The following is a 1,076,160-nucleotide window of genomic DNA, read 5'->3' as shown; positions in this document are numbered from 1 at the left end:
GGGAGAGGGAGGCGGCGCGGGCCGACGGGCCCCCGGCTGAGGGACACAGGGGAAGCCCCCGGAGGGCGGGCGAAGAGGGCCTCGGGCCTCGGGCCCCGCGGCCGCCGCCGGTTTCTACCTGTTGCCCCGCGCGGAGCGCGGCGCGGGGAGAACCAGGGCCACGGCGCGAGCTGCTCCCGAGGCCCGCGCGCGCCCCACCGGCCCGGCGGCAGCACCCCTGGGCCGCGGGACTCGGGGTGGGGGACGGCCCGGGGCGCCCCAGGCCCCGCGGCGCGGCCGGCACAGCACTTTCGTTCTCGCCTCGGCGCCCGGGCTCGGCTCGGGGCGCCCCGGCCAGACAGCGCGCCCCAGCCGCCCGCTCCGAGTTGCAGCCGGGCCCCGGGCCCGCGCGCTCACCCAGCCGCCGCCCTCGGGTGAGGGGGTGCGGGCCGCCCAGGCGGGGCCGAGCGCCTGGGTCCCCGCCCCCCCCGCCCCGCGGGCCCTCCGAGCGGCAGAAAGGAGCCCATTGTCCGCCGGGAAATACATTTTTGGGGGCCGAGTGAAAGCCCGTCTTTCTTTTGAACTTTAGAAGAAAGTCTTCTGCCCTCGCCCCTCGGAGGGAGAGATTTGTCTCCCCTCCCGGGGGCCCTGCGCGCCTCCTCCTCCCGAAACATCTGCCGGGGGAAAATCCACCCTGGAGGGCAGATCGCGCTCGCTCTAAGCCCCGCGAACTCATTAAAAAGATATTAGCGGCGGGGGCAGGTCCCGCGCAGGTATCGATCGGCCGGAACGAGCCGGAGGAAGAAAAGACGGAGAGCGCGGTAGTGCCGCGCCCCGACCCCCTCCCGGGTGCCCCGGCCCCGCGCGCCCCCAGCCCCGCGGCTCGCCCCCTCCCCCCGGGCGCCCCCTGCGGCCCCGCGCCCCCGCCTCTCCGCGCCCGCACGCGGGGCCCCGGCTCCTCCCGCCGCTCCCCTCCTCGGCTCGCCGCCGCCCCGCTGTCCCCCGCCCGCGTCGCCCGCCGTCCCCCGCCGTCGCCCGCGCGCTCTCCTCTGTCGCGGGCGCTCGGGGCCCCTCGCCCGCGGTCTCACACCCTCCCGTCTTCCTCCTCCCACTTCTCTCCCGTGCAGTCTCAGTCTTTCGGGTCCCCGGCCGCCGTGGCCCGGGGAAATTGCTTCCTCTCGTGGGGCCCGCGCATCCCCCGGCCCCGGCCCCGGCCCCGCGGGACGGTTCAGGGCTCCAGGGCGCCCCCGCCGGCGCCCGCTAAGGCCCCGCCGGCTGCCGAAGTGGGGCGGCGTCGCGGGCCGCAGAGACTACGGTTGCATTAGACGTGCCCGAGCCGGGCCTGGTCGCGCCTGCAGCGCGGAGTGGCGGTCGCAGCGCTCCCCCACCCCCCACCGCCCTCCTCGATCTAATTAGCCTCCCCGGCCCCTGAGAGACAAAGGCGCGCCCCGGGGCCCAGGTGACTGGCACGCGAGTCTCGCTGGGCGCTGAGGACCAGGAGCCCCTTCCTGGCGCCTCCCGGGCGCCACTCAACGCCCAGGCCCGGGGCCCCCAGCCCCGCGGTGCCACAACCAAGTCCGGGTGAGCCGTGCAGCGGGCCCGAGGGAGGGGCGCTCGGGGCGAGGGAGAGCTACAGCTCCCGGGACACAGACACAGGCTTATGGGGGCAGTGGGAGGCTGAGACGACGGAGGGAGGCTGAGGCAAACAGAGCCCGAGATGGAAGGATCCAGATAAAAATTAAAGCCTGGGAGGTGGAGACAGTGGGACCTGTAGAGATGAGAGGAGGCAGACCAGGAATTCTCAAAGGGCGTGGGGCTTTCGGAGACTTCTGAGAGCTAGAGGTGGCCCGGAAGCAGGAAGAGGCAGGACAGGGGCACTTGGGACAGAGACTGGGCTGGAGGGTGTTGGGGGAAAGCAGGCAGGCAGGCAGGCAGGATGAAGAGAGTAGAAGATGGGAGATGGGCCTGCACCTCGCCCCAGCCTGTCTCCAGGCAGTCTGCATGGCCCCTCAACCAGTTTCCTGCCCCTGGGAGTCCTGGAGCAGCCAAAATGAATGCCCAGACCCCTCACACCCTCTCCCTTCTCCAGTGGCCTTGCCCACCCGACACCCAGCCTGCCTGGCCTTCCTCCATTCCTCCGCTGCCTGCCTCCCAGCCCTTGCACCTGCTCGCCCTCCTCTGGGATGCCCCCAGAGCAGAGAGGGTGGGGGCAGAGGGCTATGCCCTAATGCTGCTGCCCCTCATGCCCTACTGGCTGCCATCCACACCATATCTGGCCTCACAGAATCCCAAAGGCGCTGGTCATCCCTTTGTCCAACAAACACTTATTGAAGTCCACTGTGTGCCAAGCTCTACACAAGGCCCTGGGGCACCCAGGTGACCATGGCAGACCCAGTCCTTGCTTTCTCTGACCAGCTTCCAGGGGTGGTGGTGGGGTGCACCCTGTTGGGGCTTCAGGTGCTGGCGGCCTGTGTTGGTGCCAGTCTGGTGGCTCTGATGCCTCTGTCCAAGTGGACCTTATCTATAGAGTGGGAACAATAACCCTGCCTGCCTCATAAAGCCTGATGTGCCCGGTGTGTGAGCTCACACTTGAGAGACGCCTGTGGTTGTCATTCCTATTACTGCACCCTCTTCAAAGACCATCCAACCCGACCTGGATCTTCTGGACCCATCAGGAGATGCTCCAGACCCTGGAGCCCTGAGGATGTGAGTCCAATCCTGGCTCCAGCAGGTACTGGCTGGGAGCCAAGACATCAATTTCCCCTCCTTGAACCTCAGTTTTTTCAGCTGCAAAATGGGCATAACAGTAGGCTGGGAGGGCTATCGTATGGGGTAAAAGACATAATGCATGAAAAGCTCATAGAGGGCAGCCTGGGTGGCTCAGCAGTTTAGCGCCTGCCTTCAGCCCAAGGCGTGATCTTGGAGACCCAGGATCGAGTCCCACGTCAGGCTCCCTGCATAGAGCCTGCTTCTCCCTCGGCCTGTGTCTCTGCCTCTCTCTTTCTCTCTCTCTCTCTCTCTCTGTGTCTCTCACAAAACAAAAAAACAAAAAAACAAAAAAAGAATAAAATCTTAAAAAAAAGAAAAGCTCATAGGATAGCAAATATGCTTCATATATGGAAAATATTAGCAATTTCATTACTCTAGAAAGTAACATGGGGCCAGGCTTGAAAATTGGGGAAATATGAAAGTCCTAGGTGGATACAAATATGCCCAATGGGACACTGAAAACCAGATGCATTTATCTACTCCTACCTCTACCACTCCCACCTTTATCCACTCCTGCCATTCCCTCCTCTCTGTCCAGTCTGACTTTGGGTAAATTAAGGAGGATAAACTTACTTGAAGACCAGTTAAATAAGCTGTTGTTATGATAAGGAAGTTTACTGCTTCAAAGGTCCAGTAAGTCACAAATCGTATTTATTCCGAAGGTTTCTAGATACTCCAGACTCTCAGATCATCAGGTATTTATTTTAATTGTGCAACTATTTAACGCACACGCATAATGTGCCAGGCTGGACCTGGAGTTAGGCCATTGAACAAGGCGAGTTGTGCCCTGTAACATCAGCCCAGCCCTGGCAACCACTGGTGCCTGGAGACTTTAGTTAAAGGTGAATTGGTCCAACCAGCGTCTACTGAGAATTTGCACTGAGCTATCCCTGTCTGAGCACTGAGAGGCCAAAGAGGACCCTTCTGGTATCTATCCTCGAGATGCTGGTGTTTTTCTGAGCACGCTGGCACCTCCTGCAAGGTGTTAGCCAGTGTCCTGGAATTCAAGCCTCAAATCTCCAGCCGGGCAGAATGTCCACTTGCTTCTTATGGCTCCCATGAAGGGGACGCTTAGAGCCACTGGCCCACCATGCCCACTTCTGGGCCAGCTCCATGCCTCCTACCATGAAGTGCAAAACTGCACTCTTACACACCCAGATGAGAAGGGGCTTCAAATCTTCAAATATGTGTCGAGTAGTGAAATGCTTTCTCCAGATGCACTCTTATAAAGAAATCTAATTTAGAAATCAGACATAGGACTTCCACTTCCAGCCCCAACATGTTGAGAACTTGGAAGCCATCACTCTGGTCCTCACAACAATAAAAAGCTGGACGCCCTGAAAATCAGCAATTTTTCTGCGACCCATCGGAAAACTGAGGTTGCAAGGCCAAGTGTCACCTTGCATTCTGGGAAGACAGGGGGATCTGGAGGACCACAGGCAGGACCTGTTGACCTGGAGCAGAATTGCTGGGGGCAGAGCCTTATAGGAACATTTCATGGTAATTTTGACAAATTGTTGGCTGCGTGTGGAATAGTATCATAGTATCATCGTGAGAAACTCCTGGAGTCTCCAGTCTTGGGGGTGGCACGGTTTCATGGTTTTTTACCTCCAGGATCCCCACCTGCACCTCATCTCCTGTGCCTCTCCACCATACCAGCGGAGCTCCAGCATATGGGTGGTGGATCCCAGCTAAAAGAGTTGCAAGCCACTATCTGAGGAGGAGTACGCAGGGAAGTCCCAAGTCAAGAGAGGAGGTGAGAATAGACACTACAGAATTTGAAGCCACAAATTCTGTGCCAGGACCCTGGCAACCACAGCAAACGTTACACAGCCTCACTCCTAGGTGAACTCATGTATCCCCTCACCCTGAGAGCCTATTTACCCCCATTCTTTGATATAGCATGTTCAGCTTTCAATAAAAATTTATAAAGCATGCCAAAAGGCAAGAAAAAACACAATCTGGAGACACAAAACAATGATCAGAACCAGACCCAAATATGACACCAGTACTGGAATAATCAGATAAGGAATTTAAAATAACTCTGATTAATATGTTGAGGGCTCTAATAGAAAAAGTGGGCAACTGGGGTGCCTGGGTGGCTCAGTTAAGCACCCAGCCATTGATTTCAGCTCAGGTCATGATCTCAGGGTCGTGAGATCGAGCCCCAAGTTGGGCTCCACTCTGGGCTTGGAGCCTGCTTAAGATTCTCCCTCTCTCCCTCTGCCCTCCCTGCTGTCACACTCACATGCACTCTTTCTCTCTCTCTAAAACTAAGAAAAAGTAAAACCAGGCAAGATTCGAGAACAGATGGGCAACGTAAGTAGAGAGATGGAAACTCAAGGAATCAAAAGGGAATGCTAGAAATTAAAAACACTGTTAACAGAAATGAAAAATGCCTCTGACAGGCTCATCAGTACGCTGGACAGGGCTGGGGGTAAAAAATCAGTGAGCTTGAATATGTGTTGATGGAAACGTACCAAACTGAAGTGCAAAGAGAAAAAAGAATGAACGGAACAACTGCTTCAAATCTTCAAATATGTGTCGAGTAGTGAAATGCTTTGATAGCCGAGCACTGTGGAATAATTTCAAAAGGTGCAACATATGTGTAATTGCAATACCAGAAAGATGAAGCGAGGTCGGGCAGAAGAAATGTTTGAAGTGATAATGGCTGAGAACTTTCCAAAATTAATGACAGGCAGCAAGCCATAGATCCAGAAAGCTCAGAGAACATTAAGCAGGCCAAATAATAATTTTAAAAAAGATTTTATTAATAATAATTTTTTAGGGCAGCCCGGGGTGGCTCAGCAGTTTAGCTCTACCTTCAGCCCGGGGTGTGATCCTGGAGACCCAGGATCGAGTCCCACATCGGGCTCCCTGCATGGAGCCTGCTTCTCTCTCTGCCTCTGTCTCTGCCTCTCTCTCTCTCTCTGTGTCTCTCATGAATAAATAAAAAAAAAAATCTTAAAAAAAAAAATAATTTTTTAAAAAGCACCCAAAACAGGGGCACCTAGGTGGCTCAGTCAGTTAAAGGTCTGCTTTTGGCTCAGGTCATGATCCCAGAGTCCTGGATTGAGCTGTGGCAAGGTGAAGGTGGGAGGGATGTCTGCTCAGCCGGGAGTCTGCTTTTCCGTCTCCTGCCCCTCCCCCTACTTGTGCTCTCTCATTCTATCCACACCCTGTCAAATAAATAAGTAAACAAACAAACAAAAATAAATAAATAAAAATCTTTTTTTTAAAAAACGTACCCAAAATAACACAAATAAAAAGAAACAAAGCCAATAACAAAAACCCAATACACAGAAAACGCCCCACTCCAGCATAACATATTCAAACTGCAGAAACCCAAAGGAAAGAGATACAAGGTAGCAATAGATGGATACAGCTACTTTTACAGTATGTACTTGCTAGGTGGTCAGACAATGGACACCAGCAGTGAAGCAATGAGATATTCAAAAGGAGAAGGGTTAGGGGGTGATGGTTTCCCATGAGCCTCAATGTCCGTGTTATTTTGAATTGGTTGCATAGCGTCGGTGTGATTCTGATTCAGGCAAATAAGCAGTCGTTAATGGCTACTGTTATTTGAACTGCTTATCTTGTTATCTTGGATACTCTTTACTAAAACTGATTCAGAAGATTCAAAGAGAAGGTGGGGGAGGAACTTTGTTTCCAGGTTGAATTGTTCAATCACCACTGCCAGGCATACACAAGCCCTTCTGCTGGCTAGCAAGCTCCCTGAGGGGAGAAGCAGCTTTGCCTTAACTCCCTCAATGTGGAGCACAGCGAGGTGCTCCAGCAGCATTACTTGTGGGTGTTAACTGCACATTGACCACTGGCCACAGTGAGATGATCTGCTTGCTGGAGCCTTGTCTGGGATCCAACTGCGTTTGGGATTCAATAATTAACCTTTTGGTACAGTTTTGCTGGAGACCCAAATCCAAAGACCAGTCTAGAGTTACAACATCATTCTTTTTTTTTTTTTTTTAAGATTTTATTTATTTATTCATGAGAGACAGAGACACAGGCAGAGGGAGAAGCAGGCTCCATGCAGGGAGCCTGATATGGGACTCAATCCCAGGATCAGGATCACGCCCTGAGCTGAAGGCAGATGCTCAATCGCTGAGCCACCCAGGCATCCCAGAACATTCTTAACATTCTTCGTCTGGAGTGTGACCAATGATGGCATACCCAGATGGAAATGCGTAGTAAGCTAATAGCACAAGTCAACATGTTTCAGGTATTCTTTGGGTTAAATTATGATTTAAATTATAGACTGATTGTTCTCTTGAATATACATGCTGACATTCTAAGCAAAACTAATAGCGATTCAATCCAATGATATATAAGTAATGATAATATATTACAGCCAAGTAAGTTTTATTCTAGGAACTCAAAGCAGGTTTAAAATTTGACAATAATGTAATTCACTATATTAAAATTAAAAAGGAGATAGTGATTTTTTTAAAGATTTTATTTATTCTATACAGAGAGAGTGTGGGTGCAAGCAGGGAGAGGGGCAGAGGAAGAGGGAGAAGCAGGCTCTCAGTTGGGCAGGGAGCCTGACTCAGGTTCCATCCCAAGACCCAAGGATCATGACCTGAGCCGAAGGCAGATCCTTAACAGACTGAACTACCTAGGTGCCCCTCATGTGATAAATATTATAGATGCAGAAAAAGCATCTGAAAAATGGAGCACCCAGTCATGATAAAACTTTTGGCTAATGAGAAACAGAAGGGAACTTCCTTATCTGATAAAAAGTACGTATAATAAATGAACCACAGATATAATTAATGGTGAATTATTAAAAGTATTCCCTCTAAGACTATGGATGAGACCAGCCAGGATGCTCACTGTTGCTACTTTCAGAGAACAATCACTGGAGGCCTTGGACAGGGCAGTAAAACAATCTATTTTTTAAAATGGTACAAGGATTGGGAAGGAAAAAAAACAACACCATGTTATTCATAAGTGACATGATTTAGAACATAGAAAATCCAAATGAATCTACAAGCTGTTAGAAGTAATAAGGAATTCAGGTAAAATCATTGGAATCCAGGTTAATATACTTAAAAATTATATTTCTTAAACCAGTGACAAAGAAATGAAAAATGACATTTAGAAAGTACCATTTTCAATAGCAGCAAAACATAAAAAACCCAGCAATAAAAGGAAGGAAAGGTGTGCAAGACCTCTCCACTGAAAATTCCTAGAATTCTAGAGAAAAATCAAAGAACTAAACAAAAGAAGGGGTATACCATGTTCATGAAGTGAGGGATTGAATATTGTTGGTTTGGTGATTCTTCCCATGTTGATGCATAGATTCAGGGCAGTCCCAATCAAAATCCTGGCAGCTTTGAACACATTTTTTTGCGGGGTAGAGGAGATGGATAAAGGGATTCTAAAATTTACATGAAGACATAAAGGGCTGAGAATAGCTAAGGCCAGCTTGAAGAACAGCAGAGCCGAAAGATCCACCATGAAGGCACAGTATCTAAGATAGTGTTGTATTGGTACAAAGATAGACAAGCAGATTGAAAAAAATGGGAATGCAGTTGTAACCTACTTGAATGCATGGTGTGTTTAAAAAATTCTAGTTAGGGGCTCCTGACAGGCTCAGTTAGGCATCTGCTTTCGGCTCAGGTCATGATACTGGGGCCCTGGGATCAATCCCCACATCAGGCTCCCTGCTCAGTGGGGAGCATGCTTCTCCCTCCCCCCACCACTCCCCCTGATTGTGCTCTGTCTCTCTCTTTTTTTTAAAATACAGTTCTCTTATTTTTTCCCAAAGATTTCATTTATTAATTCATGAGAGACACACAGAGAGAGACAGAGACACAGGCAGAGGGAGAAGCAGGCTCCCTGCAGGAAGCCCGATGCAGGACTCGATCCCCGAACTTGAATCACGCCCCGAACCGAAGCTGATGCTCAACCGCTGAGCCACCCAGGCGTCCCCATCTGTCTCTCTTTCTCTTGCTCTCTCTGTATCTCAAATAAATAAAATCTTTGGAAAATTAGAGTTAAAACATTTTAAATACATTTGATATATTTTATTGGAATTTGAATCAAACAACAGTGGAACCCTTGACCCCAGCCTAATATAATTTGGAAACCACTGGTGTGGTCTAATTCCCATGGAAGAGACACTGAGTGATGTGACTAGTTCTAGTCACAGAGAAAGTCAGCCGTCCAAGTTGGGAACAAAGGCCGGGCCTCTGGGCTCTCCATGTGACTATTGACTCCCCTTGACTGAGGAAAAGGCAGGCTTGGTGAAGAGCTTGTTGGTATATATACTTGGACGGGTTGACTGGTGGGATGTTATCAATCCCAAGAATGAAACCATTACCACCCGATCCTTATTATCATCCTTTTCCTAAACACAGCTGAGAGCACCCGACTACACCCCAGAGAATTGAAGGTTTGTGGTGGATTTCTGGAGTGTCGTGTGAGCTCAGCAGCGTGGCTGCAGTGAGTGCAGCTGGGACAGTTGGGGGCTCCAGTCCTTTTCAGGGGTCAAGGCTTCCTGGGAAGTCCAGATTAGAGAGTATGCTGCACGAAGGAGGAGACACAAAGGATCAGAATCCTTTTTGGTGTGCTTGAAATCGGATTGCCTTAAACATCATCTTGCAGGCAGGCCAGAATTGGGCAGCCTTGATCCCCCCAAACACTGGCCAAAGTCATCTCCTGCACATCTGTGGCACACACCGATATGCATGTGTGTGTGTGTGTGTGTGTGTGTAGAGGCTTTTCCCAAAGTTGCCCCACCTGCCCTTGGGGGCTGTTCTCTCCTAATGGCCTAGTTGCCATGGCTTCAGGGGATCAGTTAGCTATACCTGGGGTCACAGAATCCCGGGGAGACCAGGAGAGTCCAGAAGAAGCTGGAGGGTCAGTGGTGAGGCTGACACTTTTTTTCAGATCACACAGCCCCTGGCATTCATCGTGGAATAGAAAAAGCCACCAAAGAAGGTGGAAACCCTGAACTCAATATTACCACGAGCTGCCATATTTTTAAAATGCTCATTATGAGGCAGGTATCAAGTGCTATACATATTTGTCAAATTGAATCTTAACTCAGCCCATGACCAGGGAGGTAGTTCTTATGCCCATACTGCAGATGAAGATACTGAGGCATAGAATGTTAATTTGCCCAAGGTCATGGCTTTGAGTGGTGGGGACAGTGCCCAAAACCAAACTTGAGGGGAGCCTGGGTGGCTCGGTTAAGCATCCGAGTCTTGATTTCCACTCAAGTCTTAATCTCAAGGTCATGAGATCAAGCCCCAGATCAAGCTCCACAGCTGAGCATGGAGCCTGCTTGAGATTCTCTCTCGCGCGCGCTCTCTCTCTCTGACCCTCCCCTGCTCACACACACTCTCTCTCAAATAAATAAGATCTTTAAAAACAAAAAACAAATGAGAACCCCAAGCTTGAGTGTCCCTACATGTGTCCCCTACACTCTGCTGCCCCAGGTGGGCTGAACCTGCTGGGTCCTTCTGGAACCAAGTTAGGTGGCCTTTGCACACGGGCCATTTCTTTTCCTTTTTTTAATTGTTTATTATTTATTGTTTATTAATTTTTCAAAAAAGATTGTATTTATTCATGAAAGACACAGAGGCAGAGACACAGGTAGAGGGAGAATCAGGCTCCTCATCGGGAGCCGATGTGGGACTCGATCCCAGGACCCCAGGATCACGTCCTGGGCTGAAGGCAGCGCCAAACTGCTGAGCCGCCCAGGCGTCGTCCTGCACACATGCCGTATCTGCTCACAAAAGGGGCAATGCGGGCAGGTTTTGCAGTCACACTGAGGTCTGAGCCCGGGCTCTGCCACCTACACGTCCACGGTCTGACTCTGGCAGGAACCCCTTCCAACATGCTTCCTCCTCTCCAACATGAGCCCAAGAGCAGCGGAGCCCCCCCCCCCCCCCCCCCCCCCCCGCTGGAGGTAAGAGACAGTTGATCCTCCTTATCTGCAGTAGTCCTGGCTATGCAGTCTGGAGAACCTGAATCAGCGAACGCGGCACCTTCCCTCCCAGGAAGGCGGGGGGGGGCGGGGGGGGGGAGGCGGGGAATGGATGCAGGGTTAGGGGCCCTCCAGCCTTGGCACAACGTTTCATCCATCAGCGCCTAACCGTGTTTATATGCATTTCTGTTTAAAGACACCTTACTTAGTATATCTTGTTGATTTGTTAAGATCGAGCTCATCTGGCCGACAGCACCGCAACTTGTGACTGAACACAGCTTAGTTGACACACGTGTCTTCTCCATGGGGCACGTCACTGCCTTTTTTTTTTCAGTATTTTATTTATTTATTCATGAGACACACACACACACACACACACACACACACACACAGAGGCAGAGACACAGGCAGAGGGAGAAGCAGGCTCCATGCAGGAGCCTGACGTGGGACTCGGTCCCGGGTCTCCAGCATCGCGCCCTGGGCCAAAGGCAGGCACCAAACCGCTGAGCCACCCAGGGATCCCCCACGTCACTGCCTTCTCGTACTATTGGAGCAGCAACATCACCAACAGCAAGCACAGATGTTGCAGAACCGCGGCACTAGACAGACCTCCAGGACCCTTGCCTCTGGCCTGAGAGCTGTGACCAGCAGGCTGGGTGTTGTCACTGTTTTCCTCCACTGGACACATGTGCATCGGGCACCTCGGATTTTTTTTTTTTTTGCTGAGAGTGACTGCAGGAGAGCAGGAAGTATTCGTTTTAAGATTGTGAACATGTTTTAGTGAGGAGGTGTGTTTGTAAACACGGAATCAAAGATCATGGTTGACTGTAACTCACTTACAGGGCCCAGCCCAGGTGGGCGCCATCCCCCCACCCAACCCCTGCCTAGTGCCCCGTAGGGGCTACTTCACTTGGTGGCAAAGCATAGAACCTGGCACAGAACCGGCCCCCACGATTGTGCACACAAGGACGGGTCACTTAGCTTCCGACTCTGAGCCCTCGTCCGTGAAAGGGGAAGAACAGTCCTGTTTACCCTCCAGGGTGTGGGGACCCTCATCAAAGGAGGGGCCAGAAAGGACCAGAAGACCCTTGCTGGGTGCTGCTAGAAGGCCCTCAGGACCAAGGCCAGCAAGCTCCCCCACTGTTTCAGCGGTTCATTGATGGGGGCTGTCTTTACTTCCCCTTCCACCCCGCACAGGCACCGGCCGGCAGCCAGCACCTCCTTTGGAACTGAGTGTCAATCCACTTTCTGGCCATTAATCTCTAAGAGTGTGTCAGGACCATTTGCATTAACCTGCCTCAAAGAACCCCAGCTGGGCCCCGGTGGACCAGAAGTGGGGCTTGGGCAGCCAGCTAGAGGCCGAGGCTCCCAGGTCTCCCAATGCCCTCACCCTCGTGGACCCGGCTCCTGCCTCATGCCATTTGTGCCCCAGCCGAGCCTACTGTGGGACACCACGGGGGGCCACCCCTTAGAGGGGACACTGAAAAGACAGCACCTCCCACCTGACGGGAGGAGCACGCTGCCCGGAGTACTCCCCACCCCCAGCCTGAAGTCTTGGGTCGGATGGGAACTGCCCAGCTGGATCCTTGAATACGGAACTTGGGACCCGGGGGCAGGGTGAGGGGGGAGAGACCTAGTGTGCGTGCGTGGTGGTGGGTGGGAGCAGGGGCAGAGCTCTGAAGACAGACAGGGCCCCCGCCACAGACTGTCCTCTCAGTGATGACCGTGCAGCTTTCTTAATGGAACACAATCGCTGAACCTGGTACATTTCAAGCACTTTAGCCTTCCAGAATCCCAGACTGCTGATGAGAACCATCTTCGTGGGCGCCATGTTAATGAGGCCAAATTTCATATGCTTGCAAACTTTCCCCCCTGCCTCCTGCTGTACTGTACCCCGCCTTCCCCTGCCTCAATAAAAGGTTGCATCAGAGAGAGAGAGACAGAGGGAGACAGAGAGAGAGAGAGAGAGAGAGAGAGATTTCCATAATTTATAGTATGGGCATTTCACTGGGGACAAGTGCTAATCTGTACTTACCGATACATTTAAGAAAATGCATCCTCCCGCAAGCCTGCACCATTTATGACTCTTGGCACAAACCGCAATGCTCAGTCTTCAATTAAGGGACACCTTAGGGTTCATTATCACACAATCGCTCCCTGTGAACCATGCCAAATGCTGTTTTGGCACAGAGCTTGGAAGATGAATTAGAAGGAAGTATTCTCTGTAATGCCCTCTCCCCAACTCCCATTACCATCATCAGCGTTTATGCCCTCCTCCTGCTCGCCCCTCCTTCTTTCCAAGTGGCTTTTACTATTCAATTTCTCAACGTCAAACTCGATTCTCTAGAGGTGTAGTTAAAGATGCCACATCTCCTTTTTGTCTTCCGGCTTTCAACAGGCCTCAGAATGGCTGCAGATGGGCTGCTCTCCACACCCCTTTTCGGCCTCAAGGAGCCACAGATGCTTTTTTTCCCCTCCTCTTAGAGCTTGGGGTAGAGAAAAGAAAAGGGACCTGAACTGGAAACATGAGCGCACGTATACACACACACACACACACACACGCACGCACGCACGCATGCACATGAGCTGCAGGGAGGTTTGTGCACGGGATCCTCACAGCACCGGGCGTCTAAATGAGGAGATGACTCACACGTAAAGCCAGCAGCAAAGGGCAGGGCATTTTCAAATATTAAAGTCAGGAGCTGTGTCCAGAGCCAGTTGCTTCAACCGACTGGAAAGGAAGGAGAGAAAAAGAGGAGTCAAAGGCTCTTCTCTCTTCTTCGATAGCCTCTAGTGGAGGGCCTACACTGTCACGCTGTGTCCTGAAACCGCAGGACCCTCCGTGACTTAAACCTATGGGTAAGGACACTCCCTTTTGTTTCCTTAATGGAAACACCAAAAGAAAACGAGCACGTTTGCTGGCACCTCCCAGCCACCTGATGCCCCCCAGCGGGCACGGGGCTGGGAGGGTAAATGCCACCTGGCCCCACTGCACAGACACACAGCGGCGGGCTGAGTGCCGGGGACAAGAGGGGAGCGGCCCAGGCAGCCGCAGCCCGAGAAGCGTGTACCAGGAAAGCATGGAAGGACCGGCAGCCCAGGGCGCCAGGCCAGGACCAGCCCGACCTCCTCTGGCGACTGGCGACTGCATGCCAGGGCAGGGGTGTGGGGAAGCGGGCGGAGGCAGGGGGTGCGCTGACCCAGTTACGGGAAGAGTGCTGATCCGGCTGCGGGCGGTCTGCAGAGCTGGTCACAACCTCCCTTAAATGACTCCTCCAGCTCCACTTACCATGACAGCGCCTCTGCGCGAGGAAACTTGTTATTGGCTTCTTGATCTCACACCCACGTCAAGAGCTGCTTAGACCTGACAGGTAAGAGGGGCTGGTGGTAATCAAGGCTCTCACACTGTCAAATTATACCAAGCCATTAAAATAAAATGAGCGTGACGAAGGAGCTAGGCACCTGGGCTGCGCGCCGAGTCGGGCTTGCGTAGTGCAGCACGACCGACAGGCTGCGAACTGCAAGAACGTCCGCTCGATTTCATTGTGGGGGGAGCGGGCAGGGGGGCAGGTCGCACAAGGAAAGCAAACAGACTAAAAATACTTGGCCCACAAGACGTCTTGTGGAAATTTTATTATATAGAGTGTAAAATGAATTGTCAGTCAAATAAAAAGAACACTTTAAAAAAAAAAACAACATGCATAACATTTTCCAATTGCCTTTTTTTAATAGTTAGACATTTCAAGCATTATAAGGAAAATAAGGAGAAAAATCCAGAAACTGTAACTTCGGTACATTTCAAACGGAATGTCCCTCAGGTCAATTAAAAATGCGAGAAAAATAGCTTCGATTCCGTTTTTCTTTCCTTTAAAAATACATGTTATCTGTACAAGTTGCACTACAGTAAACACTGAAAATCATATTATCCCTTTTATTAAATCAAAATTATTTAATTCATATGGTGGTTAATACTAGATTTATTTATCCATCTAGTTAATTTGACAAATATTAAGAAAATATTTAAAAGAAAAAAAGGAAGAAACATCTCGGAATTAAACAACAGTTACTACATTTTCACGCGGTTTAACGTTCCACAGTGTTTGTTAAAAGTTATATCGAATTTCTTTTTAATATTAAAAATAACAGTATTTATATTTCTGAGAGAAGAAAGGTTTTTTGTTTTGTTTTTAAAACAAGCTTGGAGGTCTTAGATACACAACTGCCACTGGTAATAGAGACACGGAAAAAAACGTTTGCTAAACACACGGACACATTTTTATATTACCCTTTAGCACTCTAGAAATTATACAAACCCTATAAAATGCCCCCTCCCAATCCCTGTTGGACAGCAATACAATTATCTGTCTCAATTCAGAATTCACATAATTAATTACAATACATAATAGTTCAGTTTTTTAAAAAATGCAATAAAACCAGACAGCCAAGATAACAAGAAATTAGAAGTAAAACATTTAATGAATTTACACATTTAAGAATATTTAAATACTGTTTAAAAATTTTTTAAAGAATTTGTTACATACCACCTAAGACTTCCAAGCCACTTTCTGTTGCAACAGAAAAAAACTGTAAATAAAAAGACACGCAACAAAACGGAACAAAACAAAACAAACACACCGTGTTGAAATGTCACTGCTCTGAGGCACATTCTGGTGCCTGAATCTGCAGGTCTTGCTCCAAAAAGAATCCCAGAGCTTACACATTTGAAATAACAAACAAAAATAATGAAACAGAAATTACCAGCAATTTTTAGTAACTAATTTTCCCGATTTTTAGAAAAATCCTGTTAATCTAAATATAGTGTTTCACAGAAAACAAAGGTTCTTCATCAAAAGGTTTGCAAATCTAAAAACCTCTGTTACAAATACGTTTTTGCTCACAATGATTTCGGGGAGAAAAGAGCCGCAGGTGGCTGTCCTACTGCTCCTGTGGGAAGGAAGGGGACAGAAGTTAGTCTGTGAGGCCAGCTCTTGTGTCCTGTCTCAGCCTGGGGCTCTGAAGGCAGGGAGGTGACAGGTCACCCTTTCCCCTGTGGCTCTGGATCTGGCCCAGACACATGCTCTCCTGTACAGGAGGGTCCTGGGGCAGCTACTCAAGCAGGGGAGCCAGCACGAGATACCTTTCCACCACTGCCCACCGGCCCTGACACCTGTCTCCACTGAGCCCAGGCACAGAGGGCCAATTTTGGCAGTGAGATGACCAGCGAGTTTGGGTCCATGGGGACCTGGTCAGCAGCAGGTCACCTGAAAGGTGCATGGGGGCGCCTTTGGTCATGTTCCTACATTAATAAGAAATCCATTTTTGGCTTCTAACTGGATGGAGCCCTCCAGCTTTCCGTGCGGGATGAAGATCTGGTGCTCTGCCCTGCCCAGCCTTCAGAGGGTGTGGACTTGCCCTCTCCCTGCCGCCCCTCACTGCTGAGGGCCGGGGGGCGGGGGGGCGGGGGGAACAGTCTGGCCACACAACCTTCTTTAAGAGCAGCAGCAGGTGTGTCTCCCACGCTCCCTACCATAGTGCCAAGCCCGCCCAGTACCACAGGCTTGTCACTCTCACTGACGGCTGGGGAAACTGAGGGCTAGCAAGAGAAACTGGAGTGTCACTCAGCCTTGCACAGTGAGGGCCGAGACATGAGAGAGAACCGGGCACTTCCTTACAAAGGCTGCACAGCCAATTCCTCTCCCACTCAGCCCAAACCTGCGAGGAGGGGGCCAGCGTGGTCCCAGCCGGCCTCTCAGCAGACAGCTGCCATGCTGGGCGGCACAGGGGCGAGGGCCATCCCTCCGCAGCCGCGTTCCTGCCCTGGGGTCAGGCACACACACAGGCTTGGCAGAAAGGGGGTCAGGACTGGTCTGGGTAGGCCCTGCGGTGCTGGTGATGGGCTACAGACCTGGCTGTGGGCCTGAGCTTGCCCTAACGTCTGCCCGTAGAAAGCCACCTGCTGTCTGTAATATTCCGCCCAGGCCATTGTGTAGTCCGGCGGGGAGCTGGCCTGAGGAGCAGCGCTGGCGGCGTGACCTGATGACAAAGGAGAGCACAGGGGTTATCGGGGGTGGGGATGTGTCTGGGGAGGTAAAGGACGCTGTCAGCTTAGAGGAATCCCTTCCCAAAGACGGGGGCAGCTGGAAAAAGTGCCAATGCGCTCTCCCTCTGGGCTCCGGTGAGTCTGGCGCTGGAGGGTCCTTGGGATGCTGTGCGGTTGGGCACTGCCCAGGGCCCTGCTGCAGAAAGGACCCTCAGCCACGTGCTACCTGTCCCTGCTCTGCCCCCACAAGATCGCACATCCGTCTTGTCAAAATCACCATCTCTGCCTCTGTCTGCCTACCCCATGGGCTGCCAGGGCCAGAGAAAGAGAGAGAGACACAGACACACAGAGAGCGAGGTGGAGAAGGAGAGGAAGAGGGAGGGAGGAAGAAGGAAAAGAGTGCAAGTGCCCCACTGGGGGCAGGGTGTACCTGTACAGAGCATCCAATCCCAGGAGGGCTGGGGAAGATAGGGCATCTGGCCTTCCAGCAGGTGCTCTGGGTGACGAGGACCTCCCTGACTGCCCCAACCCCCCAAGCTATCAATGGGGTGACAATCCAAACACCAGGGTAACCATTTCTTTGACACTCCTTGACCTGATTTTTGTCAACCAGCAGGTAACATACTCTGCAGTCAAGACACGTGAGCACCTCCTCCAACCACACTCTGGCTCGGTACTTTTGGAATACAAAGGAATTAGGGCTAATTTTAAAGGATTCACTTGGGGGCTTTTTTCGGTTGCTGTAACTAGATTTTTCTTCTCTTAACCGTTAAAGAGATGGGTTTAGTTTCTGGCACAACTAAAAAATGAGCTAACTTAAGAAAAGAAACAAGCACGTTGGCACCCACACCAACTTTGGGCTGCCTTCTTGGAGTTTTACCCTCTTTCTCCTCCCTGCCCTGAAAGGATCAGAAAGAGCTGGGTGGAGGCAAGATGGTCAGGGACCAGGGGCCTGCTGCTCTGAGTCCTGGCCAAGCGGTTCCAAAGGGGATGGCTGAGGCTGGACAGCTGGCCCCGAGCTTGTCCTTAGGTTCTCTGGTGTCTAGAAGGGGGGGGGGGGCGGCAGCAGACGGCTCCACCACGTCTTCTCTGACAGACACCCAGGGGACACAGGGAGACAAAGGCAGACTGAGAACGAAGTCACACAGGGAGAGCGCAGGAAGAACGAAGGTGACAGGGCACCACGACCGCGAGGCCTCCAGGCACGGGGGCTCTGGGCCTAGGGTCTGCTTGTTCAGAGGGCCGTCTCACTCACTCTGTTTTTTGTAATAGTCTTCCCAGGCCTTGCTGTAGTCAGGCTGGCTGCTCGGCGGCTGGCTCTGCTGGCCTGTGCGGAGAACACAAAAGCAGTCAGGCCCCTGGCGCCGGCTCTGGACCCCATGGCCTGGTAAGGCAGCAGCAGGCCGGCCGTGGGGAGACATGGGGACGCCCCAGAGGGCCTCCACCCAGGCCCACGAGGTGTGACTAAGACCCCTGGGAGGAGGGGGTTGGGCAGGACTGCTGCCCCCCCCCAAGAGCAGAGGGTCGGAAGAGCCTTGATCCTTCAGATGGAGATATGAGCTCAGGGTGCCCCGGAGCCAGAGTGACCTCATCTGAGGCTCCCTGAACTGAATCGGCCTTCGGATGGAACAAGGAATCCAAGTGGTGCTGACCACACTCTTCCCCTGACCCTTCTGTTCAGAGACTGACGGCTTTAACTCTGGACAAGCAGAAGCACAGGAAGCGTGAGGGGAAATGGCCCGGACATTGCTTGCGACAGAAGACGAGGTACACACAGCGGAGGGGCTGAGGGCCACAACATGCATCTGACCTCAATCTGGCCTCGTGCCTTTCTGGGGTAGGAGTGGAGGGGAAGAAGAGGTGTGTGGGGCTGTTCCTGGCACCCCACCAGGGGCGCGTGCTCTGTGTGGCACTGGCAGGAAAGATCTGGGGAGCGAGTGACTGCGGCCTGCCTCTGCAGGGGTTAGAAGCCCTGACCAGAGCGACAAGTTGGGACCTTTCCTTCTGCTGAGGTCAGGGCTGGCTCACGTGTCCACCTGCTCGGACCCCATTCAGCATTTGGTTTTCTGTTAGAATTGCAGGTGGTGGCTAGTGACCATAGTCACAGCAGAGTGTCTTTCCTGCTACTTTACTGCAGTCTGAGGAGGGGCGTGGGGTGAGGGGAGTCTGTGTGCGGGGCAGGGGGAAGAAGTGAGGTGGGGGGACCAAAGGGCAAAGATACCCCCCACCCCCTCCTCCCAGTGGGGCAGGAAGTGGCTCAGGATGATGCGAGGAACAGAACAAGGTGGTTCTGGAGAAGGCCAGGAGAAGGGCAGCAAGAGCTCTTCCCGCAGACGCCAAGGGTTGGGCAAGCAAGAGGTTTCTTCCAAATGAGAGTTCACTAGAACCAATTCTCACCGCCTCCTATAGACAGACAAAGCTCAACACAACAAGATGAAGGAATGGGAACAGAGGCAAGAAACCAGGCACTGACTGTTTTCTTTTACTCGACCCACGGGCCTCTGCCAACCCCTCTGGGGCCAGTGGGGGTTTGAGGTTGCCAGCAGGGCAGGGCCTCTGCAGAACCATGGCCCCAGGGTCTAGTCCCCTCAGGCAAGAGGATGTGTCCCCTACCAAATTCCCCCCAGCCTAGGGCTCTCTCTCAGTCTCTGTCTTGAGCAATGGGGCAAAATGTGAATTCAACCCAGGCCCCCTCTTGTTCTGAGGGCACTTTCCGATCAGAACAGAAGCAAAGAAAACAGGAACAGGCTCTAGGACAAAGTGAGTGCAGTGAAATGGGCCTGGCACACTCTAGGTGGTGTACAGGTGTTCGTGGTAAAATTCTTCATATTATTCTGTATGTCTGAGACATTTCATATTAAAAAAAATATATTGGGGAGGAAAAGGAATAAAAAAAAGCTATTATACAATTTTAGGGCTCATGGGTACTTTGGAAATCAAACCTAAACCCTTCATTTCACAGACAACAGAACTGGAGTGCACAGGAGGGGGACACGCCATGTATAGCTTCGGCCTCAGGACTCCGACCCCACTGGGCTGCTTCTCTAGCTGTGACCTTGAGCAGCTACCCCCAGGCAGGGCTTCTGTGCAGAGACACTCTGCTCAGGGGGAAACAAGAGAAGCCCAGAACGAGGCTCAGTGCCCGGGGAGCTAAAAGCTGCATGCAGGGTCCTGCATCTGGTGGGCCGCAAGGATCACATGCAGATGCACTGAAGAATCCCTTCAAACACAAGCAGGCCACCGCTCCGGAGGGACAGAAAACCCGAAGGTAAGGTGTGTGTTTTGTTTTTGAAGGCTGTGAAGGTGGCTCTACCAGCAATATAACTCCAGAATGGCTCCTGAAACTCATGTGGGGCCGGAGGGCAGGCTCAGGGTGTCACCGAGCAGAGCTAATTCTCTAGCTCTGTGCTTTCTGAAAGTTCAGGAGATAGAAAGAACATCCTTTCTAAGCCAGTGCTGGAGAGAAGCGGGCGGGGGGGGGGGGGGGGGGGGGGACGGACACGGTCACCAGGAGGCCAGAGCTGGGGAGTGGGGAGGGCTCCCAGCAAGTATGGGGGCCTGGGAGGGAAGTGAGGGGAGGAGCTGTGGGCAGGGTCAGGTCCAAGCCTGCAGGCCTTCCTGACCCATTTGTGGAAACAAGGTGGACACCAGCCCCTAGCTCTAAGAACAGAGGAATGGGAAAGAAAGGTCTGAGAGGAGGGTCAGGAGGGAGCCAGCTGCCATCCCTGCTCAGCTGGTGGCTTCCCCCTGCCCCGGGAGGCTCCCGGCATCTCTGGGGAGGGACATGCATGCCGGGCCTACTGGCCAAGATGTGCAACTAGAGCGTTTCAGACACACCAGCCCCTTGGCCCTCCTGAGGGGGGGCGCGCGGTCCCATCTCCTCCACGTCACTTACTTGGGACCTGCTGTGTGGGCTGCTGCCACGCCTGGTAGGTGCTGCCCCATCCCTGGGTCAGAAAGGCCGGAGGACCACTAGGAGGACAAGAGAGCCACTGGTTCCAGAGCAGGCCACATCCCCCTCTCCTCACCTGGGCCCACCTCCCACCAAGCCATCCGTGGTCTAGCTCTTCTCTGCTCCCTCCACCCCACCGGTCCCGCCTGTCCCAGGAGGGCCGCAGGGATGGAGCGAGAAGTCACCTACCTCACAGGGGTGCTGTGGGGGTTTCCATTCACTTTAGCAGCAATGCTCGGGAAGCAGCCTGAGCTCCTTGGGGGAAATGTGCTAAAAGAAAGTAAAGAACAAATGAACACAGCGGGCCGAGGACCAGGTGGGGAGAGCCGCTGAGGGATGCTGGTGCTGGCCCCAAGGCCCTCTGGCTTCTGGGAGGCTCTCACCCCCAGGACTGGTCAGTGGGCTGTGAACAGGCTTACAGGGGCCGGTGGAGAGAGGCAAAGGGAGGAATCTTGCTCAAACCCAGGACTCCAGGCTTTTGGCTGGCACTCCCTAGAAGCAGCTGGAAAGAGGACCTCCTGAGACGGGGTGAACTCTTCCCACTGAGACCAACCCAAGAGACTCACTTTTGATGAGGTGCAGCAGGTGGCTGGCTGAAGGGGCTCTGTCCAAAGGCTCCGGGTGCTCCGAGACTGGTCCCCTGTCAAGGGCACAGAGGGAGCTCTCACTTGCTGTCGGCTGCACTTCTGCCCTCTGCCCAGGCCCACCCCAAGGCAAAATACAGCTTTCGGGGAGACAGAGTCAAGTAAAGTACAGATACCCTATGACACTCGCTAGCCTTGCTTCCCCACAGTGGACTTTATCTGCAGAAATGGCTTCTGCCCCATCGAGTGACCGATACCACCACACAGCCAACACGGCACCACCACAGTTGCCCTAGCGTGTCACCCTGGGGGTAGGGACCAACCTGCTTGACTCTCCCGTCAATTTAGGCTGGCCCATGGCTCTTTCTGCCATTCTACGTCCCCTTTGAGGTGAGCAGTGGCCAATCTGTCCTCCATCAACACTCCCTTTCTTTATCTGCTTTGAGGTGCCTGAAACTAAAGCCAGAGTCAATGAAAGCTGCCTGCAGGGCTGGCTGCCAGAGCCACGCCCGCGGGAGTCCGGGGGCAGTGCTGGGGGGGGAAGGCTGCCGCCTGGCTGCTCATCTAAGCCTACAAGGGATACGGCTCTGGGCCTGAGCTGCTGAGCTGCGGTGGCCTTGGTGAGTTCTGCCAGAGGGCCTGGCCCTGGCATCTCTGGGCCCCGACCTTCCCCCTTGGCAAAGTGGGAGGGGCCGCCCTCACGTGACACGAGGACTGAAAGGCACAGGAAGTACATGGTTCTGGGGGAAGAGCAGGTACCTTGGACATCCAAAAGAAAACCCAGCTATCATTAAGCCAGGCAGGGGAAGGACCTTGTACGTACGCCAACTTTCTCATCTATGAGATGTCTGGCCACCTCGATCTGTTGAGGAATGCCCCTGATGGTGAATATTCGCAGGTTGGGGTCAGTGTTGGGAGGGGGGTTCCGCTGGAGCTCCACGTGCGCTCCTGACTGCTGATTTATGCTTTTGATGTTGTCACCCCCTGCGGGCAGGTGGACACAAGACAGAGGATAAGTGGCAGTTGTGGCAGACCCAGCAGTCCGGCAGTACTCTGCTGTGAAGAGGAGGAAAGGTGTTATCTGTACCCCAGCACTGGTCTGAAAGCGGAGAAGTTCCTTCTGGGATCAACTCTGAAATCCTCCGCCTCCGGACAAATGTTAGGGCTCTCGTTTGCAAAACTAGGCTTATGAGCTGAGCCAGGGTTTCTCTCCGAGCCAGGCCGAGGCCTGGAGCCCATGGGTGGGTGCATGATGGAGCTGGGAACCTCAGAGGCTGGCTCGTGCTGCTCCTGGTGCAGCCAGGCCTTGGCCCCGGGAAGACACTCCATCCTTAGCCTTGTGGGCCACGGCTCTGCCCTCTCCCTCCCTCCACTGGGCAAACAGACAGGGCCACTGGCTCCAACAATGCCCAGAGCCCACTCGGGCCTTCAATGTCCCATCCTGTCACTTCTCCAGTCCCTGCCTCCTCCATGGGCAGTGGGGGGAGGGGGGGGCAGGTCTAGACAGAGAGGCAGCTGAGGATATGTGTGTGTCTGTATGTGTGTGTGAGAGAGAGAGAGAGACAGACAGACAGACAGAAAGAGGCCTGGGTGGAGTGGGGTAATGAAAATTTAGTTGGACCCTTTGAAAAACCTGTGAGAGTTCCAGTCTCTTGAGATTTGCGTAACAAAAGCTCCAGCAGTGTCACAATGGTTTGATTCTTCTTTTGAAATTTCACAGAATTTACAGATCGGTTCTGCTCAACTGGGGGGGTGGGGTGTAGAGGGCAGAGTACAAGGAAAACCTGGAAGCCCAGAGTTTTGCGAATTTAGAAAAAGACAATCTGTGGACAATCTGGTGCAGGTGAGCAGAGAGCCCCACCAAATGATCAAAAGGCAAAGACTAAAGGCCAGTCTCTGTGTCACTCCACCCCGCCCAGAGTCAAAACTAACCTCAAATGATATTTGTCATTTTACGGTAATGTGTCCATAGTCCTTCCAGCCTGCTGCTGGAGCACCTATCAAGCAGGTGGACAAGGAGGGGGTCCCAAGAGCAGGCCCCGCCTGTGTTGTGTCTTACCTCATCCTCGGTGGGATGCTACGGTGGGATGCTACGGGAACAGGAGGCAAGGATGGAGCGGGGGTCCTGCGGCCTCCTGAAGGCAGACACCACAGGAAGGAAGAAACTGGGAGGCTGCTGGCTTTCAGAGAAAGCTTTGTTCAAATTGGCTCGTGCCATGTGTCAGTTTAGTTGATGTTGGGTTTCAATTTAAGAGCAAATGAAAAACAACAATGCAACACACCAACGTGTTACACACATGATTTTCTTTTTTTTTTTTTTTAATTTTTTTTTAATTTTTTTTTATTTATTTATGATAGGCACACAGTGAGAGAGAGAGAGAGAGGCAGAGACACAGGCAGAGGGAGAAGCAGGCTCCATGCACCGGGAGCCTGACGTGGGATTCGATCCCGGGTCTCCAGGATCGCGCCCCAGGCCAAAGGCAGGCGCTAAACCGCTGCGCCACCCAGGGATCCCAACACACATGATTTTCTTAAAGTTCTGCTACGGTGGAAGAAAAGGTGTTTTCCAACTCGAGCAAACTGTACTGGCCAATGCAGAAAAGTCATAGGAAGCCTCCAGCGGCTTGCCGGCCTTGGCAGGAGTAAGCCCTTCCCAGCCCGGAAATACTGTCCTCTGCTCAGAGGTGGTGAATTTATCCTCTTTGCACCATGAAAAGCAGGCAGCTTTGCTACTAAACAAAGTGTTTCTGGGGCTGAAGGAAGAGCAAGAAGAGCAAGTGGAAGCCTTCCTACCGCACACCCAGAGCTGGAAGGAATCCTCCAGCCTTCCCCAGGTGCCGCTGGTTCCGAGGCAAGAGCACAAAAGGCCGCGCGCGTGTCTGAGGCTGAGAGCCCCGCCGCCCAGACTAGCAGTCCTCCGGAGGGCACTTGGAGCAGCAGTTCCCCAGGCCCTCTCCTCTAAGCCCAGGGCAGCATGCTAATAAGGTGAAGAGGCACCACAAAACTTCGCGGGGCCGGAAGGAGTTAATTTAAGTTCATCTTCCTTCAAAATGAGGTCACCAGCTTGGCACATGGTGGCTGTCTACAGGCTCATTCAGCAGCCTGTCCATTCTTCCACCTGATGGGGGGCAGAAGCGACCCACAAGTGGCCCCCCGGCTGGATGTGAAATCGTAAAGCAATTAATCAAACCTGCTAAAAGCCTGGCTGACAAGAGCAGGGCTGGCCACACTATCTGTCACCACTGCTGTATTTATCATGGAAATCCAGCAGGGGCCCAGGGAGGCTCAGCGTCTGTCCAAGGACTGGAGCCGGGGGCCGTGGGGGGGGTGGGGGGGGGTGGTGCACCCAATGGCCTGACTGCTGGTGGCTCCCTCTCCCATCTCCCTTACTCACCCTCATCCACACACCTTCTCTCAGAAGATGCACCCCCACACCCAGGCCTCATGTATGTGTGTGTGCGTGCGTGTGTGTGTCCACGCCCATGCAGCAGAGAGCAGCAGTAAAGAGAGACCCCGGCTGACAAAACTTTGGGCCTTTTGAGGCTGCTGTCAGAGCCCCAGGACACAGAGCAGTCACTTCCCTGTGGGAGTCACTCAGGGTGACTTTGTTGAGAACAAACTACAAGGGGCGGTTCTGGCCACATCCAGATTTAACGGACTACCAAGACTGGTCACAGTACAGACAGCAAGGCTGCCCGTCTAGAGCAGACACACAGTCAGCGAGTCAACCCTCCTTGACAGGATGGTCCTCCAAAGGCAAAGACACCAAGCTCTGCTTCTCAACCCACAGGCACTGACTGGTTTCAATCTCACAGCAGCCAAGCTGATGGTCTGGGTAGTGGCTCTGACTTACCACTAGCATCTGGGCAGCTGACAGCACCCCCTAAACACTGATCAGCACATACACCCTGCCAGGAAATGAAAACAAACTCACGTGGCTCCTACCACCTCCAAAGATTAATATTCTCTTTCTCTCTCATGAATAAATAAAATCTTTAAAAAAAAAAGGGGGGGGGGGATCCCTGGGTGGCTCAGCGGTTTAGCGCCTGCCTTTGGCCCAGGGCGTGATCCTGGACACCCAGGATCAGGCTCCCTGCATGGAGTCTGCTTCTCCCTCTGCCTGTGTCTCTGCCTCTCAATCTCTCTCTTTCTCTCTCATGAATAAATAAAATCTTTAAAAAAAAAAAAAGATTAATACTCTTGAAGACAACACAGAGACCAGAGATAGACATTTCAAGAGAGCATACCTTAGACACTGGCCACGACAGGGCCAAATGCAGACTCTAGAAGGTGAATGAGGGGCAGGAGGGATCACCCCCATGTGCTAGCATGGGACAGTATGCTAAGGCAGCTTTAGCTCTCCAACCAAGACCATTCCCAAATTGTGCTCTGTGGAACGTTAGCTTTTTCCCACAGGTCAGAGAGGTGGTGGCAGAAATTGGAGAAACTCGCAGGGCGGGGGGGGTGTAGCCTGCATTGACTTCCTCCAACATGTACGAAGGCAAATACAAAGGCCAGAGGTGAACCTGTGTGTGCTGCCCAGGGTGAGGTTTCCCGAGAACCTCTAGGGAGCCAAGGCCAGCCTGCTGCAGCCCAGGAATTGCTTGCTCTTCCCCTTGCTCGCAGTGATGGATGGCTAGCGGCCACATTAGCCACTAACAAGGGTTTCTTACCTAATGTTCTCTACAAAGCCTTGAAACAACTAACCAGTCAATTTTTATTTCCCTCCACAGGGTGTCCGTTGTTCACAGTAAATGTGCTCAAAGGATAAAAACCACTCTTACACGTGTCAATAAAGCCCAAATACCCAAATCCAGTAAGCACAAAAAGTGACACATTTGTCACAGGGCAACCTTCACTTGAGGAATTATCTCAACTGTTCCTCTGAGCTCCCGGGAGGCAAATTAATCACTAATCAGTCGATTGACAAACATCCAGAGGCCCCATCATCCTGGGCAGGGGACCTTTTTGACAACCTACGTGGCTTCACCAGGCAGTGGGGTCTTACTTTTGGTCTGTTTGTACATGATAACCGACAGCCCACTCTGCGCATGTTCATGAGAAGACCCTACCCAACAGGGTCTCTATGGAAGGCTGCTGATGTCACAGACCTGGCACCTGCAGTCAAGTGCAGCCAACAGACCTGACTTTATGTTCTGGAGGTACCATCTGGGCCCTCTCTGCTGTCGGGTAGGCCAGATGGAGGGGAACCATGAAACTCCACCAGTGGCCCCTTACCTTTGCCTATGACGAGGCCACACTTATCTGCTGGCACCGTGTAGGTTATCTCCTGGACGCCACCAGGGGCTCCCACACTCCAGTCACCACGGCCACGTCCTCGTCCTCTGGCCACCGTGAGGCCTCCGAACCCATCTCTTTCCTAGGAAGGACGCAAAGCTCAAGTAAAGATTTCTGCCTCTGCCACCAGGACCACTTTTCAGCCCCAGGGAGGAGGTGAAGTGACAGGATATAATCAGTGCCACACACTAGAACCTGAGCACCTTGCCACATTTCAGTTTCTGAAGTGCTCTTTCAAAGCCAGAATTAACACAAATCACAGGAGCACTGAGGACATGTGCAGAGGAACGTGTGTGGTTTCACAAACAGCCCCACTGTACTGAACTAAAACACGCAGTCAGGTATACACTCCTGGGCTGAAGCCCAGTGCCCTCTTGCCGAGTCTTAATTACTGGGCCCTAATGTCCAGGTATCAGGAGCCGTTTTCTCCTCCGTGGAGTCTGCCCTTTCCCGTGGCTAACACATGCTGGGCCCACCAGCCAGGCATTAGATGTGGAAGAGCTGCAGGCATTTCAAAGTGACAAGTATGCCTCCAACCCTCCCCTCCGCAGACACTGCTGTGGGTGGTCAGAGCACCTCACAATCCAACTAGCAAATAGGATAAAAGCCTTTTACAGATAGCCGGGTTGTGCCATTCTCCCAAAAAAGGAGGGAACAAATCAGGTGTGTGGGCCTGTGGTGTGGGGTGAAGGAGCCTCTGACATTCTCATGCCGGGCCCCCAGAACAGGGCACATCCATGGTCAACACCTAACAGAAGAAGGTTCTTTTCATTCAGGGGCAGCCAATCTCATTGGAGGTCTCTGTTCTCTGAGTAACTATGGAGCTGCAGCATTTAAATTCTTTTTTGTGGGCAGCCCGGGTGGCTCAGCGGTTTAGCGCCGCCTTCAGCCCAGGGCCTGATCCTGGAGTCCTGGGATCAAGTCACACATCGGGCTCCCTGCATGGAGCCTGCTTCTCCCTCTGCCTGTGTCTCTGCCTCTCTCTCTCTCCTCTGTGTCTCTCATGAATAAACAAAAATCTTAAAAAAAAAAATTCTTTTTTATATGTTGAGGGCAAATCTGGCCAAAGCTGAGAGCCCCTTCGTGGAAGGGAGAAGCCAAACAGATGTTCAACATAGTGGACAAATGTTTGGCAGAACCTACCTGTGCTGATTAAGAGTAAACTGAGTGTTTACCCAGAATTAAAACCAGCAGAAAACAGAGATGACTAGAGTGCTTTTTTCCTTGCACTCGGCTTTTATGAGAGACAAATGATGAGTAAACAAAGCAATTTTAGGGATTTATGTTAAAATGTATGTACACATGGGTACGTGCACACATAGCCGACTTCGTGGCCTTCCCCAGAGTCTCAGAGATGAGGCTATCTCCCCACTGCCCTGAACCTCTGTAGCTCTGGGTCTGTAGACTCCTCCTGTTACCAAGGACGCTGGTCTCTTCTGAACTTGTCTAATCCTAAGAATTGCTGCAACTCTAGCAGAAGCTCAAGCCTCCTCTCTGGGGTATGCTGATTCTGGAAGTCTGTGGTGGGGGCTATAAGCCTGTAACTTCAACATGGCCACTCCAAGACCCTGGGGATTGTGTGGGCTGCACTACCTGGTGCATACGAATCATCTGTGGTCGAGAGCTCAGCCCAGGGAGGCTCAGAGGCTTGTCCCACAGGCTTGTCTAGCTATCAGCAGAGCTCGGGCTATAGTTTCCAATCTGTGCTTCTCTTCAGCTCCAGGTGTTTGTTTTTTTTTTTTTTTTTTTTTAAGATTTATTTACTTATGAGAGAGAGAGAGAGAGAGAGAGACGGAGAACAGGAGGAGGGAGAAGCAGGCTCCATGCCGGGAGCCCGACGTGGGACTTGATCCCGGGACTCCAGGATCGCGCCCTGGGCCAAAGGCAGGCGCTAAACCACTGAGCCACCCAGGGATCCCCCTCCGGTGTTTTTAAACTTGCCCTCAGTTTGGCACACCTGGGAGACATGCCAACCTAGCGTCAGTCACAGTGGTTCCCAGAGCACTTCACAATGGGAGGCGGGGGTGGGGGGCGGGGGTGGGGGGGTGGGGGGGTGGGGGGCGGGCAGGTGAAGATGCTAACAGCATCACACAAGCTAGCTCGCATCCTGAGAGAGAAGTGCAGGGAATCCAGTGTGTGAAGACAGCTTTAAGACTCTGGAGGATCCAGAAGTGTTTTCTGAAGCTAAGATTAGAGTTTATTTTTTTCTTCTTTTACGATTTTATTTATTTATTCATGAGAGAGAGAGAGGGGCAGAGACACAGGCAGAGGGAGAAGCAGGCTCCATGCAGAGAGCCCAATGTGGGACCTGAACCCAGGTCTCCAGGATCACACCCTGGGCTGAAGGCAGTGCTAAACCGCTGAGCCACCTGGGCTGCCCAAGCATTTATTATTTTTTTTAAAAGAGACTCCATGCTTAGCGTGGAGCCCAATGTGGAGCTTGAACTCATGACCCTGAGATCAAGACCTGAGCTGAGATTGAGTCAGATGCTTAACCAACTGAGCCACCCAGGCGCCCTGGAGTTTACTTAATATATTTCCATGCCAAGTATACCCAATGGCTTGAAATGTGACCTGCACTGTACTTCTCCAAATAGTTTACACAGTCAGGAACTTACTATGTCAAGAAAACCTAGATAACAAAGAGCAAAGTATCTAGGATATCTGGTATAACAAAGAGCAAGAAGCTAGTAACAAAATACATGAAGGGAGGAAAAGCGCAGACGTAGAAAAGCTGCCAGCCATGTACCTGGAGGCAGGCAACTGGCAAGAGCACTGAGCTCCAGAAATGTGATCCAAGAGGGCGTGACTTCTCTTTGGTGCTGCCCCAAGACCCTGTGTGGCACTTTCTGCTTTTGCAGGTGATGTGTCTGAACTCCAGAAAGCTGGACTCACCTGGGCTGTAAGAATAAGCTCGTTGATGACATGTGCTGCATGCTGACACCGATCTGGGGGTCCCATGACTTGTGCAGCTCTCTCTGGACTAATACCATCATCTGTAGAACAAAATGAGAGACAGGGTTAGGAAAAGCCTGACTTTAGTTGGAAACAAAGGTCAGTCTGATTTGCAATCAATATTCCTACCAGATGCATAATCATCTTTTTGGATGGTTTATATCAACACTCGCTTCTTATGTAATTACAGGCATTTTAAAAAGATATCATTACAGAAACACAAGACAGTAAGGCAAAAGAAAGCAGAGCTGGTAATATATGGTATAGGTTGCCAAAATTAGCCCATCACAATGTTTTCCCATCTTCAGAGAAATGAGGAAATTAAGACAATGTAAGTAATTTTGCTCATGAAGACAAATCTACAAAATTTAAAGAACTGTCCTTTATTCTAAGATGTTAGTCTTTTTCTTAAATGGTTTTATCTTTAAATAATGAAGTCAAAATAACAGATTGTTTTTTGTCTCTCCTTGATAAAATTAAAAGCTGGAAATGCTATGAGGGCCCAGAGGAGAAAGCTAGATTGATAATTTGGTAATAGTATGGGGGGGAGGAGTGGGGAGGAAAGAGGGAGGGAGGGAACACACATGAGCTAATTATAGAGTCCCTGGCTTGTTAAGTACTTTATAATTCTTCATAGCACTAAGGATTTTTGAGAATCATCAAAACCAACCTGGCTTGAACTGAATCCTCACCCCGGCATCATTCTGAATCTTTTTGATCATTTCCCCATTTCTTCCTATTACAATCCCAACAGCAAACCTTGGCACAGACACCTGAGCACAGGGAAACAAAATCTATCAGAGCTGTCTGCAAATCTGTTATTTCTTAAAGGATACATTAAAAAAAAAAAAAAAAGACCCAAAGAACAAACAACTTGATTTTGATTGCAGTGCCTTCCTAGAAATGATATGATACAGCATATTTTTCCCCTCTTAGGAAAAATATCGTGATTGATGATTACATTCTTGCCTATTAAGTTAGCTAATGCATCTGAGATTTCATCACATTAGTTATAAAAATGAAGAATAAACCTTATAGATAAAAGGTTAAAGATGGCAAACTTATCTTCCCAATTCTATGAAATAAGCATAAATATATCATGTACACTGGTCCTTGAAAATGTCCCCCCTTCATTCTTTTATTGTGATAAAATATAAGAACACATAACCTTTATCATTTTAACCATTACTTAGTATACAGTTCAGTGGCATTAAATATACACACAACGTTGTGTAACCATCAACAGTCTCTGTACTTCCAAAACCTTTTCATCACCCCCCAAAACTATGTATCCATTAAACAGTCTCCTTCCATCAGTGCTGGTCAGCTCTGCTCTACATTCTACCCCTGGGAACTTGCCCATTCTGGGCGCCTCACATGAATGGACTCACACAGTATTTGTCTCTCTGTATCTGGCTTACTTTACTAAGCATAATGTTTGCAAGCTCTATCCACGGTGCAGCGTATCTCAAAACTTCATTGTAAAGGAATGCTTTTTGGGGAGCCTGGGTGGCTCAGTCAAATAAGCACCTGACTCTTGGTTTTGGCTCAGGTCATGGTCTCAGGGTTGTGAGTTCAAGCCCTGCATTGGGGTCTGCACTCAGCAGTGAGCCTGCTTGAGATGCTCTCTCTCTGCCCCTCCCTGCCCCTGCACTCTCCTTCAGTCCCTCTCTCTCATAAATCTTTAAAAACATTTAAAAAAATAAAGGAAAGCTTTTCATTCCATTCCACCTCATCAATAAGTTGGCCTTCCAGGTCTGACACCATCACAACACAGAGCACTGAGAAAATCTGGCCTCTAGTCTTCACCTGGGCAGCAGGAAAGTGCTGAGGCAAAACCTCACAACCAGGAAGATGGCCCCGTTCCTTGAAATGCATGCAGCTGGCTCCCCTCCCTATGGTTGACTCTCTGGGTCCTTCCTCACACCCACCCAGGCTCCGAAGAGATCAAAGCTCACTCACTCACTCAAGGTTAAAGAGCTAACCAAAGTGTGGTCTACGATCTAAAAGCGCAGCCCGTTTGCCTGGAAACTAACCTGTAGGACAAGCATACCTCTATGCTGCCTCCTCCCACGCGGGCACTGAAGTCACCTCGGACACCTCGGAAGTCAGCTTGATCTTTCTCTCGAATGATCTCTAATACCATTTCTCTCGCTTGCTGCGTAAACACAGAGGAAAGGCATTATGGAAAACAAAATCCTAAGAAAAGACATGACACCAGGTGAAATTTCAAGATCAGACCCCATTAAGTCAGGCTTAAAGACTCAGAAGGTGCTCAGCTGTGGGAGAGCTCACTTCTTGTATCACAACATGGGACAGGAGGAGGCTGCTAGGGTGGGTCACATAGACCAATCTTAGGTGACGTGTTCTTTACATTGCCCAAGACATCCACACAGACAAGGGCCTGCCTTCCTTTAAGCCACAGTTGGATCAGCACATTTGTGCTAGGTCAGAGATTGATTACTATGGCCCTGAGGCATTTTGGCACACTGTTTCTTTCTGAGAGCTCTGTGGGCAAGTTCCACGTAAAAGATATCACAAGGCAACCCATCGCAGAGGAGCTCCAGGGAGGTGAAGGGAAAAGGCCAGCCTAGGGGGCCTGAATCTATCCTCCAACACCCAGAGATCAAATATCCCAATTACCACCTGGCAAGACTACCTCCCAGGCCTGATGCTCTTGGAGGCACACTCAGTGTCCTCTGCCCCCCCAATGCACTTTAAGTCAGTCCATCTTGCCCATACCAGTCCCAGCCTCAAGGAACCTGCACTGGACATCAGCCATACATAACAACTCAAGTCTGGGAACCCAGATTGCATCCTGGTTCTGGAAAAACCACCCAAATAAAAACAAACAAACAGGAATTAAAGTCTTCAGACATTTGGAGAAACTGCGAGCATGGGACTATAAGATCATGTTATGAGACTTGCTATCATTTTCCTAGGCCTGATTATAGAAACCAGTTCTTGGGAGATACATGCTGCAGGATCTGCGGGCAGACGGTCATGATATCTGTCACTTACTCACAAATGGTAAAGCAGAAATAAGTAAATAAATAAAACACACAAACACACGAGTGTGGCAAAATGACAGGTAGGACGAGGCTACACAAGTACATGTTCACTGTTCATCTTTTCAACTTGTCTGTATGTCTAAAGATTTTTATAATAAAAAATTGGGAGAGAAAGCAAACACACAACCATTTATCCTAAACACAGGAAACGGCTTTTCCCAAATAAAAAATGTAGAATACACGTACTTTTAAAATTAAAACAAAAAAACTAAAAATATTTTGTTGTGACTTCCCTGCAAATGCGTGGAATGTCAAGAAAATAAGCTCTTTCATAAAAGAACAGAAGGTTCCACCAGAGAAGGCAAGCAGGGAGCCAATGTGCACACATTTAGAAAGGTGAGATGCGGGATCCCTGGGTGGCTCAGCGGTTTGGCGCCTCCCTTCTGCCCAGGGCGTGATCCTGGAGACCTGGGATCGAGTCCCACATGGGGCTCCCTGCATGGAACCTGCTACTCTCTCTGCCTGTATCTCTGCCTCTCTCATAAATAAATTTAAAAAATCTTTTGGAAAAAAAAAAAAGGAAGGTGAGATGCTTTGGAGGGGCAAGGCACCTGGGGGACCCTGGCCTGCTGGAGGGGAGTGAGGTGCTGCACCACTGCCTGGAGTCCAAGGCCTGAGGCCGTCTGAATCACTGGCCCTCAATTCTGCTTTAAAATCATGATTCTTAATCATGATGTGAGGCTTGATACTGGGACCCCAGGATCATGCCTGGAGCCAAAAGCAGATGCTTAACTGCTGAGCCACCCAGGTGTCCCTAAAACCAGGATTTTTACCTATGTACCTGGACCGGAAGAACTCCTGATAACAGCAAATTGAGTTATGCTGAACAAGAACATTAAAAACTGGGGGAAATTATACTGTATGCTGGCAAGCTGAATTAAAAAAAAAATTAGGGGATCCCTGGGTGGCTCAGCGGTTTAGTGCCTGCCTTTGGCTCGGGGTGCGATCCTGAGTCCTGGGACCGAATCCCGCATTGGGCTCCCGGCATGGAGCCTGCTTCTCCCTCTGCCTGTGTCTCTGCCTCTCTCTCCCTCTCTATCATGAATGAATAAATAAAATCTTTAAAAATAAATAAATAAATAATCAAAAAATAAAAAAAAAAATTAGGCAGCCAAGGTGGCTCAGTGGTTTAGCGCCGCCGTTGGCCCAGGGTGTGATTCTGGAGACCTGGGATCGAGTCCCATGTCAGGATCCCCGTGGGGAGCCTGCTTCTCCCTCTGCCTGTGTCTCTGCCTCTCTTTCTCTCTCTCTCTGTGTTTTTCATGAACAAATAAATAAAATCTTAAAAAAAATAAAAATTAAAATTAAAATTAAAAAAATACTTAAAAAAAAAAGGAATTGGGGGAAACAGGGGTGCCTAGGTTCAGTTAGTGAAGTGTCTGCCTTTGGCTCAGGTCTTGATCTCAGGGTTCTGGGATTGACCCCCACATTAAGCTCCTTGCTCAGTGGGGAGTCTGCTTCTCCCTCTGCTCTGCTCATGCTCTCTTTTAATAAATAAATATTAAAAAAGAAAGAATTGGGGGAAATGAATAGGAGAAGGGGATTAAGAGGTATAAACTTGCATTTATAAAAGTAGTAAGTCCTGGAGTTGAGAAGTACAGCACAGGGGACATGATCACTAATACTTTAATAACTGCACAGTGATGGATGATAAGCACACTATGGTGAGCCAAGGCGTGATGGATATAATTTTGCAATGTGCTGAATCATTCTGTTGTACCCCGAGACTGCCATAATATCATGTTAATTACAATAAACATATATACCTACATAAACACACACACAAATACATATATGTGTAAATAAAGTATCATCGTGGGAGGGGAAGAATGGGGGAAATATTTTGCAGGAGACTGGTAACCTCCACTGGCTCAAAGCCCCAGAACTCCTGTGGAGAAACAGCTGTTACTGACAGCCTAGCTCACCAAGGTATGCCACCCTGGAAGTCCTCTAAATGCAGCAAAGGCACAGTATGCTGCAGTGGGCAGGAAAAGAACATTCGTATTTCAAGAGAACAGACACATTCCCACACCCGCAGCCCACTCACATTCCTGCTGGCAGTGAGAGTCAGAGGGTGGAACTGCCCCAGATGGTCTAAACCTAAGCCCTTTACTGCTTTCAGAAATGGGCTATACTCTGTGGCTGGGAGCTCAGGGCACAGGGCGCTTGCTAGGAGGGCACACATATACAGGTGGGGTGCTCATCTCCCACCTAAGCGGGAAGTCTTGCAAAATAGGACCAAGAGAGAACAAGCAAGTAAGAGCCAGAGAGACCCAGCAGCCGAGGTACCCAAAGGCTAACAGATGGAAAACTGCATCTTATCAGTGCAACAAAATCATCTTCATTTATGGGAATGTTCCATATGTGCACTGTCCATGACCAGAGCTGCCATCCTCATGTGGCTCTTAGGCTCTCAAAATATGGCCAGTGTAAACAAGAAACTCCATTCTCATTTAATTTGAATTAATTTAAATGGCCACTTGTGGCTAGTGGCTCTGAAGGAGACAGGCCGACCTCATATCCTATCATCATGCTTAGTTTGGGCAACAGTTCACCTTAAATAAAACAACACCCAGTTTGATAACTCCCTCCCTCCCATCCATCCATCCATCCATCCATCTATCTATTAGAGGCACACAGTGAGAGAGAGAGAGGCAGAGACACAGGCAGAGGGAGAAGCAGGCTCCATGCACCGGGAGCCCAACGTTGGACTCGATCCCGGGTCTCCAGGATCGCGCCCTGGGCCAAAGGCAGGCACTAAACTGCTGCACCACCCAGAGATCCCCAGGTAACTTCTTGAATAACATACAAGCTCGACACATTCCTCCCAAGTGATAGCCCCATACCCAGGACCTGCCCCATTCGTGACTTCTTTCCTACCTGTACTTTGAACGGGTCTCCAGTGATGCGGAGAGGCTTGTCTGCTCCCGTAGGCAATGGGCCATCCTGGATCATGACCATTTTCACACCTGTCCGCTCCTATGGGGGAAGCACACCAGCAGTACAGCCCTCACCACCATGAACGAGAATGCAGCATGGTGCAAGAAGCATGGGGCTGGGCCCCATCCCCCATCAGGCACGTTCCACCTACCACAAGGTACCGCCCTTTGAGAACATCAGTGTACAGTTCATGCTAGACAGCTGCCAAGTGTGATATGGAAAACTATTTCCCCAAACCCTCCTCTTCTCCTGGTCCCCAGAATATCTCAATCCAATGAACTACTTTTTTGACATATTAGGGACTAACATCATCTAGTTAGGGCCCATGCACAGCTCTGAGAAGGAAAGGCTCCTGCTGCCCTATTTCACTGATGGGGCAGGCCCTGAGAGCAAGCTGCCCAAGGTCTCAGAGCTGGGGCATGGGGGAGCAAAAGGTGGCTTCCAGGACCCTAGAGCCCACATTAGAGTGCCCGCCAGGCCAAGTGCTGGTGCGTGAGAGCGCACGCTAGGCAGCCCACGACCCCTGACTTGCAACTTCAAAAGCCCAGAAGTTTGGAAATAAGTTTGCTCATAACTCATTTGGCAGCAAAACTAATCCAAACTCATGGAAGCATATCTGTACCCCTTCTCTCACTGACTACGACTGTCAAGATGTTTGGCTAGGCCAACAGGCATCGGATTACAGGATGTGCCCTGGAACTTCCTGGGGGTGTTCTTTTTTTTTATCTTTTTTTTTTAAGATTTATTTATTCATGATAGACAGAGAGAGAGAGAGAGAGAGAGAGGCAGAGACATAGGCAGAGGGAGAAGCAGGCCCCATGAAGGGAGCCCAACGTGGGACTCGATCCCGGGACTCTGGGGTCACACCCTGGACTGAAGGCAGAGCTAAACTGCTGAGCCACATGGGCTGCCCTTCTAGGGGTGTTCAATTCTGACACATTTCTGGCTTCCCATGTCTCACATGAGGGGTTCTGGAATAGGAGCAGCTAATGTTCATGGAGCATTTACTCAGTAACAGGCTCTGTTCTAAGGATCTTAAGTAAATATAAAATCACGAGTATTATTTCAGCTTCATTACAAGAGTGAGGCGGGCATTTCCCCACCTTTACAGACAAGGACTCTGAGCCCTGGAGAAATATACAAACATATTTAAGGTCAGGCAGCTAGGGAGAGGGTGTGTGGCTGGCTAAAAGCTCCAGCTCTGGATGCAGTTCTTTCATCCAAGATGTTGTTGTCTGATGGTAAAAACAAGCCTAACAGAGTGTGACCACCCCAGTGGGCAGTACCACTTGGCATCATACCTGGACTCAGGCCTGGCCACAGTAACTGTTCATAAAGTATCTGTCGAATGGAGGATCTGTGCACTGACGTAAGCAGAGGGTGGCAGGGGAGCTCTGCACCGAGAGGTGTATAGCCAGTCTAGCAATGGGGAGTTTGGGTTATGACTAGCCCTAACCCCCAGTCCCAGAAGCCCTCCTGGAGCACCACTCTGTTAAGGGCTCACATACCTGCAGCTGCTTGATCGTCTCCCCTCCTTTGCCGATGACCAAACCCACTTTAGACGCAGGGATAAGAATTTCCTGGATTGTGCTATTGCCGTCTATGTCGTTGTGAAAGCCAGGTCCATTCCGACAGCGGTCCACAATCTGCCCCAGGAGCCGTTTGGCTTGTCTTTGGGAGGGAAAGAATCACAAGAGAAAGAGCATTACATGAATGTGCTAGTTGCCTGGAGAATGAAGGACAACAGCATTGGGGGAAGACCATGAAGGAGTCAAGGCAGCCCTCCATCCAGCTCCAGCTCCTCCCCTACAACCCGGGAGGTCTCTGCCATTCGCCACGCTACTGGGCTGGAATTTAAAAGTGACACGCACCACACACCAACATTCCAACACAGCCCTCTCCGGCCTGCCCTTTGCTCATGACGGTGTCTCACATTTCCATCACAAACACGTTTCGTCTCCTATCAGAACCTTCAGCTGCTAAGGTGGCGGAGACCGCCTTTGATCCCTCTTCTGCACCTCTCTCTGGTCCCCAGTCCAACGTAACGCTTCACACAGAGGAGACACTCAAGAGACACTGGTTAAATATGGGCAGGAGAGAGCAACGAGAGAGATAGGAAGAAAGAAAGCGAGAGTTAGTAGTCACCATCTGAATTCCCAGATTCCAAGTTTCTTCCCCCAGCCAACCTGCTCTACAACTTCTGAGATGACCTTCCAGCTCAGGCTATGGCTGATCGCCAGTGTGGTCTGAAGGGGTGAGAAGAAGAGGCAGCACAGCCCCAGTGCAGTCACAGGACCACAGATGTCTGCTTTGTGCCTGTCCATTTGGATTTTCAGGCTCCTGCTTTCCCCTGTGATGCTGTCTGGTGCCAGTGGACCCGAGGAAGGGGAGGGAAACGGCAGTGTTGACATAGCATGGCCTGACCAGCCGAGGCTGCCTGTTGGGGTGATCGCCTTTTCAGCACCAGAAGCTCCCGTGGCTGGTTTTTCTGTGGGTTTTTTTTTTCTTTTTGCAGGATTTATTCTTTATTTTTTTATTATTATTTTTTTTTAGTATTTATTCTTTAAATCACCATGTGCAATCTGTTTTTTGGTTCCTCCGATAGGATAGCATTCAGCTACTATATAGGCTGGCTGTACAGTATACTCGAAGAAAATGAAACGGTTTCCTCCTAAAGTTACAATCCTGTTGCCCCGACTGCCTGGGTAGAAGAGGAAGCAGGAATGGTTAGAAGAGTAGAGGAAAGAAAAGAAAGGGAGGAAACAGATGTTGCCTTTTGTAGTCTTGAGCCTCTCTGTATACAGAATTGGCCTGGCCGGTCTTCTCAGCGACACCAGCAGCTTAATATTTTGCTTGTGTACTAAATTAACCTGTGTTGGAAGAAAAATGCCTTGACTCCAGCAAAATCCTCCCGCTTGCCCTATAATGCACACCTACCAGCAATATTTATTCTGGTTCACTGCTTGCAATGTTACGGCAGAACAAGAGAATTTAAACTCATCTGGACTCTCGGAGAAACGGAAACAGTAAAACATCCCTATCTATTGAGCCAGGAATAATCTTAGCTACCCTGTCCCCAAATGCAACGCTACTCAGTAGATTGAAAGAGGAGAGTGAGCAGACACTAAGTTAGTACATCCCTGTTCCCCAGGAGGCTCGTGGACTGATGAGGCCTGCATCTGACACAAGCCTCTAAGCACAGGGGCCCCAGAGCGGGAAAGCAAATGCTAGTAAAGTGCTTGCCAGGGCACCCAGAGTCAAAACATACTCTGACCAGTCCAGACAGCCCTCTAAGAGGAGTGATGGCCACCAAGAGTCAATTCATTTGGTTCTCAAATAGCAGTAAGGCAGTGGGATCAGTCTCAGGCAAAAGACCTGGTACCAGGATTCTCAATGGTTCACCAAGTGACAGGCTCACAAATACAGACCTGCTCAGGTAAAGGAGATATTACAAAGGAAGAAATAAGCTGCTTAGAGCATTTAGGCAGGGTGAACGCACACTCTTTAAGACCCTGGTGTATGGAGTGGATGTTATAACAGCTACCAGAAATTCTGTAGGGTTTGAGAAAAAGGAGATACCTTATGTGTTTTAAGTAACAGAAAACTCCCCTGGTGTGGCAACCTCCCAGATCCTTCTCCACAGAAGCATGTGCTTTCGTGGCCAAGTTGCAGCACAGATCCGCAGTGTTCGGTAACAGTTTTGCCCTTCCATGTCTCCCCATTTGGGGAGGGAGGAAGAAGAGTGAAAGGAAAAAGTAAATAAAATAAACTTACTCAATACTTTCTGGGGTTCCGGTAAGTACACAGGGCCTCTCTGGAATCCCAGAACTCTCTATAAGAAGAATCAAGAAGATGAGGTGTGTTGGTGGGCATCAGGCAACCGTGTACCTGTGCCTCTGTGTACAGATTGTCTCTCTGGGCTGGTTCCTACACCGGCCCCACAGAAGCCCAAGCCCCAGAAAAAGACAGTTTGCTTCCATTTGTGGAGAGAACAGTCAGCTGGTAGCTCCACCCTAGATTCTCAAAGTAGAAACAAATTCTGCAGGGGAGGTGGGCAGGATGCAGCGGAGCTTTCCCAGCGGGTCCTAATTAGCAATCTCAGCTTCATTTCTCTGACCCATTTGTGTGCTAAAAAGTGCCTGAGTCGCGTCACCCGCTCTTCCTCAGTTTCTCCACCTGCAGAGTAGGTTAAGATCACCTGTTTGCACACCAGTGAGCAATTTAACGGCAGATGCACGTCAGGGCTATTACCAGCTATGGCACGAATCTCCCAAGAGAGCAGTGACATCTATGTGGAACTACTTCCGGACCATTTGGCAAGAGAGGAGAAGCTTGCTTTCCAACACCACACGACGCTTACTTTGTTCCTAAAAAAAGTGCCCTTTGAAATTCTTAACTCAAAAAAGAAAAAAAAAGAACTAAGAGCAGTTACTGCCTTCGAGACACTGTGACGTGTATCTTTTAAACAGACAAACGCTTCTCTAGTTAACAGTCTTCCACGCCCCCTTTTCCACTATGGAAAGAGACCAAACTCAAATCAGTTGTTAGAACTATTAATAATATGAGAACACTTCTTTTCCTTAAACTGTTTCTCTCCATAACCCATGGTCAAACGGACCCAGCTGGGAAAGGTCCTGAACTGTGTTTCACGTGCACTCGTTTAGCCAGACCCCAGCTGGCCTCTTTCCACAACGGGAGGGGACGGTCTAATCCAGGGGAGCCAGTGAGCCGTCCCCAGGAGTGACCCCAAAGCCACAGCACTCTTTAGGCCCCACTGTCTGACATAACATTCTGGTGCAAAAATCAGAGGTCCTAGAGCAGCAGGTGTCTAGCACGGGCTACACGGAGCTGTAGAACTGTGGAGGGCCTCAAGAGGCCAGACGGGCAGCCTTGTCTCTGGGCCTGCTTTTGCCCTGGTTTTTCTGGTTCTCATCTGGGAGTCCAGCTCTAAAAATGCAAGGAAAACAGCAATCGCATATACTTACCCAAGCTCTTAGACTTCTAAGCAACAAGCAAAGGTAATAAATCTGGAAAACTTGGCAAAATACTGATTTCTACCAAACTGAGATCTATGAAAAAGGAAGCCTTACCTGAAGCAATCTGAATTTTGCAACCAGATTCTGCTTGAATCCGTGAAATCTGCTCACCTCCCCTGCCGATAACTGAAACAAATTGAACAAGGTCAGAACGTGCCTCTGTTCCATATTTAACCATGCATGAATGACTTAATTAATTCAGCAAACATTTACACTTGGCTTGCGGCACTGCAAATCAGGATGGCCTCCGTGAGCCACGGAAATCATATGTGAAACATGGCAGACAGGTACAAGGTATTGCAGCTGAAGGGAGAAGAGAGGTTGGGGGCAGGGGGACACGGGTCTCTCTCAGCCTAGTGAGAGACCTGCAGTCCTTTGGGACTCTGGGGGATACAGGGTGCAAAGCATTCTACCATTGTGACAGTCACACTGACAGATTAATGAAGGTAAAGTAGATAATGTGTATACTTACTAAATCCAACCATTTTATCAGGCACTTTGAATTCTTCTGTTATTACTGCCCTAAAAACAAAGAACATTTTGGAAAAACATATAAAGAATTTCACAGCCACTTCAGGTTCCCCAAATTCCCCACATTGGCAATACTGAAAGAGAGAGGGACTTTAAAATGAATCATGCTAGTTTGGCCAGCAAGTCCATAGCCCCCAAGAAAGAGCATCATCCGGGATCCCTGGAGCAGTTTAGTGCCTGCCTTTGGCCCAGGGTGTGGTCCTGGAGTCCCGGGATCGAGTCCCACACTGGGCTCCCTGCATGGAGCCTGCTTCTCCCTCTGCCTGTGTCTCTGCCTCTCTGTCTCTCATAAATAAATAAATAAAATCTTAAAAAAAAAAAAAAAGAGCATCATCTAATGGACCCTTTGGTTAATCACTTCTTGAGAAGATCCACACCTCCTCTCTCATGTCAGAGAAAGAAACTTCTGATTTTTCATTAAACCATCAATTCTACTAACAACTACCTTTTCTTCTCGACATCCCTTAATGCTTAAAAGACTCTTTGGGGCTTGAGAAGTTAGTTTAGACTTTTCCTCCGGTCTCCTTGCTAGATACAGATATCCAACTTCTCTTCAACATCCCTTGTTTCCCAATCTTTTTATTGCTTTCTGGACTCTAATTTATCTATTGTTTTGGGTGAGATGCTCCAAATGGAACCAGTATCCAGCAGAGGCCTAATCAGTGTTGACCAGGACAGAATAATTATCTCGCTGACTCTGCAAGGTACTTCTGTTAAGTGCTATCCCGTTCACTACGTGTTGGTTTTTTTTTTTTTTTTTTTTTTAAACAACTACTGTACTGGTTCTTTCAAACAAACCTTCAAATTTGCCATATAGTGTATCGTGGACAATATCCAATTTGCCCAACACCCCAGAAAGCAATTAAATTTAAACATGTACCTTAGGAAGAAGCTAAATGCAAGTAGTTTAAAAGGGAAAAAAAAAAAAAAGGTTAAGTGTTTTTAAACATCTCTCACTCGGCTGGATTTTTACCCATCATGGAAAGGATTGAATCAAGTGCATGTTTTTAGGGAAAGCGTGGCACTTAAAAGAAATGGCTGTAGCATAAATAGTGCTTGCCATTGTATCAATTTGATGAGAGCAGACTGTCTCTTCTCTAAGGAATTTACCTCCTCCAGTTTGTACATGGGCAGGAATCCTCTCTACCTCTTGGGATATTTGAGTTCAGCTGGAAATCAGGCAGTTCTTCTAACTTCCTAAATCAGTAATACTGCGAACAAAAACGCTAAGCCTCAACGGGCCCAGCACATCCGTACAGAGGCTTAGGGTCCCTGTGGGGAGTGTTTCCTGGCCATGGGGAAGGGTGAGGGCACTCCCATGCATGCAGCCACAAGACTGCGGCTCCTGTGTGTAGCACTATCTTCAGCAAGTATTACTGGGGAATTTATCAGAGGAGGTTCAATGCTATCACAATACAAATTATCACAAAACTCAGGCAGTTCCTCAGCCCTCAGGGATGGCAGGTAGCAGACACTCATTGAGGAAGAAAAGTATAGAGATGAGCTGCTCTGGGCCCCCTGGAAGACAAAGCTCCATTCTAACTGTGAGGCTGAAACCTGAATGCACAAAGTATGAACATCTTGGAAAGTAAAATCCTAATTACGTTTTTATAGGAAAATTATGTTTGATACTAACAGCAATGTCATTTAAATTATCCTAATTTATTAAAAAAAGAAAGCAAATCAATAACACAACAAAAGCCAGGTTAAATCTTTTGGTTAACTAAGGTCTGATGATTTCTAGAAACTCCCAAACATTCAGGTAGAAAACAGGAAGATATAATTGTATCACTGCTGGTAAAGATTAAGGATAATATGTTACAGTAACAGATGCACAACATAAAATTTCATCCCTGAGCAAAGAGAAACTATGGCAGTTTGCTGCATATTTTACTCTTTTTAAAGGATAACATTGTGACCACAAACATCCTATCTTATAGATTGGTCTTTTTAAAGCCCAGAGGTCTCTGTATCTCTCTAAATCCTCAATATTTAAGGGAAAGCTACAACGGTAAACTGAGGCAGGGAAGCAACTGGGCACTTATCCAAGGTTCTCTGGCAAGTCCCTCCTCAAGTGCATGGGGTGGCCTTCTCAAGCCCACAACTCCTTGAGGATCACAAGCTTTATCTTGTGAAAGCCCAACGACCTACACTTCTTGGGGATGCCTTTGCTCAAATGAAGATGTTAAGGGTTCATAAAACACTGGGAAAGCCATCAACTCAGAATGGAAAATTTCTCTCTTTAAATTAGATGTATGTGGGCAGAAAAATAGAAGTTCCACATTCTAGAGGTCTAACTTTATATACAATAATGGCTGATTTTTAATACCTCCTGTTCGTTTATCCTTCGAACTTATGCTGTCTTGAAAAGGACTATAAAAAAAACTTGAGTCTTAAAGAAATTTTGCCCCTGGTTTTTCACACTCTCAACCTCTGACTTTCTAACACTCTAGTACAGATGGTGGATCAATAAACAATTAGAAATGATCAATAAATAATAAAACATAACCCACTGCTTACCTTTGATGTACCAAGGCCCCTAACTGGTTACCTACTGTGGCAAAGAGAAAGAGAAAAGAAAAATCAAAGCATTAGCACGGATAAACTAACTCCATCCTTACATGAGTTCTTACCATTTCAGGCTGGGGCGGGGGTGGGGGGGGGAGACGGGGGAGAGAAAGGCAGAAAGAAAGCAAACAGTAATTTAGGCTCAGTGGCTGCAATGAATGCGTTACATGATATGAAACAGGAGGGGATGTCTTGATCAACATAGTCTCTAACCCAGTGTCCAGCTGAACGCAGGATAAGAAATTGATCTGCGTGTCCACATGCTGAGAGGCCTGGGAGAAAATCCCCGCCTGCCTAAATCCCTCTCCCTTCCCACCTCCCTCCTGCTCTGGATCCAGACTCAATGTAAAGATAGTGAGGGTTCCCTCTTTCTCTTTCTCAAACAAATGAGAAGGTTTAACCTCCTAGCCTGGGAGCATTGTTAAGGATTGCTCCATGGCAGCTGTGGTCACTAAGAACATACATGCACATATGGTTCCTGCCGACCACGGGGCATCTACCTGCCCCCCCCCCCCCCCCCCCCCCGCCTCAATTCTCCCTGCCCTCCCAAGAACATAAACATCTCAAGGAGAGGATCTGGCATCTTCCTTCCTTGGGCCTCTTTGTTGACCCACCACAGCAGTCTGTACGCAGTGGATGCTAAGAATGAGCAAGTGCCTTTCAAGCCCATTTCACAGAGACAACAGTGCCAAACAGCCTCTTATTATGAAAACCAACTCTGTAATCACATTCCCACAAAACCACTTTAGCTACGCTTTTTGTTCCAGTTTCTCCTCTTTCAGCTATTGATGAGCGTCTCCCTCATCAGCCATCAGCAAAAAGAATTCTGTGGTGTTTCTCTTTTGGAAAATGCAGCCCAGGAAACACAGTCAGCGGACAATGAAAAAGTATAAATCCTAAACATATTCCAAAGAACCAAATGGATCTTGCAATGTGCTATCAAGAGCATTCACAAACGTGTCTCTGGGGCAAGTCGTAAGGAGGACAGACAGGAGATCAGTGAGGAAGGGTCAAGCACATCAGCTTCAGAACAAAGAGTGGAATGGCCTGACATCTGAAATCTATGACTCTCAACTGCTCTTCTTTCTGCCTGAACTTAACCCTGTCCTTCTGACTGGACAGGAACGGGTCCTAAGATGACAAAGGAAAAGAAACCAGATCATGATATTTTAAAAGAGTGTAAAGAAACAATGTGAGCAAAAAAGTAAACGAGGCTGTGGAGTCAGTACCATATTTCTTCTGGATCAATAGCAAGATAATGGTTTGCAGCCAAAATATTGACATTATATACCATTAATCTGCTTATCTCAGGGATAAGAGAATTGTCTTTTATTGAATCTTCAGCTTTTCTTCTTGCATTTCAAGTATGAATGTGACAGATGCTCTCACTTGGGGTAGGGGTGCTCATGATTCCCATCCCACGTAAAGACCGTTCAATTCCAGCCTTGGACAAGGAGTCCTCGGCACACACATAGCCCCTGGATGTTGCCCGAGAGGACTGTCTGCCCTCTAAGGCAGTGGGTATGAAAAAAGGCTGAAGAAAGATGTCCATAGAAGAGTACCCTTGAGTTTGGTCAGCTGTTCCTACTCAAGGGTCTAGCTCAGCCTTCCTGCTCACTGTCAGCATTCCTCTCAGGGATGGAGAATACACCGAACACAGACTAAAGACTGAAATGCCTCGAAAGGCCAAGAACACAGGTGTCTGGTTCCCAAACAGGGCAACACAGCTGGACCTTGGCTCCTGGCATGCTGTGCTGTTTGGTAAGAGATGTCAAAAGGGCTGATGATCTTCAGCAATCTGGCCAGAAAAGCCATAGAAATAGGGTAAAGAGCAACGCTACCATAAAGAACTTGATGGGATTCAGGAGAACATTCAAAAGGCTCTTGGTCAAAAGGCATTTGCAATTTTGTGCTGGTTACACAAAACAAAGCAATTCCTTTTTGCAGGGAAGGGGCAGGTCACAGGTGCAGCACACAGGGTTCAGCCCACTGCCTCGATAAGGGGACAAGCTCAGGAAGATGGCAAGCAGAAGCACACATACCATCATCCTGCAAAGAGCCACACGACACCAAAGAAGGAAATCAAATTCCCACCCAGACTCAACTTGGAGTTGGTGGACTCTGAGGAAGGGCACGCCTCCTCTTTCCTCCATGGTGATGCTGCAGCTGCAGGCTGAAATGCGTTATTTATTAAAGTTTCAGTCCCTGCAGAAACGGCCCCATTTGATGCCTACGAGTGAAAACCAGTAGTTAGATTGGGGGCACTGGGCATTCACACAGCAGACGGATAACATCCGCCCCATGAACATGGAGCCTCCTGTCTTCACAAGGAAGAGGGGGTCCAACAGGGGAGGCACGTGGGAACCTATCAAGTTCAATTCCATGGTAACTACAGTCATTTTACTGTAAAAAAGGCAAAATGCTGCATACAATCAGTCCTATTTCCCGTTAATGGTGCATGCTGGCCCACAATGCTTCGTCTCCCCTCAGAAGTTCACCCCAGCTCCATTCCAGCACATGTGCACACACACAGACACAAGCACATAGGTGTGGCTCTCGTTCACCTGGTGCACCACATAATGGGAAGCCGTCTGGGCTAGAGGAAAATGAGCTTCCCATAGAAAAGATTCATGCTGTAATATAAGACATTTTTTTCTAAAGAGGAATAGTCTGCCAATTTCAATAATGATCTTCGGGGAAAAAAGATAAGGCACTGGACACATTTTCCCCCACTAGTGAGGAGAAAAATGTTTTCCTTTTTTTCCTGTAAAGAAATGCTACAAAATGTCACTGGGGAACATACCCAACTTTATAATATGCATCAATTTTAATAGTTAACCCCCATTCCCCCCTCAAAAAAGCCTAAGGAACAAAAGCACCCGTCCTTACAGGTGTGCAGACAGCACACGCTGGCATGGTGCACAGGACAAGCAGACCAGGGGCAGGTGAGTGGGTCGGCCAGGAGACAAAACATTAGCACATTTTAGACAACTGACCAAACAAGTTAATAAACCAAACCTTCTCTGCAGATTTCGGAAACAATCCGGCACCCGTCCCTGGCTCCCCACTCCTCTGACTCTGACCAATGCCTTTTCAAGCCCTGGTTATGGTCAGTAATACCTAGAGCCAGCTGCAGGGATTTGTCTTTTTTCAAAGCATTTTTAAAAAAGCTTTCCTTCCAAGGACAGTACAAAGGCTTTCAGTGTTCTAAGGCAGCAGCTCTGCACCCAGGGCCACAAAACACTGACCTGCTGAGTTCAGCCAAAAAGTCCCTAGGCAAGTAATCCTTCACTAATTTTGCAAATAATCATTTTTCAAAAAGTGAGAGTAAATGCAAGCTCTTCTCAATGATGGCACCCTCCTTGCAGGCTCACAGGCTTTGGGGAGCAGTGCTCTTCCAGTTGACTTGCTTGCTTAGCCCACTCAGGCCCACAGAGCCCCAAGATAAAGCGGGTGCTTTATCACCAGGCCTGCTCTACAAACCAGGAAGGTGAAGGGCTCAGGAGAGTGCCTGGGTCCCCATGAAGGCACTCAGGCCATGCCTCTCTGGTCTGGGCACTGTGCCAGTCTTGGGGTAACATAGGGTGTAAGGCCATCTTGGTCCTTAAGAAGTACAGTGTCAGGGTGGGGGCAAGAGGAAGCTGTAGAGGGGCAGGAACTTAACATAGTTTCTAGGGCTGTGGGGACTCTGTGAGGACCCCAACCCGGGTCTGAGTGCCTATCCACAGCCTGTCACTGGAGTGCATTAAGAGAAAGAACAAGTCTACGGTACGTGTTTGTAGCACTGGGCGTTATTTTGATTTAAGCCAGAGGTCATAAAATCGATTTTGGGGATCATGACCAGCTTATTAAAAACTGAAATCGAAAACAGAGTGTGTCATATAGAGTAAGGGTATATATTCCATAAAGCTTTTGTTTCAGCTATACATGTGTTTGAATGTGTGTGTACTAACTAGTTCTGATGGAAATCTTGTGAGTAGTGTTTTACAAGTTTGAAAATCATAACTTGTTCTAATCCTTAGGATAACCTCACGAAGCTGGTATTAGCTCTATTTTACAGGGAAGGAAACAGAGACTCAAGGAGGTTAAGCAACTTGACCAAAGTCACACAGCTAACAAATGGCCAAGCTTGGATTTGAAACCTACTCTACCACTTTGCAGCCGTCTTTTTTTTTTTTTTTTTTTTTTAGATTTATTTACTTTTAGAGAGAGAGTGCGTGTGTGTTTACATGTGTACACTAGTGGGGAGGGGGTCAGAGGGAGAGAATCTCAAGCAGACTGCACTGAGCACAAAACCCAACATGGAGCTCAATCTTACAACCCTAAGATCACGACCTGAGCTGAAACCAAGAGTTGGACGCTTAACCGACGGAGCCACCCCAGCACCCCAGAGCCCACATTTTTAAGCATGCACTATCATGGCACATGAGACACCAACTCCAGTTCAGGTCTTCCTTCTGCCACTTCCCAGGCATCAGCCTTGGTCAAACCACTTCTCCAGACATTGGTTTCCTTATTCACATGAAAAGGAATTCAGGCTTCTGGGTTCCTTCCAGTAATCTTTTCTTATTCTATACAGGGGCCTCCCTCCCAGCTCCAGCTCTAAACCCTGGCAATCACTAATCTATTCTCCATTCCAAAAATGTGAAATGAATGGGATCACACAAAGATATATAACCTTTGGATATCGGCTTTTTTCACTCAGCTGAATTACCTGCAGATTCATCCAGATTGTTGCATGTAAGGATAGTTTATTCCTTTTGTTGCTGAGGAGTGTTCCACTGTATGGATATACCATTTTGCTAGCCATTCACCTGCTGAAGCACATCTGGGAGGTTTCCAGTTTGGATCTATTATGAATAAAGCTGCTACAAAGATCTGTGGACAGGTTTTTGTTTCTTGAAAATAAACAGGTATTAACTGTGGGCTGAAGGGCGAGTACCTACTTAGTTTTGTCAGTTTTCTAGAGCGGCTGTACCAGATATGTTTTTAAAAGCTCCTTGCGTGGGTCTCACAGCCAGCCTGGGTAGAGAGCCACTCTGGGTCACCCATTTCCTAAAAGGATTTTGAAAAACTAAAAATACCCTTTTAATGTGACATCTCAAAGTTTTCCCTAGATTAACAGGTACAAAGAACACAACAGGTATTGTACAGGAGCTTCAGTTGGATCTCTGTTTTAACACCGATGTTGCAAATTTAGCTCATTCATTTCTGTGGATAATGTCTTCCTATTGTATGTCCTATCTAGTTGGCTAAGCCAATTATTAAACCTGTCAGATCACACTTTGCCAGGGGCAAAAAAAAATCTCATTTCCTTTTTCTAACTCACACATACATGTTAACATGCACCCAAAATGACTACACACACACTTCTAAATTCCAATCCTAAAATGAATGGATAGATGGATAGAGGGGGAGGAGCGGATCATGTGAGTCTGATGAGTTGCTTCTTGAATAAAAATCAACATCAGATCCTGTCCCCTTCAATATTTCTTACTGAAACTCCCATGCTTTGTTGTCTTGGGATTCCCCACCCAGAATTCTGGACTCCTGCCTCTTGTGGTATCAGAGAATGGTGATGTGCCACCATAACCAAGAGAAAATTTGGCAAGGGACATGTACAGAAGGGAAAAGTGTCTCCAGCGCAGATCCAATTCTCAGAAAGATCCATTTTAGGGACGAGGGGGCACACAAATAGAAGAGCTGAAACAGGGCTCTTGGAGCCCCCACCCCCGCCACCTTGGGTTCTTTACTCCTCCTGCTTGAAGGCTACTGCTGGACAATACTCCTGATCACCCTATGTCCCCACCCTGTCCTGTCCCCCAAGGCCTCAGGGACTAAGGTTCTGTCTTTACTTCCTCATCCCTGAAGCCTCCATCATCCTCCTGCTTCAGGGACAGTACCAGAATGTGTAGGATTCAGTCTCTCTTCTCAAAGCAGAGACTCTGGGCCCGGCAGCAGTGGTCCACACACCCCTGCCCACTTGTTCTTGCCCAGCAGCAAGAACCCTGGCCCTCCCCACTACCCAGCACCAGCACCTTTCAGGCCTCTTCTCCCTTGCAAAATGTGGATGTAAAAAAATCTTCCCTCCTCATTCTTGTTTTCTCCTTCTTTGTCCTGGGCCACACGTGCTGGAACAGAACTTGGCTAGGGCCACAGCGATACTCTGTCCCAATCTTCCTGTAAGTGGTTCATATGAGAAGCACACTCAAGAATCCTGCCTTCACCCGCCAAGAATGCCATCAAGATAACATTAGAAAGGGCACTACTATCTATGACAGTAGTACATATGCCCCAAAGACACGGAGGGCCTGAGAGCCAGCTGCACGGCCACGCTCTCGTGCTTCTGTTGTCTCTGACTGCTTTCAAACTCTGATGGCAGAGCTGAGTTAGTGGAACAGAGCCCATATGGGCTAAAGTCTAAAAGAATTTACCATATGGGCCTTTAACCCCCAATTCACGTTAAATCTGCATGGCTAAACCCCTTAGCAGATACTATTCTCTTTGATTTGGATCTTACCTTTCACAAAATTTTCTAAATGCTAATCATAGGCCATGAAGAGAAAGAACTTGAGCATTAAGCATTTATTAATCTACCAAATAAGGGAGGTAGAGAAAGAAAGCGCCTGTCTCCAGGACTGCAGCCTGTAGAATCTCACAAGAGATGCACATGATGTACCCTGGTATCTGCAGAATAAAGCAGGTATGTGCCCTGGGAAGGGGACAGATGAACTGCTCCAGAAGTTCAGAGAAGAACATGATCTGTTTACTCTCTGGTCAGGTGGGTATGTGAAAAGGTGGAGGGAGAAAGAACAGGGGGCAAGAGAAGACACTAGGTGGCAACTGGCAAGGCACTGAAGAAAGTCAAAAGAGGAATATGAGGACAGGTTCTTGGGAGATGTCCCATCAATTCTGAGACCTAAGGACCAAACAAGACTTAGCCAGTAAAGAGCTGGGAGGTGGGATGGGTTTCGGGAAAAGCAAAGAGAAGAAACAGATGACCAGGCTGCTTCAGAGTGCAGAACGAGGGCAGGGGTGGGGGATTGCAGAGTAGGGCAGGTTAGGAAGGGCTGGACACCCCCCCCACCCCCACCCCCATTGCTGGAAGCTGCCACAGGTCTTAGAACAGAGGAATGGAACTGGTCAGACTGGCTTCAGTGAAAGGCCTCAGCCATAGCAGGAAGAAAGTAGCAGATGGAAAAGCTGTCTTCCACACTGAGACCAGCAGGAAGATTCCTAAATCAGCAGGGTGCACCTCAGGGGCTGTTATGAAGTGTGCATGCCAAGCCTGAAGATCTAATAGTTCCAATGACCTGACCTGAAGCAGAGGACAGGGAGGGATGGCTCGTCCCAGGTCAGGGCACCAAGGCGGCAAGGGAAGCCGGGCTTGGACTCCTTCTTGCTGGGCTCCAAGCGGGCTCACGAACTGGCAGTGTGACAGTTCAAAACTGCCCTGGTCACAACTGACCCGGTCCCTTCCTACAAGAGCAACAAATCTTTTCCCTTATTTTACTTGTTTTTGTCCTCCTAGTCAGATACTGGTTTGCAAATCTCCATGTCCTGCAGACACCTGGAGGCTTCTGAGGGTTGTCTCTGGTTGAGTTATGAGTTGAGGCACTTTTAAACAGACTAATACCTCCAAAAGTTCTAGAGGACTGAGCTTTAACCCTCAAGAAGTTAAAGAACCTGGTTTCCCAGGGAAGTCAGAAAGTTGCTAACAAAGCGATCCGATGAACTTCTGTCAAAAAACCCAAGCCAAACCAAACAGAAACTGCAAAGCATTTAGAAATCTTTATTGCTCAGAAAAAAGTGCAGGAATTCCTGCCTGTTGTTTGTTTCTGCTTTTCCAAACCCTCATCTCACAGACAGCAGGACTGTGACCCCCAGGAAGCTGTCTGGTAACCATGAACATCACTGCCCTTGACAGGACCTATTTATTCACATGTTTATTTATCCAAGAGAAGAGGACTGGCCCAGTGACCTTATTACCCCTGGCAGAAGACAACCTCCGCCTGCCCCGGACCTGATCCATCACCTAGAGTTCTCTCTGAACTCAACAGCACATCTCTGATGGCACATCTCCCATGGCACAGGCAGAGACCAACTTGGAGAAAAACAACTTGCGTAATTCTGTTGTTGGGAAGGTGATCAACTGAAGAGGATTAGCTACCACACTGTCACATCTAATGTAAAAAGCCTGAGGGAAGCTTCTCGTTCTTTATGCACAGTCTGTTGTGTAAGATGGAGAGCTGGCCCCAAACAGAAAGGTTCTTTCTAAGTTCTTCCCTACTGTAACTAGGCTTCATATTTAGAAGGAAGAAATAGAGAAACCATGTTCATTTTCAGATTCTCAGGACTCAGTCCCTCAAAGGCAGCCATGGAAAAAAATTATAGTTCTCAAGACAGAGGTGAAAATGCACAACAGAATAATGATCAGGAGTTCCAAGTGAGTTTCTGGACTTACTCTTGACTCACTAGCTACATCTGCCTGCTCCTGAGGTCTCTTTATTGATAAACTCAGAGACTTTTACGAATTTCTTTCAAATAGGTGTACAGAGGACTAATGGGAGAAAAATGTCTGTCTGGTGCCAGTGGTTCCATTTGCAAATATCTAGGCACTTTTTTTTTTCCTAGGCGCTCTTTATGCAAAGGCCACAGTGGTTGCCTGTTCTGTGCGCACACAGGTTTTACACTTCCCGCCACGTGGGGGGTGCAAGCAGGGCGGGGAGTTGTGAAAGGTATTGATCATGATTTCTGGAAACAGTGGGCCAGAGGGACTGTCCATTACCGGGGCATGTGCTCAGAGCCAGACAATTTAAGTTTTATTTTTATATCGATGTTCCATAAGAGAAACCAAAGCATGATTGCCCTGAAAAGGTAAAAAGGTCACTCTGCATTACAGTTTTTCATGTCGGCAAAAATGCAGATAATGCAATCAGTCATATTTCCTCTAAGAAATCACTAACGCCAAATATAAAAAGATCACAGGAAAAAAAAAAAGATCACAGGGTACCATTTTGGAGTAGCAGTTTAAAAGGTCACCTTAGCTCCAATAGCCCTACAGTAGATTTTGTGTGTGTGCGTTCATAAACGGTTCCTTTAAGTAGACAAGAACTTTTACATCCAAATGAGCGCAGTCCCCTTAGTCTTCATGCTGTGACCCATAAATTATTCCAAAAAGGTTACCATATTTAAAAACAACGGCGATCTCCCCTTTTAGGATCCTCTTAGAAACTTGAGAAACCAGTCATGTCACTTTACATTTTTTTCTACATACATCAAAATATGCACTTTTTTTTTGGAAAAGGAAATTACATCGTATATACTGCGATACACTTTGATTTTTTTCCATTTAATACTATATCGCAGAAATATGTGCATACACCCATGGTTGGGTCCACATGCAGATGGCCAGAAGCACAGAAGATGCTGGCTCACCCACTGTTATGTATATTCAGGTACAAACTAGTACATTTCAGATTCCCCTTAACAGTCATACTTTACAGACACAAAATGTGATCAGAGATCCAAGTTCTCTGTACAAACACAACTGACAGATATACTCTTTGCCAAGAGTGCTGGTGACAGGCACTTCTAAGTGGGCTAAAATATAGACATAAACCAACAAAGTAAGTAACATACAAATGAATGAAAGACAGCGCTTCTAGAGAGAGCGTGTCCTAAGTGGGAGTGGTGAAAATCTCAGCAGACTGTAGAAAGGTCACCACCCCCATCCCTATAAGGTCAGGATACGGCCACAGCTTCCTCAGGGCCATGAACCACATCTCAGCTTTTCTTTGGAGAAAAGTGGGAACTTCGATTTCCACATGGGTGTTTGAAGAACGGAGGGCTAAAATCAAACAAAATCCTCAAATAAGTCAAATTACTTTCAAGCTGACGCGCAAAAGGCCAAGCAAGTCTTTTACCTTAGAGCCCAGCTGAAAACATTCCTGTATTATCAAGGCAAATAAGAACTCAAATGCTGGAGAACTGCGGGAGGAAAATCTTCCCCCATATGTCCCCTCAACTGTTTCTCTTCAGAAAAACACTAGGGAGAGCTGTTAAGGAAATGGCTGACACCAACTCCAACAACTTAACTGGCAGGTTCACTACCATCTGAAAGGCAAAGATATTTATTGCAACTTACCTCCATCATCCAAGGGCCGTTTCTGTACACCGTATCCATACACAGAGGGGTCCACTAGAGGTGTGGAATTATTCAAGTGAGGAACTGAATCAATTTTAGCAGCAATCTACAGAGAGAATCAGATTTAAATACTCAGTAACAAATCCTGGCTCCATGTGAGGGAGAAAGATGAGAGAGTCCTTTTAAAAGGCCTTGATCCCATTTCTCCCCCTGACCTAGATTAATGTAAGGCACTGTCACCAAGGGAACATACAATTTTCACTGCTAACTGAATTTGCTTCCGGCCTGAACAAAAATGTCTTTAAAAATAAGATACTTCCAAATATTTGTTTTTTACAAATTAGTATTTTTAAGTCATCATTTAAAATACAGAAAAAAAAAAAAGCAGGCCAACAAATGACGAACTTTGTTCAAAAGATTTTATCACAGGATCCCCTAAGAAACAAGCTCCCCAACACTCTTTAAAAGGATGTGTTTGCTCAAACATGATGACTTGTTAGGAAGACATCCATCCCGTAACTTCAATGCCTATGAAGTGATGATGTCATCTATGGAGATCTAAAATAGTGAGCTGCTCCTCATTAGAAGCATCCAAACAGTAGGGAGATGACCGTCTGTCCAGACTACTTCAGGATTCCTGCACTGGGGAAAGTGAGATAACCTCTGAGAGCTATTTCAAATTTTAATGTTTATCAGTTAAAAATTATCACATAGCTATTGCAGCATTTTTCTCCAGAAACAAAGGCTATGTGGAAATTATTTATCTACTTTGTTCTCACTGGAGAATTAAATGTGATCTTCATGATAAATCAACTCTTTCATTTAATCAAAAGAATGTTTACAGCCACTGCTCTTGATGTTAGTCCCTAAGTTAAGCTTAATATGTAGGGGTGGGTTAATATATGCAGATAGAAGTGCTGTCCCACAGAGCTGAGTCTTCAGTGGTAGTTCTGCTGAGCTTGTCCAAATGTGCCTAGAAGTCTGAGACCTTCTGAGACCAACATAAATGGTCTTAAACAACAACTAACCAAAGACAATCATGACATTGAAACCCCAAAGCAGGACTTAAAACGTCAGGGATCCGTGGTGAGGTCTCTCCCTCCAGCTTATTAGTTCTGTGGTGTTGGGCAAGCCCTCTCTCCCCTCTGCATGAGATCTTCTGGGTTCTCCATCACCTGCTGCAGAGTTTGGGGAAAGTGAACAACATAACTCTCAACACAAAGGAGCTTTGTATACTAGAAAGCACCTCACAAAATAAAACAAGGCAACTCATCCAACCAGTGTTAAGTGCCTACTACATGCTGGGCTCTGTTGTAGGCACTGGGGTTCCTGTGGTGAACAAGCATAACCAGGACCCAGGGCACCTGAGTGGCTCGGTTGGTTAAGTGTCTGACTCTTGATTTCAGCTCAGGTCATGATCATGATCTCAGGGTTATGAGATCTGAGCCCTGTATCAGGCTCTGCGCTGGGTGTGGAGCTTAAGATTCTCTCTCTCCCCCTGCCAGTCCCCTACTCCTTCTCTCTCTCTAAAACAAAAAAACAAACAAAAACCCCCAAACCACAGTAATAACCAGGCCCTACTCTCTGAGTCAGCAATCAGTAGGGAGTAGCAGGTACACAGCTAGCCAATAACAGACAATTTCAGGTGGTGAAAAGCATTATGTTAATAAAAGAAGATAATGACATCAAGCCCTTCGGAGAGCTACTTGAAACAGAGTGATAAAAAAAAAAAAAAAAAAGAAGAAAAGAAAAAGAAAAAAAAAGAAACAGGGTGATCAGGGAAGGTCACTGGGATCACATTAGGTCATATGATCTAAGACCTAACAGATGAGGAGCTAGCTATACAAAAATCTGAGGAAGAGCATTCCAGGCAAAGGGAACAGCCTAACAAAGGCCCTGAGGCAGAAGCCAGCCTGGTAGGTATGAGCCCAGAGGAGAGAAGTCAATGGCACTCAGGGAACTAGATGTGTTCCAGGACATAGGTGCCCTAGGACTCTAGGTCACGGTAAGGACTTGGATTTTATAGGAAGCAACTTAAAGGCATACTAGGGGAAGTAACATGTTGGCTTATGTTTTCAAAATATCCCCTTGACGAGGAAAATAGATTCTAAAGAGACAAGAGTAGGAAGACCACTTAGGAGATATTCTAGGTCAGGGGTCAGCAAATTATGGCTGGTGAACCTCTTGCTTTTATAAACAGTTTCATTAGAGTACAGCTACACATATTTTTTGGTTGAGAAACTGTCAAACCATATGGTGTACAATGCCTATACATGTCATTTATTACAGAGGCCTTTAAAGTCTGCCCATCCCTGTCCAGGCTAGCGAAGATGGTACCCTGGATAGTTGCTTAAAAATATTAGTAGTAAAAAATTAAAATACTAAGATTGCTGGTAGAAACCCAACCTTTTATATCCAAGAGGCCACTTGCTCTAAAACAAAATACTGTATGAGTCTGCCTAACACCATTCTGCTGCTGATTTGTAATCTTACTTTCCATATTTGTTTTGGATGTTTGTGGCGGTTGGCCACTTACTTAAGACACAAAAGTTACCTTTAAGGACCTAGCTGGAAAAGTACGTAGATTAAAAGGTAAGAACACTGCCGTGGCTTGCGTCCCACGGGGACTCTTTCATCTGCCACAATAAACTGAGTGGTAAATAACTGATGTGGGGGTTTTCAGAATAACTGGCTCAGTTACTTCTAAACATGGCCCCAAATGTTCCCAGCAGATGGTGAAGATGACCCCAAAGTACAAAGAAAGGAGTATAAGGGCTTGTGACTATCAGTGGACTTCCCCAACAGCATGCACATCAAGTCACTCAGAAACACTGAACCCCAAAACATCAACTCAACAACATTAGGAGTTGCCTGCTTCTTTCCGATCTCTCTTCGCTTCCAGCTTTTTCCTTGCTTCCAAAGTAATCAGAATGTTATTCCTAAGTCTTTGGCCTTCTTTAGAGTTTACACAGTATGTTCTGCATGTTGCTAAAATGTCATTTTTTTCCCAAAGCTGATACACTAAAAATGTTACAATAGTTTCCTGTTCCTGAATTTGATTAAAGGCTGAGGCTTTCAAGATTTGTTCTTAAGTCATATTTACTTCAGTTATCTGTAATTTGGGAAATTTCCATGAAGAGAAAAGCAGTACACACTAGTTGATTAAGAGGTGTAGCTCTGAAGTTGTCAGACTACATTTGAACCCTGGCTAAACAAATGTTAAATAGTTTAACAATATACAATTATATTGTAATTAACATGGATAGTACATTGTACATATAACGATATTCTGTAAAGAAACAATGTATTCTTTCATTATACAAATGCAACCTTATCTATTTTTCAGATAGGCTCCACACTGTGGAGCCCAATGCGGGGGCTTGACAAACTCACAATCTTGAGATCCAGATCTGAGCTGAGATCAAGAGTCAGATCCTTAGCTGACTGAGTCACCTAGGTTCCCCCAGCCTTGTTTTAAGAAATGATTGTAGAAGTCTACAAAAATAATGAGTTAAAATTTAGTGATTGTTTACTGTGCGAAGAGCATTTTATTTATTTAACAGTTAAAAGACTTTTTAGGGCAGCCCGGGTGGCTCAGCGGTTTAGCACTGCCTTCAGCCCAGGGCCTGATCCTGGAGACCCAGGATTGAGTCCCACATCAGGCTCCCTGCATGGAGCCTGCTGCTCCCTCTGCCTGTGTCTCTGCCTCTGTGTGTGTGTGTCTCGTGAATAAATAAAATCTAAAAAAAAAAAAAGACTTTTTATTTATTTTTATTTTTTATTTATGAGAGACAGAGAGGCAAAGATAGGTAGAGGAACAAGCAGGCTCCCTATAGGGAGCCTGATGTGGGACTTGACCCTAGGACTCTGGGATCATACCCTGAACTAAGGGCAGGTGCTTAACCACTGAGCCACCCAGGCACCCCCAGTTACTTTTTTTAAAAAAGATATTTGAGAGAGAGCACACATGGGCGTGCACACAAGTAGGGGGAGCAGCAGAGGGAGAGGGAGCAGACTCCCCACTGAGCAGGGAACAGGATGTTGGGCTCAGGGACCTATCCCAGGACCCTGGGATCATGACCTGAGCCAAAAGCAGCCGCTTAACTGAGTCACTCAGGCACCCCTCAAAGAGCATTTTAAATATGCTATCTTATCTATTCCTTACAATGATCCTCTAGGAGGTTGGTATTATTTCCATCTTCAGACAAGGAAAAGCAGGGTTCAGAGCAGCTGAGTGCCCTGTACATAGTTACACATCTCCTAAGTGGCAGGAGCCCTATTTAAGCCCAGCCTGCCCAGTTCTAGCCTATGCTATTATCCACAGCACTATGCATCTCCCTTCTTCCACTTAATACTCTATTTAAACATATCTCATTTCTCCAGGACTTAAAACCTAATGATTTCCAGGGCATAGAGCTCAAGCAATTCCTCATATCGTAACTGATCACTCTGAGGGTAGATGCACAAGGGAAGTGAGGTACATTCTCAGCTATTAATGGTGTAGGCCAGAAAACAATGCGTTGTCACTGAAGCCAGGATAGTCCAACAAAACCAAGGCCATTTGGATCCTTACCTTGAGGGGACTTTGCTACTGATTCTTTTACTACTCAATTCCCTTCCCCCCCCTTTTTTTTGGGTGGGGGGGGAAGCCAGGAGGAAAATCAGTTATCTTACTACCTGTGCTATTTTAGGCACCATAATTGATGAACTATAAATCAGCATTGCAGACATTTGACCTCGACTCTGAATAGTTGGTGGAAACAAGGGGGAGGTGATCACTGAACCAGGATTCAGTCAAGGGTCCTGGTTTTCCAGCCAGCTCTTCCGGTCTATGACCTTGGGCAAGACCTTCAATGGCCTTGCTCCTTGGGGTACTCACCTATAAAACGCAGGGACAGACTAAACCAGTGTTTTCCAAGGAAAAATATGCAGGCATTTTTGGGAGGTGCATGGATAAATCTTTTTATGGTTATGTATATATTACATGTTTTTTACATTTATTTAAACTTTTATGTACATGTATATAATGTTTTTTAGTTACCTTCTACGCATCGCAGTTTTTCACTTACAATAGTGATTTAGTTTCCTTTTATTTATTTTTATTTTTTAAAAAAGATTTTATTTATTCATGGAGACAGAGAGAGAGGGAGGCAGAGACACAGAGGGAAAAGCAGGCTCCATGCAGGGAGCCCGACATGGGACTCGATCCCGTATCCAGGATCACACCCTGGGCTGAAGGCGGAGCTAAACCGCTAAGCCACTGGGGCTGCCCAATTTAGTTTCCTTTTTAAAAATATTTCAAATAAATCTAAATTTTAAAAAGATTTAGTAAGTAAATAAATGCTGAGGATTCAATGATATGGTAAAAATCATAAAAGCGGTACACAAATCATTAAACATAGTAATTATTTCCAGTGCACATTTTTGCAACTAAAATTCTCTGATAAGTTGCATAATCGAAACAGTTCACCTTGTAAATCCGAAGAGGAAGCTCTAAGTATCTTCATGACTCTACATTTATTAAAACATTATACTGAATAGAAACAGGTAAAGCCATCTGAATGCTAAGTCATCCACATACCATGTCCATACTATTAAACATAGCTACTATTGATTCTCATGGATCCAAGAAGCAGAAGTGAAGGCTCACACCACCTAGGGAGCAGGAACCTAACTTGCTTCACAGTCACCTGAGTGACCCTGCCTAGGCCCTGGAGAACACACGGGCTGGATGGAAAGTCTCTGCTGCCCACAGCAGGAAGATACAGTAATGTCACTCGAGCAGTTGAGCCCAGGGGCTGAGATGAAGTCCCAGACGGCAGTTCCTGGAGTCATGGTACACAGGAAGGAGCAAGTTCTGCTTCCCTTTATCTAAGAGGTCACAATGAGGACAGCAGTGTATCAGACTTACTGCACACTTGCTAAATGCCTGATGGCGTCCTCTGTTCATCTCCACAGCGACCTTATAAAGTATCTACTCTTCTCAGTGGGGGACTGGGAGCCCATCTGCCTGGAATTGTATCCATGGGGATAAATAAGACAACAATGTAAAGCACCCAGAATAATACTGGGCACATGGTAAGAAATAAGAACTGTTGGCTATTTCAATCTTTTATTGGATAATAATAATAATAATAATAATAATAATAATAATAATAATAATACAGAAGAGTACACAGATCATAAGTTTACAGCTCACTGAATGTCCCCACACTAAAATACTTGTATAACCAGCATCAAGATCAGGACACAGAACATTAGTGGGGCCCCAAAGTCTGCTTTGTAACCCCTTTAATCACTACCTACCCCACCTCCCAAGGGGAACCTAACTTCTAATATTAGCTATTAAAAAAAATCATTACAACCACCAATGACCTCCATTTTCCAGATGAAGAAACTAAGGCTTAAAGAAGTTAGAGAACTTGCCCAATTGCTAAGCTAGTTAAGTGGCAGAAGCAGAACATGAACTCACATGGGCTGAATCCAAAGTCTTTTTTTTTTTTTAATAAGATTTTTATTTTATTTGAGAGAGAGAGAGAGAGATAGTGAGAGAGAACATGAGCAGGGGTAGGGGTATAGGGAGAGGGAGAAGCAGGCTCCCTGCTGAACAGGGAGCCCAATGTGGGGCTTGATCCCAAGCCACTGAGGTCATGGTCTTAGCCGAAGGCAGATGCTTAACTGACAGGGCCACCCTAGGCACCTTGAATCCAAAGTCTTAATAAGCACTTCACTGTACAGTAGCTGCCCCCCACCCCCATCCATGGGGGATACATCCCAAGACTCTGGACACCTGAAACCACGGATGGTACCCTATGTGTATCATGTTTTTTCCTATATATACGTGCCTATGATAAAGTCTAACTTACAAATTAGGTACAGTAAGAGATTAAGAATTAAAAAAACAATATAACAATACACCATAAAAAATGTTATGTGAATGTGGTGTCTCTATCAAGATGTACTGCACTTGCTCTTCTTGTGATGATGTGAGATGAGTGACAGAGAGGCTGTGAAGTACTGTTAGGCTACTATTGACCTTCTGACTATGTCAGGAGGAGATCGACTGCGATTGACCATGGGTAACTGAAAACCTGGAAAGCAAAACCACAGATTGGGGGGGGGGGGAACTACTGTACTACCCCCTGGGGATTTTGTGACCATCAAATGAGAGAACATATATGGACTCTTTGCTTGGCATCCAGTGCAACAGGGGCTCAATGAATGCCAGCTATTGTTGTCATTAGAGATGGGGCCCCAGCTGATCCTGCCCTATTTACTGGCATTAACCAAAACAAGGAATTCTACATGCCAATCAAATAAGGCACAGTTCTTCACAGTAGCTTTTCAGGACAGCTTCATGCCACCCACATTTGGGGAGAGTTAAATATTCCCTTCTCCGTGTTGGCAAAGCACTTTATAAACTACCACTAAATTAGAAATAAAGAGTTGGTGGTCAACTTGCATGTTACTGACAAGGGGTTATTGGGATTATTTTCTTTTTTTTTTTTTTTTTTTGGGGGGGGATTAGTTTCTGATGGGACTAGCACGTCACTAAAACAGGCCTTTTGATATATTAAATTTTTTTAAAAAGCAAAACAGAAGTTTAGATTTTAATCCTGTTATAGGGTTTTTCTGAGTCTTCGTTTTTACAGAATCACCGTTTGCTTTGGCTGTCTCCTTCATATCTCTGCTCTATGAGGACATGCATGGGGACAGCCCTGGAGTCAGAACACTTGTCATTTTGTATCCTGGTGTCTATTCTGAGTGTGAGATGCTCCTTTCCATTGTTAAGATTCTCGAGGTGTTACTTTTTCTTTTATAATAAAAAGCAAACCCCATCTTCATCCCTAAAAAAATAAAATAAAATAATAAACTACCACTAAATAATGTATCCCACCGAAAAAGTCATTGGTTATACTGTCTCCCCACTATAGGGAGGTCTCCAAATGGCTGACCTGTCTCAATCCTCAGTACCATGAAGACAAAGGTTTTATAACTGGGAACTCCAGGGCTTAGCTTTAGAGATTTCATGAACCTCTTGAAATTTACAAAACTATTTAAATATTCCTGAGGTGAGAGTCAAAGTTTTAAGAGTTTAAAAAAGGTCCATGTTCTCGGAAGTTAAAATGCAACTTCCCTAATGCAAAGCAAAGTGGTACTCCTTAAAGGTCTACTAAATTTAAAGTGGATCTAGAGAAGCCCATCTGAAGGAAAAATACTAAGATGACCAGCTGAAGCTCTAAGATGAAATGCTGCTCCAGCTGGGACCTCCACCAGGGGCCCCAAAGATGACATGTCCACTTGTTTTCTATCCTACATCCCAGCTAATTCCACCAGCACAACCTAGATCCTTTGTTCAGATTCTGATGCCTCAGAGATGGAAAGTTATCCAGCTATCTTTGTGAAGGAACCAAGTCCTTAGAATGCAGAAAATGGAGGTCCAAGAACAACTGTATATATTAACTATTTATGTGCCTCTGAGAAAATGGCTTTATTTCCCTTTGGCTCATCATTTTCAAATATAAAATGAGAATTATAACCATTGTCCTATTTCACCTGGATGTTATGAGGATGAATCCCACGATACGATGAAACCAGTTGCAAACCTGTCTTGTCTTCGAGCTTGCCCAGCATCCAGGCAGGAGGCCCTGGAGTCAGCAGATCTTCAAATAACGGCAGGCAATCTGAATCAAATCACTACTTCTATTAACACTATTCGGTCTCGCAAGTGATTTATCAGCTGGTATGAGCATAAAAGTATAGTTTATGCCTCCAAAAGAAGTACTGGCATTCTTTCCCAAGTGTCTTTATAACAAAACTCCAAAACATTTTCGAGGGGAGATTCTTTAACTGAGTAAAAGGATTACACAGAAAAGCTGAGGAGAGGGGAGTTCGAACAGATGCCTGATATAACAGAAAGCAAAAGAACCAATATGATGTGGCCAATTTTTCCCCTAGATCCAGCTAGGTAACAGCTAGGAATGTTTGAGGGCTCAAAGGAACTATTGAGATTATCTAGCTCAGAATTTCCTGAAATGTGATCTGTAGACTGTGACTTGGTTTTATGAAAAGACAGTATGAAGTTACATAACCTCAGGATATTTACAACACACATCCCAAACTCCTGTAGGACTAAATACACACAAGCATGTTAAAGGTTCTGAGAAGTCCTGCATTAAAGAAGCCAATTCTTCTTGACCCTGAAATCCCCAAACATATCTGTCCATGACCCCTTTTCCATGGAAGATCCAGGAAAACCCATAGATCAAAGTGTTGGGAATGGCCCACCCAGCCCAAGGTCAGAGAGCTACTTGTAGGAGATTCAGGTCTCCTAAATCTCACTACACCATTCTTTTAAAAAAAAAAAAAAATTTTTTTTTTAGATTCATTTATTTATGATAGACATAGAGAGAGAGAGAGAGAGAGGCAGGGACACGGGAGGAGGGAGAAGCAGGCTCCATGCTGGAAGCCCGACGCAGGACTCGATCCCAGGACTCCAGGACTGCGCCCTGGGCCAAAGGCAGGCACCAAACCGCTGAGCCACCCAGGGATCCCTCACTACACCATTCTTACCCATTAGAAATTTCAAATAAAAACCAGAGATGATGGACTAACAATTTGGAAAAGGATGAAGTGGAAAAATAGGCATCCCAATGGCTCCTGCCAAGTACTACCATTCCAGAAGGTGGGAGCAATGTGGCCAGATATTTTCTGGAGAAACTAGGGATCTCAATTTTCATGTGAAATCATTCTAGTTTCTAAGTACTGGCACTGTGTAGGTAAAAAAAAAAAAAAAAAAAAAAAAAAGCATGTCTGCAGGCCCACTGTGAGTCTTCTCTAGCCCACGGGCCACCAATTTGGAACTCTGGCTTAGGCAAATTGGTATCTACAGAATAAACAGGACTTTAGAGGAAACCAAAGTCTGATACTACATATGGGCTATCAGGTATTAAAGAAAGATGAAATCTCCCATGAAAATGAGGAAAACCTGAGAAACATACAGTGGAACATACTGTGCATTTACTGTCTACTTTTCAATACTACATAGGAAGTTCAGCACTCCTATGAAAGTGGTCAGTCACATCACCAAATCCCTTTAATAAGGACTTGCTCTCTACAGGGCACTCTACTGGGTCCTAACAAAGAAAAGCTACAGGAGCAGACCAGAGATCTCCTGCAAATATTGGTTTTCTTTGAGTGTCTGAGAAAGCAAAAATGAATGTACCTTCATAAGTTAGTCCCTCCCAAAATGACTTGAGCTACTCAAACTGGGCGGGCAGGAGATAATCTCCGTGGCATACAGCTGAAACCAATGGAGCTGTCAGCACACTTGCCATGAGTCAGAAGCATCATGTATTAAGGAAGCAAAGGCAGTCTCTCTCAGGGAGTGAACAAGAGCCAATGAACAAAGGCTTTTTCTTTTAATGGTGGATGCACATTCTCATAAAGGCAATTTTTTGTGTGTACACAGCACACATGCCAAATCATCCATTGCTTAGGCTCAGAGTATGAGACGGCAGTACTAGGGGCATTCACGGAGCAGCAAGGAAATTCTGACACACCAGCCAATGAACATTTCTCAAAAAAAAGAGCTGGTAAAGAATAGCTTCTGGGCCTACAGAACTGTCAAAAGGTTATTTCCTATTGATTCTATAGGGGCTTGGTCACAATCATTTGGGTGCTGAGCCACCACGATGCCCAACTCCAACAGCACCGATTACATTCTAACTATTTATGTGAACAGAATCCCCTGGAGTTGTTCAACGCAGAGGCACTGACTAGGTCCAGATCAAAACAGGGGCTTAAAGTCCTGAAAAGTGTTAGCAGTTAGGCAAGAGAACTTCTATTTAGGTGATGACTTGCAGACAGCTGGTCCAACCTGGGGAAAGCTACTAGGCGCACATAACACACTGTGGTGTTACACTGTCAACATGTAAATGCGCACACTACATGACAGATGCTACTGACCCACCGACAGCAGGCTTTCCGGGAACATTTTTGTTTTTAGAAAAAAAAAAAAATCAAACCAAACAGAACAGAGTTGTATCTACTTATCCATAATTTCTGTGAAGTCCTCTGGTAACCTAGACAGCGTAAAAGTGTGTGGGTACAGAACAGGATGACCTCGCCTGTTCTGGCTTTGAGTCCACATCTTACCCTTAATAGGATCCTGCTCTCTCTAAATGAGGAGTTTAGAGCTGACCCACCAATGACTTGGAGAACTGAACATGTTTTAATACCTAGCAGTCTTAGATCCTCATCAATGGGACTGAATCAGACCACACTTCTACATTCGTATACTTCCCTACAGGATGGTTGTATTATTTGCTTGTGCCAAGCACTATTAACTCACTGAACTTCATGCTACTAGGGAAAATTTTAAATTTTACATGACATCTTCATTGACTCCCTTTTGATCTAGGAATACCATGCTCCGAGTGAACTAATAATAACAACTGGCTCTTTTCTTGGAAAGAGTCCAAAAGATATGCAGGAAACTTCAAGATGCCAGACAAGAAGCTTAGTGGATTAGGTACTGGGCTCCACATACCAGACTTAATAGAAACTGCAGGTTCAAATCCCAGCAGGGTCAATTTGGACTCTGTTGTGATCTTCCAGATAAACTGAGCACAAGACAGCTTACTGCTCCCTGACACTCTTGAGGGTTTTCTAGACCACTGCTGGTGCTTGTGAGGTAACGTAAGGGAGGTGGTGGTGGGGAAGCTTTGCAATCACTGAAATATAGAAATACCTTGTCTTTTATTTCCAGTTACTGTAGAGAAAAAAAGCACATTTCTGCAACATGCTGTGTATACAGTGAAGTAGAAACTTTATCATCCAGATGCCCCAATAATAGGAGACCCTTTGAGGTGAGCTCTATTATAAAGCATACAACAGTTTCAATTTCTAATATCCCATTCTTGCCCAATGTGAATCTATAAATAAACCTAAAATTACCCACAAACCTGTTTTTTTTTTTCTTTAGTTTTTAAAGGCCATCAAATCCTTGGAGATAGTATCGACCTCCAGCTGTTAATATTCAGAAGTAATACACTTACAGCACTGTCTCCATTGGGCTTATTACTGCTCCAGTCAATGGTGCATTTCAGAGCTGGGAACATTTCCAATGAAGTTTTCTTTGCTAGTAGTAAACACCACTGCTTCAACAATCCACATTAGGTCAGCATTTAACAGAGGGTCTCCCTCCCTCTTGAGCAGGTTGTCCAAGAATATGAGTTCAACCACTGGCTCAAGAGAAACAGAAAGTCTTCTCAATAGTTCAAAATTCATTTTATGTTCAACTACAGGCCTTCTGCAAACTGAGGATCTGAGCTCTTTAGGATAGTGACTATAATTCTTCCTGGATAGAGAAGGCCAACAGGTGATTGTCACATATCAGCACAAAGCGAAAGCCATTACATATTAGTAGCCAGTGAGAAACAAGGTTCAGGACCCTGTACTGTAGAGGAGAGTAGTGAAACACGCCGGCAAGCAGAGTGGTAGAAGGGGAGCTGGATGGCATGTTCATCCATTACAGCCACTGGTTAGCTCTGAAGTCTAAGTAAGATGGATACTCACTACTGTACTGGTTGACGCCTAGGCAGTAAGTTACAAGTCATCAGATAAAATTTTAGGTGGAACCACAGGTTTGGAAAGTTCTGGGATCCAATATAATGTCTATAGGAGCATCAGTATTAAAATGAAAAGTCAGTATCTGGGAAACAGGTAGGGTTCCCTCCCCTGGAATACTGGAAAGAGATGTAAAGACCATATCTTCAAGCGACCAAGTGGAGACCTTCTTCTAATACAATGAGTCCTGTGGCTTTCTGTTAGGAATCAAGCAGTAATTAGTTATGGCCCAACTTTTAAAGTGTCAGTTAGTACGCCTACAATTAAATAGGGAGAGATGATGAATATAAGATACTCAGCAGAAAAGGTTTTAAGTGTCAGAGCTAACTCGTAAGTTTTATACACAATACAAGGGCATGTTCTGCTCTAAGCACCATGCCAGAAGCCAGAGTATTTCTGGCAGGTCCAGGGAAGCCTGCAACCCCCGAAAAACCCAACTTATTTAACTCTGGCAAAATGCACGACACTGTCAGATGGTAAAGTTTCACCGTGAGGATGAGTCCATATCACCTTCTCCCCGAGGGAGGAAACTATTGCCTGTAAGGGATTTCTACATCTTGTGGACCACCCATACCTATTTAACATCTTCCTCTTCCCCTTCTCCAAAAGTAACTTCAAAACTAAAATACCCTCGAATTCCTTTCACTCCACCCTCCAAATACAGGAAGTCCAAAGACGATGTTTTCCAAGTTTTAATAGCTACAGGGCCTGGGACGGCCACTTTCTGTCTATAGTCGGGTCATCCCCGTGCGCTTCCCAGTGCCCACCCCTCGTGAAGCTCGGAAGCCCACGCTGGTTGCCCTGCAGGTCCAGCCCCGGCGCCGGGCCGAGCGACCCGGGCAAACCCTTCCCCAGCGGCTGCACCTAGGAGAGCCGCTCGACAGGCTGGGCCTGGGCCTCGCGGTGGCGCCTCATCCCTCCGCTCCTCCCGGCTCCAGGAGCCCCAAGAAAAGGCCAAGCCCGGCTGAGGCGTCAGCCCAGGCTGCCTCCCGCCCCCAGGCCCGACCCCCTCCTTCCCATCGGGCCCGGCCCAGCCCCGCCTCGGGGTCCCGTGCTCCCGCCAGCCGGCCGCGCCCGTACCTGCCGGACCCGGTGCAGGGCGTCCACGAAGCCCTCGGCTTTCATCCCCACCGGAGCGCTCTGCCCCTGCACCAGCTCCGCCATTACCGCCCCCGCCGCCGCCGCCGCCGCCGCTCGGCTCCCCAGTCCGGCCTCCAGCTCCGCTTGGGGACCCGTAGCCGGAAAGGGAAAGTCGCCCCACTTCCGGCGGAAGGGAAGCCGGGACGCTCGACGCTAGAGGAGCCGCGTCTGTGGGGCGGGGTCAGGGCACGTGATCGCGGTCCCGCCGGAAGTGGGGGCGGGGCCGCGGGGCGTGGGCGTGTCTAGCGCGGGAGGCGCTGTCCCGCCTCCAGGAACAGGTAGGTGTTCCCTGACCACGTCTGGGTCAGGCCCGTCGATGGTGTCATGGTGTCGTGACAGGCGCTGGAGACTCGGATGTGGCCCGAGGTGTCCAGCCGTCGGCTGTTGGGACACCCAGGGAGGAGTGACGTGGTTTTCCCAAGACGGCACCCAAGCAGTCCTGGTTCACCAGAAACCAGACCCCGGCAGCCCCTCCCAGGAATGGCCGTTGGTTTGGAATATTGGGATTGAGCTCTTTGAAATGGCACCGTGAGGGCCGAAGGAGGCCGGAGGGCAAGGGGTAGCACCACAAAATGTCAGTTTCCCCAACTTTGCAGAGAGTGCTGGGCCAGAGCCCCTCAGATTGCACAGAGGATGAGGACGGATGAAGTCATACCCGGGGCTGCCTGGAGACACAGCTCTGGAAGGATGCTCCCGACCGACCGACCGACCGACCGATAGCCAGCATGGTGTCCTCTTACACATTCCTTCTCAATGTTTGTAAAACTCAAGGATATGCATCAACCTTCAGGAATGGGAATGATTCTACTGACCCAATGTCGTGATGCTTGTGTTTTGAATATTTTTTTTTTTTAGATCTGAGCTGAGTATATTAATTAATCCAAATTCTAGCTGGCTCTCCCTCTGAGTATAAATAGTGAAAACAGAGTTATTGGCCCAAACTTGAAGGCGTGTTCCAAAGTCCACAGACTGCCTAAGTAGGAAGACAAGGTTCTGATTCTCCCTCTCTTGCTAGTTGAATAACTTGGGGCAGCTCACTTATTTCTGAAGGCACAGAAGAGGAACGGGACCCACACTCAGTCAAGTCCACTGTTATATGTTCTACTAACACACTGGATTTCATCATCTTATCATTTATATGCATTTATCACAACATTTATCACAATTGATTTTATATCACTGTGCAATTATTTATTATTTGTCTCTTCCACTAGAATAAAATTAATGCTTTAGCTAGTTATAGAACTCTGGATTGTAAGGAACTCTTCTTTAAAATACTGAGGGCACATTCTCTGTCTCTAGCATCTAGTTTTTTTTTTTTTTAAGACTTATTTATTCATGAGAGACAGAGAGAGAGAGAGAGAGAGAAGCAGAGACACAGGCAGAGGGAGAAGCAAGCTCCATGCAGGAAGCCCGACGTGGGGCTCAATCCCAGGTCTCCAGGATCACACCCTGGGCCAAAGGCAGCGCCAAACCACTGAGCCACCCGGGCTGTCCTAGTTATTTGTTAAAACAACTTTATTGGGGATCCCTGGGTGGCTCAGTGGTTTAGCGCCTGCCTTCGGCCCAGGGCGTGATCCTGGAGTCCCAACATCGAGTCCCACATCAGGCTCCCCGCATGGAGCCTGCCTCTCCCTCTGCCTCTCCCTCTGCCTGTGTCTCTGCCTCTCTCTCTCTCTCTCTCTCTCTCTGTGTCTCTCATGAATGAATAAATAAAATATTTTTAAAAAGCTTTATTGATTTAAATTTGATATACAATAAGCTGACATATCTAAGGTATGCACCTTGATATTGTTTCACATACATACACACCTGTGAAGCCATCATTACTATCAAGGTCATGAACGTATACACCATCACCAAAAGTTTCCTCATGTACCCTCGTGATTCCTCTAGCCTACCTTTCCACACTTCTCCAGCTCCGCTCCACTGGCCTGCCTAGCAACTACTAATCCATTTTCTGTCACTCTAGATTAGTTTGTATTTTCTAGAATTTTATATGAGTGAAAGCACACAGTATATACTCTTCTGAGTTGTTTCACGTAGTGTAATTATTTTGAAGTTCATCCATGTTGTGCTGTGTATCAACAGTTTGTTCCTTTTCATTGGCTAAAAAGTATTCCATTGAATGGATATACCACTACTTATTTATCTGCTTACCTGTTAGGGGGTATTTGGACAGTTTCTGATTTTGTCTTTTATAACTCAATTTGGCTCTCAGTCTTTATATGGACATACATTATTATTTCTCTGGGGTAAATACTCAGGAGTAAAATAGCTGATCATATGGTAAGTAAACATTTACAGTGAGTTATTGTTTTATGGGGACAGAGTTTTCATTTGGGAAGATGAAAAAGTTCTGGAGACGGATGGTGGTGATGGTCATACAACAATGCAAAACATTCCTGATGCCACTGAACTGTCCACTTAAATGGTCAAAATAGCAAAATTTTATGTTATATGTATTTTACTGTAATAAAAATTTGAATATTGAATATTGAAGCACATGGCACTGGAGTTTACACAACATCATTTCCAGCCACCTGAAGAGAAGCTGACTTTGTTAGCTCCAGTTTCGGAATTCCAGGGCATGATTCTTTTTTAAAAATTTTATTTATTTATTCATGAGAGACAGAGAGAGAGAGAGAGAGAGAGAGAGAGGCAGAGACATAGGCAGAGGGAGTAGCAGGCTCCATGGAGGAAGCCCGACGCGGGACTCAATCCCAGGACTCCGGGATCGTGCCCTGAGCCCTGAGCCGAAGGCAGTTGCTCAACCATTGAGCCACCCAGGTATCCCCCAGGGCACAATTCTGATTGGCTCATAAAGGCTAGGTGTTCATTCCAAGCCAATTCCAAATGTGTCTAGGAGTGGAGCTCATCATCAACCTTGAAGTTGGGGTGATGGGAGCCTGGTTAAGTGGCCGACTCTTGATTTTGGCTCAGGTCATGATCTCAGAGTCCTGGGATTGAGCCCCACATCGGGCTCTGCCCTCATTGGGGAGTCAGCTTGAGGATTCTCTCACTCTCTCTCCCTCTGTCCCTCCCCCCACTTTCTCTCTGTCTCTCTCAAATAAATAAATAAATCTTAAAAAAACCTAAAACCTTGAAGTTGGAATGGGAGTTGGAATGAAGTAGAATGTTTGCTGGGCAGACAAAAGTCAGTGCCTGTTATAGAGGCATACAGAAAGAAATAATTGGATAATATACAAAGAAATAATTGGATTCATATTTTTCATCATCTTCCTATTGAGGAGCTGAAATTAACTTATAGCCTCTTCTCCTTTCTATCATATTTGTGACTCAACATAGATGAGCATCAGATCCATTTTATAAGTGGAGAAAGTAAGGCACAGAGAAGTCAAATGATGTATCCAGATTCCCAAGAGAAATTACTGTATGTATTCCCATCACCAAGCATCTGGTCCACAAGTGACATTGAAGCATGTTGGGTGGATGAATCCCAACTTATCAAATCCTTGAGTATTATCCCTTGGGTAGAGTTTCCCCCCCAATGCTATGTTAGAATTGAAGTGGTATCTTTGGTTCCATCTAGAGCTGTCCCAATCCTTGCTGACAATAGGACAACATCTCTAGCTCATTTTTCAGCTCCCACCCTTGATGGTTAGAGCAAATGGATATAGGATCTTAGATTGGGATAATAATTTACAAGGCATTCTTTCCTTATCTTCTAGCAAGCATTGCTACTGCTGAGAAGACTGATGTTATTCTGATATACATAATCCTTTTTTAAACTTTCCCCTCCTTTTATCTGGAAATCTATAGAATCATCTTTTTTTTTTTTCTCTCCAGTGTTCTAAAATTCCACAGTGATGTGTCTTGGAGTGGGTCATTTTATATCCTTCATGTTGGCTCTTTCTAGTTGCCCTTTTGGCGTGGAAATTTATGTCCTTCAATTTTGGAATTGTCTTGAATGATTTAATTGAGGATTTCCCTCAGTACTTTCTCTATTCATCTTTCTAGAACTTCTACTATTTGGATACTGGATCTCCTGGACTGGTCCTCTAATTGTCTTCTATTTCCTACTTTCTATCTCTCTCTTCGCTCTTCTTTCTGGGCTATTCCCTCAATTTCCTCTTTAAATCATTCTGTAGCATTTTTTTATTTATGCTGTCATGTTTTTAAATCACAAGAGCTTTTCTTTGCTCTCCCAACAATCCTTTCTTAAAAAAAAAAAACACACATTTCTTGTTCTTTGGATGGAATACCTTCTCTTATCTCTCTGAGAATTATAGTATTTTTTTGAGGATTATAGTACTTTTTACAAAGTTTATTCTCTCTACATAGAGTATGTTGCTTGTAGGTCACTGTTCTCAGTTATTTTCTGTATGCATGTATATAAGTGGGCATTGTGGTCTCTATCTTTCATGTTAGACTTTTCTCAGATGTTTGGGAATATATGGTGGTCTGCTCATGCCTCTGGGTAGGTGAGAATTGTGACTCTGAGCTTCACTGTAGTATGGTCCAGCTGGGGTGTTGGGCATCCCCCAATGTCAACATCTTTAAGCTGTTCCTCTTGGGCTTGTTAGATTACTTATAGAAAACTATCTCAGTTTCCTACCTCAAAACCAGAGCACCTATTTTAGTTTAAGTTATATTTTCATTCCTCTGATTATTTGACTAATACCTGTCTCCTTCACATGACCATGAGCTTCGGAGATGGCATTGTATCCATGTTGTTATTGTATCTCCAGCATCGAGCACATAGGATGTGTTCAATGAACAACTATTTCTAGACATTAATGAATGGACGCTTTGGCAATGTCCCATCATATTCTTTAAATCCCCACCTTATTATTTTGTAGTATGAAATATTTCAGGCATACAAAAAAGTAGATAGACTAATGTAATGAATAGTCATTTACCCAGTATCAACATAAGAAATCAGCACTGCGGTTACTAGTGAAGAATCCTGTGTAACTCTCCACCATCCTATTCTATTCCTTCCCTCTCCAGCGGTAACTGTCCTCCTGAATTTGGTGATCTGCGTGCTAATGGATGTTGTATTCTTGTGTGTATATACAGTGAATGCTTTTAAACATCGTATAAATGGTGTCAAGCAGTATGTATCCTTCTGCAATTTGAGTCTTTTTTTCTGGCCCCACATGTATTTTTGAGGTTTATCCAAGTCCACATATGCAGCCATACATCAGTTACTTTCAATCCATTCCACCATATGAATTAACCAGAAACTATGTATTCTTTCTCCTGTGGATAACCATATAGTTTCTTTTTCTCTGTTACAATGTTGCAATAAGTCTTCCCCAACTTGTCTCTTTGTATTTGAGTCTCCAGAACATCTGCCCAAAGGTGAAGTTGCTGAGGAACCAGAGTGATAAAATGCCCCTTAGCTTTGCTTGCTAAAGCCAAATTGCTCTCCAACATGGAAACTATATCTCTAAAGTGGGACACATATTCCATCAGCTAAAAATGAACTCTTGCTTCTCTTAATCCTTGCTGACATTTAGTATTATTATACTTTGTCTTTTGGAATCTAATGCGTTAAAGATTTTTAAATATTTAAATTTTAATGTTAAAAAAAATAAAAAAATAAATTTTAATGTTTATATTGTGGTAAAAGACATGTAACATAGAAATTAACTTAATTTTAACCACTTTTAAGTTTACAATTCAGTGACGTTCACAAGGCTGTGCAACTACCACCACCATCCATCTCCAGAACATATTCATCTTTCCATATTGAAACTCTCTGCCCATTAAACACTAACTCCTCATTTTCCCATCTCCCAGGGCCTGGTAACCACCACTTCATTGTATGTTTCTATGAATTTGAGTACTTTAGGTACCTCATGGCGGCGGGATCCTATAACATTTGTCCTCTTTTTTCTGGCTTATTTCCATAGTGATAAATATAATATTTACCATAATGTCTTCAAGGTTTATTCAGGTTGTAGTAGGTGTCAAAATTTCCTTCCTTTTTAAGGCTGAATGATATTCCATTGCATGTATATACCACATTTTATTTATGTATCATCTGTCAAAAGACACTTGGGTTGCTTTAACATTTTGGCTATTGTGAATAATGCTGTTGTAAACATGAGTACAAATATCTGAGTCCCTGCTTTCAATAAAATTGAATTATTTATTTTTATTTATTTGAGAGAGAGAGAGAGAGCAAGCAGGAGTGGGGAGGGCAGAGGGAGAGAAACTCAAGCAGACTCCATGCTAAGTGTGGAGCCCAATGCAGGGCTTGATATCACGACCCTGAGATCATGACCTGAGCTGAAATCAAGTGTTGGATGCTCAAGTGACTGAGCCACCCAGGGGCCTCTCAATGAAATTGAATTTTGATTGATGTCCTTTTCTTGGGATGAGCCCATATTAGCTCTGTAGGAAGATAAGTCCCTTCAGGGCTTACCTCTATTCCCCTCAGCACTTAGTATATAGTGAGTACTTGGGAAATAATGGTTGGCTCATTGATAGAGAATGTTGCATTTCACCCTTAGTCTGTCATGGTTATGATATCTGATGTACCAGGCCATTCCATAATTATTCATGGGGAGGTCCTGAGGTAGAGTCTCACCAAATGTCTCTCTCTAGCAACAGGAATTGCCCTATGGACCACATTCCCCAAGCCACTAACTATCTGGGGGTTGGTTGTTATTCTAGCAAAATAGTTGCCACTTGAGATAAGAAGAGCATTATCCTGGGATCCCTGGGTGGCTCAGTGGTTTAGTGCCTGCCTTTGGCCCAGGGTGTGATCCTGGAGTCCTGGGATCAAGTCCCATGCTGGGCTCCTTGCATGAAGCCTGCTTCTCCCTCTGCCTGTGTCTCTGCCTCTCTCTCTGTGTGTCTCTCATGAATAAACAAATAAAATATTTTTTTAAAAAAGAGCTTTATCCAACAAAGGAAGGGAGTCAAGGCATAGTACAACCAAATACAGACACTGACCTTTGCTGTTCAAGTTTTACAAGTGTTCAGCTGACATCCAGGGGAGACAGAATCTGATCTGCTTGATGGTGGGGCGGGGGGCTTGGATTTCCAAGGAATACGTGAAGAAACCCTCTCTCACCTCCCTCCTCTCCTATTTACTGAGTGCCTTCCCATTCTGAACACCTGATATGCATCTAAACACCTGATATACACCGCCTCAGTTAATGCTTATAATACTCCTAGGAGATGGACACTGACATCTCTGTTCCATAGATAAGGACATCAAGGTTCAGATGAGTTGAGACACTTGCCACAGCCACTTAGCTTTCTCTTATATGGAAGAGTGCCCTTATAAGATTAGGTTTCTATTGTTGTGTAACAAATAACCACAGATTTAGCAACTTAAAACAATTTATTATATCACAGTTTTGTGGGTCAGAAATTGTGTCACACTATAGCTGGGTTTTTTCCTGGGCTTTTTTTTTTTGTAAGATTTTATGTATTTACTCATGAGAGACAGAGACAGCGACAGGGACACAGGCAAAGGGAGAAGCAGGCTCCGTTCAGGGAGCCTGACATGGGACTCGATCCTGGGACTCCAGGATCACACCCTGGGCTGAAGGTGACACTAAACTGCTGAGCCACCCAGGCTGCCCTTTCCTGGGCTTTCTTAAGGTTGAAATCAAAGTACTCCTGTGTCTGAGGTCTTATCAGAGGCTTGGAGCCCAACCTCTTGTGGTTTTGGGGTTTTTAAAGATTTTATTCATTTATTTGACAGAGAGAGAGAGTGCATAAGCAGGGGGAGCAGGAGAGGGAGAGGGAAAAGCAGACTCCCTCCTAAGCAGGAAGCCCAATGGGAGGAGACTCCAATCCCAGGATCCTGAGATCTTGACAGAAGCTGGAGGCAGATGCTTAACTGACTGAGCTACCCAGGCACTCCGCGTGAGGTTTTTGAATTAATTTCTTTGCATTTGTAGAGCTCAAGGAGGCTGGATTTTCATGACAAGTTAGAACACCTTTCTCTGACACTTCATCTTTTTTTGAAGTCTCAATTGGTTAGGTTGGGCCCACTCAGGATAATCTTCCTTTTGATTAATATAAAGTTAACTGATTAGTAACTTAATCATAGGGACGCCAGGGTGGCTCAGCGGTTGAGCGTCTGCCTTCAGCCCAGGGCATGATCCTGGGGTCTCAGATCGAGTCCCACGTCGGGCTTCCTGCATGGAGCCTGCTTCTCCCTCTGCCTGTGTCTCTGCCTCTCTCTCTCTGTCTCTCATGAATAAATAAATAAAATCTTTAAAAAACCCTAATCATAGGAATGTTATTCCATCATATTCCCAGATCTCATCTACTCTCAAGGCAAGGAGATTATACAGGATGTCTATACCAGATGACAGGAGCTTTGCACGTCACCTTAGAATTCTACCTACCACAGAAATCAATGAAGTTTTCCCTTCAGTCAGAGGGCTTTGGGAGAGGTGAGGAGGATGATCAACCATTCAGGCTTGCCTGGGAATGAAGGATTTCCAGGATGTGGGACTTTTGGTACTAAAACGAAGAGGGTCATAGGAAGATTGAGATGGTCACTAAAGATGTAAAAAGAGAAGACCCGTAAGTCTTTCTACCTTAGCCATCCTTGATTGTTGCTTTGGGCTTTCAGGAGGGAAGGAGAATTGAAGGAGAAATAAAACAAAGTAAAAAGGAGAGGAGACAGTGGCAAGGTTATCAAAAGGGGAATAGAGCCTTGATTGCATCCCTGTACAACTGTGGGAGTAGAATGAAATCTAATAAATAGACTCAATTGTTCACTCATTCATTCAATGGGCTTCAAAATCTTTTTTTTTTTTTCTAAATACAAAAGCAAAGTTGCTTTTATAAATGCAGTGATCTCAAGAATGCCTCAGGCAGGGCAGCCTGATGGATCAGTGGTTTAGCATCACCTTCAGCCCAGGGCATGATCCTGGAGACCTGGGATCGAGTCCCACATCAGGCTCCCTGCATGAAGCCTGCTTCTCCCTCTGCCTGTGTCTCTGCCTCTCTCTCTCTGTGTCTCTCATGAATAAATAAATAAAATCCTTTAAAAAATGCCTCAGGTAGAAAATTATGTCCCTGTACTCCCACTTCTAGAAATCTCTACCAATACAGTTTTGTAAAATAATGATGATGATGTCATTATAAATATGTATCCTAAGAGATAATAATATTCAGTACCCAGAAGAGGAGGAAGTCCGTTCATGATGAGCACAGAAAAAAATGAGAGAGATCAAGAAATTTGATAGAGAAGGTGGGATTTCAGATGGGCCACTTGGACATTTGGGGTTGTGGCAGAAGGGCATTCCTGGTGAAAGGAACAGCATGAGTGAAGGAAAATGTGGGATCTCTATGGACAACGGTTTCAACTGGAGCATGATACAGGTACATGGACAATGTCACTGGGACCTCGTCTCTCTGCCTCTGGACTCTGCTTCCTGGTCTTGAATCCATTTTCAGATTAGGTATAGATATGGCATCCCCTTAGGCTCATGTCTGGCCAAAATGAATGTCTATTTTTGTCTCAACAGTCCTTGAAAATGATTCATTGGCTTGACTGGATCACGTACTCATGCTGAAATAATCTTGTGACCAAGGCAATGAGATTTACTAATCGGTGTAGACCCTGATTACATGCTCATAAAACACACCATTAAGAAAATAGAAAGGTGGGAGCACTCCTAACCACTTTCAGTTTGGCACTGCCCAATTGGAATCAATTTTGGCTCAAATAAATTCTCAAAAAAAAAATAAAAAAGCAAGCCACAGGCTGGGAAAAGATATTTACAAAACATACATCTGACAAAGGACTAATATATATATTATATTTTATATATTATATATAAATTATATATAAAAATACATAAAACATAAATATAAATATATAATGTTATATATATGAAATATATAAATAATATATAATATATAAAAATGTATATCCCACAGCTGGAAAATTTTAAAAAATGAAATAGGCAATAAATGAATAAATATTTATATTTTTAAAAATATTTTACTTATTTGAGAGAGCATGAGCACAAGCTGGGTGAGAGGCAGAGGAAGAGAGGAAGGGAGAAGAAGACTCTCCTCTGAGCAGGGAGCCTGATGTGGGGCTCGATCCCAGACCCCTGTGATCATGACCTGAGCCAAAGGCAGACACTTAACCAACTGAGCCACCCAGGTGCCCATAAAAAAAAAATTAAAAAGGTTTTTTTTTTTTTAACATGTCACAAAGGAAGATGAATGAATGGTCAATAAGAACAAGAAAATGTGCTCAAAATTCTTAGCCATTAAACAAACGCAAGCTAAACCATTACCCACCTACCCAAAAGGCTAAAACTAAAAAGACTGACACCACCAAATGCTGATAAGATTATGGAGTAACTGGAACTTTCACATCATTCTTAGGAATGAAAAATGGTACAACCACTTAGAAAAAAAGGAGCAGAAGTTTCTTAATAATCTAAAAATATATTCACTCTATCACTCAGCAGTTCTACTCCTACATATTTACCCAAGAGAAATGAAAATTTGTGTTCACAAAAGAAGTTGAATGGTAATTTTCATAGTGGCATTAGAACAGCCTAAAACTGGAAACAGCCCAAGGTGAAAAGTCAAAATAGTGGTTGCTTCTGAAAATTGAGGGTGGAGATTAACTGGAAAGGGGCATAAAGGGACATTCTGGGGTGATGATAATATCCTACATATTAATAGAGTTTTGCATTACAGGGTATATACACAACTCAGCAAATGTAAAGGTTTGTGTATTTTATTGCATGTGTGATATGGAATCAAAGAAGCCTTGTTTAAAATGGAGTCATGAAGCTAGAAGGGGAGGTTCTTATGTTCTACCACTCATCATCAATTGCAGACCCCAATAGCAAGACACACACCTTGTGGGGATCCCTGGGTAGTGCAGTGGTTTAGCGCCTACCTTTGGCCCAGGGCGTGATCCTGGAGACCCGGGATCGAATCCCATGTCGGGCTCCCAGTGCATGGAGCCTGCTTCTCCCTCTGCCTATGTCTCTGCCTCTCTCTCTCTCTGTGTGACTATCATAAATAAATAAAAATTAAAAAAAAAAGAGACACACCTTGAATCACCAATAGGAAAAAGCCTAGGGGTGCATGGGTGGCACAGTTAAGTATCTGACCGTTTGTTTCAGCTCAGGTCATAATCTCGGGGTTGTGGGATTGAGCCTTATGTTGGGTTCTGCATGCAGCATGGAATCTGCTTGGGATTCTCTCTTCCTCTCCACCCGGTTTGTGTATTCTCCTCTTTCTCTCTTTTAAATAAATAAGTCTTTAAAAATTCTTTATTAAAAAAAAAAAACAGGAAGAAACCTATATTTTACTACCCCAACAGTATGAAAGATTTTTCTCTTTGTCTGGCAGCAGCCTATCCGATGAGATACTGTCACTACTAAGCCAAAGCAAAGCCACTACACCTCAAACTCCCAGTTTACTCCAGTGGACTTTTTGTCTATACCAGTCCCTCTCAATTACCCCCTTTCATTCATATATATATGATTTTATTTATTTATTTATGAGAGACACAGAGAGAAAGGCAGAGACACAGGCAAAAGGAGAAGGCTCCCTGTAGGGAGCCTGACGTGGGACTTGATCCCAGGACCTTGGGATCACGCCCTGAGCTGAAAGCGGAGGCTCGATCACTGAGCCACCCAGGCATTCCTACCCCCTTTACTTTATAAAAGAGAAGTTCCTTTCCTTTGTTCTCTGGATTTGACTATGGTTTTGCTATGGTTTGCTTGTCCCAAATTATAATTATCTGCTCTTCCTGACTAAACTAATTTTTCTGGTATAACAATGGGCTGTTTTATTTTTAAGGTTAAGATATGTAAGTTTTAGAAAGAAAAAAACATGAAAACAAATATTGGACTCTAGTCAATGACACATGTATATGAGGAAATGTATTGATGTCTGCAATTTACTTTCAAATAAACCAAAAGTGAAGTGAATTAATTGCAAGATAGAGGGATGGGTACAGGATAGACATGAGATAAAGCGAGTGTAATAAAATGCTAATGGTAAAATTTGGTAGTGGGTTAATGGGTATTCACTATCCTTTGAATTTTCCCCCTACGTTTGAAAATTTTCATAATAATATGTTGGCAAAGGAGATTACATGAGTCATCTTGGACGGTGGGTAGGGATTTGAGCCATAGATCTCAGCCATAGAGTTCAGAGATCTCAGAGATCTCGGAGCCATAGATCTTGAGTGTGAGTGAAGAGATCAATTCACCAAGGGAAAGATAACTGTTAACAGAAGAAAAATGGATGCAGTGGAAATAATCAACTCTTGTCCACTACAAATGGTGACACACAAATATTCAAGGATGTAAAAAAGAAACAGAATTGATAGAAGAGGATGAATTCAAAAGAATCATGTTCACACAGCTTTCAAGAATATATGTGCTCCTATAGGACACAGTCATCCTCCTCCATCCTTACCTAAACCTTGGACAGACATATCTTCTTCCCTGGCTAGACTAATACAAAACCATTTGGTTGCTAAACTTTCTTACTTCCACCTGTCTAATCATCCAGGCACCCATCTATCCACCCATCCACCTATTCATCCACTTATCCACCCATCCATCCATCCATCCATCCATCTGTCCATTTGTTCATCCATCCACCCAACCATCCATCTATCAATCCACCCATCTGTTGTCCATCCATTCATCCATCCATCCACTCATCCATTCATCTAACAAAGGCTCTCCTGTGGATGGGTTATTGAGGCCAGGGCCTCTGAAAGATCTTTGCCTTCAATAACAGATTCTCAAGAGCTGAGCATGATATCAGGGAAAAGATAGCTAGCATAGGGCTGGAAATGAAATCTAGGTAAGAGTCACAAAGGACGTAAGATAATAGCCAAACCACAAAGAAGGCCTACAACTGGGGTGCCTGGGTGGCTCAATCTGTTGAGTGTCTGCCTTCAGCTCAGATCTTGATCCCAGGGTCCTAGGATCGAGCCCTGCATTGGGCTCCTTACTTGGCAGGGAGCCTGCTTCTCCCTCTCCCTCTGCCTGCCGATCCTCCTGCTATGCTCTCTCTCTGTCAAATAAATAAATAAAATCTTTAAAAAGGAAAGAAAGAAAGCCTATAATTGATGTCTGTGATTGGAAAGAAGCATGAGTCAGCAGATAGAAATGGGTGTGGTGGGGAGCAGTGATGAGTATCTCACTGAATCAACTGGGCACAGAGGCCTCACTGCTAGCAATGAAGGGAAAGGACATGGCAAGGTCTGTAGAACTGTTACTGTTAGAATGTGTGCTTTGTTTGTTACACAGAGATTTCTAGAGATTCTAAAATTTCAGGGCTTCTGGTCCCCTAAATTAGGGATATGGTTAGAATTGTCTATGTGGGGTATATGTGTGGGGTGGGTGGGTGGTATGGATTGGGCTAACAGTGGAAGTATCTGGAGTGGACTAGAGGCAGTCTGACTCCCCTTTCCTGGTCACATAGGTATCCTATATTTGTCTCACATTTTCCTTTTATTTAATTTTTTATTTTATTATTATTTATTTTTTAATAAATAATAACTCCACAACTGTGGGACAATAAATTTCTGCTGTTAAGCCGTTCAATCTGTGGGACTCTGTCACCGCAGTCCCAGCAAACAACTACAAGTGGAGACATAGAACGACCCATTCTGAGAGGGCCTGTCACACAGCAAGGTGGGTGCTTGGCGTTCGAGCGAGTGTGACTGGGGTAGAAGGACCTGATCCTGCAGAACTGGGGATGCGGTGTGGAGGGCAGTGGGGACTACAGGGAGCTCAAGGGAGCACTTTAGGCAGGAAGGGGGTAGGATGGGATGAGCTTTGCTAACCAGGAACCCTGGTGATGGGCAACGGATGACACGGGCAAGACATTCCCTTGTTTCCCCTTCCTCTTCCACACATACTCTGGAGGCCCAGCCTGAATTTCCTCATCGGTGTGTTCTGGGGCCCAGGACAGGGCCTATCTGTCCTGATGCAGCTCTTACCCTGGTGGCCTCAGGTCAGTGGCTCTTCCTGGCACACCTTGTGTGCAGAACAGTTTATTTTCTTTTTTTAAAGATTCCATTTATTTACTCATGAGAGACACACAGAGAGAGAAAGAGGCAGAGACACAGGCAGAGGGAGAGGTAGGCTCCATGCAGGGAGCCCGATGTGGGACTCGATCCTGGGTCTCCAGGATCAGGCCCTGGGCTGAAGGTGGTGCTAAACCGCTGAGCCACCTGGGCTGCCCCAGAACACAGTTTAAATGAGGGAGCTGAGTGACAGCGTGTCCACACCGGGACACCCCTACCACGCAGCCGGGGTGTGAGAGCAGAGGCTACCACAGGAGACACAGTTCCCGAGGACCAGCATCGCCAAACAGGCACCACGACGGACAGACCAGGGGGTGGCCGTCTTCACAGAAAACCCCACGGGAGGATCTCCTTCCTGCTTGCATCACAGTCCAGTGTGAGGCAGGGTGTCAGGTGTAGACTCTACTCGGGTGGGCCCAGGGAGGAGAGGGCTCAGGAAAGAATGGGGTAGGACATTTTGGGAGCCAATCCTCCCACCATCCATATGGCCAGAACTCAGGCACAGGGAGCCTGGGGAGCACAGTCCCACTGGGAGCTCCAAGGAGGAGGAGGGAAAGAGTTTGGTGGACAGCAGCCAGTATATGCCATGGGTAGGAACCATCATTTTCCGATTTTGCCTTGAGGAAACGGAATCTCAGAGTGGTCCAGTTGCCTCCCTGGGAGGGTGTGGTGGTGGTGGGATCCAGCTGTGGGCACTCTGACTCCAGACAGTGTACCCTTACCCACCAGGCTAAGCTGCCTTTTGCAGGAGGGGGCCCTCGAGCGGGGGGCGGGGGTGGGCGGGGGCAGTGTGCATGTGTTGAGAGCAAGGATGGTCCATACTTCCTGGGAATCAAGAAGCTCATACCAAGAACGTGGGTGGAACCAGGAGAAAGAGGAGACCAAGAAGTAGGGGCCTGGCCACTGCCTGGTCTGTCCGTTGTGGTGCCTGTTGGGCGATGCTGGCCTGCTCTTGTGAACAGGTTCCCGCACACACACATTGGGCTCTTAAGAGGGTGAAGAGTACAACTCTCACGAAGTGCTCAGCACACTGCTTATGCTTAGTACACCTTGGTGAATGGTTTATCTTGGTTGTTCTACAGCAACATCCAGCCAGAGGGTGAGCTCCAAGGGCCCGGCACATCCTGGGTGCTCATAAATCCGTGCCACATGCCTTGTATGCATGTGTCTGCAGTTAGGGCGGTGTTCGCACCCCAGCCCTTCAGTCCCTAGGATCTGGACTCCCTGTTGTTCTTTCTGGGAGAACTCGAGTTGGCAGCTCCTGGCCCCTGTAGACTTCCTCCTGCCTATTGCTATAGACTTGGCACTGCCTCTACCCACAGTGTGAGAAACCTGTGTCAGCACCTACTGTCAGGATCCCCCAGCCTGTGGCCATGCCTCAGACCCCTAGTTTTGGGTTCTAATGCAAGGGTCTCTGGAGCCCTCCTACTGTTTGCCTTCTGAGGGCCTGAGGACCCCCCCCAAGTCATGTATCATAACCAGGGCAGTGCCACACTGCTCCCTCTGAACATCTGTGCAGGGGGCACCAGTGCCACACAGGACTGCACCTGCCTTCTCTGCCTTCCTAACGTTTAGGAGCTCCTTGGGGAAGCTGTGTGACCTTGGACATGCATCTTAACCTCTCTGAGCCCCAGCTTGCTGCTTTGCAGCTTTGCAGCCTACTGGTTATGGCACACAGAGTGACTACTCAACTAACGCATGGGGTCAAGGTTTTGCCCACTCTTCTCATCCCAACAGAAACTGGGGAAATGACTCTCGAGTGCTGAGGAACTGCTTCTGGGATGACATCCCCAGGGACAGCGTTGGGGCAGACACAGGGGAGCCAAGCCCCACCAAGCCCCGTGCTCTGCGCTGGGGCTAGAAGTCATTCGGCTGGGAAATCGCTTATCCACAAGCCCAAGCCTGCTCATGGAGCTGCGCTACCATGAGGGAAATTGCCCTAAATGTGAATCCACGTATGAGCCAGGGAAAGTGATTTTGCTGCTCATGGGTGGATAACGGTAGCCTTTCCGTGCACAATGTTTTCAGCTTGTCTGCCTTCCAATCACTCCTAAATAATACGTTTTATTTGGTGTGACTGCTCACGGGGGCTCTGCTCTATCCAGCCCTGGCAGCTGAAGCACAGCACTTACAATCACATCTGCTTTTCATTTGTAATGAACAAAGTGGGTTTCAGACTCCCACAGCCCGTTTGCCCAATGCTAAGAGCCACCCTCTCCAGGATTGCTTTGAACCACCTACAGGCCTGTCACTGAGCAGACACCAGCACTGCTCATGGGCTTCAGGAAAGGACGGACAAGAATGGCGGAGGTCCTGGGAAGCTGTGCATCGTGCAGGAGTTCTGGGTTTGAATGCTGACTCCTCCACTTCCTGGCTCTGTGACTTCAGATGTGTTGTTTGTCCTCTCTGAGCTTCATTTCATCCCCACAGAAGATAACAAGGACTATCCGCTGGTTCCCCTAATCCTGATTCCCCCCAACAAGGAACCAGTAGGGGGAGATCTTGATCCCCATCCCCACCTCCCCATACACCTCCCATTTCCCCCCCCTCCCCTGCAGTGGCTTCAAAAGTCAGCTTCTATGTGTGTCTGTTCATAGCAGCACTAGTCACAGTAGCCAAAAGGTGGGAACAACCCAAGGGTCCTCGGATGGATGAATGCATAAACAAAATGTGGTACATCCATAAAATGGAATAGTATTCAATCTGAAAAGAAACTGTCACACCTGCTACACTATGGATGAACCTGGAAGACATCATGCTAAGTGAAAGAATCTGGACCCAAAAGGACAAATACTGTGTGATTCCATGTAGGTGAGATACCAAGAGTTATTCAATTAATGCAGACAGAAGGGAGAATGGAGGGTACCTGAGGCTGAGGGGAAGACAGAATGGGGAGTTATCGCTTAAGGGGGACAGACGTCCAGTTTTGCAAGATGAAAAATTTCTGGAGATGGTGGGGATGGTTGTCCCGCAATGTGAATGGACTGAATGCCACTGGACACTTAAAATGGTTAAAATGGTAAATTTTATGTGATAAAAAATTTTTATGTGATATGTATTTTACCACAATTTTTAAAACTTCTATATACTAAAAAGTTGGCTTCTGAAAACCAACCTAGGTGCACCTGTGTGCCTCAATATGTTGGGTATCCAAGGCTCGATTTCAGTTCAGGTCATGATATCAGGGTCACAGGTTAGAGCCCTGCATCAGGCTCTGCACTCAACAGGGAGTCTGCTGAAGATACTCTCTCTCTCTCTTTCTCCCCCTTCTGCCCCTCTTCCTACCTGCGTGCACACACTCTTGCTCTCAAATAAATAAATATTTTTTTAAAAAAAGATAAAAACCAATCTAAAAAGAAAAAAAGAGAAGAACAGCAAATATATACCATTAGAAATGGAAAAGATGATACCACTAAGAAGGGATTTCAAACATTAGCAGCAGGGACACCTGGGTGGCTCAGTGGTTGAGCACCTGCCTTTGGCCCAGGGCATGATCCTGGAGTCCCAGGATCAAGTCCCACATTGGGCTCCCTGCATGGAGCCTGCTTCTCTGCCTATGTCTCTGCCTCTGTGTGTGTGTGTCTGAGCCCTCTCCTCCCTGGGCCCACCCGAGTAGAGTCTACACCTGACACCCTGCCTCACACTGGACTGTGATGCAAGCAGGAAGGAGATCCTCCCGTGGGGTTTTCTGTGAAGACGGCCACCGCCTGGTCTGTCCGTCGTGGTGCCTGTTTGGCGATGCTGGTCCTCGGGAACTGTGTCTCCTGTGGTAGCCTCTGCTCTCACACCCCGGCTGCGTGGTAGGGGTGTCCCGGTGTGGACACGCTGTCACTCAGCTCCCTCATTTAAACTGTGTTCTGGGGCAGCCCAGGTGGCTCAGCGGTTTAGCACCACCTTCAGCCCAGGGCCTGATCCTGGAGACCCAGGATCGAGTCCCACATCGGGCTCCCTGCATGGAGCCTACCTCTCCCTCTGCCTGTGTCTCTGCCTCTTTCTCTGTGTGTCTCTCATGAGTAAATAAATGGAATCTTTAAAAAAAGAAAATAAACTGTTCTGCACACAAGGTGTGCCAGGAAGAGCCACTGACCTGAGGCCACCAGGGTAAGAGCTGCATCAGGACAGATAGGCCCTGTCCTGGGCCCCAGAACACACCGATGAGGAAATTCAGGCTGGGCCTCCAGAGTATGTGTGGAAGAGGAAGGGGAAACAAGGGAATGTCTTGCCCGTGTCATCCGTTGCCCATCACCAGGGTTCCTGGTTAGCAAAGCTCATCCCATCCTACCCCCTTCCTGCCTAAAGTGCTCCCTTGAGCTCCCTGTAGTCCCCACTGCCCTCCACACCGCATCCCCAGTTCTGCAGGATCAGGTCCTTCTACCCCAGTCACACTCGCTCGAACGCCAAGCACCCACCTTGCTGTGTGACAGGCCCTCTCAGAATGGGTCGTTCTATGTCTCCACTTGTAGTTGTTTGCTGGGACTGCGGTGACAGAGTCCCACAGATTGAACGGCTTAACAGCAGAAATTTATTGTCCCACAGTTGTGGAGTTTATTTATTTATTTATTTATTTATTTTATTTTATTTTTTTTTAGTTGTGGAGTTTAGAAGTCTGAGATCAGGATGTCAGTGGGGTTAGGGGAGGACCTGTTGGCTCTTCCTCAGCTGCTGGGGCTCTGCTGGCAGTCGCCGGCATTCATTGGCTTGTAGAAGCATCACCACGATCTCTGCCTTCATGTTCCCTTGGCCTTCTCCCTCTGTATGCATCTCTGTCCACTCCTGTTGGATTGGGGTCCCCTCCTGCCCCAGTGTGAGCTTAACGAGTGACATCTGCAATGATCCCATTTCCAAACAAGGTGATGTTCTGAGGTCCTGGGGGCCGGGACTCGAACACATGAATGGGGCAGGGGGACACAATTAAACTCAGAACACCGGCTTTTGCCTGTGCTTTTCCCTCAGCCTGGAACTCCCTTCCCTGAGTGGTTCAGCAAGCAAGCATCCACTCACAAGCAGGCATCCACTCACAAGCAGGCATCCACTCGCTTCCAGAAGTAAGCTCAAGCAGGGCTCCACGGCCAAGGCTTCACAGCAGCCGAGGTGACAGTGACCCCCTGTCCGTTGTGTCCCACTGTCCTTGCACAGCCACCAGCCAGCACACCTGATGCTTCGCGCCAATCTATCTCCTCTTTGTCTCCCTGACTCCACTGGACTGTCATCTCCTCAAGGGCAAGGATCCTGTGCCCTACGCACTCTGGGGCACCCAGCACTCCAGCAGGAAGTGGCCCTGGATCAACACCTACTGAATTAATGCATGAATGAGGAGGAAAGAAGTTGAGGAAAAAGACGTTAAAAAGAAGAATGGGGTGTGGGGCAGGCGGTGATTCTTGGCCCTCCCCTTTACCAGGGAGGCCTCCATGGTTGCGCAGCTCAGCCACAACCTCAAGAACTGAGGAGGTGGTGTCTGAGGCCCACGTCCTGCCCAGTGGCTCAGGGTGGTGGAGGTGGGGGCACCTGTGTTAGGAGGCTGGAGGGGCACCTGGAAACCCACCAGGCCAGGCCCAGCCTCCCACGGGAGCAAACTGCAGCCCTTAAACACTCCCCAAACAAACGTCTGATGTAAATCTGGTTTTGAAATAACCATAATGATAAATCAAGAGGAAGGGGATGCAGGAGGGAGGGAAAGGGGGCCCCCGGCAGGCCCCTCCCCGCGGGCCACCAAGCAGGGGAAAGTACATGGGAAAATTGAAATTAGTTGTGACAGCTGAAATTCTCTGCTCTACAGACGACATTTGACAGGGTACTTAAAAAAATAATAAGAAAAGGGAAAGTGGTTTGGGTCGCCCGTGGAAGGGGGGGGACGGGGGATTTCAAGTGACACAAGACGCATAATTCAAGCTTCTTAGATTGCAAAAGCTCTTCTTACCTAAGGGGCCCGCTGCCTTTATTTTTATCCAAATGGCTCAATTACTGCAAAGCCCCACAGAGAAAATTATGGATGTTTGCCTCTATTTTCTCCTCTTGTCTCGACAACTGGAGATATTTTGTTTTCCTTCTTTCTCTTGCTCTCTCTCTCTCTCTTTTCGGTGGTGGGCGGGGGGGGGGGGTGGTAAGGACAGAAGGGGGTGTTCAGATGGTGGCTGAGTGGCCAGGGGCTTCTGGATTGCTCCTCAAAGCCCGCGGCTCGCACGCTCCCCATCCTCAGCTCAGGCCGCCCCGCCACCACCTTTGTGTGTGTCCAGCACCCGCATCCTGTCTCCGGGCCTCTCCTCTGCCCAAGCGGGCACCCCTCCTAGCAGCTCTCCTTCCAGCTCAGCTATTTCCAAACCCTGCAATAGACGCAGGGAGGCGCAGAGGTGCCCATTTTCCAACCTTCTTATTGGGTCTCCATTTGTCATTTTCGGAATTGGCGCTCTGGGGAGCCGGGTCGGAGGCGGCCTTGCTCACACCTGCCCACTCCGCCAGGCGAGGGGGCCGAGCCTCAGAACCCACAGCAGGCTCCAGGAGGGTCTCTCTGGGCGGGCCCTGGGGGCACCAAAGGGCTGCTGCCTGAGCACCGGGTCCCAGGACCCTGATAGGTGGGGACAAACTGGGGAGGGGCGCCTGCCCACCCATTTCACCTCTACTTGCCTGTGGGGTTGAGCTTCCTTCTCTATCTCATGCCCCGACCTTCGACCTGACCTTTGGGGCCATCCTTACCACCTCTGCCCCCACTAGGCCACACCCTCCCTTCCAACCCACCCCCTGGCCCGCTGTCCTTCCTCCCACTAAGCCCGGCTCCTCCCCTGCCTGGAACCCCTTCTGATGCACTGACCTTGTAATAAAGCCAAACCTCCTCCCCTGGCACACAGGACCCAGCAGCTCCAGCCGCACCCAGCTCCCAGCTCCAGCTTCATCACCAACTCCCTCCCTCCACTCCCACACCAGCAGCATGAGCCTTTGCAGCTGTGGATGCTTCCACCTGGCTTGCTCTTTGCCCCTCGCTCTTCATCCACCTAAACTCACTCAGCCCAGGTATCGCTGGAATGAATATCCTTCCCTTTGTCAGGGAGTCTTGCCGGTCACTCCTCCCCGCCCAGCATGCCAGGACCCCTTCTCAGCCCCTGCGTGTGGGGTTAATATATAAAATATCACAGCCGCCCAGAGCAAGTACAACCAACCAGAATGGATGCTGGTGCAGCCTGCACTGGGGTCCCGCAGCCTCCCCCACTGCCCAGGCTGGCCCTAACCCTGTCATTGGTGAGTGTGACAAGGCAGGTGTGGTGGGTCCCACACCAGGGAAAGTGACACTGAAGTATTCCAGTAGGTCGACCACTGTTGCTGCCAGGACATTCAGCTTGCCTGTTGGGGTCCAGACCCTCCTTGGGTCTCCACCCACTGGGAATTCCTGCTTTGATGTCTGGCCCGCCCCCAATCCCCCCCAACCCTCCCCCCCACCCCCACCCCGACCTGTGCGATTGGACTATGTGCTTCCTGCTCAGGGTTGTATCCGAGGTGACACACAAAAAAGGCGATTGACGAATAGCTGTGGATGGACTGTAAGGCCCTTGGAACCAGGCCCTTTGTGGGGACCACTGAATTCTGGGCCACCATACCCCACATGCCTGCATGTAGCTTAGTCACATGCTGGTGGCCAGCAGGGTGAGCACAGTCCCTGTGGAACATGACATTGGTGGCACTGGGCATCCTGGTTGTACTTCAGAGTCTTTAGGATCCAAGGGCCTGGATGCAGTGCTTTCTATTTCTCTGGGAGACCCTGGGCAATTTTTTAAAAATTTTATTTATTTATTTGAGAGAGAGAGACAGAGAGAGCACGAGGCAGGTGGTAGAGAAGCAGACTCCCCCCTGAGCAGGGAACCCTATGTGGGGCTTGTTCCCAGGACTCGGGGATCATGACCTGAGCTGAAGGCAGACGCTTCATCCCCTGAGCAACCCAGTGCCTCAGGGGCAATTTATTGAGTCCCTCACCTGGAGGGGAAATGCTAATGTATGTAAATTACTTAACTCCTTGTGCTTGCAGGTAGTATATTGATTATTGATTTAGCTATTTCTCTTACCCCTGTCTTCCATAGTGAAGAGGGACCCCTAGTTGATACTGGTTGCTCCCCCTCAAAAAAAAATTCTGTCCATATCTCCATTCACTCAACACGTATTTGCTGAGTGTCTATTAGTCTCTAGCTGTGAGGATACAGCAGTGACAGAATTAGACGAAGGGCCTGCCCTTGGCAGGCATGGGCTGCGTGGGGTGCTGGGCTCACAGCTGTGATCACCCTCATCTTACAGCTGGAGAGATTGAGGCTCAGAGAGCTTGAGTAATTCATCTAAGATCACTCAGCAGCAGAACCAGGATTTGAAACTCAGGCCCTTCTGAAGCCAGACTCTGAACTTCCATCTGCTAATTGGATGGATCTCCTTCTTTTCATCCTTCTCCTCAGTGGCCTCCATACTCCTGAACCACCCCAAGTGTCCTGTACTCTCTCCCTCAACTCTCTCCTGTCCCCTCGGAGCTCCTTCACCCTGGCTGCATGCCTCCCTCCAGCCACACTGGTCCTTCAGTTCCCCAGGCAGGTCTGGCTCTCTCTTACCTCCTAGCCTTTGCACAGGCTGTTCCCTCCATCCAGGACACCCTTCATTTCCTTCTTCTCACTTTCCTCAGCCTTTTAGAAAGTTATATCCTGGGGATCCCTGGGTGGCTCAGTGGTTTAGCGCCTGCCTTCGGCCCAGGGCGTGATCCTGGAGAACTGGGATTGAGTCCCGTTGGGTTCCCTGAATGGAGCCTGCTTCTCCCTCTGCCTGTGTCTCTGCCTCTCTCTCTCTCTGTCTCTCACGAATAAATAAATAAGATCTTAAAAAAAAAAAAAAAGGAAGTTATATCCTTTTTTTTTTTTTTTTTAAATTTTTATTTATTTATGATAGTCACCGAGAGAGAGAGAGAGAGGCAGAGACACAGGCAGAGGAAGAAGCAGGCTCCATGCACCGGGAGCCCGATGTGGGACTCGATCCCGGGTCTCCAGGATCATGCCCTGGGCCAAAGGCAGGCGCCAAACCGCTGCGCCACCCAGGGATCCCCGGAAGTTATATCCTGAGTGCACAGCACCGAGCCTGGCACACAACAGGCATATCTGCCACATAAATATAGAGGATATTTTTCAAGATCAATGAAAACTGGTCATTGTTCACAAAAGTATTGCCTTTATGTAAACTTGCCCTGTCTGGAGAGCACAACTCAAAGTGAGCATTTTTCTAGAAAAAGCGTTTGAAGAATTTTTTTCCCCCTTAAGAAGAAAGATGCAAACAATCTGGGGAAGATCAATGAACTCCCTGTATGGAGAGAATATCCCATGAAAGCGCCAGCCACCACATACTTTGGAGAGAGTGCAAAGCAGTTCCGTGAAAGGAGAGTGTGCTCCCTGACCCTTACACTCCATGTGGGCTACTGTGCTTAATCCAACATCAGGGCTGCAAATAATGCAACTGCCTTTTTTATTTTTTTAAGATTTATTTACTTATTTTTATTATTTATTTTTGTTATTTTAAAAAATTCTATTTATTTATACATGTGAGACACAGAGAGAGGCAGAAACATAGGCCGAGGGAGAAGCAGGCTCCCTGAGGGGAGCCCGATGTGGGACTCTATCCCAGGACCCCAGGATCACAACCTGAGCCAAAGGCAGACACTCAACCCCTGAGTCACCCAGGTGTCCCTATTTACTTATTTTTAGAGAAAGAGCATGCACACATGCACATGGGGGGAGGCACAGAGGGAGAGAGTCCTAAGCAGACTCTGTGCTGAGCGCAGAGCCCACCGTGGGGCTTGATTTCATCACCCATGAGATCACGGCCTGAGCTGAAACCAAGATTCGGATGGTTAGCTGACTGAGTCACCCAGGCGTCCCCAACAGAGGGCGCCATGTGAAATATGCCCCAGGGTCAGACTTATTAGAACCTCCATGCCAAGCCGCAGGGCATCCCTCTTGTGTTGGAGTCACAGAAGCATTTCCTGCTGGGCCTGAGCCGTCAGGTGTCAGGAGGTGTCCTGCAGAGCAGAGAGAGAAGAGCGAGGAGGTCCTGTGGGACCTGCCTCTGAGCCCAACCATCTCCAGGAAAGGTCTGGAAACCCACAGATGGGGTGTGAGGGAGATGAGGATGGGTCAGGGCTCCTGTTGGAGTTGCTTGATGGAAGGTGAACCTGGGAGAAGCAGCTCTGTTCCCCAGGCAGGTCTGGCTCTCTATTAGGTCAAGACAGCCACCCCGGCACAGGCATCCTGGGTGGCCTCCAGGGCCCACATCCCAGGATTGGAAGCGACTGCCGCAGGCAGGGGGGCCCCAGAGGACATCCATCAGGGCATCTCGGAGCCAGGGCACAAAATCGGGAAGAAAGGACAGCAGAGGTGCCTCTACATGGAGCCCCAGATGCAGAGCTTACCAGATTCTCCTGCAGAGGCCAGAGACCTGGGCTCAGCCAGGCTGTGGGTCTCAGCCTGCAAGTCCCTAGGCCCCCTGGTGGAGTCAGTCTGAAGGTGGGAACCAGGCAGAGCCAGACTCCAGCTCCGAGCTGTCCACACGCTAGCATCAACACCTGCTCCTTCTCCTTCCTTCTAGCACTATCTCCATCCTTGTCCTTCCTTAGAAACATTTCCTGGCCTACCTGAGGAGGTAGGGGCCCAGACAGTTCTCCAGGGAACATCGGCCTGGAGTGGCCCAGACAGGCATTCACTGTGGCTATAGGCCCACTGCCCCTGCCTTGTGCTGGGAAGCACCCAGTGGGAGTGTGGTTGTAAATGCAGGCTCTGGAGCCACAGGCCCTGGGTTCAAGTCCTGCCTGCACTGTTTAGTAGCTATGTGTCTTTAGCACCTGGCCTTACTGATGAGCCTCAGTTTTTCTACCTGTAAAATGGGTGGTTGTGAAGAGTCAGTGAGACATAAGCACTTGTCACAGAGGACGTGCTGGGTACTGGGATGTGATGGCTGTTGTGTTATCATGATTCTTTGTCCAATCTGGGAGGCTCTGCCTCAGCCAGCCACTGACCCATCAAGAGCAGGTCTTGCTTTTGAGAAAACTGGTTGAGGGTAAGTGTATGTCCACTATATTGCCATAAACACAGATCAAGTCTGAGGGCCAGAGTCCTGAGACCAGAGCAGGGGCACTCGTGCACATTATAGGTAGAGGCAGGACAGGGAGCCAAGAATCCTGACTCCAGGCCCAGGACAGAGCATCCCCAAGACAAGGATTGGTATACACACCCTCTCTAGAGCCTGGGGTGGAGAGGGTATAGGGTTGGGCTCAAAGTTTTTGAAGAACAGACAAATCATAAAAATCTGGCATTGTCACTCCCAGCTGAAAACCTCCCCTGGCTTGCAGGAGCAGTTTCAAACATGTTTGCTGCAGAACCCTTCAAATGACATCTTGCACAGAAAATCTAATCTAGGGACACCTGGGTGGCTCAGCAGTTGAGCGTCTGCCTTCAGCTCAGGTCGTGATCCTGGGTCCTGGGATCAGGTCCTGCATCGGGCTCCCCGCAGGGAGCCTACTTCTCCCTTTGCCTATGTCTCTGTCTCTCTTTCTGCGTCTCTCATAAATAGATAAAATCTTTAAAGAGAAAAAAAGAAAGAAAATCTAATCTAAGGCACGACAGGGTACAGCTACTTGACTGCTTCTCACCTCACCTCCCAGCCCTCACCTATGTGCACCCTGCACCTGGCTCTCCCACCCCAACTACTCACATCTTTGGCCAGTCCTGCAGACTATTTCCTCACCTCCTGAAGCTTTCTGCTGGTTTCCACCTGGCTGACACCGCATCCTTCAAAATTCAGTCAAGCATCACCTCCTCCAGGAAGCCTTCCCAGCCCCTCCAGGAAGCCTTCCCAGGATGTTGGCACTGTCCTTCCTGTCCTGGGCATACCTCACTGAAGGCATTTATCACCTGCTCCGTAGCATCAGAGTTGTGCAAAGAGGCGATCCCATGTAGGAGCTCAAAGCTTGGGCCTCGGCCTCAGAGACTCGGGTTTAAATCCTGGCTTGCAGCTCAACTGCTGTGGTTCCTGGGACGAGCTTTCTAACCTGTCTGAGTTTAGTTTCATCATCTGCAAAATGGGAGTCATAACAATGCCTGCTTCCCACGGTCATTGTGTGGATCAGATGAGATTGCGTGTGCAAAGGGCTTGGCCTGGTGTCTAGCACATGCCACCCACGGCTGCTGCCCTTCCCGCATGTGCCCTGAAGTCCTGCTAGGGAACAGACCGGGCCAGGGCTACCAGGAGAGACAGAAGCTGTGAATCTGCCCTCCAGGAGCTGATAATCCAGGCCCTGGAGAAGTCTAGAGGCCGGGTAATGAAATAGTGCCATACTAGTTAAGTGCAGGCAGAAGGGAGTGAGTCCATATGGCTGGATTCAAAACAGACGCTCCACAAATGCTTGTTGAAATGAAAGAACTGAGCTCAATGGAAGGAAAGACAGCCCCGGGCTGCAGAGGTCTAGGGACTCCTTGTGGGGAGCCAGATCCTAAGCTGGGGCTCCGGGGTGGATGGGAAAGGGAAGAGGGCCAGTAGGGCTGGAGGGCTGGAGCCAGGGAGCCCAGGCAGGGTGGGGGGTGGACAGGGAGCACCCCAGTTTTGCTTTTCTTACAAAGAGAGGGCCCTTTTTATTCCATCTCTGCCACCAGTTACCAGAGGCTTGCTTCAAAATCATCTCATGGTTTTGCTTCTGTCCACCTTTCTGTGTCATCTGGATGTTTTTCCTAATGAGCAAGTTTACTTTGAAAACCAGCAAAAAGCCATGAAGTTATTTTCATTTGCAACTCGGTCCCCCTTAAATCACACACACAAAGGCCCGTTAAACTCAAGCTAAGAAAGAAAAGACAGAGGAGGCGCCAGAAGCAACGGTGAAGGGGGTGGTAATTACACCAGGAACCTGGGTAGAGTGAGTTATTTTGATGGACGGTTCACTTTGACTTTGAGCTGCCAGAGCCAAAGCCAAAGGCAAAAGTGGAGGAAGCAGAAGACGGGGTAATGAAATAACTCGCACCTTGCTGCACGGAAAAGTGGGGTAAAGGAAACAGGGAATAATAGTTGTGGCTCCAGTTTGCTGAGCGCTTCCTCCAAACCCAGCATCTCTTCGGAACCTCTCTGTGGCCCCCTGGGGAACCACCACCACCGCTGACTTCACCGTGTAGGTGAGAGACCCGAGGATCAGAGGGTTTGGGCACCACATCTGTGGTCCAGGAGTGGGAAGTGGCAGACGTGGGGTGCAAATCCAGGCTGCCCAGCCCCAGGAGCCCATGTGTGCCCGTGCCTCTGGGGTAGGGACAGGAGGAGGCTGTAGCATCGGCCAGCAGCACACAGAGCTGCCCTCAAGTGCAGGCGCAGGGAGTGAGGACTCGCCGCCCTGGGGACTCCCAGCCTGAGAGCTGTGAGCGGCTGCCTCGGCCTCCCTAATGGAGTCTGGATACGGTGCACTGCTGTGACAGTTGAGCCCAGAGATAGCAGGATGCACCAGAGCCTTGTGACAGAAGGGACAGGCCACCAGCAAACCTGTAATCCTCTGATTTCTGTGAAGCTGTGGCACTCACCGCCTGCCTGTCCAGGCCGGGCAGTAGCCACGCCAGTGGGGGCCCGTGAGCAAGGGCTTCCCGGGAACCAGGGCAAGGAACACTGGCTCCCTCCTCTTTCCATCCAAGGGAGGATCAGTCACTTCAGTCACCCAGCCAGCACTGCTGGGGCATTCAGAGCAGCAGAGGGAGAGCTCCTTGCTTCTGCTCTGTCCCTACTCCCCAGATTCTTTCCACTGGGGAGTCAGGCAGGGCTTTTGAAAAAGAGAAATCTAGTGGGAACACTTTGCTGCTTCCATTCCTTCCAAGGTTTCTTCTTGCTCTCTAGATAAAGGCAAGCTCCTTACCACGGCCTTCAGGGGCCTTCTGACCCAGCTCTTGCCACTTCCCTAGCCTTTCCCCCTAGGCTCCTTTCTGATCCTCCAATTCAGCCTCGCCTCAGGGCCTTTGTATGTACTGTTTCCGGCCCACGGTGATCCTGCCCTGCCTCTGGCCAAACCCTGTGCTGGCTTCATTCTTACTCTTTCCATCTCAGCTTAACTCACCCTGATTCCTGAGACTGGGTCAGGCTGCCCTGTTATGGGCCCCAGCAGCACCCATCCTTTAAGACCATGAGCTTCTGAGTGCAGTGGAGGGCCTGTGTTCTTGGCCCCAAGATCCACACGGGCACCCCCTCCGTGAATTCTTGCGGTTCCTGCTGAGAGCAGGCACTGCGTTATCTCACTTTGTCCATGAGCAGAGTCATGCTCAGAGAGGCTGAAGCAACAGGTCACAGAGCTGGTCTGTAGCTGAGGCGGGATTTGAGCCCGGTCTGCCCGGGAATCCGAGAGCACTATACCAGGCAGCATCTGGAAGCTGGAAGAGACTGTGGAAGCCACAGTCCAAACTGCCCAAGTGTTATGTGGGGAAGCTCAGGCTCAGTGATGGGAGGCGAACCCTCCAAGGCCCTGCGGCAAGCTGGCGGGAGCTAGGAGAGAATTCTACACTCTTGGCTCAAGGCTTGCACCTTCTCCCCACCCAGGGTCGCCCCCCACCCAGGGAGGGTTGCCTCTTCCCTCCTGGTGCAGAGGCAGAGGAGTGAGGCGATGCCAGAGCTAGGCACCCTCCCCAGGAGCTGGGCTCAGTGGGGAGCACAGGGGCTCCTCCCAGAACAGGGCCACGAAGGCTGAGCTGGAGGTCCCCTCTCCGCCCCTCCCCCAGCCCGGCTGGCAGCTGCTTAGCACAATTAGCCAACAAGTGGCTGTTTTGTGGAGTTACTGCTGATGTGTTTTAAGTGGCTTTCTGAGTGGGAAATGTTCTGTAGGAGAGTCAGGCAGACAAAGGGGAGTGAGTGCATTAGGTTTTATTGGTCTGTTTTGCACACATCTGACATCATTCTTTGATGCAAGTTCTGTTCAGCCCTGGGAGAATGATAAAGAGACAAGAGGGAGAGAGAGCAGAGAGGCAGACACGCTCGCTCGCTCGCACGTGCTCCATCCGGTCCTCCGAGTGGAGGCATAATGGCCGGAGATGTTGGAGCAAACTGTCCGACAGATGGGGCCTGCCCTGTTCCGAAGGGGAGGCTCTGGCTGCAAAGAAAGTCTTCAGGTGAAAGAGAATAACTGAATTAGCCAACCATTGTGCGGTGAGAGGGTAATGCGTCCGCCTCTTCCTAATGGCCGCCCCGTTGCCAGAGAATGAAACCTCTTCTGAGCACGCAGACAATCCAAGGACAAAAGTCACCGAGAGAGAGAGAGAGAGAGAGAGAGAGAGAGAGAGAGAGAGAGAGATGGCAAAGGGAGCAGGGAGCAGGGAGCCCCCACCTGGGCTGAGGCTTGGACAAAGGGCCTGTCTCCTGCCGCCCTCACGGTCAGGCCTTTTGCTCCAGGTTTGGTTAAAGGTAGTGAGCAAGGAAGTAGTTACTGTGGAGGGACAACAGCTACCAGGGAGGGGAGTAGCGACCTGTGGAAGGGATTAGCTACCTGTAGAGGGGAGTAGATATCTGTGGAAGGGAGTAGCTATCCATGGAGGGGAGTAACCACTGGTAGAGGGGAGTAGCTATGTGTGGAAGGGAGTAGCTATGTGTGGAGGGGCTGCTGGGAGTGAGCACTGGGTGGGCTGGGGGCTCTGGGAGCAGGGAGGACCGTGGCAAATAGGCAGCAGTAACACATGGGACATGGTCTGGAGTTAAAGCAGCTTTCCTTAGCTTCAGTTCAATACAGCCATCTTTGTAAGTCCCTTTTTCTCTTCAGGCCTCCGTTTCTGCTTCCTTAAAAGGAGAAGATTTGATTTAACCCTGTCCATCCATCCACCCATCCATCCATCCATCCATCATTATTCATTAATAAGCTTTCTTTTTTGGAAGAGGGGTTAAGTGTTTTATTGTGCTGTGCATGCAACTCTGAGCCACTGAGGTTGGCAGGCACTCTTCTACCTCCATTCCCATGTTGACGGTCTGCTCTCTTCTTGGAAACTTCCTTTACTCGTGTTTGCTTCTTGACATTTTATCTGCTTTCAAAGCCTATTTTGCATACTAGCTCCTGTGTGGTGCCTTTTCAGCTTTTTAGCTCACTCTATATGACGTATATATTTATATATATATTATATTAAATATATAAATATATTTTTATATATTTATTTTTATTATTTTTTAAAGATTTTATTTGTTTATTCATGATAGACACAGAGAGAGAGGCAGAGACACAGGCAAAGGGAGAAGTAGGTTCTTCTGGGGAACCCGATGCGGAACTCGATCCCAGGACCCCGGGACCACAACCTGAGCCAAGACAGATGTTTATCCACTGAGCCACCGAGGTGCCCCAATTTATATATTATTTAATAAATACTTGCTGAGCCTCAATTATGGACTCCAAGTTCTTTTTTTTTAATTTTTATTGATTTATGATAGTCACACAGAGAGAGAGAGAGAGAGAGAGGCAGAGACACAGGCAGAGGGAGAAGCAGGCTCCATGCACCGGGAGCCCGACGTGGGACTTGATCCCGGGTCTCCAGGATCGCGCCCTGGGCCAAAGGCAGGCGCCAAACCGCTGCGCCACCCAGAGATCCCTGGACTCCAAGTTCTGCGAGAGGTTGCGAATACTGCGGTGAGGGAGAAGCCCAGGGGCCGGGCGGGGTACAATCAGTTACAAATCCCAGGGATAATTATGAATTACAGTGTGGTGCAGGCTCTGTGGAGAAGCTGCATGGGCCTGCAGGCATCTCAGTGGAGGATCAGGAAGAGTGCCTGGGGGAAGAAGCCTCACTGGGGGACTATGAGGCGCAGAGCTGTGAGGAAGGGGACATGGTATAGGACACTGAGTCCTGGAGGCTGAGCCTGGGGGCAGAGAGGGAAGGAAAGGAGGCCTCTGGGTGCCGAATAGCAGTAGGCTATAATAGGCTGGGTGGGAGGGATCCAGCCAGAGCCCCAGAGCCTGCAGGACACTGGACACCGGGGTGACAACCGGAGGGGCCCTGGTTCTCCACGTAAACACTGGTAAACACCGGGGGTAACCGAGGCGGGGATGAAGGGAAATGCCAAGGACAGTACTTGTCCAGGAAGAACTGGTCACGGAGGGAACCCAGTCTGGGCTGAGAATCCAGTGATGGAGGAGAAAGAGGCTCTTTTCACCCAAAGCAGGCATTTCATTCAATTCACCAAAGCCTTTTGGCTGTCTGTGGTCCTCACCAGGCCGCCAGCCCCTGTTCTGGGCCTGCTCCTCTGTCCAACCCTGTGGCCCCAGCGGATAATAAGTGGGAAGAGGGGCAGACTCAGCAGGTGCAGCTGCAGTGTCCACTGCCTCCGCCTCCGGAAAGAAGGTGCCTCCTGCCATTTGCCACTGGGGATCACTTCCAACAGAGAAAGCATTTCTCCCGCTTGAGTCAAAGTTACATCTCCCTCCCCCTCTTTCTCATTACAATAAGTAGCACGGAGTTGCTGTAAGAAAAAGTCAAGAATCACAAAATTCAACAGGTCCAGAACCCTGGTACCCTCTGGGCTTCTCTCTACCTCTTACCCCTGTGTCTAGTCCACAGCCATTCCTGGTGGCTCCACCTTCGGAATGGATCCTGACCCCAACACTGGCCACCACCTCCACCCTACTCTGGCCCAAGCCTCTTCCATGGGTCATCTGGACCGAGCAGTAGCCTCCTGCTGGCCTCCTGACTGAAGCCCTTCCTCAGGCTCCTCACTCAGCAGCAAGCAGAGACATGTCATTGAGGTAGTGGGGACCAGGGCACACACCTCTGCCCCAAAGCTTCCAGATACCTTTCCTCTCACTCAGAGCAAAAGCCAAAGCCCTCCTCTGCCCACAAGATGCTGTACGACTTGCCCTCCTTACTGTTCCCACTCCTCCTTCTCTACCCACCTTCCCACCAGCACCCCCTTTTCTGCTCTTTGAACCCATGACCCCTTTGCACCTGCTGCTTTGAACATCCCCTTCCTATATCTGAAGGGCTAGCACAAGTCATTCCCCAAATGTCACCCGTTCAGGAATGCTTCCTTCAGGATCCCTTTTAAATAGTCCCTTCCTGGGCCGAGGGGAGAGGGGGAATGGGGAGTTAGTATTTAATGGGCACAGAGTTCCAGTTTAGCAAGATGAAAGAGTTCTGGAGATGGGTGGCTGTGGTGGTTGCACAGCAATATGAATGTACTTAATGCCACTGAATGGTACACTTAAAAATGCTAAGATGGTCAAGTTTATATGTATTTACCACAATTAAAAATTAAGAAAATTCAACCACATATGTAAGCATAGCAGATGATGCTCTTCTGGGTGGGACTCACAGATAACCCAGACTCCAGCCTACGGGCAGGTATCTTCATTCTTTAGGGCTCTGACATCAAAGCAGGTAGATGGTTTAAATGCTATTCTCAATGACTAAGTAATGCAGTGACTATCAGAGGGGAGGGCAATCTCAGCATTCACCACCATGGAGGTAATTATAATAAAGGAAGGTCCAACAACAAAAAAATAGTCCCTTCCCATCACTCTTTACCTCTTTGCTCTGCTTCATGTTTCCCTCTAGCCCCATTGACTTTTTATATACTTGTCTCCAGGTCTGTGATCTGCTCCCTGGCCATTGAGCATGAGTCCCATGGGCATAGAAACTTGGCTTGCTCACAGTGGCATCTGCATCACTCAGTAGGCTGGTTGTTCACAGGATGACTGAGGCTAGACCAAACACTGACCTTCCACCACTTTCCTTTTCTCCTTCTCCATCCTGGCAATCAGAGCAGGGAATGAGGTGGCTTCTCCAGCTTCATTCATGCATCCCTCTATCCATCCATCCATCCATCCATCCATCCATCCATCCAATGCATATTCATTAACACCTACTCTGTACTGGTTGTTCTCTCTTTTAAGAGTGAGGCCAGATCTTATTTCTTGCATCATTTCTGGCCCTCCCACTTACCCTGGCTAGCCCAACTCTTGGCACACAACACATCAGTGCCATAGGGTGGAAAGTGCCCCATGCCCCAGCAGGCAAACTCTCTTTCCCATTGGGAGCTTGTCACTTTGGCTGCACAGATGATCCTAACTGTGAGGGCCTCCAATTCCTGCCATCCTGTGTGAATGACGTAAGGAAGTAGAGGTGAGAGAGAATGGACACCTGCAGAGCTTGTGGGAGAGTGATCATGAATTTCCATTTTCTAAGGGTAATCTGTCCAACTGATTGAGATATGATTTTATTTCCCTTCTCCTTGGCCCTGGTGACACAGGAGATATTTAGAACAGCAATAACAACAAGGTTTGACTTCATCTGAGGGCACCAGCTCCAACCCACAGTGAAGGACGAAGATGTAGGGAGATGGAGGCCCTTGGGAGGCCCTGCCTAGCCACCTCCTGGTGAAAATGCACAGGCCAGGGAGCCCAAAGTTGCCCTATGTGTTGGATGTCGCTTGTCCTTTACAGACACACTAAAATGGTCTAAAGACTGGGGAACAGGCTGGGTTTTGGGCTCCTTCCTCTTAACATCTCAGCCAGATGAATAAATGATTTTAATAAAACAACAATGAGACCCAGTAATTTCACTCCTGAGTAATAACAGATGAAGAATGTCCAAAGGAGCTTTATTTTGGTGTCTCTAGTAATTTTTTATTATATTCTGGGTATTGTAATGATACATTATAGAACCATTGGATTCCATTATCTTAGGAGGGTGATCGATTCCTTTTGGAGCAGGCAGGTTTTTTTTTTTTTTTTTTTAAGATTTTATTTATTTATTCATGAGAGAGAGAGAGAGAGAGATAGAGAGGCAGAGACATAGGCAGGGAGAAGCAGGCTCCATGCAGGGAGCCCGATGTGGGACTCAATCCTGGGACTCCAGGATCACAACCTGAGCCAAAGGCAGGCGCTCAACTGCTGAGCCACCCAGGCATCTCGGAGCAGACAGTTTAATTACTGGCTGATCAACTTGGACGTACCCATGCTTGGTTTTATGTATTGTTAGAGTAGATCTCTGGATAGACCAAAGTGCCTTTCAAACCCCTTTCACTTGACAGGAGTTAAACTCCAAATTTCACCCCCTCCTCATGGATCTTATCATGGCTTGGTTTTAGGAATTGCTAGGGCACGCAGGCTTCCTTGAGGGCATAGTTCTTACTCCTGAGGGCCTATTCCTCTTCTGATATCAAAGCTGGATGCCCATGATGTTAACTAGGTCTCTTGTCTCTGGCAGGACTGGACTCCCAACATCCTCCAGCACTGCTTGACTTTCAGTATCTCTGTTTCATTCCTCAACCCATAGCAGCTGATCTCTGGAAAAACCCAAGTAGTCCTGTCCTGGGCATGTGCAGCCCAGATTTGGACTAACTACTTGCTTAGAAACCCACCCCTGTGCAGTACTCTCTTCTCTTGCCCCGCAGATTCCAGCTGCTCTAGGAACTCCAAATCCTGACCTCTGCCTCCCCAGCTCGGTGGGATGCCTCTAGTCAGCTGGGACCCATGCTTTCTGATCTGTGTTTAGGAAACTGGCCCCAGGCAGAGAGCTAGGTGACTGTGGGGCTCACCTCACGGGTTTCCCTTCTCACAGGGATTACAGTCTCACATTGCCTGAAAACAGCTGCCTCATACATTTTGTGCAGTTTCCTGGATATTTATGGTGGGAGAGCTAGTTGTGTGCCCATTACTCTACCATGGCCAGTAGCAGATGTTTATTAGAAGCCGGATTTATTTGCTTCTTAAATACAGTTTTTATTTTGGAATAATTTCAGGTCTACATAAAAGTTGCAGAGGAGAGGGCAGAGAGCTTCTCTAATGCTCTTCCTCTAGTTTCTCTGCCATTAACATCTTTTATATAACCATGGCACGTTTGTCAAACCAACATATTATTATTAGTACATGATTACTCATTAAACTGCAGACTTTACTCTGATTTCTCCAGTTTTTCCATTGTCTCCTTTTTTTTTCCATTGTCTCCTTTTATTGTTCTAGAATCCAGTCAAGAATCCCACAGACTAGCAGCTCTGTATTAATAGCCAGAAATTGGACACAACCCAAATATCCATCAGTAGAGGACGGGGCAATAAATGGTGGATTCACCTACTGAAACACTATGTAGCAGTGAAAAGAAACGAGTTGCCAACACCAGCAACAACATGGATAAATCTCATAGATGCAGTGTTAAGAGGAGCCTAAAGCTAAGACACAGCATGGTTCCATTTCGGGAAGTTCTAATTGATGATGACAGAGGTCAGAATAGTTGTCACCGTTTGTGGCAACAGATCCTAGAGTGATCCCCCTGTAATTCCTACCCTCTGGTGTTTATACATGGTGCAGTCCCCTCCCCTTGACTGTGGCTGGGACCAGTCAGTTGCTTTTAGGCCACAGCACATGACTAAGGTGAAGGAGTTTTACAGGTGTAATGAAGGTCCCATATCTGTTTGATTTTCATTTCATCCGGAGGGTAGACAAGACTTCATCACCCAGAATCCTTAAAAAGAGAGACTCTCCTGCTGGCTGGCAGGAGCAAGCTTCTGTGGTGTGAACTGCCTGTGAGAAGGGCCATGTGGCCAAAGCAGCCCCCGGCAGACGGCCAGCAAGACAACTGGGACCCGGGTCCTACCACTGCAAACACCCAAATCTTGCCAGCAGCCATGAGATCTTGGAAGACAGCCCTGAGCTCCAGAAAGGAATGCAGGCCAGCTGACGCCTTGGCTAAAGCCTTGAGAGACCCTGAGTGGAGAACCCAGCAAGCCGTGCCCAGACTCCTGATTCACAGAGACTGTGGGATCCTACATGGATATTGTTTAAAGCTGTTAGGTTTGTGGTCATTTGTTACACAGTGGGAGGTGACTAACAGAGGGACAGTGACTGGGAGGGGGCAAGGAGGGGGCTTCTGGAATGCTGGAAATGTTCTCTATCTGGATTTGGGTGGTGGTATTAAATAGTAAAAAGTCATCAAGCTTCACATTTAAGCTTTATGCAGTTCACTGTAAGTTACATCCAAATTAAAAAAATTGTTTTATTTATTTCTTCTTTAAAGATTTTATCTATTGATTTGAGAGAGAGAGAATGAGCATGAGTGGGGGCAGAGGCAGAGGGAAAAGAAGAAGGAGAAGCAGATGTGGGGCTCAATTCCAGAATGCTCAGATCATGACCTGAGCTGAAGGAAGACACCCAACTGAATGAGCCACCCAGGCACCTCTAAAATGTTTTAATTAAAAAAATTTCAGTGGCGAGCACTATGGATCACTAGCCCTGATTTTCTATCCAAGTCACATGAGGACTGAAGAAAATTTGGGCTCAGGGCCCTCCAGCTCTTGGTAACCTTCCTCCCTAAATAAAGGCTGGTCTTCTTTCCGGGGAGCGACAGGGTCTGAGCACAGGATAGCTTGATGCCTCTGACTTCTGCTCTCAGTGGCCTATTATGGTTGAGCCAGAAGACAGTCCTAAAAGTCTGGTTTTTACTGGCCGTGAGTCAGAGGCAGGAAGCTCTACCCTGGTGATATAGTGAGTCCACAGGGGTAGAGCTTCAAGGCTCTGGGAGAGGGGCCAGTGACATCCCAAATACCATGATTGCCACCTTTGCTCACAGGAGAAGACAAAAGAGCTGAGCAGGACGAAGGCCCCATGGGGAAACAAGAAACCTCCTTGAACTTGCTCTATGAACTTGAGGAGCACCCCAGCCTCAGTTTCCTTATCTGAAACCAAGGCAGCTGGGCTCCTTAATCCCATCTCTTGCAGGCTAATGCCTAAGACATTTCAGTGGAGCATTGCACAAGCCCAGAGATGTCCCAAGCCTGTGTGTACACACGGACCCCAGCTTGGTGGCTGTCGCAGTGGGGCTTCCGGGGAAGGGGCTCCTTCTCTGTTGTCCTGACTGGCCCACATGGGGCTGTTTTTCACAGTATCATTGATCTAGCTAAACCAGGGAGATGCATTATGTCTCCGCCCAGGGTCAGGGGTTGGGCAGCTCCACTGGTAAATCGCCCAGGGGCAGTGTTTTAAAGCCCTGCTCTGTGTTTTGGCTCCTTGGGGCCGGGCTTGGGAGTGAGGCTGGGGGCAGGCTGCTGAAGCCTGATATGGCTCTGGAGGGGGAGGAGGGGGCTGGCAGGGCAAAGGGCTGCAGCCAAGGGAGGGACAAAGAGATGGATGGGAAACTGCCATGACCTTGTGACCTCAGAGATGGCTTTAAACCACGGCCTTAACATGCCCTAGGAAATCTGGGGGGTGGATCTGGCTCCCCTGGGGATAGCAGGGCCAGGGGCATGGGGAGGAGGAGAAGGGGATGCCAGGCTTAGGGGCCCCGCATCCCTGGCCAGTCTGGGTTTCTCTGCTCTCCTTTGTTGTTGTCATGCAATGACACCACAGACTTCATGGTTTGCATGGAACTGTCTATGTGTCACCCTGCTGGAGCAGCCTCTGAGGGGCAGGGCTCATGGGCGTAGACTTGGCCCAGGTGGCCCAGCTTGGTGGTGGCAGAGCTTTTGAGGAGCTGCAAATAGGTCAGTCTGGCTCAGGGACAAAACTCAAGGGGGTCTGGACAGGTCGTGAGGGGGGCCCATGGGTGGCAAGGAGCGCCTCCAGCCTCAAGGAGCCACAGGAGGGTTATGGCTCATGCTGGGGAGGGGACGACAGGATGCAGTCTGTGTTCTGGAAATCTCACCTTGCCATGGTCACTGTGGGGTTGAAGGGGAGACAGGTGTTTCAGGAGGTGACTGGGTTTGACTTTCCCTCCCAGCACTGCTCCCTGGTCCCCCGTATTCACCCCGCCGTTCCTGGAGTCTGACAGCCCTGGGTTCGAATCCCCGCTTGATGTGTGGATGTGTGTGGGGGGGTGCATTTGCCTCTCTGAGTATTGAAGGTTTAGCAGCCCCTGGGGTCAAGCAGTGAGTATGGTCCTTATGATTATCTCACGTCCCTTCTGGTGGCCCCAGCCTCCCCTTCCTCGGGGTTCCTCCAGCTCCGATGACATGCCTGGTGCCCAACACAGACGGGCCACGGTGCCATCTGCCCCTCTGCTCCCCCAGTGGCATCAGCTGTCCCTGCTGGACCCCGCACAGCCCCCCAGGGCCAAGTTGCATCCAGAGGGGGCCTGGCCTGGCTTCCAGCCTGGGCTTTGCTTCACTGGCCCTGTGCCCCAGGGGGCGCCCCTTGTTCTCTCTGGGCCTCCCTGTCTATACATTGATTGGTGTTTCCCAAAAGCCACAAGTACACCTGGTGGTGCACAAGCAGGTTCAGGATTTTACGTCTTATAAGTAACATCGTACTGCCTTGTGATAAACGATATTGTCCTTTTAATTCTCTCCCGTCCCTTGCCATTGTGCCAGGAAACCTTGGGTTGGTGTCGATTTGTCTTTAGCACCTGCCACACAGGGTCTCGTGGGCATTAGAAATAATCCCCAAGGAGGCACTCTGTGGACACCACGGTTGCTATTGTCAGCGGTGACCAGGGCTCCTCAGCAGGGGCGACAGAGGCCCGGCTGGCAAGGGCCACCCCCACGCACCCAGGGAAGAGTCTGTGCAGGGAACAGCAGCCCTTGTGGCACGTCCGCTTTCTGATCACATTCCCTCCAGCCCACCCAGGGGCAGCTAAGGGCACAGATCTTCCTTGAAGCTGCCCTCCTTACCAGTTTATATCCCCCCTCGCTGGTGTTTCCCAGGACCCAAGAAAGGGAGCAGGGAGCAGGCCCACGAGATCCGGTTACAGGTGCCCCAGCCTCACCTGCCTCCTCTCTCCCACAGGACAGGGACTGTACAAAGGGCCTGTCACTGACCACTGTGATTGAGTGACCAAATTGCAGGGGTGGTGAGGAGGGATGGGGATCCCTGTGTAGTCTTCTTGTCTTCCTCTGAGGCCGGGCTTTGACCAGCTGCTCCCCCAGGGCACCCTTTTGTCCCTGGCCTCTCTGCATCTGTAGCCGCAGGACTCTGGGCGGCTGCTGTATGGCTCCATGTGCCTGCCCAGACGGCCCGCTTCCCAGCAATCTGGCCCAGGACACAGATAAAGCCGCCTTTCAGAGCTCCCCCTCAGGCCGCTGCAGGGGACCTGGGGAGGAGGGCTGGGGTCCTCAGTGCTGTCAGACAAAGCTGCCTTGTTGGGAGGCCTCAGAAGAAGCAGGGACCCCACTCCCTGGTGTGACTCTTCCCCTCAGGGGCTGTCCGGAGCACATGGGGCCAGCTGCTCCCAGGAGCAGGGCCATCAGCCTCACTGAGCCCCAGGCACATGAGGGAGCAGTTGGGGGTACCAAGGGGCCTGGGTCCCTAAAAGCTGGACTCCTGGGTTTAGGAATGCCTTGGTTGCCTCTTTACCTGGCTCTTCTTGGCCACAGAAGATAAACATTGTTTCCCAATGCTCTTAAAATAAGCCCAAGGCCCATGAGGCCTTATGTGACCTGCCTGTTCCCACCTTCCTAGACCCTCCATGTCTCTCCCACTCTCTCCTGAGCCCACTCAACCCCTTTGGTTCATCAAACCTCGGCTCTTAACCAAGCTGTTCCCTCTGCCTGGAATGCCCTTCCCTGCACTTTTCACCTGGCCCCCCTCAGAGGCTCCCTGACACCCCCAAATGACTCCCTACCTCATCTCTGTTTACTCCCCTACCACATGTTCTCTGGTACATGGGGGAGCCTGTGTTTCCTTCGCTTCTGGGTCCCCAGCACCCGAGCAGGGCAGGATACACAAGATATGCATGATGAATAAGCATCTCTGTTTCCCCAGGGCTGGTCACCTAGCAAGAGGGAGGAGGAGCTGTCAAGTTAATCTGTCACCCTACCCCACTCCTACCCCAAGAATGGAGGGGCCGACCCCTACCTCTGTTTTATCACCCACCCCCCATCCTCTGAGTGATACCAAAGAGTGGGGAGCTGCCTCTGTCGGGGCCATGGCCCTGGACATCTGTCTTCATGAACAGGCCTGGCGGGGATGGAGCAAGGCCCGGGGCAAGACCAGTGTAGACCAGCAGGAGCTGGGGGCGGGAGCTGTGCCCGGGAACGTGGACAGAAATAAATGATTGCACCAGGGATAAACAGCTGGGCTGTGGGAGGCAAGGTGGGGGGCAGAGTGCACACAGGGATTTCTCAAACCTCAGGCAGGAGTCAGGTCAGCCAGGGTCCCAGATGGAAAGGCCTCCTGTTGCCCCACCGCTTCATTACCATCTTAACTGAGTGGCCGGCTGGGTCCCTGGGAGCCCGGGGGCGGGGGGGGGGGGGGGGGGGGCGGGGGGGGCGGGGTCTGGGGTGGCTAGTGCCGTGATTAGTCACAATTGGCGCCCTCCACCTCCAGGGCCCGGGTGTGGGGGAAGGGCTGGGTGAGGGAGCCAGGCACCTGGATGCTGGTGGAATCGTGATGACAGATAAAAATGGACAACAGTGCTCTCTCGCTCTCTCTCTCTCTCTTTTTAATTTTATTTATTTATTCATGAGAGACACAGAGAGAGAGGCAGAGACACAGGCAGAGGGAGAAGCAGGCTCCATGCAGGGAGCCCCATGTGGGACTTGATCCCAGGACTCTGGGATCACGCCCTGGGCCGAAGGCAGGCGCTAAAATGCTGAGCCACCCAGGCAACCCTGGGACAACAGTTCTCATTTGCTGAAGAGTTACCAGGTGTCTGGCCTGTTTTAAGCTCTGTAATTCATTCCTCAGGGCAGCACCTATAGGATAAGTGCTATCGTGGGCCTATTTTTCAGATGAGCAAATTGAGGCTCAGAGAGGTCTGCCTGGGTTCTTACAACCGCTGTGCTCGCTGGTGTTACTGTGGCCCAGGGCATGATCCCGAGGTCCTGGGATTGAGTCCTGGCATCAGGCTCCCTGCAGGGACCCTGCTTCTCCCTCTGCCTGTGTGTCTGCCTCTCTCTTTCTCTGTGTCTCTTTCATGAATAAATAAATAAAATCTTAAAAAAAACAAAAAAGCCCTATGGCTTGGCCTTACCAAGCTCTCCAGGCTATCACTAGCAGGGACCCCTGTGGGCTTTTGCAGCCTCACAAATGTAAAAAGGACATTTGAAGAGAAAGGGAACCTACCTGGGAGTTGTCAAAATCCTGTGGTTTTTTTTTTTTTTTTTTTTAACATTTGGGGAAACTAAAGGCCCAGAAGGTGAAGGCATCCACCTAAGGTCACACAGCAAATTAGTGGTAGGGTCAGTTCAACAAATTGCCATGACATCAAGTACTTGGGGTAACAGGTGTCTGGGATTCCACCATCTGAGGATCAGTACTCGCTGCCAAGTTCCCGGGGGCACACATGAAGCCATTAAAATAAAGGGCTTTGTATTAGCTGGGCTGATGTGCCCCAGGGCCTGGCAGAAAGTGGCTGCTCAGTTAATAGCTTTGAAACATGCACTGAGCACCCTCCACAGCAGTGGGCAAGATAGATGCGGTCCTTGCAGTCTGAGACCTCGCAGCCTGACACCTCCATGGCTTGTGGGTCAAGTCCAGATTGGTGATGAAATGAGTAGAGCTGGCTGAGTGTGAGACATTAAGGAATGGCAGGGACTCTGGCCAACATTAAAGGCATTTGAAATCCAATGTTTTCGAGAAGCATTGAGCCAGCCAATAGAAAACCTCAATGTACCTAAGGACCAAGTACGGTCTATGGCCATGAGTTTGCCACGACCAGCATCCATCATCCTGGATGAGGAGTCTGGAGACCAGAATTTAGTTCTGGCCTTCTTCTGAGCGTGTGACCTTGGACAAATCACTGACTCAGTATCCTCGCCTATGCTCTAGAGGGTGGGTCAGATTCACCTCTGAGGCTTTGTGCCAGGAAGCTGCTGGGAAGCCGGGATGGACACTGCGGTATGGCTGCTGTGGCTTTAAAAGTGTCCTGGCAGCAGAGAGCCGTAGGCCACCTGCGGAGCCCTCCACAGCTGGGAAGATTAGTCTCTTCCACAAGACAACACCCATTACCATGTTCCAATAGCCATCACTTCCGCTAGGAGAGCCGCAGATGAGATATCGATTGTGCTGACCCCAGGCGAGCCCTTTCCCCAGCCTGAGAGGCGTGCAGATCAGCTCAGGCCTGGGCCTTGGCTGCCAGCTCCTCCCTGCAGCTGCCTGGGGCCCTGAGAGCCAGGTGAGGCCGATGGAGTCCCCGCCAGGTGGGCCTGTGGGCTGGCCAGCGCCTGGGCCCTGAGCCTTTATTCCATGTGCTTGCTGCTGTCAAGAAAGGGAGTTGGGGAGATGGGCATTTCTCATGAGCAGTCAGGTGCACGTGGGAGAGGATGGTCTGCCTGGAGCCTGGGAGGCGACACCTGGCTGGGGACTGGAGGGGGTGGAGGGGAGTGGGAAGTGAGGCTGCCGCCGGGGGAGGACAATCTGATGCCAGTGTTTAGGCTGGTGATGCAAGCTTTGGGGCAGGACAAGACATGATCTCAACCTCACCTTTGTCACTTGAGACTTGGTCTCCGTCCCAGGAAGCCCAGCCTGCTGGCAGCTCCTCACGTCTGCTCCTTTTCCCACAATCCAGGCACTGGAGCATATGAAATGGAAAGGGGGACACCCTTGGGCCTGCACCCCAGGGTCAGGCTCTGTGAGGCAGAGGCTGTGTCTGCCATTACCCCGGCACCCCCAGCATGGCGCCCCCACCGTGGCTGAGGCCACGCACACTGCCCATGCGTGACTGAGTATCTCGGGAGGAATCAGCTGAGAGCAGAGGCAGTTGCAGCCTCCTTTTTTCCTTCATTCTCTCATTCACTCATTCAGGGAATCCCACAGGGCAGGAATGAGCCCCAGCCTAGAGCTCTCAACAGGCAAGCAAGCGGCCCTTTGTGGTCCCTGACACTAGCACTGTGATGGGGTGACCTAGGTGGCTTTGAGCTTGGTCCACTTTCTTGTGTGCCCAACACATCTTCATAAATTTTTGAAAAGAAGCAAGGTGTTCTCCTTTTTTTCCCCCTGCCCCAATCCTATGATTTCTAAGTCTCATGATGTTACCCAGGAGCCTTCTGGGCCCTGGAAATATTCCCTATCTTATTCTGACTGGTGGTTACACAGGCGGATACACTTCATCCAAGCTGTCCATCAAAGATTTAGGCACTTTACCCTGTGTGTGTGTGTGTGTGTGTGTGTGTGTGTGTGTGTGTATGCATTAGCGTGGACGTATATTGTGCCTCCACAAAAACCAACCCCATCTTCTGCCTTTGAATAGGAATGCTTTACTCCTTCTAAGAGCAGGGGCCCTGGAAGGTGGGCCTGACTGGCTGGTGGCTCAGACCTCTCCTTGCCTCCCCAGTCCCAGAAGATGAAAGGGGTCTGGGGTCTTTGCTCAACACTGAGGCCCAGGATCCCAGCACCTGACTTCTCAGGATCCCCTACACCAGAAACCCTCCTTTACCCAGCCAGGAGCTAGAGAAAGGAGAGGGGGTGGATTTAGCAACAGTAATAAAATAGTAACTAAGATGGGATAGGAGAATTCATTTATTTAACATAATTTCACTGAGAACCTTTCATCTGTGAAATCCTGTGCTGAGTGCCTGGTGGTAGAGTGATGGACACAGTACACACACTCACTGCTCTCAGGGTACCTGTGGTCTGCAAGGTAGATGGGACCCGTCCCAGGAATATCTAGGGCTGAGCATTTAGGGAAAGCTGGAGTCTGTGCCCCTCAATCCTGAAGGATAAGAAAGTGGCATTTGTCAGGGCCCAGGGCTCATCAGCTTAGAGGCAGTGGCTGCTGGTAAGTAAAATGCAAGTCAAATAGTCACAGGCCAAACACAGGGGAGTGCCTGTTACCTTGTAGGCATGCTACATGGGCTGACAACCATGATTGGAAGCCAGGAACCCCGAGGCCCAGGATTGCTGCTGTGTAATAAAGTGCCCCTGCCAGGTGGGCACTATTATTATCTTAGTTTTATAGCTGAGGACACTGAGGCCAATGAGAAATACTAAAGGAGTCATGCCAGTTCACTGCTTAGGAAGTGCCAGAGGCAAGATTCGAACTCAGATCTGAGCAGCCTCATCTGTAAAACAAGGGTTCTCCTTCCCCCTCTTTTTCTCACTATGATTGTGAAGGTCCCATGGAGTAAAGGAGGAGAAAGAGCCTTTTGAGTTCAAAAGGGTGCACATAAAGGGCAGTTTTTTTATTTGCAGTGACCAGTTTCCATGATGCTGCAGCACCTCCCATGTGGAGCAAGGATGGAGACCAGGCTCAGCCTTTGGGAGTCCTCTAATATCCCCAGGAAGAAGGACCCATTATGAACCCATCTTACACATGAAGAAACCAAAGCTCAGGAGGGAGAAGTACTTACCCAAGTTCTCTTGGGGGACAGAGGAGTAGCCAGGATTTAGTATGGGTAGCCTAAGTGTGGCCCCTGAGCTGCTCCCATGCACCCATCCCATCTGCCTTGCCCACAGCTGCCTCGTGGGAGTCCTCTGTTCCACTGCGGGGTGGACACCTTCCTCCCCCAGCCAGAAGCTGGTTCCAGTCAGCACCTTCCTAGACCATGCTCTTCCCCATTCTTTATCTAACGCTGGCCATCTTTCCTCCTCGTATTAAAAACATTATTTGTGTTTTTTTTAAGATTTTATTTATTGGGCAGCCCCAGTGGCGCAGTGGTTTGGCGCCGCCTGCAGCCGATCCTGGGGTCCCAGGACCGAGTCCCACGTCGAGCTCCCTGCATGGAGCCTGCTTCTCCCTCTGCCTGTGTCTCTGCCTCTTTCTCTCTGTGTCTATGAATAAATAAATAAAATCTTAAAAGAAAAAGATTTTATTTATTTACTTGAGATAGAGCAAGAGGGCTAGAGCAAGAGAACGAGAGCAAGAGAGGGAGTACAGAGGGAGAGGGAGAAGCAAACTCTCCACTGAGCAGAGAACCCAAGGTGGGGCCCCATCCCAGGACCCTGGGATCATGACCTGAGCTGAAGGCAGCCGCTTAACTCACTGAGCCATCCAGGTGCCCCCAAAACATTATTTGTTTTTAACAGCTTTAAAGGTTTTTATTTATTTATGAGAGAGAGAGCGAGCATGAGAGGGAGCTTACAAGCAGGGGGGAGGGGTTGAGGAGAAGCAGCTCCTCGCTGAGCAGGGAGCCTGATGTGGGACTTGATCCCAGGACCCAGGGATCATAACCTGAGCTGAAGGCAGATGCTTAACCGACGGAGCCAACCAGATGCCCTGTTTTTAACAGTTAAAAATGTAATTTTATCTTATACAAGATTTACCCACTTCAAGTATATCATGCAAATTCATTATGAAGCCTATCAACAATGTGGAAAATTAATTATGTCAAGGGAAGAAATGAAACAAATATGCAGGTACACAATGTAAACAAATTATGTCACATGCATGAAAACAAATATGTGTGAACAAAAATGACTAGCAGGAAACATAAAAATATTCACCAAAGTATTTTGGTTAACATATGGCTGCAGAAATGAATTTTTTCCCAATTATTTTTCAAAGTTTCTGTAACTTTCAATATCTCTCTACTAGATCACTTTAGCTGAGCCCAGGTAAACAATGCATGGGAGATACTGACAACCCCATCTACCTCTAATATCTATTCGAATTTCCTGATTTTTTAAAGATGTTTTATTTTAGAGAGAGAGAGAAAGGGAGCATAATGGGGGGAAAGGCAGAGGGAGAGAATCTCAAGAATCTCCATCCCACTGAGCATGGAGTCTGATGCAGGACTCAATCCCATGACCCTGAGATCATGACCTGAGCTGAAACCAAGAGTCAGACACTCAACTGACTGACCCACCCAGGCACCCCTTGAATTTCCTGATTGACTTGAGAACTAAGAACATGCCCGGAGAAAGATTTCCAATGTTGGCAATGACCTGATTCAGACAGACCTGGACTTCTACAGTGGTCTGGGGGCAACTTCATGGAAGCCTATAGCCAGGGGGTGAGGGAATCTTAGGTCTCCCAAGGATAAAATCTACCCTAAGAGAAGTAGAGTCACTCCCAATGAGCTAATCTCCACAACAAGGCCTATAGCTGGAGCACAGGTGGTTCTAGTGAGAGCTGGGAGCTGTTGGTTGAAACCATCAGCAACCCAGACCACTTGGCCATGCCTACATGCCCACATGGGGCACAGTTGTGTATGAAACGCTAAGAATCCTAACATCTCAGTGTCCAAGTGACCCTTCTCTAGATTCCCTAAGGTGGTGGTTTCCTACCCACTTCTCAGTAGAGTTGGGGTGCATGGTCATGATAGCCGGGGCAGTGGTGGCACATCAAGGTTGTAGGTAGTGGCTAGAGTGAAGTAACAGGAGTTATGGGAGGTAAGTGAAAGCATGACCTGGGCTGTGGGATGAGGATTGGACTGGAACAAATCTGGCATGCCTAGGCACCATTCCCTATACTTCTAGAGCAGGGAAGGGCCCTGAACTGGGGGGAGAGGGAGTGTGTGTTTCTGAAGATCCTTGGATATAGCTTCTGAGCTAATGAAGGACTATGTAGATATTCATTCATTTGACAAATATTTACTGAGCACCTGTTATGGACCAGGCATGGGTTCAAGCATCTGGGACACAGCTGTGAATAAGACAGACCTGATCTCTTCTCACATGAACCTCCCTGTCCTGGTGAGAGGGACACCCAACAATGCCTAGCATCCAATAAAAAATTATTAGGCACACAAAGCAAATCAATGCATAACAGGCTGGGTGGTGATACGTGATACGGAGCAGAGATAGGCAGAGTAAACAGTATATATAGCAAGTGCCAGGTCAGGGTTCTATAACAAGTGAGCCTTGTGGCTGTCTCAGGGAGGAGGGTCCAGGCAGAGCTGGCCTATTTGGGAAACAGCAAATGAGGCAGTGGGCTGGACAGAGTGAGGGGGAGAGTGGGAGGAGGGGAGGAAGGGAGCTAGTAGGGAGCCAGATCATGAAGGGATCACAAGCCATAGTAAATGTATCAATGATCTGTGTCTGCATAATAAATAACCCAAACTTAATGCAATAGAACAAAACCTTATTCATTCTAATTAGCCCAGAGTTTGTGAGTAGCGTGATTCTCCTGCTGGTCTCGTGTGAGATCATTTGGGCAGCTGCTGTCATTTTAGGCCTGACTCAGGGGTCTCACTTCTGTGTCTGGTAGTTGGTGCTGGCTGTAGTAAGGACTTTGGGTTTTATGCTGAGATAAGAGCCATAGTGGAGGGATCCCTGGGTGGCGCAGGGGTTTGGCGCCTGCCTTTGGCCCAGGGCGCGATCCTGGAGACCTGGGATCGAATCCCATATCGGGCTCCCGGTGCATGGAGCCTGCTTCTCCCTCTGCCTGTGTCTCTGCCTCTCTCTCTTTCTCTCTGTGTGACTATCATAAATAAATAAAAAAATTAAAAAAAAAAAAAGAGCCATAGTGGAGAGAGCAATGATGAGAAACTATGTGATGTATGTTAACTGAAAGGAAAACTGCCAAAATGATTGCAAATTTGATAAAAATTCACAAGTTCAAGCTCGGTGAACCCCAATAGAATAAACGTAAGAAAATCATAACAAGACACCTCCTAATTAGATTGCCAAAAATCAACAATAAAAAGAAATCTTAAAAGTATGCAGAAGGGCGGTGGCGGCGCGGCGGCATGGAGGCCACCCTGGAGCAGCACCTGGAGGACACCATGAAGAACCCCTCCATCGTGGGCGTCCTGTGCACGGACTCGCAAGGACTGAACCTGGGCTGCCGTGGGACCCTGTCCGATGAGCATGCTGGGGTGATATCTGTTCTAGCCCAGCAAGCAGCGAAGCTGACTTCAGACCCCCCTGATATTCCTGTGGTGTGTCTAGAGTCAGATAATGGGAACATTATGATCCAGAAACATGATGGCATCACGGTGGCAGTGCACAAAATGGCCTCTTGACCTCTCATCAGTTCTCCAGCGGCCTGTTGTAGAGGCTCCATCCTACCTACGTTGATTATCTTGTAGAACGACTAAAGTTCCAATAGTTAGGCCATTTATTTAGTGTGCATTGGGCACTTTTCTGTTAATTTTAGAGTAAACTGCTTTTGGACACCTAATGGACTGACTTATCAGAACATTAGTAAGAAAGGATCATGTTTTGAAGCAGCATGTCCAGGTCACTTTGTATGTAGAGTTTTCTTATGTTCAATAAATCTGGTCAGAGGAAAAATAAAAAATAAAAAATAAATAAAAGTATGCAGAAAAAAGAGATTCCATTTAAAGGGACAAAAAATGATAAGTGTTTAGTTACATTGATCAAGAAAAAGCAAGGATACAGATTATACCAAGGTAAGTAATGAAAGAAGTACATCACTATCAATCCTAATACATTAAAAAGATAATTAAGGGGATGCCTGGGTGGCTCAGTGGTTGAGTGTTCACTTTCGGCTCAGAAGTCCCGGTATCGAGACCCCACATTAGGTTCCCTGCATGGAGCCTGCTTCTCCCTCTGCCTATGTCTCTGCCTCTCTCTGTGTCTCTCATGAATAAATAAATAAAATACTTTAAAAAAGATAATTAGGAGGCTTTTTGGAGGTGATGACCTCCCCATGAGAACATGCTCCCCTAGAAGGACCTCCTCCCTCCGTCCCCAGGAGAAGACAAGTGGAAGCATAAGGAGGAGAACCTGGTATGGACCCTCATGGATGTGAAGTGCCCTGGCTGATACAAAATCACTACCATCTTTAGCTGTGCACGAATTAGTTTTGTGTGTTGGCTGCTCCACTGCCCTGTGCCAGCTGACAGGAGGAAAAGCAAGGTTTCCAGAAGGATATTCCTTCAGATGGAAGCAGCGCTAAAAGTAACCTGACTCAAGATGAGTGGGAAACTATCCCAATAAACACATTTTGGAGAGAAAAAAGAAAAAGATCATAAGGAAATATCATGAAAGGATTTATGCCAATAAAATTGGTAGCCTAAATGAAATGGGTAACTTCCTCGAAAGACACAAATTACCCAAAGTGACCCAAGAGGAAATGGACAACATGAATGACTCTGTATGAATCAAAGAAACTGAATTTATACTTTAAAAGCTTCCCACTCAGAAAATTCCAGGCCCAAGATAACTTCACTGGTCAAATTCTATCAAACATTTAAGAAAGAAACATTACCAATCCTACATGAAGATAAATACAGAACATTCTTTTCTTATTTTTAATCCTTTTTAAAAAGGTCTTATTTATTTATTTGGGAGAGAGAGAGAGACAGAGAGAGTGCAAACGCACAAGTGAGGGGAAGGGAAGAGGGGCAGAGAAAAGCAGACTCCCCACTGAGCAGGGAGCCTGATGAGGGGCTCAATTCCAGGATCCCAGGATCATGATCTGAGCTGCAGGCATATGCTTAACCAACTGAGCTACCCAGGCACCCCTTATTTTTAACCTTTTAAAAATATTTGACAACAGCAACAAACTACCAAAAATACTTAATTAATTTCAGCAAAGGGCAGAAAAATAATTTAGATGTGGAAAAACTAAATCTATAAATGGGAAAGGTTGAGTAATTTAAGGGTTTTTTCAATATAGCAGAACATTAAGTAACTGTTGTGTTTGAGAAGAGATTTAATGATGTAGGGAACTATTCATGATATAATGTTAACACTTTAATTTTTTATTTGTAAAAAATATTGTATTTATTTATTCACGAGAGACACACAGATAGAGGCAGAGACATAGGCAGAAGGAGAAGCAGGCTCCCCAAGGAGAGATTGATGTGGGACTCGATCCCATGACTCTGGGATCACAACCTGAGCCAAAGGCAGACACTCACCCGTTGAGCCATCCGGGTGCCCTAATGTTAACATTTTAAAACACAACACAACACCTGCTTTTAAAATACTTTAACCTAAATAACTCTGCAAAAATATTTATAAGCATAGAAAAATATGACTGTAAAGAAATACATTAAGTATAAGCAGTGTTTGTAACTGAGTAGTAAGCTGATGGGTGATCGTTCTTGCCATAAAATTTTAACTTTTTTAGTAAGATGCAGTCTATCAGGATGATTAAGGGCATAAACACAAGACCTTGGGGGTCAGCCAGGCCAGGTTTTGTTCTTGGCTCTCATCTTGCTAGCTGAGTGGCCTTTGGCAAATCAATTTCTCTGCATCTGTTGCCTCCTCTGCAAAATGGAGATGAAAGTGTCCACCTACAACAAAAATAGCATTGTTTTGAAGATCAAGTGAGATAATGTGACTAAAGTGTACAGCAAAGTGTTTGGTAGAACTAATATTGAGTAATTCATTTATAGCTTTTATAATCAGAGAAAGACATTTTCCTTTTTAAAAAAATATTTTATTTATTAATTCATGAGAGACACAGAGAGAAGCAGAGACACAGGCAGAAGGAGACGCAGACTCCATGCAGGGAGCCTGATCCAGGACTTGATCCCAGGACTCTAGGATCACACCCTGAGCCTAAGGCAGGTGCTCAACTGCTGAGCCACCCAGGTGTCCTAAGAAAAATATTTCTTGGGATCCCTGGGTGGCGCAGCGGTTTGGCGCCTGCCTTTGGCCCAGGGCGCGATCCTGGAGACCCGGGATCGAATCCCACATCGGGCTCCCGGTGCATGGAGCCTGTTTCTCTCTCTGCCTGTGTCTCTGCCTTTCTCGCTCTCTCTGTGTGACTATCATAAATAAATAAAAAAAAAAAATTAAAAAAAAATATTTCTTCTTCTTCTTCCTTTTTTTTTTTTTTTTTTAGATTTTATTTACTCATGAGAGACAGAAAGAGAGAGCAGAGACATACACAGAGGGAGAAGCAGGCTTCTCACAGGGAACCCAATGTGGGACTTGATCCCGGGACTCCAGGATCACGCCCTGAGCCAAAGGCAGACACCCAACCACTGAGCCACCCAGGCGTCCCAAAAAAGACATTTTCAAGACAAAACTCGTTTGGAAAGAAACCCTCATTGACAAAGGCAGTGGAGTGGAGATCAGAACCAGGGCAGAGCCCAGAGAAACGAGCACTTAAGTCTTCCCAGTAAAGATACTTCTAGTTGCAAGTATCAGGAATTCCCTCATCAAGCTTAAGCCCTAAATGATAATTGGTTCTGAGAACCCCAGGGTGTCTTACAGAATCCAGATTAAGAAATATCACCATAGGGGCACCTGGGTGGCTTAGTGGTTGACCGTCTGCCTTCGGCTCAGATTGTGATCCTGGGATTGAGTCCCACGTGCTTCTCTCTCTGCCTATGTCTCTGCCTCTCTCTGTGTGTCTCTCATGAATAAATAAAATATTTAAAAAGAAAAAGGAATGCCACCATAAATGTCACCAGCCCTGGGTGCTTGGGTGGCTCAGTCGGTTGTCTGACTCTTGATCTCAGCTCACATCTTAATCTTGGAACCTGAGTTCAGGCTCTGTGTTGGGCTCTGCAACGGGCATGGAGTCTCCTCAAAAACAAACAAAAACCCCAAAGCACCAGCATCATGGTTCATACCAGGTTGGGAACTGGGATCCTAAACCTCAAACTCTCTCTTCCCATCTCCTTCCTCCTGCTTCCTTCCACCCCCTCTGCTTCCCGGGGCAGAGCATCCTACCCTGCCCAGGTGTACCGGTCGGCACTTCTGGCTATTTGTCCCCGCCCAGTTCCTGGGAGTGAGATTCTGATTGGCCCAGCTTGGGTCAGGTGTCCAGTCACGGCCCAATGAGCCCCGGCTGAGGGGGCGGGGCCATTGTACCCCCGTAGCCGCTGCGGTTCCTGGTTGGTGGAGGAGCAGTAGCGGGCACCTCGCAGGCCAGGTGGCCTCCGCCAAGGGTGTCTGCTCTATTCTGGGCCTGCCCTCTTGTGTTCTCTGCTCAGGCTTTTCTTCTTACTCGGGGCTCCTCCTCCTCCTCCTCCTCCTCCTCCTCCTCCGCAATTTCGGCTACTGAGGCCTCTGTGCAGTGGTGGGGGGCTCTCGGGGGGTCAGTCGTGGCCACCTTTCCCAGGGGTCCTCTGTGGGCAATGGCAGGGCAGCTCCCCAGGATGTCCCCCAAACTCCCCTCTGTTCCCCTGTGATGTGGCACGCGGGCCACAGTTGATGACACAACGCCCGGCTGACCCAGGGGGACACATCTGGATTCCCTAGTTTTTGCTGGGAGAGAGGGCGCCATCCTTCCAGAGAAGCTCGTAGCCCAGCCAAAGGTGGCTTTGGTGGCTTTGAGCGGACACAAAGGTTGGTCTAAGAAGAGCATGACTGACACCACACATATACCCTCTTTCTGCAGAAATAAAGAAACGGAAGACTAATGTATCTTTTTTTTTAATTGTCATTTTGCATCTCCCCACCGATGCCAACCCCACCCTCTCCTCTGATGACCACTTGGGCAGGCTACTGATGACCACTTGGGCAGGCTACTGGGGAGCAGGGAACAAAGCTGGGGCCTGGCACCCCCACCAGGCTGCCAGCCCGGGGAGAACAAGTCACAATTACAAATTATCACAACAATTAGCGCCTGTGCTCGGAAGATGGGCAAAGGAGGAGGCCCAGCTCCTCATTGTCAGCGGGTCTATTTGGCAGTGACCTTGCTCTGGAGGCGGTGATATTCCTTCAGCCTGTAAACCAGATTCAAAACAAAGAAAAATGTAAATTAACAATAACAACACGCACTCGGTTCAATTAATTCAGGCAGAACCTGGGTGGCGGGGGCAGCTGTTAGTTAAAATGTGTGTGAAGTTGTCTTTTTTTCTCTGCCTCTGTTCCCACTCCTGCCCTGGCCCCTCCTGCCATCCAATCAGGATAATGTAATTAATTTATCTTTGGGGGAAAACATTGCTTGGCATTGTTGAAGACAAAGCATTTAACTGGCAATGGGAGAGATGAAGAGGCCATTATGAAAACCCGATGTGTTTGGAGCCATTTAAAAGGGTTTATAGTCATAAAATACAGAGGGCGAAGGAGGCGGGGCGGTGGAGGTGATTGTGGCCCCGAGAGCACCAGGGAAGGTCAAGCTGGATTCATCGTCTCTCCCAGTCTCAGCTCCAGGGACAAGAGCCTGGCGTTCGGAGAAAATGGTGGCTTTGTGCCCAGGACATGTGTCAGGGAGGCTAGAGAGACTCGTGCCTTCTTCCCAATGCCAAGCCCCGGGAAGGATGTTGGTGATCAGAACCCAGAGCTGGACAGACACACCTGGACTTAGCTCCCCAGCTTCCTCGCTGGGTGACTGTGGGCAGGTCACTTAACCACCCTGGGCCTGTTTCTGAAGTTGCAAATTTGTGTGTAAGAATGCCATGAGACAACCCAGGAGGGTGCCTGGAGTCTAGTGTACAGTGGCTGCCGGTAATAAATGACCCTGTTTGCCTTTGTGTGTGCTGCCAGTCACCGTGCTCTTCCTGCAGGCCGAGGTCTGGGCTGAGTGCTTGATTTCCCAGGACTCACGCTAGCTTTGGCCACACCTGTGAGGTGGCTACGGTCAACATCCCCACTTGTGTTCCCAGGGGTCCAGAAGAGAGTCCGAGACCATAATGCAGAGCCAGGATTTGGACGCAGGTCTGAGTGGCTTCAGATGGTGTGGGCTACCTCACTAGGCCATGGGTATCCACGTGGCTAGGATAGTTTCCAGCTAGACCTGCAGCTCAGGTATGGTGACATGTAGGTAGGTACCAGGTGCCTTCTGGCCTGATGACTTTCTGAGGTTCCCTTCTACCTCTCAGCCACTTCTCTTTCTAACCTCCCCAAGCAAGGGGGCTCCTGGTGGAGTCCTTCTTGCGGCTACAGAGGGTGGGACTGAGTGTCCAAGGCAAAGGACAGGACTCAGAAACATGGAACCCCAGTGCCCCGGACCTTCAGTGGCTTCTGGCTATGCCTTCTGCCCCTCTGAGAATAGGAGCAGGCACTGAAGCTGCGTGGGCAGAGGGATGGGAAGGGAGGGCCTCTCTAGGGCTTATCTGAAGTCCTATCAGAGCTTGCTACCCACACCCGGGGGGGGGGGGGGGGTCTGAAGACCCATCAGGGCCAGAGCTGCTCACCTGAGGGAGTTGATATTGATGAAACCAGTGGCATCGATAGGCTCATAATCACCTTGCACGTTCATGCTGCAGAGAGAGAGAAGCCAGTCACCACACCCCCAGGCCTCACCTCTGACGTCAGAGGCTCTCTGGGGCTAGGGACAGCTCAGGTTCACAGAAACCCAGGGTATCTCTACTGGGTTGGCCCAAACTTTGGCTTCTCATTGCATTTCTGTCCAATTCAGGAGCTCTACTCAGGGCCAGGCACTGTGCCCAGGGCTGGGGTGCAAGGAGCCTCGTCCCTGCTACGTGAACTGGCAGAGAGGGTCCTGGCTCAGTCAGTGCTATCTGCTGAAATCCTCCTAGGAACCAGAGAACTGTGTTTGCAAGCTGAGGACACACCTGTGAGCCAGCTCGGCTTCTCAGGGCTGGGGGGGGCAGTGGCGAAGGGGATCTCAGAGGCATCTCCAGCGCCAGCTGATGGCATCCAGGGGCCTGGAGGCCCTGGGAAGCCACAGGGTGTGCACAGAACAGCCTCAGATTTGTGACAGCTCCCTTGAAGCTCTCAGGGCAGGGAGGCCCCCGGGAAGACCCTGTCTGGTCCATCTACAAACCTGGCACCTGCCCCATGCCAGCTGGCTCCGAGAAGCACCTGGTCAGCACCATTGTTTTTTTTTTTTTTTTAAAGATTTATTTTTATTTATTTATGATAGACCTAGAGAGAGAGAGAGAGGCAGAGACACAGGCAGAGGGAGAAGCAGGCTCCATGCCGGGAGCCCGACGCGGGACTCGATCCCGGGACTCCAGGATTGCGCCCTGGGCCAAAGGCAGGCGCGAAACCACTGAGCCACCCAGGGATCCCCTGGTCAGCCCCATTGCGACAAATGTTTCCCCCATCTACAACTCCCATCTTCCGGATTCAACAGGCTTCATCTTTTCACCTACTATCCTTTGAGAAACGCTTCCCAGCCACAGTCCTTCAGGTTGGGGCTGCATCTCCGCTCTACCCACCCCCCATAAAGAACTTAGGGCACATCCTCCTGCCTGTTGAGCTTCAGGCTTTCACTTGCCAAATGGGCCTCTCCATGTTATTACTGGCTCCGCGTGAAGTGATGTAGCTAGCACCTGGCTCGCACTCACTGTTACTCATGTCATTTGTTCACTCATTCACTTATTCAGGTATTTTTTAGGCACCTAAGGTCTGCAGGTGCTGAGGAAACGGGGAGCAAGACAAGAACAGGGCCCATGGTGTGTAGGTGGGGCAGCAGACGTAAGCCATCAATCACCCATCTGCCTTAATTAGGACTGTGATAAGCTCTTTGAGGACAAGTTCAGGGCACTGTGGTCTCAGATCTGTCTCAGTACTGCCACTCTCTAAGCCTCTGGTGGGGACGGGGTCCCTCTGTTTCTCACGCGTCCTACTCTGAATCAGCCCCTTGTCCCTGTGTCCCCAGAACTCCAGCCTCAGGAGAGGACAAAACAGTCTTAAGGTTCTTGATGACAAGGAGTCAGCCTGTCCCCTCAGGAGCCTTCTCTGGAGAGGTGAGATTGGGGAGGAAGAGGGCAGAGGGGAATCTGTCATCCACCCCCACCCCCACACTCCCCAAGACCCTAAGGCTGTGCCTCTGGCTGGCTCTTTGTGGATTGTGGACTTTCTATAAGTGGGCTCTCTGCGCTCAGCTATCCTGCAACTTGTTCAGGACTTGGGCTCTGTTGCCCTACCCCCACCATGCCCCAGCCCTGACCTTCATGGGGCTGTGAAACAGCACAAGAACTCCCACACTCCCACCCCCGTCTCTCCTCCTCCCCACCTCTGCTGGCCTCTCCAGGTCTCAGGAGCAGATCAGCAAGTCCCCTGTAAGGGGGGGGGGGCGATGTCAGACTTTGGAGGGGCTACCTCGTGGCATCCCCGAAAGCATCAGCCTCTGCAGATCCCTTTTACACACCTTGCTCTGGATGATAAAGCTTACCCCCCTGACACACATACAAATCAAATCGTGAAACACACTCCCACTGCCTGAATCACCCGTTCCCTTCGGAAGGATCCCGGTGCTCAGCTCAGGGAGAAGCCAGGGCTCAGACCCCCTTCCAGCTCCCCTCCAGGCACTCCTCTCCTCTTCATCACCATCCTGCACATGTCAAAACAAACTTTCCCACTCCCCTCCCCTGGAGGGGCATCCAGCCCACTCCGGCAGCCCCTGCAAAGAGAGGCCCAGGTCCGGGGACAAACTTGTCTGGAGCATGAGGCTGCAGAAGAGTTCCCAGAGGTGTTTCTCGGGAGCTGAAAAACCTCTTTTAAAATTGTGGTTTGGGGTGGTGGTGGGGGTGGTGGTGGCTGATGGTGGTGGAAAAAGAGTTTACAATGATTTTTTTTTTTTTTACCTCCCCTGACGGTCTACAGAAAACCTCTGTGCTTTTATTTTTGTTCATTCGAGTGGCTCTGACCTGCTCTATAATTACGTTACTTTCTACCTACTGTGCCACGGCATTTCCAGTTCTGCTACCTCTCGCGGCTTCCTCGCTGGTCCCTGTGAGGCTGTCACTCAAGGGCTTTCAAGCCAGCGATGTAGAAATCAAAGAGAAAGGGGAAATGGTCGGAGACACAGTGAGAATAAATGCGCCTGCTTTTCTCTCTTTTTTTCCTTCCCCTTTTTACTTTCTTCATTTAATCTCCCTGAGTGAGGCTGTAAGGCTTAATGAAGGGTTGGGCAGATTATTAGAAGCTGTTGATTCAGAGGGGGAGGGAAGAAAGAGCCAGAGAGAGAAAGAGAGAAGATAATTTGACATTTACCCCGACTGATCTAAACTGATTCGGTTATATTTATGGCTCATAAAGTGTTTAGAAAGACGGAAGGGGGGAGCAGCTCAGCACGGCGAGGAGACAGGGAAAGAGGGAAATAATATTGACCGCCAAACAAAACTCGCCTGCTAATTCCCAACAGGCCTCCGCCAGGGCTAAGCTGGGCTGGGGACTGGGGTCGGGTGGGGCCGTCGGGTCCCACCTCTTGGGAGGCCAGGTGACCTCTGAAGGGACCGCGGGGAAGGCATGGTGCAGATGCGACTCAAGAGCCGAGGTTGCCTTTGACCCGGCCCACCAGGGCTCTGCAGCTTGGCCCTGGGGCCTTGGAGGCAGCATCCTCGGTATGGCCTAGAGACCCCCTCCTTGGCTCCCATCCCAGGTCACTCCGCCCCGCCCCCCTGGCCCCGGCCAGGTTCCTCCTGGCTTTGGGAAACCTCCAGATGTCTGCAACTCTCCATTGTCTTCCACCCACTCTCTCTGGAACTCTAGGCTGGTGTGTCTGAGGGCTTGACAGACACTCTCCTGGGCTGGCTCAAAGATGACTCACCCTCAAGGTGTCTGAGTCCAAATGCAGGACCTTCTCTCAAGAACTCCCTCAACTCAGGAATTGCCACCCCAGTGCGCCCAGCTGTTCGTGCCGGGCGAGTCCGGAAAGTGCTTCATCCCTTTCCACATCCAAGCCCTTTCCATTCTTAACCTCTTCACCGTTTGCCAGATCCTTCTGTTTCTCTCCGCCTCCAGACCCGTCAGCCTGGTCCCAGCTGGCATGTCCCTTGGGATCTATTCTCCGGAGCAGCCAGAAGGACCCTCAAGAAACAAAGTTCTGATGGCTCCTCTTTAAGATCTGCCTCCGGGACCCTCCTGCTCTGACCCCCTTCTCCCAGCGTGCCTGGGACCTTCTGGACTCATCCAATGCCCAGAACCTCTGCACGTGACCATGTCCCTGGAAGCTTCCAAGCTCCCTCTCCACCTGCTTAGCAACTGTCTTTTGGAGGCCAGCTCAACAGTGATTTCCTCAGGAAGCTTCTCCACATCCCAGTTAGAATACCCAGTCAGACCTGTGCCTCCTCACAGCCCAAAACCGTCTTTCCTAATTCTACATTCAGGTGATCATTTGATGGGTGCCTTTCTCCCCGTCTAGCCTGGAAGGCCCAGGAGGGTAGAGGCAGCATTGATTCCCTGTGTGACTGGCTCCCCCACAGCCTCCCCGTGCTCAGGCACATCTTTGTTGAGAAAGCTGGTTGGAAGGGTCAGTGGCCCTGAGGGTGTGTTCCTCGGCTGGGGGGCAAGCATGGGGCACCTACCTCACCAGCTCCTCATTGTAGAGGGACAGTGGGGACTCCCGGCTGAGGATGTACACCTGGCCCTTGAAGACGGACACTTGCACTTTCCCTTCCACACGCTCCTGGGACTTGGCGATGCAGTGGCGGACAAATTCACACTCGGGGCTGTGCCAGAAACCTGCAGGGATGGGAAACAGAGGGTGCTAGGGAGGCCCACTGTGCTGGGGCCTAGGATCGGGGGTGTAGGGAGGCCACCCTGTGCTGCAGTCCACCATGGCAGACCTTGGGGGCGGGAGGGTCTTGGCACAAAGAACGCTTACAAACAGTTGCATCAAGGAACAAGCCCATGTGCCTATCCTCTGACCTTGCATGTCCCTGGTGGGTAAGGAGGGGCCCTCCTTGCTCTTGCAAGCATCACCTCCCAAGGATTGGGAGAGGGGAGCCAACCCTCTGCCTCATGCCAGACATTCAAGGAGTACAACGGGCCAGGCCGTGGGGACACAGCCGTGAAGGGACGCCATGGCTTGCTCACAGGGAGCTCAGTCTTATGAGGATGGCAGATAGCTGTCGGGTAGGAGACCTCAGGCCAGATTCAGGGCTGAGCGATGGGAATGCTCATCTTCCCAGCCATGGCAGCTGGGTGGTGGTTCGGGGGCAGAAAGACTCTGTGTGTGTGTGTTCCCTTCACTGCTCTGTCCTTCTGCTTCCCCATCTATTGAGTGGGGATGACACAGTATCCCCCTCCCAGGACTAGTGCGCTTATTGTGCATAGAGGCCCCTGGGTGTCCACACACTGGAGTCCTGGCCCCACCCCTCAGATGTCAGTCAACTGTCTACATGCTGCTAATACTTTCCTATGCAAATATTTTTATGTATGAAGCATGGACACTGTGCTAAATTCTTCACCTGGGCTAGCTCTTTGAATCATCATGAACAGCCCTAGGAGAAAAGTTCCCTTAGCCTCTTTTCTGAGTGAACAAGTAAGGCCCAGAGAAGTAAGTTGAGGTTTCCCCAAGAGCATGCACAGGCTGCAGTGAGGGACCGGGGTCTGACCTTAGTTATAACAGCTCTGCTTCGTATGATAATCTTAGACTTTTACTGTCTGTGGACAGAACATTCATCAGTACCCAAGGTACCTGAGAAATGTGCGACCTCCTCCTCCCCCACGCTGTCCCCTCCTCCATGCTGTCCCCCCAGAGCCCCGAGACCACTGGAGGCTGTGTGCTCAGTCCCCAGGCTGTCCTGGGGCCTGCAGCTCAGCACCGACGGGCTCAGACTTGCAGCCAGGCAGCCAGCCATCTCCGCTCTGGTCTCTGTGCAGGGCAGGCGGGCTGTGGCCAGGACTGGGGGAGGGACAGCTCGAGGGGTAGGATTTCTGTGAAACGGAGCTGGGAAGGTGAGCCCACCTGGGCAGCTGTGAGGCCAGATGGTGCGCGATCTCCTGCCCTGATAAAGGGCCAGGTCAGCCCCGGGTCTGCGGCTATTGTTGGAGGCCGGGCCTCCAGGGGCACCTGCTGAGGCTCTCCGTGGGAAAGGGGGGCAAGCTTCTCCGGGATGGGTCCAGTGACTTGCAGAGGTGGGGGAGGACCAGGCAGGGTCCTCACCCTCCAGCCACCTGCCATTTGGGTTTAGATCCCGCTCCGCAATGATAATTTGCACAATGAGATATTACTGACCACTCTCCGGCGAGTTGGATGGATTCACTGATAGGATGCAGGCCGAGCACTAAGCATTTTAGGTTTGAGATTTGAATATGGCCTCTGCCAGCCCTCACTGCACAGACAGACAGACACCTGGAGAAGTGTCCCAAGCCACAGTGAGATCCTGAAAAGTGCTCCTGACTCTAGCCTAGACCCGCATGGGAAGGAACACTGATGGCCGCCCCTGCCATGCCCCAGTGGCTTGGCCATCTTTCTAAGTCAGGATAATTAGACCATTAAGCTCTCAGGCTGGAAGACCAGGAGGAGATGGAGTCAGAGATAGGTGCACCCACATGGGAACATCTGGCCTGGGCTTTATCTCAGGATCTCTCACCTTTGCTGCATGGGGGTCTTGAACTCAGATTTCTTTTCCCAGCAGCTCCAGCCTGGGCTGAGGGATAGTGAGCTTGTGGTGCTGCATGAGTATCCCAGGTCTGGGGGTGGGCCAAGCACTATGCTAATTGGGACAACAGCCCTCTGTATGAGCTGTGCATCATACTCATTCTTCTGCTGAAGAAAGAGGTGAGGGAGAGGAGGTGAGCTACATGCCCTAAAGGAGATGGGTCCTGGGACGCCTGGGTGGCTCCGTGATTGAGTGTCTGCCTTTGGCTGAGAGTGTGATCCCGGTGGTCCTGGGATTGAATTCTGCACCGGGCCCCCCGTGAGGAGCCTGCTTCTCCCTCTGCCTATGTCTCTGCCTCTCTCTGTGTGTCTCCCATGAATAAATAAGATCTTTAAAAAAAAATTTAAAAAAAATGAAGGAGACAGGTCCTGAAGCCGGGGTCCTGCCATAATGACCCTGAGGGTGGGGACTAGGGCCTATGCCTGGAGGGAGAGGGTCTGTACAAGCCCATAGAGAAACTTGGGGATAGGGTGAGGAGAGGGAAATGAACAGCAATCACAGTCACCAGGGCATCTAGCAGTGGGGCTGAGGCAGATGGGCTTCTTCTGTGCCTCAGTGTCCCTATCTGTGCTCTGAGGAAGCCACGTGTTACAGCAAAGTGGCAGGCTCAACGAGTGGGAGCTAGATGGAACCAGATGGAAGAGACCTGGTCTGGTGCCCATTATTTTACAGGAGGAGAAACTGAGGATCAAGGTAGACAGACCTACTCGGTCATAAACCCAGAGGTAAGGCCCCAGGTCCCTGCCTCTACCCTTGGAAAACACACCAGGCATTTGTAGTATATCAACCCACTCCTCTGTGCCAGGCGCTGTTCTAGGTATGTTTATTATCCCCACTCTTCAGATGAGGAAACCGAGGCACGGGGAAATTCAGTAACTTGCTTAAACCTCTCTGTAATGTTCATGTCTCCCTGACATGAGAAGTCATAACAAATAGCCCCTCCAAGCTGGGGTGGGGACAGGCTGCCACCCGAGGCCGGGCTGACATCTACAGGGGTCTGGTGATGTCAGGGGCACCTGGGAAATAGAGTATCAAGAATCCTTTGAAGAAAATAAAATAAAATAAAATAAAATAAAATAAAGCCTTTGAAGGCTCCTAATCATTGTACCTCATCTGGGGATTTGGAAGGCTCAGTGGGTAACAGTAAGGATTACACCCCGGTGGTCAGGTGTAGGGGCCCTGAGCCCGTGGCTGGGGCCAAGCTGTGCCCCGGATCCCAAGGGACCCCTGTGCATGCCACCAAGCCCCTTGATCTCGTTTCCCAAGGACCCCAGTTTACCTTCCCCCCTTCCCCCCCTCCCCCCCACGAGGATCCACTGGCCTGGCCAAGCACTTGGCCTCTGCAGCTGGCTTGTCCTGGGCTCAACACCACCACTCATCAGCTGTGAAACCTAGAAACCAGTTTCTCACCCCTGTGTAGTTAAGACTAGGTAATGCCCGTGAGCGCCCAGCTCAGGGTCCCGCAGCAAGAGAGGCGGTGGCTGTGGGAGAGGAGGGCGGCTGGAGGCGGCCCCCACTTGGCCTCCCGGAGGAGCCTCTGAGCTAGCAGCCCGGGCCAGGTGCTCTCCCCTATGGGCCTGCCATGCTTAATGACTCTCCTACTTTGTAACCAGAATCCACCTTTCTGCTGAAACCCCGCTGAGCAAGAGAGCCCGCAGGAGACAATGGTATTTAAACACCTGTCTGTACCTGGGGAGGTGGAGGGGGGGACCCAGCTTCAAAGCTGCCAGATACAATGGGAGGGAAAAATCGCCCAGCCAATAACCACTGGAGTCCCCTTGAAATCCCAAGATGAGTTACAGTGATTAGGAGCTTTCAAAGGAAAATAAAACCTCCAGAGGAGAGGGGGGGGATAAGGCGAGGGCAGCAGAGGCTTATCCCAGATAGGGATTGTTAACATGCACTTTCCCGCGTTCCCCTGATGTCTAGGCCCCCACAGATGTCAACAAGGCCTCAGGCAGCAGTCTGTCCCCCACACCCTCACCACACCCAAGCTCGGAGGGACTGTTTGATGTGACTTCTCTCATTAGGGAGACGGTGAATGTTATAGAGGAGGGTCAGCAAACATTTTCTGGAAAGGGCCAGATAGTAAATATTCTAGGCTCTGTAGGTCACATGGTCTCTCTCACAAACTACTCAACTCTGCCATGGTAGCTCAGAAGTGACCAGAGACAACGTATACACCAATGCGTGTGGCCGTGCCCAAAGAACTATTTATGGACACTGAAGTTTGAATTTCCTAGAATTTTCATGGGACAAGAAATGGTAGTATTGTATAGTTTTCCCCCCAATCATTTAAAAAAATGTGTAGAAACCTAGGCTTCACTTGTGGGTTGAACAAAAATGGGAGGTGGGCTGGATGTGGGGACCCCTGTCATATGGTGTGAGGGAGGGGTTTGCAGCCAGGAGGCCTGGATTCCAACTCTGTGACAGATAAGGCACTGAGTCTCACCTGTAACAGGGGGACCCACCCATACTGTGTGCTGATGTCATTTGGTGCCTGGGCTGCCTCTGGCTCTGGCTTTGCCTTGCTTGTGGCAGCCCCAGGTTCTGCCCGGGGACAGCCCAACCGGGGGTCAACCCCAGCTAGGCCACTTCCAGTCATGGAACTTTGTACAAGGTCCTTTTGCTCTGAGGCTCCCTTTCTTCATCTGTAAAAGGAGCCAGCTGTGGCTCTCCTAGGAACGTTGGGAGGACCACCCTCCACCTCACCCCAGGATGGCTCATGTCCCCACACAGGGCCTGGCACCTGGAGTGTGTGAGGTGCTGGCCACCCTAAGAATGACACGTGATGCTTCCCTGGCCCTGCTGAGGCCGTGCAAATCTCAGGTGGCAGAGGCAGCCGGACATCCTGGGGTGACTGGCATGCTTCCCTCCACACCCCGTGAACAGGGCAGTGCCAGCCCCCCAACTCCCTCACTCCTTGTCCCCTGCCCTCACTCAACTCCTCCAACCTGCACCTTCTGGGCTCTCTTGAGGATGGCAGTGGGTGGGGAGGGACTGCAGGAGGGTGCCATCAGCTCGGGGAGGGGGAGCAGCCACGTGCACTACTGCACTACGTACCTGTGTACACCAGCTCAGCGAATTTTAAGCCCAGGCCCTGTTTGATTTTGCGCACTTCGCGGTCCATGGTGAAGGCCTCGATGTCTAAATGAGCGTGGTAAAGGATCGTCCCTGCTGGGGTCTCGTAGATACCTAGCCATTTTTCCAGGCAGGGGGAAAAGGAGAAAAAAGAGAGAAACGCATGAAACCCAAACTGTCAGCAAATGACAAAAAAAAAAAAAAATAATAATGACTCGTCTGACAGGAGACAAGCCGGTCGGACCCATTCACTCCCAGCTTGTTGCAAAATGCGCCTGTCATTATGCTCATGCTGAGGCCACGACAGTCCACTCTGTGGCTTGTGGAGAAAATGTCTGGATGCCCCCCTTTGAAGAGGCCCTCAGACGCTGGAAAATGATAGGGTTTCGGAGCTGTTCCCCCCTCCTTCCCGACGCGTGCCCACCGGCCCGCGGCTGAAAACCTGTAATTAAACCAACCACAGTAGAGCCCAGGCCCCCAAATATCCCTTCCTCCCTTCCATGGGGGAGCCAGGGGAGGGGACAGCTGTACATACACATGCACACTCGTGTACACGTGTGCATGCACATGCCACCTTCAGCCAGTGCCTCCCTTGGCAGCTACGTCTCTGAGGATAAACCCCAACCTCTGTGATGGCAGAGGGCTTGGTGGGCTCCTGCACTCATCCCATGTACAGATGGGGAAACTGAGCCCGGGAGGGGAAAGAAAGTGCCCAATGTGGAGCTGGGGCCTGGGTCGGGGCGCTGAGCCCCTGACCAGTGCTGTCTGCTGCCCCGTGGGCCCACTGCTGATGGGGCCCAAATCCAAACCCCAACCCCACCAGAAGGTCTTGCCCAAACCCCCTCCTGATGACCCCAGGCCCAGTCTCTCCATTTCCTAAACAACCTGCTTAGACCAAATGGTGTCCAAAGTGACACTGAGGGGCCTGACCCTGAGCTGAGCCTGGTGCTGGCTGGCCAGGAGGTTTGATTGGTAGTCCCACACTGGATTTGAGAACACTAAGACACCAGGAGGTGGGACCACCAGACCCTCTCTTGTCCCAGCAACATGGCCTTTCTAAGAAATCAGGGGAGCACGCTGAGCTGACCACAGGAAAACCTGCCAGGTGTCCACTATTCCGATGGGAGAAGGTAAGATCTGTTCCCATCCCACAAATGCTACTCTGAGACTGTCCTTTCTTCACACCGCACATCATTACAGTGCTAAAGGGGCACATTTTCAGTGATCCCCAAAATTTACCACTGTGTTTCCACACTGTCTGTACACGCATGTTCATGGCCGCACTGTTCACAGCAGCCAAAAGGCGGAAGCAACCAAAATATCCATCAACAGCTGAGTAGATAAACAAAATGTGGCACACACACACAGTAGAATATTATTCAGCCTTAAAGAGGGAGGCGACTCTTGACACTTGCTACAGGGCGGGTGTACCTGAAGAACAGCATGCTGGGTGAAATAAACCGGTCCCAAGAAGATAAATACCTCGATTCCACTTAGATGAGATCCCTGGAGTCACCAGGTTCGCAGAGACAGGAAGTGGGATGGTGGGGGGAGGGAGCAGTGGGAAGTTGTCGTTTGGTGGGGGAGGGCTACAGAGAGGGGGCTCTCAGCTTGGGAAGACAGATTTCAGGAGGTGGATGGGGATGATGGCCACGCAACAGTGTGACTGCATCTACTGCCACTGAACTGTAGGTTTCAAAATGGTTCAAATGGTAAATGTTATGTCCCTTTCACCACTATTTGAAAAATATTTTTAGCACCCCCCCCCCCCCCCCCGCCCAAGTCAGAAGGGAGATTGTTTTCGAACCTGGAGCCCAAAGGTGTCATGGGCATGGCTGAGTGTGCAGCCACTTGCCAGAAATGTCCTCCTCTGAGAACCCCCTGATGTTCGATCTTTCACTCAGAAATTAGAGAAATGTTGGCTGCCAGGACAGGCCCTTTCAGACCATCAGTGCCCCGTTCTTCTAACTTTGAGCTGCACTATTGAAACAGTCTTTGACAGAAGCCTAACATAGGGAAGGGATAGCCTGGGCCCTGCTGCAGGGAGCAGAGGCCCCTCTGCAAACCCCAGGCTCCACCAGGAAGTCCTTAAAATGCCAATCTGGTCCAACATCACTTTTACAGATGGGCAGGCTGAAGCCCAAGGTTGGTGTGAGCAGCATCTAGATCTCCCTTCTCTGCCCAGGTTGCTTCTCAGAGTCTTTAACAAAGCGATCTGTGCTTACCAGGGCATGAAAAGGAACACAAATCTGAGGAGCCATGGCCGAGGAGGACAGGCCAGGGCTCTTATCCTGGCTCCAAGGTGTTCCCAAGCAGAAAAGAGCCTCTGGGGGGGGGGGTGATTCTCTTATCTGCAAACCCCTGATATCTTGGTCTTGGGGGGACATATGTGTCAAAGCCCCACCTGGAGACCAGGTGCCACAAAAGAGCCTGTTCCATTTCACTAGTGTGGCTCTTGGGCAATGTCTGCTGTCCTGATCCAATCGTGACGTTTAGGGGCAAATGGCCTCCCCAGCAGGAAAGCACCAACATCCCAAGATCATGCACTGGCCCCAAGCCCTGGAGTCCCGGGGCGATGTTCAGGCCCTCACTCAGTCTCCTTGTCACTCTTGCAAACACAGTTCAAACAGGCTCTGTCATCCATTTCCATGGAGCAACTGGGAGCCACGAACCAAAAAGGCTGTTGGCGGTGGAGATGGCTGGCTGGCTGGGTGAGAACAGGGGAGGCATAGAAAACCTGCAAAAACTTGGCACAGGAGTCAGGGCCCTTCCTGTGGGGACAACAAGGTGCCACAAACAAGTGGCTCCCGATGGCTCCGGGGCAACGGAGCAAGACCCACTGGTTTAGTCACCTCTTTACAAAGACAGACGTTTGCAGAACATTTAGAAATGTCTGCTTCCAGAATGGCAGAGATGACCACAATGTTAAAGGGGCAAGTTTTCAACTCTCCTAGAAACTTTATCTCTGGGAATATAGTGACTGACCCAAGCTTACTGGTCTTACTGGTCATCCTGGGACATACTAAGAGTTTGGTGTTTATCGATTTGGAAACAGGCCTTCTAAGGATCAGTTTTGCTAGATTTTGGAAAAACCCAGAAAGTTTCAAAGGCTTCCCATCTATTGGCACAGAGACTCAACCATGCCAGCCCAGGTGGGCCAATGACTGGAGCCCTCCTGCTTTTGGCCCCCGGGGAGTCAGACTCCTTGCTTTTCTGTCTTCTGCTGGGCCAGGCAGGGGGCACAGGCCAAATGGTACCTTCAGGGCTAAGGCTGGGGACCAGAAGGCTCATGGAAATGAAACCTTCGCAGAATTCCCAGCTCAGCTTTGCTGTGTGACCTTCGTCCAGCTCAGCCACCTCCTGAGCCCCAGGCAAACTGCTCCTCATCCCAACTTCCCCTGAGACCTGCCTGGAAGGTTAAGTACACAGACACACTGTGTCTTGACGTGGTGTGCATGATGATGGTTTTGTCTCTAGAACACGGGGGCCGACTCCGCAGCATCACCTCCCAGCAGCCCAGAGAAGGAACATCAATGGTTGTGTGCAGAGTGCTAGGAGGACACAGGTACTTTCCAGCTAGGAAGAGCTCTGACCTGCCCAAGGGCCACCTGCTGCTGGCCCAAGAGAGTTGCTCCCCGGGGAAGGAGCATAGAGTGTCTGGTGGGCAGACCTGCCTGCCCCTGTGCCCTGAGCACCAGCCTCATGGCCATCAACCCCCCAAGACAGCCACAGGAAGCATCGCGGGCAAGAGGAAAGGCACAGCCTTGACACACGGCACAATTAATATTCCTGCTCCTTTTCCTAGGTGTTAAAGTTAATTGTGACTGATCAAAAAGCTGTTTTCAGGTTGCTGCTATCGTGTGTGTGTGTGTGTGTGTGTGTGCACGTGTGCATGGGAGCATTTGAAAGATCTCCCCTCTCCTCTCCACAGGGGTAGGGGGTACAGATGATTTCTGTGTAGTCCTTCTGGAAAAAAATGACTTTAAAAAAAAACCACTGACAGAAACCTGATGCTAAAAGACTGTGGATTTGGGGCTTTTGACAGTCGGCATACAAACCACTGCGCAAAAAGAAGGAGGAGATGACAGGTGAGTCTCGCTGTCGCGGTGGAAGAGACAACAGACATCTTCGTAGTGACACGCACAGCGGCTCCAAGTGTCTATTTTCATCTCCCCGTGTTTACAGGAAAAAGACAGAGGTGTCAGCGGTTCTCTGTGGAGCAGCTTCAATCACACCATAATTACTGCCAAGGGGTGGATGGCGAAAAGGGCAAGGAGCTAGGGTGTGTGTGTGTGGGGGGGCCAATGGACCAAAGAGGAAGAGGTGAGGACCAAAATGTTGCTGCTGCTTAAATCCGTCTCCTCTGTTCCTGAGGCTGTCGGGCGGCACAGTTTGGCAGAACGGAGTGGGACCTTCTAATCAGCTGGGGCCTGGGTGGGGGTGGGGTGGGGGTTGGGGCACCTGAACCAGAGGCTTTGGTCCTTTGGGAAAGCAGTCTCCAGAGGGAGACATTTGGAAAGGCCTGGGGAAGGGAGGTTGGCTGGAGCCCAAGGGCTCCCCTCTTAGGTACCAGGGCCAAGGATGGAGGCAGTTGCTATGGTGATGGGGAGGCAAGTCATGGTGGGTCTCTAGCCATCCTCTATGTTCCTGGTGCCCTCCTGGCCCCAGTCTTGGGATCAGGGTGGGCCTCTGAGGGTACAGACATCTTTGTTTTCACAGGTCTCCCTCTACTCTCCATCTGGAACATTCCATCTGAGCAGAGCCTCCTGGGAGGCCTGGACAGGTGGGCAGGCAGGTGGGTAAGTGGGCAGGCAGCCCTTGCTTCTTCTTAGCCAGAAAGTGGAGGAGTCAGGAGGAAGTGAGCTAGGAGGGGAGAGTGGGAGACAGATGGGAAGGGTGGACGAGAGAGGGACAGGAGAGAGAAGAGAAGCGGGAGGGGGTCTGCAGAGGCAAGAGGCAGCAGCAGGCAGAGGTGAGATGGGCAGGGATAGGGAGCTCAGGAGACAGCCAGGATGGCTAAAGAAGGAGGGAGAAGGTGAGCGGAAGGACAGGCGCTGGCTCCCCCACCCCTCCGCTTCCCTCTTGTCTGCCCTGCCCCCCCTTCTCCTTCCCACTGATTTCATTTACTTCACTTAATTAGCCCCCCTCCAGAGTTAAAAAGATAATGTGATAATGACGATGTGAACAGCCACAATACAGCAAAAGCTACTCCATCTGCAGCTTCCCCAGCCTCCTTTCCTCTGACCCCATGACCACCCCAGACTTGGGGCACTAGCACTGCCCAACTCCCCCCACCACCACCAAAAGAAAAACAAGCCCTTTAACGAATTTCAATTATGAGCTTTGTAAAATCAATACAAATGACATCTCCCCCTTGTACACAGGGGTACGGACAATAGCGTCTCCTCGCTCTGCCCTCAATATCATTGACAATTAACGGCTTCTCCCGTTGCTGCAGACTTCATAAAAACCCGGTGTGTGGACACCCGCAACGCCCTCACTGCCCTGCTCATTCTCCCTCACGACCAATCACTTGGAACGGAGGCACAAAAACAGGACACTGCCACCCTAAAATCACGAAGCAAATTCTTCTCTTACCTCTCTGATCCAAACAAGAAAACAGGCAAATCTCAACTTCCAGGGGGCAGATCACCTCCGGCTCCAGCTTTGACAGGTGGAGCCACAGAGAGGGAAAGCAACTTGCTAAGGTCACACAGCAAGTTCTTGGGAGTCAGAATCCCGATGGTCTTCCCCAAAGACTGTACAACCCTCAGGCTAAATGCTGTGCATTTAGGGACAGCCCCCTGCGGGTACACACAGAGGACCTGGGCACAGTGGAGGCTATGCTCCAGGAGCCTCTCCCCTGATGGGGTGTCAGGAGCCAAGGAAGTCAGAACTGACTGCTCACCTCAAGGCCCTGAACTTCAGTTGCGGTGATTCTGGGGAAATTCTGGGGAAAATGCATAGTGTACCATCCAGAGCTCCCTTTCTTTGTTCCACACAACCACCCATTTCACAAACAGAGAAGCCAAGGCTCTGAGAGGCTAAGTTGCTTTTTCAGGGTGATAGAGCCAAGACTGGGACTCATGTCTGCCACCAAAGCTCAGACCCTCTAGATGAGCCCTCCATTGGGCCTCCCTCAGGCTCCAGGGGCTCAGCCCCTATCAGACCTAACAGCCCCTGACCTCTACTAATCTGGAATGTTCCTACTCCACCCTCTCTATACCACATCTACCAGTTGAAGCCTATTCTCCTACCACCTCCTCCAGGATGTCTTCTTGGCATAGCCCAGTCCAGGCCTTTATTACCACCCCTCAGATCAAGTCTACTCCGACTATCCCTGTGCAGCAGGATGGCATTTCACGGAGTGGCCCCAGGCCAGTCCTTACCTGGGAAGGCAATTCATTTTCACCACAAGCGCCAATCCTGATCAGTTGGTAGTTAACTATCTGTACCCCTGGGTCACACCCATAATCCATTAGTGACAGCACAGGAAAGGCATGACGACTGGTGCCAGAAAGGACACTTCTGAGCCACAAGGAGCTCCTGGAGGGCACAGGCTGCTTCTGACCTTTCATTCTGCCCCTGGTGGCCGCTGCCATTTGTGGGGCACCTCCCCTGCACCAGATCCCATGACTAAATACAGGCCAGAACCTGGATCTGCCCCACCCCAGGGTTTGCACTCTTAACCTCCACTCTGTGCCTCTCTGGATCTGGGCATCCGTCCTGGCCTTGGTTTCCCCTTCTGTAAGGTGAGGGTGCTGGTCTGTGGCTCCCCCAAGCTGCACCCCCCCTCACCAGATCTGCCTTGTGTGATTTACATTGTGCTGTCTCCCAAGGGCAGATTGAGACAAAGGGACATTTAATCAGATGTTAATACAAGTAAGAGGCGAAGGTTTAAGTGAGGACAAAAGGGAGCAGCTAATTAGTTACATTGTTCTGACAAGGCCTTCCTTTGCTTCTCCCAGATCGTAGCTGTGTTGAGGAGGAAAGAAAAAAATGACAGGAAAAGAGGCAACGTGGCCACTTCACTTCCCGTCTCCCCACATCTTTTGAGATAAATCCAGACAGGTCAGAGCTGGAAGGATCCGACCTCCCCTGCCCTGTGCCCACCGCATCACACTTGGGGAAATGAGGCCTGGAGGTGACAAGTCAGAGGTCATTAGTCAAGGCAGGGTAAGCTTGAGTGAGGACCCCCATTTCTTGTCTCCTGGACCAGCACCCTGTTCTAACAGCTGAAATCTGGCCATCAGCTCCCTGGATTTTAGAATCTTAGTAAAAACGTCCTAGAGGACAAAGCTCCATGACTCTACCCTGGCCTGGTTTCCTTTGGTTGTATTGTCTTTAAAAAAAATTTTTTTTTGGTTGTGTTATCTTTTTATTTTATTTATTATTTATTTTTTAAAAAGATTTTATTTATTTATTCATGAGAGACAGAGAGAGAGAGAGAGAGAGAGAGAGGCAGAGACACAGGCAGAGGGAGAAGCAGCCTCCATGCAGGGAGCCTGACGTGGGACTCGATCCCGGGTCTCCAGGATCATGCCCTGGGCTGCAGGCTGCACTAAACCGCTGCACCGCCAGGGCTGCCCTGTGTTATCTTTTTAAATTGACCCTAAGCAAAGCAATTTTGAATATCCGTCAAGAAAGGGGACCCTCAAAAAAAATTTAAAAATTAAAAAATTAAAAAAAAAAAAGACAGGGGACCCTCAACCTCATCACCAGTACTTAAAAAAAATCAGGTGCTCAATCTGGGGGCTCAGACTGCTGAAAGATTGCCCACTCCCTCTTAAAGTGCCCTGAGGACGTAGCATTGCTTTATCACAGGCTAGCAGGAGGTCCACTCATATGGGGAAACTGAGTCCCGGAGGGGAGGGTATGGTCCGATGACGCGGTGACGGAAAGTCACAGGGCTCTGGTTAATAAGAGAAGACTCAGGTGCCTGCTTGGTTGGGACCTACCTCTCTCCACTCCGGGCACAGCCCAAGGCGGCTGGCTGCAGGCCTGACCGTCTAGCCAAGGTGGCAGCTACTCCGCACAGAGGCAGAGCCCCACCCGACCCGGCGGCTCACACCACCAGCACAGCCCACAGCGCCCACCCCTGGCAGGATTCCTGCCCTGCCGGGCTGGCCGCCTCCTCCGAGCAGCCTTAATGACTGTGAAATCGGCCCTGCATGGTGTGCCTCCAAACCTGGCCAACCCGCCCGCCCTGGGGCACAGGAGAGCCCGACCTCCAGTCCGGTCCCGACCGCCCCTTTCCTCCCCTCCCCTCCCCTCCAACCCCCCGCTCGCTCTCAGGACAGTGCTTCTCATAAGGCCCTTGAGAGTCAGTGGCAAAGGGCCCACAATCCCCACCCCATGGGGGAGAAACAGTCTGATGGGTGCAGGAACTTGCACAAAGTCATCCACATAGCGTGGGAGTAGCAACACCTGAATGGAATGGGAATCTGAGGGGCCTCTGGGGTCTCTGGGAGCTGAGACACGCCTCCAAGGGCAGTGAGCAGACTCACCTCGGGACTTCATCCCGATGAAACGGTTCTCCACAATGTCAATGCGGCCCACACCATGCTTGCCCCTGTGGGGAGAATGGGCCCCTTAAAACCACATGCTGCCACAAGGATTCGAGGCAGACACCACCACCTGGCTGGGCTCTGGGCTGCAGGGTGCCAGAGCCACATGCAGGGGGTCAGGCCCCATTCCAGGATCCAAGACACAAAGGACATTGGAGCCAGGTCCCTACTCCAACTGCCCACTGTACAGGTGGGGAACCTGAGACCCCGAGAGCGAAAGGATTGCCTGTGTCGCACAGTGAGTTTACAACTTCTGTTGCCTCTGTCCTGGGGCCTTGAACGGCAGCAGCCCTACCCAATGCTCATCTTTCCTATGCAGGGCCCAGAAGCTCTAGCCAGGCTGTCCCCAGGGGCCAGTATATGTTTCCCACCACCTCCAGGAGGTTGTTAACCTTCCAAGGCTGACGGCCACCAGAGGCTCCCATGCCTGCGGGCTGCACCAGGGCTGCCTGTCCTCCTCAGCCCCTAAGCCTCAAGCCATGACCATCAGCCCCAGGGGCCTACACCAGCGCTTCCCAGGGGTGGCTTCCCAGGAGGCCGGGCCAGGCTGTGGGCACTCACGCGACTTCATTCAGGTACATGAAGAGCTCCAGGGACGTGCGGTGGGTGGTGCCGTCCTTGACGTTGGTCACCTTCACGGGGACCCCTAGGGGAGGAGAGGGCGGTGGGCCTGCAGGCTGGAGCCAGGCTGGGCGCAGGAGCCGGTGCCTGCCACCCCGCCCTCTCCCTCCGCCCGCAACGCCTTAAATGGATCTGACAGATATGGACTCCAAATGACTCCTTGAAAAGCCCTGTGCAGGTTGGGGCCTGCTGGAGGGAGAGAAGGGGCGAGAACGCCCCCCAGAATGAAAGGGAAAATGCAATAAAAACGCGCCCCCCACCCTTCCCATTCTCTCTGTCCCTTTTGCATTTAGGGGCTGTGAAATTGGAACCAGCCCTGAACTAATTGAATTTCACGCTCCACCATTGTCTTACACCGGGGCACCTTCTGTCCCACCAGCTACCCAGGCCGCCTGGCCGAGGTGGGGCCGAGCTCGCGCTCGTGCGCGCACACATGCACACGCACACACCCCCACAGCCCCCTGCCACGTCTGTCAGGTGGACCCCAGTGTCCCCCCCGCCCGCACCCCAGAGCCACGCAGCCGCCGGCTGGGTGACGCGGTGCCCACTTGGGCAGGCGAGGTGTTAGAGGTGTCCTCGTGGATTCCGAGAAGTCGGGTCTGGGGTGGCAGGAGGGCAGGAGGGAGGCGGCCGCTGGTCCCGGAGGGGAGGGCAGGGCCGAGTCAAGGGGGGTGGCAGGGAGGGGGGGGCAGTGGGTGGGTTCAGGGTTGACTTTGAATAGCAAGGGGCACTTTCTCGAGCGGTGTGAAATGAGCAATAAATGTATTAGGGGGCTAACAAGAGAGCTGTAACAGTGACAAAGGAAAGCTGTTCAAAGTTGGCGGATAATCCCCCACCCATCTGCCCAGCTCATTACCATGTAGCCAGCGACCGGGTGCCAATCAGGTCTCAATAGAGGCTTTCGAGTCTTTATTAGCCAGGCGCCGCTTGGAGGGGCTTCCCTCAAGGCGCTGTCACCTCGCCATTCTTCACCCCCATTTCCAGGGGTTTTATAACTTGGTTGTAAATTGCTATTAAATGTAAGTCTGCCCAATAATGAACCTTAAGCCCCTCTCGCCACTGCCCGCCTCTCCCCTCTCGCTTTCTCTCCCTCCCGGTCCTATTATGGCCTTGGATGGGGCCTGCCCCAGAGAGGAGCTGACATTGTCAGTGCTGCTGCCGGAGAAAGCCTCTTAGCCTTTAAAATAGTTAATAATTAGATTAAAACTTCAAATAAATTAACTAGAGGGTGAATGGGAGTAGTCGGGGACGGCTCCTCCTGTCTATTTTTTTTTTCCAGACGGTCCCCGAATCATTAAAATGGATCACGTTTCTTGTCCGGCTCAGCCCTTGGGGCTGCCCTATTTCTGGAGGAGAGGCTGCCAGAGCCTTGTGTCCGACACCCCCACTGCCTCCTGCCCGTCTCCCACCTTCACCCAGGCTCCCCGGGGAGATCTGCTGGAGGTGCTGCCTGGGGCCGTCCCGCTGCCTTCCCCAAGATGATGCTGGAAGGTGCTCTGCATCCCTGGGCCATGCCTGGGTCAGACGGAGTGGGCACTTGGGGGTCCGGCTACCCTCAGGGGCCTCAGCCCATGGTCCTTTGGTCCCCAAGTGGTGTGAAATTCAAGGGTTTGAATGGATGGGGGGAGCAGTGAAGATGCCCACTGGCTTGGCCAGGCTCTTGGGAAAGGCCAGGAATAGGTGTGTTATTCAAGTTCTAAACAGACTCTGTTTCCCTCCACTTCACTCCGCACACCATACTTGGCACCTGTGAGCATTATTTCCATGGCCTGTTTTATAGGCAAGTGAGCCTGAGGCCCAGAGCGGTGAAGTTGGTTGTCAAGGTCACACCAGCATGAGTGAGGGCAGGGATCTGAGGTGCCCTGAGAGGGGCCGATTCCCTCTCCCTCTGCTCTTGTTCCAGCCTGGGCAGCTGCCTTGTGGATGGACTGTCCAGCCTCCTTGTCCAGGCTTGGGATACCCTCTCTCTCCCTCTTGGATCCTCTAGCTCCTGCCTAGCACCACCTCCTCCTGGAAGCCTCCCTGATTTCTGCAGCTGTCAGGACAGGTCCTCTCCTTGGGTACTCTGAGCCCTCACTCTGGGCCTGGCCCTACCCCTCTCATTACCAGGCTCATCCTACATTCCCTTCTGTTCTCCATGGCAAGAGACTGGGCACTCAGGCCAGGCCAGCCAACATGTCTTGTTGATAGCAGTGAAGATAAGGAGATCAGGACACCTACCCATGGCCAGTGGGAGCACTAGCAGTTTTGAGCTTGGGGTAGAGAAGTGGGGTACAGCATTGAGTGTAGAACTAGCTGAGGCTTTAGCTGTGGGGCCAGGGGGCCCCTGAGGCCAGGTCTCTAAGATCCACGTGAGCATCTCCTTGGTACCAGGACCCTATAAGGGGCACATCCCTGACAGACCACATTCTATACCAGGCAGCAGGTGCTCTTATCCCCAGTCTACAGAAGAGGACACTGAGGATCAAGAAAACTGTGTGACTGTCCAAAGTCTCAAAGCAGCTGACAAAATGAGTACTTAGGGACTGGAACGCTCTCACTTCAGAACCAGTGCCCATGAGCCCAGGTGATGGGCAGCTGAGGGTACTTTCCTTTCATGTCTGGAGGCCTCCATGGACCACACCTTCCTGGGAAGGGGCAGTTGGGAGTCCCTGAAGCCCTTGCCTGAACTCTGACTCCCAGGAATACAAGAGGGATGCAGTGGGCTCCTGCCCAGGCTCCCAGGCAGAGGGGAAAGGAGCCAGAGCCCCAAGAGCCCACCCCCTTGAACCCCGACAGGTGGGCACCTACCTTTCTTGAACTCAATCTCAAGGATGTCAGGGCTGTTGGGGGCTTTGGCGGGGTCCTGGGTCTTTGTGTAGAGGCCCGGAGGTGCTTGGTTCTGACAAAAGACAGAAAGAGGCTGGAGGATGGGGTGTCCAGAGCCAAGCCAGGCCCCGCCAGTCCCCGCACACCCCGCACCCCACCTCCTGCAGAGATTGGTACCCCTTCCCCAGAACCAGGGCGTTGCAGCACCTGCCGCCGACTGGCATAGACCCATGGGCCTCCCAGCCCCCAGCCCGGAGCTGGCCCCGCTTGCCGGGGACCTGGGAAACAAAGGGCTCCAGGAATCAGACAATTTTTCCCCTCAACTTGATCTCATCTTTTTCTTCGACGCCCCCACAGCTGGAGGTAGAATAGCAGCAGAGGAACAAGTCAGGCAAGAAAAGTGTGAGTTTGGAGGAGCGAGGCGGCGGCGGGCTTCCCGGGAGCGGGCGCTTGCTCTCGCAGGCGCCTGGAATTGGGGTTTATTCTGCACTGACCGCAAAGCTAATGACTACGCGTGACCCCAGCAGGTGCTCTGGCGAGCCGAGCCGTCCCCCGGGTCCTTGAGGTTAATACTCACAGGGAGAAAAGAGAAGAGCAAAGCAAAAACCCATTTGAAAAACACATCAACCTTTATGTATATTTTTCCTTGGGTGGGTTGGAAAATGGGCCTCTCGTCTTGATGCAGCGGGTAGAGGGGCTGCCGGCTACATGGGGCTCTCAAAATTCTCTCCTGGCTCCTGAAGCCCAAGGGCCCCCCACAAGCTGTGCTCGGACCCTGGACACCAAGGTGACGGGGGTCCTCTTGGCCTCACTGTTCCGGTCTCCCCTGTGGGCACCCCTGGGCCCTAGCTATTTCCACCTGGACACCTTAAATCTTTGTTTTCAATACCCATCGGACATTTATGTGTCACTTTCTGCCCGCGGCTTCTTTTGGGTTCTCAGCAGCCCCATTTGGTAAGAAGGTCAATTGCTGTCACCCTAGAAACAGAGGCTGAGGAGGAGAGACCCCCCTTCCCTCACTGAGTTCCGTGTGGGGCTGGACCCGGCACAGGGCAGGGAACTCTGAGGCCGGCCACAAATATATGCTGGATTTTAGAGGGGTGGAAAATACTCAAAGCTGGGAAGTCAAGATCCCCTGCTGTGGGGCCTTGGCCAAGGTGCTTTACTTCCTTGGGCCTGTTTTCCTCACCTGCAAAATGGGGAAAGGATAGCTGCCCTTGACTGCCTTACACCTTAAGGATATAGATGGTTTTCATAGCTTTTACTGGACATGAACATCACCCGAGAAGATGCCAGGGAAAACCAGGTGCAAGTTGTTACCTGCTCTGCAGGTGGGAAGGACAGCTGGTGGTGACTGCATCTCGGAAGACCCCCTCCAGAAGGGGTGGTCAGCAGCAATGCCTCGGATGCCTCACCTGTGGTCACTTTGCTTGTGGGCTCTGTGTCTGGGTGACCAGCCATCCTGCTTCCTGCACCCCTAGGAACCCCTCAGTCCTGGGCAAGGGGGATGGTTGGTCCTTCTACTTCTGAGCTCAGACAGGGGCCTGTGGTGGACTGGGCACCTCCGGGGTGCCATGTGACGTGGGATCAGCTGTATCCCTTCATCTGTTTTCCATTTGTGGGGTGGGAATAAGGATCCAGAACTGGCCTCAAAGAGGGAGAGGGTCCTTAGGGACCCTAAGCCTGAAGCCTCTGCGGAACAGATGGAAAACCAAGACCAAAGAAGTGGTTCGACCAAACCATATTGCCTGTCCCCACCAGAGTGGGAGCCCCACTGTGTGGGGACTCTGGAATCCCTGTCTAGTGCTCTTTCTATCACCCCCTGTTGTTTCCCAGCTGCTTTAGAAACCTCAGGGCTGAGAAACAGTGCAAGGGACTTGGTCAGAGACAACCAGCATCATTAACCATGGGGACAGGCTTCAGGCGGGTGCAGAGAAGTGCCCGGCTCCCCAGGCCCCACTGCGTCCTGCCAACCACTGCATCCTTGGGCACAGACAGGCCCGATGACCAGCCATCCTTGGCCAGAAGGCAAAGTGAACCAGGGCTTGGGCCTCTAGGTGTCCAACGTGACTCCACAGCCTCTTTCCTGCCTGCCCGGGGCCCCTGCCGGGCCCCCAGCCCAGGATGAACTCAAAGCAGGGTGCCAGGACCCAGAGTCCACGCCCCCACCCACGGCTCCTTCCTCCTACCTCCACCTGCACAGCCTGAACTTCTCCTGCCACCCTTCTCCGCAGACCAGCAGGATGGGAGACCTGCGCTCTACAGTGCAAGTTGGAGGCAGCTGGTGTGGTTTCCGACACCCTGACAGCACCGATTAAATAAAATAACTAAATAGAAATAAAGTGACATTTGCTTTGCATTCTGGGGTGGCTGGGCGCCTGCCTTCTTTTTACTCTCCCTCCTAAAAGCCCAGTTCAAATGACAAATAGTTTGTTCCTGAGTATCAATACCATCTATTTATCCATCCCGGCAGGAGGGCTCACTTCCAATGTCATCTGCTGGGGGGGGGGGGTTGCTGGGGGGAGGGAAGAGAGGGAAGAAAAAAAGAGAGAGAGAAGCTGGGGGGGGGGGGTGGAGAGGACGAAAGAAAGCATGAAACAGGGCCGAGAAGGAGAAATTGGAAGCAAATGGCCCATGAACTAAACCATGATGTAGAGGCATGATCGATGCTGCAAATGGTTTATTCATCCATCAGATATGGCGGGCCGGCACTGAATGAACTCTTTCACTGTGTGCCGTATGAAGTTAAAGCAAGTAAATTTCTATCTTTCTTCGCATTAGCTGCCTCATTGCCCTTCAATCAGCCATCACGGAGGCAGAAAATGGCTCCACCATCTGCCTTCAGACCCTCCCTTCGGCAGGTCTCGGAGCTTTTTTTGGAGAGGGGGAGGGGGCCCCTGTTCCCTTAAGCCCTGTCTCCCCATCTCCTCCCAAGGGGGCCAGGGCTGCGGGGGCGCAGCGGCTCTCAGCTGCTGGAGGATGGCACTGGGCCCCTGGGCACTGCCTCCTTATCCCTGGGATCCAGGGGACAGTGTAGGGGGGACACCCCAGGAGGCAAGGGAGGGTCCTGGGGTTTAATCTGGGCGAGCCCCCTCACAAAGCAGGGCAGGCCCAGAGAGCCGGACCCCGGGTTCCTCAGCTTCACCCCACACTTCGTCTCTCTCGCGTACCCAGCCCAGCCTCCCCAGCCTGAGGAGAGGGGTCCTGGGAGGATCTTGGCCCCTTCCTCCCCAAACAATCTTAGCTTGCCCGAGGAGGGAAGGAGGCACCCCTGGCTTCAAGATTGAGATATGAGGATAGGCCAAGAGCTTTCTGTGCTGCAGAAGGGAGGTGCTGCGGTTTCTCCCTGTGTGCACAAAGAATCGAAGGCTCAGGGAGGTTGGGTCACTTGCCCAAGACTGTACTGCAAATTGTGGCAGAGTCAGTATTTGGATCCCTGTTTCTTGTCTCTGGGATGGATGCATCAACCTTCCCACCTGATCAGGGGCCAAAATCCTTAAAAAGACACCCTTTAGCACTTACTCCTCCATCCACTGGCCTCATGAAATGGAAGGTCAGAGGGGAAGGACCTGCCCAGGTCACAGACCCATCTGTACCCCCAGCACTGCCCCAGGGGCTAGTTTCCCTCTAGCCATGGCTCTGCCCCTTGTTCTGAGATGAGAGCACCACAGGATGTTTGGAGAGGGGTAGAAGGGATAGCCTGCCTGTGCACAGCTCTGCCTTTGCTGGGCTTAGCCTCCCCCCACCCCCCTTGGCGCTGACTGACTGGCTAATTAGGGGTGGCTGGCCTGAGTGTCATGGGGTCAGCAGAGCATGAACTGGAAAAACCTGTGGCCAGCAGGCAGCAGCCCTGTGGGGCCATCAGCCCCCAGGGGGCAAGGGTGCGGGCTCTCTTGAGTGACATGGTTGGGCAGAGTGGAGTGCGGGTGGGGGCGGGCCATGGGGGAACCACAGAGGCAGGAGGGCCTGCTCGGAGAGGTGGGGCGCCCTGGGGGTGAGTCACTTCTCTGGGCCTTGGTTTCTCGGTTTCCTCGCCCATAAAATGAAGATGCATACAGCGAGGAGCCAAGGAAAGTAAGCCAAGAAAATGCTAAACCCAGGCCTGGCCCCAGAACCGGTCGCTGGTCCTGGGAGGCCTGGTCCCCTCTGGGAGCCATCCCAGGAACCCCGGTAGAGCTCTAGCTCTCCCACCCTCACCAATACCACCAGGTCATCCTCCCCTCCAGCTGGCCTTCTTGGATTCCCCCAGGCCCAGCTGCCCAAGCGACCCCCTCACAGCACACTTCTTCCCTAACGTCAGACAAGCAGCCCACCCCACCCTCAAACCCCCGCCCCAGTGTGGGGCTGAGCCAGGGAACAGAGACACATTCCCTCAGGGACAAAGAGATTTTTCTCTTCCCAGGATAGATTTCATCCTGCCACCCTCCACCCCATCTCCCACGGTGGCAGGGGGACATACAAAGGGAAACCCCCCCAGGGATAGAAATCCTAAACTTCAAACAGGGCCGAGGCCCAGGCTGGCCAGTCTAGGAGGCTGGGGACAGGGGATCAGGGCGGCCTGCCTTGGGCGGGTGTGGAGCACAAACCCAGACAAATGGGTCCTGAGGCTCTAATCTGTGCCACCCCCACTCCCCACACCGACCCCATTGCAGCAGCAGCAGCAGCAGCAGCAGCAGTAGCAGCAGCAGCGGCCTGAGAGCTGGTGGGCACAGGCCGGGCCCTCCCACAAGTGTCTCATCTGCCTAATTGCTTCTTTATTGTCTTACAATCACACACTCTCTCCATGCTGCCCTGAAATATTTCCTTACCCTATTCATCCCAGCAGCAATTAGAAAAAGAGTGCTGGGGGTGGGGGGTGTCTCAAAACCGAGCAGCAGCATGGAGCAGGCATGCGGAGGGGGCCCCAGTGGGGAGGATCTGGATGCAGGCAGGGCTCGGCCCCAGGCCCACACCCGGCCCCCGTGAAATTTCAAATTAGGCTACAATCACATCAGACAGCATCGGCACGGAGCAGCTACCACCAAAGACGGCAGCCGGTTCACAGGAAACTGGGGAGGCCGGGGGTGGGGGTGGTGGTGGGGTGGTGGTGGTGGTGGTGGAGGTGGGGGTATTACCTTGGGGTTCTCCAGGATTCCAGCCTCGTAGCTATGAGGGAAAAGGGAAGGGAAGACAGGAAATCAGGTGGGGAGGCGGGGAGGCGGGCAGGGAGGACCCCCCCCCCCCAACAAATCTGCTCTGCCCTTCTTTCTCTGCCAAAGCAACTGCTGCCAACCCTGTCTGGAACATTCTGGGCTGACCGCAGTTGGCTGTGGGAGCTGCAGGTTGCAAGAAAGAGCTGGGACATTTCCCTCAGTCTTCTGGGGCATAGCCCCGGGCTTTGCATCTGCGGGGTGGGGGGGTGGGGGGGGCGGGGCGGGGCATGACTTCACTCACTGCTGTTCTCTCTGCTTTAAACACACTTCCCCCTGCACCTCGGCCAGTCAGTTCCTTCTCATTCTTGAAGTTTTCACCTCAAATGCCACTTCCTAGAGGAGCCCACCCCAACACCCCAGCTGAGGCCAGATGCCTATTATCTAGCCCCATGAGCCTGGGAGTGAGCCCCAAGAGTACTGGGTGGGGGGGGGGCGGGGACCACCACTGAGGCTACATCTGCCCTGTGAAGGCAGGTGCTCCCTGATGTGGGGCAGGGCAGCGCACAGGTGGGATGTCTGGCTTACCTGATATGCATGAGGTTCTCATCCATGCTCCATGGATTCTTGGGGGTGACTGGAATGGGGATTCCGTGTTGCTGTGGGTAAGACGGGACACGGGGCAGGCGTGAGGCAGCTTGCAGTTGGCCTGAGGGTTTTCTTTCAGGGCTGCACACATCCCCAAACTCTGGTCCTCATGCAGGCAAGACCCAGCGCCACCCTCTGGTGTCCATCTCCTCCCCAATCACCATCCCCTGCCCCCCACGTGTCCCCCATCGCCAACCCGGCCCCACTGCCTGGGGAACGAGTGAGGGCCCCGTTACTGGACATGCCCATGCAGAAACAAGACCGTGTGTCTGAGATGTCATGGAGAGGATGCTGAACTTGGAGGTTCCTTCCAGAAGAGTCTCTGAGTCTATATATTTCACAGGCCCTGAAGCACTAGAGTGTGCCAGGCAGTGTGCCAGAGGTTTCCCACTTGCTGACCCCTGCTGGGCGCAGGAAGGGTCTGAACTTCCACCGTAGACCTCAACCAAGGCATCTGCGCCCACACAGCACTTAATGTCACCCCAAGGAAGTGGCTTCTAGCTCATGGCACTAGTTTACGGTACCTGCCTGGCACTTCCTGGGAGCCACCCCTCTCCCCTTGCCTGGCACAGTCACCACAGACATCACTTTGTGACCCTGAAAGGAACATCCCAGGTCCATCTCAACCCTCTCCATCCTCCCCCTTGGTTGTTTTGCTTCCCAGATGGTTTGATCCATTGTTCAAGGAGAAAACTCATCCCAACCAAGACCGTGGGTCTGAAGACCCATCTCAGCCTTTTGGATTAAGGATGAGGCTGATCCCTTTGCCACTCCACGCTGCCTTGGCTGACACCTGGTGGGAATCCAACACACTCAATACATTCTGCTTTCCCCTCTCCTTGCCCATGGAGCACAGAGGCAGCTAAGTGGCCCAGCCAGGCCCCTGTAAGGCAGTGAGACCTGAAGCTTTGCTTCCCCAGCCCCTCTTAGCACCTTCCGCACCCCACCCCCACCCGCCGCACTGTGGTCCTAGAACCTGGCCAGCCCTGGCTGGTCCCTGTAGCCCCCTCCTGCATCATCCCATCTCTCCTGATGGGGCCCCCCTAGTCTGTGCTCATTCCCACTATGGTAGGATTCCAGCCTCCTCCAGGAACCCACTTTGTTTCCTTTATCACCAACCTAAAGTTTCAAAATAAATGGAGCTAAAACCTTCCAGGTGTTTCTTTCAAGCTTTGCCAGGGGAATTGCTTTAAAAGACATGGTCCATATCTATTCTAGGATTTGTGTACTCTTCAATTTAAATCACAATGGGCAAATAGGAGCATCTCATTTAGAGGCTGCTCATCCCGCTTCTCAAAGTTGCTGAGCATCCAAGGCACATGCCAGCCCCCCCCCCCCTCCATCCAGGTAGAATAGGCCAGAGGTGAGAGGACCAGGGACCCCTGCACAAAAGCTGGAATTGCAGGCTGGGGGCCGAGAAAGTCAGCAGATGGGTTCCCTGCAGCCTTTGTCTTGGGAAGGGGTTTGGAAACACGTTTGCCTTCTTCCCCACTGGGCCTCCGTGGTTGTGGTGGGAGCAAGAAAATGAAAAAGGGAGGGAAAGTGGGCAGGACAGGATAGGCAACCCCTCCTCAGCAGGCAGAGACACACACATATGCCAAAAACGGCAGTCCCTTGACCAGTCCCTGTTTCCCCTCCCCTCTCTAGCCTTAGGTGTCCACCGCTCCCCCCAACCCCCTGCCCACCCACCCAAGGAACTCTCGCTGCACTTGAGGACAAAAACCAAAACCATCGGGCAGCCTGGGTGGCTCAGTGGTTTGGCGCCGCCTCCAGCCCAGGGTGTGATCCTAGAGACCCAGGATCGAGTCCCACGTCAGGCTCCCGCATGGAGCCTGCTTTTCCCTCTGCCTGTGTCTCTGCCTCTCTCTCTCTCTCTCTCTCCACTCTGTGTTTCTCATAAAGAAATAAATAAAATCTTCAAAAAACAAAAACAAAAACAAAACCATTTTCCACGACAGCACAGAGGTGACTGGCCTGCTTTCCAGCCCCTACCTAGTACGCTGGCTTTTTAAAAGAAATTAATTATGGTGACGATGCTAACGACAGGATGATGACCGGGGTGGGGGTGGGGGGCGGTGCAGAAAGTGGAGTGAATGTGTGTTTGTGGGTCTCCTGCCGCACCTTTTGGCCTTGGCAACTTATCGGTCTTGAAAGCAGGGATTTTCAAAGCGCCATTGATTTTTGTCTCAGCTGAATCAGCTGCCTGGCTCTGCATTTTGGACAAAGCCCGTTTGCTGCTCAGTTATTCTGGTCATTTCCTGGGTGCAGAAACGCGGCCTCCCTCCTAGAATGTGCTCAGATTCCCCAGAGCTCAAGGCAGATGCCAGCCTCCCAGGGAGGCTCCAGGGCCCGGGGGCGGGGTGGGGGGGGCCCAGACTCGGCTCTCCTCGACATGCTTTCCTGTTCAAAGGTTATTGAGGACAGAAGCTTTGTGAAGGGGCTTCTCCCCAAAATCCGGGAAGGAGTGACAACACTCCTGAAAATCATCTTCACTGGGAAAACCAGGAGCTGCTTTTGTGTGGGGCTTAACGGAAATGCAGGGCAAGGCACAGGTCACCCTGGCCCTCTCTTGAACTGGGACTGCCGTTGTGAGAATGGAGACGGGGCGGGGGTTCCAATTCATTATTCTTAAAGATGAAACGTGCTCCATATTCTATATCAAGGAGACGAAGGGGGGTGGGAAGCCTCGTCAACCTCGGTTCTCTTAATAGCTCTGCTATTTGACAATTTGTTTGGCAACATATGGGCTTGCTCTTGTAAACTCCCCTCTTAATAATAAAACAACAGATGGTACAGGAGATCTTTCCTCCAAGCCCTCCAGGTCTTAATGGGATGCTGGCGGCAGGGGCAGGGCTGTGTCCCTGCCGAGTCCCCTACCACGCAGCACCTTGACTGCAGCAAGAGCTCACAGCCAGCCCCGGTGACTGCTATTTAAAACCCGAGCAATTTTCTGGTGTGTGCACCGAGTTGCTTTTCCCCCGTCTGATTGATTGAGGCTGTTTGTCAAGGGCTGCCATCGAGTCGCTAAAAAGAAAGGTACCCCGGGGAGCGGCTAAGGATCTTGATGCAAAACTTCTAATATGTTTTATTGCAACTTGTACTTCAAAAGGGCTGGCTCGACAAAAGCCTTTGTCTGCCACTGCCCCTCGGAGTGCCTACCTGCTCCTGGCAAAGCACCGGGACAATGAGCAGCCAGGTAACTGGGGGCCAGAGAACCTCTCACTCACACCTCCCACGGAGGTGGCAGGAGAACGGGAGGCAGAGGGTGCCTGTCACCATCGGACTTGGCAGACTGAGGACTCTCCATGGAGACTCCTGGCCCAGGCAGTGACCACACCTCTGTGGGGCTGGCCCTGGGGACAGCGGCCACAGGGGTCAGCTGGGGCAGAGACTCGGTGCCCCCAGGATGGGGATCAGCCCCAGCCTTATGCTGCTGGTCTAGGAGGCCCCCCTGAGAAGGATATGCCCCCCGGGAGGGGGCAGTAGGCAAGGGCTGGGGGCTTGAGGGGAGACTCAGCCATACCTTTGCATATTCCATCAGATCATTGCGGCCCTGGAACCGGTTGTAGAACTCGGGCATCCTCCAGGGAGCGATGACCTGGGCACAGGGCAAGGAGTGAGATGTGGGAGAGCCCGGATGTTGGCTCAGAGCCGGCCTCTCTATTACGGGGCCCGGGACCCCCAATGCTCACCTGGAGTCTCCTGCTGCCTCCTCCCCAAAGAGGACATAGTCCACGTGGGGTGGGCAGAGGTGCCCCATCAGGCAGGGGAAGGACAGGACCTGCTACACTGGGGGTGGCTTTGTAGAGGCCCGGGCTCCACGGCAGAATGGCTTTGTGTCCCCCAGTGGGGTCCCTGCCCTTCTGGGCTTCCGTCTGTCTGAGATTTGAGGGTTTGAACTAGATGGGCCTCACATTTCTCACTAGTGTCCCTGGGCAGAGGACTAGTACGCCTGACCCCACCCCTTGGTGACTCAGGCAGGGTTCACACTGCTGCGGAAGCCCAGCCAGGCCCTCTCCGGGACAGTGGCCCGCAGACAACATACAGCGATCCCATCCTGTTTCTCTTGCTTTCCCTCCTTCTGCTCACCAGAGCTGCTCTGGGTGCCAGCCTGGAGGTGTAAGGGCAGGTCCCCAAGAAGAGCCCCCACCCAGCGCTGGAGCCAGCCAGGCCCCTACCTCTGATGGTAAACTTTTCTGGGGTCTCGGCCTTAGAATGAACAGCCCCTGGGGCAAGCCTGGCCATGGGAGCACCCTCTGGCCTCATCTTAGCTCCCAGAGACCAGCTTTGGCCCCTACCCGCAGTCCCTTGGCTTGGCCTCTGCAGACAGAGATTCAGAAACCGGACACCAGGCTCCCCCCAGCTGCTGTGGGACCCCAGAGAGTGGGGGTCAGGAGAAAGCCCCCATGGCCACAGGCCTGCAGCGAGCTAGCAAGCAGCCACCTCAAGGACTTCTTAGCTGCCCAGTGTTTGGGGTCAGAAAAGATCATTAGAGCTCATTACCTCCAGGCCACTCCCACCCAGCAAGCAGCTGCTGGCTGGTTAAAGGGACAGAGAAAGGTGTTCCGCTTAAAAAAAGAAAGAAAAAAGGAACCCCTTAGGGCCCTCTCAGAGCTTAGGAAGAGGCACATCTTCTGCAGCCTTAGCCTGAAGTGACCTCTAAGGGGTCCAGACCTAGGCCTGTGATGGCCAGTTTGGTACCTGGAAGCCACGTATGGCCACTGAGACCTGAAACGTGGCCGGTCCCCACTCAGATGTGCCCCCAATGCAAAGCATACAGGGATCTTAAAGACTTAGTACAAAAGATGGAGAACATGTCATGAATAGTGTTTTTGCATGGATGACAGGCTGAATGGTATCATTTGGGTACACGGGGTTCAGTGAAATATATTATTAAAATGATGTCACCTGTTGCTTTTCATCTTGTTTTTTGTTTGTTTGTGTTAACATGGTCACTAGAAAAATTTAAATTCCACATGGGGCTCACATTGGTAGTGCAGTACAGCTCCATATGCCTGGAGCCTGGTAGACACGGGAGGAAGGAAGGAAGGAAGGAAGGACAGATGGACACAAGCCCAGGTCCCAGGTCAGGTTGGAGGAGGCAGGGGTAGCAGTGGGCAGCTGGACAGTCCTGCCATGCACTCTCAGGCCTGTTGATTGATTCAGGCCTGGAGGTTGATTCCCCCAGACTCTGGTGATTCCCACTCCAGGAAAGGGATCCAGGATGCTAGAGGCCAGGTAGTCAGAGCAGAGCCAGGGCCTTAGCCAGGTGGCCCTGACCAGGGTTGAGTAGGCTGTGAGCACCCCAGAAACAGGCCAGTAATGACCCAGAACTATTTCAGCCTGCCCCCACGAAAGAAGATCTGAGAACACCGAAGGCACTGGCCAAAGGGCCAGGCCACATCTTTCTGTCCAATGCCCCCACCTACCTGGCCCCTGGGCTAATGGTCAGAGTGCTGTGCCCCTGTATCTGGCACGAGCACGCGGTCTCTCCAGGAGAAAGAGATGCCCCCATCCCCCTCCTGGAGACTCAGGAGCATTCTGTCCCTGTCCATAAAAATTCCCAGAACTCCATACCCTGCACCCTCCACCCAGAGACATTAGCCCCCAGCACCCACCCCAAGGGGAGGAGCAGCATCTTACCTTAATCTGAGGTGCCAGTGAGTAGCAGGTGAGTTCAAATCGGACCTGGTCATTTCCCTGAAATATGAGACAAGGCATCGTCAGGAGCCCTCACTACTGCTGACAACCTCCCAGAGGGCTGCTCAGGGCAGGCCCACTGGATGGTTCTCTTCTCACCTCCGACCCTGAAACCCTCTGAGGTGGGTACTACTATTGGCCTGTTTTAAAGATGAATGTTGGTCTTTGTCAGAGAGGAAACCCCAGCTCCTGCCTTCAGGTGGAGTCAGGATGGGAATCCAGGACTCCCTGAGCACAGAGCAGAGCAGGGTGGGTGTGCAGGTCTGCAGGACAGGATGCTCATGTGCTAGGCACATGGCAGGATGGGGACGTGTGTGTTTGGGAAAGTGGCAGGACAGGTACACGTGTCGTCATGCATGTGTGCACTTTGGGGGCTGCATGCGTGTGTGCCAGGCTGGAGGTCTGGCCCTGCCAGGACCCCAGTCCTTCTCTAGGTGGCCCCCAGCTGCCGGCACCTCAGCCTCTTCTTCCTGAAGTTTCTCTCCCCGCCTGGCCCCATCTGCCCCAATCCAGAGATTGAGTCTGGGGATCAGGCCTCATATCCACAGAACTGGGACTCCTGTGGCCTCTGTGAGGCTCAGTCTCCCATGTGTACAGTAGCTGATTGGCAGGGAGCGGGTGGAACCAGGTGACTGCGGAGGGGCCTTGGCTGCCTGGCTCTGGACACCGAGGTCCAACAGAAGAGACGGTCCCAGGGCCCAGAGCCCGGGACCCCCACACCCTCCGCCCCAGCAAGGGCTGCCCTGCCTCCCGGCTCCCGCATCCTTTGCTGCCAGAGGAAGACTTGTCTGATCCTGGGCCGATGACGGGGAGGAGGAAGAGGAGGCTGCAGACACGGGGGCTGCCAGCGTCCTGTCCGTGCCCTGCCTGCTTGCCTTCAGCTCGGCGCCCGGAGTGGGGACTGAAGCTGCGGAAATAACAGAGGGACCTTTCGCCTACTGTGAAAACTGCATGGGCCCAGCGAGGCGGCGGCGAGAATGACATGTTATTTTCCAGAGTCTTGTCAGGCGGCACAGAAATGCAGGCCCCAGCCCCTCGCTGCCCACCCAGGAGCCTGAGGGCCGGGCTGCCCCCTCGCAAGCCTCTCAGGGTGGGGGGGTGGGGGCGTGAGCTGCGCCAGACCCGTCACCCCACTCCCCTCCCCAGCCCTGTCCTGAGCACCCAGTGTCACAGGGGAGAGCCACTGGGGGCCAGCGGGGGAACGGACCCCTGCTCTGCTGTCACCACCACTGCTGATGCAAGTGAGGCTCAGAGAAGCGATGCCACCTCCCCGGGGTCACACAGTCCACAGACATTTCCATCCTAACAGCGCACATTCAGGTGACTGGCCTGAGCTCCAGACTTAAACCCACTGGATCCTCTCGGCCGGGACACCTGGGTGGTTCAGCAGTTGAGCATCTACCTTTGGCCAGGGTGTGATCCAGGGGTCCTGGGATTGAGTCCCCCCATCAGGCTCCTGGCATGGAGCCTGCTTCTCCCTCTGCCTGGGTCTCTGCCTCTCTGTGTCTCTTATGAATAAATAAATAAAATCTAAAAAAAAAAAAAATAATAACGACAAAAGGGCAGCCCCAGTGGTGCAGCGGTTTAGCGCCGCCTGCAGCCCAGGGCATAATCCTGGAGACCCGGGGTAGAGTCCCATGTTGGGCTCCCTGCATGGAGCCTGCTTCTCCCTCTGCCTGTGTCTCTGCCTCTCTCTCTCTCTCTCTGTGCCTCTATGAATAAATAAATAAAATCTTAAAAAAAATAAATAAAAGGAAGCATCCTTAAAAAAAACTCCGACAAAACAAAAAAACCCCGCAAAAATCCTCAGGGCCTAAGGCAGCCCTTAGAAGTAGGTTCTACTGTTATCCCCACTGTAAAAATGGGGCCACTGAGGCACAGGCGGGAACCCCAGCCCAAGGACCTGTGGCCGGCACAGTTACTGGAGCAGTGGCAGCTCTAATAAAATGTAGATTCATTTCAGATTCGTAAAGCACATGGTGGTATTGCACATCCCGGTGATGTTTTCTCCCCCTACGGCTTCATGTGTCCCCAGTACAATGGCAGCTCGTGCCTCCCTGGACAGGCGTGCTGGGCTGGTGTCTGCCCATCCAGACCCACATGGGGACACCCATCTGTTCCAGAGTCAGAGACCCTCCCAGAAGCCAAATAGGCTCCTTTGGTTCAAACTGTTCCAGATTAAGAGCTGAAGTTGGTCGGGTCCTTCCTCCCCCTAACCCCAGGACCTCTGCACCAGGGCAGCCCCCGGCAGCTCCCCAGAGTGGGAGGGTGTGTGTGGGGGTACAGCTATCCTGCACACCATGTGTGTCCACGTGCTGATACACGTGCAGGCGTGTGGACGTGGGTGCAGTGCCCACGGGGACTGGAGGGACTGCGGGGGTGGGGGTCTGCCCATCTGTTCAAGGGCTAACCATACAGATGGTGCCATTTACAAAACTGCTCCCCATACCCCTGCGCGAGTCTGGCTCATATTTCCAGGCCCTTCTTCCAAATCTGGAGGGGGAGAACAGGGTGGGGCATGAAAGGTGGACCCCAGCTCCAGCTTCGTACCAGGTGCTGCTGGGCTGGGCCCTGAGAGGGAAGCTGCTTCTCACCTCCGGGACTTTGCAAGGGCTGTTCCTGCAGCCTGGGGGTGCCCTTCCCCCTTGGTGTCACTGGCTAACTCGTCCTTCCCTTGCGTTCCACCCTCTGCTGGGTTCGGGCTCCTAAGTCCCTGGCTGTCTCCCTTAGCCCACCCTGTAGCAGTGACCCCACACACGGAGGAGGGCCAGCATGGATGAATATTCGGGGAGTGAATGAACACATGCCTGATGCAATGTCTGGTAGGCTGGAACGAGGACCCCCGAAGCTCTAGTTTCCTCTATGGGTGACTCAGGAGTCAGGAGCTGGGAGAGGCCAGTGGCTGAGATTCCCTGATGGCCGCAGCTGCAGGACTGGCCGCTGCCATCTCCTCCACCTGGGCCGAGGTGGGGGTGGGGGAGCCCCTGCCATCTGCAAATGCCCCAGCTTCCTCTGCATTGTGAACCCCTTGCAAAAAAAACTTGGTGGGATGGGCACTGGGTGTTATGCTATATGTTGGCAAATTAAACTCCAATTAAAAAAAAATTAAAGGGGATCCCCCCCGGGGGGGGGGTGGGGGGGGTGGCGGGTGCGGGGCTCAGCGGTTTGGCGCCACCTTCAGCCCAGGGCCTCATCCTGGAGACCCAGGATCAAGTCCCACGTCGGGCTCCTGGCATGGAGCCTGCTTCTCCCTCTGCCTGTGTTTCTGCCTCTCTCTCTCTCTCTCTGTATCTCTCATGAATAAATAAATAAAATCTTAAAAAAAATAAAATCAAAAAAATTAAAAAATAAATAAAAGCACGAATTGCTCTTGGGAAAAAAAAAAAAAAAACAACAAAAACTGCCAAGTGTCCTTCTGGCATCTTTCTGGGCTTGCCAGTCCCACCCCACTCCATGTGGCCCAGGGCCAGGAGCCTCATTCCCTGGCTCCTGAAGCCCGCCTCCTGAAATGTAGTCACTGGTGCCCCCCCCCCCCCACAACCAGGCTGCTGCAGGCTGCTGGCCCCTCCCCACCATCTTCCCCTCTCAAAACTTTGCATTTCTCTGGACCCCACTCCAGGCTTTCCTGGTTCTCCCTATTCGCAGCCCTCAGTTCTAGGAATTATCTTCAGAGGTTCTGGGGGGCTTCCCAGGTTCTGCAAATAAGGGAAACTAAGGCACAGGAGTACGCTTTGCTCATCAATCCCCAAAAGAGATGGCAGATCCAGGGTAGTGCTGTGCCACTTCCCTTCCCTCCTCTCCCATGGCCTTCCAACCTCTAGTCTTGAGGCCACAGAACCTCTGGAGAGGATGTTCTTTCCAGAACTGGAGTCTGCAGACCCCACTAGGGACCAGAGGAGCCTGGGGGGAGAGGGGAGGTAGCTTTTCCAGCTGCTTCTCCAGGGTCAGCAGCCAAAGGCCTCAAATTCAAGCCTCTAGTGTCCTCTTGTGGTGAAAGGGAGCAGCGCACACAGCTGCAGGTCTTGCAGCCTGGGAGGGCTAGTGGGTGGGTGTGGGGGGCGGGGCGGGCAGGGAGTCTCCCCAGACCCTTGAATCTCCCGAGCCAGGGCTAGATCCACCACACATGCACACATTCACCCCACCAGCCCTGAATGCCACCCATTCTCAGTCCTGAAGGTACCATGGAAGGGACCCTCTCTGGGCAGGAGCCCCTCTGGATCCAGATCTGGCTTCAGCTTAAACATCCCCCCCTCCCCCGCCATGGGGAGCTCACTGCTCAGCTCATCTCAGTATGGGCAGATGAGGCTCGGAAGCTTCTTTATTCTGCACTGATGCTCATTCTCCCTGACCTTCCTCTGCCCGCAGAGCCCCCAGCACATGACTGATAATCAGATGACCAGGGCACTCTCCTTGCAGTTTCGAGTGAATCGAGCATTCCCTGCGTGCCAGAGCCATGCGGAGCACTTGTGGAATGATCCTACTACGTTGCTCCCAGCTGCCCCATGGTCTATTTCTACTTTGTTCTCATTTTACAGACAAGGAAATGAAGACTCATGGGGGTGAAGTCACACAGACTGAGCGCAGGGTCCCAGGATCGGAACACAACTGCACGGACTCGAAGCCCCGAATCCTGAACCGCTGGGTTCTCCTACACCCTGTCCTACAGCCTTGAAGTGGAAGGTGAAGATACATCCCTGTCCAAACAGCCCTGGTCTGTCATCCTGCTCTAAATGCGCTCACGACTGGGCTGCCAGTGAGTGCTAGGGTCACAGGTCTGGGGGAGAAACTCTCACCATTCCTTTCTTCTACAACAGCCCACCATTTCATCCAGAACAATCCCCAACACGCCACAGGGGAGTTGTTGGCCACCCCCCATGCCGCCTGGGGTGCTCTGGCGCCTCCTAATCTCTCTTGCTTTCCGAAGGAAGCCAACCCTGTGGTGAGGCCACAGCCCAGCCCTGACCCTGCTGGCTCTGGCTCCGTGCTCCCAGGCAGGCTGTTGTCTGGTCTTCTTGCTCCAAGTCTTTGCACAGTTGGATCCCTCTGCTGGGCACACTCTTGCCACACCCATCACTCATTCCCCCATGCTCATCCTGCAGGGCCAATGTCTGTAGATTAGCCCTCCCTTCTCTGCTTGCTGTACCCACGGCTCCCAGGCATTGCCCCTACAGCCACTTTATCACGTGTCCATTCTCCTCTCCCTGAGGGCAGGAAGTTTGGCGCTGCGGGCCTGACCCAGCTCATGTCCAATTCTGTCTAGAGGCCCAGGAGAAGCTTGCTGACCTAGTACCCAAGTGAATGAATGAATGCATGAGCTTTCAAAGATACGAACCAGTGCCACTCTGCTTTGCAAGGTCACCCTCCAGTCACATCTCCTCTGTCTTAATCTAGGCTGCCAATGTCCCTATATCATGGTGAACCAGAGCCTGCTCCCCCCCACCCCCATCCCACTGCCCGACCAGCCTGGGTAGTAGTGGGGCCTGGGTCAGATTAGTGAGTGTGTGGGTAAGGTAGTGAGCTCTCTGTCCCTGGGAGGTGCAGAGTCTGCTGACGGTGGGGTTGTCAGGGAGCCAAGTCCTGTGCCAGGTTGTTGGCTTGGTGTCCAGGACCGTGGAGAGCCCGTGACTACAGTCTTTATATAATAGCATTGCCTGAGAGTTGCCAACATGGGAATCTTGTTTCTGGAGCATGGCACCCCGGGGGACAGCATGCTGAGGGCTCTCCTGCCTGTCCTTCCCTCAGTCTGCCCTGTCCCCACAAAAGATAAGTTGAAGCCCCAGCTTACCATACCTGAGAGTGTGACCTCTTTTGGAAATAGGGTCTTCACAGAGGTGATGAAGTTGGGCTGAGACCATTAGGCTGGGCCCCATCCCCCATATGACTGGTATTCTTATAAAAGGGAGGAATTTGGACACAGAACTGGATCCTCCCAGAAGGCAGTGAGGGCCGATGCGTGGAGAGAGGACAGCCAGGTGCACAGGGCCCATCAGAGTGTTGCATCTACAAGGGGTCAGCCTACCCGACAGAGGCCTTGGGATGAAGCCTTCCCAGACCCTTCGGAGGGAGCACAGCCCAACCCACACCGAGGTCTGTGGTGCCACAGCGGGGCAGTCCTGACAAGTGAAGACAGGGTCCTCCCCGCCCCCCACACGGCTGTTTTGCAGATGAAGAACCCAAGGCTTGGGGAGGGGAAGGGCCTCCCCAAAAACCACAAGCCGGGACCCAGTCCACTTTGCCAGCTCAGGGTTTCTGACCCTTTCCACTGCATTGCCTGGCGACCTGTGTGCTCTGGGACCTGGGTCAGCGGCAACGTCAAGTCTGCTAAACCGCTCCCGGCAGGGCACGAGTGGAACCTGCAGCAGGAAGCCGTTACCACCCCCCCATACCCGCCCCTGCGAATGCCATTCCTCCCACTCAGACCCGACAGACCCCCTGTCTGCTGCATGCCAGAATCTCCGGAGGGCTAAACTTGCAACTGCCCAAGGGCATCCACAGCCCTGGCTGCCGAGTCCCCTGCACAGGGGAGACTTTCCCCTGTCCCCCCTCCCTCTGCCCTGCCCGCCACCCCCAGCACTGTCCATCCGTTGCCTCACCTTTCCTGTGGCACCATGAGACACATACTTGGCTCCCTCCCTCTGGGCAATCTCCACTTGTTTGCGGGCGATGCAGGGCCTGGCGAGGGAGGTGCCCAGGAGGTAGCGGTCCTCGTACAGTGCACTGGACTGGATGGCTGGCCAGATGAACTCCTCCACAAACTCCTTGCTGACGTCCTCAATGAACACCTGCAGGGAGAGGAGCCCGTGGAAGGGAGGCTTGGCAAGGATGAGGCCCAGACAGAAGACAGAGCCCCAGGGGGCCTCCGGTGGCCTGCATCTATGGCAGACACTACTAATGGATCTTGGCAAGACATGCCTCCACTTTTCCTTCTTTATCGTAGTAGACATCATTAATCAATCCAAGCATACTGAACTATTACTTCATTCAGGTACTCATGACAGACATCACTAATCAATCCTGATACACCATCTAGCTAAAAATGGATATGGTCCTTAAGTCCCTCCCAGCACAGCATTCTGGGACCGAGGTGAAACTTGTTGTCACCTAAGATCTAGAGCAGTAGATAGTAGACAGTAATCCACAAAAGCTCACAACCGGGCATGATTTTGTCCCCAGGGGCAGTGGCAATATCTGGAGACATTTTTGGTTGTCACAGCTGGTGGGTTGGGGAGAGAAGGGTTCTGGTGTCTCATGGATAAAGGCCAAGGATGCCGCTAAATATCCCACAATGCTCAGAACAGCCAGCCACACACACCAGTAGTGCCAAGGTTCGAGAAATCCTGATCTCGAGGGATGGTTCTCAAAATGTAGACCTCTGGACGTCCTCAAGACCTTTTTGGGGAGACTAAGCAAAAAGATTTTTTATGATACTAAGGTGTTATTTACCATTTTCACTAGGCTGACATTCACATCAGATTTGCAAAAGCAATGATGGGTGCAGGGGCTGGCGACTCAGCACAAATCAGGGAATCAGGGCAAAGACACCACCACTGTGTTCCTAATGCCTTCTTTCCACAGTGACGATTTCACTTGAGAAGGGTCTTGAAGCCGTAAAAATGATGACTTTTGTTGAATCTCAAGCACAAAAGGTGAAATACACGCAAAGCATTTCTGTGGCACTCCAAAGCAAGTTACAAGCTGAACTAGCCACTTTTTTTTCATAGAACCTCGTTTTTGCTAAATATGGTCTTTCAGACTTGAATGTTTGGCCAGCAGTTTCACAAAAATGAGGTGACCTTGCCACTCCAGGGAAATGCAGTATTTGTGGCCAATGATAAAATTCAGGCTTGCCAGTAAAAATTTATGGACAGTTTGCATCTGACAGTTTTCTAATATCTCGATGAGTAGTGGTGAGACTGACAAATGTGGTGTTTTGATATTTTATAATGGAATACATCAATAGTTGGAAGATCTGCATAACTTGATGAAACAATAGTTTTCAAATGAATGCATGATGTCATACACAATCTTGCATGGTGAAAAAATCCAAAGTGCAGGATGGACCAGGGGATTGATTGATTGATTGATTGATTGATTTCTTTCTTTCTTTCTTTCTTTCTTTCTTTCTTTGCCAGGGGATTTCAATGCATGAAAAATTCATTGTACAGTTTCAGTTTCCCCATTGCACTAATCTTTAAGAAACCACTCCTTGTTGACTTTTGGTGCAGTATCAAAGATTTCCCCAACTCTCTGAAAAGGCCATTAAAATATTCCTCTCGTGGGGTGCCTGGGTGGCTCAGTCAGTTGAGTGTCCAGCTCTTGGTTTTGGCTCAGGTCATGATCAAGCCCCATGTTGAGTTATCTGCTCAGTGGGGAATCTGCTTGAGATTTTCTCTCTCCCCCATCTCTCTCTCCTCTGCCCACCTTGCCATATGCTCTCTCTCTCTCTAAAATGAATAAATAAATCTTTTAAAAAACCCCACAATATTCCTCTCTCTTCTAGTGCTAGATTCATGCGGCCATATTTTTTCCTAACAGCATCCAAATCAACACATGACAAAAGGAATGGAGACGCAATGGAAAGGATCCATATCTTCTGTTAAACCAGACATGAAAGATCTATAAAAATGTTACACACACAATGCTACTTTTACCAAAAATTTTTGTTTTGGAAATAGTTATTTTTCTGAGGTAAAAATGTCACTTATGTTAACATATGATGGGTTGAACATTGTTCTTTTAAAATGGGTTAATATTTTTAAAATTTCAGCTTTTATTTATACTGCAATGATCTCGATAGACATAATCCACAAAACTCTACGGGGCATTCAGTAATTTTCAAGAATGTAAAGGGGTCACAAGATTCTTTGTATTATTTTTGCAACTTCCCGTGAACCTATAATTATTTTAAAATAAGTTTCTTTTTAAATGAAGCCAAGAATGAAAGAAAATGAAAATCAAAGAAAAGCCACAGGGACTATTCCCTGATGGTATGGGTAAGAAACTCCAATTCCAATTCCAAACAAATATGTAAAAGTGTATGGGAGCCTTAGAGCACAAGGTTGAGAATTGCTGATCTAGAGTAATGAACTAAGGTCAAATCTTTACACGAAAGCCCAACTCATTTTCAACACTCAAATGTTCTTATCCCATTTCCTGGGGTCCTGCTCAGACAACTCCTCTCCTCTCTGAGAGACTTGGGGAGACTCCTGACCAAGGAGGGATATCCAGTTTTAGGCTTGTGGTCAAGTGATATGATGTGGGATGCATGCACTCATTTTAACGTGCCAATTGAGCTCTTACTCCTTTTTTAGGTTCTGAGAATCCCACAGAAGTGCCCCGCAGAGGGGACCAGTTCTGACCAAGCAGGTGGGCTGATGGCCTCTCACACCATTCCTTCAGGGTCAGGGCTGCAGGAGACAAGAAACCTTGGGAAGCAATGCCCACTGCTTTTCTACCATGTCAAACTCTCATCCCATCTGACACCCTGTCTCCTCTTTGTACCTTTTTGGCCCCGAGCTTCAGTGCTTTCTTCCTGGCTTCCTCAAAGTCTTCCTTTTGGCCGATGTTCGCCTGAGCAGAAGCAGAGAGGCCTCATTAGCCCAGGGGCATAAAGAAGAGTGGGGGCAAAAGCTGTCTACAGCACCCCTCAAATGGACGTGCTTTCAATTTGAGAGGTCAAACTCACAGTAAGAAAGAGAGAGGCACAAAGCGGGGTCTGGAGAAGCCTGGATGTTTCCAGGAACTGCCACTTGGTGCTGCCTGTGTATGCAGGGAAGCGGTTCCTACGGGTTGGAAAACTAGGTGGGTGTGGCCCTGTGCGAGTGCCACCAGGACCTGGATTTGCTGTCATTGCCTTGAAGGTCTCAGGCTTCCCTTAAACGCACCCATCTCTTCCTGAAAACCCCCCAAAGCCAGCAGGGGATAGTTTTCAGGAGGCTGGTATGTCAGAAACTGTGCAGCCCCCAGGTAATGTCTGCAGCCAAGCATAGCGACTTGACCTTCCTAAGGCATCTGAGCAGGCAGGAGGCCATCCCTGTTCTTGGGAGTCTGACTTCTGTGATAGCCCCCTCTCCAGACACCAGCATGTTTTCTGCTGGCTGCACTCTGGCCTGTTGCCCAGATTTCAACTCTGCATTCTGCTCACCAGACTCTGGAAACTTCCCAGAGCCCAATCGCAGGTGTTTTCTGAGGTCACGCAGCTTTTAAATCCACCTAGTGGTAGCCAGGCTTCCAGACAGCCCCACGGTGCTGCCATCAGCAAGATGAACACACCCTGGGGTGCCTGCATGCTCTCAAAGCTGTGGCTCTTGCTTGCCAGGGGGCTGTGAGCAAGACACTTCTCCTCCCTGGGCCTTGGTCTTCCTTATCCGAGTGACAAGTGGCCTGGGTTGCAAACCAATCACTTCTGGCATCAGCTGAACTTTTATCTCTACAAAGCATCATCCTCACTTTCTCTGGGATCAGAAATTTCTCTTCTGGGCCCTTTTGCCATAGGAATCGAGGGGAGCAGATCATGTCTCTTGCTCACTGTAGGGAAAGGCCCAGGATCCAAGCCCGGACAATCAGAACTCTTCATGACACAGCCATAGTAACCAATGCATGGTGGGCAGTGGCTTGGGCAATGAGAGGACCCCTGCACCCTCCTGTCAGAGCCTCTGCAAGAAGCCCTCCTTGCTCTGGGAGAGCCAGGGTATAATGACATGGAAACAATGAAGCCACATAGAAGTGGAGGTGGATCTAGATAAGCACCTGGATCCAGCCTTGTCTGAAGCTGTCAAAGCTCAAATTTCTCAGTTACACAAGCCAAAAATGATCTTGTTTTTTGTCTGTTTTGCTTAAATTGGTATGAGTTAGATTTTTAGAATTTGTACTCAGGAGTCCTGAATATGTGGAGAAACATTCAGAAGCTACGTCCAGATCATTAAAAGTGGAGCTGGCTTGATCAGGGATGTCTGCTGGACCCCCAGCATGGGGGGGATGGCATCACACACAACCTATTACCTATGCCTGTGACATATTTGCCACCCTAAACTAGTTGATCTCCAAGCTCTGCTAGTTCAGCCACTGTAGGATTCTATAATCTTTGCAGAATTATTGGGGGCTGACAAGGACTGTTGGAAACAGGAAACCTGTGTATCTTCCATGGCCTTCAGCATGCCCATGGTCCCTTGCAGGCAGGCCACCTGAGTTGTACTGCCAAGCTCATTTCTGGCGTTCCCCCATTCCCTGCTCTGGTCACCCTCTGTGAGGGTGGCCTCCTCTGTGCTCTGGGGGCATCCTAGACCTGGGGACACCATGGATGTTCATTTTATGGATGAAGAAAGGGAGGCAGAACGACAAGTATGCCTTCAGTTCAAGGCAGGCTTAGGGAGGCGAAGCTGGGCCCAGGTGAGTGACAGTGAGCACATGGGCAATAGGATAAACAGGTAGAAGGATGGACACACCAAGCACTTCCTTACCAGGTAGGCAATGACGTCATAGCCTTGTTCCTTCAGCCATACGAGAATGCAGGAGGTATCCAGGCCGCCGCTGTAGGCCAGAACCACGGAGCCTTTGCTGGACATCTTGTCTGGGGAGGGGGCGGTGTGGGGAGGTGAGGAAGGACAGTGATGCAGAGCCAGCCCACCTCAACCCCTGCAAACAGCCCCCACCTTGGCCTTTGGCAGCCTTATCCCCTGGACAAGCTGCCACTGGGGGGTTGGGGACACGATGTTCACCTGCCATTGAGGCCAGTCCAGGAGCTCTTCCCTACTGTAGCCTCACCCCTTCCACCTCCCACCCCTGGGGAACCAGCCCCACCACTGCATGCATACACCCACATACATGCAGGGTCCTGGGAATACTGACAGCAGCCTGGGGCTGATGGGATAGGGGGACATTGTGGGGAAGGGAAACATGTCTTGGAGCCAATTCCCCACCAGCTAGATAAAGCACATGAGGCTGAGATGTTAGGATCAGGCCAGGATGTTTGGGAGACACAAGTGGGGCCTGGGCCCCAAGGCTCGGGCCACTTGGAAAGCGCCAGGCATGGCCCTGGGGGCCTTAACGTAGCTCACCCTGCACCCCCACCATGACCCCATGAAGTAGCTGTTGTCATGCCCACTGGGGAGACAGAGACTAGGGCTCAGACAGGTAAGCAGCCGGCTCTAGGTCACAGAGCACTTGTGTCAGGGCTCTTCCCAGCATGTAGTGCTGCCTCCCAGCTGTGGGCAGAATAGAATGCTGGGGTGCAGAGCTCCTGCCTCCATGCACCTCTCCCACTTCCCCAGTGAACCCTCACACACTGGGATTTTAGACTCTTTTCATATGTAAGCACCTCTGGAAGGGCAAACAAGAGACCTGGGACCCCTCATGTCTGGTGAGAGCATTTACATCGGAGTCTGACCAAGGTCAGAGTCTTATTAGATACTATTGGGAAAAGCCATGGACAGCCCTCCACAGACCCATGGGACCCAGAAGGGGCACCTCACCATTACCACCACAAAGGTGCAGGCTCCTGTGTACTGAGAACCTGCCCTGTGCCTGGAGGTGCAGAGAAGTGCTGACCCGGTCACTCAATCCTGCGCAGCAGAGCCTGGGCAGAGCCCAAATGTGTGACTAGAACACACGTCCTATGTGCAGACACATCTCACTGGCCCACCCGCCGGCCAGCCCCAGGGCTCACACACCCTGTGGCCCTTCGGACACGGAAGGGAATGACGAAGTTGATGGGTGTTTCTGATGGATGTATGCAACTTTCGTCTCCATTGGGCATTCGACCACCTGCCAGGCCCTGTCCCCAGACACCTGGTTTGCTGGTGACTCAGCAGACCCTGACCCAGGGGCCAAGGGAATGTGCCTGTGGCCGCTGCAGCTAGGCAACAGGCCATCAAAAATGGAGGGAGGGAAGCGGCGGGGTGGTGGTGGTGGTGCAGGAAGACCCAGAAAATACCTTGGATTGGAGATGTGGGTTCTCAGCTTCCGGAATCTGACTTTGCGGCCTGGTGAACCACTCTGCAAAAGTGAGAGCTGCTCAGCTGCCTGGCACAGCAGTCCAGGTGAAGCCAGAGACCCTGAACCCGGCCTCTCCAGCTGCTGAATTCCCCTTGAGCAGCCCTGTTGACCAGGGAGATTTGGGGAGGCCTGGCAGCCACCTGCTGAGCCTCCTGGCCCTGGAAAGTACTGGAATGTGTGTGCTCCTAGCTTTGTGGGCTTGGAATGGGGAGTATATCCTATTGCACATTTTTCAAACAGTTCCACTGAGGTATAACTGAGATACAAGAAGCTGCGTATATGGAGAGCGTCTTACGTAGGGTGAAACCGTCACCGCGATCAGCATAATGAACCTATCCGTCATGAGCTGAGCCCTTCCCTTTGAGTTATCTGTTTCAGAGACAGAGAAACTGAGGTTCAGGTTAAGGAACTTGCTCGAGGCCTTGCTTGGTTGGTGGAGTGGCAGAGCCAGGACTCAAACTCAGAGCAGCTGGGCCCCATAAGCCACCGCTGGAAGGTACAAGGCCCAGGGCAGGGAAACACAGGGGCAGGTGCGGTCTGGGAAGCCACAGGTGGCTCAGACACCCTGGCGTGGCTGGGGTGGGCTCCAGACAGGGAGGATGATGCTGGTGCAAGATCCACCCTGCTCTGCTGTCTCCTAAGGGCACCTAGAGCCAAGGGGGTGAGCCCTGGAGTGCGGGAGAGGAGGCCACGGAGACAGATAGACCGCCTATCCCTGCCCTGCTCTGCCCAGTGATCCCTTGTACGTGGCCCATCCCAGCACATGTCACACAGTATTCTAATTGCATCCCCACTGCCACAGCTGTGAGCTCCACGGCAACAGGGAGCGTCTCACAGAGACAGTGCCTGACATGTGGCAGGCACTCAGAACAACACTTCTGATTCTGTGGCCTACAGGTCAGTTCCTTGCTTGTGAAGAGAAGGTTAGATAAGTCCCCTCAAAGCCTGGAATTCTATGCATGTTCTCATGCAGACGCCAGCCAGCCCCTCCTGCTTGCCAGGCCCGTGTATGCATGGGCGCTGAGGACGGTGGCCTCTGGGTCTGAGCAGTGTGCAAGAATGCAGGCAGCTAGGCCTGCGTAACTCAGAGCACGGATGCTGTGTGCATGCCGGCACGTACATGGGTGTGTGGTGTGTTTGGGCCTGTGTGTGCAGAGATTAGAGGGGCAGGTGGGCCAGGAAGTGATGCAATCTGCCACTGGCATCCCTCCTGCCCCCTCCCCCAAGGCACCCAGTGAAGGACCTCCCCCAGCCAGCAAGATCCTTGGGCTGAGTAATGAGACTGCTGCCTGTCTCCGGGAGTGGAAACTAATGGAGCTGAGGCCTCGATGTGGGAGTTGGAGGTGGGGAGAGGAGCAGGAAGGAATAGCAGTCACTGCCCAGGGGGACCCACTATGGGTAAAGCACAGCGGCTGGATCGTACAGGCTGGTGTTCAAGTGGCTTTGGCTGCTCATCTGCAAAATGGAGATGAGAATAGCCCATCGGTCCACAGGGAAGCCATCGAGGATTCAGTGGGATTCTGGGGGGAGCATCCAGAGCTGGGTACCCAAGCCCGTACTCCCTAGACTCTCCTTACCACTGTCACAGCTAAGCTCAGGCCTGTCCCTCACTCCCCAGGGCTCAACTAGCCACCTCTACAACCTGAAAACCATTCTGGTTCTGACACCTCAGGACTCTGGTTTGCCTGCCTGCCTGGGGGAAGTGTTTAGCCAATCCTTGCTCCTGCCCCACCCTCCTTGAAGGGCCCAGGGCAGGTTTCCCCAGGTCCTGGGCACAGGCCCAGTGTCCCTGTCCAAAACATCTCTGTTTCTCCCCTCCCATGGTAGCCCTGACATCTTTCAACAGAAAAGCGATACCTGGGAAGAGGGAAAAAAGATGATCTCGTGCCAAGATGCCTGGCAGCCTGGCCTGAGTTGGCAAGGCAGGTGGCATTCTCCGTGGCCCCAGCCAGAGCCATCCCCACTGATTCCCAGGGAGGGTGTGAGGCCAGCCTTGACTCTCGCTTGGTTCTAAGGAAGCCCATGTGCTCTAAAATGTCAGAGCTGGACCAATGGCAAGAACAGATACTGTGCTTGGTGCCACACGAGGGCCATTTCAAGGTGCAGACTATTATGACCACATGGGGCTCAGCAAAGGTAAGTGACTTCCTAACTGCAAGCTAGTGGATGGCAGTGTTGGCACAGAAGCTGAGGCTGACCGCAGACCACCTGCTCTTTCCTGCTCCATGCCCTATACACTCTGGACTCTAGGAGGCCACAGATCACACCTCCCTCACTTTCTGTCTTCCAGAAAACAAAACCCCCAACGAATCATCACCAATCAATAGTATATTTCTCTGTGTCAGGGATATAGCCTGGCAAACATTCTTCCGGAATCCCTCCCTGACATTCTAACTCAGCTGAGCTCAGTTGTTACAGTTTTTTGAAAACTCGCTCCCCTGAGGCCAGGAGAATTCTGACTTTGGGGTTTCCTCATTCTAGGGCTACAGCCCCTGTCACCCTCGCTCCCCTGAGGCCAGGAGAATTCTCTCTAACTTTGGGGTTTCTTCATTCTAGGGCTGCAGTCCCGGTCCCTTTCGGGGCTTCCTTTATGCCCTACAGAGCTAGGCTGCAATTCTGCACTCTGACCAGGAGGTGCCGCTGTCAGGTTTCAGCCCCACCCTGTGCTTGACAGGTTCAGCTCATCCCCACATCCTTGGGAGACAGGGGAGGGATTTTCTTCCCAATTGACAGATGAGGAAGCTGAGGTCGAGGGGCTTGCCTTAGGCTAGACACTGAGCTGGCTCTTGGCCACGGGATTCCTGGGGCCTGAGAATCAAATCTGAAACACTGGCTCCGTTTGAGGACAGTGACACTGCAGCAAACTCCTTCTATCCAGGCAGGGTTAGGGGTTGTTTGAGAGCCTGCCTGGGCCAGGAAGGTTGAGTCGCTGCTTCTGGTGCAAAGGTCCTGAGACAGGATGGAAGGGAGACTAAGTAGATCTCACCAGACTCTGGTAAGGGACATGCAAGCTCCTAAGAGCATTTGGAGCTCGTGGAGGAAAGAAGAGTGCATTCATTCGTTGATTCTATTAATAATATTAAAAAGCCTATGGGTGCATGGCCTACCCCCAAGTCTGGGAGTGGGGCGGGGGGCACCTACAACCTGCCGGAACATGCCAGGGCCTGGAAGATCAACCCTGCCTGCAGTGTTAGAGCAGAGCTCAGGGCCTTAGACCCTGCATTCCAGGGAGTTGGTTTATTTACACACGGGTGCCCGTCGGCAAGGTGCTCACTTCAGGGGTGTGTGCTCCAGTGAAGGCATCTGGCTGTCCTGGCTCACCTCCCAGGACCCAGGGGGCTAAGATGAAATGGGACATGGGAAAGTGCTTGCCCAGCAGGTGAGTCTGGGCGTGGCCCCCGCTCCGGGAGTCAGGCTCTGGGCCCCAAACCAGGGGAAACGGCTAGCAGCACAGCCAAGTGACCACAAAGCCGGAGCAAAAGGGCAGGTGGTGGGGCACATGTGAGGACTCAGGGGACCTCAGACCGTGCAGAGTGAAGGCCTCTTCCAGGGCCTCGCTAATCAGTGGGCAGCCTTCATCATTCCATCAACTCGTACTGGGCAGAGCCAGAATTGCTTCTCAGCAGAGGTGGCTCCAACTGAGCAGGTCCCTGCCTCAGCTTGCCTTGCCCTACCTCACCCCACCCCACCCTGGGCTCCCCTGCCTGGGCTTTGAGAGGGGGAGATGGAAGGGAGCCTTTTTTTTTTTTTTTTTTTTTTTTAGATTTATCTATTTATTGAGAGAGAGAGAGCAAGCACAGAGAGGGAGAGGGAGAAGCAGACTCTCTGCTGAGCAGGGAGCTGGATGCTGGGCTGGATCCCAGGACTCTGGGATCATGATCTGAGCCATTTCACAGATGCTTCACGGACTGAGCCACCCAGGCGCCCCGGGGAGGGAGTTTAGGATGAAGACTCCACCGGTCTCTTTGGTCCATCACCAAAGTTCCCATCCCTTTGGTGGCTCTTTCGGTCTCTGGGGTCTCCCTCCCCACCAGAACCTTCAGCAGGAGGGCAGACAACTTACCTCCTGTTCCATGTCCCTAGTTTACTGCTCCAGGGAAGGCATGGCCCAGACAGTTAATGAGCGAATGGACCCAGGCACGGCTCTCAACAGTCTACAGAGACTGTCCCACCGTCTCTTACTGTCTCCTGAGCCCTGAGCCTGCGGCAGCTCGGACACATGGAGAAACTGAGGCTTGGGTTAGCTGGCAGCTGACCCGAGGCCTCCCCTGGTGGTGTCTGCCTTCCCGGCTTGAGTCGGCTGGCTCCAGAATGTGCCCTGCCACCCGCCCGTGGGCTGGGAAGCAAGGATCAAAGCCTAGGGCCTATTTGATCCGTCTCTGGGGGAAAGGACAGGTTTGTTCTTGCCTGAGGCGTGCAGCCAGACGGCGGTGCTGCGCGGGAGACGCCCCCACTGCGCAGAAAGGAACACGAGGTGGCCGGGTCACGGGAGCTCCCCAGGAAGAGCCCCGGAGGGCGCAGCCGCGCAGGGGCCAAAGACAACAGCCACCGGACGGCCCCTCCCGCCCCACCTGGGCGCAGGGCGCTGACCCCGCTCGGAGGCGGAGACGGGCGTCCCTGCAGGGGAGGGAGCGCGGCCACACTCGAGACTCGGGCCGCAGCCCAGCTGCCCGGGGAAACTGAGGCTCGGGGCTGTGGAAGGGGGCGAGGGGCAGAGGGAGGGCTGGAACTCCGGTTTCCCGCAGAGAAAGAGGGAGACGGGGTGGGGGTGGCCAGGGGGGGGCGAGAGAACCTGGGAACCCCACACCCTCCGGACTCCCAGGGTCTCCATGGGGCTGGGCTCCGGCAGGGCAGAGAGGAAGCTGGATTAGAGACGGGAAGTCCAGAAAGGACCTCGGCCCCCGACCCAGCCCCCCTCAGGGCCGCAGACGGGAGCCCGGCCCCACCCCCGAGGGACCCGGGAATCCCGTCGTCGCCCGGCGCCTGAGCGCGGTGGCCCCAGGCTCGGCCTCCTTGCCCCCCGCCCCCCGCCCAGGTGCAAGCCCCGGGGCGCGCTCCCTCCGGCCTCCTCGGCTGGCTGTCGGCGGGGCCCGGGGCAGGGTGGCCTTGGCGAGGCGTGGGAGGGGGGTCTCGGGCCGGGGGCTCCTTACCGTGGGCCGGGCGGCGGTGGCAGGCGGCGGAGCAGGGCCGATCGCGCCGTGAATCCCGGGTTATAAACACCGGGCCGGGGGCAGGGCCGGGCACCGGGGACACGTGGGGGGGACGCGCGCGACAGGCCCCGCCCCCGGGCCCGGCCCCCGCGCGGAGCCGCTGGGCGTCCGGGCCACCTGCGGGGGGGACGGGTCTCCCCCTCCCTCCTCGCCCGCCCCTTGGCCCTCCCGCCCTCGCCCCTCGCGGGGCCCCAGCCCCCAGCCCCCAGCCCCCACCCCGCGGGGCTCCCAGTGCCACCGGCGCACGGGCTCAGCTCGAGGACCGGGGCGTGTCGCCCTGGCCCGCGGGCGGGCGGCTCCTTGGGGCCCCGCTGTGGCTGGACCGCGCGACTGGCAGGCTGACTTTGTGCGGCCAGGGACTTGCCACCGCTCCGTGGGGGGGTGGGGGGGTGGGAATAAAGGTCCCTTAGGTGCGGTGAGTTTCGTGTCCACTTTGATCTCGTGGTGGCCTTTCTGCCGACCTCCAGACCCCTCCCTTCCCCCAAGGTAGCTCCCGGGAGCTGGAGCCCAGGTGGAGGTGGCACCAGAAGGTCGGGATTTCACCCTCGGTCCAGGGCTGGTTCTTGGCTGTCTTCAGAGGCTGGCGCCCGACCAAACGCCCTGGGGCTCCCGGTTATTAGAGAATAGAAGACCTGCCAGCTCCTAAGCCATTGGACCGCAGGGGTTCACAACTGAGGTTCACAGCGGTGAAGCTTCTTGTTTGCAAATAAAGGAAGGAGGCATTGCTGCCCCAGTCTGGCCTTCAGAAGGTTCTGTGCGTCAGAAGTTTGCCAGCCTGGTTCAGAGGCCTCAAAGCACCAATCACGGCCGCCCACAACTGAGTAAAATAGCAGGTGCTCACCTGTTCAAGGCAACTCCATGGTTAGGACTGATTGAGGGCACTCTCAGCCCTGAACCACCCCCCACCCCCGCCCCCGGGAGGTGGGAGTCCCCAGACTAATATTGCTGGTTTGCCATTCAGCCATCTCCTAAAAGTGGGGATGAGGTGTGGGGGGGGGGGGGGTAGGTGGTGGTAAGGAGGCAGTCCTGTCCCAGGCCCCTTCCTGCAACGAAGAAGCAGCCAGAGAAGGGGACCCTTGGCAGAGAGGGGTGAAGGCTGCTCTCTTAGTCACTGCATCCTTCTGCCAGTCGGTTCCCCCATCCCGTCCCTGAGCACTCCTGCCTGGCCACCAAGCACATCCGCAAGTACTTGCCTCAAGGCAAGTAGCTGTGAGTCCATCAGGAAGGAAAAGGCGTCAGACCAGTTCACAAGGAAAGCCACAGCTTTCAGTTCCCATGAACCACAGAGCTACTAGCTTCTGGTACCCAAACCCCAGAAGAGGCTGCAATGGCAAGGAGGCCCTTATGAGCTGCATGGGGCCGGTGGCCTGAGGGGCCTTCCTGCCAGGAGACGAGCGGGCAGCTGGCCCCCTTAGCCTTCTCACTGAGCCATCTCTGGGCCTCACAGAGCCCCTGGCCTTCCATGGGAGCAGAAAGCAAGTGTGGAACAGCCAAAACCACACACCTGCAGGGGGTCGTGCAGGTTGGGCAGCTTCCTTCTCCAGCAGAAGCCGGGAAGGTGGGGGAGCATTCCCACTGTCCTCTGTCTCCATCCTATGACTTTGTGCTGGGTCTTTGTATCTTCCTTGAAGATGTCACTGCCCTTTGAGAAAGTTGGGGAGAGTGTGGGTGCACAGGGACTGCTTCCTTGGAGTTTTTTTTACAGAGGAAGTGCAGAAGGAAACTGAGGCAGTAAGGCCTGATGTTCCCCCAAGCTCCTCCAAAGCCAGTGGTGGCTGCAGAGAGAAGCCCCATTACCCAGACCTTAGAAAGAGGGTGGGGTGAGGGATGAGCCCCTGCCAGTCTAGGATAGATGGTGGGGGGCAGCGGGGGTGAAAGAGGAAGTAAGGTTGTCTAGTTGGATCTGGGGCGCGACTGCACCCCTTGTGGTTATCACCAAGCACTGTTTTATTCACCTGACCTTCACCTGATCCTCACAACTACCCTATATGAAGTAACTGTGACTGTTATCCCCATTTTACAGACAGGATCCTGCAGGACAGAGAGGAAGTGTATCTTCCCCAAGGCCACACAGCCTGTTAGTGGCAGAGCAGCACTACACCCCAGTGTCAGAAGCTCTGGCCAAACCCTCTGTTTTACCTCAAGCTTGAGTTGAATTGGTAGAGGTACCAGGGTCTCAGTCTCAGGGTCACAGGCTGTGGGGGTCTCTGCTGCCGAAATGGCTCCAGTCCAGGGGACTGTCCCTTCCTGACGCACAGGTGCTGGTGATATTAAGGACAGTGATGTCGCAGCTCTCCTGAAAGGAAAACGAGCCCAACTGCCAGGAGGTGTCCTGCCCACTGGGCACCAGGGTGGATGAGAGGCGAGATCAAGGCCAGGGTGGACTGGCCGGCTCTCTCATGAGCCACTTTCCACCTGCACCCCATCGTCCAGCCCTGGCCCAGCCCTTACCCTGCAGAGCAGGTCCCAGGTCCAGCAATAGGGCGTGGCCAGGGGCATCCCCTACTTGGGGCCGAGCCACTGTTTCCTTTGCCTTTCACCCACACCCAGGTCAGGGCTCCTCAAGGAGTCTATGCACCTTCTAGTAAGTAATCTTGTGTGGTGCCTCTAAAAATACAGCAGCACTGAGGCCTGACCAGGGGAGAAACTGAGGTGCTGGAGTCTGGGAGTTCATATCTTCTATTTGTATCCGGAGTCTGCCCCTTCCTTTCTACCTGCACTTTCTCCACATTGGCCATCATCTGCTCTTACTCAGACCATTGCTATAGCCTTCTTTATCATTTCTCTGCTTCTTTGGTTTCCCATTCCTCCCTCCCTCAAATCCTTTCTCCACCCAAGAGCAGAGAGTTCTTCAAAACTCAGAACAAGTCACTCCCTTCTTAAACCTTTTTGTGGTTCATTCTCCCCTATAGTTCCTGGTTGTTCTAGCAACATTAGTTGAAAACTTTCCTTTCTGCATTGAATTATATTGGCACATTTGTTGAAAATTAGTTGACCATGTAAGTGTGGATATGTTTCTGGACTCCCTCTTCTGTTCCATTGATCTGTTTATTTATCCTTATATGCTAATACTACACCATCTTGATTTCTACAGCTTTATAGTAAGACTTCAAGTCGGATAGTGTGTATCTTCCAATTTTGTTATGTTTCAAAATTATTGTGGCTACTTTGCATTTCCGTATAAATAATAGAAACAGATTGCCAGTTTATAGAAAAAGCCTGCTGGAAAAAAAAAAAAAAAAGAAAAAGCCTGCTGGGATTTTGATTGGGGATTGCAATAATTATATATCAGCTTGAGGGTGGGGAATGGACATTTTTAATGATACTGAGTTTTTCAATCCATGATCATGGTACATCTCTCTAGTTATTTGTATCTTCTTAAGTTTCCAGCATTTAAAAAGACTTCAAACTGTTTATTGAAAAGTATTACTTGCTATTTACATGAGCAATGAGAAACTCAAATAGGCCAATCTATAGGAGGTTACATCTTGAGATGATCTTTGTTTGCTTTAAATGGAAAGTGTATCTTTAAGATAGTGAAATATATATCCTAGAGTGTCACAAAATGACTTCTTTATTCAATGTGTGATTGCAGGTAAGAGTCTTTTAAGGAGATAGACTAGCAGGACCTGAGTTAGAGGAGCTGGAGTTTTGTAAGTTCCTTGCAGGTGATGAAGTCTTCCAAGTAAACTAGGCTGGGCTAGTTTCCAAGTAAACTAGGCTGGGCTAGTATGCAGTGATTTTGGGAAAGGCCTGGGGTCTGTGGCTTCTCATGCTGGAAGAAATAGGGCTTCTTGGAGTCACAAATATGGCTACTTCAGAGCTCAGCTTTGAAGTGGATATTTTACTGGATAGGTTGGATGACTTGCCAGGTAGAGGCCTATTCTCAGGCAAACGGCCAAGTCTTCTACTCAGAGAAGAGGAAAACCTGGCAGGTTGATGCATCTTTGATGGGTGCTATAAAAGTCCTTAATTTCAGTGAGAGTGCCAAAGGATCCATCTTGGTTCAGATATCTGAGCAATATTTTGTTGTTTTCAGTGTAAAGTTCTTGCTTATCTTTCATTAGACTTATTTCTAAGTATTTTAAGTATTTTGATACTATTGTACATCATGTTTCAAATTTCATTTTCTGTCATTTGTTGCCAGTATATAGAAATATGACTGATTTTTGTACATTTGCCTTATATTCTGCAACCTTGCTAATGTCACTGATTAATTTCAGTAGATACTTGTAAATACCTGAGGATTTTCCATGTAGACAATAACATTGTCTGTGAATAGAGGCAATCTTACATTTGCCTATATTATCGTTATACCTCTTCTTCTTGCCTTATTGCAATGGTGAGGATCCCCAGTATAATGTTGAATAAAAAGGTTAGGGTGGCTATCCTTGCATTGTTCATGATCTTAGAGGAAGGCATCCATTCAGGCTTTCACTGATAACTATGTTAGTGCAGGTTTTCTGTAGATGCATTTCATCAGGTAAAGAAACCCATGTTTATTAAGTTTGTTGGGAGTTTTTATCATGAATAGAGGCTGAATTTTGTCAAGTGCTTTTTCTGCATCTACTGAAATGATCATATGATTTTCTATTTATTCTATAAATATGGTAAATTACATTGATTGAATTTCACGTGTTGAACCAACCTTGCATTCCTGGAATCGTTATATCTCAATAAAGTTGATTTTTAAGTTTTTAAGGAAAAAAAAGGGAGGTAGAGGAGCTTAGGGTTAAAAGAGATGTAAAGGATGCACTTAATAACAACATGTGGACCTTATTCAGATCCTGATTTTTTTAAGTGTAAGAGAAATCCTCATTGTGAGCACTTGGAAATTGAACACAGATAGGATCTTTAATGATGGCAAGGAATTACTGCTGATTTTTTTTTTTTTTACTATATATGATAATGGTATTGTCGGTAAGGGGATTTTATTGAGATCTTTTTAAGTTTTAGAGATATATTCTAAAATATTAATGAATTAAAGGTTTTTTTTTTTATATGACTTTGATGGTTCCTCATCACTCTTAGCATCAAATCTTGAGCCCTGTACTTCCTCCTTGGTCCTCACCCACCACATCCTGATTGCACTGGCCTGTCTGTGGTTTCTTCAGCATGTCAAGCTCTTTGCATTATGGTCTCTGAATTTACTGTTCCTTGGCAATGTCTCTCTGACCCCTCCTGTCCTTCCACCAGGTGTGCCTTGTCAGTTGCTATCTCTCATGCTTGCACATAATAGATGCCTGAAGTTTCAGTGATAAAATGAAGGAAAACAAGGGCTCTAGCCCCTTCTTCCTCTCCCTGCTGCTGTTGTCTTAGACCATCATCACCTCTCACCTGTACTGTGCTGCACCTTTCTGGCTATGCTCACCGCCCCCTCTAATCCACTCTGTACACTGCAGCCAGGGTGGCTTTTCTAAGTGTCAGCTCTGACTCTTGTGGCCACTTGTCTGAATATAGATACAGCCTGTGCATCTAACCAAGGAGTAGGCCCCCCTTGTCTTTTATCTCTCCTCTGCCACTCAGGGCCTCTGCACCTGCCAGTCACAAAGAGACCGGGGAGTGTGGAGGCTCCAAGTACCTCACCCCACAACCATCTCATGGTTGGTGCCAGATACCACCTTGCTGCTGCCCAGGCCTGGGTGTTGGCTCCAGGAACAAGAGTGTCCTCTAGGCTGGACCTCAGGTTGCCAGTCCCTGCCCAGAGGGAACACAGAGTCCAGTTGTTGGGTTCTTGGAAAAACTGCATCAGAGAGTTTAATGAGTGACCTGCAGGGCTGTTTACCACCATTGATGGTTCAGGACAGCCTCAGCCTGGAGGTCAGGTGATTCTAGGGGGCTGGGTGGCTGGATGAGGCCTTGGCCAATGACTGCCTGCCAGCAGCTGGAAAAGCAGAAGTGGAAAACACTCCTTTGGAGCTGGGTCCAGTTGCAGCTCCCCAGGGAGCCTCCTCCTCCACTCTAGGACCATCCCTGTGGATGTGGGCAGGGGTGGGTGGCGTCGGGGGTGGGGCAGGGTGCACAAGACACAGATCACAGCCCAGATCCAGGCCAGATCTGGAATCACAGCCCAGATCCAGGCCAAGTCTGCCACCGGCTCGCTGCAAGACATTGAGCAATCACTCCTTTCCACCAGCGTCAAATTGAAATTTAGAAGGTGGGGGAGGAAGGAGGCAGAACTGAATGGATAGACACTCCCTTGGCGGCTTTTCAGGTCTTGAATTGCCATGGTCCCTCCTCTTCATCCTGCTCCTGGCCTTCCTTCTCCTCCCCATCCTCCTTTCTTGGGGAGTGGAGGTAGGGAAGCCTGCAGGCCAATGCCCCTGGGCTGTTGAGTCAGAAGGCCTGGATTGAATTCTTTTCTCCTCCAGGCTGTGTGAGCCTAGATTGGTGGCTCACCTTCTCTGAGCCCCCATTCCTTCATCTTTGAAATGGGCATACTCTTTCTTACTTCTGGATCTCCTGGGAGAATTAAAGCTCAGGTCCATAAGGCACTGGACATTCAATAGATGGTTTACAAATATGAAGGGCCAGGGGAAGACTGGGAAGCAGCAGGCAGGAGACAGCAGGGGTGACAGACAAGCTGGTACCTCCCCTTCACAGGTCTCACCTCTGCAGTGCCTCACCCTAGGACTGACCTTTTCATGGGCTCCATAAAAAAATTAACAGCCCAGCAAATGGCAGGGCTCAAGTTGTGACCTATGGCCCTTAGGATTGCACAAAGAAGGTCCTCACAGGTGGGCGCTGAACAAATGGGTACCCAGGTTTGGAGGACCCCCCCCCCCCCTTGAATTTCTCCTCCACTCAGCCTGAAATCCTACCATTAGTGACTTCGGTGGCTTAAAGCAGGGGTGGCAAACTACAGTCCCCACCAGTTTCTGTAAAGCCTGCAAGCTAAGAATGTTTTTTGCATTTGTAAATGGTTGGAAATAAATGAAAGGCAGATTATTTCATGACATGTGAAAATGATATGAACTTCAAACCTAAGTGTCCAGTAATAGTTTTATTGGAACACAGCCATCCTCATTCATTCGTGTGCTGGCCCTGGCTCTCTGGCCCTGCACCGGTGAGGGGGGTGGTTACAGCACAGGCTGTGTTTTGCAAAGCCCAAAGCATTCCCTATCTGGCCTTTTATGGGAGAAGTTTGCAGACCCCTGGTTTAAACAAAACTAAAACCAAAACTAAACTAAACTAAACTAAACTAAACTAAACTAAACTAAACTAAACTAAACAGCAAACCAGCTCTGAAAGTGGAAGTGCCCTGGGAAGATTCAGGTGGGGCTGATGGTTGGAAGTCAGGCGTCCCAGTCTAACTATTAACCAGTCACCTATCCAGCAAATGGCTGGGTCAGTCATGTCCCCTCTCTGAGACCTCATTTTCTCCATCTGTCAAATGGACACAGTGATTTCCTGTTTAATCCATCATTGGTGGAAGTCTCTGTTTACGTATACTGATTGTCATCCACCTCTTAATAAGAAATATGCCAGACAGCTTTCCTTCTTGCCCAGATGAGGAGAGCATGAGGATGCAAAGGGGGAGGTGACAGTGTCACACTGAGCAAGGGGAGCAGGGAGGAAGGGTCTCTCCTCTTCAAACTAGGTGCGAAAGAGCCCCTTTCTGTCAGAGGCCGTGGCCAAGGGCAGCTGGCAACAGGGTCGCCAAGGCAAGGGCTGTAGCTAGTCCAGGGTGGGGTCAGGAGGGCGGAAGGTCAATAAGCACCCTGCAGTTCTGTGGAGTCCCTGGAGACTCAGACCCTATCCCAGCACACTGGAGACACGCCAATACATACATAGATGTTCTAATCCTGTCCCCAGTTCATTCCATCAAAGCCAAAGTCCCTGCAATGGCACAGAGAGGCCCCAAGGATCTGACCCAATAACTTTACCCTTTTTTTTTTAAGATTTTATTTACTTATTCATGAGAGATAGAGAGAGAGCGAGAGAGAGAGAGAGAGAGGGGCAGAGATACAGGTAGAGGGAGAAGCAGGCTCCATGCAAGGAGCCCGATGTGGGACTCGATCCCGGGACTCCAGGATCACGCCTGGGCCAAGGCAGGCACTGAACCACTGAGCCACCAGGGGATCCCCTACCTTTACCTTTCTGATCACAACTCACTCTTCCTTCCCCCAGCTCACCACAACCCCAGCCTCCCCCACCTTCTTGCCCAGTGTCCAGGACTGCTGGACCAGAAGGGTGGCGGCCTTCCCACCAACCAAAGCCCCTCCTTACCAAAGCAAAATAACCGAAGGAAGAAGTCGAATTGGTTGAAAGAAAACATTTTTATATTATACATACAACACGGGGCTCAGGATGGCAGTGCCAGCTGTGGGCGGGGGACACAGGGTCCGTCCCTCCCCTGGGGCTCCGGGTGCTGGGTCCCAGCCAGGTCTCCCTGGGGCGTGGGGCAAGCCTGGAGGAGCGGGTCAGACAAGCGGGCTTCCCCCTGGTGCTGTCGCTGCTTCACCGCCTAAGGGCGGCCGTACCCTCTGCTGCTGAGCTCCGCCTCCACTCGGGTCCTCGCTGTCCTGGGGGTCAAGGCTGCACGCAGGGTCCTGTTTGCTGAAGGGCTCGATGACGCACGGGGGTGGGAGATGACGAGGCTCGCCACAGCCCGCGGCCAGGGCCCCCAGCCCCGAGGTCACTGGCCCAAAAGCTGCTGCCAGGGACCACGCCCTCAGTAGGGATAAGGGGACACGGCGATGAGCAGGACGAAGACGCTCTGGTGGCGCGGCGCGGCGGCGCGCACGGTGAGCCGGTAGAGGCCGGCGCGGGTGAGCGCGCGGCGGGTGTAGACGGCGCCGTGGCCGGCGCGCAGCGGGCGCAGCGCGAAGGGGCTGCGCGGGTCGGGCTCGAGCACGCTGAGCTCCGTGCGGTTGGCGGGGACGCCGGCCTCCGAGAAGGCGGCGAGGCGGGCCACGTCGTGGTGGGCGCGCACGCCCAGGGGCAGCGGCAGCAGCTTGTACTGCAGCGTCGAGGGGCTGCCCGCGCTGCAGTCCTGCGAGCAGCGTCGGAAACACGTCCTGCGGGCGGGACAGACCGAGCGACTCGGGTGGCCGACAGAGCGCCGTCCCGAGCCCCGCAGTTCTCCTGCGCGCCGCGCTGCTCGTCCCCGCGCCTCCTCCGCAAGCACCACTGTTGGCCCACTCTAGAGATCAGCAAACTGAGGCCCAAAGAAGCCAGAGACGTGCCCCCTCCCATGGGATCGGGTCCCCCAATCCCATCAGGCTTCCTCAGCCCACGCCCCAGGGCAGCCTGGTGGGCACACATTTTGGGGTCCTCCAGGTCCGCCGGGAACCCCAGGGCTGAGTCGCCTGCTCTGGATTTGGAACGGGAGAGGAGGTCAAAAGACGCGTGTTTAGCCTTGCCAAGGACATGCACGCCCTCCCCACTCCCTGCGGCCTGGGCTTCCTGGCTGGTGGAGTCCAGGGCAAGTCACTTTCCCTAACTGCCATGGCTCCAGCTTGTCTGGACCTCGATCTTGTCGCCAAGGTCCCCATATCTGTGCATCTTTAGGAGTCCCTTTAGTAGCCATAGTGAGTGGCTCGGAGGAAATGTGTCTTGTGTTTGTGTGCCAGTGCGTGTCGGAGTCCTAGGGTTTTGTGGGGGCATTTGTGTGTGTGTGTGTGTGTGTGTGTGTGTGTCCCCGTGTGTAGGGTTTTATGTACATAGTCATGTGTCTCACATGTACATCTCCAATTCTCTCCGTTCTCTGAGTGCCCCCTGCTCCACCCAGAGCCTCCAGCTGCAGCATCACTGCAGTAAATGCCAGTGTCCAGGTGAGTGTGCACCCCGCGTGGCTGCAGGAAGGTGCTCTTTATGAGGGCACACTGCCCTGTGGGCATAGATGTCCCACTCAGGAATTCTGGCAGGGTCGATCCCACTGGCCCTAAGAGGGCCCCTGCCTGACACATGGCCTTTCTGGAGGAAGAGTCTGACGGTCCAGGAGCCAGAATGGAAGCACCCAGCTCCTGGCAGACAATGTGCCCCAATTCACTCCCAGCCTACTCAACCCTTACCCTGGGCTGGAGCCTTGACGGTAGGTGGCCGGACATGGCGTGTCCACACACTGGTAGCTGCCGCGGGTGTTAAAGCACATCTGGCTGGGCCCACACTCAATGCCATCCTCCTCACACTCGTTGATGTCTGGGTGGGGGAGGTGGGCAAAGAGATGGGAGTGAAAAAGTGAAGAGAAGTGGAAGGGCCCAGGGCAGGAACCACAGAAGGCATGGGAGTGGGGGCTAAGCAGGAGAGAAATGCCTTCAGAGGACCAGCGAGGGAGGCAGCTCCTCTCCCCTTGAACCCAACCACCTTGATCAATGACTGCCCAGCTGGCAGGCTCCAGGCACCTCCCCATCTCCCCAGGTGGGCAACCCTGGGAATCTCCTGGGCCTGGAGCTGGTTGTAGGGTCTGAAGGAGGTGAGGGGCTGCCCTTGGGCAGACAGGTGCCCCCTGCCCGTGACCCCTGTCTGCCCCGGTGGAAGCCTTTGAGGACATCCATGGTTCCTCAGGCAGAGAGTGATGGTCGGAGACAGAGAAGGCAGGCCGATTCCCACTTTACGGGGCTGGGGTGAAGCTGGCCCCAGCCCTGGAGCACAGTAAGGAGAGTGGCTTGGAGTGTTAGGCTTGGGAGTTAGGGGACTCCCCTGCTTGGGTGTTAGGGGACTCCGCTGCTCCTACTAGCAGCTGCTGCCTTGCTGGAATGCTGTCTCCATGCCCGCCCTCCACATATCCAGCCGTTTAGGGGAGGACTGTTAGCCCCACTTCACCAGGAGGCTGAGGCTCAGAGAAGCGATGTGAGCTGCCCAGGGATACACAGCAGAGCTGTGATGGTCCTCCAGGACCGCTCTCAGAGCCTGTCCATGCAACCTCTTAGTTACTGTGTGGAGTGTGGCTTCCAGCCTGGCTGTGGGCACCTAGGGTGCTCTGAGCTCCTCTCCCTGCCTCACCCTCACATGAGATGGTTGAGAAGTGGCTGGAGAGAGCCACCTCTTCCCACGAAGCCCCATCCTGACTCTTCCAGAACTGGGAGGGCCACTGCTCACCCTGGCAGTTTTTTCCGCTGGGGAGGAGGCGGTAGCCAGCGGGGCAGAGGCACTGGTAGCTGCCCTCCGTGTTTCGACAGGTGTGCTGGCACAGGTTCCTCACCCGGCACTCGTCCAGGTCTGGACCAGGCCCAGGGGTGGGGGATGGAGGCAGAGACACACACTGAGTCACAGACATTCACCAAGGCATGGGGGGTGGGGAGACACTGCTCCTGGCACAGATGCTGAAGCTTGTCTGCCCTCCAGTACTCCCCTTTGCCTCCATGGGGAGCCCGGGGGCTGTCCCTGCTCCCCCGCCCCCATACCCACCAGTCCCTGTTCACAGTGTCATGTCAGCCTGCACGCCTCCTTCACCCCTGCAAATCTCCTGCCCTGACTGCCTCACTCCTGCGCACCAAAAGGAGCATTTCTCAAAAGTGGGTAAAGTGTCCTGAAGTCAAATGGTTGGGAAAATACTCTATCCCCCTCTCGGATGCCCGCTGCCCATTCTACAGCCGGGGCTTCAAGGCGGCATATGCAGCCAGGATGTAACTATCTGCATGCACTGCCCACCCTGCTTGCTGTTGAGCCCTGGGTTTCTGTACATGGGGCGTGGTGCCCACACACCCAGCCTAGGACCACGCAGGGCGCGTCCCCAGGGGATGGCTGCTGGCGTGTGGCCTTACCTGTGCAGACACCATTCTGCCGGATAAAGCCAGCGGGGCACCAGGCCCGACCCAGGCTGCTCAGGGCTCCCGCGCGTGGCCGGAGGGAGACCCAGGCATGGTAAGAGCCCCCGGGGACAGGGGCACGGGGCCGCAGCCAAGGCACTAAGGGGCCCCGGTGGCTGACAGTGGTCACGTTTTGTTCACTCTGCTCTGGTGGGGTGCAGGTCTTGCCATCACGGAGGAGGGTCTGGCCCAGCGGGCACAGGCAACGGTAGCTGCCCTGGAGGTTTTGGCACTGGAAGGTGCAGGTTCTGGGCAGCTCCAGGCACTCGTTGATATCTGGAAAGGAACAGGGCCAGGTGGGATGCTGAGGGTAGCTCGGGGCTCGCCACGGCCACTCTGCCCGACGCCAGCCATCTCTCCTGGTCTCTCGCCTTCCCCAGAACCCAGCGTCCTCCCCCACTGCCTACAGACAGACCTGCCCACCAGCTTTCCCTCTCCTGGACCACCGCTAGCCTCTGCTGCTCAAAGAGGCCCCAACCTCCCCCAGCTCCGGGCCTCATCCCAGACTCCACTGTACAGCAGCAGAGAGGAGGCCTGTTCACTCTGCTCAGCCTCTTTGGGACCCCCACCTGCTTCTCCCTACACTCCCCCTCCTCCTGGGCTCCCGGGGATGGTGACCTTGCTGGGTAGGGGGTGAGGTCCGGTGCCAGACGATAGCAAAGCATGGATCCGGGGACATGGGGGGCGTGGGGCGATGTAATCAGTGTTAGCTGCTGCTGCTCACAGAACCCAACACCACCCCACCCTGGTCATAAACGCTCTCTGCTCATGAGCCAGGCGGTACTGACCCGGGCTCCAAAAAGGGGGCGAGTGTCCCCATACCTAGGCAGGGCAGGCCAGGGCCCTGGATCCGGTACCCCCTGGGGCAGCTGCAGCGGTGGCCGCCTGGGGTGTTCTCACAGAGCTGGTTGTAGTGACAGTCATCCGACTGCTCCAGACACTCGTCCACATCTGGGGAGGCAGGGGTGTGGACAGAGGGGGGCTGAGCCTCCCACCCCTGCCCCCAGGGAATACAGTGCGCCTCTCCATGTCTGGCCTCCTCCTCATCCCCTCTTCCAACTTCAGTGCCACCAGGTGGAATGCCAGGGTTTGAACCACCTCTCCTAGTTATGCCAGCTTTGGAGAGTAAGAAGGTTGTAGGTCCGAAAAGAAAGCAGAGGCTTAAAAGGTGGGCTTTGGAGGCAGAGTCCCAGGTTTGGGCCAAGCGCTGCCATATCTCTAGGTCCTTGAGCAAGTAGCTCTCACTCTCCCAGCCTTGGTTTTCCTATCTGTGAAGAGGTGTCAGGGTGGGACCTCTCCCTGGGGTCAGGGGGAAAAAACTAGATCACATGCAAGAAGGTGGTAGGAGCTGGTTCAGGGAAAGAGCTCTAAGAGCTGGAGAGAAGGAAGGAAGTGAGGGCGGAAAGGAGGCAGAGGAGCCATGTGGGTGGACTGGACACTTCAAGAGCCCTGGGGTCACTTCCTCTTCTGAGTTCCCCTGCACTTTGCCCTTGTGCTAGGTGGTCCTACCACTCAGAGGAGCCTGAGGACCCATGATCGTGAAGTTCTAGAACACTGGAGCAAGAAAGGCCATACAGGTTGCCAATCCAGGGCGGCTCCTGAGTTTCATCTCAAAGGCTAATTGCAGCTGATTCACAGTGGCTACTGGAGAAGCTGCGTTGAGTAGGATTCAGAGGCTGTCTTTAGGCCGGCCGGGCCTCAATCCATGAGGGAACCCGAGAAGCGGCAGCATATGTGTGCCCTCCCTGACCTGGTGCCCCTTCATCAGACAAGAAACCGGACAGGAAAAGACACTTGTCCAAGGATAATCAAAGTGCCAGCAGCCAGGCCAGGCCAGGCCCCAGACCTTTGGAGTGTGGCTCAAGCTTTTGCCCTGGTCTCATGGCTCCTTCTGCCAAGAGAGTTCTGCTTTTCCCTGGAGGCCCAGAGTCCCAGTGGCACAGAGAACCTCCTCTACTGAACCCTGGAAACCCTGGAGTATGGACAGCCCCACATCATGCCCCTGTCACCTTCACAGCCGGCCCCATGAGGGGCCACCCGGAAGCCAGGCCTGCAGTCGGGGAGGCAGTGGTAGGACCCAAAGAGGTTCACGCAGCGCTGTCCCTCCTGGCAGAGGTGGGTGTCCCAGGCACACTCATCCACATCTGGGGGCGATGTGGGGGCACGGGCTGATGAACACATGTCCCCCAGGCCCTCCTTGCCACCCTGACCCTGGCCAATCAATGACGCAGGCCCCTCCCCCAGACCCAGGAGCCCCTGGCAAGAAAGCCCCACCTCTCCTGCTGGCTTTTTCCCTCATCTTGCCCCTTCCCCAGAAACAGAGAGCCCACCCTGAGGGACCCACAGGCCTTGGTCTGGGGCATCTGATATGAGGTTGCAGATGATGCCCCCTGGGCACCTGGCTCAAAGCACAGCAGAGACTTAGCAGTGCCAGGCCTCACTGGTGGGAGCGAAGGGACGCAGATGGGGAGGGTCAACATCTGGACAATGTCCTACGGTCACATTTGTTGTCCAGAAACTTTGCAAATGGGACAAGTAGAGCAAGTGGGGCAGACGGGTGTCCACTCACTTCCAACCCCAGTTGTCTGGGCATGACCAGGGAGTGGCAGGAAAGCCCAAGGCTATGTCTAGGCTCAGCAGGTATGCACACCAGGAGCACATGGTGGCTGCCTGCTGGGGGTCCCTATCACCCCCAGTATTTGAGCTTCTCCCATCTGCAGCCCTCATAGTAGGCAATTCCGAAGGGAAACAGGGTGTCGTAACCCTCAGGCTGGCACCCAGTGCTACCAGGAACAGGCCATGTCCTGAGATGTGTGCCCCTGGCCAGGGTCGTGGCTCTAGAATGCCCTGCACACACTGAGGCCAGCTCCAAGGAGAGCTTCTGCCCCTGGGCCCGCTCACCTCTGCAGTTCCTGTCATCCCTGGCCAGGGCAAAGCCTGCCCAACAGGAGCAGGAGAAGCGACCAGGTGCATTGTGGCAGGAGTGAGAACAGGGGCTGGGGCCATCTGAACATTCGTCCCTGTCTGGGCAGGGGGGTGGGGGTGGGCAGAGCTCCTGTGGTCTGTGCTCACAGGCCCTCCTACTGGCTGGCCAGGACACATCCTCCCTCTCGGACAATCCATGCCCGGGGAAGGGGAAGGCACTCACCCACACAAAACTCTCCCTGGGTGTCCAGATCAAAGCCCTCCGGGCAGCCAACTTCATTCTCTTCTGCGAGGCAAAGGCGATAGGTCGATAGGTCATTAAGGACACAAGGGCACTGCAGCCAGGGTGCCCCGGAACAGACAGCAGCCCTGGCTGTAGCTCCCTCCTGCCAGTCTGGCCAGGCCGATGCCCCCTCAGCCCTGAGCCAGGCCCACGCCCAGCCAGTCTGCAAGCCCATTCCCAGCCCAGGCCAGTTGGAGGCAGTGACTGTGGGTCATGTCACGGGCATGCCCATGGTGGGCTGGCCAGGCTGTCAGCTGGCAGACACAGGAGAAACCAGGAAAGGAAAGTACAAAACAGGATGTCCATGCATGCAAAAGCACACTCCTGAGGATCCAGAGGGGTAGATGTGGCCCTGGCTGTGTAAGGGGAAGGGTAAATAAGGCAGAATGGGTAAATAATAGCACCTGGTGGGGGTAGGAAGCACAGGAATTCTAGAGACAGAAAGGAGACCAGGCTCCCTAAATTACTGCAAGGATAGCATGCTTGCTAAAGTAATCACTGGGTGCCAGGTGAGGGTTCCAGAGAAAATTTGGCTACTCCCAATACCCTGCAAGGTGGGTGATATTATGCCCATTTTATAGATGGGCAGGACCAGGGAGGACCAGGGCATTGCCCCTAAGGTCCCAGAGCCAGGAAGTGGTATGGCTGGATTTGAACCAGGGTCTGTCTGACCCCAAAGCTGTGCTCTTACCACTGTGCCAGGTTCAATGTTAAAAACAAATTGGGAGCTTCAATAAGGGTAACAGGCATATCTTTAGCATCCACTGGTTGAATATGTCCAGCATGGCCATGTGGGTGTCCAGGGTTCTAACAGAGGTTCCTGACTGCCTGGTGGGGCCTCTGCTGCAGGCGCCCTTGAGCAGAGGGCAGCGTATGGCTGGAGTCTTAGACATCAGCCTGAGGGGGTGGGCTTGGACCTGCACCCTGGGGCAGGGGAAGAGGCTCTGGAGGGTTCGAACAGGAGTGACCTGAAGACCTGTGTCCCTGTTGGGGTTGCGGATGGTTGGACAGGAGCAGGGACACTCTGGAAGTGAGTGGACAAGGAGGGGAGGTGTCACCTTGGCTTTCAGCAGGTGCATTTGGAGCCCCTGGTGGGTGTTTAGCTGGGGCAGGGGGGAGTGGAGACAAAAGACAGGGGCCTCACCAGCTTGCAGGGCTGTGGTAAGCTGGAAGTGCAGGGCCTCAGCCTTGGGGTCGAAGGCCGAGCTGATAGCCGAGGCCCTCAAGTGCTGCACCAGCTGGGGTTGGAGGCCCTGGGCCGCATCGTACCGGATGCTGTGGTTGCAGCGCAGGAATGTGGGAAGGCTGTCCTGCAGGAAGTGCTGTGTGGAGCCCACGAAGAGACGGCCTGGCCCCATCTGCACATAGTGCTCCTCGAAGTCCTGGAGGAGGAGGAGGAGGAGGAGGTGGAGGAGGGGAAGGGAGGAGGAAGAAGTGGGGGATAGGGGAGGAGGAGGGGGGAGGAGAGAGAGGAGAGGGAGGAGGAGGGTGATAGAGAATGTCTAGGATTTCAACTTCCAAAGGTAGGACCCTCAGCTCCCTGTTCAAGGGGCAAGGGATGCTGGAGGTGGAGGCCTGTGGGTCCTTGAGCAGGTGACCTCCTTTTGTCATTCTTGTGTATGAAATGGGCAAGACACCTGTCCCTGAGAGGCTGGGCCAGGGCATCCTCCCACTGGGCTAAGTCCAGCCCAGGCCACACCCAGCCCCTGCTGGGGTGTCAGCAGAGGATGCTTGGGGCAGCACATCCCACCCTCTCCCCTGCCCTCATCTGCACACCTCGGGGCTGGTCCCCACCTGCACTTGCAGATCTGCGTCAGCCAGGCTCTCGGGGACGACACCACTGACCACCACGTCAAGGAGCAGGAGGCCATTGGAATCCAGGCCCCGGGCCTCCTGGGTCATCATGAGCAGCTCTCCTGCAATCCATCCCCGCCCAGCCTGGAGTCAGCATGGGGGAGAGGCCCTGGGCTCAGGCCTTAGCCCCATGTGGCCCACTGGGAAGGAGATGCCCCCACCCCGCTCACCTGTGGCAAACTCCACATGCGACTCCTGTAGGAAGCTGCCACCCGTCAGAGAGTGGCCATTCAGGACATCCCCATTCTCTCCAGCCAGGGCCCAGTAGATGGGGGCGATGCTGACCACGAGTACCCGCATCAGGGGCCCTGCATGGGATGGGCGTGGAGGCTGGGTCAGGGCCAGATCCTGAGGGCTGCCACTCTCCCGCTCAAGATCCCTCTGTAGCTCCCTGTTGCCCCAGGAGGGCTTAGCCCCTTCCCTCCCTGCTCAGGCCCAGCCCTGTGATCACCTGAGTCAGTTATTGGATCAGAACCTGGGAAGGGGTGAAGGCAAATATCCAGTCTGTGGAGTGGTTGTGAAAACGAACAAAATACATTTATACAAAGAAGGGCACGTGACTTGTTGATATTCAACTCAGTTGAACAAATCTTGAGAGTGACTGGGTCACCAACTGAGCCTGGGACATATGTGCTGGACCAAGCTGAAAACCAGACAAGTCTCCTACCTTGCAGACACCTTCCAGAAGAGCCTGGGAGAGGAAAGCCACTGACTTTGAAAATAGAGCCAAAAAATCGCTCTGGACATGGATTCCCAGACCTTCATGTGATGCCCAGCCCTCCTCACACGGCAGAGGGTGCCTTGGTCTGGGAAAGGGGAGACCCCACTCGCTGGGGGTCAGGGGTGGTTGAGCTTCTCAGGGAAACTACCGGCTCCGAAGAGAGGTGGGGGAAGACCCAGGCTCATGGGCAGCAGAACCGTCTTCACGCTTCTATGCCTGTTTCCACCACATGGAGGCTGGCCCACCTGGCTCAGGGCCAGCTGCTTCTCCGTGGCTCCTGCTTGGGCAGCTGGAAACAGCAGCCATACCCGGGCAGCCTCCCACCTCACTCGATCCCTGCTGACAGCCAGCCTGGAACGACCCCCAGCCAGAGCCCCCTGACCCCACACTGTTCACACAGGTGTGTGGTTGAGGGCAGCTCTGGAGCAGCCGCTTCTGGCAAAGACCCAGTCAGCAGTGTTCTCTCCCTGTTCTGGACCTCCAGGGTGCCCTGGGAAGGGCGAGATAGCAAGGTCTGCAACATCACTCTAGAAAATTCCATCTGCTAGTGCACACTGATTTATGACTCTGTGACAGTGGATATTCCTTGCTTCTCTGGGCCTTCTAGCTAAGGTTATTCTCCTCGCTTCCCCCTTTCTGTCCCCTCCAGCCCATCCATACCCCCTGACTCCTGCCTTTTCTATCAGCTCTTCAGAGTGTGGGAAGTGGGGATCACCCACTTGGCAGTCAGTGATCTCCAAAGCATTATCTGGCTGCATTCACATATCCTGGTTATTTCACACTGTCTCAGTCTATAATTTTTACTTTGTTCTGTTGGGAGGTGGTGGTGGTGAGGAGGAAGTGGCCCACACCTAAATCCACTTTGGCTAAGACTCAGACTTGGATCTTAGGGGCAGTCAGATTTCCTCCAGCCATCAGGCCCTGAGCCAGCCTCAGAACATGGGAGTTGCCTCCTCCTGGTGGAGGAGCCCTAGGCGCAGGACAGGCTCTGGCCCCCACTTACCCACATTCGCAGGGATGTCGCTAATGCTGCTCTGGATGGTGGTGACCCCAGAGCGTGCCTCCTGTTGCACGGTGGTGTTGAGGGTCGCCCTGCTAAATTCTTGGCCATTGATCACGCCGGACATGCTGCCCCGGCTCCCGTGGGGCTCCCCTGTGAGGAGGGAGGAGAACAGTAAGGTTATCCACCTCTGTGCCCTCAGAGCAAGCAGATACTGTCACCCCCTCCACGGAGGAGAAACTGAGGCTGGGAGACAGGAAGTGACTTGCCTAAGACCACACAGCTCGTGGGTGATAGGCTCATTGTCCAGGGGATCCTGACTCTGAAAGCGAGGGGGAGGCTTCAGAGAGGTGTCCTGCACTGGGATGGTGCTAGCTTCTGATTCTGGCTCTGCCATCACCTACCTAGATCTCTGGGCAAGTCAGGCCCCTAAGACACACTTGAGCTGGCCTATGTTTAAAACGAGGCGGTGGGATCACAGATGTGTCAAAGACCTGTTGGGTTCTAAAATCTAAAATGCCAGGAGCCCATGATGGAGGGGCTGGCATGCTGGAGGAGACAGGGCACCAGGCCAGGACCTGAATACTGTCACCTGAACATCCTTTATTTCATCACTGGCCCTGGCTCCAGCTGCCCTGCAGCTGGATTTCCAACAGCAGCCAGGCGGCCTGCAGGGTGGTGCTCTCCAGCACTAATCAGACGGATGGGGTGGGCACAGAGGGCACTTCCTCTGGCTAATGGATCAGCTGTCTCTTCCGCACAGATGGCATTCAAGGAGCTGAGACATAGAAGCTAGCCTGCCTCTTTGCTTACCGGCTCTCTGGGGAAATTAACAACCAATTGCCCATGATCTGTTGAAAAAATAACATAAAACACTCAACTGCCAGGATCCTAAATGGCTAAATCAAGGGACTGGTTAATTTTGGATTCCAGGAAGCAGTGCTGTTTCCTGCAGCCCAGAGCTGGGGTCTGATGAGATTTGATGCCCATCTGGGACATCTCTCATCAATATCCGCAGCTCTGGGGTTTATGGGAGGGACAGCAGCAGGCCATGAACCTACCCCTGGCATCTTAATAAGGGGAAGAGGAAGGAGTCAGGTGCAGATATGAAGGCAGCAGTATGGCCTGGCATCTTTCAAAGGGGACAAGAAATTGGAGCCTGGGAATGACAAGCCACCATCAACTTTCTCAGACATACGGTGACTCAGCAGCCTCATGCCTCCCAAGAGGGGGCCCCCAGGCTGATGGGAAATGAGGAAGAGAAGACTGTTCACAGTGAGGGAGCCTCAAAACCTCTGAACATGTTTTAGCTAGCAATGCCCCACTGGAGGGACTGACCCCATAGACATATTCAGGCCAGCACACAAAGATGCGCACCACAGTGTCATTTTCAGGGGTGGGGGAGGACTTGAAACAAAACAAAACAAAACCCAAACCTGTTGCTTATGTAACAAAGCCAACAGCAGTTAAGTTAGGAAAGTATCCCTGTGGAATATTTTCATATTCAACACTGAAGAAGATATAGACTGGTTTTATTATCATGGGATGTTGTCTAAAACAGAGTAAGAGGGCAGCCCGGGTGGCTCAGCGGTTTAGTGCCGCCTTCAGCCCAGGGCCTGAGATCCTGGAGACCCGGGATCGAGTCCTGCGCTGGGCTCCTTGCGTGGAGCCTGCCTCTCCCTCTGCCTGTGTCTCTGCCTCTCTCCCTCTCTCTCTCTCTCTGTGCCTCTCGTGAATAAAATAATAACTTTTTTAAAAAAGGAAAAAAGCCTCTCTTTATATTTGGGGGAAAAAGTGTAGAGGGGTATACCCCAAGTGATGGCATAAAGCTATTTCTGGTCATTGAAGGTGAGAAAATTGGTAATTCATTTTTTCTTCATAGATTTTTTCCTAAATGATCTGGTCTTCCTATAATGAGCATAGAGGAGACTTTAAAAATGGTTGTTTCCATTTAAAAAGCAAGGAGGCTGTTATGAGTTGAATTATGCCCCCTTAAAAAGATGTGTAAAAGTCCTAACCCCCAGACCTGAGGATGTGACCTTATTTGAAGACAGAGTCTGGACAGAGGTGATCAAGGTAACATAAGGTCATTAGGGTGGGCCCTAACCTATTAACTGGTATCCTTATGTGAAGGGGAAATTTACAGACAGGCACGTCCCCAGGAGAAATGCCATGGGGACTTGTAGGCAGAGATTTGAGTGATGCTTCTATGAGCCAAGGAGCGCCAGAGGTTGCCAGCAAACCACCAGAAGCTGGGGTAGGGGCATGGAGTGGACCCTCGATCACAGACCTTAGAGGGAACCAACCCTGCCGATGCCCTGATCTTAGATTTCTGGCCTCCAGAATAAAGAGACAATACATTTCTGTGAAGCCACCCAGCCTATAGGACTATTCTCTGACAGCCCCAGGAAACTCATCCTGAGGCCATGTGCAGAGCTCTGTGGTTTGGGGTGGGGGCTTCCGAACAGAAGAGCATAAGGACTGGGACCAAGCTCTGAAATAAAGGGAGGGTCTGCTCAGACCTCAAGCCGCCCCCAAGACAGCGTCCATGGCTGGGTGTCAGAGAACCACTGGATTTCTGGAGCTGTGTGTCGTGGCGTTCTGTCCCTGTCTGCAGGAGATGAGGGGACCAGGGAACAGAAAGGGACCCACAGTGGGATGGCAATGGATTTTGAGTGGCTTTGCAAGGGCCAAAGTGTCAAGTCCCAAGACCAGTTAGTTTAGGGGGAGCCACCTGGAGAGGTGTTCTATGGGGACATGGAGCACTGTGTGCGGCGGTAGATTAGCGACAGCTGCTATGGCCAGGGATGGAAATGCAAAGCCACAAGTACGGAGTATTTGCTTCCGAGACACAGAAATGACCTTCAGAAATAATATTTGGGGACTTTCCATTGTGTGGCCTGAGTCATTTTACTGTGGTTTCTCAGGATAATCCTTTTCTCTATTTTGAAGCTGGCTCTGGCCTCAGGCACAAGGGAGCTGAATGGGGAGGCCAGAGATGGCAGGTGTCGCTAACACCCGAAAGCAGCGTCTGTTACCACCTCCCTACCACGGCCTCATTACACGGCAACCCCCAAAGCAGGGCCCATGAAGGTCCTCGTTTTATTCTGCCTACTTCACGGAATTGGGAAATATCCAAAAAGAGGACACACGTCTGTGCCAAGTAAGCCGGAAAGGCACGGTTCCTGTCCAGTATGAGTGGCAAACAGCCCCCTGGAGCCTCAGTTTTCCCAACTGTAAAGAGCAGGGTAGCTGAGATGACCCATAAGTCCCCACCGGCAGGTTCCCCCTAAGTTTGTGACTCTAAGCAAAGGGAAGAGTCGGGGTGCTCGGCAGGGCAGGGGGGCCACGTCCCCCCACCAACACACAAATCCCCACCGGAGCAGGAGATCGCGCCTCCGTCCGTCCTCCAGGGTCTGAGCGGGGACGCCCCATACCTCTCACGGCCAGGATGGCCCGGGCTGTGGTGGAGCCCAGGAGGTTGTGAGCGACACACTCATATGTGCCCGCGTCCCCAGCCTCCACTCGCTGCAGCCACAGGCTTCCATCGGGCAGGGTCCTGAGCCGCTGGCTGGCCCGCAAGGGTTGGCCCGCTCGCAGCCACTCCACCGTGGGCGCCGGCTCTCCTGAGGCCTGGCACTGCAGGGCCACGTCCTCCCTGGGCCTCACGGTCACGTCCTGGGGCTTCACGCTGAACACCGGGGCACCTGTCAGGGAGCCCAGGGCAGCTTTAGAGATCGTTTTATTATTTTTATACAATTATTCATTCAGACTGGTTAGAAAATGCAGAGGTAGAAAGGGGAAAATTAATCACAAGTGGGGGCACCTGGGTGGCTCAGCGGTTGAGTGTCTGCCCTTGGCTCAGGGCATGATCCCGGGGTCCTGGGATCGAGTTCCGCATTGGAACTCTTGTGTCTTGTGTCTCTTCCTCTCTCTGTGTCTCTCATGAATAAATAAATAAAATCTTAAAAAAAATCACAAGTGATCATCACATCCAACTACGGTTCTAACAATATTTCTTTCGAGACTCTGTTTCCCAGAATATGACTGTATTGCTCACAGCTGTTTGCTTGCTTCCTTCCTTTCTATCCCCGCGATAAATCCTAAGTGCCTTGCGGTGACATGAAATATTCGTTTTTAGTGCCCACCTTGGTGTCCCGTTGTTTGGATCTATTACAGGGATGTTTCCAACGTGGAGCCGCCCCTTGGTGCCGGACAGGAGACGGGGCCCGTCACCTGCTGTGGGTGAGTCTCACCACGTGGCTCCCTGACCCTCAGTCTTCTCATCTGGAAAATGGCAATCCCTGTCCACCCTCCCACAGACCCTCCAGAGCGGCTGGGAGGAGGGGGCAGCAAATGGCATGTGCCAGTGGGTGCGACCCTGTGGCCACCAGGTCCCACAGCCGCCCTAACAGACGGCCACAAATGCAGCGGCTTAAAGCAGGAACAGTCTACTGTCCCCCAGCTTGGGAGGCCAGGGGCCCAAACCCGCTGCTTCACAGATCCCGCTTCCTTCGGAGGCTCCGGGGCAGAATCTGCTTCTTGCCTCTTCTGGCTTCTGGTAGCTTCTAGCATTCCCCAGCTTGAGGCCCAGTGCCTCCAGTCTCTGCTTCCATCTTTCCCTCTCCCTCCTCTTCTTCTCCCTTCTCCTCCTCCTCTTCCCTCCCTCCTCCTCCTCCCCTTTCTCCTTCTCTTCCTCCTCCTCCTCGTCTTCCTCCTCTTCATCCTCTTCCCTTCCTCTTCCTCCTCCTCCTCTTCCTCTTCTTCTTCCTCCCCTTCTCCTCCTCTTCCTCCCCCCATATATGAGTTATATGCCTCTCTGTTATAAAAGCACTTGTGGTAACATTTAGGGCCCACCAAGACAATCCAAGGCAACCTCATCTTCAGATCCTTCATCATATCCACAAAGGTCCTTTTTCCAAATAAGATCACATTCACAGGTTCCAGAGACGAGGACATGGTCATGTCTGTGGGAGCCACTTATCAGCCTGCCACAGCGCGTGTCTCCTAAAGTGGAACATACGCCTGCTGTATGTCGCAGCCCCTCCTGGATCCAGGCCGAAACAGGAATGTGTAAGTGTGTCTGCCAAAGCCATGTGTTAGAATCCCGAAGCGGCGCTACTCATAAGTGCCCCAGAGTGGAGTGGAGCACACACACCATGGCCATCCACGTAGTGGCAAACCATACAGCAACGAGAGTGGATGAACGCCCTCTACGTGCAATCTCACACCTCACACACGGTGTTGTGCACAAGAAGCCTGACACAAGAGCACCTATGAAATGGTTTCACTTAAATAAAGGTCAGAAATAACAAGAACACGATGCTGGCCATAGCCGTGAGAAGAAGTCAGCAAGTCTGCTCCCCCAAAAGCCAAATACAACACTTGACAAAAGTATCCAAGCCAAACTCTATCAGGGCCCTAGAAGTCCATGAAAACCAAACAACAAATTGAGAATCATTTATCCACAAGAAGCTTCTAGAACTTCAGGCAAGAACAGTGGGGGTGGCTGGCCTGGGGCTGCTCTCATCTCCCATCCTCAGTCCACCTTGGTCGTCAGAGTGGTTTTGCTTGGGTGGGGGTATGCGGCTGGCTTTGAACCCTACAGCTCTTGCTATCCCAAGGAATCGGCTTGATTTGCAGACAAGGATGCCGGCATATCCTGAGACACTGGGGTGTTGTTGGGGGTTGGGTCAGAGCTGGCAGGAAGCAAATGGGGAACTGGCACTTCTTTTTTTTTTTTTTTTAAAGTTTTATTTTATGCATGAGAGACACAGAGAGGCAGAGACACAGGCAGAGGGAGAAGCAGGCTTCATGCAGGGAGCCCGATGTGGGTCTCGATCCTGGGTCCCCAGGATCACGCCCTGGGCGGAAGGCGGTGCCAAACCGCTGCGCCACCTGGGCTGCCCGGGAACTGGCACTTCTGCTGGCCTGAGGAAGCCAGGGGACCAGCTGGAAGCTTAATGAGAAGAGCCTGGAAATGGGGGAGCCGTGGAAAGGCCAGATCAGCTCTCCACACATCCCTGACTGCCGTGGACCATGTGCACCCGTGCGGGAATCTGGGCTGGGATGGGGTTGGGGGCCTGCAAGAGCCAAGGCCCACCCCATAGCTGCCTGAGCTCTGAATCACTCCATGGCCACACGCAAAGGCACTGATGGAGGAGGATGGAGTCTTACTTTCTTCACCCTTAATTTTTGGCAAGTTTGGCTGTGATGCAGCTTCTTTGAATACTCCTCACCCATCTCTCCTTTCTCTCTGGGACTCTGATGCCACCATGTGCGAGTTCAGCTTTAATCCCACGTGTGTCCCATGTAAAAATGAAAAGTGACAACCTTATAGGAGAGGATGTGACCTTAGCTGGCAACATTTTTTTTTTTTTAGATACAATACCAAACCCACAGTCTATAAAATACAAAATCAATAAATTTGGACTTCATCAAATTTTAACGCTCTTGCTCTTCCAAGGTACCCACATGGGTCTGAAGCTTCGCTTCTTGTTTCTTTTGGGTCTGTTTTCTCTCTGTTGTTCAGACGAGGTAAATTCTATTGTTACATCTTCAAAGTGACCGATTCTTCCCTCTGTCCTGTTCATACTGCTGTTATGCCTGTCCATGGAAGTTTTCATTTTATTATCAATAAAGTCCTAAATCTTCCCTTTGGTTCTTTGTAGCTCCTATTCATGCTGTCGTGTGTCAAGCATTTCTAATGTTTCCAGGCATTCTTAATGACACTTATTTTTAAATCCTTGTCAGAATATTCCAACATCTATTGGTATCTAGTGGATCAGCTCTTCTCATTCAAGTTGTGATTTTCCTCGTTACTGGTAAGACGAGTGAGTTTCAACTGCTTCCCAGACACTTTGAGTATGACAAGCCTCTGGTTCTTATGTCAATCTTCCATCCTAGCAGGCCTTCTCTGCTGCTGCCAAGGGAAAGGAGGTGCTGCCTCATTGCTGCCAGATGAGGGCAGAAATCTAGCTTCCCTAGCTGGCTTCCGTGGGCACCCCAGAACAGGTGTTCCACTACTGGTGGACAGGCATGGGAGTTCAGGGTTCCCACTTCTCTCTGCCGATGTCACTCTGGCTGGGGGAAACACCTGTATTGCCCCTCACTTGGCCTCATCTAATGTCACCCCCCCCCAGGAGGGATGTAGGGATGCCCGGGATAGGGGGCAAGGGTGAAGTGCAGGCTCCCCACCCACTTGGTCTTCATTGATAGGGCTTGGGGGGGGTATAGTTTTTTTCACGATGTTTGGTTGGAGTAGGGCGGTCATTATTGAAAAGCTTTCCATCTTGCTGTGTTGTTCCTTTCCTGGTCCTTTAGCAAGAGGAGCAGGCTTTTGTCAGGGCTCTTTGTATATGTGTGTGAAAGACCCTTGGCAGTTCCAGGTTGTTGACTTCTCAAGCATCCTGCCCAGGATGTCACTCCACAGGTCCCAAGATCCTCAGTTAATCTTTTTTTCTCTGTCTTTCAGAATCAATGTTTGTCCTCTATGTAAAGTCCAAGGTGTTCAGCCGTACGCAGCAGGAGGAATGGAGAGAAGTGCGTCTACACCATCTTGTCTGGAACCAGAACCCCCCACTCTGCCCCCTGCAGTCCATGACAAAAATTTTCAACAAACTACGTATAAAATAAAACTTCCTCCACCTGATAAAAAGCCACCTACAAAACCCCACAGCTGCCATCACACTCAACGGTGTAAGATTGAATGCTCCCTGCCTACAGCTAGGAACAAGGCAAGGCCATCTGCTCTCTCCACTTCCTGTATCAGAGGGTTCAACCAATGCAAAGCAGCAATGCAAAGAAATGAAAGATATCCAGAGAGGCAAGGAAGAGGTAAAACTGTCTCTCCTCATAGATGATGTGTAGAAAGTCCTATACACAGAAGCTCTTAAGGAATCTAGCAAAAACGACCAGGAATCAATAATGAATTTAGCAAGGTTTTAAGAGTCAGATACAAAAATCAATTGGATTCTTGTATATTAGCAATGTAAATTCCAAAAATCAAATGAAGAAAATAATTCCACCCACGATGGCATCAAAAATAACAAAATACTTAGCAATTAACGTAACAAAAGAGGTATAAGACCTGTGAACTATAGAACATCACTGAGGAAATTAAGATCTAACTAAATGGTACAGAGCAATTGGATATCCATATGCAAAAAAAAAAAAAAAAGAAGAAGAAAAAAAGAATTTAGATCCTTATTTCACACAAAAATTAACTCGAAGTGGATAACTGACTTCCATGCAAAAACGAAAACTGTCAACATTATAGGAGAGAATGTGACCTTAGGCTGGACAAAGATTTTTTTTAGATACAATACCAAAACCACAGTCTATAAAATACAAAATTGATAAATTTGGACTTTGTCAGATTTTAAGGCTTTGGCTCTTCCAAGGCATCGATAGGAAAATGCAGAGAGAAACCACAGAATGGAGGGAAATATCTGTAAATCACGTATCTGATAAAGGACTTGTATCCAGATGACATAAAAAACCTTAGAGCTCATTCATAAGACAAACCACCCAATTGTAAAATGAAAAAAACATCAGAAAAACACTTATCCAGAGCAGACATATGAATAGGCCGTACACACACACAAAGATGCTCAATTATCATTAGTGATTAGCGGAATGCCAATTAAAACCTTAGTGAGATACTAGTCAGCACCCACCGGATGGCTGAATAAAAAAAAGGCAGACATGGAGTGTTGGCAAGAATGTAGAGGAACCGAAGCCTTAGACACTGCTAGAAAAGGAGAATAGTATAGCCAGGTTGGTGGGTTCTTGAAAAGTCAGCTAGACCAAGCAAGGTACTCCTTGGAATCTTACCCGGACAGAGCAGGACAATATCACACGAAGACTTGCATGCTGATGTTCACAGCCACTTTATTCATAATAGCCACAAATCAGAAACCACCTAAATGTCTAGAAAATGTGAATGGGTACCGTGCAGCAATAAAATGGAATGAAGCACCAATATGTGCTATGATATGGATGAACTTCCAAGACATTAATGAGTGAAAGAACTCAGAACTGAAGACTATACAGGATTCTATTTAGATGAGAATTCCAGAAAGGCGAGCCTGCAGAGGTGGAAGGCAGGTGGGCCGGCCATTGTCTGGAGCTGGGGGTGGGAGCAGCTGGGCAGCGGGAGCCCCTGGGAGTGATGAAACCCAGCCCAGAAATGGATCGTGCAGATGGATGGACAATGCTCTAAATTGACTGAGAATCGTTAACTGCAGACTTATAATGGGTGACTTTTTTCACTTTTAAAGAGTGTGGTAGAAAACATATAAAGTTTACCACCTTATGCATTTTGAAGCATACGATTGAGTGGCGTGGAGCAGGTTCACACTGCTGTGCAACCCTCACCACCATCCATCTCCGGGACCCTTCCATCTTGCAAAACGGAAACCCTAGATCCATTCAAGCACATCTCCCCATTGTCCACCCCACTCTGCTTTCTGTTTCTATGACTCTGACAACTCTAGATATCCCATATAACTGGAGCCATGCGATGTTTGTGTTTTGGTGACTGCCCCATTTCACTTGACGTCCTCAAGTTTTATTCCTATTGTAGCAGGTATCAGGATTTCCTTCTTTTTAAAGGGTGAATAATATCCCTCTGTATGAATGGGTGAATTTTGTGGTATATATTTTAATAAAGCTGTTTTTTAAATGTAATCTCTATGCCTAACATGGGGCTCGAACTCATGACCCTGAGTTTGAGTCACATGCTCTACTGACTGAGCCGCGCTTCAAGCTGGGTTTCGTTTGTTTCTTTTTAAAGGCAAAACTCTGGATAGGGATTACCTGAGGCCTCTAGAGGGCATTGACCGGAAAGGGGTATGATAGGATGATGGAAGTGCCTGGGAGCTGGTAGTGTTCCATTCTTCTATATCTGCTCTGGGTGCAGGCTAACTTGGTGGGTTCATGTTATGAAAATTCATGGAGGGGTGCCCGGGTCGCTCAGTCAATTAAGCATCCGATTCTTGATTTTGGCTCAGGTCATGATCTCAGGGTCATGAGATCGAGCCCCGTGGCTTTGCACTGGGCACGGAGTCTGCTTAAGATTCTCTTTTTCCTCTCCCTCCGCCCCTCCCTGCCTGCACTCTCCTCTCTCTCAAAATAAACAAATAAATAGATGAATGATTAAAAAAGAACATTCATTGAGCTGTACCCTTGTAACATCTGTTCTCCCTATGTGTGTTAATCTTCAATAAAAAGTTTTATTAAAAATCCCTACTTAGACAATTTCACAAGGTTACTTTGAGGTCCAGATGGACCTTGTTGACGGTTGTGAGTTTGAATAAATGGGTCCCCTGCCCAGGCCTGGCTGTGGGGTCCCTGGACCTTCATTAGCCCTGACTCTGCCTTCCATTCTATAACTGGGCAGCCATTTCATAGGACTCCAATTGTGTGCTCTCAACGAATATTTGTCGGGGAATTCCGAGTCGCTGGCCCTGCCTCTCTGCCTCCATTGTGATCAGACAGCCTGGGATGCACCACCCCAACCTCAGCATAGCTGCCCCCCCGAGCCCCCAGTGCCCACCTTGCACTGTCCCCACCCAGGGCCCAGGTGAAGGGGAGGCCGAGACTCACTTTGTAGCACGAGGATCACCACTTTCTCCACCGCGCCCATCTCATTCTCTGCGAGGCACTGGTATTGGCCGGCGTCATCCATCTGCAGGGGGTCATGGGAGGGGAGCGTGGTGTTTGGGAATGCAGAGTGATGGGGACAGCAGAGCATGGACACAGGGGACTGGAGTAAGACCGTCTAAGAAGAGCTTAGAGCACAAACCAGCTGGGGGCTCGTGGAGTCCATCAGAAGAGCCTCCGTGGCCTCCTGTGTATAGACATCCAAAGAGAATCCAGCCCCTTTCACACCTAGAATGTGGGGCAGTGGTGATGAAGAGCATGGATTTGTTGCCCTCAGTGGAGGCCCATGCTGCAACAGCATGATTTAGAGCCCCCTCTTCCAAACTGGGTACAATGAAGTATTATCACTCTGCGGTGCACTGCTAGGGATTCCTTGAAAAAAGGGTTCCCCGGTGAAGTAAGTTTGGGAAACACTGAGTCAGCGAACCACCCACTCTGGCTGCAGGATTCCTTGGGGCTATTCTTGTGCAGGTGTGGGCTGGGAACCTTCCAGAGGAGAGATGGTGTGCAGTGTTTTCCCAGTTTAGTGAGAGGGAAGCTTGTCTACAGGATGCCCCCCCCCCCCCCCCCCCCGCCACGGCCCTGTGAGGAAGCCCAATGAGAACACAGCTCAGATTCACTCCAGAGCAGCAGCATTACCAGGAGTGGAAGCTGGGGGACAGCCTGAGACCACCGTCCACACCCAGAAGGCTGCTCCCAAAGAACTACAGAGGCATCACAGCATGCAGGTCAGAGTGGAGATTTGGGGGTCAGATCAGCATAGGGCCAAATCCGGCTCCAATGGTGACTGTTCTAGACTCGTTACTAGTACACCACCACGTCTTTGGAATGTACCCTCTCCTCATTGCTAAAATGGGGATCAGAGCTGCTAGGATTGGGCAGGAAATCATGCTCGTTAAAGCAAAAGGATCTACCAGTGCCTGGCCTGTGGTGGAGACTCGGGTAACAGTAGTGGGCAACAGCAAGGGCCCCTAAGAAATGCCTGACAGGACAGGATTGTGGATTTCTGCAAGACCCCTGGGACTTGGGACTCAGAAGGGAAGGAGTGTGGGGCTGCCCCAGGGCTCAAGGCTTTGGAAAGAGCACGGAGCAGGAGTCAGGAGAGCTGGGAGGGGATCCTGCCTTGGGCACTCACTGGTCATGGGCTTCTCTGAGCCTCAGTGTCTTCATCTGTAAAATGGGGCACTCTTACCTGTCTACTCTGCAGCATGGGGTCATTAATAAAAACATTTATTGGTATCACCCAGGGGCCAGTCACTCTTAAATACCTGGCATGGGTCATCTCACTGATTTCTTACTATAAATCTATGAGGTAGAAACAACTACCAGCCCCACTGAATGGCTAGAGTGACTGAGGCACAGAGAAAATTCACTGGCTGGGTGTCACTTGACATAGTGGTGGGGAGAACCTGGGTCCTGGAAGGAAGGACCTTTGTACAGTCTACAAAGGAAGGTGCTTTGTAGACTGTAGTGGACAACGGAAACCTAAAGAAAATTCACTGGCTGGGTGTCACTTGACATAGTGGTGGGGAGAATCTGGGTCCTGGAAGGAAGGACCTTTGTACAGTCTACAAAGGAAGGTGCTTTGTAGACTGTAGTGGACAACGGAAACCTAAAGAACCCTCCTAGGCCATCAGAAAAGGCTGTGGGCTGTCCCCACCCCAAGCCACAGGGTCCTGCCTTGCCTCTGTCCTGCGGATGCTCAGTGAGCCATTCTGTAGCCGGTGCCGGAGGCGGCTGCCTCGGAAAGGAAGGCCATCTTTGATCCAACGGATGTCAGGTGCTGGGACTCCATGGACCACGCAATCTAGCTGGACGCTGCTCCCCACAGGCTCTACCAGGTAGGAGAAGGCCTCCCCTTGCAGCACCGGGGCTTCTGCACCAGGTAATGTCAGACAAAGTATCAGAAAGGAGGTGTCCTCAGGCTCAGCCTCTCCCATAAACCCATCCCCAGAAGCTCCTGCTGGCCCAGCATGACTGGATGGTCACGCATCAAGGATGGCAGACAACTTCCATGTCATGGGGCAAGTGAACCAGACTGCCAGGAACACGGATTTGAAACTGAGTGGGATAGTGCTGCAATCAATTAGTGATGCCTGCGACAGGCACAGGCATAAAAGCAGGGTTCTGAGTGTCATACACTTGCTCTAGTCGACGGGTTATCCCAGCTGCAGAGTACCTGCCGGGGACTTTGGGAAACAAAGACTACATAACCACTAGGACACCTTGGTTGGACACAGCAACACTAAGACATCCCTGATCCTCACTTCATGCAAATCTTTTTTAAAAAATAGTTAACTAATTGGTTAATTAATTGATTTAGAGCGCATGAGTGAGGGGGAGGGGCAGAAGTAGGCGGAGAGAGAGGAAGAGAGCATCTCAAGCAGACTGTGCTGAGTGTGGAGCGTGATACTACCACCCACAAGATCATGACCTGAGCCAAAATCAAGCATCGGATGCTTAGCTGACTGTGCCAGGCAGGTACCCCACGCTAATCTGAAACCACACTTGGATGCCGGGTGTCAGTTTCCATGCTTGCTGGTTTCCCAAGGTTCAAACCAGCCACAGCTGTGTCCTGGTGCCCTGGGCTGCTCTTGCCCTCTAATGCAGCCAACTGAGTCATGGCCTCCTGGAGGGTTACCATGCTGCTTCTTGACCATGCAGGGCCGAGGGGGGACAACTGGTAGGCTGGCAAGCTTCAGGCATTTTTCTGCCAGGGCACCTCCACCCCCCAGCCCTCCTCCTACAGGGGCACCATGCAGCCGAGGGGGGTGCTGCAGGCCAGTGGGTCAGATCTCACTCTATCTGCAGCCCAGTCATCTGGGGAACGTAAGAAATACTGATGCTGGGGCTTCAGCCCAGAGAGGCCGGTTTTCAGTCAGGGGTGGAGTTGAGCCGCAGCATTCTCTAAAGTCCACCAGGGGATCCGAAGGCACAGTCAATGTGGGGATTACTAGGGGTCAGGAGGTCCATTTTTTAGAAAAACCAAAGGATTGGGTTTCGTGGAGGTCTCAAGAAAGGCCACAGGCTCACGCCCTACCCTTCACGTGGACGAAGCTGACTGCCTGCACGCGGCCCACTCTGTTCTCGGCCCAGCAGACGTAGGTGCCGCTGTCCTCTCTGGTGACTGCCACTCGCTGCAGTGTGCTGCCCCCATCCTGCTCAGACACACCCTCTGGTAGGAAAGAGATGCCCCAGAGGGTTTTGAGTGCAAGGTACTGGGAGCCTCCTGCCCTGAAGCCTCAGCTCAGGCTGGGGAACCCAGCAGGTGTTTAGCAAAGACGGGTGTCTCTTCCCATAGGTGGGAGCCTGACCGAGTCAGACCCATTCAGGGAAGGCACAGCCCAGGTGAGAGGATGGGGGTGAAGAACCAGACTTCTCTAATTTTCAGGTCCACACCGTGAGCTTGCTGTGCGGCCAAAGGCAGGTCTTTGGGGGCCTATTAACATGCATTTCCTGCATCATACCAGTTCCCCCTCAGCACTGCTGTTATCTCCATCTCAAGATGAAGAAGCTAGGCTCAGGGAGGCTGGATCATTCCCCCAAACTCCCTCCCCAGGAGATGGTGGGGTCAGGGCAAAGCCTTCTTCACAGGTGCGCAAAGGTGAGCTTCTGAGCACATCTCATAGCACCTGGACTCCGGCTTAGGAGTGTCTGAAAATATCATTTTGCCATGGAGAGGATTTAGCAATTCATCGGTTCGGCAGACATTTATTGAGCACCTCCTATATGCCCTGTGCCTCTCTAAACATCACCTGGGGACCAGGTGGGAGGATAGAGCCTCCACCACACCCCAGGAAGGGGGTTTGCCAAAGAGCCCACAATGGGAGCAGCACTGCTAGGTTGGAACACAAGCTCCCTCCTGGCCCTGAGGTTCTCAGGGTTGAGTCTTCTTCACAGGTGGTTTCTTGCCAGGTCTGACATGTGACCAGTCACATACAGCCACACACACGTTTTCTCTGTCCCCTCCACACAGGGCCAAGTCTGGAGACCCAGAACCCACCAGGCTGACTGACACCCTCTTCCTCTCCACGGGGTTGGGTCTTGCCACCAGGTTTGCCCTTCTCCCAGGGTCCCAGGTCCCATCCCACCCGCTCCCAGTAGGGCCAGACCCATGACTGGCCGGTCGTTGACAGTCCAGCCAATGCGGGGGGGAGGGCTGCCCCGGGCCGCACAGCGAAGCCACAGCCTGTCCCCAATGCGAAGGCTTCTGTCCCCAGGCAGGGTGGTGAAGACGGGCAGAGCCAGGATAGTGAGGTGCACACGACGACGGGCGTGGCCCACACTGTTCTTGGCCGTGCAGGTGTAGGTCCCAGCATCCTGGCTCTGCGGGCAGAGGAAGGGGTCAGCCCGGGCACTGCCCCCACCCCCAGCTCCTAGGGCCCCATTCTCCCGCAGGCTCCCTTGGAGCACCAAGCCCAGAGAGGTGAAGGGTTTGCTTGAGGTCACACAGTGAGTAAGTGGCTCTGCTTCACCACCGGGCCTCCCTGCAGCCTCCATAAGGCTCGGCACCTTCACAATCTAAGCCCCCACTGCACGACGGGAGAGCACCCACTGTGTGCCGGACCCCTTGTCTGGACTTCACTGGCACCAGCTCATCCATGCTCCCAGCACCCCTGAGACAGGTCCCGCATTGGGTGCCTTTGGCATGGAGGACTTAGCCACGCTCTGAGAAGTTCCACGGTGCCCGGAGTGGGGCTCATGCACCACCACTGTGCCATCTGCTCCCAGCAAGGGCTGGGGACCTCGTGACTCTCCCCACCACCCCCAGCAGGTGTGCCCACCAAGCAGCCACCCAACCATCTGGAAAGAGGCCTCTCTGTAAGGACAGAATCTGAGTGCTGTTGGCGGGGCTCGGGAGGGGGCTCCCACCTACGCCCTGGACTCAGGTGAACAACAACACATGGCCAACAACAACCAGGTGCAGTTTGGGGTTACAAAGGCATCTCTATGCACCCCCCACGCCCCGTCCAGGGCTCCTTCCCTCCCTCAGGAATTAACCATGGAGGTCCAGGTTCAAATCTTGGTTCTGTCTCTTGGTAACTGTGTGCCCTGGAAAAACTGGGTACACTCTGAGCCTCAGTTTCTTCTTCTGTACGTGGGGATTATAATATCTACTTCCCCATGTTCCTGGGATTAAAAGCTGCACAGCGCTCAGCAGACAACACAACAAATAGGTGGGGGTTGCGGGGGGTGGTGGTACTCAGCAGGCATTTTCCGCTTCTGCTGTTACTGTTATACCCCTTCCTGCCACTCAGGGTCTGAGGCTCACCTCCAAGTTTTTCACCAGCAGCTCCCCAGAAGGCTGGATGGTGAACTTCCCCTCGGCTCCAGACACAGGCAGCCCATCTTTCTCCCAGGTGATGGTGGGCTCAGGACTGCCACTGGCCGAGCAGGTCAAGAGGGCATGGGAGCCTTCCGTGGTGGACAGATCCGGGAGGCCAGTCTTGATCGTGGGTGGGACTGTGGGGAGATGGAGGCCCACGTGGGGGCTGGGGCTGGGCTCGGGTGGGATGCCCCTGTTCCAGCGCTCTGGGCAGCCAGCATGCCCCTCGCCCCTTCCTCCACCAGCTCTGTCATCCACCATTGCCCGTGGTCTGGCCCAATAGGGGGACTGCTGACTTTGGTGAAGCGGTGACAGAGTGATCCCAACACACACACATGCACACACGATGGCTCGAGGGACGGAAATGGCTTTTGTTCCTGATAAGCCAGAACGAATTGAGGGATGACCAGACCACTGTCTGATGAAAGGTCAGAGGAGGCAGAGGGCCCCGAGTACTATCTGAAGGCAGACCCAGGGCACAAATGGGAAAAGATGCCTTTCCCTCTGTCCTTTCTGGAAGACAAGCCATGCCAGGGTAGGGGAGGATGCAGGGGCGTCAGAGCCCCTAGCCCTCTGGGGTCCCCTCGGTCCCCTTCCCCGGGCCCACCTTGCACCACAAGCCGTGTTTTCCCTACAGCACTGCCTGCACTGTTTTGAGCAAGGCAAAAATAGTTCCCGGCATCCTCTGGGCTGGCGTGGATAATCCGCAGCTGTCCGCTGGGTAGGATCTGGGTGTTCACTCCTGGATTGGCGGGGGAGGAAACGAGGGACTGGTGGCCAGAGCAGGACCACCGAGGAGGACGGGAGGGCCGCTTGGCCTATTCTGGTTGACCAGGCGGCAAGTGACTCATTGTGGTCCACAGGGTGATGGGAGGTGGGGGGCAGAGACCCAGGGCCCAGCCAGGCTGCCCCAACTCCGCCACGTGGTGCTCAGCTGGAATACCCAGCTCTGGCTGGCGAACTGAGGCCGGTGGGCAGCCGGGAAAGCAGGCACAGGCGGTTTCTGGGCCCTCCCAGCAGATCTGCAGAGCTCCCCCTCACCTCCACACCCCTCCATCTGGGGCAGGTGTGAGGATCCCAGGCTCACACTCCTCTCCCCTTGCTAGTGCTGGGGGGACTCACCTGCAGGGATGCTGAGCCCTTCCTTCTGCCAGGTGATGCTTGGCCGGGGGATGCCCGAAGCCTCGCAAGGCAGCAGCACCTCCTCTGCCACCAGTGCCTGGACCACGCTGGGCAGAGGCTTCACCACGGGGGAGGCTGCAAGGGAACAGGGCCACAGAGGTGCCTGGGAGCGCCTTTAATGCCCAGGGTCCTCCAACCAGAGGGCCTTGGAGTACCAGAGAAAGAAGCTTCTAAAAGGAATGGGGGCTTCCTGAAATCGCAGCATGGAAGGCACAGGTGGGCTGATTCTTCTGACCCGGGGGAATCAGATCAGAGGCAGGTCTGGGCATCTGGAACCTGGGGGACCTCACCTCCCCACCCAGCCCGTACCCGCCTCTAGCTCTGCACCTACAGGGAGATCCTTACCTTGCACAGTAAGGGCCACGTGCTTGTGGGCCACACCTGCAGAGTTGCGGGCTGTGCAGGTGTAGCGGCCAGTGTGGATGGGGAGGGCCTGCCCGATCTCCAGGGCACCTGTGGGTGGCAACGGGGCACGGAGAGGGGTGAGGGGACCCAGGACAGACGTCCCCAGGGACAGAGCTGGCCCCACCCACCCTGGTGCCTCTTGCAGACCACTCCACCTGCCTTCCTGCCCATTGGTAGGCAGCATGGGAAAACCTTGGTTCGAGGCCTGCTGGTGCTCCTTGTCTGGGGCATGCCTGTGGCAAGTCCTCTCCACTCTTGGGGCCTCAGTTTCCCCATGTATATAATGAGGAATCAGATGGGATGGTCTCTAGAAACTTCAGACTGTGATGTCCAGGATCTGTCTCTGCCCTGCCTAGAATCCCTGGCCCACCCATAGTGCCATAGGCCCTCACCCTGCTACCCTTGGGTTCTGCTCATGCCTCCTCCAGGAAGCCTCCCTGGATTACTGCTTCATTTATCCTCCTTTTGCCCTGTCTTCCTTAGTCTTGGATGCTCAATGAACATGTTTTAACCTTCCTGGACCACCCCCACACCCCTTGCCTAGCCCCAGATGGAACCGGAACCACAGCTTCTTTTTTTTTTTTTGAACCACAACTCCTTATACATGAGCTTCCCCATAACTGCTTGTCAGAAGAAGCAGTTTCTACTGCTTTGGAAGAGTGAAAACCGTAGATCTGGCCAGCGATGCTCAGGCTTTAGGATTCCACTACCCAATCAGCTAACAAGTAAATGTCACACCGAGAGTCCCTGTAAAGTTGCCCGCTTTTTTTTTTTTTTTTTTTTTTTTTTAAATTTTTATTTATTTATGATAGTCACAGAGAGAGAGAGAGGCGCAGAGACATAGGCAGAGGGAGAAGCAGGCTCCATGCACCGGGAGCCTGATGTGGGATTCGATCCCGGGTCTCCAGGATCGCGCCCCGGGCCAAAGGCAGGCGCCAAACCGCTGCGCCACCCAGGGATCCCAGTTGCCCGCTTTTAATTTTGACAAGCAGAGGCATTTCAAAGGCGCCCGTCTATGATCATCTGCTTTCACAAAAGAAAGGACCTTCCAGCAGCAAAATATTAAGAGAAGTATAATTTCAGAGGAAAGGAAAATCTTTCCAGTGAGATCAAACAAGCTTCTTGAACCCTCTCACATAGCTATTACGATTCTCGTGTCGCCATGAAGCGGCACCCACCTCGCAACTCACATCAGGGAGCCACAATGGACATCAACACTCCAGGGCGTGAGTAGGGTTAGGTAAGGGGGTAGGGTAAGGTCCAGAGAGGGTGAGGGGTGCCCCTGGGTCACACAGCAGGGAACGGCAGAGCCAGGCTGCGGAGCCAGGCTCCCCACCTTACTGTCCCCCACCGGCTCCAGTGGTTGTCTCTCACACCCTCTGCTGGACTCCCCCGGGTCCACTCCCCAGGGCTCACCCTCACTTACCCGAAGGCAAGACACGGTAGCCACTTCCCCGCACCCCCAGTGGGGCGCCTGCCTTGCTCCAGGACACAAGCGGGGCTGGGATGCCTGTGCTGTGGCAGGTGAGGACCACAGGTGCCATCTTGGTCACAGTGAAGTCCGTCTGGTCATCAGCGATGGTGGGAGGCACTATAATGCAAGACAAGGCCTGAGGCCCCACCGCGGTCCGTGGGGCCCACCCAGCCATGGAGCCAGGTGCATGAAAACCACCCGTGGGGGACACAAGTGATGAGGGCCAGGGAGGGTGGGGCGACAGGGAGAGGTCACAATCACTCACTCGGGAAGTATTTTTTGCTGGGCTTTGGGGTGCAGTTATGAACCACTTTCTTTTATTTTCAAGATTTTATTTTTTATTCATGAGAGACACACACAGAGAGAGCGGCAGAGGCACAGGCAGAGGGAGAAGCAGGCTCTCTGCGGGGAGCCCGATGTGGGACTCGATCCCAGGACCCTGGATCACGTCCTGAGCCAAAGGCAGATGCTCAACCGCTGAGCCACCCAGGGGCCCCTGAACCGCTTTGTATAGAGATACCAGCTACATCTCTCTGGAGTACTTCACAAGAGAAGGGAGCCTGGTGGGAGCTCAGAGTTGGGAGGCCACAGAAGGCCTCCAGGGGACATGCCATTTAACCTGAGATCTGAAGGAAAAGCAAGGGTCGACTCGGTGAAGCACAAAGGGAAGTGTTCAGAGCAGAGGGAACAGCATATGCAAAGGCCCTGAGGTGAGGAACTAAAAGTTGAGCAGCATGATTGGAGAGTGAGGCAAGCCATGGGGTGAGCTGAGCCTGGTGGTGGTGGTGGTGGTGGTGGTGGCTGCATCAGCATGCACAGGGCCATGTGGACCCAGGTAACACCTTGTATTCTATCCTGAGGGCAGTGGGCAGCCATGGAGGGAGGACTTTTCACCAGGGTGATGACAGGTCAGATTGGGGTTTAGAACAATCTGGATTGAAAAGAGGCCTCTCCTGAGAGCTCCTACGTGCCAGGAAGAATGCTGGCATGGGGGGCTGCGTCAGTGTGGGGGTGGGTGGGATGAGGTGATGCAGGCGATGCCCCCATCCTATCTTCTCCCCCTTCCTGCTCCTACTCACCATGAATGGTCACCTGGTAGAGCCTGCGGGCCTCGCCCACCTCATTGCTCACCACGCACTCAAACTGGGCTGAGTCCTGGGGGCTGGGAGCTGTCAGGAGCAGGGCGTTGGAGGGCAGGAGCCTGGGATGGACAGACAGATGGTTGGCTGCTAAGCAACTGGCCTGGCTGACCCGAGCTCAGCCAGCTGCCACCTGCCTGCCCAGCAACCTGGATACAGGGGACTGGGTGTCTCATGACTAATTTCTCCTCTGGTATCTGCTCCCCAGCCCAGAATCTAGAAATTTCTTCTAGAAGTTTCTACTCTTCAAGCACTGGCTGTGATTCTGTGTTGTTCTGTGTTTCTCATCCCCGTATGTTTTCCAATCACCAGCTCTGACAACTCGCGTAATAGCGACCAAATCAAAACCTCTTATCAGAATGACTCATGTTGCTTGAGCACCTGCTTTAGACAAAAGCTCCATGGTGGCCTGGCACCTGACACAACAAATATCTGGCGAAATAATTGGTGAACTGACACCTTTAAGGTGCTGATCTTTTCATGATCAGCTGCATTTGAGAAACAGGGAGACAAGTTGCCAGGCCCAGCCGAACTCAGGCCTCCAGGTATCGATCACTGGTAGGCCCCAGCAGCTGTAATAGTTAAAACCCCCTTGTCAGGCATCTCAGTGTGACAATCCTCCTAGATGCCTGAGGTCAGGACACAGATCCCAGTGCTGGCTTTGTTGAGAACCCAAGTGCCTCCCTGCCTTGTTTCTGACCAGGCTCCCCACCGTGAAATGGGCACACCCTTCCCCACCCCCAGCACCTCATGATGCCACCCCGATGCCCAGTTCAGTACCGGTAAGCACCCCGCTGCAGATGGAAGTCCAGCTTCTGTCCATCCTTCCACCAGACCACCTGGGGCTTGGGGGAGCCTCTGGCCTCACAGGGCAGCGAGGCAGGGGTGTGGGCAGTCAGGGTCAGGTTGGAGGGGCTAGGGGTGATGGCTGGAGGCTCTGGGGAGAGAGTAGTTTTAAGGAGACAGGGGGGCAGGATGGAGGCAGGGGAAGAGGGTATTTCCACCACCATCGACCCATCCTCTGCGGGCCGGGGAGAGGCAGGAGGCACTCTGCAGGAATCTTCCAGCAGGCTCCCAAATCTGGGGTGATGGGACCTTTGCTCACCCCCCAGGTTGTCGGCCCCCTAACCACTTCTCTGAATGTGGCCCTCAGCGTCCCACTCCTCCTCAGCCCTGCCCGAGGCCAGCACCCGGCAGAGTGGCCCCCACCAAGGGGATCCGTTGGAGAGAAGAGAGCAGATTAGAGCGTCTGGTACAGTGATTCTGAATCTTATCCTTTCAAACGTTTTAGATCTGTGCATATTTGGTACAATAGTAGAGTATTGAGAGTACAATTGAGTATTGAGTACTATATGCATAAAATAAATATGTATCTTTTGAGTATGTTCAAAAGTTTCACTCATAGGCTTCACTGTCAAAACCATTTAGAGGCCATTGCTCTTGGCTCCTGACAGGATGAACCTAGAAGCCGAGCAGGACCAGCCCAGATTGGAGATGGCTGCTGAAGGCAAGGAACAGGCCTTCCCTAGTCCACCTACCGAAGACCTGGAGGTCACGGCCTTGCCGATCAGAGCCTGCAGAGTTGGATGCGAGGCAGAGGTAGTGGCCAGCGTCCTGGGCAAGGACCGGCTGGATCCTCAGGGAACCCTCGGGCAGAACCTGCAGCCTGGAAGGGAGGGAGGGGGTTGCCGTGGAGGCCAGCCCACTAGGCACACCCTTCCAGGGGCTGGGCCCTGGTGGTGTCTCCAGCAAGACCCTCCCCTCTGCCCTTGGCTTCCCCAGCAAGAAAGTGCCAACTCTGGAGTACTTCATCCATGAAGCCAAGGTCAGAGGGGGTCACAGCCATGGTGGCATCGGGGGGTCTCCCATGCTCCCACCTGGGCCCAGCTTCTCCCTAAGAGTCAGCAGGCAGCAGCATCCAGGAAGCACCTTTTCTGAGCATGTGCCCCAGATCTGAGGACTGCACCTTCCCAGGACCATGTCCTGTACCCCAGCCAGCTGGACTGGGGATGAGCTGGACCCAGGCTGGGCCAGTGGAATACTCTACCCTGGGAACTGGGATCCTCAGGCAGTTCTCTAGACTCTGCAGGTTGTACAAACTGAGAAGCTATAACTTGGGGTCAGGGGAGCCTGGGGGGGCTGTTTCTGCTATTTTTGTAGAGAAAGGTGTAGAAAATTGGTCTGAGAGAGAGGCATGAATACCCACCCCCAGAAACAAAGATTAGTAACCAAGAGCCAAGACCAGATAGACAGACAGCCCCCCAAGGTTCTTGACTGGACAAGCCTGTTCCTTGGGTTCTGAGAAGACCCACGTGCTGGCAAGGCAGCCAGCTTTCTGTTCCAGCTGCCCAGGCGGTTTCTGCTTAGAACCAGCACCTAAGACCCTCCTCTCCCAGCTCCCACCTGGGGCTACTGGGATCCAGGGTGGCTCCATCCTTCCGCCAGCTCACGAGGGGTGGGGGAGCACCATCCACCTGGCAGGGCAGCAGGGCCGTCTGGTTGATGGAGGCGTTCACCGTGGGTGGTCCTGGCTGGATGGTGGGCACCACTGGGGGAGGGGCACACAGGGAGTGGGTACTGGGAGCCTGGGGCTCTACGAAGGGCCAGCGTGGGGTGGGGTGAGGCCCACTCACTGTGGATCTCCACGTGGAAGGCCACGCTGGTGCTGCCCGCGGCATTCTGGGCCGTGCAGCTGTAGTTGCCCCCATCGGCCGTGCTGAGGGCCTGCAGCTGGAGGAACCTGCCCTGCTCTGGGAACTGGGTGTGGGCATCCGCCTAAGAGGTCCCCAGGATGAAGAGAGCCTCGTTAGTGCTGGGCCAGGGCAGGTCAGCCCCCGGGCACGGGGCAAGGAGACCAAGGAACTGGTGGGATGGGCTGGCCTACAGGTGCCCAACGGACACCCCTCTGGGGGAAACAGCCTCCTGTGGGAGGGAATGAGCCTCCTGGCCCTGGGCTCTGCCTGTCGGGGATGTTGCAGAGGAGACTCAGGCTTGGATCAGGAGCTGGAGCTTCCAGAAGACCTACAATCCCTTGGTTCCCATCTTGGGTGGGGTGCACAGAGAACCTTAGTAACTAGCCCCAGGTCACACAGTCACTATGTGTAGCTCGACGGCATAATGGGAAACATGCAGATATGCCTCAGGAGCCCAGGGTGTAAATCCTACCCTTGCCTCCGTGTCCCCATCCATAATATGGGGATGGTAATAAAAACGGGAGCGCAGGACTCCGGGAGAGGAGGGGTGTGAAGTGCTGGCACGGGGCAGCCCCTCAGCACCCGAGATCTAGTCTGCAGGGTCTGGGCCCGACTGGCGTGCAAGGTGCTGCCCCTGGCTCCCCAGCCTCGTACCCACCTGCAGCAGGACGCCGTCCCGGTGCCATTCAATCTGAGGTGCGGGCTCCGCCTCCACCGAGCACTCCAGAACCAGCTGCCCTGGAGCCAGGCCAACCACAGAGCGGGGGCCCCGGGGCCCAATAACATGTGGGGGGCCTGGGTGAGCAGCAGAGGGGGCATGAGAGATGGACCTGCCCCTGCAGACCATCCTGCCTCCCTCTCCTGCCTCCACCCGGCGCCCCCTACCTTGAACCCTGACCCGGAAGCTCTTCTCGGCTTCGCCAGCAGGGCTCTGGGCCAGGCAAGTGTACAGCCCGGCATCGCCCACCTGGGGAAGGAGCAAGGTGAGCAAGGGCCTCTGGCCCCAGCCTGTCCGCCTCCCGATCTGGATTGCTTCCTACACCACCAAGGACTCGGGATTCAGACTCAGGCCGGCCAAGCCTGCCATCCTGCCTTCCCAGTCACTCCCCTCTCTGGGATGTTTCTCTATCTCCGCTTCACCCTTGCTATATGGCTCGGGAGAAAACTGCCTCCTCCAGGAAGAACTCCTGGATGGATGGCACCGGCCCTCCTCTGGTTGGGCTGGGAGTTACTGGCTTCTGACCTGGCTGGGAGCTCTTGAGGGCATGGCCCAGGTGGGTGGTCTCCATGGGCTCACCCCTCAAAGGAGGAGCTCGGCCTAACTCCTAGGTCCTGCTCCTCCCCGTCCTCCCCTCTTGCCCTGCCTCATCCCACGGCAGCACCTGCACGCTCTCTACCCGGAGCACTCTGTTGCCATCCCGAGGCCTGCCCAGGCCCTGCCCGTCCTTGTGCCAGGTGATGTTGGGTGGGGGGTTGCCCCGGGCTTCACAGTGGAGCTCCAAGGGGGTGCCGGGGGTCAGCAGCAGCTCTGCAGGCTGGCCTGAGTCCTCGATGTAGGGGGGATCTGCAAGACACCCGTCTGGGGTCAGCCACGGCGGCTGCACCCAGAGCACTGGAAGCGGAGGTTCAGCTCCAACCCCCCATCATCCAGATGCTGGCTGCAGATGGGGCCACAGATGTGGGGGACGATCCTAAGAACCCTAGAAACCATGGGCCAGTTTGCCCGGGCCAATTATTTGTGCTTTAAAACCAGCAAGCAGGGGCACCTGGGTGGCTCAGTGGTTGAGCGTCTGCCTTCAGCTCAGGGTGTGATCCCGGGGTCCTGGGATCAAGTCCTGCATCGTGCCCCCCACAGGGAGCCTGCTTCTCCCTCTGCCTGTGTCTGCCTCTCTCTCTTTGTGTCTCTCACGAATAAATTAAATTAAATTAAAAATAAAATAAATAAAACCAGCAAGCACACAGTATGGAGGATGCAGCTGACACAAGACTTTCCAATATGGCACAAAATTTGCAAAATCTTGTGCATGAGACTTAGGGCTCTGTCTCCAGATTTCAGAAGCTCCTTTGTCCCTGCTTTGCAAGGTTTGGGGGACAAAGCTAAAGAGGGACAGCCCCAGGAGAATGAAGGGTGGCAAGGCCAGCATCCCATGAGTCTACCTTTCCTCCAAACCTGGCACCCAGGCAGCAGCCCCTGGGGAGATCCAAGGGCAGAAGGGGGGCTCACCTCCTCACCACCTGCTCCATCACCCCCAGAGGCCCACCCTGCCCCCAGGCCCAGAGAAGCTGGCACTGGGGGCAGATGGCTCACCCATCACTGTCAGTTGAAAGTGCCTCCTGGCTTCCCCCGCCTCGCTCACGGCCACGCAGGAGTAGGTCCCCGCATCACCAGCTCCTGCTGTCTCCAGCAGCAGGCTGGGCCCCTGTTCCAGGCTCTGGGGCAACAGGGGCTCCCCATCCTTCATCCACGACACTAGGGGCAGGGGGCTTCCCCGGGCTTCACAGGGAAGGACCACCGAGGAGCCACGGACCACCGCCACGTCATTCTGGACCTCCACTGGCTCCAGGACAGGGGGCACTGTGCAGGGAAAAGGGGTGGACATGAGTCCTTTCATCCACGCCAGGTGGCCCTCACCCTTGGACCTTCACACAGGCTGTTCCTACATGGGTCAGGACGCCCTTCTCCTGGACAATTCCTTCTCATCTCCAGTCCTCAGCTCAGACCTCACCTCCTCCAGGAAGCCTTCCCTGAATCCCCAGGCCAATTGAGGAGCTCTCTTCTGTGCTCCCACAGCCCCCCGTCCTTCCCCTGGTGTCACTAGCTGCCTGGAACTGTGACTGCCTCTTTACAGAGCTGTTTCCTGCACTGACCTCTGGGTGGCAGAGACCACCCCTGCTCATTGCTGTGTCCCGGCCTGGTAAGGCTCTGGCACACCACGGGGTCAAACGGCTGCTTGTGAGATGAATGAATGAGCAACCAAATGAACCAAAGACCGAGTCTCTGTGTTTGCGTATAAGGGCCTGAGGACGCATTTAATCTCCCCCACACCCCTGCCCACCTCCTTCACCCCCCTCCCCTCACCCCCTGTCCGTACCGTGCACCTGCAAGGTGAAATTTCTGTCGGTCACGCCAGCCGGGCTTGCAGCCACACAGGTGAAGATGCCAGAATCTGCCAACTGCACCTGGGAAATCCTGAACCCCTCGAGAAGGATGGAGGGGAAAAGACGGCAGGGGGGGAGCTCCATGGAAACGGTCCCTCTCCTTTCCTGCCCCCCAGGGGTTTACCTGCCAGCTAGGCGGCTTGGAAACTTACACCTGAACAGGCCTGGCCTCTGCCTAAACCCCTCTCCTGGTTCCCTGGTGCCCCCAGAGTAAACCCTAGACTCAGACTTCCTGGCCCCTCGTGCCTTCTCTGACCCACCACCCTCTGAGGCCAGATTTCCTGCTTTCCCAATTCTGCAGGCTGTGCTGTTGCACCCAAGGAATGGGACACCTGCTTGCCCCTATCCCTCTTCTACACCATTCCTTTTAACCTTTGGGACTCGCCAGAGTCGTCCTGCCCTGCCTGTCTGTGTCCCCCACTTTCTCTCGAAATCCCTCTGGCCCTGACCATACCTCCTGAGCGAGTCTTGTCAATGTCCCCAGTGACCTTGAAACATGTTCCACTTGGCTCCCGGGACAGCACGCTTTCCTGGAGTGCCTCCTAAACCGTCCCAACCCTGCGCCTGCTCCTCCTTCCTGGGACCTTAGACTCATCCTAACACCGGCCGCAGGGGCTGCAGGCCACACTCATACTCGGGGGGCTGCAGCCAGTCCTGGTTTCCAACCCCACCTATTTGCCAACAATCCCTCAACTCCCAAGTGGAGAAGCCTCCTTCTGCCTCTACACAAATGTCACCTTATCTGAGTGTCTATCACTGACCAGCCTAAAATACTAGCCTCCCCTGGGACCTCTCATTTATTCTTCACTCGACTTTGTTCTACAGAGCACGTATCCCTGGCGACCTTCCTCTGCTATCTCTGTTGAATTGCCATTCTCCTCCCCTGACCAAGCAGCTGCAGGGCAGGGGCGTTATTTTGCTCACTGCTCTATCCCAGTGCCTGCAACTGCAGCACTCTCTAAGTGTGGAAGAATGCATGACGATTTGCTTCAGAAACCTTCTTCCAGGAAGCCTTCTCTGATTTCCTCCACCCCAAGGCAGGCTGAGTTGGATACAACCAGATTTCACCACCTGGATCTGTGCCTCCCTCCCCAGGCTGTAAGAGCCTGATGGCAGAGGCCTCTTTCATCTCCGGAGCTCTATTTGGGGGTGGGAGGCCCTCATGCTGCCCATCATAAGCCTCTGTATGTATATATTATTTTTATTTGAAGACCATTCAGATGTATTCTGAAACCCAAGCTGCCTGCAGAGTGGGTGTGGGACCCGCTGGCCCAGGGGCCGGGGAGCCTCTCCCCTACCTGAGGGTACGGCCAGAGCTGTGGAGGTGGGTGCGCTGGGAGAGCGGAAGGGGTAAGCCATCCTTGAGCCAGCTCACACGGATGGGTGCGGAGCCCCGGACGGGGCACGCCATGGTCACCAGCTCCCCGGGCCTGCTCACCAGGGTCCCTGAGCTCTCTGCCCACTGCTCGATGGTGGGAGGAACTGGGGGTGGGCAGAGAGATAAAGGGGCTGGTGAGAGGGTTGAGGGAGGGGGTTTGGGCGGGGGAGATGGGCTCCTCTCAGGTAGATTCCAGGAAACAGCAGGAGCCACATCCACACCAGGTGCGGATGAAGCCCACCATGTGGGGGCACCCCTCACCCGAAGGCTCTATTTGCATCTCCCCCATTCCCCAGCTCTCCCATCACACCCCCAGGCTGCAGTGCTTGTGTCTCTAGTCCCAGAACGGGTTGCAGAGGCCCAGGGAGGTCAGATGGTGGCCCAGCTCACGGTGTGGGCACGGCCGGGGCTTGAACCAGGTCTTCCGCATCCTGGCCCCGGTATCACCCTCCATTGGAGGCCCCACGACGGGCCAGGCTGCCGCAGCCCCGGGATAGCAGAGCTCCCGCCTGGCCTCAGCCCTCAGCCGCTCACCCAGCACGCTCACTGTGTGCAGCCTGGCGTCCTCCCCGGCCGCGTTGTGGGCCACGCAGGTGTAGGCGCCCGAGTCCTGAGCCTTCAGGCCCTTCAGCACCAGGGCGCTGCCATCCAGGTAGAACCTGCACGGGGACGGAGAGCCAGGAGCCGGCACGTGAGGGTCTGGGGTGCTGCCTGGGGGCCTCGGGGCATAGGCCAGGCCTTACCGGAGGTGGGGGCCCACGCCCTGGTCCAGCGGGCCACCGTCCTTCAGCCAGGTCACGTCCGGCGGTGGCTGCCCGTCTGCCTCGCAGTCCAGCCGCACCTCCTGCCCCTCCAGGACACTGTGCTCCTGTGTGGCGCCCAAGCTCCGGATCCGGGGGGCCACTGTGGCAGGGGCTGTGGTGAGGCCCAGGGCAATGGCATGGGGTGCCAAGGGGGTGAGACACTGCGGGTGGAGGGGGCAGACATACCCAGCACAGCCACCACGAAGTCCTTGCGGGCCTCGGCCTGGGTGTTCTCGGCCACGCACGTGTAGGTGCCAGCCTGGGCGGGCTGTAAGCGACTCAGCTGGAGGCGGCCCCCCCGGGAGACCACACCGTGCACCACGCTGCTCTCTGTGGGATGGAGGGATGTGCCAGGCCCTCACCTGCACAGACCTACTGCCCCAAGCGCCACCACTGGGCACCTGACAACAAAGTCACATGACTCCCTGAGCGGGTGCCCATCCCCCACACGCACAAGACCCAGGAATCTTGGCATCACCCACCCTCCTCTTGTGCTCACGGGGAAACTGAGGCCCAGACGGGGACAGGGTCCCTTGCTGGCTACATCATGACCTTCCTCGGCTGGGTCTCTCTCATTGCTCTTACAATGCCTTACAGCCCTTCCCCATCTTCTTCCACTGGGGACATTTCTTGCCAAGATGCCCCACTCCCCGTGGTGTCCAGGACTGGCTCCTCTTCTGCAGACCCTCAGGCCCTCCTCACCTCCCACCTTTGCTCTGGCTCCACCTTGCCCACCCCCACCCACCAAGGCTTCCAATCTGGGTGAACCAGCCACCCACTGGCCACTTCCTGGTCCCCATGAGGGTCTGGGAGGGCTGCCCCGGGGCCTCTGCTCAGGCTGCACACGGCCACCCCAGCCTGGACCAGCCCTCCCCGCCCCCCATTCCCTCCAGCTGCATCTCTGCCTGAGCCCAGGCTGGCCTGCCTCCCCCAAGTCCTCACTGGAATAGCCAGTCTCTAACTTGAAATCCACGGAGCAGCTATTGTATGTCCAGCTGTGAGCTTGGGGTTCGAAGCCGAGTAAAACACAGCCCTTGGCCTCAAGGGGCAGAAGTGCATCGGAGACAGTGAGACACGGGTGATCCTGTGTGAGCAGTCCCGTGAAGCCCCTGATGGAGCCCGGAGGGGTCAGGCAAGTCTTTAGAAGAGGCAGGTCTCAGCTGAACTGAGTGGGTGTCAACCAGCCAGTAGAAGTACTCAGCGGGTTGGGGTAGGTATTTTGGGGAAGAAAGAGTGTGTGTCGAGAAAGGAGGTAGAGAACAGGCCTCAGAGGGGCTCCACACCCCACTGTAATCCTTAAAGAAAGGAGAGCATACACCACCAAACACACGTACTGGAACCTCCCACGCTAATCGCCTCAGCCCAAAGGTGGAAACAACCCAGATGTCCACCAACTGATGAACAGATAAAAAAATATGATGTAGCCACATGGTGGACCAGTCAGCTTTAAAAAGAGTGAAGAAAATGTAATTTCACTTAAAAGAAGGAAAGTAGAACGGATACACCCTACAATGGGGATGGACCTTGAAACACGGTGACGCTGGAGCAGAGAAGCAAGTCACAAAAGGCCACATATCATATGATTCCACTTTTGTGAAATGCCCAGAACAGGCAAGTCTCTAGAGTCAGAAAACAGGTCAGCGGCTGCCTGGGGCTGGGGTTGGTGTCAGGTGTGAGGGGCAGTGGGGGGTACAAGGTAACAGGTAAAGGGTGGCCTTTGGGTAATAAAAATATTCTAAAATTGATTGTGGGGATGGTCCGTGAATATAGTAAAAATAATGGAATGATGGGCTTTAAATGGGTAAATTGTATGGTATATAAATTTTGATAAAGCTGTTTTCAAGAGAGGGAGGGGGACTGGGAGGAGGGAGAGAGAGAGAGAGAGAGAGACAGAGATAGAGACAGAGACAGAGACAGAGACACAGAAGGGCATGTGGGATCAACTGGCAGCGGCTGGCTCTGTTTGGAGCCCAGTGTGGGGCAGCGGGAGGTAGGCTGGCCGGGCCCTGCAGAGCCTCTGGGCTGTGGTTCTAAGGACTATGGCCCGAAGGATTTCAACAGACAAGTGACCCCCTCAGAGCCGCCCTCTGAGATCCCTTCCTCCCTGTGTGGACACTGCCCTGGCAGCTCAGAGTGGGCCCAGGACTTGTGTGGGGGCCGCTGTCCTCATGGGGCAGGGGACAGTGGTGGCCACAATGGGGAAGGCCACGGGCAGAGAGAGCTAACGGCCCCAGAGGTATTTACCAGCCAATAAGAGGAGGGTTCTGCTGAGACCCTGGGGTGGGAGGAGAGGAAGAGAGCCAGACAAGACAGAGGCCTGGATTGGGAGGTGACCAGCAGCTGGGCTGGAGGGGCCAATGCCAAGCCCAGGGTCAGGCCAGCTGGGCCTTCAGCACCCACCCTGCCTCCATCTCAGGGGGGTGGCTGATGGTGGCCACAAACACAGGGAGCCTTCAAGTTCCCATGGGAACAATTCTCAGCATTGGGATTTCAAGGGCCAATAGGGTTGAAGACAGAGGGTGTGACAGACAGGATACTGCCCTCTTCAATTTTGACAAAAATGGCAACAACCAACAACTCTCCAGCTTTCATTGCTGTGTCACCACAGGCAGGAATATTTGGCACTGAAAGGATGAGATGCACTCACCAACAGGCATTCTGTCCTTCAGCCAGGTCACAGCAGGTGCAGGGACCCCAGTCACATCACAGCTCAGGACCAGGGGGCTCCCAGCCACCTGGCTCACTCTCTCTGTCTCGGGATTCTCAAATGTTGGGGGCACTGCAGGAGAGAAGCCACATTGACACAGTCCTAAGACTCTGCGGTCCCCTTCCTTACACTTGGGCAGATTAGGGACACCCAACTGGCTCTTCCTTCTGGTTAGCAGGTGACAGTTTACGCTTTGCCACTGGTAGAGATCTAGGTTGTTTTAGTCACAGGTGTAAATAGAACGTGCAACTGTCTATTTCAAAATATTTTTATTTATTTATTTTTTAAAATTTTATTTATTCGTGAGAGACACACAGAGAGAGGTGGAGACACAGGAAGAGGGAGAAGCAAGCTCCATGCAGGGAGCCCAATGTGGGACTCAATCCTGGGACCCCGGGATCACTCCCTAAGCCTAAGGCAGATGCTTAGGCACTGAGCCACCCAGACATCCCCAAAATATTTTTAAAGCAGAGTCCAGAGGGGTCTACTCAGCCCAAGGATGGTGAGTGCATGGCTAATGTACCAGTAGTTCTTAACTTATGCCAGGGCAGACATCACTAATCAATCCCAACACTCTCTCCTGCTCAGCCAGGATGGGGTCACGCATGCCAGGCAACCACAACCAGTGGAACAAAAATGACTGTGCTCAGGATGAACCATCTCTGTCCTCAGGGACCAGACCTTCCTGCTTCCCATTGCTCGTCAACATAACCATCAGGAGAAGGCTGGTCCCCAGCTTACCCTGGACAGTGAGGACAAATGTCCGCATGGCTTCCCCAGCTGTATTTCTGACTTTACAGCTGTATAAACCTTTATCCAACACCTAGGACAAAGAGAGCACATGGTGATGGTACACATGGCGCTGGGATGGGTGTACCTAGGGCTCCCCCAAAACACCCAGGCCACAGAACTTTCCGGAGAAGGGACTCCCCAAATATGCTGGTCCTGCCTGGGAAGCCAGAGGAGATAGGACCCCCAGCCTTCCCTCAAGAGCTTCGAGAAGCAGGAAGGCTGTTAGAAGGTGAGTGTGCAGGTTCCGGACCCCCACCCTCCCCTGGGCCTGCATGCCAGCCAGGCCTGGAGGAGAAAGTCCCTCTCTGTGGGGATGGAGCTGGGCCAGGAGAGGGGAGCCTAGTGCGGTTTCCCAGAGGAGCAGCAGATATTCATCCAGCAGACACTTGTGAGTGTCTAATCCACACCAGGGAGGGTGGGCAGAACAAACCCCAGAGTCATAGCTAGAGGGGCCAGGAAAAGGCTTCCAGATCCCAGGAAAACACATTCCCATGTGATAGGGAATGGATGTGCTCAAGGTCAGTCCAGAACCAGATCTGGAGCCCTGTGCTCTTCTCATGTCTCCCGCCCCGGAGGCTGCTAACCAGCTCGGTGTGAGGCTGACAAAGCTGGAGCCCCACGCCCTGCCACACAGCCACCCAGCCCCATCTCCCAGGCTCACCAGGACCAGGACCAGGACCCACAGCCCCCACAGCTGCCCGTACCATGGGGCTGCTCACCTGGGTGTCCCGGATCTCCAGCCTCTGCCCATCCTGCAGGGCCTGGGTACGCTGTGCCAGGACCAGGGGCTGCCCATCCTTGTGCCAGGTCACAGTCGGCTCAGGGAGAGAGTCTGTCTCACAGTTCAGGACTGCTTTGTCCCCAGCCCGGACCAAGATCACATCGTGGGGGCTGCTGGGAGGCTGCCTGAAGGTGGGGGGAACTGGGATAGCAAGTAAGCAGAGTGAGACAAAGCAGCCTGCCCAGTGTCCTCCCTGGTTCCAGCCCAAGGTAACAGCTGATGGAGGCCCATGGGGTCACAGTGGGGCCCACCCCAGGGATGGCACAGACCCAGGGAGTTGGAGGAACAGAGTTCAGGTCAGCATGCCAAGGACCTGCTGGGTGACTTGGGAAAAGCCTCCTGCCCTCTCTGGGCCTCAGCCTCCTAGATGGGGAGATGTTCTGATGGTCCTCCTGGACTCCTTCCTACACAGGGTAGGCCCTGGCTAGTTAGACCCCTCCTGAGGGATCTCCATAGTCCATGTCCCTCTGGCAAACAGTATAGAAGCCCCCACCCTGGGCTGTGAGCCCTGGCACACTGTCTGGCACTCACCCAGTGGGTGAATAAGCGCAAATTTATCAACTAGACCTAGGGCTAAAAGGAACTTTCCAGTCAGCCCTGGCTCATGATATCTTGGGCCAGCTTTTCCCCAAGCGGATTCTGAAGACCAGGAGCCCTGAAACAGGCTCCACACCGAGAACCTCTGATCAGTCAGGCTTGGGAAGGGCCTTTCCTGCCTGGGCCAGCTCCTGTGGCTGTCCCACTGTCCCCTCCTTGATTTCGGAGAGCACCCTGTGCCAGGTATGGGGTAAGAACTCATATACCATCATTTAATCCTTATGTCAACCATCACCTTACCAGTGGGAGGCCTGAGGCCCTGAGAGGGAGGGTGACTCGTCCAAGGTCACAGAGCAAATAAGCGCATGGCTGAGTCTCAAACCCAATGTGTCCAACTCTTCAGACCAGGATCTTACCCACCATGCTGCCCAGAGGGTGTGGGTGTCCTGGCTGCCCCTCTCCTAGCTGTGCTGCCTCAGGGTATGGGGCTGAGGGCTCCCTGGAGGAGTGGGGGGACAGTGCAGTTTGGGGGGCACACCCAGGACATACCCAGCACACTAAGCTGCACCAGCTTCTGGTCTCGGCCGGCGGCATTGAGGGCCTCACACGCATACATCCCGGAATCTGACGGCTGTGCCCGGGCCAGCTGCAGTGTGTGGGTACCTGCGGGGAGCCAGCCCCTTGCAGCAGCAAACAGGCCTGAGGCCCCAGGCCCAAGACCCTTAAGCTTTCCCAGAACCTCCGTCTGCTCCCAGGTTGGAGGAAGCAACTCTGACGCCCCCCGTAGCCTTGGGGTGGGCTCCAAGCCTCTGTTTACCCACCAGGCAGGAGGAAGACCTCTTTTCCCAGGGAGAGGGCCTGGCTGTCCCGGTACCATGTGACCTCAGGACTCGGGTGAGCGTGGACGTCACAGGACAGGGAGACACTGCTGTTGACGATGGCAGTGACCTGCTCCAAGTTCGGACCTGTGATTTGTGGGGGGGCTGTCCCCACAGCCACCGGGAGGAAGATGACACATGAGAACACATCCTGGCAGGGGGCCGAGATTAGGAGCTCCCAGTGCCTCACCTTGGTGCACTTTCATACAAGGCCACGTGACAGCCCCTATTTGTCATATGTACCTCACAGAAGAGAACACAGGGCTCAGAGATCAGAGAGGGAGAGTCACTTCTCCAAAACCACCCAGCTGGTTGGCAGCAGAGCTCAACTATCAATTCAGACTCTGGTCCTAGACCTTGGGGGCTCCGCAAGGGGATCCCTTGTCATCCCTCTGTCCCTGAGGCCACAGCTCATGGCCAATGAGATTGAAACCCCCTAGTGGGTGACCTCTCTGAGCTGTAAATTTGGGCTGGTTTCCTAGCTCTGCTAGAAGGTCATTCTGGGGAAAGTATAGAGTAAGTCTCAATAATGGTTCTGTAAGGCCTCAGAGGAAGCTTTCTCTGGCAGCCTCCAATGCTGCTTAAAATCATCTGGGGTTGGCCCCGCAGTGATCAGGGTCCCCTCTCTGTCCCATGATGTGGCTGGCGCCAGCTGGGATCCTTACACTCTGAGCCCAGGCCCAGAGCCCAGCACACTGGGAGCAACGAGGCTGTGCCCCTCCGGGTGGGAAGAGGTGCCATGACTGCCCACAAGGTTAACCCTGGGAACGGGCCACAGCCAGCCCAGAGCACCAGCCCTCAGCTGGGAACCCGCAGGCACCGCTGCTCACTCAGCCCAGCTCACCTTGTACCCTGAGGGTGAAGAGCTTCTCGGAGGAGCCCGCCGGGTTCTCGGCCACACACATGTAGCTGGCGGCATCAGCCACCTCGGCAGTGGAAACCTGTGGGTGCAGGGAGAAGGTGCCCGGAGACACCACAGGCCTGCTGGCTCTGGGCTCCCCCAGAAAGTACTGCGAGGGCTCCTGCCCTTAGAAGGCCTGCGTCTCTGCCTGTGTGGAGCAGCATTCAGGGGGCTCCACTGACAGCCAACCCCCCCGCCCCATCCATCAAGGGCTCTTTGTGACATTCGGGGCACAGTGTGAGGTTGATGCTCGATGATTCCCTGTAGCAAACTATATGGTGGCAGCAGTCTCCCCCCAGCCCCAAGTAGGGCTGGTTGGTGCCGTGCTGGGCTCCCGGTGGCCATGCACCCCTTTCAGGGCCGGTAGCCCTGAACTGCCAGCAATCTGCTCACATAAGATTATCTAGTGGGCCAAATTAAATCCCGGGTGCCCCCACATGTTTTTGGGCAAAAAGCCTCATCTGGCACAGATAACAGCAGCTCCTTGGTTCCCAGACAAGCAACACCGTGTCACGGCAGTTGCTGCCATTAGCCTGCGTTGGGGGACACCCTGACCTGCAAGACTTGCCCGTCCTCCAGGACCTGCAGCCGTGGGCTTGGGGCGAAAGGCAGCCCATTCTGGAGCCATGAGATGGTGGGCATGGGGTTGCCCAGGGCCGGGCACTGTAGGCTGACGGTGCTACTGGCATTGACTGTCACCTCCTCCACCAGCTCCTCCGTGTCGCCCAGGATCACAGGTGGGGCTGGGGGGGTGGGTGGCAGGGAAAGCAGGGTGAGGAGCAGGTGGCCTGGCTGGGAAGGGTCCCCAGGGTGGGGGGTGGGCACAAAGGTGCAAGCAGCACATGGGGCCAGGCTCTGGCTAGGTCTCCCCGTGCCCTACTCCCCACGTGCCCCATCCCCCTGCCCCGGCCCAGCCCTGATGCAGCTAAGTAATCTGGGGCACCGAGAGGGCGGTGATTTGGTCGAGATACAGCTAGAAAGCAGGCCACTTGGAATTTGAATCCAGTCCAGCCTCCTGACCCCTACGTGATCAACCTCCCAGGACAGAGGACTGAACGTGCACTCTGCCTTTCTCTTTCTCAGGGAGGCCCTTGGGGGGCCTGCAGACCTAAACCCTCTGGCCCCAAGCCGACCACTCACTGAGCACAAGCAGCTGGTAGTGCAGCCAGTCCTCGCCCACCTCATTGGAGGCCTTGCACGAGTACCTCCCGGCATCCTCCGCACGTACCAGGGGGATCTGCAAGACCCGGCCTCCTGCGAGGATGTGGGACAGAGACCTGAGCGAGGGCAAGGACGCCCACTCTTTCCTCTGGAAGGGACCTCGAAGACATCACTGCCCCACCTCCTCTGTGAAACGGAGAGAATCAGCTTGCCCCACTTGCTGTGGGCCAGGCCCTGAGCTGAGCATTTTCTCGGCCTCTGACTCTGGGTACTACTGCTACTCCCATCTTCCAGATGGAAGAACTGAGGCTTCGCAAGAGTGCCCAGCAGCGCTGCTCAATGAAGGCAGGGGGAGGAAGCAGAGAGCTGGGCAAATGTCCAGGGACAGACTTTTCGGAAGCAGTGAGGCAGCTCCTGGGTTGTGGTGATCGGGGGTGGGGGGACCCTGGGGAGTGTCACTTGGGACCCTCTGTGATCAAGAGGCAGCGAGGGCCAGACCCTAGCACCTATGTGGGGCTAGAGGTGGCCTCCAGCGGGGACAGGTTAGGGTCACTCTATGTTCAGGATTCTAAGTTGGGGGATCACTGGCCCAGGCTGTGGTGTGCTTGGGGCTCACTGGCTACAGAGCTGGGGACAGGAGCGGGACTTAGAGAAGCAGTGGCTGAGCTTGGGGATCCCTTGATATGTGAAGTTAATCTATGGTCAGGTTCAGAATTAAGGTCCACTTGTGACCACAACCACTATGTGCTCGTCCGTAATCAGGGGTCAGTGGCCGGGGTCAGGGGTCAGTGTTGGGGTCGGAGGTTAATAGCTAGGAACAGCGGGTCACCTGAGTGCTGGGATTAACCTATGGTCGGGATCTGAGGTCGAAGTCAGCATGTGATTGAGTTTACTGTGTACCCAGGATCTGGATCAAGATCAGTGTCCAGGTCCAAGGGCAGTGGCCAGGTTGAGGGGTCAGGTAGGGGTTTCTGACAGGGATAAACAGCTTTCAGTAAGCACGGCCTCTTCTCCATCTCCAAGAGGCTGCCTTCTTTTGCAAGCACCAAATGAGCCTGGAATGAGCCTATTTGTCTAGAGACCGGTGCAAACCACCTCATCTCCCCCTGGCCAGCCCCACCACTGCTCCAGAACAGGACACTGCAGGACACAGGACAGGTCCTAAGCTCAAAGGTCACCAAGGCCCCCCTGATGAGATGATACAGGGCTCCACACCTGGAATCCCAACCCCTCACCCCCCACTGTGGTCCTCCTGAGATCTTACTAAAGCAACTGGCTCCTTGTGCAGAGAAAGACACCAGCTTTGGCCAGTTATCCCAGGACATTATAAATCTTGAGGCCCAGAGGTGGGCATGGCCTGGGTAAGAACCTCTGTTCTAAAAACTGGAGGCAAAGGGGGAGCCCTGTTTTCACCCTCAAATGGGCAGAGTGTCTAGCCCTGGTTTATGAAAGGCAGCCAAGGTCCAGAGTGGTCATGTGGCCTGCCCGTGGTCACATAGCACACAGCACACAGGAGCTCCAAGGACTCGAAAGGGCAGTTAATAAGCCCAGCTCTGAGGCGGGTGTGCCCCAATCCCTGCCTGCAGATTCCCCCGCCCCCCGCACCGTACTCTCTAAACTACCTTGCAGGACAGACACCCCGTCTGTGGCCAAGAGGGGCTGGTCCTCCCTGTACCAGGTGAGCTCCGGGGGTGGGACAGCATTGGTGTCACAGTACAGGTAGGCGGGGTTGTTCTCCACGATCTCCCGGTATTCCATCACCCCACTCCGGGCCTCTTGTTCCCTGGATGGGATCTCAAAGGCTGCACTGGCCTCCCCCAGCTTCTGGAACATGGGTGGCACTGGGATGGGGGAGGACAAAGCCATTAGAACACACAGCTGCCCAATGAGACGCCTGTGCTAGCCTCTCTCAGGTGTGGAAATGCCACAGTTAGAGCAGATCCCTGAGGCCAAGGCAGTTTTTAAATTCACGCCTCTCAGCCAGTGTTTATTGAGCAACTACTATGCTGGGCACCAAGATCAGGTTCTTGCCCACCGTGGCTCACGTCCAATGGATTCAAAAGACTTCCCATGACATGTTGCCACCTCTCAGGGGAGGAAGCCAGATATTAAGTTTCAGCCAGTTTGTTTATTGGAGCATTAGAGGCACAAAATCATTGGCTTTCAGAGGTGGTGGAGGCCCTCAGGGCTACCTGATTTGATGACCTACATTTTATAAAGGTAGAAGCAAGGCCCAGGGGGCGGGCAGGAATGTCCCCAGGTCACAAAGTCAGTGAATGGAAGAGCCCGGGCCAGGGGCCTGGAGGTAAGACACACCAGCCAGCAACGAGAAAGGGAACAAACTACCTGGAATGCAGTCCACCTGCCCGATGGCTCCAGAAGCACTGACACTCCCGGCCTCCCCCGCGGCCCTGCCCCCCATGCCCACTGGCCCATGCTCCAGCCCGGCCCCACTGGCCCCCACACACCCTGGATGAGCACATTGAAGTCCTGGTCGTCCTCGCCAGCCACGTTGGTGGCCACACACAGGTACCGTCCGGAGTCTGAGACCTGTGTGGGCTGGATCTGGAGTAGCCGGCCCTCGCCCAGGAGGTGGAGCCGCTCGCTGGGGGTCACGGGCTGGGATGGAAGAGGGGAAAGATCAGAAATGAGGGGCAGAAAGCACGCAGATGAGGAGATATATATATATATTTTTATTTATTTATTTATTTATTTATTTATTTATTTATTTATTTATATTTAAAGGTTTATTTATTTGAGAGAGTAAGAGAGATAGTGCATCATAGGGAGGGGCAGAGGGAAAGGGAGAAAGAATCTCAAGCAGATTCTATGCTGAATGTGGAGCCTGAAATGGGGTTGCTCGATCTCATGACCCTGAGATCACAACCTGAGTCGAAGCCAAAAGTCAGACGCTTGGCTGACTACACTATCAAATGCCCCGAGCCAACCTATATTTTATTTTATTTTATTTTATTTTATTTTATTTTATTTTATTTTATTTTATTTTATTTTATTTTACTTTATTTTATTTTATTTTATTTTTTTGAGGAAATTTTTTTTTAATTTTTTTTAAATTTTTATTTATTTATGATAGTCACAGAGAGAGAGAGAGAGGCAGAGACACAGGCAGAAGGAGAAGCAGGCTCCATGCACTGGGAGCCCGATGTGGGACTCGATCCGGGGTCTCCAGGATCGCACCCTGGGCCAAAGGCAGGCGCCAAACCGCTGCGCCACCCAGGGATCCCTCAACCTATATTTTAAAAAAATTTTAAAAATACAACACAAAGTGGCAGTAGTACTCTGACAGTTTTATAACACCAAGCCTGTCTAGCTTAAAAACCAGGAGTTAAAAATGGGTAAATGTGGTGTTTAGTGTTGATGAGACCTGTTCCCCACAAACAGCTGGATTTCTTAGTAAAACACAAAGTGGGGCAGGGCCCAGGCTGGCTCTGGGGCCAGGAGCGCCCTGACAGCCTTCTCTGGAAGGTTCCAAGCAGAAGCAGGGCTCCCAGGGGTTTCCTCACTTACCTGTCCATCCTTGTACCAGGTGATGGTGGGCGGGGGCATGGCCCAGCACTCACACTCGAGGGTCAGAGTACTGTTGACTTTGGTCCTCACTTCCTTCACGCTGGCCTCCCCCAATGGGTCATCTTTGGAGATGGAAGGGGGGACTGAAAACCACAAGGGGGTCTGAGAAGCAGGCCTAGGAGGGGGATGCTGAGACCCAGTCCTCACCCTGGACTCAGGGCAGTCCCAGAAACGGGCGTGCTGGTTCCCGAGAGCAGGGGAAGAGGGACCCTGGAGACTGACCTGTGCCTGCAGTTGTTCACTTAGGGGAGAGAGTGCTGGTTGACAGTGGTTTACAGTACGGGGCGGTGTGGGCAGGGGAATTCTCTGGGGGCCATTCTGGGGGTGCCAGTCTGAAGTCGCAGTGCAGGTGGCAGAGGGAAACTGGGCCTGGTGTGGATCTGGGCATTGGTGTGACCCAAGGCCTAACTCACCTGTTCCCAGCTCCTAGGGTCCTTGGCCCTAAAATGACTAAGTCAGCCCTGGCTGCCTGGTGACCATCAGAGGAGACAAGCCACAGGGAGGTACCTTAGGGTATCTGTGGGGGCCCAGGCACCGGGGGTCCCCTAGCTCCCAAAGAGCCTCCTGTCTGCCCTGCCACTGTCCCGGAGGGTCCCTGACTCACTGAGCACTTCCACGTGGTAGTTCTTCATGGCCTCCCCAAGCTCGTTGGTGACCACACAGGTGTACTGGCCCGCATCTTCCTTCTGGGCATTCAGAATCTGCAGCCCGTGGGTGCCTGCTTGCAGGGGGCAGTGGCCAGGGTCACCCCCAAGGTCACATGACCTCAGGCTCACCAGTCCCTCCCTCTAACCTAGCTCAAGAATGTATCCCCTGGCCCCTCACTTCTCCCTCATCAGAGGGCATCACCTGGGAGCAGCTGGATGTTGTTTGAAGCCTCAAACGGGGCACCATCCTTCATCCAGGTGATGGTGGGGGAGGGGAAGGCCAGTGCCTCACAGATCAGAGAAATGGGGTTGTTGATGGTCACTGTCACTTCCTCATCTGCACTGTCCTCGGTCACTCCCAGGATGGTGGGAACCACTGTGGGGAGGCAGAGGGTGTGATTGTTAGCAGAGAGCCCTGAAATCTGGGCCTGAGGATCCAGAAAAGTCTCAGACCTGTTGCTTAGCTTCAGAGCCTAGGCTTCCCACCACTAAACAAAGCCACAGGGGAAGCTGGATAATTTCTGCCTCAATTTCCCCAGTAGCCTCTTAGCATCCAGACAGTCTTCTAATCTTCCAGAGCCCTGTCAGTTCTGCTTGTTCTCCACTTCGCCCCACTCCCTGGTGGGGGGAGGGCTCCCTGATGTATAGAAGAGCTCTGCTTTCATTGGTTCTGGGATTTCCTCTTTTAGGTCCTGCAGGGGACCGTCCCTTTTGCCACCAGCATTTTTAGAAACAGATTTTATTAAGCCAGGCTGTGTCCCTATCATCTTCTAGATCCCTGTTTCTCCTGACAGGACAGCTCATACTGATTGCCCTTGGGAGATGGACACCTGGGGGCCCTGTCACTCCTCTATGCCTCAGAGCTTCATTGGTGACACAGGGACAAGCACTTCTCCCTCTCCTAGGCTTGTTGTGAAGATCCAATCAATCAGGCCTGTTCAAATGCCCAGCCCATGATAAATGTTCAGCCAATATAGCCATTATTTTGTTGTTGTGGAACCCAGAGAAATGGAAAAAAATAGGAAAGGGCTTTGTGAGATGCTGTCTGTAAGGAGTTAGTCACCTTGGTTCTCCCTCCTGTTGGTCCCCAGGGTGGCTGGGAGACACCCAGCACTTACCCAGGACACTGAGCTGGAAGTGTTTGGTCTTCTCCCCTACAGCATTGCCTGCAATGCAGGAGTAGTGGCCAGAGCTAGACAGGTTGGCCTGGAGGACCTGCAGGAGGGCTCCATCTGGAGAAATGTGGTGGGCGTCTCCACCAGTCAGGGGCCGGCCATCTTTGAACCACATGACCTTGGGCTGTGGGTGGCCTGTGAGGGGGAGAGGCAGGTGAGACAATTCAGCAGGTTCTGACTAGGTTGGCCAAGAGGTCAGAGGTGGCTTCCATATAGGGCAGAGGACATGGATTCTCCATCTCCGTTAGAGGCCCATGTAGCAGGATAAGGCACAGAAGCAGCCACCAAGCTTGGCCTGGATCCTTTCCTATGTGGTTGACTGCCTTTTCCTTATGGAGGAATGTACTGAGATGGGTGGATGTAGACAGGCAAGACAGAAAGGCAAGTTATTCCTCTCACCCATCCATCCATCCATCCACCCACCCACTTACCCACTTCCCCATCCATCCATCCATCCATCCATCCATCCATCCATCCATCTCCCCATCCACCCATCCGTCTCCCCCTCCACCCACCTACCTCTCCATCCATCCATCCATCCATCCACCCACCCACCTAACTCCTTGTCCATCCATCGATCCATTTATCCATCCATCCATCAACCCACCCACCTCCCCATCCATCCATCCATCCATCCATCCATCCATCCATCCATCCACCCACCTACCCACTTCCCCATCCATCCATCCAAACCATCCATCCATACCTCCTTCCAACCATCCATGTAGCTCCCCTTCCACCTACCCAACCTCCTCCCTATCCATCCATCCATTCACCTACCCATCCATCCATCCATCCATCCATCCATCCATCCATCCACCTACCCACCTAACTCCTTGTCCATCCATCGATCTATTTATCCATCCATCCATCCATCAACCCACCCACCTCCCCATCTATCCATCCATCCATCCATCCATCCATCCATCCATCCATCCATCCTTCCACCTATCCATTCAACCTTCCAGCCAGCCAGCCAGCTCAGCCCAGCCCACAAGCCTACTCTCCCAGACACTGGGAAAGCCATAGTGACAAAGCAGTGCTTGGGTCCTCAAGGACCTCAGAGCCTGACTGGGGCACACAGAGATCACAAGGTTACAATGGTCCAATGTGATTAGTGCTGGGACAAGAAAGCTCTGGGTCCTGTGGGAGCCACGTGATGGTAGCCCACAGGCCAAAGGGGTCAGTCAAGGACTGAAAGTCCTGAAGCTGAGGTCTGTAGTCAGGTGAGGAGTAGGGAGGGAGTATTTGGGGGCAGAGACACAGTGAGTGCAAAGATGAGCAGGGATGTGGTGCCAAGTTAATGATATAGAGAGACCTCTCTGGGGAGCAGTAGGGCTGAGGGCATGTCAGGATCCCCGGGGACCGCCTCCTTTCTGAAGCTGACTTCTCATGCTTCTCCCGGCCCATAATATATGTGGCCCCTACCTGTGGCATTGCATGTCAGGTGAGCTGTCTGCCCCTCGGGGACCTTGACTGCCTCCTCCAGGCTCTCGTTCTCAATCCTGGGAGGAACTGGGAGAAGCAGGGACACAGATGGTTACTGACCAGGGTTGGCTGAACAACCATGAAGCCAGAAGGCAAGAGCCCAGAACCAAGAGCCCAAGGCAACTGCCTTCAGTTCCCTGTGCCTCAGTTTCCCATCTCCTTGTGCCTGCTTCCACGGAGCAGTGAGTTCAATAAATATTTGTTGCTGGCTGAGAGAAGTACAAGAGCCTCTAGGGGAAGGCCCTGATCAGGAGAAGGCAGTGGGGTGGTGGTGGCCCCCTTCCACTTTGGGTTAGTCTCTGCTGTTTCCAGAAAGTTCCATGGCAGCCTCAGAGCAGAGGTCGTTGATCAGGCAAAGAAAAGGAGCCTCTCTCTCCTTCCTGTGCAGAGCCCCCTGGTCCAGCATGAGCCCTTCATCCTAGACATAGCCCCCCAGCAGCTCCTAGGTGGGAGAAGAGTAATTCATGGGATGCCCATGAGAATAGGGCTACGACATACCCAGGACCTCGACGCTGAAGTTCCTCCGAACCTCCCCAGCCTCATTGCTTGCCAGGCATGAGTAAAGACCTCTGTCCTGCTCCCGAGCCCGGGTTATCCTCAGCATCCAGCCCCCTGGGGAGGAAGAGGAGTGGGCTCCAAGCACAGCGATGAGCAGCCTCTGTCCCAAGCTGAGCCCCGGCCGCTCACCAGGAACAGGAGTGCACGGAGTGTCGTAATTAGATGTGTACGTGTCTGCCTCCCCCAGTGCTGCATTTCTCAGATGGGGAAACTGAGACCCAGGAGGGTTAACAGAAGGAAGGGAGCCCGCTGGACTTCAGACAGGCACGTGGGTGAACTTGAGGAACTTGAGGGTGAACCTGTTCTAGTAAGAAGGACCTGTCACCTGGCTACCCCTGGTTCTGGGCACTGGCTGGGGGTAAACGGACAGCACTGGGCTCTGTAGTCCTGGCCCAGGCCAGAGGCCCCCATTCTGTTCTAGTGGACCTGGAAAAAGCCGCCTTCTCCCAAGGGCCTCTCAGAGGCAAGCCAGCTCCTCCCAGGGGAACGTGACCAAGGATCATCTAAGACCTGCCCAGGGAAGGCAGATACATAGGACATGTTATCACTGCTGTTCCTGCACCCAGAGCAGGCATCACTAATGGATTGCCATGCTCCCTCCTGCCCAGGTGTGGTCTCTGAATTCGTACCACAAGGCATCTGAAAGCCCTCACCAAGTGCTCAGAAGTGGAGCACAGGGAAAATTCATGTGCCTTCCCAGCTTTGGTTGTGTGGAGCAGTTGCTGAGTCACTGAGGCTGAGCTTCAGTGATCTCAAAGTTCCTGTAAGATATGGATGGGACACTGCCTCTTGGGCCTCCGTTTCCCCATTTGTATACCAACAAGAACCATCACAAATCAACTTTGTGGGGAGGATGAATATTCAGAGAAGGTCCTTAGCTCAGTATTTCAAAAGTTTGTTACTGTTCTGGGGGATGTTATAGATGGGCCATGAGATTTATTTTTCTTTTTTGCCACAGGGCTTATCAGAACCTTAGCTAGGCAAATAGTCACTGTCAGCCTTCCAGAGGAGGGCAGGGGAACACAGCAGGAAGTCTTTTCCCGAACTTATTTAAATCCAATTGTTTTTCCTGGCACACCTCACCTAGTCAGTGTTTTTGGTTGCACTCTTCGGGGGACCAGTAGCCCAATGCTTATCCCAACCAGGCCTGGCAGCAAGGGGTCAGAGGTCATGGGCATGTGATAAACAGAGGTAGAGGCAGAGGGCCAGACCTGATAATCAGGTACTCCCCTGACTGACACCTTACCTGCCAAGAGGTAGGTGTCCTCCCCGGGGCTGATGGGCTCCTCCCCTCGGAACCAGCGGACCCCCGGGAGTGGGACGCCTGTAGCTTCACAGAGCAGCGTCAAGGGGCTATGCAAGGCGGCAGAGACGTTGGTCAGCTGGTGTGAGTCTCCGATGAGCTCTGGGGGCTCTAGGCACAGAGGAGAAGCCGCATTCAGGGTGCATATGGGGTCTGTATGCTCCTTCCCTGCCCGCAACAGCTGTCTCCCTGCAACGACCCCCACCCCTATTCGGAGAGTCCAAGGAGCAGAAGCGACAAGGTCAGTGCAGCTCTCCCTGGCGGGAGTGACCGATGGCCACAGGCTGGGCTTTGGTTTCAGGCAGGCACCTTGAGCCTCAGTTTCCCCACCCCCTCAGAGAGATGCCAGGAGAATCCAACCAGCGCTTAGCACGTGCCTATGCTGAGCAACGAGACTGGCACTAGGGACAGTCCCCTGAATCCACATGCTGGAGGTAAGTGGATTCTGCACTTTCTGAAGGATCCATTCACAAAGGAAGCCACGCTCTGTCAGGCGGACATAAGTGGGTGAGGCCAGGGATCCCCAGGGTGGGATAGGGTGGTGGGGTTGGGGGTGGGGTGGGGTGAGGGGTGAGAGGGGAGGGCATGATGAGAGCGGCCTCCCTAAACCCATCCCTGCCCACTTGATCTCACCACTTCTTGCGCCCTACTCCGAGGCATACGTGATGCCATAAAAGATTGGCATCACGAGGCTGTTGCAGGCCCCTTGAAAGTGCTGTGTCACCTCTCCAGGCCTCTGTAGAGTCTGTTCCCTCTGCCCTGCACACTCTTCCCCCTCACCCCGGCACCCAGTGAAATCCCCCTCAGCTTTTACATTTCAGCTACAAGGTCACCTCCTACAGGAGGCCGCCCTGACTTCCCACAACACAGTTCAGACTCCTTGTCTCTCACAGGCCCTGAGTCGCCCCACGGCACATGTGTCACGCAGGGTAGAGACTGCTTATTCCCCAGGGCCAGGGGCAGGGGAGCAGGAGAACAGCAAGTGAGGAGAAGGAGGCAGGCAGAGAGGGCTACTGGGAGCCAATCCCGACTCTGAGAGCAGAGCTCAAGGCTTCCCCAGCCGCCGGACTCCTGCGGGAACAAGGGGCTGCCGGACGCCTGGCCGGCTCAGCGGTTGAGCGTCTGCCTTTGGCCCAGGGCATGATCCCCAGGTCCTCGGATCGAGTCCCACGTCGGGCTCCCTGCATGACGCCTGCTTCTCCCTCTGCCCCTGTCTCTGCCTCTCTCTCTCTCTCTCTCTCTCTGTGTCTCATGAATAAATAAATAAAATCTTTAAGAAAAAGAAAGGAGGGGCTGTGCCCAGGCTGGGCCGTGCCGGCTCCCGCGTCGCGCCCCCGCTCACCCAGCACAGACAGCGCGAACCTCCTCTCGGCCCAGCCCGCCGCGTTCTCGGCCACGCAGCTGTAGTGCCCGCCGTGCGCAGCCCGCGCCCGCTCCACGCGCAGGCTCTGGCCCTGGTTCTGCAGCCGCAGGCCCGGCTCGGCCCCCAGTGGCCGGCCGGCCCGCTCCCACGTCACCCTGGGCGGGGGCTTCCCCGAGGCGTTGCACCACAGAGTGGCCTCCCCGTCCCGGACCACGGAGACCTGTGTGTGCGGCTCCCGGGGGCCAGCGATCTGGGGGGGAACTGAGGGGGGGGAGGGCCGGTCAGGAAGGCCGCCCTCGGGGCTGCGGCACCAGGCACCCGTCATGAGCCAGCTGCACCCCCACTCAGGCCTCTGCTCCCCCAGCCCCTTGTTGGCTGTGTGACCTGGCCAGGGGACCCCCCCCCCACTCTGGGGGCATCCACTTTCCATTTCTGTGATGGGGTCACAGCCCTAAACCCCGTGCCTCTCCCGCACCCTGAGAGTCAGGGGCAGGCCTGTTGCGGGGACAAGGTCACACAGCACAGCCCCAAAGGCTTGTGAGGGGTCTCCTTCCCCAGAAACCATGGGCCTCCTGCACCTTAAACAGTCACTGGGGCCGTTTAGGGGCCGGGTGTTATTCCACAAGTGGGATGCTGAACATGCTTTTCCTGGTTAATTTTCTAGAACAATTTTTACAAGGCTGCCTATCTAATTTCATCCCCGCTGGACCAGTCATTGGAGACAGGTTTCCGTTACGTGACCGAGATTCACATAAATTTTATATTTCTCTGTTTCCAACTGTTTCAAGATATATTTGGTGGGACGCCTAGGTGGCTCAGTGGTGAGCATCTACCTTCAGCTCAGGTCATGATCCCAGGGTCCTGGGACCGAATCCTGCACCTGGCTCCCTGCGAGGAGTCTGCTTCTCCCTCTGCCTATGTCTCTGCCTCTCTCTGTGTGTCTCTCATGAATAAATAAATAAATAAAATTTTTTAAGAAAAAAAAAAGATATATTAGGTTTCTCTGGGCCAGTGAAGGCTCCTGGGGATCCTGTCACCCCTCTCTCGTGCTGAAGTCACAAGCTGTAAGAAGCCAACTGGGGGAAGCAGGGTAGGGCAGCTTATAAAATGCCAGCTGTCTAAGAGGGCATGTGAGGTTGTTCTGATTGCCGCAGCTCCTGTCTCTGCTTGGGTTCTAGAGGGTGCAGTCCGCCTTCCCAGGGTGCCTGGTTGCCCACCCTTCTGGCCCCTTCCACCTGGTTCAGGTCATCCCAGCCCGGCTCACCATGCACCTCCAGCAGCTGGTCCTGGCTGCTATTTCCCGCCACGTTGCTGCACTCACAGGTGTATGTGCCCTCCTGGGCCGGCTGGGTCTGTCCCAGGTACAGGAGCCGCCCCACGGCTGACACCTGTTCGAGGCTGTTCCCCTCCCCTGGCAAGGGCTGACCTGGATGCAGCGAGAAAGAAGCCCCTGGTCCTTCCACCCAGAACATTTGTCCTCCCTCCTCCCTTCCCCACCCCCGCACATCCTGGCCAACATCTGTTCACATCTTCAGGTGTCCACGGACATGTCACATCTACCAAGAAGTCTTCTGAGTGCCAAACCTGCTCCTGGCCCCCCTTCTGAGCTCCCCTAGCCCCCTGGCTTCTTCTCATCCCAGATGTGCCTGCAGGTCAGTGTCCTCTCTGCATCTCAGCCCAGGAGGGCAGACCCTGCCTCACATCCTCCCTGAGATCCTTAAAAGCTCCTCAGAGACTGACACATAGGCTTCAACGCTGGGTACCGAATGATCCATCCATCTAGCTGCAGTGACCTGGGGAGGGAGGGCAAGTGGCTGTCATGGTTCCCCTGGTGGCAAGAAGATTCCAGCATCGAGGAAGGGTTTGGAAGCCTCAAGGCACAGGAGTGAACACCACCTTCCATCATCCTGTACTCCTGCATGGCGGCCAGTCCTCTGGGCTCCGTCACCCTCAACATGTGTTCCGGCAGTGGGGAGGAGCCCCAGAGGCTCCCCTTACCTTTCTGTCTGTGTGCTCACCCCTGCTGTCCTGCCCTGCTGCTCCCAGATTGATCTCGAGCTCAGATCTCTCGCCTAGCTCCAGACACCTGCCCCCCACTGCCTGCTTGACATCTCACTGGTGACTAACAGAGGTCCCCATGTGGACAAGCCCCAAACTCCAGGCTTGCCCCCTGACCATCTCTCCCTCTCCGAGATGCTGGCCCCATTCTCCTGACTCTCAGACCAAAACCTCGAGTTACCCCGACTCTTCCTTCTCTCTTCCTATCCAACCCAGCAGGAAATCTGCCAGAACTACCTTCGAAACACATCCAGACTACCCCCCCCCCGCCCCCTTGCCATCTCATGGCTCCCCGCCTAGTCCAGGCGGTCAGGATCTCTTGCCTGGAGCCCTGCAACAAGCAGCCTCTCTCAGGCCATCCTTGCTCTCAGTGATCTGTTCTCAGCATGGCTGACAGGGTGAATTTGCTGAAATTGGATTGTGTCCCTCCTCTGTCCAGAGCCCTTACGGTAGCCCCGTCTCTCTCAAGGGAAAAGTCAAGATCATTACAGTGGCCTCCCATCCAGCCCCCACTGCCCTGGTGACCATCTCCTGCTACCTCTCCTTTGCTGACTCTGCTCCAGTCCATTTCCTCTTTGCCCATTCTTCAAACACGCTTGGCTTATTCCTGCCCCGGGGCCTTTGCACCTGCTCACACCTCTGCCTGAAATGTTCTTCTCTGCAATACTCTCATGTTTGTCCCTCCCTCACTTTCTTAAATTCTGCTTGGCGAAACATCCCTGGCCACCCAGCCTGAAACTGCAAACATCTTCTCCCTCTTTTGGCTTTACTTTTCTCCATAGATGATACTTCCCATCAAAGTTATTTGCTAACTTTCTGTTTATTATTTGACTACCCCGACCCACCATCATATTTCCAGTGCCTAGAATGGGGCCGGGCACAGAGAAGCTCTCAGTAAATATTGGTTAAGTGAATGAATTCCAACTATTTATTGAGCACCTATTCTGTACCAGGTGCTGACCTGGAATTCAGCGGTGGCCAAGACAGTGCCCCTCGGGGCTCAGACTCATGGAGAGTAGATACTGAAGGACTAAGACGGCTACATGACAGGTTAACACACACGGGCTGTGTCCAGGAGGCCCTGCCCTGGCCTGGGGTGGGGGTCAGGGAGGACTTTCTGGAAGAGGCCAAAGGACCCATCCAGCTCTCACTGGCTGGGAAGGGGCTGGGGCACCCGGCAGACTCGGGGACGGAGCAGAGAGGGGCTGTGGGCAGCATCACTTCTGTAACCAGCACCCTCACCCCTGTGCATAAGCCCACCGATCTCCAGTTCAGCTAGGCTGTGGGGTGGGCGCACCCAGAGAGGTTATGGGGTGTGGGGCAATGATGGACACAGTCATACCGTCCTTCTTCCAGGAGATCTTGGGGAAGGGGATGCCCCGACATTCACAGGACAGCCTGGCAGGGTGCCCTTTGGTCACGGTCAGGGTGCGGGGTTCCCTTGAGGGGAACACAGGAGGTACTAGAGGAAGAACAGAGAGAGAGGGGTGTAGGGTGAGCAGTGGGCTGGGGAGGGAAGGGATGGGCAATGGAGAGAGCCAGTATCCTGGGACCACCGAGGTAGCATTCGCCCGGGGTGGGGTGACAGGAGAGCCAAGCATGCCAGGGGCAGGGGAAGGGACCCCAGATCCTTACCCCAGACGTTCAGGTTGTAGTGCTTCTCTGAGCGGCCCGCCTGATTCAGCGCCTCGCAGGTATAGTGGCCTGCATCCCCCACCTCCGCTCTGCTCACCTGGCCAAGATCAAGAGTGACCCATCAGTGGGGGCAGCACAGAGATGGGGTTAGCCATGGACAGACAGATTGCGTGATCTTGGGCAGATCACCTTACCTCACTGCATCCCTACCTCCCCAGCTGGAACGCAATGATAGCACATCTCCCACCTATTGCACCATGATGTTTCCAGAAGCCACAGCTGGTGGTGGCCTGACATGGGTCAGGTACATGGAACGAGCTGCCATTTGGGGAGCCTCACCCCATTTCATATCCACAGCCCAGCCCTACTAAGGATGATGGGTATGTGGCTGGCCCAGCCCGTCTCCTGCCTTTAATCTGCTCCTGGCCTCTTTGGAAAGTCCAACAGAAGAGACCAGAATGGAGGGTGGAAAATGAAGGAGGGTGGGAGCAGGAGAGCCTGTCCTCAGAGGTCAGATCCCGGCAGAGGGGGTGATGAAGGTAGGCTGTGGCTTTGAAGAATGTAGAGGATGAAGGGTGGGCATTCTGGGCAAAGGAAACCAAATTGAGGTGCTCAGCACTGGGAATGATCATGTCACAAGGTGGAGAGGGGAGGGAAGAGAAGAAACGGGCTGGAGTGGAAGGTTCTCCCCAACAGCTGGAGACGTACCTCCCCTTCCCCTGGCTGACATGGACGAGCTGTTCTAGGGGCTGGCTTTCTTTCTAAAAGAACCTCAGCCACCCCAGAAGAAAGGTGGCAAGGTGCTTACAGGTGCTTACAGGTGAGGCCAGTGTGGTCAGGCCATTGCCTAAGGTGGCACAGCCAGGAGGAGGCGGGGCTAAAATTTAAATCCAGGCTGACCCCAGAGTCCCTGATCCTAGCCCACCCTTCCCTTGCTGGGCCAGAAGCCCGATGAAGGGCTCCAATGCCCAAAGGCCAGGAGGCTTTTGAACAAGGAGTGGAAAATAGGTGGGAAGAGAAAGGCTCAGCTTTGCGGGGACCGAGGGAGGCCCTGCAGCCGCTTCTGATCCAGTCGGGGTGGGGGTAGGGTGCCCTGGGCACTGGGTCGCACTGAGCTGAACCAGTCTCGGCAGGGCACCCACAGGCCCTGCCCTGCCTGGGGCTAGCTCTGCTGAGTGGGCACCCCACCAGCCCCCTAGGAGGCCACACACCTCCAGCAAGGCTTTGTCTGCAGAGAGGTGGATGCCAGGCCTCAGCTCCAGGGGGTGGCCGTCCTTCCTCCAGCTCAGCACGGGAAGGGGCACAGCTTGGCTCTGGCACTCCAGGGTCACTGACTCATTGGCCACGACGGACACATTCAGCTCTTCCCCGAGGATGCTCGGCGGCACTGTGGCAGGAGGGCAGGAGAGGGGTCTCAGGCAGGTGAGGGACCGGCAGGACAGGGCCAGGGCTGCCGTCAGGCCAACCACTTTGGCAGCCAGGAGCAAGCCCCAGGGGATGCGGAGTCGGGGTTAGGAGGGGGCCTCCCCACCGTGCGGTAGACCTCTTATTCCCCCTCCAGGACCTTCCCCATCCTGCTCCAAGACCAAGGCCCCAAATCTGAATGTAGCATGGTCACAGCAAGGTCAATATCCCATATGCAATTCTGTGCTTTAGCTGCACACAATGATACCATCGAGGGAAAACGGGTAAAGGGGACCCAGGATCTCTCGGTATCAATTCTCTGTGAGTTTACAATTATCTCGAATTTTTTTTAGAAACATAGGATCTTTATTTCTTTTCTTTTTTTAAGCATCATAAAAGCGGATCCCTGAGGCACTTTTCCCCTCATACAAAAATAACCAGAGCAGGGTAGGGGTTAGGAAGGCAAAAGCATGGTCTGGAATCAGAGCTCCTGGGCTGGTGTCCTGTGTCTGCCACTCAGTCACTGTGTGAGGCCCTGGAGATGCTCCTCAGCCTCTCTGGGCCTCAATTTCCTTATCTGTAAAATGGGAGTAATCAAAGTCCCCACCTGGTGGAGGCCCCGTGCACAGTGAGCCATAGTGAGCACTTCAGCATGCCACCCGTTAGCTGTTACTCCAGCAAAGGGAAGGAGCTAGAACAGACGGCTCCCTCACCCCTCCTAGCCAAGGCTCTATGCTTCCTAGCATTCTCCCGTGTACCTCCACAGACCCCCACAAAATCCCACAAGAGGAGTTGTTAGAACAGCAACTGTAACTATGGGCTTCATGAGTGGAGTGACTCCCACGACAACCTCTGAGGTGGGTGCTATCTTCGCACCCACCTGTGCTTTCTTTCACAGATGAAGAAAGGGAGGCTTGGGGGCACCTGGAGGGCTCAGTTGGTCAAGGGTCTGACTCTTGATTTCAGCTCAGGTCACGATCTCAGGGTCGTGGGGCAGAGCCCTGCATTGGGCTCTGTGCTCAGTGTGGAGTCTGCTCGTCCCTCCCCCTTTGCCCCTCCCCCTACTCACTCTCTCTCACTCTCTCACTCTCTCTCTCTCTCTCTCTCCTCGCAAATAAATAAATAAAATCTTAAAAAAAAAAAAAAAAAGGAAGCTCAGAGAAGCAGAGTGAGTAGCCCAGGCTCACAGAACTAGGAAGTGGCAGAAGCAGGATTTGAACCCGCGTCTATGACACTCATGAGCCCCAAACATCCACCCCACTGCCCTTCCTGAACGGAGTTACTCCCTTGGACGTAGGACAGTAAGAACATCCGATTCCTGACTTGGCCCCATGCTCCTCCTGCCATGTCACGCTCGTCCCGCCTGTTTCCTGAACACAGAGCTCCTGGCTGTGCAAGCCGCCCGCTCACACCCACCTGTCCACGACGGGGGAGCTCGCCTCCCACCGACCCCCACGTGAAGGTGGCCATACTCTCAGGCTGGTGCCACCCACATCTACCTGCCCCTCGCCCCTTGGATGTGGTGGGGGCACCCCCGGCCCCAGCTTCCTGAGCCACTGGTCTGGATCAGACAGCACCCTGAGGCTGACACTCACCGTGGACACTGAGGATGACGTCCCGGCGGTCCTCGCCTACCGCACTCACGGCCACACAGGAGTAGCTGCCAGAGTCTGAGGCCCGGGCGCTGGCCAAGGTGAGGACCCGGCCCCCAGGGAAGACCTGTGCCCCCCAGAAGGAAGCCCACATGAGCTTACGCACCTTGAGGGGCAGCGCCCACACCTTCAACGTGCCGGCCCCACTGCCGGGCACGCCTGGGCAGCAGGCTTCGGGCCCCAGAGCCCCCCACAATGCAGGGGAAGTGGGAGCTGTGCCCGGACCTTGGGCCCTCTGCCGGCCGGTGGGCAAACTCCATCAGTGCCCCCAAGACAGTCCTCCGGAGCAGCGCTACTGAGCCTTTGAACCCCGAGTTTAAAATATACAACAGACTTCAAAGAGTTAGAACCAAAGGAGAAATGTAAAATACTTCAATAATTTCTATATCAAATCATGTGATGAATAGACTTTTGGATAGTCTGAGTTGATGAAAATATTTCATTAAAATTGATTTCACTTTTTTCTTTTTACTCATTTGAATGTAGCTACTAGAAAATTTAAAATTATGTATACAGCTTGGAGCGCCTGGGTGGCTCAGTCAGTTGAGCATCCACTTCTTGGTTTCGGCTCAGGTGGTGATCTTGCGATTGTGGGATCAAGTCCCACGTCGGGCTCCATGCTCAGTGTGGTGTCTGCTTGAGACTTTCTCTCCCTCTCCCTTTGCCCCTCCTCCCCATGTTATCTCTCTCTTTCAAATAAATGAATAAATCTTTAAAACGAATAAATCTCTTAAAAATCGCATTGGTGGCCTGCATTATCTTTCTGGAGACCATGTGGCTCGAGACTCTCCATTTAGCAGCTCTCCTTCCTCCCTCCAGCAAACCGTCCTCGGTGGCCCCTCCTTCTTCCTCACGTCAGAGCTCTCAGGGCCTGACCTCTGCTTCTAGCACCTACTGAAGCACCAGGGAGGAGAGCCAGGGCTGCCTAGCCTGCTGACCTGGAGGCCAGAAGGCCCTGCAGTGGACACAGGGTTTCCATCCTTCAGCCACATCAGTGTGGGGCTGGGGGCTCCAGTGGCGTTGCAGGTCAGCCGGACCGGGGCATTGAGCAGCACAGGGCCTGGCAGGCTGGGTGGCAAGGTGATCCGAGGAGGCACTGAAGGGTAGCAATGACACAGGGTACAGGTGAGTCCCATTGGGAGCGAAACTGGCAGGGCCCCTGGCTGGGCCACCCCACAGAACACACAGACACAAACAAAAGTGCTGCAACTGCCACTCCCAACAGACGCACATCACTCTGTATCCTCAAGGTGCTCATCTCATTCTTATAATACTATCATGAGGCTTCTACAGATGGGGAACTGAGAATCAGAGAGGGCAAATCACCTGCCCAAGGTTGACCAGCTAGAAAGTGACAGAAATAGTACTTGAACTTGAGTCCTCTGGTCAACATGAGGTCATTATTATGGGGATGGCATGGGGTAACAAGGCTGAGGACTCCTGGGCTGGATAGATGGATGGATGAAGGATGCGTGGGTAGATAATGGTTGGATGGATGGATGAATGTATGATGAATGGATGCATAGATGGATGAACGGATGATGGATGGATGGATGAATGGATGATGGATGGATGGATGGATGGATGGAAGGACAGATGGTGGGTGGATGGATAGATGGATGGTGGATGGATGATGGATGATGGATGATGGATGGGTAAACAGATTGACAGACAAATGAATAGAAGGACAACTTTTTGGACAAGGACCCCTTCAGTGCCAGGGCAGCTCACCATTGACCCGTAGCCCATACTGCAGCTCTGTACTTCCTGCCACATTGGATGCCACACAGCGGTAGTTCCCAGCATCAGAAAATCGTGCTTGCTCAATGTGGAGAACTCTCCCATCAGCTGACACTGTCACTCCCTTCCAGGCAGAGACAGGCTGGCGGCCCTTGAACCAGGAGATATCTGGGGGAATGATGAGAGATGCAAGCAGTCCTGCCAGCCCTTCGGACTGTGTCTGGATAATGAGCACCTACAAAAGACTTCCGAGGTGGCCTTTATTTGGATTGCCCTTATTTCAGGCATCAGAGCAAGGCGGGTTCTCCAGGAAGAAGGCTGGGAGTGGAACAGGGCAGTGTGTCTGAGACAGGACAGAGGCAGAGGGGAAGTTCCATGGGGTGGAGGCTGGGGCAGCCAGGAGCAAGGAGAGTCAAAGCCAGCCCTGCACCCCCCTCACCACCCCTCCCTGCCCTCCCTGCCTGGAAGCCACGACAGAAACCTTTAGAGGAAAACATGGTGCCCCCTAAACCAGCAGCCTCATAAGCATGGACCAATTGTATCCTCAGCTTCCTTACACCCTGCCAGGGCCCACCCCATCTGCAGAACACTCACTCCTAGCCCCAAGTTCCTGGCCTTTCCCTCACTGCTGGTCTAGAGAAGAGCCCCGGACAGACAACAGCTCAGGGCTCCCAGTCCTTGGCCTGCCAAGCAGAGGGGTCTTACCAGGAGGTGGGACGCCCGAAGCCAGACACTCCAAGGTCACGGAGGCATTTTCTAGCACGGCCTTGTTCAGCGGGCCCGGCTCGATGTTGGGGGGCACTAGGGGAGACAGGGAGAGCCCTGGCTTGGTGGATGGGGGCTCTGGGCGGCTCATCTCAGCCATCCCTCTGCCTCTCCCCGGCCTTCCTAAAGGGTCCAGGCAATAAAAGCCCCGGACGGCTCATGTCCTCTGACCGAGGAACCACACTCTTGAACCCGCACGAGAACAAAGTCATTGGGCTGTGATCTCTGTGGCAGTGGTATGACGGGGACGACCCCAGTGCCCACCCCGGTGGAGAAGCAGAATGCTGGGCAGCCATGAAAAACGACAAGACAGGGATGTGTCCACACACACCAGGACGGGAACGAACCCACAAATGAATAGGACAAGCAAAGCCAGGTATGAATGCGACAAGGACATGCAGTGTTTTTAAAATCCCATTCCTTTCCCCACCCCTAGCCCCCCAGGGCAGCCCCAGGGCCCCCATGGGATCACCCACCATCCAGTGCCCTTGTCCTTACCCAAAACCTTGAGAGTCACATCCCTTTTGCTCTCGCCGGCCAGGCTGGTAGCAGCACAAGTGTAGATGCCTTCATCCCTTAGGTCCACCTTCTCGATCTGGGTCAGGGGGGAGGGATGGCAGAGTGTGTGCTGTGGGGACATGGGGACGCGGCACCCTGTGCTGGAGGGTGGTCAGAGGGATGCAGGGACACAGTGAGCAGCCAGCTTGCTGCAGACCCCAGGGGCAGGAGAAAGGAGTCAAGGGGACAGTTGGGCTCCGGGGCTGGAGTTCTAGGCCATGTATTCAGATGCCAGGGATACGTCCCTTCCCCCCATTCCACCCCTCCCGTAGCTGAGCCTTCTGAGACTCCTCTCCTCTCCAGGCCCACCACCCAGTGTTCATCCTACCTCCAGGCTGCTAGGGTCCCCACTCGGGACCAGCGAGACCCTCCACCTCTGCCCGGTTACCCCACCAGCCCTGGAGCCCCGGGCCGTACCTGCAGTTTCCCCCCCAAGGCTGCCAGGGCCACCCCATCCTTCCACCAGCGGAGACTTGGGGTGGGTGCTCCAGTCCCCACACATTGGAGGGTCACAGGCTGTAGGAAAGGGACTGTGATATTGTCACCTCCAACGATGGCCACCTCTGGGAGCTCTGGGCAGGGGGAGAGGCAGGGAGGGCCCAGGTCAGGGTCAGGAGGGGTGCAGTGAGCACCCAGCCATCTCCTCAATGCCTGGAGTGTGGGGAGTATCTTTACAGGGTCAGCCTCTGGCTTCCATCCACTCAACTCAACAGACACTTGGCTTAGGGGGAGAGCACTAGACCGGGAGCCAGCAGAGCAGGTCTTCCCTTTAAAATTCTCCTACCCATCCATCCACCCATCCATATGTGCACTGAGCATCTCTTCTGTACCGGGCTCAGGGGTATCACAGAGAACAGTGGCTACAGCGCTGTCCATGCAGAGCTGGGCAGTGGAGACGAGTAACCAAATGGGCAATTTTAATACAGCAGGTGGAAGGCCATGGCCATGGCAGGCTAGGCAGATTAGAAGCACGGTGGGAGCAAGGAGGGCTTCCTGGAGGAAGGGGTGTTTTAGGCCAAACCTGAAAGATAGGGAGGCACTAGGCAGGCAAAGACCAAGAGGAAGAATATTCCAGGCAGAGGAAATAGTCTTTGCAGGCTTGGAGGTGAGAAAGCTGATGTGTTTAAAGAATCGAGTGAAGTTCAGCGAGGTCAGCATGAAGAGAGCAAGCAAGCAGGTGAAGAGAGGGGAGGGGAGTGAGGGCCTGTGGACAGCACACATGACAAGTGGGGAAGCAGCTGGGCCAGCCTCTCATGCCTGTGTCTCTTCGGGGGCAGTGCAGCCTAGACATACCATCTAGAAAAGACCAGCCCTGGGCCCTTCCCTTGTCCACCAGGCCTACAAAGGACGGCCACGGGCCCCTGGCTCTACCCACCCCTAGTATCTCAGGCTGCCCGTGCCCCCTCACCGTGCACGGACAGCTCCACCTCAGCCCCCGCAGTGCCCGCCTCGTTGGTGGCCTGGCAGGCCAAGAGGCCCTCATGGCCTGGCTCCACACGGCTGATCTGCAGCATGGCCCCCCGTGAGGCCACCTGTACCCCAGCCAGCTCCTCGGCGGGGCGGCCGTTGTGCAGCCACCTGAGGAGGGCGGGGAGGGGGACGTGTCGGTCAGCATGAGGCCAGGGCAGTCAGGCTGGGCAGGCTGGCTCCATGGCCTCTTCACACTCCCGGGGAGGGGGAGTACTTCCCACCCCCACTGGCCCCCACCCTGCCCTGGCCTCTACTGCCGTCCCTTACGCACTGGAGAGTAGGTACTGGGGAGCCCGAGGCCTGGCAGGAAAGTTCCAGGGGCTGTCCCACGAGGGCGGTCACCTGGCCCACGCCTTCGGCCACCAGGAGCTGTGGGGGCACTGTGGGCAGGACCCACCAGTGGGTGTTTGGAGCCGAGCAAACCCAAGCCCCCAGCACCTCTGGAGCAGGATCCCAGCCTCACCCCTCTGGCCCCCCAGGTGGCCTTCCGGGACCACAGGACGAGTTAGCCCCTCTGGTCTCCCCACAGGCTTGGCCTGTTATTAAATGCCTGTCTCCCCACCAGACTGAGGCCTCAGGAGTCTCATCTGCCTTGTCCTCTGCTTTATCTCCGATACCACCTGGGCCTGGCCCAGAGTTGATGCCTAAGAAAAGTCTGTTGGATGGAAGAAGGCAGGCAAAGGCCCAACCCCACCCTGGAACCGGAGCCCAAAGCCCAGCTTTGGGCCTCAGGGAGTCCTTGATAATGACCATCCCGTTGACCAGGAAACACCTGGGAGGCAGAGTAGGGTCCTATCCCAAGCGATCTGGTTTGGGGTCGAGCAGGAACAGGAATCCTGCTCCTGGGGCTCAACCCTGTCCCTTAGTGTAGTTTGGCAAGATCTCCAGCCCAGATCTGTGTGTTCATATGTCTTAGGTGATACAGGCACGCAGGGCGCTTCACCCCCTGGCATCCCCCCAGGGCGGCAGGGACCCACACATAGTGGGGGGAGGAGAGGTGGTCCATAGTCCAGGTGACCCGGGTCAGGGGGACAGTCCCCAGCTCACCCTGCACCTCCACGGAGTACTGCAGAACAGCCTCCCCGGCGGGGCTGCTGGCCACGCAGTTGTACAGGCCTTCAGACGCCTCTCCCAGGCCCTCCAGGGTCAGCACACGGCCTCCTGCCTCCAGCCACGTCTCGTTGCTCTCTGCCACGGGCAGCCCCTCGTGGTGCCAGGAGAGGGTAGGGGGTGGCTGGCCTCTGGCCACACACTCCAGTGCCAAGGGCCTCCCCGCCACAGCCTTCACCACACGAGGCCCTCCTCCTGCACCCTCGATGGTGGGTGGGACTAGGGAAGAAGCACGGGGCTGCTCAGGGACCAGAGCGGGACACCAGTCTGTTACCTGCCCAGCAGGCCAGGCCAGCCTAAGACCCTTGTTGACCTCATGTCCCCAGGCTCACAGCACTCTCTCCCTCCTCTGCCCTGGGCCGCATCCCTCCCCTAACACTGCTTGCCTCTTCTCTCTATCCTGATCCTGCCAACCCTGGGGCTCCCCAAGAGCAGAACAAGAGCTTATCTGTGTGCCTCAGTGGCTGCACACAGTAGGCCTCCGCATCTGTGGAACCAAAGTGATGGGCTCCCCAGGGCCCGAGACCAGAACCGCTGCTCCTTCAAGTCCCCTCCCTGGTCTGAGGAAGAAGACACCTGGGGCAGGCCAAGCCCAGAGGGCCTGGTCAGTGGGGGTTCAGCCCTTGATGGTCAAGGGGGTAGCCAGAGGGGACTCCTCTCTCCCTCCCTGAGAAGGGCCCCCAAGTGGCTGAGACCATGGAGCCCTCACCAGGGGACATGGGAAGATGACAGCCTGGGATGAGTGTCTCAACCTTGTCTGGGCCACAAGCCCCTTTGAAACTTTTATGAAAATACACTTTCAGGACACGTGGGTTGCTCAGTGATTGAGCGTCTGCCTCGGGGGCTCAGGTCATGATCCCGGGGTCCTGGGATCGAGTCCCTCATTGGGATCTCCATAGGAAGCCTGCTTCTCCCTCTGCCTATGTTCCTGCCTCTCCCTCATGAATAATTTAAATCTTTCAAAAAAAAAAAAAAAAGGAAAATGCACTTTCCATTGCATTTCCAGGAGGTTCTTTGATCCCCAAATGAGCATTCCCGAGATGGCAGCTGGGCTCATCCTCACAGGCTGCCTGTGAACCCCACGCAGCCCAACTTCCCTTCAGGATCTCCATGGCTCCAGGGACCAAGCCTTCCTCATCTTTGGAGGCCAGAGCTCTGGAGCTGAGTCCTCTTGAGGGGCCAGGATGACCCAGTGGCCTGCCCTCTGGGTGTCAGACCCTGCCCCTGCCCACCTGCTCCCAGCTTTTCCTGGGCTCTCCACGTATCCTCAGAGCACAGTCCCTCAAGGTGGGTCTATACCCAGGTAAACAGCACATTTATGGTCAGACCCCCATCCCCACCCCATGAACCAGGTCCCATCACCTCCTAGCAAGTGACCCGCAGCCAGCCTGTCACCCCCAGAGGCCACTTTGCTCATGGGTAAGGCGGAGACAGGGAGACAAGGGCCCAGGCCCCTGAACCCTGATAAAATGAGCTGATGCTGTGAAAAGCCCCAGGGGCCCTGGCTTACAGTGAGTGATTAATGAAGAACAGTTAATTATTCACAGAGGAACAGTGACAAGGGCTATCCCTGGAGGGGACTGCGAATGCGGATTCTTGGCTGGGCTCTGCCTGGGCCCCAGACAGGCCCTCTGCCCCTGGCCTCAGCATCCTGCCTGTCCGGGCGAGGAAGTCAGACACGCCGAGATGGCCAAGTTCCCCGGGCAACTCCTTGGTCTCATGATCCTAGGCCTCTGGCCGCTCCCCTCGGCGACTTTTGAAGACAGGCCCACCACAGCCCAGAGGCCCCCGCTCCCACTGCCCACTCCAGCTGCCCGCTGCCCGCTGCACTCCCCAGCCACTCACCATAGACCTCCAGCCTGGTGGTCTTCTCTGTGACACCCACGGGGTTGCTGGCCTGGCAGGTGTAGGTGCCAGCATCCAAGCCCCGGGCCCTCCCCAGCTGCAGCTGCCGGCCGCCCCTGGTATAGACAGCCTCTGCGCTGAGCGGGAGGGAGGCCCCGTCCTTGAACCAGGTGATGTCAGGAGCAGGCACTCCTCGGGCCTCACACAAGAACCTCACTGGGTGGCCCTCCATGACGGCCACCTCGCTTGTCTCGTTGGAGCCCCAGATGGTGGGAGGCACTGAGAAGGACAGGCAGGGGGTGCTGGTCACAGGGAGCCTCCCCGGAGCCAACCCCAGAGTGGTAGTCACACGCCCATTGACCAAAAGCACTGCACGTGGCTCTGGTTCCTATTGCAGGGCACGGAGAGAGTAGGGGATCTGGGGATAGACGGGGAGGCCTCTCGGGAGATGTTGATGTGGGTCCTGGTCATCACAAGAGGTGCGGAGGTGGCAGAGGAGCCACAGGTCTGGGCTCTGGACCCACTCTGACTTTAACTCACTGCATGGCCGGGCACAGGTCACTTTCCCTCTCTGGCTCTCAGTCTCCCTATCTGCACAATGACCAAAATCAGGGGTTCACCACTGGTGACACCCACGGTGATCCCTGGGGGTGCGTGGGCACAGCATGAAATAGCACCATGCATCTCAGGACAGAACAGCTCCATCCTTCCCCAAATCCTTCCATCCTGATAATGACAAAGGGGAAGGTGTGGACGTTCGGCTGACTATGCCCTTAACCCTTCTAGTACTTTCTATATCAATGCTCTCTTGCTGTATTTGCTTTCACAGCTTCTTCCCTGAAGGCCAGGTGGCCCTGGCTTCCCAATTACAGTTGAGATATTAAATATCCTTTTAAATAGGTGAGTTTTTGTGTAAGACAAGGAACTTGATTTAAAAAAAATTTGGAGAAATGGTCATCCCGAGCAGGATCAGGAATAGTAAAGCTGCAAATCTGGGGATGGGGACAATGGGATTTGGGGACACTGGGCCAGGTTCCCTGTCCCTCCCCCCAGCCTGACTGGACTGGGGGCTGCTCCTCCAGGGCCCCCCTCTGCCCTGTCCTCCCTCCATGCAGAGGACAGCCGTGGTGGGGGCCGGGCTCACCCTGCATCCTGAGCTGGAAGTCCTTGGCCTGCTGGCCAGCGGGGCTGAAGGCCACACACTGGTACCATCCCTCATCCCCCAGGTGACTGCTGGTGATTCTGAGAACCTGGCCATCCTCTTGGAGCTGGACGTGAGGGTCTCCTGGTAGGATGGGCCTGGAAGGAGGGTCATGAGAACACCACCAGTTAGGCTGGTGCTGGCAGGGCCAGGCTGCTCAGAGCAGAGCCTGCCACTTGTGAAAAAGGAATCTTCAAGGTTCACCATCGCCAAATGGTGCTCGTCCACTAGGGAATGGGCACAAAATGTGGCTGATCTCTATGGTGGAATGTTATTCAGCCATTAAAAGCAATGAAGTATGGGACGCCTGGGTGGCTCAGTTGGTTAAGCATCTGCCTTAGGCTCAGGTCATGATCCTGGGGTCCCAGATCGAGCCCTGTGCTGGGCTCCCTGCTCAGTGGAGAGTCTGCTTCTCTGCCTCTGCCTCTCCCTCTGTTCGTGTTCTCTCTCTCACTCTCTCTCTCTCTCAAATAAAATCTTAAAAGAAAAAAAAGCACTTTTCTGTGCTGTGCAGATACTGCATTCCTTACAAACTGAAGGTTTGTGGCAACCCTGCATTGAGTAAGTCAGTTGGCGCCGTTTTTCCAATGGCATTTGCTCCCTGCATGCCTCTGTCATGATTTTGGTCATTTTCACACTATTTCAAACTCTCTCATTATCATCATATTTGCTAGGCTGTGATTTGTAGCATATATTTGTTATCCGTGATTGCAACTTGCCAAGAGCTCAGATGATGGTTAGCAATTTTTAGCGATAAACTATTTTGAATTAAAGTAGGTCCGTTGGTTTTTAGACACAATACTGTTGCATATTTGATAGACTGCAGTATAGTGGAACATGACTTTTATGCGCACTGGGAAACCAAAAAATTCATTTGATTTGCTTTATCGCGATATTTGCTCTCTTGCAGTGGGCTGCTGCCGAACCCGCAGCATCTCTGAGGTGTGCCTGTACGGATCTCTGCTCCAGCACGGATGAACCCCGAGAACTGGGTGCTAAGTTAGAGACGCCGGACACAAAAGGACACGTGCTGTATGACTGCATGAAACTTCTCTGAAATACAGGTAAATCTATAGAGACAGAAAGCAGACTAGTGGTTGCCGGGAGCTGGGGGGTAAGAAGGCAGGGGCTGATGGGTACGGGGTCCCCTTTTGGGGTGATGAAATGTTCTGGTACTAGACAGAGGTGGCTGATGGTGTGCCACACTGTGCGTGTACTCAGTACGACTGAAGTGCACACTTAAAATGGTTGATTTTATATTTCATGAATTTTACCTAAAAAAGAAAAGTTTAAAACAAAAAAGCAAGACTGGCTAAGTCATGAGACAATCCTGCAGGGAGAAAAGGAGGGTGTCCCCTGGGTAATGCCAGGCTGGGGCGGGAGATGGCCCACGCTGCCCCCTGCCCGGGCCCTGGGTGGCACACCTTCCTCGCAGAATTTGCAGCACCGTCACCCCCAAGGTCCCCCTCCTCTCGGCCGCGGCCTGGGCCCCACCCTCATGCCACCCACCAAGAAGACCACTCACTGCCCATCCTTGGTCCATTCCACCTGGGGCGTGGGGACCCCTGAGGTCCGGCACTTCAGCTCCACCTCTGCACCAGCCAGGCCCAGCACCTCCTGGGCAGCCCCAGATCCCAGCACAGAAGGAGGGACTGGGGAGCGAGGGGCAGAGGGGTGAGAACTCTTCAAATCCTGCACAGGCAAAGGCCCTGTGGTGGGCCTTCATCTATGCGGGTCCCCAGCCCAGGGCACCCTTCCCTCCCCATTTGTCCTTCACTCGAAGCTCCCTGGCTGGATGGGGACCCTGCTCTGTGCTTTCTCAGCAGCTTGCAGGGCCTTCTTGTAGCACATACAGGGCCAATTATGTGACTGTCTAATGTCTGTCCTGATAGCTCTGCAAGGACAGGGACAGAGTCTGCCACGGGCCCCTCTGCGCCCCGGACTCTCAGCAGGCAAAGACTCCCTCTTCCCTGCCCCCCACAAAAGGGTAGGGGCTCAGGCCTCACTCACTGAGCACGAGGAGATGGAAGTCCCGCTGGGCAGTCCCGGCCTGGTTCTCCGCCCGGCAGGAGTAGAGGCCAGAATCGCCCTCCTGGATCCTGGGGAGGTGGAGGGCCTGAGGCTTGTCCGGGAGACGGTGACTGCTAGCCTCAGGGATCTGGGCAGGGGAGGCCAGGGGGAGCTGGTAAGAGGGGTCTGGCCACCCCCCAGCATCAGCAATAAGAAACTGAGGGCGAGGGAGCTGATTAATAACTGGAACCTGGGGCTTCTGATTCCCAAAACAGTGCCATGCCGCCTCCACCATGCAGCCCCCCAGGCTGCCTTGTGAGAACACAGTCCTCCACTGCCCAGCACATTCCCCCGAACACCTGTCACATCTCCTTGTCACACCCGGCACATGTAGGTCCATACCCTATCCAAATCCCACCCACAACCCAGACCCCCCCAGAGGACACCCACCAGCTGCCCATCCTTGAGCCACACGATCTCAGGGGCTGGAAAGCCATTTACGTCACACTCCAAAGTCAGGGATTGGCCGGCCATGCCTGACACATTGGTCCTGTGCCCGTCTTCCCGGATGCTGGGGGGCACTTGGGGGCAAAGAGAAGCAGAGGCACTGTCCCTTCCCGAAACAGCCATACCCACACCCCATCTGGGCCACTCTTCCTGGGTTGGACAGGCAGTCTCAACTCTTGCCTTTCCCCAGATTCTGGGGGCCCAGGATGTCCACCCCAGTCCCTGATCTGACTGCCAGGAGCCATGTGGAACTGGGGATGCCACCGCAGCCCGCCTTGGGACTGCACACCCAGTTGTTCCTGGACACTGTGCCACTTTCCCTGGCACTCAGCATTGCAAGATGCTGGAGCCCCCAGATCCATCCAGTTCTACTTATAACCTGTTGTCATGGTCACCTGGTGGCGGTGGGGCAGATTCCTGAGTTGTAGTCTCTGAAGGTGGGGCCTGGGTATATCTTTGTAACAAACTTCCCAGGCAAGTCCTTATGTAGTAAGCCGGGGTGGCTGGTCATGGGGATGTGGAAGGTGGCCCGTTAGGAGAAGTTAAAACTTCCCCTAGGCCTCCATGATGCCCATGGTAGGAGGAAGGGCCCCCTCCCTCTGCCCACAGCACCCTGGATGGGGGTGGACGGGGTAGGAAGCTCTCCCTGCTGCCGGGAGGATACGACACTTGGGTCAGTTTTAGCAGCTGCAACCCCGAGGTGGGCTTTGGGACACTCACTGCCTCCGGTGCTCATTTTAAAATGAATTTACCTACAGGACCCTTTTAAAAGCTATTTATGGGGTTCTAGGTCCTTCTCCTTACACTGTCTCCATGGGGGTCTCTCTGGGGAAGGGGTGCCTGCCCATACAACCTGCCACTCTCCCCTACCCCAAGCCCCGCCCCCAGTACCCTGCCCTGCAGTGAGCTCTCGGGCCCGGGGAGCTGGCGCTGCCACACCTGAGCACCCTGGTGTGCCACCAGTAAGCGTGTACCCCCCACTCCGGGGTCCCTGCTCACCATAGACCACCAGCTTGGCTCTCCTGGACGTGGAGCCTGCCTCATTGGTGGCCTGGCACTTATAGTCTCCACTGTCAGTGGGAGAAACTGAGGCCAGAAACAGGGAGCCCTCATCCAGCACCTCCAGGCCTGGCCGGCCACGCAGGGGCTCCGAGGATGGGCCCTTCCACCAGGTGACCTGCGGCGTGGGCGTCCCTGGCAGGGAGCACGGAGTCATCAACACAAGTGTCCTGTCCTCTTCCCCCTCTGCACCCATTTCCCCACCTTGTGCAAATGTCGCTGACCCTCCAGCGGTGGGTCCAGGCACCTCCTCGCCCCCCCTGGCCGGCCAGCAGGTGCAGCTCCCACCCACCCACCCAGTGCAGCAGGCTCACTGGTCTCCCGGTGCCCCGAGGCCGCAGGCAAGTGGTCAGAGCCCTCTTCCCGGTTCCGTCTCAAAGAGGCCCATCTGGGCCCCCGTGTTTGTACTCCCAGCCCCGTCACCTGCCCCGCGCTCCTTTCTGCCCATCACCCCAGCCTTCTACGGCGCACAGGATGTCCTTACTTAGAGTTCTTTTGCCTAACACCTGTCTCCTCAGCCCAAGGGCCAGGGTCTTTGCTAGAATTCCCTGCTGCCCCCCCCCCCCCCCGCAGGGCCCAGCCCATAGGGGGCGCTACATGAATGAGCTTGCCTGCTGTGCTCGGCATCCTGTAGGGCCCAGGTGCCCTGGGATCCATGCAGGAAATTGGGAGGCTGGGCCGCCCTTCCCCCCACTGCTGCCACACCCCCAACCCCACCGGGAGTGCCACCCTCGCCCTGGCCTCCCTTCCTGGACACGACTCACGGTGGACGGCCCAGGTCCATCTCTGCCGCCAGGCTGATGGCTCCCACGGCCTGGCTGGCGCACATGGACAGCTGCCCACTGGGGCTGGGCACACAGGGGGTCCCCAGATCCGTGCGGCAGGAACGACCCAGCCTCCTGAGCACCACACATGCCCAGGAGGCTGCGGCCCCCGGGGGTCATAGCAGAGCTGGGGTCCCCGCCCTGCTGACCTGCTGACAAAAGCAGCCCTCAGCCAGCTCGGCCCTCCACTGTGCCACGTAGGAGGGGGCACTCCCCAAACTCACAGGACAGCAGCCTCACGCCTCTGCCACCCCCTCACTCGCGGCCAGCGTCAGTCACTGGGCCCCACGATGTGGGCTAATACATGTGGGCCAATGCAGCACCCCACAATTTCTCTCCGTAGACCCATCTCTCCCCGTCTCGCTGGCTCCCAGTCCTCAGCCACAGGGAGGAAGGGGTGAGCAACCCCTGGGTGGGCATGGGGGGCAGTGAGGACGCGGCACGCCCAAGGCATCCTTGGAGTCACGTCTTTCTGGAGGGCTCCTGGCCCACTCCACCGGCACCAGCCAATCCGCCTGCCGCCGCAAGGAGGAGGAGGTCCTCGGCCACCCGTGCTCCGTGTGTCTCACGTTCCACCAGACGTCCACCACTGCCGGGGCCTTGCTCCCCACTGTGGGCACATACGTGCGAACACGCACACCACACACACACACCACACCACCCACATGGATGCCATGCCACACACACCACACTATACCCCCCCACCACACAGAGCACAACAGATATACATACATACACACCACACACACATGCATACACACACCCCACAACATATACACACACACCCATACACACTGCCTTTATACACACACCACACACACACACACACACTATATCACATGCACACCACACACCACATGCACAAACACACACACCCCAGCACACACCCACAACACACAGTGCACCTCTCAGCTCCTCAGCTGTTCCAGAGAGGCCCACCCCACTCCCGTCCTCACCCCATGCCAGGACCCAGGACTTCAGAGCTGCTGACCTGGAGGGACATGGAGTTTGAACCCTGGAAGTTGTTTTTTTTTTTAATGCAAAACATCTAATCCCTTGATGAGTTCTAATCACAGAACTGCCCTGTAGCTCTGCCCGGGGAAGATCCCGGGGGACTCACAACTGCCGCTAAAAACCACTGACCTCACTCCCCATTCCTCTTTTAGAGGGGCTGAGAGAGGAGCAGTGATGTGCCCCAAATCACAGCAAGTCAGTGGCCAGGCTGCTGGCCTTTCCGCCTCACGCCACAAGGAGCAGGGACCAGGACTCCCACATTCCAGGCACTGGGCTTGGCACTTTCTCCTCAGCCCTCTGAGCCCGAGGTCACAGGGCCGGTGAATGCCAGCGCCCAACACTGCCCACCAGGTACTACCCGCTTCAAAGGGAGAAGGCCAAGGACAGCCTGGGGGCAGGTTTGTCAGAGGAGCTTGGGTTATGCGGATTCAGCTGAAGTCTGGCCCAAGGACAGACCCCTGACTGACCGGGGACGATGAGGCCACCCCGGGGCAGGCAGGCCACTGGGGGGTGGTCCCACTTCCCGCCTCCCATCTCCCACCTCCCAGGACTGCGGAAGGGCTACTTGCTGTTACCAGAGGTGGACACAAGGTGGCGCCCTGGCCGAGGAGGGCGGCGGCCCTTCCAGGTGGGCGGTTCTCAGAGCTCCCGCCCAGGGCCGGCCTCCTACCTGCCCCTCCCTCAGGCCTGTTCCAGGGACTTTCCTGGGCTCCTGGCACAAGAAGTGCAGCAGAGACTAGAACCAGCTCTCCCGGCTCCTTCCGGCCTTTCTGTGAGCTGCCACTTGCTCCTTGGACCCAGATGCCCATCCAGCACATTTCCCGGAGCCTCCACAATGTGTCAGGCACCGAGCTGGGACCTGAAACCCCTTCCATCCCACTGAGCCCTCCCAGCAGTCCGCATGGAGGAACTAGAATGACCCCACTGTACAGATAAGAAAACAGAGGCTCAGATGGAAGGTGTAAACTGCCTCCACGGGACCTGGCCTAGGGGGGCCAAAGCAGGGTTCAGCACTGGGCAGTTGACCACAGAGGTGGCTATCGATAGGCCTCACATGGTCCTGCTTCCCCACCCCGGGAGCCCCCAGAGGGCCAGTCTGCCAAGGGCCACGTGAATCCATCATCTGCTAGGAAGTCCGGGGGTGGCTTGAGGAGTGGTGTGGGCCACTGAACCCCAGTCCCAGGACCCTTGGGCCATCCTTGCCCCAGTTGTAGCATGCCCCAGGCAGAGGGGCTAGGGCTTAGGGGTTACTGGGGGCCGCACCACATGTTGTGAGTCACTGCCTGGTGGTGTGACCCATCCTATAGGGTCATCGATAGGATAAAATGTGTGGCATGGCCTGCCTAAGAGTGAGGACCCCCTAACCCTCCATGACCCACGGCCACTGCCCACAGTGTATGACCCAGGCGCTGACATGTAGGGGGTGCTCTTCCCGGCCCAGCCACCCCGGGCCCAGCATCACCTCTGGCAGGGCACGGCAGGCTGGCGTTCTCTCCCACCACTCTTTCCAGCAGGCCGCTGGTCTCATTGGCCTCCCAGTATGGCGGCTCTGGGAAGAGACGGTGTGGCCACACTTACACCCAGGGCCAGCAGAGAGGATGGCCCATCCAGAACCCAGCTGGGCAAAAGGCCCTCCGCCTTCCGGCCCCTGGTGCTGGCTGCCTCCCATGGGGTGGCCCACGGAGCAGCCACTAGTGCCACACAAGGCTCCAGGGGCCTGGAGGTGGAGCTTGGCATCGTCCTGCCCTGCACTCCCCTCCAGAGCTGCAGCCTCCCGGTTTGTTTTAAATTTATTTATTTTTTAAAAGATTTTATTTATTTATTTATTCATGAGAGACACAGAGAGAGAGGTAGAGACAGAGGCAGGGACATAGGCAGAGACAGAAGCAGGCTCCATGCAGGGAGCCCGATGCAGGACTCGATCCCAGGACCTTGGGATCACACCCTGAGTCAAAGACAGATGTTCAACCACTGAGGCACCCAGGCATCCCTGCTTTAAATTTATAATAGTGAGGGGCACCTGGGTTGTTGACTCCTGATTCTAGTTCAGGTTGTGATCTCAGGGTCGTGGGATCCAGCCCCACATGGGGCTCTGAGCTCAGCACAGAGTCTGCTTGTCCCTCATCCTCTGCGTCTCCCCCTGCGCTCACTCGTTCTCTCTCTCATAAATAAATAAATAAATAAATAAATAAATAAATAAATCTTTTAAAAAGTCAAATCCATAATAGTGAAAATGGGGTGCCCTGATTCAGACCTCTCTGGGCACCAGGTACTTCACACACGTTCTCTCACTGACTCCTGGCATATCACTGGGCCCATTTTCCAAGGGAGAAAACCAAGGATCACAGAGTGGAGGTGCCTGGCTGGACCTTGGCCAGCTGGACCTCGGCCCAGGCACCTCCTCTTCGATCACGACCTTGAGGCCCCTTCTTCCACCCCAGAAGACAGGGTACCCATGAAGCTCCCTCACGCGGGACAGCCCCCACGGCCTCAGGGGCTGGAGGCCGGAGGAAGGAAGGGGCGAGCATCTCAGTAGCCCAGGCTGCTGTCAGGGGTGGCAGGGAGCGGTGAGCTCTGGGGTTCCAGGGAGACGCACCCAGCACCTGGAGCTCCAGCTCCCAGGCATCCACGCCCGCGCTGTTAGAAGCCTCACAGCGGTACCAGCCGGCGTCGTGGGTTCGGATGGCAGAAAAGTGGATGGAGCCCTCAGGCCCCCCACCCTGCAGGGCCACCCCGTCCTTGGACCAGCTCAGCTGGGGCTCCGGGCTGCCCTCTGCCATGCAGTTCAGGTCCAGAATCTCTCCTGCCAGCACCTTCAGGACCCGCGGGCCCGGCTGCATCTGGGGGGGCGCTGACAGGCCCCGGGGGAGGGACGTCAGGAAGTGAGGCCCCAGGGGGGTCGCAGAGCCCAGACCCACAGAGATGAGTGCCTGGCCTCCCACCTGGATAGCACCCCCCAGCAGAAGTCATCGTGGGGGGTGGCCTGAGGCTGTCAGGAAAGGACAGTGGGACACCCCATGCGGACCCCCTCAAAGAGAAAGAATCTGCCCTTTCACCTGAACACACACATGCTCTCATCACAAAATCGCTCCTTGGTCCTCACTGCTCTCTCCCACACCTCCCACCCCCCAGCCCTCCCCTCCCCTCCCCTCCCCTCCCCTCCCCTCCCTTCATCCCCCCTTCCCCCCCCCCCCGCCCCCCGTCCCTGCCCCACATCCTCCCTCCCCTGGTGGTCATTTCTTTTACTTTTGCATCTCCTCCATCTCATTTGGTCTTTCTGACAAGCAGGCGATACCATGCCCATTTTGCAGATGAAGAAACTGAGGCTCAGAAGGGTTATATGATTGACTGGACTCATCTACTCCCTCAGCTGATAGGCTCTGTCAGACCAGCCCCCACGCCCCAGGGCCTCGATGCCCAGGAGCACAAGGGTGTACATGCCCCACCCACCCCAACACCTGCTGTAAACAATAGCAGAATTCCCTGTGCTGAGGTGCCCCCGGCTCCCTCCCTTTCTGACCATGATGGGATGGGCATTACTGTGGCCCCCACTTCACAGAGGAGAAAATCAAGGCTCAGAGGTGTCAAGCAGCTGGCCGTGATCACATGGCCAGTCAGTGGTAGAAACAGGATTCAAACTCAGTCCTCCCCATTCTGAGGCTCTACTCATCACCTGGCACCTCACTGCCATGTGTCTCATATGCTTATGCAAACCCACAGCAAATCTTTGAGCCCCTCCCTCTCTGAGCCTCAGCCTGTCCACCTGTGAAATGGGATGCTAGCTTAGATCAGGGGTCGCTTTTTCTGTAAAGGGCAAGCAGCCGCAGACCACATGCAAATGAATGTGGGAGGCCATGCCTTAAGAACGCTGGTTTTACAGCCACTGAAATCTGAATCTCATGTAATTTTCACATGTCACAAAATATTATTTGGTTTTTTTTTTCCCTCAATCATTTAAAAATGTGGACGTCGTTCATTGGCGGGCCACGTGAAAACAAGAAATGGATCAGATGGAGTCTGAGGGCCAGCATCAGCTGACTCCTGGCTTTGGTAATTCCTTGGGGCTTTTGGAGATGACAGGTTCCCTGCCTCTTGGGTGGTGATGCCACGGCTGGCTTCTGTGGATAGGACCCAGACATCTGGGGGAACGTCCACCCCTGGGCCCCAGCTGAGCCAGGAGCCAGAACCCCTCCTTGGGTCCCCCTCCTGACTCCTAAGTCCCTACCACCCCAGGCCTGCCCTGGGCCTTGCCCTCTGCTCTCAGGGCATCCCAACTGAGGGTACAAGAGAAGGGAGAAAGGGAACGAAGAGAGACAGGGCTGGTGGAAGGCAGGACGCAGAGGGGAGGGAAGGAAGCACTGGAGGGCCCCAGGAAGAGGTGACCCAGCCCAGCCAGCAGATGGGGAAAGGCACTGAGAAGGCCTGAGAAAGACAGAGGGAAGGGCAGGGCCATGGGCAGAGACCCAGGCCACGGGCACGGGCCTTACCTTGCACCTGGACAATATAGTGCTGAGAGGCGGACCCAGCAGGGTTATTGGCTGTGCATCTGTAGAGGCCACTGTCACCCACCTGGGCCTGGGCCAGACGCAGGGAGCCTGACGGGAGAAGGCGATGCCTGCAGGGGTGAGGAGCACTGGTGAGTCCCCAGCCAATCCATCTCTCCTGGAAGGACCTCAAGACCCAACTTGAACCAGCTACCTCCCCCAGGAAGCCTGCCAGGATGGAGGCTGTGTCCACCACCCACCCTCAGCCCTCCCACTGCCTGGCCTCCACTTCCAGGCTAGGGCCAGATCCCACCCCAACTGGTATAGGACATAAAGAGCACTGGATGAGGAACCCACAGCTTGGGGTCGGGTCCATACTCTGAACTCTTCCTCACTCAGTGAAGCAAGTCCCTTTCCCTTTTGGGGCCCCCACTTCCTATCTGGAAAATGGGCACACCCAGAAGGCCTGTGTCTGAGCCTGGTGAGCAAAGTCCAAGTGGGCTCAGCCCAGGGCCTGGTACATGGTCACCAGTAACACCCCCTCCTCTACTGCATGTCCTCCCCTGAGGCAGGGGATGAGCCCCCTTTGCTCGTCCTTCCCACGGCTTCTGGGAGAAGCTGACAGCCCAGAGGCTCTCTGCAGCTCAGTGCCAGGGCTGGCTACACTCTGATCCAGTCGCTTTTGGGTGTCGTGCTGTCCAGCCCTGTGCTGGGCCCTCCCGAGAGAGCTGCAGCCCCATTGCCCTCCCCAGTTTGGCCTGCCTTGCTGAAGTCACCTGGCCCCCATCCCAAAGGGATCCGGGACCCCCAGCCAGGCTCCTGCAGCTGTGCTGGACCTCAAGGGGCCCCTGCAGACATGATGTCACTGGCCCATATGTGCTGGCTCCGTGAAGCTCCTGTCCCCACGCACTGAGGAGGGCAGCTATATAGCCACTGGCCCCATCTGGCCCCAACTGCAAGTCGCCAGTACGGGGTCTAGGGACTCCAAAGGCCAGTTCCCAGCCTGTGCTCCCAGTATAGGTTCTAGAGCCCAACAGATCCGGGGCCCCGCCCCCTCCGCCCTGTGTGCTGAGCCTTGGTTTCCTCCCCTGCAAAATGGACGTGACAAGAGTCTCCCCCTCCCAGGCAGCTGTGAGCAAAGTGCTGGGCATGCACTTCTCAAACAGGACAACATTGCTGGCGCCGGACTCTCTATGCAACCTCGGGTATGACTTTCGCCCTGTGGGGCCCCTGTCTCCCCATCTGTAAGATGGGATAATAATCCCCCTGCTCAGCAGCCTCCTCCTATGGAGTAACCAGCAGGCACTTGGCACAAGTTCTCTGAGGACAGCTGTAAGGGACACACTGGGTGGTGGTGTCCTCAGAGTCCATGCACTGGGCCAGACCATGTGGGTTCAACTTTTGCCACATGCTTGCTGTGTGAGGTTGGTCTGGACATTTAACCTCTCTGGGCCTCAGCTGTCTCATCTTGGAAACTCATTCTGGAAACCTTATCCCTCATAGGGTCATCCAAAGAACTGAATGGCCTAGTGCACAGCACGGTGCCCAGAGGAGAAAGGCACTCCGCAAAGGACAGCTCTTCCCATGGTGACGACAGCGCATGTATAAACAATATGCGGTACAAGAGCGCATTGTTTAAAAGGTTCATATAAATGGCTTCGTGTGTATGTGTGTAGGTCTAATTCATCCATTTTCACTGCTGTATAATATTCCCTAACATGATCAAACTACAATTCATGAGCTTGTTCTTGTTTAGTGGACATTTAAATATATTTTTTAAAGATTTTATTTATTTATTCATGAGAGACACACAGAGAGAGGCAGAGACACAGGCAGAGGGAGAAGCAGGCTCCCCATAAGGAGCCCAATGTGGGACCCCATCCCAGACCTCGGGATCATACCCCGAGCCAAAGGCAGACAGACGCTTCACGGCTGAGCCACCCAGGCGTCCCAACATTTAAATATTTAGATTTTTTCTCTCTCTCTCCTCTCTCTCTCTCTCTCTCTTTCTTCCACCACCACAGCTCCGTGCACACTGCTCTATGTGTCCTGCAGGTGCAGAAGCAGGACTCTTGGGCCATGGCTCATACACCATCAGCTCTCATCGGCACAGGCCACCTCCTCGATGCCTTGTAGGGCACAGCTTCTCATTAGAATCTCCTGGCTTTGTGTGGAACATGTGGATTCGCAGCCCCACCCTGAGACTCTGATGGGGCAGGAACCGGGGTTTTCGCAAAGCCCTAGGTGGCTCTGATGTAGGTGTTTAGGGGCCACCCCTTGAGACCACTGCCCAGAGATACAAGGCAGTGCCCCTGCCCCAGGAAGCAGCAAGGCAGAGCCAATGGGAGCAGGGCTTTGACAGCAAGTGGTCCTGTGCAAACCACCATCTGCCTCTCTCAGGCTAACCTGGGGCCAAGGACTCCGTCTCCCTGAAACTCAGTGTCCCCATCCGGAGTCACAGAAGATGGTGAGCCTGAATCGACATGGTACACACAAAGCCCATGTACCTGGGACACTGAGTGCTCCGTCAACAAGCTTGCTGTTAGTATGACCCACCAGGCCTGGGCTCTTGGTGCCAGCCTCCAATCAGCTGGGCGGCCCTGAGCTGGTCCCTTCATCTTTCAAAGGGGAAGAAAAACACCTGTCCAGCACTGTGTCCAGCAAAGATCCTGATTCATCCCAGTGACAAGGGCATGTCTCCCCCCAACACGGCATCACTTCCCTGGCTTGATTTTTCTCATCTACAGTTGTTATTTTTTTTTTTAATTAAATAATGTTGCCATCCACCAAACAAGGACTAAATCATTTTGAGGCTGGGATATATACTCGGTCACACTGGGGGTGGGGACACGGTTCCCTCCCTCCCAGGGCCTCACTGCAAACCCAACTGGCAAAATGGGGACAGTATGGCTCAGTAAAAGGAGGTCTGGGGTAGGAACCGGAGTTTAGGATCCGAGGTCTGGTTCTGCAATAGACATGCTCTGCAACTTCAGGCAGCTGGTCGATGTCTCTGATCCCTGATTTCCTCATATTTGAAGAGGTGGCCCTGGATCCTTTATTCAGAAGTTGCCCTCTAGCTCTGGAAACTTAAGACACCTCAGAGCCCCTTGCGCACGCAGTCTCTCTCTCTCTCTCTGTCTCCCTCAACAAGACCTTTAAAGGATAGGAAGTAAGAGCTTCTGGAAAAAGAGAAAAGAAATTTCCCAAAGTGGAAAATTCTCAACAGTGAAGGGAGACAGCTTGTCTTATTTAGGACCAGCCCCAGGTCATTCCGCAGAAAGGGAAGGCTGATGCTTTATCACAGAGGAAGAAATGGAACAAAGGGAGAACCCATCTTAGAGATGGACAAGCTGAGGCCTTGCAGAGGCCAGAGGACCCAGCACCTGCCCTGTGCAGCCTATGTCTGCTGGGTCACTGCCATGTCACCACCTTGCTTTAAAGCCCCCTGTGGCTGCCCATTGCTTGCTTGCCAAAACCCAAGCACAGTGTCCTGGCCTGTGGGGACCTATATGGACCAAGGTCCAACCCCACCCCTGCTAGACCATCATTCTTTCTAGAGAGACCAGGTTCACGTCACCTCCACCCCTTTGCACATGCTGTCCTTGCTACCTGGGGCACTCCTCTACCTCCCATTGACCCGAATCACACCTGCTCAACCTTCGATACTTGGACATTCCTCCATTCCTCCAGGAAGGCCTGCCTTGAGGCCTCGAGGCTGGTAGGTGCAGCCCATGGACTCCCACAGCTTCCTGTCCTTCCCCCTCACAGCAGCCCCTCCCCCAAACACTGGCTTGTGACCCAGCTCTCCCTCCCCTTCCTCAGAGGCTCCCAGGTCTGGCGGCTGCAGCCTGGGGAGTGGGGGCCGAGGAGAGGTGGGAGGAAGTGGGGTGAACATTGCCACCCGTGTGTATAGTATGAGCAGCAGCAGCCCGTCCGTCGTGGCCTGAGCGGCCAGATGAAAACAAGGGAATTTCCCGTTTATGACACCCACTGGGCCCGAGTCTCCACTGCTGGCTGCAGCTGCAAGGTTCACACTGACATGTAGTTGGAGGGTCAGATCTGAGAGAGGCCCACCTACCCTGCCGGGTCCCTCTGGTTCTTGGAGCTCCAAGGGCAGGGGTGGGGTGGGGTGGGAGGGAACCTACCTACCCAGAGAGACCACAGAGCACCTGGTAGACAGTGCTCAGAATCAAGAAATAGCCAGGCTACACCATCAGCCTTATTCCTGGCACATACCCAGGCGGCAGCCTCACTCGGGATCACCTGTCCAGGTGCCCCCATTCTCGGGGGCTCAGGGAAGCTATCCCCACTGCCCTGGGCGAGGCCGTGCATCTGCTTACAAGATCCTGGAGACTTTATGACATTCATCACACCTGTGATCACCCATCCTTGCTGATGCTTCTGTGAGCAGAGGGGCTGGTTTACCGAGCTGTCCCCACCTGTCCCCAGCCCTTAGCACATGCCCTGGCCCACAGCAGGTGCTCGTTAAGTACGCGATAGCCAATCCCACCTGTCCATGCACACACGCTCCTTTCCCCACCTTCACTCACACTGTGTCCCCCCCAACCTGGTCTCAAGGGCACCCTCCTGTCCTCCAGATGCCCTTCGAGGCAGTGCATACTCTAGTTCCCCCACGAATCCCTCCCTGACACTTGCCCTGCCCTGAGCTACAGGTTCAGCCAGCTCAGCCAGCCGCTCATTCATGCAGTCACCCCACAAAGAGCTGTGGGGTTCGGGTGGGCCAGCCGCAGCAGAGGTAGAGAAAACGCTCGCATCCTTAGTCTGCTCAGAATCCAGGTGGCTCATATCTACACCCAGGCCCTCTGGCTGTGGCCCCTGTTCCTCATCCTGCTGCCCCCATTTCTAAAGGGCCATGGGCCACTCTCCCAAGCTCACTGCATGAGCACGGAGCCTTTCAGGAGGAGAGTTGGTGGCTGTCAAATGGACAGCACTCCTCACAGTTACCCAGCCCACCGGAGGGCTGGTCCTCATCCACACATGCCTGCCACATGCCCATGCACCCGGTCCCAGGTCTGCTGGGACCAGGCCAAGGCCTGGTAGGGCCGAGGCAGGGCCTTCTGGGGCCAGGCCTGGGTCTGCTGGGGCCGGGCCAGGGTCTGCTGGGGCCACACCATAGAACCTTGTAAGAAGCCCCAGATGGAAAAAAACAGTCTGGAGAATTTTGGAAGAGGGGTCCTGACCCTCACAAAAGGGCCAAGTACGGCACAGGTAAGAGCAGGAGAATGTGCCATCCCCATGAGTCCGAGGAACAAGCCAGCAATTCCAACCACAGACGGCTGTCAACTGTTGAGCGCCTCCTGTGTACCACGCATGCCTCAGCGCCTACTGTGCCCACTCCCACTGGAAACTCCCAACAGCGAGAACTGTAGGGCCCACTATGAGCACTCTCTTCAGCAGAGGACAAAACTGAGATAAAACAGACAGATGTGGCCACTCGGCTGGTCAGGGCAGGGCGCAGACTTGACCTTTGGGTGCTGGGATCATGCTCCCAACGGCCAAGGCACTCCCTGTGTTGTGTTCTGAAGTTCATTTCATTTGACTGTTCTCCAGAAAGAGGGCTGCTGGCCACAGGCTAGTGAGACCACGCCTCAGAGCTGCTAGGCCAGGAAGCAGCACGAGCTATGAGGATCCACCAAGGTGAAGACCCCACAAAGGGGCCCTGGGCAGGCCCTGCCACGCCGCCGGCTTCCAGTGAGGGGGCAGCTTTTCTCTGGGACCATCAGAACCCAGCTTGGCCCCACCTGTCCACTCAGGGCTATCTTCGGGATGCTCCCTCCACTCACTGTCCCCTCCCTGACAGCGTGCCCTCCCTGCTCCTTGCCCAGGTCCCCCGGATGCGTCTGGATTGGCCCTGTGTGGGACCCTGGCCCACTGCCCCTGGGAGCTGGAGCCAGAGCCAGGAGTGCTCGCAGCTGTCCCAGCTACACCTCAGAGCCACAAACAAACACTGTTGCCTGGAAACCTCGCCTTGCCCCAGCATCCCAGGGCTGAATCATGGGACCAGAGCCACTAGGAGTTCTCTGGCCCCATCGTCTGCCCAGTCCTTTCATTTCTCCGACAGAAAGACTGAGGCCCAGAGAAGGGACAGATCTTGCTCAAGTTTGCTCAGTGAGCTGGAGACAAGGCTGGGATGGGACCCCAGGTCTTTTGCTGCCCGATGTCACACGCAGCCAGAGCCCAGTGCCTTTCCAAGAGCCTTTTCTCTCTGCTGCTGCTGTGGCACGGGCCTGGGCACATGGGCTTGCTCATGAATCCTGCTGAAAGCAGGTTTGAATCACAACTGCTTTTCACAAGCAGTGGCCACATGGGGCAGGAGGCACCCGACTGCTCCCACTCCCGGACCCAGTTGATTGCTTTTGGGACTATACCCCAAGGAAATGACCCAGAAGATAAGGAGAAGCATTTGTGGGAAGATGTTCCAACAGCCCATTGATCACCACTGAAAACTGGCAATGAAACATATGCACCAAACAGAGGAGCCGCTTAGCAACCATGAGAGCTGAGAGCCCTGGAATGTTATTTTGCCCTTTAAATGAAAAGCAAGTGACATGGGCCAGGATAAATCAAGAAAATGGGTAAACGGGGGAAAAATATCAGTGATGAGGTGCAGAAAAGAAGGTACACTAAGCTGATTCCTATAAAAGCATCTGCATGCACAGATGTGAAGGGCTTGTGGATGCAGGTGGATATTTTGAGTTTAATGATACTTAAGCTCCTACTGCTGTCTTTCCCTTAGGAATCATTGACTCAGGGGACGGAGAAGCCCAGAATATTCTCTAGATCCTCCAGGGAGAGCAGTGGCTTGCCTGATCTTGGGCCAGAAGCCTGTGCTTGTTTACGGGCATATAGGTGTGTGTCCATGTCTGTTCGTGTGTGTGGATGCAAATGTGTGCATGTTAGGACCCAGCCCCAGGAGTGGGAAGGTCCAGATCCCAATTTCCCCACCCTATGTGCTTCCGTCTCCCACTCTGTGCACTGGGCATGGCGCCACTCTCTTCAGCCACCCTCAGGAGGGCTGGCAGGAGCGGAGGACCACCTAGGCCCAAATGGAAATGTGAGAGGCCTCAGAGACGCGCCCACATCATGGCTCTCAACCTGACCGCACTGCAGAGCTTCCAGGGAGCTTTGAAGAAGCACCAGCGCTGGGGCTCTGCTGGCCACCCTAACTGCAGCCAAGGCCAAGAGCCCCCTGCCGACATCACATGGGGACAGGAAAGACCGGTCCCAGGCAGCCACAGAGTAGATGCTGGCTTCTCCTCCCTAAGGACAGAGGCTGGGGCCGCCCCAGATGGGGAGGCCATTCAAGCAGGTGCAAGGAGAACAAGGCCCAACCCAGCCCAAGAGGGAAGAGGAGATGCTGGATCCTAGAGGCCCATGAACACCTACAACTCAAGAGAATAAGTCTGCAAGCTTCCAGAATGGCAGCTTTGATGGAAGCAGAGCCTCGGGACATCCCCTGGAGAAGGAAGAGAGGAGGGCGGCAGAAGGGAAGGAGCAGACAGGCAGCAGCTCCATCCCGCCCAGCACCACTCAGTGCGTATTTCCAGGGGGTTTTTAAATTCTCATTTTCTGGCTGAGTGGTTGTATGACTAAGGGCAGCTGTGCATCTGTGAGAAAACAGAGCTCAGGTCTGTGCAAGGAAGCTGTCAGCGCTGCAGGGCGTCTCAGGGAACCACGGGGGCCCAGAGTCTGTGAAGCAAGTTCACATGCATCAAAGTTGGTGAGGTCACTCACCATCGCCAGCAACGGAAATGCCACAAAGCTTCACCAGCAGGTGAACAGATAGACAAAAGGTGGCCCATACTCCATACCAGGGAATATTATTCAGCCACAAAAGGGAGCGAAGCCCTGGCCCGAAGCTATGACATGGATGAGCCCCAAAACATTATGTTGAGTGAAAGGAGGTAGACACCAAAAAGCCACATAGTATATAATTCCATTTCTACAAAACATTCAGAATCAATAAATCTGGGCAGCCCAGGTGGCTCACTGGTTTAGCGCCGCCTTCAGCCCAGGATGTGATCCTGGAGACTCAGGATCAAGTCCCACATCGGGCTCCCTGCATGGAGCCTGCTTCTCCCTCTGCCTGTGTCTCTGCCTCTCTCTGTGTCTCTCATGAATAAATAAATAAGCAATCTTAAACAAAAATGAATCAATAAATCCCAAGCCAGAAAGCAGAGGAAGGGCTGCCAAGGGGCTGGAGTGGGTGAGGGGCAGGCATGGGAGTGGCTGCCAACGAGGGTGGGGTTTGCAGGGGGTGGGGAATGCTGGAAATGTCCCAAAAGTGGTTGTGGTGAGGGTGGCACAACTCTGATTATGCCAAAACCCAGAATTGTCCCTCATATGGACTGTTACCTCACTAAAGCTTATACATTTAAAAAAATTAAAAGGTAGGTGAGAATAAAATGAGATAAGAGATGTGATAACTTTTTAAAGACCAGAAATGATGCCTTAGTTTGTGAACAGCAGCGGCCAAAACGTGGTTATCAGAGGCAGCGATTTTCCTGCACTTGACCATGTCTTAAGCTTTGTGCATCCCTCGCTGCGCCGCATGAGCGTTATATAAACACCATCCACTTTACAGGTGGAGAAACAGGCAGAGGGAAGCCAGTGGCCACCTGAGGCCACACGGCTAACATGACACCAGCTGGAGGATCCACAGCGAGGTACAAGGAGCCCCAGGGCCTAAGCTCCTTGCCCAGCCTCGCCCCCCAGACTTATTTTCCTCCTCATTTAGATAAACTCCCAGAAATCTCATAAATCTCAGGAGAAAGCTGTAAGCCAGCAAGAAGTGGAGAGGGCAAGGGAGAAGAACAGCACTCAGGATTGCAAAAGCAGCTCCCACAAATTTATGGCTCCCGGTTGATCTATTAACACATCACAGCAAGGAGGGGTGAACAAATGGGTATTGCGGTTCCTCATTTCAGTAACAAGCCATAAATAAACAAGCACCCAGCCAGCCACCGCCCACCAGAAGCTAGAGCACCAGGCTTTCTGGTGAGAAACATAGGCTCCCCTGGTGCCCCAGCCCCGCAGCATGCAGGTGCAGAGATTCCGACAGGACATGGGGGTGGAGGCACTGCAGACCCGGCCCAGGCACAGGACCCCAGCCGCAGTCAGGGGTGCAGGCTTTGAGGTTTGGAAGGGCTCACCGAACAGATGTTCTGAGATGCACAGACGCGTTAGGGGGGGCGGGGGATTGAGACCTTCTGGGTCTGGAACTTCTCAAAGACCTTGCCAGGACTGATGTCACTGGCCAAAGCTTCCCCCATGAACACCCCCCCACCCCCTGCTGCCCCCACCCCACCACCCTGGACCCAAAAGTCAAGAGTCCTAGGAGTTTCCAGGCCTTCTTGTCTGGAACCACCATCTCCCACAGCCCTGCCTGTGTGGGGGGTATACGGCCTGCCTCTGCCCATTCTCAGGACCCCTGATGGCTGGAGAGAAGATGAGTCAGAAAGCCCAGCCGCCAGACACCTGGTCTGCAGAGCAGGCGAGGACACAGTCAGGACGCCATCCCAACTGTGGTGTGACCACAAGCAGCTCACCCCACCTCGCTGAGCCTCAGTGGACTCAGATAGAAGACCTGCCAAGCAGACTGATGGAGAGTCGGCCTGCAGCATCCAGTGGCCAGTGCATGAAGCGCTGGGCACATGTGACTTTAGTGGAGTCTCTCTTTTTCTCTTAGAGGGGTCTCTGCTCTCTAAGAGGTCCCCTGAGAGGCTTCAAGAGGCCCACGGACCAAAGTGCTATGTGCGGGGGCGCCCGGGTGGCTCAGTTGGTTAAGTGTCTGACTTTGGCTCAGGTCATGATCTCGGGGTCCTGGGATCAGGCCCCACGTCAGGCTTCCTGCTCAGTGGAGAGTCTGCTTGTCCCTCTGCCCCTCCTCCCCTCGTGCTCTCTCTGTCTCTCTCTCTCAAATAAAGAAATAAAATCTTAAAAAAAAAAAAAAAAGAAGTGCTATGTGTGAAGTTGAATACACAACCTCCTGGGAGTGTCCACAGGGTCCCACACACTGGCTGGGTCACCAGTCACCTTGAGGCCAGTTTCCTCAAACCCCAAGCTCCGCCCATTTCTAGGCTTGAGGGCACGTGGTCGGGGTTACCTGTTGGTGATGGATGGCATAGGGCGGAAGTCCTTGGTCCAGGTGACCAATGGGGGTGGGGAGCCCTGGGCCTCACAGTCCAGGGTCACCTCATCACCAGCCTTGGCCGTGACTCTCAGAGGCTCCTCTGCATCCTGTGACCCATTCACGTGGATCCTGGGCTCAGCTGTTGGTGGAAGCAGAGACTGTGAGCTGGACAGGAAGTCAAAGAGGACTAGGGTGACTCTCCCAGGAAGCAGAGGTGATACTGCCACTCCTGGAGGTACAGAAAGGGGGTGGGCTGTGCTATAAGGGGAGAGTGCAGGCTTGGGAGTGGCCTCAAGATCCAATGGTTCCCCCCAGTCCCGGCCTCCACCTCTCCACCACCAGCTTCCCTCTGGAAGCTTGGCTCACTCTGATGACCCCAGCACGGCCCCTCCTGCTCCAGTGTCTGCTACCCACTAGCTTCTCCTCGTCCTGCTGTCCTTTCTCTGGAGACAATCCAGAAGGTTCTGTCCTTATCTTCTCTATCTCCCTTCTTCCCTGGGATCATCCCAGTTATTCTGAGAATATCAACCACCAGACGATGCACAATGTCCCTCTGGCCTTCTCAAAACTCTGATCAGGGGTTTAGGACAATCCATGCATCATATCAAGCTCAAAGCTCCTAATGAAAGAGATTACCCTGTACTCCTCCTCCCTTATGCAGCCCCTACATTTCTAGCCGGGTGCTCCTAGAGGGACAGCACTGGTATGTGTCTAAGCGGCAATAATTAAGTTAGCCAGCTGGGGACACCAAGACCCATGTAGCCCTCACAAATTCCTTTGTTTATAGAGAAAATCTCTCTCTCTCTCTCTCTTTTTTAAAAAAGGTTTTTTTTTGCAATATGAAGACACTGGCTATAGGATCATATATAGAAAACCTTGGCTGTGCATTTGCTCATTCATCCCAGGTGATTCCTGAGTGCCCAGCTCTGTGTGAATGCTGGGAAGCAGCAGCAAAGGAGACAGATCATCAGGGCCCACAGAGAACATCGGGACCAAATAGCTCAATACACAATTTGTTATTTAATCACAGCGGTGAAGGGTGTTACAAAGGGGATGTTCCAGAGGGTTAATAGCAAAGTGACTTGACTCACTCTGAGGAGTCAGAGAGCCGATGCCTGACCAATGGGAGAAGTCAGCTGGGCCAAGAGGGGGAAGGGAATTCCAAACAGAAGGAACTGCATGTTTCAAGGCCCTGAGGCTGGATGTACCATGTAAGAAATTGAAAGGAGGCCAGAGGGCCTGGGGCATAGAGAGTCGGGGCAAGAGATGGGCAAGGGGGCTGCTAAGGTGAGAGGGGTCCGGTATGGGGCCCATGGTTTCCCAAGGCTTGTTAATGGGATGGCTTCCTGCCACCTGTTTACAAAGGGCTGAGTTGGAACCACTTTTGGAGTATGCCCATCCTACGGAGGACAGCGATTGGGGCCAGGGACAGCTTTGGTCTGTGGGCCTTTCAGATGGGAATAATTTAGAGGCAGTGTTGCGGGGTTCATGGAAGATGCAGGTAAGGTCGGATTGTCCATGACCCTGCCGCCATGCCTGCCAAGCCTCTCTCCCGGGACAGGGCTGGCTGTCACTTACTGTTGACAGAAAGCCACATCTCCTGGCTGGAGAAGCCCACAGTGTTGGTGGCTGTGCAGATATAGGCCCCAGCATCTTGGGCAGACGGCTGGGTGATGACCAGGGTGCCATCCTTGCTCACATTGTAGTGGGGACCCCTGAAGTTCAGGGCATTGGTTTCCTATGGTAGAGTTATGGGTGACATCAGCAAAGGCCACACCCCATGACGATTTGCATCATTCCCCTCCCCAGGATGCACTGGGCCTACCTCTCTGGTTACCCTCATGGTAACAGGCTCCTCTTACCTTGGTCCAAGTGATGGTGGGGGTGGGGACCCCCAAGGCCATACAGGGGAGAGAGGCTGGAACCCCTTCATTGGTAACATGGTGGGTGGCAGTGGGCTGGATTCTTGGTGGCACTTTTGAAAACAAACCAATTTCATAAACCAAAGTTCAGAGCAGCATCATTCATGGTAGCCAAAAGGTGGAAACAATCCAAGTGTCCACCAATGGGATGATGGATAAACAATAATGTAAAATATTCAACTTTAAAAGGGGATAAAAGCCTGGGACATCTGGGTGGTTCAGTGGTTGAGCATCTGCCTTTGGCTCAGGGTGTGTTTCTGGGATCCGGCATCAAGTCCTACATCACATCGGGCTCCCTGCATGGAGCCTGCTTCTTCCTCTGCTTGTGTCTGGGCCTCTTTCTCTGTGTCTCTCATGAATAAATAAATAAAATTTTTAAAAAAAGGTGATAAAAGCCCGATACGTACTATATACTATGGATGTGCCCTGAGAACAGTAAGCTCAGTGAAATTAGCCAGACATGGAAAGCCAAATACTACATGATTCCACTTACAGGAGGTCCCTAGAACAGGCAAAGTCAGAGACAGAAGGGACAATGGTGCTTGTCCGGGACTGGGAGAGGGGAAACATGGAGCTAGTGTTTAATGGGGATGGAGCTTCCCTTCAGGAGGATGAGAAAGTTCTGGACTTGGGTGATGGTGATGGTTGTACAGCAACATGAATGTGCTTCACGCCACTAAAGTGTAGGCTTTAAAATGGTTAAAATGGTAGGTTGTAGATTATGCATATTTTACCCCAATTAAAAAAATATTTCGACAAAAGAACACAACTGGCATACTATCTACGTGGCATAGTATCGACATAGATTCATGTCTCGGACAGAAGGCAGCCTGTGCCTGGGAACCAGCTGTGCCATTTCTCTGCTCTGGGACTTTGGGCAAACCACCTAATCTTTTGGTACCCATATTCCTTCATCAGCAAAAATCTCCTTAACCCCAATTCCCTGCCTACTCTCCAGGGATGGAAAGATGAGAAATGGCAGCGAAGAGTGTTCATGGAACACAATGAACTTAAAAACAAGTGCCAAATCCATTCTGGGCACCATCCAGATTTGTGGAGGAAGAGAAACCGGGTGTGGACAAGTCAGGAGGGGAAGCCAGAAGCCAAGGCTCTGCCAGTAACACTGAGACCCATGAGGGAGGAACATGCCCTTCTGGATCCTCTCAGGTGGCCAAAGCCCATAAGTCGATGACTCGTGTTGAATGGAGATGAAGTGAGCCAAGAGCCGTGTCAGCCCCACAGCGGAGGCTGTGCTGGGCCTAGAAGTGGCCTTTGCTAGTCCTGAGATCCTGCTGAACTATGCACCTTTCTGAGCCTCAGTCTCACCTCAGAACAGGGAGTCTTTTAAATCTTATCTCTTCAGTAGTCGTGAAATTTAAGTAAAACACACACAGAACCTGGCCCAGGTCTGGCTCACGCACCCCTAGCCGTTGATCATATTAATAACTGGCATTATAAGGAGGTGAGACAGTATTCTACATCCCTCCTTCTGAACTTGGGCTTCCCCCCTCACGCTAGAAAATGGTAACAGTGTATCCTTTCCATACATCCTTAGAGGTTTCATGAAACAAATGAAAAAATAAAATTGGGGGTGTTAGCAACCTTGTGGGCAAAGGAGGAGCACAAGAGGGGGCAGGTGAGATGCTCAAGGCTCATCCACACAGAGGACACATGATCTTAAACCCAGCCTTCTGAGTACTTGGTCACAGAAAATATTCATAATCTTTTGTCAAGAGAAATACCCAGGTTGTAGGACAGTAATACAGTGCGATCCCAGTTTGGTTTTTAAATATTTCTGTGTATGTATATATAAAGAATTTATAGACACAAATATAGATATATATTTGTAAGGAAGAGGGTTTACAGCAAAGTGACTTGACTCAGTCTGAGGAGTCAAATATGGAAATATAGGTATATAAAGAATTTAGATGCAATTTATATAAGGAATGTATATATTATATAAAAATGATTTACATACAATGCACACAAAGTTATACACAATTTATGTTATATATGTCATTAAAATATAGTGTGTGTATATGTGCACGTGTGCAAGCTCACATGTGTATAAAGTATGAAAGATACACACCAAAATGTAAACATATCTGGTTCGCCTTAGCTTCTGGCATTATGGGAGTACTGTCTTTTACTTGTCTAACCTCAAATTTTCCTACAATGAAAATGTATGATTTGCACAATTTTTTTTAAGGAAAGTATTGAAGATTGAGTTCTCCCCATGCACCTTCCCCATCCCATCACACACCCCCCACCCCATCCACCCTGGGACTCACCCTGGACAACCAGCTCCACGTCCCTGTGCTGAGAGCCAGCCGTGTTGGTGACCACACAGCTGTACCACCCTGCGTCCTCCTGCAGTGCCCGGTCAAGGTGGAGGCTGCCATCTGCTCGGATGGAATGCTGGCTGCCAGGTGGGAGCTGGTGAGGGTGAGGAAGCCTCAGTTTGAACTGCAGCCCTATGCGGAGCCAGCTGAGATGGAATGCTCTGGAAACCACATTGCCTGCCAGGCTAGGCAGGGGTTTGGAGAACCCCTGCTCCTTCTCTGAGACTCCTCCCCACCTACAGCCCCTCAGGGCTAGGTGGCCATGACCTCGGGCACACCTCTGACCCCACTCTCCCAGGGCCAGCTGGACCAGGGCAAGCTGCCTGATCCTAGTGGGCCATGGGAGCCTCTCCCAAGAGTGCAGGGCTGGGGCCAGGGCCTTTACTAAGCAGGGCCTGGGGCCACACCAAGGCTACAGAGAGGAAGGACAAACTCCTGTGGGGTGAGAACAGAGCCCTACAGAGTAGAACAAAGGTGTGGCCACATCAGATGTGGTCCCAGGGAGAGAAGCAGAAACGGTGGCTCCTGGTGACCACCCAGATGTGTCCTCATGGGGACCAGGATGGGGCAGGAAGCACTGGTCCAGAATGGGGCTGCAGTAACCTCTGTAAAGATGTCTAGTCAGTTTGTCTTTGGTGACAGGTCCTTTCAAAAACCTTTCCACCAGGCCCAAGCCTTCTTTCTGCCTCCTTGACCCTGTCCTGTGAGCCTGGTTGCACACCAGATGCCCCTGAGCCATCTGGGCACCAGGCCCTTCTATGTTGAGAAAGCTTGAGAAGGTTTCTGCTTGTGGTACTCAGCGGCCCAACACGGGTCCCCGCGGTGTCCCTACTGAGCTAAAACAGACTCCATGTCTCCAGCCACTCCCTGTCCTGGAATCGACAAGGCCCAGGACCACTCCTTCTGCACCTGCCCCATCAGGTTCTACTCAGGAAGGCTCCTCACCACTGCTGCAGCCACACCCCCAGGCAGGGTCCTCCTCAGGGTCCTATCTAATCACACAAGCAGCAGAGTGAGTCGTCTGCATGACCAAACTCTGCAAAGCCCATATGCTCCAGGGGCAGGACCCTGTCTGCCTTGCACCAGGGTCTAGGACCAGGCCAGCAGGAGCCAGAAAGACAGTCAAACGGTCACTACCTCCTTGGATGTCCAGTGTCTGCCCACCTGCTATAGTAAAAGCACTTCTTTATGGCCTTGAGGGCACAAGGACCCCAGTATGTCTGAGGACAGGGCCCAAGAATTGAGGGAAAGTGAGAGGCAAAGAAGGAGTGGCCACAAGAGGAGAAACAGAAGAAAATAAAGAAAACCAAACCAATGAATGGAGAAAGCAGCCACTGTGTGCCCAGCTATGTACTCAGGGCAGGCATTAAACCATACAGGCCACATTTCTACCCTGGAACCATCAGAATGGGGGTGACAAAAGCATTGTCTCTGTGTCCCCTAACTTCCAACCTCCAGCCTCAGCACTAACGGAGGGCGGGGTCCTCCTGCTGACCTTCAGGGGTGACCAGCAGCAGCCACACAATCCTTGGCAGGATTTGAGAGGGTGACAGATGCTATCGGTGCATTTATCAGAGAGATTTCTGGAAAGAGGCAGGAAATAGAGGCAGGAAGAAGGAGCACATTCCAAAACCAGAGAACAGCAAAGTAGAGGCTGAGCGGTGAACATGACAGCCCCTCCCATCCCCCAAGCACGTTGCCACTGCACCCAAAGAGCCAGCACTCACGGGCAGGCCCGCCTTGAGCCAGCGCCTCTCAGGGAGGGGCCTCCCAGCCAGGATGATGCAGGGCAGGGACACGGGCTGCCCCTCCAGGACCCGAACAGTAGAGGCACTGCTGGCGATCTGTGGTGGGGCTGTTGGGACAGGAGATGGTATGGGTCACGCTAGATTCCCATGGGTGGTCATCTGGGGGACAGAGGCCCCACTGCCCCCCACCAGGGAACCAGTGGAAGCATCAAGATAGGGGATCCTAGAGGCTCAAAGGGTACACTTCCTGGGGCATGCTGCTCTTCTTGGAGAACCTGGCATGGACACATCTGTTTCAGAGGATGTGTAGCCATGGGGTGGCCTCCCTTGGGGGGCCCAACCTCCCCACCAAACCCTCCTCCTCAGATCCACCAGCGAACCATGTCCAGTGACGACGAGCCAGGCCTCTGCCCAGACCTTCCCAAACACATTCTGAGCTTCACAGACATAGGAGGCCTGGTCTTCAGGGACCACACCTAAGGGGCAGAAAGAGGCAGGCCTGACTGCCTGAGCACACCACCATTCCAACCCCCAAGGTGCAGGCAGCTCTCAGCACAGCCCGGTCCTGCAGAAGTGAGGACGGAAGGCTGGGGGGAGGCAGCCAGGCCTTGGAAGGAAGGGTAGGAAGGCCTGGCTTCATCTGCAGAATAGGGAACATTTATGAATCCCCATGGCTTGTGGCATGATGGGGTGGGGTCGCTGATGCAAACACAGTGCCCAGCATCCAGCCTGGCACAGAGCAGCAGTAGGAGTGGTGATGATGGTGGCCATGATCTGGCAATGGTTAACACACATAACACTTAACACACGTCAGGAAGCATGATGGGCGCTTAATGTGTATTATCCACACAGTGACCCCTCCGGGAGTCCTGTGGTTAAACCCAAGTGGTAGGTTTTGTGCTTATCATTACTGTTACAGGTTCATAGTAGTAGAGTGACTTGACCAGTCACTCAACCAAACTATGACCCTGCATCAACCTTACGCATGGTCAGGGCCAGGGGCCAAGGTTCTGCTCTGAGCCACCCAGCCTGGGGGCTGAGACTGGCTCAGAAGCCATCCTGTCTCCCCTGCCCACCCTCCCCCAGCTCCAGTCTCTTACTTTCAAAGAATAGCACTCCTGAATCAGGTTGCCCAGTCCTGCTGCCCCGGCGGGGCCCCAGAGGCTGGCCATCTCCACGGCGCCAGGTGACTATCGGGGGCGGGCGGCCCAAGGCCCGGCACGCCAGGAGGGCACTCCTCCCCAGCTCCACAGTGACATCCCGGGGCAGCTCCGTCAGCTGGGGAGCATCTGCAGGGAGATGACCAGTCAGCCATGCCTGGTGGCTGAACCCACCATCCCCCCCAGGGGATGGTCCCCACCGTGCGCCACCGGCCTCCCCTCCAGTTGCCGGGAGTTTCCATTTCTCCCAGCTTCACTCTCTTGAACCTGGGGCTGACTCATATCCAGGGCTCCAGGGCCAACCTGAGCTTGGCAGGGTCTAGCCCTGGAGAACTCTCGGGGATGAGGCAGAGGGAGCAGCCTTTGGCGGGATGATGCTGCCGCCACGCCTCATCCCCCTGCATGGGGTCACGGGGGCCTCACTGTGCCTCACCATGCAGGGGGGCAACAGGCCTGCTCCAGGCAGCCGCATCTCCCGGGAAGCCCACCTCCGAGGGGCAGCAAGTCAAGCTCCAGCTCTCCCCACTACCCCGGAGACCCTACCCTCTCTCATCCTCCTCCTGGGCCAAGAGGAGCTTCCTCTTGCAAGTGCCCTAAAACTTGGGCAACCATTTCCTGATGCCCAAAAAGCCAAATCCGTGGAGAGATTAATGGTCATCTTTACTCTCTCCTCTACATCTCTGTTCATTAATATTTCTGTAATGAGTGTTTACAACCCCACCACAAAATGAAAACATGCTTCCTCTAAATTCGGTGACCTTACACTTGATGGTCCAAATGGGACACCGGAGCATGGAAAGGGCCATCTTAATCATGGCACCAGGACAACAGTTCTCAACGAGGACTGCCTTGCTCATGGGAGTCAAACAAAATTCCAGTAATACACAAGAATATACTTCCCCCGCTTCTTGCTCCCCACACCCCAAACCTCACGCCCTTCCCCAGGGTCACCACTGTTAACAGTCTGTAGTGTTTCTTCTAAGCTTTTTTTCTAAGCATTATCTTATATCTATAATCAGGAGAAAATAAGTTAGTTCTCAAAACAGAAATCCATGATCCTTCCTGCTCTTCAGCCAGCCAGGAGTTGGTCCAATTCCAGATGGGTCCAGGCCCTGTCCCCAAAGCTCACGGGCACTGTCTTCAGGTCCCTGTCCCCAGAACCATGACCAGGAAGGTCCACCAGCCTTTTTTTAACCCCTGGCATCCAACACCCTGGAAAATCCTCCATCTCTTTGTTCTGCCCGCCTCCCTCCAGAAACCTCCCCCATCCATCCAAATCATGACATCAAATTTCCCTCCTGGCCTGGGGATTAGGGATGTTCCAAGGAGATATAAACACAACTTGGAAAATCACTGCAAGGACCCAGCAGTCTTGGACACAGCCTCAGACACCACCCGCACGCCTCTCTTTCTTGTTGGGGCTTGGCAGCTGCCAGAAAGAATCCCAGAATCCCAGAAAGCCTCAGACAGGATCACTGCTCCTGCAGAGCCCTGGCCCGGGAGGCATGACTGCAACATCCTCCCTTGCTGGGCAGAGTTGAGGCTCAGCTCCAGGGCCAGATACCCCCAGAGCCTGCCTTTGCCCACTCCATCTAGCCAGATCTGCTTCGTGACCCCTCCCTCCTTAGCCACCAAGCAGCGCAGCTTCATCTCCAGACTCTGGGACATTACAAAGCACACTCTCTTCTCCAGGCTCCTCTCAGACTTGAACTTCCCACAAGAAAGGGGTAGCCGACTTTTAATAGCAAATAATACATACAGAAGGTAGCATTTGGGATGCCTACTAAAGACAGGTGATGGTGCTGGTGCTTTTTGAAACACAATTTCATCGATGGCCCCATTAAACTCAAGAAGTGGATGTTATGACAACCCCATTTTACAGATGAGGAAACTGAAGGTCAGAGAGAGGAAGGAGGCTGTCCAAGGGCACAGCTCAAACTCAAAGGTAGAGGTGGGCTCAGAGTTAGGTCTGGCTGCTGCTAAGGCCCAGGCTCTCACCACCACACCCCTGTGTCCCTCGGTGTCCTGGAAGCAGTCCCTTGGTCTCTGTTTCAGCCAGAGCTGCACCCACCTTTTCTGCCTTCTCTTTGGGGTGAAAACTAAAGCAGCCAAATCCCAGACTCAGATCCCATCCGGAAAACACTGACTCAGCCTCTGGCATAGCCATACCCCCGCCCCCTCCCTCACTGAAGACCCCAAATCAGGCAGGACCCCAGAATCCTCTATGTCAGACCTGAAGGCCCACTGGTCCCCTCATTTGCAGGGAGGAAACTGAGGCCAGAGGCAGGTCCAGCCCAGAGTCCTGCAGCATGTCAGAGAGGGCTGGGCTCCCAACCTAGTGTGCTTCCCAGAGCCTCATCAGAAGTTCAGCCCCCTGTTCTTTTAGGTCCCCTCCCCACAGACTCCAGGTGACCCCTGCAGTAACCCAGGGAGGGGCTGTAAACTGGCTCCACAGGCCCTGTGTTCAGAGGGAATGCCAGGATGCCTGTGACTGGGGGTCCACAGCCCCCTCCTGGGAATGCCAGGGTCCCTGTGACTGGTCTCCACAGTCCCCTCCTGGGAAGGCTCCTAAAATTGGGACCGGAGCTGCAGCCCCACAGCCAGGGCTGTGGGAGGACTCTTGTGGGGCTCTTTCGCCTTAAAAAAATATTAACAATTCTATTTTACGACCACATTAACATAAAGGTAGACACAATCCAGGCTAGATTCATTTTCATTTATTTGCTGTTATCCATTGTTTCCTTCTGATTTTATTCTTTTCCCTTTTTCCTTCTGATTTTAAAAGAAATTAAAATCAGAGCATTGTCCTGGGGCCCTAGAACTATCACAGGCCCTGGTCCACGCCTGCTGTGCCTGATGGAAAAGCCACCCAGACGCTGGCCACACCTGTCATAGGCAGGAGCCGAAATGAGGCAACAGAAGAATGAGCATCCTCTCTTCCTCAATGAGAATCCAGCAGGTACAGATAACTTAGCTCTGAGCAGGCTGTTCCCCGGGAACAGAAAGGGTGCTGAGCTTGGGGAGGATGCACCTGCTTTGGACCCCAGTCACCAGCCACGGGATGAATCACGCTGCCTCCTTGGCCCTGGGGTGGCCAGCGTGTTGAGTATTTATTCCATTCAAATGCTGAACGAAGCCCATTCTCCCGTTAAGTCTCTCATGGACCCTATGAGTAAAGCTCTATTACTGTCACCCCTTTGCACAGCTGGCAAAAGGAAGAAGGCTCAGGGAGGTAAATAACTCGGCAAAATAAGTACTAGAGCCCGGCTCTGGATCAGGGACTGCAGTGCGCCACGTGCCAGGCCCAGAGGTGACACAAAGGTGCCCTGCAGGTGGGTCCCCTAACACAGGCACTTGCCACCCTCCTTCCCTAACACCACCAGGAAGCCAGTTCCCAGCCCAACAGCAGGCGTTGGGCACAGCGCCTGGCCGTCCTCTGCCCTGGAAGGCTCTGCGGGCTTGGCGAGGAAGGCTGGGCCACAGCTGCCACCCAGATGGGCAGGAAATTCGATTTCCCACCACTGCTGCCAGACCAGCACTCCCCAGACACACAGGTGGCTGGGCCACTGTCCACCCCTTCCGTGACCTAAAGCCGAAGGCCACCCATGGCCAAGTGGGCCAAGAAGCCAGCCTCTGGGATGCCAGCTGTCTCCTCCTCCTCCGACATTGGGAATCCACCCTAAGGTCAATCGCTGACAGGTGAAGGCACAGGACCAGCAGGCATGTCAGCCTGGGCCCCAAAGAAATAAGGCACTGCTGAAAAGAAATCAGACATGGAGCAAAGGGTGATTCCCCTAACAGTGCCAAGTGTAGCCAAGACTGGAGCCCCCTCTCTGCTCACCCAGAACCTACTATTAACAATGACAACGACCTTGATCAGAATCCACCAGGCCCCAGGCCTTCCTTACCTCGCACTCATACAGCCTCCCAGAGACATTTTGCACACCAGGAAGCCGAGGCTCAAGTGGGGAAGCAACGTCCTCTCTAATCCTGCTGTGAGCGTCAGGATGAAGTCCAGGAGCTAAAGGCCCAGATGGACCCTGGGTTCGGATCTCAGCTCTGCCACTCACCAGCTGTGTGGCCTATGGGCAAGTCACTTAACTTCTCTGTGTCTTGTGTTCCCCGTGTATACAGGAGACAATGACAGAACCCACCTCAAAGAGCTGTCGTGAGGTTTACACATTCGCACATGAAACAAGCTTAGAGCTGGCCCTGGGACATAGCAAATTTCATAGAAATCTTGGCTTAGATGTTTATTATTATCAGACTCTGAGCCGGCAGCTTTCCACACCCACCTCTCCCCACCCAAGAGCGAGCCACACAGTGCAGTCTCCACAGGGAAAATCTGAGCACATCACCCTCCGCCCTAACAACTCCCACCACCTCCACAGGATGACAAAAGCCCAAACTGTGCCGGGCTCCTGAGGCTGAGCATGACCCACAGCCTCCCCACAGACTCCAGGTGACCCTTGCAGTAACCCAGGGAGGGGCTGTAAACTGGCTCCACAGGGTCGCCCCTGGGCACCCTTGCCCCCTGCTCTGTCTCACTCCCTGGCTCCCTTCTCTTGCCATGGGGAGATCTGCACATGCTGTTCCCTTTGTCTGGAACACTGTTCCCCGGTTCATCACCTGACTGATGGCTTCTGGGATCACCTCAGACATCACCTCCTCCAGGAAGCCTTCCCAGACCCCAGTGTTGGCTGGGGCAGCAGCAGCTCCCCATGAACACCACTTGCAAATGCTCGCTACTTTGAGTATTCCACTTGTCTGTCTGCCTCTCACCCTGACACCAAGAGTAACATGAAAGCAGATGCCGAGTCTCACCCGCCATCGTGTGGGTGGTGGTGGCCACCCAGTGACTGCGTGTGGGAGGCACAAGTGAGAGATAGAACAAACAAGTGGGGGCTCAGGGGCCCCCAAGCCTGGGAGGACCCAACCCCAACAAGCACCATTGTCCTCAGGGCCAGAGCCCCCTACTCCCAGGGCCTGCTCCACCCAGGGCTGCCCACCACCCTTGGGGAGCCCCTTGGCCAGCCTGACCAGCCTCGACAAGCACATTCTTGGGTCTCCGTGCTTCCCCAGAGCTCCCAACACCTGGCCTTCCCACCGTGGCCACAGCAAACCCCTCAGAGCCCAGTTTGTCCTGACCTAGCATGCCGAGGAGCTGTGGCCACAACATCGAGCCATTCCCAGGGTCCAGGGCGCAGGCCTGGGGTTCAGATGTCACGACAGTTATGGCCGAGGCCGTGGGCCAGCCACAGAAGAACCCGGACTCCCCATCTGTACAAAGGGGCTAATCACCCATCTGTTTGTTAAGCACCTGAGAGGGGCCAAACCTGTGCTAAGCGCTATATGCCTGATTTCACTGCCCCTCACAGCAGCCCCCTGGCATGATCAGCCCCATTTTACAGACAGAGAAACTGAGGGTCAGTGACTCAACCAGAGCACATAGATGGTAAGTGATGGAGACAAGGCAAGAACTCAGGTCTCAGGGATGACAGTGGCCGAGCTTGAACCAAATAGTCTCTGTGGTAGGCAGCCTCCAAGGTGGCCCCAGGGCCCCCTGCCTCCTGGTACACACACACTTGAGTAGCCCCTCCCACCCACCATGTACCAGGGTTGGTCTGTGTGACCTGCAGAATATAGGAGAAGGGACTATATGTCACTTCCAAGACTGGCTGCTTATGGAGACTGCAACTCCCTTGTTAGATTTTCTCTCACTCTTTCCCTCCCTCTCTCTTCTTTCTCTCTCTCTCTCTCTCTCTCTCTCAGCTCCCTTGCTCATGGGAACCATGTCTGGAGAAGCTTCTAGAAAAGCCCACATGGAGAATGAACAGAGGCGTCCTGCCAACAGCCACACGAGTGAATCCAGACTGGCTCCTCCAGCCCCAGTCAAGCCTTCAGATGACACAGCCTTAGCTAAAGCATTAAGCACAATCCCATCGGAGCCCCCGAGCCACAGCCACCCAGCCAAGCCACTCCCCACCCCTGACCCTCCAGAACTGGAAGCTAATAAATGCTTGCTGTTCAAATCACAAAGTTTGGGGGCCATTTGTCATACAGTAAGAGGCACCGTGTCCCTGGTCTCACGTGCTCCAGAGCCACATGATACAGATTCCACGCTGGCTTTCTACACGGTGGAGTGCCCACCTCCCTGCTCAGAGGCAGGGCCAAGGGGGTAGGGTTGCAGGTGGGGACAGGTATACACTTACGTCCAACCTCCAGCCGGATTTCTGCAGAGGCTTCGCCCATCTCATTGACAGCTCGGCAGGTGTAGATGCCAGCATCCCTCTCCCGAGCTGCTGGGATCCGCAGCGTCCCGGAGCTGGAGCCCTCAGGGGCCAGAATCATTTCAAGACCCCCTGGACCAAAGATGGGAAAGTATCAGGTAGGTGCCCACAGTGGCCATGGACTGCTGGACCTTCCTGACCCTCGGGCTCCCATAACTGCCCTGGGCTGAGGTCTGGGAGGTGCTGGATGGGGGGAACGTTCCTCCCCAAAAACGTTCCTCCCCTGTTATTAAATGGGGATGGAGTTTCAGTTTTGTGTGAGGAATAGAGCTCTGGAAACGGACGCTGGTAACGGCTGTAGAACAACATAATGTACTTAATACTACCGAATTGTATCCCTAAAAAATGGTAAAGATGTAAAGTTTGTTATTTGTATTTTTTACCAATTAAAAATAAAAGTTTTAAGTCTCCCTGCTGGGGGCTTTCCCTGAGCCCCTCTGTTGAGCAGGAGTGAGGCTTAGACTGTCCCCCTACATCCAACAGGCTCAGCACCACAGACTCCTTGTCTGGGCCTCCCTGCTGGCCCCCCATCCTCTGTCCCAGCCCCAGCCTGAGGTCTGGATCAGCTTGGGGGGAGTGTAAGGTCACCCTGGGATCAGCACACCCCAGTCACGACTGCCTCTCTCAGGCCTCATCCCGAAACCCACCCCGAGGCCTCCCTCATTTCTACTACCTGTTGTCTACACCCAGGTTTCCAATTCCGACCTATTTTGTAAATTTTAGTTTAATTTTTTTTTTTTTTTTTTTAAAGATTTGCTTTTTTTTTTTTTTTTTAATTTTTTTTTTTTATTTATTTACGATAGTCACAGAGAGAGAGAGAGAGAGAGGCAGAGACACAGGCAGAGGGAGAAGCAGGCTCCATGCACCAGGGAGCCCGACGTGGGATTCGATCCCGGGTCCTCAGGATCGTGCCCTGGGCCAAAGGCAGGCGCCAAACCGCTGCGCCACCCAGGGATCCCCAATTTTAGTTTAATTTTTAATCTGTTATTGTTTTTATTGTGGTAAGATGTACATAACACAAAACTTTGCCATTTTAAGCACTTTGAGTGTCCAGTTCAAAGACATTACACACGTTCACATTATTGTGCAACCATCCCCTCCATCCGTCTCCAGAATTTTCTCATCTTTCCAAACTGAAACTCTGTCCCCGATGAACAGACTCCCCAGTCCCTCTGCCCACAGCCACTGGCACCCACTGTTTTCCTGTCTGTCCCTACACCTCTCCCTCTTCTAGGTCCCTCACATGAGTGGAATCATAGAATATTTGTCCTTCTGTGTCTGGTTCATCTCATCCCACATCACATCCCCCAGGCTCATCCATGCTGGTCTCAGAATTTCATCCCTTGTTTTCAAGTGAAAACAATTTTTCAGTTGTGGGGAAAAAAAAACCAGAACAAAATTTACCATCTTAACCACTTCTGAGAGTACGGTTCAGGGGTGTTAACTCTATCAACATTCTTGCCCAATTTTTTTAAAGATTTTATTTATTTATTCACGAGAGACACAGAGAGAAACAGAGACACAGGCAGAGGGAGAAGCAGGCTCCATGCAGGGAGCCTGATGTGGGACTCGATCCCAGGACCCCAGGATCACACCCTGAGCTGAAGGCAGATGCTTAACTGCTGAGCCACCCAGGCATCCCTACAATTTGAATTCCACTTCTTTTCCAGTCTGAATAATATTCCAGTGAGAGAGGCCCTTTTATAAAGGGGCCCTGGGGCGGGCTTTCGGCTGGGGCAGGAGAGACATGAGCACTCAGGAGTCCCGAGCCCTCTGCCATCCAGCGGTGGCCTTGCACAAAATGCTCACACTCTGAGCTGCATCTGTGTCAAAGTCAAGGTGGGCTCTGACAAGGTGACAGACAGGTGCCACGAGAGGTAGAGTGTGTCCAGGTAGCAACACACCTGAGTAGCTGACCCTTGAGACGGAGCTAGTGTTCTGCTCCTGGCAAGACGGGAGCAGCCATGAACTCAAGAGAGCCTCAGAACAACCCTGGTACTATAAAGTCCCTGTTCCTCAGCTAAGCATATCACTGTCACTGTCACTAAAAATACCAACCCGGGGGGGCCCGGAGGGCTTAGTCAGGGAAACGTCTGCCTTCGGCTTAGGTCATGATCCCAGGGTCCTGGGATCAAGTCCGGTATTGGGCTCTCTGCTCAGCGGGGAGCCTGCTTCTCCCTCTCCTTCTGCTCCTCACCCCACTCATTCTCTCTCTCTCTCTAATAAATAAAATCTTAAACACACACACACACACACACACACACACACACACACAAAGCCCACTCTGTGCACCAGGCTTGTTCAAACATTTTACTTATGTGACCTCATTTCATCCTCACACAGCTAACCTATCTGATGGTCCTCGTGTCCCAGATAAGGAAGCAGGCTCAGCGATGCCAGGTCACCTGCCCGCTGTCACCCAGGGGGGAGCCCGAATTTACACTTGCGCCTACTCTAAATCCTGCTCCTCACCGCTGAGCCGTGTGGATGCTGGGCCAGGGGACGGGGTGCTGCTAGAACAGGCCAGCCCTCCCAGATACCCCATTCGCAGTGCCCCTCCTCTCATGACTGTTCTGGAAAACTGAGTCTCCAGGTGGGGGGACCCAGAGGGGACAGCTTCCCAGGCTCCTTCCCCACCTGACGTACCTCGATACCAGATGACCCGGGGCAAGGGCACCCCAGACACCTCACACAGCAGCACGGCCTCCTCCCCGACGGCGGCCAACACCACGGCATTTACAGCGGAGGCTGTGGGTGGATCTGCGTGGGAAGAACAGATGGGGGACTTGGGACTCACAGACTCCCTAGGGCAACACTGCAGCTTTTCACAGTGCGGGGTGTGGGGAGGGCGAGGACAGAGAAGGAACTGCAACCCCTGCCTCCTCCCCATCCCCCTAATCGGCAGGAACCAGAAAGATGGAGCCACTGTTGGTTTCTTAGAAGCTTCTGACCCAGGGCCTCAAATGAAAGCCAGTCACTCCTAGAATCAACCCATCCCAGTGCCCACGGTTTCTCATTACATTTATCATAAAAGCCAAAACCCTACAAGGTCCTAAATAAAATACCCTCCAGGGGCTGCCCATCCTTCCCCCATCCCTGCCCCCCGACTACCCCCCATTCTCCCCACACCAGTCTTCTTGCAGCCTCCTGAGCACTCCAGACTCCTTCTGACCTCAGGGCCTTTGCCTCACTGGGTCCCTCTGGCTGGAGCACTTTCGCATTCCCATCTCTGGCAAGCATCCCCTCCTCACGGAAGCCTTGGCTGGTCCTGTGTGTAGCCGTGTCTCCCTCATCCCCACCTGCATGTCACCCTGCCCTATGCTCTCAGAGGACCCTCCGAAAGTACCACTGTTTGCCTGTTTGTTTTGTGCCTCCTCATTAGACTATAAGCTTCACCTGGGCAGGGACCCTGTGTCACGGCTGTACCCCTGAGTGCCTGGCACATAGTAGATGCTCAACAAGCATTTGTGGATGGGAAGGAGGGAGAGAGAGAGAGAAAGAGAAAGAGAAGAGAAGAGGCTCTTCTGAGATGCCCGGGGCCCAAGTACCTGTATAGTAGAGGGTGACGGTCTCCTCGTCTGTGCCGACCTCATTAACAGCCTGGCAGCTGTAATTCCCAGCATCCTCTGGGGCCACGCCCTGAATGATCAGGGTTCCCTGGGCATCCACATGAATTCTGGAGTCATGCCAAAAAACAACACATTGAGCAGCAAGGGGCTGGTCAGGTCAGGTCACATGAGGACTACCTCAGTCATCATCAATAACAAATTAATTAATGACATCACTAGTGACCACCATTTTATATGGACCGCCTGCCCTGTGCCTGGCTGTGTGCTCAGAACTTTACATAGATTGTCCTTTTTAATTCATGAGGCTCAAAGAAGTAACGCGATTTGCCCAAGGTCACACAGCCCGAGTGGCAAAAACAGGTCTGTTGGATTCTAGTATAACTCCTGACTCCTGAGCTCCTACAAGGTACCGTTATATTTCCAAAGTGATCTTGCTCCTGAGTTTCAAATGATCCCAGGAAGAAGGCAAGGCAAATACTACCCTCTCCCTGCTCCGCACTCCCCCCACTCCATTTACAGGTAAAAAGATGGAGGCCCAGAGGCGTACCCCCAGGAGTCCTTGTTCACCCAGTCCTTCTGCCCCCACCCCCAGAGCCCCTTGTCCTGGGCCCCTTACCTGCTATCCTCTTGCAGAGCATGACCCTCATGGTTCCAGGAGATGTGGGGTGTGGGGTACCCAGAGGCCGAGCAGCTCACTCTCACCTCCATTCCCTGGGAGAAGTGCTGGGACTGGGTGTGGATGCTGACCTGTGGGGCCTCTGCAGTATCAAGAGGGGACAGGTGGGAAAGAGCCTGTCGGAGCAGCCATGCTGTCCCAGGAGCCCAGCTCCAGCCTCCTCTCCAACCCCAAAGTCACAGATTGGCCCGATGCGGGAAGCAAAGGTGGCCCCAAAGGGCCTGAATCCCTAGGAGTGGCTTTCCTGAGAACTGGGGCTGACCAGGCACAAGGTGGATTTCCCAATGCCTCTGGGAGAGCCTCAAGCTCCCTGGGGTTTTGCTCTGGGCTCAGCATCTTGGGGAGGCTTAGGCAGATAGGCAGATGCCAGGGCTGGGGACAACTGTCATCTCCAGTGGCCCTGGGTGGACCCTAAGGCCTGCCTGAGTATTGGCCCCAAACTCAGGTTCAATTCATAGTATAATAGGCTAGTCAGACTCAAACAGACCCCACTAGCCAACTCATCTAGAAAAGGTAAGCAGGCCCCTCCCATATCAGTGGCAGACATAACTAATGGACATGGCAGGGCCTAGATAGGGCCTCAGAATCCTTCTCAACACACTCTAGGCAACCAACCAAGACTTGCTGGCGGAAGAGAGAACAGTTGTCCCAACATGCTCACTTTGACATTTGGGGAAATAGCCCAGAGAGAAGGATCTGTCTAAATCTGGGTGGACCCAAGGCAACACCCAGGTCCTGAAAATCCCAGATGGATGCTCTTTCCACAGCCTTCTCTGTGCCCCCGCCCCCAAAATCTGGTCACTGCCACCCATCCCCTGCCAAGCACATTGTGGTATCTGGACTTCCAGAAGTTTCCCGGATTCCATCCCTGCCCTACATATAGGGGGTAGGGCCAATGGAGGTGCTCCACGACATGGGAAATACAGGACACAGTGAAACCGGCTTGGCCTATAGCACTAGAAATTTAGGCCAAATATCAGGGTGAACTTTCCAACAGTGAGAACCACTAAACCTATGCTAGGAGGCTATAGAATCCTCTTTCTCTGAACATTCAGAAGACACTGACAGGACAAAGGCTGCCTGCCAGACGTGATGCCTGGGCAGAGGCGCGGATGGGCAGGCTCCGGGGATCAGCGCTAGGGACTGGGTTAAATTGGAAGGACAGCCAGCAGTGAAGGCAGAGCCTCACCTTGCACCAGGAGCCAGATGGACGCCCTCGTGACCCCATTGGCATTGCTGGCCATGCACTGGTACCGCCCACCGTCACTGGGGGTGATGCGGCTGACCTCCAGGGACAGGTCGGCTAGCTGGGTGACTCTGCCTGTTGAGGCCGCCAGGACTCGCCAGTCCCGGATCCACGTCAGGTTGTAGGGGACCGCACTCAGGACCTGGCAGGACAGGATGGCGGTCTCCCCCGGGGACACGGTGATGTTGGGGGCGGGGATGAGCTGCGGCGGGGGGTCTGAAGGGACAAAATAGAAGAGTGATGCAGAGGGGTTGACACAGGCGGGGGGTTCCTGCCACCAGAGGCCCGCCCTGTAATGGACACTTTAGGACCCGGTGGCCAGCAGAGCAGTGAAGAACATCTGCTCACCATCCTGGGATGGTGCACCCTTAGGGAGGGCCCGTTCCCCTCAATTCTCCGTTGGCATCGCACACCCGGCGAGGGCTGCGTGGTGTGTGCGTGCTTTTCACACGACAGCCAAGTGCGATATGTAACAAGATCTACACCACTCTTCTCACCCCGTCAGCCAGTAATTCCACCCTGGGGGACAGAGCCTTGGAAGTCACCCTTAGGGGGGGAAACAGTAATGAGTCCAGAGTTATTCTCTGTGCAAATAGCAGGGATACAACACAGCCAAAACATAGCACTGAGGCCACTGCCCCCAGAGCAGGCAAGAGCTAATAAAAACACTGTTGTGATAGGAAAAAGGCATAAGTGACACGATCAGAGACATCTACAGGGATGTGGGCCTGAGAACTGGCAAGGAAGAAGCTGGATCCACGCTGGCCCACACGTGCCAGTGACCTGATGTCCCAAAGAGCATGTGAGCTTCACAGCCCCGAAAACTGATATTGTAGAAACCAGCCAGAAATACTATTCTGGGGCAAATGAGAAAGTCTGACTACAGCCAAACTAAATAGCATTAAGGTATTACTGTTCATTTTATTAGGCGTGATCATAAAAATCTTTATTATATGGGAAAATCTACTTTCTAAAAAGAGAGAGAGAGATAAATCCTGAAACATCAGGATGCCTACAACTTAGTCTAAAATAGTTTAGCCAGAGAACGAGAAAGCAAATATGGCAAAATTTTAGTGATTAATAATTTTTATAGACTGGGTGTGCACATTTCCTTATACTGCTCTCTTTTTCTATCCTTATCACTTCTAAAAAGGAAAAACATGGGGCGCCTGGGTGGCTCAGTTAGTTAAGCAGCCAACTCTTGATCTCGGCTCAGGTTGTGATCTCAGGGTGGTGAGATCAAGCCCCACATGGGGCATCTGCTTGGAATTCTGTCTCTCTCTCTCTCCTTCTGTCCCTCCCATCCCCCAAATAAATAAATAATTTTTAAAAAAATTTAATAAAAAAACAAAAAAAAGTGGGGATCCCTGGGTGGCTCTTGCCCTGGTTTAGCATCTGCTTTTGGCCCAGGGCGTGATCCTGGAGTCCCGGGATCAAGTCCCGCATCGGGCTCCCTGCATGGAGCCTGCTTCTCCCTCTGCCTGTGTCTCTGCCAGTCTCTCTTTCTCTCTCTCTCTCTCTCTATCATGAATAAATAAATAAAATCTTTTAAAAAATTGGGTTTTTCTTTAAAAAAAAAAAGTAAAAATTCATCCATTCCATAGAAGCATGTTCACAGACACATTATACTGTTAGATGATAAAAAGCCAGGTTGTCATATGTGTCCGTATGTATAATACTAAGGTCGTCTCTAGAGTAAGGCTACAGGTTATCTGGGTCTTCTTTTGCCTGTCTGTACTCCCCTAACCTTCCTGCAAGGAGCACGGTGAGTCTGTGTGAGATTAGAGGCTGCAGACTGGCTAGTATTTCCATGTTTCTAGGGCTCCGTTTCTTCTTTTCAAGACAGTTTAGATTTCTGAGTTAAAAAACAGAACCGGGGCGCCTGGGTGGCTCAGTTGGTTAAGTATCTGTCTTCAGTTCAGGTCATGATCCCAGGATCCTGGGATCAAGTCCCACATCGGGCTCCCTGCTCAGCGGGAAGCCTGTTTCTCTCTCTCCCTCTGCTGCTCCCCCTGCTTGTTCTCTCTCTCTTTCTCTCTCTCTGTCAATTAAATAGATAAAATCTTTAAAAATAAATAAACAGAGCCTATTTCATTTTGAGACTGTCTGTGGCATCTTCAATCTTCTTGAGCTGGATGGTGCCATCCTGGCAGGGACCAGGAAGCATTAAGGGTGGGGGGACTTCCATATGGATGGTGGCCCAGAAAGGGCCTAGCGGACAAGAGCATGACCCTAGCTGGGCTTCTCCACCTTCCTCCATCTAAGATCCACAGGCCATTCCTGGGTGATGGCCCAAATGGGGCGCCAGGAGGCAGGTGGCAGTGTGGGCAGTGGACTCTGGGTGATGGACAGTCCTCAGCAGCTGGCTGGCAGGCTCCCCCACAGATGGAGACACCCGGGGAGGGAAAAATCATGAAGGGGGTAGGGAGGGTATACAAGGACGGGTCCGAAAGGACAGACCTGTGACAACAATCTGGGCCTTTGCTCGTCCGGTCCCAGCCCTGCTGACTGCCGTGCACTCATACACCCCCTCCTCGGTCTTGGAGGCCCGTGGAATCTCCCAGCTGCTGTTTCCCGATACTCTGCAAATACAGAACAGCTGAAAGCACGCAATCCCACTGACCTCAGCCAGGGTCCCCCAGCCTCGTCCAGCCCCTAAACCCAGCCCAGAGGGGACAAATCCTCTTGGAGACTTGGTAAGAAGAGTCAGCCAGTTCTATGTGACTTTGAGCAAGTCCCTTTCCGTCACTGAGCCCTTGACTTTCATCCAGGAGGGGGAGGGCCTCAGTGAGTCCTTCCTGCCCTGACACCATAGAGCTGGGCCCTGCATGGACTGAGTGTTTCAGAAGCTAAGGAGGACCACAGCAGCAGTGGGAGCTTTGCAGACCACACTCCCCCATCCCGGGCCATGCCGCAAGGTGCCCAGGGGAACAATATGACCAAGACCATGGTCCTTCTCCTGCCACCCACTCCCCTCAGACCCCCAGGGCTGGGAATACTTTGCGGCCAGCATCCACTCACTGAAAGTGCCTCTCCTCGCCCAGTCTGGCTCCATTCCGCTGCAGCTGTAGCCGGAAGGGAAGAGTGCTGTGCACAGAGCAGGAGACCAGCAGGGGCTGGTGCAGGTAGCCATGGATCCTAGGAGGCATGCTGACCAGGGGTGCACCTGCAGGCAGGGCCCAGCAGTAAGGACCCCTTCCTGTAGCCCCCACAGCCTGCCCTTGTCAGTGATGCAGAGACTGCAGGGCTGAGCCAGGGGGCCAGGATTCCATCCCTGGCCCTGCCATTTGGTGGTCACCAAGAACAGGTTGCTTTACCCCTGTAAACTCAGTTTCCACCTCTATAAAATGGGCCTAATCCTGGCACTGACGTCACCAGGCCGTCTGGGGAGTTGGTGAGAGGCAGGGCATGGGAAGTACTTGGCACATGCACATGGCATGGCAAGCTCCCTTGGGATGAGCTCCTGTGTTTCCTGTGGTTTGCAGGAAGACCAGCCAAGACGGACCAGTCTGCGCCACCACCTTCTCCACTACCCAGGACGTGGAAGTCAGAACAGTCCTGACATCTGATGAAATGTTCCCCAGACTGGGCTCTCCAGGCTTCCAGGCCTCTCATCTGCCTGGACAGTCAGTTTCACCCAAGGATGTTGGAAGAAAGCCTTTCTTTAAAAAATAAGCAAAGCTAGAGCATGGCTGTGAACGCAAAGTTCACACGCATTTTTAAGATAAGACACTTCAATGAAATCTCAGTTTGTGATGAGCCCCGCGGGGGCCCTGTGAGACAACCCCCCACACCTCTCCCTGCTCCTGGGGTGAGACATTCTCTCTCCTTGGCTATTGGAACCACTTCAGGGGGAAGGTCTGAGAACTCCCCCGCAGGGTCAACGCTGTTGGGGCCTCGCTGAGGGATGGCGGGCGTATGCTCAGCTCTCGTCCTGCCCTCCCCGCTTCCCCCCATCCCCACCAGAGATGCTCCGTGGGTGAGACAATACCAGACGTCCTCCGAGCCCAGAGCTGGGGGCGGGAGGGCGGTGGGTGACATCATGCTGCAGGCTCCCTGCCACATCCCAGGGGAGAGGGATGTCGGACCATCCAGCCACGTCCTCAGCTGTGTGCAAAGCAGCCACCACTCACCCACACACCCTGGAAGCCTCTGTGAGGCCGGCTCGGGCTCCATTTTCCATGAGTTCAATGGGCCCAGGGACCCGAGGCCCAGCCCTGCCACCCGCCATGTCTCCAAACCCAGAGCCCCTGCTCTCGGCCAGACTCCCAGCTTCCCAGACCTAGAAGATGGGGAAGGAAACAAAACCCCAAACCACCTCCCTTCTCCCAGCCTCACCAACACACACACACACACACACACACACACACACACACACACTTTTTAATCTAGAGCTGAGATGAAGAACACAAGCCTGAGCTAAACCCCAACCCCTTGGATTCATCTGAAAGAACAGAAGAGAGAGAGAAACAGAGGCTGTTACTTCCTCTGCTGAAATTCTTTTCTGAAAATTCCTTCTCGAGGTTATAAAAGCCAAGGGAAGAGGGGCCCAGGGACCATAGCAGAGGAGTGGAAGCCGGAGGCTGAGAGAAGGGGTCCCCAGTGCCCCCACCCTGCCCTACTTGGGTTCTCAAAGTCCTCCACCTCACTGTGGGCACCTGAGTGCACTTCCTGCATCCCTGCTTGAAGTAGACAGGAGTCTGCCCCTTGTCCCCTTGTCAAGAGATCCCCAGCAAAGAAGATGTGGTGTCAGGGACATCCACCTCTGTGAGCTCCCCCCAGGCCACTACCTTGAGAAAGAGGGGACTGAGTAGGAGAATGGAACAAAGCCCAACAAGGAAGCTGCTGGCTGGTAAACTCAGATATCCCTGGCCAGGACCAGAGGCAGACCTGGAGAGCCAAAAACTCAGCCCTGTGCTCTGGGAGCTTCTGACCTGGACGTGAGACCCAAGGAGACGAGCAGAAGCCACACATAACGAAAGACAGGACCACAAAATGACCTGTGCCCACAATGGCATAAGAATAACAGCAGCGGCCACATGTGAGGGCCCTGGCCCACAACACACACATCCTGGGCACAGCCTCAGGGCACCCAAGAGATGTCTTGTTATGTGTATTAGCTGATGGAACTCTCAGGGCAACCCTGTGAATTAGGCAGCCTCAGCTTCATTTCTAAAATGGGGACACACCTCAGAAATATAAGCACTCAGTGGGCTAATGTGTGGCAGGTGCTTGGCTCAGGACTGTCCCATGAGAGGCGCTCAAAATGGTGAGTAGGTTAGTATTACCACGATTATGATTATTATTATGGAAGAGCATACCCATACTCACTGCCCTGTCCCACCCCACCACCACCACCACCGCCACCGCTGTGCCTACAGTGTCTAGCACCATGACTGGCACAAAATGAATGCTAGATGGGTATCTGGATGGATGCATGCATGCACGAGGGGGTAAGTGGACATATATTTGGATGGATGGATGCATGGACAAGTGATGGATGGTGGATGGGTGAATAGACTGATGAATGGATGGATGTTTGGATCCATGAGTGGGTGAATGGACAGATGGATGGGTGAGTGGATGCGTGGATGCATGGGTGGAGGGACAGATGGATGGCTTTGTACTAAATCCTTGACCTGATTGCCACATCTGAAGCATATCAGTATTTAGCAACATGCATTGCAGAGCTTGCTGCTCATCAAAGTTTAATGAACATTTCCTAATCTCATCCAATCAGAAAAGGTTTCCAGGAAGAACTGGGTCTCCCAGTGAGCCAGGTTGCTGGGAGTGGTAAGAGCCAATCACTTGCCTGGGGCCACCCCGCTGTAGGAAACTCCAGAGACACGGAGAAGGGGATTCCCCTCGTGGTCTTTGCCCTTCACCTTGAGGTAGAAGCGCTCCTGGGGGGCGTGGAAAGGCGGTCCGCCCCACAGCTGATAGGTGGATCCATTGGAGAGGGGTTGCGTGGGCAAATTCAGGAGGGACCGTCCTGAGCTGTGTGAAAGCTCCACTGAGTCTAGGTGGCCGGGTGCCTGCAGGCCCGTGGAATTGATCACCAGGGAGATGGGCACCCCTGCAGAGAGAAGGGTTAGGAAGAAGTTCCGGGCATCTGCCCAGGCTCCCTGAACCTCCCCAAACAAGAAGAGACCCTCAGGCCACAGTCAGGACCCCAGGCTGCTTGGCCCTCCTACCTCCAGGCTCCCTCACCTTCTTGTCCCTGTGCCAACTACTGCTGGGGATGGAGAGACAGAGGGGGCCTGCTACTGTCCGTGGTCCTGAAACGCCACTGTCCATCCAAACTATGGCTTCCCACGGCCACATCACCTCCCATCTCCGGCCTGGGCTCTCGGGGAGTAGACCTCGGAGAGGGCATTTCTCTCCACTCCACCCATCCCCTATTAACTCTGGGGTTGGTGTCATCAGGCAGGCTCTGGGACCAGCCTAGGTGAGGCACATGCTAGTCTGGGAACTCTGACTCCTGCCTATCCTCTCTCCTCTGTTCAGCTTCCCATTGATCTTCTTTTCTGTCTTATTAAAAATGGACTTTTCGCATTAGTCCAGAAAATAGAGAACTAGAGTCGGGTTTCATAATTCCCCTAGTTGATTTGGGAACATGGTTAAGGTCTTTCCTTTTTCAAACAATTATTTTTTTGTCTTAGAGATCATAAACCAGGGAACTGAGGGTGTGGTTGGTATGATCCATCAAAGGCATTACATTTTTTTTTTGAAGAAACATGGAACAATATGGAAAGGGCATATAAAAATCTGGAAGTCCAGATTCCTTTGAAAAAGATGTGTGTCAGGGCTGGACCCCATCCTCATGTTGCAACAATCAGCAAAGGGCACACTCCCCCTGGTGGGGCAACCACTCCAGTTAACCACAGCCTCCCCCACTCTCTGATGCCCCTGCACTGAAGCCAAGTGCCAACTGCTGTTTGCTGTTTTTCTCTCCCCTTTTTAAAAAACTGTCTCAGACCCACATCTTTTTCAAAAGCAGAAACCAAAGAAGATCCCACATGGCTTCCCCTTCCCCCTCTTCCACTGAGGACTGGCCCTAGGGACTCCCCAGTTGTCAAGCACTGCCTTTAGGATTATTTTCTCTCCTGGCTCTAGAAGAGGAACAAAGTTTCCCTGCCTCACTCCCTTCCCGCTACTGGGAAAAACAAGCACTAAATAAGCAAGCAGCCCCTTTTCACTTTGAAGATGTTACTGCTAGTCCTGGCACAGAACTGAGGGCTGACAAGGATGCCAAATGTTAGACAAAATACATGCTTGAAAGCTCTAAGAATCTGGTATTTACCATTTTGGTCACCGGTCACTGGTCCAGAGTTAGCCTGAGCTGGTCTAGTTCCCTGCCCATCTCCCTTCTGAGCTGGTCCCAGCAAAATCCTCTGAATGGCCCCATGGTGAGGGATCATACTTCCCAAACTATAAATTGGGACCCCTGATCTGGCCACCAGATGGTATTTTCTGGCATGGAACTCTGGCAACCTGGGCCAAAAGCCCCTGCCTGCTCTGGAGCCCAACCTTCTCCAGATGGAACCATGATGGGGCACACAGGCAACCCCAGATCCCAGTGGGCAGCTTCTAACCAGAAAACTGGCCTTGTACCTCCAACTCCAACATCCCCCTAGGCTCCCAAACCCCACCAGCCTCCGCAGGGCCCATTCTAGCCACACACTCATAGCCTGACCCCCAAGATTCCCCCACCTCCCAAAAGCAAGCCCCTCCTCTCCAGAAAGCAGCTCTGCATCACCCCCGGGGTCAGGAGCACTGTACCTTGCAGGGGCCACTCAATGGTGTGATTGAGGTCCAGAGAAGGCTGGGTGGAGAAACCGGCACGGAAGTCGATGTTGCTGACACCTGTGATCCTCACTGAATGGCGACCACTGCTATAGACCTAGCATGGGCCCAAACCCACATCACCAGGGTGCCCGACTCCAGCACCTCAGCTCCAGGGCAGAAGGTGGCCTCCCTGCCCAGCCCCCGGTGCCAGCAGCTGGAATCTCCCACCCTTGCAGGCACGCAGGCAACTACCCTGCTCCCCGGGGGCCCAGCACTAGGCTCCCCAAATGCAGTAGAAGAGGCCCCAGGTATGACACTGCCCTGACTGGGACTCTTGAAGCTGCTCTGCCTTTCCAGCTGCCCCCCCCAACACCCATGGTCTCATCTGCCTCCTGCATGTTTAATCCCTGCCTTGCCTTCCCCACTGGCATGAGAACTCTTGGCTCAAAAATGCTGACACTGAAGTGTAGGGGCCCATGTTGCCCTTTCGCCTGTAGCATCTACACCAGCCGAGGGCCTGGCACCTAGCAGGTGCTCTTCAAATGTCTGCCCCACCAGCAGGACCTCACACCCTTCCAAGGCAGCAGCCTGCCCCATCCCAGGACACTCTGCCAGGAGCCCAGCTTACCCCCAGTCCCTGACCCCAGCACCTTGCAGATTAGAGCAGGCCCCCCACCCTGTGCCAGGCCTGTCCCTCTAAGCCATCCTTCCCTCAAGGTCTCCCTTGCTTCTTTTGTTCATTCTTCACAGGATGGGTTTCCGAACCTCAAGCCAGATTAGTCATCCACCTCTGGACACTCAAGCTGTTTCTCCAACTCCTTCTTAGAAGTTGCCTGATTAGGGATGCCTAGGTAGCTCAGTGGTTGAGCATCTGCCTTTGGCTCAGGGTCCTGGGATCAAGTCACATCAGGCTTCTTAGGGGGAGCCTGCTTCCCCCTCTGCCTGTGTCTCTGCCTCTCTCTGTGTCTCTCATGAATAAATATATTTTTTAAATTCCCTAATTAACCCCAAATCACTCTACTTCCTCTCACTAGTGGAAGGCAGGATAGTCCTCCTCTGTTCCTGACCCTTTGAGTCTATTGATATGTCCACATCACCATCCAGGCTCCAGCCCTCAGCTTCCCAGGGCCCAGGCTCCCCAGGACAGGCAGGAAGGAGACAGGGTCTCTACCTGGTGAAACCGATCCCCCTCCCTGGGAACCAGAGCCTCCTACCTTGATGGACCACAGGCCGGGATGCTCAGGCTTAAAGGCGACAACCTTGGCAGAGTCAGGGATGTTGAGGAGCACGTTGAGGCCCTCGTCCTTCTGGAGGATCCTCCCTGTGGAGCCCCCAAGGATTTCTTAGTCCCCAATCCTTTCCTGGCCATGAGAGAGGCCCTACCCTGTCCCCAGGAACCTACAATCCTCCAAATACCAGCCTCGGGCTTCCCAGAGGAAGTGGCCAGAGGCCTTTGGTGGTGCTCGGCCCTTCACATTCTTCTGCATGCCACCCTTGCCCAGCTCCCGGTGTGGGCTGTACCTGGGGACTCATGACATCCTCAGGGCACCATGAGGCCAGGTGACTGGGTCCTAATCACACTGACCCCAGGTGAGAACCACCTAAGTCACTCCACCCTAGTTTCCCATCTCAGTGGCATGCCTCTAATTCTTGCTCCGACTGACCTGCTAGGCCCTGTAGGGATTTGCTGAGAGAATATGGGGAAGACTCCATAGGAGCCTCGTGTCCCAGGGACGGTCGTTACCTTAATTCCCCTCGCTTGGCTGCTAACAAGCCTCCCTGCTTCCTCACTCGCCATGAGCACCCTCTCTGCCCTGCACTTGGCATCCCCCGCCTTGCTCCTAGAGCTTTATGTCCAAACCCCCTGCCACCCTGGGGCCTCTCTCGTTGTCCTGTCCTCGACTCCCAGCTCAGCCCCGGGGTCAAAGAAGAGGCCAGTCCTCAGATGCACATACCCAGTGGGTCTCGGACTTCGATCTGGGGACCCGGGCCACTCAGGGAGATGGTGACTTCCTTCAGGCTGGGGTCCAAGGGGATCCTCCACGTGTGCTCGCCCTCCTCCTTGTGGTCCGTGGACAGCAGGTGCACCTTGGAAGTCTGGACTGCTGATTCTACCCACTTCAGCACCTGGGAGGCAGGTGTGAGGAGCTGATGGCAGCAGGTGCCTGTGGTCTTGCTTATAACTGACCCTCTGGAGGCAGATCCGTAATAGGTTGCCAGCAGAATCCAGTCCCCCCACCCTCCCCTGGGTTTTAGGCAGCATATAGGCTTTCAGGTCACCTAAGGCCACCCCACTCCCACGGGCCCTACACCATGGCCAATTCACACACCATGACCTTCCTGACCTGTGGGCTGGGAGCTTTGACACCTGAACTGAGGCAGCTGGGAGGGAAGGGCCAATTTCTATGGCACCTGTTACTTCCTCCAGGAAGCCTTCTAGAAGCCTGCTACACACAGATGAAACCTGGAGATCTGGAATGTCCCCCCAGAACAGTATCATTCACCCTCATCCCTGTGGGCCCTCAGACCACACTGCTGCCAGGGTGCCAAGCTCTCTTAGCAGGACCGAGAGGGTCCACTGCAAAGATAGAATCTCTTCCTGATCTGTTTCCCCTGCCTTTGGCTCAGGTGGTGATCTCAGGGTTCAGGGATTGATGTCAGGTTCCCTGCTTGGGGGGCGGGGTAGTCTCCTTCTCCCTCTCCCTCTCCCTCTTCCCCTGCTCTCTCTCTCTCTCTCTCTCTCATCCCCTCTGGTCTGGGACCCCCATGACGGCAGAGACCCCCTCCTGTGCCCTGAGCCCAGTGGCTGGCACAGAGAGGGTGTTCAGGAAGCATTTGTTCACTGTGTGTGTTCCTGCAGGGCCATCAGATTCACCTGACAGACACTTCACTCAGTTCCACCCCCAATTCCCCCTTGTACCAGCCATGCCTCCCAGTCTCCAGTAAGAAGAGCAGGAAAGAGGACAAGGAGGGGGCTCCTTCCAGGCCAAGTTACTTTAAGGCTTTCACAGAATGCTTCTCGAACAAAACAAAATGAAACACGAACCTCGCTGTACAGCAAATCAGCACCGTAACCACAGAGAGAAAAGAAGAGTGCTTAGTGAGTTGAACACCCAGGCTTTCAACTATACTTTCCCAGTGGAAGGCACTCTGCGTGCGGACAGAAAGAACTGCAAAGAAATTCTTCCTTGGTAGCTTTGAGTTGGCACAAAGGATCATGCTTGTGAAACTGTTTTATGTGTCTTGCAGGATAAAGCAAAGAAGTAAAGATGTTAATGCTTGCTGAACCAAGATTTGTTCTTACAGCCAAGTGTAAGGGAGAGTTGCAAGTATTTTATTTATATACAAATTCATTCCAAATGAATTTATAACCCAGTGGTTTCTGAATACCATTCCCCACTAGGACGGTTTGGGGAAATGGCTGGTTCCAGGTCCGGAGCAGGCGATTTACAAGATAAGCCTGAGACAACTAGCAATTCCATAAAGCAAGGAAGTTCTCAAAGATGAATGGGACATAGCAAAAGGACACAGGGACCAGGCTGAGGGAGCTCCCATGAACTAAATCTGGGGAAGCCAGAGCCCCCAAAGAACAATGACCTTAACTGAAATGTAATCATAGAATCTGTGTGCCTGGGTGGCTCAGTGGTTGAGCATCTGCCTTTGGCTCAGGTCATGATCCCAGGGTCAGGCAAGGGAGCCTGCTTGTCCCTCTGCCTATGTCTCTGCCTCTCTGTGTCTCTCATGAATAAAATATTTGAAAAAAAAAAAAAAGAATCCGAGTGCCCATAATAATACTCAAAAAAGAAAAGCAAAATTCAAAATGATAAAACCTTACTTGCCACCCATGAAGGCAACTTCTTCATTAAAGAGAAAGATTTAAGTATGGTCCCTGCCTTTTCAATAGGTGTGTGTGTGTGTGTGTGTGCGCTTCAAAAAAACCAAGTCATCCTTTTTGGGGACCAAGAGCTCTTCTTCATGGAAGAAAGCCCACTAGTAAATATGAAAGAGATGATGCAATTAGGAGATCATTTTGCAACCCCCATTGAAATCACTGTTTCAGAGAAGCATCCCCCACAGATGCCACAACCATTAGATGAAAGTGGATGGGGCACTGGATGTCCAGGTAGAGCCGCAGCATTACCCCCATGGACCACTTAAGCCATAAAGGGAAAAACGTGGCCCTACAACGCAGAGAGCTGGCTGTCACCACCCTAAGCCAGGAACCAAATCTATCGTCAGGAATAGCAGCACAATTAGACGTGACTTAGTCCTGGTGTGATGCAACAGAAAAGACACACAGCACCAACCATAATATATTTCTGCCCCAAACACTGGCCTCCATTAATCAGTCCCTTAGAGCTAACTGCCAGGTTAGGGGAAATACATGGGGGAAAGAAGCAAATCAATGACACCATAAAGAAACAATCAGATGAATCCAGAACCCAAGACATTGTACAATTAATGCCTCTTCAATAAGTTAGTGGCAGAGAAAAAAGTGTAGAAGGCTCCAGATGTAAGAGGACTTAACAGACATAACAACCAAATGAAATGCACAGCCCCTGATTAAATCCTGATTTGACAAAAACTATTACGAAAGACATATTGAGGACAATTAGGGAAATTTGAATATGAACTTGGCGTTGGATGTTAACAGTGAAGTACTCTTCATTTTATTTGAGGATATTGTGGATTATGTCCAAGATCATATTTTTTTAAAAATTCACACTGAATTATTTATGGATAAGACAGAATGGGAGAAATAAACCAGATGGGGGAAAGTAACTGCTGAGTCTAGTTGGGACATAGGTTCTTCTTACCTTTCTTTAACATCTTTCACAGTAATATTTTTAAGGAAAAGTCCCCATGACTTTAACGTATACCCCCTTAACAACCACAGAGGGGTCCTGTGGCTGGCCAATCCCAATCATCTGGAAGCAGCCTCCTGGAAACCCATCTGATAAAATTCGAAGCTGCATTCAGCCCCAGTGAGGAAAACGTTCTGTGATTGATGAGTAATGTCTGCCACGGATACAGGATTAGAAAGTAGCGTCTCGCGTGCTGCATATTGGCCATCCTCGCTCTGAATCATAGTCCTACCGTGCGATCCTCCACGAAAGAGAACAGGAAAAGACAGGAATTGAAAGAACTGCCCAAGATTTAAAAAGTGACCGGGTTTTGTTCAGCCCAAGCTGGAAGGTTGGTGCCTAGATTTGATGGCTAGATTTCAGTTACCACAGGGTAAGAATCCTGTATTCTGAAAACTCACTTGTTTCTATGCTTGGAGCTACTGCTTTCTTCTCTTTTTTGCCTAGCTTTCTAAGTAACGTTTCTCTCGAAAACATTCTTCCTGCACACGGGGGCTGGCTGGGGGAAGCAGCAGCCAAGGCTCCCAGCTGGAGAGGCAGACAGAAGCTGGCGAGGTGAGGCAGCCGCCCCCACAGCAAAGCCACAGCTCCATGGTCACTGTCCTCTTCGCCCCAGGGCCGGGCCTCATCAGGGGTCATGAGGAAATCACAACTGGGTAAAGCTGCTGGGAGGCAGTGGCAGCACCAGCTGACAATGACGCAGAGAAATCATACCCACTGTTGTGTTGCAACTGTCATTACAGACTTGTCCTAATATGTTCCGACAGGGGGACGATGCCCAGGAGTGCAGGCTACTGAACCACAGAGAAGGCTCAGGCACAGCACAATGCCAGTGACCCCACAAGGAGGCTGCGTGCCCATGGGGTCTGCCCCGGAAGCACATCACTGCCCGGGGGGTTGGGGGGGAGCTGGGGGTGCTGACAGTCTTGTCCACAGCAAGGCCAGACCTCCTATAGGTCCAGGCCTGCAGATAAGGCTTCCCAGACCCTACAATACCCTCAGGGCTTGGAGCGGAATGTAGGGAACCTTCTGAGCAGAGAGCCTTCATCAGGCAAGCTCAGTGTTTACTTGGCGGAAACAATGGCTTCCAGATGTTAGCGGGACTGGGGGCCTGCGAGCCAGCGCTGCAATGGGGCTCATCGCTCTGACACCGATAGGGAAGGAATGAAAGAATCTGGCGCTGCTACCCTGGCCAGATGGCTGCCGCTCGGCCGGTCACGGCAGATAAATCATCCCCCGAGGCTCCTCCCCGGACACTTGACAGCCAGGGCGGCCGAGGATGCGGAGAGGAGAGGCCAGGGGGCCCATAGGGCCTCAGAGCAGAAAGTAGGGGCCAGATTGTGGGGCCTGGATCAGGATGCTCGGCGGGCAGTGATGAAGAGAGAACACCACCCAAGCTGGCTGGAGCCACTGGGCACTCAGATTCTGAGAACCCGTCACGAGAGAGTCCCTACTCTTCAGGGGGCTTCACTGGAGCCAGGCATGGGTTCTGGGCTCCCACCAAAGCAAGGGGCTAGAGTTACAGCCATTAGGAAGTCTTACCAACGGCTTCCTGGTGCCTACCGGTTACCTCGGCTCACTAGGCAGGGGCTCTCTTGACCCCACTGTGCACAGGAGGAAGCAGAGGCCCAGAGAGGTCAAGTGCCATGTTCAAGGTCACGCTGCAGGCAGGTGGCAGGGCTGGGGTCCGAAGGTGGCATGGGGCCCTAACCCTCTACCACGATACCTCCTTCCTGGAAGCGTCCAGGATGACTTTATCTCCAGGACCAGTGCCTCCTGATCTGTTAATTAGAACCACCTGGGCAGCCCTCCCTGCCTCCCCCACCCCCACTTACTGTCTAGAAAGGTGCTTCATCTTTCTCCTAGTTGATGTGCAGAATCCAGGCAATTTGGCACATTTGTATGGGTTGGTGCTAGACGGGGAAGGGTCCGGGCTCCCAGAACAGACCTCCCGGGATCAGGGACGGCTGCAGAATGAGGGGGTTTGCCCAGCAATTCCAGCCCACTCTGCTGGGAACAGCAACAGTCCCTTGAGTTGTGTCTAAGCCAGACAGGGAGGGGGTGGGGAGACATGATGCTGTGCTTGGGCACGGGGGTCAGGTCTTAGACCTAGCTAAGCCTAGGCTCCCTCCCAAGGGGCCATGGTGCCTCCCTCCCCCGTCCATTGAAGGATGGCAAAAACTCCAAATTGCCCCCACCAAGAGGAGGGGAGCCTCACCTTGCTTTCATTACCCTGGAACCCCAAAGGGCCAAGGCCACAACTGGAAAAAAGTGAAAGCTCAAAAGCCCTGAGACCTAACCTAGATAGATTCCGTCTCTGTGCCCAGCACCTGAGACGGCACCAGCCAGCAGCAGGTGCGCAGTGAGCGGGACTTGAAGGGAAGAGGGAACATAGAATATGTCGCTCCTACCACACCGGACACACTTGGACTGTAAAAGGACTTAACTACACGTGCACGGTTTGGGGACTTTGGCAACTTCTAAGGAGTCATTTTCTCAGCTGGAGCCCCCTGGCTTGGGCAAAGGCACTATTCCTTCTCCTGGGGGGTGGGGAGGGGGGTGGGGATGACCACAGCCCCGAGGGCCCCGGCCACTTTCTCAGGCTTGCTGAATGTCTGGGAACATCTGGAATGACACAGCTCTGTGTCCAGGAAGGAGAAGGATCCAGGCCCTTACCCAGAGGCAGCCAATCCTGGCCACCGGAGGTCCCATTGAGTCCAACACATATTGCCAGGTCAGGCTCCCATAGCAGAAGGCTGGGCACCACGGCCAGGAGCCAGTGGATTCACCCCACTTTCCCGCCTCAAGAGAGAGAACCAGTGGAGGAGGGGAGCCCAGCCCCACACTTGGGCAAACCGTCCTCCAATAACCTGCCCAGCTGTCCTGATGTCTGATTTGTCCCCGACACAGACCCAGCTCCTGCCCAAATAGGTCTCCCCCAGAACAAGGACCAGGGCCATCGCTCCACTCTGAAATGAGTCCCACACTCACTTGGGTGGCCCAGAGCCAGAGTAGGCTGACATGCCAAAAAAATAAAGTCTAATGTGTCTCAGAGAACCATAAACGCCATTTGTCAATGGGGAGTTAAGGCACGCTAATCTAAACACGGCCCTGGAGACCATTTTCTTCAGTGCATAAATATACAACACAAAATCAAACTCTCTCCTGGAGGCTACAGCAGGGCTGGCTGGAGCCAGGGTTCGCCTCTCAGATGTGGCCTCTCTTGCTTCCTCTTCCCAGGGTCTTAGGCGCAAGGGAGCCCACATCTGTCCATTTATCAGCTATTTACTGAGCACCTGCTCCATGCTGGTGGCCGCATGAGGTTCTGGGGATACAGCAGGAAACAGGACCCATAATAAGGGCCTGGCTCTCAGGTTGCTCCCAGCCTAGCGGCATTCAGTAATGGTGCAGTTATAAAATTGCAGTTATGTAAAGCAGGGCAGGGAGCTGGGAGGGGGTATTAAAGAAGACTTCATCTTGATGGGAAATCAAGGAATGTCTCCCAAGGAGAGAGCATTTCAGCTAAGACTGGGAAAATGAGGGTAAAACAAGTTGCATGAGCAAAGGCCCTGGGGTAGAAAGACATGGGACACTGAAGGCCAGTGAAGTGGCAGCAGTGAGCAACAGGGAGAACACAGGCCATGGGGTCTGGGAGGCAGGGGTCAGATAAGGCTCTGGACCTCTCCTGGGAGAGACCTGTTGGTCAGATTTGCTCTAGAAAGACCCAGTGGGATATGAAAGATGGCTCACAGAGGCTCAAAAAAACCCAACTGTGAGCATCACTTCCCAACTCTGCTCAGTGACTTCACAATGGCAGCTTGAAATCAGCCAGGGTGGGAGGATTTACACCATGGAAATGGACATTCTTGTTCTTTCCAGGGAGGTGGTTGTGAACATTTACCAGCGTGTTGATAGAAGGATCCCTCTGGCTCCCGAGAGGGAGCGGATGTGCGGGGAGAGGGAAGGAGGGTAAGCCCTGAGCGGCCAACAGGACCTGCAGGGGAGGAAGACCTGGCCCCCAGTCCAAGAATAAGATGAAGACGCAGACAACCTGGTCAGCACCAGGCTGAATGAACCCAGATCTTGACAACCCAGATCACTTGACCCAGGCCCAAGCAAGCCCCTGCCTGCTAAGTGCCCCCAGCAGGATCTTCTGGCCTAGTGACACAGCCTGAACCTGACACCCCCCCGCCCCCCACCCACTCCTCTACCCATCCCAGGCTCCCTGACTCAGGGGAGAAGCCCACCCCCTACTCCCATTTGTGACAAACTTTGCTAGGTCCATCCTACCAGCCTGGACCATCTGTGGGACCCAGGGTACTCCTTCCAGCTCCAGCCTCTTCACCTGCAAAATTGGCAAGCCTGTAGCACCTGCCTTTGGGGTGGGCCACAGGTTGAAGGGCTTGGCGAGATGATGTCACACAGCCCTGAGCACAGCGCTCGCAGCGCTGGCCGCAGGGTGAGGACACGGCACTGCTTGCCAATGGCAGCTATCCGACCACCAGGCACAGATGCCAGGGAGGCAGAATGGCCAGGGGAGGCTCACCTCGGTCACCTGCTGCTTGTCCAGGTGGAACACCTGCCCAGAGCTGGTGGCAGCGATCTCCTCGTAAGCCAGGTAGCCAGGGTGAGTGCGGTCACCACAGTCCCCCGTCAGCACAAAGACCACCTGGAAGAGCGACGCGAAGCCTGGCTCGGGGCTTCCCTGACCGCCTGTTTCAGGGGTGTGTGGCAGGGCTGGGACAAGGGAGGAGGGACCAGGGGCGAGCCCTTGCCTCTCTCTGGGCTCAGGTGATGCACCTGTCAAATGGGAATGATAAGAGTGCCCACCCCTGGGGATCAGGGCTAACTCAGGTCAAGGGTGTAGCACAGAGCCGGTACTAAATCTACAACACAGAAGGGAATGGAATGGCTCCCCTCCGAGCAGCCCCATGGGGTGGGGGGATGGGGGGGTGGGGGGGTGGAGGCCCAGAATTAGAAGAAACTTGGAGAAGGCAGTTTGTTCTAGACGGGAGAACAGGGAAACTGTCCCAGCTCCTGAGAGCTTCACCCAAGGAGATCACACGGTTGGGGGGTCCTTCTCCCCTTCCCTGTGCACAACCCTCCCCCACCCCTGGCTGTGAAAGCCAGAAGCCAAAGCCCTGGCAGGTAGTCCAGCCCCCGAGGAAGAGGGATAAAGGGCGGGAAAAAGGGTGCCAAGCACCGCAGAGATGGGAGCGGAGGCGACGCCAGGAGGAAAATGGATTGCACAGACTCTGACAGGGTGCGAGGGGAGCGGGTGGTGTGGTCTTTATCAAGAACGAGCCTCGCCAGGCGGCAGCAGCCCCAGCGGGCGGGGGGCCCAGAACATGAGAACACACTTGGACTTCAGCAGACCAGCTCGGCCTCGAGGAGAAGCAGCCGCTTGGCAGGTGAGGGCTTGGGCTGCCTGCACTGGGGGCCCCCCGCTTCCTCGGCACCCCTGGGCACCCCCACGCTCCAGCTCCCCTAGCCAGCCACTCACCTGTGACTGTTTAAGCTGCAGAAGCCGCAGAAGCTCCTCCTTCTTGTGGTAGTCCTTGGCACGGGCATCCGAGAAGACGTAGATGAAGGAGCCGGGGTTGGCCACCTCCACGGCAGTCCTGATGGCCCCCACGCTCATCTCGGGACAGTCACCGCCCCCCTGCAGGATGGGGTGGGTGCCAGGGGCTGCCGCCTGCCTCCTCCAGGTGGAGCCCACCCAGGGACACCTCTCACACCCACAGGGAGGAGGGAGCTCTTGCTTTAGACCCGAGGCACCAGCCGTTTACTCACCCCTGCAAGAGTGGCATGGTCCCTCCCATGGGGCCTGCTATAAGCACTAATATGCACAACACAATTATTTAATTACCACTGCGATGAGTGATACAAGTTGGGGAAGAGGGACGGGAGTCCCAGGATATCCAACAGATGCCCCAAAGAAGCCACATGTTAGCCAAGGCTGGGAGGACAGAGGGTGCAGGAGGAGCCAGGAGGAGAGGTGGGCGTTGGGCAGGGGAAAGCATTCAAAGCCACATCCCGAAATCCTCTCTGCAGGTTGCCCTGGAATGAATCCCAAAGCAGCACACACTCCCAGCCTCCTCGACCATGGACAGGACCTCTACTCCGTGGGCAGCTTTGCCCACCTGGGGCCAGCAACAGGGTTGGCACAACTTTTCAGTAATGCTTCTCTCCTGGGTTCACTCATCCAGCCCACAAGCACTTCCTGTCTCCTCTGTGTGCAGGGCCTGCTTCTGAGCCCTGGGGGACCTGGCACTGAACTAGACAGATACATGGGTCTCTGCCTTCAGGGAGCTGCTGCTTGGTGGGTGGGAGAGATGCTGAACCCAGGTGTTCAGTGCAGGAAAGAAGCCCAGGTGGCCATGGGGCTTCTGACCCAGTCATTTTGGTTTCAGGGGTCTGGACTGAGACCTCTCACACCCTCCTTTAACCACAACATACCTCCTCCTTCCAATGCTTCAACTATTCACTAAATAATAAGCACCTACTATGTGCAGGGCACGGGCACTCCCGTAGGTAGTCCCCTACGGCACTAAAAAGAGGAAGGGACCCCCAGAAGTAAAGTACAGAATCTTCAGGATTTCCAAGCCAGGGTGCAGGCCACAGGCAGCGTTGGGAAACAGGTCATGGCAGTTGTGGGAAGCCTCCATCTGGCCCCCCGGGGGTGGGCCAGAGACCCTTGGCCTCAGGCTTGGGCTGGGAAAGGAGCAGCCAGGGGCGGAGCGGCCCACCTGCACATACAGTTCTCTCAGCTCTCTCTGAAACACCGCTGGATCTGCCGTGAGGGTCACTGGGCCAATATCTGTAGGGAAAAGAGAGAGAGGCTCAGGTAGGCTTGTATTCCCAGATGTATCACCTCCACGGAGTGGCGCAGCAGTTACAAGATGTGCTACCAGAGGGCAAGGAAGGTGAAGCTTGGGCCCCAGAGACCCCCACCACCAAAAGGGGAGCAGTAAGGGAGCAGTTTCCAGGTCTTCTGGAATCTGACCTGGAAGAGAAGTCAGGCCACTCATCCCCCTGCCCTGCCCTGCTCCAAGCCAGGCCCAGAGCTCCAGGACAGCACAAAGGTGAGACAGAGCAAACCCCTAGTTCCTCCTCAACATCACTGTTCCCAATCTTTCCTGAACGTGGTTGTCCTAGGAACCTCCCTACTACCCACCACCCACCCACCCCCACCATCAGCGGGAAAGGAATTCTGGAAAGACAAAGAGATAGAGAAATGGTCCAACACCAACGAGGCTGATCAATGCGAATAAAGTCTTCCAGAAACTTTATCCATATTTTAGCTCATTGACAAAGAGCAGAGTTCAGTTGCAAAGGTGGACTACACCAAATGCAGGTGAAGACAGCAGGGCAACCAGAACTTCTGTCCACGGCTGGTGGGAATGCAAAATGGTTCGACCACATCGGAAGACAAATAGAACTTTCTAAAACACTCAGCGTGCATATCCCATACGATCCAGTCATTTCACTCCTAGGTATTTACCCAAGAGAAATGAAAACACATGTCCACACCAAAGCTTGCACTCAAATGTTCAGGGCAGTTGTATTCATAATAGCCCAGAACTGGAAGCCATCCAGATGTCCATCAACCAATGATCAGATAAACAAACTGTGGTCTCTTCAGATAATCAAATACTACTCAGCACGGAAACAGAACAAGCTACCAATACAGGCAACCACATGGACGAACCTCACAGACATAACGCCACATGAAAGAAGCCAGGCCCAGTTATATGGTTCCGTTTCCAGAAGTTCTGGAACAGGCAGGATTAACCTAAGGTGGAAAAAATCAGAACAGAGGCTGTCTGGGGGATAGGGACATGCAAAGAGACTGTCGGGGAAGGTGGAAATGTTCTATATTTTGCGATAGGAGAGTGGGTTCCACAGATGTATCGGGTACATGGTTTCCCCAAAGTGCAAAGCAAAAATGTGTGTGTTTCAATGTATGAAAATTCCACCTCCTAAAACCAGAACCATAGGAAACAATCGTCACGGGGTGTGGGGTGGAGGATAGACGGTGGGAAGAGGTATAGATGAACAAGGATGGCAGAACAGTTTTGATATTTGGTGATGGGTATGTGGGGGACTCATTACACTACTTGCTTACTTTGTATATATTTGATATGTCCCCCAGTAAAAAGATGTTTTTAATAGCTGTTCATTGGAAGCCACAGCTAACATAAGACAAGGCTAACAGCACACTGAAAACATGGCTAGAATCCCAAATCGCTATGTGGACATGTGTGCATGATGGGGGCTTTACAAGGTTCATGGACATCAAATTTCTTAGGAAACTATTTCATCTGCATCCTTGGTGAACTCTAATAATGGGCTATTTTTGGTTCAAGAATTCTAAATTCTAGTCACCCTGAAAAAATTCCCATACTCTGGGCGCCCGGGTGGCTCAGCTGTTGAGCGTCTGCCTTTGGCTCAAGTCAGGATCCCAGGGTCCTGGGATCGAGTTCCGAGTCGGGCTTCCTGCATGGAGCCTGCTTCCCCCTCTGCCTGTGTCTCTGCCTCTCTCTCATTCTGTGTCTCTCATGAAGAAATAAATTTTATAAATCTTAAAAAAGAAATTCCCATACTCATCGACTAGTCCACTGACTTGGTCCTTCTTAGGGAAGGAAGCCCATGGAATTATCTGGTGTTCATCCACACTCTCAAGCAAAGTATGGACACTAGCTCTTCTGCTCAACACTTTAGGATCAGTCATCCCCTGCGGGGCCCCTGTCTCTGTGTTCTGAATTTATTCATCATGCCCAACACCCTCCCTCAGCTGCTCCAGCCTCTACCAAGCCTCCCCACTGCCTCCTGGCCTCCCACTTTCTGAACTCAGTAATAATTGATTCAGGCAAACCCTCAGCCTTTGCTGACAGATCTGATTGGAATCCTGACTCCATCCTTCAGCCACAGGACCCCTGAGACCTTACTTCACTGTCCCTAGGCTCAGTTTCCCCATCTGTAAAACGAGGCATATGACACCACCATCTCTCCTGACTGAGAAGCATCACTGTGAGAACAAGAAGGGACACAGCAAAGGGTCAGAAAACAGGAGGGGGCCCTGCCCCCACAGCTTGCAGCTGCCCGAGCTCCAGCGTGACGTCTCACAAGAGGCACAGGGCAAGATAGTCTTGCTCCAGCGTGAGTTCCTCAAACTCCAGAAAAGCAATACTTGAGATGTTTTTTACTCAACAGTGGTTCTTTCTTTATTACACGATAATACATGTTCATGGTTAAAAATAAAAGGACACTAATGATGCTGACATTTACTAAGCAGCATCTACTATGTGCAGGCCTGTGTGCCGAGAGGCTTCCTGAGCATTCGCTCAGTGAATCCTCCCTGGCACCTGGTAGGTCTCAGTTTATCTACATTTTCGAGAGGAGACTATGGAAGCCCAGAGAGGTTAAGTAACTCGCCCAAAGACACACAGCCAGTAAATGGCAGGGCTGGGATGAGCCTAGGTCCGTGTAACGCCAGATACCGAGCTCTCGAGAATGATTCCCTGTGAATTTTACATAGAAATTCCTGACACACAGAAAGAGAAGGGAGTTCTACCATCCAGAGACAGTCATCCTGATTTTTACACATAGCCTCCAAAACGTGCGTGCGGATTTGTAAACCTGCCTCTTCCACGCATGCATCCTACTTTACGCAGAATTTCTCTTGAAGTATAAATAACATACTATTTTTAACCTGATTGTTTTCACCAAACGACATATTTTGAGCAACTTTCCAGAAGGCCAAATGCTCAGTTTCAAAATCATTTTTAATGGCTACAAAGAATTTCCTTTGTATAAATGACTAAGAGTGGACGTGCCGGTCTCATATCGCTTTTTTCCCAGTTTTTACAATGAGCAGTGTTACCAAGGGCACCTCCGGACCCATGGCATTCAAGCACCAGTTCAGTTGGTTCCTTGGCACGCACTCTCTCATGAGCACAATTACTAGGTCAAAAGCAAGGATATTTGTAAAGAGTCTGGAAGCAAGTCCAGTAACCTCCTAACTGTCCTCCCTTCTCCAGGAGGGCCAACCACGCATCTGTCTACCTGCCAACGCTGGAGAAGCCGGCCTGCGCCCAGTTCTGCTCACGTGGAGAGCGGACACCGACTGCTGCAGCCCGGGGGGCCCAGCTCTGACTCCGGCTGGCCCCCGCCCTCCCCCACCATGGCCTGTGACATCAGCCACCCCTCGGTTCCCGGTGCTGGACCAGGGCTCGGCTGACCACATGCTCTCCCGTTTGTGGCAACGTCAGAACAATAAAGTTGGTGACCTGAGTTATCACAAATAAAGCGGCAGTTGGAAGGGTGGCCTTTGCTGCTACGACCTATGGTCTTCCTCTCTGGGGGATTCAGGGTGGCTCTCATTCGTGGAGGGACAAGAATTGTTCGGAGGAGTTGATTCTGTTCACGGTTCTACCTGGTAAGATAAAAAGTTGGTCACCTATGCCAATTCCTTCTGTTTTCCTTTCCTTTTAGTTCTTTTCCTTCCTTCCTTCCTTCCTTCCTTCCTTCCTTCCTTCCTTCCTTCCTTCCTTCCTTTCTTCTTTCTTTCTTTCTTTCTTTCTTTCTTTCTTTCTTTCTTTCTTTCTTTCTTTCTTTCTTTCTTTTTCTTTCTTTCAACAATTTTGTTGGAGTGAGAAACCCAAAGTGGGCAGCCCCGTGGTAGAAGGTGGCAAGGATACCAGACTCACCATCTAAGGTCTAGCCTTTTGCTGCCAAGGTTGTTCCAGGAGAGTCTAAACTCTGGGAGAGAGGAAGATTCTTCTGGGAAATCGCCCATCCTGATTCCCCCACACCCCTCAGCAATGCTCAGTGACATCCTCATCCAACCTCCTTATGTCCCAAGCACTCAGCCAGCACATGCTGAGGGCCAGGGACTGTATGGCTAACACAGAGACTTGGAAAATTTCAGGAGCCAGGGAGATCCTCTGAGCTGGAAAGCCCTGGAAAGGATTTTGGCCTCTGTATTAGTTTCCTATTGTTGCTTTAATAAATTACTACAAACTCAGCATCTTAAAACAACACCCATCATTTCTGGAGGTCAGAAGTCCTAAAATCAAGGTATCAGCAGGGCTGCGCCCCTTCTGGAGGCTCTAAAGGAAAATTTGCTTCCTTTATTTTTCCAGCTTTTAGAGGCCGTCTGCACTCCTTGGATCGTGGCCCTCTTCCATCTACAAAGCCTACAGCAGAAAATCTTCCAGTCTCTCTCTCACTACCCTCTGCTTCTCAGCCACATCTCCTTCTCCAACTCTGCCCCCTTCCTCTCTTACAAGGAGACTTGTGATTAATGAACCCACCCAGATAACCCAGGATAATCTCTCCATCTCAAGATCCTCCACTTACCACACATGTGAAGCCCCTTTTGCCATGTCAAGTAACAGATGTACAGGTTCCCTGGATTAGGACATGCACACCTTTGGGGGGGGCATTTATTCTGCCTCCCACAGATCCCATCATCCTGTGTCTGGTAAGAATGGACTTGGGAAAAACCAATTTGACTACAAACCTCTGTGCCAAACATAACAAAGTGGAGGTTAGAGAGATCCAAAGACCCCACCTTTTTTAAGATGGAGAAACTGAAGCCCAGAGAGGAGAAGGGAGTCCTTCGAAGTCAACTGGGAAGATCTGGGGCAAGAGTTGCCTTGATACATCGCACAGATGGTGACCCCTTCTCCTGTTCATCACGGCAAGCCTCTGGCCAAGTTCAGTGCCTGGCGCATGGTAAGTGCTCAATAAATGCGGTTCAAATGAGTGACTGAATAAATACATTTGAATTCCATATTGTCTGAGCAGCTCCAGGTCAGGACAAAGTTTCATTTATCTTTATGATTTGTCCCAGAACAACACCAGGCATACAGTCAACACTCAGCAAACATGCACCGGATGCCAAGCCCACCCGGTCCCCAGGCCCTCCCACTACAACACGCTGCCACCCATCTCCCAGAGAAACAGATAAGAAGTGAAGCAGGAACTGATGTGATTCTTTGGGGGCACACAGAGGATTTGGCCATACGGAGGAAGGGCTAGCCAGATGGACCAGAGTGTCTGTGACTGCTCTCAAGACAGAGGGCAGGGCCCCAGCAAACACTGGGGCGAGGGCTTTTTAATTGCCTGCCTCAACTTCTGAGAGTACACACTTACACACACAGAGAGCAATCTGGGATTTCTTCCTTTTGCTGGATAATCCCTAAGCCACTTCCAGGCATAGAGTGTTACTAATGAACAGTCCCATCATTACAGGGCAGGACTGGCCTCCAGGATGCAAAGAAGGGGTTGGAGGTATGGAGATCTCCTTGCCACCTGTTCTTCCAGCCACCCACCCATCCACAGCTGTGGGCAGCAAGCCAGAGACAGATGCCTTCCTGTCATTAATTAACACTGGCCCACAGCTCCCTTCCTCTGTCATTCCTGGGACCCGCTGGACACCATCACTCACCAATCCTGAAACCCCACCAGAACAAGGTGCTGTCAGCAGGACAAACATTTCAAGACTCATCTTCCAGCAGGACAGAGTGAGGCACCAGGACAGGGCAGAGAGGGTAGGGCACTGACACATCCCTATTCGAGTTTACCTACTGAAAGGGGTCATGTGAGACGCTCCTAATCTTCTTTCACTGGGTCCGGGCAGGGCTGGGCTTGGACAAAAAGTTTTGATCCCTGTACATCTTAGCATCTGCCCTTCCTAGCATGATGATGATGGTGGTGATGTTGATGGTGGTGGTGATGGTGGTGGTGGTGGTGACAGTCACAGTAGTTTCTATGCCTTGAGCACTTACTATTTTACAGGCTTGAGCTCACTTCTATTACTATCTCCCTGCTACAAATGAGCATACCAAGACTTAGAAAGGAGACAATGCCCGTAGTGAAGGTCAAGCAGCTAGTAAGTGGCAGTTAATGTCTGTACCGGTTTCCTGGGGCCACTATAATAAAATACCACAAATGTGGTGGCTTTATACAACAGAAATTTCCCTTCCCATAGTTCTTGAGGCTAGCAGTCCACAATCGGGGTGTCAGCAGGGCCATGCTCTCTCTGAAGGCAAATACCAGCAACCCTTGGCATTCCTTGATTTGTAACACGTTAGCACTTCAGGTCTGCCTCCATTGTCATGGAGCTTTCTCCCTCTGCTGGCTCTGCATCCCTCCTTCCTATGAGGACACCAATCATATTAGATGAAGGGCCCACCCTACTCCCATATGACTTCACGCTACTTACCTACATCTTCAAGGATCCTGTTTCCAAATACAGTCATGTTCTGAGGTTCTAGGAAGGACACAAATTTCGGGAGGGCACTATTCAACCTACAACAATGTCAAATCCACTTGTTTGCCTCCAAAGCCTGTACCCTTTGCCACTGGCTATGCTGCCTCCAAAAATAACGGTGACTATGGTGATATATTTTAATATCTTTAATATTATTAACTGTTTTAATACTTAGTAAGCACCAGGTGCTATTCTGTGCACTTGCCACATGTTCACTGAGGAAAATACAGCCCCCAGAGGAGCCTACTGTTCATTATCCCCATTTCATAGATGAGAATTTGAGGCCCAGGGAGGTGAAGTGACCTGTCCAGGGTCTTACAATGTGGACACAATACAGGCGGGCTTCAGAGCTGATCCATCAGCCCCACATTCAAGATCATGACCATTGCCAAGCTGCAGATACTCAGAACTTGCTCTCGTGTTCCCCTAGTCTCTCACTCTTGTTCCTGGAGGGGGGGAGAGGCTCTGAAGGGGGGGAGAGACTGAAGATGGGCACTTGCCAAACAGCTGGGCAGATGTGGCATGCAGTCCTTGTGAGCAGGGCCTGCCGGCCGGCTGCAAAAATCATTAAACCCATGACCTTGGCTCCACTTGTGCCGCCCTGGAGCATCTGAGCCCCAGAAGGCTGGTCTGGAACAATCTCTCTTCAGGCAGATTGTTTTCCATTCGACAAGAGGAGGGTGTGGAGCCTCTGGGACTGGGAGGATCATGCACAGGATCGCACCCAACCCCTCCCCCCAGGTGATGCTCCAGCCCCTGGCCCAGAATCCTGTGCTCTGGGGTAGTCGGTCAGGGCCACAGCCGGGCACTAGAGGCCCAGCCTCAGAAAGACCTCATGCCATGGACCCTTCCCAGGCCTGCCTTTCCCCCCTCCTCCTTGAAAGCAGGGCTTGATCCTGGGGCCAGTTCTGGATTTGCACCTACCCCCCCCTCCAGTCGCAGTGCCCCCAGGCCGGGTCCCCCAGTCTGCCCCAATCGTGGGCAAACTGCATCCACTCTCTGGGACACAGGCTTCCCATTTCCAAGGCAGGGGCTGGAGTCTAGCCTGCTAGAGTTCCAACAGTTCCTGAGCCCAGGCCTGGGTGAATGTGATTCCCTTGAAAACACCCACGAAGGACCGACACATTGGGGCAGGAAATAGTGGGGCAAGAGGCTCTGTCCAAAGAGCCAAAAGGGTCCCAGAACCTTTCTCCACCTCCTCCTTTGTGTCCAGGAGTCCAGAACCCGAGGCTTCCGAGGGTCTCCTCAGGAGGGCCCCTTGCCCTGAACACCCAATGGATTCGGGCTCTGCCCTGCGTGTCCACATCAGCCAGGCCCTGCCGTCTTCAAGATGTTCACATCCACACTCTTGGTAGCCTCAGAGCCATGATTTCTGCTGTTCCCTCAGCTTGGAGTGCTCTTCCCCAATCTGTCCAGGCTCTCCCTCACCCCCACCCCTGCCAGTTCCTCTCTACCTCAACTCGAATGTCACTCCTATATCCCCACCTCTCAGGGCAACCAGGGCCTCTCTGTACCAGGGACCACACTGTGGCTAATGAACTTGGCCCTTTGCTGTGGGCCAGGCTTGACTGAAGGTTCCAGGGCCAGCTGGCACCCTGTCTGGCCTGTGGTCATCCTTTGAGAATCACCTATGGAGTGAGTGAATAATGGGTCTGTCTGGGATCCCTGGGGACCAGACTGATGCATCCAGCCCATCCCAGCCCCTTCAGGCAGACCCCTGCCATCAGACCCCCTGCATCCTTACCTTGGCACTCTTCCTCTCAAAGGTATCCCCAACCTCTTTCTCTTCACACCCTTGCCCTGCATAGACTCATGCCTGGAAACCTCAGGCAGGAACACTGCCCTTGGATGAGGCACCATCAATGACAAGGATGTGTCTTATCCAACTTACACCTCTCAGGCAGCTCAGAACCCCCAACCTCCAAGCATAGGGGCCAGGCCAAAGGGCTGGACTCTCCCCCCTGGAGCAAGAACCACTCAGATCTATCTCATGATGAGTGGCTGGGTAATAGCAATGTCGCTCTGGGGTGACAGTACACACACAGTCTGCAGCCAGAGGCCCAGCCGCCCCCACTCACAGGCCATGCTGTGAATGAACATGTCAGCCCTGCCTGCCTGCATCCTCATCCCAGACCAAGTAACACCCCTGTTCCCTGAGGAAAGCTGGCAGTGTACCTGGCGACCCAGAGAAGATGCTCAAACTCACTAACAACCAAACATATGCAAATTAAAATGGGACATCATTTAGCACCTATCAAATTAGCAAGAAAGGGGATAATGATGTCCTCAGAGGTCAGCAAGGTGTGATGTGGGGAAAATGCAGTCTCAAACTCTGTTGGTAGGAAGGCAGGATAGCACAGCATTTTTGGAGGACAGTTTAGGGATATCTAGCAAAATTTAAAATGTGCATATGCTTTAACAAAGTAATTGCATTTCTGGGACTCTATCATTCAGATACGTTTGCAAATGTGTATGGGTTTGTGGTCAAGAAACTGAAAGCGATCTATTTTCTGCAATATGGGAATGGCTGGCAATTCAAGATAGGATTAAGATCAATGAAGATTCCTTCTGTCACATCTTATGTAGTCATTAAAAACATTGAGGTGGATTGATATTTCCCAACATGGAAAGATACCTGATATATCGTGTAGGGAAGAAAAGTAAGTTGCAAAAAATGTATGTGTCACATAATTCTATTTTTTATGTAATAAAAAATTAAGTGCACATACGTATAGGAGTGAACTGCACACACATGGTCTGGAAGGATGCAAAATCATGAAAAGTGTTTGCATCCTTTGAGAATAGTATTATTAGAATATTTTACCAGTGTATATTAATTTTGGGGGCATTGTATATTACAATTTGGGGCCTGGCTGGCTTAGTCAATGGAGCATGAGGCTCTTGGTCTCAGGGTCACTGAGTTCAATCCTCACATTGGGTGGAGAGATCACTAAAAATCTAAATAAACTTCAAAAGAAAACTTTTGCAATTTGGGGAGAAAACTTAATAATTTGAGGTGTTAACTAAAAGAGTTAACCAAGTCCTGATGCCAAAACTTGACAAAGGGCACAGAGAAAGAATGTCATTTACTGATCTGACATGCAGAAACAAAATGCAAAATTCCCCAAATGAAACACTGGCAAATGGGATCCAGCTGTATATGAAAAATCATCCATGACTGATCAGAGCTTATATGAGGAATGTGGAAATAGTTAAAAATGAAGGAATCCCATCAATAGGTCAACAGGAGGAAGAGCTTACAAATATCTTAACAAAACCAGAAATCCAATGGCTAAAATTCAGCACCCATCCCTATTTGAGGGTTTTTTTGTTGTTGTTTTTTGTTTTGTTTTGTTTTGTATTGGGGTGTTGTTTGTTTGTTTTTTACCCTTAGTAAACTAGGAGTGAAAGCATCATCTTCGTTCACTTGTTGAAGAAAACCTCAAACGGAGAGCCAACATCACACAGCGGCAAATAATGAGAAGCAAGGCAAGAGTGACCACAGCTGTTCTTTGTGTATTTATCATTGTTCTGAAAGTTCTGGCTGATAAAGACCATGAGATATTTCAAACAAGTGAAATATATGATTGGAAAAGTAAGGTAAAATTATAATTTGGACAGGCTATGGTTGCCAACTTAGGAAACTCAAGCCGTTACCCAAAAAAATCAGAAGTAGTTAAAATAAAAAAACAATTTCAGTAAGAACGCTGGAAACAGAATAAATATATGAAAATGAACTGCTTTCCAACATACCAAGAATACTCATTTGCAAAAAATGTAATGGAAAAAATTTCTTAGTCAAAATAGCAACAAAAAACAAAATACTTAGAAATGATCTTTAAAAGAAATGGGTGGAACCTATAAGGAAAAAAACTATAAATCTTTATGAAAGGAAATAAATATGTGAACAAATGAAGTGGCGTGCATCCTCGATGGAAACAACTAAATTTTTTTTGTGACAATTTCCCCCCGAATCAAGATTTCACACAATTCTGAGCAAAATCACAATACGGTTTTTGTTTGTTTGTTTGTTTGTTTGGAAGTTGACTAAGTTTTCTGTTTGTCATCTGAAAGAATAAGTATTCAAGAATATTCTGAAGCTAAAGAAGATGAATAAGGCACTGGCCTAAGTCACTCTGCAAATAAAACAGTCTGTAAGACTAAAGGCAGAACTGACTCTAGGTAATAAAATTGTTTCCCGTGGGGTACAAGTTAACGACGCTGAAGCCACTTCTCTGTATACTGTGCCTGAACCACTAAGTAAACACATGGTGGGTGGTGGGAGCCAGGTCTGTTACTGTTGGATGGGAGGTTATAGATAAGCAAGGGGAATGATCTATGGAGTGATCTATACGGTAATAAAACCAGAGTTGGAGACATCTGTATGAAATCCCATCCAGCTTACTATAGACACAGATGGTTCTACAGAAATACTTATAGGTACAAGTTTCCCATGCAGCATCCCCTCATTGCTCTGTCAGCCAAAGGTCTAGAAGCAGTGACATCCCAGTAAACCTAACACTCAGATCCTACTATCTAGGACCATTTTTCAATAGAAGGAGCCAGGGCTGCTTGGATAAAATTGCTAGAGCTAGGACTGAGGCAGAAAATATGAGTCGTGAACATCTTGTAGTGCCGGGAAGTGAGACAGTGCTTTAAAATACTTACTCGGGGGTGCCTGGATGGCTCAGTTGGTTTAGTGTCTGCCTTTGGCTCAGGTCATGATTTCAAGGTCCTAGGATACAGGACCTGTGTCTGGCTCCCTGCTCAGCGGAGTGTCTGCTTCTCCCTCTGCCCCTCCCCCTGCTCATGCATTCTCTCTCTAATTAATTAATTAATTAAATCCTTAAAATAAATAAATAAAACACACACATACAATGGAGGCATGCCAAAGGCACATTGATGTCAACAGAGCTTCCAATGACCAAAGTTGGAAGAACTAAGCGACAAAATAAAGTAGTATTGAGTTATAACCCAGAGGACAGGATAAATATCCATGAGTCCATACTGAGATATAGAGATGATTGAATACATGGGGAAGAAGAGGCAACTCTCCAATGCAGAGAAATTCCAAATAATTCGTGCCGATTCTCCAACCTTGGTAAGGTGGGGCACAGTGTCCCACTTCTGAAGCATGGGCTGCGCACAGTGACTTTCTTTCAAAGAGGACGGTACAGAAAGGGAGAAAGAGAAGAGGAACTTCACAGTGGAGACAACTGACAACCTCAGCCATGGGATCAAGGTCAACATCAACAGTGACAGGTCATATTGATGGTATGTACCCTTGACAGAACATAATGAGAATGGCACTGCTCCTCTATGGTCTTCTTCCCATCACCTGGTCTAACTAGAGAAAAACGCCAGACAAATCACGACCGAGGGACAAAACGTCTGAGTGATTCTCATCCAAACTGTCAAGGTCATCAAAAACAAAGTCTGAGAAATGGTCACAACCAAAGGAGCCTACGGGGACACGGCAGCTGGATATAATGTGGGATCCTGGATGCACTCAGGAACAGGACATTAAGGAATAACTGAGGAAATCTGAATGAAGAATGGACATTAGTTAATAATAACACATCAATATCAGTTGGTTAATTGTGATAAATGTACTATAGCAATGCAACATGTCAATCACAGGGAAAACTAGGTGTCAGGCATATGGAAACCTCTGTACAATCTTTGCAATAAATCTGTAAATCTAAAATAGAACTGTGCTAAAATTAAAAGTTTATTAAAGTAATTTTTAAGATTTTTTATTTTTTAAGTAATCTCTATACCCAATGTGGGGCTCAAACTCACAACCCCAAGATCAAGAGTCCCATGCTCCACCAACTGGGCCAACCAGGAGCCTTTAAAATTTGTTTTGACTACCAACTAATGAATGGATAAAAAAGATGCAGTACATATATGCATGGACGGGAATATTATGGAATGTCGGAATATTATCCAGTCATGAAAAGGAAATCCTGCCAGTTGCAATAGCATGGATGGACACTTAGGGCATTATGGTAAGTGAAATAAGTCAGACAGAGAAAGAAAAATACTGTATGATTTCACTTAGATGTGGGATCTAAAAAAGCCAAACTCAGAAACAGAGAGTAGAGTGGTGGTTACCAGGCACTAGAGGGTGGGAGAAGTGGGACAGAAACTTTCAGTTAGAAGGTAAATGAATTCTAGAGATCCAATGTATAAGTTGGTAATTATGGCTAATACTGTATCATTTATTTGAATATTACCAAAGAGTAGATATTAAATGTTCTCACCACCAAAAAGAAATGGTAATTAAGTGGCACAAAGGAGGTGTTAGCTAATGCCATGGTGGCAATCATTTTGCAACACACAAATGTAGCAGATCAACATGTGGCACACCTTAAACTAACCCAATATTATGTGTCAATTACTTTTCAGTAAAGCTGGAGAGGGGATTAAAAAAAAACACCTTTTAAAAAAAATTTTATTTATCTTAAGTAGGCACCATGTCCAGCACAGAGCCCAACATGGGGCTTGAACTCACAACCCGGAGATCAAGACCTGAGCTGAGATTAAGAGTCAGATGCTCAACCAACAGAGTCACCTAGGCACCACTGGGGGAAAAAATGTTTTTGTGTGTTTTTTTTTAAGATAACTTATTTATTCTTGAGAGACACAAAGAGAGAGCCAGGGACACAGGCAGAGGGAGAAGCAGCATCCATGTGGGAAGCCTAATGAGGTACTCGATCCCAGGACCCCAGAATCATGCCCTGAGCCCAAGGCAGATGCTCAACCACCAAGCCACCCAGGTGCCCCCAAAAAATATTTTAAAGAAATAAGAATATGAGGAAGCATCTGCCTTATTAGTACATATTGTAAAACCAAATAATGAATATAATATGCTCTTGGCACAAGATTTTCCATATAACAAAACAGAATGGAAAGCCCAGATAAATTCTTAATAGATAAAGTAATTTGGGATAAAGGCAGTTCCAAATACATGAAAAAAAGGGGGGAGTATCGTTAGGGTATATTTTGTTTGATAAAATATACCCTAACAATCCCATCCTGGAAGAATGACGTTAGATTATTTTTTACACCAGCTTTTAAAAAAATTCCATGTTAAAGATTTAAATATAAAAAAGAGAACTGCTGAAAAAAATCTACAATATATACCTAACATGATTTTGTGATAAGAAATTTTTAAAAAAACTTTCTAAGCATGTTGAAGAAGAAATTACAAAGGGGAAAAGTCAACAGATTTTGCTCCACAAACATTTTACATTTTAGACCACCAGGAAAATTAATTAATTAATTTCAGACCACTAGGAATCACAAACAATTCTAAAAGGCAAACAATCAGGAAAAATACTAATCACACAACAAAAAAGAGTTCATATCATCAATATAAAGTGCACATACCAACTGATAAGAAAATCACTAAAACCCCAACGGGAAAACAAGTAGAGGCACTGATGAGAATGTGCAAAAGAAGAAATTCACACACACACACACACACACACACACACACAAATCTAGTGAACGCTTGAAAATACACTGGACCTCGCTAGAAATTAAAATATTTTCCATCTTTCGAATTAGGGAAAAAGAAAATGTTTTTATCTTAATTCCCAGTGTTGGGGGTGGCTGCTCTGAAACGGGCCCCTCAAAAGCTGCTGGTAGAAGCTTACACTCCTGAAACACTTTGGAAAACAAATTGAAGAGTTGCCCACCCATTCAGTGTGTTAAAAATGGCCTAGGAATTCCACACTCGAAACTTAACCCTATGGAAAAATCAATCAGAGATTGAAAGATTTGCACAGGAGTGGGTTTTGTTTTTTTGTTTTTTTGTTTTTTGGCAACATTTTAACAATGAAAAAAACTGAAAATGAGCTAAATTTTCAGCCAAGATGAAACCATTAACAAAATGCTCTCTAGTTTGCGAACGTAACCACTTTTTTCATTTAAAAACTTTAAGGGGGGGGGGGGGGGGCGGGGAATCCCTGGGTGGCTCAGCGGTTTAGTGCCTGACTTGGGCCCAGGGCGTGATCCTGGAGTCCCAGGATCGAGTTCGGGGATCGAGTCTCTGCATGGAGCCTGCTTCTCCCTCTACCTGTGTCTCTGCCTCTCTTTTTCTCTCTGTGTATGTGTGTGTCTCATGAATAAATAAAATCTTTTAAAATTTTAAGGGGGACGCCTGGGTGGCTCAACGGTTGATCGTCTGTCTTCGGCTCAGGGCTCAGGGTGTGATCCCGGAGTCCTGGGATCAAGCCCCTCATCAGGCTTCCTGCAGGGAGCCTGCTTCTCCCTCTGCTGTCTCTGCCTTTCTGTGTCTCTCATGAATAAATAAATAAAATCATAAAAAATAAAAACTTTAAGAATATTTCTGAGGCACGTCCTAGTTTCTCTCCAAATACTCCCAGCCCAGAGCCACTAATATTCCCCCTGCAAGGACTGGTCCTCGGGGTTCAGAATGGGGGTTTCCTTTAGAAAGCCCTCTATGCCTGCAGCCCTGGGGGCCTCAAAAGTCAGCTAAGACCCCTGTTTCTGGAGCTCCTCTTCTGCCAAAGGGAATGCCACTGGCCAATTCAAAAGACGGCCAAACCTAAACCACAGTCTAGTCCCTACCTGGATACCCCCACTGCATTGCCAGCACCCAACATCGGCCAGGCAAACAGTGAAAAGCTGATAAACATTCATTCGTGTGCAATCCCTGCTCCAGTGCTGCTTCCTCCAAGAGCCTTCCATCAGCACCCTCCCTTGCCCAACACCCATCGACCCATGGTCAGGAGCTGGTGCCTGAGCCAGCCTGTAACACTTCCTGCTCTCCACTTGGCCTGTCCCCAGCAGGATGCTCGCTCCTTGCAGGGAAGCCTGCCCCCTTCACAAAGGGGGGACTAATAAAGGCTATGCACACAGAACAGGCTCACTAAACGCTTAGGTCCCCCTCTGCACTTGGACCTGGGTGTGTCTGCAGGGAGGATGGTTTGGGGAATGGGGAGGAAGGCTGGCATTTTTGTCTCAAAGAGGACTGGGGAAGGTCAGAGAGGCGCACACCTGCTTGGTGTCCAGAGAAGGGAGGAAAGGCTGGTGGGGGGATGAGAAAAGGGCTTCAGGGAGCCCACAGTTAGAGGTGAGGCAGGGAGAACAGCCCTCAGGACCCGCAGCCTGGGCCCCGGGACACCGAGTCTGGCTTCAGCAGGCTGCTATCCTCCCCTGCAACTGCAGCCAAGCATTTTGGAGACAAATGTGGGTTATGAATCAGAAATTACATCATCCTGGCAGGTGGCTTTGGGTAAGCCCCATCCATGTCCTGAGCCTCAGTTTCTCCATCCGTAAGAGAAAAGGGTGGATTGGATGACCTCTCAGCTCTTTCAGCGTGATATCTTTGGAAGCCCAAGAATGATCCAGAAAGGGAGAGAGAGCACTAGGGAGATAGAAGGTGACCTGTGTCTGAGCTGAAACCCCAGGACACACCCTGCATCCCACGCTTCACAACTCCCCCAACTTTTGTTGTCCCCGACCCCCAGGTGGGAGCTATCCTTTTGTTCCCAGAAATATTTTTCCATACCCGCCAGCCTCGGGGCTTTCAGCGACAGAGCCTTACAGAATCCAGAACTCCTGGAAGCAGAAGAATCTCCAAATCCAGCCCCAGGACTGCACAGGATTAAGTCACACCCACTGTTGCACATTTTGCAAAAATCTGTAATGCTGTTGTGATTAATAAAGGCACATTCTTCTAAAAAAGGCTTACTATCTCATATAACCTTGGGTTATTGTTATTTGCTCAGCCTGAGGCACTTTGTAGTACAATACCACAAGGAATCTGCCATTTTTATGTTATTTTTGGCTTTATAAAGCTATGGTTCTGGATTGAGAGGTGGCTAGATGGAGAGACATGTGTGATACAGCAAACAGTAAAATATTAATCATGGGATCTGGGTGGCAGCCAGACAGGTGTTCAATGGACTGCCCTCCTGCCCCGGTTTTGCTGGAAGTCTGAAGTTTTTCATCAAAAACCGTTGGCAGAAAAGGCAGCCCCGCTCCTCAGAAGGTCGGGGGGGTCAGCAGCTGTTCACCTGAACTGCCCACAGTGGGGTCTCCCAGGGACCTTTTCAAGGCCCTGCCCCTAACATTGAGCTGGAACCCAGGCGGCTGCAGGGGACAAGGTGCTGCGCGCAGGGGCAGAACCTGGCCGGTGGGGGCGACCTGGGGGAGCCGCTGTTTTCCTAGGGAAAACCGGTCAGGGGTAAAACGAGGCAGGCGCGGGTCTGCCTTCCCTCTGGGGCCCTTTTTTAGAAAAGAGCTTTCTTTTGTAAAGCCCATGCTGGGGGCAAATTCTAAGAATCAACCCAAAGTAATAAGCCCTGCAAAGGCTCATCGCGTGCCAGGCCCTGAGCACGAATGCGCCTGTCGCACGTCTGTCTCGGTAAGTGCTGGGGACAGTTTCTCCCCCGGTTTCATAAATGAGGAAGGGGAGGTCACCTGCCTACGACACACAGCCAGGTGGCGGCCACCGGAGAGGCTCTCCATCACTGGCGAGGCCTCCCGCCACCCCCGAGGCGCCGCACAGGTTGGCAGCGGGTCCCGGGGCAAGCCCGGGGCGGACCTCCAGGTGCGCCCCGCGCCAGGGCGCCGGGGGTCGGGGTACCTGGGTCGTGGAAGGGCACCAGCGCGTAGTTGACGATGGCCTGGCTGCGGCGGCTCAGGCTGCTCTCCAGGATGCGCGAGGCTCCGTCCAGCACCTGCATCAGGTCGTCCCACATGGAGCCGGTGACATCGAAGACGATGGCCAGGGTGGCGTCCCCCGTGGGAAGGGGCAGCTCCGGCCCGGGCTCGCCGACCGCCGCCGCCGCCACCGCCAGCAGCAGCGGCAGGAGCGGGGCACGCGGCATCGCGCGAGCGGGGCGACCGGCGGCGGCCGCGGGGTGGAGGCGCGCGGGTCGCTGCGAGCGCGACGGTCCCCGGCTCGGCGGCCCTCCCGGGCGGCCCTCCCGGCGCGCGGCGGCTGCGGGCGTCTCGCTCCGCCGGGCCGGGGCTTGCGGGACGCGGGCTCGCGGCGGGTCCCCTGCCGGGAGCCCGAGGCGGGTCCTAGAGCCCACCCCGTCCGGGGTCGCGGCCCGCCTCCTCCGCTCCCCCCGCCGTGACTCAAACTTTCCCGGCCCCGCTGTTCGCCAGTCGGGACCCGAGGTTAGCGGAGGACGCGGGGCGGCCGGCAGAAGGGAGCTGGGGCCGCGGCCAAGGCGGCGGGGGATGGAGGGATGGGGACGCGCGGGACGCCGCGGACACCTGCGCCTCCCGCCGACCGCGCGCCCGGCTGTGGGGCTGGAAGGGAGGGGCGACGCGACCGCCCCTGTCCCGGAGGCCTGGCCTCGCAGGGCCCTGGCTTTGCTTGCTCTCTCCTTCCACCCCCCCAAGCCGACCCCCTCCACCCCAGCACACACAGACGGTGCAAGGCCCTTCCTTTCCGCAGGGGCGTCTGTGCTTCCCAGTTGTTGCTCTTATCACTGTCCTAACCAAAGCACCGCAAGCTGAGCACCGACTATGTGCAAAGCCTGTTTTACATAGTTACTATTTCCTCCAGTGGTCGCTGCGGCCCTACAGGGAAAGAACTAACGCAAAACCCATGTTACAGATGCGCAAACCGAGGTTCAGTCAGCTGCAAACCGAGGGTAAGTCATTTGCCCAAAGTTGCTCAGCCCTCAAGAGGTGGAGACAAGCATAGAAGCCATATCTATCTATCTATTATTTATTTATTTATTTATTTATTTATTTATTTATTTATTTATTTATGATAGACACACAGAGAGAGGCAGAGACACAGGAGGAGTGAGAAGCGGGCTCCATGCCGGGAGCCCCACGCGGTGCCCGATCCTGGGACTCCAGGATCCCGCCCTGGGCCAAAGGCAGGCACTAAACCGCTGAGCCACCCAGGGATCCCAGAAGCCATATTTAGAGAGATTCCAAAGTCCCCAGGCTCTGCTGCCTCCCCTAAGTGTTGTAAGACATTGTCACAGGTCACCTGATGACTCCAGAGGATGGGGGATGCCCCTCTGCCCACCTACCTCACCAGATCCCATGGGTTGCTTGAGAAGGTTCCAGGACACCTGTGAGGTGCTCCTGGTGCTGCCTGGGGCTCCCCGGCCCTAACAGAGCTCATTTCTGCCACCATTGCTCATCTCAGGCTGTGCTCTCCTGGCTTGTTCTATCCCTCCCTCCTCACTGGCTAAGAACCCCTCAAGGACAGGGCTGTGTCTTAATTCTCCCAGTTAGCTCCCAGTTCCCAGCCCAGTCCCTGACACACTCTGGGGACTCATTAAATGCTGCCTGAATAGATAAGGAAGAGACAGTGGGCCTGCCTGGTTTTGAGGGCCATGTGAGAGAGGGCGGCTCACCCCCACCCCACTCCCTCCTCTGACAGAACCATGTTCCCAGGACAAGGACAGGTAGGCCCCTAGACCTAGCTAAGGGTGCTGGGTTAGTGACTGGTTGTCAGCATGGGGGGGTGGGGTGCTCTCCAGCCCCTGCCCCTTCAGAGCCCTCAAGCAGGAGGAAGTCATTCCCCCCCCAACCCATACTTCCTCCTTCCTCTTCAATCTCAGCTCATATCCCATCTCTGAGACTGTTTCAGTGACCCCCACAGCCCCTTGCCTGATCCTTTGTCCTAACACAGACCACACTATCACCAGTGTCATATCTGCAAGTCTGTCCCCTCCACCCTGACTGTGAGCTCTGTGGCAGCACAGACCCAGTGCCTGGGACCCAGCAGGTGCCCAAGGAAGTCTTGCTCCATGAATGGGTCAGTGGGTATCAGGGAGGCCTGTTTGTTGGGCATTGGCAATGGCGGGGGAGCGAGAGTCGGCATCCCTGGCTGTCCTCAGGGACTCACTTCTAGACCAGGGCAAGGCCCTTGTGTAAGAGGGGCTGGAGTCCAGGGGAAATGATCTTCATGGAGCTCCTTGTCTCCCAGGATGGGGTGGGAGCCAAGCGCCCAGGCCCAGGCCAGAGTAGAACTCACAGCGGCGCTCACAGGAAGTTGAGTCACCTGCACTTTGGAACGCTAGCTCTTTAAATCTCCCTGGGCTAAGGCGGTGATTGGCCCCAGAGCCTGGGCAGGGCTGGGCCAGCTGTTGGAGAGAGAAGAGAGGCTCCAGCTGTGGAAAAGCAAAGGCGAACAGGAGCCAGGATCAGGCAGGGCTTACAGACGGTGACATTTCAGGCGCGGTGCAAGGGACCTTTGGAGACAAATACCTCCTGCGGTCATTCACTCCCCGGACACTGGCTGAGCCTGGGCTGGGTATCAGGCACGCTGCTAGGCACTGTTGGGGGAGGGGGGACATACAGATGCCTAAGACAACTTCCTACCCTGGGGAGACAAGACAAGTAAACAAATCATTCTAAGTCAATGACATAAGTGCTAATAAAGGAATTACCAAGAGCTCTGGGAGCTCAGTGGAAGGAGGGGCTGAGCCGAAGAGGTCACAGGAGGCCACAGAGTGAGCCTGAGGAGCCTCTAAGAATGAGAGGGGAAGGGTATTGGAGCAGCAGGAACAGCATGTGCAAAGGTGAGAAGTCAGACACCCACTGCTCGCCCAGGGTGGCTGGAAGGTGATGACAGAGGAGGGGACAAAGGCCAGATCCTGAAGCACCTTAAATGGCTTGCGAAGAGCATGGGATTTCTCCAAAGGCACTGGGGAGCTATTGAAGAATATCAGGCAGGGAAGCAACCTCATCCAATTTGCCTTTCAGAAAGGTCACAGCAGGCAGAGGTTCAGAGGGTAGCACTTGCAGACACTGAGAAACCATAAACCTCCTCCCCAAGGACGGGAGAGCAGAGCTGACCCCAAAGAAAACAAGATGTTTTGCCCTGGGCTGATCCCAAAGGCATGTGGGGTCATGGATCCGAGTCCTGAAATAGCCTTGTGAACTTGACCAAGGCCCTTCCCTCTCTGGCCCTTGGTTTACCCATTTGTAAAACTATTTGAGATGGAGGGCGGCTAATGCTTCTTGCAGCCCCACCACTCTAAACCACCTCCAGGACGCCCTTGGAGGCACAGAGAGGATTCGAGAGATCGTCAGAGCTCATGGAGACAAAGCCTCCTCACTTGCCATGGGAGAGAGCCTTGGGCAGGCACCCACCCATCACTCCGTCCAGGGTGGCCAGGTGTGCTGCCCAAGCATGGGCCTCTCCAGGTGCTCAGGGCTTGCCAAGGATGTAGCCATGGTCACCACCCATAAGCAAGGCCCCAGTACCCAGCAAGAGCACAGAAGACCCAGAGGAAACAGCTCAACCTTATCAATTTCCATCCCACCATCTTGACCTTCCAGGCCACCTGGGAGCCCACATTTTTGAACTTAAGATAATCCACATTTTCCCCCTATTTCCAGAAGGAGCAGTCTCAGAGGAGTTATTTGTTTCCTAACATAACCACATGTTTGCTGTGGAGAGCACTGTGGGCCTGGCCCATCCACTTGCAGGAAGCATGCACTGTTATTGCTCACCCCACCGCCCTCAGCCTTGGCTTAGAAATCCAGTCCTGTCCACTGTGTCTACACTGGGGATCCAAGACCAGATGGGGGGGCTGGATCAGAACTTAGGGCTCTGGACACTTGGTCAGTCAAAGAAAAGTGGCCCCTCCCTACTCGTGGCCTTCCTTATGCTTCCTTATGTCACACTTCCTAAATGTATCCTAATGGGACCACATTAGATTCTCTGATTTTAACCAGCACCTCTTACCTCATCCCACCTAGCCCTCTTCCTAAAGGAATTTGCCCTGGTCCTCACCAATGGTGAAGGCCACCTGGGTGGCTCAGTCGATTAAGCCTCTGCCTTCAGCTCAGGTCATGGTCTCAGGGTCCTGGGATGGAGCCCCACATCAGGCTTCCTGCTCAGCAGAGTCTGCTTCTCACTCTCCCTCTGCCCCTCCCCACTTCTTGTTCTCTCTCTCTTGCTGTCAAAGAAATAAGATCTTAAAAAAAAAAAAAGGAAACACCAATAGTGGAGAGCATTTGGCCAACCCTTACTGAGTGGCAGACACTCTGCAAAACACCACCAGACTTGGACTCAAGTTTCAGATGCTTAGCACCTTTGAAATGCTGAAGAGTCCTATCCACCCCATGTTTAACCAAACCGCCTGGGCAAAATGCAAGAGAAACAGCCTGCTTACAGATTAGCAGGTGGACTGCCCATTGCTCCGTGGCCGCACGCCCAGGGCCTTGAGAAGTAGAAACAGTCTTATTTATCTCTTCTGGGGAGGAATTAAAGAATTAAGTGAGGGCCCTGGAGGACAGGGCTAGCAGGGAGTCTGAGCTACCGAGGATAAGGAGGAGGAGCCAGGAATTTAGAATCTGCATAACCGCCAAGGGCTCCAAGCAGCCAGGCACTTGAGTGATTTACTGCTGAATCCAATCCTTCTAAGGAGCCAGCCTCCAAATCACATGTACCATAAGGAATGGTTTGAGACTGTCCCAAGAAATACTTGAGCAGCTCAAGAGACACAGGAACTCTTGCTCATCCCCATGTTTTCAAGAACAAATAATTACATGAGCTAAACCAGAGCCAAGAGCTCTAAGACTCACTCCCCACCACTCAGACCTCTGGATGGAGCTCATGTGCCACCGAGCCTTTGATGCTGTCATCAGGGTAGAAGGAGCCTGCCCCATTGGCAACTCACTGTGTTGTACACTAAGTCTGCTGTCATTTATGGCCATGATGTCACCTTTGTCATTGTCATCAGCGGCTGGCTAGAATATCCAGAATGAGTTGAGGTTTATTGTCTGTCCCTTTTAACTTTTTTGTCCTCTCTCTCCATGTCTATCTATCTATCTATCTATCTATCTATCTATCTATCTATCTATCTAATAATTTAAAATTCCATGGAACTGTTTCATACAATTTGACGCACATTGTTGACTTCTTACCCTAGAGTCTCTCCCTCCTTCTTCCTGGAAAGCTTGGCTTACTCCACCCTGGCTTCCTAATTCAGGTGTCTACTCTTCCTCCATATGACTTAAGGAAATGTGACCCTTTCCCCTCTCTGAGAGAAATCCTGATGGAATAGGTCACCCCTGTGGTCCCATTCTTCTTTCCATTCATTAGTCTGGGAATGGGCATTTTTGATGCAGCTCTGGCCAATGATACATAAAGGAACATGTGCTAGTGTCACTCCCAAGCCAGAGGACTTACACTGCCAGACTTGCAGCCTTATTCTAAAATAACCATAATGAAGACAATGTGATATAGGCAAAAGAAAGGTGAGTAGGCCAATAGGGTAGTAAAGAGAGCCCAGAAATAAATCCACACATATATGGGCAACTGATTCTTGACAGAGGTGCCAGTGGAACAAGGAAAGTCTTTTTCAGCTAATAGTGTGGGAACAATTAGACAGCTGTATGGAATAGTGATGGACCTGGATCCCTACCTCACACCATATACAAAAGTTAATTTGAAATGATTCATAAGCCTAAGTGTAAAAGCTAAACTATAAACCTTCTAGAAAAAGAAGCACATGGAAAAAAGAGCCCTTCTTCTTCCACTTGCTATCCTGTCTTGCTTAGGACCCTGGAACTTTGCAGCTGAAACCATGAGGAAGCCAGCCTGCTAAGAAGAGCACTTTGGAGCAGTGTGACATATGGCTTTTTCCTCATGTGCGATCGTGCATTTCCTTCCTAATTAAGCCAATTGCATCGCATTCTCTGTTACTTGCAGCCAAAGCATTCTCACTGCGATATGCCTGTCCTTGTGATTTTCCTTCATATGGTATACTATTTGACACACAACTATGTCCTACTTGTCCTTGTGTGTTGACTTTGGACTCCAGCCCTTGGTGCAGGTGCTGAGATACCCTGTCACTGAGAGCTGCAGAAAAGTGACCCACAAATAATGTCCCCAAAGCACTGAGACCACATGTGAGTATGTTTCATTCAGAGCCTCAAGCCCCAGCATAGCTCCTGTCACATAGTAGAACTCAATAAATAAGTGTTGTGCAGATAGATGGAAAGACGAGAAAAATACAAGCCCTTCCACACAGTTTTATAAATCCATAAACTTAATCAGTATCATTAAATTCCACAAGCTGTATCCTTGTTCCTTTACCAATTCCTCTTAATCTACACTCTCCTGTTACTTGAATAATTTCCTCCAGGTGTTTGAAGAGCATGGTCAGAATTGGACAGTCTTGTTGGGGACAGGGTCATTAAAAAGCGATGCCCCCAAATCAGAGCCCTTCCAGCCACAGAGGCAATTTCCATCCTACTAGGCCTAAATGCCCACCATTAGCACAACTTACTCCAAGTTACATGGCAAAGGTGAAGGAATTTGTTCCAGAAGGCCCCTGCACTTGGCTCAGATAAGATGACCTTAGCCCCCCTTTCTTATCAGTCCATTAACTTGGATTGCTCAGCAGACCGGCTCTTGTCAACGGAAGATTCTGAGAGCCTGTCTCCAGGGCAATGGGAGGGAAGCATGACAGCCAAGAAAAATCACTGCAGAGCATTTAAAGATGCCAGGTCAAGAAGAGCAGGGCAATGGGGATGTTAGGTGGGGCAGCCTCTGTGAACGCCTGGCATTTCCTCAAAAAAATCAAACATGGAATTACAATATGGTCCAGCAATTCCACTCTTAGATGTAGACCTCAAAGAATTGAAAACAGGTGTTCAAACAAGAATTCACACACCCGTGCTCATAACAACTTTACTCTTGATAGCCGAGGGATGGAAACAATCCAAATGTCCATCACAGATGAATAGATAAACAAAATTTGGTGGATCCAAACGACAGAATATTATTTGGCAATAAAAAGGAATTACTGATATATGCCACAGTGTGGATGAACCTTAGAAACGTGATACCAAGTAAAAGAAGCCAGACACAAAAGGCCATGGACTGTATGATTCCATTCATATGGAGTCACCTAAATAGAATCTGGAAATATCCATAAAATGAAATAGGCAAATCCATAGGAACATAAAGCAGACAAGTATTTGGCTAGGGCTGGGGGTAGGGGAGAGTGGGAAAGGACTGTTTAGCAGGTATGGGGGTTCCTTTGTGGTGATGAAAATGCCCTGAAACTAAACAGGGTTGAGGATTGCATAACACCGTCAATGTACTAAATGTCACTGGATTGTATACTTCAAAGTAATGAAAATAGTGAATTTTATGTTATGTGTATTTCATCACACACGCACAAAGAGGCAGGGTGTGGATGCCTGGGGAGGATGGGTGGAAAACCAAATTAAGGCTTTTGGATGACCAGGGGATCTGGTGGCCAGCTCTGGTGACACTGAGCCCAGCCCCTGCAGGGGGGGGAACCTGGATTCTCCCACCTGCCCTGGAGCTTTGCCAACCCCCCACCCCCACAGCCTCCTTTACCATCCTGCCAATTCAGTTTCCCCTCAGGAAGTCTGCACTGAAGTGTCCACAGTGTCACGGAGATCATGTCAGTCAAAGAAACAGATCGATCTGACACTTGAGCCATGACAGCTGACCTTTGATGAAAGCAGAAAATTGCAAAAAGGAATCAGATTAAAGATGTTTAAATTAATGGTGCCTGGAGCTGCTTCCCAAGAAACCCCACCTGGAAATCTGAAGAAGAGAAGTGATGCTCCCCAGCCCAGACATCAAACCATGACCTTCTTAGCGTGAAGAGGGGCTGCTTGCCAAGTGGCAAGATTTATGAGGTGGATTCTTTGCAAAAGGAGACCTATTACCTCTTGTTTGATATTTAGTAGAAACAGGCCTCCGTGGCAGGAACAAAGGCTTGGCGGGACAGGGGCAGCGATGTGAGCTGCAGCCCCTCGTCATCAGGCTTGTTCCCACCTGGTTAGCATTAAGTGTGATTCTCTAGCTCACCTGTGAGCACTCAGTAGCACTGCTCACATCGGCAGAAGTTAGCTTCTGTTGCCCACAGTTAAGAACACTGATTCATTCCTTCTGGTAACTTCCAACAGACTCCCCCCAACCACAGGATGGTCACATGAGCCAGGCTGAACTAATCCTACTGTCCCAGCCCTCCAGCTGCAGTTACTGGTCTAGTGATGGACATGTGACCCCAGCAGAGCCAACCAACATCCTTCCCTGGGATGTTTGTACTAGGGAAGAATCTTGTTTCTGGGGTGTTGGGACTCAAAGACTTCCAATGGACAGATGGCTATAGCATGTTCCCCACTCCCTGAGAGGAGACCGTCTGCAGTAGGAGACAGGGAAGCCAGCAGACAGCAAGAGAAAGGAGCCTGACATCCTTTGAGTCTCTACTCTCCCCACCATACCATTTGGTATGATTATGTGCATTGATAAGTTTCTTTGTCTTGCTCAGGCTCATTTGGCTTGGGTTTCTGCCATTTACAACAAAATCCTAAATATTGAAGGTGGATAAATGGTGCTTTATTCAGGAAATGGCCTCATGGGCTGATCTTTCTCCTGAGATAGCAGCTGACTCACAGTTAGTTAAAAGAAGCAGAATCTCCGAGAACTGAAACACCGTTGGCAGAGCACACCAGTAATAGTCAGCAAATGTTTATTTTTTTAAAGATTTTTTTATCTATTTATTCATGAGAAACTCAGAGAGGCAGAGGGGGAAGTAGGCTCCCTGAGTCAGGAGCCCCATGCAGGACTCGATCTGGGAACCCTGGGATCAGGCCCCAAGCCAAAGGCAGATGCTCCACCACTGAGCCACCCAGCCATCCTGCCAGCAAACATTTAATGAACATCTTCCTAATGCTGGGTCCTGGCCTACGTACTTCCACTGTCTGTAAAATGACGTGGCATCCAGCAAGCACTCAATAATTGCTAGGTACATGCTATTGTTAGCATTGGTCCTAATGTTTCCTTCCCATTTACAGAGAGGAGGGACAGGAGAGGGGCAGATGGGTTGGGTCTTGGATAGGCTGTTTCCCCTTTTCCTCCAAACATCTCCAATTAAGACTTAACCCTGGGCAGCCCGGGTGGCTCAGTGGTTTAGCGCCACCTTCAGCCCAGGGCATGATCCTGGAGACCCAGGATCGAGTCCCGCATCGGGCTCCCTGCATGGAGTCTGCCTCTCTCTCTCTGTGTCTCTCATGAGTAAATAAATAAAATCTTTTAAGAAAAGAAAAAAAAAAAGCCTCACCCTAAGTGGTTCCTCCCAACTCTATGAACTTGAGAAGGGGGAAAACATATTTTTGATGTAATCAGGAGACTGTGCTCACTGAGGGAGTTGATGACCTGCTCTTGGAGGAAGCACTCCACTAGGAATACAGAACTTCCATAACTAAGGAGTTCCCTGGATTCCAACTTGGAACGTTCTTGCCAAGCCTCCCCTTGGTATGGGGAGCACACGTCTGTGCCTTCTGGGGCTGGAATGAGAGAAAAGCTACTGCCCCAAGCTTCTGTACAGTGTCCCCCATGCATTGAGCATGATAGCTTGGCCTCGGTCTGACCTCCAGGTCCATCTTGGTAAGACATCAGCCAGAAGAAACACAAGTGCAACTCAAAGGTATGGGTCGAGTTGGTCCTTACTGAAGACTTTTAGGTGTTAGCAAAGGGAGGATCACACTCACAATGCCCGTTCTGCTCTCAAAAAGTCCCCTTTCCACATGTCTCCCCAAATATGTCCCAGTTGCACCTCCAAATTTTTCTATTCCTCTCCCTTACTCCAGCTCCCTCTCTCTTTCAACCCATTATTTCTTCCTTCCAATAGCAATGAGCCCATTTTATTTTTATTTTATTTTATTAAGTTTTTATTTATTTAAAGTACTCTCTACACTCAATATGGGGCTTGAACTCAGGGTTCCAAGTTCAAGAGTTGCATGCTTTACTGACTGAGACAGCCAGGCACCCCAGCATGAGCCCCTTTGTAAACTGTAAATTAATTTAGCCCCTTTAGACTTGTCCCAACTTCACCCGTCAACCCCCACCAGTCCACAGAGTTTCAGGGAAGGCAACAAAACGTTCATTAGGAGTCAAGCGGGGGGAAAGGCAGTGAATGCCCAGCCTCCATCAGCCTTCTCTCCTCAACAATGTCATAAGAAGAACATGAGGATAAGTAAGTTCTAGGCATATGTGTATTTGGATATACATAGGTCATATCTGGAACTCAACCATTAACCGTGAGCTCCCACTTAAGGGGCAGGAGTACTGCTGAGGTTCAAACTCATGTGTGTCTGCCTCCAAATATGGCACAGTAAATGACACCAATGCAGCCATGAGGACACAGCCTGTTGGAGACCAACCTATGGTGTTCTTCACACATGGCACTTTGTCCCCTACACAACAAACTGCTAACAAGTGGCAGCTTCTCTCCATAATTGATTGAGCTAGTAAATAGGAAACCTGCAAGGATATAGAAGAACTGAACACCACCATCAACCATCTGTATCTGAGATATAGAGAACATTCCACCCAGCAATATCAGAATATACACTCTTTTCAATTGCAGCTGTGACCATGACTAAGATATATACACCATGGCCTAGGGCATCAAAAACCCTAACAAATTTGAAAGAATTAGAATACACAAAGTAGGTCCTCTGACCATGATGAAGTAATCAAGTAGGAAATCAAGTAGGAAAAATGTAATGAAAATATATCAAAATATTTGGCATGCAGGTAAAGCCCGGGGAAAGTTTATGGCTTTAAATGCTCATGGTAGAAAAGAAGCAAGGTCTCAAATCAATAATCTAGATTTCCATTTTAAGAAACTAGAAAAATAAGCTCAAAATAAATGCAAAGCATAAAGAAGGGAACAAAAATTACAGCTGAAATTAATGGCATTGAAAGCAGAAAAATTAGAAAAAAAAAGTCAATAACACCAAAAGCTGGGTCTTTGAAAAGATCAATACAATGAATAAACTTCCAGCAAACTGACAAAGACAAAAGAGAAAAAAAATTACCAATATCAGAAATGAAAGAAGGAATAGCACTATAGGCTACACAGACATTAAAGGGATGATAAAGTAATATCATAAATCCAATAATGATGGTGAAATTAAATTCCTCAAAAACTACAAAGTATCAAAACTCGGCCCAGTTGAAACAGATAACCTGACTCATCCTAAACTAATAAAGGACATGGAGAATGGAGGTGCCTGGGTGGCACAGTGGGTTGAGTGTCCCTCTCTTGGTTTCGGCTCAGGTTGTGACCTCAGGTTGGTAAGATCGAACCCCACATTGGGCTCTCTGCTCAGCATAAGGTCTGCTTGAAGACTGTCTCTCTCTCTCCCCTTGCCCCTACCCCCACATGCACACACTCTTTCTCTTCTCTAAAACAGATTAATAAATCCCTTTAATAAAAATTAAAAAATGAATCCAAAGAGGACCATTTCTTGTTCAGACAATTTACTGGTCATTATATCAAATATTTATGTTTTTTAATTTTTAAAAAAGGACACTTTGTCACTAGTTTTATGAGACCAGGATCGCCCTAACACCAAAACCAGATGAAGATATGCAGTAAAAGGAAACTACAGACCAATATTTCTCACAAACATAGATGCCAAAATCCTCAACAAAATATTAGCAAACCAAATTTAGAAAACAAAAATATATACCAAGACTAAGTGAGGATTGGGCACCTGGGTGACTCAGTGGTTGAGCATCTGCCTTTGGCTCAGGTCGTGATCCCAGGGTCCTGGGATCGAGTCCTGCATCAGGCTTCCCACAGGGAACCTGCTTCTCCCTCTGCCTGTGTCTCTGCCTCTCTCTGTGTGTCTCTCATGAATCAATAAAATCTTTTTTTAAAAAAAGACTGAGGATTATTCCAGATATGCGATACTCAATATTCAACAGCAATCAGTGTAAACTACCATATGAAGAAAGAGTACATGATCAAATCAATTGATTCAGAGACAGAATTAGACAAAATTCAATATCCATTCATGAAAAAACTATCAGGAAATAGGAATGGAAGCTGATTTACTCAATCTGAGGAATGGCATCTACAAAAAGCTGCAGCTACCATCATACTTACTGGTGAGAGACTGAACAACCTCTCCCTAAGATTGGGAACAGGGAAAAGATGTCCACTTACACCTCTCCTTTCCAACATTGTTTTGGAAGTCCTAGTCACTGTGGTAAGGCAAGGAAAAAAGGAGGGGCCTAATTAAAGATTGGAAAGAAAGAAATAAAACTGTCTCTCTTTTCAGATGACTTGCTTGTCAGAATAGAAAAACCAGGGATGCCTGAGTGACTCAGCGGTTGAGCCTCTGCCTTTGGCTCAGGGCGTGATCCTGGAGTCCTGGAATTGAGTCCCGCATCAGGATCTCTGCATAGAGCCTGCTTCTTCCTCTTCTTATGTCTCTGCATCTCTGTGTCTCTCATGAATAAATATAAAATCTTTTTTTAAAAAAGAAAAATCCATTAAATTTACCTCCAAAAATATATGTTGGCAAATAGAACTCCAATAAAAAAATATACAAATAAATAAATAAATTTACCTCCAAAAAAATCACAGAACTAGTTTGTCAATTTACCAAGGAGGCAGAATCAAGCTCAACACACAAAAATCCATTTTATGTCTATCTACTAGTAATGAACAATCAGAAATAAAAAATTCAGGGACACCTGGGTGGCTATGTTGATTAAGTGTCTGCCTTTGGCTCAGGTCATGATCCTGAGGTCCTGGGATCAAGCCCCACATCCAGTTCTTTGCTCAGTAGAGAGTCCGCTTCTTCCTCTCCCTCAGCGCTCTCTCTCCCTCTCTTGCTATCAAATAAATAAACACAATCTTTAAAAAAAAAAAGAAATCAAAATTTATTTTTGACAATAGGTCTCCAAGATGAGATACCTAGGTATAAATCTAACAAAACATCTACAGGCTCCATATGCTGAACACAGTAAGATGCTGAAGAAAGGAAGCAAAGAGAATCTGAAGAAATGGAAAGACATACTGTGTTTATGGATTGGAAAACTTAACAGCAGAGATGTCAATTCTCCCAGATCGACACACGTTTTTTGTTTTTTGGGTTCTTTTTTAAGATTTTATTTGTTATTCATGAGAGACACAGAGAGAGAGGCAGAGACACAGGCAGGGGGAGAAGCAGGCTCCCTGCAGGGAGCCCGATGCGGGACTCAATCACAAGCACTCCATCACAGAACTCCGGGATCACTCCCTGAGCCAAAGGCAGACACTCAACCGCTGAGCCACCCAGGCATCCCAATCCATGGTGTTAATGCAATTTCAATACAGATCTCAGCAGACTTTAAAAAAAAAGATTTTATTTATTTATTCATGATAGAGAGAGAGAGAGAGAGAGAGAGAGTAGCCCAACGTGGGACTCGATCCCGGGACTCCAGGATCACGCCCTGGGCCAAAGGCAGGCGCTGAACCGCTGAGCCACCCAGAGATCTCCCTCGGCAGGCTTTAAGATCTAAACACAGGTTTGAAAATTTCTACTGAAAGGCAAAGAAACTAGAACACACAACACACTTTTGAGGAAGAATAAATTGGGAGGAATCATTCTCCTTGATTTTAAGACTTACTCTAAAGCAACAGTTAACCAATCAAGCAGAGCAGTGCAGGTGAGGGGAAAGCTACACAGATCAATAGAACAGAAGAGACAGTCCAGAAATAGACACTCCTAATTGTGGCCAATTGATTTTGACAAAGGTGTGAAAGCTATTTAATGGAGAAAGGATAAATTCTTCAACAGTGATCTTGGGACCAATAGGACATCCATATGCAAAAATTGACAACAGTAAAAAAAGAATGCTGACCTATCTTTGCACATTATACAGAAACTAATTCAAAATGGATTGTAGATCTAAATATAAAAAGCATGAAACTACAGAACTTTGAGGAAAACAAACAAACAAACAAGAGAAGATATTTATGACCTGGGGATAGACATCCAGTTCTCAGAGGTACCACCAAAAAACACAACCCATAAGAGAACAAACAGAATGGATTTCACCACAGTTAGAAGTGTTTGCTCTAAAAAAAAAAAAAAAAAAAAAAAAAGTGTTTGCTCTGCGAAAGACACTGTGAAGAGAATGGAAAGACAAGCCGTAGTTTTCGAGAAAATATTGGCAAATCACACATCCCACATAGGACTTGTATTCAGGATGTATAAGGAACTCTCAAAACTCAACAGTAAGATAACACTCCTAGGAGAACGTTTGGAAGGCCCATGTTCAATATGTTCGGTTATCATTAGCCTTCAGGGAAACACACATTAATTAAGCCAGCGTGAGATGCACCACGTACCTAGTAGAACAGCAAGATAGAAAGGTAAAAAATAAATAAAAATAAAAAGAGTGACAACACAAAGTGCTAGTGAAGATGCGAAGAAACTTATTCATGGCAAGTGGAAATGCAAAGTGGTATAGCCACCCCAGAAAATAGCTTAGCGGCTTCTAATACAGTTAAACATACACTTGCCATGTGACCCAACCATCCCACTCCTAGGGATTTACCCTCGAGAAATGAAGGTTGAGGTTCATACAAAAACTCATACATGAATGTTCACGGCAGCTCTATTCATAATCGCCAAAGCCCGGAAATGACTCAAATGTCCTTCAGCTGGTGAGTGGATCCCTCCTTACTACCCTGCAATGCAGGAGAGATTATGCACACACAGGCAACAATGTGCAATGACCAAAAGAACCAAGCCAACCTAAAGGATTATGTGCTGTGGGTTGGTTTGTGCCCTTGGGACCTTGGAGTGACATCTGAAACAGGCTCCCTATACTCGGAAGGCAGGGGAAAGGCCAAAGACTGAGGCGGGCCACTCCAGATGGGCAGGTGGCAGGTGTAAGAAGCAAGGGCATTTACTTAGGAGGCTTGCCTTAGGGGCCACAAGGCAAGTGGATCCATCCCTCACCCGCCATCAGAATGTTAGACATTTCTATAGAGGCTTTATGGATCTCCATCACATACACCTTCCAGGGGATCTCCGCAACATTTTACTTTCTTAAGGCTCTGTCCTCAAAGCTCAGCTCCCTCTGTGGGAACTGGGGACAGGACTCCCAGGACAGGGGAGAGGGTGAGGAGCCTTTGGTTGCCCGGGTCCAGCTCTCGGGTCAGCTGGCAATCTCATCCTCTCGATGACCTCCAGAGACAGTGCACGTTTTTATTTTCAGAACATTCTCAAAAACACAAAACTCTAGCGATATAGATGAGAATCAATCCATGGTTGCTGCAAGTTAAGTAAGAGTGAGGGGAGCCAGTGATTTCAAGAGACAGCATAAAGGTATCTCTTTGAGGTGATGGATGTTTTCTGGATCCTGAAGGTGGTAATGGTTACATAGATTTAAACAAGTGTTAATACTCATAGAACTTTACACCAAAATATGAAGTCAGTTTTGCTGTATTTTGATTCAAAGATTGAAAAATACTGAAGCCTAAAAAGATTAGTGTAGGATAGAAAGAGCTATCAATCTATAGTTCTGAAAATAACATAGATGAGGTTTCATTTATTTTTTAAAAGATTTTTTTAAAAAATTAAAAATAAATAAATAAATAAAAGATTTTTATTTTTTAAGTAATCTCTACCTCCAATGTGGGGCTTGAACTCGCAACCCCCAAGATCAAGGTTCGCATGCTCTATTGACTGAGCCAGCCTAGAGACCCCTGTATGAGCTTTTTAATTCAGACATTTTCCATCTAAAAAAAATATATATATATATTAATTGCAGAAAATCATGTTTAAAATGAAAACACATGACAGAGCTTTAAAGTATTTCTTAAACCAGTTTCCCCGGGATAACCACTGTTATCTTGGTAAATATAACCACACCCCTATCTTTGCCTGTGTTTTAGTCCATTTGGGCTGTGATTAAAACAATAAAAAAAAAAAAAGACACCCACAACAAAAAGCTATAAACAACAAACATGTGTTTCTCACAGTTCTGGAGGCTGGGAAGTCCAAGGTCACGCTACGGGCAGATACTGTGTCTAGAAAGGACTTGCTTCCTGGCTCATAGATGACCTTTTCTGCACTGTGTCCTCACAGGACAGAAACCACCAGGGAGCTAGCTCTCTGGGGTCCCTTTTGTAAGAGCACTAATCCCATTCATGGGGGCTCTACCCTCATGACCCTCACTTCCCAAAGGCCCCCTCCCAATACCAGCACCTTGGAGGTTAGGATTTTAACATATGAATTTGGGAGGGGGCGCATTTACAATATGCCCGTGGGCTGTTTACAAACTGATTTTTAGTGACTGCCTTGTAATCCACTGTACCACAGGTATACCATAATCTCTGTAGCCAGAGCCCTAAAAATCAGACATTCACATCATGTCTTATCTTTGATATTACATATGTGAAAGCAAAATTTTCAAAATAATAAAAAACGTGATTTTTCATATAAGTAAATAGCATTACATAGCCAAGTTCAGTAGCTAGGGCAGCAGGAGTAGGACAGTATTGGTTCAGAGACTGTGAAAAGGCTGGGGTTGCACACAGTTGGGGGACCAAGGAATGCTGACAGATTGCTAAATTAGATACAACACTGGGATTATTAAGGGGTGGGGGGTAACTTTCTCCCTGGCAGAAAAGAAAATCTTTGTACTTTATAAATTGCTTACAAATTAGCCTCAAACATCCCAGAGATGTAAAATAGCTGATCCCTAATGCATGGCTATATCAGGAAGTCAAAGGAAGTTACAACTCCTAAAAGAATCAACCCATCTTAGAAAATACCACAGCCTGACTTTAAAAAGGATGACTTTCTGCCTTATTTTCATGTTTCGAATTACTTTCCTAAATACAAACCAGTGTTATTTTTACTAACGCTCAGCACCTTAGAGCTGAATTTTGCACATATTCGTAATTAAATTGGATGAAAAGTTTTCTGGAAGCAGAATTCTGAGCTGAAGAATTGAAAAAATATATTTTTAAAGTTTTGGTTTGTTGTTTTAGAAAGAAAGAGTATAAGTTGGGGGTAGGGGGTACAGAGGGAGAGTAAGAATCTCAAGCAGACTCCATGTTGAGCACAGAGCCCAAAGCAGGGCTCTATCTCACGACCTTGTGATCATGACCTGAGCTGAAATCAAGAGCTGGTCGCTCAACCCAGGTACCCCCAAAATACATATTTTTGATATAAACTATAGAGTACCTTCAAAAAATGTGTCACCAGCATATCCTTCCATCTGCAGTGAGTAGAGGTCTTAATTCTCCTACACACTCCCCAATATTGGAAGTTATTTTAAGGGTGCTTGGCTGGCTCAGTTGGTGGAGTGTGCAACTCTTGATCTTGGGGTCTGTCATGAGTTCACGCCCATACTGGGTATAGAGATTACTTATAAATATAATCTTTTCAAAAATAATAATTTTTTTAAAGAAATAATAAAGTAAAAAAAAAAATTCAGGGGTGCCTGGGTAGTTCAGTTGATTAAACAACTGACTTGGGCTCAGGTCATGATCTTGGGGTCCCAGGAACAAGCCCCACATCTGGCTCTGTGCTCCCTCTCCCTCTGTTCCTCCCCCTGCTTGTGCTCTCTCTTTCTCTCTCAAATAAATAAGATATTAAAAAAAAAAAAATCTGTACCAGGGACGCCTGGGTGGCTTAGCGGTTGAACATCTGCCTTCAGCTCAGGGCGTGATCCCAGTCCCAGGATCAAGTCCCATATAGGGCTCCCTGCATACGGAGCCCACTTCTCCCTCTGCCTTTGTCTCTGCCTCTCTCTGTGTGTCTCTCATGAATAAATAAATAAAATAAAATATTTTTTTAAAAATCTGTACTAATTGGTAAATTAAAATGTATTATACTTATTTTTATGTATATTTCTTGGTTTACTAATGAAGTTGAATGTGTTCAACATGCTTACTGGTCATGAAAATTGGATTTTTAAGAAAATACAATTAAAAAATCTAACAGGAGTCCAAGTGTAATGTCAATATCCATTCAGCTTCTCTGAGCCTCTGTTTTCTCATCTGTAAAATGGGGGTAACAACACCCACCTCTCAGGTGGTGCAGTGGTTCCCTAGGATCACCTCCCCAATAAATCCTTGTCCTAAAAGCCTTCACTGAGGACCTTTCCCCGGGGGTCTGAAAGTAAGATGGGGACTGAAGCAACTAGTAGAGTCCAGAGAGAGAATACTTCGGCTTTGAGATCTGGAGAACCCTGGGCTGAAAGCAGCGTCCCTGGAACTGGGTGTGAGCCCCCAGCCTTAGAACTTATCACCTCGAGGGCTCTTCCCCGAACAGTGGGGATTCTTGCAGAGGCCTGCCTGGGGGAGTAATAGCAATAAGGATCACAGGATCATTTGTTGAGTGTTTTCTGTGTGCAGAGTTTCTGTGCATCATCCCATTCCCTGAGTCTCACACTGATCTGGGAGTTACATCCTGCTGGGATCCCCACTTTGCAGAAGAGCCGAGAAAGAGCATGTTACTGGTGCTGATCCGAGGATTGTGTGTGTGACAGTTCATTTGTCAGTCTGATTGCTCAGCATAGTGGCACAGGTGAAACTCAATGTCACCTGCACCCTCCTGGTCACTCTGGGTGTGGATGGGAGCCACTCAGAGAATCTGTCCTTAGGCAAACCTGCCAAGAGGGAGGAACTCCTTCCCCTACCACAGATCCTTATGACCTTGGTCACTCCTTCTTAAAGATTAGGAAGCACATAAAAAGCATAAAAAGGAAAGAATCCCTGGTACCTGCCCAAATATGGATGCACCACAAAAACATCATGCTCCAAAAAAAAAAAAAAAAAAACCATCATGCTCCATTGGAAGAAGCCAAACACAAAGGGACAAATATTGTCTGATTCCACTTTTATGAAATATCCAGAGACGGAAAGCAGACTAGTGGCTGCCAAGGAGCAGGGACGGGGGAAGAGAGTGACTGCTTAATTGGGAACAGGGCTTCTTTCAAGGGTGATGAAAATGTCTTGGAAGTAGTCAGAGGAGGTGGCCGCACGACATCGTGGATGTGCTAAATGCCACTGATTTGTACACATGAAAATGGTTGCTGGCCAACTGTGTGTTATGTGAATTTTACATCAATAAAAAAAAAATGAGGGGCACCTGGTTGGCTCAGTGGTTGAGCATCTGCCTTTGGCTCGGGTTGTGATCCCAGGGTCCCGGGATCGAGTCCCACATCAGGCTCTCTTCATGGAGCCTGCTTCTCCCTCTGCCTGTGTCTCTCCCTCTCTCTCGTATCTCTCATGAAGAAATAAATAAAATCTTTAAAAAAGAAAGAAAGAAAAGGATCCTTGTTTCTGTGCTCTTACCTGAAGCCCATGCCATTGATGTAACTTAGTTTGGTCTTTCATTTTTGTAGAACACTTACTGCACCAACGTATTCAATGTATTCTTTTTTTTTTTTTTTAATGTATTATCTTTTCAACTGTAAAGGCGCACGCACAGATCAGAGAATAGAAGCTGCTCTGAGTCTCCAAGCTGGTGCTTCTGCTGGATCTGAACCTGGTCTGCTCCACCCGAGGCCAGCCAGCGGTTACGGGGAAGTGTGGGAACCGGGACTCCGGAAGTGGCTGACCATCCTCCTGGCTGGTGCTCCCCGGACAAGCTGCTTCTGCTGGTAAGAAACTAAGGACACATTACAAATCATTTCACTTTATGGGGGGGGGGGGTGTCATTTTCTCATCCTTCTCTGTCCCCTGTGTCTCTGTAAGCTCTTAATTTTCTGCTGGCACTGAGCAGAGCTCAGCCCATTTTGTGCTGGGTATTGATCTGGGGAATTTCCAGGTATCGATTCTCGTGGCAGGGACTTGCCCACAGCCAGGCTGCATTTGATGCAAACTTCTCTGCTCATCTTAGACGTGAGTCCTGGCGGCTCCAGGAAAGGAGGGAGTGGGGAAGGCCCCAGGAAGGTCACGGTGAAGCCTAAACCCCTCCACGGCTGAGCAGAGGGAGGCAGGGGCTTTCTCCCTGCTAGTGGCACAGCATCCTTTTTGCACCTCGAGGGTTTTAGGGGCTGTGGAGCTCCAGAGAGCAACGTGGGCAGGGGTTTGCAGGGCAGAAGCTACATCAGCCGGGAGGGAGCCTCCCTCGGCTACAGAAGGATTTTGCATTCTGTATTTTCCTCTAGAATTTGGGACTCCGAGTGCAGTCTATCCAGGGGCAGAAGAGGTGACAAATAAAAGCTGAGGGCTATATCGCTGGACCAAAGTTGGACCAAATGAAAGGGCAGCAATTTTGGGATGCAGAGCATTTGCTGTGAACAGTTTAACTTCTTCCCTTTGTGAAAGGTCTCCAGGCCTGTCATTTCATTGATTCTCAATGGGGAAAAAAAAGTGTTTCCATGGTCCCCACTTTACCCATGAGGAGAGGGAGGCTGAGAGAGGTAATATCCCAAATTCCTTAGCTGCAGTGGTGCAGCCAGGACTGGAAGCCAGCAGAAGAACATAACTATGTTATGTTGGTGAGGTGGGAAACTTTGGGAGAGGTGAGAAATCCTCCTCCTAACCCCTGTGGTATTTATTTTACAGCCAGATGGTACAGCAAGTGGTATGGCTTGGAGATGTCTTGAAACCATCCATAAATGCCCAAGAGAGCAGTCTTTCCTAGGCCCCACTCTATCTCTGGAATTTCAAGTGTCCCCAGGCCACTGGGAGGTCTATCAGATCCCTTTTTGTAGAAGAAACCCCTTCTCCTGCCTTGTCGAAAGAGTGGTCAGGAGGGTGGGGACAGGGATCATGGGAGTGGCTAAGTCATTCTTCCCTTGCTTCCTGGAGAATCCAAGGCAGGCAGAGGCCAGAAGGCAGCCAAGAGCACCCAGCTGGGGGCCAGCATTTCTAGAGAACCAAGGATCTGACTTGTCTCTGCATCAAGAAAACGACATTTCCTCATGAGGTTTTAGCCCCATAGCTAAATTCCAGACTCTGGGAAGTTCCAGTTCTAGGCCACCCAAGACAGAGAACCCCAGGTCTGAGGTGATGGCTTGCAGTGGTGATTATGGCTTTGGGTCCATAAGGCCCAGCCTCAGGTCCCTCTTCTCCCATTTATTACCAGTGTGACCCCAGGCAATCACTGAACCTCTCTGGGACTAGGTTTCCTCACCTGAAAATGGACATAAGGACAGTAGCTACCCCACTGGGTGTGAGAGAACAGCACACAGGTGTGGGGGTGGCAGAGACAGGGGCGAGGAGGGGCCGAGAGCCAGTGTAAGCAAAGTCATCATCACAACAGCTGCAGCAGTGTGGGGTGGGGTCCTCACTCAGTATATGGGTGCTACTGGAGAGTCTGGCGCTACGTGGTGCTCATGACAATGCTCAGTGAGGTGAGTCCCATGAACATTTTACAGCTCCATCCTGCCCAGGACGGGCCCTGGGACCCTGTTCAGGCCTGCTGCCTCCCTTCCTGTGCCCTGGAGAGCCCCTGTCTCCGGCATACCCCCAGCAGCACCCCCACCTCCCACACTTCATGCCTATTGACTGCCCAGGCAGGGATGGGGCTCTAAGGCTTAGGCACCCCTCTGGGTACCACACTCCCAGCCCCAAAAAGGTTGTGAGCAGGACCCCTCTTCCCCATACCCAGCCTCTGCCCTTGCCCATGTCCCCTTGCCTCCCAACCTGCCTCTGAGCCTCTTTTCCCTCCAGCCGCTGGCCCTCCCACTGATGGGCCCCAGCTGGCCTGGCCCCTTCCTTGGTAGACCTTACCTCCCTGAGCACTAGATGCCTAGGGGAGGATGATGGTGAACAGCAACCCCCCACATCTGGACTTAACAGAAGCTACCTCCCCCGGCCCCTTCCTCTGACCAAGGACAGTTTGATTGGAGCCTGGAAGCCCCTTGCAGCCTGTAAGACTGACAAGTACTTCCCCTCTGGGCCTCAGCACCCTTGTCGGTAAAATGTGGGATGATCATACTGGGACTGGCCTCAAGGGGGCGATGCCATAAGGAGTAAATGAGATACTGCAGGTGAACCAAGCACACATGCGGTGTTGACTATGATCATTATGCTTAACACGGTTATGATCACTCTGCTAACAGTTAACATGGGTGAGTTACAGAGAAGAGCCTTTCTGCTCAGGTTTCCAAAAAGCACAGAAAGAGAGCCACAGGGTGATGAGCTCAGACCACCCTGGCCTGTGCTGGTGCCGACTTCCTGCATCTTGTCTTTCTGGGTGGATTCATATTCTAGAAAAATCTGACCTTTCACTGGCACATAGGCAGCGACCACTGGCTCCCGTTTGCCTTCTCCCCGCCTCCAGTTGTTTATTTCCTTTAATCCAACCTCTGCACCTTTGCACCTGCTGTTCCCTGCCTGGGATGACCTTCCCTCCTCCTCACTCACTGAGACCCTGTGCGTGGCCATTCTTCAAGGTCAGCCCAGGAGGGTCTCATTCAGAGACCCATACTGGGTCACTTGGCCAGCATTACCCACTATGGCTGGTGTTCATGACCTTCTATAGATGTGTTCTCCTTCTTGAACCACCAGCACGTTCCTCAAAGGCTGTGGCCAAAGCCTGACATTGTGACCACCCAGCATACTGAAGGGTAGCAGAAGATGCCACCCCAAAATGTGCCTCTTTGGCATCAGGATTATTTTGAGCTGATTATTTTTTTGAGAAACAGCAGGTGCAGGAGGAGCTCTAGAAACAGAGCAGAAGGGAAATCTACATTTGTAAAGGAAATTTCCATTAGAAGGGGTACCTGTACCAGGAACTGAGCTACTACCAGAGATCATTTTTTATCCACCAGAGAGACTTGTCTGCAAAACAAGGCAAACTTTGTGTCCTATACATTTCTTCCTCTCATCTTTCTGTGAATCCTTCCCCCACACCTAGAAGCCCCCTCCCCCTGTCCTGATCTCAGGATGGCATGTAAGCAAATCATCTGGTCCCTTTTGAGTAATATCTTTTTGTAACTCCCGTGTGTATGTATGTAATTAAAGTTGGCTTTTCCCATTAATCTGTCTCATGTCAATTTAATTATTGGACCAGCCACAGAACCTGGAAGAGTCAGAGGAAAATTTGTCCTCCCCTACAGTTCACATGCCAGACTCACTCATCCCCGCAGAAGCTGGTGAGGGACTCCAGTTAGCTTTAGGCTGTTACCTAGAAATCACTTAGAAAACCCAGCATTGGGTTAGTTAATTTGATGCACAGGCTTTGGTGACTCTGAATCTCAGAGTGGGCTGGAGATTTTCTCTGGTGATGATGATGATGATGGTGATTCCATCCCAGTGATGAGGAGCTCCCCCACCTTCTCCTCCCAGGCTGATTCATTGTACCTTCTACCCGGTTCCCAGCTCTGGCCTCTGAGCTTGCACAAATATGCTCTTTCTAAAGGAGGAAGGCCTTTTGACACATATTAGTGGGGTCTTCGGGAGCCTCGAAATTTAATGTGGGCCTTCCACAATATCACAAAGACTTCCCCTCACCTCTGGGGCAACCAACAGACCTATGACTAAAATAGAACCCACCCTCGGCCAGATGATGATTCCCACCCATTCCTCCTCCTCTCTGAACAATGCTGGTTTATGCTTCATCACAGTTGTTAATTCTAAGATCTGCTTATGCAATGGCTTTATTTCGGGTCTCTGGAGAAAAGGGTACAATTTCTGAGATGGGAGTTTGAAGAGACGTGAGGAATTCTGGTCTCATAGTCCCCACCTTCCCAGGCCCCCCAGTGTGAGGCCAGCCTGCCCAGCGCCCTCACTGTGGTTTCCCAGCAAAGACCCAACTAGCCTAGTCTTTCAGGGCCCCGCAGACCCCCTGGCCTCTGCCCCCCATCTCTAGTCCTTTAGCAAAAGAAAACTCTGCCCCCGGAGCCCTCCCCACTGGAACCCTCAGTCTCCTGAGCCTGTGGAGGAGTACACAGTGGGAAAGGAAGAGGAAAAAGGAAGTGAGTGAGAAGAGGTGACACACTGCACTGTGCAGTTTTTATTAAATCACTCTGGCATAAATTGAGAGTTTAGATGCAAACATTTATAGGTGGCATCCGATCATTTAAAATGACCCAGGGGCTCCCGGCTGCTGGCTCGGTTGGTAGAGCATGTGACTCTTGATCTTGGGATTAAGTTCGAGCCCCACATTGGGTGTAGAGATTGCTTTAAAAAAAAAATAATAAGGGACACCTGGGTGGCTCAGCGGTTGAGCATCTGCCTTCGGCTCGGGGTGTGGTCCTGGGATGGAGTCCCGCATGGGGTTCCATGTGGGGAGCCTGCTTCTCCCTCTGCCTGTGTCTCTGCACCCCCCCCCCCCCCCTCCGCAGGCTCCACGCAGGGAGCCCGACGCGGGACTCCATCCCAGATCCCAGGACCACGCCCTGGACCAAAGGCAGGCGCCAAACCGCTGAGCCGCCCAGGGATCCCCCTAAAAAATATATTTAAAAATAATAATAAAATAAAATGATCCAGTAGATTGCTCAGTATATTAGGTAGAATTTAAATGTGGCTGTTGACACAGAGACCCAGGATGGCTTAATCAAGATCGAAGTGTGTTTCTTTTCCTCCTAGCGGTCCCTGTGTAAATGGCTCACGGCTGGGGTGGCAGCTCCGCGGGTCAGGGACCCCGGTTTCAGGAAGGCTAGTTTCTGAGTCCTCCATCCAGCCAGAGGAAAAGGGGACGTGAGAGAGGAGGTGTGCTCATCGCTCTCACCCCATTGGTCAGAGCTGGGTCACGTGGCCACACTCAGTTACAAGGGCGTCTGGGAAATGTAGTCCTTTCTTCTGTGCAGCCCCGAGTGCCGCTAAAAGAGGTCAAGAGATACGAGAACAAGCAGAAGGCTCTACCATAGCTATGTGGGCTCACTTTTCCTGCACCCAGATGGCCTTAAAGCTCCTTTCCATGCCCATCGCCCTGACCAGGAGCTTCCAGACCAGGGAACCTGTTGCCATGGGATGCACCCTGCACAGGCTCACCCCAAAAGATGGCAGGAAGGAGGCAGCCATGCCAGAGCAGGGGTTCACCTCTCATTCCCCACCCCTGTCCCCACTGCCCATCCTTCTCTTCTCCTCCTCCTCTCTAGGCCTGGTGATGATGTCTGAGTTGGGCTCCAGGGAAGATGAATTAGGGAAGTACTTTCTAACATGCAGACAAGAGTCAGGTTTGGCAGAGCAAGGGGATAGGGTAGAAGGCTGTCAGTGGGGAGAAATGGGGCCATCCTGGGGGCTTGATCTCTGCTATCATGCCCAGGAAATGGCAGCCAGCTAGAGGCATCCTGGAAAAGCAGGTGGCCCAGGTGGAGAAGAAGAGGCAAGGTCTCTGCCTCCAGTGGGCCTCAACCCACAGTGAGCTGCCCAGGGTAGGCTGGGTCAAGGGCAGATCAATGCAGACCTCAATCTATGACCACACAATCTATTTGCCCACACCACATGGGGAGCAGAGGCTCTGAACCTCGTCCCTACAGATGCCTCCCCAGGCTGCCTAGAAAAGACAGGAGCCAACTCCAGCAACAGCTAATACCCACTGGGAGCTCACCATGTGCTGGAAACATTGCCCCAGGCTACCCCCACATCAGCCTTCTGAGCCATATCCTGGTCTTCCCAGAGAGCAGTGCCCCCATGCACTTATTTATTTTCAATGCTTTGGTGGAAATGGAGGGTGTGCATGTACATTACCTCTAGTCTCCATCTCAGGGACAGTCCCTTAGTATCTGAAATACCCTCATTAGGAATCTGCTCTCCAGAAGGAATCACATTAGCATTTTAATAACATGCTGTTATTACAATTGACACTACAGTATGTTCATTAGCAAAGGGCTATTAGAAATCCCTTTTCTTCAGAGAAGTGTGAGGTGGCCAGATAGGCAGTTGGCTAAAAAGATTCCTGGCAGTGAGCTCAGCAGCCCAAGACCCCCCAGAGCTGTGCTCTGGGGTAGGGCCCTGGGGTCCCTGTTCCCCTACTCCTTGGACAGATGGGTGGTGTATGGCTTCTTTTGTGCCTGTTTGCTGGTAAATATTTGGACATTTGACAGGATAAGACCTGCTTTTGTTATAACATTCCATCTGGTGGCAAGGCTGTTGGGTGTGTGTGTTGGGGGGGTGTCTGTGAAGCCATCATTGCCCCTCACTGGGAGTTCACATTTTTACCAGAAAACCCGGTCATCTAGAATGCCTGCCCAATGTCAAGTGATGGAGCTGGGCTGGGAATCAAATCTGATTCTGGAACCTGTGCCCCTAACCACCACCCCACACACACTGTCTTCCCACCATGCCTTTGATTTGCTGTCATGTTGTCTAGAGGAGTTCTGGCCTTCACCCCAGACCCTGCCAGCCAAGGCACTACGTGGGGTGCCCATCATGGCCATGGAGGGTGCCATCTTTGGGTGTCCCTTCTCAGTGGCTGCTTTACCCCCAAAGTGGAAGTCATGTCGGGCCCTCCAGCTTTGTCTTGCAGGCGGTGTTGCCCCGATGATTTGTCACAAAACCAGCTCCAAAACGTGACCTGTTTTTGCAGGTGATGGTTCATTCTAAGGTTGGCCGTTGGGCCTCACTGATATACACGTTTTCCAAGAGACTTCAGCCAAGAGCAATAGTCTATTTCTGATGAATAGTTACACTCTTACTGCAACATCGCCTTTTATTGTCCAAACTCATGCTTCCTCAGCAAGCTCCAGAGAGCAAGGACCATCACGTTCTCTGATTCCTCCTCACCCCAAACACTCAGTGCACGGAGGGCCCAGGTGTGTTGAGAAAACACTTGGTTACTTGACTGGAGGGAGGAGGAGCCCCCCCAAAAAAGCCCAGGCTCCAGGCTGAAGGCACCACGGCAGAGGACAGCCCCAACACCTGCCACATCTTGGGGTGCCTTTCTGAGAGCTCCCACAGGTGAATGATTAGCCTGAACCCCAGGCAAATGGAGACAGGACTCCTCTTTAGGACCCAACTGGACAGCCTGCGGTAGAAACAACTCACCGGGGCTTCTCAAAATGCAGTCCCCAGACCAGCAGCCTCAGCCTGGCCTGTGAACTTGTGAGGAAAGCCAATCGGTAGGTTCAGCCCAGAGCTAGCTCAACAGCAGCCTGGAAGCGAGGCGGGCACCCCGGGCCGAACTGACATACACTCACCTTTGAGAAGAACTAGCCGAGGCCCCAGTCTTGTGTTTGTACCCTTTAAAGTCTCCCAAGAAGCCCTTTAGAGACCCCCAGGAGACGACACAGGCAGGAATGGACATGCTGGCTGGGAGTGAGATGTGGGGTGCCCCCCCCCCCCATTGAACTCTCCGCTTCCCACAACACTGCTTGATATGTTCTGGTTTAATCTTTATGCCCCAGGGTTTGCACAGTCTTTGTCTTGGGGAAACTGGGCAGACAACACCCAAAGCAAGAGAAAGGGTGTCACAGGAGGAGGAAGAAACCTAAAGATGAAATGAAAAAGAACAGAAACGGACAAAGCAACAGGTCCACACAAGGGAGCCAAGGACAAGTCAGGAAGCGTGTTTAATTGGCATGACATGGCAGACATACATCAGGAGCACGAGAGGAGGCCTGGGCACGCTAAGTGGCCCTTGACCACCCTGGGGCCTCACCCTGCCCCCACCTGCGCCACCAGGGCAGGGACCTGCTTCTTCCCCAGAGACACATACCAGCGCATTCAGACAGGACAGCACCCCAAAAAGAGGCTCAGAGGGAGTTGGAAAGGCAAACAGAAAGAAAACAACCATAGCCAGGAGACATTGCTTTTTTTTTTTTGGTTAAGAGTTGCCCTAATTCCTGTATGAAGTTGCAGGCACCAGGTGGGGGGTACAGGACAACTCAGACTGCCCCACTGGCCTACCACGTCTGCAAGGTGCTCCGACCCCTATGCACACGCTGGGTCTCCACTCCTCGTTTGACCCTGTGAGGGGGGCTGAGCAGACACCTGCTCCCCATCCCAGGGTCAGAGGAGCTGAGCAGGGCTGACGGGCCCGGAGTCTCAGAGAGCCGGTCACTGAGTCAGACTGGGAGCCCCAGGTCCCTGCAAGGACGTAGGGAAAACAAGTATAGAGGCTGCGGAGCGGTGGGGCAGGCGGGGGTGGGGGCGTGAATTCTGCGTGTGTCCCGGTTCTGGGCAGTAGAGAGAGCCTGAGCCTAGATGCCAAGACAGAAGATGGGACCAACTGTTTATTCAACAAAAGCCTTTTATTCATTCAAAAATCAACCATTGGGTTTATTCCGCAGATATTAAAAAAATGGGTAGAGGGCAAGGCTTCCCATCATGGTGCCCTTAAGCTAATTAACTTGCTATCCCCGGGGGGCGGGGGGGACCTAGAAGAGGGGCATCTGGGAGACACGCTGCCAAGAAGGCGGGCTGGAGCCCAGGCCCGGGCGAGATCCGCGCCCCCTCCTAGCACCCCACCTCCCGCTGCCCCTCCAAGCGCCTGTTCGGCCTGTGGGGACCCCCACGTGCCTTTGCGGCTCCCCGCCACGAGGGGGCGCGCCCACGTCCCCCAGGCTCCCCGGACGCGGAGGCGAGGCTGCACCGGGAACCGGGTTCTGGGTGCGGGGTGCGCGGAGGGGCTTTCTCCAGGGAGAGGCTGCCTCTCCCCGGGGTGGGGGGCGGCCCCCCTTCCTCCCCTCGGAGAAAAGGCAGGTTCCCGAAAGCCCAGTGGGCCTGCCGTCTAGGAAGTTGGCTGCCAAACAGAAAAGCGGTTCAGGGGAAGGGAGGACACACACGTTTGCCTTGACGTTACTGGAAACGTTGCCCGGTTCAGTATCGGGAACTCTGGCATCGTCCTCAGTGCCACCAACACAGAGCGGGGAGCGACGCCCTGAGCAGGAGGCAGGGGCCGGAAGGTCAGGAGAGGGAGGAGAGCCTGGCCTCCGGTGGGTCTGGAATCCCCAGGGAGCAGCGAGTGACGGCCTGGGGAGGGGAGCAGGGATCCCTGCCGGGGACAGAGACCCACAGCTGCTCAAGACTCCAGATCTAGAGGCCTGGTGAGAGGAGGGGACAGACTGTCCCTGCCCGGGAACCTCGGGCACAAATGGCCAGTGTCCAGCACCCTGCCGGCAGCTCTGGGCCGCCCCGGGGCATGGACCCAAGGTGCGCTGGAGCCATGCGTCCACGGAAGGCCTGCTGAGGCCAAAAGCCACAGCCGTGGCTCCAAACCAAAAGGTCAAAGGGCAAGAAGGTAGGAGGAAGGCCTCACAGGCGGATGCTCCATTGATGCCTGGGAATCGATGCCTGAGCTAGGGGGATCCACAGGCTTAACCCTGGTGATTCTGAGCTACAGGTCCCTTACGGAGACGATGCCTCTAGCATGGGCTGCAGGACAGCATCTCCCCACTGGGCCAGAGGCTGAGGCAGAAGCCAGAGAAGTCTTGTGACATGTGGAAGGACCCCCCCCCCACCCCCAAACCACCAACATGACCTCCCACACTAAGGTCCTAGGCCAGAGCCAGGATTGGGTGGGGAGTCTGAGGCTCCCGAGCCAGTGCCTGAGCAGAAAGGTGACCCCAGCGACCTTGAGGGGCCCACCCTGCAAGGTCACCTGTGAAAATGGAAGTGCTCCCTGTAACACGGAATCTGGGGGCTTACAGTGGAGGTGGGGTGCAGCCACAGGCTCTGCTGAGCAACAAGGGAGTCTGGGACTGCTGAGTGCACCAGCCAGCGGGAATGGACATGCAAGCCCTGTACTGGCACAGCCAGGCTCTGGTGGAGGGTCTGTTAGCTGAAGGTTAATTAGCAGACACTCTGGCCTCCTGGCAAAGTGCAAAGTGAAGACCAAGGACAATTCAAAGTGAGGACCAAGGGCCAGCTTCTCCTCTCCTGGGGCTGGGGCAAGCAGGGAGATGGCAGCCTGCTGACCTTGCAAAGAAGTGGGAATTCTAGACTCAGGCCTGCCCTACAGACTCTAGGGGGTTGCTTCCCACCTCAGAAGGCTTCCTTCCAATGAGGACTTGTCTGGGGCCAGAAACACAGCTCAAGAGTCCAGGGGAGACCAGGAAGGATTGCAGAGAGAACCAGGTAGGTCATCTGACCCCACACATCACACCCAGCGGCTGCCATGTCCCCACAGACTCGTGCCAAGAGACCAAATAGTGACTCAGACCCTTCCCATGTCTTTTGGGGTCTGGCAAACTTAGGCATGGACCATAGAATCATAAACTGCAAGAAACCCAGGCTTACAACCATACAGTGTCAGCACGGAAAAGGATCTTCCAGATCAATCAGCCCAAGCCTCTGGCCCAAGGTCATCTGACTTTCCTGGTGGCAGTTCTGGGGCCATCCTGTCTGGGTGGCAGGCAGAGTTAGACACATCCTAGGAGCACATGTGGGCCACAGCCCCGAGGAGCCACTACTGGGTGGGACTGCCTGCAGCCCTTCTCTCCTACCCTCCCTCCCAGCACCTGAGCTGAGAGGGAAGAGGAGGAGGAGGATGCTCTGTGGGTCAAGAGCAGACAGGCAGACAGAAGAGCGAGTGGGAGAGAACTGAGCGACTATCTTTAAAACCCACCAAGGAGGGAGAAGGAGCCCTTCCTTCTGCTCACTTGCTTGCAAAGAATGCCCGTCCCCCACTCTTGCTGGCTCCCAGTCTCCATGCTGCTGCAGACACCAAAGCAAGAGTTGAGAAACCCAAAGATGTCCCCTGTTTGTCCTCAGAAAAGATGCTGTGGAGCCAGAGAAGGACCCAGGATGGGGAGTGTGGATAGGAAGCAGAGAAAAGGAGTTCAAGAGGAGGCATTCGGGCTGGAGGGAACAGTGCATTAGCCATTTTAGAGACCCACCCTTCCCCTCTCCAAACATCGAGCACGGTATCTGGGAAAAAAAAAAAAAAAAAAAGAAAGGAGAAAAAGAAGAATTAGAAGAAGGAGAAGAAGAGGGAAAAGGAGGAGAAGAAGGAGGAAAGTTTTTTGGCTTCTTGGCCGCTGCAGGCCACCATCCCCCCAAGCGCAGGTGGGCGAGGGCGTGCACATGTAAACGGTAGGCCCCGCATCCCTGGGAGCTCTGGACACACGGGGCAGCAGCAACAGTTAACAACCAATAAATAAAAGATATCAATTATATATGTATAAAAAAAATTCACTTTCCCCACAAAAAGCACAATACTGTTATCACAAAAAAAATCATCATCATCATCATTAATCATCCTAGCCACGCAGGTGGTCTCGCCGCTCGAGGATGGGACGTGGAATAACGTCCACGCGACTCCCCGCGGCCTCTCCGGCTGCCGAGGGACGGCCGAGGCGGGAGGCAGTGTTCTCTGAGGTCTACGCTGGCCTTCTCCCCATCTGTCAGTCTGTACCTTCTAGGACAGAAGGTAGCTGTTGGGTTTTTGTTTTTGTTTTTTTTCTTTTTTCAATGTCTGTTTGAAATAAAAAAACAAAAGCACACGCGCAGGAGAGCGGGAGGGACCCAGGGGCTGCCTGCGAAGCAGCCGGGTCCCTGGTTTTGCAGAGGGCTATAGCCTTTTCCGTTTCATGTCGGTTTCTGGACAAGCAGAGGTTGTTGGCGATCGGAGCCGGTGGCTTCAGGCGGCGGTGGGTGCGGGGCAGGGGTGAGGAGAGCCGGGCCTCACGGTTCCAGGGCGGCCCGGCTGGCCATGGATGCGGACAGGCTGGGTGGACACAGAGGGTGGTGTTGGGGCGGCGGTGGCCTCATGGCACGGGAGGAGGTGAGTGGTTCCCAGGCATCTGGAAGACACAAGGAGGTGAGATAGGCATGGAGCTGGCTGCTGGGCACATGCGCCCCTGGGGCTAGAGGGAGATTCGGCTAAAGGGCAGGTGGCACACTGTCAGAAGCCCTCAAATGTCACGAGCACACCCCCTGATCCAGCCATTTGGTGTTTAGTGTTCATCCTTTTTTTTAAGAAAAAGATTTTATTTATTTATTCATGAGAGACACAGAGAGAGAGGCAGAGACACAGGCAGAGGGAGAAGCAGGCTCCATGCAGGAGCCCAATGTGGGATTTGATCCTAGGACCCCAGGATCACACCCTGAGCTGAAAGCTGATGCTCAACCAGTGAGCCACTCTGGCGTCCCGGTATTTATCCTTAAGAAATAAATATGGTGTTTCCTGCAGCAACATCCATAATAGCAAAATAGAAGGGGAGGGAGCGAACTCAGTGCCCATTAATAGGGAGCTGGTTGGATACACAGGACACAGCCATAGGGTCAAATGACTTGCAACCATTAAAAACAAACGCATGGCATGGCCAATAAGCTCAACACAATTAGCCATCAGGGAAGCACAAATAAAAACCACAATAAGGCACCACTTCACACCCACTAGGATGGCTATCATCAAAATACAGGGAAATAACAAGTGTTAGTGAGGGTGTGGAGACACCGGGCCCCTCACCCTTGCTGGTGGGGAGGTAAGATGGTGCAGCCGCTGTGGAAAACCGGCTGATGGTTCCTTAAAAAGCTAAACATAGAGTTGCCATAGGACCCAGCAATTCCACTTCTAGGTATACACCCCAAAGAACTGAAAATCAGGACTCAAATCCATGCACATCAACATTCACAGCAGCGCTATTCACAGCTGTCAAAAGTGGAAACCGGGGCACCTGGGTGGCTCAGTCATTGAGCGGCTGCCTTCAGCTCAGGTCATGATCCCGGGGTCCTGGGATCGAGTTCCGCATGGGACTCCCTGCATGGAGCCTGCTTCTCCCTCTGCCTGTGTCTCTGCCTCTCTCTCTGTGCCTCTCATAAATAAATAAAGTCTTAAAAAAAAAAGAAAGGTGGAAATCCAGATGTCCATCAGTGGATGAGCAGATGAACAAGACGTGGTCTGTCCACACAGTGGAGCACGACTCAGCCATAAGAAGGAATGAAGTCCCGAAACACAACACAACATAGATAATCCTTGAAAATAATATGCTAAATGAAAGGAGCCAGACAGTAAGGGCCACATATTTCATTTATATGTAAAATTTCATTTATATGAAATGTCCCAAATACGCAAATCCATAGAGACAGAAGGGAGGCTGTGGTTTCCAGGAGCTTGGTTGGAGGTGGGATGGGGAGAGATGGCTTAGTGGATACAGAGTTTGATTTTGGGGGGATGAAAAGGTTTTGGAACTAGACAGAGGTGATGGTTGCACATCATTGTGAATATACGAAATGCCACTGAATTGTTCACTTGAAAATGGTTCAACCTAACCTACTCTTCCCCTCTGCGAAGGGATACCCTGCTGGCTCTGTCACTAGAGCATGCAACTCTTGATCTCGGGGATGGGTGTTCAAGCCCCAGGTTGGGCATGGAGCCTCCTTAAAATAAATAAATATCTTTTAAAACAACAAAATGGTTAATTTTGTTAGGTGAATTTTGCCTTGATATGTTTTCAAACGTTTACAAAAAAAAGGCATGGAGGACAGTCCTGTCTTTTAGCATCTGCACCATCCACAGATCCTTCCCGTAACCTGCTCCACTTAAATATCACATCCTGCTTCCCTGACTATGCGCATGTAGGTGTCTGATCCCAAAGGGGCTACTTCCCATATCTGTGTGAGATGACCTGAAAGCATCATCTGGGTCAGTCAGAAGCTACGTGGCAGTGGCCCTGGAGGAACAGTAAGGCCCCACAAGACTGGAGTTAGGGTGGCCGCCACAGTGCAAGTGGGGGGAAGAGTCACCCAGGGAGAGACCTGTGTCCTCTCAGCCTTCCATCCTTGTGTCAACCCTGGGGCGCTTGGCTGGGTTTCTAATCGCATGCTCTGCCTTCTGTGGCAATCTGTGAACCCTGGTGATCCACAGCATTACCTTCTGGTTAAACCCGCAAACATGATGAAATTCATCAAATGCATTTAGATCCACAAATTCATGATTACATATTTAAAAAAAAAGTCATTGGTCATCTCAAAAGGATGTTAGAAATCCAACTCATGGGCGCCTGGGTGGCTCAGTGGTTGAGCGTCTGCCTTTGGCTCAGGTCATGGTCCTGGGATCAAGTCTCTCATCAGGCTCCCCACAGGGAACCTGCTTCTCCCTCTGCCTATGTCTCTGCCTCTCTCTGTGTGTGTCTCTCATGAATAAATTAATAAAATCTTAAAAAATCCAACTCATTTTGAAAACTGAAAAGGAGGAAGAATCAAGTATCTTTCCTGCCTTTCTTATGAAAACTAGGCTTGAAAAAAAAAAAAACAACCTAGGCTTTAGAGTAACCAAATAGTTGATGAGGGGAAGCTTCCCTATATAGAAGGAACTGAGCTACCAACAAAGGACAGACATCTTTAGAACATCACCTACAGAATGAAAGAATGAAGTGGTCATCACCAATGGCTGCTGATGTCACCGGACCTCACATGCTACCTGGTGGACACCCACAGCCTCAATGGGAGGTGTTCTCAACAAAGGAAACCAAACTGAGCAGAGCACCGGGCAAGCCTGCAGATCTAACTGCCCCTTTCCAGGAAGAACAGGGAGCTGAAGAACATGTTAAAACCACCATCGGGCACAATCAGCAAACTCTAGATGTAGGAGACTCTACAGAATGTGTTTTTCAACAAATAGCCAGCCAAAAAGGGAAGGAGAAACACAGATTAAAATAAACTTAAAAAAAAATAAACTAAACTTGAAAGACCTATCAACCAACTGTAATAGGTGGAATTTATTCAGATTCTGATTCCACTATACAAAAACCTGTGAGGTAAGAGGAAGTGGGAATATCAGCTGCCGACTTGGGGGGAGGAGGGTATTAAGGCATTAGTATTGACGTTTTTACTATTGTGGATTTTGTAAAGAATCGTTATCTTTTAGGAATACATTTTTAAATATTTATGTATGAAATGACAAAATGTCTTGACTTTGCTTCAAAATAACCACTGTGAAAGTGCATGTAGAAGGTATAGATGATACAAGACTGGTGGCAAACTGGTGATTCTGAAGGTTGGTGATCAGTAATGGGATTATACCATTCCCTCCACCACTGCTTGTGACTACTAAGGTTTTTCTTAAAAATCCACATCAAGATTTCCAACAACCTAAGTGTCCCACAGCACGGGACTGGGTAAATCACGGCCCAACTACACAATAGAATACTATGCAGCTATAAAAAATGATGGTCTCAGACAATATTTTTACTGATACAGAAAATATGCAGGATCTCAGTTCTTTAGGGACTGTTAATTATGTAACAGTAATTTATATAACAATTATGATACATCAGAAATCTGAAAAGGCAAATCCATGACAAAAATGATGGAACATAATATAAGTTGGACATGATTAATATCTAGCAAGTTCTAGGATAAGCCTGAGAAAAGGAAGAGGGCAATTTTGGGGATGAGGCAATTTTGGGGGTTGTCTGAAAAGCCTGTCATGGATATAAAGTAACATCTTCTTGGCCACCATGTTGCTGGTGAGAGTCACATGGACATCTCCATAAATGGTGTTAAGGAAAGCCCATGCAGAGATACAGCAAAATGTGAACTTTTTGCCAAGTTGGATAAAACATGTTAAAAATCTCTTTTCTTAGGGTGCCTGGATGGTTCCATTGGTTCAGTGTCTGACTCTTGATTTTGGCTCAGGTCATGATCATGGGGTCATGAGATCGAGCCCTGTGTCTGGCTCCACACCCAGTGGAGATTCTCTCTCTCCCTCTCCCTCTACCTGCCCACCAGCTCCTGGCTCATGCACATATGCTCTTTGCCTCTCTCAAAAAAAAAAAAAAAAAATTCTCTTTTCTTAGTGTTGAGTCTCCAAAAGTAAACATAAACGTTTCCTATAAGTTGTTCATTAAAAAAATTTTTTTTTAAAAAAACAGCCAACAACATATGGTTATGAACTCATTGTTGCTGAGGAACTACAAACACATATGTGCTCACAGAAAACCGTAAGGCAGAAACAATTAGGGTGACTGAAAAATAATTGCGCACCGTAAAGAAATTAGTGGCACTGCATGAGTTCTTCTCGGGGGTGAATATATCAAGAACCTATGTTTGTACCACTTTTTCCACAGCCTGCGGGAGACAAAGCAGCACGTCACAGGACAGCTGCCATGGAGGCCACTGGTGGTAAGACACAAAAGGAGCCTCTGGGAAATGAGACAATGGATCATACACACCATGGGACCCAGAGCCATATACGGAGAGCTTCTCAGATCAGAGAAATAACTATGATGGTTCCTTTAGAAATTGGTTTGATTATATATCCCCATGTGACCCAGTTACTGAGTATTAAGTTTTTGTGAGTGTTCGATTCCTTTTAAATCACTCTGGACCCAAAATGCTCACAGTGGTTATATCTGGGTTATACATGAAGGTTTTTAAAAATAAACTTTTTGTATGGAGGTGTTCTGTTTTAACATATTGTCTAATGTCTCTTCAATGGAAAGGGATTTCTTGTGTAAAATCATTAGCAGCAGCAGCCTCATAGAAACTTCAGAACAGCATAAGTCGCCGAAATAAAGCATCAGCAAATCAAATCTGATGATACATAAAAAGGCTAACACACCAGGGTGAAGTGGAGTTTATTCTAAGAATGCAAGGGTGGCTTAGCATTCAAAAACCAATCAGTGTCATTCATCGGGTTAAAATCCAAAAAGGGAGAAAAGTCATATGAGCATCTTGATAGATGCAGAAATTTTTTTTTATGAAATTCAACATTATTCATGATTTTTTTAAAAAACAACTCATAAGAGAGCCACCTGGCTGGCTCAGTCAGAAAAGCATGGGGTTCTTGATCTCCAGGTGGTGAGTTTGAACCCTGCGTTGGGTGCAGAGATTACTTAAAAATAAATGAATATAAATAAAAAATGATTCCTGGTGAACGAAACTTTTTAAATCTGACAAAATCTATCCACAGAAGACCTATGCCAGATATCCTAATAATTCCCATTGAATTAATTATAAATAACTAATCTAATTGTGAATTATGAAAGCAGTTTCCCAAGACCAAGAGGGAGACAAAAACACTCACCTTCACTACTCTTAAGTGACACTGCACTGGAGGGCCCAGCCAGTGCAAGGGAGCAGGATGAAGAAATAGATGACAGAAGGATAGGAGAGGAAGAAATAAAACATAGATAGTCCCAAAGAATCAAAGGCAGACCCTTAGATTTGATAAATGACGTTAGCAGCTTACATAAATCACCAATAAACAAAAACCAACTGAATTTCTAGAAACCAGAAATAAATAGGAAATACAATTTTAGGATTACTATTTATCATACCACCAAAAACAGTGAACATCTAGGAATAAATCTATCATGAGATGTGAAAGATCTTTTAGCTGAAATCAATTAAAATGTCATAGAGGAAACATTTAAAAGGCCTAAATGAATGGATATACCATTTTCAAGGACTGGAACACTCCACAAGAAGACACAGATGCCAATTCTCCCCCAAACTGAACTGTAGAGTCAACTCAATCTCAATCAAAACCCCCAGTGTGTGTGTGGTAGAAATGGATACACTGATTCTAAAATTGATGTAGAAATGCACATAGCCTAACATAGTCAAGGCACTCCTGAAAAAGAAGTGATGAGGGGTCACTTCCAAGGTTAGGTTATGAAAAGATGGATGGCTGCATCTCGGGTCCTCACTCTTCCTCCTTCCTGGGAAGCTCACCCCCACGGAAACCAGCAGAAGTCCCCACAGTGAGGATCAAGGCTGACAAACCAAATGAATGGGCTTGGAAGTGGGTATCCCACCACCAACACCAGGCCTTCAGATGACACCATGGCCCTGGCCAGCAGCGGAGGGTTATCCAGGTTACCTGAGACTGAGGCATTTCCCAGGACTTGGGACTTAAGGCACTAACTCTGGAACAGTCCCGGGCAAACAAGGATGGCTGGTCACCTTGCTGACAGCTTGACTATATCCTCATGACAAACCTCAAGCCAAAGGCCTCCAGCTAAGCTGGGCCCAAATTCCTGATGTCAGTCCTTTTCAGCAGCTGTTTTGAGGTAACGTAGTATTCAGTAATAGGTATCTGAGACAGCACTTCACAAAAGGATGGTGTACATATAACCAGGCACCCAATGTCTGTGCTCACCGGAAAAAGGCAAACTAAAATAACAAGCCATCACAATGCACACGAGGGCCCAGTCAGTGCACGTTTTACTGTATAAAATGTAAAAGACAGGGAATATCCAGTGTTGGCAAAGTTGGGCAGCTAGAACTCCGGGGGACCGCTGGTGAGGTATCAAATGTGGTGGCCACACGGGAAAACTCAAATGGCATCTAGTGAAGTGGAACACACACATTATCCTGTGTCCCACAGTGATCCTCAGATACACACCGAGAGAACGCATCATCTGTCCACCAGAAGGCACGTTCAAGAATGACCTTGGGGGGTCACCACCCCCATTCCTCCCATGCAACATGGAGGACTGAACAGAGAAGAGGCAGAAAAAAAGAGGTTGTGGAGAATCAGGAAGGATAAAGGAGACAGTCCTCCTCTGGCCACACAGGCCTCTCTGGGCACTATAGTTCAGCACTTCCAGAAATTCAACGGGATGAAACAACAAATAGTATCTGAGCTACTGAACAAGAGCCAGGGGCTCGGGTCTCCCACGGTCCACACACGGAGGGCATGGGCAGCCTTGCTCTCTCCATCCCCTGACAACTGTGCTTTTCAAAGTGTTTTCAATCCAAGGAAATTTCTATTTATGCAAACTCTCAAGCTGAATCTGGGATGTAAAAATGTCAAAGATAGAGGAGCTCTAGCTGATTTGAACCCCACCTCCAGGCCACCTCCTACTAGCTCAGCTCCAGCTCGGCAGACCCCAGGCATTGCCAGGAGACCCAGCTAATCCTAGGTGTCCTGTGACTGGCTTTCCGCCCACCCCCAAGCCCAACTCCCAGGTCCCCCTTCACTCACCCCAGCTCTGGGTCCTGGACTATACCAGCCCATCATAGAGGGACAGCGCCTGCACAATGGAGGGGTCTGCCTTTGATCCTTCCTGAAACTCCTGCAGGGTCAGCTTCCCATCGGCGTTCTGCAAGCAGAGAGAAGTGGCTGAAAGTGGAGGGACACCCAGCCTTCTGGGACCCTTGACACCCGCTCCCCAGGCCCATCCCAGGACTGGCCCAGAGAGAGCTTCCCCAGTTAGGTCAGGAAGGAGGCAGTGCAACTCCCATATAAGAGGAGTTGGGCAACAGATAGACCCAGCCCTTGCTGGCAGGGTGACCCCAGGGACATAACCCACCTCTCCAGGCTCACGTTGATTCCTCGGGGCACTGGAGTGAGTGTTTTGTGAGCCCAAGATGTGCAAAGTGCTCACAGCCTGGAAGCGCCCCTAACTCCATACTTCTCATTATCACAGCAATTAATTCCATAAACGGCAGTTAATCCCAAAGGGCTGAGAGCCTCATGCATTTCTCTGGGGTCACTCTTGCAAGGGCATTTAAACCACTCCTAGAGTAGCCTACAACGGATGCCAGGAGACCCAGCAGAGCTCACATAAAAGGACCTGAGTGGGTCTCTCAGGGTAGGGGTGATTTGGGCCAGAATCCCTGCCTCTGCAGCATCTTTCAAGGAAAACCATGAGAACCAAAAAAAAAAAAAAAAAAAAGGGCCTGGAGACCACCCACCCTAGATCCCGTCCCCAGAGAAAACTGGCAGTAACAGGAGTTCCATAAAGCACAGTGAGGCCTGTGGGTCGCTCTGAGGATGGCTCACCGTGGGCCTTGTGCATACTTCGTGTCTCATGCTTGGTCTCACAGGCTCCTCAGGGCTGCCCTAAGAAGAGGTGATCTTATCCCCATTTGGCTGGTAAGGAAACCAAGGCTTGATCACCTCCCAGGGCCCCATGGCTAGTCACTGGGGAAGGCAGAATTTACACCAGTCTGGGGGATGGTGGGCTCTGTTTCCTTAAATAAAGGAGGTATGAGTCAGGGAGATTTAAGGAGTGTGTGGCCTTGGCCCTTAAATAGCATCGAACCACCCATGATGATGGTAGTTGACAATACCCAAGAGAACCAGCAGTACTTGTGACCTATGTCAACCGTGGGGGTCATGGGCAATTTCACAGCACATCACCGCTACTGCAGGCATCACATACACCTGTCACCGCTTTGAAACTGGAAAGTGGTGACACCCACAGCTACACCTTCTCATCTAATGTGTTCATAAAGAAGTTCATAGAACGCTATATCACAAATTCTTTTTAAAAAATATTTTGATGGCTCTATTCCAAAATCATTAGCTGCCTTTTTGATCCTATGGATTTGATCTGATGCGCCGAACACCATTATTCACAGACACCCAGAGACTTCTCTAATATGTCAAAGGGGTCCACGTCAAGAAGGAAAAACGGTCAAGAATCTTAGCTGAGGAAAGAAGTGTAGGGTAAACTTACCTAAAACTCTGGGCGTTTGATGGGGGTGGCTGTTGACAGGTGAACACTGAAGCAGGCCAGGCCCTGAGCTGAACATCTATGCATCTCTGAGGGTCTGCCTGGCCCACCCACTGCGGTCCAGGGCCTAGTCCCCCCACTTTACCTCCCCAGTCAAGGACCAGCCTCACCCGGGGCTCACCTTGTCCATCATGGCAAAGATCCGGTCCACCCTCTTCTCGGGGGTGTTCTCTTCCTCAGGGAGCTCCACGGTGTTCCCCTGCCAGGGAGAGACAAGGTGGCCAGTGGGCTCCTGGCACTCAGGGCTTTGGGGTCCTGGCCCAAAATCTGCCCTCCAGATCTGGGTGGTTCCAGATGCAGACACTCCCCACTCCACCCCTGTCCTCTCCGCCTCCTGCTCTGGAACACTCTGCCCCCCCCAGCCCCTGCCCACCTTGCAGATGCACATGGTGACCCCTCCCCTGGCCAATTCTCACCCTGGTGGGGTGGGGTGGCAGGGAGCAGCCAGCTAGGCAAGCAGGCACCCTCGGGGATGATCAGATCCTGTCCCTAAATGTGTCACCCCTCCTTCCCCTCCTGCCCCTCCTGCCCCTCCTACCCCATAGGGCCCAGGCCTCACCACCATCTGGTAAATGGCGTCCACAATGTCCAGCATCTCGTTCCTGGTGATGTAGCCGTCGTTATCCAGATCATAGAGCTTGAAGGCCCCTGCAATCAAGCAGTGGGGATGGAGTCAGCAGGCTCGGTCATGCCCCTTCCCACCTCCAGCCCCGCAACAGGCTGGGGAGCCACATTACTCATCAGCAACAAGGATTCACATCAGGACAAACAGGGATGGACAGACAGGCACATGCACATACACACATTTCAACTAGGGTTAAAAGAAAAAAAAAGAAAAAAGAAACTAAAAATAAGGAGAGGGTTCTGGGTCTGTGGGAGCGGGAGCTGAGGCTGGGTTGAGTGAGGGGGACCCCCAAGGGCACCCCCTTTCTCCCCTCACCACTCTCTGCCTCCTCTTCACCCACTCCTCTCCCATAATCACGCAGCTTCCTGCTCTGGTCAACTTAGAAAGTAAGATAATACACCCAGGATAGGGGTGGGGGTGTAGCTTTTACAAGAATAAAATCCTCCTTTATTCCTTAAAAAAAGAAAGAAAGAAAGAGAAACTGCAGGGTTTTCTTGTTGCCAACGCAATGCAGCATAAAGGTCCAGGAGAATGGTGAATTCTGGCTTGACTGTTTCCACCCTCTCTTCAGACTCCCTTTTGTACCCCATGTTCTAGCCTGGGCCTGGACCTCGGCCCCAGGGCCTTGCACATGCTATTCCCCTGCTTTGCACACCCTCCTCCCTCCTCCTGGCCAGGCCAGCTCTCCCCCTGCCTGGCACAGCTCCTGACACCTCAGAGGGTCAGTTCCTCTCCTGTCCGCCCGCTCACCCACCCCTTCTTGCCTCAGCTGCAGTTTTATGGGATTTTTCAAAATCATATTCCCATGCTAGACAGCCAGCTGTGAGTGGGTGCCTGCCCCTCTGGCTCTCCGCGGCTTCCCGGCCCCCTGGCCAGCACGGACTGTGGCCGTGGACTGTGGATTATCTGCTGTGTGAATGAGTGAGGAAGTGGCTGAATGACACCAGTCATTAAAGCAGTGGCGTCCTAAGAGGTGCAGCCAGCACTGGAACCAGGTCTCTTAATGCAACACCACACTACCCGCGGCCTCCGTCTGCACCTGTTGACCTGCCCCATCTGTCTACCCTGCCTCTCAGTAAGCTGTGTTCCTCCTCCACGGCCACCCCCAGGGAAGCTCCTCTGACCTGGAAAGGCAGGACATCTGGCCTGGCCCGGTGATCTGGGCTCCCTCCAAGCCTGGGCCCAGGCAGTGGCTGCCTGACAGAACCAGGGACGGGACTTACACCGAAGCTTCTCGTCCAGCGTTCCCCTCGAGGTCACCGACAGCGCCTGGATGAACTCGGAGAACTCAATCCGGCCGTCCTGACAGGAGAAAGGGGCGGGGTGGCCTCGGTCAGTACTGGGTCTCTGGTCAGGCTGGACCGTGGGTGTGTGATGGGCGGCGGCAGGCACCAGATACCCACGGCCGATGGACGGATGCCCAAGTGGAGAGGGTGCGAGTCAGGTGACAAGAGATGGGGTAGGGGGCAGGATTACAGATGGGTCAGGTCAGGCCAAGGGGACAGAGGAAGGAGTGAGGCTAAAGGCAGAGCCCAACTCCACGTCTGATGGGACGAAGAGCCAGAAGGCACCACCAACACATACCCCCTCTCTGGGCCGGAGCCGCCTGGAAATCTCCTTTCCCCTTGGCCTAGAACTACAGGCTCACACGCTTTTGAGGAGTCAGGGCTCTAGACTTTACTCTGCAAATCTGTTTTGCAAGTAGGAGAAACTGAGACCTGGGGAGGGCAGAACTCTTCCCAGGGCCAGGCAGTGTGACTGTCAGCCTGACGGCACCTGAGGAGAAAGCCAGGGCATGACACGACAGAAACAATTGAGTGTCCTGCAGCACAGAGCGTGCAAACTCGTCACAGTGAATCCACCATGAACATGAGGGAGACTGAAAAAATGCAGGCGTGGGACGGGGTGCTAAGGACCGTGGGCGCCCTGACAGCGGATACGCCAACTGTCAGCACGGCCATCGCCAGGAGGGGACGTGTGCTACAACACAGATGAGCCTTGAAAACATAATGCTCGGTGAAAGGAGGCAGGCACAAAAAAAAAGAGCTCAGAGACTCAGTTTCCCCAGCTGCAAAATGGAGTTATTAAAAGGACCTACCCCACAGGTAGCTGACTGCAAAGCCTCAGTCAAAATAATCCATGTAAAAAGCTTAGCACGTAGTAAATGTTCAGTAAATGTCAGTCATGATTCTAAATCCTGTGATTATCCCTGCAAGCATTTGCATTTTGTGCTTGTAAGAGAAAGGTCAAGTATACATAGGAGTGCATATGTGTATGTGTGCACACATCTCCATGTGGCGTGGTGCGTGCATTGTGTACGTGTGTGCACGTGTGTGCAGACGTAGTCATGTATTTGTATGCATCAGCGTCTGTGCGTGTGTGTGCATGTGCACATGGGTGCATGTTCCTTCTCCAGAAGGGAAGATCGGCAGGAGAGCGTGGGTGTGGAGACGCTGCGGGCGCCTGCAGGAGGGAGGGGACCTGGGCTGGGCGCTGGCCTGTCGATCCCCAGCTCACCTTGTTTTCATCAAAGACGTTGAAAACAAACGTGGCAAACTTGGTAGGATCTCCAAATGGGAAGAACTGCTTATAGATTTTCTGGAAGCCTGCAGCATCCAGCTGCCCGCTGGGGCAATCCTTGATGAAGCCCTTGTACCTGGAGGTAGCAGACCAGGTGAGAGAGGGTAAAGGAGGCGCCGACACCACCCACCTACCAGCAGCTCCTGCCCAGCACCCCGGAAGGCTGTGGATCTCCATCCGGCAGGTGGTGGGCCCAGGCCTGGCCGTCCTAGCAGGGGCTCATCTCACCTCTGCCTCTGGCTAGCTGTGTGACCTGGGACAGGTGACTGCGTCTCTCTGAGCCTCATCCATACAAGGGGTGTAAGAGTTGCCGTGAGAATTAACACTGTGCACAGAGCACTCAGCCCCCCAGGCCTGCACTCCACACGGCGGAGCTGAAACAACTAACACAAACCAGCCCCCCCAAAGTGGCGCTTACATCAGGCATTCCGCCTCCCCCACCTTCTCCACTGAGCCCCTCCTGGCACCACAGAGGGGGGCAGGCTGGCGGTGCTGGCGGTGCTGCTGGTGGGCAGAGCCACCATATGGGGCTGGCAGCTGGCTCCTCCCACACGCCTGCACCCCCAGTATGCACCCCCACCTCTGTTCCCAGGGATCTGTGCTAACGGACGCAGCCAGCTCAGAGGGCATCCTGCTTGGTCCACCCTGTATTTCCAGGGCCCAGCACAGGATCCTGCAGATACGCAGCCCGCTGACGGCAGCACGGCTCTGTAGTCCAAACTCCAGCTTTGCCATCTGCAGACTGTGCAACCTCGGGCAAGTGCCTTCACCTCTCTGAGCCTCGATGCCCGCATCCATAAAAGGGGGCAGCTATCACACCTGTCGGGGTCAGGATCACCTGAGATGAAATAGAGTACTTAACACGGGGCTGAGCATAAAAAAATCATCAATAGCATGGTCTTTCGTATTAGGGACTCGGAGGAGTTGTTGTAAACCAATTCATGAGTTGGCTCCTGTGGGTAGCTTAGCAACCCAGCTGGAGGAGGATTCCTTGGAGGAGGAGGATTCCCAGCATAAAGGGAAGCTAGCGAGGGATCAGCCATTACCTGCTCCCAGCCCTTAGCTCTCGGGGCCCCTGGGTGCAGGCCCACGCTCCCTGATGGCCCAAGGCGGCCGGGCTGCAAGCTCGCAGGGAAGCCCATCTGAAGAGTGAGGAGGCTGGGGCTCCGGAGGGGGACTGGCTCGTCCTCACGACCCCGGACTGGAGCTGAGGCGGGGGTCAAAGGCGACACTGAAGAGGCCAGATGCTCAGAGCCACAGCGTCGCTGAGACTTTCACCTGCCCCATTGCTCTGCTCTAACGGAGACCTTCTGGTGAAGGTGTCATTGACCCTCGTGTCCCGGGAGGTTGACTCCGAGCGTCCCGTGCTTGGACCTTGGACCCTCGGAGGTGGCACAGTGGCGGGGGCCCCTCCAGAGAGGGAGCATGTGGAGAAGCCTCCGTCTTCCACCCACAGGGGGTGGCCTAAGGGGCCTGGGTGGTCTCTGCACACACAGGGACCTAAAGGGACATGCAGGACACTCAGGGATCTCCAGCCTCACAACTGAGGTCAGAGGTTAATGAGAAAACAAGCCTCTTGCTAACACACCAGCTGCTCCCCAGCTGGGGGAGGGGGAGGCAGGAAGATGGAATGAGGTGGGTGGGGGCTTCCCTCCTGGGGCTGGGCTGAAGGTCAAGGAAGGAGGCCAGGTCTCTGCGCACTGCCATCCCCGGGCCTCCCCCTGGGCCCTTGGGGGAGCAGAGGCCCAGGGAGGCCAGGTCCCTGCTCAGGAACAGGATCGCTGCCCCATCTCACCCTCCATCTGGACCTCTGGTGACAGCCCCGGGTCCCGGGCTCTGAGCTCAGCCTTCCTGGCTGCTCCCCACCGCAGTCGCCACCTTAGTCCTGCCAGGTGGGTTCAGTGATGCGGGGTTCACAGATGAGGTAAGAGGTCGGGTGCCCTCCCACCACAGGTACCAAGAAGGGACTCCACTCCACCCCTTGCAGGTCCCTCCCCTAAATTCTTCTTCCCAGCCGGGTGCTCTGGACTCCGAACTTCAGACCTGAGCAGAACGCACGGCTGGGGAGAAGGCGCGTTTCAGGGACAAGACTTGGTCCAAGACCCGGGGGGCCCCCTGGCCAAGACAGGTCCCTGGGCAGGAGGAAGGGACGTGCCTGGCCCCCTGCACCCCGCCCCCCCACAGGCTCCTATGTCACCAGATCACTCCCAGAGCCCCTCATTTCCCCACAGTGGATATATGTACTTAAGTGATCTGAAAAGACTGTTACAATAATAAAGAGAAGACAAAAGTCCCTCCCAGAGGGTCGCTGCGGGTGGCTCCTGGTGGGGGGGGGGGGTTCTGGGAGGGGAAGGCGGTTTGCTCAGCATGGCAGGAGCCAAGAGCAGCTGCGTGAGCCCGTGGTGGAGGCCCTATAGCCTTTATTGGAGGCTGACAGAGTGGGGAGCCTTGGGGGGCGGCCTGTCCGATTACCCCTGCAAAGGCTGTCACCGTCACAGGTCCCCAGGAAGCCCACCCCTGGGGGGGGGCATGTCCCAGCCTGATGCCCCAGGCTCTTCTTGCCGGGCACCTCCATAATTCCACACCCAACCATACTTTCTAGAACTTGCCATACGATCTCCAGCCTCCAGGCCTCCTTGCCTACGGGTCCTCTCTGCCTGCAAAACACACATCTTCCTTCTATTCAAGGTTGGGCTGATCCACTCACCTACCACTACCAAGTCCCAGCTTATTTGTCACTCGTTCTGCGAATGCAGGCCAGGTCCCCCAGAGCCTGACAGGCTCCTCTGCTCCCTCACTCTTTGGAAGACCCCAGAGCACTGTATCATGTGTGCCCCAGGCTGTGTCCCCATCCAACTGTAACCGCTCTGACACTGCAGAGCCCCCTGCCTGGCACAGGCCCTGGTGTACCATGTGGGCTCAGTAAGTGTTTGTCCAGGGAGATGGATGAATGGATGGATGGATGGATGGATGGATGGATGGACGGACGGACAGATAGGCATACAAACTGCCAGACAGGGGCAAGGGGAGTGAGAGCCCAGGTATCCAGTGTCTTCTTCCTGAGCCCCTGGGACCATGGCCAGAACCTGAGAGCATCTTTCAGATGGCCAGAGAACCATGGATGTCTCCCCACCTTTCTGTGGATTGACAGGGAACTGGGGGCCCAGAGAGGGAGAGAGACTGGCTCGAGGTCACACAGCAAGTTAGCAGCAAGATCAGGGCTCAGACCCAGCTCTCCTGCCTCCCAGGATCACCTGCCCCTCCTCCAGCCAGGCAGGAACACCGCTGCATTAACACCTGGTGAAGCCTTGCTACCCACACACCGTGCAACCCCCTTGTTCATCCTGAGAAGGTGGGGGCACTCTGCCTAGCCACAGCAGGGACCCCAGACCTACTGAGAGCCAGGCAAATGGCTGTGTACTTTCCAGGCACGATGTCACCCAGTGGTTCCACTGAGCCCAGAAGGCAAGAACTAGTATGCCCATTTTACCGATGGGGAAACTGAGGCTGGGGAAGATCAAGTCTTGCCCTGGCTCAGGGCCTTCACTCAGCATGCCTTCTGCTTAGCCGGCTCTTCCCCTCCCTACCCTGCTGATTCCCACTCACCCTTTCATTCTTGGCTTTGGTGTCTCCCCTACAGAAGCTCCCTCTGGCCACTGCAGAGCAAGTCACGCTCTGGTCCCAGCACTCCCAGCACCCTCTCCCTGGCCGGGGCCTCGGTGGCACCTTGTATGGCTGTGCCTGGTGACTGACTTGCATAACCTATGTGATGCTGGACCACTGGGTGCAGCACCCAGGCCACTGGTGGCCCATGTCTCCTAGACCAGCCCTGCATCTGTGAGGCCCAACACTGTGCCTGGCATACAGTAGGTGCTCAGTAAATGCTGAAAGGAGTCACACAGCTGGCAAATGAGGCAGCCAGAACTAGAACCCTCTGCCACACCTCTGTGTTTGTGCTGGATAGGGAGGGAGGGCTGGATCAGACATCCTGCCCTCTGAGGCCCAAAGTGCTCAGTGGACCCACTTCCTCAGCCCCTTCTGCTTGCTTCTGGACTCAGGGGGCCGGGGGAGGCCACAGAGGTCCCAGCATTGCCACTGGGGCAGAACAGGCCAGGCGGGGGGCGAGGGGAGGGAGACACAAAAATCGTGCTGCGGTTACCACCACAAACTGATAACCTGGGGTGACCAGAACAGTCAGGATTTGGGGCAGGATCTTGGGGCCCAGCCCCACAATCTCCAGGCACCATCAGTGACTGACAGCCCTGGAGATCCACCACACAGACCTCACGGAGCCATGCCACCCACTTCAGACAAATGCCCCAAGCGTGTGGTGGAAAGGAGGTGGGAAAAGATCCTTTTATTTATTATTATTAGCTCTGTGCTGATGGTTTCATCGGCTGCACTGAGCATGTATGAATTCTGTCAAATAAACAAGTTAAATTTTTTTTATAATTTTAAGAACTGAAAAGGAAGGGCTCAAGCTTCCTCAGCAGACCGGGCTCGATCCCAGCACCCATCTTTGACCCGTGTGTGACCCTCAGCAGGTGACTTCCCCATTCTGAGCCTCAGTTTCCTGATTGGTGAGGTGGGAACCAACACAGTACCTGCCTCCCAGGCCCTGGGTGAGCTTCCACAAATGGCAGCAGAGTCGTAGACAGTGAAGGATGCCCTGAACATCTGCTGGATGCCGAGCTCCTACTCCCAACCTCTCCCACACAGCAGAGCCCGAGATGCCATGGACTCCCCCCGCCCCAGCCACCCTGTCCTGCCAGCTGCCCCAAGGAGGAGGTTCTAGAACACTGACACCCCCAATGCCCCCACCCATTCCAGTCACTCAGCCCGAGACACTTACTCGGAGGCCACTCCCCTACACAGCCTTAATGGTCAGGATAGTGAATTTTACATTATGAGTATTTCACCACATTAAAGAAAAAATGTGGGGCACCTGGGTGGCTCAGTCAGTTAAGCATCTGCCTTTGGCTCAGGTCTTGATCTTGGGGTCCTCGGATCAAGCCCCGCATGGGGCTCCCTGCTCAGTGGGGAGTCTGCTTCTCCCTCTGCCCCTCTTCCTGCTCATGTTTTCTCTCTCTCTCTCACTCAAATAAGTAGGATCTTATAAAAAAAAAAAAAAGGTGATGAAAAGTATTACAGAATGTTCCAGAGAAGGTATAAAAATATCAAATACAGATAGAGTTTGGTATAATACAGTGTGTGATTAGAGAAAATGAATCCTAGAGAGTAAGAGTTGTTTACATCCACATGGATCAATGAACCATGAAAACAATCGACCATTCGCCACTAAAAAAAAAATGAGCAACTTTAAAAAAAATTATTGCAGCAAACAAAAGCTTTGAAAAACCAAACCAAACGACAATCACAAGTCTACCTAGATTTGCTTTCTCTTTTATAAACCGTCCTTAGTTACGAGGACTTGTGGAAGCTATTTTTTGATTTTTAAGTCTTTTTTTTATTGAAGTAAGACATTTTATTAAATCAATGATCTCTGTACCTGTCACTAGTCCTGAAGTCTTGTTCGAGAACAGGGGGTCTTAGTTCCCCAGGAGCAGAGACAGCTCTGGGAATCAGAAAGAAAGCTACAGAACCCCACCTGGGAAACGGGCACGGCTCCTGAGCACCTTGCATAGCTCCCAGCCTCATGAGCAGGGGTGTGTGACAGGGTTGGCTGTGTTTGGGAGCCAGCTCTCCGAGACAGGGTGGGGATGAGAAGACAAAGTCGGAGCTCTGACAAGTGCATTCTTACACTTCTTTGAAAGGGAAAGGAAAAAAAAAATCTGTCATTTCATAAAGCAGCAAAGGCTGAACGCCACTAACAGAAGCACTTCCCCACCGCACCAGCTTGGGCCATGCCTGTGTCCCCCAGGGGACTCCAGCCACCAGGTCTCCCTGGGTGCTGGCTGGCCCCCAGCCCTGGCCTGGCACACAATAGGTGCTCAGTAAAGGCTTCCCAGGCAAACAAGTGAATGAGTGGGTGAATGAATGAACAAATCCTTGCCATGACGCAGGGGTCCAATTCCAGTTTGGCTTCTTGTCCTCTGAGAGCCCCTGAGCAAGGCCCAAAGGCCTCAGCCTGCTAGGACTTCCCAAGATTCACTCCACCCCGGGAGCCAGCTTGAGACCAGGCTGCAGCTTCCTGCCGGCCTCCTCCCTCCATGCCCAGGGTAAAGTGTGGCAACATGGCCTTCTGCAGCGGGAAGGGTGGGGAAGACACAGATGTACCATAGAGCATCACCCCTTCCCCCCCCACTGCAATCAGCCCCAGTGCGGCCCCAGTGGTGCACCATTACCTTTGCAAACACCCCCCTCCCGTGGTGCTCCTCTCCCAGCGCAGATCCTGGAGGAGGATCCCAAACACACCCATGAGGAGGATGCCTCTTCCTTTCTGTCCTTCCCCTCAGCCCCTGTGGTCTTCAGCTTTGGGGGGCTGCCCAGGCAAGAGCCAGCAGAATGGAGCTCCCACAGGCTGGGCCATGGAGGTGGAGTGAGTTGGGCCCTGACTACACACACACACACACACACACACACACACACACACAGCACTGGGCCACCTGGGCAAGTGTCTCCGCCCCTCTGAGCTTCAAGTTCTTCAGAAAATTTGGAAAATAGAAAATATAAAAGAGAAAGGTAACCTTAACACATGGTGCTGCCACCCCACACACTCTTACTTCCCAGCTTCCTGGCCCTCTGCCTGTGTTCATGGGGATCCGGGGCTGGGGAAGTGGGGGGCAGGTTATCTGTGCCCTGCTGTCTCTCTCCTCTCTGAGTGACAGCAACTTCGCAATCATCATAAGGGCCTGGGACCTGCTGCAGCTTCTCAATCCCCACTGAGGTTCCAGATCTGCCGTGGTGACAAATCAGGCTCAGCACAGGAACGGAGATGGTCAGGAGCAAGGGTCAGGGGCCCAAGCTGGCTGTGGACCCCGACCCTGACCTCACCCTTCAGCCTCCAGCCTTCTCCCCGCAAATACAGAGAAGCACACAGCAGTGCAGGGCTGCGAGACCCTGAGATGACCCCGGGGAGCACTCAATTGGAGCCCGGTGCAGAATGCAAGCCCTGGGGCCGCTGGCCTGAGCACCCCAACGCTGCAGTCTGGCCTTGCACTCCTGACAACCTAGGCCTTGGTTACCCCACTGCACAGTGGCTTCAGAAAGTCAGCATGAAACAAGGTGATCCTACAGCACACTGGAGAAATAGGGACTGGGCGGTCAGGTAGGCCTCTCCGAAGAGATGACACTGGGGTGGAGATGCCAAGATGTGGGCACAGAGGGCACAGCAAGGACGGGGGTTCTAGGAGGCAGGAGTGAGCCTGGTGTGGGTGAGGGACAGCAAGTGGGGGTCCCCAGTGGGTCCCACAAGGCCAAGGGAGAAGGTGAAGTGCGAGATCCCGGGGAGGGCGAGGTAAGGGATTAGAGCTTTTTTCCACGTGCACTGAGAGAGGGTGGAGTAGAGACAGAGAGACAGACAGACAGACAGGAGGAAGCCAAAGCCACTGTTCGGGCTGGATCCATGCAGGCACTTCGCAGGTAGGAGAGAAAACTCTATGTGGCCGGGTGGGTCTCTGCATATGCCTCCCTCCTGGCTCCCCACTCCCACCCAGATGGTCTGCTCCCTGGCAGGTGAGGCTCGGGAGCCCTGAGTTTTCCCAGGGAGGGCAGGCATTGGCACGGTCCCCAGCTCTTGAGTGCCCTGAGAGCTGTTGAGGACATGAAAGGACTAGCTGGGGGCTGAGTGGAAAGAGGATCCCATGAGAAGGGGCCAGGGCCCTTGGGATGCAGGTGCTCATCCTACCTGTTTCCTTGCAAAACATAGAGGGGATGGTGGGCCACCTATAGCCCCAGTGAGCCAGTGAGGTTCGGGGCGATCGAGGGGTAACAAGTGGTCTCATTTTGTGTGCCTGTGACAATGGCACTGGCCTCCCAGTGCCACTGGATCAGCACTGGAGGAGGCTGATCCAGAGTGTCAAACCTGTGATCCATTACTAATGTCTGCTATGGGCACTGGGCAGGGAGAGTGGTGGCATGTGTGTCCTGTTTAATCATCTCCAGTCTAGCTTCACCCTACAGGATGTAGCCATTCTAGAATACCACAGTGAGCTGGGCCGTGGGCTGACCCAGGAGGGCTGGAGGAAGGCACTGAGTCTGCTGTCTCCTCACCTTGAAGGCGCCTCCAAAATGAACCAAAGGACATGTACTTGAGGCCCATAGAACTTTCTGGCAGAGAAAGATCAGCTCTTGTCTTTATGACTCTTCAGAGAGAGTCACCCCACCCTGAGGACTGGGTGTCACAAGGCCTGGGGCCCCAGCTCTGTTATGGGAGCCTCAGCCACGGCTCTTCACGGGCGGGCCTCAAACATGCTGAGCCTGTTCCCACCGCATCTCCAAGCTTGCTCTCTCCTGAGCCCTCCCATGGCTGAGTCCTTGTCCAGCTCGAAGCTGAAATACCAGCTTGGCAAATGATCCAAAGTCATGCCACTGTTCTGGGCCTCAGTTTTCCCAAAGTCATAATGAGGAGGGAACCGTGAATCTCCAGACCGCTCCATGGGTTGTACTGATGATGGATGATATCAGGATCATTATCAATACCACCAACAGGGACATGCTCACTAGGCTCTGCTCCAGATATTTTATGCGGATTAGATCATTTGTTCTTTACAATATTCCTATAAAGTTTGACTATCATTACCCTCATTTTCCAGATGGGGAAACCAAGGCCCTGACAAGTCAAGTAACTTACCCAAGGTTGCTCAATGTGGGGCATGGGTACTCAAGCCCCGCCCTGGTTCTGAAGCCCACCTGGCTGCTCTGCCCTGCCTTCCCCAGGGAAAGCACAGATGTGAGCAAGGCAGGGCCTGAAGGTTCAGGGGCCCCATCTAGGAAATGCTATGAAGGGATCCACCTCTGTCCTCTGGGTGCCGGTGAGGAGGAACGGAATGAGGCCACGGGTGAGAGCTTGCAGGACACAATTCCGGCCCCCAGGGCAGCTCTCAGGAGTCAATGAGGCAACGGATGTGAGGCCCTTGGATGTGCTTCCTGGGGGCTGAGCACCTGCTGCAGCTAAGCCCTGGGGATGCAGGGGTGAACCAAGCAGGGCCAGCCCTCAGGGCCAGGAAAGGAAGCAGGGAGGCTGACAGATGAGTAACCACTGCCTGCTGTGTCCCCGGCTGTTGCGGGGGGGGGGGGGGGGGGCGCCTTCACTGACCTGGGAGTCCTGGGGTTTCAGGGGAGAAGCCTGAGGGTGGGAGTCGGTAGCCAAGCAAAGAAGTGGAGCGGTGTCCCAGGGGAGCAGGGGGGCATGGTGACAGACCAGGCAAAGGTCAGGAAGGCCCAGAGGGCAAGGTGGTCAGGCAGGCCAGGCGGCAGAAGGAGACAGCGGTGAGACTGGAGAGGCCCACAGGGTCAGACCACACAGGTCCTCACGCTCACCTTACCTTACCTTACCGAAGGCATGGCCTTCCCCTGAGCTCCAGGCAGGGTTTAGGCAGAAGCTGGACATTGTCAGGTTTTCATTCAACAATGTCCCCTCTGGCTGCCATGTGGGAGGGAGGGAGAAAATGCACAGATGGGGAATCCCAGAAGGCTTCCTAGAGGGGGAGACTCAGGTGAGCCTTGGGAGGGGAAAGCTCGGCTGGCTTTCAGGAAGGTAGGAAAGAAGGGGAGGGAGTTCCAGAAGGTAGATATGAGTAGACAAGGGCCCAGGAAGGAAGGGCGGGGAGTTCTAGGAAGGAAGGGCGGGGAGTTCTAGAAGGCAGAGCCGCCGGTATAAAGACCTAGAAGTAGGAACATTTCTGGAACGCTCACCTGGGGAAGTGGAGGAATGAAAATGAGGTCAGAGGCAGATCAGACCCACATGTTGGTCCTCGGATGTGGGGGAGGAGGAAGGTGGCGGTGGCTGCTCCCTCCATGCGCCCCCACACCCTACCCCCAAGAACCATCCACGTTCTGGGCACCCAGCTCCGTATCCAGCACGGGATGAGCAGAGTCGCCCAGCTAGCTGCCCCCCTCTGTGGCCTGGACTCAGGGACGGGCAGTTGTGCTGAGTGGACCCTAGGGGGGCCCAGCCCTGCCCCCTGCAGAGCTGCCCAGGAGTTTCGTGGCTGGGGTGGGGAGGGGCGGGTACGACATCTCTAGGCCCAGTCCCCATCGGAACAGTGCACAGAAGACCACTGGCCATGGCTCTCATCCTTTGGCCACTATGCTATGACTTTCCCAGGGAATGTCTTTCCAGGGTATCATCATTCCTGCCATACACACAGGGAAATTGAGGCTCAGGGAATCACCTGAGGCCTAGTCAGCATTCTAGAGCCCATTTCTACAAACGTTTCTTTTCTTTTCTTTTTTTATTTTATTTTATTTATTTATTTGACAGAGATTGAGCACAAGCAGGGGGAGCTGCAGGCAGAAGGAGAGGGAGAAGCAGGCTCTCCACGGAGCAGAGAACCAGATTCGGGGCTCGATCCCAGGACCCTGGGATCAGGACCTGAGCCAAAGGCAGATGCTTCACCGACTGAGCCACCCAGGTGCCCCAGAGTCCACTTCTAAACCACCAAACTTTCCTGGAAGTCATTCGGGCTTGCCTCCTCCCCTCCTGGACCACCTAACCTCAGGTGGACCTTAGTGTGAGCCTCCCTGTCAGCACCACGAACATCCCACAGGTGACCCAGAGACAACAATATGCCCCTCCCCTCTCCCCCAGCCCAGGCAGGCATCACTAACCCATTACAGCCCTCATGAGTCCCTCGCTGCTCCACCTTCCCTTTGCTCCAGGACATAGAGCCTCAGAATCCTTCTTAACATAGCCCACTACGGATTGATCAGGGCTGGCATCCAAGAAGAAACCTCTCGGTCATCCCTGGTCCAGTCTAACTGATCACTTTATAGAAGAGGTGGCTCAACCTCAGAAAAGGGAAGAGACTTCTCAAGGCCACCAGCGGTTTAGGGAAAGAGCCAGGCCTGGGACCCAGTCTCCTGGCTCGTCTCTGGTCCAAACCCCTCTCTTTGGTGAGCAGGGCAGTAGGCCTTAGAGATGACACACAAGGCAAGGAGTTCCCAACACTCCCTCCCCATTCCCAGTTCACCTGGCTCTGCCTCAGTCCCTTTGGACCAAAAGAATCTAAACGAAGGCCACCTGGACCAGCTGGTGGCTGAGCCCCACTCAGAAGCCTGTCTGCATGCCCCTGCCCTGGGCAGCTGGATGGATGTCCCATCAGCCCAAAGCCAACACCCCCAGGCCCTGCCCCCAACCCCCCCAGTTTGAGAAAAAACAGCTACTCACCACTGCTGGACTTCCTTCTCGGTAACTGCAAGAGAAAACAGAAGCAGCCCTTTAGCTCTAGGAGGTGCCAGGGGCTGTGCAGACCCCAGGGAGCCCCCTTCCTGCCCTCTCCAACCCCGTGGCCCCACAGCCGCCCATGCTGGCTGGCTCCGAACAAGAACGTGCGCCCCCAGGTAAACAGTCGAGTCAGCAGCTCTGTGTCCAGCGGGGACAGCACTGGCCTACCCCCCTCATCCCACGAGGACAGGACAGGCAAAGGCAGCCCCTTACACGCAGGGGTTGGCTCTCCGTGCTGTCTGGGTGGGGGGCAGGAAGGAGCGTCACCCCCACAGGCCAGTGTTTCAGATCCGTCGTGCCCCACCTCTCATCCCCAGGTAGCACAGTCAGAGAAGGTGCTCAGCTGCCTGGCCTGCATGTGGTGGGCCGGGGCAGAGAGGCTGAGCACCCCAGGGCCCTGGCAGCACCGGGCACCCTCCCCTCCTCGGCCTGCCCCCCCAACCCCCCACAGCACCTAGCTGCAGGTTCTTTTCCGGGCAAGACAAGAACAGGGCCATGACCAACACCCAGGACAAGCCACATAGTGCGGTCGAACATCCAGCTGAGCCCAAAGAGTCATTCTTTATTGAACCACGAAACAAACAAAAAACAATTTTTTTCCTGAAGAATATGAAATTGGCTCAGCTTGGAAACAAACCAGGGTTCTCTCTCTAATTACTGAATGAGAACATGTAATGACCCCCTGCCAGGCCACACTCACTCTCTGCGAGGCTGACTCTGGGAGGGTACCTCCAGCAACCCATGCCTCAGTTTCTCCTTGTTTGTAAAGAGGGCATAATAGTAACATCCCAGCCTCATGAGCTGTCCTGGGAATTCGATCAAAACAGGTGTGAAAGCTCGTGCATCCTTGGCACGGGCCCTGGCATGTCAGTGCACTCAGTGCAGGCTTGTGGAAGGAAGGGACGCACGTACAAGTGAACGAAGGGACAGGAATGTGGGCGCAAGGTGGGGTCAGCTGAGAAAAGGAACTGCAGCCTCTTCCCAGGGAAGCGGGAGGGGAGGCCCGAGGGGGTGTCCCTGAACTGCTGTGCCTGCCTGGACTTGAGGAGGCCACTTGTTAAAAACCCAGTTCAAGAGAAGCTTGTAACAACTGCCAAATACCAAGTGGCCACCGGCTCCATGCCAGGCGGGCCTCTGTGCTTTGGCTCAGCTGCCCTGACTACAACTCAGAGGGAAGACAGCGTTACTCTGCCCTGGCTCCAAGTGGGGAAACTGAGGCACGAAGGGGCCAGGACACAAAGTGATGGGATAAGGGTCTGAACTCTGCGGCCTAGAAGCTGGTGGTCAGCCTCCCAGGGAAGGCTGGAGGCCGCCCCCAGGCCCCTCTTCCCACAAGCCCAGATCCCAGGCAGAGGGAAGAGACCAGCCCCTGACTAGGCAGCTGATAAACAGAAGGTACAGCGATAGCGGGCGGCGCGGGTTACCTGGATCGGCCAGACCTGGTGGAAAAAATGCCATTTTCCAAGGGAGTTTTGGCGGAGGGTAGAAGGTGGGAAGGAGTCAGGTGTGCGGGTGGAGAAGGAAGGAGACCTTGGTCTAACCCGGGCTCAGCTGCCCTGGACTCACCACCCACACCCGGCAGTGAAGGGCAGCAGGGGCGAGGGGATGATGCTCAAAGCCCAAACCTGGAGAGACCCAGGAGACCCAGCACAGCACAGGCGGGAGCTTCCAGGCACATACTCTGGGGCGAGACTAGGCCTCCTGGGTTCATACCAGCTGTGGGTCCTTGGACAAAGCACCTCCTCTCCCCGAGCCTCAGTTCCCTCATCTGTAACACAGGCCATTGTGTTGACTAAAACGACTTGATGCCCTTCTCGGGCGCACGAATCCCACAGGCAGGTGGTGGGCCCGTTTCCCCGACGACATCGCGGTGCAGCTGAGTCCACTGGCCTGAAGTAACCCAAGGTCACCTTGCCAGGAAACGGCAGGGCCAGGACTGCCTTCAGAGCCTGGGATGAAGGCCGCTGGGCGCCTCCTCCACCCAGAGCATCAGATGAAGAGCTGCATGACTTTGTGTGACCTTGGCATCACGTGACAGAAACACTAGGAGCTAAGTGGTAAGAGCTTGGGTGGCAGATCCACTGCTGACCTCTGGGCTCCCAGGGCCAGAGAAGGCTCCCCTGGAGTCCCCTAGCTCAGAAGCTTCCCCCAAGTCCCCAGGATGTAGAAGCCACTGGGGGGGGGGGGACACAGTTGGCTGCCCCTCCCCCATCAGAATGGTCCCCAACACAGAACACTGGGTGATCAGCAGGCAGCCAAGCCCCAGGGGACGTGAGCTGGGGTGGGGGAGACGGGCCCTACTGATGCTTTAAGGAGCTAATTAACCTTTAGGAAACAGAAGAAGCCATCAGGTGTTCCCTGGCACCAGGCCAGGGCCAGCAGGCCATCACTGCTTCCCTACCTGGAGCCATGCAGGGTCTTGAGTGGAGCGGACAGCAGGCAGCCCCCTGGGGGCCCAGCCTTCTACCTGAAGCCCCTCTATTGGGCTCAGGTACCTGGAGGTGACCAGTGTGGACCTCACTGTCCAGGTAAGGCAGCTGAGCCAGGGACCTGAGGAAGGGACCCATGGCCACTGTCACCGTCCGGATCTGCCCAATGCCGAGACCTGCGTTCTTATCATTCTGTCTGGGTTTCCAGGAGCCCAGCCATTCCCATACTACCTTCTCGATTCTTCCCTAACCACCAGTCCGATGATTCACTCGAGATGTTTCTTTAAATCAGCTCATTTACTTCGTTTACTTGCCTGATCCAGATTCAGTCTAAGCTTCAATATCCACAAAATTACCAATGACTTGTGCTGCCCGTATCTTAGCTAACACACAACAAAAATATGACCATGAAGATGACTGTCCTTGATCAAACCTGGCCTCTCCGATAGTGAAACGCCCCGACATCAGGTGCCCCCCTGACCTGATGCCGTAGGACGTGGTATCCACGGAGTTCTCCTGCCAGAAACAGTCAACCTGGATCTGATCATGAGGATGTAACCAGACAAATCCAGAAGGCGGGACATCTTACAAGACAATTGGCCAGGACACTTGAGTATGTCGGGGCCATAAAAGGTAAAACAAGGCAGGGGATTGTTCCAGAAAAGGAGCCAAGGCCATCAAATGCAACCCACAGAGCCTGGATTGGGTCCCGGATCTGGTGTTAAAGACGAGCCACAGCAAACATTATTCGGATCGCTGGGGAAGATGCACCATAGGGTGTGATTAGATGCCCTGATGGGCTCACTGCTGATTTTCTTAGGGCTGGGAACAGCATGGGCATGATATGTGGGGGAATATCCCTTTTCACTTGAGATGTGCCCTGAAGTATTTGGGGGTGAGGTCAGGATGCCAGCAGCTTCGTCAGAAATGTACACACATATATTTAGAAAGAGAAGCAACAAAGCCCGGCAAAATGTTGGCTGCTGGCAAATCTGGATGAAGGGCACACAGGTGCTCGCTGAGCTGTTATTTTAATGTTTCTCTCGCTTTCAAAATGAAAGTTTTTTTGGGGGGGATATTTGTCCCCATCAGCCCACAAGCTGTGTGTGCCCCACCCGCAGCCAGATGGGCTGGGGGTCCTGCAGCTCTGACCCCACAGACCCTCGGGGGGAGAAGGGGTTGGGATCACGGGGTCCCTCTGCTCCACACTCCGCCCTGACACCAGAGCGACATTCCTAGGCTCAGGCATCCCAGTTTTGCCCCGGGCCCTCATCCAGGTGTGAAGTGAAACAGGCGTCCATGCACACGCACATGGTGCTTACACTGGGTGGGTCCACGCTCAGGGCTCAAGGCCCGGCAGGTAGGAAGGCAGGCTGTCCTCAGCCCAGGACTCCCCAGTCCTCCAAGCCCCTCTCTAACCACCCCCGCCTCCACCCTGCCTCCTGGCTCTTGCACCTGCTGCTCCTCTGCCCAGGACACCCGTCCTCACCTCCTTCACCTAGGTGACCGCATCTACCTTTCCAATCCCCACCAGGATGTCCCTTCTCACAGAGCCCTCCTGCCCTGTCACAGCCCTTCTGAAAACCCCCGACGTGCGGGAATCACCGCTCCCCACAGTCTCTCTTCCCATGAGCTGCACACAGAGGTCAGACTGGGCACCGCCCACCGGCACCAGGCCAGGGAGAGGGACAGTGGGCACAGGGAGTGGCCCACAGAAGGGGCTCTGGGGTCAGCCCGGCCAGCACTCCAGGCAAGGGCTCTGAAGGCTGTGTGGCCTTGAGCAATGACTCCCGGCCTCCAAGCCTTGGTTTGCTCATCTGAAAATGGGACAACAGCCTCTGTCTTACGGGAGGAGAGTGTACTTAAAGCATGATGTCTGGCATCCAGCAGGTGCTCAACAGAAGCACATTTTCTCCTCTTCCCAGTTGGACGCTAAGGCATCCTGGCATCCCTGGCATCGCCCCAGTACCCGGCCCAGTGTCCTGTATGCAGGAGGCAGACAGTAAACCCTCGTGGATTCCCTATCATCACCAAGCCACTTGGCTGCATGTGAGACACACCCCACAGCATGTTTCTCACCACATGTTTACTTCTACAGCTGCCACTGGCTTTGGCCAACTTTAAAAATGGGCTACCTTTCTCTGGCCCACTCCTGCCTACAGGCCAGGGGGTGGCTCAGGCTCATTAGGAAACCAATATCTAAAACCACCTGGCCAAGGCAGCGGGAGGCTCTGGGTCAGCGTCCCATCTTGGCCATTTGTAGGCTGGGTTACTCTGAACAAGTTACTTACCCTCTCTGAGCCTGATTCCTCATTGAAGGATGGGGTTATAAACGCCTACCAGATGGAGCCGTTGGTAGGGCTTCTTAAGAGGCAGAGGGAACACTCCAGGCCCAGAGTGGGCCCAGAGCCAGGAAGAGAGGAGCTGGGCATCCCCAGCGCTCCCCTCCCTGAGAAGCTGGGGCAGCTGGGGGGTGGGGGGCTGGAGCCTGCGGGTGGCCGGGAGTGGGGAGGGGCCCAGCTGTGGCCTGCTGCCCTGCTGTCCCCAGCTGGCTCAGGGCAACCTGGCATTCGCCCTCTGGTGGGGGGTGGAGGAGGGGGGAGGGGGGTGGGGGGGAGGGCGCCAGCAGTACCCCCACCCCCGCCACCCCCACCAGGATGGCAGGAACAGAGCGCCTGCTCCCCAGGCTGCTCCCTGCGCCTCCTCCCTCGCGCAGCTCTCATCTGCCAGGAATGAACGCGAGAGAGCCAGTGCCTGGAGCCCAGGATAAATGTTGAGTCTCACTGTGATTTCCCTAAAGCAAAATACCTCTCTCCTGATTGAAGCTCAGCTCAAACAGGGTGGGAACGGAACACAGGGGCTGGCGGCGGCGGCGGGAGGGCAGGTGGCCCGCTCCTTCCAGCCTCTCGAGCCACCATCCTGTGGCCAGTCCAGGCCCTGTTTCCATCTCCAGGGCCCCAGGCTGGGTTGACCGCCGGGGTCACCGAGGCCTCCTGCCTCCACTGCAGCAAGAAGGCGCCTGTTTGATTAACACCAAAAGAGAAAGTGGGGCCATTTGGGCCTGGCCGCCAGCAGGCCCCAGTCATTTAGTCTGACGACCTGTTAGTCCTGACGCCTTTGACCACTCGGACAAAGATGTGCTCGGAAATGCAGAAAGAAGCTTCCAGAAGTGTAGCACCCTCCTTAGGCCCCAGGCCTCTCCTTTGCTCAACCTCCGAATACTAAGGTCTTCTGAGCCCCTGGCTCACAGGGCTGTCTGGGGGCAGCATATGCATCTACACGCCTCATGGTCAAGGTCCTCCCCAACCGGCCGCCTCTAGCTCAGCCCCTGTCCACTCTCCTCACAGTCGTCCAGGGGCCCCGTCACGCTCCACAGGGCTCAAAGGGATTCTCACCTCAGACTGACCTCCCCTTCCTGGGGACGCCCCTCTTCCTGCTCTCCTAGGCAGAAAACACAGGAACACCCCTACATTCCAGGCCAGCTGGGTGTCCCCCACACAGGACCCCCTCTCCGGGCACCTGTCACCCTCCCATGCCCCCCCCCAATCTAGTCCCCAATCTAGTTGGCAGTCTAGCAGCTGCCAACATCCCTAATTTGGTGCAAAGCTCAGAGAAGGCAGCAGGGCAGCTGCTACAGATGCTCCCCCATCCTGGCAGGCACCCCCACCTCCAGGAGCCGCAGTTCCCTAGAGGGAAGGCAGCATAGCAGGGTAGGCTCTTGGGACCCGGATTCCAGGGGCCTGCTACTCCCCTGCGGCCAACCGGTCACCTTCCCTGTCTCTGAAAGGGGACGTGACTCCTCCCGCAGACGTTACCAGCAGCATTGACTGTGAAGTGCCACACACCCAGAGGTGGGGAGACAAGGGATTCAAATGCTTGGGAGCTTGCCTCCCAGGGGGCTGGGAGCAGACCCCCGCACTTCCCTGGCCTCCACGTGGCACAGGTGCCCCGAGCCCCAAATCCCTTCCCAGCAGAGCCAGGGAGGCTGCAGTCAGACAACACGAGCTGGGTGACGCACGGACGTCCCCGTGGGGGCCAGGGACTGGGCTGTCCACCTTGGCTGTGCAGCTTCCTCCAGTCCCCAGCTCCCGCACCCCACGAAGTGACCTGCAGGCAGCTAGCCGATGGCCAGGGACCCCAGGGGTGGTGTGGAAACAGGAAGGTAGGCCAGACAACCCGGGCCAGGTGCTGCATTGGGGTGTTAGGTGCCCTTGGCTGGGGGGGTGGGCGGCAGGCTCATCTGCAAGAAGGAGCCCTCGGGGTCAGACAGACGCCCATGCCACGCACCGGGGCACCATGTGCCCAGCGCTGCTGACCGGCTCCGGGCCTCTTCCTAGGCAGGGAGGGAGCCAGCCGGGCCTCCGCATGCCCCACGCCTGTCTTCCATAAATGCCCAGCCGCAGGGAGCTGGCCTGAGCTCATCAGAAAGGCACCTGGCTTCCTGCCCAGAGTTCCCGGGCCCTCCGTGCCGAGCGGGGTGCTGCAGACACCCCTCGAGCTGAGCCAGAAGGAGCGAGGTCCCCAGAGCCTGGCCCTGACACCTGCCCCCACCCTGGGCCTCCTCTTCTGCACGATCTCCACCCACCACCCACACTGGCCAGGGCCCCCACAGTCTGCAGGAACTTTCCTGCCACACTCACACGGACCTGAGGACCTGACCCCCTGCAGGGCCTGGCGGGCCTCGGACTGCCATCTGCACACCCACCTCCAGCACACCCACCTCCACCAGACCTGCGAGCCGCTACCAGGCCAGCCCTGCACCCCGCCCTTTGCGCACAGGATTTGTAAAGCCTCACAAAGCTCCAGGGGTCACAGCTCCGGCCAGAGCTCAGCCACCTGCCCACCACCCCCTGCCAGTGCTCCCACTCTGGCTGACCTGCCTGTAGCCCTAGAAGTTGGGCTCTCTCCCACCACAGGCCTTTGTAGGGACAGGTCACCCACTACCTAGCTGCTGTGTGACCCCAGCCAATGTGCTCCCCTCTCTGAGCCTTGGTCTCCCCTCCCTCTCACAGAGCGGCCATGGGAGCCAACAAGAGGATCCAGGCCAACAGCACTGAGCCCAGCGTGTGACAAGTGACACAGCGACTCAGGCTATCCCGATGACAGCCAGGATATTAGAGTAAGAAGTCAGGAGTCTCACTGCCACCAGGGCAGTAGCAGGAGATGCAGCTGGCAGGACCAGGCAGAGAGGCTGATGGGAAATGTCCTAGGACGCAGAGAGGAACCAAGCCCTCAAGGGGCTCGAGGTGAGGTTGCTGCTCAGGGCTGCTCAGATCCCGAGTCAAATGCCCCTGCTCCCTCCTGACCCTCAGGATCCCTGAGCCCCACACGCTGTGCTGACAGGTGGAGGTCTCCGCCAGCCCATCTCGTTGGTGAAACAACTGAGGCCTCACAGAGGTAAAGGCACTCGTCTGGGGTCACAGTCAGTGGTGAGGAGTGGAGGGGGCACCCAGGTCCCTCCAATTCCGAAGCCTGTGCTCAAGCAGGCTCTGGCCTGCGGACGGTGGTCCGCAGGGAGGGGGCCACCCAGAGAGCCCCACGGGCCGCGGCAAGCACTCACTGAGCACCTACAGTGGGCCAGGCTCTGGGTGCACAGGGTGTGAGTGCACCGTCCAGCAGGGAGCAGCAGTCCTCAGGTGACCCTTGTCTTTCTCCCGGACCTCAAGACCCTCCCACCTCTGAATTTACCGGATAAAGCGTGACTGGCGTCTTGTCTCAGTTTTCTCATCTGACAGATGGGGTCAGGGTGTTCACTGCCACTGGCTCACAGGGAGGTGAACGTGCTTGGTCCCTGGAGCAGGGCCACGTGCTGGAGGAGTCCAGGGGCTCCCCAAAGGTGCCCTCCCCAGAGCCTCTGAGGGCAGAGGACTGTCACCCCAGGGAGTGGGGGCAGAGTCCCAGGAAGCCACGGCAAACAAGGTGTCGTTCCAATCTTGGGTTCCAGCTCAAATATTTCCACAAGTTTTGCATTCTGCTCCATTGTTGATAAATATTTAATTTACCCTAATAATAAAGTTATCCATTGATTTTAATCTCTATGTAAGGTAAACGACTCTCTCCTCTCCCTCAAAAAAATTCTCAAAACTGCAGAAAGATGTCCTTTGTCTCACAGCTTCCAGGTGCAAAAAGTCTCCATTTACTTAGCATTTCTCGCATTTTAATCTCCTTCAGTGCCCGAACGATGCTGTGAGACAGGGACTCAGTATCCCCCTTCTACAGATCACGGGACTGTGGACTGAGAGGTGGAGCCACCTGCCCAAGGACCAACGTCGGTCTGCAGTGAGGCTGGGACCAGGACCAGGGCCCGTGGACTCCAGGACTTGCGGGAGAGGTTCAGCATTTCAAGCATCACGCAAATGCATTCTGGGAGTCACTTTCCTGCCTGACTCCCGAACTGTATCATCTGGGGCCCTCAAAGAGGCACCGAATCTTTGGCTTCTCTGACTCCCCCAGCTAAGGGCCACTGGGGCTGGGAAGCAAAAGGTTCTCAATATCTGCTCATCTATTAACCTGCTCTGGCCAAGCGACCCACATCCACAGTCCAACAGGTTCCAATCCCAGCTCTCCCACGGTCCAGCTGTGTGACACTGGCCATGTCAGTTAATCTGAGACTCGGTTTCCTCATCAGGAGATTGAGGATAAAGCCTACCATGGCTACAGATAGAGGTAGAGCCTGGACAGCAGGAGGAGCGGCTCTGTCCTCGTCCTTCTGCCTGCCTGGATTCTCTGATTTTGTCTTTTCTCAGTGGTGGGGGGCCCTGTGGGGCAGGATCTGTGTCTGCCTAAGCCTTGGCCATAAAAGAGCATCCGGTACGTAGTAGATGCTCAATGCATATCTGTTCTTGGAGAATGTGTGTGTGTCATGCTTGTTCTAGGCGAGGAAGCAGATGCACCTCTTTTTACTTCCTAGAACTCAAGGTTATTCCTCCTGGCTAATCAATGGGTTTACCATGATGGCACTCCTCTCTTTCTCTCTCTCTCTCTCTCTCTCTCTTCCCCTTCCCTGTCTCCCTCTCTCCCTCTCTTGAAAGAAAGGAAAAAAGTAAAGAGAAAAGAAAAGAAAGAAGGATGCGCAAACAGGATAGTTTTTACCCCTTCATTCCCCCAATAAGTAATTTCTGAGCATATGGGCCAGGCCCCAAGCTGGGCTCTGGGAACACAGCACTGGCCCAGACACAGGTCCTCGTCCTCCAAGTGTCTGCTGTAACAGGACAGACGGACATAAGCACACAGCAGCACAGCTGTCTAACAATCTGCGTCAAGTGGGAACCTGACCCAGCTGGGGGGGTGGGGGCTGTTCCCGGGGAAAGGGCACATAGGCTGACATAAAAAGGACAGGCAGGCCTCTGCAGACAAAGAGTAAGGGAGATGCCACAGAGTGTGGTGAGCTCAGGGGACCCCAGGAAGCCACATCTCGCTGGAACAGAGAACAGGCCAGAAGAAGGATGATGTGGTCCAGGCAGTTGGAGCACAGCGAGGGCCTCAAAATGTTAACCATCACTACGATTATGAATAAAGGTGTCAAAGCACTCACAGACATGGCCAGATGACCAGGGCCAGTCACCTGGGCACCTGAGGTGGGAGGGGGCACAAGAAGCCCTGTCCTGGGGCATGTGGCATCTGCCTACCCCAACAGGCCCCACTCCCCGGCCTCATCCCCAGACCTGGGAGAGGTGAGGCACTGAGACCCGGGGAAGGTGCAAGGCCCCCATACTGGGTGACAGAGACAACACTGGCAGGGAGACAGAGACAGGGGTAGTGGGACATACCGGGAATGGAAACCAGGCAGTGACAGGGTCAGCAGGACCCAGCCCCACCTCTGCCACCGCCAGCACACCGTCCTCCCCTTCCCACCCCAGATGTGAGCAGCCAGCAGCAGGCGGTGATGTCTGCATCAGAGCCCCACTAGGGTGGCCCAGCTGTCCCCGGGACAGGCGGTGGGGACAAGGTGCTGAGGCACTGACCCCAGGGCTTCTGGTAGAGTGGGGGCTTGAGCCCCAAGCATCTGGGTCCCAGCCACACTGTGGGCCCAGCTGTGGCCCTTTAAGAACTAAGAACAGAGGGTGGCCCTGACCTGCCTTCCGCACACAAGTAACTCACCCCAGTCCTTATCCTGGACCTGGCAGCAGGATGACCCCAGCACTGGGACTCCCAGCAGTAATGGGGCACAGAGAAGCACCTGTCAGCCTGGCCAGAACCCCCTGGAGGCCAGAAGGAGGCCTCCTTCGGGCAGGGGGAGCACCCACCTCCCCCCCACGAGCCCTGGGGCCTCACCTGGCTCACCAGGTTCCCGAGACTGGCCCCCAGCAGTGCCTCCTCCAGGTAAGCCCTGCCCTGCTGGTCGGCGGCCCCTCCAAGGGCTAATTTACCAGGCCTCTGCCTTACCACGCACCTCCTCTCTACTCTGGCCACTGCACCTTCTCTAGCTCCTCAGAGTTGCCACAGCTAGATGCCTCCAGACATGGGACATGCTGCTCCTTCTGTCTGAAACACTCTCAACATTGATTTCAGATCAATAATGAATAACTGGTTATTATGGCTGGCAACTCCTACCCTCAGGTTTCAACTGAAACATCACCTCTTCCAGGAAGCCCTCCCTGATGCACCCCAGACCCAGTAGCCATCCAAGCATTGTGGAATGCCCTGTCTTGATGCTTCCCCTAGCCTCCTGTTACCCTCACCTCAGTGTGAATTCCAGGAAGGCCAGAAACCCATCCGTCCATCTGCCCTGCATCCTGGCACCCACAGAACTGTCGGGAAGCAACTGTTCCACAAGGGCTTTCTGCATCTGGAAGTAAAGAGTGGCAAGGTGGCCTCGGGACACCCTTGGCCAAAGTGACCCCACACAGGCACCCAGGGTCTCCAGCCACTCGCCCCTAGCTGGTGGGGGCCCCCTTCCCACAAGCACCCCCAGCAACACAGAGCCTGAGCCAAGGACACACTTATCGAGGTAAGAGTGGCCTGCAGGCTCCTCTCCTTTATTGTGAGGGCTGCTGTTAGTTTTAATTAAGATCATGTTCTGCTCAGGCCCAGCAAGGGCCTCATCACGGGTAGTCGGGAAATAATCACCATCACTCAACAGGCTGCAGGCTGCTGGGCCTCAGACGGGGTACGGGGACCCTGGGGGCCGGGGGTGGGGGTGCGGGGGGCAGAGGCCCAGGCAGCTCAGGCTTTGAGCCCTGTCGAGGGCCTCGTCTGCCCAGCACACATGCCAGAGACTTCTGAACAGAAGGGAAGCATTCGCTTTTCCCCCCACGATGCCAAAAATAGCCCCATCTCCTGCCTTTGAACAGGAATGTCTCAGTTCCTACAAAGAGACAGGAGCACAGGGTGGGGTGGGGGGCTGCTGGAGGGAGAGGCCGTGCTGGCTAGCTGGACCCCTCCTCATGTCCCCAGCTCCCAAAGGTCACAGGGACCCAGGTCCTTGCCAGGCCTGGCTTGCTGGGGCCTGGCCTCCCAGAGCCTGACTTCTCAGGATGCAGCCACCCCCCAGATGGGCAGGCCCCCCAGCCCCAGTCCCAGCCCCAACTCCAGTCTGGGAGGTAGGACGGGGCAGGACAGGAGCAGAGAGCACAGACCCGAGATGGGTGACAGCTCTGCTTGCTTGCCAGCTTGTTCCTTTTCGTATTTGCTCGTTGGTTAGTTCCAGGCCCTGTTCTAGGAGCTGGGGGGACAGAGTGACCCACGCAGCCAGACAAGTCTGTCTTCACGGTGCTCACAGCCCAATGATCTTCAAACATGTCCTTGCCACCCGGTCTGGGGAGGGACGCTGGCTGGTCCCTGGGTACCTCCTACAGGAAGGCCTCCGGGGTGTTGGCACGGGCTGAGCACACACCCAGCAGAGAGGACCAAGGGTCAGGCCAAAGCGCTTCCGAGCTGCCCTCACCCAGGACCCAGACCCTCGTTCAACCTGCCAGCAAGCCTGCTAGAGGCGTGTGCCCATTTTATGTGTGAGGCCACCGGGGTGCAGGAGCTTGGGCCTGCCGGGTCCTTTGGGCAATATTTTCACACTAATTGCAGCCACCGTCCTGGGAGCTGGGGTTGCTGTCATGTGCCCATTTTACAGGTGAAGTGAGGAGGCTCAAGGGAAAGAGCTGGGCCACGGTCCTAGAGCTCAGGAGAGGAGCTGGGGTTCACACCCAGGCCTGGCGGCTCCCTGAGCAGGAGCGCTTGACATGGCGACAAGCCCTCTCTGCTTGTGTCACCCAGCCCCCTGGTTCCACAGACAACAAAGCAGAGGCTCAGGGTAGGAAGTGGCCACAGGACCGGGACGGGGAGAATGAGGGATCAGAACCCAGCTCCACTGCCACCACATCCGGGGCCCTTCCTGGTTCTCACAGCAGCTTCTTGGTTTAAAAAAAAAAAAAAAAAAAAAAAGAGGCCACCTTCTGTCCCCAAAAGGCCAGAGCAGTGGGGGAGCTGGGGGAGGCTGGAGACGGATCGAGGGAGGAGGGAGAGAGAGAGGATGGCACTCTGAGCCCACTTCCTAGCTGAAAACCCAAGCCTAAAATAAAAAAAAGCAGAGTGCTATTTCTGCTTTGGGTTAAACATTCCTCAAAGCCACATTCCTCCCACCCTCCTCCCGCTCCCCTGCCAGGGAATCCGAGCGCAGTGGCCTGGACGCCCCAGCAGCTTCCTGCGGCCGCCGTAGGAGACCAGGATGCCAGAGGCAGTGGCTGCCCTGCTCTGCTTCCTGGGTGCCCCCAGCATGGGCTCGCTAGGTGGGGCGCAGTGCCCCCCAGGTGGGCCCCTCAGGACACTCTCAGGCTAAGCCAAGGTGATACCCCATCACAGAGACAGCAGGACATCAGAGACACTGAGATCCTAAGGGGGGCAGCCAGAAGCCACAGCAGGTCAGACTGGAACCAGGACCCCAGACTCCAACTCCCAGCTGGAGATCCACCACACCCTGCACCCCCACCCCATCCGATTGCTGGTCAGGAGCACAAGAAGGGCCCACCCCGGTCAAAGGAAGATCAAAACAAAACATGTGGACAAACACTTTGGAAAACGTGAAGCCTTATACGTAGGTGTTCACAGGTGTGCCCTGTGTGGGGTTCCAGGCTAGGTACTGCACAAAAATCAAATTCACCAGGCGTGTCCCAACACTCAAGGAGATTACAGTCACCCAGGGCACTGCTACCAGGCCTCAGGCCCCTGAGGTCCCTGTGTTGCTGTGTTCGAGCCTCACACTGCCCCTGTGGTTTCCCACTTTTTCTACCAGACATTCCTCAGGGCACCGGCAGGCTCCAGGGGGCACTGCTGGTCTCCATGGCCGCATTCTCCGGTGGCCTGCTGCTTCCCAGCCCCAGCATGCAGACTCCGCAGGAGCAGGGATGGTGCTCCTGAGCTCACGGGCTGGGAGGATCCCACAAGGAGGGCACAGCACTGGGCACCAGGTGAGCACTGCAGCCTCTGCTGGGACGAGCGGAGGCTGGGAGGGCCTCAGAGGCTGGGCCGAGGCAGCCCCTGATGTCCACTCCCACCGATGCCCCCTGGACTCTCACAACCGTCCTCCAGCTGCCTTCCTGCAGGCCCAGGGCCATCTACTCCTGGAGGAAGCCAAGGCCAGGGCTGTCCCAAATCCCTCACAGGAGCCAAAACATCTGGAACCAGTAGGGCCGTGTGTGAAGCTAGGAAGCTGGAAGGATCCTACCCAGTGTCCAACCTCACATCCAGCCCAGCCCAGGAATCTGGGCTACCTGGCCAGAATCTGATGTCCAACAGCTGCTTGAATGCCTCCAGGGATGGGGTGCTCACTACCCTCCTCAGCAGCTCTAAGGTTATAAGAGACTGTGGGAGGCAGGCAGGCACAGCGAGGGGCGTTGCTCTGGCAGACAAGGGTTTGAGCCTGAGCCCTGACCTGGCCTCTGATGGGCTGGGCGGTCTCTGAATCTGCCTGGGCCTCGTTTTCTTCACCTGTAAAATGGGCACAACAGTCCCCAGTCCCAGGGTTATGGTGCAACCCCACGGCGGCAAATCTGTACTCAGGATTCTTGGCACTGCACCCTCGCTCGGTAAACGGGGCTTGTCACTTTTGTTATTCCCCCTGGATAACAGGATAGATGGGCTCCCAGGGACCACCGTGGCGGGGGCAGGAGGCTGAGAAGTGGCAGCAGGGTCGCCTGGTCCCAGGGCAGCAACTGCGCAGTCGGCTTCTGACCCACGTTCCTGGCCTGTCTGTGCCCCTCCACCCGCCCGCCTTGCACATCTGCATTTACAACCTGCGCAGAGCTGCCCTCACACACGCCAGCATGCGCATGCGCCTGCACAGACGCCGGCTCATCCACCCCCGACACACACCACGACCCCGTCACTCACACCCGGAGCCCGCCCCCGTGAACCACGGCTCCCACATGTGATCCACAGCCCTTGCCCCACCACACACCCACACCAGGCACCCACGCTTGCTCACGATCACCCCCACGCCTCCAAGGCGGCTCTCTGGCACCTCCACCTGCAAGGGCCCGCGCTTGGCCCGGGATCGAATGGCAGCTGCATCAGTCACCACATGGGTGGCCTGGGGCCAACCCTGTACCCCGATCCCCCGTGAGCCTCAGTTTCTCATCTGTAAGCAAGGACCGCCCAGGATTCCTGGGGGGAGGAGTTGGTGACAGGCACGTGCACACCTGGGCTGGGCTGGGCTCACGGGAACATGCAGCAGACACAGCTTCTGATTACAGATTCACCCTCATCACTCAGGAGCCATCAAATTCATGTCTCCACGCTCCCTAACCTCGCCCCCCAACAGCCCCAATTCGCAGACGAGAACACCGAGGCCCGCGAAACTAAGAGCTGTGCCCAGGGCCGAGACAGCCCATGATCCCAGGTCAGCAGACACCAGAGGTCCCCAGGGTAGCTGCCCCAGAGAAGTCCCACCAGCTGGCAATCTGAACATCATACAGAGAGGGAAACTGAGTCCCAAGGGGCACTGGTGACCCCACGGTCACTGTCCAGGCTGTGATGGTTCTGGGACTGAAGCCCAGGCGGGTATCTCTCTGGCCCTCCAAGGCCATGTCCACGCAGGGACCTGAAGTCCAGCACTCCACAGCACATCCTCCCTCCCTGACCCAGTGAGCCAAGAGCCCAATGCAGAATGATGCTGCCACCATCCAGCTGGGCCAGACACAGAGGCCGTCATCTTTGGCACTGACTCACAATGTAGCAGAGGGCTTGTACAGGTCACCCCGTGACCCCCAGGGGAGCAGCCAAGGGCCGCTGTCCCCTGACACCAACAGCTAAGCAGCCTTTCCTGTGAGAGTATCTACTGAGCGCTCACTACATGCCGATCCCTATGTCCACACCGTTGTCCATCCCCACGTCACACATAAGACACCCAGAACTCAGAGGGCTGAGGGGGTGGACAGAGCCACAGCCAGAAGACAGCAAGCTGTCCCACAAGCCCTCAACACTCTGCTGCCCTGCTCTCAGCTGGGAATCTGACCCCAATTTCAAGTTACCTGGAAACCTGGCACATTAATTTATGACGTTCTCTGCCCTGGTAAATAGACCACACCCAGGACGTGCAAAGTGTTTCATCTCAAAAAGCCAGTAAGAAGGATGCTCTTTTTAATTGATACTGGTTTTTTCCTTACCTGAGAGCAAGAGATATTTAGGACAGGATGAACCAAATCAGAAAAAAGCGAGACAGCTCTACGTCAACCCCAACAGCCAACCCGTCATGCATAGCACAGTGGGAAGCGCCCCAACAGGAGCCAGCAGTCCTGGGTTTCTGCCTGGTATTTGCCACGTAACCTTGGGAGAGATACTTTGCCTCTCCAGTACTCGATTTTTCCATTTGTAAAATAAAAGCACTGGACCAAATGACCTACCCACTCCACCCCCTGCAAAGTCTCCTCTAGCTCAAAGATTCTAGGATTCTGTTTAAAAATAATCAAAGGAAGGAACACTCAAAGAGTGAGCACCTCTTTTCTTTCCCCACAAAATCAGCAATAATCCAGAAAAGCAGTAAGACTCAGTGCTGGCAAGGATGCAGGGGAATCAGGCACTCTCTCATCCACTTTTGCTGAAGATGGAAATTGGAATATACTTTCTGGAGAGTGATTTAACAATTTTTCTATCAAAAGCCTTTTTAAAACATCTCCGGGCTTTAACTCCACAGCTTCATTTTGGGGAATTTATCTTCAAGAAAAGCTATGTGCAAAAATTTATCACAAAGATGTTCATACAAAGATTGAGTAGAGAAACATTCATCACAGCACTCTTGATATTGGCAAAAGAAGAGGGAGAGAAAGGCAAGAGAAAGGAAGGAAGGAAAAAATTAAGAAAGCAACCTAACTGTCCAATGGCAGGGGATCAAATAAAACGTTGCATTCATACAACATACCATTTTTTAAAAGTCATGCTTTTTATTTTTTTTAAATCATGTTTTAAACTTTTTTTTTTTTCTAAGTAGACCCCATGCCCAGCATGGAGCCCAACATAGGGCTCCAACCCATGACCCTGAGATCAAGACCTGAGCCTGAGAACAAGAGTGGGACGCTTAACCAACTGAGCCAACCAGGTGCCCCTTAAAAATCATGTTTTAAAAGAATACTTAATGATGTGAGCAAACATTCACAATTCTTAGGTTTTAAAAAGTTAGAAAATAAGAAGTATATAATCTCAAATGTATAAGGGAATGAAACCTACGCACCAAGTCCAACTGAATGCTCCTCCTAAATATCCCCAGAATCTGCCCTCCATATCATCCCCACCGACACCCAGTTCATCACCATGACCACCCCCCGCCCTGACGACCACCCCTCCTCCAATCCATTCTCGGACCATAGATAAGAACACTCTCCAACAACAGCCAAACTGTGGAAGGAGCCTCCGTGTCCATCGAAAGATGAGTGGATAAAGAAGATGTGGTCTATGTATACAATGGAATATTCCTCAGCCATTAGAAATGACAAATACCCACCATTTGCTTCCATGTGGATGGAACTGGAGGGTATTATGCTGAGTGAAGTAAGTCAGTCGGAGAAGGACAAACAGTGTATGTTCTCATTCATTTGGGGAATATAAATAATAGTGAAAGGGAATATAAGGGAAGGGAGAAGAAATGTGTGGGAAATATCAGAAAGGGAGACAGAACATAAAGACTCCTAACTCTGGGAAACGAACTAAGGGTGGTGGAAGGGGAGGAGGGCGGGGGGTGGGGGTGAGTGGGTGACGGGCACTGAGGGGGGCACTTGATGGGATGAGCACTGGGTGTTATTCTGTATGTTGGTAAATTGAACACCGATAAAAAATAAACGTATTAAAAAAAAAAAAGAACACTCTCCAAACCCACATCTGATTCTCTCCACCACTTCCTTCCATGGCCCCGCACCCATCTCAGAAAATGTGCAGATCCCATCCCATGGCTTTCGGGGCCCTTGGTGAGCAGTGACGTGAGGCTGGCCCAGTGGACAGCTGCACTGCCCACCGCCCATCATCTGCAGAGCTCCGGCCTTGGGAGGAGAGGGGCTGGGTGGCCAGGAGAAAGGGCTGTCACCTCACTATGCCAGAATCTCTGGGGTGGGGTGGGGGTGGGCTGGAGACAGGAGGAGTTAGAGGAGGCAGAAAGAGCCAGACAGGTATAAGGAGGAGGCCTGGGCTCTGTGACCCCCGGCAAGTCCCTGCACCTCTCTGGCCTCCTTCACGTCTCTCTACAGGGCCCACTCAGCCCTCCTGCTCTAGGAGACAGAGGATCCTAGGACCAGGTGCCACCAGAAGCTTAAAGGGCCCCCTTAGCACCAGGTACTACACTAAACCCTTCATCCACCCATGAATCCTACTCTGGGGCCTCGGGGATGCCCATCTTCCATAGGAGGAAAGTCAAGCTCTGTGAGAAGGGGGCTTGTGCAAGGAAAGAGCCAGAACCCCAGCACATCTGGCCCTGGAGGCCTACCATCCTCCCTGAGACTCTGCCACCAAAGAGCCCCCCTTTCCTTTCGGGCCCACACTCTGGACCTCAAAGCATCCTCCCATTTGGATCCAGGGAGTCACATGGGCAGGCGTTACAGATGAATAAGCTGGTGCTCGGAGAAGGTAAGCGACTTACCCAAGGTCACAGAGCCTGACTGAGGACCCAGCTCCCCTTCTCCAGGAAACTGGGTTCCTTCCTAACAGCAGGCTCGATGCTTCTTGCCCATACGCCCACCCTAGTGTAACCCCCCAATATCAACTTGTCTTGCTGCTGCTCTGTCTCACCTACAGTAGAGAGAGGGAACAGGCTTCCTTGGTCTCGCCCTCTTAGCAGATGCTGCCTCCCCCCACGGCAATGCCTTGCCCCCTCTGGTCGAGCAGTACCGTGTGGGGGCAGTGATCATCAGAGAATATTCCTTATCTTACAGGAAGGGACCTTTGTGTGACCCTTCCCAAAGCCAGAGTCACAAGAACCCAACTAGAGACACCCAGGCCTCTCTTAAGCACAGACTCCTGATCGTGAACGAGGGTCCCCTTCTCGGCTCTGGGTGGCAGAGGCATCGGCTGCCAGCCACCCGACTTCCCATCTGGGTGCTCCTCCCCTGCACGAGCTGCCATGCACCAGGCACCATCCTGGGCATCAGGAAAAAGGCTATGGAGGCTCAAGGTTGGCTAGCAAGGTCAAGGCAGAGCCTAGGCTGGCCAAGAGGGACAGGGAACGGGTGACTTCCTCCGAGTCCTGGGCAGAGGGTCCCTGGGGAGTGCCGTGAGCACCCCGGGGGAGAGGATAAGGAAGGGAGGCAGGGTGGAGGTGTCTGCTTCTTGGGGCTGCCTGGCTGGAGCCCAGGAGCTTTAAGCCAATGCAGCTCGGACCACAACAAATAGCTCGAGCCCCATCGGCTTGGTTTTTTTGGAGCATCTGGCTGGTTTCCATCTGAAGGCAAGAAGAGTTCCATCTCCCTCCCTCCCGTTCCAATGTCTGCACCCAGTACAGAGTGAGCACTCAATGAACAGCAAGCGGGCGCAGACCCAAAATTAACAAGTAGGGGGTGCGGGGAGACCACTGCAGGTAAAACAAGCATCTGCGAAGATTCGGGCAAGCCCAAGCTCCCACCTTTCTCCGCCTCCTGTGTGCAAGCCACAAAGTCCAGGGCCGTGGGAGGACTCCTCTGTGGACAGATGAACTCTGCCCACGAGATGTATTTAAGATCAATTCAAGAGGAAGCTGAATCGTGTACCCAAAGCGACATTATAACGATCGCTCACACGCAGCCTGACACCCTTGGCAGCTGTTTGTCGCCATGCATCCAGGAGGACCCTTTACCAAAGGATCCAGGTATTAGGCTATAAGGGAATTATTCTGGTGATGCCTTCCATCCCCCAGGAAGCCAAGTACCATGAGCATACCCATTTTGCAGATGAGGAAGCTGAGGGTCACTAAGTGAGGGGCTGGACTGTCCCACTGCCGGGGCACACAGGATTGACCACGGCCTCACCAACAAGCTGGGAGAAAGTGGGCCAGACCTCCAAGAAACTGGGCTGCCGGCCACACTGACTATGCTGAGTCCCGGCTGGGCAGGGGCTCCCATCAGTCTCGAACCTCCTGTGCTTCTGGGTGTGAGCTGTGCCAGGAAGGGTGAGGATGGCACTACGGGGCATGGTGGTTTACCAAATCTTATCTGCAGAGGAGGAAAACGATCTCCTCTGCAGTCTTCAGCCCGAAAGACAGAGGGTTTTAGCGAGGCTGCATCTGATGTGTCTTAGACCTTCTCCTGCTTTCTCTTTCTCTCACACAAACACCCCATCAGGACAGTCTCTCCCAGGGAGCAGGAGAGTCACCACCAGCAGTGGCGGCTGCCATGACTCAGGTGTGAACATCTGAGCTCCCCTCTGGGCCCTGCAGCCATCTGTGCTACCCCGAGGTGGCATAAGCCCCCAGGTGACACTTACACATGCCGGGACCCCCAGAACCAGAGCAGGTCTTCAACTGGGGCTCCCGGGAACTGAGACCTGCATGGTAACACGTATCAAGGACGCAAGGCTCTGGACCCAGCCCAGACCTCAGGAGTAAGAAATCCAAGAGCAAAGCAACCCATGTACTTGGCATTTAACAAGTTCTCCAGGAGACTCTGCCATCTGATGGCCCTTGCTAAGTGCTCATCTCTTGACCCCACACACGGAACCCCCGCAACAGAGAACAGATGGCTCCAGTCCCCATCAGAAGGAAGCCCATCTGGGGCCTAAGAACAAGCTGGAGGCTTTCTCTGCTTTTCCTGCTGGGAGACTTTTCCTCAACAAATATCTGTGGGCCTACTACGAGCCAGCACCACCAAGCATCAGCAAGGGAGACAGGAGGCAAAAGAACCCACCAGCACCTTCCCCAGCCCACACCTAATAAGGCCTCTATGGAGCGAAGTACTCTGGGCTAACTCTCTGATCGAAACTGTTCCATGTCTCCAAAGGCCTTTAAAAATAGCCCAGGCCAGCACAGCACCACCAGGCCTGCTCCTAACAAAACGTTGTTGACTCAACTTCTCCCAAAGTTGACAGATGAGCCCAGGGTGAGGGGGGCAGGGCGGACAAAACGACGGCCCCCACCCCTTCGCATCCAGAATCCACCATCGCGGGCTGAAGCAGCAACCAGACAGGGACCCACAGAAGAAAAGCCCCTCCTGACTTCTCGGCCTGACTTCTGAGATCTCTCCAGGGGCATAACTTTGGAAACAGACCAGACAGGGTTTGAGCCCCTGGCCGTGGCTCTCGGGCACACGACTTCACCTTTCCGAGCCTTAGTTTCCTCATCTATAAATGAGGTTGGGAACATTGCCCACCACGTGCAGGGCGGTTGAGAATTCTATGAGCTAATGATGCCAAGGGCTTGACATGTGACAGGCTCAGGAAGTAGGCGACCTGGCTTCATTCAGGTGGCTCTCCGGCTCTACCACAATGGGGACACCCTGATGCGACCCAAGCCCACCACTCCTGTCAAAGCCCGTGGTGCCCTCTGCCGCCCAGGGCACCAGAGCCTGGGAAGTCCCACCTGCAGCCTCCTGCAGACAGCTACTGCCTACATCTGGCCAGAGCCTGAGGGAAGGCCCAGCAAATCTCACAGAACAGCAGCCGAACAGGGCCACCCCGTCCCCCCACAACCCATCGGCTCCCCCAGGAAAGAGGCTAAGAGCAGTAAGGAGAGAGTCCCAGTCCTTGGAGCTTCAACACTTCCAGGACCAGCTACTGGGATGTGAGCTCCTTGCTGGAGAATTCCACTGGAGAAGGACCAGTACCCCTCAGCAGACTAGCACCCACTCAGGAAAGCCCCCATTGTTCTAAGCACATGGGGGCGAGGGGCATGGAGCTGAAGTGTGAGCTTGGCCAGACCTGCCAACGTGCCCAGAAGACCGATGGGGGTGGGGGGGCAGAGGTTGTGCAATGCACCACCAGAAGCTGCCTCCCCGGCCTCCATCCACGCAGAGGCTGCCAGTCAATCTCCGGCAAAGGGGCTGGCCCCACGCTGCTGCCCAGGTATGGGTTCTGAATTCCAACCCACACCCGGGCTGGTGCGCCCTTCCAAGTCAGACACCCAGGCACCAGCCCTTCCAGACCATGCAGTCATCCTTCTCCCCGTCCCCCAAAAGAGAGAGCATGGGGTCAAGAGGATCTCCAGTGCCATGAACCCCTGGTAAGCTGCGTGGGGTGTCCCCCAAGAGCTGCAGGGACAGGAGAAGTCCTTCATTGGAGAAACCGAAGATAGGAGGGGACAGAACGGTTGTGAAGTTGGGGCCAGGTGGAGAGACGCAAGAAGCCAGCTCTGGAGAAGTCGGAAATGGGCAGACCCTCCTCTTGGGGGTGCCCCAGACGGTGACCTGTTGAGACAGCCCAGATCACCCCCCATTTCCCAGTGCGGCAGACGGGGCTAGGGAGGGGGAGGTGAGATGGGGGCCAGGGGAGAATTCAGCCTGCAAATCCCGCAGCCCCCGCGGCGCCCAGGACCCCGAGCCGCCGCCACCGCCGCCTCGAGCGCTCAGGCAAGTGTCGCCCCGCTCCCGCCGCAACGCACACGACTGGGGCCAGGGAGGGGGCGACGGGCCAACCTCGCGGCGGCGGCGGCGGCGGCGGCGGCGGCATCGTGATGCATGAATCACCCACCCCGCTGCGCTCGTGCCCGTCGGCTCCGCACAGCCCCAGCCGCCGCGCAGCCGGGAGCCCCCGCCCCGACCGGCCCCCTCGGCCCGGCACGGCCCGGCGCCGGCCGACAGCGCTGCGGCAGCGGGGGTCGGGGGGTCGGGGGCCGCGGGGCCGGAGTCGGTCCTGCCGGCCCGGGGGCGGCCCGGCGCGTGGACCGGGAGGGCCGCCCTAGAACAATGGGGCCAGGTGCGGGGCGGGGGGCGCGGCCGGGGCTGCGGAGGGGCCGGCGCCCAGGCGGGGCGGGGAACGGCGGAGGGCGGGGTGCGGCGGGCGCGGCCGAGGAGGGCCGCGGGCCGGGGGAGGGGCGCGGGGGCGGGGGAGGGGCGCGGGGGCGGGGGCGGGGGTCCGGGCGCACTCACAGTAGGTCTTCCTGGTCAGCTCCTCCACAACTTCGGGCTTCAACTTGCTGTTGGATTTCCCCATCGTCGGCGGCCGCGGCCCCCGCCCCCGGCCGGACCCCGTCGGGGCGCCCAGCGGGAGCGGCTGGCCGGGGCGGGCCGGGCCGGGCGGGCCGGGCCGGGTCGGGGCCGCGCCTTTGTCTGCGCCGGGCCCGCGCGGCTGGCGGCGCCTCGGCCCCCCTGGGCGCGGCGCGGGGCGGGGGCGGGGGCGGGGGCCGGGCGGGGGCCGGGGCCGGGGCCGGGGCCGGGGCGGGGGCGCGGGGCGGCCGCTCGCAGGCCCGGGCCGTCCGGGCGCCGCGGCACGGGGCTGCGCTGGGCTGGGCGGCGACGCGGCCGCGGGGTGGCCGCGGTCGTCCCTGGTTACTGGGCTCCGCGGCACATGCTCGCTGCTGCGCTCCCTCTCGCCGCCGCCCCTGCGCTCCCCGCCTCCCGCCTCCCGCCTCCCGCCTCCCGCCTCCCGCCTCCCGCCTCCCGCTCGCACCGGCGCGCCGGGGGTGGGCCCGGAGCCGCCACTCAGCGCCCGGCGCCACCTCCCGCCCCGCACCCGCCCGGCCCGGCCCGGCCTGCGCCGCCGCCCCGCGCCCCGCGGACCCCGACCGGCCGGCGGAGGAGGGGGCGCTCACCCTCGCCCTCCGCCCCGGCCCCCGCGGCGCCGCGGGGCGCGGGGGGGTGGGGGTGGGGGTGGCGGGGAGGGCCCGGAAGATCTGATGTGAATGAGGCCGAGGCTCTGCGCCCAGAAACTCATTCATTCGAGCAGATTTGTTGGGCGCCGGGCACCCGCGGGTGAATGGGACAGGCGGTCCCGGCCCTCCCCGCGGCAAGATGTCACCTGTCTGGTGGGGGTACCTCCCCTGGGGGGGATGCGGGAAGGTGACCTCCAAGCCCTGAGGACGGAGGGGGCGATTGGGACCGCCTATTCCAGGCCTGGGAGACCTGAGCCCGAGGGGGAACCCCTCTCAGTGCACAGGGCCGCAGGCGCAGGGGCTACAATCTGAAACTACAGGGAAGGGCCAGGGCCAGAGGGCACCCGCCTGCCGTCTCAGCAAGGAGCTGGGTGGGCCTCAGGGCTTTAAGCAGAGGGGTGACAGGGGCAGATCTGCTTTCTCTACTTCTCTGGCCTCCAGGCGGGGGTTGCAGGTGGCTTCCCCTGCAGGGGTCCTCCAGGCCGAGCTGAGGCTGAGGCCAGTGGCCAAGGCTCCACCCGGATGGAGAGAGGCGAGAGAGAGTGCCCGTGGCCTTCCCTGGCCACCCCATCTACAGTGTCAGTGTGTGGGGACCTTTCCTGCCTCCTAACCAGCTGTATCCTTTTCTCCTTTGCAAGCCCTGCAGACCTAGTCTCCTTTTCATTGGTTGTGATGATTCTTTGTGTGTCTCATCCCCTGTATTGTGAGCCGCCTGAGGACAGGGTTCTCATTTGTGGTTGTACCTGTAACACCTAGAAGGCACTTGACTTGTCGTGGTCACTCAGCAAACCTCTGTGATGAGAAAGAAGGTGCTGAGGGTGGACAGAGCATGGGAGGAAGAGGCAAGGATGAGGTGGTGGGCAGGGTTTCTTTTTCTCCCCACTTTGGCACAGACCCCAAGGGGTCCAGAGTCCACAGAGGAACTGAGGAGACAGAGAAAGCCTGACCAGGGCTGCGAGTGCTTCTCAGCCCCCAGATGCCGCCTCCTACCTCCAAACAGGGCCCATTCCCGATTCCTCTCCCTAGATGGCCTCCCCTGGATGGAGCCTCAGACCGCAGGAAGCCTTCAGATGGGCACATACTTGCCAGCTGGAAGGAACCCATTCCTACCCATTCTGCAAGGAATTGGGAGGAAGGCCTGGAGAAGGGGGAGCAGTGCCCAGACCCTGCCCTGGAGCCCCAAGGCCCACATGTGGCCTCGCAGGGGCTTGGAGAGCCAGGGAGAGGTGGGAGGTAAGTCAGAACCAGTATTTAACTGGATCCCTTGGCTGCTGCTCCCAGCCCTGGGATCCCTGCAGCCATGGGCAGAATCAGGACCCCCTCCCTGGTCAACAGGGAGGGTGGTGGCCGGGTCCAGCAAGGCAGGCCAGGACATGGAGAGAACTGGTTAGACTCAGGTTATAGTGCGAAAGTGGGATAGCCTGATGGACTGGATGGGGGGTGTAGGACAAAGAGAAGGGAGTCAAGGTCAATGCCAAGGATCTTGACCTGAGCAACTGTTAGAGGGGGAGGTCCATCGCTCACATGGGGAGTGGACAAGTATGGAGGCGGCAAGAGCAGGAGTCCAGCTCAGGTCGTGAGAAGTATGGACGCATGTTGGATGAGGCCCCAGAAGCAGGTGATGTCAGCGTCTGGAGTTCAGGGACATGGAGGCCGCGGGGATGAGCTGGGGAACCATCCTGATAGAGCTGGGATTGTAAGCCACACGGCAGGATAAGGTCACTAAGGAGGGAGGGTAGGCAAGGAGAGCATGGAGGACTGAGCCCTTGGGGACAGGGATGGGTCCCTGGATGGGGGGGTTGAGGGTGGCTCCCCAAGGGTTATAAACCAGCGTGTGTAAAGTAATAGAAATTAACTTACGTACACTTGTAAAAAGCAATCTGAAGGCTCTGCCTCCAGAGTGTTCTATCACTTGTTACCAGTATCGGTGGGAATGCAAGTCACTTTATTTTCTGCCCTCATTTGTATTTTTCCTTGCATTTAAAAAACTTGGGATATAATTTGCATAACATAAAATTCACTGTTTTAATGTGTATGGTTCGCTGGGTTGTGCAACCGTCATGACTAATTCCAGAAATTCATCTGTATTTTGTACAGATTGTGTTCTACAATTGAACACATTGCTTGTAGGGACGCCTGGGTGGTTCAGTGGTTGAGCGTCTGCCTTCGGCTCAGGGCATGATCCCAGGGTCCTGGGATCGAGTCCTACATTGGGCTCCCCGGGCAGGGAACCTGCATCTCCCTCTGCCTAAGCCTCTGCCTCTCCCTCTGTGTCTCATGAATGAATAAATAAAATCTTTAAAAATAATAAACACACACACAAAATAATAATAATAATAATAATAATCAACACAGTGCTTTTGAATAAGACAAACATTTGATAGAGTCATTTCGCTCCTCTGCAGGTAGCCCAGGGAAGGTGCCTGCCTGAATCACCTGCCGGCACTGATCGGTGACCCAGCTGCCCAGGCCCCATCCAGAAGGGGCAGAGCTGAACGGGGTGGGGGCATGACCTGGGAATCTGCATCCTAACCCAGCCTCTGGTCCTTGCCCTGCCTTTCAGCAGAGAGTCCCTTGTCTTGTTTTATGAGCTCGCCTGGAAGAGTGACCCCAGAAGCTTGCTCAGTAGTTCTTCCAGAAAGCCCTTGGGGAACAAAAGTGACGTACTTGTGGTAGGCAGAGTCTGGATTAAATATTCCCTGCGCCACTGCGTCCTTGGCGTCGTTACCTCCCGGGCCAGATCAGCAGCTCCAGCCCAGTCTCTCCCAAGTCTCAGCCTGTGTGTGTATCCAGGTTGCTGCGGGGTGTGTCCATGTGGGTGTCCCTCATTCATCAGGCCAGAAACATAACTTATCAAACCCCCCTCTTCCCCAAAAAAGAATCTTCTCTCCGTGGGCAAATAAATGGCTTCTCCTATACTGTGACTCCAGCCAGAAATCTGAAACGTCTTGGACACCCTGCTCTCCCCATGGACCCTACTCTCTAGATCCATCTAGATCCATCCTCTGCACCTAGTCCATTGGATTTCACTCCCTGAAGAGACCTCAAGGCTGAACACCTTCCTCTGTGCCCCACCCCCGGCCAGGCTGATCAAGCCACTGCCGGCTCTCAAAGCCCTTTTGTCTCCTGACTCCCCTCTTGCTCCCTCTCACAGGGCTTGCTCCTCCAGGGCGGCCCTCCCTTCTCCTCCTAGAGTATAGTGATGGCCTAAACCTGCAGTGTCCAGTGCAGGGACGCCTCCCACACAAAGGCCACTGAGCACATGAAAGGTGGCCAGTCCAAAGGAGATTTTCAAGGTTTGTACCCCCAAAAAAGGAATGAAAAATCCCTCATTAATATTTTTAAAAATGCAGTGATATATGGAATGAGTACTATTTTGGATGCAAAGTTTCGATATCAACTTTTTTTTTTTTTTTTTTTTTAAGATTTAAAATTTTCAGGCAACCGGGTGGCTCTGCAGTTTAGCATTGCCTTCAGCCCAGGGTGTGATCCTGGAGACCTGGGATCGAGTCCCGCATCAGGCTCCCTGCACGGAGCCTGCTTCTCCCTCTGCCTGTGTCTCTGCCCCTCTATCTCTCTGTGTCTCGCAAGAATAAACAAATAATCTTTAAAAAGCAAAAGATTTTAAATTTTCATTCTTTGGAGAATGAAGAGTCTGCCTCTCCCCACACGGAGCCCAATGTGGGGCTCCATCCCAGGACCCCGGGATCACGACCTGAGCTGAAGGCAGACGCTCAACCACGGAGCCACCCGGGTGTCCCTCAATATCTTAACTTTTAACATTGCACATGTGGCTCACATAATATTTCTTCTTGGGCAGCACTGTTGAATGTCGCTTCAAGTCCCCACATAAACATCACCTCCATGGAGCCTTCTTGACTCCTCCAGGTAACTTCAAGCTCCCCTGAGGTACAGCTGCCCACAGGCACCTGGTCCTTGGGTTTGAGGCACTTTATATGAAAAGGAGGTGTGTCCAGGGAAGTCCTTTCCTTTCCACGGCCTGGTGGGGATCAGGGGTACAAACGGAGGATGCCCAGGGCAGAGTCAGCTGCTGGGAATGGAGGGTGCTAAAAATTGGTCCCACTGAACCCCCAGCATGGAGCATAAAACCCCTTGGCCTTGGTCCTGTCCTTTTCCCTTCTGTACTGTGAGGCTTATGGCAGATCACTTCCCATCTTATAAACCAATCTGATCTTCTCATGGGGGGCAGGGTTATAAGGACCAAATGCTTTGCACAAGCACAGGACAAAGAGGTAATATATTTTTTTAAGATTTTATTTATTCTTGAGAGAGAGAGAGAGGCAGAGACAGAAGCAGGCTCCATGCAGGGAGCCCAGTGTGGGACTTGATCCTGGGACTCCAGGGTCACACCCTGGGCCAAAGGCAGGTGCTAAACCGCTGAGCTACCCCGGCTGCCCAAAGAGGTTATATCTTTAACTTATTAAGAACTTTCTAAGTCGGGGCACCTGGGTGGTTCAGTGGTTGAGCACCTGCCTTCAGCTTAGGGCATGATCCCAGGGTCTTGGGATCGAGTCCCACATCGGGCTCCCTGCATGGAGCCTGCTTCTCCCTCTGCCTATGTCTCTGACTGTGTGTGTCTCTCATGAAGAAATACAAATCTTAAAAAAAAGGGGGGGGGGTGCGCCTGGGTGGCTCAGTGGTTGAGCGTCTGCCTTCGGCACAGGTCGTGATCCTGGGGTCCTGGGATCGAGTCCCATGTCTGGCTCCTTGCAGGGAGCCTGCTTCTGCCTTTGGCTGTGTCTCTGCCTCTCTGGGTGTCTCGTGAATGAATAAATAAAAATCTTTAAAACAAAACAAAACAAAAAGCTAAAAAAAACTAAAACAACTTTCTAAGCCAATAAGAAAAGATGAGCTCTCAGTAGAAAGTTGGGGAAAGAACCCAATCAGGCAATACAGGAGTAAAAGCAAGTGGCCAGGCCACAGGAGAGCTATCCCATACATGCCATCAAAAAAGCGCAAACAGGGCAGCCCGGGTGGCTCAGCAGTTTAGCGCTGCCTTCAGCCCAGGGCGTGATCCTGGGGACCCAGGGTCGAGTCCCACGTCAGGCTCCCTGCATGGAGACTGTTTCTCCCTCTGCCTGTGTCTCTGCCTCTCTCTCTCTCCTCTCTGTGTATTCTCCTGAATAAATAAATAAAATCTTAAAAAAAAAAGCACAAATTGGTGACAAAAGAAAAGTTAATAATCATACCCAGTGTTGGCAAAGGAGCAAGAAAATGGGCATGCAGACATTGCCAAGCAGGGTGCAAGTTGGTACATCCTTTCTAAAGAACAGTTTGGCAATAAATATCCATAGTCTCTGACTCAGCAGTTCCACTTCTAGGAAATGATCCTAAGCCAACAATTAGAGATCTATATGAATGTTCAGCCTCAAAGATGTTACTGCAGCAGCATTTATAAAAACAATAAAAAATGGAAGTGGTCTACATATCCCAAATGAGGGATTCACCTGCTATATCACGGAATCCCAAACAACATTAAATTATAGCACAGCGCCGAAACCTATTCACATGTTATAGATATGTTTATAGCACACACACACACACACACACACACCACAGGAAGATTTCAGAAATCTATAAGATGATCTGAACCATGGGAGAAAAAAAAATCTATGTACATCATTGGGTATTTTAATTAAGTAGTTTTCATCAGGGGGATCCCTGGGTGGCTCAGGGGTTTAGCGCCTGCCTTCGGTCGGGGACATGATCCTAAGGTCCCAGGATCGGGTCCCACATTCGGGCTCCCTGCATGAAGCCTGCTTCTCCCTCTGCCTGTGCCTCTGCTTCTCTCTCTCTGTATCTCTCTCATGAGTAAATAAAATCTTTAAAAAAAAAGTTTTCATCATATTTTTCTCCAATTAGAAAAGGTGTCAAATGTATGTAACTCAGTGCTCCTGAAGAAAAGCCAATCTCTCTGATATATGTGTCCCAGGGGAAGAAGGGTTCCCCCGTATGACGCTTGTGGGACCACTCTGTCCACAAGTCAAGATGTATGTGAGCATCATAAAGGCCCCGAGAAATCCTGCAGGGAAGGAATCTATTTCATTTATTTTCCACTCTTATTTGACCAATGCATTTCCCCCCCCCCTTAACTTCCATTAGCATTTGAAGAACTGTTGTTCTGTGGAATAAAGTAACCCTGAGGGACCCCCCTGTTTTAGGAGCCTGACCCACCCTGGGAGAAATGATGGGGAGAGCATTCCCTTAAGGTAAATGGGGCAACACTGAACTCTGACGAGGGTTAAGGAGTTGGAGGTGAAGTATCTGGCCTTTAGTAGGTATGTTCGCAGGCATGCCCTCACTGGGCCCTCTGGCTAGCCTTGAGTTTTAAGGACCCATGGAAGTCACTTCCTCCCTGTTGAGGGAAGCAGGTGAAAAGGTGGCTAGCACAACCCTGAAGCGGACTGCACTTACTGGTTGTGTGGCCTTAGGGGAGTTACTTAAACTCCTGAAGCCTTAGTTTCCATATCTGGAAAATGGGCATAATAAAGATGCCACCTCCCCACAAGGTCATTGTAAGAATCAAGTGAGGTGATGTGTGTAAAATACTTCCTGCCACTCAGTATACATTGGCTATTATTATTGGTGAATAACATTTTATTTATTTTTTATTATTATTATGTTAATAATATTAACATTGTTATTGACAAAGGGAAAAAGCAATCATTTAGTTAAGCCTCTGGGGGAAGGACTCTAACCAGCAGTCTGAGAGCTGGTTCAGCCTGTGTGATCTGGGGTCAGGCCTGTGGTTTCTCTGAACCTCGGGTTCCTCATTTGGAAGTGGGGACGTTGGTGCCCTTGGAGGGGAGCCTGCTGCCTGGCTGGTCTGTCTGTGGGCTTGAAGCAGGTTCCCCCAGTCATGGGAGTCACGGAACAGCTGAGCGAGTCCATTTATGAACGAGGAACAGGTGCAAAGCCCATCTGGCCTGGGGACAAAGGCCTCCCTCCTCGGTTCTCCCGGGGGAAGTCAGAGGGGGTGTCTTCCCTGCTGGAGCGTGTGGCCAGCCTGCTGCAGGACAGCCACTAATGGGCAGGCCTTGTAGTCCTCGCCGTCTCTGCTGCTGCGCTTGGGGACGTACCTTCTCTGGACCTCACCTGCCAAGCACTGAAGCTTTCTGTGAGGGTCTTGGGTGAGGCCCTTCCCACAGGCTGGCAGCTGGCCACGTGCCCCCTGCTGTCCCAGAAGGTCAGGAGACAAGCCAGGGCACCTGGGGGGAAAGACACCCCTGGGAGGAAGCCTCCGGGGCCCCACTGTTGCCCGCAACAGAGCCCAGAGCTGCTTAATGGCAGCAGCACTGGCTCAGTGTGTCTGTACAGCAGGGCTCCCAGAGGAGGAGTGGGACCCACGAATCTCCAGGATGTGGGATCTCCAGGCAAAAACAAGGAAACAGTGTCCCCAAGCTGCCAGAAGCTCTGGCCACTTCCCCTCCTCCACGGTCCCGTGCTCAGTCCTGAGAGGCCCTGTGGGCCGTGCTGGGGTCTTGGGACCATAGTGGACGTGAGGATGGAAAGCCCTCCAGGCTGCCCTCAGTGGGCGAAGGGGAGTCTCCCCACAAGATGACCTGGTGCTTCTCCCAAAAGAAAGGGGAGTGAGTGTTGGAGGTGGGGGGCAGATCCAGTAAATGGCCAGGCATCCCCCCAGCTTCCCCAGGGCCTCCTGCCCCAGGCTGGGTCTCTCCTTCCCTCCAGCACCTGCCCACCAGCCTGACTGGTGAGTCTTAGAGCCCAATTCTGGGAGAGAGGATCTGATTGCCCCCCGTGAGTCAGGTGCCTGCCCCCGGCCCAATCGGCTCCAGCCATCCAGGGTCAGGTCACGTAGTTATGGCTTCAGAGGTCTGCCCTCCCGGAAGGGGAGCTGGCCTGACTCCCCAGATACCACCAGCTGCAGAATTGAAGAATCCTCAAAGCTGGGAGCCACGACTTTGAAGACCACCCGGTCCAATGTGCCCATCTTACAGATGGGAGAGAGGAGGATGCTGTGTCCCGTGGCTCCTGCCAGATGCTCCAGGAGCCAGTGGGCTCCCCCAGGGTCAAGCTCAGACACGCACAGAGCAGGAGTGGGGAGGAGGAGCAGCTTTCCTGCAGGCCCAAGGCCAAGAGTCCATGAATACCCTCGGTGCCCGGAGCTGCCCGCCACCTGGCCAGTCCCCAGCTCTTCAGCAAGATGCCGGCTGGCTTCTGAGCCAGGCCCAGCCCCTCCTCATCCCAGGCTGAGCCAGGGTGTGGGGAGCAGGATAGGGACTCCTGGGCAGATGCCAGGAGCCGCTCTGAGGAGAGCCCCTGATGGCCTCTGGGACCCGGCCCCCATACATCAGCTGTCTCTGGGGTGCGGGGTGGCCTATGAAGCCCAGATCATGTGCATCTTGCTGCTGCCTCCTGCCCGGGACCCAACCTGGAGAGGAAACTCAGACCACAGTGACGGGTGGTTGGGCGGCGACTCCTCAGCCCCTTACCTCCTCTTTGGCCATGACTTTAAGTCCGTCTGTCTCCTGGGGGTCAATCACATACGGGATCCAGGACCGCGGAGGCCTCTGTCCTGGGTTCCAGGCCCACTAGTTTCCCGTGCAAACCTGGACAATGCTCACCCTCTGGACCTCAGTCTCCCTGTCTGTACAGGGAGGGGCTTCAACGTTCCTTCCAACTGAGACGCGGTGTACTTTAACTATTCTGAGTTGGGGTCCAGTCTTGGAGGGTCAGAACTGACAGGGATAGAAGCGGGACATCTTTCTCTCTTGTGGTCCTTTTGCTTTCAGACTCGAACTTGGTAAAGTGCAGGTCCCAGGGTAACAACAGCAGCCACCACTTCGCGGCACCCTTACAGCGTGCCAGGCAGTAAGCCAAGAACTTCCCATGCAACAGCCCCTGAGCCCTGGCAGGATCCTGTGAGATAGGCAGGCAGGCCCAGAGAGGTCGTGCAGCTGAGCCGGGGTCACACAGCTGCTGACTGGCCAGAGGGATTCAAGTCAGGCTTGTCTGGCGCCCCAGCCTGAGAGCTCACTCTGCAAAAGCATCATGGAATCTGGGTACGAAGAGATGTGTGCTCTGCTGAGACCCACATATGTGTCACTCTGATTGGTTGCAAAGCTCACCAACGCCGGCAGAAGGCAGGGGATCCGCATGATTTGGGGCTGCCGAGGACTTACGGATGCCTGGATGAGTGAGTTCCCCATAGCTCCTTCCTGGATGAGTGAGTTCCCCATAGCTCCTTCCTCCAAACAGCCCTGGGGGCGCTCAGGGTAGGGACCGCTCCTGCTCATAGCCCCCCTGCTGGTTCCTGGGGTCCAGCAAACAGTAGACAACCATCCATTGTAGTGGATCCTTAAAGCCTTCCTTCTCAGTGGCCTCAGGCCATCATCAACATGCTGACAGTGGGCACCCCCGGCCCCCCCCCCCGCCCCCTGCCCAGGGAAGTCCATGCTCACACCCAGCCTGGAGCTCCACACGCAGGATTCCTGCCCACCATGGGGGCTCAGCCTGGGTCTTCACGTGGTTTCTGGGAATGTTGGAAATTAGGATATAGGGTAAATTCCACTGGTAGTAGGTGGGGGCACAGGGCTGAGTTTGGGGGTGAAGTTCTGGAAGCATCGGGCCATGGGTGGGAAAGCCCTGCAGGAACTAGACCCTTTACTGCCAGAGTGGCCCCGGATTCTCCCATTTTGCTGTGTGGCCCGCAATCCCCTCCCAAGTGAATACAGCCTTGTTAATAATTCTGTCTTGGGGCAGCCCAGGTGGCTCAGCGGTTTAGCACTGCCTTCAGCCCAGGGCCTGATCCTGGAGACCTGGGATCGAGTCCCACGTCGGGCTCCCTGCGTGGAGCCTGCTTCTCCCTCTGTCTGTGTCTCTCATGAATAAATAAATAAAATCTTTTAAAAAAGAAAATCAATGAGGCCCCCCATGGACGGGCTTTATGAGGTCCTTGACAGTGAAGAGGCCAGAGCCATAGCCAGGGGCCTCCAGGGAAGGGGGCTGGGATCAATTCCAGATGGGGTAAGTGAACTTTTTCTCAAAAACAGCAAAATCAGCTTTTCCCAGGCTCGGCCCTTAAAGGTTTGTTGCTTCTAGTCAAACCCCAAGGGGGGAGAGGAAAGGACTGCGCACAGGAAACAGCACACCTGGGCCCCAGGTCCAGCCCTTGCTGTGTGGCCGTGGGCATGTCCATGGACCCCTTGGGGCCTCACCTTGGACGGTACACCTGTGAGCAAGGAGGGCAGATGAGCGGATTCAGTGCCAGTCAGTCCTGGTTCAGGGCCCCTCTCGTGCTCATTGTGGGTTTGGGCTCAGGGTTCCTGTCCGACAGGCTACTGAAATCCCCCCTGGCTGTCTGCCTTCCAGGCATTGGTAATGAATGAATGTCATTAGTAGGTCCTCAGGAAAGACACTGTATAAATCATCCCTTCTGTCCCTGACAGCCCTTCCACCTACCTTGCTAATTACCTCCTCCTCGTCTTTCAGAATTCAGCCCCAGCGTTTTATGGGCAGTCCTCTTGGACCTTCCAGGGAGACTGCAAAGGCCCTGTGCATCGCTTCTGGCAAGCACTTTGTAATAACAGAAAACGTGACCAAAACTGGCTAAAGCAAAAGAGAACTTTACTGACTCATGTAACTCAGGAGTCCGGCAGTACTGCTTTCAGGCAAGGCTTGATCCAGGCTCCAGGCTATGAGAGAGAGGAACTGAATTTCCTCTCTTCGTTTCCCGCCCTGCTTCCTCAGTGTTGGGGCCATTCTGAGCAATGTTCTCCAATTTGCCTACAGGCAGCAGCTCAGGGCCTCCCCGTTGCTCACGTCCTGCTAAAAGTGACCCATTTCCTCTCTACCTTGTCAACCAAGATTCCAAGATGGGTGTCTCGTTGGCTCAGATGGCCTGAAGGAGGTCATGTGTCTGGTCTCGAACCAATCAATGTAGAGGCAGCAGGAGATAAGGAACGTGCTGATCAGTTTAAACCAATGAGGGCTATGGGCACCCTGGGTGGCTCAGTCGGTTGAGCATCTGCCTCTTGATTTCTGCTCAGGTCATGGTCTCAGGGTCGTGAGATCGAGCCTCACCTCAGGCTCTGTGCTTAACGTGAAGTCTGCCTGTGATTCTCTCCCTCTCCCTCTGCTCCTCATTCCCCACCCCCACTCATGTGCTCTCCATCTCTTAAAAAACAAAACCAATCAGGGCCCAAGTCTAGAGCCAGGAATGTGGGGTCTCACTCAAACTAGAATCCTAAGAAATTAGAGGTTGGATCTGAGGTAGAGAAAAGGGGATGAAAACCAGAGAGAGTGGCAGCCAAGAGATGCCCCCATGTCACTCCTCTGTGCTAGTTACCAGTGTGCTGATCATGGTGCCATTTGACCATATTACTTCCCTGTTAAAGCTTCCAGTGCCTTCCTACTGTCTTCGGGGGCAAGTCCAAGCTCTAGCAGAGGGCCTCCTCATGCAGCCATACCTGCTCCTCTAGTCTCATCTCTCTGCTCCCCACTTCCCGCTCATGGTTCCAGCTCCACTAGATTTGTCCAGATATGCCAGGCTCTCTCTCATCACCAGCCTTAGCACATGCTGATCCCCCTGCATGAACACCTGTCTACCACCTGCTTCATTGAGTTAATTCATCCTATACAGGATGGTACTTCCTCCCTGGAGCTGTTCTTGTCCTAGGTGAGGTTGGGGGCCCAGCTCTGTGTTGCCAGACACCTCTCAGCTTGGATCACTGTATTTTTTGAACAGCTTTTGGTGAGATAGAATTCACATACAATTCACCCATTTAATGATTCTTAGTATTTTTGTAGAGTTGTACAACCATCACCATAATTTTAGGGCATTTTCACCACTTCCAGAAAGACACCTTGTGCTCACACACCCCCACCCCCTGGCAACCACTAATCTTACTTTCTATCTCTACAGACTTGCCTATTGTAGACGTATCCTATAAACGGAATCATGCAGTAGGTGGCCTTTTGCATCTGGCTTGTTTTGGCTTAGTATAAATGCTGTCAAGGTCCATCATGTTGTAGTAGATGTCAGTTGTTCATTCCTTTTTATGTCATTTCTTTGGGTAGACCACCTTTATTTATGCATTCATCAGTGATGGACATTTGGGTTATTTCCACTATCTGGCTCTTAGGAATGATGCTGCTATGGACATCTATATACAAGTCTTTGTGTGGACATCTGTTTTCATTTCTCTTGATTGTGTATCTAGGAGTGGAATTGCTGGGTCATGTGGTGACTATGCTTAATCTTTTGAGGAACTGCCAGATTTTTCCAAAGCATCATTTTACATGCTCATCAGCAGTGTATGAGGGTTCCAACTGTTCCACATCCTCACCAACACTTATGTTATTATGTCTTTTTAAAAAAAAGATTTTATCTATTTATTCATGAGAGACACAGACAGAGGCAGAGACACAGACAGAGGGAGAAGCAGGGTCCTCACAGGGAGCCCGATGTGGGACGCGATCCTGGCTCTCCAGGATCACGCCCTGAGCTGAAGGCAGACGCACAACTGCGGAGCCACCCAGAAGTCCCTTTTTTTACAGTCACACCAGTGGAGGTGAATCAGTATCTCACTAATTTTGACTTACAGTCCCCTGGTGAATAATGATGTCGAGCATCTTTTCTTATGCTTGCTGGCTGCCTATTCAGATGCCAAGACCATCCAGTGGGGAAAGGATGGTCCTTTCAACCAACTGTGCTGGGAAAAGTGGATCTCCACATGCAAAAGAATGAAGTTGAACCCTTGTCTTACACTAAATACAAAATTTAACTGAAAATGAATCAAAGACCTAACCTATGAGCTGAATCTATGAAAATCTTAGAAGAAAACATAGAGGGAAAGCATGACAGTGGATTTGGCAGTGATTCCTTGTTTATGATGTCAAAAGCACAGACAGGGCAGCCTGGGTAGCTCAGCGGTTTGGCACCACCTTCAGCCCAGGGTGTGGTCCTGGGGACCTGGGATAGAGTCCCACATCGGGCTCCCTGCGTGGAGCCTGCTTCTCCCTCTGTCTGTGTCTCTGCCTCTGTCTCTGTCTGTCTCTCTGTGTGTGTGTGTCTCTCATGAATAAATAAATAAAATCTTTTTTTTTAAAAGCACAGACAATACAAGAAAAAATAAATTGGACTTTATCAAAATTTAAAACTCTTGTGCATCAAAGAACCTATCAAGAATGAAAGGCAATACACAGAGTGGGAGAAAATATTTGCAAATCATATATCTGATAAGGGACTAAAATCTACTGTATATAAGGAACTTCTATAACTCAACAACAACAAAAAACTTCAAAATGGGCAAAGGGAACCTTGAGGACATCATGCTCACAAAAAAAGACATATACTATAGGATTCTATTTACACAAGGCACTTATATCAAATTCATAGAGCCAGAAAATTAGAATGGTGGCTTCCAGGGGTTAGTGGGTGGGGGAAAATGGGGAGTGGTTGGTTAATGGGTGTTGAGCATCAGTTTTGCAAGATGAAAAGTTTTAGAGATTGGCTGCACAACAATGCAAATGTACTGACTCCACACTAAAAAATGATTAAGATTGTAAATTTTATGTTATGTGTATTTTGCCATAATTAAAACCAAACTAAAATAAAATAAAACTGGGCCAAGGCTTTGAATATTTATATCTCTGAAGAAGACATACAGATGGCCAATAAGCATACAAAGATGTTCGACATCACTGGTCATTAAGGAAATGTAAATCAAGACCACAATGAGGTACCAAATCATGGCCATTAAGATGGCTATTGATAATAATAAAAATAATTAAAAATTTAAAAATAATAATAATAAGCACTGTTGAGAAATTGGAACCCTTGTGCACTCCCTGCTGGTGGGGATGTAAAATGGTGCAGCTGCTGTGGAAAATGGTGTGGCAGTTCCTCAAAAAATTAAACACAAAACTATTCTATGATCCAGCAATTCCACTTCTGGGTATATATCCCAAAGAACTGAAAGCAGAGACGTGAACAGGTATTTGTATGTTCATGTTCACAGCAGCATTATTCACAATAATAAGTGAAAGCAATCCAAGTGTCCCATCGGTGGATGGATGAGCAAACAAAATGTGGTCTATACATACAATGAGATATTATTCAGCCTTAAAAAGGAATGAAATTCTGATATGCGTTACAACATGTATGAACTCTGAAATTCAGATGTTGCTCATTTTTAAAGCGGGTTCTTTTTATTGAGTTGTAAGAGATCTGTACATATTCTAGAATTGAGACTCTTATCAGATACATGATTTGCAAGTAATTGGTTGTCTTTTCCCTGTTGATGTGTCCTTGAAGCACATAAGCTTTAATTTTGATCGAGTCCAGTTGATCTATTTTCTTTTGTTGCTTATGCTTTGGTGTCATATCTAAGAAACCTTGCGAAAACACAAGGTAATGAAAACATATCCACTTCCTTCTAAGAGTTTTGTAGTTTTAGGTGTATGATCCATTTTGAGGTAATTTTAGTATATGGTGTGAAGTAGGGCTACACATGGACTCTTTGCATGTGGATATCCAGTTGTCCCTGCACCATTGGTTAAATAAAAAGATTTTTGGTTGTTTCTCCCCCATTGAAATGTTTTGGCACCCTTGCTGAATATTAAATGAGCATGAATGTGTGGGTCTGTTTTTGGACTTCAGTTCTATTTCATTGATCTGTATACATCTATACTTATGTCAGTACCACTCTCTCTTAATTACTAACAGCTTTATAAGTTTTGAAATTGAGATGTGGGAGTCTATCAGCTTTTCTTTTTCAAGATTGTTTTGGCTATTCTGGTTCCTTTGCATTTGTAGATGAATTTTGGGATCAGCTTGTGAATTTTTGCAAAGAAGTTGGTCTGGATTTGGGTAGAAATTGCCTGAATGTGTAGATTAATTTGGGAATATTATTATTTTAACAATACTGTCTTCTACTCCATGAATAAGGGATGGCTTTCCATGTATTTGGATCTCCTTTAATTTCTTTCAATGTTTTGGTTTTCAGAGTGCAAGTTTTGTACTTCTGTTAAACATGTTCCTAAGGATTTTACTCTTTGTGATGCTACTGTAAATGGAATTGCTTTTTTTTTTTTAATGGAATTGCTTTTATTTCATTTTTGGATTTTTCACTACAAGTGTATAGAAACGCAGTTAATTTTTCTATATTGATCTTTTATCCTCCTTGCTCACTTTTGTGTCTCTGTACTAACACAGTAGGTAGACACTTTTTAAAAATCCCTTGGCTGCAGGAAACAACAAATGTTGGAGAGGATGCGGAGTAAAGGGAACCCTCTTACACTGTTGGTGGGAATGTGAACTGGTGCAGCCACTCTGGAAAACTGTGTGGAGGTTCCTCAAAGAGTTAAAAATAGACCTGCCCTATGACCCAGCAATTGCACTGTTGGGGATTTACCCCAAAGATACAGATGCAATGAAACGCCGGGACACCTGCACCCCGATGTTTATAGCAGCAATGTCCACAATAGCCAAACTGTGGAAGGAGCCTCGGTGTCCATCGAAAGATGAATGGATAAAGAAGATGTGGTCTATGTATACAATGGAATATTCCTCAGCCATTAGAAACGACAAATTCCCACCATTTGCTTCCACATGGATGGAACTGGAGGGTATTATGCTGAGTGAAGGAAGTCAATCGGAGAAGGACAAACAGTGTATGTTCTCATTCATTTGGGGAATATAAATAATAGTGAAAGGGAATATAAGGGAAGGGAGAAGAAATGTGTGGGAAATATCAGAAAGGGAGACAGAACATAAAGACTCCTAACTCTGGGAAACGAACTAGGGGTGGTGGAAGGGGAGGAGGGCGGGGGGTGGGGGTGAGTGGGTGACGGGCACTGAGGGGGATACTTGACGGGATGAGCACTGGGTGTTATTCTGTATGTTGGTAAATTGAACACCAATAAAAATTATTTTATTAAAAAAAAAATCCCTTGGCTGAGGCATGGCAAAAGGCTGCAAGTGGGGCAAGACTGGAGTCCAGGCTGCCAGCAGGAAGACTGGCTGGTGGTGTAATCCAGGTGAAGGTGAGGGTAGCTGGCCTGGGCAGCGTTAGTGGGGAGGCAGGGGGGTGCACTAGGATGGGGTGGGGGATAAGAAAGGGTCAAGGGTAAGGCCCGGGCTTTTGGCCTGGATCACACGTACAAGGACACGAGATGTGGCAAATTCATTTTGAAAGTGTGGCTTTGAAGTGCTTTTAAAACAGCCCAGGAGGCAGCTGGGTAAGCCACTAGGGGCTCAAAGCAGTCCCAGGCTAGAAATAACACTCTGGGCTCGGAGCGCAGGGGAATGGAGGAAGCTGCCAGGGCCAGAGCGGGGACACTGTCGAAGAACCTAACACCAAGGCAGTGGCCACAGGAAGCCAACAGTGGACATGCAACTAGAGGGAGAAGGAAGCGGCTGGAAGTCTAACCTGGCCAGTAGGAGGTGATGCTGTGCGGTGCAGTGGGGTCTGAGGGTGCGTCTCAAGAGGGAAAGAGTCCCTCAAGTCCCCACAGATAGTAACCCAGTCCCAAGAGGTTGCAGGTGACTTTGGATGGTGGAAACCAGGCTGCAGGGAGTTGGCTGGCGGGGAGGGGGCTGGGAGGTGAAGCACACTCGGGTGGTTTGGTCTGAGTCGGGGTCGGGGGGCTGCTGGTGGCCTAGGGAGATTTGGGTTGTTTTGAACGCAAAAGTCAAAGGAGTTGTACTGTGATGGGAAGGGGCCTGTTAAAATGGAAAAGGGTGAGAGGGGAGACAGGAGGATGTGGTGGCAGGGCCCCCAGCATGGCCCATACTTCTCCCCACATGCACCCGCAACACCAGGCTCCCCAGAAACACGAGTGCGTGTAGAACTACTTTCACTCCTGAGTGATCGAGGCGCCTCTGGCTCAGTCCTTGCAGATCTGTTCTAATGAGCAGGTTCCTCATTTTCTCAAGGTCAGCATTCCCCTGCAAACTGGCAGGAGCTGTGGAAGGCACAGCTCCTGAGCATGTCACCCCAGCCCACTAAACACCAGTCTCCAGACTGCAGAGCCAACTTCCCTCCAGGTGGGGGCCAGGCTGGTGCCCAGGAGCCCTGCGAATTCTCAGGAGCACTGCAGAAGAACCAGGTGCGCATGAGGAAGGTCTTACCTGCCACTGTTCCGTAGCTGGGGGGGGGGGGGGGGGGGGCATGTGTGGCTGGCCGTCTGCCGGATTCCTGGGGAAGGACAGGACATCCACAGGCTCATGTGGGCACAGGGAGGGCTTCACCAGGCGCCTGGGCCGGGGAGGCAGTGGCAGCTCTCAGCTAGGCTCCCGACTTGGCCTGTTCTGCATCTCCCCAGAACGGGGAAAGCAGGTGAGGCCTTCTCGACACAAGCCCCGGTCCTGGGCTGCAGGCCCCACGGCTCCAGGCCCAGAGGACTGCCTTTCCAACTGGGGGAAGCCCTAGCCTGGCTGTTGGGGAGCAGGAAGCCAATGCTGATCAAAAAGCAGTTCAGCTGGGCCCCCAAGCCCCTGTTAGCACCCCTCATTGCTGAGCACGGTCACCCCACTGGCAGGCCCCGGGCCAGAGTGGTCTCGCTGCTCACTGCAGCTCCAGCTGACGGAAGACGTGCCAGCGATGTGACTGAGGCGTCTCCAGAAGGGAGCTGGCTGGCTCCCAGAGGTGGTTCTCAAGTGTGTCACCTGGAGCTTGCTAGCAGTGCTACTTCTCAGGTCCCATGGAAGACTCTGGGCCCTCCAGAGGGCCGATGCTTGCTCACCTGGTTCAGGTGGTCCCTAAGGTCCTTTCCACACCTTCTCTTGGCTGCCCCTTTCTGGGATGCCCCCGCAGCTCTCACTCCTGGAAGTCCTGCCTGATTCCTGGGATTCTCCCACTAGAAGACCCATCCTACTCCTCATGCTTCATTCCACAGACACCTTTGGTAATCTGAGGACCCCAGAGGGTCCTGAGGCACCAACATGAACCAGAAAACTCAGGCCAAATAACATGGATTGTAAACCCCATCCCCAGCCCCGAATGTCTAGGCCATGAGGAATGAGGGCTTAATCCTCACCAAGGCTGGAGCCAGCAGACCTGAGAAGGGGCAAACCTTCTCTAGCCCTTATTTTTGTAGCTGTAAAGCCAGAGCACTGGAGTGATAAACCACAAAACAGTATGCCTTGTGGAAGAAGCCAGACACGAAGGACCGACCGTAGGCTTCTATTCATACAGCGCTCTAAAACCGCAGAGCTGTGGTGGGGGCATTCCAGGGATGGGGTGGTTCTGGCTGAGAAGGGGCACGAAGCAACTTTATGGGGATTGGAAATGCTCTGTCCTTATGATGGTGGAGGCTACAGAACCATATACACATCTGTCCAAACTCAACCAACTGTACATTTAAAGAGTGAATTTTACTGTATGTTAAGTTACACCTCAGTTTAAAACATTTGTAGTGGGGATCCTTGGGCTCAGCGGTTTGGCGCCTGCCTTTGGCCCAGGGCGTGGTCCTGGAGTCCCAGGATCGAGTCCCACATCGGGCTCCTGGCATGGAGTCTGTTTATCCCTCTGCCTGTGTCTCTGCCTCTCTCTGTCTCTATGTCTATCATTAAAAAAAAAAAAAAAAAAAAAAAAAAAAAACTTAAAAAATTTTGTAATAAAATAAGGGGTTTGGGATTGCACTTCTAAAAATGTTCTGCATCTACAGTCCTGGATTTCTATGATTCTGATGTGGGAAAACTGGCAGCCTGCTTGATAAGCAGCGTCAGAGAGCCGGTGGCAGCGAGTGCCTCACCCTGAGGCTGCGCGGTCACCTCCCCTCCAGTGGCAGCAGGCCGCAGGCAGCAGCGTGCAGGTCCTGCTCAGGAAGGTGCCCACTGGCCTCAACTCAGAGGCAGGGCATGGGGAAACAGGTCTGTTCCAGAACCGAGCCCCCAGGCGGTGCAGCCGACATGGCCTGCTGAGGTATGCAGAACTTCTCTAGTAGGAGTCACTGTTGTCAGTACGAGCAGGTGGGAGGCAGTTAACTAATTTAATGAACAAGAATCACAAAGGAAAAAATGATGAGCGGGAGGAGAGACAGCAGCCAGGAGTCAGTGACTCCCTGCAGGATTACAAACATACATTTCTGTCAGAGAATCTTTATTTTACATGTCTGCATCACAGCAAGAGAACCCATCCCATACGTCACCCTGATCAGAACCCCCACCCATTATATGTTTACATAAATACTCTTCAATGATCATCAGTGTTAAAAAAAATACTGAAAATTCCTGCATCCCAACCTGGAAAGAAATGATATTTACAGGCATTTTCTCCCCCAAATGAAACTTATTTCTGGATTCGATGTGTCTGGCTTCTTTTGAGATCACATGACCAGGCAAATCCAATTTATGGTTGGCAAAAGAGGCTTAAGGCGTCAAGAACTGCCCCCTTGTGTGGCCAGGATTTGGGGATCCTTTTGTAATAAGTATCTTATGCTAAGAAGGCTGCCCCACTGGTCCCCCTGTCTGATTTGGCTGCCCACCACAAAACCCCAGAGCCTGCCCTAAATAAGCTGTCTTCGAAGTGAGTTAGCTTTTCTGTCTCATGTCAGACCTTATTGACTTTGTCCAGAACTCCTCCTTCCCAAACAGCCTGCCTGCAGATTACCTGCCCCCAGAACCTCAACAGTCCCTATGTAGCATGACCAGATCCTTGCTCCCACACCGCTTTGTCCCTCTCCGCCAGGCTGCCTTCCTTACATGGTAGCTCGGGGCTTATGCATGTCCCATGCCCTAACAGAGAGCCATCGAGAAACATGTTTTTTAAGCATAAACCACACATGGGGGGCACAGATGCGCTGCCAGACTGCAGAGAAGCCCTGGGGGAAACCTGGAATGTTCAGCTCACCAAACCTGGAGTGTTCAGCTACATTTTCAGGTGCGACAAGTACTAGCATCAACTCAGGTGGGCCTCTTTTTAAAGACTTCCTGCCCAAAACACCCTGGAGAAACCTGGAGTAAAGAGCAACTTCTTAGAACATACAGTACGTTCCAGATGAAGACATCTTGATATACCAAGAAGTACCAAGTCAGAGCCTAAATTCTTTAGTGGGGAACCTACTCATTTACTGAATCCTGAATGGGAGAAGCAGGCAGCAGGCCAGCCATAGGCATCATGGACTTGGTACATTCTCGATCTGTTAAAAGGCCAGAGTGTCAGAAGAAAGCACTAAGGGGTGAGTGTGGAGTGTGGAAACGGGCTGAGGAGGGGGCTGGGATCTGCTTCTTGTGAAATCCAGCAGCTTATCAGCATGAACGGTCTTACTGTTCCACGGGGTGTATGGAGCAGCACCAACCACTTCAGCAGACCATCTAATGTTCTGAGAGCCTTCCTTGGAGAAGATGCTTCAGGATGTGGGAGATGGCCAGGACGCCACTCACAATTCAAACAGGCATTTTTCACACCCTTCTCGGTCTGTAAGGACTGGCTCCTGGCAACAGCCTCTCAAGTATTAAACAAGAATATATTTTAGTGTGGGGGGTCCAAAGCGTAACATGCAACACTAGTATGTACGCTCTTGATAAAATTCTCCTTGGGTTAGAAAGTACATCCTTCACAGCTACTGGGAGAAAATGCTGCAGTGCACCAAAGCCTTCAGCCCATGTTCCCAGACTGAGCCTATGTGGAATCAATAGCTGTGGGCTGAGGAGAGGGGAAGGGGGAGAAGGGGGAGGGGAGGAGAAGAGGGAGGGGACGGCCAGTTGTGGAACAAGGGAGCACAGATATCCTGAGGAGATCATAATGCAGGAACAGAAATCTTGCCACAACAGGCACGCAGAACATGAGGCAGTGCTGCTGTGGCTGCCCGGATATGTCCAGGAGAAACCAAACCTGGACATTTTACTCCAGAGCAGTTTCTTGGAAGAAAACTGAACTGACTTAAGCTATGGTCTGAGAAACCATCTTTTACAGCAGAGTAAGCAGCTCCTAACGGGAGAATGGGCCACCTATTCACCAGAGTTGTATTCAGCAGGTTAAAATGCATTGCTACTGAAATTTTAAAGCATCAAGGAACCAAGAAATAGGCTGACCAAGTCTTTGGCCACTGTTAAAAGCCAAAATTAAGAGATCGATGATTGTTCTTGTTGTCTAAGTAGTAATTTTCTAGCAAAATACACACACTTTATTACATGAAAACAGATCCTTTACTTCCTACAATTTCACAGCCAGCCGCACTTCCAGTCCACAGATGTCTCAAAGGAAGCATGGGTATTGTGCGTAGGCAGAAACACGGAGTAGGAGCACAAAGCAAGGCTATAAATACTGCTGATCACTCTATGATGCGCACCCGATCCTTTCTGCCTGCTCCCCAAAACACTGAAGGGCTTAAGTGTGGAAGCGCTGCGTGTGGTGGTGAAGACCGAGCTGCTGGAAGGACAGGGGTGACTGCCTGGCTTTGGACCTCATTAGTCATCTTGCCTCGGGGGGAGAGTGGAGTGCCGGTCACAGCTACTAGATGATGGAGACAGGGAGAAAGGGAAGACATTTTTACAGATGGAGAACTCCAACAATTTGTACAAACGTGGACATCTTACAGGATGGAGAACTCTAACAACTTGTACAAACGTGGGAAAACCAGTTTTCCCCATCTTGGGCTGGGGGTTTGATTTTTATTGATAACAGGGCTTCACTTCACACCTTCTGCCAGTTTCAGTGTAGGACTTGGGCAGACACGCTGCTTATTAGCCTGTACTCTGACATCACCACTCTCCCTTTCAGAGGGGTCAGGACTGTCCCGCCGCAGCCACTCAGCCGCTATGAGCATGAGCTGGCAGACGAGGCCCGGCGTGGCTCGGGTAGTGGCGGGGAGGTAGAGGCTACCCCCACCTATTCTCTTCTTCCCTCCCTCCTTCACTCCCCTGCTTCCAGCAAGTGAATTGAGAACACCCCTGTGGGGACCCTGGCTAGGGGGGAAGTTTCCTCACACTTCCGGGTCTTGCAAGAAGTCATCATGGCCTAGTCAAGAACATCTGCTCGCAGGACAAACAGCAAAGGTGTCCCTCTAAGGGAAGCACCTAAGGGGGGGGGGTGGAGGTTGGCCATAGCATGAGACACTTTGGAAGTCCCGGGACTATGTTTACGCCAAGAAAACAGACTCTTAATATTCCCATCGTCCCTGCAACTTCCATAAGGCTCCCATCGTGTAGCCCTCACTTAAGAAAAAAGGAAGAAAGACAGAAAAAGAAAGACTTTTAAATAAATACTTGGGGCTTATTTCCTTGCTCCTGAAGGTGGGGAGACACATGGCCCTCCCCTGACATCTGTGGAGAGGTGAGCAGCCGCCTGGGAAGAGGGGGGACACTGGGTGGCAGCACACAGCTGGCTGGGACGCCTCAGTCTCCTTTGTGCAGTGCACTGAGGACTGAGGAACGTGCGTGGAAAGAAGGCTTTCCTGCTCCCTCGTCCAGGACAGAGGACAGCACAGGGGAAGGACAACTGAGGACAGACTCTACAGGTGCCTGAAGCTGGGGTGCTGAGCACAACCCCCAGGTTCTGCAGTTTCTGGTGGACGCTTCCAAGCCAAAGGGAAGACAGTGGCCCCTTCTCCCCCACACAGATGTGGGCTCCTGGCACCCCCGGGGAGCGTTCCCCATGAGGCCATGGTTCTTCCTCTGGTCTCAGGCCTGGGGACCACAACTCTGGTAGGAGTTCAGCGCGAGCCCTCGTCCCCTGGGCTGCAGTGGACCTTCTGAGCTCATCTTATGATCCAGAGGACTCCGCTACCAGCTGCACCACTGCTCCCGCACCCATCCCCAGGCTCCAAGAGCTTGGAAGGGCCCTCGGCTGAGTTTGAGAGAGAGTTCGCCATCCCCAGTCCCTGAGAGAAAAGCTCTGTTTAACCACACCTGTTCTCTTCGAGTGCATGCCCTTGGGAGACACGGATGAGGCCCATTTCATTCCTGTCAGAAAGCCGACCAGGTTTATAGGAAAAACTTATAATGATGACAATTTGCTTGTACTCAAATATTTGCTTAAACACTAGCTTTTCTGCCCCCAGCTGCTCCTTTTAAGGAAATTCCTTCCCGTTTCTCTCCATATTTTGATTACACAAAACCAACACAGCCACAGAAGAGGGAAAAGAGGTGGTCTTGCTCGGGGCAGTCGGGGGAGCCAGATGTTCAAGAGAATCCTACTAGATAATGCTTTTTGAGCTTAAACATACATTTCTGTCTATCCATTAGACAACACCAAATATGCTTCAATCCAGAATAGCACTTCCCACCATAATTCCAGAGCCATGACTCTGACAGTGATATTCAGCCCTAGGACAACAGAGCCTTTTGGGAAGAGAGGACCACTGGGCCTCAGGAGCTGCTGGCTCCTGGTCACTTTCAGAATCTGGGTTCAGGGCCAGAATCCTGCGGCAGCCTCCGGTTACTAAATTGGGTTTTGACTCTGCTTTCTAAAATAACCTAATTTTCATTCATTTCTGTCCCTCAAAGTTCCCCTTCCCTTCTAAGTTCTGTATCCTACCTCAGCCCCTGATCCCCTGTTCCTGAACTGTGACCAGCCCCAGCCTTGCACGGCCACCCGCCTGCCTGCCACCACCGCTCTCCCTGCTGCCACACACTTGAGGGCACAACTGTGTATTTCTTGAGAGTTCTCAATTTAAAAAAGAGAGAAATATAAATTACAAAGTCTTCCTTTTATCCTCCTCCTGTCTGCACTCCCTCCCCGCCATTCCCATCTGAAGAATTCTAGCTGCCCATAACCAGCCACAGATCCAGTTTCCATAAGAGAGAGTAAAAAATTAGGTTTCCGTGGCACTTTGTTCCCAGCCGCGTGCTCCGTGGTGTCACTGTCGGGAGGTGCCAACTGCTCCTGCTCACCACTAGGACGATTAATAAATTAGAGGTTCTCTTTGACAGTCCCAGCCTCAATCTGCTCCATCATGCGGTGCCTTCCCAATCACCCTGAGCCTCCACTGAGCCATTGGTCACCTTCTTGACTTTCTTCATGTTCTCCATCACCCCTGATGTCGTCACTCTGGATGAGGGGGGAAAAAACCAATTAGAAAAACCTCAGTCTTAAAGTCACCACAGCACAGTGGAGTGGCTATGCATGTTGGCTCTAGAATCAGACCTGGGTTCCAGTCCTGACCCTGCTCCTCGCTGTGTAACCTCCACCAAGCCGACCTCTCTGTTCTTTTTCTTTTTTTAAAGATTTTATTTCTTTATTCATGAGAGACACAGAGAGAGGGGCAGAGACATGGCAGAGGGAGAAGCAGGCTCTCTTCAGGGAGCTGGATGTGGGATGCGATCCCGGGATCCCGGGATCACGCCCTGAGCCTAAGGCCAGACGCTCAATCAATGAGACACTCAGGAGCCCCTTACCTCTCTGTTCTTAAATACAATAAATGGTTCCCGCTTCCGAGAACTGTTGTCAGGGAAAAAGGAGATTCTCCAAATCAATACATACCAGCTGTTGTTATTACCATCACCATTGATCTGTTTCTCTCTTTCTGTCGTGGCCTCCACAAATTATGTTGTGTATCTACATGACTATGATTATGAGACCACCACCTGTGTCCTAATTAACCTCCTAAAAAGCAAGCTCATCAGGTGTCGTCTTAATAACTAGTCACAACTGTCATTTCTGAGTCATGGGACAGAACCACAGCCTTTCAGGAACCTTCTGTCCCAGAGAGTCTTTGAGCATGAGCAACAGAACTGGCTGCTCTCTATAAATCTGGGCCCCGGTCTCTGCATGCTGGGCCAGGCTGCTCGGCTGTCAGAGAACGTGGCTCTGCCTACACTCTGTGACCTTGGGACAGAAGCATCATCTCTGTTGGTGCCTCATACTAAGTAGATGCCATGAAGCCCTACACTGAATGTGTACGTAGATCAAAACTGGGAGAACCCTGGCTTCAGAAGGCGTGAGGGGCTGAGCAGAGTGACTCTTTCCAGACAGCGAGTCATGACGTCTCTTGAGAAGGTGGGGTCTATGAGGAGACAACTTCTTGCCTCACAAATGTGAGCTGGACAGGATCTACAAAGAATCTGGGTTGCTTCATAGCCGAAGACACCAAGCAGAGAGATTGAACTGGCAGACAGAGCATAGAGGGGTTGCAGGCCAGTGAAACTACCCTGGGTGCATCTGTAGTGTCAATACATGTCATGACACATTTGTCCAAACCCACAGAATGCATACCACCAAGTCTGCGGTAAATTACAGACTGTGGGGCAGCCCTAGTGGCTCAGCGGTTTAGCACTGCCTTCAGCCCAGGGTGCGATCCTGGAGACCTGGATCGAGTCCCACATCGGGCTCCCTGCATGGAGCCTGCTTCTCCCTCTGCCTGTGTCTCTGCCTCTCTCTCTCTCTCTCTGTCTCTAATGAATAAATAAATAAAATCTTAAAAAAAAAATTACAGACTGTGGGTGATAATGACATGTCCATGTGGGTTCATCGACTGACAAAGGTACCTACCACTCTGGAGAGGGAGGCTGATAACACGGGAGGCTATCCAGGTGGGGGCAAGGGGCATACGGGAAATTTCTGTTCCCTCTGTTCAATTCACTGTGAATCTAAAACTGTTCTAAAAAGTAGAGTCAGTTAAAAACAGATCAACAAACATATCTGGCCAGCATCTCCCTACCTACTCTAGAAAACAAGGCACCTATGTGCCCAATCATGGACCAACAGGAATTTCCTAAGCAGTAAACTAAATTCAATCAGTCAACTCAACAGATCTCTCCAAGGATCCTCCTTGTCCCCCCATCAGCTATCAAAGCCTTCAGCCACGAATGGTAATTCAGTGGCTGTACACATGACACATCTAGACCCCGTCCACTGGGACCTAAAGGCAGATAAATGATTTTATGGGGTAAGGAAAAATTCCCCCTTTTATTTCTCCTTTCATTCCTTCATTCATGTTGCTGCTGCGACCAAGCCTCAGAGCCACCCAGTCCGCCCCAGAGCTGGGACTTAGACAAGAGTCCCTTAGACTCATAGGCTAGCTATACCTCTGGCAAAGTCAGGACATAATGGGCTGCCAAGACATGGTTCTTAGGGGGATCTAGGGGGCTCCTACAGATACTGTGAGTGGAAATGTGGCCCCTGGACAAAGGAAACTGCCACATTTTGTCATATGGCTCAATGTCACTTCCTGTCAGCTGGTGCGGCCGGGACCCAAGCACTGGAGGAAGGATGCACCTCTTCAGGGTGACAGGCATGCACAAAGGGCTCGTCCTCATGGGACTGCCTGTCTCCAGACTGGGATGGGCAGGTGGAGCAGCTGCAGGCCCAAGAGAACCAGAAGCCTCTCTAGCTCCAGCATGGTTTCTCTAAACACTTGAGATAAAGAAATGCAACCTCAAGTCTCAACAGTGTCACTCATGGTGACAGCAGCTGCTACAGGGCTTTGGCCCCCACTGGAAAGGGCAAGGGCTTCCATACAGCTGGGGCTGTGAGCACAGCCCATTCATCTGACCCCAAGTGGGGCTTGGGCTGTGACTTGGGAGACACACCTGCTACCTGTCTTTCCCCAGGAATACACTGCTTTCCAGCTGGCAGACCAACTGAGAAAACAAGGCTCGCTCCGTCATGCCAACCTGGGGCTGGGACAGAGAGGGACAGAAATCAGAAATCTGTGCCCTTTGGATGCCCGCAGCCCAGCAGGAGATGGTCTTCCAAAGCAACACACAGAGCTGCTGGAAACACACAGGAGAGCTCTGAGCAGGTGGGACAATGGCTTGGGGTGGGCAGAATCATCTTGTCAGGGTCTGGGGGCAGCCTCGATGCCAGTACTGAAAGAGGAGGAGCAGGGGTGATATGGGGGGTGGGAAAAGGGCCAGGGAGTTTCTGAACAAAAGAAATGTTAACGGACAAAAAGCATGGAAGAAACAAAAGAATGTTCCCTGCACGGTTCAGGGAGTGCTAAGCAGTTGCTGGCAAAGGTGAGTGGCAGGAAGGTCAAGGGTGGGCAGGGCAGGGCCGTGGAGGGCCTGGTCTCCCTTGCCACAGAGGCTGGATTTGCTTCTTATGCCAGGGTTCTCAGTCATGGCTCAAACAGGATGCCCTGGGGAGCTAAAAAGGCACAGAGGTAACTGAGTCCTGACACTGAGAATCAAGTCTTCAGAGGAGGGACCAGGGACGAGGACAGCTGTAGGAAGGCAGGGTCCTGGGGTTTCAAGGAGGAGAGGGAGAGGACACACAACATTGAGTCCCCAAGAAGTCTCACTCCACATGGGCTGAGAAGAGGGAGGTGTGGAGGCCAATCGCCACATGCTGCTGAAGGCGAATGGCTGGAAAACAGTGCCATCAAGGCCTATAGGGAATGCAGGGGACAGAAACCTGGGTAATGATGGGCAGGTGGCTAGAGGGAAGCAGCTGGAGCTGGGGTTGGGGTGTGGTTACTGAGGAGACAGCCAGGCGACCTCAGGCTTGGGTGAGCCCTCCCCATGACAAGAGGCAGAATGGAAGCCCCCCTGGCTGGTGGAATCGGGGAGTATGTGAGCATAGAAGGATGTCACGGGAGCAGGCAATGGTGAGGTAAATGGAAGCAGGGCAAGACACCTGATGGCCATGATGCTGGGTGGGCCTCTGCAACCTGTTGTCCAGCAAACTGCCAACAAATGGGAAGGACACCTGGTGCCCAAGCTGTGGGTGAGCCTGGTCTGCCCGTCAACTGACACTCGGACACCGCAGCACTGAGAAAGAAGGGCACCGGGCTCAAGGGCCGGCAGCTTCTGGGCCGGTCTGAGGTGACAGTAGCTGTGATGGGCCAAGCAGATGCGCTCCCTGTGGACTCAGGAGAGCATGTGGAGGACAGAGAGGGGTAAGGGGGGAGCAGGGCAGAGCTGGAGAGAGCAGAAGGACCCAGTGCTGTCTCTCACTGCTCAGATGCATCTAAAAGGTGACCCCTTCCTCTCCCAGCAGGACCCTGATGGTCTGTGTGGCCAAACAGGCCTACTGAACACAGGCAAGATAGGAGGGGGAGCTCTGGCACCCACTGCTCCTGATGCTGCACCTATGGGGCCCCCGGACACATCATTTCTGTAACCGAACCAAATCATAATGTAGAACCCAACTAAAAACAGGTTTCTGGACTCAAGATGTAGAGACGTCTGGTTGGGAAACAATTCTATCAGTCTCTAATACCCGTTTCCACTTTTGTTGCCCCACCACTTGAAGGACAGCAGTCAGGTAGGAAAAGGTTCCCAGCAACCCTGAGGCTAGTATTCGGGAATGGGAAGCCCGGAGAGCCAATGTCCTGGCCCTGGACCCTACACCAAATGGTTCTTCCCATTCTGACTTCTCCAGATAGCAGAAAGTAATTCACATCATCAAGTATATGCACAGCACAGGAGGCAGTTACTAAGTCTGATCACTAAAACTACATCTAATACTTTTTAACTTGCTGTACTTTTTATAACAAAATTCTCTTACCAAAATTGGTGAGCCTCTGTGAGTTTTAGCCCAAAGAGAGGTGTGTCCAGAAATAAAAGGAAAAAAAGATAGGAAGTCAGGTACTTCTGACTGCACCCTCACTCTGTAGGCTCAGCTGGAGAAGTTGGGTGAGGCCTGGTGGGAGCACTCCACCCCCAGGAGGAGCCCGGCCTGTCCTGGCCTCAACTGCCAAGACTTGCCTCCCAAACACACTGCACTTCAGAGGAAGGAGGTAAAGACAGGTAGAAGAGAAACTACCCAGGGGCGCCTGGGCGGCTCAGTTCGTGAAGCATCTGCTTTGGGCTCAGGTCATGATCCCGGGGTCCTGGGAGGATTGGGCCATGTCAGGGGGTTGAGGGGGGTGTCCCTGCTCAGCGGGGAGTCTGCTTCTCATTCTCCCTCTGCCTGCTGCTCCCCCTGGCTTGTGTACATGCTCTTGTGTGCACGCTCTCTCTCTCTCTCTCTCTCTCTCTCTAATAAATAAATAAAACCTTAAAAAAAAAGAGAGAGAGAGAGAAACTACCCAGAATCTCAGCCAATAAGGTCAATGAATGGCCCAGGTCAGAGTCTGCATGCCACCAGTGGGTAAGACTCGTTAGAAGAGGATTTGTTTTGAGGTATGTGAGGCCTAAGGAATACTCCTTCCCACAAAGAGGAAGTAATACTTGTTCTGTGGTGAAAAGCAGATCAAGCTCCTTTTTAACAGGAAACACCCTCCAATGTGGATGACAGAGAGCTCATGATCTTCTAGAAAACACAAACAACAGCTCTGCTTGCCTCTGGCTTGAGTTATTTCTGGAAGAGTTAAGAGGTGCCATCCAGGAACAGCACCTCCAAGCAGAAGTGGGAGGGGACAGCTTGGGGCGCAGTGGCACCCCGAGAATCTGCAAAGAGCCCTCACACTCGCCTGTCACCTGCAGGTGAGCATGGATGGCAGGCTGACGGCTGGGGCCTTTACCACATGCCTGTTCTGCTGTCACATTCGATCAATCTATAGAACTTTCTCGACAGCAGAACTTTCTCCCAGCCAGAGAGAAGCCCCAGAACAATTTTCCTGCTAAATTAAAGGCACATGACCTCAGTCAGCTCCCCAACTTCTTTTTCACAGGCTAAGCGGGACTAGTGCTTCTTGGAAACAGCACCACCCTGAACAAAGCCTTTGCCTTGGTCTGAGTCTCTTGCAGGTACACATTCAGCCCTTCTGCCACTGAAGAGAAGCTCCCTTAGTATCACAGGATGGCTCCCACTTAGCCAGCCACAGAAAACACGGAGTCATCACAGCGCTCCTCCCTTAGAACAGGAGTGTAAGCGGAGGCAACCAACAGACACCCCTTGGCATTCCGATCTCTCCTGCAGCCTGCCAGAATTAAAGACACACACTCCCTCCAGTCTCCACATGACTTGTGGTCTGTCTGTCCGCTTCCCCCACTTCCCTACCCTGATTCAAGAACATACAGACTGTCCTGCAGTTATCACAGATTCCCAGCAAGAAACAAAAATCCAAACAAAATTTCTAAAAATCCTACCATGAGACAAAAACACCTTTACAATGTGTCCATGCTTCTGATACAATGGCTGATGGTGGGGATGCGGAGGAACAAGAACTCCTACACTGCTGGTGAGAACATCGAAGGGCCCCATCATCCAGCATCTAGCTGCATACCCCAGAGAAGCCCTGCCGTGAGGGCAGTGTATAAATACACTGCATCCCGCTCACTGCTTCTTACCTGACTGACTTGCATTTGGGCCCCTTCAACCAAGTTCCTTACTCAGGTTCTGCTATTTCTAGAAAAGGCACCCTTCACGGCTCTACCACTTTCTTCTCTGCTAACTGTAAGAAGGTATTTCCTCCTCTGCACACAGAGCTGTGGTTTGGGGCCCACAGGTTTATTGTTCCCATAGTGAGGCGGAGCATAAAGAGTGGTCCTAGGCTGCCCTACAGCTCAGTAGGGCCCAGCACCGGCAAGAGGCTAAGCCTCTGAATCCGGATATGTCAAAAGGCCACCTGCCTTGCTGGAGGCAGCACACTTGAAACTCAGCCTGAGGCTAATCTTCAAACACAACAACTGACCTGGCCCATCACAGTTCATTGGTAAACAAGCCAATACTCTTAATCACTATTCCTTTTCTAGATAATGAGTACCCTTTCCCAGAAAATACGACCCTAAAGTCACTTGCCCTATGACTCGAAAAACCCATTTGAATGCTCTGATAGAGGTCAAATCACTGCGCTAGCTGTGAAAAGCCATTTCATTATCTGATGACTGAGGAGTCTGAGGACAATTAGAGGACTCACAGACGACTCAGACTATCACATTTTCAGACATCAGCTCCCAGTGGCAGGGGTCCAACAGGAAGTGGGGCTGCCCAAGCCTAGCAGTGAAAGGGTCAAGCAGATGCCCAAGTTCTCACCCCTGAGTTATTAGAAGCAGGCTCTAACGATGCTCAGGGATGCCTAATCAGATGGCCAGCTCCACTTTCCCTGCAAAGACTGAGCGATGCTTGGCAGATGCTGTACTTTAATCTGAGTAAGAGAGCCTGGGGCTTAAGTGTCCATTTCCTTCTGCTAAATATAGAGGTACCACCTCTGGAGCAACAAAATGCAGAGAGAAGCTGCTCCAATTCACACCGTGCTGTTTAGTTGGGTCAAGGGGCAAAGGAGGAGGGGCAAGAAAGATTTCTTACACTGATTCCATTTCCAAGTCATCCTCCTGAGAAAGTTGTAGGTAGGGGTTATCTGAAGCTGGACGGAATTTACAGCCCGTAAGAACAAAGAATACCAACGTGGCCATTTCATCCAGGAGCTGCAAATTAAAACAACCCCCCCCACCCCCCAAAAAAGGGATTAGCAATGCTGTTCTTCAGAAAGCAGTGGAACTAAACAAACTAGCCCAGCCCTCCCACGCTGCCCCCCAACTGCTGACCACTCACTCAAAGGCCAGGGCAGCGCTAGGGATGGGTCTCCTCACAAACTGGGCCAGAGCCTCAGCTGGGAGCATTCTGCCCAAAGATGACATGTAAGACACTACACTTTAACCAGTCTTCACTGGTATCTTTTAAGAGCTTCTTGTATCCCTGTTTCTTATAGCGTCCTCAGCACCAAGTAGGTGCCTCAGGGAAAGTCTTATCACTGTGTGTACACCTGGAAGTAACCCAGCACTGTGTACCAACTATACATTCAGGTAAGGACAAGAAACAGAAAAGGCTCTAAATTATTTGGTTGCTTACCCTAGTAGTTAACTGGCCCTAGCATATGGCAAAGACACTGTATTATTGAAACACTAATGTACATAGAAGGAGGGCACTCTGGATTCTAAGCTTCTCTAAGCCCCATAACAGAAGGAAAGACCATGTCTCACTGGGTTTTAATTATATAGGGCAAATCTCACACTCTCTGCCTGAGGCTTTTCTCTTCAAAGTCTTATAAAACTGAAAACTAAAATCAATAATGCAATTACTTCCTTATTTTTCATGTAATCCAGCAGCTTTCCTGGACAAAGAGATGATCTTAATTTTGGACCAGAAGACACAGAAGTGGCCACTGCTTGATAACTTTGGAGTAACCTTACATTATACCTCAAGACTTTATCCTCAGCCAGAGTGTCTCTGGCACTGTCCCCCACAAGCAGCACACCTGGTAGAGCCACTTCCACTGGAACGGAACAGCCAGTTTGAGGAGAAATGCAATGATCCTGGTGAAGTATATATAACATACGATCTATAGGAGAGAAAGAAATTAATAAAATCAATGTAGAAATTACAGCACCACTTTCTTCCAACAACTTGCTGTCACCAAAGAACTACAAATAAGAAGACAGAATGACCTGAAGAAAGTCACTGGACAGGTGCTGTTAAGTGTGGCAGAGACAGCTTCCCTGCTGGTCCCACTTAAAAGGACTTGTTCATCTCTAGGTGACCACCCAACATGGGGAGGACAAAATGTTTGGTGTGGCGGCTCTTAACTCTCGAGTCACCCTTTCCTTGCCTTTTCACGTACATAACATACTGACTTCAATCCCCAAAGGACAGTATTTTTTATTCCCAGGCCTTGAGGAATGTTTTTGAGTGGCAGCAGCAAAACGAAGCTCACTTTAACCTCTTTGGCAGAGGCTGTGCGCATCTAAGGCCCATACCAGAGGACACACCCTAACACTGAGTGCTCCAGTAAGGGAGGACATGGCAAGGATCTACCCTGCTGCCGCTGGAGCACGGCCTGCTCATTGGGACCACTCCCAGGACGGCTGGGCTTGCAGGGAAGGAATCGTCCAACCCACAGATTCAAGATGCCCCAGAAACTTTCTTTTAGGAGGCAGGAAGCAAACTCTAGAAGAGTTTGTACCTTACATATTCCAAGAAATTATTATCGTAATAAGTTATAGCAGGTCCTGCCTTTAGTGTATGCTCATTAGGGACTTTTCACATCCAGCAGCCCTGATTTTAGGCATGATCTCCGTTTTGCAAATGAATAAAACAAACCAGCCAAGAGTCAGTTGTGTATGGCACATGCCAGGAAGAGCACCTAGAGGAATAACTACCAAACTGTAAATGATAATCACCTGGGGGAGGTGGGATGGGGAAGATGAGGGTCATAAAACACTTCTGCTCTGACTCTATAATCCCCACATTGTAAGAAAACATCAAGCATGCACTACGTTTCTGAGTATTTAAAGCCAAATTTAAAACTAACATTTAAGAAGGAGTGACTCAGCTGTTTAATTTCCCCTATCAAAAGACACAATTTGGTTTGATAAAATAAAATATGCACAGCTCCAGGTAACACATCTTGTACTTTTGCCAATTCTTTGGAAGTTCATTTGCTCTACTCCCTAAACTGATCTTATTTACAGATTTAGGATTTTTTTTACTCACCAAGACGTAATAGTGTCTGAAAAGTTTCAGCTTTGCTAGGTTAATAGCAGCTAGGGAGAAGAAAGAACAAAATGGACAGGCATATTAACTTCTTTTCTCATTTTTAAAAGCAAGTGACATTCAGGTGCCCTCTGTCAAGAGGCCAAGTCCAATGCAGATGAGTACTGCCCATGGGGCACATCTATATTTCTGGAAATGCATCAGCTTGGCAGGATCTTCCCCAATCACCAGGAAGAATCAGGGAGTTATGGGAGCAGAAGGCTGGGGTTCCCAGCTCCAGTGGTGTGCTGGTGTGTGTCACCTCACTCATGGTTCAACTTTAAACTTGCCATGTTGTGGGGATGCTGACACCAGAGAAATGGGTAGACACTACAAATCAAGACTCCCCCGCCCCCCAAAAGCCACTGGTAAACATTTCAGCTCTGCCCCTGTGGCTGACAGAGCTGCACTCCCCCACTAGGATCAGTCTCAGGTGGGTCCCTGAGCCTCCCACTAGCTGAGGATATAAATTCAAATAACCCATGAATGCATCTTGCAAATTTCACTTGTAACAAGCTCTTTAAACACAACCCTGCTGGCTGTGTCCTACCTTTGGATCACTCAAGGTCAGAGAGCCAGGACAGCTAGCTTCCTGCCACCGCCTATGGCCATGAAATATTGATGACCACAGAGGGTAGCCTGGCTCTCTCCCCGATTAGCAAGCCTTTCATTCATCATAAACCTTCCTGCAGGAGGCAAATTAATTTGGCTTAATAGCATTCAATTACTGGTTCCGTTTTAGAATGGCACTGTGGGTGAAGAAAGTTCCTCTTCCTCTTCCTCCTCCTCTCGCTCAGGATTAGTGGAGGGCAGTCAGGCTTAGGGTCCCAAAAGAAATTCCTGGAATCCTAAAATAATCTTTGATGTGATTATCAACCAACAGTATCTGCAAGAATGTCCTCGGAGAAACCGAATGGCTCCATGAGGAGAGGATCAGAAAATCTTTAGAGAACACCTAACCCTCACAAGTGAGAGGCCATAACACCCAGGTGTCAAGCTGGACTGGACTAACACGTGCATCGTTCGAAAAAGCTAAATTAAAGCAGATCAGCAAAAGCTTTCTTATCTAGTAACCTCTCTGGTAGTCTCATTAGTTTTAAAATTAAATCTCTCTGGTTCTCATCCAGTTTGCCATTCACTCTGCCTTTGGGCCAGGCTCCAGGATGCAGCTAAACTGAGGCAGGGCAGCTGTGGCCTTTGCCCCAGGGAAAGAGAGGCACTACGCACCCAGCGTGAGGTGCGCAGAGAACCAAGTGAGTGATAGGAGCAGGTGATACAAGCAGGTACTCCTGCCCATCTCGGGGATGGCAGAAGCTCCACTGAAGACCAAGTTGTAAGCCCGAGAATTCTGTGTCGGATGGCTAAGCCACCACGGATTTAACGCTTCACACATCCGTATGAACCAGTATGAACTAGTACTCCTTCCGTGTGTCTTTCTGTGTGGATGTTTCCTGCCCACGTGGTCAAGGAAATGGCCTGCCCCCCAAAACAAGCAAAATCGTTCTTGCATACGAACACTCAGTTCTCTTCTTTGTGAATAACCGAGGAAGAACATTAATGATTACTCTTTAAATAATAAAAATGCTTTAAAAAGTCTCTCCTGAATTTCATTTGCTGAAATATATCCTACAAATGAAACTCCTGCCCTTGTTTCACCAAGAACCATCGGCCAGACTAGAGTGCAGCGTGAATTTTTTAGTCCTGTGTGTCAAGGAGCCATGACAGCATATGGTTGCTGTGGGCCCGCCCAAAGGGCTCCCAACTTAGACTAGAGGAGCTGGTGTCTCAGCAGAGGCCTGACCGGGGCTCGGGAGGGAGCAAGAGGCCAGTGGACAATGCTCGGAAAGAGCAGGTACAAGGGCCCAGGGGGCTACATGGGGAAGAGGGAGCCTGACAGCTGGGCTGTGGGGGAGGCCAGGGAATAAGTGGGGGCCATGGGGAGAGCCCAAAATGGAGCCTGATGCAAAGGACCACTAGCTGTCCTGGGTGCTACCAACAGCCCCAGGATGCCTCTCAAGGGTCTGAAGACATGGTCACATCTACATTTGAGAATAATCTCTCTAGAGAAAGGATGGAAAGAACCAAGAGTGAGAGTTCAAATGAAGTCAAAAGCCTCGAATTTGCAGAGGTCCCTCTAAAAGGTGATAAGGCACTTCTCCATCAGTGCAGATCCCACCTCAGGGGCCAGCTGGAAGAGATGGGATGGACAAGGTAAGTCTAATGGTCCCCTTCCTCCCTACTAGGGGGAAGAATTTGGGGTAGATGGAGAGGGAAGATAGAGGTGAAGGCGCTGAAGGATGAAGACCGTGTTTGAAGGGAAGGGTGTGGAAGGCGCCAATCTAACGTCTCCCTGGAGTCAAGAGCCACCACGTCACATGGTCCAGGCCACTGAAAGACACCCTGAGCTGAGGCAGGGTGCCCACCCCCGGCACTGATGCCTTGCCGTCTCAGGATATGTGCTAGGACGGACAAACAGACCTGGGGACAAGCACCATTGCCTCTAGGAAATGCAGCCACAGTAAGTAAAGCTCAGGGTCATATGCAAAACCCGCCAGTCATGACAGATGTCACTTCCAGTCACACACAAGACATTTGTTTATGAGACTAATAACATACTCTCGAGGCCAGGCTCCCACCTGGGTGTTCTAGTCACAGCCAAGACAGCAAAGGCAGGGAGGGAGCTGAGTTACTGAACTGAGAAACCAAAGTGGGTAACAGTGCACATCTGAACATTTTGGGTTCAAATCCCAACTCTACTGCCTCTTAGCTGTGTGACCTCAGATAAGCCATCTAACCTCTCTGAGCCTCAGTCTCTTCATCTGTAAAAGAAAGATAACAATACCTCCACGAAGGCTGTTGGCAGAGGTAGTGAGACAGTATGTGGAAAGTAAACAGCACTCAGTAAGCACTCAGTGAATGTCTAATATTACAGTATTGGGATTATATAATATCGACTGAACACCAAATGGGCTATAGACTGTTGCAGCGGCTGCCACATCTGGCAAGAATCCAGGCTCCAGTGAGTGCAACTGGACAAAGTGGGGGTCTGGGGGCTGCCAGCATGCCCTGGGCTCTCCTGACAGCAGTGCTGCCATCTGCACATGATGTGTTAGCCTGCTGAGAAGATTCAACCCTAGAAGGGAAACCTCACCAGCATTATACAAGGAGCAGAGAGAAAGGCAGCAGATCGCAGCCTGGAATCCCAAGCCTCTTTCTGCTTTTTCCCAAAAAAGCTGCCCCTAGAGTTGAGAACACTGCTGAGCTTGACGCTCACTGGCTCACGGCAGGCCGGGCTCCCACGGGAGCAGAGGCTCCTAAAGTCTGGGCTGGCTATTTCTGACCCCACCACCACCAATAGCAAATATGGTAAAAGAGTGAGTCTAGTGGGATGAAAAAACCTCGGACAGGAGCCCAGAGTCCCACGTTCCAGTCCCTGCACCGTCATGGCTCCATGGGCCTGGGCCTGGCCTGGCCTTCCCTTCTCAGGCATGGGTCTGCTTGTGGGCAGGAGGATGTCTTTTTTTTTTTTAAATAGAGTTTATTTATTTAGTTAGTTTGTTATTTTTTAAGATTTTATTTATTTATTCATAGAGACGGGGGGGGGGGGGGCAGAGGCACAGGCAGAGGGAGAAGCAGGCTCCATGCAGGGAGCCTGACCCGGGACTCGATCTAGGGTCCCCAGGATCAAACCCCATGCTGCAGGCGGCGCTAAACCGCTGCGCCACCGGGGCTGCCCAGGAGGATGTCTTTATGGCAATGTTTCTCCCTGGGGTGAGCACCAGAATCACCCTGAGAGCTTCTCCTAGTACACATGCCTGACTGCCCCTGTCATAGACCTGGACTTGGCCAGAGGACTTTGAAGAACCTCCCAGGGAATGGGGAAGGAGTGAGGGTGAGGGCAGGGAGGTTGTGTACCTGGCTCTAGGAGCTCCTGCAAGACCTACCTCCTGCTATGGGCGCCCCCCAACCAGGAAATCACCAGGACTCTGGATTTTGGCAACTACTTTTTGCTGAGAACAGAACAAGTACCCACGGAGGCAGAAAGTGCCCAGCTGTTTCAAATGCTTTACCAAGGCAGCAATCTCTGTGACCAGTAGCAGCAAGAGCAAAGGTACCCCATTTAAAGGAGCTGCTGCCCCTTCCCTAGACTTTTGCCTTTCCTCCGTCTGCCCAAGAGAACTACGAGGCAGGCAAGAAGACAGATGGTCACCTTCCTCCCCAGTGGACCTGCCTACATGGTCTTGAACCCTGACAGTGGTTGTCACCATCGACTGAGTGGGAACCATGTGTCAAGCACATCTCATGCTTCATGTGATAGCCTCCACGAAGGAAGAACCTCTATGACCACTGCCTCACAGAGGAAGGACTCAGGCCCGGAGAAGTTTACCAAATTATCAAGATCACACAGCTTATAAGCAGAGAAGCCAGTACTCAACGCCCAAGTCCACCTCTCTCTAAAGACCATGCTCTCGGGATCCCTGGGTGGCGCAGCGGTTTGGCGCCTGCCTTTGGCCCTGGGTGCGATCCTGGAGACCCGGGATCGAATCCCACATCAGGCTCCCGGTGCATGGAGCCTGCTTCTCCCTCTGCCTGTGTCTCTGCCTCTCTCTCTCTCTCTGTGACTATCATAAATAAATAAAAATTAAAAAAAAAAAAAAAAAAAAAAGACCATGCTCTCAATGCCCACACGTTGCACTATGAGAAAGGCAATTCATAGCTTTGTAATCCCCTGGCAACCCAGGGCTCAAAATGCCGAGCAATGCCCAGGAGCTGCCAGCAATCCATCTTGAAGAGTTAATACTGGATGATTTATGAGACATACAGAAGCAAAAGCCCATGACAGTCTCTTAAAGGTGAAAAATTTCCAAAACAATCCTCCTCTGAGTATAAAGAAAGCCTTGAGGCTTAAAACCATCCCCACCTACCCAACATCCTTTCCTTCTGCTTCCTCCCTGCCGTGCTTCAGAGAGAATTTTGAGTCAAACACAAAAATTACAGAAATAAGGATGATTGCAAAGCCTGGCTGGCGTCAATGTCTCTCTGACTCACCCTCTCAAGCTCAGTGGTTCCACAGTCTGCGTAAGCTCCGAGCTCAAGCTCCCTCTGCATGGGGGGCCCACACTGACCTGAAAGTGTCCATTTGGGGGAGAGATCAGCTCAGCTGGTGCTCTCTGACCTCTGCTGAGAGGAGATCCCACTAATCCATCCCACAAAGACAGTATCAGGTGCAAGTATGGCAACAGCTGTGATAAGACAAGAACTCTGCAGAGAAGAAAACTGATTTTTGAATTGTTGAGAATCATGTGAAAAGTGGTTCAAAGTACATTTCCAATATACATTTTTCCCACAATATACATTTAAAACAATGATCCAGGAGCAGTCAAAATTCACCAAACTGAATAGTTAAGGGCTATCTTATTATAAGCAAATATTATTGTAAAGGAACAATAAAAAGAAACAAAAATGGCCCAAGAAACTGGAGGGTATTATGCTGAGTGAAGTAAGTCAATCGGAGAAGGACAAACATTATATGTTCTCATTCATTTGGGGAATATAAATAATAGTGAAAGGGAATATAAAGGAAGGGAGAAGAAATGTGTGGGAAATATCAGAAAGGGAGACAGAACATAAAGACTCCTAATTCTGGGAAACGAACTAGGGGTGGTGAAAGGGAGGGTGGGGGTGACTGGGTGATGGCACTGAGGGGGGCACTTGACGGGATGAGCACTGGGTGTTATTCTGTATGTTGGCAAGTTGAACACCAATAAAAAATAAATTTATTATTTAAAAAAATGGCCCAAGAGACTGGCTGACAACCAGAGCACTTTAGGGAAGGCTAGCTGTAAGATTTCTGCTATCACATCTGGGGAGTCTCTGTTTTTGCCTCCCTTCTGCTCTAGAAACACCAAAGGCTCTTTGTGAGTGGGAGTGGGAGTGGGATCCTGAGGATCCATGCTGATCTGACTCTGCCCGTCTCTGCCAGTCGGCAGCATGCATGATGCTGGGAGCCTCGCTAGTCTGACACTGCAGCTGAGGCTGGGCTGAGCCAAGGAGCACTCTGCTCCCCCAGCTGTCCATGGCACAGACTCCCAGTTGGCAATGAGCTGGGTGAGAAGAAGGTCAGATATCCCATTGCTTGATGACACAGCCTGGTCAACAGCAGACAACACCTTCCCCGTAAGAGAACCAGATCTTCCTAAATACTGGGGTAATCAACTGAGAAGAGTCAGTTTCAACTGTGACTCGAGACTCACAGAAACCAAATGCAATGCAAGGCCAGTAGGCAGAAGGACTATGTCCAGGACCAGGGAGAGCATACCAAGATCGCAAACCAGGCCTGCTGCATGGCCAAGGGCCCCCCAAGACAGCATGGTCCCCAATATTTTGCAGGCCTAATAAAAAAAAAATGACAATGTGTCCAGAATGTGGCTGCTTCTCAGGCTGGGGATAGAGGCCTCTCTGCTTTTGGCTGTAGAATATTAACTCAAGATGGTGACAATGGTTAATTATGTTGAAATGTTAAGCAGAAGCTGTTATATTAATGACATTAGAAGAACTTCTGGGTGATCTGCTAGGGGAAAGTAATGAAAACAGAGTTTTAGGGATTAAAAGAAATGAAAAATCATTGTATTAAAGCCAGTCTAATCAAATTCTCTTTCTTTCTCATTGCTTCTTCATAATAGTCTATTTAGCTGTTGTTTTACCCTTTCTAGGTTCATGGACTGCTTTGAGACTGTGGAAAGCCACAAACCCTCTACCCAGGTAAATGCATGCATGCACAAAATCTCAGGAAGTTTCTGGCGCCCACACACACCCCTCCCATAATGCACTCACAGATGCCATGTGGAAAATATGTGAACTAGAGAGCTGGCCACACTCTTGACACGAGGTGGTCTTGACTGCAAGACAGAATGCCACTCTCATACCACAGGAGGGGCTTTGTAACCCCCTGCAGGGACACCTAGGTGGCTCAACAGTGGAGTGTCTGCCTTCAGCTCAGGGTGTGAATGGGACCCAGGATCAAGCCCCACATTGGGCTCCATGTGGGGAGCCTGCTTCTCCCTCTGCCTGTGTCTCTGCCTCTCTCTCTCTCTGTGTCTCTCATGAATAAATAAATCTTAAAAAAAAAAAAAAAAAAAAGCCCCTGCACCGCACCAGCTGGAGAGAAAGTGTTCTTGGCCTGCCAGTATGCCACGTTTCTGGAGCAGAGGACTGTTTACGGTGCTCTCATGGTACAGCTTCAGACTTCAGAATCAGGAGAGGATTATAAGCATATGCTTTAGCTATACACCCAGGGACAAAAGGAAGGACGAAAATTTTCTGAGTGACCAGATAAAGGGCATCTCATTTTTTCCTGCCTCTTTTCTCCTACTATCCTGAAACAGTGTTCCGGAGGGGGTAATTCCAATGCTATCCTCACGGGCAGGGCAGAAAACAGCATGGAACAATTCTGGAGGAACTCATTCCTACCCAGGCAGCACCCAGTCCTAGAGCCCTCCCTGCGTGCTGGGGAAGGGAAATCACAGCAAAATGTGTGGTTGGGAGGCTCCCCTTTCTCCTGACCACCTCCTTCACCCTAGGGCTTTTGACCTAGGGCGTTCAGGTCTAACCTAATAATAATCCTCAGTGCCTACAGAATCAATGGGCCTGGGGCACCTTAGTTTCTACTTGGAAAATGTAAATAAAGATTGGACAAATCCGAAATTATAACCAAGAACTGAGTCAAAGGAGTCAGGGAAGACAGTACTTATAAACATCAGCCCCACTTGAAATGTATAACCCAAAGCTCTGCTAGTAAACTGAGAGCAATTTATGTTAAAAGCCATCTTGTTAGTCAAAGAAAAATGTAGATTCCCATTAAGATAATAAGTTAGGTAAAATATCAGAGCAGATGATGCAAAAGCTATTGCCCCAATCAAATGACAACTTTTTTTTTCTTTTTTTTTACGATTTTATTTACTTATTCATGAACAGGCACACAAAGAGGCAGAGACACAGGCAGAGGGAGAAGCAGGCTCCCCTCAGGGAGCCTGATGCAGGACTCAATCTCAGGACCCTGGGATCACAACCTGAGCCAAAGGCAGATGTTCAACCACTGAGCCACCCAGGAGCCCTGACAAGACAGCTCCGGACACAAAATAGAGTTTAGTAAATGCTTAAAAGCAGTAATTTTTTCTATCTATACAAGTTTCACAGTTTCCAAAGCACTCAGTAGAGTGAAGAGTCACTGGTCAACATCACTCTATTACAGATACAATTTTTAAAATAATATCTCTTTAATGTCTACAACAGCCAGGAGTTGGCAAACGTTTTCTATAGAGGGCTGGAGAACACCCTTGTGGGCCTGATGATCTCTGCCCCAGTGATTCAACTCTGCCACTGAAGTGCAAAAGCAAACACAGACAACTCATATACAAACAGGCATGGTATATTCTAATAAAACCTCATTGATGGGGGCACCTGGGTGGCTTAGTTAAGCATCTGCCTTCAGTTTAGATCATGATCTCAAGGTCCTGGGATGGTGCCACACATGGGGCTCCCTGCTAAGTGGGGAGTCTGCTTCTCCCTCTGCCTCTGCCCTCCCCTGCCCTGCTCATGCTCTTTCTCTTTCAAATAAATAAATCTTATAAAAACAAAACAAAACAAAACAAAACAAAAAAAAAAACGGGTAATTTTCTTCCTTTCTCTTCAATGGGTTTTTCATTAGGTCTGTTTATATGAACATACTCAAATAAAACATATTTACATATTTGGGGGGGGCATGAAATGCCCAGAACTAATGGACTCTAAATAGTCACAAGAATCTGGCCAAGTGAGTCTGAAATAAACTCTGCAGGCACAGGAAAAAAGAACCAGGTAGGCTTTTTGGTCACAGCTGTCATGACCACAAGAGATTCAAGAAGCCTCATCCCTATCACGTGGTTCCCAAACTTTTGGTCTCAAGATTCTCTCATACTTTTTTTTTTTTTTGTTAAGATTTTATTTATTTATTCAAGAGAGACACAGAGAAAGAGAGAGGCAGAGACACAGGCAGAGGGAGAAGCAGGCTCCATGCAGGGAGCACAATGTAGGATTCGATCCTGGGTCTCCAGGATCATGCCCTGGGCTGAAGGCAGACACTCAACTGCTGAGCCACCCGTGTGTCCCTTAAAAAAAAAAAAAAAAATCCAGGATGCTTGGGTGGCTCAGCAGCTGAGCATCTGCCTTTCGTTCTGGTCATGATCCCAGGGTCCTAGGATCAAGTCCTGCATCAGTCTCCCTGCAGGGAGCCTGCCTCTCCCTCTGCCTATGATTCTGTCTTTCTATCTGAGTCTCTCATGAATAAATAAATAAAATCTTAAAAAAAAAAAATCCACTGGTCCATCTTGCACTTTGAATGGATCTTTTATTCATGCATGACTGTGTAACATGCATTGGCCAGGTAGAAAATAGTGTCAACTGAGTCATGCAGGTCTCTGAAATATTGACACTTTTTATCATAAAATATCTTTTTAGGGAATCCCTGGGTGGCGCAGCGGTTTGGCGCCTGCCTTTGGCCCAGGGCGCAATCCTGGAGACCTGGGATCAAATCCCACGTCGGGCTCCTGGTGCATGGAGCCTGCTTCTCCCTCTGCCTGCGTCTCTGCCTCTCTCTCTCTCCTCTCTGTGCATTCTCATGAATAAATAAATAAAAATCTTTAAAAAAAATATCTTTTTAAAGTCATATTTGTTAATATCACTCCTTCTCACATGAGCCTTTTAAGACTTGGGAAGCTATCAAACCTTCAGTTTGATAGCTTCAGATAGATAGCTTCAGTGGTAGATACAAGTTTTCCTAAGTTAACATTTGTGCTTTCAAGTGAAAATGAGGTCACCAGCAACAAGTACTTCTAGTTATATCCCTGAACTGACATGTTTACTTCATTCATTTAAAAAAAAAAAATGTCTGGCTAAACCTCACGTCTGAGTAACCACACCAAAGTTTTATTCTTTCAAATAAAAATGAGGTCCCAAGAGAAAAACCGTTAGTTCAGCTTGCAACTCCAATAACTACACATATTTTCCCCTAAGACAATTACTGTATTTCGGTGCACAGCAGAGGTGCTTTACATCTACTTCCCATCTCATGACACTTAGAATGATAAAAGACCTGCGTTTAAGGGTTTAGATTTAATAACATTAGTAGTTTTTACTATTTCGTTGAGGCCACTCTTGAGTGAAACGAGTCTCTTTCACCCCTGCAAGCCGGCAGCATCACAGAAAGCAGTGGCCACTCATACAGTTTGGTGCTACTGCCTCGAATCACACTCAGGCAGTGGCTGTTTGACCCACTACTGCTCCTGTACCATTGGTGCAAACATCAACAGCAAGAAAGGAAAGGATGACTATGTCTGGCGATGAAACCTGTTTGGCCCCAAGGACCCCCATGGGAGCCGCCACCCTGAAGAATACTTCCCACGGCCACAGCTACCTGCAGAACATGGCAGCCATTCTGAATGAAGCTATGCCTCTACAAATCTGCAATTAGCCAGTCACCATTTGTTTAAATGCCTCTGAACTTCACATAAAAGCCCAGAGTCTTCAGAACATTTCCTCTGAATCTTCCTCAGAAACACAAGGGGGGGGGGGAGGGAGATGAGCAGCAGCAGAGACTGCTAATTAAATGTGTGGAATCTATGCCCTGGCCAGTCCTCTGAGGTAATGGCATTGGAGAAAGAAGGGAACATGTACACACTCAAGGGCAGTAAAAGCCAATGCTGGGGAGCAAAACACGGTGGCACGTGGGCTCGGTGTCTGTGGGAGACTCGGTACGCTTCTGCTCAGAGAATGCAGTGCATCAGTGACTCCAAATGACAGAGGAGCTGAGAGAAGCAATAGCGTGTGACAGAGGAGATAAAGACACGGCTGAAGGATAGTGGGCAGCTTCCTTGTTTCTCCCAGGCTCAGTCAAAAGGACTCCAGAGATAAAGAAGTCAACAACATCCAAAGCAGCACTCTGAAAGCCACCCGCCGTCCCAAACGCGGGGACAGCCACTGCAAACAGCACTTCCCCCATCGGCAACTAGTCAGCCTGGACTGCACATACGCTGAGAGGTTCAAGCCAAGTCACCATCAAGGTCATGCACCGAGTCAATGGCACAATGAGCCCAAGAACAGGAACCAGAGCATCAGCCTCCAGCCAGCAATGCCTCCAAATCTCGTAGGAGACATTACCGCCCATGGTCTTCACTCGAAGGGGGTCAAGTACAACCCCTGGGAACCCGTGGAGGTTGGGTGGTCGGCAGCGTGCTCACTCCAGCTTTTGCCTCACTTCTGTCCCAATCTGCTTTGTGCTCACACCACAGGGCAGCTTGCCACCAAGGGGCAGGGGGATGCTATTCCTGAGAGTTCTCTGCAGGGGGGACTTGACCGTGGGCACACAGCTGCCCTGACTCTGGAAGTGTTACAGGCATGATCATTTTTCAAAGTATTGAATGAAATATGCATTTGCTGATTAGCTAAAAAACAGCCACAACCTACATCAATTCAGTGAAAGAACATGGATCAAGACACCCGCAGTGTAACTAACTACTCTGTCTCCCTTTCAAAGGGTTTGTGATATTTGCTGATGAGAAACAGGTGCTTTCTTAACAGGATGTCAACCCGAGAATGGTGAATGGTGAAGGAGAACCTGGTGTGCTGGTGTGACTTCCTGTTTTCATATTCGCTCTCTGCTGAAGAGGTCGCATGCTGTCACCTGCTGGAAAAAACGAGAAACTGACATGTGTGCCCCAGGAAATGATGACAAGCGTATTTGGGTTCTATAGTTTCTCTTCACTACAGCTGCACAGGGACAATGTAGACCTGTCTTGGGCTTCACCCAGCTAACCATCGACCATTCTGGAATAAACAGTTCAGAGACAATTCATCACCAAGGCAACCCCCAAGCCCTCTCAAGGCTGGATGCAGAAAGCGCACAGGTAGTCAGAGGGACAAGGATGACGGAGAAAAGGGGAAGGGAGCTGGTGAAGAAGGCTCAGAGGAATCCACGCAGGGGAAAGGCAAGGCCAAGAAGAAAAGGACCCATACAACTCACTGGAGAACATCCCCCTTGGAATTTTTAAACATTTTCAGCCAAGCAGTAAGGAAAATGAATCCAGAAATACTGAAGTGTATAAAGATGAAAAAGTAATGTGTTAGCTCATATTAAAAAAATCTTTAAACTTTAAATTTTTTTGAGTAACATCTATACCCGACGTGGGGCTTGAATCCATGACCCCTGAGATCAAGAGTCGCACACTCCACATACCAAGTCAGCCAGGTGCCCCTTGACATATTAAAATTAATTTGTTATAAAAATAATAATAAAGGTATCTTTTTATGTGAAAACTACAGAAAAAAAAAAAAAAACAAGAATATCTCCCAAATAACACTTATTCCCAGAGGGTGAGTTTTTATTTTTTATTTTGAATTTTTCAGTTTGTGTCAGGGTGCTTTATGAGGATTCTAATTTGTGTTTTATATTTTGTAATTATCCTTTATCCTATTCCAAGAAGGCAAGAGGGTTCTCTGAGCTCCGAGCCAGGCTAAAAGCAAAACATTTATAAAAAGTTCAAGTTGAAACTCACTGACAAGAATCTATCCCAGAGAGAGAAGGGAACCCAGTGCTTTTGAAGAAAAAGGGAGAAAACAAAAAAGAGCCATTTCCCAGGACTAGAAAGAAAACACGAGCTGGCATGTTCTGAGAGTGGTTGCCTGCAGCCACTCAGGCCAGTTGGGCCTAGGGAAACTGGACTCAACGCTGACTGAAGCTCCCAGCCAAGGCAGGACCCCATGGCGCCAGGCTGCCTAGAGGCCAGAGCGCTACTGAGGGCTAGGGGCAAGGCGGAGGGCGGGTGGTGGTGGGGGGTGTCTCCACAGCAACCACTGTGAGCCAAAACCACCAAAGTCACAGACACCCCCAGTACTATGCTCTACATAAAAACCCCAGGATCTCACGGGACACTGAAGTGAAGCCTTGAAATCAGGTTTAGTTAAACAAAATGTGGTATTAATTATATGGCAAGTGTGAACTTGGATTTGTACCTATTACCTGATTTCCAATTTTTCTAAAATGAATCCACATTACTTTTATAATAATTTAAAAAAAAGGGGTCAGCAACCAAACTCATCAACAACAAATGAATTATCTGCCTTAAGGAACACTGCTATTGACACTGGGCATGTGACTTCCTGGACCCAGAGGTGGCTCCCAGCACTGAGAAAGCCCTGAGAAAGCACTGTTTCTCCATCCCTGGCGCTCCAAAGTCTCCTTTTATGCCACTGCAGCCTGTGATCATGCACTATTCAAATAAGCTCAGAAATGCACAAAACATTCTCTTTGTGGCATCTTTTCTTAGGAATTGTTAGAAAACCAAGGAGACGCAGAAGGGTTATCATGGCACGAGCATTCAAAAACCAGAGTTTCAAAAAATAATAGTAAGAATAAAAACCAGAGAGTTTCAAAGGTTCTCTCTGGCATCACTCTCATCTTAAATTAATACCGACACATCTATTTTGAAAGCGTGTTAAGTCAGCAGGAAGGGATGCTTTACACATAGCCATCCCCAATCCATAATACCTCCTGTTCTCACAGCGAAGTGCTATCTGGTCCTTCCCAGACGAGATTTTTCTCCTCCTGACTCAGTTTGGAGAAGGTGAAAATCACGCTCAGGAGTGGAAATGGAATGAATCATCTCACTAAGCAGCAATCACCCCCAAGTCTCCTTCCACAGCTGACCTCTGCAAAGTTCACCCCCTGCCTCTCCTGCAAACAATCCCACCTGCTTTCACAAAGCCCCCGGGGGCTCCCCAAGCCTGCCTCCCAGGAGACTGTGGTCCTTCTGCCTTCACCTCCACCTCCACTATTCCTGGCAGTGAGCAGGCATGTGGCTTCGGGGAAGGCCCAGCAGCACAAAAGAACACAAGGGAACTTGCCTTTTCCATCTGTTGCTGATGCTTCTTGTAAATGCCTGATTGACCTAAAAATAAACATTGGGAAAAAAAAGGTTAGCTGACAGGTCTGCATTCTTCTCTGCTTCCAGCATGAGTAACTCAAGGCCATGCATGAAACGGCTGGACCAGATGTTTTTATTTTTTAAAAAATTTATTTATTTATTCATGAGAAACAGAGAGAGAGAGAGAGAGAGAGAGAGAGAGAGAGGGAGAAATAGGCTCCTCGCAGGGAGCCCGACGTGGGACTCGATCCCAGGTCTCCAGGATCATGCCCTGGGCTGAAGGCAGTGCTAAACCGCTGAGCCACCCAGGCTGCCCATGAACTGGATGTTTTTAGAGCACTCTCCCTAAACATGTGGTCTTTGCTAACCGACAACTTGCCCACAGCTTGCCCTATCAGGTGCTCAAGCCTGAGAGTTAAGGATGCCCTCTAATGGCTGAAAAAGGTCTGGCAGGGGCCAGGGTGAGCCAGAAAAACAAAGCAAAACACCATCATTTCAACACTCTTGATCTCCCTCTCTACTTAAATCTACAGTTCCCACGAGGACCCCACCCCTCAATAATGCCATGGAGCGCACTTGCTACCTAGGGAACATGGCTGCCCCACCAAGGCTGGAGGCTGATTTCCAAAGTCTAGATCTAGGAGCTTGTGAGCACATGGCTTCTTGCAAACTCCCTATTTCACCAACTAGAGACACAGAACTCTGCTGAAAAGTGTTGGGCTCCAAGGAGTCTTTTTTTCCCCTGCTGTGATGTGCCAGGTAACTAATTACATCACTGCAGTGCAGCAAGGGAACACTAACATTGTTAATGAGGCTACAGTTCAGAGTTCTAGGTAGAGTGCAGAGACTGGAAGAGAAAGACTGTCTCAAAAGAATGTGGAACAGCCCAAGCAGATCCAGCCTAGGCAGAGGAGGGTGGGTCTCACATGTGGGCTCAAGTTCTCACCGACCACCCACTCTCTACCTGACCACGAATAAGTCTTTTCTCCTAAGAACCTCCCCCCAGCCCTGTCATCTTCCCACCTAGAAGTGAACAGTGCACAACAGGGAAGTGAGCTAACACAAAACTGGCACCAAACCCACGCCCGCGGAGTCTGAATGCTTCAAAAGAAGCGTCGATACTATTTAAGTCACCTCCAGTACTTGATGTTTTTCTTTTTTTTTTAATTTTTTTAAAATCTTTTATTTTTATTTTTACTTATTTATGATAGTCACACAGAGAGAGAGAGAGAGAGAGAGGCAGAGACATAGGCAGAGGGAGAAGCAGGCTCCATGCACCGGGAGCCCGACGCGGGACTCGATCCCGGGTCTCCAGGATCGCGCCCTGGGCCAAAGGCAGGCGCCAAACCGCTGCGCCACCCAGGGATCCCGATGTTTTTCATTTTAAAGCAACTTTCAGAACATCCACCTTCAAGAACCTTGTTGTGGGGCATGTACTCATTCATGCTACAATGAAAATGGGGCTGGAAATGGTCACTTGTAGCCCCTATAGCTCACTTGTGTCTTCCCCGAACACCTAAGTCCCTTCTTTTTGCTGAGAACAGCAGATGGAAGAGAAGGGACTATACTCTGTTCCAGAACAGTAAAATGCTCTTTCTTACCTGAAGACAATGTCGGCATCCTGCCACAGATGCCCGAATAACTTGCTCCTGGGCAGGATGTGGGGCAGTGAGAGAGATTAGAAAAGACTCACTCGTCTTCTGTCATCTCTGCTGGAGGCTGCCTGCTGCATGGGCATGTGCGCGCGTGTGATACATGACGGAGTAAGGGTCAAAAGTGAGTCTGAGGGGATCCTTGGGTGGCTCAGCAGTTTAGCAACTGCCTTCAGCCCGGGGCATGATCCTGGAGTCCCAGGATCCAGTCCCACATCGGGCTCCCTGCATGGAGCCTGCTTTTCCCTCTGCCTGTGTCTCTGCCTCTTTCTTTCTGTGTGTCTCTCATGAATAAATAAATAAAATATTAAAAAAAAAAAGTGAGTCTGATTGGCAGGAAATACGATTACACACCATTAGCACCAGCTTCTAAACAATCAAGAGTAACTGAATGAAGTTATAAACCCCAGGATCCTGAATATAAGAATTTACAGGGATCCCTGGGTGGTTCAGCAGTCTGGCGCCTTCCTTTAGCCCAGGGTGCGATCCTGGAGTCCCGGGATCGAGTCCCGCATCAGGCTCCCTGCATGGAGCCTGCTTCTTCCTCTGCCTGTGTCTCTGCCTCTCTCTCACTCTGTGTCTATCATAAATAAATCTTTAAAAAAAAAAAAAGAATTTACAGCATGGGGCCATTGTAGCGTGGACCACCTCATTTCTAACATAAGGCAGGTAAATATATTTTTAAAAATTTTATTCCAAGGGGCACCTGAGTGGCTCAGTTGATTATGCATCTACCTTTAGCTCAGGTCATGATCCCGGGGTCCTGGGATGGAGCCCCAAATCAGGCTCCCTCCTCAGTGGGGAGTCTGCTTCTCCCTCTGCCCCTCCCCCTGCTTGTGAACACTCATGATCTCTCTCTCTCTCTGATAAATAAATAAAATCTTTTAAAAAAATTTTTATTCCAAAAGAACTGCTTTCAAACAGCCATGGAACTAGAGCACTGTGAGAGTGTTTTCTTTTTGCTAGCCTTTGTTCCTCTACTTGCTTCCTACTGAACCAGTGATTCCCTTCACCTGGCATAAGGTTTTTTTTTTTTTTTTAAGATTTTATTTATTTATTCATGAGAGACACACACACACAGAGAGAGAGAGAGAGAGAGAGGCAGAGACACAACACAGGCAGAGGGAGAAGCAGGCTACCTGTGCAGGCTCCATGCAGGGAGCCTGATGTGGGACTTGATCCCGGGTCTCCTGGATCAGGCCCTGGGCTGAAGGCGGCGCTAAACCGCTAAGCCACCAGGGCTGCCCCTGGCATAAGGCTTAATGAGGCTATTTCTTCTCATCAACCAGTGGCGTGGCACTAATGTTTCTTTGCACATAACTGAAGCACCATGTGTGTATCTACAGCCTGAGGATACCTATGTGTTTATGTGCTGGGAACTCTCACTAGTATTATGTTCATGCACTCTGCACTTTCTAATTTGGCAAGGAAAGGCTGTATGTGGAATTTCAACTCTCTTCTCTCCAAATGCATGCTGCTAGGTTACACTGCCCCCTGAGTTCTCATTTCCAGACTCTATTGTCTACGGTGCTAAAAGCCATGGTGCCAGTTCAGCAATCTGGGTATGCACTAAGGAGCTGGATAAAGACATGGCCTCCAGCCTCCTGCTCCTGGAGGGGACCCAGGAAGCAATGCCCCACATGACTCAGACGGGTTTGGGAAAGGCTGATCCGGCGACCTGGCCTCATCCAGCGGATGAGCCCTTGGGTGCCCCACGGCCCCCTCCCTGTGGGCACTCACCACACCACTGGGAAGAGGATGGCTCCACAGCACAGCAGGTCCACCAGAAACAGAGAGTCCTTCCACAAGCCATATTCCGTTGTCCCCTCCTCGGTGGACTCTATGATGATGTAGGCCACGTTTGCCAGTACCTACAGGACATGAGAAGTTGCTGAGGCCCTAGAGCAAGGGCAGATCTCTATGATGGCAGCCCCAGTGGTGAGGGGACCCTGCAGCCTGCAAGCCTGCAACCATGGCTATAGCATTCTCTCCAGTGGCACATGCTTTTCAGAACACTATGCTTATCCCTCATGGAGTAGTCTCTGTACTCTCCTCCCGAGCTTGGGATAGCCCCAAGCAACAGTCAGGTGGCTGTGAGGCCATAGGATTTCCAAAGCGGGTCATAAAAAGGACACTGCCTCTGACTGGCCCTCTTGCTCAGGACACACATCTTTGGAGCCCCGAGCCCTCTTGGAGGATGTCTGGCTACCCCGAGGCTGACAAGGTGGAGAAACCAGGCAGAGAAAAAGAGGCAGAGGAGTCCCAGCTATTGCCGCCCCACCTCATCGAGTCTTCCTGGCCCAGGAGATGGAAGCAAATGAAGACTTCGAGGCAGCCCCATCTAACCGCATGAGGCCAGTGCAGCCATTCCTCAATTCCTGGACCATACAGTACATGACCGAATATGTGGTTACTGTTGCTTTCTATCACTGCATCTGGGATGACTGGTGACGCAGCACAGATCACCAGGATGCTCTGCCTTGCTCCTTAGGCCCCGAGGCCTCAGGAGAGCCGTACAGGAGGCACTGCACAGCCCACTTGGCTGCGACACCCAGATTCCTCAGGTCCACATTCTCCCTGTGTGTCTACCGCTGCTTCTCAGAGACAGCCAGTATTCTCGGTACCCGAAGTTGTTATCAGAGACCAGAGCAACGGGACCGGCAGACTCTGGCGCATGCTTGAGTGGCCACACTGCTCCTCCTAGGAGTAACCCCACTTGGGCCACCTCTACCTGGGATATGGCTTGTCCACGCTCCACTCTGACCAGCCTCAGGGGTTCGGTTTCTGCACCAGTGGGCTGCAAAAGGTCCCAGAGCTGGCTAAACTGGATTAGTATTTCAAACCTGGGCTACTATTCAGCATAATCAAGGAGACACTCTCTGGGAGATTTCCAGTAGGTGGGGTACAGAGTTGACAAGTCCACCTCTATGCTCCATGCAAAGTCCAAGGCCCCAATCACTTTGCTTGCTTGCTATAAAGGTAAGTCTGTACACTTCGACAAAGGATGTAAAATCTGTTGCGCTGCTATGTGGGACATCTCTAAGTATAATTTCTTTTTTTAATCTAGGACACTTCAGTGAAATGATCACAAAAGCCATACTTCACTAGACACAAATGCAAAAATTATTCTGAAATTTCAGTCATCCTCTGACACACACAACCTAACCACCTGCATCCAGGATTCTATCTATGAAGACAAAGGAAACAAAGGCTTTCCTGACTTAAATTCATAATTCCACTTGGTCCTTACTTCACACTCTCGACACAAGACAGAATGTTCCCCACTGTGGAACAAAGCACCAAAAATGTTCCTGAAAGTCTGTGGGTACATTTTGTACATCTTTCACTTCTCATTCAGAAATGTGCACTGGCTCCCTGTGGCCACAAAGAAATAGTTTTAGCTTCCCGGCTGATGTTCAAGGCCTCCCCAGACTAGTCTCTACGTTTATCGATGCATAACTTCCTTATATTCAATTTTTTCAACGTCCTGTTTCCTTAGAGTTGCCTGCCATGTAACCTTGTGTTTAGCTACCTCAGGGGTGCAAAAGAGGGAAGCTAGGAGGGCTGTGCCCATCGCATCCCAGCTTGGGTAGGGGAAAGAAGGTCTGCCTGGAGGGATGGTAGCAGCTCTGAGGGGGACAGGGAGCAGTATAATACTGTAGGAAGAGAACCCAGGCCCTCCCTTCTGAGCTCGGTGGCAGTGGCAGGCTGCAGAACTCAGCCTGGCCACTGTAGGCACAGCAGTACCCCTGGGAGCTCTACAGCCAGGACCCCCAGCTCCTTAGCATCTGTTTACTTGGCAGTAGCAGCACTGGTTTCTGCTATTGCCCTTCTGCCTGCCATATTTCTCTCCTTAAAAATGTAGGCGGGATCCCTGGGTGGCGCAGCGGTTTAGCGCCTGCCTTTGGCCCAGGGCGCGATCCTGGAGACCCGGGATCGAGTCCCACATCGGGCTCCTGGTGCATGGAGCCTGCTTCTCCCTCTGCCTATGTCTCTGCCTCTCTCTCTGTGTGTGACTATCATAAATAAATAAAAATTTAAAAAAATAATAAAAATGTAGGCAAGGCCCTTTTCCACCTTGAAGCCTTCTAGACATTCAAATTTCAGTGATTAGTCTCTCTCCTGGGAAACCTACAGCAACTGGTCTGCACCATTTGGTTAGTGCTAACACAAGTCCCTTTTCACTAATATGAAGGTGGCTTTGCTGCAAACACGGCCAGACTGCCCACCACCAGAGTGAGGGCGTTATCACCTTCCTTCCTTCACCTGCCACACCCACACTATGTTCCCAGACAAGATCAGGCCATGAGAACAACTTTATCACACATCTGCTCTTTGGTTGAGTGGAATGGAGCAGTCATGCATTCCTGCCAGGCCCTCTGTTTATTGTGAGTTCTTTATGCCCAGTCTCTGCCTTCGATAAGACTGTTACATAGAAGACAAGGTTCCTCTCCCAAGGGATTCACAACTGGGCAAGGCTGGCCTCAGCCCAGGGTCTCAAACCAGGGAGGGTTTAATAAATAGTTGCCCTGATCTCTATTTAATACTCTACCTTGTGAAAACTCACCGGTGTCATTCACAGTTTTAAAATAATTTGTTAATAAAAACACTACATGTCTGAGCTTGGCTAAGAGGACAGTCTTGTCAGAGGGAAGCCAGATGCAGGAAGGCAGGCAGTATGTCCTCTGACCTCTCCACTCAAGTGTAGGCATCCATAAGCCGCTCGCCAGATGAGCAATTGCAGACAGCTTTCAGGGCAATGACCCGAGGCCCAGGTCTGCCAGAATTCAGCAAGAGAAGCCCAGTGGTAATAGCTAGGGTTTCAAGGCGAGTGGACCCCCTCTGCCTGGACAGGCCCAGAGCTGAGCCTTGCAAAGTGCCAGGACACAACCAAGACATGCAAGATTAGGGTCCCTTTACCTGGAGCGGGATGACAATCATGAAGATCTTTTTGTCTTTATCAGAAAGGATATGCTTAATGAAAGCCCAGCCGGTGCCGATGAGCGCGATAGTGATGAACAGTAGTGCCCCTTTCAAGCTGGAAAAGAAAAAGTTCCAGACACTAATGGTCTCTTCCAAGTGTCTGTGCAAGTTCCATTACACAACTCATTTATGACTTCACGTGCTTCTTGGAAAAGGTAGGTGGCCAAGTTTAGGAACTTCTCTTAAGTGAAGCAGCACACAAATAGTTTGCCACATACCCCACTCCCTGAGCAGCTAATCCTCCAATGGAGGCAACCTCTTCCTGGGAGCACACCCACAGCCCCGAGTTCTCAGGTCCAGACAGCCACCTGTGTGCCACACACCCTTGGCATGGCAGGAACCCAGACGGGCTGCCACAAGAGGGCAAGGACTGTTATCGCAAGGCAAGTCTCTTCCTACCATGGCCTCCCCGACTTTGCATGTCACCTTGAGGGAGGAGTATTTCATGTGTCTCTCTGCATACTTACAGGTGAGTGATGTAGTACACGACAGCCCAACCCTCGATCGGAAAGCCCTGGGAGGAGATATAGTGGTAGTCGATCTGCAAAGAAACAACTGCATTTCAGAAAGGTCCACACAGCGAACAGGAAATGCTGCCACAGGACCTCACCATAGGAGGAGGGGGTCTCCTCTGCCCCACGTCCTAATACCTCACAATTCAGCATGTGAGGGCACTAACATGAGGTAGCAAGAGAAACCTGCCACAAGATCTCAACACCACCAGCACCCAGGCCAGGCCACTCTCTTCAGGCGGGAGATTCACACTGGCAAATGGTGGCCTGTTCTGTTTAAAATCTCCAAGGGCCAAATGTCACCCATCTTTCTTCAGCATTTCAGCCAGGAACTTCACTTTGCACACTGCAGCTGCTTATTACACAAGTCAGTCAGCCAGCCAGCAAAAAAATCCATGTGGAGTCATGCAGCTTCCACTGTTCTGTTTTGTTTTTTTGAAGAAACTCTGTACATTTAGAGCTACTCAAAGCCACCAACACGTTTTAATTAAAGTGGCAAGTTTCAGGAGAGCGCCCACAATGGTTCCTGGCAGAACTCACAGACACTGTTATTGATTTCATCTTTATTCTGTCACAAATGGCTAACTAGACACTGAAGTGACTCAAGGGTCTTGTCATTCATTATCTACAAAGTTCCAGAAAATTTCTTTTAACTTAGATCCAAATGGGAAATTATCCAAATAACTGTCATTTCCAGAGACTGTAACTGGACACATCACTACTTCTTTGATACCAACACTTTTTAAGTGTAGGAGAGCATGTGTCTGGAAACTGTCGCCCTTATGAGCACAGCCGGCAGGTGCCACGAGCCAGTTGTGACTTTCCTCCCACAGGCAGGTGCACTTCATCTCCCATCCAGACTAAATATTCAAAGTATAAGCTTAGTTCACACATCTCATTCTTTAGAGTATCCTTTTTCTCTCAAATAAATATGCTAACACGGACTTCAAATCAAATGGGAACATGGCAAAGTATTTAGAAAAATTAATTCATGGAAACAATTCAGCAGGTGGCACTCTAACCTCGAAAAACGACAAACAGGAATAAAAACAAGTAAAGCTCTAGGAAAACTCTGAGTATGCAGGTAGCATTAGAAGATGTCTAGTGGGGGGCACCTGGGTGGCTCAGTTGGTTAAGCATCTACCTTCGGCTCAGGCTATGATCCTGGGGTCCTAGGATAGATCCCCACATCAGGCTCCCTGCTCAGTGGGGAGTCTGCTTCTCCCTCTCCCCCTCCTCCTACTCATGTTCTCCCTCCCTCTCTCTCTCTCTCTCTAATAAATAAATAAAATCTTTAAAAAAAAAAAAAAAAAAAAAGGAAGATGTCTCTGGGCCAGGGTCATGGACAGAGGGTGTCATGATTTACCCCTGTGATGGCCCCTCCTGCACCAAAGGCTTCATGAGACAAGGTCTTCTTTCATCTTGTTTCCCATGACCTAGCTCCCCTTCTTTCCAACTCATTTTTCCTAATTATATAGACACTGTACACCATTTCATAAATGATCCAAAATACTAATACATACTGCATGGAACACCAAGGAAAGAGACTTGGTGAAAGGAAGGGCCGCCATCAACCAGTGAATTTTAAATACGTCATTCCTATAAAAACAGAGAGAAAAGAATTAAAGAAATATTCCATTCCTCCAATGGATGGCCAAAGCTCCAGACATCAGATACATTTATAAGGAAGTAGTAACTATAATCTCAGCAAACCACAAACATGAAGTCTTTTGGAAACCTAGTTTCTACCAGCAGAAACAGCCCCAATGGAGCCCTAGAGTCACCTCTCATGCACAAGTCTGTGTTGTGACTAGAACAAAGTCAGGCACCAAAGCCAGACAGGATGAGTTCCAGCTCCTGATAAGATGGAAATCTACATAGCTTGCCAGGTTCGTGCCCAGAAACTGCCCTTGAAAGGCCACAGAGGCAAGAATGAAGCGGTGGGATCCACAAAACTGGCAAGAAACCCATGGGTGGGAGTGGAAGGTGCCTAGGCTCGGCTGTGGGGTCTGTGGGGGCAAGCTGCGGCCCTGGAGGCTGGGGGGGGGGGGCAGGCCTGGAGCCAGGCGGCAGATAGGGTGGAACCCGCCACACTCACCAGGCCAGTGGGGGAAAAGTCCCCACTCCCACCACCATGCCTACAATAGACTCGTCCACCTTTGGGCTGCCGGCCACTAAATTCCTCTATACTTTTCCACCTCACCCTGGGAACTGACCTAATAGGACACAAGACCATCTGGGAGACAAACTGACAACTCTTAAAGTGCCTAAAACTTGAATAAGAGCTACAGAGGAAATGCACACTGTCAGATATCAAGACTATTCTGCAAAGCCATGGCAGTAAAAACTATGGAATGGGTACAGCATCAGACAAACCAACAGAACAGAAAGCTCAGAAATGGATTCCTGAGTGTATGAAGCCTTGATATATGATAGATAAAGGGGTAGCAAATCGGTAGAAACAGGATGGATGGTTTAACCGGCACAGGGAAAATCAGCCCAAACCTGTGTGCGTATACGTATACATACACTGCTGTGTCCCTACTTCACATTTACATAAAGGAGGACTCCAGATGGATCTCAGTGCTAAACATAACATATGTCTTTTGTGACCCTGGAGTAGGGAAAGGTTTCTTCCAAGCAGCACTGCCCCAAAGACTAAAATTAGATAGTTCTGACTCTATTAATATGAAAGACTTTCTTTCAACAATGAATACCACAGACAAGTTTAACAGACTGGGAGAAGAAATTTGCAATGTCTAAGACAGACAAAGGACTGATATCGAAAATATACAAGAAACTCATGTAGGGTGACAAGAAAATGAGACACCCCAAGAGAACCATAAAGGCAGTTACAAGAGGGGTAACCCAAATAGTTAACAAGTCCCTAGAAAGATATTTCATATCATTAGTATTTAAGAAAATGCAAAATAAAGTACCAGTTTATATCCATCAGACTGGCAAAAAATAAGTTGGCAGTGTTGGTACATAGGGGAAACAGGAACCCTATGCACCCCTGGAAGAAGTATAAACTGGTACAGGCAAAGTGGCAGCACTTAATGAAATTAAATAAGAATTTACCCCAGACCCAGTGCACCTCCTTCTGGGAGTGTACAGCAGACACTGCACAGAGCCATAAGGGGGGACAAGGCCAGGGTGGGAGTAGGCGGTCATGACAAACCTGGAGTAGACAGGGAATGGAGGCCAAGAGAGGGGTCTCTCACTAAAAGGATGGATAAGTAGAATGTGGGGATGCACACTATGGAGTAGCTAAAAACTAACAAACTAGATAGACATACAGCAATGTGACTAGGTCTTAAGAAAGACACTACGGTGTGAAAAATGAGAACAGTATCTATAGATAATATAGTTTATAGAAGTTAAAATACACAGTATCAATAAACATTAGTTATTTATAAGAACACACACATGCCCAGCATAGATATAACCTGCATCTAAGTAGCTGGGAAAAGCATGAGTGAGGGGTAGAAAACAAAGGGGAAATGAAGACCAGGGGCCTTGCACAGACCGATAAGGTGGGTGTGTCTTGAACTGGCACACACTCCCTTTCTGGGCTGATTTCCTGTCTGGTGCCTACCTACTTGAAGGTCAAAAATGTAGTAAAGGCCAGAGGAGTGTGTCACTTCTGAAGAGCATCAAGAGGTACCCAGAGCGCAGAACTGCCGGCTGCCGAGCCCTGTACTCACTCACATGCCAGGTAGTAATGTCTGAGATGAACACATACTTGAAAGCCACAGCAACTTGGCTTGCATACTGCTTCTACCCTGACAACTGTAATCCCACCAAGCCTCAGGTACCTCTCCTGAAAACGGGCAACACCCAGCTCAAGGAGTGGCTGGATGGTGAGGTGAAACAACTAGCATCAAGTGCTTAACTGGGCAAGGAGCAGACATGGAAAAACGATTGGCTGTCTTACCCTCCCCACACTCAAGGGCCCAGGACAGAACTCGGAGAGTTGAGAGGAGCCGCACACGCACGCCAGGCAGATGCAGGTTCCGCTCCCAGCTCTGGCAGGTGCCACTAGCTGCTGTCTCTTATTTCTCCTCTCGAGACCTCCATAAAATGAGGCAAAGATCTCCCAGTTCATTCTAACTCTAAGGGACTGCGAGCCTCTGAAATGCACAAAACCTTGGAGTCATATCCTTTATGTGATTCAAATTTCCAACCCAACAGAACTGTCTGTAAGTCTCCTGGAAAAACGAGGAGATGGGGTGGAAGGCTTAAATTATATATCCTTGTGTGTATACTGCACTTCAGCAAGAAAGCTAAACACATGCTGCACAAAATAGGTTGGCCTCATTTAACCACAGATTTAAAACTTCCCACAATTTTATGTAAGTGAACCAGTGACAACTGCTAAATACACGGAAACTCAAATACCACTGAACACCTGCCTGGTCAACTATTTTGTATGTACCTAATATTTGCATAGCACTCTGATTTATAAAGCCCTCTAGAACACAATATTTTGGGGGGAATCACATAACATATCTAAGGTTCTAATAAGACCCAGAGAGAAAAGCAGGGCAATGACCCTGTCCCAGTTTTGTGGCTCAGAGAGTGAAACAAGACACACAGGTGGGAGCAATCCACATTTATACTTGGAATTGGGTCTCTGATTCCCAGTTCTTGCTTTTTTAATAAAGGCAGAAGCAAAACTTTACTTAAAAACCTTTTTATAGCTAAATTGGTAAGATTCTTTTTTTCTTATTAAAAGCTGCCGAATCGCCTACTCTAAACATGACCATGAAGGGTCCTTCACAAGTAAACAAGTGGCTCTTTCCATTTGGTGAGTGCAGTGAATCTTATGACAAATAGGAACTAGCAGTGCACCCGTCGAGGCTCACCACTCCAGCTGAGCATGTCCACCAGAAGACAGGCCACTAGGGACTGAAGAGATCTCAATTTCTGACCAATGCTCCAGAGAAAGAGGTATTTGGGGCACTTAATTATTTTATGAATTTAGATTAATTCCATTACAATCCCATATTCACATCCCATCATTTATTTAACAGGCTTTATAATATAACAAATACTTCACACTGTTCTCTAACTGAAAATTAGAAAGTTTTTTATTCAGTTTTTTATTCAGTTTTTTTGAGGGAAGGAGACAGATTTAAACACTTGATCCACATACACACAGCTGCTCCCTTCAAGAACTGAGTACAGGCAGGTAAAGCCTTCGGGTTTCAGAAGAGAGTCCAAGAGCCAGGCAGGTGGGTTCTGAGTAAGTTTTCTCCAGGGACAGGCCTCTGGAAGCCAACACCTCTGAGCAGGCAGCTTCTGTACAAAGCAGTAATGCCATGCTCTTGGCCAGGCAGTGGGTCACTGTCACTAACCTCCTCTCGTGAACACACAGCCTCTGAATGGGATCAGTGAGCTCACCCTGAATCCTGGACCACATCCTCTTCACTATGGTAACACTTGCTTATACATTTTATTTTGCCTATTATTAAAATATTTGGATTTGCTTTTTAAACAAAGCAAAGGGAAGTAAACAAACACCAGGGCATGCAAAGGCCCCCCACAGTGCAAGGCTTGCATAATCTCTGTTTCAGGGAAGATGCCCTTTGAAGAGGACAAGGTTGCTAGTGCCAATCCCTCCAAGGCTCAGAAGCCAGCAAAATATGAAATTACGCACATCTCAACACACTCTAAGCTGGATGGCTCAAGAAGTAACAACTCACCGTCGTTTTCGAAGGATGTGAATCCAGATAGTTCCAGAAAGGAAAAAGAAAAAGGCCATGGAAATGTATAATTTAGGGAGAGGGATTTCTCCTGCGGAGAGGTAGCTGTCAGGGTTCTTCTCTGTGATCTCAATCTGAAATGAACATGAAACTAATGCTTACTTTTCAGGAACAGATCATCCCACAGTCAGCAATCTGTCACCTTAGCTGCTTCACCTGGCTAAGGAAGTATTAGCAGGTAATAATCACATTCCTAATGCACAGGTTAAAGTGTAAAACCATCCCAAATTGCTCTGTATTTTCTTGTTTGTGAATCCTCTGTGGAGATGGGATTCTGGCCACATTCTTCTCCTACTCTATTTAAGCTAAAACCTGCTCTTATAATGAAATAAATGTCTCACATTTTACAGAACTGACAAAATCCACATGGAACATCTTCTAGACAGTACTCACATCAAGGCTGAAGGAAAACTTGTCGCTAGACAGCACTTTATTCCCAGAGCATTTATGGAAATAAAGACTGTAGAGGCCTTCTTGGTCATCAGTGCTGATGTTAAAGAAAAACTGAAAGTGAAGAAGACAAAAATTTAAGAGTACGCAAATCCTCAGCTAAATGTCTAAATCTTAGAGATAGTTCATGAATGCTATGGACAAAAGAAAATACAGATGGACTCATCACTTAATCAGATTTTCCCAGGGCAGAGTTTAAAAAGATGTTTTCAGGGTGCCTGGGTAGCTCAGTCACTTAACCATCTGCCTTCAGCTCAGGTCACGATCTGAATCCTGGGATTGAGCCCTGCATCAGATTCCCTGCTCAGTAGAGAGCCTGCTTCTCTTTCTACCCTTTGGCCTTTCCCCCATTCCTGCTCACTCTCTCAGTTAAATAAATAAAATCTTAAAACAACAACAACAACAACAAAACAACAACAACAAAACAGATGTTTTCTTATTCTGTTATTCTGTCTCAATATTTTCTTATAACAATTTTCAAGGTAATGGGAAAGGGGACAGAACTGCCCAGTGAACACCTATATGCCCCACCACCGAGGTTCTATGACCACTCATTGCCGTCCTCCTTTTGACGTAGACCCCCTCTCCCCAGCCGTGGTAGCTTCCACTGAGGGCTGGCTGCAGGAAGAATCTACGAAGCAGGTACCTCGTTTTCAAGCTAACATATTATTTTGCTGTGTAGGTAAAAAATACTCCTAAAAGAAAGGAGGCTCATCTGCTGCTTGGGAAGGTAAAGGACCAATTTAAAATCTACTCCTAAAAAAAAATAAAATAAAATAAATAAAATAAAATAAATAAAAATAAAAATAAAAATAAAAATAAAAATAAAATAAAATAAAATCTACTCCTGTGATTTCAGCAACAGTGACACAGTCTACATTTTCTACATGTACACATTTTTCTATTTCTCACATGCTTCCTGTGTTCAAATGAAGTTTAATGTAAATCCAAAGACATTTTATTTATAAGATCACAGAGTATGACTCCTTGGTCAATTCTAGAGAGCATTTTGCTAGAAGCCTAAAAGATATAGAAGATAAACTACATAGAGAAGCAAAGAACCAATAGCGATAACAGTTTTCCTAACAGTTGGGAGGGGATATGAGGGTCACACGTGGTCTCTGGGGTGCTGGCAGTGTTCTCCACTGATGGTTACAAAGATTATTATTTATAATTATTTGTACCTGACAAATACAATGTGCTCCTCTGCAAGCATACTACACCACACAGTTAAAAAGGATAGAAAAAAATAGACATCTGACAAGAAGATGGAAATAAAAGACCCAGAATATTCAAGCTGAAATATTACTTTGTTAAATCATGTCCCAAACTCAGCAATGTAAATGTAAAACCGTGTGTGTTAGTCCACGTGGGGGTAGCCAGAAAACTCTTCTAAACATATTAATAATTTTTAGTTCCTAAAATAAGAATCATAGGAGGTTTCTAAGAGATACAATTTTTTAAAAAGTCAGTAGAACCATCAATGGTTGATCAGAGTAGGCACCTGACCCTTAAAAAAAAAAAAAATCAAACAAAAATGTATATTTTAGAGTGGGAATAACACCTAACAGTCCTTTTCCTGCTTTAGGCAGACAAACTATCATCCCTGCTCTGTGGATGGAGCAGAAAAGCTAACAATGACTGCCTTGTCCAAAATTAGGAGGATCCTGGGTAGCAGAACAGCAAGCGGTCACCTACTGACTTCTTTACGTGAAGACGTGAAGCCAGAGAAGAGGCAGTCTGTCCACTGCCTGTTTCATGTACCTTGAGAATCTTATGAACTGGTTATCTCAACAAATGTCCTTAATCACCACACAAGCTGCTTTCCCCATGACACTCACCCTAACACAAAGCTTTAGTAACTGACAAATGTGTATATCCTACCATGCTTTCCTTGGTGATTTCTTTTTAAAAATGGCTTAAAGAAATTTCAAAAAACTGGTCTTGGGACGCCTGGGTCACTCAGCAGTTGAGCGCCTACCCTTGGCCCAGGGCGTGATCCTGGAGTCCATGGATCATGGACTTCCCTGAAGTCCCTACATGAAGGGTTCCCTACATGAAGCCTGCTTCTCTCTCTGCTTATGTCTCTGCCTCTCTATCTCTCATGAATAAATAAATAAAATCTTAAAAAAAAAAAAAAAAACAACTTATGGTCTTAATAAGCACTTTCAAGTGAGAGAAACAAAAATACCTTTTATATTTTCTTGAGGTAGTAAACAAAGTGGTTAAACACATGGATGGGCCTTGGAGTCAGACAAACCCAGGTTTGAATCCTCCCCTTGGGCAAATTACTTAACCTATCTGAGCCTCAGATTCCTCATCTGTAAAAGGGGAATAACAACAGTACCTCCTTCACAGAGTTACTGGCAGGATGAACTGAGGTAATGACAATGTGTAAGCACTCCACACCCTGCCCGGCATGCATCTACTCGGTTCCATAATTACTAATGTACAGCCTATCATAGGCCAGGCCCAAGACTAGGGATTTCATATACATTGGAAAGAAAAGAAATAAAAAACCCTCTTCCTTATGGCTACCTTCTAAAGGGAGCCACAGAAGATAATCATAGGTAAGTGAGTGGAGTACATTGCATGTTGGAAAGGAGAAGTGCTAAGGGAAAACCAGCAGGAGGGAAGAGACGGGAACTGCATTTAAAACAGGGCGAATGGGGCTGCCCAGGTGGCTCAGTGGTTTAGTGCCGCCCTCAGCCCAGGATGTGATCCTAGAGACCTGGGATCGAGTCCCACTTTGGGCTTCCTGCATGGAGCCTGCTTCCCCCTCTGCCTGTGTCTCTGCCTTTCTCTGTGTGTCTCTCATGAATAAATAAATAAAATCTTAAAATAAAAATAAAACAGGGTGAATGGAGGAAGCTTTGCTGAGAAGATAACATTTGAGGAAGGCCTGAAAGAGGAAGAAATTAATCACTGGATTCTGGAAGACAAGCATTCCCGCCAGTGAGTACAGACAAGAAGAGCCGAAGGCCTGACTGTTCTTGGGCAAGGTGGCCTCTGTGGCTGGAGCGGAAACCGGAGCTGGGGTCAAAGAGAAGACAGCGGCCAGACCACATGGCCTTGCAGACCAGGAAGGGCTGGAGCTTTTGCTCTGAGGCAGATGGGAAGCTGCTGAGGGTTCACGGCAGACAAGCATCCACAGGCTCTCAGTCAGCAATTAATACCTACAGTTACTAAATTTAAAGACCACATAATAATTGTTAGATAGAGCAACTTATGCTGAAAGAAATCAGAACAGTGGATAGGGGACGCTGAGGTGGTAAAAATATAGAGAATCTTGACAGACTGGGTTCCATAGTGCATGCATTTGTCAGAACTGACTGAACTACACATTTAAGACCTGTGCAGGGCAGCCCTGGGTGGCTCAGCGGCTTAGCGCCGCCTCCAGCCCGGGGTATGATCCCAGTCCCGGGATCGAGTCCCACATCAGGTTCCCTGCATGGAGCCTGCTTCTCCCTCTGCCTGTGTCTCTGCCGCTCTCTCTCTCTCATGAATAAATAAACAAAATTAAAAAAAAAAAAAAAAGACCTGTGTACTTGGGATGCCTGGGTGGCTCAGCAGTTGGGCGCATCTGCCTTCAGCTCAGGGCATGATCCTGGAGTACCGGGATTGAGTCCCACATCGGGCTCCCTACATGGAGACTGCTTGTCCCTCTGCCTCCCTCTTTGTCTCTCTCATGAGTAAATAAATAAAATCTTAAAATTAAATAAATAAAAGACCTGTGCACTTGACCCAAATTATACCTCAACTACTATAAACTGGTTAGAAAAGGGGCAGTGACTCTTATAAATTCATGATAAAAGATTATTTGTATAGTACTTCCAAAGCACTTTCATATTTGAAAAATGATACTTATAACAACTCTATGAGATAAATGCCATCACTGTTCACTCTTAGATGATTAAGAGCAAGATCTAGGAGTTCAGTGAGTTGTCTGAGGTCAGCCAGTAAGTGGTTGCTGAGACCCCATCTAACGTCCTACCCCATCCATAGGCTGTGATGCTGCCATAAACACTCATGAACAGTGAACAATGGGGCCAGCTGCGCAGCTCACTCAAGGCTACTGACCCTCAGTGAACTCCTCTCTAAAATCCTACCAACCTCCTAAATGATCACCAATGGTCCTTCTAGGTACAGAATTCGGTGCTTCTGGCACACTCTGAATGGGAGGCAGAGGCGTGGTGACAGTCAGGCAGATGTGCATTGGAATCTGGGCCCTGTCACTCACATTGGACATTCACAAAGTCACTCATTCTTAGATACATGATCTACTAAGTGGTGGGTAACAACAGCCACCTTGAAGGTTTGCTATGCAGAGAAAACTACTGCATTCAAGTGACAGCAATATCACTTGATAGGTAGTATGCCTAAATCATTATTAGGCATTCAAAATTCCTTTGCAAATTCATCCTTTTACATGGTAAAGATAAATCCTATGAAGATTACTCAAAGAGAATACATACCTGAAAAGAAACTGCCCCATCACTATTGTGAACAGAAAAGGATTTTTCTCCCGTTGCCTGAAAAAAAAAAAAACACAACCTGTTTTAGGACGATACTGGCAGAAATATATACTAATTAAAAAACAAAAACAAACAAACAAAAACACATCCTTTTTAAATCCTAAATTTGTTGACCTTTCAAAAACTCTCTGAAAATAAAATTCACCATCCTTTTAAGATGTGTGTGATCCCCTTTCACAAGGAATGGTAACTCTTCCTCACCCACTTCCTTTCTCAACAGTCTCTTCTGTAGCCCACTAACCTTCTATTCCCTGTCCCCGCCCCCTGATCTTCTGCCTGGAGCACATCACCATTCTTACAGCTTCAGCAGGACTACTGATGCCTACCCCGGTTATATCCTAGCACGTCACCTGGACGTATTCACAATTTGATCAACATATTATTGCCATTGGTGCAATGGACTAACTCTCAGCCATGAGAATGAATGAACTACTGATACACCCAACAACATACATGAACTCAAACGCAATTATGCTGAGTCAAAGATGACAAAAAGCATGTACTGCATGATGCATATGTATAAAGTTCTATGTTACTCGTCTACAGAGGCAGAACAGGGGCTGCTTGAGGATGGGAAGATGAAAGTGCAGGTGATGATTATGTTCACTGTTTTGATTGTGGTGGTGGTGTACACTAAAGTCAAAACTTATCAAATTGTCAATTCAAATATATGCAGTTAATTGTATGTCAATTGTACTTCAACACTGCTATTAAAACCATCTGGATGCCCCTCACTGAAAAAATCAAGATATCCCAAACCAAAATGTTCCCAATTTTTCCTTCTGCTATCTCTACCATCTAATTCTTCTACCAAAATAAATAAATAATTAAGTAAAAATTCTACCTCCTCCCCCCAACACCATCTTCATCCCTTACCCCACATTCCACGGCTCTGCTCTGGCACAGATCCTCAGGACACTAAACCTGTATTGTCACAACCACTTTCTGCCTGGTCTTCCTAATTTCAGTGTCTCCCTCTCCAAGGCTGCTCTGTACATTACTTTCATAACAACATCTGCCCCAAACACCATCTGTATCATAGTCCTTCCTGATCAAGAACTCCTGATGGCGGGGATCCCTGGGTGGCGCAGCGGTTTGGCGCCTGCCTTTGGCCCAGGGCGCGATCCTGGAGACCCGGGATCGAGTCCCACGTCGGGTTCCCGGTGCATGGAGCCTGCTTCTCCCTCTGCCTATGTCTCTGCCTCTCTCTCTCTCTCTGTGACTATCATAAATAAAATAAAATAAAATAAAATAAAATAAAATAAAATAAAATAAAAATAAAATAAAATAAAATAAAATAAAATAAAATAAAATAAAATAAAATAAAAAAGAACTCCTGATGGCTTCCTATTTTCTGCACATAAATAAATACCCTCTACTGTCTGGCCTGATATTATCTAAGATGCCTCTCTCTGCTCCCAAGACATACCTTTTACTTCCCATAGGCTGGCACCCAGCATTTGTCATGCTTGTTCCCATTTCCAGTCTTTGCTTATGACATTCCTTCCTCTTCCCCAAACAAATCCACCAGTCCAAGCCCTGATGACAACTCCTCCCCAAGGAGTCTCCCCTCACTATCTGACCCTCTACTATGTAAGTGCTGTACAACTCAGAACTCAATTTTACTTTGAAACTCTTCAAATGTAGTAACATTATCTCTCCAAACAGACAGCAATTCCCTGTGGATTACACGTGCATATGTGTTTAGGTGTGTACCTGTATGTATGTATGTAAATAAATACATCTACACTCACACGCATATCCCCACATATATATCCACACACATATACACATATGTACATATACAGCCAGGAAAGCTGAGCACAGTGGGTGATCAATTCTTACCTTTGAATCTACTGTACTTCTTTTAGATTTTCCACTGTCTAGAAGCAGAAACATTTAAAAGATATTATTGCATGACTCAGCTTGTATATGTATTACAATATCATTTTATGAGGCTCTAGCTTGCCTAATATCAAATAATTCAAACAAAAGGGGAGGCTGTTTGTGATCTTGTAGACTGACAACTCCTCAGATTCCAAAACAACTCTTAAGCCGCAGGAGCAGCAAACTAGAGCTTGTTACATTATAAATGTTCTCTAAAAAAAAACAATATTTAGTACCAACAGGGAAATCATCTCTAAATAATCTAGTGTATGTTATTGTCAGAGATGCCATATGAAGTGATGACCTCCCCCATTTTCTAAGTTAACACATTTGAAGAGTTTGTTTTAAAATACATATATGTTTATTTATACACATGGAAAAATTAATAGCAAATAATATGAGCACAATTCATACTTATCCCCCCCCACAACAAGGCGTGTTAAGACTGCTACTGGCTTCTTTCATGGATCAGAGAAGCATCTATGCCTTATTTTCACTTAAGATACCCTCCATGGGGAAGACAGGATTTCAAGCTCCCTGCAGGGAGAGGGTTTCAGAATAAAGGAAGGAAAAGAATATCTTCTGTGCAGGGCATGCTTATGTAAGCAAGAGGAACATGGACAAGAAAGGAATGGTGTGCAGACACTAAGCTACACCATCACACAAATGTAACATTTCTGTATGTCTTTTAATTTGGGTTAGTTTTGATGAGCTGAGAAAAAAAATGTGTAAATAATACAATAAATAGTAAATTCTTTAAAAAAAAACTAAACTATCAGACAAAGCTGACAGTTAACAAAAGAGGCAATAAATATAAACTGGTTAATCAATGTCTGGAGAAAAAGTACAGCCTAACTAGTGAGTGTGAATACAAAACCAAGAATATCTTTTTTACTTTTTGCTTTGGGATTAACACAAACTAACAAACAGACACCAAAAACCCAATGCTGGCTAGGACATGATGATGTGGGAAGTTCCTACATATTTCTGAAAAAGAGCATCAATTCTTACAATGCATTTGGAAAGGAATGGAACATATGCATCAATATGCTCCCAAGTATTCATGCCCTTTGAACCAAATATTCCAATTCTGGGAATCCATCCTAAATAAAGTTCTAGATATGACCAAAGTTCTCCAAATAAAGAACTCCCCATGCAGCAATATATATAACAGCACAACAGTGGAAATACCTCTCAAGGGGAAAGCTTGAGCAAGTTACAGTATCCACATAATAGGAGGTCTGGTAAGAATGAAGTGTCTGCACGTTGAGTGAACAGGGATGTTTAGGAAATTATGACTTTTAAAAATCAAATGTTCCAGACCCAGGAAAGAGCCCAGAAGGAGCCCAGATTACTAAAGTTCTGGTGCTATGAGGAGGGAGGAACAACTGTTCTTTCCTTCACCTTCCCCACAGTTTATACCTTTTTAGTGGTTAAGTATTTTTGTATAACCTCTGAAATAAAATAATGCTGTGACTGTGTGTGTTTTTACTTAGGGACAAAAAAAGAGTCTAAAGAGCAGGCCAGTGAAGAAGATGCTGTTCTGGGCCTGACAGCTGACCTGGTTTTAGCTGCGTCTGGTTGCCTGCTGAAACAGGGTTAGCCCCAGGCTCCTGGCTCTGGCCTAGGACCTTCTCATCCTTGCTGAAGACGATCTTTGGCAACTGGGTACCAGCTTCTGGTGGGGATCTTACTCTCACCCTACATTCAAAATAAGAAGAAAGAAAGGAAGTTCAAAGTAATGCAATGGCCATCTAAGTACCATGTGTTGGACACCATCTCGGGGTCTAAATCCATCATCTCAGACAGTCCTTGCGACATCCCTAGTGTAGACTGTACTGTACTGGCCGTGTTGTGTGTCTGCTGAAATGGGGACTCAGGAATCTTAATGACTTGCCCCAGAGTGTTGAGGCCAGAAGCAGCTGGACGAGGATCCAGCACTCTCACTCTGAAACTTACCTTCCTAGCACCCACACGGATGGACATATTTTCCCCCTAAGTGTCTATAATGTGTTCCACAAGGGGAATGGAACAAGGGATAAAAAACCAGTAAGGTGTTCAAGTGAACTCTAGGGGGCAAGTGAGGGGCAGGAGGCACTAACAGGGGCCTGCCTAATATGCATTTCCTCTCTTCTCCCTTCTGAGCAGACATCATCCTGCCAAGGAGTGGACACACGAGCTAATCTAGCACAGTTGAGCTGGAGGGAAGCACTTTTCACAAGGGAGAGGCCTCCCTGTCTCCCTGGATGTCAGCTGGATGTGAATAATGAACTCACTCTATTGAATACACCATGCTACTTCACACTGCTCCGCCTTTGCCTCCAATGCTCTTCCCTTATTTATCTAGTGAAGTCCACTCACTAAAAGGTTGGTTGGGCCAAGAGTTGCCTGAAGCCTTCCCTTCTCTTTTATGGCTCACAGTTTCTCTGCCCCACTACCTCTCTATATTGCCATGATCATCTGTATTGGTGTTTGGCCTCCCTCGTTAACCTACAAGCTCCTCGGGTGTGGCACCTCCATCTCCCTCATCGTGTTCCTAACCGCCAGCACTCAGCACAGTACTTGACACGTGGTAGACACTCAGTAAATGGTAGCTGAACAAACAAATTCTCCCAAACTTTACTCAAGGACAGAACTGAAGGAACATTAGAATTACTTACTCACTTCTGGAGATGTCTAGGATTAGAAGGGTGACAGAGACTGACTGCTTTTTTAAAATACAGTAATTCACATCTTCATCCTGAGAAAGGAAGACCCAATTGTATATCATCTTATTCATTCACACTAGAATAAGAAAAAGTTTTCAGACACAAGGCAAATGAATGCTCCAATCTCTATCCCAAACAATACAATTGTGGGTGCTCAGAGATGCTACAGAATCAAACCAGCCACCACAGTAAGAAAAGAACACTGACAGAAGCCAGGTGTTCCCACCCAGCGTCTTGGACTCATGTGAAAGGAGTGATCAGATCATGCATGGAATGCTCACCAGGTAAGAAGAAAATCCATCATTCTTTGTGCGATCTAAGCTGAATCCAATCTAGGAGGGGTAAAAAGAGTAGAGGTAAATATCCAAATGAGGCTCTGGCATCCAATCTTTCTTACTCTAAGAGCAGAAAAGGTGATTCTTTGGCCTAGCCTTCTCTTGGTTTTCTTAGCATTCATTTTGAAAAGGGATCACTAATTACTAAAATTATTCAAGAATGACAACTTCTGTGTTTAAAGTAAAACTATCTGATGCCTATTCACAAGTTTAATTTTCTCCATATTCTGAGACTTCATATTTAAGTGTGGGGTGAAGCTCTCATCTAATCAACAGAAAAGGATAAAGCCCTTGACCTCCTGGGAAGGCACTTACAGTTGTGTCCTTGTCTGTGGCTCCTACAGGTTCATTGACTGAAAGGCTACTGACGTTAACCACCATGTAGCCATCCTTGAAGAATCCAAAGGTGTTCAGATGAACTTTATGCCTCACATCATCCTAAAATATTTGAAGTGGTGGAATTAGTAATGGAAAAGTTAACTTGATTATTGAACCTATTTATTTGCTTGAAAAACCACAGTATCTAGCTAGCTAGTTACTGTTGTCATATGCTTGGCAATATATACAATATATATACACTTTATCTTGCTCCAAAAGCTGAAGACTCATTAGAAATTCATAAGATATCAAGAGTTTTGCAGAAAGAAGCACATAATAGATTCAATTCATTTATATGCATGTGTAAGGAGCAGACTTGGTGGTCAAGGTGTGAATTTCAGGGAAGGAGGAACAATGTTTTCGTCATCCTCACAAGCTTCCTGTTGGCACAGGCCTAGCATCCAGGAGGCACTCAAAACATGTTGGGGGGTGAGGGGAGAAGAGGACAAAGCTGCCCCAAAACTATACTCGTTTTCATAAACGTCTTATGAGTTTTATGTACCTGGCTCCTCCCATTGAAGGATGATGAGGGATACCTGATGTTACTTTTCTAACCTATAATTTTTTCTACATTTGCATCTAAAAATGACATCACATATGATGGGTTTGCAGGAAACAAAGCCTTATACAAAAGGAATCCAGGAATTAGCCAGGTGGAGACAGATCTCTTGGACATAGGATAACCCTGAGATATGCTGAAACTGACCATGTGGGCAAATGCCTACCACATTTGCTTTTGAAACTGCCTCAAAGCTGTGAGTCCAATATCAACTAAGTCAATAAATTTTAAGGCCAACAGAACAATAGTATTAGTGAATACTTCTCAAGTAGAAGCTCCACCAAGACACTTCCTACTGTGTAAAGTAATGAGTTTTATTTTTATTTTTAAGATTTTATTTATTCATTTGAGAGAGAAAGAAAATGAGCAGGATGAGGGGTAGTAGGGAGGGAGAGGGAGAAGTAGACTCCCCGCTGAGCAGGGAGTCCAAAGTGGGGCTCAATCCCAGAATCCTGGGATCTTGACCTGAGCTGAAGGCAAATGCTTAACCGACCAAGCCACCCCAGCACCCCAAGTCATGAGTTTTATATAGAGAATCATTTGCCTAAATGAGAGCACCTTCAGTAAGGCCACAATAAGCTAACAGTTATTAAGTAGCTCCTAAATGCCAGGCCCCAAACTAAGCACTTTTCCCAAAACCTATATTTGGTTCTTTCTCAAATCTGCATAGTCATTTTTGCTACCGTTTGTATCTTGCTCATATTTTTAAATTCTACCCTTTGTTTCTTTTGATTTTAAATATAGTTATTTGACAACATGTCGAGATGCTCTGGAGGCTCTAGTTCTGCTTTTCAGTTGTCTCTGCTGGCTTTGCCAGCAGGTTGTATGTATCTTTGGTTCAGTGGTAATTTTCTCCTTCTAGACTTGGATCTCCTGGACTTCAGAGGGAGTCTAATTGCAAATCCCAAAGACCTCCAAAGAGAGGCTGTAGATCAGATCTTTGGCAGAAAAATCATAAACTCTAACCCTCTACAGAGCTAAAACACATTTTTTAGCCATTAGGAGGGTTATGTTTTCTAGCCCACTCTTCTATTCAAGGAATATAGCTCTGAGAGTCCTATAAGATTAGGGGCTATGGAGAGGGACATAGCTCCATCATCCCCCCACCCCATCCAAGGCTTTGTTTGGTGCCTGCTCCTAGCCACCCACTCATACTTTGAGGCTCTAGAGGCCAAGTTTCCGCAGTGCCTCAGGGCAGCCCTGGCTTGTATTCTTTTACCCTCCGAGATTGCAGCACCCTGGCCATCTTTGGTTTTTGGCCCCTGGGAATTTCCTGTATTTTCCCAGGATCCAGCTATGCATTTAAAGCATGTTTCTGGACTTCCGCTTCCTGGTAGGATGGAGTGGTAGGCAGTACACCAGAACCCCCAGGGAGAACAAAAAAAAGCAGATAATAGAAGTTATCCCCCGAAAGGCAGAAGAGGGCTGCTAGACCACAAAACCCAGAAAAGCTACAGCTCATGTCCTTTCTCAGGATTCTAAGAGAAATGATTTGACTATGTTCAAAACTCTCCCAAAGATGCTACAAGGCTAGTACCATCCTAGATGCACAGGAGAAAAATCAATTCAACTACATATGATGGATGCCTTAGGACATTTTGGCTTCATTGACAGAATTCCCAGATGTGAAGAGCAGGAGAGACAGAATGAACAAATTCTTGCCACATGCAACAACATGGATGAATTTCACAACATGATACTAAGCAAAACGAGCCGTATCACCATGGGTATAACCAAATCGAATGCAGGGGGAAATAATCTATGGTGACAGAAGTTAGGATGAGGATGATTCTTGGGAGGAAGAGACTTGCAGTCACTAGCGGGGTTGGGGGGGTGGGGGTGGCTTAACGAGCTTCTGGAAGTGCTTGGTAAAATTGTTTGTTGCTGGTTGCATAAGTGTGTTTATACTGCAGAAATTCACTGAGTTATAAGCTAATAGTATTTTTTTTAGCCGTACATTATACAAAAAGGTTCAAATTTTACAAGTATGCTTGTTTTAATTTAACCAGAATTTAGAAGCTGGGCAGCAAAATGGAAGCCTGTTAAAAACTGCTTAACTCATTTAGTCTACCGCAAAATGTGTTCTCCAGGCATTTTGGGGGGAAATGTTTCAATTACAAGCTTATAACAGTTGATCTTCCCATATAATCATTACATTCCTTTATTGTTTGTTCTTACTTCTATATTATCATTTCACTTAATGAAATAATGCCACTAAAAACACATTTTTGAAGAATATTTTGAACACTGATAACTGCAGCACAACTTCACATTTTCCACAGCTAATGAGAAACAGGCTTTCTTGTGATAGCTCATCCTTTTCCAGCCCAGGGTTAATTCAGAGTAGTAGTAGCTCCACGATAGGAATGCAGACACAAGTTCAAGGGTGAAATGACTACCCAAAACAATGTAGACCATAAGTGGTGAAGCTGGAATTTCAACACTGATCTGATGTAAAAGCCACTTTCACACTACCTTCTCCCAACATATGAAAGTAATCATGATAGAATATTAAATTCAAGTTGGACAACCTGGAAGAAATGCACAAATTCCTAAAAACATACAACCTCCCAAGACTGACTCATGAAGAAAGAGAAAATGTGAACTAATAGTGAATAAGGAGACTGAATCGGTAATCAAAGAGGAAAGACAGCTAAGGCAAAATTAAGAACCCCTCTCAAACTTCCAAAATACTGAAGAGAAGGTAACATGTCCAAGCCCATTTCACAAGGCCAGCATTATCCTGATACCAAAGCCATATAAGGACACTACAAAAAACGAACATTACAGGCCAGTATCCCTGATTAAGTACAGATGAAACACCCCTCAACAAAATATCACCAAACTGAATTCAACAGCATGTGAAAGGGTCATACACCATGATCACATGAGATTTTCCCTTAGGATGCAAGGATTAACAAATTGAAAGGAAAAAAATCCTATGATCATCTCAATAAATGCAGAAAAAGCATTCAACAAAATACAATTTCCTTTCATAATGGAGACTCTCAACAAACTAGGTATAGAAGGAATGTACCTCAGTATAATAGAGGCCATATAGGACAAACACACAGCTAACATCATCTTCAATGGTGAAATGCTGAAAGCTTTTCCTCTAAAATGAGGAACAAGAGAAGTTCTCTCACTCTCAACACACCTATTTCAATCTAGTACTAGAAGTCCTATCCAGAGGAATTAGGCAAGAAAAAGAAATAAGACACATCCACATTGCAAAGGAAGCAGTAAAACTGTCAATATTTACAGATGGCATGTATTTTACATAGAAAACAAGAAAGACTGCCAGAAACTGTTAAAACTAATAAATTGGCAAATTCTTTAAAGCTACAGTGTATAAAATCAACATACAAAAATCAGTGGCATCTCTAGACACCAACAACTAAGTATCGGAGAGAGAAATAAAAAAAAAATTACGATAGCATTAAAAACAATAAAATACTTAGGAGTAAGTTTAGCCAAGGAAGAGAAAGATCTATACAGTGAAAACTACAAAAGCAATGATGACAAAAACTGAAAGTACAAATGGAAAGATAATCTGTGTTCATGGATTAGAATTAATATTGTAAAAATGTCCCTACTATCCAAAGCAATTTACATATTCAATGTAATCCCTATCAAAATTCCAATGGCATTTTTCACAGAAATAGGCAAAAGAATCCTAAATTCATTTTTTAAAAAAGATTTTATTTATTTATTCTTGAGAGACAGAGAGAAAGAGAGAGGCAGAGACACAGGCAGAGAAGCAGGCCCCATGCATGGAGCCTGATGTGGGACTCGATCCTGGGTCTCCAGGATTATGCCCTGGGCTGAAGGTGGCGCCAAACCACTGAGCCACCCAGGCTGCCCCAAGAATCCTAAATTCAAATGGAACCACAAAAAAAAACCCAAATAGCCAAAGCAATCTTGAATAGAACAAAGAATAAAGCTACAGGCACTGCACTGCCTGATTTCAAAATATATTACAAAGCCACAGTGATCAAAACAGTATGGTACTGGCATAAAAACAGACACACAGAATAGAAAGGGCCCAGAAATAAATCCACACATTTATGTCCAACTGATCTTTGACAAAGGTCCCAAGATTGCCCAATGGGGAGAGAAAAATGTAAATGGTATTGGGAAAATGAGATCTCCACATACAGAACAATGAAAGTGGACCCTTTCTCACTCCATGGACAAAAAACAATTCAAAATGGATTAAAGACCTAAAATGTAAACGTAAGACCTGAAACTGTAAAACTACTACTAGAAGAAAACATAAGAAAAAATCTCTTTGACACTGGTATGGTCAATGATTCTTGGGGTAACCAAGAAAGCAGAGGCAACAAAAGCAAAAATAGACAAACAGGGTTGCATCAAACTAAATAGCTTCTGCACAGGAAAGGAAACAATCAACAGAATGAAGAGACAAGCTTTTGGAATGAAAAACAGTGTTTGCAAACCATGTATCTGATAAGAGGCTAATATCTGAAATACATAAGGAACTCAAACAATTCAATAGCAAAACAAAAAACCACCCCTCCCAAAAACAACCCCAAATAACCTGATTAAAAAATGGGCAAAGGATCTCAATAGACATTTCTCAAAAGACATACAAATGGTCAACACGTATATGAAAATGTGCTCAACATCACCTATCATTAGGGAAATGAAAATTAAAACCACAGTGAGAAATCACATCATACATGTTAGAATGGCTAGTATCAAAGAGTCAAAAGGGAACATATGTTGATGAGATGTAGAGAAGAGGAGATCCTTGCACACTATTGGTAGAAATGGAAACTGGAACAGTCATTATGGAAAAGAGTAAAAAGCATCATTAAAAAATTTAAAATAGGACTATCATACAATCCAGCAATCCCACTTCTAGGTATACATCTGAAGGAAATAAAATCAAAATCTTGAAGAGATATAGCTACACTCCCAGCATTTTACTTACAATTGCAAAGTAGGGAAACAACCTAAGTGGCTGTCAAGGATAAATTGGATAAAGAAAATGTGTACATATACACACATAATGGACTATTGTTCAGCTTTTAAAAAGAATAAAATCTTGTTATTTGCAACAACATAGATAAACCAGGAGGACATCATGTTAAGTAGAATACATTAGACACAGAAAGACAAATACTGCATGATGTCATTTACACATGAAATCTAAAAACGGTGAATTCATAGAAGCAGAGAGCAGAATGGTAGTTATGAAGGGCCAGGGGGTGGAGGGAAATGGGGAGATGTTCGTCAAAGGGTATGAAGTATCAGATAAGTTCAGAGCACAGCATGGGAACTAATATTGTATTGTACACCTGAAATCTGCTGAGAGAGTAAATCTTGTTCTCACACACATACACACAAAGGTTGCTATGTGAGGTGATAGATATGTTAACTGGCTTGACTGTGATAATAATTTTATAATGTATATCAAAACACCACATACATCTTAAATACATACAAAAATTACGCTTCAAGGGCAGCCCCGGTGGCGCAGCGGTTTAGCGCCGCCTGCAGCCCAGGGCGTGATCCTGGAGACGCAGGATCGAGTCCCACGTCAGGCTCTGCGTGGAGCCTGCTTCTCCCTCTGCCTGTATCTCTGCCCCTCTCTCTCTCTTTGTCTATGAATAAATAAATAAAATCTTAAAAAAAAAATTAGGCTTCAAGAAACCAATTCTTTGTATTACATGCAAAGAGCAAAATCCAAACTAACTACAGTAAGAGCTAAATTTGCAAAAATATATATTTATTTATTTATAAAAGATTTGAAAGAAATTCATCAAACTACGAAAAATTAATACCAGGGATCCCTGGGTGGCTCAGCGGTTTAGCGCCTGTCTTTGGCCCAGGGTGTGATCCTGGAGTCCCGGGATCAAGTCCAACATCGGGCTCCCTGTGTGGAGCCTGCTTCTCCCTCTGCCTATGTCTGCCCCTCTCTCTGTCTGTCTGTCTGTCTCTCTCTGTCTCTCATGAATAAATAAAGTCCTAAAAAAAAATAGTACCAATGGGATGTAGGCAACAATTTTTCTTTATACTTTTCTCTATTTTTAAAATTCCTGGGGCAGCCCAGGTGGCTCAGCGGTTTAGCGCCACCTTCAGCCCAGGGTGTGATCCTGGAGAGCCGGAATCGAGTCCCAGGTCGGGCTCCCTGCATGGAGCCTGCTTCTCCCTCTGCCTGTGTCTCTGCCTCTCTCTCTCTCTCTCTCTGTCTCTCATGAATAAATAAATAAAAATAAAATAAAATAAAAATAAAATTCCTAACAATGGTCATGTATTTATAACTTTAAAAAAATCAAAAAATTTTTCAGTATATTCATTTGCCAGGATTATATATAAGACCCTCACATAACCATCTCCATTTTAAGCTATCATATCAAATAAGATATGTATGGAACCAACTACAAACCCTATTTCGCTTTATAAATCATAGAAACAGAAATTTTGAAACTAGAAGGAACTAGGAAGGTCATACATAATTGCTCCTTCAACTGTATTTGATTCAATTCAGTGTAAGTAAACCAATATTTACAAAACACCACTAATGGCTGAGGCCCCAAAAGTGAAAAATAACTCAGTACCAAAAAAAAAATTGCCAATAGTCAGTCCTGACTGAACAGGAATATAGAAGCCTCTCCTTCCACCGTGGAAGCCAAAGAGATTGGGCATTCTGGGACAAATGCCCCATCTATTCTGTCTGTACCTCCTATGCCAGAGCACTCCAACCAACATCTAGAAATGGGGTAGGAGTGAGAGAGAATCCTCAGCACTCAAATTTCTCCCTCCTAGAAAGAGCAGCGAGGTCAGTTTCTGGAAGACAGGGTGACAAAGCAAAAGGAGACATAGGCAAGAAGGGGGTGCCAGAGTAGGGTTAGGATGCCAATATCAGACACAAGCAATGAAGATTTAATTACATTTTCAACAACCACCTTATTATTTCTTTTAAGATTTTTTTAATGTAATCTCTACATCCTACGTGGGGCTTGAACTCAAAACCCCAAGATCAAGAATTACATGATCCACCAACTAAGCCAGCCAGGTGCCCCAGTATTATTTCCATTAGCACTGACACAGCAGTAATGTTTGTCTGTCTCTCCAAAGATTTCAGATTGCAAACAGTTGATCTTGTAGCCAGTACTGTGCTAAGAGCTTTATCTACCACCACTTAGTCTTACTACAACACTACGAGGTAGGTGTTATTGTGCCCATTTTATAGATGAGAAAACAGGCTCGGAGTGGTAAAACTTGCTTAAAATCCTAACATTAGTAGTTGACAAAGCCAGTATACTAACTCAGGTTTATTTAAGCCCCAAACATGTGTTTTTAGCCACCTCATACTCTTTACCACCAAAATAGAGAGTTTATCTTTTGTTTTAAAATTTTACCTTAGGCCTGGGTGGCTGGACCATCTGCCTTCGGCCCAGGGCATGATCCCGGGGTCCTCAGGTTGAGTCTCACATCAGGCTCCCCGCAGGGAGCCTGCTTCTCCCGCTGCCTGTGTCTCTGCCTCTTTCTGTGTGTCTTTCATGAATAAATAAATAAAATCTTAAAAAAAAAATTTTTTTTTACTGTAGAAAATTTCAAACCACCAACTCATGGTCCACTTTGATCCTCTATACTGCCCCCCACCCACAATCTCATCTAAATGGGATCTTATTCTAAATAGACTCAAATCTCTGATGCTCTATCATCTATTAATATTTCTGCGGGGCAGCCCGGGTGGCCCAGTGGTTTAGCGCTGCCTTCAGCCCAGGGCATGATCCTGGAGACCTGGGATGAAGTCCTACGTCGGGCTCCCTGCATGAGCCCGGTTTCTCCCTCTACCTGTGTCTGCCTCTCTCTCATTCTGTGTCTCTCATGAACAAATAAAATATTAAAAAAATATATTTCTGTGTATAACTGATAAGAGCATCTTAGAAAAAATAACCATAATCACATGCTATGCTCTTAGCCAAAATAAACTGCTTATCAGGTTAATTAAACAAGATTGCTCATCCATGAGAAGTCAAGTTTACAGGAACATAAAATACAGGACTATTCCCAGGTACATATTTATATGGTTACTGGTAAAAACTTGCAGACTTATATTATCTGAAATCAGTGGAAACACAATTAGTCTCAGAAGTACTAATCCAAACAAGGAAATAAGCATCAGTTTGCTGCTGCTGCTGCTGAAACAATCTGAATTAATATATAATTAACTTATTACAGAGGATCCAATTAGAGGAAAGGCACCAGCAGATTATTCTGATTTCAGATTTTTCTGAAAAGTTTGTCTTTATCTTCAATAAACTATTTGTAAAATTAAAACTTCATCTTAAGAGGATCAAAATTCTACACCAGGGATCCCTGGGTGGCGCAGTGGTTTAGCGCCTGCCTTTGGCCCAGGGCGTGATCCTGGAGACCCGGGATCGAATCCCACGTCGGGCTCCCAGTGCATGGAGCCTGCTTCTCCCTCTGCCTATGTCTCTGCCTCTCTCTCTCACTGTGTGCCTATCATAAATAAATAAAATAAAATAATTAAAAAAAAAAAAAATTCTACACCAAAATTTTACCCAAAAAGTATGTTTAAAGTGTTACAGTTTCAGGTCATCATCATGGATGCATTTTCCCCCTCTTTTTCCTATTTTGTTTGCATGCAACTTTATTTTTACCACCACAAATGTGTTATAAGCATTTAGGAGTAAATTCTTATTGAAATAAGTTCTCTTAAAATTTCTGATTTACAAAGAAAATCTGAATTAAAATACAATAAACTTGTGGAGATTTGACCTCACCAATAGTTAACTTAAAACAAGATGTTTGTCACCTTTCTCCTATCTGGTTAGTAGAAGTTATTAAAACGTAGTGTGGTGTGTTGTGAATATGTGGGTAAATGAACGCTGAACACTCTTATACACTACATGTGGAAGTGTGAACTGACAGAATGTAGATACAGGCTATTTGGTACCTTCTATTTAAAGGAATCCCATGCCTAGGAATCTACACCACAAAAGTACTAGAGCTGATACACAAAGATATATGTACAAGAATAGTCACAGCAGCTGTTCAGAATTACTAAAATCAATAAAATGCAATATAAATTTCTATAAACAAAAAATGATTTTTATAAATTACGAGTCTTCCTTATAATGGAGTATCAGTGTAGTGGTTAAAAAAAAAAGGATGTAGGCAGGCCCGTCATACCAACATTTAAAAAATGTCTGCAGGGATCCCTGGGTGGCGCAGCGGTTTAGCGCCTGCCTTTGGCCCAGGGCGCGATCTTGGAGACCCGGGATCGAATCCCACGTCGGGCTCCTGGTGCATGGAGCCTGCTTCTCCCTCTGCCTGTGTCTCTGTCTCTCTCTCTCTCTTTGTGTGACTATCACAAAAATAAATAAATAAATAAATAAAAAATAAATAAAAATAAAAAATAAAATAAAAAATAAAAAATGTCTGCAAAAGAGGGGTGCCTGGGGTTCCTGGGTGGCTCAATCCTTTAAGCATGTGCCTTTGGCTCAGATCATGATCCCAGGGTCCTGGGATGGAGTCCGGCATCAGAGTCCCCACATCAGGCTTCTCCTGTCAGGCTCCCTATTCAGCAGTCTGCTTCTCCCTCTCCCTCGGCCCCTCCCCCCACCAACTCCTGATGGCTCTCTCCCACTCCCATTGTTCTTGCTCTCTAATAAATAAATAAAATCTTTTAAAATACCTCAATAAAAAGAGAGGGGTGGGGGCAGCCCCGGTGTCGCAGCAGTTTGGCGCCGCCTGCGGCCCGGGGTGTGATCCAGGAGACCCGGGATCAAGTCCCACATCGGGCTCCCTGCATGGAGCCTGCTTCTCCCTCTGCCAGTGTCTCTGCCTCTCTCTGTGTCTCTCATGAATAAATAAATAAAATCTTAAAAAAAAAAAAGAGAGAGAGGGGTGCCTGGCTGGCTTAGCTGGTAGAGCAGACAATACCTAATCTCAGGGTCATGAATTTAAGCCCCATATTTGGCAGGGAGCCTACTTTAAAAAAAAAAAAAAAAAAAGAAAGCCTGTAAGATAACAAACAAAAAAAGACAGGTACATTCATTCAACAAGTATTTACAATGAGTACCCACAGGCACTGCTCTAGATTTTGAGAATGAGCACTAAGTAAGGTGGAAAAAAAAGTCCTGCCTTGGTGACTTTGTATTCTAATAGAGAAAGGATATAGGAACACAAACACAGTAAAAAGGAGTGGCCAAGGAGTGCTGCAGAGAATCAGACAGAGCAAGGGAGGGAAAGTGGGAAGGGGAGGCAGTGCAGGGGAGGGAGAGGAGAGGAGGGGGAGGCTGGACCATTCAGCCACTTAGAGGGGAACTGTCCTGGAGAACATCTCTGAGGAGTCCCTCTGAGCAGAGAAAAGACAGAGTGGGCATGGGCCACGCAGACCTCAGGGGGAAGGGTGCTTCAGGCCACAGCACCAAGCTTGGTAGCCTGAGGACAAGAAGCTAGTACGGCTGGACTTTGGCTTAGAAGTCACTGAAGAGCTCTGCCCAAAACCTGATCTTAGATTTTATAAGTGTGCTGACGCCAAAAAAAGAAAGAAACCTGTTAAGTGGGGAATGTGCATCTGAAGATCATTAAAGTTCTGTAGAAAAATGACATACCAACCCAACCAGGGAATAGGGAGCACAAAGGACCCTTCAACATGCCTGTGGCCCTCGTAGGCGGGCTTTTGGATCAGCAAAAAGTCACCTTTCACACACTAAATACTATTTCATTCTTTCAAATGCTTTATGAAAGGTAACTGAAACTCATGTTCTCATTTATACTTACCCAATCAAAATACTTTTTGGTTTTCTACCAGCTATGCCTCTAAAAATGAAGTATTATATTCACAAAATCATTTTTGACTTCTGACAGTGAGATTTACAATAGTTTTTACAATCAAATGTAACTTTTAAAAATTATAAACAACAGAGGTGCCTTGCTGGCTCAGTCCATAGAGCATGCAACTCTTGATCACGGGGTCCTGAGTTTGAGCCCCACGTTGGGTGCAGGGATTACTAAAAAAAAAAATATAAAATTGTAAAAAACATATGTTAGTTAGAAAGGTATAAGCAGAGCCACAACGTATAGTCTTGCTATATGGTGGCATCCATAACAAGATTAGTCATGTTAATGGGCACTCACAAGCCCACTACCCAGATTCAGAGAATTTTTTTTTAATATTTTATTTATTTATGACAGACAGAGAGAGAGAGAGAGAGGCAGAGACACAGGCAGAAGGAGAGAAAGGCTCCATGCCGGGAGCCCGACGTGGAACTCGATCCTGGGGCTCTAGGATCCCACCCTGGGCCAAAGATAGCGCAAAACCGCTGAGCCACCCAGGGATCCCCGAGAATTTCTATTTTTACAAACATGGCAACAATACCTTTTCCAGTAGTAAGCGATCATTTGAGGAAAAACTAGGACACAGAAATGTATTCAACCCCTCATTCAACATACACCTGCCAAACTCCTACCATGTGTTGGGCACCATGCATCAAATGGACAGCCAGATAAGCCAGCCAGCCCCTGGCTTCAGGAGGCTCACCATCCTCCCAGTTGTACAAAAGTAAAAGGAGTAACAACACATATCCATTTACCCACCCTCCAAACTTACTAAATGTCTATATTATAGTTGCTTCAGATCCACAGGAAGGGAGGGAGGGAAGAAATAAAACACTGGTGACAAAGAATTAAGTGCCTCTGTACCTCTCTATTGAACCCTGATCTCCCACACCCCTTTTCACTCATGAATTGGTTAGGTGCTTTCCTATTTTTCCTTTTAAAAATACTTTTACTAGATATATCCATAACCATAAATATCATATAGTATCATTGTGTGTTCTAAAACTTTGGATAAACTGTGTCATGATGTATAAATACTTCTGTAACTTTCATTTTCAGACATATTTTTTGAGGACCTTCCTGTGTTGATACATTTAGCATGCTCTAGTTCCACATTTTACCTGCTTGTATTCCACCACATGTACATCACAATATGGACAGTTCCAACTTATGGTTCAAATTATAATTTTTTAGCCTATACACATTCAGTAGAAACCGTTACTTCGAATTTTTGAATTTGGCTCTTTTCCCAGGCTAGAGGTATACATGATCCTCTCCCATGATGCTGGGCAGTGGAAGCAAGCTGTCGCTCTCAGGCATCCCTGCAATCACAATGGTAACCAACCCCTACACAGACAACCATTCTGTTTGCCACTTTGAGTACAGTATTCAACACGCTACATGAGATGTTCAGCACTTCATAACAAAACAGACTATGTGTAAGGTGATTTTGTCCAGATGTAGGCAAATGTTAAGTGTTCTAGGAGTTTAAGGTAGGCCAAGCTAAGCTATGATGTTTGGTAGGTTAGATGTATTAAATGCAGTCAACCTGTGACATTTTCAACTTACAATGGGTTTATCAGGACTCGATTATGAGTCAAGAAAGATCTGTATATCCACTTCCCCATCCATGTACATTCAGGTAATTTTCACTCACGTTGTAACAGTGCTGTTATGAACACCCCTGTACAAATCTTATGCATATTTGTGTGGACATCAAGGGTATATACATCTAGATGTGGAAATCCTGAACACAGAGTGTGCACTCTTCAGTTTACTAGAAATTGCTAAATGGACCTCCAAAGTATAGAAAGTTTCCTTACATCCTCACTGAACCTTGATGTCAGACATTCCATTTTGCCTACTCTTGAGAGAAATCCATGCTGACACTAGTTCAGCTGCATTTCCTGATATTTCATAAGTTTGAGCACCTTATCTGTTTATTAGGCATTTGAGGTTTTCTTTTGCAAAATGCCTTTTTTATGGCCTATGCTCATTTTCCTTTTGGATTTCTTTTTATGTTCTTTATATATTCTGCCTCTCAATCTTTGACTTCTATGTCACAGGTACCTTCCCAGTCTTTTCTCGTTCTTTTTTTTTTTTTTTTTTTTCCGTTCTTTTTTTTAACTGGGTAGTATCTTTTGCCATAGAAGTGTTTTTCAATTTTGAAGGACAAAGCCTATCAATCTTTATTCCTGATAGTATTTTTAACCTTTTTTAAAAAAAAAAAATCCTTCTCTATTCAAGGCCATAAAACACTAATACATTATTCTAAAAGTCTGAGTTGTTTCCACGTTTTGGTCTCATGTATGTATGTATGTATGAATGAATGAATAAATAAATAAAATATTTACATGAGAAACACAGAAAGAGAGGCAGACACATAGGAAGAAAGAGAAGCAGGCTCCATGCAGGGAGACCCATGCAGAACTTGATCCCAGGACTGCAGGATAACGTCCTGGGCCAAAGGCAGGTGCTCAACTGCTGAGCCACCCAGGCGTCCCTAGGAATATATTTTTGGGTAAGGTAGTTCTCTATTTACTTTTTTTCTTCCCATATGGAATGCCAGTTGTCCTAAGACTATTTCAGAGCAACCTGTCCTGTGAGGTCAGCTCTATTATGTATCAATATCTCATTAAGATCTAAGTCTCTATCTGCACTTCCTACTCTGTCCCATTGATCTGTTTCACTCCCACTACAGTATCATATGGCTTTATGATCTGAAATCAAGTAAGACAAGCCCTCTCTTCTGTTTAGATTTGTGTTGGCTATTTCAGGACTTTTGGGGACTAAAAGGGAGAGCCAGGGGGCTTCTGGAATGCTGGTAAGATCCTGTTTCTTGACCTGGGTGCTGGTTACATGGGGGTGTTCCATCATAAGAAAATTCACCAAGCTGTACGCTTACCAGCTGAGATACTAAAGAAAGAATCAGCAATGCAAGAAGAGAGGAACTCACAGAAAGACTGGCTGTCTCGCTAAGAATGTGAGCTCCCCCCTAAGGTGTGAACAGGGTGCCCCTGATGGCTTAAAAGGGCAGTGAGGTGACTGGATTTGGTTTTTAGACAGCTCACTCCAGCTACAAGACAAATATGAAGTGGACTAATGCTGGGACACCAGCTAGGAGATCACACTGGCCCATAAAGTAGAAGGATGGCCTGACCTAATGGTAGCAGTGGTAACAAAAGAGAGCAGTGAATGGACTGAGAGAGCTACTTAGAACACACATTCACAGAACTCAGTGATGACCGTCATGGAGAGATTTCAGGCTTGAGAAAATGAGTAGCTGGTGATTCCAGTTACCAAGGAAAGACCATCTGGAGGAAAAGTATATAGTTTGGGAGTGAAGGAGTGGAAGGACAAGTGGGTTGCCAACATGCAGAGGTGGTTACAAGACAAGTGGGCAGAAGCTGGGATAGGCAGATGGATTTAACTATCCAGAGCTCCAGAAGAAAGATCTGATCTGGACATGAAATAGGAAAAAATACTGATATGGGGCTCCTAGTGGCTCAGTCTGTTAAGCGTCTGCCTTCTTCTCAGGTCATGATCCCAGAGTCCTGGAATCGAGCCCCACATGGGGCTCCCTGCTCAGCTGAGTCTGCTTCTCCCTCTGCCTCTGCCTGCAGGTCCCCTGCTTGTGTTCTCTGTCAAATAAATAAATAAAACCTTTAAAAACAAAACAAAAAAAGGTCAAACACTCATAACCCCTAAAGACAATTACTATTCTGGTGTATTTTCTTCTTTTCTCCTCATTTAACAATAGTTGTTTTGCATGAACAATCCTGTTCTCCTGATTAAATATCAGAATATAAGGAATACTTTTGCTTTAATTTTCCCAAAATTTCACATTAAAGTTGCTTTCAAATATAAACACAAGTGGAGTAATGATACTTCAATTTGTTGTTCTCATAAACTGAACTTTAAAGAATAAATACAGTAACACTTAACTGAGCTAGCTGAAGGTCACCTACCTGGTGACTTCATTTTAAACAGCTCACCAACTGGCAGTCCACAGATGGTATGGCCTGTAAAATGTGTTATATTTGGCCAACATTTTTTTTTAATTTTAATTAGTTGCTAGCTAATAGCATATAAAAACCAGAATTTCTAACGTTTCTTGAAGGAACAACAACAAAAAAAACCATAAGATCCAGTATGTCTAGGCCACATTCCAATGCAGCAAAAGTGGAGCAGCAGCAGCCGCCTACAGAAGAAACATGTGCTCCTCAGCTGCCATGCTCCCTGGGGTCTCCTGAAGCCAGCTCACACATTGTATCTACCTAGTTTCTAATAGCATCTAAGCCTGTGACCTACTTAAAACAAACAAACAAACAAACAAACAAACATAAATAAAACAAACCAAACATCAGATCCGAAAGGTAAGCAAACGTGTCTCTCAGCAAAAGACACCCACAATCAAGTTTCTCTACAACAGAGAAAAGCAAGAATACTACCATCTACCATTCACTGCCTGCCTACTATTGATGATAGGAAACACTCCCTCATGAAGCTTAATAATCAAATTCTTAGCTCACTGTATTTAGACAGCAACTTATAAAAGGAATGAGGTCAGATTTACTCAATAAAGCAAAATTCTGATCGCTTCTCGGCCTTTTGGCTAAGATCAAGTGTAAAGCAAAATTCTGACAGCTAAGCATATGAGAGAAAAACTAGAAGCTGAAAGAAAATGCAAAACACAGAAGTCTGGGGTCCTGGCAATCAGGGCTCTCGTTGGTAACAGTCAAGTGAGGGCTGCTTGCCCAGTGCAAGTGGTAAGATGGAAGGAGCCCTGATCCTGGGCTCAAATGCTGCCACCCCCACTTCTGTAACCCAAGCTCTGTTTCCCTAATTCATAAAGTAGGGATAACATTTATTTCAAAGAGCTGACAAAGAGTTAACAAATAAAAATATCCAATATTTAGCACAATATCTACCTTATACTGGATACTTTAATAAACAAGTAGCTATTACCACCACTTATAACTTATTCTACAGGACACCTCATTTCCAAGTGAGCCCAGAACACCTGTCCCTGGACCAGTGGTCTCCACTCTGCACACAGCAACCTCACATACCACAATTCTGGCAGCAGGGATGAAAGATTTAAAATAACACTGAATGTACCAACAGCATCTACCTCAGTGTCCCATTCACCCAGCTCACTTCCTGTCTCACTCTGCGTTGCCTTGGATGAACTGCTAGCTGCCTTGACCAAGTCGTCTTCCATGCTCCCAAGGCCCAGATATGGGATTTGACCTTACGCTGTTGCAGGAGCACACTGTACCCTTTTCCTTTTTCAGAGGGAGAAAGGGGCAGTGGCAGAGGGAGAGAAAGAGAAAATCTTAAAAAGGCTCCATTTCTTAGCACTGAGCCTGACATGGGGTTTGATCTTACAACCCTGAGACCATAACCAGAGCCGAAATCAAGAGTTAAATGTTTAACTGACTGAGCCACCCAAGAGTCCCTGCATCCTTTTCTACACTACCCTGATCAATACTCTGGACAAAGCTAACCACATTTATCTTACATAATGACCAGTTTTGGAGGCTGCCTAGGAAGGGTATGAGGTTTACCAAGATGGATCAGCTAACGGTCCATGACCCTGAGAGAGGCAAAGCATGGATAAGGAAGATTCTCTTTTCATTTCCCAAAACTTGGGGATCCCTGGGTGGCTCAGCGGTTTGGCGCCTGCCTTTGGCCCAAGGCACGATCCTGGAGACCCCGGATCGAGTCCCACACCAGGCTCCCGGCATGGAGCCTGCTTCTCCCTCTGCCTGTGTCTCTGCCTCTCTCTCTCTCTCTCTGTCTATCGTAAATAAATAAAATATTTAAAAAAAAAAAAAAAAAAAAGGACTTCATTTCCCAAAACTTTTCAGATACCTTTTTTTGGGGGTGGAGGGCTCACAAACCAAACCACTGGTTTAAGTAAGATCCACCATTATAAGGCTGGTGTGATCCTGATCAGGTGGTAGTGGTTTTCAAGTATTCATGCAAAGGGACTTGATTTATCTACTTATGATCATCACAACATCAAATTGCTAAAGATGTTCTCTAAAAGTCATTACTCTCCTAACTCTGGGAAACGAACAAGGGGTAGTGGAAGGGGAGGTGGGCAGGGGGATAAAGTGACTGGTTGATGGGCACTGAGGGGGACGACACCTGATGGGATAAGCACTGGGTGTTATACTATATGTTGGCAAATCAAACCCCAATAAAAGAATATAAAAAAAGTCATTACTCAAAAACAAAGTGATAACATATTGCTATGAAGGCAGAGCTTTGTTTTTGTTTTTTTTAAGGTTTTATTTATTCATGAGAGACACACAGAGAGAGACAGAGACACAGGCAGAAGGAGAAGCAGGCTCTCTGTGGGGATCCTGATATGGGACTCGATCCTGGGACCCCGGGATCATGCCCTGAGCCGAAGGCAGATGGTCAACCGCTGAGTCACCCAGGTGTCCCAGAAGGTAGAGCTTTGAAATGAGGTTATTACATATTGCATTCGTTTCCAAGGGCTGCTGTCCCAATGCCCACAGACTGAGTGGCTTAAAACAGCAGAAATTTATACTCTTACAGTTCTGGAGGCTAGAAGTTCAAAGTCAAGGTGTAGGCATGGCTGTCCTCCCTGTAAAGGCTCTAAGGAAAAATCCTCCCTTGTCCTCTGAGCTTCTGGTGGCTACTGGCAATGCTTGGATCTTCTTGATATGCAAATGCCTTACCCCAATCTCTGCTTCTGTCTTCTCATGGCCTTCCTTCTCTGTGTGTGTCTCTTATAAGGACACCAGTATATTGGAAGTAGGGCCCATTCCAATCCAGTATGACCTAATCTTAACTACTTACTTCTGCAAACACTCTATTTCCAAATAAGGCTAAATTCTGAGGTCCCAGGTAGATATTAATTTTGGAGGGACACTAGTCAATGCAGTGTGTGTGTGTGTGTGTATACATACATACACACACATACCCATCCTCCTAATCATTCACACTGAAGTGTTTTAGATCTTAATTACCCAGCTCATATGTTATCCTTCAACTACAGAGGTGAAGCAAAGATAAACTCAAAATGGACGAAAGATCTAAATGTGAGACAAGAATCCATCAAAATCCTAGAGGAGAACACAGGCAACACCCTTTTTTGAACTCAGCCACAGTAACTTCTTGCAAGATACATCTATGAAGGCAAGGGAAACAAAAGCAAAAATGAATTATTGGGACTTAATCAAGATAAAAAGCTTCTGCACAGCAAAAGAAACAGTCAACAAAACTAAAAGACAACCTACAGAATGGGAGAAGATATTTGGAAATGACCTATCGATAAAGGGCTAGTATCCAAGATCTATAAAGAACTTATGAAACTCAACAGCAAAGAAACAATCTAATCATGAAATGGGCAAAAGACATGAACAGAAATTTCACAGAGGAAGACATACACATGGCCAACAAGCACATGAGAAAATGCTCCGCATCACTTGCCATCAGGGAAATACAAATCAAAACCACAATGAGATACCACCTCACACCAGTGAGAATGGGGAAAATTCACAAGACAGGAAACAAATGTTGGAGAGGATGTGGAGAAAGGGGAACCCTCTTGCACTTGCACTGTTGGTGGGAATGTGAACTGGTACAGCCACTCTGGAAAACTGTGTGGAGGTTCCTCAAAGAATTAAAAATAGCAATTGCACTGCTGGGGATTTACCCCAAAGATACAGATGCAGTGAAACGGCAGGATACCTGCACCCCAATGTTTATAGCAGCAATGTCCACAATAGCCAAACTGTGGAAGGAGCCTCAGTGTCCATCGAAAGATGAATGGATAAAGATGTGGTCTATGTATACAATGGAATATTACTCAGCCATTAGAAACGACAAATTCCCACCATTTGCTTCAACATGGATGGAACTGGAGGGTATTATGCTGAGTGAAATAAGTCGATCGGAGAAGGACCAACATTATATGGTCTCATTCATTTGGGGAATACAAAAATTAGTGAAAGGGCATAAAGGGGAAAGGAGAGAAAATGAGTGGGAAATATCAGAGAGGGTGACAGAACATGAGAGACACCTAACTCTGGTAAATGAACAAGGGGTAGTGGAAAGGGAGGTGGGCGGGGGGTTGGGGTGACTGGGTGACGGGCACGGAGGGGGGCACTTGACAGGATGAGCACTGGGTGATAGGCTATATGTTGGCAAATCGAACTCCAATAAAAATTTTTTTTTTTTAAAAATCAGTTATCTATTAAAAAAAATAAAGAGCTTGAAGGAAAAGAAAACCTACTCGCTAGTCCAGCCAATATTTTTTGACCCCAACATTTTTCCTACTAGTTAAAAAAGTAGTAAACTACATGTGAGGGTGCGCTAAGAGAGAGAAAAAAAAGAAGAAGAAACAAAAATGTGTAATAGCATTAGTGGAAGGGGCAGGGGCAATAAACATGGAAAAAAGACAAAACGATCACTAGAATTTTCTAGGGTTGTCTTATTAAGAAACTCTAGTGATCAAATATTTGATTCTTCTGCACTATTCTTAGAAGAAAGCAAATTGGCATATATGCCACCAAAAGGTAGTCATTAAAAAAAGGCCTGTGATGTGCTTATATACACATATGCTGAAGACTGGATGCTTGATACATAGTTGTACTTAAAAGAGATGAAACCCTGAAAGGTCTATGTAAGGAACCATTTAAAGTGAACACTGAGGGACACCCGGGTGGCTCAGTCAGTTAAGCATCTCTACCTTTGGCTCAGGTCATAATCCAAATTAATGCAGGATCAAGCCCTGCATTGGGCTCTTTGCTCAGCAGTGAGTCTGCTTCTCCCTCTCCCTGTCCTTCTGTGATTAATCTCTCTGGCGTGCTCTCTCTCTCTCTCAAATAAGTAAATAAAATATTTTTTAAACAAATAAATAAAGTGAACACTGAGGTTCACTCAGGAGTTCTTTCTAGATCAAATGGCCAGTACTGGTATTAAAATATCCTTCAAAGTGCTATCAACTATCCCACTTCGGTGCATAAAAGGTAGGAAAGGTTATGAAAAATGAAGAAGACCCAGATCAATCCATATGTTCATTTATTCAAGCCCAAACAAAATGGAAACCTGCTGTCTTCTGGCCATACCAATTAACTAAAGAGCAGCATGTGCTCAAGCGAAGCTACAGTGCTTCACTCTGTTGGTTTAATAGGAGGAAAAGGAGTAATTCAGCTTTGATAATGGGTAATAACACAGGAACTGCCCTTCATATCCTGCAAAAATGCTAGTTCGATAATCATCTCCCCAGACTTAATCCTTTTACCATGAATGTGAGTGGGAGAGTGGGAACATATATTTACAATCTGGGGATAGATATGCATCTTGCTCCTGCATTCTCTTACCAAATCTGAAGTCACGTTAACAGTATTACCTGGTCTTCCTCCTATAGTCTGCTAGGTGGTGGCACCAGCATCCACCTTTACAACATCTGCCAGCAACCTGGATGCTACCCCCTTCCTTCGCCTCTACATCTGTCCATTATTAACATTCTAAAGAGCTAGTGGTCAGGGTACCTGGCTGGCTCAGTCAGTGGAGCATGACTCTTAATCTCAGGGTTGTAAATTCAAGCCTTGTGTTGGGGGGTAGAAATTACTTAAAAATAAAATCTTAAAAAAACAAAACAAAAACAGCTAGTGGTCTATACCCTCTTCTCTCCCCCCCACCTCCACAGTGCCCCCTACTTTAGGCCCTAATCTTGCACCCAGACTCCACCTATAACTGGCTCATCCCTTGCTTCCAGTCCTGTCCCCCTGATCAAGCGTCCACAGAAACCTATCTAAAATGTAAACTCAGGGGTGCCTGGGCAGCTCCTCTGGGTAAGTGTCTGACTCGTGATTTTGGCTCACGTCATGATCTCAGGGTCATGAGAATAAGCCCCATGCTGGCTCTGCACTGACCATGGAGCCTGCTTCGGATTCTCTCTCTCCTTCTCCCCACTCTCACATTCTCTCTCTCTTAAAAAAATAAAATAAAATGAAATGAAATGTAAAATCAGTCACTGCCAACCTAAAAAAACTACAGTGGCTCCCTGAATGCTACAGACTCAAAAGTACCTTTACATGCTATTATGGCCTACCTCTACGTATTTCTTCTCCTCTGCGCTTCACTTTGTACACCAACACCACGACAGTAGACTATTTCTTGCCGCCATGCTCATGAAGCTGTCCACTCTGGACGATCTCTTTCCACATGCTTCTCTTAGCTAATTCCTTTTCCTAACATGTAAACTCTTGAGGTTTAACACACGTTACCTCCTACAGGAAATCTTGTCTTAAGCTCTCAGAAAAGGTTCTGAATTCTGTGCTCCCACAGTCCCAGGGCATGACTGTTAAAGACACTATGCTGTATCAAAACTCCTAGTTTCCAGGGCACAAAGCACATATCTGACAAAGAGCTAGTATCTAGAACATATAAAGAACTGTCAAAACTCAATAATAATAAAAAAATCCAATTAAAAATATGCAAAAGAGGGTTGTCTGGTTGGCTCAGTCGGTAGAGCATGGGACTCTTGATCTTGGGGTTGTGAGTACAAGCCCCATGTTGGGCATCGAGTTTACTTAGAAAACAAACAACAAAAAATGCCCCCAAAATACAACTACCTATTTCTTTCTTTTTTTTTAAAGATATATATTTTTAAATTATTTATTTATTTATTTATTCATGAGAGACAGACAGAGAGAGAGAGAGAGAGAGAGGCAGAGACACAGAGGGAGAAGCAGGCTCCATGCAGGGAGCCTGACGTGGGACTCGATCCCGGGACTCCAGGATCACGCCCTGGGCTGAAGGCAGGAGCTAAACCACTGAGCCACATGGGCTGCCCAGCACTAATTCTTTTTTTCTTTTTTTTTTTAGATTTTATTTATTTAATCATGAAAGACACACACAGAGAGGCAGAGGCACAGGGAGAAGCAGGCTCCATGTGGGTAGCCGGACGTGGGACTTGATCCTGGATCCCCAGGATCACAGTCTGGGCAGAAGGCGGCGCTAAACCGCTGAGCTACCAGGGCTGCCCCAACTACCTGTTTCTGTGCCTGTCTCACTTTTGCATTTCTAGTGCCTAGCACATAGTAGCCATTTAATAAATGTTGAAGGAATGAACTACTATTTAGTTTGTTCTACTACTCAATACTATGGTTTTACATAAATTATACCTAAGCCTTATAACTACCCTGTGAGAGAACAAGCATCATCCCTATTTTATAAATGAGGGAACTGAGGATCAGAGTAGCACCTGAACACTGGTATCTAATGCTTTCTCTTCTACTCACACTCTAACCACACTCCCCCTCACCGTGGCATATTCTTTTTTTTTTTTTAAGATTTTATTCATTTATTCATGAGAGACACAGAGAAAGAGAGAGACATAGGCAGAGGGAGAAGGAACCTGATGTGAAATTTGATCCCAGGACCCCGGGATCACACCCTGAGCAAAAGGCAGATGCTCAATCACTGAGCCAGGTGTCCCTCCCTGGCATATTCTTATTCACTTCCCAGGTCTGTTTTAATGTCCCTTCTTCACGGAACTCCTCCCTTATGCCAAAAACCAAGGCACGTTCCTCCTTGCACAAAATACAATACACATATCTCAGGCCTGGGCTCATGTGTACCTCCTTATCTTCCCCTCCTGCCTTCCACTCTACCCCTGAACACTCTGCTCCAGCCACACAGGTCTCCCCCTAGTTTCCAAGACAAATGAAATGAAGACTGTCCTACTCGGGGCCTTTGCACTTTTGCTTCCTCTGCCTGCAATTCTCTCCCCTAGACCCTCAAATGCTTGCCTCATTCTTTAAGTTTCTGCTCAAATACAATCTCTTCAGAGAGGCCCTCTCAGAAACCCATCAAGAACGGCTTCCAACTCCATCACTCTTTACCCTGATTCTGCTTTATTTCCTTTTCAATTCATCCCAATCTTAGACTACTTATGTGTTCATGTGTTTCAGAACTTACTGTCCATTACCTCTAGAATGAAAGCTCCATGTGTACAAGGTCTCGGCCCTTTTCACTGACACAGCCTGTGTTTAGAGGAGTGCCTGCTCAGCATATAAGACACCTGATGAGGGACCCCTGGGTGGCTCAGCGGTTTAGCACCTGGCCCAGGGTGTGATCCTGGAGTCCCAGGATCGAGACCCATGTCGAGCTTCCTGCATGGAGCCTGCTTCTCCCTCTGCCTATGTCTCTGCCTCTCTCTCTGTGTCTCTCATGAATAAAAAAAAAAAAAAAAAAGACACCTGATGAGTATCTGCTGAATGAGTAAGACCAGAGAAGGCGTATGTTGCAAAATCATCTAGTAAGCTTAAAATCATTCGTGTTAGTCAATGAACATACACACACACACACACACACACACACACACACACAGGTTTTAAGTCAAAACAAAACATTTCAGGGGATCCCTGGGTGGCTCCATGGTTTTGTGCCTGCCTTTGGCCCAGGGCGTGATCCTGGAGTCCCGGGATGGAGTCCCTGGATGGAGTCCTGTCTCGGGCTCCTGGCATGGAGCCTGTTTCTCCCTCTGCCTATGTCTCTACCTCTCTTTCTCTCTCTCTCTCTGTCTATCATGAATAAATAAATAAATCTTAAAAAAAAAAAAAACACATTTCAGGTACATACTCTTTGTGCAACTTTCTGCTTTAATCCACCTTTTCACTTAACACCTTCTGATCTAGATCCCATTGGTGTAGAGGATGTCTTATGTGACTACTCTAAAAATTATAGCATTATTTGGAAGGAAGTCAGGATTCCAACTGACATCTGTCTATTCCAAAGTCATGCAATTTCCTAAACTATATTAAACTGCTGGTATAAAGTTTTGATTTATGACTATGGTTTATAATCTGTGGATGATTACCATAAAATTATGTACTCAGCCCAAGAAACGTCCAAATTAAACCAAAGCACTCAAAGTTTAGCAAAACTCTCTTGCTACCATCTCATATGCAGCAGCTACCTGAAAGCTAAAATTATCAGTAATCAAAATATTTTGTATTTGTAAATAAAAGTTCACATGTAAAAACTATATTCAGACAAACTCTAACATAAAACTCAGATTATCCCTTTTTATCCCATTAGTAAGAATCTAAAAATGACTATTAAAATAATATCAAGGCAGCCAGGGTGGCTCAGTGGTTTAGTGCATGATCCTGGAGACCTGGGATCGAGTCCCACGTCTGGCTCCCTGCATGGAGCCTGCTTCTCCCTCTCCTGTCTCTACCTCTCTCTCTCTGTGTCTCTTATGAATAAATAAATAAAATCTTTAAAAAATACTAATAAGGGCTGCCCGGGTGGCTCAGCAGTTTAGCGCCACCTTCAGCCCAGGGCCTGATCCTGGAGATCCCTGCATGGAGCCTGCTTCTCCCTCTGCCTGTGTCTCTGCCTCTGTGTGTGTGTGTCTCTCATGAATAAATAAATATAATCTTTAAAAATAATAATAATAATAAATTAAAATAAAATAAAATAAAATAAAATAAAATAAAATAAAATAAAATAAAATAAAATAAAATAACATCAGTGGGGTGCCTGGTTGGCTCAGTCGGTTGAATGGGTCTTCATTTCAGCTTTTTAGGTTATGATCTCAGAGTTGTGAGATTAAGCCCTGCATGGGGCTCCACGCTGGGTGTGGAGCGTGTTTAGGATTCTCTCTTTCCCTCTCTCCCTCTGCACTTTCCCACCCCACTCATGCAAGCACTCCCTCTCTCCAAAAAAAAAAAAAAAAAAAAAAAAAAAAAAAGTAGAACAACATCAGTGATCATTTAAACACACCATTTATTCAAAGTTAGGAATCAGAAAATAAACAGTGATTAAATGAATGGAAACCACCCATCATCCAGAAAAAGCTTTGTTACATTCCATATTTTAAGTTTCTGAAGTCATTAAGTATTAAGATACTGAGAAAAACTCCCATCAACAGAGGGAAGTCTATACTCAGAATATGGAGGGCCATATCTGTTTTCTTTGCTGGTCTGAAACCTCCATGCCTGCATGGCATCTGGGTAGGGATCATAACTAATATAAACTATCTATTTTTCCTGAGCATATGAGTGTCTAAGAAATAATACTTGTTTCTACTTTACACACTTTTCCTTTGTCTCATGTGTCATATTTGAGAAACATAACAAAATCTACTGTAAGATAAAACATATAACTTTAATCAAGACAGTGCTATACTTTGACAGCAAACAGCACAATTAAGGATCAAATGCCTAATTGCTATGATCTGAATGTTTGTGTTCCCCCAAAATTCATGTTGAAATCCTAATCCCCAAAGATGATGATATTAGGAGGTAGGGATCTCTGGGAGGTACTTATGTCATAAGGCCTGAGCCTTCATGAATGGAATTAGTGCTCTTGTAACGAAGACCCCTTCGTTACAGAGATCCTTCACCACAACTACCATAAGGGCACAGCAAGTAGACACCAGCTATGAACCACAAATAGGGCCCTCCACAAAGTCAGCACCTTGATCTTGGACTTCTCAGCCTCTAGAAGTCTGAGAAATAAATTTATGCTGTTTATTAGCTGCCCAATCTGTGGTATTCTGTTGTAGCAGCTTGGAAAGGCTAAAGACACTAACAAACAGAGATGTAAGCATTGGACATCAACAGGACAAACTCGACAAAAAGAAAGACGATCAGCACACCTCTCAATGGAGGAACACCGCACTAACTATGAAGTGGTCTTGCCGAAAGAATCAATTCTGAACATGATCAAGCCTCTGGATCCAATTAACAATTAAAGGACAGACAAACAGGCTAAACTAGAGAATACATGTCTACACAAAAACACACATGTGAATGTTTGTAGCAGTATTATTCACAATGGACAAAAAATGAAAAAACTCAAATGTCATCAACTGGTGAATCAAGAAAAGATGTGGTCTATCCATACAATGGAATAATATTCAACCATAAAAAAGGAATGAATTATGAAGACATGGTACACATGGATGAACCTCAAAAATTTAAGTAAAAGCTATAGACAAAAGACCTTATATTGTGTGATTCCATTTATATGAAATATCCAGAAAGGGCAATCTATAGAGTCAGAAAGGAGATTGGGGGATCCCTGGGTGGTGCAGCGGTTTAGCGCCTGCCTTTGGCCCAGGGCGCGATCCTGGAGATCCGGGATCGAATCCCACGTCGGGCTCCCGGTGCATGGAGCCTGCTTCTCTCTCTCTCTCTCTCTCTGTGTGTGTGTGTGACTATCATAAATAAATTAAAAAAAAAAAATTATGTCCTACATGGAAATCTCCAGTGAGGACTCTAAAAAAAAAAAAAAAAAAAAAGAGAAGGAGATTGATTACAGGTTGCCTGAGGCTGGGGAAGGGAATGGGAATTAACTGCAAATCAGCACAAGGGATCTTTTGGTGGTGATGAAAATGTTCTATGGCTGGATTGTGGTGATAGTTGCACAACTCAGCAAATTTACTAACAATCACTGAGCTGTATACTTAAAAAGGATTTATTTTATGAAATGTAAACTGTACCTCAGTAAGGTAGTCTTAAAAAGGTATGGAATGGTTGTGAGTTCAAGCTCCAAGTTGGGCTTGATGCTGGGCATGGGGCCTACTTAAAAAAAAAAAAAAAAAAGGAATTTGAGAAAATTGGGAAAACCAGAAGAATGATGAAAAGTATAGTATGGGGGAGTGTCTAACTGGTTCAATCAGTAGAGTGTGCGACACAACTCTTGATTTTTGGGGTCGTGAGTTCAAGCCCCACGTGCGGAGAGATTAAAAAAGAAAGAAAAGTGTAGTATGGAACAAGAAGAGTGAATAAAAAAAACGAAAAGATTCACTTTTATTTATAAAAAACAAAGAATGTGAAGACAGAAGTACTGTATGTGGGGATGGTGCAGAACCAGCCCCTGGTTAATAAAGGTTATTCAGGCTGGGTGACAGGTACATGGGAGTTCATTCTGTCTACTACTGGTATCTGTTTGAAATTCTCCATGATAAAAAGGTTTTAAACAGATCTACACATATTTATGGTACTTAGTGACTTCTTCATGTTACTTCTGTCAGTCTAGGTGTACAATCTGATCAAGTCTCCTATTTCTCCCAGTCTCCAGCAAAACACGACAATCTAATGTTGCTGCTCTGATAGGCTCCCTTCGGGTGATTTGTTTCCTTAGGGAAGAAGTCAGAATATTAAATGAGAAAAGAAAGCACTACGGTATTATTTTGCAATGACTACCACAATACTTATGAAACATGTACACAGATGAAAAACATTAAGTAATTTAGCACAACAGGAAGAAATCGATTACCAGAACTACACCAAGTAGTTTGCTTCTGCCACTGAGGTTCGCATATGTTTTCATCTCTACCAACACTATCAGTATTTACCCAATGATGCTAACATTTTAATTCTAGAAATATACAAAGAGCATTGGACTGGGAACCAAGGGACATGGTCCAGTGTGTTCAATTACTAGCTTCATCTCTAATTTATAACCTGTATGAACTCAGTTAACACTACTTAATCTAAGGATCCCAACCTATAAAATGAAAGCACTCTGAAGATCTGGAGTTCTTAAGTTGGACGAGGACCTAGGGATAAACTTCAGCAGGATCAAAAAGTCCCAGAAATTCCACAAGAATGCTTTGTCTACATTTCTACCTGCACTTCTCTGGGGAGAGGTTCTATAGATCTGGGGTCGTGAGTTCAAGCCCCACGTGCGGAGAATCTATAGACAGATTCTCAAAAGGAGCCATTTACTTAAGAATCATTTTAATTAGGATAATTTTTACTTATAAACAACAAAAGCTGATAACCAAAGGTTGGTGCATGGGTCTGGCCAGGCTTTTTAATTTGCATTTTATATTCTTTAAACTCTACCTTCACAAAATACAACACTTTGTGGTCTGTTAATGTGTTTTAATAAGACGAACTTCCTATAATCCCGCAACTTCTTAGAAAATTGTACATTATGAAAAACATGTAGAGGGCTTTGGGTCCTAACGACTTATGTTTCTACTCCCCAAATATATTAACCTGATGAACTGTCTGGAGGCACGTTCTAGCCTCAGACCTCAGACGACTGTTAGCTGTGAGTTATAAAGTAAGATCCAAGGGGTCATTCGAGGCCTATCATAAATCTCTTCCCTAAACAGACAATGACAGGAACGAGGGAGAAAAGGGCAGGCCCTCTAATTAGAAACACATTTTTGATGCAGGTTTTAAATTCTCGGTCGTGTATTTCAAGCAATATCTGAAATTCCTTAAAAAAAAAAAAAAAAAAAAAGACAAGACTTGAGATTCCTTCTGAAGATTCCCACTTTCATCGGTCCAGACAGCGCACTAAGCCGAACCGGGAAACTGAGGCTGAGGTTTCGCGTACCTTCGAGGGGCACAAGAGGGTGGAAGAGTGGACACCGTGGACAAGTGAAGTGGGGGAGAAGAGTTAGAGGTGCAGAGGGAAGAGCTGGAGGCTCTCTGCTAGGAACCGAGGGAAGCCAGCAGAGACTCCAAGCGCCCCCCCCCCGCCCCCAACCCTTGAGGTTAAGGCCGCTGTGCAGCCCCCTCCCCTCTGAGCTCGGCTCCAGTCTTCCTGCCCCTTCCAGGCGGCCCGAGGACCCGGACATTTCCACAGTTCCCAAAACCCCGCTCACAGAGAGAGGCCGCGCCGGGGGCTAGGCGGGCTGGGGGCAACCGCTCAGAGACCCACCACCGTGGGGCAAAGTTGTCCTCAGCCCGGGAAAGCGGCCTCGGCCTCCGCCCCGCGCCCGGCCCTGCCCGGTCCTGCCTAGCCCTGGCCGGCCCTACCTTGAGCGCCAGGTGGTGGACGCGGCCCAAGCCAGGCTGGGCCAGCAGCTGCAGTAGCCCCAGTAGCGGGAGCAGCTGGAGGCCGGCGGCCAGCGAAGGACGGCGGGAGCCCGAAGGCCCGACCGGCGCCGGGACGGCCATATTTGTTCCAGCATCACCAGCCGCTTCCTCTCCCGCCCACTTCCGGGGGCAAAGGGCGGCGGCTCCCGGAAGTGCCTGGAAGAGGAGGTCAGCGGCGGGCAGCGTGGGGCCTGCGGTGCTTCTGGGGCCTGAGGCCGGGAAAGTTGCCGAGGGGCCGAGAGCGGCCACCTTGGGCCGTTCAGTTTAGCCTCTCCGGTGCAGCCTTTTGGTGTGGCCGGAAGAGGTGGAGCCTCGCCGGGGTAGGGGGTTGAGAAATCTGTGGCGGTTGCCATGGCGACAGTCGCGGGCCCCGACACCCTCCATCCCCACCCCCACCCCCACCCCCACCCCTCGCCGCTACCCTCGCGGGGCCTCACATCCGCCGAGAGGAGTTTTGCAAGCGACCGCGGAGAGATCTGGGGTTTCTGCGGGAGGGAAGTCTTGCGCTGCGGCTACAGCACCGTGCCCGGCGGATGAGCCGACTGGTTTCAAGAGCGGCCTTAAGTCGGCGGAAAATACCGAGTTCCTGGCTTGTCATAGGTCCCTTGGTTTTGTTGAGGCACCCCACACTAAAATGTCAGACGACATGGTTGCAGGAATAGGATTTATTCGAGTCCTTTTGCGTGCATTGTTGTATTTGATCCTTGGAACAATCTGGTGAGGTAGGAGGTAGGTATGATCGTTATGCCCACTTTACAGGTAAGCAAACTGAGGCTCTGAGAACTTAAGTCGTTTGTTCCAGGCTGACAGTCACAAGGAAACGTTTAAAGACTGTTATATTGCCTCATGCTGTTTCGTGCAACCTCAAGAATCTGAGTCTTAACGTTTTTCTCTTAATTCCGCGTGGAAACTTTTTGCTTCTGATCTGTGGGATTTTTTTTTTTTTTTAAGGATTTTATTTAATCATGAGAGACACAGAGAGAGGCAAGGTCCCAGTGCGGGACTCGATTCCAGGACCCCGGGATCACGCCCTGAGCCGAAGGCAAGTCAACCACTGAGCCACCAAAGCGTCCCTAATCTGGAGGGATTTATGGGGAGATCTTCAATAGTGAATTAAATAGTTGGTTCCCTCCTCTCACCATTTTTTGCCAAGAAGTCATAAAAGAACATGCTTATGAAAATTGCTGATAGATTCGCCAAGTTCATTTAATTTTTACTTTTTTTTTTAAGATTTTTATTTATTCATGAGAAACAGAGAGAGAGGCAGAGACACAGGCAGAGGGAGAAGCAGGCTCCATGCAGGGAGCCTGATGTGGGACTCGGTCCCGGGTCCCCAGGATCCCACCCTGGGCAGAAGGCGGAGCTAAACCGCTGAGCCACGGGGCTGCCCCTTATTTAGTTTTTAGATTCTGTTTTAGCTTGCCATACAAGTAATGCATGCAGTCTGCCTGAAATCGTTTAAGTAAAAGAGAAAGTAAAAACCACTAGTGTATTTTATGACAGAAAAGGATTCTTAACGTTTTAATTGGAACTAGGAACTGAAATTAACATGATATATTTTAATAGCCCTAACGGGCTGCACTCAGGTTTAAAAAAATCAGTTGAGAAAATACAGAGTAGGAGAAGGATGGATGAAGGATTCGGGGAAACGGAAGGTCCTAGATTTATTATTATTTTTTTAGCTGTGTGCAATTTTGGTAAAATCATGAATCTCTGAATTCCTCCCTTGAATAAAAAACCGGTACAAATTCTGACACACCCTCCCTAAGGACGAAAGTAGGGCACTAAGGTGGAGGCAGGAAGTTAGAGGCATTGTACTGGTGGGTGAAGCATATCTCTTTTTTTTCTCCAACCTCTGATCTTCAGCCGTCTATTACAAATATGTAATCTTATATCTTTGAACAGAATTTTTATCTGATCTTACGCCCCCATTTTACAGATAAAGAAATTGAGAACTAGAAACTATATTTTAAGAATCCATAAAGGGAGATGATATTAGTTAAGTTTATTTAGTGAGTGATTAAATTTGCCAACTCTTCTGCTCAGTACTTCACATATACTTATCTCATTTAAGGCCACAAAATCCTTATAAGGTATATATTTTTATTCCTTTTTCAAAGGATGAGACTGAAAAAAAAATAAAAATAAAGGATGAGACTGGGTTAAATTACTTCATTCAAAGACCTCTGCTCATTTATAAATGACCCAGATGGAATTCTCATTCAGGCCACAACCCCAAAGCCCAGAACTTAATCTCTGTCCTGCATTGTAAAAAATCATTTGCATATTAGGCATGAAGGGTCCTTGGATAATCAACAGATCCATCTAGGTGTTTAACAAATTTGAAAACAAATCCGAGGACCTCAAATGACTTGCTCATGATCATACAACTAGTTGATAATTTTCTGCAAGTACCTTTAGAACCAGGACTAGAACCTCCTCTGCTTCAGACATGGGTCTGCGCTTCTTGCAGTATACATACATGGTTATCTAATTCTTATCATTTTAATCTTTCAAAAAAATAGAAGCCCAGAGGCACCTGGGTGGCTCAGTCAGTTAGGCATCTGCCTTTGGCTCAGGTCATGATCCTGGGGTCCTGGAATGGAGTCCTGTTCAGCAGGGAGTCTGCTTTCCCTCTGCCCTCTGCTCCTGTGTTCTTTCTCTAGCTCTCTTGCTCACTCTCTCTCAAATAAATTAAAAAAAAAATTTTTTTTAAAGCCCAGAATATAAGTAACTAGTGTGTTATCAAATGCTAGAAAAATTTTCAGAAGGCATTTTAAAACTCTGCATTGTGAGAGAACACAGTAGGAATATAAAATAAGTGATACTTTCCTTTTGGTATCAAGAGGATCTTTCAAAGACAACTGATTCTCATTTCGGTGTGAAACTAGTTGTTCAAAGAAAAGGTGGGTTTTTTAAAAAGATTTTATTTATTTCAGAGAACGCGAGTGAGAGAGCATAAGCAGTGGAGAGGGAGAAGTAGGCTGCCCACGGAGCAGGGAGCCTGATGCGGGGCTCAATCCCAAGACCCTGGGATCATGACCTGAGCCAAAGGCAGCCACCCCTGAGCACCACCCCCTATGCTTGAAAAGGTAATTTTTAATTACAGTTTCATTTTTAAAGACAGTCTGCAATGCTTTAGAGTATTTCTGTTCTTTACTTTTTAAAGCAGGGTACCATTTCTGAGACTCTCTGGTTTTAAATTTGAATATACCAATAGGCTTCTAAAAGTAGAACGATTGGGAAGAGTCTTAATTTCATAAAGTGATTTAATACTCATGAAACATTTAAATAGTTTATAAAATAGATAGCTTTTGTCTTTTAGTTTCTGGAAAACAATTTTACAAGGGATTAAAATTGGGTTCTTATTCTTTGCTTCTTTTCCCTTGGGAATTCTATGTGACCTTCACAGGGTCACATACCAATAGTATCTGTCCAGAAGTTTATAAGGAATAGCTTCCTTCAGGTATTTGAGAGCCATATTGTACCCGTCATTAGTTTGAAATTGAGAGAATTAGGAAAGGGAACGCTAATTACAAAATGTTTTTAGACAGTTACCTTTCAAATTCAGTGCAAACTACCTTGGCAATTATATTTAGGCACATAATTTCAGAGTTTCAAGAAAAGATTATTTGCATAATCATGATGCTGTAACTGGAAACAGACATGTTGAGTAACAGAACAAGTTATGCCTGCTCCTCCCTGGCACCATTTTCAAAGGGACATTAAACTTTAAGGTATCAACAGAAAAAGCCTGGAGGGGCTGGAAAGACTCATCTCCTAAACTTGACTTTTAACCTCGCTCTCTTAGTCAAGTCTATATTGTTTTTTTTTTTTTTTTCCATTTCCTCTAACTTTGCAGGATCCATTAAAGTTTACCATTAATAGCTGAATTTATTTATTTATTTTTAAGATTTTATTTATTTATTCATGAGAGATACAAAGAGAGAGGCAGAGACACAGGCAGAGGGAGAAGCAGGCTCCATGCAGGGAGCCTGATGTGGGACTCAATCCTGGGACTCCAGAATCACGCCCTGAGCCGAAGGCAGATGCTCAACTGCTGAGCCACCCAGGCATCCCAATAGCTGAATTTATAGTTTGAACCTAGTACTGTTTGATAAATTTGGTATTAGTTTAAATTAAATTTAATTTAAAATTCCGGAAACCTTATGGAAATTAGTGGGTTAATATTCTCTGGTTGTAATAAGATATACTTGGCGTTTGTTTGTTTTGTTTTGTTTTAAATATTTTATTTATTTGAGGTAGAGGGGAGAGCATAGAGGGAGAGTGAGAGGGTGAAGCGGACTCCCTGCTGGGCAGAGAGCCCAATGCAGGACTCAATCCCGGAACTCCGAGATCATTACCTGAGCTGAAGGCAGACGCTTAACTGCTCAACCGATGGAGCCACCCAGGTGCCCTTGCCATTCATTTTTATCAAAAGAGTTGATATTTCAAACCAAAACCTCTATAAACACAGTGTGAAAAACCAGAGATGAAATTGGCAACTGGCGATACATTCAGAAGTCAAATGTCACTTTCATTCTTTGACTTGAAATATCATTTCGTGGGATGCCTGGGTGGCTCAGCAGATGAGCGTCTGCCTTTGGCTCAGGGCATGATCCTGTAGTCCCAGGATTAAGTCCCACATCTGGCTCCCTGCTTGGAGCCTGCTTCTCCCTCTGCCTATGTCTCTGCCTGTCTCTCTGTCTCTTATGAATAAATAAATAAAATCTAAAAAAAAAAAAAAAAGAAAAAGAAATGTCACTTCTTGGGGCATGGGAAGCCAACCAAGTCTTGCAGGGAGTCATCTTCTTGGAAAAAGTAGGCTCTGGCATGTCTTAAATCCCATGGTTTGGAAAAAACCGTGAAGTTCACTTCTCAATTTAGTGGCACGGTATATAACTTGCTCAGCCACAGGACACCTGGTTTTTTCCTGGTTTCATGCACAGCTTCGTAGATCTTCAGGGGAATTCCACCATCAGATACAAAAATTGGTTGCAGTTTTAAGATTCTACTCACCATAGAGTTGCTACTTTTATCCCACTCCAACTTTTTACACTTGACTGCCTTCTTGGGTCCTTAGTGAGAAGTCTGAATGCTAAACAAATGAAGAATTTTAAGGTAGAAACTAATGGAAGCTATTTTAAAGGGGAAGAAAAAAATCCTGGGAAGTTTGTTATGAATAGTTACTCAGCAATAGACAACCAATCAATTGTAGTTCAGGCAAGCCGCTTTGCTGCATCAGAAGTGCTTAAAAGATTGCTTTCTTGATACAAGTAAAAATCCTCTAGAAAACAAGAGGAAAAGAAGAGGAACCAATATTGGTGTATTGGTGCTCTTACGTGCTAAGCATTTTACACATATTCTTTAATCCTCAAAGTGCAACTACAAGTCTTCGTGACTTTGAAGTAAGTAGCATTATTTCCATTTCTTAGAGCTCTTCTGTACAGGGTTTTCCCAATCTGGCTATCACCAAAGCCTGTGCGCACTGCCAGCGCTCTCACTCAGCCTCAGAACAATCTACAAGGTACCTGTTTCACCAGTGAGGAACCTGAAGCTCAGTTTAAGTTAACATGCAAAGGTCATACACACATCTAATAAGTGTGGGACACTAAAATTCCAATTTAGCAATTACAAAACTGATCTCCTGTAAAATGGATGAGATGAAGATAGAAATATCTATATATCAAAGGCCCTGAGTGAGATGTTTATTATTTGCTAGCAGTGTTAGAATCGTCAAAAAGCCCTAGTAGAATTCTTGGCCTCTAACTACATAGCAACCTGTACAGAGTCTCTAATAAGGTCCACATGGTCAGACATTTTGGTGTAAAACTATATAGTCACCCACAGATCATAATTTTGTAAATCATTGTCCTTCAAATGTTCCTGAGAGGGGAATCAGGTGTGCTTAACCCAGATTGATCCTCTGTGTAATTCAAACATTTACATAGAAAAGGTTCAGAATACCCCCTATGAAAATTGAATCCTAAGTAGGTTAAGTCACAGTAATTTGTTAATTGGGAAAATTCTTTGTATTAGAATTATTGTTTTCCTATAAGAGAAACGGAAGTAGATTTAGTTCTTCCTAGAAAATACTGTGCTGTATTTGTTTTTTGTTTTGTTTTATTTTGTTTTGCTTTGCTTTTTAAAAAACCACAGCAGTCACTTTTCTTTTAGCTTTGCACTTTACAAAACCACAAGGGAGAAGTCCTTGAGGGAGAGGGAAGTAGGAGTGGGGGATAGTAAAGAAGGGAAGCCCAGTAGGGCCTCCCATGTCCTGGCTGTACAGAGCTAGGCCAAAAGACCCCAGGGAATGGCCACAGTCCTCTAGAGACTGTCACGATTTGACATTTAATAGGCAGCCACAGGCCTGAGGTTCAGGCAGCCCAGAGAAGGAAGTTGGCTTCCTACCCCTCCTTCCCCCAGGCCAGGGGAAGTCAGCTTCCAATTAGGGGTGAGGGCTACCCATCCAGCAGCTTTAGGATGCTCTCAGGCTCCTTCAGAGTCTTCCAGGCCTGGTCCTTCTCCTTCTTGGTTGGGGTCTGCTTCTTCTGCCGGGCAGCCATGATCTTCCAGAAGGCGTCCATGACCTCGTTGTCTGCCATGTGGACCCGCTGCCTCAGCTCCTGCTGGCTTACCTCCTCTTTTGCCAGCCTCATCAGGTTGTGCTTCTTGGTACGATTATGGGCACTGAGCACCTTCAGCTCGGTCTGCAGTTTGTGCAGCTTGGCAAGGACTTCATCCTTCGAGTCCTCTGCAGGGCGGTCCTCAGACTCTAGCAGGCCCCGGGCAATCAGCTCCTCCTTGATGTGCCTCTCCAGGGACTTGGTATGTGGCACGCTGAAGGGCTTGTTCTGATTACAGGGAGCGGTGCTTGCCCCATTGGCCCCTGATTCCTTCCCAGACATGTCAGGAATAGGAGAATCCTCCATAGGGGAAATGATATTTTCCTCCACCAGGGCCTGTAGGAGGTGCTGCGTCAGAGCACCAAAAGGGCACCCATCTTCAGGCTACTCATGCTGGGCCTCAGACTTCTTCAGCAGGGCATCCACATCTTTAGTGTCCAGTTCAGTCAGTGGCCCCATAAGGCCTTTCTTTTTGTCAGCCACAGCTGCTGCCCGGGCCCCATCCTTCTGTTCCTCCAGCAGGTCCTCCTGTACCCAGCATTGGGAGCAGTGCTTCCCCAGGGGTGGGATCTTGTAATGTTCAGCCTCGTCTTCTGGGGGTTTAGTAGTTCCTCTAGTATGCGTACTTCCTCACTGGTGATATCAGCACAGTAGGGCTCTACAGAGGCCCAAACCCTGTTGGGGGCATCATTCCTGGGGATCCGTGGCATGTCAATTGGGTCATCAGTGAATTCATATTCCTGGATCTTGGGCTGAAGGTTTCTGGATTTGGGATGCCGGGGACCAGGGCCCAGCCCATGTCCCACCTTTCCTTCCAGTTTCTGCTTCTTCGGCTTTCCATGTTTTGGGGGAAGCTCCAAGCTCATGGTTTCGACCCAGCTTCAGGAATCATCAATCACCTTTCTTATCCTGCCAGTCAGTGAGGATCTGGGTTTCGGCCTCAAGAACCCACAGGCACCAGCTGGCAGAGGAAAGCAGGGTCTCAAGCTCCAGCTGCAGAGTTTCCAGCTCTTCAATGCCGATGCCATCATCCTCAGAGCGGGCTAGCATAGCCGTGTAGCATGGACAGACCTTCAGGTGGTCCACAGACTTGAAGTCATGGAACTGCAAGGGGCAGTCCTTCAGTACACTCATGGTCCAGGATATGGGACCCTGTGGAACTACCCGGGATGTTCTGAGGATTATGAAAGGATGCTTGTCAAGAGCCCCGTTCAGTGTCTGGCACAGAAGTGCGCCTGTTTAATGGCTGTGCTGTATTTGTTTTATCTTTTTTTTTTTCTCCTGCAGGCTTCTCTTTATCCTGAACAGTGGTTGATTAGTTTAGTTTTTTTTTTTTAGAATTTATTTATTTATTCATAAGAGACAGAGAGAGAGAGAGAGAGAGAGAGAGAGGCAGAGACACAGGCAGAGGGAGAAGCATGCTCCATGCAGGGAGCCCGATGTGGGACTCCATCCTGGGTCTGCAGGGATCAGGCCCTGGACTGAAGGTGGCGCTAAACCGCTGAGCCACCCAGGCTGCCCAGTTTAGTTTTGTTTTATTTTTTAATTTTATTTTATATATACTTTTTAAATATTTTATTTATTTATTCATGAGAGACACACACAGAGAGAGGCAGAGACACAGGCAGAGGGAGAAAGAAGCAGGCCCCATGCAGGGAGCCTGATGGGACTCGATCCTGGGACTCCAGGATCACACCCTGGGCTAAAGGTGGCACTAAACCTCTGAGCCACCAGTGCTGCCCCTAGTTTTGTTTTAGAGTTTGACATTTTCAAACCTTTTCCAGGTATTGCCCAAACTTAATGAAGTTAAAGATATATGCAGTGCAGTCTAGTTAACCTGGTTTCATATAATGCTGCTACTGTGGCTTCTAATGGGTTCTTGTAACTGTTTCCTGCTTACTCATCCTAAAAGGTTTCGCCTTGATGTGGCATTTTTTTCTTCTGCTGTCCTTTCTTCTTCTTTCCCTTCTTTAGAGCAGCAGGTTGTCTTTGCTCCTGATTAGCATATTTTCACAAATGGTCACTCTTTTTGAGAAGTCTCTAAGAACACAGTCAAGATTAGATCATTGTATTTAGAAAAATATTCAAGCATTGGCAGGGAGGAAAATTGAGTTGATTACTGAGCAAGATCTTTGTAAGCCAACCTGCATTTCACTTGCTGTTTCCAAATAGCAAACTAAATTGTGCAGCATTGTTTGAAATTTTAAGCCCTCCAATTCACTCTGGTTATCAGATCGCCTTGGGAGTCAGTGGCTGGCCATCTTGATTGTTACATACCTAGCAGGCTTAGAGTAAAGAGCTCTCAGACCTGGTAACAGTGAGAACAAAATATTTAAACACACACTAAAAACAAACAAATAGGGGAAACTTGTAACTGGAAAAAAGACCAAAACAGTTTTGACAGTTTATTGTTAACTGTGTCCAACAAAGGAAGTAGACTTGTAGGTTTATCTGCAAGGGTTTTCAGCTCCACCCTTCCATGGAAGAGAATGATAACTTGTTGAGGCCGGTCGTGGTGGGGTGGTAGGTATGGGAGAGATGCATTACTGTGCAATATTTCTAAAATGGGGCCCATTTTAGTTCAAAGTTGCTCAGAAAAGTCATTATTTTTTAAGAGTTTTTTTTTTTTTTTTTATGAGAGAGAGAGAGGCATGGAGACATAGGCAGAGGGAGAAGCAGGCTCCATGCAGGGAGCCCGAAGTGGGACTTGATCCTGGGACTCCAGGATCACGCCCTGGGCTGAAGGCAGCGCTAAACCGCTGAGCCACCCAGGCTGCCCCATTATTATCTTTTTTTTTTTTTAATTTATGATAGTCACACAGAGAGAGAGAGAGAGAGAGAGGCAGAGACACAGGCAGAGGGAGAAGCAGGCTCCATGCACCGGGAGCCCGACGTAGGATTCGATCCCGGGTCTCCAGGATCGCACCCTGGGCCAAACCACTGTGCCACCCAGGGATCCCCATTATTATCATTTTTTAAAAAGATTTTATTCATCTGTTCATGAGAGACACAGAGAGAGGCAGAGACATTGGCAGAGGGAGAAGCAGGCTCCCTGCAGTGAGCCCTATAGGACTCGATCCCAGAACCCCGGGATCACCTGAGCCACCCAGGTGCCCCAAGCGTTCAATAGTATTAAATCAGAAAAGTTGGGGAGACAGGACCCAGTGATTAAAAGAAAGTTGGAACTCCAAGAATTCAACATAGCTTCTTGGAAACAATTGTGTAGACCTTTGGAACAAGAGGTAGAAAAGTACCTACTAGGGACACCTGGGGGTGGCTCAGCAGTTTAGTGCCCGCCTTCAGCTCAGGGCATGATCCTGGAGTCCTGGGATGAGTCCCACATTGGGTTCCTGATGGGGAGCCTGCTTCTCCGCCTCTCTCTCTGTGTCTCATGAATAAATAAATAAAATGTTAAAAAAAAAATAAAAAAGAAAAGTACCTACTTAAAAACCAGCTCTTGTAGCACCAGGCTGGCTCAGTTGGTGGAGCTTGCAACTCTTGATCTCAGAGTTGTAAATTCAAGCCCCACCTTGGGTGTAGAGATTACTTAAAAATAAATTCTAAAAAAAAAAAAAAAATCTGTTCACAGTTTACCAACCATGGGCCAAGTAACAGGTGCTTATCTCCTGATCCTTACCAGCACATGTTGAGATGGGTAGTTACCAACTCCATGTGGCAGGCGGGGGCTCTGAACTTCTAGAGGGATGGAGTCCTTGTCTGTGGCCACCCAGCTAGTGCAGGTGGGAGGCCAGATTGGAACCCAACACGTTCTCGGTGGACCCAGCGCCTTTGCCACTAAGCGGCAACGTGATTTCACATCTGAGCGTTTCTTGGCCGAACGAGTTGGGAACCACTGATTTCAGAGATTGGAAATCACGGGTTGTATGTCCCTGGATTCCTTCCCCAACCACTATGCTCGGAGCTGCTTGGTCGCTCTCGGCCTCGTTGTCCCTATCTGTATCCTGCACAGACCTCACTGAACCAGGCCCCACGCCCATCGCGCAAGGCTGCAGGGCACCTCAGGCCTCCGCGGCTGCTAGGCCGGGGGGGGGGGGGGGGGGGGGGGGTAGGAGGGACAGGGCATCCCATCCTGAGCGAACTCTGGTCCGCGTGAATGGCTGCCAAGGAAAAGTATTGTCCTTAAGTCCAAATTGGTGCTTGGCGCGGCGGATCAACTTCAGGCCTCCGTAGAGCCCCGGTAATAACAGGGGCCGGCTCCGTTCAAAGGCGAGAGGTTGTTCTAAGAGCAGAGAGTTGGTCGCTAATAATAAAGAAGTCGGCGGGGAGAGTTCTGCGGGTTCCAGGTCCCGGCCGCACCCCCCTTCCCCACTTCCCTCCGCGTGCTCCGGGACCCCCCGGCGGCGCGGGCCAACTGGAGGGCGCCCGCGAGGAGGGGGGCAGTGGGCGGGGCGCGCGCGTGCGCGAGCTGTCAGCCCGGCCCCGCCCCCGCCCCGCCCCGCCCCCCGCCGCCGCCCCTCCCTCGTTTTCCCCCTCCCCTCGCTCTCCGGGTGTGGGGAGGGCTGGCGGGCGCTGCGGCGGCCGCGGCGGCTGCTTCCTCGGGCCATTTTGCTGAAGAACGACGAGGAGGAGGAGCTGCTGGGGCGACCCACGGAGAAGAGCGGCGAGCTAGAGGAGGCGGCGGCCGCGCGCGCACCGGGCTTTCCTCGATCGCGGGGATCTCCAGGGGCGAAGGGATCGCCGGGGAGGGGGACCGGAGAGCCGCGCCTGCCGCGCGGCGCGCCCCTTCCCGCCCCCTGCACCATGAGCTGGGGCACCGAGCTCTGGGTGAGTGAGGGGCCGGGCCCGCCGGGCTGGGGGGCGGGGGGAAGGTGCCTTGCGCGCCTGGGCAGGGGGCGCGGGCCGGGCTGCTTTGGTGGAGGCGATGGCGTGCGGGTCGGGGTCCCCGCGGCCTGCGGAGGAGACGCGGGGCTGTGCCACTAGTCGGCCTCGGCCCGAGCAGGAGGTGCAAGCCCGATTCGCCCTTCCGAGGCGAGGGGAGCTGGTGTGGGTCCTCGGCCGCCGGAGGAGAGGGCACGGATCCGGGCTCCCCGGCGGCCTGGGCAGGGGGTGCGGATCCGGGCCCCCCCGGTGGCCTGGGCAGGGGGTGCGGATCTGGGTACCCCCGGTGGCCTGGGCAGGGGGTGCGGATCCGGGCCCCCCGGTGGCCTGGGCAGGGGGTGCGGATCCGGGTCCCCCCGGCGGCCTGGGCAGAGGGTGCGGATCCGGGTCCCCCCGGTGGCCTGGGCAGGGGGTGCGGATCTGGGTACCCCCCCGGCGGCCTGGGCAGGGGGTGCGGATCCGGGCCCCCCGGCGGCCTGGGCAGGGGGTGCGGATCTGGGTACCCCCCCGGCGGCCTGGGCAGGGGGTGCGGATCTGGGTCCCCCCGGTGGCCTGGGCAGGGGTTGCGGATCTCGGTCCACCCCCCTCGGCGGCCTGAGCAGGGGGCACGGATCTGTGTCGAGCCATCCACCCTCGTGCCCGGGTAGGGGCCCAGGTCCCGCCGGGGGTCTGGGCGAGAGGTGCGGATCTGGGTCCCCCCGCGGCCTGAGGAGGGGGCGCGGGCCGGCCTCCCCTCCGCGGCGCCCCGAGGCCAGTGCGGTGTGTGGAAGGAGCAGCCTTAATCCCTCGGGGCGAGGAACCGACGCGCGGCTGTCCAGCTTCGAGGGGGGCGTGGAGGCCCTCGGATTTTTGCGGGCTGCGTTATTTGTTCGGGCGCCCCAGCGGCGAGTGTCTAGGGCTGTTCTCCTGGAGAGGTGCGGGCGGATCTGGCGCTTCTCTCCGGGGCGGGGTGGCCTCGGCCCGGCCAGGTCTCGGGTCTTGGGTTTGGGGGTACAGGGGCGAGAAGTGGCGTCTTCCCTCTGGAGGCGAGGACTTTTGACCTGTGGCGGCGCGGGGCGCACTTGTAGTTCTGGAGGAGCAGCTCAGATGCCGGATTTGCCGTGGGGACTGCGGCGTTTGGCCCAGAGGGGAAAGTAAGCGGAGTTAGGGGAGAATTTTGTGTGATCGCCTTCAGGAAGAGGCGTTCGCGAGAACTGCTCAGAGGAAACAGTTTCGTACGGGAAAGGTTGGCGGCGAGGGCAGCCCTCGGAGGTCCTTAACCTGGGGCTGCGGATGGGTAAACAAGCAGCGCGGTGTCTGGAAGCTCTTGCTGGAAGCTGTGTCCCCGGAGCCGGAGCTGGGCGACCAGGGGATGCCGAGGCAGTGCACAGGCCGTCCCCGGAGAGGAGAGGCTGTGGCTGGTGGAAGGGAGCTCGTTTCTCTGCCTTTCTCTGGATTCCCGGGGAAATCCCTGGGCAAGGGATGGGCACGGATCTGTTCAGAGGGTTCAGAGGGAGGGTTCAGAGGGAGGAGTGGATGAAATCTCCATCATTGCACTGAAATGTTCTCAAGATGAGCCATTTCCCATGGTGAGCCGGGAAAGTGCCTCCTTTCGGAATTCCATTTGTGAAGGGTGTGGAGGAGAAAGTGTAGGGTGGTGGTTGCTGTCTGAACTGAGGCCAAGAAATCTCACGTCAAAATAAAACAAGGTTAGAGCAGCTACAGAAACAGAGCGCATCCTCCCTTAATTTTTTTTTTTTTTTGGCTTTAATTGTTTTTACATAACCATTTCTTAGGCTCAGAAGCAGCTACTGTCATTGACACCAAAATCCTGAAGGCAATAGCTCCCTTAAATTAGAGTAATTCATTTTACAAACATCCTCTGTCCAAAGGAACTGGAAGATTTCGGGTGATGTGTATGAATATTCATTTTTAAAATAAAGTAACTGATGGCTTTACATATGTACTTAGGCAAAGTCTATCATGTTAAGGGCAGTGATTCTTCCCTCTTCTATTTCTTCTCTACTCCCTTTGGCTCTTAGCTTACCTGGGATGGGGGAACAGATCAGAAGTAAATTTTATCAAGATAAGAGAAATTCTGGCACGATCTCTTTTCACTTGTTCAAACAAGAGAAAGGAATTGAGGAGGAAAAAATACAGTATATTTTTGAGTGCAATAGATAGGGCTAAAGGGAGTGAACATGATATGGACATTTCAGTAATGTTACTGAATGGCATAAAAGGTGATCAAGAAAGAGAAAGTAGCTATGCTAAGAAAATGGTACAGTAGCTCCAGTCACCTGCCTTGTTCTACACTTCTTTTAGGAGGCAGAGGGGTGAGAGAGAGTGCAAAGACAATTTTGTTGAAAATAAATAGGAACTGGAATATATATGATATGTGATATGAAGTCTTGATTGGTTCAAAATAAATTGGGGTGGTGGTGGGTAGGGATGTTGGCAAAACAGGAGTAGTCACGAGATGATAATTGTTGAAGCTTGGTGACCGGCATAAAAGGGCTCATGATACTATTCTTCTGTGTATGCTTGGAATTTTCTGCAATAAAAGTAAGTGGAAAAGATTTTTAAGGGGTGGGAGTAGTGTGTACTAGACATTTTTTTCACTTGGTAAGTTTACAAGAAAGAACAGGTCAGTTAGAATTTTGTATATGCAAGTATATGTCAATGAAGAGTTGCTGAAAAAAAGCATTTCACTAGAGTATGGGCCTTTGTCCTTGAGTGGCTTATAGTTTACTGGGGAGGGGGGGAGGAATGAACACATGACTTGCATTCATAAAAGAAATGTACTAGTTGAGTTTTAAGATGAAATGCCAAGAAGTAAAAAAAAAAAAGAAAGAAAGAAAGAAAAAAAATGCCAAGAAGTATAAGGGCAACAAAATGTCTCTTTTCAGCTGCTTTATTTTATTAGCACTTGAGATTTTTTTTTTTTTTATTGGAGTAATGAAGGATTCTGATAAAGAAGCTTCCAGTCCTTCAGTGGTAAGAAACTGGGTAAAGTGTCATGTTGGGCAGCACCACACAGCCCAGCGGAGAGCAGTCATTGAGGGTTTTCTTTGAATGGTGGCTTGGACTCATGCACGCGGGTAATGAGATAACGATGGGGTGCAAAAGCCTAAGTTGGTAGAATTATGTTTCTAGGTGGAGGGAGACTGTGCTATGGTTTGGATGACCATGAATTATTTGTAGCAGGTGGTTGCAGCTTTTCTAGACTTTCACAAATACCACCAGGTTTTACACATATTTTAGGACTTTAGTCAAGATCCACACAGGCTTTTAAAACCTTCGGGCTTCTAATGGGCACTTTACACTCAAGGCTTGCTCTAAAGGCATGTCCTCCTTTTAGGTAGAGTAAAACCTTTCTTTCTCTCTCTCTCTCTCTCTCTCTCTTTTAACATCTCTGTAAGGGGTGAGCTTTTATATTCCAGGAAACTTTGAGAAATCATGAAATGTCAGAAAGTCATCATACCACTACAAAAATGAACTCAAACCCATAATTTGTAATAACTTTATTGGATTAGTTTGTATTTAAATGGGAGGCTATTTTTGTATCAGAAGGGTCATAACAAAGTATAAATGGCTGTTTTAAAGTGATTCGGATATCATTAAATAGTTTTTGTACAACTCTTAATACTAGTCTCTTTTATTTTTGGTGTGCTTTTTTTTATTTTTAATTTTAAGGAAACTCCACATTACACATGGGACTCAAACTTAGAACCCCTAGATCAAGAGTCACATGCCCTACTGACTGAGCCAGCCAGGCACGCCCCCCCCCCCATACTTTTCCCTTTTAATCGATTTTTAATTTTTTTTTTTTATTGAACAATTACTGTGTGTAAGACACTGGATCTAACTCATGTTATATATATCAAAGGATATTAGCTTATTTTGGTGAAACCCTACAAAGTAGGTTTTAACTCTAGTCTGCAAAATCAGAGTCAAAAGAGAGATTTATGTTTCTAAGATTAACCCAAATGCATTTACACAAGCCTTTGTTACAAAAGGTAACATTAATAGGGTAAATTGATTGTGCTGACTTGTTGAAATTGTGACTGGTCATTGGAGAAATGGCCAAGCAAGAATTTCTTACATTTGAATGTTTTTTGTTACTTACTTAGTAGAAGGAAGTAACAAGTTACTGAAGTATCACTTCAGCTTTTTATTCACTTGCTCATTAATGCGAAGTATAAATAAACCTGCTGGAAATTTTAGCATTCCTCATAATTATTCTAATCTTTGCCACTAACAAATGACTAAGTGGCAGAACCTAGTCTTGTGGTCTCCTGGTGTCCTCTCTGCCATCTTCATTTCTTTACTTTGTGCTAATAAGAAATTAGAGTAGCCCAAAATATCAAAAAGCAAGAAAACAAGCAGAGAGATTTTTTTAACCTGAAATTCCAGGACAATGCCAGACATGCTATGTATGCTCAACAGTATATTGACTGTGGTGATATTGATTGTGGTGTACACTTTTTAGAGGCAGCCCTGAAAGAGTTATCTACCAACTGTACTGAGAACAATGCCTGACTCATAGTAGGAGTTCAGTAAATATTTATTGGATAAATGAATGAACCATTTTTCCCTTTTGTTTTAACATTTGCTTTTTTAAAGTAACGGGAGAGTCATTTTAACCGCCTTTCTGCCCTTTGGCAGTTGTAAACATTTTTGATAATTCTAGGCATCTTTTTTTTTTTAATAGACTTTATTTTTTAGAGCCATTTTGGTTTCACAGTGAAATTGAGTACAACGTACCGAGAATTCCCATATACCTACCCTGCTCTCAAATATGCATGGTTCAGGCACCTTTTTTGCTTTTTTTTTTTTTTTTTAAGATTTTATTTATTCATGGGAGACACACACACACAGAGGCAGAGACATAGGAGAGGGAGAAGCAGGCTCCCTGTGGGGAGCCGGATGGGGAACTCCATCCCTGGACCCAGGATCAAGCCTTGATCTGAAGAAGGCAGATGCTCAACTGCTGAGCCATCCAGGTGTCCCCCTTTTTATTTTTAAAGTAAAACTTGAAGATTTTTTTTTTAAGATTTTTTAAATTTATTCATGAAAGACAGAGGCAGAGACACAGACAGAGGGAGAAGCAGGCTCCTCACAGGAAGCCCAATGTGGGACTTGATCCCCAGACCTGCATCACACCCTGAGCCAAAAGCAGACGCTCAACCTCTGAGCCGCCCAGGGGTGCCAAGGCTTGAAGATTTATTTTATCTCCTCTGCTGTTCATGTTACTTCTGCTGGCTAAGTGTGTGCATTTTTAATATAAGAACACTTCACAGTGAGTTAAAACTAGGCAAACTATTTCTTTCTTAATCTTGGAATAATTGACTTAAAAGTCCCAGGTTTGGGTGAATGATTACCTCTTCTTACTGCAGAATCCTAAATGTAGGCCAGTATTAACAACAGGTTGCTCTTTTTGTTCTTAACCATTCAGAGATTTCCATTGGGATAAAACATAGCAAGACCAACAGAGGAGACAGATCTGTGGTGAGTGGAGCAGAACTGCCTTAGAAGATAGTCTAGGTTGAGTTTAATTCTGTCATCCGTGCCTTTCCATTAAAATAGGCTTTGCACCACCTTTTCTGGTTAGTATATATCAAACAAAACGTGGGAGGTCTGGCAGTCCTGATTCACTCATCAGCTTGTTGCCTTGACTCTGTACACTAGACGTAATCCTGAAAATTAGTATAAACTGCATTTTTGGTCAATAACACTGTATTTCAAGCCCTATAAAGGAGTTTTGTAAATGTCGGTGCTTACTGTGTGACCACATTATAACTCTTGCTTTACGTTGGTGCGACCCGGAAAATGCTCTTTGGAGGACTATTCAAGTATCACCCACTTCCTAGCTAAAGCTAATATTGTGTTTCCTGCAAGTATTACTCATACTTGTTTCATCAACACCGCCCACATTTAAAAACAAGGCTTTATTTTGACACTTAAAAATTGCAAGCTACCAAGAATACATGAATGCCCCAGGAAATTAATCTAATTAGATTTTAGAATGTGGGTGTGAAATCTTCTGGAATTAGTATTTATAATGAAATATTTGTTTCCTTTATTAGTAACCTATACTCATACTAGCTTCAGCCTAGTAATCTGTCTAGTTAAAAAAATGTTAAAATCAGGGGCACTTGGGTGACTCAGTTGGTAAACATCTGCCTTCGGCTCAGGTCATGATTTTGGGGTCCTGGGATCCAGCCCTGTGTCCACTCTCTGCTCAGTGGGGAACCTGCTTCTTCCTCTCCCTCTGCCTGCTGCTCCCCTGCTTATGCTTTTTCTCTCTGTCAAATAAATAAATAAAATCTTTTTTTAAAAAAAGTTAAAATCAGGGGGGCCTCTGGCTGGCTCAGTTAGTAGAGGATGCAACTCTTGATCTTGGGGTCATGAGTTTGAGTCCCACATTGGGTGTAGAGATTACTTAAAAGTAAAATATTTTTAAATGTTAAAATATTAAAAGGCCAAATATGTATATTATATTAGAAACCTATTGAGAGGGGTCCCCTGGGTGGCTCAGCGGTTAAGTGCCTGCCTTCAGCCCAGGGCCTGATCCTGGGGTCCCGGGATCAAGTCCCACATCGGGCTCCCTGCATGGAGCCTGCTTCTCCCTCTGCCTGGATCTGTGTCTCTCATGAGTAAATAAATAAAATTGAGAAAGAAAGAGAAAGAAAGAAAGAAAGAAAGAAAGAAAGAAAGAAAGAAAGAAAGAAAGAAAGAAAGAAAGAAAGAAAGAAAGAAAGAAAGAAAGAAAGAAAGAAAGAAAGAAAGAAAGAAGAAGGAAGGAAGGAAGGAAAGAAAGAAAGAAAGAAAGAAAGAAAGAAAGAAAGAAAGAAAGAAAGAAAGAAAGAAAGAAAGAAAGAAAGAAAGAAAGGAAGGAGAAAGAAACCTATTGAGAGTATACAAATTTGGGTTTTTTGAGAGTATGCAGATTTTTAACATTGATTAATCATGGTCTTCCAACTGGATCAAATTTTAACTCCTAAATCTCACCCAGTTTGTGAATTCTGTGCTAATTTATGGAAAACTTGACTTCAGTTGTTCCATACTAGAAATAGATTTAAACCATCACCTCGGATCCCTGGGTGGCACAGCGGTTTAGCACCTGCCTTTGGCCCAGGGCATGATCCTGGAGTCCCGGGATCAAGTCCCACATCAGGCTCCCTGCATGGAGCCTGCCTCTCCCGCTGCCTGTGTCTCTGCCTGTCTCTCTCTCTCTCTCTGTATCTCTCATGAATAAATAAATTTTTAAAAAAATCTTAAAAATAATAATAAAAAATAAACCACAACCTCCCCCAACAACAAAAAGAGGACACTTCCAATTTCTTGTTGCAAAAGCTATAATACCTGTTCACATTTAAGCTATGATATCATAATAGCTATATTGTGTGTTTTTTGAAATTTAGAACATGCCATTCTAGTAATTAGAATAGAGGTTTTAAGTAGAATTATTTTTTTTAAAGATTTTATTTATTTATTCATGAGAGACACCAAGAGAGAGAAAGAGAAGCAGAGACACAGGCAGAGGGAGAAGCAGGCTCCATGCAGGGAGCCTGACGTGGGACTCGATCCCGGGTCTCCAGGATCATGCCATGGGCCCAAGGCAGGTGCTAAACCGCTGAGCCACCGAGGCTGCCCTTATAAGTAGAATTAGCTTGTAGACTAACATCTATGGTTTTAGCATATACAGTTCAGCAGCTATAGTCTCCATTTGTGCTTCTCTACCCTCTTTATGGGTTATAAAAGTAGAAATAGCTTATAAGTTGCATGAACTCTATAGTTCCTATAATATTTTCACATGTAGCATGCCCTATTGTCTTACACACACTGTTGAATAGTTACCATCCACATTGCTAATAATTGAGAACTTACTGTGTCCCATGTGCTTTCCATCCATCATCTCATTTAATTTTTCCCAAGAATCCAGTGAGTTAAGTACCATTTATGCCGGCATCTGGGAAGAAGATACTGAGAAGGAGTTAGGAGTGCAGAGTTTAACTGGGAAGTAACACACACCTGTGAAGAAAAGAGAGAAGAAGTGTAATTGGGTGAAGGATCCACTGGACCAGGGCAAAGAGTACCCATTTAAGGAATCTCACATTGGACAGAAATGGCCAGGCTGTTGTACTGCCTTGCACATTCATTGGCCAAGGGCTACCCCAAGAACAGTGTGACCTTGGCTACTATCTTACTCAATCTTTTGTTGGTGGTTGCCACAAGAAGACTGTGACTTTGGCTCACAAGATAAGACAGACCCTATAGTTTGCTCACTATACTTGCCAATGGGCAGCAATTTCTTTCTGGAAGAGAGATATGAGTGGCACATCTCTGCACTGGCTGCAGCCACACCATTAATTTTTTTTTTTTTAATAAAAGATACATTAGAAAAGTGAGGTACCAGGCTAGCATTACTATATGCAGTGGAGAAGACCAAGGTCTCTAAGTACACTATGTGGGGCCAAAAAGATAAGGAAAATTATGCCAACATATTATCTTCAAGCTGGATGGTGAGTACATAAGGGTTCATAATATTACCTAATGTAAGTATGTCTGAAAATGTCCATAATAAAGAGTTCAAACAATAATATTTTTGAAAGCATTAACTTATAAGGTTTGCAAGAGAGGAAATTGAAGCTCAGAAGGGCAAAATAACTTGCCCAAGTTCACCGAGTAGGAAGTAGAGATTCGATGCCACATCTATGAGATATAGATATAGCTCTTATAGGGCTCTATAAGAGCCCTCTTCCTCAACCTTTAAACTTTTAAGTTAAAGGGATCCTGGCTGGCTCAGTTAGTAGAGGGTGCGACTCTTTGATCTCAGGGTTGTGAATTGAGCCCCACATTGAGCATAGAAATTACTTAATAAAAAAATCAATTAAAATAAATTTTAAAATATGGGACACCTGGGTGGCTCAGTGGTTGAGCATCTGCCTTCGGCTCAGGGCGTGATGCCAAGGTCCCGAGATGGAGTCCCACATCAAACTTCTTGTGGGGAGCCTGCTTCTCCAACTCTTCCTTGTCTCTGCCTCTCTCTGTGTCTCTCATAAATAAATAAATAAATAAACAAACAAACAAACAAATAAAACTTTTAAAAATTAATTAAAAAATAAAAATTTATAAGTTAATGCTTTCAAAAATATTGTTTGAACTCTTTATTATGGACATTTTCAGACATACTTACATTAGGTAATATTATGAACCCCTTTGTACTCACCATCCAGCTTGAAGATACTACGTTGGCATTCTTTGTCTTATGTTTTTGGCCCCACATAGTGTAGAGACCTTTGTCTTCACTGCGTATAGTAATGCTAGCCTGCTACTTCACTTTTCTAGTGTATCTTTTATTTTTTTTAATTTATTTTTTAATAAATAGAGAGGGGGTGGGGGAGGGGCAGAAGGAGCTGGAGAGAGAGAACATGTTAAGCAGGCTCCATGCCCAGTGCAGAACCAAACCTGAGATCATGCATGACCTGAGCCGAAATCAAGAGTCTGGTTTTCTTTCTTTTTTTTTTTTTTTAATTTTTATTTATTTATTTATGATAGTCACAGAGAGAGAGAGACAGAGACACAGGCAGAGGGAGAAGCAGGCTCCATGCACTGGGAGCCCGATGTGGGATTCGATCCCGGGTCTCCAGGATCGCGCCCTGGGCCAAAGGCAGGCGCTAAACCGCTGCGCCACCCAGGAATCCCCAAGAGTCTGGTTTTCAACCTACTGACCCACCCAGGGCTACCTCACTTTTCTGAGGAATTAGGCAGAGAACCAAAATTCTTCTGCCTATCATTTAAAATGTGAAAACAACCTAACCAATTGTTATGTGCCCAGTATGCCTTTATTAGAGGATTTAAATGTATCCTTGTGTAAGCCAACAAAGAGCATGTGAGTTTAATAGTTTTTTTTGCCATCTTATAAATGAGTCTCAGAGTGGTGAAGCTACTTACCAGACTCATCAAACAACTAATGCTAGTATCCGTGCTATAGGTTTGGGTTGGTTTTGTTTTGTGTATGTGTGTGTGTGTGTGTGTTTTTCCTGATACCCGGCAAATGTAGTTTTAAAAACTGCATCTTCTGTATTCGTAGCTTGCAAGCCCTTTTCTATCCATCACTCACTCATATTTCCCCATCATTGATGTAGGTTTTGCTTTCTAAAACCTTTGGTGTTACTCATATTGAGAAGCATTGAGAACCAGTGACTCATGGTATTAAGCCCCAGCGGAAACTGTTATGAATGAAACATATATTCCAGCAGGTGTTTTGAGTGTGTCTAGTGGTTCCCTCATTCTTTTAAATCCAAAGTTCTTTTTTTTTTTCCTTTCTAGTTTAAAGAAATTAATTTGTAAAGGTATTAAGAGTAAGATCAAGTTTCTGGTATCAGGGATGCCTGGGTGGCTCAGTGGTTGAGGTCTGCCTTTGGCTCAGGGCGTGATCCAGGGTCCTGGGATCAAATTCCACATCGGGCTCCCTGTGGGGAGTCTGCTTCTTCCTCTACATATGTCTCTGCCTCTCTCTCTCTGTGTCTCTCATGAATAAATAAATAAAATCTTTTTAAAAAAAGTTTCTGATATCATTGTCTTGCAAAACTATGTCTGGTTGTAAAGTGTTGTTGAAAAGTTTTTTTTTTTTTAAACTGAGAAAGAGGGGATCCCTGGGTGGCTCAGCGGTTTGGCGCCTGCCTTTGGCCCAGGGCGCGATCCTGGAGTCCTGGGATCGAGTCCCATGTCCAGCTCCCGGCATTAAGCCTGCTTCTCCCTCTGCCTGTCTTTCTGCCTCTCCCTCTCTCTATATCTATCATGAATAAATAAATAAATAAATCTTAAAAAAAAAAAAAAAACTTAGAAAGAATGAAGAGGTGGTTGATATGAACCATTCAGGGGTGCTCTGGCTATCCTGGGCAGGGCCTTCAAAGTTTTGGTTCTTGGGGACTAAGAAACAAAAACATTTTGGGATGCCTGGGTAGCTCAGCAATTGAGCTTCTGCCTTCAGCTCAGGGCATGATCCTGGGTCCGGGATTAAGTTCTGCAGCAGGCTCCCTGTGAGGAGTCTGCTTCTCCCTTTGCCTATGTCTCTGCCTCTCTTTCTGTGTCTCTCATGAATAAATGAATAAAATATTTTAAAAAAAAGAAACAAAAACATTTCCCCTCTTATCTACAGCAAAAGAAAATGTGACACCTTTAAAGGGATCTATTCCCTTTATACTCCTGTTTACACAACCAAAACTGAGAGCAGGTTCCTGAAATGCATTAAAATGCCCAACAGGTTCTTGGGAGAAACTGTGTGGGCTTTGCCAGGTGAGAGAAAGCACAGCAGGGCTCAACTTGGGCCTCACTGCTTGCCTAACCAAATAACTTATTAGCACTGGGCAAGCCCTCACATTTCTGTTCCTGGGTTTCCCCACCCATGAAGTGGTTTGATGCTTGCTTCCTCTTCACAAGAAAGCAGAAAGGTGAGTGCTTGTTTGTAAAGTACTTTGAGATGGTTCGATGAGAGGTGATGGGTAAATATGAATTAGTATAATAATGGGAAAGAAAAAAACCCTGTTTCTTGGGAACCAATTGCAGAATTCTCCTGTTGCAAGCAAAACTCATGAAAAATAAGCCATTCACTGTCCTTGCGTTCTGGTTTTCACAGCAAAGGCTTTGTCCTTTGATTTAAATTTCTTATGTGTTAACAATAAGATAAAATAATAGAAAAATGCCTGGAAATCATTGCTTTGGAAAGGAAGTCTGGATTTTAGGAGACCATGCATATTTATCTTTTTTCTGTAAAAAGTGTTTTAATATAAAATGCACCCCAGGGGTGCCTGTGTGGCTCAGTTGGTTAAGTGTCTGTCTTTAAGCTCAGGTTGTGATCCTGGGGTCCTGGGACCAAGCCCTGCATCCGGTTCCCTGTTCAGCAGGGAGTCTGCTTCTCCCTCTGCCCCTCCCCATGCTATTCTCTCTCCTTCCCTCCCTCCCTCTCTCTCAGATAAATAAATAAAATCTTTTTAAAAAAAATGTACTCCAAAACACTAACCATAATAATGCTTAGCAATATACTTGAGTCTACTTAAGATATAATTTTAATGTTACCTCTCCAGGGGAAATAGTTCTCTTTGACTATTATTACCACATTTTTAAAAAGGGTTTATTTATTTATTTGACACAGAGAGAGCAGGAGAACAAGAGTGCACAAGCAGGGGGAGTAGCAGGCAGAAGGAGAGTGAGAAGCAGACTCCTTGATGAGCAGGGAGCCTGAGGCAGGGCTTAATCCCAGGACCCTGAGATCTTGACTTGAGCTGAAGGCAGACACTTAAATGACTGAGCTACCAGGCACCCCACCACAATTTTTTTTTTAAGTTATTCTGTCCTTGGGATGCCTGGGTGACTCAGTTGGTTGGACATCTGACTCTTGGTTTTGGCTCTGGTCTTGATCTCAGGGTCGTAGGATGGAGCCCCTCATCTTTTCTTCTCTCTTCTCCCACTGGCCCTCCCACTCTGCTCTCTTTCACTCTCTCTGTCTCATAAATAAATAAATAAATAAATAAATAAATAAATAAATAAATAAATCTTTTTTTAAAAATGAAGTTACTCTGTCATATCACAAGAAAGAAATTGTAATTCTGTATGTTAACTAGACTGTGATCATTTCACAATATTTACAAACAGAATCATTATGTTGTACATCCAAAACCAATAGTGTTTTATGTCAATTCTATCTCAATTTCTAAAAAAGGTATACTGAAGTCACATTATTTCCCCCCAGAAGCTGGATGTTTGCTGATCGAGACATCTGATGAATTATTCTACACATCGGCTTAGTTTGAGATTGATTTCTACTTAGCAAAGAAAACTAAGAAGCTTTAAAATATCTGCCTTAGGATGGATATATATGGAAATACCTGGCAATGTTTGGGCAAAGAAATTTGGATTTTATGAGTGTTTGTGCATGTAAAATATGTTTTTTTACCATGACTTTAAAATTTAAAATTTAAATTTACTTAGCCTTAACAGTAGGTTATCTAGTATTATTTGTTCTACTTCTGTGAAAAATACTGGCATTTTGATAGGGATTGCATCCAATTCTGTAGATTGTTTTGGGTAATATGAACATTTTAACAATATGGGACTACACAAAAATAAAAAGCTTTTGTTAAAAAAAAAAAGCTTTTGTATGGTGAAGGAAACCATCAACAAAACAAAGTGCACTGAATGGGAGAAGATATTTGCAAATGGTATATCTAATAAGGGATTTATATCCTAAATATATAAAGAACTTGTACAACTCAGCACCAAAAAAAAAAAAAAAAAAAAAAAAACCAACCAGAAATAATCCAATTAAAAATGGACAGAGACAGAGAACAGTTTTCCAAAGAAGACATATAGATGGCTAACAGACACGTGAAAAGATGCTCAACATCACTAATCATCAGAGAAATGCAAATCAAAACCACAATGAGATATCACCTTACACCTGTCAGAATGGCTAAAATCAAAAAGACAAGAAAGAACAAATGTTGGTGGGGGGAGGATATGGAGAAAAAGGAAGCCTTGTGCCCTGTTGGTGGGAATGCAAATTGTTGCAGCCACTGTGGAAAACAGTATGGAGGCCTTTCAAAAAATTAAAAAAATTGAATTACCACATGGCTCAGTAATTCTACTACTGAGTATTTACCCCAAAAAAGAGAAAAACTCTAAGTAGTTTCCACACCCAACATGGGGCTTGAACTCATGACCCTGAGATCAAGAGCAGCATTATTTGCTATAACTAAGATATGGAAGCAGCCCAAGTATCCACCCATAGATAAATGGATAAAAGAGATGTACATACATACAATAGAATATTACTTAGCTGTAAAAAAGAGCGAGATCTTGCCATTACAAGAACATGGATGGATCTAGAGAGTAAATGCCAAGTGGAATAAGTCGGAGAAAGAGATCATGCGATTTCACTCATATGTGAAATTTAAGAAACAAAACAAACAAAAAATGAGTGACAATAAAACAGAATCTTAAATACAGAGAACATACTGATAGTTGCCAGAGGGGAGAGTGTTGGGAGATGGGTGAAACAGATAAAGGGGATTAAGAGTACACTTACCCTGATGAGCACTGAGTAATGTATATAGATTATTGAATCATTCTATTGTATACCTGAAATGAATATAATGCTGTATGTTAATTATACTTAAAAAAAGATTTCTCATCTGTACAATGAGGATTTAATCATTAAATAAAGAGAATAATCATGTCCCATTTTTTTAAAAAAGGGTTATCCCCTTATGTTTAATTTTCAAAAGATACTAAGGTGTACATGAAAAGTTTCATCCTAGGATAGATTTAATTCTTTTCTTTAAAAAATATTTTACTTATTTATTTGAGAGAGAGCACACAAGCTCAAGGAAGGGAAGGGGGAGGGAGAAGGAGAAGCAGACTCCCCGCTAAGCAGGGAGCCTGACGTGGGTCTTGATCCCAGGACCCTGAGATCATGACCTGAGCTAAAGTCAGACACTTAATTAGCTGAGCCATCCCACCACCCTGGATTAGATTTAATTCTAGATTGCTGTTCTTGTTTTTGGTAAGAGGATTGGTGATGTTGGTGGCAAATAATTATGACTTTAGTATGTAAAAGAAAAAAACTAAACAAAATTATGAAAACTATATCAGATGAATGATACAGATGTGATGTGTATGATTGAAACTTCCATATTTTGCCCAAAATATCTTTTTAAAAAAAGAATTTTATTGAGAAAGAGCAGAGAGTACAGTGGGAGCAGCAGAGGGAGAGGGAGAAGCAGACTCCCTGCTGAGCAGGGAGCCTGATGCAGGGCTCAATCCCATGACCCTGGGATCCCAACTTGATCTGAAGACAGATACTTACCTGACTGAGTCATCCGGGTGCCCCCACCGTACCTATTTTTGAGCATCGAAGAGCCAAGACATGATTCTTATCCTCTAGTAGTTTATAATCTAGTAGGGATGCAGAAATATAGACAAGAAATCACAGTGCAGTGTGAGAAGGACTAAGGTAGGGTAACTCCACGAGAATATGTACACAGGAATATAACTCAGTTGGGGAAGAAGTGTCTTCCATGTGGAATCCTAAAGGGCTAGCTGATTCCATAGGTGAAGGTGGGAGAGTCAGGTTGAGAGGGTGATCCAGACAGCCTTCCAGGAACAGGGAGTAAATGCTGTGTCCAAAGGTCCATACATAGAAGAGGACACGGGACTGGAGAGCAAGCAAAGCCAGTCAAGAGGAGCCCAAAAAGGTAGACTGAGGTTGACAACTATGTGAGCATTATGGCTTTGTCTTGAGGGCACACATGATACCCTTGAAGTGAGGAAAGCAGGTAGCCACGTGCTCGGTTTTGTAGTCTCCTTACTGCAGGGTGGGGGTTGGACAGAAGCTAGATTGCCTTAGGCCCTGCTAGGTTAAGAGCTGATTGGAATCATGGCAAGGGTTGGAGTATAGAGCACCCATTAATATTATTTTTATATGGGTGGAATTAGGCTAGAATGAATTTGCTAGGAGACTTGGACGCCTAACGAAGGTCTAGCAGGGTACATCTTGAGTGGTGAGCTAGGGGGTTGGGAGGATGAGGCCAATTCAGCCCTTTGGCTTGTGGGTTAAATAGTATGTCAGCCTCAGGTCTTTTTGTCCCTCAGTTGGAAACAAAACCAAAACTTACAGTCAATTCTTTCTGGTCCTCTCGTTTCTTGCTCACGTGGCACAGCCTTGACCAGGTTTGGGCAAGGATTTGTACCTCAGCCTTTATTAAGCTAACAGATATAGTTTATTAAGCTAACAGATATAGTATTTTCAGTATGCCTGGAGGTGACTCACACTAATCAAATTCCCAAGACTGATGAATAAGCCTAAATGCAGATTTTAAATTTAAGCCTAAATGCAGATTTTAAATTTATAATAAGAAGTATATCCATAAAGAGACAAGCTATTCCTATTTGCTGATCTACACGTTTTCTCCCTGTAGGCTAATCTATGTGAAAAGCTAAATTCTACACAAAGTTTCTTGGAGAGCATAAAATCAAAATAGATTGGGATGAATTTAATACATTGTGACACCAAGTTATGGAAACCTAAGGCATCTATCTCTTCTGGAAGGATGGATTTGCATTAAGGACAGAATAGAGTCTGTTTCATCCATGTCATATATATGATTCCCTTTTTTTTCTAAGATTTTATTTATTTATTCATGTGAGACAAACAGAGAGAAGCAGGGATAGAGGCAAAGGGAGGATCAGGCTCCTTGTGGGGACCCTGGGATCACGCCCTGAGCCAAAGGCAGATGCTCAACCACTGAGCCACCAGGTGCCCCAATTCTTTTTTGTTTAATCTATTCTTTTTTTAGAGAGTCTACGGGGTATTTAATTGTGTTTAGACCTTTTAAATTCTAATCTCTGTTCAATCTTGTATCTCTGAGATTACCTCCAGGTCCCCTGATTGAATATTGGGTGCTCATCATCTCACTTTCTAACATTTCCCAAACTGGCAAATCTGAGAATCCGTCATTTGAAAAGCTCTCCTAGGTCATTCTCATGTGGCTCAGGCAGCACTGTTTCACATTTTGATTCCTCTTGGGCATTCTAGGTTTCTGCTCATTTTCATTCTTTATAAGAAATGTAAAAGGTAGCCACATTTTGGAGCTCCTTTCTTAACCCTGCCAACCACTTACAAACATAACCATTCCAAGATACTTCTTGTTCATTATGTTTTTCTAGTTGTGGTTTACTCAAGTACCCAGTTAAATCATCATTAATTCATTCAACAAGTATCATTGACCACTTACTATCTGCCAGACATTGTTTTAGGTAAAGGGAAAACAGCAGTGAGCCAAAATGTAAAAACTTTTGCCCTTCTATGTGGTCTTTCTATCTCTTCCTCTTTCTTTTTTTAAAGATTTTATTCTTAAAATAATCTCTACACCCAACGTGAGGCTTGAACTCACACCCTGAGATCAAGAGTCACATGCTCTACCGACTAAGCCAGGCAGGCACCCTTCTTTTATATAACATATCTGATCGTGATAAATACTATGGAGAAAAATAAGGGTGTAGAGTGTAAAATACTGGGAACTAAAGGATTAGGATTGATGGGGAGGAGAACAAAAGTATAGTGCTGGACATCTTTGCAAGATGCCTATTAGATATTGAAATATATTTAGTGCCAAGTAGATAAATATATGCATCTGGAACTCTGGGAACAGGGCCAGTCTGTTTGGGTCAGATTGCCCAATAGGAGTTTGGGTAATCAGAAAAACTAGAATTAAAATGATAAAATTCTGAGCTCTTGTTAGAGTGATAGTCTGCCAAACTCTCTCTCCCTTTTAAGTTTATTATTATTATTTTAAAGATTTTATTTATTTGTTCATGAGAGACACAGAGAGAGAGGCAGAGACACAGGCAGAGGGAGAAGCAGGCTCCATGCAGGGAGCCCAACGTGGGACTCGATCCCGGGTCTCCAGGATCACGCCCTGGGCCCAAGGCAGGCGCTAAACCGCTGAGCCACCCAGGGATCCCCCTATTATTATTATTTTAGTAATCTCTCTGCCAAACGTGGGGCTTGAACTCACTATCAGAGAGCAAGAGTCACGTGCTCCTCTGAGCCACCCAGGTGCTTCCCTCCAAGTATTCTTATTTAACTTTAGAACTCTGTCATTTAGCAAAACTATCATAATACACTGCCCTTTTGGACAGTGGCTGTTCTGTTTGCTGAACTGTTTACCTTACTAAAAATCATTATGTGGAACTTGTTTTATATCGGGAGGAGTGTAGACTATTAAGAGTTGATTGGTTTTGGGCAGCCCGGGTGGCTTGGCGGTTTAGCGCCGCCTTCAGCCCAGGGTGTGATCCTGGAGACCGGGGATCAAGTCCCACGTCAGGCTCCCTGCATGGAGCCTCCTTCTACCTCTGCCTGTGTCTCGGCCTCTCTCTCTCTCTGTCTCTCATGAATAAATAAATAAAATCTTAAAAAAAAAAAAAGAGTTGATTGGTTTTGTAAATTGTTATAAAAGCCCAATAAACAGATCTTGAAGCTTTGATAGGCTTAGAAGTAAAACCAACGTACCATTTCAAATATGAGAAAAATAAAAATAAATGGCCACTGATGGGCATTTTGTTTTGGGTAATGATTGGAGAAGTTAACATCACACGTGTATCATTTTAATAGGGTTTTGTACATGGTCTAATAGGGTAGACTGTACCTGTTTGAGAGGTGCTTGTTCTGACATTTGGAGATGAATAGGGAATGCTGAGAATCATTCAATTCACACCTGTGGGCTGAGATCTCTGTTGCACCTAATATTGTTTATTTTCCTCTTTCTGTTTCTCAGAGATAGTTTAAAATTGGTAATACAGGATCATTAAATAAATAAATCAGATTTGGGGAGAGCTCTACTTCAAATGATGACAGATTCTATTTTGCAAAGATTGCCACAATAGTATCTCCCATTCCACATGTTTTTTGTTGTTGTTGTTGTTGTTGGTTTTTTGTTTTTAGATTTTATTTATCCATTTAAGAGAGGACATAAGTGAGGGGAAGGAAGAGTGAAGGGGCAGAGAGAGGAAGAAGCAGACTCCCCACTGAGCAGAGAGTCCGATGGGGTGCTGGATCCCAGGATCCCGGGATCATGACTCAAGCCAAAGGCAGACACTCAGTCAACTGAGCCAGCCAGGTGCCCCTCCCACTCCACATGTTCTTACAATGTAACTCCTTCTATTCAGAGGAAAGAAAGGGCTTATGTCCCTTCTCCTTGAGCCTTGGCAGATCTTTGTGATTGTCTTGACCAACAGGGTATGGTGAAAGTGGTGCCTTGTTATTTCCATGGCAAGATCACACATATGGTGTGCACTTTTGCCTTGCTCTTTCGGGATGTTACTCTTGGAGTCCAGACAGTCCACATCAACAGACCATATGAAGAAGCCAACTGTAGAGGTTCCTGCTGACAGCCCAATTGAGGTCTCAACTAACACTGATAATCAGCTGCCAGCCATATGAGTGAAAGGCTTCCAAGATGATTCGAGCCCCTCACCATCGAGTCCCCACAGCCTTTAAGCTTTTTCATTTGGGGCCCCAGCCACAGAGGAGCAGAGATAAGTTGTCTTTGTCAGATTGCTGACCCATAATAAAAATGGCTCTTTCCCACTAAGTTTCAGTGGTGATTTATTGTACAATAATAATTGGAAAAATATCCTTGGATGTCATAGTAGTTAATAGTAACACTGCCCCTTCTCTCTTTATTCAACAACAGGACTACCATGTATCCTCTTATTCTACCCTAAGGGGAAAAATAAGATTACTCTCTTTTTGAAGAAATCCCTCCGAATACGAAATTGAAAAGTGGAAGAACATTTAAAAAAAACATTAAAGATAACTTTTTATATATATTTTCCCTGAAGGTGATGGAATAGGAAACTGAGAAGCTCTGACATGAAGACTTATTGGAAAAAAAGAAAAAGAAACTTCTTAAACAGTTTGTTCTAAGGCTCTAGTCACAAGATTATGCACTTTGAATACAATGATTCTGTATCATTCTTTATAAAATCGCAGGTTGTACTTTATGGTCATATCCATCCACCTGCAGGAAAGGACACCTCATTTTGATTCCCTTTTGTAAGAAATAGTTTTACCAATTTTCTTCTCCGAATCCATCTCCTCCTTTTTTTTTTTTTAACTTATTCATTAGACAGAGAGAGAGAGAGAGGCAGACACAGGCAGAGGGAGAAGCAGGCTCCATGCAGGGAGCCCGATGTGGGACTAGATCCCAGGACTCCAGGATCATGCCCTGGGCTGAAGGCAGGTCCTAAACTGCTGAACCACCCAAGGATCCCCTGAATCCATCTCCTCTTTGAGATGGAAGCCGTGCTGATCCACTTCAGAAGTGTTATTTGAGGGGGGCACCTGGGTGGTTCAGTTGGTTAAGCATCTGCCTTCAGCTCAGATCATGATCCCAGGGTCCTAGGGTCAGCTTTCCTGCTCAGTGAGGAGCCTGCTTCTCCATTTCCCTCTGCCCCCACCCCCTCACCACCACCCCTCGCTTGTACTCTCTCTCTCTCAAATAAATAAAGTCTAAAAAAAAAGTGTTGTTTGAGGAATATCAAATAAAATGTAAATTTTTCTAGAGTTTCACTTTCTTTTAAAAAAAAGATTTTGTTTACTTATTTGACACAGAGAGAGAGCACACAGGCTGGGGGAGCAGCAGGCAGAGAGAGAAGCAGCCTCCCCCCTGAGCAAGGAGCCCTATGTAGGGCTCGATCCCAGGACCCCAGGATCAAAACCTGAGCCAAAGGCAGATGCTTAATTGATGGTGCCACCCAAGTGCCCCGGGAACTTCATTCTACAGACAATCCAGTGTTCTGGAGGCAATGAATCTGCCAGACTAAAGCCAAACATATGGATTTAGTTCTGTCTCTGCTACTCATTCTCTCTGCATCTTCACTCTTTGAGTGAGGGACTGGAGCTAGATAGTCTCTGAATGGTTGCTTATTTAAAAATTGCTCTATTTTATTTTTACAAGCCTTCTACAACTTCGTGTGTCATATCATTCGAGAGTCAGGTCTGGAGCCAGACTACTTAGTTCGTAGCCTGATCCTAACTAGCTGAGTAATTCTGAGCATGTCATCTAACTTTGGTTCCTTCATCTATAAAATGGGGATAATCATAGTGCCTACTTGACAAGTTCAATGAGAATGTCGGGTGAGTTAATGAGCAGTAAATGTTAAGAGTTAAGAGCAGTAAATGTCTGACACAATAAGCTATATGAGCATTGGCTGTCATTAGTCACCTTTATGTACCGCTGGTGGTGATATTTCATTCATGTCTTCAATCTCATGTCCAGAAGAAACTGAATGGGTACTTCCTTATTAGGGGATTGTAGAAGTGATCAATGAATTGGATATAAACTAGACCATGCAACCTCCAGTCCCTTCAACTCACGTATTCTAAGGTAGTCTGAGTTCTGGGATCAATTGATGTTGAGAAAGTCATCTCAGAAGTACTGATGCATTGTAAGTGGGGAACATGTCACTGACGGTAGAGTAGCTATTTCCAAGACAAGAAACTCTATTGAGAGGTTTTATGTATAGTTCCCACACTGGAGCTCAATTGCTAATGTTAATAGGAGGCTTGTAAAAGGTTCAACAATTCAAAAAGTGACACATAAATAGAATCACTGGATACATTCCTTAAGTTGTCAGGCACTCGGTACGGATTGAATGTCTTGGGTGTGACACCGTAGGCAAAAATATCAGGGACTGTTTTGCTCAACAAGAACTTTTTGGCCGAGAAACCTGAATGGCTTGTCGTTTGATTTGTCACTTTAGTAGATCAACAAGTAAATAAGGGAGGTAAATGATACCATTCCAGAAAGACTTTAGGCAATCGGGCGCTTCATTTCTAGGTAAAAATATTCAACCACCTAATGGAAAAGAATGTAGGCTGATGGGTTCTTTCTTCTTCACTTTCTGGATTTCTTTGACTATGAAGTGCCAGTAATTGTCTAAGAAAGTGGCATGACCAGTCAATTAGAGAAGAAAACTCTCAGGAGGAGTTGGAAGGTGAGTGGGCTGAGATAAAAAATGTTTCTGATTAACTCCAAGCAGATCTAGAAATTACCTTTGATTATTTAAAAAAGATTGAAAACTTTCATAGTCAACTGCAGAAATGTCAGTAGTGTTCAGTGAGGTATCACCAATATGTGGTGATCTATAGAAAAGATCTGTTTGTTTAAAAACACATAGTATTGGGCAGTCCAGGTGGCTCAGCGGTTTAGCGCCACCTTCGGCCCGGGTCCTGATCCTAGAGACCCAGGATCAGGTCCCAGTCGGGCTCCCTCCCTGCATGGAGCCTGCTTCTCCCTCTGCCTGTGTCTCTGCTGCTCTCTCTCTCTCTCTCTCTGTGTGTGTGTGTGTGTGTGTGTGTGTGTGTGTGTGTGTGTCTCATTAATAAATAAATAAAATCTTTAAAAAAAAAAACAAGTAGTATTTGTTTGGGGCACAGACCCCACCCAGATCACGTGCCTGGAGTGTGCAGGCTGGCTGTTCAATGATTGCCAAGGTAGGCCACACTGAAGATGACACTTATCTTGGCTTTTTTAAAAAACATTTTACTTATTTATTCATGAGAGACACAGAGAAGCAGAGACACACAGAGAGAAGCAGGCTCCATGCAGGGAGCCTGATGCAAGACTCAATCCCAGAACCCTAGGATCACAACCTGAGCCAAAGGCAGATGCTCAACCACTGAGCCACCTAGGTGCCCCCTTATCTTGATTTTTCAGTGTAGCAGAGACTAGTATAGCTCAAAGGGAGATTCAAGGATACTGTGTTTTTTTTTTTTTTTAAAGATTTTATTTATTTATTTATTCATGAAAGACTGAGAGACAGAGAGAGCCAGAAACAAAGGCAGAGGGAGAAGCAGGCTCCATGCACCGGGAGCCCGATGTGGGATTCAATCCCGGGTCTCCAGGATCGCGCCCTGGGCCAAAGGCAGGCGCCAAACCACTGCGCCACCCAGGGATCCCCAAGGATACTGTTGTATGTACTATTTACTTGGTAATCTTTGAACTGTGTGTGGGCCAATCCTTAGACACGAGGCAATCTCATATGGAATGAAAATAAAGAAAGCAAAGGAGAAAAGACAGAGCCTAGGGGGCATGTAGGATTTGCTAATGTGGATGGAAAGCTGAGTTCAGGGAAACTGGGTAAAATGCTAAATGCCCAGAATTGAAAAGAAAGAAAAGAAAGGAAAAGAAAAGAAAAGAAAAGAAAAGAAAAGAAAAGAAAAGAAAAGGAAAGGAAAGAAAAGAAAAGGGAAAGGGAAAGGGAAAGGGAAAGGGAAAGAAAAGAAAAGAAAAGAAAAGAAAAGAAAAGAAAAGAAAAGAAAAGAAAAGAAAAAAATAAGACTCATCCTTTCGATACTGTAGGCAGCTCCAAGGGTGCTGTGGAGAGAACACTTAGGAACCTGGATTGCCTAATATGGAGTAGGTGAGTCTGGGACCTGAGTGCAAACCTAACAAGGCCTGAACGTCCCAGAGTTACAGCTAAATTTAGACAACCCCTAGCACACTGTCTCTTCCAGCCGCTTGTGGCTTCTTATCCTTCAGACAAGCCAGCCTGCTTGTGCCCCAGCTCTATACTGCTTTGTCCTAGCTTTGCCTTCTGCCAGGAATGCTCCTATGCCAGGTAGCTCCCTGGCCCTTCCCCTCTTTCTGCTAGCTGTCCTTGCAGGATTTCAATGACATCCTTCATGTAGTTACACACTTAAATGAACTCTGATAGTTCAGCATGCTAGAAGTCTCTGTTAAAGATGCAAAATTGGGGAGAAGTTGTGATCCCAGAAGCAGGATTTATTTCTTAATTCTTCACGTATTTTTAAAAAGATTTTATTTATTCATTTGAGAGAGAGTGAGAGAGTGAGCATGAGCAGTGGGGGAGAGGCAGAGGGAGAGGGAGAAACAGGTTCCCCACTGAGTGTGGAGCCCAGCTTGAGGCTCCATCCCAGGACCCTGAGATCATGACCTGAGCCAAAGGTGGATGCTTTAACCATCTGAGCCACCCAGGAGCCCTCTTCATGTGTTTTTGAATAGCAACTTGTGCTCATGGTGCCTATTTCTCCCGGCTACTCTTTCCCTTCCCTGGAGGCAGCCACTGTTAGTAGTTTCTTGTGAATTCTTCCAGAGAGCTCTTAAGTGTTTGTAAATAACAGCCCCCTCTCTCAGAGCCCCATAACAAACAGCAACATTCATACCTTTGGTACCTTCCTTTTTATCACTTACACTATCTTTGTTTTCTCTTTTCCCTTAGCTACCTCATTCTTCTTAATGTAACTTTTTTTTTTTTTTTAAGGAAGCTCTAGACCCAAAGTGGAACTTGAACTCATGATCCTGAGATCAAGAGTCACATACTCTACTGACTGAGCCAGCCAATAGCCCCACAAGTATCAATTCTTCTTTTTAAATATATATTTTAAAAGATTTATTTATTTATTTGAGAGAGAGAGAGAGACAACATATGCATGAGGGTGGGGGTGGGTGCAGAGGGAGAGAGAATCCTCAAGCAGATGCTGAGCATGGAGCCTGATGCAGGATTCAATCCCAGGACCCAGAGACCATGACCCCGGCCAAAACTGAGTTGGGTGTCCAACCAACTAGCCACCTAGGCACCCCAACAGTATCAATTCTTAGTTAATGGCTACATAACATTCTATTCTGTGGATATATTAGAACTTACTATGGCCATTTAGATTGTTTTCCATATTTTTCCCTATTAAAAATAGTACAGATTAGGGGCACCTGGGTGGTTCATTTGGCTAAGCATCTGACCTTGGCTCAGATCATGATTTTGGTCGGGGTCCTTGAGATAAGCCCTGTGTCGAGCTTCCTACTGAACTGATAGTCTACTTCTTGTCCTCTCCCTGAGCCCCTCCTCTTGCTTATGTTCTCACTCTCTCTGTCCAATAAATAAATCTTTTTTAAAAAGAGTACAGATAAATAGTCTCATACATTTGCATATGTCTTTGGAGGATAGACATCAGGAGCTTGTATAGGCCAAACCACCTTCCAAAGAGTCCCCAACAGCCTGGGCTCTCCCTGGCATGGATTAGAGTCCCGTGGTCCTACATCCTCGCTGACAGTATGTGGTCAAACAGGTTGCTATCTGCTAATCAGTGGCTGAAAATGTCATTTTGGTGTGGTTCTAATTTTCATATATCTTTTCAACGTTTAAGAACCATCTTCTTTTCTGTAAACTCTTCAAGTCCTCTCTTCAATTTTCCATTAGGTGGTGACAAGCAGGATGCAAATGTGGTTTACCAAGTGAGTACACTGCTAAGGGGCTGATGCAAAATGACCTCATCTTAGATAACGGCATAGTAATAACTCAGAAAAGAGAAGCTACATTAAATCTAATCTCCAAGAATGTTTTATTGACGAAAGCAAGCAGACTTAGATAAAAGCTTCTCTCTCTCTTAAGTTTGTTTGTTTGTTATGTCATCTCTACACCCAGTGTGGGGTGCAAGACTCACATCTCCAAGATCAAGAGTCACATGCTCCTCCAACTGAGTGAGCCAAGTGCCCTAGAGCCTGTCTCTTTTATTTATTTACTTTTTAAAAATTTTATTTACTTATTCATGAGAGACACACACACACAGAGGCAGAGACATAAGCAGCGGGAGAAGCAGGCTCCATGCAGGGAGCCTGATGAAGGACTCTATCCTGGGACCCCAGGATCACACCCTGAGCCGAAGGCAGAGATGCTCAACCACTGAGCTACTCAGGCGTCCCAGAGCCTGTCTCTTTTAACACCATACCATTCTACATTTAGACTGACTACCATACCTGTGTCCTTTTTTGTCATACATTTACTGAAAAAAAAAAAAATCTCCTAAGACAAAGGTTTAGAGCTGTATAACTTGATATACAATAGCGAAGAGTTTTCTAAAAATTGACTCACCATCTTTTCATGTGACTGGTGTACTGTCACAGGCAAAATCCGAGTCTTTTTCCAGTTTGGCAGCTGTCTTATTTACTGAGCACCTACTACATGCAAGGGACCATTCTAGGTGCTGGTGATACACCAGTTCATGCTGTTATCTAACTCATGTGACTTCCTAACATAGATTTAAAAAGTGGAGAGAAGGAACAGTTTTTAAAAAGGAATAGTAAAGATTAAAATTTATATTTGTCACAGAAGTGAGGGATAAAGGACCTTGGTTCCCTAAGGAGGCATACCTATGGCCAATAGTCACATGAAAAGATGGTGAGTGTCATTAGTCACCAGGAAAATGCAAATCAGAACCACAACAAGATACTACTTCACACTGACTAGAATGACTATACCCAAGAAAGTGGAAAATACCAAGTGTTAGGGAGGATGTGGAGAAATTGGACCCCTCGTCCATTGCTGATGGGAATGTAAAATGGCTTAGCCACTTTACATTCCAGCCAAATGGTGTAAAACCATTTGGTGGTCCCTCAAAAAGTTAAACATAGAATTCTCATGTGATCCAGGAGTTCCAGGCCTGGGTATAAACCCCAAAGAATTGAAGATAGTATTTACTAGAGTAAATACTCATACCAAAACGTTCAGAGCGGCACTATTCACAGTGACAAAAAGGTAAGAACAACCCAAATGTCCATTGATGGATGGCTGAATGAATAAACAAGATGTGAGATATCCACACAATGGAATATTATCCAGCCATAAAAAGGGAGTACTGACCCATACTATGACTTGGATGTACCTTAAAAGCATGAAGCTAAATGACAGAAGCCAGATGCAAAAGACCACATATTATGTGATTCTATTTATATAAAATAACCAGAATAAGTAAATCCATGGTGACAGAAAACAGATCTGTGTCTGCTGAGGCCAGGAGAGGAAGAAATGGGGAGTGGCTGCTTACTGGGTACAGATTTTTACTTTAAGGTGATGAAAATATTTTGGATCTTGATAGAAGTAGTAGTTTCACAACATTGTAAATTCAGTGCATGGCACTGAATTGTTGACTTTAAAATGGTTAATTTTATGTTATGTGAATCTCATCTCAATTTTGAAAAGAAAAAAGATATAAAACAGATTGATACTGGGCATCTTAGTTATCTTCATGATGGCAAAGAAGTCATTGGGGAACCACATTGGTTTTTAGAAATTTAAAAGCCATTGTGGGTGCTGTATAAAGCAATTGATCTTTAGCTCTTCAGAAGGGTCCTGTAAATATTCTTCCAAGTAATTAAAGGATCCCTGTGTTGTGTTTGAAGTCTCCCTCCTGATGGTCTACATAATCTTGCTGCAAAACAGGTTGTGAGAGTCTGTTAGGCACTATTTAAAATCATAGCCACAACATCAAACCAGACTCAAAGAATTAACTGGGGGTTGTTCCTTCTGCAAATTAATTATCTGCCAATCAGTTGTTCAGCTGTCTGCTAAAACCAGTATGTTGTGGGTTTCAGTTCATCTGGCTAATGGCGGTTTTCCCTGAGTATGGAAAGTGTGGGCCAAGGTAGAAAGGAATGAATGGAGCTCACAGTGAACCGTCAAGGTTAACTTTTTTTTATCCCTTACTGGGATTACAGTGTGTGAATGAAAATAACCATTTAGTTCTTTTTAAAGGCTACTATAGTTAGATTGGTTATAAACATTATCCAGTTACCTGTGTTTCAACTCACCTCCACAAACTCATATTGTGCAAGGCACTGAGCTGGCTGCCGAGGGGGATAGATATGAAGATCTGATAGCCGTCCTTAAGTTTAATAGGGGTGAGATTTCTAGAAAGTGCTATAATAATTTTTCATTACCTAAAACCCCATCTGTTCTGAATGACCGATTTTATGTGATCTTTTATCAAGGGTACTTTGGAAAAAATAGCCAACAATTTGACATTGTTTTGGAGAAGTCTTTAAGATTTTATTTATTTATTCATGAAAGACACAGAGAGAGAGGCAGAGACATAGGCAGAGGGATAAGAAGGCTCCCTGCAGAGAGCCCGACACAGGACTCGATCCCGGGACCCCGGGATCAATGACCTGAGCCAAAGGCAGACACTCAACCACTGAGCTACTTAGGTGCCCCCCCCTCTTTTTAAAACAGAGATGGGAATCTATGTGTATCAGTTTACTAGTGATTTTAATTAGCCTTAGGAATGGAGGATGTTAGAAGTAAATCTGACTCTGCCCTGACATCTACACATTTTATGTTCTCTGACAAAGGGCTGAAAGCTGCTGGCCACTTGGAAAAATGGGAGCCTTCCTAAGTTCTTGAGTGCTCACCTGCCTTGAATCTGTTCAGGCATTCAGAGCAGAGAGTAAGAAACTTCAGGTTTCAATGGGACTACATTTCTGCTGAGTTGGTGTAGCATATTATTCATTCATTGTTCTTGTTCGTAATGTTCAGTGTTTTCACTAGTACCTTTTGGTTTTGTTGAAGTAGGGTAGTTTACATGTTACAGAAATAGTAGGGTTTTTTTTTTTTTTTGCTGTTGTTGTTAAGATTTTATCTATTTCTTTGAGAGAGAGAGAGAGTTAGAGTGAGCATGAGCAGGGAGGGGCAGAGGGAGAAGGAGAAATAGAGGGAAGCCCGGGTGGCTCAGCGGTTTAGCGCTGCCTTCGGCCCAGGGCGTGATCCTGGAGGCCTAGGATCGAGTCCCACATCGGGCTCCCTGCATGGAGCCTGCTTCTCCCTCTGCCTGTGTTTCTGCCTCTCTGTCTCTCATGAATGAATAAAATCTTAAAAAAAAAAAAAGAAGAAGAAGAAGAAGAAGGAGAAATAGACTCTCTCCTGAGCACCAAGCCTGACTTGGGGTTTCATCCCAGCACCCTGAGATTACAACCTAAGCCAAAAGCAAGAGCCTGACATTCAACCAACTGAGCCACCCAGGTACCCCTGGAAATAGTAGTCTTAAAGTGATTATTGTTCTGTTGGGTCTCAAATAGAAATTAGACAACATTTAGTGAATCAAAAAGGGAAGGGGGTGGTCAATGCCTAACACAAGAATAGTTAGAGGCAGTTCTAAAGTAGCCTGATAGGGGCGCCTGGGTGGCTCCGTTGGTAAAGTGTCTGACTCTTTTTTTTTTTTTTTTATTTTAAAGATTTTTTATTTATTCATGAGAGACACAGAGAGAGAGGCAGAGACACAGGTAGAGGGAGAAGCAGGCTCCATGCAGGGAGCCGGAAGTGGGACTTGATCCTGCGACTCCAGGATCACGCCCTGCGCCAAAGGCAGGCACTAAACCACTGAGCCACCCAGGGATCCCAAGTGTCTGACTCTTGGTTTTGGCTCAGGTCTTGATCTCAGGGTGGTGAGATGGAGCCCTGTGTGAGGTTCTGCACTCAGAGAAGAATCTTTTTGGGATTCACCCTCTGCCCCTCCCCCTCACTTGTGCTCCTTCTCTCTCTTGGTCTCAATCAATCAATCAATAAGAAAGCCCATGTTCACATATATTGCTGATGTGAAAATAAACCTATATCACAAGGGTCTCCTAGGTGGAGTCACTGCTGTGGATACTATTTGTATCATGCTAGGGTTTCCCTCTCATCATTCCCATTGAGAAGTGTGACTAAAACAGTTCTGTTGCCTAAAAGGCAAATCAGCAGAACAGCTCTAAAGGGGGCTTGTAGTGATTACTTTCCAGTTCTGGAGACATTTTTATTTTTTATCTAGCGGAGATTTGTTAAAATAGTCCAGTGTTTAGATAGATAAAATCAGCATTGTGCCTTTGACTTCTCAAAAAAATTTGAGGTTTCTCCTTGGCCAGCCATTGCTCTGAAAACCTAACCAAACAACAAGACAAACAAATCAAACAATCGTTGACTTCTTTCCAGCTAATTATTGCCAAATTTGAATTTATGTGGCAGATTTTGGCTCCAGATGGAGCAGTCATGATGATCTGTTTTTGGAGCTTTACTCATTGATTTTTGTAAACATTACAGCAAATTAAAAAATTGATATTCTGAAATATTTTCTTAAATCTCTCGTTGGACATATCTTTCATCCAAAATAATCACTATCAAACCCATCAAGAATTTTTATGAGGGGATCCCTGGGTGGCTCAGTGGTTTAGCACCTTTGGCCCAGGGCGTGATCCTGGAGTCCCGGGATCGAGTCCCACGTCGGGCTCCCGGCATGGAGCCTGCTTCTCCCTCTGCCTGTATCTCTGCCTCTCTCTCTCTCTCTCTATCATAAATAAATAAATAAATAAATAAATAAATAAATAAATAAATCTTAAAAAAGAAAAGAATTTTTATGAAACCGATGCATTTGAATTGTCAGCTTAATCCAAAAAAAATCTTGGCTGGTTTGTGTTGACTTTTATCTGAGGAAAGAATATACCGGTTTGAGTGTCTTTTTTTTGATGTATTATTTTATTATTTCTACCCAGCAAAAGGTGATTCTTACTTGGTTGAAATAAAGTTCCCACTTTGGGTTTTCAGGGGACAGAATTTTCAGAGTTTGTAGAAATTTTCTTAGTACAATCTAGCTATGCTCTATTCTTCTTTACCTCCAGCTTTATTATTTTTTTAAGATTTTATTTATTGGGGCACCTGGGTGGTTCAGTGATTGAGCATCTGTCTGCCTCTGGCTCAGGTTGTGATCCCTGGGTCCTGGGATGGGTTCTGTTTTGGGCTCCCTACGGGGGAGCCTGCTTCTCCCTCTGCCTGTGTCTCTGCCTCTCTCTGTGCATCTCTCATGAATAAATAAATAAAATCTTTTTTAAAAAAATATTTATTTATTTTAGAGAGAGAGCACGAGGTGGGGGGAAAGGCAGAGGGAGAAGGTGAAAATCCCAAACAGACTCTGTGCTGAGCGTGGAGCCCAACGTGGGACTTGATCCCAAGACCTTAGATCACAACCTGAGCTGAAACCAAGAGTCAGACACTTAACAGACTGAGCCACCTGGGGAACCACTACCTCCAGCTTTATTGAGATATAACTGACATAAACATTGTGTAAGTTTAAGGTATACGATTTTGATACACTTATTTATTGCAAAATGGTTACCACCTTGGAGTTCCCTGACACCTTCATCATGTCACATAATTACCGTTTCTTTTTTTGTGGTGAGAACATTGAAAATCTACTCTGTTGGCAATTGTCAAGTATATAATACAGCATTTTTAGCTAAAATCACTATGGTGTCCATTAGATCTTTGGCATCTATTCACCCTGTAACTGGAAGTTTAGATTCTTTGATCAATACCTCCGCATTCCTCCCACCTTCCCTTCTCCAGTCCCTGGTAATCACCACTCTACTCTCTATTTCTAGTTCAGCTTTTTTAGATTCCACATATAAATGAGATCATATAGTATTTGTCTCTCTCTGACTTATTTCACTTAGTATAATGCCCTTAGGGCCCATCCATGCTATTACCAATGGCAGGATTTCCTTCTTTCTCATGGCTAAATATTCTATATTATATATATAAACCACACCTGGGCAGCCCGGGTGGCTCAGCGGTTTAGCACCGCCTTCAGCCCAGGGCCTGGTCCTGGAGACCCGGGATTGAATCCCGTGTCGGGCTCCCTGCATGGAGCCTGCTTCTCCCCCTGCCTGTGTCTCTGCCTCTCTCTTTCTGTATCTCTCATGAATAAATAAATAAAGTCTTAAAAAAAAAAAACCCACACCTTCTGTGTCCATATGTACTTATTTTAGTAAGAAGTAACTAACTCTATATAAAAGTGGATTCTCTATATGCTAAATACGATTTTGAGATAATGAAAATTAGAATGAACCTTAGTAATTCTTTTTTCTTCTTTCTACAATAATTTTTAATTAGCTGTGTGTGAAATGTCATTTGACTCTTCTCAAGACTACAAGTATGTTTCTAAGTTTAAGGAATTTCTCATTAACACTGGCTCTTTAGATATTATTAACATAACAGTTTTGCCAATATATTTATTCTTTCTGTTATGTCCTGGGGAATACAGGGGTGAACACAGATGGACAGAGGGGGCTGCCCTCATAGAGCTTACTAATCAGATAAATGTGGATTCATGCTCTGATCCATGCCACAAAGAACAGGATACGTAACATTGAGAACATTGAGAACAGACATGAGAAGGAGCCAGCTAAGAAGTCTGGGGAATTCCAAGAGGCTTCCCTAGAGAAGTGAATATTGTGTTGCTAATTTATGCTATCTTTACGAATAGGGCCTGAAAAAAGAATTACACAGCCATGCCTACAATTAAATTATTCGTAGTTCTCCAACAGAGAGGCTCTGTGTCCTTTTCTTCATTAGTGTTTCTTATAAATGACTGATGGTGCAGAGAGAACCATCCAAGAGAAAGTTCACTTAATTTGAGGAAATCCTGACTTTTTTGTACAGTGTGCTTTAAAAGTAGTTCTGTAATTTTTTTTTTGTTATCAATATTGCTAGAAAGAAAGAAAGTAAGTAAGTTGCTAGGAAGAAAGAAAGAATGTTGCTAGAAACCAAGAATGTTGGAAGAAAGAAAGAAAAAAAAGAGAACCCCGGGAATTAAAAAGAATTTCTCTTTTTAAAGGTAAAATATTGGTGCACATGGATGTTTATAGCAGCTTTACTTGTAATTCCCAAAACTCAGAGGTGGGATACCCTTCAATAGGTGAATGAATAATTCAAGTGTGATGCATTCAGGCAGTGAAATATTATTCAAACAATAAAAGAAGTGAGCTATCAAACCACAAAAAGACACGGAGGAGTTTTAAATGCATATTGCTAAGTGAAAGAGCTGTCTGAAAAGTGTGCATACTATCTGATTCCAACTCTATGACATTCTGGAAAAGGCAAAACTATGCAGACAGTGAAAAGATTGCCAGTGATTGCCAGTGGTGAGGAGGAAGGAAAGGATGAATAGGTGAAACACAGAGGATTTTTAGGACAATGAGACTATTCTGTATATCATCATGGTAGATACAGGGCATTTTCCATTGCCAAACCCATACAACACAAAGTGAACCCTAATGTAAGCTATGGACTTTAGTAAATAATAATGTGCCAACATTGGCTTATCAATTGTAACAAAGGTACCACCCTCATACAACATGTTAATAATAGCAGAAACTGGAGGGTTGGAGAAGTAGGTGTAGTGTATGGGAACTTTGTACTTTCTGCTCAGTTCTTCTGTAAACCTGAAACTGCTGGGAAAAAAGTATATCTTCTTTTGTTGTTTAATGATTTATTTATTTATTTGAGAGAGAGAGAGAAAGGGAAAGAGAATCTCAAGCAGACCCCTGCTGAATGTGGAGCTGACTCTGACCTGAGCCAAAACTAAGAGTCAGTCTGAGCCATCAAGGCGCCCCTGGGGGAAGAAAAAGTATAATTAAATTAAAAAACAAATCAGTTTGAAGCACTAAGATCATTAAGTAACCTATTATATCATTGACTATGTTGTTGGAGCTGTTAGCTGTTGAAAAGGGAAAAAATTATCTACAGTTTTTCTTTTTATTATTTTTAAAAGATTTTATTTATTTATTTGAGAGAGCGAGAGCACAAGTGGGGGCGAGGGAGGGGGGGGAGGCAGACTCCCCAATAAGCAGGGAGCCCAACACAGGGCTTGGATCACAGGACCCTGGGATTATGACCTGAGCTGAAGGCAGGCACTTAACCAACTGAGCCACCCAGGTATCCATGCAGGTTTTATTTTAAACCTAAAAGAACCTGCATTGATTTTTTTTCCCCTACCTTTTAAAGAGACCTTGTGTTTTAGAAGATAATGTTTTATTGATGTATGATTTATAAAATAACATCTTTCTGAAGATTCCATTTATGAGTTAAATATTTCCTATTTTTTTCTTCTATTTTTATGAAAGAGAAAGTGAAGTATATCTTCAAGAATATTTTAAAAAGTCAAGTTCAGGGATCCCTGGGTGGCGCAGCGGTTTGGCGCCTGCCTTTGGCCCAGGGCGCGATCCTGGAGACCCGGGATCGAATCCCACATCGGGCTCCCGGCATGGAGCCTGCTTCTCCCTCTGCCTCTGTCTCTGCCTCTCTCTCTCTCTCTCTCTCTGTGACTATCATAAATAAATAAAAAACATAAAAAAATAAAAAATAAAAAATAAAAAAATAAAAATAAAAAGTCAAGTTCATAATGGTGCTATCTTGCAATAACGAGACTATGATCTGTTCGTGTGGTTGGCTTGTATTTCTATTCACATTTATTTCTAAGGAGTAAACAAATAAAGAAGCAAACAAACAAGTTAACCTTCAAGTAGAAGTTTATGTTAGAGGTGCTTTAGGTCAGTGAGATGAGAACGAGGCTATTTGTTTAAATATTTCTTGAAGCAAAACATAAACCTGACTTGTTTTAATTACTGTTTATAGTAATTTATGATGAGGATTGTAAGGTAACCTCCTCTTGTATGGTTGGAATTTATTTCCTTTATCTGGAATAAATGTAGGTTTAAAATGACATGGAAATTTGCATGGCACTGCCTGAAGGACATGGAAGAAATGTAACTTTGTTTCAGTATTTTTATAAGATAACATCTAAACATTAAAAATTTCACATTTTACTATTTGCATTAAACTATACAGTTGAATATTCAAGAGTATTATTACTATCTTTAAGGCTGGGTCAGAGGCCAGCTCCTTCCTTTCCACTTAAAATTTTAAATACAAAAATTTTTTTTAAATACACCCACTCAAAAATAAATAAATAAATAAATAAATAAATACACCCACTCAACCTATATGTGGTGGGTTTCTGACTTAGGTTACCACCATAAATACCCCCACCCCACTCCAACAAAGCACCTGAATCCTTCTCTCTTACCAATTTCTTTCATGAATGTTTTTCAACTCTTTTCCATCTCCATAGAGGCTAAAATTACAGACTTTGGAATCACAACTGGGTTCAGGTTCCAGTTCTGAGCTGTTAGCTAACAGCTATGATCTCCTGTCAAAAAATGGATTGCCATGGGATTATTGTGGGGGCAAAAGACGCAAGATTTGTGAAGGACCTAGCAACGTGTGGGCAGCCAACACCAGAAGAAATCAAGAGCAAGGATCATTTTGAGCAAACTGTCTAGAGAAGAGGTTAAGTACACAGACTCTGGAGCTGTGGATTCAAATCTTATCTCTTCTAGTTAATAACTGTGTGGGCTTGGACAGGTCCTTTAACTTTTCTGGGCCTCTTTTACCCTTCTCATATAAGGGAGTAGTAACAGTGTCTGCTGCCTAGGATGGTTGTGGGAATTAAATGAACTGTGTAAGTGCTTGGAGCAGAGTGCGCACAGTACAGACACTGGAAGTGCTAGTCATGATTACTACTATCCACAACCTGAACATCTATACTCAGGAGACTGGGAACTCAGGATAGATGATGTCTGTTTCAAATGAATCTTACCAAATCTTTACCTGTGATTGCAAAAAAAAAAGGGGGGGGGAGACTAGCCCAATTGATATGACTAACAAAATTAGATATATTGGAATTAAACCATTAACACCCCTGCCAAAAGATGTAGCCAGATTGACCCGGTAGATTATCTGAAATTACCAATACATCCCGGATCAATAGAATTGCTTGCATTTGCATAATGTTTTGAAGAAATATGGGCACTTCTCTCTAAATTAGGGAATTCTGATGGTCCTGCCAGAAATCTCTAGAACACTGGGATTTCTGCTCACATATTCAGGGTGATGGTCATATAACCACCGGCAGTGTGGGATTAGTTGCTAGCTCACACCACGACTAATTGATGTGCCAAAAAAGAAAATGGAGTCCCGAGTTAAAGATGGTTTTACCTGCTCTTTTAGGACACAAATGTTAATGATCTGACCTGTTATGGTACTGCTATGATGTTCAATTTGTAGTAAGTTATTATTTAGCTACTTACTTCCTCAGTGCCAGTTTAAAGCACTTTACACTGTATTGACTCATTTTATGTTCCAACAGCTCTACCAAGTTGGTACCATATTTTTTTTTCATTGCCTCATTTTTGGTTTTGAGATCTCATGAGAGTCAACCTCTCTAGAAACCCAAACCCAGATCCCTAAGTACAAAGTAGTCAGAGAAACAGTGTTTACCCTTGCAGTCTTTGTGTTAAAGCAGAAGCCTAGAAAGCATGAAATGGATACAGAGAGTCCATAAACAATATCAGTATAAATTCACTATTCTCAGAGCAAGCCAGTGACTTCCCAGCAGACTCCAAAAAATCCTTTTCATGGCCAGCGTGGCCCTGGATGGTCTGGCCCAACATGATCTTTCTGACTTCTAACTCTTTTTTCCTTTCTCCATAAACTTTTTTTTATTGTGGTAAAATACACATAACACAAAATTTGGCATTCTAACCATTTTTAAGTGTACAGTTCAGTGGCATTAAGTGTGATGTTATGACTGTTTTCACTTCTGGGTGAGGAAACTAGCACAGAAGTGAAGTGACTTATTGCTGGTGGGGCGAGAGTATTCGCTGGAGCATGGGCAGTCTGACCCTTGTGCCTCATGCTGCAGAATCTGCAACACAGCCCCCACCCTCCAACTCCTGCAGAAAAGTGCCTAGTGTGATCAGCAGTGCTGTGCATGTTCAGTTTACTGTGTGTGTGTGTGTGTGTGTGTGTGTGTGTGTTTAAGATTTTATTTATTTATCTGAGAGAGAGAGAGCATAAGCAGGGGGAGGGGGAAAAGGAGAGGGAGAGGCGGACTCCACGCTGAGCAGGAAGCCCACTGCGGGGCTCCATCCCAGCACTCTGAGATCATGACCTGAGAAGAAGGCAGCCCATTGACTGAGCCACCCAGGCACCCCTTCTTTTGTTTTTAAAGCATAGAATGCTTCGTGTGTTGGTTATATTAGCATTTCCCCAAAATAAATTTTTAACTCAGAAATAGAAGCTCAAAACATTGAAGTAAGATGAAGCTGAAATAATTTACAACTACTCCAAAATAGAGCCAAGCGTGGTGGGTCTTCTTTGAAATATCTATTAATGGTTACTTCTAAAACTTGAATGGCTTCTGGCTATTAGGAGAGCTGACTACTGTGTATAGTTAATAAAAGGAATACACTTGTACTAGGATTATAGGTAACTAAACATTTAACTATCTCACATTCTTTGGCAACACCTTAGGAAAGGCAGCTGCATACCAGAATTTTTTTGTTTTGTTTTGTTTTTTTTTAAGATTTTATTTACTTATTCATGAGAGGTTTTTTAAAAAACTTTTTTTTGCATGGACCTTGGAGACTTGAAAGCTCCTAATGGAATGACTGGAAAAAAAATATATCATCTTATATATGTAAAATTTCATATGAGGGTGTGCTCTTCATAAATACTATTTTCATTTTTTTTTTCATAAATACTATTTTCAGTAGCTCCATGAGAGCAGGGCACTCTTCTGTTGCTCCCAGTTGGCATTCCTCAGCACTTTGCTGAGCAGCTGGCACACATTATCCTGAAACCCAGAATAATAAACTACGTATGTGAACTAAACTTACTTTGAACATGGGCTGCAAGGAATTACATGGTCGGATTACAGTGATGGTTGGAGAGGTTTCCATGGACTCATTCATTCATTCAGCAAATATTTATCAAAGGGTATCCAGGTGGCAGGTGGTTGTGCCATGTTAGTCTTGACTGATGAGGCAGGATGTGGAGTCAGGTACGTACAGGTGAGGCATGCCGAGTGAGAGAGGTAACCAATGTTAGCACTGTTGCTAAGAGTGTCATGTGCGTGGGGTGCCTCGCTGGCTCTCTTGGTAGAGGGTGCAACTCTTGATCTCAGGGTTGTGAGTTCAAGCCCCATGTTGGGTGTACAGATTACTTTTTTTTAAAAAGGGTTTTTTTAAGATTTTATTTATTTATTTATTCATGAGAGAGAGAGAGAGGCAGAGACATAGGCAGAGGGAGAAGCAGGCTCCCAACAAGGAGCCGAATGCAAGACTCAGTCCCAGGACCCCAGGATCATGACCTGAGCCGGAGGCAGACGCTCAACTACTGAGCCACCCAGGCATCCTCAGATTACTTAAAAATTAAAAAAAACAAAACAAAACAAAAAAAAAACTTACAACAGATTTGTGAATTCAGCCAAGCACAGTGGTGGCAGGGCCTAGCTGCTACAGAGAGGACATGTTTTAGACAATACTCATGTGTATGGGCAAAAAACTCGAGGACTGTATTTGTGACTAATTGTATAACAGGTTATTTTAGTTTCTGTTCTGTGGAAAGTGTAAAGCATTCCAACAAAGGGTTTTAATGTAGATTTTTTTTTTTGCACCCATGCTGTTGATTGCTAAATGTAATAGTCTGATCATGACGCTGAATAAATGTGTCTTTTAAAAAAAAAAAAACAAAAAAAAACAAAAAACTTTGAAAGAGTCGCATGTGCACCTTTAATAAGTGGCTTAGTGGGATCCCTGGGTGGCGCAGCGGTTTGGCCCAGGGCGCGATCCTGGAGACCCGGGATCGAATCCCACATCGGGCTCCCGGTGCATGGAGCCTGCTTCTCCCTCTGCCTGTGTCTCTGCGCCTCTCTCTCTCTCTCTCTCTGTGACTATCATAAATAAATAAAAAAAATTAAAAAAAAAAAAGTGGCTTAGTGTAAAGGTAGCAGCACTTGGCAGTAGATTCAGGAATTTCGAGGAAAAGGCAGTTGAAAATGAATCTTCGATTCCTTTTCTTTCATTTTTCTTTTCTTTTTTTTTTAAGTAGACTCCACACCCAATGTGGGGCTTGAACCCATAACTCTGAGATCCAGAGTTGCTTGCCTTACTGACTGATCCAGCCAGGTGTCCCTGAATCCTGGATTTCTACTTAATGTTATATGACATGTTGGTAGAGACATTTTTCCTTTTACTGAAAGTATTAAACTTGAATAAAATGACAGTGTTTATGCTATTTTGTCATTAATTGCTGCCAAGAAGGGAATGGTAATACAACAAAATGGAGGTAGAACTTACTTCATAATAGACATTTACTTATGTGATTTACTTAAGTGTCTTTTTTTTTTTTTTTTTTTTTTTTTATGATAGTCACAGAGAGAGAGAGAGGCACAGAGACACAGGCAGAGGGAGAAGCAGGCTCCATGCACCGGAGCCCGACGTGGGATTCGATCCCGGGTCTCCAGGATCGCGCCCTGGGCCAAAGGCAGGCGCCAAACCGCTGCGCCACCCAGGGATCCCCTTAAGTGTCTTTAAAATAGTAATTCGTGGGATGACTGGGTGGCTCAGTTGGTTAATAGGCTCAGCTCAGGTCATGGTCTCAGGGTTCTGGGATTGAGCCCCGCGTCCGGCTCACTGCTGAGCAGGGAATCTGCTTCTCCTTCTCCCTCTGACCTTCTGCCTCTCTCATGCTCACTCACTCTCTCTTATAAATAAATAAATAAATAAATAAATAAATAAATAAATAAATAAATAAATAGATAGATAGATAGATAGATAGATAGATAGATAGATGATAGATAGATAGATAAAATCTTTTAAAAATATAGTAACTTGTAAAATCAATATTATACTATACTGATGATCAGAACAAATGCTCACTGAAGAAAATGTTGAACACATGGAGAAGTGTAAAATAGTGGGGGGAACCCCTCAAGTTCTAAACCCTTGAGGTAACCATGCATTTATATGTCTCCATGCCAAAATGTATATAAAATTTATAATTAATCAAAGAAGGAACAACGTGTATACCAGATATGACAGAGCTAGTACGACAGTCCCAATATATGAAGGGGTTATGCAAGATATAAGATAAATACGGAGTTCCTAATATATAAATGAATAAAGATTAAGAAGAGAAGCTTGGTCAGTGGAGCAAGAGATTGTTGATCTTGGGATTGTGAGTTTGAGCCCCACATTGCAGGTAAAGATTATTTAAAAATAAAATAAGATCAAGTGCCTGGGTGGCCCAGTGGGTTAAGCATCTGCCTTTGGCTCAGGTCATGATCTCAGGGTCCTGGGATCGAGCCCCACACTGGGCTCCCTGTTCGGAGGCAGGCAGGGGGGAGCCTGCTTCTCCCTATGCCTCTGCCCCTGCCCCTCCTCCCCCCTCATGCTCACTCATGCACTCTCTCTCTCTCTCTCTCTAGTAAATAAAATATTTTAAAAAATAAAATATTTTTTTAAAAAGAGAAAGGAAATAATTCCAAAGGCTAATGAACATGACTGAAAACGTTAATTTCTCAAATAATGAAAGAAATGCATTTGCTTATCAAATAAGCAAAACTTTCTTCCTCTTGGTCTTTTTTGTTAGTTGGTTTTTGTTTTACAAATGGTGATATTCAGTACTGGTCAGATAGTACTCTGTTGGGGAGTATGTTATTCATTTGCCTTTCTGGAAAGGGATTTGGGCAACAGGTAAAGTGGTTTTAAGCCTCGATGTCTCAGCAGAGCTGGCCTCTGTTCTGATTAGATGGGGAATCTGTTGATAATTGTTTATTAAATATTGTGACTGTCACCTCTGCTAATAGGTATCAGTGGGCTTTAAAGTGTTCCTGTCTGAAGACTTGGTAGTTCTTATGGAAATATAAACCAATCTTTCTGGAATTTCTTTCGGCTTTGTATAGTAAAGATCTACTGGTAGTTAAGCTCCATTAGAATGAAGAATACCTGCCTTCTGTTTGCTGCCATGTCTTTAGTTCCTAAAATGGTGTTTGATGCGTAATAGGTGCTCAGTACAATATTGTTGGATGATTGAATAAATAATTATGAATTTGGCATAGAGTAGAAATAGATAAAAGTGATTTTGGCATAGGGTATGTTGGTTACTATAGTGTCCTGTGTTCTCTTAACATTTTATAAACATTTTATTTCAGGAAAAGTATCTATTATATTCCGGTGGTGGTTTGTGAAAAATATTTTCGGCTTTTAGACAATAATAGCCCAGGATTTTTTTAAAAAGATGTATTTATTTATTATTTTAGAGAGATAGCAAGACTGGGGGTGTGGGGGAGGGGCAAAGGGAGAGGGAGAGAGGGTCCCAAGCAGACTGCCCCCCACCCACCCACTGAGCACAGAGCCTGATTCAAGGCTCGATCTCACAACCCTGAGATCATGAGCTGAGTGGAAACCAATAGACGCTTAACCAACTGAGCCACCCAGGTGCCCCGGTCCTGGGTTTTTTAAAAAGGCTTTTCCTCTAAGTGTGAAGTCTTGATCAATAATCAATCCATATTTGGGTATTAAGTGACGCCCATTTTCTAAGAATGTTTTATTTTTTATATGGGAACAAAACAGGAAGCCCATCAATCAAGGGAAAAGGCATAGTTCGATACTTTATGTGATAGAATTTTCTATTGGCTTCATTTTTGCTTTCATAAACATTTTAACTTCATTTTTAATCTCCAGTTGACAGAGGCTCGAATCATCTTAAGTTTCTCTTTATACTGAAGAGTTTCCCATCAACCCAATTGTAAACTAACAATAAGTATTAATTATGGCATATTACAAAAGAGTGTATGAAAACATGTATGTATAGAATGATACAGTATGTGTAAAAATAGCAGTGAGATGAACATCCATGTAAAGAAATTCCATCAAGGTAAAGAAATAGAACATTACTCTGCCCCCCCCTTCCCCCCACCCCGCAGAAACTCTCTGTGGCCACACTGTGATCACATCCTTCTCCCTAATTGAGAATTATCCAGAATTTTGTGTTAAAAGATATTCTCTTGTTTTTCTTTAAAGTTTGTCACTTAAGATTGTAGCAGTAAACAATATATTGTTTGGAGACTTCATATAAATGAAATGAGATGGACAGTTGAATTGTTTCCAATATTTTGCTGCTATGATGATGCTACTATATATTCTTACACATGTCTCATTGTGCATATGAGCAAGAGTTTACTGTCTAGTCCTAGACTTTAAGGTATGTATATACGTAGGGGAGGAATATCTAGGGTAATGTAGGGGCACAGGTTCACCTTTACCAGGTAAAACCAATTTGCTTTCCAAGGCCCCCAGCAGCATGTGCCCCTCCTGGTGCAGTGCATTGTTAACACTTGGTGTTTTCTTATTAAATTTTTGCCAGGCCGGCAAACTACTCATTATAGTTTTAATATACCTCTCTCTGGTTAATAATAGTGCTAAATATCATTTCATGCTTAAAATTCTTATTTTTGACCCTTTTCCTATTGAGTTATTTCATCTTTTAAAGGAAACTGATTTGAGGATGTTCTTTCTATATTGTAGATAATAATCCTTTGTTGACCGTATGTGTTACAAATATCCTCTCCCAGCTTATCCTCTATCATTTTACTTACCTTGGCATATCTTTCTTTCCATGACCAAAAGTTTTTAGTTTTTATACAGTCAGGTTTATTAATTTTTTTCTTTATGGTCTTAACTTTTATTTTTAGATCCTTAATCTATCTTGAATTAGCTTTTATATATTGTAAGAAAGAGGTTTGATTTCATTTTTTCCAATAGATATTCAATCATCCAACACCTTTATAAAATGTTTTATTTATTTTTAAATATTTATTTATTTGAGAGAGAGAGAAAGAGCACAGGAGGGAGGGACAAAGGGAGGGAGAAACTTAAGTAGACTCCACACTGAGTGCGGAGCCCAACTCAGGGCTCTCAATCTCATGACCCTGAGATCTCAACCTGAGCTGAAAACCAAGAGTCAGATGCTTAACTGACTCTGCCATCTGGTACCCCTGAAGATTTTATTTTAAGTAATCCTTATACCCAATGTGGGGCTCAAACTCACAACCCTGAGATCAAGAGTTGCATGCTCCATCGACTGAGCTAGCCAGGCTCCCCTGTCCCAGAATCTTTTATTGAACAGCCCGTTCTTTCTCCATTGACTGAGGATGACAGTAGTGGCAATGATGATGATGTGGTTATAATTAATACTCACTGAAGGTTTACCATGTGTCAGGTAGTATTCTCGGCATAACATTTAATCCTTACAGTAACCCTATAATAGATCTTGGTTTTATCCTCATTTTTTAAGACAAGAAACAGAAACACAGAGAGGTTAAGTAGCTTGTTTCATGTGACATAGCTGGGATGTCAAAGAGCCAGAGTTCAAACTAAGCCATTCTAGCTCCAGATCCCAGGTCCGCAGCCATCAGTGTCTCTATGTTTTCTATATGGCTTCTTCTTTCCCATACAAAGTTGTTTTTGGATGGGCCTGTTCTGTTCTTTGCATTTGCCTATTTTTCTGTCCCTGGTCAGTACCACACAGCTTCTAAATTAACTTCATTATAAGTCAGTGTACAATATGGTTATTGCCCCACCTTGTTCTCCTTCATTGTGCTTGGCTAGTGTTTGACCTTTGCAGCTTCCATTTGAATCTTTGAATTATGTTCTCCAAAAACTTGGTGGGACTTTACTTGAAACTACATTGAATCTACAGATAATTTGGAGGAAGGTTGATGTAGTTACAGTAGATAGCCTTCCAATTTGTGAACATGGCTCATATCTCTCCATTTATTCCAGTTTTCTCTAGTGTTTTTTTTTTAAGATTTTATTTATTTTTATTGAGAGAGAGAGAGAGGGCACGAGCTGGGGGAAGGGCAGAAGGAGATAGTGATCTCAAGCAGACTCCCTGCTGAGTAGGGAACCTGACATGGGGCTTGACCTCACAACCCTGAGATCATTTCCTGACCCAAAACCAAGAGTCAGACACTTAACCGACTATAGCACCCAGGCGCCCCTTGTTTAATCATTTTAAAACACAGGCTGTAAGTCACAAAGAAGCCTTAGAGAAAAAGAGGGATTGTATTAATTGGCAAACACCCAAACAAAACTGTCCTATGGTATCCTGGCTGTGGTCTCCAAAGCCCTGGTTTATCTAGCCCCTGTCTTTCTCCTTCTCATACCTTTCTTCCTCTTTATCTTCACAAAGTATATTGGATAGCCTTCATTTCCTCCAGTTTGCCATGTTCTTTCCTTTCTGGAACCTCTGCACGTTCTCTTCCCTCTGCTCAGACTGTTTCCCCCTGCCCCACCTTTTCCCCATTGTGCCTAGCTGACTTCCTTCTCCTTTTTCAGCTTAAACATCACTTCCTCTGAAAGGCCTTTCTTAATGCCAGGTCCAGAACCAATCCCACACTTCTGTGCTCCCACTACCTTTTATCTTAGTTAAAACTCCACTGTCCTCCACTGTAATTCTAGTGCCTGGCACAGAGCTTGGGTCATGGTCAGCCCTCAGTAAGAAATGGTTGAATTATTGCAATTTATTGGAAAGAGGGTGTATGGGTTAGATTGAAAGTAACAGAGACCAAGAAAAGTGGCTCAGATGATAAGGACACATATCATCTCACACTACAGAGTCCAGAGGCAAGGAATTCTGGGATTGGTGAGTCTGGTGATTTCCTCTGCCATCCTAGCATATCAGGGATGCTTCCTCCTCATGGTTGCAGGATGGTTATGGCAATTCCAACCATCACAGGCAGTTATGACCATGCCAAGTCAAGAAGAAGAGGAGTTTTTAGGGAGAGTGACCTTTCTCAGTAGTCCTACCCATAGATATCCCACACATCTAGTTAGCCAGGGTGACAGCTCATGTCCATGTCCTAGCTGCAAAGGGGCGGGGAAAAGATATAATTGAGGTGCTTTGCCAAAGGCAAGGTGGGATGACAATGGGGTAGCTGCTGGCCTGTCCAGCAGCAAGAGGGTCTGTCCCAAGGGATATCTTACAGAATCAGAGGCTGGAAGAACTGGCCAATCTCACAGAGGACTTCAGTAAGCCAGTGCAAAGCTCAAAGGTATATCCATTTTGAACACCCAGGATAATGTCTCCCATCTCTGGAGACAAGTGGTTTTTTTGTTTGTTTGTTTGTTTTTCCTAATTTGGCATGCACAGGGATAAATTTCACCTCTTAGCTTCAGCACCTGTTCCTGGAGAGCTTCTGGTTGGTCCAGTCTAGTGTGTTGTATGGGTCCTTTGGTTCAGATGCTCAACTGTGGCAATGGGCTGGAGAGTTGGGATCCCTTGTCTTAAAAAGAGAACAACACATATGTGCTTGCTTAACCTTCTTTATTTAAAATTGGAAGTGAGTTAATTGCCAAGTGTTTGGAAAATCTTTTGCATTAATGTTAAAACTAAATTTCAGGTGACAGGACCTAAAAATTTTTTTCCTATGATATTTTTCTAATATTTTACACCCCTTCCCCACACACATGGAAATACTTATAGAGTTTAGAAATGAGTCAGGACTTTAAAAATCTGTTTTTTTCTCTTCTCATTAAAAATTTAGCTGATATGCTTTGTTCTCGTTTAGGCTTTGGATTGCCTTCAAAGTCCTCTTGGTATTTAGAGTGTGTTTTCTTCCTTCTTCCCCCTCCCTCTTTTCTTCTTCCTTTAGGTTGGTCATGAACTTGTTTCCTGGGGGCGAGAATCACCTGTAGAGAGAACAGTGTGGGATGTTTGAGAGGTATACTTAGTTCTCCAGGATTTAAAGGAATGCGGGGCAGCCAGAGGGCAGGTAACTGAACTCTTGTGTCTGATTGAGCAGGCTCAGGACAAGAGACCAGTTCATATTGAGTCAGGCTGGTCTGAGCGGATATATAGAAACCAGGAAATGAGCAAGTGGATTCCATTTCCAGGCTGACGCCAGACACTAATGATACTGAACATTTGTATTAAAGATGTTCATGTCACAATCACGACTTTACAAAGCCCCTCTTGCATTGTCACAGGGAGACGGCATTTTTTTCTTTTAAAGAGCAAGATATTGCTTTCTGGGGCTCGTTTCTGTCTTTCATTAGAGCAGATTCAACGCACCCCACTTCCGAGTTAGAGCCATCTTTCTAAACCCGAGTTTTACTGCTTTATCATCTTTAATACTTTTCCTCTTCTACTAAGATATTTGACAATGTCTGACTGAAGGAGTAATTTTTATTGTCACTTTAAAAATTACTGCTTTTTAATTTTTTATTTTATTATTATTTTTAAAAGATTTTGTTAATTTATTCATGAGACACACACACACAGAGAGAGAGAGAGAGAGAGAGAGAGAGAGAGAGAGAGGGGCAGACACAGGCAGAGGGAGAAGCAGGCTCTCTGTGGGGAGCCTGGTGCAGGACTTGATCTCCCAGGACCCCAGGATCACGACCTGAGCCAAAGGCAGATGCTCAACCACTGAGCCAGCCAGGTGGCTCGAAAATTGTATTCTTTGCAGTCTCTTTCCCTCAGTAATTTGAGGCAGGTAAAGGTGTTTATTTTTGTTTGTTGCTTTTACTGTATCCAGGGGAACGGAGGGGAGCCAAAAGTGATTGAGGTGTTCTAAGAACATTGAAATAATAGGTTTGAAGGTTATCGTGGCTTCCTAAAGGAATATATTCTGTAGCGATTTCCCCTCCAAATCTCATCAGACTCCAGGATAGTCAAAATCCTGGGGCTTTTGGTATAAGTTAAATTTTTCACCCTCTCTTCTCCTTTCAGGATGCAGTGTGAAATTTGGCATAGGACATCCGTGCATTCATCAGCCCCACATCTGCTCTTTTCCATGCCCTTCCATTTGTTTTACATCCAGCATCAGCCTCCTTGCTGCCCTTTTACACAATATAATTATTGTTATAAAAACATGAAAATGCAGCTTTCAGATTCTGTCTGCTTTTCTACATTCTTTATATCACTGACTTCATCCACATTCTGTTGCCTCTTAGTGAGGCAAGCTTCAGTGAAAGTTCTCCTGTGTGTGTGTGTGTTTTAAGTTTTTATTTATTTATCTGAGAGAGAGAGAGAGTGAGAGCAAGCATGGGGGTGGAGAGAGACAAGCAGATTCTGTACTGAAAGTGAAGCCTGATGTAGGGCTCAATCTCAGGACCATGAAATCATGACCTAAGCTGAAATCAAGAACTGGATGCTCGGGAATCCCTGGGTGGCTCAGTGGTTCAGTGCCTGCCTTCAGCCCAGGGCGTGATCCTAGAGTACCGGGATCAAGTCCCACATCAGGCCCCCTGCATGGAGTGTGCTTTTCCTTCTGCCTGTGTTTCTGCCTCTCTGTGTGTGTGTGTCTCTCATGAATAAATAAATAAAATCTTAAGAAAAAAAAAAAAAGAATTGGATGCTCAACTGACTGAGCTACCCAGGCACCCCTAAAGTTTGTTGTTTTTTTTTAACTCATACATATGTTTTCATCTTGTGTTTGTTTATATTCTTACTTCTTGGATTCAGAATACAATTGCTGGAAAGAATCATAAACAGAAGAGTTCCTTAGGATTTTCATTTTCACAACAGAGTTAGGTAGATTGTGACTGGTTACAGCAAATATGCCTTAATCAGTACCTGGTTTTCTGGCTATTTGTGGACTTCCATTTTAAGGAGATTCTGAATTCAATAAAGCCTTTCATTTTGTGTGCTCTTCCTTTCTTTTTTTTTAAATATTTTATTTATTTATTCATGAGAGACACACAGAGAGAGGCAGAGACGCAGGCAGAGGGAGAAGCAGGCTCCATGCAGGAAGCCCGACACGGGACTTGATCCCGGGTCTCCAAGAGCATGCTCCGGGCCAAAGGCGGCACTAAAACCGCTGAGCCACCCGGGCTGCCCCTGCTTTTCCTTTCTAATTAAAATCTTTTGTATTAATTGACTGTCCAACCATGACACTCTGATGCTGGAGCTTCTGTTTTGTCAATCATGTCACAGACTCTTGCTTTTCCACCCATCAGAACACCCTTCCTAATTCATAGAACCTATTTCAGAAATAGCAGATAAATGTGTGATTTTTACAGGATCTGTGTTTACTGGTATTGTGAAGCCAGAAGGTGTCTGTGCTCCTTAAAATAAACCCTCTATTGCTGTCCTTTGACATTTGATCTGTTCTTTCTGTCTAGACAATGAACTTCCTTTGGTAATGTTTTTTTCATCACTTCAAGGTTTAACACTTTTATGTTGAAAATAGATATTTTGGTATTTCTGCCCTTTTTTCTTAAGATTTATTTGTTAATTTGAGAGAGAGAGAGCCAAATGGTGGGGTAGGAGGGGGAGAGGGAGAGAGAGAATCCTCAAGCAGATTCCCTGATGAGCATGGAGCCCAATGTGGGGCTTGATATCATGACCTGGACTGAAACCAAGAGTCGGCTGCCCAACTGACTGAGCCACCCAGGTGCCCCAAGGGTATTTCTGTTTCTAATATTATGTATGAGAAAAGTTCTTTTATTTGTCCACGGAGATTAATTGAAGTCTTTGTTTCACATTTGAGATCTAGCATTTTGGGTGACATTCGTGATGACACATTTTTGTTTGTAAAGGTTTATAAAACTTTCCTATATATACAGCTACTTTAGTATTCAGAACCAAATTGATTTTTAAAAACATTTTTAATGGAAGTTTTGTTACATTTACTCTGGGTAAATCTATATGTGCTGACACTTTTCTCTCAAAGATAAGAGGAAGCTAATACCAGTAATATTATCCCGAGGGATTCTGTTCAAATAGCACCATTTAAGGTCTGCTTCTCAAAGTGCCCTAGTCCTTAGGAAAGTGAATTTATCCTAAATTAGAATACCCTAAAACAGTGATCTAGACCACATGGATGGAAGTGGACCCATGATATAGAAGGGATAATTCTCTTCACTGAGTGAGTCACTTGCTGCAAGAAAGAGATTTGTGGAGAGCTGGCCTCAGGATACCCTTCCTTGGAGTCTGAGCCATTGACACTGGAGGTAACTTTAGCAACTTAGTTTCTTACCAGATTGGCTTGTTCCAGGGATTTTGAATTTGTGTTGGGGTTTAGTACACTTTTCAATGACAGGAAGTACCGTATTAAAAACTGACCCATACTTTGGAGAAAAACTTCCTTGTGGCTGACTTGGGTCTCCTCACTTTAAAGGAACTATCTTTTCTTGTCAGTTCTTTTGCATACTTGGAGAGAAAAATCAGATTTCAGAAGACTTCTTAAGCATAGCCAAGAGCAGTCATTTATATACTGACCTAGAGAGCCCAGTTTTGGCACAGACCGATGAATTGCTATTGTAAGTACACGAAGGCAAAATTTGTCTTGAATTTGTCATGATTCTTTAGGAACTCTGATGAAGACATAATGAACCAAACAATGGCCATGGTTCATACTTCTGGTTCAGTCTTCAGTGTGCATGTAACCAGACCTGAAAATAATTGGAAAATACAGTAATTGCATTTGATTAATGTACATGTACTCTCCTCATTTGTCTCTGCAGCTTACTCAGCCTCTTGTAGCCAACAGCTCCTGGCACGAACCTTTGTTTGGTTTGAATTCAAGGAGCAATAAGAGGTCAAGAGGGGGCCCATCATGTTGTACCCAGCTACTTGGAAACATCCATTTGAACTTCTCTTGGCAATTTTGGAGTTAATTCTTGAGTGTATATATAGTAGGCACTTGTACATTAAACATAATTTTCCATTAGGTCATATATCATCTGACTTCCTTTCAAAGAGAAACTTTGAAGCTTTCAAATAGAAATTTTAGAGTATGTATCATGAAGTAGTTCTTAAAGTGTGATCCCTGGACCTCCAGAGGTTCCAGAAACCCTCTTATGGAGTCCACAGAGCCAAAATTATTTTCATAATGATACTAAGACATTATCTTTCTCACTATGTGGATGTTTACACTGATTGTACAAAAGTGATGGTGGGAAGGCCACTGGCGTGAATCAGGGCAGTGACTCCACATCGTACCAATAGCTCTTGTATTCTTCACTGTTAGCTGTTTTTTTTTTTTTTAATCAGTTTTATCTAAAAATGTCCTTGATGAAATGGTAAGATTAGTAATTTTACTAAATCTAAACTGTTGAATTTATGCCTTTTGAATAGTATGTACAGCAAGATGGGAAGTACACCTAGAGCACTGAGTGTTACCAGGATACTCAGGTGATGGTGTTGTAAGCTGAAATAACTGCTTTTTTCATGGATACTATTTTTACTTAAGAGAACAATTGGTGGACAAACTCTTGGGCATTTGTCAGATATTTTCTCAAAAATAAGTGAAGTGAGCCTGTCACTTTAAGGAAACAACTATTTGTTGCCGATGATAAAATCCTAGCTTTTAAGTAAAAATTAGAATTTTGAGGGATGCTTGGGTGGATTGGCGGTTTGGCGCCTGCCTTCATCCCAGAGCGTGGTCCTAGAGACCGGGGGTCAAGTCCCACATCCGGCTCCCTGCATGGAGCCTGTTTCTCCCTCTGCTTGTCGCTCTCTCTCTCTCTCTCTCTCATGAATGAATAAATGAAATCTTTTTTAAAAAATTAGAATTTTGAAAAATTTGTATTTGCCACTGTGAGCTTGACAGGTCCCTGGTATTTAAAGACTCATCAGACTCTAGATCTCAGAGTCATAAATTCAAGCTCCATGTTGGGCATAGAGCTTACTTTATCAAAAATAAAATAAAAAAGACTCACTAGAGAATATGAGATAGTTAACAGTATAAACAAATGTGGTTTTAAAATATATTATAAAATGTTGAAATGTGAAATGTGTAAACACTTGGAAGATCTTGCAAGTATCAGTGAAATAATATTTCTAAATGACCAGGGCATGATGTAATACAATCACGTGCAGGTAAAAGATCCATTCAAAGCACAGAATTGACTAGTGCATTTTATTATAACCCGATATGAAAAATTCATTGGTATAGTTTTAGATCTCACATTGCAACTAACCTTTAAGAAACTTCTATTAGTTGCGTCTTGGTGTGGTATCATCAAACAGTATCCAGAATGACCTAAAAAGACCATTGAAATACTCCTCCACTTTTTTATTATGAATCTGTGTGCAGTCTTATTTTTTTTGTATACTTCAACCAAAAGTAAGGAATCACACCAGATTGAATGCAGAAGCATCTGAACACCCAGCTGTCTTCTATTAAGCCAGACATGAAAGAGATTTGCAAAATACACAACAGTGCCAGTCTTCTCACTTCTTTTTCTTATTGTTTTGGAAAGGAAAGTTCTTAAAAAGAAAACAGTGCTAATTATTTTAACATGTAATGGATTTAGTGTTGTCTTTTTAAATGAATTAATAAATATGTTTAAAAACTCTCTCAGTTTTTAATATCTGATAGAGTAAATTATGATAGCCATAACCCACATAAATAAAAGCTTTTGGAGATCCTTAAGGAGTCTTCAGAACTGTTATTATATAATATCACAAGAGAAGGGGTGCATTTTTGATAATGGCCCCATCTCCAAAGTGGCAATGGTGGGCAGCCCAGGTGGCTCAGTGGTTTAGCGCCTGCCTTCAGCCCAGGGCGTGGTCCTGGAGACCCAGGATCGAGTCCCATGTCGGGCTCCCTGCATGGTGCCTGCTTCTCCCTCTGCCTGTGTCTCTCATGAATAAATAAATAAAATCTTAAAAAAAAAAAGTGGCAACGGCTATTTTTTAAAGGGCCATTTGTGATATTTGCCCACAAAGGAGTCTTTTTAATATTGGAATGTTTTTCCATTAAGTTTTCCACATTTTGGTCAAGAATGTAAGTGGGTTGATTAGTTTTTCATCTGTTTTGAATTTGCTTTTAGTTGCTGTCAAAAAAGTCCATGCTGTGGCAATCCATGTGATGGGAGCCATAGAGTGTGGCAACATTAGAAATGCTTTAGTATTTTTAAAAATTTTATTTGTGACAATATTTTATTTCGTTTATTTTTTTAAGTAAGCTCTATATCCAGAGTGGAACTCAAACTCATGACCCTGAGACCAAGAGTCACATGTTCCACCAACGGAGCCAACCAGGCACCCCTAGAGATGTTTTAATACAGCATAAAAAGAACAATACTATATCGACAAACAAGTACTAGCCTTATTTGTTACTACTGAGTAAGGTTTTTAGTATTAAGATCTTCTATCTTATTTTGACCTTATTTAAGTGCCTTATTATAGCTTGCCAAATGTTCCTGAATATAGATAACTTTATTGAAAACATATTGCTGGTTTGGGACCGGTAATTTTTAAGGTAGACTCAATTCAAATGTAGATTTAAAAAAAAAAAAGAGTTTTGGCATCAAGCGCTGTTGTTCTGTATTGTATACATGGGGCTAAAAAAAGAATTCCATACTAATAGGGAAAAACATGTAGTTAGACCATCCTCAGGACAATCTAAGAACTGATGATGGTGTTAGCAAGTTTTCAGGGAAACCCCTATAACTCCTGAAAAATAGTAAAGTTCTGAGGATGGGAGAGGAAACAGGAGAGGACTCTCAAATGATGGGAGGGCTGTGGAAAGGAGTTTTTAAATAAATAGGATCGCTATGAAACTAGATTAGCAAAGGGTTACCTACTGACCAGCCCAGAGCTTTAAACAAGCCTTGCTCTAAGTAGCTAGGAATGGGGCAGCCGGGGTGGCTCAGCGGTTTAGCGCCGCCTTCAATCCGGGGTGTGATCCTGGAGACCTGGGATCGAGTCCTACGTCGGGCTCCCTGCGTGGAGCCTGTTTCTGCCTCTGTCTCTCTCTCTGTCTCTCATGAATAAATAAATAATATCTTTAAAAAATAACAAATAAATAGCTAGGAATGGTTTGTAAGCATTACTTGAGTTGTTTGTATATTTGTTCTTTCAAGTAGTTTCAAGTGACCTACAGTCTTGTTTACACTATTAATTTGCTTGGCAACCCTTGTCTTTATAGATGGCATAAATAAATCACCTTCCTGACTAGCATTTCTTGAAGTGGAACCTCGATGCCTGTGGAATATATTATTGGAGACCAAGAATCAATGAGAACCTCTAATAGTTGTCCCTTGTTGTTTTTTTTTTTGTTTTGTTTTGTTTTTAAGATTTTATTTATTTATTCATGAGAGACACAGAAAGAGAGAGACAGAGACAGAGACAGACCGGCAGAGGGAGAAGCAGGCTCCATGCAGGGAGCCTGACGTGGGACTCGATCCCGGGTCTCCAGGATCACACCCTGGGCTGAAGGCGGCGCTAAACCGCTGAGCCACCAGGGCTGCCCTGTCCCATAAAAAACACATGGTAATATAAACGATCATTCGATCGAAAGACAAACAGTTGACAGTGATTCTTTTCCATGAGAAGAAACACACCAGTAAAACCCAACAGTCTCTCAAGCTGTTCTGTGGGCCTGGGTGGGAGTAAAGTGGAGGAAATGAGTTTTCTTTAAGAATAGAATTTCAGGGATCCCTGGGTGGCACAGCAGTTTAGCGCCTGCCTTTGGCCCAGGGCACGATCCTGGAGACCCAGGATCGAATCCCACGTCGGGCTCCCGGTGCATGGAGCCTGCCTCTGTTTCTGCCTCTCTCTCTCTCTCTCTCTCTCTCACTCTCTCTGTGACTATCATAAATAAATTTTAAAAAAAAATAGAATTTCAGACATTGGAGAAAAAGTGTTTTTGACTCTGCCGCCTGCCCGCACCCACCCAGGTTGGACTTCTAGGGAACTGTGTGTACTCATTTTACAGTTTGCACAGCTTTGAATGGAAAACAGAATAAAAGTGTGAGTACAGGTATCAGGTCGAAGATGCTAGAGTCTTTTTTGTTCTTTGTTCTTTGTTTTTGTTTTTAAGATTTCATTTATTTATTCATGAGAGGCAGAGGGAGAAGGGAGGTGCAGGACTGGATCCCAGGATCCCAGGACCATGCCCTGAGCTGAAGGCAGATGCTCAACCACTGAGCCACCCAGGCGTCCCAAGATGCTAGGTTTTAAAAACAAGCTGTGGGATGGCACCCAGTGTGTCCTGTTGGATCACACACGCTTTTGACAGGATTAAATTGTGGCTTTGTATTTTTATGCTCGATTGGACTCTTTTCCCATTTGACATGGTCTTCATGACTGAGTTGTGAAATTAGACAGGGATTGATGCTGAATCTTTAGGCAAATGATTATACACTGGGCTATGTTCAGTGGCCCTCAGTGGTGAAGTCCCAGGCTGGGGCCAGACCTGCATTTTCTATTCCTGCCACACACACAGCCCCAGGAGACAGCAGACACCTTTCTTTCGTGGCAGCTCCCCCTTCCCTGACACTCCCTTTACTTGCCCAGGCCTTTGTGGGCTCTGTGGGTCAGGCCCTCCTCACTAACTCAGTGCAGAGCTGCAGCCAGCTTTACTCTTGGATCCCTGGCTGTGGCTTCAGCAACTCTAGCCCACAGGCCTCCCGCCTTGAACTCCGAATTAGATCTGCATTTCCAGTTCCCTCCTGGACCTGACACTCCCTCGAGCAACATGCCACTTCACCCCAAACGCTACCTCTGGGCTCTCTAGTCCCAGGAGCCAGAGGCAGGGAGGCCCCCAGAATCCCGCTTCTCCTTCATATCCCTTTGCAGCCTCCTCCTGCAATCGGCAGCTGAGATGAGTTGATTGTAGTTGTTTCAGGTCCATGCGTCCTTCCCTCTCCTCCCATTTTCCCTCCCCTGGACTAGGGAACCATCTCCCAGCTTCCACCTCCTGGCGATTCCAAACACGTCTGTGGGGGTGCCCTCTCCCCTTGCAGGTTCAGCAGCTCACTTGTGCCCACTTCAGAGAGGTGAAACTACTTTGCTCGTTGTTTGAGGCCTGGGGTGATGGGCTGGAATCTGTCTAGTTTCTTACCCACCACCATCCTTCCCTTGGATGGTGGGACCCAGGCCCCACCTTGGCTCCAGCCTGACAAGTCCCCCCCCTTCCCCACTCCTGGATATGTCCATGCCTTTGCAGTAGCTGTGGCTAGAATACTCCTCTCATTCTTCCAGGCTAGGAACCTGCAGGCATCTGCAGATGGGGCTCTATTTCTGTTCATCGGTTACCCGGCTCCTTTCCTGACACACAGTGTGGGGTTGATAAATGTTTCAATGTTTGAATAAAGTCCACATGAGTCATTTTATTTATCTGTTTGAAGAAAGCAGCGTTTTGTAACTCCTCAACTCCTCTTGCTCCCATTTGCTTGCCCCAAATTTCCATGAGCTGTTAGGAATCAGAGATAGCAGGTAAGGTGCTGGCAGCACCACTGAGTTGACCTGGGTGTTTCACTTCTCGGCTTTTGGAATCTGGGAAAGATATTTTCCTTTTCACCGGGACGTTAACTATATCCCCAAACCATGTTTCTAACATGAACAAATGGGTCAGAGTTCAGTACCCCAGGCAGTTTTCGAACCAAATTTGGTAATGTTGATTTAAAACTGCTCAACAAGAAAAGCACCCAGTACAATCATGGAAAATATTAGAACTGCTTTCTACGCAGCCACATATTGTTGAGAGAATTGTTCACTGAAATTATATTAATCACAGGGAAGGATTATAAGCTCTCTCTCTCTCTTTGTTTTTTAAACAGGATCAATTTGACAACTTAGAAAAACACACACAGTGGGGAATTGACATTCTTGAGAAATACATCAAATTTGTAAAGGAGAGGACAGAGATCGAACTCAGCTATGCAAAGCAACTCAGGTAAGTTGATATAGAAAAAGGCTATTGGTTAACTGCAAAATGGATGTAACTATAATTTATATTCTCATTTATACTATGAATGTATAGTCCTTTAAATATTTCATTTCCTCTTTTATGTGAGGTAATATATTTGAACAGAAATCATTGCTTTTACTATAGAAAATTCATTTTCATGGAACAATAAAAATAAAAACTAAGTTATTGCCCTCCGGCTCTGGTTTTTTTTTTTTTTGAAGGATATTTTCTGAATATACTTGGAAAAATAAGTATATTCTTTTCAGAAAACTCCTAATTGAAATATAACGTATCTGTGCAGAGAAGTACACATCCTAAGTGTACAGCCCCAGAAATCTTCAGAGTGAACACCCCTGTGTCACCAGGACCCAGATACTAGAAACAGGCAAATCCAGCCCCAGAGGCCCCCTGCCCTTCTGGTGCATCACCCTCTTCCCATGGTTGTACACTCTTCTGATTTCGAATGACACAGACAGTCTTGTCTGTTTTTGAACCTCATGTGAACATATTTCACTTATTAGGCACTATTTGTATTTGCCTTCTTTTGTTGTACATTAATGTTTGTGAGATTCATTTATGTGGCTGCATACAGTGGTAGCTTCTTTTCATTGGTGGTTGGCATCTGGGTGTGTGCGTATACCACAGTCCATCCATTCCGCTGCCACTGGCGATTGCTTGTCCCCTGTGTGGGGTTATAAAGTCTGTCTACACCCAGGAGTGGAAATGTGGGGTCATTGATGTTTAGCTTTAAGTAAACAGTTTTCCAAAATGCTTCTCCCGATCTACCCTCCATCCAGCAGCCTGTAAGAGTCCTGTGGAGCAGCATTTTAAAAGTGCTTGGACCTCTTACATCTTTAATGATGAAATTATCCAAGAAATGTGTGTTTTTAGATAAAATGTGTAAAAGTTGTTGGTAGAACAAAGCTGGAACTTGATGTGGCATGCACAATCTTTAATGATCTCTTGTTTGGTTGAATTGGTCTATGCAGATTGTTTTAAGGCCTATTAAAGATCTGACACCCCCCCCCCACCATACACACACACAAAAAGAAACCTGATAAAGATCCAGATGACTTTTGGCATAGAAACATTTAATTTGAACCCAAAGAGTGTCTGTAGAAGGAGTATATTCATGTGTCACTGAGAGAAGGTAGATTCTTTTAGAGCTGGTATTGTTTATAAATAAGCACCTTAATGGTGCATATGGATTGCTTTTATGGATGACAAGTTTTGCTTCCATTGAGTAAATAAAACATAAAACATATTGCTCAATGAAACAACCGTTATGACTTGCTGAATCCAGATCGATTTCTAGCACTGCGTATATGAATCAGCCTCTCATCCTGAATGTAGGAATAGGGAAGGGGCTGCTTCATGCTGATTATCTAAATATTGCACTGGTAGTCATAAAATGGCTTTCCTATGAAAATGGGATACATACATCTTTAGCCTAAACACGGTCTTGCCTTATGGATTTATCTGTGTTTGTTGTCTCTCTTTTTCTATTAGCTGACGCTTGTCTTCCCTGACACCTTTGTCACGATCTTGTTTTGTTTGGGAGGTTTGTAATTAGATGCCATTAATTCAGCACTAGCAAGTGTCTGCTCCGTTCTGTATCACGAAGGGAAAGGCCTTTCTTAGTTCCTCCTCTGGATCACACTCTGGCTTCTTGCCCTTTCTCATCACCCTAGGTGAGGGATGGAGGATGCAAGTAACAAAATGGGAGGCTCTTGGAAAAGAATGCAAATTCCAGTGTGGGTTTAGGGTAAAGTATAATGGCTCTCCATTGATGTTTTGCCCTCTTGTAGATCATGTTTCACAACTTGAAACAGAGGATTAGTATTAGGGTTCTGATGGTAATCTCTTGATAAGTAATTTTCCTGGGATTTAAATAGATATTTAGTAGGCTCTACGCCCAATGTGGGGCTCAAACTTACAACCCCTAGACCAAGAGTCACATGTTCCACCAACTGAGCCAGCCAGGTGCCCCCTGAGATTTAACTATTAACATTTGTTTTATTACATCCCTAAGAGGTGTCTCAATTTGTCCTTGTTGGGAGAAGGTGATATACAGGATCAGGAGTGATTGAACAAATGCCTTCAAGATGATTACTAACCCTTCAGACTGTTCTTCTCCTTGATACTGAGCTGCAGTGCTGATACATAAGCATCTTCTCTCCTTTGGGGGTTTGCTTCCCCACTCACCCAGGTGACTCAGCATCTCCCCTTTCTGCAAATCCAGCACCTCCTTTCCCATCCTCACCACTTGCTTGCTATGTCACTGAAGACATGGAAGCAGTCAGAAGACGACTTCCTCAGACTCTCAGCATCTGACCGCATGTCTCTGTGCCCCCTGCCCCGAGATGCTTCTGTCTAAATCCAGGCACCCCTCCTGTGCACCAGGTGTCACCTCTACCTCTGACTCTGGAACTCAGCCCCAGTGGTTCTCTCTCCCATGCCCTCAGTTCTTCATTCTCTGGTGGATTATTATCCCCATCGACACATGAGCATGCCGTCCTTCAAAAACAAACTTCCTTTGAACTCACTCCCTCACCATCTGCCACCATTTCTCTGCTCCCCTTTCCAGCCAAACTTCTCAGGAGTATCTTCCTTGCTGGCTCCAGTCCCTCCCCTCTCTCTATGTTAAACTAACCCTGCACCACTCAGCCTGAACTGCTCTTCAGGTGACTTCCATATCCTTCAACCCAGTCACCTATCCTCAGTTCAGAGTCCTTGGCCCATTAGCAGCTTTGACGAGGTAGATGCTTCCTCCTCCTTCTCTCTTGGCCTCTGAAATTCCAATCTGGCTTCCTTCCTACCTCACTGGGAGTTCCTTCTCACCCTGCTTGCTGGGTTCTCCTTCTCCCCCTGCCTCTTCATCCGATGTGCGCTAATACCCAGTCCCTGTCATCTTACCCTCTCGATCTGTATTCCCTCGAGAATCTCATCTGGCTTTAACTATGATCTCTGTGACAATGGCTCACAGATGTGTTCCTCCAAGGTAGACCTCTATCCTGGACTCTGACACAGATTATGCATCATCTCCAGTTGGATGTCTAAAACCTATCTGAAATACGTGTCTGAAACCGAATCTGTCCACTTAAAATCTACATTTGCATAGCCCAACTTTTCCCTAGGCACTTGAGGGCAGCTGCCTCCTTCCTTGTTAGGTCAGAAACCCTGGAGTCTCCTTTGGCTCCCCTCTTTCTCTGCCACTACCCACTCTCATCCCCAGTCTAAGCCATTGAGAAGTCCTGGTGACTGTACTTCGAAAGTTTATGCAGGATCTGACCCCCACTGGTAAACTCCACCGTGGTCCAGTCTCCATCACCTCTCACCTGGGTTATCATGAGGCTTTTAACTGGTTTCTCTTATTCCCTTCTTATTTCCTCTTGTCTGTTTTCCACAAAGCAGCTAGATCTTGGCAGTCTCTTCAAAATTCCAACAACTCCCCATTTTACTCCGTAAATTAGAATCCTTACCATGGATGTCCTACAAAGCCCTATGTGATCATATCCCCCAACCTCTGACATCATTTCTTTCCTCCTTCTCCCTCCTCTCTGCTCTAGCAATACCAGCCTCCTTGCTGTTTCTTGTACACACCAGGCATGCTATCACTCCAGGGCTCACCTTTCCATGTGGGTATCATTTATATGTTCTTCTCCTCGATCCACAGGGCCACCCCCTTGCCTCCTTCAAGTCTTTCCTCAGATGTCATCTGCTCAGTGAGGCCTACCTCATCTGCTGTACTTTATGGCTTTTCCATAGCACTGATAACTTCCTAACATTCTTTATAATTTTCTTAGATATCATGTTTACTGCTTATTTTTTCCACTGCTCTCCACTACAATGGAAGAAGCCCCTTTAGGGCAGGGGATTTGAGTTGTGTTCCCTAGAGTATCCCAGTAGTATGGAACAATGCCTGATGCATACTAGGTACTCAGTAAATAGTTGTAGAAAGAGTGAATTGACAGGTCCGGATCTAAGATGTTTGGTCCTTAGTGCTTCAAGGAGAATCATGTGTTTGCACAGGCTGTGAGAGCTGATGAGGGCTTACCAACAAACAGAACAACCAATAATATGTCAACAGAGTTCCAGGGGAGCTCTAAGGAATGAGATACCTTGGAGCTCACCTTCTCACTGTGGAAAATAGACTCCACATGCAAATAAGCAAAATATCAAATCATTTAAAGATAACATTTATCATCCCAGATAAGAAAAGCCAGTGATGTAATAGAGCATGATGGTGGGTGGGGGTTACTTAACTAGACAGGACAGGGAAAACTGTTGCTTGAGAACAGAAGGACAGAGAGGGCAGGCATGCCAAAGTCTGGACATAGCTCTTCCAGGCCAAAGAATCAGCAAGTGCAAAGGTCCTGAGGCGGAAACATGTTCAAGGAATGGAAAGGCCAGTGTGACTGATGCATAGTCCATAAATGCTTGCTTGAAATAGCAGTATGATGTTGAAAAAGCAACATGATCTTTTTGGGGAGACCTCTGGTATTAAGTCATTTTAATTTTTTTTTAACATTAGAGGAAAAGAAATGCTAACTGATTTTAGAAGCAAAGGATGATAATTAGGGCTCTGATTTCTATAGGTTTAGACATACTACAGGCCAAGTCCCAATCCATCCACTGCCTGGTTTTGTAAATAAAGTTTTATAGAAACACAGCCTCATCCATTCATTAATGTATTGTCTATGGCTGCTTCTGAAAAACAATTTCAATTGACTAGTTGCCACAGGACCATGTGACCTACTTGCAAGTCTATCTTATCTTTTACAGAAAAAATTTACTGACCCTTGTTATACTTACTTCAGAGTTATTTAATATTTCTTCAAGGCAATGTAAGGTCAAATTCCTAACAAAGTTTTAAAACATCTCATATGACCTATCTAAGAGCACCAATTATTGATTGCCTGTTCAACTGTTAATTTTTTTTTAAAAAGCTAAATTATTTGTTATGACCAGATAATGAACTCATATGATTAAGAATTCCAGAGGTATAAAATGATATACCATGAGGGACGCCTGGGTGGCTCAGCGATTGAGTGTCTGCCTTCGGCTCAGTGATCCTGGAGTCCTGGTATTGAGTCCCACATCGGGCTACCCCTGATGGAGCCTGCTTCTCCCTCTGCCTGTGTCTCTGCCTCTCTGTATCTCTCATGGATAAATAAATAAAATATTTTAAAAGTAAATAAAATAAAATAAAGTAAAATAATAAAATAAATAAATAAAATAAAATAAAATAAAATAAAATAAAATAAAATAAAATAAAATAAAATAAAATGGTGTACCATGAAGAGTCCCTTCTCTTACCCTGTCCCTGGGTACAATAAATGTTATCAGTCACTTGTTTATCCTTCCTGAGAAATTTTATGCCAACACAGGCACACGAGGGTGTGTTTTCTTCCTTGTTTCCCCAGCAGTACTGTGTGCCCTTGCTTTAATACATCCTGGAGATTGTTCTGAGGATTCATTATTTTTGCGGTTTTAGAATATCACATTGGGTTGGTGGACATGTTAATTGTTTCCAATTGTTTGCAACTCTGAACCAAGCTGCAATAACCTTGAGTAATCCACTTGGACAAGACTGTCTAAAGACTTTGTTCCTAAAAGGAGTGTTCTGGTTCCGATAGAGTTCCCCAAATTGCCACTGAGAGGCCATGACCCTTGTGGCTCATACCAGAGCATGTGCAGTGCTACTTACCTTGACCCTCAGTACTTCTTGGTGCTGGTCTTTTTTTATCTTTGCCAATGTGATAAGTAAAAATTGGAGAGTCTGAGTCTTATTTTTGTTTCTCTTATTATCAGTGAGATTGAGTCTGTTTTTATACATTTGAGCCATTTTACTTCCTTTTTGATGAATCATCCATGTCCTGCTCAGCTTTTTTCTTAAGTTGGAGTTCATTGTCAATAAAGGGTAATTATATAGAAATCATTTTATAAAACATAATGCATATTGTATATATAAGGAATTCAACTTACATTTACTTTCACAATAAAAAAGACATACAAAGCAAATGGAAGGATTTGCCAAACCATAAATATTAAACTCTTATATATAAGATTTAGCAGAACGATTATGGAAAACTTGCAGGATGTCATTTCTGTTTTCATTTTAACTCCATGTTACAATTTTAAACAGACTCAACTGACTCACTGCCAAGTAAGATAGAGAAAATAATATTTACATGTTTTGCCTCCTCTTCTAATTGAGTTATATAATTTGTTCTGTAACATGGTCCCACAGTTAATTTGTCTTAATTCTGCATTTATTTATTTGTTTGTTTAGATTTAAGAGAGAGAGGGGGAGAGCGTGTGTGCATGGTGGGGGAGGGGGGGCGGGAGAGCAGGAGACTCAAGCAGACTCTGTGCTGAGCACAGAGCCCGATCCCCGCTGGATCCCACGCCTCTGAGATGATGACCTGAGCCAAAGCCAAGAGTCAGATGCTAAACTGAGCCACCCAGGCGCCCCTTAATTCTGTATTTAAATATAAATGTATTCTCACCACCATTCCTTCTACCACAGCATCTCCACTGTCTCTTGGCATCAAAAATAAATGCAAATATTTCCTTCCCTAATGAGAGTTTGTGGAGTAATCTTCGAGTTCATGCCTGTTTGAGAATACCCCCCACCTGATAATAATTTGGCCTGGTTGTTCTCCAGTCATGTTTTCTTTCTCTCCAAACTTTGCTGCTGCATTGTTTTTTGGTGGAAAAGTCTGGAGCCGGCCAGATATTTTTTTCTTTGTAAGTGACTTGCTTTTTTGACAATATATGTGAAGAATTTTTTGTTCCATTTAGCAGTTTGATAACATCTCCAAGCTCAGCCTTGTGGTTGATCATTCTTTGTCTGTTTCCTTAGAGCCCTTTCATATGCAGATTCAACTCTTCATTTCAGGGGAATGTTCTTCAATTCCATCTAAATATTTTTTCTGTACTACTTACTGGGTTGTACATACTTCAGAGATACGAGATTTCCTCATGTCAGAGAGTTCTGTTCTTTAGGTAAATTTTTTTCTTTTTTTTTTTTTTTGCTTTTGTTAGTTGCTTTCCTCATTTTGATTATCTCAAAACTTTGCTCTGTTCAATTTGGTATCCAGCCCACTTCATTTATTAGTTCTGTAGTGTGTGCTTTAGTTCTTAGTTCATTTCCTTAGTTTTGTGGTCTATTTTAGTTTGTGGTCTGGGAACTCTTTGCTTTATTGGCTTTGTGTTTTTATTAAGTTTGTCAGTAGTGTAAAATATTCTGGAGGAGTTTGCTTTTGCTTCTTTTCTTCCAGATTGGGTGTTTTTGTTGTTTTGTTGTTTTTTTGTTTTTTGTTTTTATCATTCCCTCCCTCCCTCCTTCCTTCCTTTCCTTCATTCCTGCCAATCTTCCTTCCTTCCTTCCTTCCTTCCTTCCTTCCTTCCTTCCTTCCTTCCTTCCTTCTCTTCCATGTTACATATCATATCTTTTCTCCTCACTTATGTTCAATATGGGCAGGTCAGTGAAGTGGTTAAGAGAACAGACACTAGAGCCCCAGGACCTGGAATGAACTCTTGATTCTTCCATTCAATAGTAACACAACTTGGGGCAGATACTCTCTGTGCTTCATCCTTTTCACCTCTTTTTGGGAAAGCACAATTCTCTGATCAAATTTTATTTTGCTGTCTTTATCTGGAAATCTTGTGGTGAGTTTTTTTAAAAAGAAAGAAAGAAAGAAAGAAAGAAAGAAAGAAAGAAAGAAAGAAAGAAAGAAAGAAAGAAAGAAAGAAAGAAAGAAAGAAAGAAAGAAAGAAAGAAAGAAAGAAAGAAAGAAAGAAAGAAAGAAGAAAGAAAGAAAGAAAGAAAGAAAGAAAGAAAGAAAGAAAGAAAGAAAGAAAGAAAGAAAGAAAGAAAGAAAAACAAAACATTCCTGGACCCAACCCTGGACCTTCCATTTCGGAGGGCCTGGAACTGGGCCCAGGTATCTCCTTTTTAAGCTTCCCTGTGGCTCTTCAGATCAACCAAGTTTAAAATCCAGTATCCTTATGAGAGGATTATATTTTTCTCTTACCTCTTAATTAGCCTGTCTGAAGAGCAAGTTTAATATATAAAACACTTAAAATTTCTTAGAAAGATCCCATAAATTTAAAACTACTCTTTGTGGTTTTTTTTCTTGCTTGTTTTTTGAGTAACCTCATACAAAATAGAGTGAGAAAGCCCATTTCCAGAGAATGGAAATGAAAGTTGATCTTTCTTTCTAGTGGTCCCTGAGAGAAATATCTTGATTTTCCCTTCCAGACCTTTTAAGCTTTTAGTTTTCTGCTGGCATTTATAGAGTGAATTATTCATTGGTGCTTTTAAGAAGCATTTTGAATGCTGTATATGCTAACATGGTCAAAGTGATACTCATTCATCACAACTTGATGGTCTTTACAGGCTGTCACCCACAACAGAATATCACCCGTGGTCCTTAATCCTGGTTAGGATTGGACTAGTAAGAAGGAACTATAAAGAGTGCTGGTTTGGGGGCACTTGGGTGGCTCTTATGGTTAAGTGTCTTGCCTGCCTTCAGCTCAGGTCATGATCTCTGGGTCCTGGAATAGAGCCCCATGTTTGACTCCCTGCTCTGCAGGGAATCTGCTTCTCTTTCTCCCTTTGCCCCTCCCTCCTGCTCATGCTCTCTCTTTCTCTCTCTCTGTCTCAAATGAATAAATAAAATCTTTTTTTTTTTAAAGAGTGCTGGTTTTACCTGAATATATTCAAGCTACATTTCCTTCAATTGGATATTAAATTTAAATTGTTATTTTTTTAAGATTTTATTTATTTATTCATGAGAGACACAGAGAGAGAGAGAGAGAGAGAGGCAGAGACACAGGCAGAGGGAGAAGCAGGCTCCATGCAGGGAGCCCGATGTGGGACTCCATCCCCGGTCTCCAGGATCACACCCCAGGCTGCAGGCGGCGCCAAACCTCTGCGCCACTGGGGCTGCCCCAAAATTTAAATTATTTTTATGAAGGCTTAAGACCAGAAGCTAAAAGGAAAATGTGGATTTATTAATTTTTAATACATTTTTAAAATATGAAGTGGGTTTTTTTTGGTTTGTTTTATTTAAGTAGTCCCTAGAGCCCATGTGGGCCTCAAACTCCCAATCCCAAGATCGAGAGTCACTCACTCTTCTGACTGAGCCAGCCAGGTGCCCCAGAAAATGTGGATTTAAATAAATCGTTGAAATAACAGTTTCAGGGGTACCTGGGTGGCTCATTCAGTTACGTGTCTGCCTTTGGCTCAGGTAATGATCTCAGGGTCCTGGCATCGAGCCCCTCATGGGGCCCCCTGCTCAGTGGGAAGCCTGTTTTCCCTCTCCCCTGCCTCTGCTCGTTCTCACTATCTTCCCCCATCTCTCAAATAAATAAATAAAATATATTATTTTAAAGTTTCAAAAGAATTTTTATATAAGATGTGAATTTAGAAGTGATATTTTCAATTTATAATTTATAGTTAACATAAGAAATGATTAATATTTTAAACCATGCATTAAAAACATCTCACATACAGGGGCATCTGGGTAGTTAAGTTGACTAAACATCTGACTCTTGATTTCACCTCAGGTCATGATATCAGGGTTATAAGATCAAGCCCCACACTGAGGTCTTCACTGGGTGTGGAGCCTGCTTAAGATTCTCTCTCCCTCTCCCTCTGTCCCTCCCCCCACCTTCCTCCCACCCCTCTTCCTCTCTACAGAAAAAAATATTCTCACATGCAGCTACTAGGGTTTTTAATACCCCAGTCTCCCATATATGCCTCTCTATGTATATGTGGAAAAAACTTTTTGGTTATATAGACATCTGCTTTCCATGTGTTCCCCTCCATCCCTGCCACCCATAACTAAGATGGACTATTTTTATTAAGTCTACCTTTTAAGGAGTGATATTGGTAAACTAACTCAAGAGCTTTACTCTGCTTTCAGCAAAGATGATTTCTCTCCTTTGCATTATTTTTTTTCAAGTATCTTTCTCTTTCTTTCTTTCAAAGATTTTATTTTTAAGTAATCTTTATACTCAGTGTGGGGCTTGAACTCACAATCCTGAGATCAAGAGCTGTGTACTCCACCAACTGAGCCAGCCAGGGGCCCCTAAACCACATTTTTAAGGAAATAACTGCTTTTCAACATTTTTTTTTGGACCTAGGTTATTAGGTAACTGTACTATGCATCCAGAGTATCAGCAGAGAAAATGTGACATGGTTTATTTATTTTTAAAGATTTTATTTAATTTATTCATGAGAAGCGGAGAGAGAGAGAGGTAGAGACACAGGCAGAGACACAGGTAGAGAAACAGGCTCCATGCAGGAAGCCTGACGGACTCGATTCTGGGACTCCAGGATCATGCCCTGAGCCAAAGGCAGACACTTAACTGCTGAGCCACTCAGGTGTCCCTAATAGTTAAAAATTAATTATAATTTTGAAATTATATACTCATGTCTTCAGTTTACTTTTATTTTCTTACTATTATTTTAAGTAAGCTCTATGCCCAATGTCAGGGTTGAATTCATGACCCTCGAAATCAAAAGTCAGGCTCTACCGAATGCGCCACCCAGGCATCCTTCATATCTTTAAGTTGCAACAATCGATATTCTGTTGGGTGTTACATATTCTCCCAGAATTTCCAAACTTGAAGGAGCAACAGAGGTCATTTCATCCAACCCCCTTGAATGCACAAATGAGGAGCTGGACCCACAGACTTGCTCAGTCATTTGTCTGGAGTCATGCCATCCTAGAGCAATGTCCTTTTTACTAAAGTCCATTGCCTCATGTCACCTAGTAGCACCTGTTAGAGATGAAATCATGTCCACTTTGTAAAGTGTACCATGATCAAAATTGTAAATTTATGGTGGTGTATTTTTTCTAGGTCAATCTGTAGATTCAGGGGAAATGAAAGAATGTGAAATAATGAAAGGAGTTACTAGAAAAGAGGAATAGAAACATGGGATAAACAGGGAAGTGAGTACTGAGATGCGGTCAAGTGAAGACCCTGACTGTGGACCATTAGTCAGCCTCTTCTGACTATTTCCATAAAGTGTAGCCACTAAAGTCAGGTCCCATGAGAAATCAGCCAGTGAGACCCATGTGAGTGAGTTTTGTGTTTTCAGCCTTACCTCCTGGTTTTTGTGTAAATTTAAGCATGGTGAATATAGAGATTATCTGGACTCTTGACCCAGAGGTGAGATTAGGAAGAGAAATGTAAGTGATTTTGGCTCATCTGAGTGTGTTCAGTGCAAACCTGCTAGGAAGGTTGAAAGTTCCTAATTAAATGTCTTAGCACAAACATCCCCCAAATTCCTTTCTTTTTCATTATCTCTTTTGTGGGAGCAGCCACACAGCCTTGACAACATGTCACTGGCATTTGGATTTTTTTTAAAGATTTATTTATTTATTTTAGAGAGCATGAATGGGAGGGGCAGAGAGAGAGGGGAAGAGAGAGAGAGAGAGAATCCCAAGCCGACTCTCCACTGAGGATGGAGCCTAACACAGAGCTCAATTCCGTGACTCCAGGGTCATGACCTGAGCTGAAACCAAGAGTTGGATGATTAGCCAACTGTGCCACTCAGGCACCCAGCACTTGGATTTTTTTTTTAATTTATGATAGTCACAGAGAGAGAGAAGCAGAGACACATAGGCAGAGGGAGAAGCAGGCTCCATGCACCGGGAGCCCGATGTGGGATTCGATCCCAGGTCTCCAGGATCGCGCCCTGGGCCAAAGGCAGGCGCTAAACTGCTGCGCCACCCAGGGATCCCCTGGATTTTTAATTTGAACATTTTGACATAGTCCATATGCTTTCCTTGGATCATCGTGAAGATGATCAGGAGGGAACGGTGGCCTGGTAGGAAAGTTCAGTGCTACAGGTGAAAGCCACTGCATGTATACATATAGTCTATACTCTCCAATTAAAGTCAGGTCTTTTTTTTTTTTTTTTTTTTTTTAAAGTCAGGTCTTAACAGCCAGGCTAACACCCAGCTGGTGGCCCTTACTGTTCTTTTTTTTTTTTTAAGATTTTATTTATTTATTCATGAGAGACACACACAGAGAGGCAGAGACACAGGCAGAGGGAGAAGGAGGCTCCATGCAGGGAACCCGACATGGGACTCGATCTCGGGTCTCCAGGATCACGCCCTGAGCCAAAGATGGCACCAAACAGCTGGGCCATTGGGGCTGCCTGGCCCTTTCTGTTCTTAATGTGCTCTACCTTTGAAGCAAAAGATTCAAAGCTGTGTGATCCTTCATATCCTGAGCTTTATCACTCATATAGAAATATGGAAGGAAGCAAGGGCACCTGGCTGGCTCAGTCGGAAGAGCATGCAACTCTTGGTCTTGGAGTCATGAGTTCCAATCCCACATTGGGCGTAGAGATGACTTAAAAAGAGGGGGGAAAAAAAGGAAGGAAATAAATGAATTTCAGTTGTGGGTATTTTGTGATTTTTTTTTTCTCATAAGCAAAAGCACTGACTTCCATCTTTCTTTTTTGATTTCTCAATCATCTTTCTATAGAAGGTGACAGGTCTGCATTTTTCTTTTAGGAACCTCGCAAAGAAATACCAGCCTAAGAAGAACTCAAAGGAGGAAGAAGAATACAGGTCTGTTTAATAATGCTGATAATTATGTGGTGATATCTTTATACCCATCGTGATAAGGATGAAGGAAAGGATGAATGAAATCAGCAAAAAGAAGCTGCATTCCCCGCTTATATTTGTGCTAGTTGTAAAATTGGCAGTGAGAACAATAAAAACCCTACTCAACTAACTTATGCTGAGTCACTAGACCTATTCCAGATTGTTTCAATTAAGGTAATTGGAAAAAGCTTAGAATATAATCTAAGCAAATACAGGAAGTGTGGATTATGCATTCCACAGTGTTGATTTGCTTTTATAATATCAAGAGTCTCTTTCATTGAGAAATATGTCCTTTTCAGTTAGAAATTAAGGCCCCTTACCGTGCACAGCCCTTATAATGTATTATGTCTCTAATTTAGATCTAAACATCCGTTGCATTAGTACCTATAGCAGGTAAAGGTATTTGGGGGTCATATTTGGACCAAGTATTAACAAAGGCAAGTACTGCTTATGTAGAGTGATTCAGTGTCACAAAATGCAAAGTGTTTCAGTTGTAATTAATTCTGAGCCTTTTCAACGAGAACACTCATGAGTAATGAACTGTCAGGATCCTATGGGAGGTCAATGCACATTAACCTGATTTTAATTAATATTTCATCAGCACATACAGTGTTAGAAGGGACGGGGCATTGTTTGAAAAGAGTGGCGTGTGTTCACTTCCGCAGGTATACGGCGTGCAAAGCCTTCCTTTCCACCCTGAACGAAATGAACGATTATGCTGGGCAGCATGAAGTTATCTCTGAGAACATGACCTCAAACATCACTGTGGAGTTAGCCCGCTATGTCCAGGAACTGAAGCAAGAGAGGAAATCGGTAAGAAAAATATGTTTTTTCTTCATAAGCGATGGACCAGGGGTAACGGGAATATGCCTAGAAGCTTTCAAATTAAATACAGTCATATAAGGTGGTAGGTCTTGAACTGAATCGTGTAAAAGTTATGGACTCTGTTCTTAGAAGGTGTTTCTAGGTCTTTATAAGGGTCCCTCAGCCACTGAAACTTATCTGGGGACTGCCAGGATGCTAATCCCTTTGAGGAATGTAATTATATTTGAGGACATAAAAAGAGTCATAAAAAGAGTAAGCAATATAAGATTATATATGCGGTGTGGAATACATAGTATTAAAATAAATCCTTATAAAATGTTCAAAAAACCAGAAAGATGATCCCAGGTACATCTACTCTGTTCTTTGGCTCCTTCATCCTCTAATGGAGAGGACCATTTGTGTTCCTCCTACCTTCACTATAATCTTTTCATAGCTTTTATTGTTAACAAAGGAGAAAAATGTATGCTCACACAAAGTATATTCATAGTCGAGGTTTTGCCCTAAAAGATCTATTTTTAAGCTGTGGTCTGTATCATTGTTCTCTGCTCAATTATTCGGTACGTCATAATTTGTCAGTAATAAAGTAGTAAAGCTGGCCAGTGATAATACTTTTTTCATTTAAATTTGAGTCCACTGTAATTCTTTTAGTCTGCTGGAGATGGAGGAGCCAACAGGGAAGATGTGGTTCCTGCTGAAATGGGGAGAGATATTAAATAATAATGACCAAAATATTTACTTAATTGCAACTGTGATAGTTGCTACAAGTATGAGTACAGGTGCTATGGGAGCAGATGATAGGAATACCTAACATGCTCCTGCTCAGAATCCGGGAGCAGCTTGCCAAGGCCCTTACCACCTAACGTTTTAACAAGGATGAATAGGAGTGGCCTGGGACAAGCAATAGAGGGAGCAGCCAGTGCAAAGGCCCTGAGACAGGAAAGTATTTGGAACATCTGAAGGGTTTACTTCTATCTAAGCTGTAAGTAGGTAGCACATGGCTTTGGGTATGTTTAATAGTTAGGAACAGACCTGTGCCCTTAAGATCACCCATTCGTCTGGAAAATATATATATAAATGAAACACAATTCATAAACTGAGATGAAGTTTTTATCTATTCACATTAGAGCAGTGATCTCAACAGGGCACAATTTTTCTCGCCACCTCAGCAACATTTGCCAGTATCTGGAGATAGTTTTGGTTGTCTGGGGGATTAGATGGGGGTGGGAAGGCTACCATCGGCATCTGATGTGTAGAACCCAGAGATGCTGTTAAACGTCCTACAGTGAGCAGGCCAGCCTCATCAACAAAGAATTACCTGGCCCATAATGTCCGTAGTGCCCAGATTGAGAAACCCTGCCCCAGAGCCCCAAGTTAGATGACAGCATCTTCCAGGCCATTCATTAAAGAAGATCTTTTTTTTTTTTTTTTTTTTTTTTTTTTTTTCTGTGATGGAAAGGAAGCAGTGAAACAGAATACTAAGGTTCAGAATGAACCACAAATGCCTAATGTAATCATGAAGCAAATACAATAAATCTGAACATGATGTTGGACTGCTTCCCTGGGTTCTTGAACTTCCCTCAACCTTGCAAAGTTTATACCTTTTCCCTGTTTGTTTCTTTGTGCAATGCTTTGTTTCTCTTGACTGACCTGCATCCACCCATACAGCTTAGAAATTTAGCCACCACCCTAAACAAGAACTCTCTGCAATTACCTTAGTACAAAGTATAAATTCTGTTTCTGGAGTGAATCATGAGATATGAACCCACATAACCTGGCTTCCTGTTACTTTTTTGAATCTCTCTTCCTCCAACAATATGGCCCCCTTGCTGCTCCTCATCCTTGCCTTGTGTGATCCTGCCTCAGGGCCTTTGCACTGGCTTTTCTCTCCTTGGAAAGCTTTCCCTCCAGATTTCTGCAGAGCTCACTTGCTGACTTCTTTCTTGGAAATATCATCTCCTTGAGGTCTGTCTTGTCCACCTATTTAAAATTACAAAGTCTCAGGGCACCTGGGTGGCTCACTGGTTGAGTGTCTCCCTTTGGTTCAGGTCATGATCCTGGGGTCCTGGAATTAAGTCCTGCATCAGGCTCCCAGGAGGGAGCTTGCTTCTCCCTCTGCCTATGTCTCTCATGAATAAACAAATTAAAAAAATTTTTTAAAGATTTTATTCATTTATTCACAAGAGACACACAGAGAGAGAGGCAGAGACACAGCAGAGGGAGAAGCAGGCTTTATGGAGGGAGCCTGACATGGGACTCAATCCCAGGACTCCAGGATCATGCCCTGGGCCAAAGGCAGACTCTAAACCTCTGAGCCACCCAGGGATCCCCAAATAAAAGCTTTTTAAAAAAAATTACAAAGTCCCACCTCTCCTTCTTCTCCTTGTTTCCACCACCTTCCCTGCTCTACTGTTTTCCCATAGTGCTTACCAGCATCTAACATTTTATGTGTTTGTTTGTTTTCTTTCATCTCACTCTAGAATGTAAGCTCCACGAGGGCAAGAATTTTCTGGGCTATTCTCGTATCCTGAGCACCTGGAAGAGTGCCAGGCTGGGACGAAGCAGGCTCCTGAGAAATACTCCCAGGGTGGGAGAAAAATTTAGGAAGTCGAGAGAAGCAGTCTTAGACTCAACTTAATTCTTAGACTTTGTGTCACTAGCTGAGGATCCTTGTTATTTCTTTTTTGTGTTGTGATTTGGTCCTTTTGTTTTTATTCACTCACTGCTAATCATATGTTTTTCGTACAGTCATATTTGTAGTTTGAATTCTGTTCCCTTTATTTAATCAGAAATTATAGTAATTTATAGAGTAAATTATAGGTGATACAGATACACATTAAATAATATCTTGCAATACGTAGTGTTCCTTTTATTTTAGGGAGAATTACAAGCACACATCTCTGAGTCAGATGTTCTGCTAGGAAGAACTGCAAAGACCATGCTCTCTTGAAATGTTTTGTCATTACATTAAATTGACATTTTAGGAAATTTCGAAACCTTTTAAAATTCTAGAAAGAATCAATAGGCAAATGCGTATCCCTGTTGTTTTAATACAATGCATCATGAACATTTTTGCTTCTCTTCTGTGTAATAGTTACCATTATTTTGAATGACTGCATACTGTGGCATTATGTTATATGTTGCTTTGCTGTGTGATTTTAAAAATTATTCTGATAATATTGGCTATTTAATTGCTTGTCCTCAAGTCTTCATTTTTATGGATTATAATCACCAATATCTATTAGGCTTTTATTTCATCCTAATAGCACCCCTTGGGACATTACACATTCTACCCCAGACCAGGAGGCTGGAGGTGGCAAGGCTGGGATTCAGTCCCGTACAAGGTGGTGCAGCTGGGTGTCTCTCTAAGCCCATGCATGTTCGCATGCATGTTTTTGTTTCCACTGAGTTATGTTCTTTAACCTACATCCAAGGATGCCAGGTTATACAGTGTGAACATCTTCACGGGCAGTTAGCTGTAGATAAAGCGCTCCTTGAGGTCGAACCTCATAGAAATAATCAATATTTCTCCTTTAGAGCTTTCCCTTTTGACTTGCCTGACTCTTATTAGCGAGTGATCTTACTTATTTTCAAAAAGATGACTCTTGAAAACACAGTAGAATGGGATCTTTTCCACTTTCTGGTGACATTAGTGACTAGCAGAAGTCCCACAACAGAGTTGGAACTCAAATCCAGGTCTTCTGGTGTCATATCCAGTTGGCTTTTTTGCCGTGCTGCCAGGAAGGGCTGATAGCATGGTTCAGATCTTCTCTAGAAAAGGGAGAACCCAAACCAGTAGTGTGTTCACGGCTCCCTTTATGGCTGTCAGGCCAGGAGAGGAAAGGACACAGGCATTCCGGTCAACAAATGGGCTCGGGATTCTGGTAGCCGACCAGCTGTGAAACATCAGACAAGGTTACAAAGGCTCTCTGAACCCGGAGTTCTGAGTCTGTAGTGAGAGCTGATCACAACCACCTTACCAGGTTGTTGCAGGCCACGTAGGAGCATCGCACTTGGGTGTATTGATACATAGGCATGCATCCTCGGTAGCTCTTATCATGATCATTCTGTTTCTCTGTACAAAATCTCCTTTCTGTCCCAGAGCATTCTTTTTTTTTAGATCTTAATTATTTATTTGAGGGAGAGAGAGAATGAGTACAAGTAGGGGGAACAGCAAGCAGAGGGAGAGGGAGAAGCAGGATCCTCTCTGAGCAGGGAGCCCAACGTGGGGCTCTATCCCAGGACCCTGGGATCATGACCTGAGCTGAAGGCAGATGCTTCACCAACTGAACCACCCAGGCACCCCTACCCCAGAGCATTCTGATCAGGGTTTGTTACAGAAAGCAGGACTGTACACAGGCTTCCCAGTGACCATATATCATAATAATATGGCCCAGTGCATTTAAAGAGACCTTTCTAAAAATGTTAAATTGGTGGATGGCATTGAAACAAGCTGCTTTCACCATTTTAGGTCTAGCTAGTATTTCTCATAGCTGACCAGAAATAATGTCTTGCTTAAGTACCAGTCTTAACCATTAGTATAATATGTTTTGGGCCATTTGATATAGCGGCGAAATCCTATCTGCCTACAGGGATGATTTTGAATTTACAGGATTACTGCTGGATCTCATTACTGTATAGAGTATTTCCAAGTTCAGTTTGGAATACTGCTGTGAAATTATTTCTCCTCATGATTTTGCTATGTTTAAATAGATGAATCTCTAATAAGGGTCTGCATGGCAAAAAATAAATAGCTCATTCTGCAGAAGATGTTTCCTTCCCTCTGGATTTGAAAAGAAGGAAGGAAGTAGAGGGAGAGATGGACATTCTTCTCATCTTGGGGGCCATTTTATGATACTGAGCCAGCTGTTTGTCCTTTAAATCTTAAAAATCTCTCATTGTAAAATAGGATAATACTTGCTGTTTATGTTCTTTGGAGAAAAGATGGGTTTTAGGGAGCAATGTCCACATTGACTTTGTTCCCACATTACATGTAGCTCTGTCACATAGTATTATGATTAACCAGTGTTTGTCCCAAGACAGAAATCTGTAGGCTCACTTTTATGAAAATTCATTGATTTTTCAAAAGTAACTACTTTAAAAGGAAACCTTGACTTGCTGTCTGCAAGGAGTTTAGGTTCTTTCCTGCCTGATGTCTGAGCCAGCGACAATTCCCATCGGGAAGTGTGAGTAGTCCTGGGAGCCCACAATGAGGAAGCTCTTAATTTCTTCACCTAACGGGCTCCACTGCAGAAACTATATTTTTGGCGAGATGCTTACATTCTCTTTGAAGTTAATAGACTCAGTGGCCAGTCTTTGGGTGAAGATAAATCAAAGTACACAGTGACAGTTCCTTTGCTTTGTATTCAGTTTTTTGTCTGCAAATGTAAATTATCAATAAATCTGTACTATGTGACAATGTCTAGGACTTACTGGTGTTCTGTAGAAATTACTGGGAAATCAACATTCTTTATAAGGCAACACGAGTAGTTTTAATGTGTAAATTCTAGAAATTTTATACTTGCCTGATTTTCCTAGATTTTGATAGATTTACGGTGAATATGATATTCATCTCTTTTAGCTGACCACATGCAAAAAGAACTTCTATTTCTTGGGGCTCCTGAGTGGCTCAGTTGGTTAAACATCTAACTCTTGATCTCAGCTCAGGTCTTGATCTCAGGGTTGTGAGTTCAAGCCCCACACTGAGCTCCATGCTCAGCAAGGAGCTTCCTTAAAAAAAAAAAAAAAAAAAAAAAGAACTTCTAGTCCTTTTATGTACTCTCCCCCCTTTTTTGAAGGCGGAGGGTCCTATGATTCATTTATTGGTTACCAATATTTTTTTTATTTGCTTTTTTTAAAGATTTTTATTTATTTATTTATGATAGAGCGGGGGTGCAGAGACACAGGCGGAGGGAGAAGCAGGCTCCATGCAGGAGCCAGACCTGGGACTCGATCCCAGGACCCCAGGATCACGCCCCAGGCTGCAGGCGGTGCTAAACCACTGCGCCACCGGGGCTGCCCTAGTTACCAATATTTTTAAAGAATGTTACCAAAACTCTGGGTGAAAGAACAAAAACTTAAAATTTTTATAAAACAAAATACTCATTTTTTCCAAGTTACCTTCTAGATGTCCCTTATAGACCAAGATCTATTGATATGTATAGAGACGGGTATAGATGTGTACATGCAATATCTCTATATAAATATATTACATATATAAAACACTTAAGCATTTTAGCCATATGTAGATATAATTTATATTTTTCTTTATTCCCAATTTAATATCAAAGCAGTTTTCATTTTCTGCATGAAACATGTAGTTTTAATAATTGGAATTTTAGTGGCAATGCATTATTCTAATGCTATTATCGTTCACTTAACTAATTCTTTAATATTTGATCTATAGGCTATTCCCAGTTTCTATTTACTTACTTTTAGTTATATGAACAATACTACAGAGAACTTGTTGCTTTAATAGCTATTTTGAGTGTGTGGGTGGGGATCATTCCTCCAAGCTAAATTCCCAGAGAGTATGAAGTCAAAGCCTACATGATTTATGGTTCTTAATTAAACTTTGGTCAAGTAGAGATGAGATTCCCAAGTCACTGAAATGATCAACGTGGATGTGAATTAGCAGATCTGAGATGTGGGTAGTTCGGAATTGCTATCAGATATGTTCTTCCGTAAGAACTATGGTAAATACACTCTTGTCAATTTTTGCACGTTGAATCAGATTATTAGAGAATTTCAGAGAGATTGTTTGGTTCAGTTCCAGCCTTTGAATCTGTCTCAGGGGCTATCCACAGTGATCACCACTAACTGCATAAGAGGGATTTATGGAGATTTGTAGCTCCGGAAGGGGAGTCAGGAGGCTCCGGCCAACATTTACTGGAACCTCCAAATAAACTTCTCCCAGCAGGTGGAAAGTATGGTTCATTACAAAATATTGGCCAGGAGCAGAATCGCTTTTTTGGCAGTGGTTTCTGAAAAGTTCTAGAGGAAACAATTATACAATACCTTCAGTGACTCACTAAAATTTTTATAAACTCAGAGAGTGCTTACAAGACCTCACATTACTTGGAATTGACCAGTTATATTTTTTCCCTGAGGTTTCAGGGATGTTTAAAAATTGATGCTAAAAGAACAGTCGACTCCAAGTTAGGTATTGGGTAGGTCCTATTTAGGAACTTAGGGAGGAGCTTAATTTCCCATAAAGAAGCTTTGTAGCATGGACTGACCCTACTATGTTTAGAACCTATTTTTTTTAAGAGCTTATTTATTTATTCATGAGAAACACAGAGAGAAAGGCAGAAACATAGGCAGAGGGAGAATCAGGCTTCCTGCGGGGAGCCCAGTGCAGGACTCGATCCCAGGACACCCCAGCTCACCATTGTCAGCGGGGGCCCTGGAGCCCAGCAGTAGTTGGAATGATGCCCTAGAGCTGTGAGATGCAGTGGTCTCTTTATCCTACCCAAAAAGAAACTTTGGGTCCCCCAAACTCCTTTATCACACCCCACTCCAATCTGCATTTCCTCTGATCAGTAAATGGCAGTCCTTTTTAACCTAGTTGCTCTGGCCAAAACCATAGGGCACTCAGGGCTTCTTTTTCCTTCACATCCCATCTTCTATATGATATCATCCTGTCGGTTCTACCTTCAGTAAATGTTCTGAATCCAAACGCTTCTCACCCCTCGTCTGGTCCTCATCATCTCCCCTGGAGGACTGTCCCCGACCTCCTAATTCATCCCTCTGCTCCCAGGCTCACCCCATGGTCCACGGTGCAGCTCCCCATCACCACCTGTGCCACCAGCTGTCCCATGAGCAAGTGGAGCAGCTTCCTCCCTGGTCCCTCTGCTGTGCCTGCCCTGTTCGCTCGGTACATTCTCCACACGGCAGCCCACGCAACCCTGTGATAAGGCACATCAGACCACCTCCTCCCTTCCTTTCTTCAGCCTTTTGGTAGCTTTCCCTCACGCTCACGTGGCCTGGGAAGCCGTCTGTGGTCCAGCCCTTGCCTGCTTCTACCTTCTCTCTCATCTCGGTCTGATCACACTGGCATTAGCCGCTGTATGAACACACTAAGCCTGGGCAGCCCTGGTGGCGCAGCGGTTTGGCGCAGCTTGCAGCCTGGGGTGTGATCCTGGAGACCCGGGATCGAGTCCCACATCGGGCTCCCTGCATGGAGCCTGCTTCTCCCTCTGTCTGTGTCTCTGCCTTTCTCTCTGTGTCTATGAATAAATAAATAAAATCTTTAATATCTGTTTAAAACACACACACACACACACACACACACACACCAAGCCCTTTCCTGCTTCAGGACATCTCCGCTGCTGTTCCAGCTGCTCAAAAGGATGTTTCCTTCCCCCGACCTTTCAAGTTCATGCCTACATTGTCCAGATCTATCTAAAATGCCACTGCACCCACCCCTCATCCCCCCACCCTCTCACCCCCATTCCCTTGCCCTCTTTCTCTTACCACTCTGTCCAATAGGTTTTAAAAGGACACCACCTGGCATGAGCAGCAACCTGCACGTGGGGACATGCAGTTAATATGCGTAGAATGAATGACTGAATTCGGTTGTAAGAGCTTTCAGCCTGGGGGGGGGGGGGATTACCACCCCTAAAGTCTCACCCTTGGTCAACCTGGCACTGTGTCTGAAACTTACTGATGGTGATTCTCCTTGTCTGGGTTTGGAAGTAGCAGAAGGGGTCAAGTGAAGGACATGATTCATTCACTGTTTGATATTGATCATTTTAAGATTCTTTCATCCTAAGAGTCATTCAGGAGATGCCTGGCTAGCTCAGTCCATAGAGCATGTGACTGTTGATCTCTGAGTTATGAGTTCAAGCTCCTTCCTCTGCCCCCCAGCATTGGGCATCCAGCTTACTTAAAAAAAAAAAAATTGGTTCATTAAGATTCTTCAAAACAATGAGAATTTTAAGGAATATGAAAGAAGGGATTATTCTGAAGAAGGGACAAAAGCCTCCTGGATTCCAGGTAAATTGTGAAGTGTGGAGCGGTCTGGGTAGCAAAAGCCAGCATGAGAATGACAGGAGCAGTGGGGAGAAGGCACACCGGGAGACAGAGTAAAGGCAAGTTGGCACTGGCTGCTGGACCGTGCATGGGGTCCCCTGCCCGGTGCCCAGATGGTCGGTGGGGGATGAGTGGTTAACTAAGCATGACCCTGGGAAGTAGGCATGTTAGGAACTTGAAATAAGTTCACTGAAAAGGTATTTGTGTTATAAATGGACTGGAGAAAATGGACCTTCCTGAATAAATCATATTGATTTAATCATTTGACCATACTGGGTAAATCAGAATTTGACTGCCATCACACTTCAAGGTTTATGGTTTGGGATTGGAGTGAGGGAGTGAAGTCCTCCCTGAAGCAGGGCTGACAATGTTTGAGTTTCCTCCAGGGTCCCCATCCATGCCTCTGCCACAGAGATGCAGAGTTGCATTAATTAATCCGGAGTCAGGCTTAGAGGCTGCTAGTGTTCAGACCCACCATACTGTGGATTTTGAGGAAATTATAATATTTGTCACAGACATATTTTCTGCAAGCTCCTTTTTTCTTTGCCCTTTTCAAGTCTTGTGTTCCTTTGTTTTCATCTGTGGAATCTGAGTCTTATTTAAAATTCCAGATGGTTGACTGTCCTCAATTGAGTGTTTATTCTCTTTTTTTTTCCACTTTGTTTTTGGAAGTGGCTGTTCTCACATCAATGCCATATTTTGCTTTTTTTATGGAGTTTTAAGAATTAATGGTCAATTATATATAAATAGAGTAAAAGCAAGCAGCTGTTGTACCTAATTGTGGAGTGTGAATAATAACCATCTTCACAGCCTAAGTATAATCTCTTGCAGTGCAGTGAAACCTTCTTGGAAGCTTTGTCATTGTAGTTTTTCTTTAAGTTAGTGCTTGCTTATTTTAGGTTCCCTGTGATTCTTATCTCAGCTGCCCCTGGTCGCTGGGAGAATCCTAACAAAAAATTGGAAGGATGCTTTTATTATTTGTATAGGTTTTACCTGTATAGTTTTGAGGTTCAACCAAAAAGTTGAAAGGAAAGTAGGTTTAGCTGTCAGCTGAGATACCATCAGGCATTTTCACAAGTCTGTTATTACATCTGAAGAGACATGAAACATCTTGCTTGCAAGAGAAAGTCAGGAGCATTTCTCTGGGTCTCTAGAGAGGCCATTTCCCGTCTCTGCTGATAGGAGAAAAGCACCATGATGACTTCACTTTGTGGCACCAAAAGACTTATTATCTTTCTCTCGAGAACAATTCCTCTTTATTTAGAGCTCGGAGGCACACTTTTTGGAGACACACTTGCTCACTGTCCAGCGAAGAAATGCTTTGCCATTGTTTGTGAATAAGTCACAAACACATCTGGCAAGCTGGTTTGTTTGTTTATCTTTGTAACTGTTAACTAGCTTTTCCGATTGAAGGAGGACACAGATGACTGCTGCCTAGGTCGCTGGATGCCCTGGATGGTCAGGAGGGCTTCGGTTCCACCTTCTGATTTCCTAAGGAATTGGGCAGCACCACGTATTTTTGGGTGTGTTGTACCCAAATGAACTTTAGAGGAACACTTACTATGAGAGATACATATGAAGGAAAGTGACTGACACCTTGATTTTTCCTTACATCACAGGAGACATTAGGATCTCAAGTGTAGTTCTCAGACGATTATTTTAGTTGGATAGAACTGTGCAGGGCAGCCCCAGTGGCGCCGCGGTTTGGCTCCGCCTGCAGCCCGGGGTGTGATCCTGGAGACCCGGGATCGAGTCCCATGTCGGGCTCCCTGCGTGGAGCCTGCTTCTCCCTCTGCCTCTCTCTCTCTCTCTCTGTGAATGAATGAATAAAATCTTAAAAAAAAAAAAAAAAAAAAAAGAACTGTGCAGTCCTTTGTGGGAGAAAGCTCGTCAGTGAAGTCAAGCTCCACACCTGTGCTTGAAAAATAAATTCATATTTATTTTTAATATTAAGTGCAAGAGTAGCAAGATAATTTACGATGTGGGTTTTCAATTAATTTCAGCCCTCACGCTCCCAGAATGTGATCTTTTAGGAAGGGAGGGGAAATCTCTATTGTCTTCAGAGAAGATTTCTTTGATGATAAAGCCGAGTCAACCTTTCCTGGCAGTGCGTGTCACTCACTATCTGCGTGTTCTTGTGTGTGCGTTTCCTCTCTAGGTCCAGGACCAGTCTCGCATTTTGTGAAAACATTAATTTCAATAGCATGAACCTAGAGTGTAGCTCTGATTTGGCCCTAAGGGGAGTTTTTCCCCCTTGCTTTGGGTCTGTCTAAATCTCAAAATAAAATTGGGGGGAGAATGGGGAGATCTTTTCCACAAATCGCAGAACACACTGATCCTGCTTGCAAAATAAGGGATCGTCCCCTGGACAATTCAAGAACATCATGGTTCTGACCAGGCGGGACTCCCAGAGCCCCTGGGACCTCCCTGAGAGGGCACCGCTCAGCCTGTTTCTCTGCCTTCCTGTCTGTGTCTCCGCGCACCGCCGCCAGGGCCTCCCTCAGTCCTGCCCTCCATTCAGTGTTCAAGTGATCTATGTGGCTTTCAGAAAACTCGCCTGCGTTTTGTATTTCCTCCAAAGTTCAAGATTTTCCGAGCTCTGCCCTCAGCTCTACTTCTTACATCCGTGGCCTTCATCCTGTTTCGCTTGTTTATTTCTAACCTTAGACTCAATCTCTGTTTGGTGTCATCCCTGTGTCTGTTACGAAACTTGAGGAATGAAGCCCCCAGGGGTTTCTCTTGGATTCATAGAGACCAAAAAAAAGAAAAAAAAAAAAAAGAAAAAAAAAATTGCTGGATGGATAAAACTTGCCGTAAAAAGGAGCTTAAAACAGTGAAAAGTGGTCTCAAAAGACAGACAAGAAAACAATCCCTTATACAAGAGCACTGTTCTTAAAAAGACAAAATCTGATTTGGTCTCCTCCTTCCTGTCCTCCCCAGTCCCCAGCCCTCCTTGGTGACTCAGCCTGCGTTCTGGCTTGTGGGGACAGAGAGGTCTGAGGCTGTGCTGAGGAGACCTGTTCCATGGGTCATGTTTTCCACCTGCCTCCTGGCCATGGCACATCCCACCACGGAGGCCTGCCTTGTCCCTCTGAACACAGCACATTCAAGCCCCGCCATTGAAGAGAGGTTGTCTAGTAAAAGGAGCATTCACCTTGCTGTGGAGGGGGTGTAGGAGAAGCAGTAGGGTGCAGAACCCTGGAACTAGTCAGGGTGGCAAGCTGCCATGGCCCCTGGGTCTTATGGGGGAAAGGGAGCATTGCAGGCACTTCAGAGGCAGGCAGGAGTGCTTGGCTGGAGCTGTGGCCTTGAGTTGAGGACCCAGCCAACCTAGAGCATCTTAGCAAGAGGAAGCTGCAGATATAGATATAGATACAGATATAGATATAGATATATAAATAATTCATGCCCTCTGATGTGCCCAAGCCTCTGTAGCATATCTGACAGGACTGGAGGGCAAGGGAGCTTGTGTGTGATCCATGCAAGCCTGCCTCTGGGGACGCGGAACAGGGCAGAGAATGGATTTGGGAAATCCCTGCCACATTGAGAAAGTTGGTGATGTCACAGATATAGGATATGGCAGGATTTAAGAAACACTGGGGATTGTAGGCCACTGGATGGAAAGAACACCGTTTTCTTAATATTTCCATGTGTTCTCAACTGGTCGTTCTTTTGGTGATCTCATCGAGGCTGTGGCTCTAACCACCCACCTGCTGCTGCTGATGCCCACCCTGGTGTGTTAGCGTTGACCACCGTCTGAGCTCGCCCTTGACCATCCAGCTACCTGTTAGGCCTCCACTTGGGGGTCTCTTAGAATGTCAGCCTAACACATCTAAAGCTGTGTCCAATTCCCTCAGGCCTGCCTCTCTCCTAAAGCTCTGACCAGCAACCTCAGAGCTCAGTGTCTGCCCACATCTGATCCTGGGGTTTTCCTGAACAAAGGACACCTAGATTCTGACCCCTGCTCACCACCTGCACTGCTACCCTGTGGTCCAAGTCTCCTGCCTCTAGGGTTGGAGAAAGCCTCCTACCTAGAACCTTCCTTCATAACATGGCCCGTCTATACTCAGAGTGAACCATGGCTCCCAGCTCATTCAGATGAAAAGTCTACAAGACTCTATACAGTCTGGTTCTTTCTCCTCTGACCCCCTTTCCTAATATACTTGAGGCTCACCCTGGTCTAGCACTCTAGGATCCTTACTTAGTCAACACAAGGCACTTATCTGCCTCAGAGACTTCACAGATAGCAGGAGGAGTGAATTTATTTTTAAATCTAAAAAGGTCTAAGTAATGGAAACATCCATCCACACAAAAGTTTTACAAAAATATTTGCATCAGCATTATTTATAATAGCCCCAAACTGGGAAAGCCCTAATGTTCATGGGCTGTGAATGGATAAAATGTGTATATATCCATACAAAGGAGTGTCACTTGGCAGTAAAAAGAGATAAAGTACTGATACACGTGACAACATGGATGAACCTTGAAGACATTTCTGCTAAGTGGACATTATGTACTAATGGAAACATTATGCCAGTCTCAAAAGACCTCATATTGTGTGATTCCATTCATAGGAAATAATCCAGAACAGGCAAATTTATAGAAACAGAAAGTGGAGCGGTGGTTGCCTAGGGCTGAGGATGCAGGTGGGGACCACAGCTAAGAGATACAGGCTCTCTTTTTGGGAGGATAAAAATGTTCTCAAATTGTGGTCATCATTGCATCATTCTGTGACTAAACCAAAGAGCATGGAATTGTAGAGTTTAAATGGGTGAATCGTGTGGTATATGAATTCCTTCTCAAAGCAATTAAAAATAAAGATCTAAGTGATTGCTGTCTTAACAAACATTCCTGTCATTTTTACAAGTGGTGTCTGTAAGTCTTAGAATTCAATATTATCATATCTGAAGTCTTAAAGGGAACTCCGTGACCATTTGCATTTTCACTTCCTCTTTATTTTTTTAACTCTTATGTTTCTTTGGGGTGCATGTGCTAGAGATTCAGTATTTAAATGTGATTGAGGGGCACCTAAGTGGTTCAGTCGGTACAGCACGTGACTCTTGATCTCAGAGTCATGAGTTCAAGCCCCACGCTGGGTGTAGAGCCTACTTTAAAAAAAATTTTAATATAATTTAAGTGGATGAATTTTCTTCTCACGTGTGAATATGAGAAAAAGGGGGTGCTAATTACTGTGTTTTCTGCTTCCAGTACTTTCATGATGGGCGGAAAGCACAACAGCACATAGAGATCTGCTGGAAGCAACTTGAATCAGTAAGTGAACAAACAACTCAAGAAATGTCTGTAGACTTTCTATTTTGAATGTGGGCTTGAATAGATCAGCCCGTGTAAAACAAAAACAGCGTAAAAAATAAGGCCAAAGAGATGCCTTTAGAGATTTTTCCAAATTGATGGTGTTTCTAGACACCATCATCGAGGCTAAAATGTTGAGCCCAAAGAGCTCAAGCAGAGTGATTTTCTAATAAACCATGTGGAAAGAACAAAGGTTAGACAGTTTGGGTGGAAATAAATGCAGATTGTAGAATAACTCTTTGAAAATAGGACATGTAACAAATCAGCTCAGAGGAGAAAGCTCTTTGGGGGATTTAGATAAAATTATAGCTTCTCCTAGGAATCTTGAGGTTTCATTAACAACTGCTCTCCTGCCACCACTTGCCTCTACTTTCAGAGTAAAAGACGATTTGAACGTGACTGCAAAGAGGCGGACAGGGCACAGCAGTACTTTGAGAAGATGGACGCTGACATCAATGTAACCAAAGCAGATGTTGAAAAGGTGAGGTGAAAGTGAGAGCTCCTCTTTCACTTCCTTTCTGCGTGCCTGTCACGCCTCCTCCAGACTGCCTGTACCCTGGCTCTCCTTTCTGATGTCACCGAAAAGCCCACTGAACCTAGGATCAGCTGTTAACATTTTGTGTCACTTGTCGTGGGGACCAGAAGCTGACTTCTGGGGAGTCTCCAGTGTTAATGATTGGGGTAGTTTGTTGACCTGCATAGTCCCAGGATGATAACACAGAGGCTTAGCCCAGGAGTGGCTGGGGTGGGGTGGGGGAGCTTCCGGAGGCTGTGGCTTTCCCTTAATGGCTTTTCAAAGAAAAAAGTCAACCCCTTTAATAGCCAGAGCAGACCAGCTCAGCACCATCTGGAAGAGCTCGGCTTGCTTATAATGCTTCCGCTAGGGAGATAAAGGGACTCGCAGGCCAGCCTGACTTGCAGTTGATACACTCAGGTTGTTGGCAGGTTGTGTCCCATCAGGGGCTTTTCTCCAAACGGACTTGCGTTGCAGTTAGGAATATGATAAAGCGAGTACTGTACCTTCTTGTGGTTTCATATGTGTTTTTCCCTAGAAGCTGAATTTTCTTTTTCTAAAAGTCATCAATACAGTGTAAACAACATTAGGCTTTTAAAAGACTGTATTCATCCCATGGCTTCCCCGGGGCTGTTTTGGCATCTTGCAGCGTCATGCTTTACGTGGGGAGAAGCCCAACAGTTTTCATAGATTTCTTTCACTTTTGCCAGATTCATGAGAGATGAGTTTAGTTGAAAAACAGTATAGATTGTTTAGTTATTTGTCCAAGGCTGCCAAATTCCTTGCTTAAAGCCTACGTTTATATTAGCACACCTTCCTTGAGAATTATCTAATATATTAAAATACACATCCTTGGTGTCTCTATTTGAGCTTGAGTGGGGATACTTTACCAAAAGATATATTAATGTGCTGATAAAGTTACCATAAATTACCATCAATTTGTTATAAATTCCTATGAAATCACCCAGTCCCCAAAGGATTTAAAATGTGACTCATAAAATACGTTGATCCAGAGTTTATCAAAAAATTGTTCGGGGCTAAATGAGGTATGTCAGTATATGTATAACATATCTAGCAAAGGTATGCATCCTTTATCAAATATTTTATTATCCTAAAGGTAAGATCACAGTGATTTGTATTCATTTAAAGACCTTTTTTTTTTTTTGAAATTATTTTTAGGAGCACCTGGGTGGCTCGGTGGTTGAGCGATTGCCTTTAGCTCAGGTCATGATCTCAGGGTCCTGGGACCAAGTCCCACATCGGGCTCCCCACAGGGAACCTGCTTCTCCCTCTGCCTGTGTCTCTGCCTCTCTATATCTCTCATGAATAAATACATAAAATCTTAAAAAAAAAAAAAGGAAATTACTTTCATGGCCTTTTCTTAACATAAAACCTATCCATGCTTATTATAGAAATACCTGAGGGTAGCCCCGGTGGCTCAGTGGTTTAGCGCTGCCTTCAGCCCAGGGTGTGATCCTGGAGACCTGGGATCGAGTCCCATGTTGGGCTCCCTGCTTGGAGCCTGCTTCTCCCTCTGCCTGTGTCTCTGCCTCTCTCTCTCTCTCTCTCTGTGTGTGTCTCTCATGAATAACTAAATAAAATCTTAAAAAAGAAAGAAAGAAAGAAAGAAAGAAAGAAAGAAAGAAAGAAAGAAAGAAAGAAAGAAAGAAAGAACTGAAACTGCAAGCAGCTAAAGGGGGAAAAATATTAAAACATCCAACTATTGTTAATAAAAGTTATTTTACCTTTCAGAGACTTTTCTTTAAAAAAAAAAAAAAGTATAAGTACAGTGTAAAGAATAAGAACCAGGGATCCCTGGGTGGCGCAGCGGTTTGGCGCCTGCCTTTGGCCCAGGGCGCGATCCTGGGGACCCGGGATCGAATCCCACGTCAGGCTCCCGGTGCATGGAGCCTGCTTCTCCCTCTGCCTGTGTCTCTGCCTCTCTCTCTTTCTCTCTGTATGACTATCATAAATAAATAAATAATTAAAAAAAAAAAAAAAAGAATAAGAACCAAAAGAACACTTTTAATCTAGAAGCCAGTTTAAGAAAGAAAATCTTATTGATGCCTTTGAAGTCTGTCCCTAACTTCCTGTTCCTGATCCCCACCCTACAGGTGTATTTTATCTTTAATTTGGTGTTAATCGCCTCCATGCTGTTTGTCCCAACTTTACCACAGGCATATGTATTTCCAAAGAGCATATTTATAATTTCTTCCATTATGTAAACAAAATCATACTTTCATTTATTTTCTTTGGACTTGATTTTTTTTTCATTCACTATTATGTTTTTTTTACTTAATTCACATGGAGTATAGAGCATGTGACTTTTATACATTAATGTTGGAAGCAGATGCCTTGCTAAACTCTTTTTATCTCCACTTTGGTTTTTTTGTGGGTTGTTTTTGTTTTTGTAGGGACAGTCCTATCACCAGCAAATAATGACAGTTTTATTTCTCATCTTTATTTTTCTTTTTTTAAAGATTTTATTTATTCATTCATGAGAGACAGAGAGAGAGAGAGAGAGAGGCAGAGACACAGGCAGAGGGAGAAGCAGGCCCCATGCACCGGGAGCCCGACGTGGGACTCGATCCCGGGTCTCCAGGATCGCGCCCTGGGCCAAAGGCAGGCGCCAAACCGCTGAGCCACCCAGGGATCCCCTGCCCCTATTTCTTATTTTTAAATCCTTATGGTTTTTCTTTGTTTTTCTTATCTGGCTCTGTTGGTCATAACCGCCATTGTGCTGGCCGAAGCAGTTGTCATGGCCCTCCTTATCCTGATTCTTGATTATGAAGAGAATACTTCGAATGTTTCTCCATTGAGCGTGATTTTAATAAAGCCTTCATCAAACTAAGGGATTCCTTTCTTTTCCTTTTTTGTCATGAAGTTTTTCTTTCAACTTGACTTGATATTGAACACTATCAAATACTTTTTCTGTTTTCTTTAATCCATTAATGCTATAGATTACACAGTTGGTTTTCTTATATTGAACCAAATTAGCGATCCTGTGACAAATCCAGCTAGGTGGTGATGGTTTTTTTAAATGCATAATCTGAATCTGTTTTGTGAATATTTTACTTTAGAGTTTTGAATCTTTTCTCATTGAAACTGATCTATAATGTTTCTCTTTCTTTTCCGCCCTAGTTTGTTTTACTTATTAGTTTCAAAATATTGCTTTTTTCCCCCCTATTCTCTGAAATAATGCATGTAAGTTGAAATTGTTTCTTGAATGTTTCATAATACTTCACTGCGGGAAAGTCTCTGACTACTGAGTCAATTCCTTCATTGTTGTCTGCTTCCTCTTTGGTCCATATGGCAGATTGTATTTTTCTAGATATAGACCCATTTATTCTAAGTTTTCAAATTTATTGCCTTCAGGTTGCCTATAATATTCTCTCTAATATTGCTGCCTCTGTTGTTGTGTCCTCCTCTTTACTGACTCCTAATATTGCTTATTTATACGATTTTCTCTTTCCTGAAATCATTTTCATTCACGTTTTCCGAGAACCCCAAACTTACCGTTGTGGAGCTTCCCTTATCTATTTTTATTTTCTATTTCATTTAGTTTCTTTTTCTTCTTCTTCTTCCTTTTCTTTGGATGTATCCTCTTGCCCTTTCAGAAATTTCTTTCTTCTTGCCGACCTCATTTCAGGTTTTCATCTTTTGTAGTGTGAACGTTTAACACATTTCTCAGGGCGCCTGGGTGGCTCTGTCGGTTGTGTCCAATGCTTGATCTCAGCTCAAGTCTTTATCTCAGGGTCATGAGTTCAAGCCTTGTGTTGGGAGACTACTTTAAAAAGAAAAGAAAAGAAAAGAAAGTAGCACATTTCTCATTCACATAGAATTTTATCTGCAACCCACAAATTTTGATATGGAGTGCTACTATCGTTTATTTTGAGATACTTTTCATTTCCTTTACTGTTGAATCTCTCCTGTGATTTATTTGGAAGCCTATTTAAGAATTTCCAACTGTGAAAAAAAAAAGAAAAAAGAATTTCCACCTGTGGGTTCCTGGGTGACTCAGTCGGTTAAGCATCTGCCTTGGGGTCAGGTCATGATTCGGGGTCCTGAGATCAAATCTTGTATCAGGCTCCCTGCTCAGTGGGGGTCTGCTCCTCCCTCTCCCTCTGCCATTCTCTCAGTCTCTCAAATGAATAAATAAATCTTTTGTAAAAAAAAAAAAAAAAGTAAAAATTTCCAATTGTATGACATATTTAAATTTGTCTTTTCATTATTGATTTCTGTAATTTAATTGCATCATCATTCTAGGAAGTCTGAGTTTGAGTCTTTGGTGTTTGTTGAAACTTGTTCTATGGCCCAGTACATGGTCAGCTTTTACCAGCATTCTATAAATAATTGAAAAGAATGTGTATTATCCATCTTTACATATTTTCATTAGATCCAATATGCTGAGGATTTATGCAAATCTTCCCATCATGAAGATTTTTTTTTTAAGATTTTATTTATTTATTCATGAGAGACACAGAAAGTGAGGCAGAGACATAGGGAGAGAAGAAGCAGGCTCTCCTAGGGAATCTGATGTGGAACTCAGTCCCGGGATTCCAGGATTATGACCTGAGCTGAAGGCAGACGTTCAACCACTGAGCCACCCAGGCATCCCATGAAGATTTTTTTTTTTTTTTTTGCCATTTGTTATATAATTTTTTGAGACAGATGTGTGACTTCTGTATGCCTTGCTTTTCCTGTCTGTAGAATGGGAACACAAAAGAACAGGACTGATGAGAGTATTCACTGCATTAATCTTTACACTTACACTTAGGTCTATTGTAAAGTTATTTTATTAAAAAATAAATTTGAGGGCTGCCTAGCTGGCTCTTGATCTCGGGGACGTGAGTGTGAGCTCCACGTTGGGTGCAGAGATTACTTTTTTAAAAAATTAAATAAAAAAAAGAAAGCCTTTAATAAATAAATAAATTAGTTAATTAATTAATTTTATAACTGTAATATCTTTAGTGTGTTTTGACTTTTCATGCATGTGTAGTGAACTTCTTTCTGCAGTTATGCTTTCAGCCTTGAGGTCTGTTTTGCCTGTTTTATATCAGTTCTTTGGGCTAGTGTTTGCCTGGAGAATCTTCCCGATACTTTTACTCTACATGTTTTGTTTCTTTGTCCTCATATTTAGATGGGGCCCTCATAAATGGCACATGGCTAAATTTCTTTTTAATTCAGTCTGATGGTCTTTGTCTCTCCCTGGAGAATCTGGCTGGATTCATGTATACTGACCATCTCATTTTCTTTCCTCTTTGTCTCATTTTCCCTGTGTTCTCTTACCTCTTGCTCTGATACTCTTTGTTTCTTGCCTTCTTGCATTTTGAAATTTTTGTTTTGTTTACTTTCTTCATTCCATATTTTTACCTATACCACTTTGGAGATTATGTATTCCCTTTCTGTGCTTCCTAGACATTTTAATGTACATATTCAGCTCAAACTATGTAGTCTTTTAGGATATTTACTAATGTTTTCCCAACCAACACTTTAACTAAACCAGCTCCCTTTGACTACTGTAATTTATTTGTGAGTATTTGGGGTTCAGTTATACAAGTTAGGCTTTTGTAGTTTCATACAGTCCTGTAAGTATGCCTTCTATTTTCTGTGTTTATCATTTCTTTTTGTATCTGGGATCTTATTCCTTCTTCCCAAAGGGCATCCTTTAGAACTGCCTTTAGCAGAGATTTATTGCAGTAAAATCTGTTTTTGCTTGATTGGAATGGTCATCACTCTCATTCTTGAAAGATGATTTCTCCATGTATACAATGTCAGGACAATTGTGTTGTACCTGGAGGAGGAACTTAATTCCACCATCTTCTGGCTCTCATTTGTGTTGAGAAGTCACAGTGGGCAAGAAGTCAGTGTGACTGTTAATACTTTGAAGATAATATCTTTTCTTGGTAACTACAGAGATATTTTTTGGGTCTTTGTTCTTCACTGAATTTCACTATAATGTATCTAACTGTGAATTTCTTTTTCATGTTGCTTTTGATTCAGTGAGTTTATTGGCTCTTGGTTAGAGTTTTTCCAAAGCATGTCTATCTCCCATTCTGCTATTTCTTCTGGAACTCTGATTATAAGGTGCAGGTTAAAACTTCTACTCTGTATCCTTTCTGCCTATTATATTAACCTGCATTTATATTTCTCATCTTTGTCTCTCCCTGCTGTGCTCCATCTAATTCCTTCAGATATAATTTTCATTTCACTAATTCTTTATTAAGCTGTGTCTAATCTGTGGTTTAATGCATCCCTTAGTTCTCTCATTTCAGTTGTTACATTTTCACTTCTAGAAGTGCCTTTAGGCTCCCTTTAAAATCTGTGTAGTCTTTTTGTTATTTTCTGGTGACTTTGTCACACTTCTATGTTATATTTTACTTCTTGAAACGTATTAACATACTGATTTTATATTCCCTCTTTGATTGATTTCAGTATCTATAATCTTTGTGAGCTTGATTCTTCAATTTGTTGTTTCTGCTGACTTGCTCATGGTGACTTATTTCCTTGTGTATTTTGTGATACATACATTTCTGCTATAATCCCATACATGCATTGCTGCAAACCTTCCATTCTGCTAGAACACTTCTAAAAATAACAAACATTGCTTCTAGGGAAAATAGGCCTAGAAACAGATCACTCAACAGTTAGAGAATTTTGTAACCAAAATACCAACCAAACAACAACCCTACTAAAACTAGCCATCTGTATCGAGCATCATAACTCTTGTTTTTGAGATGTGTGTCCTTCCAAGTATTAGGACCTCCAGAGATATAGGTCCTTGGGAGCATTCATTTCTAATGAGACTACTTTCGTCAAAATGAGAATTCTGATCCAAGAGGTAGTTTTTGGCAGTTATCCATCATTTTCACACAGCAAGAAATATCTTCCCAGTTAACATAAACATACCGTGAAAAATTGCATATGGTTAGCAAGGCTTGTGTGTTATACCAGTGTCATGGCCCTATATTTCAGTCCTATAAAAAAGTATAAATCACAGCAGAAAAATATGTGAGGCACACAGAACAGATGGCGTGATTATGAATGTGTGTTCCTTGAGATTTTTATCTGTGGCCTAGGTATAAAATGGGTTCTCCGGGAATCTGGCATTCCCTGGGGTCGCTACCAAGCCAGGACTGCATCAATCTAAATTTCCAGCTTGGGGTTTGAGATCCACACATGCTGTGTGAGTTCTGGCCCTTTATGTGGTTTAGAAATTTCCACAATGATTTTTTTTTTCTTTGTTTTTCTCCCTCAGGTCAGACTCAAGTTAGTTATCAAAAGTCCAATTGCTGAATCCAGGTATGGATTTAGGACTTTCTGATAGGTCCTGGCCAAATTGAATTATTCTCCTTGACTATTTTACTATTTCCAAGGATATATTACTTTTTCTTATCCTGAGAACATCATCTTATTATTTTTATGCAAGTACCACTTATCTCCTCTCCAAGGATATGATAAATTACCCGATTTTAGCATCACAAACATTGAAGCAGGTATAGCAGTGTCAAAACATTGGAATTAGTTAGTTATTTTGCCTAAGAGTGTGACTTGGAACACTATAATTTCCCCAAACAGCAGTTTGACTGTTGTATCAATGCTCTGCTTTATCGCTGGTTAAGCCTCTTCTCAGTATCAAGCTGAAAGGATGTGGTGTTTCAGTTCTTATTGCTATATATGTAATTTCCCATTGTGACTTCTGACAGTCTTTGAATCTAATATAAATGTCTTTTCCCCCAGTTTCTGCAAATGATTAAATTATCCAATTATATTAGAAATAATTCTCATCCTCTTGTGCAGCAGTCAGCTCTGCAACACTTGGAATGATATAACTGTGGTTACAAAGACACAACTCTTCCCACTATTGGCAGAATGGACTTTTCTAAATTGTGTTTGTGTTTGATGATCCAGGTAATGTGAATTATATGTGCATGCATCTTTTGAGCTACTTAGGATCTAGGTTTCAGCCTGATTCCTGCACTTTTCCTAAACACAGTGTTGAAATCCCCTAAACCTGTCCAAGTCCGTGTGGGGCAACAGTAGACTTTTGCTTCATGTTCAGCGTCAGTATGCGGCCAGATATCTAGTAATTTGTTTGTAAGAGGGTTTGTGTTGTCCATGAGGCACCCAGCTTAACTAAAAATAAATTTATATTTATAAAATAGACATTAAAAAAACTGGTGGTTTTATCTCTGGGCAAGTTAATAGATTTGGATGCTGTGAGGATGCCATGTTCCTCAAAGGAATGATGAGGGAAGGAACGGTTTTTATTGGTGATGAAACTCAAGGAAGTGGAATCCCTGGGTGGCTCAGTGATTTAGCGCCTCCCTTTGGCCCAGGGCGTGATCCTGGAATCCCGGGATCCAGTCCCGCATGGTACTCCCTGCATGGAGCCTGCTTCTCCCTTTGCCTGTGTCTCTGCCTCTCTCTCTCATTCTCTCTGTGTCTCTCATGAATAAATAAATAAATAATCTTTAAAAAAAGAAAAGAAAAGAAAAGAAAAGAAAAGAAAAGAAAGAAAGAAAGAAAGAAAGAAAGAAAGAAAGAAAGAAAGAAAGAAAGAAAGAAAGAAAGAAAGAAAAGAAAGAAAGAAAGAAAGAAACTCAAGGAAGTATGCAAAGTATCCCTTTGCCAAGATGCAGCTGTCAGAAAGTTTTGAACTTGAAGACTTAACATGAGTTCTAGTGATTAGGAATTAGGCGATAGGGATTTGCAAAAGAACCAATATATGTTAGAATAGGTATGACCCATGTGCTTAAGTAGAAGGTAAAACCAGCACTTTCCTTCCTTTTAATGAGGTGAAAAATATAATCCTTACTATCTTTCTTGTAATATTGAGAAGTCAAAGGACTGCAAGGGAACATGGAAAAATCAAACCATCTGTGTCTTACTCAAATATAGAATTCTCCTCTAAAATAATGAGGATAAGATGAAAGTATTCTATGCTGTCACACCTTCCCCAATCCCAGGCCCTCCTCAGAAGCAATCACTCTTGCCACTTGGTATGTATCCTTCTAGAATAGAACTATTCCTAAAAATAGTTTTTTAGGAATGCCTGGGTGGCTCAGCAGTGGAGTGTCTGCCTTTGGCTCAGGCATGATCCCGGGGTCCTGGGATGGAGTCCTGCATTGGGCTCCCTGCAAGGAGCGTGCTTCTCCCTCTGCCTGTGTCTCTGCTTCTCTCTGTATGTCTCTCATGAATAAATTAATAAAATCTTTTTTAAAAATGTTTAAAATAGTTTTTAATTGGGGCACCTAGCTGGCTCACTTGGTAGAGCATGCAAGTCCTGATCTTGGGGTCATTAGTTGAAGCTCCACATTGGGAATAGAGCTTACTTAAAAAAAAGTTTTTGTATTGAGGTGAACCTACATACAATAAAGTGGCCACATCACAAGTGGACAGCTCACTGAGTTTTCAAACATATGTGAAATCATGTGCTACCATCTAACATAGGAGACATTTCCAGAACTTCCATAGGCTCCCTTGAACACTCCCCTGCCCCAAAGGTAATTATTATTCTGACCTCTATCATATATTTGTTTAGCCTGCTTCTGTACTTTATATACATTATTCAACAGATAGTCTTCTGTCTGGCTTCTCTGACTCAATATTATGTTTGTGAGATTCATATTTTGTTGCATATGGTGATAGATGGTGTTGCCCATTTTTTATTGCCATCTGGTGTTCCACGTGTGGATATACTACAATCTGCTTATCCATTCTCCTGTTCATGGGCATTTGGATTGCTTCCATACTGAGGCTAAATTAAGGAAGAAGCTACCATGAACATTTTTATACATGTCTGTTGGTGGACATGGTCTCTCACTTTTCTTGGGTATAGGTGTGTACCTGGCTCTGGTTGCTGTTATAGAGCTCGACAAGGTGGCTGTACCAATGGACACTCCTGCAGGGATTGCTCCTCATCTTCACCAACAATAGGTGTTATCAGTCTTTTTATTTTAGCCTTTGGGATGAGTGAAGAGTGGAATCTTGTAGTGGTTTTAATTTGCGCTTCCATTTTCTTGATCAAGAATGATGTTGAGCATTTTTTTGAGCCATGTGAATAACCTGTCTTATGAAGTGACCAAATCTTTTGCTCATTTTATTTATTTTTTTTTAAACATTTGGGATCTCATGAACCCACTCTTTTTTTTTAATTTTTTAAAATTTATTTATGATAGTTACACAGAGATAGAGAGTGAGAGGCAGAGACATAGGCAGAGGGAGAAGCCGGCTCCATGCACCGGGAGCCTGACGTGGGATTCGATCCTGGGTCTCCAGGATCGCGCCCTGAGCCAAAGGCAGGCGCTAAACCGCTGCGCCACCCAGGGATCCCCTTTTGCTCATTTTAAAGTGGATTTTCAGGGTGACGGGGTGGCTTAGTCGATTAAGTGTCTGCCTTCAGCTCAGGTCATGATTTCAGGGTAGTGGGATCAAGCCCTGCGTCAGGCTCCCTGCTCAGCAGGGAGTCTGCTTCTCCCTCTACCTTTGCCCTCCACCCTGCTCTTGCTTTCTGTCTCAAATAAATAAATAAATAAATAAATAAAATCTTAAAAAAAATAAAAATAGATTTTCTTCTTTTTGGTATATAGACATTCTTTATGAGTGTGTATATGTATGTGTTTATACATATGTTCATAGGTATGTATATTCTTATACAGTATGCTTTTGTGTCTGGTGTCTTTTGATGAACATGACTTACCAGTTTTTTGTTTGTTTGTTTGTTTGTTTTGACTTACCAGTTTTAATGAAGTCCAGTTTACCAGTATATTTTTATTTTTTATTTATTTATTTTTTTTTACCGGTATATTTTTAAAAGATTGGTACCTATTGTTTTCTGTTTAAAATATCTTTACTTATTCCAGTAAAATCTTTTGGTATACCTTTAACTGATAGGGGGGTGATGTTTATCTTATAATTTTCATCATTGCTATCAAAATATCCTTGTGCAATGGAAAAGCCTCGACGCGCAGAATATTATTGTTTCCAAGTCACACATTTTTAAGGATCATACTTATTAGTACAGAGAGCCTGTCTTTCCCTGGCCCCATCTCTCAGAAGCCCGGCGCCATCAGAACTGACATGGTGCCAAAGGACCGTTGTTCATTGACACCCTGAGCAATTAAACTCTTCATCTAGTCTCCTTTTTTTTTTTTTTTTTTAGGTTTAGAGCTTAGTGTGTAGACAAGTGGGCAATTTAATGGAGTCAATATTTCAACCTTTATGTAATTTGGAGATTACTTCGAGAGAATCAGAATTCAAGCATTCATTTGTTTTAAAAAAATGTTTCTACTCATTCTTTTCTTGCACTTTGCTTCTGCTTGGTAGAGCTTTTTATCCAACTAAATTCTGAATTTGTCTGTTTCTATTTTCACATGCTCCCCTCCCTGCTATTTTTGTTGTTTTTGGTTTTTGTTTTAATTTTAGGGAATTCTAATGGAATCATGATATTAGAATCATGACCAAATATTCTTGGCCTTAGTCTCATTTTCAAAAAACATTTAACGGGTTGAGTTGCAAAATGTTCATGCTCACCCATCCATTCCCCGACCCATTATCTCACAATCGCGTGCTGGCCAGGTGTGGGAGTGGCATGAACACCAGCATGTAATCACATCACACATTCGTCCACTCTCAGGAGTTTGCCTTTCATTTTCTTCCTAGTAGTCAGCTCTCTTTGTTGTGAATTTTCCCATTTGCCCTCTAACCAACTCTTCAATGGCATTTTGGTGACAAAGTCTTTATAGTCAGGTTTTATCTGTCACTCTGCTTTGGAAGAATAGCATGCTAGACAAAGTTGGGTGAGGAGCAGTGCCTAATCTCTGCATTCTGATAGAGCTGCCGTTGGTTAGTGTGGTGTTGGGATGAAAAAGGAAAAGGTTATCAAAATGAATGGAATGTGAACTAATATTTCTGAACAGAGAGAACAGTGTTTTCTAAATGCATGCATTACACGGAGTTCATCCATGTCAGGCAATGAATAATTCCCTTTCTCTAATTCACCCTTGCCTTGTGACTGTTGGCTCTTACATAATTTCTAAATGCAAAATAGGATATTGTTTAACCAAAACTGCAGTTCGTGGTTACAAGTAGCTACAATAATTGTGAGTGAGTTCAATTTATGTTTTTAAACTCTGGTGTCAGTTTCTCCCTTTCATATAGGTCCAGTTTCATTTATCTTGTATGATTCTTTTACTGCCAGAATCAGAATTTTATAGGCAGTTGTTTGTCATGAAACAGTTAACCGTGGCTTCTTTATTCAAGTTCATTGCAATTCTGAGTATTGACCAACCAGAAGAATTCTCTTCATACAATGCAAGAGGTTCCCTTACTGGGTTTACTCCTGAGTCTTGTTATATAACCTGATTTGAGGAAATGTTTTAAAAGTTAAATTAAATTCAAATCCCAACCATCAGCACTTAGAAATGTGGATCAGCTTCTCAGGGAGTTTGCATTTCCATTTTTGTGTAATATTATGCCTCCTAAAATATGTGGCTGTGAATGTTCTTAGCTTTTAAATTCTATAGAGATGTTCCTATTGTGAAGTAGATTAGGAACTTCTGAGCCATTTATGAAGGAAAGTAGAATTGTAAGAAGTATGTGATAAAACTTCACGTTTCCAATGATAATAAAATACACATGGGCTCTTTTGTATGCCATATGTTATATAATTGAATATTTTAAAGAGAAAAATTAAAGTATAATAATTTATGCTAATTTTACACAAGAATGAAGGAATTTACTTGGAATGATTATCTGTTTGATAGTTATCTCAATAAAGCAAATGAAATGTACCAGTTGAAGGCTTCTTCAGTTGGAAGTGGTGTGGAAGGCTCTGTAAAGTCCTGGCAGGAAAGGCTTGCTTCTATTCTAACTGAAGCCAGCTGAATAGCAGAGTGTTAAATTTTTTTACCATTTGGGGAAACAGCCTCTTGTAAGAAGACTACTTTAGTCATTGTACGTATAAGGAATTGTAGTATTGAATTTTTTCACTGCCCTTGCTCTAACTATGAGGTTTGACATCTTTATTGAACATGGTAATATCTTGAGTACTTTTCCCAAATTCATTTCATATAAAATGCCTGACTGGTTATCTGAGGGAATTATTCACTGTAACAATTAAGAAAACAGCAAAAAAAAATTTTTTTTGAAAGAGGAAGTGGTCAATATGAATACAGGAAACAAATTTTGCAACTGCAGCTTGATCTTTTGGTTGAAAATGCTTTTTATTTACAATGAGAGAAAAATATGTACAATTAAAAAAAGACTCTCAAAAATGGATATTGTTGCTGTAAGTGAATCAATGTTCAACTCAAAGATTCTGGAGAAAACACTTTTGCTATTCTCTTGTTTACATATCTATCTGTAGAGTTTATATTCTGTCTATTTTGTCTCTCAGTTTGCCTGTATTAAATGAACATCCTGAATGGTTTCAGTTGTTTCGATTCTTAATATTTGTCCTGGGTGATAATGGATATGTTTTCCTCTTTTGACACTTCACATGGGCAATGGAATTTAATGAAAAATTTCTGCAATTATTAGGTGTAAAAATAAATGTATTTATATTTGGAAACAGGACATAACTTTGATCTATATCATAAGGGAATATTAGTAGGATGAGTTTTGTGTTTTTTTTAAAGGCTATGACACTTAATGTTAGTTATACCATTAAAAATGAATTTGTGGGGGCACCTGGCTGGTTTAGTTGGTAAAGTGTGCAACTCCTGATATCTGGGTCGTGAGTTTGAGCCCCATGTTGGGTGTAGAGATTACTTAAAAAAATAAATAAACTTAAATAAATGAATATGTGATAGGAATGTTGAAACATGCCTTATTTACTACAGTTAAATTTTTTTTTAAGATTTTATTTATTTATTCATGAGAGACACAGAGAGAGAGAGGCAGAGACACCGGCAGAGGGAGAAGCAGGCTCCATGCAGAAAGCCCGATGTGGAAAGCCCGATGTGGGACTCAATCCTGGGACTCCAGGATCACCCCTGGGTGGAAGGCAGTGCTAAACTGCTGGACCACCAGGGCTGCCCAGCTCCAAGTTTTAATTCATTTGCTAGCATTTGTTACTATCTCTATATTGTAAACCTTAATTTTCATTTATTTGTTTCTGAAGTAGTGGTTTTTATGCTAAAAAGAAAAATGGAGTTGGTTAAATAAACATCCAAAAAGAAACAAGGAAGTCAAAATGTCAAAATCTCAAGAGTATCAGGAATGTTGGGGGTGGAAGTGCTACCAAAAGTGAATTTATATAGAGATGAAATACATATAAAAGTCTCTTCAAGGAAATATTTCCAGTTTGCATTATTTCATTTACATTAAAATGTTGACATGAGAATCTGCCTTAGCCTTGTTTTAGTGTTCCTAAAAGCATAACCATTGACAAACCTCCATGTTAATCTGCAAAATAGCAGTAGAACCCAGTAAGATGATATAGCGATCATTCTTATACCCCAGACCTGACGATTAAGATGAATTAAATAAAAATAATACAAGGGATCCCTGGGTGGCGCAGCGGTTTGGCGCCTGCCTTTGGCTCAGGGCGCGATCCTGGAGACCCGGGATCGACTCCCACGTCGGGCTCCCGGTGCATGGAGCCTGCTTCTCCCTCTGCCTGTGTCTCTGCCTCTCTCTCTCTCTCTCTCTGTGTGACTGTCATAAGTAAAATTAAAAAAAATATTATTAAAACAATAATAATAATACAAATATAAGTATTCATAATATTTATGAACATATGAATACACATATAAAATAAAAATGAATTAAATACATTAAAGTGATATTCACTTATTGAGGTGTGTGTGATAGTGTGTAGCTTTAGACACTTGGCTCTCGCTGTTTTAAAGGCTTTCATATGGCAACTCAAAATATTTTTATTTTTATTTTTTTTTAAAATTTTTTAATTTAATTTTTTATTTTTTATTTATTTATGATAGTCACAGAGAGAGAGAGAGGCAGAGACACAGGCAGAGGGAGAAGCAGGCTCCATGCACCGGGAGCCCGATGTGGGATTCGATCCCGGGTCTCCAGGATCGCGCCCTGGGCCAAAGGCAGGCGCCAAACCGCTGCGCCACCCAGGGATCCCACTCAAAATATTTTTATTTTATTTTATCTTATTCTATTTTATTTTTAGAGAGTGAGAGAGAGGGTAGGGACAGAGAAAAGGGGAGAGAGAGAGAGAATCCCAAGCAATCTCCATGCTCAGTGCAGAGCCCAACTCTGGGCTCAATCTCAGGACCCTGAGATCACAATCTGAGCTGAAATCAAGAGTTAGATACTTAATTGACTGAGCCACCCAGGAACCTCTTGTTTAATAAAATATTTTAATTTTCACTGATAGTAAATATCCAAGCAAGAGCTTGTTATAATCTTGCTACTATATAGAAGTGGGTTCATTTCTTCTTTATACCACTCACTAATGGTACGGCATGAGACAGTTTGCTTCATCTCTGAGTGTGTTTCCTATTCTATGAAATAAAGATAATACTGTGCACCTCAAGGGCTTGTGGTGAGGTTCCAGTGGTATGTGATATATATAAAGGAGAGGCTTTTTTTTGGATTGCAGTTAATTGGTCAACACTGTTTTCCTCATCTGTATTTTGCCTTTTTGTGCCCTTCTCTTTTGATTACTTTTAGCTCCTTCCTCCTCTGTTCCTCTGCCCCCAACCTACTGTGAATCAGTTGGGTATATTTTGAATATTCTAGGACTCTAGGCATTCCACAAGAATATTTATTGAACAAATAGTGCACAGCATCAATAAGATTATAAAAGGTGTGTTTCGTGAGGCCCCTGGTTAGCCAATAATGATGAAATGGAGAGACAAGGAAAACTTGAGTCCATTGGGCTCCCTGCTCAGCTGGGAGTCTGCTTCTCCCTCTCCCTCTGTCCTTCCCCACCACTCATGTTCTCTTTCAAATAAATAGATAAATAAAATCTTTTTTTATATATAAATTTATTTTTTATTGGTGTTCAATTTGCCAACATATAGAATAACACCCAGTGCTCATCCTGTCAAGTGCCCACCTCAGTGCCCGTCACCCAGTCACTCCCACCCCCCGCCCACCTCCCAAATAAATAAAATCTTAAAAAAAAAAAAAAACTTGAGTCCATTGGAGAATAAGATAGAGTATCATATGTTATATGCAAACCTGCGTGGTGAAGATAATTAGAACAATAGCAGTTTAAAAATTAGTTTATGAAATACATTGTATATAAAATTACCTGGCCTTCTAAGCAGCAGATACTAGGAATTCAAAGTTGTTTGTGGATTCTGCATCTCTAAAAGCTCTATGCAGATTACAGGTTGTTGAGATAGGCCTGAGGACAGAATTGGGGCATGAAGATGAACGATGTGCAGAAATTGAAAAGATGGAGCAGACAGAGAGCAACTCAGTGGAAAGAACCCCATCTAGGCTCTGAGGGGAACATGCTGCCCATGTTGACCTGCCTGGTGGGATAGGCGACTGAATAGAATCTCCTGCAGAGATGAAATGAGAACAGATTACGATGGATATTAAAAGCCAAATGGCAAAATGAATGTGACCCTGATTAAATGCTATGGAACCTCTCAAAAAACTCACACTAGAAAAGTGCTTTATATTTTCCAAAAGTGTTTTAATCCTCTCTAGAATTCTTTTGTCCCTTTCTAGATGAAAAGGATAAGGCTATAAAACGTTGAATTATCACAGCCTACAGTGGCCCTGCTGGATATGACACAGCCAAGATTGAAGCACATTTCTATGCATCAAATTTAGAGGACCATATGGCTTCACTACTGATTATGTTAAATGAGCTCTTTACTGTTAACCACTGTTCTTACCTATGGAATTATGCAGGTGCTAGTGAGTTGGAATGATATGATAAATAGCAATTGACATGAGGCCTCAGTATCAAGGAGTCAAGGAGGAGAGGCAGGGATTGGCCTCAGCCACCATCTGTTTACCACCCATCCCCACAGCTCTAGACATGTGGGGCAGGCCTCAAGTTGTTACTTCTTACCTATTATTCCTTTCTGGATTAAATTTCTTCTTTCCTGGATGAGAGGTTGTTTTACTTTTTTTCCATGAGGGTTTGTGAGCAGTAAGTTCTTTATTTGTCTGAAATGTCTTTATTTTGCCTTCACTTGAATGCGATAGTTTAGCTAGATATAGAATTCTCTGCTGACAATTATTTTCTCTAAACATATATTTTTTTTAATTTTTATTTATTTATGATAGTCACACACAGAGAGAGAGAGAGAGAGGCAGAGACATAGGCAGAGGAAGAGGGAGAAGCAGGCTCCATGCACCGGGAGCCTGACGTGGGATTCGATCCCAGGTCTCCAGGATCGCGCCCTGGGCCAAAGGCAGGCGCTAAACCGCTGTGCCACCCAGGGATCCCTAAACATATTTTGAAATATCATCCCATTGTCTTTGATCATTGATCATTCCTCTTGGGAGGTTGGCTGTGTACTTAATTGCATTCCTTTGTAGATATGTGACTTTCCTGCCCCAGGTGTTAAGACTATCTCTGCCTTTGGTGTTTTGTAGCATCGCTATGATGTTTCAAAGTATAGATTTTTTTCCTTTCTAGTTTTTCTACTTTGGGTTCAAATGGGAATTTGTTCCTTTTGTAAATGTGGGGACAGCTTTCAGGTGTTAACTCTTCAAATGTTGCCTGTGTTTCATTCTCTCAAATTGTTGGTTTGGGGACTCATAGTAGATGTGTGTGAAATTTCTCATTCTATTTCATGTGCCTCCTAGCTTTGTTTTCATTCCTTCCCTTTCTTTATCTCTATATATTACATTTTATGTAACTTTCTTAGCTACTTCATGAATTCTCTTTATTCTGTTTTTTTTAATATTTCATTTATTTATTCATGAGAGACACAGAGAGGCAGAGACATAAGCAGAGGGAGAAGCAGGCTCCCTGCGGAGAGCCTGATGTGGGACTCGATCCCAGGACCCCAGGATCACCCCCTGAGCCAAAGGCAGACTCTCAACCACTGAGCCACTCGGCCTCCCTAATTATTCTATTATTTAACTCACCTATTACATTTTAAAATTTCAGTGACTGTATTTTTAGTTTCTAGATATTCTATTTGGTTCTTTTTCACATATGCTTCAACTTTTTGTTTGTTTGTTAAATATTTTATTTACTTATTCATAGACACAGAGAGAGAGGCAGAGACACAGGCAGAGGGAGAGGGAGAAGCAGGCTCCATGCAGGGAGCCCGATGTGGGACTCGATCCCAGGTCTCCAGGATCACACCCCAGGCTGCAGGCGGCGCCAAACTGCTGCGCCACGAGGGCTGCCCCGCTTCAACTTTATAATGTCATTATTTTCATGAGTTCTATTGCTTCTTTTATTTCTTCAATTATTTTTAATATTCATTTTCTCTCTCTCTCTCTCTAATAAATAAATACATAAAATATAGTATTTAAAAAGCGGAGGGGGAGCATCTGGGTTGCTTAGTTGGTTAAGTGTCTGCCTTTAGCTCAGGTCATGATCCTAGGGTCCTGGGATCAAGCCCCACATTGGGCTCCCTTCTCTGTAAGAAGTCTGCTTTTCCTTCTCTCTCTGCCCCTCTTCCCGTGCTCTCTCTCTCTTTCTCAAATAGACAAATTAATTAAATAAAGTATTTGAATATTCTTGTTTTATATTTTCTTCCAAATTGTTCTTTTAGCTCAAGTTCTTATGGTGATAATTTTTCTCTCTATTGTGTCACCTCTCATGGTAGTTTATTTCCTTGTTCATTTATGATTATTGTCTTTTTCGTATGAGCATGTCTTCAATAGGGCTGTTTTTTATTTCTCTCTGAGAATCTCATAAAAGCAGGATTATATGGAACCCAGCAAGGTTTTTATATCGGTTTCTTCCAGGCAACCTGGGACTAATTTTTATGTTAATTACTTGGGTTGGGAATTCTTGTACCATCTGTAATAATAGATACAAGTTTAAGATTTTGTTTCTCAGAGGATGCACTTCCTCTACTCCACCACATTGCCTGAGACCTTAACAAGCTTCCTTGCTGTCTTCTCTGGTCACTAGAGAAATTTTGTTAGGTATGACCTCGCTGAAAGAAAAGCAGAGAAGATGAACATTGAGATTAAAGTAAAGAAAGGGCCTGTGGTCTTATGTCTTGAACTCACTGATGGTATATGCTGAATACCACGTGGAAGATTTTTAGTATTAAACCTTACTGATTAAACATCTATTGTGACTTGGGTCCTAAGGGTGAACAGCTGCCAACCTACCACCAAACACATCAGATTTCTTAGAACAGGAAGCCTGTATTTCTTTTCTTTCCCTGGGGAATGTAACATGACTACTTTTTTTTTTTCCTCTTCCGAGGAATGTATCTTTTCTAGAACTGCATTCAAGTGCTTTCAGTATTTTTGTTCTTTACGGTAACACCACAGCCATAGAGAATGATTCTTTGGGCATTAACTTTCTAGAATCCAGGCTGTCATCTTCAGCTGTATTTGAAACCTTATGAGTGTCATATTCTGGGGTGAAGTTATTATTGAGAGTAGAGGGAGAAGAGAAAGAGATCATCAATTTTTACACTGCCACAACTGAAAGCCAAGTCTCTTGCCAATGACAATGCATTAGAAACTGGGGAAGAGAGGGAGCCAACTCTTGGAGACCATGATTTATATTTTACCAAGCTCTCTGAGCTCATACTGAATTTTTGACCAGCCTACTTTGAGGCAGAGCCAACCTTAAGATGAACGAGATCAGCTTTGGCTTCTCTTTTAGCAAAAATGGTCACTCACCTTGAGTAAATGGATATTTCAATTTCTACTTTTCAAACAAGGCAACCAGAGTATAGGGAAACAGAAGGCCTTTTCTTAAAACTGTTTAGCAAGTGAATGGCCCATGTGGGATTGAGATGCTAGTCTCATTTGCTATCTTCCTGTGTTCTCTTCTTCTTCTATTTCAGTGACTGTGCACCAAAGTAACCTACAATCCTGGAGCTAGAAGTTGTAAGACTGTTAAAAAAAAAATCAGGAAATTGCTGAAATATTTTAAGCATATTTCTTTGGTTAACTTATTTTGAAGTTTTTCTCTGTTTTGTATTTTAGCTGCCTTTATAATTTATCAAAGACAGACTCATTGTTTTGGCAAGTCCCAGGCTTGGAAGTCTCCAACAAAAACTCCCAGCACTCCATCTGAATAGGAATTTTTAAATGCATTCTTAGTCTTGAACTTGAAAATGCATTCTAGATGCAACAGTTTGCTGGGAAATTTAAACAATGCCATTTATCATACAATAACATTGTTCCAGACAGAGAACTTCTTCATCTCTTCCTTTGTTAGTATCCCTCCTACTACATTTTCTTTTTAGAGTCTTTTTTCTTTTTCTTTCTTTCTTTCATTATTTTTCTTTCTTTCTTTCTTTCTTTCTTTCTTTCTTCTTCTTCTTCTTCTTCTTCTTCTTCTTCTTCTTCTTCTTCTTCTTCTATCTCAAAGGCAACCCATGCCTCTTCAATTTTTAATATTTTGGAATTAGAATTTGTTTCTTTAATCTTTTTGACAAAATAAAATGTTCCTTAACTACTCTTTTAAGAAGTGATCACTATTAATGTTTTATTTTCACAATAATTATGCTGAGAATGCTGTTTTGGAAACTTAAGAAAACTTTTTATTTTTTATTTTTTAGAGATTTTATTTATTTATTCATGAGAGACACACACACACACAGAGAGAGAGAGAGGCAGAGACACAGGCAGAGGGAGAAGCAGGCTCCATGCTGGGAGCCCAATCCTGGGACTCGATCCTGGACCTCCAGGGATCACACCGCTAAACTGCTGAGCCACCCGGGCTGCCCAAGAAAAAAAAAATTTTTTTAAGATTATTTATTTATTTATGTATTCATGAGAGACACACAGAGAGAGGCAGAGACACAGACAGAGGGAGGAGCAGGCTCCACGCAGGAAGCCCGATATGGGACTCGATCCCAGGACTCTAGGATCATGCCCCAGGCCAAAGGTGGCGCTAAACCACTAAGCCACCCGGGCTGCCCAAGAAAATTTTTTTAAAATCACATACAGCTTTCATTTTCCCTAATCATTAAATACTCTTTTATATATATATATATATTTGACTGCATCTTAGGTCATCAAGGATATGACATATTTAACCAATGATATTACTAGGCATTTGTTTCAAGTTATTGTCTATTATAAATAATACTATGATGGATATCTTTTGTGGACATTTGAAATGGTTTCATTAAAAAAAAAGAAAAAGAAAAATGAAATGGTTTCATTAGGGGGGCTCCTGACTGGCTCATTTGGTGGAACATACAACCCTTGTTATTGGATTTGTGAGTTCAAGACCCACCTTGGGTGTGGAGATGATTTAAAAAATAAATACACATAAAAATGAATTAATTAATTAATTTCATTAGGATAAATTCCCAGAAGTACAGATGCTGAGTCAAGGACTAGGAAACATAAGTTTTACTCCTAATCACTGACAAATCCTAGAGAAATCTAGTATACCAACTAGTTTTCAGGGATTCTGGGCTGGTTGCTGTTTTAATGGGTCTCAAATGCCTAGAATATAGGTTAGAGCATTCAGTGGCCCCTTCCTTCTTTGTGTGCTGCCAAAGTGTGTGTGCTTCTCTTTAACCCTGACCCTGAGTCCAAAGGGAAGGGGTGCTCTGGTGGTCAGAGCTCCTTGCCAATCTGAGAATCCCCAAGTTTGCCATCTGTGGACTGGGGATTGTTGTAATGTGCTGGTGTCATTGCATGGCATCATGTAGCTGTGCTTCTGGACTGTCCAGGGCTTGCCCCGGGCTGCCTTACCTGCTGTTGGTGTTTTCACAGATCACAGATGAAGGACTCCAGGTTGTCATGTTCCCAGTGGTTGTCAGAGGGTGGAATGTACAGGCACTTTTACTTTCTAAACCACACAGTTCTGTAAATGGGAATCATGTACAGCAAGCAAATTTTTGTAACTGGGTGAAAAAAGAACTAATGATGGAGAGAGGCCAGATAACCCAGGTTACCAAATTTGTAGATTTTATTTCATCCATGATATATCTTTTTAAGACTTTATCTTTTTAAAATCTTCTCTACTACACCCAATATGGGGCTCGAACTCACAAACCCCGAGATCAAGAGTCACATGCTCTACCAACTGAACTAGCCAGGCTCCCCAGTTTTATCCACAATATTAAATCAGTGGCTCAGGTAGTTTAAAGGGGGTACATTTGAAGCCAAGAGCCCTACTGGATCCTTGCTGTGCCTGAAGCCCAGGCCACTCACCCTTCTGGATCCTGGGGATAGTGGTCAAGCCCATCTGCTCCCTGGGTGGAGCTGCCTCAGTCTCCAGCTATTGGATAATGATTATGGGCACCCTGACAATAATGCAAAATCATGAATTCCAAATAAAATCTCGATTTAGTCCCCTTTTCTGTCCAGCCTAGAATACAGTTGGTTTCTTTTTATGATAATGATAAAATAACACATTGAAAGTATAGCTGCTCTGAAAAAACATTTACTGTCATTTGAGCTACCATGGTGACTGTAAATTATTCCTCATTGCTGTCCCCAGATTTCTGGGAGTAAAAGATGCGCCTTTTAAATGTATACTATTACATGCCTTTAACAAAGTTAAAAGTGGCTTTCCTAAACCTCTGAACACTGCTGTACTAAATGGTTTATCATTTAAGAAATAGGAGCATATATAAAAATGCAGGAGATCTGAGGCCATGTTCAAAAAATTAATAAATCTCATTATTTATTTACGGTAAATATGTAAATGGAACCAGTATGTATTTGCCCGTTTTTGTGAAAAGGTCAAAAGCCATGAGCAGCCCTGAGAAAAAATGTGAGTGTGTAATTTCTTAAGCAAATCAACCATGTTCCCCACATGAAAGTGAACACATTTCTTAGTACACCCTACATTTTCTACTTATGACAGCTGAGACTCGGCTAACAGCGTTGTTTTCTTCCCTTAATATCTGAAATATTAAGGGAAAAAATAACACTGAACTGAACAGGAAGTAGCTGCACATTTTGGCCAATGCTAATAGTCTAAATTTAACTAACTAAATGGATTATAGTATTTTTATCTTTAAACCCGTAAGGATTTAGAAGCATCGGGCTGCAGTTCAATTTCTAAATTATTGTTTTCCTTATTTAGATACTTCAACTCTGACCTTTCAGGCAATCCAGCTTTACTTCCATAGGACATTTAGAGGAGCTGTGTTAAGAGCAACCATGCAGTGAAGTCATGTTCAAGCAGTACATACTTAGGCCTGTTTGGATTTCTTTGGGGAGATTCCCAAGGGTTTGTCAAAGAAATTCTGAAGTTTAAATTCAGTCTTTCTGATTGACAGTGGAAGTGGCTTAGATCTTATTCAAAGATGTCTGTGATTTACAGCCTTAGGCAATTGTGGTCATTCTGGATTTTTTAAGAATATTTTCTCTAAATTCTATGACTGACTCATTAAAGAAAAACAAAACCCCAGAACCCTCTGAACTTCTCTTGGCCCTACAGTTATGTTGCTATAAGATGTAATGTCTTGTATTCTTAGAACAAGAACTTTAATTTAATTGCAAGATACAGCTTATGGTCTGGCTTGGGAAGGAAATACCTCTTGAAGATAATAGTCACTATTTTTAGAGTGACTTAAACAGAGATGAGAAAAAGTGGTCTTTATGATCTTCATTTAGCCTTAGACTAGGAGATACACTCTCTAAAATATATAGTGATTTACGGGTCACTCCGGATGAGTTTTTGAAAGCACTTTTAAAGATATTTTTAAAAACGTATTTGTAAACGTGAGTAACCGACTCAAGGCTAGTTTTAGAGACTCTTCTAAGTTCCATCACAAAATTAACATAAGAGCTTATGAAACAAAAATAGATTTTCCATAGTAAAACTTGCTCAAACAATGGCACATTCCTGGGCCCGGGATTCAAAAGTGGGTATTAATTCAAAGCAGCTGGATGCTGGGATTGAGAATAAGACTGTCCTGTCTTCCTGCCCCAGCCCTGCAGGAATTTGATGTGGGACAATATTTTACTGCCTTTAAGTGCTTCTCTGTCCAATTAGAGAGAGAGGGAGGAGAGAGAGACTGTAGGAAAATAATACATACACACATACACTTTGCAACTTTACGTCCACATGTTTGCATTCAAGAAAATCTCCCAGGGAGATGATGCTTCTTTAACATAAAAGGTAGACCATTCCCTCTGACATATGTTTGTCTGATTTGTTTTCTTCTACTCAGCTAGCTTTCCAGGCTGGAGGTTTATATGAATCATTCCTGATTTCAGCTTCTTCAGCTCCCATCTAGTGGTCCCTAGTTAGGTTCCAGGATCACTGCAGATAAAGCTTGTAAAGGGCATCGTGAAACTATTACGAGTTAATATGCTCATGAAAGCAATTATGTAATCCAAGTGAACACAGTATTATTAGGGATTCGGGGGAACTGAGGAGGTGATCGCTGCCACTTCCAAACAGATGGTGGTGGGGTACCTCTGGCAGGGTGCTCCAGTTATGAGTGAAACATTCCATGGTTAATATGTTGGGTGTATTGTCAGGAAGCTTGTATCTGCTCGGGGTGTGTGTGTGTGTGTGTGTGTGTGTGTGTGTGTGTGTGTGTGTATGTACCTACCTACACATGCATAATGATGATATTTTGCTCTCTGTTTCAGAGCTCAAGCTATTTTAAAAATTCACCAAGTTAGAATAATTTCTCCAAAATAAATAAGGGGACTCCATCTTGTAACTTGTTACTCTTATTTACAAAGGAGATGAGGAAACAACCCGTCCCCCTTGAATTTTTGTAAGACTTTTTCTGAGGAAGGTTTATAAATGAAATAGAGAATTTTTAAGAAATTTAAGGTCTACCTGGGAGTTTCCTTGTTTTTTTTTTTTTTTCATAGTCACAACAAAGCGATACATGATAAAACTAAGTAATTGAAAGAGTTAAAGGCTTTTTGTGTTGGAATCATTAGAACAGATGGTATGCACGGAGGTGGGAAAGCTATTATTTAAACAGAGGAGGCCTAGAGTATACTGAAAGGGCATGGATTTTTGAGGGTAGCTGGGGACTTAACATTTTGGGGACCAGATTCATATATTTACTAGTGGACACAGTAGAAGCGGAAGCTAGAGCATATGGTCAGGAAGGGAGTTAACAGACGGCCGACAAAGAGGAAGAATATGGCCGTTGAAGTAACCAAGGGGAGATGAGAAGTATATAAAAATGAGATTTTGAGGGTTTTGAGATCTCTAAAGCCCTTGAGAAACCAAGAAAAAAAAACCCTCAGGTAATCAGGAAATCAGTTTGGAAATATTTATATTGTTAACCTTTGTCTGAGACGTGTTGGAGAGTAGGATGAAGGAAGCAACTCTGAACAACCACATTGAGCTTTCACCAACACGCAGATGAGTGAAATGTGTCAAGGAAGTGAAAATCAGGTGAGGCCTCCAAGTCACAGAGGCAGGAAACCCTACAGAACACCGAGATGCTGAAAATCTGATAGTAGGTGCTCCCGGTGGTCAGGCAGAAAGTGGGGCACCGGCTTTACATTTGAACATGTCTGTGTTCTTTTTTTGTCCTTAAAAATGATTGGGTTTACTAAAACAAGACAAAAAACAAAGAAACAAAAAGTTCTCTTGGTTATGTTGGAACGAGGCTCTTTTCCTGTTGTGTTTTTGGCTCAGTGTGGGAGTCGGCCAAGTCACCTGCGGGCCAAGCCACCTCTTCATCTGGCAGGGGGTAGTTTTTGCCCTGCATGAATTCAGACTGTGTTAGAGATTCATGAGGTCATACTTCTCCAGACATCTCCAAAGTGCTAGATGAATCTATAGTGGGCTCACCAGCATAACCATCAGTGGTATTTGTGAATGACTTCAGAGTTTTCAGGCATTTTTGTTCAAATGTGACTTTTTTTTCTTTTTTAAAAAAGATTTTATTTAGTTATTCATGAGAGACACAGAGAGAGAGGCAGAGACCTAGGCAGAGGGAGAAGCAGGCTCCATGCAGGGAGCCCAATGTGGGACTAGATCCTGGCACTGTGGGATCACGCCCTGAGCCAAAGGCAGGTGCTCAACCACTGAGCCACCCAGGCGTCCCTTGTTCAAGCTTTAAAATCAATTCTGCAGGGATGCGCAGCTGGCTCAGTTGGTGGAGTGTGCGACTCTTGATCTTGGTGTCATGAGTTTAAGCCCCATGTTGGGCGTGGAGCCTGCTTAATTACAAAATAAAAATAAATAAAATTGATTCTGCAGTTTGTCGACAACTGCCCCCTTTTGCGTAGGTGTGTAATTAACCAAAATGTGAATTAGAAGAGAGAAACAAATGCATGAATTTTATTATTGATTATTTAGGAGAAAATCAATGCAGTAAAACACAAAGAAGGTGCCATATTTACTACTTCTTTAAACTATACACTAAAAGTAAACATCTGAGCACCTCCCTAGATCAGCTGTAGAGTATGCAACTCTTGATCTCTGGGTTCAAGCCCTATGTTGAGTGTAGAGATTAAAAATAATAATAATAATAATAAACATCGTGGAGAGTGTTAGGTCCATAAGGATCACTGGTTCCATGCCTTTGTAATTCATGAACTCCACTGAGAATTGCATAAAAAAAAATTCTGGGGATCCCTGGGTGGCGCAGCTGTTTAGCGCCTGCCTTTGGCCTGGGGCTTGATCCTGGAGACCCAGGATCGAATCCCACGTTGGGCTCCCGGTGCATGGAGCCTGCTTCTCCCTCTGCCTATGTCTCTGCCTCTCTCTCTCTCTCTGTGACTATCATAAATAAATAAAAATTTAAAAAAAAATTCTGGATTCCTCCATCCCCTCCTATCTATCTATCTATCTATCTAAGCACAGGTTCTCACAAGGGCCATCTAGGTAACATAAATATGTGAATTGGGCCAAGCACAAACAATAAAGAATAGGGGCACTTGTGTCAAACTAGAAAGTAATGCCAAGTTAAGACAATAGAGAATGGTAGGGTTTGTGAAAAACTAGGGTGCACATCCTTACCTAAACTAAATTCAAGATCTAAACAATTTCTAGAAAATAATACCTGCTAAATATAATGCATTGGAGGTCGATTTGCCTGCAAACCCCTCCAGTTTGCAACTCCAGGCTCTTATCATATGTAAACATTTGGATACTCTCGTTTTTTTTTCCCCAAGGCTCGACAACAAGCTCAAGTACGTCACCAAATGGCAGAGGACAGCAAAGCAGATTACTCATCAATTCTCCAGAAATTCAACCATGAGCAGCACGAATATTACCACACTCACATCCCCAACATATTTCAGGTAAGTGATTCAGGCTTCTCAGATTGGCTTTGCCTTTAGAGACACATTTGGAATCATGATTGCTGGGCTTATGAGTATTTACAGAATTCTGCATTTCCTTGAGCTGAAGTCACTTTTTGAAGCATCCAGGGGGTGCCTAGGTGGGTCAGTCGGTTAAGCACTTGACTCTTGATCTCAGGTCTTGATTTCAGGGTCATGAGGTCAAGCCTTGAGTTGGGCTCTGCTCTGCGCTTGGAGCCTAGTTAAAAAAAATAAAAATATAAACAAACAAATCGAGCATCCAGATCAAGCATTGACTGGCAATAAGAAGAAATATAATCTTAATCTCAGGGTTAATCAATGACCTTTGTAGATGTCCTTAGTTTGCAACTGCAGCCTTCTTTGCCAGTCTTAGAAGTACAAGTCTTAGATTAGCACCCTCTTTGCTAAAAGGACCATTCAGATTATAAAATGCCAACTAAATTTTAGGAGTCCTAGCAGAATCCATACGGCTGTAGGATTTGAACACATGACAGTCTTTTTCTTTTTTTTTATTTATGATAGTCACACAGAGAGAGAGAGAGAGAGAGAGAGAGAGGCAGAGACATAGGCAGAGGGAGAAGCAGGCTCCATGCACCAGGAGCCCGACGTGGGATTCGATCCCAGGTCTCCAGGATCGCGCCCTGGGCCAAAGGCAAGCGCTAAACCACTGCGCCACCCAGGGATCCCTGACAGTCTTTTTCTTTGCATTGTTTTTCTTCTGGGTACTTTAGGTTGTCAGAAATGGCATGAGAAAAGTTATAGACCTGTTCTCCCACACTGGGAATCTTTTACAACTCGTGTCCCATTGTAGAAAAAAATAACAAGTATTTGCCTCTTAGTGTCTACACACATAGCAGACAGCAGACGAGAACCTCCAACTAGTAGAGGGAAGATACACTCGTTACATTTCAGCCTGGGTTGGGTTGAGACCGTTAACCGACACCAGGCTTTTGGTAGAGTGAAGTAGCAGATCAAAGGCAGAGATGTTTGAAATGTATCACCAAATGGTGTCAACGGGAAAAGTACTTGAGCTTGGGGTTCTCACTGAAATTGGAATGGAATCCCATAAAGTATACATTTGGGCAGCCTAACAACTCATCAAAGATGTGTACAGCTGACCAAGACAGAGGCAATAATCATAATGAAAGTATAGCCTTAACCCTACCGATCGGCCTATTTCCCTCCCAGACTGTTTGCTCAAGGTAACAATGCCACTGAAAGCAACTTCTGTGAGTCATAGTGGACCAGATTGATTTCATGCAAAATCTAATGTTGCAGAAAATACAGGAGATGGAAGAACGGAGGATAGTGCGGATCGGAGAATCAATGAAGACCTACGCGGAGGTTGATCGGCAGGTGATTCCGATCATTGGGAAATGCTTGGATGAAATAGTAAAGGCAGCTGAATCAATCGATCAGAAGAATGTAAGTATTGTAGTTTGAACTTAATTTACAACGAAGGATTCTGGTTCCATTATTTCTTCTCTTCTGTCCACAGTGACCTCGCTGAATTATCTCAAGATGGATAGTTGTTTCCAGTTCTTACGAGTACTTTGCAGCCATAGTAACACCATTTTAGAGTGTTCTGTTCAGCCTTAGTGTTTTGGATTTAGCTCTCACATTTCTTTTCCAAAAAAACACAGATAAGTCTGGGACATTACAGAATTAAATTGAAATGTTTTCCTGTCAGTTAGCTGAGTAACCCCACACACTGGGATCTGGTTCTTTAGGGCTCTGTTTCATTTCAGGTCAGATAATTCTTTATTGTAGGGGCCTGTTTTGAGGACTTCAGAGTGTGTAGTAGCATCATCCATGGCCTCTACTAACCAGATGCCAGTAGCACCCTTCCCTGGGTTATAAGTATCAGAAGTGTCTAGACATTGCCGTATGTCCCTTGCAGGACACAATCGTCTCCATCTGAGAACACTACTTAGGGCCAGTGTCATTCATTTGGATTCCTTTCCTAGAAACCTACCTATTTCCCTCAACAAAAATAACTAGGATACCACTGTAGGCTTTTACAAACATTTATTAATTTGCAAAACCAAATATTTAACAAAAAGCAATGTCAAGAGTATTCTTTGTCATAAGAGCATCTTGGAATGAGCCCAGGCAAGGAATCAAAGCTGTCTTTCCGATATGAGCATATCTTAGCATATAGATTCTTCATTGCCCTAAGGACATTTTAGGTGTATTAACATTTAAGGCCATATGTGTAAAAAAATTGTTATCAATCCAATGTGCAGAAATACTTCCAAATGTGTTAAATGATAGTGTTTGTAGAAAGAATAGTTCCAGTAGCAGGCATATTTTTTTTATTTTAGAATTCCTCGATCTCTATTTTTATTAACATCTATTTGCCAAAGCCTCCTTCTTTGGTGATTTCAGCTAACTTTTTTGGGGGAAATTACTGATGCTTCTTAATTGATGGTGTTTCCCCCACAAAGCTACATTATGCCAAGAAGTAGTTGTAAGTGATCAAACCATCCTTTTCTTACACTGAAAATCTCTTTATTTGATGGTTTTATCTCCTTTAAGCACCTCTAAGTCCTTTTGCTGAACATGAGTCTTGGTTGAGACACGTGACTGGTCATGCATCCATGCAGTCCAGTTTTCCATGGTATGAGTGCCTTTTCCATTTTCTTACCACTGTTACTTCATTGATTTTGGACATCTTTGCATCCTCAGCTTTGGACAAAGTCTTTTGGTGGCTCATAGATGCCTGGCTCATGGAGAGAGATCGAGAAATAGTCTTGGTGAGGTTTTCCCTCATCACAGTGTTTAAAATGTCAGCAGTCGCCAATAAATGACTGTAGGGAGGGATCTTTTAAAGGGAAATAATAATCGTGAGATTTATAGGTAAGCTTTCACCTCTATTGAATCTTGGCTTTTTTTCTTAGCTTCATTGACTTCTGGCATTGATTAAATTCTGAAACAACCCTGATTTTAATTTTTTGTATTAGAAGCTTGGAAATGTCTTTTTCCTTGAAACTTCACAGTTTTATAAGATCATGTCTGAATGATGGTTTCCCTTGATCATTTTTATATGGGAAATTGTGAGCACCCTAGATCTTTAGGATATTTCTCCCATTATGGGAGCCTTGTTTTCCCATTATATCACTGATCATTCTGTTTCACCTACAACCTTTATGTTACTAAATCCAAGAGTCTTTCTAGGTCTTCATTCAAGCTCATATTCAAGAACTTGAACTATTAGCAGCACCGGCCCCCACTCAAACACTCTCCTACCTGCTCTTCCTTCACTTGATTCCCAGGAAACCATATATAATATGGTTATATTATATAATATAATATATTGTAATTTCAGGATTCGCAGCTGGTAATAGAAGCTTATAAGTCCGGGTTTGAACCTCCCGGGGACATTGAATTTGAGGATTACACTCAGCCCATGAAGCGCACTGTGTCGGATAACAGCCTTTCGAATTCCAGAGAAGGCAAATCAGAGCTCAAATTTGGTGGCAAATCCAAAGGAAAGTTATGGCCATTCATCAAGAAAAATAAGGTACTGATGGTTGGACCCAGTGTGAAATGGGTTTTATAAAATGTGGAGACTTTTTACTTTCTCTGTTAGTCTTTAAAAAAACCAAAAACCTAAGAACTTAAACCTGTAGTTTGCAGAATGCAAAAAAGAGCTAGCTAGCTAGTGTGCTATTTTATTTTAAATTATTATTTCTTTGGTGGTGGTACCTTTGCCATGGCCATTTGTCTTATTTCGGATGCATTGCCACTTGTATGGTGTCAACCACACTAACACTGACCTCTACTGACCTCTCGGCCATTTCCCATCATGCCTTTCACTGCTAAGTCTCCTAGCCACCTGGTCACCTCGGCTGGGAGAGGGGACACTGCGCAGAATTTCTAGAACGATTTATTGGCAGCTCTGATTGAAATCGTTTCCATGGGCTAAAACTTGGTCTGAATTCATGTTAACCATGTGCTTCCATGAACATTTTGCGTTTTCTTTTGGTAGCGTGATACATAGGTGCATGACAGCTTTAACCTGGGCATCACATGCGGTCAAGGCAGCACTACTGCACTCTCCTGACAATAACTTCGAATTTAATTTTCAAAGACTGTCTTGCTGTTTTGATAACCTTGGCATCTAAGGTCCTTTATTTGCTCTCATCGAGCTCTCTTGGTTTAGGTGGTTTAGAAATCTCTACCCTTCTGGCCTTAACTGGTTTAGCATAACTAATCAGAAACAGTTTGCATGTGAGAGTCTGCATGAGCTTCTTGTCAGAGATTTCTTGCTCTTCTTCTGTTGCTTGACTACTAAAACTTCCACTTTCGTCATATTCTACATGTTTTCTTTTGGACCATGGCCTAAATATTTAATCGTTTGTGTTTGACTTGCTTTGGATTTCAAATATGATTTGATGCTTATTTTTGTTTTGTGTCTTATCTTCTTGTTTCTGATTTTACTCTGTCACTGCTCCATCTCTTACATGTAGCTTATGTCCCTTTTAACATCCCCCCATCAGCCTCCCCCTCCTCCCCCTGCCTCTGCCTCACCCTCTGCTGTTCCCAACGGCCCCCAGTCTCCCAAGCAGCAAAAGGAACCCCTCTCCCATCGCTTCAACGAGTTCATGACCTCCAAACCCAAAATGCACTGCTTCAGGAGTTTAAAGCGTGGGGTAAGTTCTGCTCTGGAATCGTGTGTCTCTTGTGCGCTCTGGTTGCATGTGTTGTTCTGCATAACCCATTTTGTTTGTGAATGAACCCATTGTGTTTTCCCCATAACATGAACCGGTAAGGACCTGTGATTCACCATAGCTAGAAAGAAGAACAAGGATAGAAAGAGGAGAGAAGAAAGAAGGAAGCAGAATGGATGGGAAGAAGAAGAGAAAGCCAGCCAAGCCAGCCCAGAGTCCTTTATGTCTCGAGCACATTTTAGAAAGGCTTTTCTCCACTTCCCTTTGAACACATCTAAGTCATTAATATTCTACCTTGATTTTACCAAAAAAGGAAGCTTAGATTCAATTGCTAAAGCCAGCAGCAGACGAGATGAGGAATTGGAAGTCACTGTATACTCAGAAAATAATTGCTTGATAATTGCTGCAATAATGCAAGCGTCACGAAGATACTTCTCTCTGAGCTAAGCCTCAGGGTTCAAAGGGGAAATGTCACAAGTTTACAGGGATTTCTTTAGCTATGTTGGTGAATTTATATGATGGTGAATTTATATGATGGTGCTAAAATATCTGTTGCTGGAAAGGCCTAAGGCCGGATTTATCTTTAGAGGCTAAGATAATAAGTGGCTGACATTTACTGAGCACTTATGATGTACCAGACTCTCTTCCATGGGACCACTTACTTTCCTTCAACTGGCCTAGGACCCTGGGTACTAAGACATCTTTATTTTACTGGTAAGAAAACCAAGGCCTAAAAAGATGAAGTTCGGAAGAGGTGAAGCCAGAGAGGCTGCTCTTAGTCTGAGGTTCTGTGACGTCCACATTCAGGGAGCATCTATTATATAGATATGGTTGACTCATGAGTGGATGTCGTTTAGACTCCAGTTTGCCATTTAATTATGATTGTGCCTAGCTCACAGGGCTTTGTGAAATTGATCCAGTAACCAAAAAGAGTTACCAGTTTGGTTTATAGGAAAAGACTGGAATAAAGTCATTTGGAGCTTCCCGAAGAAATCTAACTGAGCAGCATAGTCTAAGCCATCCCCAAATATCCTTTATAATAAATAATGAAGCGTGGTAATCAAGAGTAAACAGGCATGTGTGCTGACATTTCCACTAAGGTCTTTTATCCTGACCTTTGGGAATTGTGGTACAGTGGTTGTGGGATGTGTTTTCATACAAACATAATTTTTACTCTTCCTTCCTTTGGGTAAAAAAGAATGTAAATGTATAATTGACTAAAACAAGGGGCAGCACATATGTTAAAATTGGAAGGATACGGAGGAGATTAGCATGTCCCCTGCGTGTGGACGGCACTCAAATTTGTGGTGTTCCATGTTTTTTAAAAATAAGTAAATAAATAGAATGAGGGACAACCCCCCCCCCCATTTCTTTATACACAGAGTTCAATCTCAACGTTTTATGGGAAGAATACATATAGTTGGTGAAATTACCTTGTATTAAGATTACTCAGCATATCAGGTTAAGAATTAGAAATCAATTTCCTCAAGATTTCAAGAGAGCCATTGTTAGAAGGCAGAGCTTCAGAAGTGGATGATAGATCGCGTTGAGCTCTATAATTAGATCTCAGTTCCTGGCTGGATCAGGCTGGCTTTTAAAACTCCCCGTCCATCCTGCTTGCTCATGGAAGAATTGCCAACATCTGGCCAGGGTGTTTTTGCTGGACTATAAAGTTTTACATTAACTGTAAGTCAGTTAACCATCTCTGCCACTTGCAGGACCTTTATAGAGCACTCATTTATTGTGTTTCTAATAAGTACCTCTGAATGGTCTTTTGGAATCTCACGATGGTGTATGTTGAATATTTGTGATTGTTTACCATTTGTTTCTGTGTCTGTTCCATTCTCTCGGCACTACACAGTCTGTTGGTTGCAAATGGTTTTCCGAATCTGTGTTTCCTGATGTTCTCTAAATGTTTAGGAAAAGACCAAAGAATGTCAGTAATCAATAAGTGTACAGGAAAGACAGCTAGGAAAAATACAAGCCTTAAAAAAAAAACCAGTGAAATGAGAAACAGGCTATTATGATTTAAAGGAAACCCCCTCTTTTAAAAATTGCTAATTGGCAAATGAGTTCTATTTCTTACTCTTTAAATCTGGGCTCAGCAAAAACAGTTAAAAAAAAAACTTTTTTTTTTCTCAATGCTGAGTGTGTTTTCCTGAGAGTTAACGTGCACACAGACGCATTCTAGAAGCATTAGTAAATGAATAGAAACATGTTTCTTCTTCCCTCTTTTTTGATCAGCCTTTTCTTAGCAAGGGTCAGATTTGAGGTCCCTTCCTTCAGGAAGTAGCAGTGAACAAAAAAGAAAGAAAGAAAAAGGAAATGCATCACAGAAGTAAAATTAGGAAGTTCAAAAATAAAAAGCAAATCTGAAGTTTGGGGAAATAAATTTGATTTTAAAGCAATCTCAACACAGAAGGAATATGGATTACAGGGCCCATGATGAAAATGATACTGTCCTTATTTTCATTTATTCTTCTTTTTTAACTCTAAGACTATTGTACCAAAGATAGGAAAAGTGTCCTAGAATAATAAATCTGTGATTTTAACACATCTTTTAATTTATCATGTTTTGCAGCTTTCAGACCCAGATTTCAATCTTTTGTTTCTATTACTGTATAAATCCTATGCAGACATTTCTTAGCATAGCCGATTTTGTGTCTAAGTAAACAGGATAAAATGTTTTTTGTTGTAAATTGTTGGCATCTGTAAGGAAATTTTGTTTCACTGAACATTTCTAAAGTATGCCACCTGAGCATTATTAACTGTTTTTTCATCTTTATGTAAGTCAAGGAAAAATGAAACTAGATAGTATGATCTCCATTTACAATTTACAAATGTAATCTTATTGTCTTAAATTAAGATGTATTTTTCTGGTCTGGGCAAGGTCCTTCTAGAACTAAACTATGGACATAGTTTCCCCATGTTTTAGAATTCATTGCATGGAAAAATCCCATGAAAGTTGATCAAAAGATTTGGAAAATCCTTACTGATTGTTTGTCAGATGTTACAGTTTTATGGTCACTTTAATTTTATTTATCTTGTTCTCTTGCTGATTATTGGCAGACTCAGTCTTTCTGTTTTCACAAAGAACTCATGAAGAGGACAATAGGGAAACCCACGTATGCTTTTGAAGCTAGGGACTATGTTGTAAGTTTACCTGTGACGGCCACGGCATACGGTCACAGCACAGGTACTAACCCCTATGAGAGCACCAAGACTGGGGACCCAGCGATGAAATTCTCCACTGGGAGATCTGGACCCAGAAAAGGCCTAATTATGAGTATAAATTCAACCCCAACCTACTTCATCTGGAAAACTTGGGTGGGAGAAAGAACCAACTTCCCAATGACAACCAAACTTCCTCAAAATGCCAATGAACTGAGCTTGGCTTTTCCCCCCTCTGTGTTGACCGCGACTGCCATCTGAGAAGATGTCACTGGGTATGATTTTACAGCAGAATCGCACCCATAAATGCAACTGCAGAGTGTGGTCACAGCAGAAGGACACTCTTAACAGACGGCAGTTGTGTTGCACGAGGACCCACATCCCCGTTTGAAAGAGGTGGATCCGTAAGGGGGTGATGCCCTAAAACTTGCAGAACCAAAACGATCACTGGAGTATGAGCAAGGTCACAGAGTAGTAATGTGGCTTTGCATGGACCTTAAACCCATTTACTTATATGTTTATTTTCACTGTCCCCTTTCTTCGTACTGGAGGTTAGTACCTGTGGCTGCACAGTAACACATGGATCCGCTAGCTCTGTGTTCCCTCATGTGTTATTGACATGTGTGGCTCCCAAGGCTCCATAATTATTGCCTGAAACTGACAGCTTTTTAGTTCCTCAGATGTCTTGCAATGCACTTAATGCAATCTTTAAAAGTATTCTCTTAAATGATTCGGTTTCTAATGTTAAGTGATCTAACTGGCTGGCTTACCAACTTAAGACCGGAAACTGGTTTGTGATTGTTACAAGAAGACCACATCCCATGATGGTGTTCCTTGTAGATGACCCATCACTGTGCACTTCAGAAAATTGAATTTGTCTCGAAAATCCGATATTTCCTCTTGGTACTCAGATTTCGTTTCGGTCCCCATAACTCATTGTTATTACGAAGTGGTAATATTCCTCTGCTATTAGTTCCGATGTTAGAATTCTTCTTTTGGAATGCTTAAGGAAGAATATTTAATTTATCTATGCCTGCGAGTAACAGAAGTACCCAAATAGAGACCAGATAGTGTACAGAGGGCAAATGTCGGGTCTTTGAATTAGTGACATTTAGATAGTAACGTGTGAGAAGACATTTGTAGGTGGTGGCGTGCTTTATAGGGAAGATATTTGCAAAGTTTCCCGCTGTGCACCCAGTGTTGTCTGTAAAGAACTCAAGATGTGACGAATCGATCTGTGCTAAAGCTCACAGGAGAGGCCCATGAGAACAGTCATGAGTAAGCCAGGATATACCTTGTTCTCCCAAAAGTTTTGTCTTGTTTCTTCTTTCCTCCAAGTCTTTTTCCCCACGGGGGCAATTTCTTTAAAAGTGGGATGCCTATTTAAAAAGAAGTGTCAATTTTGAGTTAATCTTATGTATAAGATTTTTTTTAAATCTGCTTAAGGAATTTTTAACACCCTCCAGCTCATTTTAAAATCAAAGGGCATAAAAAAATAATAAAAAATAAAATAAAAAAAATAAAATCAAAGGGCGCTTTCTTTGGTACTTTGTCTCCAACATATTTTTGATCCTACCACAACTGCCTGAACTTTTAGGATTGATGCCCGCTGAGTAAAAATGCACCACACTCACAAAACACTGCTTTACAGCCACAGAGCATGTCTCAGGCATTAATGGAGAACCAGATGTTTTGGGTTTTGTTTTGTTTTTTTTTTTTTCTAATTTTGAGATGCCTTCTCATCTGTTTCATGTCCAGTGATCACTATGCCTTTGTTAATCCCCAGACCCAGGAGAATTACACCTGCTATGTCCTGATAATTGTCAGGAAATCCATAGCAAGGCTTACCTCCTTGGTAGTTGAGATAGTTGACTCTCTGTTTCCTAACAGTAACTCTCAGGGCAGCTACCCCCGTCAGTTCCCAAATACTATGTTATCCCCATGGGTAGGCCTCAGAGTGGATGGAGAGCCTCTGAATACACCTTCTAAGTGGTGCAAGAGCATTGTCCTGCCTCCAGCCTCATGCAGAGAAGCTTCCTGGCTCCTGCGGGTGGTTTCCTAGAGCAGCTTGCAGTCCCTGGTTACCTGTTCACCCATTCAAGAATTTGCCTCAATGCCTTCAAGAGTTCATATTTATTAGAGTTTCTTAAGATAAATACATTACTTGTACATTGTGGAAGTCACTGCTCTTCAGACCCCCTGCGAGTAAAACTTTCCATGTAAATGCGGTGAACAAAAAGCCTACGTGATTATTTTTGTCTTTTATTATCAGCATGTGTCACCAACTGCGAACTTATTTTAGCTTATATCCAGGCTGATGTGACCCATACAGAACTGTGAATAGAAAGTCTCCTTTTCTGTCTTTATCCTTTGCCCTGGCAACGTGGCAGCTACAGGAAGGTTTTGGCAGGGGCCAGCCCCTCTTGTGAACGTTTGCACAGATCCGCTGCAGTCATTTTCACAAGCGACAGGTGAATTTATGTGTTATGTTAATACGGTGCAACTGACCGAATTCCTCTTCTTCTGATGTGTTGTCTCTTTCTCTCTTTTCTCCCCCCTGTTACGTCTCCAATTTTTACATGAAGCTTTCTCTCAAGCTGGTAAGCACAATTATTCTATGCATGTCCTGAATCTTATCAGGTTTTTTGGTGTATGTTTCTCTTGCGTGTGCTTTCGTTGGTGTTTCTTCATTAGACCTTTGCCATATAAAGGTCCAGAATCTACTAAAGGTGGTCTTAATCTTTTCCAGTTGCTAAGAAAATTAACGCTTAACTGATGATTTGGTTTCTTTTCTGATTGGGGCCTTAAGAGGATGGCAAATGTTAGTAAACTTTATTTAAATGTGAGCATAAATATAAATATTCAATATGGGGGAGTTTATTTATTGGATCATTTGGAGTAAAAGTAAATTTGACAGCTGAAGATGCTCCTCCCTGGGAGCCACAGAAGCAGATGAAAAATGCGCAGAACCTGAAGGAGACGTGCAGAAATGGTGCCAGTCTCAACTCAGGTCCAAGGCGGCCTGTGAGAATCCCAAACCACGGAATCTAAGTTGCTTCATAAACACGAGGGTGCCTTGTGAGTAGCTGATTGAAGAAATCACAAGGTGACTTTATGGACAGTGAAAAGAGCCTCCTAAGCCTTTCTAAAATAATTGACTTAGTGTTCCGTGTCGTTCCTACCTAATTGCGTAGCCCTAGTAAACAGTCAGACTAATCATTTAATTTATTAAAAGAAACTCTTAACTTTATAACCCCTAACTATACTGCAGATATGTGTAAGTTACATAGTATTTTCACCACCACAGCTGAGAATGTCCTAAAATCATGAACAATGATAAACTGCAACAATTCAACCAGGAATAGAGTCAGTTCCTTTATTTTATTTTATTTTATTTTATTTTATTTTATTTTATTTTATTTTATTTTATTTATTTATTTTCTGGTGCCAAAACCTGGGATCAAACAGGTCAGTTGCTTTAGGCACTGCTGCTGCTAATGCTGGATGGCGGTTTCTGGGTTATCCTTATATACATATTTGTATGTGTGTACAGGGATACGCATATGTGTGGATACCCAGAATTTTTTCAGCCTGACTCAGTATTTGGCAACCAACCCAACCCAGGAGGAAATGAATATTTTATTAAATGGAACATATTTCTTAGACCGTGAAATAAAATCCCCAGACGAGTCCTTAATTAAGGTCTCCGTGAGAAGGAAAACATTCTAAATGTTTCAATGAACTACGTTCGGCGGCAGCATGAATTTGGGAGAAATTGGGTCAATTAAGTAGGAATCTCTCAGGTACCGGGGTTCCTTCCTTGCTGTTTCTGTATTTCTTCTTTTTTTTTTTTTTTTTTTTAAGATTTTACTTATTGATTGATTTGTTGGTGAGAGATGCAGAGAGAGGCGGAGACACAGGCAGAGGGAGAAGCAGGTGCCCCATGGGGAGCCTCACGTGGGACTCAATCCCAGGACCCCGGGATCATGATCCGAGACAAAGGCAGAGGCTCAGCCACTGCGTCAGGCCGCCCAGACACCCCTGTATTTCTTCTTTTGCTGAGGTGCTAGCAGCAAAAGATAATATTAATAATAATATTAGGCGATCTTTCTGTCTGACATGGGAATCATTTTACTGATCTGGTATTGAATTGGTGCTTTATACCATTACTTTGAAGCTAATAAAGAAAGGAAGTGTTCCCCAAAGATGCCCGAGGTGGAAAAAAAGTAAAATCACAAGAAGCAGCTAGCTATTGCTTGTGCTATCGGGGGGAGATGCTCAGGAGCAAGAGTTTGCTTCCCGAAGTGTGTAAAACAAGCTCCTCCTAGAGCCACAACCATATAAAATATCCCCACACGCATTGATCCCCTCTTGCAAAACCAGTGACATAGGTGTGGCCAGTCTCTTTGCAAACTGGGCCCCTCCAAAGATTTCAGAACGTCTACTCTGACTCAAAGCTAGAAATATAAATCCCTTCATGGCAAAATGAATCATAGGTCAGTGTATTGTTTAAAATAATCCAAGCCCTAAAAGGCTAATTGGACACAATGGCCTTTTAAGGTAGTTCCAGACACCTTATGATCCTTTGGATCTAGAAGAAGCCATGACCTGAAAGCAATGCGAAGTCTGTTTGGGGCATTGCTCATAAGATTAGTTTCTAAATAATGATACAGAAACACAGAATATCTATTGGAAGGGACTTAATTCATTGGTTTATTATTTAACTGTTTTTAGTTTTCATAAATAATTAAAGTTAATAATTAATAATTTAATAATAATTAAAGTGTTTCACTGTATAGGGAACTTGTTTATAAGTCACAAGTACTGTGTTTACGCACCACTGCAAACCCACCACCTGCTCATAGTCTACACCCATGTCATCCCATACGGTAGCTACCCATCACGTGTGCCTATTTACATTTTAGTTAATTAAAATGCAATAAAAATGTAAAATTCAGTTCTACCATTGCACCATGTGTGGCTACTGTACTGACTAGTGCAGAGATGAGAACTTTTCCATTCTTTGTAGGAAAAAAATTCTTTGGGCCTGCTAGCCCCTAGTTAGTTAGGCTTAGTAACTCTTAATGAGTTAACATGGAGCACTCACTGGATTTCCTGGCTTCTGAAGCAGCGTGTCTTGCCCTGTGTTATGGTGCATTCTGGCACTGGAAAAAAACAAAACAAATCTTAATTTTGGAAAACATGCTGATCCAATTTAAGTAAACTCAGCATGAGTACATACGAGGTATCGTGCTTTCGGGCTCAGTGACAAGCACACAATTTGGGTCTCAAGTATTACAGATGGTAATAGCATATGGGACAGAAGAAAACAAGTCTGATTTATTTCCATATTGAAGATGAGTTTGGATCATCTTAGTTTTAGAGGCAACTAAGCTTGCTTGGCTTGCCATGAGGGAATAGCCATTTGTGCTCTGGTTTCTCTCATCTCCCTCTCTCTCTCTCTTACATATGTGCACACATGCACACACACACACACACACACACGAGTCTGAGAAACTCCACTGAAAGGGCTGTGCATGGCCTTCCGGTAAATTACTAAATCACACGCTTCCAGCACAGCAGCCTGGCCTTCTGTCATAAGCAGCCAGGGAGCCTCGGTCACAAGCATCATGTCAGCTGCTTAACAATTTCAGCTCGATTTTGGAATTCCATTATCCAGGTCCTCTCTTTTCCACCCACACTCCCAAACCAGTGTGTTTAACTGGTTCTAAAGTAAAACCTCTTTTTTAAATTTCTTGGCTTATCCTTAGCTGTTGAATACGCTTCTCTTTCCTTATGAAAACGCTTCATTGAAGTAAAAGCACTTGATAACCAGTGGCTTAGCCACAGCTTCTGACATGTAAGCATCTGAGGAAGTCTGCAAGCTCTATTTAGATGGCACGCACCTTGGAAAGACAGTAATTGTTTCTGAAAGGGGATCAAGATATCAAAATAGGCTCCTTCTGCTGGATTGGAAACAGCTGACATGGATTTTGTGCGCTGGGAAGTTGGTGCGGAGGTCAAGGAGCACGCATTCTACATGGATTTTGTGAGGTCACCCTACAGATGTCAAAAAGGAGTGACCAGACTTTTAGAGGCAGCAGGGAGAGGAAACATCAATGTTTTCATGTCCCTTTCACCCACATTCTCCAAGGAACCAGATGTCCCCTCTGCCACTTGGGTATGGAAATGTTTGGCCTCAGCCTGTGTGAAGAAGTGGGAAGAAAGACTAGGGAGTAAAGCAGTGCCTTGGACATGAAACAGTCGCTGGGGGCACTTGTCCCTGTTGCATGAAGGAAGCAGAAACTTCAAACTTCCTTCACACTTCAGGGTTGCTACCAGCACTGCCGGTCAAGTGAAGAATCCGCTTCAAAACTGGTTTTTCATCCATTCTCGCAGGGGTCAGAATTTTTTCTTCCCCACTCTCTTTCTGTGGCCTTGCTTCCTTGCCTTTGCAGTGGTGGTTTGGCCAGCAAACCCGAACCCCGAACCGGTTTGTGGGACTTTTTTGCAGTTTGCATGCACTGAACTCACATCTCAGCTGGGTGTCGTGGGAAAGAGCTTCACTGTAGCTCATGAAAACACACGCAGACATCTGCATCCCCTGGTGTCTGGGGAATCTGTCCTGCAGGCTTCACTTAGTGTCTGTCCTCAAGGAGTGCCACTGGCTCACGCATGTTTGCATTTGCAGGGCGCCACACCGGAGGATTTCAGCAACCTCCCACCTGAGCAGAGAAGGAAAAAGCTGCAACAGAAAGTCGATGAATTAAATAAAGAAATTCAAAAGGAGATGGATCAAAGGTAGAGTGGAGTGATACGACTAATTAAGAAATTCAGCTTCAGTGTAGAAAGATGGGAAACCCTAAAATAGCTTCAAGAGAAGTGATTATTTCAGCCCTGTGTTTTGTCACAGAGGGTCTACTGGATGGCTTCATTACAGATCGGGAGAATTCTTTTAACAAAGAGGTTTTTACTCTGAGTTTGGGGAACAAAATACGTTTGGTTATCTTTTTTTTTTTTTCTGTATTTCAACACTTCTCCTTTTTTCTTTTTAAGTTTAAAATTTTAATTACAGTAGAGTTAACATAGAGTGTTATGTTAGTTTCAAGTGTACAGTACAGTGAGCCAACACTTCTATACATCACTCAGTGCATTAAGTGTCCCCTTGGGACACTGTTTCCCCCATCCCCCACCTTCTTCTTTTTTTTTATTCATGAGTGTGTAGCTGAGTTTTTTGTACAAGTGAGGAAGACAAACGTGGCATTTCTCTTCCTACCGCCTTCCTTGCCCCACATCCCAGCTTTGAGTCCAAGATGTCCTTGTCTTTTCTATTTGAGAATAAGTGACAATCAACCTTCCCAGTTTCTCATGTCTCTTTACCTTTTTATAAAGCGTATTAATGATGTCTAGAAAACAAATCACGGTATGTCTTATTACACACACTGCTAGCCGTCAGAGGTGTGGTATTTGCTTGCTCTTGAGAAGCTTCTGCATCAGGATCCCGCTGCTGGGGGTCCTGGTTTTCTGAGCTGTTTTAGAAGTTTGATCCCAGCATGATACACATACAAAAAAATAATAAGAAGAAAAGATTTGATATCTCCTTTCATTTGCACTTCCCTCCCCACATTTATAACTTGAAGATCTTTTCTACCGCTTAGGGGATACTTGCTAACGATCCTGATTGAAAACCCCTTTATTAACTGTCTTTCACCTTATAAATTCTGAGTGAATTAGGTGAATCATTCATCTATTTGAGATTTTCTAAAAGATATACTTGAGATTTTGTGCTCTGTAAATAGGCTGAAAAGTGATGCTACATAAATGCAGTTATGGCAAAGCTGGGGTTAAAATTTGGTTATGCAAAAAGCCAACCAACCAACAAACAAAATTGGTTAGGCAGTACCATTTTAGTACATAGCAAAAGAAAAGTACTTGTTTGTTCTTTTACCCCTCGTAGAGCAACTTCTGAGAAATGGGTGGTTTTATTTACTTATTTTTATTTTTATTTTTTTTAGAGAGAGCATATGGGGGTGGGGGTGGGGGTGGAGGGCAGAGGGAGAGAGAGAACCTGAAGCAGAGACCCCTCCACGCCCAGCACAGAGCCTGACATGGGGCTCGATCCTACGACCCTGAGATCATGATGTGAGCTGAAGTCAAGAGTCAGACGCTTAACCGACTGAGCCACCCAGGTGCCCCAAGTGGGTGAGCAGTTACATTCTGTACGAGAATAAGAAGTTCTGACCCAGGTATCTGAAACAACATTGTAGAAATTGTCCAATAATTATGCAGAGAAATTTCTCTGCCGCTGGGTTGTGGCCTTGGAAGCTGGTTAACTTTATAACCTTCAAAGTAGCCTTGCTGGTAACAAGGTAAGTCCTGTTTAACCATTCACTAGATGACTGTTTATTGAGCATTTACTGTGTACAAGGAAATATCCTAGACCCTGGAAATAAAGCGAAGAACAAAACACATAAAAACCTCTGTTCTCAGGGCAGCCCCGGTGGCACAGCGGTTTGGCGCCGCCTTCAGCCCGGGGTGTGATCCTGGAGACCTGGGATCAAGTCCCACATCAGGCTCCCTGCATGGAGCCTGCTTCTCTCCCTCTCCCTCTGCTTGTGTCTCTGCCTCTCTCTCTCTCTCTGTCTGTCATGAATAAATAAATAAAAGCTTTAAAAAAAATAAATAAAACCTCTGTCCTCATGCAACTTACACTTTGTACAAGAGGAACAAGGCAGGACTAATCAAATCACAAAGTGTGACGGTAGATTTAAAATGCCCTGGGGTTCAAGGGTGCCCAGCTGGCTTAGTCAGAGGAGCATACCACTCTTGATGTTGGGGTTGTGGGTTCCAGCCCCATGTAGGGTGTAAAGATTACTTAAATAAATAAAACTTTAAAAAATATTAAAATACCCTGGGTTCAAACCTATTCTCGGTTCCACCTATTTCTGTTGCCGACTTTGGACAAGCTTCTTAAGCTCTTCTTGAGCTTAACCTTTTGACCTTACCTCGGTTTCCTCATCTTGAAAAGGAAGTTAATAATGAGGATTAAATGTGTCAGTGTGTGGGAGGTGCTTGAACCAATAGCTGGCACATAATATGTGTAAAATGAAATGAAATAAAATATGTTCAATGTAAACAGACTACATGTGCCAATTAGATTTTCAGAGTAAACCAACAACAACCCAAAATCCACGTGTATACTACCTACAAAAGGCACATCTAATTCATAAGGTATAGAAAGGTTGAAAATAAAAGAATGGAAAAAGATTGGGGCACCTGGGTGGCTCAGTAGGTTTAGTGTCTGCCTTCGGCTTAGGTCATGGTCCCAAAGTCCTGGGATCAATCCCCACATCAGGCTCCCTGCTCAGTGAAGAGTCTTGCTTGTCCCTCTCCCTCCTGCTCATGCTCTCTGTCTCTCTCTGCTCTGTCTCAAATAAATAAAATTTTTAAACAAACAAACAAAAAAAAACCCAAAAGAATGGAAAAAGTTACACTATGCACTGGTTGGCCAGTGCCAACCAAAGGAAGACTGAGTTACAGGCCAAAAAACCCTCGAACTAGTCAGCTCAAGAAGATCAACTTCATAATAATAAATGCTTCAAGTAACATACAGCTCAGTTTCAAGCTGTACGACTGTATGACCTCAAAACATAAAAAAGGTTTTGCGATTAGCCCTTTGACATGAGTATGTGCAAGAAATGCAAACACTTTGTTAAAAATTTTTTTTAAAAAACACATTGTTGTGGGGGGAGATTCTTAACGCACTTCTCTTGAGTAACTGATAGAACAGATTAACAGGTTCAGGGTAAGATATTTAAATAATATAATTGATAAAATTGGCCTTGTACACATCTATCCAATAATTGCATGGTGCACATTCTTCTCAAGCACACATAGAACATTTCCAACAATTGAGCATGTCCTGTTTTCATGAAGCAAATCTCAACAAACATCCAAGGGTAGACACCGTTCAAGATGTGTTCTCTGAAGCCTGCAGTAAAGCTTAGAACATTTAGAAATTAAGAACTAATTAGCTCCAGGGCAGCCTGGGTGGCTCAGCGGTTTAGCGCTGCCTTCAGCCCTAGGCGTGAACCTGGAGACCTGGGATCAAGTCCCATGTCGGGCTCCCTGCATGGAGCCTGCTTCTCCCTCTGCCTGTGCCTCTGCCTCTCTCTCTCTGTGTGTCTCATAAATAAATAAATAAACTCTTAAAAAAAAAAAAAAAAAAAAAGAACTGTAGCTCCAGATAACTCAGAGACTAAAGAAGAAATCCTAAGAAATATTGGAAAATAGAGCAGAGCTGACCCCGAACCCACATTGTACACCTCAGTTACTAAGCAATGCTCAGAAAGGGAAGTTTATGCTTTCTATACATATTGAAAACAAAAAGCAGTAAACATCAGTGAGCTGAGTATCCATCTTAAGAAGTTAGAAAAAAAACACAGCAAGTGGAACCAGAGGAAACAGAAGCCAGGAAAGAGTGTAAATTAATGACATAGGAAAAAAGTATGCACTCATCACAGAGGATCGACAAATCCAAGAATTGGTTCTTGGAAAGATGCATAAAATTAAACTTCTGGAGAGACCTATCAGGAGAGACAGAAGGAGAAGAATCCAAGGTGATGAATCTTGACAAGTCTTTTGAGAAGTTTTGCAGAGAGATAGGGCTGTAGCTGGAGGTGTAGCCATAAAGTCAAGAGAGGAATTTGTTAAAGGTGGACGTTACAGTTTGTTTGCTGTAAGAACATTTGTTCATCTCAGATACTTACTGAGCATCTACTGCGTGCCAAGTATTGTCCCGCCCCGGGGAGATAACAGAGTTAACAAAAGAATTTGAGCTCATAGTGCTTCCTCAGACAGCTTCCATTCTAGTAGGAAGAGACCAACAATAATAAGCATAATAATAAGTTATATAATGTCGGGAAGTATACACACTGTGAGAAAGAAGTGGAGCAAAGTCAGGGGGCGGGGAGCGCAGGTGGATGGAGGGCTGTAATGGAGATGCAGCCTCAGGGAAAGTGAAGTGTACCCCCAAAGGAGCAGCAGGATGGAGGGGCTCAGATGGAGGGGTTCAGATGGAGGGGTGAGGATGAGCAGAGGCGTGGTGAGGACTGATGGAAATTCTCTTCCTCATATTTCTGTATTTTCAGTGAAACTATTTCCCATGACTCAAAATATGGCTTGGTTCGTTGGTCTTATGTGTATAGCAGGTTTAGACTGCTTTTTTCACTGAATGAAGCTCATTAAAGTTGACCCATTACCACCTGCTGAGTCATTTGCCCTGAACTTTTTACATCTCGAACCCTTCTGAAAGTCCCTGGAAGCCAGAGTTCAAAAATAATAGAGCCCTTTGGGCCTGAAGATCTCCCCAAGCATAGCTGCAGCACCTCTGTAGGGATTCATTTACTCAGGCTGCTGTGGGCGCGCCTCCAAGTAGACTTCAGGAAGAGTGTGGAATCTTGCGATATGTAGCTTTGAGGCTGCATTGCCTGCCTGTCGTGGATACCAACTGTGGGTTTGGTTTCTCAACCGTTTAAAGTGTATAATGAAATTTCCAAAGCAGTTAACTGTGCTTCTCCATGAGGGGAACAGATGGTAGCCCAGAAGACCCAAGATGCCGGCTGTAGCTTTGGTTTGCACCAAGAATGTGCACCTGGCTATTTGGGTTTTGTTTGTTTTTGTTGTTGTTTGGGGTGAAGGGAGGGACAGGACTGATTTATGTTTCTCAGTTGCTGAGGGCACTGGGAGGTACCAGATACCATTTAGAAAAGGCAATCAAAAATTTCATATCTGGCTCTGGATTATACAGATTTGGGGAGCAGGATTCTTAGAGAGTTTTAGGATGAAAACAGGCCCCAGTCCTCCCTTCCATCCCATACTGTGACACAGTCTTCATGTGCTCCCATTCGCACAGTGTTCAGGGTGGTAGGAGAATCCACTTGGCTGATCACCTTCACTGTGTCCTACTCTTTCTTTCTTTTTTTTTTTTCAGAGATGCCATAACAAAAATGAAAGATGTTTACCTAAAGAATCCTCAGATGGGAGACCCAGCCAGTTTGGATCACAAATTAGCAGAAGTCAGCCAAAATATAGAAAAACTGCGGCTAGAAGCCCAGAAATTTGAGGTATGAAAAAGCTGTGGTTGAAAAGCTCTGTTGGAAAAAAAGAAACAGGGTAAGGGCTGGGGGTGGGGGCGCGGCATGGGGATGCTCTAGAGCACCCATGCGTCGTGCGCTGCAAGAGGTGCAGTTGGATTTGCAGCAGGGTGTGTCTCGAGTCATGATAAAAGGAAAAGTAGTCACTCACTGGCTGTTCTGCCCCTCTGTCCCTAATGTCCCCTAAAACCTACACTGATCAAAGCTGTATTTGTATATGTTGTTCTTTGGTTTAAGTGTATCACTTAGTACTTATCCTGCTTCAGTGCCTGTTGATAATGGGTCCAGCTGGGAGCATGCGATCGTGAGTCCAGAAGTTAAAGAAATCATGTCAAATATGGTTCTTACAAAGGACACGTTATCAAAGGGTTATATATGTTAAACCCGGTGAGAGACACAAATGAGAAATGAGTGGGGAATATAAATAATAAATGTTTTAAGGAGAGAGAGAAAAAGAGAGAGGAGCACTCAAGAACTATGGACAAAAGGCTTCTTTTATCTATAAATTTAGAGACTACAGAACATGGAAAAATACGTCAGTGACTGATTGCTCCAGGCCAAGTAGGTGTTACTTCTAGCAATGAAGGATCAGATACGGCTTTTTAAAAGTGTTCTTAGGGATCCCTGGGTGGCTCAGCAGTTTAGCGCCGCCTTCAGCCCAGGGAGTGATCCTGGAGACCCGGGATCGAGTTCCGCGTCAGGCTCCCTGCATGAAGCCTGCTTCTCCCTCTGCCTGTATCTCTGTCTCTCATGAATAAATAAATATATTTAAAAAAAAAAAGTCTTGCTAGAATCTGTAAGTCAGTTATTACTGTTGGAGTGTTTAGAACCTAGAAATATCCTTTTCTGGTCATTTTTATCCTTTTGTCTTTTTAATGATAGTCACAGAGAGAGAGAGAGGCAGAGACACAGGCAGAGGAAGAAGCAGGCTCCATGCACCGGAAGCCCGATGTGGGATTCGATCCCGGGTCTCCAGGATCGCGCCCTGGGCCAAAGGCAGGCGCCAAACCGCTGTGCCACCCAGGGATCCCGTCTTTTTTTTTTACACTATTTCAGATGTTGCCAAAGATAATTTTACCTTATTTGACTTCCTCTATACAGGTTTCTTTACTATTAAAAAGAGTGACAGTCCATAAAAAAAAGGCGAGGGGAAGAATGTGGCTCTCACACTGAGTCACTGCTTACGTGTGACTGGGCCCTCCTGTTCTCGGTGTGACCTCACGGTCACAGAATTGTGGAACCAGAAGGAACTAGAAGTGACTTATCTGAAATCACACAGGTGTTTTCAAAAGCCCAAGAGTAGAGGGGCACCTGGGGGGCTCAGTAGGTTGAGCATCTGGCTCTTGATCTCAGCTCAGGTCTTGAAGTCACAGTTGTGAATTCGAGGTCCATGCAAAAAAAAAAAAAGCCCAAGAGTGTAATGCAGTCCAGTGCTCTTTCTGTCGCATTGTGACCGTTGTCTAAACACATTTGCTTCTATCTCTCCAAGGTGAGATGAACTGGAAGCAGTTGCCTGTGAGTCCCTTATATAGCTGAATGCAGATACACTGGGGCCCCCTACCCCATGTGATTGTTCTCGAATCTCAGCTTCAGTGACCATTGAGCCCCCCCGCATTTGGGGCCTTCAGACTCTATGGTCCAGCCCTCAGCTGAGCTCAGACCAGGTCTTTGGTGGCTTTTGCTTGCAGGCCTGGCTGGCTGAGGTGGAAGGCAGGCTGCCAGCGCGCAGTGAGCAGGGCCGCCGGCAGAGTGGAATGTTCGACGCCCAGAACCCGGCCACTGTCAACAGCTGTGCTCAGGACCGTGAGAGGTACAGTATCTGTACCGAGCCTGCTGTCCGGCAGGAAGCAAGTTTGCTTTGTGTTCATGTCCCATGTCTAGAAATGAGTATAAGGTGCTTGTTCTGTACCAAAGAGCCAGTGGTGCCTGACCTGACCTTTCCCCACCACTTGGGTCCCTGGTGCCATGTGGGTTGGTGACAGAGCACACGAGGTGACCTGAGATGGCCTTTGTGACAGCAGTCAGGGGCTGTGAGTGTTGCTGGGCAGTCGCTATAGTTGCTGTGTGGTTTCATTTCTTGAGCAGCCCGGATGGCAGTTACACGGAGGAGCAGAGTCAGGAGGGTGAGGTGAAGGTGCTGGCCACGGACTTCGATGACGAGTTTGATGAGGAGGAGCCCCTGCCCGCCATCGGGACTTGCAAAGCCCTCTACACGTTCGAAGGTAACCCGCGTCCGCCTGGCTCCCTGCTTGCGCACACTGACCCTTCTGCTGTGATTGGACCTTCTTCCGAAGCCTTCCAGATCTTTCTCTCTCTTCTTACCCTGTTGTTCTGCTCATGGTCATCACCATCATTATCTAGTTCATGGCTGTGTACTTTGCCCACTGGTCCATACAAAGGAACAACAGCTTTTGGGGAGCTTATTTGCAGCACATAGCATGGAATAATGATTATTTCATCCATTCATCCAATATTTCTGGAGCTCTTGTCTTGATGATGATACCATGAGAGCTGTACCTTAGGACATTTATCATCATGTGCGTAGGGCCAATCTGAGAACAGGGATAAAGGGTTAGAAAGACCAGCCCAGGGGCACCTGAGTGGCTCAGTGGTTGAGTGTCTGCCTTTTGCTCGGGGCGTGATCCTGGGGTCCTGGGATGGAGTCCTGCCTTGGGCTCCCTGCATGGAGCCTGCATCTCCCTCTGCCAGTGTCTCTCATGAATAAATGAATAACCTGAAAGAAAGAAAAAGAAAGAAAGAAAAGAAAAGAAAAAAAAGGAAAGAAAGAAAAGGAAAGAAAGAAAAACCAGCCCAGAGTTGCCAGAACGCTGTACCATAGAAAGATATTAAGGATGCTGTGTAAGAAGCAGTCCAAGCTCAGGGAGATTTGGGGAGCTCCAGGACAGAGGGAGCTTACGGATGTCCTCACGCCAGGCTACACGTTCAATGCGACAAGAAAGCACCAGGTTCAGTGTTGCCGACTTTACCTCACTCCCAGGCCTCAGCCCTGCCCCCACGGCACCCCTGGAGGCTGCTCCCCAGACAATCTGCCCTCCAGAATGCTGTGTGCGCAGTGGGACGCTGGTCTTTGCAAGTGGCCTTGGGGACCCTGGTTAAAGAGCTGGCCCAGAGATGCCGAGGTCAACAAACTGCTCAGACCCATGGCTGATGGGAAGTGAGGATTCTCGAAGGTGCCTTCCTAGGGCCCCACCTGCGTGGGAAGGTAGGAGGAAGTTATAGTTTGGGAGGAGACACAGCCCACCCAGGTTCAGGGCAACATGGAGGTGGACGTGTGTTTCAGGCAGAAGTGGAACCTGAGCTCCTGACAAGAACCAGGGCCAGACAAAGAGAAGCGGGGATAGTGTCTGAAAAGGTGTCATTAAAGTTAGAGACAGAGGAAGAGCAGAGCAAAGATGTTCCCTGGGGAAACACCTGGCTTCCTGGGTGGGGGAGGGGGGCTCTCTGAAGAGCTGGAGAGCCGCAGGGTGAGGGCCTGGAAGCTTCCGAGTGGGAGGAGCCCTTGCAGGGACCCGGAAGGGTCCATGCCTCTGTCGCTTGCTGCAGTCTACTCATTGCTTTGCTCCCCTGTGTGCTCCGCCTTGTTTTGACAGAAGCCTGCCTGACAGGTTCTGTTCTTGCTCCTCCAGGTCAGAACGAAGGGACCGTCTCCGTCGTGGAAGGAGAAACACTGTACGTGATAGAGGAAGACAAAGGTGACGGATGGACCCGCATCCGGAGAAATGAAGATGAAGAGGGTTATGTCCCTACTTCGTACGTCGAAGTCTATTTGGACAAAAATGCCAAAGGTGCTAAGACTTATATTTAATACCACTTAAAAAAAAAAAAAAACCCACAAAAACTGTTAAAAAAAAAAATGGAGTTGTCTCTCCTTACCACTAGGACTGTTATAGGCGGTTCTTCCAAAGCCTGGATGGAGGACACCGGAGTGCATGTTGTCACATGGCCACACGGTGGACTTGTAGGCATCCACTGAACACCCGAATTTCCTTGGCTAGTTTTGACTATAATCATGTTTCTCTTGCTCGTGAAATATGATGTGGAAAGCTGCCAACTGCCAATTTACGGTTCTGTCATTTGAAATCTGATAAACATTTCGTACTTTGGCAGTATCTGTAGGTATCCCAAAAAAAGTTGCCTTTAGCTTCTAATTGGTATCTCTGGATTTAAAAAGTCCACACACATCAGAGGGACGGGTAAGACTTTGGTTCTCGTATCTCTAGCAAGCATCTGCCATAATCTGCCATAAATTGAACCACCTGAGAATGTTACATTTGGTAACTTAACACATTGAACTACTCTAGGTTTTGGGTTTTTTTGTTTCGTTTTGTTTTGTTTTGTTTTGTTTGTTTTTTAACTACCCTAGTTTGTTTAATCTTACAGTCACTTGCTTCGGAGGAAGTCGTAAATAAAACCTTCCCCCCCTGCTTGAAAGAATAAGATGATTCCTATTTTGGTACTGAAAGTGTATAGTTTTCCTTAAACGTGTTTAAGATCATTGGTAGATCGTTGTGATCATTCTATCACATCTGCATGATCCCAAACAACTAGTTGCAATCCGGAGAAAAGCCTGGTAACAATGAACCAGTTGACTTTTTTTACTTAAGACCACTTAAAAAATAATTAAAAAAAAAAAAAAGGCCACTGAGCTCCCCTCTGCCATTGACAGGGTTGATCAGATTCCCTGGTACTGTTTCGAGAACTTACAAAAAAACCTAGCATACTTGTGTTGGAGGTTTGGTGGCAAGTGTAGCTGTATTCAGCTCACACGTCCCCAGGTGGGGCTGTAAAAAGAATCTGGTGCAGCAGCTGCTTCGACACGCAGACCCCAGCTCATCACTTCTCAGAAGTGTTTTGGGTTTGTTAGGTTTTTTGTTGGTTGGTTGGTTGGTTTGTTTTAATCGTTGGTATCTTTAAGACCCAACATGAATTCACTGAAAGTCATTTTAGAATTGCTAGCTCATTTATATAATTAATCATTGCCAGACTGAAATAAAGTATTTCACCACCTTGAAAGGAATCTGGGTCACGTGGGGATGTGCATTTTTCAAATTGGCAAGATCCGTAGTGAAGTCGGTCACATGTAGATGGGTACCAAACCCATTGTTTGTGCCCACTCCGGGAATCTACCCTGAGATCGCAGAGAACCAGCTATGAATGGCTCACAGTAAAGGTGTCAGGCTCAGATTTTCTTTTTATTTGGTTTTGAGAATTACTTATTCATGTCCTTCCTACTTTGAAGTAGAAAATTAGCTCCTTGCTTTTACATTGTGAACCCCTTTTATAAACTCAAGTCAATTTAAAGCTGACTTTACCCCCTCCTCCCAAAAAAAAGCTGATTTATGAAGCAGCAGCAGCTCATCAGGAGTCTGACACCTGGCGGGAGTTAAAGGTGCTTGTTTGGATTCTAGCAGAAAGGTCACTACATGTCCCAAGGACCGCCAGAAATGAAATTTAATAAATTTTAATGGCAGCCTGATTTTTAACACACGTTCTACTTTAAAAATAATAATAGAAAGTTGCAAAGACAGCAAAACCCGATTGATCCCTGTGCCCTTCAGCCAGGGTCCTCCAGCGGTGGCTTCTGACATAACTGTAGTATAATACCAAAAGCAGGAAACAGACGTGGGTCAGCCTTCTTTTTGAAATATAATTTCATGATTCAGATTTCTTTTGCCTTATTCTACCTTTACTGACATAACATTGATAAAGCCATTCACCTTGGACCCCAGACCCCTCAGGAAAATCATTTCTGTTCCCCTTTTAAATATTTGCAGCATAAATAAATAAATAAATAAATAAATAAATAAATAAATAAATAAATAAATAAATATTTGCAGCAAGTAACTCAGCTGACCCTGAAACCACAGGGATTCCTCTTCAGGAGCAGGGGGCGGTCACAGCACTAGGCATGGACCCAAGCGAATGGGGGACCTAAGATATTAAAATCAGAGCTTTCTGTCCAGTGATGGACTCAGCTCCAGCCTATGAACTGCAGCAGGAAGCAAACCAAACAGTGAAAAAGCCTTAAAACGGCCAAGACAACATGAGCCTTTTGAAGCCTCCCTTGGAAAGTATGGCGTCTGTGACGTTGTTGTGGTTTTACTTTATTTTTTTTTTCCTTAACAATTGCACCAATTTGATTCAGAAATTGGATCAGTTGGTTTGTGGGAGCTGGGGGTCGGGTTTGGGCACATAAGTTAACATTCATGATTTTAAGTTGTGTGCCCCAAGCCTTAGCAGAGACAGCTCAGGGTAGGGACAGAACAGTGAAAGACACTTCACAGCTCAGTGCCAGCCGGTCAGTGCACCCCAAGTATTCGAAGAAGTCCTGAAACCATTCCCAAAGAATCAGAATCCCCATTTCTGCCCACCGTATACTTTGGTTTTCTTTCCTAAATTTTATTTCTGATAAAATGAAAGAAGCCAAGTCTCAACTTGTTTAGAAAGTTTTCTCCTTTTGAGACACATTTAGAGGGGACTAGTGTATGTGTAGAAGCCTGTCCTCCCCACCTGGTTTCTCAATCTGCTTGGCACCCCCAAGAACACTGTCCCCCCAAACCCATCCCAGCCCGTGGGGCTGCTGCTTCCCAACGCCCAGATCTCCAAGCAGCTATTCTGTGCTTGTGCATTTGTGTGTGTGCATGTGTGTGTGTGTGTGTGTGTTATCTACGATGACTATTTAATAATTGCCAAAATATTTAGACTAGAGGAACGTCCAGTGGGTCAGTTGGATTGTGACTATCTTCCTTTATGATTTTGGTTTTGTTTTTTAAATTGTTTTCTTGTTAAATACGTTCCGTAATCCCCAGCCCTCAGCCACTCCCCCTCCAGATATTTGTATATACTGCCATTTAAAAACTAAAAGATGACTTGAATTCATTGTTTTAACGTTTGACTCTTTTATCTGTTTGTTTTATTGGTGATTCTCCTGCCTAATGACCTTTTTTGTTTTTGTAACCACTGGGGAAGCCGGGAGGACTAGGTCCCCGGCCGGCAGCTCCGCGCTTGAGTTTATTGTAGACACTTGTGTTCTGAGTAAGTTCTGCTCCAATACGGCCAACATGATTGTCTCTCTCTCTCTCTCTCTCTCCTTACCCTAAAAGAAAAGAATCTGTCTGGCACCTTTTAGTTGTACCCTCGTACCTGCCTCTCTAATAAACGTATTTTTCTCAGTGTTGTGTATTTTAAATGATTTGTCACCTTTCCGAGAAAATGATTCTGTGTCATACGGGGATTTAACTCTTTTTGTCTTCAGTAATGGGGAACTTTTTCCAGCCAAATGCTTTTTTAAAAATCTGCCCTTGCTCCCCCTTTTAAATGATGACACCTGCTTTGTTTCTCGCCCTGTACGCACCTGAGGGCTTCAAGAGTCTGTCTCCCCTTCCTCTCCTGCCCCCTCAAGATGAAGAACTTTCACTGTTGATTGCTGAGTCGACATTGAGTGACAAGTGTTTCCTTTTCGCCAAGATGTTCCATGTTTTCATAAAAGGTCTGAGTGTCGGTTGGGGACAGAATCGGGCCTTGAACGTTCCTTGAATCCTCCTGGGAAGCCGGGCCTGTTTCTTTCCTCCGAAACTCAGTGTCCCCAGAAAGAGGGGTCAGGGTGGATGGGCGCAGGGTCTCCGGTGGGGGCTCTCTCCCCCCACCGCCCCAAGGGAAGGGAAGGGAAGGGAAGGCTAGCTCCTGAGCCCGCCTGAAACCGTGAAAGTTCCTTATCTCCGATGTGCCCCCCGCACCCCACTGGGGGAACAACCCACCGCTCTCAAGCTGTCCCCTCCGGCGGTGCAGTTTGCCAGGCCGCAGAATGCCCGCCCTTGACCGCCCGCCTCCCTCTAAAGGTCTTTCTCTTTCTGTCTTTTTGTGTTGTAGATTCCTAGAGGCCGCTGCGGAGCCGGAGCCGGAGCCTCGGTGAGCCTTCCCAGGAGAAACCCTTCGGTCTGCTTGTCTCCACAGGCCTGGGCGCCCGCGCGCACGCAGACTGCTCCCGGGCTGGGCCGGCCGGTGGCCCTGCGACATCTCAGCCTGAAGCGACATCCCTCCTAACCTGCCCCTGCCACGCGGCTGCTTGCCTTTTTCATTCCTTTCTTTTGACAGCATGCTTCTCGTGGCCCAGCTCCTCCTCCGTGGCCCAGCCCAGCCACCTCTCCGGGAGCAGGTCTGTCCCGTGTCCTCATCCCTGTCCCCAGCGTGCGTGTGGGGCCACGGAAGACAGCTAGACACGTGCTCCCTCCTTCCCGGGCCCCTGCCTTGGCCCTTGGTCTACCTGGAGCATCCTGGCCCATCCATGGTTCACACTGTGCCTTTCGTGAAAACTTCGCCACTGGCCTCCCCCTGGGGAGACCGACAGAATCTGGACAAGGAGGGTCAGGTGTGCTCAGGTGGACTGAGCACCTGAGTGTCATAGATGTATCCCGAGTCCGTTGACCATTCAGTGATCCTTTTCTGGTTATGGGTCCTCACCTTGTACTAGACGACATTTCATGGCCTGAGATTGTCCATGGGGGGTCCTGGGGCAGGCGCGCACATGCACACACATGCACACATGCATCCCCCTCTGGCTTGCACTCAAGCTCACTCACATTCACGCACACACTCACACACACACACACACACACACACACACACAGGCATTTTTATTTGGCGCCTGTGCTCTGGCTTGGAGAAGTCTCCACTCGAAGTCCAATTCCATCTCGAGGGCCACACACTCTTGTGTCCACCTTCCGTGGGGTCCAGGGAGGACCTAGCCCACCTTCTCCCTGTCATCGCCCCGTCAATGAGAATGGCAGATCGTGGCACTTTATAAACAAGCATCACAGCTCGGCGTTAGCTCGTCACAAGGTGACAATTCCCATCTTCCCATGAATTCCGAGATTTGCATCTTAAGATTTTAGTGCTTTCCTCACCAAAGAGCCTGTGCTACGTGTGGTCCTTCGGGTGATCTGTGGCGATGGCTTCTGCATATGCTCACGTGCCCCGCAGTCCCCAGAGACGGGATCGAGTTGGCTTTTTGACCTAAGTTTCCTTCTTCTTATGGATCCTTGAGGAAAACATGAGGTCATGTAGCTCATGGCCACTCATGCCTTAGAGCAGCAGTAGCCCCTTCTTCTCTGGTGCAGATACAGTCGAGAGAAATCATTGGCTGTGCATTTCTGTGAATGAGGCACCATCCGAAGCCCAAGAAGGAAATCGGGCCTCTTTCTTCTCTCGTTTGGCTTCTGGTAACTGGGTGGTCAGTTCGTTCATCCTCAATTCTTCTTGACTTTTATGAGTCTAAGACAAGGCTGTCTTATAGGAGCTGAAGGGACCAGGGCAGAAACGACAGGTGCTAAGGGCTGGGCCTGTGTTCAGTGGCCCCCAAAGAGTGGTTCCTCTCAGCAAACCAGGGTTGATCACACCCCACCCTCTGAGAGCAAATCAGTGACTAGAAGCCTCCAGCCAGCAAATGCCTGGGGTAAAGCAGGTAAAGAGGAAGTGGCTTTGGGTTTGAGCCGAGCCAGCCAGCATGAGCCCCTCCTCTTCTGTCTCTTTCTGTCTCTGTCTCTGTTCGTCTTTTGCCCTGAAGGGGGGCTAGGCCCTTGGGTTGAAGACTACCAGCCTCCCTGCCGGAGCAGCATACACCATGGGTGTCTCGGGGCTGCTACATGGGCAACAGTGCCCCTTCCCCATGGCGGCGGCCCACCTGTAGCGAGCCACCCCCCACCCCATCTCGTGAGAGGGCTGGCTTGGCCGATGCCCTAGAAGCCGGGCCTCCCCTGCATCCCTGCAAAACCCACAGGCATGTGGTTAGGATGGGCAGTCCTGGCGGCCCCACAAAGGGCTCCTCCTCCAGCGGGTGGGTGGATGATCAGGAATCTCCAGGGCCTTCTGAATCTCACCACCCCAAGCTGGCCACTCTCCTCCGCTCCACAAGGATGCTAAATGGTCTTTTTATAAAATTGATTTTAGAGCCTCAGTAATGCATGTGCGTTGCATCTTTCATATTCTGGGTCAGGATAGATTAATTTCTCGCAATGTAGAGAAAATGGTATAAGCTGCAGTGATTTGTTCTTTTAATGTCTGTTCAGCCCAATATAGAATATGCTCGTATCTTGTAACCCCTGTGCAACCCCCCCCCCATTTTTTTTCCTTCTGTACCACCTGTGTCCAGAAGAGAATGGATCATAAGCGCTTCTCAGTGTTAACCTGGGTGTTTGCCTCCCAGCCAGTCTGTACAGCTGCATGGGAAGGGCAATGCTGCAAACCCAAGCTCATTACAGGAGATAAGTTATTATAGGATAGTTGAACTGTATCATTTACTCTGGGAATCCTCCTGGGAACTCATCTATATATGAGTATGGACCAGTTCACGTAGAGTAGAGACGGGGAACTTTCCCATCTGCTTCTCAGCTCCTCCCTCACCCCCGATGCCTGTCGTGTCTACGCCCATGCTAGAATAGTGTTGTTTTTAAGAATGACTAAGTTTTAAAGCACCTGCCCTGAACATGACCTGAAAACAAAACGAAAGAGAGGAACTTGTCATTTACCCGGTTTTTCCTTTGCAAGATAAAAAAGCATGGAAAGCTGTAATGGGATTTTCCTTTGGGTTTTTATCGTGCTCACCTCCGGGCTCAGGCCAGATAAGCTGAGGCTTACTTATCTCGCTAGCCACAGCACAGAGGCCCCTCATGCCTTCTGGTGACATCTGTAACTACAGGAGAAAGTTTACTGAACATGAAAAAGTTACATTGATGCTAAGTATTTTTCCAGAAATCTTAGTTTCATACTTCCTCATGCCTCTGCCTCCCATGCTTGTATCGTCACAACACTTCTTTAAAGAGTGATCCAAAATTCTATTTTAATCTGATGTTGAGCACCTTTAAACTTTCTGGTTTATTTGTGTGTGTGGCACTAATCCTAAACTTTGAAGGCATTTCAGTGTTGTCACGGCCCATTGCCATTGTGAAGGTTCTGGAACTGCCCATTTGTCTCTGGAGATGGAATTAAACCAAATAAAGTGCTTCCATTGGAAGGCTTATATATTGACCTTGTAACTATATGTTAATCCTCTAAATGTTAAATAAAAGTATAATCTCTGTTATGTTGTCATGGGACTTTGTCACGCGGAGAGGTGACCCGGGTCCCGGAAGCAGGCAGGGCCCCTGAGCTGGGGGCTTGGGCCCATGTGCACCTCACTGATGTACTGTGTGAACCCAAGACAAGTCCCGTTGCCATCCCCTCTGGCCGGCTTGCAACCTAGCTCGCTCTAACCACCACCCCTGCCTGCCGGGGCCACTGTGATGTGGGATTCAGGGTGATTCAAGACGGATTGGGGAAGGCTCCTTAGGAGCAGGAAATGTTTTTTCCACGTGCATTCAGCCAGCAGCTACTCTGGGTCTTCAGGGACCCTGATGTGTGGGGTGGGGGTGCAGGGACCACAGGGCACACTTGCATCCCGTGGCCAGTCTGCCGGCATCTGGCATCTCGGTGGCTCGGCAGTACCCGCAGGCTCCAGCGCGGGGGTGGGACACCGGAGGGTGGGGGCCCACAGGATGTGCGCCGCGGGAGGCTCCGTTTCCCGCCAGCTCGGGGAATCCCACCCCAGGCTTCGGGGGATGGTACGCGGTCTGTGTGCAGCCTCTGCAGGACCTCGGGCCGCTGAGAACAGTCGGGAGAGAGTGAAGCGGCCGCAGAGCTGCCGAGAGCTGGGAGGGGAGGCCACCAAGAAGAGGCCAGGCCTCCCCTCGGCCCTAGCCTCCTCCCACAATCCGATGTGAGTGGCCTTTAAAAAAGCTAGAGCTCCTGACTCAGGAGGCAGCCGACTGGTGGGTCGGGCTCCCCCGGCGGGTCTGGGCGTCTCAGCAGCCTTGGGGGGGGGGGGCCACCCCCACCCCCGCAGGGCCTGGCCCGTTCTCCTGGCCACACCCAGCGCGCACCCAGCCCAACCACACGGCCGCTCGCCGCTAGGGCAGTGGCAACCCCTAGCAGGAGAGGGGCCAGTGAACCAGGCAAGACGCCACGCGGGGGTACTGGGTGGAAGTAGGCTGGGGGGGAGGGGTGTCGAGTGTCCCTTTTTTTTTTTTTTTTTTTTTTTAGTTAAAGCAAAAGAAGTTTCTGGAGTTGTAGGCCCCAACTCTGAATCATGAGCGAAGGTGGAGGGGCCCCCTGGAACAGAAACGAAGCAGGCCTAGCTCAGTGGGGCCAAGGTCCCCCTGTCCTGGCTACAGGAGGCCACCCCTTCCTCCCTGGCCCCTGCTGTTCTAAGAAGGGGAAGCAGTAAGGCTGTGGCAAGCACCCTCTTGGACCCGGGATTAAAGTGCAAAATCTGGGGGTGCCTGGTGGCTCAGTTGTTTGAGTGTCTGCCTTGGGCTCAGGTCATGATCCCGGGGGTCCAGGGAGCCTGCTTCTCCCTCTGCCTGTGTCTGCCCCTGCTGTGCTCTCTAATGAATAAATGAAATCTTAAATAAAGCGCAGTTTGTGAACCGGCACTCAGCAGCCACCCTGTGTACATCAGGAGCTACATTCCCAGAGGTGTGTCCATTAGGGCCTGGTTTCAACCTTACCTGTCCAGGGTGAGTGACCTTTACTTATAAATGACTTCCCACCAGCTGGGGGCATTGCTGTGCCACAAAAGGTGGAGCAGAATCTGAGAGCCCCCTCCCCCCACACTGGAGGGGAGGAGGGGGTGCAGGAGAGGGTAGAGTGCGGGAGGGGCTGGGAGGATCCTGGGCAGCATCTGCCCCTCGGTGTGCACACCTTCCCACTGTACCAGGCGGAGCCCTGTCCCCACTTCCGTCACCCCAGGCACCCCAGACACTGCCCAGGCCAGGCTGCTCACTGGTCTCAGATCCAGGGGAGGGCTGGGGCTGGCATCCTAAGGCGTCCTCAGGACAGGACAGTTTTCAGAAACACACACTGTCTGCAACGTGGACTGCCCTTTCCATAGCTTCTCCTAAGGGCGGTCCTCTTTTCTGCACCCTGCTCCTCCACAGCAACCAATGCCCCTCTCTGCAGCAGGGAAAAGAGCTGGGGTGATTCCAAATCACCACTTGCTTCCCCAAGGCTCTGTGGGGCTCAAAATGAGGTGGGGTGAGACCTGCAGGGTCATTTATGTTTGCACTGAATTCTAGCTAGAACGAAAGGTAGGAAGCTACACTTTTTGGGTGGCTTGTACCTTGCAAATGCATTTTCTGACGCAGGTTTGTGGGCAGAAGTGGGCAGACAGAAAGGCCTGCGCACTCTGCAGCAGCTGGGCCTCATGCTCCCCTGCCCGCCCAGTGAGGGCTCTGGCTCCTCTCAAAGATGCTGCTGGACCAGCCTAAGGGGAGGGGAGGGTACATGTGGAAGAAAGACCAGAGGGGGCCCCCCTGCTGCCCAGTTTCCTGACCCCACTAGGTCTGTGAGGTGAACACCTGAGGCTTCCTGCTTTGTCTCCAGAATCCAGCATCAAAGTTTGGCAGAACCACTTAAAAGCCCGGTGTGTCAACGGAAAATATAAAGGAGGATTTTAAGGTCAAGTGGTACCTCCCTGTCTCCCCCACCTTCCTATAGTTCAGATACCGTGTGTCTCCAAACCTCCAAAATCACTCAATCCTCCAGACAGAACTTTTTTTTTTTCCCTCTGATAAGAATTTATTTTTAATTTATTTTTTATTGGTGTTCAATTTACCAACATACAGAATAACCCCCAGTGCCTGTCACCCATTCACTCCCACCCCCCGCCCTCCTCCCCTTCTACCACCCTCAGTTCGTTTCCCAGAGTTAGCAGTCTTTACGTTCCAGACAGAACTTCTTCATTCCCATCTTCCACGGTAAACAAGAAAGGCCAATCCCAAAATCTGTACCGTGGAATTCCACGTATATGACATTCAAAAGTGAGCAAAGTTGAAAACAGTGCTTAGATTCAGATACACATGGACGTGGGAAAGTTATAAAGAAAAGTGGGGGATGAGGGACAGGCCAGGAGCTAACCCTGCGGGTGGAGGGGGTAGCTGTGCTCAGGAGGGACCCACGGGGGCTCGTGGGGACCGGTGATGGGTCTGCACACTCACATCTGATGGGATTTCCCAAGTATATGTGTGTTTCCAGAAGTACATAAAAATCTCCAATTCTTCTCTCCCCACCAAACCCCAAGAAGTGTAAAGAAAACCCAACCAAAGCCACAGGGAAAATAAAACACTAGTATCATTAAACATCAGGGAGCTCCCCGCACAGGACCCCGGCAACTGCGATGCTGTGATCGGAGGCACCAATGTCCGCCGTCAGCCAGGGGGAGGGTGCTCCCAGCTTGCAGGGTATACCCCGAGTGGCCGGGGCACGGTGCGGTGCCAATCGGGGATAGGCCCTGGGGTGTGCTGCCCTACCCCCACCCCACATCTGGCCTCACTTCTCTGGGGTTGGGCCCGGTTCCAGGAGAGGAAGGCCTGTGTTCGTGGCCCCTCTTCCTCGCCCACTCCTGCAGGATCCAGGGGCAGCCTGGTTTCCAAGCCCCGCCGAGCCCACGCCCGCGAGCCCACGCCCGCATGCCGTGGTCTGGAAGGCTGGTCACCCGGTGCGGCCCCCACCCCCACCCCATGCAGACCCCCCCTCCTCCCTCCAATAACAAAGCGAGCGTGGCACACAGACGACAGTGTGGGCCGAGGGGAACGCACAAGTCTTTATTAGGACAGTCTGACCATGGACAGGCCTCGCAGACATCGGCGAGTTTGCAACCTGGCGCGGAACCTCTGTCACCAGCGGGGGGCGACCTGCAGCCGGCAGCCGGCTGCAGCAGGAACTTTCAATAGACTGTAGCAAATGTCAAGGGATTTCCAGGGCGCTTGTTCTTGGACCACATGCTACCTTGGGGGGAGCGGGGAAGGAACCGGATAAGCTGCAGGGCGCTGCCAGGATCCCGGCCCCATCTGCTTCTAGAGCCTGAAGGCCACGGGGTGCGGGGACCTGGCTCCCATGCACTCTGGGCCTGACCAGGTGGGCAGCTCGCCCCAGTGGCTTCGTCCAGGGGCTTGGGGGCCACCGGAGACAAGACCCGGCCCCCTGTGCTCACCCCAGCGCAGCCTCACTGAGCATCCAGGGTGGGCTTCTGCAGCAGAGCCGCACCTCCCCAGGCTCCCCAGGACAGTGCGGGGAGAAAGGGGGAGTCCCCACCCTGGAAGCTGCATTCACAGCAAAGGACAGTGAAGCGGGGTATGCTTCTGTCCCATTGTCTGGTTCCCTGGTGGGGGCAGCACGGGCAGCCGGGGACACCGGGACCAGCTGCCTCCAGAAACCACCTCTACCGACAGACCCAGGCCCTCACCCTGGGTCCCCATCACAAATGAGCCCCGAGTTGTCAGTCTGAGGTGAAACGCCGAGAGCAGCCCAGGGTTCCGGAGCCTTCCTGTGATCCCCAGGATGGGGCCGAAGCGGGGGCTGGGGAGGAGTCGGCTCCAGCACTCCAGCACCCCAGCTCCCAGCATCTCCTGGAGCCCCTCCCGCCCTTTCATTTCTAGGCCACAGCCCCTGACTTGCAGCTCCAGGGACCAAAGCTGGGCCCCGATGACAGTAACAAGTGGACACAAAGGCCCCAGTTAAGGACCCAGGCAGTTAAGGAGCCCTGGTCGTGTGAAGAGCCTGAAGTAGATGTTTCCTGGTTGTGACATTACTCACTGGAACCCAAACAACTTTTCTGCCTCTTTACACATCTGGGTTTCCAAAGCGGCTGCCTCTCTTCCAGGCACAGATACACCCTCCACAGGGATGGGGGCAGAGGCAGGGGCCTGTGGGGACACCTGGGTCACTCAGCCCGGCGGGGCCCACAGGAGTGTTTTTCCAAACAGCCTCACAGAAGGTGTGTTGAGGGATGCGTTCTTCCAACGCACAGGGGCAGGAGAGGGTCTCTGCAAAGGGAAGGGACTTACAGACTGGCACCAAGTCACACGGCCCGGGTCTCGGCTTCAATTTTCTGCTCCCCGTGTAAGCTCTCTGGGTCCTGGAGCTGGGCCACACTCTGTCGGATGGCGACCTCTGGGCCACCACCATACAGGTTGTTCAGGTAGACCCAGGTCTCCTCTGAAATCTGCCCGTAGTCGGCTCCTGCGGGGCCCAAGAGGCCACCTGGTTGAGGCTGGGCCTGTGCTAACCTGCAGGCCCCCCCTCAGTGAAGTCAGGGTCCCTGGCAGTGGGGGGGCTCCTGGAGGTCCAGGCCCCAAAAGGGAGGGATGGCAACCTTGCACCTCCCCGCACAGCTGTTAAATAGCACTCTCAGGATGCTCCAGTGGGACATCCATCCTCTGAGGACCCGGGAAGGCACATCTCTGGCTGCTGCCGTTTCTGGGGTGTGGGGTTCACGCAAAGGACAGGCAGAGGCCGGCACAGGGTATGGGTATGAGCAGCGGGGTCCCTGGGCCTGTGACTGGCGGCCTGGAAGGACCGTGGGGAGCCTGGTGGGCCTGGGAGGTCAGGGCTGGCGCCGGCGAGACTCACCCTGCTTCAGCTGGATGTGGCCACTTCCTTTGACCTGAGCGATCCTGCTGTTGTCAATGGGCCCCGGGGGCTCTGGAACAGACGTGGCTCAGGCTTAGTGCCTCTGGGCCTCTGCAGCAGCAGGAAGAGACTCCAGCCCCCCACCACGGCCCTCTACCTCTCCACAGGTAAGAGACAGCCTCAAGGTGGGACCCCTACACTGTGACCCTGGAGGGGCTGTCCGGGGCCCAAGGGGTCTGTGTAACGTCCTTACAGGGACAGGAGCTTGGGCACCAGAGGCTCATCCACAGAAGTTGAAGAGCCAGAAGGGACTCGGAGTATCCCTGGAGCCTGCAAAGGGGATTTCTGGGACATGTGCACTAGTTTCAGACCCCTCACTGCTGATGGCAGTGGCCACTCGCTGAGCACCCTTCTCCAGACCTCATGTCATCCTCGACATCACATGACTCGAGAGCTGTTTCCAGAGGCAGGGGACAGGACTGCCCAGGGAAAAGCTGGCAGGAGGCCATGCCAGGGCCCGAGGGCAAGGCTGCGACACCACAGCCAGGCGTGACCGCCTCCACATACACTAGGGAGCCCTCGGGCACCCCTGTATGGGGCTGGATGGCAGCGAGGCCCCTCTCCTTGCCCTGAGGCCAGGCTAGGACTTAGGCCCTGAAGGGCAAATGTCCCCTGCAGAGCCTGCTGGCCCTGCCGACCCTGCATGTGGGGCTTGGGGGTGGTGAGGCAGCCGCTGGCAGGCCAGAGCTTGAGCTCCGTTCTTTCTTGCCGGATCTGCGGGAGGCTGCCTCCGCCTCTGTAAGGCCAGAGGTCAGAGGACACCATGTCCATGTGCTTTCCTAAGAGTCTGAAGCCGTCTGTCCACTTAAATCTTGATTTAGGTCAAGAGACCCCACAAAGGAAAGGGCCCAGCAGGTGGAAGGCAGCCCTGTCTGGTACCATGAGGGACAGTACGTGAGGGAAGGGGCAGAGCAAGACGGCTCCTATCCTACTGCAGCAAGAAGGCCTGGCCCTGGGGCATGGGGTATGGGGTGACCTGGCCCCGGGGCGTGGGAGGCGGCAAGGGGGTGGACAGGGACCCCAGCCCTGGGGCCAGAAGAACACCTGTGCTCTCTGCTCCTGTAGGAGGCAGACACTTGCCTGAAGGGTGGCACCTAAAACCTGCTGGGCAGCCACAGACCCAGGGCCCCCCACTCCCCCAGCACTCCCGGCAGATCTGAAGCCTGGTGGCTCTCTTGGAGGCGGTGTGCCAGACGCATGCTCCACTCACCATTGTCCTTGCCCTTGACAAAGGCCTCCCACTCCCGAAACCACTGCATGCTGATGCAGTAGATGACGCTGGGAGACTCCTCCGCCTGGAAGGCTTTGTTCAGCTGGGCGGCCACCAGGGGGAGCAGAAGGGAGGGTCAGCTCCAGGGCCCCAACACCCCTGCCCTCCCCCCTCCCCTCCTCCCTTAGAAAACACCGGATCCTCAAGGAGCTCCCAGACAAGCTCAAAGAAACCTCTCCCGTGGTCCCGCAGGTAACATGTTGGTGAATCTCTTGAACTGAGATTACAGGCAGGCATGGTTCCCTCCACTTAACAGGACACACTGATCTGCTCCCTCATTAACTATACTGACGCATCCTTTTCTCAGGGGCACAAAGCTCCACGTTTCCAACGGTCTTTTACCCACGCTCCACTACTGACTGAATGGCGGGTGGTCCCAGGTCACCCGGTTCTGAGCAGCCCCAGGCCCAGGCGGGGTCATGCTCAGGACCCCCCACCCACCCTGGCCTCACACACACCTACTTCCAGTGCAGAAGCCCCTTTCCTAAATGGGATCATCCTGGGTCCTGTTTTGCCACTTGCTTTTTTCACTTAATATACCTGCCCTGTTGGTTTGTAGAACCCCATGGTTCTCACTGGGGCGTGGTGGGGACACTAACTGTCCTATCACACACAGGACAGTCCCCACGATAAAGAATCCCCCAGCCCCAAACAGCAGCACTCTGCTCTTTCCACAGTGGCTTAATAGCACACCAAGCAGAGAGACCTCAGCCTCCTGAACCCGACCCTCCTGCCAGTAAAATCTGAAATGCCTGGTCACTGTTCTCCCACAAGACAGGCCCTGCAAAGAGAGCCTGACTGCACATGGCTCTTTGGCCCCCAAATCCCCATGTGTCCCCAACAGAGGCTGCAGGCATGACACCCTCCCGCACCCACACACACCTTAATGAAGGTGTCGATCTCGATCTGCCTGCGCTTAGCCAGTGCCTCGATCTCTACCTGGCAGATGGAGCACACGTACAGATGGTTCACAGCAGGGCCGCCCCCAAACCTGCACCCAGAGGGAGGGCAGGGAGAGAGAGGGAGAGAGAGACACAGCCCTTGAGGGGAGCGTTCCAGTAGGGGAGGCCTTAGAGCTGGCCAAGAACCTCCAGCCAGGTGGTGAGTTTCTCCTCCTTCTTTTCCTTCTCCTCCTCCTCCTCCTCCTTCTCCTCCTCCATGGCTCCTAGATGCTGCCACCCGCCCCCCGCCCCCCGGGCAGCTCTGGGTGCTCTGTGCACAGCCTGTTTGCCTTTCTGTCTTCCTCACTAGACTGGCAAGGGGACCTGCGTGCTGGTGTGCCCCAGCGTCCAGCACAGTGCCTGCCCCAGGGCAGCTGTGTCACAAATATTTGTTTAAAGGCCAAAGGACAGATGAGCATTCTCGTTTCCTCTCCGGGCTACTGGGCATGAGCTGCTGTGGCCAAGAGCCCACATTCAGAGGGAGGCAGAAGGTTGTCTTGTCTGCAGATAGGAGGGTGGATGCTCATGGGATATGGGGACACAGCTCTCTGTGGGGCTCTGACCCGCACCCCCCCCCCCCCCCCCCCCCCCCGCCAACTGACAACCAGGCTGAGTCTGCACCTGACCCGCCAGAGGAGGTGGCAAAGTCTGTCCTAGGAGGGGCCCTCCCAACCTGTCTGGCCACTCTCCCGGCATGATGCATCCTGTCTGCCCATCTGCAGAGCCACCTGGGCCTAGGCAGGTCCTCAACACGAGAGCCACATGCTTCTGGTCGTGAGGGACTTGAACCTTCTGGAAGACCCACGGCCACAGAGCCTGGGCCGCCCCGAGCCGGCACTCCCAGGACTAGCTGGAAGGGGAACTTGCTTGCTTTTGCTTGGGCCGGTCTCTCTCCCTCCCGACTGTGAGGATCCCAGGGACGCCCGCACGTGTCTCATTTGCTGCAGTCACATGCTGCTTTGCTGCCTGGGCGGGGGTGGGAGGGTGGGGACCATGGTGGCATTTGCTCCCCAGCTTCCCTCTCTACCCCACTGATGTCTGGCTAGGACAGGAGCCGGCACGACACCCTACCTGTTGTAGAGGTGCTCCCATACGTTCTGGGGCAGGATCACTACCAGGTCATCGATGTAGTGGTATTTGTGGGGCGGGATGCCTGTGGAGGGAGGCATAGGGATGGAGGGCTGGGGGGCTCGGCCGCCCGTCCCACACCCCAATCCCAGAGGAAGCGCCCTCACCTCCATGGGAGCAGAGGAAGGTGTGATTCGTGATGGGCCCTGGCTCAGCAAACGTGTTGAACTTGTTGAGCCATTCTCGAGACACGTAGAACCGCAGTAGGCTGGGCTCCCGCATGGCAGCCAGGGACACCACTTGCTGCCGCTCCCGCACAGCCTCCTCACTGCTCTTCCTGCAGCAGGGGATGGGACAGGGGTGGGGCACAGGTAGGCAGAGCAAGGGGTACGGCAGGGTAGAGCAGAGATGGGGCAAGGATGGGACAGGGGTGGGACAGGGGTGGGGCAGGAAAATCAGGAGCTGCTGTGTTCAGACTCTCTCCATGCTGGGGCACCAGCCACACCTGCCAGGGGCGTGTCTGGAGCCACCTATCACTGCCCTCCCCAACCCCTCAGCGACCCAGCAGCATCCCAGCAGCCTTGCCACCCCTGCCAGAGTTCTGGCCATATCACCTTCCAAAGGACCCCCACAGAAAGCCCAAACTCAACTTCCTGGGTTTCCCACTTTCCCCTCAGCCAGAAGATTCTTTCTTACAAACTGAAACCCTAACTGCCCGGGCCTAGGACCCTCCCAGGCACCACTTGCCTCCACGCACATCCAGGCCCCCAGGTCACCGGTCTGTTCCTTAGCCAGACCCAGCCCTACCACGACGGCCTGCCCAGGGTCCCACCTGTAGAAGAGAACGTAGGCCTCAGCGCTCTGCACCACCGTCTCGTGGACCTCAGTGACATACTGGTCGTCGAACTCATACCACTGCCCGTTGATCACATTTTGGCAGTAGGCGATGTAGTGGCCACCTGTGCCGGGAGAGGTAGGCTGGTCACAGATACCCTAGGGGGCGGGGATGAGGTAGGGGTGGCTGGACTCACTGCCTGCTGTGCCGTGGTGGCAGATGACTGACAGGAGATCGTAGGTGGTGATCTGTGACGTGCACTCCTTGGCAAGGAAGGGACGCAAGTCCAGTCCCTCGAGGGGGAAGGAGACATGGCTGCTGATTTTGAATGAATACATGACCTCATGCCGAAAACGCTTCAAGTGGATATACAGGATCTGCGGGAGGCGAGGGAGGTAGAGGTCATTCCAGGCAGGGCTGGCCAGGCCCTGTGGCCCCTGCTAACCAAGCAGGGTCTCAAGGCTGGACTCTGGGACCCCCACTGGCCCACTGTGGGACCCACCCACAATCTCATCAACCAGGTGAAAACAGGAAACTTAGCAGCTAGAGCCTTCCAGAGGCTGGGCCAGCTGAGGGGTCACCTCATGTCCCCTCACAGAGGCGCACGTGATGGCAGGGCCACACTGACAGCACTGGCTGTAGAGACAGGCTGTCCCCGAGAGCTGCGCTGGTTGGTACAGGAAGCTGGCTGTCAGAACTCTGACAACCAGTTCTGTGGCACTGACTTTTAGACAGCTTTTTCCCACGGGCTTCCCAACCCTGCTCAGCACCACCCCCAGCACCTGCTGTCTTGGGCCACTCTCCTTTGCTCCAGCCACACAGGCCTTCCTGGGTTTGGCCAAGCCCGTTCCTGCCTCAGAGCTTTGCCACTGGCTCGTTCCTCATTCTCCCCCCACGAGGCTGACACCAGTCCCTGGGGGCCCAGGGCTCACTCAGCCCCACTTCCACAGAAAGGTGTTCCCTGACAGGGACAGCATAGTGGCCACATCCCTCCCCACACACCTGCCTTCCTCCAAGTGGCACCCTCGGCCCACACCTGCCCCACACCTGCAGAGCATAGGAGGCACTGAGGGAGAGTCCTAAGCCACAAAGTGAAAGATGAAACCCTCCACCTGCCGGACCCTCCCCTCCCTGTAGGTCTCTCAGCCAAAGCAGTAGACTCCCCCCAGCCCTGGGCCTCTTCAGCTCAGGCTCCCTGAGGCAAAGGGGTTTCCCTCTGTCCTACACTCCACCACATGTCAGTGGCAGGCAGAGACAACGAGAGGCTGCTCTACTCACCTCGGGCAGCCGCAAGACCTTACAGTACTTCACCCCATTCCGCAGCCTGGCAGGGAAGAACGGGTGAGAAGTGGTGAGCATCCCATGTGGGGGCAACAGGGCCCAATGAGCACCTTCCCAACATGGTCACCTCTGTGAGGTCAGGATCAAACTCTCTGGAGGAACCAGAGAAGTACACGGGACACAGATAGACAGTGGGGTCGGGACGGGAAGTTGGGGAGAACCCCCAGAACACACATACTTACTTTTTACACCGTTCACAGCTGTACATATTATCACCTAGGGCAGTAAATGCAGACAACAGTGAACGGTGACAGGAAATGGGAACAGAGGTGAACATAATGATTTATGCTTACGAAACATAACCCAATATGCTGCCTGCAAGAGACTCACTTCAGCTTTAAGGGCACAGAGGCTGAGAGATGGGGACAGAAGGAAACATTCCCTGCGGATGGAAACCAACAGAGCAGAGGTGGCTGTACTGATACCAAATAATAGAGACTTTCAGTCAAAATCTGTCACAAGAGACAGAGAGGGTCACTATATAGTGATAAAGGGGTAATTCAACAAGAGGAGGTAACCATTGTAAATATATGCATCCACCACCGCAGTGCCTAAATATTTAAAGCAAATATTAACACAATTGGAGGGAGAAATAGTAAGCACTACAATTAATAGTTGGGACTTTAATTCCCCACTTTCAACACCAGGCAGATCGTCCAGACAAAAAATGAATAAGGGAACCAGACTTGAATGAGTATAGACCAAATGGACCTAGCAGACATATACAGAACACTACATCTAACTGCACCAGAATGCACATTTTTTTTGTTTGTTTGTTTTGTTTTGTTTTAAAGATTTTATTTATTTATTCATGAGAGACACACACAGAGAGAGAGGCAGAGACACAGGCAGAGGGAGAAGCAGGCTCCATGCAGGGAGCCCGACGTGGGACTCGATCCCAGGTCTCCAGGATCACACCCGGGGCTGAAGGCAGTGCTAAACCACTGAGCCACCAGAGCTGCCCCAGAATGCACATTTTCAAGTGCCCATGGAACATTCTTCAGAACAGCTCCAGGAGCTGGGTCACAAAACAAGCCTTAATGAATTTGGGAAGATGAATGTCATATTGAGTATCTTTTCCAACTACAGTGGTATAAAACCAGAAACCATTAACAGGAGGAAAACTTAAAAATTCACAAATAATACACGTCTCAACCACCAACAAGTCAAAGAAATCAAAAGGGAACTCAGGAAGTATCTCAAGACAAGCAAAAATGAAAACACAACATACTGGCACATATAGGATGCAGCAAAAGCAGTTCAAAGAGGGAATTTCATAGCAATAAATGCCTATATTAAGAAAAAAAGAAAGATCTCAAATGAACAACCTGATTTAGGAAATGAAAAATAAACTAAGCCCAAACTTGGCAGAAGGAAGGAAATAATAGAGATTGGAGCAGAAATAAATAAAACAGAGATGAGGAAAAGAACAGAAAAAAGGTCACTGAAACTAAGAATTGGTTTTCAGAAAAGAAAATTGAAAAAACCTTTAGCTAGATTAGCAAAATGACAGAGAGAGAGAGTGAAAGAGAGGGGGAGAGAGGACTCAAATAAATTATAAATGGAAGAGGACTCTTATGCCTTTTATGCCTGATGCCACAGAAACACAAAGGAGCATAAGAAGCACTTTGGCCAATTAACTGTACACCAACAAACTGGACAACCTAGCAGAAATGGATACATTCCTAGAAACATACAACTTAGCAAGACTGAATCATGAAAAAATAGAAAATCTGAATAGACCAATAATGAGTAAGGAAATTGAAGCAATAAAAAACAAAACAAGCAAACAAATAAAAAAAACCTCCCAACAAACAAAAGTCCAGGACCAGATGGTTTTGCTGGTGAATTCTACTAAACATTTAAAAAAGAACTGACACAAATCCTCAAACTCTTCCAGAAACTGAGTAGGGTGCACTTTCAAACTCATTATGAGGCCAGCAGTACCCTGATACCAAAGTGAGATAAGCACACTACAAGAAAACTATGAGCCAATATCCTGATGAATATAGATGGAAAAATTCTCAACAATATTCTAGCAAACCAAATCCAGCATCATATTAAAAGGATCACACAAAGGATGACTAAATGGAATTTAACCCTGGGAGGCAAGTATGGTCTATCATACACAAATCAGTACACATGATACTCTACATTCATAGAATAAAGGATAAAAATCATCTGATCCTCTCAACAGAAACAGAAAAGGCATTTGAGGGATGCCTGCGTGGCACTAACAAAAATAGCTGTGAGACTATAGAAAACATAGCCCAAGGTTCCTGGCTCAGAGCTCCTAAAGTCGTTATACTTTCCTAAGTGGTAAGAGTACTAGGAGCACCATTTGTTCTGATATTTGCTCTTTGACCCTGCTTCCTGACACAAAATTCCTAAGCCCCTCAGAATTCCCTAGGTGATGGCAGTTAACTTTTGGCAGTTAACTTTCATTCTAACAAGATGACCTGGGGGCGCCTGGGAGGTTCAGTGGGTTAAGCATCCAACTCTTGGTTTTGGCTCAGGTCATGATCTCATGGGTCGTGAGATTGAGCCCAGCATCGGGCTCCCTGCTCAGTGTGGAGGCTTTTGGGGATTCTTTCCCTCTTCCTCTGCCCCTCCCCTTGCTCACATGTGCACCCACTCTCTCTTTCCCTCTAAAATAAAGTTAATAAAATCCTAAAAAAAAAAAAATTAACACGATGACTCTGGATGGCTCTGGAATCAGAGCTAGTCACCAAAAAGACCAAACCATGATTAGAAATTTGAAATTTTCAGGGACACCAGGGTGGCTCGGCAGTTGAGCATCTACCTTCGGCTCAGGGCGTGATCCCAGAGTTCCAGGATCGAGTCCCCCATCAGGCTCTTTGCATGGAGCCTGTTTCCCCTCTGCCTGTGTCTCTGCCTCTCTCTCTGTCATGAATATATAAATAAAATCTTTAAACAAAAAGTTTGGAATTTTCAGCCACATTCATGTTCTACACAGAGAGTTTATAACTGATCCTGCCTACATGAGGAAAAATCTCAATGGCAAGGGGTTTGGAGACCTTCCAAGTTGGTGAACATAATGGAGACAGGGAAAGTAGAGAGCTCAGAGAATGTGGAAGCTCTGTGCCCCTTCTCTATAGCTTGCCCTGTGCTTCTCTTCCATCTGGCTGTTCCTGAGTTACATCCTTTTACAATAAACCAGTAATCTAGTAAGTAACAGCTCTAGCAAATTACTCAAGCTCAAGGAGGAGGAGGACCTTCAATCTATAGCTGGTCAATCAGAAGCACAGGTGACAACCAGGACTTATGACTGGCCTCAAGTTGGGGAGGGGAAATCCTGTAGGACTGAGTCCTTAACCTGGGGGATCTGATGCTGTCTCCAGGTAGACAGTGTCACAATGGAGTTGAATTCTCAATACCCAGCTGGTGTCACGAAACTGCTTGGTATGGGAAACCACCACACATCTGGTGTCAGGAGTGTTGTAAGAGTGATAGGACAAAGACAGAGTTGTTCCTACACAATGACCAGACAAATGAGGAGATACCCTGCATTCATGGGTCAGAACAATAAATACTGTCAAAAAGTCCATATTACCCAAAGCCATCGATAGAGTCAATGGAATCCTATCAAAAGTCCAGTGATATTTTTCACAGAAATTAAAAAAAAAAAACTAAAATTCATATGGAACTACAAAAGATCCTAAATGGCCAAAACAATCTTGAGAAAGAACAAAGCTGGAGGCATCACAATTCCTAATTTCAGACTATAGTACAAAACTACGGTAATCAGAACAGTGTGGTACTGGTATGACAACAGACACAGACCAATGAACAGAATTGAAAGCCCAGAAATGAGGGTTCTTGAGTGGCTCAGTGGTTTAACGCCTGCCTTTGGCCCAGGGTGTGATCCTGGAGACCTGGGATCGAGTCCTGCATCAGGCTTCCTGCATGGAGCCTGCTTCTCCCTCTGCCTGTGTCTCTACCTCTCTCTCTCTGTGTCTCTCATGAATAAATAAATAAAATCTTTAAAAAGAAAAAAAGAAAACAGGGAAAATGCTCTTTGACATTGGTCTTGGCAATGATTTTTCGGATAGGACACCAAAGCGTAGGCAACAAGAGCAAAAATAAACAAGCAGGACTACATCAAACTAAAAAGCTCTGCACAACAAAGGAAACAACTTACAAAATAAAGAAGCAACCTACAGAAATGGTGGGAAATATCCGGAAACCATATATCAGATAAGGGGTTAATATCCAGAATAAATAAGGAATTAATTCAAATCAATAGCCAAACCCTGCCCCCAGATAATCCATTCAAAAAGTGGCAGAGGACCTGAATAGACATTTTTCCAAAGAAGACAAACAAATGACCAACGGGTACATAAAAAAGATGCTCAACATCACTCATCATCAGGAGAAACTCAAATAAAAACCGTAATGAGATATTATCCCACGTCTGTTAGAATACCTCTAATCAAAAAGAAATTTTTAAAAAGTGAGAGAACAGGTGCTGGCAAGGATGTGGAGAAGGGGATCTTGTGCATAACTGCTAGAATGGAAGTTGACATAGCCATCGTGGAACACAGCAGGGAGGTTCCTCAAAAAATTAAAAATAGGACCACCATACGATCCAGCAACCCCACTTCTGGGTATACATCCAAAGGAAATAAAATCAGTCTAGAAGAGACAGATGCAGACCCATGTTTGTTGCAGCATCATTCTCACAAAAGCCAAAAGGCAGATGCAACCCATGTGACCACTGAGAGTTGAACGGATAAGTAACACATGGTCTACCAGTGGAATACGACGCAGCTTTAAAAAGGAAGGAGATTCTGACACCTGCTACAACACGGATGAACCCAGAGGACATCACATTGAGTGAAACAGGCCACTCACAAAAAGACAAATACCACATGAGTTGACTTAGATGAGGTGCCTAAAGTGGTCAAGTTCTTAGAGACAGGAAGTAGGATGGTGGGCGCCAGGGGCCAGGGGAGGGAGAAAATAGAGAGGTGCTGTCGCAGGGGTAGACAGTTTCCATTTTGTAGAATGAAACAGTTCTGGAGATTGATTGCACAACAATGTGAATACCATCAATGTTACTAAACTGTATCCTTAAAAATGATGAAGATGATAAATTTTAGGTTATGTGTGTTTTATCACAATTCATCTGATTTTTAAAAAGAGCTTTCCCAAAGGTTTGAAAGATGCCAAGCACTCAGAAAAATAGGAAAGGGACAGGAATGGGGAATTTCAAAATAGGAAATCAAAGAGTCAAAACACTTATGCAAACTGTCCAAGCTCATCAGTAACCAAGGAAATACAAAATGAAAGCACAGTTATCATTTCTGTCCACTAAATGGGTAAGCAAAAGAAAAACAGATGAAGCCCTAAGAGCTCCAGGTGGTGGGACTGGGCGGATATGCAGTCCCAAGCCCAGCAGGACATGGGGGCGGTGAGGGGGGCTGATACTAACAGTGAGTTCCAGAAACCAGCTGCATGCTCACCCAGCAATCCCCTACCCAGCCAGCACACACCACTTACCCTTCAGTTCATCAGCAACAAAGAAAGCAGCAAGGCAGTCTTCCAGTGTGACGACTGGCCCCCAAAACCAGCTGGGGGTACAGGATACCAAAAACCTAGGGAGACAGAAAGCAGGTGGCAGGGTACTGCCAGGGTCTGGGCGAGACAAAGACTTGGCCACTTTGGGCCCAGAGAGGCATCTCAGCCTGGTGGGTGGAATGGGCAGAGGTCTGGAGCCAAACACCTGGGCCCACCAGCCAGCAGCCCAGTGTCCTTGGGAGAGTGACATCACCTCTCCCTGAGCCTCATCTTCACATCTGTGAAGTGGCTCTGGTCGCACCGGCCCATCCTCTAGGCCGATGGGACTCCCCTGGCCATCTGCAGGCCTCGTGGCACACAGTGGGGGCTCCGGAAAGCTGCCTACCGCTCTCCCTGCCGGGCTAGGCCTGCTCTCCAGCTGCTGTCATCCTTTCTAGCTGCCGCCTGGTGACTCCCCTGACATTCCCTCCCTTCAGATAAGGCCCACCCAATCCAGGCCATCCCAGTGTGGCTGAGGAAGCTCCCGCCCCACTCAACCAACATCCGCACATCGTGTCTCCAACAGGCAGGAAGGCAGGCCTACCTCCGGATATATTCCATGATGAAGGCGAGCCAGCCCTGGGCGGCGTAGCTGTCCCCACAGGCACCCGGCTTGGCCGGCGCATTCTGGTAGATGGCCGAGTGGAGCCTAGCCAAGTCCTCCTTGCCAGGAATGGGCAGCGACAGGTCCTGGAATGTCTCCACCGTGGTGGACACCTGTGAGGTTAAAGGTCAGCCTGGGTTTCCACCTTCCAGGGTGCTGCCCTGCCCTTACCAAGCAGAGTCTGCAGCCCGAAGCCCAGCCACCAGATGGCAGGTAGAGGACAGAGGGTTGGCTCCCCAGCCCCTGGACATGGGAGCCAGGCCATCAGGGCCCTCCCCATCCAGAAAGGCAGGGGCCCCCTGGTGAAGAACCCATTCACCCACCCCAACCCATTCACCCACCCCCAACCTGGTCACCAGGGCCACTGAAGGCTGGTCTGGGCCTCTCTACTCCCAGGGCTCACCCGGTCACAGGTGAGACACTGCACGAGGCTGAGGATGGAGCCGTCGAAGATGTCAGAGATGACGCTACGGTAGCGCTGCTCCTTCCGCCTGCGGCTGCCTGCACTCAACACCTGGGCTGGGGGCACAGCACAGGACTAGGCCCAGCCCCACCAGCTAGTCTGGGGCAAGGAGTGGCACTGGGGTTTGCTTGGCGGGGACTTGGGGTCATGTCTGTGTCACATGGTGGGGTATGCAGCTCTCTCCCAGAGCCTGGAACACTGTCAGTTAAGATGGGGAGCCCCCACTCGCACCTCTGTGGATGCCCTGCTGACCCGCCCTCCCTGCCCCACCCTGCAAACCTTTCTTGAGCACGTACGATGGCCCCATCCTCACAGGGCTTGCCCGAGGAGGGCTGCTGGCCAGCTTGGTGTGGCCCTCGTGGTGATGTACGGGGCTGCAGGGACGGGAGGTGCTCCACATGTGGGCCTCGTTGTCTGGCTCTACGGGCAGACAGGAGACCATTGCTGGGCCTGGGGAGCCGCTCCAGCTCCGTGGCCTGATCAGGAAGGGGACCTGCCAGCATCTACTGTGGCCCGAGGCCAGAGCCCACCAGGTGTCCTCTGCCTTTTGACCCCCGCCGCCCTGGTGCCCACCAAACCTGCAGGACACATGTCCTCGTGTCCAGTGGGGGCCACAGGGCAGGCTGAGCCACACCCCTCCTGAGTGAGTCTGCACACTACGTGGTCCTCGCCCCAGAGGGGCTCTGATGGGGGGCCCTACAGGGAGGGACAGGCCAGCGGGCCAGCACAAGTCGGTGCCTGGCACGTGGGACGTGCTGGACAAAGCGGGTGGGGATCCCCAAGCAGCTGTCTGGCACCTGGGGTCCGGCAGGGGCTGGGGGACTGCAGCGATGGTGGCTGGGCCTCCGATGGCTGGTCGTCAAGGGCAGCCATGGCCGTGTCCACGTCAGCGTCCTCGTCCACTTGCTCCGAGCTGGTGCGCTGCTGGCCCCAGGAGAACTTGCGGTCCTTCATGCGCTCCTTCTCCGAGATGGCGCGGCCCGCCTCGTCGGGGATCAGAAGCTCCGCCTCAGCCTGCGAGCCGCCCCCGCCGCGGCCCTGCCCGTCACCCTCGCCCCGGTCGCTGCTCGAGTCACAGGACAGGAACTCATCCTCTGATGGGCTCCGGTCGCCCTCCCGCTTCTCGTCTGTGTCACTCGAGTCTGAGTCCCGTGTTTCTACCAGCGCCGCGGCAGCCGCCACCACTGGCTCCTTGAGCTCCTCATGTAGCTGGTCCATCAGGCAGCACAGGAACTCCTGGGTGTCCTGGAAGCAGGGGCCGCGTCACCAGGGCTTCCCCGGCGCAGAGGAACCTGCCGCAAGCATCCCGCTGCTTCTGCGGCCAAGGTCACCAGTGGATCCATCCTGCATGTGCAGATGCACTGGGTGGCCCTGACAGTGGCCTCCATGGCAGCTCTGTCCCAACCCCTGCTCTACTGAGGATGTTGCGGCCTCGAGAGGGTAAGTGACCCCTCCTCAGTCATGCAGCTGTGAAGTGGCAGGTCCAAGATCCCCACTGGGTCCGTGTGACTCCCCAGCTCATGCTAAGCACTTATAGCCCTGTTTCCACTCAGTGTGAAAGAGCGGAGGGGTTTGCATTCGGCCTCGGAGTCACCTTGCTGTCTACAGGAGGGGACCCTGGGAAGGATGAAGGTGACAGACCCATGTGTATGTGACAGCTCAGGTAACTTTTGCAGGGGTGATGCCAGGCAGCAGGCCAGGGGCCTGCACCCTCCACCCCACCCTTCCTCCGGTCCTCCCTGCTCTCCCCACCCTTCTGCCAGTCCGTGGGCCCACTCCTTCCCTCACCATTGTGGCTTGTGTGGTATGGGGACAGGCTCTGGAGGCAGGATGGCACCCTTCCAGAGACATGAGCATGACCTATTGAAGCTGACCCTTCAGGCTGATTGGGCCTCGAATCACAGCAGTGGCACTTTTATTATGACCTCTGACTAAATCTCCACACCGAGCAGAAAGCCTGGGTGGCAAGGCTGCCCACACCTGTTCACGGAGCCCAGCCAAGAGGTGCATACACACAGGTGCTTCAGAAGGCCAGGAGCCAGTGGCGGCGGCTGGTCTCCAATGGCTGGGGTAACTGGTGCCATGCTGGGCCACTGGATTCAAGGCCCTGCCCCTCACGGTGCCCGGCATCAGCAGCAGTACCCCCTGCCCAACACCTGATCAACACCATGTTGGATCACGGAGTAGCTGCACCCAGCCAAGCCTCCCCAGCCTTCCATCAAGGGTATAAAGAGAAGGGCCTCGTTCTCTCAGTTTGGGTCAGGGAAAGGAGGGCTCTAGATGATTTTCCTCAGGCAAAATGTCCAACTCAAAGATCAGAAAAATTAATCACTAGCTTATCCTGCACTGGGGAGTTGGGGGGAGGGATTCATGGGTCCTGTGTCAGGGGCCCTGGAAGGTTTAAGAAATGGGCCATCGAGGGCAGCCCAGGTGGCTCAGCGGTTTAGCGCCACCTTCAGCCCAGGGCCTGAAACTGGGGACCTGGGATCGAGTCCCACGTCAGGCTCCCTGCATGGAGCCTGCTTCTCCCTCTGCCTGTTTCTCTGCCTCTCTCTCTCTCTCTGTGTGTCTCATGAATAAATAAAATCTTAAAAAAAAAAAAAAAAAAAAGAAATGGGCCATCGAAATGCCATCTACTTTTCTTTCTGGTTCTTCCTTTTGATAATGGTACTGTGTTTGTTGCTAAAATCTCAAGCCCTGTGGAAACGTGACAGCATGCTCTGGTCATTAACAGAGGTCCACAGCTGCATCTACGTTTCAGACTCAGAAATATGTTCCCTGTGTTACATGTAAGAACCAGAGACAGGGATGCTTCTGGAGCCCGGTGAGTGTCAGGCAACAGCCTGCTCCATGGTGTCCTCATAGAGAGCCTGGGGAATGGCTCAGCTCGGCCTGTGTCCCACCCTGCTGCTCTGTGCTGTGTAACCTGAGCAAGCTGAAGAACCTCTCTGAGCTTCAGCTCCTTACCTATAACATGGGGGTGATGACAGGGCCCCCCTCAGGAAAGCTCTGCAAGGATAAACAGGGCTGTCCCTGTGTGGCAGGAAGTGACAACCTAATAAATGGGAGATGGTGAACTGTGATCATGGAGGACACGGTCACTTTCTAAAAAGGGTGGTGTTCGGGTAGTGCTAGCTTCTCAGTCAGGAGCCTGGTGTTCATCCAACTGAGGGTGTAGGGAGAGGAATGCCCAGCAACCCTCATCCTGGAAAGGGACGGCAGGCAGGGTGGTGGGGGCCAAGGGAGAGGATGGAAGGCATCCCTTGTCTGACCGCTGCTCTCTTCCTGGCCCCCACCTTCAGGCTGCAGGGACAGCCACCCAGACAGACCCAGCTCTACCAGCAAGCCTGCAGTGAAGCCCTAGGCCGTGTGGCATCTGACCCGGGGACCAGACCATCTGAACTATCAGCTCAGCCTGGGACCAGGGTAAACATGTGGCTGCATTCTGCTTCGTCTTGGTCCTGAGTTTATGCAATAGAAAGTATCACTGATTTCCAAAGGGTCCCCTAGATTTATAAAAACTTGTAATCAAACATCTTCCTTTAATAAAAGTGAAAGTCTGCCTGTGATTGGGGAATGAGAAAACATGTGCCATTTTGCACGCAGTCAGACTCTGCAGCCAGCCTGCTGAGGGTCCAATCTCCCCTCCGCCATGTACCAGGCACGTGGCCAGGGCAAGTGACTCAGCCTCCATACCGTCAAGTAGAGAGAACACCCAGAGGCTACCGTGTCCTCACACACACGAACGGCTCAGGCAGTGTGAGGAGACCTGCCCTGTAATGCCGAGCTGCCCTGCTGTCTTCCATGCTGGTCTGGGCTTCAGAGTTGGCCCTGGTAATGGCCCTGGGTATCCCCTGCACAGCTCGGATGGCCTACCTGCTGAGCATAGCCTCGGAACATCGGGTTGACCAACTTGATCCCGTGAGACAGGCTGGTGGGAACCACATAGCTTGGGCTGTAGAAAGACCAGACCTGTTAGCGCAGGTGGCCCACTCGGAGCCACATGATCCCATGAGGGTTGGTAAGCAGATGGACGAGGGTGGCTGCATCAGACTCAGTGAAGTGTCTCCTGAAACTCTGGGACATCCTAACTCAGCCAGAAGTCCCTGCCAGCTCCCATATCCCCACAGTCAACAAGGAAAATGTCAAGTCACCGCTCAACCAGGCAAAGAACTCTTGACTGGCTCAGCATCATTTCCCCTTAGTCGAGGACAAGCCTACTTTAAAACTGGTTTCTTTCTGAAATACTTATGGTGTTTTTTTCTAATTTCAAAAGTAATACATGTTTCTTATTGTAAAATCTAAAATTTCAGAAAAGCCCAATAAGGAAACATCACCACTAATAGCACCACCCAGAGATAAATACCATTCAGATTTCCAGATTTTGGGGCACCTGGGTGGCTCAGTCGGCTGAGCGTCTGCCTTCGGCTCAGGTCACAATCCCAGAGTACTGGGATCAAGCCCCAAGTTGGGGTTCCTGCTCAGGGGGGAGTCTGATTCTCCCTCTCCCTCTGCCCCTCCTTCTCTCTCTTGTTCTGCTCTCTTTCTCCAATAAATAAATAAAATCTTAAAAAATAAAAAAGATTTCCAGATTTTTCCATATAAACAGACACAGGTAGAAAACAAACTTGGGGGGATCCCTGGGTGGCTCAGCGGTTTGACCCCTGCCTTTGGCCCGGGGTGTGATCTTAGAGACCCGGGATCAAGTCCCACATCGGGCTCCTAGCATGGAGCCTGCTTCTCCCTCTGCCTGTGTCTCTGCCTCTCTCTCTCTCTCTCTCTCTGTGTCTTTCATGAATTAATGAATAAATATAATCTTAAAAAAAAAAAAAAAGAAAGAAAACAAACTTGGCTTCTAACAGAACTGGAATTATATTCCATCACACTGTTTTATCATCTGCTTTTACACATGGCATATTTATTTCTACGCTCTCATTTTAAGCTACTCCCAATTTTCCTGGAGAAACAGGTTTACTCCAAACTTCTAGTCTTTAAATTCAATTCATACTGGGATCCCTGGGTGGCGCAGCGGTTTAGCGCCTGCCTTTGGCCCAGGGTGCAACCCTGGAGACCCGGGATTGAATCCCACGTCGGGCTCCCGGTGCATGGAGCGTGTTTCTCCCTCTGCCTGTGTCTCTGCCTCTCTCTCTCTCTCTCTCTCTGTGACTATCATAAATAAATAAAAAACATTTAAAAAATAAATAAATAAATTCAATTCATACTGAACTAAGCCCCTGCCCCGTCAGCACCAGCCACCACTTGTGCGAGTCTCTCCCACATGCATGGTGGTGGCTGGGACTTGGGAGGAGTCACGGCGCATGTCTCTGGGCCTTGGTATCCATATCTGGGAAGTGGCCGCAAGCTCTAGGAAATGTCACATTCAAATTCTAGCTCCATCTTTCACATGCTGGATGACATTGAGCCAGACACATAAACCTCTCTGCACCTCAGTTCCCCCAATTTGTAAAGCAAGGTTGCCATGAGAATCACACATGTGAAGTGTGGCCAAGTACACAGCGAGGGGCCAAGAGAAAAATCCCCAGCCCCACGTACCTGCCCAAGGTCAGGGGCTCAGTCACTCACCGTCTCCTGTGCCAGACCTCAGAGACCAGCTTCTGGTAACTTTTGCACAGGGCTGGCTTCTTGTCTGTGCGCACCAAGCCTCCACACTCCAAGAAGAACTGGGTCAGTGGAGGGCTAAGGGCAAGGGAAAGAGCCGGCTCAGAAAAGGAGGGGCACGTAGCATTGGTGAGAAAGAACTGGGTAGAGAACCAAAAGCCTCTGGGGGGGAGGGGGATACTGCTGCCTCTGAGCAAGAAATGTCTGCAGATGACCTGTCATGGGGTGAAATGTGTCTCCCCAAATTCACATGTTGGAGACTTCAGAAGGTGACTGTATTTCGAGACAGGTCATTAGGTTCAAATGAGGTCCTCAGGGTGGGCCCCAGTCTGGTATGACTGTGTCCTTACATGAGGAGGAGATGGGACATAAACATGCCCAGAGAGAAGATGGCATGAAGACACAAAGAGAAGGTCGCCATCTAGAAGTCAAGAGAGGCCACCCCGAGACACTAAACGGCCCCCTTCCCTCTCTCAGGACTGCCGAGTTGTCCACTTCAGGGCCCGTGGGGTCAGGGGATGGACGGCTGCTGCCCAGCCGTGACAGGATCCAGTACCTGCTCCTCCCACCAGCCCACTCTGTGGAAACCTTCCCCTACCTGAAGATGGGCAAACAGTAAGGGAGTTTAATCCTACCATGTGAAGACAACTACTCTGAAGATTTGAGGCTCATAGCCTTCCAGACTTTCCTAGGCACACATCCTCTCCCTCCTACACATATGCAGGTACTGAATCCTTACCAGGTGAGACGTCTGTGTACCAGGCATAGGAAATGCCCTGGCCTCGCGGAGCTAGCAGCCTATCCTAGAGAGAAACTAGGCATTTCTCCCCCAAATGGGACTGCGCCACACAAAGCTTCATGACCTCCTTCCTCCCCTCGCCATATTCTGACCCCCTCCAATTTAGTAAATACTGTCCTGCACTCACTGTAAAGCTGGCCTTTAAATGTGGACCATTGAGGGCAGCCCGGGTGGCTCAGTGGTTTAGTGCCGCCTTCAGCCCAGGGCGTGATCCTGGAGACCCGGGATCGAGTCCCACATCGGGCTCCCTGCAGGGAGCCTGCTTCTCCCTCTGCCTGTGTCTCTGCCTCTCTCTCTGTCTCTCATGAATAAATAAAATCTTAAAAAAAAAAAATATGTGGACCATTGGGGCACCTGGGTGGCTCAGTCAATTGAGCGGCCAACTCTTGATTTAGGTTCAGGTCATGATCTCAGGGTCCTGGGATCAAGCCCCACATCGAGCTCCCTGCTCAGCAGGGAATCTGCTTCTCCCTCTGCCTCTGCCCCTCCTCCTGCTTATGCTCTCTCTTTCTCTCAAATAAATAAATAAAATCTTTAAAAAAACTAAATGTAGACCATTAAACGGTTCCCCATAAACAACAAGATAGGAACATCCCCCCAGGGCGTGCTCCACTTCTCAGATGACCTTCCCAGGATTAATTCTGACAGGAGGGATTGCTGGGTCAAAGGGCATGTGTGTTCTAAGGGTTCTGACACACAACCGTATACATGCATCTGTGGGAAACACACACAGCACAGCCTGGGGGCTGCTGCTACTTCCAGGGCGCCGGGCGGCAGCTCCTGGCCTCCAGCTCCCAGACGATGTAACAACCTACCAGTTGGACAGGGCCTGCAAGGCAGCATTCATGTAGCAGGAGTTTCCGAGGTTCTTCATCCCCGTGAGGCCTAGGAACCAAGGCACATGGAGGACAGAAGGTGAGGGTCCTGCCCCTCCTACATGAGCTGTGGCTCCTGAGCCACCAGGCCCCAACCAGGGGAGGACATGGGAGGCTGGTGTTCCACCCCCGACATCTGCCAAGTGAGTTAATGTGCTTCCCGCTCACAACAGCTGTGGGTGCTTGAGTGTTTCAAATAGGCGGACTCCTTTGCCTTCCACCCAGCCCGGCCCACCATCCACACTGCACAGGTGAGGAGGCCCAGAGCAGAGGGGCCAGCCTGCCCACGAAGCACACAGCTGAGATGGAGGATGAGGATGGCAGGCTGCTAGGACTCAGCTGGACGGCCAGCACTCCAAGGGAAGCCACCTTGCTCTACAGGATATCGATCGAGCCACGTTTCCCTGCCCATGCGGCGCAAGGCACACCCACAGCTGAGGCCCCCCCGTCCGGCCCAACAACACCCCCTTGTTCTGGGGTCAGCTACCTCGAGGCTTCAGGTCATCATCCTCTGACTCGGACTCTCCTTCATCGGCCACAGCAATAGGGACAGCTTTCAGTGGATGGGAGGGCAGTGGAGAGTCCTGTGTGAAAGATGTAGAGTGAGGAACACTCCTTAACACAGGTAAGGAGGTAAGGAGGGAGGGGTGGGGGGTCAGAGCCCCATGCACTGCCCGGCCCCCGCCCCTCCCCCACCACCCACAGGGGAAAAGGAAGCCCAGCCCCTAGCTACGAGCCTGCACCAGTCAGCCCATCTGAGCAGAGGACACCCCAGAAAGAGATGGCACCGACGGCCTTACCCTGGGAACGTGTATTTTATTTACAAGAATTAAAAAATAATCTTATTTGTAATAGATTTGGCAAAAAATAGAAAACAATAGCAAAAGACAACGCAACTTTCCTGAGACAATCACTCTACATCATATGCATAGACAATCATATACACGGCTATGCAGATTTTTAACTGTTAGCACACACAGGCCCCCAAATAAAATACTGTACACATACTGTCTTATAGTCTTTTCTGTAAAAAATCATAAACATCTACCATATTTGCAAACATATTCCATAAACACTCATGGAGTGCCTAGTAGGTGATGGTGGCCATGTAAATGTTGAGTCAGGGCACACACACACACACACACACACACACACATGCACAGGCCTCCCTGAGCTCCCACTCCAGCTGGCCAATCTGACAGCCAGCATACTGACCCTAGCCCGAGGCTGGCCTCCAGGCGTGGGCTTGCTGGGCCCACCACCTACAAGTGCTGCACAGGGTCCTGCTTGGAGCATCGTTAGGAGGGTTTCCAGACATTTCCCACATAGAAACATGCCGTGGTGACCACTGGGGGTTCCCGTGGGATATATCTTAGAGCTGGGGTTGCGGGGGCTCTCCACAGGCCCCAGGCCAGAGCTCCCACAAGCCCTGTACTTGCCCACAGCCTCCCCATGGCCTATGAACTCCCAAAGGGAGGCCCTTCCCAAGAGGACCTTTGTGTCCTCAACCCCCAACGTGAGACTTAGCCCAAAGTCAGGGCTCAGTACGCATTTCCTGGCACCTGAGAACACTGCCCAGGAACAGATGCCATCTGGGACCCACCAATCCCTGTTCTACCAACACCTGGGTCACAAGGCCCTGCCCTCGACATGTGTCATCACCACCTGCACTGACCCCACTGCACCCCCTTTACCTGCTCCGAGAACCTGGGTGAGGGGCCTGCTGGGTGGGCTGCCAGCCTCTGCTCCAGGAACACCTCCTTCTCACAGGCGTAACACCACACCCGGAATGTGGTCAGGTTCACCGTCAGGTTATGCTTTTTTGCCTAGAGGGCAAGATCCAAAATGAGGTTGAAGACACACTGGCCTAGTAGCAGGTGCCCTGAGGCTGCAGCAGGGCAGCCTCAGTAAAAGGCCCTGCTGGGACAGACGCCTGGAAGCTCAGAATCTGCTCATCCTCCAGCCAGGAACGCCAAGGGCCACCACTGATCAAACACATGCATATGCTATAAGCTTGCACCTGCATATCAGCACTTGCTCCTTTATAGGAACCCGGTTATGCTTATTCTTATTTTACAGACATAGCCATTGAGGCCCAGAGGGGGCAGATGGAGCTCAGAGGCTGCTGGAGCCAGGGCCTGAATTCGGGGCCAGCTACCTGCAGGGCCCACGCTCCTGGCCACAGCACTCACCTGAGCATGAATGGTGCTGTGGTCAGCGAAGGATTCTCCGCAGCCAACATAGGGGCAGGCGACCTGCAGAGAGGGAAAGGGAGAGGCTTGGGGCTGGCTCATCTCTGCCATCAGGACCCACAAGTGACTGAGGCCCTGCCACTCCATGGGACAACAGGTTTACACACCTGCAGTTCCAGCTGGACAGGATGGCTACCATAAAAGCTGCCCCTGACCTCTGAGTGAGGTGGGCAGGGTGCCCTGGGCTATAGGCCTCCTGCAAAGACCCCAGGTGGGGTCACAGCTAGATGCGGGCCAAGCTGAGGCTTGGCTATGGCACCCAGCACTCTCCCACACTTCCTTTTGGGGCAGTAATTAGGACCCACAAACTGGACCACAATTGTGGCCCACAGAGGGGCCTGTATGTTCCTTATGACCTCGCCTTTGGCCTTGTGCTCCCTTGTGCCGAACTGCAGGCATCCAGCCCAGTGATCAGCCTGCTTCTCCACAGATCAGCACTATACAGGCTTGTAGGACCTCTGGTCACAAAGGATGTGTCATTTTCTCCTAGGGGAGAGGGCTTCCAGAAGGCAGGACCATGTCTCACATTTCTTGCTGTCCCCCGAGGGCCCAGGCTGTACCCTGTGATCTACTTTATAACGGAGTGATAGATCCTAGAGGATGAAACCAGAGTGCCCTGGTGGCTGGCCCCTGTGTCTTCTGCAAAGACAGACTTGATCTGTGATGTCCTTACCTGCTCAGGTCAGGGTTTTTTGGGGTTTTTTTTGTATTTGTTTTTAAAACTTTTTTTTTTTTTAAGATTTTATTTATTTATTTATTTATTTATTTATTTATTTATTTATTTATTTATTTATTCATGATAGACACACACAGAGAGAGAGGCAGAGACCCAGGCAGAGGGAAAAGCAGGCCCCATGTAGGGAGCCTGACATGGGACTCGATCCCAGGATTCCAGGATCATGCCCTGGGTTGAAGTCAGGCGCTTAAACCACTGAGCCACCCAGGCTGCCCTTGTATTTGTTTTTAAAGAAATTTTAAGTGGCAGTCATTTTTGGCATGATTATAAAATGCAATAAATACATACTTTTAGAAAATTTGGAAAATACTACAGAATTACAGAAACAAAATGGAAACTAGCCCAAATTCCACCCCCCTACTACCCCCGACAGAAAACTGCCATGCTTAGATATCTGTTACTCTTTTTAATAAGCAATAACAATGAGACGTGACCAGATTTACTGGGCATGGTCTATGGGCCATGCACCCCGCTGAACCCATCACAGGCATCATATCTCATCAAATCTCCCCTAACCCCATGCACGAGGCAGGGACAGTTGCCCAGCATGTGGCCTCTCCTTTACAGGCTGGGAGACAAGACCCAGGCTGGCCCAGGGACAGGCTGCTACTAAGGAGAGCCAGGGCTCAGAGCCAAGCCGAGATGCCTACAGCAAGTCTCACATAGATGTGCGAGTATAGATGTTGCCTTTCGCGCAGATGGGATCATTTACACCAGGGTCTTCCACAACCTCCTGTTTTCTCTTGTTATTTGTAGTGGCTGCCAGGTGGCCAGCTGGGGGATGTGCGGTCTCTGGCGCCCTCTTGGTTTGGGCCATGCACCTGAGACATCCAGGCCCCGTGTCCCTGCCTGAGGTTTCCAGGAGTACCCACCAGAGACAGACGCTCCCAGCCCAGAGTCTAGACCAAGCTCCACACTCCCAAAGGCGACAAGGATGCCTTACCTGGAGACAGGCCCACAGGTTTGGTCCAGTAACACCACATGACTGACAGGCTCCCTGTGTGAGAGGAAGGGCCAAGAGTGAGCAGCCTGAAGGAGCCACTCCAGCCAGAGGTGCCACACACCCCCACCATTGCCAACGGTTGTACCCCAAAGCTCTCCACTTAAAGGCTTATTTTTTGCCTTGAAAAGGCTTTCACCCACCTGCCAATCTAAATATCCTTCCTCACAGGGCACTTTACACTTTACTGTTTGAATTTTATTTCATCATGTGCTGCAAAAACATTTTCCATAAAATCATCTGAAACTTAAAGAGACCTGTTAATATGCTCTTTTATCGCGCCCTCCACTCTTCCTTTGATGACCGTGTAAGCCTTTCTCCCCATCTAGACTCTGGGCTCCATGAAAGAGGGATGGTCTTTGTCTACCCTCGTGACTTCACAGAGCCTGGTACAAACTGGGAGATCACTATGTTTGCTGACCACAGAAAACACTGAGTGCTCTGGTCTTCTGGGTGGCAGAGCCTGCTTCTTGTCTACCAGTGTCTCCCCTTCTCGCTTTAGTAACAGAATGCATGGCTCTGGGCTGAGCACACAGCCAGCCAGCCGCAGACTATTTCTCAACCTTCACTGTGGTTACCAGGCTTAGTTCTGGACACAGTGACAATGGAAGTGATATGTGCCACTTCTAGGCTGTGCATGCACACACACACACACACACACACACTCACACGCGCGTGCGCCCCCCCACCCCCAATGCCTTCTCCTTCTTCCACTGGCTGGAAGGCAAATGCAAAGGCAGGAGCGGAGGCAAGCACTCTGCACTCAGAGATGAAAGCCATGTGTTAAGAATGGCAGCGCCACCCCGCCTGCCATCCCACCTAGCTCTGGACTGTTCCAGGAGAGAAAAGGAAACGTCTACCTCATTAAAGATACTGTATCTCAGGGTCTCATTACAACTTAAAATGTGCCCTAAATAATCTTGTCTGCACATGTGTCAAACAGCAATTCCCAGGTAAGCCTCCACAGTGCCCAAGGGGCCTCAATCAGTGGAGGTGGGTTCTAAGTGCCAGCTCTGACAGCAGTTACATACAGCATGGGGCTCAGTCAGAGCAAGAGGGACACCTGCTGAGGATGACCATGGCCAAGTCCTTCACACATTGCTCACATTATTCCCGCCACTCTATGCTGCACTCCTTTTGGACAGATGAGGAACTGAGGCTCTGAGGTCCTGCTGGGCTACAGAGCAGGCTTGGGAAAGGGAAGCTGGGGAGGCTGAGTCATCGAGCCCCCACCAGCAAAGCAGACCTCCTCCTCCCATGCTTCCAAGGGGAACTTCTCATTCTCATGAAGCACAGTTTATGGCTCTGTCGGGTTGAGGTGAAGAAAGTTGGAACAGAGGTTCACAGCCTGACAGGGTCTCCTGCTGAGGTTGCCATGGGCAGCAGGAGACCCATTTACTTCATGCCCTTGAAGCAGTAGCCCCTAACCTTCCTGAATTTGTTATCTCTTGTGATTTTCTGATTTCAACAATTCACTTCCATCTTCCAGGGCGTCCTTTTTGCTTCAGTCATTTGAATGACAACAGTATCAAGCACTTCTCTTTTTTTAAGTAGGCTCTGAGTCTCTGTGGGGTTCAAGCTCAAGACCACGAGATCCATAATCACGTGCTCTACTGACTGAGCCAGCCAGGCACTGGGTATGCTTGTTCTAATAGTCCAGATGATACATACACACGATACACAATTTGAAGTAGAGAATATAAATGCAGGGGGATCCCTGGGTGGCTCAGCAGTTTATCGCCTGCCTTTGGCTCAGGGCGCAGTCCTGGAGTCCCGGAATCGAGTCCCGCGTCGGGCTCCCTGCATGGAGCCTGCTTCTTCTGCCTGTGTCTCTGCCTCTCTCTGTATCTTTCATGAATAAATAAAATATTTTTTAAAAAGGAGAGAATATAAATGCAGAAAGCATCTATGTGCTGGAATAATGTAAACCATGTCCCTTCATACTTTCTTCTGATACAGATGTATATGCACATATTTAGGGCAAGGGGTGTGATTTGTAGGAAAAATAAGCTCATACTATACGTATTCCTCTGACTCATGCTTCTGCCACCTTTTTGTGGTCACCTTTCCAAGTCTGTACACAGACACCACACCTCGTCCTTTGCAATGACCACAAGGTGCTCCACCCTGTAGGCACAGCACAATTGACCCCCTCCCTTCTTGATGAATATTCAGACTGCTGCCAGTTTTCTCTTACAAATGATGCTTGATAAAGACTGCTGCATTTGTATCTTTATAACTGGTGCTTATGTCTCTGCTGGATAAACTCCCAGAAGTGGAATAGCATCTCCGAATGAACAGGAATGCCTATCTAGCCCAGCATGTGTGTGGTCTCCTTCCCTCCATCACTGTCAGCGCTGATCGCATCGGCCTGTGGTTCACCCGGCAGATGAAAATGCCATCACCTTGCTATCACCAGCAATACCCCTGGCCACTGGTGAAGTCAAGTATCTTCTTTTAGAAGTTTCTTGGCCATTTGTATCTCCTCCACTGTGACCTGTTCCTATCCCTACCTCTTCCGGTATTTTAAAAACAACCATGGTTTCATTTTGTAGATTCCTGGATGCTCAGAGAAGGGTGGAAGACACGCTCCCAGAAATACAGGCCTGAGACATCTCCAGATGTTCTCAGTCTTCCAGGTCCAGAAGCACTAACACTTCCAAAAGGCTGTATGACCCAGTCCAGATCTTCCCTCCTTGCTCCCTTCTTTGCCCTCAGGTCCCCCTATTCCTGTCTCTTCTGGAGGAAAATGCCCTTGGCTTGTCTCATTTATTCCTTTGTGCAGACTCAGAGAGAACCCAGCGTTAGTGCAATACACCACAGCCTCACTCCACCCCTCCTCCAGACCACAGAGAAGCGAGAAACTACTTCAAAAGAAGCCACAGGTACTTTGAAGACCTGATCCTGCCTGCAGGCTCAGATGAAGCCAGCTCAGGCCAAACCCAGGACCTGTGCCCGGAAAGAAGAGCTGGCAATTTGTCTAGGAATCTGACCCTGGACCCCATTCCCGGGGAGTGTGTCCTCCACATGTTCTACCCTCTGATCTGTCCTCCCCACCACCCCCTACACATAATGGCATTTCCAGGAGACCCTTCATCACAGCATCATATCCCCCACATGAGAAGAAGAGCCAGGGTGCCCACCCATGGAGGCTCAGTTATGGGGCTCATACAACGAGATACCATGCAATTCCAGGGCAAAGACCGAGAAAACTGTCTATGTACACAGGGTTGGAAGAGCTCCAGGATACACTGTCCTGTGAATAAAGCAAGTTACAAAAGTATCTGCAGTATGCTACCTTTTAGGTAATGAAGGGGGAAATGAAAAAATCAGCATATTTGTATTTAAAAAGTCTGAAAAGGAACAAAAGAAACTAAGTGGCTCCCTAAAGGTGGGACAGGGAGAGTGAGCACAGGGTGGGAGGGGGATTTCTCGACATTGATATTTTCATATTGTTTGATTTTGAACCATAGGAAACCCCAGTCAGAGAGGCCCACCTGCGCTTTGGGCCTCTCAGGGCCCTCCTCAGGTCACAGGTGTCAAAATGCCCATGGACTCTCAAAACATGATTCATTCTCTGCCTTGGAAAGGCTCCATGCTCCCACTCTGGCAGCTAATGCACTGAGCATCGGTGGCTTCCAAATGGAGTGGGCTAAGTGATAATTAACGGCTATTAAGACACAGCCCCCGGAAACAGACGCCAGCCCTTCCATTTACACAAAAGGCTAAGCAGAGACTGTCGGGAAGCCAGATCTTCCATAAACCTTTGGAAACACCTCTACCTCAGGACCGCAGTGCCCCAGGTGTGGGCCCCAGCCCTGTAAAGCCTGACCCTTTACCTTAGATTTGAACAGCAAGTCTTCCTTGGTTACCTCCCCTATAGAGTCAAGGTGAGGACAAAAGTCCCTGGAGTCCCCCATTCTGGCCTGGTCTCACCTACAAGAAAACACAGGGAGCCTGGGTTAATGGCAGCCACTGCTGGAGGGAGGCAGGGGCTACTGGTTCACCACATTGACTTCGGTCTTGAATCCTGGCTCTGCCACATATCATCTGGTGACTCGAGGAAGCTACCTAACTTCTCTGAGCCTCAGTGTCCTTCTCTGGGAATTGGGCCTGACAGTGACATTGATCCCAACGGGTTGCTCAAGGACTCGCAAATGGCTACATGTGAAACTGGTGAAATGTGAATAAGCCCTGTGGGTTGTACCAATGTCAACTTTACTGGATGGAATGCTGTACTATAGACATATCAAAGATATGGTACCACTGGGGGAAACCGAGTGAAATGTATTTAGGACCTCCCAGCACATTTATGGCAACGCCCTGAGAGTTACTACTATTTCAAAAGAAAATGTATAAAAATGGAATTCACTTTAGCCACTCAAAACTTCAGCAGAAATCACACCCCCACCTGACTGCTGATTCTAGCTCCAAACCATTGCCACAAAAGGTCCAAACCAACCAAGGACTGAGTGGCATCAAGGTGGTTCAATCAAAGCCAGAGGGTCTGTGTCCACCACAGGAGGTTGACCCCTACCTCTCCTGGAAGGCCCCTCCCAATCAGAAATGGTCAGCCAGGGGGCAACTAGCCCAGGCTCCCAGCCAGAACAGGTGCCACGGGTGCCATCAGGTTCCAGGTAGCACATTGAGTGGTTTCCATGCATTATTTCATTACAAACCTCCCCAGCCATCTTCGAGGCAGCTGTGGTTCACCCCATTTTACAGATTAGGAAACGGGGCGTCCTTCTTAGCTCATGTCTCACAGGAAGGAGTGCTACAGCCAAGGCCCTGCCCATGTTCGCTCTCTTTTTAACTTGGGAAAATGTAAACACGCAGAAGCAGACAAAACTGCACAGCTCCCTCCCATGCACCCGTTACCTGGCTTCAACCATGAGCCATTCATGGCCAACCCTGCTTCAGCCCAACCCCCCACTTCCTCTTTTTTTTGGCAGGAGATTCCCAGATACGACACCATTTCATCTGTGCACGTTCTTCTAAAAGATAAGGGTTTGAAAGAAGAAAAAAGATATAACCACAGTTCCGTTATTTCACCCAAAAGAATTTCTTCCTCAGTCCGTGTTTAAGGGCTACCCTGGAGACAGGAAGGTTGTGGGCCTACCTCTGTGTAAAGCGACACCCCCAGGGAGCAGCTGACATCTGCATCCTCCGTGGACAGTGGAGAGCCAACAGTGGTGGCCGCGTCAGCAGGGGTGAGTGGAGGCCTCAGGCAGGGCACCTGGGAAGACAAACCAGCTATACTTCATGCAGCTCTATTATTTTAAAATCCCTCTTTGCACCGACCAGAGGCTGAAAATTGGCCCAAATTCCTCCGGGGGCGGTGGGAGGAGGCAAGTGAATTTTTGGATATTTGGGCAACCTATAAGCTGGACAATAAAAACACACCACTACCTGGATAGCGAAAGAAGGCTTGTATAGAGCTGGCAAATAGAGCCAGCCCCACCTTGAGGGTGTGCAACCCTTCAGTAGCCACTGCTGGGCATTACTTTTATGATCCCTGAGAGCACTGACCTTTAAGGGTCTATAAGAGAGGCCAAGGGCCTCTCCAGCTACTGCTCCCTCTGGCAGCCACAGCACATTAACCCTCCAGGCAGAAGGCTCAGCCCCTCTCACGCATGCCACTGGGACCCTCAGATCATTCTTTCTGCCTCTTCCAAGGATCCTGTGCTGCTCAGAATCCCCAACCTTCAAGTCTTAAGCAACCCCAGGTTAGAGGCACAACGGAGCCCATCCATATGTCACCACTGCCCCCCACCCCACTTCCCTACTGGGCCACAGTCTCCCAGATGTGGGCAGTTCAAAACGGGAGAGGCAGTTAGAAGCTAACACTTAAAATAGTCACATGACAATGATGGGTTCAAGGTTCTAAATTCCAAGCTTCCTCACTTGAAGCCAGATTTTTAGGGTTTTGGGTTTTTGCTTTTTTTAATTTTTTTCCCCATTTCCACTGAGGTTAAGTGCACGGGGTTGGCAAGCTGCAGTACATGTGGGGGATGGGCAGAGTGGGGAGGGAGGGTCTTTGGTGTGTGCCCCATCTCTCCAGCTAGATCACAGAGCCAGCTTATGAGCTTGATGCCCAGAGCTACAAACGATGCTTAGGACAAGGATGATGGTGACAGGCCCGTCTTGATTCACATGTGCAATCAGACTACTTAAGTTCCTCCAAATCCAGATGGGGGGGAAAAGAGCCCTGTGGCCAACAACCCTCCAAATACCCTCATTGCCCCTGTCTTACAGAAGAAACAAAACTAGAGCTTAGTTAACTATAGGACTTGGCCACAGTCAATCCTTAGCTAGTAAGTCATGGGTGGGTATTTGATCAGATTATCTGGTACAGAGCCATGCTCTGAATCAGGGCTTGGCAAATCTTGTCTAGGAACTACCAGGCAGTAAATAATTTAGGCTTTGTGGGCCATGTTAATCTTTATCACACATTCTTTGTATTTTTTTAATAATGTATTAAAACAAAAAAAATGTATTAAAACAATTTTTTAAAAAAATTCTTTGGCACCTGGGTAGCTCAGTGGTTGAGCACCTGCCTTTGGCTCAGATCGTGATCCCCGGGTCCTGGGATCAAGTCCCGCATCAGGCTCCCCACATGCTTCTCCCTCTGCCTCTCTCTCTCTGTGTCTCTCGTGAATAAATAAAATCTTTAAAAAAATTCTTAGCTTGAGAGCTCTGCAAAATAACCTGGGCTTGCTTCCATAGCTTACTGCCTCCTGTTCTAAATTACTGTGCTGTTGGGATCTCACCAAAATGAGCCTGGCTCACGGACATTCCACGTTTCACAGCAAATCACCATCTTAAATAAGGTAAATAGCAAAGAAGAGTCCAGAGGTTTAACGTGGCTCCAGATTTTTTCCAAGTAAATACTCAGGGTGTGTGCAAAGACAGAATGATAAAAGATATGTGCTGTTTATAATGGGGGGAACTGGACATAATCTAAGCTAATGACAACAGGTATCAGACAAATAATGACACACCCACACTCTGTTGTACTGTGCAGCCACTAGAAATGTAAATATTGAATCTTCCTATCCACAAAATTAAACTGGATCTAAGTATATAGAGAGATACACCATGTTTGTGGATTGGTGCACTCCATATTGAGATATCCATTCTGCCCAAATTGGTCTACAGATTCCATGCAATCTCGGTCAAAATTCCAGCAAGCTTTCTTGTAGAAATTGTCAAGCTAGTTCTAAAATGCATACAGAAAAAAGTCAAAACAATTTGGAAAAAGCACAAGGATGAAAGACTTAGACCATCTGAGTGAGGACTTTCTATAAAGATTCAATCATCAAGTCAGTGTGGCATTAACTCAAACACGGACACACAGCTCAAGAGAGTAGAAGCGAGCGTCTGGAGTTAGACCTGCACATATGTGGTCAAATGATTTCAAAAAAGGTATTGATAGCAGTGCCTGGGTGGTTCATTTAAGCATCTGCCTTCAGCTCAGGCTATGATCCTGGAGTCCTGGGTTCTAGCCCTTGCATTGGGCTCCACATTCAGTGGGCAGTCTGCTTCTCCCTCTGTCACTGCCCCTCCCGTTGCTCATTCTCTCCCCTCTCCTCTCTCTTAAATAAATAAAATCTTTTCTTTTTAAAGGTACGGATATAATTCAACAGGCAAAAGACAGTCCTTTCAATAGAGGTTCTCTATATGGGAGACAAAATTACCTTTAACCCCTACCTCACATCATACACAAAGCTTATTTAGAAATAGAACACAGACTATGTAATTGGTGGCCAATAGAGGTTTTAAAAGATCTTCTCTTTCTTCTTATTCTTTTCCAAGGTTCTCAAATAGTCGGGCTATTCCAATATACATCATTGAGATGCACAGATTGCTTTCCCATTTTCAAATTGATGTGACATCTTCCCCTAATTCTTTTTCCTCTAGTTCTTCGTTTGCTCATGGCACTGCCAGAGCTCAGCTCCAGAGTCCTTCAGTTTTTCCCCTTTTTCTCTGGCCTTCACATCAGTCATCTGCTGCATCTGCAGATCCTCCCCAAGCCACACACTCCCTTCTTCCATTTGTGCTGGAGGGCTCTGGGCATGCTGCCTGGCTCCTCCATTACCAGACCCCGCTGCTATTTCCTGCTGCTGCCCTTCTCAGAGCATACGTGATCAGTGACATCTTTTAAGGCTTATGCATGTGTTTTTATCAACATACTTCTTAGAATTGTAAAGCCCCAATGTTCACCATTCTCAACCCCGGCAGCACCCTGCCTTCCTCCAACTCTTCTGCCTCTCACTTCATTCACATGATTGCTACCTGCCATAACGAGGGCTAAACAGTCATTTGTGTTTTTGTTTTTGTTTTTTTTTTAGTCCTTTGTGTTTTTAACAAGCCTTCTCTCTTCCTCACCTTCTGTTTCCATAAACTCAGTATGTTTTCTTTTTCTTTTTTTAAGATTTTTATTAATTTATTTGAGAGAGAGAGCATAAGTGGGAGGTGGGGGAGGGCAGAGGGAGAGGGAGAAAGAGAAGCAAATGCTGCACTGAGCAGGGAACCTGACGTGGGGCTTGACCCCAAGGTCTCGGGATCATGACCTGAGTCAAAGGCAGATGCGTAACTGACTGAACCATCTGGGACCCCCAATATATTTTATGTGCTTGTATTTCTTTATCTGTTTTTTTTTAAAACCATTGGCAAGCCTCTGATGTGAGTGAGCATGTCTGCTTTGGCAATAAGTGAGATGACATTCATTTTCACATAAACTCAATGTCCAACGGTTTAAGCTTATGTCCTGAAGGAGCAATGAAGTAGAGCAACACCGCACCTTTATCAGGCTTCTGATGTCCGTTCACCGGAAATTCTGCACTTAGTCTTCAAATTTACTAGCAATGTGGTCAAAAACAGGCTGCCAGCAATTACATTATGGGCTGTATCTCCAAATCCTGGGGTATCAGCTATTGTGAGCAGCAACTGAACACCATCTCCTTAAAAAAAAAAAAAAAAAAAACCCAGATGTATTTATTTGAGAGAGAGAGCATGAGCAGTGAGTGTGTGTGTGTGTGTGTGTGTGTGTGTGGGCGGTCAGAGTGAGAAGGACAAGTCAACTCCCTGCTGAGCAGAGAGCCCGATACGGGGCTTAATCTCACGACCCTGAGATCATGACCTGAGCCAAAATCAGACACTTAATGACTGAGCCACCGAGGTGCCCCAACATCACCTCCTTTGATTAAAACTCTGTACTGTTCTACCTGTGCAGTCTTTTTTACCGTGGGAAGTACCTGAATGCCCTGGAGACTACAAATCTGTGAAGAATAGGAGTTGATTAACATCCACGTTCCCAATCCAGATTAACCTATAGCCATAATGTGACAGGTAGCCCCTGTCCACCAATTTTCTGTATACTTGGTTTGGGAGCTTTGCAAATGCCGCAGAGCCTTCAAGGTCCATCCATGGAGCTACCAGGGTGCTACTGCAGATGCACCTCCCTCAGTAGGGGTGGATCTGAGTGATCCCACATCCCTGATTCCCCCATGACAAGCCCTGGCATAGTCCAGGTGGCCAGTTCTGGTCTCAGACTTCACAGCAGTAAATATTTAAACTCTAGAACTTCTAGAGGAAATCATAGGAGAGAACCTTTGCAAGTCTGGAGTCCGCAATGTCTTAGGACACAAAAGGTCTTCATTATAAAAGGAAACATTGAAAAACTGAGCTTTTTCAAAATTAAACATTTTTCTTTTCAAAAGATGCCATTAAGGAAATGAAAAAGCAAACTACAGACTTGGAGAAAATGTTCACATTACATGTATCTAACAAATATCCAAAATATATACAACCAAAGGAGGATAAAGTGTTCACTTCCTCTGTGGAAGGATAAACTGTCCGATTTTGTGAAATAGGTGAAGGATTGTGCAAGTACTTCACCAGGTAAGAATGGCCAACAATCACATAAAGGCATGCTCAACATTGTTTTTGTTTTTTTTTTTAAGATTTTTATTTTTATTTTTTTAAATTTTTATTTATTTATGATAGTCACAGAGAGAGAGAGAGAGAGAGGCAGAGACATAGGCAGAAGGAGAAGCAGGCTCCATGCACCGGGAGCCCAACGTGGGATTCGATCCCGGGTCTCCAGGATCACGCCCTGGGCCAAAGGCAGGCGCTAAACCGCTGCGCCACCCAGGGATCCCTCAACATTGTTTTTGAGATAACATCTCACAACACCAAGGACATCTAAAACTAATAAAATCTATAATACCAGGTGTTGCTGAAGATGTGAAAGAATTTCATTAATAGGACTGTAAAACAATGTCAAAAGCTGGAAAATAGCTTGGCAGTTTCCTACAAAGTCAAGCATATACTTGTCACATGTCCCTGCAATTCCACTGTTGGATATTTGCACAGGAGAAATGAAAACATACCTCTACACAAAGACTTGTATGCAAACATTCATAGTAACTTTATAAATTGCAAAGACCTCCCCAGGTCCAACAACAGGAGACTGAAGCCAACTAACAGTGTATTCATAGAATGACATACTACTCAGCATCAAAAAGAACCCAGGATAGGGCATCCCTGGGTGGCTCAGCCGTCTGTCTGAAGGCAGGCACTTCAGCCCAGGGCGTGATCCTGGAGTCCCTGGATCGAGCCCCACATCAGGCTCCCTGCATGAAGCCTGCTTCTCCCCCTGCCTGTGTCTGTGCTTCTCTTTCTGTGTGTCTCTCATGAATAAATAAATAAAATCTTAAGAAAAGAAAAAAAAAAAAGAGCCCAGGATATACAGCAACAGGGGCAATTCCAAGCACATTAAACCGAGTCAAAGAAGTCAGTTACAAAAGAGTACATAGTCTATGATTCTCTTTATATGAAATTTCAAAACAGATAAAACTAATCTAAGGCATTAGAAACTGGGTCAGTGGTTGCCTGGGGCAGAGGGTGAGTCCATACTATAAAGAGGCAAGAGGGAACTTTCTGTGGTGTTGGAATGTTCTAGATCTTGACTGGGGTGGGATTTAGCCAGGTCTCTATACCTATGAAATCTCAGGAATTGCATCTTTAAAGTGCATGCATTTTGGTGCATGTAAATTATAGCTCAATAAAGTTGATCAAAAGTCCCTTTTTGTTTAAAGATTTTTTCTTTTACTTTATTTGTAAGTAGGCTCTGTGCCCAATGTGGGACTTGAACTCGTGACCCTGAGATTAAGATCCACATGTTCTACTGACTGAGCCACCCAGGTGCCCCCCACTTCTTGGTATACACCCCAAAGTACTCAAAGCAGGGACTTGGATATTCATACACCATGTTAATAGCAGCATTAGTCACAAGAACCAAAGGAGGAAGCAATGCAAGGGTCCGTCAAAAGACGAACAGATACAAAAAATGTGCTATATCCATACAACAGAATATTCTCTAGCTTTAAAAAGATAGAAAATTCCGACTCACACTTCAACAAAGATGAACCTTGAGGACATTATGCTAGGTAAGATGAGCCAGACACAGAGATAAATACTATACAATTCCACTTCTAGGAACTACCTAAAGGAATGAAATCTATAGAGACAGAAAGTAGAATGGTGGTTGCCAGGGAGAGGGAGGGGTCATGCTTAATGGAGACGAAATTTCAGTCTGGGAAGAAGGGAAAGTTCTGGAGATGGATGGGGGTGATGGTTGCACAACAGTGTGAATGTGCTTTAATGCCAAGAGGCTGCACACGAAAGATGACCAAGATGCTACATTTTATATGTATTTTAATGATATTTCAAAAAAATTTTCAAAAATAAAAAAAATTTCTGAGGTTGCATACACACACACACACACACACACACACACACACACACACATTCCCCCCAAGGGCAGGGACTTGTTTTGTTCACTGCTACAGCCCAAATACCTAGAATGGCATCTAAAACAGTGACTTCTCAGTAAATACTTGTTGGATGGATCAAAAGTATAAAAAGCCATAAAACACCACCACAGAAAAATTCCACTTTGATAAACTAATCTTGCTTTGTGCCTACGATGATGTTATCATCATTCCAGGGGGATGGAATCAAAGTGATTTTTGTCTCCTTCTCTTTTGCTTGTCTGCATTTTAACAATGAACTGATGTTGCTTTTGTAATACACAATACACAACCTGATAGGTTACTTGTAAGTATCTTTAAAGTTTCCAAAATAAAAAGAAAGTCTGTCTGGCCTAGTTGGTACATAAGTTGTCCCTCCTGGGCCCTTGCTTTTCCCCAGATCCCTGAGAGAACACTGGGGAAGCTTGACCTCCATTCCCTGGGGGCTCTCCAGACCCTAAACAGGACACCTGAGGTCCATTTTAGAGAGGGGGCAGCACCTGAGTGGTCCCAAAATACCTGACAGAGGAAGTGCCTCAGCTGCTGAGTGGCTTGAAAGTCTAACCCTTCACCATGTGACTCATTCACTTGAAGATCCTCTCTTAATGCCTTTGTTTTTGTCTTATTAACTTCCGTGTTAGATTATAATTTTTCATCTCCTCCCGCCTATCCTGAAAATAGAAAAAGGCTTTTTACGTGGCTTCAATAAAATTAATATACACCTCTGTAGAAGCTGGAGAACACTGACAAACATAAAATGGCATAAAAATCACCTGGGATCCTCAGGGGTGTGGTGGTGGTGGTGGTGGTGGTTACTGTGTTAGTTACTCTTGTTCATGTGTATGAATGAAACTAGAATGTAACAGATACAGTTTGTATACAAGGTTTTTCTGTTTATATCATGTAGATTTTTCCTGTCACTAAACTTCTTTTCAACAACTTCATTTCTAATGGCTGAATAACATCTCACATACAATTTAAGCTATACCTGGGATGCTGGGGTGGCTCAGTGGTTGAGCTTCTCCCTTCGGCTCAGGGCATGATCCTGGGATGAGTTCTGCATCAGGCTCCCCGTGGTGAGCCTGCTTCTCCCTGTGCTTATGTCTCAGCCTCTTTTTCTGTGTCTCTCAAGAGTAAATAAATAAAATTTTTTAAAAAAGAAAACAATTTAAGCTACCCCTTACTTGGCTGCTTTCCTACTCTTAGCCACTTAGGATATTTGTGTGTGTGTGTGTGTGTGTGTGTTACGATTATAAAAAAGGCAGTGAGAAATATTTTGGGATATAAATCTTTGACTACATCTTTGAACCAGGAAAAATTACTGGGTCAAAATGTATGTTCTGAAGGCTCTGGATACATATTGACAAAATTCCTCCTAGATCCACTATCTAAATTTATCTGCCTACCAAGGAGCACGCCCAACAGAAAAGTTTGAAGTTGGGATCCCTAGGTGGCTCAGTGGTTTAGCACCTGCCTTTGTCCCAGGGCATGATCCTGGGGTCCTGGGATCAAGTCCCGCATCAGGCTCCCTGCATAGAGCCTGCTTCTCCCTCTGTCTGTATCTCTGCCTCTCTCTCTCCCTCTCATGAATAAATAAATAAAATATTAAAAAAAAAGAAAAGTTTGAAGTTGATTAACATTTTTTTTCAGAGCTGATGGTTAAAAACATCAGTGTGTATGGAAGGAAAAGCTGAGTGGCAGTACCGTAAACCGTGGGTGTTTACTGTTCTGCACACAGCACCTGAAATGTCAGAAGCACCTGGTCAACAGGCCTGTGTTGCATTTATCTCCACTGCCTAGAAGCTTTCACTTCGTTTTATCTTGGTACCCAACTGGCTTGGCTTGGGGTAATGGGACACATGCCAGGTTTGGGCCCTGCCCTCATGGGCACATAGGCCTGTATTTCAACACCAGGGTAGCTGTTTGCAGCCACTGGGGATGTGATCGTTACTAGTGGCAGCCACCTTTTCCTGTGCTCATACCCCATGCTGGCTGCTTTCACATACGTTAGCCTCAGGGTTGACCCTAATTGAAGGAGGCAATGAGACAGCTAGCCCTGCGTTCAGCAACTTGCTCTGAACGCTTGGCCTCCTCTCCTGGGGCAGAGAAAGCTGCAGGAAAGAGGCCCTGGCAGGTCTGGCACAGAGCCCACCCATGTCAGGCCCCAGTGAGGCTTCCGATAGGGTTCAGCATGAGGGGAACCTGCAGCAAGGAAGGGGGGAAGTGCTCCAGCCAGGCAGACAGGCAGCACCTCTGGGCCGGGCACCAGCCACTCAGACCAGGCCTAGGGTGCCCATTACTCATCGTTTTCCTGGCAGTTCTGGCTACCTCCTCCTCCCAGCTGGGAGCCCAGTTCCTTAGGACGGGAGATGGGATGCTGCCAAGCCCCTGCCAACACGGGGACACCTACCTGCCCTGATCCTTATCATACCAGCCATCTCACACTCCACACACCTGCCCATACCCCTCAGACCCTCAGAGTATGATCCCTTTTCCTTCCTCCTGCCCTCTTCTCTCTCTCCTATTTCCAAGCAACTCCATTTCCCCTAAAGCCCAAATACATCCCTTCCATCAACCCAGTCCTAATTCCCTAGAGTTCAACATCCTCCTGACACCCAAGCAGAACCCACTGCCTTGGGAGTGGCCTTGACAAGTCTTGCTTCCCCCACACCTCCGTTCTCATTTGCCTTACTCACCTCGCCCCTGCCTAGAATGGCCCCATGCAGTGAAACTGATACTAATGGCACTCACTGAATCCTTACCGCTGTCCTGGAAGGCAGGCAACACCGGGTGCTCAATCCATCTCCACCTCCACCTCCATCACTAAAGGAGGAGAGGCTGAGGGTCAGAGAAGTGGAGTAACTGGCTGGAGGTCACACAGCTACTGAGCTGCTGATCCAGGTTTTGAACCCAGGACTGCCCTCCCTGAAGTCAGTGTTCTGAACTGTCAGCTCCACATTCTCCCAAACAGCTCCAGCCAGCCTGAAGTGGGGACGATCTTTACCTCCTCCCAGCCAAAACCCTCATTCTAAGGGCAGCTTCCTCTGGCCTCCTTCACAGGAGCCATTTCTGAGTCATGATTCACAAAGCACTTTTCTTCTCAACTTAAACTCCTGAAGTCAAGGAGAATACCTCTGAAGCCTGGCACTGCAACTTGTTCCAGGCTCTGGAAGAAGAGTCAGTTCACTGGAGAGGGCATGGGTTTGGGGCCACCTCAGGCTGGCAGTTTTGTGGGGTTAGTAGGCTGGAAGCAGTGACTGGTCCCGGCCACTGAGAAGCCACAAACCCTGGAGTGCTCAAGTAAAAGCAGAAATATAGACTGAAAAACCCTGAAACCGCAAAGCAGGAGAGGCGCAGAGGGGTTCATGCCAAAAGTCTCATAGACAGCAAATGGCAGAACAGGGACTCCAGTGGGGAAAGAGGCTCAGAGAAGGGAAGGGTCATGCCCAGAGTCACATGGTAAATTGGCAGAGCTGGGGCTTGAACTGAGAGTCAGGACCTAGAATTCACTCTACTGTTATATCATGTTACCGACCTAACCACAAATGAGAATATATCAATTTAAATTTGCAATTCGGTCCCACCTCCTATTCGTGATTCCCTCACCTCACTCTATTTCCATACCAGTCATCACCCGCTAATATACTTTACATACTTATGTTATTAGAACCTAACGTCCATGGTGCCTGGGTGGCTCAGTTGGTTGGGCGTCTGACTCTTGATTTCTGCTCAGGTCATGATCTCAGGGTCGTGGGATAGAGAGCCCCGCCCTCAGTGTGGAGTCCTCTTGTCCCTCTTCCTCTACTCCTCCCCATTATCCCCTCCTTCCTCATGCTCTCATTTTCCCTCTCTCAAATAAATAAAATCTTAAAACAACAACAACAACAACAACAACAACCTAAAGTCCACTAGATCAGGGATCTTTCATCTCTTTTGTTCCCTGGCATACTTCAAGCACCTAGAACAGTGCCTGCTTCATATAGTAAAAGCTCAGGAAATACCTGAATAAATAAATTAGTCCAACAAAATTTTATTGAACACTTACTGCAGCCAGGCTGTGAACTGCAATGGCTTTGCTTCATCCCAAATCTACCTAGACATTAATGTTCACTGAACCCTGAAACAAGTCTGACTCCAGAAAGGAGCTGCTAGCAAACCAACCCAAAATGAGCCAAACCCATACATTTCCTTAAACCACCACTGTCAAAACCAAAACATGACACATCTCTAAAGAGAACCCAAATTTCCTGGAGGCTCCCTCTGAGAAGCACTTTCATCTCACCCCCCAAAAAGGCCCAGCAACACTTAAAGAGTCTGCAGCCCCTTTGCCCAGCCACCCACTGCCAGATTCACAACTGCCACTTTCCAAGCACTGCTTTTGCTAAACAGATCTCAGACCTGCCACAACCCAGGAGGGGAGTAGCACGGGGCACTCTGGCCCTGCCAAGCAGGGACAGCTCATTGGTACCAGGTGCTCCTGCCTGGGATGTCAGAAGAGAAGAGGGGTCTAGAAATGTCCTTGGCCTTCTGGCCCTCTCCTTAGTGCTGTCCAATACCTCCTAGTAGGAGGGTTGCTGGGTGGGCAAAATCAGAGCCACCTCTGAAAAGCGTGACGTCTGCAGACATGGAACTCCCTGGGTTCCCGCAGCAGTGCCCAGGGAGCCTCCCCTTCAGCCAGCAGGGACAGGGTGTCCAGTGATTCCCAGGTGCATCTGGGGTTCGCTGAACCAGACTGCAGAAGGCAAGACTTTGAGATTTTAATATATGGCTTTTGACCAAAGCCAAAAAGCTGTTCCAAGAAGTCCTGAGTCCATCTGTCTCGGTCCAAGGAAAAAGAGCAGCAATCTCGAGAGACTGTTCCAGAGAAAAGGAAGGCATTCCAGAAGTGCTGCCCTGCTTCTGAATGGTCTTCCAGAAGAGGAAACCAAAACAGTCTCCATCAGCGCCTCCCCCCAACCAACCATCACAACAGCTACAGCAAACATTTACTGAGCTTCTACTGTGCATAACCTGCAGCAGAGGTGGGCCTGCCACTGATCCCTGCTCCACCTTCGCGCTGGGTAACCTTAGGCACCTATTGCCTTTCTGAGCCAAAGTCTCCTCGCTTGCGAAATGAAAAATAACTCGATCTACTTCATAGGATTGTGGGAGTTCACAGAGACGATGCTTAGCCCGGTGCCTGCCACACAGCAGTGCTTAGTAAGAGGCAGTGCTTTCGGGGTAAAGGACCGGCCTATACTGAGAAAGGGAAAACTATTTAAGAGGTTTCTAGAAGTCCTGTAAGCCATCCTCGATACATTTAGTTATTTCCTAAGCGGTTCGTTGATGCCTGTTTGCCTGTTTCTTTTCAAATAAACGTAATCCTCACAGCATCCTCGGGGTGGAAAGGCGGAGGGCAGGGCGACAGTCGTCGTGACAAAGGACGAAAACAAGGCCCCTGCAGGTCCGGGGAGGCGGCCGGCAAGCACACGACAAAGGGCCCTCTCTCTGCCCTCAAACCCCCCGGAGTGGGTTCGAAACCTCGGACGCAGGGATGAAGTGGCTGGAGGCCCCCACTAGCGGGGCAGTCGGCGCCAGGACCTTAATCTACCATTGCTAAGAGGCGGTCATCTTTTATCCCTAAAGAAAAAAAATGCACGTCAAGGCCCAGACCCTGGGGGAGTAAGTCAGCGCCCCCAGACGCCGCACTCGCGCTTTCAACTCGTGCTGGGTCGGGCGCCGCAGAAATAGGAGATGGCGGCCCCCAGTTCCGGAGCAGCAACGAGCCCCCCAGGGTTGCAAGTGGGGCATCGGGGCCCCGAGGGCACCCCCCGGCGCCGCCGGAGGAGGGGAGAGGGCGGCAGCGGCCGGGGGTCCCGGGCTCCGCTCACCGGGCAGCGGCGTCCTGCGCACCCGGCAGGGCCAGGCCCCATCCGGCCCGCAGCCAGGCCAGGGGGGCCCCTGCCGGGAGAGGCCCGGCCCCCGAAGCAGCCGGCTGCGGCCCGGAACTCACCTGCCGTCGCAACCGCGCCGCCGCCGCCTGTCAGTTAAGCGCACCCACAGCCGCAGGGCGCAGGGCCGTGGGACCCGCGGACCGCGCCCCGCCTCCTGCCCCTCGGCCGCCCAATCGGAGAGGCGGACGCCACGGCTGGGGGCGGGGCCGGCGGGCAGTGTGGGCCGGGGGCGGGGCCAGACGAGCGTGGGGCGGGGCCGGGCGGGGCCGGCGCTGGGCTCGCTGCGCTCTGACCGCACTGCTACGCGCCGGAAGCAGCCCCGGCCCGGGCACAGGGGCGCGGCGGCGGGACCGCGGGGCCGGCGCTACCATGCCGGTCACCGGCAAGAGTTTCCGCCGGCGCCGGGCCGACTCGGAGTCGGAGGAAGATGAGCAGGACTCAGAGGAGGTTCGGTGCGTTTGGGATGGGGCTTTCAAGGGGCAAGAAGAGAGAGCCGCCCGTGGGACTCCGCCCCCGCGAGGCGCCTCTTTGTGAGCCGAGATTGTTGTCCCTTTCTGCAGACAAAAAAACTGAGGCTCCTAGGGTTGAGGCCCCCGCCGCAAGGCCGCACGGTTGGGAGAGGTGTCCCCAGGATGCACAGTGGATCTGACACCCAGTGGTTCTAAGCGCGGGGTCGTCTCCTGGACCATTGTGCCGGCCGTTCGGCATCTGGGCCGGGCACCCGTCGAAGCCGCCTTTTAAGGCTGGGTTCCGCCGAGGGTCTCTAAGTCTGTGCGTTGCCTTTTTTCAGATTAAAACTGGAAGAGACTCGCGAGGTGCAAAACTTGAGGAAGAGGCCCAACGGGGTGAGGTGGGTACCACCGGGGGACCCGGAGGAGGAGGAGGAGGCGGCGGCGGCGGTGGTGGCAGGGATACGCCCCCGCCTGGGTCGCCGTCGCCAAGACCTCAGAGCCTCTTCTCTTGACACACTGTAGGGCGTCCACTGCCCTGAAAGGAGTGCAGCGTTGTTTAAAGATGTTTAATCAGGAGATGGTCTCAGCTGTGTGGTCTTGAGGTTTGCTCCAGAGCTGCAGAAACGGGTTATTAACTCGTGGTTTTATTGCACCCGATATATTAACTCATGTTTTTCTTGGACCCGATTGTGAAATGCACATTTACTGTTAGAAGTGTGGAAAATTTAGAAAAGTGTAATCAGAAAAATAATCGGCGCCCATACTTCTCCCATCCACAGGTAACCAGTGTTAGCATTCAATGTTCTGGCCAATCTGTTTTGTCTCTTTTGTAGAGATTGTGAGTGCTTTCCTTCTATGCTGTTTGCAACTCATTTTCACATTTCGGGCATTAACATTGTGGGTTATTTTTCCAAAAAAACTTTTTAGGGGCAGCATAGTATTCTGCCACGTGCATGTGCCATAATTTGTCAGTTAATCCCCTACTTAGTAGGGGCCAAAACGTAAATGATCACCAAATAAGGGTGCAATAGGTATTTTTCTACATCTGCCTTCAGCTTCATTTTGCCCAAAGGCTAATCTTAGTAATGAGGTTTCCATGCCAAGATAATGTCAAATGGCCTTGTAAGAGAGTGTACCACTTCACCCTCCCCGCCCCCAACCCAGTGCTCGCGGAACTCCATTTCATGCTTGTAGGCTTTCCCATCTGGCTTTGAGGCCCACTCCTCAGACCTTGCCTTTGCTCTAATGTTGCAAACGTACAAACTTCCTAAGTGTTTTTTCTCATATCTCGGTTGTGCCATTTCTCTCTCACTCTCACTCTCTCACTTTTCCTTTTTTGTTTTTGCTCAGTGCTGTGGCCCTGCTGGTAGGAGAGAAGGTACAAGAAGAGACTACCCTAGTGGTAAGTTGTGGGGTCCTCCTTGGGTAATGGGAAGCTGTGGCTGCTCTCCAGTGGGTGGTTGTGTTTTTTAAAAAAGAAGGCTACTGCCAATTATATAGATGCTTCCTTTTAATTGTGTTTGCTTTCTGCAGGATGATCCCTTTCAGATGAAGACAGGTGGTATGGTGGACATGAAGAAACTGAAGGAAAGAGGCAAAGATAAGTAAGTGCAGGCATCACTGAGATACACATTAACCTATAGGCCCTGCCTGGGTCTGTGTGACCCCAGAGAGCTGGGGCCTGCAGCAGCAGCTTTAGTGAGACATCCTGAAGTTTCCTTTGTGCTTTGTAAAGGGTATGTAGCTTAAAAACAAATGAAAGCAGAAACTTTTTTTTTTAAGATTTTATTTATTTTAGAGAGTGTGTGTGTGCACACACATGCGCTGGCGGAGGGGCAGAGGGAGAGGGAGGGAGAGAATCTCCAGAAGATTCTGCTGAGCATGCAGCCCAGCGGGGGACTTGATCCCACAACCCTGAGATCTGGACCTGAGCCGAAATCAAGAGTTCGATGTTCAACCAACTGAGCCCTGCTGGCACCCCAAAAGCAAAAACTCTTGAAAAGTTAGCTTAGTGTGCTACAGATACTCTCCTTTCATAAAGGTGCATTGTTTAGTGTGTTTCAAATCCATGTAGAAGTTTTTTTTTTTTATGTCCTAAAAAGAACATAAAAACACAATTATAAAAATAGTAGAAAAGTAAGAAATAGAAGTATCTACTCATTCCCCAGAGAAATCTCCAGAGGCCAACAGTTTTGCTTTCTTCTGTTTCTTCTACTTATGTATCATATATATATTTTTTCCCAACCATAAGCACTTTTTTCCCCAACCATAAGTACTTTTTTGAGCACGTTTTGCTTGTATAATATCAAATTTGGCCTCACTGAGTTGTGACTTTAAGACTGCTTCATTGCTTCTCCTTTCAGGATCAGTGAAGAGGAAGACCTCCACCTGGGGACGTCATTTTCCGCAGAAACCAACAGAAGGGATGAGGATGCCGACATGTGGGTATCAGTTTGCTGTGAGTGATTAGGGGTTGACTCCAGCCAGATAGAATCCAAAATATTTAGTCACAGATGACATTATCCAGAATTATCCAAAGGCAGCAAAGTTGGCCTGTCACCCCACCTAGGCTTTCCTAAAAATTCATTTTTTTTTTAAGATTTTTAATTTATTTCTTCATGAGAGACAGAAAGAGAGAGAGAGGCAGAGAGACACAGGCAGAGGGAGAAGCAGGCTCCATGCAGGGAGCCCGATGTGGGACTCGATCCCAGGACTCTAGGATCACGACCTGAGCCGAAGGCAGATGCTTAACCGCTGAGCCACCCAGGCATCCCCCTAAAAATTCTTTAAAAGGGTGGTTCTTGGGATTTTAGATTCCTTGACTAGTAATATTTTCCTGAACATTGTAGGAAGAAACATCGGACTTGCCCACTTTTTTGTTAACAAGACTTAAACAAATGACTACATCTACCATTATCATTCTGTCTTCAATGAGCCTTACATCTATTAACATCAATAGATTGGGAGGGCATAATGTCATAATAGAGGTTACTGCTTTAAGTTGAAAAAAGTTTGCTTGATGAAAAAATTCAAGTTATTTTTCTGTATCTCATTTTTCCATGAACTGATGAAAACTTCATGGACCATCACTGCCCTGTGGGCCAGTGTTGGGGATCACTAATTTCAAAGACATGTTTTGTGAACTTCCTGCCTCTCCCTGAGGCCTGTGGCTTTCTCATTTCAGGATGAAGTACATTGAGACAGAGCTGAAAAAGAGGAAAGGGATTGTGGAACATGAAGAACAGAAAGTCAAGCCAAAGAATGCAGAGGACTGTCTCTACGAACTTCCAGAAAACATCCGTGTTTCCTCAGCAAAGAAGACCGAAGAGATGCTTTCCAACCAGATGCTGAGCGGCATCCCCGAGGTGGACCTGGGCATCGAGTACGTTTCAGACTCCTGGTCTGGCCTCTCTCCTGCCCCTAGCCCACTGAAGAGCGCTCTGCTTTCCAGTTAAGGGGACTGTCTCCTTGGAAACTCACAAATAACAACTATATTTTCTCTGGCAGGTTGAGATGTTTGTGCCCACAGTGTCTCTGGAGGATTAGTTGGTGTTATGAGACTTAAGGGACAGTCTCCTGAAAGCAAAAGTGTGCTGTTTTGTTTCTTGAGATACAGTAGCATTATATTGGTTTCAGGTATACAACATAATGATTCGATATTTGGGTTTTTTGTTGTTGTTGTTGTTTTTATTTATGATAGTCTCACAGAGAGAGAGAGAGGCAGAGAGAGAAGCAGGCTCCATGCACCGGGAGCCCGACGTGGGATTCGATCCCGGGTCTCCAGGATCGCGCCCTGGGCCAAAGGCAGGCGCCAAACCGCTGCGCCACCCAGGGATCCCTGATTCGATATTTGTATACAAGTGTTTGCTTTTATTCTTTGTTCACAGCTCTTCAGTTCTATTCAGACCCTTGTATTCCTCTCTTTTATTCTAGCAGGAGCAATGTTGAAGGCTTACCTACCCCATGATCCTCCTTTTTATTTTTTGCAAAACCTCTGCTCTAACACAGGATTGTTATGGAAGAAATACGATGGTCAGAATCCTCTTTGGGTGCTGTAGGAAGTTGGAAGACATCTAGATTCCCTCCTCTTTTCTGGACTTCTAGCTTTGGTAAACTGTAGAGCACTGTGCTCCAAGAAAGTGGATCTCCTTATGCACTGGTGGGCTTCTAGCCTGACCATTAATTCTGTCTGAGGACCAAAGGTAAGGCAATCTAACACATGTGGTTCCTTTTTCCCCACAGTGCTAAAATAAAAAATATCATTTCCACGGAGGATGCCAAGGCCCGTCTGCTGGCAGAGCAGCAGAACAAGAAGAAAGACAGTGAGACATCTTTCGTGCCCACCAACATGGCCGTGAATTATGTGCAGCACAACCGATGTAAGCTCTGGGGAAGTAGCCCTGCCACATTGGTGTGAGGTCCCCTCGTTCCCATACTTTGTCTGACACATTCCCTGGTCTCTTTTGATCCAGTTTATCATGAGGAGCTCAATGCCCCCGTACGGAGAAACAAAGATGAGCCCAAAGCCCGACCCTTGAGAGTGGGTGACACCGAGAAGCCAGAGCCTGAGCGTGAGTGTATCAGAGGCCTAAGAGCTGCCTGGAGCAGTCATTGGGGCCCGTGGAGGCAGGGTGGACTTTGGCTGGGGTAGAGCCTGGGCTGTGGGGCCAGGGCACCTGGGTTCCACTCTGTGCTCTGGACCATGGCCATGTGCCTTCCCCTTTCCAGGCCTCGGTTTACTCATCTGTAAATGGGGATAGTAATAAAACCACACATTTGGGGTTGCTCCGAGGATTCACTGGGCTATCAAATACAATAGAGAATTAAAAAACTAGGACATTTCAATGAGCAAAAATAAATTAAAAGTTACTCACAGTTTCACCCAAAGATATGCGCTGCTAACATTTTTATGTATAACCTTCCAGACTTTAAAAAAACGTGTATAGAAACATATACTGTATACATACAATAGGATCTCATAGATTTTTACTTAGTAGTGTGCCCTCCATGTCTCTCTATGACAGTAGATAGATATTTTACTGTTGAGTGGCCATCTCATGTTCTACTGTAGGGATATACTGTAGTTCCCTCTGGCTGGACACTTAGGTTGTTTCTCATCTTTCCCTTTTATTTATTTATTTTTTTTTTCATCTTTCCCTTTTTTTTTTTTTTTTAATTTTTTTATTTATTTATGATAGTCACAGAGAGAGAGAGAGAGGCAGAGACATAGGCAGAGGGAGAAGCAGGCTCCATGCACCGGGAGCCTGATGTGGGATTCGATCCTGGGTCTCCAGGATCGCGCCCTGGGCCAAAGGCAGGCGCCAAACCGCTGCGCCACCCAGGGATCCCCCCATCTTTCCCTTTTAAACACTGTTTTTGCCTATATCATGTCCTTAGGCTCCAGGCCAAGAAGTCACCAAATGCTCCTCTAAAAGTGGGGTGATTTGTTCCCCCACTAGCAACATCCAGCTGTGTCCCTTTCCCTCTTGCTAACCAGCACCAGTGGGAGGAGGGGGGATGATCCTAAGGAAAAGCTGAGCAGGCTATTGTTTTCCTTTCCCTCCTACTTGGGAAATTATTTTCTGTACCATCTTGGTTGCATAGTCTTTGATTGCCAGAGTTTTGTGTTATTCACACATAGTAAGCAAGGACTTTGGTGTCACCAGACTTGGGTTCAACTCTCAACCTACTTTTGCTTTCTGAGCGACCCTGAGGAAGTCACTCTGGACAGTGATGGCAACATGCCCCTGTTCGAATTGCTGTGAAGGTTAAAAGAAGTCATATCTGAAAGTGTTAAGCACCAGGCCTTGTACATAGCCAGATTCTCACTGCAGTGAAACACCGACTGTCTGGCCACCTAGTCTGCTGCTGACATCTGCATATACCACCATACTATCACTTGACTCCACCCTATGTTAATTTTCATTCACTCAATAACAAGTATTTACTGAGGCCCTACCAGGTTCCTATTTACCAAGGTAGGCACTGGGGCTCCTGTGGGGAATGAGACGGGCTTGGTCCTAGCCTAAGCAGAGCTGAAACCCATCAGTGGCTTCCAACACGGCAAACAGCTTTTTCTCTTCCTTTGCAGGGTCCCCTCCTAACCGCAAGCGTCCTGCTAATGAGAAGGCCACTGACGACTATCACTATGAGAAGTTCAAGAAGATGAACAGACGGTACTAAGGGTGGGAGAAGGGAGAAGTTGCAGACTGGGATGTAAATAGTGTTGTCCCTCCCATACTCCCTTGACGAAATGCTTCTTGAACAGAAGTTTGCTTCTGTTCTATTTGCTAGCAGACCATTCCAAAAACAGTCCTGCTGCTTACCTGCTGGATTTTTCAGGCACTGCATTTATAACCTTCTGAAACAATGTGTAGTTTCCCTATTTGGGGACAAATTCTATTCTTGTGAGCGTTATTAAATCTTGTTTGTAAATATGTTGACTTTCTCTTAATATTGGCCCTGAGTCTGGAGGAAACAGCTGTTCAGAGTGAGATAAACTCTTTAGGTTGTGCTGCTAATTATTATATATGCAATCGTGTCTTCTACTTTCAAATACCTGGAGTTCAGAGATACATCCTTCACTGTTTATGATGGATCCACCTGACAGCAGGAAAATCTAGGATGGGATCAAAGGGACACTGATATTTTTTGACTTTTACAGTCACCTGTTTTCACTAAGAAAGAGAAACAGTTTCTATCATTTTTAGGACTTAAGTATTAAATATGAAATGAATCCAACCTTCTTGTTTGTATTGTGTCTCCTTATACTAACACTAGGTAATGTGTTGTGAGCCTGGAGGTGGGGGTTGGTAGCTCAAAAGCAAAATTTGTTTACTGAGAGATTTTCTCTTCGAGTTTAAAAGACTTCGGCAGGCTCCAATCAGCTGGCTGTTGGGGGCAGTGCCCCCTGTGCTTTCATTTACCTGAGCACTTATACAAGTTGAGATGAGAAAAGAGCCAGTTTGGTTGACCTTTGGGCTGATTTTTAGAGTGGATGTTGTGGTTAGAGACTTTGGCTTGGAGTCTGAGCTGAGCCCTGTTCACAGCCTATTTTGCCCTTGGACAGATCTCTTTCCCTCTGAGCTTGTTTTCTCATCTGTAAAATGGAGACAGTGTTTTATTTTTGTATTTTTTCCTCCATTAAAATGCATGGTCAGTGAAGGCAGGAATCACATCTACCTCATTTTCTTAAATCCCCAAAGTCTAGTCCATAACCCGACACATGGGGAATCCTCAAAACCCTGAGTGAATGAGTGTAAGTAATTTTTCTGGAGAAATCTGAGGAACACGACCTCATCGAGGTGGTGAAGGTCAATAATAGTCATAAATCATGTTGCTGTATCATTCATATCATGTCATGAAAATAGCACCGTACCCACATCTAGAATGTTCCTCCCCAACGCTGTTGTCCCCAGTCTAATAATGAGAAAAACATCCCATCCCAACAGCGGGGTATCCTACAAAAAATTTGACCAACACTCCCCCAAAACTGCCAAGGTCATCAAAACCAAGGAGAGCTTGAGAAAGTCTCAGCCAAGGAGGAGACTAAGGAGACATGAGAACGAAATATAATGTATCGTGGATGGGATCCTAGCTCAGATACAGGACGTCAGGTAAAAACTTAAGGAAAACTGAACAAATTTTAGTTCTATCAATATAGGTTCATTATTTTAAATGAATATAACATACTAGTATGTTAATAAGAGAAATTACGTGGGAGGGCATACCTCGCTGTACTTACTCAACTTTTCCATATAGCTAAAATTGTTCCCAGAAAATAGGCTTACTTTTAAAATAGTGCCGCCCCCACCCCCGCGGCCTCCGGCGCTCAGGTGCTCGCCTCCCGGAAGCGGGAGAAGGTTCCGCCCCACCCCGCACAAAGATGGCGACACGAGGAGGCCCGCCCCGCACAAAGATGGCGGCCGCGTCGGGGAGGAACCGGAAGCGCGGTCTGGCCGTAGCGCCGGTCCGCGGCAGCGCCAGAACGCGCGGGGCGGCGCGGGTCCGGGCATGAAGCTGGGCCGGGCCGTGCTGGGCCTGCTGCTGCTGGCGCCGTTGGCGGTGCGGGCGGTGGAGCCCATCAGCCTGGGACTGGCCCTGGCCGGCGTCCTCACCGGCTACATCTACCCGCGCCTCTACTGCCTCTTCACGGAGTGCTGCGGTCAGAAGCGGAGCCTCAGCCGGGAGGGTAGGGCGCGCGGGCGGCCGCGGGGCGGGGCCGGGCCGGGAGATCGGGGGCCGCAGCCGGAGCGGCTCCCGGCCACGACTGGGGACGGGCCAGCGTTGGTCGCAGACCCGAGCAGGCGGGCTGCGGGCCGGGCCGCCTCCTCCGCCGAGAGTTTCGCTTCTTCCCAGCTGGGGCGGGAGGGGTGGTGGGAAGTGTCCGGGCGGCCCCCTCCTGCGCGGCGGGGCGGGGCGGGGCGGGGCGGGGCGGGGCGGGGCGCGGCCTCCAGCCTCCAGCCCCCAGCCTCCAGCCCCCCGCCCCCCGCCCCCCGCCCCCCGCGGCTCGCCGGGTGCTCCAGCAGCTTCTCCGGCCTCGCCCGCGGCCCCACGCGCCCGTACGCGCCTCGGCCAGCTCGCGCCAGACACAGACACCCCCTCGCTGACTAGCTTTGTTTTTCCCAGCGCTGCAGAAGGATCTGGACAGCAAGCTCTTTGGACAGCATCTCGCAAAGAAAGTCATCTTAAATGCTGTGTCTGGCTTCATAAGCAACCCGAAGCCGAAGAAACCTCTCACCCTTTCTCTGCACGGGTGGACGGGCACGGGCAAAAATTTTGTCAGCAAGATCATCGCGGAGAATATTTACGAGGGAGGTCTGAACAGTGACTATGTCCACCTGTTTGTGGCCACCCTGCACTTTCCACATGCCTCCAACATCACCCTGTATAAGGCAAGAGCAGAATTTTGGAATCCTTCCTGGATGATGCAGGGTTGGGGGTTTCTTTGTTGTGGGGTAGGATTTGGGGATTGTGAGTTAGAATGAGTGAGCCCTGGGCAGCCCCGGTGGCACAGTGGTTTAGCGCCGCCTGCCTGCAGCCCGGCGGTCCCAGGCCTGGAGACCCAGGATCGAGTCCCACGTTGGGCTTCCTGCATGGAGCCTGCTTCTCCCTCTGCCTGTGTCTCTGCCTCTCTCTCTCTGTAACTATCATAAATAAATAAAAATTAAAAAAAAATTTTAAAAAAAAAGATTTATTTATTTATTCAGAGAGAGCGAGAGAGAGGCAGAGACACAGGCAGAGGGAGAAACAGGCTCCATGCACCGGGAGCCCAATGTGGGATTCGATCCCGGGTCTCCAGGATCGCGCCCTGGGCCAAAGGCAGGCGCCAAACCGCTGCGCCACCCAGGGATCCCTAAATAAATCTTTAAAAAAAAAAATTAAAAAAGAATGAGTGAGCCCTGAAGACGTCTACACGTGTGGGTTCCCCCTTTGAAAGGTGTGGAAGTTAGGAGGGTTTGACATGTATGGGGCGGTTATACCATCCAGGCTCTGTGGTGGTTGCTGAAAACGGCCCGGTATGATTCTCAGTCCAGTAAGTGGGGTTAGAGGTGAATGTCATTACGTCCAACCTAAGGAGCATCACATTTCACTCAGTGTGTAAAAGAGGACACATTTCTAGAAAGGCCTAAGGCTGTTTAGTTGAAGTGTTACAAACTGCTTTTACTGTTTAACTCACTGATTAATAACCTGGACTTTGGCGGCAGACACACCAGGTTGTGAGTCCTAACTCTCCCACCTGCCAGCTGTGTCATCTTGGGACTGAAGAAGCCTGGTGTGCACACAGGATACGTATTAACATCGCCATTTTAATGAGAAGGACCAGTAATTCAGTGACACGGCATCACTATGATATCCGCACAGCACAGGAATTATAATCAACGTGGGGCTTTGGAGTCAGGCAGGGCAGGGTTCAGATCCCAGCTCTACCACGTACTAATTTTGTAATCTTGGGCAAGATGATGAAGCTCTGTACCTCAGTCTCCTTATCTATAAAATGGGTATGATAACATGCGCTGCATGGAGTTGTGAGGAACCAAGGAGCTTGTGTGTAAAGTTCTTAGTACAGTGCCGAGCACGCAGTGAGCCTTCCGTAAACACGGCCATTGTGGAAACAGTTGTAGCGTTGACGCTTATGCCAGTTGTTTTCCATTGTACTTGCTGAGAACTTTGTGTTGGCTTTTCCCCTTTGTCACTCAAGGACCAGTTACAATTGTGGATACGTAGCAACGTGAGCGCCTGTGCCAGATCCATCTTCATATTCGATGAGATGGACAAGATGCATGCCGGCCTCATAGATGCCATCAAACCTTTCCTAGACTATTATGATCATGTGGATGGGGTTTCCTACCAGAAAGCCATCTTCATATTTCTCAGGTAAGGTCCAGGCCGGGACATGATTGAAGAACCCTGAGCCCAAGTCCGTGGGCTTCGGAACAAAGCCCAGTCCTCACTCACCGGCATTCTGTTGCAGCAATGCTGGAGCAGAAAGGATCACAGACGTGGCTTTGGACTTCTGGAGGAGTGGAAAGCAGAGGGAAGAGATCCGGCTCAAAGACATGGAGCCGGCCTTGTCTGTGTCGGCCTTCAATAACAAGAACAGTAAGTGCCCGCTTTTACTAACCTCTCTCATTCATGACTCTCTGTCACTAAGCTGTAGATCATTGGCATCACCATGGCCCGGGAGCTGGCTAGAAATGCCACTTCTCAGTCCCTTCTTCAGACCTACTGAGGCAGAATTTCTTGGAAGAATTTGTGTTAAGCTCCAAGTGGCTTTTATATACCCTAAAGTTTGGAAAGTGCTGTTCTAAAGAAAGAGGGACGTTCTTGATTACCAAGGTCTTAAAAACTAGTTCCTTGTTTTCTTTAGCTATATCCTATTTCTTTGTGGAAGAAAAGCAGGCAGCTGAGCAAAGAAGGGCTGCTGTAGTTGTGCCTCCAAAAGAGAGGACCTCTCAGGTCCCTTTCTTTTCTGTGTTGCCCAGGAACTGAGGTTCTGTGCACAAGAATAACAGCCAAGCAGTGGGTGGGCCCTTGTTCTGCACTGGACACCATGTAGAACGTTCTACCTGCAGATATCCTCTGATCTCCACAATAACTTTGTGGGGTAGAAACTGTCACTGTCCCCAAGGAAACTGAGGCCCAGAGGGAGCCACTTGCCCTAGGCCGCCCAGCCTGTTTGGTGTCTTTGATCCCAGAGCCTGAGCCTTTCACTGCCAAACTCCTGGTTTTCCCAGTGTACTCACACACCTTTGACCTTGAACCCTTAGAGGGAGGAAGACCCCACAATGCAGAATGATTCACCAGGTTACCTGGGAGCCATGCGGGCTGTTACCATTAAAGTCTGCTTTGTTCAGTTTCCTTCATGAGCTTAGAAAACAAAAATTCTCCTTTGAAATAAGGAATTTGTGGTATTGCAGAAATATGTGAACAGTATGGGGTGTTTTTGCTTTTTTATTATTATTATTATTATTTATTCATGAGAGACACAGAGAGAGAAAATGGCAGAGACACAGGCAGAGGGAGAAGCAGGCTCCATGTAGGGAGCCCGATGTGGGACTGGATCCCAGGTCCCCAGGATCAGGCCCTGGGCCGAAGACAGCGCTAAACCGCTGAGCCACCCAGGCTGCCCAGTATGGAGTGTTTTGTATCTGTTTGTGTAGCTGGAGTATTTACTCTGAAAGCCAGGATATTTTGTAACCTGTCGGATGGTTTCCTGGCATGCAAGCAGTATGAACACATGCACTAGAAGCCTTAGCCTAAATGCTGCAGCAAGATGAGGCCAGTTGCCTAGAACCCATGTGCTGGGAGGTTACAAAGGGTTCCAGAGAATAAGCTTCAGAATTGACCGACCTGGCCATTTCTGATTGTGGCCTCAGGCAGATGGCTGAACTCATTCATTCATTCATTCCACAGATGTTTATTGAGCACCTACTAGGTAACAGGCACTAGTCTAGCTGGGGACATCGCAGTGAACAAAAGCAAATCCTTATCCTCAAGGAGTTTATATCCTAATGGTAATAAATAAGGAAGGAAGTGGGTCGGATGATGGGATATGTGTATCTATGTAGAGATAGAGATATGTTTTCCTCTCCACCCCCAATAGGTAAAAAGTAAGTTAATAAAGAGGGCTTGAGGGTACTGGACTAAGGATGGGCTACAGTTTTAAATAGAGTGGTCAGGAATGGCTCACTGTGAGGGTGACATTTGAGCTGTTCCAAGGATGAGGGTGTGAGCCATGTGGATACCACAGGGAACAGCATTCCATCAGAGGGAACAGCACATGCAGGGCCCTGAGGTGGGGGTATGCCCAGGATTCCTGTGGGGGTCCAGGAGGAACAAAGGAGAAGAGGGGGTCAGATAAGAGGTGAGACTTGCACTGGCAGTACTGGTCATGGAAGGCCCAGAGAGCCATTGAGAGGCTTTGGGTTTGACTCCTAATGGAGGAGGGAGCCCCTAGAGTGTTTTGAGCAAACAGTGACATGACCAGGCTTGGTTTTAAGTGAACAGACTGAAGGCAGCAGAGGCAGGGACACAGGCAGGAGCTGTCCGACAGTGTAGACAGTGTCCTTGTGCCAGCAGTGGGATCGGGCGACATGGTGTGATGAGGATGCATTTTGAAAGGAGAAACATTTAGAAGGTGCAGTCACATTTCCTGAAGGATCGGTGTGGTAATGAGAGAGCACCGAATCAGGGATCCGGCTTGCTCAGTGGAAAGGGTGGCACTGCCATTTCAGGGGACAGACTATGGAATTGCAAGTTTGTGGGGCCAGATGGGAGATGGAGACAGTTGTGGACGGTGAGCGAGGCACCCCTGTAGAGATCAGGGTAGATGTTTGGCTGTTCAGTGGGGTTCCCCAGGGGTGCTCAGCTAAGGGTACAGATTGGGGAGTGGTCGTCTATAGGTGATTTCTCAAGAGACTGAGATCCTTGTCCTGCCAGAGCACTTCCCGTGGTGCTGTTCTGGCCGTGTGGGCTCTGCGCGGAGGTCACCTTCTCAGCTGGGCCTTGGCTGCCCACCCTGGCCAAGTAGCCTGTCCTCCTTGCCCACTCGCCCCATTTCAGTGCTCACAGCCCCGGTCACTATCTGAAATTGTGAACCGGCTTATCAGGGTGTGAATCCCTGAGGGCAGCATCCATGTCTGCCTGGCTCCATGCTCTCTCCCCAGGGTGTAGGGCTTGCCTTGCCTGACACAGCAGGCCTTCAGGAAATGAGCTGTCCCACTTGTTAGCCACTAGCGTTCTTTCCCATGGCCATACTCCACCCCATCCAGGCAGTGAGATCGTTATTGAGCACCAGTTCCATGCAAAGCACTGCTAAGAAAGGAAAGAGTATGTTTTTTGTGATTTATAAGAAGAAATATGTATTAGCTCTTTGTCACCATTTCTGGTACAATTCTCCTAAAACACTCAGAATTTCCTAAGTAACAAGAGCCATAAAGATGTCTTGATATTTATAACAAACTTGTTAACCAAACCTGAGTTTGTGTAAATAAGAGGACTTTGGGGAAGCATCTAAGGGGCATGCTCCGGTTTCCAGGGGAACCAAGCATTGTACCTGGAGGGTTGGAACTTTCAGCGCCATTCCGTGACCCCTGGGGAGAGGCCAGGGGCTGGAGGTGGAATCAGTCACCAGTGGCAATCAGGGATTTGATCAGACATGCCTATGTAACGAAGCTTCCATAAATATACAAAAGAATGGAGGTTCAGAGAGCTTCCAGATTGAACGCATGGAGGGTGGGGGGAGAGTGGTCCCCTGGGAGGGGGCATAGAAGCCTCACATCCTTTCTGCATTCCCTGCCCTCTGCGTCTCTTCCATCTGGGTGATAGGCTTTTACTGAACTGAATTGTAGCACACCCAGCTAGTATTGGAGAATTGCTTAAAGGTGTGGAAAAAAAAAAAAAAAACCCTCCACATGTCAGAATTGGTGTCAGAGTGAGACCAGAATTAAGGCACCAGAGTTAAGCAGCAAAGCAGAACAGAAACTGTTCCAAGTGTGGAAGTGCTGGGTGTGATCCAGCAGCAGGTGAGCTATTGTCAGGAGGGAGCGTGTGCTGGGTCCCCCCGGGAATCCAGGAGGGGATGTGACTGGGTCAGTGGGTGGGTGCACATAGAGCCAGCACTCATCCTTGGTGAAAACACGCAGCAAAATCTGTACCCTGTGGCCGCACCAGAGTGCTGTGTTCACACAGTATGGTGCTGAGGGTTCTAGTTCTCGGTCTCTCAATGCCCCATGTGGTTTGGATGTGCTGTGTGTTTGCACGTGCGGGCAGCGGTGCCGGTTTCTGCCCTGTTGCTGATCCAGCTGCCAAAAGTCCAGTGAGTCTGGGTTCCCCAAGTAAAGGAGTGGCTAGTCCCTCCCTGGGGACTCCCTTCTCCTTGAGCTTTCTCTGAAACCCTGCCAGCCTGGAGACCTGGTCCCCTCCGTACTGCCCTCCGCCTCTGCTTGTTCCCAGCAGCCTGGGTTCGTTTGTCTCTCTCCCGCTTCAGATCTGTAGGTCCATCCAAGAAACCTCCCCTGAGCCCGAGGCATAAGGAAGGTGCCACGTCACCTGTGCTTTACTCTCATGAAGGCATCACAGCTTGATTGTGCCCATGGACAGGTCCCAGGTTACTTCTGCCTCATTGGATCGTGGGCCCCACCTCCGTGTCTGGCGCCTAGTGGATGTGTGAGGGATGGATGGGTGGGCAGGTGGACAATGGATGAACAGCCCCTTTTTCTTTTTCCCAGGTGGCTTCTGGCATAGCAGCCTAATTGACCGAAATCTCATTGATTATTTTGTTCCCTTCCTCCCCCTGGAATATAAACACCTAAAAATGTGCATCAGAGTTGAAATGCAGTCCCGAGGCTTTGATATTGATGAGGACATTGTCACCAAAGTGGCCGACGAGATGACATTTTTCCCCAAAGAAGAGAGAGTTTTCTCTGACAAAGGCTGCAAAACCGTGTTCACCAAGTTAGATTACTACTACGATGACTGACACGGCACTGGAGTTGCTTCAAGTTGGAACACTCTGCTCTTTTCCCATATCTCCCCCAGCTCCATACACTGGAAGAGGACTAAAGTGAATGCTTCCTGTGGGACAGGACAGGCATTGCCCCAGGCAGTGTTCATCCAGAGAGCCTTGCCAGTGTCCTACCCTACAGATCGTGGACTTCGAAAGAGCCCCCAGAGCGTTCAGAGGAGGAAGCAGCTCCCAATCCACTCGGCCCAGGGCTCATGATTTTTTAAAAATCATGTTTTAATCTTAAGTGTTTCTGTTTCAAGGAAGGACGTCTAAGTTTTATTGAAAATGTGGTAACTTTATTTAAAATGGTTTTTAACATTATGAGAAACTTTTCAGGCTCTACATTGCTGGCTTTGTGTGTTTTTTTAAGTTCCTGTCACCATATCATCTAATGTTTTGTCTTTACTGCAAAAAAGCACAAGCCTGGGTCCTTGGCATGTAGTCCCTAAGATGGCATACCCGGGGACAAAGGCTGGAGCAGTGGTCAGACCTGTCACGGGATGACCATCGCGAGCAAGGGGCAAGGAAGTGTTTAAATAAAAGGACAAGTGTATAAGAGAACACTCAGGCAAGTCACAGATAAGCCTTAAATCCCCTTTCCAACTTCCAATCTCAGTAACATTGTGAACTATGGGAATGATCTTAGCAACATTGTGAACATTTGTTAGAAACAGTTTCCTTGAAAGAAAAGTCTTTCTGGGCAGTCCTGGTGGCTCAGTGGTTTAGCGCCACCTTCAGCCCAGGGCCTGATCCTGGAGACCCATGATCGAGTCCCACATCAGGCTCCCTGCATGGAGCCTGCTTCTCCCTCTGCCTGTGTCTCTCATGAATAAATAAATAAAATCTTAAAAAAAAAAAAAAAAAAAAAAAGAAAAGAAAAATCTTTCCAGCTTGTCACTTGCCAGTCATTCAGCTTTGCAAAGGAAGACCCTTCTCTGTTTTCCATTCCTGAATGAGCCATGTGTTGTCTGGCAAGTTTTGCCATATTTTTAAAAACTGCACTCATTATTAGCCTTTGTAATTTTGTTTTAAAGATTTTATTTATTTAGGACATTTGGGTAGTTCAGTGGTTGAGTGGCTGCCTTTGGGTCAGGTCGTGATCCCGGGGGTCCTGGGATCAAGTCCCACATGGAGCTTGCTTCTACCTCTGCCTGTCTCTGCCTCTCTCTCTTATCATGTCTCTCAGGATCTTTCTTTCTTTTTTTCTTTCTTTCTTTCTTTCTTTCTTTCTTTCTTTCTTTCTTTCTTTCTTTCTTTCTTTCGACCTTTTTCCTTCTAAAAATATTTTATTTATTTGAGAGAGACATCGAGAATACAAGTGGGGGGCAAGGGGCGGGGAAGGGGAGGCAGATTGCCCACTGAGCAGGGAGCCTGACACAGGGCTTGATTCCAGGACCCTGAGATCATGACTTGAGACAGAGGCAGACACTTAACTGAGCCACCCAGGTGCCCCATTAATTTTTGTTGTTTAATGAGAACCCCCAAAACCTCTTAGAAAAGCTTAACTGCCCCCCATCCACCCCGAGGATGCCAAGAATAGTGTTTTTTACTTACAACTTCAAACAGCTACTATTTTACAATAAAATTATAATTTGTGAATACACCTTTAAAGGAGAAAAAAGCCCTCCAGTATAGATCTTCTGTGCCTCAGCTATGAAGTAAGACCTAACCGGTGCAGTGCAGGCTGGAGTGAAGTCTAGTGTAGGGACTCTGAGGATCCCTACTTGCTCTTTGCTCCGCTGCATTGGGCTTCATGGCACTCTTGACACCCAGCTGTGGAGTCAAATCTAGAGACATAATCCCACCTGAGATGCCAGGCGGAGTACAGACCACTGTTAGGAGGCTGCACATACCTGTATGTAACATCCACGTGTGCCTGCAGGCCGAGGACCAGCTGGCACCTCGCTGCCACAGGACCCCTCTGCCTCGTGGTACCTGGCCTGCAAAGAGCCTCCTTAATCTTTTTTAAATTTTTTTTTTTTTTTATGATAGTCACAGAGAGAGAGAGGCAGAGACACAGGCAGAGGGAGAAGCAGGCTCCATGCACCGGGAGCCCGATGTGGGACTCGAGCCCAGGTCTCCAGGATTGCGCCCTAGGCCAAAGGCAGGCGCTAAACCGCTGCGCCACCTAGGGATCCCCAGAGCCTCCTTAATCTTTAAGGGCGTCCAGGCCTCCTAAGGACAGCTGCAAGTGTTGGGTCTTTTTTTTTTCTTTTTTAAGATTTTTTTATTTATTCATTTGAGAGGGCGAGGGCATAAGATAGGAGGGTCAGATGGAGAGGAGGAAGCAGACTCCCTGATGAGCAGGGAACCCCATGTGGGGCTCAATCCCAGGACCCCAGGATCATGACCCGAACCGAAGGCAGAGGCTTAACCGGCTGAGCCACACAGGTGCCCCAAGTGTGGGAAGGTTTATATAGAGCAGAAGTTGGCCTGTTGGCCTGTTCCCAGGAGTCACAGATGGGGCTAATTGTTTTGAGAGGCAGCCCCAGCACCTGAGAGCCCCTAGTTAGGGAACACAGGAGTCCCCTGACTTAATTCAGCAAGTTCAGTCTTTGTAGATGAGGCAGTACAGGGTGGAGCAGAAACTGCACCAGGCTGGGAAGCAGACCCGGAAAGTTCTGTCTCAGGACTTGAGCACCTTCAAGTGACAAATGAGGGGAAGAGGTGAGATGTTGAAGAGGGTTTGAACTTTCTAGAAAGTAGCTGGCTCATCCTCAGGCCTGGAAAGAGGGTTGGTATTAACGATTCACTCACAGGTAAGAGGCCAGGTGGAGTGCGACCGAACTGATACCTGGTTAGCTTCACTAGGATTTCACTTTACCAGTTCTAATTTTTTCGTCTGAGCCCAGCCTTGCTTGGGTTCAGAATGTCAGCAGGAAGTCATGTTTTCCCACTGCCTCAATTTCCTTCCTGTGTTAATCTTAGGAGAAAAAACTTACTAGGAAGAAGCTCCACGTGGCATTTTCATCCATGGAAATATGGTGAACCCATCACCTAATCCAATGTAACTGTGTTTGTTTGGCAATACCAGCCTTGAAGGTAAATACTGACATACAGACTACCTGCCAGCATATCCGGGGCGTGGCAAGCCTCACACCACACCCTGACAGCCTTTATCCCAAGCTCAAACTTTTCAGAGCTACCAAATAAACTAGAGGGAAAAAATGTTTGCAAGGAACGTGTCACATGATAAAATTTAGGCTTTATTTTACAGTAGGTCAATTCAAGTTCTTGTCTACCTCTTACATGGGGTGAGGGAGGCTGGGCTGTCAGCCATGACCTCTTCGGGTTACAAGTCCAAAGGTGGCCCACACGTGGTGAATTGCGTCACTATGAACAGGGAAAACCTGGTCTTGCCTGACCAGATACTCACAGGGTTACGAAAGAAAGTAACCCGGCTCCAATGTAAGAACACGTTCTAAAAATTTTAAGCCTGAACTTGGCATTTTTAAAAGACTAAATGTGACCCTCTGTAAGGCACTCCTGTGTCATAAAGATGTGCCTTCTACATCTTACATATAAACACACTGCACATTGTTCTGTGGTCACATCACAGCTGTGACACGTAGACAACAATTCACATGGGCTGGAATCCATTTTATTTCTGGTGACCAGGGCAGTCCAGCCTGCCACTGCCATAAAGGGTGTTCTCAGCAGAGGACACCCAGGACCCGCTGCTTCACACTGACCTTGTTCAATCTATAACAGTGACCAGGTATTACCACGCATTTAACGATAAAAATGTATAGTGTTTCTGTTAAAGAGTTTCTGATAAAGGAATAGGCAATTATTCCTTTTTTGTGTATGTCCTTCACATGTTTTAAAATAAGCTATGTCCTGTATTTTTCTATTATCTGAGATTCACAAGTAAAAACATTATAAAAAAACAAACATATCCTTGAAAATTCCAGCATTTGTGGTGTACGATACTTACACTTCTTTGGCAATGCAGAATCTGCAAGCTGACCACTCAGTGGCACATGTCATCCATGAAGACTGAGTGTGTCCTATGGATTTCAAATGATTCTCTAAAGTGAGAGATGGCCCCAGGCATAAATTATTACAGACAATTCATCGTGGGAACCAAGACTCAAATTCAAAACCAACAGTCCCATTCTGATTTGACTCTAATGATGACAAGTGGTTGGGGGCAAATCTCGAAGTGACTGAAGTTCAGGAGAAGTGGTACAAGGAAGGCTGAGATCAAAACCAAGGGAGAGTCGGCAGAGGAATTCCAGGACCAGCCAGAGCAAAGAACAGACAGGCCTGCTGCAGAGGCCTTGGATGGAGACCCCACAGCACAGACAGACAGGTCACCTGGTCGAGAATGCTCTGTGTGCAGCCCACATCCCCACCGGACACTGTCCACCTGAAGGTGCCACCGATTTCAACTGAGATACATCAAGCCAGTGAACACTCTCTGTGCAAAGAAACAGAGAAGGTTTTCAGTAGATGCAAACTGCTCCACGGATTGCGGCAGGGCCCTTGACTCCCTGAGTTAGAGCAGCAGCTTCTGAGGTGTGGGTACTGTGGGGTCAGAACCAGCTCTAGGTCTCACACAGCTTGTTTGCAAGGCACTTCCTCAAGGTCAGCAAGGAGGTGTGTGTGGGGATGTGTTTTTAAAAGTTCATCTTCCACCGCAGTTAACAGACGGATTGCTGTCAGCTCCAAAACACTCAATAGATTAGTGTCTTTTCAAAATTCAACTCTTAGAAACTTCTACATCCCGAAAGTCCACAGGTGCAAATGTGCAAACCCCAAAGAGGGCTCCAAAGTGCTTCCATAAGGCAAGACTCTCGCTCAGCTCCCAGCGGCCTCTTACTCCACTTGAATGAGGTCAGTGAAAATCCAACCGTGACTGCACAGTCTTGCAGCCCTTGTCTGAGTAGATTTTCTCGCTTTTGGGGAAAAATGTCATTTCCTCTGCCACTCTGGTGACAACATCCTCATCTATGGCAGAACCACGGGCCCTCATTTCTGCCCGTACACACATCTTCACATGTCTGTACTCCAGGGGGAGGAAGGGGATAAAGTAATCGATGAGGTTCCTATCTATCAGTCCGCTGTGCCACAGGCCACCTGCAAAGCAAGACACAGCTGGGTCTTCCCATCATTGTCGCTGTCACCCAGCCAAGCTCACTGCTCTTACAGGGCCCACTCTGATCCTGATCCACAGTGCATTCTTCATGCCTATACCCCTCCAGATTCTCTTTTTCTCAAGTGTGCAACAAGCCTGGTAAAAGGACTGTCAGTTACCCCCTGCTAACTGGCTTCTATTATAGAATGCTGGAAGATTAAGTCCCTACTTCAGTGAAGACAGAGGCACATGGATTCGGTGGCTTTGTGGAAGGTTTAAAGAAAGAGGTGACTCTGCAGGGAGGGCTAGGGGGCTCCTCAGCCTGGGAGACTCACTGTGTTTATTGTTGAAGACGCCGACAGACAGCACGGGTTCCAGGTCCTTCAGCTGAATGTCTTCCCTTTTTCTTCCCGCCCGCCAAAAGTCAAGGGCAATCTTAGTTATGAGGTCCCCACCTGCATTGCTGAATTTGCCAAAGTAGCAGAGTAAGATTACATACTAAGATTCTGTGTCTGATCAAGAATCATACCTGCTCTTGGGTTTATTCTTAACTGAGGAATATTTACTAAGTGTTCCTGGAAAAGGACAAAGTAAGCATCTGCCCTTACGGAGCTTGAAATCTGCTTTTCCAGGAGCACCTGGGTGGCTCAGTCTGTTAAGCGTCTACCTTCAACTCAGGTCATAATCATGGGGTCCTGAGATGGAACCCCACATCAGGCTCTCTGCTCATTTGGGAGCCAGCTTCTCCCTCTCCCTCTGCCTGCTGCTCACCCTGCTTGTGCACCCTCTCCCTCTCAAATAAATAAATATTTTTAGAAAAAGAAATCTGCTTTTCCAGAACTTGCCGCATAATGCTGTCTTTTGATAACCCTCAGAGGCATGTGCAGGTAACAAAATCGCCTGTTACCAGCAGTATCTAATGCATTTTCTCCTGCCCACACTCCATGCCATGCCAATAATAGCAACCCCAAAGTAAAAGTCAGCAATTCACTTTTGCCAGCTACCTTTGTCCCTGGGCAACAGAATGCCAGGACCTCCTTCTAGCACCGGGAGAATGAATGGCTTCTGTGCCCCTGAGAAGCCACATCCCGCTGACCTGAGAAAGATGAAGATGGCCTTCCGGAAAGACACGCCATCAACCTGCTCGTAGTAGTCTAGAAACGGCTTGATTGCATCGATGATTCCAGGGTGCAGTTTGTCCATCTCATCAAATATGAACACAGAGCTCGCACATGCGCTCACGTTACCCCGAATCCATCCTTGTAACTGGTCCTAGACCAACCATAAAAGAAAGAGGATGCAGAGGCTCAAAGGCTGTGGCTAGGGGAGAAGCACAGCACGGTTCCTCATGCTCTGCGAGATGACAAATTCGAGCTCTCTGGGATTTCAGTAAGAGCTTGGAAAATGCCCCCTAAAGTCCATTCACTGGGTAACAGCTTTTCCGGAACTTTATCTATAAAAAGTGGAAACTGGCAGATAGGTGCTAAAATGCAAAGTTGTTTTTTTTCCCCACCCTAACTCAAATGGTTTGCTAAATGTTACTTTTTAAAGGTGTAAGAGCAAGAAGCATGGATATTCATCAGTTCACTGTTAACCAGCCCATAATTTTAGCTCACTGTGGCCTGAAATCTCAAGTTCATTTTAGCAGACAGACTGAGGAATAAGAAGCTGGACTCAGGCTTGCAGTGCCCTCAAGCTGTGCCTATACCGATGCAGGGAACAAACTGAGCTGGCATTCCATGGAAAGCATTTGTTCCTATGCTTTCCTGAGACAAAGATATCCAAGCAACAAGCCCTACACCCCAACACATGAAAGGCTCCAGAGGCACCCTCATCTATTTACTGTTTTCCTAGAGATTCATGAAAGAATTCAGGAAACCAAAATTATTTCTTTTCAGCAATTTCCCAGCTCAGTTTGTGTGGCAAATAGCCACTGTCATTTCCTTGTTCAGTTCAGTTTGTTTCTTATCTAGGTCCCCACCTAACACTGGGGCTATTAACCTTTATAAGAACGAAGGCCACTGAAACAAGAACCCTACTAAACAACTTAATAGAAATTAAATGTAGAAATAATAACTCAAAAGGAAGAATGATCATAAAGGGTCAATTCTGCGAGGCTTTCATTTGACAAAAGAAAGCAAAAAAAAAAAAAAAGAAAAAGAAAAGAAAAAAGAAAGAAAGCAACACCAAGGATTTGGATGGGAAGAACAAAGGAAATAACAGCTACTGAGGGAAAAAAAAAATCCTCTAGTCTACAGTGCTAAATGCAGAGTGTTAACTACAGACACTGCATCATAGGTGGGAGGCTTTCATGAAGCCATGTCAGAACAAATCATTTAAGACTGCTCCATGTCAGGGGCACCTGGGTGGCTCAGTGGTTGAGCATCTCCCGTTGGCTCAGGTTGTGATCCCGGAGTCCTGGGATTGAGTCTCACATCAGGTTCCCCACAGGGAGCCTGCTTCTCCCTCTGCCTATGTCTCTGCCTCAATCTATGTCTCTCATGAATAAATAAAATCTTAAAAAAAAAAAAAAAAAAAAAAAAGACTGCTCCCCTTCATCAAGGGCTGGGACAAGAAATCTGAACACGTTCATTCATTGTAGAACGTGGTTACTCTGCAAACCCAGAGTTGGTGAGCTGGGCCCAAGTTTCTGATTTCCCACAAGGCCAGAGGGATAAGGAGCAAGTGCCCTCGCCTCTCTTGGCTCAATCTTTTAATGGAAATAAATTCACCTGTCCCACTGTATTATTTTGTAATCAAATGGAAAAAAAAAAAAAAAGTCGTGGGAGAGCTCTGCAAATAGCAAAAGGTTACTGGGGGCAAGTGTGCCTTAACTCAATGGGGCCTGGGACTACTGCAGTGCAAAAAGAAGCAGCAGAGGCCGGAGTTAGTGAGCAGGTGGCCCAGACCAGTCCAAGCGGCCTGTGGATAGGATAACACGATTCTCTTGCCTGGTACAGTTTTATCTGTTGCTCGTGAGGGAAGTGCAGAGTCGAGACAAACAAGTGGACAAAGTTACTCTTCAGGCCTTTTGAGTGAAGATTTTCAGCCACAATTTGGCTGACAAAATTCTTGCCCGTGCCAGCCCAGCCATGTAAGGAAAGAGTCAGCGGTTTCTTGGGATTTTTGTTGTTCTTGAAGCCAGTCAGCGCCTTGAGAATCACCTCTGTGGCCAGATGCTGCCCAAAGAGCTTCTCCTCTAATTCCAGCTTGAGGGCTGCAGGAGCCAGCCGGAGAACAGAGAGAAAAACACACATTAAACAGGCACCAGAAAAGCAGCACTTTCCCCAGCTGGCCAAAGCGAAAGGCACATATTAGTAAGCAGTTCAGCAGGGTGCCTGCCAAACCCCAGGGCTGGCCCGGAGGCAGATGCCACTTCCACGGATGTCCTCCTTAATACTCCAGTGTCTGATAAGGAAGCTAAACGTGTTCATTCATCCAGGGATGAGCCCTCTCTTGAGTGACCTGCATGCTATTCCCCAGACACCCCTGCTGGCTTGTAAGAAAACCAAGGGCCACGTGTGGGCTTTCTGGGCAGCCGCTGCACGTCTGAAAACTACTTAATAGGACTGCCACGGTGCAGAGAGCTGGGCACGCTGCTCTCAGCTTCTTCTTACTGTACTCGCAGGGAATCCGAGGCCTGCAGGAAGGAGGCTGGGCGGAGCCCCACGACCGGGAGCATGGATCTCAGAGGGCACGGCTTCCAGGGCTGCAGTCCGGACCGAGGCCCCGTCCGTCCTCCCGCCCGCCCGAGCTCCGGGGGAGCGCCGCGCCCCTCGCGGGCCGACCCGCCCTACCCGACGCGTTGAGCCGCTGCTCCTCGAGGCAGCACTCGGCGAAGCGGCAGAACAGGTCCGTGTAGGACAGGTAGCCGGTGAGCGCCGACGCGGCCGCGATGGCGATGCCCACGCTGATGGGCTCCAGCCCCGCCACCGCGCGGGCCGCCAGCAGCAGCCCCACCGCCGCCGCACGTCCGGGCCGCGCCGCCCGCCGCATCGCCCCGCTCGCAGCCCGCCAGCCTCAGCGCCGCGCCGCCCGCTCACCGAGGCGCCGGCCGGACTTCCGGCCCCGGCACTTCCGCCCCGCAGGCCCACCCACCCCTCGGCGCGGCCGCGGCCTGGGGGCGGAGCGGGGGCGGGGCTGCGCGCCGCCATCTTTGTGCGTGGCGCGAGCGCGGTCCAGGGCCTCGGCTGTCGTGAGCCCGGCCCCGCCCCCCGGCCCCGGCCCCGCCCCCCGGCCCCGCCCCGGCCCCGCCCTGTTCTCGCCGCTCTGCGCCCTGCCTTCTCCGCGCCCCACGCCCGCCTTTGCCAGCCCTTCCCCTGGACCGTAGTGACCCTCTCCACGAATGCCCACCTGCCTGCCTCCTTGAGACAGCTGCCCTGCGCCCTGGGCACCTGGGCCCACCCCACCCCGGGAGGCACCACGACTGCGGTCCCCGGCGCACAGTCCGGCCCAAGCCCGCTGTGCCATTGCTCCTGCTGCGAGGCCGGCCCCAGCCGGTGCCCGGGGGACAGGGGGACGCGGCGGTGAAGGAGGGGGGTGGGCCCTGGCCGGCTGGAGCCCCGGGGCCGTGGAGCAGCGAAGGAAGGCTTCCGTCTACACTGGGGATCCAAGGAGTTGGTCAAGAAGTGAGGAGTGGGCCGTCTACACAGAACAGAAAGTGCAAGGGGCGCCTGGGCGGCTCAGTGGGTGAAGTCTGCCTTCCACTCAGGTCTTGATCCCGGGGAGGCCCTGCTCAGCGGGGAGCCCGCTTCTCCCTCTCCCTCTGCCTGCTGCTCCCCCTGCTTGTGTTCTCTCTGTCTGTCAAATAAACAAAAATCTTACAGAAGAAGAAGAAAGAAGGAAAAGTGCAATTGGGGGAAGTATTTCACGTGCATGAGGCTGATGAGAATGAGGATGCGGAGCCAGCAGATACTGGAATGGGAAGGCTGCAAGTGCTGTAAGGAGTCCGCCCCCTGTTCTGGGGACCATAGGGAGCCACAGAAGGTTTCGCACAGAGAGCGGCGTCTCACACAGAGATCCCTCTGGCTGTTTTGTTCAGTAAGGAAGCTGGCCCAGGCTTTGCTGAAATTAGCTGAGTTTACCCATCAGCTAACCTTTCAACAGACGTTTAATGAACACCAGCTCTGTGTCAGAATGCCATATGCTGGGGATACAGCAGGAGCAGGGCAGACAGAGACCTGTCTCCACAGAGCTCTCGGTCTGCAGTGAGGAAGCCAGACGAGCAGCAGATGGGTTACATCCAGTGTGGTCTGTGCTGTGATGTAGGATGCACAGAGGAGGCACCTCACCCGGTCTGCAGCCTGGGGAAGGCTCCCCTCCATGTCTCAGTGTAGACCTGAACAATGGAGTAACATTGCTGTGGGGTTAGATTCCACTGAATTACACTAGAAGAGCAAAGTAACAGTATCATCTTAAGATGTTGATACAATAGACAGGAAATCGGGTCTTCTGTAACCATTTAAAGTTATGATGAAAATTTTCAATGTCAGTCTAAAAATGCACAGAGTATGTGTGAGCAAAAAACATGTGACAACCCCTTCTGGAAAGCATACCCTGCTTGGTAGTCATTGGCTCTTCATCCTTCATGTTAGCTCTGCATTGAATTTATGTAGTTGGTGCCTCCCTTCTGGATTAGCAGTGGCTAAGAAAGGACTTATGTATGGATCCAGAGCTTGGTTCTCTGGCCAGATGGCCTCCTTCCTTTCCACCATCAGCCTCTTTGTTGCCACATCTTCCCTGTCTCCCCACTCTACAATCCTAGCCTGCCCTGAGGCTCTCTGCTAGACCCCTTCTTTCTCCCTCCTCTCTCCCTGGGTGAAAGGCCCCAACTTTCTCCCTGAAGACCCTGCATCTGGCTGCACACTGGATATCTCCATTTGGCTATTCCCCAGACATGTCAGCACCCATAGAGTCAAACAGAAGCCTTAATTGTTTTCTGCAAACATGTCCCTCCCCCATGGTCCTTATCTCAGGAAGTGGACTCATTTCCAGCAGTTGCTTAGACCCAAAGCTAGCACTTGTCCTGGATTCTTTTCTCCCCCAGCCCCCACTTCTAATCCATCAGCAGGTTGCTGACCTCACGTCCAAAACCTATCCAGAGCTCCTCAGTCACCATCTCCATCTTCTTGGCCACTCCTAGTCCAAGCCTCCATCATGGATGGCCACAGTAGCCCCCAGGGAGTCCCCTGCCTCTGCACTTGTCCTCTCTGATCCATACTCCCCATGATAAAAGGGACCGGTGGCGTTTTCACAACAAATTGGATCTTGTCACTCCTTTGCTCAACCTGTCAATGGCTTCCAAAAGCCCTTAGGAAAAAAAACACCCTTTGTATTCCGATCTCACAACCCCTTCCCTCTCCTGAGCAAGGAGACCCCTGTCCTCTCTGCCTGGACTCTTGCTTCAGAGTCTCACTTGGTAAAGAACTTTCAGGCCTCAGCTTGAAGCCCACCTGCCTCATCTAAAGGAACCCCCACTTCCACCACCAGTGGCCTACTGCCCCTATCACCCCAGTTGTGTCCTTTTCTATTGTCTATCTCTCACTCTGGACTAGAACTTCAGGAGGACAGTATCCGTGTGTTCTGTTTCTCTAATTCTCAACTGTGCCACATACACAGTAGGTGTTCAATAAATATGTTTAACATTCAAGTATCGCATACTCTCTAATAGGGCAGACTCTGATCTGAGGGCTTGGGATGCCACTATGGACTAAATGTTCTCATCCCCCAAAATTCATATTCTGAATGTGATGGTATTAGGAGGAAGGGTCTTTGGGAAGTGGCTGGGTCATGAGGATGGAGCCCTTAACAGGAAGATGTTAATAATACAGGAAATTGGGTGGGAGCTGTATAGAAATTGTCTGTACTATCTGCAGATTTTCTGTAAATCCAAAATAAAAGGTTTCCTTTCTTAAAAAAAAAAAAAAGCAGTTTTGTGTGTGCTCCTATCTGACCATCAGTGATATTGTAAAAAATCATCATCACAGAAGCTTTAATTCTTCTTAAACTGAAGTTGGTCTGTGAAAGTGAGTAAATTGCACTTCATGGGCAGAAATGCTCAAAAGACCAAATGCAGCATATGTGAAATGGATAAACTATTTTATATCCATGAAAAGAAGGGAGGATCCCAGGTGTGGGTTGTGCAGGACACAGTGGCGGGAGCTCTGGGTCCTTGATGCTCTGGCACTGTCCTCATGAAAAGAGAATCTGATTGGCCCAACCTGGGTCAGGTATCTCAATCTTGTGTCTACTAACCATGGGCAAGGGTGTTGTTGTGCCAGAGCAGCCCCCACTTTGTACTATTTTACATATTTCTATGACATTATGTTTCCCTAAAAATGTGAATATTTCCTGACTTGTCCTTTGGTCATTTATCATGAAGTTGGACACTGGAATCCATCCATGGCAAGTGGGAAGATGGCCACAAGAGTAATGGCCTCAAAGCCCCCTCCCAAAGAGCTTGCTGGGGTCCAAGATGCATTGGAGCCCCAGGAGTGGATATAGCAGAACCCCACAGTTGCCCCCCAACTAATAACCATCCTGATACTGCTTTGCATTCCACTCCTGCTCTTTTAAAAAAGTTTAAAAGTTTTTTTTTTTTTTTTAAGATTTGATTAATTTATTTGACAGCAAGAGAAAGAGCAAGAGCACACACGAGCAAGGGGAGCAGTAGGCAGAGGGAGAAGGAGGGAGGAGGAGGGAGCCACATGCAGGGCTTGATCCCAGGACCCTGAGATCATGACCTGAGCTGAAGGCAGATACTTAACCAACTAAGCCAACACAGACACTCCAAGAAATTTTAAATTTTTTAAGTTTTATTTTTTTAAGATTTTATTTATTTATTCATGAGAAACAGAGAAAGAAGCAGAGACATAGGCAGAGGGAGAAGCAGGCTCTCTACAGGAGCCTGACATGGGACTCTATCCTAGACCCCAGGATCATGCCCTTAGTCAAAGACAGACACTCAACTGCTGAGCCACCCAGGCGTCCCTAAAATTTTTTAAGTTGTCCCATAAAATAACTTATGTAGGTTGCCTAAGTGGCTCAGCAGGTTAAGTGTCTGCCTTCACCCTGGGTCATGATCTCAAGGTCCTGGGATCAACCCCCACATTGGGCTCTCTGCTCAGGAGGAGTCTGTTTCCCCTTCTCCTTCTGCCTCTCCCCCTTGCTCCTGCTCTCTCTCAAATAAATAAATAAAATCTTTTTTTTTTAAGATTTTATTTATTTATTCGTGAAAGACACACAGAGAGAAAGACAGAGACATAGGCAAACGGAGAAGCAGGCTCCAGGCAGGGAGCCTGATGTGGGACTCGACCCTGAGCAAGGGGCAGGTGCTCAACCGCTGAGCCACCCAGGCGTCCCTAAATAAATAAAATCTTAAAAAAAAATAAAACAACTTATATATTTCAAATGGACAAAAAAATACTATCATATACAGTATCTTAGGATACATTCCCTTAGAATGGGAACTTCCAATGCTCTGAGGTCTGTAAAATATACCTAGAAACTTAGCTTCTATAGAAAATGAAGACTGTGTAACTCAGATCAGGGGGAAGGTAGTGGAAGCTTATGGTTCTTTTTTATTAATTGCTGTAATACTGTCCTTCGGTGGCTGAGGGAGTTCCATATTTTTTTAAGACATCAATAGACACCAAAGCTTTTGTAGGATACCTTTGATGCTATGCGAACTCTGCCATTTTGCTGGCACTGATATGGCTCTTGGGTGGCCACTCCATTAGAACTACTACTCCATTCATATTCATTTTTGTTACAAATCTTACAAAGGGGAGTGATTCTGGGTATTTAGATCCTCGTTCTATCCTAAGGCTGTATGTTCTGTTTTCATAAATTTCCCAAGCCTGTGCTGGCTGCCATTTCTTGTCACTGTAACTGGAAGCCGGCTGCCTTCTTCACCCTCCACCCATCCCCTGGCCCTCATGTTGTACCATTCCCTTTACTCTTTCTGTCATCGATCTGTTGGAGTATTGCCTTCAGTGTTTAAATTGTTGGTCAAAAGCATTCAAAAGCACCAGTTTGACTCCTACAGGCTGTCATAAGTTGAAAGAGCGACCAGAAAAGCCTTGGAAGGTGATTCTGCTGGAGGCAGGGCTCGGCCCTCTGGTTTCCCCGCGGGCTGAGATTTTCAGGACCACAGACAGCGTCCCTGGTCGCACCTATTTTTCCAGAGAGTTTTGGGTTTGACTGCCCAGAGAGGTGTCCCTACCGGATAGACTGGGTGGGGCTCGGCCGGGCTCTGGGAAGACCTGGGGAGGGAAGCACTAGAGGGTGCTCGTGAGCTGCTGGTCTGAGGACTCAGAGAGGCCCATTCAAATCTTGACTCTACCACTTACCACCGCTTCGACCTTCAGAAGGTCACAGAAAATAATGACAACCAAAAGAGCTCAAAAGCCCAGATTATTTAAAATGCCAATGTTTACATTAACCCTTGTTCTCATCCAAGTCTTATCAGTGTATATAGTGCACAGTGTTTTGTTGTGCCCAAGATTGCGAATCCGAGAAACCACCGAGGAGCCGACACCCATGCAAGTACACGAGGGTTTATTAACAAGCTCGAGCTTGGGTCCAAGTGTACCCGACACAACGGAGCAGGGACTTGGACCCCGAGGTGGGTTCCAGCTTAGTTTTATGGGCTGGTCTAGGGGAGCTCCAGAAGGGGTGGAGGAATTTCTCAAGTTCTGTTTACATTTTGATATGGGGCTTTCAAGGGCATTAAGCTCTGTTCTCATTCTAATATGAGGCTTCCTGCCACTGGCATTGAGCTGTTCTCATTCTAATATGGGGCTTAACTGAGGTAAAGTTCAGGTCTTATTCACTAGGGCCTGAGATGGCTGTACCTGTGCTAACGATGAACTTAAGGTGGAATGGCCTTAATTTTCTCGGCCTCCACAGTTTGGTGTGCTCCTTCTCTTGTTTGTTATTTTGCATACAATGATACCCATTTTGTTTCTAGGAAATCTTACAGCTATAGAACATTACATATGCTTTTATTTTTTAATTTTTTAATCTTTAGAGATTTTATTTATTCATGAGAGACACAGAAAGAGAGGCAGAGACACGGGCAGAGGGAGAAGCAGGCTCCATGCAGGGAGCCCGATGCAGGACTCCATCCCAGGACCCCAGGATCACAACCTGAGCCAAAGGCAGATGCTCAACCACTGAGCCACCCAGGTGCCCCTGCCCTGAGCTTTTTAAAGGCCCAGGTGCAGTTTGATGAGTTTTAACATCTGTATACTCTCACAAAACTATCACCACAATCAAGACTGGGACCAGCACCCCCAGAAGATTCCTCTTGTCGTTTTGTCATCCTTCCTTCTCATCCAGCCCCCCATGTCCCTCCCCTGTCAGCCACTGATTTGTTTTCTATCACTGTAGATTAGTATGCTTTTCATAGAATATTGCATGTTTTAGAAATAACATGATGTATTATTTTGTTTGTTAAATGCTTTACACTAAATGCCAGGTTCCAGGTACATTAAGTCATTATCTCATTTAATTCTAAAGCAACACTGTGGGACACCTGGGTGGCTCAACGGTTGAGCATCTGCCTTTGGTTCAGGGCATGATCCCGGAGTTCCCAGGATCCAGTCCCATGTCGGGCTTCTTGCATGGAGCCTGCTTCTCCTTCCGCCTCTCTCTCTCTCTCTCTCTCTGTGTGTGTGTGTCTCTCATGAATAAATAAATAAAATCTTTAAAATAAATAAATAAAGCAACCCTGTGAAATAGCAGTGGAAATCTCCATTTTATAGGTGAAGTTGAGATCCAGAGAGGTTAGCTAATGTGCCTGGGATGCTTACTATAGGAGTAGAAAGTGGTGGAACCAGCATGGACACTCCACTCATCCGGAGCTCCCTTCCCCTAAGCTCCCACCCACCAATCTGCCCCTCTCTCTCCTTCACCAAGCAGGAGACAAGCTACCTGGGTTCAAATTCTGCTTCTGCTATGACCATGTGTATGACCCTGGGCAGGTTACTGAGCCTCTCCAGGTGCAGGTTCCTCATTTGTAGAATGTTTGTAACAATAGTGTCTTCTTTACAGGGTTGCCCTCAGGGTCACTTGAGATGATGAGTGTGGGGGCACCGTACTTGGCTTGGGCAGGATGACTGAATACGGGGTCATGGTGTGGGATGTAAGTGCAGCCAGACAGCCGTGCAGTGCACGACAGGAACCAGGGAGGCAGTAAGGAGGCCTTGGTGTGGGAAACAAGACTTCTGGGAAGGTATCTCCTTGATATCTTGAACTCCTGGACTGCTATTGTCTGTTCTGCTCATGTTGGAAATGTGCTCTTTTCATCTTCTAGGGGCCAAAATCTTCCTGGGCACTGTGCCTGCCTCCTCAGGATTCCCAGTGAGTAAGAAAGACTTGGTGCCACCCAGCAGGGCTCCCATCTGGTTGTGGGAGTCGGCACATCCCAGCAATTATAATTTAGCGTTGTCTGTACCATGGCAGGGGTAAATATTTCCCGTTTCCCATTTATAATCCCTTGAAACTTTTATTTTATTTTATTTGAGAGAGAGAGATCAGGAGAGAACACAAGCAGGGGAGGGGCAGAGAGAGAGGGAGAAGCATGCCCCACAAGGAGCAGGGACCCTCCCGCCCCAGTGCAGGGCTCAATCCCAGGACCCTGAGATCATGACCTGAGCCGAAGGCAGATGCTGAGCCACCCAGGCACCCCCACCCTTGAAACTTTTTTCCTCCAAGTTCTACCAATGTCACTTAAGACCAAACAATTGCCCCATGGACAGTTCTTTATGATCACAATATTATTGAAAAACACCCAAGGTGTTGCTACTGCTACTACTGAAGCTGATCTGAAGCTCTGTCTTCCTTGTGCTTACACATACCACTCCAGCTCCTCACTATAGTTCCCTGACCAAGTGCCACCTCCAGTCCCCCAGTCAACCACAGACAGATGACCTAGGGCTGGGCTGTAGAATGACTGGCCTGGCTTGGAAACCCAGCCACACCACTGGAGGCTGTGTGTCCTCCGCACTTATTTCCAGTCAAGTCTCAGATATTTACTCATGGGTTCTCTGCAGAATGTGTTTAACCCAAAGCTGGCTTCTTCTCCCTCTGGGTCCCCCTTTTGACCTCCCATGGATGTGGGCTCAAGGTCTGCCAACCTTTTGTTAGGCAAAACATGACAGGCAAAGGAAATCTGCTGCCTAGATGGATCACGCACCTCTGAGGTCCAAACCCAACGTTAGAGAAGATGGTTCATGGATGGCATCCATAGGGGCTATCGGTGTCGAGCTAAAGAAGACTCCAGTGCTGGTTTAAGCAGCAAAAGGAACTGGATCATCAGGCTGACGGAGACTCACAGGACCTCCCCTAACATGCAGAGGTGCTCAGGGCCAAGGGAGGGACTTGAGTCATGTCCAGAGTGCCTGCCTCTCCCCCTCCTTCTTTTTCATCACCTTCCTTCTGTGCATCTGCTTCATTCTCTGCATAGCACCTGGCTTTGTGTGTGCTGTTCCAGACACCCAGAGACCACACACTCACTGACTTCTTCTCTCCTCTCCACTCACAACCCCAATTCCAAATTCTCAGGGAAGAGGTTTGATTGGCCCAGCCTGGGTCAGATGCCCCCCAATCCAGCCAGCTGTGGTCTGGGGTGGGGACAGCATCCCCTGGTATGGCCCATGCAAGTGAGGAAAGGACTGCTCCCGAAAAGGGATCCTCCTCTAGTGTGGATCTCCTGGTGCCCTCCAGCACGATCCCTATGCCTGCCAATCATTCTCACTCTGTCCAACAGCCCTGCTCAGCACCATTCCAAACCTAAGTCCTTTCATTCATTCACTCATCCAGAGGATTCTTTCTTACTCAGCCTTTGGTTCTACTCAGACCCTCAACAGATTGGATGAGGTCCACCCACATGGAGGGGGGCAATCTGCTTTACTCTTTACTCAGTTTACTGATTCAAATGTTAATTTCACCCAGAAACTCCCTCACAAACACACCCAGAAATAATGTTTAACGAAACATATGGGCACCTCATGACCTAACTGAGCTACACATAAAATTAACCATCAGACCCTTCAAAATAGACCAAGGGTGACCCTTCTCTTTGCACCCTTCGGGCTTATGATAGTGCTTTGCACATGGTGGGGAAGGGGGTGTCTTGTCAAGAATGGCAAAGGGGCTCAGATTTCACCCTGCTTGCAAGATCCCATGCTGGCCTTCCAGCTTCATAGGGGCTGTCAAAGACATGAGCTTTCTAGGCCAGAGATGGGGACTTAATTACTCATGGCACAGATGCCAATAAATATATGTGAAATGAATGAACGGTTGGATGCTCTGCAGTTCTCAGCTACATAACCAGGAAATAGCAATCACCCCGATCTTTTTGGGGAGCAAGAGCTCCCCTCTGAGGTCAGTTAAAGAGATAAGAGAGAGGACAAGACCAGTTTGGCAATACCTGGCAAAACTGAAGATGTATGTGCCCTGTGACCCAAAAATTCCACTCTTCAAGCTTTCATCATGTTATGGCACATGAAGAAAATGAAAGAGGGACGCCTGGGTGGCTCAGTGGTTGAGTGTCTGCCTTCAGCTGAGGGCGTGATCCTGGGATCCAGGATCGAGTCCTGCATCGGGCTCCCTGGATGGAGCCTGCTTCTCCCTCTGCCCGTGTCTCTGCTTCTCTCTCTATCTCTCTCTCATGAATGAATAAATAAAATCTTAAAATGAAAAAAGAAAGTGAAAGAACGAGTACATCCCACTGGGATCAGTGGAGGGGCTGCTGGATGAGGGGACTGGGGTCAGGGCTCTGGCTGCCAATTGCCCACCTGCAGCCCATTCATAGCATGGAGTCCCAAGTCCTAATGGGACTCACACATGTGCACAGGAAGCACACTTGAGGATATTTGTTGAGGCTCTGTTTATAATATTAAAAATTGGAAGCAAAACTAATTTTCCATCACTAGGGGAATGGATAAGCAAACCATTGTCTAGTCCTACAATGGAATATTACGTGGCAAGTAAAAATGGATGAGCTTAAACTATGTGTACAAATGTCTGTAAATCTCAGGAACTAGAGTTGAGTGAAAAAGTAGCAAAAGGATACAGCACAGCACGCCATTTATTTACATATTAAAAATGCACATGTGCTCCAACTTCAAGTTATACTACAAAGGTGTAATAAAACAGTTTGGTACTGGCACAAAAATAGACACATAGATTGATAGAATATAAAACCACAATTATATGGTGAATTAATCTTCAACAAAGGAGGAAAGAAAATGCAATGGTAAAAAGATAGTCTCTTCAACAAATGGTGCTGGGTGAACTGGACAGCTACATGCAAAAGAATGAAACTGGACCATTTTCTTATACCACATACAAAAATAAACTCAAAATGGATTAAGGACCTAAATGTGAGCCCTGAAACCATAAAAATCCTAGAAGAGAGCACAGGCAGCAATTTCTCTGACATTGGCCATAGCAATATTTTTCTAGATATGTCTCCTGAGGAGCAAAAATAAACTATTGGGACTACATCAAAATAAAAAAACGTCTGCATAGTAAAGGAAACAATCAATAAAACTAAAAGACAGCCTATAAAATGAGAGAAGATATTTGCAAATGACATATCTGATCAACGTTAGTGTCCAAAGAACTGATACAACTTGACACCCAAAAACCAAATAACCCAATTTAAAAATGGGCAGAAGACAGGACCAGACATTTCTCCAAAGAAGATATCCAGAAGGCCATCAGATACATGAAAAGATGCTATTTCAGCAGCACTCATTACCAGGGAAATGTAAATTTAAAAAAGTGAGGTATCAACTCACACCTGTCAGAATGGCCAAAATCAACAAGGCAAAAGATGGCAAGTGTTGGAGATGTGGAGAAAAAGGAACCCTCATGCACTATTAGTGGGAATGCAAACTGGTGCAGCCACTATGGGAAACAGTATGGAGGCTCCTCAAAGAGCTAAAGATAGAACTATCCCTACAATCTAATAATCATACTACTGGGTATTTACCCCCAAAATATAAAAACACTAATTCAAAGGGATACAGACAGCCCTATATATGTTGCAGCATTATTTATAATAGCCGAACCACAGAAGCAGCCCAAGTGTCCATCTATTGCTGAATGGATAAGGAAGATGTGATACACACACACTGTGGAATATTATTCAGCCATAAAAAAGAATGAAATCTTGCCATTTACAACAATCTGGATGGATCTAGAGAATATTATGCTAAGCGAAATAAGTCAGAGAAAGGCAAATACTATATGATTTCACTCATGTGGAATTTAAGAAACAGAACAAACAAGCCAAGAAAAAAAGGAAACGGGGACAAACCAAGAAACAGACTCTTGACTATAGAGAACACACTGACGGTGACCAGAGGAGAGGTTGGGGTGGGGTGGGGTGGGGAAATAGGTGATGGGGTCAAAGAGAACACGCATCATGATGAGCACAGAGTAATGAATTGTTGAGTCACTATATTATACACCTGAAACTAATATAATGCTGTATGTTAACTCTACTGGAATTAAAATAAAATTGTAATAAAAAATGCACATGTGCTACACATTGTTTATGGATCCAAGTACATCTAAAATAAAAACAAAAGATGACAAGGAATTGATACACTCCAATCTCAGCATAGAGATGACTTTTGGGGAGGAAGACCAAAGGGATGGGGCTTGGAGCTTTCCTTTTATGAAAGATACAGAGAAGGGGCACCTGAGTGACTCAGTGGTTGAGCGTCTACCTTTAGTTTAGGTCGTAATCCCAGGATCCTGGGTCTGGGGTCACTGCTTCTCCCTCTGCCTGTGTCTCTGCCTCTCTCTCTGTGTTTCTCATGAATAAATAAATTAAATCTTAAACAAAAAAGATACAGAGAGCTGAGGGAACTATGATGGTATAAAGTAGCATCTGTTACATCTGGGCTGGTCTGTTCTTTCCTTCGATGAAATAGTTCATGATTAAATACGAGAGTTAGAGTGGCCTCCAGAAAGGCAGCCTGAACACAGCTGGAGAATCTGGCAAGCTGAAGAATGCTGCTCTTTCTGCCCAGGAGGGAAGGGCTAGAAGGAGTGAATTTCCTCAAACCCTGCCTCACCTGAAGGGAGGCTGAGGGAGGCTGGTGTAGTTCCCAAGTCTGGCCACCAGATGGCGCCAGCAACCCAGAAGGGGGAAGAAGCAGCTCTCCCGAGCCCGCCGCGGAGGGAGGCGGGGGACGTATCTGAGAGCAGGAGAGGCAGGTAGAGGTAGAAACCCGCACCCAGGTAACAAAAGGCCTGCTGGCTGACGCAGCAATACCACTCAGACTTCTGACTCCTTGAAATTACCCAAGATGCAGTTCTTCGGCCTTACAGGTGTCAGGTCAGCAAGGGGTCCAGCTCCCACCCCCATGCCTGCTGGTATCATCTCCCTCCCATCCACTGAATGATCCAGAGGTGTATAGGTACCCTCTGGAAGGTGGAATGATCCGCTTTTAGTCGCAAGTGTCTGGACTTTGGCATAAAGGCCCTAAGTCCACATCCTGGCTCTGCTTCTGACCAGCTGTGTGACCTTGGCTGATTAGTCTTAACCTCTCTGGGCCTCAGTTTTCCCATCTGCCAACTGGGGGCAATAATAGTAGCTACCCCGGACTGTTATATGGGTTAAATGTGATCACACACTCGGAGCCCCGGGCACATAGTAGGCCTTTACTGAACGGAAGAAACATTAGGTACTAATGCTCACACCATTCTAAAGCAAGTCGTCCCTGGGAGCAAGGACGGGGTGTCAAGCCAGCAACACAGTGGACAAAGTTTAATGCTTTCTGGAGGGGTAAAGATATCCCCAAGCACCCAGCCGGGGAAGGAAAGTCGTTGGATGTGTGATGATCATGTACAAGGAACAGCTGGAAACCCTGCACTTCTTCGGGGCGGGAGGTGGGGGTGGTGACACCATTCTCTCCTTTCACTCCTTACACAAGTGTTTAGAAGCCAGCTTCCTGTGTAGGCCCTGGGACACAGTGGTGAGTAAGCCAGACTCTGCCCCTCCACCCCCCCCCCCCCCCCCCCCCCCCGCCCACCTCCCCGCCCCCGTGATGCATGGCCCAGCTGGGGCAGAGCAAATGTGTGAGGCTTTGGGGGCAAAGGATGTGAGGTTGAGGATAAGATCATGAGTCCGAATCATGAGGCCCTATATGACAGGCAGGCCTTTCAAAAAGAAATCTCTCTGAAACAAAGCAAGACAAAACAAAACAAAACAACAAAACACAATTAGTCAATATGACCCAGCCCAGTGACATTTTAAAATAACATCAGTGAGGCGTATTTGCATACCAAGTTCACCCTTTCCTGTGTGCAATTTAGTGATTTTCAGCAAATTTACCAAGTTGTGCAACCATCCCAGTGTTAAGTCATTTTATCTCTTCAGTATGCTCCCTCTTGCACATTTTCTGTTGTTTCCTGTCCTCACCCCCAGGCAACCGCGAATCTACTTTCTATCTTCATAGCTTTGCCTTTTCTGGACATTTCACGTAAATAGGTCAATAACATATGGTCCTTGGTGTTCAGCGTCTTTCCCTGAGCACACTATTTCCAGGGGTCATCCACGTCGTAGCATGTATCTGTCGATTACTACTCTTTATTGCTGAATAGTACCCCATTATAAGGACATTTAGGTTGTGTCCCATTTCTGTCTGGTACATCAAATTTTAACCCTGGGGGTGTGGGGGGTGCCTAGGTGGGTTAATCAGTTAAGTGTCTTCCTTTGGCTCAAGTCATGATCTCAGGGTCCTAGGATAGAGCTCCTGGCTCAGCTCAACTTCCTTTGCCACTCCCCCCACTTGTGCTCACGCTCTCTCTCTCTCTCTCTCTCTCTCTCTCTCAAATAAATAAATAAATAAATATTTTGCAAAAAAAAAAAGTTTAACCTAAGGCCAGTGAGTGGACTTCACACAATCTGTCAGTTTCTTGACACACAAAATGAGTGTGTGTGATTTTTCTGGGAGAAGTTCTATAATTTTCAGACTCTCAGAGGGTACCGTGACCATCCTCCCATATAGAGAAGCACGACTCTGGACTAAGTGAAGTTGCTTCAGTGAGGTCAGTCTAAATTAGGTGGTGTTCTTTATCATTCTGGTCAAAGAATGTGGGCCTCTGTGTGGGGACCCTGCTCAGAGTGTTTCCTGGTGGAAGCTGGAGGACAGTGGCCAGCAATGACCAAAGTGACATGATCCTGAACCAATGCCCAGGCTGCACCAGCCCAGTAAGGATGCAGGTGGGTGCTTCTGGAAGTGTGCTTGTACCAGTTCTCCCTGGGAACAGCATTAAAAAAAGAGTGTCAGGGTTGGGGATCCCTGGGTGGCTCAGCAGTTTGGCGCCTGCCTTTGGCCAGGGTGTGATCCTGGAGTCCCGGGATCAAGTCCTGCGTTGGGCTTCCTGCATGGAGCCAGCTTCTCTATCTGTGTCTTTGCCTCTCTCTCTGTGTGTCTCTCATGAATAAATAAATAAAATCTTAAAAAAAAAAAAAAAAAAAGAGTGCCAGGGTTCCCAGGCTAGCCCACCACGTATGTTCACACCCAACTGTATGCCCCAGGGTGATACAGGGGAAAGAGAGGAGAGTAAAGCTCCCAACACCATCCCAAATGCAACAAGAAAGCAAGAGCCTCCTTCTTAGAAAATTGGTAGCATTTTATTTTTGGGGAAAAATCTGAACCTACAGAAAAATAGAAAGAATACTACAGTGAATGCTCACGTGTCCTTCACGTGCATCCACCCAATATGAATGCTCTGCCATTGGGCCACATCTCTATTCCTTTTGCTGACCAGTTCGAAAGCGCTTTGCAGACATCATTAAACTTTAACCCTGAATCCTTCATTGCATATTTCCTACTTTTTTTTTTTTAAGATTTTATTTATTTATTCACGAGAGACACAGAGAGAGAGGCAAAGACACAGGCAGAGGGAGAAACAGACTCCATGGAGAGAGCCTGATGGGGACTCAATCCCAGGACCCCAGGATCACGACCTGAGCCAAAGGCAGATGCTCAACCACTGAGCCACCCAGGTATCCCACGTATTTCCTGTGGTTAAGGACAACTGTAAAACCATAAACCACTACCCTACACAATTTAATTTCAATATAATATTATCAATAATGCAGCCCACATTCAGATTCCCCCAATTACCCCAGTACTGTCCTTTAGAGGTTTGTTTGTTTTAATCCCAAGATCTAGGGGATCCCTGGATGGCTCAGCGGTTTAGCGCCTGCCTTTGGCCCAGGGCGCAGTCCTGGAGTCCTGGGATCGAGTCCCACGTCGGGCTCCTGGCATGGAACCTACTTCTCTCGCCTCCTGTGTCTCTGCCTCTCTATGTTTATCAAAAATAAATAAATAAATCTTAAAAAAAAAAAAAAAAACAATCCCAAGATCTAATCAAGGACTAAATCCTGCATTTGGTTGTCATGGGAAGCCAGATTTGGAATTGAACCAAAATTAATGAAAATTGCTAGCTTGTGTGAGAAGTTGAAGGAGCCAGGCACCTGAGGGAAGAACTGTGCACAGAGCATCTCGGGGAACTCTTGGAACAGCCAGGTGGGGGCTGCTGCCCACATTTAGAGGACAGGTGGGGGGTTGTGTCCTAATCATAGAGCTGAGCTGCTATCACCCCAGTGTAGTAGAGCCTTGCTCCAAGTCCTCAGGCTTGAGAGTGGGGGAGCCCGGATTTGAACCAACTCTAGCCAACTCTGAGCACTGCGACGCTGAAGCACTGGCTTCACAGCTTGCTTTGCTGACCCTGCATCTCTGTCCCATCCGGGGTGCTGTCCTGTGCCCACTGTGCTCCACATGGTACCAACTTCCCTCCAGCCCAGCTCAGGGTTTGCAAACACCAACACCTCTGTGACAGGTGGGGGTGGGATCAGGCCGGGACGGGGGGGGGGGGGGGGGGGGGGGTCCGAGGCCGGGAGATCGCAAGGGTAAATACAGCAGGTGGGACGCCAGGACTGAGAGCAAACCAAATACATGATCCAGAGGCACCGCTGGGGCGAAGCCAAGACGCAGGGCCCCAGGATGCATGGTTCTGGGCACAGGGCTTGGGCCCTGGCTCCTTGCAAGGTTTCCTAGGGGTGGTAGGTGGGCATCTCTCCTCCATCTCAGACCTCACATAGGTTTTTGGAAAGACCCTGAACAACAGAGAGAAGGGTCTAACCGTGGAGATGCCTTAGGCTGCCACACATCATTTCCTTTGACTTGAGAGCTTTAAAAAATAAAAAGTACAGGGACGTCTGGGTGGCTCAGTGGTTGAGCATCTGCCTTCAGCTCAGGCCATGATCCTGGAGTTCTGCAACGGGCTCCCCACAGGGAGCCGGCTTCTCCCTCTGCCTGTGTCTCTGCCTTTCTGTGTGTGCCTCTCCTGAATAAATAAATAAATAAAATCTTAAAAAAAAAATAAAGTACCATAATGTGTGTGTGTGTTTTAAAATATTTTATTTATTTATTTATTTATTTATTTATTTATTTATTTATTTATTTTAAAGCAGTTTATTTTATTTATTTATTTATTCATGAGAGAGAGAGAGAGAGAATGAGAGAGAGAGAGGCAGAGGGAGAAGCAGGCTCCACGCAGGGAGCACGACATGGGACTCGTTCCGGGTCTCCAGGACCATGCCCTGGACTGAAGGTGACGCTAAACCGCTGAGCCACCTGGGCTGCCCTAAAATATTTTTTATTTTTATTTTTTCCTAAAATATTTTTTAAATCACAGAAACAGGACATGTGAGTGAAGAAAATGAGAAAATACAAATAAACAAGCAAAAACAAACAAAAATGTCACATCGCCACCACCCAGACATGGCTGTTCAAATACCAGAGACTTCCAGATCTTTGACCAGGCAGGTATCTACCCAGTCTAGGGCTTTGTTTTCCTTCCTGAGACCTCACACGACCAGATCACTGGATGAGGGGGTGCTGTGGATAGGAGGATGTCGGAGTCAATGTAATGATCTTGTTGTGGTTTCATCTGGGGGACTGAACAAAATATATTGTTTTATGACCTGCTGTAATCTGTCTGCAATCTGTCAGAGAGATGGGGCCAGGTGTTCCAGGGAAGCCCCAACCTCCGGATTTGTCCCTTGCTGCCTCTTGGTGTGATCTAACTTATTCCTCCATCCCTCGTATTTTCTCTAAACTGGAAGTTAAAGTAAGTCTGGATGGTGTGAAAGATGAGCCTGTGATTAAAATCTCCTACAATTCTGGGGTGCCTGGGTGGCTCAGTCAGTTGAGTTGGTTTTAATCTCGGGGTCATGATATCCAGCACCATGTCAGGCTCTGCGCTCAGCTGAGTCTGCTTGAGGATTCTTTCTCTCCCTCTCCCTCTGCCCCTCACCACTTCTCTCTCTCTCTCTCAAATAGGTATATAAATCTTGCTTAAAAATTTAATAAAATCTCCCACAATACAGAAGTGTGTAATTAAGGAGACATGTCAGACCCCCACCTTTCTGGTCCTTCCCCCCAGAGACACCCAGTTACTGGCTGACTGTTCCTACTTCCAGAAATTTTTCTCTGCTTTTACAAGTGGAGAGGGCAGCCCCGGTGGCTCAGCGGTTTAGCGCCGCCTTCAGTCCGGGGCATGGTCCTAGGGACCCAGGATCGAGTCCCACGTCAGGCTCCCTGCATGGAGCCTGCTTCTCCCTCTGCCTGTGTCTCTGCCTGTGTCTTTGCCTCTCTCTCTCTCTCTCTCTCTCTCTCATAAATAAATAAATAAAATCTTTTAAAAAAACAAACAAGTGGAGGGCTGTTTAGGGACGGCTGGGTAGCTCAGTGGTTGAGCATCTGGCTTTGGCTCAGGTCAGGATCCCGGAGTACAGGGATCGAGTCCCACATCGGGCACCTCTTGAGGAGCCTGCTTCTTCCTCTGCCTGTGTCTCTGCCTCTCTCTGTGTGTCTCTCATGAATAAATAAATAAATAAAATCTTTTTTTTTTTTAAGTGAAAGACTGTTTCTATGTGTGGATATTTGCTTTGGTTTGTACCAAAAAAGGATTTGACACAACAGCTATTGTTCTGGAACTTAAAAAAAAAAATGTGACCATCAAAAAAAAAAATGTGACCATCTCTCCATATTTTGGCCATCTCTCCATGTCTTGACAGTGAACCTCTGTCAATATAACCTAACATCACACTAATTTTGCTGACTAAAGGCCATGCTTCTTTTGTGAATAAGCTGCCAGCTAGCTAGTGGCAAGTGTGGAGGACCTCAATGCAAATTCTGCTGTGGACAAAAGAGCATCTAACTTATTCAACACACTTTCCACTCCTCCCCCCACCCCTATCCCTGCCAGCTCTTCCCCTAATGCAGTCAGATGATCTTTTAAAAATCCAAGTCCCTTGGCTGCTGAAAATCCTCTTGTGGCTCCCATTGTTCTGGGGATGAAGCTCATACCTCTTGCCTGGCCCTGCTTCCCTGCCCTATACTCTTCACTGCAGGACCTTTGCACATTCTGTGCTTTCTTACCCCTCCCCCGCACCCCACCCAAGCCTTCTCTAATATAACTGTCTCTGGCTATAGAAGAAAAGCCACTACAAACAGCTGATGACTGGTTTCAGGCCAAGGCTGTGGGCAAGCATATTTCCAATGTGTGCACCCATTCAGAGTTGAATGGATCCCTCTGAACAAGAGGGCCCTTCTTCCTGTCCTGTTTCCCATCCCAGGTCGGGAGTTCCAGGGAAGAGGATGGGCAGCAATCTCCCTGTCTCCTTTGCCACCACGTGTCTAGGACCCAGAACAGGGCCTGGCACTCATAGAAGGAATGGATGAACAAATAAATGAACGCTGATAGGAATGCAAATTGAGACAACCTCGTTGGCAATGGGAAGCCAAAGTCTTAAGGGCACACTTTGATCCAGAAATACGACTTGTAGGAATTCATCTGAATGCACACAGATGCTCATCTTGGCATTGTTTATCCTGGGGAATGCACTGGGAACAATTTAGATGTCCAGCGATTGGTTAAACACAAAATGGAATGCTTAATCTTTTCTTCAAGTCAGCATTTCTTCCAGGCCTTCTCCCTGCAGTAAGTGGCATCCCTTCCTACTTAGCTATTCGAGTCAGATCTGGGCCACTGGGATTTTATTTCTTTTCTTTTTTCTTTTCTTTTCTTTTTTCTTTTCTTTTCTTTTCTTCTCTTTTCTTTTCTTTTCTTTTCTTTTCTTTTCTTTCTTTCTTTTTTTTCATGAAATCCACCCAGATGGAGACAGAAATCTCTCAGCACCCAAGAAGTTCCTTAGGGTCCTATCCCAGTCAATCCCCCTCCTCTGCCCAGAGGTAACCACTATTCCAACTGCTACTGGCATTCTGTTTTCACCTCCCTCCCATTTCTTTTTTTTTTTTTTTTTTTAAGGATTCACCAGGTGCTTTTTTTTTTTTTTTTAAGATCTTACTTATTTATTCATGACAGACACAGAGAGAGAGGCAGAGACACAGGCAGAAGGAGTAGCAGGCTCCGTGCAGGGAGCCCAACGTGGGACTGGATCCGGGTCTCCAGGATCATACCCCGGGCCGAAGGCGGCGCCAAACCTCTAGGCTATCAGGGCTGCCCCCTCCCTCCCGTTTCTAAACCTGACAGCCAGCCGGCCACTGACGTCTGCCACTTCTCTCTGTTCCAGTTCTCCTCGGGCTCCATCGCCTCTCATCCGGGCGACAGCACCAGCCTCCTCACTGGACCCCTCTCTGGGGGTACCCCCTCCCCCTGAGCCCCCGGATATGACAAAACACTGGCCTTGACCTCAGCAGAAGTGAGGACCTCTATCTGCCCAGCATCTGGGCATACCGACGTCAGAGGGCTGAGAGGCAGGTGACTGAGAGGCAGGCAAGAAGAAAGCGGTTGCATAAAAATGGAGAGTCTTACCACAGCCTGGGGCCTGTCCCTGCTGAGTCATGCTAGAGAGAGAGGGAGGGGAAGGCAAGAACCCAAAGCCCCTCAGACATCAAGCCGGCCCAGGCCTTGGGTGTGACATCTCTGAAGTCATCACCCATGAGTTCAGGCAGCGGCTTCTGAGAACAGGGAAGGCTGAGGCTGGCCCAGTGGAACTCCAGGCCTGGGTTGGAGAGAGGTCATGGGGTGGAGATGTGGTTGGAGAGAGGTCAGGAGGTAGACAGCTCCAAACCACTGCCAAGGTCAGGACGCCTCTGACATGAGTCATGTGTCCCTAGCACCCGGCACCATGCCTGGCACACTTTAGTGCTCAGGGTTCAGGGGTTGAAGGGATGAATGAGCCAGAAAGGCACCTCTGCTGGGTGCCCTCCCCTACTTTAATTCTATAACCCCCAGAAATAGCTGGGACCTCACACATCCCTGGTTCTCACCAGGACTCACCCTGGCATTGTGGTCACAAGCCTGCCATTTTCACAGACTCAGGTGTGTGGCTCACTCTGCAGAGCTGAGGGGTTACTGAAAGAGGGGCTTACAGTGAGGATGCTCGTGGTGCAAGGGGAACCTCTTGGACTGGGTGTGGGAACACAGATGAGGACCCCAGTGCTGGCCAGGACCAGGTACCAATTCGACATCCAGCCAGAAGGAAGAAGCATTCCCTCCCCTCCAGGATAATGTTGGGCAATTCAGAGGCCAAAAACTACTGTCCCCAGGATGGGATGAGGGGCCAGGGCCTCCCAGGACCATCACACTGGGTCACCTGGGTTCCTGGGGCCTGGTGAGGACAGGAGGGGACCTATCTGGTCCTTTCTAGGCTCTGAGTTCAGAACAATTCCAGGACACCTTCCCCCCAGCCCAGTGCCCGGGGCTGAGCACTCAGATGACAGCACAAGTGTCACCGCCTGCAGCTCTGAGATGCACAGTCAAGATGGAAACCTGGTGGCCCTGAGGGAGGTCAGAGCATCCAGCTGGGCCCAGGGGTGATCAGCCTGAGGGCTCTCCACACCTGCTCTGGGGAACGGCCCCTTCCCAACCAAGTCCTCCGCCCCTGGGCTCCCTGATGGGTCTTCACCACATACACCTATCACGTATGTGTCCCTGGCACTGTGGTTTAGCACAGAAACAGATTCACTCTTCTAAACCTCGGTGTCCTCATCTTTAAAATGGGGATAACAGACCCACCTCCTAGGACTGTTATGAGAAGACACTGAGCTCATATGTATAAAGCACTGGGCACGGTGTCTGGCAGGTAAAGTTTGGCAATATCGTTACTTTGGTTACATGATAATTGTTATTTTATCACCAAGTTTTACTGCCCAGCTCACGTTCCCCGCTCCAGCTGAAGCTCTGTCTCTCAGCGGCCCTGTCCAGAAGGGGAAAAACCTGTTCTCTTTCACCAGGTCCTATGTGTGTCTTAGACAAGTTTGTGCCTGCCCAGGGAGCCGCTGCCTCTGACATGCTCGGCATGACAACCCCAGCCTCCCACCCCAGAGGCCTTTGTTGGGTCCAGGTAGTCAGAACTGTGCCCAGAGAAGAGTCTGGTAAGAAATACAGAGTGCAGAGAGGGTTGCTGGCTGCAAGGGGCTCACCTGGGCCAATACTGTGCTCCTCTGAGCCAGGGAGGATCTGGCTCTTGAGACAAGGTGAGAGCAGGGAGGCCTTCACAGTGGTGGAGTTAGAGTTGGGGAGCTGGCTTGCATAGAAAATGTTGTCTCACCCTAGAGTGCCCAGAACACAAACAGGATCCAAAAAGGCCTTCGGAGGGGCTTTGGCTCCTGGTGGAGCCCCGCACCCTGTAGAGCAGGTGTTGGACCCATGTCAACCAGCTCTGGTTAGTGGTAGTTGGCTCCTTTTGTTGTCCCGAGGGCAGAGCCCTCTGAGCATTCTGGGACAGAGGGGCTTACGGTGAGGATGCTCGTGGTACAAGGGGAACTTCTTAGACTGGGTGTGGGAACACAGGTGAGGACCCCAGCGCTGGCCAGGACCAGAAGTGGATTCACAGACGGGTTTTTCTGTCAAGGTTCTCTGCACTGCAGCTGCTGCTCAGAGCCCCCTGCCCCCCCCCCACCCCAGGGGTGCTCTGCTCAGTCTCCTCCCACGCCCATGTGCACCCTTCCATCTCTCTCCGGGTTTCTTCTGTTTACACCTGAGGAGCATCGGGCTGCCTCATCCATTGGCTGTTGGCTAGGCCTCCGCACCGGCTGCCTGTGGCCGGGTGCTCTGCACTGTCCAGTCAGCTGTGGCTGTGGTGCTCAGCCCCAGGAATTGCCTGGGCTGCTTCCTTGCTGGAGGTGTGTCTCGCTGTGTTAGTGTTGGGGGTACGGGGGACTCCTCACGGGGGCTCAGGCAGGGCTCTCGTTCTAGGCCCAGTCCCATATACATCCACCCTCTAGCCTCCAACCAGCTAACCCGGTTCCCGGAGGACCCAGCAAAAGCCCCTCCTCCTCCCCCCAAGCTTCTCACCTGATACACACACGTCATTATGATCCTTATCCTGCTGTGAAGTAATTAGTTCTTTACCAGACTCTACGGGCCCTGGACTGATAACTTCTTGGAGCAGGGGTGGGGACGGACCCTCACACTCGCATCTCCAGCCCCTGGGGTCTGCCTCTGGAGAGACTCGGCGTAGTTGAATCTCAGTTATTGAAACAGCAGCAGCTCTGATAGTTTATGTTTAATGCTAGGCACAATTCCACAGGCCGCCTAGATTATTTTAGTCATCCTCGAAGGAAGATCTACCATCGCGCCCATTTTAGAAATGGAGAAAGTGAGGCTCGGAGAGGGGAAGTATGGGGCTCAGTGAGGAGGCAGTGGTACCTGAGAGTAACCAGGCCCTGGTTCCGGGCTCGTGCTCCTCCCTGCTCCTCAGCTGCCTAAGTGGGCATTATCACACATGGGAAGAGGAGTTTTGCTGTTCTTTCAGCAATAAATCAGGCTTTGCAGACTTGACCTATAAGTCCATTCCACCCATGGTTTGGGCACATACCTCAAGGACAGCTTTGACATCTTGATTCCCCCATCTTAGGATCTGAACTGAGGCATGCATTTCATCTGAGAGTCTGATCACATCTGTGCCCTTTGTGCCACGTGTCTTAAGGAAATAAAAAACCAGAAAGTCCTAGAACACTTTATGGCACAGCAAGAGGTAAATGGCATTAGCCGGCCTCGTATGTACAGGGGTACTGTCCACGGTGGCAGCCACAACCAGATGTGGTCCTCGAGCTCCCCAAACCTGCTGAGTCCAAACGGAGATGTTCCCAGCCTGCAAAACCCATGCCGATTTTTAAAGACTTAATGCAAAAAAAAAAAAAAATCTCATTAATAATCTAAAAGTATTAACTACATGTAAAATAGTACTTTTGGCATATTGGGTTAAATAAATTACATTATTCGAGTAGGCTGAATAATATCCCAAAGATACCAGTTTCTAATTTCTGGAACCTGTAAGTCTTACATTGTATGGAAGAGGCATCTTTCTTTGCCATTGTGATGCAGTTACAGATCTGGAGATGGGGAGATTATCCTGGATTATCCAGGTAAATGCCAAATGTGGTCACACGTGTCTTTATAAGTGAGAGGCCGAGGGAGATTTACACAGACACCCGGAGAAGAGGAGAGAGGCGTGTGGAGCCAGAGGCTGGAGTGATGTGGCCGCAAGCCAAAGAATGCTGGCATCCCCAGGAGCTGGAAGAGGCAAGGAGCAGTGTCTCCCCTTGATGCTGTGGCAGGGAGCACACTCTGCCAGCACCTTGGTTTCTGGATGTCTGGCCTCCAGAATTGTGAAAGATTACATTTCTGTTCTTTTAAGTCACAGATTTTCTGGTAACTTGTCACAGTGGCCACAGGAATCTCCTACCGTTACTGAAATTAATTTCATCTGTTTCACTTATTTTTATTTCTTTAAAGATTTTTATTTTTATTATTATTTTTTAAGATTGCATTTATTTATTCGAGACAGAGAGAAAGCACAAGCAGGAAGGAGGGGCCGAGGGAGAGAGAGAGAGAGAGAGGGAGAAACAGGCTCCCTGCTGAGCAGGGAGCTCCATGCAGGACTGGATCCCAGGACCCTGAGATCATGACCTGAGCCGAAGGCAGACACTTAACTAACTGAGACACCCAGGTGCCTCTGTTTCATTTTTTTTTTTAAATATGGCTATGAGAAAATTTCAAATGACCTATGTGGCTTGCACTTGGGGTGTGCATTCTGTGTCTGCTGGACAGCACTCTCTGGAGCAACAGGAGTCCAGAAGGGCTCAGCCCCTCCTTGTTCTTCGGGAACCATAACAGGGAAGCCACTTCCCCTCTCAGGCTCCTTGTTTATAAACAAGTTGTTGAGTCAGGGCCACAGCTCCAATCTGAAGTCCTCAGGTCCCTGAGAGTCCAAGATGGAGTCTGTAGATTTATTTTCAAATCAGCAGTATCAGTTAAATGAATCTTTAGTGTTTGGCTGAATTATACAAAGGAAGCTTTCTCTGGAGATCCAACCAGGAGGTACCCATGTTCTGTGAACATGCAAACACCTCTAAAAACACAAGAAGGAGTGTGCGAGTGTCCTAGGGCTGCTGTAGCATATGTTTTAAGCCACAGACTGTGTGGCTTAAAACAAATAGAACTGTATCCTCTCATAGTCCTGAAGGCCGGAGATCTGAAATCAAGCTATTGGCTTGGGTTGGTTTCTTCTGGAGGCTCTGAGGGTGAGCTCCACTTCATGGCTCTCTTCTGGTGGCTGCCTGCAAGCCGTGGCATTCCCCAGCTTGTGGCCACATTGCTCCAACCTCTGCATGTCCGAGTCTCCCTCTGCTTCCTCTTATAGGGACACAGATCATTGGATTCAGAGTCCACTTTCAGAGGTGGTCTCATCTTGAGGTCCTCAACTTCAGTATATCTGCAAAGACCCTGTGATGCTTAATTTCATGTGTCAACTTGACTGGCCACGGGGTGCCCAGATTAAACATTACTTCTGGTGTGTTTATGAGGATGTTTCCAGATGAGATTAGCATTGGAATCAGCAGACCCAGAAGACTGCCCTCTTCGGTGTGGATGAACTTCATCCAATCTGCTGAGAGTCTGAATAGAACAAAGCGGACTGCCTCACTGTGGAGCTGGGACATCTTTTATCATTTTCTCCAGCCCTCGGACTGGGATTCACACCATCCACTCCCCTTGTTCTCAGGCCTTTGGACAGACTGCTTCGTGCACCTCCAGCTTGCAGATGGCAGAGCACGTGTGTGGGACCTCTCAGCCTCTATAATTGCACGAGTGATTGTATATGTTTGGTTTCTCTGGAGAACCCTGACTAATACAGACCCTCTTTCCAAGTAAGGCCACATTCACAGATATCATGGGTTAGGACTTGGACACAGCTCTTTGGGGGACACTATTCAGTACACTACAAGCCTGTTACTTGGTCTTTGGCAGAGGCCAGACTGCAGAGGGTGTGGGCCTCCCAACTGTGTGGTCCTGAGTTTGATCCCTCCACTCATGACCTCTTTACTATGGTTGCTTCCTCTCCCAAGAGGCTCAGGCATCTGCTCTGAAAACTGGAGGTAAGGGCGTTATGAGGACCGACCCCACCGTGTTGGTGTGAGACCAGTTATTAGTTGTGTGACTGGGTGCGTTACTCAACTGCCCCATATCTCAGCTTCCTCATCTGTGAAGGGGGAAGAATCATCATACCTACCTCAACTGGATGTTGAAGATTGTTATCATTTCCCAGAAACATCGTGTGTGTTATATAAGTCTTTCTTTCTTCCTTCCTTTCCTTTCTTCTTTCTTTCTTTCTTTCTTTCTTTCTTTCTTTCTTTCTTTCTTTCTTTCATTTTTTCCTTCCCTCCTTTCTTCCTCTTTACTTTTTTTTGGTCAAGTCACCTCTACCTACAACGTGGATCTCAAACTCATGATGCTAAGATCAAGAGTCACATGTTCCACCAACTGAGCTAGCAGGTGCCCACGTACAAGTGTTGTTTAAAAAAAATAAAAATAAAAAAGTACTGCATGTTGCCTGAATCTTGGGAAGCTGCTATTGTTCACGTTGTTATTTATGATAAAATGTTGGCATCTATTATATTAGACAGAGGTGATGAAAAGTTCTATCAAGCTTTGATGTTATTCTTTCTCTGGCTTTGAATCAGACATGCCTTCCTTACTCATCTCATGTTGAGTGACCCTGAGCTCAGAATCAGGGCCAGCTCATGTAGTCACACAGGGTCCCATGTGCCCAATTTAATGCTCCACTGTCAGCAGCTTGAAATTCCCAATAACTTTTGAACAAGGGGTTTTGCATTTTCATTTAGCATGGGGCCCCACAAATGATGTAGCCAGACCTGCTTGGCGGCACAGCTTGTCCTGTGCTTGTAGCAAGGAGGAGTCTCCGCAAGGGGTGGTGCTCCCCCTCTGGCCTGCCCATGGCCCATGGCACACAGGGTCATGGCCCCTCTTAGAGGGACTTTTACAAACTAGGTCACGGGGGCTGGGAAAACATGGGGTCCAAGGACGAGCTGATTGGGATGGCATTTGTTTTGCCTGGAAGAGGGGATTTAGGGTCAACCTGGCGGTGTCTTCCAATTTCTAAGGGCTGGGGGGGGATCCCTGGGTGGCGCAGCGGTTTGGCGCCTGCCTTTGGCCCAGGGCGCGATCCTGGAGACCCGGGATCGAATCCCACATCAGGCTCCCGGTGCATGGAGCCTGCTTCTCCCTCTGCCTATGTCTCTGCCTCTCTCTCTCTCTCTCTCTGTGACTATCATAAAAAAAAAAAAAAATCTAAAGGCTGTGGGGAGGAGAAGCGAGCATGCATGTCCTCTGTGGCCCCAAAGGGCAGCTCCAGCTCAGCATGAGTAAAAAGTTCTTTCTGCACAGGAGTTGTGCAAGAAAGGGAATAGCTGACTTGACTTCAAACCTCAACTCTGCCTGGGAGTGAGGAGCCCAGGCTCTGGCTGCAAACAGCTCCACCTCTGCCCAGATCTGTGACCTTAGGTCAAGTCATTCACAGTCCCAAGCCCATTTTTCTACCTATAACAGTGTCTTGATAAGGCTCCATGATACAGGGTGATGATGCTGAAGATAAAATAAGGTGAATTTATACATAAACCACATAAACGTGGGACGCCTGGGTGGCTCAGCAGTTGAGCGTCTCTTTGGCTTAGGGTGTGATCCTGGGGTCCTGGGATCGAGTCCCACATCGGGCTCCCTTCGAGGAGCCTGCTTATCCTCCCTCTGCCTATATCTCTTCCTCTCTCATTCTCTTTCTCTGTCTCTCATGAATAAATAAGTAAAATCTTGAAAAAAAAAAAAGCACATAAATGTGACTACCTCCATGATAGCTGCCTGCTGTTGTTCTTGTTGTTACTGTTTGTGGTTATTACTGTAAAGTAGTGAGTCTCCTAGATTGGCAGGGTTCAAGTTGAGATGGACCATCGTGGGGCTGCAAGCACACCCCTTGCCCCCTTAACCATCTCAGCATCTGGCATATTTGGATGATTAGCTTAAAAACCCGCAATCATAAACTCCTTTTTTTGTGACAAAGACCCAACGGAAAGACGGTGGTGCTTCTGGGGGAACTGAGGAAGTTTGGAGTTGAGGAGCAGGAGGGCTCCCATCCTTCCTGCACTTGAAAGCCCCGTCCAGCTGAAAGTCCCCTGAGCCAGGACTGGCTGAACTGTGATCCCAGGAATGCAAAGCTCCCCTCCTGGGGTCTCCTAGGAAATGGGTTCCTTCTGTGTCCAGAGCCGGACGCTGGTAATGCCCCGGGAAAGCATCCGGGGGCAATGTGCGTGTGTACACTGGCAGCCTGGGCCTGGGAAGCTCTTGGCTCTCCCTGACCCCAAGCCTCTTGCCTCTCGAGCCACACTCAGAGGACTGCAGCTTCTCTGGAAATGTCTTGGCAGGGATTTGTGCTGAGACAAACATTTCTCTCATCTCTCGTCCCCCACCCGCCTCTCCTGTCAGCTCTGTGCTGTCCCCAAAAAGCATCCAGGAAATGCTCCTGCCTGACCGCAGCTCTGCGCATCAGTAACAGGATCTGAGGCCTGGGGTCAGGGAGCAGGGAGCAGCAGATGGGCTCCGTCAAGGGCTGTGCTAGCTCAAAGCACGGAAGAGCCACAGTGTGTTTCTCCCTGCTGGGACAGGAGGAGGGTGGCCCAGGAATTCACAGCATCTCAGGCACACATTCAGGTGGCCCATCTTTCAACAGATACTTAGGAAGCACAGCCCCGTGCAGACACCTCACCAGGCGCCATACACACAGCTGTGAATAAGTCAGGGGCCCAGTTTTTCTTTTCTCTTTCTTTTCGACATAAGAGTAAGCATTTTAAAGTGTATCAGTTTAGTGGCACCAAGTGCATTTACACTGTTGTGCAACCATCAGCATCATTGCTAGAACTTTCTTGTCTTCCCAAAAGAAAGCCTCAGCCCCATATGCCTTAAATCGTCACTCGCATTCCCCCTCCACCTTCACGCTGGCAACCACCGATCTGCTTTCTGCCTCTATGGATTTGCCCATCCTGGACATTTCTTATAAGTAGAATCACATGTTAAGCAGCCTTTTGTGTCTGGTGCCTTAGCTTGATGTTTCCCAGGCTCATCCACGTTGTAGCATGTGGTGATAGTAGGTGCTTCTGAAGGCTGAACGATGTTCTACTGGGTGGCTCAGTGTTCTACTGTGTGGCTGGCCAGGCTTTCCTCACCACTGGGCTTTCCAGCTGAGCAACCTTGTTATTCCTCACTCCCAAGAGGAGAAGAGCTCCTTGGGAGTTTTCTGACTCGGGGAAGAATACTGAGAGTAGAAGAACTTTATGTTACACATAAAAGATTGCTGCCTCTTGAGTGCTTACCACATACCAGTTCCCCCAGGCTGGAGTCCACAGCCCCACAACTAGAACAGCACCGCCTCTGTGACAAGAACATCCACCTGGATCAAAACCCAGCTGTGGGCCCCAAGGTGAGTCCAATCACCCACCTAGGCCTTGGGCCCCATATCTGAAAAATGGGTCCAAGAGCCTTATCTCGCTCAGGAGGATTAAATACGATGGCATCTGTGATTAGGCCAGTGCTGAGTGTGAGAGCATTGCCCAGCGATCCTGTGACCAAATGACCCCCATCTTAAACAAGATGTCCTTGTTTAAGTGTCCTTAAACAAGATGACACCATCTCCCAAGGCAATCTTGGCGGTCTCAGGAATGGGATTAGGGGCCAGGCGGAGCTTGAGAGCCCAGGGAAGCGGCCTGGTACATATAGCCTCTAGTGTTCACCGTTTATCCTTGTCAGTAAATGTCAGCTACTATGTTTCTGCCCTGCTGGGTGAGAGATTTTGCATGTAACTGAGCTCAATCTGAAATTGCATTTTCTTTCCGGCACTACTGACTGGGCACCAGAGGCGGGTTATGTTGTTCTGGTCCCAGCCTGCCTGGCAGCTTGTCCCACTCAAGAGACACAGAGGCCTCTTCCCTGGCTCTGTGCCTGTCAGGAGAGGGAGCCAGGCTCCCCCAGGCATTCCAGGAAGTAGGCGGGCAGGAGCAGGACCCAAAAACAAACTCAGGAGCTTTTTACTTATCTTGGTCTGGACTCTTTCGGTTACAAAGAAAGGAATTCTAACCAAAGGAGCTTAATTCAATTCAACAAATTACAGTTGGGCCTCTATGTCAGGCATGAGACCCATGCTTGTGGTTTATTGGCAAACAAAGCCAATCCTCCTGCCCTAGGAAAGCCAGGTGTTAGACAGTAAGGACAATACATGAATTATATGGGGTGTCATTGAGTGAAATGAGCTATGGAAAGTAAAGGGAAAGCAGGGGCATGGAAGTGGCAGCCAAGGTGCTGCGGGTGGGGTGAGGGTGCACCGGAGAGCATGAAGGTGGTCAAAGGGGCTGGAGGGGCTGACATCTGAGCAAATATTTGAAGGTGAGGTGTCTACACAGCAAATACCCAGGGTGGGGAGGGAATTCCAGGCACAGGCACCAGCCAGAGTGAAGGCCCAGTCAAGGCCAGTGTCTGGCATGCATGAGGTCCAGCAAGGACAGTGCAGTGAGGCTAAGTGAGCGGAGAAGGAATCCAGGGAGAACCAGATGGAGACCAGATGGGATGGGGCCACGGGCCATCATCCAAACTTTGGCTTTTCTTCAGAGCGAGATGGGAGCCACTACAGTTTGGAGCCAAGAACAAGCGTGATTTGACTGATGTTTTGTTTAAGCAAAGAAGGAAATTCCTAGACTCCCAGGCCCCGGGGTGAGTCAGAGGTTGGGGCCTTGCTGCCTCCAGGACACAGGCTCCCGGCGCGCAGGGAGCAGGAAACCAAGAGCCACAAGCAGCTCCAGGAGACCACGGCCCCGGGGCTCAGTCCTGGAGCCAATCGGGGTCTGAGGGCCGCGTCGCCATATAAACTCCTGGGGAAAGTCTCTGATTGGCTCTGCTCGGACCAATCACAGTAGCCCGATGTCAGGGACTTTGTGATTGGCTCCCCGTGTCACGTGGCCACCCCTCCCAAGAAAAGGCGTCCTCTGATTGGCTGTGCCACTTAGCATTACAGGCAATGGGGGTCCGGTTCCTGAAAGGAAAGTTGCGATTTCCCAGAAGAAGGTAGGAGGGAGAGGTGAGCTGGCCGCGCAAAACAACAGCCCTCCGCGGGGTTGCTGCTCCTGGACTCCGGGGGGGGGGGGGGGGGGGAATATCTGCCCCCGCAGGGGCTGCGCCGCAGGAAGCGCGCTGACCCGTGTTTGCACCGCACCCCTTCCGCACCCCGCAGGCCGCGTTTCCCAAACGCCCCTTCTCCAGGGTGAGAAGCGGTGGAAGCCGCGCTGACCGCAGTAGGGATCCGACTTCCGAGGTCACTCACTGCAGCCACAGTCACTTTCTTTGATCGCTGCATTTCCCCATCCCTGGCTGGAGAAAGCCCCAGCACCGCTCAGCCGGGTCAGGAACCGGTGGCCGAGGTGGGGCCACTTCCCTTCTCTCTGAAGCTGCTCTGAAGTCCCAGACAGCCCGAGAGCTGGGCCTCTGATGCTCAGGAAATGCCGGGCAGGGTGAGCTGGAAGAAGCGGCTGCTCTTTGCTCGGGGGTTATAGCCCACCACCAGAGAACTCCTGTGGGGGTTGTTGTGCGACAACACAGGAAAGGCACAACTTGTGCAGATACATCGGAGCGAATCTTTACAGTCACCTGCATGACCACCACCCAGGGGTGGTAGGAACACCTTTTGTTGTTGTTGTTGTTAAGATTTTATTTATTTATTCATGAGAGACACAGAGGCAGAGACACAGGCAGAGGGAGAAGCAGGCTCCATGCAGGGAGCCTGATGTGGACGCGATCCGGGACTCCGGGATCACACCCTGAGCTGAAGGCAGGCGCTCAACCACTGAGCCACCCAGGCGTCCCACATATGAACACCTTTCTGACACCCCAGGTGTCTCCTCCTGGGCAGCCCTGGAGCTTCTCTTACCATCACTGTTGTATTTTCCTGGAGCCCCAAGACCAGGGCCAGGCCAGCACTCCCATCCCCACCCAGTGCTTCGCTGGCCCACCCTGCATGTCAGGGGCACTTCTCTTAGGGGCAAAGAACCTAACCGGAGCTCAGAGAGAAGTACCTGCCCCCCCATTCACCCCATCACCACCAAAAACAACAGCAGGGGGTTCCACTGGCTGACAGAGGCTTTAGGGAAATTCTTGCTAGAGATCAGAGGGCTGTCCTCACTGCCAGGCCCTGGCTTAGTTGGTTCATTCCAGCCTACGACGAGGAAAAGATTCCTACCATGAAGTCATGCTTATCAGTCAGAAGGGCTTCCCCACAAGGTCCCTCTGACTTTTGCTCCAGGTAAGGGTGGGTAATAATCCACTCTGCCCACACTGGTTTTTCCTAGCCTCTGCTGGTGATGTTTCCATCGTGTTTCAGAAGACCAAGCAGGGCAGAGCCTGCTGCCTAGTCCGGGAAAGGGTGAACACCCCTTTTGGGCCATGTCTGGTCCACGATTCTGGGGGTGGTGCAGCCACCAGACCCCAACCCCACAACTGAAGTTTTTGAAAGGGCAGACAGCCATCTCCGGTGGTTTTCCCCATCCAGAGACAAGATGGATAGGCATCCTCTGTTCTCAGAAACGTCAGCAGGGAGCAAGCTTGCACGATTTCTTCAAACATACAGGCAGGGCTAAAACCTAATTCAGGACACCCGATAGTTTCTAGGTCCCGTCCCTGATCATGACCTATCATTTATCTTGCGGAGCTGGGACAACCCTGGGCTGGCAGCCCATGTTCCAGAAACATGGGTGTAGATTTACAAGCACATCTTTTATCCAGATAATGGAAGGCTGGGCTCAGAGCAAACAGACAAGCAATCTTCCCTCACTCCACTCCCTACCCCAGCAGCAAGGACTAGGGTTTCCAAGAGCCTCCCTCCTGGCAACCCAAGCATTATCCCCATTTTGAGGAAGAGGAAACTGAGGCTCAGAAACTCATACAGATGGGGGCTTACTCTGTGCCAGTTGCTTAATACCTAAACATGACTCCCTTCAGTTCTCTCAACTGCTGTGCAGAGTGACAATCAGCGGTGTGTTACAGCCGAAAACAAGTGTTCAAAGAAGGAACCTGCTTGCCCGGCGCCACAGCCACCAAGGGCTGGCTCTGGGATTGAGCGTCAGCTGAGTCTGGCTCGAGAGCCCATGGAGGGGTCTCTGCCCTGTGGCCAGTCCTTCTCTGCTGCTGCCTTGGACCCAGCCCAAACTGATATTTCCATCCCTCTGGACAGGCCCAAGGGTGAAGAAGATACTGGAGACTGAATTCTCCCTCTTCCCCACCGCCCTAGGGCACCCCCCCCAGCAAAGCAAGTGATGCTGGGAAAACAAAAGGGACAAGATTCCTGCCTTTTCGGAGGTCCTGCTGCAAACGCAGGAAAAAGGGGTGGAGGGGTGGGGGACACAGTAAGGTGAGGATTTTGAAGCCAGAGTTTCAAAGATTTTAGGGCACAGACTGTTGGCGTTTTTTGTTGAAGAGCCGATGGATCTTTTGGGAAGTTCCTGTAAGTAATAAAACCATTTGCCCGGGAGTCTCCCAGAAAAGTACAGGGATTCTTCATTTCATTGCGCTTTGCTTTATTGCACTCTGCAGATACTGTGGGTTTGGAGTTGGTTTGGTTTTGTTTCTTTCTTTCTTTCTTTTTTGGTTTTGTTTCTTTCTTCTTTTTTTTTTAAGAAATTGAAGGTTTGTGGCAACCCTATGTTGAGCAAGCCTGTCAGCCCCACTTTTCCAATAGCATTTGCTCACTTTGTGTCTCTGCTGCATTTTGGTAATCCTAACAATATTTCAAACCTTTTTATTATTATTATATTTGTTATGGTGATCTGCGCTCAGTGATGATGACTCAGTGGAAGCTGGCATGATGGTTAGCATTATATAGAAATAAAGCAGTTTTAAATAAGGGTATGTGCCCTATTTTCTTTTTTTTTTTTTAAAGATTTTATTTATTTATTCATGAGAGACAGAGAGAGAGAGAGAGTCAGAGACACAGGCAGAGGGAGAAGCAGGCTCCCTGCAGGGATCTCGATGCAGGACTTGATCCCAGGACTCCAGGATCACACCCCCGGCTAAGGCAGGCACCAAACCGCTGAGCCACCCAGGCGTCCCTGTGCCCTATTTACTAGAAGTACTGTTCTCACACACTTACCAGATTACAGTGCAGTAGTAAACATAACTTTTACACGTGCTGGGAAACCAAAAAAATTCATTTGAGCCGTTTTATTGTAATACTCCCTTTATCACCATGGTTGAGAATGGAACCCGCAACATCTCCAAGGGATGGCTGCCCAGAGATGCTACAGAACAAAGGAGAATGGTGTGCTAGTTTCTCATAGCGACTGTAAAAAATTACCACACATGTCATGGCTTTAAACAACAGTATTTTACAGTTCTGGAGACCAGCAGTCCCAAACCAATTTTAGTGAGCCAAAACATCAAGGTATCCCAAGGCTGATTCCTTCTGGAAGCTTTCAGGGGAAATTTGTTTCCTGGTCTTTTCCAGTTTCTAGAGGTCGCCTGCATCCTTTGGGTCATGGCCTGCCCCCTTTATCTTAGAAGTTAGCAGTATGGCATTCTTCTCTCCGCTCTGACCTCAGTTTCTGTCTTTTCATCTGTTCTCTCGACTGCCTCTCTCTCTCTCGGAGGACTCTTGTGATTTTTTATTTTATTTTATTTATTTATGAGAGACAGAGAGAGAAGTAGAGACACAGACAGAGGGCGAAGCAGGCTCCATGCAGGGAGCCTGACGTGGGACTTGATCCCCGGACTCCAGGATCATGACCTGGACTGAAGTCGGCGCTAAACCGCTGAGCCATCCGGGCTGCCCAGGACTCTTGTGATTGAATTGAATTCACCCACGTCTCGAGATCCTAACATAATCCCATCTGCAAAGTCCCTGTTGTCATGTATGGGAACATAATCACAGATTCCAGGGACTGTAGACATCTTTGGGGTGCCATTAGGCAACGCACTACAAAAAGGCAAAGTCACATCAAGGTATCTATGGCTGTGGTTCAAATGTCCAGGCTGAGAGTGGGGACAGATGGCTCAGTTCTCATGCCCACCACCTGCCCTGACCCTCTGGGAAGCACACACAGATCAGCAACAACTGCCACCTGGGGAGCTCCTGCCAGATGTCCAGCTTTGTCACACCCCCAGAAGGCAGGCACTGCTATACACCCCCATTTTACAGATGAGGAAACAGAAAATCTTTAAGATTTGGCCCCCCGGAGAGGGTAGTCTGGGGGCGGAGCCTGGATCGGGGCCACCTCTCAGCCCTCTGCTTCTCCCAGCATCTGGGGACAGAAGCTGCCTCTGCCTTGAGAGTGGGCGGGGGCTGAGTGCAGACAAGCCTCCTCCCGGTTCTCCCCGCCTCCTCCACCTCCCCACCTCCTGGAGACTGAGCCACACGCCTGCTGCTCCGCCGTCTCTCCCAGAGCTCCCGCCTGCGCATCGACATGCCTCCCCCTGTCCTGGCGCTGGTGAGTGGCCAGGCGCTCCCAGCCTTCCTGCTCTGCAGCACACTGCTGGTCATCAAGATGTACGTGGTGGCTGTCATCACCGGCCAAGTGAGGCTTCGGAAGAAGGTATGCCGCCCCGGAGTCCCGAGCCCCACCTCCCCACGTGGAGGCTCTCTGGCTGCCCTGCTGGGAAGGTGTGGGGATGGGGAGCTTGGCCACCGTGTGTTCAGGGCCAGGGTGTGAGGGCCGGGGGGACCCAGGTGCCTCTTCCAGTCCTGTGAGATGGCCGGGCCCACACCTTCTTGTCCTCTGTTCCAAGGAGCATTTACTCACTGCTGTGCCACCAGGTAAGTACTGGCATGGTGAGTGCTGCTGTGTCTCAAAGAGAAGCAGGTCCCTGAGTGTGGAGTGAGACAGGACGAAGCCTCCATCCAACCTGGAAGCTTCTCAGCACAGGAGATCTGATATTTGGTTATTTGGGTGGAGTGGGAACTAATGACACAGGAGCTGAGAAACCTTTCTTTAAAAGTGGAAATTCCCAACTCAGTGGCAAGGCTGCGTACAAAGCCACCGCAGCCTCCAGAGGCCGGGTCTCGCCAGGCTCCGTTGGAATTTTTTTCTTTTTAAAAAGATTTTATCTATTTATTTGAGAGAGAAAGAGAGAGCACGAGCCGAGGGAGGGGCAGAGGGAGAAGCAGACTCCCTGCTGAGCAGGGAGCCAGCCCAGGGCTCCAGCCCAGGATCCTAGGATCATGACCTGAGCCAAGTCAGATGCTTAGCCCTCAACTGACTGATCCACCCAGGCACCCCTCCACTGGAATTTTCAAGGAGGAATTTCTCCCACTAATCCAAATCCCAGAGCCAAAACAATAAAGAGGTTGAGATTTGAGCCGGGGTGAGCCGGTGGGCGGGACGACCCATTCAGAACAACTCGGCTCGCATTGGACAGCCCGAGCCCAAGAAGTTTCAGGCCAAGCTGGCCAGCAGTCCCATTATTCAATAGAGGAATCGTTTCCAGAAGCTGTGCCCCTTTGTCCAGTTCAAAAGCAAAGCAAGGCTAGCTAGCTCTGGGGGGTGGACACCGGGGAGCCCGGATCTTACTGGGAAGTCAGACTCAGCCCATGGCACAGGTGCAGGCAGGGTTCAAGGCAGAGCAGCTCCGTGGGGGAAATTATGCCCAGAGGCAGAGGCACAGGCACAAGGATGGCCTCTGCCCTCCCCCTGCCTTGATCCATCCTGGGTGTGGGATACAGGCACCCACCAGGCACCCAGCAGGGACAGCTGCATTCACCCACTGAGTCCTTCCTTGGAGCTGAGCGTTTAATCCACACCCTGATTCTGGGGGAGGAGGGGGGGAAATTACTTCACCTTGTTTTCAGGTGAGGACCCTGGGCTGAGAGGAGACTCTACCTGTGGAGGCCACAGAGCAGAGGTTGAAGTAGGGGTGGGGGGCAGTGTCTGGCTCCATAAACTTGGGGGCATAGAGTTCTCAGCACAAGCTGCAGGGGCCAAGAGCTTCCTTTTCATTGTGAATTCAGGGATTGTAAGGGACGACTTGAGACTGCCTTTCCCCAGTGTCCTGGGGAGGAGCAGAGAGAAACCTTCCCAGCCCCTAGGCTGTCCCCTGAGGCTCCTTACTATCTGAGAACTTCCCTCCCGTTTCTGCTAAGGAGTCACCCTGCAGGGAGATGATGGATGTGGGCCTCTGGCTCCTCCGCCCACCAGTTTGGACTGAGGGCGGGAGCTCAGTTTCCTCATCTGGAAACAGGGTAGTCATGGTAGAGCCAGAAGTCAGCACCTGGCACACAACAAATGCTCCACCAAAGTTCTCATGACTTATTAACAACTGGAATTCAGGGACACCCGGGTGGCTCAGTGGTTGAGCGTCTGCCTTCAGCTCAGGTCGTGATCCCGGAGTCCCGGGATCCAGTCCCGCGTCCAGTTCCTTGCCTGAAGCCTGCTTCTCCCTCTGCCTGTCTCTGCCTCTCTCTGTGTGTCTCTCATGAATAAATCAATAAAATCTTAAGACAACAACAACAACAAAAACTGGAATTCAGTTGAAGGCAGCAGCCACAGCTCACTCAGGGGGGTACACTGAGGCCAGCCAGCCTCTCTACACCCCCGGCCCAGTTAGAGGGAGCTCTCCAGCTTCTGACAGCAGGGGCTTGGATTCCAGTCCTGCCTTTAGGAGTGAGCAACCCCAGAACCCTGAACTTCAAAAGCAGGTCCCTGCTAAACGCTAGGATCCTTGGAAGGAAACCATGGCTGGATGGAGCCATCCAAATTGGCGAGTCCCTGACCAAAAGGCCAGTGGAGAGGACTTCTGGGTGTGGGGGTTCGGATCCTGGCCATGACAGGCCTCAGGCATGGGCCCGTTCAGCTCTGGGGTGGGGCAGGGGCAGCCCCACCGGGTGGGACAGATCAGCGCCTTGGGGACAGAGGTCACCAGGGCTCCAGAGTCCGAGGCAGCAGGATTTGCCCTGTTGGATGGGTGCTTGAGAAAGCCTGCTGCTGAGATTCGGGGTGGCTGTGGAGTTGGGGGGCTGGCCTGCCAGAGGCACGTGGGTGCGGGGTGTGGGCCTCCAACGACTTAAGTTTCACCTTAAGTCCCTCCTGCCCACAGACCATTCATGGAACCCCCGCCTAGTGCCAAGCGTCGTGCAAAGGCCTCTCCAGTTCTCTCCTTTACTCTTCACGTAGGAAAGGACCTCCATTGAATCCAGAGTTCACAGATGAGGGAGCTGAAGCTCAGGCGGTTGAGCACCTGATTCTTGATTTTTGGCTCAGGTCATGACCTCAGGGTCATGAGATGGAGCCCCATGTTGGGCTCTGTGCTCACGGGGGAGTCTGCTTGGGATCCTCTCCCTCTCCCCCGCCCCATCTCTCCTCCCATCTCTTTCCCCCCTCACCCTACGCCCCCAGCCCCCATGCATACACACATATATGAACTCTCTCTCTCTCTCAAATGAATGAATCTTTAAAACAAATGTGCAGCTAGTCAGTAAAGAACTGGGGTTCCCTGCCCTTGACTATCAAACACTCTCATTGCTGTTACTTCAAAGTCCACATTTTTAAGAGTGCCTCCAGGACCCCAGCAACTTCATCTTGGGCCTTGCTCTCTATACTCCAGCCACACTGGTTTTCTGTCCTTCACACATGTCTATCTTCTGACCCTAGGGCCTTTGTATGTGCTATTCTGTATATCTTCAATGCTATTTCTCCAACCCTGCCTTCATCTGGTTAATGTTGGATCCTTCAAAGCTTGGCCACAGAAGTCTTCTCTGACCCCCAGACGTGGTCAGGTCTCCTGTGAACATCCTCAAGGCCAAGCTTGTCTTCTCTCTTTGGTTTTTTTTTTTTTTTTTTTTTAAATAAGAGTCAGGTTTTCTTTTTCTTTTTCTTTTTTTTTTTTTTTTTAAAGGTCTTCTCTTTTTGAACACTCACCACCTGGTCTTCCCCGGTTCATAGGCAATTTCCCAATACACGGAGGCCTCCAGTGTTCATAGGCAATTTCCCAAGAGCAGGGGCAGGAGGGCCTTTGCTTTAGTCTGTTCTGGCTGCTATAACAGCAGACCGTGGACGGCGGGGGCTTACAAACAGATTTATTTCTCATGGTCCCAGAGTCTGGGAAGTCTGAGTCCAAGGTCCCAGCAGATTTGGAGTCTGGTTGAGGGCTCCCTTCTGGGTTCACAGGATGGCCATCTTCTCACTGTGTCCTCCAGTGGCAGAGGGGCAAGGGAGCTTTCGGGGGGGTGGGGATGTCTCTTAATGGGCACTGAACCCATCTGCGAGGGCTCTACCCCCAAGGCCCAATCACCCCACCTCCTTGGAGTTTACCTTTCAACATATGAATTTGCGGAGCATATGCATTCAGTCCACAGCAGCCTCGTTCATGACAAGTGCCAGCACCTGGAGCTCAAACAGTAATTCTTGGCTGATACGTTCCAGGCTTTTGCCAACCCTGAGGACGCCCTGAGACACGGAGGCCTCCAGTATTGCCGGAGTGACCAGGATGTGGATCGCTGCCTCAGGCAAGTACTGATGGGGCTCCATCTGGCCTGTTCTGGGCCGTGGGGCTGGGGACACCCAGAGGACCCAGGTCTTCTGCCTTCCTGAGCCCCTCAGACAGTGCTGATTTACTCATGGATTTAATAACTAATTAATTGTGGAAAAGTAATACATGCTCATGACTCAGGAGCCCAGAGTTGGAGAAGGATGCTCAGTGAGAACTCAGTCCCCACCTCCCCTCTGACCTCCAGGCCCCACCCAGCTCTACCCTCTGGGGGGCAAACACAGGGCGTCTCTGCATCTTCTCAGGGACTCATTCTGCTTCCTTTTTACCCCCAAAGGGTAACCTTCACCCACTGGTCCATTCACAGGGGGTGTTCCCCATCAGCTCACAGCAGGGTCTCACCTACTGGGTCAGCGCTGTCAGACTTAGGCCATTACCCTGCCGAAGGGATGGTTCTTAGCTGTCTGGCCTGTTCCCCTCCAATGGGCATTAAGGCCGTTCTCAGGCTTTCTCTGTGGTGAAAGTCGATTTGTGCACCATTCAGCAATATTTCTTCCCGCTTAAATGCATCCTGCGGTTTTGTTCACACATACACACTAAGGCAGTGCGAGGGCTTTTGAGGCACTGTTCATAACAGAGCAAGTGTTTGGCAGTTTGCTGCAGTTCATACCAGTGGGCTAGAGAGTGAGGCGGCAGCGTTTCCAGGGGAGAGGGACCAGCATCGGAGCTGGGGGGAGAAGTGGGAGGCTGGGAGGCTGTCCAGGAGGGAGGCAGGAGGCGAACAGTCTGATAATTCTCAGTGTATTCCCATGCATCACGGGCAGATGGGTGGGACGCTGTGCTATGAATAATAGAGATTCTTTTATTGAAAGAGAGTGGGGTGTGTTTTTTTTTTCTTTGCGTTTTCTTGGCCATTGAAAATAATATACATACCTGTGGTTGTTAAACATTACAGAAATGTGTAAAGTAAATGTGGGAAGTAAAATTCTTTGCTGTTCCACCCTTTTTCTTTTCTTTCTTTTCTTTTTTTTTTAAAGATTTTATTTATTTGAGAGAGAGAGAGCACGAGCAGAGCCAGGGGCAGGGGGAGAGGCAGACCCTGTGCTTAGAAGGGAGCCTGATGCGGGGCTTGATCTCAGGACCCTGGAATCTGAGTTGAAGGCAGACACTAAACTAACTGAGCTATCCAGGCGCCTCGTGTTCCATCCTTTCTAATAAAACTCCAGTGTGTAGTTCTTCATATGAGGTTCATCCATCCATCCATCCATTCGTCCATCCGTCCATCCAACGTGCAATGAGCACTTAATGCAAGGCACTGTGCCAAGTGCTGGTTGTACATTAGTGACCAAAGCCTTACCCCTACATGAAGCCATACTGGTGACCCTTATCTCACCCTCGCCCTGGTTGGCTTGACTCTCCTGGGCAGTGGAGAAAGGCATGAGTTGAGGCAGCAGGCTGCCTACTGTGGGGTACACCCAGCTTCTCCCAGGGTTCGCGGATTCTGTGCAGCAAGCTTACTTGTGGCACAGAGCGGTTACAGGAACTTACAGGACCTTTAGTTTCTTTTTAGCGACTGTAACCAACAGACCCACATGGTGCCCAGATGTTTCCACCCACCCAATGCAATTTTTCCTTCTGATCCAAATGACCCACTCTCCATAAGAGTGATGCTCAAATGGCTGGAATTTCAATTCAGCACTTTTCTGAATTTTCAATTCAGCACTCTTATCAAATAACATTTTATATCCTTTCGGCAAGTGTCTATTGGTGGGGGGAACCTGCTGCACAGGTATTGGGGACTCATCAGCCCAGACCTGGAGGTTCCTGGTCCCCTGGCAGTCCCCTGGCACTCCTCCTCCTCCCCCTCCTCCTGACTTCACATAACATCATGGCACCTCCAAGGTGCAGAGCTCAGAACATCACACATCCCATCATCCACTGCCGGAGAAGCTGGAACCTGAGGAGGACTTGCCCTAGAAGCAAGCTGGTTAAATATTAGCCCAGAGTGTGTGATGCAGTCCATTCTTCTTCTGCACAGACAGGAAAGCCCTTAGGCCTTGGTCTTTGGAGGATAAATTTGCCTTGCAGATTAGCAACACCGCTGGAGCAGAAACTCTGGGAGAAGTCAGAACCAGGTTTCAAGGGAAACGATGAAATCCAGCATCTTCCATGATCGCTCTCTGAGTTCCCTGGTGACATGGATTCAGGCCAAATCCTGAGCCTAGGTGTATGAAAGTGCAGTGAGGAAGTACCTGAGTGGCCCCAAAGAAGGAAGACACACACCTGACTCATGCTTTGCAAAGTTTCCACCTAAATTTGGAGCGTGCAGCCTTAATCCTTAATCTGACTGAACCAGTTTGTCAGGAGATTGGGCCCTAAACCACAACCCTAGAAGGCCCCTAGACATCATCCATCCAGCAGGTTCATTTTGTGGATGGTGACCTGAGGCCCAGGAACAGACTGCAGGCTCCTGCCAGGCCTTCCTTTCTCCTGCTCCCTAAGGGACTTTCATTCACCTGGCCAAGGCGCCCCGGGGGCGGGGGGGGGAGGGGGGAGGCCGGCAAGGGTGGAATGAGCCTTAACAGTCACGTCCAGGACAAGGCTGGCAAGGGCAACAAGGGGGATGAGGAGGATGAGGAGGATGGCAAGTTAATCAGGCACACAGCCCCCTGGGGGCAGCAGTGTTCCAAGCACTTCGTAGACATGTCCCCAGGAGGGGCTGGCCCAGGCCGTCTGACCCCTTGGCTCTGCAGGAATGAGACTTTAGGGACACCTGGGTGGCTCAGTGGTTGAGCGTCTGCCTTTGGCCCAGGGCGTGATCCTGGAGTCCCCGGATCGGATCAAGTCCCACATCAGGCTCCCGCATGGAGCCTGCTTCTCCCTCTGCCTGTGTCTCTGCCTCTCTCTCTCTGTGTCTCTCACGGATGGATGGAAAAAATCTTTAAAAAAATAAAATAAAAAAGAATGAGACTGTACTCTACTTGTTACCTGCCTTTGAGATTGAGCAACCGTGAGGCCTGCATTTAACCGCATGGCTGTGTGGGCGGCAGGGGGACCGGGGAAGAGGACAGACCGCAGTGGCCCCTGCCAGCTGCCTGGGGGTACCCGCAGGTCTCCCTCTCTCCACCCGTCACCTGCACCCCTGCAGCGGGTGTGTTGCAACATCTGGAGAGGGGGAGAGGCGGCCTGGTGCTGCGGGAGGCCCAGCAAGTCCAGTCTAGCAGGGACTGGCTTTGGGTGACTTTTACGTTAAAAAGTGGTTATTATTGGAATGACACGTTTTGCTGAGGCGTCTCTCCTGTACGTGACTCCCTCCATGTCTGCCAGTGTATATCCAGGCCCCCAGGGAAGGGAAGTATTTTCTTGCCTCACTTTTGGTTTCCCCACAGCCTCCTGCCCTTGGCACCACTTGTGGCTTCGTGGGGGCCTCCGTCTGTGGTTGGAGACCTACCCGAGGGAGGAGGGACATGTGTGCCAGCCTGGGACACTGAGAGTCAGAGCCTCAGGGCTATCTCAGCCTCATGGCCACCTCTCCTCCCTCACTGGTGACCCTTGCGCCCTTGGGTCCCCGGAGCTAGGAGGTGGGCTCAGCACCACTGCTTGGTTTTCTGCGAGGGGGGTGGGGGGGTGGGCGGGGGATATTCATTTCCTGGCCTCTCTGTTCTGCCCTGAAGAGTGGGGATGCCCCTCACCTGCCATGAACCTGGCTCATCTTACCCTCCTCTCCACCCTGCTCCCCCTCATCTGCTCTGGAGTTTGGCCCATGTTTCTCTCTCTCTCTCTCTCTCTTTTTAGATTTTATTTATTTATTCAAGAGACACAGGCAGAGGGAGAAGCAGGCTCCATGCAGGGAGCCCGATGTGGCACTTGATCCCGGGACCCTGGGATCATGCCCTGAGCTGAAGGCAGACACTCAACCGCTGAGCCACCCAGGGGTCCTTGGCCCATGACTCTCTTAACAGCGTTCTAAAAACTGACTCACTGTCTTAGAACAGGTTTTCCAAAAGTGTCTCTAATAGTGTATTGGGGTATGCCGGGGTACAAAGCCCCATTTCCTTCAGGAAGAGCCGTTTTAGGGGAGCTCCTGCTGTCCCCTCCCCCAGTCAGACCACACAAGTAAGGTAAGGGACCTGCTTGCCCAGGGAGCTGGGGTGGCCCCCGGCCTAGCCTCCCCGTCTAGTTCTTTCCTGTGGCCAGGGCAGGGACGGGCAAGCAGCAGCCTTCCCCCGAGCTGGGCGAGATGTGCCCTGCTGCAGACTTGCTCTCCCCGGGGCTGGCTCCCACAGTGGAGACTCAGGAGAAACTAGGGCTCCGGTAGGCTCCAAGACAGGACAGACGCCAACTATGTCCTGAGTCTGACCTGAGGAAGATCCAGACCCCCTGGGATTATGGAAGCTTCTATATAGTACCCAGGCTCCAGTACCCCACTCACAAGACCTCTCTCCTGCCCTCATCCTGCCTTGCTCCCTCTCATTCCACCACTCTCCAGACGCTTGGGTCACTGTGTGCCCTGAACAGCTTATGCTCATCCCCACCTCGAGGCCTTTGTGCTTGCCAATCTCATTCCCTGGAAGTTCTTCCCTTGTCGGGGCAACCTGTGGATGACTCCTTATCCAGGCTTTAGGGCAAATGTCTTGCTTGGACCACACCTACCGCAGTCTTGGGGCTGAGACCCCAGCAGCATTGGGCTGCCTCTGAGGAATGCCTCCTCCTGCCCTGCCCTGCCCTGCCCGGCCCAGGTCAGCCCTTGCCCCAGGCTCTCCTTGCAAGTGGGAGGGAAGGCCCAGGTCAGCCCTTGCCCCAGGCTCTCCTTGCAAGTGGGAGGGAAGGACTCTGCAGCAGGCCCAGCACCTGGGAGCTGTGGGGCTGGGCCTGGCCTGCTGGCACCGTATTGGTGAAATGCCTTCCAGCTGGAAGGACCTGAAGAAAGTGCTCTGGTTCCAGCAGAGTCCCCAGGCCTCAGTACACATGGCCTGTCCTTGGGGGAGGTCACAGCCCCAGAGCCCACTTCTTGTTTATCCTCCAACGAACCATCTATGGCCTCAATCGCTGGCTCAGCCTCTAATTTATGGGACTTGACCTTCCCCACCTCTTCCCAAGGAAACTGCCTATTAGCAGGAGTCATGGAAAATGTGAACCTAACTCTTTGCAGAAGTGGATGAGTTTTCTTTCTTGGTCATTTATTTATGGCGGGGTTATGCACAGCCCTCCCACTCCGCCCCCCACCCTGCACCCCCCACCACCACACATACTCACACGCTTGATCATTTTAAACAAAATTAAAAAAACAACAACAACAGGGATAGCATGATGAAAGGAAGAGCTTCACCAACGATCAGCGGTGGGTCAGCTCCAGCGAGTGGAAGTAGCTCTGTTATGGTCCCCGAAAGGGGAAGGAGGGTTTGCTGGTATTCAGGGGCAGAATAGAACAATCAGGCAAGTGTTTCAGATGCATGCTCTTAGGCTCTAGCCCATGCCACTCAGGAGTGCCCAGGCACCTGCATTCAGGAGGGTGGCCTCAGAGAAGCCCTGCCTGGCGGTAAAGGGCACAGGCTCAAGTCGGACTCCACCCAGCTCTCAAACCCTCAGAGCCCCACTTTTCCCACCTGGTGTCCAAGGCCAGAGGGGAAGACGGTGGGGAGTGGGGGGGGGGGGGCAAGTCCTGGAGAGCTTCCTAAGGAAATAAGGAAACCCCAGCCTGCTGCCTGTCCTGGCTCCTAGCCTGTAAGCGGGGCTTCATCCCTCAGCTGTGGCAGGTGCCAGCTTGGAGCTGCTGTCCCTCCTGCCTCCGTGGTATCTCTTTGTCCTGGCCGTGAAAGGACTTGGCATGCTGAGATGATCCCGGTGGTGCGAGGCCTCTCAGGGCAGGGGGCTGCAGCCCCCATGATGTTATCAATGCCGACACCTGACTGACCATGTGCTCTTGCCTTCCCAGAGCCCACCGGAATGACATGGAGACCATCTACCCCTTCCTGTTCCTGGGCTTCGTTTACTCCTTCCTGGGGCCTGACCCTTTCATCGCCCAGATGCACTTCCTCGTCTTCTTCCTGGGCCGCATGGTGCACACCGTGGCCTACCTGGGGAAGCTGCGGGCACCCACCCGCTCCCTGGCCTACACCGTGGCCCAGCTCCCCTGTGCCTCCATGGCCCTGCAGATCGTCTGGGAAGCAGCCTGCCACCTGTGACCTGCAGCTGACACCGCCTCGGCCACCAGACCACTGGCCATGAGCCGCTGTGACTGTACCTGGGGGACTGGGCATCCCTTCAAGATTGTGATAGGCTCCCAGGACCTGGCTTCTTGGCAGCGTGCTGAACACAGGATCCCGGGCACCGCAGGCCTGCGTGTGTTGGCATGAACGTATGCACATGTATGTGTGCGTGCTCCTTGGATTTCCGGGTGAAGTGGCTGATTGGACCACGTAGAGATGTCAGGATTGCTAGAAAATCCTTCCACTCAAATACCAGAGCATTAAAAACCACATTCTTTCTTTGTTGCTAAGAATCGGAGGAGACTCAGTCCAGGTTCCTAAACCAGACGACCATCCAGATCCAGGGCTATGATAAATGCAAATGTCTAAGAGCCACCCCAGAGATTCCAGTTTAGCTAGTTCAGAGCAGGCCCTGGGCATCCACATTTTTACAAAAGCTCCCCCCGTGTCCCACTGATGGCCAGGCCTGGGAGCCACTGCTGCCAGGTCCCTCCAGAAGCAGGGCCCAGGATAGGGTGGTGGGAGTTTAGCAAGGTGAGGGTAGGGTTATGTTCCTCTGTGTCTGGTTGACCCCCCTTCGGCTCAGTCCTCATCCTTCCCGGGATCATCTTCTAGGTGCAGATGCCCATAGGAGGGGCCCCCAGTACAGTTGGCTTCTCTTTCTGAGGAGTCAGTGTCCCCTAAAGGCTTGTCAAGCTAGGACATTGGGCCTTGAAACACTAACAACTTAAAGGAAATTTCCAGCTCCTTTAGTAACTACAAGGTTTGAAAACCCACAAATGAGCACCCCCGTGGGGAGTCTGTGAGTGTGTCTCCCATACTCTTGTTCTGAGATATATGCGGCTTTCGTCATTAAAAGGAGTCTGTCCAGCTCGGCCCACCACCGTAGGACATCCCGGCTGCCTGTTCCTGGGGTCCACCCCCCAAGTTGGTAATTTTCGCTGGATAGTTTTGTTGGTATGTGTGTGGGGGCCAAACTGACAGGACACCGTCTCTGGCAAACACACAAACACACCCTGACTGGGTGTGTTGAGCTGTGCAGCAATAAGCTGCTCTGACACCTGACCCCTCCTGCCTCCTGTGAGTAAAATGGTCTATCAACTCAGTTTTCACAGATGAGGACACTGAGGGGCGGACCTGAAGCACAGGGCCAGCCGTGGATCCAGCCTGTTGGGCTCCCACGCCCTGCTGTGGCTGCTGTCCCCCATGGCCTCCGTCCCCCTACTTTCCTCCCCAGGGCTGCCCCCTTTCCCCAGGATCTGGGAAGCCCCCGGGCGTGTCTCCCCACAGGCTGCAGCCCCTGGACTGCCCTGGTGGGTTGATGGGCCTGCTGGGTGGGGGCCTCATGGGGGCTCAGGGGACCCTGAGCCACTAGCCCCGCGCTCCAAGCTCCGCGCTCCGAGCCGAGCCAGGAATGGATGACACTCCCCCCTGGTGGCGAGACGGGCCTCTAGTCTCCACTGCGGCTGCGGAGCCTGCTGTTTGCTAAGCCCTGGCTCACTTGATCCTTAAATCCCCCATCCCTGGAGAGGGGCATCTCTGTGTTTTGCTGAGGGAAGGAAGGCTCGAGGGGCGGAGAGCAGTCACGCCCAAGCCCAAGGTCCCTGAGCTGGGATATGGTTTAGGCCAGAGGAGCAGACCTAGGATGTATTTTTATGTTGTAATATTTTCTTTCCTGGGGAAAGGGGCTGAGGGGGCACAGCGCCTAACTCGGAGCCACCCGGCACCACAGAAACCTTGTGAACATGGGACCGGTGTGAAGGGGTTGGCCCGTGGAGCCCCTGTGCAACACCATTCATCTCTGGAATCCCCCTAGATGTTGGGGGAGGCAGCTGCAATGTGTGTGGGGGCAGCAGGACAACAGACAGTGACAATCCCAAGTGCCAGCACCCTAATGGGGGGAGATGGAGCAGTGGGAGCACCAGGGAAGTGGACGAGAGGTGGAGGGTGGAGGGGTGTGGGGATGGAGGGAAGGTGGGAGGATGAAGGGGAAATGAGGAGGTGAGAATGAGGGAAGGTGAGGGGTGGAGGGGAGATGAAGGGGGTGGGGACATGCAGGGAATGGGGCTGAAGGGGTCGGCAGCAGTGGGGCTCCCCTGAGGCTTTGGGGCCATGTTGGGGACATTGGAGGGGGGATCAGCGTAGCTGGGTTTGTGTCCTAAGAGCATCTCTGAGAAAGCTGGCAAAGTGGGGTTGAGAGCCAGGCAGGGGCCCTTGCTCCCTGGGTGCCGCGGACAGTACCCTGCTCGCCCAGGAGAGGCAGGTGTGAGCAGAGAGCAGGGAGGGGCCAGCCCCGAGCGCTGTCGGGGGGGCAGAGGGCAGGAGCTGCAGGGTTTTTCAGGGAAACAGATGCCCAGGGGCCTGATCTGCTCCTACCCCCCAGGGGGACGTAGTCCGGGATGGGGGAGGGCTGGGAGCGGTCCCCTGGCAGCAGCTGCCCCCTCCCCCGGGGCTGCACACCCAGGCCCAGGGAAGCCAGCACCTGTTTCCTAGCAGGGGACACAAGCCGGGCAACGTCCCCAAGACCAGTCCACATCTGCTGACCTGGCCAGAGGCAGCGCACTCGGCCATCCCCGAGGCCACCTCGGGCACAGGGCACAGAGTGCGAGTTGTCCAGCCCTCGTCTCTGCAGTGCACATGCCCACCACCATCCGCCCGGATTTAGCCCCACGCATTGGGGGTGGTGTGATGTGTGAGTGGTGAGCAAGGACTTTGGGCCCCAGCCCGGGCCTGGAAAGCTGAGCTGCCCCTGGCTGGGATGCAGGGCCTGGGGGCATCTTCTTGTGGTCCCCAAGTAAGCCGGAAAGGCCAGAGCCAGGCTGGGGTGTCACACACACCCCAGGGTCAGGGTGCTGGGCTGCAAGTTGGGACCTTCCCCTCAAAATGTTGCCTACTTTGTCTGATGCTATAGAACCTTTACCTCCCACCACCTGTCTCCAGTACACACACCCTCCACGGAGGAAGCCTGGGACAGGTGATGGCTGATGGTCTCTGTCCCATGATGGGCCCCCCCAGGAGCTCCTGGGGCTCCCTCCTCCAATGGATTTCTTGGCTCAAGGCTTCCAAGAGCTTCCCTGGTGTGAGAGGGACTTAGAGGAATAGGCAAGTGTTGAAAGGGCAAAGAATCCTGATTTCACAGAAAGACTGACTTCTGCTCCCGAGCGGGCTGGGCCTCGGGCAGTCGCGGAACAGGGCGTGTCTGCCTGGCAGGTGGAATCCAGCCAGGCTTCCCAGGACAGCTGTCCTTTGAACTGGAACCCAAAAAAGGGGTGGGTTGTTTTTGTTTTTTAAACTGTACGAGTAAGGGTCAACGTCGAAGGTTTAGAAACTACAGAAAAGCTCAGAGAAGAAAATAAACACCTTCCATACTCTCAGCACACAGAGGCCATCCTGGGTCACCTTCCAGGTTTGTGCCCCTTGCCATGAGGGCCTGGGTCATTGTAGCGGCTCCTCATCGGGATTCCCAGCCTGTCAGCATCCCCTCGGCCCCACCCCACCGTGCACTCCCCACGTTGAGCCAGACGCTTCCCCTGCGTGCTGAGCCTTGGTGGCTTCCAGCAGCCTCCTCCCCGGGAGGCTGGCATCTTCTTCATCTTCTCCATTGTTGGTCTCTCCCTCTAGACTGTGTGCCTCTGGGAGTCAGGGGTTTGGGTCCTACGGTACCCGTGTCCCCAGGTCTTGGAAGAGCACCTGGCTCCTAGGATGTCTCTCAAAGTGAAGGAGTGGTGTGCAAAATGTGTGTGAGTGTGTGTGTTGTGTGTGCCTATGCGCTTGTGTAGGTATAATATGGAGATACGGATTTAGGGGCACTTTTACCCCAGCGTGTGATTCCACGACAAAAAGTGTTTGTCATAGGTTTCTCAGCGCTGGGGAGACGGTGTGTCACAGATGTGGGTGGCATCTGTGGCTCACAAGCTTGCAGCTATAGGTCAGATTGGCTCTTCTGTCATCGCTTGAGACTCCCTAACGGCACCTCTGCGTTTCCTCCCTGGGCTTTTGATGGTCGGTAACGTGAATTTTAACAGCTCCCTGATATTCCAATATCCTGGGTAACCTCATCTTTTCTTTAATTTGCCCTTATTGTTGGAGAAATTAAGGATGGCTCAGTGGTTAAGCATCTGCCTTTGGCTCAGGGCATGATCCTGGAGTCCCAGGATCGAGTCCCACATCGGGTTCCCTATAGGGAGCCTGTTTCTCCCTCTGCCCGTGTCTCTGTGTCTCTCATGAATAAATAAATAAAAAATTTTAAAAAGAGAAATTAATTTTCCAGGATGCGTCAGCATTAGCAATGCTTTCACGAGCATCTTTGCACAGAGATTTCTGTGCAGGTCCGTTTCTTGAAGGTCCGTTTCTAGAAGTAGAATTACTGAGAGTTACTTAGTAAAATTCTAGAAGTGGAATTACTGAGCACATTTTTAGTGTTTGTGGTATATGTTGTCCTCCAAAAAGATGGTTCCAATTTGGATGGGATTTTTAAAAGAGTTTTGTCAAGTTTTAGTACCCAAGTAGGGAAATTTACAAGTGTATATATAAAGAATGGAGACCACCCACAATCCCATGTCCCCAAGAAAATCATTGTGCATATTATGGCTTATTACTTTCCAGATTTTTTTACTATGCATATTGTATATATGCATATTGTATGTAATGGGCATGGTATGTATTTTGTATCTGTGCATATTAAATACATATAATATGCATATAATAGTTATATGTATTTAATACGCATATATTTATATACACTCTATATTAGTGTGTGTGTACATATATATGTCTCCAAAGAGATTGTGAGGTATGCCATGGTTCTTTACCTCTGCTCCTTGGGGGCCCGCCAAGTGCCACCCCCGGGACAAGGCTTGCTCCCCTCAGCACCTGTGCCAGCCAAGAAAACTTTGAATAACTTCACTTCTTAAAGTGTGAATTATGAAAATAATAGGGTTTTTCTTCCCATTTCCAAATACAAAATTATAACACTGAATTATTCTTTTTTCAAACTACACAGAACTCCCCAGACACGCAGAGGTATCTGCTGACTGTCTAGAATTTGACTTTGTTTTTAAAAAAGTCGACCCTCTTTTGTAACCCCTGTTGGAAGGCATACTCACGGCCATAGGGGAAATGGCCTGAGGAAGGAGCATGGCAGGGAAGAGGGACTGTCTGGAGGGTCTGGGGTGGGGGACAAGGTGAGGGCTGAGGCTGGACAGGGAGAGCAGAGCCAGATGGTGGAGCCTCAAACACCTGACCTGGGTGATGGAACATTGCTGAGAGAGCCCTAGGGAGACACAGGAGGCTTTGGACAGCAGAGGCACATGATCAAAGCCGGGTTTTAGGGTAAGAAATCTGTCAGCTTGTGCTGAATGGCCTGAAAGGAGATAAGACAGGAGGCTCTCCCTGTGTCTTGGCAGATAGTTTGAGCACAGGCTTCGTGTCTCCTCTGTAGTGGGTCTGGGGTTGTTGGGTGTGCCACGGGCAGAGGAAGGAAGGCCAAGCGCAGGTGGACGTCCAAGCTCCATCTCCACCTGAATTCATTTTTTATGCTGCTTAACAAGCTGCCATAGTCGTAGCAGCTTAAAACAACACCCACTCATGATCTTACAATTTCTACAGGTGAGGAGTTGGGGCACAGCCTGACTGGTTCCTCTGGTCAGGGCCTCACCAGGCTGCAGTCAACAAGGACTTTGGGCTGAGGCCTCGTCTGGAGCTCAGCATCCTCTTCAAGCTCATTCAGATTATAGGCAGGACTGAGTTGGGTGCGGTGGTTGTCAGCCTGAGGCCCTCTGCTGCTGGGGGCCGCCCCTCCACAGGCAGCTCGCCACAGGGCTGTTGGGTCATAAGGCCGGCGGGCAGAAGAACATCTCTCTGCTCTGGATCCCTTCTTTCAGGGAACACCTGACTCTCCTTTAAAGGGCTCACCTGCTCAGGTCAGGCCCACCCAGGAGCATCAGTCTCCCTTTTGATCAAGTCACGTCAACTGATGAGGGAACTTAGCTAAACCTGCTAACTTCATTTTTGGTTAGAAGCAAGTCAGAGTTTCCACCCACACTCACACAGGACAGGGGTTACACCGCACTGCAGCTCCCTGGGTGAGAACCCAGGGCCGTTGCAGAATGATGCCTACCACCCCACCTCTCCTCTGAGTGCTCCTTCTAATCTCAAGGTGCCCGTGCCTGACCCCTCGTATCTCAAGCTCAGTCCTTCCACGGTGTGGCCTGAGGGTTAAGAAGCCCCCAAACACACTCTCTGCAATGCAGAAAAGAGGTACTGACGACCACACAGCTTTGAGACTTGCAGGAGTGAGGGCAGAGTAACAAGCAGCGGAGTGCCCAGCTCTGGAGGGGGCCGCTCCTTACGGGGGCCACAGCACGAAGCAAGCACATCTTCCATCTTTATTTTTTCTTTATTTTTTCCCATCTTTATTTTTTCTAAAGATTTTATTTCTTTATCCTTGAAAGACACACTGAGAGAGGCAGAGACACAGGCAGAGGGAGAAGCAGGCTCCCCACAGGAAGCTAATGTGGGCATTTTCTATCTTTAAAGAGCTCTCAGGACGCCTGGGTGGCTCAGCGGTTGAGCCTCTTCCTTCGGTTCAGGGCGTGATGCTGGACACCCGGGATCGAGTCCCACGTCGGGCTCCTTGCATAGAGCCTGCTTCTCCCTCTGCCTGTGTCTCTGTGTCTTTCATGGATAAATAAATAAAATCTTTTTTTTTTTTAAGAGCTCTTTATGAGGGGCGTCTGGGTGGCTTAGTGGGTCCTGGGATCCAGCCCCACGTAGGGTGGGGGAGTCCACTTCTCCCTCTCCCTCTGCCCCTTCCCCCTGTTTGTGTGTGTGTGCTCTCTCAGTCTTTCTCAAATAAGCAAACAAAATCTTAAAAAAAAAAAAAAGGAGCTCTTTATGCAGTTGAGATTACTACACAGGCCTGCTCGTTCTGTTTCTCTATGAGGATATTAGCCACATCACAGAAAATACACAGACAAGCGGATTGCAAGCCAGTATAACAATTTAAACTATAATATTTATATTTGTGTTTGTGCCTTCCCAGAGTTTCTACATCGCGTGGATGAGATGTGTGCTTAACAGGTCAGCACATACTGGCTTTTTACCCCCAATTTTGGATTCTTTCTCCAAGTGGGGCTTAGAGATGGAATTCCTGGTGACGGCATGTGAACATTTTCACGACTGTCGGGACATTTTCTGGAAGGCTGGTGCCGAGTTTTATGCTGTGACCCCTGCTGGTGATTTGGGATTTGCTTGTTTCTCTGAAGAGAAGGCTGGGTGGACCCAACTCTGCGCCCAGTTGCGACCTCACAGCGCCCTCCAGGGGCAGATGACAGGGGTACAAGGGCAGGGAATGCCACTTTGCTCTGGTCCTCAAGGGCGCTCCTGGAGTGTGGGCATGGAAGGGACGGGACAGAGCCGCTGAAGCGCGTGTGCTGAGTCCTGGGGTCAGGAGAAGTGCTATTGCACCCCAGGACGTGGAGTGTTCTGACTCCCTCAAATTCTACTCTGTGCCCCTTGATCATAAACACCCAAGTGTCCATTTATAGAAAGTAACTGTGCGACAATCCCGTGAGGTGTCTTGGGTGCTTGCTACCTGTTGCCAGGCCCATTTCACAGAAAAGGCTTGCAGAAGTGCTGTGCCCAAGGTAAAACTGGTCTCTATTTCTCAGGTTTGGGGTTTTGCAAGAGCCAGACTGCCTTTTCTCTTTCTTTCAATCAAGTTCTTTTATTTCAAACAAAAAACTAGCAGCAAATGCACACAATGTCCTCTCCCAAGCCTGCTTGGCCAAATGGGCAGAAGGAGTCGGACAGAGGAAGATTCCAAGTTCTCCCAGCCTGGGCCAAGGCCTTGGGTACCTTATCCTCATGGAAAATTCTATCCTGGGACGGGTGCCCAAGAGGCTGCCCACACAGCCCTGCAATTAGGGCGACAATAGCGACAGCCTGTTGCAGGGAGGGCTGCTGTGTCCCCTCCCTCGCTCCCAGGAGGAGCATGTGTAAACGATTAAGCCGGTTTGTTTTCTCCAGCATGCTTGGGAGGAAGTGACATTGACGTCCTTGTGGCCCAATGGCAGGGCCAGTGCCTCCGTGGGAAACAGGCCCCCAGCTTTTTCTGAAGCTGGTGTTCTTGGGACCTACCTTCTAGGCCCCAACCAGAGCCTTCTTCCCAGGGTGACCCCATCCCTGCTGCCGGCAGCCCCAGCCTGGCGATGCTCCATGGCACCCTCCCTTTGGATTAGAAAGACCGCTGTGCCCCCATCTGAGCTCTGGAGCGCTGGCCAGTGCCTGGGCTGGCCTGTCACTTGCTATTGGTTGAGTGCTTCTGGGGAAGAAAGAGGCCTGCTTGGCTGCCCTGCCCGGAGGGCTGCTCTGGCCCGGTAGGCCGGCCCTTGGCTGGTGCAGATTCCTGGGGTAGGGGGAATGGTGAGCTGCTCACGAGGGAGGCCCCAGCTCCTGTCTGGGTGGAAGGGCAGGCCAGCATCTTCCCGACACCTCTGCCCGGCAGGTCCTGCTTCCAGGGTCTTCTTCCTCCCCGGCACTTCTGTGTGCCTAAGCCCAATCCTGGTGCCCCTAGCCTCCCTTGGCTCCCTCAGCTCATCATCCGATCATTACCTGTGCCCCTGGTGTGTTTGGGACACCTCCCACATCTGCGCTCTCTGTCCCCATCTGGTCCAGGCCGTTGCCGCCCCTCCTTGGACATCTGCCCTGGCCTCTGCAGGAGTCTCTTTGCCTCTGCTCCTAGCCCTATGGCCACTCCTCCACACAGAACCTGGGGCGGGGGTGTCCCTCCACCCAGCCAATCCCCTCCACGGCTCCCCACTGGCAAGATGACATCCAACTTCTAGATCTGGCCACGCAGGCCCCACAGGAGCCAGCCTCTGCTTCTCTCCACCTTCATCCTGCATCAAGAGATCCAGCCCTGCAATTATCCCACTGGCGCAGAGAAACAGCTTTTGGCTTGCTTCCCCCAGGGCCTTCACACACACTGTTCCCTTAGCCAGAAACAATGTTCTCCCCCACTCTCTTTGTGCGGCAAACTCTTCACCCTTCCAGGACTCCTCTTCCAGGAAGACTGCCCAGATGTCTTAGACTAGCTTTGGGGCTCCCCGTGTTTGGCATGGCCTCTGCAGCAAGGGACCCCAGGTCAGTTCTCTGCTCTCTTCTCTAGGCCCAGGGCAGAGCCCTGGCACACAGCAAGCATATCATATTTGTTCATAAATATGTCACAAATTTGTTCACAAATTTGGCACACACATGTCATATTTGTTCAGTGAATGAAGGGTAAGCGGGGGCCCAGAAATCATTTAGCCAAGGCAGAGGCCAAACTAATATAGCTCTGGCTGCGTCCAAACCACTCACCACCCTCTGCCCCCCACCCCAGTCCAGGGCACAGGTGTCTCCCCCTCTCTGGCTCTCATAGTCAGGCAAGCCTGAGCCCCCTTCAGACAGCAGAATACCTCCTCCCCACGCCTTCACCCTCATCGGTGCCCCATACTCTGCTGCTGACAGAGTCCCAACTGTCCAGCCGCAAGGAAGTCACGTGGTGAGCGTCCTGGGGCTTGTTTGCACATCTGGAAAGGGCAAAGCTCAGCTCACAGGAACCCAGTATTCAGGGTGAAATCACAGACAAAGTGTGGAGAAGAAGATATCGGGGGGGGGGGGGGGGGGGGATGGGAGGGATGGGGGATGGGGAGGGGTCCTCACTTCACTCATATTTAGAATTACCATACCTCCTAAAACAAAAAAACGGGGACTGTCCCTCACACAAGGACCATGATAAGGCTTTGAGGTGTTTGAGGTCATCTAGGAGATGTGGCCACAGTGGGGAGGGCTGACACCTTGGGGCACTTTGCTGCAGCATGGGCAAGGCAGACCTTGGGAAAAGGTCCAGCTGATTGACTCCATCGGGTGTGATTGCTGTGTCAGTACAGGGCCCTCACCGGGAAGGGCTGGTCATCTGTGCTCTCTGGGGATCAGGGAGTGCTGTCCTACTTCTTAGGGGCCGGTTGAGGTCACTATCCAGACAGAGATGACTCTGAACTTCCCCCAGAGGGTGTGCACCCACAGAAGGAGTGGTATGGGGGCAGGGGGAAAAGGCTGGCTTCAGACCACTCCCTTCACCCCAGCTTCCTGCAAACTCCCTGTAAGTGATGTCATTAGCTGGTGGCGTATGTGTCCTCTGTCACCCCCAGTTATCATCTACCAAAAGGCGGGGGGGTATTTGGACAAGGTCTTCTGGTGTCCTTGGCTGTTAGGAGCAATCCTCTGTCCTGGGAGGCCACCTGGGACCCCCCCTCTGCACACCCACTTCCTAGACCATCTGACTAGGGCCCCCTACAGTCAAGTGCCCAGGAAGGTCCCACACCCTCTGCATGCCCAGAGATAAGAGATTTCATTGCAGCATCTGCACCCTCCTCCCACAGTCTGACCAGCCCAGAAATCCATGGTCACCTGCCCTGCCTCCCACCATAGGGCAGAGGGGACACCCCCTGTCCAGACAGGGAAGGGATCCTGTCCTGAGTCACACAGCAGGGCTTCTCCCAAACACCTAGGTGTGGGTCTCTGTTCTCCTAGCCGACTTCCCATGTGTGGGGCTCTGCAGGGCAACCCAGGGCTTCGTTCACAAGAAGGCTCAGACGTGAGGGCATCTGGCCCTGCCACAGCTGTGGGTCCGAGCCGGACCCAGAGCAGTTCCTGCGGCTGCTGCAGGCTAGGGCAGAGCCCCAGAAGGCCATCCCTCACTCAATTGCTCTGCTGCCCTCACCCGCCCTCCCTCAAATTTTGGGGGGCTTAAAATTTTTTTTTTTTATTTCTTAAAGACAAAAGCTTTTCGGTTTTAATACACAAAATCGATGCAGTCCTTGGTGGGCTCCTGTTCCGCCTCTGGCCAACTCCTCCAAAGGTCAGGGGCCAAAGTCTCCCACGGCTGCAGACCAGGGGCTGAGCCAGGCTCCTGGCATCCCAGCAGCCTCTCGGGCCCAGGAGTCTGGATTGGAGAGAGGGGGCAAGAGAGCCCAAGCAGCCTGTCTCAGAGATGGTGGACAGGAGAAGGTCGCTTCCCCGCACGTCCGCCCTCTTGGCCATGGTTAGGCCAGGAGGCAGCTGGGTCCTGGTGGCCTGGCCATCAGTTCACCGTGGGCACCTGGCTGTGGTGCAGGCTGAACTCTTTGGCCTTGAGACGGAGGCTGGCAATGCTGTTGGCCATGTTGACTCCCGGGGTCGCAGGGCCCGAGCCTCCAGGGCTGTATGGTGGCACCGTGCTGGGGGTGACAGAGGTAAAAGGACATGCAGCTGCAGCTGGCATGCTGCCCAAAGCTGACTACTTCTGGCTGCCAACCCCGGACCCTGGCCTCTGGTCCCCCTGCCTCCCCACCTCAGTTTACTTTCCTGGGAAGCCCTCCCCCCAGGGGCAGGACATAACTTGGGGGCTGTAGGATTTGGGTAGGAGTCAAAAACACCCACAGATGGCACTGGGCCACAGGACAGCCCCTGCGGGTTTGTAGGCCTCCCTCCCTAGATTAGGAGCCTCCTGAGGGCAGAGCCTGGGTCGTGTTCACCCCCAGTCTTGCGCTGGGCCCTGCGCACAGCGGGGTGGAGATGGTGTGAACATGTACAGAGGATGCTTCTCAGTGGTGCTCTTGCTCCAGGTAAGGACGGGGCAGGAGAGCTGGCCACCACGGGCAGCATGAGGATTCTGACCCCACAGGCCCACCTGCTGGATCTTGCCTCCCACAAGACCAGGGCTCCAGCAGAGTGCCTCACACAGATAAGGGACTGGTGGTGCCCCCTGGAGTTGTGGGTACAGAAACAGAACTCCCTAGCACCTCTTCCCTCTTCCTGCCCTGCCACCTTTATCCAGCTTTGACTGTGGCAAAACTGCCCCAGACCTTGGTTCTGGACCCCAGCCATGCCCTCTGAGATGGGGAGGCCATTCCCTCAGCCCTCCTGGCTGAGGAGGCCTGCACAGGGTGCTGGGGCTCTGTGCCAGCCCAGAAATCTTCCTCCTGGTTTCCAGTGTCCTCAGGGTGACATGAGTTCTTTGCTTCCCGTCCAGACAGGCTTTATCTTCTTGCCCCTACACATTCACATGCACATGTACAATCATGCACATGCATATTCATGCACACATAAGCACGTGCATGCACACTCACAATCACATGCATATATTGCTATAAGAACACACTTGTGTGCACATGCTCATGCTCCTCCAATACACACACACGCATACACTCATGAGCACACACGCACCGGCTACACACTGCTTGGTAGGCCCTGGCTTCAGGGGTGCCTGGGCACCACTCACAGCTCCCTCCAGAGCCTCCAAGAAGTCTGGACCCTGAGTGGCCCCGGGCCTCCCTGCTGGAAGGGGCTCCGCTCTCACCTGTAGGGGGACGAGGTGGTCCAGGACAGGTAATCTGGACTCAGGGCTGTGGGCCGGGGAGCCACAGGCTGTTCGATGGCGGCCTCCTGGCTGTAGGACTTGAGCAGCGTGGCCGAGCGGTTGGCCAGCATGGCCCTCTCGTTTCGGCGGAACTTGGCCCTGCGGTTCTGAAACCAGACCTGGGGGCGGGGGAGGCGTGTTGGACGGGGTGCAGCAGGCTGCAGAGGGGACCCACACCCTGGTGGATGTGGGATGTGCCCCCTGCGCCACCAGCTCTGGACTGCCAGCTTCACCTCGGCCGGGGGGTTTCCTTATCTGTAAAAGGGGGATGACCCTGCTGCGGGGTGAGCAGCCTCAGAGTCGGGGGAGGAAGGAATGAGAAGGCAGCCGAGCACTTCACCTACAAAGCACTGGCTCAGGGCCGGGGCAGAGCAGCATTTAACACTTTAATGTGACTCTGATTTATCAAAACCCTTCGCCAGGCACTGTGCTAAGCACTCGACAAACATGTTAGCTCCTCTCATTCTCAGAAGGACTCTATAAAATAGGCCCACGTGATCCCCACTTGACAGGGAGGATACTTTCACCACAGAGAGGTTGAGGGACCCGCTCAAGGCACACAGCTGGCGAGGGGCCGGCCTTGGATTTGAACCTCAGTCCTATGGGGCTCAGATACTCCTGCTCTTAAATGCCTCCCCCCACCCCCAGCAGCTCCGTTGCCCCAAGTGATAGGTGGCGGTGCGCTCCCACGGGGTGGGGTGGGATGGGGTGGTGTGGGTGGGGGTGGGATGGGATGGGGGTTTGATGGGGTGGGGTGGGATGCCCCAGTGCGCAGCGCTCACCTGCACGCGCGCCTCGCTGAGGTTGACCCGCCGGGCCAGCTCCTCGCGCACGAAGGCGTCGGGGTAGTGCGTGCGCTCGAACACGCGCTCCAGCGCCTGCAGCTGGCTGCTGTTGAACGTGGTGCGGTTCCGCCGCTGCTTCTTCTTCCGCTTGGCGGCGCCGCCGCGCCCTGGGCTGGGGCACTCACCTGCGGGGCGGATGGGGGGGCCGTGAGGGTCAGCAGGTTGGTTGGCCGCAGGCGAGGCCCCTGCCCTGAGCCCCAGGGTGCGGAGGTGCCAGCGCCCACAGGCACTAGCCGGGCAGTTTGCCCTGAGCGCTCTCTGTGTGTCTCCCCCTCTGCAGATGGATGGTGCGGCTCCCAGAGCAGGAGCAGATCCCTGGAATCCACTCCTTTCATCCCTTCATTCATCCCTTCCTGCACTCCTTCAACACTTATTTTTTTAAAGATTTTATTTATTTATTCATTCATTCATTCATTTATAAGATTTTATTTATTTATTTATTTATTTATTTATTTATTTATTTATTTATTTATTTATTCCTTCATGAGAGACACAGAGAGAGGCAGAGACACAGACAGAGGGAGAAGCAGGCTCCATGCAGGGAGCCCGATGTGGGACTCGATCCTAGGACCCCAGGATCATGCTCTGAGCCCAAGGCAGGTACTCAACCACTGAGCCATCCAGGCGTCCCAAAGATTTTATTTATTTATTCATGAGAGACACTGAGAGAGAGGCAGAGACACAGGCAGAGGGAGAGCAGGCTCCCCATGAGGACCCCATGCGAGACTCGATCCCATAACCGGGGATTGGCCTGAGCTGAAGGCAGATGCTTAACCACTGAGCCACCCAGGTGTCCCCCTTCAATACCTATTAACTGAGCAGTTACTATGTGGCAGGCGCAGTGCCCACAAGGAATGTAATAATGAACAAAAACCATCGGACCTCTAACCTGAAGCCAGGGCACAAGCTGCCCCCTGCCAGGAGGGACGACTGACCAGGTCAGGGAGGCCCAGGAGGCACTTGAGTGTCCTCAGCACCTGGCCTGGGCTCTGGGCATGGTAAGCCCTCTGTGGATATTTGTTGTGCAACTAACATAACACATGACAAAGAGCAGTAGGAGTCAGTTGCACCCGGCCACGGCTCACAGGCTCCCTAGCACCTGTGATCATTGCTCACAGCAATCCTATATAGACAGGGGGTGCCATGCTCATCACCCCCAACTTACAGAGGGACAAGGGAGAGGGATTCAGGGAGGCCAAGGCCTCTGGCAAAAGTTCAAGCACCCAGTGGTAGAGAAGGGATTTGAACCATCAGCTTGGCACCAGAATCCTGGTCCTGTTCACCAAACTTGCCAGCTGCTGACAGCACAAGGCAGAAAGACATGTTAGAGCACCCTGAGCACCCAGTATGGGCCAGGGGCTGTGCTGGGTACTGGGGAGAGATGGAGCAGATTGAGGGAGGCTGGCCCCAGGATAAGACACTCAGTGGCTTGCGACAAAAGTCACACCAGGGTGGCCAGGGTGCGGGAGGATACTCGGCTCTGGTGAGCGAGTGGGAGACGATCAGCGGAGGCTCCTCAGAAAGGTGGTGCTTTGAACTGGATCTTGAAGGAGGTACAAGAACTTTCCAATCAGATCAGAGAGAGGGAGGGAGGAGGGCACTTGAGGCAAGGCACAAGAGGTGGAAATGACCAGGGGGTGAGTCCCAGCGGAGGAGCTGACCACGGGTCCGTGCTGGCCTCTGGTGCAGAGTCAGCAACTCAGGTAAGGATGCCCAGCATAACCCTGGGGAAGGCCTGGGGTCAGCAACTATTACCTTTTAGACCCGTCCTCTCCCTGGAGGGGGCAGGTCGGGAGAGCTTACAGACACTATTGCCACATTTCAAGTTTATTGAGGGGCAGAACTTGACTCTTTGTCCCCAAGGGCCCAGGTCATTGCCCACTCCTCCAGGAGGCCCTCCTGACCCACCTGGGTCCTCCTGGCCCACCTGGGTCCACGTGGGATCCCCTCCTGCACTCACCCAGCACGCATGCAACACCGCCACGTTCAGCACTTCCTTATGTATCTGATTTTATTAAAAATGTATATTTTAATAACCAAGTAATGTCACTGCTTGTCACAGTAATGGATTCATATACCAGAGAAGGGTAAAAAGTAAAACAAAATACTCCCCTCTCCCCAGCTCCACTCCCCATGCTTTACAAGATTACAAATGCACATTTTAAAAAATTTACAAGCATGAGATCATGCTGAACACATTGGTGCTTCAACTTGCCTATTTTCGCTTGATAATATTCCAGATACCATTCCATCTCAGCACAACAAACGTAACCTTCTTTATTTGGATTGTTCCCCACACTCTCTTTTCTGTCGTGTTCCCTCCCTCCACCTGGAGGAATTGATTTTTTTAAGGATTTTATTTATTTATTCATGAGAGACACACAAAGAGAGGCAGAGACACAGGCAGAGGGAGAAGCAGGCTCCCTGTGGGGAGCCCAATGGGGGACTCAATTCCAGGACCCCGGGATCACCCCCTGAGCTGAAGGCAGATGCTCAACCACTGAGCCACCCCGGTGCTCCTGAAGGAACTGATCTTTTAAAGCAATTCTTGCTTTATCCTCCCAGCCAGCATAGCTTTTTTGCAAATATAATAAAATACATATAATATTTTCTCCCCCTCATCTATCAGAAAGGAGCATACCATGTACTGTTCCGCACATCACCTTTTCCTACTTAGCAGCAGAACCCAGGGATCCTTCCATCCCATGCATAGAAATCATTCACCCTCCTTTCTATAGCGAGTGGTTTATATGCCAGCCGTGTATGGGAAGGTCTGTTTTGCTTAGTTAGGACAACAGAACATATTGTCAAGCTTTTGGGATTTAGTCCATACCTTGTATTTTTGCTTTCCCAGTTATACATTCCCAAAGCACTTGGCTGGGGGATCGCCCCGTGGTTTGTTCCACTGGAGTTCTATTGATGGGCACTTGCAACATTTCCAATCCTTTGCAACTGAAAGGATGCCAGTGGAGAACCTCATGCAAACATGATTTTCTATTTTTGCCAGTGCATATTTGGGACAGATTCCTAAAAGCGGGATTGCTAGGCCAGTGAGAAAAATACTAGAAATGGCCAGAATCTGCACCCCTCCCCCCCCAGGCTTCCCACCAGTGGTGTATGGGAAGGTCTGCTTCGCCTGGTTTGGACAGCAGAACATATTGTCAGCCTTTTGAAGTTGAGTCCATACCTTGCATTTTTGCTTCTCCAGCAACACATTCCCTTAACACATCCAATGTTCTTTGCACAATGCTGGGCATTTGCTTTGCTAAGCCTCTAGAACATTCCAGGCCCCACGGTGGATACTCCTCAATCCCTGCTTTTAAATAACGTCCCACATTAGCAGGGTTAATTGACCCTTGAGCAACCAACTGATTCAGTTTGAGGCGGAAACGTTCCAGGAGACTGGTAAATAGTGATCATGAGAGCAGATGGGGGGTCTCGTCAGGCAGGACTCAGGGCGGTGCCTGGGAAAAGATGACTTTACATCTGAGTTTGACCCAGGAGTTCTCAACTGGGGGCAATCTGCCTCCAGGGGACACCTGACAGTGTCTGGAGACATTTTTGATGGTCAGGACCCTGGGGCTGGAGGTGCTATGGGGATCGAACGGGTAGAGGCCGGTCAGCCCTTCAGGACAATGACAGGCCCCCACACCGAAGAATCATCTGGTTCACGATGCTCAGAGCTCTGGGCTAGCAGGATGCTCAAGAACTGTTGCAAACACAGGATGGGGTGTGGGGGCAGTGGCAGGGAATGCGAGTGGCCCCAAGGGAGGCGCCTCGTCCTCTGGCTGGGCTCCAGCCTTCTCTCCTCACCCCTTTCCTCCAAGAAAAGGCGAAGATGGATGAGAATGTCTGGTGCCTGCGAATGTCTCTGCCCCGCATCCCCGTCCCCTGGAGGGAGAAGAGAGCTAAACCAAAACAACAAGGGCCCATGAGCTGAAAACCGGGTGGTGGTCAATAGCCCAAAAGCAGGACGGAAGTTTCTGGAACACTAGCCATCCCAGAGACGATTTCCGTCCCCCTCCAGGCAATGCTGTTTGGGCACGCACCCAATGCGGGAGGCATTTCAGCCAAAAAAGGAGACTTTTTCGAGAAGTTTCTGAGCAATTCAAAACTGAGGGTGTTTAAATGAAAACCATTTCACAGCCTTCGCCCCGCCAAGTGGGCGCCGGAAGAAACAACCCAGCTCTCTCTGCCAGTTAAACTGTGTGACTTGGAGCTGAAATCTTCACGCAAAGGCGTTTATCACCGGGGCCCCCCCAACAAGCCCAGGCCTCCCCCACGAACACCAGCTAGGCTCCCCGCAGGTCTGGGGTCCGCTCTCTCTGGGGTCTCATCAGGGCAGCTCCGATGGGGGATGCTCAGCAAACACTGATTTGGCTGGCCCACGAGCGGTGCCAGGTGCCACACATGCTTCCACCCACTGGATCTCTGCCCCCACCATATGAGGTGTTACCCCACTTCACACGTTGGGAAACTGAGGCTGAGCTTGTACCTCTGGGTGGGAATTCTTGTTTGTCAGAAGGCTCAGCCGGCTCAGGCTGTGGGGGTCTCCTCCCTCACCCAACCTGCTCCTGGGGGAGGTGAGACAGTCCTGGCTCTAGGAGGCCTCCAGCCTCACAGCACCTCCCGGATGCAGAAATGCCTCTGGGCCCCCATCTTCAGCACCTCTTTGTTCCAAAGGAAGACCTCCCCTCTGGGAGCTGGGAGGGACAGCAGCTTACCCAAAGTCACACTCATGCCCAAAGAGCAGAGTTTGACTCCGTGCCAAGAGCATAGTAATTGCACAATAAATGGTCACTGCCCTTAGCATCGGTGCTTATGTGCAAATGGCTTCATGGCCGAGGTCAAGGGTCTTTCTCCAAGGGCCCTTGGGTCCCCTGGCCCCAGCCCCGTCGTGGAAAGGCAAATCCAAAGTCTCTGCTTCAGCCAGAGGCTGAGATGCAGGCGAGGCTGAGGACAGCTGGAGCAGCGTCCTCACAGTGACCCGGGACTCGAACCCACGGGCTGGCCTCTGCTTCCTGGCGGATGTGCTGGCCATTTGTGACCTGAAGTTCCTGCGTCACCTCCTGAGAAATGTATCCTGGTGGGCGTGTGTGTCCCCCTGGGGGCTCTGGGCTGGGACTTGAAAGCATTTGGAAAAGAAATAAATACTCACTAAGCCTCCGGCCAGAGATTGCTGGGGCTCCACTCTTTCCAAGTCAGGCTGTGCCCCAAATTTCCTTTTGTTCAGGAAAGAGTCCTGCTTTTCTCCTGGGGTTCAAAATAAAGCCTGAAACCGCCTGCATTTTCACAGGCTGCTCAGGTGCCGTGGTGAGGGGCTGGATGGGGCCCGGCCTGCCGTCCTCTCTCCCTTCAAACCAAATTACTTCGTTCCCGATTACATTACAATACAAAAAAATGACTTGTGCACAGTTTTCTGCCATTAAATTATTTCACACATACCATTTATTTGGCTGACTGCAAGCCAAAGACGTTTAAAAACCCTGCTCTCGGCCAAATGATCAAGTGTTCCTGGCTCCTCTCCCCTGCACCCATGGTTTTTCTTATTCCATGTGATTTAAGGGTCTAAATAGTCTGGAGGGAATTAACTGCAAATTCTTCCTAAGACAAATAAACCCGGCCTCTTCATTTCTGCCTTTCTCAAGCCGTTGAGAGACACTCTCTGTTTGTTTTTGCTTCAAATAGTCAGTTTGCGCCTGACCCCGGGGCCGCGGCGAGCTCCAACCCAAATAAATAACTTTTATTAATTAGCATCTATTCTGACCAAATAAGCAGCCCCCTCACCCCCCTCCAACGTGATCTCTGCCAACACGTTCACAAAAATAAACAACGGGTCCCCGGGACCTTGATGTGGATTTAACAAATTAACACCGGGCCTTGGTCAAAGGAGCTCCAAGCTGCAGAAATATTTACAGCCAGGAAAGTCTGAGGAAGGAAGTGGAGGTGGAGGGCCCAGAGGGGCCTGCAAAGGCTTCGGCGCCCACCCCCAGGTCTTCTGGAAGAGACGAGGGTTCCTTTGAAGGACCCCTGGTTCTCCTGTGTCTCGGGCTCAGGCAGGAATTCTGGAAACCGTCCTCGGGCTGCCACTGAGTGCCACCCGGAGGGACCTGAGGGTACTAGCTCTCACCTCTTGGGGTGAGAAGAGAGAGGCAGTACTGCCCAGTGGTTAAGAGGCCCCCCAATCACCAGCAGAGTGGCTGAGGGCAAGCCTTTGAACAGCTCCCAGCCTCCAGAATCTCACTGAAAAACGAGAATAACAGAGGCTACCTCATTAACCTACACAGGGGCTCTTAGCCTGATGTTACAGATAAGGAAACTGAGGCTCACAGGGTTAAGCAGCATGTCAAAGCTGTATGACTGGTAAAGGCCGGGGCTAGGATTTGAACCTGCGGATGGGCAAGGATCCCAAGCTTGTAACCATCTGGGCACAGGGCACCCGGTCCTAGGAGGGCCTGCATCCCCCGACCTCCATTCCTTCTTCAGGGAGGTTCTGAGGGTCTCTCTGTGGACTTAGGGTGAATGGGACCACCAGGAGGAGGAAGGCCGAAGGCCACGGAGGTGTTTCTGGAGCTGTGTGGGGTGCATGCTGGAGGCAAAAGCGTGCAGGCTGCCCAGCCTGTGAGACCTACCAGGGCCAGGGTGAGGCATGGCACCGAGTCAGGCCAGCATTCGGAGGAAGAAAGGAAGGAATGACAGGAGGGAGGAGGAAGGAGAAGAAACATGGTCCCCAGAGCCTTCTGGAGAAGAGCTTCCCTAGGCGGCCAGCCACACTCCAGCCAGGATCCAAAGCAAGGGACATAAGAGCTGGTTTCATGTCCAATCAAGCTGGCCTTGGTCCCTGACACTGAGACCCAAAGGAGGGGCTCAGGTCCTCTAGTGAGATCACACAGGCAGGCTTCCCAGCATCACCTCCCTGGAGGTCCCCAGCAGCCTCGGAGGGGCAGGCAGGTCTGTCTCTGTCCGAGAGAGAGAAGACAGAGGGAAGCCCAGAGAGGATTCAGGACCTACCCAGGGTCACACAGCAAGGAAAGCCCATCCCCTAGCCCTTTCTTTTCTTGATACATCCCTGGTAACCAGTTGCCAGGGATAATGGAGAGAGGACGTAGCCCCAGCCCCCACCCCCAGCCCCCAGCCCAGCCCCGGAACAAATCTGATGGTGAACACAACGGAAGGATGGAGGCTTTCTCTACAGGGCCTTTCTGGCTCTACCCCCTGGATGGGCCCGGAACTCAGGAGGGCTCAGGACTGCTGTCCCGAGTTTGTGACCTCCTCGAGGTCGGTACTTGCACTGAACACGCACATTCCTCACAAGTGGACTTCTGTGCATACCATTCCTGGGCTTGCAACTCCTCCTCTCTCCCTCCCTGACTCACCTGCGTGTCTCAGTAGAATGCCACCTCCTCCAGGAAGCCATCCCAGAACCCCCGTCGTAGCTGTATCATACTGTAGAGTAAATGTGGGGTCATTTGTCCAACAGAGACTGGAACTTACTGGTTCTTTGGTCTCTCTGGAACCCATCCCGGGCCTGGCTTAAGGTAAACTCCTCACAGATATTTTCTGAGTGTTGAGTAAATGCATGAATGAACAACCTGGGCCTGTCGCACCCACACACCCCCAGGTCAGTGACTGGTGTGGTTACAAGGGGGACTAAGCAGGCTTGGGCTGGCCCTAGAGTCTGGAGGAGGCTAAAGGAGGCTCCCACAGTTCCTTAGAAACTTCAGCAGAGCCCTGCTGGGTCTCTCTGGATCTTTCCATGCACAAAGGCCATGGTGTGCTGCACACACTTCCATAGGATGACTGGACCCCCCAAGAAAACCCAGTGGAGGGGCCAGACACTGGTGGGATCTGCTTTACCAGACAGCATGAGCTCCTACTCACCTCAGGGCCTTTGCTCATGCTGTTCCCTCTGCCTGGAGCACTGCACCACTTCTGTCTGACTCAGGCTTACCCAGGTTTTAGTTTGAGCCTAAATTCCCTGCCTTGAGAGACTTTCCCAGCATCCAGGCCAGGCCAGGCCAGCTCTCCCTGTTACAGGCTCCTGGGCCCTCTCCCTCTCCCACACAGCTGTAATTAAGCCATTCTTCTGTTTTGGTTATCTACTCTGTGCTATTTCTTCCATTTAACTCAGCTCTTAGGAAAGCAGGGGCTGGGTTTGCCTTGTCACCTCCTTATCACCAGGACCGGGCAAGAAGTTTGGTTTCAAAAATATTTATGACTGAGTGGTTATATAAATGAAGGAATGCCTCATTCCAGAAAATAATGGGAAGTCCCGACTTCCAAAGCCAGTTTGCCTTCCCCTCCCAAAGGCCAGACAACGGTTACTTAAATGTGACACCCAAAGCATATGCAACTAAAAAGAGAAAGATCAATCAGACTTCACCTAAATTAAAACTTGGGTCAACACCAACACGAAAGTAAAAAGACAACCCACAGAATGGGAAAAACGGACACAAGTCATGTTTGGTAAGGGACTTGTATTTAGGAAATATTAAGAACTCTTAAAAGCAACAATAAAGAAACAAGTCATCCAATTAAAAATGAGCAAAGAGTTGGGGTGCCTGGCTGGCTCTGTCACTTAAGTGTCTGCATCTTGATTTCGACCCAGGTCATGATCTCAAGGTGGTGGGAACGAGCCCCTTGTTGGGCTCCATGCTCATCACGGAGTCTGCTGGAGATCCTCTCCCTCCCCCTCTGCCCCTCCCCTCATGCATGCTCTCTCTCTCTAAAATAAGTAAAATAAGTCTTTAAAAAAAAATGAGCAAGGCATCTGAATAGACATTTCTCCAAAGAAAATATATCAATATGCCAACGGGCATTGGAAAGATGCTCATCATTAGTCATCAGGGAAATGCAAATCGAAACCACAATGAGACAGCACTTGACACCCAGCACCATGGCTAGAATCAAAAGACGGATAATAACAAGCGTGGGCAAGAATGTGGAGAAATCGGAACTCTCGTGCACCACTGGTGGGAATATAAGGTGGTGGTGCAGCCACTTTGGAAAAGATTCTGGAGGGTCTTCAAGATGTTAAATATGGTTACCATCGGCCGCAGCGATTCCACCCACAGGTACATACCCAAAAGAAGCGAGACACAGAGCCCCACAAAAACTTGGATACGAATGAATGTTACTCGTAATGGCCCAAACTTGGAAACACCCCAAATGTCCATCAACGGATAAATAGGTAAACAAAACGTAGTCTGTCCACACAAGGGAATGTTTTTTTGAGTGTAAAAAGGAATTAAGTGCTGACTCATGCTACAACATAGACAAACCCTTAAAAACATTACTTATGTTTAAAAATATCATGCTAAGTGAAAGAAGTCGGTGCCATCCATGAAAGGTCACATGATGCATGATTCCAATTTTAAGAAATGTCCAGGGGTGCCTGGGTGGCTCAGTGGTGGAGGGTCTGCCTTTGGTTCAGGTAGTGATCTCAGGGTCCTGGGATCCAATCCTGCATCAGGCTCCTCCCCTCAGGGAGCCTACTTCTTCCTCTGCCTGTGTCTCTGCCTCTCTCTGTGTCTCTCAATAAATAAATCAATAATCAATAAATAAAATCTTTAAAAAGAAAAGAAAAGAAATATCCAGAACAGGTAAATCCATAGAGACAGTGGCTGTTCAGGCCTGGGGCTGGGGAAGGGTGGCATCGGGGAGGAAGGATGATGATTAAGGCTGGCAGGGTTTTTTAAGGGGGGCTGCTGACGGAAATGCTCTAAAATTGTGGTGACGGTTGCACAACTGAATATGTTAAAAATCACTGACGTGCACACTTTAAATGGGGGAACTGTATGGTATGTGAATTTTATCTCAATAAATTGTTCTATAAAAAGAAGTAGTGGCAGACAGAGCCACTGGGATTGGCAGAGATGGCACGGAAAGGAGCCCTCCCTGGATATGCGAGGCCCTTCCCAGAGCTAAGGCCCAGATGATGGCTCAGCACGGCCAGTTTAGCCCCAGAGCCTCTCTGGGTCTCAGTCTTTGGGGAGACCCTCAGTGAGGAAGCTGCTACCAGGCGGGGTTCTTGGGACAGAACGTCTCCACTGTGGGGGCTGCCATAGCAGGCCCCCCTGGGGAGGCCTGGTGATGGATACAGGGGAGGACAAAACTTCTCCGGCCCAGGAGCCTTTGAACAAAGGGGGTCATTGGGCCAAGGCGGGAGCAGAGACAGGATATCTGTGTCCTATTCTCAGGCCCAGAAAAGGGCCAGGAGGTCAAGGCCAGCTATAGCTGACCACCTCAAAGTCTCTGGATTTCCCGAGCCTCCCCTTGGGCCTCCCAGGCCTCTGGGCTCTGGGGCCTGACCGCCTCTGGTGACAGCAGCCCGAGAGCCACAGGTTCAAACTTCCAGGCTCCTCAGGCCACATCTGTAGTTGGCCCAGCCTTCTCCCCTCCTCAGACCCTGAAACCACCTCCAGAGAGTTGGGGGCCCCTGGCTGAAGTGGGGGCTCAGGGAGGAGATGGGGATCAGGAAGTCACTCAGGAGGAAGAAGAGCAGCCCTCTGCTCAAAAACTGGTCTAAGAAGGAGGTTAGCGTCTGTCCGTCTGGTTTTAATCTAAGGCTGGTGGCCAAATGCCAAATTTATTGTAAGACCTACATTTTAATAAGGGGTTGGTATTTGGAGGAAAGCTGCCCTCGTTAACCATTTCCAGACCGGAGTGAGGTTGCCACTCGGGGGCCAGTGTGGGGTCCACCTCCCAGCGAGGCGCCTGCGAGCCTCTCAGGCCTCTCGAGGCCTGGAGCCAGCACCGGCTGGGAGTCCGGGAGCGCGGCTGGCCAGGGAGAGACATGTTCCGATTTCCCCGCAGCTTGGTTCTGAAGCAAACCCGCAAACAGCTCTGGGGCTCAAGCCTGTGACTCTTTTGTCTTCTCAAGGACTCAGACCTGAAGGGACTTTCCAGACCATCTGTCAAAGCCCTTTCTTTTTGCAGATGGGGAAACTGAGGCAAAGAGGGGACACAGTGGCTGGCCCAAGGGCTCCCAGCAAGGAGGGGGGATCCCAAGTTCTGCCCACTGTGGTCCCACCCTTGAGGATTTGCCTCCTCTCTGCTCCTTCCATCCCTAGGTCCCTGGAGGGGGTGAAGGATGGGGGAGGACCCACAGCAGCTGACCTTTGACACAGCAATTTGCATGCTTGGGAGCTGAGGGGGACGGGCTAGCAGCAGCCCACCCAGAGAGCAAATGACTGCTTCCCCCTGCCCCTCCTGCATCTGAGAATGGGGAAAACCCCCTCCCCCTTCCTCTTGGGCCCTCACTTTCCCCATCTGTGCAATGGGGAGACCACAGTTACAATCCCCCCCAATTCAGGGTGACACAGAGAGGACCAAACAGTCTAGGGCTTTCCCGAGTACATGCTAAACACGGTGGGGCTTCGAGTTCTCCCCACTATTATTCTTTCCCAAACGAAACCCAGGTCCTGGCTCACTGGTCCTTCCCCTCTTTCGCGCGCGAACCCCTTAAGGAATCTGAGGAATTCTATGGGCCCCGGCCCCAGAAAAACACAGGTGCACACGCAGTTTTGCCTGGAACTTTGGGTGATTCATAGACTCTCTGAATCCCGTCCACAGACCTCACCCTGTAATGTCAGCCTGATGGAAAGTCACATTTCTTCTGCCCCAGGAGAGCCTGCCGCTCTGCCCCCGTTCCACCTTGGGGTCCCCACCGGCCTCCCTCCGGACAGGGAGCAGAGCAGCCAAGAGCAAGGCCAGGCCCAGCAGCCCCTCCTCGGAGGCTGGCTCTGGGACCTGCTGTGCTCCCACAGAGGCTGACCTTTAAAGCATCGCTGGAGGGTTTTTACGACCCGTTTGAGTTCCAGGCACGCTGGAAAATGTGTTTGAGGCTCCGAGGAGCTCTAAGGGCCGTCTTGAGTGTTCCCGCCACAGCTGGGCCTGTGGGTGAGGACAGAGGACTCCTTCCTCACTCCCCCCCCCCCCCCCACCTTTATTTCCCTGTTTGGCTCCCATTTACTAAATTTTATGACATGCCTGGCACCGGGGTATAGAGTCCTGCCTTTTGAAATGCGGAAGGCATAGTCTGTAGCCTTACCCAATGGGGGACAGTACGGTTCAGAGAGGCGAAGCAACCGACCCAGGTCACACAGCCAGGCTGCGATGAAGCAGTGATTTATGCCCACTCCTGTCTGTCCCCAAAGCCATTGCTCTCTGGAGGAAAGCAGCCCTTGTTAACCATTTCTAGACCACAGTGACATTGCTGCTAAGGCCCCATGTGGGTTTTCTCTCTCACTGTGGAGCCCGAGAGCCTCTCAAGGGCGGCAGCCTGCACCTGCTGGGAGTCAGTGTGAGCACTGATGGCTGGGTGCAGAGATGCCCTGGATTTCTGCAGCCCGGTTGGCCTCTCTGCTCCTTGAGCAAATCTGATCCCTCTGCCCACACCTGCCCACCAGGCTCCCAGGTCCTGGTGCCCTCGAGGGCCTGGCGATCCCCTGACATGTGTCACAGGGTGGTGCCTGTCTGCATCCCAGCACCCACCAGCCTCCCCAGCAGCATGCACTCTCAGAACCTGGGCACAGAGCCATCTGGGACACGCCTAGTGTGTTCCTGGTCACACCCTCGAACAACCAACCCTGACTCCAGAAAGGTCTCTGCTATGGTGAGCCATAATCCATATCCCTGGGGGTCCCCCAGTGGTCCGGGGTTCATGCTTTGAGGGCAGCACATGGGGACCCTTCTCCAGCAGGGCTGCTAACACTTGAAGACAGTTTTTCCAGCGCCTTTATGCTCGACTCTGGGAAACTCCCTGCCCCTCTCACCACCCCTGGGGTGACACCAGCTCGTCCTAATTTCTCAAAGGGGTGTCCATTGACCATTTGCTTCAGAACATCAGGGAAGCTTGTTAAAAATGGACGTTCCTGGGGGCACCTGGGTGGCTCAGTCGGATAAACGTCTGCCTTTGGCTCAGGCCATGATCTCAGAGTCTTGGGATTGAGTCCCACATTGCATTGGGCCCCCTGCTCAGCAGGGAGTCTGCTTCTCCCTTGGCCCCTCCCCTACTCGTACTCACTCTCTCTCAAATAAATAAATACAATCTTTTTTTTTTTTTTTAAAGGACATTCCCATCGCATCCTGTGGGATTCCAATCCAGCAGGCCCCAGGCAAGCTGGGAATCTGCAGCAGACTTTCACCCACGAGTTTAGCAACTGTGAGCATCAGGAGAGCAAAGGGAAAAACATGGCTCGACATAAAAATATCAAAAATACTGATTCACGCTCTAGCTCTGCACCATCCCAGGCAGCTACCCACAGCCGTCTAAATTTGCATTGATTTGACTGGAATGACAATATAAATCCCGTTCCTCAGTCACCCTGGCCACATTTCAAGGGTTCGATAGCCACAGGTGGCCAGTGGTTCCCGCACCAGACAGCATAGATAGGGAACATTCTCACCATTGCAGAAAGTCATACCGGATGGAGCTGCTCTAGAATTCCAATTTTTCTTCTTTTTTAATGGAAAGGGAACAACCACAACAAAGATCAACATTAAAGGACATTTGAGAGGAGAAAAATCATCCCTAAATCCCACCACGTCAGCATATCTGTCTAATTTTTTGTGGACTTTTTGGCCTATATCCACATGTACCCAGCCTGCACGTGAGCCCACTTACAGGGTGCATGAATATCATTTTCTTTTTTGGATGGGACATTGATGAAAAGGCCAGGATTAAGATCAGACATACCAGGCGACAGCATGTATGGTTTCACACGTTGTGCACTGCACAACGCCAAGGGCACCATCCCTATAGATAACAGTGTAGCTGGTGTCCCCTATAGTTATTCAGTGGACAACCCTTTAGACTCTATCTGCTTTCTAGAAATAGCTGCATTCAGGTTCCGGCTTCATGTTGCACCAGCTATGTGAGCTCTGTGGACAAGTGACTTCACCTCTGAGTCTAGTTTCCTCGCTGTAAATGGAAACAGCAGTCCCTAAAGTGCTTACTTAGACAATACCTGGCACCTAGGAAGCGCACGAGTCGCTTTGCTATTATGTTGGCGACTATTACTACCTCATGATTTTTTTTTTTAAGATTTTACTTATTTTATTTGAGATATAGAGAGAATGAGAACACGCGTGGGGGGCAGAGGGAGAAGCAGGCTCCCCGCTGATCAGGGAACCCCATGTGGGGCTTGATCCCAAAACCTTGGGATCATGACCAGAGCCGAAGGCAGATGCTTAACCGACTGAGCTATCCAGGCATCTGTCTACCTCACGATTTTATGGAGCAGATCCAGTGAGCCCTTTGCTGGGAGTGGCACCAATCAGGGCTGAGCACATTGTTGCTTGGTGCTCACTTAATCTCCACCCTCTTCCACAGGATCATTGTGAGTGGCTGCCTCATTTCACCTGGTGGGAATACCGAACCTGCTTAACTGGTCCTTCCCCTCTTGGACATTATGGTTCTTTGCAATTTTTCTCTATTGTAAATGATGTGGAAATGGCTTGTTTCTTTGTCCTTCCACTGGATTTTCAAGCCCCACCTACTTCAGTAGAAGTTCTCACAACCACAGCCTCATCTCTGCCAGGACCTTCCAGGCTCTTTCTTGACACCAAGTCAACCAGAACAGGCTCCCCACACAAGTATAAAGGCTGATTCACCCGGGTCAATGGTTAAGAGCTGGACTCTGGAATTGGCCTGCCTGGGGTTCAAATCCCAGCTTCACAGTTGTGTGATCCTTTCTCTGTGAGTTTTCCAATCTCCCTCATAGAGCTAGCTGAGGATTAGATGAGCTACCATATATAAAATTCTTAAAACAGTGCCTGGGACCTGGTTAAATACTAAATCACATTAACCACTAGTATATTTATTTGGAGTCAGATGGGTCTAGGTTTGAGTTCCAAACTCACCATATATTGCCTGTGCAACCTTCCAGCAAGTTACTTAACCTCTCTGAACCTCATGTTTGTATCTGTGGAGTGAAGACTTTGACTATTGAGAGTATCTTGGGCAACTGTGTGCCTGGCACACTAAAGTCTCACTCCTAAATAACTAGGATGCCTTATCTCCAGAGCCAGTGCACACACACACACAAAACAGAGGCTGCCCTGAAGCTGCCTCAGGAATCTGTCTGTCATGTATGCTTCCAGAGAAGTGCGGCTGGATCCAGGAGGAAGCCTTCCCAGTCACAGACTGAACTTGTCTCTTTATTCTCAGCACCCTGGCACATAGTAGGTGCTCAATAAATACTGAAAGAAAAATATATGAATGGCTGAATGTATGTATGAATGAATGAACGAGATTTGGGTCCCAGGGGAGGTGATCCCAATTCTGTGCCCGCCCAAATATGTGAAGACTTTTTTTGCACTATAGATTGGGATAAAGTGTTAGAAGCTCTCCCACTTTCCTGACCCTCCTATCTATAGAATCTAATATATTTATTGTTGCTCTAAATTTAAGGGCTAGAGCATGATCCAGAGAAATGCCCCTCCCAAAGGGAAAGGCTTCAGCCTGGCTCTGCTGGTGCTCAAGGTCAAAGGAACAGGAGCATTCCTCTTCTTGTAGGGGAGCTGGGTAGTGGGGGGCTGGAGCCACCTCTCCCTGCCCTGAAAGGTGAGGGATGGCGGGACTGGACTGGAGGTACAGGCAGCTGACTACCCCGATGCCCTCTCCAACTGGGTCCAGCATCCTCCCTTCCAAAAGTCAGGAACTGCCTTGTTCCTTGAGCCTCCAAATGCAAAGGAGATTTGATCCCAATCCCAAAGTTTGATCTCCAGAGTCCAACAGCCTGGGATGGAATTTATCCCACCTCCTCTACTTTACAGCTCTATGACCTTGAGCTTGTCTCCTCTCTGGGCCTCGGTTTCCTTGAGAGCAATGTGATGTGTTCCAACAAGACGGCAGTGTTGCACAAGGGAGCATCCACTGCAGCACTGCCCAACTGACCAGAGCTTTGGGCCTCTGGGTCTCGCTTCCTCCATGCCATCCTGAGCTCCTGGAGGCGGTGCAGGGGTCCCCACCCCACAGGCACCTAATGGGGATTCACCTTCCAGTGTTGATTTTTCTGGGGCTGACACTCCCTTCTCCCACTCAGTATCCTGGCTCCCCACTTCCAGAACAAGGAAGGCAGCAAGGCCAAGAACATCCACTCTTTCCACATATCTTCAAAGGTTTTCTATGCAACACTCTTCCCACAAGTCCGGGAAGGACTGCAAACCAAGAGGACCACCCCAAACCCCATGGCCCTGGGTGAGGCTGCCTCTTCTGCAGCCAGACTGGGCTGGCTCACACAGCACCACCCTGTCCTGGCTCTCAATGGGGCCTCCATCTGGGGAGACCAAAATGCCCCCTTCCCACCCCGGCACCCCCATCTTCCCAACTTTCCCTCCTGGGAGTAGTCACTGTCAGGGCACTTCTGGGAGCCTGTAAGGTGAGAGCACTGCTGAGACCTGAGAGAGCTCAGGGCCTAGGTCCCTTGATCACCACACCATCACAGAGGAGGCCCAGGGAGGGAAGGAGGCGTGGGGAAGAGCACAGCACCCAAGGCACCCCAAGCTGCCCTGGAGGGGGATGGGGCAAGAGGCTGACACACAGCCAGGGCTGAAGACCACCTCGTGGTTGATGCTGATTCGGTGCCAAGCTGGGACAGGCCTCAGAGAAATCCCTCTATTGACCCCAGTGGGTTGAAAAAGCTCCCTTACGAATCCGCCAACCCCTACATTTCCTTCGCCCCATTTCCTGCTCCCCTGCCCCCCTCTGGCATTTCTCAGTGTGGCCCAAAGTCCTCATCGTAGGGGAAGCTCTGACTCAGAACTTTAAAAATCTTACACACAAACTTAAGAAAACAAACTTTGGGGGGGAGGGAGGGAGGCGGGAAGAGTCCCGGGTCCTGGGGGTGGGGCCGGGCGTTCCGAGAGGCCACCCTTCCCTCCCCGGGGAAGGAGGCAGGCGGCAGGCTGGGCGCACCCCACCCACCCGGGGAAGCCCGGCGTCCCGGGGGTCGCTCTCCTCGCCGGGCGGGGCCCGGGTGGCTCGTACGCAGCCGCGGGGCGCCCCGAAAGCCAGGGGGTGCCCGGCCCGGCGCGCCAGCCGCCGCCCGCCCCGCCCGGCCATGTGCGCGCCAGCCCGTGCGTGCGAGCGCGCCGCGCCGGTGGCGGCCAGAGCGGCGCCGCGGCACATCTGGTTCCAGGCGAGCCCCTGGCGCCTGCCTCGCCGCAGACCCGCGGCCCAGACACACAGACGTTAATAGATCGGCGCGCCCAGCCCCGCGCGGCCCGCGCCCGCCGCCGCCAAGCCGCTCGGTGGGAGTGCGCCCCGGGCCCCGCGCGGAGGGGTGGGCGCGGGGCGCGCGGGGCCCCGGGCGCTGCGCCCGCCCTGTCCCCTCCCCGCCGCCCCTCGGCCCTCCAGCCCGACCCCCCACCCCCGCCCCCCGGCCCAGCCTCCGCTAGGTCCCGGCTGGGAACCGGGACGGCCCTTCCCTGTCCCGCGAAACCGGAGTTCGCGGAAGTCCACCCCCCGTTGGTGACAGGCACGGCCCGCTGGCCCGGGGCGCACGGAGGGCCCAGTGCTGGGCCGGGCGCGGCCAGGGCGCATCGCCGCCCAGGACGCCGCGAGGCGACGAGACGCTGCCACCGTCCACAGCCGGGACACTGAGGCCGGAGCGGTCACTCGCCGCAGGCCGTCCGGCGACAAGGCAACCGAGCTGGCGTTCAACCGGGCCGTTGGATCCCGGCCCCCCAAGCAGATCCGCACCGGCTTTTGCCCCTTCCTCAACTCCGCCTGCAGGCAGCCACTTGGATCCCAGGGTCTCTCCAAAGTCGGTGGCCACACAGGCCCTTACCTGGGACCTGGGGCGCCCCCCCCCCCCAGGGAACCTCTCCTCAGCTGTGCGCCCCAGAGCCGTGAGCTGAAGTCCTTTGACCCCAAGCCCCCGGAGGTGGTGAGGCTCCCGGGGGTACTCCCCCAATTTGGGTGGACCCTGACTCTTGGCAAGGTTCCAAAACGGCTCCTCCGTCAGAGTCACTCCCTGGATCAAACCCTGCACCAGAAGGGTGCACTCCGGGCCCACTCCCGCTCTGGAGGGGACCGCTCTGTCTTGGAAGCTCCTTTTTTATTATTCCAGGGGTGTCTGACACGATGCATTTTGCCTTTGAAAGGAAGCTATGATCTTTAGGAACTGTCCGGATAGGACAGAGGCCCCCCCCCCCCCCCCCCTCGATGGCTCAGTGGGTGAGCGTCTGCCTTTGGCTCCGGTCCTGGGATTAAGTCCCCATCCGGCTCCCTGCAGGAAGCCTGCTTCTCCCTCTGCCTGTGTCTCTGCTTCTCTCTGTGTGTCTCTCATGAATAAATAAATAAAATCTTAAAAAAAAAAAAAAAGGAACTGTCCAGATTAAAGGATCTCAATCTGAGTGGGCTAAAGGGATCAGTTAAGTGGTAGTGGGTTTCTCTCTGTCTTTATATATCCATCCATCCATCCATCCCCTTTAGCCCCTAAGGGTAAGCACGTGTGCTTGCAAATTGCAAGTAATTTGTTGGCTCCAGGTTAAATTTTAGCATTACCCCCCCACACACCTTGGAGGGGACTTTATAAGAAAATGGACCCACATCAAAGTACCACACTCGCCCTTAAACTAGAAGAAGAGCATTTTTTTTCTGAGCTGCTTACAACATGCCTCCATTCTGTTCAGAACTTTCTCATTAATACCCTCTGAATTCACTTGGGGGGCTTGTTAACTTGGGCCATCAGAAATTCTGGGTTTTAGAACAAAACCACACTTTTAAAAAGTTCCCAGCCTGAAGGTAATAGGCTCTGTAATGGCCTTGGTGAATGTGCCCAGGCGTCGTCAGAAGCGCTCTGGTTTTACTTTCCAGCCAAGTCCTATGTTAAAATCGGGGCTCGTGGGGCCCTGTTCCCCACCCCTTGCCGCCACCCAGAAGGTGGGGCTGGGAGCAGAGCAGCGCAGTGCAGAAAGGGGGGCTCCAGCAAACTGGGGGGCTCCTAACCCAGCTCCCAGCCCTTACTTCCCCCTCCCATGTGAAACACCCCCCACCCCACCCCCCCTCATTCCCTGGTAAGACATGCTGGGTGGGCCTGGGAGCCTGTCAGCTCCAGGTGTAAAAACCAAGCCCCACAAACAAACTGGCCAAGTAGAAAGCAAGTGACAATTAACTTGCAGGGAAGCTGGCTCTGCACAAAGCATCTACCATTTCTGCATCCAGTCTCTCAGCGAAGGCAGTTTCTCCTGGTACTAGAGCTGGTGGCCCTTTCTGGTCACAGAACTCCATCCCCTTCCAGCATCTTCCCTTCCAGCTGGTGGCCTCCCCTCCCTCCTCCTCAGCCAGAAACTGATGGAGGGGATGCTGATTGCAGGTGCCAGAGTCCAGCCTCCAGGGTGGGGGTTGGAAGTGGGAGTTCTGGAACTTCCAGGCCCTGGGACTTTGTGAGGCCCTGGCCCCAACCAAGCCCAGCCTCTGGTCCATGAGGTGTTGAGTTCCTCCCCAGGCTTCCGGGTGACACCCAAAGATTAACTGGTGGGAGCTGTGGCCCTGCCCCTAGACCTGTCTGTGAGGCCTATAGCATGCCCCATTTCTTATGCATGCTGAGCCCCTTTCATCTGGAAGCTGCAGACAGGCAGAGGCTGGGGTGGGTGGCTGGAGAGCCGAGGGGCATTGAACTTCCCAAGCTAGAGGCCTGGCCCAGCTATGAGGACCGTGTGTAAACACCATACTAGTTGTCATGCTTCCGAAAGGGGCTCCCCCAGCTGCCCTCCCCTATGTGCCAGCTACTTTACACACATGACGTTGCAGAGTCCTCACACCTGCAACTCCAGAAAACAGACATATCATCATCAGCCCCTCATGCAGGTGAAGAAATACGATCTGAAAGGACTAATAAGTTCTCTAAGGCCACAGAGCCTATTCATGGGAGACTAATTAGGGACTCACAGCCTGACACACCAGACATCAGCACCCCAGCTCTTAACCATTGAACCATACTGCCTCCTGCTGGGATGGGGTCCATGTTCCTGCTGAGTGTGGGTGAGTGTGTACACACGTCCTCCCCCTCCCCAGGCAGGAGGCCACATAGGTAGAGTCGAAAGGGGCTCTAGAGAGCACTCAGACCAGGGCTGCCTCATGGTGGGTGTCATCCCCCAACAACTTCTAAAGTCCAGCTAGTAGCTGCTTGGAACACTGCGTTAAAGGAGATTTTGAAGGGCCCTTGTAGATTAGCCTTGTTTGCTACGGGCTCAGGAAGAGGGTGTTCGGACATTGTCAATCCTGAGCCTGGTTCCAATGTCCTGGTTCTATAGATGCAGAAGATGGAGCCCAGAGAAGAGGCGTGACTTGCCCAAGGGTGCTGGGAGACTTCTGAACAAAGCCAGAGAAGGGAACATATGTTCTGTTCCCCTCTCTGGGCTCTTTCAACCTCAAGAGCAGTGTTTGCAAGTGCCACCATCTCGCTGCCCATTGACCCCTGACACATTCATTTGGGAAGTTCCACATAGGTCACAGAAATACATTTGGAGGGAGATATGTTCAGTTCTGCCTCTTTAAGGAACTAAAGGAGCAGCAATCTGGCATTGCCAGGAAGCAACCCTCATCCAGGGCTTCAGTGGTGGCAAGAGAAATCATCCTACCTCCTTTGACATATATATATACGAAGGACAATATTCTGGCCCTGGCACAGAAATATCACCCTGCTAGGTCATGTTGGCAAGGCAAGTTGTGCTGTGAGAGAACAATTATTTTTAAAATGGTACCATGAGGGGCATCTGAGTGGCTTAGTCAGTTAAGTGGCTGCCTTTGGCTCAGGTCATGATCTCAGGGTCCTGGGATTGAGCCCCATGTCAGGCTCCCTGCTCAGTAGGGAGCCAGCTTCTCCCTCTGTTCCTTACCTGGCTCATGTTCTCTCTCTTGCTTACTGTCTCTCTGTCTCTCAAATAAATAAAATAAAAGATGCCACCATGAGAAAGTTTTTTTTGACAAAACTAAATTATAATCAACCTGATTTTTAAAAAACTAGGTCAAAGACCTTAAAGGACACCTCACTGTAGAAGAGAGATGGAGATAGCAAACAAACATAGGAAAAGATGCTCCACATTACATGCCATTAGAAATTTTAAGTTAACACAACAACGATGGGCAGCCCCGGTGGCTTAGCGGTTTAGCGCTGCCTTCAGCCCAGGGCGTGATCCTGGAGACCCGGGATGGAGTCCCATGTCAAGCTCCCTGCACAGCCTTCTTCTCCCTCTGCTTGTGTCTCTGCCTCTCTCTCTGTCTCTGTGTCTCTCATGAATAAAAAAATAAAATATTTAAAAAAACAACAACAAGATAACCACCACATGCTTACTAGAACAGTCAAAACCCAAAACACGAGGGGCACCTGGGGGGCTCAGTGGTTAAGCGTCTGCCCTCAGCTCAGGTCATGATCCTGGGGTCCTAGATCGAATCCCACATCAAGCTCCCCACAGGGAGCCTGCTTCTCCCTCTGCCTATATTTCTACCTCTCTATCTCTCATGAATAAATAAAAATAAAAACCTGAAACAAAAAACCCAGAACACTGACAATACCAAATGCTGATGAGGATGTGGCACAGCAGGAATTCTTGTTCATGGCTGATGAGCACGCAAAATGATATAGCCACTCTGGAAGACAGTGGGTCAGTTTTCTTATGAAACTAACCCTACTCTTACCATATGAGCCAGCAGTCACGCTTCTTGGTATCTACCCAAAGGAGCTGAAACTGTATGTCCATACCAAAAGCCACAGGTGGATGTTTCTAGCAGCTTCATCCCTTGCTGCCCAAACTGGGAATCAACCAAGATGTCCTCCAGGATGGGAGCAGATAAACCGTGGTCCAGCCAGGCAATAGGCTATTATTCAGTGTTAAAAGAAAAGAGCTATTGGGGCACCTGGGTGGCTCAGTCAGATAAGCATTTGACTCTTTCGGCTCAGGTCATGATCTCAGAGTCTTGAGATCAAGCCCCAAGTTGGGCTCCGCACTCAATAGGGAGTCTGTTGGAGATTCTATCCCTCCCTCCCCCTCTACCCCTCCTCCTGCTTGTGCTCTCTCTCTACCAAGAGGAAGAAAAAGGAGAGGAGGAGAAAGAGGATGAAGAGAAGAAAGAAAAGGAGGAGGAGAAGGAGGAGGAGGAGAAGAAGAAGAAAAAAAAAGAAAAGAAAATAAGAAGTGAGCTATCAAGGCATGAAAAGACTTGAAGGAACCCTAAGTGCCCTCTACTAAGTGAAAGAAGCCAATCTGAAAAGGCCATATGTTGTATGATTCCAACTATAGACATTCTGGAAAAGGCAAAACTATACAAACAGTAAAAAGGGGTTGCCAGACAGGGAAGGGATAACAGGTGGAGCACAGGATTTTGAGGGCAGCAAACTATTCTGTATGATACTACGATGGGAGATGTCTGTCATCCTCTATTTTTCCAAACCCTATGGACTGGGTGACAATGACGCACCAATTTAGGTTCATGAATTTTAACAGTCGTGTCACTCTGGCACAGGGTGTTGAGAGTGGGGACGACCATGTGTGTGAGGGGAGGGGTCATAGGAACTCTCTGTACTTCCTGCTCAATTTTGCTGTGAACTTGAAACTTCTAAAAATAAAATAAAATAAAGTATTAAAAAGGGAAAACAAAAAGGAAAATAAATTAATTCTAGCCGGTGGTGTGCTGCGAAATGGTAACAACTGGTTCTCTGTGAGGAGGGACCCTGGATTTATGTTTGCCAATCCCTGGGGTATAAATGCTTCCACCATGGCCAGGTTCTAGCTACAGTGTGACACTCATGAAGGTAAAATCAGGAGGGCATGCGCAGAAGCACACCTGGGTACAGTATTTACACTGTCCAGATGCCACAGATGTGAATAATCCCAAGAATATGAATCATAGTAAATGTAGTAAAATGATAAGAGGTGAGTTTTTGAGTATATACTGCTTTCGTTTTAAATATAGCTTGTACAGGGACGCCTGGCTGCCTTTGGGTCAGGGCAGGGTGCTGGGATCAAGTCCCATATAGACTCCCCGTACGGAGCCTGCTTCTCCCTCTGCCTGTGTCTCTGCCTCTCTCTGTGTGTCTCTCATGCATAAATAAAGTCTTTAAAAATAAATAAATAAATATAACTTGTGCAATTGTAAACTTATATGATGGGGGGTCAAGCCCCCACATCCTGCTTACATGGTCGCCAGGGTTCAGATCCTTCCCAGTGACCTGACGCAATGCAGGCGTCTAATATCACCTGTTCTGAACACCTGAGCCTCTCTAAAGTGAGTCATTGCCTCAAACGTGTCAGAGGAAACTCAGGTTTCATACCGATTATCAGGGGAAGAGGGGTGCACGCCTCCAAAACAGAGGCCCGGGGGAAGGATGGGCTGGGTACAGTGGGAGGGATGGAGGCGGCCAGGTGGAACAGGGGTCCTAGCTGTAGGTGCTCAGCACAATCCCTGGGTGGGGATTTAAAAATAATGCGCCCAGGGATCCCTGGGTGGCGCAGCGGTTTAGCGCCTGTCTTTGGCCCAGGGCGTGATCCTGGAGACGCGGGATCGAATCCCACGTCGGGCTCCCGGTACGTGGAGCCTGCTTCTCCTTCTGCCTATGTCTCTGCCTCTCTCTCTCTCTCTGTCTCTCTCTCTCTCTCTGTGACTATCATAAATAAATAAAAAAAAATTAAAAAAAAAAACATTTAAAAAAAAATAATGCGCCCAGCCCCACCCATCTCCCCACCCTCAAGAGTCTGACTCAGGGCTGGGGCCTGGCCGTGAGTGTTCATTGAGCACTTCCAAGTAAAGCTATTGTGCAGCCGGGGTTGAGAACCACTCACTGACAATGCCAAAGGCATGGTCTTGGGGCATCAGACCAGCCTCATGGAGCCCCAGACCTAGGGCCACAGCCCACTTAGCCAAAATGAGCCTATTTCTCCAGCTGCGAAGTGGATTGTCCCACACGATAACTTGGGTGCCCAAGCACCACGGTGCCAGGTATAAGGTGGGAGGACGTGAAATGATGGAATCTGTCCTCACCCATGTGTGGACCAATCCCCACGTGCAGGGCCCTGAGCCAAGCACACCATCCTGGGCGATAAACACCATCACTCATTCCCCTTTTACGGATGGGGGTGGCCCAAGTCTCAGGAACAATGAGGACCTGCCCAAGGTCATCGGCTAGCTGGTAGGCAGAGTCAGGATTCAGACCAGAGTGGGCAGGCTTCTGGCTCTAGACATGAGTGCCCAGGAAGCCCAGAGAAGACAGGAAAGCTGAAAGAGGAGAGATTTGGAGGGGAGATGGGGGTGTGGCAAGGAGCACAGGAGTGTCTCCCTGTGCCAGGGGAACAGCCCCCCTAAGCCATAGGCCTCTTGGAAAGCAACAACGTGCATACTTCACCTCCTTCCTGTGAGACCCTCATTGTCCATAATGTCTGGGGAGTCTCAGCAGAGCAGCTACTTTCTGTGCCATTCTATGAATGAGAGAGGGGTGGGGGGAGGTATGCTAGACCCAAAGCCACTCGGGCAGACAGCGGTGCAGCACGGAACTGTGAACTAGACACTCCTTGTCCTACAAGACCCTACATGAAAAGCCCCCCTGATGCCCAGAACCCCTCGTGCATATGTCTGCTTCGGCCTCCTCAAGACTCGTTTCTAGGCTTGGGCTCCTGTCCTGAGTCTCCTAGGCTGTGAGCTCCCAGCTGCCTTTTCGGGCCCAGAGTGACTGGACAGAGGTAGACAGAGCAGCAGCAATGTGGGCCCTGGGAGCCACACATTTCTCCTTCAGAGTCCATTAGACCCTGTCCTGACACCGACAGAGCTTCTTGGAGAAAACAGGAGGTTGATATGCTATTGTAGTTGTTTGGGGAGCAGGGAGGAAGGCACAGAGGGAGCGGCAGAGCAGGAGGTGTGCAGCTCACGGTCCGTGCCAACACATGGAGCCCGGGTGGAGGGTGGCTCTTCACATCAGGGGACCCTTCCAGCCCTCAAAACCCACTCTCATCCACCCTTAGAGATGGTGCAAGGGGGATATGGTCATGACCTTGCTTTGCAAGAGGGGAAACAGGTCCAGAGAGTCGATGTGGCCTGCTCAGGCTTGGCCAGCTGGGATGTGAGCTAAAGGCTACCTGCCCTTAGCGCCTGGGCCATATTACCCGTCTGCTTCCAAATCTCGAGTGACTATAATAAGAGTACCCTCCCCACCGGGTTGCTGTGCTGATTCCATGGACTCGGGTACGGTGGCCAAATGGGGCTGCAGCAACCAGGCTGCTGGTTCTCAACCTTGGCAAATCATTTCACTGCTCTGTGCCTCAGTTTCCCTGTCTGGGTAACACATCACTCATGGATTGTTGTGAGGATTCTGCAGGGTGATGTCTGGAAAGAAGTCAAGATAGGGAACCCACAGGTGTCACTATGGCTGACAAGCATAAGGTTGGCCTCCTGTACACCTCACCTGTCCGGAGGGGGTGGGCTGGACAGGCCAAGCTCCCTGCCAGCCAGAAGGCCCATCTTGGCCCCTCTCTTGCACAAAGCCTCCCTGAATGCCCAGCGTAGCCCATGTCTACAGGCTCCCAGGACTGAGGAAGCAACCTGCTCCCCACCAATCACGTGCCCCCATCTCCCTCTGCAGGGGGCTGCGTGACGGGTGGCTGTCCCCCAGCCAGCATCAATCAAGAATGGAAAAAAGTTTGCAACAGGTTGGGCACATTTGCTTAATTCTACCCTAACTGGGACCTGGCCCCCACCTGGGCAGCTCTGATTTCATTAGCATTCTGCCGAGACCCTCCCCCTACCAGACCCACCAAGGCCCCCTGCTCACAAAATCAGGCCGCTGGAGTGCTTTCAGAGAGGGGGGGAGGGGACCTCCGGGGGGGAGGGGCCACTGATTGTGAAGACAAAGCCTGAGGCTCCCGAAGAGCAGGGATCCTTTGTGAGTGAGCAGACGCCAAGCCAGGGTGAGGCACCCTCTCAGATGTCCACCCTTCCCTGGCACAGCCCCGACAGCGAGCACCTTCTGATGTTTTGTGCCTCGAATGCCTCACTCTCCTTACCCTGGTCCTGAGCAAGACCCGGAGAAGAGCCAAAACGCCAGACCAGTCTGGATCCCAGACTCAGGACCTGACTCCGTTCCCAATGGAACCTCATCTGGTTTCCTGCTCACCCCCCGACAAACCTCTCGCCAGCCACACTCTGTCACTTTCTGTCTTCACACTTGCTGTTCCCTCTGGCTAGAACACTTTTCCACCCTTGCCTTGAAGCTCAACCCAGGCTTCACCTCTCACCTTAGGCACCGCTTCCAATAGGAACCCCACCACACAAAGGCTTGGGGGCCTGTCTGCCACCCCCAGCCACCTTACAGTCATCAATTAAACTCCCCTGGACCAGACCAGCCTGTTTCCCTCTATCCTTCTCCGGGGTTGTTTGTGTTGACAGTGGTGCCTGGCACAAGGTAGGTGTTCAATAAACACTGAATGAATGCATGAATGACTCACAGCCCCGCTCTGTTTAGCCCTTAGACCCACAAAACCTAAGGTCCAGGAGCCGTTTACTCTTCTTTTTTTTTTTTTTAATTTTATTTATTTATTTATTCATGAGAGACACAAAGAGAGAGAGAGGCAGAGACACAGGCAGAGGGAGAAGCAGGCTCCATGCAGGAGCCTGATGCAGGACCCGATCCCAGGACTCCAGGATCATGCCCTGAGCCGAAGGCAGACATGAGCCACCCAGGGATCCCCTCTTCTTTCTTTTTTTAAAGATTTTATTTATTTATTCATGAGAGACACAGACACACAGGCAGGGGGATAAGCAGGTTCCCTGTGGGGAGCCTGATGTGGGACTCGATCCCAAGACCCCGGGATCACGCCCTGAGCTGAAGGCAGATGCTCAACCACTGAGCCACCCAAGCACCCTGGCCCAGGAGCTTTTTAAAGGCCCGGGAAAGTAGAAGACCCAAAATACATTTTTTTTTTATTGGTTCGAGAATACAATGTGGCAGGGTAATTAACAGATGGGTAATGACATGTTGGCCACACATGATGGCATGGCAGCTGGACAACCGAAATCCACCACCACTCTTGGCTGTGGATAAAGTATATTTGCCACGGAGGGTTTTTAAAGGGAGGGGGATGGGGACACTGCTCCTGGAAGGGGATCCTGTGCCCAGCAAGACCCTAGCACGTCCAGCTCCCAGGCAAGGGCAGTGACCGACCTCTGCTGAAGCTACCTCCATAGCTTCCCGCCACCAGCCTTCAGCCCAGGATGCAGACCGCTCAGGTTCTTCGGGAGCTGGACAGACCCACAGGGCCAAACAGACACACTTAGCCCCAGGAACAGTGGGGTGTGGGGCCTTGGTGACACAACTGCCTGCTGCTGGTGGAAGGGGATAAGACGGCAGAAGGGTGGTCCCAGTGCCAGCTGCCCAGGCCAGCTGGACGGATGTTGGTTGCTCTGAGGGCCAAGGTTGAGACAGAGGCCCTGGAGTGAGCCCAGGCTCCTCCATCCACAAGGTAGGTGACCTTGGGAAAGTTACTTGACCTCTCTGAGCCTTGGCTGCCTCGTCTATAAAGCGGGCATATAAAAGTCCCCCTGTGAGTGTTAGGTGAGATACTATGTGGAAAGCATGCAAAGCAGGCCCCAGTGCCACTTGGGGAACTCTTCCTTATAAATGTAAGCTCTGTTATACCAGACAGTGACCCTTTGGAGAGTAGCCTCCCTCTCCGTCCCGGTCCATGGGGTTCAGGTGCAGGGCAAGACCCTGGGTGAGGAATATTGGCTGCTCCCTTATTTCAGCCCTGGATCCCGTAGTGCCTGAAGTCCCGCCCTGGATCTTTTTTAGTTAAGCACTTCACTATCTTACTTTTGCTCAAGCCACTGGGGGCCGTTTTCCTCTCCATTGTAGGTGACAGTGCTGACAAGCACACAGCTGGAGCCTCTCCTACACCCGGACCTCCGTCCTTACCCTGGCAGAACTAGAGCCATGTGCTCCCCATGGGGGCCACCCCCTCCCCCCAAGTACAGCACCAGAGGGCCCCACCTCTGGAACTCTGTCTCCTCTGCCCCCAGCCTTGCCCCTGCCCTGTGTGCTGCGTGTCGTGGGCCCCTGTCCTATGCATCTGGGGTGTGGCTCTTTGCAGCCTGTTCAGAGGGGCTCTCGTCAGCCACAACGCAGCACCATGGGGAGAGCAAGGATGAGAGGGCTCCGGGGTCCCACTCCACCTCTGCCAGGTGCTGGCTGTGCAACCTGGGGATGGCAGCTCCTGTCTCTGAGCCCGAGAGGGGCCCCCGTGCATCAAAACTTGGTGGAATTTACCGGCACTGCAATTCATCACCTGTCTGGGTCATTACCAGCCAATTCCCTACCTCCCGTTATCCGGAAGCTCCTAAAGGCTGATGGGTGGTTTCCGCCTGGTGCCTGCATTTGGTTCAGGGCTCAAGAAATATCTGTTGAGTAGGGGAACCTCTATTTCTCACCTGTAAAATGGGAAGGTTGGTAGGTGTCTGTAAAGATTGTCAGGGAGAGACTGTGCCCCGGGCTTAGGCCCAAGTGGGAGCCTCCTCAGGGGGATGATCTGTCATGGTACGAAGGGGGGTGCCACAGGGGTCCCTGTGGACAGTGACTTCACCCACAGAAGTGGTGATAATGGGGAGTGGCAGGGACAGGCAGGTGGAGGGGGGAATGCAGGTAATGGGCTGAGGTCTCCACTGCGGGCTGGAAGCTCTCACCCTCCCCCTGCCCCCGGGCTGCTCCTGACCTGACCTGCTGTGCAGGCCCAGGCTCCTGGTGGTGCCGTGTCCACGGCTGGGTAGCACTGCGGACGGCCGAGCAGTCCCCCTGGGTGGACACGGCCCCTGCTGAGAGCGGGGTGGACACTTTGCTTGCGCCCCCTCCCCTCCACCCTGCCCCGAAGTGCCAGCAGACAGTGGGGATAAACAAGCCCATTCACCTGCCCAGTCCCTAGAGGGGCTCAGGGTGGAGGGAGAGTTGTCCCCTTAATACGGAGCTGATTTGGGCTGGGACAGTTTCTGTCTCTTGCTGGGGAGAGGAGGGACCCTAGGGATCAGCAGCTGCCAGGGGTGAGGCAGGGACCCTAGGGACCCACATGGGCAGTGATGAGGCAGCAGCTGGCCATGTGCCAATAACATTCACCAAGTGCTTCCTCCTTCTGCGTCCTCACGACCCACTTGTCATTACCCTTCCTTTGCAGATGAAGAAACTGATGTGGGACTTAGGTGCCCTAAGGGAGCCACTTGGGCCTGGTCTGACTCACCAGCCCCACTCTGGACCTCCTCTCCCTGGGGCCCTCTAGACACACAAGGCCACCAGGACCCAGCCCTTGGCTATGAACTCCTCAGAACTGCTGCCTCCCTCACGGGGGCCAGGCCTCCTCCTCCTCCTCGACCTGCCTGTACCAGGGGAAGGTAGAGATGAAAACCTGTTGCGCAGAGGACCCCAGTTTGAAGAAAGCAGCGAACATTCACCATGATCTGCGGAGCCCAAGAAGCTGCTAGGGAGCTCTCCAGAACCCCGAGGTTCTACTGTGGGGGCTCTGGGCTGGCCCCTGGGTGCCAAAGGAGATACACCCCACCCCTGGCCTCTTTGGAATAGGGCTTGCTCGGCTTTTCCCCCTCCTCTCTGCCTGGGACTCCCTCCCATGCCGTCTGCCCTGTCCACGGACCCACTATTCACTTAGATTTCCATCTGGTTCTGGTTTTTGAGAGATGGAGGCAGGGAGGGTTTCGGGAGAAGCTGAGAGCCTGGCACCGGTAGAGGTAAACCTGATACCTTAACTTATTTTCTTGGCGCCCCAAGCTCTGTGCATTTCCCTCTGCCATCTGCCTCTACAAACCCAGGGCTGCTTGATCAACATGGAATCTGCTTCGGATGGCCGCTTGGACTTTGGGGTCATGGGCAGAGAAAGAAGCCAGCATCAAGAGCAGCTTTCCCATGAGTGCAAACACCATGTCGAAACCAGCTCTGCTGGAGCCTGGGGATCAGTTGAGTATGCATATGTGTGTGTGTGTGTGTGTGTGTGTGCGTGCGTGCACACGCGCACGCATACACACACGTGTTCTGGCTATGTGGCAAGAACCCATCTGTAATCCCTGAGGGAGCATATCTGAATATCTCAGCCTTTCTCCCCGAGCCACCATCTTATCCACAGACCTTCTAGAAGTTGCAATTAATCTCTAATTTGAATTTTTAACCTCAAATGCCACATTATAAAAATAGTTGTGTTGTGTTTTATAGGCAGTATTTGTCATGAAATTATACATGGTTACAATTTGTGCGGTGGAAAATAAAGCAAGATGCTCATTCTGCATGGGAGTAGCAGTCTGTACCAGCCAGGCTGGGGCAGCAGCAAATCAATGCTGTCCTTCCAGGGGACCCTAGGTCACCAGGCAGGGTCATTTGTGTGTGTGTGTGTGTGTGTGTGTGTGTGTGGTGGTGGGGGTGCCCAGTGCTAGATAATCTGTCCTCTCTAGAAAGCATAGTTAGGTACCAGCAAAGGCCACTAGAGCTAGTTCCTGGGACCCAGAGCTCTGGTCCTAATCTCAGCTCCTTTTCCTGCGGGGCCTTAGGAAACCTCACCCTCCTTGGTTTTTCCACCTGTGAGAGGGGTTGGAGGTGCTAAGCTGTGCATCTGCCTCCTACTCCCAAGCATCAGAGAAAGTAAAAGAGAAAACAGATTGGCCAGGTGGGCATAGCACCGAGCCCCTGTCTGCCTCGTTTCATCAACTCCTCTGAACAACCCATGCCCTGGGTGCTATCATGACACCCATTTTGCAGATGCAGGACTTGAGGCCAAGGAAATAAGACACTTTCCCAAGATCATCAGAAATCGGGGTGAAGTTGGCACCAGAATCCCACAGCCATGCCAGGCCCTATCAGCAGCATGTCCTGCTCCTGAGGAGACGGGGGGCTCACTGGAACTCTCTGGGGCCAGCCCTCTGTTTCTATACCAGGGTCACCATCGAGCTACACAGGGGACCAGGGAGGCTGCCCCTGTTCCAGGCTCCCAGCCCACCTGCCTGGGTCAAGCTGGAGCCTCTGCTCCAGCACCATGGCACCCCTTGCCCATCCCTTCCTAAGCAAACCTGGAGAGGCTGGGTGAGGCTTGAGTGAGGCTCTGGGCCAGCCAGGCTGGGGAACATGCCAAGGACAAGGACCTCAGACCTGGCACCCCCATGTTCTCAATACACAGTCTATCTTTCAGAGCCTCAGCCTCCGTGTCTGGAGAACAGGGCCAGAAGACTACCGACCTCCTAGAGGATCTGGGAGGAATGAATGAGATGAACCACGGAGGGTTTAGCACATACTAGCTGCACAATAAAAGGTTCTGACTTTTGGGATTTCAGTGATGATGATGCTGAAGGTGAACACACCCACACGTCAGCCAGCTCCACTGCCCTGACTCAGCCACAAGCATCCCACGTTCCCTCCATCCCTCTGGGGATGCACGATTTGTAGTCAGATGGCCTGGGGCAGCCTTCCTCGCCTAGTTTGCAGGTCTGCTAAGGAAGCTTCCATCTCAGGGTCATTGTGTCCCCTGTGGCACGAAGCCCTAGTGTTGGATCCATCTGGCAGATGGCAGGTTAGTGAGCCCCATGCTGGTAATAGGACCTGTCTCGTCTCTGGTTCTGAACAGCTCCTGGAGCCTCTCCTCCCCAACTTGGGATCTCGGATCTCAGGGCCACTGGACCCAGGGCAGCCAGCTGGGGCTTGTGATCAGCTCCTTTGGAGAAAGGGGCACCCTGGAGGCTCTGGGTAGCCAGGACTCCTGCTATTCCCAAGTTAGCCACTCATTTCCCACAAAACAGGGAATACTGGCTCACCGAGGCAGCTACCGGGAAGGCCTAGATGCTCTGCACACTCCAGACACCCACAGACAAGTAGAAAGTGCTCCCACAGCTCTTAATACAACAATGACAAGTCTTAGACCAGGCCTTGCTCACTGGATCACTCCCACGGTGCTCCTTCCTCCGCTCCTGGAACAGCCAATCTCTTTCTCACCTCTGAACCTCTGTATCTGCTCTTCCGGCCACCTGAAGCACCCTTCCCAACCTCTTCTTTTGGTCAACTCCACTCACCCTTTAGGTCCCATCTGAAATTCGGCTTCCTCCAGGAAGCCTTCCCTGAACTTCCAGACCACGTAGGGGGTCTGATTCTCTGTTCTCATAGCAGCCGGGGCGTCTCCTTCATGGCAGGGACCACACTTCCCTTGATCCCTACCGGGATCCCAGTATCCAGCCCACACCTGCCATGGAGTAGGTGCTCAGCAAATATTTGTGGCAGGAAGGAAGGAGGGAAGCATTTGTAGGATGCCTCCCTCATTCTTCCTCCCCTGAGAGAAATCAGGCCCTTGAAAAGGCCGCTGTCTCGAGAGCACTGCTCAGCCCAGACCTGAGTTCACCACAACAGCAACAGTTGCCTGAAACAATGACCTCGCTTTCAGCCACATTAGATCTTCGCCTTTCCTTTATTCCTTCCCGGTGAAACCAGAGCAGTCCTTCTTGTCTCCAACAATTTCCCGCTTCAAGCCCTGACACTCTCCCCGCCTGGGGTTGTCGTGGCAGGGCAGCTGGCTCTGCAGGAGAGGCTGGCCTTCCAATTAAAACACGATGTCTCTTGGAAACACGAGATTCCCAAAGGCTAGGGTCCCTCCCTGTTCCCCCACCCCCACCCCCCCCAGCCCCAGCCCAGCCCAGCCCCAGTCTCTCCATCACAGCACAGCCCAGGGTCCTCCTGCCTGACTGCTATGGGGCAGGCTCTGCACCAAGGTGTCCCTGGAAAAGCAGTGCCTTCCTCAGGGCACTGCAGAGGTTTCCAGGTAGGAGATGGGAAGAACAGTCCCTTCCTGGCAGGGCCTGGGCTGCTTCCAACAAGAGATGGCTGCAGCTCCTTGGCTACCTGGGGTCCCAGCATGGAGTGGCCAGCCTTGTCCCTAGACTCTGGGGATCACTGCATGTGTCCTCTGTGGCTTTGGGCAGTCACTTTGCCCTTCTGAGTCTCAGTTTCCTTTTCTGTGAGATGCCAAGCTGGAAGCCAGGCAGATGTGAAAGGCTGGACAGAACCACAGGCAGCATGCTCCAGTCCCTGGTGAAGAAGCAGGCTTCGCCTGTCCCCTGGGGTTTTCCCAGCACGATGTCTCAAAACACACGTGTGCCCTGAATGAATGGGCTAATTAATGAATCCCATCCAGTGTTCTTGGAACTTCAAAGCAAGGTGTCTCTTGGAAGGGGCCTGGGGAGGTATGGAGTTTAGAAGTCTCTCGGGGGAAGGCAAAAGGCCTGTTCTCTCTAGCTTCACCACAAGGGGAAACAGGGGACACAGTGCCAAGTTGTCTTTTCTCCCACTGTTGGGATGTTTTTCTGGACGGCCCTTCCCTGGTGTGGGAGGCAGCCTTTTCTCCTCTGGGTCTGGGGCCAGAGGATGGTGCTCAAGGTCCCGGAGAGGCAGCCAGGTCTCCCAGCCCCCATCTGGGAAGACGTGGCATCTAGAGGCCTCTCTGGCTTCCAAGCCCATGGGGCGAGTGGTGGGGCTGGGAGGGGATGCAGGGCCTCAGGGAGGGCAGGCTCAGCCTGTGCTTGGGGATGAGCTGGTCCTCCGCCATCAGCTGCAGGGAGGGGACTGCAGCAGGATGCCCAAGGTGCTGGGCATTGTGCCTTTCACTCTGCATCGCAGGGTCTTGAAAAGGAGGTAGACTTCTTGGGGCACCTGGGTGGCTCACTGGTTGAGCATCTGCCTTTGGCTCAGGTCATGATCCCGGGGTCCTGGTATAGAGTCCTGCATCAGGCTCCCTGAGGGGAGCCTGCTTCTCCCTCTGCCTGTGTCTCTGCCTTTTTTCCCGTGTCTCTCAAGAATAAATAAATAAAATCTTAATAAATAAATAAAACAAACAAGCAAACCTCGCTTCTCCACCCACCATGTAACTTGGGCAAGTTACTCAACTTCTCTTAGCCTCTGTTTCTCCAACTGTCATCATAACTGGAGATGCCCTTGCTAAGCATCACTCCAGCATCCACTTGCACTCTGCTTCAGCCTCTCCCCAAATCTGTAAAGCCACCCCGCACGGAGGCACGGTCTTCTCCTCACTCACTGGCCAACAAGGCGCTGAGAGAGAGGAAGAAACCTGCCTGGGCGACACGGCTGGTGTAGAGGACTGCAGTGCCCTGTCTCCATGCAAACAGACCCTCGGATGACTCCTTGTCATCAGCAAGAAGAGAATGGGATGGGAGGAGGGGGCCCCCAGCTTCCATTGGGTAGGGGGTGGCCAGGAGGCCCCGGAGGGCCGGGGGCGAGGGGCCAGGCTCTTCCCCGGGGCCCACACCCACCCTGGGAGGGGGCGGCCAGAACCCAGGCCCCCTGCCGCCCCGCTAGCTGGACCGGCCGCCTGTGGCCCCATCTTGAGAGCATTAGGGGCTGCTGTTAACAGATGTTTTCTGTTACGTGTTATTTGTTAGTCTAATGAAAGGAGGTGCACTGGCTTTCAAGACCTCGGGTTCTGCGGGGGTTTATACGGGAGGCGGCCCTCCCCGGACGGTGGAGGAGAGGCCCGGGCCCTGCCAGGCACGCCCGGCGGCTCCCGCTTTGATTCGGCGGGTTGCAGCCATCCGCGTGGTAATTCCAGCTCTGGTTAAATGTCACTTTTAATAACGCCATCTCTGGTGTGGAAACGTCTGCGCCCACGGCAAGACGGGGGGATGGATGGGGAGGGGGAGCGGGTGGCGTACAGTACCTGGGGCCAGAGCAGGGGCTATCCCTGGGGCCCCCCCGCCAGAGAGCAGCAGGTGGGCAGGGGACCTTCACAGGGATGGAGTGGCGGGGAGCCCAGCTCAGCAGAGGCTTCTGACCCCCCACCCCGTGCCCCCCTGCTGACAGCTGGAGGGAGTCAGGATGCCTGAGAGGGAGACCGAAGCCTTCCCCTGTGGCCACATCCCCGCCCCCCTCCAACCCCGAGAGCCGCCTTGGGCTGGTGGTATTCAGTAGGTGCTCAAAGAATGCTGTGGATGGTCCACAGCAATGGCTTTCTCCTAGCCTGAGGTCAGGTCTCTGGGGACGCCCGGCAGCTCCCTGCCCTCCTGGACACTGGACCCTTTCAGGTGCTTCCTTGGCTTCCCACGGAGGCTCCACCTGGCCTCTCCACCCCCCACGAGTACCATCTTCCACTCAAGCCAAGGAAGGTGGTAGAGGAGCAGAGTTGGTAGAAAGGGCCTTTGAGAGTGCAGAGATGCTCACCCTGCAATGCCCAGAAAGGACCTGGTAAATGCAGATGCCCCAGCCCAGGCCCCATGGAGTGTCATTCCATGGGTTGCAGCAGAGCCTAAGAACATGCATCTCAAATAAATAAATAAATATTTAAATATTCAAATAAAATTAATTTAAAAAGAACATGCATTTCAACCAGGTGCCAGAGTGATTTGAATGCAGTGATTTCTGGGACCACCAGAAATTGTTGACAAACAGATGGTCCAAACCCCCTGAGACCAGCGAGAGGCCATGGCTGGGGCCCCACCTACTGCCTCCTGGGCAGCCATCTCACAGAGGTGACACACCTTCACCTGGTCAGGCTCCAGCAACCCAGGTGCTGGCTCAGCTCTGGGGTGGAAGAGGCCTCTGTGGAAGCCTCCAGGTCTCCCTGCCTTTTCACTGCCCCGCACCAAGGACCTTCCCTAGCGCCCACAGTATGCCCAGCGGCCCCTGTCCACCTCTTGGCCACCAGGCCCGCGCTTCTCTAGAACTCCGTGCACCCACTGTCCCTCAAACCCGAAGGTCCCAGCAGCCCCTTCCTTTTTTTTTTTTTTTTTTTCCAGCAGCCCCTTCCATGACAGAAAAGCAGAATGGATCACAGGAGGGACCAAAAATAATGCAGAGCCTGCTTCATCTTTTAGGATGCAATAAAAGATATCACCGGCTGTAAAGTACCCCATGTGGACGGCACCTGTCATCGCAGTGGCCCCTCGGAGCCAGGCTGGGGCCAGGCAGCTTCCCAGATGTGGAAGGGACACAGAGCAAGGGGCACTGAGAGCATCAGAGTGGTTTAGTGACCTCGTGGTCAGGACATCTTGCGGTGCCCTGACTCCTGGGCTCTGGCCAGGGTGGGCCCTGCCCCCGCTGCCACCAGCAGGCCCACGTTCCCAGGGAGGTCATGGACTCTTCTGGGCAGCAGCCCCTGGGTGAGGAGCACCTTGCCACATGCCCCTGGCTCCACGTGCCCCTGCTTAGCCCCGGGAGCATCCTGACTGCTCAGCTTGGGAGCTGGACGCATAACTTTCCTCCCTGTCTAAACAGGAAGCTCCCAGGGTGCTCTCCTACTCACCACCTCACAAAAGGCACTTAACCCTTGGCCTGTAACCCTTAACCCTTATGGCTGCTCACTGCTCACTGGCCGCCTGCAGCCGCCCTACCCACTAAGAGCCTGGACTTGGTCATGTGGGCCAGACTGGAGCTCTCACAAGGAGGTGTGAGTGTGTGGGTTTGGGTTTGAGTGTGAGTGTGTGCAGGTGCATGTGAGTGTGTGTTGATGAAGGGGTGTGTGTATGCAAGTGACTAGGTTTGTATGTGAATGTGTGAGTGGGGTTCTGTGTGTGAGTGGAGTTGGGGGGGTGAAAGGGTTTGTGTGTGTGCATGTGTGCTAGTTTGTGTGTGGGTGAGTGAGTTGTGTGTACGTGAGAGGGCATGTGTGATTGGGATGTGTGAGTTGTGAGCAGGTTTGAATGTGAGTGTGATTGTGTGCGTGAGAGAATAGGTTTGTGTGACTGTGAGGTGAGCGTGTGCATGAGTGTGTGTGCATGAGGGTGCATCTCTGGTTGTGTGTCTGGGAAAACGAGTCTGCCATGTGGTTCCCAAATGCCAGCCCATGTAGGTCTTCACTGACTACCTCAAAATGAGAAAAATAGGGGCAATTTGTGACTTTTTAAAGCTAGATAAGGTCAGTTTTGGGGATCAGTCTTTCCCCTGAGATGCTGCAGGTTTTTCTCTTGGATAAAAGGACCGGAGGCAGCAGGACGGTGGTTGTTGTGAGTACATGGCTTTTCTGGGCAACTTCGTGCTAGTCCCTCTCAGCCCCTGGAAACCTCAAATCTTAAAGTCTAGGCAGGCGGCAGGACCTCAAGGCCTGACACATAGTTAGCACTCAGGAAAGGATAATGGAGTGAGTGAGTGAGCAAGGGGCCTGGGCTAGCCTGGGAAGTAGTGAGTGAGTGAGCAAGGGAGCTGGGTTAGCCTGGGAAGGAGTGAGTGAGTGAGTGAGTGAGCAAGGGGGCTGGGCCAGCCTGGGAAGGAGTGAGTGAGTGAGTGAGTGAGTGAGTGAGTGAGTGAGCAAGGGGGCTGGGCCAGCCTGGGAAGGAGTGAGTGAGTGAGTGAGTGAGCAAGGGGGCTGGGCTAGCCTGGGAAGGAGTGAGTGAGTGAGTGAGTGAGTGAGGGAGTGAGCAAGCAAGGGGGCTGGGCCAGCCTGGGAAGGAGTAAGTGAGTGAGCAAGGGGGCTGGGCTAGCCTGGGAAGGATTGAGTGAGTGAGTAAGTGAGTGAGCAAGGGGGCTGGGCTAGCCTGGGAAGGGAGCCATCCTATAGATGTTCCTCAGGGTCAGGGACCTTCCACTGCTCTCCTGGGTCCAGGAGACTGGAGACGGGCCTGCGTAAGTGAGGCAGGTCATTCTAGATGTTTGTGGGCAGGAGGGGTAGAGGACCCCCCACTTACTTCCCACCTTCCCAAACCCAAGCTGGGCAGTCCCCAACACTGCCAGGCCTGACCATCTCCCACAGGCCTGTGACCCAAGGGACCCCTCCACTGAGTGCAGCCCACACCTGCCCAGGGGTGGGGGGCATCCCCGGCCAGACCACCCAGCATCCCAGGGGCTCTAGGGATGGCTTCCAGTAGTGGCAGAGAACAGGGGCCGGAGCAGGACAGACCGGGGCTGGAACCCTACATTCACAGGAAGATGTGACCTTGGCAAGTGGTTTGTTTCCCCACCCGCATAAAACGGGGATGATAAAAGGACCCACTTCCACGGTGGGATGACAACAGGGGTGAGGCAAGTGGCGCCCTGAGAGGCGCACAGTGAGCACTTGGCGAACATGCCTGTGAGGGCCGCTGGCCACTCTCACGTCACTGGCACGTCCCTCTCAACTCCCACAGCCTCCAACCCCACCACAGCTCCTGGCCAGGTCCCAACGCTGACGTGCCATTTGTAGGATGTGTTCAGGGGACCCACCGGCTCCCCCTTAAGTCACCCCCAAGACTCACTTCCACCTAGGGCCAGGCACTGTTTTGCCTCGTCCATTTGACCTCACATTCCTGCTCAGGACAAGCCACCACAACCCCTCCTTCTTGTCTTTACCTATTTAGAAACCCTGAACATGGCACAACTGACCCAATGGCCCCACTGTGTGCAGCCCTCAAGACCTATCCCCTCCTGCCTCTTTGCCCTCTTTAGTTCCCCAAACAAATCCCACGCCTCCCTTCCTAGCGGGGAGACCTTGGGCAGGTTGCTTTGCCTCTCTGGGCCTCCAAAAAATAGGGATGGCAAATCACTAGCCCCGCCTGATGCACAGGGTTGCTGTGAACATCTCAATGAACTATAACGGAGCCCCTTTACTGAGCACCTGCTGCGTGCCATCTCCCAGGCGAGGGCTCAGCTCGCTTATAACAGAGACATCGCTGTCCGTGGTCCCATCTCATGGATACCAACGCTAAGCCTCGGGATGCTTTCTGGGCCTCGCGTGCACCGTGCAAACCGGCATTATCGCTACGGCTCCAAAGCTACTTTTCCAGAGTCTTCTGGGAGGGAACACCTCCAGCCCTGTTGAACTTCTGCCCATGGGGCAGGGCCCTCGTGGGGCACTAGCTGGTCCAAGGTTCCTGTGCCACACCCTCAAGCTCCACGCAGATGATCTACTAGAGGCATGAGACCACCCTGGAGCTGAGAACAATGCACCAAAGCAAGAACCCACCCTGCTGACAAAAAGCCAGAGAAGCAGCCCTCCCACCAGCCACCCTGGTAGGCCCAGCAGCTCTCAAACTGAATTTCCCTGGGCTCTCAGCTCCTGGGCCTGGCTCCTCAGCCTCTCACTCAACCTCCTCCTCTCTTCCTGCGCAGGGCACGTGCCAAGGGCTGCCCTCTCTAGGCCCTGCCAGGACCCAGACCCCGGGGACTCCACGTTCCCAGGGGGCATTCTCCCAGCCTGGATCAAATCACAATGAAGGACAGGAGGGGGCCTCTCTGAACATCTGTGTCCTGCCTCTCATTGTTCAGGTGGCAACTGAGCCCAGAGAAGGGATGTGACATGCTCAAGGTCACACACGGAGGGGGCAGCAAGAGCCAGGGCCCACAGCAGATGGCTCTGCCCCCCAGCCCCCCAGAAATGGAGGCAGGGAAAGCAAGGGGAAGAGGGAAGAAAGGCTCGCTCTGGGCTCGCTCTGAAGAGGCACGGCTCTGGCGAAACCCTTCTGTCTGCCCTGCACCAGCCCAGCTCCTGTCCGGGTCACTGGCTTCCGCCCCACGGGCTGCGCTGCCACCTATCACAGCAAGCTGGGGAGGGAGGCGGCTGAGTCCTGAGGTCAGCTGCGGAGAACAGTGCGACAGGTCCTCAAAAAAACTAAACATAGAATTACTGCATGACCCAGCAGTTCCACTTCTGGGTATAAACCCCAGGGAAGAGAAAGCAGGGGTTTGAAGAGGTATTTGCACGCCCACATTCACAGCAGCATTAGTCACAACTGCCAGAAGGTGGAAACACCCAAATGTCCATTGGCAGATGAATTACAGTCGAAACTTGGCACACATGCGTATGCACACATGCACACACACACGCACACATGCTCCCTGGAATATTACTCAGCCTTCAAAAGGAAGGAGCTTCTCACACCTGCTGCCACGTGGAGGAACCTGGAAGATGTCACGCCGAGTGAAATCAGCCAGACACCAAAGGACAAATGTTGTGAGCTTCCCCTTACACGAGGTCCCTAGAGTCGTTGGCTTCATAAGGACAGAGAGGAGAGCGCTGGGTGCTGCGTGGAGGGAGGGGGATGCAGAGTCAGGGCTTCACGGGTACAGAACTCTACTCTGGCAAGATGAAAAAGTCCTGGAGACAGACGGTACTGAGGGTTGCACAATAGCGTGAAGGTGCTTTGTGCCCCTGAACGATGCACTTAAAAATGGTGAAAGTGGGAAATCTTCCATTGGGCATATTTTAGAATAAACATTTTAGAACCTGAAGGCAAGTCTGCCGATCCTAGAACTCAATGGTCCCTTCGAGTCCTCTACTCAGACACTGGGCCCTTCTCGCCCATCACTGGCAAGGGGAAGGGGCAGGTCCACACCTCAAACCAGGTTCACCCTCGGCTTCCTGTCCCTGCATTAGCAGATGTGTCTGGAGGAGCAGCTCCGAGAAGGGTTCCCCAGCCTCCCCTGCCCAGGGGCTCCAGCCTGTGCCTCAGCTTCCGAGCACCAGGCTGCCCTGACCCTCTGGGAAGTGTATCGCTTGGTCCTGAGGTCTCTGAAACAGGTACCAGCCCTGCAAAGGCTAGGGGGTGGGGTGCTCCCAGGCCGGGGGGCCTCTCCTGCCTGGCTCCAGGGGCTTTGTTTATTTTCCCAGTGTGTCCGCATCCCTGTTTCCGCCCTGCCCACAGGAGGGAATGCTTTAAAGAAAATCTCAGTTATTAATGTGGTTTCTTTTGTTGTAAGTCACTGCAAAGGCAGCAAACGAGGGTTTATTTTCCTAACGTGCTTGGCATAGCTCAGCGCCCGGCGCAGACTTCAGCGTTTGATTTGGGAGGAACGTGAGACCCCGGTTTGCTCTGAGTCACCAGCGGAGCCACAGCCTCCAGGCCAGTTCCGGGGGCGCCTGCTCTGGGAAAATCATTGGCAAGAATGGGCTACATCTACTGGTGGCTTTGTGAAAATAAAAGAGAAAAAAATATTTTAAAAAACATTTTTTGAGCCTTGCTATCCTGGCATATTTGAAAATGTATCAGTTTTCTAACTCATGAGTTTCCCCATTAGCCCCTAATTTTTAATAAGGGTCCCTTCTCATCTCTCTTTGGTGTCCATTACTTTCTTTGGACCCAGGAACAGCTCCAGAAGCCACAGGAAAACCCACTTCTGAGCATGTCCAAATCTTCAGCGAGGCGCCAGCACACCTGGCAGGCCCAGGACTAGGGGACAAGGTCACAGCCCAGGACCTGTGCCTGCTGGCTTGGGGTCCAGAGTCCCGGCACTCTGAGGTTTAGTTGCCCCATTAGGGAAGGGGTCCAGTGACACAGGCTGGGCCCACCGAGAGGTTCCTTCTCTCCCACTTTGGAGACTTCAAGACTCGGGAATCCACACTGAGTGGCAGTGGGAGTGGGTACCTGGCAGAGACAGAAGGATATGGAAAGAGAGCAGGGCAGCTGGCCTCTGCCGTCTCTCTGCAGGCCCAGACCCAGACAGTGGGGCCGACGGATTCTCGAAGGCCAGGGCGGCCACACAGTGCCCCCGCCTCTGCCGCCCCGCCTGCCTCTCCAGGGGAACTCTGCCTGGCAGCGGGCACCCCTGGAACGCGCCCAGTTGGCCTTGGGGAGATGCTTGACTCTATATAAAACATTTGGATTTCATGGACTAGTGATTTGCTTTCAATCTAAGGAATGAGTATAGGGTTACCTCCTTTTAATTTTGCCAAGTAAGGACATTAAAATAAAACAATCTCTAGTTATGATCCCTGGTTCATAAAAGGAAGGGCGTTTTAACACCAAAAGCCAGGAAGAAGGATATAATCCCAAACACACAGAATCCTTTAAACTGAAACATGCAGCTTCCCCAAGAACTCTCCATATTGTCCCGTCTGCTTCACTTTTCAGAAGCCTTGGAGAAAATCCCCCCGTGGGCCAGAAGCATTGAGCTGGATGGACTGCACATCTCCAGGTGGCGCTGGGCGGGGGTTCCAAGGTAGGAGGCAGCCCTAGGTGCCCTGGGTGAGCTTGGCCCAACTCTGCCTGCAGCCCCTCTGTCTCTCCCAGATGAGGGGAAGGAGATGCCCACCTCTGGGGCGGATCAATGCTGCTCTCATCCAGTCCCACCTGACCCCACACCCAAGGCCTTCTCAGTTCTCAGTTGCCTGCGTGCCCTGGGGGGGATGCGGAAACCTCACCTCAGGAAAGCCCCACCAGGGCTCCTGTTGAGGGTGGCTGGGCCCCAGGGGGCTGCTGGGGAGGCCCACTACCCACAGAGCTGCTTGGGGGCTGCCAGTGGCCCGGTCCAGGCGCTGTGTCCCCAGTTGACACAAGCTGTTTTGGAACTCCCCAGAAAAACCCTGAATTTGGAAACCTTCTACGCTGTGTCCAAGAGAAGCAATGCCTTCCACTGTCTTTCCCCACGGCTGGGGGCCAGGGTGGAAAAAGGCACCCAGCCCCTGGCCAGGACTGAGTACAGAAAGCCTGTGCCTCCTTCCCTCCTCCCCCCATCACTCCTGCATGCCTCTCTTCTCTCCTCTCCTTCCTTTTCTCCCCCGGTTCTTTGCTTCACCTTCAGTTTGCTCCTCCTCCTCTCTCTACTCCCAAGGGGGCCCCCCAATTGTCAGGGAAAAACCAGAGACCTCTCCTCTACCCTTAGGGGAAGCTGGCTCAGAGCCAGCCCCTCCTCTCAGGAACAAACTCAGGCTGACAGAGCACCTCTCCTCTTGCACCAGGAGGCACGCCACCTGACCCTGATCCACTCTTTTCCACTTCCACTTTTCCATCAGGGAACTCCAACTCCCAGGACTGGGTCTGCCCACTTCGTGCTCACCCTGGAGGGTGCAGAGAGATCCCAGTCCGCTGTGGCTGCTGGGCAGTGGGCACCACTGGGAGGGGGCCAGGCAGCACTGGATGCAGCTGGCACCAGCTGGGTGCTCTCTGGGGTGCAGCTGTGTGTCAGACATGCCTCACGTATGCACGTGCTCCTGGACAAGGTTTCAAATGAGGCTGAAGTTACCTCAGTTTTCCCCTGCATCTCCTCTCATCTGCAAAGCAGGGCATGCAGCCAGCTGGGGCTTTCAGCTGAGACCTGGCGGCTGGTGCTGGAAGTGGGGGTCCCCGGGAGCAGGTGGGAAGGCCACTAGAGTCAACTGGGTGACTTTTTTAGGGGCCCAGAGCCTCTGGTGGCAGGCCAGCCTACTCTCCAGAGCTAAGGCCGGAGCTGTGGTCTCAGCTACCCCACCTCCTCTGCAGGCTGTAGGGGAGCTGTGGGGACTCAGGGCTCTCCTCTGCCCCCATGAAACTGTCTAGGGAAGGGAACCTCCGCCTTATCTTTATCTTCTCCTGCTCTAGCTTCCCCTCCCCCTCCTCACCAAGGGCTCTGGCCCCTGTGATCCAGTGTGACTTTCTGGAAAAAAAAAAAAAAAAAAAAAAAAAAAAGCCACTTGGGTGGGTTGTTTGTTTTTAAAGCCCTTTCCTTTCCTGATGACCTTTCACCTCGGCAGAGGAGAGAGGCCTAGCTGACTCCTTGAGGTTGGGCCATTCCACCTAGGAAGCTGCTAGGGGGGCAACCTGGGTCTGGGGGGGGGGGGGCAGGCATCGCCACTCTAGCCGAGGAACCCATCGTAAGACCTAGCAGTCGCTGGAGTGGGATCGGAGGAGCCGGGCCGAGCTCGAAACCCAGCTGCGTGCCTCGGCTGCTCTGCCCCTCGGAAGCCTCGGTTTCCCCAGCGGCGACGCGGCAGTCATCACACCCACCTCCCCGGCGGCGGCGGCGACTCGGCAGCGCCGCGAGGGCCGCCCGGACCCGCACAAAGGCAGCACGCCTCCCCCGTTCCCACGACTGGCCGCGGTGTCCCGGCCGGGCCCCTCCCCGCGTCGGGGGCCCACCCCGAGGGTCACAGACAGACGACCTCCAGCGTCCGTCCGCCGCCGCGGGGCCAGCCCGGCAGCCGCACCCCCGCGGGCCCCGCGCCAGCGCCCCGGCCCCCGCCCCACCCCGGGACCCCGGGACCCCCCGGCCCCCGCCCCACCCCGGACCCCGGGACCCCGGGACCCCCCGGCCCCCGCCCCACCCCGGGACCCCGGGACCCTAGGACCCCCCGGCCCCCGCCCCATCCCGGACCCCGGGACCCCGGGACCCCCCGGCCCCCGCCCCACCCCGGGACCCCGGGACCCTAGGACCCCCCGGCCCCCGCCCCATCCCGGACCCCGGGACCCCCCGGCCCCCGCCCCACCCCGGACCCCGGGACCCCCCGCCCCCGCTCCACCCCGGGACCCCGGGACCCCCCGGCCCCCGCCCCACCCCGGACCCCGGGACCCCGGGACCCCCGGCCCCCGCCCGCCGCGGGCCCCGCGCCTCGGTTCCCACGCCGCCGGCCCCGGCCCCCCGCGCCCGCACTCACCGTCCTGCGGCGCCGCCTCGCTGCCGCTGCTGCCCCCGGACGGCTCCCGCGCCGCGCCCTCCCGCGCCTCGGCCCTGGCCGCGGGGCGCGCCGCCAGCCGCCCGGCCGCCGCCACCTCCTCCAGGTCCAGGAGGTGGCTCACCGTGAAGTTCTTGCGCGCCTGGGCGCAGTCGCCGGGCCCCAGCGCGGGCGGTGGCGGCGGCGGCCCCGGGCCCAGCGGCGGCTTGTCCAGGGCGAAGGCGGCGGCGGCGGCGGCGGCGGCCGCGCTGTCCATGCCCGCGAGGGCCGCGGGGTCGCGGGCGCGGGTGGCAGGCGCGGGTGGGAGCGAGCGCGCCCCGGCCGCCCCGCGCTCGGCCCCGCTCCCGCCGCCTCCTCGCCCCGGCCGCCGCGCGGCCCGCCCGGCGCTGACGTCGGGGAAGCAAACTTTCTCCCTCCTCCGCCGCGTCGCCCGCCCCGAGTTGCTAGAGCGCGAGCTCCTCGGGCCACACGCCCCCTCTTGAAGCCGACCTCGCCCGGCCTCTCCGCCTCCCTGCGCCGCGCCTCGCCCGCCCCCACCCTGCGGCCGCCGGGAGGGAGGGGGTCCTGCGCCGAGTCCGGCGGGAGGCTGGGGGCGGGGAGAGCGGGAAGGAGGGGGTCCTCCCTGCGCCCTCCCCACCCACATCGCGAGGAGGGGAAAGCTCGGGGTTCGGGGGTTTGCGGAGTCCCCCAACAAGTGTCGGGGGAGGCGGCAGTGGAAGGAGCGGCCGCACCCCCCCTCGCCCCCCGCCCCCCCAGCGCCCCTTCCGTTCACAAATTTCTCCTCGAGGGTGAAGGGGGGCGACTCAGAGACGCTTGCCGGGGAAGAGCCCAACTCCCAGCTCCACCCTCGGGCCCCCGTGCACCCCAACTCCTTCCTAAGCTGCCGGAAAGAAGCCGAGGTGCACTTCCTTCGCTCCACCTGGACCCCACTCCGGAAAGCAGCACATTCTCAAACTTCTGGGGGGTAGGCATTCCCCGCCCCCAGTACACCCCTGGTACCCCACCTCCGGGATACTCCAGGCCCTCCCCAAGGAAGACCAAGCCCTCAGGAAAGAGTTTCCCTCCAGAGTTCCCAGTTTACACACAGAGGATAGACAGCCAGACGACAGCCAGACTGACAGATGGGTGACAAGGTAAGAGGGAGAGGCAGGCTTGGGTCTCTGCTCTTGTTTTTGTTTTTCAAGGAAAAGATGCCTCCGGTGGCAGAGCTGAGACTGAAAGCCCTCAGGAGCCACAGCTCTTTCCCCAGGCTACTGTGGGGGGCCCTGGCCCTGTCCTCCTGCCATCCCCACACCACCAAGATGTCCCAGCCACAAAAACAAGCCCATCAGGAACAGGCCTGAGAAGCTGCAGACCAGCACACTGCATCCTGCGTGAATCATTTTCACCCCAGAGACAATGGGCAAACCCCTAAAATGAGGCTGAGTGTCCCCCAAGTGATGTTAACCAGGGCAAGTCCTGGAGGTACGCACATGGGGAGATTGAGGGTTTGGAGATAACGGGGTTTTTCTTCTTTGGAGCGCTGCCCCCAGGTGTGCCCAGTGAGAAAAGCTGGCGGAAGAGGTGGCAGGACACATGGCGTGTGTGGCTCAACAACTTCCTGACAGTGGAGCAGAGTGGGGCTGTGAGTGGGCTCTGGGAACTCTCCGGGAGGGCCTCCCCACCCTGCCCGTGGCCTAGAATACAGGGAGGGCACTGTCAATATGGGCCTGTGGAGCTGGGAAGGGCCTGAGGGACTGTATATATCCTGTTCCCTTGGATGGGGAAACCGAGGCAACAAAAGCAGAGGCTCCTCCCAGAGCTGTGAGAACCATGAAAATTGTTCGGTCCAAGCCCTTCCATTGAACAGATGGATAAACTGAGGCCCAGGCCTGAGAATTAGAGTGGTTGGGTCTCCATCACAGTGGCTTCCTCCATCAACTCGGTCATTCATTCATCCTACATGCAGAGAAAGACAAAGAGGTAATGTCCTGGGATGCCTGGGTGGCTCAGCAGTTGAGCCTCTGCCTTTGGTTCAGGGCATGATCCCAGAGTCCCAGGATCCAGTCCCACATCTGGCTCCCTGCATGGAACCTGCTTCTCCCTCTGCCTGTCTCTCTCTCTCTCTCTCTGTGTGTGTGTGTGTGTGTGTGTGTGTCTCATGAATAAATAAATAAAATCTTTAAAAAAAAAAAAAAGTAATGTCCTGTATCTGTGTACGATGATGGTGCTCAGGCCCCAGGCTTCTGGATTCAAATCTAGATCTTGCACTTCCTAGGCATGGATCTTAGAAGTGTCCTTAGACTGTTTCTTTCGGTTAGCTCATCTGTAAAACGGGCTGTTAGAAGGATTCAGTAAGTTGATATACATACATACATATATAGTGGGGCACCTGGCATATAATGAGCACTCAGTGTCAACAATTATTATTTTTAAAACATTTATTCCAAGAAGCAGTGCTGGGCAGTGATAGCAAATTCAGACTCTGGAGCTGAGGGGATAGGGCTTTGAATCTCTTCCCTGCCACTTACTAGCTGTGTGGCCTTGGAGAGGTCACTCACTAGTTCTCTCTGAGGCTGATCCATCATCCGTAATAGGGATAATAAAGGGACCAACCCAAATGAATTTTCGCGAATTTGACATTATTATTATTATTGTTGTTGTTGCTGTTGAGTTGTTACCACCCTTGCCAATCCTGGAGCTGGGGGCCAGGGTGGTACGGGGAGGGCAGAGTGGGGCAAGAGCTCCAGGCCTGTTGGAGCCTGGAAATGCACCCAAGGAAAGGCCAGGTAACCCCAAGAAGACAGAACTCATTACCCCAAAGAGATACAGCTAGAAAAGAAATAATAATTTCTGTGATGATTTAGATCCATGCTATTATGTTAACCCAGAGCAGGGAATTAAGGGTAAAAGGGACCCTATTTGGGAACCTCAGTTCAAATAGGACTTCCCGAACCAGGCCCTGCTCCAGGCAGTGGAGATGAGGACAAACAGAAGGGGCCAGAGATGGTCCCTGCTCGCCAGAGAAGATTCCATGGAGAAAGCTGATCCTTAATTGGTGGCTCCATTGGAGGTTAGATCCTAGGTCTGACCATGAATGGAAGTGCATATTTGCCTGAGTCTCAAAAGCTCACATACTTAAAAAAGAGAAAAGAAAAGAAAAGAAAAGAAAAGAAAAGTTAATTTTCTTATCACCGAAATAAGATGTTTAATGTGGAGATTTTAGAAAACATAAGTAAAATTAAGAAAATAAAAAATCAGGGTGGCCCGGGTGGCTCAGCAGTTTAGCGCTGCCTTCAGCGCAGGGCATGATCCTGGAGACCCGGGATCGAGTCCCACGTCGGGCTCCCTGCGTGGAGCCTGCTTCTCCCTTTGCCTGTGTCTCTGCCTCTCTCTCTCTCTCTCTGTGTGTCTCTCATGAATAAATAAAATCTTAAAAATAAATAAATAAAATAAAAATCACATATATCCCACTCCCAGAGCTCTCTGACACATAACAGGTATTTAATACATTTTTTGAAAGTTAGTTTAATGAAAGAGATTGAGGATAGTCACTATATTTATTCAATAGTAAGGCCAAGGAAAGCAATAAGACAAGGAAAAGGAATGAGCTAAAAATAATTTTACAATATATCTTTCTAGCTTATATGTACCTTCTAGGCAGACAAAGATATGCATATTTTAAAAGTCAAGCTACAATTGGGGCACTTCAGTGGTTCTGTCAGTTAAGTGTCTGCCTTCAGCTCAGGTTGTGATCCCAGGGTCCTGGGATGGAGCCCCAAGCTCGAGCGGTAAGCTCCCTGCTTCTCCCTTTCCTCCCTGCTTATGCTCTCTCACTATCTCTATCTCTCTCACTATCTCTCTCTCTCTCTCAAATAAATAAATAAAATATTTTCTAAAAGTCAAGCTAACAGGATGCCTGGGTGGCTCAGCAGTTGAGCGTCTGCCTTTGGCTCAGGGCGTGATCCTGGTCCCCGGATGAGTCCCATGTCAGGCTCCCCACATGGAGCCTGCTTCTCTCTCTGCCTGGGTCTCTGCCTCTCTCTGTGTCTCTCATGAATAAATACATAAAATCTTAAAAAAAAAAAAAAGTCAACTTTTTATGATTTGCTCACTGTGTCTTGTCCACCACTATTTTTTAATACTTTATTATTTTATTTTTTTAAAGATTTTATTTATTTATTCGTGAGCATGCACAGAGAGCAGAGAGAGAAGCAGAGACACAGGCAGAGGGAGAAGCAGACTCCATGCAGGGAGCCCGATGTGGGACTCGATCCCGGGACTCCAGGATCATGCCCTGGGCCAAAGGCAGGTGCTAAACCACTAAGCCACCCAGGGATCCCCCTCCACCACTATTTTTAATGAAAGCCCGGTGATACATCATTCTCTTTTTTTTTTTTTTTTTAATTTCTATTTATTTATGATAGTCACACACAGATAGAGAGAGAGAGGCAGAGACACAGGCAGAGGGAGAAGCAGGCTCCATGCACCGGGAGCCCGACGTGGGATTCGATCCCGGGTCTCCAGGATCGCACCCTGGGCCAAAGGCAGGCGCCAAACCGCTGCGCCACCCAGGGATCCCAATACATCATTCTCTACTGCTGTACATCCATACTTCTTTTCTTGATGATAAATACCTAGGATATCTGGATGTGGTCGGCAAATAATAGCCTCCCCAAAGATGTCCATCCACATCATAATCCCCGGAATTTGTGGATTTGGTAAAGCTGAATTAAGGTAGCAGATGGAATTAAGCTTGCCTGTCAGGTGACCTTAACACAAGGAGATGGTTTTAGATCACGGCATCATCACACAGGTCCTTTAAAGTGGGAGAGGGAGGATAGGAGAGCCAGTGTCAGAGTCACACCGTGTGAGGAAAACCTCAACTGGCCGGTACTGGCTTTGAAGGAGGAAGGCAGAAACCAAAAGAGGTAGGTAGCCTCTAGAAGCTGGGAAAGGCAAGGAAACAGATTCTTCCCCAGAGCCTGCGGCCAGTGTGCCCTGCCCAGCCCTGCCTTGATGTTAGCCCGGGACTATCTGATCTCTAGATCGGAAAGTTGGTTTCAGCAGCAAATAGAAAACTCACAAGCTGAGTCAAAGATTCTGCAAAAGATTTAAGACTTTTGATCACATTGCCATGTAGCCTCCAGAAAGGTTGTATCAATTTCTACTCCTGGGTGGTGTCTCTGCATCCCGGTTTGCTTGAGCTATTTTGTTTGCTTGCTTATGGCAACAATGTCTTTCTGGTTTTATTTAACACAAATAGGGGCACCTGGGTGGCTCAGTCTGATTTGAGCATCTGCCTTCGGCTCAGGGCATGATCCCGGGGTCCTGGGATCGAGCCCCACACTGGGCTCCTTGCTCAGCCGGGAGTCTGCTTCTCCCTCTGCCTCTGCCTGCTGCTCCTCCTGTTTGTGCTCTCTCTCTCTCTCTCTCTCTCTGTCAAACAAATCAAATAAAACATGCACATGAGTTACCTACTCATGTTCTTCCCCAGGCAGCCTGGTGTTGACGACCCCCTGTACAATAAGATCCGTTGCTCACCAGCATTGTTACTTCAAGCTCCTTGATGTTGTGAGCCAGAAATTTCTGGAAGCCACTGGGTGGCAGTCACTCTTCTAACCACTGTTTGGCATCAAGAGCCAGCTCCTGAATCTCCTCTGCATCCTGTGGTCAATGCCAGTCACGGGCAGCGTGATGCGGCGGAGTACGTGGCTGTCCCTCTCTATCGGCAGCGCTGAGCTGGAATGGTAATAATAATTTATTTTAAAATTTGAAAGGCATTTCCTGTTTCAACCTGCATATATTGAATTATCGCGGAAGGTAAATATATTTTTTGGTATTTAATGACCTTTTGCATTTATTTGCAAGATGTTGGTTTAATGGTCACTACCCATTTTCCTCCTGCAGTGCTATTTCTTCAGGAGTTACACTGATGTCATTCTTTGGTCACAACAGCCTCTGCAGGACACTTGGCTGTCAATCACTCAAGTACTGGGCCCATTTCACAGACGGGTAAGCCAAGACCAAGGATGACACAGAAACTTGAGGCTCTTCTGGGTCACCTGATCAGCCCCGGTGGCCACGTACCCAGGAGCCTCTTTCAAAGGAGACGATTTAGGAGGGACGGCACACAGTGGTACACAAGCTAAACTGTGTTCACCCTCGCGCGTCTAGGGAATCGTAAACACTGCAGGCTGATGTGACTCAGACGTGACCAGGCATGACCATGACAGATCACAGGGTTCTGTAAATATTGTGTCAGGCTGCAGTCACAGCAGGGCTCCCCGCTCATCCCGGATGCCGGTCCACCCTGTGGGAAGTGGAGTCGAGCCCAACGGGGCAGGACATCTGGCCCTCTCCCTCCGCTCACTGCCCCAGACTTTTCCCAAGTCTCGGTTTCCTCCCTGGGGATCTCCTGGCCTGGATGTCCCGCTGAGTGGCTGGTTCTTACCTCTTGGCAAGGGTTGAAATATTCTAGCTTCGAAAAATGTTTCTGCCTCACCTGCAAATCCAGAGATAGAGATGCGCTCAGTGATCCCAGGGGCTTGCAGTCCACGAGTGTTACTGTGAGCCAGGCGATGCGCCCACCATGCTGTCTTGCAGCATCCTCACAACTACCGTGCCGGGAGGGGAAACTGAGCCTCAGAAAGCATACGCTCCGTGTCCCACTAAGTCTGTGAGGCCCCAAACCATCATGCCAAATTGTTCTGTGAGAATTTAGGACTAGGAAGTTCCGTGTTCCTCTGGAAGAATTATGATCGCTACTTTAAAAAGAAAACAACTAAATAACAACAATAAAAAAAAAAAAAAAAAAACCAAACCAAGGAGACCTGGTCAATTGTGGCATTTCCCTTTTTGCCTTGCTAACCAGGAAGCCCAGAGCTAAGGTGAGGACATAATCACAGTAACTTTATCTGTCCCGATGGCAAGTCAGTATATTAGCTTCTCTTTTCTTTCCACGTGGCTTTTTTTTTTTTTTTTGAGATTTTATGTATTTATTTGACAGAGAGAGAGCACAAGCAGGGGCAGAAGGAGAGGGAGAAGCAGGCTGCCCATCGAGCAGGAAACCCGACATGGGACTCGATCCCAGGACCCCGGGATCATGATCTCAGCTGAAGGCAGCCACTCAAAGGACTGAGTCACCCAAGTGCCCCTTTTTTCTTTTCTTTTTCTTTTTCTTTTTGTTTTCTTTTTCTTTTTGTTTTCTTCTTTCCTTTCCTTTCCTTTCCTTTCCTTTCCTTTCCTTTCCTTTCTTTTCTTTTCTTTTCTTTTCTTTCTTCTCTCTCTCTCTCTTTTTCTAAGATTAGCCCAATGTAGTCATGAGCAGAGAGGAAAGATCAGGACAAGGAGCCCCATCTGTAACTGGCTGAAATTGAGATAACCCACTACCTTCAGACCAGCCTGCACATGGCCCTTTCTTTTCCCATTTCGGTTTTGGATTTTTTGGATGCAGCGACCTTGTGTTTGACACTTTCCAGTGGTGGGAATGGGTCCCTTCAGGTCCCTCTCTGGATTTGTTTCCTCACCTGTCAGCCGGAGGTAACGACAGGGCCCACCTCATGGAGTGAGCCTGGCACGTGGGAAATGGTGGACGAACGTATGAAGAAAAGGTATGAAGGTACGAAGAAAAGTCTCTGATAAAGCCAGGAGAGCACACGGAACCTGACCTAGACGGGGGGAGGACTGGACAGGACTTGCGGCCAGCCCCGCCCCGCTGTGCACCTGCTGTCACTGTGAGCACGGGCTTCCCACTGCGCCTCGGCTTCCTGTCCTATTGGCAAACTGCCTGCTCTCCTCCTCTCTCATCATTGTGTCCCCAGAACCTCGCATAGAAGGGAAAAAAGGAGAAGCCGATGCAGGCCCTGCCTGCACACAGTAGGACTCATACATGGTTTTCCTGAGCGTGAATGGCTGGTTGCATGGGAGTGGAGCGGGGGGCCTGAAGCCCCACCGCCCAGGAGATGCCCAGCCAGCACGGTAGACTGCGCATGGGCTGGTGCCAGGGGGACACTAAGGCAGGTCTGGAGTCCTGAGGACCCAGTGGGGCCAGAATAGGCCAGTCTCCAGGCCTAGGGCCTGACAGGCTCCTGTTGAATACCTAGTGTATGCAGGGTTCCCAGAGGGCAGGCTCCAGGCCTGCAGCAACCCTCTTGCTACCCTGTGGGGTCTCCCCACTTCCTGGGGGAGATAGGGCAACAGGAAACAGTCCTGAACAACTCATTCCACAGTGATTTATTGAGCACCTACTGTGATCTTGGGAGAGCACCAGGCCGTACACACTGGCAGGACTCTAAGTAGGTGTTGTCCGCCTTCGGAGCCTGAGCATCCCAGACTAGACTTCACTGGGCTGGCCACCCTGTTACAGCAAACCTGCCTGCCAAGCTGTGGGCTTCGGGCTGCTGGGACCCATGTAATAACCAGGACGACCCCTGCTGGAGAATTCCCTCTTGTCACAGGTAGAGAAACCGAGGCCCAAAGGGGAAAGGACCAATCCCAAACTGGGGACCCGCCTCACAATGCAGGTCTCCAGGGCCGTCTTCTGGAAGACTGCTCCTACCCACTGCAGCCTTGCCTTCTCTGGGAGTCTGGGGAAGGATGCCAGGGGCCAGGGGCCCAGGCTGAAGCCTGGGGAGCCCTGAACCTTCACAAAGGCTTCCGGAGCCCTCCGGGCCTGCCCCAGCTCCCTCCTGGGCCCTGCAACATCTTGCTGTGATTACGTTGTGGTGAGTGGGGTGGGGCTTGTGGGGCTTCTCATTGCACACAGCATGGGGGGGGTGGCTGTGCCACGAGGTGGGGGCAGTGGCTGACGACAAGGCGGGGATGGAAGCGGGGGAGGGGGGAAGAGGCTTTCAGCTCACCAGCTTAATTGAGGATATAATGGTTATTATTATTTATAACTTGTTCTTGAACTCACGCCAGGCGAGTGTGTTCACAGCCTGCACAATCCAGGCAGGCGTTAAATAATTAAACCAAGGGCCTAATCGGCAGTGAAACTCCCCATGGGCTTCTACTTCCTTAGTTCGCTGATTGCTGATATTTTGGGGGTGAAATATGACCATTTTTACCATCAAAGGGATCAGAGTTCCAAAGGCAAGAAACGGAAAAAAGGGTGGTGGCGGCGGTGGGGGGGGCTCCCCCAGTTTTCTTTTCCTCTGACTTAGTGGTCTGGTAAAGTTTCTTTAGACATGCAAAGATTTACACACCTTTCTGCAGGGAGCCTTAAATTACTCCCCGATCCCTCACACATTTCCCCGAGCGCGGGAACAGTAAGTCATTGAAGAATGAACAGGCCTCCCCATAACCGCTCCAGCAGCCTTTGAGAAGGAGAATGTCTAATGACTTTTTTTGAAGTGGAGGTCAAGGTTTTTTAAATAAAACAATCTGTATTAATGCAATTTCCTTTTTAGCTGCAGCATTGGATTTTTCCTCCTCCCCCCACCTTTTTTTGGGGGGGAGGGGGAGGGGAGGCCAGGGTGGGAAAGGGCATCATTTTTCTCCTGCCAGACAATATGTCCCTAATGAGATACATTTATTTAAAACTCTGTATATCATCACCCTGTCAGGGCCTACGAGAGGGACCCTGCGTCTCCCTCTGTGTTTGTTTCGGGTTAGCGGGGCCGCGGATGGCCCGCAGTCTGGTGGCCCCTGGTCTCCTGCTCACCCGCTTCCTGGAGGCTTGATCATTGCATTTTGTGCCCCTGTCCTGCACCCCCCACCCCCGACCCGATCACCCAGGTCTTAGCACAGCCCTTCGGCCTCACGCCCTCTTCCTTCCCCAGAGCCTACCTACCTCTTGCTGCTCAGAGCAAGTCCCTCGGGTCCCTCGGATTCCTGGAGGCCTTCCTCCCTGCACCAGGGGGATGATGGCTCTGCCCCAGGCTCAGCCTTTCAAGCTCTGGGCTGTGGGCCAGCAGCCCAGTTTCCCCAAACTTTCACTTCTTTATCTGCCAAATGGGGCTAATAAGAGTGACCCACTCTCCCTTCCTGGGGTTGCCATGAGGCTGTAAGAAGGTTCTGTCTGGGCATCCCTAGCACCTGCCTGGTCCACAGCACATGGTACATGTCCACTTACGGCCATAGCCACTGTCACCACCGCTGTTCCTGGCCTCCCCAGACATAGAGCAGAGCCTGCAGGCAGGACCTGACCTGTTTCCCTGCCTCCCCCAGCTCACAAGCCAGGGGCACCTGAATGCCTGGCTCATTACCTCTATCCACACATTGTCATGGACTGCCTTCCAGTTCTGGGGCCGGGCTGGGGCTCAGGGATGGAGTGGTGACCCAGACAGCCCAGAGAGAGTAGAGAAACAGTGAGAAGATCTGGGGCTCATGGGGGAAGGGTGCCAGGAGGGCTTCCCTGAGGAAGTGGCATTGAGCTAACTCCTGTGGTGGAAGCAGGATTCAGCAGGTGAGAGGGGCTGGGGTCTAGGGTGACTGGGCAGGGGGCCCAGCATGTGCAGAGGACCCACAGAGCCTCCTACCTGACTGGATCCAAGGGGCCTGCAGTAGCATCCTCTCTGGCCTCACTGTGACTCATTTTCCACTCCCTGCCAAGCTCTTGAGCTTCAATTACATGATTATCTGCTCTGTGTGCACCAAGGTTGTGAGACACCCATTCCACAAATGTGTGCCTTACTCCTTCCTGTGCCTGCTCTTGGGGCTGGGCCTGAGCCTTTGCTGGGCGCTGCTTGGAGCCAGCTCCCACCCTCAGACCCCTAGCCCTCACAGCCTGCAGAGGGAGGGGGAAGTGGATAAGTGGATACCGCATGTGAGTAGGACTTCAGCATCCTGGGGTGGGGTGGGGTCAAGAAGGCCTCACCCCCTCATCCACCCCCCTTCCTGGCTATGCGGGCTGCAGAGTGGGAGCTGGGCTTTAGGAGAAGTTTGCCTGCCTGGAGTGGGGACCGTGTCCTCCCCCTACAGCCCTGGCCCTTGGGAACCTTGTTTGGGCCCAAGGGGTCTAGGATCTTGGGGGACAGGGTAGGCTTGGAGACCAGGGACAGGATTGCTGTGTGGCTGCAAGAGGGGACTAGGCCCTTGTCAATGGCTCAGCCAGGGGAACGAGGCTGGGAAGCTGTCCACTCATCTCCACCCCTATGGGTACCCACTCTGGCCCAGTGCAGGGCAGGGGCCTGGCTGTGAAGTTGTCAGCCGTGACAAAAGGTAAAGGCCTACTTTGTAGACCAAGAGAGTCATTCGAGAGGATTCCAGAAATCAATGCACCTGGGTCCTGCTCCATGAGGGCAACAGAGAGACCCCAATGCCTCCATTGCCACCTCCTCCCTTTGCCGACTCCCATCCAGGCACAGGACCCACATTCACCGCCACTGACTCTGCCTGGGTGAGGTCCCCTTGTCCTGGCCCCTGTCAGTACCCAGCCCCTCCCAGACCTGCTGAGCTTCCTGCCTCCCCGGAGCCCAGCCCAGTGCCCGGCAGTGGCAAGCATGAAACAAATAGCCACCGAGTGAAGTAATAACAATCAGAGTGACCCACACGGCTGTCTAGACAGCATCCAGATAGGCCCGAGATCTCCACCACCACCACCACCACCACTCCCGCACTGCCATTGTGACTCGTGACCTTAGGCAAGTAACTTCCCTCTCATCTGTAAATGGGGGATCTATGCCTCAGGGTATGGGGATGAGTCACCCCACCATGGGTGTTTCAAGCAGTTCAAGGGCTTGATAAATGCTGGCTGCCTGACCGACTCTTGGCCAGGTGCATTGATTTCTGGAATCCTCTAGAATGACTCTCTTCGTCTACAAAGTAGGCCTTTACCTTTTGTCACTGCTGACAACTTCACAGCCAGAACCCCAGGCGCAGCCAGGCCACACAGCCCTCCCTCCCCGGCTCTCTCTCCTCGTCTCTGTCTCAGACTTCACCTCTGTTCTCCCCATTCTGTGCCTGGGTCCCTGCCTGGGGATTCTCTCTGCCTCTGCCAGGAATCCTATCCCAGAGGAACCAATGCTCCGGGGCTCTACTGTGTTCCCTTTATGCAGTGAGATGGGAAGAGGGAAGGAGGGAAGAGGGAGAGAGAGAGGGAGAGAGAGAGGGAAAGAGAGAGAGAGAGGAGGAAAAAAAATCAAAGCCCACATATTGGTTCCAGATGTGGTCTTCTCATAGCTTTCTCCAGCAATTTAATTAAATTCCCCCAGACAGCCAGGAGGGTTTCTTAATGATCAAATTTCCCGGCTCCCCTCCTCGAACGGGCCCACTCTGTCTCCCTGACGGATGGCGGACCAGATTCCTTCTGTGTCCGCTCTGCCAAGCAGGGCCAGTGGGGGGTGGAGAGGAGGGCTTTCTGGGGAGCACAAAGGACCCTCTGCCCGCCTCAGCCCTCTCTCCTTCCCCGAGGGATCTGAGCCCTCCCTTGGCACAGCCTAACCAGGCCTGGCTACAGTGGCTGGAGGGGGCCCAGTGGTCCCTTCCTTTGAGCTTTGCCTCTGGGCTGGCCTGCCAGGAACTGGTGCCAACGGGGTACCAGCGGCTTCAGGAGGGAGAGTCTCTGGAATCAGGACTCTGGGTTCATGGACCAGCCAGAGATGAGGCAGGCTCAGACCTCCCAGGGACCCTCCCCACACCCATTTGGCTCAGAGAGGGCGAGGCCTGGGCTGAGACCACATGGCCCTGCTTGCCAGGGACCAGAGAGACAGAGGCAGGCTGACCAGGATTTGGGAGGTGAGACGATGCCAGGGAGAGGCCTGGGCGCTACATCTTGGGATGGTTCCCCCACGTGCGGCTAAAGGTCAGTCTCAGGAGGCCCCCTGATTTTTGGAGCAGGAGAGCATGTGGGCAAGCCCCCAAACCACCATCCTCTTATATAGATGGGGCGGTAAGGTTGAGAAAGGGCCAGGCCAGAGCCTGAGCCCCAGAAGCCCTCCTGTCTTGGGGCAAGGGGCTGAAGGGCTGTGTAGTGGACTGAATGTTTGTGGCCCCCACTGCCCCCCTTTGCCAAGTTCATATATCGAAGCTCTAACTTCCAAGGTGATGGGAGTAGAAGGTGGAGCCATTGGAAGGTAATTAGGTTAGATGAGGTCATGAGCATGGAGACCCCTCCAGAAGGGGATCCCCCTTTGCACCCCTCTTGCACTTCTAAGAAGAGGACCAGCCCCCAGCATACCTTTTCTGCATGTGGATGCAAGGAAGAGGTGAGCACATGGGAAGATGGTGGCTACCTGTTAACCAAGCAGTGAGGCTCAGGGTGAAGTGTCCCTTGCCAGCACCCTGATCCTGGACGCCCCTCCACCTCCAGCCTCCAGAACCCTGAAGAATAAATGGCCCTTGTGTAAGTCCCCCCCACCCCCCGCCCCGCCCCAAGCCCATGGTATTTTGTTGTGGCAACCAGAGTAGCTAAGGCAGGCTCCAAGCACCTTCGCAGCCTGTCCACCTGGGGTCAGCACTCACGGAGCACCCCTGGGACTTGCCTGGTTGAGGGAGCACCTGCTGCATCCGTGTGGAGCAGGGACCGTGTCCGGGGGAGGCTGCCCTCGGAGCCGGCTCTGGCCAGCCGACCCGGGGGGTCTTGGGTGTCAGGGGCATCTTAGGAGAACAGATGGAAGGCGGGAGGGGCAGGGAAGTCTTCCCTGGCCTCGAGATCCTACCGTCCCCTCCTCCTCCCGGCCTCCTTGTCCCTCAGTTTACCCCCTGAGCCCACAGAGGGTTGAGCTTCTGGGAGCAGAGACTTGAGGCCTTGTCCTTCCAAGCAGCACCCCTGCCCCCAGCAGGCTCTGGCCATGAGAGTCAGGGGTCAGGGTGGGGTCAGGGTGTGGGGGAGGGGAAGGGGAAGGGAGAGGGGGAGGAAGAGGGGGCCGAAGGAGGGCAGACCGGAGGAAGCCCCGGGGGTGACCTGTCCCATGACTGTGGCCCCGCTCCCATCACCAATCCTCCCCACCCTCCATCTCTGTGCCTCGGTGCCCCTAGGACATGCCAGGGGCTGAGGCTGGCGGCAGCCCCAAAAACAAGAGGAGGCAATATTCCTGCAGACGGGTGGCCACGTGTCCAAACATCTCACTTTACGGAACCTCGGCCAAATCAAAAGAAATGAAAGGGGGGCCTTTCACCCAATGTCCCCATCGAGGGCCTTAAAAGGGACAGACCTGGCTGCTGACACCCCTCCCTGCTGTGGGCACAGGAATCTGGGGAGGTGAGGGTCCTGGGAATGGAGCAGGCCCAGCCCCTCCCCGGAGCTGCCCACCCTGTGTGTGCGAGTGTGTGCACGTGTGTGATAGAGAGAGAGAGACCATGTGAGCGAGGTTAAATAGAGACCAATAGAGACCAGGCTGAGGAAGCATGTGCCTGTGTGAGAAGATGTTGGCAAGAGTGTACAGGGTGTGAGGATGGCTCGTGAGTGTGGCCATCGGTTTGCGCACACGTGTGAGCCTTCAGGACCATGTGTGAGAGTCCATGGCCCAAGTACATGCGTGAGTGTGAGAGAGTATGCGTGCCTGAGCGTGTGAGGGTCTAGGAGTGTGTGAGCCAGAGCGTGTGAGCAGGGCAGGGGCTGGACGGGTGGCTCCGGGGAGAGGTTAAGAGCCAGGCTCCGGGTGTGAATCCTGATTCCTGATGGGGCCCCTCAGGAACTCGCTGGCCTCTGAGCCTCGGACCGCAATGTGGGAATCCTGCTGCTCCTTCCTGCCTGGGGTTTTATGACTAGTCGGTGAGATCGTGCACATCGAGCCTCTAATCTAATTCACGGGACACGGGACACTCCACCATGGCTGCCATTGGCTGGGGGGCCACCAGGGCAGGTGACCTGCATGCTGGGAAGGATGTCACTTGACGGCATTGGGAGAAGGATTTTGTGGACAGAGCAGGGCCTGGCTCTGGCGTTCACAGCCTTCTCTTCGACCCTAGGTACAGGAGGAGTGTGCAGGGCCTGATTCCCCGCCTGTGGCTGATTCAATGTCTTGAATCTCCCGCAAGACACTCATTGATATAAAGGAAGAAAATACACAGAAACACAAAAAGAGATAAAAGTTCCTCAGATCCCAGCACTGGAAAGAGCCACCAACATCCTAGCATAGGGCCATCAACAAAGCCCTGCTTACGTACCCACGGGTACACGGGTGCACACACGCACACGCCAGTTCTTCCTAAGTGGAAATCACATAGTACCTCCTTTCTCTGACTGGCTTTGTTCAACTGCTATAGAGCAGAGTCTCACGTGAGCTAAGTCCCACATCAGCTGTTACCCCTGCTGATGTCAGCCAGAGGCTAAACTTCTCGAGGTTAATAGTTTTTCATCCTTTGGGACTCACCTGTGCATGTTTTTCTGTTAGTGTTTCTGCCTTCTTCTTATTGATTTTTAATAGTTCTTTATATATTAAGGTTAGCCCTCTCTGTACACCAGACAGTCAGAGGGACTCCCAAATTCCCTGGGGCAGGGGGCAGACCCAGCCAGAGTCTGAGCACCAGGGGCTTGGCTCCAGAACCCCCAGGCTGCTCAGGAATCCTGGAATTAGGCGGGAGGAAGTGGCTAGGCTGGCAGGGCAGTGAGAGGCAGTGGCAAGGAAAGAAGAGAGAAGGTTCGGAACTTAAATCAGAGGCTCTGAGTGACAGAGCCTTAATGGGAGACAGATGGAGGAAACAAGGTTGCCCTTGCTGACAGGAGGGAGGTCAGAGGTCAAGGAGTTTTCTAAAGACAGGAGCCTGGGCGACAGGCAGGCGGCGGGGCCTGGCTCCACAGTGTGGTGCCCAGGGGCCGTGACAGAGCAGGGATCAGCTCCTTACCCCTGCTTCTGCAGACCCGCTCAGGTCCACACCCAGAGGAGCTGCGGGGTCACTCCACTCCTAAACACCAGATGGAGGGAGGAGCACCCACGTCCCTCAACCCAGCTGTGCAACGTCAGGGGAGCCTCCAAACCTCTCTGAGCCCTGTTTTCTTGTTTGAAAAATAGTACGACACCATCATTTACTTAATGGAGTTGACTGAGATTAGCACAGAGCTTGGCACATCAGAAAGTGTCAGTAAGTAACCGCTAACTCATTACCGTTACTTTATTGGTCACAAGATAATTAGCTTTCTTGTTGGCAGAGCCCACCAGCAACACCAAGGACCTCTTTATGGGCTGCAAGATTGTCAGCTGAAGGGCCTTCAGTGAGGAAACTGAGACCCGAGACCAGAGGGCCATGGAGGGTGGGGGTCCATCCATCAGAGCCTCTGGTACTTTTGCTGGTGAACTTATTGGGAAATAGGGTATTTTTGCAAATATAATCAAGTTTTTTTTTCTTTTTAAAGATTTTATCTATTCATGAGAGACACACAGAGAGAGGCAGAGACACAGGCAGAGGGAGAAGCCGGCTCGCTGAGGGGAGCCAGATGTGGGACTCGATCCTGGATCCCGGGATCTCGTCCTGAGCTGAAGGCAGACAGTCAACTGCTGAGCAACTCAGGCGTCCCAAAAATGTAATCGAGTTAAAATGAATTTGTACGAGATTAGGGTGGGTCCTAAATCCAATGACTGGCGTCAGTTAGAAAGAACAAGATCTGGGAGACATGGGGAGGAAGGCCACGTGAACACAGGAGTAGAAATGGCAATAGAGCTGCCACAAGCCGGGGAAAGCCGGGGGCCTCCAGGAGCCAGCAGAGGCTAGGAAGGAACTTTCTCTAGAGTCTTTGGATGGAGCTAAGTCTCTGCCTGCTGACGCTTTGCTTTCAGACTTCTCGCTCCAAGAACTGGGAGAGAATACACTGCTGTTTCCAGCTGCCCAGCCTGCGATGCTTTGCTATGACGGCCTTAGGAAACCAGCGGAGCCAGGTAGCAGTGGGCCTCAGCCCATGTGGTCCCCCCAGGTCTGTGCTGGGCCCCATCCGAACAGGCCTCCTCACCACATTCCCAGGGACAAGTCAGGCCCCTGACCTGTGCCATGGAGCAAGTGACCCTGAATCAAATGGGAAGGGCTGAGAAGCCTCTGGTTGCCTATCAGCTGCCACACCACTGAGGACCTCAGGATGGAGAGGCAGGGTGTGGACACTTCAAAGAGGGGTAGACATTCCCAACCCCCTCCCCTGGGGGGCGGGGACTAACACCTGGGGAGACTGAGGCACACTGGAGCAAGTGCCCCACTCAGATGCTTGTTGTTGCCAGATGGGAATTTGGGCCCAGGTACCCAATCTTCTGATTTTATGGGATAAGATGGAAAGCTCCAGATCAGTGTGAGCAAAATTTCTCAATGTCGCTCACAAAGACACTTCTTGGGGTGCCTGGGCTCAGTTGGTGAAGCGTCTGCCTTTCAGCTCAGGTCCTGATCCTGAGGTCCTGGCATCAAGCCCTGCATTGGGCTCCCTGCTCAGCGGAGAGCCTGCTTCTCCCTCTCTCTCTCAAATAGGTAAAATCTTCACACAGACACACTTTCCTGGAGTGAGAATCAAGGCAAGCGTGTGCTGGGAGGCATGGACCCGGTGGTCTGGAGCCCCTCCAGCCAAGTCCAAGCTGCCCACCCCTCCCACCCCTCCTTCTGGCCCTTCCAGGCAACAGAGGCAGAGGCAAAAAGGTGTTTTGAGTGCCAATGGAGGTTTTGATAGCTTGTCATTTGATCTGTGCAGCAACCTTGTAAATTTAACGATAACAGCAAGGATTAATTATGCAGCCCCTGCCGCAGACTGGCCCCTGCTGGGTCCCTGTAGCCAGACGCTTAGGATTGGGTTTCCCGGGTGAATCTGTTCTGCCCTTGGTGGGGGAGGAAGACTGTCTTCGAACGGCTCCCTAGGCCTCCTCTCCTTCACCGAGGCAGGTGCCGGATGGGCGCGTGGCGGGGTGCGAGGCCGGGACCGCGACCGCACAGCTCTCGAGGAAGGACTCTGGGGTCCCGGAGGGCGGCCGGGCTCCGATGTGGGGCTCCAGGAGGTGGAGGTCGCAGCGATGACCTAGGGCAAGAGGCCCCGCCCCGCCCTGACACCCGCAGAGCTCCCGACCCAGCCCTCGGTGGGTACGATTGCGCGTCTTACGGAGGAGAAATTCGGGTTCACGGGGTCCATCGAGGCGGAGAGTGGAAGGAGCTGGCGGCCTGCAGGGCCAGGAGCTGCGGGGGAGAGTCCGGAACGGGGGGGGGGGGGGGGGGCGTCCACCTGCGCCGGGAGGCGAGCGCCAGGCCCGCCGTTAGGAGGTGTGACCCGGGGGCGCCGCCCGGGGTCCAGGCACCTCTACGCCCGGGAATTTGGGCAGCGACCCGCCGGGGAGCGCAAGGGGCGGAGCTCGGGCGGCGCCCAGCGGCGGGGGCGGGATCGCAGCGCCGGGCGGGGATCCGGTGTGCAGGCAGATCCGCGACCCCCACTCGGCCGGGGCTGCAGCCCGGAGGCCCCGGCTCGCGCTCCGGGGCGCGCCGCGGCCCTCCCAGCCCGCAGGGGGCGCTGTCGCCGCCCGCCGCTTCCCTAGCCGGAGCGGGCCGGAAGTGGCCCTCGCGCTTCCGCCGCGGAGCAGCGGGGCGGGCGGCGGGCCGGCGGGGCGCGGGGGCTGGTCCCGCAGGAGCCAGTGGAGCCCGCGGCCGCCGGGACGCGCCTGTCGGCCCCTCGGCCTCCGGGGAAGGTGCGGCCGCCCTACCGCCGCCGAGGCCGCCGCGATGCCGTTCCTGCACGGCTTCCGGAGGATCATCTTCGAGTACCAGCCGCTGGTGGACGCGATCCTGGGCTCCCTGGGGATCCAGGACCCCGAGCGGCAGGAGCCCCTGGACGGGTAACTAGCTTCCCTGCCGCCGGCGGCCGACCCGGCGCTGCCCCCCTTAATGGTCTCCACAGGCGTGGCGGGGGGGGGGGTGGCTGTGTCCCCGCTGTACGGATGCAGAGGCGGGCGGAGGCCGGGGTTGCGTTGCTTTGAGCTCCTGCACCTGGCCCAGGTCTTGCCCCTTGCAGGGTGGAGCGTGCTCCAGGCCCGCGCAGGGAGGCCGGGAGGGTGGGGTGCCGGCGGGGCCTCCGCCTCGATGCCCCACCCTCGGCCCTGCCTGCCAGTTGCAAGGGAGCAGGGAGGAGTCTGCGGGCCTCAGTGTTTACCCGAGAGCCGTGCGAAACTGAATTCTGCAGCTGAGTTTGCATCTTACATAGACGAGCAGGTGGGAAAGGTATTCGGGGATGCATCAGTGAGCTAAAGGAAACCCCCAGCCTCGGGGATGCTCATACTTCAGAGGAGAGAGACTGACGGTCCCTAGTCGGGTGTGTGTCCGTTCGGTGTAACGGAGAGAAGCAGGCATGTTTCTGGGATCCCTTGGGATTTCAAACCCAGTGGGTTTCATGCGTCTCCCTGGGGACTTCGGTGGAAGCAGGCTTGCTTCTTCGCTGCTGTTGGCTTTGAGGCTTGTTTTGAAAACAGTGTGAGATGTTTCCTTAACTTTAAGGCTGCTGTGAGGGTGAGGGCGGGGCAGCAAAGGGCCTGCTGTGTGGCCTTTCCTAGTACCAGAATTTTTGCTGTGTATCCGTCCAGCACCGGGCATCCTCCCAGGCTGGGGAAACAGTCGGAATCCTGCCCAGGTGGGGGGTCGGACTTTGATTCTGACAACTGAAGGGTCCCAGAGGGGTGAGGCTAAGGGGAGTAGGGAGCATCGGTGAGGAAGCGAGGCCTCACCCAGAGGTGGTGGCCTGTGAAGGAGCTGCCTGCAGGCCTGAGCTTCTGGAGAAAGCCACAGCAGCTCTTGGAGGTCAGTGCTGGAAGACAGGTTGGGTTGGTGCTGGGGTGTGAAGGGCCACGTGTGCACTCAGCCTTCTGGGGCCTGGGGGGTTAGACATCTGAGTGTGAGCACAGGAGGGCCTGGGCTGCCCTGGCTGTGGGGGTTGCCTGGTCTGGCCTCCTCTGCAGCTCAGGGACAGTCAGTGTCAGGGGAAAGGGTGCCAATGTCTGCTTCTTGCACCTGGCTGCAAAGGCTCCCCTTCAGGCCCAGCACCATAGCTGTGAATCTTTGTACTCAATCCAGGGACCAGACTGTCTGGGCAACTGGAGAGGAGGCTGGAGACAGCCCCAGTTCTTAGCAAACGCAAGGAGTCATCTGAAGTTAAAAGATCCAGCTTGCTATACCACGGGCCTTTTTCCAAAGAGACTTCCTGCCCTCGCAGAACCAGGATCCTCCCTGGGGGTGGGGGATGGGGGTGATGACAGCAGACCACCCACCCACAGGGTGTGCAGGCTAGCTAGTCCTACAGCCATCCCCCCCCCACACCCCAACTGGTCCACCTCTCTCCTGCCCCAGGCCCAGTTATGTTGCCAGCGAGGAGAGCCGAATCCTTGTTCTCACCGAGCTGCTGGAGAGAAAGGCGCACTCTCCATTTTACCAGGAAGGTGTGAGCAATGCCCTGCTGAAGATGGCCGAGCTGGGACTGACCCGGGCCGCCGACGTTCTCCTGCGCAATGGGGCCAACCTCAACTTTGAAGGTCAGCTGGAGCCCAGAGGGGCTGGGGGTGGGGTGGATAGGTGGCTTAAGTGGGGCTCTGCCTTGGGTGGGGAGCCAAGCCTTCAGGCACTGCTTCTCCTGTTCTCCTGGGAGCCACTTTCCTTATTTCTTCCATGGGTGGTGACTAAGGAACCCCATCCCCCTGTGGGCTTTCAGATGGTTCTTACCACCTCTGCTTCAAGGGCGAGTTGGTTGCTGCTTCCACCATGTGATTGATCAGCACACTTGCCCAGCTAAATCCTGGGTTCCATTAACATGAAAATGTGGTTGCTGGCACTGTGCCCAGAGCTCAGGGAGAGCAATTTTCTGCCACTTATTCAGAGCCATCTCGCATTTTTGTTCATGCCACAGGAGAGGGAAAAACACGGAAGTGACACTGGGTGTAAATCACGACAGGGCTGGGTTAGCTTCTAGCCCAGAGGGCCAGGGGATGGGGATGGAGCCAGTTTACTTCTCTGGCCTTCTTACCAGGGTGGGCAGGGTCAGCCAGGAGACATACAGGGCTGACTTGCGACTGAGTTGGTCTTTGAGCCGACACAGCACATGGCCAGGCACGCCTCCCCTCCCCGTCTGAGGACAGGCTCAGAGGGTGCTAGGCTCCTGGAGGGCTGAGGAGCTGAGGGGCACGGGGCCTGTTAGGAAGTCAGTCATTTGGAGACTGGCTTCGAGGATGTGGCTGTTACTACCAGGCTTCAGAAGCTGTCACTCCGGGTGCTTCTCCTAGCAGCCTGAGAAGAGGCCCCCTTACAGTTCCATTTTACAGAAGAGACTAAAGCCCAGACAGGTGAGGTGCTGCGCCCACTAGGATGCCCCCAGGATCCTGACCTAGGTCTGACTCCAGAGCCTGTGCGCTGGCACCTGATGAGGATGGCTCTGTCCTGACCCCTCATGGTGACAGAAGCCTGGGTCTCCTCAGGAAAGAGGGCTGGGGCCGATAGGACTTAGACGAGCTGTGTCTGTGCCTGCAGACCCTGTCACTTACTACACGGCCCTGCATATCGCCGTCCTGCGAAACCAGCCGGACATGGTGGAGCTGCTGGTGCGCCACGGGGCCGACATTAACCGGAGGGACCGGGTAAGGGCTGGGTCCAGCCTGCTCTGAAGCAGGGATGTGGTGAGTGGGGGGCTATGGGCAGCCTCACAGGCCCCCAGGCCCATTCAGCTATGCTTTCTTGGCTCAGATCCATGAGAGCAGCCCCTTGGACCTGGCCAGTGAGGAGCCCGAGCGCCTGCCCTGCCTGCAGCGCCTCCTGGATCTTGGAGCAGACGTCAACGCGGCTGATAAGCATGGTGGGTGCCTCCCACAGGAAAGCAGGGCACCTGGCACCGGGTGCTTTGCGAGGGAAAGCCAGAGCACCCCAGGACAGTGGCTAGGTGTGCAGGCTAGATTTTGCTGCATTTTGCTGACCTGCAGAAGCTTTCAGGAAGTGGTGCAGCCATTGGCCCCACGCCAGCCCCTTGAGGTCTGTCTGCAGGAGGAAGTAGGGCATGCATGTGGTCAGATTCTGAGGCAGAGTTAGCACTTCTTGGCAGAGACTAAGCCCGGGTCTCAGGTAGCAGCATCTGCGTGTCCAGAAATATCCCACGTCTTCTGGCCACTCTGCTCTTGGTTCTGTGTTGGTGGAAAGGGAATGACTAGAAACCGATCACCCTCCACCTTGGCTGAGAAGTTGGTCCTTTTTAAAGTTTGCTTTCTGGGGGTGCCCAGCTGGCTCAGTTGGTAGAGTATGTGACTCTTGATCTCAAGAGTTGTGAGTTCAAGCCCCATGTTGGGTGTAAAGATTACTTAAAATCCTTGAGGACAAAACAAAGTCCACTTTCTCATCCTGTGGTGTCCCCTGCACCTGAGGGGTGGTCCTGACCTTGGTTTCCTGGTCCACACTCCTCATTCTCTTCCTTCCATAGGAAAGACTGCTCTGCTCCATGCTTTGGCCAGCAGTGACGGGGTGCAGATCTATAATACTGAGAATATCCGGCTCTTACTGGAAGGAGGTGAGGCTGGTCCACAGGCTGTTCCCAGGCCCTTCTCTTTCTTCCCACCATTAAACATGAAGCATTACTTTGCAGGGATTTAAGACCTTCTCCTGTTTTCTCTTTTCCTGACTGGCTCTTGTAGGGGCAGATGTGAAGGCTACCACCAAAGACGGGGACACTGTGTTCACCTGCATCATCTTCCTGCTTGGTGAGACGGTGGGAGGGGACAAAGAAGAGGCCCAGATGATCAGCCGCTTCTGCTTCCAAGTCACACAGCTGCTCCTGGCCCATGGGGCTGACCCCAGCGAGTGCCCAGCCCACGAGTCCCTCACACACATCTGCCTCAAGAGCTTCAAACTGCATTTCCCTCTCCTGCGCTTCCTGCTGGAGTCTGGAGCTGCCTATAACTGTTCCCTCCATGGTGCATCCTGCTGGTCTGGCTTCCACATCATCTTTGAGAGGCTCTGTTCCCACCCAGGCTGTGCTGAAGATGAGAGCCACGTGGACCTCCTGCGCAAAGCTGAGACCGTCCTAGATCTCATGGTGACGAATTCCCAGAAACTCCAGCTGCCTGAAAACTTCGATATCCATCCTGTGGGCAGTCTAGCAGAGAAGATCCAGGCCCTTCACTTCTCCTTGAGGCAGCTGGAGAGCTATCCTCCATCCCTCAAGCACCTATGTCGGGTTTACATCCGGCTCTATCTTCAGCCCTGGCCTGTGGATGCGAAGGTCAAAGCCCTACCTCTGCCTGACAGGCTGAAATGGTACCTCCTCAGTGAGCATAGTGGTACCGTTGAAGAGGACATCTGACCACTCCCGGATGGAAGGGTGCAGGGTCTGGGCAGCTCAGCCTGCTGGTGGATTTTGGTACCTGTGGCAGCCTTAGGGGAGAACCTTCTGGCCATCTTCCGGAAGGTACAGGTTGGGAGAGGAGACTTGATCCTAACTGTGTACCAAGAACACAGGTGGAGCCCAGCAGCTGCGGTCATTCCTGTGGGAAAAAAACTCTGTCTTCCAGGGGGACTGCCCCCCCTTCTGTCTGCCAGAACCCCCAAGTCTCAACCACATTGGGAAAAGGGACAGGGTGTAGATTTGGGACAAGTGTACACCTCGTCTGCAGGGAGCATCAGGCAGGGTAGCTTTGAGTCTCTGTCCTCCTGAGAACTGTAGGAGGCTGGTCTGTCTTGCATGGGGCCCAACTAAAGCCAGAAGGAAGCATGGTAGGCTTGTGGGGGACAACCCTGCAAGGCCCTTCACTCCCAGCCTCTCCTCATGCTAGATTATGTCACATACAGAAGTGCTTTTGGTGGGCTAGGGAGAAAGCTGAGCTGACCCCTGCCACCTTTGGCCGTTCTGGGACCAGGTCACCCACGGCCCAGCCACCAAGGCACGGGACTGGACTCTGGTGGCAGCTGTCTGTGCCAAACCTGGGACCTTGGGAGACCATGTCTTCTGCTAAAAGCAATTCTGCATGACCAGAGACAGTCCTTTCCAAAATGTCTCACAATTTTGTGAGGGGTCCATCTGATGAAGAAAGCTACACTGCTGAAAGCTGACTGTACTGCCCAGGCCGAGCCCTCACAAAGCCGAGTCCCAGGCACATGGGCCCTTATGAATTGTGTAAATGCTGGGGAAGCAAGCTGAGGCAACTAAAGATACATTATAAAGTAAAACATTTCTCTTGGCCTTCAAGGTGACATTTTGGCCCCTCACCCTTCCCCAGCCTCAGATAAAGGCTCCCACTGCAGCCATTAAGAGGTGAGAAGCACTAGGGGACGGCAGCATCTGGTGGGGACAATTAACACAGCACTGCTGTCCCAGTTAAAAAAGAGTACCACTCCACACTGGCTAGGGCCTTCCCATTACAGGATTCACCCTTTTATTTTCTGACTGAAAATGCTCACCGAAGAGGAGCTGCCAGGCCCAGCCAGGAGTGAGGCTGCAGACTTGTAACGATCACATTAGGGACACCAGGGCTCCATCACCACACAGGCCTCAGAAAGCAAACATCCCCAGCAGCTGCAGGAGGTAGCAGGCCTGCCCAGGCTCGCCGTAGCAACAGAGTGACAGTGCCAGCTCCAGGCCCGGCTCCTCTCCTCCCCCCAAGGGAAAAAAGTCCTCTATGACCGAGAGTTCTCTTCCTCTTAAGGCAGCCAGGCCTACAGCTGGAAGGCCAGGTGGTACAAGGGAGATCCAGGGAATCTCCGCTTCTGATGGGATCACTGTATTCCCAGTGGGGAGCACCAGGGGCCCTGAAGTCACGCGAGTCTGCACTGCCCAGAGAAGCAGCAGAGCCAGGCTCCAGCCTCACTGCTCCGTTCAGGGGCACCCTTCCTCACTGGGTCCCATTATGTCTTTTGAAAAAGAGTCTAGTGATGGACGGCAGACAGGTATATTTAGCGGTCTTGCTCAACACTCCCAAACCATCGTCATGGAGCCTCTGGGTCTTGCCCGGCTGCCAGTCCCCACCCCACACTGGTCCCTTTTTCCTGCCAGCCCCCGCTCATCTCAGGGCTAAGCTGTAGACGTGGTAGATCTCATCGGGGAGGTTCTCCTGGCGCTCCTGGGCTAGGAGGCTGAGGCCTGCACTGCGGACGATCCTGTGGACCACCTCGAGGTCCCGGCACACACTGCTGTCCACGTCATCCAGGATCACACCCTCCTGGGCCATGTTGTCTTTGATGACAATGATGCCATTGGGGCGTAGGCCCTGCTTGCAGCGCCGCAGGAACTCAGCCAGGTGCTGATCAGTCAGGTGGCCTGGGGACAACAGAGGCTGGGGTCACTAGGGAGGGAGTGGTGCCAAGCACGTATATGTCACTGGCCATACATGGCTCTCCGCCTCCTCTCACTGCCTTACTGAGCTGTCTAAACACACAGGGCCTCCCTGGCTCTCAGCAGTCCAGAGAAGCTTACCAAATCCCATTCCATGTAAGAGGAAGCTGGCTCAGAAGCCACTCACCAGAGAGCAGTCACAAAGTACACAGCTGGGATTTCACCCTGAGTGGACGACTTCTGGGCCCTGCCTGACACCTACGCTCCATGCCAATCCCCCTGCTTTGAGGCCTGGATTAGGGGAACATACCAAACTGTTCCCTTCCCTAATTAGAACTCCAGACAGGCAAAAAAACAAAACAAGAAAAACACCTCCAGATAGGCTTTTAGGGACCACAAAATATAGGGCCAGACCCAGTGTGTCCCCAGCAGGGCTGTGGTATCTGTTATGGAGTATGAAGTGGGTGGCCAAATGCTGGTACAGTGCCCTCCCCCCCCTCCCCCCCGCACCTGCTGCCAAGTCAGCAGCCCAGGAAGAGTGCCTTGGGTGTGCTGCTAGGCTAAGTAGGTGCAGGATGGACGGTAAAGCACGGCTCACTCACTGTGAACAGCAGGAGCAGCCAAGGCTTCAATATTTCCTTTAATAAAAAACATTTACTTATAAAAACTCATTTCCAAGTTCTTTGAATGCAGTAAGTTATTGTTCATTTCCACTTTTTCACCAAAAAACTGCACCCAGGGATGCCTGGGTGGCTCAGCGGTTGAGTGTCTGCCTCCAGCTTGGGGCATGATCCTAGAGTTCTGGGACCAGTCCCACATTGGGCTCCCTGCAGCAAGCCTGTTTCTCCCTCTGCCTATGTTTCTACCTCTCTGTGTCTCTCATGAATAAATCTTTAACAAAAAAAAAAAAACTGCACCCAAAAGGGTCATAAAAGGTACTGATAAAACATGGAAGGTGTACTTTAAGGGAGTGCCTTCCACAGTCGTGGCGAGCCCTGGGAAGACTAGAGAAACCCCTGCCATCTTGCCTGCTGCAGGTGCCCTGGGGCGGTGGCTTCCAGGACTCCGGGGGGACCACCTCTGTGGCAAGAGGTGTGTGGAAGGTGGAGAGGGCTGGGGAAAGCTCACCTATCACCCACTGGATCCAGATGACATCGTAGGAGTTCGGCTCGGGGCTGAAGTCCTGGAGGCCGCAGCAGAAGTAGTTCCTCACCCTCTTGCCCTCTTCCCCCAGATACGTCTTGGCTTTAACCAGAAAATCTTCTGTCACGTCCACCATGTCTACCACTCCAAAGAGCGGCAGCAGCAGCCTCTTGGTGATCCTGCCTATGCCGGCTCCGCAGTCCAGGGCACAGGAGGTGCCCGTCTTGTTTGGGCCTTCCTAAGAAGCAGAGAAGGCACAGACTCCGTAAGGAAGGCTCAAAAAGCCCGAGGGACCCTGTCCCTAGGAAGGGCTGTTCCTCCCACGCTCCCAAGGTCACTCCAGTAGGACCAGGCATGTAGGCTGTGGGGTCGCCAGTGGGCAGGAGCACACTTTGTGCCTGTCCTGGGCCACCTGTCTAAAAAGCCGACTTCCACTTAAAGATGGGTAATTTGAATAGGCGCATTGATCTCCTCTCACTCCCAGAGCCCCGTTAAAACAACAGGATGGAAAAAATTTAAGCAGTGAAAGAATGGAAGACGGAAAGTGGGCAGAGAGACATCAGGTAGAATGAGGAGCAAGCACCAGCCTCTGACGCTCACCAGGGGAGGCCACAGCTGGGCACACGCCAGCCTGGCACAGAGGAGGGCAGGGCAGGTGAACAACTAGGAGCCGGCCTTCAGCAGAACAGCCAGCACCCACAGCCCAACAGCCCGCAAACATGGCAAGAGAGTGAAGGATTCAATCCAGACAAAACGGAACCGTTAAAGTGAGACTCCGTGCTGGTGCCGGAAACCCTCGCACAGTGACCAGCTCCCATCTGACAACCCTGAGACAGAGGCCCCAGTCACATGCTGCCCCCGCCCCAGCCTTCGAGGCCTGGGTGGTCGACGCCAACAGATAACCAAAAACCCTGCGGTGATCCGTGTGAAAAGTGGCGCCCCGTGCAGAACAGGGAGGGCCACCAGGGCCACATCCTCTGCTCCTGGACAGCACACCAGACCTGCCTACCCTCAAAAACCTCTGCAGGAACTTCCGGGAGCTGCTGATGTCGATGCTGGAGATGTGGCCATACCCCCCGAGCATGCCGTCCACTGTGGGCGGGACTTCCTTCCAGTACGTCTTGGCCTTTGAATAGAACTGTTTCTCATCTTCTATCACCTCACTTGTCATGCTGTCACCAACCGAGTCAGCTCGGGCACCAAACCCAGCAGCAGTGCCTCCTGAACAACAAAAAAAAGCAAATCAGCCAAGTCAAGGGCCCCAGTCTCACCCCACGCTTCACTGGTCATGCAACCCTGTCCAATGCAGAGAGATGTCCAGTGTCCCCAAAACTGCTATTCCTTGGATGACAGTGCTGTCTCTCGTATTCAAGACATTTTGCAAAGTTACCTCTGTATCAGAGGAGAAGACCCAGAATCCTGGGCTTCTAGTCCTTTCCTTACTATACATGACACCTGACCCGATGGCTTCTAACTCTAGGGTATCGAGAACCCCCAGTCTACACTTGAGGAAAGTGAAGCAGGGAACCCCACCTTCCACAGTGGATGTTCCAGCTGATTGTGGGAGGGGTCTGGGGAGTCTGCATGCCTCCCCCTCTCACTCTAGAGCACAGAATGAAGCTCACTGTGGGGTCTGGTCCTTTGTTAAGGTGCCAGGACTCTCTATAGCTCCATGCACACAATGGCAACTGTGCAGGGCTGCAGACAAGTACAAGACATAAGCACAACACACCCCAGAGGAAGTGCTTCCCTGAGGAGTGACGACCATCAGCTAAAACTAAGGATGAGGAAGGGTTCACTAAGCCAACCAGGCAAGCCTGCTCCGGGAAGAAAGGCATGAAAAGCACATAGAGAGCCCCTGCAACTGGAAATACATAGTCAGGGGAGCACATCTGTAGATTAGACTCCTCGCTAAAGAGCAGGGAGCTTAAACTACTCGAGAGTCAAGCAGGGAAGTGACAAGAGATGTGTTTCTGGAACTCAGTTGACAAGCTGTGTGGACTCCAGGGCGAGAGTGAGAGCAGATGCAACAAGAGGGTGTTTGTCAGAACAGGTGGAGAGGCAATGACAAAGCAAGAGCCTGGGCCTGGGAGAGGGGAGGGTTTGGCAGCTCCACACCCAGCCAGCCCAGCCACTCATGCCAGGGAGGGACAGAAGGGTCAGATCTCTACCCTGAGGCATCTGCATGCATCAAAATGGGTCTGCACTGAGCCAAAAGTACTATGGAAACTTAAAGAATGGAGGATTCCTTTCCAAATGGCAGACAGGGGAGCGGCTGAGAGAAGGCAACCTGAGCTAGTCCCTGGAAGACAAGTAATGCTGGGGGTGGGGGAGGGCAGCACAAAGAGACACAGAGGGGGCAGGGCACGTGTGTCACCCACAAGACTGTTGTGATGGCCTGGGCTGACTGGAATGCAGAGGAAGAGGGTTATTATGGGGAGATGAGCTTACATGGGCAGACTGGTCCTGGGTACAAGAGGCTCCAGCAACAGGCTGGGGGCCATGGGTCTAGCCTGTTGGTAATGGAAAACCAATGAGCTGAGAGTTTCTGAAGGGCCCAAGGTATGCTGGGATATAAGCTTGGGTGGGACCAACTGGCAGAGTGGGAACAGCAGGAGCCACCCTGGCAGTTGGGATAAGGAGCAGCAGCGCTGTAGGAAGATAGCAACAGGGGCACATTCCCATCACAGGCTCTCAGCTCAGGGGTCACATCCCCAAAGGCCCTCCAGGAGCAGCCCAGCGAGAGTGGCTTCCTCCAACACCTCGATCCAATCCCCACATTTTCCTGCCATCAGAATGTATATTTCTATATTACACTGTTTACTTACTGTCTAGCCTCCAGTGGGATGGAAGCTCCAGAGGCATGACCTTGCCTTTTCACCACTGTGTCCCCAGCACTGAGCCCACAGGAGTCCCTCAGTGCACGGGTCACAGGACTCCTGGAAGATGGGGTTAACACAGAAAGCTTCATGTGGAACCCCAGAATAGTGTTCAAAAACAAGTAAAAAACCCCGAGGATGCACGAATGCTTTAAGAGTTTCAAGAGAAGTAATCAGATGGGAAACAGAAAAGTGCCCTAAGGACAAGCATACAGCCCTCAATACATTCTGACTAGAAGGACAGAATTTTCATTGGCCATGTTTGTTACTAGTCCCCAATGCACAACTGTACTCTGAACCTGTCCTAGAAGACAAGGAGCCTTCCAGAAGCGGCAGGCCCAATTCCACCCAACAACTCAGGAATGCTCCTCACTGGTGCAATCTTGCTTCCATCAGGTCAGCCCTTTCTAGGGAACCCAGCTAGCCAGTAGGGGCATCAGGGGAGGGTCCTCCTCCCCAACCCCTGGCTTCTTCCTGAATTTGTATGTTCCTCAGGGACAAGGCCACACACTAGCCCTCTAAGGAATCAGAAGAAAAGCGACAGCATCCACATGCCCTAGCAGGTCCAGTTCTTAGATCTGTGATTGTCACTGTTTCCGTCCTCTGGAGCCCTTCTGCTGTGTGGAGAGTCCTTCAATCCCCTTCAGATTCTTTTTTTTTTTTTTTTTTGTGCCCCTTCAGATTCTTGAATCAGCTCTCAGATTGATGCTCTAGCTTCTTCGTTCAGGTACAAGAGTCTGGGACTGCAGTGAAGGCAAGTTCCAACTACTGTGTCACTCGAAGAGCCCTTTGGGGTAACAGGCTGGGGGGCCCTGGTTCTAAATATAGCATCCCCTCACCCTGGCTCACCGCCATGTCCCACACCAGTGTCCTAGCACCCGAGGCTATTCCTCCACCCCCTAGAGAGAAAGTGGCACACAGCTCAACAGGAATGAACTTCCGCTCCAGCCCTGAGTCACATGGTAAGCCAGAGAACTAGAAACCTGCCGACACCCAGAAATGCCAGCTGTGGTAGAATGAAGATCACTGTACTTCCCGGACAGCTGACAGGAAAGAGGGCCACCAGCCTGAATGTCACCACAAAGCTCAGTCTGGGGCTGCCCAGCCCCCATCAACAGGACCCACAGCCACCATGTCACAGCCTCTCCACCATTACCCAGGACAGATGGCATCAAAGCCAGCTCTTCCACAGCATGCCAGCAGAGCTCCTACTCAGCACTCAGACGGGAGCTCGGCAACACCAACTCCGTCCCCATCACTGCCCGCCAGTCTTGGCAAACTGCTGGTTTTGTCTTCATATCTGTCTCCACCAGCCTGGGAGCTCCTTAGAAAAACAGTGGCAATATCCTGAGATGCATCACTGTTATTTCTCTCGTATCCCATGTAGCATACAGGCATTCAACAAAAAATTCAATCCCCACTAAATGAACAGAATAAATGTGGGCCCACTCACCTGGCTGTACTCTCTTTGCCTGTCTGCCTTCCCTTCCAAGGAAGCAAGCTTCTTGGGGACAGGGACAGGACCTCATACCCCATTAGCCCAGCACCTGATACAAGGTGGGGGTTTGCTAATTGTTGAAGGATTCAAAGAATGAGCTTTCTGTGGTTACATTCTCCACTTCTGAAAAAGTCTTATAAAAATCCAACCATTCAAAACTGGTAACATTGAAAGCATTACCGACAATGTAATTTTTTGCTTTACCAAAAGCCTTACAACATGATTTCTTTAAATGTCAAGGTCCTCTGAATAATCTAATTTACAAGAACTCCACTTACAGGCAGATTCTAGGAACAAGCCAGGGGAGGAACATCCAGGATGGGAAATGGCAAGTATAATTTTGACATTTGTTCCAACAGCTGATTAATTAGTAAACATGACTCCTTGGGGCCCTGTCTACACTTTATCTCCCAGTGTCCAGATCAGAGTGGGAAAGAGGACCCTAGGAGTCCAAGGGAACAGTGGGGTTGTCAGTCAAATAGCAGTAAGTCCTCCTTTACTCTGCCCAGGTTGTGGTGAGGAGCTATGTGGCTGCAGGGGTGGGAAAAGGCCTGGACACAATCTGGCTTTGTGTGCATCCTCAGCTAGCTTGGATGGGAAGAGAAGCCTTTTGTTCACAGTGGACTATGCTCTTCAGCAGGTAGAACGTGTTGTCCATCATTCATGGTCATGCAGCCACCTCCTCTTTCCCTCCAAGGTGTTTAGGCAGCCGCCCCAGCTACTACTTCTCCCAGGGTCCATGGAAAAAAATGGTGTTTGAACTGTCACCATCAGTGCTTTGGGGAGGCATCACATCCTCCTCATTTACCAGCCTCTAAGAAAAAACCTGGAAGCAACAGGAGGCAAGAGCCTGCTTGACATTACTTCCTCCCTCTTGCAGCCTACTGGACAGGGCCTGTTCTCCCTGGATCTGTGACAGCAGCTGGACATATGGGAATGGCAAGGTGCTCTATGAAAAAGAAAGGGAAGGAGGAAGTAAACAAGACGAAAAAAGGCGAGACGGAGGAGGAGAGATGGGGTGTTTGAAACCAAACTAAGGCTCTGGTAGAGTCAAATGAACCACATCTGAATCCTGGCTCTGCTTTTCTCTGGCTGTCTAATCTCAGATAAGACACCTAACTTCAGTTAAGTTTATCTATAAAATGGAAACAGCAATGTTGACTTTACAGAAACGCTGTGACAATCGTCACAGGTCGGTGTGAAAGCATCCAGTGATCTGTACAGTGGCAGGTACATATTATCTCAAGTTCAGAAATCTCTGTCAAATGAAATTCTCATCAATTCTCTCTGCCAATTGTAGAGATCAAATGGGAAAAATGCAGTGATGTGCCCTATGAACTGTAGAGTGCTGGCAACACCTAAGGGATCACTACTGTTATGCTGGGGGGTCGGTCCAGCAGACAAACAGCTCTGCAAACCTGCAGTGGAGGGGAGTGAGCTTCCCATCTGTTCCAGCATAGAAACAGTGCAGAGATTCTGGAGATGCTACCTCTGTGACCCTATGGCTTCTGGGCCCCACCAACGCATTCTGCATGTACCTCCAACCCTCCCCCAGGCCCCAGCTGACCGACAGAAAGCCATTCCACTAAAGGGGTGTTGTGCCTTAACACAAACACACACAGGAAACCAAGAACAGCCAAGGAGGGAATTCAGACCCCTTAACACAGTCAAGGGCCCCATCCCCCAGGGGATCATCCTCTCTCTCTGGGCCATCATTCTACACATTCAGACCTTGTACAAGACCGACCCGCCCCACTGCCAGGGCCTCTGACACCGGCTGTTTCTATCCCAGAGCGATCCCGCTGTTGATGGGCAGCAGAGCCTGGGCCTCTGGTTCCATCTGGCAGCCCCTGGGCAAACAGGCTGACCTTGGCTCCAAGGGCTCTCGCGGGGAGCTGCCTTCTGAGTGGCACCAGTGGGGAACTGGAACGGGAGCTGGGTCCAAGGTGAAATACGATAGCGACTCCCATGCAACGGGCACTACTGTGCCCGGCTCTGACCTGAGCATTTTACTGAATCCTGACACCTCCCCTCCGAGTGCGTGCTCTCCTTAATCCCCGTTTCTCACAGGGGAAACTGAGGCTCAGATGGGAAAGGGCCTAGCTACGGTCCCCGGACGCACCCCCGGGGGAGTGCCCCGTCCAGGGTCCGGCCGCCTCGACCTTCCTCCCCCACCCGCCGCCACCGGTGGCCCAGGTCCGACCACCCCGGGGCCCGCACGTGGGGCTCGGGCAGCTCGCGCCGGGTCACGTGACGAGCCGGGGCCTCAGGGCGCCGAGGCAGTTGGGGACCGGGGCCTCCCCTCCCCCGGCGGCCACGGCTCCCCGCTCCGCCGCGCGCTACTCACCCCGGGCGGGGGCTCCCGGGACCCGGGAGAAGAGGACGGGAAAGAGGATGCGGAAGACGGCGGCGGCGGCGGCGGCGAAGACCCCACAAGCCCACCACCAGCTCCGACAGACCGCGGACAAACGCGACACCTCGCGGCGCGCGCTGCCTTTGTCCCCACACGTCACTTCCGGGAGCCCGGGGCGGGGCCGCCGCTAGCCCCGCCCCGCGGCCGGTTCGCCCCGCCCCGCGGGCTGCTGACCTCAGTTGACTTCTGGGTCCGTGCAGGACCTCTCGGGCCTGGAGCCTCCGCGCCGCGCCTCTCCTGCCTCCAGCACGCGCACCAGTGCGGTTAGAGGCTGAAGGCTGGACTTTTGAAAGCGAACGTTCTGTAGGTTTCCACTGGGTAAAAAGAGGCGGGGCGAGGGGGAGGAGGTGCCTTATTACCCAAATTGCACCCGTAATAATTTGCATTAAAAAAAATATGCATGGGGATCCCTGGGTGGCTCCGCTGTTTAGCGCTTGCCTTTGGCCCAGGGCGTGATCCTGGAGTCCCAGGACTGAGTCCCCCATCGGGCTCCCGGCATGGAGCCTGCTTCTCCCTCTGCCCGTGTCTCTGCCTCTCTCTCTCTGTGTCTCTCATGAATAAATAAATAAAATCTTTTTTAAAAATAAAAAATAAAAACATACAGATCAAAGGAAGGAAGGAAAGAAGGAAAGAACAGAGAAAGAAAGGAAGATATCCCTGACAGTGCCAAGGGGCTGTTAGCCCAAATACACAGAACTAGTTCTTGAAGTTTCCATTCCAAAAAACCTGCCCTCCCATAGGCTTCTCCCATATATAGAAATTTTGGAGGAGTCCCTGAAACAACCTTGATGGAATGTGAGTTTGCAGGTGGGTAGGCCTTGTGAACCTCTCCAAGCCTCAGTCTCCTCTTCTGCCAGTGTTCAATGTGTAGGATAGCCCAGGTCCAACCTTCAGCCCTGTGCCTGCAGGGGGCTCTCAGTAAATAGTATTTATCATTAGTTCATTTTTCCCAAACTGATGCTCTGGTCTTAGATTTACAGTGCCTTCCTCTGGGCTTTGCACACAGGAGGTTCTTTAAAAGTGTGTTTGCTCGCACACCTGGGTGGTTTAGTTGGTTAACCGTCTGCCTTTGCTCAGGTCATAACAGGGTCCTAGGATTGAGTCCCACATCCAGCTTCCTGCTTCCTGCTTAGTAGGGAGTCTGCTTCTCCCTCTTCCCCTTCCCCCTGTTCATGCTTTTTCTCACACAAATAAATCAATAAAATCTTTTTTAAAAAAGTGTTTAACGAAGTGAAAGCTATGGGAGGGGGAGCTGCTGACTGCTGTGGAGTCCTCCAAATCCGTTTATGTATATATTATATGGCATCCTCTCCAGAGTACTCCAGGTCAGACTTGGTTTCCCTGACCTGGGCCCCTGTCCTAAGCTTCATTTTCCATACGTTAAAGAGAAGGGGATAAATCCTAAGCAATCTCAAATGCTAGGTGCATCTATAATTTTCCTTTGGGGGCAGCTCTGAGCCCGGCTCTTTTAGGGGTGCCTAAAAATCCACCCCCACCTTTTTTTTTTTTTTTTTTTTTCCTGTCAATGGATGAGAAAGTCCCTTCCCTACACCTGGTCTCTGAGGCCTTTCCAGATCTGGACAGCTCCAACCTCAAAGCCTCTTGCATCACTGAATTCCCAAGCCTTGCACACAGTAGTTGGTCAAGAAATGTTTGCAGCATGCCAAGGGCTGGAGGGCTCTTTAGAAATCATCTAGTTAGTGAGGTGCTCCTCATCCATTTTCTAAAAACTCATGTGCTCTTAGAATAAATATAAAAAAGGTTCACCTTCCCCACTCAATATTCCAATTTCCTGAGGAGGTATGCCCTTCCATCCCATTGAGTATTTGCAGAAAATGGGAATACATCAGCTATGATGCCTCCTCCAGGCTGACTTACAAAATTGTAAAATGATATCATTCCAGTGAAATTGCTGGTCCAAACAATCCTCCCCCACTCATGTTTCACAGAATAAGCTTCTCCCCTGCCCTTCCTAGTCAAGAGTCACAGATGGGGCCCAACAGTCTGTTTTACTATGGAGCCCTGAGAACAGACAGACTTTCCAGCATTACACAGCAAACAGAAGCAGAGCCTGGATCTGAAATTGGTTCTCTTCATTTCCAGGCCTACTATATTCTTACTGCCCAGGATTCTGGTTGAAATTGTACTTCCAGAGCTGCCCAGCTCAAACTTGACCCACCTGGGCCTCCCAGATCCAGAGAGGGAAGTGGAACCCTGAGCCCTCTGCCCCTGGCTTGGGCCTGGCTGCCCTGGTCAGGAGTTCCACCAACTCCCTTGTGAATATAGCCTTGGCTTCCTGAGCACAAAGCCCCACCTTCTGTCTTCAGGCCCAAAAGCCCACTGTTCCTCACATGGCCTTGGGTGAGGGGCAGATCACAATGACCCTGAACAGGCCCTTGAGGCAGCAGGGAGGGTGCAGCAGAGAGACCAGGCTGGGAAGATGGGATCTCCCAAGGACCAGCCCACCGATTAGGGGGCTCTAAACTCAAGGGACCTTCTCTGGACCCACTAGAAGCCCCACTAAGGTAAGTGTAACACCAGGAGCCAGCTCAGAGATAACAATCTGGGAGGAGAGTGTGGTAGGGAGGCAGCAGGCTCTAAGACACCCCCCCCCCCCCCGTGTCAAAAGCTGGGAGCAAGTGTAGGACTCTGTCTCCCAAAGGGCAAGTTTGTTAAAAATATGTGTCTTGGAGCGCCTGGCTGGCTCAGCCAGTAGAGCTTGTGACTCTTTTTTTTTTTTTTTTTTTTTTTTTTGTGACTCTTGATCTCTGGGTTGTGAGTTCGAGCCCCACATTGGAGGTAGAGATTACTTAAAAATAAAATCTTAAAGAAAAAATATGTATCTTGGCTCCAAACCTATTGAATCAGAATCTGAGGCATCTGTACTCTCAACAAGCTCTCCGCCCAAGGGGCCCTAACGGCCCAGCAGGACTGGGCAACTGCTAGGCAGGTGTCTCCTTTCAAACCTGGTTCCAGGTTTCCTAATTCCCGGTGGAGTGCTAATAGATAGCATAATAGACCTTGAACACTCCAGTGTGCTTAGTCACAGAGGAGCAGGTGCTCTGTTATCCCCATTCTACAGATAAAGGCATGAGAGAAGTGAATCAATTGGCTTGTCCAAGGTTGCAAAGCTAATAAGTAGTGGAACTGAGACGAAATCCTAAATAACAATTTTAAAGTAATTATAACAACAATAGTAGCAGCTAGCTTTAATTGAGCATGCACAAAGTGCCTGGCACTATTCTATGCCATTTACACGTGCTCACTCACCTAAACGTCACAGCAACTCAGAAAGGCATGTACTCTGACGTGACCATTTTGCAGGTGAGGAAACAGAGGCTGGGCAAGCTCTGGCCTGAAGCCACTGGCGGCCAGAAGAGAGACAGTGGCGTTACCCCCTAACCACAAGTCCCTCCCCACCCCGGGCACTATGGCTTGGGGGCTGGCCTATGCCCTCCTCTCCACTTCACACGGCACCCCCCGCCCCCCGCCCCTGGCGTGAGGATGCCCTGAGCTGAGCGCAGGGCCAGACAATGCCCAGGCGTCTCCCCAACCCCGGGGCCCAGCAGATGGCGTTCAAGGGGCTCCCCGGCGACCGCGCTCGCGGAAGGGGAGGCCCGCTGCTGCCCAGCCTGCCCCTGCCGCAGCTCCGCAAGGTCTCGGGCGCGGGGGTCCCCGACAGCTGGAGGGCCTCGGGGGTAGGCGGCGGCGGGTGGTGGCCGAGCGGGTCCTCGTACCCGGAGATGGGCGTGGGCGTCAGGAGCCCCTCGCTGCGCCTGCCAGCCCTGCCCACCGCGGCCCAGCGGGCGGCGCAGAACCGGACAAAGCTGAGGTCACTCCTGCTGCCGCCCCCGCTCCTGGCCAGGGCGCCCCGGGAACCCGCGCCCCCGCGCGCCAGGCCGGGGGAGAGCGAGGATCCCTGGCGGGGCGCGGCCTGGGAGGCCCCGGATTCGCTGCGCGGTCTCCTAGGAGAGCTCCTCCCCAGCAGGGTCCGCGAGTTCCTGCACCAGCGGCGGGCAGAGCGCGCAGGGCCGCTGCGGGGTGAGGCCCCGCCCGGGTCGGCCCCGGGGGCGGGGCGGGGGCGGGGCGGGGGCGGGGGCGGGGCGGAGTCATTTCCGGAGCGAATGGAGCTACTACTGCTAGCGGAGTCCGCCCGCCGAAGTCCTGCCGACCACCCCTGGAGGGCGGGTCTCCCATTGCCCCCCCTTTTTTTTTTAAGATTTTATTTATTTATTCATGAGAGACAATGAGAGAGAGGCAGAGACACAGGCAGAGGGAGAAGCAGGCTCCATGCAGGGAGCCCGATGTGGGACTCCATCCCGGATCCCGGGATCACGCCCTGAGCCAAAGGCAGACACTCAACCGCTGAGCTACCCAGGTGTCCCCCATTGCCCCTTTTGTACAGTTGAGGAAACCGAGGCCCAAGGCCATATAACTAGGGAGAGCCTCGTAAGGACCGTCCCCAAGCAAAGGCTCATGGCTATCTCCACCTCCTCCTGGCTAGCATCCTCAGCATCACGACCCAAAAGGAGTGTGTCAGAGCAATGCCACAATTCTCCCCAGTGTCCCCACTGTTCTTTCCTTCCAGACCTGAGGTAAGTATCCATTACCTGCTGATGGGGACAGGGTTGCTGACAATGATCCAAAGGTGGGGAGGACCCTGACCACTCATGCCAGGTGTGGCTTGTTTATCTTCAAGGGGCCAGTCATCGTACTTCCAGGATAGTCTTAAGAAGATTTTGCTCCATCAGATACCTGCCGCGGGGACCCTGAGGAAAGATCGTTCACAATTCACCCTCAAGAAAGGCAACCAGTGAGTTACAGGAGCCTGGCGGTAGGGGGTGGGGAAAAGGAGCATTCCTTCTTTTCTTTCCTATTGTCTTTTGCCCATGAATTTACCTATCTGTCCACCTATATACATCCATCTATGTGTCCATCCACGAATCAGGTCTTCTGCCAAATCCATAATCCGTCCATGCATCCACCCAGAGATCTATCCCAGAGCAGGTCTCCTCCCAACCTATCCAAGGATTATCCATCAACATCTATGAATCCATCCACCCATTTATTCATCAGGCCTCTACCAACATATTCATAATCCATCCATGAATCCATTCAGATATTCCTGCTCCCATTCACCTATCCATCTTTGCATACAGCTTCTCTGCGAACCAGGTGTTATACAATGCATCCATGAATCTCTCTCCACCCACGCACCCATCCATCCATCCATCTATCCATCCATTCATCCATCTAGCCAGTCATCTTTCTATCCACAAACTCTACGGTTCTATCCATCCCTGAATCCAGTGATTAGTCACCTACAAATCCTTCCATGCACTTGTAAATCCAGGGTACTGTCCATCTATAATCTTGTCATGAAGCCATCTACGAGTCCACATACCCATATACAGAAGCATTCATCCACTTATCCATACATCTACCCATCCCTCTAACATCCAGTCCTATTCAGACCTTTTCATTAACTCATTCATGAGTCCATCCATCCATCCACCCACCTAATCTTCCATCCTTTTACTCATCCCACCATCAATTCGTCCATTTCTTCCTCTAGCTTTTATTAGGTTTTGCTACGTGTCAAATGTTGGGGGAAATAAGATAAGGAATGGAGGTAGAAGAGCCTGGGCAGTATAGCTTACCTGGATCTCAATGCCATAGCTCTAATGGAGGAAAAGAATGTAGAAAAAAAAAAAAAAACAACTCCTCCAGCATAAACAGGCTTAAACAGAGGTGAAAGGTGAAGAGCATTGCCCATGAGTTTAAAGAGCAAGGAAAGTAAATGCACTACATACATGCCATCCCTTCTCCTTTTGGACCCATGGCTGACAGTATTATTTGACCCCAGCATTTTTCCCCCACTGGGCCTCAAACCCTTCCTGACACAGTGTTCCAGGCAGACGCTACCAGTGGATCAGAATAGGTGCCAGAAGTGAAACACATTTGCCAACCCAGGAACTTTAAATCAATCACCCCAAAGAAACACACTACTTCTCCTAAGACATAATAAGTACAAGTATGGAACTCATTATCTCAAATATGACAAACAGCAGGGATGGACATAATCACAGTGTTTCACATTTAAGAGCTAATACTTGAGCACTTCATGGTGTGTGAGATTGTCTGGTAGGCCCTACAGGGGACACCGGGGTGCCCTGGAATGGGCTCCAGAAGCCTTTGACAGGAGAAGCTGAGACTTCAGTCCTCTGGGCAAAGCCAGGATGCACCTGGGTCTGGCCCTGAGGCTAGCACAGACTGGGCCTTGATAAGCAGGCAACTATCGGATCACTAAGTAGGTCCCAACACCTGTAGCCGTCTCCTGTCTGCCTGGCTCTTTAGTGGGCTGATGAAAGCATCCTTTACGTGTCCACACAGACATAAAGAAGTAGTCAGGGGGATCCCTGGGTGGCGCAGCGGTTTAGCGCCTGCCTTTGGCCCAGGGCGCGATCCTGGAGACCCGGGATCGAGTCCCACATCGGGCTCCCTGCATGGAGCCTGCTTCTCCCTCTGCCTGTGTCTCTGCCTCTCTCTCTCTCTCTCTCTCTCTCTCTGTGTGACTATCATAAATAAATTAAAAAAATTTTTTAAAAAAAGTAGTCAAATAAATGGATGTAGATACATCAATATGTGTGTCCTTAAGGTGGAACATGACATTTCTGAATAACAGAGCCACAGATGGATCAAGCAGGCCCTCCTGCAGGCTTGCCCTTGAGGCTAAAATTAATAAATGTAACAACAACAGAATGCCCTTTATTGAGTGCAGGCCCCATGCCAGGCCTTGTACTAGACGCCTCCCATAAGTTATTTGATACTTTCCAAACTCTTAGAAGGAGGCTATTATTATATTGCTCTACAATATATAATACATAATTTAAAGAGGAAAACTGCAAAATGGAGACCTGATTGTGGTCTGCCCAAGCTCATGTGCCTGAGAAAGGGCATAACTGAGACTAATGATTATAAAAACAGTTTGAGGGGCACCTGGGTGGCTCAGTGGTTGAGCGTCTGCCTTCGGCTCAGGTCGCGAACCCGAGGTCCTGGGATCAACTCCCGCATCGGGTTCCCTGCAGGGATCCTGCTTCTCCCTCTGCCTATGTCTCTGCCTCTTTCTCTGTGTCTCTCATGAATAAATAAAGTAAAACCTTAAAAAAAAAAAAAAAGAGCAATTAGAAGTTAGAAATGATTACTCTGGGCACCACACATCCAGGTGGAGTGCTTTGCCATCCGTTTCATCTCACCACCCCATGTGGTAATGAGCCCCATTTTACAGATAAAGAAACTGATGCTTCAAAGAGTTAGGCTGGAAACCCAGGATGACTTGACTCTCAACTTCCTCTCTTTCTTCTCTCTGCTGAATTGCTTGATATATAAGCATGCCGGCTCTGGAACTAAGATTCAGATCTTGGCTCAAAAATAACAAAAAATCGGGATCCCTGGGTGGCGCAGTGGTTTGGCGCCTGCCTTTGGCCCAGGGCGCGATCCTGGAGACCCGGGATCGAATCCCACATTGGCCTCCCAGTGCATGGAGCCTGCTTCTCCCTCTGCCCATGTCTCTGCCTCTCTCTCTCTCTCTCTCTCTCTCTCTGTGACTATCATAAATAAATAAAAAAAATAACAAAAAATCTTGGCTCTACCTTTTACGAGCTGCATGACCTTGGGCAAGTCGTAAAACATCTCTGTGCCACAGTTTACTCATCTGCAAAATGGGGAGAATAATCATACTTCCCAGAGCTGTGTGGGTTTGGTGGGCTGATGCATGTGACAGGCCTGATCCACCTCCTTGGCAGGCAAAGCGTTCCCTGAAAAGGCCAGGTATTGTGGTTGTCAGGATACACAGCGAGCTCTGGTTGAGTGGATGTGTGCTGTTGGGGTGGAATGTGGGGCTGGGGGCTCCGACCCTGGCCCTCCCTTGCCCTTCTCACCTCTCCCAGCAGGTCCCACAATATACAGGCTCCTAAGCTCAAGACTGTGCTCACCCACAGCTCCTCAGGGGAAGGCTCAGGGCGGTGCAGGCGGTTTTGCCCCTTCCGAGTGCGATTTGCTGATGAAACCCTGCGGGACACAGCACTCCGCTACTGGGAGCGCAACTGTGCAGGTAGGCAGACAGGATGGGGAGCGCCAGGACTCCAGAAAGTTCCAGCTTGGAGCCCAGAGAGCAGAGGCTATGGCCCTGGGAGTAAGGGCCGGCCTGCAAAGGCCAGGAATCCACTGACGCTGCCGAGAAGGCTTCTCCAGAGAGTGTCAGGAGGACCTCGAAGACCGAGTAGAGTGTCCGAGGTCCTGCAGAGGTGTCTGAATATGGGTGGTACCAGAGAGCAGCCACAGTGCAGAAAACAATGGCTACCCAGGCTTGGTCACCGCTGCAGGACTTCTTGCTGCCAGGGGTTCTCAGGAAGTGCCATATCTGCCCACCTTGGAACAGGTGGCACCCATGGCCTCCCGACCCCTGTCTGGCCCCTTCCATGGCTTACAGGGGCTGAAGAAGGTGGCAAAGGCACTTAAAGCACCTTCTGCCCATATCCATGAAGGTATTGCCCAGAAAGGTCTAGAAGACCTGGCTGAGGAGTTGCCCAGAGAGGCTGGCTGGCTGAGGAGTTGCCCAGAAAGGTCTAGAAGATCCAACCTTCTCTCTGGGGAAGGCCAGAAAAGAAGCTAGGAACCACCAGACCTGGGTTTGGGAATAGAAGTTTGCTCTCAGCAATTTGGGGATGGATGTGATGGTGTCTGCTTTGGCACGGTTTTCAGTGTTTTCTGAAAAGGGTGTCAAGAGGCAGATGGGAAGAATCCGTGTCCTTGCTCTGGTATAACCTTTACCAATCCTCCTCCCACCCCTTTCTCCATCAGCCCGGCCTCTTCACTTCTCAGGATATAGCAGCCCCAGGGCCTCCAAGAGCTTCCATCTATTTATTGACCACCTCCTGTGTGCAGTTTCAGGAAACGGCTGCTCCAAAGCCTAGCTGTGGGTAAAGCCCTAAAATCCAGGACCTTCACTGACTCAGGAGGGACCCTACTCAGGCCCCTTAAGGTCATAGGAAGTTGGAAATAAAAGCTGCAGTTTTGTCTAACTTCTTGGTTAATGGGGAAGCCAAAGCCCAGAGAGCAGGTGACACGGCGGCCGAGAAGAGAAGCCAGAGTGTCCCCAGACAAACACTGGAGAAAGTTTCAGGCCAATGGCAGTTAGCTGACACAGGAGAAGCTTCTTTGTCCGCCGTGGCCACGGGAGCTGTGGTCACGTCCCAGGGCACCAGAGCGGGGCCCAGCTGACTGCTTCCCAGCCCTTTCCATCCTGAGGCAGCCATTGGGGAATTTGGGGTCCCTGACCAGCCAGAAGGGCAGCTATTGGGCAAGAAAGACTCTCAGCCCTTCCACCCCTGCAGGAGGCTCGGCATTGTCTCTGGGTTTCCACGGTGGCGTGACTGGCCTTCCCATTATGGGAAAGAAGGCCCATCTGGGGCTGCAGCAGGAGGGGGTATGGTGTGTGTGGGGGCACAGTTTGGGTCATAAAGGCAGAAACAGTCACGCAAGATAGTTTTAAAACCTGAGCCTTCTCTGGAGGCAGCCAGACGGCACTGGGGAGCCTCGGGTTGCCATGGAGACAGGGTTCTGCCCAGCCTTGCCTGCCAGAGAGGGAGGAGGGGAGAGGGGGGGTGCCAGAGCCCCGCCAGGTAGAGATCTCACTGGAGCCCTCTCTCCTCCAGTCCGGCAGAGCAACATCGAGAATGGGATAGCCACCCGATCATCGACATCAGAACAGGTGTCCGGGAGTGTCGGGAGATGGCTGGAGAGTTTGCCCAAAGCCCTAAGCCCCAGGGCCCAGGAGGAGGCCATGGCCAGCGTCTCGTTGTTCTGCTGGGAGTGCCCCGGCCTGTGAGGCTTCGGGGAAGGGGACAGGACTCCTACGCATTGCCAGGGCGCCCTCTCCTCACCCTGTAGACTACCCCACCCAGTGGCGGGCGGGCTAAGGGTCGGGGCCCTTGAGGGCCCTGCCAGCCATGGGTGGACCTGGAACTCAGAGTCCATGCAACTCACAGGCTCCTGTCCCCACCCTCCCCAGGCCCACCCAGGAGCCACAGAGTCACCTGTCTGAGGATGCCTTCATGAACAGCCTGCCCTTCATCCCCAGGGCCAGCACACAGAGGCAGCAAGGTGACCTCAAAACCTTGCTGGACACCGACCACACTCTGGAGCCAGTGGGCAAATCGCCCTGCTCCTGGAGCCAGAAGCTGGTGAGCACCTGCTGGCAGCCAACCACCCAGAGCACTCCTGCCCAGGGGGTGGCTGGGGTACCGAGTGAAGCCTCCCTGCATGTGGCTGAGGGCTGGGGTCTCGAGCTGAGCTGGGTTCAGATTCCCAGCTCCATACTTGCAGGTGCTGGGGGCTTTTTGCATTTGTTTCCTCATCTGTACGGTGGGGCTGACTCCAGTGCCCACCCCTTTGGACTGGGGGTATAGAATCCCCCTGGGATCTCCTGCCCAGAGGCCCCTGGAGCGTCCAGTCAGTCCTCCTTATCTCTCTAGGAATCCTTCCTGCCCAGCTTGGTGCTGCACACAATCCTGAAGCGAGGCCGCCCTAAGGGCTACCGGCTGCTCCTGCCCTCCACGAAGTCACAGCAGGCTCCTGGGTGAATGGCTACTGGAGCTCCAGCCCATGTGTGGACACGGGCCAGGGGGTGAGGAGAGGCCTCTCTTGCCCCACAAATAAACATGCATTTCAAGTGGCTGGGACCTGCTATGTCTCACCCTGCAAGTTGCTGGGCTCCAAGGCTCCTGGACCTAGGAGAAGGAGAGGACAAAGTCATGGCTGAGATGAGGCTGAGGGGTGGGGGCAAGGCATCCTCATGGGGCCAGGGCTTGTTCCAGGTGAACCCCTCTTCTGGAAGGCAAGAGGCCTTCCACACACACTTCAAACCTGGGACCAAGCCTCTGTCAACCCAGATCAACCCACACCTGAAACAGACACCTGCCCTGAGGCCCCGCCAGCTTCCATCTTTGACTGGAACCAAAGGGCACTTGCTGACCTCCACCATGGGATGAGGGTGTCCAGACTCCAAAGGAGTGGACAAACCTTTGTCTTCCGCACTGCATTCCCCAGGCCAGGTTCACACCATCTGGTCCCTGGAGGGCAAGCATCCCGGGTGGGTACCAGATGTTGCTTTCCTAGTGGTGGGGGGAGGAGGCATGGGCAGTGTTCAAAATCATATCGAGTGGTGGCAAAGGACCAGGTGGGTTGATCTGACCGCTGCACTGGCCTCCCGGGCAAAGTTGAAGCCTCCTGTCCTCCCCTGTGTCCAAGCGGCCGGGCCCCAACCTCTCGCCAAGCCCAAGATCCAGGTCTTTATCGCCACCTCCTGGCCAGTGAGGAAACAGCCACGGAATCCACACCCAGGCGCCCCGCAGAAAGGATAGGTAGCGGGGTGCTGGGCTGGGGGCCGGCGGTGGGGATTTAGGGCCAGGAGGGTAGTGGATGGGGAGGATTTGCATGCAACTCACAGGCAGGGGTGCCCTGCCTCCAGAAGAAAGGTCACAGATCTAGGCGGTTTGGAGAAACCCTGCGGGGGATGGGATGGGGGCAACACTTCAACTCCCCTTCCCTGGGCACTGGATGAGGCTTCCCTGCCTGGGATGACGCCCTTGCACCCTCCTTCCTGGGCTTTCACGACACCCCCACCCCGCCCTAGGATTTCCATTTCTCCGAGAGCTTGCGGGCCTCAGAGGAGGCCTGATTCTGCCGCGCCCCCTCCCCCGTGACCTTGCGCCGCCCACCTCCCCCCGCCCCCCGTCTCCGAGCCTCAGTTTCTCCCCAAGGGCCGCGGCGGGCCCTCCCCCGGCTGCCCGCTGCAGGGCCGCGCCGCGCCCACGCGGGGGCAGTGTTGGCCTGGCTTTGGCGCCGCCCGGCGCGGCCGAAACTTCGCAGCCTCCGGCTCCGGGTCGGAAACTTTTCCCCTCGCGCCGCGCCCGCGTCTCCCGCCCGCGCCGCGCCGCCTTCCACCTGCCCCGGGTTCGCCGCTGGCCCGGGCCCCCCCTTCTCTCGCTGCTTTTCGTTGCTATTGAGCCAAAAAGTGCTAGGCTTGCAGCGGCGCTGCGGGCGACCAGGCTGGAAGTCGAGGCCCGCGAAGAGCTCCCGGGGGCGGGGGCGCCGGGACCTGAGCCCGCGGCGTCCGGGGCGGGGAGGGGCGCCCTGTCGCGCCCCGCACCCCGGGCCCGCCCCGCCCCGCCCCGCCCCGCCTCCCGGCGGCCCCGGTGCCCTTCCCGACCCGGTCCCCGCAGAGCGCTCGGGCTTCTGCTTTCCCCTCGGACCGGCCGGCTCTGCTCCCCTCTCCCTCCCCCTCCCCCTCCCCCTCCCCCTCCCCCTCCCCCTCTCCCCCCCCCACGACGGGGATTACGTGTCCAGGGGCCTCGAGCCTCCCATCCCGCCCCTCACAGCGCGCACAGACGGGGACCCCGGCCACAGCCCCCCGCAGGCCCAGGCCGCAGAGACCCCGCACACGCACACACGGGCCACAGCACACGCAGGCGGCCCCTCCCTGCGGCCGGCCCCACAGGCCCCACAGGCCCCACATGCGCGGCTGCGTTCCTTGCTTGGGTCCCACCTGCCTCTGGGCGACATCGAAGGGGAAGGGAGCACGCGGGGGGGGGGGGGGGGCTGCATGGGGATGGGGGCACCCAGGGTCCTGGGGGGCACAGTAGGGTCCCCTTCACTGGGACACTTCCACTCAGGGCTGGCCACCTGGGATCCAGGCAGCCTCATGTCTGGAAGGACCCAGAAAGCGGCCGTGGTGGCTTCTGTTCTCCTGTCACCCCGGACCCACCCGTAGGAGGGTGCAGCATGGCAATTGTATCCCTGCCCCCACTCATCCCAGTCCTCCCAGTTCCGGTCTGCCATCTCACCTGGAATAATCACACCCCCAGGTCCCATGCCATCCCCGCACCAGTGACCCTCTCCTGGGCCCTGTGCAGACCTGGGCCAGGCCGGGTGGGGCCTGGGTCTAGCTGGTGGGTGGTAGACTGGGAGGAATGACTTTACCCAGGGCAGAAGGCAGTGATGGAGAGGCAGGAAAATCCCTGCTCCTTTCCCCTGAATGCTCCCTCCCTCCCTGGTTGGAGCCCTCCACCCTGTGAGAGCATCTCCTGAGCACCATTTGCTGATAAGGACTCCAAGGCCCAGAGAGGTTAGGGGGTCCTGCTCCGGCTGGCACAGGTGTGGGAGCTGGAGCTGAGGCGAGGCCCTCAGCTGTCCTACCCCAGCACCCCGCCTCCAGCTCTTCTCTCGAGCTACTCAGTACAACCATTCCTGGTGGGGGTGGGGGAAGGGAACCAAGGCCCAGAGAGGCTAAGCTGGGGGCCAAGGTCACACAGACTAAGTGTTGGCCAGGAGACTGACCCCAACATGCAACTCCCCGTGTCAACCGCTGAAAGCCTTGCCATGTGGGCTCCCTCTCCTCAAACCCCAAAATGGGGTGATCTGGAGGACCGTCCCTTCCTGGGTATCTATACTCTAGCACAAGGAGCACCAGGGTGAACCGAGCAAGGTCAGGGGAAGAGAGAGATTTGTTCAGAGCAGATGGAATTTGGGGAGGATGTGAAGACAAGATAAGCCTAAGTGCAATGCAAGAGCCCAAGCCCCCCCCCAACCCCCCCAGCCCCCCCCCAACAGAGGCAGGGAGCCTCAAGATTTCCCAAGGGAATGGAGCAGGAAAGGCAGTGCTGGGGGCACCCAGAGAGGGCCTCTGTAGCCATGGGGAGCCACTGAAGATGGGAACTGCAGGTGGAGCTCTGGGGACACGAGCTGCCCCGTGGACTCCCACTTTCATTGTGCAGTTTGTTGAGCACCTACCGTGTGCCACACACATGCTGGGCCCTGGGCACACAGCAGGCACCCGCATGACTGACTCTGCTCTCAGGAGGTCACAGTCTGGGGTCTGGTGTAGGATGTGGACTCAAATGGGTGATTCCAGGATGGAGTGGCAAGTGCGAGGGTGGGAAGCCTGGGGATTTGGGGGCGCAGAGTGGGGGACCTGAGCCATTGCGCAGGGCAGGGGGTGGACACTGGGACTCTCCAGGGCCATGAGGTGGGGGCGTGATGAGACCTGGACAGAGGACAGAAGCCAGGATGGGGGGGCGGTGACTGCCACAGTCTCTGCAGCCAGGCTGGTGCCACAGTTCCCAACACGGGCAGGGGGCTGGGGCCAGGGGCTCAGGAGGGCTGTTGCCTGGACAGAGGGAAAGGCCGGTGTCCCCCAGCCCAGAGGGGCTGCCCACTGCTCCTCCCAGTCCCTCTGCCTTTGTCTGCCATTATCTAAATCCCCCTCCCCAACATTTCTGCCTCTTTGGGTCCCTTTGTCATTCTCTTCTAAATATGTCCTAAGTGACAGATGGTCTGCATCTTCCAGGGGACCCTGGTGAAGGCCTTCAGAGGCCTCCACGGAGACAGTGCACGCTGCCACCTCCAGGCAGCCCCGTGTAAGCCTCAGCGTCCCCTATAAACAGCCTCAGGAAGCAGGGGCGACTGGTGGTCAGCCGCTGGTGGTCATTGTGCCACTGGGACCCATGGGAACCAGTTTTGGGGCCAGGCAGAGTCCACCCCAGAAGCAGGGATTTGACCCACCAGGTTGGGCTCTGGAACCCTCCTGAACGGTGGCACTTGGACCCCAAGAGCAGCAACCAGGAGCAGCTTGCCTGCCATCTCCCATCACGAGGCACAGGGGACCACTAATGACTCACTCACCAGGGTTTCCTTGGTTTATTGTCTGCACCTGGCAGCTCTGGGGACTGCGGTGACACCCCCAAGTGCCCAGGGAGCCCCCCACTGGGCTCTGGGCAGACTTCCAGCTCTCCTGGCTGCAGAGCCAGCAAACCCCCCAAAGAATCTTCTACAGGAACCTGCTGGCTCAGGTACTTCGTAGGCACCCTGAGGACCCAGTCTGTGTCCCCCAGGGGAGGATGCCTCCCCAGGTCGGCTCACAGGTGACTTCCACCAGCCACAGGCTTTCTGTAATATTAACCAGGGCGAGCAGGAGTCCACAGGAGCTTAGAGTGCAGCCAGGAATCACCGAGGAGTAACAATGGACATGACTGAGCCGGTGCCATGTGCAGATGGGGTCTAAAGACTGCCAGTTTTAGAACTGACTTCTCCACGAAGGAGGGCACAACTCTGTGATGAAGGAGGCACCACCCCTAGCCCAATATGCCCTATAAAGAAACCAGGGCACAGAGGGTAAGTCACTTTCCCAGGGTCACACAGCTAAGCCCCAGAGAAGAAACCAGTGGTAAGTGCTGTGATGGGGACAAGCACAGGCAGGTGTGCCGGGAGCACAGGGGCAGATGCCTCCTCTGAGGCTGAGCTTTCCTCCTCCTGGAAGCTGGCTCAGGTTTCCTCCAGCCAAGAGGGCAGGGCTGTAGCCAATGTACACAGGCTGGCCGTGGCTGGCAAACTTTGCCATTCCTCTGCTCTACTGCTCTACTGCTCCTTCCTTCCTTCCTTCACAGGACACATTAATTGAGCATCTACTGTGTACCAGACTCTGTCCTGAGTTCTCTGAATAGGGAGCCCATGTCTTGGTGAGGGAGATACAGATGGGGCTGGCTTCACAGAGGTATGGCCCCTGCAGGAGAATACGCCAGGCTTATCGGTCTTCTAGTATCCTCTTGAAATTCTCAATTTTTTAAAAGACTTTATTTATTTTAGAGAGAGAGAGAGAGAGAGAGAGAGAGAGAGAGAATACAAGAGGGGGGAGGGTCAGGGGGAGAAGCAGACACTCCCCCTAAGTGGGGAGCGCAATGCAGGACTCCATCTGGGGACCTGAGCAGAAGACAGATGCTCAACGGACTGAGACAGCCAGGTGCCCAATTCTCAATCAATTTTAAACAAGGGGCCTTGTGTTTTCATTTTGCTCTGGGCCCTGGCAAATTGTGTGGCTGGTCCTGGACACAGATACTAATCGGCACAAATGGTGTATGGGGGGCCCACAGACCGCCTGGGAGAAGGGGGTTGGAGACACTTGCAGGTGGACTGGCCTGAAGGCAAGGCCCTGTCTGGCTTGTTTGAAGGCTTGTGAGGAGTTCCAGCTGGTTGGGCCAAGAGACAAGAGACCAGACTGAGGACAGGGGAGCAGATCCCAGGAGATGACACCAAGGAATGGGCTTTGCTGTCACCCCAAATCCCTGTCATGGTCCCTGGATCCCCCAGAGCAGCTCCTGGGAGTTGGGTCAGCATCAGGCAGGAGTCGGGACCATCAAACCTCCAAAAGGACTTAAAAAAAAATCCACCTGCATGTCTGTACTAGATAATGTCCATGTGTGGCACGGCATTGGCAGACACAAGCCCCAAGCCCCTCCCAGCCCCCCCCCCCACCTGGCCATGGTCCCTCCCACTTGGTAACCCCATTTCCTGGGCACCTTCCAGAGGTATTCTGTGCACATACAAGGAAGTACAGACATGCCTATATTTTAAAAGATTTATTTATTTGGTTGAGAGAGAGAGCACAATCGAGGGTAGGGAGGGGCAGAGGGCGAGGGAGAGAAGGAATCCCAAGCAGACTTCACACTGAGGATGGAGCCTGATGGGGGGCTCGATCTCCTGACCCCCCAGAGATTACAACCTGAGCCCAAACCAAGAGTCTGACACCCAACTGACTCTGCCACCCAGGTGCCCCAACATGCCCATATATTTATTCTGTAATATCAACTGTATGTACATTCTGTATGGTACATGCTAGTTTATTTTATTTTTTAAACTTTAAAAAAGATATTATTTATTTATTCATGAGAGACAGAGAGAGAGAGGCAGAGACACGGACAGAGGGAGAAGAAGGCTCCATGCAGTGAGCCTGATGTGGGACTCGATCCCGGGACCCCGGGATCATGCCCTGAGCCAAAGGCAGACACTCAACCACTAAGCCACCCAGGCATCTCACTATTTAACACCTAATATGCTCGCATTTCCCAATCCGAGATCTCATAGAAGGGTCTTTCAAGATCATTCAATTTTATAGATGGAGAGAGTGGGACCGAGTGTCACACAGTAAGTGTGGGTGTTCTGGTCACCCATGCTTGGGAGCTGGCCTTGGCCATACACCCAGGCCTCCCCCACAGCTACTCTCCTGTCCTCATTGCAAGGATTGCCATGAAGGGGGTGCTGTGTCATTCCCATTTCTACAAGGCTCCGAGACCATCTTGGGGTCACACAGCCCAACCCAGATCAGAATCCTTAAAGCCACACTGCCTCCTAGGAGCAGGTTCCTGCTCCCCAGGGCGGCACTGCCAGGTACCATATACTCACAGCCTCCCTGATATCAGCCAGACAGGGAAGCCCCTCACTTCAGCAGGTAAGAATTGGGCAAAGGACCCTTGTAACCCGACAGAGCGACCAGAATAGAGCTGGTGGGAGTTCCAGCAAGGCCTGGAGGGTGAGGCTGGGCAGGATGGCCTGCTGGGAGGTAAGGCAAATGAGGATGCCTGGCCTCCTAGGCCCCAGCACGAGGGCCTGTCCCTGTCGTCAGGGAAGACTGGCATCACTGGCTTAGTGTGCCTGGGGCTGTGATTCAGCATTTGGGTTCCAAGAGTTATTTTTATTGTGTTTTGTTTATTCAAAGCTTGCCTTTGAAGTCTGTTTTTGAGCCTCCCCATCCTGGAGAAAGGAGCTGGTTTGGGTACAATGTGCAGTGTTTTCTCAGCCTTAAAAATAATTCCTCTGGAGTTAGGGGCTCAGTGTCCCTGCGCACACATGGCCCCCCATGTGTGGGTGCCAGTGGGGTTCTGCAGGACAGCTGAAGACCCACCTGCCCGGGCTGACAGGCAACAGGCAGCCCCTCAAATGTTGCGTGAAAATGGACCCTCCTGGCACGGGGGAGGCTGTCAATGCTGCCTCAAGGTTGCTCAGCTTTTGAGGGGGTCATGAGACTTTGTGATGAAAGCTAAGGACCTTCTCGATTCCGAAAAAACATACCTGCACACAAAGCTTTGTAGTTAATTCAGGAGCTTCTAGAACCTTCTGAGACCCCCTCCCTTCAGTTTAGAGCCTTTTCCTGAAGGAATCTTATTGTCAGCCTTTTAGTAGCTAACATAGAGCACGTACTCTATTTCAAGGGCTATGCTATGGGGTTTCTCAGATTAACTCATTACCTCCACATAATTGGGGCACAGAGAGAGGTTGGGTCACTCACCCAAGGTCACACAGATCACAAGTGGCTGAGCCAGGATTTAGGCCCAGCCAGTCTGGTCCAGTCTGCACTCCTAACCTAACATCTGCAGATGCGTGCTCACACACACACACACACACACACACACACACACACACGGTGCCGGACAGCTGTGGGTGAGGCCCCGAGAGAGACCGGGGTGCAGAGTCCCAGGTTAGGTGCCCAGGCTTGGTGTCTGGCTGAGCAGGGTGACTGGGGTCCAGACCTCTGTGAGGATCAGATGAGGGCCTGGGGCCAGCACAGCCCCCCACCCCCTCGGCGGAGATGCTGTTCCACCAGGGAAGGAAGGGACAGTGTGGGTCCCAAGAGCAGACGCATCATGGCAGTGACTGCTACCCAGCATGGGCCTCTCCTTCCCTTCCTTCTCTCTCCTTCCTCTCTGCCCCTCTTCCTCCCTCTCCCTCCTTCCCCCTTCCCCACCCAGGGACAAAGATAAGACTTGCCCCCACCCCACCCCACTCATCAGCAGTTGGGCATCCTATGGTCCAAACAGCCCAACTGTGTATACAGCACCCTTCTGAGAAGCCCAAACCCAGTCTGGGTAGCCATGGATTCTCCTCGGCAGCTTCCTGTTGGCCCACATTAGCTGAGCCCACAGGCCAGGCAGTTGCCCCATCCTCCTTCCTCCCATGCGGAGGACAGGGCCTTCCAGGCTGGGATTTCCAACATTTGTGGAATTAAGACCCTAATACTATTTTTCAACAGCTTTCGGTGCTTTAATAGAATTGAGGGTAAATCTAACTTGCAAATTTTACCTTTTGATCTCCCCTTTTCTTTCAGGAGCTCAACAGAGCAGGATTTAAAACAGGACTAGAGACAGCTCCCTCCTCTCTCCTGCTCCCAGCCAGGGTTCTCCTGACGTTGGTCACTGTGGGCTGGATTCCTAGTTGTCAGCTTTGACTCCCACTGCTTGCCTCCTCTCCCTCCATCCAGCACTGACTGGCCTAGGCAGGCTCCTCCAAACCCCCAAGGTCCTGCGCCCTCTGCCTTCTCCCTGGCTTCTCCATGCTTGTGCCTCTCCCCCTCACTCTTGCAACAGGCTTCCAGCCTCTTTATTCTCCTGCGCCAAACTCCTTCACACCCCAGGGCCTTTGCACATGCCTTCCCCTCTGCCTGAACTGTGTTTCTCACCAGCTTCAGTGACTCCTACTTAAGATCAGGTCTCACCATGGATGTGTCCTCCTCAGGGAAGGCTTCCTGGATCAGAATTGAATAATGGTAACATTACTAGCACATAAGGAACCATTCTCAGCACATCTCCGAGCTCAGGGAGCGCAGGCACTGAATAGGTTCCAACACACAGCTGGCCACAAAGGAGGCCCTCGATAGATGCTGCTGTGTCTTGTGCCTCAGTTTCCCTGCCTGTAAAACAAGGAGGTGGGTCACACGCCTGCACTTGCCATGTGATGATTTTCTGATGCTCCCTCTGGGTTTCTGGCAAGGATCACACTCATTTCACGGTATTTGACTTCCTTGATTATCTGATTTTCCAGGGAGGAATTTTAAATCTCTGGGTTGGGGTGGCATCTGCCTGATACCCGGGCACCGGTCCCATCCCACCAGCCTGAGTGCACCTGGCATCCTGGGGAGGCCCATTAAAATTGCCCCCTCTTGGCAGACAAGGCCCTGCCCAGAGAAGCCCTTCAAGGGCTCCACAACTGAGCGGCGTGGCCGGTGGGGGTGGGGGTAGGGTGGCGGTGCTAGTGCCCCTCTCGCCACCACAACTATCAAGGCAGGAGCCAGACAGGCCGTGTGCAAAGCCTGACTGTCATTTCCTGGCCGCTGTGGCCCATGCTTCACTTCCCTGTGTCTGAGTCCCTCTGCTGAATAGCCGGCATAGAGCAGCACCCCCCACACACCCAGCTGAGGTTCATGGGCTGACTCAGCTGATTCCTGGCCTGGGGCTGACAGACAGTAAGTGCTCTGGGGGCTCTGCTTGTCTCACCCTCCCTCAGCGGTGGCCAAGCCTCAAGTCCCTGGAGCCAAAAACTAGGTCAACACCTGGCCCTGCTCCTTAGCTGGCTGTGTGACCTCCTCGTGTCTCGGCTTTCCCGTCTGTAAAATGGGGGTGATAGATACACCTTCCTCTTGGGGTGCTGCCAAATCAGTGTCTGCTGTCATTGTTCCCAGCCCGGCCTCACCCCTACTCCATGCCTGTGTTGTGATCAATCCGGGGTGGGAGGGGGGGCAGCAGGCAGGAACAGTGGAGGACAGAGGCCACAGAAACCAAGTGCATCCTGGCCACGGAGCCTACCTCTGGCTCCAATTTCCTGGCTGTGTGACCCCGGGGCAAGTCAAGTCCCCTCCCTGAGCCCCAGGCTGCGCAGCTGAGAAAGGAAGTCCTGAGTCAACCACGCTGGGAACAGCGGGGACAATGTGTGGCCCCTGTCATTCTTACTGTTGTGACATCAGAAGGCAGAGCCGTTTCGCAAGAAGGAAGGACGAGCGAGGCCCGCTAGGGAGCCGAGGCCAGAGGCGCAGAGGCGGGGAGCGTGGGATCCTGCAGGGGACTCTGCGGCCGCCCCCCCCCCCGCGGCCTGGGCGAGCAGGGCGCAGGTGCACCCCCGCCAGGCCCCGTCCCCGCCAGGTGTCAGCGGTCCAGACTTCCCGCGCCTCCCGGAGCCGCTCCCCAAAGGCGTCTCCCCGCCCCCCGCCCCGCCCCCACCCGGCCTGGGCTTCCCGGGGCGGGGAGGGTGCCCGAGGCTCGGAGCCGGGCCCGGCCCCGCCCGAGGCCCCCCGCCCCCCGCCCCCCGCCCCCCGGCCCCGCCCGGCCCCGCCCGGCCCCGCGGCGCGGCTCGCGGCCCTGCGCGGACTCGCCCAGCAGGGACGTGCGGGGCCCCCGGAGGTGCGCGGCCGCCGAGCCGGGGGATGAAAGCGGAATCCGCCGAAACCTGCCTCCCTCCCGGCTCGCCCGCCCCTTCCGCAACCGGATCTGGCCGGGGGCGCCGGGCTTTGATGTCGGCGCAGCGGCCCCCGCGCCCGGCCGGCTCGGGAGCCTCCGGGAGGCGGACTTGAAAGGGCGCCGCGGCCGTCCATAGCCTTCCCCGGGCCCGCCCGAAGGAGACGGAGAGGAGGCGGGCTGGGGGGGCACAGAGGTGGGGGGCGCCGGTGGGGGCAGGCCCCGCCCAAGGAGCGGGAGGGCGCGCTGTCCTCGGCGTTCAAGGCCCTGCCCGTGGGTGCCCTGCCTCCGCCACCCAGTGCCTCGCTAACCCCCAGAACCCTGGGCCGCGGACAGAATAACTGTGGTTCCCAGGTATTGCCCCATCCCGGGCCCTGGCATTTAATGTTCCTCCTGCCAGAAACCCCCTTCCCGTCTTTGGCTATTTGCCTTAGGGTCTGGGCTTCCACTCTTCTTGTGGGCTTTCCCAGAAACCACCCCCCATCCCCTCCCCGGCTCCACGGCCTCAGCGACCCCCATAGGGGCACAGACTCTGGTCATCCGCAACCTGCAGACTCCTAGCCCCAGAGTTCCAGGAGGGCACCCTTGCAGCAGCCAGCCTGGACCTGGGTGGGTAGATGTTGGGGGAAAAAAAGGACAATACCAATCGTGATAATAATAAGGCTTTGGGACAAGCCAATGTGAGGGTGGCGGCAGCAAGAATTTAGGCTCCTCGAGGACATCACAGGCTCCTGGCTCCCCAGAGCCAGGTATTCGGATACCAACCTGGGGAGCCCTTCCCCTATCTCCGGCCAGAGTCCTGCCCTCTCTGCACAGCGCTCCAGCTGCTGTCTCCGCTCTTGAGATCAGCCGCTGACAGCCCCCAGAAAGCCCCGGCCTCTGGATTCCCTGCCCCAGAATCCCATGATGCTCCGCAGCTGCTTGCTCAACCCTGTGCCGAGTCTGGTGATCCAGGCGACCTCTCCCAGTGCAGTGCCAGGGCTCAGGAAAGAGCCTTTCCTTTCCTACCCCTAGGTTACACTCCACCCTAGGACTCTGTTCAACCAAGGTGCCTGGGAGCGTGAGCCGGCCCAGGCCCAAGCACCATCCTTCGGTGGTGGGGAGGCTTCCCTAAGTGAGACACAGGAGCAAATTGGCAGGAACCTCAAGTAAATTGCAATGTCTCAGGAACTAGGTTTTCATACACACAGTCTGCATAACTGGCTGTACGTGCACACAGACCCAAGGGCGGCCGTGAAAGGGGCCTCTAGTGCCTCCCCAGGAGGAGGAGGGGGGTAGAGGGTGGCAGTGATGCAGGGATGAATGTGCTGCCTGCAGGAGCTGCTGCCTGGGTGGGCAAAGCCAGATATGAGCTTCAGCCTCCCCTCCCCACCTGCTCCAGCTTTTCTAGAGACCTCAGAGCTCAGCCTTCCCCTCCCCAGGGTGTTGGGTATTCTGTCTACAACCCCCTACCACCACTCCCGCTGCCGCCACTCCACCCCATTCTGTTGTCCCTGGGGATCAGCAGGCAGACAGAGAGGGAACAGAGGGCTGGCTGCCCTTGGGGGGCCGCAGGCTGAGAGCTGACCCCCACTCCTTACCCCCGTCAAGCTCCTCAGCCTGTTGTCTCATGGTTCCTGAAGGGCTGGACTAACCCCCTCCTTCCTTCCTACCTTTAACAAGTGTTTGCTGCACACCTACTATGAGCCAGCTTGTGCAAGGATGGATTTATCATTGAATGGGATAAACAGGCCCATAAATACAGGCCACGATGATAGAACTACAGGAAGCTCAGAGAAAAATCTCGAACCCAGCCACAGACAGCAGGGAAGGCTTCCTGGAGAAAGTGGCTAGGCTTTCTAAAACCAAGGCTAGGGTGGGGAGGGTGAGTGGTGAGAGGGGCAGGGGCAAGGTGAGAGGGCTGGATTGTGTCAGGGGGACAGAGAGGAAGGCTCTGTGGGAGGGAGAAGGACACAGGCGGGCGGGCGGGGGGGGAGCACCTGGGAGCTGGGTAGGTGGAACAGGACTTTGCAGGACCTGGGAATCCACAGAATCCAGCCCAGGAGGCCCCACTCTGCCCACTGGCCTAGAACACCTTTTCTTCGGAATACACTCTTCTTATAGGAGTAAAGAGCTCTGGCAGCCAGGGCAGAGGTCAGAATGGTCAATAGACAATAGAGGTCAGAATGGTCATCGCCATCATCATTGCAGTGGGTCACAGCGGACAGACAGATGTGTATTTAGTATTGTTCTTTGAAGTCATTCATTTAATCCTCACCACACCTCATGGTAGGGAAACTGAAAGGTAGTATTGGCCAGATTAGCTGCCCTGGCCCCCCAGGTGACAAGTAGCAAACCTGGGATTTGAACCTAAGGCCGTCTGGCTCTAGCACTGATATTTCTCTGCATCTCTGCAGCGCTTGCTTGCATGGATTTGCTGTAGAAGGAACAACTAACCCGATGGAATTTGCTCTCGTCTCTGTGTGCCCCATCAATGGACTGGGTGCCCCCCTCATCTGAGTTCCTCCTCCTGTCCTGCCTCAGGGCCTGGGCTGTGGCCTCCAGGACTGAGCCTGACCTGATCCAAGGGGACTCAGAGAGGCTACCTCCTGGAGCTTTTGAAGTCACCCATCCTCCAGGCTCCAGACAGGTACCCCCAAAGTCTCCCGGCCCAGCTTCTTGGCCACATATCCAAGATCCCAAGACTTTCCTGGGCAGTGCGAATGTCTGTGACTTTTTCCGTGCCACGGACGACTGGAGCATTTGGTGACACTTTCATACCTTGCCTTGTTTGTAAAAGCATAACAAATACATAGGATTGATTACACAGGAAGCCAGTTAACTTGAAATACAGCTATCGGGATTTTTAAAGATTACATTCATGATGTCATAATAAATGTGCTTCTTTATTAAGCATTAACAAGATCCAGCAGCAGGTCTTAAAAGGAGTAGTGAGGAAGGGTCCTGATAAAAGAGATACAGGAAGGTTGGAGTCAGAGAGAGAGAAGTTGGAAGATGCTTTCTTGCTGGCTTTGGAGAAGGAGGAAGGAGCCACAAGCTGAGGACGGTGGGCGGCCTCAAGAAGCTAGAAAAGACAAGGAAACAGATTCTCTTCTAGAGTCCACAAAAGGAACACAGCCCTTCAACACCTTGACTTTGGGACATATGACCTCCAGGCTGAAAGAGAACAAATTTGTGTTGTTTAAATCACTACAGGGGCACCTGGGTGGCTCGGCAGTTGACCATCTGCCTTCGGCTCAGGTCATGATCCTGGGGTCCTGGGATCGAGTCCCACATCGGGCTCCCCGCAGAGAACCTGCTTTTCTCTCTACCTATGTCTCTGCCTCTCTCTGTGTGTCTCTCATGAACAAATAAATAAAATCTTTTTTTAAAAAAAAGAAAAAGCCACTACATTTGTGGTCATTTGTTATAGCAGCAATGGGAAACTGATACAGAGTGGCTGTACCACATCTTCTCCAGCTTAGCCGGGTCTTAGCCAGCTCAGAGTTCCAGAATGAAAAGAAATAATATGAGTAACCCTGCTGTATAAACGATTACAGGGCCAAGGGGCAGGAATGGGAGCTTCATGAACAGCCTAGTCATCCCAGGGTGCCTATCTGGGACTTTCCATCTCTAGTTTCCCCAGGAAACACACCCCAGCTGTTTGACGGGCTGGACCTTGGGGCAAAGCCTACAAGGCAAGCAGGAGGAACTCCAGCCTGTCCTTCCAAAGCAGAACTGCTGCTTCTCTCTGGGTTGCTCTCTGCCCGGTGGTCACAAGCACAGGCTGGAAGCCAGTTGTCCAGGCGTGGAGTCTCTGCTTTGCTGAGCCATCATGTGTCTCTCTGGGCAAACTCTCCACCTCTCCGACCCTCGAGCCTTGGTGTCGTCCTCCGTAAAATGCAGACACTAGACACAACCTAGCTGTAGGGCCTGACAGGGGGCTGTGTTTGTGAAGAGCTCTGCGCAGGGTCGGGCACACAGGTGGATCCCTGTGTGTGTCTGGCTGTGCGGGTACTTGTGAACAGGTACACACGTGAAGGCTGGTACAGGAGTGAGCAGGTGTATACATAGCCTGGATGAGCATTCTGAAATTCACCTTTGACCTATCACTTCCCTGCTCCCTGGCCTCACTTCCCAAGGGAGAAGTTCAAATCTTCACATGGCCTACAGGACCCAGCCCAGTCTAGCTCCTGGCTTTGGAACTCCTGCAGCCCCTAAGCCTTTTTTAAAAAAGATTTTATTTATTTATTCATGAGAGACACAGAGAAAGAAGCAGAGACACAGGCAGAGGGAGAAGCAGACTCCCTGCAGGGAGCCTGATGTGGGACTCGATCCCAGGACCCCAGGATCACAACCTGAGCGGAAGGCAGACGCTCAACCACTGAGCCACCCATGCGTCCCATGCAGCCCCTAAGCCTTACCCTCAACTTCCCAGTTTGTTCCTCCAAGAACCAACCCTGACCACCTCTTCTCCATTCCTCAAGTGGGCATGGTCCCAAGGGAGTCCAGGCCTTCTATCATGCTCTTCCTTCTGTCTGGTTCACATTTCCTTTCTCCATCTTATTGACTAGCTCCTATCCAGTCTTAGGGTCTTAGAAAGTTATCACCTCCTTCAAGTAGCCTTCACTGACTGTCACCCCTGCTGGGGTGACTGTCTCTCCCGTTTCCTCCCTGGTCCCTCCCACCTGTGTCCTCTTCTGGTCTCAGCACGGCCTTGTACAATAATGGCTCATGAGCATCCTTCTTCCCTCTGAGCCCACAGGCATCTGATAGCAGGAACACAGAATGCTGCGTCCACCCCTGTCACCAGTACCCAGCACAGGGTCCAGCCCAGAGCAGGTACTCAAAGCTTTATTGAGTGAATGAAGGAGTGTGCATGTCTGGATGAGTGAGCAGGGAGGCTGCAACCACATACGTGTGCACATGCATGCTTGCCCAACCTGGGAGGGGTAGGCAGCACCAGTTACTGATGGAGGAGGAGGGACAGTGATTTGGCCCAGACTGTGCCTTGGAGAGGGCTGGAGCAGGGGGTGACCAGAGTGTGCGGCTCCCTACTCTGGTCCCATCTCCCCTGGGCTGAGTGGACTTACTGAGGTTGCTTGTTGTTGGAGGGGGAGGAGAGCTGAGTGAGCGGGAAGGGGGACCTGCAGGCTGCAGCTTCAGTGCTGACACATTCTCCTTGCTTCCTTCCTGACCTCCCTCTGACCCCCAGCCAGCCTGGGCCCCTCCACTGAACGGGGAAGGGGCAAGAACCTCCAGTGTCCCCAGGGGAAGGCACTTCTGGATGCCCCTCTGTGCACCACCATCCCCCACACCCTCCCCCGCCCCCAGCAGCCTCAGGTCTGGGGCCCCAGGAGGACCTGGTCTGGCCAGAGGGCCTGACAAGGCAGGATCTGTGGCAAGGTGGGGTGAGGGCCTGTCCTGGCCCTCACTGGTGAGGTAGGTCACTCCACCTCTCTGACCCTTAATCCTGTCATCTGTACAATGGCCCAACAGCACTTGTTTGTAGCAATGTAGCAATTAATGAGATCATGTTTACAGAAGGCTTGACACAATGTCTGGCAATGGAAAATGCTTGGTAAGTAAAATTTTGTCATCATCATTATCATTTCCCTGTCTCTCCCTCCCCCTCCAGCCCTCAGGACCACACACAGGTTTGGCTGGTGTGGCACTGGCACAACAGGACAGATCTGTCTTGCTCACCTGTGTGCTGTCCCCAGCCTCTAGCACAGTGCCTGGCACCCAGTAGGTGCTCAGTAAATGTCAAATGAATGAACCAGCAGAGTCACGTGGAGGCAAGACAGCTCCTCTCTGGGTCTCCATTTCCTCATGTGTAAAACTGTGTGTCCATAAACTGGCAATCTCCAAGATCACTTCCACTTTGAAATCAAGACTGGCTGTTTGTGTTACCTCTGTTGCTGAGTCCTGGTCTTTTTTTCTTTTTCTTTTTCTTTTTCTTTTCTTTTTTTTTTTTTTTTTAATATTCATGCCAGCTGTCATTTTCCCAAGGCCTCTTTCACCTGGACACAAGCCAACCTCTCTCTTTTCTACCTGCTTCTGTGCTTTGACCCTCTTCTCCATCACACAGAGCTGGGGCAAGGGTCTTCAAAACACAATTCTCTGCTGAATAAAGATGAGAGCCTTTAAGATGGCTCACTGGACCTTGCCTGGCCCAGCCCTGGGGAGCCCTTTTAACACCTTCCAGAAGCCTCCAGAGCTCCAGGGCACAGGCCTTCTCCTCTTCTCTGACCCTCCCTGTACAGGCCCTTTGCACATGCTATTCCTTCCCTTTTCATCTGATTAACTGTTACACATTCTCCAGATCTGCTACTCCCCTCACAGACTGACTTCGTCCCTCCCAGCATTGTTGAGTCAGAAATTTATATATATATATATATATATATATATATATATATATATATATATAATATATATTTGAGAGGGAGCAAGAGCAAGTATGAGCAGAGGGGGAGGAAGAAGCAGACTCCCCACCAAGCACGCAGCAATGTGGGACTCACTCCCAGGTGATCATGACCTGAGCTGAAGTCAGCCACTTAATGGACTGAGCCACCCTGATGCCCCGAGTCAGAAAGTTATAGTTGCTAGTGGGATAATTGGGTGTGTTTTCTCCACTAGACCAAGCTCTGGGTTGGGGGGTGGTCAGGCCTGGCTTGGTTCCCCTTTCCATTGCTACAACACAACAAAGACCATGGCACGGAGGAGGTGCTCACAGAAGGTTGGTCATGGCCAGTATCCCTCCGCCTAGAGCAGGAGTCTTTGAGGGTCTGTGTAGGGCACCCTTTTGCCTGAGGGGCAGGTGGCCACACAGGAATGATTGTGGACTGGGTGGAGGTTCATACTTGTCCTTCGAGGAATGAGAATGCTCCAAAGGGGCAAGTGGCAGGCACGGGAGGTAGGGGGGGTGACCTCTGGCTGCCCTGCTGGGTCCCTGCCCTCTGCCCCCAATTACAACCTGCTCTCAGGGAAGGTCCCATGTAAGCCATGACATTTTGGAATAAATTCCATTCTCTGAGTTTGGCCAGGATAAATTCCAGCCCTACCACTCTCTGCTGTGTATCCTGAGGCAGAGCCCTGCCCTTCTCTGGGCCTCAAGTCCTAGTGTATGAAATGAAGATGGTACCAGTCCCTGCTACAGGGGGGTGAGAGTCAATGAGACCATCTGTGCACATTTTCCTGGTGTGCTGCTCAGGCAGGAGGGGGCTCACAGGCAACAGGGGCACGGGGAGGAGCAGAGTGTGGTCTTCAGGGGGGTACCCCCAAAGCTGCTCTGCAGCTAGTCTGCAGCAGGCATTAGTGAAGGCGGTAGAGAGAGCCTCAGAGTGGCTGCCAAAGGGAGGTGAGAACTGAGTGTGTGTGTGTGTGTGTGTGTGTGTGTGTGTGCTGTGAGTGAGCTAGCTGGTAAGGAAGAGCCTTCAGAGGAGGGGAGGAAGGGGATGAGCTGGAATAGCTCAGCTCTGCAGCAGCAGTGAAACCAGAGGCCCAGAGGCAGGGAGCTCCAGGAGCCTCTGCAAGAGCAGTGCAATCCAAGCGGGCATGTCTGGGGGGTGCAGGGGGAGGGCCAGGAAGGAAGGAGGGGCTTCTCAAACCTGCCAGAAGTGAGGAGGATTTTTTTTTTTTTTTAGTTTTTTTTTTTTTTTTTTGAGGAGGATTTTTGAGCCAGATGGTCTCACTTGGTTCCTTAGTGTCAAGGGCTGGCACTCTGTCACCCAAAGATCCCAGTTTGACTTCGGGCTCTCTACTTACTAGCTCTGTGACCCTGGGTGAGTCCTTTGCCTTTTGAAGCCTTAGTTTCTTTGGCTATAAAATTGGGGTGATAACAGAACATATGTCTGGCAGGCAGCTGTAACACGGTAGCACACACTGTGGGTGGAGGTAGGGCTCAAACAACAGAAATTTATTTTTGGGGGGTCTGGAGGCTGGAAGTACAAGATCAAGGTGTGGGCCAGTTTGGTTTCTTTTGAAGCCTCTCTCCTTGGCCTGTAGACAGCCACCTGTGCCCAGCGTCTTCACATGGTCCTTCCTCTGTGTGTGTCTATGTCCTATTTCCTCTTCTTTAAGGATACCAGTCATATTGGATTGGGGCCCATCCTAATGACCTCACTGAACCTTAATTACCTCTTTAAAGACTTTGTGTCCAAATAGAGTCACATTCTGAGGTCTGGGGGTTAAGACTTCACCATATGGATTCCGGGGGGACATGCTTTAGTCCATAATCCCTGTTTTGGTCTGGGTTCCCTGAAAGCAGGCTAAAGGAAGGGCCTGGGAGTTTGTTTGCAAGCATATTCCCAGGAGCAAGAGTGAGGGATGAGGAGGTGGGTAGTGAAACAGGAAAGAGCAGATATAAACATACATTATTGAGCTCATTATTATGGAGGTCTGGGTGGCCAGTCCCCTGGGATTGTCTGAGATTCTTTATGAAGTATGTCTCAGGACCATCTGCCTGAAGAAGAAAGGGGGAGGCTTTTACTCTGTGGTTCCATCTCCACCCTGGATCAAGGGTTGGCCTATAGGGTACTGTATCTGGCCCTGTGTGGGTCCTGAGTGGGTTCCTGGGGCAGGGAGGGGTACCCACACAGGACATCCAAAAAGCCCCAGGGCAGAAAGCGAGATGCAGTTTTCAGCCTGAAGCATCATCATCAGGCTGTGGCTGCCTCAAGCTGGCCAAAGTCGGCAGGGGCCGACACCACGGCTGGCCTGGATTAAGGGTTTCAAGTTGTGTGCAAGAGATGTTCAGAGATGTTCATACAGTCTGCCCCTTGCAGCACTCAGCTCTGTCCCTGTCTTCCACGGGGTCCAGGCCTTTAATGCCCCCTTCCTGCTGGCTATCTGCAGGTCCTGCAAGACTTTATGCAGACAGTTTGCTGCATCTGGGGTAGATTACCCGCGCCTGAACAGTCACTCCCTCCTTTGCCTGCTGATCTCTGGCACACGGATCCCAAAGTGGTCAAGATGATAGTCACAGCTCTGAGCTCAGTGAGACCCATGCTGTTTGGGGCTTCCTGGCTTCCCCTTTTCTGTCTTCCTCCCCTAGCCCAGGTAACCAGGACCTCTGAACTGACAAACCTAAAGCTGCAGGGAGAAGCACAAATCCTATGAGGGAGGGGAAGCATTGGGACAGAGTGGGCAATCCTGTGTCCGCTGCTTGGTTCTGGACTGTGGGTCCAGCTAACAGGGTACCAGAACACCAAGGTACAAAGAGGCCAAAGAGGCTGCCTAGGTCACCAGGTGGGCCTAAGTCCAGCCTTGACTCCCAATCCAGTGCTCCAAGAGATCCAATCCACACTCCAAGAGAAAATGTGGAGGTCATGGGGAAAGGGAGAGGCTGGGACAGTTAGGGACCTTATGCCTACTCCCCTCCATGGTGCCTCACATAGAGTTGGTACTTACTAAATACGTGCTGGATGACAACAAAAGTCTGGGTGGGTGGAGGGACGGACAGTTGGACAAGCAGGTGGGCGGGACCTCCGCCCCCCCCATTGTTCCAAGCCCCAGCCAGCCAGCCCTGCCCTCCCCTCCTTAGCTAGCTTCATCTGCTTGCTAGCAATCTCCCTTTCAATTCTGCGGAGTCACTGCTCTCAACCCCTTGCCGGCTTGGCGTGCCAGGAATTTGGAGGGAAGAAAGATTGACAGAACCTCAGAGCCTCAGCACCACCTGACCTTGTTCAAGATGAGAAAACGGAAGCAGGGGGAGAGTCCTGAGGTTTGCTCGGCCCTAGAGTGTCCCCCCACTCCTCCTCCCTCCAGTAGCCGTGGGCCCCCAGCCCTGCCTGGCTCACCGACCGCTGTGGGGAAAAAGCCTTAGGACTTCTCCGTCAGATTTTGGGAACTAGTCTGCCTTTGTCGGGGCAGGGCGGGGCCGGGTCGTGGGCGGGGCCAAGGCCTGGGGGCGGGGCGGGGGCGGGGCCGGGCGGTGGGGCCTGGACCGTGGGGCCTGGGCCATGCGCACAGGAAGGATCTGGTCAGCAGTAGGGGTTCCTTGAACCCCAACCAGTCATTCCGACTCCTCCTGAAGTTGTAGGAGTTGTACCAACACAGTCCGTGAAGCTCTGGCTTGCCTCAGAGGCCCGGCAAGGCTCCCCAGCATCCCCTCACCCAGCCCACGGGCCGCCGCCCACACCACTCCCTCTTCTCTCCGTTCTGGAGAGTCTTATCCTTCCCCAGGGTCTGGAGACAGGACCCAGGAGCCCACCTCAGTGGCGCAGCTGGGACAGGTCCCTTCTGACACCGACCCTCCAGGACGCCTTGGCCATCAGAACTCTGTCTTCTCTCCTCCCTCTGTCTGCACCCCCTTTCTCTCTGGCCCCTCTGGCCTGCCCTGTGCCCCCTCTCCGCCCCCCCTCCCCTCACCCTGCTCCATATCTTGCCTTCTCCCTCCTCTTTCTCTCCCTCCTCCTGACCACCTTCTTCTGAGAATGCCAAGTCTGCAGGTTTCCCGCGACCTTGAGCAGCCAGCAGGTTGAGAGCAGAGCTGGCAGCTCAGAGCTTTGCAAGGGGCCTCTCTCCCGACGAAGCCCTGTCCCACTTGCCCTGCTCTATTTTTCTCCATGGCATTTCCCATCTTCTCACTGTTCACTTATCTATTATATCTATCAGCCATCCCCTCATCCTCTTCTGAGAACGTCAGTTCCGCAGGGGCAGCGATTTCTGTCCGCGCAACGCCTAGAACAGCCCGGCGCACAGTAGGTGCTCAGTGAGCAAGCGATGACGATTTCCTTCCCACTCGCTCGCTAATGGGAGCTAAGGGGGGCCATGGCGTACGGGGCGCCTTCTTGTGCGCTGCCTCACTGCCTCTGATCAACAGCTGTGTGCCCAGGACTCTGCCGGGCCCCTCTGGGAAGATGCGCAAACAGGCTCACAGAGGAAGGGCTCAAGGGGAAGGACGAATCCAAGGTCACCGCGGTGAGCGCTGGACCCAGGACTCGAACCCTCGCGCCCGGCGGACCCCGGCGCCTGCGCGCTCAGCCCTTCCTCGGAGCCGCCAGGGGTGGCCGGGGAATACCGAGATGGGGCGGAGTCAGTCCTGCGCCCCCGCCTTTGGCCACCCCCCTACGCGTAGACTGGGGAAACTGAGGCACGCCCACGCCCACCCCGGGCTTCCTCGGATTCGCTGGAAGCCTCCTTCCCAAACCCGAGTCGGCGGGGGAGCCGGTCCGCGCCCCCCTCCCGGGACCCTCCCCGACTCCCCCTCGTCCCGCCCCTCCCAGCCCCCGGCCCGAGGCGGAGCTTAGCCCGCGCCCACCGGGAGCCGGGGAGGGAGAGAAAAATGAGTTTTCCTGCCGCCCGGTGGCGGTGTCAATTGATCGGGCGCGGGCGGGGGCCGCGCGCCGGGCTGGGGGCCTCGCTCGCAGCTGCCGGCGCACAATTATCGGGAAAAAACTGGGGCGGCTGCTGCGGTGAAATTAGTTATCGATCCCTCGGCGGGGCCGCGGGGCCGCGCTCGGCGCTGACGGCTGCACACCCGGGCCGGGCCCGCTGGGCGGGGGGCCGCCCTCCCCCTCCTCCCCTGCCCCCTCCCCCCGCCGCCCTGCTCTCCTCTCCCATTCATCCCGCCGCAGTATCGACCCACGCGGGCAGGCGCGGACCGGCGCCCCTTCCACTGCCCGCCCCCGCCCCCGCCCCCGCCCCCGGGGAGCCGCCAGCCCGCCGCGAGGAAGGACGGACGCCAGGGGCGGGGCAGGGTGGCTCCCGCGGAGAGAGGGCGGCAGGCGCCAAGCGCGGGAGCCTGTCCTGGCCCGACGAGACGGGCTTTGGGACCCTGCGGTCTGCGGAGGTGCGTGACCTCTCCGAGCCTCATCTATAAACCGGGGTAGTTCCCACATCTTGCGTGTTGAGAGGACGCTACGGGCAGGTTCAAGAGAAGTGCCTGCGCTTGCCGCTTCTCAGGAGCCTGCTGGGGGTTTATTTCGTCCTTATACCAGAGTCTCCCCAACGCCTCTAGGACGGGCGTCATATCCCCATTTTATAGATGAGAAAACTAAGCTCAGAGAGGGGAGAGGCCTCATCTATGGCCACACAGTGAGCTAGTGGCCCTAGACTCTACAGAGCCAGCTCTCTGAGGGGACACTGCAGGGGGGTCTTCTCAGTAGGCTGCTGACATATCCCAGAGCCTGGGAAGGAGGAAGGAAGGTCAGGTTAGGGGCCCCCAGCCCCTTGTCTTAGGGCAGCTTGGCCCTGCAGCCTCTAGGGAGGAGGGAAAGAGAGGGGAAGGGAAATGAGGAGGGAAGGGCCTCCCCACCCAGAACTGTCTGGAGGATGCGGAGGATCTGAGTTTTCATCCTGACCCTCCACACACCAGTGAGTGACCTTGGACAAGTCCTTGTCCCTCCCCAGGCCTCCTGCAAAGAGGAGTTAGACCTTGTGCCCCCAAGGCTGCTTTGTGCTAATGCACCTTGCCTCTGCCATCCCTTCCCTGCCTGTCCGCCGCAGCCTCATCCACCCCTCCAGCACATCTCCATTGAGGACCCACTGTGTGCCCGGAACTGTGCCGGGCATAGCACACCCAGCTGAAAGCAAGACAGCCCCAATCCCTGCTCTCTCAGGGTAAGCTGGGTATTCAGTAAGTCATGACACAGCCACATATGGATACCTGGAGTCCAAAAGGCACTTGGCGGTCCATCAGGAAAAGACCAGTGTGCTTGTGGGCAGGGGAGGAGAGGTGAGGTTGGCAGGGTCAGGCCATGGAGGGCTAGGGATCTAGGAAGGAGGTTTGTCCCCAGTGGAGGGCTCTGAGCAGGGGAATGCCAAGGTCAAGCTCAGTCCCTCACCTGGAAGCCTGACATTCAAAAATCCTGCATGGGAGTCCTGGTTCTGTTCTTGGTCTCTCTGAGTCTCAGTTTCCTCATCTGTAAAATAACGGTAATGATCTCCACTGCTGAAGGAGCTATGGGGTTTGGAGTGGGTCGGCCCTGTGTTCGAGTATTTCCTTAAAGTGGGACCTTGGGTGGTATCAACAAGTGGCTCAGTGGAAGGAGCTGGGCAGTATAGGAACTCAGGCTCTGTTCTCCTTCCTGCTTCTCCACTCTGCCTCACGGAGTGGGGCTCTTCCCTGGCTCCCAAAGTGGGGCTCCAGAGATGTGCTCAAGATCTGAAACAAGATCTCCCCTCTGATAGGGGAGGTGGAGGCCCCTTGGCTGGCCACAGGAGCCCTGATCTGATGAAGAGGAGGGGCAGGGCCAGAGGGTGGGGCCTGGCTAGATCTTCTTGCCTCTTATCCATGTGGGTTGCTCAGACCCTGGCTAATGTGAGGAGATGAGGGTGGGGTAGCCTGGGGCAAAGGGGTCTGCAGAGCTGAGTATCCCTTTGCTGTCTACAAGGGAAGACAAAGCTCCAGATGGACATGCTGGTCTGTGGGGACTGGGATTGCTTTATGTAAATACCCACTCTCCCTGGCTTCTGGGGAGTGGAGAAATATAGCTTATTTCTTGATTTGGATGTTGGTTATACAAGTGGGTTCACTTTGTAAACATTCAGCTGATCACCTAGGGTGTGCTTCGGTGAGTTCCCAAGAGAACCAAATCCTCACCATATGACCTGCCTGTGGGTCCAGAGGGAGCACAGCTTTGTGACTACTGCTGAGGGCCCTAGCGCCACCTTCCCCAGGTCTGAAGAGCCCACCCTGCAGGTTCTCAGGGTCCCAGGACCACAGATTTGCTCCTGCTAGAGGGAGCACCGAGAGAAGACAATGACACCTAAGCATCAAAACCGCCTTCCTGGGATCCCTGGATGGCGCAGCAGTTTAGCGCCTGCCTTTGGCCCAGGGCGCGATCCTGGAGACTCGGGATCGAATACCACGTCGGGCTCCCGGTGCATGGAGCCTGCTTCTCCCTCTGCCTATGTCTCTGCCTCTCTCTCTCTCTTTCTGTGTGACTATCATAAATAAAAAATTAAAAAAAAAAAAAAAAAAAAACCGCCTTCCTGCTAGCCAGGTAAGAAAACTGAGACACAGGGGCACTTGGGTCGCTCAATCCATTGAGAGTCTGCCTTCGGCTCAGGTCATGATCCAGGGGTCCTAGGATGAAACCCCATATGGGGCTCCCTGCTTAACAGGGAGCCTGGTTCTCCCTTTCCCTCTGCCCCTCCCCTTGCTCCTGCTCTTTCTCTTTTTCTCAAATCAATAAATAAAATCGTAAAAAACAAAACAAAACAGGACGCCTGGGTGGCTCAGCGGTTGAGTGTCTGCCTTTGGCTCAGGGAGTGATCCCGGTTCTGGGATCGAGTCCTACATCGGGCTTCCTGCGAGGAGCCTGCTTCTACCTCTGTCTGTGTCTCTGTCTCTCATGATTAAATAAATAAAATCTTTAAAAAATATATTGGAAGGAAGGAAGGAAGGAAGGAAGGAAGGAAGGAAGGGGCACAGAAGAAACCAGTAACCTGGCCAGATCCCCCCAAGATAGAGCCAAGATTTGAAACAAGACTGGCCTACCAGGCCTCAAGGCCACATATTTTCTATGACCTTGCTCCCTCCTGCCCTGTTTTGCCCCCCTGCCAATATCTGACTACACCTGCCATCAGTCCACACACAGTGATGAGCAGGTGAGTGTGAGTGGGGAAGGAGGGCAGGGGAAGGTGGAATGAATGGGTGACCTGGCCCTGAACACCCTCTCCCCAGCAGGCCTCAGGAAATCTTGGCCACCCAGGCTCATCCTAGCCTCACGTAGTCTCATGGGACTCCTGGCCACTCCTCAGACAGTTGGCCTCCTGCCTCTGAGCCATGGCCAAGGCTGTTCCCCAGTGTTCTACCCAGCAAACTGCTTGTGCACCAGGCCCCATGCCGGGCATCACGGATGCAGCTGTGAACCAGGGGACCATTCTGCCCTCATGAAGCTTTCAGGGTGGCGTGCAAATGTACATCTGTGTCTATCCGTAGGAATGTGCGGGAGTGCCCTCAGTAAGGCTTTCATAAGTGTGCAGGAACATATGGAGACCCGTGTATATCTGCAAGTGCATCTGTGTATGTGTACATGGGCATGACTGCATGTGTGCATAGACTGCTAAGTCTACATTGCTAAGTGTACATATGTGTAAGTGTGAGTAGCTCTGTATATGCATGAATAACTGCATTGCGACCCATATACACATATGCGCCTATGTGTGTGTGCATCTTTGAGCATGTTTGTATGTGCACCTTACATGTGCCTGTGTGTATCTGTTTGTACTTGGTTTTCAGTGCACATCTGTGTGTGGGGGGGCTGAACCTCTCTGTGGATGCTTATAAGCACATGGAATGGAGATCTCTGTGAATGCATGGAGTTACATGAATGTGTATGAAATGGTTGTGCGCCTGCACATGGTATACATCTGCATGCTGGGTGCACAGTGTACGCACACGGGCATACTCGATGTACAAGCATGCAGGTGATCATACCCGCCTTTGGGGTTTCATTCCCTCCGTGCTGGCACGCAAACGTGTATAATTCCTCTGCACGCATGCACGTCGGCCCTGGTAGCTGCTCCCCAGTACTTGCACGTTCCTGAGGCTGCTTATGTTCTTGCCCGGGTCTGTGTTTGCCTCCACGCACATCCTGAGCATACACTCAGGTAATCCCACACTCACTAGGCAGCACAGGACACTGCCGTGGGGAGGTGGGTGCTTTTTGATGTTTCAGCAGAGCACTAGAGGACAGAGAGAGCAAGGCAGAGCTTGGCTGCTGCTTGCCTGGTGGAGGATGCTGGAGAGGGAGGCAGAAGCCAGCCAGGACTGCAGCTGCCCTCTGCACCCATCTGGGGTCCAGGGAGATGGCCTCCAGGGCTGGTGGGGGGCAGGAGACAGCAGGTGGCCTTGATGAACAGGCTGAGGGCTACCCCCCCTCCAGGCCCCTTGCCAGGTGAGGTTCTCAGAAGCCTCTGAGCTTACGGAGGCCAGCTGCTGCCTGCTTGGGCCTCTTACACCTGCACTCCATCTTCTGCTCAGGGCAGGAAGCTCCTGTGGCCAGGCTGTGGGCCTGGCTCGTCTCAACTTCTTCTCCATCCTGCAGCTCTGGCTTCAAGGCCCAGGCTGGGGCTGGGCCGGGGCTCTCCTCCTAGGCAGCCATAGCTGCCTGCAAAAGCAAGATGCACAAATCACCTTCCTCACATTGGGCGGCAGTAATGGAGCCTGTGTGCAGAAAACCAGCGCGTGCCCTCTCTCTATCTCCCCCCTCCTTCCCTCATCATGATTCCTAACCTAAGTCTGTGATGCCCCTCCACCCACCACAGCTGGGCTCCCTGTGCACACCACCCCCAGCCCGCCCCAGCTCCCTCACCCCGTTGCAGTTCCTACACCCCTGTCCCTGGGGTCGCTACTCACTCTGGGTACAACTCCTCAATCTCAGAAGACTTTATTTATTTATTTTTTAAAGATTTATTTATTTATTTATGATAGACATAGAGAGAGAGAGAGAGAGAGAGAGAGGCAGGCACAGAGACACAGGAGGAGGGAGAAGCAGGCTCCATGCCGGGAGCCGGACATGGGACTCGATCCCGGGACTCCAGGATCGCACGCTGGGCCAAAGGCAGGCGCCAAACCACTGAGCCACCCAGGGATCCCCCTCAGAAGACTTTAGATCTCTCAGGGCCCAAGGCAGTCTCCTCTCCCTGCTCAGAGTATCCCTCCAGGGCACCATGAGGACCCCTGGCCAGCATGCTGGCCTTTCCTTTCCTCTGGCCCGTCTTTCCTGGGGACCACTGCCTGCCCCTGCACTGTGGTCCATCCCAATCTGGTCACTGCTTGCATGGCTGCACCTCTGAAGTTGGAAACTCCGTCTTCCCCACCTCCTGCCCAGTTAGCCCTCTCTCTCCTAGAAGTACCTTAGGCTTGCCACCCTCTTTCAGACCTCTCTGTCCTGCAGATCCCACCCCTCCCTGGGACTCCTCATGTCTGTCACTTTCTGTGCAGTATCCTGGGACAGTCCTGCCCTAGGGTCAGCCCAGGACCTGGAGGAAGCCAAGCCAACCTCAGCAGACTTCACCTTTCAGTGATGGCATTGCCACCTTAGACCAATGTGTCATCGTGACTGCTTCACTGGATCCTCCTGTACCCCTTTGGCTTCCCTGTGCCCTCTCTTTGTGTCCCATCTGCTCTGCCAATTCTCTTGGCTTTGCTTCTTGATTACCTGAGGGTGTGTCCTGGGGTCTTGCCTCTGACCCTCAGCCCTCCCTGGCAGTGCCCCGCCTCATCCATGGCCTCCTGGACATCTATCTCCACTTCTTTGCCTTCCTAATGTCAGACCCATTGTGTCTGCTGCCAGGAATGTCATTCCCTCCTGTGTCCCCACAGCCCACACAGGGCCTCCCATCCGAACCCTACCCCACATACCCCTCCCCCAGGCCTCCCCCTCAGCAGTGGTACTCTCACTAAGGTCTCCCAGGCAGGAAGCTGGGACATCACCCTTGCCGGATTCTTCCTCCTTACCTGCCATCACCGGCCAATCTGCTCAATCAAGTGTCTTGGGGTTAATTGAGCTTCTTGGACACTTGTTTTATTAAGTTTGGAGAAATTTCAGCCATTATTTCTTCTAATATGTTTTCTGTTCTCTTTCTCCCTTCCTTTGGGATTCCAGTTACCCATATATCAGGCTGTTTGGAAATGTCCTACAGCTCACTGGTGCTCCTTCCATTAAAAAACATTTTCTTTTCCTGTTTCATTTTGGTTTTGTACTGCTATGCCTTCAAGTTCACTAATCTTTTCTTCTGTCTTGTCTAATCCGTCAGGAATCCCATTCCGTGTATTTTTTCATCTCAGACATTGTAAGTTTCAACTCTTCAAGGTTCAATTTGGATCTTTTTTTTTTTATGTCTTCATGTTTCTATTAAACATTTTGAAAATATAGAATGCAGTTAGAAAAACTGTTTTAGAATCCTTCTCTGCGGGCAGCCCGGGTGGCTCAGTGGTTTAGCACCTGCCTTTGGCCTAGGATGTGATCCTGGAGTCCCAGGATTGAGTCCCATGTTGGGGTCCCTGCATGGAGCCTGCTTCTCCCTCTGCCTGTGTCTCTGCCTCTCTCTCTCTGTGTCTCTCATGAATAAATAAATAAAATCTTTTAAAAATTTTCAAATACTTTCCATTAAAAAAAAAAAAAGAATCCTTCTCTGCTAACTCTAACAACTGTGTCAGTTCTGGGTCAGTTTTAGTTGATTGATTTCTTTTCTTTATTGGTCAAGTTTCCCTGCATCTTTGTATGTCTTTCTTTCTCCCTCTCTCCCTCCCTCCCTCCCTCCCTCCTTTCCTTCCTTCCTTCCTTCCTTCCTTCCTTCTTGCCACAGGCTTTTAATTCCCTTTATTTTTCTTGTATAAAACATGTGGTGACCACAGCTGGAGCCTGGGTCCTCTGCATGGGGACTTTGATATGGGTCTTTACAAGGTGATCAGTGAATCCCTTATAGGGAGACTTGGCGAACACAGTCACTTTCCAGTATTGGGGAGAGACAGCTGTAGATCTTAGGAATGGCATCACATGTGGCCTTGGCATGATCGCCCTGGGTGGCAGTGCAGTCTGTGGCTGAGGTGTAGCCATCGTCAATATCAGCCATCATCAATAGCTTCTTGGGCAGAGGGGCTGAGACAATGCCAGTGTCCCTGGTGTTGGGGATGAGGAGCATCAGCACAGAGCCACAGAGCCTGGTCACCTTGCATGAAATAATGTGGGGCTTGCCAATCTTGTTTCCCCAGTAGCCTTGCCGCATAGGATGGTAGAAGGCTTGGCCAGGGTGATGGCCCCACCGATGGCGGTGGCTACCTTCCTGGAGCTCTTAACATCCAGACTGATGTGTTCATTGTAATTCCTGATGGCAACAAATACCTTGAACCTGGTCCACTGGCCAGCACAGATCTGCTTTTGCACAGGCATAATTTTCAAAACTTCATCCTTGAGGGTGCTCCCAGGAAAAATTCAATGATCGCAGATTCCCTGATGGGCAGAGAGAAGAGATAGATCTCCTCCAGGGACTTAATCTTCATGACTTTGACCAGGGTGGCCCAGCTTGGTGTCAGGGATCTACTCCTTGTCCTCAGCCTTGCTCCTGAGAGCTCTGTGGCCTCCCTGACTATGGCCCTGACTCTGGCCCCAGATGCCATTGCTGAAGCCTCCATGGAAGCCACTGGCCCCCCATTCTGGGGCACCTGGGTCCTCCAGGCCCTCCTGCAGCACCAGTATCATCTACTATTTGGTATTTTCTTGGAGAAGAAGATGTCTGGTAATTTCCTATTGGATACCAGACATCGTGAATTTTGGATCTTTTGTATTCTGATAAATCTTCTTGAGCTTTATTCTCAGAAGCAGTTAAATTACTTAGGAACTAATTGATCTTTTTGGGTCTTGCCTTATGATTTGTTAGGTGGGTTTTAGCAATGTTCAGTCTGGGGCTAATTCTCCACCTCTGAGGCAAGACCCTCCTGATTGTTCCACCCCCTAACCTGTGAATTATGAGTTTTCCAGGCATTATTCCCACCTTTGTGTGAGTACTAGGCACTGTTCTCCCATCCTCTTAGATAGTTCTTTCTCAAAAGCCACTAATTTATGTATTTTTCTTCTGAAACTTTTGGTCGTTTCAAGTGGGATAGTAAATCTGGCCTCTGTTACTCCATCTTGGTCCAAAGTGGAAATCAGTCGCCAAGTTTGGTGATTCTATTTCTTAATCATTCTTGAATCTATTGACTTCTCTCCCAGCCCCTCCCTCTCCCTGTCATGGCTTCAGACCCCATTACTTCCTGCCTAGGGTGACACTCATAGTCACCTAGGGCTATGTCTCTGCTCCATTAAAATCCTTTTCCATGCAGCATAGCCAGAGTGATCTTTCTAGATCGCTCTCTGACCATGCCCCACCCCAGCTTCAAACCTGTTTGTTCCTCATTGTCTTTGAGTTAATTTCAAACTCTTGCCTATGGCTCATCAGGTTTTTTTTTTTTTTTTAATATTATTTCATTATTTGAGAGAGAGAGTGAATAAGAGAGAGAAGGGCCAGAGGGAGAGGGAAAAGCAGGCTTCCCACTGATCAGGGAGCCTGATGTGGGGCTTAATCCCAGGACCCCCAGATCATGACCTGAACTGAAGGTAGGTGCCCAAACAATTGAGTTACCCAGGTAGCCCTAGCTCATCAGGTCTTGATACAGCCAACCAAACCGAACTGCTTGTATTTTCCCAAGGGGCCACCTTCTTTCTGTGGATCCTTTGCTCATGCTGATCCTCCTGCCAGGGGCTCCTCCCTCTTCTCTTCTACTTTTCCTCTAGGCCTCAGCATCCATGACACCTGCTCCAGCATGCCCTCTCACCTCTCAGGTAGGAGAAGGCACTTCTCTGTAAACCTACCCCTTAGCATGAATTGCTCTGGATCATTGCTGCCTGGATCATGGCTGTGTCCCCTAGGTTGGCCTCCCTGGGGGTGAGACCCTGGCCCCTCCTCCTGAGCCATGCCCAACATACCTGCTGAATGAAGGCATAAGTGAATGAATGGATAGATGAATAGGATAGAATACAGGACAAGGACAAATAGGGAGGGAGGCCAGGACTGTGGCTCAAGAGACTTTTACCCTCTTCCCAGCCTTGCCTCAACTTGTTGTGTGATTTCAGGCCATCACTAGACACAAAGAAGTGGTCTCTGAGGTTTCATCTTGATCGGTCATGACACCCACTTGTGTCTGCAGCGTCGTGGAATGTGTTGTAGTCATGCTGAACCTGTCCTCGTTATTTGACTGGCAGGGAAACTGAGGCCTAGTGGTAGGGGGTGGGGGACAGCTGGACCCCAGGGGACTCAGTGCATCAGTGAGCTCAAGGCCCATGTATCTGTTCTCAGTTCTGTCCTTCTGCACTTTGGCAAAAAGTGGGGAGGAAAAGGAGTCCCTGCTCCCTGTGTCCTGGAAGGGCATGGCCTCATGGGTGGGACAGGACACCCCAGGGTGGGGGCCAGGACTTCTCTGTGCCTGGCACTTCCCCAGGATTCAGAATGAACCAGTAGGGAAGAAGAGCAGGGTCACTCTGAAGCGGTCACATAACCAGACTGCAGGAAGACCTTAGAGGAGGCTCAAGGTAAGCCTGAGGTCAGACCCTGTCCAGCTTAATTATTCATTAACCAGGAAAGTCCAGGCATAGAGTTAATGACCAGCACAAGGCTGGGGAGGAGGACATTCCTCCCTGAGGGTGGGCATGACCTATAAGAATGGGGAATGAGCAGTTGGTGGAGGGGCTCTTCATCCATCCATCCATCCATCCATCCATCCATCCATCCAACCTTCCATCCCTCCTTCCCTCCATCCATCCATCCATCCATCCGTCCATCCATCCATCCATCCAACCTTCCATCCCTCCCTCCCTCCCTCCCTCCCTCCCTCCCTCCCTCCCTCCCTCCATCCATTCATCCATCCAACCATCTACCTTTCCTTCCTTCCTTCCTTCCTTCCTTCCTTCCTTCCTTCCTTCCTTCCTTCCTTCCTTCCTTCCTTCCCTCATTGGCTCCTCTCTCTGTGTCTGTCGATGAGCAGAATGCTGGAGTCCCAGCTGATGCAAGGACAGAGCAGTGGAGACAAGGACAGCCCAGAGTGGTCAGTGTTGTGGCAGAGGCAGCACAGGGGTCTGGGGGAGCACAGAAGAGACCCCCAACTCAGCCTGGTGAAGTGGACAAAGCTGACTGGAGAGGATAAGACCACAGAGGACGCCTCAGATGGACCCGCAGGTCTCCTGTGGCTGGAGCACATGTAGCAGGTGTGATGTGCTGTGGAGGGGCTGTCAGCCTCTCGGGGCCCCCCAAGCCCATCCATACAAGCTCAACCTCTAACATTCCCATCTGTCAGGGATGGCACCAGCCGAGCCCACCTCTACCCTTGCTATCTTTTCATAGAAACATTAGGTTGGGGATTTCCTCCAATGGGCTGGCCACCCTGCCGCCCACAACCCCAACTCCTGGCCCTCTCTCAGGCAGTCCTGGTGGCCTACAGGATGAGGAGGGGCTGTGGGAGGCCTGCAGTGCAAGCTGAGAAGGGAGAGAGAGGTCCCCTCTTGGGGTCCAGTAGGTGCGCAGCTGAGGTGGCAGTCCTGCCCAAGGGAAGGGGGATCCATGGCTGGAGAGGTTCCAGGAGCCATCTGGTGGTCTTGTCCCTGGGCTTGGAGGAGCCATGTGCTAGCACTGGGTGCCGATGGGAATTGGGAGATGAGGGCGAGGTTCCCCTGAGAGAGGGCAAGAAGGGCAGTGCGAGGCTGACAAGAGGGTTGGAAGGAGGTAGTTCTCAGGGTGAGGAGGGGATGCATGGAAAGATAGGACAGCAGGTTGGGACTGCTCCAGGGGTGGAGATGGGGGTTGGGGGGTCAGGATATCTCCTGGGGAAGTGGGAAGCCACCAGGGGGCTGGGCTTTTCAGGGGGCATTCAAGGCGGTCAACTGTTGGCAGCCCTGACCTGGGGGCTCTCTGGGGCAGGTGCACGTGCTCGTGAGTGCCTGTTTGTGTCATGTGTGTAGGTCATCGTGTGTGTACTACAGGTCAGTGCTAGGTCTGAAGGAGGAGGGGGCCTGGAGATCACCAATGCTCCTCCATCCCCCAGTTTTCTTGCTGGGAGACTGAGCAGCAGAGGCCACAGCCTCGTCCCAGCCCCACTGGACTCTGGGAGCTGTGGGAAAGCCCTGGATGGAGGTGGTGGCTCTTCTTACTAAGATTAAACAAAACCCACGCTGGGGCCAGTTCACAGCCCCTGTCTCAGCCTGTCCCGGCTTGAGAATGGAATCCTGGCACTGGAGCCACGCAAGCTGGCCTCAGTGGGGTGGACAAGGGGAGGAGTGAGCAGGTGGCAGGTCCCTGCAGGGTAGCAGGTAAGGGCACCCAGTGACCTCAGTCTTGGCCTCCCCGGGGCAGCCTCACCCATTGCAGGAGGCCCCTGGTGCCTCCAGGGCCCAAGCGCTCTGATCCGGGGACCCTCATCAGCTTGGGGAAGAGGTCCTGGGACTCCTGCTCTGGCTCCAGGGGAGCCCGAGGGGAGCAGCTCGGAGGATGGGTGCGGGGTGGTTTACGGTGCTGGCCGGGTGCCACCCCAGCCGGCGGGGGGCTGCCCCAGCCCCAGCTTCTCAGGCGGCTCAGGGCGAGCCCCCTCCGCTCCCAACCCCGGCGGGCGGAGGAGAGGGCGTGTTTGTTCAGTGCTGGGGGGCTGGGGGGAGCAGGAAGCGGAATTTCAAAGCGGCCTCACCCTTTGTTACCCCTTCCCGGCCCCGCCCCCACACCCCAGGCTGCATTCCAGAACCAGAGGGGGTCCTGCCCCGGGAGAAATCCGCTTAACCGGAGGCTCGGGTTACAGCCTCGGGGCTCGGGGAGGAGCCGGCCCTTCCCGGCCCCACATTCCGGACGGCGGGGCACGGCCACCCGATCCCCACCCTGGGACCCCCTCCAGGCCTCCGGCCCCAGGGGGGAGGGGGAGGAGCTCGGAAGAGGAGGGGATGGGGAGCAGGACTGACCCCTCCCTGCGGGCTCCCGTCAAGGTCGGAGAGAGGGCTTCGGGTCGTGTGCGGGGTCGGGAGCCCCGACTCTTGTTTTCTGCTCAGGAGCTGACCTCAGACAAGGCCTGCCAGGCGCCTCCTGATTTGATGAGGTGGGCTGGGCCGAGGTGGGGTCCTGTCTTTCCAGTTAGGGCGGCGGGGGGCCTTCTTACTTTCCAGTGCCACTTTACATGGGATCAAATGCACTAGTCTTACTGTACAGCTTCACGAGGTCTGGCATTCGAGTGACCGCCACCCGGAACAAGACAGTGAACATGCCACACTCCAGAAAGTTCCCTGGTGCCCCTCCCAGTCAGGCCCCCACCCCAGGCGGAACCCCTAGTCTGATCTCCATCACCTCCTTTGGGCCTGGCTCCCATCATTCATATCTTGGGGATCGTCCATCTCATTGCAAGCTGTCCTTTTTCGTGGCTCAGTTTATTTCATTGTTGTCCCTTCTGTCCCTGGCCATCCCAGTCCTTCTGGTCCCAGACTGAGGAGTGAAGCTGCTCTGGACTTCTGTGTACCTGTCTTCTTGTGGAGAGGGAGGGACTCAGTGGGACACTTTTGTTTGTTCCTTGATCCCTCATAGGAGCATACGAAGACACAGGGCCTTTGCATGTATTATTCCCGCTACTGGACTGCTCTGCTCCCTGTCCTTGGTGTAGGAGTTATTATCCTTTGGGTCTCAGCTTAAATGTCACCTTCTTAGAGAGGCCCTGGCCTACCACCGGGTCTACTCATGTCCCCCAGCCCTTTATTCATTGGCTTCATTGTCTTTGGGGTGCTTATTGCCATTTGCAACCATCTTGTCCCTGTACTTGCTTTTTGGGGTGTGAGGCCCCTACTGGAAGTTTCCTGCTCTCTGAAGGCAGGCACTTCTGCTTCAAGTATCCCAGTGCCCAGCATGACTCAGAGTGGTGACGAGTTAAATATTTGTAGGTGCATCTATAGGGTGGTGGGGACCCTGCTGGGCTCCTAAGTGCAGTCTCCCCTGGGGAGGTTTCCTGCAGCCATGACCCTTGGCCCAGGAGGCCTGCCAAGGAGGGATGGGAGCCAAGGTGGGATGGGAGCTGTGTGGGCCACATTCATACCTTTCTTATCTTCTGGCTAATGGTTTGCCAACGGTGTTGGGTGTTGCGCTTCTAGAGGAGGGGGTGGGTGGGGCCGCGTTCCCCCTCGCCCCTGACTCCTGCCTTGCCTCCACCTGCGCTGCTCAGCGTTCAACTGTTTTTTTTTTTTTTTTTAAGATTATTTATTTATTTATTCATGAGAGACAGAGAGAGAGGCAGAGACACAGGCAGAAGGGAGAAGCAGGCTCCATGCAGGGAGCCTGACGTGGGACTCGATCCTGGGTCTCCACGATCAGGCCCTGGGCTGAAGGCAGCACCAAACCACTGAGCCACCCAGGCTGCCCCCAACTGTTTTATAATCATAGGTACAGGAGGCAAGTCTCTCGGCTCGGGAGCTTTGGAAACCACTGCTGTAGGTGATGGGGAGCCACTGAGTAAGGAGGGGAGTGATATGGAGGTAGCCGGCAGTGGCAGTTGAGCCTGGGTTGGTAGAAAGAAGGGCTGGACTTGGACCAGTTTGCCATCAGGCTGCCATGGGCTGGGGGACTGCAGCCCCTGTCTGCAAGGTTGCTTGATGCCTGAGAGCAGAGTGGGGAAGGACCCACTAGCCCTTGGAACTGGGCCAGTTCAGCCGTTTGGGGGTAACAGGTTGGGCTAATAGCAGGGAGCAACAGACCCCACTCTGAGCTGGGGAGTATGAATCCCCATAAAAGACATTAGTGTTAAAAGCAAATCCTGGCCATCATGTCTTCCAACAGGAGATGGGGGCCCAGATCCTGAGCTCTGCCTTGTTGGCCAAAGGATGGAGGACCAGGGCAGGAAAGGCAGGTGCTCATGGTCAGTCATTCATTCAGCTGGATAGAGGCAAGGACGGGTGAGAGAAGCTGGTGTCCCAAATCCAAGGTGAAGCTGGTTCCCCTCATGCTGCCCTTCCCCAAACCTGGCTTTCCAGCAGGGAACGCCACATGCAAGGCCTCGGGGCAGGGCTCCTGGGAGAGCTGTGGGGCAGGCTGGACAGAACTGGTGAGCTGCACAGGACTGGGACCTCACGGCCCCAAAGAGGCTGCCGTGAGCCAAAGTTAATTCTCACCAGTGTTCTCTGGTGTAGCTTAAGCCTGGATCACCTTTCTGTTCTGCCGCAGAAGCTCCTCACACTTCCCTGTGTGGCACTGCTGTGCAGCAGGAGGGGGAGGAAAGAGCTTGCTTAAAACTCAGTCTCTGGCCCTGCATTCAGAGCTTTTTGTGGGGGCAGTTTGTGGATGGGACCAGGCATCTGCATTTTAATTACCACCCTGTCTCTGTGTCCTCCAGCGGCTGTAGCAAATGACCACCAATTGGGTGGCTTGAAACAACAGAGACATATTCTCCCACAGTTCTGAAGGCCACAGCCCAGGCTGAGTCTCACCGGGCTAACATCAAGGTGTTGGCAGAGCTGGGTCCTCCTGGAGGCTCCAGGGGAGAGTCTGTTCCTGGCCACTTCAGCTTCCAGTGGCTGCCGGCATTCCTTGGCTGGTGGCCACATAACTCTGCCTCTGCCTGTCTTCACCTCCCCTTCTCCTCTTCTGTGTCAAATCTCCCTCCTTCCATTTACAAGAACACCGTGATTACATTCACAGCCGGTCCAGACAAGCCACGATCATCTTCCCATCTCAAGATCCTTAATTTAATCACATATTCCATGTCCCTTTTGCCTTCTAAGGGAATATTCTAGCCGTTACAATCTGGATGTCTTTTTTTTTTTTTTTTTTTTAAGATTTTATTTATTTATTCCTGAGAGATACACAGAGAGACAGAGACACAGGCGGAGGGAGAAGCAGGCTCCATGCAGGGAGCCCGATGCGGGACTCGATCCCAGGTCTCCAGGATCAGGCCCTGGGCCAAAGGCAGATGCCAAACCACTGAGCCACCCAGGGATCCCAATCTGGATGTCTTTAGGGGGGATTATTCAGTCCACTCCCGTTCCTGTAGAGATTCCAGTGTAAAAGGTCCTGATACTCTCATAAGAAACCCCGGTTGGAAGGATCGTCTGTTTAACTGATGGCTGCTCTCTTGTGGCTCTCGGAGCTTACAGAAACAGGGCACCATTCAGCATTTATTTAAGAAGCCCTCGTGGAGCTCCCGCTCCGTGCCGAGCCTGTGCTGGATGCTGCGGACATTCAGGTGGGGTAGACCCAGCCCCTCATGCTCTGAGTCTGGTAGAGAGAGAGATCAGGCTCCTGCCTCCCCTACCCCTGCTCCTGCCATCCACTCCAACCTCCCCAGAATGTGAGGGCACTGTTCTGGAGCTACCCAAGCGCAAGGGTGGGCCTTGTCTTCTGTAAGCCAGCCCCTCACTAGTTGCTTGGTTCTGGAGTTCTGTTCTAAGCCACAGTGCCCAGCATCTCCTGAGATGGGGACCGTGGCACATTCGTAAGAGAGGGCCTTGGGACCAGTGGCTGTGGGATGCCCTTTCTCCCTCGTGTGGGACTCAAGCAGGTGGCCTCCACTGTTCCCTGAGGATTAAGCTTTTGCTGCAAAAGGGACAGCACTACCTCCCCCCCCCCACCCTGGACTGGCCATTCTGTTCTGGTGTCCTTACTGCTAATGCCAGCCTGAGTCAGGATGCCCACTGCTTGCAGCAGGGAGCATCCTCACTGATGCCGCATGTGGCAATGCCACCCGGTTGTCCAGCTGCCCTGCCTTGAGACTCCTCTGATCCTGGCCACCCTCTCCTCGTCAGCTCCCACCTGCCTATGTGCCGTTTCCTGGATGCCCCTTCACCCGCCACTCCCTTTGCTTGAGCCCTCCAATTCTTTGTTCTACAAGGTTCTGCTCAGTGGTACCTCCTCCATCCTATCTTCCCAACCTCCCAGGTTAGAAAAATCACAGTGACGAGGGCTCACCCACACTGCTGAGCCCTCACTGGGCCACAAACTGCCGAATCCTTTACAACGTGCTCTTATCATCCCCATTCTATAGCCAGGAGGTTAGAGCGCTTGCTGGAAACTAAGCACTCACCCTGGCTTTCTTCTTTCTCCCAGGCTCAGCATTTGGTTCCCCGGCCTTGGGCATCCTTTGCCCCTCATGCCTCCCACACCTCAGCCCTGGGGCATGGTGGGGGCTGAGGAAATTCTGCTGGGGACAGCAGCTCAGTGAGCAGGATCTTCTTACCACCTCTCTGATGGGTAAACTTGCAGACAGCACCCTGCAGGGCTGAGTACTGATAGACAGGTTCCAGGTGCTGGGGGAGCTGAGCCAGGAGGGGCATTGGCCGGTGTTGCCACAGACCCTTTAGCAGAGGATTGAGGCCACCCCTCACTGCCATCCCTGTGTATGCCCTGCAGCAAAAAAACATCCAGTCTAATTTTTGCCAAGTTATAAAAACCACTTCTCTAGCAACACTTCATTTAATCTGGCGACAGCGAACATCAAATTGAGTGCCTTCAGAGGGCTGGGAGCCCTCTGCTAAACACTCTGTGTCCTTGACCTCACTGGACTGCAAAATTATCCTCCTTACGAGGAGGGGGAAACAGGCTCAGAGAGGATGGGTGAATTACCCAAAGTCACCTTGCGTGGGAGAGGAGGACGCAGGGTGAAATCAGGGCTTCTGGTCTAGATAGAACATTTCCACTGCACACTTCCATTCATTGCTGCCCCCACGAAAGGCTTGCTAAATGATCTTCAGAAAGGGGTTCAGGGCAGGGGGCAAGAGGGGGACAGGGGAAAGTGCGTGTAGGGGAAGGCCTGGTTCTGGAGCCTGCTCTGCCCAGTCCCAGTGGAGTGACCCCACGCAGGCAGGAAGGAATTTTACTTTTCTTTTTTTTTTTTTTTTTTTTTTTTTTTTTTTTAATTTTTTTATTTATTTACTTATGATAGTCACAGAGAGAGAGAGAGAGAGAGGCAGAGACACAGGCAGAGGGAGAAGCAGGCTCCATGCATCGGGAGCCTGATATGGGATTCGATCCCGGGTCTCCAGGATCGCGCCCTGGGCCAAAGGCAGGCGCCAAACCGCTGCGCCACCCAGGGATCCCCAGGAATTTTACTTTTCTAAGCCTCAGTTTCCTAGTCTATAAAATGGGCACATGGTAGTTGTGAGAATGACAGACCTTTTCATGGACTGTTCCTCTGTCTGGGCCATTCCTCTCCGGCTTTTCAGAGGACAGGCTTTTCTCAGACCCCTGACATCTCAGCATGAAGGCCCCCTCCTCAGGAATGCCCTCCCTGACTACTCCCACACAAAGGAGCTGGCACCCCACCTCCTGCCTTGCCCACTGGTTGCTGTCTCATTCACTGCCTTGCTTAGTTCATCCCCAACCCTCATCACAGGCTATGATGTTCATGAATTCATTTGTTTGTCTGTTGCCTCTTCCCCAGCAGACTGTGTGCTCCACGAGGGCAAGCATGCTCTCTAGTAGTCTGTCCCCAGCATCTGGCAGGATGCCTGGCAAGAGGAGGGGCTCAAAACACACTTGTTGCCGTGGCAAATAAATCACGAGAGATGATGCATATAAAATGCTCAACACAGTGCCTCCTGCCCAGCAATCGCTGGAGAAGTGCTAGCCAATGTTCTTACTACAAAACAAACACAGACACATTTGCAGCCTGTTTACAATAACACTGGGACCTTTGGGTCAGTGGCTCTTTGAGCACCAGTGCCCTAGAGAGAGCGCAGGGTCTGCCGCAGTTGGGGAGCACCCCTCTCCCCCAGGTATGCCTTGCACACTGTTTATTGTTGTGAGAACAGAACGGGACAGGGCCTTGCCGTTGAGGCCGGTCCTGGGAGCAGGGAGGCTGGGCAGCAGGCTAAGTGCAAGGGACCTGTGAAGTCCTCAGAGACACCCTTGTCCCAGCCCAGGTTGGGCTCACCTGTCATTCCTGCCGCCGCTCACCTTGGCAACTTCCCAGCCCCAAAGTGCCAGGGGGGAAAATGACGTTTCTTTATAGAGGATCATCCTCCAGAGTTCATGGCTGCATCTCTAGGACTTAGCAGGCACTTGGCACATAGTAGGTTTCAATAAATATTTGTTTGGTAATTAATTGATGAGATGAATGGAAAGCATGTCTAGGGTTGTGAGTATTCATCCTTCCGAACCGACTTCTTTGAAAAACCCGTGAAACCTTTGGGTCCCTTCCCCCGGGGCCATCTGGAGTGGAATGTGTCATTTCAGGGATTTCTTGGGCTTCTCGGCGCCAAGGTCACCCAGAGAGCTCAGCTTAAGATCCGCCCGGGGGGACAGGAGGGCCCCCGAGATCCCGGGGAGCCCGTGGGGAAGCTGGTACCACGCACGCTGGGGCACACCCGCGACAGGCCGGCGAGGAATGGTGTGAGCGGACCTCTCTCCTCTTTTCTCGGACTTTGTGCTCCCCAGGAAGCCGGTAAGAGGCGAGCTGGCGGGGGGCAGGCGGCGCGGGAGGGGGCAGAGGGGGAGAAGGTGCGAGAACCGAGGGGCGGCGTGATGGAGAGGCTGGGCCCCTCGGAGGGCCGCGCGGGCGAGCGGGCCGGGGGCTCCGGGAGCGGGCGCAGCGGCGCCGGGAGGGAGCGGGGAGGGAGCGGGGCCGAGGCCGGCCGCCGGGCTGTGGCTCTGCCGTGAGCCGCCGCGGATTCCCGGGCCGCCTTCGGGCTCGAGCGCGCCGCCCCGCGTTCCTGGCACCCGCGCGCGGCTTCCTGGCGGAGGCGGGGCCTGCGGAAAGGTTACATTTGCACAAAGTGCGGGGCGCAGGCGGCGCGGAGGGGCTGCGCGCGGGGGGCGGGCGCGGGGCGCGGGGCTGCTGGCGAGCGGGGCCGCGCGACGAAAGGCTTTGGCGTCGCGGAAACATGCGTCTGGGGGCCGCGCAGAAAAATACCAGGTTACACGCCGGCGGCACACGCGGCTCCTCCGACCGGAGCCTCCCGCCGCGGTTCGCGGGGCCTCAGGGTTGCCGAGGGGCGCCCCGACTGCGCGCTCCAGCCCGTGCGCCCGGCCTTGCGCCCCACCGCGGGCGGCTGTGCTCCTCGCGCCCCGGCCTGTGCCCGTTGGGGCCTCGCCCTCGCAGCTCCCCTGCTCTGCCCCCGAAGGCAGGTGAAAGGGCGCCGTTTCCCCACGTCTTAGTGTCCCCCACCCCCGCGAAGGCCGGTGTGGGCTGGGTCGGGGTCGCCCTGACCGCGGAGGCGGGCTGCCACTGGCATCCGTCGCCGCCTTCCCTCGCGCCTCGCCACTGTCTGCTCCGCTCTCGGCTCTCGAAGGACTGGGCTGTGGCCTCCAGCACCCGACTACACTGTGCTGCGAACAGTGCCACCACCATCCCCCCCCCCCCCGCCCCCCTCGCATTGCGTCATTCTGCTTCCAGACCATCTGCGGCTCCCTATTACCGCCCTCACATTGTAGTTGATACCCTTGGGTCTTGCCCAGCGCCGGGGTTGGGGGGGGGGGTGATGTCAAAACTCCCGACACCTGCAGTGCCCCCTGCCCCACTGTGGTTGGGGCTGGGAGTAGAAGGGCTTCTGACAGACACCCACCTACTCTGTTTTTTGCTCCCTCTCTCCTTCAGTCTCAGACTCTCTGTCTCTGTCGCACTGAACTGGGTCTGTCGGTAGACACTATTCATTCTGGGCCTTGCACGGGGCCTGGGAGAAGCCTGTCCTGAAGCAGGAGCAGTCCCCATCCTCAGGGAACTCAGGCCATGGCAGGCAGAGTGGACACTGCCCAGTGGGAAGGTTAAGAGCTGAACTGTGTAGTCTGGTAGATCTGGGTTTAAATTTTGCTCCTTCATTTCCTCGCTGTGTGCGTCCTTGAGCAAATTGCTCTCTGAACCTCAGTTTGCCCAGCTGTCAAACAGGGATGGAAGAGCAGGAAGGGCCACTCATGGGGCTCGGCTGGTGGATTTAAAGAGACAACCTCAGTAGCTCTTGGCATTGTGCACCGTGGCACCCGCTCGCCAAAATATTTTATTACCATCAGGGCTATAGAGAAGGCCACAAATAACTGGAGCCTCATGCATGGCAAGAATTTCAACTGGAAAAGCCTAAGCAAAGGGGTTCAGGAAGCAGATGTTTAGCGTGGGGCTGCGGGGTGGACCCCAGCACTCCAGGAGCAAGCACATCTAAACATCCAAAGCTTGACTACCCAGAGGCACACTCCCCGCACCTGGATCAACCAAGGTCAAGGCTGCAGTACTCCTTTCATTGGGCCCGGGGAAGCCTGGCTCCCTGGCTCCCAGTGTGGCTGTAACCCGGGAGGGCACCACCCTCCACCTAGCTGAAACAGCTTTTCTCTGAACTCTCAAAAGTAGCAGGTGGGGCCTGCTTACTGCCCCGCCTCCCCCCCCCCAGGAAGGCTGGCTTCTGGGAGCCCCGAAATGACAGACCAGGGAAAGGGATAGACCATGGAGGGAGGGAGGCCTGTCATGCAGGTCCCTCCAGAGATTAATCATGCCCTTGCAGAAGCTTTGGGCCCATGGGGTCCTGGGCCTCTCAGAAAATCATCCAAAGACCGGACACCTGGGTGGCTCAGTGGTTGAGCATCTGCCTTTGGTTCAGGGTGTGATTCTTAAGTCCTAGGATGGAGTCCCCCACTGGGTTCCCTGCAGGGAGCCTGCTTCTCCCTCTACCTGTGTCTCTCTGCCTCTCTCTGTGTGTCTCTTGTGAATAAATAAATAAAAATCTTTTATTTTTTATTTTTTAATTTTGATTTACTTATGATAGTAACAGAGAGAGAGAGAGAGAGAGAGGCAGAGACACAGGCAGAGGGAGAAGCAGGCTCCATGCACCGGGAGCCCGACGTGGGATTCGATCCCGGGTCTCCAGGATCGCGCCCTGGGCCAAAGGCAGGCGCCAAACCGCTGCGCCACCCAGGGATCCCAATAAAAATCTTTTAAAAAGATCCAAGGGAATGGGGAAGGGGGTAGTTGAGAACATCCTGTGCTCACTGCTGCCTTGTTGTCACTCTGGGGGCCTCAAGAACAGGGTTGTCATCAGAAGGGGTCCCAGCTTTGCTTCTGAGCTGGGGACTTGTTCCAGGCCACTGTGGTTGCCTTGACCCCCTGGAGCCCTCGGCCAAACACAAAGTGACAGTTGACACTGAGTGGCCACTTAGCATGGGCCATGAGGTGTGGACTCTTAGCAATCTGAGGAAGTGGGTATCTGTTCAGTTATTTATTTATTTATTTATTTATTTATTTATTTATTTAATTTTTTAAAAAAGATTTTATTTATTTATTCACGATAGACATAGAGAGAGAGAGAGAGACAGAGGCAGAGACACAGGCAGAGGGAGAAGCAGGCTCCATGCCGGGAGCCTGATGCAGGACCCAATCCCGGGACTCCAGGATCACACCCTGGGCCAAACGCAGGCGCCAAACCGCTGAGCCACCCAGGGATCCCCAGTTATTTATTTTTTAAAAAAGATTTTATTTGTTTATTCATGAGAGACACAGAGAGAGAGAGAGAGGCAGAGACACAGGCAGAGGGAGAAGCAGGCTCCATGCAGGAAGCCTGATGTGGGACTCGATCCCAGGACCCCGGGACCATGCCCTGAGCTGAAGGCAGACGCTCAACTGCTGAGCCACCCAGATGCCCCTGTTCAGTTATTTTTTAGATGAGGCTGAAGATCAGAGATCTTAGCTGCTTGTCAGGTAGTTAGTCATTGGTGAAGCGGGAACCTGAAGCCAGCCTTGCCAGACACCAAGGTCTGGACTCAGTTTTAGCTAAGTGGCCCTGAGCCACTTCCACTGGTGGACCCAAGAAACCAGCAAGCAAGCAGTGTGTTGGAGTGAAAATCCCAGTCTAGCTGACAGGCTGCCTCCGGTAATGTACCCATTTTATGGATGAGCTAGCAGGGGCTATGCTTTGGAGACTTGCCCAAGGGCACACATCCATAAGGAGTGGAGTCCATAAGAAAAAGGAAATCTTAGCCTATGGGACTGGAAGGAGTCTTGGAGCTCTTCTAATCCAAAGTTCATTTTCCAGACAGGGAAAACTGTGGCCCAAAGAGGACCCAGGCCTGCCCACCCACTGAAGCATCATCTTAGACTGCATGCTCCTCCCCAGGGAAGTGATGATCCCCGACCCTGTGAATTCCACGGAGCATTTGAGAGGAAATGGAAGGTGGACTGCGGAGGGCAATGAAATAAATGGGACCGGGCTCTCCTCCAGAGAACTCCCTGGACTCTCTGGCCAGAATTTCCCCTGCTAGAATTCTCCAGGGGCGGGAGGAGGGAGGGCATGGGGGAGGGGAAGAATGCAGCCTGTCAGCCAAGGTCACAGCCTTTCCTTCTGGGGCCTCCCAAGTCCCAGAGCTGATTTGCCCTCGCTGGCCCTGTGGAGGGTATAGTGGGGTCAGGGCAGGGGAATGGAGGGGCTCAGGGGCCCTTGGGAGTGAGGGCCTCTATTGGTGTCCTCACTTTTAGGAGTTCCTTGCAAACCAGGAGAGAAGAATCTTCCCTCACCCTTTCTTCCTCCATTTGCTCTGCCTCTCTCCCTCCCCTCCAGCATCTGGAGGTGCTTAGTAGAACCCCCTACAGCCAGATACAGCGCCTCGCTTTGGCACCTGAAAAATGTGGGTGCTGCTTACCTTTCTGGGGACTTGGGTTCAGAAGCAGGAAGGCTAGCGGTCTGTGATGCTACCAATGAGCGACCGGGAACCTAATATTCTGATTAAGGGAGTCTAACATCCTGTCCTCCTTGACTTCACCGAGATTTATTAGGCTCCTGGTTGGTGCAGGCAGCCCTGGGCAGGGACTAGGGTGTGGCCAGGAGGAAGGGGAACCCTCGCTGGGGCCCCCAGGGAGCTCCAAGTACACTGTGGGCTCAGCCTAGGAGTCAAAAGCTATGAGAATCTGAGAGCCTTGTTCACACCAGAGTGGTTCTATAGGACCCATGACTTTTCTGGAAGGAGGAAGGAGGAAAGAAGGGGTGTGGAGAGAGGCGGGGGTCACACCAGGGCACTAATTTTCATGTACACTTTCAGTGAATTTAATCTTCTTGGATCTCTCACACCTATGAATACAAATGTCTTAAAATACTGCCCCTAACAGAATAATAGCACTTGTCCCTTTCAGCAGGCCGTGCACCCAAGCATCTCCAGTGCTCTGTGAACATCCATTAATTAAGGCCCAATTAAATAGTTATCATTGACTGAAAACATACTTACTGCACACATGCAACTGGCTATTGGTTTACTGATGTGGCTTAACCCCTGCTATTGCTGTGCTTGAAATACATGACCCGAGGGCATAAGAAGATGGGGTTCTTTTCTGTCGATGTGCAGGGAGCCGCCGAGGAGACTGTCTGCTAGGTGCATCAATTCTAAGCACCCTGAATGGGCCCTCAGGTCTTGTCCATTCCCTGCCCTACTGCCTCCTTCTATGCTGGGAGCTTATTCAGACAGACCATGCATGCCAGACTCTTCCAGAAGAAAGAGTTCTGGAAGTTCTCAGTCAGTAGCAGCCTGGTTACCACTCCCGTCATGTAAGTCTCACCCTTCTCTTTTCTCTCTCTCTCTCTTTTTTTTTCTCAGAGAGAGAGAGGCAGGGGAAGGGAGGGGCAGAGCAAGACGGAGAGAGAGAATCCCAAGCAGGCTCCATGCCCAGTGTGGAGCCCAATGAGGGGCTCCATCCCAAGTTCCTGAGATCATGACCTCAGGGTCAGACACTCAACTGACTGAGCCACCTGGGTGCCCCTTCTCCTTTCTCATTTGAAGAGTGGGTCCCTGTAATTATTTATTTTTTAAAGAGTATTTATTTGAGAGAGAGAGTGAGAGAGAACACGAGTGGGGGGTGGCAAAGGAAGAAGCAGGCTCCCTGCTCAGCGGGAGCTCAGAACACTGAGATCCTGACCTGAGCTGAAGGTAGATGCTTAACCGACTGAGCCACCCAGGTGCCCCCTGAGTTCCCTTTAAACTCCAAATTCAGTAATGCCTCCAAGTCTCCTGTCCAGTGGCTTAGGGATCCTTCTATGCCTTCTACTAGAAGACATTTCTCCCTGGAAGAAGTGCTGCTTGGCCAAATTCTGTGTTGCTGTCGGGCTTGGAGGAAAGAGGATGAAAGATGTACCATATACTGAGCAGGGGGCCTGCGGTCAGTGTGTCAGGCAGGAGCGGAGCCACCAGTGACCTGAAATTTCTCATCAGTGTTTCTCCAGGGAACTGGGGCCTGGGTGTTGGGTGGCTGGCACAGAGTTCTGTGATTCTCTGGCCATCCTAGTGCAGAACAGCAGGCAGGAGCAGAAGCCCCCACTCCAGGACTGGGGTGATGTGGCACAAGGAAAAGACCAACTAACTGGTCATCAGGGACTCTCTGGAGGTATCTGAGAAGGAGATAGAAGGGAAGTTTGTTTTTCACGGTGGCCACAAATGTGGAATTTGGATGAGTGCCTAGGTACAGGGGAGTCCTAGGACGGTGTGAGACATACTCCTATGGGATTTCCCAGGGCTTCTATTTCTTGAAATTTTACTGTGACATGATTTGAGTTCCACAAATGACAGAAACCAGACTGAATTTGCTTAGGAAAAAAAGGGGAATTCATGAGCTCGCATGAGAAAAAAAAAAAACAGTGACAGGGGCAGGAGTGGAGCAGACATCAGTGAGGACTGGGGCATGGGAGTCAACTTCTTCCAGATTTCTAGCTATTCTTGCCCTACTGCTTCTGCCTGTGAGGAACAGCTCACTGCACCTGGGGTTTGAGGGGAGCTCACCGGTGGAGAGGGGTGCTTTATAAAACACTGATTTATCTTCTTTCCTAGCCATTGCTTTATTTAGGTTTTTTTGTTTGTTTTTAGTGAACTTTGATCATCTCTATTTCATATATAGTAACATAAAATCACTCATGGTATTGAGTCTTTTATTTTTTTATTAAAGATTTTATGTATTCATGAGAGAGAGAGAGAGAGAGAGAGGCAGAGACACAGGCAGAGGAAGAAGCAGGCTCCCTGCAGGGAGTCCTATGCAGGACTCTATCCCAGGACCCCAGGATCACAACCTGAGCCAAAGGCAGATGTTCAACTACTGAGCCAGCCAGGTGCCCTCTTATGAGTCTTAAAACTTCAACTGTATCTGTACTTTACTTTCTTTTCATTCTTAATATCAGATATCTGTGCCTTTACTCTTCTTTGTGTTGATTAATCTTGCTAGATGGTTGTCAATTTTATTGTCTTTTCAAAGAACCAGCTTCCAGCTTTGTTGATCATTTTCGTGATTGTTGATGTCCTTTTCATTTATGCTCTTATCTTTACTGTTTTCTTCCTTCCAGTTTTTTTTGAGCTTCTTTAGTTAGTTGAAAGCTCTATTCATGTGTGTTTAAATCACTCCTGTTTTAGAGTAAATGCACTTAAGACTATATATTTCTCTATAAATGTCAGTTTAGTTCCAATCTACAAATTTAATTTTGCATTTATCTTTTTATCCTCAAGACCAAATATTTCATAATTCCCATTGTGATTTCTGTTGATGTCTTTGAGGGGGGCTAAGTAAATAATTTCCCTTTTTCTCTCCCGGATTCTGAACAGATAAGATAAAGGTGGGGGTGGGGAAGAGTCATCTTTTTAATTTATTTTTATTTTTTATTTTATTTACTTATTTATTTTTAAAATTTATTTATTCATAAAAAAACAAAAAAAATTTATTTATTCATGAGAGACAGAGAGAGAGAGAGAGAGAGGCAGAGACATAGGCAGAGGGAGAAGCAGGCTCCACCCAGGGAGCCCGATGTGGGACTCGACCTGGGACTCCAGGATCATACCCTGGGCCGAAGGCGGCGCTAAACCCCTGAGCCACCCAGGGATCCCCTATTTTTATTTTTTAAAGATTTTTATTTATTTATTCATGAGAGATACACACACACACACACACACACACACAGAGGCAGAGACACAGGCAGAGGGAGAAGCCAGCCTCCTGCAAGGATCCTGATGCAGGACTTGATCCCGGATCCCAGGATCACGCCCTGAGCTGAAGGCAGACGCTCAACCACTGAGCCACCCAGACGTCCTGAGAATCATCTTTCAAAAAAAAAAATTTTTTTTTTAAACTGCTAAAGGTGGAGGGCCTGGCTGGCTCAGTCAGTAGAGCATCCCATTCTTGATCTCAGGGTCTTGAGTTCAAGCCCCACGTTGGGCATGGAGCCTATTTAAAAAACAAAACACCCCCCCACCCCCCGCCCCGCCAAAACCTGTTAAAGGTAAGGTTGGCGGATGAGAGTAGGTGTGACAGCTAAATTGGTGTCCTAACACTGAAAATGGGGATTTGGCAGCCTTAACCCCTAGTCACTGTGCTGCTGTGTGTGGCGGTGGTCTGGTGGTCAGGGAACAGAGAAGGACCACTGCCTGCAGGCAGCTCACTCCAAGAAGAGAAGAGAAGTTGGTCAGTGGAGCAGCCCACTTTATCTTCCCCACATCGACCCATCAGCAGTCGCTTCCTCCTCTGGGCGGAGAGGCTCAGTGTGTTACACTAACTCAGCTCCCTCTGCATGGAAGGAAAGGTCAGGACAGGAAAGAACTGTTCCTGCAACCATTTCCTGATGAACCCATGAGATCGTTGGGAACATGCTTTTTAGTTTTCAAAGATACATCTGTTGTTGTGTTAACTCTGACTATCTTGTTGTTGACTTATTTTGCGGCATGGTGGGAAGAGAATGTGGTCTGCCTTGCATCCACTCCAAAATTCGTTTAGGCTTTCATTTATGACCCAACACAAGTCAGTTTTGTTTCTTTTTTTAAGATTTTATTTATTTATTCATGAGAGACATACACAGAGAGAGGCAGGGACATAGGCAGAGGGAGAAGCAGGCTCCCCGCCAGGAGACTGATGTGGGACTTGATCCCAGGACCCCAGGATCACAACCTAAGCCAAAGGCAGACTCTCAACCACTGAGCGCTGTGGCATACCCAGGTGCCCCACAAGTCAGTTTTTCTAAGTGTGCACATGCACTTGACCATCATGTGTTGCACTGAGTTGGCTGCGGCTGTGGACATGGGAGTCAAACAACAGAGATTCCTTCTCTCCGTTCTAGAGGCTGGAAATCCGAGATCAATGTGTCAACAGGTTTGGTTTCCTCTGAGGCCAATCTCCTGAACTTCTCCTATGTATTCACACACCTCCCTCTGTCCGGCACCCCTGGTGTCTGTCTGTGTGTCCAGATTTCTTCTGCTTGTAAGGACACCAATCAGACTGGAGTAGGGCCCCCAAAGAGTTTCATTTTAACTCAGTCACTTCTGTAAAGGCTCTGCCTCTAAATACAGTTATGTTCTGAGGTACTGGGAGTTAGGACCTCAACATGTGAATTTGGGGGATCACAGGTCAGCCCCACACGTGCATTCTCGGTTGGGATAGGTGCATGGATTCCTGCAGGTTCTGTGTGTATTCACACATCAAACTTGTTCATTCTGTCGTTCACATCTTTCATATCTCATGTAAATTTTCTTTGCTTGCTCTGTTGGTTTCTGGGGAGCATCAAAATCCCCATTCCTTTTGTGGATTTCTTGATTTTCCAAAGCAAATCTTCTAGTTTTTGCTTTTCTTATTTTGAGGCTGTGTAGTAAGGTATAGAAAATTTAATTTTTGTTGCATTCTTTTGGTGGGTTGTTACTTCAATCATTCTATAGGGTCCCTATCTCTTAACGTTTCTTGGACTTACGTGTATTTTGTCTGATACTGGTATTACTATATTGGCTTTCTTTTGGCCCATATTTGCCTAGTATATCTTTTCTCTTTGTTTTATTTTCTGCCTTTCTCTTTTCTTTTGCTTTAGAGTGTTTCTCCTAACCAGCATAATATTGTATTTTGTTTTGTTTTGATCCAATATGACATTCTCGGTCTTTTAAGAGGCAAATGAAATCAATTTACATTTATAATGATTGTTGATATATTTAGATTGACATCTACCATTTTATTTTGCTGTCCTACTCACCCTATCTTCTAAAGTTGTTTCTCATGTTCTATCATCTATTAAATCTGCAGTGTTCTGTACTCTCCTTTTTGCTTTGATAGTTTGGAAACTATAGATATGCTTCTGTTGTTTCCCTAGTTGCCCTTAAATTTTTGTTTGTTTGTTTTTTAAAAGATTTTATCTATTTATTCATGAGAGACACACACACAGAGAGAGGCTGAGACACAGGCAGAGGGAGGAGCAGGCTCCACACAGGGAGCCTGACATGGGACTCGACCCTAGGTCTCCAGGATCACGCCCTGGATTGAAGGTGGCACTAAACCGCTGAGCCACTGGGGCTGCCCATTAATTTTTGTTTGCTTTTAAAGATTTTTTTATTTACTTATTTATTCCTTATGATTATTTTTTTAAAGATTTTATGTATTTATTCATGAGAGATACAGAGAGAGGCAGAGACATAGGCAGAGAGAGAAGGAGGCTTCCTGTGGGGAGCTGGATGCAGGACTCGATCCCAGATTCCCAGATCATAACCCAAGCCAAAGGCAGATGCTCAACCACTGAGCCACCCAGATGCCCCTCTTACCAATGTTTAAAGCAGTGCTGTCCAATAGAGGAATAATGTGAGTCACACACAGTATTTTAAATTTTCCTGTAGCCATATTAAAAAGCAAAAAGAGGGGCACCTGGGGTGGCTTGGTCAGTTAAGCCTCTGACTCTTGATTTTGGCTCAGGGCATGATTTCAGAGGTCATGGGATCAAGCCCCCTATTGGGCTCTGTGCTGGGCCTGGAGCTTGCTTGGAATCCTCTTTCTCCCTCTCCAAAAAAAAGCAAAAAGAAACAGGTGAAAATAATTTTAGTAATACGTTGAACTTAACATTATACATCAAAAATAGTATCTCAAAATGTAATCGTATAGCATTATTAACGAAACATTTTGTATTTTTGGTGCTAAAATCTTGAAACCTGGTATGTATTTCACACTTAACAGCACATCTCAATTGGGACCAGCTGCATTTCAAGTGCTCAGTAGCCACATATGGCTCATGGCTGCTGGATTGGACGGTGCACGTCTAAGATACTCAGCCCCTCTGCGCTCCTGGAGGGTATCCTCTGAATGCCTCCTCCCCTCTGCCTTGTTAACTTACTCTTTTAAAATATCAGTTTTATTAATATATAATTTACATATAATACTCATGCAATTTTGATGAGTTTTGAGAAATGAATATACCCGTGAAAGCTCCACAGGAGTGAAGAGAGAGAGCAATTGCTTTTTTGCTTTCTTTCACTCTAGATTAGTTTTGCCTTTTTCCGGAGTTCATCTAGATGGACCTACACCGGATATGTTGTTTTGTTTCTGGCTTCTTTCACTCACCATAATGTTCTTGAGATTCATCCACGTTATTGCACGTGTCAGCAGTTTGTTACCTTATTACTTGTGTTGCAGAGTGGCGTTGGATTGTGTGGATGTACCACTGTTGGTTTCTGCATTCGCTCGTTGGAGGACATTAGGCTTGCTTCCATCTAGGTCAGAGCTGTCATGAATCCGGTTGCTATAAACATTCATGGGCAAGTCTTTGTGTGGACATAGGTTTTCATTTCTCTTGGATAAAGAAACACCTAAAAGAGAACTGGCTGGGTTGTATGGTAGTGATGTTTAACTTTATTTTTATTTATTCAAATTTTTTTAATTTTAAAGATTTTATTTATTTATTTGAGAGAGAGCAAGAGCATGAGAAAGAGAGAGATCACAGGCAGGGGAAACACAGATAGAGGGAGAGGGAGAAGCAAACTCAGGAGGGGACCCCTTTGTGGGGCTCAATCCCAGAACCCCAGGATCATGACCTGAGCCAAAGGAAGATGCTTAACTGAATGAGCCACCCACATGTCTCTATGTTTAACTTTATAAGACCCTGCCAAATGGTTTCCCAAAGTGTTACATCTCTATCAGTATTGTCTGAGAGTTCCAGTTGTTACAAATCCTCTCTCACATTTGGTATGGTCAGTCTTTTTATTTATTTATTTATTTTTATTTTTAAAAGATTTTATTTATTTATTCATGAGAAACAGAGAGAGAGAGAGGGAGAGAGCGAGAGACATAGGCAGAGGGAGAAGCAGGCTCCATGCAGGGAGCCCGATGTGGGGACTCGATCCCAGGCCTTCAGGATCATGCCCTAGGCTGAAGGCGGCGCTAAACTTCTGAGCCACCCAGGCTGCCCAGTCTTTTTAAATTTAGCCTCTCCAGTAGGTGTAAAGTACTAGCTCATCGTGGTTTTTATTTTTTATTAAAGATTTTATTTATTTATTCATGAGACACACAGGGAGAGAGAGAGAGAGGCAGAGACACAGGCAGAGGGAGAAGCAGGCTCCATGCAGGAAGCCTGACGTGGGACTCAATCCCGGGTCTCCAAGATCACACCCCAAGCTGAAGGTGGCGCTAAACCGCTGTGCCACCGGGCTGCCCCATCGTGGTTTTTAAATTTACATTTCCCTGATGGCTACTGAAGTTGAGCATCTTTTTCATGTGGATGAAAAAATATACATATTTTCATAGGAATGAAAGAATACACATTGGAAAATCTGTATATCTGGTTTTGCAAAATATCTGTTCACATCTTTTAATTGAGTTATTTGCCTTTTCTCTTACTGAGCATAGCAGTTCCTTAAAGTATTTCAGATACCAGCCTTTTTGTTAGATATTTGTGTTGTGAATATCTTCCCCCAATCTGGGGCTTGTCTTTTCATTTGTTTCACTGGCCTCTTGAAGGGTGAAAGTTTTAAAATTTTCTCCCTCACTGTGTGTGCTTTTATGTCTTTAAGAAATCTATATTTGCCAAGATGGAGAAGATTTTTCTCCTATATTTTTGTCTGGCAGTTTCCTTGTTTTGCCTTTTAAATTTATAGCTATGGGGATCCCTGGGTGGCGCAGCGGTTTGGCGCCTGCCTTTGGCCCAGGGCGCGATCCTGGAGACCCGGGATCGAATCCCACGTCAGGCTCCCGGTGCATGGAGCCTGCTTCTCCCTCTGCCTGTGTCTCTGCCTCTCTCTCTCTCTCTCTGTGTGACTGTCATAAATAAATAAAAAAAATATAAAAAAAAATAAATTTATAGCTATGACCTATTTCAGTGTAGTTTTTGTGTAAGGCATGAGGTAAGAGTGGAGGCTCATTATTTTTCCAGGTGGGCATCAAGTGATTCAGCACCAACTGTTGAAAGGTGTCTTCTCTATTGTCTTACTCTGACACCATCACTGATATCAATCAACGGTGTGTGTGGGGTCTGTTTTTGGAATCTCTGTCCTGCTCCAGTGACCTGTTTGTCTGACCTGAGGCCAACATCCCATTGACCCAATTTCTGTAGAATTATTGTAAGTCATGAAATCTATTCTTTGTTATTCTTGTCTGGAATTTCAATGCCATCTTCCCCCCTCCCCTCAAAATTCATTTATTCATTTTAGAGAGAGAGAGAGAGGGAGAGAGAGAGAGAAAGCACCAGCAGGAGGGACAGAGGGAGAGGGAGAGAGAATATCAAGCAGAAGCCATCCTGAGTGTGAGTGTGGAGCCCGATGTAGGGTTTGATCCCACAACCTTGAGATCACAACAATGAGCCAAAACCAAGAGAGGGAGTCTTAACCATCTGAGCCACCCAGGCACCTCACCTTTTTGGTTTTTAACAGGTAAGTGATATATAGGTTTATGGCATATCTGCTGAATCTGACTTGACATAGCCCATCAGCCTGGTCCTTAACATCGTCTCTTGTTTTGTGTTCCATCTTTGTGGAAGGTCTTTACTTGCTCTGTCCCAGGTGGAATCTCTTAAGTTTAGATGGAAATTTCATTCTTTTGTAGATACCTGACAGTGAGTGAATGTGTGTGTCAGTTTCAAATTGTGCACATTATCACTTCAAAACAACTTATTGCAGGCTTTTTTTCCCCCTGGAAACATTTCCTTCTTGATGTAATTTAATTTTTTGTTTTGTTTTTAAAGATTTTATTTATTTATTTGAGAGAGAGAGAGAGAACGTGTGCAAGAGCAGGGGGAGAGGGAGAAGCAGACTCCCCACTGAGCAGGGAGCCTGACCCAGTGCTTGATCCCAGGACTCCAGGATCATGACCTGACCTGAAGGCAGATGCTTAACTGACTGAGCCACCCAGGCACCCCTTAATTATATATATATTTTAAAGATTTTATTTATTTATTCATGAGAGACACACACAGAGAGGCAGAGACATAGGCAGAGGGAGAAGCAGACTCCATGCAGGGAGGTTGATGTGGGACTCGATTTCAGGACCCCAGGATCATGACCTGAGCTGAAGGCAGATGCTTAACTGACTGAGCCACCCAACCACACCTTAATTATATTTTTTAATGTAAAAATATTTAGTTAGGATTATATGGTTTTTCTACTCATATGGTGGAGTTGCTGGTCGTCACCCAATATCTGTTCTCTCTATTTGCAATGTAATAGAACTTGTATCTGGGCTATAGACTACTGTGTTTCAACTTCTCTTGAAGCTAGCTGTGGTCAATGGGATGCAAGTAGGAGGGGCATGTGTGCAGTTTACAGATCATGCTCTTGAATGGAAACTGTGCCTTGCCCTTTCCCTGTTTCTGCTACCAGGGAGTAGATGCAATGGTCCACTATCCTGAATTCTGGGTACCAAAGCACCACAGGGATCATGAAGCAACAAAACAGAAGGAGCCTGGGTCCCTGACACCTCAAAGCTGTTATATGAGCTACTTGTGTCCATACTGTTACTTAGGGATAAATAAGATTCTATCTTTGAGAGATCCTGGTGTTTTGGATCTTGGTCAGATCAGCCAAATCTGTATCCTAATACAATAATTAGATTTACTAATATCATTTACCAACTTAGTTTTTGATACTCCTTCCCTTTTGGTTTATATTTCTTCTTGCAGAGAACATCCCTCAGGAGTTTTTTTCACCAAGAGTTTAGGGGATGAAATATTTTTGCCTTTGAACATTTTTTAAAAAATTTTTATTTATTTATGATAGGCACACAGTGAGAGAGAGAGAGAGGCAGAGACACAGGCAGAGGGAGAAGCAGGCTCCATGCACCGGGAGCCCGACGTGGGATTCGATCCCGGGTCTCCAGGATCGCGCCCTGGGCCAAAGGCAGGCGCTAAACCGCTGCGCCACCCAGGGATCCCATATTTTTGCCTTTGTAAGTTAGAGTTTTCATTTGCACTCTTCAGTGACACTTTAGCTAGGTATATTATTCTAGGTTAGTAATTAATTTTTCTCAATACCCTGAAGGTATTATTCCATTCTTTTCTTGCCTCTCTTGTGGTTGAGAGTTCTCCTACTGGCTTATATATTATTTCTTTTTTGGATAATCTGTTTTCCCCTTTAGGACTGCTTTTAAGATTTTTCTCTTCATCTTTGATATTCTGAATTACAATGTATCTAAGTGGAATTTTTGTTTTTATTTATTTAGCATGGTCTTTCTTGGTCTTTATTTTGAGAGAGGGAAAGCTCTCTCTGTGTCTAGTCAAGAGTTTTCTCCATATCTTGAGCTGTTACATCAATAGTTATCATTTTCTTATACCCTTTTCTTGATTCATATCCGCTTACTTATATGTTCGGATTCTTTGGGTTATTCCTTTCCTTATCTCTTTGAGGAGTTTAGCATGTTAATTTAAAAGCATTCCTTTTTTAATAAAGATTTTATTTATTTATTTGAGAGAGAGAGGGAGAGAGAAATCACAAGTGGGGGAGGGAAAGGAAGAGCAAGAGGGAGAGAGACAGGGACAAGCAAACTCCCTGCTGAGTGCAGAGCCCAATGTGGGGCTTGATCCCAGGACCTGGAGATCATGACCTGAGTCAAAGGCAGATGCTAAACCATCCGAACTATGCAGGCACCCCTCTTTTTATTATTTTCTATACATTTTAGTATTTGCCAAGTTTTAAAATATAATATATATGCAAAATAGCCAAAACCGTTTAAACATTTTATTAAAGACTAACAACATACGCATAGAAAATAGCACAAATCTTAGTTTCAGTTTGATGATTTTTTACAAAGTGAACACATTTTCTGTAGTCACAATCCAGGATGAGAAATAGAATGTTAGCAGCATCCCAGAAGACTCCTCTCTTGTCCCCTCAGTAAGCAACTCCAAAAACATAATTATTAGTCTGGTTTTTATTACTGTTGCCTTTTATACGTGGGATTCAGTGTATTCATTTGTGTCTGACTTCTCGCTGTCTCTCTTTTTTTTTAAGTAGGTTCCATGCTCAATGTGGGGCTTAAACTTAGGACCCTGAGATTTAGAGTCATATGCTCTGCTTACTGAGCCAGCCACATGCCCCATGTGTTTGACTTCTTTTTTTTTATTTTTATTTTTTTTTAATTTATTTATCTTAGTCACACAGAGAGAGAGAGAGAGAGGCAGAGACACAGGCAGAGGGAGAAGCAGGCTCCATGCAAAGAGCCTGACGTGGGATTCGATCCAGGGTCTCCAGGATCGCGCCCTGGGCCAAAGGCAAGCGCCAAACCGCTGCGCCACCCAGGGATCCCCTGTTTGACTTCTTTTATTCAATATTATGTTTGTGAAGTTTATACTGCTGTCTTGTGTAACAATAATTTGATCATTCTTTTTTTTAAATTTTTTTTTCATTTATTTATGATAGTCACACAGAGAGAGAGAGAGAGGCAGAGACATAGGCAGAGGGAGAAGCAGGCTCCATGCACCGGGAGCCTGACATGGGATTCGATCCCGGGTCTCCAGGATCGCGCCCTGGGCCAAAGGCAGGTGCTAAACCGCTGCGCCACCCAGGGATCCCATAATTTGATCATTCTTAACAGTGGTTAGGATTCCATTGCATGAATATGCCCCAATTTAGCTATATATTCTACTGTTGATAGAAGTTTGGGACTTCCAATAAAGCAAGAAAAATAAATTTAAAGTATAACATTGGAAATAAAGAACTGTCATTAGTCACAGACACGATGGTATAGATAGAAGATCCACACAAAATTAACAAAAAAATTATTAAAATTAGTGAGTTTAGCAAAGTCCCTGGCTAAAATGTCCACACTAATTATAATAGCCTTATAGAAAGATCTTGAAATCTAGTGTGAGTTCTGAAACTTTGTTCTTTTTTTTAAATTTGTTTTTGTTTTTCTGGTTTCTTTGTCTTTTCATGTAAGTTTAAGAATGAGCTTGTTGGCTTTTACCAAAAAGCCCATAAGGGTTTGTTTGGAATTAGATCAAATCTATAGATCAATTAGATCTAGACAGCTTAATAAAATTGAGTCCTCCAATCCATGAACATGGTATATCTCTCCGTTTATTTTGGTATTTTAAAATTTATTTCATTAGTGTTTTCTAGTATTCAGCATATAGATATACCCAAGTATTTTATTTTTTTCCAGGGATTTTTAAAAAGATTTTATTTATTCATTCATGATAGAGAGACAGAGAGAGGCAGAGACAAGGCAGAGGGAGAAGCAGACTCCATGCCGGGAGCCTGATGCGGGACTTGATCCCAGGACTCCAGGATCGCGCCCTGGGCCAAAGGCAGGCGCCAAACCACTGAGCCACCCAGGGGTCCCCCGCTATTTCTTTTTTTTTAAAGATTTATCTATTTGTTTGAAAGAGAGACCTGGAAGAGAGGCAGAGGGAGAGGGAAAGAGAGTTTTAAGCAGACTCTGTGCTGAGCACAGAGCCTAACATGGGGCTCAATCTCAGGACCTTGAGATCATTGAGATTCATGACCTCAGCTAAAACCAAGAGTCAGATGCTCAACTGACTGAGCCACCCAGGCACCCCTCCAGTTCTATTTCTTAATTCTAATTTCCAGTCATTTGTTATGAGTGAGTATATAAGAATACACTTTTTTAATATACTGACTTATGTAATCTTGCTAAACTTATTAGTTATATGGTATTTTTTACTTAGACACTTGTGGTGAATAGAAACATGTTTCTTTTTTTCTTTCTTTCCAAGTTATATGTCTTGTTTTCTTGTCTTATTGCAGTAGCTGTTGATTAAGAGTAGTGAGAGGAGATGTTCTTTTCCTGACCTTAAGAGGAAAAAATTCAATCTTTTGTATTTTTTTTAAGATTTTATTTATTTATTCACAATCACAGAGAGGGAGGCAGAGACATAGGTTGTGGGAGGAGAAGCAGGCTCCTTTCAGGGAGCCCAGTGTGGGACTCGATCTCAGGACCCTGGGATCATGCCCTGAGCCAAAGGCAGACGCTTAACCACTGAGCCATCAAGTGTCCCTCAGCTTTTGTAATTAAGTATGATGTGTGAATAATCCAACACCAAATCCTAAACCAGAGGTCTGGATTCTGGGACCTTAGTAAGCAGAACTCAGGTGAAAGTAAAGTGCCACTAATGTTTTAGGGAGTACAATCCAAGAAAAACTGGAGTGAGAGAAAAGGAAGGGAGAGAGACACAGTATGAAAATACATTAGTGAGCTGGCTACTTCTTGATGTTAATCCCAAATGATTGATCTTGTGGACCTGTCTTGCACATGCCTGGGTGTTGAGTGGATCCTATGGCAATGCAAGCACCAGCAGCCACAGGGAAGCCCATGGAGCAAGAGGCATAAATGCTATCCGGTTGTGCCTGTGTGGAGTTGATTTTTTAAAGTATTTATTTATTTATTTGAGAGAGAGAGATCGAGAGCATGAGCTGGGGGGAGAGGCAGAAGGAGAGAAAGAGTCTTTTTTTTTAAGATTTTATTTATTTATTCGAGGGGGGGGAGAGGCTGAGAGAGAAACAGACTCCATGCAGGAAGCCTAACGTGGGACTCAATCTCCAGTCTCCAGCATCATGCCCTGGGCTGAAGGTGGTGCTAAACCATTTAGCCACCCAGGCTGCCCAGAGAAAAAGAATCTTAAGCAGACTCCACACCCAGTGCAGAGCCCAACACAGAGCTCCATCTCACAACCTTGAGATCATGACCTGAGTGCCACCTTCAGCCTGGGCCGTGATCTTGGAGACCCGGGATTGAGTCCCATGTTGGGCTCCCTGCATGGAGCCTTCTCCCTCTGCCTGTGTCTCTGCCTCTGTGTGTGTGTGTGTGTGTGTGTGTCTCATGAATAAAAAGATTTAAAAAAAGAGTTCAATGCTTAACTGACTGAGCCACCCAGGTACTGCATTGCTGAAAATGTTTTTATTCTATCCTCACTATTGATTGATATTTTATCTGGGTATAGAACCTCAAGTTTGAAATATATTTTTCTCAGGATTTTCAGGGCATTGGCTTCATTTTGGTCTAATTTAGTGGTGCTATAAGAAGTCTGATGCCATTCTGATTCTTGATGCTTTGTATAAAACCTAGCTTTTTGTCTCAGAGAGTTTGTATGATTTTTCATTTGTTCTTAGTGATCTGAAATTTCACAATCATGTGTCTCTGTGTGCAGATATTTTCATCCATTTTGGATACTTAGTGGGTATTTTCAATCTGGAAAGTCATGTTCTTTAATTCAAAGAAATGTACTTTAATGACTTATTTGATGATTACCATCCCTTTCTATTTCCTCTGTTCTTTCTGGGACTCCTCTTATTTGGTTGTTAGATCTCCCAGGCTGATTTTCTAATTTTCATGTATTTTCTCTCCTATGTGTTGTCCTCTTCTTCTGTTTTCTGAGCTATTGCATCATCTACAAATTTTTCTTCCAGTCCTTTCACTAAACTTTTAATTTGTTCTACTCAAGAGATATTTTTTTTGCTTTCAGAACATTCCTTCTTAATAACATACTGTACTTGTTCATTGTGTGCTATATGTCTTATGTCTTTGATGATATTAATGATTTTTTTTACATTTTTCTTCTTATTATGATTATCTGTGTTCCCTCCAAAGTTGCTTTTTATCTATTTGTTGTTGTCTGACTCAGGGTTAGGAGCCTCCCATGTGTGCCTGGTGATCCTTGGCTTCTGCAAACAGAGGTTGCTCAGAGGGATACCTGGATGGCTCAGTTGGTTAAGCGTCTGCCTTTGGCTTGGGTCATAATCCTGAAGTCCAGAAATCTAGTCCCACCGTGGGCTCCCTACTCAGTGGGAAGTCTGCTTCTCCCTGTGCTCCTTATCTCACTCATGCTCTCACTCTCTCTCAAATAAATAAATAAAATCTAAAAAGAAGAAGAAGAAGAAGAAGAAGAAGAAGAAGAAGAAGAAGAAGAAGAAAGAAAGAAAGAAAGAAAGAAAGAAAGAAGAAGAAGAAGAAGAAGAAGAAGAAGAAGAAGAAGAAGAAGGTGCTAAGAAACTCAGCTCAGATTTGGCTGCCCACCAAAAACTCTACTGGTAAGGGATCTGGCTAGGCTCCTTCATTGGGAAATTTCTGATGTTCCCATCTTTAGGTCTTTCCTCTTAGACTTCTCCGATACGCATAGAGTTTTCTTTTAATCTCCTACCTGGAAGTTCATTCTAAGCCTGGTTGCCAGTTGGGAGTGTCAGTACTCAATGTGAAGACTTTCATTCATTCCCCATTTTCTCATTCATTTCCCCCAGCTGGGTTCACTTTTCTGCAGTAGAGTCCTTTGGTTTTACCCACTCTGGGGAATAAACCATCTGTTTTCTGTTGGAATTGTTGGGATATGACAGAGACAGTCACCTTGGAGGGTGGGCTCTAAGGTTACCAACTACTCTATAAACTGTCTTTCAACAAATTCCTTGTGGTTCAATCTTCCCTTTCACCTCTGCTGCCAGTAGTACTTGGTACTCAATTCCTGAGCCTTTGAGGGGTTCTGCACTCTCCTCACTGCTGGTTTAGAACTCCATTTTTCATATCCATTAAGTTGGTTCCCATTCATTGATCTACTTTCCAATTTCAAAATTATCCCATTTTCTTTGCCATTGTAGTATGTTAAGAATTCCTTTTCTGCCATTTTAAAGGAGTTTCAGGAGGGAACAGTGACAAATGCCTGTGTTTGATCTGCTTCATCTAATCAGAAACTCTGGCTCTTTTTTTTTCATGATATTTAATTCTTTTTGATATTTCCCAGAACTTCTTAGTCATTTTAATCACAGCTGTTTTGTAGTCTCTAGCTCTTGGATCTATCATGTGAGGTTGTGGCAGGATTGGGAGGGGGGAGGGTGTCCAAACCTACTGATGGTTTTATCACTGACCTTCTCTTATTACTGCTATTGTTTGTAATTTTTTCTTTGTGAGCTCATCTGTGGGGACCTTTGTCAGTGGGGTGAGCTTGAGTGAAAGTCAAGGCCCTCTAGTGTCTAGTGAGTATTCACATTTGTTTCTGCCTTGTGCACAGGGCATCTCCAGCCAGAGACCCCTGTAGATATTAAGTTCTTGCTTTCAGGGTAGGGTCTCCAGAACACACCGGGAAGCAGGGTAGTGTAAATTTAAATCCCAAACACCTTGAGGCTAAGTCTGTGGTTACAAATTCCCAGAGATGCCTGTGTCCCATCCGAAGCCCAGGCAGTTGCAGAGCAGCTTCTTGGTGATCTGTCTGAGCAGGGAGTGGGTTTCTTTTTATTTGTTTGTTTTTGATCCTCATCTACCTTTTCACTGAGAAAATAACTCAGAAGAGTCTGGCTTGGAGGTGGGTCTCATTTACAACTCCCTGCTTTGCAGAGCCCAAAGCCTTATTTCTTGTCCCCACGGGGACCGTAAAATCCAATCCTCAGGCTGCTGAGACCCACAGCCCTGCCCGCCTGGTGCGACACAGCAGCCAGCACCAGCCTTCCTGATTCTCGCTCTGGTTTTCAGCTACTTCTTTGTTTTTATCCCTGGGGAGGTCCCTTCCTTTCTGGCAAGCTCAGCCGTGCATTTAGGAGGATATTTGTTATATTTTAGCCACCATATCCAAGTAGTATTTGTAGCAGGATGGTTTTCCACTGTGTAACTCACCATTCTGCTAGAAATGGAGTCCTGTGTTTTTTGTTTGTTTCCAACCTCTTTTGCATCTCTGAATACCTCAGAGCAGAGCATCAGTAGAGGCCTATGAATGTCCGGAAAATGAAATCCAATTGCCATGTTTTCACCTAATTACCTAATTGGTGATTTTGCCAAAGGCCACAGCAAAACTGAGTCAGAGTTGCTGTGGCAGTCCTGCTGTTCAGAGCAGGATCTCAGGGAACATTCAAGACCTATCCTGGGCTGGACTCAACCTACCGTGGGTACCGCCTGATGTCCAGCTAGGGCGCCTCAGCACCCTGCCCTCCAGCCACACATCTATTCACAAGCTCTCCCCCAGCCTTCTTTGACCGTGTTGATTCCACCTCTCACCAGCTTTGCTGTGTCTGCTTGCTTGTTGTCCAGCCTCCCTCACTAGACTTGCACTCCCTGGGCCAGGCCCTGTTGTTTTTTCTGTGTATCTCCAGCATCCTCACGGTAACAGTGCAAACATGCGAGGCGTTTGGTAAATGTGTGTCTAATGTGTGAATGAGCCAGTTAGCATTCCCACACAACCAGCTCCAAATGCCGACTTTAGATTTTTACAAAATTAAAGCAGCTGTTAAAGCCCCATCACTAAACCAAATCGTAGCCATCCTCCTGCCTGGCAGACACCAGCCTTGCACCGTAGGAGCAGAACTATCTGGCATTTTAATAGGGAGGTGGCAGGTCATTTGGTATAAAATGGTCTCTTATTAGCCCTCCCAAGAGCAGCACTGCTCTATCTGGGGGAGGAGGGGAAGAGGGACTTGGTCACTGACTCCTCCTCCAAATCTACCCTCCTCCTCCCCTGGGTGACTGGGGATTCGTGCCCCAAGTTTGGAAAAGGGAGATCTCTTTCCACAAGGAAAACTGGGTGCGTGATTCCCCAAACCTGTGTAAATGGATGAAACGGTTGCAACCACTGGCTCACAGTGTTTACAAAGCACTTTCTCTCTGAAATCTCTCTCTGACGAAGACATACTCTGAAGGGACTTGCTCAAAGTCACACCAGGCCAGGGTCCAGGCTGCACTATTCCAGCAGAGCAGCCACTCACTAGCCACCTATTGTCACTGAGTGAGAACTTAAAATGTGGCTGGTCTGAATTTAGATGTGCCTTAAGTGTAAAACACATGACAGCTTTCAAAGACTTCAAAGTATGGAAAAAAAATCCCAGTAATAATTGTAATATTTGTGACATGTCAAAATCATAATATTTTGGGTATATTAGGTTAAATACAAATATTATTAGAATGAATTCCACCAGTTTCTTTTTACTTTGTTTTAATGAAGCTGCCAGAAAATTTTAAATTACCTATGTGGTTTGCATTTGTGACTTGAGTCCTATTTCTTTTTATTTTTTTTTAAGATTTTTTTTTTTTTTTCATGAGAGAGAGGCAGAGACACAGGCAGAGGGAGAAGCAGGCTCCATGCAGGGAGCCTGCTGTGGGACTTGTTCCTGGGATTCCGGGATCACACCCTAAACTGAAGGCAGATGCTCAACCACTGAGCCACCCAGGCGTCCCTTGAGTCCTATTTCTATTGGTTGCTAGTGGTGCAAGAGCAGGGCCTTGTCTGTTATATCCTGCACAGAGCAGGAGGGCAAGAATTCTATGCTGAATGAATGAATGAATGAATGAGTGTTTGTTCAACACCACTTGGTATTGGCTTCTAAATGAAACAGTTCACTTTGGCTGTGAAGGCAAGTCATCTGCCGTTCTCCATCTATTTTCTACCTTCGCATGTATATCCTCTTCATGAGATGCACAGCCATGAATGCAACCAGATTTTAAGAACTGACTCTGTCCTAACTCGGGGTCCCTTGGAAGCAGAGTCTGAGTTAAGTGACCTCAGGAGGCAGGAAAGCAGGGCCAGGCTTGGAAGAGGAACGATGTGGGTATCCTGTCCTGCTGTAGGCAAAGGAGAATCTTATTCAACCAGGAACTCTGGAAGCATACAGAATGCCTCCCAGAATTGTCATCCAGAAGCTGAGAGGTGGGAGCATCTGTCCACTAGCTCCAGGCCTCCATTGCAGGAGGTTGCTGGGGGGACCTTTACTCTCCCACACTTCTAAGATGTGCTAGTGGCTTCAGGAGGCCTTGGGAAAAGACCTTAGGCAGAAGAGCATCCACTAGGGGTGCCTGGGTGCCTCTGTTGGTTAAACATCTGCCTTTGGCTCAGATCATAATCTTGGGTCCTGGGATTGAGCCCCGCATCAGGCTCTTTGCTCAATAGGGATTGTTTCCTCCTCTCCATCTCCCTCTGTGATCTCTCTTGTGCTCTCTCAAATAAATAAATAAAATATTTTTTAAAAGAAAAAGAAAAGCATCCACTTGAGGTGGCACACTCTGACTCGTCAGAGAGTCAGGACTGTCCACTTCATTGCATCAAAGAAAATTCAGAATTGCTGGGCGCCTGAGTGGCTCGGTTGAGTGTCTGTCTTCTGTTCAGGTCGTGATCCTGGGGTTCTGGGATGGCGTCCCATGTCAGGCTTCCCGGTCCATGGGGAGCCTGCTTCTCCCTCTCCCTCTGCCTGCCACTCCCCCTGCTTGTGCTCTCTCTCTCTGTCAAATAAATAAATAAAATCTTTTAATTAAAAAATAAAATTTATAACTGCTACAACAATAGACAAAGATCAGCAGCTGAACGTCAGAGTGGTGCATAGAATGGGATATGGCTTATGGACAGTTTCTGGAAAGCTAGCTGACACCTTGTTTGTTTGTTCATAATGCATTCATGCATTCATTCAGTTGTCAACCAATACTTCTTGTACACCACTTCTAGGTAAAGTCTGGGCCCACCCCAGAAAGGATGACAGAATGAAAGAGAGAGGGTAAGGATGTTCTCATATCAACCAAGTGGAACCTTTTCTAATTCACAAATTGGGTAAATCACTTGCAAACTTCAATCCCTTAATCTTCATTGGTAACAGGGTACTGATGCTGAATTGTTGGGTGACAGCACTCAAAGCCTCTGATGAGGGCTCAGCCTCTTCTTGGGTTAAGCAAGAAATTAACTTAGAAATTAACTCTCCCAGAGGCTGTGTGTGGCTGGCTCAGTCAGTTAAGCATCCCACTGATGATTTCAGCTCAGGTCACAATCTCAGGGTCATGAGATCAAGCCCCGTGTTGGGCTCCCAAGCTCAGGGGGAAGTCTGCTCAAGATTCTCCCTCTACTTCTGCCCCTCTCCCTGCTTGCTTGAACTCTCTCTCTCTCTTTCTAATAATAAATGAATAAATTAAACCTTAAAAAAAAAGAAATTAACTCATTCTGCCTTCCTGTATTCGTTCAGCCTGCAACCCCTGAGTGTCTGCTAGGTGCTGGGTGCTGCACGGTCTGGGGGTGTGGTGGTGAGTGAGAAGGATGCCCTGTGCTCAAGAGCTCACAGTCTGAAAGGAGAGAGGGTGTCACCCTTGTAGAGAATCTGGAGGTAGGCTCCAAGCCCTGAGGAGAGAAGGGAGGGGCTGCATCCTGCTAGGTCCTGGAAAGCTTTCTGGAGGAAGTGCAACCAAACATTCACCCCAAGGCCTCTGGGCCCCAGATGTGAGCTTCTGGCATAGACCAGTCCTGGCTGAACCCCATAACTGGCTACTTGGCAAAGGACATTGGCAAACCCAGGCTGACTCTAGGCCATTTGCATATCATTTGCATCAATCTGCATATGTGGTGGCACAGCCTGGTCTCTTATGCATTTAAATTGCAAGTTATTTGTCTCTCTTTGAAAGCTCTCATTTTTTTCCCCAAGAGGGGCTGGCTCCATCTCCCCTGCTTGCCCTTATAAAGACTGTTGAGTTTGCCCAGCACAATGGAAGGCTCTAGATTTGGGGTGGAATATATACTTTTTATTCCGAACTTCATAGTACTTTATTTTTAAGGGCCCCATGATAGCCTGGTACAGAACAGGGTGTTGGGCATGTGCACCCCATGTTATATATAGGGAAGCTGAATCAGAGAGATTTTGATTGTTTTGTTTGTTTGTTTGTTTGTTTGTTTGTTTGAAGCAGGGTGCCCAACCTCACTTGGCATGCTGGAGGTAAGTCCATGACTAAGGATCTGATCCCATGGTGAGAGGAACCCCAGAGGTCACCTCTTAGTAGGAGGAAGTTCAGAGAGGGGCAGGGACTTGCCCAAGCCACACAACTGATCCAGAATGCAGCCTTCGCTCCCACAGCTCTGCCTAAAGACAATGGGCCCCTCTGCCAAGCTACTTGTTTTGGCTGCTGTGTCAGTGGCCTGAGCTACTTCAAAGAACATCTTCCCCATAAATACCAAGTGTATTGATTTCTACCTACTTGGGTTGTTGTTTAAGCCTGGTGAGTAAGTGTCACCCAGCCTAGCACATCACATTCAATGAGGACCTGACTTGGCCAGATATGAGCTAGCAGGAGCCCTTACTGGTGATCTAAATGGAGACTTTCTACGGTGCAGAAGGTGTGGTTCACTCCATCGTAGAGGGTGCCGAGTCCCTCCTTGTACTCAGCAGATGCACCCTTGACTTGACTGTGAAGACCAAACTTGTGGACATCAGCTTGTACTTTAAAATCTATTAACAGGGATCCCTGGGTGGCGCAGCGGTTTAGCGCCTGCCTTTGGCCCAGGGCGCGATCCTGGAGACCCGGGATCGAATCCCACATCGGGCTCCCGGTGCACGGAGCCTGCTTCTCCCTCTGCCTATGTCTCTGCCTCTCTCTCTCTGTGTGTGACTATCATAAATAAATAAAAATAAAAAATAAAAAAAATTGAAGAGCAATAAAATCTATTAACAGAATAGGGTGGGAACTTACTCAAGGCCAATATTGAGTCTAGCTGATGGTCATGTCATTTGGAGATCTTATAAGAAGAGAATGATGTAATTCACTGTTAATAACAGCTCCCGGGATCTCTGGGTGGCGCAGCGGTTTGGCACCTGCCTTTGGCCCAGGGCGTGATCCTGGAGACCCGGGATCGAATCCCACATCAGGCTCCTGGTGCATGGAGCCTGCTTCTCCCTCTGCCTGTGTCTCTGCCTCTCTCTCTCTCTCTGTGTGTGTGACTATCATAAATAAATAAAAATTTATATAAAAAAAATAACAGCTCCCATTTACTGAGCACTTTATTGCATGCATGTATGGTGCTGGACTTTCACTCAGGATATTTCCATTCCTCATCCTGCAAGACAGAGACTGTTATTCTTGTTATACAAGTGAGGCCACTGAACCTCAGTGAGATAAAGGACTCTGTTCAACAAAGTATCAGGGTCAAGACTCAACATTGGGAGTAGCTGGCTCCAGACCACAACAAAACCATATTACTTCCAATGTCAAGCCTAAAACTAGACCTAACATGAGCATTAACTTATAAGTCTTAGGCAATATACTGTAATGATTTACAAAGCACAGACTTGCTGATAGTGGAAGAGTACTTATATCAGATTAACCTTCTGCTGGTAACAATGATAAAATCTGGACAAATATATAAAACACATCTGTTTGGAACTACTAGAGAGTGACCAAAAGCAGACAGAAACTGGAGGAGATATGACCCTTGAGAAAAGGAAACCATACGGTGAGAGACACATTTATCTGGCCTTTCCCCTGAAGGCATTCTCCAGTTTATATAGTGCATAGGGGAGTAGAACACAAACAGAAATCAAAAATCTTATTAGCTGAAGAGTAGGAAATTGGAGTTTAGAGCCTCTAGAGAGCTGGAAATTGAGAGAGAAAAATCCCAGAAAAGAGAGCCACTTAGGGAGAAAACTCCCCTAAGTCCTTGGCTGACTCTGGCATGGGTTCTGACACTAAGGAGAAAACACAGCTGGAGGACTGAAAATGCTGAGCAGAGATTTCTGTAGCTGGTTGGCATTGAGGAAACACATTTCCTAGTTCAGATTTCATCAAGTTAGAGTGGTTTGTTAAACACAAGGCTTTTCAGTGAGATCCTGGGAGACAATGACTTAGAAGTAAACCTGTCCTAACGAAGTCTAACACCAAGCCTCTACAAAATCAAGGTAAAGGGCCAAAAATTTAATAGGACAATATACAAAATTCTTCAGAGGAAGATAACACAATCCAGAATTTCTACATTGTATCACACAATGACCAGCATAAATTTAAAAATTGCTAGATATGGGATGAGACAGGAAAATGTGACACATAGACAATTTTTTTTTAAGTCAGTAGAAACAGATCAAAGACAACCCAGAGGGGCACCTGGGTGGCTCAGTGGTTGAGCATCTGCCTTCAGCTCAGGTCATTATCACCAGATCCTGGGATTGAGTCCTGTACTGGGATCCTGGCAGGAAGCCTGCTTCTCCCTCTGCCTGTGTCTCTGCCTCACTCTCTGTGTCTCTCATGAATAAATAAATGAAATCTTAAAAAAAAAAACATATGTTGGAACTAGTAAGTAAACTTTTATTTAATTTTTTCCTTAAATTTAAAGATTTATTTAGTTATTTGAGAGAGAGAAAGAAAGAGTGAGCACACAAGCAGGTGGGGCAGGGAGAGGGAGAGAGAATCCTAAGTATACTCTGTGCCGAGTGGAGCCTGATATCTGGCTCAATCCCACAACCTTGAGATCATGGCCTGAGCCAAAACTGAGATTCAGACACTCAACCAAATGCTGTGCTACCCAGATGCCCTAGTAAGCAAACTTTTAAGTCCTTATGATACATTTGTTAAAGAGTCTATGGGAGGGATACCTGAGTGGCTCAGTGGTTGAGCATCTGCCTTCGGCTCAGGTCATGATCCTGGCCTAGTATTGCGTCCTGCATGGGCTCCCCACAAGGGGTCTGCTTCTCCCTCTGCCCCTCTGTGTCTCTCATAAATAAATAAATAAAATCTTTTTAAAAAAAGTCTATGGGAAAAGGCAATTATAATGGATGAAGACATGAGAAATTTTAGTAGTACATTAGTTTCCTAGAGCTGCCAGAACAAAGTACCTCAGATTGGATGGTTTATTCTCTCAGAAATTTATTCTCTTGGGAGGTCCTTGGGTGGCTCAACGGTTTGGCACCTGCCTTTGGCCCAGGGTGTGATCCTGGGGTTCTGGGATCGAGTCCCACATCAGGCTCCCTCTGTGGAGCCTGCTTCTCCCTCTGCCTGTGTCTCTGCCTCTCTCTCTGTGTGTGTCTTTCATGAGTAAATGAATAAAATCTTAAGAAAAAAAAGAAAAAAAAATTTATTCTCTCACATATCCAGAGGCTAGAAGTCTGAAATTTAGGTGTTGGCCAGGGTTAGTTCCTTCTGAAGGCCCTGAGGAACAATCTATTCCATGCCTGTCTCCTAGCGTCTGGTGAGGCTGATAATCCCTGATGTTCCTTGGCTTGTGTGTGCATCACTCCAATCCTAACCTCCCTCTTCACATGGTATTTTCTTGGTCTCTCTTCTTTTCTTTCTTTCTCTTTTTAAGATCTTATTTATTTGAGAGAGAGGGAGAGAGAGAGAGAGAGAGAGAGAAAGAGAGAGCATGAAGGGGGTGAGGAGGGGGAGAGGAAGAGAGAGAAGGAGACTCCCGCTGAGCAGGGAGTCTATATGGGGTTCGATCCCAGTACCCTAAGATCATGACCTGAGCCAAAGGCAGACGCTCAACTGACTGAGTCCCCCAGGTGCCCCTCTCTCCTTTTCTTACAAGGACACCGGTCTTACTGGATTGAGGACTCACCTTACTCCAGTGTGGCCTCATTTTACTAATTACATCTGTAATGACCCTATTTTCAAATAAGGTCATATTATGAGGTCCTGGGGCTTAGGACTTCATATCTTTTTTTGGAGCAGGACATAAAAAGGAGATAAGGAAACTTTTTTTTTAAAGCATCAGATCAAATTCTAAACTATAAAATCAATATCTCAAAAGTCAAATGTTCACTGGATGGGATTAAAAGCCATATAAACATCCCCTGGATGGGCTAGACCCAATTTAAAAAGACAAGTTTAAAATTAAAATTAAAATTTTTTAAAGATGTATTTGTCTATTTTGAGAGAGAGAGAGAGAGTGTATGGTGCAGGGGGAAGAGGGAGAAGGAGAGAGAGAATCTTGAGCAGACTCCCCACTGAGCACATAGCCCAATTCAGAGCTCAATCTCACGACCCTGAGATCACGACTGAGCTGAAACCAAAAGTCAGATGCTTAACCAACTGAACCACCCAGGTGCCCCAAGGACCAATAAATTTAAAGGCAGGTCAATAGGGGCACCTGGGTGGTTCAGTTGGTTAAGTGGTTGCCTTTGGTTCAGATCATGATTTCAAGGGTCCTGGGATTGAGCTCTGAGTCAGGCTCCCTGTTTAGCAGGGAGTCTGCTTTTTCCCTCTGCTCCTCCCCTTGTGCCCTGTCTCCATCTCTTTCTCTCTCTCAAATAAATAAATAAAATCTTTAAGTACAGGTCAATAGAAATTACCCACACTGAAGCATGAAGAAAAAAATGACAAAAATGAACAGAATCTCAATAATCTGTGGGATGGGATTGAGCAGTCTTAACACACATGTAATTGGAGTCCCAGGGGAGAAGAGTCAGATAATAGGGCAGAAAAGAAGTAGGTGATGAAAAAATATTGGCTGAGAATGTTCTGTTTGAAAAAACAGTCAAGGATGTTCAGTAAACCCTAATCATGATAATGACAAAGAAGACTGTACTTAGGCACACCATGGCCAGACTGCTGAAAACCAGCAATCAAGAGAGAATCTGGGAAGCAGCTGGAAAAAAAAGAAAAGAGAAGAGAAGAAAAGAAACAAACCAAAGAACCAAGACAATTATGCAATGAACAATGATGTAAGAGACAACAGACTTCTCATAAAAACAATGTAAGTCAGAAGACAATGGAGCAACACCTCAAAAATGATGAAAGGGAAAAAAATCTATTAGAATGCTCAGTGAAATATCTTTCCAAATGGAAAAAGATTTTAAATTCTTGGGTAAATAAAAGTAGAGAATTTGTTGCCAGGAGACCTGTATGATAAGAAATGCCAGTGCTATGTGGGTGGTTCAGTTGGTTAAGTGTCAACTTTTGATCTCAGCGTAAGTCTTGATCTCAGGGTCGTGAGTTCAAGCCCCACGTTGGGCTCCACACTGGGTGTGGAGCCTATTTTAAAAACAAAGAAATGCCAAAGAAAGGTTTAGGGTTTTTCCTAAGCATTTTACTTATTTTTTTATTTTTATTTTTTAGAGAGGGAGAGAGGTGAGGAGGGACTATGGGGGGGGAGGGAGAGAGAGAGAGAGAGAGATCTTAAGCAGGCACCATGCCCAGTGTGGAGCTCAATGCAGGGCTCCATCTCATAGCCCTGAGTTCGTGACCTGAGCTAAAATCAAGAGTTTTAACCAACTTCTTCCCTGGGACTCCAATTACATGATTAAACAATCATGTTTAACCAACTGAGCCACCCAGATGCCCTCATATTAGGTTTAAGGGAAATTATTTACCAGATAGAATTTCAGATTGACAGGGGAAAAAAAATAGCTCCGGTAATGTTAAAGACATAAGTGGGTACATAAGACAATTTTTCTTTTCTGAACTTCTTTAAAAATAATGGACTCCTTAAAGCAAAAATATCAGTGCATTCTGGGATTTATTACATATAAAAGTAAAATATATGACCACAATAATACAAAAGACAGGAGAGGCAAAAATAAAATTCTACTTTTGTAAAGTTCTTACAGAATATATGAAGTAATGTTTTATTACCAGAAGGTAAATGGTGATAATTTAAGAATACATATTGTAGCCCCTCCTAGAGCAACCAAAGATATAAAGAGGTATAGCTAAAAAAGTAAACAAAGACAGAATGGAATATTTATAAATACTTGATTAACCCAACAGAAGGCAGTGAAAGAGGCACGGAGAAGAGAAGGAACAAATAGATGATAAATAGCAAGAGGCTAGATGTAAACCTACCTACTACGACGAGTACATTTAATGTAAAAGGACTAGACACTCCAACGGAAAGGCAGATACTGTCAGACTTGGTTTTAAAAATAGTCTTGTGTGAGTTCAGGGTCTGTAAATGGGAGGATTAAATGAGCTTGTGCATCAGAGCTCTGAGCCCCGTGCCTGGCCCACAGTGGGTGCTTCTTAAGCAAAAACTCTGAGTCTGATTTTACAATCCCATTTTCTGGGAAGCCTGTCAGTGAGCTTCCTGTGGGGAGGCCCCAGTCAGCCATCCACACAGCATCCCGCCCTGCTGAGCATTCATCCACCTGGCCTTTGTGGAACACCAGCTTCATGCAGACAGGCAAGGCCCTCCTCACTGGCAGCTGCGTGTGGGTTATTTGTCCACTTTTCAGGGGCAGGGAATGGCCCTCCCCCCTTTACTCGCTCTAAAGCAGCAGGGCAGGGGAGGTGAAGGCACAAACAAATGGATGATCAAAGCCAGGGCTGGAGCCGAGCTTGCCTGAGGCTGGCCAGGGTCGGCAGCTTGTGCCAATGTGGCCGCCTCATGTTGCCTGGCGCCCACTCCTCCCCTGGAAGCTGCTTACCAGTGTCCAGTGTCCCAGCACTGCCTGCAAGGCCTCTCCCCTGGAGGAGCTCCCACTTTCTGGCCTATAGGGTCAGCCCCTCCCTTATCCTTGGCTCCCACCGCCAAGCCAAAGCATCTCTGGTCAACAGTTGTGGTACAGAACAGCAAGGCAATGTCATGGGGTTGAAGGAGGACAAGGTGCCTTAGGCTCTGTCAGGCCAGGGTGGGCTCTATAGGCCTGGGCTACTGCTTGCTAGTTTGGTGGTCCTTGTGGGTAAGGAAAGGAGGCTGGGGGATCCCGGGCTGTACCTCTTGGTCCCTCCCTCCCCACCCCACCGCACCCCATCTCTGGCCTTTCAATTGAATTCAGAGCTTTGAGGACCAACGTGCTGTTTCTAGCAACTTCCTCCACTGTCCAGTCCAATGGTCTCCTCCTCCTCCGAATCCCTGGTCACTACCCCACCTCCTCATGAAGGTAATCTCCATCTACCATGATGCCTAACACATGATGCCTAATCTCCATCTACCATGATGCCTAACATCTACCATGATGCCTAACCAGTTGTACCTGTTTCTGTCATCTGTATATAAGACATCTTTTGCACAGGATGTTTGTGAGCTTTGTCTATATTGTGGCTTATAGTTATAGATCATGCATCTTGAAAGCTGGCCAGTTGTCTACCACACGGATAGTTTGCAATTCATTTATCCTTCATTTTTTTCTACAGCTGCAGGACAGTTGGGTTCACTCCATTTAGGACTATTACCAATAGTGCCATGGTGAATATTGCAGGTCACGTCCTTTGGTGAACGCACGGATGTGCTTCTGTTGGATCTGTGCCTAGAAGTGGAAGTGCTGCGTTAGAGGGCAGGGCGTGCTCAGCTGGAGTAGACCTAGTGCACGCTTCCCACGGTGGTTTGACCAATTCACATTCCCACCGGCCACGAGGCTTTCTGGTTGCTCATCTGGCCCACCAACACTTGGTACTGTGGGTCCCCCTCCCCGAAGCTGTGCTGGAATCTGAGGTGGTAGCTCCCTGTGGTCCTAACTTGTGTCCCTTCCGATGAGTCATGAAGCTGAGCACCTTCTCATGTGTTTGTTGATCATTTGGATATTCTCTCGTACTTTAATTCAAGCATTTCTTCCCCGTTCCCCCATGTCTTCCCTCTTGAATTGTCTGCCTAGGTCTTATTGATTTACAAGGCCAATCTGCACTGCCCCACAAACTCAGAACCACAGTAGTTGGGCCATGTTCTTACTGGAGCTGGTGACAGGGTTTCAAACAAAAGACATACTAAATCACATAAAATTAATCTGATTTGAATTGATTTTGTATTTGATCAATGTGTCTTGGTTTTATGGTTGTCTAAGAGCTACAAGGAATTTATGCCTCATTTTATGTTGGTACATGTTTAAGTAACACCACGGTAAAAACTATTCAACGCATTAGTGACGGCCCGTGAGAGATCCCCTTTTCCTCTCGGTAAACAGGAGATTTTCAAGACACAGATCCAAACTGGTGATTCCCCTGCGTAATGCATCTCAGAGGATCCCTTCTGTCTGAGATGGAGATGAGGCTCCTCAGCCCGACACTGTTGCCTCCCATGCTTGCCTCATACCTGTACCTGCTGCCCATGGTTCTTTCTGAATCATGATCCCTCACACCCCAGGGTGTGTCTGCACCGGCCCCCAGTTCCTGCTGCCACTACCATGGCCACCCCATTGGCTTAGCATTACTTCCTCGCTCAGACCTCCACTGAATTGCCACTTCTCAGGGAAGCCCTCACGAGGCCCCTAAGCACACCGTCCCAACTGAGCACTGTCCTTCTCTGTATAATCTCGATTGTGATTTTTGATTTAATTGTGGCATTCTAGACTGCAAGTTCTATGAAAGCAAGAACAGTATTTTTTTCCCGACTTTTTTTTTTCCCACCAATGTCTGTGCCAGTGTTTGGCATAGAGAGGACACAGTGGATGTTTGTTGAGTGACTTAACGACCCACGCTGTGTGACCCTCTGGCTGTACTGATGCTGAAAGGCAGGGAGGGCCCAAGGTCACATGCAGGAGGGGATGGAAGGCCTGGGGCCAAGTTCTTCTTGTCCAGTCACACGGAATGAGACAGAAAGTCCTCTTTGGCCAGCATCACGGGCCCTGGAGACCGCTCAGTATAATCTAGTCCAATTCCTTTGTGCCTCAAATGAGGAAGTTAAGTACCAAAGAGAGGATAATGATTGTCTAGAATTACTCAGTGAGACAGAGCTTGGCTAGGTCTAGGACCCACTTGCCTGAAACTCAACATGCTTTGATCTGCCCCTAACTGTCCCAGAGGCAGGAGACCCAGGGGGTCATGGGAGTGGAGGTCATGGTTCTCACAATCCTGATTGAACGCCTCTGAGCATGGCTGGGTTTCCCCGCCGCATGCAGACAGGAGACTGATGACAAAGGCCTTCCTTGTCCTCCTCCAGAATCTATTCTAGAGTCTCATGGGGCGGTATTGAATTCTTGTCTATGGGAAGGTGGAAGAGGGCAGGAACATTCTGGAGTGAAGACTGGGGATACTCTGAGTGAGGCAGGAAGAATAATTCAGTGAGGAAAACTCTAGCTGCCAGGCAAATGCCCCCTAGTCCCTGGCCTGGTCTGGATGCTGTGATGGGGAGAACTGCACACAGTAACTCACTTAACCCTTTTGAGGCAGAGGCAGGTGACATTTTTAATTTTATTTTATTTTTTTAGATTTTATTTATTTATTTATTCATTCATGAGACACACACACACACACACACACAGAGAGAGAGAGAGAGAGGCAGAGACACAGGCAGAGGGAGAAGCAGGCTCCATGCAGGGAGCCCGATGTGGGACTCGATCTCGGAACTCCAGGATCATGCCTTGGGCCCAAAGCAGGTGCTAAACTGCTGAGCCACCCAGGGATCCCCAGATGACATTAAAAAAAAAAAAAAAAAGATTGTATTTATTTATTTATTTGAGAGAAAGTGAGAGAGATCACAGAGGGAGAGAGAGAAGCAGACTCTCCACTGATCAGGGAGCCCGATTTGGGGCTCAATCCCAGGACACTGGGATCATGACCTGAGCTGAAGGCACACATTCAACTGACTGAGCCACCCCGGCGCCCCAGCAGATGATATTTTTTAATTAAAATTTTTTATTAAAAAAATAAAAATAAAAAAATAAATTTTTTTATTGAGCTAACTGTAGATTGAGATGCAGGTGTGAGAAGTGATGCCAAGAGAGCCCAGGTACCTGCCCCTGGTCGCCCCCAACAGAAAAGTGTGGCAAAACGACAGGCTGATGTCCCAGCTGGGGCATGGGCACAACACAACCCACCCCGCTCACTCAGCCTTCTGCTTCTCCTCCTTTGCACCTGCACTTAGTTCCATACAGTTTTGTCACAGGGTGTCCCTCGGCGTCAGGATCCATCACCACAAGAGTCTCTGCTGCTGTTCCTTTATAACCACACCCCATTTCATCCCCATCCAGCTGTCCTGAATCCCCAACCATGTCTAATCTGTCCAACATTGCTAAAATGTTATTTCAAAAAATGTTATCTGAACAGAATCGCAGAATATGTAACTTTTGGGGATTGGCTTTTCCCCTTGGCAGGTGCTGCTTTTGGAGCCAATGTCGCTTTTGGGGCCAGCTCCCATCTACATGAGCTCCTAGTCCCAGGGGGTGGGTCTTGTCATTCCCATTGTACAGCTGAGCAAACTGAGCCCTTGAAAGTCCAGAGCTAGTGCTCTTGATGGTCACTGAAGGGGAAGAGAACACAGGGAAGTGGGCTGTGGGTCAGGGACGCGATGCCTGTCCCCAGCCTTTCACAGCCCCTCTGTCATCCACCCTGTCCCCTGCCTGCCCTGCGGGTGAGCGTTCTCCTGTGTCCCTCCAGGCCCTCCCCTGGGCTGCGTCTGCCCTCCACAGAGACGCGGTGACTGGGGCTGCTGGATCGCAACCCAGTCTCCTAACCCGAGGCCCAGCTTGGGCCCTGAGAAGTTATGCGACTCAAGCGGGCACCCGATCCTCTGAACCTCAGGTCCCCTCTTGGTGAGCCAGGGGGAGGGGCAGGATCGCACCCTGCAAACCCGCGAAGATGCAATGAGGCGACGTGTGAGAAGCAGTCAGCAAAGTGCCAGGCGCAGAGTGAGCCCCCAGCTCACGGCGCAGTGAGCCACCCGCGGTCCCATTTGGCAATGAATTATGTATGGCCTTCTGGCAGCCCCTCTTGCGCTGGGGCTGGCGTTCTCGGAGCTTCTCCTGGGCCTCTCTCTCCAGTGAGGGGCGCAGGCTCCCCCAGGTGGGCGGGCGGCATTCTTTGTCTCTCCTGCAGCTACTGCTGCCTCCCCCCACCCCACTCTCCAGGCTTCCCTGAGCTTCTGGAGCCTGGTTCCCCAGGATGCCCATTTCACAGGCTGGAGAACCAAGGTCTGGGATCAGCTCAGGAACATAATAAGATGATAATAATAGAAACAGCAAGAGCATCAATAACATCAGTAATGACCATGGTACCAGCAAGGCTTTACTGCGCTGGTCTGATGTGCAGGGCACTTGAACAGGCCGTTGTGCATGCCGGGGACTGGGAGGGCCCCTGTGCAACATTGTCGTAGGTGCTGGCACCCAGTGGGCAACAGGAAAGAGACCCACCCTGGAGGAGCTCGCACTCCACGGAGAGGGAGGGAGAGAGAGAGAGAGAGAAGGCAATTAATAAAGGAGTCCTTGGGCGGCCCCGGGTGGCTCAGCGGTTTAGTGCTGCCTTTGGCCCAGGGCGTGATCCTGGAGACCGAGGATCAAGTCCCACGTCGGGCTCCCTGCACGGAGCCTGCTTTTCCCTCTGCCTGTGTCTCTGCCTCTCTCTCTCTCTCTCTCTGTGTCTCTCATGAATAAATAAATAAATAAAATCTTAAAAAAAAATAAAGGAGTCCTTGATTAAGTTCTAGGTCAGGTGGCAGGTGCTGGGAAGGAAGAGCAACCTGGCTGAGTCCTCGTGGAAGTGACAAAGCCATCTTCTGAGATGTCTGGGGAGGGATATTCCGGAAAGGAGCAGCAAGTGCAAAGGGTGGGGGGCAGGACAGGAACCTGGGTCTGAGGCACTTTCAGGCTGGCTGGCACCATGGGAGGCATCAAATTCTCAGGACCACCCTGGGAGCTGGGCACCACGTGGCCTCATTGGTAAGACAAGGAACTGGGATTGAGTGAGTAGTCATCATCTTTGTTCATCTGCTCTGCTGCGGACATGTTAATGTGTGTGATTACACGAGTTGCCCCACACCTCATTGGGGGGTGTTGGGAAATTGGCAGTATATGTGTCATATCATCTTTCTACAACTGAGAAAATTCTGAGTTCTCGAACCAGGGGTTTGGGGTCAGAGATGACAGGCCTGCGTGATTCAGGTCTACACCAGTAGGCTACCGTACCTTCCTCGTCTGCTTTATGTCCCCTGCCTGCCCCGACTTTCCTGCTGTCCCAGCGTGTGAAGCCCCAGCATCAGATGGGCAGCACAGCACTGCACCATCTGCGGACAGGAGGTGCAATGTCCGCTTGCCCCCAGCTCCCTCTTGGGCCTATGCTGTGCACTCCGAGTCAAGTCTGGAGATGTGATGACCCGGCCCGTGGCCGCGTCGCTCTGAGGCAGACCCAGAGGTGGCAGGCTCCAAGCTCATCAGTGGATCTGCCAGCGTCAGCCCCTGGCGGCCACGAGAGGTGTTCAAGCATGGGCTTGCGCGTTCTGACATTTCCCTCCATGGTCTGCATCTTCCTTCCAACTCCAGCTGGTGGGGGTGGGGGTGGGGGTGGGGGGTGGGGGCAGAGTGCAAGGCAGCGCATGGAGGGGGGAGGCGGTGCGGAATCAAAATGACTGCAGAGGGAGGAGAGGGTGGAGGTGAGAAGGGAAACCGACTTGGCAGTGACCTCTTCTCGGCCTCCCTGCCTCCAAGTGTGCTCTTCTGAGCCATCCTGTGAAGGTTCTGGATTAATCTTCCCAATTAATCCTCTTCCTAAGCCACCAAACCTTTGCTGCTCCCTATACCTTGCTTCTTTCTGAAGGCCATTCAGTACCTGGCCTCATTGCCTCGGGGAGCACGCCAGGCTACCCTCACCTCCAGGCCACCACTTCCCATGTCCGGAATGACATGGAAGACACACCTGTAGGCCAGTCCCCAACATGAGGGGAGGCCATCTTTGTATAACGGGGCAGGCCTCTCCATTCCCCCCAGCCTGCCCCCTGCAACATCCCCAATTATCACGGCTCTGCCTGCCTGCCTTAGGATAAGTACCAGCTTCCAGCTGGCTTTGCGATCAAGGCCCCTCCTATCAGCCGGGCTCTCGCCTCCCTGACCCCCACTCCTGTCCAGCCTGAAGCTGCTCAGGGTTCCCGGGTCCTCTGAAATTGACCCCATTTCTCTCTCACTTTGGGACTTTCTTACGTGTGATTCCCTCTGTCAGGAACACCTCTCCTCCTCCTCCAAGAAGCCTTCTTGGATTTAGGGCCCCTCCCCTCGGCTCCCAGAGACCCTGTGCCCCTTGAGCATCATCATAATTTCCACTCAAGATGGAAACTGGCGGACTTGCCAGTCATGGTCTTGTGATGACAGAGCCCCACCTTGGCCTCTGTCTGCTCCAGCCTGGCCAGAGCTGCATGCCCAGGAGGTGCTCAAGAAGGCCCAGAGGGAAGAAGTGGAAAATGGCACAGAAGCTTCTACTTCCTGTCAAGCCTTTTACGGAGAGATCCTGGATGACCAGGCCTCTCTGCACTATCTGGCCACACCCAGCAGCCCTCAGCCATGCTCTTTTAGTCTGTATAATGGACAGAACCCTGGATCCTACCCAACAGTGTCATGAGGCTAAAGGACATAATAAGTGTAAAGTGCTCATCTCAGCCCCAGGTATTCAGTAAGCGTTTAATGTTTGTACCATTGGTAATTACTGGGGCTGGAGCCAGCTTCTGTGGCTTCAAATCTGGGCTCCTCCATTCGCTGGCTCTGTGACCGCTACTTAGCCTCCCTGGGTCTCAGTTTCCTCATCTGTAAAATGGTAAATAATAGGCTCATTCCCTTTCTCTCTCTCTCTCTTAGTGAGATTAAATAAATGTTGGGAGGTTAAATAAATGAATGTTTGTACAGAATTTGCACAGTGGTCAGAGCAGGGAAAGGGCTGAGCAAACGTTGGATGTTATTATTATGGTCTTGACACCCAGAGGGCCTCAATTCTGACACCAGTGAGGAACCTCTGGCTCCTGGGGAATCTTCCAGAGCTGCTGACCTGACCTGGGGTGGGAATAGACCTTAGAACTTGTGAAATCCGACTTCCCACTCCTCACACCTCCTGAAACCACTCCATCAGTGTCTGGTGGTTGGAGGTGCCAAGAAGTGCCACCTCTCCTAAGTCCCTCCTACTCAGGTTCCTCTGGGTTCCCATCTAGGTCTGGATGGAGAGGGGAGGGCAGGGGTGGGGTGGATCCCAGAGCTTCCCAGCTCAGCCCCAAGCCCAGCAAAGTGAGGGACCTCCTGCTCCTGGGCGCCTATAGTCTCCCCCAAGGTCTCCCAGCTGGAGCCAAATGCACAACTGGCCTCTGTTCCCTGGATTTCAGGGGAGGGAAGGGGGTGAGTGTGTGCCCGCCCAAGGGTGGGATGGGGAGAGGGAGCCGGGAAGGTCTGAGCAGGAGGGGCGACCTGGGGGGGGGGCAGCCAGAGAGGAGAAGGGGTATGGGAAATGGGGGGCGTGGAGCTGGGCCGCAGGGCTGGGAAAGGAGCCTCGGGGAGGCCGGGGAGGCGCTGGAGAGGGAGGCCTCATACCAGACACTGTCTAGACGCAGCAATTATTGTCAGCTCGGAACACCCAGGCTCTGCGGGCTCAGCTGAAAGGGAGCTTAACAAAGAGCCAGGAGAGGAAGAAAGCGGGGAGAAAAGCGCCCGCGGAGCCGGCTCCTCGCCTGTCGGGCTCTTTCTCTGCCCGGCTCCCCTCCTTTGTGCTCCACCACGGAGAAAGCACAGCTCAGAGATGCCTGACGGGACGCAGCTCCTCCTGGGCGCAGAGGGCCGGCCCAGGGTCACTGTGCGGGTTTGGGGAGGGAGAGGACGGCGTCCTGGAGGCGGAGGCATTGTGCACTTGTTTGTTTATTTGGAGGGCAGGGGCAGTGGGAACAGAATTCCTGAGGCAAGGGGTGCGAACCCACAATCCCCCACCTTCCTGCTGTGCAGGGCTGGACCCAACACATGTCTCTGAGCCTTGGTTTTCTCCTCTGCTAAATGGGAGCCATACCACTGCCTGGCCAGTGCAGAGAGGGTGGCGAGGCTAACTCTTGCACTTTGGAGGCTGCCGCCCAGCCCCCTCATTATTCCGAGGCAGAAATTCAGCCCTGCAAGGGACCCTGGTGGGACAGGCCACTTCTTCACTAAGGGCCTTACCTCCATTGCTTCTCTGCCGTTGTCATTATTATCTTCATTTTGCACACGATGTGAGGCACACAGAGGCCAGAGCCACTTGCCAGAGCTCACAGCCAGTCATCAATGGGTTTGGATTCAGGTCTGTCCCTTAACTGTAATCATGACTTTATGAGGTCATGAGCCACCTGTGGGGGAGTGGCTAAGGGTAGGTGGAAGGACTGATGGGAAGGCCACAGGCCATGTGGCCTAGGGTGTGCAGGGAGGTTCGGAGCGGAGCTGCGGGTGGCCAAGCTCTGCCCCCAGGTGCTGCCTGGAATCAGGCTTTGGCGGAGCCACTCCCTGGCACAGGCTGAGCAGACCTGCCTTCCCATCCTGGGACAGGACAGACGGGACCCAAGAGGGAAGTGGGTGCGAATGATTCCATGATGCCGCAACAAGGCCTCCTTGGCCCTCAGCAGGCATCAGGGTACAGACATTGCCCACCAGCCAAGAGCCCAGGACTCCTGGCTTCCTGCTCCTTGGGGCGGAGTCTGATCCTGGGTTCTAGAGTAACAAGAGGTGGAGAGGGCAGTGCCGGATTTCCAGCCATGGGTGGGGTCCTCCATCCATCATCCTCTGGTATGGCCAGGCCTGGCCATTCCTGGTACTGCAGGGGCTGGATGTGTGCCCCCCTTGCCTCAAGTGGAGGGCAGGCCACTCAGTGCAAGGGACACACCCACACCCACACACCCCCTCTTCCAGGCAGCCCAGGGAGCTCTGCGGGTCTGGACTCCTCATTCTGCTCTATGGAACTCTCCCCGAACATCTAGCCACCTCCATGACAAGGGCCACAGTCTCGGGCCACACTGATCCTCTCTGAGGCTCTGTCTGTGCCCTGGGACTCCATTCACCGTCATGTCACTCTTCACCTAGTTAGCACTCCAGGTGCTCCGGGAGCCCTCCTATGACCCCTGCTGAGATTAGGCCCCTGGGACCAGCCCTCCAGGCCCACTGCCTGCTTGTTGTTATTTAATGCATTATTCCTAGTGGTTTGTGCAGCCTCTGCTTGGAGGCAAGACAGCAGCCCTGTGTGGGCCTGGCTGTGTCTCTTGTTTGTCATTGTGTCCTAACGCCCCTCCCTGGGCTTAGTTTTCAGCCAGGCTCTGCCCCAAGGCTGGAGAAAAGGAGTCCTGGGTGCCTTATGCCCTCTCCTCCTTTCCCTTTGGGGACCATGAGGTTTTGGGGGCAGCCCTCCTGCCCCCTCCCCCAGTGGTTACTGCTTGGGCCAGGCCTTGTCCCTGTGCTGCCTGTCGGGTGGACAGCTCCCTAGGACTTCGACTGCCTCAGGGGACCCCACTCTCTCTTGGCACAGCCCTGGGTTGGTGATAGCCCATAGGGTGCTGCTCTCAGGAAGGCAGCCAGGGGTGGGTCCAGCAGGAAGGCCCCGGCCGAACCGGGGCAGAGAGAACAGCTGCAGGGGTGCAGTGAGGGCCAAGGAGGGTGGCAGTGCCCCCTTCACATCCATTCCCCTCCCAGAGACCCCTGCCAGCTGGCCTCCCTGGCTGGACTGGCCCTGGCCCTGCCTCTCCTTCCACTCCCTTCCATCACCCCCTGCCAGCCCCTCCTGCCCTGCCCCTCCCTGCCCTCTCTTCTGCTCTCAGCCTCTCTCCTCCCCTCTCCCCATTCCCCTTCCCCATCCTCTCCTCTCCTCTCCTCTCCTCTCCTCTCCTCTCCTCTCCTCTCCTCTGCAATCCTCTCTTTTTTCTGAGTCCTTCTCCCTCGCCTCCTTCCTTTCTTCTTCCTGGGTTAAAAATAATCAACTTTCTGGGAAGCAGCAGCTCCTGCTGAGCCGCCCTCCCCACACTTGGGAGCCCCTGAGAATAGCTTTCTGCGGTTCTCAACTCCAGCCCCTCCTCTCCCCCACCGCCCCCTCCCCGCGAGCTGACTAATAAGCCCGGCCGCCGCGGCCCTGCCAGCTCGGCTAGAAAGGCTTTAACCGCTTCGTTCCCGGATCGCGGGCTGCCGGGAAGGAGCCGGGGACGGACAGCCCGGGGGAGGGCGGGGGCGACGGGGAAAGGGTGCGGCGGGGGGGGGGGGGGGGGCAGCGTGCAAGCCCCAGGCTCCGAGCGGCACGCAGCAGGCGCTCAATTAATATCGAACTTTGACCTCTGGTTAGGAAACCTCCAAGTCCAGCTACTTCTGCCACGAACCCGGGGCTTGGTGGCAGCGAAGGGACGGAGGGGGGGGTGTCGGGCGCAGGTACCCAAGGGGGGAGGGAGGGGCTGACGGGTCGGGCCCACGTGGAGGGTGGAACTGGGCCCGCGAGGCTCCCTCCGCTTGGCCCCGGGGACTCCTCGCGCCGCCCGCTGACGCCCGGGCCAAGGGCGAGGAGGCGCTGAAGACTCCCGGGATCCCGGGACGACCACCTCCGCTCCGGCCTTTAGCCATCACCGGCTCCCACCTTGCAAAATGGGAAACTGAGGCCCGGAGGAGGCAAGAGGTCTCCGGGTCCCTGCTGGACCTTAAAGGACCCAGGGCTTCCTCCCCCCTATCCCCCGGACCCTCCGCTGCAGCACCGGGGTATACCGCGGGGATGCGGCCGGGGAAGGGTCCTCAGGGTCAAAGGTGAGGGGTAGGTGGGGAGAGGGAACGTGAGCGGGGCGAGGTCCCCGCCGGCCCCGCCCACTGCTCGCGGCCCCGGCATTACCTCATCGCGGCGCGCGCCCATTGGCTGGTTCCCCCGGAGGCCGGCCCAATGCGGCGGAGCTGGTTAACCCGTCCCGCCCCGCGGGCGAGTCCCGGCCCTGCCCCTCGTCCCCGCGGCCCCCCGCGGCCACCGGGCGCCCAAGGGCCACGGAGACCGGGGAGAGGTAAGGTGTGGGGGCAGGCCTGGGCCGCAGGGCCGTGATTAGAGCGCAGGTTGCCCGGCCTGGCTCGGGCTGCTGTCCCGCTCCAGGCTGTGTGACCTTGGGCAACCGGCCTCACCTCGCTGAACCTCCTCTGCTTGTTTTCTCAGCTGTAAAAAGACGTGAATGATGTAACTCCTGCCCTTCCTAATTCCTTCCCCGAGTACTTGCCAAATGCTGGGCACACGTGGGCTCCGCGTTCCACATTGCCTCCTCGCTGCGAGAGGTACGGTTATGATTATGGGTTTTCAGAAGTGGAAAGAGGCTCAGAGCAGCGAAGCCGCCTCCCAAGGTCACACAGCAAGAAAGTCACAGAGCTGGGATTTGACCTCAAGTGTGTGTGTGTTCTGAGCTAGACTCCTACCCTCTGCAAGATACTGGTTCTGCGGGAGGTGCTGCTTCTAGGAGCTTCTGATGCTGCAGGAGGGACAGGGCCCACATCCTTGCGCATTAGACCACCACAGGCCCCTGTGAACAAAAATACCAGCCACAAACTGGAAAGCCACCGCCTCTGGGGAGGGAAGGCTTCCTGGAGGAGGAGGGGCTGGAGATGAATTTGCAAAGGGTAACGCAGACATAAGCAGAAGGACTGGATAGAGCACAGTGAGGTCAAGATGCTGGGAAGGAAGCCTGGAGGATCCCCAGGAGTCTACCTGCTGGTCAAGGTCAGCCACTGGATGGCTGTGCAGGGGCCCAGGGAGGCTGCTTCTCTCTGGGCAGTACTGGCGGGCAGGAGTACAAGCAGAGGTCTAAGTATTCACAAGTTATAAATCAAGCTAATAAACTGCTAAATAAAATATGTTCCATCCTCCTTCTTTGATAAATACGCCTTCCTAAGGTCAAATACAAACCTAGAAGGTTGGGTTTGTACTTAGAAGTCTCAGATTCCTGGGATCCATGGGGAGAGACAGCCCCGCCCACTGGGCCCACCTTTTCTTTCAGCCTCCCAGGTCCTGTCCTTTTCTATGAGGGGCTTTGTGTGCTCTGGCACGGACACTCCAGCCTGTGTGCATAAATTCTGTCCACATCCCCTGCAAACAGCCACCTCTGGGCCTGCCCTAGAGCTCAGGGGTGTCCAAATGGCCAGCTCAGGCCATCCTCAGGAAGATGGACCCAGGAAGTGAGCTGGGGGCCATCGAGCAGGGAATTCCAGGATCCCAGTGCCCAGATCATGGATCTTGGTGGCAAAGATTCCTTGCCCCATGAGGAAGGGCATACTGACAGAAGGAACTGAAGCGCTGTTCCCCAAAGCCTGGAACTCAAGCCACCAAGGTCCCTGGGTGCAGCTGCAGCTGGAGTGGCCCAAGTGGGATGCACGATCTTTTCTCCTCCTTCAATTTCCAGAATATCAGTTCCAGCCATGCACCTGGACCCTGGCTGGATCCCAAGTCCATCCTGGATCCCCCCGCCCCCAACTACTAGCTCAATACTTACCCAGACCCTAGGAGCTTCCCACCTAAAGGAGTCCGTTCCCTGTGTCTACAACCTTTGCCCCTGTATGGGTTGGGCTCCCACTCTCCCTTGGCCCCCCTCCCGTCCAATGTGCCCTCTAGGTCAGCCAGCAGATCCTTCCAAAATGCAAGCCTGACCACTTCCTTCCCTTCTAGCCATCCCTGGCTCTGTGGACTCTGTCATTCCCAGGCACCAGATGTCTGACCCCCTCTGCCACTCCTCTCTTCTCTTCACCTTTGGTCCCGATCTCCAGCCGTGTGGACCTTCTGGGGGAGCTTTAAGTTCTCTGTGCCCCAGTCTTCATGCATGTTATACCTTCTGCCCAGTGTTTTCTGCCCCTCTTCTTGCCAACTTCAGATCTCAGGCATTTCCCAGCTTGACTGTGAGCACCAGAAGGGCAGGCTTGGTCTTCAATGTTGGCAGGGTGCCTTGTCCAGAGTAGGTGACCCTGAAGGTCACCACTGGGCAAATGGGTTTGTACTGAACTAGAAACCCAGAGACTGGCAATGACAGATTACCATGAACATCTATTGCATGCTCACTGCGTACCAGCCCCCCCGTTGTTAAGCATAGTATGTGTGTTCATTCACCTGTTTCTCACAACTGCCTCTGTCATTCTACAGAATGACGAACTGAGGCACAGAGGGCTTAGAGACTTAGGCTGACAACTGGCAAGGAACAGACCCAGATTTGAACCCGGGAAGTTGAGTTGCAAATCTCGCCCCCATCTAGTTTCCAAATCCAGTTCTCATCTAGCCCCAACTGGATCAGAACCTTGCTGTGGGTCACCAGGCCGGTGTCTCCACCTCTCTGAGCCAAAGCTTTTCTGTAGGCACAACATACAGAAAAGTTGCCAAAGTGGTGACTCCTGAGGTCTCTTCCAGTTGTGACATCCTGGGGTCTCAGAGCCTTTATCCAGGAAGTTCCCACTGATGATCTGCCTTTTAGTGAGCATCTGCTTTCAGCACCCCCTCCCCAGGTCTCATGCCAAGGGTTTCTGAGGAGGGCCTGGGGGTGATACCCAGGAGTTGGGAGGACGGAAAACAGTTGGGTGTGAGTTAGGCAAGTTGGGCGCTTCACAAACCTGTTTCTCTGCTCACAAGACCAGAGCCCCTTGCCGCTAACCGGGGAGGGGGGGGGGGCTTTTCCACACAACAATCGCTTGGCCTGAGGCATGGGATTTCCCCTTCCCAGCCTCAGTTTCCTTATCTTTTGTGCCTCATCTACACTGCAGAAGCTTCAAGGGGCTGTTGGAATGCCTCACAGTACCTGGCCCACATGGGTGGGTATGGTCAGTTCTTAGAGGCTGTGGTGGATTTTCCTTTTTGATTTTTGAAAGATTTGATATATTTATTTGAGAGAGAGAGAGAGCCTGCAAGCAGGGGGAGTTGCAGAGGGAGAGGGAGAAGCAGGCCCCCCACTGAGCACAGAGCCTAGTGTGGGGCTCCATCCCATGACCCTGAGATCACGACCTGAACCAAAATCAAGAGTCAGACATTCAACCCACTGAGCCACCCAGGTGCCCCTCAATTTTCCTTTTTTTAACAGGGTGTCCCAGCAGGCAAGAGTTAGGGCCCATGGCTCCCCCAAGCAAGTTGCCCTTGTGTTTCTAGAACTCATCTCCATTTGAAACATTCCACCCCAGAGAGGCAGGAGCCCAGAGTACACAGTTGGGTAACCAAACTGTCCCTGGCAGTCTGTGTCATCCTGGCCAGCTGGCTCTGGGCCTCCAGTGAACAGGGACCGCTCATACCCTCCTGGGGTATGAGCTGCAAGGTACTGGAGTTCAGGCAAAGACTACAGGCCTACAGGGTCTAAGCAGGGCAGTCAGGGGCCAAGGGCGCTTGGGGTGGTCAAGCCTGAGCTTTACACACATCATCTGGAGGATTCTTCACAACAGCCCTGCAGGATATGCACCTATTTTACAGGGGTCGTCATAACCTGGTGGCTCACAGAGGGACAGGGACCTGCCCCAAGTCACACAGCCAGAAGGAGGAGTCTGGACCTTGCTCATAATTACTCTGCACCCTGCTTCAGACCAAGGTGTTCCAACCACATTCATAGACAGGACGAGTGAACTAAGAAACGTTCTGGAAGAAACCCTGGGACACACACAGGGCCCAGGTACAGAAATGTTTGTAAATGAGCCAGGGTGCCCCTTCTTTTCCATCCCAGCACATACCCCACTCACCCCTGCTATTGCAATCATGTCCTGCTGCGTTTGTTTGTTTGTTTGTTTGTTTGTTTGTTTGTTTGTTTGTTTTTTACTGGCTTGTGGCCCTTTGACTCCATAAGCCTCCAAGGCCCAGAGAATCAGCCGTTTTGTCTCTCACCATACACCTTGCACGACATTCCAGGTGGCGTATGGAAGCTTCCCATGAGCACCTGTGAATGAAGGCATTCGAGCAGCAGATGGCTGCTCCACCCGGCCAGCCCTTCTGGGTGCCTGGCCAGTCCCCTTCCCACCCTGGCCTCTGTGTCTCCATCTCTCCATAGGAGGTGGGTGATCCTGCTGGATGGAGGGAAGGCCCCCAGCACCCAAGAGGCAGCCAGGACGAAGTGGGCATGTGTGGGCGTTGGGCAAGTCATCTTTGTCTGTCTCCAATAAATGCGTCCGCCTCGGTGAAAGCAGGCAACTCTGCTCCTTCCCCATGTTACTCATCTTACCCTCCTGGTTCTCCTGATTCTGGTCACCCACCAGGAGAGGCTCGCCCTCCTGCCTTATAAGCTTCTCCCAATTCAACAGGGTTGGGCACTGGGTGGTGTTCTGCTGGATGGAGGAAGCCATCTGAGGCTCCAGCCCAGTCCCCCAACCTGCAAGGCTCAGCCTGAAGAGGGACTGCTGTCCCCAAGGCGGGGTGCTTGGGACAGACAGCCAATGCTTCCCAAGGGAACTCCAGGGATCCCTCGGTGGCTCAGCAGTTTAGCATCTGCCTTCAGCCCAGGGCCTGATAGTAGAGACTGGGGATCGAGTCCCACATCAGGCTCCCTGTGTGGAGCCAGCTTCTCTCTCTGCCTGTGTCTCTGCTTCTCTCTCTCTGTGTGTGTCTCTCATGAATAAATAAATAAAATCTTTAAAAAAAAAAAAAAAAAAGGAACTCCAGCCAAACCGCCCACCTCCGAGGGCTCAGCACCAAGTGCCTCAGAGACCCAGTCTGCAGGAAAGGCATGACTGACCAGGGCGCTCACCTGGGCAAGGGCTTCACCTAGGGGATGGGTGGCATCCACCAAAGCTCAGTTCAGCCATAAATTCAGCCCAGCAGGGGCCTGAATGGCTGTGCTAATGGCAGTCACCATGACATCTCTGAGTTTCTGTAAAGTACATTCAATGTTACCCCATTTTACCAATGGGAAAGTTGGGGCCGCAGACCTTAAGGCTCTGGCCCAGTTCACATCACCAAATATTCCTGAGGCGCTGGGCTGGGGCTGGTGGGGGTGCAGTTGCAGGACAAGGACCGATCGAACATGGCCCTTCCTCTTGAGTTGCTGTTGCCTGGGTGGGAGGGGAGCTGAGCAAAGCCCAGGTGAGTATGAGCTGTGGGTAAGAAGGCCAGGCCAGGAGCAGCTCTACAGGGAGTGAGGAGAGCCCCTGGTAGAGATGAGGTGTGTACCCACTTGAGGAGGCCTTGATTGGAGGTGACCAATGTCACCAAGGGAGGGGTCCAGGGGTCCAACCACTGGCTGCACGAGACTTGATGCAAGATTCTGTGCTTGAAGGGGGAAGGAAAAAGTGGGTCCCGGCCTTCCTTCAGTGAGGGCATAAATACCATGATGGAGGTAGGGGGTCAACATTAGAAGTTTTAAGAGCCCAGAGGCAAGGCCCCAATACAGCCTCGATGCATGTTGATGGTCTGGGTGTGAACGTGTGTGTATGCTGTGTGGTCAGGGTGTGTAAGGTGTACCTGTGAGTCATCTGTGTGGTGTGCGTGGGGGATGTGTGTGTGCAGTCTGTGGCATCTGGAGTGTGTGTGCCTTTGGGTCTGTGCCTTTGTGTGGTGTAGTCTGTGACCAGGGGTGGGGTGAGGGGAGTGTGTGCTGATGTGTGTCTATGTTGTGGGATGGTGGTAACTGGGACACCCTCCAGGAGACAGGGTAAAGAGAGCTGGAAGAGGAGATGTCCACCTGGAAGATGGGAAACGAGGGTGAGAGTCTGGGGCCAGAGGGGAGCAAACAGCATGTGCAAATCCTCAGGCAAGAAAAGGAAGCCTGGAGCACCAGAGGAGTCTCAGTAAGGCTTGGGGGGGGGGGGGGGTAGGGAGAGGCAAGGGTGCGGAGGCAGCAGGGCAGGCTTTTCTCAGCACCAGGGGCAGATATTGGATGGAGGTGGTAGTGCATCTGGGGAAGAGCCACAGCCCTGCATCCCAGATTACAGACTTGAGCCTAATCCCCACTCAGCCCCTGAGAGCAGCAGCCAAAAGGCTCTTAGTTCCCATCTATAACTTGGGTCCCGAGATCATGTGTGGAAGGCCCAAGAAAGAGCTTAAGATTTGCAGAGGTTTGGGGCGTACCCTGTGCAGCTCTGGTGAAGGCCTGAGGGGCACCTCTAACAAGGTGGTGGGCTGTGGCACAGGGCTCAGCTTTTAGCACCGCTGGCCTGAGGGCACAGAAGAGGGAACAGGAAAGGAGTGGGAGAGCTGAGATTTGAACCTAGGTGTCCGGATTCCAAAAGGGCCTCCTCGCCCACCTTCAAGAGTGACCAGAATCTTAATCACGCCCGAGCAGCCCATAGGGTTTGCACAGCCACGTGGCCTTCCTCGGTTTTCTTCATCTTCATGGATTCCACAGGGTTAGTATTCGAGATGATGGTGGCTGCTTCAGGGATGAGAAAGCTGGCCTGAGTCCCATGGCCTGGCGGGACTCAAGCCCCTCCAGTCCTGCCCCAGAACTCCCCGGGCCCCCATAGGATGAGGGTGGGGGGTTTCTGGGCACCTGCTCCAAGCCCTTCACCGGGCCTTGCACGTGGCTACAGCATGTGGCCTAGCAGAAAGAACGTGTGACTCCCGGCCCAGGGACCCAGCAGAGCTGTGTGACTTGCCCACCTGCTGTGTGACTTGGGCAGAGCCCCTTTCCATCTCTGGGCGTGGGTTCATCCAGCTGCACAACTGGCTCGGAGTCTGCGAAGACTTGCTGAGCATCTGCGAACTGGCAGGTAAGGAAACACGTTCAGAGAGCTCAGAGGAGCCGGCCGAGATGAAGCCAACGGCAAGAGGTGACGCGGGGTTTGGACCCCAGCGCCCCGGGGCTGACGCCCACCCCCTCATCCCCCCACCCCCGGCCCCGCGGCAGCACCGGGCTGAGGGGCCCCACGCGGTTCCGGGCCGCGCCAGCCTGACGTCAGGCCGGGGCCAGCGGGGCCCAGCTCGGCACAAACAGACGGCGCGGCCCGGGCCGGGGGCGGCTATGACTCAGGGCCCCGAGCCCGGCCGGGAAGCGGAAAGTTTTGTGCCGATGACATCACCGGGCGGCGAGGGCGGGAGGGGGCCGGCTCCGGGAAAAGGCGGCCTGGCGGGCGGCCCGGCCTGGGGCCGAGCGCGGAGCGGGGCGCCGCGGGCGGGGCGGCGGGGGCGCGAACCACCGCCCCGAGCCCCGAGCCCCGAGCCCCGAGCCCCGGCCCGCGGCCCATCCCGCGTTCGCCAGCGAGGAGCGGGTTCCACCCGCCTGCGAGGACGCCGCGCTCCCCAGCGCTCCGGAGGCAGCCGCATCCATCCTGCTGCGTCCCTGCATTTTAATTACCGCCGCATTAATATTCATGAGCCGGGACTCGAGGGGGACCGCGGGCTGTCATTTCCCTCGCCCGCGCACCCCCCCACCCCGCACCCCTCTTCCCCGGCTGAGTCGTGGGTTTTGTTCCTTCCCGCTCCCAGCCCCTCCCGTACCAACAGTTGGTGCACAGCAGATGGGGGGGGGGGGTTGAGTGTGAGCAGGAGTGTGAGCAGGTGTGCGTGTCTGGGCAAGAAGGGCAAGGGCACAGGGTGGGGGGCTGAGCATGGGATGGGCCAGTGAGGTCTGTGTGTAAATGTGTGTGCTTTTGCCTGTGTGTCTGCTTGTGTGAACGTGAATGAGCATGTGCCTTTGTGAGGGTGTGTGTGCACTACATGTGAGCCGGTGTGCACTGTGTGTGTGTGTGTGTGTGCACGTGTGCACACGTGCCTGTGTGCCTCTGGGCAAGCCCAGCCACTACGTGCAGGTCTGGAGGGGGCAGCTGTATGTGCAGGTCTGGCCTGTGGAAGGGGCAAGGCTGGCGGGGTTAGCAGGGCCTGACTGTACCATTGGGGAAACAGGCCTGGTGAGAAGCTGGGCCTTGTCCAAAGTCACCCTATAAGTTGGGGGCACGGGGCCCAGAGCCCAGGCCTGGCTGTCTGGCCATCTCCCCGCAGCCGGCCCTCCCTATACTGTTGTTGATAACAATGGCAGACAGAGTGTGCTGAACTGACACCTCTAGTGATCTTCCCAGTGAACATGTGCAGCAGGTGGTGCTCTCAGTCCCCTTTGCAGATGGGGAAACTGAGGCAACTGGTCCAGCTAGTCAGTGGTGTGGCTGGAGCTCAGAAATGTCTGAGTCCAGAGCCCCTGGCTTTAATGACCTCAGCATGCTGCCTTCTGGGGAACTACGTGGGGAGGTCCCCACCGGGGTGATGTGGGGGTACCTGGTGTGAGGGTGCCTTGGGGCTCCAGGCACTGCCCATGCCCAGGCAGCAGAAGAGGTGTTTCAGCAGAAACATGGCTCACTGTCTGTGTCCCTCCCCAGGGGGTCCACTTTTCTTAGGCTTTCCCTGTGCCCCCCCCCCCCCCCGGCCTCTCCCAATCCCAAAGCCTGTCCCAGCCACCCTGCACTTCTGGGGCTCCCCAGACACAAGAGGTCTGTGTTATAAGGAGACAGACAGACAGACAGACATAAGGCTCTCAGCTCTCCTCCCTGGGCTGGGGTCAGACAATCATTCATTCTTTCACTCAGGCTTTCTTGTGCTCCCCAACATATGCTGAAGCGTCCACTATGTGCCACTATGTGCCAGTCACTGTCCTTGGCACTGGGGTTCTCTGAGTTTATGAGTTGCCCACACTGCTCTGTTTCCAATTCTGGTCATCTCTCTCTGGGATGGGGGCCTCTGGGCTCTGACAGGGGTCTTTTAATCTCCATGTGTGCATGCTCACTAGGGATGGGCGGGGGTGGGGGGGCTGGCGACACCTGTGCACAAAAGGCAGCATCCCACCCCAGCCTTGCCACAGAGGTCCAGTGTGCGCATGAGCTGGGACGCCCAGGCAGGAGAGGGCTGTGTCATCTTTGGGCTGCTGGAGAGCCGGAGAGGCCATGCTTAGGCAGCCTCAATGTTTCTCTCTCCATCTGAACTTGTCCTTCTCCAGCCTCCAAGCCAAACGATCCCAGGGGCTGCTTGATCTGTCTTTCCCTGGGTTGAGCCAAGGCCATCCTCTCTCTCATACCCACCCTGCTCCAATCCTGCCCTTCTGAACGCCCAGAACAAGCTGATTGTTCCCTCTTTGCTGTCATGCAGGGCTGGGCTGGAACTCTCATCCCAGCCATGTCTCCTGAGCATCTTCTCTTCTCCCCGGGGAGCTCCTTAGGAACAGAACACAGGGGATCCCTGGGTGGCGCAGTGGTTTGGTGCCTGCCTTTGGCCCAGGGCGCGATCCTGGAGACCCGGGATCGAATCCCACGTCGGGCTCCCAGTGCATGGAGCCTGCTTCTCCCTCTGCCTGTGTCTCTGCCGCTCTCTCTCTCTCTCTCTGTGACTATCATAAATAAATAAAGAAAAAAAAAAAAAAAGGAACAGAACACAGATAAGGAGACTGTAGGGGTGGTCTGGGGTTCTCTGGGGAGGAAGTAGTGGCTTCACTGGGTTTCACAGGTCGAGTAGGGGTTTCCTGTAGATGGTGCTCAGAGGGGAGGAGAAGCATCCCACGCAGAAGGAACGGCTCTGAGGGGGAACTATAGCTCCTATTCCAGAAACAGGGCAGGCCCCAGGCACAAAATCTAGGGACACCTGAGAGATAGATTTTTCTCCCGAAGAGCCCGTGGCAGTACAGCCTAGTGGTAGGGACTTTCAGGTGATCTCCCCACCTCATAAGAACCCACTCCCCCCTCACTGTGAAAGCTCGGGTGAGTGAGCTACTAAGCCCCCAGTTTCCCATCTGTTAAATGGGGAGAACAACACATTTTTTAAAGATTTTATTTATTTATTTATCTGACAGAGAGAGAGAGAGAGAGCGTGCGCACGCGCACACAAGCAGGGGGAACAGCAGGTAGAGGGAGAGAGAGAAGCAGCCTCCCAATGGAGCAGGGAGTCTGATGCCGGCTGGATCTGAGGACCCTAGGATCATGACCCAAGCCGAAGGCAGATGCTTAACGAACTGAGGCAACCAGGCACCCCTACTTTTTTTTTTTTTTTGCTGTATTATATTCGGATTAAGAGACACCACCAGTAAAGCACCTAGCACAGTGCCCAGTGCTGCTACAGGGGACAGTCTGTCCTCAAGGACATAGGGGGGCCCTGGGATAACTGCCCCATTTAGCATATACAGTAGGACTGAAGTATCAGCCTGTGCCCCGCAGCCCAGCCACTGGGCAGATCAGGGAGGACAGACTTCTGGGAGGGGTAGGGACAGGCTGAAGCCACCGCCAGTCAGACAAGGAAAAGGCTCTAGATTAAGAGGAGGGTCCCAAACGCCCCCCCCTTGCCTTGGCCCCCCCCTGCCAGATTGCCCATCACTCAAACAGCCGGGGAGCCAGCAGTCGGAGAGGCGGCCTGCCCACCAATCCTGGCTCACTCCAGCTTCAGCCTCCCACGTCTCTCTGCCTCCCAGCTCCCCTCTTCCTTTTGAAAATGTCCTTTTTTTTTTTTTTTTTTGAATAGTTATACCTGTACAAGGCAAAAAAAAAAAATGTTTTTAAAGGAGGCACTGTAAAAGTTTGTGCATCCTGACCCTGGGCTTCTAGTCATTTTGTGTATGTTTCCAGGACATTTCACAGCTTATAGAATTCTCTTTCTAAAACTCCCACAGAATGATGTCCACCTCTGCCCAAGACCTTCGACCGCTCCCCATTTTTACAGAGCAAAGGCCTAAGGCCTTTGCAGCCCAGCCCCAGCCTCAGCAACACCCCTCCTGCTTCTCTCCCCACTGTCTTCCTTGCCCCCAAGGGGGGGTTACATCTTCTCATGCAGCCAGGCGCCTGCCCTTGCTGCTGTGCCAGCCTCCACTTAAACCCTGGTGCTTTTCTTTTTTCTTTCTTTCTTTCTTTCTTTCTTCTTTCTTTCTTTTTTTTTTTTTGGATTTTATTTATTTATTTGAGAGAGAGTGAGAGCGAGAGAGATCCCAGAGGGAGAGGAAGAGGGAGAAGCAGACTCACTGCTGAGCAGGGAGCCCATTGTGGGGCTCCATCCCAGGACCCTGAGGTCATGACCTGAGCCGAAGGAAGACAGACGCTTAGAGCCACCCAGGTGCCCCTATGCTGGTGCTTTTCATATTTAACTTTCAGGAGGGTCCCATTGGAGTCTTGTGTCTAGACTCAGTTATGAGCTTCTGGCAGGCTGGACCAGGCATCCTTAATTTTATTGCCACCTACCTCAGTGTCTTACGCATAGTAGGTGCTTGAAATGTTTTATTTTTAAAAACATTTAACTTGCTTTTCTTTGGAGATTCAGCCAACAGATAAGGGTTTGGATCCTTGAGAAAGTGAATTGACCTCTCTGTGCCTCACTATTTCATCTGGAAAATAAAGTTAATGATAAAAGCTCCCTCCAAGAGTAACTGTGAACTAATAGCTCTAGCCTGGAGCAGAGAGCAGTTGACATGTTCTACTCATTAGTACTACTCACTCTACTCATTCATACTCAGTGTTACTCGATCTTGTCTTAGTCTCATCAAATTTGTCCAAGGTCATCTGTCTGGTCTGGGGCAGTGCTGGGACTTGACCTTCATTTCCTCCTCCTCCAGTGCTCCTTATTTCCCTCTGCTGAGTGAGGGTCACAGGCCACTGTCCCTGTTTCTGATAGGAAACACCAGGTCCAGAGAGGCTGAGTTGCTCACCTGAGGTCACACAGCCCGGTGAGCAAAGCAAAGGTCAGGCTGTCTGCCAGGTCTGCAGGGTCCCCAGGCCACTTGGAGCAGGGACCCTACAGCCCCCACAAGCCCAGCAAGACCCACCATCCTGTGTGAGTGTGTGTGTGTGTGTGTGTGTGTGTCTGCTCCTCCTGGTGGCCAAGGAAGCCTGGTGGCTTCTAAGATTGGGACAGTCACTAAAGCAAACAGCCCCCACTTACGGAGATTTGGGATTTGGGGAGTGCTGTGCTAGGGCTCACAGGCATCATCTCTTTAATCCTCTCAGTGATCTTGTTACCCTGTTTTCCCGGGGTGCTCATTTAGACTTCGGGGGTACAGGCGCTTGCTAAAGGAGGGGTAAAGCCCTGAGCCCCACACTGACTACAGGCGACAGTGGGGTTTTCCCGTGCTGGAGCGGCTCTCGCGCTAGAGCTGGGGGCCAAGTGACCCCCCTAGGGTTGGGGTGCTTCCTGGGTCTCACAGAACATTCCCAGGATCCCTCCCTAGCCCTGGCCCTGCAGCGCCTACCCAACTGCATCTGGGAGCCGCACCCAAACTCTTCCAGGCTCTGCCAGGGAGACTGGAAATTTCTGCTCAGCAGCTTCTCCGGGATGGTTTCGACACTCGGCTCAGTGGGGGGTGGGGAGGAGGAGTGAGGCTGCTCAACAGGCTCAGCTTTCTCCAGCTCTGCTGGGGTGGGGGGAGGGATGGGGGGGGTCACACAGCTTCCCGATCCGTCAGAAATAATAATAACAACAACCAGCTCCAACAACAGGGACCGCGTATTGAGAGCTTACTGTGTGCCAGGCCCTGTGCTAAGTCGAGACTTTCATGGCCTCATGGAACCTTCCAGTGCCCTGGCCAGGCTGGCAGAATTAGTGACCCATCTCACAGAAGAGCAAGAAAGGCTTAGAGTGGTGGAAGGGGCAGCCCCAGGCCACAGAGCTGAGAGCCTGAGGCCAGGCCGGTGACATTCCAGAGCCTCCGAGCAGATCTAGGTCACTAACTGGCTGGGGGCTGAAAAAGCTAGAAGAGGCCAGGTCGGGGCTGGGCTGGGGGAAATGCTGAGGGTCCCTTAGGGAAGCTGAAGTACACAGAAGACATCCATGACTTGACCAGAAGAAACTCTGAAGCCTCGGGGAAGGCATGCTTGGAACCCGGGTCTCTGTTAGTATGTAGGAGTGTCCTCCTGGGACACAGTGGGTCCCCCTGGAGTCTCAAGGGGTCTGGAAACTTTTCTCTATTACTGGTCCTGGTAAACTAATGACTCCAGATCCATACCTCCCTCCCCCCAACACTCTTCATCCTCCCCCCTGCCCGCATCCCTACCCGGATGGCTGGCTGGCTCGGCATGGTCAGATGGACAGGCAGGCGTGGTGCCTTAGTGGGGCTCCTGGCAAAGCGCCCTGCTCTAAATCTGCGCGATGGCTGGGGTGCCTGGACTGCGTGCCTGGCCCTGAGCCCCTAGGCCCCAAGTCAAACCGGAGGAATGTGTATGGGGGTGTCTGGAGAATCTCAGGCCTCAGGTAAAAGAGAAGGGCTGTGAATCAGGCACCTGGGGCGGGGGTGGGGGTGTGGGGGGGCAGCTGAGCGACCCGCAGCAGTGATGACCATCACTGGGCTCAGGTCCCCAACCCGTTAAATGGGCACACCGATCCCTTCCCTCCAGGGCAGGTGAGGGCCCAGTGGGTTCCTGGGGAACAACGCTGGGGGCCAGAGGGGGCCACCCGAGGCCTCGCTCCCCACCCCGCCCCCGCCGGCGCTGTCTCCCAGCCCCGGGCCCGGCCGCCTAGGGCGAAGCGTGCAGGGCGCGGCGGCGGCGCGGGCCCAGGCGCCCGGTTCAGCGGAAAGGAATGTCTTGCTCGGCGGGGGAGGCCGCGGCCCCCGAGGCCGCGTAAACCCCGCCGCCCTCCCCGGGCCTCAATTATTGCGGCCCTAAAGCCCGGCTCGTTCCGCCAACCGGGCCGCTCGCCGGGTCCCCGGGATGACTCATCCCCGCCCCCTCGCCGCCGACTCCCCCTGCCCGCCCCGCCCCGCCGCCACCCGACCCTCGCCCCACGCTCGCCCAAAGCCGGGGAGGGTCTGCGGGGTTGGGGAGTGGGTGCGCCCCGCCCCCACGCCGCTGCGGCGCGCCCTCCCCGCCCCGCCCCTCCCCCGCGCCCCCTCCGCGCGCCGCCCGCCCGCTCCCTCCCCTCCCCTCCCCTCCCCCCTCCATAACTCAAAAGCTTGTCAAGCTGGTTCCAGACTCCTGGCGCCGGGCTCCGCTCCAGGAAAGAAAAAAAAGGAAAAAGAAAAAGGGAAAAAGCCGGCGCGAGGCAGCGAGAGGGAGAGAGAAAGGCCCGCGGAGCGCAACTGTGCGCCACTTGCGCGCTCGGCGCCGCGGGCCCCCCCCGCCCCCCAACCCTAACGGGGAACCCCGCACCCCCGGGCAGAGGCCGCGCGCGCGGCGCGGATCAATTATTTATGGGCGAATCAATTATTTAGCTGTCCCGGGAAGGGGAGGCGGCTGCGGAGACCACCCCGCCGGAGGTCGCGGCTCTCCCGCTGGGCCTCGGGGGTCGGGACGCGTCCCCTAGCCGGGGCTGGGGGGGCTGGGGGGGCCGGGGGTGTCGGTCCGAGAAGGCTGCCTCGGGGTGGGCTCCGGGAGGAGCGCGGGGGAACCTGCAGAAACCTCCCAGTTGGGCCGGGGCGGTTGGGGGGTGGCGGGGTGAGAAGGAGCGGGCTGGCGGGGGCGGGGGCGTGGGAAGAGCCTAGCCTGTGAATTCTTTCCTTCCTCGCTTCATGCATCCCCGTGCTGCTTGCGAGCCCTCTGCTGCCACGGAGCCCACACAGAGGGCTGTGGTAGGAGAGGGTTAAGAACTGCAATTTGGTGTTAGAGCTGGGTCCGAATCCATCAGTATATTGTATTCACCCCTGCTGTGTCCCCTTAAGCTAGGAACTTGCCCTCTCTGAGCCTCCACTTCCTCTCGGGAGGGATGAAGAGGAGCAGCATGAGGGCTTGAAGGAGGTGGTGTGGGGATTCAGGGAGGTGAGGCACCTGGGCAGGGCCTGGCACGGAGTAGGCATGGAAGGAGCACTTCTCATACTGGGGGGAAGACTCCCAGACCCCCAGTATCCCTCCCTCTCCCCTCTCCCTGCTGTGAGTTCTGGAAAGCCTTCATCCTCTCCTGGTTTGAGACATTTGAAGGTCATTATCAAAGCCATGTCAACCCCAAGGCCTCGGCCCAGGGCCCTTACCTCTGGCTGGCTTCTCACCAGCCTGGTCCTTCAAAGGCTAGTGCATCTGGCAGCCAGAGGGGTCTGCCCCAGGCTCAATCTAATCCTCTTGCTAGTCACTTCCCTCCTCTACAGCCTCCTTCCCTCCCCCATGTCCTCCATTCTGCTTCCTACCTGCTCCTCTCTGCTTCCAGCCTGGGTGGGAGAGGTTTGGAGGCGTGAGGTCATAGGGGCCAGGGGATGTCAGAGTCCAAGTGGGGCTCAGCTCTCAGGAAAGTCCTGGCCTTCCAGGGGACAAACTTTGCTCCTGTCCAACGAACTAGTCTGTTCTCTTTCCAAGGCTCCGGAAGTTGAGGAGGCTTCTGTTTCCAGACCCAGGCTTGCCAGGGGCTCACTGTCTTGTCATTAAGTCTTCCAACAACCATATGAAGTGGGCCTCGGCAGATCCTGGTTTGTGGGGCCCAAGGCTTTTAGAATTGGGGGGACCCTGTTTAAGAAAAATAATGTGAAGTAATGAATACACATTTAAGCCCAGGGGCCTTGGCAGGGCCCAGGCAACGAGAGTCCCTGGAGCTAAAGGGTCCTTACTTTCTTGGCAAATCACCACTGCAGGTGGCTGGCACCATTGTCATCCCTTTGCAGAGGTGGAAATAAAGCTTAGGAACAGGGAAGGTGCCGGCCCAAGGTCACACAGCTTGGAAGGATAAAGCTGAGCTCCGAGCTCATCAGCAACACTGAACTGCCTCAGTGCATATACCACCTTACTGCCTCATCTACAAGGAATCCCCCACCCCCGACCCCTCACATCCCCAGCACAGGCAAGGTCAGGCACAGCAGCCTTTGCTTCCAGACCAGCCCTGGCCCCTCCCTCCCAAGGCCTTCATGCCCTAAGGCCCCAGCCTAGGAGACTTTCTGTCTTGTGACAACAACCACACAGTGCCAGGAGGTAGGTCTCTTCTGACCTTTTGAATTCCCACAGCTGTCCATGCTCATTCCAGAACTCAGCCTCCTCAGCTGACCCTGAGGGAACACCCCCTATCAGGCGGTGAGCTCCCTGGGGGCAGGGGACTGTTGCATCTTGTTTGGCTTCTGTTTGGCTTCGTGTTTCCCGGTCTGAGCTTCTGGTCCCAGCACAGAGGCACAGAGTAAACGTGCATGGTGCCTGTCGCTGGAACATCTATTCCCAGCTTGGGAGGAGGGGCAGCGGAGGCAGATGTGAGGCTGTTAAACTGCACGTTCCTGGGGCCTCTCCAGACCTTCTGAATCAGGCTGGGCACTGGGCCTGGGGCTCTGCATTTTCCAGCTCCCTGGATAAAGTAAAGCTCACTAAAGTTTGAGACTCACTGACTCAGGAGCCAGAAAGGGCAAAATGTTGCATCAGACCAAGCCCCTCTCACAAAGGGGATTCATCCCCCCCTAACTCTGGCTGATTTTTATCAGTGTACCAAGCTCATCTTCCAGCTGAGAATGAATTGTTTCTTACACTTATTAAAGACCTCCTGTATGCCTGGGACTGGATCTGAGGCTTCAGATACTCAACCTCAGTGGATACTAAAAAAAAACCAAAAAAACAAAAAACTTCTAAGAAGTGGGGACAATTATTATCTCCATCTTTCAGATGGAGAAACTGAGGCCTGCAGAGGCAAAGTGACTTGCAGAGGGACAAAGTGTTGGGGAATGAGGAGGCTCGAATAGGAGCATAGTCTACAGGACCAATGACCTCAGGAATATAGCTTACAAGGGTCTAATGAGAATATCTAGAGTTGAGAGTTTATCCACCAGCCCATGAACAGCTTGGAGAATCAGTCATGCTACAGTCACGATAAGAACCTCAAGCAAAGCTATGCAATGAAATTAGGCCACAGACCCCAAAGAAATCTAATCAAGTAGGCCTCCTCTCCCTGGTATCTTCGAGTCAGCTTTTGAGGGGCTGGGGGTTGTGAAAAGATTTGCTGTATTTGCTTCAGGCAAATCTTTGCCTTTTTCTCTGTCTGCAGTTTTGGTACAAAAGGGAAGGATCCAGGCCAGCAAGAAGAGAGAACCAGGGTGGTGGTGGGCAGGTGGGCATTGCAGGCCACCATGACTCCCTGGGCTTATCTATGGGGCTGTTATCACTTTGCTTCCCCTGAACCAGTGCTCTGTGCTAATTCTCACTCTAGGAGGGTGATCAAGGCATCAGGGAGATTTCAGGTGGGGAGGGGCCAATTTAGTGGTCACTGTGCCTATTGCTGGAGGGGCCAGCTGCAGCGAAAAGTGTGGACTTGCTCTAGGAGGACCCCGAAGACAGAACCAGTGGAGGCCACCCAGAGAGGTCGGTTTTGCCTCACAAGATAAACTAACAGGGCAGCCTTGTAGGTAATGAGTGACCCACCTGGGGAGGTATTCAAGGACAGGCAGGGCTGTGTGTGTCAGTGTGTATACAGAGCCATGACTCAGGAAAAGGATTGGCTAAGGCTACTACTTTGAGACCTTTTTCAATGTCGGGACTGGGAATTTCCATTCCTAACATAACTAACCAACCCAAGTAGGGCTGATGGGAAAAATTTACAGAGAAGAAAGGTGGCAGGGTAAGGTGCCCAGATTAGGAACCCACAGACCCTAGTGAGGCACCCAGGGGCACTGAATCAAGACCCCTCCCTTGGCTTCCAACAGAACTGCCATTTCTTGACACTCAAATGTCCTCATTTCTCTTGCAATCATCTATAAATGTCCAAGAACCCTTCATTATAATGATTAATAATATATTACGATGACTGACGATCACTAACCATAACACTCATAAGCATGAATGGAGCAGTTACTGAGACAGGCTCTGTTCTAAGTAAATAAATAAATAAATAAATAAATAAATAAATAAATAAATTTATTAATGTATATAATTGACATGAAAGTCCTATGAGCAATGTCTTTACTTCTACTATCATTCCCATTTTACAGATGAGGAAACTGAAGCTAAGAGAGTGACATGAGAAGTCCTAGGACTCAGAGCTGGGCTCAGGAGGGGAGCTGGGAAGTGCTGGCAGAGGGCCAAGGAGTGGCACGCTGCCCTCCATCTATGGGGCTGCTTCTGCCCTCATGGCCCAGAACTCTGGCCACTGTCAACTGCAGTGGCCCAGGGTAGCAGAACCCAGAATGAGAATGGGGGAAGGGGCCATCTCCAACTTCTTCATTTTACACCAGGGCAGTAGGTATCAGAGAGTGGAAGAGACTTCTAAAGGTCATCAGCAAGTCCAGTGGCCACTGGGTCTCCTGAGTCTTCCTGATGGGCTTCTCCTACTGCACTCCCACATTCCACTCCTCTTTATTTATTTATTTTAAAAGATTTGTTTATTCAGGTGTCCCTCCACTCCTCTTTAAAAATGATATTTGAAAAATCACCATTAGGGACACCTGGATGGCTCGGTCAGTTGGGCATCTGACTCTTGGTTTCAGCTCAGGTCATGATCTCAGGGTCTTGGGACTGAGCCCCGTGTCAAGCTCCAAGCTCAGCTTGAGATTCTCTTTCTCTCCCTCTCCCTCTTTCCCTCTCTTGCTCATACTCTCTCTCCTCTCTCTCTCACACACACAAATAAATCTTTAAAAAATGAAATTATAAATAAAATTAAATGAGGGGCACTGAAGTGCCCTAGTTAAGCATCTGCCTTTGGCTCAGGTCATGATCCTCCCTGGCCTCCCCTAGTCTGGCTCCCTGCTCAACATGGAGTCTGCATCTCCCTCCGGCTTGTGCTCTCTTTTCTCTCTCTAGATCTCTTTTAAATAAAAACATATCTTAAAATATAAATAAAATTTAAAAATTGTCAGTAGTAGCATATTTCTAAGAAAACATTATTGAGGGACAGCTGGGTGGCTCAGCAGTTGAGCATCTGCCTTCAGCTCAGGGCATGACCCTGGAGTCCCAGGACCGAGTCCCACATTGGGCTCCCTGCATGGAGCCTGCTTCTCCCTCTGCCTATGTCTCTGCCATTCTCTCTGTGTGTCTCTCATGAATAAATAAATAAAATCTTAAAAAAAAAGAAGAAAAGAAAAGAAAACATTATTGGGTTGGATGGGTGGCTCAATGGGTTAAGCAACCGGCTCTTGGTTTCTACGCTGGGCATGGAGCCTGCTTAAGATTCCCTCTGCCCCTCCCTCACTACAAGTGCCTGCAGGCTCTCTCCCTCTCTCTCTCTCTCTCTCAAAAAATAAGAAAATAAAAAAAATAACCACACGCACACACACACACACCACAAATTACCAAAGGAAGCAGAAGACCTGCTGCAGGTGAAGCAGTGATGTGCCCAGAGATTGTTTCCCTGCTTGCAAAATGGGAATCAGGACAGTGCTTCCCTGCTGACCTCATAGGGAGGGTCAAGGTTAAAGGGAACAGTGGGTATGAAGCCACTAGTAAACCGGAAGATATTATCAAAGTGATCATCTTTGAATGTTGGGCGTAGAAATTAGAAGTACAAGCTGCAGCTCCTCCCAGGGAAATCGAACTCAAATTCAGGGCTGCTCGGAAACAATCAATTCTTCTAGGGTTAGAACCTCCCTAGAAAGCACCTATTTCCTCATCTGTCCACCTGGAAGTCATTCACTGAGCCGTCACCTGTGTGCAGCAGTGCGTTCAGCTCAGCGGCCTCAAGCACAGGCTCTGGGTCACTCTTCCTTGGCCTGAGTTAAAGGGTCGGCTTGGCCACTCCGAGCTAACGCCAACTTCCCTGTGGGAGCCTCAGGGTGTCTGTTAGGATGCAGCCTAGCTCTTCTGGCAGAACCCAAGGAACCCGAGCTAGAGGAGAGAAGAGCTGATTTCCTTGGTGTGTCAGTCTAGGGGGCTCCGCTCTGGGAGCTGGTCCAGGGCCCACGCTCCTTCTGTCTTCCCATCTTGTGCGGGATCGCCTCCGTGCACAGGGTGGAAGATGGCCGCCGCCTCCCCCTCCCCAATCTTTCCTGGGAGTGTTGGGAAGACCCAGGAGGTGGAGACCACCCCTTCCTTTTAAGGGAAGCTGGAAGGGGCTTGGACACCTTGCTTGTGTCCCATTGGCCAGAACAGATCACATGGCCGTGCGTAGTTGCAAGGGAGCCTGGGATATGTAGTACTTAGCCTGGCAGCCCTGGACCTCTTTAAAACCCCGGAGGGGGATGTTCTGTTACTAAAGGGAAGATGGCAGAATGGATACTGGGCAACAGCCGGCAGTCTCTGCCGTGTAGGATTCAAGGAGATACTCTGGGGAGACACTCAGCACAGGGCCAGATATACGGCCCTGCTCAGGGAATATGTGACATTAATTGGTATCATAAGTGTGTCCTTTTCACTTTCCCAAGGGATCCAGGGACCTTGGGGTGGCTCGGGTGGCTTCGTGGGGGCTCCATCCCATGCCCTCCACCCTCTAGGTGATCAGGAGAAGCACCGAGAGACAGCAGACCCCAGCCACCCCACAGCCCAGGCCACGGAGGATCTCAGGCCTCCTGTCTCTCTTCACGGAAGAAACAGGAAAACAGCCTTTACTTCAGGGCTCAGAGACAAGGAGAAATGGTGACATTGGGGCCCTTGCAGCCCTGCCCCCCGGCTGCCTCTGAGGAGCATGGCAACCTTTGTTGCTTTGTGACTCAAGGCCGGGTCCGCTCTGCTATGTTCTGGCTCTCGGACGCTGGTCAGGACACCAGACAGGCATCCTTGTCCCCCCAAACGCAGCACCAGCTGATTTGAGCTCAGAAGCATTCCCTCCTTAAATATTCTCCTCTGAACTCAGAGCTCTTTCCAGCCCTAGGAGGACTGACAGATGACATGGGAAGGTGTGTGCTGTGTCCCTACAGGTCCAGCTCCCCCCAGCCACCGAGTAGAAGGGTCTCTTCTCCTGCAGACGCTGGGTTCAGTGTCAGGAGCTGCGACCCCCTGATCAGATGACCCTGACTCTGCCTCTTAGTAGCTGTGATCACTGACCTCTCCGATTATAATGGGGATGATTAGGGCATCTGCATCTCCATCTTACTATAAAGATTTATAGAATAAACCACCCAAGGTGTTTGTGGAGGGAAAAGGTTCACTGAATGATGCCTGCTCAGATCAGGATTATGCCAATTATTTTCTTCCATGCGTTCCATGCATGCCTGCCACCTGTCCATGCCTCCTGCTGTCCACATCCTAAGCCTTTCCAGAGGCCCCTGGATGGATGGGGCAGGTCCTCCGCATATGCCAGCTTTGCACCCCAGCATTCACACTTTCCACAATCATGATGAATTAATCCTGTGGGTGGAACACTGCCTTCCAGACAAGGAATCCCAAGCCAGCAGGGATTGTGACTATTTCATTCACGCAGTACCCTAGTGCCGGGCACAGGTCTCGGCGTGACGAGGATTCTAGGAAATGCTTGTGGAATGAATGAATGGATGGGCAAATGAATGGGCGGATGGATGAGCAAGGAGTTTTGCCATTAGCCTGAGGTTGTGTATCTAAGAGCAGAGTTTACAGACTTGGAAAGACTCTGATTTGAATGTCAACTCTGTCATTGACTTGCTAGGTGACCAGAAGCAAGACCCTGCTTCTTCACTTGATCTCAAAACTGGACTGACCCTCTCTCCTCGACTACTAGAGAAGTCAGGTTTGGCTAATAAAAGCTTTCATTCGTTCATGAACACAGTGAATCCACAAACATTTTCTGAGTGTCCTCTGGGTGCTGGGGGCCCGGGCTGGGTGATGGTAGCTGGGGATAAAAAGGAAGACCCTGTACCAGAGGGGGAGGGGGAGGAGGGAGAGACCCTCAGGTCCATCCTCTGCACAAAGGAAGTGGCTGAGGCCCTCTGTCCGCATCCTGTCCTCCTCAACCCCCCATGGCCCTTCCATCTGTGTCCTTTTCCTGTGGCTCTTTCATCTGGGCTTGGGCAGGGGGCTCTGTGCCCCCAACCCCCACCTGCAGCCATTTCCTGCCCTCCTGTCATCTGCTTCCTTTGATCCTTTTGTCAAGAGACTTCTGGAAGCCTCTGGACCATTGGCAACCTTGGCAACCTCCTCCCCTGGGCTGGTCCTAGTCTGTTGACCCCACCGGGACAGGGGGTCAAAGTGGGCTTCTCTTGGGATGCTGCCCTGGAGGCAGGTGGGTCCTGGTGTCATTCATTCATTCATTCATTCATTCATTCATTCATTCACAGGTCCCAGGCCTGTGTGGGGCTCACAAAGTAAACAAGGCAGTCATGGTCCCTGTCCTCATGGAACCCCCAGTCCTTTGCACACCAAGTGGATTCTCCCCAGAGCTGCCACAGCAGGAGTGGCCCGAGGACCCAAGGAAGGAACACTGAGCTAGAAATCAGGCCTCTAGCTAGCACCATTATCTCTGAGCCTCGGTTCCACATCTGGTGCGTGGGGGCGGCTGGAGATAGCACAGGACCACATGCTCTGCAAGCTCTCCCAATCTGGAAGATCATGAGAGGTCATGGGAGTGCCTTGGCCTTGCCAGAATGGACTTCCCGGACACAGGAAGGAGCCTCCAGAACCAGCAGAGAGGCAGGGGAGAGGCCAGAGGTCCAAGTATGAAAAGAGGTAGATACCCATCATTGGTCAGAGAGTGAACGGGGCCTTGGCCTGTGCCCTCCACTTGGCATGGGCCTCCACGCCTGGCTCGGGGCAGGAGCTCAGCTGATGCTTGTCCGGGGGCTGCCATTTACTGAGCACTTACCATGTGTCAGGCATGCCGGGCTGAGCTATTTACACCAGGTCCCAGTCTGTTAGCTCCTCATGCTGGTCCTATGAGATAGATGCCATTATTCTCCCCATTTCAAAGATGAGAAAAGAGAGGCACAGAGATGAGTTCTGCCCAGGGCCCCGTGGTTTGCGGATGGCAGAGCTGGCTTTTGAACTCTACTGACCTGACTTCAGCCCCTGTGCTATTCTGTCCCTTGGTGAATGACAAGGGGGCTGGGCTCCAGGCATCAGGACCTTGGGCTCACCTCTGCCCTTTCCATCTTTCCCCTCAGTGGTTTCAGCAGGGTGGCTGGTGAGATGTCACCCAGGGGAGATGGGAAACAGTCAGGAACCAGAATAGAGGGCAACCCAGGTGGCTCAGCGGTTTAACACCGCCTGCAGCCCAGGGCGTGGTCCTGGAGACCCAGGATCGAGTCCCACGTCGGGCTCCCTGCATGGAGCCTGCTTCTCCTCTGCCTGTGTCTCTGCCTCTCTCTCTATGTGTGTCTCTCATGAATAAATAAATAAAATCTTAAAAAAAAAAAAAAAAGGAACCAGAATAGAGGCCCACCTCCCAAGGGAGGTCGTCCAGAGGACAGCAGCGTGGGCTGACAGTAGTCTTCTTCCCAGCCCACCCCCGACCCCTGGCGACCCTTTCCTCTGCAAACCCAGGAAGGCCCAATCCATCCATCCACTCGTCCATTTGTTCCCTCATTGGCTCAGGATACACAGATGAGCAAGTGTCTGTCCCCTGGAGGACTGTGTCCTGAAGGACATCCTGAAGGACAGCCAAACGGACACAGGTGAACAGGTGAGGGAGGTAGTTGGGGGCGTGGTGGGGGGAGGCAGGCAGAGGAGGGAATGTGGCCTGGGGGAGAGGCAGGATGGCTCTTGAGGAGGTGACATCTGAGCTGAGACCTGAGGATCAGGAAGCAGAGGGCTTTCAGATATCAGGACCGGTGAGTGCAGAGGTCAGGAGGGTGGCAGGAGAGGGAGGGAGGGCAGGAGGGGAGGGACCCGATGGGGCAGCAGGGTCGCGATGGGCTGGCACACTGAGCCAGAGCTCGACACCTTCTGGGTAGAGCGTGTAGCTGTCACGAGCCAGTCGAAACCCGATCGAGTCCTTTAAAGTTTCCATAGGCTTCCCAGGGGCTGCATGAGTAGGAGGCTGAGGAGAAGGGGACATGGAGGCAAGGAGGCCCAGATGAGGCTGGTGTAGGGGGGGGGGTGATGAGGCTAGACTTGGGCGTGGCTGTGGGCAGGGAGAGGGGATATGCTTGCCTGTGACTGGGCATGGGGGTCAAAGAGGACTCTGACTTTGGGGACCTTCACTTTTCAGCATGTGGAGCCAGGGGACAGAGGAGGGCCGGAGGCTGGGGTGAAGGGGCCAAGCCCTGGACTGCAGCTCGACTTAGACTGTCCAGGGACTCGCAGGGCTGTCACCGCTGCCCACAACCCACCCCCAGCCCTGCACCCCCATTCTCTCATGATTGATGAAGGCCCCATGCAGTGTTTGCTCAGCTGGCTGAGCCCTCTGGGGCCGGCTGCGGGTCTGTCCGTGCACATCTGTCTGTCTCGGGGAGGAGGAAACTAGAGGGGAGGGGAGCTGAGGCAGAATGGAAATCCACCAGGGTTGGGAACCAGGCCCTCCCCATTCTGCTTTGCTGGAGTGACTCACCGGGGGAAATGGACTAGTCCAGACCAAGAGCCCCTGCTGGCTACGGGTGGTGCAGGCCTGGGGACTGGGCCCCCACCATTGCCAGCTGTTTACCCTCAAGGCCTTCCACCTGCTAGAGACCCCAGGCTCCATCCAGGACTGTTCCCCCTGGGGCCTGAGGAGGGCAGTTTTCGGGTCACAGGCTCTGGGGGAGCTGTGGGGCCCCAGGACTGGGAAGATACCACCCTGCCCGCTTCTCCTCCATGACCTGACTCAGACATGGCCCCACCACCGACCCATCACCCCCTTTTTGCTCTCCTCCCTCACCCCTCTGTCCAACAAATCTAGCCTTTAAGGCTTTTTGTTCAGGCCACTCAGCCCCTCTGTCTGCCTCCCCAGACCGGCCCCCCATTATGTCTCACCTGGATATCTAGCAGCGGCCTCACCGGGTCTTCCTGCTCTTACCTTTGCCCCTGCACTCCCTGCTACTCAAGGCAGCCAGAGTGATCTTTCTGGAAGTGCTACTGAATATGTCACTTCTCTGTCTCAAACCTTCCACGGCTTTCCATTACCCTCAGCCTGACATGGAGACTAACACAAAGCCAGAATGGCGTGACCCACACTGACCTCTCTCCCTCCCTCCCTCAGTGCTACTTTCTGTAGCTCCCTGCTTGTGAAATGGAGGATTTTTCAATTTTCCTAATTAGCCCTGTTTTAGTCTCACCCCCTGGATCTTTGCACATGCTACTGTGTCCTTCAGCAGGAGCATCCCCACAGCCTCTTGCCTGGCTGATCCTTTTTTTTTTTTTTTTTTTTAAGATTTTATTTATTTATTCATGAGAGACACAGAGAGAGGCAGAGACACAGGCAGAGGGAGAAGCAGGCTCCCTGCAAAGACTCCGATGCAAAACTCCATCCCAGGACCCCGGGATCATGCCCTGAGCCAAAGGCAGGGACTCAACCACTGAACCACCCAGGTGCCCCTGCCTGGCTGATTCTTACTCAAGCTTTTTAGACCTCTCCTTCTCTGCCCTCTCCCCGTCAGAGCAGGCTGGGTCAGGGGCCTCCTCCAGGCCCCCATGAGACCTTGGGCTTCCCGCAGCACAGCCCTGACAGCCCTAGACAGGGCCTCTCCTTCAGGGCCTGTCCATGCCCAGAATCTGGTAGGTGTCCGGGAGAAGGTTCAAGGGCAGCCAGGGAGGACCGCTGGGGAGCAGGGCTGAAACAGGCCCTGCTCAGGCCTCCTGGTTTTTTTTGTTTTTGTTTTTGTTTTTAATTTTTATTTATTTATGATAGTCACAGAGAGAGAGAGGCAGAGACACAGGCAGAGGGAGAAGCAGGCTCCATGCACCGGGAGCCCGATGTGGGACTCGATCCCGGGTCTCCAGGATCGCGCCCTGGGCCAAAGGCAGGCGCCAAACCGCTGCGCCACCCAGGGATCCCTGCCTCCTGGTTTTGTATGGGGAAAGGAGAGGAGGGGGCTCTTGGAACAGTTATTACAGCAAATGTGATGCCCCCCCCCCGCCCTTCCAGGGCTCTGGCATAGTCCCACGGAAGATCCTCATCCCCTGCCACTAATGGAGGAGGCAGCCGGAGGTCACCACCGGGCCTCTACCCACAGGATGATAACAAGGCTGATGAGCAGTGCTCTGTGCTGAGGGCCGCACCTGCCTGAGCTCATTCTGTCCCTTTATCACTCCCAGTTCACAGACTAGGAAGCTGAGGCTCTGCGGGGCACAGTGACTTGCCCAAGGTCACTCGATCCTGCCAGAGCTGGAATGGGAACCCAGGATCGCGGCTGCTCACCACAGCTGGTCACCGGTCACCACCTGGCTGAGGGTGGACACTTCTCCCAGACTCAGCAGGCCTTGGTTCTTCCTCCGAGAAATGGACATCCCAAAGCAACGACCATGCAGAGGGCGTTTGTGAAATCAGTGTGCTGCTGGTTAGTGCAGTGGCAGGTGAAGTTTCCAGAAGAGGAGGGTCAAAGAGGGGCAGTGATGTAGCCATGGTCACAGAACACGTGGCGATCTGTATGGGCCTCTGAAGCCAAGGCAAGTGGTATCCAGTGAGATTTTTCTCAGTTAAGCTCCTCTCTGTAACCACAGCCATGGTGACTGGCCTGCTGGGTGTGGCCTATTCAGCCCTGTTCTGAGGGAGTCGGGAGACTCTGTGGTGACAGGGCTGTGGCTTCAGGCTCTCTCCCATCCTGGGCAGGAGCAGGGGTAGGGGATGCAGGCGGGGAGGCACACTTCCATCCCACTAGGGGAGGCAGCTTCAAAGGGACCATGGAATCCTGAGCCACTGGAGGCTAGAGCCTCCTTCCCTGCAGAGGCTTGGGGGACTCAACATAGCACTTTACCTCCCCTTCCCTAGCACAAAGCTGGGAAGCTCCCCTGGGAGCCTTGGTGGCAGCAAAGGAGCCAGGGACTGGTCTGCAGCCTGGCCTGGCCCCATGGGAAGAGTACTGGACAGGGAGTCTACGTCAGGCTCTGGCATGGCCTTGCTGCACACCTGGGCCATCGTGCCCCTCTTGGACCTGGTGGGGGCACCACTGGTTTGCCCTGGATGGAGCTAAGTGGTTAACATTTTATTCCTGAATCCTCAGAACCATCCCTGTGAGGCTGCCAGTATAATTCCCCTGCTCTCTGTGAGGCTTGGAGGAGTGAGGGGACCCACCCAAGTTCACACAGCAGGTGAGTGACACAACAGGAATTTGGCTTTTCAATTTATGGAGGTCTAATGGACATAACAATAACTGCAGAATTTGAGGGGCTTGGGCATCTATATATGCCCAGAAAACCATCATTGCTATCAGGGCGGTGAACATATCCACCGTCCTCCAAAAGTTCTCTTGTGCCCCTTTGTGGGACTTCCTGGTCCCCAATGTCCCACAGCAGCCACTGAGATGCTTTTTGTCACTACAGGTTAGTCTGCATTTTCTAGAATGTTCTATAAATGGAATCACACAGTATGCATTCTTTGTTGCCTGGCTGCTCTCACTCTGCATTCGCGACCTTGAGATTCCTCCATGGTGTTGCATGTCTCAAGAGTTCATTTCTTCTTACTGCTGAGCCGTGTTCCATGTCAGGACGTACCACAAACTGTTGAGCCAGTTGCCTATCGATGGGTTGTTTTCCAGTTTTGCTGGAACTCCAGTTTTCCATGAAGCTTCCATGAAGATTCGTGCGTTAAGTCTTTGCATGGACCTAAGTTTTCATTGCTCTGGGATAAATGCCTTAGAGGGGAATCGCCTGTCCTGTGGTAAGTGTACGTTTCAATTTTTAAAAAGCTGCCAAATGTTTTCCCAAGTCGCTGAACCACTTGACATTCCCACCAGCCATGGAGAAGGGTCCTAAAGGGGGATGGGGACTGGAATCGAGGCCTGCCCAGCTCCGGAGCCATGGGCCCTCACTGCCAAGCCCCAGACCTCCCCAGCCCTCCCTCCTAGCTGGCCTGGCTCCCTGGGCTGGCTGGCTAGCTGGAGAAGGAGCCGACGGACAGCAGGGGCTGAGATGCTCTCCACCCGCAGGAGCAGGTGCCCCCTGCCCACCTGCCCACTGCACTGGCACCCCCACCCCTGCAGGTCTGGCTTCCTCTTTGAGCAGGGCCATGCCTTCCCAAGGGGCCCAGAAGCTCCTGGAAGGCAGGGCTGGGCACATAGTGGGCTCAGGGGAAAGGCCAGTGTGTGGGGGGAGAGCTGCAGGGCTGCACCCTCTGTGGACCCCTGTGGCTTCTGGCTTGCAGAGGAAGGAGGGGGGTCTCCCAGGCCAGTGACAAAGGCTTCTGGGGCATTGGGGGGGGGGTGCTGAGGATTTTATTGGGCTCCTTACCAAGGCTGCAGGGGAGAGGGGTGTGTGTGTGTGTGTGTGTGCTGGTAAAAGACAGTCCCTTTGAGCTCCGAGAGAGGAGAAAGAAAGAAGCCATCGGAACCTTGGCAGAGGGGGAGACACAGAGACAGAGACCCAGAACCGGGGAGAGAGGCGGTCACAGCCAGGAGGGGCCACTCCCCCTGCAGACCCCGGGGAGGAGGAAGGAGGCGGGAGGGGTGCGCGAGGGGAGCAGGGCTTCTTCATTAAAAATGAACCCCCGGAGCCGGGCCCGCAGCGGCCGAGGAGCCGGGCTGCCGGCGGCCTCCCTCTCGCTGGAGCACAGAGGCCCGCGCCGGCTCCAGCCGCCCGCGGCCGACCTCACGCGTCCTCAAAGCCAGCCTGGCCCACTTCCCCCGCCGGTTGCCACAGCAACTGAGCTCTGAGTAATCAGCCGCACGGTGACCTTTCTTCCCCCGGAGAGAGGGAGGGAGGGAGGGAGGGAGGGAGGGCGGAGGGAGGGAGGGAGGCAGCGCTCGGGAGGGGGGAGGAGGGACGAGGGAGAGGAGGAGGGACGGGAGGCAGAGAGGAGAACAGAGGGAGAGAGATGAAGAGGAGGAGGGGGGAGGATGGAGGCGAGAGGGGGGAGCGACGGAGGAGGAGGGGAGGAGGAGGAGGGAGGCTGAGCGCGGTCAGAGCAGTAAAAACACTGCATCTGGGGTCTGGGGGCTTTCGGGGATGGAGCTGGCGGTCGGAAGCTGGAGAGAGGAGGGGCAGCTGGCCCTGCAGCGCTGCGGTGGGGGTGGGGAGGCCCCCCACACTCCCTCACCCGCCGCCCCCCAGCTCTCCAGGGCTGCCTCTCCCAAGTCCTGGGGGGTTGTGAGAGCATGAGCAGCCCCTGTGTGCTCTCTGGCTCAAAAGGTGCCCTCTCCCGGCGGCAGCAGCAGCGTGGACTCCCCCATTCCCCAGATGGGAACACTGAGGCCAGGGAGCCGGTTGGCAGTTTCAGGTCCGGGTGCTTGAACCCTATGACACCTCTTTCTGCCTAACTGCTTACCCCTGGGAGGCGAGCTGCAGCCAGAAGAGGTGGGGGTGAGTCCTCCACCACTCCCACGGCCCCCACTACCCAGGTCTCTGGCCTCAGTTTCCTTGGTTGTAAAGTAGAGATCCTGGGGTGGGAGGGATGCTTACTGCCCAAGGAGACAGCACTGGTTAAGGAGGATCCAGGCAGCCTCTACACCCAGATTTTTTTTTTTTTTAAGATTTTATTTATTCATTCATGAGAGACAGAGAGAGAGGCAGAGGGAGAACCAGGCTCCCTGCAGAGAGCCCGATGCAGGACTCATCCCAGGACCCTCCCAGCACCTCCCAGGACCCCAGGATCACCATCTGAGCCAAAGGCAGAGGCTCAACCACTGAGCCACCCAGGTGCCCCTACACCCACATATTGATTTGAGATTCGCTAAACATAGAGAAAGCAAGGCAGGTAGGATGGGAGACCCAGACAGGCTGTGAGCTGAAGGAACCCGGAGAGGCATGGGTGCAGAGGGGAGCCCCTGGGGTTCAGGGGCACCACCCTGAGAGGGCACGGAAACTTCGTGGGCCCTGCTATCCTGCCAGCCCACCCTCGCTCCTCCGTGGCTCCGCAGCCCTGGGCCACCACCAGGCCCATCACCCGCCTGGCCCTGGGGACCCGCCAGCCGCCTGTTTATGAGGCGAGCCAGTCCTGGAGTCACAGCCGCGCCCACGGGATGGGGGAGGGACGACAGATGGTTGGAGGTGCCATTTTAACCAGAATCTGCAGCAGTTGGGGAAGGAGAGGGGGGAACCTAGGGCTGGAGGGGGGCTGGGACCTGGCATTGCTGCTTCCTCAGGGCCTTCGGCTCCTACTTCTCCCACCTGGGCACCTGTCCCCAGCTCTGGTTGCTCACCTGACCCAACAGCCCTGTCACTTGGGCTGCCCAAACTCCTGTGGACTCTGTGGGTGCCCCTTGGGTCTTACAAGGTGTGTGGCAAGGCAGGGCAACAGTGGCAATCTCTTAAGTCCCTACCACCCACGAGGAGAACCCCGTGACCACCCAGCATGCAGCGAGGATGCGGCCACTGACCAGGGACTGCCAGGAGCTGGCAGGGGAGTAGCAGGAGGGCTCATGGGCTGTGGGGTGCTGAAGGCCCCAGAGTCCAGCCCTCGGCTCCAGGCTTCAGCTGGAGTACTCAGGGCACATGAGGAGCAAAGCTTGGGAGGGGTCCATGTTTCTATCCTAACTCAGCACTGAAGTTAATTCCAGAACTTCTCCAGACCTCAGTGTTTGCTTCTCCATCAGGGAAGGGTGTCGGCCCCACCCAGCGGGCTGGCAGGCAAATCACCTACTTTGGTGAAGGAATGGCAAAGCGAGGCTCATCTTTTACAGGTGAGGAAAGCAAGACTCAGAGAGGCCAGACTTCTCACCCAGGGTCACCTGGCTGCTGAGGGGAAGCCCCGTGCCCTGGGGTGTGGGGAATGAGGTGCATGTAAAGCTCAGGCTGTGAGCCTGCCTGTTCCCTGGGGTTCTTGGCTCCCTAGAACTTCCTCATTCCAGAAACCTGCATGCCCCAGAGCTTTGTGAAATAAGGGACAAGCCCCACGGGTGGCCATTTGGCCCCAGGGCAGGAATACTAGCATTGTCTCCCGGAGCCCACCTGGGGCCCCACGCCTGGCTGAGCACCCAAGATCTCTGTCTTGTCACAGAGATCACCCTGGGAGATGGGTGCAACCCATCTCTCTGTTTTCAGATGGGGAAAGTGAGGCTCAGGCAGGTGCAGGGACTTGCCTCAGACCCCACAGCACTGAGTGCCAGAGCTGGGATGAGAATCCACTTCTGGGACCTCAGAGATGGCCTCTTAACTCCAGACCAGATCAGCCAGCCTCGACCAAACTCGAGGGACTGTTCCCTGTGTTGGACTTGGCTATGAACAGAGTTCCCTGGGCACCATCAGAAAATATTGATGGGAGCTGCATGGAAGGTCCCTGTGGTGCAGGAAGGAGCAGGCTCATCACAGGATAGGCACGTGGCTGGGTGAGACTGGTCAGTAGGGTTGGGAGGCCATGGTGCCAGGAGTACTCACAGCCCAGGAATCTTTTCTGATCTTGGAGCATTGAGGGGCAGGGACCATTTCCCTTTTTTTTTTTTTTTTTTAAGATTTTATTTATTTATTCATGAGACACACACACACACACACACACACACACACAGAGGCAGAGACACAGGCAGAGGGAGAAGCAAGCTCCATGCAGGGAGCCTGACATGGGACCTAATCCCGGGTCTCCGGGATCAGGCCCTGGGCTGAAGGCGGCGTTAAACCACTGAGCCACCCGGGCTGCCCCACCATTTCTCTTTTTGACAGATAAAAAAGCTGAAGTCCAAAAGGCAGGATGACTTACTACAAGTCCCATTGGGCTTTAGGGACAGAATCAGGGCAAAGGGGGCAGCCCCGAGTGGGATCGAGTCCCACTTCTGGCTCCCTGCATGGAGCCTGCTTCTCCCTCTGCCTGTGTCTCTGCTTCTCTCTCTGTGTGTGTCTCCCATGAATAAATAAATAAAATCTTAAAAAAAAAAAAAAAAGAATCAGGGCAAAGGCAAGATTCTTTGACCCCCAACCAGTGTGCTTTTTTGCTGTGTGTCAGTGCTACCCATCCACTCACTCATTGATCTCTCCTCCCATCTATATACCCCTATCTACCTACTCACCTACTGATCCATCTACCCAGCCTCCGTCCACCCATCCATCCACTCACCCACCTATCCACTCATCTATCCATTCTCTCATCTGCCCACCCATGCAGTCACATGTCCATCCACCCACTCACCTACCTATCTACTTACCCATCCATTCATAGAACCTGTTCACTTATCCATCTTCCCATCTTAAATCCACCTACCACTCACCCACTACTCATCCATCCACTTACTTATCCATCCATCCATCCATCCATCCATCCACCCATCCATCCATCCATCCATTTATTCATCCCTCCCTCGCTCCCTCCATCCATCCACACATCCATCCACTATCCATCTACTCATTCAGTTATCTAGCCATCACCCATCCAATGACTTTTCACCCACCCAAGTATCCATCCATCTAACCCACCATCCATTTATCTCATTTTATTTTTATTCTATAACCATTCTGAGTCTTGTTTCTACAGCCTTTAGTTAGGAAACATATGTTCAGGTGAGCTGGGCGCTGATCCTTCCTCTCTGCGGAGGTGCACCAACTCCCCAAACCCCCCTTTCAGCATATCAATTCCAGAGGTTGTCATAAAATGGACCAAGAGCCATCAGCCCAGGAGCCAAGGACCAAAAGGATTGTTTGGACCAGGGATGGGGCAGCTTCTGCTCCTGCCTCTAACATGCTGTGTGACAATTGAGCAATTGCGAACTGAGAATAATTGTCCGGTCCTCTGACAATTGGAGGAACAAGCGGAAGCTTTAGAAAGGCAATAGCCCTTCACCAACATGAGGGAGAGTTTTTTTGAAGGGGTTAGTAGGGCTCAGTCTTTGAGGCATACTCTCTCTTATTACTAAAACCTGCCAGAAAGTTCGGTTGATTCTGCTCAGACCAGCTAGATAGTCATTCATTCATCCATCCATTAGTTCATTCTGCACCAACTGTGTACTAGGGCCCATATAAGACTCCAGGGATCTAGAAATCAATACAGATAGCTTCTGCCCTCAAGAAATTGGCTGATACTTGGCTCTGAACAGAAATCAGTCACTTCACATGGGTTCTGGTTGAGGCTTGAACTTAGTCCTGGGGGACTCGAGGAATGTCAGCTGTGGGCTGCGCAGGTGAGGACGGAGTCCCCGAGGGGGGACGTACTCATGATCTGGAAGGACAGGGCCGAGGGTGTGGAGAAGGACGTGGAGGCAGAAAGGAGAGCACATGCAAAGTCCTGGGGGCCCGGGGGAAGTTCTTTGAGTACCTACTAAGTGTCAGGCACTGTAGCCAGTGTTCCCACCTCATTATCTCAGTGGATCCTACCCACGATGCTACAGGGCTGGCAGGATCCTTTTGCACATTTCACTAATGAGAAAGCTAAGGCTCAGAGAGGACCAGCAGCTTTCCCAAAGGTGCACAGCATCCACACGCTAGATCTGATACACCAGCCTAGGCCTGTTGGTCTGACTCCGAAGTCTGGAGCCTTTGCCCATTCTCCCTCACCTTGAGCATCTCCTCCTCAAGGTGAGGGTAGGGGAGAAAGCACTCTGTCACCACTCATGTCTTTCAGGCAGCTTAGGAGGCTCATGCATTCATTCAATTAACAAATACTTACCCATTCCTCCTCCGGATCAGGGATCAGGCCAGGAGGTGTTGGAGGGTTGAGCAGTGACAGGACAGGACCCTCCCTGCTCTGGGGCCGGCAGGGGGGACTCCCAGTTAAGGGGATGCTCAGGGGACTGACCTCAACCTCAAAGCCCTGAGTCACCCAGGCCTAAAAATAAACCCAGGTGCCATCCAAGCCCAAAGAGTGGGGACCACAGGCTCCCAGAGCAGAGGCTGGGGAGGCATCAGGCAGAGCTGTCAACTCGGAGCAGGCTCCTCTCATCAGCATGGGGCCCCAGCCTCCCTGCTTAAAGATCGCCTCGGGCGCTCTCTTAAAGATGCTAACGCTGCAGCTGACATTTGGGAGATCCTGGCAGGCGATCAAACCCAAGCTGAAAATCGGAGCTTCTGGGCGGGGGCGGGGTGGTGGTCACCAGGCAGCAGGGACCCAGGTTGGTTGGAGCTGAGGGCGACAGGGCTTGGGCAGCTGGTACCGGCTGAGTCTGTGCCTCCAGCCTGGCCCTGCGTGGCCAGGCTGGGTATCCGGCTCTCTGCTGGAAGAACTCCAGGACACAGAAAGCAAGGACGCAGGAGGACAGTGGATCAGGAGACACTCAAGCTTCTTAGCCTTCTTAGCTCAGCCTCAAACTCCAGCTCACTGTCAATAAGCAGACCAACTGGCTAAAAACATAAACAGAGTGATGAGTTATGGAAAAGAGGTAAGATGGAAAGAAGTTGCTGGTGCTAATTCCATCTCTCGCTGTACCCAATGCTGGGTCCCTCCCAGTGCAGAGAAGAGAGTACAGCAAGGAAGCTGAGGGTCAGAGGGAGGAGTTAGGAGAGAACATCCCCAGGCCACCTCCCACCTCTGCCTTGGACACCATTGCCCTTCCACAGACTTTGACAAGCCTGAGCCAACCTCATCTCCTTTGTCTTCCTTTATATCCAGTCTCCTTCTGCCCACCCATCTACCACGATCCACCCACTCCAACCCACTCATCTAGCTAATCTACCTACCTTCCACCTAATGGATTCACCCACTGCTCTTCCACCTGTCCAACCATCCATCCATCCAATGAATCAATCATCCTCTTCATCCGTCCATCCGCTGACTCGTCCACTCAGCCCATCCATCTCCCTCCGTTCAACCGTGTCCCCTCCTGATACCAACATCCATTCATCCATCCCTCCAAATGTCCATCCATTCTCCATGCGTTTGGGTCAGGCCATGCTGTGCACAGGAGAGGTGCACCCAGCTCAGTGTTAGGGGGTCAGGAAAGGCTGCCAGGAGGGAGAGCCCTCTCTGCTGAGACATGAAGAATAAGCAGCAGGAATCCAGGTAGAATGTGGAAGGGAGAGTCTTCCCCAAAGAGATGGGAGGCGAGAGACAGAGACACTCTGTAGCCGACCAGAGAGCTGAGAGAGGCTGACTCTGGGGCTGAGTGGGTGGCAGGCCGGGGCCTGAAGCTGGGACAACTTGTCTGGCACAGAGTCAGGCCCACGGGATTGTGGGAGGGGAAGTGAAATATTCAGTCCCATGGCTGTCTACTGCCCTGATGCCTCCAGATGGGCCCCCTCCGGGTCCTGCAGCGCTCCCACCCACCTGTCCCGCCTCCGAATCCCAGGGATGCTCACAGCCAGATATCCCTACAGACCTCCCCTCACAGGCTTTTACTTAGTGTGTGGGAATTCTAGAATTCTAGCTTCTCCGGGTCGGAGTTGTGCCTTATCCTTCTTGACATCCTGTTCTGCAGCACTGAGCCAAAGTTATCCATAAATAAATAGATAGATGATAGATAGATAGATAGATAGATAGATAGATAGATAGATAGATAAATAAATATCAAGAGATAAAAAAATTTTTTTCTTTCTCCAACCTCTCTCCTCCCTCCTCTTGGAGAGCCCTTCCACACCCCCAGGCACCCTGTCCTAAAGCCCCTGTGCCGTCTGCATCTCTTTCCTCTTTCCCAGGTGACCTCGCCTTGTCGGGTCGGTCACCCAGATCTGTCAGTTCCATCTGACAACCGTGAATCTGTCACTCTTCTACCTGCTAGGCCACCAACCTCCTCTGTCCTCCCACTGCTCTCCATCCAGGACATGTACAAGAGGCACTCTGAGAGAGGCTCTAAAATTTAAACTTGACCACTCTAGTCTCCTACTTAAACCTTTCATGGCTTCCCATGGGCTTCTGGATAAAGCCCTAGGTCCCTGTCATTGCCTCTATGACCCTTCCCAAGGTGGCTGATGCTGTCTTCTCTGGTCTCCAGGTTCATCCCTCAAAAGATATGAAAGCCATCAAGTTCACTGCTGTCTATACTGGGTCTTCAAAGCCACCCTGGCCCTGGCTGCTGGACTGTCTCAGCCAAAAAGCCTAGAAACATCCTGAGTCTTCAACTCCCTGCCCGCCCCTACACTTGACTCCTCTTAGGCCTCACATTCTGTCCCCATGAGCCTGGGAGCAGTCAGTTCCATATTCTCAATGTCACGTCAGGCACCCAGTTGGCCCTCAGGTAAAAGAACATATTGCTCAATCTACAATAATATTAGGGTTTACCTCCAGACTCTTTCTCCCCATATCTGACCATTTCCATTTGCAATTCGTGCCTGAAACCAAAGCCAACTGCTTGGCCTCTTCTCTGCCTACAAAACATTTTTTACTGATTTTTATGGCTACAAAAAAAATTTCCTTCCTGTCTTCACATTCACAGGAAAGAGAGAGCCCTGGCCCTGACTCAGAATTGGATTCTAGCTGGAGGCGTCCTCTCCGAGGCTGGCTCTAGGGAAAGGGTTTATCTGTTTGTTCCCTGACCTTGAGCGGGGAGCTAAGGCAGCAGGAAAGGGGACACACCGGAGCGGGGAGGGGAATGAGGAGGGAAAGCTGGAGCTGTGGCCCTGGGACCCCGCACTCTGCCCCAGGGACCAGCTAGGTGACAGGAAGGGAGAGAGAGGGAGGAGACAGGCCGTGCTGCCTGCAGCTCCTGCTTTTGGTCTCCCAGGATCTCTGGGTTGCACGACCTGCCTAGTCCCATCCCTGGCTCCCCCAGAAACTGAACAGACCAGGTATGTGGATTGCTGTAGGGAGTCCTCAACCGTGCAGGTAGAGAGCAGCTTGGCCATCCACACACCTGAGGGCCAGCTGTGACTGTCACACCCCCAGTGCCCCATGGAGGGACTCGGTCCAGGCAGCCTGGCCCGGCACAGCCAGCCCACAGGGTAAGGACAGTGGCACTAAGGGAGGCAAGAGACCAAGAAATAGGTAAAGAAAAGAACCCTTCCTAGAAAGGGTCTTCTTCCAACTAGTATGTGACTGAGCTTGAACTCAAACATGTATTGAGCTCCTTTGCCAGGATCCTTACCATCCATGAACCGACCATCTTTTCTCCAACTGAACTGTAAGCGAACTTCGAGTCCAAACTATTTATTTCCTCCCAAATAACCTTTCTCTTGCTACAAAAGTAAAGCATGCTTTTTGTGGATATTGCCAGAGGGGCCCCCGGGTGGGTTAGTTGACTAAGCATTCATGATCCCAGGGCCCTGAGATCGAGCCCCGCTTCTCCCTCTCCCTGTTTTGCTCTCTTGTGCTCGCTTTCTGTCAAATAAATAAATAAAATCTTTTAAAAAAGCGAGATTGCTGAAAATGCAGATGAGCTCAATGAAGAAAATAAAAACACTTTTAATCCCATCACCTGGAGATGACCCGGCTTTTTTGACATTTGGAGGAGTTGGATCCCCTCCAGCGTCTCCATATCCAACATCTTGGTCTGGAGTCCCACACATGATTGACACGTAGGAACAATTTTGTGTCTGATTGTTTACCTTTTTATTCATTATTTATTAATTCCAAAAGTACCCATTGAACCCAATGTAGTTATCAATTTAGTGGTGTTTCAGATTCTTAGAGGGTGTCAGGAGAGGTATAGCACCTAAGATACTCAGATACTCATTGTGAGTTAGACTCCATGGCCAAACCCTTCTCAGCCCCTCTGCCAGGTAAGTGGTCAAGGCCCAGACTTGAGTCCAAATCCTGGCCCCATCCCTCACCAGCTGTGTGGCCTTTGGCAAGTCCCTTAGCCCATGCTACCCAAAGTGTGGTCCACAGACTGGTGTTGGCCCACGTACTATGTGTTGACATCATAAGAAAAGCACCAGAACTGAGCATAATTTAGAAACATTCATTCCAACCGGACACTGTTCACATCCAGTTGTGATTGTGTTCATTACAATAATATCGTTCCAGGCAGATTGGAAAATTGTCTCTACAAGTTCCTCCACCTCAGATAGCTCGAAAAGCACAGAGTTAGCCTACTCTGTGACTCAGTTTCTTCAGTAGTAAAATAGGAATAATCATGGTCCTTAACCTCATCAGATCCCTGGGAAGGGTAAGTGAACTAATTGGTGGAAGGTTCCCAGGACAGTGGCTGAGCATTGCAAACTCTCATTAATGTCAATGCCACTGGTGTTTTGCATATTTTCTGTATTCTGCGTTGAAGATACCCAATTTCTGGGAGCGGGAGGAGAAGGGCTAGAAAGGGGAGTGGACCCTGATTAATGCATCCTACCCTACCCCCCAGTTTCTATGAGTTTTAGTCAATCCTTGAGATTGAGACACCCCTGTGACCTGCCTTCCAGGTCTCCAAAAGAACCACGGCGTCCTGTGTTCATCCACTTACCAGGTATCTATAGACCACTTACAGAGTGAGGCCGGAGTGCCCAGTGGCTAAGAACTCAGAACACTGGAGAGACAGGCTCAAATCCCAGCTCTGCTCCTTACTAGCTGAGTGACTTTGGGGGCATCACTTAACCACTCTGAGCCACAGTGTTCCTGAGTGAGGGCCCGGAGGGGTTCCTGAGGTCAGAACTCAGGCCAGGCGGGGCCCGGGCAGATGATCCCCACATGCCTGTAGAGAGCATGACTATACAGGGTGCTCCCTGGCTGTGTGCTCAAATGTGACCATTGTGGGGACCTCCTGGATATCCACCCTCAGGGACTTTTTGTGGACTAGGGAAGAATAGGTGGTAGCTTGAGATGCCAAACTTGCCAGGTATTACTTCTAGAAAAATGAATGAATTTAAAAACTTTGAATATTGGAAAGTGGAGAGATGTAAACATATAAAGGTCTCCAGATAAGTAGAAGGCTTGCCAATTAGACGTGTATTGTATGGAACAGGGGAGCTCCCCTAACGGTCTCTTCTCTGCAGAGGGAGGCCTGAGCAGCCTGGCTAAGCCACGTGATGCCTCTGAAAGCTTCTCTGAACAGCCTGGTGTCACTTCTCCTGATTCACTAGCTAAAGCAAGTCATGAGGCTGAGCCTGACATGGGGGGTAGAGGAATGCAACCCCTCGCGAGGCCTGCACTCACATGGCAATGGGGCAGGCATGGATAATCCTCTCATTGGAAAGACAGCAAATAATTGGGAACAATGACCTACCTACCATTGTGGCCACAAATATTCCTCTCTCTTGCACAGATGTGGGTGATTACAGACGGCCACCGATTGCCTCATTTCTCCCACGAAGACATAGTGTCTTCTCTCCTCCTCTTGAGAGATTCCTGGCTGGTCCCAGGACTGGCTTCGAGGAACATAACAGAGCCAACATGATGCTGTGTAGCTTCTAACATTTGAGCTTCTCGATGTGCTCCCTCTTGGAAGCCAGCCACCATGTGAAAACCCACTATGCTGAGAGCAAGCCCAGGAGCCATATGGACAAGGGAGACCAGTGGGCAGCATGAGGGGTACCAGAAGCATAAAGGAAGCCTTCCTTAACCCTCCAGCCCAGCCACCTGCTAAATGCAGCCCTAGGGGATGACCCCAGCCCATGGCTCTCTTGCTAAAGAGATCTATAAGTAGGGGGAAAACTTGAGGGTCTCCCACACAGTTATAAACTGAATTGTGTCTCCCCAAAATTCATATGTTGAAGTCCTAACTCCCAGTGCCTCAGAAAGTAACCACATTTGGAGCTAAGGTCTTGGGAGAGGTAATTAGGTTCAAATGAGGTCATCAAGGTGGGGGCCCTCATCCAGGAAGACCAGTGTCCTCATAAGAAGACAAGCACATGGAAAGACACTAGACCCAGGTGTGGACACACACAGGAGAGACCTCGTGAGGACACAGCAAGAAGGTGGCCGCCTACAAGCCAAAGAGAGAGAGAGGTCTCAGAGGAAACCAACCCTGCTGACACCTTGGACTTCCAGCCTCCAGAACCGTGAGAGAATGAATTCCTGATAAGCCGCTCAGTCTGGTATTTTGCTATGGCGGCCCTGGCACACATATCCACACGCCCACTACTCAATGCTGGAATGGGGACAGCATACCCACAAACACTGTCTTCTAGAAGGGGTAGGAAGAGGAGGCAAGTCCTTGGCATCGTGCGCCGCAATCCTGAGTCCACCAGGTGGAGACTGCCAGGGCCACCGCCTCCAGGGTGACACAGACACTCTCCAATGGGCCCCACGGTGCTCCCTTGGAACTCTTTCTGTCCTCTGCTCTCCGAGGCCCTTGTGTGTGTGGGGCCCTATGGGTGGACTTCCTTTTCCATCTCGTCCTTGGCCACATGGAATGAGGACCCAAGGGCCCTCATGGAGGGCTGAGCAGATCTCTCCATCTGCTCTCTTCTCTCCGGGGCCCACATGTGGTTGTAAGTCGTGAACGGTCACAGCCTCTTTTAGTGCAGGCTGGCAGCTCTTTTGCCAGTGTGATCCTCTTCGAAACTTAGCTAATGTTTTATCTCTTTGTCCCCACTCAGCAACGTATGCTAAAGACGCAGCCAAATTTTCTAGGCCTGCTTCTCTAGACTTCATCACCAGAGGTTTGGGCAAAGCAGGTAATGGCCACATCTGGATGTCGTCTTTACCGTGAGACCGAATCTCAGCTGGACTCCATCACACAAAGCGCTTCTTAGTTGCATTATTTTGTCCTCGGCCTAGAAGATTCTTTATTGACAAGTTGTGGATTACCCATTTTGAAAAGTCTCTACAGAAAGTTTAAAATTCACACTTGGACTCCTCAAACAATACTTTTCTGGGGATGCAGATAGTTAAATTTAAAACTCGTATCTGCTCCAAGATCGTACTGTGCATTCCACATACCAATATGTCAGAAGGTTTACTAAAATGTCATCTGTAACTCGAATTTGAAGAATCAACCAACTGCCAGAGGGGCGGGGACTGGGTCTGTTTTGCCCACTCATCTTGCAAAGAGCAAGCAGGCTTTTCCAAAAATGGCCCTGGGTTCTCTAGGTTTCTGGAGGACAAACTGCTGGTGTGTGTGTGTGTGTGTGTGTGTGTGTGTGTGTCTATGTGTGTGTCCCAGACAGTATCACCTTTTTTCACTCGGGGACGAGATGTTTGTGTCCAAGCTTGCTCCCGTAAGATGGGTGGCCTTCTTGCAATGGCATCGCTCAACTTCCCATGGGCTCCAGGCCACTGGGCCCTGGGCTCCTGGATCTCTGGCTTCCTTTCTCTGTCACTGGACAGAGATGAGAAATAGCTGTATTTTTCAACGCTGAAAATCCAGAATTTCTGGGCTCTCTCTTTCCCTTTCATCCCTGCTTGCAAATAGGCTAATTCCCTTCCGAGTGCATCTCTTTTCTGTGGTGTCTTGGGAAAAAGCAGTGCATGAGTTTGCTAGGGCTGCTGTAACAAAGTAGACAGAAATGTATTGTTCGCAGTCCCAGAGGCTAGGGGTCTCCACTGAAGGTGTCAGCAGGTGGCTTCCCTCTGACGGCCACGAAGGAAGGCTCTGTTCCAGGCCTCTCTCTGGCTGGGGGATGGCCACATTCTCCCTGTGCCTTCACATCACCTTTCCCTGTACATGTGAGTGCGCAAACTTCCCCTCGTTCTGAGGATACCAGTCATGTTGATTAGGGCTCACCCTGGTGATTCCATTTTGCTTTAATTACCTCTTTAGAGACTCTCTCCAAATATAGTCACATTTTGGGGCACATGGGTGTCTCAGTGGTTGAATGTCTCCCTTAGGTTAGGTCGTGATCCCGGGGTCCTGGGATCGAGTCCCGCGTTGGGTTCCCTGCAGGGAGTTTGCTTCTCTCTCTGCCTATGTCTCTGCCTCTCTCTCTGTGTCTCTCATGAATAAATAAATAAAATCTTTAAAAATAAGAGACGACAAATATAGTCACATTCTGACAGTCACACTGCCGTTGGGGCTTCAATGTATGAACTGGTGGGGGGACATGATTCAGTCTGTAACATGCAGCAAATAGCAAACAAGATATGCCAAACATTTCTTTTTCCCCAGCTCTTCAGCTAAAGCCCTAAGTGCCGTATGGTATGGGCTTTGTGAGTTACCTGTACACAGGAATTCTCACATGTTCCCTGCCGTATGACAAGGTCACCCTCGATACCTTCAGTAACTCTTTTCTTGTCACCTGATATTTGCTCTGAGAGCCAGAGCTACATATTTGTTGGGGCCATTATTTCTAGGTGCCAGTTTCCATATTGGTCAGATTTTGCTAGGCTATGCTGCGTAACAAGCATCCCTGAAATATCAGTAGATCACAGTAGCCACGGTTTGTTTCCATTCAGGTTTACTGTTGTCGACAACATGCTTGCCCCACTGTCCCATCTCACTACCTCACGTACCATCTTCATGCTGAGATCGAGGCTGAAATTGTAGCATCTCTACAGAATACATCCACTGGAAAGAAAAGGGCTAGAGAGCTGCATGTCCCCAGGAGAGCTGTTCAAGTTTCTGCGGGGCACTGGCATATATGGGCACTTCTCACAGTTTATTGGTCAGAGCACGTCACATGGCCAAGCCCAATGTCAACGGGCACAGAAGTATGTTCTGCCTGTAGGGAGGCACTGTGAGTCACTGACCATGGGCCGAGAGGCACGATCTTCTTAGGGCAGGGAATTACTGGCAACAGAGGCAGCATCTGCCATGATGGTTTTTCCTGTTTCCCTTTTTTTTTTTTTTTTTAAGATTTTCTTTATTCAGGGGATCCCTGGCTGGCTCAGTGGTTTAGCGCTGCCTTCAGCATGATCTTAGAGCCCGGGATTGAGTCCTGTGTCGGGTTTCCTGCATGGAGCCTGCTTCTCCCTCTGCCTGTGTCTCTGCCTCTCTCTCTCTCTCTCTCTGTGTGTGTATGTGTGTGTGTCTCATGAATAAATAAATAAAATCTTAAAAAAAATTTTATTTATTCATTTAAGAGAGAGAGAGAGAATGAGAATGTTGAGGGGGTGGGGGACAGAGGAAGAGGGAGAAGCAGACCCTGCAAAAGCAGGGAGCCTGACGTAGGGCTTGATCCCAGGACTCTGAGATCACAATCTGAGCCCCAACGGCAGCCACTCAATCATCTGAGCCACCCAGGAGCCCCCGCCATGATAGTTAACACCGGTTAATACTGACTATGCATAGGGACTTTGTGCCAGCAGCTTCATTCACATCCTGAGCTCATGGATTTCTCATCATAGCCCCATTTTATAGTTAAGAAAATTGAGGCCTCCAGAGGGGAGGAGACTTGTTCATTTTCTAGCATCATCAACCAGATCCATGAACATACCTTGAATAACTCTGAGGGTCCACACACACATGAGGTCTTGTTCCCACCTCCTCTCTCCAGCAGTGGGTGAGAAAGTGGGTGGAGAGGCAGGGCCAGCTCACCCTGTGTCCTGCTGGGACGGACACAAATGTTAGCTGGGGACCTTCTCAGCTGGGGTGGAGAATCCTGAGTCAGCTGCGCCCCTGCCTGGGTGTTGGGAGAGCCTGTTCGTTGGGGAACTCACACCCTACCTTCCTGCTCAGCTCTGCCCTGCCCACCCTGCAAATCTAGGAATCTTGCCAGAGCCAGGCAGGGCTGGGAGGGGGGTGCGGTGAGGGTCTGCATGAATAAACACAGTTCCTCTTGGAGGGAAGGGAGAAATGGAGACGCTCCGGCCTGGAAGCTCATGTGGTAGGTACTCTGCTGATCACCTTCTAGCAGAAATTCCTTCATGTTCCAAGTACCTGATGGCTTGAGCTTTTTCTGGTTTACTTGTTTGTTTGTTTGTCTGTTTGTTTGGAGGAGGGAAGGAGGAGCTTAAACAAGCTTATGACCTTATTATTATTATCCTTGTTTTACAGACGGGATACAGGGGCCCAGAGAAGGTAAAGCAACTTCCCACAGCCAGGGGTGAGGGACACTGAACCCTAACCCAATGCAGGGGGGTGGATGAGACAGCCCTGCATTCAGTGGGGTGGGGCCACCTGGGAAACTGGTTAGAGACTGAGGGTCTCTTTTGCTCCCTGGGGCTGTCCTTGGGCTTTCTCAGGTGGCCCAGACCCACAGGCCTGTCCTTCGGAACAGGAAGACAGGTGTGACAGTGATTCTTGGGGAGAAGGAGCTAGGCCAGGGGCCCGAGGTCATGGGAGAGAGTGTCTGGCTGGAGCTGAGGGCACAAAGGATGGTGTGAGAAGGACACCCCAACATACTCAGGACACACACACCACATGTGCCACTTTCACGTAGTGTGCATACACCACACATACAAATACAACACGCACCACACATTCTGTGCACACATGGCACACGCACACCCCACACTGATGCTTGCACACACCCCTCATGCTACATTTACTCTACTGCACACATCACACATGCTGCATCCCCACAGAACACACATACCCCTCACACACGGCACACACTACCACAGGCTTTCTCTTGGTTTTGACAACCAACTCGGAGGTCTTCTACGACTTCGGATTTTTTAAAATGTTGTTATTAGGAATAATAATTTAAAAAATAATCTAGTGGGGGCGCCTGGGTAGCTCAAGGGTTGAGCATCTGCCTTTGACTCAGGGCGTGATCTTGGGGTCCTGGAATCCAGTCCCACATCGGGCTCCCTGCAAGGACCCTGCTTCTCCCTCTTCCTGTGTCTCTGCCCCTCTCTGTATCTCTCATGAAGAAATAAAGAAAATCTTTTAAAAAAAATCAAATGATAGCAAAACTTTATGAGATCCTGTGTGTCGGGGAGCTTGCTGAAGGCTTTGGGGGATCCCTCCCTGAGTCCTGCTCAGCAGGTGCTAGTGTGATCCCCATTTCTTGGTTAGGAAGCTGAGAGTTCTAGGGTTCAGAGCTCAAGACTGATGGAGCTGTCACCGAACACGGCTCAGCCTGTCTCCCAAAAAAACACACTGTGCATGTTCCCTTTGATGCACAAACAACAAAAGCCCTACCTCACGGCAGACAGAGCTCTGGACTTCCTACCACCACCTCCCTGCTGACTTAGGCACCATGTGTGGACACGAGGCGTGGGATTCGTCTCTGGTATGGGGAGGCAGTTTGGAAGGAAGAAGAGTCAGAACCTGGGAGCCATGGAAAGTGTAAAAGAGCAAGAGGAAGGAGCTTGCTCCTGACATCCCTCCACTTACAGAGCACAGACCATCCCCACTTCCTCACTGAAGGACCAGGACAGCCCAGGCTGGGTCCTGTCCCCAGGCCTTGACATCCCCAGGCCCTGGGTAGCCAGGTGAGGGTTTCCTTCCCTGGTAGAGATGATGGCCACGCTCCTGCTTTCCCTGAGGTCACCTCCCCCCAGCCCTGGTCCTAGCAGCAACCCCCACCCCTCCGCCTGCCCCGCCCACCAGCCTCTCCCTGTGGAAGGGGATGGAGGCCCCACGGCCACCGGCTGTTCCCTGCACACTCCATTCAGTTCAGCAGCCCCTCTGATGCCTGCTGTAGAAGCCTGGACACAACCCTGATGCCCAGCCACTGCAGATCAGCCGACCGCGTGTGGGCACACGTGCACAGGGGAATACCATGAGAAAGAACTTGGAAAGGAGACTACAGTGTGTCAAAGGAAATAAACTGCTAACCAGGATGCATAAGACTGCCCGACTTCCACAAAAGGCTTATATGTGCTTGTATTGACAGAAAAATCTGGAAGACTTTGTACTAAACTCGACACTGATTATCTGGGGAGTGGAATTGTGAGGTGTTGGGAGGGAGGTAATTTTGCTATTTTCTTTCTACCTTCGGTATTGTAACAAGGCATCTCCTTTTTTGTAATTAAAAAAAATAAGCACATGTTGGTAAAGGTGGGTAGGGAGTGGGATATCCTGAGTCTCTGCACCTTCGCTTTGGGCAAGAGTGGGGAGCTTCCTTCCACAGGATTGGGCTGTTTCCTCCTCCCCTGAGACCTTCCTTTCTGTCTTCCCCAGCAGAGGCCCTACCCACTGTTTTTAACATCACTCCCCTGGGTTGGCACCAATGGACATTCACACATGCACCACAGAGTCTTGGCCTTGAGAGGCCTAGAATCTGGGACAGGTGGACCTGTAATCTTCATAATGTAAGTAAGAACCACCATGGTAAGGGTGGGGCACTGCATGTGCTCCAAATGCATGAACTCAGTGCACCCCAACTGTAGTTGGGTGACTTTTCTCATTTTACCAAAGAGTAAACAGTCTCAGAGAGTGGCCCTGGGGCACAGACCTGGCCCCAGGGCCCTGGGGGTTCGTGTGCCCGAGCCTGCCTCCTCAGGGACAAAATGGTCTGGCCACTGAGCCTCCAGTCATCCCCAAGGAGCAAGAGAGACACCAGACAAGGAAAGTGGGTGTGGTGCTAGAAGGCCATCCGGTGATGGGGCTGCCCCCCATGCCCAGGGACATGCAGTGTGCCTGGTGATTTGGTCCTGGAAGGAGGTACCATGGGCTCCATCTGAAGGCCAGACAGAGGATGGTGGCCAAGGTCACTGTGCTGGCAGGTGTCATGACCTGCGTTCAGGCCCATCTCGCTGCAAAGACCTCATGGGCAGCCCCAGGCCTGCGCCCACTGCTGTCTCCGGCGCCTGCCCGTGCTCAGCAGGATCCATAGGATTCCCTCCTTGTCCTGGTTTTGCCAGAGTGACCTTGGCTGTGCCATTCTCGGTTTCCAAGCCTCGGTTTCCATACCTGCGCAGGGAGAGGGCAGCCCTGGGGGTGTCCTAGCTCCCCTCCCGGCCCCAATACCCTAGACTTCCACCTCAGGAGCCTGGAGGACCCGGGGCGAATCTAGGGGCCAGGGCTCTTTTCCAGCTTGAATGAGGAGAGCACCCTGAGCCCAGCAGCCTGGGCCAAGTCCACCTCCCCACTACCAGCCTTCAGCACCCAGACCCCCGACCCCAGAATCAGGCCGACCGCCGCCCTCCGACGGGTCCCAGCCCGCGGTGCCCTCCTTCGCTGACACGCAGCCCCAGCTCTGCCGCGGGGCTCGGAGAGAGGGGGAGAGGGGGAGAGAGAGGGAGAGCGCCCAGCGAGCCGCCGGGTGGGGGGGGAGTAGAGAGAAATGCAAATGTTTTTTATCCTCCTTTCTTTTAAATGCTGAAACCAGCCTTGACAGCCTCTGAAAATAAATGGCACCGACTCGCTGGGATTTCAAATTCCGTGATTAAGGGCTGAAGCAAATACTTTTTCCCTCCCCCTCCCCCCGCCGCCCCCGCCCTCCCTCCGTGGGCTGATAGAGCGGCTCGCGGGCCCGGGGACAGCTTTTTGCGAGGCTGCCAGGAGCTCTGATACGCAGCCTCCCGCCGCCGCCAGCGCTTCTGCTGCGGGCTCTCGGGCTGTTTATCAGCAGCGCTCACGCCGCCAGCGCCCAAGCGGCTTTAAATCCCCGCCCGCCCGCCCGCCCGGCGCCCCCTCCCCGCGCCTGCACGCCGCGCACGGGCACGCACACGTGCACACACACACACACGCAGAACACACACGCACATGTGCGCGGAGGCGCACACACACGCACGCGAGCTCACGCGCCAGACACTCAGACACGTGCACGTGCACCCAAGACGCACACGCACGTGTGCACAAAGGCACGTTCGCACGCACAGGGGCCACCGCACAGTGCACACGCACACCCCTGGTCCGGAGGGCCCTGCCTGTCCTCCAGGGGAAGCCGCAAAGCTGTGGGGATGAGGAGGGTGGGGAGGAGGGGATGCACAGAGGAGGGGGCAGGGGTCTGGAAGGAGACAGGCTTTCTGGGGTTCAGAGCTGGCAGGGGCTCGGGATCTGCCTTTCTCTGGGTGGCCTGGGGGGGGGGCAGCCTCCACTGCCCTCCTCTCTTCCACCCTCACCCCCACGGCTCCAGCTGCCTCCTCTTCCTCCTTCCTGCTCAGATTCTGCTGGAACTGCCGCCAGGCACCCAGAGGGCCTGCTGCCTGGAGTTCTGGCTGCTGAGGGGCCAGACCAGCTCTGGGTGGTCCCTTCCCTGGGATTTGGATGGATTCCCCATCTGGAAAACGAGGGGCCTGCACAAGACAGGTCTCCTGTGCACCCAACCAGCACCAGGCAGCCCCTCCTCTTCACAGAAAGCAGGGGGGCCCAGGGGGGCATCACACAGCTGGAGAGAGGACAGTCAGGGTTCACCATCTGGCAGGTCTGAGCCGATGGGGGCCTGGGACAGAACCCTCCCCTGAGTCCGTGGGGGTCACCTCTGCTCACAGACAACCCCAAGTGACTCCCTGGCTTTCTGGTTGACAGCCTGCTTGGCCTTCTAGATAGTACTGGTGGCTGGGCGGCAGCAGGTATGCCCAGGTGCCTGCTAGAGGGGCTCCACTTCCCAGGGAGCTGACAACTGACGTGAGGTGTGGAAGCAAGGTCTCGTTCGGGTGCCCCCTGGCTGGGTTACACCAGCTCCCTGCAAAGTGGAAGGTGGGCACAGCCCCTCAGGGACACCGATGGGGATCCCTGGCACCAGAGGACTCGTGGCAGTGCTGGGGCAGCAGGGGAAGAGGAACCATGGGACATGAGGCTGGTCTCCAGGCCCACTCTGCAGAAGTGATGCACCCCTGCCCACACTTCCCTGAGCACACGCCCTGAAGCTAGTGCCTCCCTGGAGAAGCTACCACGGGGAGACAGGCGGGGTAGACAGTTTACGGAGAGTAGCAGGGTTGGTGAAGACGGGGCTCCTGCTCAGTGGGCTCATCTGTACTTAGCCGAGGGGAACCCCACTGTCAGCATACCCATTACACAGGAAGACAAGCTGAGGCTCAGAGAGGGAAGGGACTTGCCCAAGGTCTGCCAGCGGGGAAGATACAAAGTCAGGATTCAAACCCATTTTACCCCATTCTGCCCCTGAAGGCAGAGATGTGCCAGGAGGGGCACCTTCTCCTTCCATGTAAAACCCTTCGACTGAACAGTAGGAAGGTGCCAATATTCAACCATTTTGACCTATGTAAGCCTCAGTTTTGTGCAGTTCCTATTCAAGAGCAGCACTCATGGTACATCAGGGCAGTTCCTGGTCAATACACCCCCAAAAGCCAAGGAACACCAAGGACAGAAGCGGACCGTGCTGTCCCTCCTTCATCAGTAGAAGGCTCTCTTGGGTGCCTCACAGTGATCTTGGCCCTACTGGGGTGGGAGCTTCAAGTGACCTCCATCTGGAGATGGGGCCTGGGAAACCCAGAGAGGGGAGGCATCGTTCTCAAAGCCACACACCACAGTACCTTTAGACCTGCCCTGGAGTCTCTCCCTCCCTCACATCTCCTAGCTCTAGACGCTGCGACTCTGGGAGTTAGGATGCCAGACTTAACAAATAAAAATACAGGACACTGAGTTAAACTTGAGTTTTGAATAAGCAGCGAACATTTTAGTTTGAGTATATCTCATGCAAATACTTAAAGTAAAATAATTCATCGTTATTCTGAAACTCACATTTAACTAGATGGCCTATATTTTACGTGGCAGCTCTGTCTGGGGCTCTTGCTCTGAAAGCAGGCTTTGTTTTGGGGTGCTCTTCAAACCAGGAACCCCCAAACAGGCAAGGACAACACTGGCACCCCTGAATTAGGGACCTGTCTAGATCTAGGAAGAAGGCTGAACCGGGCTCTGTGGGCTGCTGCCTAAGGAACCAGGGACTGGAGGCCACGGTCAGTCATGAGAGCCCAAGGTTCCACACACAGACTGGAGGGAGGGATAAAACGAAAGGAAAGCTGGGACTTTCCAGAAAACCGTATGTGCAAATGCTCCTTCCACCCCCCTTCCTTCTGGCCTTCCTCTCCCATAGAGTCCAGAAAATGAAAACACTCAATTTCTCAGCCTCTCTTGTAGCTCTGGGGTGGGCATGTGACCCAGTTCTGACAAATGAGATGAAAGTAGAAGAGCCAAGGGAAGGTTTCCCTTCCTGAGTTAAAAGGCAAAGGTTTTAAGGAAAATATACTTCACTCTGCCCCCTTCCTCCTGCCTGGAAATGTGGATGTGATGTCCAGAGGTGGAGCAGCCATCTTATGACCAATGGGATGTCCCCAAGTACCATGTTAGGGGCCAGTGCTGGATGCTTGGCAAACCTTCCAGGTCTTCATGCAGAAGAAACATTCGTGGAAACTCCAAATGCTCCTTTTGGGGGAGGACATTTCTTCATCCAAAGATTGTGTCCTTCATAACTTTGGGGTTTTAAAATATAATTTATTTCATGTTATGGGATTTTTAAAAAGTTTATTTATTTATAATCTCTACATTCAATGCCCCAGCTCACACTCATGACCCTGAGATGGGCAGCTGTATGCTCTACAGACGGAGCCAGCCAGGTGCCCCGATGATGGGATTTTTAATGCGTGTTTCTTTGTTTTGTCTGTTCTCATTAACATCCTCCCCCAGCAAAATGTAAAATCGGCATCACCCCATCCATCCGCTCAAAGTTTCCTTTGCAAATTGTGTTGGTCTCTGAAACCTGAAAGCTTCAGGAATGTGCCCTAGAATCCTTCAACTCATTGGTGCGCCCAGGCCCAGCTGGGAGAGGAAAGCAGAGGGGAGGGGCCGCCCCTGCCAGAACCGGGAGCCACACCCAGGGCCACTGTGCCGGGTGCCTGCACTTCAGGCCCGGGGGCCTGGCACCAGAGAATGTTCTCAGCCTGTGCTGTGCCTCCTGCTGCCCCCTTGCCACCCCGTGGGGGTGTCTCCAAAGGAGCGGAACAGCTCCTGAGGAAGGTACAGCCCCGAGCACGAGCACGCCGTGTTCGGAGGCCAGCCAGGGCCTGTTCCCAGCTGGGGCCGGTGGACCGTGCGTGCACACCTGCTCCAAGGCCCGGTGGCCTGGCAGGTCCCAGCCGGGGACAGCCACACTCAGCTCAGCAAACCCCGAGAGGGCCAGAGACAGCAGGCACTCCTAGCAGCCAAGTCCCCACTCCCAGGGGCTGTGCAAAAGGCCTGGGAGACCCTGGCGACCCAGCCAGCAGGAGAGAGAGGACCTGGGGAGGTGGGGGGAGAGTGAGGGGGGAAGCAGCGGGCGGAGAAACTGCTCAACCAAGGAGATAAAAGGAGAACTCGGCGCTACACTCACAGCATTTTAAACCTGCTGCTCCTGCCACCCCGCCCCAGTGAGAAGCAGGGAGGGAGTTGCCCGGTGGCCGAGAGGAGGGCAGGGCAGAGTGGAGCCAGGTCTCCGTGCCCTGCCACCCCCGGACCATCCTGCCCCAGCAGGCCCCCTGAGAACGTTCCAGGCCGTAGAGAGCAAGCGGCATTCCCTGGCTGCGCAGACCAGGATGCCCTGAGGACCGCCCCGGGCACAGGGAGGGCGCAGGTGCCGCTGTGGGTGTGGCCCCGGGACCCTGCGTCATGCCGGAAAGGTCCCCCAACCGATACAGCGACACCGGGCACCCCCTGCCCCAGCCCCCCAGATATGGAAACGTAACAAGGGGGCAATTTGGTTCTCTTCTTGGGGCGAGGCCCGGCTTCACGGGGGGCCGAGGGTCATGGCCACCTCGCTAAATGTGTCCGCTTCTTCCAGCCCCGGCACCCTGCCCAGCCTGCTTGTAACAAGGCAGTGAAGAGTGTCAGCTAAGGTCTGGCTGCCATCAGACAGGGTTGGATTCAAATCCTGCTGAGCCGGACGCTCCCTGGCTGGGTGATCTTGAGCAAAGAGCTTGCCCTCTCTGAGCTTCCACTTCCTTTCTGTAACTGGGAAGATGATGTCCATTCCCAACAACTGCCACGAGGGTTAATGTCAAAGAAAAAGGCTTTGGCCTGATTCGTTCCAGAAGTTTCCAGCGTTTCCGTGCCCATGGGGCTCCTGAGAGAGGCCTCCAGATCTCTTATTGTTCAGGGAAGCACAGGCTCCACTTGCATTAGGGAGGATTGATCTTATTTTTAAAAGAGTTGAGGCCACTTTGCAATCAGAACCCTCATGGTTGGAGCAGAGAAGATCCCAGGAAGGGCTATTAATCAAGACGCCTTAAGGACATGCAAATCAGGAGACAGCTCAAGTGATTAGGGTGTGTGGGGGCCTGGGGTCCAGCCTTTGTCCCTGCCTGAGGAGAGAGAGCTAGAGGCCCTGCTGGGGGTGGCAGCCAGTGGGCCTCCATGGGGCTGGGGACAGTGAGTGGAGGCAGGGGGAGGCGATGTAAAGGTGGCCTCAGGACCACGATGGCAGTGCTGATGGGCCACCCCTCCTGGCTTCCTGCCTTCCCTGCAGGGCTTGTGGGGGACGCCTTGCCAGGCCTGGATGGGCCCCTCTCCCTCAGATCAGAGAATGGCTCTTTGGGAGAGATGTGTGTCAGCAATGTGGCAGCATCTACAACACGAGGGAGGGAGGTTCCCACCCCGGGTGGACCCAGGGGTTCCACATCTATGGACCTGACCTCAGGAAATAGGTGGGTGCGTGCACAAGGACACCAGTTAGTGAAAACATCGGACTTGGACGCCTGGGTGGCTCAGCGGTTGAACGTCTGCCTTCGGCTCAGGGCATGATCCCGGGGTTCTGGGATCGAGTCCCATGTTGGGGTCCCTGCGTGGAGCCTGCTTCTCCCTCTGCCTGTGTCTGTGCCTCTCTCTCTCTCTGCGTGTCTCTCATGAATAAATAAATAAAATCTTAAAAGAAAATAAGAAACACTGGACTCAAATAGTGTGCAACAGGGAGATTGTTTGAGCTGGTTACAGGACGTGTTTACCACGGACTTCCTCGTCTCCCTGACAAACCATGACTCAGATGTGGGGAGATGGCCACAGCATACTGTTCAGTGACGGGGAAGAATGCAGGTTGCAAAATACTAGGTGGTGAAACCCATCTTTGGGGGAAAGAAAAGGCTATCTCTAGAAAAATCTGTAAGGCAGGGTAGTCACAGAAACAACAGTAGTCACTGTGGAGGGGTTAGATTTCAGGTTGTTGTTACTTTTTTCTTTTGTATTAATTTTCTGATGATGATGAACATATATTACATGTGAAATCAATAAGGCTCTTTTTTCAAGAAAACTGCTCCGTGGGGGCTCTCGGATGGCTCAGTTGGTAGAGTATATGACTCTTGATCTCTGAGTTGTGAGTTTGAGCCCCACGTTGGGTACAGATATTACTTAGAAATAAAATCTGTATTTAGGGAGCCTGGATGGCCCAGTCTGAGGCGTCTGCCTTTGGCTCTGGTCATGATCCCAGGGTCCTGGGGGCTTCTCCCTCTGTCCTTCCCCCTGCTCCTGCTCTCTCTCTCTCTCTCAAATGAATAAGTAAAATTGTTAAAAATAAAAGGAGGAATAAATAAAATAAAATAAAATAAAATAAAATAAAATAAAATAAAATAAAATAAAATAAAATAAAAAATAAAAGGAGGGCAGCTTGGGTGGCTCAGTGGTTTAGCACCGGCCTTCAGCCCAGGGTGTGATCCTAGAAATCCAGGATCAAATCCCACATAGGACTCCTGCATGGGAGCCTGCTTCTCTCTCTGCCTGTGTCTCTGCTTCTCTCTGTGTGTGTCTCTCATGAATAAATAAATAAAATATTTTTAAAAATGAAAGAAAAGAAAAACAGAAAACCGCTTTGTTGTCGACATTTCCCTGGGTCTCACCAGTGAGCACTTTCTCTCCCACAGAGCCACTGTCCACTACCCAAGAACAGGTAAGCCAGGGACTGGGTGGGGTCACTGCCAGATTCTTATCTTCCAATGATGCAGAAAAACAGGGAATATATAAACATCAGATCATTATATTGAATACCTGAAACTAATATAGTATTGTATGTCAACTATACCTCAAATACATTGGCGTGCATGGTGATCATCCTGTACGGGGTGTCTATACAAGTCTTGTGTGAATCCAAATCTCTTTCCCTAACACCCTTGGGCCAGAGGTATTGGGGGGAACTCCAGTGGTTCCCTTTAGCGGATCAATCTGGTGCATACAGCAGATGCTGGGTAACACCCGGCAGAGCCTGGGCAGCCTCCGCAATCACAGCCGTTGGTAGCTCTGCAACCAAATGGACAAATGTTCACATCAAGGAGAATAAATAAAACCATACATAGCTTCCTGTCAGTTGAGGTCAGGTTTTGCCTCCAAATGAATTTACCACTGTCCTACAAAAGAACTTAAGGCATTCGGATCCTTTATTAATTTCAGAATCCCAGCCAAGGGATGGGGGCCAGGTCAGGATCAGGGCTCGGGCTCGTTGGTTGACTATTTCCTGTTTCTCCGGAAAGCAACCTGCCAGTGGCTCAGGGTCCCAGCTTGGTTTAATGGTCTGTGGTCACCATCTTCAGATTCTTAACACATTTTGAACAAGCGGCCCCTAATTTTTCTTTTGCATAGGGCCCTGCAAACCACCTGGCGAGGCCTGGCACAAGTCAATTGCTCAGTTAGTACCGGTTCAGTGAATGAAGGGAACATCATCTCTGTCCCACTGGCTTCCCCCTTCCTGATTTTCTATCAGCGTGTGGAAGGGAAAACCAACCTTCATCCAGGTCCTGAGTGGCCTACACGCTAGAGAGCTTCATGTGCATGCAGATTCTCAGGGGCACCAGATCCTCATTCAGAATCTCAGGGGGAGGCGTTTGAGTTTCTAACTTGAACCCCCAGTGATTTAGACTCACACGAGATTGAGAACCAACTGAGTGATTGTTTTGAAGGCAACCTGGCCCTTTCTGTCTCCTTTTCTAGCTGTGTGATCTTGGGCAAGTTGCCAAACCTCTCTGAACTTCCTAAAATGGGCAAGCCCTACCAGACCAATTGTCTGGGAATAAGCCCCTTCCTGCCAGTTTTCGGGGAGCCCCCTGGGGGCCAGGCAGCCTCATCTATCTCCCCCTGCAGTGCATCCCCAGCACCCAGCCCTGGGGGTGGGGGAGCTGTCATGCAGAGAGGCCAGGAAATAGGTCCTGTGTGTGCAGACAGGAAAGTAGGCTGAGTCCCCTAGCTCGCGGGGCTGCAGGAGGATGGGTGAGGGCAGCCAGAGGGTTTGTTGGCAGAGGCCAGGCACACAGTAGGTGCCACAGAAAAGGAGCTGTTGTCTCCGGTCTCACTCCCTCCTCCCAGGGCCATGGCAGCAAGTGAGCCCTGCTGGGGCTGGAGGCTGAGGCAGGAGGGGAAGAAGGCAGGAGCCAGGAGGATGGAGTCCAGGCACGTCCTGATACCAATTAAGGCAGCTCTGGCGCAGGGGGGCTTGGTCGGCATTTATCAGCCTGCCTGGGAGGGGCTGGCAAGCTGTCCTCCCGCTGACGGATTAGACAGCGGACAATTAGGTTTCAGGCAGGCGCTCCCTCTCTCTCTCTCTCTCTCTCTCTCTGTCACACACACACACACACACACACACACACACACACACACACACACACACATCCCTTTCTCCATCAGGCGACAGAACCCAGCTGGGTCCCTGCCCAGCCCCAGTGGTAGGGCCAAACAGACCCAGAGCTGCCACCCTAAGGAGGTAAGGTATTGCCTCTCAGGGAGGATAACTGGGGGCCTCCGTGCCACCCTCCACCCACGAGGACCACACTCAACACCCCACCGTCCTCACCCCAAGCATCATTTCCAATGGGATCAGGAGAAATAGCCTCTCTCCTTCCCCAACCGGAGCCTCTGACCCGTGGGTCCCCGTGGAAGGAATGTGTGAGCAAGGAAGGGCGCTTTGAAGGACTTCGCAAACCCAGAGGAAAAGTCTTCAAGATTCTCGAATGTTTTATGTTGCAGACGCTCTGGGATGAGTCAGAAACACCAGAAGGGATGAATGACATAAATTTTCCTTTGAGAAAGGCAGAATCTGGCGGGACCCTGGGGCTGCTCGGCCCCACAGCTGCAGGCTTTGCCTCTGTCCTGGTCTAAAGGCGCCCTTGACCTCTGCCCTGGTCTTGGATGCTTCCCGCTAAGATTGCCTCCTGCACCTGACCCTGGACGAGCTCAGGCTGAGCTCATCAACCTCCTCCCTAGGCTCTCCAAGCTGGCAAATGGCATCGTGGTCAGCCCCCTTGGGCCTGAGCTGGAAATCCGGGGTCAGCCTCATCCCCACCCTCCCAGCTAGAATCATCCCGGCTGTCCCTTCACCTCCTGGAGCGTTCTCAAATCCACCCTCTTCTCTTCTCTCAGTCCCACGGCCACCAGCCCGGCCCAAGCCCTGACCATCCTTCACCCGGACACTCCACGGCCCTGCCCTGGGGCTCTTCTGCTTCTCCACCTTGTTCCAAGGAGTCGTGGGAAAGGCCCTCCATGCGAGCAGCTCTGCTCCGGTGTCCGTGGCTCCCACCACCCTCAGGAGACATCCCAGCTCCTGGAAGCCACTCTGCCACCTCCCCACCTCCCCATTTCAGTGGCTTTATACGCTCTTCCCCTCTGTAATGATCTCCTTTATGTATTGGATTATGTGGTTGAGGGGCACCTGGGTGGCTTAGTCAGTTGAGCGCTCAGGTCGTGATTCGGGGGTCATGAGATTGAGCCCCGCAGCAGGGAGTCTGCTTGAGGATTCTTTCTCCCCTTCTACTCCCCACCACTCTCTGCTCATGCTCTCTTTTTATTCTTAAATAAATAAATACATTTTAAAAAATGATGACTTGGTTGATGTTTGCTGTCCTCCATCTAGCACTGGAATGTAGTTGGAAGTTGGGCAAGGACCAGCTTTTTTTGTTCACCTTTGTCAGCACCGGCACCAGAGGGACTCGTGACCATGACCATGAGCCACCATCTCCTGAAGGCCATACTTGTCTCTTGGCCCTCTCTGCCTGGAATGCACCCCGCTCACCTGCCTCCCTTCAGCCACTTGCTGCTCGTGGAGCTGCAGGTTGGATGTCACTTCCCGAAGCCTCCAGACCTTCCAGCCAGGTCCTGCCTCCGCTGATCCCAGCCCCATGACCAGAGTCAAAGTGGCCAGTTCCCTTGTCTTCCCCTCCCCTACCCCCTGGGGGGAAATTCTTGGAGGCTGTTATGTGTCTGGCACAAAATAGGTGCTCAATAAATGTTTACCTCACAAGTGAATGAGCCCAGAATGCTGGCTCTCTTCCCAGCAGAGTCCCTGCCTTCCTCTGGCCTGGTGTCCCTTCTGTCTGGGGTGCTGGGGGGCCAGGGGCCAGAGCGCACATGACCAATCACCAGGCCGAGTGACGCAGACAGAAATTGCTCTGGGGACACCTGTCCCTGGGGACTCTGCCCTGGGAAGGGGGCAAGGGCTTCTGGGAAAACCAGGTCTGGAAGGACAGACTGGGGAGAAAAAGGAGGGAATATGAACTGTATAGATCAAGAATTGCTCCTGGACACCATGCCGGGCACTTGACACAGGTTCACTTGTTTATTCCTTGGAGCAAGAGTTTTGCCCCCCACTCTCAGAAGAGATGTGAAGCATGTGCCCGGGGACCACACAGCTGCACGTGGCGGGTCCAAATCCAAGCCATGGGTGGCCAGTGCCAGGGGCCTGGTCCATTCTGCCTCTAGCGTGTCAGGGGCCACTGTGCTACCCTCTGCCCCACCCCATCCTTCCTGCCAGTGTCTGCATAAAATCACGTGGGCTGGATGGAGCCTGGTGAGTGGGACACGGAAAACACCTGAGAAGCCTGCAGAAACGAACCTCGTTGCCCCAGAAGCGGCAGTGGAAGCCTGAGGGGAAGAGGGTTGGTCACCCACCCTCTATGCCTCCACTTCCTCGTCTATAAAATGGGGACATAATGGCACCTACTTCACACTGAGGATAAATATCTCTAACATGCTTAGGACGGCACCTGGCTCAGAGAAAACACTGTGCAAATGGTTTGTTTTTGTTTAAAGATTTTCCGTGCAGACAGCCCGATGTGGGACTCGATCCCGGGTCTCCAGGATCCTGCCCTGGGCTGAAGGTGGCGCTAAACCACTGAGCCACCCACGCTTCCCAGGTTTTAAATAAATCAGTGGGGAACTTGGAGGGTCCGAGTCCAGGCAGAGGGGCTGAGGAACCCAGGGATGGCCAGGGACTGAGCCCCTCAGCAGGCCTGGGGCCACTAGGAGGCATTGGGATGGCTTTCCTGGGGGAGGAGGCAGGGGGAACTCATGGCTTTGCTCTCCCCAGCTGGTGGCTGGAGCAGATCCCTAGGGAGCCCCTCAGATCTGAGGGCAGTGGGCAGCCCTGGTGCCTGGAGGCTGAGCCACTGGAGACTGCCCAGCATAGCCCCTCTGGATCTAGGCTGGAGAGGGAATGAGCATCCTCCTCCCCTTCCTGCACATAGGCTCCTGGGTCAGATCCCTGGGAAATGAGAGGGGGTAAGGCCACTCCCTGAGGGTGAGTTAGGCAGTCAGGGTGAGGGGGTGAGGCCCCCCCATCAGTACTTTGAGGTATGAAATCATGAGGACACTCCAACGCAGAGGGATGGCAACAGTTCCTGACTAGGTGTCATCGGTGGGTTGGTTTTTGGTTGACTCCATCATCCACCCCCTCACTTGCTCATTTAACACATGAAGGGCACCTACACTGTGGTTTGGGGTATAAAGCTGAGCACACAGATGCAGGGCCTACCCTTAGGGGACCAACAGGCCAGGGGACACACTGGACACGCTCACTATCCCCGCCAATAGGCCACAAAGGAGAGGTGCAGGCTGCTGCAGAACTGGCCCCCCACCCCCAGCTCCCTGGAGGTCACAGCTGCTTTCTCTGGGGGCTGGCCTGCCCGTGAGGGGTGAGTAGGGGACTTCTGAGAGGCTGAGGCCAAACACAGCCTCAGCTTCCACATTTGTAAAGTGGGGTACCGCAGGCTCGGGGAACCTCCGTGATGCCATCGGACCAAAGAAAAGGAACTTGGGAGACACCTGTGTGGCTCAGTTGGTTAAGTGTCTGCCTTCAGCTCAGGTCATGATCCCGGGGTCCTGGGATCAAGCCCCACAGCAGGCTCCCTGTTCAGCGGGGAGCCTGCTTCTCCCTCTGCCTGTGGCTCTGCCTACTTCTGCTTGTGCTCTTTCTGTCAAATAAATAAAATCTTAAAAAAGAAAAGGAACTTGGTCCTTTAAGAAGTCCCTACTGAGGGCAGCCCGGGTGGCTCAGCGGTTTAGCGCTGCCTTCAGCCCAGGGCCTGATCCTGGAGACCCAGGATCAAGTCCCATGAAGGGCTCCCTGCATGGAGCCTGCTTCTCTCTCTCTCTCTCCCTCTCTCTCTCATGAATAAATAAATTAAAAAAGAAATTCCTACTGATTCCTCAAATGGGGAGGAGGCCTGTGAAGGCCGGGAGGTGCAATCCTACCTGGGGATCAGTGAGCTATTCCCAGGACCCCAATAGACCAAGGTCAAAGGCAAAATTCGAGGCTGTCAGACCCCTGACAAGCATGTAGTCAGGCCACCTGGCCTTCTGTGGGTCTCCTGGTCCAGAGTCCTCTCCTCCCATCATCTCCTGACTTAACCCCCAGGCAGGGGCCCCCTCACCTGCGGGGTCTCATCAATTCCTCTCAATCCCCCAAGGGAGGACTGCAGCCAGAAAGGTCAGAGTTCTACAGCGCCCAAAGTCCCCTCTTGGGCTGTGGGGATCATTCTTGCTTGAGCACCAAATCGCCCCAAGACACACACACCACCCACCCTAAATGCGGAGCCTCCATAAAGCCCCTTATTAAGAAATTGGTCAATTTCCTGCTAATTAAAATAAATACTATGCCACATTAAAGGCCAATTAATTTTCGGAGCTGCCAAGGAACTAGGGCCTGGAAAATGTGTACCCCACCCCCCCTCTGAAAAGGGCAGGGCCTATGGGATTGGGGGGGCGGGTAGGAAGCCAGGACCAGTGGTGACCCGTGACCAGGCTGGCAGCAGGGGCTGCTGGGCGGGACTTCCCAGTCCAAGGAACCCCCCACAGCTCTAGATTGTATTTCTCCCAGGAAGCACTGGACCAGAGACCAAGTCTCCTGAGCCAACCCTGCAATCAAAAAGCAAGCACTTTCTCCATAACAGGCACCCTTAGTTTCTGAAAAAGATGGAGTTCTGGGATTGTGGTCACCAGGTCCTGCACCCCTAAGTTATCTCACCGGCCCCCACAGAAGCCCTTGGAGGGAGGTGCCATTGTTCTTCCTTTTCCGTGGAGGATTTTACCACAGCCTAAACTGGCAGAGTAGTTGCTATGTCCACATGAGAACACATCTCATCACTTGTGTTTGTTCAAGGCAAGGCTGACCTGCTCCTGCATCATAAGAAATCTCCTGTTCACTGAGAGTTCTGCACATGCCAAGAGGCCTACTAGGCACCATGCAGCTGTCATCTCACTGAATCCTCACCAGGGCACGAGGCTCAGAGAGGTTCGGTAACATGCCCAAGGTCACACAGCCTGCCCATAGCTTAGCCATGGCAATCTGCTGTCTTTAAGGTCCAAGTTTTTCCATTTCCTCAAGGTCAAATCCAAGGTCGATGGGTCTTCTCCTCTCCTGGCAGGGCAGCAAGCTAAAGAAAAGAACACTGGGTTCACCACATGACCTTGAACACAGCCCTTTCTCTCCCGGGGTCTCAGCTTTCTCATCTGCCAAATGAAAGGGCTGAAAGCAATAACCCCCTGACCCTATTCAACTGGAGCATCCTGCAGGGACCCTTGGTCTGGGGCAGATGGCTGGGAGCAGAGCATCCAGCCGGACTGTAGCAATAGCCGCCCCTCTGCCCGGACAGGGAGACCTGGCTGCCTCCCAGCGAGCATCCAGAAGAAGCCCAGTGAGAGCGGTGGGGACAGGGGCCCAGGCAGGGCTGATCCCAGAGCACCCCCTCCCTGGCTGTCTCCATGCTGCAGACTGCTCACCAGGCCGTGACAGCGACCTCCTCTCTGACCCCAGCAGCTCCTGTAGGATCCGGGAACCTGCTGCCCACCTACACCCTCCTCTCTGCTCCTCACCCAATCCCTGAGATCAGCACTCTGCCCAGGCCAGGAGTAGAAGGCAGGGGAGGCCCGCCAGGGAAGGGCAAGGAGAAGTCAGGGGCTGGGGAGAGCAGATGGCGGGGGGCGGGGGGGGGCTCTGACCCTCTGTGGAGCCCCCATGTCTCCCCCTCCTGCTGAGCTCTAACTTAGAAACCCCAGCATTTCACAGAAGCTTCTCCCTTGGGAATCATCAGAGAAGCACTGAGGCGTCCTGTTTCTCCTTGATAAGGAAGGAGAGTGGGAGTGGTCTGCTGTTTGCTGTGAAGCTCACTGCTTCGGGGAGGAGGCTCCAATCACCCAGTCCCCTCTGAGGAGCACCTACTGTGTGACAGGCACAGTGCTGGGCACCCAGCACTGGAGAAGGGATCGGCCATGGCTTTCGTGCCTGAGAAGTCACCCTGAAGTAGGAGGATCAGACAAGGAGGGAAACGCGGACTGTACCCCAGGAACTGCCACTTGGCTTTGTGTGCACAGAACTCCGGACAGCTGTCAGAGGTGTCAAGCAACTTGTCCATGCGGTCCTATGGGTGGAGCTGACAGGCCGACTGGGGTTCAAGTGCTCAAGGTCTTTTGCATCGTGCTGTCAAGTTTAGAGGCAATAGTAGTAACCGTGACAGTAGCTGCCCCACCGCTGAACGGTTACCGTGTGTCCAGCACCCACCGTGCTTAGCCTGCCTCAGGCCCTGAGGCTCCCTGAACCTGCCAACAATCCCAGGAGGTGGGTGCTGTTAACCATCCCCATCGAGGGATGAGGAACAGAGGCCCAGAGAAGCTGCTGGCGGTCACACAGCTGACAGGGCCAGGCTGGCGCTCGGACTCTGGCTCCTAACTCTCACCCAGCAGCGTGCGCCACCTCTAAGGAGTGTGAATTTCTGAGAGCCATGAGGAATTTTTAAGGGGCGTGGGTAGCATGGTCTCAGTGCCCTGAACCCCTAAGTCAGGCTCGTGGAGACTTCGCACGTCTGCTTCCTGGGTCCACTTCCCAGCCTCGATCTGTTCTCCTTTTTCCTTCTGCTCTTTGCTCAACACCAAGTTTTGGCCTGAGTCTTCTGCCCCAGCCTGCTGTCCTAGGGCTGTGGGGGGCCCTCAATTCCAGGGCTTTGGTCAGGGCATCCACCGGTTCCACTGGTCAGGGGTCTCAGCCCCTCCGGCCCTTCCTGGGGACCCCGTGTTGTCCACTCTCTTCCCTCTTGCCTGCCTTGCTCCAGGACAGCATCAAGGGAGTGTGCCTGGGATGCGACCTCCCACCGGAGCTGAGCAGCCCTCCGGAGCCAGCAGAGGTGGCCTTGCCTTGGGGTGCTGCCCCTTTATACTTCCTCTCCCAGCCTCCAGCTGCCTCAGCATTGTAGGCATCACAAGACAGCAGATGTGGGAGACCCTGCAGCATGTCCATTCTCCAACCACCCCATTGTGCAGATGGAGCAGCCGAGGCCCAAACATGGACAGTCTGCAGAGCAGCTGGGCACCAGGCTTTCCTGCACTCTTGCCACAGCTCCAAGATCCTGGTCTTTCATCCTGTTCCCCCACCCCACCCCTGCCCCTGCCCCTGCCCCCCAGGGCCACATGTTTACCGAGCACTGTGTGTTTTTTTGCACAGGGCGTATCACACTTGGTCCTCACGTAAGGCCAGAGGATGGTGGGTTAAAATAGGAAGTCTGGGGGATCCTTGGGTGGCGCAGCGGTTTGGCGCTTGCCTTTGGCCCAGGGCGTGATCCTGGAGACCCGGGATCGAATCCCACGTCAGGCTCCCAGTGCATGAAGCCTGCTTCTCCCTCTGCCTGTGTCTCTGCCTCTCTCTCTCTCTCTCTCTCTCTGTGACTATCATAAATAAATAAAAATTAAAAAAAAATAGGAAGTCTGGGCTCTCCTGGCTCCTTCTACCCCTAAAAATACAGAGTCCCATGATGTCAGCATCTGAGCCTCACAAAGTAGTAAAAAGAGGCAGGCAGTAGGGGGTCAATGACCTGCCCAAGTTCATGTAACAGGCCAGCCACGGTCACCAAGGGTCTCCTGTCTGTGGTCCTTCCTGTTATTCAGTGTTAAGACCAGAAAAAGCATTGGCCAGTGCTCCCCTTCCTGTGTTCGTGGCAGACATTACTAATTGACCTCAGGCTCTCTCAGCCCAGATGCAGCCTCGGAATCCTTCTCAACACAGGTTTCTCACTAGAGCCTTAACCACGGAGAGTTGGTGATCAAGGTGACACCCCTGTTCATCATCCTTCCCAGACTTCAGGATCTAATCTGATTTCGTTCCTGGCTGGGGGCCCAGCACATGGCATAGGTCACAGTAATCAACATTTGTTGACGGGGGAGGGAACAAATGGTGACCACTGAATGGATGGCACGGCCCAAAGCCAGTCACTCTAGACCCGTTTCCTCTGTAGTAACAACATGACGACGACAACAACAGTAATGTCCCAATCGCTGAGGCTTCCCAGGTCCTCCAAGGCATTTCAGCCGAGGTGAAGGATCACTCTGGGAGATCGTGTCCCCAGGGCCACATCTGAGGCCACCACCATGTGGCACAGTCAGGACCAGACCCTGCCTGCTGGCCCAGTTCTCTGCGCCTGACCCTGTCTCAGCTCGTTGTTTCCCATCTGACCAGTTGGAGTGGATCTAGTCCTGAACTGGAGACACCGCGGGGGTCGAGGGCAGATCCTAGGGACTAGGGCAGCAGTGGGTTGATTAGGAGCTTCCTCACCCTACTTGAAATTTTAGAATCGCAGAAGAGGGGAGACCGCAGTGCACCCCCTTCTGTGTCCACTGGCCCAGAGGAGGTCGCCGAGAGAGTTCAGCTGAGGTGGGTCTGCACAGCCCAGTCTCAGAGCCCCCAAGATGTCCTCTTTCCGGGCATCCTGTGAATGCAGAGTTGGTTGTTTATTTAATGCCTTCTTTAGAATGAGAAGCCCTTGGAGTGAGGGAAGTTAAGATTTGGGTCAAAATGGGTACTCGATAAATACTGGATGAAGGGATGGAAGGGAAGGAGGATTAAGTCATGAATACATGGATGGATGGATGGATGGATGGATGGATGGATGGATGGATGGAGTGAGTGATGGGTGACTGTCCCCTGCACTGGGAGGGATCCAGTGACCCACGCAGGGAGGAACAGAGGATTGACTCTGAGGTGTGAGCAGGCAGGTCACCCCAAGGCTCCTTCCCCCCTCCCTAGCATTTTCATTAGGACCATCTGCTGCACCTGGCCCCTTGGCCCTCGCCCCTGAAAGATACAGACGCCTCTGCTGACTTTATTAAGGACCTATTAACCCAGTGTCTTTCAGACCTGGGTTATAGAAGCCAGCCCTGGGCAGGGCTAATGATGCTATCACTGCAGACCTTGGTTTAGAGCCCCAGAGGGGCTACAGTGGGGAGGGCTAGGAACCTAGGGTTACAGCGAGGGCTTTAGAGCCACACAGGTCTGCCTGCTTTAATCCTAGCTCCTCTGCTAATTGGCTGTGTGGCCTTGGGCCACTCACCTGCCTTCTCAGAGTTGCCGCTTCCTCACGTGTAAAATGGGCCAGTGATGTGCTTGTTTGAGAATTTACTGAGCTAACGCATTGTATCACTCGGCACAGAGGAAACACTTGCTATCACCAGTAACATCCTGAGAACCCTCTGGAGTCAGGCAGGGCAGAGGACTCACCCACATCAGCCACCTGACCCCTTTGGGATAGGCAGGTGCTGTAACCCTCCCTAATTTATGGATGAGCAAACTGCGAATAACAGGGAGATTAAGTCACGCAGCAGCCACACAGCCGGGAGGTGACAGGGCCAGGATTCAAATGTAGGCAGTGGACGTCACAACTGGGCAATTTCCTCCCTGGCTACTGAGCAGGAACAAAGCCTAGGCTGGGTGGGTGGGGCTGGAGGGGCACCTCTTCCACCTCCAGTGGCCCCTCTAGCGCCTTGAGGTGACAGCACAGCAGAGCAGAAGGAGAGCTGGGATAATAACAGAGATTTACAGTTTCCAGCGCAATTAACTGCACCATCTGGATGCCACACGTCCACCTGGGTGTGTTAGGAACCCCAACCCTTCGGCAGAAGTGGCAGGAAGGGATGGGAGGGGGTGGGGGGAGCTCTCACACACTGCCAGGTTGCCAGCAGAGTCCGTGTGGGGCCCACCTGGCTCCCCTCAAGCCCCACATACCCCTGAGGGGATCTCGTGCTAAGGGAGCTGGGTCCCTGCCAGTTTCAGAAGAGTCCAGAATGGCTGAACCCAAGGATACGAATGCAGAGGGGGCTGTGGCCTGAGCCAGGAAGAGGTCAGAGGAGGAGCAGTAAGAGTGACAGTAACACAAACACGATGCTTGCTTTCAGGAGTGCATGACGGTCCAGGACTCAAGCACCTTGTGTTCTGTGCCACGTTCCAGCCTTGTGATCCCCAGCAAGTGGCTTTGCCTGTCTGAGGACCTGTCCTCTCATCTGTGAAATCAGGAGCATCGTGGTACAGATCATGGCTGTCCTCACGAGGGCTGTTTTGAAGGCTAAATTGGATAAGGTAATGTACAGACCCCAGTGAGGTGCCTGGTGCAGAGTAATTCAGGGGTTACTGTGATTATCATCCCGAAGATGGACCTGCCCTAGGACAGAGCCAAGCCCAGAGTCTCAGGGCTCCCAGGTGGCAGTCCTGGGTCACACCAGGGAGACTGGACAGCCCCTTCCAGCTCCAACAATAGTGCCGTGTTCTGAGTACCGACTCCGCGCCAGTCGCTGCTAAGAACATTTACGCATCACTTCGAGGGATGATCACAATGTGGGAGGCGGGCATTGCACTGTCCCTACTATCCAGATGCTCAGGCTTCAGTGGGGCCTGAGCTGGGATTCATCCCCAGGACAGTCTGGTCCTGAAGCCCTGGTTCTCAGCACCAGCTACTGCCTGCCCTTGGACAGAGGTGGGGTCTTCTCTTTACTGTCGCAACTGCTCCCAGCTCCCTTTTAACTACGTCTTCGTTTCCTTCTAGAAGGAGAGGGCTAATAACGATGCCAAGTCGGCATGGTGGACCTGACATCTTCTGGATGTTAGAAGCTTCGCCTTCAGGGGATCCTCTGGCACACGTGGAAAGGGGGCCAGAGGAGAGAAGAAGGAACATCAATCCATGACCGCCCCCCACGTTCTTTCCTTGGTTCTGTGGAGGCCAGGTGGCCAGAATCCCATGGCCAGCACAAGGCCACCACACAGGGGACCAGGCTGGCTGGGGATGCGGGAGGGGTGCAGAGAGAAGAGCTGGAGGAGGTTTGAAGCAGTGGTTCCCCCTTCCTCACACACTGGCTCCCTACATTCTCATCTGGTCAGCCTGGACGCTGCAAGTCTGAGTCCACCCCATACGAAAACAAAAGCGTTATCATTTCCATTAGAGAAACCCCCAGAGACATGAGCTGCTCTGCTTGCCTTCCCTCTTGGCCAGTGTGGCCAGGGCAGGGGCCAGGAAAATGAAAGCTGTCCTGCCCAGGGGAGAGAGGTCCCAAAGTCCTTGGCCGGGGCCCTCTCCCGGGCCATACCCTGGGGAGCAGCCCAGAGGGCCTGGCGCCCACTTACACCCCCCTGCCTGCAAGGAGCAGTGCCAGATGGGGAGGCTCCGGCTCCTGGCCTCTGCCCCAGCTCCGCAGGCCCCGTGACCTGTCCTCCTGGGACCCCCTGGCCTGTCCATCTGAGGTGACCCTTCCCCCTTCCCCGCAGAAACCCAGACCTCTGACCCTTATTAAAAACAAACCAAACAAAATCTGGAAAGAAAAAAACCCTCCACAAACAGCCTGGGAGATGATCGTGTGTCTGCCCAACACACACACACACACACACACACACACACGCACACGCACACGCACACCCCAGCTTCAGACGTGCGCGGCTGCAGCCAGGCTTTCACGTAAACAAGTTGCTGGAAAGTGCTTTTGTTTATGAAACATTTAGGTTTCCCTCAACTTCCTTGGGGGGAGGGGGTGGACTGGTTCATAGTTTTCTGGCCACCGGGGAGCGGAGAGGGAGCCTGGGGCTTGGCGGGGTTTCATCTCTGCCGGTTGGGATCTGGGGAAGGGCAGGCGAAGAGGAGGCGCAGGAAACCCGGGAGGGGGGCCCGGTCCCCGCAGGGCGTCAGGCTCCGCGGGGTCGCGGTCGGCCCGGACTCCCCTCGGCGGCCCCCGCACGCGGCCCGGCGCTCGGACCACACGGGGGACGCCGGCCGGTGCGTCCCTGCCCCCTGGGCTCCCGCCTCCAGCGCCGGGAAACCGACGGACAGGCCGGGAACAAAGGCGGACAGCACAGTTTTGCTTTTTTTCCTTTTTCTCCGCCGCCCCCCCCAACCCCCCCCCGCACCCTAGCGTGCGGCGGGGCAGCTCCCGGGGCCGGGCGGCGCCGGGGCCGCGGCGGGTGCCTCCGAGACGCCCGCGCGGGGCAGGGCGCGGGGCGCATGCGCGGGCCCGGGCGCAGGAGGCCGCGGCCGCCCGCGCAGCCTCGCTCGCGCCGGTCTCCGTGGCAACGGGCTCGCGGGGGGAGGGGCCGGGCGGCGTGGGCTGCGGCGGCTGCTATTTCTGCCGCTTCCTGTTCCTCGCGGCCACGTCGCCATGGCAACGGTGTTACTCACCGCGGCCGCTTCCCGGCTCGGCTGGCGCGCGTGACCCCGGCCGCCCGCGCCCCCTCGTCTCTCACTTGCGGCGCTGCCCCCCCGGCCCCCGCCCCGCGGCGTTCTCTTCCGGGACCCCGGTCCGCCCGGCGCGCCCCGGCGCCCCTCCTTCCCCCTGCTCCCCGCCCCTCTCCGCCGGTGCCCGCGGCCCGGGAGGGAGGGCGGAGGGGGGCGGCAGATTGATGGGGGACGCTTATTAAAAAACATTGTAACCGTTTCCGTTTTTATTACGTTGACAAGGGAGCGTTATTTACTGTTATTGTTTGCCGAGCGGGCCGCGCCGGAGCGCGGGCGGCCTCCCGGGAGCTCACCTTTCGGGCGGGCAGGGGAAGGCGCGGGGGGGCGGGGGGCGCCCCGAGCAGACGCGGCCCCGGGGGTCCCGCCCCGCGCCCCTTCCCGGTCAGCCCGGCCGACCCCCGCGGCGGGGCGCGTGTGCGCGGGGAGGGACCGCAGAGCCCGGGTGACTCGTGCTGGAGAAAGGCAACAAAACATAAAAAAAGGAACGGATGACTTCATTCTCGGGAAGGCTCGGTCCTACGTGGACCAGTTTCCTGGGGACTGTGGTGGAACAGCTCCGCTGCCGTTGGAAGCACTTAACACTGAACCAGATAAAGACCAGAAAATTCTCAGCCTTGCCCGAGCCGAGCGAGGGCAGGGTTGGAGGTGCCGAAGCCCTGGGCGTGCAGGGAGGAGGTTCGCATTCCTGCACCCCCGCTGGGGCTTGGCTTCCCCACAGCGCCCCGCCTCCCCCACTTACACAGAGGCCGGTACCCTGAGAGGGTGAGCAACCGTCCCAAGGTCACACAGCCCGTGTTGGTTTTGCCTGAGATACCTGCAGGGACAAAACCCGTTAGAGGCTGGGCAACGAAAGCCATAGCTGGACTGGGAGCCTTGGAATCGGGTGAGGCTCAGCTGGAGGCCTAGCAAGGGAAGATTAACTCGGCAGGTCTAAGCTCTGGCTGGCCTGGCTCCTGCTTACCCCACTGGAGCCTTCAGCTGGGGGGTTTGCGGGAGGTGTGTCCACAGGGATCCGATGGGCCTGAAGGATGCCCCCACCCCCCAAGCCCCTGCTGGGATGCTAATCTCATCCTGCTAATTAAAGTTTGCAATTCTGTCCCTAACTCAACTCCCCACTCTTGAACATTATTAGCTGAAAGGCAAACAATTGCTGCTCCAGACCAGAGCCAGAGGAAAAGGGGCCTCTGGAGTTCACATTATAAAAAGGATTTTTAAAAAGATGTTTATACTTCTAAACAAATGACTGCTAATGAACAGACCGGGTTTTGGAAACTGAATTTTCAGAGGCCCTCCCCCTAATCCGTTTTGTGTTTTTATCCCCCTTCCAAGGACGGGAGGCTTGGGATTTGGTCACCACAGCCTCTCCTGGTCTCTTGGCCTTAGATGATCAACCAGGGCTTTTCCAGGGCCGGTTTCGCCTCTCCAGACTCTCTGGAGTCTAAAGCGACAAGCGGCTAAGGCCTCTGGGTCTGGGGCGCCACGGCAAGATAAAGTTATCTTCAGCTCTGTTCCCAGCATCCACCAGCTCTGGGCTGCGGAGCCCTCCCTGAATGCATGAAGCTAAAGTCTTGGGCTCTGAGAAGAGTACCCCACACCCCCACCCCTGTCCTGCCCCAGTACTTTGCTGCCAGCTCCCCGATACGGGAAGGCTGCACCACCCTCCACTCCTCCCCCCCCTCCCGGGCTGGCCTTCTAAGCACAGCTTATCTCTGGTCACTGGTTTAGAGTTTAGCTGATGTGAGATTCCCGCCCCCCCCCCCCCCAGGCCAGGCAGTGTTTGAATAGGACTGAGATGACAGATGACACCCCAGTATCATCCAGAGCTAGGAAGACCTTGGAGATTATGCAGCCCAAACACTCCTGCTTCCCTATTTTACAGGTGGGCAAACTGAGGCCAGAGAGGGCAAGAGACCTGACCAGATCTGCCAGTGGGTAGAGGCGTGACCTGGACCTAGACCCTGGCGCCTTGCCTTCCATTAAGGTGCTCACTGCACCACTCTGATCCTTCTGTGGAATTATCTGTAGGATCAGAAGTTCAGGAGCTGAGGGGGCAGCAGGCTCTGAAGTCAGACTCCTTGAGTTCAAATACTGCCTTTTTTTAAAAAAAAGATTTATTTATTTATTTGAGAGAGAGTACAAAAGCAAGTGGGGGGAGAGGCAGAGGGAGAGAGAGAATCTCAAGCAGACTCCCCAGTGAGCACAGAGCCCCATGCAGGGCTCCATCTCATTACCTGAGATGAAATCAAGAGTCGGATGCTTAACCTGCTTAACCGACTGAGCCACCCAGGCACCTCCAAATACCTTACTTCTAAGTGATACCTGGGACAAATGAATTCTCTTTAAGTCCCCATTGTCTTATGTGTTAAGTGAGGATAATAGTACCAGCCCTGGGTTGTCTTAAGGAATAAAGGTGGTGCAAGAGAAGTCCTGGGACTAACACCAGTGCGTACTAGTACTTAACTAATGTTGGTGATGATGTTGATGGCTGATGCGGGGGAAGGAGGGATACTGGCTATTGTAGTGGGTTGAATGGTGGCCCCCCAAACAATATATCCACATCCTCATCCCCGGAACCCGTGAATGTGACCTGATTTGGAAAAAGCATCTCTGTAGATGTCATGAAGTTAAGGATTTCGACATGCAATCACCCTAGATTACCCAAGTGGGGCCTCGGTGCCATCACAACCGTCCTTATATGAGACGGAAGAGAAGACCGGGACACCGAAGGGGAGAAAGCCAGGTGCAGAATGAGGCAGAGAGGGGAGTGATGAGCCACAAGCCCAGGAAAACCTGGAGCCACCAGAAAGAGGAGGGAACAAGGAAAGATTTTTCCCAGAATCTTGGGAAGGGATGCAGCCCTGCTGACACCTAGATTTTGGCCTTCTGGCCTCCTGAACTCTGAAAATAATCTTGGTTTAAGCCACCAAGCTTGTGGTCATTTGTTACACAGCCAGGGAACTAATACAGGGGGGATGCTGGCCGTGAGGCTGAGGGGGTGGCCGTGGTGGCCGCAGTGATAGTGGTAGTGATGATGGTGGTGCTGGTGATGCTGGTAATGGCTGTATTCATTTCCTGGGCTGCCTAACAAAGTGCCAGCCACAAACCGTGTGGCTTAAAACACCTGAAACGTATTGTCTAAGAGTTCTAGAGACCAGAAATCCAAAATGAGATACCAGCAGGGCTGTGCTCCCTGGAAGGTGCCAGGAAAGGGACTGTTCCAGACCTCTCTCCGGGATCCTGGGGCCCCAGGTGTCCCTTGGCTTCTGTATGCATCATTCTCACCCTCCAATCCGGGGTCCTCATGTGGCATTCCCTTTGTGTATCTTCGAGTTGTCTTCCCTCCACATGTATCTTGTCTGTCTACACTGCTCCTTTTTATAAGGACACCATCATATGGGATCAGGGCCCGCCCCAGCAGTCTCAGCCTGCTTGATCACCTCCAGAAAGACCCTATCTCCAAATACAATACGGTCACATTCTCAGGTGGGGGGTGGGGGCAGCAGTGGTGGTTAGGACTTACACATATATTTTTGGGAGACACAATTTACTCCAGTGGTGATGGTGGTAGTGGTAGAGGTGATGGGCTGATGGTGGTGGTGACAGAGTCGAGAGAGAGGGACAGATGGTGATGGTACTAGGCCTCAGCCCTGGACCCCCAAACTCTGCAGGAGCTACGCAGGAGCAGTGGTCAGTTCACAGGACGCTCTAGAGCCCAGGAATCTGTTCCCACAATGAACTGCTGGCCGGGCACATCCCTCTGAAGGAGCAGGGAAATGTGGAAGATGATCCCAGCACCTGTTGGCCTTGGGGTGGACCCAATACCTGGGACGGGCCTGGTTGCTGAGAGTTGTATTCTGGGGCCACTTCAGGCCAAGGGGATGCCAAGGGGATGTCAGGGTGAGGAAGGAGGGGCTCCCTCTGCCTCTGCCTCCTCCCTCTCACCGAGGAAGGAGGAACGTGCTATTTTTGTGTAGAGCCAAGTCGTGGCTGGCCCAGCTGCCAGAAACCTCCCTGAGAGCAGGGACTGGGTTTGCTCGCAAGCCCTTCCCTCCTCTTTCCCCCGGGGCCCCTGATAGAGATAAGACAGGGGGCATGGCCACCTGTTTGAAGCACTTTCTCCACCTGCCCCTGTGTCCCTCCAGGGAGCAGAAGAGCCTTTCTTCGGGAGCCCATGGCATAGGCAGACTCAGCCCTGATCCCGGAAAGCCAACGTCTCCAGCAGAAGACAGGGCTGGGCCGCTGGTATTTTCTTACAGGATACAATTATATTACCTCCCTTCTCAACCTATCTTTCTCTAGCTTTCAAAGAGATAGCCTGATAAGGACCGTAGCCCTCATTCATTCATGTGTCCAATTGTGACAGTCACCAACTCCACGCTCTTGCCAGGCACCCTCCCATGCACCAGGAGACCGTGGGCGACAGGACTGGCTTTCCACGTTTGTGCCACTCATGTTCTAGGGAAGGGAGAGACAAAGAACAAACAAGCAGGCCCATACCAGCATCCAGGGAGTAAGACAAGTTAGAGAGGGAAGGAAAAGAAGGGTGAGAGGCTGGGCTGGGGTTTAGAAATAGGCGTCACTGAGGTGAGGAGGTGACCATGGTGACCATGGACTCGGTGCAGTGAGGGAGTGAGCCCCAGGAGAGGTCCGCAGCAGGGAAAGCGGCAGGTGCAAAGGCCCTGAGGTGGCTTGTCCTGCTGCCCTGAGCCCTAAGGCAGGGAGCAGAGTGCGCAAGTCACCTTGAAATCTCAGATTTTTTTTTCTAGGTATGCCTAGAAGCCAATGCAGGGTGGAGGGCAAGAGTGAGTCAAGGGTTGATTAGCGTTTTTAAAGAATTTCTGGTTTCCAAGCAGAGCACAGACTGCAGGGGCCGGAGGGAAGCTGGGAGGACAGTTTGGGGGCTGACGGTGTCCAAGCAAGAGATGGTGGTGGCCTGGTCCAGGACAGCAGTGGCGGGGAGATAAAAATGGCTGAATGTAGGGTGTATTTTAAGAAAAGCCATCAGGATTTGCCAAAGGATGGGCCGTGGGTGTGGAAGGAAGAGAGTCAAGGATGACTGCGTCATCGTGAACAGTGGGAGGTACCATCTCCGGAGATGAAGAGCAGTGGGGGTGTGGGGGAATGGAGAGTTGGCATTTCTGAAAAGCTTGTCTGATACTCACATAGGGTGTACTTAGAGCTGTCACATGCTGTCGCTTAATCCACATAACCCGCCAAGGGGCAGACCCTACTAGTGTCCCCCTTTCTCAGATGAAGAAACTGATGCCCAGACAGGCTAAGTGATTGACCCAAGCATGGGAGCTGGTAAGGATACAACCCAGCTAGTCTAATTCCAGAGCTCATTTTCTCATTTGTTCAATTGTTCGTCCATCTGCTCATTCATTCATTCACTATCGTGTGTACTATATGCTAAGCCTTGCTCCATGCTCTGGTAACGCAGAAGTTCTTTCAAGCTCTGGGCTATGGATGAGCCTGGGAGGGAGGCAACAGTGAGCAAGCCAGATGCAGGCCCAACCTGCATGGAGCTGCCTTTCTTTTTTTTTTTTTTAAGATTATTTATTTATTTATTTATTTATTCAGAGAGAGAGAGAAGCAGAGACACAGGCAGAGGGAGAAGCAGGCTCCATGCAGGGAGCCCGATGTGGGACTCGATCCAGGGTCTCCAGCATCACGCCCTAGGCTGCAGGCGGCGCTAATCCGCTGCGCCACAGGGGCTGCCCTGGAGCTGCCTTTCTATGACAGGCAGGTGCCAGGCAGAGAGGAGCACAGAGATGAGACGCTCACAGATTGCTTTAAGTGCCAATGCAGAGGGTGGCGGTGCACTGATTCAAGGCCGTGAGAGGGGCGCATGCTGCAGGGTGGTTGGGGCCGCCGGGGAGGAGGGAGACAGGTCAGAAGCAGCCAAGCCAAGAGCAGGAATATTGGCATTCCCAGCAGAGGGAAAGGCAAATGCAAAGGATCTCTTGGCAGGAGAGTCAAGAGGGACCAGGGCCAGGGAGTAGTCAGGGGGCTGAGACACCAGCCACCAAAGGAGGCCAGCTGGTCCAAAGGCAAATGAATGGGGAAGAAAACCAAAGCAGGGGGTGAGGGGTGCTGGCCCCACAAAGCAAGTAGCCCTGGGACTCCCAGAAGGACATCAAGGGAGCAGACACCAAACCTGAAACGTGTGTGCAGGCCACCACCCCAGTGGAGCCCGGGAGAGGGGTGGCCCAGACCCAGAAAGGGTGAGAACACCCCCTAGGACTTCCGCTGTCCTTGAACCCAGGGCTGACCCCACAGCTGTGCCAGAAAGTACCAGACGATTCCACCCCAGGGTTTGGGCTACCCGTGGCTCTTCCAGGCAGAGCAGCATCCACCCTCTGGCACCGCTGAGTCCAGGAAAAGCCAGGCTGAGCCAGAGGTCAAGTCATTCACTTGCTCACTTACTCATCGGACAACTAGTGATACCTCAATGCATCCTAGCCATCCTGGGATGCAGCAGGAAATAAGACCAAGTCCCTTCCATCAATGGGGGTGCAGATTTATAGGTAAATATAAATAAAGTCAGGTAGAGGTACAGGTGCCATGGGGAGCAGGGACGTACAGCCAGACAGAGGAAGATGGCTTTCCCTGTGGGAGCTAGAAAGGTAACTCAGCTTTTGGGACTGAGCCCTGCTGAATGCTCCCTTAGTCTGGGGGTTCTCCTTGCTCCCACAGCCACGGACAGGCCCCTAGTGAAGAGGGTTCTCAGAACCTCCTACCCTCTCCTTCCCACACTCAATCCTTCCTCCCGGCTCTTGCCCATCCTTTCCTTGGGGAGCTGCCCATCTGGGGGTAAAGCCAGATTGGCAAGCAGAGCAACTTCCCCATGATGCCCGGAGCCCGTGTCAGAGCCAGAAGGGGTTTAAGGCACCTGCTCCCCAGCCATAGTGGGGGGGAGGCTTAGCTCCCACAGGCCCTATCCCTCTCCTCCCCACCACCTGGGCACATAAAGGGTGTGTGTGGGGGAACAGGGCCCCTGTTCAGTCCTCCAGGCTCAGGAGGCTGAATACTTCTTGGGGGGGCCAAGGGTAGGGCCAAGTATTTAAAAACACACACCCAATAGATAAAACAAAACAGCTAAGGACAGCCACTCCCATTTAAACCCTCAGCCCTAGTTGGGCTAGTATTCCTGGATGATCTCAGCGCAGCCGCACCCCCACGGGGGGTTACTCTCATTAGCCCCCTTTTACAGAGGAGGAAACAGAGCCTCCGTGGAGCCGATGACTTGCTCGTGTGGTAAAGCCAGGACTCTAACTCAGGGCGATGACACCCAGCCAGTGTTGGTGGGATGGTGGAGAGACGGGGACTCGTCAGGTGGATGGCAGCAGTGCCAGCAGCTCCCACAGATGCCGTACACGGAGGGCTGGCAGCTGGTTAGCCTCATACTACAGGCCAGAAACTGAGAGCCCCTGGGGAAGGAGTCAGTTACCCCCAGCATTGCACAACTAGTGAGAGGGGGGTAAGACTCGAACCCAGAACTGTCAGATTCCAGGGCCCAGGCTCCGGTGAACCTAGAAGAATGGGAGGGGTGAGTTAGGTGAGCGGCAGGCCTCGCCATGTCCACATGGTGCCTAGGTGGCTGCAGGGTGTGGAGGACCGGGCACCTTCTGGGCCCCCCCGGGGGACACCCACGCGGGCCTGAGGGAAGGCCAGTCTGGCTACTCTCTCCTCGCATCATTTCATTGTTAAAACCTATGCTGCCCCAGCCTGGATCCAACTCCCCTGCCTGCAGAGCCATGCTCAATGGTGGGTCTCTGCAGTATGATGACAACCAGGAGGGCACTCTGGGGATATCGGCTTTCCAGAAGCTTTGGCCTGCTCAGGGATGCCCCTTGCCTCAAGGCTCCAGAAAAGGCAGCCGCCAAACCCTGGAGCCCACCAGGCCTAGGATCCCATGCGAGCCCAGACTTAGCTTAGACTGAATTAGGAGGTGCCTCCAAGGGTGGGGCCCTGGGGAAGAGGTGTGGGGTCCCCTTGCTCCTCCTGGGGCCATCCCTCACCTCCATCACTGCTGTGGTAAGGATGGGTGGCAGAGCCCTGAGGAGCAGAATGGGGAGAGAAGAGGAGGGGAGGCGGGGAAGGGGAAGAGGTGCCCAGGGGACGGCTGGGGGCCCGAGAGGAGGGCTGGGGGGCCTTCGGGGGCCCAGATGGACAAGGCCAGCACTTTTTCCATGTACCATCCTGAGTCCGCATCCCACCCTGGGGCTGCGGAGAGGCAATGGCCAGAGGTGGCTCCTCAGCAGCCCCCTCCCCAACTGACCCCAGGAGAGGACTGGCACTAGGAGGACAGACAAGAAGGACACAGTGGGGGCTCCCAGGGCCTCAAGCTCCCCGCCCTTGAGTCCCCGGATCCCCAAAACTGCTCTCCCTACAGCACCAACCTGTGTTGGGGACTTTGCCTCTGTGGGCCTCAGAGGGCTTGGAGGTGCAGAGCTCAGTATGGAAGTAAGTGCTCAGACAGGCCCGGGTGCTGTGCAGAGCCGGCAGGGTGTCTGAGCCCAAGGTGCCTGGCTTCTCTCAGCCCTCTGCCTCCTCCACAGTGCCCAGCTGCGGTAACAGTGAACAGAGCTGTGCAAACTGTGAAGTGCGGAGAGCAATGGTTTGCTTATCTTAAATGGTCATCCACAAAGGTGAGTTTAGGTTTGTGCCAAATTGAAGGGGAAGGGAGGTGCATGGAGAAGAAGCCCCTGAGGGACCCAGACCACCTGAGTCAGGAGGACTCTGCAGCCTGGACCCATGGAAGGGTGTCCAGGAAGGGGGTACAGAAGGTCCCACTGGGGCCAGGAGTCTTGGAAATGCATGAGCGTCCTGCAGGTTCACCCTGGGGACAGAGGCTCGGGACCCCCCCCCCCAAGCCCCAGGATCCCCACACAGTCCCCCACTCCTGTTGTCCAAGGGCAGGAGGACATAGGAACAGGGAGGAGGCCAGGGTCCCGGTCCATGGGGGATTTTCCCCTTTTTTGCTAAAGACAAGGAGGGGTGAGGAGAGAGGAGAGCAAGTGGGAGGCAGGGAAGGAGAAAAACAAGGGGAGAGATTGGAACCTTGAGGGAAGCAGCTCTAGGAAAGGAGTAATGAGAAGAGGAGGGAGCAGAAGCAAGAGGCAGCTCTTCCCGGCTTGTGGAGACAAAGGCCTGAAGGCCTAGGAGGGGAGAGGAGGGGAGAGGAGGGGGAAGAGGAGGGAGGGGGAGGGAGGGCACAATGTGCCTGGGCTCCAAACCAGGCCAAGACCCTGCCCCTCATCCAGCTGAGGCTCTGACCCAGGGGAGAGGGAGAGCGCTCCAAACTTAAGAGGGAAAAAGTCTGCCAGCTGCCCTTGGGGCTGTCACAACAGATAAAACCTCATCCAGGCTTCACCAGGAGCAGCCCTGCACACTAATGCACAGCAGCGAGCTAAAAATACTGGCTTGAGTGGGGAGGAGGGTGACAGAGGGAGGAGGGGGCAGGAGGATGGAGGAAGGAGGGAGGAAGACAGAGAGGAGGTAGGAAGGTGGGGAGGAGGGAGGAGGATGGGGAGGATGGGGAGGAGAAGGGAGGAAGAGAGTGGGGAGGAGGGAGAAGGGGAGAGATGAGAAGGACAGAGAAGGATGGGGAGGAGGAAGGAGGGAAGAGAATGGGAAGGAGGGAAGAGGGAGAAGGATGAGGGTGAGGGAAGAGGATGGGGAGGCGGGAGCAGGATGGGGAAGAGAAAAGGGAGGAAGGAGAAAGGAGGAGAGATAAGGATGGGGATGAGGGAAGGGGAAGGGAGGAGGGAGGAGGTGGGGGAGGAGGAAGGATGGAGAGGATAGGGAGGAGGGAGGAAAGCTGGGCTGCCGGTCTGGGCTGGGGCAGCCCCGGTGTTCCAGAGTGTCCTAATGACCCAGATGTGCGGCTGCAGGAGATGGCTGCTTCGGGAGCTGCAAATCACCGCCCCCAGCTGCCCTGCCTGGGACAGGGTGAGGCGGAGAGGAGAGCACTGGGGAGAGGCAGGAGCAGGGAAACCTAGGAGACCAGCTCTGAAGGGCAGGGGTGAGGATGGAAAGGGAGGTGGGAGGAGGGGGGCAGAGAAGGAGGGAAAGAGGAGGGAGGGAAGAAGGGGGATGGAATGTCCCTGGGGCTCTGGGGCACGTACCTGCAAGGGACCATATGCTCCACATCTCCCGCCTGTCCTTCGCCTTGGATACTGGGGAGCTTGGCGCTGGGTATCTGGGTTGATCAGGTGGGCCTGTCCCCAGGCCTGCCTCCAGTAGCGGCTCCTCTTTGGTTGCCTGAAGAATGGGCCTGGTCTGGCTCCTTGAAGAAGACCTGCTGGTGATGTAAGTGGGGCCCGGAGCCCAGCCCCAGCAAAGCCTTGACATCTGGTGCCCAGAACATTCTAGAGAGGGAGGGACCCGTGTCATCTGCATTGGACAGATTCACTCATCCATTCAACAGCATCCATCGAGCACCTTCTCTGGGCTGGCATGTGCAGGGTGCTGGGGGTACGGGGGAAGTGCCTGCCCCACATGGAAAAGAAGCCCTTAGACCCATAACCACGCAAATAAGGGAGAGAGAATATTAGCAGGGCAATGATGGGAGGGTGGTCACGAAGCCCTCCCAGGAGATAACATGGACCTAGACCTGAGTTTTAGGCCACAACCTAGGTCAGAGGATACAGCCTAGCAAATATCCAGAAAGAGGGGCGCCTGGGTGGCTCAGTTGGTTGAGTGTCTGACTCTTGGTTTCAGCTCAGGTCATGATCTTGGGGTTGTGATCTCGGGGTCATGGGATCGAGCCCTGCATCAGGCTCTGGACTGGGTGTGGAGTCTGCTTGAGATTCTCTCTCTCCCTCTCCCTTTACCCCTCCCCCTGCTCCTTGTAAGCTCTCTCTCTCTCTCTCTCTCTCAAATAAAGAAATAAAATCTTTTTTAAAAATCCAGAAGGAAACCAAGGCTGAGAGGCACAGTGAGGTGGCTAGTCCAAGTGGTCAACAGCAAGGCAGGAATCAAACCCAGGCCTAGCTGAACTCCAGCCAGACAGGTGACCCCATCTCTCCTGCCACTCCTGAGCCAGCGTCACGAAGGGCCAGGTGGGTTGGGAGGCCAAGGGCCCCAGGGCCCTAGAGTCGTGTGAAGCAAGGCCTACTACCTCTCCTTGGTTCCTGAGCAACCTGGAGGCCTCATCCCTGTGCATGAAGCACAGTCCCAGCATGCCACCATCTATGGAGCTGTCCCCGCGGCGGTGGGCAGATGTCCCTGTGCATAGGGACAGCCACCACAGGACTTGAAGGATTGGGGTACACTGGGAAACCTTAACTCTCTGCAAAGCAAAGCCTCTGCTTTAATTCACTAATCTTTTTTTTCATTCTGAGCTGCCACCCTCGTGCCAGGAACTGTCCCATGGCCTTGTGCGGGCGGGCGACACGGTGGCCTCGGGGAGTAGGAGGAGATTTGGTCTGAGCCCCAAGTTACTCTCCCTGGCTACAGGAATTCAGGCCTGGCTCCCACCATCCATGTGCCTCAGTCTCCTGTTCTCAAAACTGGGCTGTCATGAGGTGTCAATGAGAGATGCCTGCATGTAAAGCTGGGCACCAGCCCAGAGCACACACAGTTGGGGTTGGGGGGTGCAGCTCAGCTCAGACACCCCCTCCCTAGAAATGACCATCTTGACCACCCTCACCCTGCCGCTTTACTTAGTTCCTCAGCAAACCCTCTGGCTGCTATGTTTGCACTCAGGGAGCCTTGGGCAGTTAGTTGACCTAACGGCCTGGGCCTCAGTTTCCCCATATGCAAACAGAGAGGGACCTTGGTAAGAGAGCTGGAGGTGACTAGCCATCAGTCCCATGCCCTCAGGCCCCGGAGCATCCTCAGTCTCCCCGACATCGCCTTCCCCTTCTCTCCCACTGGACCCGAGCCTCCTCTGGGGGTGCCTGCCTCCCCTGCACCCCTGCATCTGGTGCCAGGCCCGCATTCAGCTCCTGCTGAGCTGGCTGGAGCTTCTCCCTCCCATGCCCCCCCCCTGGTTTCTCCGAATTCACTCCCTATGCTTGGGACAGAGCACAGGGTCCCAACCCTGCCCTGGGACAGGATAGAAGGGCACCAGGCCTCCTGCCCTCTCCTGCTTGCCCAGCGGCACCAACAGAGCTCTTCCTGTCCCCTCGTCTTTCTCTGTATCTTCCATATCTTCCAGATCCTCTCCTCTGCCACTGTCCTGTGCTCTGCCTCCCTCCCCCTCAGAACCCCCCTGGGTCCCCAGCATGGGGGTTGGGGATGGTGACAGCGGCCACCTGCTGCTGGGGTCTCCTCACACCAAACACAGAGCCGGAGTGGGCTCTGAAGAGGAGCAGAAAGAAGGAGGAGGAGACAGAGGGTCTGAGAGAGACCCAAAAATGATCACCGGGGAGACTTGGCAGCTGGACTGAAGTTATATTTAAGTTCCATGTCTCTGGCCTTTCCTTATATTTTTATCCTGCTGTCTTGCTAACCATTTAATGCAGCCCCTGATTCTTAGAGTTTTCCCACCCTCCCGGTCCCCCCCAGGCTGCCATGCTCCCTCCTGCAGCTCCAGCTGTGTGCATGTGCATGCATGTGTGTGCACACGCGTATTGTGTATATGTGTGCACACGAGTGCACGTGTGTGCATGTGTATTGTTGCACTGTGTGCATGTGTTTGTTGTTGCATGTGAGTGCATGTGTATGTGTCTACCTGTGTGTGACTGAGGCTGGGGAGTCTTCCTCTGGGGACCAGAGGGAAGGAAGTGTTTTCGCCACAGCTGAGCAGACCGGACAAGCGCCCAGGTCCCTGGCACCCGGGGCCCAGCGGGGCTTCGCCGAGGTGCAGAGGCTGGCGAGGCTGTGGCGGCTGTTCCATCTCTCCCTACTTCCAAACTCGTTGGAATTACACACCGAGCATCCATTTAATTAAGTTTTCTGGTGTGTGGCATAATGAGTCAGCCACAGGATGGTACAGGGTGGGCGGTCCCTTCCCTGCTCTCGCCTGTTAGAATCCTCAGCCCTCGGGCCACAAAATATGGCAAGTTTGTGATATGGGGGCTGGAGGCGGCAGGTGAGCCAGCGGAGCTGTCACCTCACCCCCTGTGCGGCCTTCTGCCTCCGTGTGAGGGCAGTGGGGCAGGTGGCCCTGTTATCAGGGAACCCCCCTTCCCTGGTGCCGGAAGCTGAGTGCGGACGAAGCCCTGGGAGACCTGCTCCTTCACGGGGACCTCACAATGGGGCAGGGTGGGGCCGCACGGAGCGAGGGATGGGCTGTGCCCTTGCTGTAGAGTCAGTGGCTTAGCCACAGTGGCCCATCTCCAGGACAGTCACCCAGGGCCTGTTAGCCACAGGGCTGCTCAGCCTCTCGGCCCCAGCGGAATCACAGATGTGCAGGGCGGTGGGGTGCTCCCCTCCCGTCCACCCTGACGCCTTCATCTCTCCCACGTGTGCGGGCTGGACCTCGGGAGGACAGGCCAGAGGCCTGGCGGCTGCTTCTCCAGCCCTGCCGGGACAGGGGGGACAGGTCCCCTGTCCGAGGAGGAGAAAGCTCTGCGCTCCTGGTGGCCCACTGAGCGGGCGGGACGCTGTCAGTGCAGCTCCCCTGCTTAAAAGCACCTCGCATGGCCACCTTGTCTGGGCCCCCACTCCCTCAGGCATGGACCTCAGCTGTGCCCCTCACCCCTGCTCCTAGCTTTGCCCCCCACTTCCAGCATTGCACCCCTCAGGGCCGAGTGAGCCTGAGTGGCTGCCGACGCCCTAGCCCTGTCCTGCGTGCCCTGTGACATAGGTCCCAAGCCTGACTCACCACCACGCTCCCTGTTTTCCCCCTTCTCCCTCTCAACTCAGGCCACCCACAGGCCCTGCTCTGTCCTCCCAAGTGGCCCTGGGCAAGATCGATCACCTTGCTCAGGACACTGAGCCCCTGAGGGCAGCCCGGTGTTTAACCGATCACCGTGTAAGGCTGGGTTCAGGACACAGGATGAAATCATAGAGCAAACATTTATTAAGCTCTTATTGTGTGCCAGGCCCCATCCTGTCCACCAGGCTTTGCTTTACATGTGAGTGTTCAGGTTCCGGCTCCCTCCATCCGCACTCCTCCCCAGCCTCCTGTCCAGGGAGGGATTGGAAAGCCGGGGTCTGTCATCAGCGCACACGGGCTTGGCCACCCTCTAACAGCCTCCCACCATCCTGCCAGCCAGCCTCCTGTTCCCTCTGTGATCCAGCTTGTTGATCTTCCTGACCGTCTCCCATCCAGCTTCCTCTAACCTCCCATCACCATGTCCGTCCTCCCTGCTGCTCCCCTAGCCAACCCCCCACCTGTATCCCATCCATCCTCGCTACCTCCCAAGCCCCAAGCCTTCCCTCAGGCTTTGTCATGTCCCCAAGCCTGCATCTGGGCTGTCCCCTCAGCCAGGTATGCCCCCCTGCCCTGGAAGGCCTGGCCATAAGCTCTCCTTGATCTGCTGGGCACCCCATCCCTGAGCCCCGCCCCTGCAGCTCCAGCTACTCTGCCCCTGATCAGGAACCCGCGGGCATCACTGGGCTGCCATCTCGTTGGGCCCCTCTCTCTGCAGTGGCAGGAGCAGTGCTACCTCAGGGGTACTCATGGGGGGATGCGCCTTGGGGGATGCAACTAATTTTAACAACAGCCTCAGGAAAAGACAAATCTGTCCCTTTTTTCTCCCTTGGGGAGAAGAAATGTATGTGTGTGCACACGTGTGTTTATGCACACATGATGCAGAAGCCTCCAACACCAGAAGGCAGTGACTCAGGCACCACCCAGCCACATTGGCTGACTCATGGCACCCAGGGATCTGCGGGTGCTCAGACACCCCAACTCCTGGCAGTGCTTGGACAGGCCTGCCCTGGTGCCCAGCAGTGTTGTGGTGACCTTTGACCTGCCAGGGAGGCAGCTGGGCAGAGAGGGGTGTGGGAGAGCCGGGCCACTGGCAAGCCAGGTGCCCTCGAGCCAGCTAGTGACCCCCGTGGACCTCAGCCGCCTCCCGCAGTCAACTGAGGAGGAGGCCAGATGAGGTAGGGAGTGTGCTGGGCACATTGCAGGTTCCCCGACCCCCATGTCCCTCCTCTCCAGACGCGGGCTGACTCCCCAGGCCAGGCCAGCTGACGGACAGACAAATGAGGGCATGTGGCACGGACTCTGCACGGACCCACCTTGGAGCTTGGGGTCCTTGCGGGGCTATGAAGCATTTGGAACCTCTCCCCCGCATACCTCCCCCCACCCCGCCCCATCCTTTTCCCTTCCAAAGCAGGATCCGGCCTCTTGAAATTCTGCACACTAATAAAATTGTAACTAATTTACATCCGAGATGGGGAGTGAGTGGCAGCGGTTGTCATGGAGACCATCTCCAGGGCCCTGGCTGCCTCCACCTCCTGGTGCAGCCGAGAGATCAAGAGATCCTCGCTCCAGCTCTGCAGCTGGGGCCAGTCCTCCTGCCCCCCGGGCACCCTGCCCTCCTTCCCCCGCCCTGGGCAGGCCCCTAGGGACCGGGACCAGGGCAGGCACCGTCACACACACACCAGAACTGCACACAGTTCTCCTGAGCTAGGGCCGTGCATCTGGCCCACCCTCGCTTCTTGTCACCCGTGGGCCCCACTGGTTTTTCTCACTTTGGCTGGAGGCCCCCAGAGGGACAGAAGGTCCTTTCCCTCAGCATAGTAAACAATGTGGGAACAGTTTCCAGTGATAGGACAGAGCAGCAGGGCCCTGAGCTACCCACACACCCTTCCTCCTGGGGTCCACTCCAGGAGAGGTCCCACCCTGGATCTCCAGGGGTCCAAAGATGCAGAGTTGCACTGCCTGCCAAAGGGAAGATGGAAAAATAATGAAGCACTAACTCTACACCATGCACTGGGCTAAGCCCCTCATGCATGGGATCTCATTTAAACTTCAAGGTAACCCAGTGCAGAGGACAGTATTTTAACCCTCATCCTATCAATAATGAAAAGTTCTCAGAGAAGTGGGTGGACAACACACAAGTCCAGGCCCCGGTAAGCATGGGAGCCAGAGGCAAAGCCCCATTTTCTGATTTTAAAACCATCGTAGTGGGGATCCCTGGGTGGTTCAGTGGTTGAGCATCTGCCTTTGGCTCAGGGTGTGATCCTGGGTCCAGGATCAAGTCCCACATCAGGCTCCCTGCCTGGAGCCTGCTTCTCCCTCTGCCTGTGTCTCTGCCTCTCTCTCTCTGTGTCTCTCATGAATAAATAAAATCTTAAAACAAAACAAAACAAAACATCGTAGTGAAGATCATAAACTGCGTCTAAGGAAGCAATTGAACAAAATCATCATGACAAAGCAGGGTGCATGCAACTGGAGAAGGGGTGAAGGCACAGAGGGGCCCTCAGCAATCATGGACTCTAAGTAGGTTTTGAGGGATGAATAGGAGTCCCCAAGGGGATATGAGGAGGAAGAGCATTCCAGGCAGAGGGAACATGTACGAAGGCATGGAAGCAAGAAGTTGCCTGGTACATTCAGAGACTGTAGGCTGGATTCTGGAGGGGCCCAAGAGGGACTTTGAGGGTCCTGAGGGGCTTTGTTCACCCAGCTAGGCCCCCTGGAGTTTATCCTACAGTTGAGAAAATAAAGCGCTGAGGTCAGAGCAGGTCCACCCGGGGTGGGGGACCCGGGGCAAGAGTACATATGGAGGCATGACTGGCTGGCTCAGTCGGTTAAGGGTCTGACTTTGGCTCAAGTCATGATCTCAGGGTCCTGGGATGAAGCCCTGTGTTGGGCTCTGTGCTCAGTGGGGAGTCTGCTTCTCCCTCTCTTTCTGCCTCCCTCTGCTGTGCTCTCTCTGTCTCTCTATCTCAAATAAATAAATAAAATCTTAAAAAAAAATAAAAGACTACAAGTGGAGGTGCACATATCAAATGTCTAGAATTTGACAGATTTAGTGATCTGGCTAAGAAAAGTGCTAACTGGAAACCTGTCCTGGCTACCCTCCTTGACAACACACCTTAGCGCTGCTCTGGAAGGCCTCGTGTCCTGGGAAATGCAGGTTCCTGGGCCCTACTCCAGACCTAGGAAACCATACTCTTTTTTTTTTTTTAAGATTTTATTTATTTATTCATGAGACACACACACACAGAGAGAGAGAGAGAGAGAGGCAGAGACACAGGCAGAGGGAGAAGCAGGCTCCATGCAGGGAGCCCAACGTGGGATTCGATCCCAGGACTCCAGAACCAAGCCCTGGGCCAAAGGCAGGCACCCAACTGCTGAGCTACCCAGGGATCCCCGGAAACCATACTCTTGAGGAATGGGTCCCAATATGGTGACATTTTAATAGATTCCAGGGTGATAATTATATATAAAAAGCTGGAGGGACACCGGGTGGCTCAGAGGTTGAGCATCTACCTTTGGCTCAGGTCATAATCCTGGCATCCTGGGATCAAATCCTACATGGGGCTCCCTGCATGGAGCCTGCTTCTCCCTCTGCCTGTGTCTCTGCCTCTCTCTCTCTCTCTCTCTGTGACTCTCATGAATAAATAAATTTAAAAATCTTAAAAAAAAAAAAAAAAAAAAAGGACTGGAGAAGCCCCAGTTGAAGGTAGTAGGAGTCTCTAGGAGGGGGCGGATTACATGATCAGATTTATGCTCTAGAAAGATAGCCCAGCTGTCGGGCATTAGAGGAGAGGCAAGAGGAGCAGGAACGGGGCTGTGAGACCATCATCCAGGTGAGAGAGGTCAGAGCTAGGGCCAGGGCAGGGACAGTGACAGGTTGCCAGAAGAGGTTGTTTGAGATTCAGGGCCCATTGCTCATAAGGTTTAGGGGTGAGCAAAGATCCAGGGTGGCTCCTTTGGGATCATAAAATCTAATCAGGCTGCAGGAGGTCTGGGCAGACTTCATTAGGCGAGAGGCTGCTCCCCTCTGCCTGACCCCAGCCTCTCTGGGGCCCTTCAGTGTCACACTGAGGATCAACTTAAGGCTATGATGGGGGATCAGAATTAAAAGCCACCCCCCTTCCCCAAAGCCTGTGGCCCTGTGGGGAGGCTGGAGTGAGCTGCGCAGCCTCAGCCTCGGGCCACCAGCAGGGCATGGAGCACGTGTTCCAGGAGGGGGCTCAGAGGGGGGATGGAAAGGATGGGAGGCTTACTGCCGGGGGGAGGACTGGCTTCTCTGCGGAGAACAGCAGACCCTGTCACCTCCCGTACCCAGTTACGCTGCTCCAGAAAGCATCTTGGGAATAAAAATAATAGCCATGAAAACAACAGTAGCAATTCTGCCCACTGCTCGAGCATTTATGGCATGCCAGGCACTGAGTCCCACAGCAAGGAAGTGGCAGAGGGGGGTCTGTTGGCCCCTGAGCCACGGGCTGCGAGCCAGTCTTCACCATGCCAGGCAGAGGGGGAGTTTAAATTCAGCCCCTGCCCTCAGAGTACTCACAACCTATTTGGGGTGGAGATTGCTTTAGATGCAACCCTGGGTGCATCTAGAAGGTTCTAGAAAGTCCATGGATCTCTTGAAGGCTGCCAAACGCCAGCTTTTCAGACCATATGGGACTAGGCTGTATTTATCAGCAGCAGGAAGAGGAAGAGCTTGTAGGAGCTGCTGGGGAAGGCCTGACTTGAGTTGGATGCTGGCACAGTAGTCACATTTGAACAAGTGAGAAGAAGCAGAGATGGTCTCCTGGGCAAAAGTGTGGGGTGGAAATGCTCTAGGAACACGGAAAAGGTCAACGGGCTGCCATGACCAGTCACAAGAGGCAGAGACTCCAAGTGCAGAGCCAAAGATGGACACATATCAGCACAGGCTGGGCATGTACCCTCATGCGTGTGTTCCATCAGGAGGGTGTGATAATGCGACATGGAGCGTCCATCGTCGTCAGGCCCAGATGACTCCCCACTGTTGGGGATACGTTTGGTGAGTTCCCAAGAACAAGAGCTATCCAGGAGGAGGCATCATTATAAGGGGGACTGAGTGGAGGCTCTGGGGAGAATGGAGGCCTCTGAGCTCTCCAGAATCCGAGACAAAAGCTCATATGCCCCACCCCCACCCTAACCAAGGTCTCATAAGCAGGTGGCAGAGCAACAGTGTAGAGCCAGCCATTACTTTGGGCCAACTGTCCCCTGCCTGTCTCTAGCAGAGGTGGACAACATGAGTTCAAATGTCGCTCCCTCATTTACTGTGTGAATTTTGGCAAGTTTTTTAACCACTCTGAGCTCAATTTCCTTACCCATAGGGTGGGCATAAAAACATCAATTTCTAGGGACACTTGGGTGGCTCAGCGGTTGAGCATCTGCCTTTGGCTCAGGGCGTGATCCCGGAGTCCCAGGATTGAGTCCCGCATCAGGCTCTCTGCATGGAGCCTGCTCCTCCTCCCTCTTCCTATGTCTCTGCCTCTCTGTGTGTCTCTCATGAATAAGTAAATAAAATCTTTTTAAAAAAATCAATTTCTAAAAGTCTGTTGATTGGCTCTAGGAATAAATGAGTTGGTGCAAAGAAAGCATTTAGTGGAATACTCAGTGCAGAGTTCACATGTGATGAGGGCTGGTTCCCTCGCTCCCAATCCTCAAACCCCAGACAGGCCAGGTGTGGCCACAGAAGGTTCCCACTTGACTTACTGTTCATGCTTGCATATCTCACCACTTACGTGTTATCCAACAGTGGGGTCAGATCATATGACATAGATGCGGTTGCTGGTGGCCTTTCCAATTCGATTTAAATTTATGATCCATTGTGAGTTAATTTTTGTATAAGTAGGAGGATGAGTTCATTTTTTATCAAACAAATGTCCAACTGTTCTAACATCATTTGTTGAAAAGAGTATCTTTCCTCCTTTGAATTATATACAATCTTGGCCTCCTCTACTTTGTTAGCCATACTACCTGCTCTTTTGTACCTTTCATGCTTTCATTTAATAAATACTGAGGGACAATTGACATCCATATAAAAGAAGAAGGAGGGGAGGAGGAGGGGAATGGGAAGGGGGAAGAGAAGAGGAAGAGGAAGGAGAAGGAAAAGGAGAAGATTGATACTTACCTCATACTACATTAAAAAAAATTAACTCACAGAGGATCATAGCTCCAGATATAAGATCTATAACTCTGTAACTTTTAGAAAACAGGGGAGAAAACTTCCAGAACTCCGGATTAGGCAAGGAGTTCTTTATAATAATAAAGCACAATCTGTCAAAGAAAGATGGATAAATTTAACTTCACCAAAAATTGGAAAACTTTTGCTCAGCAAAGGACACTCTTAAAAAACAGAAAGACCAGGGTCTCTGCGTGGCTCAGCGGTTTAGCGCCTGCCTCCAGCCCAGGGCATGATCCTGGAGTCCTGGGATCGAGTCCTGCATCGGGGTCCTTGCATGGAGCCTGCTTCTCCCTTTGCCTGTGTCCCTGCCTCTGTGTGTGTGTGAATAAATAAATAAAATCTTTAAAAAAAAAATGGAAAGACCAGCTGTAGGGTGCAAGGAAATATTTGCAAATCACACCTCCGACAAAGGACTTGTATCCGGAATACCTAAAGAAGTATGGAAACTCAATAGTGAAAAAGCAATCCAACTTAAAAATGGGCAAAAGACTTGAACAGGCACTTGGTCAGAGAGGATACACAGGTGACAAGTAAACACACGAAAAGACACTCAATGCCATTTGCCATCAGAGATGTGAAAGTCAAGACCTCAATGAGATACCAGTCCACACTCCCTTGGATGGCTAAATAAAAAATAGCGACAGTACCAAGTGCCGAGGAGCACACAGAGCAACTGCAATGCTGTGGGAGAGAATGCAGATTAGTATAGCCACTCGCGAAAACAGTGTGGCAGATTCTTTAAAAGTTAATCTATCCTTGCCATATGGTGCAGCTGTTGGACTCCTGGGCAAGTAGCCCAGAGAAATAAGTGCTTAGGTCCACGCAAAGTCATGTGTGTTCACAGACACAGAGGCATGCATGTTCACAGCAGCTTTATTTGTGACAGCTCCAAACAAGAAAGCCCCAATGTCCTTGGGTGGGTGAGTGGATAAACAAACTTAGTGTATCTACACCATGGAGCGTTACTCAGTGATACAAAGGAACAGACTATTGATACACACAATGGCCTGGATGGATTTCAAGGCCACAGTGGGCAATGGAAAAGGCCAATCTTAAAAGAGCATCTACTACATGATTCTGTTAAAAGACAAAACTAGAATGATGGAGAACAGACCAGTGGTTGTTAGGGGTTTGGAGCAAGAGGAGGACGTGACTACAAAAGCATGGCACATGGGAGTTTTTTTGGGTGACAGAACTGTTTTGTATCCTGCCTGTGGTGGGTCTTACACAAATTAATGTGTATGATAGAACCCCTAAATTGGACCCCAAAAGGAAGTCAATAAAAATGCAGTTAAAAAAAAAGACTATGAAGATGCCTGGGTGGCTCAGCTGGTTAGGCTTCTGCCTTTGGTTCAGTTTGTGGTCTTAGGGTTTTAGGATCGAGCCCCATGTCAGGCTCCCTGCTCAGCAGGGAGTCTGCTTCTCCCTCTGCCTCTGCCCTTCCCCCCTTCCCTATGGTGTAGTCTCTTTTTCTCAAATAAATAAATAAAATCTTTTTTTTTTAAAGGCTATGGGGGGCATCTGGGGGGCTCAGTTGGTTAAGCATCTGACTCTTGATCTCAGCTCAGGTCTGGACCTCAGGGAAAATGAGTTCAAGCCACGCATTGGCCTCCATGGTGGATATGGAGCCTACTTAAAAAAAAAAAAAAAGAAAAAGACTATGGATGTCCTCAAGTTCTCAGAAAGCTTTTTCTGTAACCCACATAGGCCACAGCCCTTCTTTATAGCTCCTTTGGATGGGTTAGAAGAGGCACCATCCTGTGTGGAATGCAGCCCAAGCCAAGCCCTCAGTTTTGCAAGCTGGGGCCTGGCTGAATTGCAGCTCCGCTTGTCCCCTGAGCAGCACCATTGTACAGTGAACAACCTAAACAAATGTCCATGTGGGCCCAGCACCTCCATGTTTCTGTCTCAGCTTCTGTTCTCCCCCTAAGGACAGAGCTTTGACAAGCAGCCCCCAGGGAGTGGGAGTAAGGGGTGGGCTGTGCATTAGCCCTGACTAGCCAGGCTGGGGCCTCTTGCTAATGGTTGCGAACGCATTTAGTGCTGAGCCTGCAGGCTGCTGCTTTCGGGCCTGGCGCTTAATGGCTCGCCTGCCAGGGGGAAAGAAGGATGGCCAGTTAGCCAGACACATAGCCGGGTTCAGATGGATGGAGGGGGTGGGGGACTGGCCCCAGCCTGGAAACCCCCCTCCCTCAGACATGTGGGTGGGTTGTGAGCAGGTGCAGGAAGAAGGAGCTTGCTGGAGGGGCCAGCATTACCCGAGCCGGGGGTCCCAGCAGGGCCTGTCCCATGGCCTGCCTTCCCTGCTCATCGACAGTGGAGGTATCACTCCTTTGCGCAAGTGGACTCCATGCCTGCTCTGCCCCCAGGGAGCTGGGGATGATTGATTGGGATCCCAACTATTATTTCTGAGCACCTGCTGGGTGCCTGGCAAGGTGCTAAGGGCTCTGGCAAAGTGGCCATAATAACAAAGTCACCATAGCAAGAATATGAGTAACAAGTCATGTTTACTAAGTGCATTGGAGGGCTGGGCTCTGATGCTCCTAATCACCCCATAGGCTGGTTACTGCCTTTATCTTCCAGGGAGTAAGCTCAGGCTCAGGGAGGGGAAGCCAGCTTGCCTGGGGCCACGGAGTCTGCGGCTCTAGCCAGGTGTCTGCAAAGTGGGACTGGACTCCTTGGCCCATTTTTCACCCCATGGGCTATTTCAGCATCTTCCATCCCATGACTGACCTGTTCTGAGCCTCAGGATTCAGTAGAGGTAAGAGGGCACTTTGCTTTCTCAACTCTCCCTACAGGTGGTTAAGATCAGGCCCCACCTCCTCCAGGAAGTCTTCTTTGATCTCCTCCAGGCTGGGTCAGAAGGACTCTGAGAAATAAGATTCCCCACTCTTCCTTGAGAACCAAGAACAAGCTGGTCTCCCCTCCTTTGATGGGGTGCAGTATGAGGATTGCATCTGGGACCTCACCAGCCCTTGCTGCTGACTAACTCAACCAGCTGACACAGCAAGAAGGGCCGAGGAAAAAGAATTGCAGAGAAGCCAACCCACAACCTCGCCATCATGAACCTCTGGATCAAATCATGCCTGAAACCCACAACGACCCCTGCGCTGTTCTATTACATGAGCGCCTAATTCCTATTTTGATCGGATTTTCTATCTGTTGTAACAGATACAGGAATTCACCAAATGCGGATAGGAGCTGGTTGCGGGGGGGTGTGGGGGTGGGGGTGGTGCAAATAGTAAGGGAATTTTTATTCTCCACTGTCCATGTTTTATATTGTCTGCTGTTTCACAATAAGCTTGCAGCAAAATCAATGCTAGTATTTCCAGCTTGAGCAAACGAGTGGGCTCTGAGCTTGTGGCTTGAAGAATCGGGTGGGAGACAGTGTCAGTAACAAGGGAGTGAGATGGGGGGGCGGAGAGATGGTGGTTTTGACATGGGGCATGGGAGGCCCCGTGGAGCCCCCATGTTAGGACTTTCAGGGGCTGGTGCACAGGAGGGAGAAACCAGGATGAAGGAAAGTCAAGGTGGGGGCCAGGTGACCGGGCTGAGGAAGGTCACACACACAGCCCATGGCCAAGGCCTTACCCATCAGCGGAGATGATGATGCTTTTCCCCCCAAAATTCCCCCTTTGGGGGCTGTCACAGTGTTCTAGTCCCCCCACTGTTGGAAGTGATGAGTAAGGCCAGCTGTGAGTGGCAGGAGCCATCAAGCTGTACATTTGTTGGAAGTGGCCTTCCAGCCACCTCCTATTAGCGCAGGTGGCAGGGACCGCTCGGATCCAGCTGACAAGTTGATTCCTCAAGCCTGAGTCAAGGCTCTGAGGATGGGTATAAATCACCGCAGCAACATGCTTTCATCTGTGGCTTTCACTGCTCCGAATGACATCTCTCCCCCAATCTGCTTTGTCCTCCAAGAGCCCTGAGATGTAAGCCAGGCGGCCTTCTGCCTCAGTTTCACAGAGAAAGAAGCTTAGGCACAGGGAGGCCAAGCCACTTGTTTACAATCAACACAGGGAGGCAGAATCTGCTGGAATTTGAACCAGTCCTCCTGGCTCCAGACCTAGTCCCCTTTCCATTGCTTCCTGCAGGTTCTCACAGCAGGGGTGGGACAGGGAATTGTTTGGGATGAGGGTTAGCCAGTGAGGCCGTGAAGAGACCTTGGGAGGGACTGAGGAGATCAGAGTGAAGAGGCCCCTTGAAGGAGGGAGGGGAGAGACCCTAGGCAGGAGAACCTTCTGTCCAATCTTCACATGGGCCCCAGGCCCACCACATATGCCCAGTTTCATGCACTACATTCATCATCACCTTGAACCCTCAAATATCCTATTATGAGCCCATTGTACAGGCAAGAAAATGGAGGTTCAGAAAAGGTAAGTAATTTGCCCGAGGTCACTAACTTATTGAGGAATGGCAGTCTCTGGCCCACTGGAGGAGTCCAGAGCCTGTGCAAAGGCCCTGAGCTGGGGCCTAGGAACAGGGTGCACCGTAAGGAGGCCAGAGGGGAAGTGGAAGAGGTCCTTGTCGGCCCCAGCCAAGTCTTACTTTCCCAAGCGAAAGGCTGGGGCCTCCACAGCTTGTGGCTTCCAGCTCAGTGGAGCAAGGGTCCATCCATCCCCGCCTCAGCTTCCTATTTGGGAAGTGAGCTGAGGGGGTGCCGAAGAGAGGCCTCTGGAGTCAGGAGGAGCAGCAGCGGCTTCAGGGGCGAAGTGTTGTTTTTTTAATGACCCAAAAAAGCAAGGAGGTAGGCGGGGCCTGCGGGGCAATGCCTGCTCCCGGGCCTTGTCTCCGGTCTGCTCGGCCCAGGACCCACACCTCCGGGAGCCGGGAGCCGGGAGCCGGGAGCCGGGAGGCCTGGGGTGCCAGCCGGGGTGTCCTGAGCGAAGGCGCAGGCGGGGCGGGCCGGGGGGCCAGAGCTTCCCGGGGTGGGAGGCCGGGCTGGGCAGCGTCGCGCCCCGCGTCAGGGTTCAGGACCCGAGCGCCCTTCCCGCGGCCCCGGCGCGATGGCTGGGAGCGGGGCGGACACACGCGAACGCCACACGCACACACACGGGCACACACTCACGCGCACGCGCGCTCCCGGGGCCGGCGGAGAAGCCGAAAGGAACCAAGAAGTGAAAGTGAGCAACCTCTAGTGAAAGAAACAGACATGCACAGACAGCCGGGAAGTGCGGCGGGGCGGCGAGCTGGGCACGCCCGGGCGGGCACACGCGGGCGGGCACACGCGGGCGGGCACACGCGGCGCGCTCCCGGCAGCCGGGCGCGTGCTGGGCGGGCCCCGCGGGCTTCCCTGGGCTCCGGGGCGTCCCCGAGGCCCTGCGGGCGACCAGGCTCCCGCTGCCCTGGGTTCCGCCCGCCCCGGCCCCGGGCCTGGGCGGTCACAGTGCGCCCTAAGGGCCCTTCGGGTTAGGGTCCCCGGCCTGTCCTCTCCCCACCCGCCTGCACCACTGTCCCTCCCGGCGGATCCGGGAGCGCCGAGCCCCTGCAGTGGTCGTTGCTCAGGTGGCCTTGGCCGGGGGCGGGCTCCCAGGGAAGGAAGCTCCGAGGGCAGGGCCGGGCCGCCTGCCCAGGGGAAGAGCTCCGGGCGGCGGCCCTGGGGCCTCGGAAGGGCGCCCTCCCCCATCCTTTCGTGCGTAGAACCGGCTTTTCCAGCTCGGCAGCTCCGGCAGCTCCGTCAGGGTTCCGGGCGGTGGGGATTGTTTTCTGCCCCTGGGGCCTGGGTGGGAAGAGTGAAGACGGAGAAGTGGGTTGCCCACGGAGTGTTTTGCCATTCTCTCCCTCACCCCCTCCTCCAGGGGCGCCCCAGGGCCCCTCCCGGCTGAAAGACAGAAACCAGCCCCTTCTTAACCAAAAAAAAAAAAAAAAAAAAAAGCGCAGATACCAGGACTCATCAAGCAGTGCCTTTTGGACAAAGCTCAAGTGGAGGCCGTGAAGCTCATGGCAATGGTTGCTGGAGTTTGATGCCCTTGCTGGGCAGTGAGCAGCACCAGAGGTTCTCAAGACACAGGGAAAGGCGGGGCTTCTTCCCCCTGGTGAGCTGATGGGTGGGAGAGTTGGAAGACCCATTCCCGACCTTGACCTTGTCTCAGCTGGGTGAGGCCCCAGACTCTGACCTGCAGGGTGTCCCCCACCAAGCTAGGATGCCCAGAGAAAATGTCTGGCCCCGGCTCTCTCAGATCTCTTAGCCTAATGGGAGACAGGTAAACAATCAAAACACGGGATGGTGAGAGCTCTTGAGCTCCAGAAGAGGCCTGAGCCAGGGAGGCATCTCAGAGGAGGCGTCATCAGTACTGCTCTGGCAGGGATGCAGGGCGGTCCCAGGAGGCTGCAGACCCCAGACTGCCAAGGTGCCCAAAGCTTGGGCTATCATCCCAACAAAATAAAGGTGAGAATCCCTCAGAGACTTGGGCTGCCTTTCACGCTAAAGATGGAGAAACTGGGGTCCGGAGAGACAGAGCCAGCTGCCCAAGGTGGCCCAGCTAGCCAGAATTTGGGCTGGACCCTTGCACACAGTAAGCACCAAATAAATGGAACTGTGAGGCTTGGAATCCAGGCAGCCAGACCAATGTGCACTGCCCCTCCCTCCCTGCCTTCCTACAGAACTTTCCTGTGTACCTTCCACCTGGTGATTAAGACTCAGAGCCCTGTAAACAAAAGCATTAAGATAATTTTAGCTATTGCTAAGTGGTGTGATAGTGAGTGACGGGGAGTTCTTGAGAGAGCGGAATCAGCAAGGGCCTCTCAGATGCGGGTGCCTCTGAGCTGAAGGACAAGACGGAGCCAGCCATAAGATGGTTTGGGGACAGAATACTGCCAGGCACAGGGAATGGCAAATGCAAAGGCCTGGGGGCAAGAATAGGCCCCGAGTGTAAGAACAGAGTGGGTGTGGCTGCAGCAGAGGGTGGGAGGTACAAGCAGGCCACAGGGAGGAGTTTGGGTTTGATTTCAAATGCATACCTCACACTCAACCAGCATGGAGAGGTCAGAGACAGCTGCAGTGAAAGAATGAACGCCCTGACCACGGCGGGCCAGAGAAACAGCTCCAGGATAAGCACTTGGGCTGAACATCTGCTCTTCACAGCCCTGACTCCTTCTGCTGCAGCGTTTTTTGGGAGCCCCGTGACCAGAAGGGAGGGTTGCAGTCACCCACCAGGGGCAGAGCGCTGCTTTGGCTTGCCTTCCTGGTGACTCAGAACGCTGTGTCCCCTGGGTCCCGCCCCCGTTTGCTGCCCCCAGGGGACAGTCATCACCATATTGCATCAGGGAGCATCACCGTGGCACACTCACCACGTGCCAGCCCTGTATGTGGGTGTGTGAACTCGGTGCCCACTTTACAGATGAGAAGACAGAGAGAGGCAAAGACATCCGGCCAAGATGGCATGCTTGATGTGCTCTGGGGTCGGCTTCATGCTGCACGGTGTGTGGGCTCCAAGTGCAGCTGGCTGGAATGTCAGGACTGAAGCCTCGCTGGAGTCAGAGTCTTTGGGGGGGGGCCTTGTAGGGGCTGGAGGGGTGTGGACGGGGATTGGAGGATCCAGAAAGCAAAAATCTGGAAGGCAGGCTGCAGGTCCAGGAGAGAGTAGACATGAGAGAAAGGTATGTGGACTCCTCCAACCTTGAGCAAGAAGCGGCATGCACAATTGGCACGGGTGAGCACACACATGGACACGTGGTGAGCACACTCGGGCACATGCCAGCACGTAAGGAAGTATGCACACACACAGCACCTTGGTCCATGCACAGGCACGCATGGCACACACTGTGCGCACACGCACACACCGTGCACACATGCATACAACCGTGCATATGTGCTTACGAATGCACCACACCCACGTGAGGTGTGCACATGTAAGCATACCTCGGTACACATCCACATGGGCACGAACACAGCACACGCTCACAGAACCTCACAACAGACCATCTGCACATTTCTCTCCTTAGCAATTATCGTGGTTCATCCATTCATGCGACAAACCATGTTGAGCCACTTTGGGTACCTGGCCAGGGGGTTGGGTGCTGCAGACCCAGCCAAGGGGACCCAGGGTCCCACCCCAGCTGTCCCAGAGCTTGCAGTCTCAGCCAGGAGAAGATAGTCGGTAAGCAGTGAACTCAAATCTTTCAGGACATTTGTCACTGGTGCCCTGGAGAAGTACAGGGAGCTGGGGTCCACACAGGTCCGGGGCACCGGTTCCCTGCGGGAGGGGACTGGGGTTCGGTGACAGGACAAGTCAGAAAGGAGTTTGGCTGGGAAGGAAGAGGCTAGTGTGTGGGTGGGAGAGGCCCGGACAGGCTGGGGATGTGGGCCTGCTGAACCAGATAGGCCAGCCTTGGGTCCAGGGGGCACCCACGCTGACTCCCTTCCCACCTGGGAGCTCCCAAGGGTGGGGCTGCGGAATGTCCCTGTCCCTTCAATATGGGGTCAGCAGCTAGGGGAAGGAGGGAGCTAAGGGGAGTGGCCACAAGCAATGCCCTGTCTCTCTCCCCTACCCCTTGCTTCTCCCCCTCTTCCCTAAGCCTCTCACTCCTTCCCTCCCTCTTTGTCACACACACAGCCCTCAGTTTCCCTATCTGGGCAATGGGCGGGTGCCAGCATCTTCCTCACAGAGCTGTGAGGAAAATCAATGGGAGATTGCTTCATAGAGGGGGCTTGGGCCACTGCCCTTCCTCTAGGCAGGGATCAGCCTGTGCCTCGTGTGTGCCAGCAACACCCCCACACCCTACCCTGCACCCTCTTGTGCCCCATGTCATACCACACACACACAGCCCCCCACACCCCCTACACCACCACGCCATGGGCCACCTCCCAACCCCCCCCCCCCCCACACACACACTTGGCCACCTTGGGCAGCCCGGCCAGTCACACCGTCTCCACCCACTGACCTCCCCCTTAGGTCCTGGGCAGTGACAAGTGTGCGGGCCGCCCGCGGACCCCCCCTCCCACCCCCGACCCCGGCTGCAGGGCTCTGCTCATTGATCCAAAGATGCTCTTTCCTTTCCCTCAGGCGCTTCTCTGAAGGATGGAAAAATCGATGCCCACAGAAGAGCGGGTGCAGGGCAGGTACAGACACCACGCTGGGGAGAAGACCAAGGGCAGGGGGGATATTAGGCGCCTCTGGGGGTTCCACCAGCTGGGGCGCTGCTCCCCATCTCCCAGAACAGACTCAGAGTCGGGTGTGGTCAGCGCAGGCACAAGCCCTGTGGTTTTGTTTGGTAGTATTTTGTTCTGATTACAAAAGCTGCCTATATTCAGCGTAGGAAATAAAAATCACCCAATCCCTCCCCAGAGGTAACCTCCCTGTTAACGCACATAGTAAATCCTTCCAGCCTTTTTTCTCTGCACATCGAGCACACTTTTTATTTTTGCAAAACTAGAATGTGCTCAACTGCTTTTCTTCACCAGTGTGCTCCGGTGCCGTGATGGGGTGCAGTTTCACCGTATCTGATGGCTGCGCCAGGGGTCATCTCGTCCGATGGTCGAGGCCCTGCACGGGGCCTGGGGTCAGAATCTTGGTCCATTGGCTCTGTGACCTCAGGTAGGTGGCCTGACCCTCTGACCTCAACTTGGTCCTCCTCTGTGTGGCCGGGCTGCTGATGCCTGCCAAGAGTCACATGAGACAAGAGTCAGAATAGACTCATTCCCTCGGAGCACATCAAGAGTGTTTCATCAACTGTGGGTAAAGTGGTGTTTTTTACATTTACCGTTACACACCCAACCCATCATTGTTTAGCCAATCCTCTGTTATAGAACATTTGGGTTGTTGATGTCCCTTAAAGAAGAGGCCTCGTTGAATATCCTTGCCAAGAAATCTTTGACAAATCCGCAATTATTAATTCTGAGTAATTTTAAGGAGGAAAGTTGTACACGTTTTAGGACTGGTGTGTCCTACATGTGCCCAACTGCCCTCCGGAAACCTTCTGGTGACACTCTTGTATGAGTTTCTCAAGGTAACAAATTACCATAACCTTAGTACCTTAAAATAACAGAAGTGTATTGTGTCACAGTTCTGGAGGCTAGAAGTTCAAAGTCAGGTGTCATAGGCAGGGCTACGCTCCCGCTGAGGACTCCAGGGGAGGGTCCTTCCTGCCCCTTCCAGCTAGTGACAGCCGCCTGTGCCCCTTGACCTCTTCACTCCAGCCTCTGCTTCTGGTCTCCTCCTCTGTCTGTTTCTCCCCTGTGTGTCTCTTACAAGGACACTCTCCTGTAATCCAGCATGATCTCCTCATCTCAAGATCTTTACTTTAATTACATTGGCAAGACCCTTTTTCCAAAAAAACACAAAAAAACAAAAACAAAAAACATTCCCAGTTCTAGGGATTAGGACATAGTCATATCTTTTGGGGGGCTACCATTCAACCAACTACACACTCCTACAGAGGAACAAGGGTCATGTAGAATTATTTTTCCCCTCACCACACAGGACATTTCTATTTTAAAAGATGTTTGGCCAATTTAATAGGTAAAACAAAAAACAAAACATCTTATTTTCAACTGACTTCTTTTGCTAGCAAGGAAGAGGAATCTGTTTTCAGATGCTTTGGTTGGTCACTTGTATTTCTTATTTTCTTACTGATTCAGGTCCATTGTCCAATTCCCTTTTGGGTATTAGTGATGAAAGAAAACATTTGCCAACTTAAGCAGTCTTTCAGCTAAACTATTTTTCAAGCCTAAAATCAAGACAGTTCAAAGACTGAGAAACTACCACTCACAGAGCTTTGCTGAAAGAACCAATGAAAGATTGCCTAAAGAAGAAGGAAACCAAGCCCTATATCAGGTATGTAATGAGCCATAAGCAAAGATATTAAAATGTAGGTAAAATCTAAGTAAGAATTGGCTATTAAAATCAATAATAATGACAAATGTGGACTCGAAACAAGATCAACCCAAAATATAGGCAATCATACATGGTGATTGGAAGGTATGACTAGAGTTAAATCATGCTGAGACCTTCACTGTCTAGGAAGAGGGTGGGGAGTATTGATTTAGATCATGGTAAGTCAATTATGCATGCTAGAAATTTAAAGATAACCTCTAACAGGCAGAAATGGAACATAAAACTTTCAAACCAACACAGGTAAAAGGGAAATAAAGAAAACACGATGGGTTTAATAGAAAGCAAAAAAGAAGAGGCAGGGAAGAATGCTATTGATTTTTGTGTTTTTGTAGGATTACATGTTATTATTTCATAGTTTTTTCTGCTCCCCTTGAGTTGTTATGCAGACAATTATATGATCCACAAATAAGGATAATTTTGTCTCCTTTGTAGTTGCTGTTCTTTAATTGATGTTTCTTGTCTTATTGCATTGTCTAAAAGCTTCAGGGCTATGTAAAGTTATAGAGGCATTATTAAGCATCCTCGCCTTATTCTGGACATTACTGAGAATGCTCCCAGTACTTTACCACTCAATGTGATGTTGGCTGTTGGTTTGAGACAGATATTCTTTGTCATGGAATCAGTCAGGATAAGTTAGATTTGGCTGCAGTAACAAATCATGTCACAATCTCATGGCTTGAGAAGGGTTTATTTCCTGTTCATATTAAGTCAGCTGTGGATTCAGGCAACTGTCCCTCAGCTACAGCTGTGATTGGCTCAGGATTGTACCTCCATATCATCAAATGTTCACATGCTTGCTGTCTCAAGAGAGAGAATTGGAGAGTCTTGTGCCAGCAATTAAGTTCTTCTACCTGGAAATGACACACATTACCTCAGCACAGGGCCCTGCCTAAGCCCACTGAAAGTGCAATCACAGCCTGGAAGGAGGACTGGAAAGATTGACAAGCATCGTAGATGTCACCATAAACACATTAAGGAAACATCCTTTCTTTCTTTCTTTCTTTCTTGCTTGCTTGCTTGCTTGCTTTCAGATTTTATTTATTTATTCACGAGAGACACAGAGAGAAGCAGAGACATAGGTCGAGGGAGAAGCAGGCTTCCTGCAGGGGAGCCCGATGTGGGACTCCATCCCAGGACCCAGGGATCATGCCCTGAGCCAAAGGCAGACCCTCAATCACTGAGCCACCCAGGCACCCCAGGAAGCACCTTTCATTGCTGATTTTATCATTGGGACCCCGAAAGTTGACCTGAAAAGTCATTAGGCCCTGGCTGTGTGATGAGTAGCTCAAGATGCTGGTGTAAAGAGGAAGGTGAAGTCCTGCATTCACAGGCTATGATGACTTGTGTCTCCATTCAAGCCTGGCTGCACGTGTTACCCTCCAATTCTGCGAAGTCTCTCAATCCTCATACTCAATCTCCTCTTTTTCCTGAGTTCATTTGAGCAGATTTCTCTTTCTTATGACTTGCACAATGTCACCCGGGATTATTTGCTGCTGTTTTGTTTGGAATTTCTATCCTCTTCCTAAGCAAGACCTGTCGTTTTCCGCCAACTCTTCATTCTAGGGTTATTCCACATTCTTAAGATAACTGGGGAAGCTTTCCATCTTTCCTGTGTCCTGAAACAGAATGTCTGAAATATGTGAAGAGTTGCCATTAGAAGTGTCGGGACCCCACACTTCTCTAGGAAGTAGCTCTTTCTCTACCTTTTCAATTTACTCTGTAGTAATACATTTTTTGGTTCTCCTCTACTTGTTGTTTTGGGTTATACATATTTTCTGATAAAAATATCTGCTTATTCATTTTTTCAAATTTATTATCATAAGGCTTTACTTAATATAATTTGATTTTTAAAATATTTTTGCTCCTATTGTGCATTCATTTCTCTCTGCTTATTATCTTTGGATCTGCCAAAAGTTTACCTAACTTATTAGACTTTCAAAAAGAACAAGTCATGGATTTATCTTTTATTTCTGGTGTTTTTCTCTTCTGTAATTTATGAAACTCTGCTTCTTATTTTTATTGACTTCCACCCTTTCTTATTCAAGAAATTCACAACACTGAGCTATGAATTTTCCTCCTTATAACATTTTAACCACCTTCCCATACATTTACATATGTGGTATTTGCAGTGTTTCTTCTTTTTTTAAAAAATAGTTTGCCATGTAGGTTCTATTTAGAGTTATTTACAAAAGTGGTTTTTAATTTTCAAATGGTTGGCTTTTTAATTTAAACTTTTGTTAATAATTTCTAGCTTAATTGCATGGTGGTCAAACAATGAGGCTTTTGCTATATCTGCTTGGGGGATTATACTGAGTTTTTCTTTATGGCCTAATATATGATCAATTTTCATAAATGTTTGATGGGCCCTGGCACATAAATGAGCATCTTTTATTTGTAAGGTACAAAGTTCAGTTATTAAATCAACCTTATTAATTCTATTCTTCCAATTCCACACAAGTGTGTTGGGGGGGATAGGATTTAAAGATACCAAAGACAGAAGTGTGTTAAGGCTCGTCTGGAGGTTTTTTGTTTGTCATTCTATGTGTGTCTAAGTTATTGCTCCCTGGGTTGGGTCTAATGCTGTAGAGGACATAAAAGATCATGACAAGCAGATCTTGATTCTGACTTGTACTCTTCATCAATACAAATGACCTTCTGGCTCATGTCCTGATTTTTGCCTAAGATCCTTTATCTGATATAAATACTACCGTTCGTCTCATTTGACTTGAACTTGCCTCATATAACTTCCCTCTGATCTTCTATTTTTCACCTTTCCATGTCCCTGGGGTTTTAAGCTTCTTTCTGGTAAGCACTGTCTAGTTGGCTTTCCATCTTAGTTTTTGTTTTATCCAATCTGAGAGTCTTTGGTGTTTTACTAGGAAAACCTCACGCATTTATATTCCTAATTCACATGGACCTGCGGGGGGTGGGGGTGGGGGTGGGGCTTGCTCCGGGGAGGGGACGCTGTTCTCACTTTGATCCCTTCACCCCCAGCAGTTCTTCCTTTTGTTTCCTGCAAGTTGTTTGACCATTCTGAATGTTGCTTTGGTCTTCTCCAGACTTTGGTCAGTAGATATTTTGTTTTTTATTGTACTAAGTAGATATTTTGTTTCTCATTGCACTAGAAAGTTACCAGGTACCTTGAAAAGCCTCATTTGTAGCTGCTGGGCCCTCTGAAGGCGCCTGGTGAACCCCTCTTCTGCAGAGCATTCTTGAAGGGCCCCGCCCGCCTCAGATCCATGTTGATGTGACTTAAAGCTTCAGATCCAGATGGTTCGATTATTATTTTTCTAGTCTATGATTTGTCATTTAACAATAATTTTTGACATTTGTATTCAGTCTGGAAACGATATTTACAATAATTCTTCCGACTCGCTGCTTTTTAACTAGTTTCGGTGCTAATGCCCAGACTTTTTAAGCCACGGGGTTATCATTCTTAGACTCCCAGCTGATGGGAGCATATCTTTCCGTAATAAATACTTCAGCATTTCCCCCAAACCTCATAAACATGGCTCCCTTATCACTTAGCATCCAGTATAACACAATCTAAACCGGCCTGGGTTTATTCTTGCCTTCCTGGAGGCATGTAGGATGTTGTCCTTATTTGCATAAGTCACACACTGTTTTCCAGAACATGTCTCCATAGAAGTCTCTATTTATTTTCCCCAGAATGCAGTGAACCTTTCTGATCTGCACAGTCAGATCTTTTTGTTTCATTTTATTTTTATTTTATTTTTTTATTTTTATTTTTTTTGTTTCATTTTAAAGCACAGGTGAGTTTCCATTCATTATATCTCTAAGTCACCTCTTATTCTGGCCTTTTCTTCAAGAACCCCAGCTGTGTGGGGGCTACCTCCTCATCCCCATGAACTTCTCATGCTTTGTTTTCAGCTCTTGTCTGCTGTCACACTTTTTAGAATTGTCTCCAGGTTGGCCTTTCCATCCCTGATTGCATTTTCTGCACTACAGTCTCTGCTTTTTACTGCCTCCAGCGTGGATTTGAATTCTGTTTCTGTGCTTTGTCCCTTCCTGGAGTCCTTCCTTACCCCATCAGCCAATTCCTGGGGTTGCTGTACCAATACAACTGAGGGTGGCTTACAACAACACAAATGAATGTGCTTCTTGCTTTCTCTCTCTGTGACTTCTCTTCTTAGACGAACACTTATCATTGGATTCAGGGCCCATCCAGTTCACCCACGGTGACCTCATCTTGAGATTGTTAATTAAATATGCAAAGACCCTTTCCCAGATAAGGTCATATTCAGAGTTACCAAGGGTTAGGACTTGGACGTATCTTTCCTGGACCACAAGTTCAGTGCAGTAGGCCATCCCCGTCCCTGCTCATATCCTGCTCTGCCTTTTCAGATTTGTCAGGGCTGCCCTATGGTTCCTGCTCCTGGTCTGGAGAGCCATGTCTTTCTATTAAAGTTGCCACAACGTTCGTTTCCCAACGTTTCCTTCTGGTTGCTTCAGGAAACCTCTTCCCAGTCTTCAGCGTTTCAGAGTGCTGATTCCTTCTCCAGGTTCTGTACATGTTTTGCCCACCATCCTTAATTGTTGATATCCTTCTTCTGGATTGTCCCTCACATACAGTTAACATTAATCCTCACTCCAAGATCACAGGTAGACAGGATAGGATCTGTACATGGCCTTTGCTCCTTACTGCTCTTGTCACCGCCAATTCCCCTCCTCAGTGTTTGGCTTGGGGAACAAATCCAGTGGGCTTTGCTCAATCCATTTCCCCATTCCCTGCAGGTTCCTGCCAACCGCAGCTCTGCCAAGTGAAGGTGGTATATGCTCCTGTCTGGCTATCTGGTTCTTGGACGTTCTGAACGGATGAAACATGCAGAAGTCCCAGCATGCACTGCTCCTGGGGGGTTTCCTGCTATCCCCTGGCCCCCTACATTCATGTTTGCTTCCCAGGATCCGCACACCATGAGGGCAATTTTGCCCTGCCCACCTACTCTGAAAGACCAGGGCACATTACTCCAAGATCATCTCTGGGAGGACAACTCAGACTGGCACAGATTCCAGGGTACTGGGTGGGGGCAAGTGATGGAGGAGGTCTGAGCACCTTCTTACATTTGTACCCGGTTTCTATGTCCTGAAGCTTCTCCCCAGCACTGTCCCCGCCATTATCATCAGTGCGATAGCTCCTCCCAGATTCTGGCACAAAGTTGGCAGTTATTCCCCATGTTGAGTGAGGCTCTGTCTTTCTCTCTGCCTTCATGAGTATTTAATGGAAAAACAAGAACAGCTGTATCAGGGGGTTTCTAGTTAGATGCCATTTTATATGGAAGTCCACAGATTGTGTGTGTGTGTGTGTGTGTGTGTGTGTGTGTGTGTTTTCAAGCCCAGACTCACTCATTCATTTACATTTATTTATTCCAAAAAAAGTGCCTTCCCTGCTTGGCTTCATAGTGGATGTCAGGATAAATCAACCAATAACCCAGAAGAGAGTTTTGCAAAGATGCAGGAGTGGGGGAAAGGCCCCAGGCCCCTATCCCTTCCTCCCTCTGCTTGGCAAAGCTGACCTCCCCAGCAGCCCTTCCAACTCGGAGACCTCATTCCTATGCCCTCAAATCAGCAGGCTGTGAAATCAAACACACTTCTGGAGCACCTAATTTGCTCTAGGCACCAAGTGGCTCTAAGGGAGAGAATCATCGAGAGAGAATCATCGGGTCCCTGCCCTCTGAGCACCTGCTTACATTTGTCCCTGGTTTTTCTGTATCCTGAGGCTCTCTCAGGCACTTCTTGCTTTAGAGCATGGTGTCCACCTCTTCTGATGGTTTGTGATGGTTATTTGATTGATGGCCTCACGAGACTCCTGCCAGACCGGCACCCTACGAGGGCTGGGACAGCATCTGTATCCTTGGGTGGTTAGCACAGCTAGGACAGGGCCAGGGCTGCCTGGAGGAGTGGCCATTGGAGCTAGGCTTTGAAGGGTAGACAGGAATTCGGTGAAGATAAAGTGGGGTGGGGGCAGGAAGGAGGGATGAAATCTCTTGGTCCAAAGCTGGCACTTCCTCTTGACCTTGTTCTTGCTGTGGTTTCTGCTGCTACATGGAGAAGATGCCTCTCTGGATCTTCTGAGAGGCTGAAGAGCCCTGGGGTCTCGGTGGTACTGGGGGAGCTGGGGGGGGGGCGGTGTGGGACTGAGGTTGAGGTCGGTATTTGCCTCCTCTGGGTTCCCTTTCTTTGGCTTGCTTCCTCTTTATCTTTTTAAAGCAGATATAAGTGCTGCCCATCCCACCATGGAAGCCTCAGGGTTGTCATTACGTTTCCAACAGGCACGTTCATGGCTGGGTCTCCTGGACGTGAACCAAAAGCCATTTGGTTCAGAGGGAAGATTTGAGTCAGGCCCAGCTGGGTTTTCCCATCCTTTATTTGCCTGATCCTATTAATAATTAATGGTACAGTAATGAGAATTGCTTTTAATAGAATCTGCTGCCATCACTGCATTCTGTTCCCTGCCAAGGGTTTCCCCCAAAAGGATTCACGCTCACAAGGCTGAGTTTCCTGCCATGGGCACCATTGGGAAGCGGAAGGTCCCTTGCTGTTGTCCTTCCCAGCTCCTCCTCTCTTCTGGGACCAGAGCCCCCTGCCCGCGCCCCCTCCCCCCCCAGTCTGGAAGCCCCTCTTGCTACCATTTCCTATTTCCTCCCTGAAGCCCCACCCATCATCCCCTGGAGGTTCCCACAGTGAAGCGAGACTGCCCCATCCAGCCCAGCCAAGCGGGGCATTGTCACGCCTCATCTGTCACCAGGGCAAACTGGTCCCATTGGGCAGGGACAGGGCAGGCCAGAAGCTGCTGCATGCCCAGCTTGTCATGGGCGTGAGACCCACACCGTGCACGCAGGAGCCCACATTCTGGATGAAAAAGCCCACCTCTACAAAGGCCAGTAGGATGGGCATGGGGGAAAGGTTGGGTCCTGGCTTGGCCTCTGTGACACCAGGGGATAGTGTTATCGACCTTGCCCCACATCTCCACTTACTCATCTGCAGAACAAGGATGTTGATGGTCCTTACACCCCCCTCCCCTAGAATGTTCTGGGTGAGAAAGGGAGTGAATGTGGGGGAAGCTAAGTTCAGGGAAGCTCCTTAATATTCACTCCAGGAAAATATCTGTGATGTGCTCAGGGTTTTAGCTATTCACGATGCTATTCATTGTGGTGTTATTTACGACATCATAAGTTGGAAACCACCTCCTTGTTCAGTAATAGAGGACTGGCTTAGTGAGGGTGAGCGTAGCTCCACAATGGGGCATGGGGCTGCTCGTGGAAAGGGGGGCTTTGGGACTGCTCCCCCAAATGGTACTGTGCTGAGAAGCCCCCTGGGAATGCTGGGGAAATGCATGTTCTAGGGATTGGGGCTGAGATTCTGCACTGCTGACAGCTGCTGGTCTCTGAGGACCCTCAGTACTGGTGGGGCAGAGGCTCTGGGTGGTGTAGATGTCTGGGTCCTGCTGGTGGATGGAAAAACTGGGTTGCAAAACAGAGTGTGTTCTGTGATCCCCATGCTGGGCTCAAAGCAGAGCCCACGCTCCACATTCATTACCGAGTCTGGAGGCTAGGAGCTCAAGTGCTCAAAGTGCTTCTAGATGGGTGATGAATTATAGATAATTTAAAATTTTCTCTTTGGTTTATCTTAATTTCAAAATTATCCACAATTAACATGTATTACTTTTGTAAATGGAGAAAAATGTTATTTTTTTAAAAAAGAACAAATGTTCTCTTCCCTTCCCTACAACACAATCAGGGTAATATTCAGCCTGGAACGACGGGAATCCTGAGAAGACAAGGATTCTGGCCTCACTCCAGAGTCGTCGTGCAGGGCTGTGGGCTAGACCGAGTGGGCCACGGGGCTCGGGTGGCCCCTCCTCAAGTGCCTAGCACATGCCTGACACACCCAGTGTCCCCCTGCCCCCCACAGCTCCCGGGAACAGGACCATCACCATGGGGGCTGGTATAATGAGTGCCACTTTGCAGCCAAGGGAACTAGTGGCTCTTGGAGGTGAGTGACCCACCTTGTCACCCAGCTCCCTGTGGGGAGACATATGGGGAGCAGTGAGTGAGGGGCCAGCTGGAAGGAAACCTAGTCCTCCTTGAAGGCCTTTTTGGGCCACTAGTCAAGGCAGCCTCTCCAGAAAATCCAGACAGACAGGTGAAGAGCTTTGAAAATTAGCTGGAGTTTTTATGTCCCGGGAGTGGCGATGGGGAGCCAGTGAATGTTCTGCGCGAAGACGAAGTGATTCAGGCTGTGAGCAGCTGGTTGCAGTGAGGAGACCCAGCTGCAGGTTCGAGGTGATCACAACAGGCCAGGCTGGGTGACACACAGCAGCTGCGGCAATGTCAATAGTGGACACTCCGTGAACTCCCATCCCATCCAAGGACCTGAAATCACTCCTCACTTAATCTATATAAGGTCCTAGGATGGCCCTGCTGCCCTTCTCCCTATTTCGCAGATGGGAGAACTGAGGCTCAGCACCATGAGACAGCACAGCTGGGGTGGGCACTGGTTCGGCGTGACTTCAAATTGGATATTTTAAATACAGTGCTCCACTGCAGAGAGAACAGAGAGCAGGAAAGGAGGATGAGCCCCAGGGGAGGAGTGGGGAGTGGGCAGGAAGGGATGGACTGAGCCATACTTCGCTAGCAGCCTCAGTCCCTGATTGGGACTTGGGGACCTGCAGGGCCAGGTAGGATGGGTGGTCCGAGGCTGGAGCCAGCACCGTAGGTGGGAAGTGAAGGAGGAGCAGACCAGGGTACAGGGGTGCGGGCCGATGTGCGGTGCCCAGGGAGTAAGAGTGGCTGCGGGCTGGGGGAGGTGAGAGAAGGAGAGGAGGCAAGGAGGCTGGGAGCATGCGGTGGGGGATGGCTTCCAGGATGGACTGTGAAGTATGGGGACTCACCATCTGTGAGCAGCACCAAGAGGCTGGTATAGAAGACCCACCTGGGCACTCCTCTCTCTCCATGATGCCCTGGTGTCCCATACCCCAGCTATTCCTGCAGCTCCTGCCCCCAGGCCCCACCCCTCGGGCTCCGGCTGGAATCCCTGATGGGGGAGCAGGCACCCACTTGCACTGTGCTGGAGCTGCCTTCAGCTGAGGCCAGGGCAGCATCTCATACAATCCTTCCCCCCAGCCACTCAAGGCAGCAAAATCTCTGGGGTCATACAGAGGGAGAAACTGAGGGCTGGTATCCCAGGCCCAAGCTGGAGGGTGAAGGGGTCCATCCGAGAGGCTCAGAGACTGTCCCTAGGGTGGTTTTGTAGGCCCGGGCCAGGGAGGGAGGGCTGAAGAGGGGCTGCACTTGGTGACTTCTGCTCCTCAGGAGCCAGCCCTCCCCCTTCTGCCTCTGCCAGGCCTCCTGGAGCAGCGGTGGCAGCTGGGCCTGGCCCAGGACCAGGGGAGGAAGGGGAAACAGCCAGTGGAGTAGGGGAGGGGGATGAACCAAACCTTGGAGCTCACTGGCAGGGCTCCCCTGCTCCCTGGGGATGCACTGTGCGCAGCCCACCAGGTGCCAGTCATGCAGGCACTGCACCCAGCAGAGCGGCCCAAACTGTAGCCCCACCCACTGGGCCCACTCTGCCAGCAGCCAGGACCAGGGTACATGTAGGCTTTTGTGGTCGAGACCTTTGGACTGGATCTCCATCTCTTAATTCCATGCCTCTTACCCAGCCACTCCTCACTGAACCTCATGCAGTGGGTACCATTGTCATCCCCATTTTATAGACGCTGAGGCCCAGAGAGAATGACATGAGCTAGAGCCTGAAACTTGCTGGGTACAGGGTCTGCCTCCCACCCCCCCCCCACCCCCACTGTAAAGACTGGCTCCTTGAGAAGTGTCCTCATGCACTACTGGTGAGAGGAGCCTTCATCACCCCACACTAGTGAACTGGAAACAGAGGCTCAGCCTGGGTGGAGACTGCGGCAAGGTCACACAGTCAGGCAGCGAGGACCCTTCAGCTGCCCCCAACTAGGCCCCCAGAGATGGGAGTGCCAGGAGGCCCAAGGGAGGAAGCCCCTTCCTCAGGGTCAGGAAGGCAGAAGAGAAGGGGGAGGGCGGTGATCCGAGGTTGTGGTCACCTGAGCTGGTGCGACCAGGCCCAGCCTGCTAAGGAAGATAACCCTGGCTGGCAGGTGTCCCTGGAGGGTGGCAGCAGCCACAGACAGACCCAGCTTCATCTCATCATATCTGTGCCTGGTACTCTGGAGGCCAGATCTGGAAGTTCAGGTGCAGAGATCCGGTGCTCACCAGGAGCCTCAGGCCCCCGAGCCTCCTAGGTCGAGTATCTTCCACCCAAGATGTGACTCCCTTGGCCATCAAACCAAAATTAGCTGAGAACTTCTACAAGCTCCTTCCCTATATTAGAGCCAGGCAACCACATCAGCATGTGAGGGCTCTGAGAAGTCCTGCAGGACAGAATCCTTTTCGATTTTGCTTAATCCAGCCTTTCCTAAAGCATATTTAGCTACAGACTCTACTTTTTCTATGAAGTATATATTAGCATCTAGGGCAGATTGAACAGGGCCACAGAGTCTTTGCACTGCCATCATGGGGTGGGGGGTAGGGGAGGGGACTCCCTTCTCTCTGGCTGGGCCACGTGGCCAGTAGGGCCTGGAGGAAGTGATGCAGGAGCAGTTCCTTAACTGGTCTGGCAGCTTCACCTCTGGCTTCTCGGAACCTTGAGCTTTGATATAAGGAATCAGCCTTGGCTGCTGGAAAGGGCAGAGGAAACCCCAAGATGAGGCTGCCTTGGGCACCCGGCCCAGTGGAGCCTTCAGATGACCCCATCTGACTGCAGCCACAGGACAGACCCCAAGTCAGGACCTCCCAGCTGAGCCCTGTCAACCCCAGCATTACACGAGAGACTAACTATTGTGACACAAGCCTCTGCGTTGGAGGCGGATTGTCACACAGCAGCAGCAAACTGGAACAGTGTCCTGCAGGACCCCCCGGGGGGACAGGAGGTGCCCACCCCATCCTCACTGCCCACCACCCCACGCTAGCCCTTCAGGCCCAACAGCATTGTGGCACTCCCCTGCTTCACCCTCCCCCCATACAGGGCATGCCCTCCAACTGGAGTGTCCTCAACCACCTTTTCCACTCAGGAAGATCCTTCTAGACTCAGCTTCTAAGAGGCCTCCACTACGAGGACTTTTCTAATAGCCCCCAAGGTGGCTGCATTGTCCAAGCCTGGGATCTGCCTGGGCTCACACTTGCCAGCTGGATGAACTTGGATGGATACCTGCCTCTATGGGCCCCAGCTTCTCACATGCGAAATGGGGACAGTATTGCTAACAAGTGCATGAGGCTGTTGCACAGACAAACAGGAACGGGGTAGAGCAGACAGTGCATGCTGAATAAACTGGCTGTCATTATTATCTGCCCCATGCCTCCAGCAGAGTGGGTCCCCCTTTGCCCTGCAGCTCACTGCCTGCTGCACCCAAGCACAGCCTTGTGAAGTTACTGCTGCCCAAGAGAGGTTTGGTGGAGGATGAAAGACTCAGAATCCTCGACTAATTCTACTTGGAAGGATCCTCAGAAAATAGGGAACACAGCCCCCTTATTTTGACCAAAGGCCAGAGAGCTAGAGGGCCTTGCCCGAGGTCACACAACTCACTGTGGAACTAGATCCCAGGCTTCAGCTCCCTACCCTGTGCCTTGTCTGCAACCCCAGAAGGCCCAGAGGAAACCCCAAACCAACATTAGAGAAAAGGCGGTGGGATGTATTTGAATGGCTCAGGCTGCAAGTGACCAGCATGGAGGGTCAGCACCACTGGCAGGTGCTGCTGAGCTCACCCATTGTACAGATGGGAGACCTGAGGTTGGTGAGGTGCATGGGGCCTGGGCCCCAGAGACTGCTCAAAGCCCAGCCGTTCCTCCTGGTAGCTAGAGAATCTTGGGTGGTTTACGTCTCCCAACCCCACTGTCTTCATCTGCAAAATAGGAGTGAGAACACTTCCACCAGGGACAAGCTCAAGCATGGAGAACCCTGGACCACAATGTGCACGTAGACCCACTCCCCTCCTTCAACACCTGACAACCACTCACCAGCATACTTCCACCCGTCCTTTTGGTCAGTTCCTAGGTGGGCCCGGGTTCTAAATACACTTGGGGGGTCCTGTGGGGTTCTGAGGCTGTGGGGTTCTGGAAAAATTCTTCCTGCAGAATAGCTGGTGTGGGTAGGCCAGGCCTTGGACTAGGGGTTTGCAGGCCTCAGATGCACAATCTGGTCCATGTGGGAATGTTGGGGGAGACAGGATGAATTTCTGTGTTTGTTGCACAGAATGGTGTGTGTGTGGGGGGGAGTGCACTTGCCCAGGATGGGGGGCTGGGTACGGGGAGGGGTGGCCCTGCAGCTGTACTCAGCACCGTGAGAGCTCTGCAGGCCAGGCCTGTCCTTGCCACTGGAGCAACCCCAGGACCCTGATTTGGAAGGATTAGAGCTGCCAGCTTCAAACAGAGCTGCAGCCCCAGCCATGGGGCTTAAAGGGGCGGCTGCAATGATAAAGAACCACCTTCGTGGTGACTTACCTGACCTTCCTGGGGGAATGTTCCACCAGCCCTTTCACCATCTTCCAGTACAACCACCAGCCAGCTTCAGGAGGGAGGCACTGGGCAAGGAGGAGCTGATGCCTGTAAGAGGGCTGTGCTCCAACAAACCAACCAGAGTTCGCATATTAAATAACACACTTGGTTTTAAGTTGCAGGGAGTGGGAGTGTGTGTCAAGAGACCCTTCCAGCTGGTGACCCTGAGGACGCTGCCTGAGGATTCCTCCATTATTAACGAACATGCTTCCCTCTCCCCAGCTCTCTGGAGCTTACATGTCAGGCTCAGAAATAGCTTAAGGGGAGGGCCTGGCATCCAACTTTGGGTCTAGGCAACTGTGCCATCCAGCTGGCTTCTCTGGGACTCAGTTTCCCCACACCTGGAGGAGAGGAGACACAAAGGGAGCAGGTGATACAACACAAACCCAGGACTGTTTCTGGGGGTCAGGTGCTGTCAAGGGCGGGGTCATCTCTAGTCCAGGTTCCGGCTCACAGAAAGCATGCCCGAGCAAGGAAATTCTGTTGAGCTTGTTAAATGGCCAGTGACCCTCCCAGGTCCGTCGGTGACCTCCAGGGGCTTCCAGTCTCAGGGCCTCCATTTTCCATCTGTGAATTAAAGGGGTGGAGGGCGAGTGATGCAGGCAGGGGCTGCCTGCACCCGGGAGACCCCAGCCTGGGAGGTGTGCAGGGACCTACTCCCTTAGGGACACTGGGTTAGGAGGGGAGGGGGGAGGAGAACTCCATCTCATTCCACACCCCCAGCTCCTAACTCCTGCTCTGTGGACCTGACTGCTCCACCAATTGATTAATCGATTGGTTAGCGGATTGACCGAGTCCCCGCCGCGGAACCGCCTCCAGGCGGGCCTCCCAGGAAGCCCCCTTCTGCCCTCGTAGCCCCGCCGCCACCAGTCTCCGAAACCCCCTCTCAGGTGCGCTTAGCAGCGGGCAGGGGGCGTGTCCGGGGCGTGTCCGGGGGCGTGGCTCCCTCCTGCCCCGCCCCCGGGGTCGGCGCGTTAATCCGCCGCGGCTCAGCCAATCAGCCGCCGGTTGCCGGGGCAACGACCTCTCCCATCGGAGCCTTCAAAGTGTTCCCCCTCCCTCCGCGAGGGCTCCACGCGAGCCCGCGGCCTCCGACCCCGGGAGGGGCGGGCGGGGGCTGGGCTCCCTCGGCGGGAGAGACCCCCCACGGGCGGAGACCCGGAGAGAGACACAGAGACTGGCAGGGCTGGAGACGCGCGCAAGCCGGGGGAGACTTGGGTCGCGGACCCAGGTGGAGAAAATAGAGACGCGGCCGCGAAGGCGCGCCCCCGCCCCCACCCCAGTCTCCGAGGCCGAGAGGGCGAGCCCGGGAGAGACAGTCCCAGCCAGGGACAGAGACAGCTGGAGAGATCGTGGGAGAGACCGAGACAGCGCAGGCAGGGGGGAGGTGGAGGCCGCCCCCCGCAAAGCAGAGACCAGGGCCAGCAAGGGGGAGAGCGTCGGGAGGGGGAGAACTTGTGAAAATAAATATTTATAAATTGAGAGTTTCTAAATTCTTTTTGCATTTCTGTAGTAAATTATTCATCTGTGTATCTCCCTCCCTCCTCCTATCTGCTTGGGGAGCTGCCAAGGGGGGTGTTCCTTCCTATGCTCTCCCTCCGCCGCCCCCTCCCTCCCTGCTCGTTCTCCTCCCCCTCCCCGTCCTCTCCTTCCTGCCCCTTTCTGCCCTCCTACTCCCTCTTCGTCCCACTCCTCGTCCTATATCCCCTCTCCCCACCTCCGTCTCCTCCCCCCTCCTCCCCTCTCCGTGTCCTGCCCCTTCTGCGCTCTCCTCCTCCTCGGTCCCTCTCCTCCCCCCTCTTTCTCCCCCCTGCTTCCCGTCTCCCCCCTCCCTTTCCTGCTCCGGCTGGAGCTGGGCCCCGGAGGCTGGCGAGGAGGGGCCGCCGCCCGGAGGTGACTGGCTGCCACGCTCTGGCGTTTCGTCCCTGCCTTAAATAAGAATAATCGTCTAAGTCAGCGGGGCTGGGATTAAAAAAACACTCGTCACTGGCAGTCTGGCACCCCCAACCGGGATCTCGGAAATCTTCCTCCAGAGGACTGGGGACACTGGAGTTGGGGTGGGGGGATGTGGGAGCTGGGCTGAGAGGGTCCGCAGTCCCAGGAGGGCCCCAGGCTGGAGCCAGAGGCCACACGCTGCCCCGACAACCTCGAGAACCTCGGCTGGCCGGCCTCGCTTTACTCCTCTGTAATATGGGCCTGGGGACTGACTTCCTATTCTCAAGAGCCAAAACCACTCTCAAGTCTGTTGGGGAGTCTGAAAGCTTTCAAGGCCCTTCTGAGAATCTCCACAGCTTATGAGGCACACAGGATGAGTAAAGGTATAAGGCCAGTTCCTAAAAATCAGGCAAAAGGGCAGGGGAGGGAGGGAGGGTCAGGGCCCAAGTCCTAGTGTGCTGCACCCAGCTCCTGGTCTGTGAACTGGGCCAGTGATGCCCCCTCCCCTCAACCAAGGAGGAGAGGAGCCTGGGCTCCACAGGGGTACTAACTGCTGCATGCTGTGCATAGGTCAGTGTCTGGGCAGCTCTGTTCCCCGCTCCACATCTCCCATCCCCACTACCCCTGCCTCCACCCCAGGCAGCCTCCAGGTTGCCCAGAATAAAGTGCAGCAGAGAGAGGAGGCAGGAACTTCTCCCGGGTCAGGGAGTGGTCAGCACCAAAGAGCTCCCCTGCCCCTGTGACCAGCCCAGAAGCCTCAGGCAAGCCTTTGCCAAGGATCTGCATCCTTTCTCCCCTGAGATGCTGTAGGTAGAAGGCAGCCTCCCCTCAACTGGCCTTCCCTTCTGGGCACATAGGCCTGGGCATTGGGGCCTGAGTTCTGCCCCTGCTATCTGACCTCAGCCCAGCCCAGTCCTCTGGGGTGAGGGTTCCAGATTCCTTTCAGCCCTCATTTGGGTCTGGCTTTGGCAGAGCAGAGGGGTGTCCTCACCCAGCTGCCTGTGCTTCCCACAGGAACATTCTGTCACCATGTTGGTGCTGCCTGGAGGGAAGGGGTGCCCAGCCTGCCCCAGCCCAGTGACCTCAGGCCCTCTAGGATCCTCTGAAACACCCATCTCTCATCCGAAGACTTCCCTGCCTTCTGTGGTCTTTTTGCAGAAGCACAGTGAGAAATGCTTCGGGGGGAAAAAGACCCTCTGCTGGGTACCTGTCTGCCACTCTACTTCTGTGGCCAGTCACACCTCTGTTGGCCTAAAGCAGCGATTTTCAAGCCATTCAAGCCATTGGCCTAAAGCAGCGATTTTCAAGCTCTAGGGTGTTACTGGGAATGGGGGTGATGAGGGCCTCCCTGATTCATTTAGGAGTGATCACCTGGGTGAGATTTATTTTGAGAAGGAATAAAGAACAAGATTGAGACTGGAAAGTGGGTATAAAAAACCAGTTTGAAACCCACTGTTTTAAAATAATTAGGAGCCAGGAACTCCTAATTAAATTAAAATAATTGGGACAGGGAGTTGGGGCTTCCTGAAGTCCCCCCACTTGTGTAACTCAGTGCTCCCCCATCCACCACCCCAGGAAAAAGCAGACAAAACCCGAACTACAGCTTCAATGTCGGGAGGCCTGTCTGAGGATTTGCAGGGCCCAGAAAGTTGTCAAAGTCCTTGTGTTCAGTCCCGACTATGGGCCCACCTAAGTGGATGAGAAACTGGAGCTCAAAGTTGCGCAGCCAGTACGGGTTCCTCTGTCTGACTCCAAGACCCGTGCTCCTGACGCTGACCACCCTCCCCTAAAGAGGTAGCAGAGTCACCCCTGTGTGCCATTGGCTCTTGCCCTTGTCCTGCTCATGGTCATTGTCAAGCTGTGCCCTAGGGTTTCTTTGGTCCCCAGGAAGGACTCACAGGTGCTAATGAGGCAACCATGGCCCCGGGCAGAGTACCCCTGAGTAGGCACTGCTGTGTCCCCCACATACCCAGCCCTCAGCCCAGGGGCGCCTGCCATCTCCACTGGGGATGACAGCCACATCTGCCACTCCCGGATAGACATTGTTCCCCAAATTCCAGAGCCCTCGTGCCTCTAAGAGGCCCCAATGCATGGCTGGCTACTTAGGTCCCCATGCACCTCTTTTCCTTAATCTCTCTCCCTGTCACATCTGCATTGTACTGGGTTCTAGGAACACCACCACTGTGCTGCCCAAGTCATGGCTCCTCCCAGAGAAATAAGGCCAGGCCCTGATCCTGAGCTGTGGACCCTTCTTCCCTAGAGTGAAGGTCCTCCCAAGAGGGAGGCGTGGCCGAAACAGCCTGGGGGTGACCTCCCTCTACCTTGCCAGAGAGACCCTGACATGGCAGGCCACCCAGGAGGAGCCAAAGAACTGGACCCTGCCAGTCCCTGAGGAAGTGAAGATGAATTTCAGAAACTTCCCGAAAGAGAGCTCTTGGGAGACATGAGTGTCTTTGAGAGGAGCCGATAAAGAAAGGATCCGGGAGGTCTCCAGCTTGGAGGTGAGATCTTGGATCCAAGAGAACTCAGCCCAGACTGGAACCTCGGCTCAAATGCTACTTTCTGGGCAGCTGCAGGCAAGTGCTCAACCTCTCTAGAACTCAGTGTTCACTATCTGTAAAATGGGCACAGCAGAACACTAGTGTTAGAACTGGGATCGGAGAGTCAAGATGGGAAGGGCATCCCCTCTTCCTGCTCCCTTTCCTCTGTGGCCCATCTGGAAACTGGCCCCACAACCCCACCCCAGGACAGAGAACTCACCCTGTCCCTGGAACTCACCAGGCTCCGTTAGCAACTATTCTTAAAAGCTCTTCCTGACCCTGGAAGCAGCACCTGCTGCCAGAGAGCTGTCAGATTGTTCAATGCACCTGCCCTTTGACCTAGCGATTCTATTTTTAGAATTTATACCACAGAAACACTCACACGGGTGACAAGGGAAAATGCACAGGAAATCCATTGCATCACTGTTGATAATAGCAGAACTTCAGAAACCATCTAGACACCCATCCCGGGAGCCTGATTATATAAATGTGAAGGCGCTGCCTGATGGAAGAGCAAGAGGCCATGACAAATACTCACCTGATTCCTCAAGGAGTGAAAAAGAACAATAAGCCTTCATTTGTATTTCAAAAGGGTCACCTGCACACACACCCGGCTTGGAAGCTCACAGAATCCACAGGGAAAGGGTGGCTCTGACCCAGGAAGGGGTGGGGGGGTCGGATGGGAGGAGGAATCATCCCAGCTTTAAACCCTTTGCTCTTTGACTCTGTTTACTGTGAGTGTGCTCTCCACTGGCCTTCATCCCTCGAGGATGCTGAGTAGCAACTTCTGATACTCACCCACAGCCAGTTCTCTCTTTCTTGGGACCTCCCACCCTTGCGTCGGGTGAGGCCACGAGACCCATGCTGATCAGTAAATTGAGGGAGGAAGTGATAGGATGTGGTTTTCCCTGCCTCAGTGACCGGTAGATGGAGGTACCACAAAACAGAGGCAGCCTTGATCCCTGGGCGCTTTCGCCTGGAGGGCAATTGCCCTGGAGAACGACTTGGACTCGGAGCAGAACTTGCTGTGTGCAAAACAAACTGCTGTTGTGTTGAGACACTTTGTTGTGGCGCTCGTTTGTTACTGCAGCATAACCTAGCCTGGCTAACCCTTACAGATTGGGAAAGCCATGTTCTGGTTCAAGGGATGCCAACAGACCTTAGGCGAGTCCCTTGACTCCTCCAGGCCTCAGTTTTTCCCTGTGCAGAGTGGGGCAAGGGGTTGTTATCTCCACTGATCGGGGCCTGTGCTGCTCACACTCCCAAACTACAAAGGCCTGAGAAGTATACGCCCACACTGAGGGCTGCTGGATGCTGAGCGCTCAAGGAACACCGGCCACTGAGTGGACCATCTCGGGGACATCATGCCATACCATGGGATCCTCTGGGGCCCCAGGAAGGAGACAACGTCATGATCCCCAAGGCCCCATG

At 50.6% G+C, this 1,076,160-nt stretch overlaps 15 protein-coding genes, 10 long non-coding RNA genes and 4 pseudogenes across 112 annotated transcripts; 16 read left to right on the top strand and 13 right to left on the bottom strand.

Moving 5' to 3' along the window:
- Nucleotides 1–14,302: 14,302 nt before the first annotated feature.
- FUBP3 (far upstream element binding protein 3) lies at nucleotides 14,303–67,715 on the bottom strand. Of its 7 annotated transcripts, none has more exons than XM_072778344.1 (20): nucleotides 67,535–67,660; nucleotides 65,884–66,069; nucleotides 53,825–53,930; nucleotides 43,630–43,660; nucleotides 41,051–41,100; nucleotides 40,633–40,704; nucleotides 39,317–39,374; nucleotides 37,051–37,213; nucleotides 35,483–35,581; nucleotides 31,585–31,689; nucleotides 30,202–30,304; nucleotides 29,472–29,572; nucleotides 26,517–26,658; nucleotides 22,102–22,262; nucleotides 21,261–21,334; nucleotides 20,884–20,964; nucleotides 20,638–20,714; nucleotides 17,998–18,069; nucleotides 16,608–16,735; nucleotides 14,303–15,646 (listed from the first exon to the last, which is right to left on the bottom strand). In XM_072778344.1, the coding sequence occupies exons 2-20, from the start codon at nucleotides 65,944–65,946 to the stop codon at nucleotides 15,638–15,640; spliced, it is 1,695 nt and encodes a 564-aa protein (XP_072634445.1). In that variant the 5' UTR covers nucleotides 65,947–66,069; nucleotides 67,535–67,660; the 3' UTR covers nucleotides 14,303–15,637. The 7 variants fall into 7 exon arrangements, with proteins under 7 accessions (XP_072634445.1, XP_072634444.1, XP_072634449.1 ...); XM_072778343.1 differs by having other exon boundaries at nucleotides 43,630–43,663; nucleotides 67,535–67,659; XM_072778348.1 differs by lacking the exon at nucleotides 65,884–66,069 and adding an exon at nucleotides 54,853–55,002 and having other exon boundaries at nucleotides 67,535–67,657.
- Nucleotides 67,716–115,074: 47,359 nt separating this feature from the next.
- LOC140607416 (ragulator complex protein LAMTOR5 pseudogene) lies at nucleotides 115,075–115,682 on the top strand (annotated as a pseudogene).
- Nucleotides 115,683–119,711: 4,029 nt separating this feature from the next.
- On the bottom strand, nucleotides 119,712–172,392 carry ASS1 (argininosuccinate synthase 1). 2 transcript variants are annotated; one of them, XM_072778339.1, is made up of 16 exons: nucleotides 172,296–172,392; nucleotides 167,084–167,145; nucleotides 165,612–165,721; nucleotides 163,654–163,722; nucleotides 160,746–160,934; nucleotides 154,096–154,152; nucleotides 151,976–152,050; nucleotides 148,393–148,463; nucleotides 147,790–147,820; nucleotides 142,658–142,748; nucleotides 139,808–139,892; nucleotides 139,187–139,251; nucleotides 130,662–130,793; nucleotides 125,517–125,673; nucleotides 121,434–121,499; nucleotides 119,712–120,020 (listed from the first exon to the last, which is right to left on the bottom strand). In XM_072778339.1, the coding sequence occupies exons 3-16, from the start codon at nucleotides 165,714–165,716 to the stop codon at nucleotides 119,975–119,977; spliced, it is 1,239 nt and encodes a 412-aa protein (XP_072634440.1). In that variant the 5' UTR covers nucleotides 165,717–165,721; nucleotides 167,084–167,145; nucleotides 172,296–172,392; the 3' UTR covers nucleotides 119,712–119,974. The 2 variants fall into 2 exon arrangements, with proteins under 2 accessions (XP_072634440.1, XP_072634441.1); XM_072778340.1 differs by lacking the exon at nucleotides 167,084–167,145 and having other exon boundaries at nucleotides 172,296–172,352.
- Nucleotides 172,393–180,615: 8,223 nt separating this feature from the next.
- On the bottom strand, nucleotides 180,616–328,239 carry HMCN2 (hemicentin 2). Of its 8 annotated transcripts, none has more exons than XM_072778330.1 (98): nucleotides 327,996–328,239; nucleotides 310,839–310,909; nucleotides 309,593–309,751; nucleotides 308,636–308,758; nucleotides 301,180–301,351; nucleotides 300,439–300,545; nucleotides 299,219–299,339; nucleotides 297,249–297,512; nucleotides 294,458–294,602; nucleotides 293,897–294,018; nucleotides 291,380–291,652; nucleotides 290,131–290,272; nucleotides 289,494–289,621; nucleotides 288,592–288,705; nucleotides 285,868–286,017; nucleotides 279,596–279,784; nucleotides 278,876–278,971; nucleotides 278,475–278,602; nucleotides 276,697–276,841; nucleotides 274,346–274,458; nucleotides 274,062–274,221; nucleotides 272,457–272,622; nucleotides 262,334–262,461; nucleotides 260,443–260,697; nucleotides 259,309–259,395; nucleotides 255,949–256,143; nucleotides 254,893–255,023; nucleotides 254,443–254,590; nucleotides 253,958–254,084; nucleotides 252,376–252,530; nucleotides 251,232–251,510; nucleotides 249,324–249,605; nucleotides 248,548–248,656; nucleotides 248,215–248,384; nucleotides 247,224–247,378; nucleotides 246,747–246,843; nucleotides 246,189–246,284; nucleotides 245,475–245,651; nucleotides 244,682–244,839; nucleotides 243,687–243,810; nucleotides 241,899–242,074; nucleotides 240,688–240,784; nucleotides 240,395–240,514; nucleotides 238,259–238,420; nucleotides 236,974–237,255; nucleotides 235,575–235,742; nucleotides 234,269–234,382; nucleotides 233,711–233,797; nucleotides 232,226–232,417; nucleotides 231,310–231,483; nucleotides 231,065–231,178; nucleotides 230,401–230,543; nucleotides 229,341–229,491; nucleotides 228,495–228,713; nucleotides 226,852–226,965; nucleotides 226,267–226,454; nucleotides 225,655–225,751; nucleotides 224,754–224,915; nucleotides 224,482–224,595; nucleotides 223,334–223,536; nucleotides 222,564–222,645; nucleotides 221,763–221,894; nucleotides 219,302–219,445; nucleotides 219,056–219,215; nucleotides 218,847–218,971; nucleotides 218,233–218,416; nucleotides 216,868–216,965; nucleotides 216,084–216,350; nucleotides 215,158–215,339; nucleotides 214,661–214,742; nucleotides 214,434–214,570; nucleotides 213,716–213,857; nucleotides 213,486–213,630; nucleotides 212,621–212,748; nucleotides 211,863–212,019; nucleotides 211,023–211,144; nucleotides 209,896–210,060; nucleotides 208,410–208,517; nucleotides 208,005–208,139; nucleotides 207,490–207,624; nucleotides 206,829–207,019; nucleotides 205,669–205,882; nucleotides 204,597–204,731; nucleotides 203,242–203,432; nucleotides 201,500–201,581; nucleotides 194,718–194,831; nucleotides 194,329–194,598; nucleotides 190,895–191,044; nucleotides 189,341–189,478; nucleotides 189,111–189,232; nucleotides 188,461–188,698; nucleotides 187,257–187,319; nucleotides 186,118–186,252; nucleotides 184,931–185,059; nucleotides 184,064–184,384; nucleotides 183,399–183,518; nucleotides 182,372–182,498; nucleotides 180,616–181,375 (listed from the first exon to the last, which is right to left on the bottom strand). In XM_072778330.1, exons 1-98 carry the CDS (start codon nucleotides 328,237–328,239, stop codon nucleotides 181,030–181,032), a joined length of 15,198 nt encoding a protein of 5,065 aa, XP_072634431.1. In that variant the 3' UTR covers nucleotides 180,616–181,029. The 8 variants fall into 8 exon arrangements, with proteins under 8 accessions (XP_072634431.1, XP_072634432.1, XP_072634434.1 ...); XM_072778331.1 differs by having other exon boundaries at nucleotides 215,173–215,339; XM_072778333.1 differs by lacking the exon at nucleotides 183,399–183,518.
- On the top strand, nucleotides 180,622–189,720 carry LOC140605873 (uncharacterized). The gene is made up of 3 exons (XR_012008406.1): nucleotides 180,622–181,102; nucleotides 185,608–186,223; nucleotides 189,123–189,720. It is a non-coding gene; the product is annotated as an uncharacterized lncRNA (long non-coding RNA).
- On the top strand, nucleotides 307,913–314,400 carry LOC140605872 (uncharacterized). Its single transcript, XR_012008405.1, has 2 exons — nucleotides 307,913–308,716; nucleotides 314,133–314,400. It is a non-coding gene; the product is annotated as an uncharacterized lncRNA (long non-coding RNA).
- A 28,027-nt stretch (nucleotides 328,240–356,266) lies between the features above and the next one.
- NCS1 (neuronal calcium sensor 1) lies at nucleotides 356,267–406,032 on the bottom strand. The gene is made up of 8 exons (XM_072778328.1): nucleotides 405,888–406,032; nucleotides 382,943–382,967; nucleotides 371,590–371,728; nucleotides 370,296–370,374; nucleotides 369,007–369,095; nucleotides 368,569–368,646; nucleotides 366,911–367,028; nucleotides 356,267–359,777 (listed from the first exon to the last, which is right to left on the bottom strand). The coding sequence occupies exons 1-7, from the start codon at nucleotides 405,949–405,951 to the stop codon at nucleotides 366,930–366,932; spliced, it is 573 nt and encodes a 190-aa protein (XP_072634429.1). The 5' UTR covers nucleotides 405,952–406,032; the 3' UTR covers nucleotides 356,267–359,777; nucleotides 366,911–366,929.
- Nucleotides 403,436–410,933, top strand: LOC140605870 (uncharacterized). Its single transcript, XR_012008404.1, has 4 exons — nucleotides 403,436–405,022; nucleotides 407,636–407,842; nucleotides 409,015–409,905; nucleotides 410,035–410,933. It is a non-coding gene; the product is annotated as an uncharacterized lncRNA (long non-coding RNA).
- A 14,747-nt stretch (nucleotides 410,934–425,680) lies between these two features.
- GPR107 (G protein-coupled receptor 107) lies at nucleotides 425,681–506,584 on the bottom strand. Of its 5 annotated transcripts, XM_072778326.1 has the most exons (21): nucleotides 506,247–506,388; nucleotides 488,407–488,636; nucleotides 485,010–485,145; nucleotides 476,997–477,119; nucleotides 476,628–476,678; nucleotides 476,299–476,378; nucleotides 475,200–475,339; nucleotides 473,597–473,634; nucleotides 471,692–471,748; nucleotides 467,160–467,270; nucleotides 466,707–466,840; nucleotides 462,522–462,597; nucleotides 460,954–461,027; nucleotides 460,424–460,541; nucleotides 457,244–457,374; nucleotides 453,832–453,875; nucleotides 451,547–451,615; nucleotides 439,858–439,907; nucleotides 438,623–438,706; nucleotides 437,674–437,792; nucleotides 425,681–430,587 (listed from the first exon to the last, which is right to left on the bottom strand). In XM_072778326.1, exons 3-21 carry the CDS (start codon nucleotides 485,031–485,033, stop codon nucleotides 430,491–430,493), a joined length of 1,620 nt encoding a protein of 539 aa, XP_072634427.1. In that variant the 5' UTR covers nucleotides 485,034–485,145; nucleotides 488,407–488,636; nucleotides 506,247–506,388; the 3' UTR covers nucleotides 425,681–430,490. The 5 variants fall into 5 exon arrangements, with proteins under 5 accessions (XP_072634427.1, XP_072634428.1, XP_072634424.1 ...); XM_072778327.1 differs by lacking the exon at nucleotides 485,010–485,145; XM_072778323.1 differs by lacking the exons at nucleotides 485,010–485,145; nucleotides 488,407–488,636 and having other exon boundaries at nucleotides 506,247–506,584.
- FNBP1 (formin binding protein 1) lies at nucleotides 506,480–659,203 on the top strand. Of its 20 annotated transcripts, XM_072778304.1 has the most exons (18): nucleotides 506,481–506,626; nucleotides 507,258–507,348; nucleotides 509,246–509,398; nucleotides 572,344–572,459; nucleotides 585,020–585,076; nucleotides 585,778–585,925; nucleotides 600,176–600,238; nucleotides 600,654–600,758; nucleotides 627,957–628,085; nucleotides 629,385–629,531; nucleotides 631,435–631,629; nucleotides 632,579–632,761; nucleotides 638,536–638,550; nucleotides 642,642–642,751; nucleotides 647,943–648,075; nucleotides 649,794–649,915; nucleotides 650,188–650,327; nucleotides 651,753–655,298. In XM_072778304.1, the coding sequence occupies exons 3-18, from the start codon at nucleotides 509,387–509,389 to the stop codon at nucleotides 651,929–651,931; spliced, it is 1,854 nt and encodes a 617-aa protein (XP_072634405.1). In that variant the 5' UTR covers nucleotides 506,481–506,626; nucleotides 507,258–507,348; nucleotides 509,246–509,386; the 3' UTR covers nucleotides 651,932–655,298. The 20 variants fall into 20 exon arrangements, with proteins under 20 accessions (XP_072634406.1, XP_072634405.1, XP_072634407.1 ...); XM_072778305.1 differs by lacking the exon at nucleotides 507,258–507,348 and having other exon boundaries at nucleotides 506,480–506,626; XM_072778306.1 differs by lacking the exons at nucleotides 506,481–506,626; nucleotides 507,258–507,348 and adding an exon at nucleotides 506,745–507,035.
- LOC140605868 (transcriptional adapter 3 pseudogene) lies at nucleotides 512,728–514,289 on the bottom strand (annotated as a pseudogene).
- LOC140607616 (U6 spliceosomal RNA) lies at nucleotides 634,007–634,101 on the top strand (annotated as a pseudogene).
- A 3,535-nt stretch (nucleotides 659,204–662,738) lies between the features above and the next one.
- On the bottom strand, nucleotides 662,739–705,967 carry USP20 (ubiquitin specific peptidase 20). 6 transcript variants are annotated; one of them, XM_072778291.1, is made up of 27 exons: nucleotides 705,818–705,956; nucleotides 696,813–696,972; nucleotides 693,129–693,245; nucleotides 691,849–691,945; nucleotides 687,953–688,006; nucleotides 686,214–686,276; nucleotides 685,716–685,847; nucleotides 684,509–684,605; nucleotides 683,962–684,031; nucleotides 682,312–682,425; nucleotides 680,605–680,683; nucleotides 677,526–677,973; nucleotides 677,008–677,148; nucleotides 676,669–676,784; nucleotides 676,206–676,378; nucleotides 675,605–675,699; nucleotides 670,264–670,297; nucleotides 670,019–670,064; nucleotides 668,937–669,117; nucleotides 668,738–668,864; nucleotides 668,073–668,242; nucleotides 667,909–667,990; nucleotides 666,779–666,887; nucleotides 665,837–665,939; nucleotides 664,567–664,638; nucleotides 664,002–664,176; nucleotides 662,739–662,943 (listed from the first exon to the last, which is right to left on the bottom strand). In XM_072778291.1, the coding sequence occupies exons 4-26, from the start codon at nucleotides 691,927–691,929 to the stop codon at nucleotides 664,016–664,018; spliced, it is 2,748 nt and encodes a 915-aa protein (XP_072634392.1). In that variant the 5' UTR covers nucleotides 691,930–691,945; nucleotides 693,129–693,245; nucleotides 696,813–696,972; nucleotides 705,818–705,956; the 3' UTR covers nucleotides 662,739–662,943; nucleotides 664,002–664,015. The 6 variants fall into 6 exon arrangements, with proteins under 6 accessions (XP_072634392.1, XP_072634393.1, XP_072634390.1 ...); XM_072778292.1 differs by lacking the exon at nucleotides 705,818–705,956 and adding an exon at nucleotides 700,345–700,459; XM_072778289.1 differs by lacking the exon at nucleotides 696,813–696,972 and having other exon boundaries at nucleotides 705,818–705,967.
- Nucleotides 705,968–706,021: 54 nt separating this feature from the next.
- C16H9orf78 (chromosome 16 C9orf78 homolog) lies at nucleotides 706,022–712,951 on the top strand. The gene is made up of 9 exons (XM_072778300.1): nucleotides 706,022–706,210; nucleotides 706,549–706,608; nucleotides 707,561–707,612; nucleotides 707,744–707,814; nucleotides 708,574–708,651; nucleotides 709,395–709,592; nucleotides 710,453–710,589; nucleotides 710,683–710,781; nucleotides 712,302–712,951. Exons 1-9 carry the CDS (start codon nucleotides 706,128–706,130, stop codon nucleotides 712,391–712,393), a joined length of 870 nt encoding a protein of 289 aa, XP_072634401.1. The 5' UTR covers nucleotides 706,022–706,127; the 3' UTR covers nucleotides 712,394–712,951.
- A 1,210-nt stretch (nucleotides 712,952–714,161) lies between these two features.
- On the top strand, nucleotides 714,162–721,562 carry TOR1A (torsin family 1 member A). The gene is made up of 5 exons (XM_072778298.1): nucleotides 714,162–714,401; nucleotides 714,839–715,104; nucleotides 716,412–716,587; nucleotides 716,685–716,812; nucleotides 720,943–721,562. The coding sequence occupies exons 1-5, from the start codon at nucleotides 714,224–714,226 to the stop codon at nucleotides 721,191–721,193; spliced, it is 999 nt and encodes a 332-aa protein (XP_072634399.1). The 5' UTR covers nucleotides 714,162–714,223; the 3' UTR covers nucleotides 721,194–721,562.
- Nucleotides 721,563–724,405: 2,843 nt separating this feature from the next.
- TOR1B (torsin family 1 member B) lies at nucleotides 724,406–730,311 on the bottom strand. 2 transcript variants are annotated; one of them, XM_072778296.1, is made up of 5 exons: nucleotides 730,098–730,311; nucleotides 729,252–729,517; nucleotides 727,397–727,572; nucleotides 726,636–726,763; nucleotides 724,406–726,302 (listed from the first exon to the last, which is right to left on the bottom strand). In XM_072778296.1, exons 1-5 carry the CDS (start codon nucleotides 730,294–730,296, stop codon nucleotides 726,061–726,063), a joined length of 1,011 nt encoding a protein of 336 aa, XP_072634397.1. In that variant the 5' UTR covers nucleotides 730,297–730,311; the 3' UTR covers nucleotides 724,406–726,060. The 2 variants fall into 2 exon arrangements, with proteins under 2 accessions (XP_072634397.1, XP_072634398.1); XM_072778297.1 differs by lacking the exon at nucleotides 726,636–726,763.
- Nucleotides 730,312–765,016: 34,705 nt separating this feature from the next.
- Nucleotides 765,017–775,672, top strand: PTGES (prostaglandin E synthase). Its single transcript, XM_072778288.1, has 3 exons — nucleotides 765,017–765,284; nucleotides 769,107–769,189; nucleotides 775,106–775,672. The coding sequence occupies exons 1-3, from the start codon at nucleotides 765,156–765,158 to the stop codon at nucleotides 775,353–775,355; spliced, it is 462 nt and encodes a 153-aa protein (XP_072634389.1). The 5' UTR covers nucleotides 765,017–765,155; the 3' UTR covers nucleotides 775,356–775,672.
- A 10,498-nt stretch (nucleotides 775,673–786,170) lies between these two features.
- PRRX2 (paired related homeobox 2) lies at nucleotides 786,171–835,528 on the bottom strand. The gene is made up of 5 exons (XM_072777725.1): nucleotides 835,475–835,528; nucleotides 832,947–833,550; nucleotides 788,604–788,791; nucleotides 787,762–787,940; nucleotides 786,171–786,640 (listed from the first exon to the last, which is right to left on the bottom strand). Exons 1-5 carry the CDS (start codon nucleotides 835,526–835,528, stop codon nucleotides 786,505–786,507), a joined length of 1,161 nt encoding a protein of 386 aa, XP_072633826.1. The 3' UTR covers nucleotides 786,171–786,504.
- A 15,853-nt stretch (nucleotides 835,529–851,381) lies between these two features.
- On the top strand, nucleotides 851,382–856,968 carry ASB6 (ankyrin repeat and SOCS box containing 6). 2 transcript variants are annotated; one of them, XM_072778276.1, is made up of 6 exons: nucleotides 851,382–851,614; nucleotides 853,116–853,297; nucleotides 854,286–854,392; nucleotides 854,499–854,607; nucleotides 855,223–855,309; nucleotides 855,434–856,968. In XM_072778276.1, the coding sequence occupies exons 1-6, from the start codon at nucleotides 851,502–851,504 to the stop codon at nucleotides 856,099–856,101; spliced, it is 1,266 nt and encodes a 421-aa protein (XP_072634377.1). In that variant the 5' UTR covers nucleotides 851,382–851,501; the 3' UTR covers nucleotides 856,102–856,968. The 2 variants fall into 2 exon arrangements, with proteins under 2 accessions (XP_072634377.1, XP_072634378.1); XM_072778277.1 differs by lacking the exon at nucleotides 851,382–851,614 and adding an exon at nucleotides 851,747–851,987.
- A 172-nt stretch (nucleotides 856,969–857,140) lies between these two features.
- On the bottom strand, nucleotides 857,141–870,012 carry NTMT1 (N-terminal Xaa-Pro-Lys N-methyltransferase 1). 9 transcript variants are annotated; one of them, XM_072778279.1, is made up of 6 exons: nucleotides 865,934–866,095; nucleotides 863,245–863,412; nucleotides 862,038–862,148; nucleotides 860,219–860,430; nucleotides 859,195–859,447; nucleotides 857,141–858,051 (listed from the first exon to the last, which is right to left on the bottom strand). In XM_072778279.1, the coding sequence occupies exons 3-6, from the start codon at nucleotides 862,072–862,074 to the stop codon at nucleotides 857,795–857,797; spliced, it is 759 nt and encodes a 252-aa protein (XP_072634380.1). In that variant the 5' UTR covers nucleotides 862,075–862,148; nucleotides 863,245–863,412; nucleotides 865,934–866,095; the 3' UTR covers nucleotides 857,141–857,794. The 9 variants fall into 9 exon arrangements, with proteins under 9 accessions (XP_072634380.1, XP_072634386.1, XP_072634383.1 ...); XM_072778285.1 differs by lacking the exons at nucleotides 862,038–862,148; nucleotides 863,245–863,412; nucleotides 865,934–866,095 and adding exons at nucleotides 869,270–869,363; nucleotides 869,737–870,012; XM_072778282.1 differs by lacking the exon at nucleotides 862,038–862,148.
- C16H9orf50 (chromosome 16 C9orf50 homolog) lies at nucleotides 869,337–876,734 on the top strand. Of its 10 annotated transcripts, none has more exons than XM_072778268.1 (7): nucleotides 869,347–870,040; nucleotides 870,405–870,594; nucleotides 870,699–870,812; nucleotides 873,949–874,112; nucleotides 875,716–875,884; nucleotides 876,141–876,243; nucleotides 876,535–876,734. In XM_072778268.1, the coding sequence occupies exons 1-7, from the start codon at nucleotides 869,533–869,535 to the stop codon at nucleotides 876,640–876,642; spliced, it is 1,356 nt and encodes a 451-aa protein (XP_072634369.1). In that variant the 5' UTR covers nucleotides 869,347–869,532; the 3' UTR covers nucleotides 876,643–876,734. The 10 variants fall into 10 exon arrangements, with proteins under 10 accessions (XP_072634375.1, XP_072634373.1, XP_072634374.1 ...); XM_072778267.1 differs by having other exon boundaries at nucleotides 869,350–870,040; nucleotides 874,000–874,112; nucleotides 876,072–876,243; XM_072778265.1 differs by having other exon boundaries at nucleotides 869,351–870,040; nucleotides 876,072–876,243.
- A 10,296-nt stretch (nucleotides 876,735–887,030) lies between these two features.
- Nucleotides 887,031–890,194, top strand: LOC140605857 (uncharacterized). Its single transcript, XR_012008403.1, has 2 exons — nucleotides 887,031–887,721; nucleotides 889,509–890,194. It is a non-coding gene; the product is annotated as an uncharacterized lncRNA (long non-coding RNA).
- Nucleotides 890,195–905,369: 15,175 nt separating this feature from the next.
- Nucleotides 905,370–906,080, bottom strand: LOC140605635 (small ribosomal subunit protein uS5 pseudogene; annotated as a pseudogene).
- Nucleotides 906,081–909,750: 3,670 nt separating this feature from the next.
- Nucleotides 909,751–1,001,290, top strand: LOC140605853 (uncharacterized). 16 transcript variants are annotated; one of them, XR_012008395.1, is made up of 9 exons: nucleotides 979,754–980,522; nucleotides 981,248–981,328; nucleotides 981,876–982,263; nucleotides 985,765–986,006; nucleotides 986,670–986,757; nucleotides 987,204–987,325; nucleotides 990,195–990,281; nucleotides 995,445–997,850; nucleotides 998,646–1,001,290. It is a non-coding gene; the product is annotated as an uncharacterized lncRNA (long non-coding RNA). The 16 variants fall into 16 exon arrangements; XR_012008394.1 differs by lacking the exons at nucleotides 979,754–980,522; nucleotides 990,195–990,281; nucleotides 995,445–997,850 and adding exons at nucleotides 909,751–909,884; nucleotides 916,762–916,969 and having other exon boundaries at nucleotides 981,248–981,323; XR_012008388.1 differs by lacking the exons at nucleotides 979,754–980,522; nucleotides 990,195–990,281; nucleotides 995,445–997,850 and adding exons at nucleotides 909,751–909,884; nucleotides 916,762–916,969.
- On the top strand, nucleotides 959,367–960,837 carry LOC140605856 (uncharacterized). Its single transcript, XR_012008402.1, has 2 exons — nucleotides 959,367–959,990; nucleotides 960,137–960,837. It is a non-coding gene; the product is annotated as an uncharacterized lncRNA (long non-coding RNA).
- LOC140605855 (uncharacterized) lies at nucleotides 964,563–979,712 on the bottom strand. 2 transcript variants are annotated; one of them, XR_012008401.1, is made up of 5 exons: nucleotides 978,985–979,712; nucleotides 974,925–975,237; nucleotides 966,518–966,620; nucleotides 966,163–966,290; nucleotides 964,563–965,600 (listed from the first exon to the last, which is right to left on the bottom strand). It is a non-coding gene; the product is annotated as an uncharacterized lncRNA (long non-coding RNA). The 2 variants fall into 2 exon arrangements; XR_012008400.1 differs by lacking the exon at nucleotides 964,563–965,600 and having other exon boundaries at nucleotides 965,642–966,290; nucleotides 978,985–979,703.
- A 22,754-nt stretch (nucleotides 1,001,291–1,024,044) lies between the features above and the next one.
- On the top strand, nucleotides 1,024,045–1,026,210 carry LOC140607415 (uncharacterized). Its single transcript, XR_012009447.1, has 3 exons — nucleotides 1,024,045–1,024,179; nucleotides 1,024,485–1,024,665; nucleotides 1,025,129–1,026,210. It is a non-coding gene; the product is annotated as an uncharacterized lncRNA (long non-coding RNA).
- A 29,619-nt stretch (nucleotides 1,026,211–1,055,829) lies between these two features.
- Nucleotides 1,055,830–1,071,727, top strand: LOC140605852 (uncharacterized). Of its 2 annotated transcripts, XR_012008382.1 has the most exons (6): nucleotides 1,055,830–1,055,887; nucleotides 1,056,230–1,056,362; nucleotides 1,057,406–1,057,601; nucleotides 1,065,420–1,065,674; nucleotides 1,068,729–1,069,742; nucleotides 1,070,371–1,071,727. It is a non-coding gene; the product is annotated as an uncharacterized lncRNA (long non-coding RNA). The 2 variants fall into 2 exon arrangements; XR_012008383.1 differs by lacking the exon at nucleotides 1,068,729–1,069,742.
- LOC140605851 (uncharacterized) lies at nucleotides 1,056,156–1,071,311 on the bottom strand. Of its 10 annotated transcripts, XR_012008377.1 has the most exons (8): nucleotides 1,071,001–1,071,311; nucleotides 1,070,641–1,070,821; nucleotides 1,070,201–1,070,302; nucleotides 1,069,466–1,069,602; nucleotides 1,067,749–1,067,884; nucleotides 1,064,657–1,066,001; nucleotides 1,063,370–1,064,058; nucleotides 1,056,156–1,056,424 (listed from the first exon to the last, which is right to left on the bottom strand). It is a non-coding gene; the product is annotated as an uncharacterized lncRNA (long non-coding RNA). The 10 variants fall into 10 exon arrangements; XR_012008381.1 differs by lacking the exon at nucleotides 1,067,749–1,067,884 and having other exon boundaries at nucleotides 1,070,201–1,070,313; nucleotides 1,071,001–1,071,305; XR_012008374.1 differs by lacking the exon at nucleotides 1,067,749–1,067,884 and having other exon boundaries at nucleotides 1,070,972–1,071,236.
- Nucleotides 1,071,728–1,076,160: the final 4,433 nt, after the last annotated feature.

Source organism: Canis lupus, chromosome 16 (assembly GCF_048164855.1).
Source record: "Canis lupus baileyi chromosome 16, mCanLup2.hap1, whole genome shotgun sequence".
NCBI lineage: Eukaryota > Metazoa > Chordata > Mammalia > Carnivora > Canidae > Canis > Canis lupus.
Note: the sequence above shows the minus strand (reverse complement) of the source record. Positions and strands in the feature narration are given on the sequence as shown.

Excerpts from the sequence above, each read along its gene's own strand:
- FUBP3 (XM_072778341.1), bottom strand. The coding sequence starts at position 67,618 with ATGGCGGAGCTGGTGCAGGGGCAGAGCGCTCCGGTGGGGATGAAAGCC. Across the intron at positions 39,375-40,632 it reads CAAAATTCAGATTGCTTCAG|AGAGTTCTGGGATTCCAGAG; the intron begins GTAAGGCTTCCT and ends TTCTTCTTATAG. Across the intron at positions 29,573-30,201 it reads GAGGATTCAGTTCAAGCCAG|ATGATGGTATTAGTCCAGAG; the intron begins GTTGGTTTTGAT and ends TTTGTTCTACAG.
- GPR107 (XM_072778323.1), bottom strand. The coding sequence starts at position 506,387 with ATGGCCGTCCCGGCGCCGGTCGGGCCTTCGGGCTCCCGCCGTCCTTCG. Across the intron at positions 473,635-475,199 it reads CCAGACGCAGCTAAAACCAG|ACAGTGGAAAATCTAAAAGA; the intron begins GTCAGCTGTCAG and ends TTCTGCTTCTAG. Across the intron at positions 438,707-439,857 it reads TCAGACACTATTACGTCTTG|ATCGTATGTTATATATACTT; the intron begins GTGAGTAAAAAA and ends TCTCTCCTATAG.
- USP20 (XM_072778289.1), bottom strand. The coding sequence starts at position 691,929 with ATGGGGGACTCCAGGGACTTTTGTCCTCACCTTGACTCTATAGGGGAG. Across the intron at positions 685,848-686,213 it reads ACAGCACCATTCATGCTCAG|GCAAAAAAGCATAACCTGAC; the intron begins GTGAGTGCTGTG and ends CTTGCCCTCTAG. Across the intron at positions 669,118-670,018 it reads AGGTCTTGCGGCTGCCCGAG|ATCCTGTATATCCACTTGAA; the intron begins GTGAGTAGAGCA and ends CGCCTCCCGCAG.
- PRRX2 (XM_072777725.1), bottom strand. The coding sequence starts at position 835,528 with ATGGATCAGCCTCAGAGAGAACTAGTGAGTGACCTCTCCAAGGCCACA. Across the intron at positions 787,941-788,603 it reads TCAGCGAGGCGCGCGTGCAG|GTCTGGTTTCAGAACCGCAG; the intron begins GTGAGCGCTGCG and ends CCCCGCCCCCAG. Across the intron at positions 786,641-787,761 it reads ACCACCTCGTCCCCCTACAG|CACGGTGCCACCATACAGCC; the intron begins GTGAGAGCGGAG and ends TGTCACCCCCAG.
- TOR1B (XM_072778296.1), bottom strand. The coding sequence starts at position 730,296 with ATGCGGCGGGCGGCGCGGCCCGGACGTGCGGCGGCGGTGGGGCTGCTG. Across the intron at positions 729,518-730,097 it reads GCAGCGGCTCAACGCGTCGG|CCCTCAAGCTGGAATTAGAG; the intron begins GTAGGGCGGGTC and ends TGGCTCCTGCAG. Across the intron at positions 726,764-727,396 it reads GCCATCTTCATCTTTCTCAG|CAATGCAGGTGGGGACCTCA; the intron begins GTCAGCGGGATG and ends TGGCAAATTCAG.
- NCS1 (XM_072778328.1), bottom strand. The coding sequence starts at position 405,951 with ATGGGGAAATCCAACAGCAAGTTGAAGCCCGAAGTTGTGGAGGAGCTG. Across the intron at positions 370,375-371,589 it reads ACGTCTTTGATGAAAACAAG|GACGGCCGGATTGAGTTCTC; the intron begins GTGAGCTGGGGA and ends TTCTCCTGTCAG. Across the intron at positions 367,029-368,568 it reads TCTTTGCCATGATGGACAAG|AACGCCGATGGGAAGCTGAC; the intron begins GTGAGCCCCGGG and ends CTCTGCTTGCAG.
- HMCN2 (XM_072778330.1), bottom strand. The coding sequence starts at position 328,239 with ATGCCGCGTGCCCCGCTCCTGCCGCTGCTGCTGGCGGTGGCGGCGGCG. Across the intron at positions 278,603-278,875 it reads GCTCGTCGTCACTGGACATG|CCCCACCACAGATCGCCAGC; the intron begins GTTCGCTGGTGG and ends CTGTCCCAACAG. Across the intron at positions 224,596-224,753 it reads AGAGGTCTTCCTCCTGCCTG|GTACCCACACACTGCAGCTG; the intron begins GTGGGTAAACAG and ends GGCTCCCCGCAG.
- TOR1A (XM_072778298.1), top strand. The coding sequence starts at position 714,224 with ATGAAGCTGGGCCGGGCCGTGCTGGGCCTGCTGCTGCTGGCGCCGTTG. Across the intron at positions 715,105-716,411 it reads CCAACATCACCCTGTATAAG|GACCAGTTACAATTGTGGAT; the intron begins GCAAGAGCAGAA and ends TTGTCACTCAAG. Across the intron at positions 716,588-716,684 it reads GCCATCTTCATATTTCTCAG|CAATGCTGGAGCAGAAAGGA; the intron begins GTAAGGTCCAGG and ends ATTCTGTTGCAG.
- C16H9orf78 (XM_072778300.1), top strand. The coding sequence starts at position 706,128 with ATGCCGGTCACCGGCAAGAGTTTCCGCCGGCGCCGGGCCGACTCGGAG. Across the intron at positions 708,652-709,394 it reads AGGGATGAGGATGCCGACAT|GATGAAGTACATTGAGACAG; the intron begins GTGGGTATCAGT and ends TTCTCATTTCAG. Across the intron at positions 710,782-712,301 it reads CGAGAAGCCAGAGCCTGAGC|GGTCCCCTCCTAACCGCAAG; the intron begins GTGAGTGTATCA and ends CTTCCTTTGCAG.
- ASS1 (XM_072778339.1), bottom strand. The coding sequence starts at position 165,716 with ATGTCCAGCAAAGGCTCCGTGGTTCTGGCCTACAGCGGCGGCCTGGAT. Across the intron at positions 148,464-151,975 it reads ATCTGATGGAATATGCAAAG|CAACACGGAATCCCCATTCC; the intron begins GTATGGCTGAGT and ends TCTTACCCACAG. Across the intron at positions 139,893-142,657 it reads TGAGATTGAGTTCAAGAAAG|GGGTCCCCGTGAAGGTGACC; the intron begins GTAGGTGCCCAC and ends CTCCTCCCCTAG.
- FNBP1 (XM_072778301.1), top strand. The coding sequence starts at position 517,694 with ATGAGCTGGGGCACCGAGCTCTGG. Across the intron at positions 585,077-585,777 it reads AAGGAGGAAGAAGAATACAG|GTATACGGCGTGCAAAGCCT; the intron begins GTCTGTTTAATA and ends TCACTTCCGCAG. Across the intron at positions 585,926-600,175 it reads TGAAGCAAGAGAGGAAATCG|TACTTTCATGATGGGCGGAA; the intron begins GTAAGAAAAATA and ends TTCTGCTTCCAG.
- ASB6 (XM_072778276.1), top strand. The coding sequence starts at position 851,502 with ATGCCGTTCCTGCACGGCTTCCGGAGGATCATCTTCGAGTACCAGCCG. Across the intron at positions 851,615-853,115 it reads CGGCAGGAGCCCCTGGACGG|GCCCAGTTATGTTGCCAGCG; the intron begins GTAACTAGCTTC and ends CTCCTGCCCCAG. Across the intron at positions 854,393-854,498 it reads ACATTAACCGGAGGGACCGG|ATCCATGAGAGCAGCCCCTT; the intron begins GTAAGGGCTGGG and ends TTCTTGGCTCAG.
- PTGES (XM_072778288.1), top strand. The coding sequence starts at position 765,156 with ATGCCTCCCCCTGTCCTGGCGCTGGTGAGTGGCCAGGCGCTCCCAGCC. Across the intron at positions 765,285-769,106 it reads AAGTGAGGCTTCGGAAGAAG|GCTTTTGCCAACCCTGAGGA; the intron begins GTATGCCGCCCC and ends GATACGTTCCAG. Across the intron at positions 769,190-775,105 it reads GATGTGGATCGCTGCCTCAG|AGCCCACCGGAATGACATGG; the intron begins GCAAGTACTGAT and ends TTGCCTTCCCAG.
- C16H9orf50 (XM_072778265.1), top strand. The coding sequence starts at position 869,533 with ATGCCCAGGCGTCTCCCCAACCCCGGGGCCCAGCAGATGGCGTTCAAG. Across the intron at positions 870,041-870,404 it reads GCGCGCAGGGCCGCTGCGGG|TTGAGGAAACCGAGGCCCAA; the intron begins GTGAGGCCCCGC and ends CCTTTTGTACAG. Across the intron at positions 870,813-873,948 it reads ACCCTCAAGAAAGGCAACCA|CAGGTCCCACAATATACAGG; the intron begins GTGAGTTACAGG and ends CACCTCTCCCAG.
- NTMT1 (XM_072778278.1), bottom strand. The coding sequence starts at position 863,617 with ATGAGGTCCTGTCCCTGTCCCCAAGAAGCTTGCTTCCTTGGAAGGGAA. Across the intron at positions 860,431-863,541 it reads GGCAAAGAGAGTACAGCCAG|GAGGCACTGCTGCTGGGTTT; the intron begins GTGAGTGGGCCC and ends TTTGTTGTTCAG. Across the intron at positions 859,448-860,218 it reads TCCTGCAGAGGTTTTTGAGG|GAAGGCCCAAACAAGACGGG; the intron begins GTAGGCAGGTCT and ends TCTGCTTCTTAG.